Below are 1,136,712 nucleotides of genomic sequence, written 5' to 3'. Positions count from 1 at the left end.
GGAGAATTTTCACAGTCTAATTAACCGTTAGAACAACTCGCCCAGGGACATGGCAGATTTCTCCATTGCAACGCGTCAGCTTGAATGGCTCAGGCTCAGGCTGCAGGAATCACTGAGAAAGGTTCTCCGGCCTGTGCTCTGCAGGAGGTCAGACTAGATGATCACAATGGTCCTTTCTGGGCTTGGAAGCCGTGGAACTGTGACAGCTCCATCCTCTGGACACAAGCCTTGGCAACGTGAATGTAGGCCCAGACCCTCCTCACGTCCATTGAACTCAATGGAGAGCTCTTTCTGTCTCTGTCCTTTTTTCAGGAGGGTTCTCCTGCGTCCTGTGTCCCCTGCATCCTGCTGCACAAACAACACCCCAGGGTCGGGCCGTCCTGCCGTCCAGCTGGCTCTGAACTTGCAATGGAAGTGAGGAAGGGCCAGAGAACGTTCCCGCGCTGAGCCCGAACGTGGGCCAGGGACCACGGGCCTTGCTGCACGCCCCGCTCTTACTGAGGAATCTTTCCCCGGCCGTGATTTCTCAGTGCCCCATGGGACCCGGCGGTGTGCACAGAGGGGGCTGGGTGTGAGCAGCCACCCAGTGCCCCGCCCTGGGCTCTGGGACAAGGAACGGAACAAGCGTGGGGGACCTGCCAGCTGCAGTGTTACAGACAGGGAAACTCCCTCTGCAAATGCAGACGGAGTCACGAGGAAACCAACCGACCATGAACACTGAGCCACAAAGGAGAAACCAACAACGCATCCCCGGAGCCCCCCCAACCTTTCCCCCCCAGAGCCTCCCCATCCCCCTCCTATCCCACCGCACAGACTCCCTGGTCCCCGCAACCCTCCCCCCCAAAGCCTCCCCCAACCTCCCAGAGACTCCCCATTCCCCCATCCCTCCCCCCATCCTCCCAGAGACTCCCTGATCCCCCCACCTTTCCCCAGAACTTCCCCCAGAGCCTCCCCATCCCCCTCCTATCCCACACCAGAGACACCCTGATCCCCCCAACCATCATCCCCAGAGCCTCTCCATACCCCCCAGAGACTCCCTGATCCCCCACCGTCCCCCCAGAGCCTCCCCCTCCTATCCCACCCCAGAGACTCCCTAATCCCCACTCTGTCCCCCCCAGAGCCTCCCCATCCCCCTCCTATCCCACCCCCGAGACTCCCTGAACCCCCTAACCCTCCCCCATCCCGCCCCCGCCCACCCCCAGCCCACTTGCAGTCTGTCCCCTGATCCCAGCTCCCTGGCTCTGCCCCACAGCTGTCCGTGGGGGGAGGGCGACACCCTGTGGTCCTGGCAGGGAAGCGTCGGCCTCATTGCTCTGGGCTCCCTTTTGCAGGGGCGCTCATGGGCCGGTGCCTCCGTCCAGCTGGGAGGCCTGCTAGGGGCAGGAGGGATGTTCCAGTCTGGGGCCGTGGGCGCAGAGGATGCTGGCGTGCGAGGCTTGAGACTGGTGGGGGGGAGACAGCTGGGGTGGGTCGTTAGTGGGTTGCAGATCGTTGTACTCCGGTGTCTCTGCTCAGGCCCTGAGTTTGAGCATGGTGCAAAGTTATGAATGGCAGCTCCCAGGTTTGCCTTGCGAACGCCTTGTGCGGGTTTCCCTTGAGGCTGGGGGCCAAGAGGCCAGCTGTAGGGCGATCGCTGTGTGACGAGTCGGACGTGGTGTTCTGCTCACTTGCTTTAGCACTGCTTCCCTCTCCCTTTTGCTGCCCTATAGAGTCCCCCTCCCTCCAAGCTGATTCAGCCCTTCATGGATGTGACAAAGCGGGACTGTTCTTAACGTTTCCTCTGAATACTGTAGGGGTGCCTCAGTTTCCCCTGTGCAGTTCTTAAGTCTCTAGGTGGTGGGATAAGGGGGTGTAATTGTTGCAGATCAAAGGGCCAGTGTACATAAATGGCCGACACTCTGTCTCCTGGCAACTGATGGCCTGGGCCCTCCCCCTGCAAGGTGAGAGCTGAAGGGTTGGAGAACAAAGGAATCCGGTGACCTCCTGGCCCGGGAAAGGGACAAAGCCCAGAGGAGGGGGGGCTGGAGGGAGTTTCAGTTTGGGGCTGGCTGGGACATGGAGTGAAGGGCAGACGGGGTTGTCTGGCTCACTGCCCCCCAAAATGGACCCAGCTGAGGGGTCCTGTTCTCTGCACCTACAAGCTCTGTGTTAGACCATGTTCCTGTCATCTAATAAACCTCTGTTTTACTGGCTGGCTGAGAGTCACGTCTGACTACGGAGTTGGGGGGCAGGACCCTCTGGCCCCCCCAGGACCCCGCCTGGGCGGACTCGCTGTGGGAAGCACACGGAGGGGCAGAGGAGGCTGAATGCTCCAAGGTCAGACCCAGGAAGGTGGAAGCCGGGTGAGCTGTGTGTCCTGCAGACAGGCTGCTCCCAGAGAGGAGACTCCCCCAGAGTTCATGGGGAGCAGTTCCAGAGCATCGCCCGGGGCCTCCATGACAGTGTATTTACAGACAGTTTCCGTATCCCCCCAACGATGTACTCAGCTCTCGCTCCAGCCAGTGTTTGCCAAAGCCGGGGCACGGCCCCGGGGCAAGAGCTCAGGGCTAGCTCAGGGTGGGTACAGACATTCCCGTCCATTGCTCTCCAGAATCTCAGCTTACATTTCAAAACCCTCCATCTGGAGCTGGTTTGGCTGCGTGAGGCTGATGACGAGGCACCTGCCGGAGTCTGCAAAGAGCCTGAGACAAGAGCTGGGGCGGGGGCTTGCCTTCCTCTGTGGCATGGGCGTGGTTTGCCTGCCGGGATCGTCCGGACATGTCTCCCCTGAGCAGTTCCTCCAACTCTAGGGCAGCTGGTCTCTGCCTGCAGTATGCAACTCCAGAGCACTAAAAAGCTTTCGTCTAACGAGAGACTCTGGGCTCAGTACGGGTGTAGCCGAAGGACCTGGGCTGAGCAGAGGCTCAGCTGAGATGCTCTAATGGGCCCCTGGGGGCTTAAACCCTGTGAGACTGTCCCGTTCCTTGCAGCAGCGGCTGAGTGAGATGACCAGATGGAGGAGGTATTTTTGAAAGGCAGCTGTGAGGAAGGGGTGGGGGGCAGCCAAAGGCCTATGCACTCTGGGAGGGAGACAGTTCAAACCCCGAGGCCCTTGACTATGAAAGAACTGGTTGTGGCCAGAATAGTCTTGCCCAGCTGGACAGGGTTACGCTTGGATCGGTGTCCCCTCGTCCCTCATTAATGGACCAGTTTTCTCTGCAATGCACCATTCACCCCTCGCCCCCCAGCAGGGAGGCAGGGGCACTAAGGCAAATGAGCATGGCTTTATGGCGAATGGGGATGTTAAATCAACATGTGGTCGTTCTTTGATGAGATCACAAGATGGGCTGATAACGGTAACTGTGTTGACATAAATACTTAGATATGTTAGTTTTACTTAGACTTACTTAGTTTCTTTGCGGGCGAGGATGGTCTTGTTGGTCTGTGTTTGTACAGCGCCTGGCACAATGGGGTCCTGGTCCATGAGTGGGGGATCCAAGGTGCTACTATACTGTAAACAGTAAATAATAATGTACTTGGATTTCTGTAAGGCATCAGTGCTGCATAGGGTGACCAGACAGCAAGTGTAAAAAATCGGGATGGGGTGGGGGGTAACAGTTGCCTACATAAGAAAAAGCCTCCAAAATTGGGGCTGTCCCTATAGAATTGGGACATCTGGTCCCCCTAATGCTGCACAATGTTCTGATCAAAAAGTAGCACAATGCCGAATCGTCATGGGACCTAATCAGTGAGGTGAAAACTGGCTAACTGCTAGAACGGTTAATGGGGAATCGTCACCCCAGAAGGTGTTTCTAGCGGGGCTCTGCAGAGATCTGTTCTTGGGCCAGTGCAGTTCCATATCTTTATCAGTGATCTGCAAGGAAATATGCAGTCACTGCTGGTGACGTTTGCAGATGGCACAGACTGGTGGGGAGATAAATAATGGACCTGAATCCCTCGCTGGGGTTCACTTCGACGAGCTCCATCAAGGTGGACTCCACGCCGGCGCCTTGTCTCCACTAGGATTTTGCATCCATTATCTCGGTGTAAAAAACACCTTTTCTGAAGTGAAGCCCTAATAGTCACAGCCTCTCTGTTTAGACCCAGCAGGGCCGGGGCTCTGCGCAGGGCCTTTATCGCTGGGATCACAAAGCTACTTTGCTCAGCACTCTGGGAGCTGTAACCTGATGCATGTCTGATTACCAGGCAGATAGCTTGTCTGGGGAGTTAACCTCCCCCACCACAACAGCCTCTGGTTTCAGAACTGCGTCATTTCCATCCCGTCTCCCCAGTGGGGGCTGGGTGGCCAGCACCCATGGCCCGCTCTGCTTTGCTGTTCACGCCTTGGATCTTCCTGCCCTCAGAGAAGGGAGCCTCTCGCTCTTTGGGATTCAGTTCCAGTTCCCTGGCACGGTCACCACCACAGACGTTTAGACCCAGTCCCACTCCTCCCCTCCCCGCCCCCTTTGAACTCCTCTATTGTCTCTGCTGACCATCCCCACGGATCGTGGTCCTGTGCCCAAGGCCACAGTCTCCTTCATTTATTAAACCTCCTTCCTCTTGTGGCTTGGTTCCCTGCTCTTTGCACGTGCGTGGACACCCCTCTCCAGCTCCATCTGCTTCGGCAGAACTCCATCTTCTGCCCTACCAGGTGCTGCAGCAGAGATGGGGGTGGTGACAGGGCTGGGGTCGCAGGGGGCTGCAGGTTGGGAGTGAGGGGCACTGGCAGCGCTGGAGGGGGGCAGGTGTTAGGGGGCTTATTCCTTCACCCGCCTATTTCCCTGGTCCTTCTCGCATGAACAGAGAGCAACAATACCCCAAGTCCAAAGGTGGACGAGCAAAGTCCAAAGGTGCAAACAATTCGATGTTTATTGGGGTGAACTTCCAGCAAGCATGATTCCAGTTTCTTTCCTCAGTGTCCCCCTTCCCAGCTCTGACACACAGAGCCTTACCTGTGGCCTGTTTCCCACTCCTGCCCTTAGCCAAACATGATTCCCATTCCCTGTTCCCATTCCCCCCCCCTCCACCATCCTGATAAGAATACACCTACATTCTTAGAGTTTGGCCTTTACTGACAGGCCTGAATGTCTATATCCTAACTGCAGGGCTGGGGTAGCAGGGGGCTGCAGGTCAGGAGTGAGGGGCACCGGTGGAGCTGTGGGGGGGCCCAGGGCTGGGCTAGCAGGGGGCTGCGGGTCAGGAGTGAGGCAACGCTGGGGGTGGGGCTCAGGACCGGAATAGCAGGATGCAGAGGGGCGGTATTACCCCACTGAGGTAATATTGAGCCCCAGGCTCTGGGGCTGGAGCAGGAATATCCCCCCTCCCCAACACACAGGAATAAACTTGTTAACCAGTCCACAGTCAGTGAAATGGACAGCACTGGAAAGAAATAACAATTAAACCTTCATTACAAGCCATGTCGCCAGCCCTTTCTCGCGGCAAAGTCGCCAATCACGACATTGTACAACAGCTCCCTTTCTAAAGATGCGTTTCTTGACTTGGGGGTCGCGGGACCAGTTTGGGGCGGGGGTCGCAAGTGGGGGGCCTGCAATTGCCCAGGGCCCCGCCGCCGGGGCTGAAGCATGTAACGAGTAAAATACCAAACCAGGCAAGTGCTTATGAAAACAACAATCATGAAAAGCGAACGGAGGCCCCCTTGAGCTGCCAATCCCTTGGTCTCCTTACGCCCAGCGCGGGCCCTGGCGGGCTGGGGGGCAGGTCAGGAGTTGGACGAGTCCCTGGCCCAGCCGTGCCGGATTCTCCTTCTCCCCTGCAGCCACCGAGAAGCGAGGCGCCGGAGAGGAACAGGGTGTGGGCGAGGGATGGCCCCTCCCAGGAAATCTGATTTTAAACTCTGCAGCGAAAGGTTTTGCCATAGAGGCTGACGAGTCGTCCGGTGAGTAACTTTGCTCCTCCGCTGCCTGTTCCTGTTTATCGCAGGCCTCGTTAGGCAGTAACGGAGCGTGAGGGGGTGGACTCCTCTCACCCAGTGCTGTGAGCGGGGCAGGGGATCAGGGCTGGCTTATCCGGGCAGAGGCACGAGAAAGTGTTTCCTGGCAGCCTGGCTTGTTCGCTGAATCGCCAGGCAGACGCCTCTCCGGGGTGTGTCCCGTCCTGTCACTTACAGGGAGCTCAGCACTGGAGCCCAACTCCCCCAGGCCACGCAGGATCAGGACGAGCGTCCCCCGCTGGGCCTTGTCCCAGTCAGGAGGGACTCCAGTTGCCAGTGTGGGTTGGCCATATTCCTGGAGGTTTAATCCCATGACATAATCCTGGAGGGATGGCGGTGATAGCAGGGACGGGACGGTCCCTGGACAGCTCTACCATGTGCTGAGTCTACCGACAATGGGGGGCACGCCCGGGTTTGGGGGCAGTTGGCCTGGCTTGCAATGAGGGCAGGCTCCACCACTGCCAGGGGAGCACCGCCAGGCGGGCGGCTCGGCCAGGGCTCTGGGGCTCGGCAGCCCCGTGGTCAGCCCCGTGGTCAGCAATGCAGCGCTTGGCATCGCGGGCCAGGCTGCACCACCGCAGCAGATGAGCGGGGATTTCGTGGTGAGCCTGGCATCCGTGCCCTTGGGTGGCTGCAGACAGCCACTGGCTCCAGGGCTGTGCAGCTCGGGGACGGGCATAAAGCCAAGGGCCCCGGGTTCGAGTCCAGCTCAGCAGGGAGCCAAAGCTTCTGTGCAATGGGCGGGCGGGGATGGGCTGGGCCCGGCAGAGGGCACCAGGAGGCAGGGGTGCTGGTGGGAGCGGGTGTGGGGAGCCGACTCTGGGGCTGGCAGCCGGCCCCCCTCGGCAGGATGGCAAATGGCTGGGAGATGAAGAAGCCTTCGGAGCGGAGCTGGGCAGCGGCTGGGGCAGGCAGATGAGAAACGCGACACATGATTGACCGCAGTGGGCTGTGAAGTAACAGGGAGTGGGCGTGCGGAAGGATGTCAGAGCCCCCAGGGAATGACACCCAGCACGCCCGGCCCTGCCTCGCCAGAGCCAGCACTGGCGGGGGGGCGGGGCTGCTTTCTCTGGGCCAGCGCCCACCCCGACGTGGGGGTCCCTGCACCCACACGCCCAGCCCCACCTCCTCCTTCCTCTGCCAGGCTGGGGATGACTCAGCAGCAGCCAAACCAGTTCTGATACCATCTCGGTGTGCAGGCCGGGAGGGGCCCGCAGCCCCCAGCCCCGCCACGGGGCAGGAGCCCTCACCCGCCGGCATGACAGGCACCTCCTGGCCAGGGAGCCAGGCTGTGCCCGGCCCTCTGTCCACCCAGCCCTAATGCTAACCAGCTCCTCTCTCTCCCCAGGGCCCTGACACCATGTACACGGCGATCCCCAAAAGGTACCGAGCCAGTCGCCCCGAGTCCCCCCATCCCCACCCCCTGGATTTACCCCCAACTCCTGCCCCACACCCTGGAGTTACCCCGATCCCCTTCCCCCGTATCCATCCTAATCTGGATTTACCCCCCATCCTGCCCCTACCCCCGTAAGCCCCCCCTTCCGGATTCACCCCAGCCCCTTTTCGCTCCAGCAGCGGCTCCCCCTTCGATGCCTCGGTGAACCAGCCTGGCCTGCACATCTGGCGGGTGGAGAAGATGAAGCCGGTGCCGGTCCCGGCAGAGTCCAAGGGCGTCTTCTACTCGGGGGACTCCTACCTGGTCCTGCACAACGGGCCGGAGGAGCAAGCCAACCTGCACATCTGGATCGGTAAGGGCCGGCTCTCGGCATGGCGGCGCGGGCCCCTGGCCAGCCCTGTGGGTGAGGCAGCCTGGAGGGGAGAAGCGGGGTGCTGGGGCCATGGCCCAGCCGAGGGTGCCAGGGCCCGGAGCTGCCCTTCTGGGCTGGCAAGGGAGTGAGTGCCCAGCCTGGGCCAAGCGAGGGGCCCTGTGCTCGGGCTCTGGTCCCTGCCCTCGCCGCACTCCCTGGCATGGCAGTGCCTGCCCCCCCGGGGGCTCCCGTTATGGGGGGAGGGGACTTCAGGCTCCTCAGGCTCCCTGCTGAGCACATCAGCCCAGGCCCCCTGGCCACCCTGGAGGGCTCCCAGCCCACGGCGCAGCCAGCCCTGGTGCCAAGGGGCACCGGCAGGGCTGCCAATGTTCTAATCGCAGAAAACCGAACACCCCGGCCCCACCCCGAGGCCCCGCCCCTTCTGAGGCTCCGCCTCCCCCCTCCGTCCCCCCTCCCTCCATCGCTCACTCTCACCCAGCCTCACTCGCTCCCTCATTTTCACCAGGCTGGGGCAGGGGGTTGGGGTGCACGAGGGGGTGCAGGGTGAAAACTCTGGGAGGGAGTTTGGGTGCTGGAGGGGACTCCAGGCTGGGCAGGGGGTTGGGGTGCGGGAGGAGGTTCGGGATGCAGGCTCCGGGCAGTGCTGACCTCAGGTGGCTCCCGGGAAGCAGCGACATGTCGCTCTGGCTCCTAGGTGGAGGGGCGGCCAGGGGGCTCTGCGTGCTGCCCCCAGCCCTGCAGCTTCCATTGGCCGCGGTTCCCGGCCAGTGGGAGCTGCGGAGCTGGTGCTCGGGGCAGGGACAGTGCACGGAGCCCCCCTGGCCGCCCCTCCGCCTAGGAGCCAAGGGACATGTCACTGCTTCCCAGGAGCTGCGTGGAGTCAGGCAGGGAGCCTGCCAGCCCCTCGCCAACTGGACTTTTAACAGCCCAGTCGGCAGTGCTGACCAGAGCCGCCAGGGTCCCTTTTTGACGGGGTGTTCTGGTCGAAAACTGGACCCCTGGCAAACCTCGGCGCCGTGCCCGGGGCCCCTGCCAGCTGGGTAGCAGCTCAGCTGTTGCTCTTCCTCCCCCACCGCACCCAGGCCAGAGCTCCACGCGGGATGAGCAGGGGGCCTGCGCCGTGCTCTCCACCCACCTCAACACCCTGCTGGGCGAGCGGCCCGTCCAGCACCGCGAGGTGCAGGGCAACGAGTCCGATGTCTTCATGGAGTACTTCCCCCACGGCATCAAGTACCAGGTACCGGGGAGAGGCCCGCCCCACATCCCCAACTGCCCCCCCAACCCCAGCCTGCCCCATCTGACCCCCTCATCATCACCCCAGGCCTGCCCTACTTCCCCACCTCGACCCCTCAACCTGCTCTGCCAGGGGTCAGCCCCTGCCTCCCCTCCTCACCCCCACAATCTGGCCTGCTCCATCTGCCCCCCACCTCCCCAGCTAGTCCCTGTGCTCCCCGCCCAGCTGCTGCTCAGGGCCCCTCTCTGTCTCTGCCCCTCAGGAGGGTGGGGTGGAGTCCGCCTTTCACAAAACCCAGTCCAGCCGGAGCTCCGGGCCCATCCGCAAACTCTACCAAGTGAAGGGCAAGAAAAACATCCGGGCCACCGAGCGGGAGCTGAGCTGGGCCAGCTACAACACCGGGGACTGCTTCATCCTGGACCTGGACGACGTAAGACCACGCCGGGGGCAGGGGCCTGGGCAGACACAGGCCTGGCTGTGAATGGAGGCATATTTCTGTATTCACAGCCGGGTGTATTGGCCAGGGCGGGTGGTGGGTGCATTAGCACCCAGGGGTGGAGGGGAATTGGCCAGGGTTAGTGGAGGGTGCATTGGCACCTGGGGGTGGAGGGGAAATCGGCCAGGGTGGGTGGTGGGTGCATTAGCACCCAGGGGTGGAGGGGAATTGGCCAGGGTGAGTGGAGGGTGCATTGGCACCTGGAGGTGGAGGGGAATCGGCCAGGGTGGGTGGTGGGTGCATTAGCCCCAGGACTGGCCGGTGTGGGGGGGCTGGGTGCGCATGGGGCAGGCGGGCAGAGGCGCTGGCAGGTGACGGCATTGGCATTGCGAGGTGGGTAGGCAGGGAGGTTGGCAGGCGGGGGGTGAGGTAGGTAGGCCGGGGTGCTGGCGGGCAGGTGGATTTCCAGGCATGCCCCTCTCTCCTGTCAGACCATCTACACGTGGTGCGGTGAGACATCCAACATCCTGGAGCGCAACAAGGCCCGGGACCTGGCGCTGGCCATCCGGGACAGCGAGCGGCAGGGCAAGGCCCGGGTGGAGATCGTGTCCGACGGGGAGGAGCCGCCCGAGATGATCCAGGTCTGGCCGTGAAGGGCTGGAAGCGGGACTGTTGTTGCTCTGGTCCTGCCAGGGCAGATCCAGGGAGGGCTCGGATTGGGGAGGGGGCAGGGGATGAAGCCGGGGTTTGGGGGGCAGGTCACCGGGTGAAGCCCAGCTTGGGGGCAGAGGGAGTGGGCTAGAGACATGTGGTGGCAGCCAGGGATTTCCCTTCACCCCCACTATGGGGGTGTTTACCCCCCCTGAATTTCCCTAACACCACTCCCCCCTAGTTTTGTGAACTAGTTACATGCAGTGTTGCCAGTTTAGTGATTGTCTGGAAATGTGAATTGAAATTGAAACATTAATAGTACACACTTTAAAAGCATATCCAGTGTATGATAAAAGACGTGTATCTGAAAAAGGATCACAGATTAGAAAAGTAGGAACATGGACGAGCTTCCTTGTACAGCTGTTGTTTTTATGACCATGTCAGTGCCTTCATAATTGCACTGTACATAATTGCAGGGCCCACCTAATAATTTCAAAGGATGATTTGTGAGCAAAGTCGAAATGAGCTCTCCCTGACAGCTCGTGATGGGGTGGGGGGAAAGGCTTCAGGACCAGATTGTATTTACAGTCACACCTCATCTACCTAGGTATCCAGCAAACAGAGCTGTGTTGCCCAAGTGATAGATTTTGGCCGGGGTTGGTTTACAAATCACTTGAATGTGGGGGGGAGATGAAATGTTGTTGTTCTTATTGTCTGAGTAAAGTAGAACCATACTTGGCCTGTGCTGACTGAGGCCATCGAGAGAGAGGGTGGGGGCAGGTGTTTTGCTTGATGGTCTGTCTGAGGCACAAGTATGATTTGACCTGCCCCTCTCCACTGTTTAAAGACAGAGCTGAGTAGGCTCCATAGAGAGTCTTTTGTTCTGTTAAGTGACCACTGCAGCTGAAATCACTGAGAATCAGGTCGAAGCGCTCAGACCGGCCGTGGGACAGTGTTTCTGTGGCAGAGACGGCCCAGTCTGCACTCGCAGCGAGGTCCCCCCACTGCGAGCTCGGCTGAAATCACGGAGAGCTGGGTGGAACCTCAAGAGACCAACGTGCAGAGGTCACAGCGGCAGGTGGCAGCCGAAGGTGACGGCGCAGGGCCATGGGCAACAGAGCGATGGAGTGAACGGTGGCACAACGAACAACGGTGGCCAGAGCGAGCAGTGAGTAGCTGAAGGAATGAGCGAGGTGCCTTCTTGCCCCCCACCTGGGAGGTGAACTCACGTGAAAGCAGCTCTGAACTCTGAGTCTCCACTGGGTCTCCACCAAGGACAACACCGGTGAGTGTTAATGGGGCTGTTAAGAAAGCTGGACAACACAGTGTGTTAAGACACAACACAGTTCATGCAGACAAACATGGCTGCGGCATCCTACTGTCTATTAAGCAAGAGATACCGCACACTGCAAACTGGAGTGACAATGTTAAGTGCATGGTCACTTGTTCATCCTGCAGTTGAACCCCAGGTCCAACCAAGACCAGCAAATGCTCACTGTCTTTCTGCAAGAAACTCAACAGACTGGCTAGACGCATGCGGTGCAACAGTGAAAGACTCAACAGTTGAAAAAGTGAAGACCTCTCTCACCACATTCAAAAAAATTGCATACCTGGCTGATGAATGCACCGATGCAAATGGGCATCAAGTATTAAGTCATTGTGTACGTTATCTTGAGGTCAGTGGTAGGCCAGTAGATGGATTTCTAGATGTTCAAGTGATAGAAGACAGATTGGCTGCATCTGTGACAACCCACATCTTAGAAGAGTCAAATGCTTGTCAACTGGACCCCAGACAGATGGCTGCTTGTGCATTTGATGGAGCTGCAAACGTCTCTGGAAGACATGGTGGAGCACAAGCTTTGCTCAGAGAAAAGCGTAACCCTGGTCTCTCCTATACACACTGCAGAGGCCATCTACGCCAACTAGCGCTAGGACGAGCTCCAGACTCTTCAAAAGACATTTAAAAAGCTATAAATTTAATGTCTTCATTATATTCTTTTTTCAGCAAGAGTCCAAAAAGACTGAATATCTTGGACAATATAGAAGATACACTGGGACTGAAGTTCAAATTAGTCCAACCTGGGAAAACCCGCTGGCTTTCTCATGAGCGATCCTTGGCTGTTGTCTTAAAATTACTCCAGCCATTATTACTGGCTTTGGAAAGTATCTTCCAAGATGGGATGGATCTAAGTAGTGAGGCTGGTGGATTACTTTTGCTACTAAATTCACAGAAGACTATCGCCATTCTCTCTCTTGTAAGTCTACTGTTGAAACCACTTGGGTCATTAAACAATGCCATCCAGGCATCTGCTACAACAGTCGTAGATCTTTGTCCAGCAAGAGAAGCTACATTTGGATCAACCAGAGAGCTACCCATTGGAAAAGTCCTGGAAGAAGCAAAGACTTCAGTCCGGAAGTTGAGTAATGAAGGCATTTATATTGAATCCTTAAGTGAAGAGGACAAGAAGTGTTTGTTAAGACAACTGAAAAAGTACACAGACTTGATTCTTAAAAATCGACACCAGCGACTTCGAGATTCTACTCACCCTCTCCGTAGCTTTTACAGATCCCTGTCTTATAAAACACGGACAGTTGAGTGGAGTGAGGCTCTACCAGCCATGGGGCTGCCGTGTGCTCAGGGCAGAACAGAGAATTCGAACACACAGTGGAATATCACACGACGAATGAATGAAGATTTGACTTCAACTTCTTTTCTACCATCACAAGTGGCTCGACCCGATCGTTGTGCTCTGTTTCCTGGGCTGAGAGAAGCAGGAATTCATCTCTTGCTCCTGCCAGTCACAACAGTGACAGTCGAGCGTCCTGTTTCATCATCGACTAGCATTTTGTGCTCTGAAAGACGTCGCCTTCTGCCTGATCCTGGGAATGAACTAACGAGCGTATCAGTGGAAGGACTGGAAGTACCCGACACACGAGAAGCCACCAGAGATGGACGCAGTGCATTCAAGAAGTTCATTAACGGAATTGTGCAAAATTATAACAAGAAACCAAGAAGGATGTAGACGTCGTGCTTCGTCGGAGGCTTGAGGAGCCGGCTTTTATTTGATTTTTCAATCATCACACAAATTAAATGGTCAGGAAACATTTTTCAGTTTTTACTGTGGTGTCACACAGCCCACCTTCACCCTCATGGTCTCATCGGCCCTGACCCCCGCCCTGTGCATTTGAACGCCCTGCCCCCCATTTCAACTCCTGGGGAAAACACCGGGGCAGCGCTGGCTCTGACAGATTTCCCCTTTCCCTAGGTGCTGGGTCCCAAGCCCGCTCTGAGGCAGGGCAGCCCCGAGGAGGACGTCACGGCGGATCAGAAGAACGCAGGGGCGGCTGCTCTCTATAAGGCAAGGGCTCCCCACCCCATCTCCGGAGCTCCTGCCCCACCATGGGCAGAGCCCCCCACCACAGCCTGGGCGCAGCGGGGCGCTGGGGAGCAGGGCTGGGGCTGCAGGCTGAGGGGGCTGCAGGCTGGGGGGGTTGTGGGGCAGCTGGGGAACAGGGCTGAGTGCTGAGTGAGGGGCTGGGCTCCCCGGGGTGGGTTCGGCAGCGTAGGGGGAAAGGCGCTGAAGGGATCCGCCTCTCCTTGGCCCCGGCAGGTGTCGGACGCGACGGGGAAGATGAACCTAACCAAGATGTCCGGGAGCAGCCCCTTCAGCCAGGGCCTGCTCTGCACCGACGACTGCTTCGTCCTGGACAACGGCCAGTGCGGCAAGATCTACGTGTGGAAAGGTACCGGGCATGGCCGGCCCGCCAGGGGCCAGCTGGCTCTGCAGGGGGGCAGAGACACACGGCCCAGGGCCCGGGCGGTACCAGCGAGCCTCCTGTGGGGGGTGCCCCCAGCCCCACCTCCCCTCCCGTTCACCCCACACCCAGCCCCAGCCCCTTCCCATGCGCCGTGCCCCCAGCCTCACCTCCCCTCTGATTCACCCCACCCCCCTTCCCACCTGCCATGCCCCCAGCCCCACCTTTCCTCCGATTCGCCCCACCCTCCACTCCCACCCCTCTAGGCCCCAGCCCCACCTCCCCTCCCGTTCAACCCACCCCCGGCCCCCTTCCCACCCGCCATACCCCCAGCCCCACCTCCCCTCTGATTCACCCCACCCCCTTCCCACCCGCCATGCCCCCAGCCTCCCCTCCCCTCCCGTTCACCCCACACCCAGCCCCACTCCCACCCCCCTTCCCACCTGCCATGCTCCCAGCCCCACCTTTCCTCCGATTCGCCCACCCTCCACTCCCAACCCCCTAGCCCCCAGCCCCACCTCCCCTCCCGTTCACCCCACCCCCACCCCCACCCCCTAGCCCGCAGGCCCACCTCCCCTCCCGCTCACCCCGCCCCCCTTCCCCGTTGCAGGACACCCCTGCACCAAGCAGCTTTCAGGGCACACCCAGCCGGCTTTCATGTATTGTGGCAGCTGGCACCAGGCAGGGGGGCTCCCAGCTGCCTGCAGGGCAGAGCACGGATGCCACTGCGTGAACTTACCCAGCCGTCCTGGCCCACCCGCAGGGAGCCAGCTGGCCGAACCCCTCACGAGTCAGTTTCTTGCGGGTTCCCCTGTCTCTAGGAAGGCTTGGGCTGGGATTTCCCTGCCACTCGCCCTTCCTGTCCTGCCCATTAGCTGCCCACTGAGCCCTCGCCCAGAGCCAGCGTAGCCCCTCTGCCACCTTCCCCTCCGAGGTGTGGCCCGCGCCCACCGCCAACAGCCCAGGCTTTCCGAAGCCTCCTTGGGGTCCCATCTGGAGCTGCCTTCCAAGGGGGCTGGGTTTCCAGTCAGCCTAAATATGTGGAGCGGGTACGGAGCCACGTGTAGCTCCCCCCGCCCCCCACTAGCCTAGATCCCCCAAGGGATTTCGGCACCTATCTCACTGACGTCAATGGGAGGTAGGCGCTGGGATGCCGTTCAGGATCTGGGCCTAGCTGCTCTGGAAAACGGCGGCCGTTCTCGCGCTTCAGCCATGGCACCGGCCCATCAGGCGGGTCACTGTCTCGGGCATCACTGCGTAGCTTTCGGCTCTCGGCGGGCGCTCCCGGCATAGGGCCATGCGGCAGCCCGGTGCACTGCGGGAACGGCCACACAAGGGCATTTCCCGCTCTCTCTGCGCCCCGAGCTCTGCCCCCGAGGGTTGGCGGGGCTGATCCCCGTGCTGGCCAGAGCTCACAGCCCGGCGCGGGGGCCATGGATGGAGGCACCGCGGCTGCGTTCTCACTGCCCGGCCACCCTGCCCTCTGCCTGCATGGGCTTTTCCCTCCGCCCACTTGGGCTTCCTGCTCCGGCTGAGTCCCCAGCAAGGGAGCCAGGATGATCTGCACACAGGGACCCTGCCGGCCCTGCTCCCTCCCCCAGGAGCTCCTTCCCAGCTGGCCCGTTCTTCTCCATCCCAGGCCCTTCCGGCTCCCTGCCGTCTGCATCTGCCCCATGGTCACTCTGCCCAGGGTTAGCACCGGACCCTGGGCACCTCCCCCAGTGCCAGGGGTGCTCAGCGGAGCACGCAGCCCTGTCCCCCCAGACTTGTCCCCTCTGTGCGGGGGATCAGCTGCCCTGACCCTTCCCTGCCTCCCTCCCAGGTCGCAAAGCTAACCAGCAGGAACGGGAGGCAGCCCTGAAAGTGGCTGAGGATTTCATCTCCCGTATGAAATACTCCCCGAAGACTCAGGTGAGTGAGCGCTGGGCCCCGGCGGGCTCCTGGGGGGCGGGAGGGAAATGGGGAGATGATGGGGGGCTCCCTGCCAGTAGGGTGACCAGACAGCAAGTGTGAAAAATCAGGACAGAGTGTGTGTGTGTGGGGGGGGGGAATAGGTGCCTATATCAGAAAAAGCCCTGAATATCGGGACTGTCCCTATAAAATCAGGGCATCTTTGGGCCAGGCTCTCCACCTCGGCCTGGCTTCCCCCCACAGACAGCACAGAGGTGGTGCCCAGGGCCCTTCACCCCAAGGCAGATCTCTCCTCCTATGCATGGGGGGAGTCTCTGGGACTCCACCGTGCCCCCCACCTCATGCTAGGAGCACAGGGCTCGCCCTGCCTCACCGGCATCCATCCCTCTCTCTGCTGCAGGTGGAGATCCTGCCCCAGGGCCGTGAGAGTCCCCTCTTCAAGCAGTTCTTCGCAAGCTGGAAGTGAACCCAGAGCCTGCCCCAGGCCGCCCGGCGCTGCTTCATCTACGGGCCTGCCCTCCGCTCTGTAGCCACCAGGCATCTCATTAAAGGACCCGCACGGGCCCCTTCTGCCTCCTCTCGCCTCCTTCCCTTGAGCGGGGCGGCCGTGGGGGGGGGGGGAGCGAGAGATTTGGAAGGGCAAGGACCAGAATGGGGCATGGTGCCATTTCCCCCCTCAGCCCTGGCAGCTCCTGGCCGCAGGGAGCATGCACGCCAGTCCAGGCCTGAGGGACGACAGCCGCCCATGGGGAGGGACGTGGGGAGCGAGGGGTCCCCCAGCGAGGGATCAGAGGGCGTCTCCCAGGCACTGATGCAGAAGGAGCTCACGTAGCATCTCCCGGCTGGGAAGAGGCTGAGCGGGGTTTGGCCGCCGGATGCCGGAGAGATCCTGCGAGGGGAGGACTGCGGGAGGCCACGGCCGCTCAGCAGATGCGGGCTAAGGCAGAGGGGCCGGAGAGAGGGGATGGGCACTGGGGAGCTCATGGGGAAGGCGGGGCAGGGTTGAGCAGAGTCCAGCGACATTCGGTTGCTGTGGGTGCCTGTGGGAGGCTGCAGCCGGCACCCGGAGGCCATAGGGCTCTCTGCTCTAGACCTGCCCCTTGCAGCCTGGGGGCCTGTCTCTGAACTCTCTCTGATGCTTCAAAGGGGGCGGGGGGCTTGCTATGGGGCCAGGGACCCCGGCCGGAGATGGCCCCCAAGCCATTGGCATGGTTCTAACAGGAGTGCTGGCTCTCGGCTGCTCCCGCTCTGGGCCTCACGCTCCTGTGCCCGGCCTCACCTCTGCCCCCAGGCCGGAGGGCAGCCCCGGGGACATGGCCGGGGGTGCGAACGCACTGGCCCAGCAGGGCTCGGGCTGGGCAAGAGAAGCACTGAGCAGATACAGGCTCTGCCCTAGTAGGGTGCAGTCCCCGGGGCCCCTTCGACCCTGCCACCCCACGGGAGGGCCAGAGGGAGGAAGTCCCCTCTGGGCAGGAGGGTGAAGGACTGGGTCCCATCCTGGGGCAGGCAGTAGCGGCTGCTCGGGGCTCCTGGGTCATTTGGGCACATTGGGGCTGTTTGCACAGTGCCGCAGGGGGGCCAGCGGCTTCACGGGACTCGGAGAAGGCCCCGGAGGAAGCGGGAGGGGGCTAGCAGTGCTCATGGGGCAGGGACTTTCTCTCGCTGCCGGGGACACACAGCCCCCGGGTGCTGAGCACCACCACCAGAGCACAGAGGCCGGCTGGGAGCTGGCAGGGTGTGGGGCAGGCCCAGGCCCCCGGGCACCTGGTGTATAATTTAGCTTCCTGCTCTGCAAGCTAAGCTGGAGTAGAGCATCCCCCCCCCCCGCCTCCCTCCATTCCTGCCCCCCGTGTCAGGGCCGGGGGCACCTGAGGCAAGATGGGGCCTGGAGGGGGGGGAGCTGGGGCAATGAGAGCTCGGGGGGGTCAGGGAGATGGGGACACGGAAGCTGAGGGGACAGAGAGCTGGGGTAATGGAGGGTGAAGTCAGGGCGATGGAGAGCTGGTGCCCCGTGGCAGGAGCTGGCATCATCGTCAGTGGATCACGGAGGGCCCATCACTCGGCCCCGCTGCACTGGGTGCAGCTGACAGGCCCTGGCCGAGGTGCTGAGGCCAGGCCCTGGCTGGCGCGGGCCCAGCTGGGCCATCTGGGCGCCCGCCCGCCCGGCCATGGGGGGCTGAAGGCCGTCGGGGGAGAGGGACAAGCACTTTCCCCGAGCGAGTGGAGGTGGCCTGTGCTCCCGCCCCGGCTCTACCCCCGCGGGCGGTTAGCGGGCCGCTCACCCGGGGACCCGTCCCATGCCACTGCCCGCAGACAGAGCGCCGCGGGCCGCCCCTGGGCACGCCCTGACTCGCCGGGATGCGGTGCCCAGGCCTCGGACCCCTGTAGATCCCCTGCACCGGAACCCGGCCTGCAGCGCCGACCTTCGGGGGCGCGCCCCCCACCCCCAGGGTTCCCCAGCAGCGCCCTGGCCTGGCCTGCTGCCTCCAGGGTTAGTCCGCAGGCCGGGGACGGCCCCGGCTGCCAGCCTAGCCGAGGCCCCGCAGCAGCAGCAGGGCGGCCAGCGGCCAGGCGAGCACGGCCTGGGGGGCCGAGCTGGGGCACACGCAGCGCTCCACCTCCAGCGGGGGGCCCCGCCAGTCCGGCTGCAGCTTGGCTCCCGTGGGGGGCCCGGTGGGGGCGCTCAGCGGCGGGGAGAGCTCCCCGGTGCAGCCCAGCCAGTCCCTGGCAATGGAGCGAGGGTAGCCCTTCTCCAGCTTGAGACTGTGCCACTCCAGCTTCCAGTACTGCCTGCCCTTGAAGGCGTAGACCTCTCCTGCGGGGAGACAGGCGTCACGAGTGCGTCAGGGCTCTGCGAACCACTAAAGGGTGGGGGAGAGGGGCTGAGGGACAGGGCAGGGCACAAGGGGTCCCCTGTAACACGCAGGGACTGGGGGCTGGAGACACAGAGCAGGGAGTCTCTATAGGGCCCGGGGGTGTATCCTTTACCCGGGGGGGGGCAGAGTGACAGGTTGGGGAGTCTCCATGGGACACAGGGGGGGTCCCCTTTAACACGCAGGAACTGAGGGGCTGAATCATCACGAGGCAGGGGGTGGGAGCAAGGGGGGCGACTCACCATCACTCCCACTCAGCATGTTGTCCACAGGGGTGGGGAGCTGCCCCCCGAGCACGGTGTGGGTGGGGGACCCCTCGTCCATGCGCCCCAGGGCCTCGTCGTAGGACCACTGCAGCCCACCCTTGAAGAAGTAGGTTTTCCGATCGTGCGGCCGCGAGAAGGCGGCATCCACTCCCCCCTGGGGCAGGCCGAAGTCCGTGACGGGGCGCGGGTACCCCTCCTCCACGCCGTTGTCCCGAAACACCCAGTAGAGGGGCCCTGGGGGAGAGGGGGGGCGGTGAGCGAACGCCAGGCAGCCTGGTGCTGAAGGAAGCAGACGGGGCACAGGAGACAGCTGGGGGACCGGCCCCATTCCCTTGCCGAGGCCTCTCCGCTCAGCTCCGACCCCCAGGAGATGATGAGATGCAGGGGGATCGTTTGTGATTGTCCTGCAGCCCCACCCAAGGGTGCCCGGTGTGCGCTGCTGGGGGGTTGCTGGGCAGAACAAGGGTGCGTTCCTCCCCCAGGGCGCAGGACGGCTCCTCGCCATGCCCCGGCTGGCCCTGCGGTGCCCATCACTTTGCTGCCCCGTGCCCCCGGCTCTCACCGCTGAAGAAGAGGATCCGATGGTCCGTGTGCCTCTCGTAAATGGCGTCCACTTTGCCCAGGCTGCGGGGCAGGCCTCGCCAGAAAGCCGCGGTCAGGGCGGGGCGCAGGGAGGCGAGGTGTCGCTCGTGGGTCAGACGCCAGAAGTACTGACCTGGCTCGGGGCAGGGGGGAGACAGGTGGTTAGCGGCTGCCCCCTGTGCCCAGCGGCATCAGGCCAGGGAGAGCGGATGCCACAGCCGGGGCCCCCATTCGAGGAAAGCCCCTGGCAGTGCAGCGCTGAGAGGCCCGGGGGGGAGATGGGCCCCGCGCCGGGCATGGTTTGGCCAGGCATGGTCAGCACCCAGAGGTGAAGCTGGGGCAGCCCCTCGCGCCCGGGTGTTGCATGGGGGCAGCTGCAGGGCTGCTGGGGTGGCTCTGAGCAGAGCCCCTCGGCCAGGGGCAGACTCAGCCCCCCTGCCCCTCGGGAAAAGCCTCTCCCAAGCCAGGGGCACGAGGAGGAGGGGCTGCGCCCTGGAACGGAGGGACAAGGGGCCTTTTCCTGCCTGCTGGGAGCTGGGGAAGGCCCGGGGCACGGAGGCGGCCCAGGGCTGCCAGGCGGATGGGGCTATTCGCACAGCAGCCAGGCCGGGGGCCCCACGGGGCGAGGGCTGGGGGCCGCCGAGAGAACAGGGAGGGAAGGGGCAGCTGGGGCAGGGAGGAGGCGGGTGAGGGGAGGAGGGCAGGGGCACAAGGGAACCCCCACACTGTCTCTCCCCTCGCTCGCCGGGATGCCCTCCCCACAGCACCCCATCCACATCCCACCCCCGGCAGCGCCACCCCCCTGGCATGGGAGCATGCTCCCTGCCGGAGGTCGTGCCCTTACAGGCCTGACCCACGGCTTTCCCCTGGGGAGCTGCCCCCCGCCACAGGGCGAAGAGGCAGCTGGTCCCACCGGCGCCGGGATCACCCCCCTACACCATAATACCAGCGTCCCCGTCCCCCCGCGTGTGGGGCAGAGGAAGCTGGCTGGTCCGCGCCCCCCGGAGTTCAGTGGGCCGACCCCCCACGCGCAGGGACAGACCTTTGAAAAAGAAGGTTTCCCCGCGGATCTGGGCGACGGCGTCGATGCTGGAGGAGCAGCGATCCGGGAACTCCTTCTCCGACCTGCCACGGCAGCGGGGAGCGCGTCAGCGGCAGGCGGTCGGCTCCCCTCCGGCCCTCCCACGGGGCCTGGGAACCTCTGCCCGCCGGCAGAGCCGCGGAAATACCCCCAGCCTGGCAGAGAGGCTGGGGCTGAGGTTGTACCTGTGTCCAGTCCCGCCATGGGGCCCCGCATGTGCTCTGCACCTCGCTAGCCCCACTGCCACCTGACAGCCCAACTGCAAACCCCACGGGGGCCTAGGTTTGCCAGACGGGGTCAGATCCAAGGTCCATCTCGCCCTGTGTCCCAAGGTGTAGGAATCCCGCAGTCGCAGGTGGGGACAATCTGTCCCCTACTTTAGGTCTCCAGTCGTTAAAGATGGGCAGGTTTATGAGACCTTCCAAAAACATTATAATCCTTAACTGTGATAACTCTGGAGAGTCCAGTTTATCCACAGAAATACCCAGTCCCTGCTGGATTCCGGCGGAGTTCTTGGCCTCACTGACATCTTGTGGCAAGGAGTTCCACGGGCTCGTCACGCTGTGTGAAAGAGTTTTCCTCACCCCTCTCTGAACCCCTCTGAGATGGGTGCCCAGGTCTCTTTCCCGAGTGGATGCTGTTAACACAGGACCCTGCTAGGTGCCTGCGGCACGTGTTGTCACCGACTTTCATTTGCCAGTGTGCTGCTCGTTCACCTGGCTCTAGATTCGCCCAGGGGCCGCTCAGCACACAGGCCTAGAACCAGGGGTTCCCCGGTTCTGAATGAACTGGGTACCCCACAGAACCCGCCAGGGACAGCGGGAGCTGCTAGCTGACCCCTGGGATCCCAGCCGGGCCAGGCCCACACCCGCATGAGGGGGCAGTGATGCTCCGTGGGTCTGAGTGCAGGGTGGGGAGGGAAAAGGGATGGTCTCGGCTCACCTCAAGGCAGGGAAGTCGTGGGGCAGGGACGGCGGGTCCGGGAGCAGCGACGATGCCTCCGGCTTCTCTGTGGAATGCAGGACAGGGCTTCCTGGATGCGGGGTGAGAGCACGTGGCCATCAGCCTCCCCACAGCCCAGCCACCGCATCCTGCACCGAGCTAGTTCTCAGCCCCACACAACGAGCTGCGGGTCAGTGCAGCCTCGCCGGGCAGCAGCCGCTCCGAGCCCCACCCCGACAGCTGCTTTATCCACACTGCTTGCTCTCCTGGGAGACGGCAGTGCACCCCAAAAACGAGCTCCGAGTTCAGCTCATCCAGCGCTGGCTGGCTGACGCTGAGCACTGGCTCGCTCGGTGCATGGGACACAGACCTGCCGGATCGGCCACCCCCCCAGTGCTAGTCCCCTGTCAGAGGCCTGTTTGCAACAGCTGGGCACAAAACCTGGGCTTCTGGCTTGGAGACCGTCCTGGAGACGCAGCCTGGCATTAGGGCCGCGCAGAGAGGGCTCCCACCCCAGTCCTGCCCCGCCGGGCCATACCGTAGAGCCTCTGGATGTCCGCACGGTCATCGGCCTGCAGCTGGTACTGCAGCGGGTCCCCCACCGGGCCCTGGTAATACGGGCGCATGATGGAGCGTGTGGAGGGCGAGTGCGCCAGGCCCAGGCTGTGACCAAACTCGTGCACGGCCACAGCAAAGAGATCCGTCCCGTAGTCATCTGCAAGGGGACAGGGGGGGAGTGAGGAGCCTGGCACTAATGGGGGGGGGAGAGGCGGGCAGGCCCTGCCCAGACGGGGCGCCCCCTCCCTGTCCCGGGGCCCACCTGGCGAGCGGAAGGTCCAGTCCTCGTCGCTGTCGAAGTGCACGTGGCCGGCGCGCTGGGGGTCCCCGGGGAAGAAGGCGTGGGCCACCATGCCCCCCGGCCCGTCGAAGGGGTAGCCGTCCCGGTGGTCCAGGTGCAGGAACTCCACCGAGACGTCGGCGCCGGATCCACCCACCTCGTGGAAGGTGAGCGGGGCGGCCTCGCTCCACACCTTCAGCGCGTAGTGCGTGAGCGCGCGGATGGTCTCCCGGCTGAGCCGCGCCTCCCGCGGGTACGTCTTCACCCTGCCAGGCGGAGCGCCAAGAGAGGGGCCCAGCGGGACCGGGGCCAGCCCCACGGTCAGGAAACAGACACGGCCACAAACCAGCTGGGGGTGAGCCATCCGTGCCCCTCACTCTGTCCCACAGCCCCTGATATCCCAACCCCAGGCTCCCCACCTCCCAGCTCTGCCAGCGCCCCTCAATCCCAACCCACAGCCCCTGCCAGCCCAGCCCTGGGTTCCCCACCCCCCCAGGCTCCGCCAGTGCCCCTCACTCCTGACCCGCATCCCCTGCCAGCCCCGTCCTCGGCTCCCGCCCCCCCCACAGCTCCGCCGGTGCCCCATTGCTCGGGCGTGGGGCGAAAGTGCAGCCCAGCAGGTGCCTCTGCTTCCTGCAGCAACAATCCACGCGAGCGAGGTGGCGAGAGCGAGGGGGGACCTGTCACCGGCGTGGGGGGCTGCACCAGGGTGAACCCGAAGCAGCCCGTGCACCGGGGGCGAGCTAGCAGCTCTGAGACCCAGCAGTTTTGCACCCCCTAATATGGGCGAAGGCCCTGGTGTCACTGTCTCCATTTTCCTGGGTCCATTCGGGTCTCTGGCATTTAACAGGGAAAGCCCAGGGCCTTGTGGGCAAACCAGCGTGGATTCTTGCGGATCAAAGCCCTTGGTTTTCCACTCAGCGCGTCCACGGGCACTGCTGGGCAGGCCTCTCTGCACGTCTCCGTGCGATACTGTGCTGGTTGTCATCTCCTGCCTGCGTGTCTAACCTCTCCGAGACCCTTTGCGTCGGCTCCCGGCTCCCCCAGCTGACGCCAACCCCCAGCTCCCACTTCAGCATCACCTGACCCCCCTGTGCCAGGCGCTGCTCAAACACAGAGCTAAAAGCCAAGGCAGCCCCTGCACCAAAGAGCTGACGGTCTCTGTACCTGCCAGGTGATGTTCCTACCCCTTTCAGAGGACTCGGCCCCCAGGTTTGCTTTGTTCCAGCTGGCTTGTACCCCCCACCTCTCCATTTCCAACTTCCCCAACACTAATTGCTCGCGAATGCAACGGATTGATTAGCCAATTTCCTTTAACTCCCAAGAACACCACTCAGCCCGGTTGATTTATACACATTTTGTCCATGCCCCCTTCCCCATTCTCTAGCCACTGCTATTTGGAGATCTGTTTCTTCCTACCTGTCCACTTTTCCTCTGGCTGTGGGGTGTCTGGGGGTGGGTCTTGTGTTAGGGGCAGGTTTAAAAACCCCGTTCAGTAGCTCAGCCTTTTGGAGCCCTTGTTAATTTCATTACCGGAGTGTGAGAGTTTGGACAGCGCTGGATTAGGGCTAGGAGAGCCAGAGGGGTTTATTTAGCCAATCCCTGATTAACACACTTCGCTGAGCGTGTCTCTGAGCAGCCTGGCCGAGTTACACCCCACGAGACGCAGTGGCCCTGGAATGCCCTGGGTGACTAGCCATGAGGTTTGCTCCAAGGTGCCCTGGCGGGTCTGTGTTGGCCTCACATCCCAGGCCAGCTGGGGAGCAGGGATCTGATGGCCGCCAGGGCGGGTCGGTACCTACTTCCAGGAGATGTTCCTCTTGGTCCAAGCCAGGCCTGCACTCCGCCTGCCCTGACTTTTCCTCCTCTTCCGCCACTGCCTCCCGTTCTTCCTCTCGAGCAACTTTCCCGGGAGCACGTCGGGCAGCGAGCAGCGCGGCGTCCGGATCAGGGCCAGCGTGGCATCGTCTGGGCAAGGCGGCGGGAAACACAGGCACGTCACCGGCCGGCAGGTCAGAGTGCAGCAGTGCACAGAGCTGTCAGTTCTCAGCTGGGGGCGAAGCGAGCCCTGCAGGCAGACTGCCTCTTGGAGAACAGCCTTAGGGGAGAGCCCGCTCTGCACCCGCCTGGGCCCCCGGTGCCCCTGAAGGATCGCCCTGTAGCTATGGCAGAGGCCTGGGCTGGCGTGAAGGGGGGCACTGGCTGGCTCACGAGCTGGATCACAGGGGTCCTGGTGAGCCTGCTGCTTTCCCTCAACCTCCAGGCAGGGGGCCCAGCAATGAATCCCATCCAGGGGGCCCATGGGCAGTGTCTGGGCCGACAGGGCAGCGTGGCAGGGGAGGGTTAAAGGAGCCAGAGTCTCCCAGCTGAGAGGTGGATCCCGGACCAGACAGACAGAATTTGGAGGTTCCCTTAACAGAGTGGGGCGGGTAGCCGCTGGGGGCAAGGATGGGCTGATGCAGAGGGGTTGCCAGGCAGCCGGGAGCAGGTTGGCAGATGCAGGCGAGGCTGGTGGAGACAAGAAGATGGATATGAGAGAACCAGGAGGGGAGCCTGTAGAGGGAAAATGGGGGTCCAGGTGCTGCAGGTGGGGGCCAAGGCAGGGGTAATCGGGGTGATGGTTGGGCTGGGGCTGCCGGCTGGCTGGAACACTGCAGGTTGTCACAAGTGATGGGCGTCTGCAGGGCTGCAGGCGGGGACATCGGAGGGGCGCTGGGGGCTGCAGGCGGGGACAACGGAGGGGCCCTGGGGGGCTGCAGGCGGGGACAACGGAGGGGCCCTGGGGGGCTGCAGGCGGGTGCAGGCTCTGCATACCTGGGATCCCAGTCTCGGGGACGCCGGCAAAACGCTGCATCACGCGGATGGCACTGGTCACGGCTTCCCAAGTCTGGAGCTGGCCGGTGACGGGATCGGTGGGGGGGAGGTAGCCGTACTGCGTCAGCCAGGCCTGGCAAGGGGCACACGCACAGACGGGAGAGTGACACCGTCACAAGCACCCGGCCCGCTCGGCTTCTCGGCGCCACTGGCCCTGGTGCCCCGCCTGAGACACCGACCGGCCCAGCTGGGCACCCCAGAAACTTCTCCCCTCAGTGACCAGCTCCCTGGGGAGAGCAAAGGCCCCACCCCCTTCCCGGCCCGGGTTCGAACCTTGACTCGAGACAACAATGCCCATTTGTCCGCACATCGCGTCCACACCGAAGTGGCGTGCCCAGGGCTGGGACAACAGGGGGCTGCGGGTCGGGACTGAGGGGCACCAGCAGAGCTGTGGGGGCAGGGTGGGAGTGCTGCGAGAGATCCTGGCCCCCACACCCCTTTCCCCCCCAGCCGCTCGGGTAGCTGGAGGTTGGGGAAGGAAGCAGAGGCCCAGTGAACCTTGTCAAGAGGACAGATCGGGGTCCCCCTCCCAGCCCCGTACGCACGGCTGTGTGGGACTCACCACAACCTCCCCGCTCTCATCCACCGGGGTGGGCACAGGACGGGCACTGGCAGGCAGCATTAGCCCCAGGAGCAGCAGCACCCCCGGTGCCAAGACGGGGGGCGCCGTCGTCTCTCGCCTGAGCTCCGGGCGGCGCTGTGGCTCCATGGGGTGTTTGCCGGGCAGAGGCGCTTCTCCAGCCTCCATGCGCCTCCCGCACCGGGCCTGGTTTGCACGGCAGACGGCCCTGATCCGCAACGGGGGGCCCTCGAAGCTCCCAGTCTCGGCAGCTTTATCTGCCAAGCCTGCAGCGAGCGCAGCCTCTGGGCCGGGGAGCTGGAATCCCTGCTGCCTGGAGCCTCCGCGTGGGCACCGGGATCCGGGACACCGACATCTCTGCAGCTACAGCCTGGCCTCCTGGGTGGGAGACGGCACAGAGAGACCCAGCTGGGAGCCCTGCTCAGCCGGGGAGCGTCCAGGGGCCACTCCTGAGCTCCAGTGACGTGACACTCGACAGCCAGGCCTGGGAGATGCCAGGTACGTGACACCGGCCCACCGGGGCAGCTGCCGCGTCCAGCATCCCCAGCTTGGTGCGGGGGGGGGAGGGGGAAACAGGGTGTAACTAGCTGAGGTGCCACATTACATGAGGGCCCCCCCCTGCTGCCACCCGCCTCTGCAAACTCCAGGACACTTTCCCCGAGCTGGGGACACCCCAGTCCAAGGCTGCTCTCCGCTCCAAGGCTGGGAGACCTCCACGACTGGCCTTGCTTTCTGCCCCCTTTTGACAGGAAAGAACCCCCAAGCTTGGAATTGGGCAGGAAGCTGGCTTGTCATCCCGGGACAGCCCCAATTCCTGCATCCCGCCCCCCAGGCCTGCGTACCCGGCTCCTGCCATGCCTCACCACTCCACGCTGCAGCGTGGGCCGAGGGATGTGCCAGGCATCCCAGACGCAGCGGGGCTGGGCTATGTTGGTCCAGGAATGGAAGCTGGTCCCCCACGCCCAGGGAGCACTCTGCCCTCTGAGTTGGCGCTGACCACAGTGCCGGGCTAGGGGGCACGGGTGACTCATTAGGAACAATCCATAGCGGGGGGGCTCTCCCCTCTGAGTCAGTGCAGGCCCCGGGGCCCCCACACAGTGATGGGGCGGTGCTGCCCTGTGGGTGGTGGGGAAGGCCCTTCAGCCTGGTAGTAGGGGTAGGGGGGCTGGAACAATTTGTAGAGTGGGGGTGCTGAGAGCCATTGAACCAAACTGTAAACTCTGTATACGGGATGAAAACCACTTCAAGCCGGGGGCGTGGCTGCACCCCCAGTTCCAGCACCCCCGGTTCCTGGTGCTGCAGGCGGACCCAGCTTCCAAAACTGAAGTCCTGAACCCCCCTGGAAAGGGCGGTGAGGCTCCACCCAGACACAGCTGCATTTAAGGAACAAAGGACGTGTGGGTGTGTGGTCATTACCTAACAGAGCGAGTCTCCGGCTGGGGGCTTGTGGCCAGTGGGGATGGCTTTACTCTCACTTACTACGTCTCCTGACAGACTGTCCTGTTGTAGGCGGGAGTGAGCGAAGGGCTGTGCCAGGCGCTGTACAGACATGCAGCGAGAGATACTATGGAGGGAGGGTCGTAGGCGGGGCGCAGGGGATATCGCTCTGGCGGGGCGGGGAGGGGGTTGGAGGGTGGCTGGGCATGCGGCCTCCCCCCTCGCCCCGCTGCCCTCCCCTCTCTCACTCACCTGGTCCCGAGGCTGCAGCCGGGCTCCCCCGGGGCGCTCCCGTGGGCAGGGTCCCGCTCCGCTCGCTACCCTTCCCCGAGCCTGGGGCCGGCCGGAGCCCCCCATGCGCCGTCCCCGGCTGCGCGCCCCCAGCGCCCGGCTCGCCAAAGCGCCCTGCGCCCGCGGGCGGCGCTGGGAACCGGTCCGCGCCCTGCTGGCGGGGGCTCGGCTTCCCCTTCTCGGCTCCCCCGGGCCGAGCCCAGCCCGCTCTCTCTGCTCTGCCCCAGCGCCGCGTCTCCTTCCCCGGGGCTGGGGCTGAGGCTGATCCCGGGACCCTCCGTCCCGCACCAGCCGCTCGCCGGGGCCAGGGCTGCGGGGGAGGGCGAGGGCCGGCTGGGAGGAAGGGAGTGTCCGGGAGCGGCTTAAAGCGACACTCCCCCTTGTCTTCTCTCCGTGTGCCACCCCTCCCGGCCCTGGGGCTGCCCCCCAACCCAAACCCGCTTCACCCCGGCCGGGGAGGGTCACCTGCCTTCCGCAGACTCGGGGCGAGGAGCCGGCGCAGGGGTGGATGTATGTGCAGGATGGGGAGTGCGCAGGGGTGGGTGGGTGGGTCTGTGTGGACAGTAGCCAGGAGGGTGAGGACTTGAAGACACAGCTGTCTAAAACCCCAGAAACCCGGGGCAGTGATCAGTGGAGCTCTGTTGGGTTGGAGGCCTGGGTGGGGTCCTGGCCTAGGTGCTGGGACTAGGGGTGTGGGGGGGTCGGGCCGCAGCACCCCCTGGCTTGAAGTGGTTTCCATCATATGCAGGGTTTACAGTGCGGTTCAGTGGCTGTCAGCACCCCCACGATACAAATTGCTCCAGCATCCCTGGGGCCCCCGTTCGGCCTGGAGAAGGCTGTAGGGCAGCCAGTGAGGGGTCCCTGCTGGGGAGGAGTGGGGGCCATGTCCTGGCGAGACGCAGTGGGTCTCACCCAAGACACCAGCCTTTGCCAAAGTGGAGGAAATCTAGCTGGAGCCCGAAGAAAGCTTAACAGTGCTGACTCCCCCTTGGGCGAGGGGACAAGTTCCCGAGCAAGGGGCTGGACCGGCCTTGCTGGGGAAACACAAGGCTCTGACTGGAGCTTGTCGATCAGGGGTGGGTTACCAGACGACAAAGTCAATGCTGTGCTAGTGTGTGTGTGGGGGGGTGCCCCATGTCCCCCTGGGGGTGCCCCATGTCCCCCTGGGGGTGCCTTCCCATCCGCAGGAGTCTCGGTTTCTCTGGCTCGGATTCTGAGCCGTGAGGAGAGGCACGGCCCCAGGAAGGCCTGGCCTCGTTATTCAGACCCAGAGCTTGTATCAAGGCTGGAGGTCTCTTTCTAAAAGATCCGCTCTCCCTCATCCAAGAGTTAGTGAGTCGGATGCAGCAGCCACCGGGGAGGGTCTCCGGCCTGAGTTATGCAGGAGCTCAAACTGTGTGATCTCAGCGGTCCCTGCTGGCCTGGAAATCTGTGAAATGGGGAGAAACATGGCTGTGAGGGTTGGAAAGCATTCGTCCACCTCTGCCCGGGCAGGTTGTGGTGAGAGAATCCCAGTGAGGGCTGGGGAAACTCTACAATATCCCCTTGTCCCTCTAGGAGGCAGTGCTCCTGCCTGCCTGATGTGATGGCCAGTTTCACTCTCTTAAAGCCCCAGCTCCTGGAGTCAGGTGGTCACGTGGGAATCTCAGCTTTCCTTTTTTAAAAGAAGCTCCTAGCTCTCCAGATTGCAGAGGAAAGTTTGACCCCGACAGGCACGTAACCCAACGGCCAATAGAAAGACCCTGACACTTCGTGATTATTTTTAAAAAATTGCATGTGTTTTGAGCCAATCCCCGGATTGTTTTGCCACCTGACTCATGACTTGGGGCTGGCCGGGACGCAGAGCGATCAGATCCAAGCGTGAACCCATCTGAGCCAGGAGAACCTGATCTGAAGGGGAGATGGCTGGGGACGACTCTGCCCTGCTCTGTGGTCGGGGGCACATTCCCGCTGTGAGTGATGGCAATTCCCTAGCCCCCAGCTACTTACATTAATGGGAAGGGATTCCCCCCTTGGGAGAGGCCTGATCAATTCCTTGGCTCTCCTCCTGGCACCATCAGGCTGCCGGGTCCCCTGCCCTCCTCCTCCCCTTCCCTAGGCAGCTCCCCGATGAAATGAGGCACAGCATCTCTAGCTTCTCCCACATGCCGGGGGGGAGGGCACCTCTCCCAGCCCTGTTGAGCAGACCCCAGGCATTGTAACGTTTGGGGACCCTGCGAGAGGTTGCACGGGGGTCCCGTGACTCAGGAAGCCCAGGCCCGGGGGCTGCTATATTGGGCGCAGGGGGTCGAGTGGAGTCCCACCAACTTCCGCGCAGGAACAAAGGGAGCCAACAATGCAGCCATTGCTCTGCTCCCAGGCGCCTTCTGCCCGGCTGGGCCCGAGGTCGTTCCCCTGGTGACGCGGACTATGGGGGCCTTGTGTCTCGCTGGGGATTTCCGTACAAAACAACCCAACAAAATATCAACCTCAACTGAGCGTCATGGAAACCGGGAAAGGCTCTTCCCTGACTCATCCAGGATAGGGGGTTCCTCCGGGGAGGAGGACACCACCAGGGAGCAATGGGGGGGTCCCTCCAGGCAGGGGGCAAATGGGGGAGCAGTGAGGGGTTTTCCCCAGGGCCAGGGACTCATGGGGGACAGTGAGGGGCTTTCCCCAGGACAGGAGGGAGCAGGGGGCTAGGGGGCCTTTTGTCCCTCCAGGTCAGGGGGCTCAAACAGGGCCAATGGGCAGGGTGCGCATGGGAGAGCAGTGGGGGGAGTTTCCCCGGGACAGGGGGCTCAGGAGGAAGCTAATGGGGGCCCAATGGAAGATCCCCACATGCAGCAGGTCAGCGACCTGGCTCCGAGGCTGCTCCTGGCGCCGGCACTGATCCGAAACGTCCAGGCCACCAGGAACAAAGAAGGGGATGGGGTGGGGGGAACTTGCGGGGGCGGCAGCCTGGACCCGGGACAGGGCAGCTGTTGGGCTGCATCTCCCAGCGGGCGTTTCTTTTCCTTGCTTTTTTTTTCTTCCTTTCCCTGCTTTATGCGTCTCCTTCTCCTCCTCTTCCCCTTCTCTAGGGCGTATCCCCCTGGGGTCCCACTGCCCCTTGGTAGAACCCCCCCCCCAGTTACTATCCACGCCCTCCTGCTATGGTGCCCCCACCCCACAGGGGCTGGAGCAATGCAACCCCTCACGGTTTTCCCTGCTTTGCTCCTGCCGGAGGTTACAGCGCGAACCGGACGGAGCCGAGCCAGCTTCAAACCGTCCACACACAGAGTCACGCGTGGTTTAGCTAGCGTGGTCACAGGTGGCACCTAAGGGACGGAGCGGGCCCCGTGGCCTCCTGGGAGAGGGGAGAGAAAGGGGCCGGGGTGCAGGTGGGATGGCCGGGGGTGGAGGGGAGGTAGAGCAAAGGCAGCAGGTACGGCAGAGAGACGGGGGCGGGGAGGCAGAAGGGGGTCAAGGAGAGACATGTATGGGGGCAGCAAGGATACCTGAGGGGCGGCAGGAAGAGGAGGGGGTGGCAGGGAGAGCAGGGGACTGTAGGGATACGTGGGGGGGGCAGGAAGAGGAGGGGGCACTGGGCTAAGTGAGGGGCTGGCAGGGAGAGGAGGGGGGCAGGGCAAGCAGGGGGCAGCAGGGTAACATGAGGGGGCGGCAGGGAGAGGAGGGGGCACTGGGGGTACGAGGGGGTGGTAAGCAGGGGGCGGCAGGGAGAGGAGGGGGCACTGGGCTACGGGAGGGGGGCGGCAGGGCCGGGGCCAGGCTGGACGGCAGCGTGGGCAGACAGGGAGCTGAAGAGTAACGGCGATTAGGCGAGGTTATGACAGTTTGGGACTTGGAAAGCCAGATTGAAAATCCCAGCTGGGGTTACCGTGGGGGCGGGGGACACAGAATCATGCCACTGAAGAAAGCTGCTCCAAGCCCCAAGTTCATCCCAGGGCAGGAGATCTGGGGCCAGAAATCTCTGGTAGTTGGTTGGGGGATGCTGCGGGGAGCTGTGCGTCGGGCCGTGGTCTCCAGCAGCAGAGCCAGCAGCTGTTGGTCAGAAAGACACTGGGCCAGGGGGGTGCCTGCAAGGATGCAGTGGCCACGGCTGCAACGAGCTGCGTCCGGCCTCAGTTCCCGCCCCATGCGGCTTGTCAGGAGGGGAAGCAGAGAGATGGAGCCAGGCTGCCAGCTCCCTCCCCGCCCGGGAGAATCGCCCCAGGCTTTGCAATGGGAGGGCCGTGGCTTTCCAGATGTTTGAACCCCTGCAGGGGGAAGGGGGATGCCCTGCCCCCGCCGGATTATGCCACTTCATCCCTTTAAGAGGATTGGGACTGCGTGGGCGCCAGCCAGCCCTGCAGCAACGCGAGCTGATAGCCACATTGGCTGGAAACGCATTAGGTGCCGCCTGGCTGAGGGGGGCCCCTCCCTGTGGGGAGGCCAAGCCAGGGAGCCCGGGCACCCCCCACACGGACCCTGCAGACAGCAGGGGAATCCCATATCAGGGCCCCAGGGTGCAGGCTGCAGGGTCACCGGCGGCCCGAGAAGCGCTAAGAGGGGGTGCAGGCCCAGAGGCCTCTGCAGGCCGAGGGCCTGAGCCATCTGCACTGGGGCCCCTTTGTGCCAGGGGGCAGCAGGAGGTGCAAACACCCTCCCCTGGGAGGGCAGAGCCCAGTCCACCAGCTCCCCGCTGCTGCTCCAGCAGCCCTGGGCACCGGGGGTGGAGCGGGCATGGAGCAGAGGGGGACAGGAGGAAGGGCCGGGAGGGGGCATGGCCAGGGCAGACTCTGTGCCCCTGTAAAGCCCCACAGAGCCCATTGAGGCAGAGCCAGACCATCCTACCCAGCCCTGGAGTCAGTACCGGGCCCTGCAGGCCCGGCCTGGGAGGGGGCACACTGCCACGCCTTCATCTTTGCACAGATCCTACCCCTGAGTCCCCGAGACCCCACCTCCCCACCCTCCCAGCTAGCAGGGAGAGCCAGCCCTCGGGCTGTGCGGGGCCGTGCCAGTCCCCAGCCTTGGGGAGCTGTGTAACCCCAGTGCGGTGATTGCCCCGCTCTCAGGGCGGCCAGGAGCCGGGCTCCCGCTCTGTCACGGTCCCCTGGGGATAAACGGAGGGCATTGGCCTCCGGGGCTAAGGCCTGGGCTCATCTAGCAGCGCTGCACTCCCTGTAATGAAAGGGGAAGGAGGGGCTGTGCCGAGCCCCCGGGCTGCTATTAGCCTAATGGCCTCTCTGCAGCCAGCTGGGGGTCCCCGGGGAAGGGCTCCCCGGGCTGGGGCGGAGGAAATGAAATGGAGGGCCAGGCCGCAATCCGATTATCCCTCTTGCTCTCTCTGCTGCGCCGCCTGACCCCATTAACTCGATCCCACGCCAGCTGCTGCCACCCCCGCGTACCAGCTCGCAGGGACTGACCCGCTCCAGCCTGGGCATCCTTGGCTGAGTCTAGCCAAAAGGCCTGGGGGGGCCAATGACTCCCAAACCTGCCTCCGACCCCACGGCCACAGGCTGGAGCGTGGGGGGAGCAAGGCTATGCTGGGGCCTAGCACAGGGCAAGGGGCAGCGGAGGACTGCAATGGGGGGGCAGGGGGAGAAATGAATAAATGAGCAATTGCTCAACCCCCTTTCCCCCCATTCCCGGGTGGTGGATCTGAACCGCTCCCCCCCCCCAGCAGTCTGGCACTCTGGGGCCATAACAAGGCTCTGGGCTGAGAGCAGGGGGTCTTGTCATGCCAGGATAATGGCATTTCTTGGTGGGTCTCTGGGGAAGGGACTGGGCGGGGAGGTGATGAAGAGCGTGAGCCCCACGGGGGTCTGAGTCAGAGATGCCAAGCGAGCATCTCTGCCCCCTTCAGCCCCATTCCTGCGGACACATCCCCTGCCAGGGCCTGACCCTGCTCTCCCCCACGCAGGAGCCCACCCAGTGTTAGCCCCAGTAAGAAGGGGAAACTGAGGCACTAGGTGGGGTTGAGACTCACCTCGGGTCAGCAGGTGAGCCGGGCCAGAGCCGGGCATCGAAGCCTGGCAGAGCCCAGAGCTGGGTATAGGCCAGAGGCTGCTCTTCCCCGTGTCTCCAGGCAACATTTTCTCTCCCTGCTTGTTGGCTTCACCGTTCTCTCTGTCCCCCAGCCCCACTGCCCAGTCTCTCCTGGCAGTTCACTGGCATTTCCATCCTCTCCCTCTACCAATGGCCCTAGCCTACCGCCAGCCCTTATTTTGCTCCCAATATCTTCTAAAAACATTATTTGCATTGCCTCCCCCCTGCCACCAGGAGTTACCAGCCTGGAGTGGCCCAGGGGCCACCCCGCCCCGTGTCCTGACCACGGCCCATCAGATGCCTCCCAGGGAAGTGCAGGAAATGCCAGAATAGCAGATGGGGGACAATCTGTCCCCCACCTCGGCCTCATCCTGATCCTTAATAGAAATTAGTTGAAGCCCTGAAGTATGAAAATGGAACTCCCCCTCCCCCCCATGACGAGGTTCCTCACCCTGGGCAGTAACTAAATCTCCGCCATGGGTCCCCCTGGGGGTCTCCAGTTCGGGGCGCAGGTGCCTCTCGAGCCCTGGCTGGGAGATCTTCCCCTGGCCATGTCCATTCAGCCAGCACATGCGCTCCGTGCGACCTCAGCCCGGGTAGCTAGGGCTGCACCGGTCATCTGCTCAGGTCCTCCTGCAGCCGGACGTCCAGGGAAGAACAGTCCAAAGCAGGGGGGAAGGAGCGTGGGGAGCGGAGCACCCAGAAGGGGACATCTTGAAGTACAGCGACTCCCCAGCATGAGAAACCTCTTCTTCTTCGAGTGGGTCTTTAGCTGCCCTAGTCTTCAAAGGTCTCCTCGCGCTGGGGGTTGGTAGAGGGGACTGCCCAACTTGTGTCTCTGCAATGGGGCCAGAGGTCTGACAAATGGCTGCCGCTTTGCAGCCCAAGGATCAGTCTGGCCTTTGGTGGGGGGGGTGCCATATAGGAGAAGGGGTGGCACTCAGAGCTGCTCTCACCATCCCTGTTGTGGAGGAGGATCCTTGTCACAGTGTGGTACCCAAGGAAGAAGGGCCTTGTGCCTCCACAGGCCCGACCCAAGAGGTCAACGCCTCTGACTCCGTAGCAGGAGATTGGGGCTTTTTGACAGCCAGCTCCTTGTGGGTGGGAGACCAAACTCCTTTTCCTCCGCAGCCTCCCCCTTCTTACAGGAGACCTGGGCTGAAGTCAAAGGGGTGCTGGATCTGTCCAGAGATCGAGGTACGAGGGGATCTCTTGACACAGTTCCAAAGCAGGCGCAAGGGGATGCTCCGCCATCCTCTCACGACTACCAAATTCTATAGTGAAAACTAACATGAACCTAGTGAAAACGACTGCAGAACAAGCTGAGGCATGCACAAGGGGGACACCCTAGGGCTCCGTCCCAGGGCGAAGCAGGAGAGAAGGAACGGAGGATGGTGGTTCACCCGCAGTCCTCTGCCTTCAGTGCATCGCATGAGGCTGTACAGAGCGCATGTGAAGGCCCAATGGACACTGCTAGCAGAAAGTCTCCAGTCGAGGTCTTGAGGCACACGTGCCCCTGTAGCACCCACGGGAACACAACTCAAAGAACTCCTCGAGCTAGCATTAACTCCACCTGTTCTCATCAGCCATATAAATGTCCAATCTCTTACCAAATACAGCTACATTCTTGGCCCCCAGAACATCCTGTGGCAGTGAGTTCCACAGCCTAATCATGCCGCTTGAAAAAGTATTTCCTCTTACTAGTTTTCAACTTCCCACCTTTTCGTTTGACTGTCCCATGTTCTTGTGCCACCCCTGCCAGCCACAGGTGGCTTCAGCGTCTCATACGAATTGGGTTATACATTGAATAACTGCTAATTTATGTTCACGGCAATCCATTTCCCCTTTTCCCCACTTGTTTAGCTAGATGTAGTTTATTATTGGTGCTTTCACTTCTCTGCTTACCCAGGATGCCTTTTTAACAAAACAAACCGTCTTTTGGGATTACACAATTGTGGTCGTCTGAGCAACTAGCTAAGTATTTTTTAACTCCCAGTTCTTGTTCAACTTTGTTGTTCAAACATTTTCCTCTCAATTGATTTTGCTCATAAGTTGTTTTCCGCTTTGGGAAATTGGCCCTTTTAAAGCAGTGTGTTTGGGGGGGGGGAGGTGTAGGCATGCAAACACATGCACACCCCATACATTGCGAAGCAACTTGGCATGTTATGTAGTACCAACCCTGACTTGAAGCCACAAAAACCACAGAAATGAAAATTTAGGCCAACAGACCTCTCCGAAACTCAACTCCCTTTTGGTAGCCATTCCATTCTCTTTTACACTGCTCACCCTGTCCCCGGCCTTTAAGGACCCCATCCACAGCAGCCTCCCCCTCCCATCCTCGGATTCACTCCCTCCACTTTTGCTTCCTTTGCCACTTCTCTCACTGCACCACCTGTCCCACTGAAACACTATCCATCTCCACCCTAGCTTGCAGGACAGCTTTCATTTCATCTTAGTCCCCCAAACTCTGGTGCAAAGATGCCAATCTTGATGACTTATTCATGGGGAAACCGAGGCACGGAGCAGGGATGTGACTTGCCTAAATTCACCCAGCATAGCCAGAAATAGAACAAAGGTCCCAGTCCAGTGCTCCATCCCCCTAGGCCACGCTGCTGCCGAAGGACTTCTTTCCATCAGTCTTCCCTGTAGAGGAGGATGGGGGAGACACCTTCCCCCAGAGCTATTCTATGCAGGTAAGAGAAATACTGGACAAGAGCGAGGTGTTGCACTAGGCCCAGGCGGTCACACTGTTACGGTTGTGGTCAGGTATCTCTGAGAGAGCCTGAGAATCAAGCAGCTGGCAATCTAAGCAGGTACAAATGTAGGCCCCCACTGCTGGAGACGCTATACGGAGTCCAGCCTAAACAGGACGGACTGAGGCAGACAGCGGAAACGTTTCCAAGGACGGGCCAAGCCCAGGAGGCTACGGGACCAGAGTAAGGCATTTCATATGGCCACAAGTTCTTGTTTAAGATTCAAACTGTTGATTAAACATCACAGGCTTTTCCTGCCCCAAGCCTGTATCCAAATGTGAAGCCTCCACCGTCAGCAGGAGGTTCTGACCAGAACAGAAGGAAGGGTGCAATCGAAGCCCCAACACACTGATGAGCCCCGTAACCGACGACTCTAAAGGTCAGTGACACCCCAGCGACTAGCTGCAGCCATCACCACAGAAAAGCCCTTTATTGTTTCCATCAGCACTCCAAAGGGAAAAGATGAGAGAGAAAGTCCACACGGACACAAGCCCACAAGGCTGGTGCGGCAGGACACGCAGACAGGAAGGAAGCTACACACGGCTTTCGGAGCCCACACGGCACAGAAACGGCTTGCAGTATTTCTCCCTGCAGCTGGAGAGTCCTGGGGTGGGAGGAGTCCGGGCTGGAGCAGCCAGGACATTCTCTCTGCAGCTTCAGGGAGAGGGAGCAGCCGGGAGGGGGCAAGTCAGAGCTGGGGAATACTGGCTCCAGCGTCTTTCGAGCCATGTTTGTTTGTTTGTTATAGCAACATAAGGGAGGAAAACTTGTAGTAGGAAAGAGGGAGGGTAGGAATAGCTGAGTTAGGATCCCCATTGTTTCTAGGGCACAGTGATAGTTACTGGATTATATATAAGGCAGGGAACACCGTGATTAAGGAGGTAGGGTTCATTACAAATCTCGAGGTTTGCCTTGCTCAATTTCCCAGAAGAGTCTCCTTTGGGGAAAAGACGACTTTGTGCACTTTGAGAAATCTACACCACCCCCGGGTCCCCATGGCTAACAGAAAGGGTTACTGTGCGCCCATTGCTGGTCCCTGGCGAGGAACCTCTCTGGGAGAGGCCGAGAGCACTTACTGGTAAATGAAATATTGTTCCTATGCATGCATGGCAAATATCCTTAGCCGAGTTCTGCAACTGACCACTGCCCTAAAGGAATTGTACAAGATGCTGCAACAGCCTGACAAGCAGCTGCACAGCTCCATAGTGTTGAGTTGCGACAGGGATTCATCCTTTCCATTCCCACCTCACAGGCAGTGGAAACTAACTGCAAACCGTGCCGTAGTACAATGGGCAGTTTGCGAGCTGAAGCCCCACAGACAGCAGGAAATGCAAAAATCAGGATTCTATGAGCAACGGTAACTTGACCTCGCGCCACCCGTGCAGCCGCAGTGGCGAGACTGTAGGACGTATAATTTAGTAGAGCGTGCGCAGGGAGACGGTGTTGCTAATAGAATGCTAACTCGCGCATTGCCCGACCGCTTGGTGTCGGCCTTTGCAGCATTAGCCCTGCAGTGACAGATCCATGCTGGTTACGGAGCCATAGGAATGTTAAAGCGGAGCCCGTCTGATTACCATTCCCTCGCGGATCTGGCTGGGGGGCCCTTTTCCTCCACGAGAGACCCCTGTTCTGCAGTGGGGGCACTTGTTTCCTGAACGCCAGGTAGGGAGCAGTCATCCGTCCCTCCCCCTTAAAAGGTTTCAGCTTTTGAGTGAAACGTGTAGGTAAGTTATGCAAGTGGCCAAGGCTTGTTTCAGACCTTCACCAAGAAGTGCCAGCTAAGCTGGAGGGAAAGAGGGCAACAGAACACTGCTGGGTTCTGCCCTGGTGCCAGGGGAGCAGGGTATGGCACGTCACGCCTTAAAAGCCACACAATTTAAACGCTGAAGAATCAGATTTCATCAAGCCACTTTTAGGGGTAACTGCTCCCCATCCTCCTTCCCCCACGGGCCACTTATTCTATCAGTTCCACGTAGTTGGCAGGGAACATGCCGAAGTGGCCGTCTGGGCCATAGCCACGCCACCAGCCCTCATCGATCATCTCGATATTGGTGATGATGTTCTCAGGGTCAAAAGAGATCTCCGTGTCATCGGCTGGAAAGAGACAGAGCAGGGGAAGGTCAGAAGCTAACTGATGTCCCACAAACTATTGGGGAAAATACACGGACATCTGGTCACAACTCCTTTCCTTCTCCTTTTAGTGTGAAAAACTCCCTAATTTTGTTTTAATCTAATATTAAAAATGGAAATCCTAACCATCCCTAAAAGCTCTCCATCCCTAAACCCCTTGGCTGCTTAAGGTTGCTCTTCCCCTTTAATGGCATTTTTGGTGCCCTGCACAAAATCCGTCTGTGAGAAACACTGTTATTTGTATTATTGTAACTCCTAGGAGCCCTAGTCCTGGAGCAGGACCCTATCGTGCTAGACAGCAGCTTTAACCATTGTCAAGTATTCTGCAGGCATAACAGCAAAGCAGAATTTTAAGGAGGGATTTGAAGGTGGATGAGGGAGTTTTGCCTGTGTTTATGGGGCACTTCTCCCAACCTGAGGGGCAGCATAGGAGAAGGCACAAATAGTGCTTGTTTGAAAATTTAACCAGTGGGCGATGGAGGCTGGGATCACGGGCGGATTGAAGGTGGGAGCCAACCTTCCGATACTGAATAAGAGACACTAGGTCGGGTGGGGATAGGTCGTGAGGGGTCTTGAAAGTTTTATGAAACGTGTCAGAGGTTTTGTTTGGAATCCGCTGTCAAAACACAGACTCACTGTGGACTCATTTTCCCCCCTCTTGCTATGTTATCGAGGATTGCTTTCTGTAGTCAATGAATCTGGAGGCCCCATATCTGTGGAGCTGTCATGGTTGCATGGTGATTTGTATTTAAAGCAGGGCTTAGGGAGTAAAATTTTCAAAAGCACCTGACTCGCTTAGGAACCTACGTCACTTTGGGTGCTTTCCTCTTTGTTATGGAGCCAGCCTGACCGTCAGTTTTCAGAGCTGAGCCATATTTTAAGGGTAGCAGAAAATGATGAATTAGATCATCAAAATGTCATAAGTTCATTGACATCCACTAAGTTACTATGATTTACACAAGTTGAGAATCTGGTCCAGTGTTCTTGGAGGCCGAGGGAAAGGAGCCAGAGGAGAGAGATGGGGAAGGTAAGAGGGGTAGGGAGTTCAGGAGTGGAAGGGATGGCATCAAATACTGCATCGTTTTTGGATACAGGCTGTAGGAAAGACACTGTTGCACAGCAAGGCTGCATTGCACTCACAGCTGTGCGTGGCAATTGATCACCAAAGGAAGTTACTTCGCGGCACTGCTGTGCTTTGAAGTACGCCAGGCTCCATCACCTGTCTGGATCTGCATCACTGCACAGGATCCGGGGGGGGACTTTCCCAGGCTCCCCGAGTGCAGGTGAGTACGTGCACACTGAGAGGCACTGGGGTGGGAATGTGTGTGACCACAGGGCTGTCAGTCAGGATTACAGAGAGATAAAGGAAGCCACGTACCGGCCTGATAGTCGTACAGCGCTCGGGCACATAACCCTTTCCCCTCCAAGTCTGGCCTTTGCTGATACTCCACAGCATACTCGTATTTGGCATCTTCAAGCTGTTCCTTTGAAGGCAAATGGAAACAGACCACGTTAAACGTGAATGAGTTTGCATTTACTATTAGAGCTGCCCATGGCACCCCAACTCGGAAGCCCAGCTGTCAAGAGCGGTGTCAATGTGGAGCAACCTAGCTCTTTCCCACTGCTCCAAACAAGGCAAACAACCCAGTGCCACACACAGATCCTCTACCCCGGCACTTTCCACCATCCGCTCCTGGCCTTGAGAGGAATGGAGGTAGCAGTCTCTTCATAGAATATCAGGGTTGGAAGGGACCCCAGAAGGTCATCTAGTCCAACCCCCTGCTCGAAGCAGGACCAATTCCCAGTTAAATCATCCCAGCCAGGGCTTTGTCAAGCCTGACCTTAAAAACCTCTAAGGAAGGAGATTCTACCACCTCCCTAGGTAACGCATTCCAGTGTTTCACCACCCTCCTAGTGAAAAAGTTTTTCCTAATATCCAATCTAAACCTCCCCCACTGCAACTTGAGACCATTACTCCTCGTTCTGTCATCTGCTACCATTGAGAACAGTCTAGAGCCATCCTCTTTGGAACCCCCTTTCAGGTAGTTGAAAGCAGCTATCAAATCCCCCCTCATTCTTCTCTTCTGCAGGCTAAACAATCCCAGCTCCCTCAGCCTCTCCTCATAAGTCATGTGTTCCAATCTTCGCGAACTGCCGTCATGTTATAAGGACTGTGCTACGGGGACACACACCAGACCACCCCGTGCGAACAAACACCCCTGTAACACATGCAACCGTTCAAATATTGGTCTCTGTCCCCAACAGAAGAACAAGAGGGTTCTCCGCAGGCAGATTATCTTTCACCTCCCCAAAGGGCAGGAATGGAACTCGCTGCCCAGTGACAAACCTGACAACAAGAGAAAGGCACAGATGGCTCTGCTTGTTGGACCACAGCTACTTTATCACATCCTGACACAAATCAGAGAGGCAGCATGACCCAGGGGTTAGGGCACTAGCCTGGGACGTCGGAGACTGGGGTCCAACAGACTCCCTGCATGACCCTGGACAAGCCACTTGTCACAGAATTATAGAAATGCAGGGCTGGAAGGGACCCTGAGTCTCTCTCTGGGCCTGGACAATGCGGATCATAGCACTGCCCTACCTCATGGGGTGCTGTCAGGATAGATAAATCCAGTAGCGATTGTGAGGTGCTGAGATACTACCCCACGGGGGGCAGAGAAGTACCCTGGAGAGATCAAACTAGGTTACACTGAACTACAAAATCTGTAAAAACCTCAAGAAAATATGGACCAGATACCAAAAATAATGCAGGAATCATAAAAATGCCAGCTATAGAAAAATCCTCTCAATGTTTCTAAACGAGCATTAGTGCCAAATAGCAAAGGAGATGAAACTTGCAGTTTAAAAGGCAGTATCAGAAGCACTGACATTCTAACTGCACAAAGAGGGACTGCAACACAAGAAAAAGGAAGTTCGATCTGCGCTGATACTGCCCAAGGGAGGAGAGCTCTCCAGCTTCACACTAAGCTTGTCGATACTAATCTATGCAACATTTATCAACCTACCGTATGCAACTACAGGTTGATGTTTTAAACTGAAACATTCACACTATGGGAGTGGAAAAACTACCACAAATTAGGAATCATCTTCTGCTAAACCCAAGCCTGGAAAGAATTTAACCACAATCAAGAGAAAACAAATCTTTATACATGACTCCACCCAGAAAAGCTTAGAAACAAGTAACAAAACCTTTAAGAAGTGACTTTGTAACTCTACAGGCCAGAAGGTGCCATTATGATCCTCGAGTTTGATTTGCGAATCACAGACCAGAGACCACCACCAAGAGATTCCTGGCTGAGCTTTAAGAGTGTTAAGAAAAAGGGATTTAATCTTGATTGAATGATCAGAAGTGATTGAATGATCAGAAGGGGTTCAGCGTGTGGGAGGGGGCTCAGAGCTGGGTGCAGGAGGTGAGGGCACTGGCTGGGGGTGCGGGCTCTGGGGTGGGGCCAGGAATGAGGGGTTCAGGGTGCGGGAAGGGGCTCAGGGCTGGGGCAGGGGGTTGGGGTGTGGGGGAGTGAGGGCTCCAGCTGGGGATGTGGGCTCTGGGGTGGGGCTAGGGATGAGGGGCCTGGGGTGCAGGCTGCCCCAAAGCAGCAGTGGGGAGAGAGGACTCCCCACAGCTCTCTTCCCCCGCCGCAGCAGCTCCGGGGCTGGGGGGAGTTCGTTGCGTGGCCCTTGGTGGCCTCCTGCACGGCCACGCAGGCACACACCTTACAGGGAACTTAGCCCCCCGTACATACTTCTAGGCCGTGATCTAGTCATCTCAATCTTCTTCGTGTCAAACAGATTGAGCCAAACACCCCTGTTTCCGTGACGAAACCCACCTGAGCGGGGGGCTCTTCGTAGACAGCAGACTCATCAGGGGGTTCCTCGTACAGAGCGTCCTCTTCCACTTGCGGCTGGGACACCGGGGGGACTGGACTGTACCTGGTGTCCTGCACAGCAGCGTCACCTGGAACGAAATGCAGAACACCTTGCGGTGTCAATCCCCTCACACACTGGCCCCTCCCTCCCGTCAGAGCCACGTGCCGGTCAGCTTTCTGAACCAAGCTCTGACCCATAGACAGACAATCAGACGCAGGTATGCAGAATAGGGGACCTGGAAGAAATGATTAGTGGATCAGGGTTGACAGCTTACAGCTCCTTCCATCCCTCTGAGTTTCGGAGAGAGGGGTTGGGCTGGTTAACACTTATTTCGTACGGAAAATACCTTCCCGTCCAATGGAAAATGTTGCCAAAAAATCCATGTGTCAAAATTTTCCAGTTTTCATCCCCCACTGTCTCAAAAAAAATTGTAAAGGGCTGGGGGGAAAGCACCTCCGAACCAGCTCCAGTAACAGGAAGACAGGGAGCAAGGAGGAAGAGAGGAGACCTGAGAACAGGCGGGTAAGGTCACATTGGGCCACAGAGATGAACACAAGGAGCGTGCGTTAGAGCCCAGGAGGAGTTAGAGGAGGGGGCGATGGAGCTGGAGAGTAATGATTTTAGCAATGCTTTTTTGGTAGATTGGAGATGAGGAAGGGGAATGGGCAAAAGAATAGGGTGTGGGAAGAAGAAAAGGTTCAGAGAACCACAGAAACTGGAAATGGACAAGCTTTATCAGATCCTCCAGCCGCTCTCCCGGGGCTATACAAGCGTGGGACCTTACATAGCATTTTCTACTATTGTATCCAGTCTGCTCAGAGAGCTGAGAGTGGAAACTGTCAGAGCCACTGTGGGACTTCCTCACCAGGACAAGGGTGGTGGGTCTCGGGAGACATCTAAACCTTTAGGCCAAGTCTACCTGATGAAATGCAGGTGTGGTGTACCGGGGTTGTCAGCAATCGCGTTTGCTGAACATGGTTTGTTCTTGTCCGCCCCTACAGCCAAACTGCATGCAGACAGGGTCATTAGGGGGACATTTCAAGGCACTAGAGGGTGCTAGGGAGAAGCCTGTGTCCATGGCTGTGTCGATGTAAGGAATGATAAAAAAGAAAAACTCCTGGAAGCTACGTTTAGATGATTACAGAGGCAGCTTAAAGTTCAAGTGCTCTGCTGTGACCTTCTCGAAATGCTTCTGGTTCCATATGCAGGGCCACTTAGACGGGGGGGGCTCCAGAATCTCAAGGGGTAGATGATGATGTTGAGAGGAGAGGTTAAGTTTATTAGATGCAGAACTGGCGGGGGGAGCCTATTCAAAGGGGACAAGCTCCATCTTAACCAAGTCAGGCACTGGAAGAGGGAAGGAGGTTTATTTAAACTAAACTAAAGGCTGAGTGGGAGCTGACAGGCAGGGGAGCACTCAGATAGGAAGACACACCTGGTAGAGGGGTCAGCAGCCACAGGGAAACTATGCAGGCAATAAAGGACAGGACGGATGTTACAGCTGTTCTGGCAGAAGGACAGCATGAGGTCACAGAGACATTAACTGGGTTTCCCTCCCCAAACTAATCTGTAAGCAGAGCTGTATCCTCCTTCAAAACCCTCCCGAGACGCACTTCTCCCCTGGGGCCTACGGGACATCACCAATGCACAATGGCCAGGCTAAGGCCAGACATCTTATTACCAACCCAGCCCCCACACTCGACCCTGACGACTGTGCACACAACCAGTCTAGGTAGCCACACGCGCTCGTCACCATTCCCCTTGTCCATCTTCTTCCCACGCCCTCTGCTTGTTAGGGACTGTCCTTTCCTATACAGAGCCCAGGGCAACGGGGCTCCTGAGAGCTGCTCGGCAATGTGCGAATAAGCCATTTCAGATCACTGAATGTCGGCAGCTGCCTGCTTCCCCTTAGGATCCCATAGGGCGATGGGAACGACACAATCCAGGAGACGGATCGCTAGCGGGATGCTGCAGCTTAGCCCTAAGCCTGACCAAGTTTAGGGTTCTCCCTCCTCAGCACAACAGCGACCCCTAGTGGGGAATGCATGAATACGTACCAGCTGCAACACGGGTGGTAGTACGGAACCTGCTATCAGTGAGGAGCTGCCAAAATCTTAACCGGCTCCCTATAAAAAGTTCTGATTAAGGGCTGTGCCCCAGTATGTATTTTTCTGTACCCACAGGGTTGCCGTACATCCGGGAGGAATTTTAAAAATTTAAGAACCAAGAAGCCTGACCTGTCCGGGAAAACACCGATGTGTGTTAACCCTGCCTAAAGTTCTTGGTTAAAAAGATGGGCCTGAGCTAGAAACGAGCTCCGTCTCACAGGTGTGGGGCCCTGCCACGCGCTGGGGGTGTGCTAAGGGGACCAGATGTCCTGATTTTATAGGGACAGTCCCGATTTTGGGGTCTTTTTCTTACATAGGCTCCTATTACCCCCCATCCCCTGTCCTGATTTTTCACACTTGCTGTCTGGTCGCCCTAAGGTGTGCACGTGTGGGTCCCAGCTGCTCCCTGCCCCCCTCATTGAAGCAGGAGTGCAGGGTTACTGCCCTGGGAACTGCAGGGCACCAATGGACGTGGGGCCAGCTGCAGACAGGGGCGTGGGGCAGGGCTAGCTGGAGGCAGGGGGTGCGAGGCTGGCTGCGGGCAGGGCAGGGAGTGCAGAGCTGGCTGGAGACAGGAGCGTGCGGGGTTGGCTGCAGGCAGGGCAGGGGGTGTGGAGCTGGTTGGAGACAGGAGGGTGCGGGGTTGGCTGGAGGCAAGGGGGTGCAGGGCTGGCTGTGGGCAGGGCAGGGGGTGGCTGGAGGCAGGGGCTGGCTGCAGGCAGGGGGTGCAGGGGGTGGCTGGAGGCAGGGGCTGGCTGCGGCTGGAGGCAGGGGCTGGCTGCGGCTGGAGGCAGGGGCTGGCGGCAGGGCAGGGGGTGGCTGGACACAGGGGCTGGCTGCGGGCAGGGGGTGCGGCAGGGGCTGTGGCAAGGGCTGGCTGGAGACAGGAGGGTGCGGGGTTGGCTGGAGGCAAGGGGGCGTGGGGGCGGCTGGAGGCAAGGGCTGGCTGCGGGCAGGGCAGGGGGCGGCTGGAGGCAGGGGCTGGCTGCGGACAGGGGGTGCGGGGTTGGCTGGAGGCAAGGGGGCGTGGGGGCGGCTGGAGGCAGGGGCTGGCTGCGGGCAGGGCAGGGGGCGGCTGGAGGCAGGGGCTGGCTGGAGACAGGGGCTGGCTGCGGGCAGGGGGTGCGGGGTTGGCTGCAAGCAGGGGCTGGCTGCGGGCAGGGTAGGGGGGGGCTCAGGGGCAGAGCGGCTCGGAGCAGCCCAGGCCTAGCAGAGCAGCCGGGGACCCACCTGGCAGCAGCGGCAGCCCCAGGGCCGGGGTTGGGGGAGCAGAAGCAGCACCAGGGCTCGTGCCCGGGCCGGGGGGCAGCCCACGTGGCTCCCGCAGCGCAGCGCCCCCGGTGGCCGGAGGAGGAATTACATCACTTCCCAGCTGGAGCCCATCAAAGCCTGAGTACCCCCTGCAAGGAAGCGGGTTAACCACTGGTTCTAAAACGGCTTCAAAATTTAACCACCGGTTCATGCGAACTGGTGCGAACCGGCTCCAGCTCCCCACTGCCTTGCATGGTCTCATGTTCCTTGAAATACAGAAGCTGGTTGCTTTAGAGTCATAGTGTTTAAGCCCAGAAGGGACCACCAGATCATCTAGTCTGGCCTCCTGTTTAGCACAGGCCACCAGCACCGCCCAGCACGCACACACTAAACCCAACCACCCACATTAGACCTGCTCTGTGCAGCGCCTCCCCCGCATGCAGCTTTCGGGGGCTCTGGTGGTTTGTGTCTGGGTCCACTGACTTTTGTTTCTGAAGGAAAGAAGCAGGCGGAGAGGAGAGTCGGTCACCCGCCCTAATCACAGACCAGCGGCACCATCCAAACCACCTCTCCATGCTGAATCCCTGCAGGGCTGCCTGCGAGAAGGAACCAACCCTCTCAGCACTAAGGGAGAGAACAGGGGGTGAAGGTAGCAGCTGCCAGGACCAGGTACGGGAAGAGGAAGAGATGCAGCAAAGAGAACTTCACTGCAATGTGGCTGATGAATATTCAGCAGAGCCAAGCAGCTACAGGGCAGCACGCTGGAGATAGACCCTCATACAGGGAAGGGCTGCTTCAGTGCTGCAAAGCATCAGCTAGCTGGAGGAAAGGCCATTTGCAACTCAAAGAGGCGTGCACGGAAACCAGAAACAAAGCAGGACTGGTCAGAGAAGGCTAGATCCATGGATAACTTTGTCCTATATGTCCACGCTGCCCCTGGTAGGAAGCTCTCTGCAGCAAGGTCACTGCCAGGCTTCCCTCCACTCTGAACAGTCAAAACATTTGGCTCCTGAGGACACTGTTATAAAAGAGACGTGATGTCTCAGAACGTACATCAGAGAATTAAGCCTCTGGCAGCTTTGCTGTAACCCAGGAATCAGGCCCACTGTCAGCTTCCTTATCACCAAAGCCAGAACAACAATAATACTGAACTCTTCCAGCTCAAAGACCTCATTATCCCCATTTTACAGACGGGAAAACTGAGGCACATAACAGGGCAGTGACTTTACTACTTGTCTACTGCGTGAACGTGGGTGAGATAGGAATAGAACCCAGGTCTCTCAAGTCCCAGCCCAGTGCACTATTCAACAGGCCACACGAGCCAAGCACATTGAGACTTGTATTTTATTACAGCATTTGGAGTAGTGGACATAAGAACAGCCACACTGGGTCAGAAAAGAGGTCCATCTAGCCCATTATCCTGTCTTCCGACAGTGGCCAATGCCAGGTGCCCCAGAAGGAATGAACAGAACAGGTAACCATCAAGTGATCCATTCCTTGTCACCCATTCCCAGGGTCTGGCAAACAGAGGCTAGGGACACCATCCCTATGCATCCTAGCCAATAGCCATTGTTGGACCTATCCTCCATGAATTTACCTAGTTCTTTTTTGAACCCTGTTATAGTCTTGGCCTTCACAACATCCTCTGGCAGGGAGTTCCACAGGTTGACCGTGCGTTGTGTAAAAAAATACTTCCTTTTGTTTGTTTTAAACCTGCTGCCTATTAATTTCATTTGGTGACCCTAGTTCGTGTGTTATGAGAAGGAGTAAATAACACTTCCCTATTTACTTTCTCCACACCAGTCATGATTTTATAGACCTCTATCATACCCCCCTTAGTTGTCTCTGTTCCAAGCTGAAAAGCCCCCGTCTTATTAATCTCTCCTCAAATGGAAGCTGTTCCATACCCTAATCATTTTTGTTGCTCTTTTCTGAACCTTTTCCATTTCCAATATGTTCCTATGAATTTTACAAGGTCGTTATACTGATGTACCAAGTTCCCCAGGTCCCCTTGAACCTCTTGGGATGGAACCTTTCTATGTTGGGTCCCAGAGAACGCATTCTGGGGACAATCCGAAAGAAAACCCAGAAGTATCCTTTTCCAGCTTTAAAAAAAACAGAAGATGTTCTCCAGGAGTAAATTAAAAATGGGTGAATTTCAGTACTTCAACCTTTTAGCACTCTGTCCTCCTGGAAGCATAACCTTGTAACAGTACACAAAGGAAATAAAAGGAATGTTGTACTCCACCGTAAAAATAATTTGTGGGGGAAAGGCGGTGTCATAATAAGCCTGGGTGTCACTTTAAGTATGGAGTTGCAACCAGCACCTCTACAGCCCAGGAAGATTAGGCAAAGCAGAATCATAGCCCATGACCCCGGTGTGCAAGGTGCTGTACAAACACAGAACTCCTCCATGTTGTATGTACTGTGACATTTAGGTCATAATAAATAGCCTAACTAGAAATAAAAATAATAAATAACATTACATATCTGCAATGCAGGGGAGTTTGCATTACTATGAGATCTCCTTCCCTTTTGCACACTCTGGATTTTGCATCTGAACATGCAGCGCAAAGGTTGTGTTACTGTCGATTTAAAATACATTGTATCCTTGTTTTGTTTTTAAAAGAAAATAAAGGAAAAGGAGAGAAAAGGAGCCATCTGTGTGTTTTTACTTAATTCTAATGCATTTGAAAAGCACCTAACACACTTAAATACATAAACTGGGCCCTGCTAACTGAGCACGTTCAGACAAGCGCTCTCAAGTTTGCCTGCTTTTAGATTTTTAGGCATCTCTTCCCCACAGCAAAAGCCTGCTGGCTCATAAAGACCATTCACATGCACAGTTTGGAGTCCAGCCATTGGAGTTGGTGAGCAAAAAAGACACAATGCTGAGAAGCTGGATCATTCCCCACTTTCCAACAATGCCAGCAGCTGAAAGGACCGTCTTCAGACTTAACAAACAAAGTCATTCCTGGTCTGAGATACAGCAAGCAAAGTTTCTGGCCCAAAGGAGATTTTTTCAGAAAGTTATGGGCATGTGAAGTGTGACGAAGTGGGACGGTTCTTAATGTTTCCTCTGAATAGTGTGGGGGTGCCTCAGTTTCCCCTAGGCAGTTCTTAAGTATCTAGGTGGTGGGGTAAGGGTGTATGATCATTGCAGAGCCCTAGAGGGCCGGTGTGTGCAGGAGTCTGGACACAGAGAATGGCCGACACCCTGTTTCCTGGCAACTGATGGCCTGGGCCCTTCCCTTTTGCGAGGTGAGAGCTAAAGGGTTGGAGAACAAAGGAATCAGGTGACCACCTGGCCCGGGAAAGGAACAAAGCCCAGAGGAGGAGGGGCTGGAGGGAGTTTCAGTTTGGGGCTGGCTGGGACATGGAGTGAAGTGCAGACATGGTTGTCTGGCTCACTGCCCCCCAAAATGGACCCAGCTGAGGGGTCCCGTTCTCTGCACCTGCAAGCTCTGTTTTAGACCATGTTCCTGTCATCTAATAAACCTTCTGTTTTACTGGCTGGCTGAGAGTCCCGTCTGACTGCGGAGTTGGGGTGCAGGACCCTCTGGCTTCCCCAGGAGCCCCACCTGAGTGGACTCACTGGGGGGAAGCGCACGGAGGGGCAGAGGATGCTGAATGCTCCGAGGTCAGACCCAGGAAGGTGGGAGCTGTGTGTCCTGAAGACAGGCTGCTCACAGAAAGGCGACTACCCCAGAGTCCTGACTGGCTTCATGGGGAGCAGTTCCAGAGCATCGCCCAGGGACTCCGTGACAGAAGACAGAATGAAACTAAGCCATGACAACCCTAGAAATATCCTGCACTACTGCAGAAGCCACAATAGCTGGCAGACCTGCTCCGAGAGCCAAAGTGAAAGCTCTCCTCTGGTGACATAGGTGCTGGAACTAGGGGGTCTGCCGCACCCCCTGGCTTGAAGTGGTTTTCATTATATACAGGGTTCACAGTTTGGATCAATGGCTCTCAACACCCCTACGATAAACACTGTTCCAGCACCGCTGCCTAGTGACCTGGTGCGGAAGGTAAAGCAACTCACCTGAGCCAGGAACCGGAGAGGCTGGAGGTGTCTCCTGAGCAGAGGGATGGACAAGGGAGGGTGGATGAAAGGCCTGGGTAGCTGAGTGGACTGGGGAGGCCGGAGCGTGGACAGGGCTGCTCTCCTTCTGCAGGAAGGGGCTCCGTAGCTTGCCTGGGAAGGACGAAAGCAAGAAACACACTAGGCACTTCAAGCAAGCAAGCGAGCTTTTCAGAGACAAGTACACATGGAAAATACCTACTCTTCACTCCACCATCTCTGCGCTTACCCCTTTCGAAGCAGCTATAGCAGTCGGAACCAACTGTTCCGGTGCGGCACTGCTCTGGAAAGTGACTTGGGAGAAACGGCACCTTCTCACTCAGCTGATCTGCCCCCGAGATCTGTGGGATTTACTGTCCGAGACACAGTCTTATTGCCTAGTATTCCTGAGTCCCAGTCCCAGGGACTACCACAAGAACATCCTATCACTTTCTATATCCCCTGCTACACTGTTACAACAAAAGGCAGAATGCCAGGCAGGGGGACGTATGGACAACAGCCTCATTCACTACCCAAACCCACTTCAGTTGCTCTCCATACTGTGCACTAAACAAGGCAGGTGTCCCTTTGGAAGCATATGCACAAGGAGGCCAAATTAAGGATGCAGGGGAACCTCCATTCTGGCATTGCCTAACGTATGCGTGCTTGACTTTGCAAAAGGTAGTAACGTTCTTTTAGCTTACTTTTCCGTATGACATTTCCTAGGTTTTAACAGAAAACTGCAAAAACAGAAGTGCCCTCATGGGGAGCCACAGACTGCAGGCATAGGTCATCAGCCGGCTTTGACCCTCAGGTCTGTAGGAAAGTCCTCTACCCCCTGAGCTAAAGGAATAGCAGCTAGCCACAGGCAGCAGTTATCGTCTATGTCCACCACGAGAGGGGGATGTTACACACACTTTCCCAGTAAGGCTCTGCCTACCCTGCACAGTGCACAATTCTGCTAGACAGCCGCGGAGTGTGGAGTATCAAGGGTCTTAGGTTCTAATCCCGGCTCTGGGAAGGGACTGTTACAGCAGTGGTGGAGGTTACAACCTAGCCAAGTATATAGCCGTATTACTTGAGGGAGGCGGTGTGGCTAAGTGAATAAGACCCGGGGCTCATGTTAAGAGACCTGCGTTCTGTTCCCTTCTCTGCCAGATTTGACTATGTGAGCCACAATAAGGGTTGTGAAGCATAAAGCAACATTAAAAGCAGTCAGCGGGAGAGGCGAGATTTGAATTACCACTTGCCTGGCTTCCAACACAGCGTGCTCTCAGGCTAAAGAGTATTTTGCTGGGAGGGTGCAAGCGGGTAGCTATTTAACTGAGAGAGGCTTTGGAGCATGCCTGGGGCAGACAGAACGTTCAGTGAATTAAGTCTTGAGCCAATACTACGATGCATATGCAAATGACAATTTTTCCTGGGACTAATCACCAGATTTGGCCAACTTGACTTTTAGGACATCGGAGGCCACCTCTTTTACATCAGGACTATCTGCTGTCAAATTTCAGGTACCTACTGCAAACCCTGGAGATGCCAGAGTTGTTCGAAGAAGCAGGTGGAAAACATCTAAACACCAGCAGCAACAGCCCCTTGGAACACAAAGTAAGACATTTTCCACTGCTCCACTAAGCTACTGCTTGCTTATTTACCAATGGCCGTACAGGGAGTCTGGGGCAAAGCAGGAATTGAACCCAGTTCTTCCATCCTAGTATCCCAGCTACATCACCAACCCTCCTTTTAACTGGTCTTCACTTGTGGCGCTGAAGGTCCCTGGTTCAAGCTGGGGTGGTGAAGCTAGTGAAAATCATGGAAGTCAGGGTCTCTTCTAGACTTAACAGTCACAAACCTATTTTTGCTGAAGCATTAAAAACATTCAGGAGACAGCAGAGACAAGCATGGAAAATCTCAGCCTCAGCAGCCAGGTGAAGTTATTAGCTGCTGAAAAAGGGAAGCTTATAATGGGAAGTCTCTTGGCATTGCCCCACCTACACTGCAGGTCACACAGTGGCGCGATAGGAGTTTTATCAGAACTGGAATGACCCCTGTAACTCACATGCTCAGTAGTCGCATGCCTGTCCCAAACACATGCTGGTAACACCTTCATATCACACGCTCCCTGTGTATTTACCTGGAAGCTGTACGTTACCATGGCATTGACTATGTCTTTCCTGAGGAGCTTTATAACCCCTGAACAGGCTATCAGTTCTCTCTGCTGATGTCCCACTCAGGCTATCAGTTCTCTCTGCTGATGTCCCACTCTTGCTTTATACCTGGTTGGGAACCGAAGGTTGCTGTTTCTGAGGGCATAGACCTCTCCTTCTGTTTGAAGATGTCCCGTGGGTTCACTGATCTTTGTGCTATCAGCAATGCTGCTTCCTGGGAGGAAAAAAGAGCACACGCGCATTATTCCCATGGCTGGATAATCGATTCTGTCACCTGTCTCTGCAATACATGATGCTGCAGATGGTTTGGTTTTCAAGGTAAGAACGCATCTCATTTCCTAGCTCCTTGGGTATTGTTTACCCACCTGCCTAGAACAGCTTGAGAACAGTTCTGTTCACTTCCTCCAGCTAGGTACAAGTCAGTGCTGAGAGGTCACTTGTATTCATCAGCTCCAAGTCCTAGAGGGGTCGTGGTTTCATCACTGTTACTGTGCTGTCCACGTTTTCAACTGAGTAATTAACCACTGGAACAATTTACCCAGGGTCGTGGTGGAGTCTCCATCACTGTGTGTTTTTAAATCAAGACTGGATGTTTTTCTAAATCCTCTAGGAATTATTGCGGGGACTTTCTCTGGCCTGTGTGAATCAGATGAGACTTGATCACAATGGTCCTTTTCTGGCCTTGGACTCGACAAGACCTCTGGTAGAATGGATACGGTGGTATCACAGGACGTAGTCACAACCCGCTGATGGCACCAAGGCCTATGTTACCACCTTGCCCTGTGATTCCTTCTCAGCACTGGCCCTCGGCCTGCATGAAACAGGCAGCTGGAAAACAAGGTGTCACCAGTATGGCACATGGAGGCTCTCGCTTGTTCTGTTAAAGTCCTCTATTGGGGAGCTCCACAGGAGCAGCAGACAGGCCTCACTTCTGACTGGGAACTCAACTGGGAAGCCTAAAATTCACCCCCCTCAGAAATACAGGAAAGTTGTCGGAAGAACAAGACCCAGCCACTAGGGCAGGAGACCAGCAGCCATCAGTGGAGGCCTGGAGCAAGCCCCTGCACCCATAGGATAGGCTGGGGGAGGGCAGCGAAAGCTCCCCAGCTCCCAGGAGCGTCAGGGACAAGCACATGTGCCACCAAGAGAAGCATGGGCATGAGGAGGCAGATAGGAGTCCATGCTCCTCAGAAGACCCACAGCCCACAACAAGTTGGGGAACAGGCCAACCAGCTCTCAGGGGACCCACAGCCAGCTGTGCGGGCCTTAGAAAGTAACTCAGAGCCCCCAGGAGACAAGCCCCCAGCTGAAGAACCAGGCAGGTGAGGCAATACGTGTGACTGCTGCGTCTGAATAGTCCACGCCGTGTCCCCAGCACTCCGAGGGGAAGGGAGCAAAGGAAGGGTTACAGCGAGAGTCAGTTCACTCCGTGTGCACTTAGAAGTGGCAGGAAAAGGAGGGCACTGCCCTGCCACGGACTGCCCGTGGGCCCGGCTGGCACAGCCATAGCTGTCGGAGCTGGCAGCAGATCATGGGAGCGCCTCCTCTCACGTACCTGAGCTTTCTCCACAGACTCGCTCCTCCGGAGGCCCCTCCGCTGGGCGGCCTGATGCTCCTCTTCCTGCTCCTTCTGCAGCACAAGACAACCCTTTGCTCTCGCAGCCACAGAGACAAGGATCTCTCACCCAGCCCCCATGTCAAATCCCGCCCTGAAACGTGGCTTCCCCTGGCTCCAGGGGGACAGGAACGAGGAGCAGCATCGGAAGGATGCTCATTACTGAGCCAGACAGCCAAATGCTGGACACACCCAGTGTGCCAGGCTTTGGAACCTGCCTATGAGAGTGGCCGACAGCTGATGCTCTGACAAAGCCACTCTCTGTCCAACCCACCTGGCCAGATGGACAGTTCTGCAGGTGATGGACGAGTCATTCCTGACCCCTACACACGTTCCGCATGGGAAGCCCTGACGCTGCCTCAGCCTGTCTGGGTATAACGTTGCTCTGTCTGGAGCTCCCCCAGACGCAGTCCATGCTGCGCTATTCTAGGGGACCCTGCCCCCTCCCCAGATTTCTGCAAGAGTCCCGAATAAGAGGTCAAAGGGACGGCGACTGTCAAAACTCACCCATTGCCGCTTCTCCTTGTCCCTGCTCTGGGTATCCTGCTGCTGCTGGAATTTCCTGCCGTTATAAATAAACTGGAGTTAAATAATAACCAAGCCACTCTGCCCCTAGAACCAAGCAGCCCAGCTGGGCGGAGCTCCCCGGCTCTCTGCACAGACAACCTTACAGCGGGGTGCTGCCCTCACTCCTTCCCCTAAAATTGTCGATTTAAGGGCTCCCCTCTGTCATATGAGCAATCCCCATCCTTGCCATAGCATTCACAAGGAAGGACCCCCACCCCCCCATTCCCAGACTTCCTCATCGCCGCATCAAGCACCTGGCAGCCAAGCCTGTGGGGCAAACAGGCCAGCTCCAGGAGCGGGAGGGAGGGTGAAGCATTCCCCAAGGTTCGGGCTTAATATGGGAGGGGCGGGGGGATGAGGATAGGTGTGTCAGCCCCGAGAGGAGACCACCCCCCACCCCACTATCGCAGTCATGTAGGTGGGGCCCCTGGGCAGTAGCAAGGAGATGTGGCCACTCCAGCTTCTCTGATCGCTTTTCACGCAACACCACAGGGCCCTTTCTCCCCCCGAAACACCCTTCAGTGGTGGGGGAAAGAATTCCCTCCCCAGAGGGGCCTGGGCAGACAGAGACTGGGGGGCTGTTCCTCCCCCCAACCCCAGGCTCTGTGAAAGGAATGCTGGAGCCAGGATATCCCTGGCCCCACTGGAAGGACGAAGGGAGGTCAGAGCCCATGTGGACAGTTTCTAGTGGCAGTAAAACCAGCCATCGCTCTCCCCGCCCCGTGTCCTTAGTGGCAGAGATGTTTCTGGGGGAGGAAAGGGGTGGCTATATCCAGCCCCCACTCAGGAGGGCAAGGGGGGGGCATTGCTGCCTGTTCCTTTGGCAGGGGGCAGTGCTGGCATCCTTCCCCCTGTGCCTATCAGTGCATGGCTTTGGGGATGGGCTTGCTCCCTGCCTGTCTATCATGCTCCTTGCTGGCTCTGGGGTGCCTCTGGTGTGGGTACTCATACCGCCGCTGGGGACACAGGACCAATGAGATGCCCTGTCAGACTCCAAGCCGGGGGCAAGGCTCACTCTTGTTAGGAGGAGCTATAAAACACCCCCAAAACATACTACAAAAGGATTAACCGAGTCAAGGTTGCCAGACTGCAGAATCCACCAACACAGACTCCCAAAAAACATGGAAATAAGCAGTTACATTGCTCAACAGCCCTGCACTGCAACCAACAGGCGCCCTTCAGCTCCGGCCACATTGGCTGCTTATATTGTGTGGCCTTGAGAGATTGCAATGTCCTAGAGATGGAGGTGTGTGTATTGGGGGGGGAGGAGAATGTCCCTAAATGCGGGACAGGGTCAGAGTGCAAATGGTGGATGCAAGAGGTGCTACTGTAGCATTCAGGGAACCTTCTGTGAATGGGCGAGCTGTGCTTTCAGCCATGGTTTGAACGCCCAGCATTTGTTCTTAGGTAGCAGCGACAAAACTGAGATCTGCGCGTCTGCCGGGGCAACAGGCATATTGCCAGCGACCAAGACAGTAACAGCCTGGGCACGGACACCACTGTGGTTGTACTGGACAATACTATGGATGGCCACAGGGTTAGATATCAAGATGAGAGAGTGTCACCTCTAAGGCTGGGCTTATGGTTGCGCCAGTCAGAGCCCTGGTCCGATGGACCGAGCAAGGTCAGTTAGCTGGGGCTCCTCTCTCGATTCCGAGGGGGAGAAGGCAGTTCCAGGGTGCAGGAGGCAAAGTCTTGCCCGTCAGACCAGCCTCCATGCCCCATTGGGGACAGGACAGAGAGGGATGGGGCAGGAAGACTTCAGTTGAAGCTGCTCAACAAGCAGAGCTCGTAGCTCAGCTGTGGAGAAGGCATCTCCTCCGCCTGGGTGATTTACCAGACAGGAGCCCCATCCAACAGAATTTACTAGGCCCTTCGGACGGGGACTCCAGGGCATAGCCTTAACTCTGACCTCAAAGACTGTGAAACATCAGCGAGTGACTCGTTGTCATACTGCCTAGCAACAGGCAAGCCAGTCGGAGGCTGGAGCTGTGTGTGTCTCCTCACAATTGGGAGGGTGTGTACTGTGGCTGGTTGTTTGTACAGGAGGCGAGGGTGTTATGGAGGCAAGCAGCCTGGGTGCTTCTGAAAGTGGCTGTTGCCTGAATGGTGACTTCCTTGATTTTCAGCAATTGCACGGATAGGAAATGCACTGGAGGAACTTTAACTGAGCACTCACGTTGTTGTGTGTGGACAGACAGACCGAGTCTGCCACTCCCTGAAACCCACCGGGCCACACACTTCCCCCCTCCGCTGACAGGAATGGGGAGACTGGCACAGTGAAGGGGACATTGAGGAGAGATGCCAGAGATCTGGCTGGAAGGGCACTGGGACTGTCTTCTGAGGCGAGGGTGGAGCATTCACTACATAGGTCCTCACCCCTGAATCCTACACTCTGCAGCGTGGGATTGCTAGCCTGATGGGGAGAATAAAGCAGCCCCTGGGTCAGAGGGAAGGAGACCAGACAGACCCCTGGGATAAGGCAAGGAAGCCATTAGAGCGTCTCAGTGCAAAGAAGAGACTCACTTCTGAGCATCAATCTCATTGGATCTCTCTTTAAATCTTCGCTCACGCCCGGCTGCTTCCTGCAGCTCCCGCTCCTGGTGCTCTTTGTCCAGCCGCTGTCGCTCCTCATCCGCTCTCCTCTTCTCCTCCAGCCGGCGGTTCTCCTCGTCTTTCTAAGGACGGGAGCGTGCCAAGGCTGGTTAAAGCTGCCAGCACAGGAGAAAAATCCCCACAGCTCTCTCCTCACCATGTCTTTGTACTTTAATCACCAACCGTCATGGGAGATTTACAGCTGGTTACAGTGTTGTCCACTACAGCTGGACTGTGTGCAGCCCTGATTGCTCTAACATCACCCCACACACTCCTGGGAGGGCTCCTTCAACCTCCAAGAACTCCACATGGAGGGCGGACCCAGAAACACAGAATCTTCCCTCAAAGACCTTGCTTGTTCATGTAAGCACAAGTCACGGAAGCCCTGACAGCGATCAGGGCCATGCCCTGAGACCGAGCCCTCCCCTTCCTGACGGGAACAGAGAACAGAACACCTGGGACCTGTAGCCCATAGGGCTAGCTTAGCTTTGATTGTAGTCACTGTATCACAAGGAACCTACAGGCCTGTGCCCTGTAAGACATTAGCATAAGCAAGTTAGCATAAGTATAGTCACGTAAAGTAGGCCTGTTACCCTGGTCATAGATAAATGGCCTGGCAATGACCATTAGCTGTTGGGGAACTAGGAATAGCTGGCTGAATGGCAGGAGTTGGAACCTAATGGTAACTGGTAACCACAGGAACATGGAAGTGATAACCACAAAACTGCTTGAGAATGGAAGGGCAGGTATGATCATGAGAATTAATAGGTTAACCTATCAGTAAGGCTGCGAATCGTTCACGGAGGTCAGGGAAATCATGGCTTCCATGACTTCCTGTGATCTCCGTGAATTTTGCAGCGCTGGTGTGGCTGACCCCGGCAGCTGGGGAAGCCCCAGGGCCAGCCGCAGCTCTGGCAGCCCTGTTAACTCACTCAGGTACTTATCTGGCCGCCATCACCACAGTATCTGCACACCTGATAACCTCCAATACATTTAAGGTCACACACACACGCATACACTCCCATGAGGTAAGGCAGGGCTACGGTCCCTCTCCTACAGATGAGGCACAGAGCGGCTAAGTGATTTCCCTTGGGACACTCAAAGGAAGCCTGCAGCAGAGCAGGGAACGGAAGCATGGTCTTCCAAGACCTAGTGCAATTGCCTAACCATCGGACCATCCTTTCTCTGTCTGGCCAGGACTGAGGAAACCACCACTTGTCTCCAGTGTTTAACCTCCTCCGTGTCAAACGGAGCAGCACCGCTGCCTTGCTCTCTCAGTGCCTCGTCAAAATCGAAAGAGCAGCTGGCCAAGCCGAGCCCAGGCCAGACTGGGCGGCGGGGTGCGCTTTGGAGAACTTGCTTCCTTTGTAACATCACCCACTGTCAAAGGCCCTCAGATGGTTAGCTTGGTCTGCGACCTAGCGCTCCTTTTCAGACTTCTCTCTGCTACCACATGCCCCAACAGGCAGTGGGGCAAAACATGTCCACTTCCAGCTGGGCCTGGTGGGGAGATTGTGCTGTCCCAGCGGACACAGCCCTGGCCACGGAAATGCTCACATCCGGGACCTGCAGGCTCCATTGTCACAGGGATTTAGATCCAGGGAGGAGTCAAACACCTGTTAAGGACTGCAGCGGCCTGACTGCTTAACCAAACCTGCCGCAGCATTCCACTCAGCACACTGGTTCCCTAGTCACAGCCCTCTTGGGATCCGACCTATTTCCCCGAGAGACCCCTTCCCCTCCAGAGCCACGACCTCCCACAACAGCTACAGCCCACTTCAGCCGTGAACCTGCCGACCGTCAGTGGGAGCCTCGAGAGGGCAGGAGCCAAGATGCTCGCTAGAGCTAGACCAGACTACGGAACTCACTGCTACAAGAGAGAAGAGACCACAAACCTCAGTACATTCAGACCTCAGTATATGCAGAATCTTTACACTCAAACTCATCAAGCTAATGATTCAAAAGGCTGGGGAAGAAGAACAGAGCTTATTGTTATTCTGGAAGCTCTCAGGTGCTATGAGATGAGGACTAAAGAATCTCGATGGGCACTGAGAGACAGTGCCATGAAGATGAGCTGCCTAGATATGAAAACTTACACGTCTCCACTTAATTTTCAGCTGAAGCAAAATTTCCTTCCAGCCCTCGCTCCTGCATTTTGGATTCATGTAGAAATATCAGGACTTCTGCTTACAAACCCGGCAGGACATGCGGGAGTCAGGACTTGTCCCAATACTTTCTCCAGTCTCTTCTATAGCAGCTGGAAACAGTCACCCCCACAAAAGCAGAACAAACCCTTCCCATACCCAGGAGTCAGCAAAACCCAGCCTTAGAAAGGGGAGGAAGAGGCAGTTAGTGACCCAAAAAGCTCAGGTTAAATCCGAGCACCTTACCCAAATCAAGCCTCCCTCAGCAATCCAATGCTTGGGGACTCACCTCTGCTTTGGCCCAGAAGTTATCTTTACCGACCCTCTTGATTTCAGACATGGCGTTTGTCTTCTGATAGACAGAACTCTAGAGGTGGACAAGAGAAACACACAGCTGAGGCAGTCTGTATATAATCAGGACCTAGTGGTCAGAAAATTGCAGCAGCCTGGCAACACAGTCCAGCATCTTTCAGGTTCCCCTCCCAGGATAGTGCGCCCAGAACTGTTCAACAGGACCATTAAGTGCCTGATTCTGTGCAACAGGCCAAGCAGTCTCCAAGGTTGGGGGAATGTGGAGAGGGCCCGGGAAAGGGAAAGTCCAATGGAATGTTGAAAGCCTGTTTATGACTCCGCATGGGCCAGACCCTGAAGTCTGGCCCAGAGAGAGATAGGAAGTTTTAATTGGAGAGCTGCATTTTAGAGACAGACAAAACTGGCAGGATGAGGGGGGGAAATTACCCAAAAAGGGAAAAGACAGTGGTAAATATATAGATATTTGAAGAATAAGTCCCCCGCTCCACCCTGCTATGTGGCAGAAGCTAAGGAGCTGAGAGCTCATCACAGGATCAGCAAAGGATCTTCAACAACAAGAGAAAGGAAGACAGAAACAGCACCAAGACACAGATGATTAAGTACCATTCAGCGAACAAGCTGAGACAGTCAGCAACCTGACCCTGACGTATTGCATGTGTGGATCTTTTCTAGTGTTTAGATGAACTGATGCTTATGCAGTGTTTGAAAAGTGAAAGCACAAAAATTGATGTCTGAAACTGAAAAGAATGTGCTCTGACATTAATTCTTGTGGGCTAACACACATCTTGAGAGGGGTGCTTTAGAAATTCAAATGTTGTTGCTTCGGAGTCACTGTAGACAAGACAACACTTGAGAATACACAGAGGCTGGTCTCTCATTTTGCACTAGCCATCAGATCCAGAGAAAGAGGTTCTGAGATACAGAGGGTGAGGCCATGAAGAATACCACGGCTAGCTTCAGAACAAGTGCGTCGTCAAACCAGGATCAGAGTTGAGCAGCCCTATTTGCTGCGCAGCTGAGTCACTGGCAGCTAGATTCCTGCTGAACCTGCAGCCCAGGGGTGCAAAGGTTACTTAGAAAGGTCCCAGGAACTCACCACTGGTGCCTGAGGGCCTGAATCCTGGAACCTGCTACTTTCTTTATGAAAGTTGTAGTTTGCGCCGGAAGCCTTGGCAACTTTCTCCATGATGGAGTCAGGTTCCACGTCCTCCTCTGCCCGAGCATTTATCGTCACATGGGCGCCCTGGGCAGAGAAAAAGAGCAGCACAGTTAGGAGAAACTTGACTCCGAGGGCTAAAGGATGACACCCTTCTGCCCAAAGACACACACTGCTGCGGAGTGACCTGAGAGCAGACTGGCCTGATTTCACCACTGCACGTGTGGGGCAGACACTTCTTATGGGAACAGAGACCTCCAATCCCTCTGTCTGCCTTCTGTACGACCCCCACAGAGGGGAAGGAAGGGAGAGGCAAAGAGAGCCATTGGGATCTGGTCCCACACTTCATGGCATGTGAAGTGACACGGTAAGGCTGCTGCTGTCACCCATTCTCCTCCAGCTCCTGAAGAGGATACTGGGCTGACCTGAACTTTCCACTTTACAGACCTGAGCCACAAGCTCCTTGAAGTATCTGGACTCAATACCGAATCTAAAACAGCAAGGATGAAGGAACCCCAAGGTCAAGGGACTGAAAGAGAGAGGGCAGAAGGAGACATGACATTCCCACCCCTCTGCAGCAGTCTGTAGCCTCTGGCAACTCCAAGTCCCCTTTTAAAATGATACTTTACATAGCTCCCCACTGAATTACTGCAACTGAAAGCAGAGTTTAAAGAAGCCATTTGCCCACAAATTGCAGCTCAAAGGGCTGCCAGGTATGAGGGAGAACTGTTAATCTAATGAGGTAAATATCCACAATGTAAGAGAGAACGGGTGTTTGTAGCTCTTCCCTTCCGTGTGGTCTCTTTTTCTATCAGGAACTATTTTTCACCAGGGAAACCCCCTAAAATATATTGGCTCTCAAAGAAACTTAGAAGAACATGTCTACCAGCAACAAGCCCCCACAGGATGCTCAACGGGTTCACTTCACAGGTGGTTAAGGGGACTCAGCTGAGTGCCAACGGCATTTTAACGCACACCCTGCTGTGGCTTTCTGCTGTGTTTCTGTTCCAGGAGAAGCCCATGCTCACCCGGGAAGATCCCAGGCTGTAAATATGGAGTGGCCAGAGCCCTGCAAAACTTGCTGTACCTCCCTCGGGCCTTTCCCAGCAGGAAGGACAAAAAGCCAGGGCTGCAGATCTGGAATAATGGAAAGGGCAAACAGCAGCAAAGGGGGGGCGTCCAGGGAGATCATCATAAAAACATGCCTGTACCTTTAAGAAGTTTCCTACAGTGCTGACATGGTTGGCACACGCTCCCTTTCTCACATCGTTCACACCTTCGCCAGTCTGCAAAGAGAAATCATCAGTACCTAGAACCTCATCTCAAGGGCGGTGTAGCACTCAACTGAGACACGGGCCCCCCCGGCATGGCTCCTTGAAACAGGACATCACAGCTCTCACCCATGAGGTGAGGCGGAGGACAGATTGAGGGGGAAGAGATGCTGCGTGCCCAAGGCAAAGCTCTGGCAGCATTACTTAACGCGAAGGAGAGGAATGTAAGAGATGAATGTAAAATAAGCATCCAAGTGGCAGACGCCCTCTCATAGAATCATAGAATCTCAGGGTTGGAAGGGACCTCAGGAGGTCATCTAGTCCAACCCCCTGCTCAAAGCAGGACCAATCCCTAATTTTTGCCCCAGATCCCTAAATGGCCCCCTCAAAGATTGAACTCACAACCCTGGGTTTAGCAAGCCAATGCTCAAACCACTGAGCTATCCCTCCCCCTTCCTCTCTGCTAACCCTCTCTAGTACTACCAGTGCCTGGTTCCTTGAGAACAGGATCCTACTCCCAGACACTGGGCCTGTAAACCTTGCTGCCATCTTAGCCGACACACCAGGGATTGAACTGGGAACCTCAACGGCTGAAAGCAGGAGTTGCTACAGCTTGAGCTGAACAGCCAAGGTGCCAAAGGTGGGGCTGCAGCAGACGCGCATCTTCCCCTGGATCAGGCCCAGAGTGGGACCTGTAACACACACGGATCGGTGGGTATATCTGCACTAAGGACCATCACAAAACTCACCACCTTCTGCTCCAAGTGCCGGCACTGTCTTTGACCGGCCTTCTAACATCAATACGAAGCAACATGTACGTTTGCAAAAACCTAAAACCCTCCCAAAACAAGACACTCCACTGCACAGACTTCTCCCCCGGAGAGAGGATGGAGAGAACAAACAACACCCGGCAGATGTGGAGTCACATGGCTTCCACTGTAGCGCTGGAAGGCACTCAGACACTACAGTGACGAGCACAGAACCACCACCTATACAGAATAAAGAACAGCACAGTGCGTGCTCTGTTTGTGGAATCTCAGCTCCAAGTCTTCCTCACTTGCAAACATTTTATTCTCGCTACAACGCTTTAGAGGGGTTATTTTCAAGATATTTATCGCCTCAATAACCTTAACCTAAATAACCTGCTAATATTTACTGCTAGTTTAACTACCATACTAATCCATGGTGCGCCCACACCTTGAATACTGTGTCCAGTTCTGGTCAGCCCGTCTCAAAAGGATGTAGTAGAAATGGACAAGGTTCAGAGAAGATGAAAGATGATCAAGGGTATGAAACGGTTTCCATATGAGGAGACTCTAAAAATATTAGGACGGTTTAGCTTAGAGAGAGATAATTAAACGGGGGCAAGGATGACAGGAGGTCTATCAAATCTTGAATGGTGTGTGTGAGAAAATGAATAGGGAAGTGTTATTTAACAATACAAAAGCCAAAGGTCACCCCATTAAATTAACAGGCAGCAGGTTTAATACAATAAAGAGGAAATATTTTTTCACATGACATACAATTAACCTGTGGAATTGTGCCGTGACAGCCAAAGTATAACTGTTCCAAAAAGAACTGGATAAGTTCATGGAGGACAGGTCCATCAATGACTATTAGCCAAGATGGTCAGAGATGCAGCCCATGTCCCTAAACCTCTAACTGCCAGAAACGGGGAGGGGAAGATGGGTGGATCATGACAACTGCCCTGTTCTGTACACTCCCACTGAAGCTCTGGTACTGGTCACTGTTGGAGACATGATAATGGGCTAGAAGGACCATTGGTCTGACCTAGTATGTCAATTCTTATGCTCTTAACAAGAACAGAGCACCTCAGAAGGCCTAGGAACATCTCCCCATTTTGTTCATCTGAATTCTTAGCATTTTGCAGTGCACTAGAGATTTGCATGTGTTTTTTGGGGAGTCTCACTCTGGCCCCGAAGTCATTCCAAGCATTAGCTATCTATAAGGTTAAGTTTTTGTCACAGATATTTTTAGTAATAAGTCAAGGACAGGTCTCGGGCAATAAACAAAAATTCACAGAAGCCCAGGACCTGTCCCTAACTTATTACTAAAAAGATCTGTGACAAAACGGGGAGGTGGATTCAGCATCCACTGCTGCTGGGGCTCCCGGGTCCCCCACCGCTGCGGTGAGTGGGAGCTCCAGGGTCCCCCTGCCTGCGGGGCTTGGCTGCTGTGGGGTTTCCCCAGCCACCCACTGCGGCTGGGCAGCTGCAGCGTCCCCCCAGCAGGGCAGGGGTTGCAAAGGAGGGCTGGCTGGGAGCTCCAGCCCCAGGGCAGAAGATGTCACTGAGGTCAATGGAAGTCACGGATTCCATGACATAATTGCAGCCTTAGCTTTCTAAGATGCTGGCAGCTCTGGTTCAAGGGTGTATGGTTTTCCACCTAGAGAGAGAATCAAACATATAGCTAAGGTTCCATATGCTAACAGAAACAGTCCATCTCTGCTTACCCAATTGATGATGACGTATTTGGGAAGGCCAGAGTTGGGATCCTTTACCCGACAGAAAGCGTACATCACCTTACCACTGTTGAGCTCCTCAGCCAGCTCCTCCAGGCCACCATCTATACGGTGATTTTCACAGAGGGAGAAAGGGAGAGAGATGAGCCAAGTGAGATTGATCCAGCCAGCTCAGTCTTGAGAAGAGGAAGAATTACCGTCAGCGTCCCTCAGAAAAGCATCCAACTAAGAAACAAACTGTTGAGAAAATAAAACTGAATTGTCAGCAGCCTTCATCAACAGCGATGTGTCCATGAAAACGGGACCTGAGAGGTTGTCTGCTTCTGATGCTTATTCCTACCTACCATCATAATGATGTTATAAAAAATAATAAAGACATCTATCCAAGGCGTCAGGCACCCTAACATAACCACGCAAGAAATACAATTAAACCTCAGCAAGGCGGAAACCAGTTCCACAGGAACTCGGGAGGGCAGCCAGCTTTCATCATCTAGGAAGACCCTGAGCATTTTCTCCAGAGCCTTGCCAAGCAGGTGTCTCTTGCAGTGTGCCCTGAAAGTCAGAGTTCAGCTTTTTCAGACCAAGGCAGGAAAGCAAGTTCCAGTGTCCTGGAGCCCTCACAGAGAACACCTTGCCAGCCACCCCTCTCTTCTATAATGAGAGGGATCCAGTTTGAGCACCCCCGCTGACCACAGCTGTGGTAGCATGGCCTAGGAGAGGGGAGATTCCTCAGGGAGGCCAGTCCCAGGCCACTTAGGGCTTTAGCGGTCATCACCAACACCTTGAACTCCACCCTAAGACCAATGGGCAGCCAGTGCTGACCCTACAGCACTGTTGTCACTTGTTCCCAGCAGAAAGCCCAACTCGATAACCAAGTCACTACACTCTGCACCAGCTTCGGTCTCTGAATGGCTCTAAGGTGCAGCCCCGTATAGCGTGCATGGCAATAGTCTCACCAAAATGACAAAGGCCTGAACAACATCCGAAAGAAAAGGTCCAACCTCCTAGCCAAACATAAAATAGTAAAAAGCTGACTGGATTACTGCTGAAATCATCAAACAGCAACTAGGGGTCAAGAGTCACCCCTAAGCTGCAAACACCATTAATGAAAGGCAGAAGTACTCCTCCAATCAAAGAGGCCAATATTACTTCCACCATCTTCTCCAGCTGCTTCCCCCAACCCACCATTCTCACCTCAGTCTTGTCCAGGCCCAGCTTCAGCCAGCTCACTCTTGTTCATGCCCCAATCTCCACTAGACACTATGGCAAGACTTCCTGTCTCTCGAAGAGAACAGATCACCAGCCAGCGTGAGTCCTCCATCAGTGCACATGGACACACAGAACAAGCACAGCCCCCGATGAGAGTCCTATCTGTGGATGTTACAGTCCCCACTCCTGAGATTCAGCCCTTGGTGGCTTTCTCCCACTGCTTGGCCATGAGTAGTCAGAACAAACTCAGCTCCCGGTGAGAGGCCTCCACCTAAACCAATAAATTCACACAGCTCTGCTAGGGTTTGCAATTTTATGGATCATATGGAAGAGGTAGGACCTCTTCAGAGCCCTGGCATCCTTACAAATGTACCCTCACATTTCATCTGGAAAGAGGCCAGATTCCTACAGGATCTAAAATAAAAAGTATATCAAATGAAAACCACTCTTACCATAAATGGACATATATTCCAAGGCACTTCATTGTAATTAAATATTTCAATACAGTGTCTGTTTTCAAAGCTGTAGCAGATGGCTCTAAACTCTACACACAAGTTTGTACAAGAAGTTGTATTGAAACAATAATCATAGAATATTAGGGTTGGAAGGGACCTCAGGAGGTCATCCCCTGCTCAAAGCAGGACCAATCCCCAATTTTTGCCCCAGATCCCTAAATGGCCCCCTCAAGGATTGAACTCACAACCCTGGGTTTAGCAAGCCAAAGCTCAAACCACTGAGCTATCCCTCCCCTCTAAACAGCCTGGTCCCATTAAAGTCCATAGGAGTTATCACTGATTTCAGTGGAATCCAGATTCCTTAAAGTAATATGCATAAGCGAACGTGGTAGGAACAGAGGCTCAGGAACGAACACCGGTCACCTCTTTGGATGTGGCTTACTGAAGGGGCTCCTGTTTAATCCAAAACGAGACCAGCTTGACTAAGTCTCCAGCTGTGTGTTCCTTCCTCCCATTTCATTTTAGCAGCAAGCTCAAAATAAGAGACCATGCACACTCACAAACAGGAAAGCCAGCTTCCCCTGAGCTCCCTGCACAGGCGTCTGGACAGCAAAACCGGTTTCTTGTCAGCCAGCAGCACCCAGAAGTCACCTACTACAGGACAGACCCAACAGAGAAAACAACAGAACGCCACTGGCCATCACCTTCAGCCCGCAACTAAAACCTCTCCAGAGCATCATCAAGGATCTACAACCTATCCTGAAGGACAACCCATTACTCTCACAGAACTTGGCAGACAGGCCAGTCCTTGCTTACAGACAGCCCCCCAACCTGAAGCAAATACTCACCAGCAACCACACACCACACAACAGAACCACTAACCCAGGAACCTATCCTTGCAACAAAGCCCGTTGCCAACTGTGTCCACATATCTATTCAGGGGACACCATCATAGGGCCTAATCACATCAGCCACGCTATCAGAAGCTCGCTCGTTCACCTGCACATCTACCAATGTGATATATGTCATCATGTGCCAGTAATGCCCCTCTGCCATGTACATTGGTCAAACTGGACAGTCTCTACGTAAAAGAATAAATGGACACAAATCAAATGTCAAGAATTATAACATTCAAAAACCAGTCGGAGAACACTTCAATCTCTTTAGTCCCACGATTACAGACCTAAAAGTGGCAATTCTTCAACAAAAAAACTTCAAAAACAGACTTCAACGAGAGACTGCTGAATTGGAATTAATTTGCAAACTGGATACAATTAACTTAGGCTTGAATAGAGACTGGGAGTGGATGGGTCATTACACAAAGTAAAATTATTTCCCCACGTTTATTCCACCCCCCACTGTTCCTCAGATGGTCTTGTCAACTTCTGGAAATGGCCCACCTTGATTATCACTACAAAAGGTCCCCTGTCCCCCCACCCCTGCTCTCCTGCTGGTAATATCTCACCTTAAGTGATCACTCTGGTTACAGTGTGTATGGTAACACCCATTGTTTCCATGTTCTCTATGTATATAACTCTCCCCACTATATTTTCCACTGAATGCATCCGATGAAGTGAGCTGTAGCTCACGAAAGCTTATGCTCCAATAAATTGGTTAATCTCTAAGGTGCCACAAGTCCTCGTTTTCTTTTTACCCACAGCAGTGTGACATGTAGGTGTAAAAGGGCACGAGACACTCAGCTATGCAGCTAAATTAGCTGCAAACGTAGGTGGTTTCTATACACCTTCAGATTTTCACCACTACTGTGGTTACTCTGTTGCGTAAGAAGAGTTTGCTAGGTACTTTTCCTATAAAAAACTGCCATGTCTGCAGTCTGCTATACACAAAGCCGTGCTGTGGATGTTACACATGGACCCATGGTTGCAGGAAAAAGATGGGATAAGCCTATGTTATGGTATAATTTGAGAGATGGTCTGGACTGATTGAACAGTGTCAGAATGCAGTTTATGCACAAAGAGGTGGAGTTACAACTACGTGGGCAACATTAACTTTGTCCTTTTCTGGCTTTTGCGTGCAGCCTTCGTGCTTCATTAACGGTGCAAGTTAATATCTGGCACCTTAATACCAGGCACCAGCCTCAAGAGAATTCTGAGCAGCCGAACCACTGGCCTAGACCGCAGCACGCTTACTGGAGGCCACCAGGAAGAAGCCCCTCAGCAGGAAAGCTCCTAAGATGCATCAAAGCAGGGCACCCTCCTATGCGTTGGAACTCTCCCTTGTTCCCCGTTCACCTTACAAGGACCACATGCAGGGCTGACTTAGACGCACATGTGGGGTCAGGCTGGTCTTCATCAACTTCTCGTTTTATGAGGTTAGCAGGAAAGTGGGCGAAATTCAACTGAGTTTGTGCAGCACGAGGTTTTCAAAGCTCATTTTCACAGGACTTGCAAAGGCCTTCCCTGCCAAATTTCAACTTCAGTCCCCCCCCCGCCCCCCCCCCAGCTGTTGCGTGTGAATGGCTCCTCAAAAAAAATTCTTGTCAAGAAGTTACATCATGGGGAAAGCGCATTCCCTCTCCTACCAACAGCTGATATTCAAACTTTAAAAGGAAAAAGACAATTCACCCTTAGGCAGTGGCCAAGCCTTGAATATCTCAACCTGGAAGTTGAAAGGGATGAGAGTGTGAAAAGAGGGACTAGAATAGAAAGCGCTACATTACCCACGATACCTCTCCCACTATCAGTAAATGCTAAAAACTACCGTGAGTACACTATTAACACGGGGGTTGCAATCAAGTGCTCGCACACCACTAAAATTTCACCATCCAAGGTTCTTCCTGCAGCTTTGGCTCAACTACATTTAACCACCACAAAATGTACGAGTTGCCTATCAGTCATCAGGCATTGGTAGCAATTCCAGAACGAAGGCTGCATTTAGATTTGCACTTGAAGCAGGACTGAAATCCCTATTTTCCCCACAATTAAACAGTTCTACTCAGTCTCCAAATTTAGCCCAGTCATTTCAGATGGCAAATAAATTTTCCACGTGATGTTCCCAGAAAAATACTCACTAGCGTTTGCAGAAGAAAAGTTTAGAAATTTTCCCTTTTGCAGCTGTCTTGACAATCTCACTTCTGGGGGGTTTCCTCTCAACACACAACCCTCGTCCCCACAACCACCAAACTGCACACGCTCTGATAAGATCTCAGATCCAGAACACCGCTGAACTTTTAAAATAAAATGTAACAAGTTGTAACCACCTTGTCATCAGACAAGGAAAACCAACAGAGCCACTCAGCTTTGTCAGCAACTTCCATTTTCAAAGCAACAGGGGTCAAGCTGCCTCTGTAGGAGAGCTCCAATCTTGAGTCTGGATTTCAGCTTTCCTCTTCTCCCACCATATCTTAACCCTGTTAGTAAGACGGCGCTACAGAAAGCACCCTGTGGTTCATCAACTGTGAGCCTAACTGAATCAGTGAAGATGTGGGTGCAGCCTAGGCCCAAAATTCAGCTGTTGGGTTGGGGCGGAGACATGAGGGGAGCCAAGCAAAAAGGCTGGCAGTGGGGCTGTAGAGCAGAGCCGGGCTAAGAACTGACCTTCCAGATTCTCTGTTCCGGAGGCCCTACTCCCTTAGCGCCATTCCAAACAGAACATTATGTCCTTTGCCTTACGAATGTTTTCACTCACTGAAATGAAGGTAATTATCCTTCTGTCTGGAAGGCAATTTAATGGGATGGGGAGACTCCTAAAATTAGGGCATCCGAAAATCGGGCTTGGAAAAGTGGGGTCTAGGAACGTGCTGGCAGTTCAGCCCTGCTGCCAAATTCCTTGGCTCCCTCCTTTACCAATGCCCCTCCCTAGCAGTTAAACCTCAGGAGGAGATTCCCAGTCTGACAGATTTCTCTCACTCAGGAGCTCAGCTGTGGGACGGAAAAGCTCTTAGCTCCTCTACTGAGGGACCTCCAGCTACAATTATCCCTCTCTTCCTGCCCCTATTTCTATCACGGACAGGGCAGGGACAAGAGTTACCAGCTGAGCAGTTTCTCCCCCAGACAGTTCTCCAGAGGGGAGTCCTAGTTTGGCAGACTGGAGAAGGCTTGCTTGACTGGACTGCTACGGATCTCCTAGGGCCTCAGGGGCATGAATGCATCTAATGTGTCAATGTTTAAAATCTGACCATGGTAGATAAGTAAGGTGGCATGAGAGGGAGCAGGGCTGCATGGGGCGTGCCGGTGTGAGAACCATCACGAACAGCCACACATCACCCCTTCACAGGTTTCCTGAACACGACCAAAAAACCATCCGTCAGCTACCATTTGCAGAGTGACACTGCCCTTCATTTTCCGCCAAATTCAAAACCACAGACAGAGCTACATACAAGACAATTTCTCAAGGTCACACTAACCCAGTGTCAGTCACAAACACATATAACCTGCGAACATGGTTGGCATTCAAGGTGCCTGTTAGCTGATGCGTGTGGCGACACGGAGGAGGTGAAAGGAAAATATGAGGTCGGGAAAGGAAACCGATGAATGGAACACAGACAAAATGATACAAATACTTATTTCCTTGCTTTTAAGTTGGGTGTTGGTAGGACCTACAGTTTAGCGCTCTTAGCTGTAAATTAGTAGGTTTTCATGTGGAAATCAGCCAGATATTAAGTGTTACATGTAACGGGGAAACCCGAATCGGAAAATACTCTATATGGACAGGTTTCAGAGTAGCAGCCGTGTTAGTCTGTATCCGCAAAAAGGAGTAAGTCAGAATTATTGTTCACAAGTCACCTTGACTTCAGAGTGCATGGCTGTGCTAGCTTTCTGTTGTATTAACCCTACTTGTGTTAAAATACAACAGGAATGAACTGAACTGTGAAGAGTTAAAAAGAGGTACCGGAATTTTTTTTCAAGTTTCTTTAAAAAAAACAAAAACAACGGAAAAACCCCCACAAAAGGGGAAGGAAAAGAAAACGAGCCAAGGCTGTTTTGAGAAACTTGCCTTCATATTACATGTGGCTTCACAGTCCCCTACTAACTGCCCTCTTTCTGCTTTTACACTGCACCTCTTCACTGGAAAAGCATCACCGCCAGGCACTGTTACTGGATCACTGGAAAAGCCTTACGTCCCACAGTACGTGTCCCGGGTCTAATCCAGGACTCTTCACAACGGCTTCCGTGAGTCTGAGCAAGCAGCAAGGTGCTGAGACCACAGCCCCAGAAAGGAATGTCCTTTGTTAAGCAACTGGGGTGAAAGAGGAGGCAGAATTTCCATCCCCAGAGCTATTCCATACAAACACGGGACACCAACAGCCAGCACTGGGTAACGAAGCTGAACAAACATCACAACCCTGTCAAGCTAAACCATGCCACCTTCTGTGCACACACACAGCAACCAAGGACCCATCCTGACCCCAGATGGGGACGGCTGCCCCACATAGGAGGTGGCCTTCCCCAGATGTACTCACCTCCAGTGCCAGCCACCCGCAGGTCATTACTGTTGCCTTCGTAGGTAAACAAAGCCCTGAAATAAAGCATAGGGGTGACATTTTAGCAACCAATGCACCATTATTCCTTACCAGCCCAGCCTCCTGCTGCACCCCATCTCCCCAGAACGGATGCTAGCCCCCTCCTCACCACCATCCTTCTTCCCTTCGTATTCTACTGTTAATTGAATTGTCTCATTAGCACTAACCCCCCCACTTGGTAAAGCAACTCCCATCTTTTCATGTACTGTGTGTGTGTGTATATATTCTGCATGGCTGTGCTAGCTTTCTGTTGTATTTTCCACTCCATGCATCTGATGAAGTGGGTTCTAGCCCACGAAAGCTTACGCCCAAATAAATTGGTTAGTCTGTGAGGTGCCACAAGGACTCCTCGTTGTTTTTGCTGATACAGACAAACACGGCCGCCACCCTGAAACCCGTCACCAACCTGACTGTTTCCCTCCCTTCTTCACACGCCATCCCTGGTTCCACACAGCCCCCACCCCACACCCTCCTGTGTCATCCTGGCTGCCATCCACTCCCCCACCACTCATCTCCCACCCACCCACTTGCTCACTCACACGCACAACCCTCTCCGACCACGAACCACCCCCGTGGCCGGTTCCGCAGCCGAGGCCACGCCGCCCCAACCCGCATGGCCCCAGCGCCATCTAAGCTAATGTGAAACACACGTGCCCCCGCCCTGAGGCCCCCCAGCCGATGCCCTGCCCCCCAGAAGGCCCACCCCGCATCTGCGTCACCTCCAGCCCTGCCCTACTGCGAGGGAAGAGGAAGGGAACCATTCGGGGGGGGGGGTCTGGAGTGGTCCCAATCCTCACGGGGTGGGGGGATGGTACAAGGGGGCGGGCCCGAGAACCGAGAGTGGGGGGCCTGGTGGGGGCAGGGCCGGTCCTGGGGAGGGGGAGCCTGGTAGAGGGTGGCACAGAGCCAGTCTGGAGGGGCGGCGGGCTGGGGGGGGGGGGCAGGGCCGGTCCCGGGGCCCGGCGGGGGTGGGGAACCCGGCAGGCTGGGGGGGGGGCAGGGACGGTCCCGGAAAGGGGGGGCCCGGCGAGGGCGGGAGGAGGAGAAGGGGGAGGCGGGCCCGGCGGGGGACGGGAGGGGCCCGGCAGTGGGGGCCCGGCGGGAGGAAGGGGGGCGGCAGTGGGGGGCCGGCGGGAGGAAGGGGGGGCCAGCAGGGGGAGGGGGCCCGGCGGGAGGAAGGGGGGGGCCGGCAGTGGGGGCCCGGCGGGAGGAGGGGGGGGCCAGCAGGGGGAGGGGGGGCCCGGCGGGAGGAGGGGGGGCGGCACTGGGGGCCCGGCGGGAGGGGGGGGCCCCGGCAGTAGGAAGGGGGACCGGCGGGGGGAGGGGGGGCGGCAGTGGGGGGGCCCGGCGGGAGGAAGGGGGGGGCCCGGCGGGGGACGGGAGGGGCCCGGCAGTGGGGGCCCGGCGGGAGGAAGGGGGGCGGCAGTGGGGGGCCGGCGGGAGGAAGGGGGGGGCGGCAGTGGGGGCCCGGCGGGAGGAGGGGGGGGCCAGCAGGGGGAGGGGGGGCCCGGCGGGAGGAGGGGGGGGCCCGGCGGGAGGAGGGGGGGCGGCACTGGGGGCCCGGCGGGAGGGGGGGGCCCCGGCAGTAGGAAGGGGGACCGGCGGGGGGAGGGGGGGCGGCAGTGGGGGGGCCCGGCGGGAGGAAGGGGGGGCCGATCCCGGGGGGGGGGGAGGACGAGGGGGGGCCGATCCCGGGGGGGGCCCGGCCCCTCACCAGTCGGTCGGGCTGCCCGCGGCCACCACCCGGCCGTAGGCCTCCTGCAGCGCCGGCCCGTTCCTGCTCAGGTTCAGCGCCATGGAGCCGCCTCCGCCCCGCCGCCTTCCGGCTCCTCCCGGCCGCGCCGCGCTGGGGCGGGGCTGGGGGGGGCGGGCAGAGCCGGGGGGGCCGCCCCGAGCGCCCAGACACCCCCCCGCAACCTCCCCCTGGGCCCCCCAGCTCCCCACAGACACCCCCAAAACCCCCTGCCCCCCAACACCTCCCCACAGACACCCCCCAACATCCCCGTGCCCCCCACAGACACCCCCAACCTCCCCCTGAGCCCCCCAGCTCCCCACAGACACCCCCCAAAACCCCCTGCCCCCCAACACCTCCCCACAGACACCCCCCAACCTCCCCCTGGGCCCCCCAGCTCCCCACAGACACCCCCAAAACCCCCTGCCCCCCAACACCTCCCCACAGACACCCCCCAACATCCCCGTGCCCCCCACAGACACCCCCAACCTCCCCCTGAGCCCCCCAGCTCCCCACAGACACCCCCCAAAACCCCCTGCCCCCCAACACCTCCCCACAGACACCCCCCAACCTCCCCCTGGGCCCCCCAGCTCCCCACAGACACCCCCCAACATCCCCAGCTCCCCACAAACACCCCCAACCTCCCCTTGGGCCCCAGCAGCTCCCCACAGACACCCCCCAACATCCCCCTGGGCCCCCCAGCTCCCCACAGACACCCCCCAACACCCCCTGCCCCCCAGCTCCCCACAGACACCCCCCAACATCCCCAGCTCCCCACAAACACCCCCAACCTCCCCCTGAGCCCCCCAGCTCCCCACAGACACCCCCCAAAACCCCCTGCCCCCCAACACCTCCCCACAGACACCCCCCAACATCCCCAGCTCCCCACAGACACCCCCAACCTCCCCCTGGGCCCCCCAGCTCCCCACAGACACCCCCAACATCCCCTTGGGCCCCAGCAGCTCCCCACAGACACCCCCCAACATCCCCCTGGGCCCCCCAGCTCCCCACAGACACCCCCCAACATCCCCAGCTCCCCACAGACACCCCCAACCTCCCCTTGGGCCCCAGCAGCTCCCCACAGACACCCCCCAACATCCCCCTGGGCCCCCCAGCTCCCCACAGACACCCCCCAACACCCGCTGTCCCCCCACAGTCACCCCCCAACATCCCCCTGCCCCCCAACACCTCCCCACAGACACCCCCCAACATCCCCAGCTCCCCACAGACACCCCCAAAACCCTCTGGGCCCCACAGACACCCCCCCAACCTCCCCTTGCCCCCCAACACCTCCCCACAGACACCCCCCAACATCCCCCTGGGCCCCAGCAGCTCCCCACAGACACCCCCCAACATCCCCCTGCCCCCCAACACCTCCCCACAGACACCCCCCAACATCCCCAGCTCCCCACAGACATCCCCCAAAACCCCCTGGGCCCCACAGACACCCCCCCAACCTCCCCTTGCCCCCCAACAGACACCCCCCAACCTCCCCAGCTCCCCACAGACACCCCCAACCTCCCCCTGCCCCCCACAGACACCCCAACCTCCCCCTGCCCCCCAACACCTCCCCACAGACACCCCCCAACCTCCCCTGCCCCCTCACAGACACCCCGCAACATCCTCCTGCCCCCAACAGACACCCCCTACCCCGTCCCCAGACATCTCATTCCTACACCCCCGCAACATCCCCGTCCCCCCACAGACACCCCGTACACTCCCACAACATTGCCCAACACCACACCCTCAACACCGTCCCCAGACACCTCATTCCTACATCGCCACAGAGACCCCTCCAAGCATCCCTCTGTCCCCCCAGAGACACCTCCACCTCCACAACATCCCCATCCCCCCCCAGACACCCCCCTACACCGTCCCCAGATACCTAATTCCTACATCCCCACAACATCCCACTGGCCCCCCACAGACACCCCCAACTGTCCCCAGACACCTCATTCCTACACCCCCGGACACCCCCACAACATCTCCCCAGATACCCCCTACACTCCCACAACATCCCCCAACACCACAGCCCCTATGTCCCCAGACACCTCATTCCTATGTCCCCAGACACCCCTGCAACATCCCCACAGACACCCCAAACACCACACCGACTACACCGTCCCCAGACATCTCATTCCTACACCCCTGCAAACATCCCCCGGCAGACACTCCCCAACACCCCACTCCCTATACCTCTACAGTGTCTCCAGACACCTCACTCCTACACCCCCACAACATCCCCCAGACACCCCCAACACCCTTACCTGAGGTGAGGCTGAGAGATGGTCATAATTGATGTGGGGGTACTGGGGGATGAATTAGCATGTTGGGGTTGGTGAGCTGCTGGAAGCTCCAGGCTATCAGGCAGCTGGGAGAGGCAGTATCCCCACACTGAATATGTTTGGGAGAGTTGGCAAAATTGCTCACCCCCACACACCAGGGTGAGGTGGGGATCCAGGGGGGAGAGTTAAAAAAAAATAAAAAACCAAACCAAAAAATATATAACTTTAAAAAAAACCCTTATGTTTTTCAGGGGCTGACTCCTGGGGCTGGCAGTTCTGCTACGTGGAGTCACGTCTTTGCCCCAGACTCGGGCAGACACATAGTTCCTGAGATCATAGGCACCCTGACTCTCCTGCTGCTCCAGCTGGGGAACTAGCATGTGGCCATCTAGGCAGGACTCCTCGTTGTTTGACAGGCGGGAAGAAGGAAGCAGACTTAGCTCATAAGCAGCTTGCTGTCTCCTGGCGCCTACATGCCTGCAGACTAGCCCTGCTGGACTTTCCTTAGCCATGAGTTGCTTTTCTGGATGGGAAATGAGAGCAGAGAGCGAGGAACCTCGGAGCCGCCAAAGCAGGGCATTGACCCCAGCCAAGGGATCCAAACTAGGTTGCATTGCCCTAGCTTACCTGTGACTGCTGGAAGCTGTGGTTATTTATTACATGCATTTGCCTGGTTTCTTTTAGTATCAGCTGGGCCACAGGATTACAGTCACACCTTCAGTCTGCATGGGGCTGCTGAAAAGAAAGCCCGGCAACTTCTCTGAATCCCAGGCTGGGAGGAGCAGCCGCAGTAGAACACCACTACCTTTCCCAGGTAAGGGATGCAGCCATAGCACCAGTGTCCTCCCAAGCAAACACCTTCTGTAACCCACCACGCACCCAGTTAGCTTCCTTTCAGGCTCCCCCCACCCACCTGGCTAACACCAGTCAGCCCCAGCTCCCCTACCACCCCACCACACTGCCCCAGCTGCCCTCTCAGACCCCGGTGAACTCCCGTAGTGGCACCGGGGTGTCCTCTCAGGATGAAACAATCCTGGACGGACATAAGGGGAAGTCCTGGCCAAATGAGAACTGCTGGCAAGTCTGGTTATAATCACTTTTGTTATTTAGGGTTTTGTGTGTTGGGTTCTGAAATCACTATTTGGAAACGGAGTGGGGTCACTGTTGCCTGCGGCTGGCTTCTTGGGGCATGTCTACATTGCATCGTAAACCCGGGTCTGGGGACTCCATGTTTCCAAGCTCACGCTTGAGCGTCCATGCTGCATTGTAAACCTGGGCTTACATTGCTGGACCCAGGTCTCACGGCCGTGTTAACTCAACCGTAGTGCACTACACAGACCCTCTGACTCAAGTCTGCAGCTTGAGCTGCGTCCAGACTGCAAAATGGCAGGGCTTGGACCCAACTTATAGCAGGAATCAGGCTCTGACTCAGCCCCGTAGCAGCATCCTAGGACCCAGGTCCTGAGTGCTTGCTGACCTGAGTCAGACTGATTTGTGTGCGGACAGAAGGGGAACTTGGACTCAAACCTGAGTCAGATTCACAGTCTGGTGTAGGATTTGGTGTAGACATAGGAATCTCATTGACCCTCTTCCTGGGGGTATCGGGAGCCCTGCAGGGCTTCCATTCTCCCCAGCCACGTGGGCTAGGAGAAATAAACCACAGGGAGGAGCCAGCCAGAAACTGAAGCTGTCAGAGCAGCTTAAGCAAGTGCTACTGCATTGCAGGTAAAATGGGGCCCAGTCAGGGCCACCCATCCTACCCAGAAGAACTGTGTGGGGGAGACCCCTCCTCTGGAGGTGCTGGGACCCCTGCAGCATTTCTTTCCACCTCAGCACAGAGGAGCCAGCCAACCAAAAATTGAAGCTGCAGGGCAATTGTAGGAGCATGGACACTGATAATATCTTCTACGGTTTGACTGGTCTATCTCTGTCCTCAGCTGATCCTCTGTTTGCTCCAACCTCCTACCTCACAGTCGCCTCCCCTCATCCACTGCACCGGACTATGAGCTCAATGCAATTAAAGATCATGCTCTGACCCCAGTGGCCACTCTGCCCCAGGTGTTCAGCGTTCCCAATTTAGGGACTGTTTGCAAGGGGAAATTGACCTGAATAGCTAGTGTGGAGTACACTATTCTGCAATACCTCCCAGTGTGAACCTCTTATTCTGGAATATGAACATCCAACAAGGAGCTATTCTGGAATAGCTCTTTGCACTTTAAATTCACACCCCCCACTTTGTTCTGGAATAACTTCCCCGTGGACCAGCCCTTGCTTAGAGAACGCTCCTTGCTGTGTCATAAGCTCATGATTTGATCATGAACCTTGAAATATCTTGTGTTTCTCTTAAAGCCCTAGCTCCTAGAGTCAGGTGATCACCTGAGAATCTCAGCCTTCATTTAAATAAGAAGTAAGCTTCTATCCCCTGTGGTGGCAGAGAAAAACTTGAAAATGTGAATCTGAAGGTTCAAAAACCAGAAAGCAAATAATCAGAATGTTATTTTAAGTCAATCTCATGAGTTTTGGGGCCTAACTCATGATTTTTGAATGTTTGGGCCTTGTGACCCTGCTCATGTCTCGCTTTGTTTCACAGCTGATTCTCTTTTTGTGTTAATGTCCTAACCCGCTGCTGTCCAAGGGGCATGTAACTGTCTGCCGTAGAGACAATGTGGGGAAACATAGTACTGGCAAGAAATCAAGATGCTTTCACATCCAACCATTTCCCTTCCCCCAGCCTTGTTTCCTTCTCTCTATTCAATGTATTCTGTTTTGACAGTACCCCTTTGGACTTTTCATAAACTTTGGCTCTAAACATTAGTCCCAGGGGACCATCTCTTTGTTCTGGGTTTGTAACCAGCTAGAACAATGGGGTTCAAATAATATATAATAATAATAATATATGTATTTGCATCATTTGTTTATCATTCCTTTGCTACCACAGTGGTGCTTAGTGGTTACAGCAGTGACCTGGGACTCGGGAACTGTTCCTGGCCTTGCTACTGGGTAACCTTAGACATGGCACTTCACTATCCCATGCCTCAGTTTCCCCATATGTAAAATGGGGATAATGATACTGACCTTTCGAAAGTGTTCTGATGTCTATTTATGCCAGGGGTAGGCAACCGATGGCACGCGTGCCAAACGCAGCACGTGAGCTGGCTTTCAGTGGCACTCACACTGCCCAGGTCCTGGCCACCGGTCCGGAGGGCTCTGCATTTTAATTTAATGTTAAATGAAGCTTCTTAAACATTTTAAAAACCTTATTTACATACAACAATAGTTTAGTTATTTTTTATAGACTTATAGAAAGAGACCTTCTAAAAATGTTAAAATGTATGGCTGGCACGCGAAACCTTAAAACGCAGTGAATAAATGAAGACGTGGCACACCACTTCCGAAAGGTTGCCGACCCCTTCTTTATGCCAAGCACTATATAATAGCTATGTATTAAACATTTGAACGTTGCAATGTTCAGAGTAGTCACTAGGTGGCAACAGTACCACAATAATGCCATGCAGGGGGTTTCATAAGGAATTGGGAAACTTAATTAAGCCGGCATGGTGAGTACCTATTAATTATTATTATTTAGTGCCAGTGACGTGAGAGTCTCTTCACAGACACAAGAGGAGCTGGCAGCAGCCCCTATATTTAGCTGCCTAACACTTTTCGTTATACAAGATTATTGCAACTTTAAAAAAATCTATGAAAGCTTGTACAGCTCTGTTGTTGGCAGCAGGCCTTTGACCTTCAGTGGGATGCCCTGGGGCTAGGGAGGTACATTCTGCTAGCCTCATGAAACTCCCTTCAGATTTGTCCAAGTTATAAACTGCTGAAAATTGCCGTTTCTCACCGGTGGCTTGGGCAGTATAGCTGGATTTGGGCATCACGTCAGCCCTCCCCCAACCCCCAGTATTCTAGCCCTGTATATGCCAGTGTCTCACTGCGGCATACTGTGCATCCCATACTGCCAGAGGAGTTGTCATGGCAAGGGAGCGCTGGAGCTGGGCTCCGCCCCGCACAGATCAGCATGAGGCCCCAACCGCCAACATCCCTTTTTGAGATCATCACTACGAGCAAAAGCTCTCCCGTCTCCTGGAACAGCACAAGAACCTCTGGAGCAGAGCCACTGGGGGAGGAGTAAAGCTTTCTCCCGCTGCTAGCTGATCTAGTTAAGCTTGCTGCTTTAGCAGCAGAAGCCGTGTTACAAAGCTGGAGGCTTCGGGCTCAAATGCTAATGATGGCGGTGGGGTTGTTCCATACCTTGTTCAAGGGCTCATGGTGAGTGCCATGAAGGCCGGATCCCCAAAGATCCTGTGCTTCCCTGGTGTCTGTTTTCCGAATACCAGTGTCTGTGAGTGAGTCTGGCTTGAGTATTAGAGATGGCACGTGCGCCTTGAGCGAAATTATACCATTCACTGGGGAATTAATTCTGCCTGCCTAGAAATGCACAAGCTCCTCCATAGGAGACGGGAAGGGCTAGATAGGAAGCAACTTTCTGGTGCTGAGGTTTCACCCTTGCTCTGGATGCTGAAGGTCCTGAGTTCAAATCCTCCCCTTGCTCTTGCAGAGGCTGTGACAGGTTGAATACCTTTAAGTCTTGCCTCGTGCCTGGCTTACCAATTGCTTTGAAGGGGAAGGATGGGTGATTGATATAGTACATGTTTCTGGTTTTGTGTTCCAAAGGTCTACTTCGGTCCACTGGGGAGTCGGGTCATAAGCCAAGCATCCCACGCAAGCCTTAGGAGGCACAGGACCTCTCTGTGCAGGACCAGGACCTATGCCTCCATGCCATGCCTTGGTCCTTGGAGGGGATGGCGTCTTTGGAAGTATCATCCTGGACCTGCCCCCAAACTGCCCACTCCTCCCTGGCCTGTCCACTGCCTGTTGACTGCCCACCCCTTCCTTGCTCAGCAAAGAGCCCTTCACGGGCTCCTGGGATGGGAGGAGTGGTTCCAAAGCAGGCAAACTAACCCCCTCTCTATGCAGGAGGGGCTAGAAGAAACACTAAGTTCTCTAAAGGGCAGGGGTGCTTGGGGACGTCTCCAGGCCATAGTCCTTGCTAGACAAGCCGGCTCTGATGGCTGCATGAAAAGACTTGTTCTTTCTGCTGACAAGTTCGGAAATGGGACTGAGGTTCCCAATGCAGTGCCGCCTCCTCCCGCTGGGACAGTGGTGGCTTCAGAACAATCGGAGACAGCTGCTGTGGGGTGCGGTTTATTCACACAGTATTAAGGAAGGAAGCAAGGAGCCCTTGTGCCCGTCCCTGCAGGCGCTGCCAGAAACTGTCCGTAGGGGTCTATTAAAGTGGAAGCATACATTTGGTTGTACTGCCAGTGTGTGTCTTCCACTCCGCGCGGCCAGCCTTCCCAGCTCTGCTGCTGGGCCAGTGGAAGAGCTGGCTGGTTCACTGCCAGAGCCCTGACTGGCAGAAAATCCTACCTTTACTTGCAGCTCTCCTCTCATGGGAAGATGGGAATGGCACGCTGGCAGAGCCCCTACTGCCGGGGCACGAGCTGGATGCAGCAGGCCTGGAGCCTGAGCTCTTGGGCCGGGAGGTGGGTCTGGACTGTGCAGTTTGGGGTACATTATGCAAGTCCCATGGGGTATATGCAAATCCCGCCTGCCCGCAAGGCACAGGAACCCCTGTTTTCCCCATTGGCCCACAAGGGGTGCCAGAGAGCCATGTAGGCAGCAGGTAGGAGACTCCCTCAGTTCCCCCACTTCACATCTAGAGGGAGTGCAAGAGCTTTTGTTCCCAGGCCAGCGTATGGAATCAAGTCGAGTTTCCCAAATTGGGGGAAATCGCAGGGGTCAGCACACCCGCAGTGCAATGGATGAGCCTCACCCTGGGAAAACCACCTTCGTGATCATGGTATCTCCCCTGCCAGGTAAGTATCAAGGCCTGCTTATCCCTGAGCATCTGTCTCCACTGATGGACAAGTGGGAGAGGCTTCCCTGAGTCAGAGCGCTTCCTTCGAGGGGCTGCAGGCGAAGGGTGGAAGAAGGGGATTTCCTCGCAGACTCTTCCATGTATCTTCCTCCTCTGAGCAGGTTTAGCCATGCCATGCGGTAGCTGTTGGCGTTTGAAGGAGGCTCTGACAGCATCCCTGGTGCTGTCTGGAGGATCGCAGCGATTTCTCTTCTTCAGCTGCCCCAAACGTGGACTGAGACATCATCTGCGTGGGGAGGTTTTGCACTGATGTAGCTACCCCAGTGCTGACCCCGAATGTAGACATGAGGGACTGGCATTAAAAGGGACCTGCAATAGGGCTGTCTACCCTAGTTTGAAGCCAGAGAGAACTGCTCTGGTGTGGATGCTATATGGGACGGGGGCCCAGGACATGCACCTTCCAGTTCCGCTCCTAGCTCTGCCACTGGCCTGCTGGGTCACCGGGGGCTAGACACAGCTCCTCTCTATGCCTCAGTTCCCAAATCTGTAAAATGGCAAAAATGATACGGAGCTCCTCTGTACAGTGATCTGAGATCGGCCGCTAAAAGCATGGTCTCGTAATTACAACATTGCAGCAGCGTGTCTTCCTTAGGGATTTACACTGACTTTGGTTCAGTGACCCCAGTGCAAGCAATCCCAGTACAGACAAGGCTTTATCTAGCCGTCATTCACCTGAATAGATGGGAAGCAACCCCTGCTGTGCTTGGGAATGGGCTTTCCACGCGCTCAGCCCCGGAAGATGTGTGGACACTGCTTTGGCAGTGAATCTGGGGGCACCCAGGAATGCATCTACAATAGCAGAGGCGGCTTGGGAGATTGTAGGCACAGCATGCGCATGGCTGCAAGGCCATGAAGCTACCTGTCCCAATTCATGTGCTAATGAATCATTTACATATGGTAATTTCTGCTGCACACCTAAAACTGATCAGTGCCCCATATGCCAGAGAAGAGGCCCATGGAGGCAACTGGCTGATTCCAGCCGTTTCTTTGCTGTGTCCCTTCCTCACCTGCCTGCCTCAGTACAAGCAGATTGAGCAATGCTCCCCCTCCACATTCTGCTGATTACTCCCCACAGAGCCCCCAAGGCCTGTCTGAAACCCAGACCCAATTGCCACATGCCTTCTGTCCTCCCCTTGCCCCCCCCTTTCTCACACTCCCCTCCAAACTCAACTGACTTGTACATGTGGTGTGCATACATGTGTCCGAGGGTGTGCATTTGTGAGTGCCCGTGTGCATGTATGGGCGCCCTGGCGGGCCGGTGTGTCCATGTGCCAAGGCGTGTGTGCATGTGAATTGGTGTGCAGGGGTGTGTGCATTATTTTGCATGTGTGCGTACACGTGTGTGGAACTTCGTGGGCATGCATCTGTGTTTTCTACTTCAGTTCTCTCTGGTACCCTGGAGCAGCTGGCTGAACAGCCAGCCGAGGGGTGAATGGAAACTTCCTCTCCTTGAGGCTCCCGGGCTGCCTTTGCCCACACCTTGTCTGCCTGGGCTTCAGCTGGCTGCTCTCAGTTCTGGAAATGGGCGACGGGCTCCTCTCTCTGTGGCCACAGCCTCTATCCAGCCCGTTTGCACATCCCCATCTTTAGGCATGTCCCCAGCTCTTTTCCCCTGTCATTTGCCCCATCACTCCCTCTCCTATCAGCCCCAACATCAGGCGTTGGGCCTGCTCAGTGTTTGATCCATCTGGGCAGCGCCGGCAAGTTGGAGGCTCTGAAGAAAATAAGTTTCACTTTGATGCAGCAACCTTGTCTTCCAGGACTGCCCAAGAAAGCCAGAGGAAACAACTATCACTGGAGACGGGAGCGGAGCGGAGGCAGGCAAGTGTCTGCAAGCAGGAAGGCCTTCATGAATAATCACGCTGTCAGGTGCCTGGGGGGTCCTCCAGCACCGACTGACCCACCTTCCCGCCGCGGCCCGTCATTAGCAGGAAAAGCATCTGTGCCTCCAAACGGAATTAATGCTGCCGAAAACCCCGGCCCAGTCAACGCATCAGCAGAGAAGCCAGCGCATTCTAATGGCAGAGGAACAGGGGTCTAAACTCAAGCTGATCAGTCTTGTGTTGAGGCCTCCCGGGGGGAGGGCTGAGGTCGAGTTTAATGAGCTCCACGGGGACCCCCCCATTTGTCAATCACAAGCAGCTCCTGACACCAGCACTAATGCCAAATGCTTTCTCTCGATGGCTTCAGCCTTCGGGTTTGGATGCGGCTGAGACAAACAACAGCTAAAAAATATGATTCTTCCCCCCCAACCTCCCCCGCCCCCGAAAAAAAAGATCAGAGAGGAGCCCAGGAGAGGGAGGAAGCCCAGCCTGTCCAGGAACGTGTCACAATCATGAGCTGATGATTGCCTTGGCCAAGGCATGAACCCCCCCTGACTGCAGAGCATCTCCTGCTCCATTCGGTGAGAGAATCAGGGCAGGCCATCTCTGGAGGAACAGATAGGAAACTTTCCCAGGGGCGTCTCGTTCACGGCCTGGCAGCGTGAGGGCTCTGTGCTTGGCTCTGCTGTGTAGTCAGGATTTGGGGCGTCTCCTGCCTCACTCCTCTTTCCCGACATCTAGAAGTGGTGGTTCAGGGCAACGCTTCCCAAAGGGCACACTGGCACCTGCAGATGTGGGGGCAGAGGGGCAAAATGTGGCCGTGGCTTGGGCGCCATTGGGTTAAATGACAAGGAAAGGGGAACAAATCCCTTTGAAATTAGGACATGTGTAAGCCAGGAAATGCAGCTGCTGGGGTTACTAACCAGAAATGCTGCGATGGAGGCTTGTCCCAGACAAAGCTCGCCAGGTTAGGCCTAGGGTTCTTCAAGTGCTTCTTTGACTTTCTAAAGGGTCTGTTCTAGGAAATGTTTGGGGGAAGGTCTCTGGCCCGTGCTAGACAGGAGGTCAGATGAGCTGATCACACTGGTCCCTTCTGGCCTTGGAATCTATGTATGTGCACCCCTAAGACTTCCCACTGTCCAAGTTCCAAGTACTGCTCTGTGCACGGAGGACCTGATGCCCTCTGTTATTGCATCCGATGAAGTGAGCTGTAGCTCACGAAAGCTCATGCTCAAATAATTGGTTAGTCTCTAAGGTGCCACTAGTACTCCTTTTCTTTTTGCGAATACAGACTAACACGGCTGCTACTCTGAAATCTGTGTGTCTGTCAGCCAGAAGCCTGGAGAAGTGCATCTGAAATGTCACTGGGGGGGTCCTCACCCCCCTCCGCTTTCCGGGGGGGGTGTTAGACAGTCCCCAGCAGAAGTGTGCCACTCCCAGGGCCTTACTGTGCCTAGGAGGGGTGCTGGCAGGTGTAACAGAGCACACTGTAGCTGAACCAGAGGTCAGGAAAACTCTCAGCACCCCTGTGAACTTCCGCAGGATCAGAGCTCCCCGGACCTTAGGGTAGCTCCGAGTACCAACCTGTTTTAGCATTTAATAACTTAAACCCTGATGGTGAAGTTCAGCATTTGCGTCCGTGCTGCACATCTCAACCAACTGAATCCACCCCATGGAATCTGAATTCTCATCATCTCTCTGTTCTCAAGCTAGGTTCTGGCAAAAAGATCCGCCCAGGGCACCTCCTATGTGGGCTGATCACTTCTTTTTCTCATCTGCTTCAATTGCCGATCAGCTTTTCCAATCAGCTTCCATTTTGGTGGAAGATTTCTCCAAAGCTGATTGGGTTATATGCTGACGTCTATCTCTAGAGACTTATGTTTTTAAATGCGAAAGCCACTGGCATGTTATTACTTAAAAGGTAATCACTTTTAAAATTAGAATGTGCTGGTTTTGAGCATCAGATCTCAGCTTGAGGAGTCCAGTAAATTATACTTTCGGTTCATGCTACATAGCAGAAAACATGTGTAGATTTAACGAACACTGATAATTGTTCATGTCTCATAACTTCTCTTTTGTCACATGTAGTATAAAGAAACACTGCCCATAGACCTTACACGCACATTTTGAGGGCAATATTGCTTTTAAATTTTTTCTGAGCGTGGTGTGAATTTTAGATTGGGGGGACAAAATGTGGTTCGTAAAGGAAAATGAGTTACAACCCTTCATTCTGGATCAGTGGCCGCTTCTCCATGGTGAGCTTGAGAGAGCGGAGTGCTGTAAATATCTGGAGCCTGCAGTAATTCATGGGTTTCAGAGCAGCAGCCATGTTAGTCTGTATCCGTAAAAAGAAAAGGAGGACTTGTGGTACCTTAGAGTCTAATAGATTTGTTATTCTCTAAGGTGCTGCAAGTCCTCCTTTTCTTTATACAGTAATTCAGGTACAGGCTCGGAGAAGAAGGCAGCGTGAAATGGCAAGGATACTGAAAGAGCCGAATCACTCAGCGTTGCCAACTCACGTTTGTACCTGAGCCCCACGATACGGGCTGTTTCGCTAAAAGCCGCATTTCCTGGGTTCAGGTGCTTAAGTGAGACTCTCAGCCTTCATTTAATACAAAACTTTCTGGGCCACGTGTTGGCAGAGCAAAGCTTGAAAACATGACCCAGAGCGCGCCCTAAAGGCTCAGAAACTAGAGGGCAAATTAAAACAACCCACAATTGGACTTTTTAAAAAAATCTCATGATTTTTAATCCAATCTTTTGGGGCGGGGGCGGGGAGGGTTGCAAGGACTGAGAAATGAGCAGTCTTGCCTAGTGGTTGGAGCATGAATCAGCCGTCTGGAATTGGAGCCCAGGTGAGAATTGGAGGCAGAAATCAGGAACCAGAGCTGGGTTACCTGGAGTGAGGCAGGCAGGAGCAGGGCTGGGTCCAAGGCTGCAAAAAGCAGGTGCAGGCCTGGGCCAAGCAGGCACAGAAGCTGTCACAGCCATGGGCAAATGATCTGAGCAGCCAGCCCTGTGGTGCTCGCCTCAAGACCAGGTCTGCTGATCCCTTCAGCCAGTCGGGAGGTTGGGCCACTCAGGTGGCCAAATTGGGGCCAGCTGCCCTCATTAGACTGTCTGGGGGGTTAAGCGAGCAGGGAACCAGGTAGCTGCTGGCCCTTGCTCCTGACAGATGATTTGTGAATGGCTGGGTTTGGTGGTGCTGAAATAGCTGCACTTCCCTTCGGACTTTGCCATCTCCTCTGGGCTCCGCTTCCCCGCTCAGACCTGGCTGTGAGTCCCAGGAATTCCCTGGCTTGTTTCATCCCACTCTGAGCACTGCAGTGTAGGAGGCCAGCCTAATGTCTCCAGCACTCCTGGGGAAGTGCCACATATGTTCTGGGATGTCTCTGGAGCCTGTTTCAGGCATGGTCCCAGCAGGGATACAGCGAGTGAGCCAGCTGCCAGAAGCCTGCTTGCACTGCTTTCCTCCAGGGTGCTACAATGCGTTGGCTCTGGATCTCTGCCCTGTTTGCAGCGTTTGGGAATGACTATTTCTGCAAGCTCTGGCATGCTTCATGCAGCCCCTGAGGTTTCCACGTCACTGCTTGCTTGAGGACACCTGTTCCAACCCAAATCCAGGCAATCTCTGCAATTCCAGCTACTAACAGCCAGATTCTGGGGACATACCTGGTGCAGGCTGTCCTCTCCAGGGTGGAGTACAATGGAGGGCAGTAGGACTACAGTTTCCATCTGCAGGCAGACCAGAGATGGACGAATTGAAGCATGTTAGTTGCTTCCCTGTTTCAGACATACAGCAAGTAGCAGATTCACACCTCAGGAAGGGAAAAACCTGTAAACATGACACCTTCTCCCCAGCATCTATGAGCCATGTGACTTCAAGACTTTCAGAATTGTGGGTCTGGAGTACCCACTCCATGGAGAAGGGACAGGAAGGGTCACTATTCTGACTTGGAAAGAGAGAGAGATTCCAAACAATGCAATTCAACAGTATTTTATTGACGTGCTAAACGAAACAAATATTCCCGAAGTATACAAGAGAAATAAACTTTGGATATCTATCAGTGGAAGCTATAATACAACCAGCATCTGCCAAGGATTGGGCTTCCCAGTACATTTGGAAGTACTTTTAAGACCAGAAAGGATCATTATGAGTATTAAGTCTGACCTCCTGTCTAACACAGGTTGTAGGACTTCCCGGAATTAATCCCTGTTTGAACTAGAGCAGATCTTTGAAAAGAACACCCCATCTTGATTTAAAATTTCCGGAGATGGAGAATCCATCACAGGCCTTGGTAAGTTGTTCCAGTGTTTTAATGGACCTTCACTTTGCAACATATATATCTGGGAAATTAAATCATGGGAAAACCACCTTATTGAAGAATGCTGAAAATTATTGGGAATGTTAACATTAGAGAGAAGGCACAGAAGAAGAGACCTGATAAAGACATACAAAATAATGGCAGATCTAGTGAAGGAAGATCGAATGCTCCAGATCTCCCTGTCTCATAAAACAAGAACAAGGGGATGGTCAATGAAATGGAAAGCTGTCTAGTTCAGAACTGGTTAAAGGAAATACTTTTTCCACACAATGCAAAATTAGACTTGTGGAACTCACTGCCTCAAGATACCACAGAGGTCAAGAGTTAATAGGATTTTTTAAATGGCCATTTCTATGGATACTGAGAGGATTCAGAGTTATAGTAGGAAGGATTACAAACAACAACAAGAGTTTTAGAAGGAATTTAAACCCTAATAGGGGTTGGGAAGCAACTTTTCCAGGCACCAGGTTGTCCCCGCACCTTTGTCTGTAAGATCTAGTGCCAGAGTGTCAGAGGCAGAATACTGCACTAGATGGATCTTGGGTCTGATCCAGTCTGATAATTCCTGTGTTCTTCTCATGTAATGTTAGTATGTTGGACCTTTTGTTAGCATCTAGAAGATTCAGATTAATAGATTTTGAGGCCAAAAGGGACCATGAGATCATAGCCTGACCTCCTGAATAGCCCAGGCTATAGAATTTCACCCAGTTACCCCTGCACTGGGCCCAGTAGCTTGTATCTGGCTAAAGAATCTTCCAGAAAGGCACCCACTGATTTAAGGACATCACAAAATGGCGAATCGATCACTTTCCTTGATGGTTTGTTCCAATGAGATGGATCTCTGTGATAAACGTCATTCATTAACGGAAATAATTTTGGGAAGAAAATGTGAGTCATCTTTGAAGATTGTTTCAGTGTTCCGTATTCCATGTATATTTTCACCTGTGGCTTCTCCTTCCTTCTGCCAAACACTGATAGTTACATTTGCATCAGTAACTGATAAAGACGGGAAGCATCCATCACATTTAAATAAAAACTACTGTGACAGGATCCCCGGGATGCAGCCTGGGACTATGGGACCACTGTGCCCCCTTCACTCTGCAGCCTGGGCTCTCTCTCAGAATGCTTTGCTAGTGACAAGCAGCAAACCCCTCCAGGTGCTGTGATCACTCAGCACAACCGCATGTGGAGCCCCACACCCAGCTAGAGTGCAGGAATGCTCCCAGAGCCGGTCATGAATCACTCTGAGAAAGGCATAAAGCAAATCCCCTCCAGCTCCCATCCTTGTAGCTCAGGAATGTACTGTCTTGCACTGCTCAAGATGAGCAATGCAGATTTATTAATTGGTTCACCACTTCATCAATGGAAAGTGGATATAGACCAGCCTTTGTAAACCTGAGCAGATTTACAAAACACTTCAGGCAAACTCATTGGTAAAGATAAACAGTAAAACAAGTTTATTGACTGCAAAAGATAGATTTTAAGTGATTATAAATGATAGGCAAAAAGTCAGAGTTAGTTACCAAAAGAAAAGAAAATATAAGCACACAGTCTAAACTCTCAACCCTATTAGACTGGCCAAAATCTAGATTAAGCAGTTTTTCTCACCCCACTGAATACTGCAGTTCATAGTACACAGGTTTCACCTTTGAAACCTAGGCCAGTCTCCTTTTGGAATCTTCAGTCTTCTCAGTGTCCTTGTTGCTTTCAGCATAAGTGTGGGGAGCAGAAAAGGCTAAGCATGGGGCCCCTGTGTTCTGTTTTATACCCTTAGTCCCATGAGCTTGGAGAACAAAAGTGCAGGCATGTCTGGTGGACATTGCTATGTCCCCAGGCAAGGTTGAGCGATTTCTCTGGTGTGGCCTTGTGCCAATGAGTCATTGAATTGTAGCTCCCTGACTGGACAATGGCTGGTGATGCTTGTTCAGCACCCACCCGGGTGTTGGTTACCTCCCTTGTCATTGTCTCTGGAGAGCTAGTATCTGGGCGCCTCCCAAACCCACAGCATATTTTAGTGACAACGATACAACACAATCTCATAACTTCATATGCACTAATAATAAACATATTTAGATAGAACAGTGGCTTTCAGCAGATCATAACCTTTCCCCTGATACCTCACACGGCATGCTTTATGTGAAATATCACAATTATATATAAATGATGAATATGGGGGTTATAGGGCGCTCTCCCGACCTATGTTTTCCTTGATATAGCTTGAGCTACATAGGTGCACACAAAAAGAGTCTGAGCTTTCGATCAACCAGCTTCATTAGCTCAGCACTTTCCATTTCAAAACCTGTATCTACTGCAGGGGAGAAAATGTTTGCTTTGATTTGGAAGCTCAAGCTTTTCTTGGATCACAATATTGTGAATAAAGGGCAGAGGGGTGAAGGTCGAGGCAATCAGATGGTGGAGTCTGTCCCCCCGATTTTCACTGTAATGCTGTGTTGTGGTATTTCACTGTGCATGCATCTTGCACCTCTGTACTCAAGGTGTTACTTTATTTTGCCACTGTTTTGAGGAATAGGGGGTCACTGTCTGATTTTCTAATGTAGGAGCCCAAGTGATCAGAAGATATTTGGGGGAATTATTGTTTTCTTTTGAATTTTGTCTGTGCTGTTTATCGTTAACTAAGATTGTATTGGCTGTTGAAGTAAAATGGACAAAGAAAGAGATATGGTAGGTCCTCTTTGACATGGCTGTGAACTAATAGGTCAAGATCTCTTATTACTCTTCAAGATCCTCAATGGAATTAGCCCAAGATACGTCACAGAGCCTCCATTTTTCCATGGTTGCTCCTCTTGAGAGCCAAGTTCCTCAAAACTATGGAACCATACATTCTGAAGGAGAATGGCGCATGTCTGCACGACAGTCTGGAAATCCCTCCCACAGGAGGAAGGGATGACCATGAAGCTCACGGTCTTCAGAACAAAGAGTTAAATTATTTCTTCAGCTTCCTCAGTCAAAATCGAACCAAGGACTAGAAGTCTGACAAGTACTGAGACCACTGCCTAGCGTGGTGACCAATATTGTCTCATTGTTTCCTTGTAGTCCCCCATCTGTCTCTGTCCCTCTGTTTTGTCTTTTCTCTTCTATTTACATTGTCAGCTCTTTGGGGCAGGGACCATCTATTTGTTCTGTTTGTACAACGCCTACCACAATGGGCTCCTGACCCGCAAGTGGGGCTCACAGCCATGCCCCATCTTTTTAACAAAAGAAATATTAGTGCAGAATTCATGTCCCCCACAAATTCCCCCCAGCCCCCCTCAGAATAATGCATTGTCAGGGAGGTGCTGCAATTACACCTTTCACCCACCAGGGGCTTCTGTGGCGTCAGAAGAGAGGGCAGCTGGCTCACCCTTGGAGCAGCCCGGTGCAGAGATGGAGGGGGCATTTTGGCCTTGTCCCCCCCACACCCCCCCCCCCACTTCTACATAGGTTCTGGCACCCTTGGCTCACAGGCACTACCCCAATTAAAATAACGAATGATAATGGTAAAGTAGAAAGAGGAGAAGACAAGAGAGAAGGAGGGGGAAAAAGCCAAAGTCCCCACTGATTTGGGGAAGTAGGAAGAATTAGGCCATTGGTCTATTTTGATTATGACAAGAACTGGTTGAAATTATTTCAATTACTTTTTCATTGAGGTTTCAGTTACATTTTGTGGAAAAAATCATGTTAATTTTTTCAGATTTTGACAGGGTTTTGAAACAAACAAAAAATCCAAAACTCTTTGTTTCATGATTGTGGGAGAAAATCCTCTTTCCTTTCACTTTAAAAAACAACACTGCTTTTATTCACCTGAGTAAAACAAGGAGAAAAAATAGAGAAAGCGGGACATTTCCCACCAAAACAAAAAGTAATGTTATTGAAAAATTTAATTTCAATTTTTTGTCAAGAAATGAACGATACAGAACAAACCGTTTTTTAAAATTTTCTTTCAATATATTTACCTTATACTGACCAATGCTAGTTCTGACATTTGTGTAGGGAACTCAGCGCAGTGTGTAAGAATTATAATTAATAATAATAATGCCTAGCTCTTACATAGACATGGTGGGTGAGTTAATTTCTTTTATTAGACCAACTTCTGCTGGTGAAGATATTACCTCACCCCTGTGCTAGGCCTCACCACTGCGTATAGCTCTCGTATAGTGCATTTCATCTGTGGATCTCAAAACGCTTTCCAATTTTTAATGCATTTGTCCTCACAACACCCATGTGAGGTAGGGAGGTGTTATTATCCCTCATTTACAAATGGGGGGAGCTGAAGCACAGAGCGGGGCGGTACTTTGCATAGGCCAATGGGACGATGGAGTTCCCCTGCAGAGACTGTCATTGACTTGAGTGGCAGAGGAAGGCCGAGCACACCTCTCAACCTTCCACCTCGCCAGTATGTGACACCAGCAATTGCAATATATGAAAAGGAATCAAAATATGTGGAACACCTGGGTTTGGTTGTGCCTCATGCCCTAATTAACTGATTGTAATGTTCTTTTAATTATAAAACCTGTTTTTAAAGCTTATCTTCTCACCGTGACAATTATAAACCTGTTTCTTTTAAAACAGAAAACTGGGAAAACAACTTATATTCTAGCCAACTATGACAGCTCCCCTCCATGGGTTATTTTAGGCCTTGAGCTCTGGGCTGCCAATCCCCAGCACAATGCACTACTGCTTCATACATGAGTAATTGTCATTTATGGGGAGCAGCCACTAGAGGTGGATTTGACACACACTTTACCAGTGGATTATCGAACAGTTTGCTAGACGGCAGTATAATCTTGCAGATCAGGATTCCAAGAGTCTAGCCCTGATTCTGGCACAGTAGTATAGTGGTTCGATGAGGTGCTGTATTGACGTGTCAGAAGAAGAGGTGCTGGAGCAAACTGATATTTTTAAGTAACAAATCACCAGGCCTAGATGATCCAGCCATATGGTCTGAAGGAGTTCAAGTATGAAATGGCTGAGCTGCTAGCAAAGATATGTGATAGCTCATAAAAAGAACTACTGTACCAGAGGACTGGAGGATGGTAAATGCTGTACAATAGAACCTCAGAGTTATAAACACCTCGGGAGTGGAGGTTGTTCGGAGCTCTGAAATGTTCATTACTCTGAAGAAAACGTTCTGGTGGTTCTTTCAAAAGTTTACAACTGAACATTAACTTAATACAGCTGTGAAACTTTACTATGCAGAAGAAAAATGCTGCTTTCCTTTTATTTTTTAGTAATTTGCGTTTAACATAGTACTGTACTGTATTTGCCTTTTTTTTTTTTGGTCTCTGCTGCTGCCTGATTGCATACTTCCGGTTCCCAATGAGGTGTGTGGTTGACGGGTCAGTTCGTAACTATGGCGTTTGTTACTCTGAGGTTCTACTGTACCTGTATTTAACAAAGGCTCTAGGGGTGAGCTGGGGAATGACAGACCAGTGAACCATACATCATGTGTATCTGATAATTTTGTTGAAATTATAACTAAAATTAGAAGAATAAAACACCTGGAAGATTATGATATGATAGGGTCTAACCAATGTGGTTTCTGTAAAGGGAAATTTTGTCTTAGATTGTCAGCTCTTCGGAGCAGGGACTGGTTTTTTTGTTCGGTGCTTGTCCAGCGTCTGGCACCGTGATCCATGACTAGGCGCTATGGGGATATAAATAATAATCTGTTAGAAGTCAGGTAAAGGAAAACCACTGACGTAATGTATTTAGATTTTCAAAAGGCCTTTCACAAAGTACTTCAGAAGAGGCTACATCATCATGGGGTGAGAAGAAAACTTTTGTGGAGGTGGATCAAAAACTGGCTAGAAAAGAGGAAACAAAGAATAGGAACAAATGACCAATTTTCATCATGGCAAAAGGTTAATAGCAGGGACCACAAGGTACCGTATTTGGTCCAGTTTTGTTTAATATATTTATTATTTAGCAAGTGAGGTAGCAAAATTTGCAGCTGACACAAAGTTGTTTAGGTTAGTCAGAATCAGAAAGAACTGTGGGGAAATTCAGAGAGACGAAACCAAACTAGGTGAATGGGTAACATGATGGCAGATGAAGTTCCATGTTGATGATGTAAAGTAATGCACATTGGAGGAAAACATTTGACACTGAAAGGCAACTGATTCAAAACTGAGCAAATATTTTTCACTCAAATCATCACTAGACTGTGGAACTCACCGACACAGGATATCATGGGTGCCAAGAATTTAGTAAGATTCAAAGGCGGATTGGATGTTTATATTGATAACAACACCAAGAGTTATAACAGTTAATGCAAACTAAGAGTTTTGGAAGAGATATACAACCTCATGTTTCAAGGTTCAAACACATCTCTAATGCTTTGGGAGATCAGGAACCAGGTTTTCCTGGGAGACAGATTACACCACATCTTTCAACTGTGCCTTGCACTTTCCTCTGAAGAATCTGGTACTGGTCCCTGTCAGAGCCAGGATACTAGACTAGATGGATCACGGGTCTGATCCAGTCTGGCAATTCCTATGGCTATGTAACCAAAACCCATTTAAAGTGACTGAATGGATAAATAGTGGAGTTATCCTATTACAGACCTGAGTTCTTGTCCTACCTCTGCCTGAAGTTACCTTTTGCAACATCTTTCCTAGTCCAGAGCTTAACTACTCTTATAGTTAGAATTTTTTTCCTACTATCTAACCTAAACCTTTCTTGCTAATGATTAAGCCCATTACTTTTGTCCTACCTTCAGTGGCCATATAGAACCATTGGCCACCATCCTCTTTACAACAGTCCTTAACATATTTGAAGACAGTTATCAGTCCGCTTCCCTCAAAACTAAACATGCCCCGTTGTTTTTAACTTTTTAACCTTTCCTCATAGGTCAGATTTTCTAAACATGAGATCATTTTTGTTGCCCTCCTCTGGACTCTCTCCAATTTGTCCACATTTTCCCAAAGTGTGGTATCCAGAATTGGACACCGTAGTCCAGCTGAGCCCTCAACAGTGCCAAGAAGAGTGGGACAGTTACCTTACATGCTACACTCATTAATACACCCCAGAATGATGAGCCTCTTTTGCAGCTGCCTCAGATTGCTGACACATATTCCTTTTGTGATCCACTATAACCCCCTCCCAAGCCTTTCCAGCCATACTACCAACAAGCCAGTTATTCCCCATGTTGTAGTTCTGCATTTGATTTTTCCTTCCTAAGTGCACTTGTCTTTACTGAATTTCATCTTGTTGAATTCAGACCAATTCTCCAATTTATCAAGGTCCTTTTCAGTTCTATCCCTGTCCTCCAAAGTGCTTGCAACCCCTCCCAGCTTGGTGACCTCTGCATATTTTATAAGCAAATGCTCCACACCATTATCCAAGTAATTAATTTAAATATTAAATAGTATTAGGCCCAGGACTGATCCCTGTGGAACCCCATGCCCTCCCAGTTTGACAGCGATCCTTTGAGAACTACTCTTTGAGTACGGTCTTTCAATCAGTTGTGCACCCACCTTATACTCATTTGATACTAGACTGTATTTCATCGATACTAGACTGTCTTGTGGGACTATGTCAAAAGCTATAGCACATCTGCTGCTTCGCCCAATAGTTTGGGACTCATGGCTACCTGGGTTCCAGCTCACTGCACGTTGCTGTAGGGTACAGGTTGAGCATAAAGGGAAGAAGGAGGATCCTGGGAACTACAGGCCAGTCGGCCTCACCTCAGTCCCTGGAAAATTCATGGAGCAGGTCCTCAAGGAATCAATTCTGAAGTACTTAGAGGAGAGGAAAGTGATCAGGAACAGTCAGCATGGATTCACCAAGGGAAAGTCATGCCTGACTAATCTAATTGCCTTCTGTGACGAGATAACTGGCTCTGTGGATGAGGGGAAAGCGGTGGACGTGTTGTTCCTTGACTTTAGCAAAGCTTTTGACACGGTCTCCCACAGTATTCTTGCCAGCAAGTTAAAGAAGTATGGGCTGGATGAATGGACTATAAGGTGGATAGAAAGTTGGCTAGATTGTCAGGCTCAACGGGTAGTGATCAATGGCTCCATGTCTAGTTGGCAGCCGGTATCAAATGGAATGCCCCAAGGGTTGGTCCTCGGACCGGTTTTGTTCAATATCTTCATAAATGATCTGGAGGATGGTGTGGATCGCACCCTCAGCAAGTTTGCAGATGACACTAAACTGGGAGGAGAGGTAAATACGCTGGAGGGTAAGGATAGGACACAGAGGGACCTAGACAAATTGGAGGATTGGGCCAAAAGAAATCTGATGAGGTTCAACAAGGACAAGTGCAGAGTCTTGCACTTAGGACGGAAGAATCCCATGCACCGCTACAGACTAGGGACCAAATGGCTAGGCAGCAGTTCTGCAGAAAAGGACCTGGGGTGACAGTGGACGAGAAGCTGGATATGAGTCAACAGTGTGCCCTTGTTGCCAAGAAGGTCAATGGCATTTTGGGATGTATAACTAGGGGCATTGCCAGCAGATCGAGGGACGTGGTCGTTCCCCTCTATTCGACATTGGTGAGGCCTCATCTGGAGTACTGTGTCCAGTTTTGGGCCCCACACTACAAGAAGGATGTGGAAACATTGGAAAGAGTCCAGCGGAGGGCAACACAAATGATTAGGGGGCTGGAGCACATGACTTATGAGGAGAGGCTGAGGGAACTGGGATTGTTTAGTCTGCGGAAGAGAAGAATGAGGGGGGATTTGATAGCTGCTTTCAACTACCTGAAAGGGGGTTCCAAAGAGGATGGATCTAGACTGTTCTCAGTGGTAGCTGATGACAGAACAAGGAGTAATGGTCTCAAGTTGCAGTGGGGGAGGTTTAGGTTGGATATTAGGAAAAACTTTTTCACTAGGAGGGTGGTGAAGCACGGGAATGCGTTACCTAGGGAGGTGGTGGAATCTCCTTCCTTAGATATTTTTAAGGTCAGGCTTGACAAAGCTCTGGCTGGGATGATTTAGTTGGGGATCGGTCCTGCTTTGAGCAGGGGGTTGGACTAGATGACCTCCTGAGGTCCCTTCCAACCCTGATATTCTATGATTCTATGATTCATAGCCTGCCTTTGTGGCAGAGACAGCCTGATTCAGCATAAATGTGGAACCATGCTGCAAAATCCAGTACACCTGAGAGGTGTACCTGCGTGAGTTCTGCAGGGGAGGAACAGAGCTGGAAAGCGGGTAGTAGTGAGGTGTGGGGAAGGACACTTGCAGGAGGTGTGTGTGTGGTAGAAGTGCTGGCCGGAAGGTGATGCTCACAGGGGCTATGTGGGGGGATAGCTGGGCAGGGAGAGAACACGGGTAGGGGTTGTGTTGGGGGTAATTAGAGGAGCTGGCCTGCGGGAGGAGACATTTGTAGGCAGCTGGCAGTGCAGGGATTGGGAGGAGTATGCTTGGCTGCAAGAGCTCAGCAGGACGGGGTGGGGGTGGTAGCAGTGGAGGGGAGGAGGGGTGCAGAGAGGGTTAAATTGGTGCGGGGTGAGCAAGAGGGGGCATTTGCAGAAGATCATCTGCTGGGTGGAGGGTACTTATAGGAACAGGGGTGATGGTAGCAATGTCGGGGAGGCACTTGGGGGAAGCAACGCTGGGGGATCAGTAGCAGCACAGGGGCAGGAGTTGGGGGTAGCAGTATAGGGAGACAGGACAGTGAGGGGTAATTTGCGGGGCTCGGTGTGATAGCTGTATCAGGGGGCACTGGGGAGGAACAATGCAGGGGGCAGAGCTGTGGGGGGGCTCTGTCAGGAGCTGGGAGTACCAGCCCTAGGAGTGCGGGTCTGTGCTAGGGGCTGGGGTCCCAGCCCCATGGGGCAGGGCAATGTGAGGAGCTAGGGAACCCAGCCCCAAGGAGGCGAGCTGGGGGGACTGTGAGAGGAGCTGAGGGGCCCAGCCCGGGGCGGGGGGGGGGGCTGGGCTGTGTGAGGAGCTGGGGGTCCCAGCCAGGTCTCGTTAGGCTGGGGAGCAGCTGTGTGAGGAGCTGGGGAACCCAGCCCCAAGGAGGCGAGCTGGGGGGACTGTGAGAGGAGCTGAGGGGGCCCAGCCTGGGGGGGGGGCTGGTCTGTGTGCGGGCTGTGTGGTGAGCTGGGGGTCCCAGCTAGGTCTGGTTAGGCTGGGGAGCAGCTGTGTGAGGAGCTGGGGGTCCCAGCCCTGGGGGGTGGGCTGTGTGAGGAGCTGGGGATCCCAGCCCCGACAGGTAGGGCCATGGGGGGCTGTAACAGGAGCTGGGGGTCCCAGCCCAGGGGGATAGGACTGTGGGGGGCTGTGAGAGGAGCTGGAAGTCCCAGCATTTGGGGGGCTTTGTGAGGAGCTGGGGGTCACAGCACTGGGGTGGCCGGGCTGTAAGAATAGCTGGGGGGTCCGGGCCCAGGGGGGTGGGGCGGTGAGGAGCTAGGGTCTGAGCCAGGGGGCTGTGAGGAGCTGGGGTTCCTGGCTGGGGGCGGGCTGTGAGGAGCTGGGGGTCCAGCACTAGGGGGCTGTGGGAGGAACTGGGGGTTCCAGACCCTGGGGGGCAGAGGGCACAGGGAAGGCTGTAAGCACAGCAGGGAAGGAAGGGCTGTGGGGGGATCTGGGGGTCCCGGCCGGGGGGGGGCAGGGGTGTGGGGGGAGCTTGGGGTCCCGGGGGGGGTGGGGTGGCTGTGAGGGGAGCTGGGGGTCCCGGCCCGGGGGAGGGCGGGGGGGCTGTGAGGGGATCGGGGGAGCTGGGGGGTCCCGGCCCGGGGGGGCTGTGTGAGGAGCTGGGGGTCCTGGCCGGGGGGGGGGCGGGGTGGCTGTGAGGGGAGCTGGAGGTCCCGGCCCGGGGGGGGCTGTGTGAGGAGCTGGGGGTCCCGGGCCGGGGGGGCTGTGAGGGGAGCTGGGGGGCCCGGTGGAGGGCGGGGGGGGCTGTGAGGGGATCGGGGGAGCTGGGGGTCCCGGGCTGGGGGGGGGCGGGGCTGTGAGGGGAGCTGAGGGTCCCGGCCCGGGGTGGCTGTGAGGGGAGCTGGGGGGTCCCGGGCCGGGGGGGCTGTGTGAGGAGCTGGGGGTCCCGGGCCGGGGGGGCGGGGCTGTGAGGGGATCTGGGGGTCCCGGGCCGGGGGGGCTGTGTGAGGAGCTGGGGGTCCCGGCCCGGGGGGGGGGATCTGGGGGTCCCGGCCCGGGGGAGGGCGGGGGGGGCTGTGAGGGGATCGGGGGAGCTGGGGGTCCCGGGCCGGGGGGGGGCGGGGCTGTGAGGGGATCTGGGGGTCCCGGCCCGGGGGGGCTGTGTGAGGAGCTGGGGGGTCCCGGGCCGGGGGGGGCGGGGCTGTGAGGGGAGCTGGGGGTCCCGGCCCGGGGGGGCTGTGTGAGGAGCTGGGGGTCCCGGCCCGGGGGGACGGGGCTGTGAGGGGAGCTGGGGGTCCCGGCCGGGGGGGGGGATCTGGGGGTCCCGCCCCGGCCGGTGTCAGCTTGCAGCGGGAGCTCCACCCCCCCGGCCGCCCGCCCGCCCCCCGGACCCCCCCGGCGGCGGGAGGGAGGGAGCGAGCGAGGGGCCGGCCCCCGCCGGCGGGGGAGCGGGGAGGGGGGAGGCAGCCGCGCCCGCCCGCTGCCCGCTCCGCACTCGGCCGGCGCCGCGCCTCGAAGTTGGGCGGGCCGGGCGCACCATGCCCCAGCTGCCGCCCGCGGGCGGCGACGACCTGGGCGCCCCGGACGAGCTGATCCCCTTCCAGGACGAGGGCGACGAGCAGGACAAGGGCGCGGGGCGCGGCTCGGCCCACGGGGACCTGGACGAGCTCAAGTCCTCGCTGGTCCACGAGTCCGAGAACCGCCGCGCCAGCGCCTCGGGCTCCGACTCGGAGGTGAGGGGCCGCGGGGGGCCGGGGGGGCCGGGCGGCGCCGGGGGGGGCCCGGGGCAGCGCTCACCCCTCTCCCCTTTGTGTCTCCCCCGCAGGCGGAGCGGCCGCCGCCGCCGCCGCAGCCCCGCGAAAGTTTCCAGAAGCCGCGGGACTATCTCGCCGAAGGTACCGACCCCTGCCCCGGCCCCCCGCGCCCCCCAACCCGCCCCCCTGGGGTGCCTGCCCCCCGCTGCTCCCCCCGGGGCCCCCGGCCCGGCCCCCGGCCCCCCAACCCGCCCCCCTGGGGTGCCTGCCCCCGCTGCTCCCCCCGGGGCCCCCGGCCCGGCCCCCGGCCCCCCAACCCGCCCCCCTGGGGTGCCTGCCCCCGCTGCTCTCGTCGGGGCCCCTGTCCCGCCCCCCAACCCGCCCCCCTGGGGTGCCTGCCCCCGCTGCTCCCCCCGGGGCCCCCGGCCCGGCCCCCGGCCCCCCAACCCGCCCCCCTGGGGTGCCTGCCCCCGCTGCTCTCGTCGGGGCCCCTGTCCCGCCCCCCAACCCGCCCCCCTGGGGTGCCTGCCCCCGCTGCTCCCCCCGGGGCCCCCGGCCCGGCCCGGCCCCCCAAACCGCCCTCCTGGGGTGCCTGCCCCCGCTGCTCCCCCCGCCCCCCAACCCTGCCCCCTGGGGTGCCTGCCCCCGCTGCTCCCCCCGGGGCCCCCGTCCCGGCCCCCCAACCCTGCCCCCTGGGGTGCCTGCCCCCGCTGCTCTCGTCGGGGCCCCCGGCCCCCCAACCCGCCCCCCTGGGGTGCCTGCCCCCGCTGCTCCCCCCGGGGCCCCCGCCCCGGCCCCCCGCGCCCCCCAACCCGCCCCCCTGGGGTGCCTGCCCCCGCTGCTCCCCCCGGGGCCCCCGGCCCGGCCCCCCAACCCGCCCCCCTGGGGTGCCTGCCCCCGCTGCTCCCCCCGGGGCCCCCGTCCCGCCCCCCAACCCGCCCCCCTGGGGTGCCTGCCCCCCGCTGCTCTCGTCGGGGCCCCTGTCCCGCCCCCCAACCCGCCCCCCTGGGGTGCCTGCCCCCGCTGCTCCCCCCGGGGCCCCCGGCCCGGCCCCCCAAACCGCCCTCCTGGGGTGCCTGCCCCCGCTGCTCCCCCCGGGGCCCCCGTCCCGGCCCCCCAACCCTGCCCCCTGGGGTGCCTGCCCCCGCTGCTCTCGTCGGGGCCCCCGGCCCGGCCCCCGGCCCCCCAACCCGCCCCCCTGGGGTGCCTGCCCCCGCTGCTCCCCCCGGGGCCCCTGTCCCGCCCCCCAACCCTGCCCCCTGGGGTGCCTGCCCCCGCTGCTCCCCCTGGGGCCCCTGTCCCGGCCCCCAGCCCGCCCCCCTGGGGTGCCTGCCCCCGCTGCTCTCGTCGGGGCCCCTGTCCCGCCCCCCAACCCTGCCCCCTGGGGTGCCTGCCCCCGCTGCTCCCCTCGGGGCCCCCGTCCCGGCCCCCCAACCCGCCCCCCTGGGGTGCCTGCCCCCGCTGCTCCCCCCGGGGCCCCTGTCCCGGCTCCCCAGCCCGCCCCCCTGGGATCCCTGCCCCCGCTGCTCCCCCCGGGGCCCCTGTCCCGGCCCCCAGCCCGCCCCCCTGGGATCCCTGCCCCCGTCCCGGCCCCCGGCTCCCCAGCCCGCCCCCCTGGGATCCCTGCCCCCGCTGCTCTCGTCGGGGCCGGCCTCCTGCCCCCCGCAACCCGCCCCCCTGGGGCTTCCCTCTGGGATCCCTGCCCCCGCTGCTCCCCCTGGGGCCCCTGTCCCGGCTGCTCCCCCTGGGGCCCCTGTCCCGACCCCCAGCCCGCCCCCTTGGGATCCCTGCCCCCGCTGCTCTCGTCGGGGCCGGCCTCCTGCCCCCCGCAACCCGCCCCCCTGGGGCTTCCCTCTGGGATCCCTGCCCTTCCCTAGCCTGCCCCCTCTGCTCCCCCTGTCCCGTGCCCCTTTCCCCAGCCCTCTTCCCACCCCTTCTGTCCCACACCCCCCGCTCTCTTCCCTCCCCAGTTACCCCTGCCCGCTTGCCCCCCTTCTGCTCCTTCACTCCCCTGCTCCCCACTTCCCCGCCCCATGCGCCTGTGCTCACCCTCCCTCCGCTTCCCTTTCCCCCCGATCCCCCTCTGCGGGGCCGCCCCCGGCAGTTCGCCTTGGACGGGAAGTTTCCCTCGGGTCCCTGCGCGGCTCAGGGTCCCAGCCCCGGCCTGGAGGATCCCCCAGAGCCCTGCAGCCCTCCTCGGTGTTTACATCCTTCGGATACTTGCAGACGCTTAGCAAGACTTTTAACCTCTTTGTTTTCTTCGTCCGTGTCCGTCGCCCGCCCTCGGACTCTCTCCTCCTCCCCCCTGCTTACCCACCCCTTCCTCCCTGAGCTAGGCTTACTCAAGGGAAGTAACCTGAGTGTAGATACTCCAGTTAAAACTCTGCAGTGAAGACCTATTTCCCCCCCTTCTCTCCACCCCAGCTTTAACCACTTCAGCCGCTTCTACCATCTTCCCACTCCCGGGGCCCTTGGCCTGCTCCCAGCCCCACCCTGGTGAAAGCCCCTGGCTGAGCCTTTTCTTTTCTCCCCAGTAGTGAGAAGACAGCAAGATGGAGGTTTCTTTAAGGGGCCCCCCTATCCAGGTTACCCCTTCCTGATGATCCCAGAGCTGGGCAGTCCCTACCTGCCCAACGGAGCCCTGTCCCCTGGCGGTGCTCACACAGTAAGTGCTGCTCACTTTGGTTTGGCCCCTCTGCTGTCAGGAGAACTCCTTTCTCCCTGCAGACACTGTTCAGCTGTTCTTTCACCCTAGCTGAGGAGAGACCCCTGATGTCCAGGGACAGTGTATGTGGTCAGTGGGGGGGCTTTTGCTGTCTTGCGGAGTAGAAATGTCTGCTCTGACTCTTGTTTTGCGGCGTTGATTGCATAAAAGTGGTCTTTTATAAAGTAGCTTGAGGCTGCATTCTCATCCTACTGATCTGACAACATGAGTGCTGGGGAGACTGCCCCTATGGTGAAGTTAGATTGTTTTCTTTGGAAGCTGAAGAGATGAGTTGGGTGGTTTTTCGTATCCTCATTCGTTTCCATGGGGTGCATACGCTCCTCTTCACAAAGCGAGACCTCTAAAGAATTGAAAAGGATGAGGAAAGTGGCAGAGTTTTGCTCCCTGATTCATTCTTCCTCCTTCCTGGGTTGATCATTCAAGCTGATGCAGGCAGCGTGTAATACCCTAGTAGATCCCCACTAAAGTCAGGGTCCATCCCCATGACCCATGAGGATCAGTTTGTAAGGTTGAGGCCCAAACTTGTCCCTATTGCTCTTTAGGAAGTTATACGTTGTCAGGTTAATGATCATATATTTCAAACAAACACGCACATGCCCTAGTTTATTTGACTGATATCCCCTTAGATTATGAAAATAGAACTCCAGAATATCAAATCTAATTTTCCTTCTTTGATGTTGTTTGTTCACATTTTGCATTTCTCTCAGCTTGGAAGGTGAAAGTAAGCCCCTTTCGCTTGCTGACCCGCAGTTTCATTGGGGGGTGAGGCCCATGTTTTCATGCTGTGACCCCAATCCTGCAATTGAATGGGCAAGGGAAGACCAAGTGACTTCACTGAGATGGCACAGGGGCTCCTGTGCTGATCTGATTGCACGATTGGGCCCTCTGTATCATGCTCCTGCTTTGAGCAGGGGGTTGGACTAGATGACCTCCTGAGGTCCCTTCCAACCCTGATATTCTATGATTCAATGTTAAGAAGCCCTTTGGGGGCTATTGTAATACAAATGATAATGCATTAGTACTGTGCTCTGATGCTTGGGTTGCAAACATTGCTCAGGAACGTTTGCTTTAAAATTGAAGATTCCAGTGCTGCAATTTGTTGCTCATATGTGGATTTCTGTGCCTGCGCAGACCCCCAGTGTCTTTAATGGGGGCGGCCCATGTGGACACAGCAGTCTGCCTGTGTGTGACAAATTGCAGGGTCAGGGCCGTGGTGTGTGTTTTGTAATTTCATGGAGTCGTTTCTCTTGGATCTGAGTGTTGTAAAAACTTTTTTTTACCACACAGGCACAAAAAATAAGGGATAGACTTGACCTGATAGTGTCTCTTTAATGAATATTTGAGGGGAAAATCCGAGATTCTCACTTGGTGGTGTATTTGTTTTGCTTAACTAGTTTCAGAGCAAGACCCCCAGCTCTTATCTGCTGGGGTGGAGCAGTTGATTCTGCAATAACTTTAAGTTCCACGCAAAAGAAACGTGCGTGCTGTTTGATTTCTGACTCCTGCCGTTTAAAACTTGAATGTAAATTCTGGATGGAAAACTAATAAAGAATCCAGTGGGGAGCCCTGTTACATGTGTAAACCTGAGAAACCTGACCATGGTTTTCTTCTGTTTGCCCTGCTTTTCTCATTTAAAGGGATCTTTTAGACTTTTTAAAGCTGTTAATGGGCTGACATTGTCTGTCTCTCCATCTGCGTTTAAAGAAGTGATTAAGCAAATTGACCAAGCGTTAGACAGAGTGCAAATGAGAGCAAATTGGAATTCCCCAGAACACAAACCAATGCCCCATCCCCAAATCCTTCTCTGCCCTCAGGAGCTCATTGTGTTCCGGTGGCCATTAGAGGTTCCCTGCCTGCATGCTTATCCCCAAACAGGAACCTATTATTATCCTTTCCTTGGTGAGGTGCACACCTTTATCAATGATCAGTGCCCTCCTCTGGGCTTCAGATTTAATTCTGGAACTTTTGTCGTTTAAGGTGAAGGGCCTGAACAAGATAAATGTGATGCCTGATTGGCTCTTAATAATGATTAAGAGAAGCCTGAGAAACTTTCCCAGCAGAACCGGTTAATTCTGCTGTCATCGTGCTTTTCAGCAATTGGAAGCTGCTCTATTCACTTGTGGCATTAAAACATACCTGGGGCATGGATGGCTTGTTTCCTTGTATGCCTGAAAGCAACTGGCACGAGGACTTGTACAAATAATGCTCTAAACTAATAGGGTTAGTTAGCATCGAAGGCTTCTCAATTCTTGTATGTTTTATTGCTTTGAAACAAAATGCTTTTAGTGACGTCCACTGTTCGGCCAGGTTTTAATGAATCCATTATTCACACTTGCCTTTGCTAAATTATTGATAGGAGGATTTTACATGCATTTCTACAAAGAGAACATAGAACAAGATATTGTTCCTTTAAGCTGTGACTTAAATTAATGCTAGCTTGTTTACACCTATCTCTAAAATACGTTATCTAAAACCAGCTGGCTTGAACAATCATTTAGTGTTAAATGATGTTTGAATTATTAGCCATTTGGTTGTTTGTTCATTAACATGGGTCAATACTGCATTCAGCTGTATGACATAACTGTATTTTAATTATACAGTTACTGATAATTAGGCATTAGAACTTTTGGGCTTTCATTTAGATCTTAACAGCTAGACTGTACTTGCCTCAAGGGCATGATTATACAAATATGCCTGTGTGGCAGACAGTTGTGTGATGGGTAAAGGTTATAGTTGCAGTTTGTCACCGTTATTTGTATTAATAAATTTCACAGATGATACTTGATTGGGAGGAATTGCAAATACCAGTGAGGACTAAGAAATAATAAAAAGGGACCAAGTAAGATTAGAAACATTAGCCATAAAATAATTAATATTTTTATTTAATAAATCTTGGAATACTGGGGAAATTCAAGAAGACCAGAAGCGAGCTAATGTGCCCATATTTTAAAAGGGTAAACAGGATAACCTGGGTAATTATAGGCTTGTTAGCCTGACATCGATCTCAGACAAAATAATGGAACAGCAGTATGTGACTTTGGGTACGTATACGCTACCCGCCGGATTGGTGGGCGGCGATCGATCCAGCAGGGGTCGATTTGTCACGTCTAGTCTAGACGCTATAAATCGACCCCCGAGTGCTCTCCCATCGACTCCTGTACTCAACCGCTGCGAGAGGCACAGGCGGAGTCGACGGGGAGCGGCAGCAGTCGACTCACCGCGGTGAAGACACCACGGTAAGTTGATCAACTTAGATCAATTCTCTCCCCTGCCCCCCCCCCAGTGTAGACCAGGCGTCAATCAAAAAAGAACTAAGGGATGGTCATATAACTAAGGCTGGTAAAGAGGGCTACTTAGCTGAAGACCACCTCTTTTCCAACTTGATACAATTTTTTCGTGGGACTACAAGTGGTTGATAAAGGTAACTGTGTTGATGTAATATGCTTGGACTTCTTTTAGGCATTTGACTTAGTACTGCTCAACATTTTGACTAAAAAACTAGCATTGTTCAAAACCAGTGCAGCACATGTGTTTAAAAACAGGTTGACAGATCTCAAGACATATTTGTTAATGGGGAATAATAATTGAATGGGGGTATTCTGATGGGGTTCAGCAGGGACTTCTCATACGGGATTAGGTTGAGGATGTTTTTATCAGATATCTGGAAGAAAATATAAAATTTCATATAAAGTTTGCAAATGTGACTAATATTGGTGGGGCGGTAAATGATGATGAGGGCAGGTCACTGATACAGAGTGATCTGGATTTTTTTGGTAAGCTTGACACAATCAAATGCAATTCAGCCAAATGCATGATACATCTAGGGACAGAGAAAGGAGATCATGCTTACAGAATGGAAACTGCATCTTAGAGAGCAGTGATTCTGAAACAGACTTGGGGTGATAGTGAACCACCAAATGAACTTCAGCTCCCAGTGTGATGCTGTAGCTAAGGGCTTGTCTACATTACCCGTCTAGACGTGATAAATTGACCACCGAGCACTCTCCCGTCAACTCCGGTACTCCACCAGGGCGAGAGGCGCAGGCGGAGTCAATGGGAGAGGGTCAGCCGTTGACTTACCGCAGTGAAGACCCCACGGTAAGTAGATCTAAGTACATCAACTTCAGCTACGTTATTCCTGGGATGCATATGTAGGGGAACAGTGAGGTGGTGTATCTATGTATACACCAGAGATGAGACCATTACTAGAATATTGTGTCCAATTCTGGTAACCACACTTCAAAGAAGGTGCTGAAAATTTGGAGAGTGTTCAAGGAAGAGCTACAAGAGGATCTAAGGACTGGACAACATGCCTTACATGGAGAGACTTAAGAAGTTCAGTCTATTTATCCTATCAAACAGAAGGTTAAGAAGCAATTTGATCGCAGTCTAAATTAACCACCCAAGATGAGGATATGTGGAGGACTTGTTATTCCAGCAGACAAAAGCATAAAAAAAAAAAAATCCAATAGTAGGAAATAGAAGCTAGACAAATTCAAACAGGAGGTAAAGTGCACATTTTTAAACTTAGCTTTGCAACAACTTTCCTAGGATTGTAGTGGATTGTGTATCATTTGACATCTTTAAATCAGGTTTGGGTGTCTTTCCAAAAGATATGTTACAGCTCAGTCAGAACTTGTGAAGTTGGTGTAGGAACCACTTGGTGAAATTTGATGGCCGTTGTTATGCAGGAGGTCAGACTATCTTAATGGTCCCATCTGGCCTTAAAATCCAAAACTGTTAGAATACTGCCTAGAGGCCCTAGCCAATGCGCTAGGCATGGTACAGACAGATAATCCCTGTCCTCATCCTGAAAAGCTTAGTTTAAGACAAGATTGAACAGATGAACTCAGCAAATGGGGAGGAAGGAGATGGTAATAGGAACAGTAGCATCCTTTGGCACAGAGAGGGTTTTTAGTAATTGAGACAAATAAAGGGATAGCCCTAGTCTTGACTGGCCATTATTCGCTGTCGGTGTTTTGTGGGTATCTCAGTAGAAATGAGTCTTAAAAGGAGACTTGAAGGAGGGTGGGGCTTTCTGGATTTTTTTTTTTTTTTTTTGAGAGAGAGGATGTTCCAGGCATAAGGGAAGCATGGGGTGTGGAGCTCAAAGATGATTGTGGGAGAAACAGGCTCATGCATGATAGAGGTTAACTGTTATTGATGGAGTGAAAGGTTGACAAAGCAGTAAGGTAACGGAGTGGAAAGGTAGGGCAGGGTTACTGGGAATGGATTTAAAGATGAATGCAAGAAGCTTATCTTGGATGCAGTGGAGAACGGGTGGGGGGTCAGAGGATGGAATGGACGGGGTGATGTGATCAGGCCACTTAAAGGTTTTAGCATCTGTTTTGAATGGACCCATATGGGGACAAATTGAGATTCTTCCTGGAAATATGTAATTAATTTTTCTGGGCTGTGGGGTGGGTGTGGGAGTTTGGAAACAGATACTCAACAGGAGGAAGATGCTAGGAAAAGATTCTTGGAGTGATGATGGGCAGCAAATTAAAAATGAGTTTTCAGAGCCCTAAGTATCAGCAGTGCTGTTTTGAGCTGCAAAGACATTATCTCTTGATAGAAAGAACAGGAGTACGTGTGGCACCTTAGAGACTAACAAATTTATTTGAGCATAAGCTTTTGTGGGCTACAGCTCTCTAGATAGGGAACTAGCAGCTCCCATATATGAATGGCATCCACTGTTGAGGCATCACGTTATGAGAAAGATATTGACAAACTGGTTGGTGATCAGAGAAGAGCAACCAAAATGATAAGGATTCGTCTGTCTGTCTTGTGTTTCTATATGATACCTATAATGATGGTATCTAGCTGCTGGAGGGATTGACTGTGTAGAGATTAAAAGAGCCAAATATGTACAGCTTGGCTGTGAGACAATTAAGGAGTGTAAAAGCCAATGAATATTTCCTCCCCAACCTGCTGAGGATAGGGAGCAATTATTTAGGACAATATGTGGAGAACAGAACTGGGAACAATGGTATAAAATTAAGTAAAGGAATACTGTGATGCATTGAAAACTTAAAATTACAAGCTGTTATATTAAGTGTAAGGAACTTTCTGGTCTTGCTTGCAGGCTTCAGGGCTCTGCAGAACATGCAATCCGGGTTTTGTGCAATCAGTCTGCAAAGAGACAGCCTAGAGCAAGGTGGGGGGAGTTCTGCCTTACGGAGCAGCCTGCTTTCTCTCTCTCTGTTTTTGTTCTCGTGTTAAGGTTCTGGATTCCAACGAAGTCATGTTACACTGCAACCTTCTGGAAATGGCATTAGATGTTTGTATCTAAATTCTCTATGTATATGCCATGAGCATAAAAAATATTATCAGGAAAGCCATCCTGACAAGATGTTCTGCATTGTGGAGTCATTTCAGGGGGAGGGTAGAAGACCTATCACATTTCACACTTAAAACTAGACTAGCTAAATTCTACAACAGCAGGGCCCCAATTCTGGTTGGCCCCTAGGCTCTTCTGTAATGAACATGATTAGTAATACTTTAGGTAAAAGTTCAGTAGGTTCTTGGGGGGGTACTCTGCTTGACTTAGCTTTCTTACATCTCTGCACTCTGTGGTACTTGGAAGGTTGGATGCCTTTTTCAGGCCTTGTAGTGCATTTTGTACCAAGCAGGACAGCTGATGATTGCAGCTGCATTTGGAATGCAGACTTCCACTCCTGTTAACATTTTAGTTCCATTGGGTTCTTCCCTCCTCTCAATGAACTCACATTTAAGAGACCCTCTCAGTTCCAGTCTAAGCACGGAGTTGCAAAGGGGGAGGAAATGGGGGGTTGTCCCCTCCGGCCCCACCCCCCTTTTTTTGCTGCTTTATTACGTAAAAAGCCTGAGATTTTTTTCTACTTTTTTTTAACTTTAAAAATATCAGAAAAGTCCAATCTGTATTTCTGAAGGAAAAATCAGTCTCTTACTGATAAATACAGCCATTAACATGATGTAACAAATAAGAAAATGAAAAGCTGGGTCTGTATTCTATTCCATTTAACTCTAGGAAACTTGGAGTTAAGGTTCCATCTACCATTTTCACTCTGACCCTGGGTCAATGTCCGTTATATACTTATTCATCAGAAACCCTCCTTACTGCTCATCACATATCTTCTCTATATTTCCAGTGGCATCCAAACCTTTGCCTTGCATACTTATATAGTACATGATGCTTAGATCAGGAGTTGAGAGAGTTCAGCGTCTCCGTCAGGGTTGTCTTGCAAACACTACTGGAAAATATTTCATGTGCAATGTGGGCCATAATTATGATGGTGCTGTTTCTAATATTGCTTTCTAACGGCATTTAACTCCCTAAGATATTTTGGGATACAGTTTGTATGAAAGACACGATGGCATATGAAACTGTCATATTGTTACTGTGCTCGTGTTACCAATACAGGTCTAGTTTCTGGGGTAAATATGATGACGAGTTATCTTCTAATATCCAGTTATAGGGAGAGCCAATGCAGTGTGACTCTGAGTATGGATGTTCTTTCTAGGCAGCGATTTTTATATAATCACTCAATATGCTATTGCAAAAAGACCCATTCCCCTGTGCAACTTCTCGATTGGTCGGAACAATGGTAGCAAGTCGTATAAAAACACCGGTGAATGCCTAAGCCTCAGTTTCTCTGATAAGGCCACCCGTGGAGCTGCACAGGTGTTAGTGAGTCAGTGGGAGAGTTCCCAGACAAGTCCTGTGTAGAGCAGCGTAAATGTTTGAGGTTTTCTGCCTACTCTTGCAATGCAAACTATACTGGAAGGAAGATGCCCAGCTGGACAAGTAGCCGGTTACTTCCAAAGCAAAATATCTCCTTCAGTGTGGCAGGATGGATTGATTTAAATAAGCAATTTAAATCATGATTAAATCACCAAGTGGAGAGCCTCGATTTAAATAGTCAGTTGTAATCAACTTTTTCATTTGTACTGCAGTTATTTTCGAAGAAAGGTGTATTCTGATTGGTTGATATCACCATTGAAGCATCGTTGCTTTGCAACTAAATAGTGCTGTCACGCTAGATTTGGTACATCTTTTTGCTACTTAAGATATGCTATAACTATATATATTTATTTAAGCAATTATATACCTGTTTTCAGATTATTAATCAAACATTTTTAGTGTGTTAGAAAATGACGAATGATATATTGCTTATTTACTAGATAATTAACTTTTTGCTCATGATTTGTGTCAGGCTGCATTAGGGTGGTAACAGAAAATTTAATTAAACACACAAAACAGCATATACAATTTATTTTCGTTAACCAGAACAATCCCTTAATACGGTGCATGACCTACTGTGCCATATTTGTAAATCTTGACTTCAAAAATTAGATGTTTTCCCCCTGATTCTTTCTTTATACAGAAAAGCAGCCTTTAACTCAAAGTTCCCGACAGAGTTCATGGATTCAGCCTTTTGTATTTAGCTGTCTGAAGAGATTATAAGGCGTTTTTAGTCCTTAACATATTTTGTTTTAAATTCGGGTTTAATTTTGAACAGCTTTATTTTTTAAAAGGTAAACTTATTGTAACTCGAATAGAATAAAAAAATCCAAATTAAATAAAAAAAGTAAGTGCGGAGTGCACTATAATTGCTGGGCCGGGTTATTGTTGCCCTTAGGAGACCTGCTGATGGGTAAAGACCGTCACTTGTTTTGATTACCGTGCTTTGCGCCAGGATTTGCTCAAACTCAGTAGCTCATGTGCTGGGAGGTGGCCTGACCTTGAGCTATAGATGAAGCTGGCAGCAACTCTTAGAGTTAAGGTTTCCTCACGGTTTCCATTGTAAAAACCTTATTTATTAATGATAAAGCCTGCTGATAATTAGAAGCCAAATGTTAATTATTCAGGCTGAAGTTTTCCGTGCCTCAGGCGGATCGGATTTTTCGTCATTTCAGCAAAAATGTTGCAAGTGCTTCTGACGATGACCTTCGGGAAAATTGACAGGTTTCAGAGTAACAGCCGTGTTAGTCTGTATTCGCAAGAAGAAAAGGAGTACTTGTGGCACCTTAGAGACTAACCCATTTATTTGAGCATCAGCTTTCGTGAGCTACAGCTCACTTCATCGGATGCATGCCGTGGAAACTGCAGCAGACTTTATATATACACAGAGAATATGAAAAAATACCTCCTCCCACCCCACTGTCCTGCTGGTAATAGCTTATCTAAAGTGATCATCAGGTGGGCCATTTCCAGCACAAATCCAGGTTCGGGAAAATGTGTGTTGTGTTGGGAATGCTAAAAAATGTCTATAAGCCGTTTTGTTGGGAAGCCCGGATGCCTCTGCGCTTGGGAGAAGAGGCTTGAATTTTGACAGAGGGCTTGTCCTGGGGTCACAGAAGCGCCTCAGACTGTCCCTGTGAAATTCCATCAAAATCTGTGTGAGTTCTCTGCGTTTGGCCGCCCCGCTGGCGGAACAGTCCATGTGTACTGAGCACGCACTGTCTTAGGGCAGAAGGGGCTGAGCAGGACATTCCCTTCAGTTGCTTCTCCTGCCTGCGCGGGGCCGCTGTGGCGCCAAGCACTGGTGCTGAGCATAGGGAGACTCTCCTGTGCTCCCTCCTGCGGGTGCCCAAGCAGGGTGGAAGAGAAAGAGGGGTGAGGCGCAAAGACAGATAAGGACAGGGGCAGATGTATGGGGGAACAGGAGCAGAAGGGAGGAGGTGCCGGTGCAGAAGGGTCTGTAACCACTAGAGAAAAACTCTTCTCCAGAACTAGGAATAGAATTTGGGGCTCCTGAGTGCCAGCATTCCTCTGCTGTCAGCCAATAGCTATGAAGCACATTGGCAAAACATGGCTCATCCTGTCTAGTGGCTCATCCAGCGTAGAGGATAACAGCCTACTACTGTTACCAGTTATCCTTTTAGCTAAAGCAAAGTGGTCTGTGTTGTGGATCTGAAGTTTCCAGTGCTGCTGCTGATTTATCAATATGGTTCCTCATGACAGGATTTCTTTCTTTCTTTTTAGTTTCATTTTTTAAAAACCTAGGAAATTACATACCCAAACATGGTTACAAGAAAATTAAGGTAGTAAAATTAGGTACTGCAAATGCAGGAAATTCCAGATTTAAAGTTCCCTGTGTGTGTGTTGTGATGCAGTCTGAAATGTTAGGTGCTTTTGAAAAATCTCACATTTAAGGTAAGTGATTTAGGGGCACACGTCCCATTGACTTCAATGAGACTTATGCTCCTAAATGGCTTAGGCTTTTAAATCTCATCCTTGGGTGCCGAAATCCAGACTTAGAAGCCTTAGTTTAGGCACTGGTTGCACCTAGTTCTGAACATTTTGGCCAGTCTTCAAATACCTCATCCCATGCTATTTTTCCATAGAATCTTTGTCTCATTCAGTGTACAGATCTGTTTGGTCCCCATGTTCTGGATGGATCCCCAAAGGGGACCAAAAGGACCTCCGTTCAGTGCATAGGATGGACCTACTCTGGGGATGAAACAGGTGCAGGGAAGAAGAGTATTTCTGTGGGACCCCTGCCTCATTTGTTGGAGAAGTTGGAAGATGTTTGATGGATGAGGCAGGAGATTACAGGAAGAGAGAGGATGGTTTCATGGTTAAGGCAATTGAACGCTGCCTTGGAGGACTGGATTGTATCCCTGCTTTTGCCATCGAGTTTCTGTGTGATTCTGGGCAAGTCGCTGAAACCAAACTTTGCACAGTAAGTGGTAACCTTGTTTTCTGGGTTCTCAGCTAGAGTCCCCTGGATCTGATTTGCACAAATTTTGCACTGCATCTGAAGTCAAGAGGAGCTGGGCTTGGAACATGTGAAATGCTATAAAAATTCTGAGTAAATTAAAAAACAAACAGGTGTCCCAAAATGAGCAGGAACTTTTATTAATTTTGGCTTTAATGTCTCTGGCCCTCCGATCGCCATCTATGAAATCGGGGATAATACCATGTGTTCTCACAGGAGTGTTGTGAAGGTAGATTGATTAATGGTTATGAAGCACTGAGATATGGCAATGAGTGCCATGGCAAAGCCCAGGAGGAAATGAATTCTTTTGGATGGTGTGCAGTAAATATGGCCTAAGGCCACACATTTAACAGTGAGGATATAAAGAATATTAAGTAACTACCCATTCAGCACTCAGTGAGGCAGAAGTTCTGTGGAAAAGATAGCATATGATCATGCAATGAACGACTGTATCATAATGCACACGCACAAGGGAGCTGAATTAATGTTGGACAGGCAACCGTAATTCTAGTATTTGCTGGCTTGGGAGTGCTTGACTTTACAACCCTAACATTTTCTTAAAATAGGTTTTTGTTTGTTTTTGTTTGGCTTTTTTGTAGGCAGTGCAAGAATCAGGATCCCTGGAACAAGAAGGTGGAGAGGGGCTCGAAAGCGAGTTCTGAGTAGAGCTGTGTGGAATTTTTTTGGCAACTCGTAAATCTGCTGAAAAATGCAGTGTCAGGGCAACTGAAACAATTCATGGATTCAGGTTGAATTTGGCGAATAGCTTCAGCCAAATGAAAAATGAGGAAAGTGTTTCTTTCAAAAAGGTCAAAGTGTGGTTGTGCATCGACCTGAACAAACACTTACCTGTTTTGATGAGAAAAGTTGAAAAAAAATGGCAGTTTTGGTTTGAAACAAACTGAATCTTTTTGGACTTTTTGGTTCAGGGGCCAAACTGCAAAATCAGGTATTTGCTCAGCTGTAGTCCTGAGTTGTGGTGCCTTTTCCATCCTGGTGCTGTTTTTCTCCTTCTATTGGGGAGGTGTAATTGTTACTGTTAAAATATGGCATGGAATTCCCAGAAGACTCTGCACAGAGAAGATTTGAGCTTTGCTCTGGGGCAGACTTGGGATGAATAGTAATTAAAAAGAAAAGATAGGAAAAAGTTCATTCCATGGGTACGTTCCTTTGCAAAAGTCATAAAGATTGCCACAAGCAATTTTGCTGGCTGATCCTAGCTGAGGGATTGACTAGTCCCTGTTTAGATTCCCTGGTATGTTTGGGGGAGCTGGATTTGCTTTTTTCAACTTTTTTGTAATGTATTCAGGTCTTTGGAAGTTGTGTGGATGTTGACAAGGCCTGAACCTGCCTCTTTTGTCTCCAGAGTATCTTCTTTTTTCTAACTGAGGTTGAAAGTCTGTTTTATATTTTGAATTGCTCTTTTGTTATGTTCTCATATTTACTGTAGCTGCTTCAACCCCTGAATCCTGAGGTACATTCTGACTTCAGAACAGCAGTGGAACGGGGCTTGATGGGATGAGTTGCAGCTGCTTCTGTACCCAATAAATGCACAGAACTCATGTAATGGTTTATGAGGAGTGAGTGAACTCTGGGATGGCTTTTTTTTCAATGTTACTAAAGACTGTAAGAATGTGATCTGGGTGCACGGATGCCTGTGCATAGACAAGGAATGATTGACATCGTCGGGCTGGAGGTGAAGAAAGAAGCTGGTCTTAAACCAGTGACTCTCTAAAGCAGCCAATGCTATTGTGTGGGTATGCTGCTGCTTTCTGGATGAGTGCATTCCTGCAGTGTAAGGAAAGCATGACTGGAAGATAGCAGTGGGCTGATGGACTATTCTGTCGAAATACTTTTGTGGCTGTCATCACTAGTATCTGCGCCTGGCAAGCATAATGGATTTTATCCTCTCAAATACCCCTGTGAGGTAGGGACGTACCACCCTTCTGGTGCAGATTGGAACCGAGGCACAGGGTAGATCAAGTCACTTGCCTCAAGGGAATCTGTGCCAGAGCCAGGAAGTGAAGCCAAGTGTCTTGCACCCTAGTCCAGTGTCCCGTCCGCTAGCTTGTCCTGCTTAGCAGTCCACTCATGGACTCCAAAGTAAATGCTAGAGGTTTGTGCCTTCCCAGTCCCTTGTGATGAATTTAATAGACCTGGAGATCGGGAACATGGACAGATGGGTCTATGGAACAGACACTTACTGGTCAGTAATTGCGGGCGAGATTTCACAGATGGTTTCTGTAGCTAAACAGCCTTTCCCAGAATTCAGCTGGTCCCTGTTAGGACTAGGGTGGCCTGCTTTCACGAGAAGTGATGTTGCTACTTGTGTAACTTCTTAGAATGGAAAAATTCCCATAGAAATGCACTCGCCCAGTTAAACTCCAATAGCCTGATGAAATGAACAATGTCCCGTGTGTGTGTGTGTCTCCCCCCCCCGCCTCACTCCCAAAATCAATCCACCTCTGGCCTCCCACAGCTTCTGGACAGTGTTCTCTTAGGCTGTCTGCTCAGCTCCTCCCAGGAGCTTGTGTGAGGGGTGGAAGCTGCCCACCTTGTGTAAGAGTGGGGTGAGAGCATGGGTGCCTTCCCCCAGACCTCTTGATGAATCAGTGACACCGTCCCAGTAAATCAGTTGATGCTGGGCTGCCTCCTCCTCCCGCAGCCCTTAAATAAACCAACGAATGCCGTTGCCCCCACAAGAAATCCGTGCTGGGCAGACTCCTCACCAGTGAATCAGCCTATGTTCTTCCCCACTGAGCCCTCTGCTGGGATGGCTGGCCCCTCCAGCTGCGCCCACTCACTGCCCCACTGCTGGGGTAATTTGGATCCCCTCACAATCTGCTCCAGAGAAAAAGGGTGTCAAGCCTGCCTTTGAGGGCAGCCTATAACTCACCATTCCAGCTGGGCCCCCCTCCTGCTCAGAGCTGCCCTCACAGCACTGGCAGCTCAGCCTTTCCCCCTCCACCCACCCATTCCTTAATAGCGTGGGGTCTCCGCACACTAACCGGCCTTCTCTGCATTGCCTATGCGCTCCAGCCACGTCTGGGAGGTTTCCTTCACAACCAGGAGGGCTGGATACGGAACGGTTTTTTTTCCTTTTTTTTTTTTTTTTCTAAATGTAAGCTGAGACTCTGCAGAAACTGCTGGCCTTGCCTGGGAAGGATTCCTGCTCGCCGCGGGTGAGCGGGGAAGTGGATTTTTCCAGCATGATTGAACCATGATGTTTCCTTGCTGGGAGAGGAAAAATCTGGCCTGATTCTTTCGGTGCCTCTTTGGAAGAAGAGGAGCTGTTTTGCAGTTTCCTCCCACACCCTGTGAAACTGGATTCCGCTGAGAAGGCCAGTCCATTTTCCCTGCCAAAGACCTCATTCTGACTGGGTGTGGGAGGAAATGGGCAAGAGGGGCTTTTTCCCCATGCACAAGGGCGGCAGGTTTGTATAACTTTTGCTGGTGCCCAGAACAGATCCAAGTCCCCCCCCGCCTTGTAAGCCGAGAATATATATATATATATATATATATTTTAAAATAATGTAAAAATGGACTGGAAACAGTAAGCATTTAACAGTTTCCCTATATTGCATAATTTGGGGGTGTGGGGGAGGATGAGGACTCTGGCTGGAGGTGAGGGTTCTGGGGATTAGGGGTTTGGGGTGTGGGAGGGGCTCTGGGCTAGGGCAGAGGGTTGGGATGTGGCTAGGGGATGAGAGCTGCGGGGTGAGTCTGGGGATTAGGGGTTCACGTTGCAGGAGGGGGCTCAGGGCTGGGGCGGGGGGGTGAGGGCTCTGGCTGGGGGTGCTGGGGTGGGGCGGGGCTGGGGATGAGGAGTTTGGGGTGCAGACAGGCTGCCTCAGGGCTGAGGCCAGAGAGGAAGACCCCCCTCTTCCCCCCCGCAGCACACTCGCCCTGCACCACGTGCTCCTAAGGGCCCCCTCAGGTCCAGCAGGCAGGGCTGGGGGACGCTCCAGGGGAGGCACACGGGACAGCAGGCGGGGCTGGGGGAGAGACCTGGCCCTGAACACTGGTGGAGCCAGGCCCTGAATATTGCTGGAGCACGGGCACCACGGGCCCATATAACTCACTGCCCTTGCCCATGCAGTCATAGCTGGAATGGGGTGGGAGGGATTGGAGATCACAGAACAGGAACTTAACACCCCTTCTCCGCTGCACCGTCTTCATTTCCCCCAAACTTCCATGCAGCTGTAAGCAAATGTGAAGTCCGCCCTGTAGGGCGCGTTCAAAGAAGGCAGTAACCGGACTCTAAACGGGTTAACTAGAACTCTGCTGTCTGCAGCCTGGGGTTTCTCCTAGTGGATTTAGTAGCCCTTTGTCCCTGGGCACCTTTTCTGACATCTTGAGAGGCTGCAGTGACAAGAGGAAGCTGTGCTAATGGGCCACTTGTAATTGTTGTAAGGCCCGTTTACTTTCTTAAACAGTGGACACTTCTCCCTACCCTGAAAATGTCCTGCAAAGAGATACAGATTGTGGCTGAATATACTGTTTGTTTAGCTTTCAGTGTAAGCTGCTTTTTCATTATGTTGCCAGGCTCCTCTAAGCGAGCTGTGGAATTTAGCAAGGACCAATTACAAGGTGTCTATTTAGTAGTTATTAGATTGGAATGCTTGCTTCTGCCAATCAAGATGTTTCAGGCAAGACTCTCCCTCTATTTTGGCAAGAGATTCACAGAGCAGCCCACTTGAAGGAACAACTGTCAAAGTGCTAGAAGTGTTCCAAGACGATGGAGCATTTTCTTGTTTCTCCAGTGCAATGCAGCAGAGGCTCATCTCTCTCCAAGAACAGGGTGTGAAACAATTACTGAGGTTAGTCTGTGTATAGGAGTTGTAAACCATGAGGTTGAAAAGGAGTATTTCTGAATTCCAGACCCCTACGCCCAGGGAAATGGTAGCCTTCCAAAGAAGCTCTCCAGTCCCTGGAAGTGGTTGTGAGTGTTTAGTTTTGGATAGCCCACACTTAGACTAGAAGGTCCCCCTCTTCTGAAATCCTCAGATGCACTATGATTCCTGGACCATGCACCTGCATGGGGCGTATAGCGTGTCGCTCAGCTTGTATGAGGAAAAGTACAGCAGAACCTCAGAGTTATGAACACCAGAGTTACGAACTGACCCGTCAACCACACACCTCATTTGGAACGAGAAGTACGCAATCAGGCAGGGACAAAAAAAGTTACAAGTACAGTACAGTACTGTTAAATGTAAACTACTAAAAGAAAGAGAAAGTTTAAAAATAAAGATTTGACAAGGTGAGGAAACTGTTTCTCTTCTTGTTTCATTTAAATTAACATCGTTAAAATACTCCTGAGGGCATTCTGTGCCGAAAAATTAAAAATTCTGCACACAATATATTAAAATTCTGCAAATTTTATTTGTCAAATAAATATGGAGGTTCCAGCATGGCATTGGGGAGCACAGGCCACTGGCTGCACAGAGGTGGAAATAACTGTACAGCTCCCGCCACCCTGGACACGGTGAGGGTGCACCCAACCCTGACACAGCACAAGGACTGGGCCTGCCCCAGAAACACCCCCCACTCCCTCCATGCCAGGTGTACTAGGTGTGGGAAGGCAGGTTCCAAGGGTGGAGGGGCTTAGTGTGGGGGGTCCAGGTGTGGGTTGAGAGGGTTCTGTGTGGGGCAGTCTAAGTGTGAGCAGCTCAGTGGGGGATCTGGGTGTGGAAGGGATCTGGATGTACAGGGGCTTGTTGAGAGGTTCTGGGTGCAACGGTAATGCGACTCTGCAGGGGGCTCTAGGTGCAGGTGGTTGGGGCTCAGCAGAGGGGATCTGGATGTGGGAGGTACAGAGCTCCATAGGGGGGTCTGGGTGTGGGAGGCTCAGTGGAGGGTCCAGGTGCTGGGGTAGTGGAGCTCATCGGGAGGGGGTGCTGAGTGCGGGGTGGGGGGGGTGAAGCTCGGTGGGAGGGTCTGGGTATGAGGAGGTCTGGATGCATGAGGGTTGGGTGGATGGGGGAGCAGCTCCCAGTACAAGTATCCCTCCTCCTGCAACTGAGGAGCGATGAGTGCAGGAAGCAGGGTGCGGTGGGAGAGAGTTTGCAGAGCTTCCTGCAGCTGGGGGAGAAATCTGGGGGTGGGTCTGACCCAGCCCCAGATGCCGTGCAGAGGAAGTCCCGTCCTCCCCAGCCCAGCCAGGACTAGCAGCTGAGCCCGGAGCAGGGTAGGGAGCCCGGTCTTCCCCAGTCCTGCCCCATCGTGATTTACCTCTCTGCTGGCTGCCCTGGCACCTGAAACATACTGCTGGGGACGGTTGCATGACCACTCTTGTGGCTTCCTTTTGCTTCCCTGTCAGAAAGTCATTTTTCTGTGGGCGACATAAATTCTGCACATGCGCAGTGGCGCAGAATTCCCCCAAGGCGTATTAAAAGCAGCATTTTTCTTCTGTATAGTAAAGTTTCAAAGTAGAATTAAGCCAATGTTCAGTGGTAAACTTTTAAAAGAACCACCATAACATTTTGTTCACAGTTACGAACAACTTCCATTCCCAAGGTGTTTGTAACTTGAGGTTCTACCCTATTGTGCCTGAGGCCTAAATCTGGATAGAGGGTGAGAGGCTTGTGTTTTCCCTGGAGATGGCAGAGGCATTCCTGTGTGTTTTTCCTGTTACTTTTGGGTGGAATGTGTCCAGGTATGGCATGACTGTTGAAGGCCCCTAGTATGGTGTTGCTATGGTGTATGGAGAAGGACCAGGGTGTTGGGGGTGGATTCCCCCAGTCACTTTGCGGCACTTGAGGTGGTGTGAATTCTTTGCAGACAGTGAGTGTGGAGCGTCTCATGTCGCTCAGCCCCCCAGTAGGAAACACTGTTGGTGTAAAACCCCAGGTGGCTTTCTGCAGTAAATGTGAGTACCACAGATTTGCTGGCACTGGGCAGGCCTAGAGAAAGCCGGGTCTCTGCCCCAGGGAACTTCCATCGTGTGCAGACCTGGCTTATTACTGGTAGTTCCTGTTATAGTTTATCCCCCCGGTGTTTGTCTCTGCATTCCTCCTTGTGTGTCCTCTACAGAATCATCAGTTGGCAAATGTAGAATCCCACAATGCCATTTTCTTGGAATACTGGGGAAATTCTAGAGGAATCGGGGGGGGGGGGGGAGAAGGGTAATTTTGTGTCAAATTGTGTGTTGAAAACAGCAGATGGGATTGACCCAGTTAACTATAGGCTGACACTGATCCCAGGCAAAATCAGTCACTAAAGTGTTAAAAGTTGGAAGCACAATTCATGTCAGTCCATATGGTTTTATGGAAAACAGGTCTTGTCGAACTTGATATAATTATTGTATGGGATTACAAGTTTGGCTGATAAAAATGCCTGTTAACATAATATTCTGTAAGGCACTTGACATTCTAATTAAAAAAAAAAAAAAACCCAGCATTATACAAAATCAGTGTAGGCAATTTTAAATCTGTTAAAAACTGGCTAATTGATACATCTCAAAAAGTAAATGTAAAAAGAATTGTCATCTTAAGGAGGTGTTTCTAGAGGGTTGAGCAGGGGTCTGTTCTTGGCCTTGATCAGTGTCTTTATCAGTGATCTGGGAAAAAGTATACGACTTCTGGCAATGTTTGCAGATGACATACATCGGTGGAGTGGCTTAAAAAAAAAAAAAAGGTCCGTTCTGCAGAATGATCTGGATCTCTTTGGTGTAGGATGGGCTCATTTGAACAATTGAACGAAATGCAAGATTGCACATCTAGGGAAAAAGGAATGTAATTCATGCTTGTAGGATGGGGAGCTGTATTTTGGGACGGAGTGGCTCTGTCATGGACGTAGGGGTCCTGGTGGAGAAATAACTGAAAAGGAGATTCCTGGGTGATGTAGTGGGTAAGAGAACCAGTGCAATGTTTAGACAGATGACTGGGATGTTGAGTAGGATCAGGGTGGTGGTCTTACCTTTGCATACAGGCTTGGTGAGGGCATGGACAATAAACTGGAGAGGGTTCAGAGATGAGCTACAAGAATGATTTGTGGTCTGGGAAATCTGCTTTACAGTGAGAGACTAAAGTTCAATCTATTTAGTTTATTGGAGAGGTTAAGCTTTTTAGGAAAAATCATGGTGACACATTACATGAGGGATGATGATGATGATTACATTTGCGGGATAAATTCAGGCCAAATGAGGGCATGAATTTGAATCAGGGGCCTTCTTCTGAGGATGCACTGCCAGGGCGAACCAATCTAGGTTGGGCATCTGTCGCATTCGGCTACCAGATAGTGAGTCTTTTCAGTTATGTGAGGCCCAAACTGCAAGGGTTTTGTAGATCAAAGCCAGCACTTGTACTGCCCCTGGACATGACTTAGCTCATGGAACCCAGTTATACAACATGCTGCCTGCGAGAAGCACCACTCGTGGCTGGATGGCCGCTTCCTGCACCAGCTGAAGTTTGAGTGATTTTCAGCTGTAATCTCCGCATGGGTCTGTAACTGAGCCTTGGTGATAAAGGCAAGGGTAGCTGGGTTGGGCTCCACGTCTCTGGGAAAGGTCACAAACTCCTTGTTGGATATGGCAGAGAAGCCCTCTTGGTTGCTTGCTATTAGGACAGTGGATCCAAGACACCCAAGCAGCGAGCTTGACTAAGCAAGGTGGGCGGAGCCGGAGGCCTGCAGTGCCCCCTACTTCCCTGCCATCCATGCTAATTTGCCATCCTCTCACTTTTTTCAAAAATTTACATAAAAAAATAAAAATCCTGAGGCTAGAGAGGATTGTTTACAAAAAGGGACAAATCCCGCAGTGTGTCTGCAGTAGGACTGTTGAGTCTCTGTCAGCGTCCTGCAGTGGTGGGTTGAGAGGACTGGGCTGAGTATGTCAGCCAGTGGCAGTTATCACTTCAGCTGGTGGTTTCCCCAACCCGCTTAACTCTCTTTTAGCAACTTGCTCCCATCCAAGCTCCAGTCTTGGCTAGACCCTGGGAAAGCCAATCAGCTGCACCCGCTGGGTCAGATGAAACACAGAACTGTGTGTTGCCAGAATTTTGACCTAATCCATCTTGGCCTCTCGTACAAAGGGTAACTAAACTGTTGTCCTATGCAACAGAATCCGTGGGCACAGAAGCAGTTACTAAAGCCTACCTTATGGGTCCTCTCCTAGAGGAAAGAAGAGAGGGATGCTCATGACTCATCCTGTCCCTGTTGTGGCTCACAGGCATCAAACCCAGTTGATGGAGTTAAAGGAATTGGCACTGATGTGTGATCTTTGTCCGTGGCCAAAAGCAGACTGTGGGCTGGGGAGGCAGCAGTCTCTGGCCTGAAGTCATGATCGGGGGACTCCAGTATTACCACAAGCTTCTCAGTCATCTTCACTTACAAGAAACAAAGGATACTAAAGACGGAGTAATAATGATGAGACCAGCAACCGTGAATAGGGGCACTGGATGCCGCACTGCGTCATGGGAACACACGCAGGTAGCTTAGAGGGGACATAACGCTGCAGGCCTCCGGAAGAGAGGGTAGAGAGATTGGAGAGGGAGAGTCCTTTAGACAACAGTAGCAGAGCACAGGAATCGCCTTCCTCTCTTCCCATTCAAATCTCTTTCAGGGCCACAGCACACACATTGAAACCTGCCTCCCTGACGCTGCCCTTCGCCATGCACGGGTGTAAAGACAAGGTAATTCAAGGAAGTTTCCGACTGGAAATTGTGAACGTCATGTTAAATTATGTCTCGCTCACAAAAAGCCATGCGTGCGCATTAGTCATAAAAGTGAAACACCGTGGAGTTTAGAAATTCCTAATTAAGGGTCTCCGCGAATATGAATTCTGGTTAACTTAGCTCATAAGCTTGCACTAGCTTTTGCATGCTTGTGTTCTGTAAGTCTACCATTCTTTCTCTGCTGCTTTCTTAGGTGGGGAATAATGTCACAGGTTTTTCTTTGGGAGTGCTGTAAATCTTGCCACCTTAGCGCTGTGTTGTTTTTTGAGGAGGGCGGGCTGTGGTAACTTGAATGCGGAAGATCTTAGCAGTACGGTCCTCTAGCATTTGCTGGTGAGGAAAGATGGCGTCTGCTGCAGAGGAGCCCGGGTGCTTTGGCAAGCTTAACGTCTTGTGTTATTCACACACCTTCAGGTTACATCCTCTCCAATGCCTTTTCTATTGTTCAGGTATTTTCTCTCCTAGTTAGTGAACAGCTAAAATAGATTAGCCTGCTTCTTTTGCCATGGCAACCTCAATGGAACAATATCCTTGAATAAGGACAGGACTGCTCCAAGTGATGAATAGTATGGATGTCACCTGCTGTTTTATTCCAAGTGGAGTACAAAGTAGATGCTTGTTTTGCAGGGGACAAGTTGAGACTAGAGTGAGTGGCAGTTGGGGGAGCTAATCCTAGTGTTCATTTTTCTGGTCATACACGCCTTCATTTCCTTGCTGTTACGTATGCCTTTGCGCTCAGACATTGCTTTGCCACCTTCTGATGAGGGTAGTGCAGACAAGCTGCAGGGATGTCTGCTTTGGGTGCTGGGCACTAGGTTGGAAATTTTTAATGCACTCCTGCTGAGGGCAGAGATGAGTACAGTAATGCCGCCTCTAATACTTAAGCCCTCCTTTCCTCCCCACATTCTCTCACAGCCATGTAGGTTCTTTACAAAGGAAGAGTCTCTGAGTAGTTTGGGAAAAGGCTAGAGCAGTGTACTAGAATTCAGGGTTCAGGAGACTGAAATGTATCTGTTTCATCTCATCACCTAACTGTCTGGATTTCTTTAACCTCTGAAATTTCACACGCTAAACATTTTGGGAGGCCAAGTGCAGCGGACAGGTCTCGCTAACAGAAATAGAAATGTCTCTAAAGTTCTGAACGTGAAGTAGGCCTTATCTACACTGTGACAGTTTGCTGTTTTAGCTATACCTGCAAAACCCTCTTGTTTAGGTGCAGTTAGCTCAGTATAAAAGTGCTATACTGATGTAGCTTGTGGTGGTTCACAGCTAAGCATAGTTGTACTGGGGTAACTGCATCTACACGAAGGATTTTACTAGGGTAACTCTGTTGGGTTTTTTAAAAAAAAGTAAAAATAATAATCGCACCCCCTAACCAACATAACTATGCTGGTAAAACTTTTAAGGCTATACTCAACTGAATGATCCTTAAATTCTCTTTCTCTGAGTAATTAACTCTTCAGATGAGCGGTTGTGAGGAGAGAGTATCTAAGCTTCATGGTAAATGTAAGCATTGTAGGCAGATAGTCTCTCTTACTATTCCCAGTCAAAAGCTGTGTTTAAATGGAGTTACAGGAGAACCCCGGAGTTATGAACCCCAGAGTTACGAACTGACCCGTTAATCACATACCTCATTTGGAACTGGAAGCAGAGAGAGACACACAAAACCAAATACAGTACAATACTACGTTAAATGTTGACCACTTAAAAAAAAAAAAAAAAAAAGAGCAGCATTTTTCTTCTGCACAGTAAAGTTTCAAAGCTGTATTCAGTCAATGTTCAGTTGTAAACTTTTGAAAGAACCACCATAATGTTTTGTTCAGAGTTACAAACCTCCTCCGTTCTCGAGGTGTTCATAACTCTGAGGTTCTACTGTAAGTTTGAGAGTGCATATTAGAAATTTAGAGTAAAAAAAAATTACAAGATGTTTTAATTATCCCCACAATAAGCAGTATCATCCCAGGAATTTCAGAGTTTAGATTTCTTTTTTAAGATTTACCTTAACATATTAAGAGATGGGAATGCAGTTAAGGCACTCAAACAGCTTTATCTCTTCATGCAACCATAGAGTTACAATTAATGTATCTTAGTGTTTGTGTTCCCAGATTAAATGACATTAGATTTTCATATTTTTGCCCTAGTGATACATTTGGCTGAGAATGAGTTTGACATACTGCTACTGTACAAAAGTGTATCTGTCTGCAAAGGAAAATATATCCTCTTACACATACATTCCTAGTTGCCAAGACATTTTTTTAAAATACAGACCTTGGCGAGAAGAGAACTTCTATAAAAGTTTTAATTGCCAAAAGAAGGGCAGAGCACCTCAAATTCCTATTGAAATTAATTGAACTTTCAGATGCTCAACAGCTCTCAAGATGTGGCTCCAAATGGATGCCTATATACTAGACTATTAGAAATAAAATTAGGGTAAGCGTAACAGAATATTACAAGAAGAAACATGAACGTCCAAGATTGTAGAAAAAGTTCCATGATCTAATGTATTTGAGAAATAATTGTCAATAGGAACATATTACACCTGGCTGGCAATTCATGATGTTGGTTGCTATCTGTAAAGGCCTAACTGGACTGAGACCACTGATCTCAGAGATGCCTCTTCCCTTCCACACCCTTATGACACTTGTATTCAGAAGAATGCCTTCCCTGCTTTTCCCTGGGATAGGATTTGAAGGAGTCAGCTGCAGAGGATGCTCACTAGGCAGGCCCTTACCTCAAGCCTATCTTCTCTTAGGCCCCAATCAAGCAAAGCAGTTCCGCACGTGAGGAGTTGTTTTGCCCGGGTTGCCCCCTCTGGTACCTTTGGCCCCTCTGGTACCTTTGTTGCAAGGTTCTACTCATGCCTGGGTAGCTGCTCTCTCTCTGCTGGCTCCTAACACCTCCATCAAATACTACAAGGCTGCATTCCCAGTCCCTTGCCATTTGCTAGCTACTTTTCCCTCCTCCCCTCTCTGCATTTAGCTCTCCTGGCTCTCTCAATGCTGCTGATGCTCAGCTGTGTGCTTCTTTCAACACCCTTTATGATTCTTCCTTGCTGCCTCTTTTGCCATTCCTTGATGCTGAGGGGAACTTCATAAAGAGGCATACACAATCCAAAATGGAAAGCTTGCAATTCTGTTAGTAAAACAGAAGAAAATAGTTGAGTCCCAGTCTGAGTTTAGTTCAGCCTCTGAACCACAAGTTTGTCTCTACCTTTGTCTTCAGCGGGACTATTTGCATGATTAAGCAGATGTGAAAACGCTTTGATGGATTGGAACCAAGTGGACATCACTATTTATTTGTACTGCAATCGTACCTGAAGGCTCGGGCCCTGTTGTGCTGGGGACTGTACAAACATCCACTTACACTGTAAACACTTCAGGACAGGAACTTTGTTATAAGATGAGAGCAACAGATGGATACAACACTTAGAGGATCCAGCTCCTCGCCTCTTTCCAAGTTTCACACTTTTTTGCTCAACTGATTAGACTGGTGCAACTCTTCCAACCTCCGACTGAAATCTGAATTCAGCTCAGTGATACTAGTTCCACAATTTTCTTCCACCTTAATGCTACCGATGTTGATGCAACTTCTTGACAAAACATAGATTTGGATTAGAAATCTGGATCTTCCACCCGTGCTATAAGAGGAGAGAAATCAGGATTACAGTCTGTCAAGCACAGTCCAGCCTTTCCCTGTTCTCAGCTAAACCTATGAATTGTCTGTTTGGGCTCAGTCATGTTGCCTAGGTAATGGAAAGTTTCCATGGCTTCTTGTCCTTGGGCGGCTCCAGGAGTCATTAATTAGATCAAGACAGATTTCCAGCGAAACTTTGACAGCCATCTCTGCAGCCTGTAATCTGTCAAGTTCCTGCAAAACTCTCTTCAATTGCTTTTGTTAATTTCTAATCTGCCTCTGTAGGGAAGTTAAACCAAATTAACCAGAGATATGAATTTAAAGTGCACTAGGGCTTGTGTACATGGGGAAATTAATTTGGATTAAAATGGGGTGTGAATTTAAAGCAGAACAGCTATTCCTGATTAAGTATTCCTGATTAACTCCCTATGTGGATGCTTTTATCCTGGAAATGAGAGTGGGTTATTCTGAATTAGCTTAATCGAGGCACTTATAAGTGATAAGAGCATCCACACAGGGAGTGATTCAGGAACAGCCATTCTGGAATAACTCCCTGCGTAGACAAGCCCTTAGTTAAAGTGCCTTAACCCCCTGTGTGGATGCTCTTATTCAGCAGGTGAACTAAGGCCATTCCACTTCTGAATGAGAGCATCCAGATGGGATTTAAGGAACTTTATTCACGTTGTTAGTTAATTCGGCTGAACTGTTCCTGAGTGTCCCCATGTAGACATGTGCTAAGAGTGTCATTTGAAAGAGGATTGTTCCCTTGCTTTTCATCAGTGAGGCTAATAGTGGTTGTTGGAAGTATTTTTGAGTTTCTGCAATGTGCATTTAGACCAGGAGTAGTCAGTTATGACAATGATCACGTCCACAGTACTACAACCTGGTAGTCTTTTTTTGTTTTTTGTCAAGGTTCAAATTTCTTGATCAAGGTATAGTCAAGGTCCAGACACCAGAGAAAATAATAATAATAAAAAAACCCAATAATGATAAGTAAATAAAAAGATTTTGGGGTTCTTTCAAAAGCATCTGGCAGTCTGGATTTGGCCGACGGTCCATTTATAGACTACCCCGATTTAGACTGTGAGTTGTTACTACTTTGTCAGGAAGGTTTCAATAATGTGTTGACAGTCGTACACCTGGAGTTTAGGGCGCTTGGACCAGAGAATTCCTCTTGTCTTTGCTATTACCTCAGACAGCAAAATCAGATAGGAGACACCTTCTCATTATACTTTCCCTGCATTCCTTGTTGACATCTTCAGCAAATTGTGACACAGTCTTCTTGCAGACATAGAATCCACAGCATTACATAGGAATGCAGTTTTCCCTTGTATGGATGCCCATAGCCATTGTCGGGTCATTTCTCATGGCTGGCAAGTCCTTGCATTGTTGTCAGTGTTCATTCTTTTCATTCTTCCTCTCTTACTACACTGGCAGTATCTAGTAGTGGACCCACAGGTCTAAATGTGTCTGGGAGGAGTTTATCAAGGGTGAATTGCTTCCATTATCTCTCTAAATTGCTCATTTTGTGCTACAGTGAAGGCAATGTTAGCATAAAAAGGTTGCAACTGGCTTATCAAGTTCAAGTCTTTACCTTTCAGTTGGTTTTTTATGCCATAAGCAGAGTGATCTTTGCTATTTTTGGGTTAAAGATGCTTCAGAATGAAGTTGACATTGAAGAGTCGCTGAACGGGTGGGAACAGGAATTTAAATGGTCATTGTAGCTACTTTTTTTGATGACTGCATCAAAAATGTCTCTCTCACAAGATCCTCAAACTCTGTGTTCTGCTCTTCCACTTCAGTTGGCCAGATAAATTTTTCATTCTATGCAAATTCTTAAATGGAATTTTCTGCACTTTTTGACATGAGCATCAGTCTTTCTATCTTGCGCCTTGACAGCCGTCAGCATTGTGTGCATTCTGCTTTGGAAGAATTATCCATTTTCTTTATTTCAGTCCATTCAGTTGCTTCTTCCTATTACTTCATGAAGGCCTGTTGATTCTGATAAACTCACCACTGATATTTGGCAGTCACTGACCACTAATCATGCATGTGCAGCTTTCACGTTTAGTAATTAGAATGAGACATGAGCACTATAATGGAACTGGGGAATAGGTGACCTTGGGCAAGTCTCGGCCTCTTTGCCTCAGTTTCCCCATCTGTAATATGGGGACCGTGATACTGATCTTTGTAAAGTGCTTTGTGATCTATAGATGAAACGCATTAGATAAGAGCTAGGTGTTTCTTTGTGGTGTTTAAAAAAAATAAACACTGAAAAATTTCCTGAGCTCACCAGCTTTGAATGGAACCACATGCTCAGCTGCCCTGCCCATCATCCAGAAGTTTCAAAACTCTGGCGAGCCGGCTTCCCTTACCAGTCCACAGCTCCTTCCTCTTCAACCTCCCATGCCTGTTGATGCTTCCCACTGTCTGTGCTCTTCTGTCCGATGACCAATCCTTCCCATTCCCCCCTTGGCTCCTGGACGGTTTGGTAATTTTCATATTGTTTCCTAATCTTCATTAGAAGGACCCTGATTCCCTTATAACTTTTCAGAAGATTTAAATGTCCAGTCACTGATTGAAGTGGGAGCCTAATGTTTCTTGTATCCCAAAACTTTCAAATATCTGCTGGGTCCATGTAAATATTTTCGGAGGATGGAAGTTCATGATCCTTGGAGAAGAATAAAAAACTGGGGATGGTATAGCTGAAGGTTGTGGCGGGGGTCGGGGACCAGAGGAGGAGACTATTCCTTCTAACCTCTAGCAGCCAGAGGGGTTTGGGGGCAGGGTGGGGCTTCACATTTTATCTGACATGTACCAGCTGACCATTGTTATGAAAAGCTAAAATCTTCAGGAAGGATCCAGGACAGTACCCAAGTGCGAGGAAAGTAGCGTTTGCATCCTCACAAGCAGGTTGCTCCTGTGTAGTGGGGTCCTTCTCTCCGTCTTTCACGGATTTAATCCTCAGGCCCTCGTGTGTCTTGAAAAGTGCATGAGCCCTGGGCTGGATCTGTGTCGTTATCCTTACATCTGTGGCAGGGAGTTTTCCGAGTTCTCTCCGTTGGCATTGTTTCTCTGCAGAGGAGAATGGGGAAGAGGGGGGTGTTGGCTGGGCAGGCCAGGGCAGAACCTATGATCCCTGCAAAGAATAGTGAAATGTGCAGTGCTTGGAAGGGTGCTCCTTGCTGTTGGGGCATTGAACACAATGGCCCCTTTATGTCTGCTCCTTAATTATGCTATTCGGCTAATTACCCCAGGTTTTTGGCTAAATGAGACCTACAGGAGGTTCCCTCCACCCCATTTTTCCAACATGGTTCACAAATTAAAGCAATGAAATAAGTGCTCCAGGCAGCCCTGGTAAGACCTGGTTTTGTTAAGGGGACTTAACATGCATTCATCATCCTTCTGGTATTCTGAGCAGCTGCTGTTGATTAGGTCACTAAACTATTGTTTCCTCCTTGGAGTCACTGGTGATAGCAGGGAAGGAGGAGCTGGAAAGTAGAATGGGGTGCATCATGGACCCGGGGAATGCCCCCTGGCTGTTCTGCTGTGGGGTGGGAGTCACGTCACCTGCCTTGGGAGGGGGGAACTGACCAATCCGCTTTGCTCTGAGCCAGTCAGCGCACGCAGATTGTACCCTCCGTGTTGTGGGGATGCTGGGGGGGGGGCTGCTCTCAGGCACTTCTGTCGTGGGTGGGAGTGGAGGGGCAGTTTGGTGCAATCAGTCTGATGTTGACTGCATTATAGGCAGGGATTGGTTGGGTTGGTCTGAGCACGCTGTGCCCCAGGAGGTGTGGGGTGGCACCTAATCCTCTCGGGATCTCTGGTTGTTCTCTGAACGCTGCGCGGAGGTGGTCTGGGAGCTTTGTATTCCCTGTGGGATGGTTGGGACAGCCAAGGGTATTTTGGATCATCTGGTTCAGGGCTGGGAAAGCTGCTCATTAGCCTCTCATAGGCAGCTGTGGATTCAGGCTTGTGCACTAATGCTTATAAAGGGGGGTGGGTGGGGAATACGTACCTAAGGCTCACTGGAGAGGCCTAACGGGTCTCATGGGGGGGGGGGTTAGAGGGGGGCTTTGTGAAGCTGTTGCAGGATTAAGTGCTTACAGGTGGAGGGCTCAGGGAGGGGATTCGTTTCTCTCCACAGGGCAGCCCCCCAACTTGGAGGCAGGGAGCAGCAGGAATGACTGGGATGTTTTATTCTCCTGCCTTGCTGACCCCTAGGCCTCTTCTCAGTGACCCTTCCTGCAGAGCTTAGCTGTGGAGCCCCAGTCTTAAGCACCTCCCAGGACATGAGCCCAGCTCCAAAGAGCTACATAGCTTGCATGAGTCAGACTCCCATTTGTAGACATTAGCCGGTTTATAGCATTGGGCCTCCTTACCACAGGATAGTGGATGGGGACTGAGGTTAGCAGGTGGCTTTGTGGCTAGCAAATTTGAAGGGGAATTCTCCATTCCCCCCCACACACCCCCAGTCACTGACCTCCTAAAGTCCGCTGTATCAGACTTCCTCTCTTGAGGCCTCCTAGGCCACAAGACTTAAAGTTGCACTTCCCAAACAAGGTACTAGCTCATATTGCAATAATCACCACAAGCTCTAACTCTCCACGAGCGACCACAAGCTGAATCCGGCTAGCTGCAGACGTGACTATCTGTGTTCTGTTACCCCAGATGCCTATCAGCACAGAGAACGCTTTCAATGCTACAGGAGAGACGGGTCAGTGCAGGAAGTTTGTCACAATCTGTTCTATTGCAGATTTTTTCCATACAGCAATGCAAACTCCTAGAGTGGTATCCTGTCACTGGACATAAGGGGAGCTGCGCTTTTGCTCTTGCAAGAGGTCATATTTGGAAATCTGGAGCGCATAGGCAGATGATACTATGCTGCAATTTGCATATTTTATATGAATATGTGTTACTATATTTCCATAAACGCCACCCGGATGGTCATACACCATGCAAATACTGCACTGCATTGTCCCAAAAGTTACCCTTTCCCCTGCCATATTTAGATCAGTTGTGGTCAGTCCCCACCCCCAGACTTAGCACTTGGATAAACCGTTCAGCCCCACAGCCTTGAAAGTGTAACTGTAGGCAGGAGTTCTGCAGAAAAGGACCTAGGGGTGACAGTGGACAAGAAGCTGGGTATGAGTCAACAGTGTGCCCTTGTTGCCAAGAAGGCTAACAGCATTTGGGGCTGTATAAGTAGGAGCATTGCCAGCAGATCGAGGGACGTGATCGTTCCCCTTATTCAGCATTGGTGAGGCCTCATCTGGAGTACTGTGTCCAGTTTTGGGCCCCACGCTACAAGAAGGATGTGGAAAAATTGGAAAGAGTCCAGCGAAGGGCAACAAAAATGGTTAGGGGACTGGAGCACATGATTTATGAGGAGAGGCTGAGGGAACTGGGATTGTTTAGTCTGCGGAAGAGAAGAATGAGGGGGGATTTGATAGCTGCTTTCAACTACCTGAAAGGGGGTTCCAAAGAGGATGGATCTAGACTGTTCTCAGTGGTACCAGATGACAGAACAAGGAGTAATGGAAGAGACCTCAGGAGGTCATCTATTCCAACCCCCTGCTCAAAGCAGGACCAACACCAAGTAAATTATCCCAGCCAGGACTTTGTCAAGCCAGGCCATAAAAACCTCTGAGGATGGAGATTCCACCACCTCCCTAGGTAACCCATTCCAGTGCTTCACCGCAACTCCTGTGTGGCCTGCTGCAGTGTAGGGGCTGTAAGTGTTCTGCTTAGCTTGCACTCAACAACATATGATGTATGCTCTGACTAGTCTGTCCCTGCTTACCCAAGTCTCCTTTAGCCCACAGCTGCAAGTTCCAGTCCAGGCATTGCTGCTTCTCAACCATATCAGAACCAGGTCCGGTCCAGTTCACTGCTGTCACTTGACCAGACTGGCCCCAGTTCACCACAGTCAGCCGTAACATAATACTAAATTCTGAGACCATTCTAGAGCTTGCTGTGTTTTGGGCTGTGCTACCCAATTTGTGCTTACAGTATATCTGCTCAGGGTGACCCACTTTCCTTTAGCAAAAACCGGTATAGATTAATATGTCCTTTCAAATATATGCAGTAACACCTCACTTTTAACACTGTTCCGAAGACAAGAACACGAAGGAACTCCTAACAAGACTGCTTGGAGCACTTGTGAAACTACACTGAAGCATATGCAAATTATACATGGCAGCCCGTCAGAACACACCCTCAATTTTCCCTTTTCACCTTTAGAGGGAGCTAAAGAGCTTCTGTTCCCAGCAAGCTGCTCAGCCCTGGGTCTTACAACCTCCCCATTGCAACTTACTTATTCAAGCATGCTCAGTTCTGCTCACCATCTTTCCGTTGGGTCTCAGTGTGGTCTGTGAGCTATGCAGATGGGTGCCTCACTCACAGCCCCTGGTGAACCCCAAGTTAGACATCTTGCAGACTTAATGACTCTCTTGCTCCTGTTAACAGTGGGGGCATCATGGGTGTGGATTCAAGGGCCTTTTGTGCCAGTCTGGCTTTTCTGGGAAATGATGCCCCTGCAGCATGTTCTAAGGATATTGACACAGCAGGACTCTACACACACTCTTTGGTTTGAAAATCCGTGCTTCACTTCCTCCATTGGTTGCTGTTTGAAATTCAAGGTGCTGGTTGCTATGCGAACCCCTAGATAAAAAGTTCCCTAAAAGAGCTGCCATTTCATCTCCTACTCGCTCTATGAGCCACACTTCTCTGGAACTGACTGTCCCAAGTGTGGGACTGGACCACTCTACACAGCGGGCCTGCGCCTCTTGAGATTGCTCCTACCAAACATACACTTGAGTTTATATCTGACTATGGAGATTAGCAGGGGTTGCAAGATGCATCTCCTTGCCCAGGCTTTCAACTCGTCCAAGTTCTGGACTCTTTGGGTACGTCTACACAGCAAACTCACAAACCACAACCCTGCTGCAGTGAGTCTCAAAGCCTGGGTCACCTGGCTTGTGCTATGGGGCTAAAAATAGTTGTGTGGACATTCCTACTTGGGCTGGAGTCTGTGCTCGGAGACCCTCCCCTCTCTCTGGATCTCAAAGCCCGGGTTCCAGCCCGAGCCTGACTGTCTACACAGCTATTTTTAGCCCCTTATCATGAGCCTGAGCCAGTTGACTGGGCTCTGAGACTCACTGCAATGGGTTTTGGGGGCGCTTTTTGCTGTGTAGACAGACCTTTCGCCACTTGGCTAGATAGATCTCTTTGCTCTCTTAAAGGGGTAGAGGCAAAGTGTTTTGCTCTATTTGGAATAACAGGGAACCAATTTAAATCATATAAAGGGTACCGAGATAGCACAGTGGGAGGTGCGTTAGAAAAGCATGTAATCTGCTCATCGTCACAGAGTACAGGTGAGAAAAGTACCAATCATCCACTGAGCATTCCTACAGGCTGTCGACATGGATGGATTTCAATATGGATGGTCCAGGGAAACGAGAACCATGACCTCTCCTCCCACTTGGAATTTCATTTGTTTTTAATAGCCACACCGTTTGGTTGGCTGCCGGTGTACAGAGCCCACTGCCTATCAGGCTGACCCAGTATTGTCTCATTGTTTCCTTGTACTCCCCCATCTGTCTGCATCCATCTTTTGTCTCTTGTCTTATATTTAGATTGTAAGCGTCTTGGGGCAGGGACCATCTTCCTGTTCTGTCTTTGTACAGCTCCTAGCACAACGGGACCTTGGTCCATGACTGGGGCCCCTAAGTCCTAGGGTAGCGCAAATAATTACTCCTAATAATTCTCACATTTTTATTTGTAATCACATATTTTTGGGTCTGGGAATTTGTGGTGTTTGTCTCTCCCCTGCCAGTGCCAATGTGCCTGCTTTATTTCTCCGGCCAGGTCGAGTCCTGCCACAGTAGGCCTGCATTAGACACAGGCCCCCCAGCAGTCTTTAGATTGAATTTGGTTTTAAATATGCACTCGCTCCTATTGCACTTCATTCTTAAACCCTCATTACATGGTTTGTAAAGTGACTGTACCTCCAAATGGTCATTCCATGTCACGTCCTTTCTGGTCTAGCTAACTAGAGGCTGGGGAGGGTTCGTGGTGGGGGGATGTGGGGGGAGAAGGGGAACAATCAAGGGCTTCTGAAGGCAGGCTGAGCTGGTGGGATTTTCGTTTGCAGGGGGAGAGCCCTCTCGACTGATTGTATCCAGTTGGCTTGGATATTGACTGTGGATGAATGGGTATGAATGGAGCCATTCAGGTTGACGGACAGGAGCTGAAAGCTGCAGACAAAAGCCACTGGGCAGTCAGTAAAACTTTAAGCGTGGGGACTTGCCCGTAGCCGAGGAGAGGCTGACAAATGACAAAGAGCAGGGGAGCTTTGAGTGGATGCTGTTCCCCCGTGCCCAAGAAAAGCAGTGGGAATGACGGGTAATTGTGGGGAATGATGGGTAGATGTGGGGTGGGAATGGGGCAAATGGGGATACTCTGGCCAACTCAGCACTCTGCATTTCTTAGCTTATGAGGCTTGACACCAGCCGTCGCCTTTAATGACTCTGCTAATCAAAGGTGGCTTGACACGTCGCCAAGAAAACCAACAGTAAAGGGATTGGCGTGGAGTGTTGGCGAGTGTTCTGGGACCAGCCTAGGCTCTCATCACTCGCTGTGTCAGTTGTTCCAAAGCCTTCCGTGTCTCCATATGTTGGGGTGTTTGCTGTCTAGAGTTTGGTATATGTCCTTGAGGGGTTGTTGGGTGTAACTCGTGTTCGGTGTATTTGCTGGGGGTTGTGTAGGGTAACTCGCCACCTGGTGTTTCTTGTATCTTTTTTTGGAAGACCAAGTGGCTTATTATATCTTTGGATCATGCAGCCATCCTGGTGATTTATGCCAAGAAGTGTCCCCTATAGATGAGTCTCCAAAGCGGTTTCCATTCTAACTCCCTGTTTCATGACTTTGAATTCTCCAAAACAGTCACATTAATGTTTTCATGATCTTTCCCAGGGTGACATTTTTGTGTTTTAGAGTTTTGAGACAACCCATTCAGCTGGTTTTAAGTTGCAATGGGAAAACCAAAACCTTTCCTCTCTGTAAGTGTCTGAGGTTTGGAAAGCTTGGCTGGGACGTGGACTTTGGGTTGTTGTCACACCTTAGGCTATCCTGAAAAAAATTTCCTTTGTAGGCAAGGCTTAAATCAGAATGGAAACATTTTACACCTATTTTGTACAGGTGTAAATAATGACAATGGGCAATGGAGAGTCTCTAAATACGCTTGGAATAATTGTCATTCAGAAATTTACTAGTGGCTGGCTCCATCTGCAGAGAGATGAGAAAGCTTTGGCTTTAGTAGGTCTCAGTTTTCATTATTTTTTTTCTCTGCTCTGCTAAAACCAGTATTTGATGTTTAGATTAAACAATCCCTTCTGGCATTGGATCCTTTTTGAACAAACAAATATCCCATGGTCTCATTTTAAAATGCAGTCCCTCTTATACCTAAAGATGATCTCCCAGACACTGAATGAAAAACACACTTACTGTACATTTACATCTGGAGGAAACAGGCCAAATTTTTAAAATTTAATCAGCACCCCCAAAATCCTAATTATTGGAAGTGATTTTGCTACATGGTGATAGTTGTGAAGAATCCAGATGTGTGGGTCCCCCCCCCCCCCCCCCCGGACTGGACTGAGCTGTCTGTGCGCTACAGTCCTGGGAATGTGCACAGGCCATGGAAGAAGAAGAAAGAGGGGTTACCTCCCAGTAACTCGCTCTTTGAGAGTTGCTTCTGTTTGTTGACGCTGCCCACCCACGTCACCCACTTCCCCGTCTGTCTCAGAGTTTTTTTTCATTTCAGGACTCTAGGCTAGGGAGAGGAACTGAGGGAGGCAGAGCGTGTGCTCCCTTACGTAGACAGAACTGATGATGACACCCTCGCGCAAAAGCGCTCTTGCACCTCCACTGGACGCCATTTTTTATGCTTTGTTCCAGGGTATAAATGCTGAGCCTTCTCTGCTTGAGATTTTTGGTGATACTTGCTGAGGTGCTGGTGGATGTGGATGCTACCAGCTGTGAATTAGACCTGGGCCACAAGTGAAAACTAGCAGAGAGATGTGGGGCCTATATTGGAGTTGGATGGCAGTGGATCCCAACATCCCATTCCATTCGAAACGACCATCAGGACCTTGTCCAAGACACTATACCCTCTGAGGTTGACACGCTTTACAGTTATTGCCCTGGTTCCAGTGGGCCTCATTAGGGAAATTATCGAGACGGCTGTGACAGAGCAGCTTTGGTGGTGCTTGGATTCCTCTGGCATTCTTGCCCCAGTCAGTGTGATTTTTAGGTCAAGGGCTAGCATGGAGAATGCTCTGCTGGTGTTGGTTGATCTTTTCCTCTTGGTGGACGGAGGTTGGGGGTTCATGCTGACTATTAGCTCCATCAGCTCTATGTTTCTACCTCTCCCAAACATGGTGATACAGTGCAGTGACTTAGGCCCAGACCCTCACAGGTATCTAGGTGCCTGACTCCCACTGAGAGTTAAGTATCTAAATACCTTTGAGGATCTGGGCATTGGGCACTTAAGCCTGGCTGGGTAAGGACTGCCTGGATAAAACTCAATCCAGAGTGCTTTTTGGTGGAGGAAGCAATGCCTGGGCGTATCCGTGTCACAGATGGGAGGGGATGTGCCTGCCAATAGTTTCAAAGATTTGCAGCTTGGGAGTTTTGTTGGATATGCCAGTGGTGTTGGATTGTCAGGGCTGCAGTTGTTGCCAAAAGTATTTTTATGATCTTGTGGATGTGGCAACACCCTTCCATGGTTACTCAAGGTTTTGGCACCTTCAGGTGGATGAGTGCAATGCACTCTCAATCAGAAACTTTCAGGAGTTGCAGCTAGTGCGGAATTGTTTCATGCAGAGCATATGACACCTTAGCTCTGTACTAGCAGCTGAGTACTAAGGTGTTTTTGTTTTGACCTATAATTACCTAAATGGTTTGGGGCCTAGATCTCTTAAATACATCTGTCTCCATGGCACTTGGAATTTTCAGACCCCTGGAGTTAATGCTCCCTCACTAAGGAGTGTCGCTTCTTCTTGCATGTAATGACACACGGCTCAATTATTCTCAGTCAAGTCCTCTTGCTTGCCCTTCTTTCATAAACACAGATGGCGCCTTCTGAGTAGGCAGTCCAGATCCAAGCTTTGCCCTTGATCTGGCTCTGTACATCTGCTTGGGCATGTGGGCTCAGAGGTATGGGTGGGAGAGGAGGTTCTTACTCCTAGATTGTTCTGTTGTTGTCCAGCTATTGTAGGAATCGAGCAGATATTTTTGCCATTGGTTTCGGTCTGTTGTGTTGCTGCCAAGGGCCAGGTGAACCAATGGCTCAGCTTGGGTTTAAACAATATTGAAGGCTCTAAACCAAGGGTTCTCAACCTAGGGGTCGGGACCCCTCAGGGAGTCACGAGGTTATTACAGCGGGGGTCGTGAACTGTCAGCCTCCACCCCAAACCCCGCTTTGCCTCCAGCATTTATAATGGTGTTACATATATAAAATATATATAAAAAAGTGTTTTTAATGTATACGGGGGGGGGAGGGGTCGCACTCAGAGGCTTGCCGTGTGAAAGGGTTCCCCCCTTCCCCCATGCTTTCTGTGTCCCAGGACAAGGGATGTTACAGCGAAGAGGCTCTATTGCCCAGTGAATCTGGAAAACCTTCCTAAAGGAAGGACTATGGCTGTCTCTTTTGAGAGGGGGAGGAAAAGGCTTTCTGGGGCATGCGGCTTCCAGATCTGTTTCTGTAAGAGGCGCCTGAAATACGATGCAAATTGCTGTGTTGGGCAGAGTAAGGGTTTTAAAAAGCACTGCCTCACACTAGTGCACCTTGCGCAAATATCTTACCAAACCTTGTGAAACTGGGTGTACCTCTGGGTTTTCCTTTCTCCTGAGAATAGTCGTAACTAAACAGACGTTTTCTTTTTTCTCACTAGCCACCTCCTGTTCTCCAGTTCTTTCAGTGGCATCCATTAGCCCAAGCTAACCAGGGTGGGACGGGGGAAGGTTTGGTGTAGTATAGACATTATATGAACCACATACCCTCATATCTCAATGTCTGTACTTTGACCCATCAAACTTTTACCCCCAATCGGGGAGATTGCAAATTATGTATTCCTTACGCCACCCGATCTTAAACCGAACTTCGCATCCCTGGATAATCTGTACGTTATTCCCTGATAACCAGAAACTTCTATGCTTAAACTCTGTACCATTCACTTTTTTTAAAACATCGTCTTAATGAAATTTTCAGTGTGAGACCTTCAAAGTTCTACAGGAAATGGGGCTGATGGGTCCTCAGAGTCTGCCCAAACCACTGCAATGCCTCAGGATATCTGGGGGAAGGGGCTTCTTTGCTGCCAGAGTGGACATCTTAACAAGCCAAGGTCCTGATGACTTGTGGTCATTTAAGATCCCATGGTGCTTTACGCAAATAGAGTAGGGTGTGCTTATGACATCAGGTTTTTCCAGAGTAATTCATTGTAATATCAGAATCTAGTGCTTCTGACATCACTGAAAGATATGAGTGGAAAGAGAACGCTGTTTTAAGAGGGAGACTGTTCTGTTTACCCCAAATATCTTGATGATCGAGTTAAATTCAGACTGGAAAAAGAGGTGCATGTTTTTTAACAGTGAGGGTAATGAACCATTGGAACAACTTAGCCAGCAATGTGGTGGATTTTCCATCCTTTGAAGTCTTTAAATCAGGATTGGGTGTCTCTTTCTAGAAGAGAAGCTCTAGCTTAAGCAGGAGTTATGGGTTTGATACAGGAATCACTGGGTGAGAGTCTCTGGACCATGCTCTGCAAGAAGTCAGCCTAGATGATCATATGGTCCCTTCTGGCCTTAAACCTATGAATCTATGGAACAGAAATGATGGGAAAAGAAATCTAAACCTGTATGTAAGTTTAAACAAATAATTGACCAAAAATCCATTAAAGCTGGCTGGAATGTAGCAGCTGGTTTTCAAAGCCCCAAATGAGTTGACCCAACTCTGTACTCTGGAGCTAAAATGCAGCTGCCATAAATTGGTCAGAGGACTGCTGTGAATGGCTCAAGGTAGACAGGGCTGCTGGTATTTGGAAACCACATAGACCAATGGATTAGGACAAAAAGCTCCCATCTTTAGGTATTAGATTAGAGGAATGTTTTGGCGAGACCAAGATAAATGACTGTTCTCCTCACAACAGGAGCAAGGTGCATCCCTGCAGGAGTATTCGATGCGACCTGTGGAAGTAAATCAAGCCCTTCTTCTGTCCTGCTGGGAAATACTTGATCATAGCCACATGTTGTAGTTGATCATTTGAGGCTGGCAAAGCCTCTTCTGCCTGTATGAAGTCCTAGTGCTTCAGCCCTTGACATTTTGCAGAGAAAGTCTTAGTCTTGTTGGATAACAATGTACCACACATTTCAGCAGTTGCTGCTGAACATCTGGATGAGATTACTTGGTTGGAAAGAGGGGGGGCGGGTGCAGTGATTTATAGATTGTTTCTTTGGCTGTAAATCCCAGCTGTAATTGGGACTTCTCCGTCCCTAATTGTTTGCAGAAAAGAGTGAAACTCAATGGCTCTTAATTCATAGCTAGGGCCTAAGCCCAGCCTGTGGGGAGGGGGGGAAGGCTAGTTGCTAGGACACCAAGGCCTTTGTTTTGGTCCCAGCTCTATAGTGTATTTAAGGCCCTGTATACATTTCTATGCATTGTTAATGTAATTTGTTCAGGCAGTAAACGGCCAAGTCCAGCTGAAGGAATCTGATACTCATAACAGAAACACCAGAGGCCAGGTTTTTGTGGTCAAATTAGGGTTCTGAGGCCTAGCTAGAGAATGAAATGTTTGAAGTGGGCGATTTCTGTTTTGTGCTCATTCCCAGAGTCAGCTTTTGGGGCAATAGTTCCATACACAGTCCTATGCTGGGAGATGGATCTCCCTAAAACGGAGAGCTTGCAAGAGATGAATGGAGAGTTACTCAAACAAAGGGAGGGCGAGGTGTCTTCTCTTCCCCTCCCCTCCCCCCCCGCCATATTGACGTTGATCCCAAAGAGGCTATGTGACATTTACATCTCTTGGTGCTTCGTTGATCCATGTTAAATAGCTTGCTTGGGGGAGGGTTACTCGGTCCATCTGCTTGCAGGCTTGAAGAAATGTTTTAAAATGTGAATAGATGTATGTTCTTTCCCCATGTTCATCAGCAGTTGAGTTTTGTAGTGAATATACAAACGAGAACACAATTATACCCCACAATGTGTTCAGAAGGATAGCGTAGTCAGGCATCACTTTAACAAGCTTTAGATTTCCATGTGTGTTTATCCATGTTTCCTCCTCCCAAAATAAAATCTTTGCTCACCAAAATTGAGCCCGACAATCTGTTATGCTGAGTGAATTGCCATGTTTTGAAGGTTGTTGGAAGGCTGATGTTACTTCATGAGACTTGTATAGTGATTTGGGTTTTATGCAAAAACTCATATTTCAAAGTTCACTACTCAAACCGTGAGAGCAAATGGGGTCACCACTTGCTTAAGTGTGAACGTGGGGTTTATGCGAGCAATTCAGGCAGCCAGCGTTGACAGTGTATGTCTGTGAGTGGTCCTAATGTGTGACATAAAGATGGTAGACAAGAACGTTAGGGTTGTCCAGAGCTTTGTGGCACTGAAATGGGGCGGTTCGTTTGTGAATGTGTCCTGGCATGTATTCACCACAAAGAGGTGCAGAAAGCACCACACATGGTAGTTGTGGATTAAGTCAACAAAGACGGTAACCTCCCATTGTGAACTGCCATTGCTATGGCTAGGGAAGGGAGTTATATCAGCCGAACCATCTCTTGAATCGTTTGTTGTATTGCATAGAACTGACTGGAAGACGACAATTCCGTTTTGTGACAACTTTTGAGGGTTTGAAATTTATTTTCATTCTTCATTGGAAAAGCAGTGCCTCCAAAATGTTTTGGCTTTGATGAAAACACATTGAATGAAAAATGCCCTACCTAGCTATAGCGCTGACCTTACTCTGTAAAACTAAGTAGGTCCCTGTTTTAGTGATTCTACAAAATGGAGGAACTGTGCCACGTATTCTTGAGAGTCATCTACTGTCCATGTATCTATTTACATTTAATACATGGTAACAGACTAATTTCAATTCTATTCTATAATAGGCTCTTTGACCACCCTCCTCACTGGAGCATCTGAGCACCTTCCAGTCATGCATTAAGCAGTATGACTAATATCTGTCGCCTGGTTTGTTCATTCTTTCATCCTTTCCCTGTGGAAGAACTGGGTGTGCAATGGAAGTGTTTTGTTTGAACCGGGTTTTTTTTGTTTTAATTTCAGTTGTTGTATATGTCCACGTTGTTGTGTGTGGATGTCAGACAAGTGCGCTTGCGTTTGGAGCAGGAGGCTTGCGTTGGTCCTTAGTTCCTGTGTGAGTTTGTTCCACCATCTGGGACCAGCCCCAGAGGACACTCAGTCTTCTGCACAGACAAGCTTTATTCTTGTGGTAGAAAGTTCCTCTGGGCCTGAGGAGCAGAGTTGTCAACCTCCGTCATGGTCCCAGAGCTTTCGTCTCTATGCTGAGTTCAGCCCATTGAGCACCTTGACGATGAGGTGCATTATTGTCTCGATATCCTCTGAGAAGCTAGTGTAGAAAATGGAGAGCGGGTTACATGTGCACATAGTAGCCGGTGTTGCTGAGGGGATGCATTGCAGCATTCCTTATTAGTTGGAGTTTCTTAAGGACTGATGGCTTCATCGGTATAGTGCATCACTGTAGTCCAGGCAGGAGGTGACGAAGGCTTGTACAGGTTAAGTCGTGTTAGCCAGGATGGGGTTGGGCGTATGTCTACACTGCAATAAAAAACTTGTGGCACTGGGTTAGCTGTCTCAGGCTGAAGCCCAGGTTCTGAGATCCACGCCCCAGCCACAGCTGTGCCGCGGGTCTTTGGTTGCAGTGTAGACGTACTCTGAGTCTCCCAGACAATTAGAAATGGTAGAAAGCGTTACTCGCCCTTGCTGCTACATGAGAGCTTAACTGTAGTATAATTATAGAGTCTCTGAAATTACTAAGTAACTTCGCTGCTCTTCCACTTTGTGTGGTTGTGTTTCGAGTCCCTTCTCCTGCCGTTTGCCCTCTGGAGATTTCTGTGCTGCTGGCTTTTTTGGCATCACCTTTGCCAGCTCCTGAGGATAGATGAACTTCTGTCACACTCGCTGCCAAACTCCCCTGCTTCCCTTCCATGTTGGGGTGGGAGGGTCTCACTTGGGTTGTCCCTCAGGACTAGTTCTTCCTTGGTTGTTCTTAGGAAACCACAGTTGCAACAGTAGAGGTTTCCTTGTATTTCTACCAGGTAGGCCTTGGTTAGGATGACCAGATGTTGTCCCGATATTTAATCCTTTGTCCCGCGTCCCGATTGATGTACGATTGGGATCCCATTTGTCCCAATGTTCAGGTAAAGAGGCGAGCAGGAGGGAGGCGCCGACTCCATGGGTGCTCTGGGGCTGTAGCACCGAAAGGGAAAAATTAGCAGGTGCTCCGCACCCACTGGCAGTCAAGCTCCCCCACCAGCGTGCCACATCCCCGCTCCGCCCCCTCCCTCCCAGCACTTCCCGCCGCCTAACGGGTGTTTGGTGGTGCTTAGGCCTTTCTGGGAGGGAGGGGGAGGAGCGGGGACACAGCACGCTCAGGGAAGGAGGCGGAGAAGAGGCAGGGCAGGGGCGGGTACTTGGGGAAAGGGGGTGGAATGGGGGCGGTGCAGGGGCAGGGAGAGGCGGGGGGAAGGCGAGTACCCACCGGGTAGAGGGGAAGTTGGCGCCATTGGGCAAGTGACAGGCAGGGGAGGGGGAGGTGAAAAGGCAAGTGGCAGGCAGCGAGGGTGAAGAGGCGGGTGGTGGGTGCGGGGCTGAGGAGGGATGCAGCAAGCCATCGGCGGGCCGGGGGATGAGAAAGGGCACGGTGGTGGGGGGGGGGTCGAGCAGGGAGGGGGCGGGACCTGGGTGGAGCCTGGGAAGAGTGGGGGTGGACTGTGGGCAAGGCTTACAGCACCCCAGTGTGTCCCGATATTTTACTGCCGTGATCTGGTCACCCTAGCCGTGGTGCTACTCTGCATGCATGCCTTTATTGCGAACCACAAATGTTGAAAAATCATGAGTTGGGCCCCCAAAATTTTAAATGCTGTTTAATTGGTTCAGCTACCTTTCCCACTCTTACTGGCTTCAAAGGTCTTTTGCTGAAAGCAGGAGAGTCCATGTGTAGTGGGAGATGAGACGCTGCAGTGGGCTGTTGCTTCTGTTTGCAAACTCTGCTGCAAAATGATTGATCTTCAGTAAGCTCATGTGGTACCATATGTGGGCTATTTCCTTTCTAGTTTCTCCCTCAATACCTGCATTGCTTGCCTCTCTCTGAAGACCACTGCCCTGTTGCTTGTGTCCATCCACTTTTATCTTTCTTTGTGGTGCAAATTTTCCTCTGCTTCCAATGCCTTCAGTTTTTGTTGCTGTTTCTTTGCTTGCACGCTGCCGTGGTAGATAAAATAACAAGTTGAAGTTCCACCTTTGACTGTCACAGCATATGGCTTTTTGCTTCATTATCTTTGGTGCGTAAAACTATTGGAGCTGTAATAAATGTCACGTGTTAGTATGCCAGATTTGCATGAAGAGGCTAACTGGGACAGCCTCTTTGCAATTGCACACCGATAATTTCATTTTCATTTGATCAGACATATCAAAAATATACCTCTTCTAGATTATATTGCGTTTAGGCACAAAGTATTTTCCTTAAAACATCTAACATTTTAGTTGCATCTCTTTCTTCGTCTGTTAGCTAACTAGGAAGAATCTCCAGTTTTCACAGGGATCCTTGTGTGTTTGCATCACAACAGGGAGTGAGATGTGCTCACAGCCATGGCTGAAGTGACCCAATGCCTCAGGTCAGCCACAGCAAAAAATTAAAGCAGTAAAAACTCGTTCACTTCTAGCAAACCGTGTTAAGAACTGTTGTAAAGAGCTGCACAAAGAGGGGAATGCACAGAGCACTACAAGAAGATGTTGTATTCGTCCTGCAAAACCTAGGAACTGTGCTACGTATTCTTGAGCACCATCTACTGGCACCATATCTATTTACATATATGCAGACATCTTCTGTGACTGCAGGCAAACAGCGCTGGCCTGTGCTCCTCATGCCCTTCCAAAGTGTGAGAAGTTACTGCCCAGAACTCAGATGTTGGCAAACCAGGAAATGTGGCATTACAGTGACACTCGCACCCAACACAACCAGGCACCCTTAACTCTGCCCTCTTTGATCCCTGCCCTAAGAAGTTCCTCAGGGAGATCTCTGTGCCTCTGTCAGTCTCCAGTAAGATCTCTCCAGCTCCATGGTGCTGCACAGAGCATAGCCTGTTGGACTGTGTGACTAGGAGAGCTGATCTGGAGCTGTGCTGAGCATAGAGACAATGGCAGGTTTGTTTAGGAAGGGGAGGCGCTGTTCTATCCCAGGGTGTGTGGCTCTGCTGGGTGCAAAGTGTGTTAACACTGTTTCCTCAATTGCCATCCTTTGAGTTCTGGGAATTAAACTCTCGCGTTTGGGAAGGGTCTGGGGAGTGAAGGACAGTGCTGAGTGCTTGTATAACCTTCCCTGTACAGTAATTATGTTTTTAGGGGGTGGGTTTTCCTTGTTTCTTTTTAGGAGGTGGGCGCATGACTGAGGGGCAGCTGTGGGTGGAAGTCAGGCTGTGGAGAAGATCCCTGGATTTCACTCAGGGGACACCACTGGAGGAAAAGGGGATCTCAGCACATCCGTGCGTTTTAGACGGGCTCTTGGTGCCAGATATTGGATGAGCTTTGGGGCAGTTTGAGTGCCAGACTCTAGAGCATACGTCATTGCAGGACAGGCTCTTCTCTCGGGAACCACCCAGATTTGCACCACTTGCTACCATGGTTCACCTACCGACAATTGTCCACCAGTCAGGCTCTGCAAGTACATTTTAGAACATTTTGTTAATTAAAAATTGATCCTCGTGACCAAATGAGGTCATGAGGTCAGAAACCTCACGACCAAACAAACTGCCCAAACTGTACTCTAGGTCCTTAGCTGGAATATTAGATTTCAAGCTGGTCTGAATGTTGCATCTTTACCCCAGACCAAAAGACCTCAAATCTTGCACCACAGACTCTACCTTGGGTCCTCGGCTGACTCCTGTTCTGCTAACTATGGGGTTCTCACATCTTCCTCTGAAGCATCTGGTGCTGCCACTGTCAGAGACCGGATACGGAGCGAGATGGACCTTGGGTCTGTTCCACTCTGGAAATTCCTATGTTCCTAGCAATTTTCAGGCCTATGTGAGTAGGAGTGTGGATTTTAGAGCACTTTGAAAACCTGTCTCTTTGTCCGACCGTGCCATTCCTCCATAGTTCTACTTCATGGTGATTGTTTTGTAATGGAATTTCCTACTCTTTTGAAAGGAAAAATAAAGGAACAAAGATACATCTCATGGAACAAGACAAGATTCCTTCACAGCCATACCTCCTTCCGTATGCACCTTCACAGATCATATTCCATAATCCCTTGCCTATTAAAATGAAATTTCACACCACTTCCTTATGCATATGTGCCCAGCTAGTGAAATCCTGAAGCATGATCTGATTGCGTGGAGATTTTTCTCCCTGGTTCATGCCGACAGAATACAGGGAGATGATTAGTTTTGTTGTTTATAATAATTCCATGCATATGCTCATAGTTACATTTTAAATCATATAGCTCTACCATACCCATTCTGATTTCCTCCAGGCATTGAAAGGGATAGCTACAAACCAGGGACTGTGGCCCTGATCCACAAAACACTTAAGCGTGTGCATTTATCTTTATTATTTGTGTTGCAGTAGCACACAAGAGCCCTAGCTGTAGACCAGGACCCCATAGTGCCAGGTGCTGTACAAACACAGAACAAAAAGATGGTCCCAGTGCCAAAGAGCTTACCTTCAATGGGACTTAGCTTGATTTCAGTAGGACTAATGTTAGGTATGTGCTTAACCACTTTGCTGGATCATGGCTTATGTCACTGACAAATGTCAGGGTTTTACTCCCTCCCTCTGAGATGCTAAACTGTTTTTATTTTGAATTTAAAAAAAAAACAACACCTTTTCCCCCTACTCCTTCCATGTTTGAATCCTTTCCTGATGAAACTTCCAGGAAGAGATCACACTCTGGCTGAGAGCCGGCGTGCCAAAGTCAGCAGAAAAGGGATCGCTTGGAGTAAGCTTTATGCAAACTAAGTTGATGCTTTAGAATGGAAAGTCTTAGGCAGCCTTAATTCTTGGTGTCACTTCGTTTGTGTCATATAAAATAAACTTGTTGCCTTGAAATCACATTTCTGTTGCTCCAGAGATTCCCTGCTGGTTCTGTCAAACCTTATCTTTGCCTGTGGACTCACAATGGAATTCAGCCAGGGGGAAAGTGGACTTGTTCAAATGCAAAACCATTGTGAACCTTGGGGCTTGTCAATAAGCACACCCCTTTCAAGCCAGATTTGCACAGCTTTGAGTCGCTTTGTGAAAGCTCAGCAAAGGAAAGGGAATGGCAGTCCTTTCGGGATACCCCTGGGGTGGAGATAGGAGGCTGTAGGGTTTGGAATCTCTCAGGAAGGCAGGGATGTGGATGATTGACAGAGGTGATTGAATCAGGCAGTCAAATCTCTCCAGCAAAGCAGGTGAGAGGAAATGAATGTGGGAGGGGAGTGGTCTGGGGTTGGGTGGGGCATAGGGGACACAGTCTCTGCAATCTGTCTGGGGAGGTGAGTTTGGGGAATGGTGGCCTGAGGTAAAGGATCTGGGGATGACATAGGCTCTCCAGAAAGGGGTGGGTTGTATGGTCTGGGGTTTCCCTCGGGGAAGTGGGGAAGGTATATGAATGATCGAGGATCACCCTTTGCGGGAGGGGAGGTGACGGTGGGGACAAGGGTTCTCTCTGGGGCACGGGGGCAGCTGCAGGCTCTAGGATTTATCCTGCTGCCGAATGCCAAGATGAGGCGAGTCTGACTCCCCCGACCTCTTCCAGAACTGATTCTGTTCAGTGCTAATTCCCCGACAGCGATTTTAATCAACTCCATTAAACTCTCCCCTGTCTAGTGTCTTGTGCTCCAGAAACAGCCCTGCGGAGTTTTGAGTAATAGCTCAATTGTGTGTAAGTGGCTGTGAAGAGCCCTCTGTGCACTGTATGAATAGGCCACATATCCATGGAAACCAGAGCAGGCCGGCCGGCTGGCCTTTGACCCACTTGTTGCCACCACCCTGGTATGCCTGGATTTGCAGCCCCGGTGTTGGGTCTCATTCCCTTTTCCCATGGGGGCGAGAGGCCCAACTGCCTTTCAGGAGCTTCCCAAGGCTCTGTGTTGCATGCAGGAGTAACAGCCTGTGTGTTGTGGCTAGCTGGAGTTTGCTTTGGCCTTGGGCTGCAGCATTTCTCTGCCATGCTGTCAGGTCTGCTGGGTCGCATGGCAATGCTGTGGCTTGCAGCTCTGATCAGAGGGGTTGGCAATGGGTGGGTTAGTACTAGGACACTATCCGGTGGTCCAGGGACATCTACATCAAACACCTCACTGGCCACCGACCGTACCAGGAGGCATGAGGCGGGGCGACATCATGCATCAACTACGGGAAAGGGACCGAGAGACTTTTTCCATTGGACCATATGAACTGGAACCATAAACTCACTGAACATTAAATCTCACCAAATGAGGGTAAATCCATCCTCATCATCGTATCCACTCATTATACTCCACACCTGAACATAGCCGTTATGAACAACATACCCTCATATCTCAATATCTGTACTTTGACCCGTTAACCTTTAACCCCCAATTGGGGCTATTGCAGATTATGTATTCCTTACGCCATCCAATCCTAAACCGAACTTCACACCCCTTGATAATCTGTACGTTATTCCCTAATCAGCAGAAACTTCTATGCTGAAACTCTGTACTGTTTTCTTTTTATTTTAACATCATCTTAATCAAATGTGTAAATCGGTACTAGAGGGCAATGTATGTGTGCTGTGGGGGAGGAGAGGGTGTGGGACTGCTTGGGTGTGTGAATAATGCACTAAGAGAAAAACCCCTGCACCTGACCCAACCCAAGGGAAAATACAGGTTCTTCACGGCTTTCTGAGTAAAACTAGAAGGGGGAATGAATATGGGGCAAGGGTCTGTTCCCTCTGTGACAGAACACTTGGGGGTGGGATGCACACCTAGTTCCTTGAGAACTTAGCGATATGGGCATATCTATTTTAAATAAATACATTCTGCTCCCCTTCAATCTCAGGCATTGTCTAGACTAGGTGTGGTGTTAGCATGTGTTATCTAAAATCTAGGCTCCCCCTCTAGACTTAGGCCTTGGCCACGTGGGAAAGTGTGACAAGTTAAGCTAATATAGTTATACTGGTATAACCGCCCATGTGGTGGACACTCCTTAATTCCTATGTAAGAGAGGCTTTTGGGGATTTAGCTTAATCCCCTTCCCAATTTACATAAATTAAACCAAAAAAGGCACTGTAATGGCTTGTCTACACTACACAGGCTATAGCAGCATCTCTGCAGCGCTGTATCTACGCTGCCCTAACCCACAATGTAGATGCAGGTTAGGTGTAGACAGGGCCTTATACTAGAATACTTGTGGCCACAAGGGGTTATACTGGTATAACCATAGAGGTTTACGTTCCCAACTTTGGCTTATGCCAGTATAATTCTCCCATGGAGACAAGCCCTTAAACTCATCCAGCCTTGTATATGCTAAAGACAGTGTCTTTGTTAGACTTTTCAGCTGTGTTTGTTAGCCAGTGTTAGCAGAAATGTGCTAACAACACTCCTTGTGAGTCAAAGAAGGACTGCCTCTGAAGTGCAACTTTTCAGCACTCTTTGGCTGCTCAGGAACATGGGCAACTTTGCTTTTGCCTTGGAATCTCTCATTCCTGTGGACGTGGTCCAGTTGGGAGAAGTTTTCCCTTTTTCGGTTTGCTTGGGTTTTTTTAAAGTCAGATTCTTGGTTTGTGGCGTAGGGACCTGGGGGCAGAATCTCTTGCTGGAGCTGTAGAGGGTGTAAAACAATCACAGTTAGCTCGTGTTTGCAAAAGAAAAGAGAAAACCCTGTGTTCTGTCAGTGTTACATCCCAAATAAACTGCAGACCGTGCCTGAGTGCTGAGCCCTCCAGGAATATGGGAATGTTTAGCAGAGATCCGACTGGATCTGGTGTAGCTCTCTGGCTTGGAGTAGTTGGGGTGGAGGAGGGGGAATGGGTGACCTGTCAGTTAATTTCACAGCTGTGTAAACAGACAAAGGAAAGAAGAGGCTTCTGGTGGCGGTGGGGTGGAGTGGGAGAGCCCATGAATAATGGGTGTGGGGCGGGGGGGGGGAGGTGAGTGGGGACTGGGGACAGGTTTTCCAGCCAGTTCAGACTTGTCAGTGTGGGGTTTGTAATCTCTAGGAATCTGGCAAGACATGGGAAGGCAGCTGGTGTATGAAGTGAGCCTGTTAGTTATGTACCTTCTCCTTTGAAAACATGCTGCCTAGGGGCTAAGACTTGTTTTCTGTTTCTGTCCAAACTCCCCCACCCCTGCCTGAGGGGACAGTTGGTGCTTATTTCTCTTTTTCTTCTCCTCTTCTCCCTCCCTTCTGTTCCTTTTGCCTCCCTTGTCCCTAATTCTATAGACAGTCAAACCTGCAAACCTGACACTGCTCACAGAACAAACAAACCCTGATCTCCCGCACTGCTCAGCAGTGTCTGTCACAGTACAAATGGGGATGTCCTTTGAAAGTAGGGTTCTCCTTTAACACTTCTCCTGTCCATAAACAACTGCAATTCCTCTGACAGGCAGTTCTAATCTTGCTTCTAGACTTGCTCTCACCTAGCCCATTGGTTATTGCAGAATCACAGAAATGTATGGCTTGAAGGGACCTCGAGAGGTCACCTAGCCAGCCCCCTGCACTGAGGTAGGACCAAGTAAACCTAGAACATCCCTGACAGGTGTTTTGTCTTAAAAACCTCTCTTGATAACCAATTCCAATACTTAATTATCTTCGTAGTTAGAAAATATTGCCTAATACCTAATCTAAATCTCCCTTGCTGTAGATCAAGCCCATTACTACTTGTCCTACCTTCCATGGCCGCGGAGAGGAATTGATCTGAGTCCTCTGTATAACGTCCCTTTACATACTTGAAGACTGTTATCAGCCCCTTCAGTCTTCTTTTCTCAGGAATAAAATACGCCTAGCTGTTTTTTAACTGTTCCTTAGAGGTCAGCTTTTCTAAACCTATTATCATTTTCTTGCTCTCCTCTGGTCTCTCCAATTTGTCCACATCCAAGCCTCCCTTATCAATCCTCTGCTAGGCTCCCAAGCTTCTGTCATGTAACTCTCATAAGAGAGATGCTCGTGAGGTCCCTCCACATAGGGAAGGTCTAAGGTAGCCCATGAGTGAAGCCTCTAGTATTGCCCCACTCTAGGTTTGCTTGCACTAGACACACTACAAATGTTGTGCTTTCCTCCAGATTGAGCGAAGGTGGATTTGAGATGTGGGGGAGCCCGCAGGTAAAGCACAAAGGTTTGGGGCATGTCCACAAACTGGTAATCGCTTTAATGAGGTGAAAAAAAGTCTAGTAGAGACAAGTCCAGTCAGTCAGGGGATGCTCTCCTGCCCACCAGCACTCAGCTTTGTCCCCAGCTTGCCGTGCAAACAACAGTGATCTTATCCTCCGCTCTTCTGGATAGCCCCAAAAGGGACCCTCTGCCGTCCCCAGTAGATTCAGTGATTTATCCTTTTAGCAGTAAAGGGCTAATCAGCAAGGCAGTGCCCTTCCCTCCCCACAGACCAGCTAACACATCTTTAAACATGACTCTCTTGGGGAAAAATTTTCTAAAGCACGTAAAGTGACTTGGGCGCCTACTGCCTAATCTACACACAAATGTTGTATCACTTTAACTCTAGGAATATGGTTACACTGGTATAACGCACCCTGCTGTGGATGCAGTTATAATAGCGTAGAGGTGCGTTGGGCAGGTCTACACTAGAAAATTAGATCGACCCAGCTACGTTGCTCAGGGATGTGAAAAATCCACCCCCCTGAGCAATGTAGTTAAGACGACCTAAGTCCTCATCTGGACAGTGTTAGGTTGATGGAAGGGCACAGCTGCGCCACTGTAGCACTTCTGGTGAAGACGCTCTAAACCGACAGGAGAGAGTTTCCCTGTGGCTTAATTACTCCACCTCCCACAAGAGGTGACAGCTATGTTGGCGGGAGATGCTCTCCTGCTGACCTAGTGCTCTCTACAACGGCGCTTAGATTGGTACGATTTATGTCGCTCAGGGTGTAGAGTATTCACACCCCTGAGCGACGTAAATGATACCAAAGTAAGTTCTAGTGTGGACAAGATCTGAGTCATAGTTAAGCTGACCTAAGCCCCCATATAGACACTGCTAGGTCAACCTAAGAGTTCTTCCATCGATCTAGCTACCGCCTCTCAAGGGGGGTGGATTTACTACCGCATTGGTAGGGGGTTTTCCTTCGCTGTAGCAAATGTCTACACTACAGTGCTCCAACAGCATAACTGTAGCACTAGTGGTGTATCATAGCCTGTGTATAGCCCAGACCTTGCTCTACTCAGTGCGATTAGGCTCCTGAGTGTCTGAGTGAAGTCTTACTCTCTATCTACGCTAGGTGCTTATGTGGTATTTAACAACATGTTAATTAAAGTGTGCGAGTTGCTGTGGTTTCTAGCACACTTCATTTTCCCAGTGTAGACATACTCTTTGTGACTCTAAAGCACCCAGATTCCAGAATTCATATACTGCAAACATAAGGAATAGAACAGCCAGGGCTTTTGGTTGGAGACTTGGGACTTTACCCTTCTCAACTGGCGGCAACAGGGTTAATTTTAGAAATTTTCAAAGTGGGACTAACCCCTATAAATGGGAAATATGATGGGGCTAAATGCCTCAAGGTTCTGTATCTGGGCTGGATTTGGTTAGTATTTTTACTCATCATCTGGAAAGTGGGGGTGAGCAGTGAGGTGGAAACATTTACAGATGGCACAGAGTTAAGTATTCAGATTAGTCAAATCCAGAGAGGACTGTGAGGAATTTCACCTGGCTTTGTTAGGTCCCTCTGAATGGGCAGTGTAATGGCACGTGAAATTTAGTGCTGACAAGTGCAAGACCAGGAAGTGCTGTCATTGCTATCAGATAAATGTTCTTTGTTTTCTCTGACTTCTCTGTTTCTTCTGTCCCCACTTTCCCATGCCACTCACCTTTCCTTCTTCCCCTTTTCCTATCACTCTAGGCACAGCCAGCCTTAAACATGAACAACCGAAGAATAGCTGCATTAAAAAGTAGTCACGGAGGGAGTGTCTGTCTTTCTAATCTATCTCCATAGTCTCTAGGAGGCATCACAGACGCTGTATGAGGTTCGCTGGCTCTGTCCCAAATGGCAAAATCTCTCCGCCCTCCCTCAATTTATCCGATACCCTACGTGGGCTCCGTGGTGCCTGTCTTTCTGGAGGATGGTGCGGGATATTTAGTAGCTCGCTTGGAAGGGCCTGTGAAAAGAGATGGGGCTTCTGCTGTGTTCTAATAGTGGTCAAGGTTCAGACACATCCTGCTGTCTGGCGTTAAGGAGTTCCAGTTCCCAGAGCCCTCTACCAAGAACGTTTTCAGTTCTCGTGGTCCCTGTTGATTGTAGTTGCTGTGGCGTGGCCAGGAATAAGCAGTCAGTGAGAGAGCTCGATCTCATTCTATTAAGAGCTTTGAGAATTGTCTGCAGCACCTCGAACTCTGTCTGAAAGCGGCCAAAGAGTCAGTGCAGAGCACCATTGCTCTAGGAGTTGAACCCGTGGCGATATTCACAGCTGGTCCCTGGCAGACCATGTTGCAGAAGTCTAGTCTAGAAGTAACTAAGGTTGAAGCATTTTGGTCAGCTCTGTGGCAGAGAGCAGGGGAAGCAGGCGTTTGCTAAGCAGGCATTTTTAGCTACTTGAGCAATTTTGGTGTCAAGCAGGAACAGTGACAAAGCCAGTAGCAAAAGCTGTGCTGCCCTGTGCATTTGCAGGATGGCTCTTGGGATTCACTTTCTTACAGGCGCTCAGTGTTTATTCTTAGCTACCAGTTGTTTTCCTTTGATTTAGTTCTGGTGGTTCAGACCACGCTGCCAGGGAGACCACGTGAGTAACCAGCATGGTGAGCGTTGCCAGGAACATGAGATACACTAAGAGTCAATCCACAGCCATGTCTGTCAGCTCATAGCCAAAGCGTCCTGTAGCTGAACAAACCATATCAGCTAACCACACACCACAGAAATCTCCACCAACGACCAAAGGAATTATATGGACAAAAGTATGCAATGAAAAACCTAAAGGAACACCAAAAATCCCAACATAGAAAACCAGACTGAGATGTCCCTAAACAAACGGTTCAGCCAAACCACACGACATCAACCTCACATCTAAAGGTCAACACAATCCCTAACCGTGTGAGAGAAAACTGCAGCTCAAAAGAAGTGGAAGCAAGGTACATGGTAGAGAGTTGACTATCGAAACAGAAGGAAAGTAAGGGAGCTCTTCCAACCTGAACTACGGCGCCTCACTCCACAGGAACCTGAAGGAGCATGGGATGCTGAGGAACTACAGACCAGGGCTTCCTCAGAAGAACAAGTCATAGATTTATGGCCAAAGGGGACCACCAGATCACCTTGTCTGATCTCCTGTATAGCACAGGCCACCGACACTACCCAGCACCCTCACACTAAACCCATTTACAACCCTCAGGAGACTAAACTACTGTGTCACAGGCAGAGAATAGGAGGGAAAGGAGAAACTGATACAAGCTGCAGTCTCAGTAGACACCTGCTCTTCTGGCAAACCTGGAAAGTGGCAGGGACGATCTCTGTCTGAGTTTGTGCAGTGCTCAGCTCACCGAGCTCCTGATCTGATGGGGGGCCTGTGGGATGCTAACCAATAATAACAGCCAAAAGCTGCCAGGTGTGAGGGATCGCGGGTCTCAACCGTGGGTCCCCAGCACTGCTCAGACTGCGGCCGCCATGGGTGGCTCACTGGAATCAGAGGACTAGCAGAGCTCTAGCTCATTTAGGGCTCCACCTATGAAGCTCCAGATTGTGGGAGACGTCTGGCCCTACCGACTGGCACAGGAATTTGTCCAAGCAGCTAGGTGAATCCCTGGCTGGCTGTCATTTAGAACCTTGCCTACTTGTCTGACTCCTGAACCCTGCATTCCAGCCTCTTCCTACCCTCCCTGTTCCAGATCCTTCTCTGCTCCTGCTCCTCCACCCTACTCCTATCTCTGATTCTAGCTTCGACTCCTGACTCCTGATTCTGACTCCAGCTCATCCTCTGGCTCTGGCTTCCAACCCTTGGCTTGACTCCTGACTCCATCTCCAGCTCTGATCCCTTGGCTCTGGTCCCTGGTGCTCGATGCTACCCATTAGGCTTGACTGCCCACACCTTTGTCCTCACACCAGTCCAGAAAGCGGAAATCTCAGCAGAACATTTCGCGGTCTTACATGCAGGAACCAACCCCTAAATCTTATGGCACAGTTTGAACAAGACAAATACAATTGGAGGACACCCATTAAGGACCATCCAGCAGCTCAAACTGAAGAAATCAAGTGGCCCAGACAATACATCAGAGGAAATTAAAATTCAACAAAGAACACATCCATGAAACCCTTTTAAAACTACAGATACAGGCTGGTTACGTGGTTACCTAGAATATGTAATTAGTGGGGAATTGTCATCCAGTGGGGATGGTTTTAGTCAGAACACGCATAGATGGCTTTTTGACCCAATGCTACTCAGCTGGTTAGAATCCCTGACTATGGATGCTGCCAGCAAGATAGTAAGTGGCACTAGACCATGATCCACTAAGGAGGAGGAACTCCCCTAAACTGGGATGTGGAGGCAAAAGGTGCAAATTTTTAGGTTCAGTCTAAAGTCAAAGTACAAGGTGTCATAGATCCACAGGGTCAGTGCTATGCCACAGCTTTGCAACAGCCTCTAGGAGGAATCCCTTCAGGGTGCCAGATCCCCACGGGTCTCACTCTTCCTGCCCAGGATAGGCCATGTGGCCTCTTTTGTTTGAACCTCTGGGGCTCCAGCATTCCTGCGTCACACCATGAGCTCTGTTCAGCGAGTCCAGCTGAGGAACTCCTGGTGGAGACGTGTTCGCTCTTCGGGGATTAATGCGCCTCACCCAGCATTGCAGGGACCTTCCAACCGCGTTGTCCAAGCAGGCGGGTTCATTAATCACCGGGAACACAGCATAGGAGGTCCGTACGTTAGCACAGAGAACTGAAAGTTAAAGCATAGACCATTCTGGTCAGCCCAGAGCCCAGCCAAGCTGTGGTGAACCCCATTGTTCAAGCTCTGTCTCTCTCTGACCTCCATCAGATCCCTGCAGGTGAGAGCCCCGACTCCTTCCAGCAGCCAGCTCTTACTCCTCACACCTCTCCAGTCCTTTGTTCTCACACTGGGGTCTTTGCTCAGCTTCCCTCCTGAGAGGTGGGGAAATCCATGGGTCATTGGACCTTACGTTGTCTCTCTGGCCCCCTTTGTTGATACGTGTTGGTTTCAGACCCCTCCTTAATGACTCTTCATTCCACCCAAACAGGGAGGTGACATCTACTCTGCCCTGAGAGCAAACTTAATCCCTCCCCCCGCCCCACACTGGATACTAAATGCACTGTATAGGGGAAATCGAGGCACACATCGGCTTCATAAAAAATACTACAAAAATCCCACTTTGTCACACTAGAGGCATCACTGTATCTTTCCCCTCATTACGGCTTTCTGTGTATGATACAATCCTTGCAAACTAGGACCTTTCTCCAGTACCTTGATGACAATACAGTCCAGAAAGCTATTTTACATCCAGGTTTTATACCAAGTGAAGAGAGAACAAAATTTTGTCTCGCGGAGTGGAAAAGAGGGCTAATAGATTAAAAGTGTTAAAAATACACGAAATGCTTCCCAGTGTTACTTCTCACTAGGCAATTGCCCTGGGGACGTCATCCAATGGCAAATGAGAGTAAGATGTCCACAAGGTGATCTCTGTGTTGGAAAGTTGTTCCTGCTGTGGAAGAGCCAGAGAAGTTCCTGCTTTTAAGGCATTGGCTAAAGTCTGTCTAGCATCTTGTGTTGGGATAAAGACTTCACTCTGTTCCTGTGTGTGGAAGGGGCAGGAAATCCGGCCGATAAAGTTCCTAATTGGGCATTAACAAATCCTGTAGCGTGTCCATCCACCCCAAGTTTGCAGTGAGCTCTTCCTCCCTGCAAGAGCCTGGCTTGCCAGTGGCAGAGTGATTATTACAGCGCAGGGCAGACCGAGGCTTGTTCTCTGCATCCTATTGTTCAAGAGCAGGATTGCAGGGCCACAGGACTGTTGTTTGAATTGGTGAGTGTTAATCCCCAGCCAGGGGGAAGCTGTCTGGCGAATGGCAGGTTAATGTGCAGACAGTGGGGTGCATTGTGCCGTGTGTGTGGTGCAACAGCATGTGGGCAGAGAAATGGTTAAAATCCTATTCATCGCCCTCCCCTTGGGGAGGGGAGCGTTGGGGGTGGTAACGAGCAACCAGGGCCTGTTCTAATCTCTCTGGAATGTAACTAGTTTGAAACTTTTATAGCTTCAATATGCCATTAACTCATTTTTGCACATGGCTGTACAGTGAGTGTCTGTCTGAGAGGCACTGTCTCTTGCTCGGAGGGGAGTTCACTTTTCCACATTGCCACTGAACCATTAGCTAGATCCCCCTCTTTGTATATTTTGAGAGGGCCCCCCCCTTCCCCTAGCCTCCCCCCCACCGGCCTTCTAAATTGTTTGAAATGAGAAGCAGCCTTTATACGTCCTTCCTAGAGGCACCGTCCCCCATTCCCCCCGCAGCTTCTCCACTTACCAAATAGATTAGAAAGCCCCCTTTGTGATCGGAGTGTTCTGGGGGAAAGGAAGGGAGGGGAAGGCTCAGTAAATAAACCAGCTGGAAAATGACGAACCGGGGAGAGCTTTCTGCACGTCTTCTCTGGGCACGTGGGTTCGCGGCCCGTTCGGCTGTAGCCACTGCCAGCAGAAAGCTGACTCACCCGTGGGATGTGTGACTGCTGCCACAGGGAGATGGGTGTTGTGGTCTCCCTTTAAAATGACTCTGCAGTAAAGGAGAGTGAACTCAGATCACCACTCAATGTTTTGAAACAGATTGGATGTGTACAGCAGCCAGATCCAGGGACTTCCCCACTCTATCCCGGCTTCTTTGATCTCCGGGTTTGGAGAGAACATCAAAGCAGCAGTTTAGGAAACTACTTCTACTCTAGTGTGAGTATAGAGTGTACTGCAGGTCACTGCTCTGAGACCTAGTGCAGGGTCACGGGGCCAGCTGCATACCAAACCTACTCCTTGTACAGATGACGACCCTGGCTCCCTGCCTCCTCCATAATTGGCCTTTTTAGGAGCTTTTCAGGGTGAGATCTGGTTACAGATTCCCAGGCCCGATTCTACATAAAGGACAAGGATTCACCACTTAACCCAGGCCGCCTCTCCCTGGAGGGCCCAAATGTGCAGCTGTATTGTCCTTCCCCATAGGGCTTCACAATGGGGATAAGGAATCTCTCACCGACAAGCCCCTTATAGACAGCAGCTCTCGGGGGCCCTGCTCTCTCCCATAATCCACTGATGGCAAAGCCTCCCTGTGTATACATTGTAAAATTGTTCCTGAGTGGGACTGTGCACAGCACTGCCAGGGGCAGGGGGTAACAATGGCTTTATGCCTCCCTCATGTCCTCACACTTCTGGGCGGGCTGGGGGCCCTGCTCCAGGCGAGCACCGGTGCCTGTGCTACTTTGAGGTGCTGCCCCCGGATAACCATGCGAGGGTCCCCTCGTCCGAAAGAGATGGTCGCATTCTCTGCTTTTGCTCAAGCTAGAAAAAGGTTTCCTTGCTCCTTCCTCCTGCATGAGGGTCTGACAGCCGCTGCAGACAGGACCCCGGACTGCAAGTGCTAGGAGCAAAGGCTGGGCCTGTACTCTTAACTAAAGGCTGTCTCTTCCAACCTACCAGCCTTGTTTCTGTCTTATCCAGAGGGAGCATCAGCGAGTTCAGCTCACCCTTGGATCCCTGCCCCAGTCCCTGCCAGACACTGGGTTCATCAGCAATGAGTGGGTCAAGTGAGAGAGAGATACAGGGCTGGATTTTCAAAAGTGCTGAGTTCTCAATGAGGCGTGGGGTGGCATTCACCGTTGTCCTCAAGGGTCTGGGCTGGGGGGCGTTTGCCTCGGAAAATCTGGCCCATTACAGCTGTGTGTTGCCAGCACACTGAACGCACTGCTGCTGTACTTAGGGCTGTATTGGGCAGTCTGCCCCAGCGTAACTGAAAGTGACCCAATTGCATCAGTTGCACTTAATCTGGTTTAAATCATGCTTAAACTGGTTTAGTTTCATGTGCTAAGTTACCTGTGCTGCAACAAACCCTCTGACTGTGACCTAGTGGCCTCAGCCAAACCTGCTGGGCCTCTTCAGCTGGACACCCGGTGAATGGATTTCTTGCTATAAAAGCTGGATGGAACTTAGACGAGTAAGTGAAGCAGCATATCCAGCTGCTTTCATGGCAGAATGACCATTTCACAGTGGGAGATGTGAGGGCCGCTGGCTGGGGTGACTAGCAGAATGGATGAACTCACAGCTGGGGTATGCTTGGCGAAGTCTTCGGGTCAGGTTCATCCCTGCATTGGTCAGAAGGAGGCAATTTGGGCTTCCCCAGTTCAGAGGCTGTGTGGGCAGGCACTGCCCGTCTTCAGGCCTGACCTGAGGTGTGCCCGTGTCCCAGTCGGGCTTTGCAGGAGTGCATAATCGCCAGGGTGCAGGTCTGCCTCTTCGCTGGAACATCTCCTGCTTCTGGGCCCAGAGCTGGAAGAACAGCTCTGTACGTGGGTGTCGAGTTTTCCTGTACGGGGGGTATTCCCAGAGAATATGGGATATTCAGAGCAGGAGTGCGTGTGGACCAGGGACCTGAATTCATGTCGATTTGAGAAGGGGTGGGTGTGAGTGAGAGAGAGAGACTGGGGTTGTACATTCGTGTCACTGCTGGAATTCAGGGCAGGAGAGCATTTGTGACTGGGGCTCTGTGTTTGTCACTGCAGGGATGCTAGGTGGGAGTGTGGGGGGCGGGGGCTGTGTGTTTGTCACTAGGGATTCTGGAGGGGGGAGCACGTGGGTGACGGGGGTTGCGTGTTTGTGTCACCGTGGGGATGTGGCGGAGAAGGTGCCGTCGCTGCCTTGCACGTTGCATACTCTGGGGTGCAGGGTGTTGTGAGACCATTTTACATCGCACGCTTTGGTCTTGGGGGGCTGATTGTGCCCCACTTGGGCCAGCGGACCCGGAGTGCTGAGAGTGCCAAACAGGTCTGGGGGTGGGGGAGGAGGAGCAGTGACCTCCCTGCGTGTAGTGGGAGCACTGAACTAGCAGAGGTTCTGGGGATGAGGTTGATGAGGGGCAGGGTGTTGATGCGGACACGTTGGCTCTGGCGTCTGGAGTGGCATTCCCATCCCCGGGAACCAAATGGCATATCTTCGCTGTTGTCCAGACACCTTTCTGTCCGATGGACTGTTCCCCCGGCTGCCTCTGCTGTCGCCGAGCAAGGGGCTTTGGTGCCTTTCCCACTCCTGTCTGCCCTGGCGTTGTTAGTTTTGGCTGGGTTCTGCTCGACGCTCTGCAGCATAACCAGCCCCTCCGTGCAGTGTATGCCACGAAGAGAGCCGCACTTTCTGCTCATGGTTCCTTCTGGACTGTTTGTGTGTTTTATAGGAATGAGATAAGCGCTCTTCCTGTTCCATGCTGAACATACACAAACCCTGCTTCCTTTCTCCTAAGCTGCTGAATACATGGGACGCTTTCCAACTCTTCCTCCTCCTCCCAAAGAAGAAAAAAATCCAGAACCTCCCAGATTCCAGAGCTTTCCTCTTGGCAGAGTGCTCTCTGCACATTTTAAAGCGTTTGCTCTCTGCATCCAGGGAGGAATGTGAATGCAGCCTGCGGGTTTGCAAACAGCTCCTTTCAGAGGGAACACAGGTCGTGCCTCTGCTTCATCTAGGCCGACACAGAGCTCCCCTTTGTCCTCCTGCAGCTTGTAAAGAGCCCACATGCACCTCTCCAAATAGGTGGCTGTCAGACAACAGGAGAGTCCAGCCTGCGTGCAGACCTCTAGCTTCCTCCCAGAGCCATGCAATTATTTTTAGCTGCCTGGAAAATACAGTCTGGGATTGGGCCTCTCTTCTCTTCTATGTCTGAGTGGCTCCTCTTCTTTTAAGGCGCAAGGGTAGCGCAAACCAGTTCTTCTTCGAGTGCTTGCTCGTGTCCATTCCAGATTAGGTGTGTGCTTGCCACATGCACCAGTGCCGGAAGTTTTTCCCTCAGCAGTATCTATAGGGGACCGGCTGTGTCGCCCCCTGGAGCAGCCCCCACGTGGCACGGTATAAGGGGCACTGATTCCCCCCCCAGTTCCTTCTTGCTGCTAGTGACGATGCTGGAACTTCTGCTGCTTCGGCTAGCGTCGGTTCGTTCTCCGTTCTTGTGAACTTTGAAAACCTGTAATAGAGTTGTATATGGTTAGTAGTTTCTTTGTTACCCTTAGTAATAGTTCTCAAACTCTTCGTTAGTCCTGAATGGGACTCAGCGGGGGGATGGGTCATGCCCTGGTCCCCAGGCTTTAAGCCCTGCAATTGCTGCAAACGGCCCATACCTGTCAGCACTCCACATACCAGCTGTCTAAGGTGCTTAGGCGAGGGGCACACAAGTGACAAGTGCCGTATCTGCAATTCCTTTAAACTTAGGACGAAGAAGGAGCACGATATCCGTCTAAGAAAGCTCTTATTGTTCAATATCTTCATAAATGATCTGGAGGATGGTGTGGATTGCACCCTCAGAAGGTTTGCAGACGACACTAAACTGGGAGGAGTGGTAGATACGCTGGAGGGTAGGGACAGGATACGGAGGGACCTAGACAAATGGGAGGATTGGGCCAAAAGAAATCTGATGAGGTTCAACAAGGACAAGTGCAGAGTCCTGCTCTTAGGATGGAAGAATCCCATGCACTGCCACCGACTAGGGACCGAATGGCTCGGCAGCAGTTCTGCAGAAAAGGACCTAGGGGTTACAGTGGACGAGAAGCTGGATATGAGTCAACAGTGTGCCGTTGTTGCCAAGAAGGCCAATGGCATTTTGGGATGTATAAGTAGGGGCATTGCCAGCAGATCGAGGGACGTGATCGTTCCCCTCTATTCGACATTGGTGATGCCTCATCTGGAGTACTGTGTCCAGTTTTGGGCCCCACACCACAAGAAGGATGTGGAAAAATTGGAGAGAGTCCAGCGGAGGGCAACAAAAATGATTAGGGGACTGGAACACATGACGTATGAGGAGAGGCTGAGGGAACTGGGATTGTTTAGTCTACAGAAGAGAAGAGTGAGGGGGGATTTGACAGCTGCTTTCAACTACCTGAAAGGTGGTTCCAAAGAGGATGGATCTAGACTATTCTCAGTGGTAGCGGATGACAGAACAAGGAGCAATGGTCTCAAGTTGCAGTGGGGGAGGTTTAGGTTGGATATTAGGAAAAACTTTTTCACTAGGAGGGTGGTGAAACACTGGAATGCGTTACCTAGGGAGGTGGTGGAATCTCCTTCCTAAGAAGTTTTTAAGGTCAGGCTTGACAAAGCCCTGGCTGGGATGATTTAGTTGGGGATTGGTCCTGCTTTGAGCAGGGGGTTGGACTAGATGACCTCCTGAGGTCCCTTCCAACCCTGATAGTCTATGATTCTATGATTCTAATGGAGTCGGCACTCCCTCCAGCACCGGAGCAGCGATCCGACTCCGCACCGAGCACCGTGGCCTCCATGCGCAGTGCTCCGCCGGTCCCCCTCCACGAGCTGGCACTGATCCCGCTCCACGGCTCCAGTCAAGAAGCCGAAAAAGACTGTGAAGGGAAGATCTCCTACCATAAGGGACCGGTGAGGGCTGGGGGCGAGCCACAACCCATGCCAGGCAGCTCAACACCCCCCTCGGGAAGTCAGTCCCCAGCACAAGTCGAGCGGTGCAGCCCATCCCACACTTCGCCTGTGATTCTGGATAGCAGCACAGGCCCCGGCCAGCTTCAGGTGCCATTGACGCCCAAAGCCCTACAAGCAGCTCAAGAGATCCTGGTGCCACCCACACCAACTCCAGCGGTACCCCGGTCTTGGGGGAAACCCGTGCTGGGACCTATGTGTGTTCCCCACCTCCGTGGCACTGTTCCCCATTGAGAGCGACACCCCGCCATCGCTCACCCACCGGAAGCCATCACGACTGAAGAGGCAGGCTCAGCGTCCCCGATCGAGGGACTCGAGGCGTACCTTGCCAGTGGATTGGCGCAGAACCTCTGAGGCAAGCGCCACGCGGCAAGAACTTCCAGGCCGGACGCAACTGTTTCCAAGGACCCAGTACCGATCACGGGACCGATTGAGGGTCAGAGATCACAGATTGCCAGGCCGTTATCGCCTGTCTCCTAGCAGTAGGTCAACCTGCTCAGGAAGATCCTCCCAGCAACTGGCCCGTATTAGCTCCCGGTACCGGTCAAGTAGTGTGAGGCATGGATTGCCAGGTCTTTGACACAGATCCGCCGAACGCTGTCAGTTCCCAAGATCCTGACCAAGACGCCCGTCTCACTCCGACAGGTCGGCTTTGGGACGCAGTGACCGGCACCGGTCGGACAAGAGCCACCACTCCACCCAATCCTGCTCGCCCGTTACTGACCGCTCTGCTTATACCTCTGGCACGAAGCGAGGCTCCCTGACAGCGAGACAAGCCCCTGTACCTGCGGTGCTGCCTATATCATCAGCACCAAAACCTGTCCCATGGCCCCAGGTGTGGTAGCCGGCACCATGGTACCTGTGGAACTCTTGGGGGTTTATCCAACCCTCCCAGGCTGCCCAGTCAGCGTAGGGAGCCTCGGAGAGGCCAACGGCCTCCGCATCCCATCCCCCTCCGGTGCTTGAGGCTTTGGGGGGTAAGACCCCACAAGTCCAGGAGGACCCAGGGGAGTAAGGTGCTAGACCACCAATGAAGGTAGAGGTCCCTGCAGATCAGCTCATCAGGGACTTCTCTTCTCACCACGAGTGGTCGCTCTATCCAGAGGTAACCTGTATAATCTTCCAAAGGTGGGGAACTCCCAAGTGGACCTGTCCGCTACCAGACAGAACAGGAAATGCCACCGGTTTTGCTCTTTGCAAGGTCTGAGCATGGGCTCCCTCTCCATTGCCTTCTCCTGTGGTAGTCAGGTAGCCTGATGTACACGTTCCCTCCAATTACACTCATCGTCAGGGTCCTAGCAAAGATCAAGAGAGAGATCAGGTGCAGGTTGTCGTGATCGCCCCAGCGTGGCCTCTCTAGCATTGGTTCAGCACTCTCATGAGCTTGTCAGCGGCCCCTACCTGGCCCCCTGCCCAACCGCCCAGACCTGCTGTCACAGGACCATGGTCGGCTCCTACACCCCAACCTAGAGTCCCTCCACCTCTCGGCGTGGATGCTATGTGGCTGAACCCGGAGGAATGGACCTGTTTGGAAGGAGTCCAACAGGTCCTCCTGGGGAGTAGGAAGCCCTCAACCAGACTGACTTACCTGGCCAAGTGGACGAGGTTTTCCTGCTGGGCATCCAAACGTGGCATCTCTCCCTCACATTCTTCCATAAAGGCTGTCCTGGACTACCTGCTCCATTTGAGGAACCAGGGCCTAAGGCACACTTCCATTAGGGTGCATCTCAAGGCCATCTCCGCTTTTCACCCGCCAATCCAAGGACAGATGGTGCTTTCCCATGACATGAGGGTCTGATTCTTGAGAGGGCTCGAGAGACTCTCTTCCCGCAGGTACAGACTCCTATCCCGCAGTGGGTTCTTAACTTGGTTCTCTCTAGGCTCACAGGCCCACCCTTTGAGCCGCTGGGTTCCTGGTCACTTTCCTTGTGGTGGTGAGGTTCGAAATTAAAGCCTTGACCTCAGAACCATCACACACAGTCTTCTACAAAGACAAGGTTCAGCTGCAGCCCCATCCGGCTCTCCTGCCGAAGGTGGTGTCCACCTTCCATATGAGCCAGGACATCTTCCTCCCGGTGTTCTGTCCCAAACTGCACAAGACCAGTGAGGAGAGGTGTCTTCACACGCTGGGCGTCCAAAGGGCGTTGGCTTTTTATTTAGAACGTACCAAGCCCTTCAGTAAATCAGCTCAGCTCTTCATCGCTACAGTGGACAGGATGAAGGGTCTTCTGGTGTCCTCGCAGAGGATTTCCAATTGCATCACCTCGTGCGTGAGGACCTGTTACGATCTGGTGGGGGTTCCTTCACTGCCGATTGTCAGAGCCCACTCGACGAGAGCACAGGAGTCTTTAGTGGCCTTCCTGGCACACATCCCTATCCAGGACATCTGTAGAGCCGCAACGTGGTCCTCTCCACACGTTCACGGCTCACTATGCCATCACTCAGCAGGTCAGAGATGACGCTGGATTTGGCAGAGCTCTGTTGCAATCGACATGTCCGTGAACTCCTACCCACTTCCAGGGGTACTGCCTAAGAGTCCCCTAATATGGAATGGACACGAGCAAGCACTCGAAGAAGAAAAGACCGTTACCTTTTACGTAATTGGTGTTCTTCGAGATGTGTTGCTTATGTCTATTCCACAACCGGCCCTCCTTCCCCACTGTCGGAGTTTCTGTCCAGAAGGAACTGAGGGAGGGGGAAGCTGGTGGCACCCCTTATACCGTGCCATACGGGTGTCACTCCAGAGGGTGCCATAGCTGATCCCCTATGGATACTGCTGAGGGAAAAACTTCTGGCACAGGTGCATATGGCAAACACACACACCTAATATGGAATGGACATGAGCAACACGTCTCGAACACCAGTTACGGAAAAAGTAACTCTCTTTTCCTCTCCCTGGGGAAACCTGCCTGAAGTCTATTCCCCTTTCCACTGCACTTACACTCTTAAATTACTTAAGTGCTTTTGAAAATGGGATTTAGGCCCAGATCCTCAAAGGTATTTACGTGCCCCCTTTGAGGAGAACTGGACCTTAGACTCAGTCATTTAGAAGCTTGTGAAATATTTTCCCTCTGTCTCATTTCTGCATCTGTAAATGAGAATAATTGAACAGGAGTGCAATCTGTGCTGCACAGGGGTGCTGTGAAGATGCATTCATTAATTAATGTTTGCGAGGCACTCAGGTAGGTGATGAGGGCCATAGAAAAGGCAATGAAAAAATTTTAAAAATCCAGTATACAGCGCTGTATTTGGATGGGGTACTAGAAGTGCGAGGAGAAAAAGAAACATTGAACAATTGCCTCTTTCTCTGAGCTCCATCCATCCTACGTGCTCAAAGAGGCCAGGGTTCCTGTGGAAAAAGTAGGTTATCATTTTTGTGATGTATTTAAAGAGGGTATGATAAGTTACTCTCACCAGGGGGCAGAAGTAAGGCATTTCCTGACTTCTGAGTACTTGACTTTGCAACCTTAGCAGAGTTCTTCCAACATAGCTTTTCGCATGGAATAATGTGCCTCCGAGTCCCCAAAAGCTGTGTGTTAGGGTATAAGGAGTGCCATAAAAAGAAAATTCCTGAAAATATCAAACTGCCATTACATTATTAATCAGTGGTATGCCCCCCAGAGTTCAGGCGTGGTCACCCTAGCTCAGGAAAAAGAGAGAGCAGAATTAGAGGGAGGTTTAGAGAAGGGCAGTGATAGGGTTACCAAATTTGAACATTCGAAAAAGAGGACACTCCACATTGGGGTGCTGTTGGCCCCCCCACAGTCCTCCCACGCTCTGCCCCCACTCTGCCCCAGGTCCCGCCCCCTCCTCACTCCCTGGCCCGCCTGCTGGCTTGCTGGCTTCCTCAGTCCCCCACCCACCGCTCGCCTTCTCCCACTTGCCACTCACCTCCTCACTCCCCTGCCAGAAACCCCCATGCCCACCCCGAGAACCCCCGCCTGCCGCTTGCCTCCTCACCCCCGCCCGCTGCTGGGTCCCCCACACGGCCTGCTGCTGGCTCGCCGCCCGCCTCCTCGCCCGCCCACCAGCCACTGGCTTCCTCGCCACTCGCCTCTTCACACACACACACATACCCCGCCGCTCGCCTACTCACCCCTCCTGCCGCAGGTCCCTCAGCTCCTAGGATCGGGGCAGCCGAGGGGTCTCCACGTTCTGCGCCCGCCACAAGCACGAGCTCCGTGGCTCCCATTGGTCAGAAAAAGCGCCAACAGGAGCTGCCAGAGCCGCGGAGCGAGGCTTGCAGGTGCTGGCAGGGTGCAGAGAGCCCTCCGCCCCCCCGACCCGACCAGACCCGACTCTAAGAGCCAAGGGGGCGAGGTGGGGAGTCCAGCGCCCCTGTCTCTTGCTCTGCACACAATCACTACACGGCTCTTCCATCACGTGTGTCTTGCATTTGGCACCTGTGTTCCAACAGGCAGCGGGGCTCTGTAAGTGGGACTTGGGCTCTGACCCTAGCTCAGCCTGATTCGACCATATGCAAGTTGGCTTAGCAGCGAGCTAATAATGAGAGCAGCAAGGCGCATGGAAACTTTCTAACGAGTCTGCAGAGGAGACTGGAACTCCTGGCCTTTGGGTTTATAGTTTGGTGCGTCCGCTAGCAAGCGGGAGGGTGTCTGTGGGAAGGCTGGGACCTCCCTCCCTCGGGCAGTATGTGTTCATTTCTCTGCTCCGCCTGTTTTCAACAGGGAGCAGTCCAAGCATGCCCAGTGCTGCTAAGAGCCACCTACCAGCTGAGCCGGCACTGGGCACCCTGGGGCCAAAAGATGCTTGCTCTGCAAAACCAGATTAACAGCTAAAATGATTGTGTGTTGCTGGATTTCTCATGGCCGGTGCTGGGTTGCGTGCCCTAGCAAAGTGCAAGGCCATCCTGAGAATAGGAGCTTTGTGTGGCTCTGCACCTCCATTTGCTTTGAATGTGTGCCAAAAAGCCCTATAAGACCCTGATGCTTTTAAAGGAGGAGGGGCCTAGGCATGTGGATGTTACAGCCCTGAGAGAAATCTGCTCTCAACAGAAACTTTCTACAGGCTTAGCTAGAGTTGCTGCTGCTCCTTCATGACCCAGCCCGCACTGGAGCGTGCCGGGAGCGTGGGTGTGAACAGCTGATGGAGCTCCCTTTCCAGTTATGGCCCGTTGGAAGGTGTTTTGCTGTGCAGACTCCCGAGGTACATGTACACGGAGGCTGGCGGTGTAATTCCTAGTGCGGGTAGATGTACACACGCTCGCTTTGATTGAGCCACTGCCCGTGCCATGTGGCTATTTTTAGCACACTAGTTTGATGAGAGCTAAAGCACGGATGGCTACCTGGGCTGGGGCTTGGGATCCTCTAACCAAGGGACCGAGTTCCCAAAGCTCTTCATGTTCCCCTATATCTTAAAGCCAGGGCTGAACCTCCTGTGACCTCCCTCCAAAGCACGTGATTTCTCAATATTGCATGCTCTCATTTTTCCGTAAAGTGCTGCGGATACACATGGTGCTGCTCAGAGAGCTCATGATGTACTGAGGAGACACAGAGCATAGCGAAGAAGCAAAGAGACAACGGGGGGATGCACTGGGAGAGCCAGAAGGAACGTAGTCACCAGTGAGAATTATTCTAAAACGTGGTAACTTTCAGATCTCTCTCCTCACTCTCCATTGCCCCCTGCAGTGGGGTCTCCCCGTATTCCAATTCCTTGTTGTTGTTGTCATTTCTGATGCCAACTGGGGGCCTGTAACGGGGCGTGATTCATCCCTGCGGTGCCTCCTGCTGGTCTCCCAGGGAATTAGCTCACCAGCTGTCGGAGAGCCCTCTGCTGGTCGCCATCCCGTTTGCCCCCATATCCCTCCCGGACCCCAGTGCCCTTTTACCTGAGGTCTTGCCCCTTTGCAATACCCCCACATGCTTCCTGGGTCTCCCCTCCCTGGGGAACCCCCACCCTCTATCCCCACCTTGCCTCAGCCTATGGGCTACTGCCAGTCACCATCGAGCCCCCTTTCACTGCAGCTGACTGCAGTCTGTACAAGCCAGTCGTCATAGGCAAGGGAGGTTTGGACCTGCTGCCTTCCTCTGCAACCCAGTACCTCTGTGGGGCCTTGAACAAGGCCCTGCAGCCTGGGGAGTTGCCGGCCTGGAGCTCCCCAGCCCTGCCTCACTCTAGGTACCCTTAGGCTTCCCCAGCAGCTGGGCCCCTCTCCCTCCTCAGCTAGAGGGAGACTGCCTGAGTGCCTGGTGCACAGCCCCTTTATACAGGCCAGCTGTGGGGAGGCAGCTACAGCTGGGCCATGCCCCAGTCAGGCCAGTTTACTAGCTCTCAGCCCCAGCCCTCCCCAAGGCCGGAGCGGGTGACCACCCCGCTACAGGGCCCAATGCGCTGAGCATGGCACAGCCCCATAGTGAGGGAGAAACAGAGGCATAGTTCAAGTAACTGAAAATAGAAATAAGTCTCTTTCTCTCCCCCTCCCTCTTCCCAGCCTGAAGGGAAAATAGTCTAATTAGTTCATGGAGGTTTTGTGTGTCTGGGTAGAGAACTTACTGAAGGGAAACTAAGTTGAAGAAGGGAGTTCTGCATTAAGTTCTCAATGGTGAGATTTGGGGTGTCTTCTGGCAATGAGTTCCGTAGTCGGGGTCAGTCTCCGGTGACCGTTCTGGCTCCCCGGATGGTTGGCAGGTCCGTGGCGGCAGAGAGAGAGAGCGAGCGAGCTGTTCTGGCAGGTCATGTCTTTGGAGGGAGAGGCGTCTCTCTGGTAACTAGGGCGGATCCCACTGAGGGTCTCTGATTAGGGGAGCCAGTGCATTGGCTGAAGTGCTTCTGGGGTTTCCTTAAGCAGACAGGCTGCTGTGGTCCCCGGGAGGCCTTTCAGGGCATTTCATCCCGAGGGCTAAATGTGGAGCTGTGACGCTGGAAGCCCTGAATGTGGTGTCTCTGTGGCCAGGGCTGTGCCCTGTCCCATCAGACACAATCTCCAGAAGTGGGCTTGTTTTGGCTCCCTGGCTGTTGGAGCACCTGGGTCCGAAGAGGAGCCTGAAAGGAGCTCAAGGTCATGGACTGAGCTAACAACCTGAGGGCAGATGCCTCTGATAGCGATATTAGAGAGGAAGCAAGTTCTCCAAAGTGTTCCCCTTGCCAACCAGCATCACCTCCGTCTGGCCTGGGCTCAGCTTGGCCAGTTGCTCTTCATCCAAGTGCTGGTTTTGGGTAGGCACCGAGCGAGCTGAGCGATGGTGCTGTTCCCATTTGATGAGGAGAATGTATAGAACTGGGAATTGCCCTCGTCCTGCTGGGATGACGCTTTCACCAAAGCCGTCGTCAGCCCGTGTTGTCTCAGCAGGCCCCAATGGCTTCCTCTAGGTAGTGTGTAACATGGGGGAGAGGATAGAGACTTGTGGGACTCCACAGATGAGAGCGGTGGAGGAGGAAGAGGAAGCATTAGACTGAACCCAAAGGGTCCTTCTGGGGGAAAGGAAGGAACCTGAGCCATTTCAAGGCATGTTCCTTCTTGGAGGCATGACACAAGTATTTGGTGTTGTGGTTTAGCTGAAGAGGGCTTATGCGGTGTTGATACTGTTGCCTTTTAATATTTGTCCTTACACCCTGGGGGCGAAAGGTGCGATTTTTATCATTCAAAAAATAAATGGGGAGGATTTTTCATAAACAGCCTCTTTGTACCAAGTTTGTACCTCTTAACCCTCTTAAAAAATAGAGAGGTGTCAGGGAAATAGGTGTGAGTTACCTGGGCGTATGTCGGTGACGGGCTCACCTTTCCTGTGTGCAGTGCTGCATATTCAGTGGGTTCGACGGGATGACAAAGGACCGCACTTTCTGCTCGGTTCTAGTCTGATTGGACCTGGTGGAGAGAGGCATGCAGCTCATTGGAGGAGGCAAAGCTGATCTTCTGCTTATGCTCAAAGCTGCTCATGCTGTGGGTTTGCAGTTGCTAGCTTGAGCTTTTTAAGGAGATTCGTTTTGTCATGGCAATTTCTGAGTGGAACCTGCTCATGGTACACAATACATCTGCACTTCATGCAGCACTGCCTGTCAAAGGAAGAAGCTGGAGGGTTAATCTTCCATTTAGCTTATTGGTTGTCCTGTCTCTGAGCATGGCATGCTGGGATTTCCTCCCAGCTGTTTTACATCATGAAGATTTGTATGTTTGGGAAATTCCAATGCACAGCTGCAACTCATCCACTCCACATTCCCAAATCCCGGAATTTCACAGGACATGCTCCATCCAACTGTTTGGTGTGAAAGGAACTTCTCCTTCCACTGAAAAAGACTATTCACTGTACCTTTATTTTGTCTCCAAGCTATATCCAAGTATGCAAGACCAGCATAACAGCATGTGGCAGAGAGGACAGAAACCAGTGGTGCTGAGAAATTAGGGAACTAGGCAGCTCTGTAATAAAGGTTGCAATGAAATTTGCACTTAAGGTTTTTAATTTATGCTTGCTGTTTTACTTTTCAGTTGTTGAGTATGGGTTCCAAAGTTAAGACACTCCCTCTTCAAGGGCCAATCAAAAAATGTTCAGGTCCCTTTTAGCATTTTTCTCCTGGGTATCTTGGTGTTTTGGATTTTTCTAGCCCAAAGAGCACAGTAAACTCTAAGCTTCTTACACACATGTTGTTCAGAACAGCTCAGGGATAAGACCGGGGTGTTGGGGTTTTTTGAAAATTTCAGGTTTAACAAGAAAAAAAGAGAGCGTTCCCTTTACTCTTTGTAAGCCATTGATTCTCTGCAAGGAAGAGCCGATGTATTTATGTAACTGCCTCTGTATCGTACTGTTACAGGCCCGCCTCTGTGCCGGAACCACAGAGGATATAATTCTCTTCCAGCCCCAGTTAGGGAAAATTGGCTCCTTTGCTCAAGCTGTAACAGCTTCTGCTCTAAGCTCGGGAGGTTCCCGGTTCAGTCCCTAGTGTGTTGGCCAAAATGGTAGCTGTCACACATCTGTTCTCTGCTGCAACCCCAAGCCCCTGCTCTGCTCAGCACAGAGACCCTGGGGAGCCAGCAGGGGAGGTGGTCTCTGGCAAGGAATGAGAGTGAGATGGGGCTCTCGCAGAGTGGAGCGGTAAGGGGGTGGAGGAAAAGTGGGAGGTGGGTGTTGAGGGGGAAGGCTGGAGAAGTGGACTTGTTGCTAGTTCTCAGGTGCCACAGGCCGTGATGGGGAGCCAATGGGGTGAGGGCCATACTGTGCAGGGCAGACATGGGTATGTGGGGAGCAGGGGTCAGTGGGCTTTGGGGCGGTATAAGAAGGCTGCATGGGGATGTGCAGGGTGACTGGAGGGGGGACATGGGTTATGTGTGTGAATGGGGAGGGAGTGACTGAGCTAGGTAAAGTAGTTTCCTTGATTCCAAGGCCTGAAGGGACCCTCATGATCGTCTAGTCTGGTGTCCTGCATAACACAGGCCATAGGATTTCCTTTAATTCCTGCTTCAAGGCCAATAGCTGTGGTTGAACTAGACCAGTGATACTCCGACTGAGGCTCCCAATCCACATTTGGCTCTTTAACATGTTCTTTGCAGCACATGTTATTAAAACGTGATATCATTATTAACCCAGTCAGGACGCATTTCTTACTTTATTAACCAATTGTAGTTGATAAAATGATAATACTTGGTCAGTCATTTTTCCGTGAGAACCATATATATATAAACAAACCAAATATTGCCCATGTCATACTGCTTAAATATGAATCTATAGTGCGATAGTAAATTAAACAGTGACTTCGCACTACTACTGTGGCTCTTTTGGGTAATGCTGACTGCTAATTTGGCTCCTAAACCACCGAGGTCTGAGCATCACTGAACTAGAGCATATATTTTAGAAAAACATCCAATTTTGAAAATTGAAAGTGGTGGAAAATCCACCACAACCCTTGTTAAGATGTTCCGGTGGTTAATTACTATCAGCCTTTGTCCACTAGATTGAAGAGACCTTGTCCACTAGATTGAAGAGACCTTGATTATCACATTTCTGTTCCCCAGGTAGACAGATACATGCAGACTGTGATCAAGTCCCTCCTAACCTTGTCTTTGGTAAGGTAAATAGATTGAGTTTCTCAAGGTAGAGCCGGTTTTTTGGTCTTTAGTTATTCTTGTGGCTCTTCTTTGAACCCTCTGCAATTTATCAAAATCCTTCTTGACTTGCGGACTCCAGAATTGGATACAATATTGTGGTAGCTATCGCCCAAGTGCCAAATAGAGAGGTAAAATAACCTACTGTTTATACATCCAAGGATCGCGATAGCCTGTTTAGCCACAGCCTTGCACTGGGAGCTCACGTGCAGCTAATTATCCACTATGACCCATGAGTCTCTGAGTCACTGCTTCCTACCTTAGAGTCCCCCATCCTGTAAATATGGCCTGCACTCTTTGTTCCTACATGTATGAGTTCACGTTTGGCTGTATTTAAGAGCATATTCTTTGTTTGTGCCCAGGTTAGCAAGTGATCCAAATGGACTCCGTATCAGTGAGCTGCCCTGTTCATTATTTACCACTCCCCCAAACTTTGTCATCTCCAAACTTTGTCAGTAATGATTTTGTTTTCTTCCAGATCATTGATAAAAAAGTTAAATAGCATAGAGCTAAGAACGTATCCCCAGGAGACTCCACTAGAAAACTGCTTGCTTGAGTCCTCTTTGACAGTTACCTTTTGAGACCTATTGGTTAGCTAATTTTAACCCATTTAATGTGTGCCACGGTGATTTTGTATCTTTGTAGTTTCTTAATGAAAATATTGTGCAATACTATGTCAAATGCCTTACAAAAGTCTATTCATAGAATATTACATCAATACTGTTCCTTTTATCAACAAAACATGTAATCTCTTTAAAAACAAGTTAGTTTGTTAAAATCTGTTTTCCATAAACCGATGTTGATTGACATTAGTTATATTACTCTCCTTTCATTCTTGATTAATCGAGTCCCATATCCGCTGCTCCATTATTTTATCCAGGATCAATGTTAGGCTGACAGGTTACCCAGGTTATCCCATTTACCCTTTGAAAATATTGGCCCAATATCAGCGCTCTTCAGTCTTCTAGACCTTCCCCAGTGTTCCAAGACTTATTAAAAGTCATTAATGGTCCAGAACACTTCTTGGGAAGCTCTTTTAAACTCTTGGATGCAAGTAATCTGAATCTACCAATTTTAAAATGTGTAACTTTAGTAGCTGCTAACACCCTCCTTAGCTACTGTTGGAATGGAAAATATATCATCATATGATATAAATACATGGTTTGTTTTTCCCCCAAATACAGGACAGAAATATTATTGAACACTTTTGCTTTTTCTACATTATTATTCCCAATTCTACCATTTCCATCTTTGGGGTTCTTTTTGCTTCTGATATATTTTTTAAAAACTCCTTATTGTCCTTAACTCTGCTAACCATACATTTCTCCTTGTGTCTTTTTCTTCCATTACAAATTTTCTACAATTCCTAGTTTCCAATTTATATTCCTTGCTATCAACTTCCCCTTTTGTCACACATTGTTTTTTTTTTATTTGTTACATATTGTTGTTTTTTATTTATTTTGTATTCCTGCTTTCACTTCCCTTTTAAGTCAGGCAGTTTAAAAAAAACAACAAAAACATCGAGGGATTATGGCTTTGGGGACATTTAGAAAAATATTCTTAAGAAGTTCCCAATTATCACTAACATTCTTCTCTTTAAATTTTTTTTCTCCCATCTGATTTGGCTCATAATTGTTTTCAGCTTGTGAAATTGGCCCTTCCAAAGCATCGTGTGCATGCATGCTGACTTGCTCTATCGCAGAGCCTCGGGGGAGAGTGAGAGACCAGAGTCCCAGCACCGAGGCAGCTGAGCCGGCCCGAGGGCACCAAAAGCGCCCCAAGACGGTGCTTTTGTGTGTGCAGGAATGCTGTTTGAGTGCTGACAACTCGATGCAGAGGCACTGGGCCCCTGTCAGCCAGCCCCACCGCAGCACATGAAATCCCATGCTAGGAACCCCACGTTTCTGCCATCACCCTCCCAGCAGGTGGCAGCAGAAGCAGAGAGAAGGGATGGTGGCCGGGGATTATTGGCCCTTGGGGGAGATCAGCTTTGTGGGTGCATCATGGTGGAGGAGTGGGGCTGCAGCTGGGGTGTAAGAACATCAGCACAGAGAACTATGGTGGCTCATCAGAACACAGCTCCTCTGTGTTTTCCTTCGCCCCCACAGCACTTCTTCCCTATTGCACCACGTACAAGTCGAAATCCCCCACGTGTGTTCCCCAGACCACACCCAAAATAGAGCGCAGTATTCTGCTCTCCCTTCCAGATTAGCCAGATGTCCTGTCAACACAACGCTTCTCCCTGCGCATCCCCACTCACCACGCTGGCTGCTCCTCCTCCGTGTTCGCCTGTGAAACGCTGTTCTGGAGCAATATATGGATGAGCGTTTTGTCGAGGAGGAAGGGAGGTCTGGCAGGTTGGCAGGGATGAGTGTGCTAAGGAATGGAGCAATGGAGGGGACGTTCAGGAGCAGTGCAGCTCTGCGGGGGTGGGGGCAGGAAGGTGGCATGGGGAACGTGAAGCTCTGTCCAGTGGCGTAGCTAGGAGTGGAAATTTGGGTGGGCCCCGACTCTCGGATAGACGGGCAATGACAGACGGCGCTAGCTCAGCTTCTCCGCTGACGCCACGCCCGTTTCCGAGCACTGGTGCCCCCAGGCACAGGGCTTCACCTGCCGGGCTGGGCACGCGCATGGGGCGGCTCAGAACCCGGCAAGGCAGAGCTGCCGGAGCGTGGCTTTCTGAAGGGCGAGCGCAGAGCTCTGTCCTGGATTTCAGGGGCCCAAGGGACGCTGCGGGCTGCTGTGGCAGCCCTACACCCCTGCTCAGATTTGGGTGGGCCTGGCTGCTAAGCGGGTGGGGCGTGGCCATGCCCCTGACTCTGTGCCCGTATGTAGCCACCCCTGTTGATGCACTGTTGTGCTTATGGTAAAAACTGGGAAATTCCGCCCAGAAAAGGTCGTTTGCTCGCAGTTAAGGCTGTTGAGAGGCACATCCTAGCCCCAGGCATGGTGAAAACCAATGAAATCTCACCAGCTATGGACACGATTCACCCGACACGCTACACTGCCACCTCCACGTACTGGTCTGGCCACGTCGCGTCCCCGGGAGCCACACAGGCCTTCTCCCCATACTCACCCCATGCGTGCTGTCTTAACCCCACTGCAGACGTCCCTACTGATCGATTCGGGCCTGAAGGAATGTCCCAGGCACGAGCAAACCAAGCCCTTCTTCCTGCTCGCTCTCCAGCCACTACAACACGTGCTTACAAATTCCCAGCAATAACCTCTCCTCACTCGCCCTGTCCCACCACCGGGCTGCAGTCCAGCGCCAGCTCCCGTGTAGAGAGCAGAGCAAAGCAATAGACCGTGCACGTCTGTCTCGTTACGATGTGGGTGGAGCTCGGGTTGTGAGTAGGAGGGAGGAGACGTGTGGGTGTCAAGGAAGGGGAAAGCAGGGTGTCGTGTGTAGGAGTGAGTGCCTTGGAACATACTCCATGTGTTGGTAGCTCAAGTGCACGTCCCACCAAACTGTGGAGGGTTGTGTTAAAGATCAAACTGGGGCTACAGCGCTCAGAATCTGCCTGTCTAACCCAGGGGTGGCCAACCTGGGGCTCCGGACCCACATGCGGCTCTTCAGACGTTAAGATGCGGCTCCTTGTACAGGCCCCGACTCCGGGGCTGGAGCTACAGGCGCCAACTTTCCAATGTGCCGGGGGGTTGCTCACTGCTCTGGCTCTGCCACTAGGCCCTGCCCCAACCCCGTCCCGACCCCTCTCCTGAGCCTGCCATGCCCTCGCTCCTGCCCTTCCCTTCCCTTCCCTCCCACCCCCGAGCCTCCTGCACACCACAAAACAGCTGATGGGGAGGGAGGTACTGTGGCTCTTTGGCAATGTACATTAGTAAATTCTGGCTCCTTCTCAGGCTCAGGTTGGCCACCCCTGGTCTAAAGTATTTATCCATAGTATCGGAGCACCTCACAGCCTTTAATGGATCTAGCTTCTGTGACAGGGTCGGGCCAGATGGCTATAGGAGAGTTATAGAAGGCAGATATATTAGCCCCAGGCTAAGTAGGTCCCTTTTCCCTGGGTAAGGTAACAGGGAAGGTTCCAGAACAATCAGGAACCTTCTGGAGACCATTAAGACAGGCTGATTAGGACACCTGCAGCCAATCAAGAAGCTGCTAGAATCAATTAAGGCAGGCTAGTCAGGGCACCTGGGTTTTAAAAAGGAGCTCACTTCAGTTTGTGGTGTACATGTGAGGAGTTGGGAGTAAGAGGCACTAGGAGCTGAGAGTGAGAACACGGACTGTTGGAGGACTGAGGAGTACAAGCATTACCAGACACCAGGAGGAAGGTCCTGCGGGGAGGATAAAGAAGGTGTTGGGAGGAGGCCATGGGGAAGTAGCCCAGGGAGTTGTAGCTGTCACACAGCTGTTCCAGGAGGCACTCTAGACAGCTGCATTCCACAGGGCCCTGGGCTGGAACCCGGAGTAGAGGGCGGGCCCGGGTTCCCCCCAAATCCTCCCAACTCCTGGTCAGACACAGGAGTCGTCGACCTGGACTGTGGATTCAGAAAAATGGCCAAGCTGAGGGCTGCTGTGAAGCTCCAAGACGAGCAAATCCGCCAATAAGTGCAAGACCCACCAAGGTAGAGCAGGAACTTTGTCACACTTCATAACACCCCCGAGAGGTAGGGAAATGCTGTTCCCATTGGGCAGGTGGGGAACTGAAGCACAGAGAGATTAAGTGATTTGCCCAGGGTCACCCGGGAAGTCTGTGGTGAAGTAGAGTCTTGAACCCAAGTCTCCCAACTCCTAGGATAGCCACTAAACATTGGGCCATCCTCCTCCTTGGAAATGAAGTGGCATCTGCACAGAAAACAGGAGACCTTGGCAGAGTGTTTGGATTTATGATCTATTCTTCCCTAATCTCTTTCTCTGCCGTCCCTGGGACAAACTGTGTTCTATCAGCTAAACCAAACAAGTGAGGAATGCCAGAGCCCATTCCAGAGCGCGAGCCCGCTGGTTCAGGTGGCCTTGTGAGAGATCAGCCCAGCCCTTCTTCCTAGAGGCAGATTGATCACAGGGTTGTTTGTGCAGGGAGCCTGCTTCCTAGCCTCATGGGTCCAGGGGATGGAGGTTTACTTGGTCAGGCATGTCAGGTGAGAGCCTGCTTTGCAGGGAGAGCTGGAGCCGTGTGACGGGCGAGAATCCCGCATGCACCTAAGACCAGCTGAAGTGAGTGAGGACCTTTCAGGCTGTGCTGGGGGGACCGGCCCATGACATGCTGCCTTCTCTTGGAGGCCACAAACCCAGAGAGAGCGAGGGAGGGCATCAGCAGGGAGAGCATGCAGCATTCAGGGCGGTGTTTCTCCAATCTGCGCGGCACGGCACTGACCCTGCTGTTGGTAATGCCTGCCCGGCAGGTGCTCCGCCAGACACACAATCAGGGGTTTGCTCCTGTACACTCAGGCCACAAGCGTCTGTCCTGCTGCAGTCTTCACTGTTTGGCCGAACACCCGCCCGGAACAGCTGGACGCCTGCCACAGCAGAGTGGCAGCTGCCCTCAGTCCCCAGAGCCCTGGGGAGAGAGGGTCAAGCAGCAGTATCACAAACAGCAATTATTATTAGGACTTGGAAGTGATCCTGGAAATAGTTTTGGCTCTCGAGTCCTCTCGCCCTGCGGGGGCTGCTGTGAGAGCTAGGTGGTAACGCACAGCCAGAATAGTGACTACTCCAGGGACCACTGGTGAACAGCCCAGTCCATTCATAAAAAACTCTGTGTTGCTAATTCTCGTCTACTACTTTGTGTTTGTACAGCACCTAGCACAATAGGGTTGGCCCTTAGACACAGCCGTAATAAGCATGTTGCAGTTCTTATGATGACTGGTGTTTTTCTTAAAGCCTCAACTTCTGGAGTCATGTGAATACATAAGAATCTCCATTTTGAGGTGGTGGTTGTTTGTTTTTTTAGAAATAAGTTTCTGGCTCTCCTGGTTGGTGAGAAAATCTTGAAAATGTGACCCCAGTGCACCCTAAGACTCAAAAAAACAAAACAAAAAAAGTACCCACCCAGAAGGCAAATAAATAGAGCCTAAAATGCATTATCTTAAAATTTCATGATTTTTAAGCCAATCTCATGATGGGGTGGGTGTGGCTGCTGATGACTCATGATTTTATAACATTTGGGATTGGCTGTGCTAGAGCTGGTGTGGCCTAGTGGACAGACCACTGGACTGGGACTCAGGAAACCGGGGTTCTGCTCCTGGCCTGCTGAGTGGATTGGGCAACTCACTCCTCTGCTCCATGCCTCAGTTTCCCCATCTGTAAAATAGGGATAATGACGCTGACTTCCTTTGTAAAGCGCTTTTCGGTCTACTGATGAAGAGCACTCTAGAAGAGTAAAGGGTTACTAGTAGTAGTTTTTAATCAGGTACAAAAAACAAGTAAGTTGTAATCGTGGTCTGCGTGGACAACTTGCAAAAAGAGGGAAAGGGTTGACTAAAAGAACGAGCGAAGCAATAGCTTTGCTGGTTGTAGTTTGATGTGCTAGGATGCCATGCCCCTGCTTTGTTCCCGCCTCAGAGCCAGGCAGCTCCTTTCTAGGGGGGATCCTTCGTACAGCGATTTAACAGCACCACCCCATTCAGCATCGCTCCCCCAGAGAAGGAAGAGGCGGGCAGGGAATGAAGCAAGAGCGGCCAGGCTGCCGGAGCTTCTGCACAGGCTGGTGCAGCTGCATCATCCTCTACTGGGGGTGTCTCTTATTCAAATTCTCTGTGTTTTAGCACTGACCATGTGCCCCACCCTAGGCAATACGCAAAGCCAGGCCTTGCCCTGCAGCGGTCCCAGGCTGAAAGATCTCAGTCTAAACTCCTCCTTCCGCCTGAGCCAATGAGCTGTCTGCTGCCTGGCTGGACTTGGCTCTAGACCCTAGGCTGGGATCCCACAGGTCCTGCAGGACCCCCTGCCATAATAGCAGGAGCAGGTAAAATGTACTTCCTTGTGAGCAGGATTGGGTAGGCAAAAACCCCATACTGAGGTAATTTGCGTGAAAACACTAAATCTCTCGTCAGTTTGTCATAAGTAGAATTTCAGCGATTGGAAAGCCAGTTTTTCTTTTTTTAAATTAGAGTTTTAATACTTAAATTTAGGCGAGAGATTGGAAGAGATTTGGTGTCCCTTATAACAGGAGTTAAAGTAGTTTTTTATATGGTTTAAACAAAATTTGTTTTATTCTTTTAGTGGTAAAAATTGTGTCTGAATTCCGTGTGTGTGTGTGTATGTATGTATTAACTGAGTGTTTGGGGTTTTTTTAGTAGCATGGGGGAATCTCTCTCTCTTGTGGGATTTATGAGATCTAAGGTTTTTGCGGGTCAGACTAAAAATGCAAGAAACAACGCAGGAGCGGGTGGGAATGGGATTTAAAAAAATAGTCCTGCAGAGGACTCTGCTTGAGTCCCTGAGACACAATGCCAGTGTCTTCGAGGAGCCAGCGCGGCAAGATCCCACGGGAACACCGTCTCCCTGACCATTCGCTCAGCCCTGCTGGAGGATGCCTGAGCCTTCACGACCTCCTGCAGAACTCCGCCAAGTGTGTCGTGCGCTGCTGAGCAGAGGGTCCCCTCCACGGCACTTCCGTGGTCGCCAGCCAGATTTTCAGGGAGCGGGGTTGTGTGCAGATTTTACAGGCTGCCCTTAAATGCATCAGTCTTAAATGGCGATGGGGTAGTTGGGAGGATTGTGAAACAGTTTCTCAGATGTGGGAATTGGGGTCTGTGCTGTATATGGCTCCATGGTGCATGGAGACCTGGGACTCCAGTACGGTACATGAGAACGTAACTGGTAGGGTGGTTCACACTGGACCTGTAGATCCTGTCTGCCCCGGGGTGGCAAGAGCTTAGCTAATCACAGCCTATTACTGAAGAGCAGGAGGTTCTGGAATGATCCGCTAGGGGGAACTTGTTGCTGGCAGATTGAGATAAGGGAGCACGCTGAGTTCCCATGTCCAAGTACATGCCGCTCCTCGCTGGGACCCTTTCCAGACCTTCAGCAGGGTGGCTGAGTCAATGATTGGCGGGGGCGAGGAGGGTTTGGGTGAGAGAAGTGTATCACCCTAGTGCACAATGCTGAGGCCTCGCAGCTGCTCCTAGCTGAGCTGGCTAAGAGACGCTCACAGACTCACAATTCCTCAAGGCCTGCTGTGGTTAGAGCTGGCTGTTTGTGACTATAGTTTGGCATTACTATATTATTGTAACCCTCCACTGACCTTGGAAGTGAATGACCAGAGCAGGGGCACAGGCCCTGCAGTATCAGAATTGTTTTAAATACCAAACTTCTGACATGTCCCACAACTCCCTCTTGTGAACACAGCTGGGCTTCGGGGAGTCCCCTTTCCTCACAGAGATGTTGTTTCATCCTTTTAAATCTGGGTTTCTTCCAGTACCTGCAGATGAAGTGGCCGCTTCTTGACGTTCCGGCTGGTGCTACGCTGAAAGACAGCAGATCTCCATCGCCCGCACACTTAGTAAGTGCTTGTCTGCTTGATTGTACTCTAACCTTCCTGAACAGTTTTGGCTGGAGGATTCCCTGCATGCATTTTCTAGACAGTTTGCTTTTTCTTCTTGCAGCTGCACCTGGTCCACCTGACCAGGCACAAATCACAGGCAGAATCTCCACCCATCACTTGCCCCCAGTTTGGTCTCTGTCGTTATCCCCCAGACCGTGCACACCTTCCTGAAACCACATCATAAAGAGCAAAATTTTAAATGAGGGTAATTAACCAGAGGAACAATCATTTATGGATGTGGAATCTCTTTAGTCTCTAAGGTGCCACAAGTCCTCCTTTTCTTTTTGCGGATACAGACTAACACGGCTGCTACTCTGAAACCTTTCTAAAACATGTGCTCTAGTTCATCCAGGAGTTCTTGGGCTGGATGCCGAGATAGCTGGGTGACATTCTTTGACCTGTGCCCTACGGGAGGTCAGATCAGATGACTGTGAAGGTCCCTTCTGGTCTTAGAATCTGTGAATATGTCAAACAGGAAGTGAAAATGTCAGCATCAGTTCTGAGTGACAGGAGAAAAGGAGAGACCAGGCAAGTGAGGTAATCTCTCTTCTGCTCTGTGGAGCTTGAAAGCTTGTCTCTTTCACCAGCAGAAGTTGGTCCAGTAAAAGATATGGCCTCACCCACCTTATCTCTCTCATATCCTGGGACCAATATGGCTACAAGACTGCAGACAACAGAAGAGGAGAAAGAAGAGGTTTCTGTGGGTGCCTACAGCTGGTGCGGTACCCAGTGATCAGCCTGGGTCACAGATAAAGGCAGATGAAGGGTTGCAATGACACATTAAGGATGACGCTTTCAAATCTGTGCACCTAAAATTAGGCACCTAAATAAGAGGCCTGGTTTTCAGCTGGCGAGAGCACAATTCCCACTGCCTTTAGTGGAGGCTGTGTGTGCTCCAAGCCCTGGAGAATCAGGCCAGTTTTATGCTGGTGCTGAAGTATTGTGTGAGTTCAAGGTGTCTTACCTTCAGGCATCCGAGTTATGAGCATTTTGGCGCAAGGTCAGTGGTCCTTAGACCCTTGGGGATAGTAGGCAGATGGGTTCCCATGTGTTAATGCTTGGGGTGGAGTGGCATAAACTGCATTCCCAGACAGTCTCTTCTGTGGAGTCTCCCAGCACTTAGCAAGGCTCTAAGGTTCTGTGTGTCTGTCCCTCCATCTTAGGAGCTGCCAAGCCCAGGCCAAATACTAATCACTGGTAGTGGCTGCAAAATAATTTTTTGTAATTATTCTTGGGCCTTATTTTGCTGTTTTATGCTGCAGGAAGAGGCCTGGGCGGGTTTGGTGGTGGTTCTTAAACTCTCGGCATTGTATCGATTTGGTCTCTCCCAGTTTTGCTGAAGAATTTTGTTGTGAGGCATCAGATCTTTCTTCTGAACTCTCCCCTGTTCTTTGAAAGCCGAGGGTTCTGAAATTAACAACGACGTTTTTTCCTCCGAAGTTGTTCATTAAACATTGGAACAAAGTAGAGGTTAACAAAAACAAGTAAAACCCCAAGAGTTTTAATCAGTCTACCTAAAAATGCAACTGCAGGGTTGAAGCCATGATCCCTTGGACTAAGGGTTGAATTCTCCAAAGGCAAATAAGAAGGGTATTTCCTAATGCCTCTCAATTGGTCGGCTTCCAGTTTCCTTTCTTCTGCGAGGTCGCAATTTCACTAATTCTCCAGTGGCTATCAAGTCTTCCAGGGCAGACAAGACTTGTATTTCCAATGTAAAAAGCAAGCAGGAAAAAAAGAAATCTTTTAGGCATTCTATAAGTATCGTAACGGAGTTAAAAAGGACCCAAGCCCTGGTTAAATTTTTCTTTTGCTGGTGACCTTTTAAGGAGCGTTCAGAATAATTTTCTTAGGGAGGAAGCCGAGAGGGAATACAGAAATACCCATCTCTATTTGTTCTGGAGAATCCAGCCCTTCCTCCAAGAGATGGCTGTTTCAGTCCTGCAGCTGGACAGACTCACCTGGTGCCTGAGGCTGTTCGGTTCGCTCTGTGCTGTGAGAGTTCATGATTCAAAACCTGTCACTGGAAACCTCCGTGCACACAAGTGATTAGATACTCTGGTATTTCGGTCAGCTTCCCCCCATCCCATGCAGTGTTTTCACTGGTCCCCTTCTCATCCCCATCCCCTGCCAGCCCTCATTTATTCTATCTTTTATCGTTAAGGTTGCAAAACTGCTGTCGTTATAACCCCTGGTTCCCACTCGCTGTGAGCTCTGCAAAGCGTTTGCCTCTGGGCCTGGCGTTTTCCAGGGTTGGCCGCTGCCCAAAGTGAATTTTTCATTCTTGTACGTTTGAGTAAAATCCCTCGAGGCGTGTTGAGTTCTAGGAGATTGACTAACGTCACACTTCTCTGCAGGCTACAGGGGAAGGGTCACGCCTGAAACCTGAGAACTTGGCCTGGACGTAGATCTCCTGTGAGATAGAGCAGGACTGGGCTGAAAAGAATTGCTTTAGATTGAACAGAGATGCCCCCTCGACAACTCCATCCAGCGCACGTGCAGGAGAGGATGGGCTGGGGCGCATGTGCCAGCTAGTGGAGTGTTGGCAAGCTTTGTGGATGCAGCATCTGAATTCGTAAGCTCCACCAGCCCACAGTGAATTGCACTGAGTGCAGAATGAACAGCTGTTTGCCTTGTGGCCAAGTGGCATACGTATGCACCCGGAGCGAGCAGCTCCTGGCCTGCAGGGCCCAAGTGCAACATCTGGAGAGCAGAGGTGGTGAGCTGGGAGGAGCAGAGAGAGGGAACTGCCTACAGAGGAGGCATAGGAAGACGTTGTGGAGTAGACCACTGAATTAACATCCCTGACTGCCGCTTGAGGGAGCCAGTCTCATGGCGGAGGGGCATCTAGGTGGGATGGACCTCTTTGCGACCACGCTAGTGGAGGCTGATGATTCCTCACGCACCGAGGGGCTGCTCCAGGGGAGGGGGACACAGTTGGAACTAGACAAGTTCATGGCGGATAGGTCCATCAAAGGCTATTAGCCAGGATGGGCAGGGATGGTGTTTCCCAGAAGCTGGGAATGAGCAACGGGATGGATCACTTGATGTTACCCGTTCTGTTCATTCCCGCTGGGGCACCTGGAATTGGCCACTGTCGGAAGACAGGATACTGGGCTAGATGGACCTTTGGTCTGACCCAGTCTGGCTGTTATGGTGGGAGATGCAGAGAGGCCAGTGTGATCGGGGAGTGGATCAGGAATGCAGACAGCTGGCGGGGGGGTGATGGTGAGAACTGTTCGGTGACGCGCCTGCTGGTGTGAAGATGGTGTGGATGGCACAAGGCATCTAGACTGTGGAGATCTCCGGCTGTGTGAGATCTGGGGTTGGTGTAACTTTAGAAACGGAGGACCTGATGTGCCAGAGAGCTGAGTCTGTGAAGGGAGGTGACCTCCAGAGCACCCCACTGTATCTCTTTACCAAAACATAGTGAACATTCCAGGAGGACGTGAGGAGAGGAGCTGTGCTGTGAGAGGGAGTGGAGTCTCTTAGAGATGAAACCGTCTGAGTGCAGCGGGGGATTCTGGTGGGTGTAGCGGCAGTGATTCTGGGATGCGTCAACCCTGCAGCTAAACTGCAGTCAGCAAGGGTAACGTTCTCAAAAGCACCCAAGACCCATTTTCAAAAGTGGCTTTGCCACGGAGGAGCCTAAATCTCATTGAGAGTCCATGGGACTCGGACACCTAAATGTCTAATTCACCTTTGGAAATGGGACGGAGCCGTCTTTGATAATTTTACCCTAAATCGCTGTTGGACGGGGGACTTAGCCTCCTAAGTCACTTGGGTCCTTTTGAAATTTGTACCCGGATCCTGCTCTTCTGTTTCCTTCTGCAGAGGGTTATGCATTTATTTTTCAAGTCCAAATGCTTTCTTCCTTTTCTCTTGCAGTCGAACAAAGTACCCGTGGTGCAGCACGCACATCACATGCACCCGCTGACCCCACTCATCACGTACAGCAGCGACCACTTCTCCCCCGGCTCGCCTCCTTCCCACCTCTCGCCAGAGATCGACCCAAAGACGGGTGAGCTGTCGGGGCACAGAAGCTGGCATGTAAGGCGGTTCCCAGAGTGAGTCGGTCAGACACAGGGACAGATGGGGCAGAGTACTTTAGGATACGAGCAAGGACCATAGAAATGTTTGAGCGGTTTCCCTTCCAGATTTGAGACTTCGCTGCAGAGGCTTTTTGCCTTTCCTAACTCTTGCAATGCCACCTGGTACTAACTGTCTGACTCAGGGACGATCGTCCCCAGTGAGCTTCTGCTGGATCAGATTTTAAAGGGAAGCCCACCAAATCCCACAAGCTACACAAAAGGGATCTGTGGTCCTGGCTCTGCTGACGTTAAAGCAGCAGTGGGCCGTGGGAGATGCGAGACCCAGCTTGCCTGAGGACGCAGAGAAGCTTGACATACGTGGTAGGGGATGTACCTGTTGGCTGGGTTAGCCATGAAGATCGCAAGTCACCAAGCCATCCTGGCACAAGTGTTTATTTCTGGGTCAAGCACTTCCCATTCAGAGAGGATCCAGCCTAGTCATGTCATTCCCGGAAGGCTGCCCATGCCTCACTGGACACAGCATGGGCAGCCTTCATCAGCCAATGTGCACATGAAGGTGTTTGACCTGCCATTTGAGGGACCAGCTGTTAATTCGGCGGTTCCACGGCTAGATTGCTTGGCCTGACACAGCCTTTCTACTGGAAGTGGTACACATGCTTCCACGCCCAGCTTTCCTCTGCTTCTCCTCACCCTGTCAGGAAACGCACCCAATGAAGGAGTTGAGTTGGAGCAGCAGTATGCAGGCCAACCACCTGCAGGATGTTGGCCAAAACACACAGCTAGCGTCAGACAGGGAGCCGACAGCCTGGGACGGTTTTTACCATCAGACCCTTATCCGTTCTCTTTGGAGAACATCTGGTCTGTTTCCTGGTGACAGTACAAAGGGGATATGCCGTTCAGCTCAAAGCACTCTCTGTGGACAAGTGATGGTCCTTTGTCTCTTTACCAGAAGAGCGGCAGTACGTTTCAGATGTGGGAGTACCCACAAGTGCCCTCTCCTCTGACGGCTGCAAAACCAGAGCAGTAGGATTTTCCCTGCTGCCATCTCGCCCACACATCGGGCTTGCTTGCCCATTGTGGGGTACTGCACCCTCCCTGCTTCCTTCACACCCAGGAGGAGCCTGATTCTGCATCTTGTCCAGGGCAGGGCTTGTAAAGCCCTGGCTGTGGCCGTGGGGCTTCTTGTTTGTGTAGAAATCAGCAAGTTCTGCGGTAACGGAGAGCTCACACCCTCTGAACCGATGTACTTCCCATGCCCACGGCTTTCCCTGGCCCCTGATAACCAGCACAAGGCAGGCAGTGCGGGGAGGGAGGGCAAAGTGCGTAGTAGCTTTGAGTCTCAGGTCCTGGTTGGGCAGCATTAAAGGTTGTTATGCATGTATAAGGGGGTGGTCTTTCCTCCTTCTGCAGTGAGCTCAGTGCTCAGCCATCCTGCCTGGAAGGCCCCTTTGGGAAGAACATCTCCCCGTGTTGAGTAGATTGCCAGGAAATAACAGCTCAGATTACCAGGACTAGCCAGGAAGAAATATCGTGCCATGGTGGGAACATGCACACCCATTTATAGAGCACTGAACGTAGGGACAAGGTCCTGGGGAGGTAGTGCAAGAGTGCGAGCCTCCTAGCCTGACAGCTGTGACCCCGGGATGCCATTACGGTGATTTAATGCCTGCTTTTTTCTTCTCCCCCACCTTAGGAATTCCACGACCACCTCACCCTTCAGAACTGTCTCCTTATTACCCGCTGTCTCCTGGCGCTGTTGGCCAAATCCCTCATGCACTGGGCTGGCTGGTACCACAGTAAGGATCAACCTTTCCCTTCCTCGCTCCTCCTGCTTGTCACCTACAGTGTCAGATTTCCCTCTGCGAGCATAGAATTCTGCACCTTGCCAGCTGACTGAATTGGAATTGCTGCTAAAGCTGGACCCTTCCCAGCTCCATGCTGTTGTTCCCTGGGCCTGCCATGGGTTGGACGAGGTTCCACACACTTCGAGCGTCCGCTGAGTTCCCCCTCACCTCCACAATCATGATTTTTTTTTTTTTTTTTTAAATATTACAGACAAAAACTATGTTAACTTATAGTTCCTGTGGAGAGTACCTGAGTCATTTAGGATCAAATACCTTACAGGGCTCTTGTGGGTAGTCCCCAAACCAGCATGAGAAACCCAGGAAATACCAACTTTATCTTAAAAGAAATCCGAGCATGTTAAGGTCTGGAAATGCAGATAGGATATTCAAACAACCTTAACTCTGCCCTGAAGTACACCATGTGATAGAATCATAGAATATCAGGGTTGGAAGCGACCTCAGGAGGTCATCTAGTCCAACCCCCTGCTCAAAGCAGGACCAGTCCCCAACTAAATCATCCCAGCCAGGGCTTTGTCAAGCCTGACCTTAAAAACCTCAAAGGAAGGAGATTCCACCACCTCCCTAGGTAACGCATTCCAGTGCTTCACCACCCTCCTAGTGAAACAGTGTTTCCTAATATCCAACCTAGACCTCCCCCACTGTAACTGGAGACCATTACTCCTTGTTCTGTCATCTGCCACCACTGAGAACAGCAGAGCTCCATCCTCTTTGGATCTCCCTTTCAGGTAATTGAAGGCTATCAAATCCCCCCTCACTTTTCTCTTTTGCAGACTAAACAATCCCAGTTCCCTCAGCCTCTCCTCATAAGTCATGTGCCCCAGCCCCCTAATTATTTTTGTTGCCCTCTGCTGGACTCGCTCCAGTTTGTCCACATCCCTTCTGTAGTGGGAGGTCCAAAACTGGACGCAGTTCTCCAGATGTGGTCTCACCAGTACCAAATAGAGGGGAATAATCACTTCCCTCAGTCTGCTGCCAGTGTACCTACTAATGCAGCCCAATATGCCATTAGCCTTCTTGGCAACAAGGGCACACCGCTGACTCATATCCAGCTTCTCATCCACTGTAATCCCTAGGTCCTTTTCTACAGAACTACTGCTTAGCCAGTCTATCCCCAGCCTGTAGCGGTGCATGGGATTCTTCCGTCCTAAGTGCAGGACTCTTCACTTGTTCTTGTTGAACCTCATCAGATTTCTTTTGGTCCAATCCTCCCATTTGTCTAGGGCGCTCTGGACCCTATCCCTACCTTCCAGTGTATCTACCTCTCCTCCCAACTTAGTGTCATCTGCGAAATTGCTGAGGGTGCAATCCATCCCATCATCCAGATCGTTTAGGAAGATGCTGAACAAAATGGGCCCCAGGAACCACCCCAGGGCAATCTGCTTGATACTGGCTGCCAACTAGACATCGATCTGTTGATCACTACTCATTGAGCCCAACGATCTAGCCAGCTTTCTGCCCACTTTTTAGTCCATTCATCCAGTCTATAGTTTTTTAACTTGCTGGTAAGAATACTGTGGGAGACCGTGTCAAAAGCTTTGCTAAAGTTAAGATACATCATGTCCACCACTTTCCCCATTTCCACGAAGCCAGTTATCTCATCATAGAAGGCAATCAAGTTGGTCAGGCATGACTTTCCCTTGGTGAATCCATGTTGACTGTTCCTGATCACCTTCCTCTCCTCCAAGTGCTTCAAAATGGATTCCTTGAGGACCTGCTCCATGATTTTTCCAGGGACTGAGGTGAGGCTGACTGGCCTGTAGTTCCCTGGATTCTCCGTCTTCCCTTTTTTAAAGATGGGCGCTATATTTGCCTTTTTCCAATCATCTGGGACCTCCCCCGATCACCACGAGTTTTCAAAGATAATGGCCAATGGCTGTGCAATCACATCCGCCAACTCCCTCAGCACCCTCGGATGCATTAGATCCAGACCCATGGACTTGTGCATGTCCAGGTTTTCTAAATAGTCCTTAACCTGTTCTTTCACCACTGAGGGCTGCTCACATTCTCCCCATGCTGTGCTGCCCAGTGCAGCAGTCTGGGAGCTGACCTTGTCTGTGAAGATGGAGGCAAAAAAAGCATTGAGTACTTCAGCTTTTTCCACATCATCTGTCACTAGGTTGCCTCCTCTATTCTGTAAGGGGCCCACACTTTCCCTGACCACCTTCTTGTTGCCAACATACCTGTAGAAATCCTTCTTGTTGTTCTTCACATCCCTTGCTAGCTGCAACTCCAATTGTGCTTTGTCCTCCCTGATTACATCCCTGCATGCTCGAGCAATATTTTTATACAAAGCTGTTGCCAAACTGGATCAGCCTTGTGGTCCATCTAGTCCGGCATCTTGTCTGTAACTGTGACCAGCACCAGATGCATTACAGGAAGGTGCATGAGACCCTACAGTAGTCCCTAATTGTTAAAGAATGGGTTAAAACTGAAGCCTAAGATTACTGTCCCTCCCAAGATATTTGTATAATTAATTATTCTAACGCTGGTTTCTCTTGTTACTCATTTATATGCCCAATCCTGTTTTCTGTCTTGCTAAATTCTTGGCCTTGAAGACTTCCCATGGTAATGAGTTCCACAGGCTAATCGCATGTGGGAAAAGTATTCCCTTTTATCAGTTCTAAATTGTCCACCTTTCTGTTTTATTGAACTGTCCCCTGGCTCTTACATTATGAGGTTGGAAGGACAGTTGCTGCCAGTCTCCCTTCTAGATCAGTCATGATTTTATATGGTTTTATCCTGTCCCCTCTTATTCATCTCCCTTCTAAGGGAAACAACTCCAATAATTTCTTAGCGACTAACCAATTTATTTGAGCATAAGCTTTCGTGAGCTACAGCTCACTTCATCGGATGTGCATCTGATGAAGTGAGCTGCAGCTCACGAAAGCTTATGCTCAAATAAATTGGTTAGTCTCTAAATTGCCACTAGTCCTCCTTTTTCTTTTTGCGAATACAGACTAACACGGCTGCTACTCTGAAACCAATAATTTCTCTCTCTCTCTTTGTAGGAGAGGTTTTCCCAAGCCCTTAATTTTTCTCCTCACCCTTCTCTGAACCCCTCTAGTTCTGCAACTTCCTTTCTTAGATGGGGTGCCCAGTGCTGCACACAGGATCCAGATCCCATTAGTTTCTGTAATGGCTTTATAGTATTCTCCATCCCGTTCCCTGTGCAGCCCTAACACCCTGGTTACTTGCGTGACTGCAGCTGCACCTGGAGCAGAGCTCTCCATTGCGTTACACACACCGAGACCCAGGGTCCTTTTCTGAGTTGATACAGAACTCTGTACGGTGTATTAAAGTGTTGCCTTTCAATGAGTATTACTTTGCATTTATCAATACTGAACATAATCTGCCATCTTGTTGCCCAGTCACCTCAATCTGAAGCTCCTCACAGTCCTGTCTGGATTTAACCAAACCGAATAACTTTGTCATCTACAGATTTTACCCCCTCACTGTTCACCCCCTTTTCCTGACCATTAATAAATACATTAAACAAAACTGGCCCTGATACAGGGCCTTGTGGCCCCAGCTTTTCATCTTTTTTTGGTCCACTTATTCCTACTATTTCTCCTGCTAGTTTTTGATCCATGTCAATTTAGCTTCTGTAGTAGCCTCTTGAGAGACTTTGTCAAAGCCCTTTTCAAAAAGTCTAAAGAAATGTCGTCTTCCCCTTTATCCCCTCCTTCATCGACACATTTAGAGAATTACAACAAAATAGTGAGACACAATTTTCTCTCAGAGAAGCCATGTTGGTTAGACCCTAGCATATCACGCTCTTCCACATTTTATTGTTCTGTTTTTAATTATTCTTTCAACAAATTTACCAGGTACAGCTGTATGGCCGACAGGTCTGTTATTCCCCAGATCACCCGTAGAACCTTTTTACAATGTAGGTATAACATTTACAGCCTTCCAATCCTCTGGTACAGTAGCTGCTTTTAATGAGAGATTGCTTATCTTTGCTAGCAGCTCATTCACTTCTTACTTGAACTCCTTCAGAACTCTCGCATGGACCATCTGGGTCTGGTGACTTAATGCTTCTTAAACTATCAGTTTATTCCAGCACCTCTGCTTCTGCCACCTTAGTCACTAATAGCACCTCATCCTTATTACCAGGCAAGAACGGGACCAGGATGGGGGTATCTCCAACTTTGACACAAAACAGTCATTTAGCTTCTCAGCAATGCCCTTATCTTCCTTAATTGTGCTTTTGAAACCCTGATGATCTGGCAAATCCACCGGTCCTCTTATAGGCTTTTTGTAAAGTAAATGCTTCTGATTTACTTACAGAATTTCTAGTATTTGATCTTTATACCTTCAGTGCTCTGCTTTTTTAAATACATTTTAACCCTCCTTCTTCTATATTGCCTCCTGTAACCTCCGTGATGATGCATTTTAGTATCTGCGATTCCGTATTGGGTTAAATTGATATTAAAAGACACACTAGATTTTTTTTCTTCTTCCTTATTGTGTCCTACAGGGCGGAATACGGTTGTGTGGGAGCCCTGTGCATTTCTATACCGTAAAATGTTTGGTTTTCTGTTAAATTTAGCCTTACATTGGACTTTTGGGGTGTTTAGAGTGCTTGTTTTTGTGTTAATTACAACAGCCCTGTAATGTATTTTACCGTGAATTGCTAATAGCAGATACGCTTAACCGTGACTCCCTCCTAACTTATTAAAAATTACATCCCTGAACCCGAACCAGGAACCCAAAATAACATTTCCATGTGACAGTTCGAATGATTTGAAGATGTACAGCATCAGCCTTCCCGATATGGAAGTAAACTTCCAGGGGAAGAGTCTCGGACATGCTGTTGCTACCTTAGGCTGTTCTGGAGCAGCACAAAGCAGCCTGGGCATATAGGCCAGGTAAGCTGGCTTTACGGCAGCTTTGCATCACCAGAGCACCTGGGAAGGAACAGAACTGTTTCTTCTCCCCCCACACACACACTTGAAGAATTACTTCCTTTTGAAATGGCCACATCCAGCGGCATCAAGGACCCATGCTGCCCTCAGTTAAGATGCCCTCTTTTAGAAATGGCCACCACTTCCCAGTGTTGCCAGTAGGAGTGAAGCCATCATGTCTTTGGGGAGAAAGTAGAACCCCTTTGTTGTGGGTGTCAGGAGGAGGAAATGAGCAGGTGGCTAGAGGCAGGAGTCATCCTTGCTAAGGGCAGTCTGTGGCCTTGGTCCCATAGGAACAATGTGAGATGGTTGCCATTTGGAGAAAGGCATTTTCAGAGCGGGGGCAGCCTTTTGTCTCGGTCCCATTGAGAACACTAAGAGAGGGATAGCATTTTGCAAAAGACCAGTTCTTTGTGGAATGAAGTAGAACGTTATTCTTCAGCCTCTGCTGAAAAAGAAACTTTCCATTGTGGAGAATCATGGCAAAAAATGATCACAAACCCTAAACAAGATTTCAGTGAGTTTTAACTGTGCGGGAGGTTTGAAGAGTCTTGTGTTGTTTTATTGTGAAGATAATTCAAGAGATACTCAAAAAGGACTAAGGGACCTTCAGTTCTTAAAAGACCCATTTTAAAGTTGTCTTGAACTCAAAAAATTAATGGATTTACTTGTAAATTCTCAGAAAACATATTCTGTGTTCAAAGAGTAAGTGCTTTAATTTTGTGCAGGACATTTTATGCAGGGGTCTTGGGCAACAAAAATGATTAGGGGACTGGAACACATGACTTATGAGGAGAGGCTGAGGGAGCTGGGATTGTTTAGTCTGCAGAAGAGAAGAATGAGGGGGGATTTGATAGCTGCTTTCAACTGCCTGAAAGGGGGTTCCAAAGAGGATGGCTCTAGACTGTTCTCAATGGTAGCAGATGACAGAACGAGGAGTAATGGTCTCAAGTTGCAGTGCGGGAGGTTTAGATTGGATATTAGGAAAAACTTTTTCACTATGAGGGTGGTGAAACACTGGAATGCGTTACCTAGGGAGGTGGTGGAATCTCCTTCCTTAGAGGTTTTTAAGGTCAGGCTTGACAAAGCCCTGGCTGGGATGATTTAACTGGGAATTGGTCCTGCTTCGAGCAGGGGGTTGGACTAGATGACCTTCTGGGGTCCCTTCCAACCCTGATATTCTATGATTCAATGATTCTATGCTGTATTTGGCACACCTAACAAAGAAGGGGACTCCTGCTTTAAGTACAAACGTCAGCCTGAAGTACAGAGCTGTGACGGGCACCTTCAGAACATAATCAGAGGGAAACTGGTTATTGTGGCTTCCCTATGCGTGATGGTTTTTCTTCCTTTTGTGCTTCTAGTAAGGACTTTTTGTTTTTCTTTGCTCATCCATTTTAGGCAAGGACAGCCAGTGTACTCCATTCCTCCCGGGGGATTCAGACACCCATACCCTGCCCTAGCTATGAATGCCTCAATGTCCAGGTGAGTACACATCAGAGCGGAAGGGATGTTGGCAGGGGTAGGGTTCAATCGGGATTAGAACAAGAGAGTGCAAAAGCTTAAGACCCCCAGTGCCAAGCAGACAAACCCCCTTCCCTGTAGAGGCAGGGGTTATGGTTATAGGGGGTCTCCCTGGAAGAACATTTGTGCTGAGAAAACGGGAAGGTCTGTGACATGAGCGCAGAAGAACAAAGAAGAGCCAAGGGAAAACAGGCGAAGTTCTGCCTAACAACTAAACAGCTTGAATCCCTGTGGCCCACAAGCTGAATGGGGAAGGCCCCTGTCCAGTGGCTCCTGCAGGCCCCAGAGATGGGTCATGTGAATTTGTCTCCACTTGGAAGCCAGGGGCACTCCCATGTGCACCTTAGAACCACTGAAAGCCATTACCTGTGGGAGGGGTTGCATCTCTGCTCTTTCCTCTGCCTGTCGAAGGATGTCATGTTGGAGGTTCTCAGGATGAAACTTCTCAGTATTTCTTCTTAGCAGCTTCAGTGGGGGTTTTCAGTGGGAAAAATAACCGTGAATACGTGTTTTCCAGACTTGTTGTGGTTCGAGCCATTGTGGCTGAAGCCTACAACTAGTTGGGGTTGAGATGTGCCTCTCTGCACACAAGACCAGCACGATTTATATCCTGCATGACTAGCTGAAGGCCATTCCTTGAGGGGGAGCACTACCTTCCCTTTTTGCCAACCTGGGATTTGGGAGAAGTGGGAGAGAGACCTTTGCATTCTCCTTATGAATGAGGCCTTCACTCCCCATCCCAGAGCACCAAGAGAGGTCTGCCCACCCCAACTCCTGAGCATTGCAGACCTTCTCTGAAGCACCACAACAAGACGAAGAAATTGCTGGATCCATGTTACATACTGGAAGATGCTTGCCAGCTGTCCTTACTTTATCCTAGACACACACAGCACTGTTGGCTCCTTGCCCTTACCTTACCTTGTGTCAGAACTTTTAGTTGCTCCCATACCATCATCCGTCTTGGATGTGATGCTGCATTTCAAACAGTCTGCTCTCTCTATAGTGGGATTGTCGGTGTCACTTAGGCCCTTCGAAAAATCCCGTCCCTAAGAGTTTAAATATGGGGAGGCCTACATCCCCCCATGGGATCACAGATCATAGAATATCAGGGTTGGAAGGGACCTCAGGAGTTCATCTAGTCCAATCCCCTGCTCAAAGCAGGACCAATCCCCTATTTTTGCCCCAGATCCCTAAATGGCCCTCACAAGCCTGGATTTAGCAGGCCAATGCTCAAACCACTGAGCTATCCTTCCTCCCTTCATCTGGTTCTTAGTCCTTTTACTCAGTACCAAAAACGTTGGTTCTTTCTTTGGCCCCTATTCAAGCTAGGAGCTCGAGAAACTTTGGGCTAGACAAGACTTTGGGCTCATGTGCAGCATCTCAATGTGTTTAGGGATCAGGTGAGTGGCTGCTCCATGTCCACAAAGAAGGGTTGATTTCCCTGTCCACCTTCCTGTGGTCATGAGGAAAACAGCAACAGCTTTTGCCACAGGCTGAGAATTCATAGGGTTCTGTCCACATCTCTGTGACAGAGCTGGAACCAGAGTAGGGGACGGTGACCGACGGAATCAGTCTGCTCGCTCAGTGTTTCGGGGGCTTGTTTGTTACCTTGTTTGAGAAGCTGGACAGCCCTACAGTCCTGTGTCCAGTCCCTGTCCATTTCATGAGTTATTCAATGCACTTGCAATTCCAAGGCAAAGGCAGAGGGCCTTTGGGCACTGCTAGTGTCACTCCAAGCAATTGCTAGGAGGCCTGATGAGGGTTAGCATTTCTGACCAGTCCTGGAGCAGGAAATCCTTTATTTGCTGTGTCATAGAAGCTGGATCATGGATGCACAAGCCTCACATGACACATGTTAGCCGTGTTGATCAATCATAGAAATGTAGGACTGGAAGGGACCTCAAGAGTTCCTCTCATGCTGAGGCAGACCAAGTAAACCCAGCCTCCATCCCTGACAGGTGTTTGTCCAACCTGTTGTTAAAAACTTCCAGTGACAGGGATTCTACAGCCTCCCTTGGTAACTTGTTTCAGAGCCTAACTCCCCTTGTAGTTGGAAACCTTTTCCTAAGATTGAACGTAAATCTCCCTTGCTGCTAACGAAGGCAATTACTACTTGTCCTGTTACCACGTCCCCCACCCCCGGGGCCTTCTCTTCTCTAGGCTAAACATGCACAATTCTTTCAAGCTTTCCTCATCAATGTGGTTTTCTAAATCACTTACACGTTTTGTTGTTCTCCGCTGGTCTCTCTCCAATTTGTCCACGTCTTTCTTAAAGTGCAGGGCCGAAAACAGGGCCTAGTGCTCCAGATGAGGCCTTACAAATGCCAAGTAGAGCAGAAGGATGACATCCTGTGTCTTCTATACCATACTCCTGCTAATACATCCGACAACGATATTTGCCTTTTTCACAACACCTGCATGCGATGGGGAGTTGTGCAGTTACGTGGGGATGAGGGCAGTACCAGAACCTAGACAGAACAGAACAATACCACATCATCCCAGACGGTGGAATCTGGGCGACTCTGCCCTGGGTGGGGCAAACTGCTCCCCGCTATTACAGAAGCAAGCTGGCAGAAGCAAGCTTCAAGGCTGTAGCCCAGGGCAAAACGTTGGCAGAGAGGCTCTTACTCCACATCTGCCAGCTTGGGCAGGGTCAAATTGGGAAAACATAAATGGTGCTTTCCTGGGCTCCACCATGCCCTCTGTAGTCACATGCCTTGGATTCCTTCCAGCTCCTGATAGTAGCTGTGGCAGGATGGTTTGTGAGGAGAGGCAAATCTTCAGTTCGTGGATCCTGAACCATTTAGGGGTTTAAAGATGAAAATCCCCCCAGGTAGCTCCCAGGAGTGTGTGTGTTGTCAGTGGGAGAGCCTGTGCTCTGCACTGAAGCAACGGCATGTTTCCAATGGAGAGTGCATTACAATAATCCAGGCTTGGGCTGGGTAAGCGTGGCACAGTTCTGCACCCAAAAACCACCTTCATCCTACTGGGGTGCCCTCAGAATCTGGCAGGGACCCAGGCCCCTAAATTGTAGGAGGCTAATTTAATCCTCACCAGCCCTTCCACACTACCAGCATTAACTGTGTCTTATTTGGGCTCATTTCTCACCAGCATCTGTCAACGTTGAGTTATCTGCCACGGGGCAGGAAGAGGGGTAGGATGTTGAGGAGTCCCCAGGGGAGGGCATGTACCTGTGGGTGGGGTGTGAGGAGCTGGGTACAGGGAGAGATTCACACTGTGTGGCTGGGGCTGTTGCCTTTATTTGTAACGTCTGCGTCCTGCTTTTCTATTTCCATGCTGCAGTCTGATGTCCAGTCGGTTTTCCCCCCACATGGTCCCGCCTCCCGCTCATGGCCTCCACCCTTCGGGAATCCCACACCCCACCATCGTCTCGCCCATCGTCAAACAGGAGCCCACGCAGGCCAGCATGAGCCCCGGAGGGAATTTGTAAGTAATTGAGCAGCGCAGCACCAGCTGGATGGGACAAGTGGCAAATGGGATAGGGATCTGTACAGCCCAGCCTGGCTGTCCTGAGTGGTCTAGATCTCTTGGTGAGCTGGGTGCAGCCAAGCAACATGTGTTTTGAAATAGCAAGGTCACACTTCTAGGAACAAAGAATGCAGGTCACACGTATGGGCTGGGGGATTGTATCCTGGAAAACAATGACCACGAGAAGGACTTAGGGGTCATGCTAGAACTCACCTGTTAACTAATGTGAGGGTTTTTCTAAAAGATCTGCTTTAGTTCAAACAGGAATTAATTCAGGGCAGTCCTATGGCCTTTGCTATGCAGGAGGTCAGAGTAGATGATCACGGAGGGTCCTCCTTCCCTTGTAATCTATACATCTGTTTTAACACATTAGCTCGGCAAGGCAAGCTCTGTGGTGACGGGAACAAGAAAGGCTTGTTCACTAGACTTTCCTGGAAGCAGATGTTCCATATGAATTCATTGCCAGCCTTGTGATCCTAGCCATCCCCTGGGATGTGCCTTGTGTTTTCACTCCCGATAAGCAGCCCCGCTCTCTCCTCTCCATCTTACCTGTGGTGTGAAATCCACCTTGAAGAATAAAACCAGAGGGTGACATTGTCTGGAGAGGGGTTGGTGGGGGGAGGGGTCTGCATTCACCTTCTCCAATAAGAAGATGTCCCCCCAGAGCGCTAGGTGTCTGGCGGGCATTACAAAGAGACACAACTGCACGCCGTGCAGCAAGGGGAAGCTCTTCTGCAGTGCGGCAACAGTGGGCGCTGCAGGTGTTGACTGGCCCGTGTGATGGTTCCAGGAAATCCCCCGGCAGTGTGAAGAAGGAGGAGGAGAAAAAGCCCCACATAAAGAAGCCGCTCAATGCGTTCATGTTGTACATGAAGGAGATGAGGGCCAAGGTGGTGGCAGAGTGTACGCTGAAGGAGAGCGCGGCCATCAACCAGATCCTGGGACGAAGGGTAAAGGCGCCTTCTCCTCTGTCCTTTCTTCCCCATTCCCTAGACTCCATGGGCCCAATTCAGAGGTGAATCCAGATCCTGTCTACACTGCAGAAATCGGTGCAGGGGGCAAACACATCCAAATTGTTATGCCAGTGCAGTCCCCTAGTGTCGGTGTGTGGCACCTGGGTCGAGCAGCCTTGCTCCTTCTGACTGGCCGGGGGCTGTGGGAGGAGGGCCTGTTTTGGACCTCTGCAGCGTGTCTGCACTAGGGGTTGCATCAGGAGAACTGCACCCCTTCAGATCCCTTTAACGTAGACAGGGCCTTGGGCTCATTAGCCAACCCCCTTGGACTCAGGTTCCCATCTGCTTCCCCCAAGGCGTTTTATATATGCGCTTGCACATCCCCTCTGAGTCTGAGGGGCTGGGAGCGTAGCAGGAAAAGCAACACGTGAAGGGGGTAAGTGGGACCCACAATAGGGGGTCACTGTTGGCTCTCTGCAATTGTCCACCTAGCCAGATTCTCTTACTGGCATCCCCCCCTGTAGTGCAGAGCACTCAGCTGCTATCTGCAGCCAGGCCAGCCTGGGAACTGGGGAGCATCCTGGGAGATCCCCTGTCACCTAAACACTGTGGAAAATCTGGCACTATGGCTGGTGAGAGTCCTGGAAGACTCTGATCAGAGATCCGCCTAGAGCAATCCCAGCCATCGAGACAGAGTGGAACAGGTTTTCTCAGCTCACCAGCTGGAGGGACTGGGGATCCTGGTTGGGAGCAGCACTGAAACAAGGAGCTTGGGCACCTCTTCCCTGTAAATCCCACAGAGCTGACTGTAGGCTGCACTGTCAGCCTGGGGGCAGCCCTAGAATCATAGAATCCTAGAATATCAGGGTTGGAAGGGACCTCAGGAGGTCATCTAGTCCAACCCCCTGCTCAAAAGCAGGACCCATCCCCAATTAAATCATCCCAGCCAGGCTAGGATGTAGCCAGTACACCTTGTGCTCCAGCTACTCTGGGCTGTGGGTGGCTGCCATCAGTTAGAGCACCCCTAAGGCTGCTCTGAGTTACACACTGAGCCCCGGTCCTGGGCTGCTGCTCCTGAGAGGTGCAGAACACTGACCCAGCAGCTTCACTGTCCTGCTGCCACAGTTCAGAGGAGCTGGTGAGGAGAACGACCTCTTCCTCACCTTTGGGACCTGGGCTTTGGGCAAGGGACCCAGACTGGTGAGATTCAGCCCTTCGTCGGAGGGTGGGGGGTAACCCCCCACGAGTCTCAGCTCTGGCTTTCCTTTTCTCCTTCCTAGTGGCATTCGCTGTCACGTGAGGAACAAGCCAAGTACTACGAGCTAGCCCGGAAGGAGCGACAGCTTCATTCACAGCTCTATCCCACTTGGTCTGCGCGGGATAACTACGTAAGTTGCCACCTCACATAACTGCTGGAGGGAAGGGAGATCAACACACTGAATTATCCCGTCCAGTGCAGGTGTCGCTGGGTGACAGTCTGTGGACTGCGCTGTGCAGGAGGTCAGGCTAGATGGTCATAATGGTCCTTCCTGGCCTTATCAGTCTCTGTATGAAGCTGTAATCAGGATCTGGCCTCCAGGGTCTACGAATAGAGATGGGAAACTTGGAGCCACTGCGGTGAGGGACCTAGGGAAGTAGTCACTGCCGCGCCCTTAGCCAGTCTCAGGGTGGTTATTGGATGTCTGGGGGGAGCCACGCCTGGATGTTGCTTAACCCCATCTGGAGGCAGCTGCCCTTGGTATAGTGCCTCTGTTTCGCAACGCCCTGCTAACGGATGTCGAAGTTCATACAAAGGCAGCACACCTGGCATAGGGCTGGGTCGTGGCAGAATCAGGCTTCTGGAAATCAAGGCGTTTCTTTCCAGGTGAGAGCTGTTCACAGACCTACAGAGTGCTAATAGGAATCGAGGCAGGGGAGAAAATGGACAATAACCATCCAGCACAGAAGAGGGGACCACTAAGGAGAAAATGGGAAATGCCTTAATGGAGGGGTGGAACACGCTGCCCGGAGCGGGGCCCTGGCATTAGAAGGGCTGCACACCGATGACACACTCCTGGTGGGGTTAGCGGGGAGGTGCTGCTGTCTCGTGCACAGAGATTGAAATGAAATCGGACATCCTTACACGTGCAACTGCGTGTGAGGCATCCGCTCTCTGATTCTCCAGAGCCAGGAACAGGCAGGTTCAATTGTTTGAGCTGGCCCTGGGTGCCAGATCGGGGAGGACCTTCTAGGGTGGGGAGGTGCGACGTTAGGGACTGTGCAGCATTAGGACAGGACGCAGCCCCAGAAAACGTGCTGTAAGTGATACTCTTGCCCTGGCCCCGAGCGGATGTGCTGGATGGCACCTAATGGGTCTGCTAGTGTCCACGGTTGGGATCCTGTGACCTGCCTTTAACTGGGGGCCTGCGAATGCTAAAGCCAGACTTAATAGAAGAGCAGGCCCCATTCTTGTTCCCTTGGAGTGGGCAGAACTGGCCCCCAGGGGCCGTTCATTGGGTCCTGCCCGTGAACCTGCTTTGGTCGCCCTCCCTCTGCCTTCGCCAGCCACGTGACTGAGGTCAGCAGGAGGCAGAAGGGGAACCATGGCAGTCGAGCTAGTACTGTACTGTGGGGCAGAGTCGTACATACAGAATAAACAGCAAGTATAAAGGGCAGGTCTCCTGAACACTGGGGCTTCTAAAGGAACTGTCCCTGTCCGATTTAGCAGCCTCACCAAGCTGCTCTTCTGGGGTTGAACCTGGCTCAGAGTTCCAAGGGCCCCCGTCAGTGGCTGTGAGAAGCCCCAGGGTAATGCAGAAGTGCAGTACGGCCTCATGCCCCCTTCTCCAGAGAAGGGTCTTGTTCCCCATTGTCTGTTAACAGTAGTGCCAACCCGGCTGAGCCCTGCTGCACTAGAGGTATAAGACACGACAGGTCCTTCCCCAGAGAGCTTACAGTCTAAAGAACACCCCAGGGGGGTGAGAAATGAGTGGGGGGTATAAAGGTGTGAATTCTCAGTTCTCTTGACGGCTGATTTACTGTCACCTCCTCCCCCAACATCACTGACTCCTGCTGCTTCTTGCACTGCTTGGTCGGTGCTCAGACCCTGGGGGCTGTTCCACCTGGTGTCCTGTCCTTATCCTGAGCCCCACGAGTTCTCGGGGATCATGGTGGAGGGGGTTGGGCGGTTACTGATGGTCAATGACAAAAGCTGCAAGTGGGATGGTCTTTTCCAGGGGAAAAAGAAGAAGAGAAAGCGAGAGAAACAGCCCCAGCAGCAGATCCAGGACACAGAGAGTAAGTACAGCCTGCTCCCCTTCTTTGGTCTGATATGGAGGGGAGTAAAGGCCATAGGGCCAGTAGAGAATTCACCAACTGTCCCTGTCAGCTTTAGCTGCCTCATCAAGTTGGAAAATTGTAGCCCAGGAAAGTAAACATGATTTTAAAAAGCACCTGATTGACTAAGGAGCGTCAGTGGCCCTGAAATTCCATGGGATCCAGGAGCCTAGGGCATTTAGACACTTCGGAAGCACCACGGGGGCACACCGTATGAAGTAATACAGCCACAGTTACATTCCCATGGGTCCCTTGCCCTCCGCTTTGACCCCGTTACTAAATGTTGGTAGTTGTAGGTTGCTCTTTGCCCCATTGGCCTGCTCAGACTCCCTGCAAGTTGTAAGTACCTTAAGGTCTGGCCTCAATGCAGCTGTTCCCATCCCCACATAACCCTCTCACTCAAGCATGGTGGTGCTTCCAACCTGGGCTAGCTGGCTCATCTGGGGCTTGGGGTTAAGCCTGAGTGAGGCTTTCACTCGGGCTGGTAGCCCACCTACTTTATAGTGAGGACACAGGCTAAATCACTAGTGCTGATAGTCCTTCAACGCCTTCCCCGTGCCCAGAAGAACAGACACATTCTGCAATTCACTGGGAAAGAATCACAGAGCTGCTCAGCTGACCACAGCACAAAGAACCAGGGCTGCGTCCCCAAGTGTCCTAGCAACACCCCCAGGGGAGTGCTGCCCCAGTGAGGGGCCACTTAACTTGGGCAGGGCTTTGCAGAGCAGCTGCTCAGACCCAGGTGCCGCTCACCCCAGTGAACCCTGCAGTGAAGATGGACCTGGGTTGTGCATGTAAGGTTGAGGCTGATAAGAGCAGGCTATTGAATTAGCATTGCCCCGAGCAATAACAGTCTGTTAATGAATCTGGTTCCAGCCGCAGATGGGATTTGTGCCTTCTGTTTTCCAGGCCTGGGCAAATCCACTAAACCTAACCCCAGGCCCTGGGGACCAGCTGAGTGTGTCTTTGAAGTGTGGCTTACCAGTGTCTTTTCTGCCCCTTACAGGCTCTCTGGCCTCCAAGAGTAAAAAGCCATGTGTGCAGTACCTGCCCATTGAGAAACCCTGTGATAGTCCTGCTTCCTCCCATGGCAGCATGTTGGATTCGCCTGCCACCCCATCAACAGCCTTGGCATCGCCCGCTGCCCCAGCTGCCACCCACTCTGAACAAGCTCAGCCCCTCTCGCTCACCACCAAACCGGAAGCCAGGGCCCAGCTGTCTCTCCATTCAGCTGCTTTTCTGTCCAGTAAGGCTGCCGTCTCCTCCTCCAGCCTTAGCAGCCCGTCGCCTCTTCTCTCCAGACCCATTCCGTTTGCCACAATGACCCACACGGCTCTCTTGACCTCGCAGCCTTCCTTCCCGGCTGCCCTTCCTTCCCCGCAGGCTGCCCTGGCAGTGCTGCAGGCCCAGCCGCTCTCCCTGGTCACCAAGCCAGCTGACTAAGGAGGAGCCGCCCTCCCCAGCCATCCCTGCTGTACATTGCTGAAGCCACAATCGAGATTCAAAAGCAGCCAAACCATTATTGGTCAATATTTGACCCTTTCTGAACTCTTGTAAGTGGACTCTGGAGGAAGGTGCTTTATGCTCGGAGCTGTTTCCAGTAGTCGATCTAAAGACCGTTTTTATTAAAAACAAACAAAAACCAAGAACAACAAATATCCCACGCGAGCCAAGGCTGAGCGGTTTGTTCCTGCCTTTGTCTCAGCCATGTGGACTTGTAAAGTTGGAGCCTCTCTCTGCGGTATTTGCAGGGTGGGTGTCGCTAAATCTGAGCGGTGCCCCACCCGGGCAGCATATGCCAGCCAGCCAGGCTGTCCCATTAACAGCCATTCCCGGCGAGCCTCAGTCCCAGAAACAAAATAGAAACGCTGGACCCCTGCCCCAGAAAAGGGCCAGCTCCCCCTCAAAGGAAGCCTACATCCCCCAACCTGGAGAGGGCCAAGACTCCTGCCCCCAGCCTGGAGGGAGTGTGACTTGCCAGGACAATGCCAGCACAATCTGCCCCATTTCCTCCCCTGATTATTTGGTGGGGGGCGGGGAGCGGAGGGGGTTAAGTCTATGGGGAAATTTCCCCCTCTAATCATGTTTTTACAAAAGGAAATAAAACTGCAGCTGCAACTTGCTGTGTGAGCGTGTTCAATGTGGAGCCTTCCCCAGAGAAACATCCCCCTCAGCCAGCATTTCTTCCCTTGGGGCACTGCCCCTCTCACCTCCTTGGGCCAGTAACACGGAACAGCACCTGTCCTGGAAAGGCGGGCGAGGGGGTGGAGTGGAAGAGGGGGTTATCTGAATCTCAAGGTGCACTAAATACGTTCTGAGAGATTCAGTTTCTCCATCCTCAGGAGCTCTTTGCCACCCCAGCATATACCGTGTCTCGTTATCTGGCAGAGAGGGGGCATTTTAGGGGCTCGAGTTACATCCCAATCTCCAGCTGCTTTAAACCCTGTTAGGATGGGGTTCTCCACACAAGAACCCTACTAAGCTTGCATTGCTCTAGAGCCTGGCAGAGATTGAGGAAGGAAGAATCCAGCTGTGAAGACACTGATTAGGAAGGAGGCATCTGCAGGCAGTAATGCTCCAAACACCTGGGAATTAGGGGCACACCTTCCCTAGATTTTTCTCTGGTAGTGCCAACAGCTCTGGGAATGGAGCACTCTGGTCACTACATGGTCTCCCCTCTCAGCAGCAGTTGGGCAAATAGTCATATGTAGAAAATAGCCTGACTCACCCCTGCTCAGCAAGGCTGCCAGTTTCCATTCCTAGGGCAGCAGGACTGAGCCATTTGGTAGCCCTGTCATTCCAGGTGCTGCTCTTTTCCAAGACTTGCGGAGGGGAGAAGAAAATGTCCCTGCCCCAAGGAAAAAACAAACACAAACCAATATTTAAATTAATTGCAGAACAGAATCCAGCATCCAGTCTGTCTGCCTAGGTGTTTAACCTGCCCAGCATGCCCCATCAGGCACACACACTAAAATCCTATTGTTACTTTAATACAATGCATTTGCCTAATTAAAATCACAGAAAGCCAGGCAATGTAAAAATCAAGGCCCCAAGAACAATATTAGCTCGATTGTGGTTGCAGCCTGTCTGTTTTACAAGGGGCATCTCGCTGCACAAATTGGGATAAATTAGGCTTTAGATTTAAACCATAAACTCCCACCATTCTTTCCAAAATGAAGACCAAACAAAAAAAACTCATTATGGTAAGTGCGTGATAGGTGCAGAGATGAGCCATTGTCTCCCAGTGCATGTTAAACTAGCTAGTGAATAGCAAGTTCTCATTCACTTCTTGACATTAACCTAACATTAGAGTGGGCTGAGAATTTTCTGTCAATGATTTTTAGTGGAAAATGCAGTTTCCTCAAAATCCAAAACTTTGTGGGAAAATGTCTACGTTGCCAAAATATTTCAATTCTCCATATTGTGTTGATTCAACATTAAACTGCAACAGCCTGAACTGCAATGGTGCTTCATGGGATTTGTAGTTTGGGTGTCTTGTGTCTCTGGGCTGAGGTCCTTGGCCAGAGTACATCTCCCATGATGCACTGCAGTTTCCCCTGTGACAGCTGTGTGGTGCACCATGGGAGATGTAGTCCAGCCAAGGAGCCTGGTCCATAGTGAACAACATAGTCTGAAGCAGCCAAACTACAACTCCCATGAGGTATTGCAACCCCATTGATGAGTGCAGTGTAATGTCAAAGTGTCTGAAAACCAAATATTTTGAAGTTTTCCAGAATTTGTTGCATTAAAAAAAAATGGTATTTTGATTTTTCATCCCGATTCAGGATGAACAAATGTGGAAATATTTATTTTCCTGTAGGGTGGAAATCTTGACTTTCACTCAGCTCCGTTCCTCACTCATCGTACCTGTCACACGTGCTTCCTTACTCTCAGGGTTCTGGGTTGGTTTGTCGTCTTTATTTTGACAGGATGAATCATGCCTTTCCCCATCCCCTTTGGGAAATCCCTTCTCCCAAGAAGCTGCAGAGGAAGGGGTAGCTTCTCTTCAGCACTTGGGTGCTGTAGAAGTCTCTCTGCAGGCAGAGGGGTCCAGGTCTTTTTTCCTCATCCTTAAGAAAAAGGGAAGACCGAGTCCAAATTCCTGGGATCTTGTTTGAGACAAGTACGCCCCCTATGACGCTATTGGCTTCTCTAAGCCAAGACTGATCTGTGGCTCTTGACCTTGAAGACTCCTATTTACATATCCCTACCAGACCAAGCCACCAAAAATAGGAGAGTCTCCATAGACCAAGAGCACTCTTGGGGACAGGGATCATCTGTGCTTGTACTGTGCCTAGCATAATGGGTTCCTGGGTCACGACTGGGGTTCTGAGGTGCTACGGCAATATAAATAATAAAGGGATCACTCTGCACAGATATTAAAGCTCCAAAGGGCTTCACCAAATGCCTGGTGCTGGTGGCAATTCCTTGATTCGTGTATATCCCTACCAAGGCAGGTAACAAGAGCATAATCCCATTAAAAGTCAGGTCCATGTTCTGCTTTGTGCTCTAGGTCTGAAGCCAAAGCATGAGTCACTCCAGTTTAGCACATCCCAACAGGGGGTTAACTCTATACCTCACCCCAGCAGAGGAACCTGCATGGCGTAGCCCCCTAAAGCGGATAAGCCAGCTGCTGGGCTAAGCACTGTGCCCCTCTGATCTCTCAGGGAGGAGGGCCCATCTGCTGGCACTGCTTCAGGCTGGGGCTGGGCCATGTCATTGTTCACCTGGGAGCCCCACAGTGCCTGAATCTGGCCTTGAAACTGATAAGCATTTCCGTCCCAAAACAGCTAACAATTCATTTAAAGGTTCTCCCTTGCTTTCAAAGAACAACTTTAACGGCTGAGAAGGGACAGAAATTCCTTCACAGGGCCAATGCCCCTGAGGTCTGGCGTGACCATAATGCCTTAATTGATGACATCCTGCTAGTGGATTGCACAGTTGTGAGCTCCAGAAGTGAGGATTACAGTGTTGCTAAAAATGCACTTTGTGACGAACACGGGCAAAATTTTGGAAAAGGAAAAAACATCGCTTTTCTTTTTTTTTTTTTTTAAAGCTGTCCCGAGCAGCTCATTTTCAGCAAGGCACGTCTGGGTCACGTGCACCCGTACTCTTCACAACACGAGGAGCAGTCTGCAGACAAATAGCTTCTTGAATTAGATTTCATGGGAAATTAAAGGCATGAAGAGACCTGTCAGAATAATTAAAGTCTGAACCCAAGCCAGACAGCTTCAAACAGATGTTGGACTTCAGCAGGAGAATATTTCTTTGTTTTACTCTGCATTTTCCCATACGGAAAAGGAACATCTGTTCGGGTATTTCTGCAGCCCTCCTGAGCTAGGTTAGATTTGGATCATACCCTGCGACAAGAGAAGCAACTGGTAAACTAGCCTTCGGGCCAAATCCTCTCCAGCCCAGGGCAGCTCACTTTGCTTCACATTCTACTGGAGAGGAGGGAAGGAAACTTTCATTGTTGGACTGCTCTGTTCAGACACGAATTTTTTAAAGCTGAATGTCTACTTATCTGTGCAGCCTACAGTCTGAAGCCAGCAATGGAGTTGGTTGAAAGTTTTCTGCCACAACTGACTTTTGAGGAAAAATTGGGTTTTGAATAAACTTCCACTTTTCAACATTTTTTTGCGATTTCCCAGGGAAACCTTCAATTTTTCAGGCGGGGGGGGGGAAACAAACCTCGAAATATTTGGAAGTGTCGCTGTGGTTCCTCTTGGGAGCTGTAGCTTGGGTGTCTCCATTCTCCTTTGAGGGCCAGACTCCCTGGCTGGACTACATCTCCCAGGATTCAGCATGGTCTAGGACCCTCCCCTCTCCCATGGTGCACTGATGCGCCTCTTTAAGGGTGTAGTGCATCATGGGCAATGTAGTCCAACCAGGGAGCCCAGAATATAGAGGACAATGGGCTGATGACGCACCTGAACTACACCTCCCATGGGGCACTGCAATGGTATTTACAATTAAAAAAAAAATCAAATTTCTGCCAAAAAAATCTAAATTTTCCACAGGGGTGGGGAGGGGAACTTTTTGACCAACTCTAGCCAACACTGGGATGCTCCCCAGACTCCAAACCAGAACTCTGAGTGGCCTATGCAGGCCATTTCCCTGGACAGCTCTAATTTCTACCAAGCATGTTCGAAAGAGGCAGCGGCCGAACCCTTCCCTGTTTGCGATGTGGTGTTAGGTAAATGACCGGCTGACGGAATGCACAACCTTGGCTTTGGATCAAATAAGAACCATCCCGGTGAACCCGCTCCTGATTTTTTTTTTCAGGGTTACAGAAGCTGCTTGGTTAAACAAAGAGGGGACACGGTATGTTTACATGGATACAGACAGAGGGAGGCAATAAAGGGGATGATTGCTAGTGGGGCATAAGCCCCCTGAGGGACCCTCGGCAGAGATGGTATCAGGAGCGGGGATGCCGCTGCCTAGCTGGTTTTAAGGTTGCAGATGGGGACTGCCCAGGCAGAACTCAGACAGTCGCGAGGGAGTAGCTGCACTAATTCTGCTGGGGAGTAATTTGAATAATTCAATATAATAATTTAAATGGTGTACTCGTTGCTGAATTAGTTGGGCTGGGAAATCAGCACTGTGCTGCTGTAGCAAGTCGTTTGTCTCTCAGTGAGGCAATAACTCATTCTTGGGCCCCATCGGTCCTGATCATGCAGGAGACAGAGTATGCTGGGTCAAGGGACCCAGCTACAGAACTAACTCTGAGAGGTGATCAGATGAAGCCAAAGTCTGAGCGTCTTAGAAGATGCTGCAGAACCTTTCTGTTCAGAAAAATATTTCTAGCTTAAGACTGACCCCCCCCGCCAACACACACACACACACTTCTGCCCCTAAACCTCAACCTACACAAAAATAAAAAGTAAAGTAAAATCTAGAGAAATGCCCCCAATTAAAAACCCTTCCCCAACAGAATTTTAACTGTGAAAGGGAGAAGAAGTGCCAAAGACTATGAAATCCACTAGGGACTTCACTGTTGCTATTGACTTTATGTGAAAGGCACCCAAATCCCGTGATGCTGGGTGGCAGGATGAAACCCTAAAATAGATTCTGATCTGCCTACAAACTCTGAAAAGCAGATTCCTCCTCTGTTATGTAGCACCAAAGGAGCAATTCCTCCCGGTCCTTAAATCAGGCTTGGGGTGGTGTTGCCATTTCCGATTTCTTGTGTCACCATCTAAAGCGTCCACCTTACCTTACGGTAACATGGTTGCTTGGTGCACTTAAGAGCATAACGGGGTGGAAAAAGGTGCGGAGTTGCAAGAGAGATAAGGAATCCCCAGGGAGCAATGAGCTGAAAAACTCGGGCCAAGACTGAGGTATGAGCATGAGGGACGTATGTAGAAGCAAAGGCTGGTGTGTCAGCAGGGCCAGAGCCATGGAGAGACTTGACAGAGAAAACAAGGAGGCTGAATGCGATGTAGAAACAGGAAGGAAGCCAGGGCAACCATTTGTGAGGAAGTGGATGTGCAACTGAGTCAGAGTGATGGCGACGGAAGATTTTTGGCCACAGCGTTTTGAATAGAGTGGAGGGGGAAGTAGCCAGGATACGGGAGAAGAGGCAGCTGCAGGGATCCAGGCAGGAGATTCCAGGCTGGGGCGAAGGGGCAGCCATTTAAAGATGTTGTAAAGGGAGATGTGTAGGATGTGGCAAAAGCCCAGATGTCCCAACAGAAAGATGGGGAGTCACTCAAGTGGAGTGGCAGCAGTGATACGAAAGGGAAGGGAAGGAGGTCAGGAGAAAGGATGAGGTGGTCAGGTATGGCCAGGGTTAGGCTGAGGGAAGCAGAGAGAATGGGTGTCTGGGGAATAGTGGGGAAGACGATTTGGGAGTCATCCCTTGGAAGGTGGTAGGTGAAATTCTGAGTGGAGGAAAGTGCTCCCAAGCACCTGGGAGGAGGTAGTGAGGAAGGACCATCAGCAGCCACCAAGTGAGCGGAAGGAAGCTGGACTAGCCCAATTTCTATAAGTCTTTGGCAGGTCACCTTTACACTGGCAAAGCAGCTTTGCATTGAAACTCCTTATCTTTGAGTTGCCAGGATTTTCCAGAAATTCCCTACTTGGTCTCTGCCCCAATGGGTCTGGGGTTTTGGCGGTCAGTCCCTGCTTCCCTGAGTGAGTTCTGACACAGACCTTTCCTGCAGTAAGAAATTCAGAACCATGGGGACAGGGGTGGGACGGTGTTAGATACGGCTAACGCAAGAACATCTCAAGTAGGAAACGGGTTCTGGGCAGCATCCTTGCTGGGGGCTATGATATGATGGCATTGCCCCAGTGCTTCTGCTGGCACAGAAGTCCCATATGGCCCAGTGAGCCGGGAATGCAAAAGCCGCGAGGCACAGCACGCAACCCTCATGCGCCACATGTCCAGCATTCAGGGAGCCGCAAAAGGAGGCAGAGCACGCTGGTGGCTGGGAGGGGCCCTGCATCCGGTAGTCAACTGTGAGCCAGCTGCTGAGAAATTCCGACAAGGAGTCCACGATATAAGCATCTACCCACAATCCATCCTGAGCCCCTCCTGGTGCATGTCAATGTACAGCTGGGCTGGCAGCATATAACAGAGAGAAGGCTGGTGGGGAAAGCTGAAGAGTAAATTCCCTGCATTTCAAGCCTTTGGGTTTTGTTAAAGGAGAGCACCCTAATACTGCCCTTTGTTTCTGGCCCTCCAGGCAGTTTGCAGCCCAGGGGGCGGCGCTCCCAGGGAAACCAAGCTGAATGCATTTCTCAGGTGAGATTCAGGGAGCCTCACAGCACAAAAAACTCGTGTTGCAGCCTGGGAACCGAGTTTCCAGTTGCCTCCAGCACGACGACCTCACCAGAGACAGCGATGCAGCTACCCAGCAAGAGAGCCCCTTCCCAACAGGTTGCAACATTGTCCTTTAACAGAGGCAGAGATTCTGCCAGAAAGATGTTACTCAACGCCAGGACCCAGCTCTGGGTACATTCAAATCCACATTTAGGCCACTCAGCAATAGGCCGACTTTCAGAGATAAGCACCCACAACTTCTGTTCAATTCACTCGGTGTTCTGAGTGCACAGTACCTCTGGCAGCAGGGTCCCTTGCTTAGGTGGCTAAATGTGGAGTGTGGTCCTTCCCTTTAGTCAGCAAGGTGAAACTGGTGGTCTCAACTGTGAGTCTCGAGCTGGCTGATCACATGGTGCTGACTTCTCATTGCTAACTATTAAATTGTGTGGCCTAGCGGATTGAGCACAGGACTGACAAGATTTGGGTTCTAATCTCAGTTCTGGCCTGCTGGGTGTCTTGGGCAAGTCATTGTCCCTCCCAGTGCCTCAGTTTCCCCATATAGCACTTTGAGCTACTAATGAAAAGTGCTATATTAGAGCTAGGTATTAACAACTATTCCTATTAATATTAAGAGATGTTTTAAAAGTATTAAATACATCGCTGATATTAATTTTCCACGTAAGCAATCGCTATAGTGCCATGGAGATGTATGGGATTGTGAACAGGAGGGGGAGATGGCTGATGGGAGTAGCTGTGGTCTGTGCCATTAAGAATGGGAGGGCAACTGGTAGGGTTGCCAACTTTCTAATGGCACAAAACCAAAGACCCCTGCCCTGCGGTCTGCGGGAAGGGACTCCGGGCTGGGGCAGGGGGTTGGGGTGCAGGAGAGGGTTCAGGGTGTGGGGTCCCTGCGGTGCTTACCATGGCTGCCAGGTCCCTGCAGCCCCTAGATGCAAGGGCGGCCAGGGAGGCTCCGCACGCTGCACTCATGCCTGCAGGTGCCACCCCCGCAGCTCCCATTGGTCGCAGTTCCTGGCCAATAGGAGCTGCTTAGCCAGCACTCGGGCAGGGGAAGCACATGGAGCCTCCCTGGCCGCCCTTGCGTCTAGGGGCTGCAGGGACCTGGCGGCCACTTCCGGGAGCCACACGGAGCTAGGGCAGGCAGGGAGCCTGCCTTATCCCCAGGTCCCCGCTGCACCACCGACTGGACTTTTAACGGCGCCACCAGGGTCCCTTTTCAACCGGGCGTTCCGGTCGAAAACCAGATGTCTAACCCTAGGAATTGGCAGCTGGGTGATGGAGAATGGGAAGGGAGGGGGTTGTGACAATCCCAGTATAAAAACATGCTCTATGCTATGAAAACGTTTGAGGACCCCAGCTCCAAGTAGGGGGATTTGCACCTCATGTTTACCACGGGTGTAAGTGAGTCTGCAAATATGGAGGTCGAGCTGAGGCCCAGATGAAAATCCAGCCCATCATATTTATCTGTGAAAGCACACAACAATTACCACTAAATACACATGGGGGCTATGCTACCAAAACACACAGCTTGCAAGACATTCACTTCCACCCATTGCAGCTGCCTTGGCTTGACTAGCTGAAAAGCATGTAGGCCCAAATCCTCAAGGTATTTAGGCACCCAGCTCCCACTGATTTCAAAGGCAGTGAGGGGCCTAAATACCTTTGAGGATCTGGGCCATAGGGCTTTGCTGCGTTTTACTGCCCTTCCTCACTGACCAGGCATTTGCTGTAGAGCCCAGCTCTGGGAGCTGGCCAGTGTCTCATTAAGAGCCTGCAGAGAGTTGTTGGAGAGCTTGTTCTAACCCCTGGTGAGCGGGGTAGCATGTGTGAGGCTGCTGGTTGTTTTCTCCAGCTTTGGCATTAAGGTTACTTCTGCCACCTCCACTCCAATGGCTAATTGCAGCCATCTTGATTAAACACCCCTCTCCCTCAGCAACACCGGCTGTTCACTAATTGAAATGCCTAATGAGGTCCCAGCAGGCTCCTGCAGAGACAGAGCTAATGAGGGGCTCCTACGTGAACCCAGCTAACGGCACAAAATGAAACGAAGACTTCCTTGAACCTGCCTTTTGTGGAAGGCGGAGTAGCGGGATGCCAGATGTCCTGCTTCCCAGCTCCACACTCCAGGGCAAGGCTGGCGCTACCCGGATTTCGGCTCGCCTGCCGAAGCAGCTGGCACAGAGGCAGAGGCTACACTGCGTACATTTTAATTAGCATCATTAAATGCATCTATTTGCTAATGGTTTCTCCTTTTGATCTTTCCTTCTGACCAGCTTAGCCCTCTAGAGAGGGGTCCGGCAAAGGGGATGAGGGTGGGTTCAGACACTCTGACAAGGTGGAGACATTATTATTTCCCGAGTGAGACTCTACCAGCCGACTGTGGCCAATCAAGCCTGGCCCTGCCAAAATGCCACTCAGTGAGCCTGGTCTCTACAGCACGCTAACTGCAGGGACTGGCAGCCCCCAGGGTACTCGCATATTTCCACAGCCCATGGAAAGAAACCGTCTCAGGCCATGGCATTCCACGGATGTGTACAAGGCAGGCACTGCATGTCCCAGGACCGGCTGCACGCATGAGACAATTCCGTCCGGCTGCTGAACGAAATGGCAACCTCACGCGCACCGTTGATGTCAGATTGCACCGCCTGGAGGACGTCGTTTTGCATGCCAGTGCATAGACGTGTCCCCACATGCTACTGGCCCCGGGAAAGAGGAATGCCAATAACATTCCTGGGGAGGAGATTTGTGAGATGACAACCTTGTGAAGCCCCCGGACCACCAGGGAATTATAAAACTCTCCCCCCACCACTGCGGTCCTTTGCCTCTGAGTTAAAGAGCTGGGGAAGCAGGGACCCTTTGGAAAGTGCCAGTGGCTCGGGTGCTAACCTAGCACTTGGGCATCCTGGGTTCAAGTCTCTAAGCCAAGCCACAGGCTTCCTGTGTGACCCTGGGCAAGGCACTTAGGCCCAGATCCTCAGATACGGAGGTGCCCTCTGCCTCTTTAGGCACCTCAATCCACCACTTAGGCACCAGTGACATTTCCAAAGCTGCTGCTCAGCTGCCCCCTAACCTCATATGTGCCTAACTCCCCTAGATGCCTAAGTTTCCACCAGACACAAAACCAGCTAGGGGCCGATGCTACCCCACTGCTAACAAGTTCCTCGGAGCTCAAGCTGAAGCTGCAGGAGCTCTAAAGCAGGATTCTCAGACTAGCTAGGGGAACACCTACCTCCCAGTGGGGCCCAATCCTGTAGGCATGGCTCTGAGCAGGTCTAAGCCCCGATACCTGCCAGCCCCTGCAGCAGGAGGGCTGGATACTGGCCATTTACAGGTGGGGGCAGCACAATACCCACACAAAGAGCAGCTGGGGGCACAGGGAAACAGGGTGATCAGGAGACAGAGGCAACCGGCCTACCTAAGTAGCTGACCTGGCTCAGGTACCTTACTCCTAGCATGGGTTCATGGTTGAGGACCCTGAGTGGAAGACAGTGCTGATCTCTGGCCCATCAGTCTGCTGCACCACGTCAGTCACTTTGGCGCCTAAGCCCCCCTCTCCCTACCTCTCTTCTTGGCATCTTGCTCATTTCCCTGCTCAGCGGACCGGCTTCTAAAAATCCCTTCCTTGGATACCTAGCTCTCCCTGTGCATTGTATGGGAACCCGTGCACCTAGCTCGGGGCACTGGGCCACCAAGGGGTGAAGCACTGAAGCACTGAACAGGGCAATGCCTACATGCCTTTAAAGATCTGGGCCTTAGTCTCTGAACCTCATTGTCTCATGTGTACAAGGGAATGTCACATGGCTGGCCCTTTAAGGGAGTCAGCTGCCCAGCCTACCTGGGACAGGCTCCACTGAAGGGAATGAGCCAGCTCCACCTGGGGATGGTTAACTGCCTAAGTAGCTGGAAGGCAATTCATTAAATAAGGAGCACCTGGGCCTAATTAAAGGCTTCAGAGAGCTCTAAGGTAAAGAGAAAGGAAGCTCTAAGGGATGGAAGCTCCCAGAGAGCCTGAACGAAGCACAAAGCTCAGCTCTCTAGACAGGGAAACTGAAAAGAGACCCTGAATATTGCAAACAGGGGAAAGCCTGCAGAGTCCTCCAGGTAATGGAGAAGGCTGAGGCTGGACAGCAGAAAGAGCCGCTGGAACCCAGAGACTTTTGGTCTGGGACTTTTGAAAGTTTTATCTGGGCTCTGAGATAAGTCTTTAAACCATGGCACAATTATCTAGTTCTTTTAACCCAGCTATTTTTTTGGCCTTCACAACCTCCCATGCCAATAAGTTCCACAGGTTAATTGTGCATTGTGTGAAAAAGGACTTCCTCGTTTGTATTAAACCTGCTGCATATTAATTTCATGGGGTGACCCCTGGTTTTTGTATTCTGGGAAGGGGGTAAATAACTTTTCTTCACTTTTTCCACATAATTCATGATTTTATAGACCTCTAGCACAGGAGTGGGCAAACTATGGCCTGCAAGCCATTTTAAGCTGGCCTGCAAGCTCCAGCTGGGGCGCAGGGTCGGGGGCTGCACCATGCAGCTCCCCGAAGCTGTGGTATGGCCCTACTCCGGCTCCTACGCACTCGAATCAGAGCTGCAGGGGCGGTGCCTGCGGATGGGGCAGCGCGCAGAGCAGCCTGGCCGCGCCTTCCTGTAGGAGCCGGAGATGGGACATGCCACTGCTTCCAGGAGCCGCTTAAGGTAAGCGCAGCTCAGAACCCGAACCTCCTAAGCCTCTCCCCATGCCCCAACCCCCCTGCCCCAGCCCTGATCCCCCTCCCACTCTCCAAACCCCTTGATCCCAGCCCAGAGCACCCTCCTATACTCCAAACTCCTCATTCCCCAATTCAGAGCCTGCACCCCAAACCAGAGGCCTCATACCCTCCTGCACTCCAACCCTAATTTTGTGAGCATTCATGGCCCATCATACAATTTCTATTCCCCGATGTGGCCCTCGGGCCAAAAAGTTTGCTCACCCCTGCTCTAGCTTATCCCTACCCTTTGTCATCTGTCTTCTAAGATGACCAGCCCCAATCTTGTTAGCCCCTCCTCATATGGAAGCAATTCCATACTCTTAGTCATCTTCGTTGCCATTCTCTGAACCTTTTCCAGTTCCACTGTATCCTTTATGAGATGGGGTGACCAGAACTGCCACATGGGGGTGCTTGGGAGAGGAGTGCTGTGAGGTGCTCAGATACTATGTGGGCCAGATAAGTGCCAGGGATGATTTGTAAAATAATAAACCCCAGAACTGTTTCACCTCCTCTTAGCAACTAAATTTAACCATATATATATATATATATATATATATATATATATATATATATATATATATATATAATAAAAACAAAGCTTTATTAGCTGCCATTTCTGCAGGATAGGGCAGGATGGAAAATATATTCTCTCTGTGATCATTTGTTGTCCCCTGGGAGAGGCCTGATGATAGGCTATGGTGAAAGAAGTTGAGTGAAGCAGCAGAAAAGAGTCTGATGGAGCAGACCTTGGCTGCTGGTTATAGAGTCCCTGGACTGGAACATAAGGTAGAGGGCAGGCTTGGGTTCCCCTACCAGCCACCAAGGGGGGGCGTTTCACACCACCTTCCGACGTAATGGGATAAGGGCTTTTAAAAGCCCTGAGAGGTGAGGGTATAGGGACCATGGGGCTCCCAAGTTGAGGACTGAAAACCTGATTGTAAGGATGTTGGACTTCTGTTATGTCAGACTTTGTTACCTTTGAAGTGTTGGAACTAAAATGTGACCTGGCCAGAGGACTGAGTCATGAGAAGAGGCAGAAGTGTGGGGCTGGAGTATCTGTTGGTAGGGGGCCCTAGAGAGGAAAGCGCTCCCATGCTCTACTCAGCTATGAGGGGGCATACCTGTGGCAACTCCACTCTTCTACAGTGATGGACAGACAGTTAAGCTTCATGTGGTCTTCAAGCTAGAATTTTGATATCTATTCTTTCTGGGCTTTTGAATGCAGGTAAGGCAGAGAGGTATCCCAAATTTGACCTTGAACTTCTCAGTCAGCTTTCAGCAAAAAAATCAGTTCAACAATTTTACAAAAAGATTGATTTCTCCCATGGGCTGGATATGATCAGTTAGCAGTAGTGTTGAAAGCCAGACACGAGAAGTAATTCTTCTGCTCTATTTAGCACGGATAAGGTCCCAACTGGAGTACTGTGTCCAGTTCTGGACACCACTCTTTGGGAAAGATGTGGATAAACTGGAGAAAGTCCAGAGGAGAGCAACAATAACTAAAGTTCTAGAAAACATGACCTATGAGGAAATAATTGCAAAAATTGGGTTTGTTAAGCTAGAGAAGAAAAGACTGAGGGGACATAATCTTCAATGTAAACGTTTCTTATAAAGAAAAGGGCGATAAACTGTCCTCCTGTCCTCCGTGAATAAGCAGCAACAATGGGCTTAAATTGCAGCAAGGGAGATTTAGGTAAGACATTAGGAAAAACTTCCTAACTGTAAGAGCAGTTAAGCACTGGAACAAATTACCTAGACAGGTCATGGAATCTCTGTCACTGTCAGGGATGGTCTAGATCAGTGGTTCTCAACCAGGGCCACATGTACCCCTGGAGGTACGCAGAGGTCTTCCAAGGGGTACATCAACTCATCTAGATATTTGCCTAGTTTAACCGACTACACAGAATGCACTAATGAAATCAGTACAAATTAAAATTTCATACAGAGAATGAAATGTTTATACTGCTCTGTATACTATACACTTAAATGTAAGTCCAGTATTTATATTCCAATTGAGTTTATAATTACAGAACATGGTAAAGGTGAGAAAGTAAGCAGTTTTTCTGTAAAAGTGTGCTGTGAACACGTTTTTGTATTTTTGTCTGATTTTTGTAAGCAAATAATAGTTTTTAGGGGAGGTGAAACTTGGGGGTATGTAAGACAAATCAGACTCCTGAAAGGGGTACAGTAGTCTGGAAAGGTTGAGAGCCACTGCTCTAGGTGTCAGAGTAACATACTTAGTCCTGCTTTGTGCAGGGGACAGGATTAGATGACCTGTCAAGGTCACTTTCTATGAACGTGGATGTTACCTAGGGTCACCAGTTCTGTTTATTAAATGTTAGACAGAAAAAAAAATGCCCAAGGCAAACAAGTGCACTGGAGGGTCCCAAAGATTTGGCCTGATATCACCTTGCACACACTATTCTGGACATGATTTTGCTCAGTTACAGGCTAGGGGATCTTCTTTAATTAGTTGAAAAGATGCATCTCTTGCTCTTGAGCAGTTTCAGCATCAGAGAAATTTGCTCTGGTAGGTCACCAGAAAGGATGGATTTGACAAATCCTTTTGACCTAAATTACTGCTTTATCATTGTACTAGAAAACCAAACAAATTAAAACTCAGCACTGAATTAACTTATGAATAACTGATTGTTTCCACAGTGTGACTTCACCTGGGCCTCCCGGGTGTGGAGGGAGGAAAAAGGGGGTAGACAGCAGCACATTCAGCAATGTTTATTTGAAAGATTTCTAGCACATCAGGCTTCCTGTGTGAATTCATTAGGATCAGCTGCGAAGTGGAAAGCTAATTTTCTGCCTTTTGATTATGGAGAAAGAACTGCTGACTCTCAAAGAGGAGCCAGGTCAGTAGGAAGGTGTATTGGTCTGATTCACAGATGTGAACAAAGTCCCAGAAAAACTTTCAACACATAAATGCTACTTCTGCTCCTTGTACTAATGGTCTGAGCAAAATTGGGGAGGAGGGTGTGACCCTGGCAGGCCAGGTGCCAGCTCATGCTAAGGCCCCTAGCCCCCAACTCCTGAATGCATAAGCTGGGAACCAGTCTGGCTCACCTGAGTGTTAGCATGGTTAAAACAGATCTGAGGTTTATGAGAATGTGTTTAGCCTTCATGAAATGTTTGTTGGATTCTCCATGTAGTACTCTCTCTTATAACATCTGCCCCTCATGTTGTAAGGTTATACTGACTGGTTGCTTTGATGACTAAAGAGTATGTCTACACTGGAAATTTCAAAGCGCTGCCTAGGGAACGCTCCCATGGCAGCGCTTTGAAATGTGAGTGTGGTCCATGAGGGGATTAGCTCAGAGTGCTGGGAGCATGGCTCGGCATCTGTCTACACTAGCACTTTAAAGCGCTCAGGGGGGTGGTTTTTCACGCTCGTGAGCCAGCAAGTCAGAGCACTATAAAACGGTAAGCGTAGACGAGCTCTTATACAATTACAGAGGTTTACAAACAGGAAAGGAAGCATTCATTAAGGTAAAGGCTGGTTTCCTACAGAAGATGTTGGCTCCTGCACACAGGAAGGCCCATTGAAACCTTGAGCCATTGTGAAACAAATGAAATACTTTGTTGATTGCCCCCTCCACACCCATGAAGAGTTGTTGTCCCATCAACTTGAACTCTGGGGGAAGGGAATAAAAATCCTTGACAAGAAGGACTGTATCTCTGTGCTGCTTGGACTTGGAGAGGGCAAGATTTCTAAGCAAAAGTAAGGGAACCTCAGTGGATTAGCCCTAAAGGACACGGAGCTTGCATAAAGAAAAGGAGTACTTGTGGCACCTTAGAGACGAACCAATTTATTTGAGCATAAGCTTTTGTGAGCTACAGCTCACTTCATCAGATACGCATCCGATGAAGTGAGCTGTAGCTCACGAAAGCTTATGCTCAAATAAATTGGTTAGTCTCTAAGGTGCCACAAGTCCTCTTTCTGGATATTATTGTGATTTAAGTCACAACCAACTGGGTGGTTATCTTGCTTCTTAACAGCCTGCCCCAAGGCTAGTACTCATATCCTGAGACAGCTTGACGGGGGTACCTCCCAATCTACCCAAGTGGCATCAACACTCAGTCTCCCAAGGCCATGCTTTTGACAGCATCAGTGTCACAGCAACAGGGGGCCCTTTAACTGAATACAGTAACATCCAGCTAAAGCAAAGGCCAGGCAGACCCACCTTGCTAGCCATTCAACCAGCCCTATTGTCTCCCTGAAGGCCTTTGCAAAGAGAATTAGAAGTATCATCTTAGGCTACAACACACTCCAAACTGCAGAAGGACTCATGAGATTGCTAGGCATTAGAGGAGGAAACGGTCACAAAATGTCAATGTTTCAGCCAAAAGGGCTTGGCTTTTTGAGGCACATTCCAGCAATAAATCCACTGTTTCAACATTGCCTCCTGCCCTTTGGCCCTTTCCCAATTCCTTCCTTCCTCTCCCCTCACTAAAAGTTAACTTAATGGAAGGACAGATCAACAGAGTGTTAGAAACTCTGTCCTGGCCCAACTTGACCACCAATGGGCACCACTAATCTGGCTTTTTGTGGGTAGGCTTTAGAAAGGATACAAGTTCATGGCTTTGAACAGGAGAGTAGTTGCCATGTTAACTTTAAGGGTGTGAAGGAGTGTACTCACCATTGGTGTGCCACCTCATGGAGGGGTGTGAGACTTAGCAGCTTTCCCTGCCCACGGTTGCTAGGGTCCCACGTTGGTTTCTCCTCCTGTAACTCAGCCCTCCGGCCAGGTCATGATTTAAGTTCATCCCTTCTGGGGTAACAAGATCCAAACTCAAAGGAACAAAAACTCTTCTATCCTTCAATTCTCTGCAGAATATCCTCCCTGGCTCCGCAGCATTCCTCCTCCTCCACAGAGCGCTGCCTCCCAGGGGTTTCTCCCCCAGAGGCCCAGCTACTCCTGAGCCTCAGGGCTTCTCCCCTAAAGCAGGCCTGGGAGGAGAGAGCCTTTGAGAGTCTCCTTCTCCACAAAGGAAAGGAGTGCTTGTGGCACCTTAGAGACTAACCAATTTATTTGAGCATAAGCTTTCGTGAGCTACAGCTCACTTCAGCTGCCCTCTCCTCTGGTACAAGCTCCTTCCTGCAGGTACTTCTGAGATTCCCTTGCCCTTTAGTCTGAGCATCTTCCAAAGCCCAGCTTTCTAACCTTACTCCTCTTTCAGGGCTTTAACTCCCTTTTCAAAGCCTTCTCCTGGGTCCTGCCCTTCTTTCAGGACCTGCAGCCCAGGGATATTCCTTTCCCTTACAGCTCAGCTTTCCTGACCCTTTGAACAGCTTCCCATCAAGAAAGGGTTCTACAGTCTATTTCTTCCACTGGGCCACCACTTCTGGCCCGGCCCCTCCCCAGCTGGGTCTCATCCCAAATTGGCTGTGGCCCCTCCTCCAGGTGCAACAGGATGCACTCATTATGCTCTCCAGCTCCTCTTAACCCCCTAAGTACTGGTGGGGGTTTATACCCTATCAAAGGGTGAAATTCTAACCCCATTTAAGTTAATGGCAAGACTCCCAGTAAGGTCAACAGGGCCAGGATTTGGTTTGAGAAAGTTTAACACAAAGCAAAGATGATTTTGTTAGATGACTTTTAATGCATGGCCACTGATAACCAAAGATGGGGGTGGGGGGGAAATCAATATTCAAAAAGACTGAACTAGACTCAAACTAACCTGCTAACATTTTAAAAAAGCCCCTAAGGGACCAACCATGCACAGCATCTCGGAGCCAATGAAGCAGGCTCATGCTGCAGCTCTAAAAACAGCTGTGTAGTGGTTTATCATAGAATATCAGGGCTGGAAGGGACCTCAGGAGGACCTCCTGCTCAAAGCAGGACCAACCCCAACTAAATCATCCCAGCCAGGGCTTTGTCAAGCCTGACCTTAAAAACCTCTAAGGAAGGAGATTCCACCACCTCCCTAGGTAACGCAGTCCAGTGCTTCCCCACCCTCCTGGTGAAATAGTGTTTCCTAATATCCAACCTAAACCTCCCCCACTGCAACTTGAGACCATTACTCCTTGTTCTGTCATCTGCCACCACTGAGAACAGCTGAGCTCCATCCTCTTTGGAACCCCCTTTCAGGTAGTTGAAAGCAGCTATCAAATCCCCCCTCATTCTTCTCTTCCGCAGACTAAACAATCCCAGTTCCCTCAGCCTCTCCTAAGTCATGCGCTCCAGCCCCCTAATCATTTTTGTTGCCCTCCACTGGATGCATTCCAATTTTTCCACATCCTTCTTGTTGTGTGGGGCCCAAAACTGGACACAGTACTCCAGATGAGGCCTCACCAATGCCGAATAGAGGGGAACGATCACGTCCCTCGATCTGCTGGCAATGCCCCTACTTATACAGCCCAAAATGCCATTAGCCTTCTTGGCAACAAAGGCACAACGTTGACTCATATCCAGCTTCTCGTCTACCGTAACCCCTAGGTCCTTTTCTGCAGAACTGCTGCCGAGCCATTCGGTCCCTAGTCTGTAGTGGTGCATGGGATTCTTCCGTCCTAAGTGCAGGACTCTACACTTGTCCTTGTTGAACCTCATCAGATTTCTTTTGGCTCAATCCTCTAGTTTGTCTAGGTCCCTCTGTATCCTATCCCTACCCTCCAGCGTATCTACAGTAACTCCCCCGAGTTTACTGTCATCTGCAAACTTGCTGAGGATGTAATCCATGCCATCCTCCAGATCATTAATGAAGATATTGAACAAAACCGGCCCCAGGACCGAGCCTTGTGGCACTCCGCTTGATACCGGCTGCCAACTAGACATGAGCCATTGATCACTACTCATTGAGCCGAACAATCTAGCCAGCTTTCTATCCACCTTATAGTCCATTCATCCAGCCCATATTTCTTTAACTTGCTGGCACGAATACTGTGGGAGACCGTATTCTTTGCTAAACTCAAGGAATAACACATCCACTGCTTCCCCGTCATCCACAGAGCCAGTTTAGGTTCTGAAGCCCAAGGAGGGGGCCCATAGAAGCCTAAATCCCACTGACTGTTTGACTCCGGCACCTGTCTCCCCCAGCACCTCCCTGGACCAAGAACTGTGCAGGAGAGACCCACCATTCTCTGGAGGCACTAGGGACCTTTGGACATCTAGAGAACTTTCTACCATTTTGATTGGCTGTTTGTGCCAACCTTCTTGCTCCCCCTTCCCCACAGACTCTTCACCTAAGCTTCACTCCTCACCTGCTCCTCTTACCTTTTCTCCCCAGCTCTGTCCCTCTCAACCTCCTTCCTCTCCCAAGTAACCCCTCACTCAAAAAAACAGTCTCATTAACATGCCATTTGCTACCATCCCATAGTTTGTGTTTTCTCTCTGTGTCTGCCTTGTCTATTTAGACTGTAAGCTCTTTGGCGCAGGGACTGTCTATCACTCTGTTTGTGCATGACCTAACACAATGGGGCCCCACTCTTGATTGGCCCTTAGGCATTACTGTAATAAACATGTTAAATAAAAAAGTTTGCCTTGGGCCACAAGATGGAGCTGTTTTACGGTTACGGATAGTGCTCAAAACTAAATGTGGCAAGGCCAACAGCGACCATTAGATGGGAGCATTTGACCGCTCAATAAATGGAGAACGATTTTTCAACCTGGGATTTAATGTTACTAGAACTATTTCCCCTTCCAACGCTATTTCCATATTCTCCCCCCCTTTTTTTTGTGCTCCTAAATTTGCCTCCTCAAGACCAATTCCCCATGAGGCGATCGCTCAGGTTGCTCTTAGCACTAAGACAATTAAACTGCATTGGGATGAGAATGGGTCACCTGCTGCTGAATAGACCAGTGTGAAAAGTGTCCCTTGCTAACGATATCCCATAGATGCATGCCTTGAAACTTACCTACACATAAATATTGTACCCATTTAACCACACCAGTATAATTAAAGCATACTCCCTGCCTAATGTAGAAACAGTTATGCTGATATTAAAATGCTTTATACTGGTATAGCTTTTTGCATATGGGAAGGCAAATTAGCTGTATTGCTATAAGGCACCTTTACTCCGATATATGTGTCCATACTAGGGATTGTAGCAGGATAACTATAAACTGGTGAAAAATCACCCCCTAACTGATAGTTGTACAAGTACAAAAATTGTCTGTTGACTCGGCTTTGTGAAACACTAATGAAAATAAAGGGAAACTCTCTTGCTATGCGTAGTTGGGTCTCTATATTACTAAGTAGGAAACAGTACGTGTCAGTATTTATCTATTGGTACACATGACTAGATGTTTGAGAGAGATCAAAGGCCAAAGGGAAAGAACAGGAAAACCAGGCAAAAGTTATGCTATCCATGGCAGCAAGGCCAAGTCACCTTTCCTACAGCTATATAAAACTTTTCAGGTCATTTTAACTAATATTTAATTATTCAATGGAGGGTACCCCCACCATTGATAACCCCCCTCCAGCCTCTGGAAACACTCCCTCTGCTTCCCAAAACACCCCCCCCCTCAGAAACGCCCCTCGTCCCTCCAAACAGCCCCACTAGACCCCCTGCCCCTGAAACACCCCCACTACACCCCCCTCAGAAACACCGCTGCCCCCCCAAGATACCCCTACCCCTGAAACACCCCCTGCCCCCCACTACACCCCTCAGAAACACCGCTGTCCCCCCAAGATACCCCTACCCCTGAAACGCCCCCTGCCCCCCACTACACCCCCCTCAGAAACACCCCCTGCCCCCCCAAGATACCCCTACCCCTGAAACACCCCCTGCCCCCCACTACACCCCCCTCAGAAACACCCCCTGCCCCCCCAAGATACCCCTACCCCTGAAACACCCCCTGCCCCCCACTACACCCCCCTCAGAAACACCCCTGCCCCCCCAAGACACCCCTGCCCCTGAAACACCCCCTGCCCCCCACTACACCCCCCTCAGAAACACCCCTGCCCCCCCAAGATACCCCTACCCCTGAAACGCCCCCTGCCCCCCACTACACCCCCCTCAGAAACACCCCTGCCCCCCAAGATACCCCTACCCCTGAAACACCCCCTGCCCCCCACTACACCCCTCAGAAACACCGCTGTCCCCCCAAGATACCCCTACCCCTGAAACGCCCCCTGCCCCCCACTACACCCCCCTCAGAAACACCCCCTGCCCCCCCAAGATACCCCTACCCCTGAAACACCCCCTGCCCCCCACTACACCCCCCTCAGAAACACCCCCTGCCCCCCCAAGATACCCCTACCCCTGAAACACCCCCTGCCCCCCACTACACCCCCCTCAGAAACACCCCTGCCCCCCCAAGATACCCCTACCCCTGAAACGCCCCCTGCCCCCCACTACACCCCCCTCAGAAACACCCCTGCCCCCCAAGATACCCCTACCCCTGAAACACCCCCTGCCCCCCACTACACCCCCCTCAGAAACACCCCCTGCCCCCCCTCCCTTTCCGGTCCAAAGTCTCGCGAGAGCTCGGTCCCGGCGCGCGCTGCGGGGAGGTGCCGGAAGTGGCCGTCTCGGTGTCCCGGCAGCTCCCGGAAGCGGAACGAACGGTCACGGTCACCATGGCGGCGGCGGCGGCGGCGGCGGCGGCGCGCGGGGCTCTGCGGCTGCTGCTGCTGCTGACGCTGACGGCGGCGCTGCTCGGCGGGCCCCTGAACTCCGCTGCGGGTGAGACGCGGCGGGCTCCCTCCCCGGGGCCGGGCCCCCTCCTCGGGGAGGCGGGAGCGGGGCGCGGGTCCCGGGTCCGTGGAGCGGCGGGGGCCGGGGGTTGGGTTCTGGGCCTTGTCTCATCCGGGGCTCACGCCGCGCGCCCGGGGTAAACCTCCCCCCGCCTAGCCGGCAGCCGGTGTCAAGCGGCGCGCCCCGGGGGTCGGTGCTGGGGCGGGTCGTGTTCAATATCTGCATTAACGGTCTGGAGGACGGCGTGGATCGCACCCTCAGCGAGTCTGCAGAGGACCCTAGACTGGGAGGAGTGGTCGATACGCTGGAGGGCAGGGATAGGACACAGCGGGACCTAGACAAATGGGAGGATTGGGCCAAAAGGAATCTGATGAGGCTCAACAAGGACAAGTGCAGGGTCCTGCACTTAGGACGGAAGAATCCCATGCACCGCTACAGACTAGGGGCCGAATGGCTCGGCAGCAGCTCTGCGGAAAAGGACCTAGGGGTGACTGGACGAGAAGCTGGATAGGAGTCAGCAGTGTGCCCTTGTTGCCAAGAAGGCCAGTGGCATATTGGGCTGTATAAGTAGGGGCATAGCCAGCAGATCGAGGGACGTGATCGTTCCCCTCTATTTGACACTGGTGAGGCCTCATCTGGAGTACTGTGTCCAGTTTTGGGCCCCACACTGCAAGAAGGATATGGAAATATTGGAAAGCGTCTAGCGGAGGGCAATGAAAATGATCAGGGGGCTGGAGCACATGACTTATGAGGAGAGATCTGAGGGAACTGCGGTTATTTAATCTGCAGAAGAGAAGAGTGAGGAGGGATTTGATAGCAGACTTCAATTACCTGAAGGAGGGTTCCAAAGAGGATGGATCTAGACTGTTCTCAGTGGTAGCAGATGACAGAACAAGGAGTAATGGTCTCAAGTTGCAGTGGGGGAGGTTTAGGTTGGATATTAGGAAACACTATTTCACCAGGAGGGTGGGGAAGCACTGGAATGCGTTACGTAGAGAGGTGGTGGAATCTCCTTCCTTAGATATTTTTAAGGTCAGGCTTGACAAAGCTCTGGCTGAGATGATTTAGTTGGGGATTGGTCCTGCTTTGAGCAGGGGGTTGGACTAGATGACCTCCTGAGGTCCCTTCCAACCATGATATTTCCATGATTCTATGATTGACTTCCTGGGTGCGAGGGGCGGGTGCCAAGGGGAGCTGTATGGGGTGATTGCCCCAAGTGACTGCCGCAAACAGAAGCCGTAATCGATGTGTTTTGTTCTCAATTCCAGCAGCCAGAAGCTCTCGAGAATCCAACAACAGCAAGACGCGTGAGAAGAGCCAGGGGAACAAGGCACCTGACGGGACCAAGGCGCCCGGGCAGCAGGGGAACAAGGCACCTGACGGGACCAAGGCGCCCGGGCAGCAGGGGAACAAGGCACCTGACGGGACCAAGGCGCCCGGGCAGCAGGGGAACAAGGCACCTGACGGGACCAAGGCGCCCGGGCAGCAGGGGAACAAGGCACCTGACGGGACCAAGGCGCCCGGGCAGCAGGGGAACAAGGCACCTGACGGGACCAAGGCGCCCGGGCAGCAGGGGAACAAGGCACCTGACGGGACCAAGGCGCCCGGGCAGCAGGGGAACAAGGCACCTGACGGGACCAAGGCGCCCGGGCAGCAGGGGAACAAGGCACCTGACGGGACCAAGGCGCCCGGGCAGCAGGGGAACAAGGCACCTGACGGGACCAAGGCGCCCGGGCAGCAGGGGAACAAGGCACCTGACGGGACCAAGGCGCCCGGGCAGCAGGGGAACAAGGCACCTGACGGGACCAAGGCGCCCGGGCAGCAGGGGAACAAGGCACCCGGGGACCAGGGGAACAAGGCACCTGACGGGACCAAGTCGCCTGGGGAGCAGGGGAACAAAGCACCTGACGGGAACAAGGCACCTGACCAGGCACCTGGCGGCCAGGGTGCCCAGGTTGCTGAGGGGAAGGCAGATGGCGGCGGCACTAGCGATAAGACTGTTGATGAAAAGGTGGCCCCCGGCAGCCACTCTGGTGACGAGAAGATGGATGAAGCTGCTCAACCTGGTGAGGGGAGAGAGGAAAGTGCCCCTGCTGCTCCCCCCAAAGATGAATCCGAGAGTAGCCACTTCTTTGCCTACCTGGTGACCGCAGCCATTATCGTCGCTGCTTTGTACATCGCTTATCACAATAAACGGAAGGTGAGCTTTTCTGCATGTAGTGTGGACCCCGTCTGCTTCAGGGCTTAATCAGTGCTAGTGGATGGAGAGGGCATTTCCTTGCCGTTAGACCAGTGCAGTCACAAGCAGGAAGTTAGTGCTTCCTTCTTGTACTGCCAGGAAGATTTTTGATTCTAAATATCAAAGTTTCCAAAGTGTTTTGTTACTCAGGTTCTTCCTTTCCCTGTGTGTGGGTTGGTGCTTCTGGCTGGGGCGGAAGAAAACTTTTTAATACACTGACCTATTTTTGGCTTTTCTGTTGTTTAGACTTAATTTGCTGATAAGTTCAGTAGGTCAGAAAACACTAACTTGGGGTTTTGTCCAACCCTCAAGTCCTGTTGGGATGAGCAACGAGAGTGTTGTATTCAGGGGAGGGTCTTAAGTCTTAGTGAAAACTATGTGGTCTTAGTTTTGGTGGTCATCTCCAGGTGTGGAACTAGGGTGGCAAGGAATGAGAGGAGTAGCAGTTAAGATGCTTTTTCCTAGTGACTGCTCCTTTTCTCTTCAGCACTGTATGAAAATTCCTTCAGATGCTGAGAAGTGGCCAGATAGGAGGCTGGACTATTGTTTAATACATAGCGCTCACAATGCGTTAGGGTTGCTTCAGGCTGGCTCAAAGACATGGCCTAGACTAGCTGAAGATCATTCTTTATGGAGGTATCCTAGTAGGCCTTCCTGAGTGTCATCGTGCCAGCAGCACCTTGATCCATACAGTGCAGCCTCTCTCCTATGTGCCTATGACCCAGGCTTTTAAAAGCTTTAATCCTAGCAAGAAAATCCTATTTGCATTTCCTTATTGTCTGTGCAGAAAGCAGTAACCTTAAATTGAGGAATCCGGTTCAGGGAACACCTGCTAGGAGAAATGTCGTAAGGAAAGGAGCTCTTCCAGTGATGACTAGAGATACTGATCAGGGCAGACTTCAGTGTTCTGTTTCCAGCCTGATGTTCCTGGCCCGGTTCAGAAGGCCACTAGAACCGGTGCTGTGTTGTTGTTTTCAGTTTCTGTTTGACTTACAGCAAGGAGAGGCCAGACATGTTACCGTATTTCACTCTTGGGCCTCTGTCTGGTATCCTGTTTGCCTGGGTGGCTGAAGAGGTTGGGATCTGAAAGGGTGACTTGATTATGATTAATGGAGTTTTGGTGGGGAACATCCTGCCTATTGGGTTGTGGGGAGCATTTTGCTGTGGGGTTTGCCAGTGATGGTCACAGTGTCAAAGGCACCTACAGTAGCAGATGAGTCCTCTTTTTTCTAAATTCAAAGAAATAAATTACATTCAAAACACTATTACAGTTTTTTTGCAAAGGGCTAGTCTGCCCTGAACACTTACATCAGCATAGCTGTGTCTCTTGGGGGTGTGAAAAATCCACACCCTTGAAAGATGTAGTTAAGCCAACCTAACCCCCATTGTAGACAGTGCTAGGTTGATGGAAGAATTCTTCCGTCTACCTAGCTACCACCTCTCGGGGAAGTGAGTTAACTACAGTGGTAAGAGAACCCCTCCCGTTGCTGTAGTGAATGTGTATACTGAAGCGCTACAGGGGTGCAGCTGCAGCTTTGCTGTTGTACTGCTTTAAATGTAGACCCAGCCAAAGATTTTATACCTTTTTAAACCCCAAATCTTAGAAATTCTGAAAACAAACTATAAAGGGGTTTCGCTTGTTCCCTGCTCTTCTGCATTCCTTCACTGTCATCCCCTCCTCCACCCACACTTAACATGTCTTCTAAGAAAATGTGGAAAGGTGAAAACAAGAAATTAAAAAGCGATCCCATTATTTTTATTCAGGTGATCCACTTTCCATAATCTAGCGACTTGTGTTCACCTTTGTGCATGTTTCTGTAAATCACATTGGGAAGCAGTGTAAGCTGAGTGGGGCAGTAGTGAATAAAGAGGAATTATATGGCAGTGTGGTACTGGCCATATCTCTTAGTGTAATAGGCTGGCAGTGTTCTGTGAACTCCTTTGGTTAACAGATGAAGTTGGTTTTCATGGAAGATGCATTATTTGTCAGCCTCAATTGTTCAAAAATAACTAGATTGACTTTCACGTCATTATTTTAAAAAAATAAATCTTGGGTTCTTATTTGCTTTCTGATATGTGGGAACCTGTAAGTTAATGTTTTCAAGCTTTCATCACAATCATGGCTAGAAAATTACTCTTTCATTTAAAATTAAAGCTGCGATTCTTATGGAATATGACTCTACAAGGCATGGGGGCTTAAAGAAAAACCTATCGTAAGACTCATGAGAATTGGCATCACTGGGGCTCCTGCCGAGTCATTGTATATGGTGTCATCATACCCAGATAAAGAATGGGGGGAGGCTCTTTGGAGAGTGACGAAACCTCTGGTGTGGGTTAGGCAATCCTGAATTTGGAAATCTAGGAGCTGCCAATCCTGGGGAAAATAGGCTTTGGTCAGGTGAGATATTTCATTGCTATGAGAGTGGAACACATGAGCAGAACTATCTGTCCCTGAAGTGGGAAAAGAGAATACTTATAATGCCTGTAGTTTTGCATCAGCTCTTTTCAACCACCACAAAAAGTGGTAACCTATCAGGATTTGCTTACTGATTTATTTCTTCTCTTCTTTCTGTCTCCAAAGATCATTGCTTTTGCTCTGGAAGGAAAACGATCAAAAGTACCCCGGCGGCCCAAATCAAATGAATATCAGAGACTGGATCAAAAGGTAAGAGTGAATTGGGTCTTGATATAACAGCCCCTCAGATAAGCAGGGCTTGAAAATGAACTTAACTGTCCTTTGCCAGTAGCCAGGAAGATTGGGGAGTGGGTGCAGCACTGCCTACTGTTGCTTTGTGCTGTGCCAACTGAGGAGCAAGTGCAGCAGCTGGACTCCACCTAGCCAGGGCCAGTCATGAAGTTGTCGGGAAGCCGGCTTTGGCGAGAAGGTTTTTGGTAATAGCCCTGCTGTTAGTCTGATGAGGCTTTGTTCTGCCCATTTAAGTTCTCTTTTGTTTTCAACATGCTGTTCCTGAAAAGGAAGTATCTGTGCTGTTGGTTGGGCTTGTGGGCCCCACAGCAAAGAGCCTGATTTCTCAGCTGATGTAAATCAGCAGTCTACACCAACTGAGGATCTGGCCCACAGAATCCTGGAGACTCCTTAAGGCGTTGGAGGCAGATGCGGATCAGCAGGGCAGGAGCTGCTAAGCCTTGCTGTGAAGCCATTGTCATAACCTTTTCCAGCAGATGGAAATGCACTGAAACCTATTTAGTAGGTCCCCATCAATTCAGCTCCCCCTCTGCCCACCCCACACAGCTCCCAGCCCCCCATTAGTTCACCCCCTCGCCCCCCCGCCTCACTTCTGTTGCTTGGATTCTTCACCTCGTCCCAGGCTGCAGAGGGGGGTCTTCAGTTCCCTCTCCCCCTTGCAAGCTGGGGGGGCAGCTCTGAGGGCTCTCTTCCTCCCTCCCCCTTCCCTGGCCATATGCTGCAGGGAGAGGGAAGAAGCAAAAAGCCGTCCCGTCCATAGAAGGGGAGTGGGGAGGAAGGAGTGGAGCTTCCCTGAATACCTGAGCTCATTCTGCTCCCTCTGTCCCCCTCCCCTCCTTTTAGAAGAGGGGAGGGGAAGAGAGGTGAGAAAGAGCGAGCACATCTATGATTCTCTGCTTTTGGGAACCACTGCCCTAGATCTAGGGAAATTTAGCATTGCACTGAACTTTGCTTAACCTCATATAGTCAAATATGAAGTGTGTATGATGAGTCAGGTGCAGAAAAAAGGAAATGCAGAGAAAACCTGCAGAACAAGAATCAGCAGGAAGAACTTCAGAATATTTGGACGGAAACCAGGGAGTGCGGAAGGAGAGAGAGAGACTGTAATCCTCCAGGTCCTGGCCTAGATGAAGTGGAGGAGGAGGATGAACGTGAGCCATCTCATTTTTCTGTTGAGAACGTTCATTCAAGTGCAGGGCCTGTAAAACAGGATGGCATAGATAGACTTGTGCTTCATGAGTGGAAGATTAAAAATCCACCCAGAAAGAGACCAAAGGAAAACGGTGTCCCGATATACTTCTGTCCTGCACTCTTCCTAATGGAGAAAAAGTGGGACATGACTGGATAGCAGTGACACAGCATGCTGTTCGTTGCATTCCATGTCTACTGTTCCCTCTGGATGCAACAATTCAAGGGTGTTCTTCCAGGCTTAGCCATGCTAACTGGGTGAACTGCAGATTGCATCTGGCACCAGTAGTGAATCCCTTACCATGAGAAAACAGTGCATGCAGAACATGCTATGTGAAATGGATGGACACAAGAAGAAGATTGAAAGGTGATAAAACCATCCACACATTATTGGAGACAAATTTTGGAAATAAATAAGAAAAGTGGAAGGAAGTTCTGAAGTGTATTTCAATAAAAGAACCTGCACGCATGCTAATAAGCCTGCCAGAGATCACCCCCTTCTTCTTCTGGTTGGTGATTAGTCTTTCAGACCTCAAACAGGTTTTTTTTGTGGTCACCAGTTTAGCATAGCTTCAGCTCAGAACAAGCGCTCTGTGAGTCGCTCAGTTATCCAGTCTGGGCCTATGAAGAGTATTTCCTAGCAAATCCACTTCAGAGGACTTTTTGGGACAATACATTTGAAGTTCCTAATACTCCCCAGGGATTTCATTAAGCACGTTTCTTAGAGAAGTTACATACAATTCCACAATAACACATAAACAATTGCATTTTTAACACAGTGAACTCCTAAAATACTTAATTCAATAAAGTTTAACTTAATTCCATAAGATTGTCCAGGATATTGTCGTATCTGTAACACTAATAAATTCCTTACTAGGTTCCAGTCATTCACATGGCTGTAAGCCCATTCATTGAGTGCCTGAGTACTGCAAACATGTCACCGAGGGTATAATTTGGCTTGTTGAATCTTTTACTGGTGAGGATGCGCAGGAAGGAAATCACCCAGGTTGAATCTGCTGGGCTGCCAGTTAGAAAAGCCATCTCTTTATTTGAAACTGAATCAGAGCGTGCAGAAATCCAGAGCCCCATGGTGCCATTTTTACAGTAATTTTCCAGAATAGTGTGTGTGGAAAAGCTGCTCTGACAAATGATTGAAAACTCTCCTTTTTGTCTTCAGATCTAAATTATCCCCAGAAAATTCCTCCACACTGCTGACCCGGGTAAGGACTGCTGAAAATGAAGATGCAAGGATGTCCTGTGATTCCCAACAGAACAGCTCTGATTCCCTTCAGGTCTTGGAGTGTGGGAAGAAGAGAAGTGCTTTTAGTTTTGCACTTGCACTTTGGTAACACTAACTCCTCAGTCTCTAAATATTTTTTCCCCTTCCCAGCTGCCTGATGATGAACTAGTTTCCAGCTCTGGTCTCTTGCTTCCATACTGTGATGTCAGGAAAGCCAAGGGAAGACCCAACAAGTGGCAGAATTTTTTTGTGCCCGAACGATATGGATTTTACCTTCTGCTGTATTGACACACAGGTCTCTGTTTAGGAGAGACCTGCCTGCTGAATGAGCCTTCTGATTCTCTTCCTCTAGATTCATGGAGCAGTCTTTATAACCAACATGGTTGGTCTTGTAGCTGACATATGAACATTATCCTCTTCTGTCCATTGTATTTGGACTCTAAAGTTCACAGCATGTTTGTTTGCACTAGTTCAGAAATGTTTTTGCCAAGGACTTTTATTTGATTGCTTCTTTGTTCTCTGTGGTGAAGACAATGGTGGAAGTTAACATCTGATTGTCTCTTAATGCACATCTTTGGAGATGTGTGGGGAATCCCTGACACTTTGATTTTTGCTTGTCCACCCTAAATGTGCTGGCAGATTTCCTGATGGACTGTTTTTCCTGATGTCATCCCTGGTGTTTAGGTGATTGCACTAACGGTGATGAAATATTTAGAGAGTGGATGCTGTGAAAGAATGCAAGGAGTGTGTATGAAGCTCTGTGCCAAGCCTCCATGGCAAAGTCTGAGTGAACTTTGCCTCTGTAAACCTTCCCGCCTCCCCCATGCCGCTGTCACAGGAACTTGGCAATGTTCAGGTGGAAGAAAACAGCGTCACCACTTGTAGTTCATACCCCCTTCCCACAAGTCAGTTCTTCCACCCCTAAATTTCCAACATAGCTGATTCTCTTCAGTACTGAATGGACTCTCCCGCTGATAGAGGTCAGATCCATTGTACTTGTATAGTACAAGTCAATTCCCACTTTGTCTGGGGGGGGTGTCCATTTTTTTTATCCTTTATCAAAGTGCGGAGAGAGTATTTGAGAGTGGAAATAGGGCAAGGACGGCTGGTGACTTGGTGCATTGGACAGATGATGGCAGTATTTCATGCCTGTGTTGCATAGCAGCAGTATGGCTCCCTTAAGCAGGCAGCTTCGAAACAGATGTCTTTACAAGGCATTGATTTGCACAATGTGGAGAGCTGTGCAATATGGGCTCTGGCCTATGTCATTCATTCCTCAAATTGGGAGTGCTGTTATGCCATCGTGCACGGCAGCTTCCACACAGAGCCCATGAGAGAGGCTTGTTGGGTTAGTGCAGAAATATTTCCTCTAAAGTAAATGGCAGATTGAAAATATATAGAAAGGGATTTGTTCGATGTAACAGAATATCTTCCTGCAGAGTCATCTACAGGATGTCCCCTCTCCTCTTCCTTTGGCCTTGGCCTTCCTCAGCTCTGAGCTGTGCTTTTATTTAGTTGAACGTACTTATAACCAGCCACTCCATGCAGAGCTGTTACCTCAGTGTTGTTGTGGAAGTCTTAGATTCCTTGTCTGCATAAACCAGGGGCTGATGTATACTGGTATTGCTTCTATTTCTGATATAAGGCTGGGAAAAAGTGTTGAATGAGGCCCACTATTTATTCCTGTTTTTATTTTCATAGTTATATTCCACAAGGTCTTTACTTTTGAGACCAGGAATGTTTGGGAAATCTGTATATGGTGGCTGGCTGGCTTGTTCTTTTGTCTGTGGCTGTTTTCTTTATTTCTCGGTTCTGAGTTTTACAAAAAAATTGCTGACACACACACCTGCATAGGAGGAAACTTAGAATACATATCTAAACCTGGATGTGAAAAGCTACATCCTCGCTTTCAATGCACTTGTCAGCTGATTGAGGCACAGGGAAGAACCTGGCCTCCGTCTTGGGCAAGTTGCTGGTTAATAGTTGGGTTACTTCTCTTGGCATGTTCCAAAAATGGTTGATGAGGCAAACCTGCCCCGGTCTCTTCCTCCTTGGTGTCTACAGCATTTGGTGACCTGCAGGAACACTAAGAGACTGCAGTAATATTTAAGACAGCATCTGGGCTAAGAAATCTTCACATCTGGACATTAAAGCCATCGCTGATATTTTCAGAGTTTCGTTTTCCACATAGGAGGGAGAGGGATGTGTATGCAGAGCTTAACTTATTTAAAAAAGAAAACCAAAGCAACTTACTTTTACTGAAAGACATTAGCCGAAGTGTAGGTTTGACTGGGGGGGGGAATCATATATTTGTTTAAATCTATTTGGAAGCTGCCCCTAAGAAAGATGACTTTTCTGAACTCTGATATGGGAGATCCTCACAGGAGCCATTTTTGGGAGGTGGGGGGGAGCATCCTCCTCTCAGGAGGATAAACAGGTCCAGGTCTCTGAAGGAAATGCACCTTCTCAAAGACAGGGAACTTGTGTGAAACATAACTGTGCTATTTATTTTTAAGATAACATGTAACATGATTTAGGAAGCCTGTGATGCTGTGTTCTATGGCCCATTTATTTAAGGGGTGCAGAATTTGAGGCTGCGATTTCACGTGTGTTTATGATAGAGGCAAAAACTTGAAGACATGATAACTGTTGCAATTCTTAGCCACGTCTTCCTGCTTTCCTGGGAATTCCTGTTTTTATTTTTTACCTGCTTTGTCCCCCTTTGAATCAGAAAACATTTTGGAAGGATTTGTACCAAACCTGTTTGTTTTGTCACAGAGTCTGGAGGCCTCCTTACTTCAGTCTCTTCGACTGACTGTTTTATTTTAATCTGAAAATCTTTCTGCTTTGTTTTGGAAACGCAGCCTCATAAATGTTCCTGCAGGCATGGACTAATGAGGAACCCTGTTAGAGCTAGGGCTCTTCTGTCTATGTACTGTTAGCAGTACAGTCTGGTATGTGCAGAGAGAACTAAGATACAGGGATAGTTCCTACGCTTCTGTCAGACTAAAAAGAACGTCCATAGCTTGTGTGTAGGAGCATTTTCCAGTTATCTGTAGTTTGCCATGTGACTGGCGTGTGGGCTGGCTCAACAGAAATGCATAGCACACAGTGAGTGCAAACTTCACAGGGTAGTAAAGACACCACATGTGGCCGGGAACAACCAATATTTATATGACAGCTCTTAACATGGATCTGTGCAGCTACTGTGCTGTTCATACCCATAGAAACAGCTCTTCAAACGCAGTGTAGCTCTGTACATTTCTAAGCTATCAGTGAAGGATTCACACGTAGTCTCCTCCTGCTATCCTCTTAATTCGAGCGTGGACTATTTCTAGTGACAGTTGCTGTAATTCTTGAATTGTACGAAATCTCTGGGAATGGTCTCCATGTTTCATTGATTTCTGTGGTATTAAACTTGATGTAGGATATTCTACAAGTCTCAAACAGGTAAAGGTCCGAACAGTTTTGGCTGTGTTCAGATATGGCATAAACTTCAAACTAACAGTCTGCTGAATACATTTCTTGCCAAATGTCATTAGTCTGCTAGGTCAGCTACTTTCCTGGGCTGACTTCATGAGTTGTTTGGGTTCTGCTGCGGTAAAATGAGACTCGCTTTGAAGAATCAGAATTTTCTAATCCTTTGTACTTTTCTGTGTGGTGAAGTCAAGAAATGGACACAATAAAGAAATGTAATTTCACCCTTCTATTTACTGCCTGCCTCCTTTAAAGCCTCAGAACAGCAACGCAGATTGTGTTGTTGTATTGTCTGAATACTAGGCTAGAGCTGATCCCCGTAAGGAGGCAGTTGGATTCCCCAACTGCCTCCCACCTGTAACAGACCAGATGTTGCTTGTGAACACTTTATTAGGGTTGTTTAATTTATTGCATTCTCCTAGCACTGTGCAAAAGCAGCATTGTCTTGCTGATCCCAACCACCTGCTGACTTGAAAATAAAACCCAGTCCAACAAATTCTCATGATCTAACCCCCACATTCCAGTCTTTCACCCTCTTGGGCTGCTTAACCAAATAATCCCAATTTTTTTTTTACCACAAACTCAGTAATGCACTAGAATTTAAACTACACGTAAACCCAGCTGCGGCAGAGCAGGGCTGGGCAGAGTTTACCTTAAACACATTTATCTCTAGTTGCAACAGCATGTCCAACAGAACCACCCAAGACAAGATTTGGCAATGAAGGGGCTTTGTTGGACGGCTTACCACACTGACAGTAGTGGGAACGTGCTCTCCGTCCATGTGGATTTTTGATCTGGCGGAGGAATCTTTCCCATAGTGCGGTGCTCCGGCTGGGGGTGTGGGCTCTGGGGTGATGCCAGGGATGAGGGGTTTGGGGCAGGGTGTTGAGGGGGGTGCGGGCTCCAGGAGGGAGTTTGGATGCAGGAGGGGACTCCGGGCTGGGGCAGGGGGTTGGAGTGCAGGAGGAGGTTTGGGATGTGGGATTGCGGCGACGCTTACCACTGCTCCTGGGAAGCGGCCGCCAGGTCCCTGCACCCCTAGGCGGCTCCATTAAGATGTGCCACCTAAACCAGGCTTGGGGCGTGCACCCTAAAGAGGGATGTATGTACCAACCTGGCCCTTTCTGCTAAACTGAGAGTTCAGACCCTCCTGAGCGTCAGATAGAGGGTGCAATGCGCTTGGGTGAAAGTGCCATCTGCTTTTTTATTTGATTTCAGTTTGCACAAGCTGACCCCTGGCTTCCTGCAATAAACGAGGCGCAAACTCACTTTAAACAGGAAATCCTTCCCCTCTTATCAACTCGCTTATCTCCCATGCAAACATAACCATTTGCACTTTGGTCCAGTTTGGCTGTAACTAGCAAAGCTCAGAAAGAGTTGATCAGGTGTTCCATGCTCACAGCAGATGGCAGCTAGCCTAGCAGAGGATACTGCCGATCTGTGTATTGACCACCTGGCTGAGCTGAGGAACTTGTGTGGGGCCCTGGTGACTGAAATGTAAGTCACTGAGGGCCGGACGGTGTTTGGAGATACTCAGCCAGACCCAACAGGTAGCACTGGGGTTGCACAGGGGCCCTTGGGTTTTGGCACAGATGCAACCGATCAGCACATGCTGTAATCTTTGATCCACACACGCAACACCGTTAAGGTTCAGGTGCTCAGCTGAGCCCTGAGCTCCTCCACCCTCTCTGGAATGGGAGTTTTCTTCCCGAAATGCACGTTGGAGAATGGGGAAATGCAGAGTACTGCATGCACCGCTGCCTCCCACCCTTAACTCTGCCCCCTCTCGGCTGCCAAGAGTTACCGGCATCATCACAGCACCGTACCCAGCCCTTACTATTATTCTTAATATCAGATACTAGATTTCAAAGGAGGCATTCGGCTAGGAGAAGTTTCAGGTGAATCCTGCCTATTCGTTTTTTGCCATCTCTGCAAAAAAAAAAAAAAAAAAAATTAAAGACAGTTGAAAGAGTTAAACAGAGTGGTGGCTCCTCTCTCAGGAATTCCTTAACCAAATAAACTCAAATTTACTCCACCTGGTCTGCCTTGGGCCTGGAACTGGGCCACCAGTTTTCAACCTGCTCTGATTGGGTATGTGGATTTTAGAGGCTGGAAAATTTAGTTGTAAACAGGCTGTTGCAACTTTAACGATTGTGCAGCCAGAAGCTGGCCCAGAATCAAGCAGCTGAGTCTCTAGAATACGTGTTAAATAATAGTGCAGTGCTAGTTTTATTATTCATGGAGCACTGGAGAGGTGCGTGGCCCTTTATTTGCCCATACAACACAAAAGTCCTTGTCCTGTGGACTTGGGAAGCCGTCGGGACAGAAATGGTGCTGACCCTCACGCGCTCTGTGATTCCTCTTGCAGTGACTGGCCATGTACAGCGCTCCTGAAAGAGCTGGAAAACAGCTGGTGGCTCCCTCCGGTGAGATCTGAGTTCTCAGAGGCTGCCGGTCTCCGTGGTTTGGATGGAGAATGGATAAACCTCTCGCACCATGTTGGTGACAAAGCAGGGCATTTCCTTGTTCCCCTTGTATTGCCCTTTGGCTTCGCAATGAAACGCGACTTTCCAGCTGATGCGGGTCATTAGCCGTGCAAGTTCAAGATGCCTCTCATCTCCTTCCAGAAACTCCAGCAAGGTTTGGAGAAACATAGAGCCCAGTGGATTTAGGAAAGCGCTATAGCCTGAAAATACCAAAGAAAGGATGTTGTCGTCTCTTGTGGGTGTAAATTCCCAGAGTGCTGCTTCTTTCACTGTGCTGGTGGCAGGGAGGAGACTGGTTGACCCTCTGTTTCCATGGCCCCCTCTACACTACAGAATGGAATCAGGACCCCATCATGCCAGGTGCTGTACAAACACAGAACTGGTAGCAGAAACGACTGCCCCTGTTTGCCAGCCATGGTACGTTGCCCTGGTGCTAGAAGAGAAGCTATCCTGGGGCCTCGGCTCAGGTCTTTCCAGCACCGTGTTGTGGAAACCTGCAGGTTTCAGTTTAAATTAACCTGCATCAAAAAATGTCTCCCTTCTTCCCCTCCAGAGGCCTGCTGAGAGGTGCAGGGCCGGCGTGGGAACAGGGGCAAGCGACTGATTGGGATGAGGGGTGCACTATGCCCGTCTGGTGGAGGAAAGCCTTGGGTTGAGGCAGTGGGAGCCAGGGGTGTGAAGGGAAGGAACAGTCACTCCCTCCTTTTTTCTGTGTCCTCTGCCTCTGTCCCACCCCCCCAAATGCAAGACAAGAGCAAGTTCGTTCCCTTCTCGGCCGGCAGGGGGCAGGGCTGGCCCTGGGGCAGGGGAAGCAGCCTGGAAAATGTCTGCAGCTAGTGTCATGACTCCCCCATCAAACCCCATATCAGGGCCTCCCTCATTGCACAATTCCCCCCCCCCCCAATGGCCCAGCATTGTACAGTGAGCAGATATCCGTCGATACACCCCTGGGATGATGCGGGGGCACTCTGTGGGCCACGGGCTGTGCAAGTCTAGCGGAGATCACCCTGAGCCCATATCCCTGTGGATCCTGGGCTGAGACTTGACTGTTTCCCTACGAGCCTGTGGCTCGCCTTTTCAGCAGGATTCTCCCCTCCTCCTCTGTGTTTAACAGAGGAAAGAAGTTCCACGTTTCTTTCCCAAAATAGTGTGAAAGGGGGCAGCTGTAGACTCCGGCACCAGAGCTACAGAGTTGAATTGGTGGCTGTTGCTGGAGACGAGATGGCTCCCTGTGTGGCAGCAGGCCTCCGCGGCCGTTGTCCGAAGGGGATGGCTGGCACAGCACGACAGGCCAGAAGGGCATTAGACCTGAAGGAGCAGAATCACCCCTGGGGTACCAGCTTCTTCCGGCCTCGGGTCCCGGGGCCATCTCTGCTCTCACTCACCTGGGCTGCAGGCGAACATCACGGCGGTGCTGTCTGGGATGGAGAGGTAGTGCGAGAAGCTGTCTGCTGGGGGCCGGGCGCTGTCCGTCTCCACCCACACACCCGGATCCATCTCATTCCCACGGCAGGCCTGGAAACACAAGCCCCGCAATCAGCCAGCAAAGGGCAGTGCTGGGTGCTGTTCATTCCACTGATACCCCCCTCTGGTCTCCTCTGGGGCAGGCCTGAGCCCGCTTTCATCTCCCCCTCCCCATAGGCCTGGAGCCCCTTTCATCTCCCCCTCCCCCCAGGCCTGGAGCCCCCCTTCATCTCTGCTTCCAGTCCCCACAGGCCTGGAGCCCCCTTTCATCTCCCCTTTCCCACAGTCCTGGAATCCCCTTTCATCTCTGCTCCCCCTCCCAACAAGCCTGGCTGGAACCCCCAGTTATCTTCCCCTCCCCACAGGCCTGGAGCCAACCCTTCATCTTCTTCTCCACACAGGCCTGGAGCCCCAGCCATCTCCCGCTCCCCACAGGTCTAGAGGCCCCATCTGTCTCTCCCTTCCCCTCCATGGCTGGCATAGAACCCCACACACTAACCCTTCCTGACGGCAGTTTGGGGGGTCTGAAAAGATCAGCACTCTGGGCAGGGGATAACAAAGGAGACAGCTTGGAAAATGCCACTGCTCCGCCTTCCTTGGAGCAGACCCCTGCCGTGCAACTGGCCAGGCTCAGTCTGACACCGGGGTAGCCGGTGCTGAACATTTATTACTTGTCTAGATTGCAAGCCCCTTGGGGCAGTGACCAGGTCTCTCCAGGCTCTGTTCTGCACACGCTCAAAAATAGACACCACTGGCCGGATCCTCTCCCTACTTCTGGCCACTCTGTGCCACAAAGTAGCCAGAATCTGCCCTTGATCTGGCAGGTTCATAGTGAGTGAGGTTCATTCACACCCCATGCCTGTTTGGTGGCCGGTTACAGGGGTACTAGCCCTTTAAGGAGGTTGTGGCTCAGCTGAGCCTGTGGCAGGCTTCACCCACCCCCCCCAGGTGAAAGGAATGAGCCCAAGGGGCAGATAATGGGAGCATGTGACTCAGACCCAGAGGCTAAGTGTAGGGGGATGCTTCAGAGAGCAGGAAGGCTGTGTGAGGTTCTTACAGGGGCTCTGGAAGGGTCTGTCTGCCAGTGAAAAGCAAAGAGCTGGCTGAAGTCCCCTGCAGTATATGTGTGGGGGAATGGATTGTGGAGCCTGGGAGGGTAACTGCAAAGCTCCAGGCATGGTGGTTTCCTTTCCCTGTGGAAGAAGGGAAACTGAGGCAGTAGTGGAGTCTGATGCTACATAAGGAGAGCCCTGGGTACATGGCCCCTATGTGACATGTGCGGTGTCTGGGGATGGGTCACTTGCTGTTCTGTTCGTTCCCTTTGGGGAACCTCCCATTAGTCACTGTCTGAAGATAGACCACTGGGCTAGATGGACCTTTGATCTGACCCACTGTGGCCGTTCTTATGTCTCAATTTGTTATACAGTGGGATGTGTGTCAACATGAGTCCTAATTACCAGCAAGGATGCCAGTCCCAGGTAAGGGGCAGCCTAGGGCTGGAAGGAGGCCTGTGGGCAGGGGCTTATGTGGGGAGGGGGTTGCATTGCAGCTGTTTTTCTGGTACCTGCCTATCGATAAACAGGACTTTGGCTGCTAGCACTAAAGGCTTACACATGGCTGGCAGAATCTGTGCACTGCATGCATAGCCTGAAATTGCCACCTCACCCCTCTTAGTAGGCACCAAACTCTCTCTGGAGCAGCCTCTATTGTTATTCCGCATAAAAGAAGTGGTTATGATACTGTGGTGGTGCCCAGAGGTTCTGAGCAGGTGTTTATTGCGCTAGTTGCTGTACAAACAAATACGTCATTAACCAGCTGACTTCCAGTAAACCCCAGCGCAAGAAGCTGGCTCAATGCAAGCATGAGCAGGCAAGTGATGTGGGTGTGTTAATGACCTTTCAGTTCTGAGCGGGGGACTTAATGGTCTGGCTCGTAGTGAGGGCATTTCTTGTACAACAGAGGATGTATTCAGTTAATCCTCTCAATGGCGTGGGCAGGGAGCGGGCACCTCCCGGGACTGTTCTGCAGCGGAGTCGCTGCAGACAGTCCAGCTCTGACGCGGCTTGCGCTGTTCATTGCGGGGTGAACACATTAGTAACCTGCGTTGCCCGGCTTGTTTCGGGGGGTTGCTGTCAGGCAGGCCTATCGTTTGACCCATGAGGTTGCGTGTGCTGCATCATTTAAAAATGCATGGGAGGGATCCCTCGGCAGGGGAGTAGCTCAGTGATTTGAGCAATGGCCTGCTAAACCCAGGGTTGTGAGTTCAATCTTTGAGGGGGCCATTTAGAGATCTGGGGCAAAAATTGTGGATTGGTCCTGATTTGAGCAGGGGGTTGGACTAGATGACCTCCTGAGGTCCCTTCCAACCCTGATATTCTATGATCCTATGAACCGGAGGGCTAGGGAAGTAGCAGATAACACAGGCTACAGCCAGGTGCTATGCAAGCGTCTCCGTTTGTGCTGAATGGTGGACGAACGGCTCCCCCTGCTACTGCATCTCCATCATGCCTTGCAGTCCCCAGCACTCCCTCAGCTCGGACCGCCAGCGGCCCTTGCTCCTCCAGGCCTGGGTGTCTCTCCAGCTGAGATGGCCAGTCACGCAGAACAGTGCAGTGACTCGGGGCCACGGCTGTTGGCCACCATGACGATTCTCTCTTGTGTCCTGGGGTGGGATCTGAACCCGGGATGGGGTTCCTTGGCCCACTCTGCCCACTCTGCCCCCTCTCAGCAGTTAGTTCCTGATGCCCCACAAGTCCTCTTATTACGGGAACCCCCTGGGAGGTGATTATTTCTCCCGTGTTTTGGGGAGAGAAAACATCGTATACCCCCACTTCCAAAAAGCCACCCCCAGAGTCCTGTTAGGAGTGGCATTGGTGATGCCCTAAAGTGGAGCTCTTCTCAGATATTACTGAACTGATGCGACTGACTGGCGCTACAGGGGGCTGGAGCTGTCTCAGAGCATGGCTTTCTGTCTTGAACCACTGAGGTCATGAAAGATCCCATGACATGTTTTCGAAGAGTTGGCACATTAGCCCTTAGGCCCTGGACCAATTCCAACTGGTTAATTACTTTCAGCCTCTGTAAACTTCCCCTTTGGTTTAGCAGGTAAACAGAAATCATTGCCTCTTTCCAAGTGGAAAAACCCAACAATCTCCCTGAATAATGCAATGTTCTGCAGGAGACTCTTCCAACCATCGCCAAGTCCCCAACTCCTAGGCAAACAGACTGCAGACCATGGAGTCTATGCAGAGCAGGGAGACCGCCTGCTAGCACTAAGGGACTAATGGACCAAGCCTGTGGGTGAGATTTTCTAAGCCACCTAAGTCCCATTTTCAAAACTGATGTTGTCACAGATTGCCATGGGATGGTCATTTCTGAAAATGGGACTTGCACAGAAGAGCCTCTTAGACACTATTGAAAACTTTGCCTGACCCTCTGCTTGTACTGCTACATCCCACTGCTGCTTTCAGCACAGTAACCGCTGTGATTCCACTGGAGAAGATGCCACAGCTCTACGCTCCAATTGTTCCTCTCCAACAGGACCCAAAGAGGGTGAGGGGTCGGGGGGAGCCCATCCCACCAGGAGTCATCCTGTCTTTACCGTTCATCAATATCTACCGGAGCCCAGGTGGAGACACTTTCTGCTAACGGTATGCCAATGACACCTGGCTGCTTATCTCCTTGTTCACAGATGCTCCAGGAAGCTAGAATGCCTGTAGATCAGCACCAGCATGAAGAATTCCTGGCTCCAGGTGAACTCAGGTAAGATGGAGAAGATGCTGTCAGAAGGGTAGGGAAGGCTTTAGGGAATTAGCTAAGACTCTGTCCTACATTTCCACTAAAGCCATCCATTGGCCATTCATGAGGCCTCAGGGAGCTGTTCGATTGCTCACTAAGTCTAGTTAGTAAGGTAGCATCACTGGAAAAGATACCACCTTCATTCTCTAGGTTACTAGGACACCCCACCCCTTCCACCATGATGAGGCAGTGGCCATGATAACCCACATGTTTGTTGCCTCCAGACTGGATTGTGTAACTTGCTATGGGGTGTAGGAAGAGAAACCAGTGACATGGGTATATTCTTAATGCATGATTTTTGGTCATGCTACAGCCACCAGTCCTTGAACAGCAGTGGTTCCAAACAGCATGTAGAATGGGATCTCAGCCCAGACACCCAATACCAATTTCCCAGGGAGCTGAGGCCCGTATGAGGCAAAGACTGTGTAAGCCTTTAGCCATTAGGCAGAGAACTGAGACTTGTGATGCTATCACATATGCCACAAAATATCTGTGAGCTGTAGAGCACTTTGGGTCATCCTGGAGCTGGTAGTAAACTGGCAAGATTGAGGCAAAGTGATCCGTTAGCCTTGGTCTCAAATGTTCAGTCCCCAGATTCACTCCAGAGCTACAGGAGCTCCTCGGTGCAATGTAAGCCCCTCTCTTTGTTAGTGAGACCTTGATGAATGACTCTGTCATTCATGGGGTGTAACCATTCGCTGAATTGTTGGGATGAATCATGTGGTGGTCTGTCGCTATTTGTATTGGGTGGCTGTTCCCATGGCATGGACGAATGACCCATGTTAACACAAGACAATAATGAAGAACGGGCAATGCACTGCACGCTTTCGGGAGCTGATTTTCAGCAGCGTCCTGCGTAGTATCTGTGAGCCTTGCAATGCCATAAACACTTGCACAGATGGCTGCTTATTGGAATACGTGTGGCTGTCTAATGATCCCACCCTCCCTATCAGAGCTGAACTTGATACTTTTGGTTGTGTAAATGTTTGTCAACTGGGCACATTGCTCTGCCTCTCTAGCACAGCTGTGAAAGAACACAGTTGCACCTCGAGCCGATGTACCTGAGCACGTAAACCTGATCGTACTGAGCGGATTGTACCAAATGGATTACCGTGCCAATGACAATGACAAGCTTAACAGAAATCCATCAAAATCCACCATCTGAGGACCTGCTATGTCTGGAGGAATCAGCTTTGCTAATTATTCATTGTTGTGAGTAAAAAGTGCCCAGTAAGTGGGTTTTATTTCTCCAAAGCTTCCCAGGCTTCCCCCCTGCCCCGTACATTCCATGCCCCCCAGTATGAGAACCTCTGGTCTGGAGTAGGTTGGGAGCTTCAGTTCTCCCTGTCTGTAACAGGACAAGGGAACATTCAAATGAACTCAAAAGGTGAGAAATTCAAACCTGAGAAAAGGAAACAGTACTTTAAACAGCATGTGATTAGCCCGTGGAACTCACATGATGTCACTGAGGCCAAGAACTTGGTGAGACTCAGAAAAGGACTGGACATTCATATGGCTAACAAGAATATCCAGAGTTGTTCTAAGTAATGACATAAGTTCTGGAAGGGATATTAAACCTCAGGCTTAAGGGCTTAAACCAGGCTGAGCCCTAATGTGGAGGTCCCACATCTGCTGTTGTGGGGCTCTTACACCTCCCTCTGAAGCATTAGTGCTGGTCGCTGACAGAATACTGGGCTACATGAACCTCGGGTCTGATCCTGTTTGGTGGTTCCCAGGTTACCTGTATGAAGAAGACCTTGGGCTTTCCAGCTAGCACTGGGCACCTTTGTGGTGATAACATCTGGAAAATCCTTGTCAGCTTGACCAGCTCTCCCCTGCAGTCGTATATGGCCCCCTCCTCGCCGTGGCTGGACAGAATGCTGACAAAGCAATCACCATGTTCCTCCCGGCTCTCTGTAAAGACACATTAGCGCAGCAGCTCCTTAGAGTAGCCTGATGTCTGGCTGGTACCCACTAGGAGAAAGGATGGGCCTGTTGCCTGGGACATAGGGGAGGAATAGCTCAGTGGTTTGAGCATTGGCCTGCTAAACCCAGGGTTGTGAGTTCAATCCTTGAGGGGGCCATTTAGGGATCAGGGAAAAAATCGGGGATTGGTCCTGCTTTGAGCAGGGGGTTGGACTAGATGACCTCCGGAGGTCCCTTCCAACCCTGATATTCTATGATGGGGAGCTGGGGTCAATTCTCTGCCTCAGACTCACTGGGTGACCCTGGACCTCAGTTTCCCTAAGTATTTTGCCCAGAGAGATCTGTAAAAATGGGAAGAATGCCCCCCTGCCTCATGGGGGTGTTGTGGGAATAAATACGCTCGCTGGGGTCCTCTTTAGGGTATGTGTATGCCCCACCTCTTCCATGAGCACCTCAGTCCTCTACAGCAGTGGACCCCATCACTCAGACCTCTGATGGTAAAGGGCTCTTTAACCTAGCATACAAAGGCCAGGCAAGATCCAGTCGTTGGTCCCTGAAGTTGGATAAACTCAGAGAGGAGATAAGTTGTCCCAGTGGCCCAGCACCCTCACTGTTAACGTGTTATCTAGGGACGTGGTGGGTTCTCCATCAAGTGGAGTTTCTCAATTAAGACTGGGCATCTTTTTCTAAAAGATCTGCCCCAGCGCCACCTCGAGTGATGGGGCCTGACGCAGGAATCCCGGGGGGAGATTCTGGGGCTGGCAGGAGGTCCAGGCACCTTTTCAGCCTGGAGGAAGGGTGTGCCCAAGGCAGGAACAGGCAGTAGCTGTAATGCACTGAGCTCAGGTTCTCCCCAGATGGCATATAATGATCCCTTAGGGACCAGAGCAGCTGGCACAAGCTAGAGCAGCCTCAAGACTGCTCTAAGCTGGGCTGGGGCAGAGAATCAGGGAGCTGTACCCTGTTGGTTCTTAGTATATCTGGTTCTTCCTCTCTCTTGGGCTGTATGAGGAGGGGAGCTGTCCTCAGCAAGGATCTCCCTTTGGTGCAGACAGAACCAGCCGTGCTCCTTTCTGCTATCCCTGGGATTGTGCAGCCTGGCAGGGAAGCGGGCATTGCAACAGCCAGAATGAGTCTGTTCCCTCCTGTGATGCAGCAGGTTGCCAGCTGGGCAGGGACAGCTGTTCCCTGCGGCCCCACCAGGAGGTAATTGAGGCGACAGAGCCTCCTACCTGTGGCAATGGTGCTGACTCAAATCCTCCTGTGTGGACTCACTAAGAGCTCATTTTCCACCCAAACTCAACATTTGCCCCTTAGGCCGGTCACCCCCGAGGGACGCAGTTTACAACCTCACATGCTACAGGCTGGTCGCCCCAGGGGTAGGTGATCCTCATGGCCCTTTCTGGCCATGAGGTTTAGGATTCCCCCCTCTCATTCTTTGGTTGCTCTCCCATTCCCCGAGACGTCCATCTCAGTCACATCTCTCCTGAGAGCAGGACCAAGCAAGGGAGGGGATTATAAATATACCCTCCCTAGGGGACTGGGGGTTGTGAGTGGCATGTGCTGCCTGGGATATGCCAGCCCAAGGGGTGTGTGTCTGTGTGTGTGGAGGAATAGACAATCACAACTGTACACAATTGATGTTCCAAACTGCAACAAATATAATGCAAGCCCCACCCATCCATCCATTGGTCCCAACACGCAGCTTCGCACACTGCCAGGAGCAAAGCAGGGGACGCGTACCTTGCTGGTAGATCTCCTCTATTTCCTGGGCTGTCTGGTCATAGTGCAACTTCACTGCATAGTTGAGTTTGGATAATGCTTTAAACAGCTTGTCTGCTTCTCTCTTGGCCCCTTTCCTGGGTGATAGCGACTTAGCCCTGCTGTGGAACTCATAATTGACAATGATGACAGCCCTGTTCTTTCTCTGCTGCACGGACATGCTATGAAATCCCTTTGGCAGCGCTCAGGTGAGGCTGGCTGGCGGCACCTAATGCTTCAGCAGGAGTGATCTCGGTTTCCTCTACCTGCGATATCTGTCTTCTCGCTCAGCGAGGGTGGAGTATTCCTAGAACAGCATATCCTGCTTCACGGGGTGACTCAGTGCTAACACAGCTGTCCTACCCGGCCCGCTCCCACCCCTGCAGAGCTCACGTAATGTGCAAAACAAGGCCAGACTAAGGCGTAGATGGGGCTGTAGACCTAGCTCCAACTCCTGGAGTCAGGAGATGACATCAGTCTTATTAGCTTTTTACTTAAATAAAAGGTAAGTTCCTAGCCCTTGGCGCGGTCAGGCTTTTCCTCTGCAATGTGTAGCAAGTGTATCTAAAGCAGGGAAAGTCTGCCTGAGTCTGCAGCCAGCCTCAGGCAAGCGCAGTGTGGCTGAAACACCTCATGTTCTTAATGGGGTGTTGGCACCAAGCCTCGATACTAGGGCAGGGGGTGGCCCTTGGGTCAGAGAGGTGCCTTTTGCTCGTCCGATGGAAAGCTGTCTAAATTTGGCCAAGCTCTAATCCTCTTGTCAAGGACTCGAACCCCAGATGGCACTGTTCGTTGTCTGACCAGAGAGAGACAGGCAACACCAGCAAGGTCTGAACACAAAGCTCTTTATTGAAGAGTGCACGCAACAATAGAGAGCAGCCCATCTCTAAAGAGAACCAGCAGCCTCTAAGTCAAACTAATAGGTTTTTATAAACGGTTCCGTCGCGTCACAAATTTATTCATAAAGCAGCCCACCCCTCCCCTATATTAGTTAAAATCTTCTTTCTCTATATGCATGCACATCTACCCCCCTTATTGTAGATAACTTTTAGCAAATCATAGTGCTTCACTAACTTTCTTATCAGTATGGGTGTCAACCAGGAGATGAGGAGTTAAAACAGACATAACACAAAAGTAGGGAGTGGAAAGCAGCGCCTCTGTATCTCAAGGACTGTTCCCAGCACATCTGGTACAGGAATGCAGGCCTCCCCTTTTTTCTCACTCTCTGTAACTTAAACAAATATTCCTTCATTCTCCTTTCAGAGACTTTCCCAGCAGCATCTCTTAGCCTGACTTTGGTTCGGTTGGCATAACTGCCTCCTGTTTTAGCTTTTCTCACCTAACAGTCCCTCCTTTGCCCCAAGAATGCCATAGGGGAACTCTTGGGACATACTGGTCTCTGTGTGGAGTGACTTAAAAATATTCACTGGTTGGTAGGGCACAGCTTGGTACCCATCTAACAGCCACATCTTAACATAACATACAAAACTATTAGGCCATAAACAATCACAACGGCACTCCGAAGCAAGTTATGTAACCAGCCACCTATATCTGGAACCCAGTTGAACAAATTGCTCCACCATGTGTTGACTCGCTCTTCTTCATGGTGTTTTGCAACTTGCATAAGGTGGTTTGCTCTTTCCCAGGTGGCGCTATAAACGTCCGGAACATATACACAGCCTTCTTGCCCAATTAACGTACATGTTTCTCCCTGAGAGGCCAGCAAAATATCTAATGCCAAGCGGTTTTGGAGAACCATCTGCCTTAGTTTTTTTTTGTTTGGTTGCCAAATCTACTAAGGCATCGGCAGTGGTATTTGCCATCATCTCCAACATTCCCTGAAGTCTCGTGACTCCTTCCCCACTACGCCAGGGGCACCTCCACAGGCGAAGACAAATCCTGCACAAGCACCTGTCCAGTCATTTAGGGCACGCCAAGTAAGGGGGCGAGAGTCATTTATGTCTTCCTCAGCCCCCCTTACATTCCTAATTCTTCCTTTAGGGAGACATGTGCGATATACTACAGGTTGTTCTAACCAAGCCAAGTAGCAGGATCCACTCCAGGAAGGAGGGAGGGCTAGGTATGCTTTGTTACCACACACCCAGTATACTCCAAAAAGGGTAGGAGTGACTTTGGACCAGGTATTATTAATAAGTTTGTACCATCCGGTCCAAGATGGCAGGAGGGAGAATTTAGCCGCAGAGGCGTTAGAGGAATATAAACACATAGATGAGTTGGCAGGTTATACCCAAGTGTGCAATTTATAGCGTAATGGTCAATCAACTTATGATCTTTATACAAAAAACGTTTTTCCCCATGCAGACTGCACTTGTTAACCGCGAATTTATACCACGCAGAGGTGCAAGAGGTTGCCCCATCCAGGAGAGAGATATTAGGACCTCTTTTACTCCCGAAATGAGTGCCGTTAAAGTAGGCTGTGCACTCAGTATTACCCAAAGCTATTTTCCCTTCTCTTAAGAGGCACCATTGACCAACTCGTTTCCAAGCTATTAGATACCTGCTTTCAGAGATGCCAGTATCAGCCCAGGTAATATTTAAATTGCCTGTAGAATCCTTCCAGGACGGGGTCCAGGTCATATTTATTGCACTAAGGGGAATAGGAACCATGGGAAGACCTTTTTGGCTATCTGCTGGTATTAATGAGCACACCCAGCATGAAGTGTTTTGTAGGGCGGGCATACAAGATTTCTTTTCATGGGCAAGACGTATAAATGTGTTAGAACTGTGTGAGTCTATAGTCTCAACTCCCCGTACCACCAGAAAAGAAAGATAACAAATACTTAAACACATTAAAAACACAAGAACCCAGCTTAGAGAACGGGGCCATCTTTCCCTGAGAGGACACCACCAACTCAAGGTTTTTTTAGCTGCAGCCGGAGCTTCAGGTCACCCAAAGGGGTAGCAGTCCATTTGTCTTGAGCACAGATGTCGTCTGCTTGTGATTCACCCGGTTCACGGTGGGGTAAACGTGCATAGCTCCCTTGAAGTCCGACGCCGTCTGCTTCTGGGGAACCTTTCTCCAGGTCAGGTTCCCTAGCCGTGCTCCTCTTGACTCTGGTATGATGGATCCAGGTGGGTAGCTCCTTCACTCGGATAGCGGTAGGGGTCACCAGAAGGGTTTCAAAGGGTCCCAGCCACTGTGGTTGAAGCGGAGTCTTCTTATATGCTTTTACCCACACAGGATCACCTGGTAAAAAAAATGAACAGCTTCCCACAAAGGTAAGGACTGGGAGTGCGCAGAGTATTGTTGCAATGTCACTAGATGTCTCTGCAATTCTTTTGCATAAGTCTCTGTGGCTTTGGTCATATCAGTATCATTGGGAACTGATATCAAAGGAGTGAAAGTTGGGGGTATATGTCCAGACAGGATTTTGTAAGGTGCCAGTTTAGTTCTGGCACTCGGAGTTGTTTGAATGGTATAGAGAGCTAGAGGAAGGACTTGCGTTGCCTAGGGAGGTGGTGGAATCTCCTTCCTTAGACGTTTTTAAGGTCAGGCTTGACAAAGCCCTGGCTGGGATGATTTAATTGGGGATGGGTCCTGCTTTTGAGCAGGGGGTTGGACTAGATGACCTCCTGAGGTCCCTTCCAACCCTGATATTCTATGATTCTATGCCTTTAGTCCATCTCATATTGAGTTCCCGGCATAATTTTGTCAAAAGATTTTTTTAGAGTTCCGTTCATCTGCTTCACCTGGCCTGAACTCTGGGGATGCCAGGGAGCGTGAAAAGCCCATTTTGTTCCTACCGTATTGGTCAGTTTGTTATAAATCTTTGCGGTAAAATGAGTACCTTGGTCTGAGTCAATTATTTCAGGGGGGCCAAATCTTGGTATAATTTCGTTAAGTAATACCTTACATACAGCAGTTGCAGTCGCTCGAGCGGTGGGATAAACTTCCACCCATCCAGTGAGCTGGTCTATTATGACTAATAAATGCCACTTTCTTTCAGAGGGAGGTAAATCAGTAAAATCAATCTGTACATGCTGCATAGGCCTGTGAGCCCACCTGCGCCCCCCAGGTGGTGCTTGCTTATTTACACCCCTTGGGTTACACTGCTGACACAGAGCACACTTTTCTACTGTCCTTCTGGCTACTTCGTAAAGTCCTGGGGAAACAAACTGTCTTAACATAATTTGGGCCATTTTATTTGCTCCCAAGTGTGTATTTTTTGTGGATCTGTTCCATCACTGCACTCTGTTGGTTTTTAGGTAAAACAAAACGACCATCACACTCCCACATTCCCGTGGAATCAGGCTTAGCTCCCCATTTCTCCCAGGTTATTTTTTCACTGTCTGGGGCTTGCTGTTGCCAGGTTAAAAGAGGTGAATTGAGTATTTTGTAAGGCAGCGGCTCTAGCAGCCTCATCGGCCAAGTGGTTTCCTACTGATACAGGATCAGTGTTTTACAGATCTCACAGCTGCTTAGGCACATTCAAGCCCCCCTCTTTCTTGGCTGTTAGCCAAATCCTAGCTGTGAGTAATGTCCTTGGGCAGGCCAGCGTCTTATCTTGGGACCGAGCCTGCCAGCTACAGCATTGAATTAGCTCGTCCTCTGTTCTTTTTTTTTCTCCCCTTCTTGGCTTCTATTAACCTGCAAAGGAAACTTTCACTTTCCACTTAAACACCTTTGTTCAGAAATGAACACATGTACATTGCCCCATTATACAGCACTTTAGTCTTATTGTTCAATGTATGCCACATACACGCTTCTAGGAAAATGGCTTTATTACAGAGCTTTGGAGCAACAAGCCAGGACAAGCACACCCACTTTTGAGGAGTCCACTTGGTACAACCTCTGGTGTCCAATAGCTTTCCTCCCTCCCCAGCCCTCTGGCTAGAAATGTGAGGTAGCCAGAAGGATCCCATGTATAATATGGGGAGTGGGTTAACCTTTCATGTCCTTGCCTCCAAAGACCCTTGGTGTGTGAATTTTAACATTTTTTTTCAATTAAAAGATCTGGCCAATGAAATTTAATACACTTGCTTAAGAAAGAAAAATAAACTTTGGTATATCACATTTTCCTGATATTATCCAAACCCTTTGTATTCCAAGTTGAATAAAACAATTATCTGCATTTTAATTTAACCCTTCTATTTAGTTTTAAACTAAACTGTCCTATGAAAAATTAAACACAGCAATTCTGGCCACAAGACAAACACCACAAGACAGGACACACAGAACAGAATTCCTATTGTGCCAGTAAATTCATGAGATGTTGAATTGCTTTTCAGCTGGCATCAGTTTTCTCTAATTTTCTGAAAGACAAAAAGAACATAGATCTACCCCTTCTGGGCAGTCAGTCATTATTTAAAATATTTCTTTTTTATACAAATACCCTTATTAATTGCAGGCAAAACAGAGGAATTACCCATATGTTCTTGTATTTGTTTCATAGGCAGCCCAGGTTTCAGTGGCTTTTACCTTATCAGTTAGGTAATTTACATTAAAACAAATGCTTTTCGGCTTGCTTTTGGATCCACAACTTAAAGATTTTTACTTTAAAAAGGGCATAATAAACTTTACCAGACTTTTGATTGCCTTTTACTTCTGTTTTCACAACACGCAACTCTAAAAAGGAAAACACCAAAACAGGAAAACAGAGTCCTCCACACTCTGAATGTAGATGTTTGCATGTGCTCAGAGCCTTAGAGGAGGCTCAACCTTGGAAGCTAAATTTCCCACAGAGAGAGAGACTCCTCCTGGAGGGAGAACCATCAGTGCTCCAGGGGCTGAGCCGGACTTTCCCCACCGTTGCTGCTCCTGGCTGCGGAGGCGTGAGAGCCAGGAGATTGTTCACATGCTGTCAATGCTCCTGCTGGTTGCTTCCTCCTTCTCTGCCCCTCTCCTCTCTGCTTTCAAGGGGGGGACAGGTGCAGAGGACAGGGTACGGAAGGGATAGTCGCAGTGGTGATGGAGGCAGGAGCGGTGGGGATAGGGACAGAAGGGGATGGGGTTGTAGGAGTATGAAAGGAGCTGGCTGAAGGGGGAACGGGGCGGGGGGAAGATGGATCTTTAATCACGTGAACTCTCCCTTCCCGAATATAAACGAGAACAAGATTTCTGAGTCAACTCTCCTCCACTGTTTAGCAAATAGCTGTGAAACCCACTGGCAACGTGTGTGTCCGTGCCCCTTTTGTGGTGATCCACATAAGAGAAAAGCCTACTATTGCTACCGTTCCATGAGCTCAAGTGGTAGAAGTCTGTGCTGTGGATCTAAAGGTCCCACCCTTGCTGATGATCCATGGGGGATCAATATGGTTCCAAGTGCTGGAGCTTCTATCGTTTCAGATTTACAGTCCGTGTCACCTGAATGAGGCGGGGGAGGGTGTGGAACAGGATGTGATTGTGTAATTACAGGCTGTATCATAACGCATATGCACTAGGCTGCATGCCTGCAGCCTTCTGGTAGGGTAGCTGCTCTTAGGGACAGATCTTTGCTGGCAGCTCAGCCCCCTCACCCCTGAGCTCCCTCAGAATTCCTGAGCCTATAGAGCATGACAGGGGCCTGGCCTGTGACTTGCCTCCGCTATACAAATAATGAACCGGGCCTGGTAACTTGTGCCAGCACCACCTCATCTGAGCCCTTTGTCTTGAACCGCACCTTGGCTTCATTACCAGGCAAGAGCAGGTCTGGGGTAGGTATTCCCCGAACAGCTGCGGTGATGCAAAGAAATCATTTAGCTTCTCAGCAATGTCCTTATCTTCCTTCCTTGCTCTATTTAAACCCTGTGATCCAGCCGGCTCAGAAATTCTTTCACAGGCTTCCTGCTTCGGATGCACTTAAATAATATCATTTGACTCCTTTGGCTGAGGAAAGGATTTTGGGATCAGTGAACATTAAGTGAGCATTAAGTCAAATGGGGCAGGGGAGCATCCACATGGCATTTTGCTCCAGTTTAACTGAACCAATGCAGTTCTGATGTAAACAAAACCTTAGTCTCTCTCTACCCCTTCTGTTCTCTGGTGGCAGGATCCAACCAGTTCTGACACTGTGGTGAGTTGTGATGCATGCAGGGAGCAGAGACAGGCCAGAGCAGGGGGCATAGAGGTAAGGGCTTTATGAGTAACAGACCCTGGAGTGACCCAGAAGGGGCATAAGAACGGCCAGACTGGGTCAGACCAAAGGTCCATCTAGCCCAGGGTCCTGTTTTCTGACAGTGGCCAGTACCAGGTGCCCCAGAGGGAATGAACAGAACAGGGAATCATTAAGTAATCCACCCTGTGTCGCCCATTCCAGCTTCTGGCAAAAAGAGGCTAGGGGCACCATCCCTGCCCATCCTGGCTAATAGCCATCCTGGCAGCGCTATTCCTGGTTGTAGGGAGGCCCTCTGAGGTAGCTGAGAATACTTTCCAGCAGAGGGTAAGGCAGGAGGGGTCTCACAGTCAGTGAGAAAGGAAGGAACTGTGACCATGTATTAAAAAACAGCTGGCACCTTCTGGTGGTGGCCATCTTAGAACCAGTTTCCTAGGACTCGATGATGGAAGGTGCTCGGCATCAGGCCCCTTACTGGATCCAAACCTGCTGCCCCTGGATTTCCTGCCTAGCTGATTACAAGCATAGGAACGAATCCCACTCTGGAGATGGTCAACCCGGAAGCTGGTGAACGCTGTTGGTTTTGGACTCTGCTCCCTGGTGCGTCCTACGAATGAGGCACGGGGTTTGGGAAGCAGGTGTGCAATGAACAGCCAAGGTCCAAGGCAAACCTGAGAGCCATTTGTAGATACGGAGGGAGTGGCGGCTGGCTCTAGGCACCACCGAGGTAGCAGTGATGTCCCTGGCTTAATCCACAGAGTTGAGCCTTTAAAAATTTGTACGGTGGGTTTTTTTTTTGGTTAATTTTTATTTAAAAACAAAAGTCCTACAAGTCACGCTGTGTTACAAGTGACCAGACACCCAGTGTCTGGGCCTGAGTTAGGGCACAGCCATGGGGGAAGGGGAGCGAGGCAGAGAGGCGCTGGCTGGCTGGGTCCCTGGAGCTCAGTCTTTCTTCTTGGAGTTGTTAGCCGGGCTCTTTCGCCACAGACGCAGCATGTCCCTGTAGAGGTTGCGTTGCAGGACAGTGTTGGCACACAGGACAGCTCCTACCAGCGCTCCCATGAAGCCACACAAGCATACGTCCTGCCCTAGGAGACAATGGCACGCCGTCACAGCCGCTTTCCCAGGCACCGCTCAGAGGGGGCCCCCAAGAACGCACCGCCTGGGGTTGCGCTGAACCCAGTGGGGCTGGCGGAGAGCCTGGCAATCCGCCATTCCTGCAGGGGGTTACCCTGACAGCCTGGCGCTACAGCCAATCCTGGGTCCTGCCTGACCACCCACCAACCTGCCCTCTGCCTGTCCCCAAATCACTCCCACCTTATCTGCCCCTGCCGAGCAGCCCTTTGCTTCAGCCTTCATTGCTGCCGTATCCAACCCGCTGCGCCCTTCGCCTTCCCCGAGCTACTGGCATTTCCCTCCTGGTGCACGGCTGAGCCAGCTTCTCTCCTGGCAGGTGCTTGTCAGCATTCCTCCCTGCTGGGCACAGCTCCCCATGAACCTAGGGCAGCTCTCCGGGCAGCCCGTTAGCCGCTGGGAGCTGGGCACCTGCTATTTGTGCCTTTGGACTGTTCCCCGCCTCCTCTTCTAGCTCCTTAACTGAGGTATCAGGGAACATGGGGCCTCATGACCCCCGCTAGCCACCTCCTCCAACACTGAGCTGCTCGGACTCACGGTGGGGACACCTACTCGCCAGAGGGAGACGCTAACGTGCCGGGTGGGCAGAAGGCAAGGTCCAGGCCCACTGCTCCTAGCAGATGCTAAGGGGCAGGGTGCCCGGATTTCTACCCGGGTGCTGTCCTGTATCTCCTCTGGTTATTAGGTGCCGTTAGCTGGAAGGAAAGACTGAGCCTCCAGTGCCCCCTGCTGCTGCAAGGGGAGCGGGTCTTCTCTACTTGTGCCCCTGTCTCCATTGGGGGCCATCCTCCCCTTGACTAACACCAGGCTCTGCTGCTCGGAGCTCCAGCAGCAGGAAACGGAGGGGTCTTGATGGTTCCCCTGCTGCCCGCGCGGCTCTGAAGGGCCTTGCTGGGGTTGCTCTGTGGCTTTGGCAAAGCTCTGAGCAGCAGCACGGGAGCCGCCTGCCAGCTGGCTCAGTAAGACAGCGCCATGGTGGCCACGCTCAGTCCCCTTTTCACTTGCTATGGTTCTTGCCAGAGATTTTGGGCTGCTTGTTTCCCCACTTCCTTCCCCCTCCCCCCGGCAGTAACCTCAGCGCTGCTCTTTCCTTACCCCAGCCCACCTTGCCTAAGACCGTCTGCTCCGACTTGCTTGCCTTCCCCAGAGTCTCAGGTCTTGGAGCCAGTCTCTCACTAGCCCTTGTGACATCCCTCCTTTCTCAGAGAAATCCTGGTCTGTTATGTTCTCACCATCGCATCCTTCAGGGTTTTCCGCTAGCGGACTTTAACCCCTTCATTCCTGGTTGGTTTTAAAAATTCAGGAAAAAGGAAGGGGTATTGGCAGTACTTCCCGGGGCGCGGAGGTGTCAGCTACATGGGGTACAGGGTGAGCTGCTAAGAGCCACTGGGGAAGCCTCTGGATAATTGAAATTCAATTTCCATCCCTTCTCTATGCTGCATTGTCCAGTTCTCTCTCCCTAGCCCTGAAGACGCTTTGAACATCACCCTCTGCTAGGTAAGGCGTTCCCCGGATAGAAAGTCAGCCCGGCAGGTTGGCTGTGGGAGACGGAGGCGAAAATACAGCCATGCTCAGGGAAACTGAGTCAGGAGTGGGGCGATCCAGCCGAGACCCCCTCGGTGTAGCGTACCTGTCAGGTAGAGGTTTGGCACACAGGTCTGAGGGCGTAACATGGCTGTAGCTTCAGCCTGCAGGCGGGAGATGCTATGGGCAGCTCCATACAGCTCTCCTTTGGGGGAAGCTATGTAGTGCTGGTTGGTGAGTGGAGACCCGGACGATACGCATTCGATCTGTTGAGGAGAAAGGCATTAAGGGAGCCCCCCAAGACCTGTGTGCAGGACACAGTAACTGAGTTGGGCCCGTGCAGATAAGGGGGCTGCTGGAGCTCCGCAGAAAGCTGAAAAGCCTCTTCTGCCCAAGAAAGCGCGTTTCCTGGGGTTGCTGCTGCAGCAGCCAGAGGGAATGATCTAATCAGCCACTTCCCGTCCCTACTGATTTGATTCTCCCCCAGTTTCTCCTTGGGGACTTGGTTTTCTCCTAAGTTTTGGATGGTGCCAGGATATTCGTTGCTGCTTCCGTTGCACCTTGTAGGGCACGTCCTGGGTGTCTTAGCACCTGCGTTTCTGCTTTGGGAAGAGTTGTTGTAGCAGCTATAGAAATGGCCGGGAGCGGGAGGGGGGAACAAAGAGGACAGCAATGCAAAACCCTACCCCACCAAGCCTGGAAAGGCCAGGTAAAGCTATAAACCCATATATATGCTGCCCGTTCTCCTAGCCGTTCAGCTTTAGTCAGTCACCATCACCAATGTCTGTCTCCTGGGGAGGGCCATGCAGAAAAAATGCGGAGACCTAGTGGATAATACACCAGAAATCAACATGTCCACACAGCTAAGGGCACATTGGCAGTTGGGCCTCACTGCTATCTAACTAAAACTGTTTCTACACCAAAGCAACCGTGCACAACAGACAGAGTTCGCAATGCATAGCATACGCAAGCTGTGGCATGCAGGGGATCACCTCGCCAAAGCTTTTCCTTTGGTGCAATTATTGCTTTCCAAGAGTGCAAAACTCCCTGAAAAGGCCAAAATCTCCCAATATAAATACACTGCAAAACGGGTCTGTGTTGTGATAACCCCTAGGAATCAGTCATGGGCCAAGACCCCATTGTGCTAGGTGCTGTACAAACAGAGCCAAAAGACAGTCCCTGCCTCAAAGAGCTCCCACTCTTAATAAATAAAAATATGTTTTGAAAGAAGGTCAATGGGCCACACATCTGGGAAAAAAAAAAAAAAAGAAGTGGTAGCATATTTTAGTTCCCAGTATTACAGACTTGTGTTGTAACAGGTGACTGTTCCTAACGGGGAAAGAATGCTGAAATCCACTACCACAGTGGGGCATACAGCTAATACCCCAGGGATACTGACCTCAGACACTGGGCAGAGCAAAGGCTATGTGGGGTGACCTTGGCAGCTGCGGTGGAATAGGACTGAACAGCTATGGGAATGGACAGTGTATGTAGATTTTGGCTGTCGCACTGTTCCCTGCTTTGAGGGGTGGAGTTCTATGTTGCTGGCCTGGGCTTGCAAAGAGCCTCTATGCTCCAATACAGAAACTGTGATTTTTATCCCCACATCAGTACAGGTGGCTGGCTGGTCAGCCTCTTGCCACTCAGACCTGAAGAGGTCCCTGCACTGCCCACTCCCTGCGTCAAGGGAACTAGGGGGTTGACTCCCTGCAAGAGATTTCCCTGATCTGCCACCTCCCCACTGCATTGTGTGTGGAAGTCAGGCTGGTGGCTCACCCAGGTCATACCCAGAGGTTCCTGAGTCCAACATGGTCCTTCCCTGTATAACAGACTCTTAAGCCATGTTATCCACAAGAGAACACTGCTGAGCAACGGTGATTGTGTTATAAATAAAGGTTTCCTTACCTTATCCTCTATGTGAGGGTAGAGTTTCAAAACAGTCTTCAGAATGGACTCTACAATAGTGTTTTTCAGGCTCTCGTATACTGCTCCCCTCTTCTGGACCGTCTCATCTTTCCATTCCTCAAACCATTCATACTTTGCAAACGCCAAGATGCACAGAGTCGACTTGCCTAGAATGACAGAGCGCTAGGTGTTTATTGCATTGTCACCACTGGAGGACAACTGTAGCTATGGCAGGTGGTAGCTTCTGCTGTCAGGTGCCATGTGTCCCCACTCACTCCTAACAGACAGTTCTCCCTCTGTCCAGTTCCACCAGTGCCTATGTCCTGCTTCTTTGGCTTCCCGTGTTTCAGCTCCTTGGCTTCATTATGGCCTCTGCTTTTACCCACCCATCTTGGGTGTCATCTGTAGGTATCCAGAAAACGTCAAGTGAGTCTTCTTGGTGCACCATCTGTGCCTGCTTGAACCAACGACACTCGCTCAGCTCGGTGTCTCCAAGACAGAGGAGCTCCTCTTGGCCAGCATGAGCACCCCACCCTCAGAGGCAAGGCTCTTTCCAATCTCTCGTTTGCCTCCACTGCCTGGGAGCTTAACTTCCAAAGTCTTCTTAGGAATTTATTAATTCCCACAGCAGAACAGACCACCAGCGCGATGCCCTGTCTTGAGCAATGGCCCATTCTAAATGCTTCTCGGGTAGGCGCAATGAAATGCGGTGTGTAGCACTTATGTGGCAGAAGTAAGACTGCTGGGGTAAGCGGCTAGGGTTTTGCATTTAACCTCCATAATTCCAGCCCACCCAGGTAGTGATTAGTTCTAACTCCATGGGGATTTGACTCTGCTGTTGCAGGTTAATTTCCAGTTAAACCTCCAAGGGGTTAGCAATAGAGGGCAACGCAGTGCCGAACCATCTCTTCTCGTGTCCCCTTGCTCTCTACATGAGCAGAAAGTTCTAAAACGTCAGCTTCTGATGGAGAAAACTAGCTTCCCCTCCCTCCCGCCCATGGAAGACAGTTAATTTATTCCGCATTTGAAGAACTAGAAAGTGGCTGAAAAGACTGTTGTCTCAAACGTCCGAGAAAAATCCCTCCTTGTGGCCAGCACGCTGAAAACAAGGGCTAGAAATAGACTTCCCACCCCCACCCCATTGCAGAGTTGTTCCGGCCATGGTACAGAGACCACCCTTACCTGGGTATCTCTCCTGCCAGGTGGGGTCCTTGGATGACGGAGATGTAACAAAGAGCATAGGAATGTTCTCTGCAGCTTCTTCTCTTGAGGCAGTAAGGAGGCAATTCATGCTGCAGAGAGACAGAGAAGCCTTTCCATGAGCTCTGGCTTACGATCAACCAGGTCAGTACATGTGCACGAGGAAACAGGCAGGCAGCACCATGCTGCTGCAAACACCTCCCCCCGGCTCTGGAATCTCCACAGCGACCATGCGGGCACCACTTCTCTGGGGTGGTTTATGCCACACCAGAGCAGTCCCCAATGTGCTTGGGGCACCAGCAAATGGCTGCTCTCCTGCTGTTTAATTCACATCTTCCTCCTCTATAGCAAAAATGGGGCCTAAAACCATCTTGTCGTGCCCTGTCTCAGGCTGATCGTCATTTGGAGGCCTCACCAGGTATGCAAGGCGGAGAGTTTTGTTCCATGCCAGCTGGGTAATCCCTCTTTATCAGCCATGAGCAACTAACGCTATGGGATTTTCTCTCGCTGGTATTTATCCAATTGTTTTATCAGCTTCCTTTGCTGTGCTGTACAAAATCCAAAGACAGACAGCATCCCCTCAATGCCTGAATCAGCAACTGCACAGAAGAAACCTGTGAGTGGCTTATATTTATAAGCCTTGGGTGTTCTACTGGACACTTTCCTCCTAAACATTGATCTGTTGAGCTCCTGGTTATATCTGGCAACTGGTTTCCTGAATCTACCTTCTCATCCTTGCTCCTGCTGGTCAGAGAGAGCGGCCTCTGGTTTGGAAGATATGGGAACCTCTGCAGGCTGGAGGTTCTTTTTGAGTCCTCAAGACCATACCTTGCCTCGCCTCATCTGTGATGGTGCCACGCAAATTACTACTATTTATTATTTGCATTACTGTAACATCTGGGGCATTGTGCTTGGGCCTGTATATACTCACATAAGAGAGAGTCTCTATCCTGCTAACTAGACAAGACAAATGACGGGTTATCTCCATTTTGCAGGTTAGGAAATGAGGTACAGAGCAATAAATTACCCAGGGAGCCTCTGGTAGAGCAGGGAACTGAATGTGCTGTGTGATGCCAACTGGCCAGCACCCAGATTGTGACCTCCTTGCATGAACAGACATTTCACTGTCAATGCTGCTGGGGTCACGCTTAAGGTTGCGTGTGGCAGGATGAGTTGGGTGAAGCTGGGTGCCTGTCGTGCTCCCCTGTAGCACAGGTCAGACTAGGTGACCAGGGTGGTCCTTTGTGCCGGCATGAGGCAAACGTCTCCACCTTCCAATGTGTGTGACGCCCCTCCTGCTGTAACCTTCCCTGGAGGGGTGCTGCTGTCATTTCCCTGCAAGTCACCCCACATCTGAACTTAGCCAGGTGATAAATTAGGGGACCTGGGCACTTCTCCAACTTGGACATTATTGGAAACTCTACTGGGCCCCTCTGAAGAGATTCACGTCTTCTGAACTGGAGACAGGCTCCTGGGCAAGAACCCAACTGTTTGCTCTGAATTCTGTCCATCACGCTTCACCCTGAAGTTGAGATGGACAATTTTACGGCTGGGGACTGGGCGGACTTTGTCGCTTGCTCCAGCAGAACACGTAGGTGGGTAACAATATTGTGGCACTAGCCAGGGCTTGCATAGGTACCATCCTGCTTGTCAAATATAAAGTAAATCGGATGCCAACTGGGGAAGAGCATGCTGAGCCGCAGAAGCAAAGCTTCTCCTTACGCTTCATCCAGGTTGTGATGCGAGTAGATGAAGTAGTTTGTGGCTTCCAGTCCCAGCTCTTCCTTTGAGCCTTTGAGTCCGATGAAGACACTGAACCCTGATAGGCCGTGATCCACCATGCGAAGCTGAGCCTGAATATCTGCACACGGGGGCAGCAAACAGAAGATTAATCTCCCATCCCCCATGGCTGCATCATGGAGAAGTGGTAGCTTCTCCCTAATTAAGACTGAGCCCAGCTTCCATGCCCAATTTAAATCCTGCCCTTTTCCTCCATACATTTGGCTTTTCAAATGGGATTGGCCTCAGATTTCCCAGATTTACACTAGAGGCAAAGGAGAAGATTTCTGCCAAGTTTGAAGAATCTGGTCCAACTATTTGAGTTACAGAAGAGTAACAGAGACCCTAAATTTGAAATTTTGATTAATTTAATATTTGGCTCCCATTAGCTCACCATGTTACTGTCACTTCAAATTTTCCATGTACTTAAATCTCCTTGAAACCTCAAGTACCAGAAGACCTAGTTCAAATTTTTGCACAAAAGTTTTGTCAATAGAAAAATAACTCCCCCACACAAAACCAAAAGACTTGGCAAAATTGTGGATCATGCTTTTAAAATCAGTGTTTTTATCAAAATGCATTGAAGTCATTTTCAAAGTTTTTCGTGTACTGACAACCTGTTCTTTAGTGTAAAACAAATGCAGTTTTTGGTCAACAGAGTTGTGATAATTCTATAACTGGTTTTGATAAAAATATGATGAAAACAATCAATTAAAAAAAAGGAAAGTGGGTGATTTCGAACTCTGCAAAACAGAAACAACTTCAAACATTTTTTTTCCACAAAATCATTTGGAATGGAAACAGTTTTGCATCCTTAACTATAGGACTTGCTATCAAGCAACCCCCCTCTAATACCATGTGTTGAATATGGTCCAGTATTAGTGGGGAACTGATCTGGGAGGAGATTAGTACAACAAGGATTTTTAGTATGTTAGATCTCAGGAGCTGCCCGTTGTTAAGTGCAGTGGTGTTGTGGAAAAGCTTATGGTGTTTTACCAGGTGAAGTTCGTATCTCCGCTGGCAATAGCCGCTCATAGGTGTTAAATATTCCAGCGTCAGAAATCACAATAGGAGCAAAGACGTTCACGAGATCTTGGCCTTTCTGCACGCTAACACCTGAAAGGAAAAGGTGAGATGAAAAAAAAATTAATAATCCACCCCTAGACCACTTTTCTCTGCACTGGCCGGGGGCAGAAGCCCTTTACTCTCATGGGGCTGGAGTGACAGACACAAACGGTGTGTGATCAGGTCAGGTGCAGGAAGGAGGCTGGATCGAGTATGGGGCAGGGACTTACCACAGGAGCATTTGGACATGGGGGCAAAAACATAAATAACCGGGGAGAGCATTTATAGGCTTTTTGATGGCACTTCTAGCATTTCCAGGCGCTCACAGGTTGGGAAGTATTAGATCCATTCTCTAGATGCCAAGATACTGCCGTGGTGGATGCTATAGAAAACCCTTAGGCCACAGATGAGGCCAGAGATTAATGGGAGGTTTTGCATCTGTGAAAACAGGGCTGACCTTGGCTTCCTTGCCACTGATGGGAGACAAGGGGAGCTGGCATCTGGGAGGGGAATTGGGTTTTGTGGATGGTTGTCAGAAAAGGGCCTTAGCTGGAGTTGTCAGGGGAGGTGCTCAGGGCCCAGCTGCATCTCCATGGGGTCCCAACTCCTTTTTGCCTGTGCTGGGGTGCAGACAGAATCTGGCACACTCCAGATTCCTGTCTCAGGGTAACCGAGACTCCACTCTCCGTCCAATAAGGTGCCGCTCACTTGCTTAGCCGTGCAGGTTGCTGTGAACACCCTGCCCTGCTCTCTGCAATAGTTCCCCATTCTCCATAGGTTCGTAAACCCCCGTCATCGCCACAATGAGCTGAGCGCCAGCTAGCAGTGCATTAGGCGACGTATCTCTCACATGCAGTTCGATGCCTTCGCTAGGAATATTGAACATATTCCTTCAATAGAGTCCTGCGCAGGGTCTGAGATGCCATATCAGGATCTAGATAACTTGGTGGCCTGCATGGGCCCAGCGTACAGGCAGCTGGGGCCAGAGCTCCTTGGAATTAGGCAGGGGGCAGTGCCAGGGGAGGGGAGGGTGAGATGGTGGCCAGCTGGCTGACTGCACGGAAAGCAGAACAAAGCCCCAGTCTCTCTACTTTGCCTGCAATGCGCTGGCTCATCTCCAGCAGCTGGCCAGCCCTTCTAGTGCTCCTTGGCTCCTCTGCAGGGCAAGCTCCTCTGCACGCATCCTCACACACACACACACGCTCTGTACTCTGCAGTTTGGGATCTGTGCAGAGGGTACCTTGTTCCTCTTTGATATAGGGGCTGACGTGAGCTTGAAGGGAGAGGCTTGACCCAGCCTCACTCACCACAGGCTTTGCCTTCTGCATTCACCAAAATGCTCTGCACCACCGCCTTGGTTAGAACAGCCCCGCCAGCCTGCTCAATCACTGGGATGGTGTGGAAGGCGATTTCACTGGGGCCACCTCGGGGATACCATGCCCCTTCCATATAGTGATTCACAAGAACTGCATGTAGGGAGAAGCTGGCGCTGGCTGGAACCACTCCTGGAAGACAGAGCAAAGAAGAGGGATTGTTCCCATACAGAACTTTTCATTGCTGCGTTTCTTCCTCAGGCAGCCTAACCGAGAAGAGAGCTGTATTAAGCTGTGGAACGGTCTCCCATCATTGGAGCCGCTGAAACTAGACAATGCATTTGAGAACACAGTGTACGGAGCAATGCTGCAATGAATAAATGACTAACAGCTCTTTTCCTGCTATGGTTTGAAGACTAAGAGAGACCATCACACTAATTTGGAGATGACACCAACTCTATCTACATCTCCTCGGACCCAATCTCAGATGCACACTGGAGGAGGAGGAGGAGGAGGAGGAGGAGGGAAGTCTTGGGTTAAAGATTATGCTGAGGTTACGGGCAGTGGAAGGTGCAGAGTCAGGAAGTGTATGCAGCTCCCAGGGGAGATGTTCCTTTTGCTTAAGAGGGGTAGTCTGTTTTGGTGACAGTTAGCTGAAGGAAGCTGAGACAAACCAAGAGGTACACAGAGGGTGGACGGGGATGGAAGAGGGGGTGAAAGGTGTGGCCAGTTAACACTGGCAGGGTAAACCTGCTAAGAGTAGAGATAATAGGTCTAAAAGTTAGACAGAGAAGAGCAGAGGGCCAAGAACTGCGGCACTCCAGAGAATAGGGGGCCAGACAAAGGAACAGTCTCTATCATAAAGTGAGCAGTTTGATCAGTCAGAGCACAGCCACCATAAGACAGTTCATGTTTTCAAGTTTTTCTCCCCAACTGGGGGGCCAGAATTTTTTTTTTAAGTGAAAACTAGGCTTAAGATGTTTACAGTTACCTAATAACCTGACTCCAGGAGCTGGGGCTTTAAGACCACCACCAGATATCACAAGATTCTGGATAACAGTGCAAGACTTGGCAATGCTGTCCTTTACTAGTTGTAACTAATACACAATTCAACCTTTATAGACAAATCTGGAGAAATGAGATGGAGTCCTAGGACTAACTTTGTCTGGAACTTAAAGCCAGACAAATTCAAATGAGAGAGAAGGTACAAATTTGTAACAGTGAGGGTGATTAGTCAGTGGAACAGATTTCCTAGGGAAGTGCTGGCTTCTCCATCTCTAAGTCTTCAGATCAAGACTGGAAGCTTTTCTGGCAAATATTCTTAGCTAGTCGAGTTATGGGGCTCAAGACAGGAGTAACTGGGTGAAATTCTATGGTCTGTGATATGCAGGTCATCAGACAAGATGATCACAATGCTCTTAATTTTTTTCATAGTTTTTTTTAAAATCTATAAATCTCTGACTAAAGGGTGCCAGTGTCTGAGAGCAGCGTGGCATACTAAGCCGGAAGTTTTAATAATTTCTACAGCGCCTCTGGTAGTAGCAATCTATGCACACACATGGCAGCTGGGTCTGCTTCTCTTTCTGCTGGGCTGGATCATCCAGACTCATGCCTGGAGAGCACCGACTTTGCAGGCAGCTGAGGATGGCAACTTGCACCACTCGGACTGACAGTTGGCTTTCTCCTGACTTTTATTCTGCAGTCATCTGGAAATTTGCATGCTAGCAAATTTTTTGTCTGACCCAGCCCAGCAAATGCCTGCGTGTGAGTCACCCCAACCATTAACTTGTATATTGCTGTCATCGTCTCTTCTCCAACCCCGGCTGGGTTTTTTTAAAAATAGGGTTTCAGGTGGTTTTTACTCTCCACTGATCTTCTTTTCCCACTCAGTGGGTCCTGATTCTGTTTAATGGAGTTGAAAGCGAACATGACCTTTTAGTAGTTGATAACGCACCCTGACGTGTACATAGCACCTTTCATCCGAAAATCCCCGTGTACTTGGTAGATCTGAAAAACCTATTACAAACTCTATGGTAGACACATGTTTTAAAATGCTGCACTAAAAGAGCATGATTTAGGTTGCAAAGTCAAGCCCTGCAACGTTAGGAAATGCCAGCTTTACAGTTGCCCATCCCACCTTAATTCTGCCCCCTTGCATGTCTCTCCTGCGCACTGAATGAGGCAGGGATCCTGGGGGAAACACATGGTATTTCATCCTGTAATTAAAGACAGTCTCATATATTGTATGCACCAGGATCAGAGTAAAGGTTGCTGGGCAACCTCAGGTTGATCATTTTTTGAGTGCTTGACTTTGCAAACAATATAACATCACTTTGACGCAGGTTTTTATATGTGATTTCCTAGGTTTCTTTGGGGGGGCAGGAAAAACATAAAAACAAATTCTGGTATGTACAACTCTGACAACCCCTGAATCATCAGGAGAGTTTGAACCCTGAACCTTTAACACTGCGGCACGGACGGCTTCCACTCAACCTGCGGGACTAGCTACGTTCACGGACGGCTGGAGAAGGCTGTTATTCCAGACAAGAGGATGGTCTGATGGGGCCAGAAGCTGGAGCTGGGGAGTGGTTGTGGGGAGTCCAGCGTCCCTTCCCCTGGTGTTGGGAGCAAGTTCCTGCCCCATGTGAGGCACCCAGAGGCAGGATGGGACACTGAAGACAAGTTCCATGTGTGTGGTTGAAGGGGGAGCCAAGCCAGGGTCTCCCGCCCCAGCTGTTCTGGTAGCTTCCAGACGTTCCCAGTGCAACATGTGGGAGGGCAGGGGCCCACCCCTTTAGGATGTTCATGTTTGATTATTTTGGCAGGCTGCCCACTTTACCTTGGGAGCACACGTGACAGAAGGGAAATGGTGGTATTCAGTAGTTTAACCTGAATGGAGTTTCATCAGACAAAGAAAAGGCACTTCTCTAACCTGAGGGCTTTCCCTGATGAATTTCAGAGGCCTGCTGTAGACGGCAGAGATGTCAGAGCTTCTTAGAAAGAGGTTACAAAAGTCTTTTATACTGGAAAGTGTTAGGCAGCCTAACTATAAAGCTCACTACTACTTCCCCAAACAAGCCAACTGTTCTACCCACCTAAATGCAGCCATCTCTGGGGTTAGCAGCTCAAAGCAAAAACAGGAGTTCAGAGCAGGATGTGAAGAAAATTGTGCCCGATGGAAACTGCAAGGAAAACTCAGGGCTGCAGAAAGTAAAGGTCAGAACTGGACTCTGACCAGCACCCCGGAGCTAAAACATGGACTTCTGCGAAAGGGGACAAGGAATGGACAAGGTTTCCCATGCACCACAGGGCAGTCCAGGCAGGATATTTTCGGAGAAGAGGGTTTATACCAGAAAACTGGTCTGTCTGCTAAAAACAAGTCACCTACCATAAGTGGGAAAGATATAGCTAAATACCGCTCTGAGCTCTTCGTTTGTGGTGAGTTCACTGACCACGTCTGTCAAGCTTCGGGACGTCATCTTAAAGAAAGGGGAGAACCATGCCAGCAGGCCGGTGCGGCTCAGGAACTTGACCAGGGGCACAGGCACCATTTTCAGAACAGTCATGTGTGTAGTTCCTTGAGCAACTCTCTGAAAGGGGAAAAAGCAACAGCTGTGAAGTATCACAGATGGCTTCGGGGACTGGGCTGGAGCAGAAGTTCCGTGAAGTTTTGCCATTGCAAGGCAAAGGGCCAGAGAACTTGGCTGGATAGAGGGAGACATTGATCACACAGCAGCTCCCAGAGCTGCCCACAAGCTGCCTTCTTGCCAGTCACTTGATAAAGTACCAAAAGGCCAGCTCAGTCTCCCACTCTGGCTCAAGAATGTTAGTTACCCAGCAGCTCTGACATGCAGGACACCCCAGGGATCTCTGATAACACCTTGGCCCAGGGGTCATTTCCTCCGACAGGACGCGCTTGCCCTTAGGCAACCCCGGTAGCCGTACCACCTTGAGGACAGTCGTCATCTTACACCCAAAAATTCAATCCTTTTTAAATCACAGCATCCCAGTGGGAAGAGCTGGACACTCGTGTATCCCTGTGTTTGAAGTGCAGGGTGTTGTTCTAGCTGGATGACCACTAAACTCGGAGAGGAGGAGTTAACATCATAAAGACAAAGCCAGTGTTACCTTTACAAGTCTCACAAATTTCTCAATAGCCACGGCTTCATCTGGAAACTGTCTCTTTAGCCCTTCGACATACTCCTTCTTCCCGCTGTACAAGCGATACATTTTGCTGTTTCCAGGCTCCCCCAGAACTACTGCATCAAAGACAGATGGCATCTTGGACCACTGCAGCTGCCCTTCCGTGAGCTGGTCCACAAGGAAACGCATCAGGGACCTCTCCCCTATCTGCCCTATGTAATGAATACCTGGAAGGCAACGGCGAGTGGTTACACAAGAAAGCCACAGCCCAGAGATTAGATTGCAATGGGATGTGGCTATGTGACATGCTAGATACAGTAGAACCTCAGAGTTATGAACACCTCAAGAATAGAAGTTGTTTGGAACTCTGAAATGTTCGTAACGCTGCACAAAACATTCTGGTGGTGCTTTTAAAAAGTTTACAATTGAACATTGACTTAATACAGTTTTGAAACTTTACTATGTAGAAGAAAAATCTTTTTTAAAATTTTCCCTTTTAGTTTTTAGTAGTTTCCATTTATTACAGTACTGTACTGTATTTGCTTTTTTATTTTTTTTGGTTCTTGCTGCCTGATTGTGTACTTCTGATTCCCAATGAAGTGTGTGGTTGACCAGTCAGTTCGTAACTCTGAGGTTCTACCGCACATGCAAAAGGCTAGAGGGGCATTTTAACAAATACATTTGTGACAGGAAAGGCTGCAACAGGACACACTCCACCCAGTCAAATCCTCAAAAGCATGGAAATAAGAAGGTAAGGGTAAGATTTCCAGCATTCCTTGTCCCACACCTCCTATGGCTCTGTTGATAAACACTCCATGAGGCTTTCACTTCCACCTCTAACGCCTACTGAAAAGCAGCGTATACCCCACCTTCATCCTGCTTGCTTTCACACAGAACCTGAAGGGTGACCCCATACTCATGTATCTCAACAAATCAACACATCTGACAACCTCACAGTCTGTACCTTTGGAAAATTATTCTGCTTTCATATTGCTGAGGTCACTGTTAAAACTGTAAGTCTAGTGTGTCTTTAAAAAAAGAGCCAGTTGAATCAAATCTAGGAACACAACTTGATTAAGGGTAGGGTTGCCAGGTGTCTGCCTGGTCAAAAAGGGACCCTGGCGGCTCTGGTCAGCATGGCTGACTGGACTGTTAAAAGTCCAGTTGGTGCAGGGCTGGTAGACTCCCTACCTGGCTCCGCACGGTTCCCTGCAAGCTGCGATGTGTCCTGTGGCTCCTAGATGGAGGGACGGCCACGGGGCCTCCGTGCACTGCCCCTTCCCCCGGCTCTGCAGCTCCCATTTGCCAGGAACTGCAGCCAATGGGAGCTGCAGGGCTGGCACCTGCGGGTGGAGGCAGTGCGTAGAGCCGCCTGACCGCGCCTCCACCTAGGAACAGAGTGATATGTCGCTGCTTGCGGGGAGCTGCCTGAGATGAGCACCACACGGAGCCTGCACCCCTCACCCCCTCCCACACCCCAACCCCCTGCCCCATCCCTGAACCCCCTCCCGCACCCAAACCCCCTCCCAGAGTCCGCACCCTCACCCCCTCCCACACCCTGAGCCCCCTCCTGCACCCTCACCCCCTCCCATGCCCTGAGCCCCCCCCTCCTGCACCCAAACTCACTCCCGGAGCCCACACCCCAACCCCTGCCCCAGCCCCGAGCCCCTTCCCACACCCAAACTCCCTCCTGGAGCCCGCACCCTCTCCGTGCCCCAACTCCCTGCCCCAGCTCAGAGCCCCCTCCTGCACCCCAAACCCCTTATCCCCGGCCCCACCCCAGAGCCCTCACCCCCAGGCCTCAACCTCCTGCACCAGCCTAGATCCCCCTCCCACACCCTGAACCCCTCATTTCTGACCCCATCCCGGAGCCTGTACCCCCTCCCGCACCCCAACCCCCTGCCTCAGCCCGGAGGCCCCTTCCACACTCCGAACCCCTCGGCCCTACCCGCCAGCCCAGAGCCTCCTACTGCACCCTCATCCCCAGCCCCACCCCAGAGCCCTCATCCACAGCCAAAGCCCTCTTCCCCCCCTGCACCCCAACCCCCTGACCCAGCCCAGTGAGTGAGGGTGGGGGGATAGAGTGAGTGGGGGCAGGGTCTCAGGGAAGGGGTGGGACCTTGGGGAAGGGGCAGGGCAGGGGTGTTCGGTTTTGTGCGATTAGAAAGTTGGCAACCCTAATTAAGGGCTGGGCTGGATTCTCCATCACTGCCAATTTTAAAATCAAGATTGGACATTTTCCTAAAAATATTTCAAACCGGAGTTGTTTTGGGGAAATTCTCTGGCCTGTGCGATACAGGAAGTCAGTCTAGATGATCACAGTGGTTCCCTTCTGGCCTTAGAATCTGAATCTACAATTGTGTGGTTATTGTATAGCATCACTGCAAGACAGAGTTAAGTTGGTTGAGTGACTTAGCTGTGCATTTCGTACCCTAATATGTCTGGTTTCTTTTAAGTTTAACCTTACCTGTGAATTCCCTGGGTTTGAAAGGCTAGCTTTGGAAAGAAATGCAAGATCTCTAATGGTTTTTATCTCTAAGGGTATGTCTACACTACGAAATTAGGTCGAATTTATAGAAGTCGGTTTTTTTGAAATCGGTTTTATATATTCGAGTGTGTGTGTCCCCACAGAAAATGCTCTAAGTGCATTAAGTGCATTAACTCGGCGGAGCGCTTCCACAGTACCGAGGCAAGCGTCGACTTCTGGAGCGTTGCACTGTGGGTAGCTATCCCACAGTTCCCGCAGTCTCCGCTGCCCATTGGAATTCTGGGTTGATATCCCAATGCCTGATGGGGCTAAAACATTGTCGCGGGTGGTTCTGGGTTCATATCGTCAGGACCCCGTTCCCACCCTCCCTCCCCCCGTGAAAGCAAGGGCAGACAATCATTTCGCGCCTTTTTTGTCTGCTGCCAGCCAAAGATGTAAAGGATAGATGGAGTGGGTCAGAACAAGAAATAGACCAGATTTGTTTTGTACTCATTTTCCTCCTCCCCTGTCTAGATCACACTGCAGTCAGTCACAGAGAAGGCGCAGCGAGGTTAATCTAGCCATGTATCAATCAGAGGCCAGGCTAACCTCCTTGTTCCAATAACAACGATAACTTTGGTGCACCATTTCTTATTGGAACCCTCCGTGCAGTCCTGCCTGAAATACTCCTTGATGTACAGGCACACCCTTTGTTGATTTTAGCTCCCTGAAGCCAACCCTGTAAGCCGTGTCGTCAGTCGCCCCTCCCTCCGTCAGAGCAACGGCAGACAATCGTTCCGCGCCTTCTTTCTGTGCGGACGCCATACCAAGGCAAGCATGGAGGCCGCTGAGCTCATTTTGGCAATTAGGAGCACATCAACCACCACACGCATTATCCAGCAGTATATGCAGCACCAGAACATGGCAACGCGATACCGGGCGAGGAGGCGACGTCAGCGCGGTCCCGTGAGTGATCAGGACATGGACACAGATTTCTCTGAAAGCATGGGCCCTGCCAATGCATGCATCATGGTGCTAATGGGGCAGGTTCATGCTGTGGAACGCCGATTCTGGGCTCGGGAAACAAGCACAGACTGGTGGGACCGCATAGTGTTGCAGGTCTGGGATGATTCCCAGTGGCTGCGAAACTTTCGCATGCGTAAGGGCACTTTCATGGAACTTTGTGACTTGCTTTCCCCTGCCCTGAAGCGCATGAATACCAGGATGAGAGCAGCCCTCACAGTTGAGAAGCGAGTGGCAATAGCCCTGTGGAAGCTTGCAACGCCAGACAGCTACCGGTCAGTTGGGAATCAATTTGGAGTGGGCAAATCTACTGTGGGGGCTGCTGTGATGCAAGTAGCTCACGCAATCAAAGATCTGCTGATATCAAGGGTAGTGACCCTGGGAAATGTGCAGGTCATAGTGGATGGCTTTGCTGCAATGGGATTCCCTAACTGTGGTGGGGCTATAGACGGAACCCATATCCCTATCTTGGCACCGGAGCACCAAGCCGCCGAGTACATAAACCGCAAGGGGTACTTTTCGATAGTGCTGCAAGCTCTGGTGGATCACAAGGGACGTTTCACCAACATCAACGTGGGATGGCCGGGAAAGGTGCATGACGCTCGCATCTTCAGGAACTCTGGTCTGTTTCAAAAGCTGCAGGAAGGGACTTTCTTCCCAGACCAGAAAATAACTGTTGGGGATGTTGAAATGCCTATATGTATCCTTGGGGACCCAGCCTACCCCTTAATGCCATGGCTCATGAAGCCGTACACAGGCAGCCTGGACAGTGGTCAGGAGCTGTTCAACTACAGGCTGAGCAAGTGCAGAATGGTGGTAGAATGTGCATTTGGACGTTTAAAGGCGCGCTGGCGCAGTTTACTGACTCGGTTAGACCTCAGTGAAACCAATACCTACTGTTATTACTGCTTGCTGTGTGCTCCACAATATCTGTGAGAGTAAGGGGGAGACGTTTATGGCGGGGTGGGAGATTGAGGCAAATCGCCTGGCTGCTGGTTACACGCAGCCAGACACCAGGGCGGTTAGAAGAGCTCAGGAGGGCGCGGTACGCATCAGAGAAGCTTTGAAAACCAGTTTCATGACTGGCCAGGCTACAGTGTGAAAGTTCTGTTTGTTTCTCCTTGATGAAACCCCCCGCCCCTTGGTTCACTCTACTTCCCTGTAAGCTAACCACCCTCCCCTCCTCCCTTTAATCACCACTTGCAGAGGCAATAAAGTCATTGCTGCTTCACAGTCATGCATTCGTTATTCATTCATCACACAAATAGGGAGATGACTACCAAGGTATCCCAGGAGGGGTGGTGGAGGAGGGAAGGAAAATGCCACACAGCACTTTAAGCACAGCACTTTAAAAGTTTACAACTTTAAAATTTATTGAATGACAGCCTTCTTTTTTTTGGGCAATCCTCTGTTGTGGAGTGGCTGGTTGGCCGGAGGCCCCCCCACCGCGTTCTTGGGCGTCTGGGTGTGGAGGCTATGGAACTTGGGGAGGAGGGCGGTTGGTTACAGAGGGGCAGCAGTGGCAGTCTGTGCTCCAGCTGCCTTTGCTGCAGCTCAACCATACACTGGAGCATTCTTGTTTGGTCCTGCAGCAGCCTCAGCATTGAATCCTGCCTCCTCTCATCACGCTGCCGCCACATTTGAGCTTCAGCCCTGTCTTCAGCCCGCCACTTACTCTCTTCAGCCCGCCACTTACTCTCTTCAGCCCGCCACTTACTCTCTTCAGCCCGCCACCTCTCCTCCCGGTCATTTTGTGCTTTCCTGCACTCTGACATTATTTGCCTCCACGCATTCGTCTGTGCTCTGTCAGTGTGGGAGGACAGCATTAGCTCGGAGAACATTTCATCTCGAGTGCGTTTTTTTTTCTTTCTAAGCTTCACTAGCCTCTGGGAAGGAGAAGATCCTGTGATCATTGAAACACATCCAGCTGGTGGAGAAAAAAAAAGGGACAGCGGTATTTAAAAAGACACATTTTATAAAACAGTCGCTACACTCTTTCAGGGTAAACCTTGCTGTTAACATTACATACATAGCACATGTGCTTTCGTTACAAGGTCGCATTTTGCCTCCTCCCACCGCGTGACTACCCCCTCAACCTTCCCCGCTCCCTGTGGCTAACAGCGGGGAACATTTCTGTTCAGCCACAGGCAAACAGCCCAGCAGGAATGGGCTATACTGAGTGTCCCTGAAGAAAAGCACCCTATTTCAACCAGGTGACCATGAATTATATCTCACTCTCCTGAGGATAACACAGAGAGAGAAAGAACGGATTTTGGTTGAATGCCAGCAAACATACACTGCAATGCTTTGTTCTACAGTGATTCCCGAGTATGTGTTACTGGCCTGGAGTGATAAAGTGTCCTACCATGAAGGACGAAATAAGGCTGCCCTCCCCAGAAACCTTTTGCAAAGGCTTTAGGACTACATCTAGGAGAACCGCAAATGCCAGGGCAAAGTAATCCTTTCACATGCTTGCTTTTAAACCATGTATAGCATTTTAAAAGGTACACTCACCAGAGGTCCCTTCTCCGCCTGCTGGGTCCAGGAGGCAGCCTTGGGTGGGTTCGGGGGGTACTGGCTCCAGGTCTAGGGTGAGAAACAGTTCCTGGCTGTCGGGAAAACCGGTTTCTCCGCTTGCTTGCTGTGAGCTATCTACAACCTCCTCCTCCTCCTCCTCATCTTCTTCGTCCCCAAAACCTGCTTCCGTATTGCCTCCATCTCCATTGAAGGAGTCAAACAACACGGCTGGGGTAGTGGTGGCTGAACCCCCTAAAATGGCATGCAGCTCATCATAGAAGCGGCATGTTTGGGGCTCTGACCCAGAGTGGCTGTTCGCCTCTCTGGTTTTCTGGTAGGCTTGCCTCAGCTCCTTCAGTTTCACGCGGCACTGCTTCGGGTCCCTGTTATGGCCTCTGTCCTTCATGCCCTGGGAGATTTTGACAAAGGTTTTGGCATTTCGAAAACTGGAACGGAGTTCTGATAGCACGGATTCCTCTCCCCAAACAGCGATCAGATCCCGTACCTCCCGTTCGGTCCATGCTGGAGCTCTTTTGCGATTCTGGGACTCCATCATGGTCACCTGTGCTGATGAGCTCTGCATGGTCACATGCAGCTTGCCACGCTGGCCAAACAGGAAATGAGATTCAAAAGTTCGCGGTTCTTTTCCTGTCTACCTGGCCAGTGCATCTGAGTTGAGAGTGCTGTCCAGAGCGGTCAGAATGGAGCACTCTGGGATAGCTCCCGGAGGCCAATACCATCGAATTGTGTCCACAGTACCCCAAATTCGAGCTGGGAACGTCGATTTAAGCGCTAATCCACTTGTCAGGGGTGGAGTAAGGAAATCGATTTTAAGAGCCCTTTAAGTCGAAATAAAGGGCTTCACTGTGTGGACGGGTGCAGGTTTAAATCGATTTAACGTTGCTAAATTCGACCTAAAGTCCTAGTGTAGACCAGGGCTGAGTGACTTATATGTACTCTCAACCTTAATTCCAATTAACTATGTTTTTATCCGGGAATTAAAATTATCTTAGTCACCAACATTACTGTGACTAAGAGAGGTAGAGACATTCCCTGCTGGGTATTGTTTCTGGCACTTCCTTCATGTCTCAGAATTCTGTTTACTCCTATGAAAACAAGCCAGTATCTGAAGGGCAGTCAATCAATTATCTAGCTTACAGTGGGGAAAAGGAAGAGCAGCAAAATCCATACTCAGAGCATTCAGGCTTCTCAAAATCCAGATCTAAGATTATGTTAAAAGCAATGCTTACATAATAATCACGTGTCAAACACTTGCATTTTCACAACTAATATGAAGACCTTACAGGGATTTTAACAATACTCTTACTACATCTGAGATTAGAGGGGAAAAAGTTAAATTTGAATGTCAAATCAAGCATCAATATCTGTCTATTTTAAAAAAGGCAGGCATATTATAAAAATTTACCTTAACTGCAGGTGTTCATATCTTAAAATCTTTCTTACGTTATATAATTAGGCCTCGAAGACTAGTTTTCAGGATACGTACAAAATATATAGCGTTTATACAGGTGAACATATATTGTTTAAACAGTTCAAACTATTTCCTAAATTCTTGCTAAAATGTGTGTTTAAGAAGACCTGCTACATACCATAAATATTTATAGTTAGAGGCCCCAATCTAATTTTCATTTTAAATCAGTGGGAACCTTATAGGAAAGGGTATTACTAGAGATGTGGAGGAGGACTTGTGGCACCTTAGAGACTAACCAATTTATTTGAGCATGAGCTTTCGTGAGCCACAGCTCACTTCATCGGTTACATGCAGTGGAAAATACAGTGGGGAGATTTTATATACACAGAGAACATGAAACAATGGGTGTTACCGTAATAGTTCACCTTACCTGATCACTCTCGTTACAGTGTGAATGGTAACACCCATTGTTTCATGTTCTCTGTGTATATAAAAATCTCCCCACTGTATTTTCCACGGCATGCATCCGATGAAGTGAGCTGTGGCTCACGAAAGCTCATGCTCAAATAAATTGGTTAGTCTCTAAGGGGCCACAAGTCCTCCTGTTCTTTTTGCAGATATAGACTAACACGGCTGCGACTCTGAAAGTAGAGATGTGTTATTTGCAATTCCTTTTAAGCGCACACCAATTAGTTCCACAAGGAAAAAAAATATAATGGTAAGAGGACCTTTTAGACGGCAAATGTTAGCACCTAAAAAGGAAGGAAATGCCATGATCAAGACTGCAGAGCTGATCATCCCTGCTGGGCACCTTCTTATGCCACTGACGTCTGTACCAACTGGGTGTTCGAGGCCCCCAGATCAGATTTATACACTTGCTCTACGCAGGTGTAAATGACACACCAGGTATAAGGCAGTGGATTCAGATCTTGCCCCTACTCCATGTGTGTATTCATTACAGTTCAGTCTTTTTAAGAACATGAACTTGTTCTCAAATAAAACAATAGGAGACAAGCTTTTCTACAACCGCAGCCAGAGGTGTGACTGCAGCATGTGTTGTACTAAGAGCAGAGAAGGAGCCTGAGGGAGGCAGCTAGTCTTACAGCTATCTGGGGTATATCTTCAGTCACACCCCCCCGGCTGCAGTGCAGACTCACCCTTAGACACACACGCAACTTCTTAGAATACGGTTTCATTCTTGAATCCTTAGACCTGGTGCCAGATTCTCAGCAGCACCCAATGAGCAATGGGTGCAGCTGAAGACTGGACTGCAACAGAGCCATTTGTATCTCCTCGCTCGGAGGATGGGATTCGGCCCCAGCCCTAACCCTGTCCGCAGCATCTTTTTAAGGAGCATGAGGGCTACTCTGAGCTTTGCTAGTTACCAGTGACCCCCGGGAGCCATTCAGGATCTGCCGATTGCCAGAACATTTGGAAAGCACGTACTACGCATTTCTTCTCAGCCCACCAGCGCTGCCTTGCTCAGGGATTGCAATGCAGGGGGCTGGGATAATCAAGCACGAAGCTAGCTTGCTGTGCGAGCGTAAGCTCTCTGCTGCCACAAATAAATAGACAGGGTGTTACTGCAGGGAATGAAAACGTTGGCCTCCTTTAGGGGTGAGATGGGAAAACCGAAGGAGTGTTTGAGCTACTTTGCTTGTGCTTAGGGGTCGCTTAAAACCTAAAATCACCAATACAACACAGCTCATACTCAAAGAACTGGGTTTATCCAGTAAGCACTGCAAAAACATTGACAAGACCTACTCAATTCATGCTCCCCGGCTTGTATCTAAGGGCTGGTCTACCCAGAGCAGTCCTGGGGACTACAGGGATATGATTTCTAAAGGGCACTAACATGTGCATTAATTAATTGGTCTGTGTAGAGCCTGCTGGTGCCCACTGGTTGAAAGAGCACGACGTTAAAGTGCACTAGGGAACATCACAAAGAGATTACTCATTACCATCAGACATGCCGAACCCGTGAAAAAAATGCAGAAATTGGGCTTGTTTTTGGCTTAATTGGCTTGGGAGTTGCTTGTTGGCTAGTTTTTGGCTTGTAGCTTGTTGCTTCTTTTTGTTGATCAGCTCCCGGCAAGCAGGGGCAAGGGGGGAGGGGAGAGAGTCGGGGTGCACAGCGGGCCCACCACAGTCCCAGACTGCATGCCGGGGGGATCTAGTCACATAGAGAGTTGGGGTTCTTAGGGATTGGCTGGTTTTGGCCTTGTTTTGAAATGGGATTTGTTTGATTTTTGGCTTATTGTGAAAGTCAGAGTGCTTATTTACCGTGTGAAAGTCGGCAACTGTGATTACAATATATACGCGTTACTCATTATAGTATATACCAGCTGTGGCCAAACTTACTGACCCTCTGAGCTGCATACAATAATGTGCAGGAGGTCAGACTAGATGATCATAATGGTTCCTTCTGACCTTAATATCTATGAATCTGTGAATCCTCAGAAGTTCGAGAGCTGGGTGTGCCCCAAGCCCCAGCAGGCGTCTGAAGCCTGAAGCTCTCCCCCCCACTCTCCTAGTAGGCGGAGAATGGAGGTGGGGACCCCCCCCGAGACGCACTTTAACTGTAAAAGAGCCACATGGGGCTTGCGACCTGTGGTTTGGCCACCCCGGTACATACAAAGAGAAAACCTTGAAACCCCCTGAGTTTTGGACATCCACGCAGAACTCAAAAATTGCTACAAATAAACCCTGAAAAACAGAAGCCTACCGATGCTGCTGTCTGCTCCTCCCCCTGGACTAATGGGGTGAGGGGTGGGACAGGAGAGAGTAAGCAGCATTCTGGAAAGGGGTGCCACAAAAGTATTTAGGTGTCTAACTCCAGAGGATCTGGGCTGGAAGTCCTTGAGGATCTGGACTGAAGTAATGTATTCCTACCCTACCCCCCCGCACCACAAGCAAGAGTAAAAGAGGGGGTGAATTGTGCCCCAAAGCACAATCCCTTCCCAGAGCTCCTCCTCGAGGCAGGACAGCGACAGGCCACCTGTCAACCCAGCTCAATCTAGTCCTTAGGGAACATTTTACAAGCTCAGCAAACAATCTGCTCCCTGTGCTCAGGGGGTGATTTTTCAAAGGTGTGTAATCCAGGCAACATAAACCCGTTTGCCTTCTGAGTCCAGCTACACGCTACTGTGTGGGGAGGGCTAGCTTCACGCCGACTTCGCCTTTCGCCCCTCCGCCAATGCGGTTGCTGGGAGACTCGGAAGAGTCAAGAATGGTTTTATAACTGGGAAGCCAGTTGTTGGCTCCTCCTCTGGCTCAGAGCCGGCTGAGCGGCTGCCCTGCCCATCACCAGACTTCTCCAACTTTACATAAGCCACCTTTGACCAACAAAATGTCAAGCGTTTCAAATAGCTCTGGGCACACTGCAGGGGAAATCCTACAACCTATTTGTGAATAGTCCGGGAATCTCCTTTTTCGTCTATTAAAAAAACCTTCCAAAATGCCGCCGTGCTGTTTCTGCCTCCTCCCATCAGCATTTGTAAATATTAGTTTGCTTGAAAAGTAACAATAAGAACACCCATAGTGTTTCTGTAGCACCTTCGACAGGTTGGCCTCAGCTATTCAATATCCCTTATGTGGCAAAAAGAATGCAGGATTACTTATCCCATGCGCTTACGCACAAGCCAATGCTAGTCTGGGGCCAGTGAGGTGGGTGTTAAAAATCATAGACTACTTATTAGCAGGGCAGGTTTACACCTGAGAGTGAGTAGGAGGGAGCCAGGGAATCGTATGCACGGAACTCACTTCTGGATGCATGGGCCAAGGGGCATACGGTGACTTTAACAGAAGTTGAAGTTTACAGTCCAGCCCCTGGAAACTCTGCAAGGCAGGAACTCCAAGGAACACAGGGCCCTCCGCCGGGGCCCATTTCTCAATGGGTGCCATCTGATTTCCCTCTTGGCTGGTTTCTGGGCAGACTCACCTACATCAAACTCAAAGCCGTTCTTGCTGAAGGTGTGGCAGCAGCCGCCCGCCTTTCCATGCTGTTCCAGAACCACCACTCGCTTCCCAGCTTTGGAGAGGAGCACGGCTGCGGCCAGCCCCCCGATGCCACTTCCGATCACAACAGCATCCAGGTTCTCGGGGACCTTGGCAGCCGAGAAAGCTGAAGAAGAAGGAGAAAGTTGTCATCAACACGTGGCTACCTCCAACAACTGGGTCAGTAACTCTCCTGCTGTCTTCCCCTGCTCATTCCTAGGACCACACCAAATTGGGCCATTGTTTACCTTGTAAAGGATTTGCGTGTTAGATGCGGGCCCATTAGCATTCCCTGGCTGCTATACAAATAGAACAGGAACTGCTGTTCTTTCCAAACCTGCTGGAACTGGGAAGTGCAAGACGGGTCACAAGGAAGCTGCTTCTCAGGATGGAGGCCCGGGTCCGACACTCTCCAGTTTTGGGGAGGGGCATTCTTGTAACAGAGGTGTGAGACTCTTGGCAAAAGAGCAAAGAGCTGGTTTCCGTATTCATTGTGTAAAGTGCAAGACTGTAAGATAGTTTTGGGATGGTCCTGGCTAAGCTGGCAAGATCAAACCGATTATAAAAGGTGGGGCACTATCATGTATCCTGGCAGCAGATTACCCTCCCGAGAGTGGGGCTACTAAAGAAGCTCAGGTTCATCACCCGCCAGTAGGGTCATTACAAATTGCCCCTGGAAAAACCAAGGGTGACACCAGGCTTTCACAGCCAGGCTCAGGATCAACATTTCTCCTGCTTCACCAGTTCAGTTTCACAGATAGAATCAGAGCTAGAAGAGCATCCAGATCATCCTCGGTCCTTGCCAAAGGGCTTATCATCTAAATACACTCTCCAGTCAAGCTGTAAACATCCCATACAATAGGATTGTCCGATTGGTCCAATAAAATTGGTCCCCCACCTTGTCTCACATTTCCCCTGGACAGACCCTTTCCCGGAGGACCAGATCTCTCTCTTCTCAGCTTTACCTTTATACTCCTACCACCTTCATACCACACAGTAAATAATTTCTCCAGCTCCTTGGTATTTATACCTTTCATCTACACAAATAACCAGTGGCAGAAGTAGGCTGTTATCTTCCATGTGGAGCAGCCTGCTGAGGGAGACCTGATACACTTTGTCAGCGGGTTACACAGCAGGGGAATGTTGAGTATTAGGATTTCCTGGCTCTGGGAGCAGTGTGCTCTAGTAGTTGGTTAGTGCACAACCAAGCACATAGCTTGGCACAGTCCTTCTGAAAGGCAGCGTGGCAAAGTGGGGGAGACTTGGGTCTGTTATATTAGAGATGAGGGTTCTATCGCAGTTGTCTGACGTGAGGTTGCATAACCTCTGTTATCTTATCTGTAAGATGGATCAATGATAGTTACTGCCCCTAAAGTAGTGGTCTGAGGTCTTGGTTAGGAAGAAATATTAACAGCAGCCCAGGGGAAGAGAACTCATGGTGTCTTGGGTTGCAGCTCAGGGCGCTTCTCCTAGGAAATCTCCTAGGCTATGGGGTATTTTGCAATGGAATCTGACTCCCTTGACATTTTTTTTGGATGTGGGCACACATGACTAAGTGCCAAATGCCACACGTGATGCTTGGAAGATCTGATGAAAGATAACAGACAAGCTTGGGGGCAGGGTCTCTTCCTTCCCCATGATGTGGAGAGAGCAGTACAATTTCCAGAGGTGAAAATAGACACTGTTAATGTTCATGCAAGATTCTGTTCCTAGTTCTGGTGCATTCCCCCCAGAGATGGAACATGCCCCTTAGTGCTTTAAGAAAAGAAGCTGTCCCAGAGGCAAAAGTGGAAGTGGGTAGGTGGGTAGGGAGAACCAAGGAGCAGAGTTATAGCCTACCCTCCACAAACAGAACGCTTCGTTCCAGACTTTGGAACATGAGTGAAACATATGCGGATGATTGAACTGCACACCAGCCCAGTGATTTGGCATTACCTAACAGGGTGTGGGTATTACCTGGGGGCAATGAGGGTCGGTTATACAAACCACCGCATGGAATCATAGAGGTTTATCTCTGAGTCACAGCTCTTTGACTGTGTAGAGAAAGGGGAGGGAGTGCACTTAACTTGAGGAATAGCAGCCTTGATTTCAGGCAAATTACCCAATCAAGGGATGAATTAGGCCAGCAGAAAGGGGTAGGGTGCTTTCACCACAGGGAGAGAAAAGGCTGGAGGGTGCATACAAGTACTCCTGGCTATTGGGGAGGGGGGCATGGGCACGGGCACTGGCAGGTGTTGGTGGGTATGGGTATATGGCACTGACTTTCAGATATTGATGGATGTGGAGGGGTGCAAGTGGGCAGGCACTAGTGAGTATAGGGAGGAAGCGTGTGTGTGTGTGGACAAAGGTGACAGGGAGGTGGAGAAGGAGATCTGGAAAGCGGCTAATGAGAGAACAGCTGTGCAGAAAGAAAGAAAGAAAGCAGCTCCCAGTTCCAATCTTTCTTGGCTTGCCTCTGCCCAGACAACCTGCCGGGGTAAGGGGCCGTTTTCCCTCTATGCACTCCCCATCACGCCCACCCCCTTCCAGCTGTGGCTGGAGCAGGTGCTGCCAGCAAAAGCACTTTCAGGTACCTTGTTTGATAACCTTTTTCCGAACATCCTTGTCAGTCACCAGGGGGGCAGGTGGCCTCCTGCAGTCAGCAGAGAAAGGGTTGGGGGAGCTGCTGCCCCTGAGGAGCCTCCTGAGCACTGCGAGAAGCAGGAGGGCGAGCAGGACCCAGTACAGCCACATAACTGCTGTGATTTCTCTCCGAGGAATGCCCCTGAAAGCTGGGCAGCCCTTTGAAAGGGCACCTGCCCCTCCTTCCAGGGGGAAGTCCTCCGCTCTCATTCAGAAACTTCCCCTTAAAGGCACAGTCAAGAACTGAGTCTGTGCCTGAACCCCAAAGAGATTTGAACACCTATTGAGTCTCCCTCTCTTAGGGTTAATTTTTAGGGCTTGTTTACATGAGGAAACTGACCAGCACAGTGATGCCAGCATAATATTACTTCAGCTATACCAGTGTAATTCTCCATGTGGCTGGTCGATCAGTGTAATTATACCAGTGTAGCTTGGCCAGTAAAACTCCTCATGTGTATGTGGTTTTGGGGCATTAAGAGTGCCTTTTTTTAGTTTAGTTTAAGCCGCTTCCAAAGAGTCATGCGCTAAAGGGAATCCACATCAAGAATGTCTGCTCGGTTCTCCCCCACTTTTGCGGGAGGGTTTCTCGGCGGTCTGAGGCTGTGTACGGTGACGTCTTGGACGTCGGTTCAAAGTAGGGTCTCCAACGGTCCCCCTATCTGGGGAAAAAAATTTGGGATTAGGTCCTGCTCTGAGCAGGGGGTGGGACCAGGTGACCTCCTGAGGTCCCTTCCAACCCTGATCTTCTGTGATTCTATTACAGCAAGAGCCGGAGTTGCTGAGTGCTGCAAGAAATATCCCTGAGGAACGTAGGCGAGTTATGATTAATGGTGATAACAGTCCGGGTAATAACAGCCACGGGAGGAGGGCTGGGGCAGGGTGATCAGAAAACAATACAGTGTCGGCGGAAGCAAGGCGGTGCGGCTCCTTGCTCTCAGAAGCCCTTTCTCCCAAGCGTTAATGGGGCATCGGAGTTAAATGGATTGTAACTGGTGAAATGCCCCCCCGCAACCCCAACGGGCACCGGCAGCCCCCTGGGCGTGTCAGTGGGGCCAGGGCACTGGGCTGGCCCCCAGTAGTCGATGGCTGGGGGTGGCCGGGAGGCGGGCCCCTGGCTGGGGCGCAGGTCCCTTTAAGAGCTTCCCTGGACGGACGCGTCGCCTCTTCGATTGTCCCTCCTCCGACGCCGTAGATTTTGCCGCGCGGGGGGCCTCTGGGAACTGTAGTCGGGGAGGGGAGGCGGCAGCCGCGCCCACTGGGCTCCGCGGTGCCTTCTGGGAGAGCGAGGCTCCTGGAACCACAACTCCCGGCGTGCAGCGCGGCGTGCGCGCCGGCGCTTGGCGGTGGAAGGAGCCGAGGTGGGGGAGCGTCTGAGGCTGGGGCTAATCAGACGGGCGGGGGAGGGGTGACTGAGGGGTTCAAAGGTCGCGGGGGGCTATAAAGGGGGGAGTGGCCGGGGGGGGCTGCAAAGGGCCAAGGGGAGCAGAAGCCTGCGAAGGGGGGTGGGGTTGGGGGGGAAAGGGGGGTTGTAAAGGGGGGGTCAGGGGGTTGCAAAGGGGTCAGGGGAAGCAGAAGCCTGCATGGGGGGTGGGGAAAAGGGGGGCTGGAAAGGGGGGGTCGGGGGGCTGGAAAGGGGGGGGTCGGGGTCAGGGGAAGCAGAAGCCTGCATGGGGGTCGGGGTTGGGGGAAAGGGGGGCTCTAAAGGGGGGGTCAGGGGGTTGTAAAGGGGTCAGGGGAAGCAGAAGCCTGCATGGGGGTCAGGGGAAGCAGAAGCCTGCATGGGGGGGTGGGGGAAAGGGGGGGTCAGGGGGCTGGAAAGGGGGGGAAGCAGAAGCCTGCATGGGGGTCGGGGTTGGGGGAAAGGGGGGCTCTAAAGGGGGGGTCAGGGGGTTGTAAAGGGGTCAGGGGAAGCAGAAGCCTGCATGGGGGGGGTGGGGGGAAGGGGTCAGGGGAAGCAGAAGCCTGCATGGGGGGGGTGGGGGAAAGGGGGGGAAGGGGTCAGGGGAAGCAGAAGCCTGCATGGGGGGGCGGGGTTGGGGGAAAGGGGGGCTGTAAAGCGGGGGGCCAGGGGGCTGGGGAGGAGTTCTAAGGTCAGGGGAGCATGTGGGGAGAAGAGGCCAGGTTGCCGGGGGGGCCATGGGGCAGCCCAGCATATGGCTGGGGGGAATGGGATGCGGGGAAGGGGAGAACAGTGCTGGGACTTGAGGGATGAAGGGTGGGAAGGGCCCAGGGCAGGAGCTGACCGGGGAATGGGTGTCGTCCACCTTCCCTGGAAGTAGCTGGCTCCAGCCACTTGCAGGGATGGGCCCTGGGCTGGAAATTCCTTTTCTCCCTGGTTGGAACCCCTCAGACGGCTAGGCAGGGCCAGGGATGAGGGTGAGCTTGGCCATGCGCCTCACTTACACACCGCTCTGAAGTAAGGATGTCTGACCAGGAACCGGGAGGTGTGATTCTCAGCTCAGGTAGACCTACACACGCTAGCTGTGCTCAAGCTAGCATGCTAAAAACAGCGGCGGGGCTGTGATGTTTCAGGCTGATTGCCTGAACGCAATCCTGGCAGAGGTCTAGTTGTGGATGGATGGTGGATGACTAGCCTGGCACGCCTTTACTTTTAGCATGCCAGCTCAAGCACAGTTAGTGTGTGTACCTCTGCCTGAGCTGGGAGTCGCACCTGCCAGCTGAAGTGTAGACATGCTTTATCCTGGCTGCAGGGACTGATGCTTTATTTGCCTTATAAAAGGAGTACTGGCAGCAACCCTTGTAATTAGGTTGCCTAATGCTTCCCATTGTAAAACAAATTCTTGCAGCCTTTATCTGAAGGGCTCTCGCTCTCCCTGGTTTGCAGCCGGACTTTGAAATTTGTCCTGGGGATAGTACTGGGGTCGAGGAGGTACCTTTGTTGTTCCAGTAGAAATGCATTCTTTTAACTGAAAATTACTATTTCCCATTTGTGTTTTGAGCTTGCTTTTGCACGATGACTCTGTTGTTGCATATGCACTACCCCAGAATCTGTGTTTGATACATAGCTCAAGTTCTGGATGGGATTTCCACCTGCTGCTTTTCCTCCATCAAAAATATTCTGACCTAGGTCGTGTGTATTGCACTCGGAACCAGATACCATGCGCTCTAGACTCACTTCTTCCACAGACTGATGCTAACAATTTTATACCTTTCACCTCCCTTATTATTCAGCGTGGCCTCATACGGGACCAAGAGTCTGCAGAAACTTGAAATAAAACCTAGCTCTGTTAATATGGCAGCTCCAAATCCCATTCAGTCAGAGGCACTGCCTCAGAAAGAAAGAACACCTGCCATATTTTTGTCCTTGACTGTGTTGTCTGTAAAATTAGGTGACTTGTGAATAGGTAGTCCATTACTTGAGTGTGTTATCCTGGATCCTCCTCTAACATCTGGTTCACATAGGGTAGGAACTTTGTCCGGCTACCAGCCAAAGTAGTTAGTGCTTAGCTCAAGAAGTAAAGCTCTGTGTTGCAATGCTGAAGTTTAAGGGGGGAGGAAGAAGTTGTTACATGTGCACATAATAGAATTTTTTATCTTGCTCCTTTCTAATCCCTCCCCAGTGAATTATATACAAAAACTACATTAAACTGAGGGTTTGTAGCCACTGAAAGCCACTAATTAGCACCCCTGTATCAATGGCTCCAGTGGCCCAGGGCAGAACTGGCTGGATGCAGGTCTGCCACTGCCATGCTTCCTCCAGCCCCCAGTGTGCCCCCAATGTTTTGTATGGTCCTTCCTGGAATTCCCCCTGTGTTGGGGGCAGTTTTGTGAATTGTAATATAGATCATGGGCCCAGGAAGCTGGTTTAAGTCACAGTTTCCCAAACCTTTTAAAGTGAGAAAAAGCGAGACATCCTTTTTTCGGTATAAGCTGCAGCTCCACTGAACCCTTTGCAGCATAGACTAGCTCTTACCTAAGTGATTTTTTAATAGTATTTGCTAAGTGACAACATTCATGTTTTCTCTAACAAAACATCTTGAGGCAGCCCTGAAGCTAGTTGCCAAGATGCGTGACCATGTTCTTCAGCACACAGCTTTTCAAACCTAGGTTTTATTTTTGAGAGGGTGACATGTAGCTCCCATTCACTGCTGACTTGGGCAAAGTATTTGGTCTTGAAGACTGCTACAAAAGAGAACCCTGTCTCACAGTGGCAGAGCATTGCAAAGGGTAAGAGCATATCCATTGCTTTGGAACTCAGTGACGCCCAGTAAAATTCTGGAAGTAATTTTATGAATGAGTGGGACAATTCACACCTCAGAGCTATTTACACTCTCTGCAAGCTCAGGCATGTATTACGACATTATTTACACTTAGGTTATGAAGGTTTTTTTTTTTTTTTTTGGCAACTATAACAGTATTTTAAAAAAATGAAAGCTGAGACTGAAGAACAAATGAGAGGTCTGTTAGCAGACCCTGGCTAGTCCTTTGCACTTTATGCACACCCCACGCTTTGGGAAACACAAGTTTAAACAGACTTTTGTTTATTGTAACATTAGAAAGTTATTTGTGGTTTGAACTTTTCCTTAAAGAGTCTGTAGCTTTTATTCTTTCACTAAACACACAAATAGAAAAAACAGCAGTTAAAACAATTGAAACTTTGAAAATTAGGTGAAATTTTCATGTTAACAATTTTTTTTATTTCCTTCCCGTTTGATTGTATCTGCCAGAACACCAAACTCCATGCTTGCACTGCGTCAGTATTATACATGCATTACAGGAACTTGGGCCACTTTAGGAAGTGACTGGTTGGTTGTTCCCTGCTGACTTTGATTTCATTGTTTCATTAGGGCATGAACAGATGCACTGCAGATACCCGCCAGTCTGAAGAGCAAGGTATCTTCCTTCCTCCAGCTGTCAAATCCGTACCTGTGCGTATCTCAGATAATTTCATAATTTTCGGCAGCCTGAGACTAAACTCTAGCATTAGACACGTCTCGCTCTATTATGTGCAGAGACCTGCATGATGGGCAACATTAGGCATTAATTGTAATTGCATAAAGAGTTGGGAATATAAAGTCCCTTTGTGTGTGTGCATTCCATCGGGGTTTTCAGGGTACAGCTGTACCCATGTGTGCATTTACAAAGTGGTATGGACTGTACTCTGCATACACTGAAAGTTCTAGAAAAAGGCATGGTTGCAATGTATTATAGCTGCAGGTAAAACCCCAGCAGTGCTATCCTACTATTGCTCATTGTGACATGATGCTGGTGCACACGGTGCCGGTGTTGGGCCTGGGACTTGCAGTTGTCAGAAAGCAGAAGCCTCTTGCGTACGTGCTTGAATGTGATACCAGAAAGCAGGCTAGCTTAGGCCTGCCTGCCCTTCTATATCGGCTTTTCTGGAGGCCTAAACAAGGGCCTCCCCAGTTCTTCAAACAGCTCTTTTCATGGGAGAAGAGGGGGGTAGATCCAAACTCTCCAAGCTGCTTCCCTGTTCCTTTACCAGCTTGTCTCAGGTGGGCTAACCCATTTCCTTCAGCAGTGACACCATTCCTCTACAAACCCTTCTTATGATGAGGGGCAGACTATTCCTCCCTGACTGGCTACGCCATTCCTTGTGCAGCTTGTCTCATGGCAGGGGAAAGGGTGAACTCAAGCAGCTCCAGCATGGGAATGCTGGGGAGACCTGTGATGGGTGAGCAGGGTGGTGGCTGTGGGCTCTTTATTGGGGGAACAATCCAGGAAGGTATCACAATGTGTTAGCCACAGAGAACCTTCAAAAGGTTCCCTCATTTCCCTGGACACCACTCTGCACACAGTGTGTCTCCAGGCTTTGGATGTCTTGTGTGGTGTTGTGGCGTAACAACAATAGTGCATGCTGGGATATTTCCCAAAGTGAGAACGGGTCATTATGGCTTCAGGGAGACCGCAGGTGTGGGGAGGGAAATAGGTCTTTAAGATCCCTTATGTGCTGAAGGCTCCTCTTCTCTGCTGCTGTTTGGGGGCACTCAGCACATCGGGCTAGAAAAAAATCCTTTAAAAACAACAGGAGGTGTAAAGTGCATTGCTCCTCCTGACTGTTCGCTCTCTGCGTAGATCTCGGTGCTGAAGCAGAATGGGCTCCTGCAGGCTCTGGCAGAGGGAGCCAGTGGGCGCACAGAAGCTGGTAAGCTGTATTTGAATGTTTCTATTTAATAGCCTGTTGCTTTCCAATTCTGGAGGGGACTGACGTGCTCCAACTAGCACAGCACTGCTCTTTCTGTCTGCTGAGCAAATCCTGTCTGTTCTGCTGGTGGGCTTGGCCAGAATCTCACTATAATCGTCCCATTCAGATTGTCGAGATCCTGATACTCTTGGCCAAGTATTTCTCCTCATTGCCTCTAGACCGTCCAGGAAAATTCACGGCATTCCTCCAAGGCTTTGGTCAGGCGTTCTGTCCTGTCTGTCTGCTCTGAGATTCTGTCTCCAACATGTGGGTCCGCTGTTGCCCTGTATCGCCAAAGCAACATTCAGTTTTTCTGTCTATTAACTAAGCACGTGTCTCAGAGCCATGACTCCAAACCGTTCTGCTGGGGTGCTGTGCCGGTGGCGTTTTTAACTCTGGAATCTCAATCAAGTGAATGGGGTTGTGTTCTCATTTTTCTTCCCCCGCAGTTCAGGCCTCTTCCTGTTCATGGAAGAGATGTCGTACTCTGAACTTCCCTTCTGCAGTGTCCAGGGTGGGGTGGGGGAAGGCAGGCTGCTGATTGAGACATGGAAAGGCTCTGCGGAATTCCCCTCTGATTTCCTGTACTATCCTTGGGCCTGATCGTGTCTGTTAGGCACTGGCCCATGTTGGGACAGGGTCAGAACTGCATTCCCCTTAGGATGATGCAGTGGAGGCTGGCCAGAAGAACTGCCTGGTAGGGCCATGACCCTTCCTTCCATGCCTCCTTTGGGGTGGCTTGGACTATTGTACCTGGCCATTTTGCAGGTGTGCAGTGGAGAGAGGGACTTACCCGCAGCACCCCCGAAAGAGCTAATCACAATCTCCCCCTACACTTGCTGATATTCTCTCCTCTCTGTGGGACTGGGTGAGTTTGCTGCAGGCCTCTGGGCAGGAGCAGGTAATCAAGGCAGGAGCTGTCAAGGAATCTGCTGTTGTTCAGCTTTATATCAGAGGACCCCAACTTGGTCTGTGATAAAACGGAAAATTAAATGAGACCCCAAAGGCAGGCGAGCGTAAGGTCACAGGAACCATTGCACTTTTTGTCTGCTGGCTGATGGCGAAGCAAAGCAAACAGCTGGCCTGAGAGTTCCAGCTGTAGCTAACACCCTTCATGACTCTCTTTTGCCAGATCCTAGTGCAGAGGTGCTGCGAGCCCAGGAAGAATGGGAGGCCGTGGAAAATCTCCAGTCAGGTACAGATAACTGCAATGGAGCTTACCTGGTATCCTGGACAGTTGGTACCAATTAAATCTCGTAGGGGCACTGAAGAGAGAGACAGATGGTTTGTCAATGACGAGGCACTTTGGGAACTGTCAGGAATGTAGAATGGGAAACTGAGTCACACATCTACCCAATTTAGGCTTGATCAGTTTTGCCTTTGTTAATACAATTTCAGATAGAATTGTTGTCACTTAGTGTCTGGACATACATTTATGCCAGATAAGTAATAACAGACAAGACAGAATATAGGTAAATGGGCCCCAGTTACCGCATTCTGTGGCACTGAGAAGTCCTCCTTTCCTCCATGATGGTCATCATCTTGCCTGGTCTCCTGGTCTGGTCCTGTCTCGTTCCTCAGTTTCTGGTCTGGCGTTTCTTCAGATTTTGGCCCATTTTCACATGTATTCTTATACATTTTTACATGCTCAATTACCCAATTTTCCTCCAATCAGCATGCAACACATTACCCATTGATTTTTACATAACCCGTACATTCAGCATGCGCAAGCTTTAATCACCTAATGTTTAAGTTTTTCCTGCTAAGTTTGCAGTTTCTGGGTCGGGTTGCCCTGGGTCCCCTGTATAAGTTTCCCAGAAAAGGGAGGTTTTGTTTATCATTACATGTTTGTATCTCTTACTTACATCTTCCAACACAACCTATTACTTATCTTGCCAACAACATCATTTCAAACAAATCAGCAAATTATATAAAAAGGAAATTGACAAAAAAAAATTTTATGGCAGGCAAAGCCCTTGGCCAGTGTGTTATCCTATCTATATATTTATTCGCTATCTATAATTACAGTTTATTAAAAATATAACTAACGAAGCTTTCAAATCTTACCATTAGCAATCCTTCATTTTGAAGTCATAGATCAGTGTGTATATATTATCTTTCCCATAATCATAGAATATCCGGGTTGGAAGGGACCTCAGGAGGTCATCTAGTCCAACCCCCTGCTCAAAGCAGGACCAATGCCCGATTTTTGCCCCAGATCCCTAAATGGCCCCCTCAAGGATTGAATTCACAACCCTGGGTTTAGCAGGCCAATGCTCAAACCACTGAGCTAGCCCTCCCCCTTAATCTTTTAGGAGGGGGGTCTTCGAGAGCACAATAGGATTCTTTCATATGTTAACATTTCTTATCTTGTGCAAACACAAGTTCGTCAGGGGATTTTTACTTTACTCAAAGTCCAAAGTTTTTCCTGTTACAGATTTTTAGATGCTCTGGTTTCAAGGCCTGGAGGTTGTTTTTTTTCTTCAGTTTATTTTAATGGTACCCCAACCGGTGCCTTATTCTAAATCAGTCACCAGGACACGGTTTGGTATCTTAGTGCAGAGGGAGAGATAGTGGCTGGTCTGGGGTCCTGATGCCAGCGTTAGCTGTACGGTAAGGGTGCAGAGCTGGGGAATTGACATCTTCAAAGGCACATGAAGCACCACGGAGAGACTAGAGGATTGAGACTGGCACAGGCAATGGAGTGTCTCACTGGCTGATGCTGACACAAATCTTGCTCTCAAGCCCTACTAGCAGGCCTGCCTCTGGGGCTGTGTCAAAGAAGCAGCTAGTCAGTGAGGTCTGTCCATCCAGCTTCCTGCCAGGTCTGGCCTGGTGAAGACGCCATACATATTGTACTTGCTCTGAAGATCCCAGTGTGGTGGGAAGATGAAGGACCCGATTCTCCTCTTGCTTTATTCAAGTTTTATGCTAGTGCAACTCCACTGGTTCCTTTGGAGCCTCTCTTGCTTCTCTGGCAGGAGGGGTGCCCGCATGTGTGCTGTGGCAGTCTGTGTACCAAGTTCCATGGGTATGGATTGAGGTGGTAGGGGTCTGTGTGTATGTCTGGATTTGGGAGGCACCTGTGTGTGTTTGGATAGTTACTTGACTGAAGGGGAAAGGCAGGAGTGTGTGTCCGTGTTGCGGAGGGTTTGTGGGAGATGAAAGAGGATGAGAGGACCTAGGGGTGATAGTGGACGAGAAGCTGGATATGAGTCAGCAGTGTGCCCTTGTTGCCAAGAAGGCCAATGGCATTTTGGGATGTATAAGTAGGGGCATAGCGAGCAGATCGAGGGACGTGATCGTTCCCCTCTATTCGACATTGGTGAGGCCTCATCTGGAGTACTGTGTCCAGTTTTGGGCCCCACACTTCAAGAAGGATGTGGATAAATTGGAGAGAGTCCAGCGAAGGGCAACAAAAATGATTAGGGGACTGGAACACATGAGTTATGAGGAGAGGCTGAGGGAGCTGGGATTGTTTAGCCTGCAGAAGAGAAGAATGAGGGGGGATTTGATAGCTGCTTTCAACTACCTGAAAGGGGGTTCCAAAGAGGATGGCTCTAAACTGTTCTCAATGGTAGCAGATGACAGAACGAGGAGTAATGGTCTCAAGTTGCAGTGGGGGAGGTTTAGATTGGATATTAGGAAAAACTTTTTCACTAAGAGGGTGGTGAAACACTGGAATGCGTTACCTAGGGAGGTGGTGGAATCTCCTTCCTTAGAGGTTTTTAAGGTCAGGCTTGACAAAGCCCTGGCTGGGATGATTTAACTGGGAATTGGTCCTGCTTTGAGCAGGGGGTTGGACTAGATGACCTTCTGGGGTCCCTTCCAACCCTGATATTCTATGATTCTATGAGAGTCTCTGGAGAGTGTGTGGTGTTGTGGGGCCCCACTTCTCTTGGCCCTGCGTTGTGCAAGGTGCTGTACAAACACATACAGTAGGAGAGAGAATCCCTGCCTTGAAGAGCTTTGTGTCTAATTTAAGACCAGACAGAGCAAGGGATGCAACCCACTCCTGGGAGGGCAGGGGTCACAGTAGTCACATTGTGTGGTTATGTAGGTGTGGAGTGTGCAAAACTGGATGGTTTGGACTTCAGAGTCATCTAAAAGATTTTGTTTCTCACTATAAATACTGCATATAAACATCTACATTCAAAGGATGTTAAGGTTGCAAAGTAAAGGCCTCAAAAGTTAGGAATGCTAGAATTGAGATTGCCCATGCAACCTTACCTCTGCCACCTTGTGCGTGTGCCCGATGGCATAGACTTCAATTACCTGATCACATACTATTTTTGCCATGAGATCTATGCCACTCTCCTTGCAGTCCTGGCACAGAGGTGGACAGCAGGCATGGCTGGAGTGTGCTGTGTTCTGCCTATGCTCAGCTGGTAGATGGTCCCTTAGGGGCCATTGCCAGGGCTGGGCAAAGAGCCAGGGTACATAATTTTATAATTGAAGTGGAAGCTGGGCATAGTAGAGAATTGGGCTCATAGACCTTGAACCAAATCTGTGTGGCTGATGCAGACTCTGCACGGGTGCCTCCATGTAGCTGAAATTTTCCTCAAGAGGAGAGAGGCTGTATTAGTGACATGCCCAAAATTTGAAACACACCCCTCCGAAATGTGATCACGTTCTGCTTAATGTTCCCCAATAGCATTGTCTCAATGATCTTCCAAACTCAGGGCTGTGACCGCTGATCAAAGTCCCACGGATATCACAGATCTCCGGAGCATGCTCCAACTCTCCCCATTCGCTCTTCTTATGAACCAACAGGGGAGGGGCCCTGGCAAAGAGAATCTGAAATTGTGACCATGTCCGTCTCTTGTCCAAAGTGGCATGGGCAAGTTGAGTGGGGTGACCAGCGCATGTAACGAGACTTGTCATGAATCCCAGGCAGGGCTGTTTTCTTTCGTATTTGCAGGGATCGTGGGGACGTCTGCAGGTCCCGTGCCCCTGATCGCCTTCAATGAAGCACTGCAGTATTTCCAGACAGCTGACCTGTCAGAGTGCAGGGTATGTACGAACCACCGGGATTGAACAATGTAGCGTTATGCGTGTTTGTAGCACTGTGCAGACAGGAACTCATTATTCCTTGGGACGCTTCCCTGCGGTATTTTACTGAGGCACAGGGAGGTGAAGTGGCTTGTGCAAGGCCACACAGTGAGGGTGGGCTGGGCTGAGGTTAGAACTCAGGGTTTCCTGACCAGAGGCAGCCTCCCCCATTTTCCCCTGTTTCCTATTACCCTGTCTTCTGCCCAATCCCAGTCACCACTCTATCCGCTTCCTGCTTGTCCTTCTCTGGTCCTATCCTTCCCAGCATATGCCCGCTACTATTTCTGCCCCTGATCACCCTGCGTTTGAGTCAGATTTCTCCCTCCTCTGTGTCGTTCGGGTGCTAAGAGGGAGAGCCTGGTACCACAGGAAGGAGTCTTCTTGCACTCACTCCTGGTGGTTGGTGCCCCCGTGCCTGTAGTCTGGGAGGAGCAATTCCAGGAAGATTGGTGCCCAGCCCCTTCACTTCTGGGCTAGAGCATGCAAGAGAATGTTCAGAGAACGTAGCTGCCACAGTCTTGCAAACCTCTTCTGAGCGGCTGCAAATGGTGATTTAGAAAGGCGTGTAATGCAGCTAAATCGTGGTGAATTTTCATGGAGATAACCAAAGACCCGAGGTCTTCCACGCTGCCAGATTTCAAGGCCTTCTTGCGAAGTGCCGAGATGCCGGAGCTCCTTAAAGGAGCAGTTGTGAGAATTTTTTTAATGTTGACTGATCAACCTATTTTTCTTCTAACTTCATTCTCAGAAGCAGCTGAAATGGGTTTTGCTGCAACTTTCCAAACCTGTTCAGTCTGAAGTCAAGACCCAGCATGGGAAATTTAATCGCGAGAGGGTAAAGTTTGGCAAAATCATAGGCAACTGAAAACAGGGTCTTGTAATGGAAGGTGTTAGGCAACCTCAACTCTTGGTGTCACTATCCAATTAATTAACAAATTCCCTTGCGAAACAGGATTTTCTATCCTGTTCTCTCCCAGATGGTGCCAAGGGAGACGGCAACCCCTACCCCACCACCTCTCTTCATGTATCATCCTTTTCGCAGAAAAAGATCCAGCCGACAGTGCAAAGGCGAGGGCTGTCTGCCGTGGCTCACTTCTTCTTCGGCCCCCCGCGGCTCCATCAGCAGCTGCAAGGCGAGCGGGATCTGGCCCTGGCGATAGCCCAGTGTGAGTATTCCCTTCTAAAGAGGAGGATGAGCTCTGCCCAGCCAGTGTAATCAGCCTCCCTCAAGGGATTGTTTTTGATTAGCTAACAATCATTGAAGTGTGACCCACCCCTCCCCTCAGCTGGTGTCCTGGAGCGCAGTGCCTTCCCCCCACTCCTGCCTGCGTACCTTGGACTGAAGACTTTCAGGAGTCATCTTGTGCCCTCTCTCCCTGTTCCCTGCACATCTCACTAGCATCCTCCCTCTCCATCAGACCAGACATTCTGAGTCACTGGGTCACAAATTCTTTCTGCAAAAAGAGGCAGCGTTTGTATTGGGGTCTCTTTATTGAATAGTGTTTGAATATGACCCCTGGAAACACCTGCTTCCTGCTGGGACATGTCAGGTTTATCAGGTACCAAATCCCCACAAGGGTCTCCAAGATCATTGTTTGAATGAAGATTTGGGGTGGTCTCTGAAGGGGCTTAGCAGGTTTAGAAATCTCTTCAAAAAAGAATCAGGGAAGTCAGTTGTTGTGATCTTTATATGTCCAACTGGTATGTGCTAAGAGGAAGGATGGTCTAGTGGTTAGAATGCTAGCCTGGGACTTCCCTGCTCTGCCACAGACTTCTTGTGTGACCTCAGGTGAGTCACTTTGTCTCTCTGTGCTCAGTTCCCCATTGTACAACAGGGATAATAGTACTGCCCTACCTCACAGGGCTGTTGTGAGGATGGATCTATTAAAGAGTATAACAATTTCAGATACTACGGCTGTGAGGGCCAGATAAGTACCATAGATAGAGGGAAATAAACGATCCAAACTTTGATCAAGTTAAATGAACTGTTGTCACAGAAACATAAGCATTGTCTCACTGGGTCAAACCAGTCTTCTCTTCTCTTCTCTTCTCTTCTCTTCTCTTCTCTTCTCTTCTCTTCTCTTCTCTTCTCTTCTCTTCTCTTCTCTTCTCTTCTCTTCTCTTCTCTTCTCTTCTCTTCTCTTCTCTTCTCTTCTCTTCTCTTCTCTTCTCTTCAGGTTCTTGTACTGTGCTCCTCACTGTAATATCCGAGCAAGTTCCAGCAGTGCATTAAGCAACTTGACTGATCTGTCAAGTGGTATTTGTTCTCTCATCCTCTCCTGGGGGGAAGAAGTGTGTATAGTGAAGTGGCTTGTTTTGGTTGGGTTTTTTGTTTAAGTATACACATTGCTCTGTATTCATGTTAGAGGACAAAGCCAAAGAAATGCACCTCGTCCTGGGAGTGGAAGGTGGGGAGGATTGGGGTAGTCCCTAGTTTCTTGCAGAGTTCTGGGGCTGGCCTCTGAGAAAGTTCTGTTTCCTGCACAGAGGCTCTTTACCCTTACTGGGGAGTTCCATTGTGCAGTATGAAAAGGAGTACTTGTGGCACCTTAGAGACTAACCAATTTATTTGAGCATAAGCTTTCGTGAGCTACAGCTCACTTCATTGGATGCATACTGTGGAAAATACAGAAGATGTTCTTATACATACAAACCATGAAAAAATGGGTGTTTACCACTACAAAAGGTTTTCTCTCCTCCCACCCCACTCTCCTGCTGATAATAGCTTATCTAAAGTGATCACTCTCCTTACAATGTGTATGATAATCAAGGTGGGCCATTTCCAGCACAAATCCAGGGTTTAACAAGAACGTCTGGGGGCGGGGGGGGGGGAGGTAGGAAAAAACAAGGGGAAATAGGTTACCTTGCATAATGACTTAGCCTCTCCCAGTCTCTATTCAAGCCTAAGTTAATTGTATGCAATTTACAAATGAATTCCAATTCAACAGTCTCTTGCTGGAGTCTGGTTTTGAAGTTTTTCTGTTGTAATATCGCAACTTTCATGTCTGTAATCGCGTGACCAAAGAGATTGAAGTGTTCTCCGACTGGTTTATGAATGTTATAATTCTTGACATCTGATTTGTGTTCATTTATTCTTTTACGTAGAGACTGTCCAGTTTGACCAATGTACATGGCAGAGGGGCATTGCTGGCACATGATGGCATATATCACATTGGTGGATGTGCAGGTGAACGAGCCTCTGATAGTGTGGCTGATGTGATTAGGCCCTATGATGGTGTCCCCTGAATAGATATGTGGGCACAGTTGGCAACGGGCTTTGTTGCAAGGATAGGTTCCTGGGTTAGTGGTTCTGTTGTGTGGTATGTGGTTGCTGGTGAGTATTCGCTTCAGGTTGGGGGGCTGTCTGTAAGCAAGGACTGGCCTGTCTCCCAAGATTTGTGAGAGTGTTGGGTCATCCTTCAGGATAGGTTGTAGATCCTTAATAATGCGTTGGAGGGGTTTTAGTTGGGGGCTGAAGGTGACGGCTAGTGGCGTTCTGTTATTTTCTTTGTTGGGCCTGTCCTGTAGTAGGTGGCTTCTGGGAACTCTTCTGGCTCTATCAATCTGTTTCTTGACTTCCACAGGTGGGTATTGTAGTTGTAAGAATGCTTGATAGAGATCTTGTAGGTGTTTGTCTCTGTCTGAGGGGTTGGAGCAAATGCGGTTGTATCGCAGAACTTGGCTGTATCTCTTTTTCAGTGTCCGCAAAAAGAAAAGGAGTACTTGTGGCACCTTAGAGACTAACCAATTTATTTGAGCATAAGCTTTCGTGAGCTACAGCTCACTTCATCGGATGCATACTGTGGAAAGTGTAGAAGATCTTTTTATACATGCTTTGCTCAAATAAATTGGTTAGTCTCTAAGGTGCCACAAGTACTCCTTTTCTTTTTGCGAATACAGACTAACATGGCTGTTACTCTGAAACCTGTCATTTTTCAGTGTCCAGCATCAGCTGTGTCATAGGAAGGTGCAAAGAACCCCTGCACCAGGCTGTTAACGTACCTACCGGGAAAGAATCTTTCTAATGCTGTGCAGTATGAGGATTGGCTTGTGCTCTGAAACTTGGAGGTTTCCATCCTTCTCAGAGCTCCTGGATTTTTTTTCCTAACTGGATGTTCCTGGTATCCACATAAATGTCTAGTTCTTCTGTGAATCCATTTAACCTGCAGGGTTTGGGGTTTTGTTTTTTTGCCATGTCTCCACGTTGGTGCATTAGAAAAGAGGGATGTTCAATGTCACAGAGGGATGATCGGTGTTTTCCATACAGGTGGCTTTGATAATAATGAGAAAGTGCACATGAGGATCCTGCAGACCATCTACAAGAAACTAACAGGCTCCAGATTCGATTGTCCCCGCTACGGAGCCCACTGGGAAGAGCTGGGCTTTCAAGGTATGGTGAGGCAGTGAGGAGAGGGTGGGCTCTGTAGTGCAAAACTTTGAGGGTGGGGTCCCCTACTATCACTCCGGCCCTGTGGCTGAAGTGACCCAACACTGATTTAAAGGATTCTGGATTTGTTACCTCCATCTCCCTACAGCAGCTCTTCACTGGGTGGCTTTTTTTTTTTTTTTGCAGCTACTGATCTGGCATCTGTTGCTGTCTCAGCCAGCTGTCATTGGTGTGGCAGCTGGACAGTCAGATACCAGTTTCTGCTGCCACCACTGGCATAGCTACTAATTTCCCAATGACTGCTGGCCCAGTGAGATGCCACTGACGTAGCTGATTGACCATGTGTACCTGGTTGGCCACTGCTGCTTGTTGGTTAGTGATCTCTGAATAAAAAGCCCTTTCTGAGGGTTTGATTTAGTAGAGAGGCACTAGTTGCAACTCCATAGCTAAGGCTGCATTTCAGTTTGCATATAAAGCAGGGATTCAACCTCTGTTTTGTATATTAAAAAAATACAGCACTTATCTTCAGCTACAGAACAATTTTCTGAGACGTTACAAATAAATCCATTAATTAGAATTGCACTTGTATTAAAAACTGGATTCTTTAAGAAATTTAACATGTCAGTCTTTTCTTTGTCTGGAATGAGTTTAACAATGGAATAACACAGACTCTTAAACTCTCCACATAGTTAAAAGTTAATTAAACTCTTGTGCATAGCCTGCATTTGAAGAAATTAAGTTGTAATTAAGGAAAGTTGTTAATGATTGTTGTATCTAATTGCTATGATCATATGGAATATGGACAGACAAAAGGCTGGTCTATGCTACAAAGTTAGGTTGATGTAAGCCACCTTGCACTGACCTAGTTGTGCATGTGTCTACACTTAAATTTGGTTCCTACCGAGGTGAGCGCCCCATTGTAACATCACCTCCCTGAGCTATGTTTAGCCCTGGTCAATTAACCGAGGTTGATGCCGTGCAAGTGTAGACACGGCGTTACCTAACAGCCCTCTAGCAGCTGTCCAACAATTCTTGACCCTCACTGCTCTGGTCACAATTGTGAACTCCACTGCCAGGGGTCAGAGAGACCAGAGGGCCGGCTTTCCTAGCACCTTAATTGAATGCCTTTTCCTGATTGTCCAGTGCAATGACCACACCTAGCAGCTCTCCACTGTTGAGAGCAACTGCCCAGCCACCCATGCTGGCTATGCGCTCCAGACACACTCTGGCCTGGAATAGATATGGGATCTCCTTGGACTGTGGAGAGAAGAGGCTGTGCGGGCACAGCTATGGACCAGCTGAAGAAATGTGTAGATCTCGGAGCAGATTGCACGGGGATGCAGGAGAAGGGGTATGACAGGGATCAGCAGCTGTGCCACATGAAAGTGAAGGAACTGCGGCAGGCAAACTGGCAGGCCAGAGAGGCCAACAGTCAATCTAGTGATGAGCCACAGACCTGCTGCTTTTACAAAGAGCTGCATGCCATACTTGGTGGAGACCCTACCATCACCTCACAGAGCACTATAGGTACTGCTGAGGAGCCTGAGACACAGACCCCTGCCATGAACAGCAAAGAAGAGGAGGAGGATGGGAGACATGCAACCAGCAGGGTCCAGCTATGCCACAATCCAGGCCCTGTTTGAGACGCCCCCACAGTCCAGTCAGTCCTGGCACTTGCGCATGGGTGACCCAATGCTGGGGAAGGAACCTCGGGTAAGTGTGTAAATGTATTTCACGTTACAATGATGTACCGATAGTGCTCCCAACTTAGCAGGACACCGCTATCACCTTTTTGTTCATTTATTCTTGCCAGAAGAGGTAGCCGAACAACCAAGAGAGGTAGTTATTGGCTCTTCATTCCCCTGTGGAGTTAGGTGCAGGGTGCCATGCATAGCAGTTTGTTTCATGTACACAGGGGTGGTTGTTGAATCTTCCTGAGAGATCTTGATGAAATTTCCATGGCGGTATCTGTGGTCCTCTCCCAAAGATTTCTAGGATGGCAGCCTTTTTTCCTCTGCCGTAGGACACTTTCCCATGCCGATCGGCGATAACTTCAGCAGGCACCATTGCAGTAAACAGGCTAGCGGCATACGGGCTCAGGCAGCTCTGGGACGTCAGCAGCAGCTGTGTTTTCTGTGCCTTTGTTATCCTCAGGAGTGAGATGTCAGCTAAAATCACCACCGCCTGTGGAAAATGCTGCCAGTATTCAGCACCAGTGCCCTGTACTCCTAGTTTCATGCAACCGAGCAATTCCCTCCTAATTTCCCTCGCCCCTTGTGGGCCATAGTAACCACAGCTAGTGCTGTGAATGGCGCTGGGCACAAGCACTCCGAAGCAGAAGTGTCAATGTTTAAAACTTGGTCATGTTTAAAACTTTAGGGGAGCAAGGGAAAGGAGTTCTGAACCTTAACTTTTGCTTTCCTTTGTGACTATGCTAACAATGGTACCTCTGTATGCTTTATCTATAGACGCTGCCATGGCCTTGAGGGGTTCCCCCTCCACACCTGCAGAATGCTTGAAGTAAATGAGGAGAAAGAAGAGGACTCGGGATGATATGTTCAGTGAGATCCTGCAAGCCAGTGCTGCATCAGACTGTGAGCAGAGGGCCTGGAGGGTGAATGTTGCAGGCTGTAAGGAGAGGGAAAGAGTGGACAGGAGAGCGGTCCAGGAGTCCCAACAGTCAAAGGAGAGAGAGATGCACCAGGGCATAATGGGGCTTCTCTGGCAGCAAACACAGATGCTGCAGACATTTGTGGACCTACAGGTTCAACAATAATGGGCTCGCCTCCCTCTGCAGCCCTTAAAGAACTCCATTTTAGCACTTCCCTACATTCCCCCCCGCCCCAAACATTCCACCGGGCATCAGGTACCGCATCCCTACCCCTACTGCTTTACCAATGGACAGTAAGGACAACAACAGCAGCTTCACATACACTGGCCTGTGAGAGCCACAGTTGCTGTATGTGTAGCCAAAATGGACAGGAATGTTCTTTCTCCTTGTTAAGTTCTGTTCTGTTAATTTATTAGGGTTTTAATGTACGTGCTTTTAAATTGCACAGATTTTTTTTTTGCACTGGTTTTGTTACTCAATAAAATTATATTTTTTGGATAATAATTCATTTTTGTTAGTTCCCAACATGCGCTGCAGAATGCCTAGCAGTACTGAAAGCACCCACTTACTTTGTACAGTGTGACACAACTCATAGGATCAGTGACAAACACAGTGTAGTAATCATAAATGTACAGAAAGCACCGCAAAATTAATAGGTGCCTCAACAGTGTTCTAGTCATGGATGTACACCTAACAGGCCCCAAAACTTCAGGGCCAGGTAGAGCACAGTCCATCACAATGCATTATTGTGGCTTACTGGCAAAGGGTTCTTTCAAGGCTGCCTTCAGATGTATAGCTCCATGTTGAGCTCTTCTAATAGCCCTGGTGTCTGGCTGTTCAAATTCAGCAGACAGCAGCTCCACATCCACCTTTCTCCCTTTGCCTCACAGATAGTATGCAGGACACAGCAGGCAGCTATAACCCCTGGGATTTTTTTCTCACAGAGATCCAATCAGGTGAGTAAACAACGTCAGCGTCCCTTCAACTTACCAAAAGCCCATTCTGCATCAGCTGAGCTGACAGCTGAATCTTATCTTTGGTGCTGCCAAGGTGGCCAGTGTATGGCTTTATGAGCAAGGATAGGCTGGGTCCTCCAGGATCACTATGGGCATTTCAGCATCGCCAATGGTAATCCGCTGGTCATGAAAGAAAGTCCCTGCTTGCAGCTTTCTGAATAGTTCTGTGTTCTTAAAGATGCAAGAGTTATGCACCTTCCCTGACCAGCCAACATGGATGTCAGTGAAGTGTTTTAGTAATCAGCCAACGCTTGCATAACCATAGAAAAATAGCCCTTTCTGTTGATATACCCTGTGGCCAGGTGTGCTGGCTATTGCTGCACGACAGTTCAGGAACTCAGTTGCCACAAATCCATCCACGATGCCCTGCACGTTGCTGAGAGTCACAGTCCTGCATAGCAGGAGACAGTTCGTGACCCTGCATACGTGCATGACAACGGCCCCTCTGTGGATTTTCCAACTGCAGAATGATTTTCCCACTGACCTGTAGAAATCCAGCATTGCAAGTTTCCACAGTGTTATTGCCACTTGCTTCTCCACTGTCAGTGCAGGTCTCAGTTTGGTGTCGCTGTGCTGGAGGGCTGGTGTGAGAGTGGCGCACAGATCCAGGAATATGGCTTTTTGCAGCAAGAAGTTCTGCAGTCATTACTCATTCTATAAAAAAAACCTGCATTATGATGCGATCCCGCCAATCTGTGCCTGTTTTTTGAGCCCAGAAACGGCACTCCACTTTCTACAGCTGCTCAGTGAACGTCAATAACCACCTTGAATTGGCTTTCATTATGTCCCACAGCTATCTGTTGTCCATGAAAGCATCATGTTCGCTGCTGATTCAGTTCTTCTTGCCTCTCTGCAAAAACCAGAGGATCGTGTACCCTGTGCATGCAACCCTCATGACAATAACGCAGAGCTGTACAGGCTCCATGCTTCTGTCAGAGATGGCGAACAGAGAGGAGCGCCACGTGGGTTCCTGGGAGTTTTAAAAAAGGCATGAAAATGGTGGGATATGGGTGACATTCTGGGATGGCGAAAGTTGCGTGCTGGGAAGCTGACCCTTTGTTCCTGGCCACCCCTGTGTGGCTTGTTTCTGCCCCACCGTGAATTACCAAAATCTCCCAAGACACAGTGCGCTGGAAGGTGGTGGTTTGCAAAGTGCGATACCTACCCATGGTGCACCTCACTCTGCAGTGACACAAGCACTCCTGGTGAGTATGCACATCGCTGACACAAGGAGTCAAGTATACACGCGCACAAGTGGTATACTAACTGCAGCAGCTTTATGCCAGCATAATTTGAGTCGGCCAAAGTTTGTGGTGTAGATGTATCCTAAGGTAAACGACTTGGGCAACTGTTAAGTGACGTCGGCGCTAACTCACCAATCCTCACACTTCCTCTGTAGCTAATTTGCGTGTTGCGCTTCCATTAGTTGTACTTGCTGAGAGCAAATTAGTTCTCACTGCCTTGAATTCAGAGATTAACTCCCTGATATTGGTTTGAGTGGCCAGTTAATTTTCTTTAGTCTTGTTTGCTTTCCTGGTTTTGTAAGCCAGGACTTACTGGCAGACGTGGATTCCTTTTCATGCTACAAGCCTAAAATGCTCTTTGATGTTCCTTGTTTTAATTTTCAGGTTCTTTGGGAGGTATCCATCCTCTGGCCCCTGTGTGCTGCTTTTGGGGGTGGGGATTGAAGTGTGTTTAAGGAGAGAATGGAGGCAGCTTATTCTGCTGTCCCTTCAGAACCATAGATGCCTATTCAATTCTGTCAATACATTCGCCTACTATTCTGTGCTATAAAGCAACACCAGGGAAACTGCCGTGGGGTTTTTGTTTTCAGGAGAAGATGCCACGAATTCCTTTGCTGCCTTGTACTGTGTAGATGCTGCTGTTTGGCACAGGTTGTAGCAGATACTGCATGCCCTAAACAAGCTTGTGTCTTGTGCTCTTGCAATAAAAAATGCTTTTGTTTTTATACTTAAACTCCTTGCAGTCTTTGTCCTAGGTTACATAATAATACTAATAGCATGCTCTCATACAGCGTTTTTCATCCAGAGATCTTCAGGTGCTTTACAAAGAAGGTCATCTTTAGCCTCATTTTACAGATGGGGAAACTGAGGCAGAGAGCCGTGCAGTGACTTGCCCACGGTCACCCTGCAGGCCACTTGCAGAACTGGGACTAGAACCCAAGTCTCCTGAGTTTGTCCAGTTCTCTCTCCACTAGGCTGTACTGCTTCTGTTCTCTTGGACTAATTTCCATTACCTGAAAGTGGGTGAACTTGAATAGGACAGGATGGGACTAATCGGCATTGCATCTCTAGCATGGTGGTAGTGTGAGGAGGGTTGGCTGAATCAAAACAGGGGTAGGTAGTGGGTGACAGGCAGGGAAGACCATGACAGGTCCTTGCTGTGGCTGGAAAGGAGGATGGAAAGCAGTGGACAGGAGAGACGTAGAGCATTGATGATGAGAAACAGGGATTGATGCTTCTGCTTCTTCTGTAGTTATATCTGCCTATTTGCATATGCTAATCATAGTTCCCAGGAGAAAGTTTTCCTCAAACTTCTTGAAACCTTGTCCTCCCTTGATTTCCAGAACTTGGTCCTCTCCTGGTTCTCCTCCCTCTAATTGGTCTTTCAACATGTCCTTTGGAAGATTCTCCTCATCCCCTGTCCAACTTTTTATGGGGGTTCCACAATTCTCTGTTCTTGGTCCTCTCCTCTTCTCCCTCTACACCTTGTCTCTGGGTGATCTCATTCACAAGCATAGCTTCAGCTACCATCTCTATGCTGATGACCCTCAAATATACCTCTTCGCTCCAGATCTGCCTCCTGTCCACATGAAAACTCTGGCCTTCCTCTGACATCTCCTTGTGGATGTCCAGTCATTAGCTTAAGTTCAACATGACCAAAACAGAGCTGCTGATTTAACCGATGGGTCCTCCCCATTCCCTGCGTTTCCCTGTGGACAACCCTACCATTCTCGCTGCTTCTCAGACCTGTAACTTGGATGTCATCGTCAACTCGGCCGCTTCTCTAGATCTTCATCCTCAGGCTGTGTGAGTGGCCTGCCTTATCCACCCACACAGGTAAAACTCTCATTGTCTCACATCATCAACTACAACCTCCTCCTCTCTCTGGCCTTGGTATCTCCCATCTTTCCCCCTCTTCAAAACACTGCTGTAAAGATCGCTTTTGTGGCTTGTCACATTGACTGCATCGCTCCTCTCTGTGTCCCACCACTGGCTGCCCCTTCTCCTTCCGGTCAAACACAAACTACTTGTCTTCCCTTATACCTAACCAGCCACTGTCTTCTGTCTGGTATCAACGTGTTCATCACGCCTCTGCTTTGCTAATGATGCCAGCTTTCATAGCTCATCTGTGGCGTTTTCCAACAAGCACCTTGGGAGGCTCTCTCATGGTGCTCCCGTGCATGAGGGGCTCCTTATGCCTATTCAGAAAAGCCACTTCCATCAAATCCCTCCATCATGCTCTCCTCTGCCATGAAGCCTAAAAAAAACTTGACAGCTGGTGTGCTGAGACCACTGGTCATCTTTTAACTATTGTTTCCTTGTGCTCCCTTATCTGTCTATGTGTATCCACCTGTTGTCTCTCATCATGTACTTGGATTAGAAGCTCTGTGGGGCAGGGTCCTGCTCTTTGTATGTATGTTCCTGAACATCGGCAGCCATGTTGCACTTTTGTTGGTTGATGGAGTTACTTCGGCTTGACTGTCAGCAGCAGATCCTACCTTAATGTCGACGACATCTGAGAGTTGGACTACTGTCAGTATTTTCCCCCTGTCTGTATGAGGCTTGGCTGCTTTCACTTGTCACAGTGACACACACAGGGGTCATTGGCACAGCAGCTCGAGGTGGAATTTCCTGCGGGGGTAGACGTGTGCATGCGAGCGTTTGATCTTGCTAACATGCTACAAATGGCAGCTTAGTGGCAGTGCGGGCAGTGGGATGGGCTAGCTGCTCACGTACATACCTAGGATCTCCTACAGGATTGCACTCGGGGGGCTAGGCTGTCTCGCTGCCTGCACCACCATGGCAGAGCTGCTATATTTAGTGTAAGAGCTTGATCTGCACTAGTGTGCACATGTCTACCCAAGCTGGAAATTCACCTCCAGCGCCAGTCCCCTCTGTGTGATGTTTGGCCCGTGTTGGGTAGGCCAAGGTTATGAACAGCTTCTTCCCATGTCTGTTTTGAGCCTGCTGGGACACGACTATCTTCTTGGATGTTCACGACACTCTCTCCATGCAGTCTTCCGTAGAGAACAATTTTAGGCAGCTGGGACAGGGATCATCTGGACATCTAGCAAGATGGCCCAATCATTGGAGTTGGGACCTTTTGATGATTGTAGTCACTTTCAGTCTTCTACAGATGTAATTCTGTCATCATCTACCCATCTTCGCCATGCCTAGGATATGGCCCAAGCATGTCATCTCCAATGTTTGCAGCTTTTGCTCCAGACACTTTGTCAGTACCTACGTTTCACAACCATAAAGTAACATGCAACACTCATTGTACCCACATTAATCTGATTTTAGCTGTCGTGGACAGCTGAGTTAAGGTTCTAAGCATTTTATTTAGGCACGCAAACATTCTGCAGTTTACTAAAACAATCCTCTGAATTTGTAAACTCACGAGGTTTTGCTCGAAGAATTCAGTGGGGTCTTATGTAAAAATGATCTCCAATTATCCAGAGTCTTCCAGGCTAGATAGGATGGAGAAGAGCTGAATTCTATAATCTAAAAAATAAGCATTAAAAAAAAAAAGCTTTAGCACCCTGCCTACCAAACAACAAAATGCAATCACCTCATTAGTCATCATAAAAACACAAAGCAAACAAAGCACGAGCCCCTCTTTTTCTCCATTTGGTCTCCAAATGGCTCGCTACTTCCTGTTTTTAATGGCCCTAGGCACATCCCAGAATCCTTTGCTAGCTGGTGTGGCAACTCTTCTGAAGCATCAAGTGGCTAAAAAGCATTCTGGTGCGAGCTTGGGCCTGAGCCCACTGGAGAGGAAAGTTGGTCTGCAAATGGTGGATCGATAGAGGAGAGAGGTTGTGACCCCTCTACTGCCTGGCTTCATGGAGCAGTGCAGGGAGCCTGCCCTGGCGTCCAGTTAACTTCTGCTGGGTGTGAAAACTGGAGAGCAAGAGCAGCTGCGGGCAGGTCCAGGGAGATGAGGGAGACAATATATTCGGTGCCCAGTTGCAGCAAAATGGTGAATTCCATGGTGGAAATGCAGAATTCAGTGACAGGTTGGGGGAAAATGCCAATTCCATGAGATGAATGGGGCAGTTCACACCACTTAGAGCCGTTGTCACAGGCTGACTGCAAATTCAGGCTGGTATCACTGGCTCAGTTAATGCGTGGTAGATACTTTTGAGGTTTTCTCAGCAACTATAAGGACTGGCAATGGAGTTTGTCAGAATATACATCATGCTCCAAAGCAGGCACGTAATAGGACAGGGAGAGCAAATACTGAGTGATTCAGGACAGGAACATGCATGGCTTACCTGGCTGTATGTTTTTATATTAAAGGTATGGATCCTGGGACAGACCTGCGTGGGACTGGATTGCTCGGGTTAATGCAAATTCTATATTTTGTAATGGACTCTCAGACATTACCCCTAGCTCGAGATGTTTTCAAGCTGTCCCAGCATGAATCACAGGCATGTCCTTCCCTCTTCAACTCTGACTCTGGATTGGTATTTATTTATTATTATTAAACTTCAGGGAAAGGTAACCATGGAATCCTGCTTTTCGATTGGCTGCTAGGAAAACTCTTTCACGTCCCAGATTCTCTGCTTCATCCAGTTTCTGATCAATAGTGCTGTCTTTCCACAGCCCTGAAAGACGTTGGCTACTCTGCACCTTGAATAAATCTGACGATGTCAATTCCACAGCCTCCCTTTAGCCAAACTTTAGTCCCATTAGCCAAACAATTCTCACTTATAAAACATTCCCCATGGTACATGTTAATTTCCTTCACTTGTTTTACACCCATCATTGCTTATTTTGTTTTGGTGAGGGAGAAGATGTTTTAATCAAAGACAGGCCCAAATTGTATCCCAGAACCAAACCCCAGCTCTGTTTGGTCATAGGCTCTTCAGTCAAGCAGACAAAGCTATAACCTGATCCAATGGCTGGAAGTTGAAACTAGACAAATTCAGACTGGAAATAAGGCGCTAATTTTTAACAGGGAGAGTAACTAACCATTGGAACAATTTACCAAGGGCCGTGATGGATTCTCCATCAGTGCAATTTTTAAATCAGGATTGAAGGTTTTCCTAAAAGATCTGCTCTAGGAATTATTTTGGGGGAATTCAATGGCCTGTGTTATACAGGAGGTCGGACTAGAAGACCACAATGGTCCCTTCTGGCCTAGGAATCTATTAATCCAGATCCAGACTTTATATCTTCATAATGGGAATGGGTGGAACGAAACCCTCAGATTAAAATGTGCGTTCAATAACTGGAGCCAAACTCCGGGTCAGGGCTGATTGGGTTTGGCCCAATGGAAAGATAGGTTTGAGCTGCCAACTCTGACCCGAGTCTGTATCTGTATTTATTGATATCACCAGAGTGCCTAGGAACCCCAGTCATGGATCAGGGCCCCACTGTAGTAGATGCTGTACAAACCAAACCAAAAGACGGCCGCTGCCCCAAAGAATTTACAATATCCAGGGTTTAGATCTGGGCCCATCTCTAACTATAACAGACCTAAGGAAGGGCATTGTCCAGGTGCTGGAGGGAAGAGGGGCCTTATCCAGGAGAACAGGGGCGGAATCACTGATTTCATTCTGTTTCTTTTCCAGAATTTCCCTTTCTGTGTCATGTCTATAAATATCACTCGCATCGTGATCCAGGCCCTGAGGGAAGAGCATCTTTCTCGGTGAGTTCACAGCCCATTGTGGCCCTAGAGCCTGTGTGTAGACCCCAGGCTGCATTACGAAAGGCTCATCTACACTTCATGTACCACCATGCCAGGAGACCCAATTACCTCTTGGTTTTGAGGTGCTGCTTTGTAGCGCAGGCCAGCCTGAAATGTGAGCACATGCAGAGAGGAAAGAGTTGTACCCCAGTAAAGCAGGCAGGGACTTTCTACTTAGCTTTGCATCTGGAAGTAAAGGCATTGTTTATCCAAGGGTATTGCGTATGCTGAAGGATTGCTTCTGTCTCTGGCTCAGACAGGTTGCATGCGTCAGGCTGTATATGTATTTAGCACTCTTATACATAAATGAGTGTGTGTTCCAGTGTCTGATGTGGCTTGATACTGAGGAGAATTGGAGCACTGCAGGACTGGGGTTATATCCAGGCACTGGTATAGTTAGTTATTTAGGTTAGTCAAGTGCAGAGAGGCCTACAGAGAACTTCAGTGGGACTTAATTTGGGCATCATGATGGCAGATGATTTGCGACGTTGACAGATGCAAAGAAATATTTGACCCTGGAGGTAGGGATAAAATCAGAAAGGCAAAGCCACAGAATGAGTTACAACTAGCAAGGGATATAGGAGTCAATAAGAAGAGGTTTTATAAGTACTTTAGGAGCAAGAGAAAGATGAAGGAACATGTAGGTCCACTACTTAGCAGGGAAGGAGAGCTAATAATGGACAACACCAGGAAGGCTGAGCTGTTCAATGCCTATATTGCTTCAGTTTTCACTGAAAAGGTTAATTGTTGACCAGATACTTAACACAATTAATATTAACCACATGGGGGAAGGAACACGCCACAACAGGGAAAGAATGGATTAAAGAATATTTAGATAAATTAGATGTGTTCTAGTCAGCTGGGCCCATTGAAATTCACCCTGGGGTATTCACCCTGGAAACTAGCTAAAGAAATTCACCCTGGGAACTAGCTAAAGCAATCTCAGAACCATTAGCAATTATCTTGGAGAACATTTGGAGAATGGGTGAGGTCCCAAAGGACTGGAGAAGAACAAACATAGTACCTATCTTTAAAAAGGGGAACAAAGAGACCTTACAGACCTGTCAGCCTAACTTCTCTGGAACAAATAATTAAACAATCAGTTATGCACCTTGAGGATTATAGGGTTATAAGGGATAGCCAGCATGGATTTGTCAAGAACAAATAATGCCAAACCAACCTGATTTCCTTCTTTGAGAGAGTTACAGGCCTAGTGGATGGGGGGAAGCAATAGATGTGATATATCTTGATTTTAGTAGGCTTTTCACACAGTCCTACATGACACTCTCATAAACAAACTAGGGAAGTGTGATCTAAATGAAATTACTATACGGTGGGGGCAAAACTGATTGAAAAACTGTCCTCAGAGTAGTTATCAAGGGTTCACAATCAAACTGGGAGGACGTGTGTACTGAAGACCTGTATAGTTCAGTCCTGGGTCTGATATTATTCAACATTTTCATTAAAGACTTAGATAATGGAGTAGAGAAATGCTTTTAAAATTTGCAGATGCCATCAAGCCGGGAGGGGTTGCATGTACTTTGAAGGACAGGAGTAGAGAACAGAATGACCTTAACAAATTGGGGAATTGGTCTGAAATCAACAAGATGAAATTCAATAAAGACAAGTGGAAAGTACTGCACTTACAGAGGAAAAAATCAAGTGTACAGCTACAAAATGGGGAATAATTGGCTAGGTGGTGAGTACTGCGGAAAAGGATCTGGGGATTATAATGGATCGCAAATTGAGTATGAGCCAAGACTGTGATCAAGTTGTGAAAAAGGCTAATATGCTCCTGGAGTGTATCAACAGGAGGTAATTGTCTACTCAGCTCTGGAGAAACCGCAGCTGGAGTATTGGGTCCAATTCTGGGTGCCACACTTTCAGAAAGATGTGGACAAATTGGAGAGAGCCCAGAAGAGGGCAACAGGAATGGTAAAAGGGTTAGTAAATCTGACTTGTGAGGAAAGGTTTAAAAACCTGTGCCTGTTTAATCTTGAGAAAAGAAGACTGAGTGGGACATGAGAGAGACAAGGTAGGTCAGGTAACGTCTCTTATCGGACCAACTCCTGTTGGTGAGAGAGACACATTCCTGAGCTTAACCGCTCTTCTTCAGGCCTGGGAAAATATACTCAGAGTATCACAGCTAACTACAATGGAACAGATGGTTTGGCATAAGTACTTAACGCACATTTCAAGGGATGCTTCAAGGTGAAATGGTCCCTGCTCTGACAGTACCGCACGGGGACGTGAGAACAGACTTCAGATATATGAAGGGCTGTTATAAAGAGCGCTGTGATGAATTGTTCTCCATGTCCACTGAAGGTGGGGCAAAAAGCAACGGACTTAATCTGCAGCAAGGGAGCGTTAGGTTAGAAGTTAGGAAAACACTTTCTAACTCTGAGGGCAGTTAATGTTGGAATAGGGCATCAAGGGAGGCTGTAGAATCCCCGTCGTTGGAGGTTTTTAAGAACAGGTTAGACAAACGCCGGTCAGGGATGGTCTAGATGCATTTCCTCTTGCCTTAGTGTTGGGGGATAGGCTGGATGACCTCTCACGGTCACTTCCAGCTCTACATTGCCATGATTCAGACACTTCGCAATGTTCTAAATGCAGTGGAAAGGAACCTGGGTATCATTGCAGGCGGGCCAACAGAGAGCTGTGGTCCACATATAGCCGTGGTGCTCAGAGTTACAGTCGTTAATGTCAGCAAAAAGAGTATTGGAAGAGAGAAAAAACCTCATGCTTCAGGACTTAAGCCAATCTCTGTTAGAGATCAGGGTGAGACCTAATGTGGGGGCACGTCATCCCCCGTCTGCTATTGCAGGCTTCTTACCCCTTCCTCCGAGGCATCCATGGTGCTGCCATTGTCCATGTTGGGAAACTGGGCTAGATGGGCTTTGGGTCTGATTCAGTGTGGGGGTCCCTGTGATGCTGAAAATTAAGCTTAAAAAAAAAAATCAGTGGCAGCATCCAAGCATGGGAAACTTCTGCTGGAAAGGTTAAAGTTTGTCAAAGGTATAAACGGTTCTAAAGGGGGGTTCTAACAGACAGTGTTAGGCTGATTTAATAATAGCCATTGCAACTACTGTACCACTTATTCAAGAGGGAACTTGTTTCCTTCATTAACTCCCTGTGTTCGCAGGGCCATGCAGGAACGAATCTCTGGCTGGCGTAAATCTCTCTTTCAGGTGGATCTCTAGGGCGGTGTTTCTGTAGCTCTTGCCTCTGGATTTGCTGGGAAGGCAGAGAGTAGAGATAAGCATTCCCATCCTTGTCTCTTTCAGAGAGTGTAACCGCAGACAGCAGGTCATTGCAGTGCTGAACGATTTGTATGTGGCCACCTCTCTGCGCCTCTACGTCATCTGGAAAACACAACAGAAAACAATTTCTGACTCTGGCTTTGTTCTAAAAGGTGCGTTTCCCTGCATCTTTTCTAAGCAAGGGACAATAACTTGAAGGTATGCAGGACAAACACTGCTTGTTTCATACACCATTTGTGAGAGACTGGCCTGCCGACACCCAAGCTAGGCATAGAGGAGGGAGTCTTCATTAACTCTTGGTTCAGAGTCATTGGGCTTTAAAAGATCCTGTACCCAAGGTAACTGGGATTTTAATAGCCACATGGGATTGTCTGTAGCCCCACCTAATCACCTCTGATCATGTGTTGTAATTACAGTGGCTGCTCTTTAGGGATAGGGCTTTTTAAGAATACGTTTTGGAAAACGTAGTGTTTATTATGGAGGGGGGTGGGTGATGCTAAGACTTCACTACACCTTGCTTTAGGCTGCGCCTCTGCTCAGACAGAGAAGGCTCTCTGCGTGTTACATGATTGCAAAATACAGAGGTTGGCCGCTAGCTACAAGGGAAAAGTTAAGGGGGTGATGTAACCTGGCCGACGTAGTGGAAGGTGTATGTGAGTAGAGAAGTAGAAGTTATATATTTTAGGTGTGGTGTTAACTCATTTCCTTGCTTGTGTGGTTTTCTGCCAAGTATGTTTGTGTGGGTGTTCATGTGGGTGTGAAATTTCAATGTTTCACCCTTAATTGTAAGCCAAGTTGGCAGTGAGGCCTATGATTAAGGTTGCTTAACACTTTCCATAAGACCCTGTTTTCATTTGGTTAAGACTTTACCAAGCTTGAATTATTTGGGCTGAAATTTTCCAAAGCAGGTTTCTGCCTTGAGCTGAATTTTTTTTTTAAATAGTTCAACCATTTCTTAGGTGAATATTTGTGAGGCTTTCAGATATTACAGCGATGAGCACCCAAAAAAACCCAGGAGGAAATTAGCCATCATGTGCTCCCTGTAGGGTTGGAGTGGTGTGCATCAAATTAGACCTGCGGCATTCACTAAATCGGATAAAAAGAAATCTTGAATAGCCACCCATTCACTGAGTGAGGCCAGGGTCCTGTGGAAGAAATAGGATGTAATCATGTAATTAAGGACTGTATCATAATGTCTACAACACAAGCGGGCTGAATTAAGGTGTCGTGGGGCAACCTTAATTCAACCATTTCTTAACTTTTCTGTGCTTGACTTTACAACCTGATTAACAATTTTTTAATGTATTTTTAATGTAATTATATATGTTGTAGCACTGGGCCTTAGCTACAGCAATCAACCCTATTTTCTTTCTGTAAAAACCAAATCAGAGGCACAGCAGGGTAATTTATCTCTGAGCGCAAAAAATAAAAAGAGGGTAAAATCTGCCTGGTGAGCAGCAAGATGGTTGTGTTTAGTAGGGCTGAAAAAGCATCTTCAAAAAGTGAAGCTTGGGTCACCACAAATGCATCCGATGAAGTGAGCTGTAGCTCACGAAAGCTTACGCTCAATTAAATTGGTTAGTCTCTAAGGTGCCACAAGTCCTCCTTTTCTTTTCACAAATAGTTTGGGGTTTCTCCCCCATCCCCACCCATGTGGTCTATGCTCTTCCCTGGAGACCTGGGGCTTTCCCATCTGTTATGATCCATTGGGTGTATTTCAGTTGGTTTCAGGGTGAGACCCCAAGCTTGGACAATGAGGAAATGATTTTTCCAAAGATGTTTTATAGCTACAAGTTCCAGCCCTTCATAGCCATTGTGGTTACATGCTCTGTCCTGAGAGAGAAGCACATGCCTAAGGAGACACTGGACCAAACTCTAGGGGTAAAGCTTAAAAATATACCAGAATAGTGTTACTCCAGAAAACACGTGGGGCTCAGGCTGCCCCATCTCCATCCCAGTGTCGTGTCTTTTTATGTTGATACTAGATTTTTTTCCCTCCCCTCCGTTTTCCCAGACCTGGAGGCATTTGCCAAAAAGAAACCGAAGCAGCTTCTGAGATATTTGGAGATCTACATGAGTGGGAGAGCTGTGTCAGTAATAGATGGTGGTTTTCAACACCCTTCTCCCTCTTCCGGTGTACGCAGTCCCAGCCTCAACTCTGCCGTCGGCAACAGCAGCAAAGAGATAAACTTCACAGGAGTGTGCGACCCGCAGGTCGAGATGGAAGGAGAGGCCCGGCTGATCTGAAACCAAGGCAACTCCGCCGGCTGGGAAGATTCTTGTAAGACACCGATAGACACTCCCGTTGGCAGATCTCATTAGTGGCTGCTAGTCCCCTGCCCATCTGTTCACAGTCACTTGTGAAGGGCTGGGAGGTCTGAGATGGTTCTAGAGTAAGTGCAGTATCCAAGCCGCTAGGCCAGATGTCGTGGGACACGCCCGGGGGAAGTTGGTGGAGTTTGCGATGGAGACCTAGATGCCCTACTTCATTGTAGATGCTTCAGTTCTCAAGAGTGAGTTTGTGAGAGGCTTTAAGGAGCCCAAGCTGTTGTTGCTGAACCGTGAGGGAGGTGAGCAATTGAAGCAAACTGCAGGCCTGAATTCCCTTCAGCTAGGATTCTCCTAGGGGGAGTTAGCAAGTGGGTAGGAGATGCGAAGCTGGCGAGGTGTGTGTTTTATTCCAGCCATCGGGCTAGATGGGCCCAGAGTCTCCGTTGACGGCACCCACTGAGAATGTGGCTCACGGTTTGTAGGGGATCATCAGCGTTAAGCACTAGATGTGCTGGAATTGGGGTTGGTCGGTCTGTCTGGCTATCATAGGCCATTGCTGTACCATCCGAGCACCTCACGCTATTTAATGTATTTGTGCTCACGCCCCTCCCCTTCAGGCTGGGCAGTGCTGTTGTCCCTATCTTACAGATGGGACCTGAGGCCCAGAGAAACTTGTGACGTGCCCAGGGTCACACAGGAAGTGTGTGGCAGAGCAGGGGATGGAACCCAGTCTCCGGAGTCCAAGGGTATTGTCCCAATCAGTGCACAGTAAGGTCCAGCTGTATGTGCCGGTGAGACGTTCTCCCTTGTAGTGTCATGTGGTAGCTGAACAGTTCAAGCCCCCTGCGGTTTGGGCTTCCCTACTCCAAGTTAATGCTGTTCGTACCGTCCCTGCTTCTCCTTCTGTGCATCTGCTCAGGAGTCTTCATCCAGAGTCTCAGTAAAGAATGATGAGCTTTACTGAAACTCGGAATGGGCAAGATCTGTCTGGATTAGGGCCTGAGAGAGCAATAGTGAGACGCAGACCCCTGGCTTCCAGCATTGCCACCGGCTATCAGTTCAGACACTCCTGACTCTTGAGCAAAGTACAGGAGAGACATGGTCATTCAGGTACATGGCATCCACCTGGATAGCTGCGGGTGGGCGCTCCAGCCTATGGGGGTACATCTGCACTGTGTTGTACACCCGGGTCTGTGGGAGCCAGGCTTTTGTACTCTTTTTCTAAGCCCATGCCTGAGCTTCCACACTGCGTTGTAAACCTGGGTTTACAGTTGCTGGACCTGAGTCTCACACCCGTGCTAATGCATCCATAGTGCATGACGCAGACCGTCTGCAGCTTGACCTGCGTCCACGCTTCACAATGACAGGGATTGGATCCGAATCACAGTCGGACATGGGCTCTGACCCACCTCCCTTAGTAGGGTCCGAGGACCCGGGGCCTGAGTGCCTGCTGACCTGAGTCAGACTGATCTGTGTGTGAACAGAAAGGGGGGTTGGGCTCAAACCAGAGTCAAAGTTTGGGCTTAGCGTGCCTGAGGTATACACCGCAATAAAACATCTACACCTGACCCGTGTCAGCCGACTCGGGCTGCAGGTTTATAAAATTGCTGTGTAGACATTTGCAATCAGGTCCAGCCCAAGCCTGAACGTCTACACTGCAAGCGTATAGCTCTGCAGCCTGAGTCCCGCAAGCCCAAGCCAGCGGATGTGAGCCAGCCGCGGGTGTGTTATTGCCGTGTAGACATACCTTGAGAGAGTAAGGCAGGGAGGAGCTGGGGCAGGGAGAGCAGTCCCCATAGGCAGCTCCGGGGGGGATACATGGACGTAACACTAGAGTTATGATTACAAGAGAATTCCCTGTATTGTTTGGGCTCAGAAATTTCCGAAGTTCTTTGCACCCCTGGCTGGGTCTCAGCTCAAAGGCGAATATTTGCTGGAAAGTTTCAGGGAATTCCTGTTCAGACATTTTTGAATGATTGACAGAGAACAGATTTGTCAGCTTTACGCTTGTCCCCGCCCAAAAATGCTTGCTCCACAGAAACGCCAGAGTTGCCAACTCTCGTGATTTTATCACGAGTCTTGTGCTATTTGGTGTACTGATCAGCACGAGTTCAAAGGGAGTTAGGTGCCCAGGTGCTTTTGAAAATCCCACTAGCTTCCTATCTTCATCTCTAGGCACCTGAATGCCTTTTAAAAATCAGGCCCTTGGAGACTTGCCCAGTGTTTCAGGGGAGTCCAGGGTTTTGATGTGATCACAGCCTACAAGTACCTACGTGGGGAGAAGATTTCTGAGAGTAGAAGTCTCTCTAATCTCGTAGAGAAAAGCATGGGAAGATCCGGTGTCGGGGAGGTGCGGTTCCAATTGGAAATAAAATGCAATTTCGTAACAGTGGATTAAGAACAGTGGAGGCAGTTAAATGGATAATAATTAACCAGGGGAACAGCTTCCCAGGGGCCATGATACCCTAGGGTCATATGTCTTCCTAAAAGTTTTGGGGTGCAATTCTGGGCGGTGGAGGCACAGCCCAGGGGTGGGGTGAGGGGAGGGAGATAGCTCAGTGTCAGGTCTGCAGCCCTGCAGTTCTGGGCTGCTCCAGTGGCCAAAGTGGTCTCTGCATAAGTCACATCCACCGGCAGTAGCTCGCATTTGCAGCCCAAGATCCTGTTGTGCAGAGACCTGCCTTCCTGTCCTCCCCAGCCCTGTTCCCAACAGGCTAGGGAAGGGAGGGCAGCAGCTTATGGTAGTGCTGCACTGGGGGAAGTTCTTCCATGGTGTGTTACACTGTTGGAGCAGCAGGTAGGGCCCAAACCTGTTGTAGGCTGCAGTTCAACCCCCATTGGCACAGCAGGGAAGAATAGTCCCCTCTGCTGCAGGTGTGGCCAGGTGAGGGTCTCTGGCCAGTGTTCTGTAAGAGGTCCACTGATGAGAGGGCTTCCAGCAAGCCTGAACTCTATGAAAAGGCCAGTTAGAATGAGCAGCTTACTGTAACAGATGCATTTTGCAGCAGAGGCAGGGGGATACAGTGGTCCAGTCTTCGTGATCCTGAAGGGTGCAGGGCATGTTCCTTAGGGGATGCATCTCCTGAGTGGCAGAGGAAGTAGTTTGCTTTCATAGTTGCCTTGTGCTTCATGGAAATCCAGTGTGTTCCTACTCTGCTGAGGCCCCATCCCTAGATGGGCCCTTTCCCACTGCCTTTCCAGCTGAATCTTTGTGCCTCTTTAGCATAGCACATAGGCCTGTTGTCTCATATCTTTGGCTTGGAAATGTCTCTGTCTCGGCACTGCGGTGCATGCAGATAAGCTCCATAAATACAGGCCTCAGTGGTGTGCCACGCCACATGCCACTACCCTGGGGCCGTGTACACTAATTGTAACCGGATAGGCACTTCACAATAAACCGTTGGCGTACTGTTTCCTTGTCTCCGTGCTTACTGATGACAGGCTTGGCGTTCGTTTACACGCCTGCTTCACTCACACAGCCTGAAAAGGGAATGGCCTTCCACCGCCAACAAGTACTGAGTCAGCAGGAAAACAAAAGGGGCCCCTAGAGGTGCGAGTCTGTGGGCCTCTGTGAGCTCTCCCTCCTGTAGGCAGTAATGGCCACGGCAGTTAATGGGGATGAGATCTGGGAATGATGGCCAGCTTGGCACCCGTGGGCCCTGAGACGGTTTATTTTCATTCCCTTTGGGCTAGAATCCTGAACTGGAATTCCATGCTATGCCTCGCAGGGGTGCAGCTCAGAAAGGCACCACCTGGGGGAATGGCTTTAAGCCACCTTTGCCCACCCATATGATTCTGGAATGCCCTGGGTGTGGTGTGGCCCCTGGCATAAAGCAGAGTAGCCAGGATCCGCACACACACAAACCCAATCAATGAGGCCGATGTAGACCATGCACCTTTCCCCTCAGCCTAGCCAGGTGTTATATGTTAGGTGTATCACGGTAGTGCAACTTCACCCATCGCCCGCAAACAGAGCTTCTGATAAGAGAGGAAGAATGGCAAACAGCCCCAGGGACTCAGTCGCTCTGCTGAGTTTTTGTTTCCTCCCTATCATTAACATTCGGGCAGAAGGTTTGAAAAGCATGAGGCGCTGGCCCCAGTGACGAATTAGCCCCAGGCTGAGCATTTCCCATCAGCTGAAAAGTATCAATGTCCCATACTTTTAAAAAGGAATTTCAATAATTAATAAAAGGTACCAGGGCTGAGAGCCTTGGAGACTGAAATCCTCAGTGTCTTCCCAGAACTGGGATAGCATGGGCAGCAAAAGTGCAAGTTCTGGTTGATTGTATTCCCATAGGCCAACTTATTGTGCTAGGACAGTGATACTCAAGAGTTCAGTGGTTCAGGAGCCAAATTAGTGATCAGTATTACCTAAAAGAGCCACAGTCATGTGAATTCATTGTTTCATTTCCTATTTATATATTTTCTTGGTTATTCTGACAAAGTATTATTTTATCAATTACAGTTGGTTAATAACATAGTATAAGCATCCTGATTGGTTAATAACATGGCTTGGTTAATAATCACGCCGTGTTTTAATATCATGGGCTGCAAAGAGACACATTAAAGAGCCAATTGCGGCTCCCGAGCCTCAGTCTGAGTACGATTGTGCCAGGGGCTGTACACACACCGTAAGAGACCATTCCTGCTCTGAAGAGCTGGATATCTAAACAGGCAAGACAGACAAATGGCGGGGGGGGGGGGGGAGGAAGTGTTTTAGCCATCCTTTAGTTAAAGTGGAACTTAGTTTTCTGTTTAAGAGCTGGTTGTTTTTTTTCCAAAGCCCTCTGAAATCTACATGCACAGTCTTGAAAATTGCAAATTTGATGTCAGATTTGATCAGTGGGCTCCCAAGGTATTGTGCTGAGGGAAAAAAGGGACAGTCAGTAAAATATTCCCATTCTAATGATATTTCTGTTTGCAATCCTGTGACTCAAACTATTGCACTGATCCCCTGCCAAACTGACACATCACCTGATCTGGTTTGATCTCAGATAGCGTGCAGCACTCACTGCCATGTAGACCGAACAAGATATAATAGTTATTGGGGCAGAGGGGGTGCGATTGAGCCCTGCAAACTGGAACGTGCCTGGGATCCACACCAGAGAAAACAATTTGTGTGTTGTGACACTGGTGAGCGAGAGTTCGTAGAGATACTCACTCCCCAGCCAAGGGCCCTGACCACTGGGCTGTTGGCTATTCAGGGCTGGTGATCTCTCTCTCTCTCTCATTTCTTTGTGAAAATTTCTAAAGAGCTCGGGTTCATCCCATTGTGGAATGGAAAACATTTTTGGAATCGTGAGAACTTTCATGAGTTGGGTAAACCGTTTCCTGACCGGCTACAGTAAATGCCAGAAGATGCACATTTTGTATAGATGAATACTCTGTGCAGAGCTGGAAATGGGCTCCTTTGGAAGTTTTCTTGGGGAATAAGGAGAGGATTCCTACCATATAGATGTTGTTTGAACCTCAGTTTATGGTTCAGCGCTGAACACTGCTGAGGACGCACACAGAGACGCAGGCAGGAAACAATCTCTGTCCCGTGTTCCTGCAATGGTGGAATGCAGAAGTGGAAAGCGTAAGCAAAGAGATCATACAAAATCTAGTATCAAATCAGAATTCAAAGTCCTCCCCTGCCCCTCCCATGACCAGGCAAAATCTGGGGAGTTAGAGGAAGTAGTGTCCTTTCTTCCTTGACCGTGATCAGGTGTGGATGGGGAGCGCTCTGTTTGGGATGATCTTTTATTCAGAATCATAGGATATTGGACGGGACCTCAGGAGGTCATCTAGTCCAACCCCCTGCTCAAAGCAGGACCAATCCCCAACTAAATCATCCCAGCCAGGGCTTTGTCAAGCCTGACCTTAAAAACCTCAAAGAAAGGAGATTCCACCACCTCCCTAGGTAACGCATTCCAGTGTTTCACCACCCTCCTAGTGAGAGAGTTTTTCCTAATACCCAACCTAAACCTCCCCCACTGTAACTTGAGACCATTACTCCTTGTTCTGTCATCTGCCACCACTGAGAACAGCCTAGATCCATCCTCTTTGGAAGCCCCTTTCAGGTAGTTGAAAGCAGCTATCAAATCCCCCCTCATTCTTCTCTTCCGCAGACTAAACAATCCCAGTTCCCTCAGCCTCTCCTCATAAGTCATGTGTTCCAGACCCCTAATCATTTTTGTTGCCCTTCGCTGGACTCTTTCCAATTTATCCACATCCTTCTTGTAGTGTGGGGCCCAAAACTGGACACAGTACTCCAGATGAGGCCTCACCAATGTTGAATAGAGGGGAACAATCACATCCCTTGATCTACTTAGAGCCCAAATGCCATTAGCCTTCTTGGCATCGAGGGCACACCGCTGACTCATATCTAGCTTCTCGTCTACTGTAATCCCCAGGTCCTTTTCTGCAGAACTGCTGCTTAGCCAGTCAGTCCTCAGCCTGTAGCAGTGCATGGGATTCTTCTGTCCTAAGTGCAGGACTCTGCACTTGTTCTTGTTGAACCTCATCAGATTTCTTTTGGCCCAATCCTCCCATTTGTCTAGGTCCCTCTGTATCCTATCCCTACCCTCCAGCGTATTTACCTCTCCTCCCAGTTTAGTGTCATCTGCAAACTTGCTGAAGGTGCAATCCACACCATCCTCCAGATCATGAATGAAGATATTGAACAAAACCAGCCCCAGGACCGACCCTTGGGGCGCTCCACTTGACACTGGCTGCCAACTAGACATGGAGCCATTGATCACTACCCGTTGAGCCCGACAATCTAGCCAGCTTTCTATCCACCTCATAGTCCATTCATCCAGCCCATACTTCTTTAACTTGCTGGCAAGAATACTATGGGAGTCCGTATCAAAAGCTTTGCTAAAGTCAAGGAATAACACGTCCACTGCTTTCCCCTCATCCACAGAGCCAGTTATCTCATCATAGAAGACAATTAGATTAGTCAGGCATGACTTGCCCTTGGTGAATCCATGCTGACTGTTCCTGATCACTTTCCTCTCCTCCAAGAGGTTCAGAATTGATTCCTTGAGGACCTGCTCCATGATTTTTCCAGGGACTGAGGTGAGGCTGACTGGCCTGTAGTTTCCAGGATCTTCCTCCTTCCCTTTTTTGAAAGATGGGCACTACTTTAGCCTTTTTCCAGTCATCCGGGACCTCCCCCGATCGCCATGAGTTTTCAAAGATAATGGCCAGTGGCTCTGCAATCACATCCCCCAACTCCTTTAGCACTCTCGGATGCAGCGCATCCGGCCCCATGGACTTGTGCTCATCCACCTTTTCTAAATAGTCCCGAGCCACTTCTTTTTCCACAGAGAGCTGGTCACCTCCTCCCCATGCTGTGCTGCCCAGTGGAGTAGTCTGGGAGCTGACCTTGTTCGTGAAGACAGAGGCAAAAAAAGCACTGAGTACATTATCTTTTTCCACATCCTCTGTCACTAGGTTGCCTCCCTCATTCAGTAAGGGGCCCACACTTTCCTTGACTTTCGTCTTGTTGCCATCATACCTGAAGAAACCCTTCTTGTTACTCTTAACATCTCTTGCTAGCTACAACTCCAGGTGTGATTTGGCCTTCCTGATTTCACTCCTGCATGCCCGAGCAATATTTTTATACTCCTCCCTGGTCATTTGTCCAATCTTCCACTTCTTGTAAGCTTCTTTTTTGTGTTTAAGATCAGCAAGGATTTCACTGTTAAGCCAAGCTGGTCGCCTGCCATATTTACTATTCTTTCTACACATCAGGTTTGTTGGTTTGTCCCTGTGACCTCAATAAGGATTCTTTAAAATACAGCAAGCTCTCCTGAACTCCTTTCCCCCTCATGTTATTCTCCCAGGGGATCCTGCCCATCAGTTCCTTGAGGGAGTCAAAGTCTGCTTTTCTGAAGTCCAGGGTCTGTATTCTGCTGCTCTCTTTTCTTCCTCTGCATCAAGGCCATATGTGCGCTATCACAGGCCTGTTGGGTGACCTCAGGCTAGACGCTTCCCCTCTCCGTGTCTCAGTTTCCCAGTAGCAATAATTACAGCTCCTTTGTAAAGTGCTTTGAGATCTAGAGAAGCAAAGTGCTAGATGAAACCTAGGTAGTATTTTATGCTGCTTCCTTACCCTGAGCACCCTGCAACAGCTCCATCCACCCAGCCCGTTCCTGCCCGCGTTCGCCACATATGCTCAAGTGTGGGTGGAAGGCAACCTCCGCAATACCTAATGAGAGAAAAGCACCGAGACAATCTGCTCACTCCAAATGTTTCATTGTGTTTTCTTCCCAACCACTGCCTTGACCTGGCCACATGATGTCGCCCTGTGCTCACAAACAACTCACACCGCACAGAGTGGCTGGAACAGCTCCCGTGCTCTTACATTACATGAACACACGATGATGCTGTGAGCTCCTTGTGCACATGAACCTCTCCTCCCTCACACGCCTGCGGGTGTTTGCCCCTTGCCACCCTGCTTGTCAGAAACACTGATCTCGGCTGCCTCCTCGGCACAGGTGCGAACGAAGCATCACACTTGCTAATGTTCCGCCCGTACACAAACCCAAAGATGTTCCCAATGAGCGGGCGGCTTCCACCATTTACCGTTGGCTAGGACATCTGCACGGGCACCAAGAGAACTAGCCACGCTACCATTCTAACACATACTCAACCACCGCCATGCCAATGATCTGGCGATACCCCGCCCTTGCAAACACTGCTAGACCTTGACATAGCTGGAAATACATAGCCTCTCAGAAGCAAACTCTCCCCTTCCACGGCACGTCTGCCGAGATCCCTGCGCTCCGATGGAATACACTTATTTGTTGTAGATCCCTGGATTCATCCTGTTCTTACAGAGTGGAGGTGAAGCTCCCTAAATCCACATACACCTAAGGGTCCCAAACCCATCATGTTGACTTGGAGCCCGAGCATTTGCAGGCTATTCAGGAATTATTTCCCAGTGTTCAAAGGGCCCTGCTGAAGGGCAGGGCCTGGGAAGGAGAGGAAGAGAGATGGGGCCTGAGAGGCGGCAGCTGGAGGTGTGGGGCAGGGTAAGGAATAGGGGAAAGCAATAGCTGAAGAGAAGAGATCTGAGATGCTACAGTAAATAGCTTCCCACTAGGGGTGCCCTGATGTCATTATGTTTAGGAAGGCAGGGAATTCCTCTTTCAGGAAGTGTTTGATGACAGAGGACAGTACATGTGGTGGAAGGAATACAGCCTGAATGTTGCGTTCGCGCACAGGGCACGGTGTCAGAAGTGAGTCGGCAGCCGCAGGGACGTGAAATCAGAAACTAAGAACATTGCAAATCAAACAAACAAAAAAACAGAGACAATAATCCTGGCGCTGTCCCAGTTTCCCATCCTCAAGCAGACAGACACAAAAGGGGATGCATTTAGCCATGGGACATTCTTTTTTAGATCACAATAGGAAATTGACGAAATTGCAACAGGGCTGAATGGAAAGGAAAACAAAATAAGAGCAGTCATGCTCTAGCTGCAATGGGTAAAGGCTGCCACGCGTGCTGATAGCGTCTGGATCTGGCAGCAGCAGAGCGGGATGACCCAGGTACAATCCTGTAAGTGTGCCCAAAGTGTTTTCAGCCCACAGAATATGTCAGATACGAAAGGGATCTTTTCAACAAGTATAATCAGGAAACTGGAGTAACAATAGATGAGTATATTGCCAAACTGCGCCAAATGCCTGACTCATGTGATTATTGACTCTCACAAGATGAACTAACTCGTGATAGGTTAGTAATGGGGACGAAAGAGGCAGAAGTTTGAATGAGAATGCTCAGCAAGCCCACGCTAATGCTGCCAAGAGCTGTAGACATGTGCAAAGCTAGTGAACCAGCTCATATCCAAATGCAGTGTTTAAGTGGAGCAGGCACAGAGATAATTCACCACCCTCACAGAGAGAGCATGAAAACACAAGAGAAAATATCCCCAAATCCATATGAAAGCAAATGCGCAAACGCGAAGCAGAGGAGACACAACGCAAAGGAAAATCTGTGGGGGGCGGGGGGAGCATGATGCTGGAAAAGGCTCTGGAGCATGTGGGGTCATATGCAATAATTGTGGCAGGAGAAATCGTGATGCCAACGCTTGCAGACCAGAAGAGGAGAGACAAAAACGTATCATACCAAGGAAGCAAGCAGGGACTCAGAGGGTGAGATTTTGCATGGATGTGACATTAATGAGGTACAAAACAGCAAATATAACTGGTTTGTAAAGCTCAGCCTAACATCCAGTGCAAAGACACAAGCAGCAGTGCACAAACAGGAACCTGAATGCTATAGAGACAGTATCAGTATCAGTGAACGTAGGAGGCTACAAAGACTTCTTTGGCATTGTGCACAAACCAAAATGAAATTGCAACCAAGCAAGCCAAATTAAAATGATCCGATGGCCCAAGCTAAATATCACCGGGACAATAAGTTACAAAAGCAGAATACCGTACCAAGAAGAAGTATACAGGCTGAAATGTCAGTTAGTACAGACCACATAGAAGCCACTGCTTTCCCCAAAAACAAGTTAATTCATGAACCTTCTAACTCTAAACCTGGAACAAATGATTCATACAGTAAACACAGAAGCAAATCGTAAAACTTCTCCAGAGCAGCCAGTACGCTTCCTGGGCTATGAGTGTCCTTACCCTCATCAATGCCCCTTCCCCACCAGTTACCTCCCATTCCCTTCTTCCAACCCAACGCACGTCATTCCTCTTCCCCCTTTTCCCCCACCAAATCCCTGTGGTTCTACTTCTGCAACAACCAGAGCTGCTAAAAGATGCCCATGATAGCCTTTCTCGAGGTCACAGATGTCTGGCTGGGGAAAGGTGTCCTAGGGCAGGACGAGGTGAGCTGGGGCAAGGGTAATCATAGAAGAATAGGGTTGGAAGAGACCTCATCTAGTCCAACCCGCTGCTCAAATCAGGACCAACACCAACTAAATCATCCCAGCCAGGGCTTTGTCAAGCTGGGCCTTAAGAACCTCTAAGGATGGAGATTCCACCACCTCCCTAGGTAACCCATTCCAGTGCTTCACCACTCCCTACTGAAATAGTGTTTCCTAATATCCAACCTAGACCTCCCCCACTGCAATTTGAGACCACTGCTTCTTGTTCCGTCATCTGTTACCACTGAAAACAGCCAAGCTCCATCCTCTTTGAAACCCCCCTTCAGGGAGTTGAAGGGTGCTATCAAATCCCTCCTCACTCTTCTCTTCTGCAGACTAAATAAGCCCAGTTCCCTCAGCCTCTCCTCGTAAATCATGTGCCGCAGCCCCCTGATCATTTTCGTTGCCCTCTGCTGGACTCTCTCCAATTTGTCCACATCCCTTCTGTAGTGTGGGTTCCAAAACTGGACTCAATACTCCAGGTGTGGCCTCATCAGTGCTGACTAAAGGGGAATAATCACTTCCCTCAGTCTTCTGCCAGTGCTCCTACTAATACAGCCCAATATACTGTTAGCCTTCTTGGCATCGAGGGCACACCGCTGACTCATATCCAGCTTCTCATCCACTGTAACCCCTAGGTCCTTTTCTGCAGAACTGCTGCTTAGCTAGTCAGTCCCCAGCCCGTAGCGGTGCATGGGATTCTTCTGTCCTAAGTGCAGGACTCTGCACTTGTTCTTGTTGAACCTCATCAGATTTTTTTTGGCCCAATCCTCCCATTTGTCTAGGTCCCTCTGTGTCCTATCCCTACCCTCCAGCGTATCTACCTCTCCTTCCAGTTTAGTGTCCTCTGCAAACTTGCTGAGGGTGCAATGTACACCATCCTCCAGATCATGAATGAAGATATTGAACAAAACCGGCCCCAGGACCGACCCCTGGGGCACTCCACTTGATACCGGCTGCCAACTAGACATGGAGCCATTGATCACTACCCATTGGGCCCGACAATCTAGCCAGCTTTCTACCCACCTTATAGTGCATTCATCCAGCCCATACTTTTTTAGTTTGCTGGCAAGAATACTATGGGAGACCGCATCAAAAGCTTTGCTAAAGTCAAGGAATAACACATCCACCACTTTCCCCATATCCACAGAGCCAGTTATCTCATCATAGAAGGCAATCAGGTCAGGCATGACTTGCCCTTGGTGAATCCATGTTGACTGTTCCTGATCATCTTCCTCTCCTCCAAGTGCCTCAAAATGGATTCCTTGAGGACCTGCTCTATGATTTTTCCAGGGACTGAAGTGAGGTTCACCGGATTCTCCTCCTTCTCTTCTTAAAAGATGGGCACTACATTAGTCTTTTCCCAATCATCTGGGACCTCCCCCGACGACCAGGAGTTTTCAAAGATAATGGCCAATGGCTCTGCAATCACATCCCCCAACTCCCTCAGCACCCTTGGATGCATTAGGTCTGGCCCCTTGGACTTGTGCGTTTCCAGGTTTTCTAAATAGTCCCTAACCTCTTCTTTCCCCACTGAGGGCTCCTAATCTCCTCCCCATGCTGTGCTGTCCAGTTGCCAGATGCACACTGGCCCGCCCGGCCCTGTGCTGCCAGCATGCCCTTTCCCCTCAGGGGTGAGCCCATGCCATGCCACACATCCCCCTTGCCCAACACAAACACCCCACGACTCTCTATGGTCAGAGCCCCTCCTCCCCCCGGACCCATTGTGCCCAGCGTCCCCCTGCAACCCTGCCACAAATGCCCAGTGCCCTGCACACCACCCCTGACACTAAACTGGGAGGAGAGGTAGATACGCTGGAGGGTAGGGATAGGATACAGAGGGACCTAGACAAATTAGAGGACTGGGCCAAAAGAAATCTGATGAGGTTCAACAAGGACAAGTGCAGAGTCCTGCACTTAGGACGGAAGAATCCCATGCACTGCTACAGACTAGGGACCGAATGGCTCGGCAGCAGTTCTGCAGAAAAGGACCTAGGGGTTACAGTGGACGAGAAGCTGGATATGAGTCAACAGTGTGCCGTTGTTGCCAAGAAGGCCAAGGGCATTTTGGGATGTATAAGTAAGGGCATTGCCAGCAGATTGAGGGACGTGATCGTTCCCCTCTATTTGACATTGGTGAGGCCTCATCTGGAGTACTGTGTCCAGTTTTGGGCCCCACGCTACAAGAAAGATGTGGAAAAAATGGAGAGAATCCAGCGGAGGGCAACAAAAATGATTAGGGGACTGGAACACATGACTTATGAGGAGAGGCTGAGGGAACTGGGGATGTTTAGTCTGTGGAAGAGAAGAATGAGAGGGGATTTGATAGCTACTTTCAACTACCTGAAAGGGGGTTCCAAAGAGACTGTTCTCAGTGGTGGCAGATGACAGAACAAGGAGTAATGGTCTCAAGTTGCAGTGGGGGAGGTTTAGGTTGGATATTAGGAAACATTTTTTCACTAGGAGGTGGTGAAGCACTGGAATGGGTTACCTAGGGAGGTCGTAGAATCTCTTTCCTTTGAGGTTTTTAAGGCCAGGCTTGACAAAGCCCTGGCTGGGATGATTTAGTTGGGGATTGGTCCTGCTTTGAGCAGGGGGTTGGACCAGATGACCTCCTGAGGTTCCTTCCAGCCCTGATATTCTATGATTCTATGCCCAGCATCCCCCGCCCACAGCCCCACCACAACTGCCCAGCACCCCACACTCAACCCCCATACCCTAGTGCCCCAACACACACATCTTCCCCACCCCCTCACAGCCCAGCACCATCCCAGACCCCCAGAACCCTCCTCCCCCATGCCCTGCCTCCTGGCTGCACTCACCGGCCCTGCTGGTGGTGACTGTGTCTGCAGGGCTGAGCCAGCCGCTCCGGCCCCTTGGGAGTGATCGGGCCAGGGCCTGCCCTAGCCAGGCTCCCTCAGAACCCACTTGGCCCAGCCAAGCCCTCCGTAATATCTCCCCCCACCTGAAACTGGCCAGGCTTCTGCCCCAGTCCCAGGTGGCTCAGCTCCGGGGAGACCGGCGGGCCCCACAGGTGGTGGGAAGCAGAGACTTCCCAGAGCCAGAGGTGCCCTGGGGTCCGGCCGGGGGGCAGAGAGGAGCCGGCGGGTGGGGCCAAGGGGCGCAGAGGAGCCCTTGGCTGGCCAGTGGGAGCAAGTGGTGGGCGGAGGAGCCAGCGGGCTGGCAGTGTTTCGGGGCACAGTGCAAGCGGAGCAGGCTGGGGCCCCTTCTGAGCATGGGCCCGGCTCCATGGTGCCATTGGTACCATTGTAAACCTAAGAGGGTTCACATCCCTTGCTCGCTGCAACTCCTATTGTGCTTGGCTTTCCTGATTACACCCCTGCAGGCTCGAGCAATATTTTTATACTCCTCCCTAGTCATCTGTCCAAATTTCCACTTCTTGTAAGCTTCATTTTTGTGTTTAAGGTCACCGAAGATTTCACTGTTAAGCCAAGCTGGTCGCCTGCCATATTTGCTATACTTTCTGCACATTGGGTTGGTTTGTTCCTGTGCCCTCAATAAGGCTTCTTGAAAATACAGCCAGCTCTCCTGGACTCCTTTCCCCCTCATATTCGTAATGTTCTGCCTGGTGGCACGCTGGGGTAGATGGAACAATCGGGAGCAACAGACAGTGGCAGGGAATGTGGGAAGGGAGCTTGAGGGCTGCACAGCTAAGGTGATGCCATGTCTGAGGTACGCGAACGTGTGTGCGTGGAGGGAGTGGGATTGGGAGATGGCAGCCATAGCCCGGGGCAGGCTCTGGATCTCACATTAAAGAGAGAAGGCCAACCCAAAAGGTATTTGTTTAAAAATAAACAAGTTAACAATAGTTCCAGAGGGCCCCCCACAGACACCTTTCATTTCCCCTGTTGTTTCTGCATTTTCAATCTCAATTTCCTCTTTAGCCTTGCGCTCGTTGCTGTGTGAGAGACCCACACCAACAAGAGGGGACCCTGATTGCGTGCAGGGGAGCTGCAACATGGACCTGCCGCAGAGAACGCAACCCAAAAAGACCTCTCCCGGTTGTAGGCATCCCGACACGACGGTTGTGGAGTTGTTGGTGTCCCATGAAAGACGGGGAGCCCGGTTCAGGTCTGTCATACCAGTGTAAATCTGTAGTGACTCTGCTGCTGTTGGGGCCGTTACTCTGGAGAGAGAGGGACGTGGCCTCTTCCTATCCCAAAGTAATCGTCCTTTCAGCCACCATGTGCTGCTGGGAGGGATTTAAAACTTGGTGTCTTTAGGGAACTGTGTCGTGCCCCAGGAAACATAAGGCCAGTTGCATCAGCGGCACCAGACATGTCACTCTGAAGCAGGGCAGCAGCCAAGCGCCTCCCACCAAGCCTTCCTTTGGGAAGGACCTGCCTCCGCCCCACGAGCGCACTCCTCTCCCTTCTCTCAGCTCCTCGCCCGCCTGGCGTCCTTGAGCAGGGAAGAGCTGCTCTCTCCAGGAGCTGGACATGTCACTGCCCGTCTCCTGGGAGCAGAGAGGGAAGAGAGGAAGAGGCGAGCGCAGAAGAGGAAGCTCGCTGCCCAGTCCACAGCCCTGGGGAAGAGACAATTCTTCATGGAGAGAGAGAGACCTGGTGATAGCCGAGAAGTTTGACTACATGTGACTGCGTATATAGTTCTGAGATTGTCTCTACCCTCATCAATGCCCCTTCCCCACCACTTATCTCTACTCCCTTCTTCCAACCCAACGCACGTCATTCCTCTTCCCCCTATTCCCCCACCAAATCCCGGTGGTTCTACTTCTGCATTGCCCTTCTTCTGTGCTTTCTCTCTCCCCACCACCTAGTTGGATATTTCAGTCAAGCAAAATAAACCAGCTCCCTTCACGATGGCTGTCACGTCAGGTTGTGGAGTGAAAGTCAGGGTTTGAGATTCCTTAGGAATTTGATCCATTTTACTAATCAAAATAGAGTTTAAAAAGAAAATGGGAAATTAGCGAAGACAGAGCAGAGGTGCTTTTAGGATACTGTCATAAACTTTAAAAGATTGAGTGTAACACAAAATGTTAACTCTTCTCAAGAAAGAAAGATCCAGTCATTGCAAGCCAGTCTCTTATTCCTTGAAGCTAAACACACAGTGGTGAAATTACCACCAGTTTAACCCCTGGGGTAAACTTTATCCTATGGCTACATCCTAAATTAATCACATAATAGTCAAATTACACTTAGCTTATTCAGCGAATAGTGACTATTGATCCCAAATATAGATCCTTCACTTGGCAATCCAGTTATGCGCCAAGTTGCACTACCTAGGGTTAAACACCAGTCGAGATATATTCCAATCAGCAATTTGTGGGACTGTATAGGACAGTACACCCAACGGTAGAGCTAAAATTACTGTCTGGGGGTTTAGACAATTAATTACAGAAAGGTGTCGAGTTAATTTAAAATGGCCTTTTCAGGCAATGAAAATAAATTAGAGACAGAATCTTCATCCTAAAAATACTAAAATCACACATACTTAAGCACGGGCTGCTGATCGTTTACATTTATTTTGATACTTCTTCTTCTACCAAAATCTGGAATCCTCATCTTAACTTACTACAAATACTTAAATAACGGGGGCAAAAGTTCAGCAATAGTTATTCCATTAATCTAAAAAATCATTTAACGTTTTAAGGAACTTGTCACTTTCTGGTGCTCACAAATCATGTGTCTAGGGGCTGGTTACTTTAGCCATTAAGTAGACAGCTTTCTTTGAGTTATCTTTGTAATGCACTTCTTATTAGAATCCTGCTATTCTGAACCAGAACAGCAAGTTATTCCATCTCAGCGTGTTTCAATCACTCAGTGACTTAATATTATTTCTAGACATTTACTGTCACACATCTTTTTTTTTTTTTTTTTTGCTAGCAAACGCCAAATGCATTTTATCCTGAGAACAGTCACGGCATTTAGAATGCATATGTTAGAATACAAGGTCCTCGGTGGGGTGGTAGCCATCTCCTCGGCTCCTTTTGTGAGCCTCCATCTGCAGGGCGGAAGCCCTTTCTAGAAGTCTCCATTTTTCACTCTCTGATCTTCGGCAGTTTTCCTGTCGTCTTTGAAGCTTTAAGACTCGAGCCGTACAAAGCCCAGAAACGAATTAGCCAGTTTCTTGTTGCTGGGCTCCGTAGCGGAGCCGAAGATCATTAATGAAATGGCAGGGCACAATTGCTGCTCTTTCCCTGCTTCATCTCTGTGGGATTTTCCTTTCCAGCGTGCCGTTAAAATCGCCCTGGGGAGGAGGAACCACGTGCCCAGATGCGAGGGAGACGGGGGTGGAGGCAGAGATGCTCTCCCGCAGCCAAAGCGAGGAATAGGCCATGTTCGCCGCATTCATGTCACCCAGGGGGTGGGGTAGGTGATCTGAGCCTCCTGCAGGGGCAGACTCTGCGCTAGCTTCCCCAGCCCAGCTGAATATGGGGTCGGTGAGACGCTCTGCTCCCTGTGCCTCATCTGTGAAATGGGGGTGGTTCTGCCTTACCCCGCAGGGATATGATGACGGCATGCAGACTTTAATCTTACCAGTGACACGCACCTGGTCTTAGCTCCAGGTTATAGAGGTGACACCATCAGCTGCATTGGTGGGACACATCCTCTGCTGAGGCAAAGCTGTAGCTTAGAACCTGCCCAGGCTGACTAGCCCTTACTACTCCCTGGCCCCTTTCTAGCAGGAATCATCAGTAACAAAGATGACGAGGATTCTCAGGGAGCATCCCGTCTGTGCTCCCATCACCCCATTGACTGCCTGGCCCTCCAGTTCTGCCGTGGTGTGTCTGAGTTACTGACGACGTCTGTTCCGAGTCCCACACTGCACCTCTGGCACCCACGCAAATCCTCTGACGCTGAACAGAGCCCAGCAAAGGTGTTTAGCATGATCTGAACTCTTACCACTAATACCTGGGCTACCGGCCTCTTTTGTTAAAGGTCTGTGTGTTGTGGGAGGGGGATAGGTATTCAGGAGAATTATGGGCTGCTCCGCTCTGGGAAGGGGTAGGAACAGACGTCGTTCGTAGAATCGCTGAGTGACAATGGACCTAATCCTGGGATTGTATTATGTTGGTGCTGAGGGGTCACTTCTGTCCTCAGGTACCAGCTGAAATCTGTATCCGTTTGCAGATCCACCTGAAGAGGGGCAATGTTCTGGAAAAGGGGGTAAACAGCAAACAGTGAAGTGGCAAAGTTTGCAGACAATTCAAAATTACTCGAGATAGGTAAGTCCAAGGCAGACTGCAAAGAGTTACAAAGGGATCACACTAAACTGAGTGACTGGGCAACAAAACGGCAGGTGAAATTCAATGTTAATCAGTGCAAAGTAATGCACATTGGAAAACACATACACAATGACGGGGTTGACATTAGCTGTTACCAATCAAGAAAGAGCTCTTGGAGTCATCAAGGATAGTTTTCTGAAAACATCTGCCCCGTGTGCAGTGCCAGGCAAAAAAGTGAACAGAATGTTAGGAACAATTAGGAAGGGATAGATTATAAAACAGAAAATATCATAGTGCCACTATATAAATCCATGGTACGCCCACACCTTGAATACTGCCTGCAGTTCTGGGTGATCCATCTCAAAAAAGGTATATTAGAATTGGAAAAAAGTGCGGAGAAAGGTAACAAAAATGATTAGGGGTATGGAACAGCTTCCATATGAGGAGAGATTAATAAGACTGGGACTTTGCAGCTTGGAAAAGAGATGACTAAGGGGGGGATATGATCGAGGTCTATAAAACCATGACTGGTGTGGAGAAAGTGAATAAGGAAGTGTGATTTACTCCTTCTCATAGCACGCAAACAAGGGGTCACCCATTGAAATTAGCAGGCAGCAGGTTTAAAACCAAAAGAAGGAAGTAATTCTTCACACCACCTGCCGCAGTTGTTGCCAGGGGATGTTGTGAAGGCCAAAAGTATAACTGGGTTAAAAAAAGAATTAGATACATTCCTGGAGGATAGGGCCAGCAATGGCTGTTAGCCAATATGATCAGGGACACAACCCCATGCTTTGGGTGTCCCTAAACGTCTGACTGTTAGAAGCTGGGACTGGACAACGGGATGGATCACTCAATAGATTGTCCTGTTCTGTTTACTCCATCTGAAGCATCTGGCACCACTGTCAGAAGACAGGATACTGGGCTAGATGGACCATTGCTCTGATCCAGTATGGCCGTTCTTATGTTTTGATGAGGGTGAGGCGAGCCCAGTTAAAGAGGGAGCCCCGGTAGAAAGGAGCTCGGGTGATTATGAAGGGAAGAAGCCCAGAGACAAGGGGGCTGCCGGGAAAGAATTGTGTAGTCCCTCTCTGGGCCAGGGAAGGACTTCTGGGCAGCAGAGGAAAGAGGAGGCTCAGGGAACATACTTCTTGGGACCCTCTCCTGAGAATCAGCTCTGGTGAAGGGTCAGGAGAGACACAGAGCAGCCAGCGGGGTGGAGCAAGCTCCAGTGGTGAGGGAAGGGTCTGAACATCCAGAGGGGAGCCCTGGGAGGTGTTCGGTTGAGGAAGGAAGCAGGGGAGATTTAAGAGGGAAGAAAGGCCAAGCCCAAGCAGGGCAGAAGTTGGTTTAAGTTTATATTTTCATTTGGGGGATTCCAAAGGAATGGGGAGTAACTGGCTAGGTGTCAGGACACCTGAAAAGGAGCTGGGGGCTACTGATGATCACAAATTTGAATATGAATCAGCACTGTGATTCAGTTGTGAAAAGACACAGGAGGTCACTGTCCTGCTCTACTTGGCAGTCGTGGGGCACCAGCTGGAGTATTGTGTCCAATTCTGGGCACCACAGTTTAGGAAAGATGGGGACAAATTGGGGAGAGTCCAGAGGAGAGCAACAAAAGTAATGAAAGATTGAGAAAACCTGACCTCTGAGGAAAGATTAAAAAATCTGGGCATGTTTAACCTTGAGAAAAGCAAACTGAGGGGGGGACCTGATGATAGTCTTCAAATATGTTAAGGGCAGTTATAAAGAGATTGGTTGTGCCGTGTCCACGAAGGTAGGACAAGAAGCAATGGGCTTAATCTGCAGCAAGGGAAATTTAGGTTAGATACTAGGAGAAACTTTGTAATTATAAGGGTAGTTAAACTCTGACCTAGGCGGGGAGGCTGTGGCATCACCACCACGGGAGGGTTTTAAGACCAGGTTGGACAAACTCCTCCAGATTCACTTGGTCCTGCCTGAGCGCAGGGGCCTGGACTTGGTAACGTCTTGAGGTCCCTTCCAGCCCGATATTTCTCTGATTCTAGGCCGTTGAGTCCTGGCTCTGACAGAAGGGTGGCCATGGAAGGTGGAGGTTGTGGAGCCTGAGAAGAACACAGGTATGGAGTGGGCCCGAAGGGGCTGTGGTAGAAAGAAGCCCAAGGAGGTAGCTGAGGAGGGTCTGAATAGACAGATCCTGCCTGTTCACTACAGAGCCTTGGGCTGGAACCCACAGGAGAGAGAGGGCCTGGGCTTCCCTGCCAGCCCCCAGGAATCTGGGCTGAAGACCTGATGTAAGGACACAGGACACTTGTTTGTTGGACTCTCTGTTACCCTGGAAGGGGTGGGACTGAACGTGACCTGGCTGGAGAATTGGCTCACAAAAAGAGGCAGAGCACTGGAGGGCTGCTAGGCGGGGAGAGCTCGCTATGGTAAGTCCATTCTACACCCATCATCTGGGGAAAGCATCTTGTTAAGGGTTATGGCTTTACAGCTTTTAGCTGGGCATGTGGTAACACAGGGGAAGCAAACCTGGCAAAACTGACCTCTGTGTCTGCCAGACATTAATCCTGATAAGGATTTTTCCCTGTATACCTGTGAACACCACTTGGTGCTGGCCAGTGGAATTTTGCCAGGCTGGGGTTGCCAGGATCACGGTTGCATCATAGGACTGTCATCCCCTGGGCTTCTCCAGCTTGCATGGCTAGCTAGGGATTGCGTTGCTAACCGCTACATAGGGCGGGATGGTCCACGGGGCGTGCGGTGAGTGAGGGCCATTTGAAGCGATAGTCAGAGTTAGCCATATTAAACTCTAGGGCTAATGGGTCCTGCTCTACATGGCTGATCTTGCAGAGGGTGGATTCTGCTGTTGGGAACCTTTTGATACTTTTAAAAAAAACCCTTCTGGGCCTAAATGCTTGTGTGATGGGAAATGGAGCGACGCCTAAACTTGTATGGCAGATAGCACCAGCACAAGCAGTGAAGCCAGCTTGGTAGGGCCGTGTGTAGCTTATATGCTCGCTGCCCTCTCCTGTAGAGACTGGCTCTTGGCCTTCAGCATTATTGAACCACCAGCACTCACTTCCCGTAAAAGGATCGAGTCCCTCTTTCAAGATCCTTGCTGCTGAGAGCCTGTTCTGAACCTTGCATGTAACAGAGAAGAAAGGGTTATGAGACAGCGGGCAGAGCGAGACAATCTGTTGGAGGCACTACGCTGGGAGTTAGGAGACCAGGGTTTGAGTCCTAGCTCTGATAGTGACCCGCTGTGTGACCTTGGGCAAGTCACTTCCCCTTTCTGTGCCTCAGTTTCTCCTCCCACCCTTTGTCTGTTTTGTTTATTTAGCTCGTAAGCTTTTCCAGGCAGGGACTACTTCTTGCTGTGAGACTTGGGCTTTAAGTAATTAGGAAGTTTTACCTCTTGTCTTGATTTGGCTTATAGCCCACAGCAAAGGTGACCCCCCCCATCAGCTGGCCTGCTGCCATTGATTAAAGGTGTGAGATGTAAGAAGAACATGAGAATAGCATCCAGACGTATCCTGCTCCTCCCTGCACAGCGAAAATATACACCCACTCGCCTACCATGGGCGGCTATGGTGGGAACTGACCTGCACTGGATTCCCCTCTCCTGTCACACCCATGCCTCCTCTCGCCCTGCTAGCCACGAGGCGGTTAGCTCACAGGGAAGCAGTTTGGTTTTTGTTTGGGAGGCCTATTCTTTTCAGGGGGAGGCAGAGGAGGCAATTCCCTACGCTCAGATCAGCCACGGGTAATTGCCTTCCTTGGGGCTGTCAAGTGGCGACGATTTGAGTGCTGGAGATTTTTAACGAACGGGAACGAAAAGCCCCGCTGAAACACGAAGCACGGTGGTGGGGGGAGATGCTCCAGACAAACCTCCTCTCATGCGGCTCCCCGGCGAGGAAGTCTTGGCAGGGAAGAGTGATGGGGTGGGGAGTAGGAGGAATGCTCCGAAAAGGAACAATTTGAGCAATTTCCATCCCAGATGAGAGGCAGCTTCCCTTCCCCTGGGTGCTCGCCACCACACGAAGCCGCACAGGAATATCTGGCATAGACTCCATCCCTCAAGCAGGGGGACATCCACTGCTCCGATACAGCCCCTGAGCAATGCACTTACCAGACAAGAAAAGGATGCTTCCTTATTATTTTTGTTTCCATGGTGCCTAAAAGTATCAACTGAGATTGGCAGTTTCCACAGTATGCATCCGATGAAGTGAGCTGTAGCTCACGAAAGCTTATGCTCAAATAAATTGGTTAGTCTCTAAGGTGCCACAAGTACTCCTTTTCTTTTTGCGAATACAGACTAACACGGCTGTTACTCTGAAAACTGAGATTGGGGCTCTCTTGTGATAGGTGCTGTATAGACATATAGGAAGAGACAATCCCTGCCCTACCCCAACGAGCAGGGAAAGATAAAGGAAGGAGCAGTGAATGGGAGGTATCATTATCTCTGTCTTATAGATGAGGTCCAGACCCTCAAAGTACTTAAGCTCCTAACTTGCACTGACTTCACTTGAGGATTTGGGCCTGTGGCACATCTGGGAATTCAGATCTTCTTAATAGCAACACCATCTGTCTTCTCAAGTACACGTGACTCGTCCCCTTATAGTGGCTGATCCACAGAGGATCAGAGTTTACTATAGCTACCTGCTAGAGGAGTTATGACTTTACAGAGCTGGTCAGAAAAATGGTTTTTCCATCCCACAAAAAATCTGAGGTTTTGACCAAAAAAAAAAAAAAATTCATCCTGAATTGGGACGAAAAGCCAAAATGTTGAAATTTGGGGTGGGGAACGAAATCCTGAAAAGAGAATCCTTTTGAGTCTGCTGAAACATTTTTGTGGTGATAAATCAAAATGCAGCGTTTTGAATGTTCACCCTTTTTAACTTAAAAAAAATTGTACGTGAAATAGAGAATTTCAAAACAAGAAGTTGTTTTGATACGAAAACTCGCAACTTGTTGTCAAAATGGGATGTTTAGACATTTTTTTCCAATTTTTGTAAATGAAATTTTGTCACAATTGACATGATTCCGTGAAAAATTTTGGTTTAATCAAAATGGCATTTTCCAATGGAAAGCTGTTTTGACAAAAATCTTCTGACAGCTCTGTTTCTTCAGCTTAAGTTTTAGAGGTTTGTGCTTTTAGTGTTGGAGTTCCAGGTCCTCTGAGCCTAGGCAGACGAGAAAGACAAAGCGTGGGAGAAAGGAAGAATTATGTATCCACATTTTACAGGTGGGGACATGAGTCGCTGATAGATTGGAGTGTCTAAATATAGATTTAGAAGCCTCATATTTAGTATCTGGCTTTGAAAATTGTGACCACGTTGCTTGCCCTGAAGAGGTCAGGAGCAAAGGTGGAGACATGCTTTACAGTGATCAATTGAGCTCTTTGAATCTATTTAGCTTAACAAAGAGAAGATTAAGGGGCGACTTGATCACAGTCTTTCAGTACCTACATGGGGAACGAACATTTAATATTGGGCTTTTCAATCTGGCAGAGGACGGTCTAATATGATCCAATAGCTGGAAGTTGAAGCTAGACAAACTCGGACTGGAAGCAAGGTATAAACTTTTAACTGTGGGAGTAATTAGCCATAGGAACAATTTCCCAAGGGTCACGGTGAACTGTCCATCACTGACACTTGTTAAAATCAAGACGGGATGTCTTTCTAACAGATCTGCCCTAGGAATTATTGTGGGGACCTTCTCTGGCCTGTCTGATACAGATCAGACGAGATGATCACAATGGACCTTTCTGGCTTTGAAATCTATGCCAGGGGGTTTGGGACAGAAACCCTATTCCAGGCACATGAGGTGAGGCAAAGGAGACATGGCTGCCTGTCGAAGCAGATAAGCTGGACTGGCAGAGCAGGGTCGGCACGAGGGCTCCAGATGAGCTGTTGGCAGGGGTGATGATTTAGGAATGACGATTCTGTGAATGATGCCAGGTTGGTCAGGGGGCCTACTTCCTCCCTGTTACAGAAGAGCAGTCCAGATCAGCCTGGCCCATCCTCCAAACACCCACCCCATCCTCCTTAGTGGCTAGAGAAGGGCAGGGCACAGGGCTCCTCTGGTAGGGAAACCAGAATCGGAGCTGCTCGGGCAGGTCCTGGGACACACCTGCTCTTCTAGGGGAGGAGCCATGGAGCATCTCAGGCTGTCCACGGCAGGAGAAAGTAGGATGAACTCTGGTGTAAAGAGGAGACTGGCCAGGAGCCTTAAAGTCTTGGTGGAGGCTGGTCCTTCTCCATCCTTTCCCTGGAGCCAACAGGGACTGCACAAGGTTGCCTGGTGCCAAGTGAGATGGGTATGAAGTAGGGGGAGGGGATGAGTGATGGAGATAGGGTTGCAGGGGCCTGCATGGTGTTCAGTAACATGGGTAGCTTCCCTCCCCCACCCCAGGAACCAGTCATCATACCCCTTGTCACCCACCCAGCCACATCAGCACCTGGGATAGATCTGGGGTAGGTGGCACAAGCCACGCAGGGTTCCCGCTAGTCAGAGATTCCCAGAGTTTTTCACTGTGCAGCCCCCTTTGTAGTTTCATGTCCCATGCATGCCCACCTCTTTCTCCCCTCTCCTTCACAGCCAAGCCCTGCCCCCAAGACCCCTACATGGCTCTGCCCAGTCCCCTTGCTTTCTCCCCTAGCCTGCTGCTCGCTCAGGCCACGATCCCTACCAGGCTGCGCCTGCTGAGTCCACCTGTTGGCTTCAGCTGATTCCTCCATGTTTCAGCCGTCTGACCCCACTGCTGCCTGTTACCACCGGCCCAGCATCGGGGGCACGTGCAGGGTAGCAACTGGTACTTCAGAGGTGGGCTCGCTCTCCAACCCCTCCCCTTGTGTGCCGGCTGCCTCCTGCTCCTCGGCAAGTAGCAAGGATGGGGGACTGTCCTACTTCACATCAGGTCCTTGTGCGCCCCCTGATAACCTCTCACGGTGCCCCACAGTTTGAAAAGCTATGCCCTCGGGGATCGAGCCAGGGTGCTAACGCAGCTCTGCTGAGCCAAAGGGGAGGAGGGCAGGATACAGGCTACCACTGATGGAGTGGCTCAGATGAGAGTATTGACCAGGGCTACGTTGATCAGATTACTGGGGACAGAGCCCTGCTCTCGATCGGGAAGGGGAGGTGCTGGCAGCAGGGAAGGAGCTGCCCGTGGAAGGCAGCGGGATAAGGAAGTATCCCTACCTGCTTTGGGAGCAGCTCCTGGGTATGAAGTTCTTGGTTTGCTGGAGTGGTTTGTGCCTTGTGTTCTCTAGACTCCACTTTTCGGGGGCATGGAGAACGAAAACATTTAAGCAGGTGCATTAGAATGGTCACACAGGGACTTTCCCCTGCAGTGAATAGCATCCTGCCCTGCTCCCAGCCCTGGTGTCACTGCAGCCCGGGGGCTGCAAGAAAGTGCTCCAGCTCTCTTCCAGTGGCTGCACCAAGGGCCTGGAAAAGGATCCATTCCTGGAGAGCTCTAAGCAATTCCTGGTGCAGCAGAGGGCGCTCCCACCCCAGCTCTTCCCACAGCTCCGGCTCACACAGTGTGGTCCTTTCACGTTCTGTGTCCAGCGGCATTGCAATGAAAGGCGCTGGGTGAGGCTTTCAGGAAAGCTGCTCCAAGCTGAGCTGGAAAGGGCCATAGGAAAGAAGTGGGGGAGGGAAATTAACCTCTGACTAAACTGCTGGAAGCCTGTGATGAATGGACTGTGTCAGGGTGGCAGGCAAAGCCCAGTCTGAGAGTGGAAAGGTGTCCAGACCAAACAGCTGGTCTAAGAGCTGTCCAGTGCCATATGGCAGCGGGGAAAGAGATGTAGGGGGCGACCCTGGATTCGTGATGTCCTACAAAACCTCCGTTATCGCAGGGGTCAGACTGGAGGGTCACAACGGCTTTTAAAATCGGAGTGAATTCTCTCAGGGAAAAATGTGAATAAAACACTGAAAAGATCTTTATGGGTTCAGTTCAATTCCTGCTACAGAACGAGGAGCAATGGTCTCAAGTTGCAGTGGGGTAGGTCTAGGTTGGATATTAGGAAACACTATTTCACTAGGAGGGTGGTGAAGCACTGGAATGGATTACCTAGGGAGGTGGTGGAATCTCCTTCCTTAGAAGTTTTTAAGGTCAGGCTTGACAAAGCCCTGGCTGGGATGATTTAGTTGGGGATTGGTCCTGCTTTGAGCAGGGGGTTGGACTAGATGACCTCCTGAAGTCCCTTCCAACCCTGAGATTCTATGATTCTATGGTACTGTCTCTGTAATGTCCCAGGGCAGAGACCCAGCACAAGGCCATGAACCACTTAAGTACCGTTTAACAGACCTAAGCCACGCATGGGCCATGTGCTCGTCCCACTGCCCAAGGGAGAATTTCACCTTATCCGGGAAGCAAATCGGTATCTAATTGTTCCGGGCTTTGAAAGGCCATAGTGGGCTCTTGCATTAAGAGGTAGTGGTGATGTGCAGTCAGTACTTTAATATGGGATTTCCTCTGAAATATACCATGACACCCCCCCACCCCCAGCTTCGTAGGTTCCAAGGCCAGAACAGACCATTCTGACCATCTAGTCTGACCTCCTGCATAGCACAGGCCAGGAGACTTCCCTAAATTAATTCCTGTTTGAACTAGAGCAGATCTTGATTGAAATGCTGCCAGTGATGGAGAATCCACCATGACCCTGGGTAAATTGTTCAAGTGGTGAATTACCCATGTGCCCCGTACTTCACTGGAGCTACACCCACGTACACCAGCAGAGGAGTTGGCTCATTGTGCACAAATGAGGATGCCCTTAAAACAGTTAATCTCACAGGAGAGGATGAATGGTCCAGGCTTAAGGCACCAGCCTATACCAAGGGAGGCTTGCATTCAATTCTCAGCTCTGCAGCAAGCATCTCTGGGCATGTCCCTTAGCCACTCTGGGTCTCAGTTCCCTGACTGTACATGGGGATCAGAGCACTGCCCTGCCCCACGGGGATGTGTGAGGATAAAGACATTTATCCGCTAATTTGGAGGTGCTCGGATACTAGGATGGGGGGTGGGGAGGGGTTGTGTTAGATAGGAGGGAGAGGGGACATTTTGCCAGATCCTGGAGTTTGAAATAATCCCTGCCACTGGGCTTTCACTCTCCATCAGCATCACTGAGAGATAATCAGGTTTCAGAGTAACAGCCGTGCTAGTCTATTCGCAAAAAGAAAAGGAGGACTTGTGGCACCTTAGAGACTAACCAATTTATTTGAGCATAAGCTTTCGTGAGCTGCTCATGCTCAAATAAATTGGTTAGTCTCTAAGGTGCCACAAGTCCTCCTTTTCTTTTTGAGAGATAATCGTGTTTGGCTCTCCAATCAAGGCAGTTTCCATAACGCTGTCTTATTCCTGCCCTTAAGCAATGCCTCTTGCGGGCACCAATGTCAAAAAGTGACGTGGGGACTTCCGATGGGGTGGGGTAATGTGATTTCGTTGGCAAAGGGAGGGGCTGCAGGAAATACGGGATGCTTGGCTAGCGTTTTGAGAAGGAGCCATCGTAAAGATGTTTACTCTCAAAAAGTACTGAATTCAGTCATGGCGTCTGGAAAATGTTTCCATTCACCGTGAGAACTGGGGCTGGGGGCTGGGGGCAGCTGCCAAGTGCAGGCAAAGCAGAGCTGGTTCTAACCCGGCCCTGGCGCTGGCATCATTTAGGGTCACCAAAGAGCTGCTCTATTTACGCCGGCTGGAGATGGCTGGAGTGCAGCGTGCCCCTCATGGGTCCCTATGCTCGGGGCTGCCTGGGGAAGGGGTAGCTTTGGAGGTGTCTCTGTTGTCTCTTTGCCAGCTTGGGAGGGAATCCACAGCTGAGGAGCTACAGCTGCTTTCTCTTTTCTCTTGCCACTCAGTGGAGCAGGGGCCTCGGAGACTCTGGGCCTTAATTTTAAACGTGAAAGCATCAAGAGTTTGTTCTTGAGCTACAAGGGCAGGGGGGGTTGAATCAGCCTCGTAACAGGCCATGTTTGCAACCTTAACTAACCTTAACTTAACTTAACCTTAACTTGCAGCCTTTACTATCCTGGCACCTTCCTTTCCAAGGCGATTGAGTTTCAAGGGCGAGGGGTGGGGGAAACTGAGGCAGAGGAAAGTTCCCCGGGGGCCACCCGGGGTGGGGGCTTTAACCCTCCTATGGCTCAAACACGCTTGGCCGGCTTGTCCTCAAACTTTGCAGCGGGGCCCCTCTTTCCCTGCCCCGACCCCTCCCGGTCTCTGAGCCTGAGCCCTAGCGGGGGGCTAAAGGGGGACTTGGGCCGGGCCGTGCCTGGAAACGGGAGGATCCCCGCGGAGCCCCTTGCGGCGCCGCCGGGGGCTGGCGGCGGCCGGGGCAGCGACTTGCAACCGGGCGGGTGGACCCGGCTGCTTTGCAAAGCGGCGGCTGCTTGCCTCCCTCCCTGCCCGCCCCAGCCCTTGTCTCCTCCCTCCCCGCCCCGCTCCCGGTGCCGGCCAAGGGGATGGCGCGGAGCTGCCTGACATCACACGCCGGGGATGGGGGCGCGACCACCCAGCCCCTGCCGCGGCTGCCTTCAAAAGCGGCGCAGGCGGCTGCCGGCTCGTCCCGCAGCCCCGGCAGGCGCAGGGGCCGGCGGGCTCCGGGCGAGACTTGTTGGGGAAACTTCTTGCGCCCCGGGGAGCGCAGCCGGCCAGGGAGCGCGCAGCCTGGGGGCTCCCCCGCGGAGGCGCCCGGGCCCCGATGGGGGCTTCTGAGCGCCGGGAGCCGAGGCTGCCAGCGAGCCCCGAGCGCGGGGCAGGCGGGGCGCTCCCCACCCCTCCTGGATCTGCTCTTTAGAAGCCCCCCCCGCCGCCCCCCCGGCAGCCTCATTGAGGGGGGGGCGCCCAAGCCATGGACAGCCCCGAGGGTTACTCGGTCCAAGCCACCGCGGCCATCGCCGCCATCATCACCTTCCTCATCCTCTTCACCATCTTCGGCAACGTGCTGGTGATCATCGCTGTGCTCACCAGCCGGTCCCTCCGAGCCCCCCAGAACCTCTTCCTGGTGTCCCTGGCGGCGGCCGACATCCTGGTGGCCACCCTCATCATCCCCTTTTCCCTGGCCAACGAGCTGATGGGCTACTGGCACTTCCGGAAGACCTGGTGCGAGATCTACCTGGCCTTGGACGTTCTCTTCTGCACCTCCTCCATCGTGCACCTCTGCGCCATCAGCCTGGACCGGTACTGGTCCGTCAGCCAGGCCATCGAGTACAACTCCAAGAGGACCCCCAGGAGGATCAAGTGCATCATCCTCATCGTGTGGATGATCGCAGCCTTCATCTCCCTGCCCCCCCTCATCTACAAGGGGAACAAGAAGGACAGCCAGGCCGGCAGGCCGCAGTGCAAACTCAACGAGGAGGCGTGGTACATCCTCTCCTCCAGCATTGGCTCCTTCTTCGCCCCCTGCGTCATCATGATCCTGGTCTACCTGCGGATTTACCTTATAGCCAAGCACCGGACCCAGCAAGGCTCCAGGGGCAAGAAGCCCAAGGCCAAGGAGAAGGGGACATCTAGGAAAATCACCAGCCCGACCTCTGAGACCTCTCCCCAGCAGCTGGGCGCAAGGGAACCCAATGGGCATCAGGAGCCCATTGAGGATAGTGATCAGCCAGTGACCCCTACGCTCCCTGCCCACAGGACATCTCTCCTGAGCCTGGAGGAGCAGCCGCCGCCACCTGCCACCGGCTCTTGCCCGCCGCAACCGGAGAAGAAAGAGTCTTCTGGTTCCAGCCCGGTGGAGCGCTCCCTGCACTGCAGCCTCAAGCAGCGCAATGGGCACCCCCAGAGCTCTGCCAAGGGCATGGAGACCCTGGCCACTGCCAAGGGGGAGGTGGTGCTGGTGAGGAGGGTGAAGACCCTAAGCGCCAACCCTTGGAAGAGGAAGACCCACCTCAACCGGGAGAAGAGGTTCACCTTCGTCCTCGCCGTGGTAATCGGGGTCTTTGTCCTCTGCTGGTTCCCTTTCTTCTTTCTCTATAGCCTGGGGGCCATCTGCCCAGAACTCTGCAAGGTCCCCAACAGCGTGTTCCAGTTCTTCTTCTGGATTGGCTACTGCAACAGCTCCTTGAACCCTGTGATCTACACCATCTTCAACCAGGACTTCCGCAAGGCCTTCCGCAAGATCCTCTGCAGGCAGGGGACTCAGACTGCCTGGTGAGAGAGCAGAGGGGAGGTGGGAGACTGTAGGTTGAGGTGTGGGGGCCAGGGGGTTGAAATAGTGGCAACGTTCCACTGACGCTATTTAAAACACGTCTATTTATTCATCGGCTTTTGTGTTTGCAAAGAGTGGGGATGGGCGGTGGATACAAAAGTGCATTTTAAAGACTGTTTTGGATCAGCCTTTTCATATCTCTCTATATATATATTTTCTGCAAATGAGTTAAAACCCAGGACCATTTGCTAATGTATTTTCTACCGAGCTGGGGATCCTTTAATGTGCATGACATTCATATGGGTGGGATGAGAAAAGCTCTCTTCCCACCAACTCTGCAGAGGAAAGTGTGTGTGACCTGCCTTCCAGGTAACCACAAGAGAGTCTCCCGCCAGTCTCTCTTCCTTCTTTCCGTCTCTGTTGGTGTGGTGAGGCTCAAAAAGAAATCTGCCCCAGGCCACACTTTCTCTCTGCTCAGGAAGGCAAGGGCCAAATTTGATGTTGGTCACAGCTGCACTGCGCCCCTTTATGCCAGCTGAGTGGTGGGTCGCAAACATACTTGTATGGAGCTCATGTGATTATGGAGGTTTAATGCAGTGAAGGTTTCAGTCTGCCTGGGCCAGATTCTGCTCTCGGCTTCACTGGGGTAATTCTTGCTAAAACACAGGGCCAGGGTTCATACTGGGACCCTCCCATGGAACCTTTCTCTGATGGAGCTGGGATCTAACTCAGACATGTCTCTCCCATTTAGCAGCATGGGTTTGGTGGGTTGGTTGTGACCCCCAGATTGAGAACCCATGCCCTAGGATTTCTGGGTGACAGTTCCCACTGTGTGGGCCCTAGTGTGGACAAGGCTCCCATGACAGCCTGTGCTTTTAACACCATGTCAGCATGACCTCCCCTGAGAATGGGGTTAAAAGGCCAGTGGTGGCCTTGTCTACACCAGGGCTCCCACTGGTGGAGCCGCTAGCGGGGTGGGGGAGACTTGGGGAGGGACAAGATGGTATGGACACAAGGGGTTTTTTTGGATTGACACACTTGGGACTGAGAGGAGGGTTTGGGCATGAGGATTTTCCTTCCTTTGGTTCCTTTTTTCTTACGAAAAGAAGAATTCTTTCTTTTTTTCTTCTTTTTTTTTTTGCTTAGCCCATACAATGTATGTCCCTCTTCTCTGAATCTACCCGAGTCTGTGTCACTTTTCTGTGGAATTCAGAACAAAGCATGTGGTCAAAGTCGCTCACAGATCCTGGAAACAAACAGAATCTGCTCCATTCTGCAGGATGCCGAGTCTTCTAGGACTCTATTTTGCTTGATAGCTTCTGACATTACCTCTGGGATCTGTAGCTCCTTCAGCAGTTTGTCTCTCCGATGTTTGTCCCCTCCTCCCCAAACGCATACAGTATCTGTTTGCAAGGAACAAAGCTCTCCAAAGCAAATAGTATCCGTTTGCAAGGAACAAAAGCATTAAATCAAAGCATCTATGGTATGAATGCAAGTGGGAAAGAGAAGGTGGTTAATCAAGGATGTGTTAGTAGCCGTGATACAGTGTTTCTAAGCCTGAATCGTTCTTTTAAAAATGACACAATAGCCTAATTTTGCACATCAGAACGGGAGCTGTGAGCGGGAGACATCTGTCTGGTTCTCACTCCTTGGCCGTTGTGGGATCTTTGTGTTATTTCCCCCTTACACCTGTGTTTAATAAGATCATACCACCCTCTCACAGCAAGGATGGGATCTCCTTTCCTGGATCTCTATGTCACCCATACAAACTCTGGGTACAAAGTCAGCTGCCTGGAACTCTGCAAAAGTGGGATCCAGAACCAGTAAGAGTTGACACTTTTTAAATCCGCAGAACTCTAAGCACTTTACAAGCCTGAGTAAGTAACAATGATCCTCATTTTTCAGGGGGCAAAGCTGATTCCCAGGGGCGGAAGTAACTTGCCTATGGTTCAGACATCAAGTGGGTGTCAGAGGTGAGAAAAGAATGCAAGTGTCCTGACTCCCAGTCCTGTGCCCTGGGAAAAGAACCCAGGACTCCTGACTCCCAGTCTGGTGCTCTTTCAGTGTGGACTGTTCTGGCTCCAATTGGTTATTGAAATTAAGATTAGTCAGTGCTGATTTTAAAGTATCGTGTTACCACTTATGGACTCCACATCCAAATGCAGCTTCCCGTCCTTTCCAAGCAGTCTGCGGAGAGAGGAAAAATAACAGGGGTGGATTTTTGCCCCTGAGCCCATAAAGGGAAGAGAGTGGAGGAGAACATATAACATCCGGTGGAAGCGAGGAGCAGGTTTGCTGTCTCCGAACCTGTCACCTGCAGGGGAGGTGGGATGTCTCATGCCACTTGGGCTTCCTGTGTTTTGCCTCTGGCTGCGTGTGGCATTGCAACATGGGGTGGGTCATGATGGGAGCGGGCTCTGTTTGGAGCTTCTGTTAATCTCTGTGCCCCATAACCATATCCCCTGTGAGCAGCAGGAGTTGTGTTTTTTCCCACTGTTGTGTGTGCGGAATGATGTTGATGAAAAGTCTTGAGATATTTTAACAATAAAAGATATTTTGTAATAAGCGAGTGTGTGCACTGCCATAATAATGCTTAGCACTCTCCAACCATTGACTGTTTAGCAATGATGGCGAAAGGGGGCACGGGGCATAATTAGGTATCATGAGCCCCATTCTGCCACTGGGGAAACTGAGTCACAAAGAGACAGTGTGACTTGCCCAAGGTCCCCCAGTGAGTCAGCAGCAGAGGTGGGGATAAATTCATAGATTCATAGGGTCAGGAGGAGGGATGATTATGATCAGCCACTCTGATCTCCCTCATAGCCCAGGCCAGATGCTCTCGCCCAGGGCTGCCTGTATTGAGCCCCATGACTTGTGATTGAACTACAGCAGATATTTTAGAACAGTCCTGGCTTCCAGCCCTGGGCACAGTTCCATGCTGCTTCTCAAAACCAGACACATTGTGGAGGCTAGGACACAGGCCTTTAAGGATGTGCAGTTAAGGGGGTGAAATCCTGACCCTGTTTTGCCCTTGACTTCACCCTCTCAGCTGGGGCATTCGAGCCTAGGTCAGCTTGAGGGACGTGGCAGGGGCTTCACGGGCTGCCAGGACTCTACCCTTCGCATCAGTGCCATCTAGGGCCATCAACAGGGGGCTCAGTGATAGGCCTACAGGAGGAACCGGTGGGGATTCTAGCTCCCCACCACCCTTGCCAGCACTGGGGAGTTCACACGCTTTCCCCGGGCTTGGCAGGAGAGGGTCTGGCTAGATCCCAGATGGGAGAGGGGCTCTGTGGTCATGTGTTCTGTGCTGGCAGCAGGGAGATCCAGTCCTGCCCCCTAGCAGTGCATTCTGGAGCCTTCAGGCAGAGCTGGTGACTCACTTTCTCTGCTCTGGCAGCCGGAGCTGGGAAGGAAACAATTCTCCAGCAAATCCTACCCTTGGGGCCGCAGGACTGGAGCAAGAGGCCAAGTGAACCTCTTAGCCAGAGCTGGGCTTGGATCTCTCTTGGCGGGGGGGTCTCCTCGGAGGGCCGCATTTTCCTGCGCTCCTAAGAGTGACCCAAACTCTCCCCTGCACCCCTAACACCCCTGCAAATCTAAAGCGCCTCCATAGAAATCAGCTGAGGGACAGGGGTGTCAAATTGGAGCTGTGAGCACAGAAGCAACCCTGGGTTCTTTTTAAATAAAAGTAGAAGTCAAATTAACTCAAACGACATCTCTAGTGAACCGACTCTGTTCCTAATCCAGCTACATACAGTCTAGAAATGCTCCTGAGTTCCCACCATAAATGATTCGGAGGCTCCGGGTCAGTGATTGGCTATAAACCCCAAGCCTTCCCCCCTTGCACCACGCGTGTGAGCCTTTTCCCGGGGCTGGTTTATTTATTGAAAGTCTCCACCAACACATTTTGGCTGCTTGATAAACGACTCTGCGACCCAACAAGGGAAGCGGGCGGCAGGGCCGGACGAGAAGAATGTTCACGGCAAGGAAGAGAACAAAATGTTTTTTGGAAGGTCAAGATAAAGTTATTTATGGCATCGCATGGAAAAAATAAAAAATAAAAAAAAATCCCCTCCAAGGAGCCACCTGGCCCATGTCTCAGCCCTTGGTCCTGCACACAGACCCATAGACTACAGGATCAGAACCTAATGCCACGTACGCCTGACCTAGTTGTAGTAGGACCCAGAGGCTCCAGCCTGGTTAGCCCCTCTATGTGCTGTGTTCACACAGACTGGAAGATAGCCCCTGCCCGGAAGAGCTTCCAGTCTAAACTGGATGGAGGGGAAATGCCAGGGGAGGAGAAATGCCACCACAGAGAAGTGGAGTGATTTGCCCGAGATCAGTGGCACATCCTGGAACAAATCTGATGCTCTAAGTCCCTATGCATTAGCCAGCACTGCCTCCCGTCCCTATGTCCTGTGCGTGCCCCTTTGCTGCTGAAGTCATTGCTGGTCCGGTTCTGAATGCGGCCGTATTGTGTTTTATGGTGGTGGGACACAGGGTATGTCTAACAACAGCATGTTTCCCGGCACAGGGAGACAGCGCCGTGCTAGCAGCGTGGCCATGGTGTCACGGGCTAGTTGTCTAAGTACGTGCCCAGGGGGTCACGCGGTGTGTACTGGGGCGGGCAGCCCACACCATAGCCTGGGCCGCTGGAGCCACACTATTTTCACGGTGCTAGGCTGAGCAGAGCGAGCGCGTATTTGTCTTCCGCGCTCCCAGCCGCTGTGAAGACGTCCTCACTGACAAGGTAACAGACCGTGAGTGGGCCTGTGCGGTCGTCATTGTGCCTCCCATCCTGCTCCGGGTGCCTTCTGCACCTTCTATCACCCAGCTATTGAACAGTCCCTGGTCCTCATCCACCGAGCACCCTCGGCTGCCCGCTCCTGCCTTCCACAGGCTCCGGACTTGGACCATCGCGAGCCCTCTAGCTCTCCTGCGTCCAGCCCTCCCTTCTCTTTGGCTCTCGCCACACTGTCCCTGGCTGGTACTTTCCTCCTGGGTCCTGGAGTCTTATTTATCCTGGGCCTGATTTTCCTCTAATTTAAATAGCAAATTAGAATTAGCTCCAGTAAAGTCAATGGAGCTTCACTCGATGCATAGCCTCTGCATGCTGTCAAGGCTTGCGCTATGGTTGTCATGTAATAACTAGATCTGGACAGGAGAGAGAGATCCATCCCAGAATAGCCAGGTTCACGGCAGGGACTTGAACCTGGGACTCCCGCTGGTCTCCTGCCGCAACCCCTGGGCTATGGAATCAGTTGCTCTCTGCCCCAATGACTATGTAATTATTTATACAAAGAGGAACAGCTCCAAAGGGAGAGATTTGCAGCCCAAATAGTTTGGGAGCCAGGGCTCACACCAGGGTCTCCCCTGTTCCCACCTGAATGCCACAACCTGTGTGCTGTTCTGGGGGATGGGAACGAAAAACCCTTAGGTCCACAAATTCCTGACCACCCATCGAGATGGCCTTACCGGAGGTCAAATTCGCCCAGAGCCTGTCACATGCACATACATCATCACCAGGACAGGGCGCAAGTTTTTTAGATGAAAACTGCCTTTGGGGACGATGTGCAACATGTTGGTACAGTTTGGAATTTTCCAGTTTTTGCTACTCGCAGAGGGGCCTGGGGTTTTTCATTTTTCCTTTCCCCAAGGTCAAAAGAGGGAAAGTGTGGGAAAATCCCAAAATGTTCCCACTTGGTTCAAGCGGAAACAGACCATTTCGTTCCCAACGGTGCCAACGCGCCATCGGAAGGTGTTTCCTTGCGTTTGAAACCCTTTCCAGTTTGCTCTAATGAGGATGTGAACTCCATCCCCTGGCATGCAACATTGCCCTGGGAGAATTCAGTGCTTGGAAAGACGCCAGCTAGTTGGATGACTGGGATTAGTGGGCGGAGCCCAGGAAAGCCACCGAAGGCCCTGCCCACTCAGGTGCGGGGGTGGCCGCTCCACCTGGCAATTAGCCTAGCAAAAACTGACCTAGCTGGGATGGGGCGAAGGTCACAGAGTCAACCCAAAGGATACTCTGCAAATGACAGCTCTGCAGACTTGCACCCATCCCGTCGCCTGCTCTAGGGAGCTGGTCCCAGTTGCAGCTTTCCTAGGAGGGGCCCCGGCACAGAGGAGTTAACTCCTGGAGCCTGGCAGGCAGAACGCTCCTTCAGCAGGGAGGCGCCCTGGGAATTGCTGCTCCCAGCCTCCAGCAGCTTCCCACACACTTTGCAGGGTTTGCTCCGTTTTCCAGAGCAGGCAGAGCCGGGTTCCCACAGACCTGAGTTGAGCCTCCGAAGCACCGGCGCGGCCCTGCCTCTCTCCCCTCGCCGTCGGCGCCGGGATGCCGCTGTTATTTGCAGACGTTATTAAGGGCTTCCCGATAACCAGGCCTCCGATGACTGGGAGATGGAGATTTAAGTGTCTGCAGTTCCCTCTCCATTTGCACCTCCTTCTCCCCTTCTCCGTCTCCCTCTCTTCATCGGTGTCTCTTGACTCCCACTTTCCCCCTCTCTTGCATGTCTTTGTCTCTCTTTCTCCCCCCGGGACCACGCACTCGGCTCCTAGACCCATAGCCTCCTATCCCAGGCCAGGGATCCAGCCCCTGGGAACTGATGCTTGGGGCCAGGGACTCTGGGTCAGGGTGACACTAATCAGCTGGAGGGTGTTTCAGAGGAAAGAAAACAAGTGACCCAGGTGACCCAAGGGGGTAAGGGGCACGGCTGCCATCGGCCCTGGCCTCTTACCCACCTGGTAGTCTCTCTGCAGACAGTCTCTGCATCTATCCTTTCTCCCATGATCCTCTCCCCTTGTGAAAGGCCTGGGGTGACCCCAGGCACTGGGGACCCAGAGGTGGGTAAGTGCATTAGAGGAAGTCATGGTTTATGCCCAGTGCTGTTTCCAGGGTGGCCGTGTCACACTGGGGAGCGTCAGTCCCCATGGTTCTCTGGCAGGGGAAGAAGGGGGAGGCTGAGTCCCATGGGGCCTGGGGAAACTTCAGTTCCTTCTGCAGGATTCCAGGCCAATGTTCCTTCCCGCTGAGTGAGCCCAGCCCTAGGGATCGCAAATCCATCTAGTCCTGTCTCTAACAGTGCCCAGTACCAGCTGCTTCAGAGGAAGGTACAAGAGCCCCTGCACTGATGGGACAACCTGCCCCCCGGGGAAGATTCTTCCTGACCCTCTATTAGTTAGAGGTTGGCTCATGCCCTGAAGCATGAAAATTTATTTCTTCTATTGTTTTGCTTGTGAATTGTGGCTTGGTAGGCCACAATCTATGGATCCGGGTAGATAGTAACCTGGAATCGGATGGTTCCCTGTTTGTCTGATCCATGGTGAAGGGGACCTTCCCCTGCTTTGTTCTTTCCCTTTATGGCTTGATTGGTGCTCAGCTGGGAGGCAATGGACCAGAGCTCCTTAAGCGAGGCCCCTTAAGCTCAAGCCAACAGTGAGGTTCTGATCTGAAGCCAACGAGAATCTTCCATTGACTGGGGCACAGGGCAAATAATCACAGACCCCTGTGACATTTATTGATCTTGTCCACACAGCACTGGTTAGACTCCCAAATCCCCATCCTAGCAGTCATAACACCTGGGCCTGGCGCTTCTCCTCTAGTTGATCCAAAGTCCTACTCAGGGATCTGGATGGTGGCTTTAGCAGAGGAGACATGTCCAGGCAGGACCTGCTAGAAACACAAAGGGAAGGAGATTAAGGGGAAACAGCTCCAACAGGACTCAACTTCCTTGTGGGGAAAACAAAATGACGGAGTTGGAGGTGGCACTGGGCCGCTGGATCCGAACTCTTTTCTCCAGCCTGGCCCTCCTCCTGGTAGAGTTTGTCTAGTAGGCTGAAGGCCCGTTATCCCTGCCTGCACCGGCGGACAGCCTGCTGCTAAGACACTCTGGGCAGCGTGAGGGACAGCCTGTCGAGGGACACTGCCAGCTGGAAGGTCAGAGCTCAGGGAGCAAAAGGATTCCAGAGACCCTGAGAAAAATCTCCTAGTGCTAACATCTGGCAGGGAGCAGATGGTCTGGATGTGAGAGATGCAGCTTCATGTTTGGGGCGGGGACCCTACGTGGCTTGGCGAGCAACAGCAGAGCTGTGAGGGGCCTGAGCGGAGCTAGTATATCTAACTTTGCAGTTATTGGCTCCTAGCTGGTATGTCTACACTTTCTTTCTTTCTTTCTAGTAGTGCTGGTCAGGAAAAAAATTTCAGTCGAAGAGTTTTGCATCCAGAAAATGCAGTTTCATCGCGTGTGAATTTCGACAAAAATTTTTTTATGGCAAAGCGACTTTCTCGCCTCGTTTTGACAATGTCAAAATAGTTCCTTTCGACTTTATCATTTTGATTCATGTTATTTAGTCTTTTCTGCCATATTAAAATATGAATTTTACTACTGTAGCATATGTAGCACATATTGGCTATGATCTTACATTTATAATGTTTTATACGAAATACGTTTCCATAGTATGAAAACAACATGAGTCTGTGGATACAAATCATATTTTTTCCCGAATTTCTGTTCCGTGAGAAAGTATGAGTTTTTGTTCCAAATCGGAACTGAAACGAATTTCAAAATGGCCAAATTCCCCGTGGGATGGGAATCCCCTTTTTGCCCGGCTCTACTTCCATGTTGTTGATCATTTTAAAGGCTCGCCATCTTTGAATGTACGTGATGGTCTGCAATGGCTCCAGGTCAGTCAACTCCCATCAGAGACCCGGGACCTGCTTTGCAGAGGGCCTGAGTGCTAACCCCCCTTTAAGCGGAGACGTTGACGCTCAGCTTTCCTGAAACTCAGTCCCATGGTTGATCAGGGACCAATGATACTCCTGGGGAGTTGTGAGGGTGCAGCACCTCGGGGAAATTAGGTGCCTGACTGTAGCCCTTCGCTTTTGCCAAGTTTGGCCTATGTTTTTAAGCTGCCCCCAGTGCGCAATGACCAAAGACAGTAGCCTTGGTCTCCGGTTCCTAGGTTGCTGGCTTCCACAGCACAAGTGGCAGGATTTGGCCCCTTTGGGGCAGCCCCGGAGCAAAACTGGGTGACTGGGCAACAAAATGGCAGATAAAATTCAATATTGATAAATACAAAGTCATGCACATTGGAAAACATAATCCCAACTATACATATTTAGGACGGAAGAACCCAATGCACAGCTACAGACTAGGGACCGAATGGCTAGGCAGCAGTTCTGCGGAAAAGGACCTAGGGGTGACAGTGGACGAGAAGCTGGATATGAGTCAGCAGTGTGCCCTTGTTGCCAAGAAGGCCAATGGCATTTTGGGATGTATAAGTAGGGGCATAGCGAGCAGATCGAGGGACGTGATCGTTCCCCTCTATTCGACATTGGTGAGGCCTCATCTGGAGTACTGTGTCCAGTTTTGGGCCCCACACTTCAAGAAGGATGTGGATAAATTGGAGAGAGTCCAGCGAAGGGCAACAAAAATGATTAGGGGACTGGAACACATGAGTTATGAGGAGAGGCTGAGGGAGCTGGGATTGTTTAGCCTGCAGAAGAGAAGAATGAGGGGGGATTTGATAGCTGCTTTCAACTACCTGAAAGGGGGTTCCAAAGAGGATGGCTCTAGACTGTTCTCAATGGTAGCAGATGACAGAACGAGGAGTAATGGTCTCAAGTTGCAGTGGGGGAGGTTTAGATTGGATATTAGGAAAAACTTTTTCACTTAGAGGGTGGTGAAACACTGGAATGCGTTACCTAGGGAGGTGGTAGAATCTCCTTCCTTAGAGGTTTTTAAGGTCAGGCTTGACAAAGCCCTGGCTGGGATGATTTAACTGGGAATTGGTCCTGCTTTGAGCAGGGGGTTGGACTAGATGACCTTCTGGGGTCCCTTCCAACCCTGATATTCTATGATTCTATGATATCAAATCATAGAATATCAGGGTTGGAAGGGACCTCAGGAGGTCATCTAGTCCAACGCCCTGCTCAAAGCAGGACCAATCCCCAATTTTTACCCCATATCCCTAAATGACCTCCTCAAGGATTGAACTTACAACCCGGGGTTTAGCAGGCCAAAGCTCAAACCACTGAGCTATCCCTCCCCCATGATGAGGTCTAGATTAGCTGTTACCATTCAAGAAAGAGATCTTGGAGTCACTGTGGATAGTTCTCTGAAAACATCCACTCAGTGTGCAGTGGCCGTCAAAAAAGCAAACAGAATGTTGGGAATCATTGAGAAAGGGATAGATAAGAAGACAGAAAATATCATATTGCCTCTCTATAAAGCCATGGTACGCCCACATCTGGAATACTGTGTGCAGGTTGGTCACCCCCTCTCAAAGGAGATATATTGGACTTGGAAAAGGTTCAGAAAAGGGCAACAAAAATGATTAGGGGTATGGAACAGCTGCCATATGAGAAGAGATTAATAAGACAGGGACTTTCAGCTTGGGAAAGAGACAACTAAGGGGGAATTGATAGAGGTCTATAAAATCATGACTGGTGTGGAGAAAGTAAATAAGGAAGTGTTATTTACTCCTTCTCATAACACAGGAACTAGGGGGTCACCAAATGAAATTAATAGGCAGCAGGTTTAAAACAAACAAAAGGAAGTATTTTTTCACACAACGCACAGTCAACCTGTGGAACTCCTTGCCAGAGGGTGTTGTGAAGGCCAAGACATTAACAGGGTTCAAAAAAAGAACTAGATAAGTTTATGGCGGATAGGTCCATCAATGGCTATTAGCCAGGATGGGCAGGGATGGTGTCCCTAGCCTCTGTTTGCCAGAAGCTGGGAATGGGCGACAGGGGATGGATCACTTGAGCAGGGGGTTGGACTATATGACCTCCTGAGGTCCCTTCCAACCCTGATATTCTATGATTCTATGATTCTATGATTTCCTGTTCTGTTCATTCCCTCTGGGTCACTTGACATTGGCCACTGTGGGCAGACAGGACACTGGGCTAAATGGAGCTTTGGTCTGACCCAGTAGGGCCGCTCTTATAGAGCACCACCGAGGGTCCTTTCAGGACAGACTTTTCTGGGCAGTGCAGGGAACTCACGCTTTGCTGCTGCCAGGGCTGCACCCGATAACAGGTGGACTCCGCTCTCGAGGGCTGTCAATACAGCAACTTTCATCAGCGTTAAAGTCGATCAGATGTAGTATTTCAGAGTGTCCCTAACTCAGCGTCAGCGTTCCCGGGCACTGATTTAAGGAGGCTCTGAAGTACTCGCTGATCATCTCACGTGGATGAACACAGCCCCGGGAAGGGGCCAGCTCCCCAGCTGGTACACCCAACCATTGACTCTGCTGATTTACACCTCTGAGGATCTGGCCCCATGGACTCCAGTGGTGCTGCCATTTACACCATTTACTCCCATTTACACCAGCTAGACACAGAGGTGAAAGTAAGCCGGTATGATACGGCGTACCGATAAGAGCTGGTACACAGCCAACTGTACCGGCAGGGCCGCTGTTGGGGGTGGCTAAAAGGGGCAGCTTCCCCGGGGTCCTGGCAATTTAAAAGGGCCCAGGGCTCCCGGCAGCAGGGGTAGCGGTAGCGGTAGTGGCAGCCGGGAGCCCCAGGCCCTTTAAATCAGCGCTGGCCGGGCAGTGCTGAAGGGCTGGCTGGGGGAGTCTGGCCCTAGCCTCAGCCCTTCTTCCTAAGGCCCCACCCCTTCTGGTTGCTCAGGACCCCGGCCACCCTGGGTACCACTAAGTCCCTTAAATTACTTTCACCCCGGGCTAGATACCATCTCTCCGTTTGCCTCTGACATAGGAAGGAAGAGTTTCATAGTTCTGGTAAGTTTTGAAATCTGTTTAAAAATAAAGACAGAGGAAATTGGCAAATTGCTCCACCCTGATAACTATGAGGTGAGAAGTGACTACACTACAGTTTCAGAGTAGCAGCCATGTTAGTCTGTATTCGCAAAAAGAAAAGGAGTACTTGTGGCATCTTAGAGACTAACCAATTTATTTGAGCATAAGCTTTCATGAGCTACAGCTCACTTCATCGGATGCATTCAGTGGAATTCTCTCCAGGCATGGTTCACATAAGCAGACAATGTAAAGAGGTCTCTGGGGACATAACGTCCCCCAGAAAGTCCTGGGGGTCTCCTATAGTTCCCCCACATTTCTACCTACCCTCATGTGATGGGGTGTCTGATAGATATGGCAACATCCTGCCAGATCCTTGGGAGACTTTACTGAATTAAATGTAAGTATCTTTGGGGGCCATTGTATTAAATTCAGGGTTTATGCATTATGGATCGGGATTGTATGTCGCCTCTCTGGGGGTGGGGGGAGGTGGTGACAGAAGGGAGACCTGGGAGTTCAAAGGACTATATTGCAAATGTGCCAGACAAGAATGGACTTTTGGAACAATAAATGGGAAGCGGCTTTCCTGAGGAATACCTAGGGAGAGGTTAATGCACATTCCCCACCTTTGGTTACGCTCTTCCCTGAGGAGAGGGTGAATGTCTGCTGATCACCTGTTGCCAGAGACTGGAGATCAAAGACCCGAGCTGTATAGAGAAGCGACTGATCTGCCCAGGAATCTGAGAGTTACGAACATGTAACCACGGGGAAAACCCAGTCATGGGTTCTGAAAGGCTGATACCTACCAGAGCCTGAGGATGGAACTGGGGATTGACCTGAGCTGTCTAGCAGGCGTGTAGGTTCTTTGATTGTTTCAATGAGTTTTCTCTGTCATGCTTTTACCTTAAGAATAAAGGGGCTTGCTTAGAAAGAGCTGCTTGGAAACTTCTGACTGCTGGTAATTACGCTGTTCATAGCCTTCAGAGAGTAAGCAACGTGCAGACACCGGCCTGTTCAGCCAGTCTGGCTTCCTGGGGATATCACACTGTAAGGCTGGGAACTGGGAATCCGTAAAAAGCTCCGGGCAGGAGGGAGAGAGACATGGGTTGCCACCTAAGATGGGTGACTGCTGGGAGCCGGGAAGCTAGAATGGGTGGCCTTGGTGAACCATGTAGGTGGAATACAGGTGCAGTTTCCCTGAAACTGTGACGGACTGTACCAAGTGTTTGCTGCCCCTGCTCGAGGCCCTGCCTCCTTGGTGCAACCCTTCCTAAGAAGGTGTCCTGCTGGAAGGCAAGAGCAGCCAGTTTGGACCTTCTGGAGATTGCCTAGAGAAGCCTCCCATGATCAGCTGCTAGCAGGACCAGTGAGAGTTGGTTCTTCAGTGCCTAGAAGAGCCGGAAGCGGGTGGAAGCCAATAAAGGCTCAGCAGGCCAGATAAAAAGGGCTGGCTGTGTCTACTAGGGGCCAGTTCTGGGAGAAACCAAGACTAGGAAGGAAGTCACTCCTGCCCTAATGCAAGGAACCTGGCTGGCCAGGGCCCTAATCTTGACAGTGTTTGCCTAGGGTCTCTGCAAAGAAGTATTGCTTATATTACGCACTTTAGTGCCCAAGTGGCTATTTGAGTTCAGTGTTAATTTGTTTTTCTGTAGGTTGCCTGGCACAGTGGAGCCCTTGACCTGTCAGTCTAGTATCAGAACACCTCATGGTCATTAAAGAATGTGCCCTCCAGGACAGCCTAGTGAGTGAGCACAGTTCTATCATCTCCACGTGACAGATGGGGAACTGAGACCCAGATAGGGTAAGTGACTGGCCCCAGGTCACATGGGGAGTCTGTGGCAGAGGTGGGAATTGAACGCAGGTCTGCTGAGTCCCAGCAGAGCCCTTAGGGACTGAGCATGCTGGCCGCAGAGCTCTCCCAGCCTGTGTTGGCCAGGTGACACTGGTGAAAAACTACCGCAATGTGCTTGGAGTTTCATTACTTTGGGCCAGTTTCCTCGCTGGTGTAAATGGGTGTCTTGTCAGCTGCACTCAGTAAAGCTCTGACAGTTTGCACCAACAGGCTATACGGCCCTTTATTCCCTTCTAATGGATTTGTTTCAATTGGGTGTCCAGTGGAGATTATTAGCAGGCATTATTGCATCATGTCACTGGAGATGCACTAAGAGTCCTGATTCTCCTCCCACGTACACTGGTGTAAATTGGGAGTCACTGCACTGAAGTTGGCGGTGATGACCTGGTGGAAGTGATGCTTGAACCATGTGTGAGGTTTCAGATTGATATGACACTAAAGTGTGCCTTTCTCTGGCAAGGTGGGTTTATACAAATAGCCACATGAGGGTCCACACTCCGAGTCTCACTGGATCCTGTATCAGGGTTGTTCACTTTGCAAGGAAAAAGGCATTTGTTCCCATTGCTTTTCCCGCAAGCTCTCCCTGGGAGCTGAAAGTCAAGCTAGGCTCTTTCTGTCCCACACATCATCATCAACAACAGAGGTTCTGCAGGCCAAATTACCTCCTTGCCTCCTCTGTGCAAACGTAGTCTCCCCCCTTATGCCTCCAGTGACATCTGTGCGCATACTCTTAGCACTAAGTGGGCTACACAGGTGTCACTGAAGGTGATGGGTTTGTATTGATCTGCTGAGGCTTTGAACTTGTGTGCTATAGTCTGGGACAGCTGCTTTTGTGTAGACAATGGAAGGTGGAAGTGCTAGGCTGTGAAAGTAACAGCTGTGCATGGCACGCAGAAGTGGGATGCAGGGTGCATGGAATTTGCTCAGGATTTGGGTTCTCATTTTTCAGAGTGCCCCAGAAGGACCTGGTGGGCTCCACCTAAAGCAAAATTGAACCAAACTGCAGGCATGTAAAATTAAAAGGGCTGTAGAGGAATTTTTAAACAAAGGGCTGGGGGAAAGCCGACAGGTGCGGAGGAGCACACGGTTCGGATAGAGACATCCCTTAGGGGAGGATCTATTACCGGGGATTCTCTATATCCTCGTAAAGAGGAGAGGATAGACGTTGATAAAGTACAGCTAGAAACCGAAGAGAAACAGTCAAATGAAAAAGAGTCCCATTCAGTTACATCACATGAAGGCAGACAACTAAGTGTTGACAAAATTTATAAGTGCTCGTATGCAAATTCTAGAAGTCTAAAATGCTTTGAATGGTGAACTCGAGTGTGTGGTATTAACTGAGGATATTGATATAAGAGGCATCACAGAAACTTGGTGAAAGATGATAATGAAATGGGCACGGTGAGATCAGGGGTCAAAATATATAGGAATGACAGAGTAGGTCGTGTTGGTGGTGGAGTGGCAATTACATGTGAAAGAAAGCATAGACTCACATATAGTAACAAATTTAAATGAATCAAACTGTACCATAGAATCTCTATGGATAGAAATTCCAAGCTTGAATAGTAAGAGTAGCAGTAGGAATATTCTACTGACCACGTGACCGGGATGGTGACAGTGACTGTGAAATGCTCAGGGAGCTTAGAGATGCTACAAAAACAAAACCCAGTGAAAATGGGGGATTTCAGGTATCCCCTTATCGACTGGGAACATGTCACCTCAGGATGGGATGCAGAGATAAAATTTCTAGACACCATAAATTTAATGACTGCTTCTTGGAGCAGCTAGTCCTGGTACCCACAAGGGGAGAGGCAATTCTTGATCTAGTCCTAAGTGGAGCACAGGTTCTGGTCCAAGAGGTGCATATAGCTGAACTGTTCAGTAATAATGACCAAAATGTAATTAAATTTAACATCCTTGTAGGGGAGAAAATACCAAGAAACCCATCACAGTAGCGTTTAACTTCAAAAAGGGGAATTACAGAAAAATGAGGACGCTAGTTAAATGGAAATTAAAAGGAACAGTCATAAGAGTGAAATGCCTTTAAGTTCATGGAAACTATTTAAAAACACCGTGATAAAGGTGTGACGGGATCCCCAAGGTGCAGCCTTGGACTGGGGTACCACCATGCCCCCTTCACTCTGCAGCCTGGGCTCTCTCTCACAATGCCTTGCTAGTGACAAGCAGCAAACCCCTCCAGGCCCTGTGATCACTCAGCACAACCGTATGTGGAGCCCCACACCCAGCTAGAGTGCATGAATGCTCCCAGGGCCACTCATGAATCACACAGAGAAAGGCACCAGCCAAATCCCCCCCAGCTCCCAGCATCCTACCCTAAAAATATACTGTATTTCACTGCTCAAGACAAGCAGTGCAAATTTATTAATTAGTTCACCACTTCATCAATGGAAAGCGGACGTAGACCAGTCTTTGCAAACCTGAGCAGATTTACCAAACACTTCAGGCAAACTCACTGGTAACGACAGACAGTAAAGGAAGTTTATTGACTACAAAAGATAGATTTTAAGTGATTATAAGTGATAGGCAAAAAGGCAGAGTTAGTTACCAAAAGAAAAGAAAATATAAGCATGCAGTCTAAACTCTCAACCCTATTAGACTGGGAACATCTAGATTAAGCAGTTTTTCTCAGCCCACTGGATATTGCAGTTCATAGTACACAAGTTTCACACTTGAAACCTGGGCCAGTCCCCTCTGTTGGAGTCTTCAGTCTTCTCAGTGTCCTTGTTGCTTGCAGCGTAGGTGGGGGTAGGAGAAAGGCCAAGCATGAATCACAGAATCATAGAATATCAGGGTTGGAAGGGACCTCAGGAGATCATCTAGTCCAACCCCCTGCTCAAAGCAGGACCAATCTCCAACTAAATCATCCCAGCCAGGGCTTTGTCAAGCCTGACCTTAAAAATATCTAAGGAAGGAGATTCCACCACCTCCCTAGGTAACACATTCCAGTGTTTCACCACCCTCCTAGTGAAAAAGTTTTTCCTAATATCCAACCTAAACCTCCCCCACTGCAACTTGAGACTATTACTCCTTGTTCTGTCATCTGCTACCACTGAGAACAGTCTAGAGCCATCCTCTTTGGAACCCCCTTTCAGGTAGTTGAAAGCAGCTATCAAATCCCCCCTCATTCTTCTGCAGACTAAACAATCCCAGTTCCCTCAGCCTCTCCTCATAAGTCATGTGATCCAGTCCCCTAATCATTTTTGTTGCCCTCCGCTGGACTCTTTCCAATGTTTCCACATCCTTCTTGTAGTGTGGGGCCCAAAACTGGACACAGTACTCCAGATGAGGCCTCACCAATGTCAAATAGAGGGGAACAATCACATCCCTCAATCTGCTGGCTATGCCCCTATATATACATCCCAAAATGCCATTGGCCTTCTTGGCAACAAGGGCATACTGTTGACTCATGGGGCCCCTGTGTTCTGTTTTATACTATTAGTCCCATGTGCTTGGAGAACACAAGTCCAGGCATGTCTGGTGGGTGTTGCTGAATCACAAGGTGACGCAATACCCCAGTGTGTCTCCTGTGAGTGAGTCATTGAATTGTAACTCCTCTGCTGGACAATGGCTGGCGATGTCTGTTCAGCACCCACCTGAGTGTTGTTTACCACCCTTGTCATTGTCTCTGGAGAGCTAGTATCTGGGTACTTCCCAAATTTACAGCATGTTTTACTGACAACCATACAACACAATCTTATAACTTCATATGCACTAATGATATACATATTTAGATAGAACAGTGACTTTCACCAGATCATAACCTTTCCCCTGATACCTCACACAGCATGCTTTATATGCAAGATTACAATTATATGTAAATGAGGAATATGGGGGTTGCAGGGCGCTCCCCCAAGGTATAGAATGTCGCAAGAGGCTCAAACTAAATGTAACCCTCCAATTAACAAAATAGTAAGAGGACCAAAAATATGCATGGTGGGTAAAGAGCAGAGTAAACGAGGCTGTCTGTGGCAAAAAGGCATCCTTTAAACCGGGAAGTTCGTCCTACTGAGAATAATAGAACGGAGCGTAAACTCTGGCAAGCCAAGTGCAAAAGTATAATTAGGCAAACCAAAAAAAAAAAAAAGAATTTAAAGAGCAACTAGCAAACAACACACAAACTAACAGCAAATTTTTTGAAACACATCAAAAGCCGAAGCCTGCCAACCAATCAGTGGGGCCACTGGATGATCGAGGTGCGAAAGGAGCACTCAAGGAAGACAAGGCCATTGTGGAGAAGCTAAATGAATTCTTTGCATTGGTCTTTACTGCAGCGGATGTGAGGGAGATTCCCAGACCTGAGCCATTCTTGCTAGGTGATAAATTTATGGAACTGTCTCAGATTGAGGTGTCAATAGAGGAGGTTTTGGAACAAACTGATCAATTGAACAGTAATAAGTCACCAGGACCAGAATCACGAAGAGTGCTGAAGGAACTCAGATATGAAATTGCAGAACTACTAGCAGTGGTATGTAACCTATCACTTAAAATCAGCAACTGGACCAGATGACTGGAGGGTAGCTAATATAAAGCTTATTTTTTAAAAAGGCTCCAGAGGTGATTCTGACAATTACAGGCCTGACTTCAGTAGTGAGGTGACAAAGTTTGCAGATGATTCAAAACTACTCAAGACTGTCAAGTCCAAAACAGCCAGCGAAGAGTTACAAAGGGATCTCATGAAAGGGAGTGACTGGGCAACATAATTGCATATTAAATTCAGTGTTGATAAATCCAAAGTAACGCACCTTAGAAAACATAATCTCAAGTATACCTATAAAATGGTGGGGTCTAAATTAGCTGTTACCACTCAAGAAAGAGATCTTGGAGTCACCGTGGATGGTTTTCTGAAAATATCCACTCAATGTGCAGCAGCAGTCAAAAAAGCGAACAGAATGTTAGGAACCATTAGGAAAAGAATACATAATAAGACAGAAAATATCATAATGCCACTATATAGATCTATGCTACGCCCACACCTTGAATACTGCATGCAGTTCTGGGAGATCCGTCTCAAAAAAGATATATTCGAATTGGAAAAAGTACAGAGAAGGCAACAAAAATGATGAGGGGTCTGGAACAGATTCCATACAAGAGGAGATGAAAAAGACAGGGACTGTTCACCTTAGAAAAGAGACAACTAAGGGGGGACATGAGAGAGGTCTATAAAATCATGCCTGGTGTGGACAAAGGGAAAAAGGAGGTGTGATTTACTCCTTCCCATAACACAAGAACCAGGGGTCACACAATGAAATTAATGGGCAGCAGGTTTAAGACAAACAGAAGGAAGTACTTCTTCACACAAGGCACAGTCAACCTGTGGAACTCATTGCCAGGGGATGTTGTGAAGGCCAAAAGTATAACTGGATTCAAAAAAGAATTAGATACATTCATGGAAGATAGGTCCACTGATGGCTATTAGCCAAGATTCACAGGGATGCAACCCCATGCCCTGGGTGTCCCTAAACCTTTGACTGCCAGAAGCTTGGTTTGGATGACAAGGGATGGATCACTCGATAATTGCCCTGTCCTGTTCATGCCCTCTGAAGCATCAGCAACTGTCGGAAGACAGGATACGGGGCTAGATGGACCATTGGACTGACCCTGTATGGCCATTCTCTCTCTCTCAAATTAGATGCATTATTGGTCTAGATTATTGTTCTGTGTCCAATGACAGAACCGCTCCTCTGCAGCCCTGGATTCTGACATTGCACTCAGGGTGGGCATAGGAAGTTCTGGAGGCTTTTCAAATGATATGTGCATGCCATGCTCCAAAGTTGGTTTATTTTCCTTTCCAAGCCCCGTTTGGGGTCATAGCAGCAGATCGAGGCAGTCGAAGTCTCCCCCTCCCACTGGCTTTTCTCTAACATAGATTATTTTGTCACTGTCTGTTACTTTTAATACGCTGAACCACAGTTGCTCCTAGCTCCAGGAAATCGGAAACGGGGAAGCTTGACAGGGGAGCGGTGTGGAGGAGGAGTTTGCTAGTCAGATGAGTGGAGAACAAACATGTTTGTTTATTTTCCTTTGTACGCCCATCATCTGTGATTGGGCTCATTTGATCCCCTAATTAAAAAAAACAAAACAGAATAGGCTGACATTTCCTTTCTGGGCTCAGCAGATGCTGCCCTCTGTTCCCTCTGTAGGGGGTGTTCTCCTGGCACGTGCAGGGTCTGTTCCGCTGAGGACTGGGGGATTCTAGAGGCCGTAGGTCAGGTTCGTCCCACTGACGTCAGCTTGATGCCCAACAGCTGCGCTTCTCTGGGACGGTGCAGATCCCAAAGCTCAGGAGCAAGCATGTGAGAACTGGGGGCAAAGCACCTGTGTGGAGAGGATCCGGCTACGGAACAAGCATCTGGAAAGGATCAGGCCAACCCAGAGTCTGAGTGTCTTTAGGAGATTCTGCAAACCCTTCCCCTTTGAAAGAGCCTTTCTGCTGTAGGAATGACAGTCACATCATGGACCCCTCCCCCGTTTCTGCCCTTAAGCTCCAACACTGACCCCCCACTCTCCACCCCAAACCCTCACATTGATCCACCTTCTACCCAATATGCCCCAATAATGACCCAGCTTCTGCCACCAAACCCTAACACTGACTCCCTTTCTGCCCTAACCCCAACACTGATGCCCCTTTTCTCCATAAACCTTAGCACTAACCCCACTTCTGCCGCTAAACCCCAACCGACCAAAAATAAGAGACAAAATTAATAAAATCTAAACCAAATTACAAATCAAACCCTCAAGCCCTCCTCCCATCAAAATTTTGACCTTGAAAGGAAGAAGTGGCAAAGATGGCAATACAACACCCTGATAGCTAGCTTGAAGGGTAGGTATGGGGATGAATGGGTAGATAGGTGTGTGTGAGGGGCAGGAGGTGAATGTCCAGATAGATAGATGGGTGCATAAGGGGATGGATAGATGGACAGGTAGATAGAAAGGTGTGTAAGGGCATGGATGGATAGATGGGTATGTAGGTGGATGGATGGATAGATAGGTAGATGGATGGATAGATGGGTGTGTATGGGGATGGATGGATAGATAGGAAGCTGGAAAGGTGTGGGGGGCATGGATGGATAGATAGATGAGTGTGTAGGGGCATGGATGGATGGATAGATTAGCTAGATGGGTGTGTAGGGGGATGGATGGGTTGATAGGTAGATGGGTTTGTAGGGGATGGATGGATGGATAAATGGGTGTGTAGGTGGATGGATGCTTAGATAGATGAGTGTGTAGGGGGATGAATGGATAGATGGATGGGTGTGTAGGGAATGAATGAATCATACAATATAGAATATCAGGGTTGGAAGGGACCTCAGGAGGTCATCTAGTCCAACCCCCTGCTCAAAGCAGGACTGATCCCCAATTAAATCATCCCAGCCAGGGCTTTGTCAAGCCTGACCTTAAAAACCTCAAAGGAAGGAGATTCCACCACCTCCCTAGGTAACGCATTCCAGTGTTTCACCACCCTCCTAGTGAAAAAGTTTTTCCTAATATCCAACCTAAACCTCCCCCACTGCAACTTGAGACCATTACTCCTTGTTCTGTCATCTGCTACCACTGAGAACAGTCTAGAGCCCTCCTCTTTGGAACCCCCTTTCAGGTAGTTGAAAGCAGCTATCAAATCCCCCCTCATTCTTCTCTTCCGTAGACTAAACATCCCCAGTTCCCTCAGCCTCTCCTCATAACTCATGTGTTCCAGTCCCCTAATCATTTTTGTTGCCCTCCGCTGGACTCTCTCCAATTTTTCCACATCCTTCTTGTAGTGTGGGGCCCAAAACTGGACAGTACTCCAGATGAGGCCTCACCAATGTCAAATAGAGGGGAACAATCACATCCCTCGATCTGCTGCCCCTACTTATACATCCGAAAATGCCATTGGCCTTCTTGGCAACAAGGGCACACTGTTGACTCATATCCAGCTTCTCGTCCACTGTCACTCCTAGGTCCTTTTCTGCAGAACTGCTGCCGAGCCATTCGGTCCCTAGTCTGTAGCGGTGCATTGGATTCTTCCGTCCTAAGTGCAGGACTCTGCACTTGTCCTTGTTGAACCTCATCAGATTTCTTTTGGCCCAATCCTCCAATTTGTCTAGGTCCCTCTGTATCCTATCCCTACCCTCCAGCGTATCTACCTCTCCTCCCAGTTTAGTGTCATCTGCAAACTTGCTGAGGGTGCAATCCACACCATCCTCCAGATCATTTATGAAGATATTGAACAAAACCGTCCCCAGGACCGACCCTTGGGGCACTCCACTTGATACCGGCTGCCAACTAGACATCGAGCCATGGATCACTACCAGTTGAGCCCGACGATCTAGCCAGCTTTCTATCCACCTTATAGTCCATTCATCCAGCCCATACTTCTTTAACTTGCTGGCAAGAATACTGTGGGAGACAGTGTCAAAAGCTTTGCTAACGTCAAGGAACAACACGGCCACTGCTTTCCCTTCATCCTCAGAGCCAGTTATCTCGTCATAGAAGGCAATTAGATTAGTCAGGCATGACTTTCCCTTGGTGAATCCATGCTGACTGTTCCTGATCACTTTCCTCTCCTCCAAGTGCTTCAGAATTGATTTCTTGAGGACCTGCTCCATGATTTTTCCAGGGACTGAGGTGAGGCTGACTGGCCTGTAGTTCCCAGGATCCTCCTTCTTCCCTTTTTTAAAGATGGGCACTACATTAGCCTTTTTCCAGTCATCCAGGACTTCCCCCGATTGCCATGAGTTTTCAAAGATAATGGCCAATGGCTCTGCAATCACATCCGCCAACTCCTTTAGCACTCTCGGATGCAACGCATCCGGCCCCATGGACTTGTGCTCGTCCAGCTTTTCTAAATAGTCCCGAACAACTTCTTTCTCCACAGAGGGCTGGTCACCTCCTCCCCATGCTGTGCTGCCCAGTGCAGTAGTCTGGGAGCTGACCTTGTTTGTGAAGACAGGCAAAAAAAGCATTGAGTACATTAGCTTTTTCCACATCCTCTGTCACTAGGTTGCCTCCCTCATTCAGTAAGGGGCCCACACTTTCCTTGGCTTTCTTCTTATTGCCAACATATCTGAAGAAACCCTTCTTGTTACTCTGAACATCCCTCGCTAGCTGCAACTCCAGGTGTGATTTAGCCTTCCTGATTCCATTCCTACATGCCCGAATATTTATATACTCATCCCTGGTCATTTGTCCAATCTTCCACTTCTTTTAAGCTTCTTTTTTGTGTTTAAGATCAGCAAGGATTTCACTCTTAAGCCAAGCTGGTCGCCTGCCATATTTACTATTCTTTCTACACATCGGGATGGTTTGTCCCTGTAACCTCAATAAGGATTCTTTAAAATACAGCCAGCTCTCCTGGACTCCTTTCCCCCTCATGTTATTCTCCCAGGGGATCTTGCCCATCAGTTCCCTGAGGGAGTCAAAGTCTGCTTTTCTGAAGTCCAGGGTCCGTATTCTGCTGCTTTCCTTTCTTCCTTGTGTCAGGATCCTGAACTTGACCTTCTCATGGTCACTACCTCCCAGGTTCCCATCCACTTTTGCTTCCCCTACTAATTCTTCCCAGTTTGTGAGCAGCAGGTCAAGAAGAGCTCTGCCCCTAGTTGGTTCCTCCAGCACTTGCACCAGGAAATTGTCCCCTACATTTTCCAAAAACTTGGAATTGATTGATTGGAATTGGGGATGGAATTGATTGGATTAGATAGATGGGTTTGTAGGGGATGGATGGATAGTTGGATAGGTGTGTAGAGGGATGGATGGGTAGACAGATGGGTGTGTGTAGGGATGGATAGTTGGATGGGTGTGTAGCTGGATGGATGGATAGACTGATGGGTACGTAGGTGATGGATGGATGGATAGATGGATGGGTATGTAGAGGATGGATAGATGTATGGGTACGTAGGGGGATGGATGGATGGATAGATGGATGGGTATGTAGGGGGATGGATGGATGGATAGATTGGATTAGATAGATGGGTGCATAGAGGGATGGATGGAAGGGTGTGTAGGAGATAGGGGATGGATAGATGGCTGGATGGGTGTGTAGGGGATTGATGGATAGATGGGTGGGTGTGTAGGGGATGAAAGGATGGATAGACAGATGGGTGTGTAGGGGATGGATGGATAGATAGATTACATCAATGAAGGAATTAATTTGGCCCCATTGTGAAACCCCAGCTCTGAACACCTCTAGGCATTGTGGGCACTTGGAGCTGAGCATTGTGGCCCATCCCTAGTGACTTTGACTCAGGAGTCATCAGGGCAGCTGGCATTGGGATGGATGCAAGTCCAAGAGGCAGCCTCAGCATTCAATCAGGAGCCAGTGTCACCAGGGGAGCCAGTATCAGACAGGGCAGACGGCAGCAGGGTCAGCTGGGAGTGCAGAACTGAGGTCAGATTCACTTATAGTCAACTGCACAGCAGGGGGATCAGTTTTTACCATGCAGCTGGGACTGGACCTGCCTTTGGTTCGGCAGCAAGCGCTGGAATGGATCCAGCTCGGAGACCTGGGGCTGGATTCTCTGCCATCTTGCTCCCTATGGCATCCTTTCAACCTGTGCAAAGTGGGTTCCCAAGGCGGCCAGCTCAGCAGGAGAGTGCTTTGCATCTGCCTGGCACAGGCGTGAAGGGCCACATGGTGGCAGAGAATCAGGAGTCAGTCAATCGGTGTCGCACAACTGGCACTGAAATCGGTTGGAGCTGGAGAACTGGCCTTGGGATCAGTTTGCATAGCACAGCAGAGGACTGGACATGACTTCCTGGGTCACTGAGTCCAATCCTCTGCTACTGTAGGCAACCCTGGTTGGATCAGCCAGCTGGGAAAGGGAATTTGCCTCCCTGTGGGTGTGTGTAAACGTTATTCTCTCTATTTATTATGCCTGGAGCATGAAACTATCTTTGCAGCATGAAATGTGTTGGAGCCTCACTTCTGACGGGAGCCTCTGGAGTAAGCCAGCCGGGAAATCGCTGACCAACCTTTTTGGGGGTCTGAAAAGGCCCACTCGTCGAAAGCGAACCTGTTTGCGGGGAAGGGTCGGTTTCAACAAATTTCCTGTTTCACTTTTTTGGGGGGGTGGGGGGGGACGGGATGGGACAGGGAGGATGCTTTGAAATTGGCCTTTTGACATTTTTAAAATGAAAATAGTTCTGTTTCTCAGTTCGAATGGAGATTTTGTTTAGAAATGTAAGTTCATTTAAGGCAAAACGGGTTTCCCCAAAAAGGTTGAATGAAACATTCTGAGTGACCCAATTTACAATTCTTTTTTATTTTCCATTTGCAATTTGGTTTTTTTGGAGATTTTGACTTTTGGCCCCAATTTTGGATGGGAAAAATTTTCAAAATCTCGAAAATGCTCATGGGATGGGAAGACTGATTCTTGCCCAGCTCTGCCTCTGGGCTCTATTGGGATAACTGTAATGATCAGGGCTGTGACTGGGATCAGAAAGCTGGGCCCAGGGGCAATCCAGGTCTCTCTTCCACCCTCCTCCCCTTTCTCTGCCTGTCATCCTTTTACAGCCTCTCTGTTTACTGGGAAATGCTCCAAGTATCCCAGCTCAGGAAATCATCTCTCTGGTGGGTCACATAGTCACTGAACTTTTTGCATCCTCTCTCATCCATCCCTGTCTCCCTATCACTTGGCCCTTTCTAGAGCCAGGGCCCAGCTTGGGAGTTTGCAGCTGGGGAGTTCACAGCTCCAGATCTGGTGTCCTGCTGCTGCTCCACCTCCCGGGACCCGTCTGTGCTCAGCTGCTCCTAAGCACGTGTGTGTTTGGAGAGGTCAGAGTTCTGATCTCCTTCAGCTTGGAAGCCCACTGAGTCCTGCCTGCACTATATCTTCCTTGCTGGGACACTGCTCCGGTCGGGGTTACTGCATCCGTGGGAGAGGGCATGTGAAAGCAGACAGCGATGCGACTCACGACACAGATATTTAGTAACAGGCCTCTCCTCCTGTGCTCTCCGCCAAACTGCCACAGAGTTTCAATTCCCTAGTGTTTCCGCAAACTGCACTGTGCTCTCTGCCTCTCTATCTCTCCCCACCCTGTTTATCTCTGTATCTTATCTTTTGTCTTTCTTTAGCTCTCGCTGACTAGTTCTAACACTCTCTCAGGAGGGACCCGAGCAGGGCTTTTTGGGTTGTTCCAGATGTGGGCTGTGGGGGGAGCAGGAGGAGAACTTGATAGTGGAGTCTGGTATCTTTGATGCAGTCTGATGTGTTTCTGTGAACTCAGGAGGAACTAAACAGGAAACAACTAAAGAACCAGAAACTCTTTCAGCCAGCTCCCCCGAAACGCTCTCTCTAGGCCTGGTCTACGCTGAAAAATTAGCTTGACCTAGCTACATCACTCGGGCTGTGAAAAATCTCACACCCTGTGCAATGTCGTTAGGTCGATTCCTGGTGTCGATCTGGCTGGGACGACAGAAGAATTCTTCTGTCAATCTAGCTACCAGCTCTCAGAGGGGTGCATCGACAGAACAACCCCTTCCGCCTGTGCAATGGTGCCACGGTGACGCAGCTGCAGCTCAGGAGGTGCGTCGCTGTCGTATAGACATGACTTTTTCCAGGCTTGTATTCCCAGTTGCTTGTTCCGGCTGTGTGTGTCTCTCTCTCTGTTTTGCTTCTCCACCTCCATCAGACCCCTTCCCAAAATTCTGCATGGGGCCAGTTGCGGATTACCACATGGGCCAGCCCAGGGGTCCCAGCCAATTTGGGGCCATTGGGAAAATCTCCTCCCGCTCTCACTCCCCACCGCAGCCCTGGGGCAGAGCTTCTCTGGTCTCAGTGCCATAGCAGGGAGTGAGGGGGGCAGAAAGAAGTGAGCGGGGGTTGCAGTTGGGAGGAATGGGGCAGGGCCACAGGTCTGGCGCCGGGGACCACTCCCTTGCTCCAGCCCAGGGCCCCAGGAAACCTTGACCAGCCTCTGCATGGGGCTCGCGTTCCCCTTTTGTCTTAGATGGGGCTGCTTAGCTGTCTCAGACAGACACCTTAAATGAAGGGTGGAAGTCACAACAGTTGAAAGGAGATCTAATCCAGCTCCCAGCAGCATCTGGTTCAGGCCGTGTCTACATGGCAGAGGCTGAGACTATGCTAGTTGTACCAATCCCGTGTCTCCCGCCCCAAATGTTCAAAAACCAGGAGTCAGGCGCACCAAAAAGCATGAGATTGACTTTAAGATCAGGAACGTATGTCAGAATAATAGATTTTTATTTGCCTTCTCCTTTCTTGAGCTGCGGGGGTCACATGTTGAAGCTTTCTCCACAGCCACGCGGGCCAGAAACGTACTTTTTCGTTAAAAACAAAGGCTGAAAGCATCCCATATCCACTTGGCTCCAGGAGCTGGGGCTTTAAGGGAAACAAGCGTTATCAGGAGACTTATGACAAAGCCATGAGAGTTGGCAACACTGCCAACATAACTTTTAAGGGCCGACCACGCCTTAGGGTTTTATCCTGCCGCCATCCCCGGAGTATCTGGGCGCCCTTCCGACATGAAATCGATGGCAAGAGCAAAGTCCCCAAGGCCCTTAATGGGGTCTCTAGCCATAGTTCACAGATCTTTGACCAGTGTGCGGTCAGGGGCACTGCTGCTTTTCCAGCTGCTGGCTGAAGAACAGTTGCGCATGTGTATTTCGCGAGATGTCCTGTCGAGGGAGAATAGGGCCCTGTGTGTGAAGATGGGGGTCACCAGAAAACCGAGATCTCCCCGGATTCTCACTGTAGCTGCTGAATCAATCCATAGCTTGCAAAATGCCGCGTTGTCACCCTGTAAAAACGGCCAGGTGGGGCTCCGTGCTGATCACCTGTCCGCGGAATACCCTAGCTCAGGTTTGCTCGGTTTACAAATAAAGCCATGCTTTTTCACCCTGCCACCTCGGCTGTGAGTTAAGCCGTCTTACCGGCTCTCCCATAGCCAGGGCCGGCTCCAGGCCCCAGCAAAGGAAGCAGCTGCCTGGGGCGGCCAATAGAAAGGGGCGGAACTCCCTGCGTTATTGGGACGGCACGTCTGGGTCTTTGGCGGCAATTCGGCGGCGAGTCCTTCGTTCCCTCTCTTCCTCTTCGGCAGCAATTCGGGGGCATCGCAATCGGGTTTTTCTTTCTTCTTTTTTTTCCCTTCGCTGCTTGGGGTGGCAAAAAAGGCGGAGCCGGCCCTGCCCACAGCTAGCAACAAGGGCTCTGGTGTCAGAATGAGCCACAGCCCACGAAAGGCGATGGAAAGACGCCTGCTGCCTTCGGTGGCTTTTGGATCAGGCTTTTAGGAGATGGTTCTGTCGCGATGCACGAGCTAGAATAAGGCATCCGGCTCTGTGTTGGCTCTGCGGGGCTAACAGGAGTAAAACCTCGTTAGACTGTCTTGAAAGTCGGCAATCCGGCTCTGATACACCCCGTGGGGACTGGTTTCACACAGGCGCATCTCAGCACGGCTGACACACAGCACGTGAGGTTGTGTTTCAATTGTTGCATTCACTCCCTGCTTCTCCTAAAGCAGCCAGAGAGTGTTTTAGTGGTGAGCAACAACAAACCAGTCTTGTTGGCCTTGTGTCTCTCATTGTTATTCGGTTATTCACTAATAATTACTCTAAAAGATACATCTGTTGTCATGACAACCTATTTATCTGTTGGTAGAAGCCCCCCTGTTTGCATTGGAAGCGTCCTCTCTTTCTCTTCCCCCATCCCCACCTATTGCTCATCCATTCTCTCTCGCACGCTCACTCTCCCTTTTCATTAGATTATATCCTGCAATTGGTCCAGGCATGGAGTTCCCATTGAAGTCAATGAGAACTCTCTGCGCAGAGGGATGGGACCAAATGCCCCACTGTGTCTGTTTCATCTTGCTTCTTGCCCCTTGTTTCTGCCCCCTAGTCCTGTGCAGACCGGGGACTCTGATTGGAGAGCCTGGTTGGTTTTCGTACACTCCTAGGTTCCCAAGGAGGGATAAGAGGGGAGAGAGAGCAGCACCAGGGACACGTATTTATCTTGTGCAGAAACATAAGACAGATGCAATTTCTTCCATCAGAAGCAGCAATTTTTGTTACTGGCAATCACCATGCAAGTGAGACACCAGCCTCGAATTTACCCTGGAGACTGCTACCTTGTGCGCCAGAATTTGAGCTTTTAATTAAAACAATACGACTCTAGCAATTCTGATCACAAAGAAAACCCCTCGAATGTGCAGTGGAACCAGCCTGAGCTTGCAGACAGCATGAGAGAATGGTTCTGAGACATGTGGCTTGCTCCCATTCAAATCAACATGATGTTGACTCTGGAACCTAATGATGCCCATGTACACTTTTGATGACAGTCCACAAGAAACAGGAGAGAATCATTCTGTGCAGATCTGCAGACTCTACTGTGAGTGCTGTCTCATTTTGGGACTCAAAGGGGGAGGAGCTTGGATTGTGGGCAGAGCTCAGGGAGAGTATACCCCTTACTGTTTTTCCAAACCTACTGCAGCATTGACCCAGAAGCATTCGCTCTGATTCCTAATCTACATCCGATTTTGGTCAATCCCTTTGTGAGAAAGGGCCAGCAATGTATCCCATAGTGGGGGGCAAAATCCCAAATGGAAGTGACTCCGCTCCAGAGCTACTGATTTCTGTGCTGGGTATCCCTTTGTGATTGTGTATTAAGCCTAAATTAGTGGCCCCTTCATTTCCTTGCTCTCCCTCATTGGTCTGGCTGTATCCATCTGTTGTCTCTTGTCTGAAACTGAAAGCATTTGGGGGCAGGGACTATTTTTTGTTCTGTGTTTCCACGGCACAGTGGGGTCCCAGGCCATGACAGGGGCTCCAAAGCACTATGGAAATAATAATTAATTATTAGTAGCAGTATTAAAATGCTGGCATAAGCTGTTTGGTGATCTTGGATTTATTGCACTAGCTGTTTCACTGGGCTGTGAGGTAGAAAAAAGATGGGAGAAAAGGGTGTTGGATGCTTTTCTGAGGTGACAGAGAAGCTCTGATTCCTCTTGGCCCCCTTCTGAGCTACTTTGTTCGTTGTACCTTTGATCAGTTCCTCTATCTCTCCTTCTGAGCGTCTCTCTTTCTCTGTAGTTTGCAGATGGCCAGATTCTGATCTCACACTGGTGTAAATCAGGTGTGACTCCACCTGAAGCTCCCGGGCCTGATTCTGATCTGACTCAGACTGGTGTAAATCCCAGTGAAGTCAATGCAGTTGCTGGTGTAAAGCTACTGTGAGCGAGATCAGAACGAGCCCAGCCCTGGCAGGATCCTGGCGCATGGCTTGCATTTTGCTCTCTCGCGTACAATCAAATTCACAGAGTGATGGGAAAATGTCAGACATAATTAGGGGAAATTAACCAGGGAGCCTTCTCTGGAGGATCAGCAGCTTTCATCTCTCCCGGCTGGCTCATCACAGTCTACAGCCTCCAACACGGTTTCCCATGCACGGCCAGCTTATGGTGGCAGCAGGGCAGGGTCCGTGGTCCATCCAGCCCTCCCCAGGGTCTGGGGTCCCATCACCCCACAGCAGTCAGTGCAGGAGGAAGATGGCTGATAGAGGTTATTATGCTGTCAGCCAAGTGCGGTGATCTCTGTACACAAGCCGAGGTGGCTGCCGGGGCCCAGGACAAGCTGGGAGATAAAACATGAGACAAGACAATCCTCGTCACAATCTGTCTGCCTCCTTCAGGACACGTGTCTCTCCGTCCCCTCCCCAGCCCCGGCCTCTCTTCTCTTTTGCTGGGCAATCGTTTTCTTCCAGCGGGCAACTCGTGCAGACACCAGGAGTTAAAGACCAGGGGTCTCTGTCCCTCACATTTCACGGGAGATGTGCCTGTCTAAATCACTAGGTCTTGAGCGGCTTCATTTTGGTCTGATGGGTAGAGCAGGACTCCTGGGTTCTATTCCTGGCTCTTGGAGGGACTAAGAGACTGGAAGTCAGGGCTTTTTCTTGTGTTTCTAAGGCTGGCTCTGGGAAGGAGTGTGGTCTAGTGGTTAAAGCAAAGGACTGGGAGTCAGGACTCAGGGGTTCCTGTCTCATCACTGAGGAGGGGTGTGTTCTAATGGTCAGGCTGGGGACAGGATTCCCCGGCTATATTACTTGTTCTGCTCGTGCTGTGATCCAAGTCATGTCCTTTGACCTCTCCCGTTTTTCTAGACAGGCAAAGCGAGGCACCCAGGGTCACGCAGCAAGTCAGAAGCAGAGCCAGGAGACACATGACCCCCAGTTGCCTACTTTAACCACTGCACCACACTGGGCTATGGGGCAGCAGCCCCTGCCTGGCAATGCTAAGGGGGCCTGACCCAATGTCCACTGAAGTGAAGTAGGGTCCTTCTGTTGCTACTAGATCCAGATGGAGGTGAGTTTCTTTGCAGCAGGCCTCCTGTGTGTTGTGGGAGGACAGGAAGTTGGGGCATACATTGGGGTGGGGGTCCTAACCCTTTTTGGGAGGTGATAGAACAGGAAAGGTCCATGGAAAGCACCTGGTACTGGTGAACCTAGAACATTCATTATCCCCCTGGCCAAGCAGTCTCTATAGGACAATAGTGACTGAGCCTGGGCATGACTTATGGCCTCTCTCTACACAATCCACTTATTTCTGGGGACAGGGTATTGTGTGGAGGAACTGGAAGGTTAGATTAGGATTTCAGGCCTGATTTCAGTGCTGATGTTCAGGTGATGTTCGTCTCTCTTTGGGGATGACCTGGGGAGACAGGCGGGGTGGAGGGTCTGGCCGGATCCCCAAAGCACTGGATGAAAACAGAAAACAAGACTTAAGCCAGCCCCCAGCCTCCCCAGCTCCCAGCCGCCCAAGGCCCTGGAGGTAATACCGTTATCTCTGCATTTGCCTCACACAAGTTTCTGGCAGATATAAATATCCCAGGAGCGTCCTGGTTAATTTCAGGATTTATCAGCAGCGCTGCTACCGTCAGAAGCAAAATAAGCTGGGGAGGGTGGGGGGTGGCGAGGAGGTGTATCCTATCCCCCATCTGCACAGAAGCCACCCCTCTGTGCTCCCCCATGATAATAATACCTAGCTCTTTCCGTCCCTAGACTGCAAAGGAGCTAAGCATTATTTTCCCGATCTTTACCCATCACAGGGAGGTGACATGACTTGGCTGATGTCCCCCAGCAACGCAGTGGCAGAGATGCAAATAGAACCGAGGTCTCTTGTATCTAGGGCCTGGTCTACACATAGAGATGAGATGGACTCAGCTACGACGCTCAGAGCTGTGAAAAACATCACGCCCTGTGCAACGTAGTTAGGTTGTCCTAACCCGCGGTGTTAGGATTCAGCTTGGTCTCTGGGAGAATTCTTCTATCAACGTATCTGCCACTTCTTGGAGAGATGGATTGATGACATTGAGGGATAAACCCCTTCTGTCAATGTAGGAGGCATCTCTGCTACAGCCCCACGGCACCATAGCTGGGCTGCCGTACCTGCTGTGCTATAGACAGACCCTTAGGGTATCCTTTATGAATGGGGAAACTGAGGCATCAAGCAGGGAGGTGGCTTGCAGAAAGTCTCGCAGCATGGCAGTGGAATAGAACCCAGGTGTCCTGACTCCACCTCCAGTGCCCGGCCTACCCAGCCGCGCAGACTCTGATGGTGGTGGCTGGAATATACTCCTAGTTATTTTATTTGTATTAAGAAAAGGAGTACTTGTGGCACCTTAGAGACTAACCAGTTTATTTGAGCATAAGCTTTCGTGAGCTACAGCTCACTTCATCGGATGCATACTGTGGAAAGACTGAAACCTGTCTTTATTTGTATTAGCATCCAAGCTGCTCTTGCTTTCTTGTAGATAAAAACTGGCTCGCTGGAAGGGCTGAGCCTTATCAGATAAAAGAGACTCGCAGGCAACAGAGAAGGGACCTGGCAGGTTTTTTTTATTGATGCTTGGCTTCCACCGACACCCTCCAGGGCCCAGGACATTGCAGGCAACTCATTCTCCAGCACTGTCAGCCCCCATCCTGGGGGTCTCCACCACTGTCAGTCCCTCCCTTCTCCCCAGCACTTCACCCACCGGTACTGGCCCAGTCCTGGGGGCTTCAGACCTGAGCACTGTCCAAACCGCCTTTCCCCTAAGCAAGCCCATGCTGTCCCTGTCCTGGGAACACAGTGAGCTCTGGGGTGCTCTCAGCCACTCCACTAGCCCCATCTGCCAGCCCCTACACTCTCCAACGGTATTAGGGCCGCTCCTTTCCCCAGCCCTGCGTAATCCCCCTGTTCTGCAGCTCCACTGAGCTCTGTTGTTCCCAAGCCTGCACCCAGCAGCCCCTCGGCTCTGGGCAAACACAGAGGGCTGTAGCCTCAGGCAGCGCCAATCCCTGTGCTCTTCCAGTAAAAATTAAACTCATTACAGCCGCGGGCACAGATGATAAAGGAAGCAAAGCTTTGTAAATGAAACCTGTATTGGTCTTTTGTCCTGGCTGGAGTTTAATATCCGCAGGTGTGTTTGAGCTAGATAGACATCAGCTGCTGGCTTCCACGCCTCCCACCAGCTGGGCCTTTGTGTGCAACCTCATTTCCCCCTTCTCTACCAGGCTAGGGTCTCTGTGTGGCCCCTTTCCCCCCCATACCAGGGTCCCCCAATTCTACCCACCAGGGGTTCTGTGCTCCATTCACCACTTCCTCCACACCAGGGTCCCCCATTTTCCCCTTCATGCCGGGCGGGGGCTGTGTGCTTGGCCCGTTCCCTGCTTCCCTGCATTCCCCGCCCCAAGCTCTTCCTTCTGTCTGGGAGATAAGTAGCGTGTCAGCATGTTAAACTCTATTGGGAGGATAAGCGGAGATGAGATACAGAGGTATTGTTATGCCTGGACATATTAATTGGTGCCATCACCTCGCAGTTTGATCTACAGATAATTGCGGAGGTGCTTGAAGTTGTAGCTCTGCTAATCAGATGGCAGGGCCTCCATCTGGTCCCCATTTCTCCCCTTTTGGTTTTCCAATTTCCCCCAAAGTCAATAGGGTTCTGGCCACTGACGCCTAGACCATACCCTGAAATTTTGGAATTGATCAGATGCGGCGTTCAAAAGTTATCGTATTACCTATGCCAAGATGCCACTGAGCACAAGGTCTTTGCAAGCTCAGCCAATTACAGGATTACATTTGTGGTATCTGAATTAATGGGGGTCTCACTGTTCCTTATGTACCTCCAAGCCTGCTCTGTAAAGACCCCCAGGACTCAGAAGTGTGTGTGTGCGGGTGGTATTCAGGCTTTAAGTTCTCTGCTGAAGCTGCTGCCAAAGACTGTGACCACGGTGAGGTGCCCGTTGTGATATGGACACTCATCCACAAGAAAACCAGTGAACGGAACAACCTCACAAGTGGGAATCGAACCCACGGCCTATTCTGCTAACAGGCCCAGCTGCATTAGCCTAGAGGCAGTGGAGCCTTCCCACGCCAAAGCTGGTGCATAGGGTGGGAACCTGTCTCTTCCTTTCCTCTCTGTCATGTGCTGCTGTTCCCATCTGCTCTATAGGGCTGAGATCCACTATTCTCCCCTCCCTGCTAAGGGCTCCTAAGGTTGCTCTCGGGCACCCTGGTTTCCTCAAACCCATTGGTTTCCACGTGGCAGCTTCATGTTGGAGGCCATGTGGTGGCATCCAGAGTATGTGTCTCACATCTGGCCAGCGCTTCCTTCTGATTCTGGTGCCAATGAGCTGCCGGTTGGCAGCTTCTCAGCTATCTGTGGTGGGGAAGACGTCTGTCCAGCCCATGATCAGAATCTTTCGTAGGCACATATTTTCCAAGACGCTTCGTTTTCTGTCTAACATAGAGGCAAGTAGCAGACATACAAACCTCCAGCCACTAGAGGGGGACAGAGAGCCACATTGGTATTAACGTGAATTGCAAACAAGCCACCTAAAGTGTTGGACAGTAATCAAATGACATCACTATGAATCTGGGTTGGACGGGGACCAGAACTAAAATGTTCCGTGGACTTTCATCACTCCTGATCTCCACGTCTCCTCATTGCCGGTGGTTTGGAGCTCCTGCATGCTTGGAGTACTGCCTAGCGGCTCCATACCTCCTATTATCCTTCCATGCAGGAATCTCCATCTATTATCCTATCCATGCCCCCACACCAGGTGCCTGATTCTTGGCTATTCCATTCCTGCCTTGGAGCAGGGACAGAGTGAGAGGGGCTTTAAAGCCAATTTTGCATTCCCCGTATTCTAGGGCTGTGCAGAGCCCTTGCATTCCTCAAGTGTAAGATAGAGCAGCCTCGGGGTTGCTCTAATTTATACTCTGCTTTCCATGACCCCTATGGGTCTTGGGAAGCAGAGAATAGTGCTCATGCAGTCCAGCCACACCATGGACACACTCCCAATCCACCCCCTACAGGAGCATCTGGAAGCAGGGCCAACACAGAGGTAGTGACATTGGGGCCACACAGGTTTCAGCTCATGCCATACAAACTCACCCAGGACCCTGGATAATTACCCGGGCAGCTATTCTGTGCTGAAGTCTATGCTGCTGCAGCTTCACTTCTGTTTGTAGCTAGCTAGATTAAAGTGAGCTTGGGTACATCTACAAGTGCTACAATGCTCCTCTGCTGGGAGAGCAATACAGCGGTGCACAGACAATCCAGGAAGTTTTTAGAAACTGTAGGGGACAATTTCCTGGTGCAAGTGCTGGAGGAACCAACTAGGGGCGGAGCTTTTCTTGACCTGCTGCTCACAAACTGGGAAGAATTAGTGGGGGAAGCAAAAGTGGATGGGAACCTGGGAGGCAGTGACCATGAGATGGTCGAGTTCAGGATCCTGACACAAGGAAGAAAGGAAAGCAGCAGAATACGGACCCTGAACTTCAGAAAAGCAGACTTTGACTCTCTCAGGGAACTGATGGACAAGATCCCCTGGGAGAATAACATGAGGTGGAAAGGAGTCCAGGAGAGCTGGCTGTATTTTAAAGAATCCTTATTGAGGTTACAGGGACAAACCATCCCGATGTGTAGAAAGAATAGTAAATATGGCAGGCGACCAGCTTGGCTTAAGAGTGAAATCCTTGCTGATCTTAAACACAAAAAAGAAGCTTAGAAGAAGTGGAAGATTGGACAAATGACCAGGGATGAGTATATAAATATTCGGGCATGTAGGAATGGAATCAGGAAGGCTAAATCACACCTGGAGTTGCAGCTAGCGAGGGATGTTCAGAGTAACAAGAAGGGTTTCTTCAGATATGTTGGCAATAAGAAGAAAGCCAAGGAAAGTGTGGGCCCCTTACTGAATGAGGGAGGCAACCTAGTGACAGAGGATGTGGAAAAAGCTAATGTACTCAATGCGTTTTTTGCCTCTGTCTTCACGAACAAGGTCAACTCCCAGACTACTGCACTGGGCAGCACAGCATGGGGAGGAGGTGGCCAGCCCTCTGTGGAGAAAGAAGTGGTTCAGGACTATTTAGAAAAGCTGGACGTGCACAAGTCCATGGGGCCGGATGCGTTGCATCCGAGAGTGCTAAAGGAATTGGCGGATGTGATTGCAGAGCCATTGGCCATTATTTTTGAAAACTCATGGCAATCAGGGGAAGTCCCGGAAGATTGGAAAAAGACTAATGTAGTGCCCATCTTTAAAAAAGGGAAGAAGGATGATCCTGGGAACTGCAGGCCGGTCAGCCTCACCTCGGTCCCCGGAAAAATCATGGAGCAGGTCCTCAAGAAATCAATTCTGAAGCACTTAGAGGAGAGGAAAGTGATCAGGAACAGTCAGCATGGATTCACCAAGGGAAAGTCATGCCTGACTGATCTAATTGCCTTCTATGATGGGATAACTGGTTCTGAGGATGAGGAGAAAGCAGTGGATGTGTTATTCCTCGACTTTAGCAAAGCTTTTGACACTGTCTCCCACAGTATTCTTGTCAGCAAGTTAAAGAAGTATGGGCTGGATGGATGCACTACAAGGTGGGTAGAAAGTTGGCTAGATAGTCGGGCTCAACGGGTAGTGATCAATGGCTCCATGTCTAGTTGGCAGCTGGTATCAAGTGGAGTGCCCCAAGGGTCGGTCCTGGAGCCAGTTTTGTTCAATATCTTCATTAATGATCTGGAGGATGGTGTGGATTGCACCCTCAGCAAGTTTGTGGATGACACTAAACTGGGAGGAGTGGTAGATACGCTGGAGGGTAGGGATAAGATACAGAGGGACCTAGACAAATGGGAGGATTGGGCCAAAAGAAATCTAATGAGGTTCAACAAGGACAAGTGCAGAGTCCTGCACTTAGGACGGAAGAATCCAATACACCGCTACAGACTAGGGACTGAATGGCTAGGCAGCAGTTCTACAGAAAAGGACCTAGGGGTTACGGTGGACGAGAAGCTGGATATGAGTCAACAGTGTGCCCTTGTTGCCAAGAAGGCCAATGGCATTTTCGGATGTATAAGTAGGGGCATTGCCAGCAGCTCAAGGGATGTGATTGTTCCCCTCTATTCAACATTGGTGAGGCCTCATCTGGAGTACTGTGTCCAGTTTTGGGCCCCACACTACAAGAAGGATGTGGAGAAATTGGAGAGAGTCCAGCAAAGGGCAACAAAAATGATTAGGGGACTGAAACACATGAGTTATGAGGAGAGGCTGAGGGAACTGGGATTGTTTAGTCTACGGAAGAGAAGAATGAGGGGGGATTTGATAGCTGCTTTTAACTATCTGAAAGGTGGATCCAAAGAGGATGGATCTAAACTATTCTCAGTGATAGCAGATGACAGGACAAGGAGTAATCGTCTCAAGTTGCAGTGGGGGAGGTTTAGGTTGGATATTAGGAAAAACTTTTTCACTAAGAGGGTGGTGAAACACTGGAATGCGTTACCTAGGGAGGTGGTGGAATCCCCTTCCTTAGAAGTTTGTAAGGTCAGGCTTGACAAAGCCCTGGCTGGGATGATTTAGTTGGGATTGGTCCTGCTCTGGGCAGGGGGTTGGACTAGATGGCCTCCAGAGGTCCCTTCCAACTCTGTTATTCTATGATTCTGTGGCACCTTATAGACTAACCAATTTATTTGAGCATAAACTTTCGTGATCTACAGCTCACTTCATCGGATGCATTCTGTCTGTTATTACTTGAAACCACTTAAATCCTACGTTTTATACTTAATAAAATCATTTTTGTTTGTTAGTAAACCCAGAGTAAATGATTAATACCTGGGGGAGCAAAGAGCTGGGCATATCTCTCTATCAGTGTTAGAGAGGGTGGACAATTTATGAGTTTGCCCTGTATAAGCTTTATACAGAGTAAAACGGATTTATTTGGAGTTTGGATCTCATTGGGAACCGGGTGTCTGGGTGTTGGAGATAGGTGACCTACTGAGTGGTTTTCAGTTAAGTCTGCAGCTTTGGGGGCTTGGTTCAGACCCTGGGTCTGTGTTGCAGCAGGCTGGCATGTCTGGCTCAACAAGGCTGGGTTCTGGAGTCCCAAGCTGGAGGGAAAATGGGCTCAGAGGTAATTCCAGCACATCAGGTGATAGTCCCAAGAGGGTCTCTGTGACCGAACCCGTCACATTTTGAAAAAAGCTCTTTTTCTCACTCGGCTCACAGGGCACCTGAAGAGTTACAAACATTAACATTCAAGGATAAATTACAAAACCGGCTATGGAGCTCCCCACCCCCTTTAAATATATAAATAAAGTGTATGCCATGCAATCAGGGTACAGAAACAATAGCATGTGACTTAGTTGACCAATTGTACAGTGTAACCAGCAAATCCTTTGTAACAGTAATAAGTCAAAATCTGGCAGTGGAGAATTTGCCAACAGAAAACAGGGCTAAATTTAGAGTAAATTTTTAGTAGCAAACAGGTGGATCAGCTCAATAAAATGACCCCATCATTAGGAGGTAACACCAGCGGTTCTCAGGGGCTGGTGGGAGAGGCCAGGAGATGCATGGGGGGCAGGAAGGGGGGGATAGAGATCATTATTCTGTTGTCTGATCTTTTCCAGCCTATCTTCAGTGCCTTCGTGCCCACTTCCCAGAGCTTCCCCCGCCCCAATCTCCTGTAACAAGCCTAGTGCTCAGAAACACAGCTGTTCAAAAACACAGCTCTGTCCAAGAAATGACAACCCCGGAGTACGAACCCCCAGGCAGCCCCCTGGGGGCTGGGGCTGACTGGCACAGCTCAATCGCACGGAGCCTAGGGCACACAGGGCCCCTCGAGGTTAGCCGTAGGCTGGGCTGAGTCTCAGCTCCATTCTGGGCCTTGCAGCGGCCAGGATGTGTAATGGTGAGAGGCGATGGAGATGGGTGGGGATCCAGGGGCCAGGCTGGGAGAACGCCTCACCACGGAGGCTATGTCTACACGGCAACCCGAGGTGTGATTGCAGCTCGGGTGGGTGTCGCTGTACCAGCTTTGAGATAGCTAGCCTGGGAACGATAGGAAAGCAGTGCAGATGTGGCAGGGTGGGCTCGCTGCCTCTGTACCTACCCACCCACCAACTGGGGAGCCTGGATACACACCCTGGTCGCTAGTCTGTGCTGAAGTCTGACGGGGAAAGGGTTAAAATCCTCTCCCTGCCCCAGCCAGGTGGAGCCCAGCTGGAGATGATCAGCCATTAGGAGGGAATATAAAAAGGAGAGGTTGGGCTGCGTAGCTTTTCCCTGAGACAACTGAATGGCCCCTGCTTCCTAGGAGAAGATTGGGTATGAGTTCCTAGGCCCTGGCAGTTGCTGGCCTTGCTCTGGGCTCAGAGGGCACTAGGAATGGAAGGTTTCACTGATGTCAGTGGATATTTTGGCAGGCTCCTGGGCTGGGCTGAAGCATTCGGTTTGCAGGCTGTTGCTGAACTCTGGGCCCAGGGCTATAGCATCCCCCTGCTTCTATTAGTGCTGGGCCAGGACTGCCAAATTGTGGGTGGGGAGGAGTGCTCTGCCTTGGAGTGACGAGGGGTCCCCCTCCTTGGGAGCAATGCTATAGTCCCCCACCCTTGGGATCAGCAGGGGCCCCTCCCTCTCTTAAGATAGTGGGGTGTTGCTGGCCCCCCCACTTTTCCTAGCTATTGGGGCTACCTGTGTGGTGGGCTGGGCTTTCTGTACTCTTGACCTCCTACTGCACACAGTAGACTCTTGGGCAGCATCAGTGGGGCCCTCTCTGAGCACTGGGCCTGGGAACCTCTCCCCAGTGAGCTGTGGGGGGCAGTTTGCTGTTGTTTTGGGCTGTTGTTTTGGGCTCCCTGCAGACTCAGGCAGATGTAATGAGGTGAGTTATTGTTGAGTCCCGTTTTCATGCTCCTCTCCCAACCGTGAGGGCTAGAGCCCTATTTTTTTAAAACTGCTGCCGAGTTTCTAATGCTGTCACGTGACTCCAGGAGCTAGGGCCTTAAGCAGGGGCCTATAGTGCCTCAGTCTTTATCTGGCCCTGAGTATCGTATGTGTAGCTCTTCTCGTGTCCCCTGTTGTCAGTCTGTACATTATAGCATCTTTGGGGCAGGGGCCAGCTGTGCAATGCGGTCCTGAGTGGCCTTTGGAGGCTATTGTAGTAGCAGGTGACTTCCTTCTGCAGCTTAAGAAGCGTGTATGGGAAAACCTAGATCCTCAAGCTCCAGAGAGCTCAGTAAAAGAGCGCCAGGGACAGCAATGTGCTCTCTGAGAGCAGAGTGCTGGGGGTTGGAGGAAGCCAGTAAGCAGCCTGTAACCTCAGGTTTCCAGGAATTCTGGGAGAGCATCCAAATTCCTCGAGCCCCTAGATGAGCAAGTGGGGCAAGGCTGGGGTACCTTGGCCTCTGCCAACAGCCCCCAGGTGCAGGGCTAGGCAGTGGAAGGTTTTTTCTATGCTGGCTGGCAGGGAGCCAGAAGCTAAGGGCTGTACCGCCCCCTCTAAGTAGGGCTGGTTCAGACCCATGTTGGCTCTCTGGTCCCAGGTCTTTGTGGCTCCCTGCAGCATGTGTAATTAGCTACCCCAGGCCAAGGGGGTGCAGAGCATCCCCCTTCTGTGTTTGCTGTAGTGTCCATAAGGGCATGATGCAGGGCAGTTGGGACTCCCCCAGCCTCTAGGGTAGTGTGGGGGTTCGGCTCTCCAGCTGGGATGAGATGGGGACTCTGGGGTGTTTGGAGTTGGTGTGTGTGGAGGGAGGTAAGTGGGGCTCTACCAAATTCATGGACCATTTTGGTCAATTTCACAGCCATAGAATTGTATAAATCATAAATTTCATGCTTTCAGCTATTTAACTCTGAAATGTCAGTGTTGTAACTGTCAGGGCCCAGACCCAAAAAAGAGGTGGGTGTGGGGGAGTTGCAAGGTTATTGTAGGGGGGGCTTGCAGTACTGCTACCCTTGCTTCTGCAGTTCTGCCCGATGCAGTGCTCCCTTCAGAGCTGGGGAGCGGTGGCTGCTGGCCGGGAGCCCAGCTCTGAAGGCAGAGCCACCGCCAGCAGCAGGGCAGAAGTCAGGGTACAGTATTGCCCCCCTTACTTCAGTGCTGCCTTCAGAGCTGGGTTCTTGGCTCTCTGGCCGCCTCGCACTGAAGTCAGCGCAGAAGTAAGAGGCGAATACCATGACCTCCCCCCCAAATAACTTTGCAAACCCCCCCACGGAACTCCCTTTTGGGTCAGGACCCCAATTTGAGAAACGCTGGTCTCCCCTGTGAAATCTCTACAGTATGGCGTAAAAGCGCACACAAGACCAGATTTCATGGTCCATGATGTGTCTTTCATGGCTGTGAATTTGATAGAGCCCTAGAGATGAGGGAATGCTGGATGGAGGCTTCCGATTAACCAGGAAGGGGAGGGGATTCGTTGATCTCACTCCAGCGAAGGGAGACAGCATGAGCCCCTCTGAGGCGCCGAGCAGGGCTCACCAGGCTGTGCCCCTGCAGTACTGGGACAGGGTGGGATGGGATCCTCTGGCTGGAAGGGAAAAAGGTGGCGACTGTTCGCAGCCACTGGCTGAATCAGCCCTAGCTCTCCGATTACAGAAGGTGGCAGTATGAATGGGGGAAGGTGGCTGCTCCCCCCCGCCTTCCCCTAGTAGCAGCTGTGCTGGGAACCAGGACAGCCCACGAGCTATGAGGTAGAGGGCTGCCCAGAGCTTGTGATGGGCGCCGCTTTTGCTGCTCCTATGGGTCCTGAGATGTTCTGCTTCACTACGTAACCTCTGAGACCGGGCTCCCCACCTGAGAGCTGGCTGCCTCTTCTGTTCCATGTGGAGCAGGTTCTGCTGAAGATCCATATGGGAGATCGGTGGCACTAAATGAACTGCATTCCTGTCCTCGGGAGGCAGCCTGCCTTGGCCCCACTGTGCTAAGTACTGTCAAACTGGGCTAGATTTGAACTGCTTACCTAGAGGGAGAGGGTTACTTAGAGTTATCTAGGAGTTGTCCGAGCCACTGAAATCCCATAGCAAAATACCAGGATGTCCATGATTGGTTCTGTGCCTGAGCCAGATACCATGTCAGTCAGTTGGGATAGAGGCAGCTGGCGTATGGAGCCAAAAGAAGCATCAGACAGAGGTATCGGTTCACTGTGGCATGCGAGTGGACGGATGCTAAGGATAGACCCAGTGAAGGGTAGAAATGGGACCTTTGGGCTAATTCCTCTCCCTTCGCTAGGGGGGAAAAGCATTCACTATCTGGACACAGCCTGTGTGGTGTGAAATTCTCTCCATGCTGCTTTGTTCTAGGTCTGTGGCTCTCGGCCTTTCCAGACTACTGTACCCCCTTCAGGAGTCTGATTTGTCTTGCGTACCCCCAAGTTTCTCCTCACTTAAAAATGACTTGCTTACAAAAATCAGACCTAAAAATACAGACATGGCACAGCACACTATTACTGAAAAATTGCTTACCTTCTCATTTTGTCTATTACAGTTTAGTTTGTACTGAATTCACTAGTGTTTTTTTATGTAGCCTGTTGAACTTGGCAAATAGCTAGCTGAGATGATGTATGCCCTGGAGGACTTCTGTGTACCCCCAAGGGTAGGCATACATACCCCTGGTTGAGAACCAGGTTTCTAGGTGTATATGACCCCGCTTATGCCAGATCTTGGCAGGCGGATCAGAACTAGAGGTGGTTGAGAATATTTTTGGTCTGGTATGCCATTTTGACATGAGGGACATGTTCTGCAAAATCACGCTGGGCTTGACAAAATTTTGTGTAGGGGGGAAAAGGTAAACCCCAGGATGTCTTGATGCTTTCAACATGTTTCTTTGGACTTTTTAGAACAAAAAGGGGTTGGCTTTGTAAATGACTTTCTTTTCAGATGCCCCCTTATTTTATACTTCTGTTTTAAAATTCAAGGGTCAACATTGAAACCAACAATGTGCCCCAGTTCAGGCTGAAAAAAAATCCCAATCTTGCAGCTTCTCTGGGATTTAAAAAAAAAATAGAAAATTCTGTTCTGTCTGCTCTAGTCAGACCCGAGTCCCCAGATCCAAACAACCCGACTCCTTTTGCAGAAGTAGAAAATGTCCGGTCCGGATGGCCACTTACTTTGTGGCTCAAGCTGATTTCCCTAGTAAAAAGCTTCTCCATTCACCTTTCTGAAGATAAGATCATCGCTGACAGACCGGTCACCAATCGAATGGCAATGACTTTATTACTCTTGTGAACTCCTGGACTCGTTAATCTTGTTAAGAGACCAAAAGTTTTTGTTTGTTTTTTTCTCGTAAAATGACTTCAGTCTTAATTAACTTCTTGTACAGAAGAAATGAGGGAAGGAGTTGAATAGGGTTGTCAGTTTTCTAATTGCGCAAAACTGAACACCCTTCCCCAAGGCCCCACCCCTCCCCTCCATTGCTCGCTCTCCTCCACCCTCAGTCAATTTCACTGGGCTGGAGCAGGGGGTTGAGGTGCAGGCTCTGGGGTGAGGCCAGAAAGGAGGGGCTCTGGGCTGGGGCAGAGGGTGCAGGCTTTGAGGTGGGTCTGGGGATAAGGTGTTTGAGGTGCAGGAGGGGGCTCCAGGTTGTGGCTAAGGGGTTTGGAGTGGGAGCAGGCTCCAGTTGGGGTGGGGATGAGGGGTTGGGAGTGCAGGAGGGGGCTCAGGGCTGGGGCAGGGGGTTAGGGTGCAAAGTGCAGGCTCTGGGCAGGAGTAGGGGGTTGAGGTGTGGGAGGGGCAGCTGGTTTGGGGTGCAGGGTTGAGGAGGGAGTTAGGGGGGGTGGGGTGGGCGGGGCTCAAGGTGCAGGCTCTGGCTAGGCAGCGCTTACCTCAGGCAGCTCCCAGTTGGTGCCACAGTGGGGCTAAGGCAGGCTGCCTCCCTGCCCCGCTTCTGCACTGCTCCAAGAAGCGGCCGGCATGTGTGGTCCCTAGGCAGAGGCACAGCCCGGTGGCTCTGCATCATGCGTGCTGCCCACATCTGCAGACATTGCTCCCATTGGCCACGGTTCCTGGCCAAAGGGAGCTGTGGAGCTGGCGCTGGGGGTGGGGGCAGCACACAGAGCTTCCCTGATCACCCCTGCAACTAGGGGCTAGACATGCTGGCTCCTTCCAGGGAGCAGCACGGAGCAAGGGCAGGCAGGGAGCCTGCCTTAGCCCCGCTGGGCCGCTGACTGGACTTTTAACAACCCAGGCAGCAGTGCTGACCAGAGCTGCCAGGGTCCCTTTTCGACTGGGCCTTCCAGTCCAGAATAAGACACCTGGCAACCCTAGTTGAAAATGGATTAGAATTTGAATCCTCTAGGTTATCAGTTTTAAGGCAGTACAGTTTTACAGCAAGTGCCCCATTGTACTAGGTGCTGTACAAAGACAGTGAGACAAGCCCTGCCCTGAAGAGTCTAAACTAGTCAGGACATAAGATGGGAGACAGGAAGTATTATCCTTATGTTGACTGGATTAAGTGACTTGCTCAACATCACACATTGAGCCAATTGCAGAGCTGGGGATTAAATTTAGATTTCCAGAGACTCAGTCCAGGCTTTTAACCATCCTTCCTCTCTAGTGTGTTCTGCATTCCCCATATTAGCTGGTGAAGGAGACTAGCCTACAACTGCTACCAGCTAGAGGACTCGCACCTTTAGCTCGTGTGGCAGAGACTTGTGCCGTCAGCACAGGAAGGTGCAAATTCAAACCCTGGTGATGACATGTGGTGGCAGGTCTTAGTGCTGTACCCAAAAACTCTGTTCTCAATGGAAGCCTCTAACATAGTCACCTTGTCATAACCTGGCCAAACACTGGTACGTGCAGGGGGCCTGATTCTCCTCTTGCTAGAGTTAATCAGTGGAGTTACACTGGTGCAAGTGAGCAGAGACTGAGGCTCAGAGCATCTATCTAACCCATCTGGTCTCTAAAAGGATCAGCGAATGGCAAGGTGTACACAGCATGCGACCACAATGAACTCTGCTGGTAGCAGGGGTGGCAGAGGAAGGATCCCAAGTTTAAAAGGCTGTGTGACCTAGTGGAAAGAGCACTGGACTGGAATATGGGAGATGTGGATGCTACTTGTCTGTTGGAACTAGTACAAGGTCAGTCTGCCCAGTGCCTGTTTCCCCATGTATAAAATGAGGGGTAATTGTACTGACCACCTTTGTAAAATGACTTAATCTCCAGCTAGAGCTACCTAGATATTAAAATAGTCCCTTTTCAAGTCACCGCCCTGCTCGCAAAAACAAGCCAGTGGTGAACTTTTCTGTGGCAGCACTTTTACCTTTGTCTCTTAAACGATCGTGCCTACCTCATGCCATTAGGTCGAGAACAACCAGTCGTGCCCTCAAGCAGCATACCAGCCCAGCCCAAGTAAGAGCAGTGCAGCAAAAGATTGGTGCTAAAAGTTCAGTGACTCACTCTATTTCTGTCTGCAGAGCCATGATCGGGCCCTGGCGGCTGCAAATGGAGTGGAGGTGGCTAAGATCCAGTCTCAGGATAACTGCGGCTTTGCTCCTAAAGCCAAGCCCCCTCCAGCGAGTGGGCTTTGAGTTCTCTCTTCCCACCCCGCAGGCACAGTTAAACAGCACAGTAATAGCTTCTTGGGTTTGACCTAAGTAATGTCCCTGATGTCTGGGAGCTGTGAAATGTCATTATCTTTGCAGGTAATTTCCCATTTTTCCTAGGCAGCTTTGCTCTCCCAGACAGCAGAGACCAGAGAATCAAATTAGCCTGCTTCTTATGCTCCCCTTGTCTAGGTTTTGAGGACCTGCTCGAGTCTTGGTTTTCAAATATGAGGCAGTTTGTTAGAGAGAGGGAGGGTACGGATAATGGGTGGAGGGGTTGGGGAGGAACCTCTCCCATGGGTAGTAGGTTACTCCATAAGGGTCAGACTGTCACAGGAGGACAATCTCCTGGAGAACCCTGGCAGCTACTGGGGATTGAGCCTGTGTGGAAAATCTGACCTATTGGGGCTGCTGGCACTGTCCTCTGATGCATCTGCTGCTGGCCACTGCCCAGCACTGGGGTACTGGGCTACATGGACCTGATCAGACCACATATCCTTGTTCCTGACAGGCTCTGGCTGACTGGGCTACAGAGCCTATGTCAGGATAGTCCCTAGTGTAGACACCGCATATGATGACTGGAGTTGTCCTGCCGTGTAGGATCAACACCTCCCTTGAAAGACATTGGCTATGCCAGAGATGACTGGTACCTGCTGATAGTGCAGGGGTGGGGTGCAATGTAAAGGTTCCCCCAGAACAGCTTGAGTCATGCCCCCACCCAGGTGTGTCTCCCCCTCTTACCCTCAGCAGCCCCTCCCTGCAGCTCCTACCTGTTTGCTGCTTTTCCCCACAGCTGCAGCTTGCAGCTCACCAGCTCCAGGGAGCTGAGCACAAGGGACGGGGTCTGGCTAGCAAACCCTGGCAGAAATCAGGGGTGGGGGTGGCAGCCTGTGACCCTACATGCCCCCCCACATCAGTTCTGGGCTACACCAACAGAAGCCCTGTTCTACTTCCCTAGCTGTGTCTACGCTGGGAGTCTTGTTGGCATAGTTGTCACCAGGGTGTGGTTTTTCGCACACCTCTGACCCTCACAGCTATGCTGATGCAAGTTTTTAAAGAGCTGGTTGACATGTAAAATGTACATCAGCCAAGCTACATGGCTCGAAGAAGCTTGCCCTCATCTAGTGCCCCAGAAATGCTGACACTTCCATGACCATGGCTCTTCCATAGTCTTGAACTCAGATCCTAGTCATGCCACTGTTTCCTTATGTCAAATAGGGATGATATGTGATTGCCTTTGCCAAGTGTTTTGAGAGCTCTGTGTCTGTTGCAAACACTGCGATTTTCCTTTGCACGAGAAATCTTCCAGACATGAATATTTCAGGTGTTTCCAGCAAGCCTCAAGTTTTCTCCCCTTTTGTTGCAGTTAGGTTCTCTTGTTGCTAAATTGTATTCCTCTTTGGAGGATCAACAGTGTTTCCTTGTGGCTTGGGTGTGAAACTGAAGGTGGGATACAGTCAGAGGATTCAGCCCTCCAGAAGGTCTGTTTCCTTCTCTTTCCAAGCAGAGAATCTGCTGCTTTTCTAGCAATTAATTTTGGGAACCAGAATCTCTGCCCAGGCAGCCTGATGGTGCCTTGTAGGCACATCACAGTTCAATAACAAGTGGGCTCTGTGCCCAACACAGAGTGGAGTGTGTGTGTGACTACACTGCTTGGAACCAGAACTGTTCAGCTGTGTGTCATGAGCCCTATACTGCTAATGGAGATTTTCTTATCAGTGGTGCAAACAGTGTTCTGTTGAGTCACATGCCTTGGAACCTTCTGTGTTTGGACCTGCCCCAGGCAATGTGGAAGGGGGACTTAGCTGCCTCGGGAGCACCATCCTCCCCTCCCCTACTCCCCAGCTTGCAGATAGCCCTGTTTGGCCCATGCAAGTGTAGGGGGTGGGCCACAGGGCCGTGGCATCCTCCTGGGGAATACGGCGAAAAGGAGTACAGCCCGAGGCTCTACTTAGCCTCCTGGAATCCCCTCAGCACTGGGGAACGCCATTAAGGAGCCTGCCGGGGCAGTGGCAGGTAGGAGAACCCCAGGCAGCATAACTCTGGAGCTGGCCTGCCAGGGGGCCAGAGACACTTCAGAGCTTGGTGTAAAGGCACCAGGTCTCTAGTGGATCTGAGCTCCGTGGGCCCCGGGGGTGCCACACTAGCTGTGCCAGAGATCCTCACTCTCCCAACAGAAGGAATAGGGGGAGCCCTTCTGAGCTTGCCCCCCAGGACCTCCCTCCTTTTAGATTTTTTTGCTTGAGCCTGGGATGTTCTGGGCTAGAGTAACCCACACTGGGTCCAGCTTCAAGCACCCCAAATCTTGTGGCAAGTTCAGCATCTGTACCTGACACTCCACCATACTGGTATGGCCGTGTCAAGGTTCCTTCCCCACTCTGAACTCTAGGGTACAGATGTGGGGACCTGCATGAAAGACCCCCAAAGCTTAACCTAATCTGGTAAGAATAACAGTTGCCACCACCAAAGTGTTACACAAAGAACAGTGAAAGAGCCCACTTGGAAACCTCTTTCCCCTCAAAATCCCCCCAAGCCCTACACTCCCTTTCCTGGGGAAGGCTTGATTAAAAATCCTCATCAATTTGTATAGCTGAACACCCACCCAAACCCTTGAATCTTAAGAACAATGGGGAAAAAACAATCCAGTTCTTAAAAGAAGAATTTTAATTAAAGAAAAAGTAAGAGAATCACCTCTGTAAAATCAGGATGGTAAATACCTTACAGGGTAATCGGATTCAAAACACAGAGAATCCCTCTAGGCAAAACCTTAAGTGACAAAGACACAAACAGGAATATCCATTCCATTCAGCACAACTTATTTTATCAGCCATTTAAACAAAACCAAATCTAAAGCGTATCTAACTAGATTGCTTACTAACTCTTTACAGGAGTTCTGACCTGCATTCCTGCTCTGGTCCTGGCAAAAGCATCACACAGACAGAGGGGACCCGTTGTTTCCTCCCCTCCAGCTTTGAAAGTATCTTGTCTCCTCACTGGTCATTTTGGTCAGGTGCCAGCGAGGTTCTCAGCTTCTTAACCCTTTACAGGTGAAAGGGTTTTTCCTCTGGCCAGGAGGGATTTAAAGATGTTTACCTGTCCCTTTATATTTGACAGGCCCCGGCCCACTTCTGCTTCCTCGTGACCCCTAAACGCCCCATCCTTCCTGTGCAGCTCACACCACATTTTCTTCTGCCTTTGCAGGTGAATTTTGTTCCTCTAGCCATGACCCAGCTGGGTCATGGCGGTCCTGATCGTGAGAAGTGTCTGAATCAGCCAATCGCATGTGGAGGTGGCAGTTCTCCCACGTGCTCCAAGGTACAAACCCTTTCCATTGCATCTGATTTTTCAAAGACATCTAAAGATGTTTGTGATTCTGCAAAGTCTTAAATCCCCATAGATCCTTCCCAGGATTTGTTTCTCAGCATCAGCAAAACAGCTCTGCGTTTGCTCTTTTCAGGAACACCTCCCTCTTCAGAGATGCTCAACAAAGCACTCTTTGTGCTAAGAGTTAGCATTTGCACTGCCATTCCCAGCTGACTATCTGCTGCCCTAATTAGAGAGGGGGCCAGAGCCTCTAAGCTTGGGGGCCAGATCTGAGCATTCCCAAAGTTCAGAGCACCTAGTCACTACTTTACAGACACTGTGGGACTGAATCAAGTCTGGGATCTCTAGCACCAAGGCTGTTAAGAGTGGTCCCTCAGTCTGGTCTTTAAACATTAGATCAACCTAGCTACCTGGCTTTTTAAAAAAAATTCACACCCTGCATGACTGAATTAGGTCGACCTAACCCCCAGTGTTGATGTAGTGAGGGTGACCTCCAGCTGGAGAGGTGGGTTAGCTAGGTTGATGATGAAAGAGGTTTTTCCAGTGTAAGAAGTACCCACCCTATGGTGTTAGGGTGGCACAGACCAGGGGGCCTCAGGGGCCATGGCCCCATCATTTTTAAAAGGGGGAGGGCTCTGCCCTTACAGTCAGTAAAAAGTGGAAGGATGAGCAACAGGGGAGGTTGTCAGAGAGGAGTAAGTGGAGGTGGGGCCTTGGGGAAGGGGGAGGGGCCCTGGTTTGGACCCCAGTGGTCCCCCACTTTTAGGGGCTTCCATTGCTCCTGGCACAGATATACCCTAACTCTGGGTGACTCTGTTCTGGTTGTCTGCAGTTAGTCTCTCAGAGGCTTGTTTTCAGACAGCGTCAAGCTCCCACCACTCCAGCCCGAATCAAATGTCCTTTCTGTGATTTGCCAAGTGCCCATTGCTGACCAGAGGGCAGGGCAGGGGTGTCTGGTTTTGTGCAGGTAGAAAGTTGGCAACCCTCGTGTACACATGCTGGTCATCAATTAGAATTGAACCTGGGCCTTTTCACAGCCAAAAGCAGCCGCTGCTCCCCCTTGAACAGAAGGTCTCTCCTTGAACTGGGAGATGGTTGGTTGCTGGGACCAACCACTAGACAGAGGTGTGATTATGTGCCCTAGAGCCACAGTGCATCTGAATCCTTGCACATGATAAGCCTTAGGAATCTGTCTCTAAAGCATGTAGTAGCTTTTCCTTATACTGCTGAGAGTCCACAGGCAAGGGCAGTACCAGGGACCCATGTTAATAAGTTATTAACCTGCAAGAACAGGTGGGTGCTGACCTAGTCTTCAGTGCCATAAGTCTCGTTCTATCATCTGCCAATCCCCTCTGTTACCAGGGAGAGTTATGTCCTCTCAAACTGCACCTGGCCAGAACATCAATACTGATCAATAGCAGGAGGGTGATGGAAACTCAATTAACTTTTAAGACTCTTTACAATTGGGGCAACACAAAGCCCTGGTCTGATCCCTACGATAGGATCAAAATTAAGCCTACTTAACGCAAACCAGCTTAGTTCTCTAACTAAAAGGCAGCTGTTCCCTCTGGATTTCAAACTTCTCTATAGTTCCCAACTTAAACACTTTAATTTTTTTATTTTTTGTTATGCCACTTGAGATCCCTTACAGATGCCTGACTTGTCAGAGGATCAATTCTCAGCCCTTTCTAAAAGGCCCTTGGGGGGGGGGGGGGGCGGCGATCCTCAGGCATCTAAAATCACTAGGTGGCTTTGACAATTTAGACCCTAGTCTTTCAGTCCAGTCACTGTCTGAAAGTTTTATTCCCCCCATGACTCAAGCTGAGGGGATGGCTTTCATGGTAGGACCCTTCTTCAGAAGCGATTTGAAATCTGCTCCAGTTTCTACTCTTGGATGAGACCATCTGCCTCACTGCTTGCCTGAAGCAGATGTGCTCGCTCACTGGGTTTAATTTTTCTATTGTGTTTTGCCTTGGGTGGCCCTGGGAGTTCGTAATTCTTGGAAGAGACACATGCAGAGTATTATAACAAAGTGCTTTGCAAACCTTTGTTAAACCTCACGGTGCCCCTATGAGTCAGGGAGCCGAGGCTGGCTTTAAATGGCTTTCCCTAAAGTCATCTAGCAAATTAGACCAGATCAGAAACTGAACCCTCAACTCCTGTGTGATCTAACTTGGTGATGCTAATTCACTAATTTAATTGTAGCTTGTTTCTGAGTGGTTAATACTCAAATGCAGCTAGCTCTGGGGAGGGATGGGGCTATGGGTGGTAGAGTGAGATAAGGGAGGATTTGGGGGCTAATGAGGAAGCAGAGCAGGGGAGAACTCCTGAGGTCTACAACCCACTCTGACCTACTGCTGAGTTCTGGGCTGCATTCCTTATGTAGCCTGTCTCTGTTAGGAGTACTCGGCCTGGCCAGCAGAGAGCCTGCAAGGGCAGGGGTATATGTTGGTAGTGGGGTGGCTGCAGTAGAGAGATGAGGGGACTTGGAGTTCTGTGTGGCATCATGGGAGGTCCTGCCACCCCCAGTGTTCAAAAATCCAAAGACCGGGCCCCTGAGATCATTAGAAGCATCCAAGCTCTGTTTTTAATGTGCGTTCTCTTGTTTTGGGCTTTTTAGGGAGTGCTTGAGTTTTGTTCGCAAGCTTGTCTCCATAACCACAAGGCCAGAAACATTTTTAAAATGAAAACTGAGATTCTCTCAATCACATGGCTCCAGGAGCTGGGGCTTTAAGAAAAATCTCCAAATAGCAGAAGGCTTGTGAGAAAGCAGCAGCCCTAGGGTCATGAGATGTGGAAGCTCTTTTCTGTTGGAATGAACATTGGAAAGCTGCTGTGCTGCTAAGGGTTACCTGGATCACACCTTTACTAGGTGTTCATGTTGAGCTAGAGATGCCAAGCTAAGCCCTCAACTTCCTAGAACTCTATTGGTGAGGGGAATGTGGGTCAAAGGATGAGCTAAGATTGGGGTGTCTAGTCAGGCCCTGCTGATGACCAATTTGGGTTGTGGTGGATAATCCGCTGATCAAACGCTCCCAATGTGATGCTGTAGCCAAAAACTTAAAGGCTATTGAGATTCATTGGCTGAATAAACAGCGGAATCTGGAGTTGGAGTAGATGGGATTCCAATCACAAGTGACTAGGACAAAGGGAATAGCCTGTCTCCTGTCCTGGTGTCAACAGTTCAAGGATGTTGATAAATCAGAGAGGGGTCAAAAAGAGCCATGAGAATGATTAAAGGATTGGCGCAAACCTGATTTCTAATGACTGGGTTCCTGGAGTCTCTTTAGCTTAACAAAGAAGGTTAAAGGGTAGCTTGATCTGTTTAAGTACCTACATGAGGAAGAAATATTTTATAATCGGCTCTGCAGTCTAGCAGACCAAGGTATAACAAGATCCAATGGCTGGTAGATGACATTAGGCACATTCAGACTGGAAATAAGTGCACATTTTTAAAAACTACTTATTTTGGAAGCTTGAACAAGTTTATAAATCCCTGCAAATGATTGTTTTGTTTGATATTTACAATCCTTTAAAACAAAATCTGTTGTAAGATGTATTTTGTACACAGATATGGTCGTCGGCGCTTTCTGTTTAACAGGGTGTTACCATATTAGAGCGATCATCCTTACAACACCTATGTTGTCGCTAGTGACTTTATTAAGTTGAGTGAAATCACTATATACACTTTTAACAGACCAGGTAGGTCTGAAAAATGTTAGTCTTAAAAATATATATATAAAAAAATTGGACAGGTGTACTGGTTCTTTGGCAGGTGAATGTACTTTGTCTGAGTACCGAATAAAAGGGAACAAAGTATCTACCTGTCCTCTATTTTGCTTGGTACATAAATGGTGTTAATTTTTCCATCATCTCCCATAACTTTTTTGAGCTATTTCTCAATGGTTGGGCTCTTTTTTCGGATGAGAGGCTACCAGTACCTGAGCAGCTACTAGCAGATGAGAAATGAATTCTGTTTCCTGTTGTAAGGGCACTTTTACCAGGAAGACCCAAGAGGATTACCAAAGGATCATTTTAGTAATAAAATACAACAATTTGTGCTCTTTGGTTACAGATTGCCTTCCAATACACTCTGACTGGACATGTCCACCATATATGTATAGTCTCCCCTCCCAGCATAGCTTATCCCCCATTCAGTCTCTCTCTGGTTTTTAACTTGACTGGTGCAAGGTACCATCTAAAACTGTATCTTTTAAGAAATTTTTATTGTGCTTTAGGTGGTGGTTTCTGATCCTTTTTTGTAGCTCAAACCAGGGTGTTATATATGGGCACTTTTTTTATTAGGAAAGCAGTCTGCAAGGATTGATATAAACTTGTTTGTTTCCTAAATGACCAGATGCTGTTTCCATTAAAGTTAGCTTTCTGTATAGAGCAGGTTTCTGGGAAGTTAAGGAACAAAATGCCTGACTTGAAAGTACTGGTACCAGTTGGGCCAGGTCAAGTTAGTTTTGATCTCCAAGTTAAAATTTCTTTACTGAATAGCTGGCAATAAGGTGCAAATTTTAACTGGGAGGGTTAAGCATTGGAACAATTCACCAAGGGTTGCAGTGACTTCTCCATCACTGGCAGTCTTGAAATTCAGATTGAACTACTCAAGCATATCTCTTAGAAAAACATCCACTCAGGAATTAATCCAGGGAAGTTCTCTGGCCTGTTATTCAGGAGGTCAGACTAGATGATCACTAGTCTTTTCTGGCCTTGGAATCTATCAAGAGAAACAGACTTTGCTCTGTCTTTTGATTGGTACCTGGAGGGGAAAACTCCTTCAGCAGGTGGCTTCTTTCTTGTTCTTAAAGTAGAATACACAATCTGCTAAATCTGGATGACCCAGAGGCTTGAGACTATGGTGTTAAACTAGATAACAGCTGTCTGTTTTCTGGGCACCTTAAGGCCTCAGTTACCTCTCTGGTGGTATAAATTGCCTCTTACACCCAAGTTACACTAACATAAGGGATCTTTATACTGCCAGAGTGGTGAGAACCAGGCCCTGAATCTCCAAGATTTCTATCCTGCTCCCTGCAGACTGTTGCAGAGGAGACAAGCCCCTTGTACTCACTCATGGAGACTTTTCTGGGGGCCCTGTTCTAAAATAAAAGGCAAAATACCTGGCTGCTTTAAGTGGAGGGAGAAGAGCAGAAATTATGGCTGTGAGGACAGGCTGGCCTTAATGAAAAGGTGATGGGTTAAAGAGAACTCTCCACTCATGGAAACAGAAGGATTCTGATGCAATGAAAATGAACAGAGGATGTGGAAAAAGCTAATGTACTCAATGTTTTTTTGCCTCGGTCTTCACGAACAAGGTCAGCTCCCAGACTGCTGCACTAAGCAGCACAGCATGGGGAGGGGGTGACCAGCCCTCTGTGGAGAAAGAAGTGGTTCAGGACTATTTAGGAAAGCTGGACGAGCACAAGTCCATGGGGCCAGATGCGCTGCATCTGAGTGCTAAAGGAGTTGGCGGATGTGATTGCAGAGCCATTGGCCATTATCTTTGAAAACTCATGGCGATTGGGGGAGGTCCCGGATGACATTGGAAAAAGGCTAATGTAGTGCCCATCTTTAAAAAAGGGAAGGAGGATGATCTGGGGAACTACAGGCCAGTCAGCCTCACCTCAGTCCCTGGAAAAATCCTGGAGCAGGTCCTCAAGGAATCAATTCTGAACCTCTTGGAGAGGAAAGTGATCAGGAACAGTCAGCATGGATTCAGCAAGGGCAAGTCATGCCTGACTAATCTAATTGTCTTCTATGATGAGAACTCCCTCTGTGGATGAGGGGAAAGCAGTGGACGTGTTATTCTTTGACTTTAGCAAAGCTTTTGATACGGACTCCCATAGTATTCTTGCCAGCAAGTTAAAGAAGTCTGGGCTGGATGAATGGACTATGAGGTGGATAGAAAGCTGGCTAGATTGTCAGGCTCAATGGGTAGTGATCCATGGCTCCATGTCTAGTTGGCAGCTGGTATCAAGTGGAGTGCCCCAAGGGTCAGTCCTGGGGCCAGTTTTCTTCACTATCTTCATTCATGATCTGGAGGATGGTGGAGATTGCATCCTCAGCAAGTTTGCAGATGACACTAAACTGAGAGGAGAGGTAGATACGCTGGAGGGTAGGGATAGGATACAGAGGGACCTAAACAAATTGGAGGATTGGGCCAAAAGAAATCTGAGGTTCACCAAGGACAAGTGCAGAGTCCTGCACTTAAGACGGAAGAATCCCATGCACCGCTACAGACTAGGGACCGAATGGCTCGGCAGCAGTTCTGCAGAAAAGGACCTGGGGTTACGGTGGACGAGAAGCTGGATATGAATCAACAGTGGGTCCTTGTTGCCAAGAAGGCCAATGGCATTTTGGGATGTATAAGTAGGGGCATGGCCAGCAGATCGAGGGATGTGATCATTCCCCTCTATTTGACATTGGTGAGGCCTCATCTGGAGTACTGTGTCCAATTTTGGGCCCCACACTACAAGAAGGATGTGGAAACATTGGAAAGAGTCCAGCGGAGGGCAACAAAAATGTTTAGGGGACTGGAACACATGACTTATGAGGAGAGGCTGAGGGAACTGGGGATGTTTAGTCTGTGGAAGAGAAGAATGAGGGGGGATTTGATAGCTGCTTTCAACTACCTGAAGGGGGGTTCCAAAGAGGATGGAGCTCGGCTGTTCTCAGTGGTGGCAGATGACAGAACAAGGAGCAATGGTCTCAAGTTGCACTGGGGGAGGTTTAGGTTGGATATTAGGAAATCCTTTTTCACTAGGAGGATGGTGAAACAGTGGAATGCGTTACCTAGGGAGGTGGTGGAATCTCCTTCCTTAGAAGTTTTTAAGGTCAGGCTTGACATGGGATGATTTAATTTGGGATCAGTCCTGCTTTGAGCAGGGGGTTGGACTAGATGACCTCCTGAGGTCCCTTCCAACCCTGATATTCTGATTCTGTGAAGGTGAATGAAGTGTGTCAAAGCAGGATAGTCTGGCTACTAAATTCACTGCAGCCAAGTCTTTCAGGAGCTCTGGGGACTCTGGCTTTGCATCTGGCTTTTGCTTTGGAAGGATGGTCCAGTGGTTAGGGTGTTACCCTGGGTTGTGGGGAACCTGGGTTTGATTCCCTGCTCTTCCATATACTCCTTGTGACCTTGGGTCTCTCTGTGCCTGTTTGTTACCTGTACAACAGGGCTGAGAGCACTGGTGTGAGGGTACATACACTAATGCTTATGCAGTGCTCAGGTACTGAAGTACTTCAGATGAATAGCCAGGATATTATCTGTTCAGTGTTGGGGAGGGAGGGGATGGTCCCAGGTTGGGGCTTGATGCAGGAATCAGTGGCTGAAATCCTCTGGCCTGTGTCAGACTAGATGATCCCAATGGTCCTTTCCTGGCCTTAATCTGTGAAATCTGCCCTGGGCACGAACCCTATCCAGCTCCCTACAAGATCTGACCACAGTTCTATAGCCTGGGTGTGGTCTGCTGAACATGGATGAAGTCTGCTCTGGTCTCCTGTGCTGATACATCGCATCTTGTCCGGCAGAGCAGCTGGGCTAAGCAGCTCCCCTCCCTTTGCCGCTCATTCCTGCAGTAGAGGAGCCGAACAGCGAGTCTAAGGTCTCACCAGCTGAAGCCATCCACTGCTGTGAACCCCTGGGATTTTCAATCTCATGATTGTCTGGAATGCAGGAGTAGGGGGTTGCACTGGTTCATCCTCTACTTTAACCTAGCAACCGAGGGGGGGCCAAGCAGCATTTGGGTACCGGGGATGAGAGATTACAGAAGGGTGGGGTAGGTGAGGGCCTAGCTACAGCGTTGTTTCCTCTTTGCTCACAGCCCCTGCTGGGTCACCAAGTGCCTGGGGAGTGGGTGGCTGGGAATAACCAGGCCTATCTGGTGAGATCTCCCTGCTTTTGCTTCTTTTCTACCCCTGGTCTTCGACATTCTCAGCTGGAAGGCAGCTGACCAGTCACAGGGTGGGGCTGGGTCAACCCCCCCGCCCCAATTTAAAGGTCAAGCCACCCCCCCAGACACCATTGCTGCTGACCTTCTATGACATGTCCATCCTCCCCTTTGCGGCCCTGGTCCCTCTTACTCAGCCATATTCCTGCCCCCCATTCTCCTTCCTGTGCACCTCATTTCATGGCCCTTCTCCTAAAAACAACCCTACTCTCCCGCCTGCCTTGGATTAATGTGCCTATATTCTGCTGAAGGCTAAAGGGTGCAAGCACCCGCTGTTAAATCCCATATGGATAGGGTACGGATCTGGTCCTGTCTTCAGTCTCTGGGCCTTCATGCTCTCTCATGTGTGTCGCCTCTCTGAGGTGAGGTACAATCATCCCCGTCTTGCAGTTGAACCGCAGAAATACTAGGCAACTTGCTCAAGGCCACATAAAGTCTGTGGTGGGGCTGGGATTTGAACCCTTGTCTCCAGGTAGCGCCCTAGCCACCAGGCCATCCATCCGGTCTGTGTTGATGTGGGGGGTAGCGTGGCACTAGCAGATGGTGCTCTGATCTGAGAACAGGATTATAAATGCATGGGAATGACCCGGCGAACCCCCTGTCGCTCCCTAGCATGGAGGAAGGCTTGAAATGGCTTCCATTGTGTTACTGGACCTGCTATTGCTTTCCAAGCAAGGGGGGACCCTGCCTCTCATCCCTCGCTTTGGAGTGTGCGGACCTCTGACAGCTGTGTCCCTGGGTGCCCAGCCACTAGAGGAAAGGACACTCCAGGGCACAGACTGGTGAGCGGGATTGTGGGGTGGGGAACAGGTCAGGAAGGCCAGAGACAAACCCAGGGTTCAGCAGTTCAGCCAGTGTTAATGTAGCCAGAGTAGATAGAAAATATCCTGCCTGTATGGTGCACCATCTTATCTCCTCCCATCTGGGGGTCATCTGCTCACTCTGACATGCTTGCTTTGCCTCTGTCCTTCAGTAGCTTCCTGCTCCCATCCGTGGGACAGCAAGGTGGCCTCACCTGTCATTCAGCCAGGATCTCCTGCATTTAAGCCAAAGTCCATGCCCCATTCTCCAGGTCACCCTGCCTCAGTTTCCTCTTCCATAAAAGGGGAATAGGGCTTGCCTCTGTCTCAGGGGAGGGAAGGAGGAAGAGCTAGTTCAGGGGTCAAACGTGTTCTGCTGGATGGGCACAGCCAGATTGTGCAGGACCCTCCGCTTTTGTTTTCCCCCTTTTCTTCCTTAAATGACAGTTTCTAGTTTCATGGTCCTGGAACAGACTCTGCTTTGCCTTCCTGAGTCTGCTGCCAGCTTGAAATGCTGGCTTGCACAGGTGGGAATACCCACTTCCGTATTCATCTCATTGGAGAGCCAACTAAAATGGGAACATCACCTGTGCCCATTGCATTGCTGATCATTTTAGCAGATGGGAAGGGAGTGGGAATTGGGGGGGGGGGGCGGGGGGGTTTGTGATGAGAGAGGATGGGGAAGGGAGACGCAGGACAGAAATATCCCAGTTGGAGGGGGTCATACTTTTCCACTGAGTTGCACTGAAGGTGACAGTAAGGTGCTTGATATCTAATAGTAACTAGGGGGTTAATTACAGCATAAAGGCTGGATTCTACCCCTGACCTTTTTGCTAACTTCCTCGGGCATTTTGCTGGGGATGGAGGGCGAGGAGCGTGGACTCCTAAATGTATGCCCCACCTCATCACTAAAAGTGAAATTGTCCCTCTATCCCTGAATGAATTTGGCCCTTTTTAGCTAATGGATCGTTGATTAAGCACGTGGCTGAGTGAAAGCCCGGTGGTCGTGGTGGTGTAACTAGAGAGCTGTGACTCATGGGATCATTACAGTGACAGCTGGGAAAGGACCACAGGGTCAGCTATCTCCATCCTGCTGTCAGGGGCCGGCCTACAGGATATTCCCTAGGGCTTTGTCCTGCAGTAATCCCGACCAACACTTCTGCCCCTTCCCTTGGGCGAATCCTCTCCCCTCTAGTAGATGCTGCAGTGGAGAAGCTTGGCTGGATACTCTGCCTGAGCTTCCCTTAATTTCCTACCCTCCCCCACTTTCTCACCCTAAATTCCTCTTCCCGCTCTACAGCGGCCCCCTCCCTCTGCTGGAGGAAGGTGGTTGTATCCCCACTGTAGGCATTGCACCCACCCTACACCGCTGGAGTTGGCGTTGTGTGATAGAGCACAGATCAGGGCACAGAACACAGACCGCATGATACCAAAGGGATCAGCTTGAACCCTGGTGTTATGCCCAGGTGCATTCAGCCCAGCGAGATTCGTGGGGCAGCGGTTAGAACAGGCCCTGCTGCTGCGTGTCCTGTTTTCCCATGGGCTGAGTACGGCTGCCCGGGCAGGCCTGAATCCCAGGTCTAGCTCTGCCAGAGGCCGGGCTCTCCTGGGTAAGGCTGGGGCACAGGCAGGAATGTGACACGGGGGGTAAGGTGCCTGCATTGCTCCTGCTCTCGGGATGAGTAGATCTAGCTGTCAATCGGGCGTCTCTTTGACCCTACGAGCTGCACTGCTAATCCCTCTCCACGCAGGCTGTAAATATGTGAGAACAAAGGCTCGGCATGCCTTTCCCTTCCATCAACCTGCCAGCTCCGGGATCTCAGCAGCCAGTGAGATCAGAATCCAGCCCCCAACGTTACAGGGTGGAAGGCGTGGATGGGCTGAAATCAGACGGCTGTGGAAATTCCTCCCTCTGCTGGAGTCTTTCCTGGATGAGCGTCCACCTGAAGAGTGAGCAGGGTAATTTTATCCCTCTGTAGTGAGCCTGGGCAATTGCTCCATGGAGCTGAGCTCACTCCAGATGCTGCTCTCCTGGGTGAGAGGGCGTTGCTCCTGGGGCCAGACCTTGGGTGAAACTGGCCCTACAGTCTCCCCTCCCCCATCCTGTGGGGATAAACCGAATTCAATCCAGCACCTTCCCAAACTCTACATTCCCAGCTGGGCCGCCCGCCCGCTTAGCTCCGGCTGAACGGGAGCTGTGCAATTCTCGTTCTGTGGTCTGTCCCTGGATGGTTGATTTCCCCGCCGTACCCACGCAGGCAATGATGGTAGGAGGGAATAGAAGCTGCTTGAGTGCATCTTCCACCAATGCAAGCTGTAAAATGCAAGCGAACAGGCCGCTGCATCGTTTACGGCTCCATTTGCACACCCCTCCCTGGCTTCCCTTTTTCAACCGCTGTTCCCGTTGCCCTGCCACCTGGTAGCTGATCTGGGTGAAACTCCAACTCGGCTATGCCATGTCAGGAGGTTTAAGCTCTTTGCGTCTTTAACACTGGCCTGGATCTGAGACCTTACTTGTGCATGTGGGTTTTGGGGGGGGGGGGGAGTCCACCTGTTTTATATTACAGTAGCACCTAGCAGCGCCCTGATCCTGGAGCAGGGCCCCATTGCACTCCGTGTGGGACAAAGACACAGTCACTGCCCTCAAAGAGTTTACAGTCCAAGTACAAAACAAGAGACAGCAGGGGGTACAGACAGGGAAAGCTCAAGGAAACAAGGTGAGGCTGGTCAGTAGGATAGACAGTGAGCTCAGCGCAATAGCTGCCCGTGGCTGAGATTTTTTTTTTTTTTTTCCCCCAGTCCTGGGGCTAGAAGAACCTGAAGAAGCAGGGGATTTGGGGGCGGAGGGGAGAGTAAGGGAGGAAACTTTGTAGCGTTTCCTTTGCAGACACTTGTGTAAATCCTCTGCTGTGGGAACCATGGACCCAGGCCAACTGGCCTCCCCAGTGCTCTTGTGTTGAACCACCAGCCGCCGTTCCCTCATGAGCATGTGGACGAGCAAGACCCCCAGCTCTCTTTCAAAGAGGGGGCTCAACCTGGCCTTAATGGTGTGCTGCCACTTGCTCCTCCATAATAATGCCTCGCTCTCCTATCGTACTTCTCCTCTTGACTTCTTTTCACGACTGCAGGGCCTCGGACGCCTGGTTAGGGAGCAGGATCTCGATGTGCTTTGCAGAGGAGGTCCGAATCCCCCAGCTGTAAAACAGGCAGGGGGAGCTTGAGGCACCCAGAGGTACAGTGACTTGCCCAAGGTCACCCACTAGGCCAGTGCCAGAGCCAGGCGTTAAACCCAGGTCTCCTGAATCCTATCCGGTCCCTTTCCACTCTGAGGAGTGAGGCGAAGCCTTCACCCATGCTCCACCCCCTCACCCTGGCAGCTTCAGCAGCTGTCCATGCTGTTCCCGTTTCCACTATTTTCAGCTTTAAGGGAGGAGGGGTTATCATAGAAGATTAGGGTTGGAAGAGACCTCAGGAGGTCATCCAGTCCAACCCCCTGCTCAAAGCAGGACCAACACCAACTAAATCATACCAACCAGGGCTTTATCAAGCCAGGCCTTAAACCTCTAAGGATGGCAGATGTTCTGACAGAACAAGGAGTAATGGTCTCAAGTTGCAGTGGGGGAGGTTTAGGTTGGATATTAGGAAAAACTTTTTCACTAGGAGGGTGGTGAAACATTGGAATGCGTTACCTAGGGAGGTGGTGGAATCTCCTTCCTTAGATATTTTTAAGGTCAGGCTTGACAAAGCCCTGGCTGGGATGATTTAGTTGGGGATTGGTCCTGCTTTGAGCAGGGGGTTGGACTAGATGACCTCCTGAGGTCCCTTCCAACCCTGATATTCTATGGCGATTCCACTACCTCCCTAGGTAACCCATTCCAGTGCTTCACTACCCTCCTAGTGAAATAGTGTTTCCTAATATCCAACCTAGACCTCCCCCACTGCAACTTGAGACCATTACTCCTTGTTCTGTCATCTGCCACTACTGAGAACAGCCGAGCTCCATCCTCTTTGGAACCCCCTTTCAGGTAGTTGAAAGCTGCTATCAAATCCCTCCTCACTCTTCTCTTCTGCAGACTAAATAACCCCAGTTCCCTCAGCCTCTCCTAGTAAGTCATGTGCCCCTGCCCCCTAATTATTTCCATTGCCCTCCACTGGACTCTCTCCAATTTGTTCACATCCCTTCTGTAGTGGGGGGCCCAAAACTGGATGCAATACTCCAGATGAGGCCTCACAAATGCCAAATAGAGGGGAACGATCATGTCCCTCAATCTGCTGGCAGTGCTCCTACTTATACAGCCCAATATGCTGTTGGCCTTTGGGGCATCAAGGGCACACTGCTGACTCATATCCAGCTTCTCATCCACTGTAATCCCCAGTGAAGAACTGCTGTTCAGCCAGTCGGTCCCCAGCCTGTAGCGGTGCATGGAATTCTACCATACTAAGTGCAGGACTCTGCATTTCATAGAATCATAGAATATCAGGGTTGGAAGGGACCCCAGAAGGTCATCTAGTCCAACCCCCTGCTCAAAGCAGGACCAATTCCCAGTTAAATCATCCCAGCCAGGGCTTTGTCAAGCCTGACCTTAAAAACCTCTAAGGAAGGAGATTCTACCACCTCCCTAGGTAACTCATTCCAGTGTTTCACCACCCTCTTAGTGAAAAAGTTTTTCCTAATATCCAATCTAAACCTCCCCCACTGCAACTTGAGACCATTACTCCTGGTTCTGTCATCTGCTACCATTGAGAACAGTCTAGAGCCATCCTCTTTGGAACCCCCTTTCAGGTAGTTGAAAGCAGCTATCAAATCCCCCCTCATTCTTCTCTTCTGCAGGCTAAACAATCCCAGCTCCCTCAGCCTCTCCTCATAAGTCATGTGTTCCAGTCCCCTAATCATTTTCGTTGCCCTTCGCTGGACTCTCTCCAATTTATCCACATCCTTCTTGAAGTGTGGGGCCCAAAACTGGACACAGTACTCCAGATGAGGCCTCACCAATGTCGAATAGAGGGGAACGATCACGTCCCTCGATCTGCTCGCTATGCCCCTACTTATACATCCCAAAATGCCATTGGCCTTCTTGGCAACAAGGGCACACTGCTGACTCATATCCAGCTTCTCGTCCACTGTCACCCCTAGGTCCTTTTCCGCAGAACTGCTGCCTAGCCATTCGGTCCCTAGTCTGTAGCTGTGCATTGGGTTCTTCCGTCCTAAGTGCAGGACCCTGCACGTATCCTTATTGAACCTCATCAGATTCCTTTTGGCCCAATCTTCCAATTGGTCTAGGTCCTTCTGTATCCTATCCCTCCCCTCCAGCGTATCTACCACTCCTCCCAGTTTAGTATCATCCACAAATTTGCTGAGAGTGCAATCCACACCATCCTCCAGATCATTTATGAAGATATTGAATAAAACCGGCTCCAGGACCGACCCTTGGGGCACTCCACTTGATACCGGCTGCCAACTAGACATGGAGCCATTGATCACTACCCGTTGAGCCCGACAATCTAGCCAGCTTTCTACCCACCTTATAGTGCATTCATCCAGCCCATACTTCCTTAACTTGGTGACAAGAATACTATGGGAGACCGTGTCAAAAGCTTTGCTAAAGTCAAGAAACAATACATCCACTGCTTTCCCTTCATCCACAGAACCAGTAATCTCATCATAAAAGGCGATTAGATTAGTCAGGCATGACCTTCCCTTGGTGAATCCATGCTGGCTGTTCCTGATCACTTTCCTCTCATGCAAGTGCTTCAGGATTGATTCTTTGAGGACCTGCTCCATGATTTTTCCAGGGACTGAGGTGAGGCTGACTGGCCTGTAGTTCCCAGGATCTTCCTTCTTCCCTTTTTTAAAGATTGGCACTACATTAGCCTTTTTCCAGTCATCCGGGACTTCCCCGGTTCGCCACGAGTTTTCAAAGATAATGGCCAATGGCTCTGCAATCACAGCCGCCAATTCCTTCAGCACTCTCGGATGCAACTCGTCCGGCCCCATGGACTTGTGCACGTCCAGCTTTTCTAAATAGTCCCTAACACCTCTATCTCCACAGAGGGCTGGCCATCTCTTCCCCATTTTGTGATGCCCAGCGCAGCAGTCTGGGAGCTGACCTTGTTAGTGAAAACAGAGGCAAAAAAAGCATTGAGTACATTAGCTTTTTCCACATCCTCTGTCACTAGGTTGCCTCCCTCATTCAGTAAGGGGCCCACACATTCCTTTGTCCTTGTTGAACCTCATCAGATTTCTTTTGGTCCAATCCTCCAATTTGTCTAGGTCCCTCTGGACCCTATCCCTATCCTCCAGCATATCTACCTCTTCTCCCCCCCCCCAGTTTAGTATCTGTGAACTTGCTGAGGGTGCAATTAATCCCATCATCCAGATCCTTGATAAAGATGTTGCACAAAACCAGCCCCAGGACCATCCCCTGGGGCACTCCGCTTGATACTGGCTGCCAAGTAGACATCTGTTCACCCCTGTGCTGACCCAGGAAGGCAGTTTGTACCTTCCCAATGCAGGGGCTGGCTCAGCCAGGGTAGCCCTAGGCTAGGCCTTTGCTTCAAAGATCCCCATGGGGCTTTACAGCAGTGCAGAATAGGCAGGCTGTAAGAATACCCCACCCTACTCTGTCGTGGGCTCCTGCAGCAGAGCTGGGCATGCAGGGGCTGCAGTCTCCTGGCTAGGGTCATTTCCCATGGCTGCCATGACCTTCACTGCGGCCATATCGCACTGATGCAGCATGGAAAGCAAACAAGCAAGCGCCAGCTGGGTGCTGAGTTGAGTTACTGGAGTTCAGCCCTTTTAAGGCCACAGTTTCTGCCCATGCCTGCTCAGCTGGGAGCCAAAGGCTGCTGAAGTCTCTCCCTGCTCTGTGTTTCTTTCCTGGGTCTGGCTCATTGCTGGAGCTGGGGCAGTTTCCAGCGTGATTCATCATCGCAGAGCTGTCTGTGCTAAGTGTGGCCAAATCTCCGGCTATGGGAGCGCTTGTATGCTGGGAGACAGGTCTCATTAGTGAGAGACAAGCTGAGAATTTATTTCTTTTTCTCTGTGGCTTTGGCCAGAGCTGCCTGGGAATGAAAGGCTGGCCCAATCCCGGGGCTCGAATTCAGCAATGCTCTCATTACAAATCCAAATTGACTCCTGACCCATCCAGACCCAGAGTTATCTCAGTCTGCCTTTGTGTAAATTGTTTACATCTGGACATAGGCACTGGGGAGGCAGAGGGGAGAGATTAATTGAGAAGAAATATTAATTGCTAGTTTTGAATCGAGGGCCCCTTCCTGCTCCCATCAAAGGCAGGGGCAGTTGATCAAGTCCAAGGCTTTGTCTATACAGAAACTTGACCTGTTTAGTTAAACTGGTGTAACTGCTGCAGTGGAGGCTCTTAAGCTGGTTTGGGACTGGCTTGCATTGAGCTGGGAAACTCTGGGAGTGGGCAACTTGCTAGATTCCTAAATCGCTGATTCAAATTCTGCCCTGGGCCTAGAAGCTGAACAACCATCAGGTGCTCTTAGCGGAGATGAAATTTTTGCCGGTTCTCAGCCTTCATCCCATTGGGCAGGTCCAGACTCAGGCAAGCCCCTGCTGCAGCCGGCAGTAACTTGCTCCAGTCTCAGCAGGGAGACCAAGGTTGAATGGGGCCTGGAGACCGAGCAGCTTTCTCTCCGTTAGCGGCCTAGTCTCCTGTTCGGGGCTGGAAGGGAAGATGCAGCAGAAGCTTGCCCTGCTGCTGTGGGAGCTGAGGCTCCAGAACGGCCACTTAGTGGAAGGCTGGGTATTGCGCTGGCATGCCGGAAATGCGAGTTCTAGCCCTGGTACTGCCTTGGACACATCTGTGCCTCGACTTCTGTCTATTTCGGTGGTAAATAGATCCTGGCAGGCACTGGCTCTTGCTGGGCAGCACCCAATACAGTGGGGCCAGATCTCAGCGGGGGTGGCTAGCTGCCACCAATGCAATCATCTGGCACTTTCCCCGCCCTGAAATTCACACTGCGGTGTTAAAATCTCCAGCACTGAAATTACTCTGGGAGTTTTTTGTTTCATGCACAGATCTGATACCATAATGAGTGTGGCTATAAACACCTAGACCTTGCCACGGTGCAGTAAACACTTCTTCAAGACACCGCTGCAGCCTCTGAGTGCTTGTGGCTGATTTTAAAGGACTGGGAATGTTCTCCAGTCCCCTGACAGGGTCTTTTATTTGCTTTGGTCCCAGCTGCTGCAACATCGCTGTTCTATTCCGCTGCCGGGGAAGCGTAGCCAGATGCGAGCGTCTGACTCAGCAAAAAGCAGGTACGGTATTGGGGGTTTGACAGTGTCAAATTAAATTTCCTTAGGCAAATACAGTATGCAGCAAAATCAAGTGAAGTGCAGGGAGAAATTGAATTAGCTAAGGCTGGGTGCAGGTGTAATACAGAGGATGGGCAATGAGGCAACAGGGATGGGGTGCATGGTCCATGGGGCTCCCAGCAAACCTTTGAAGTCCAGGGAGCTCAGTCACTTCACACCAGCTGTGTGTAGGGCCAGGCTGCTGGATCCCATATGACCTCACACATGTAGCTGTACTGGATGGGATGTGGAACCTTCTGCCACTCGCTCTCAGGTTTACAGCTGTCTGAGCGTCAGCCGCGGCCAGGTTTGTGGCTGCTTGTTCGGCTTGTGTGAAGTGAGTCTGTGGGCTCTCCTCCTGGAGGAGGAAGCCTCATGATCCACTCCCCCGTTTAATAGCTTAGAGGCTCGGAGGGACCATTCAGTTCTGCAGGCTGCCCAGTAACTTGGGGCCGAGTATGACTCGAGTCAGGCCCCAAGCTGCACATCAGTTGCCCATCTCAACCGCGGGGCTAAGGGTGAAATGCCCAGGCTTTCATCCCGGACGAGAGCCTCTCCAAAGCAAAGGCAGGCTAGTTGGTGGGTGCAGGAAGCAGGGGAACCCCTGATCTTGGGAGGGAGACCCGTGTCCTTGCTGCCTACTGTCAAGGGTTTCCCGGCTACAGGCACCATCACCAATGGTTTACGAACACTGGATGTGTCCTTAGAGCAGGACTGGATAGTATATGTCACTGGTTTGGCTCCAGCTTGGGAGTAGACCCTCTAGGAGGCTCATTGGGTGGGTTCATTAGAACGGGATTAAGACCCTCCAGGGATAGCCAACAGGAAAGCCATGGGCTGGTAATAGCTGCACTGGTACCAATTAGACCCCACTCCTGCTCTTGTTGGCCAGTTCTGGGGTGGCGGCAGCTTCTAGCCCCGTATGGAAAAGAACGTTGCTGTCAGCTGCTGGAGGAAGCTGAATAGCAGCGGGGGCTCTGCTGCCTGTGGCCTGGGTGCAAATCCCAGGCTCAAAGGGAGGAAACTTGCATTCCCTGGGTTCCCCTTAGGTTCCCCCCCTCCCCCAGGCCTTTCTCTCCACTGCCAGGCAGTCAAAGACAAGAGCAAAGTACTTCCCTTAGGAAGGAGGGAAAAAAAATCAAATGCCCAACTATGCCATGAGAATAACAGGGAAGGCAGCAGTACGGCAGGAAAGGGTCTAGGCTGATCGTGGCTCACAAAGGGAATGCGTCGGAAATGTGAGGCCGTTGCTAAAAAAGGCTAATCTCGTTTTGGGGTGGGTTAACGGCAGCCTTGTCTGTGAGACGCGGGAGGTAATCGTCCCTCTGTGCTCGGTGCCGCTGGGGCCTCGCTTGGGGTATTGTGTCTAATTCCGGGTGCCATGTTTTAGGAAAGACGTGGATAACTTGGAGGGAGCAACAAAATGAGAGAACCTGGGCTGTGAGAGAAAGGTGAACAGTGGGCCTGTGCGGTCTTGTGGAAAGCAGACAGACGGGGAACCTAAGACGTCTTCCGATCTGTGAAGGGCTGTTATTAAAGAGAATAGGGGTCAGTTGTTCTCCGAGTGCACTGATGGCAGGACAAGAAGCAATGGGCTTCATCTGCAGCAAGGGAGATTTAGGTTAGATAGTAGGAAAAACTTTTGACCTCTAAGGAGAGTTGAGCACTGGAATAGCTTCCAAGGGCAGAAGCTCCCTAGCAGTGGGGGACCCACTGGTGCCCGAACCATAGCCCCAACCTTTGATCTCCCCTTCCCCCTTGTTCCAGCGCCCCTGTCCAAGGGAGCTTGTAGGAGCAGGTTGGACAAACACCTGTCCAGGCTAGTGCAGGTTTATTTGGTCCTGTCTCAGTGCAGGGAGGTGGACGGAGATGACCTCTCAAGGTCCAGTCCTACGTTCCTAGGCTTCTGGGCACTCCAGCCCCACATGCACTCACTTCCAAACACTCTCCCACTTTGAAACCCCTTTGATCTGGACTCTGAAAGGGTACTTAGCGGCAGGAGTGCTCGCGTTCCCTGCTGCAGAAGGGGTCGTGCTTTCAGCTCCTAGCTCTCCCGTTGTCTTCAGAGCAGCTACTTGGGTAGGAGTCGGCCCTTAGCCCCCAGCAGTTCTGTTCTGTTTTCTCTACTTTACTTTTATCTGTTGCTCTCGGTCTCGTTTGATCTTTCCCTCCCTACTCTCCTGTCTCTTTCTCTCCTCTTGTCTGAGCTGGCCTCTCTGGGCCAGATCCAAGCCGCCGCCTCCTCCTGGCCATTTGGTGGGCTCAGCCAGTTGAATGGGAGTTTGCTGCTCAGGAGTGGGCCCCCACTATCGTCTGTGCTCCCGGTTTGTCTTGTCCCCCCGCCTCTTGGCTTGTGTGAGCCTGGCATTGATTTTAAATAGATCAAACTGACAGCCCTGGCTCCAGCAGCTCTGCTCCATCTGCCCCCTGGCCAAGCCTGCCTTCATCTGCCGTAACAGCATCTCCTGCTGCACCTGAGTGAGGTCCCAGGCAAGCCATGCGCTGTGGTGGGGGGACAGGGCCACTCCCTCTCCCCCAAAATTCAGCGTTCTGGGCCTTGCTGGATCGTGGACAGCACGGATGTGCCAAAGCACTGCCCCTCTGCTGCACCCATCCCCGCTCCTGCCGCAGTGGTCCTCTGGCGTGATTCAGCATTAGTGGATTGCAGCTCCCAACTGCCAGCCTGCCTCACGCACGCTGCAGGGGCTCACTTCTCTCCCAGAGCCAGTCTGTGCCACCTGAGCACCTCAGCCTCTAGGGTATTTATCCTCACGCGCCCCTGGGGGCAGGGCAGGGCAGGGCAGGGCTGGGCTGGTTTCCCTCTCCGCCCAATGGGGCGATGAGGCAAGCAGAGGCTAAGTGACTTGCCCAGGATCATGTAGGAAGTCTGTGGCAGAGCAGGAATTGCTCCTTGGCCTTTCTTCTGCAGCCCAGGCTAATGCCCTGACTGCCCTCCTGCCCCTTCCAACAGCTGCCCATGCAGACTCCCAGGGAGAAGCAATGTGGCCTCGGGATAGGAAATAATGAAGACCTGGGTTCTAATCCTAGCTGCACCTTTTGGTGCTTCTTTCTCCCCCAGGCCTCCTTTGTCTTGTCTGTTTAGAATGTCAGCTGTTAGGGGCAGGGACTGTCTCGCCCTGTGGCTGTACAGCACCCTGGGGGCCTGGTCTCCCTTGGAGCTATTAGACCCTGCCCCAAATAAATAACGAGGCTCATGGAAGCCAGTGGGACAATCCATGTGCTCAAAAACTCTGCAGGATGTGGGCCACCCCCTGCACAGTCAGACACCCTGACAAATGCACACTTCAGTTGCGTGTGCACGCACACCCCACCCCCACCCCTATGTTTCTATGATACACAATCCAGCAGGCACTCCAAGCAACTCATGCTCACAGGTACACAACACAGTGCCCACACCCTACTTACTTGTATGTCCTTTGTCTTTCTCTAGCCTTTCCTTCACGCTCCTTCCTTCCTGCTCTCTCCTGTAGCTCTGTCTTTCTCACCTCTTTAACCACCCCACCCCCCACATCCACATTTCACTTGGAAACCCTGTCAGGATAAAGCTGTGACCCCAGAAATCAAACTCCGGGTGAACATAAGGGGAAATCTCAGAAACTGAATTAAAACAGCAGAACTAATAATGAATTTGGGCTTTCAGACAGTACCTCCTCATCCCATTAGAGCCTGAGGTTTGGACAAAATGGTTGTGCATACTATATAGGTGCACTGAACTGCAGCAGGGTTACTGTGCTTGTCCCTGAAATGCGCCTACTTCTGGGGTGGAATGTGGAGGGTGAACAGCTTAGTGTGGGAAGGAAATTTCATCAGCCTGCAAGTGGGGAGGCAGAACGCAGGTCCCTCAGTGGGAATTTAGCTGGGACACAGGAGAACATCCCTTTAGGGGCTCTTTAAATAACCACAACTGGCCATGCCCTTGCTTTGAAGTCTCAGCCCAAGGACGGCATCTCAAAAGCACAGTGCCACCCTCGGAGATTGATTCAGCACCAGGAGAGCATCACTTGCGGAGTCCCCCGTGCTGGTCCTTGCAGCACTGCCCTGCGAGGACCGTGGCCCTCACCAGCGCCGGGGGGCCTGTCCCCCTGAGAGACTGCTGGGATGTCTAAGCTGTGCTAAGAAACCTGCAGCCCTGAGTCTCCGGGTATGGATCAGCTGGCTTGGGCTGGGACCATAAAACTGCCTGGTAGATGTTCAGGCTGGAACCCGGGCTCTCCAACCTCCTTCCCCCCTAGAATCTTAGAATATTAGGATTGGAAGAGATCTCAGGAGGTATCTAGTCCAACCCCCTGCTCAAAGCAGGACCAATCCCCAATTTTTATTTTTTTTTAACCCGGCAGTTTTATAGCTCTGCAATCTGAGCCCTGTGGCCTAAGTCAGCTGACCCGGGGCCATGCAGTGTAGACAAACCCTCAGACTATGAGGTCTTGCTCCTGCTTAGAGCATGGCTGTGAGATTGGACCCAGGCGGAAGGAGTGTAAGACCCTGATTTCTCCCAACTGACAAACCAGAGGGTTTCCGTCCTAAACAGCCGTGGCTGTTTTTAAAACTGCTGTTAGGCGCCACCCTTGAAGTAGCTACATTTCAGTGGTGGTCAAAGCGATCCCTGTGCGGAACGATCTAGGAAGTTGGTCTTGGATGATAAACTTGATCCAGTCCTCTCCTTAACCCTTCTCCAGCCTTTCAGCTCACTGCCCTCTCTCCACATCCCTCCCCTAGCCAGGCTTAACAGGACTTCTTCTTGGTGCCCAAGTGAATTGCATAGCAAAGCTTGGCTCTAGGAGAGAGGTGGGTTGAGGCAGGAACTGAACTCAAATTCCCTATCCCTTTCCTACCCCATTTGACCTGCAGCGGAGGCAGGAGTAGGTGTTACATTTGGGGTTAGCCTGAATATAAAGGGGGTTCCCTCTGGAATAGGAGGTCAGGGGGTCACACTGCCTGCAGGGGGCTGCAGGCTAGAGTTTTGGCTTTGCAGCAGATCCCTTGTATTATTTAAAATGGGGGTTTTCTGCATTATTTTTCCCTCTGCTGACGGGGCAGGAATATTTAAAAGCCTATTAGCGCGTGTCCTAGTTTCCTGGAGATATACAACGATTCTGAGTGGTTCACGCCTTCTGTATTGCTGTGCAAACACATCGGAGCTGGGGCTGAGGGCAGGCATGCATGGCGGGGGATTTATCCGGAGCAAGGAGACATTGGTGTGTGTCTCATTAGTTGCGTCACCGAATGCAGCTTCCTTCCTGCTCGTGGGTTCCGTTGTTTGCTTTGCACGGAGCTGCTGCAGTGATTTGCCGGGGTGAGGAGTTAATTTGGCATCGGCTGATGATCTAACCACCTAACCTGGAGATCAGAAGTGCTACTTCCCATGCGGGGCTAGATGGCTCCAATCTTTTCACCTCCTAAATTGCTGGGTCTAACCCAAGGCTGAAATCTATTCCCCTGAGGGGCCTGTGTGAAATGGTTTTGTTGGTCTCCATCCATATACCAGTGGGCAGGATTGGTTCAAATCATGGCCATAGTTTGGGAATGAGGTCAAGCACTGAAAGGATCATGGAGACTCAACGCCTCTCCTACTGCCTTGGGTTGGTTTCTCCTGGGCAATGTTGAGCATGTGGGTGGGACGAATTCCATCGCAGTCCTTGCTTTGTGAGTAATAAGAAACTGATAAAGGGCACCCTTCCTGAGCCTGAAATTCTTGCATGGAGCATGGGCCAAGACTTGGCTTTGAGCTGTCTGTGAGGACAGCCCTTTTGGATGTAAAGTGAGCGAGGAGGAGAAGTTGACTGAGCAAGTCCGAGCCCTCCCTACGCTGCATACATCAAGGTGTAAATTCACAAGAGCAAACTCTTGATTGGAGCTTCTTTAGCACCCAGTTGAAACAAAAAGGAATTCAGGCAGCCACGGTCCCACCTAGCCGGTGCAAACAGCATTGTGCAGGGCCCTGTGCAATCTTTCTTTCCTGTAGCCGTTTGCCGTGCTTTAAAAGCCACTTGTTTGCGAATGCGCCACTGTTTCATCTCCCATCATCTGGTGCAGAAGAACAGTGTCATTGAACGCACCAGCCGTGTCTTGTACTCCATCTGCTCGAAAGCCTTGGAACACACAATCAATCAGGGTTGACAGAACAGCACTTCAGAGGAGCTGTGATCTCATGCAGCAGGTATATTTTGATGGCTGGTGATTAGCTGTAGCTGTCTGCACCATCTCCAGGGAAGGGGATGAGTCTTTTGCAGTTGGGCTTTGGGCATTTTGCCCGCCGCTCAAGAGCAAGGGGAAGTGTGCTAGTCTGTGAACTAACCCTCTGACGGATGGCACGTGTAGTACTCCAGGAGCATGGCGAGGAACTCAAAGTTGGGGAGGTTGATGGGGCGGGGGAGGGAAAGCGGGGGGCTGATGCAAAGCTGCTAGCCAGCTGGGACATGCGAAACCTTGATCTGGATTTCTGTGGCATGAAAAATAACTTCATTAACTTAAGAGCTAAATCAGGGCTCTTTTAACCCTCTTCCCCATCCACTTTCTAGAAAAGCGCCTCTCCTGGACTCCACTTCCTTTCCAGTGCCCCAGTGGTTACCCCTTTTTAGTCCTCAAAATGTCTCTCCCAGAAAGGTTGAGAGTCGCAGAGCTAAATTCAGGGGTGCTTAGCGGAAACTACACGAGCGAGGTGGAAATCAAATTGCACTTCAGGCAGATGCTGGAGAAGCCCTGTCCTTAGCAGGTTGCTGTGTTACTTACACACACGCTTGTGCTCTCTCTCTCGGGGAACCCCCCTACCCCACGCACCCAGTGTGATGTTGAACCCTAGTCTTCAGCTCCCCATGAACAGGCTGCTACTATTTGAGCCAAAGGAATAGCTCCCTTAGCTAGTAGCAGTCGTAGGCTATTATCCCTTAAGTGTCCCAAACACTAGAGGGAGACAGGATGTGCTTTAGCCAGCATAGCAGTTGCACTGAGTGAACATAGGAGGGCAGGACATTATTACCAATGAACCTAGGCAAGGGTGTCATGGCTGCATGTGTCTAGATTCTTCCTCGCCATGGTCTGTGAGCGCCTGTTACCTATGCAGGGCTGATTGGCCTAGTTCTACCTCTCCCCCCACCCCCCATCAAACCTTGAGACTGCTAATCCCGCCCAGTGGTGCGATGGGGCCAGCAAATGCGTCTTTGGCCTCTGACCCATTCAGACGTGGCACCAGGGATAGTGCCAGAATGTAGCACTTGGCTTTTCGAACAGTCCCACCTCTGCCCGGGGCATGGGCTCAGCTCGCTTAGGTGGAGCGCAAGTGAATTGAGCTCAGTGGAAATCCCCATTTTTGGGGAGGTAGGGGCAGGCATGCGGTGGCGGGAGGAGATACCAAGGGAAAGGGACTTTGACTATGCGGCAGCCACAGCAAAGATGAAACCCAAGGGGGTCTTGGCTCCTAGCGCTGGGCTCCAGTCAGAACAGCTGCGGCAAGGCCGTATCTGTGCCCCCTATTCACACAGGGCTTAATATTCAGGCTAACCCCCAATGTAGCACCGCCTCCCACCTCCGCTGCAGTCAGTGGCAAAGGGCTCTCACTGCTGCTTTTCAGCACCTCCGGCAGCCTCTGATAGACCTGCTGCCCCTTGGGTCTTGTCTGCACGCAGAGCTGCGCCGGTTTAACGCGAGGGTGTGATTTAAAACGGATTCAGTGAAACTGGTGCCAAAGGCGGTGTGGGTGCTCTTGGGTGTTTAGTTTAAACCAGGCGTGTTCCGGCTTAGTTCATGTTATGTGGGAACGGGCTTAATTGGATTAAGCAGCTCACACACCAAAATAATAACCCCTTCGCTCGTATCCAGCGCTCTTCCTTGGCAGATCTCAAAGGCTCATTAGCCTCAAAGCTCTGTGCTGTACCCACTAGGATGCACTGCCACCCCTGGCTATAGGCCAAGGCAGAGAGACACCCTAATTTCCTGTCACCCACTATTTCTGGATCATGGGGGGGGTGCCATGACCCCTAGCCCCTCCTGCCCTCTCCCTGTGCGTCAGCGTCTCTCGCACTTGTATTTCTCTGACGCCTTCACGTGTCACAGCAGAGGAGACCAAGTGCGATGCAAAACCCTCGCAATAATCCACCGTCGCTCTCGGTGGCCCGCAAGCCATCGCCCACACAAAGCTATGGTACAGGCAGCGGTCAGAGCCCGATTGCAGCTGATTTCTCCCCCCTGCCCCCCCCCCATCCGTGATGGTGGTGTGTCACTGGCTAGAGAATATCTGGGGGTGCGGGGGGGGCAAGGCAGGGGCTGTGAGCACCCCCACACTCCGTTCTCTACGTGCCGTTTTGCACTGGTTTAGCTAAACTCTTTTTCTAACTGCGTGCTTCAGGGCTTGAGTGTCAATTTCTGAGTATTGGGGTGAAGGGGAGACCTACATGGGGGGGGGCGGATTACCCCCCAACTGCTACTGTAGGGCTCTTACGCCTTCCTCTGAAGCATTTGGTGCTGCTGCTGTCCTGCACAGGAGATTGGATGAGATGGGGCTTGGGTCTGGTCCTGCCCCCACCCCACACACTGCTATAGGCTGAGGCAGTGTGGTCTAGTGACTAGCACTCTGGACTGGGATGCGGGAGAGTTGGCTTCTATTCCTGGCTCTGTTGCCAGCCTGCTGGGTGACTGGGGGCCTGTCGCTTTTGCCTCAGTTTCCCCCTGTTACATTAGTGCTTGAGTAGCCAGGCAGCAGACGGAGTGGTAGGAAACTGGCTGAGAGGCCAGTGTTACACGCTGGGGCTTTGTTTGTCTAGCAGTAACCCAGTCCTGGTTTGTATGCCTGCGACCCCGTTCTCTCACCAATCTAGCTCCCTCCTGAACCCTGGGTCTTAGGTACTAATGTGGACCCATCACCCTAGGATCAGGGCACCTCACCATCCTCATACCACCCCTGTAGGGCAGGGCAGGGCTATGGTCCCCTTGTATGGGGGGAACAGTGGCAAACAGAGAGGCTAAGTGACTTGGCCACAGGAAGTCTGTGGCAGAAGCAGAAAACTGAATCTGGGTCCCAAGCTTGTGTGTAACTGTTAGACCGTCCTTCGTCTCACTTCCGCTCATCATAGTACGGTAGGTGGGAAATGGCAGGCCTGGGTCTACTGTAGCTGTAGCCTGTGAAGGGATTTCTTTAACCAACCCCAGTGTCCCTGGGCCATCCCGGGGCTAGAACATGGCATACGTCAATGCTCCAAGGAGATGTGATTGCAAATCATGTAGGTGTAGGCGAGTTAGATCAGAGCTAGCTCTGATCTATGTTGACCCGGGCTGCAGCCACACCCCCTATTACAGTGGAGACGTTGCACCGAGCAGGGCTCCATGCAGTGGGTGACGGCTTCACGCCTCTGGCTGGGAGTGGCTGTGTTGGCAGCCTTAGGTAGGATGAGGCCTGTGAGCATGACGTACCCCTGGACTCCATCACAAAGCTTTTATTTTGGACACAGCTTAATGCAACTCTTCACTGGGGATCTGCAGAGCCAAAAGCAGGAGCTGCTCTAGCTTGAGCTAAAGAACTGAGCCGTGCAGCTGGGGGGCTAGGACACGCTTGCAGCCGCTGTGGGTCGGGCGCAGAGTGGGACCGGTAACACATGCTGACCGGTGGAGTACAGGGCCATCTGCAGCAGTGTCAATTCCAGCACCTCTTCCAGCTAAAAACTGACATGGTTTCCGAGCCTCGGTGAAGACCCAACCTTGTGGCTGTGGGCTGGGCCTGTTTGAAGCGTGGTTGAAAATGGGGGCCTTAATTTTTTTTTTTTTAAGTGGCTGCTGGCTCTGGGGTGCCTCCCTTTTCAAACAGAGGTCGTGGTTTTGCAAAGTTGGTGTTCGTTACGATAAACGTGGTGAACATTTTGACGAGGCCCTCGTATTGTAGGGGGATGCTGCAGGTTGGAAAGGAGGGGCACTGGCAGAGGTTGGGGGTGGGGCTCAGGACGGTGATAGCAGGGGTTATTTGCAATTGCAGGGCAGGACTGGGGGCAGTGGCAGAGCAGAGGGGGACAGCCCAGGGCTGGATCAGCAGGCAGAGTCCAGCTCAGGAGTTGGAAGGCATAGGGTGTGGTCAGGAGCGAAATGTGTGTGCCCACCTTGGGCCATGTGCCAGCCAATGCCAGCGGGTCTCTCTCACTTGCCAAAGGCCAAATTTAACACTTGATTTTATAATCCTGGGATGCAATAAAAAGAGAAGGGGGCGGGGGAAAAGGAAAGGGATACGGTTCGGCCCCAGGTGATTGTGGAGCCCTCCCCCCCAGGTCTGCTGCACCCCATAGGTGGCAACTTCACCCCATCAGCCCTGCAGCCAGGTGTCTGCAGCAGCTGTCTGAGTGAGCGGGTACCTCTCCTCCCGCATGGAATTACTATGGCAACACCGCGCTGGGGAAAACAAACCTGCCCTGAGCCCGTCAAAACCTGGCTCACATTCCCCGTTAGCTGGTGAACAAGCCAACGCTTGATGAGCTCTGCCTTGCAGGGAGAGGAAAAGCTGACACCGACGGATCCAGAGTGCTGCTGATGGGAATGCTTCCCCCCCTTCTCCCCTGTACCTGAGCCTGCTAAAAACCTGTCCACGCAGAGAGCCCCACGTTCCTCCACCACAGCGGGCTGGGCTGTAGGAGGGCCAGGCTGTGTTGCTGGTTCTGCTGCGGGGTGACCTTGGGCAAATTGCACTTCGCCCCGGGCCTCAGTTTCCCCTGTCTGCTCTCAGCGGGGCCTGCCTGCTGCATCACTTATTGCTACTGACAGGCTCTCATGGTTCCGGTTGTACTATTGAGACAGAGACAACCGTGCATGTTGCATCCACACCCGATGCCCAGAATAATCTAGGCCTTCTCTAGATGGGGCGAGGGCCCTAATTCAGCAGTGAGGGCTGATGCCTTGCGTAGACAAGGTAATGCCAAGGTTTGCACTGATTAACTCACTCAACACCCACCCTGGCTTCCCCTTGTCTATGCTCGGGAGTCCACCTAGGCTCAGCTAATGCTGAGTTCAAACTGCTGCAACCCCTCGTGCTATTTGCAGCTCTGGGAGAGGCAGGTCTAGGCCCACCCGGAATTAAAGGCTTCTCCGCTAAGGAGGAGGAACCGCTAAGGCCAGGCTCCATGAGTGAGCTCAAAGGTTGAAAATCCAGGGACCCAGAATGAGACAATGAGCAGAGACCCCACCAGACAGCGCCCACCACTCCTCAAAGGCATCTCAGGAGGATGCTGCCCGGAGGGACTCTGCCCAGATTGAACAAGGAAACAGAAATAGGTCCTCCAGTCCAGCTTCCTCCTCCTGGAGCCATCTCGGCCAGCATCAGGAGAAGATGTGCAGCCCTCCCCTATGTGGACACATGTCTATTGGTTTAAAGCTGGTTTACGACCCAGATTTGGGCTGGGCTGGGCTGGGGATTTGATTCCAAACTCAAACAGAGCTAGGGCCTGTAGTTAGATGGTGCTATGTTCCCAGGAGCTGTTCCCTTGGGATCTGGTCCTAAAAAGTCTCCTCTTGTGAGTTCACTCCTTGCAAGCCCCATGTGGGTCAGGTCTGTATTATTCCTTCCTTTTCATGGAGAGGAAACTGATCTGGCCAAAGTCACAGTGTGGGTCAGTGGCAGAATGGGGGGGGTGGGGGCAGAATGCCATGTCCTACTTGGAAATTCTCTGCTCTGACCCATAGATTGGGCCTCCCCTCTAAGCATTAATCTACTGTCCCTTTTGGGAAGAGGAGGGGAGGGAGATGGAGCTGAATGACAAGGGAGGGGATTGTGGTGCGGCCACGGAAGGGAAAGGTTGGGCGCTCAGATACCACGGTGATGGGCGGCAGTGGGAAACCCAAAGGTGGCTGGAGATAAAATCTCCACCTCTGCCACCTCCTAGGTGATGAACAAGTTTAGACAGTAAAATTGATTTGACTCGCTCGGAGGACACTAGCACTGGGCTCTCATCTCCCACACTCCTGCTGGTTGAAGTCACCCAAGGATGTAATCGCCTGTGTGTGTATCCAATGTAGATAACTTGGCTTCAGTGCTATTGACTCCTCGACTCATGGACCAGAACGGGCCCGGTTTTGGCCCCATCTAGCAGCTCTTCATCCTCCTCCTGCCGGCAGGCCACTTTCAAGAGTCTGTGACAGTGCAGGGTGTTTGTTCCTCTTGCTGGCTACGGTGGTGCTCTCCCTTCCACGTGAGGGTTTGATTGCTCATCGGACATCTGTTGTTTACCTCTGCAAACAAGGGGAGGCTTTGAAATTCAGAAGTTTCTGAACTGGAAGTCATGCTTAGCAGTTTGAACTAGATGTAAGCAGCAGAGATGAGTTACGAGGAGAGGCTGAGGGAACTGGGGTTATTTAGTCTGCAGAAGAGAAGAGTGAGGGGGGATTTGATAGCAGCCTTCAACTACCTGAAGGCGGGGGTTCCAGAGAGTATGGAGCTCAGCTGTTCTCAGTGGTGGCAGATGACAGAACAAGGAGCAATGTTCTCAAGTTGCAGTGGGGGAGGTTTAGGTTGGATATTAGGAAACACTGTTTCACTAGGAGGGTGGTGAAGCACTAGAATGGGTTACCTAGGGAGGTGGTGGAATCTCCATCCTTAGTGGTTTTTAAGGCCCAGCTTGACAAAGCCCTGGCTGGGACGATTTAGTTGGGGGTTGGTCCTGCTTTGAGCAGGGGGTTGGACTAGATGACCTCCTGAGGTCCCTTCCAACCCTAATCTTCTATGCGATGGAGTCTTGGGGCATTTGCTTTGGCTGTTATAGTCCTGTGTGCTGCTGTATTTCTTGCTCTCCTTTATAATCTATAGCACAGGGGTTCTAAAACTGGAGTTGTGAGGGGGTGGGGGTTTGCGAGCTGTCAGCCCCCGTGCCTGCCAGGGCTCCGGTTAACAGCCATGAGTGGGGGCTGATAGCCCAAGCTCCTCAGCAGCAGCGCAGAAGTAAGGGTAGCATGGTATGGTGGGGCATCACTTTGCGGGGGGTCATCACAGCCTGAAATATTTTCAAAGGAGGTCCCAGCAAAAAAAGTTTGAGTACCCCTGATTTAACACTTTACGTTGTCAAAGCCCTGGACAGACACTGACTCACTAATTCCTATGATGCCCCTGGGGGGCTGGTGGTATTAACCCTCTACCACAGGCAGGGAAACTGAGGCAGGGAGGTTGAGGCCAATATTCTCACAAGTGGGTACTGATTTTGGGGTGCTTTGCATGATGGTGAATTCCCTGGGAAAGGCCATGACTTTTAGAAAGTGCTGAGTACCCGTACCCTGGAAATCCAACTCCACAGAAAATGGCTATCCACTCCTGAAACCCTCGGGCCTGATTTTCAGAGCGGCCAAGGACCCACAAATCTGGGTGACCTCGATGGGAGCTGTTGGGTGCCCAGCATCCCTGAAATTTGTGCCCAACATGGCTCAAGTAAGGCAGCCGAAATCAGTAGCCACTCTTGAAAATCTTGGCTTAAGTGGCTTGCCTTAGGGTTAATGAGAGAGATCCAGGAATAGAACTCGAGGTTCTAGTCCTCTGCTCAGAACATACCAGTCCGGCCTCTCTCTGGGCTGGGATCTACTAATGCAATAAGAGGGGCCTAAGACACAAAGTTCCCATATGGATGAGAACTTTCCCCGCTTTTTGGGCGGATCCACATCTTGTGCACGTCTGTTTGAAGCCAGTCATGAATACAGGAGAAAATGCTGAGCAAAATTATCTGAGGGGTTAAAACTTCATTGGGTGTAGGGCACTGTTGTGGGCTGATAAGCGCCTTTCTCCAGCAGGTGACATCATGTCGGGGTTAGAGCAGGGGAGCTGGGTCTCAGGACTCCCAGGTTCTAATTCCCAGCGTTGGGAGGGGAATGTTATCTAGTGGTTTAAGTGTCAGGTCACCTGCACTTAGACAGGCCCAATCAACTTATCTGATGCGTCTTGCAATATTTTCTTTTGGAGGTTATTTTCATGTTAATACACCCGGACCTCAAAGAGCGAAGCCTCTGAGTTGAGTTTTATTGAGCAGTCCAAGAGGGGAAACTGAGGCAAGGGGCTCTTTGCAGGGCTCTCCTGGGGCCACCTGAAGGCACTGAGGTGACCACTTGTTCATAAAAGGTTTGAAGTAACAAAATGTGTTACATTTGCTGAAAGCCAAAAAGCCTCGCTAGCTTTTTAAAGTGAAAAAACTTCCAGTTTGCAGTGACAATCTGAAAAGCTTCATCAAAAGTGGGAACAAATTGTGATGCCAAAATCTTTCGTAGCGAAGAAACATTTTCCTGGCCAGCTCTGGACATGGATTACAGTTTAAGGGAGATAACCATCTCTTTCTCTGGTTGGAGGCTGAAGGAACTTTTCTGCGAAGATGCAGTCTGTTGCGGTCCATGGAAACCTGCTATGTATTAGGTTAGGGCTCAGCAGTGTCTTTTAAACTGACATTTCCTTGCCTTTTAAGAGTTTGCATTGAGGGATGTTACACCTTTCCAGTAAAGTTCCTTGTTCAGGGTTTGAAAGAAAGAAACACTTCTCTGATCCTTGACTAATCTCACACGTCAATGCGATTCCATAGATCCGAATCAAGCAAAAAGTAGAATTTGTAACCATGGGGGGCTTGTAAGATTTTTGCGTTCACCTTTATCTTTCTCTGTAGCAAAATTTTCCATCAATGAACAGATCTGGCTGGCTTTGCTGTGTGTAATGCCTCCCCCTCCCCCCCCATCTCTTAAAGCCTAGGATTGGCCAGTCAGGTTAACAAACGTATTTAAGCGTATTCCCTCCTGTAGGCATGTTATCCGAAAGGGACCCAGTCTATTACGAGCACAGAAATTCTGATCTGATTAGTGGAACTAACAGGGGTGTTTGGATTGTCCCATGAAGCCTAGCGGAAACTCCTGTCTCCGTCCCAGATAAGCCAAGGAGACTGTACCATTGGGATGCAATCCTGGGTGCGTGTTAAAGGCTCTTGGGGATGAGCACTATAAGGTATTTACATAATACCTACTGAAGTCAATGGAAGAGTCCCATTGACTTCACTGGGCTTTTGATCAAGTTCTATATGGATATGGTACAACTGAGGCTCCTGCAAGAAAAGATTGAGTTTGGCCTAATGGAGAGGTCCTTTGACTGAGTCTTCAGAATACTGGGTTCTGTTCCTGGCCCCGGCCTGTTGGGTAAATCACTTTTGTGTCAGGACTCTCTCCAAACTTTGCCTGCCTGCCTGCCTGTTTTTTGTGTTCCTTATTTGGGGTCATTGCCCCACATTTGAGCCTTGGCAGGTACCAAAGGCCAAGAGGTACAAAACACGAACAGGATTGTTAAAGCTTTAGGGCCTTCTTTATCCGTCATACAGAAGCAAAACCAAGGGCCCGAGCCCGGTACGTTTTTCGTCCTTCGGAGATTGCCTTTCAAACGCTTTTGGAAGAAGCTTGTCTCTGTGAAGGAGGTTTGACTGGCAGAGTGTCTTGTAGAACATCGGAGCCCATTCTACGAAACGGTGAATCCCGGGCTAGGGAAACATGGCCTGCCATTGTTTGTTCGCTAACATTTTGAACAGATGTCTTGTGAGTTTGATTGAATTGCAGATTACAGAAGTAATTGCAGACAGGAAAAGTTTGTAACTCTTTCTGAGACAGATTCCTACATTCCTGGTGAATTAAAAAACAAAAAGTTCTGGTCAGGGATGGATTAAGGCAAAGGCACCATACGTCCATGCTTCGACTCCAGAAGCTGGGGGCCAGGTGATGAATACAGAAAATTACCTTTAAAGAGGGTTTCTAGCTTTTATGATTGCAAAGAAAAGCTTGAAAATGTGACTTGGGTATATCCGATGCAGAAATATCATAGAATATCCTAGAATATCAGGATTGGAAGGGACCTCAGGAGGTCATCTAGTCCAACCCCCTGCTCAAAACAGGACCAATCCCCAACTAAATCATCCCAGCCAGGGCTTTGTCAAGCCTGACCTTAAAAACCTCAAAGGAAGGAGATTCCACCATCTCCCTAGGTAACCCATTCTAGTGCTTCACCACCCTCCTAGTGAAAAAGTTTTTCCTAATATCCAACCTAGACCTCCCCCACTGCAGCTTGAGACCATTACTCCTTGTTCTGTTGTCTGCCACCACTGAGAACAGCTGAGCTCCATCCTCACTGGAACCCCCCTTCAGGTAGTTGAAGGCTGCTATCAAATCCCCCCTCACTCTTCTCTTCTGCAGACTAAATAAACCCAGTTCCATCAGCCTCTCCTCATAAGTCATGTTTTCCAGTCCCGTAATCATTTTTGTTGCCCTCCGCTGGATGCTTTCCAATTTTTCCACATCCTTCTTGTAGTGTGGGGACCAAAACTGGACACACTACTCCAGATGAGGCCTCACCAATGCCAAATAGAGGGGAATGATCACGTCCCTCGATCTGCTGGCAATGTTCCTACTTATACAGCCCAAAATGCTGTTAGCCTTCTTGGCAACAAGGGCACACTGTTGACTCATATCCAGCTTCTCGTCCACTGTAACCCCTAGGTCCTTTTTTGCAGAACTGCTGCCTAGCCATTTGGTCTCTAGTCTGTAGCGGTGCATGAGATTCTTCAATCCTAAGTGCAGGACTCTGCACTTGTCCTTGTTGAACCTCATCAAATTTCTTTTGGCCCAATTCTCTAATTTGTCTAGGTCCCTCTGTAGCCTATTCCTACCGTCCAGCCTACCTACCACTCTTCCCAGTTTAGCGTCATCTGCAAACTTGCTGAGGGTGCAATCCACACCATCCTCCAGATCATTAATGAAGATATTGAACAAAACCATTTAATATTCTCCTTCTGCCCTATGAGACAGAAATTACTTGCTGAAAGGTTACACGCACACACACACAGAGCCTCACTGAGGGTACTTCCACACTGCAACCAGAGGTGTAATTTCTGGATAGGGTAAACACACCCATGCTAGCTTTGCTCAGGCTAACACACCAAAAATAGCAGTGTGGTCATGGCAGCATGCTGAGAACAATCCCATCTGAGACCGTCACTGTGTACTCGGGCGACTAGCCCCTCCTGCTGCTCTGCTATTCTTAACATGCCTACCTGAGTTTGAAGAAAGCCTGGACCAATAGCTCTCAGAGGTGTGAACTGCCCCATGCATCTCTAAGGTGTGTGAGCTCTGTAACCCACAGCTGTAGGGGGTCCCAGCAGGGAGCTCTAAGTGGCAGGAGAGGAGAAGTATGACAGGCCTGGACCACCAACTCACCCAATAGTTGGGGCTAATATTAGGGTGGGTCTCTACTGCTCCTCCTGCCTCTCATGGTAAGGGAGGGTATTAGAACCCTGCTGCCACCCCAGCTGTTCCTTGGGGGAGGAAGTTACCTATAGCTGCTTCAGGGGTGTGCGTGGAGGAGGCCCCATGTATCTCTGGGGGGTAGAGCCACTTGAGGCAGGGTGCAGGTCCCTGGGCTCCCCAAAGCCAGATTGCTTTAATCCAGCCCTGTTTCCATTTGGGGGAGTTATGGGGAAGAGTTGTCAGCTCTTCACCAGTGTGCCGCACATCACGCTGAGCCGACTTCTTTGCCTCCTTTGTTGGAGCAGGACGCCATCAGCCTTATGTTTAAACGGGCAAGTGAGCGGTTTCTGCCAGGAGCACCTCCCACCTGTTTCTTTATAATCCCAGATAATCCATTAAATTGAGTTCCTATAGGGTTAGTAATGGACGGAGCCCACAAATCATTGAGAATCTGTTACGTCGCCAGTCATAGGTAGGCACGCGGGGTGGGCTCCTTGTTTTTTAAATAATTTGCCTTTCTATATCAATTTTTGTCTGAAGATCAACTATGCTTTATAGACGTTACACCTCAGTTCTCCTGTGGGAGCCTTGTGTGACGATGGGGAAAGGAGAGACTGGGTTACAAAACCCTACTGTGTTGGGATGCATCAATTGTGTTCCTCATCGTTCCAGAGGTTCCTAGGTCTTTCAAGGCCCATTGTGATCACTTTCTCTGACCCCCTGTATGACACAGGGTGGAGAATTGTACCTGCTATCCTGCACGGAGCCCAATACCTAGTGGTAGAACAAGAATGCATCTTGTGGGAAGGCAAACGGCCTTGATGGGCAGACTCCAAGTGATGGAAAATCCAGCACGCCCTTTGTTACATCATTCCCATGGTAAATCGCTGTTGGGAAATAAGCTGCAGAGTTTTTTGGGCTGTTTTTTAGTTTGAACTGGTCCAGTTTGGACTGCCAACCGTTGGCCTTGTCTTGCCTTTGCTAGATGAAGGAGCCCGTCGTCAGAAATATTGTCCCCATAACGGGTACTTCCTCTCAGGTCACTGTCTGTAAAATGGGTATTGACAGCCTTCCTGTCTCCCAGCTTTTTGTCTGCTTGGATTGCAAGTGGTTTGAGGCAGAGACTTTCTCAATGGGGCCCTCATCTCAGCTGGGGGCTCTAGGTGCTACTGTGATATAAATAATAACTACTGATGGCAAAGCAATGCTAATTTACATCTGGGGAAAATCATAGAAAAGGGTTGGAAGGGACCTCAGGAGGTCACCTAGTCAAAACCCCTGCTCAAAGTAGGACCAACACCAACTAAATCATCCCAGCCAGGGCTTTGTCAAGCTGGGCCTTATAAACCTCTGAGGATGGAGATTCCACCACCTCCCTAGGTAACCCATTTCAGTGCTTCCCCACCCTCCTAGTGAAATAGTGTTTCCTAATATCCAACCTAGACCTCCCCCACTGCAACTTGAGACCATTACTCCTTGTTCTGTCATCTGCCACCCCTGAGAACAGCCGAGCTCCATCCTCTTTGGAACCCCCCTTCAGGTAGTTGAAGGCTGCTATCAAATCCCCCCTCATTCTTCTCTTCCGCAGACTAAATAACCCCAGTTCCCTCAGCCTCTCCTCATAAGTCATGTGCCCCGGCCCCCTGATCATTTTCTTTGCCCTCCGCTGGACTCTCTCCAATTTGTCCACGTCCCTTCTGCAGTGTGGGGACCAAAACTGGACGCAATACTCCAGATGTGGCCTCACCACCAAATAGAGGGGAATAATCACTTCCCTCGATCTGCTGGCAGTGCTCCTGCTGACGCAGCCCAATGTGCCATTGGCCTTCTTGGCAACAAGGGCACACCGCTGACTCATATCCAGCTTCTCGTCCACTGTAATCCCCAGCTCCTTTTCTGCAGAACTGCTGCTTAGCAGCAGGGAGAATCTGGCCCATTAACTCATTGGCTCTGAGTATCTCTTTGTTTCTTCTTTTTCTTTCTATAGCCTCTTTGCAAGTCTCCCTCTTTCTCCGCCTGCCCCATCTCTTGCTTTCTGAAGCACAGGTTATTCCCAGGTGATCTTCCCTCTCGTAATGAACCTGTTTCGCACCCAGGAGCTGCCGAATTACGGCACTGACCCTCTGCGGCTTCATGGCATTACCAGCCTCAGCTGCCCCATGGCGTTGGCTCCCGCTCCATAAAAGGAACAGGCGTGGCCACCGGCCTCCGCCCCCTCCAACCTCGCATGGAGCTGCAAAGTCAAGTGTGTGCAGGGTGGTGGGGACTGTCAGGTCCCGCCACTCACGGCTCCTGTGTAGATAAGGGAGGCAGCATGGTCTGATAGAACGGGCCCAGGGTTGGCGTTCTGCAGATGGGAGTTCTCTGCCCCATTCTGCTGCCAAGTGATGCTTGTAAAGTACTAAATCCCAAGCTATCCCAGAAGGGGGCACCGCATAGGGAGTGAAGTCCTAATCTTGGGGCCGGTGATAGCATGGAGATTCCAAGCTGCTCCATTTCCAACAGCTCCCAGCAGGAGGTGCTGTAGACACTGGTGCACTTGCTGTCAGGGGAAGCTCCTGGCTAACCCAGACTTTTGGAAGTGTTGGTTGTAAACGTACCCTGTCGTGTAACACGTTTAGCACATTAATCCTCCCCCACTTGTGATGAGTCCATATAAAATCCATTATCAGCCCCTCACGGTCACGCAGAACTTGATGGTGGCGGCGTGGTTAGAACTCAGCCCCTCTTGCTTCGGATGCACAGACCAACACTTGTGCTTTAAAGGAGAATCTCCTTGCGCTAACAGTGCAGGACTTATGACACACAGTGGATCAGTTCTTCAGGAGAGGACAGTGACACGTGCATGCACGTACCTGTTCCCGTTTGATTGCCCCAATTTTACTAATGCAGGAAACTGAGGCATGGAGGGGACGCAAGTTACATAAGGCCAGAGACGGCAGGAGGGGTGGGGAAGCCAGCTGTGGGACTGAGGCCAAGGAGTGCTATCAGAGCTCAGGAGCCCTTGCTTGCTTCTCCAGGGCTGCTGGCTGACTGCGTTAGATTTTCTCTGGGTGTGAGTCCATGTCGCACAATGAAAAGGGCTCAGGAGAAGGCCCAGGTGCTGCTGTCACTTAAGACTCGTTAAGAGGCTCCAATTGAATCTCTGCGCATGGCCCTGGCAGAATATGTCTGCAGCTCTGGTTGCTCGTCTCCGATTCAATTATCGGAGCTGCCCTGAGATGGGAGCCCGGACGAAGGAGCTGGGAAGCAGGTAACTGTCTGAGCTGCTGCTGCTGCTTTTCCAGCCATCTCTAATGATGGTTACACACGCAAGGGCTCCTGCACGTGCCACTTCAATCCATTTTGAGCAGAGGGCTTCTGGGCCAGCATCTGGCTGGAGAGCATCCGTTACAGATGCAGAACGGAGCTCTCCTTGGGATGGCTCCTGCTGTCGTCTGACCCCCTCGTGATTCAGGGCTTTAAATCCTGAAGGGACCCTTATGATCATCCTATCTGATCTCTTGCATGGCCCAGGCCAGAGAGCCTCACCCAGTGGCTCCTGCATTAAGTCCAGTTAACACTCAGGGTGTGTCTACCTTAGGAGGGCTGGTTTTTGACCTGAAATTCCGGTTGAAAAGGGGACTCAACCGTGTCCGGTCAGATCTACTGACCGGACACCCAATGTGCGGTTACTGCGGGCGCGGGAGGCAGGGAGGTACTGGATCATCACCACTGCTAGCCCCTACTCAGCCAGGGCTGTCTCCAGCCAGGAGTACCCAGCCAGGTACTGGGGAGGTTCCGGCACTCCTGGTGGAGTGTCTGGTTTTTAAATATTACCAAGTTGGCAACCCTAGTCTACTCAGCCGCCCCAGGTCTTGGAACCAGAGTCAACTGACTCGGGCTCGTGGGGCTCCCGCTACCGAGCTGTGTAGACGTTTGGGCTCAGGCTGGAGCCCAAGCTCCGAGACCCTCCCGCCTCGCCAGGTTTCAGAGCCGGACATGAGCCCGAGCCCAAACATCTATGCTATTTTTTGGTGACAAAATGCAGTGTTGAGGATAATTGCAAAGCAATGCACGCTGGGAAACACGATCCCAACTCTGCGTACGAAACAATGGGGTCCAAGTTAGCTGTTGCCACTCAGGAAAGAGATCTTGGAGTCATTGTGGATAGTTCTTTGAAAACATCCACCCATGGGCAGCAGCCGTCAGAAAAGTGAACAGACTGTTAGGAACCATTAGGAAAGGGATAGATAATAAGACAGGAAAATATCATAGTGCCACTATATAAATCCATAGTACACCCACACCTTGAATGCTGCCTACAGCTCTGGTCACCCCATCTCAAAAAAGGTATATTAGAACTGGAAAAAGTACAGAGAAGGGCAACAAAAACGATGGAACAGCTTCCGTATGAGCAGAGATGAAAGACCGGGACAGGAAATGTTCATCTTAGATAAGGCAGGTTTAAAACAAACAGAAGGAAGTACAACTTCACCCAACACACAGTCAATCTGTGGAACTCATTGCCAGGGGATGTTGTGAAGGCCAAAAGTATAACTGGGTTCAAAAAAGAATTAGATACATTCATGGAAGATAGGTCCACCGACAGCTATTAGCCAAGATGGTCAGGGACACAACCCCATGCTTTGGGTGTCCCTAAACCTCTGACTGCCAGAAGCTGGAACTGGATGACAGGGGATGGATCACTCAATAACTGCTTGGTCCTATTCATTCCCTCTGAAGCATCTGGTACCAGCCACTGTCAGAAGACAGGACACTGGGCCAGGCGGACTGTCTATATTCTCCAGTATGGCCATTCTTATGCCCTTAATGCTGCCAGGACTCGAGCCCTGGGAGCTCTCCCTGATACCAGATACAACAGAGCAGCTCAGACCTGACGTGTAAACTCCCAGCATACTCTGTTCCAGGACCCCTACCGTGCTGAGCACCTCCATGCTGAAGGACACGTAGCAGATCAAGAAGTGCTGACCTGCCCTAGGTGTGACTCCCGCACCAGGCATAGATGTGGGGTCAGGAGATCCCAGAGGCAGGTTCTGCCTGTGAGCACGTTGCAATCTGTTGTCTGACACGTCGGGGCTCACTGATGTTTCCTGATGGCGCCTGTGTCGTTTACCCCGAGTGCCATCAGCAGGTGACATTTCAGTTGTGTGCACACAGTTTGCTGACAGTCAATTAACTCCAGCCAACAGCTGTTCGATGGGGGCTATCGCCGGCTGGGAACGGCTGCGGGCTGCGCGTGGGCATTCGAGCAGGGGCATACGACAGCTATTGATTACCGCTCCTATGGCAGCCACATCTGCAAGTGGCATGCATGCCAGCCTGTCACTCACGGGGGTCACCATGGCAGAGCAGACTTGCTCCAGCCCGCCTCCTGCTGGGTCCTACACCCTAGATCTCCAAGCACCTTATGAAGGTGGGTCAGGCGATTATCCCTGGTTTACAGCTGGCGAAACTGAGGCATAAAAGGGGGAGGGACTTGCCCAAGGCCATACAGGGAGTCAGTAGCGGAAATAGAACCCAGGAGTCCTGATCCCTGAGTCTCCGTGCTCTAACCCCTAGATCCCCACTCCCCGCTCAGAGCTTGGGCTAACATGATGATGATTCCTCTGAGCTGAGTGGAACCAGGAAGTAGTCAGTGATTCATAGCTGCCTTATGGGAGCTCATTTCATTAACCCTCTCCCATAACAGTTCTGTATCGAATGCCAGCTCTGCGCTTGGCACCGTCTGAGACCCAGAGCGAGGCACAGCACTTATCTCCCTGGGCAGGGTGGCTTTGGGAAGGGAGGCTGGAGCACTTGGCCCCGTCTCGTTTCCTGTGCCTTGAAATGGATCATGATGTGGTTTGTAACCCAAGTGCTTTCTACCCTGGTGCTTTGCAGACCATGGGCCTGGGGCTCCGTTCCCTGCACCTTGCGCGGTCGCTTATCTGGGCAAAACCTTCCCATTCTGATGTGCCGCTGCTTTGTGCAGGTATAAATGACCCCACGAGGTGCGGGGGAACGGAGAACCAGGGCTATGGTCTGTATGGCACCTTGGGAAGCAAAGTGCTATGGAAAAATCTGGTGCTGCTATAAACTGCATCCCAATCCATTTCAAGTAGCTCTGATCCACCCTTTCCATGACAGTTTGAATCCAGATTCCAGCTCTGGCCTCCCTTAAAGAAAAGGGACGGTGCGTACTGTCTGGCCATCTAAAGGAACATTTGCATCCTTGGTGCCTCTGGCATTTGCTTAAGGAACCTCTCATCTTTTGGTTTGTCTGATTGAATAGAGAAGCTAACCGAGTCCTGGACAGAGAGGCCGCTGTGAGAGAGCCTGTACCGCTCCATTTCAGCGTTATCTCTGCGCATGTCTTCACACGGGTGCTGCCTGCCAGAAGTGGGTGACCTGGCCTCTGTGGACATGTTAGTCACAGTGTTGCCAACTTTCATGTTATTTGGTGCTTTTCTTAAAGCCCCAGCTCCCAGAGCCGTGGGATGGTGAGACTCTCCGCTTTCATTTGTTACAATAAGTAATTTTCTGGCCCCCTGGGACTCCTAAAGACTCAAAACTAGAAAGCAAACAAAAAGAACCCAAAATGTATTATTTTTTTTAAAAATCCTCATCCTTTCAAAGCTAATCTCATGATTTTTGAGATCCTGACTCATTATTTTGACCAATTTGGCGATCTGTCTTCGCTCGCAATGTGCTTCCAACGTATCCTTATACCTAGTTCTTTTCCTGTTTAAAGGGAGAAACTTCTGGTCTTATCTGCACTAGAGAAATGTACTATGCTATGTATAATTTGTACTCTAAGGGACAAGCTGCTTAACCACTCAGTGCCTGAGTCTCCCCAGCTATCAGATTGAGATATTTGTCAGATTTTCAGTGGGGGTGATTGTGAGACTCAGCTAGTTAATATCTGTAAAGTGTTCATAGGTCTTTGAATGAAAAGGTTTATAGATGGACAGGGAGGTATTTTTATGGCTGTCTTAACTGATTTTTTGGGTCAGGTGTAGGTCCAAAGAATCAGTAGGGGGAGGGGAAAGTGAGTCATCCTGAAACCAAAATATTCTGAAACTTCAGTGAACCAAAATGTCACAAAAAAATTCATTTTGATCTAGAGAGTTTTTTAAAAATAAAATTGACGGAAATTCTGAAACAAAAAGTCCAAATGTTTCAGAAATGCCAAAACAAACCATTTCAAACAGGTCTTGGAATTGGAATTGGAAAACGTTCAGAAAAGGGCAACAAAAATTATTAGGGGTATGGAACAACTGCCGTATGAGGAGACTGGGACTGTTCAGCTTGGAAAAGAGGCGACTAAGGGAGGATGTGATAGAGGTCTATAAAATCATGACTGGTGTGGAGAAAGTAAATAAGGAAAAATTTACTCCTTCTCATGCAAGAACAAGGGGCCACCAAATGAAATGAATAGGTAGCAGGTTTAAAACAAACACAAGAAAGTATTTTTTCACGCAACGCACTGTCAGCCTTTGGAACTCCTTGCCAGAGGGTGTTGTGAAGGCTAAGACTATAACAGGGTTCAAAAGGGAGCTAGATAGATTCATGGAGGATAGGTCCATCAATGGCTGTTAGCCAGGATGGGCAGGGACGGTGTCCCTAGCTTCTGTTTGCCAGAAGCTGGGAATGGGCGACAGGGGATGGATCACTTGACGATAACCTGTTCTGTTCATTCCCTCTGGGGCACCTGCCATTGACCACTGTCACCGGGCAGGATACTGGGCTTGATGGACCTTTGTTCTGACCCAGTCTGGCCACTCTTATGTTCATATGTTGTTCTTATGTCTGAACATTTTTCTTAACCAAAACAATTTGCCAAAATCAACCCAAATTCGCAAAATTGTTCCAGTTGACCCCAATCTTCAATTTTTTGGGCAAAAAGAAAAAGGTTGTTACGCAAAAAAGTTCAAATTATTACAGGTTCCTCCATGTGGTTATGACCAGTGTGAGCCAATTCTGCCCTCCCTCACACTGAGAGATTTTTCCATTAGGGGGTGATTGGGGCCAGAAAGCTCTTACGGAGCTGCTATCCCTGGGATATGTTGTAAACAGTTACTGACTGTAGTGATATCACCCTGGGAGCCCATGTTTGACGGATTATCCACCATGACCCCCAGATCTTTTCCGGAGTCCCTGCTTCCCAGGATAGAGCCCCGCATCCTGTAAGTATGGCCTGCATTATTTCCTCTTCCATGAATACATTTACATATAGCTGTATTAAAACATGGATTATTTGCTTGCGCCCGGTTTATCGAGTGATCCAGATCGTAGAAGATTAGGGTTGGAAGCGACCTCAGGAGGTCATCTAGTCCAACCCCCTGCTCAAAGCAGGACCAATCCCCAACTAAATTATCCTAGCCAGGGCTTTGTCAAGCTGGGCCTTAAAAACCTCTAAGCTGGGCCTTAAAAACTTCTAAGGCCACAACCTCCCTAGGTAACCCATTCCAGTGCTTTACCACCCTCCTAGTGAAATAGTGTTTCCTAATATCCAACCTAGACCTCCCCCACTGCAACTTGAGACCACTGCTCCTTGTTCTGTCATCTGCCACCCCTGAGAACAGCCGAGCTCCATCCTCTCTGGAACTCCCCCCTTCAGGTAGTTGAAGGCTGTTATCAAATCCCCCCTCACTCTTCTCTTCTGCAGACTAAATAACCCCAGTTCCCTCAGCCTCTCCTCATAAGTCATGTGCCCCAGCCCCCTGATCATTTTCGTTGCCCTCCGCTGGACTCTCTCCAATTTGTCCACGTCCATTCTGTAAGTGGGGGGACCAAAACTGGATGCAGTACTCCAGGTGTGGCCTCACCAGTGTTGAATAGAGGGGAATAATCACTTCCCTCAGTCTGCTGCCAGTGCACCTACTAATGCAGCCCAATATGCCATTAGCCTTCTTGGCAACAAGGGTACACCGCTGACTCATATCCAGCTTCTCATCCACTGTAATCCTCAGGTCCTTTTCTGCAGAACTGCTGCTTAGCCAGTTGGTCCCCAGCCTGCAGCAGTGCATGGAATTCTTCCATCCTAACAGATCGCTGTGAACCAGTGACCTGTCCTCTTCCTTATTTCTGACTCCCCTAATGTTTGTGTCAGCTGCAAACTTTATCAGTGATGGTTTAAGTTTGCTTCGAGATTATTGATAAAAATGTTCAATAGCATAGGGCCAAGAACTGATCCCATTAGAAACCCACCCACTCAGTGATTGATTTCCTCATTTACAGCAGTCTGTCTGTAAAGGGTAAGGTGGGGTGAGTTGTGCCTTGCTGCAAAAAGGAGCAGCCTGCTTTGTCTCTTTCTGTATTTTGGTTCTTATGTGTTGATCTGGATTTTAAACCATAAACTAGTGTTTTATGTTTTTGTTTAATTTCTCTCTGTGTAGGTCATGAACATAACATGGCTTGGAAGTGAAAGGTCCATTACCAACCCTTAGAGTTGTTCAGTCCCAACTAACCTTCACTTTTGAAGGCAACTCTCTCTCTCTCCCCACTTTTCTTTTTGGGATGGCACAGGTAGAATAACAGGCTCAGAGATGCAGGCTCTATACAAACATCAAGTCTCCTGTATCTTCTCCCGCTTCGCCAAAGAATACATGCAGTGTGAAACCAGCTTTTATCACACATTAGCAAGGTGTCCGCTTTTCTCCGTGTCTAATATTCATGTGTCGTCCCTCTTTCTCCATTTATAATTGGCGAGGCAGATGGGACAACCTGCAGGGTGCTCGTGGGAGGGGAATGTGTTTTGTGTGTCGTTGTATTGGAATTGGAGAGGATTATGTACAAGCGAGGCAACAATCAAAAGAAAAAGGGTATCACTAAGGTGATAAAAATCAAGGTACGTGTTTAGATAACTCCTTGGCGCATCAAAGACCCTGGGCCCCAGTTCTCCCTCACCCCTGGAATATTCCAGCTGAAGGACTCACTCTTCAAATGAGGACTGGAGAAGGTGACAAAGGCTGCTCCAAAGCCTCCACCAAGGTTGGGCAGGCCCTGGCACGGGGTAGAGCAGCTCACTTGCTGGTTTAACCTAGAGTAAATGGTGGATTCTCTGTAACTTGATCTGAGGACGTCCGTCACTCAGCCAGAGGTGAGGAGTGGGTGGGCCAGGTTCGGGGGCCTGTGAGGTGCAGGAGGTCAGATTAGATCAAGATGGTCCCTTCAGGGCTTAGTCTATGAAGGAGAGCGGTGCTGTGGTTGGAGCAGAATTCCAGGGCTCAGGACGCCTGACTCACTGTATGACCTTGGACAAGTCATTTCACACCCTGGGTCAGTTTCCCCATCAGTGAAATGGGGATAATAGTCATCTGCCTCGCAGAGGAGTGCGGGGAGGGGTTAAGGTGCAATTAATGTAAAGCGCTGAGATGCTCGATTGAGACACTAGAAGGGCCAGGTGTGATTTGCCTGGACTCCGTCTAATACTCGAGCGAAAAGGAGTGGCAACACTTCAGGTATGTCTACACTGCATATTTCTTTCAGCTGCATGGGTAGCCCACCTCGCATGGGGATAAAGAGCAGTATGGGCAGGGCAGCGCTGCTCAGGGGAGTAAGGCGCGGCCTGCAGCCTGTGGAGATGTAGCCAGGTATATACCTGACACAGCTCGCTACTCGCCCAAGCTGTGCCACCCTGTCTACACCGCTGGTTTTAGCAGTGTCATGTCCCACTGCCTCTTCCCTGCTGGAGCCTTTCCCTGCCTCAGGAAAAGACAGGAGCCAGGGAAGGCACTGGGAGCACCCCAAGGCCTTTCTCTACAGCCTCCCCCTGCCAGAGCCTTTCACAGACACATGTAGCTACACACATCAGTGTGGGGACAGCCCACTTTTCCCCGCGGTGCTTACCTACACTGCTGTGCAATGCAGACGTACCCTGCATGTGTCTGTAGCCCCTCTATGAATCCTGCTCCATACACAGTCCGTGTGCTCTCCATTTTCCAGATGGGGAAACTGAGGCCCAGCCGCCCCCCCCCCAACACCATTCCGCAAGGGACTCGTCATCCAGTCTATCCCAGGGCCTGATCCTGAGTGGCCTGATCTCTCCATCCCGGTGCCCGAGAGAAGAGCGAGCGTGCTGGGAGTCACAGCCCTACTCTGCAGGCCAAAGGCGCTTGCACTTGTAGGTGTCAGCACATTTCCAGAACAAGGAGAGTCACAAGGGGAGCGTATTTCTGCTTGTGATGCTTCCAGGCACCTTGACGATCTGATTTAAAAGGCCGTGGGATGTTGGCTTCAGCCCCGCTACGCCTGCTCCAATTGGAGAACACGCTATGTGATGTATAATGTATGCCAGGCGGGCCGTGGAATGCCAGTCACATCTGCCCATCATCCATATTCAGAGCTCTGGAAATTCATGGCTGCCTACCCTGCCTCTCCTGGAATTCATTCATGTTCCCTCCCCAGGGTGAAAGCCCTTGCTGCTTTTTATTGTTTCTTTTGCAAGCCTCGGCACTTGTTGCTCCGTCCATCTCTTCATGTCCTGCTGACAGATTTTTTCAGTAAGCAGGATTTTTCTTTTCATGTGACGGTGTCTTGTGATGGTGGACCAACTCCGAAAAGCCAGGCCGACTGGCTGAATTATTATTTAACAGAGCTCAGCCCGATCCTTACCGTAAAGCTACTGGAAATCCTAGAGATAACAGAGGAGGGTGCTTGGCCTCTGGGAAAGTTCTGACAAGAATTGACTCAAATGTAAACTTTGTTTTCCTTTTCCCTTTTAATGGGAAGGTCAAAGACTCCTCCAGGGTCAGACGCTGCATTTTCTGGAGGAGTCTTGCCTCGGGCTGTGATTGTGTCCAACCTAACCAGCTACACTCAGGCCTGGTCTACACTAAAAAATCAGGTCGACCAATCAACAAAAATCCACCCCTCCCCGAGCAACGTGGTTAAGCCGACCTCACTCCTGGTGTGGACAGTGCTAGGTCAGTGGAAGAATTCTTTTGTCCATCTAGCTGCTGCCTCTTGGGGCAGTGGCTTAACTACGCCGCCGGGAGAAACCTTCCCGCCCGCATAGGTAGCGTCTACACTTCAAACACTACAGCGGCAGAGCGCTTCAGTGTAGAGCCCTGGTCTACACGACAGAATTACGTCGGTATCACTCCACCGACTGAAGCGCTGACCGCGAGAGAGGTTTCTCCTACCGACATAGCTGCCATCTCTTGCGGCGGTGGAGTACCAAAGACAACGGGAGACCTCTCTCCTGTCTGCTTAGAGCGTCTTCCTTCAAGACATACAGCAGGGTCGACCTGCCCTGAGTCCGATTTATCATGCGGGAACTGGCTGTTTGTGGTCAGTCAAGGTCCCTCTGCGTCATCCGTAAGACTGGGATTAAAGCTGGTGGAAGATTTTCCGATGGAACAGTTTTCTGTGGGAAAATGCTGATTGGACCAGATCTAAACTTTCTGTGGGAATGTCAATTCTATCCGACCTTCAGATGGAAAGCCAGCAGGTGGGGTGGCCAGCACACAGATGGGCAGCCGGCCTGGCTCACCAGCAGCTCAGCTTCCTGCCCAGCGTTTCCCCCCCCCAAACCGAATGTTTCCAAAATTTCTGTTCTTTACCAAATTTTGCATTTCCAATGTTTTGTTCTGATTTCGGAATGAGAGAGATGCAGAAATTTCTACTGAACGGAAACTCGGTTCCCTCGCTGTTCTTAAGGCTTGTTCGTATCTCGGCGATGTCTGGCGTCCCCAGGCAGGTTCAGAACCCCATTGTGCTAGGCACTGTATGAACACGTGGCAAAGATGGCCCTGGTGGCGAAGAGCTTGCCATCTCAGTAATCAGGGGGAGAAATCACGTGATCCTGTTCTTCCTCCCCCTGCAGTGTCAGGCGGTGTTCTTCCGTCTCCAAGCCAGAGGCACGGATCTCCCCTTCCTTGTATCTTTGCAGCTCCATTGGAGGGGGCGGCCTCAGGTCAAAACACTGAGACAGGGGACCAGCCTCTGAAGTCTGATTGTTGATTCTGTAAAACCACCCCACGGGCTGGATAGTTGGTTCCCTGGGTACTAGTAAATAAGAAATGTTCCTTGACATGCTGGGATTTTCCCTTCAGGTGAAGTTCACCCCAGTATCAGAGTCAGCAGGGGGTGTCACTGACACTTCAGCCCGTAAGGGGTCCTCTTGAAAATCGTCCCTGCTATTAGACGGGGGATGCCCTGCTTTGGAAATCCTGCTGAGGCTTGGGGGTGATGGTGGGTTACGTGCCACCCGGCTTGGTGTCAGGACTGAGGCAGGTGCCTCGGGGACTCTACCAGTGGGCACGTAGGGAATTTAAGTCCCTACAGGGTTAAGCAGCCACTGAGCAGGGGCTTTAAGGATAACATTTTGGACATAGGCGCTTAAAGTGGGTGATAGGCACCTAAATCTCCTTGTGAACTTAGCCATAGGCGCTCTAGGGCTGGAGCACCCATTGGCAGCCAAGCTCCCCCTGCCTCACCTCACCTCCTCCCCTCCCCTCTGAACGTGCCACGTCCCTGGTCCTTCGCCTACCTCCCAGCGCTTCCAGACACCAAACAGCTGTTTGGCGGGGGCTTAGGACTTTCCAGGAGGGAGGGGGAAGGAGAGGGGATGTGGCGCGGTCAGGGGAGGATGCAGAGAAGAGGTGGGACAGGGGTGGGGACTTGGGGGAAGGGTGTGGAATAGGGGCTGGAAGGGGGTGGGGACTTGGGGGAAGAGGTAGAATGGGGGGGGTGGGGCCAGGGGCGGGGGTCGAGTACCCACTGGAAACAATGGAAGTCGGTGCCTATGAACCTAGCCCTAGGTGCCTAAATGCCATGCAGGGGGTGAGTCCCAAGGCCAGAATTTTCAACAGTGCTCCGCTCCCACTGAGACAGCAGAACAAGCAGCAGGGGTTTCAAATGAGCTGCCGTGCTAGGAGAGGCGCTTTTTGGGAAATCTATCTGGAATAGAGGAAGGATGCTCCAGTCCTTAGGGGTTGAGTCAGGGATGCAGGGCCCTGGGCAAATCCCACAGGTCCAGCTTCTCAAAGGTGTTTTAGGCTCCTAGTTCCCCTTGATTTCAGTGGATGTTAGGAGTCTAAGTACCATTGTGGATCTGGGCCTTAGCCTCTCTGGGAATGTCTACACTGCACATTAAGCCTGGGCTCTGACTCAGGTTTGAGCCCAAACCCCCCTTCCGTCCACACACAAACCAGTCTGGCTCGGATCCAAGGCACTAGGGGCCTGGGTCCTAGGACCCTGCTAGGGGCGTAGGTCAGAGCCTGACTCCTGCTGTGACTCAGGTCCAAGCCCTGTCGTTTTGCAATGGGGATGCAACTCAAGCTGCAGAGCGGAGTGTGTAGCGTTGTACGGACGTGTTAGCATGGCTGTGAGAGCCGGGTCCAGCCGTTGCAAACCCAGGCTCACAATGCAGTGTGGATGCTCAAGTGTGGGTGTGGAAATGTATAGTCCACAAGCCCTGCCTATGCCTCTCCATACAAAAGGAATTTTTCCCTTTAGGCCTGGACTACACTCAGTGTTTGTATCCGTATAATTGTGTCAGGTTTTTTTTACCAATATAGTTATACCAGCACCCCCCCCCCCCCGTGTGGATGCGGTTGCACTGGTATGAAGGTGTCTTTTATACCAGTATTGCTTATTCCACTTCCTCTATGGGAACAGTTCTGAGCACTTGTATACTGCTAAAAGTTCATCTGTTTCCAAGTTGCTGAGAGAACAGAGGGGATTTTAATCACTTCTTCTACCTCAGGGAATGCTGTTAAGTAGAAAATAAATCACAGATCCTTACACAAATTCCCATCCCAGCATTACAGATAGCTCCACAGATTAAATCTGAAAGAATTTTAAGTATCTCGGCAATTTTTCCCTGTTTATGCTCCTTGACTATTTCTGCAGTGACAAATGGTCTGGTTAGTTTCACATGTGTGTTACAGGCAGTTTGTCAGTTTCACTTGGAGGTTGCGGATGCGGCAGGGGAATATTTGTCTCCATTAGAAAGATTTAAAAATAAAAATCATGGTGCCATTTCCCAGCTCCTTTGGCTTGGTAAAAGCTTATTGTTTGTATTTGTTTTTTAAAGACAGCATGCTTCAAGCGAAAGGGGAATACTTTAACCTGATCTGTTATCCAGGAAACTCACTGCCTCGGTCCATTAGTATAACCTGTGTCCTAGCAAGATGAAAAAAGGGACTAGCCTTTTATACTGAGTGGATTTAAAAAACAAACAAACAAAAGGTATACAGGGTATAAAATGCTCGTTCTTCATGAGGTGCTACCGTAATACAAAGGTTACCCGGCGTCAGGCTATTGGACTGGGTGGTTTTTGTGTCTGACCCCAGTTGGTGATTGCTATGGTTACAAAACCTAAATGTGGGGGTGGGGCAGATTGGACTAGATGAGCATAAACCAAGAGGAATTATTGGGAATAGTTAAAAGCATTTGCAAGAAGATGCTTAGGAATGAAAATCTCCCCTCTAGAACTGCTCATGTAGCCCCCACAACAAAACACTTGTAACGCCCCAAGTGTTACCATCTGCGAGAAAGTTACACCCCTCCCCCCCCCCCGTTTAAACACCAGCAGTGCCCCAGCCAAGCAGCGTTTCGGCTTCGTTCTCAGGTAAAAGATTCCAGGCCGGATTCTCCTAGTGCTTACCCTGGTGTAAATCAGGAGTAACTCCAGGGAAGTCAGTGGGACTTCCCTCAGTGTCAAGGGAGAGGCGGATCAGGCCTGTGGCTGAGGTGCAGCTGTGAGTCCAAGTGGGTGCAGCCATGGCTGGAGCTTGACAGCTGGGGGTTTTGGGCCGTGACTACCTGGGATTTTGACGAAGGCCTTGATGCGACTGGACAGATTTGTGTCTCTGGGCAGAGAGCTCCATTGGTTGCAGTGGGATCCAGCTGTGAGTGTCCCAGCCCAGGATCGGGGCCTCACTCATGCATTTCGGGTGAAATCTCCCCTGGCACTGGATTAAGAAGGGGGCTGCAGGGGTCCCACCCCTGTTGACTCCCAGGAAGTCAGGGGTAGCTGGGGGGGTCCTCTGCCACACAGCTTAGAAGCCCTGAGAGCTATGCAGCTCCCCATATCCCCTGTACTTTCACCTCCACGAGAACTTAATGCAGGGGAAGTGAACGTGCATCCTAGGAAAATGGTGCATTTCCTTAAGGTAGGCAGGTCCCTAGAGCCTTCTTTTATTGATGTAAATGTTTGCAATTGACTAGTTCTATTAATCTGCTCGCCACCCCCTGGTTCCTGAACAGCGTGGAGTCCAGGGCATCAAAGCTCTTCTTTCTAGCCACAGCATCAAACAGCTCTCCTGCTCAAAGAGCATCTGGGATGTCTCTAAAGCAAGAGAGTCCTCTTCTGAGAGTATGGAGGGAAGTGGCATGCGATAAACCTTTTGCAAATGCCTCTTAAACCATCTGGGAGGAAGTGGGGAGGGAGGGAAGGCTTGAGAATCTATTATGAAAGTTTTCAGAGTAGCAGCCATGTTAGTCTGTATTCGCAAAAAGAAAAGGAGGACTTGTGGCACCTTAGAGACTAACAAATTTATTTGAGCATAAGCTTTCATGAGCTACAGCTCACTTCATCGGATGCATTCAGTGGAAAATACAATGGGAAGATTTATATACATAGAGAACATGAAACAATGGGTGTTACCATACACACTGTAGTGAGAGTGATCACTTAAGGTGAGCTATTACCAGCAGGAGAGTGGGGTGGGGTGTGGTAGGGGGAGGGGAACTTTTGTAGTGATAATCAAGGTGGGCCATTTCCTTGAACGTCTGAGGAACAGTGGGGGGAGGCGGAATAAACAAGGGGAAATAGTTTTACTTTGTGTAATGACAAAACAAAATAGTTTTACTTTGTGTAATGACCCATCCACTCCCAGTCTCTATTCAAGCCTAAGTTAATTGTATCCAGTTTGCAAATTAATTCCAATTCAGCAGTCTCTTGTTGGAGTCTGTTTTTTAAGTTTTTTTGTTGAAGGATTACAACTTTTAGGTCTGTAATCGAGTGACCAAAGAGATTGAAGTGTTCTCCGACTGGTTTTTGAATGTTATAATTCTTGATGTTGCCAACTGTGTCCACATATCTATTCAGGGGACACCATCATAGGGCCTAATCACATCAGCCACACTATCAGAGGCTCGTTCACCTGCACATCTACCAATGTGGTATATGCCATCATGTGCCAGCAATGCCCCTCTGCCATGTACATTGGTCAAACTGGACAGTCTCTACATAAAAGAATAAATGGACACAAATCAGACGTCAAGAATTATAACATTCAAAAACCAGTCAGAGAACACTTCAATCTCTCTGGTCACTCAATTACAGACCTAAAAGTTGTAATTCCTCAACAAAAAACTTAAAAAACAGACTCCAATGAGAGACTGCTGAATTGGAATTAATTTGCAAACTGGATACAATTAATTTAGGCTTGAATAGAGACTGGGAGTGGATGGGTCATTACACAAAGTAAAACTATTTCCCCTTGTTCATTCCCCCCATACACCCGCCATTGTTCCTCAGACGTTCTTGTCAACTGCTGGAAATGGCCCACCTTGATTATCACTACAAAAGGTTCTCTACCCCCTACTGGAAATAGCTCACCTTAAGTGATCACTCTGGTTACAGTGTGTATGGTAACACCCATTGTTTCATATTCTCTATGTATATAAATCTCTCCACTGTATTTCCACTGAATGCATCCGATGAAGTGAGCTGTAGCTCACGAAAGCTTGTGCTCAAATAAACTCTGGTTAGTCTCTAAGGTGCCACAAGTCCTCCTGTTCTTATTAGGAAAGTGTCTCTTCTGCTTGATGATTTAGCTGGGATTCTGGGTCTTAGGCAAGTGATCTTTCTTTGAATTGGCAAAGGTTTTCTGCTTACCCTGCAGGCCTGCACAGAGGAAGCAGCCCTTAACGAGATGCAGGGCCAAAGCTGGGAGTTTGCTGCATGTCGCTCATGTGCACCCCCCATAAGGTAGGGGAGGGTGAAGGGAAAATGACCCTGGAGGGTGGGAGACGAATTTTAAGCTATAAGTAGGTGGTAGCAAGATATCAGCCTCATTAATGACTGGGGGGTGGGGTGGGCGGAGCCTACTTAAGCAATGGATGGCCCCGCCCCTTCAGGTGCGGGGTCACAGAACCAAGGCATCAGCTGAGCACAGGGGACAAAAGATTAACAGAGTGGGGGCGCGGGGGAGGTCACAGGGTCAAAAGGCGGGATCCAAAAGGGGATACTAGACAGAGAACCCCAGACAGAGCCCACCGCTCCACGGTGAAGTCCAAGCCCAGCCTGGGCAAGCTTCCCCCAAACCTGACCTAGACTAAAGCTCTCTCTCGATGAGAAGGGAAGGTGAGGCACCACGGCCCACTCTATCCTTTGCTTCTGTGCTGACACTGATGATAAGGGGGCTGGTTGGTGCAAGTTACAATGGTAGCTATTGTGCTGTGGGTACCTGTTCGCTGGCACTGACCAAGCCATATGTCCAGGCGTCAATGCTGGGCCCAGCTCTGGCACCATCCAGCCCAAGAAGCTAAGATTGTTTCCCATGCACTGGGTTAGAACTCCCAACACCCCAGCGGGTGGGTCAGCATCATTAGTTCCATTTTACAGATCAGGGAAACTGAGGCACTGAGAGAGGATGTGACTTGCTCCGGGTCACACGAGCTGGGGACAGAACCCAGGTGTCCTGTACTTTAACTACAAGTCTATCCTGCTCAAATTAGGTCACTGTCAATCTGAGCTGGATTTGAACTAGTGACCTCGAGGCGAAAGGAGATCAGGCAGTTTCTCCTTTTCAAAGGCGGTCCTATTTAGTAACTGCTTCTAATTCAGTTAGAGCAGGTCAAAACTCAGATGTCCCATTCCAGGCAAATTCTGACACTTTGCAAAAGTCCCCCCATCTCCCCTCCGATTTGGAATGAAAAGGACAAATTTTGGAAATTTCCCATGGAAAGGAAATTCCCACACTGTTTTGGAAAAATCAGAATGTCTGTGTGCTCCCCCTCCCCAAATGGAGCAGCTGGCTCCAGGGGTGTGTGTCCCCCTCCCCATCCCTGGATGACTCCCAGGACATCCGGGGTAGCCTGGGGTATCCTCCGCCCTGAGAGTACTACAATGCCTTATCTGGTCATACCCATGCATGCTACAGTGCTTTCAGTTTAAGCACTTCAGAGACATGAGCTATTCCTCAGCTGTAGACACGTGTAAGTATTATTATCAGAGTTTTTCAGATGGGGAGACGTATAGTGATTTGCCCGTGATTTCTAGCCTGCTGCTTAAGCCAGAGGATCATGCCACTTCCCCAAAAGAAGCTCTCCAGACACCATTCCGAGGGAGAAATCTTGTGAGCCTTAAGACAGAGGCTATGCAGAATGGCCCAGGCTAGATCAGGAGCGTGGCGCCTCAGGCCTGCCTTACGTGAGGCTCCAGATTCAGAACGCAGGTCAGGGTTTGGCCCGTTATCCTCGCCCTCCCCACCACCAGCATCTATGAGAACGGCCCAGGGGTTCCAAGAGGTCCCTGCCCTCCGAGCCAGCCACCTTTCAGCACCTAGCAAGAGGAAGCCCCTGGCAGCATGTAGGAGACGTGGAGGCTCCAGCAAAACACTCGTCTCTGAAAGCGAAACCTGTTATTATCAGCTACGGAGAACTGCCTATTATTATTACTCCGCCGTACGCCTGTCAGCATCTCGCTGTCGCGGCTCCTTCCCGCTCCCAGGCAGCGGTGCTGCTGAGGGGAACCGTTTGCTGACAGCAAGCCAGTAACCCTCTTGCTGCTGGACAAAACCGCATCTGGGGTCCCAGGAGAAAGGGCCTGATCCACTGCTGGCCCGCACCTTATGCAGGGGTCATTGACACCCGTTCAACGTGCGTTGCAGGGACTTGGCTCCTACTGGCCCGCGAGCGCCCGGGCCGGTGCGGCTGTGTTTTATATCCAGTTCGCGCCGGTCTGGCCCAGTGTGCACAAGGATGGGGAATCAGGGTGACGGAGCCGTTCCCATCCTCTGCCCCCGTATGTCACTCCGGCAGCATACAGAGGCAAGAACTCTGCTCCAAGGGCGAACTGCCCCCTGGCGCGGGCACAATGTGAGGGCGCCATTAGCACAGTCCTAGGCTGACCCCCTCACAAGCGATGGTGCATGAGGCGTGTTGGGGTCGGAGCCAGGGACAGGAAGGAGAGGCTGTAGACAGGAAAGGTGGCTCAGTGGAACTGCGGAGCCTGCATTCTGCCACAGACTCCTTGTTTAGCCTTGATCAAGTCCCTTAGTCATTCTGGGCCTCGCTTCCCTGTCTGTACAAAGGGGCTAACAGCACTGCCCTGCTTCCTTGGGCTGGGTGAGGATAAATACATCACAGCCTGTGAGCGATTCCAGTGGTATGGTGTCATAGACCGAGCTGGAGAGCCTGGCTCGCAAAACAGCCCTTGGGAGGTTGCTACATAGTAGAACCCCCCTGGGGTTGCTCTAATTTATGCCAGAGGCATTTTGGCTCCCAGAACAGTCTGGAATCCCAAGAATGCAAAGGCAGCTTAAAGCCACCTTTGCCCTTCGCTCCCTTAGGCTGCAAGAAGCACAGCACAACAGAACCGCAGCCGAAGTCTAGTCCAGTCTCGCTCTTGCTCCACGACTCTGTCCAGAGCCCTTAGCACACCTGCTTTGCCCTGACAGAGATGAAGAAACTAAACCCAGAGAGGCCAGTTCTGCTCTCCGCTCTGCCAGTCCACTGCCGGTGGGACTTAGCTCCAGTGATGCTGTGAGAGCTGCTGCCCTGGTGGGAAGGAGAACAGCCCAGGAATGAGCAGCCCCGCAGAGGTGCCTTCAGTAACTGGTGTAACTCTGTTGCTAATGGGAGCGAGGTGTGGTAAAAAGGAAGCCTGCCTCTGAATGATTGAGCCCTGGGTCTACACCTAGCTACGTTGCTCAGGGGTCTGAAAAATTCACCACCTTGAGAGACATAGTTTAGCCAGCCTAAGCCATGGTGTAGACGCTGCTGGGCTGGCAGAAGAATTTTTCCATCTTCCTCCTGAGGGGGTGGATTTATTACAGTGACGAATGCCCCCGCTCCCCCTCCTCTATAGCAAGTGTCTATGCCACACCAGCATAGCTGCAGCTGTAGACTCTGTAGTGTAGACATCCCCTAAGGATTGACATACGAAAGCAATATGGCCCTGTTAGCTCATTAGTGTCTGAGAGCCCTGTTCTGACACCGGGCAGATTTGTGTCGCCCCATTTTGCTCCTGGCTCTTGTGGTAGGAAAGTTGGACTTGAATTCGGGCATTATTGGCTTCATGTTTTCACTTTGGAAAGACTGTGGTTTAAAAGAGAGTGAGGCTCGGGGGAAAGGGAGCAGGACACAGAGATGGGGGGGACTCCAGTGTGGGCAGGGAAAATAGGGTGAAAAACAGGGCAAAGTGAAAAGACACCCCTCAGAGAGCGTGAAAGGAGGAGGAGGGGAACAGAGCGACCTAGTTCTCAGATGATACTTTTCACCAGTAGGTCTCCAAGCGTTTTACAAGAGAGATCAGTATTTTACAGATGGGGAAACCGAGGCATGGAACAGTGCAGTGACCTGCCCAAGGTTACCCAGGGAGATGTGGTGCAGGAGTGGCTCAGTAGGGGGCACTGTCCCCCGTTGAATGCTGACCCTCCCCTCCCCCCCCCAGTGCCCGAGCATGGCATTAGGGGGTGCTGTTGTGCAGGGAACAAGGGACTGGCGATCTTCTCCTTTAGTACGCTGCTAGGGGGTGCTGTGCTGATGGAGGGGCTGTATTTTAAATGAGACCGCAAATGAAGGCTCCTTATAAAGGTGTGGGAACGTTTGTCAGGGTGTCAGTCCAGCTGTGTCTGGGCCAAATTCCCAGGTACGCACTTAGGGTCTTCCTAGCTAGAATACCCCCTACTGAACGATTAGTTCATTGCTTCCTGTCCTAAGTGGTCCTGTAATGTGGCTGTACTAATTGAAACAGTTGCAGCTTTCTGTCCCAGAGGTGATTTTTTGAGATCCAAGCTAATTCACGAATTAACTAGAATGCTGTAAGGAGTACAGTCTCTCTCGTGTGTGTTAAACTGATGTATCACTGCCCTCTGCTGGAGGGAATCAAAACTGCTCACCTGTGTGTCATAGGCCCCCAGAGGGCTCTGGGCTTGTGGTGATTCTCCCTTAGCTCAAGTGGATGGAGCCTGGGATGTTGTAGCAGGAGGGTCTGCATAGCACCCTGCTCTCCCCATGTTTTTGGAACTGCTATTGCTGTGCAACGTAGGGATGCTTTGTCACTGTATTGTTCTTTTGTGCAAAAGCACGACAACTAGAAACCATGTAACGGCCTGTCTCGGAGACAGCAGGCAAGAGATCTCTCGGGGGCTTATTCCAGGTGAGAGATCCCTGACACGACACTGTCAGGCCTGTGCGTTCAGCCGACCTCGCAGTGCCTCACCCGCAAAGGATCCGAGTTTGCTGCCCTGAGGGCCCCGATCCTGCAAAACGCTGACGCACGTGTGCTGACTGGGATTGCTCCTGCGGGCAGAATTAAGAAGAGGCACACGCGTTAGCGGGATCGGCCTTTCGCCCGAGCTTCAGCGGCTCCTGCTTTTAATTCTGAAGGTCCCTGGTCTGACCCAATGAGCTTTGTTACATCTGGCCCGTTCGAGCCTTATTTGGAGGGCTTTCTGCACAGGGGTAGATTTTTGGCCCGGAATCATGGGGAAATGTTTCTGAGCCCCAAGCATCAGTGATTGTAGCCAGAAGGATTTTGCACTTATCCATGGCCTGATGTTGCTTGTTTTTCTCAGCAGACTTCGACGCCCTCACTGAAGGTTGTCTGGGTTAATAACTTACATTACAATAATGCCCAACTGAAATCAGGGGCCCATTGTGTGAGAGACTGAACAGAGACACAGGCCCTGCCCCAAATAGCTTATGGTAAATAGACAAAGGGGTGGGGGTGAGGAACTGAGTCACGGAGCGGAGAAGTAACTTGCCCAAGGCCACGCAGAAGAGCAGGGAGAAGAGACCAGGTGTCCCAATTGCCCTGACCACGCGATCACGCTGCCTCTCTTTTTTTCCAATTTCCAGCCCACTTGACCCTGCCGCTGGGCGTCAAGTGGATTTTCCTTTTCATTGCTGCACCCGCCTGGCGGGGATGATTCAGCGCTGCCCACGTGGCTGGCTGGTTCTTGTGTCACACCGCTCGTGTCTCTCTGTCCTTTCAGCCTTTCGCTTCACAAAGGCTCTGAGTGCTGGAACAATCTGCTCTTCACCGGGGAACAATGTGGGAGAGCAGGCGGGGAATTAATGTCGAAAGAGCATCCAGAGCAGATGTTTGTTGGTATCCGTTCAGCTAGCGCTCTTGTTTCCAGGCTCCAATGGCTGCGGGAGCTAACAGAGGATCCTTGTCTTGCAGGGGAGGGAGCCCAGGGCCAGGGCGGGGTCCGGGGCCTTCTCAGTCCAGCCACAGTGACTGGAGGGGAGGAAGCACAAGATTATATTGGGCCCTGGCTAGCCCTGTGTTTGTCTCTGGCAGCTGCTTCGGAGCAAGGGGCAATTGGAGGGCTGTCCGGGGTCCTTGCACTGGGGTCTTTGGATAACCTTCCTTGGTGGGGGAGGGAGGGTTGAAGGCCGGGGGAGAGTTGAGCCGAGCCCCATGGATAGAAGCTTTTTCCCCCTTTGGGCTTATTGTATGGAAAAGCTCCTTTCACCTGAAGGGCTTTGCAAGGGTGGGCTGGCAGCATGGTTGTTTTTCAGAGGGGGAAATTGAGGCACAGACTTGCCCATGGTTGCAGGGCATGCCGATGGCAGAGCCGGGAATAGAACCCAGGCGTCCTGTCTCCCAGCCTCCTGCCTGAGCCATTAAACCACATGACTCTTGTGCAACAGGGAATAGAACCCAGGAATCCTGACCCTCCTGGTCTAACCACTTATCAATACTGTCTCCCTAAATCTTCTAAGCCATCAGCCAGTCACACAATAAAGCCCTTGGCATTTACAATGTACTAAGTCAGCTGGTTTTCCAAACATCCTCCCTCCCAACCCTCCCTTCCTTATGCTTCTCTCTCTTCAAAGTAAATAAATCAAACTGCTGCTTTATTTTCTGAAAGACAACTATTAAGGGATAAAAAGCTCCCAACTGCACTTAAACGAAAGCATTTCAACTCCAGCCCACAAGATGGTTAAAACATCAAGCTTTGTGAGTCAGGTGGTAAATTGCTACCTTAATTCGACGTCTTTTTGCTCCTGAATCGGAACCAGGTACAATTAAAGAAAGCTCATGACTGCTCCGATTTTGTTTAAGACTCCCTTGTCTTTCTCTGGAGTGTCAATTTTGCAAACTATTTCGGTGACTTGCCAATTTGGCCTTTCTCTGAAGTGGATTTAAAGAAAAAAAAATGTTCAGCTGTGCTGCAATAAGCCATTTGCCTCAAATGAAATCAGAAACAAATTGACTTTAATGCTTCGACTGACATTTCTTCTAATCCTGCTTGAATTAAGCCGAGCAGTTCTGTTCCCAGTTATGGCTGCTGCCTGTCCCTGCTTCATTCACTTCCCATTCCCATGCCCTTGCGTCAATTTGCTGAAAAAGCCTGCTGCCATCTGGGCATCTGTTCCACAGACAACAGCGGGCAGTGTTTTCTCGTGGCTCAGAGCAGGGTGCTGACTGGAGCCAAGCAGGGCTTCGTCTGTAATGAAAGAGGTGCTGGGGCTCGAGCAGTTTTTTTTTTTTGCTTTCATAACTGACGCGGCAAGCTCAGAGGTGCCGGGGCTCTGAACTGCGAAGCCGAGAGGTGCCATGGCTCAGCCTTGGCAAGCCCTGGCACAAATTAAGCACTGGATCTAGAGTACCTGGGTTCTTTTGCCTATTCTGTATCTCACTTGCAGTGTAACAACATACATAAGAACAGGAGGGATGAACAGAATTGGGCAATTTATCAAGCGAGCCATCCCCTGTGATCCAGTCCCAGTTTCTGGCTGTCCGAGGCCTTGACCTTTGGCAACACACCCACGCCTTTGAGGATGTGGGCCTCCGAGCCCAGTTATCATCAGGAGTGTGGTTTCTAGTGGCTGGAGCAGTGGACTGGGTGAGGGCCAGGACAGCTGGATTGCTTGTTGCCAGACCCTGCGCGAGTCAAACCCACGTTTTCGAAAGCACCCTCTGATTTTGGGTGCCTTAATTTCGGGATTCCTAATTGGAGCCAACTGGGGGCCTAAATTGCAGAGGTGCTGAGCAACTACCTATGCCGTTGAGTTCATTGGCTGCTTAATTAGGTACCTAACGATGGATCTGGCACCTTGAGCACCTAAAATCTGAGCCATCTATTGACGGCACTTTGGAGCAGGCCGGGCCTCAGTCTCTCTGCACTTTGATCTCTCCACCTGGTAAACTGGGACAAAAATATCTAATCACGGCACGGAGGCCTGAGGTTTGCCAAGAGCTCAAATAGCCTGTAATGAAATCACAGATAATTAGAGGCCAAGATTCTGGATGCTTCTTTCCCATGGGAGGCACCTGCTGGGGCTGAAGCTCTGAGCCCCAACGAGCCATACCCCAAGACCCCCCTCTCCACTGGGAAGAAGCCAGAGGTGATGGGTGGGACGTTTTTGCCAGGGTTTGCTGGCCCCGCTTCATCACATAGTGCCACCAGGCCCTCTCCCTGCCCGGCAGCTGCTGGAGCCAGTCGCCCCTTCCAGCAGCTCCCAGCTGTTTGCCACTACTAATTCCTGGGAGCCGCAAGGAGAGGCCGCTGAGGGTAAAAGGAGGGGCATGCCTGGGGGTGTGTGACACAGGCTGTTGGGAGGGGTGGTGGTCGAATCTTTAAATTGTGCCCCCCTCCCCAGCAGGCACCAGTCATCTCTGGCAGAAGCCCCTAGCCCCACCACCCTGCTGCAGAACTCTAGGCACCCCTTCAACCCTAGTGCACAAAGTGTTGTATATGGGCCGGATTAGCATCTCGCCGACCCCCGTGTAAATCCAGTGTTAATGCCATTGATGTCAGTGGAGTTACTCTGGATTTCCACTGGCATATGTGAGATCAGAATCTGGCCCCGGATGGGTATGTTTGTCTTTGGATTCTCCAAGCTCTTGAGCACATTTTATTTACTTTTAAAGGCCCTGCGAGTGGCTATACTCTAGGCCAGTGCTTCTCAAGCTCTCTGATGTGGGGGACTGGCAATTTTTTCCCCCGATGTGTGCACAGACCGGCAGCCGATGGCTCGTGGACCGGAACCGGTCCGCAGACCACCACTTTGAGTAGCACAGCTCTAGGCATCTATCATGTCTCCAGAGTCCTGTCGGGGCCGTTCTTTATCCTTCCAGAGAGGGATCGAACGCAGAGCCGCTGCTCTAGGAGCTTCAAAAGCTCTTGTTGCTCATTGATTCTTGGGGTTATTATCGGAGAGAACATGCGGTCGATGGCTGCTATTTTGGAGTTGTTTTTGCCATGTTGAGTGGCTTCTTTCTCCTTTCCAATATATTGAGCAGCAGTACCTAGAAGGCAAAGCAGAGTGCATTTGGTTTTGTGGTGGTGGACATAGGGAGGTGAGGTTCATAGATTTTAATTCACAGGTTTTAAGGCTAGAAGGGACCTCCTGCATATAACAGGCCAGAGCATTTCAGCCCGTTGCCCCTGGACTGAGCCCAGTGACCTGTGTCTGAATCAAGCCTAGCTTCCAGAAAGCCATCCACTCTTCATGTGAAAACAGAGATGGAGAATCCACGGCTTTACTGGCTAATCACCCTCACTGTTGAAAATTGGCACCTTAGTTGTAATTTGAAGTTGTCTGGATTCAACTTCCAGCTGTTGGTTCTTGTTCTGCCTTTCCCTGCTCGGTGAGGATCCTTATGTGAGAGCTGGTTATAAGGTTATTAAGAACATTTGCCTCCCATCCAAGGATCTGCGTGTGATTAGCAATTAGTTAATTCTGCCTCACAGCCCCTCCAACCAGTCTGGTGAGATCTGGGTTCAATTCCTGACTCTGCCACTGGCCGCAAGTCATTCTCTGTGACTCAGTTTCCCCATCTGTAAAATGATATTGCTTTGTAAAGCTCTTTGATATGACCATTTTTAGATAGGAGTGAAGTGGATCTCAAAGATTATTAACACCTCTCTCGTGAGCTAGTGAGTATCATCAGATGAGACAAATCTTACATGTCGCCTGTCACTGTAACATTTGAACACCTCACCATCTTTAATGTATTTATCCTCTCAACACCCCTGTAAGCGAGGGCTGTGCTGTTATCCCCATTGTACAGATGGGGGAACTGAGGTCACACAGGGACTCTATGGCAGCCTAATGCGCTAACCACTGGATCACTTCTCCTGGGGAAACTGAGACCCAGAAAGGTGAGCTCAAGGTCATTTAGTGAGTTTCACCCATGCAGCTCTGTTGGAGTAAAAGACTAAAAGGTATAACCAGGGATGGAATAAAGAAGGGATTGCCTCTCAAACTCCGCCCACAATCCCAAACTGGGGTGTTTTTGCAAAAACTGACCAGTGCTGAAATGGTTAACATTGTTGCTATTTAAAATTTCATCAAACTGCTTCAGAATTGAAAGGGACCTGCACAGTAAAATAAAACTGTGATTTTACAATGCTTAAAGAAGACCTAAAAGGTGTTTTAAAAATAATAATAATTGGCTTGTCTTTCAACATCAGAAAATCATATTTTATCCCCTTTCCTGGAAGGATCTCTGGGCAGCTGGGTTTGACATCAAAAACCCGAATTTGGGAGGGAAAGGTGGGGTTTTTTTTGGAGGTCCAATCAGGCTTATTAAAACTCTGTCTTTTGGGTAAGCATTATTTAACTCAAATGTTTGATAAACAGTGAGGAGGAAAGATCTCTTGGTGCAAGATTTGCCATCCCAACTGCTTGAATGGAGGGCTGAGAGAGATTTCTCCCTGGCAAAAATAGAAATGGTGGAACTTGCTATTTCTTGAAGGTCAGACAAAAGCAAGCAGGAAGTTCGTAAACTCTTTGAAGCAGAGGCTCTCTTTGCTTTACAAGTGTGTACAGTGCCTAGCACGGTGCGGCCCCAATCCTGACTGGTGCCTTGGGGTGCTACAGTGTTAGAAACAAATACTCAACTATTTCAGGCCTGGAACAAAATAGGGCAGAAGCCCGATGTTCTTTTCCCAGAGCAGGTCTCCTTTAGCTGAGAGAATGCCCTGCAAACAGCCACTGAGCACTACAGACAGGAAAAAGGAAATGACCTCGTCTCTGAGAAACTGCTCACCTGGAACCAACACCTGAGTTCTCAGCCCAGGTATTATAGAGAGGTTTGGGCTTACATTTAATCAAGTCCAGCGAAGCCTTTTAATGATCGGATTAGTGCTTTCCTATTTTCTGAGTCAGTAGCTCGAGAGCTCCAGGCCAGCTCCTGGATCCAGAAATTAACAAACTTGGAAGAGGCTCTGCCTCTCTGAACTAATTAATATCTAGCACTCCAGCAAGCACACCTCTGGGATTGTCTGGGCGCCGTGACGGTGCTCCCTAGGCCGCAGCTCCCAGAGACGGAGTGGGGAGCTACACCTGTGAGCCCCCCTAACTCCTTTGCGCACTTCTTCCCTGTGTCACACCACTGGGACTCTGCTGAAGGCTTCTGGAAATGGGCTGTTAACTAGAGCTCATTGGGATCTCCGCCCCCGAAAAAGTGCAACAAAAATGAATGTTTTTTCATTTTCCTCTAATTTTTTTGAAATGTTTCAAGATTTTGTCCGAAAAGCCCCCCCCATTCTTAGCTTAAACCCCAGAACATTTAGATGACCCCCCCCAAATTTGACAAAATCATTTTCCATAAAAATGTCCATTTTGTCCAAAAAGCCACGTTCCATCGTGGTGAAAACTGGTTTTGGACAGGACATTTTCGACCAGTTCTAACCTTAGCCTCTCCATGCCTCGGTTCCCCTGGTGTAAAAACCCAGGTCGGGTTTAGGAGACTCATCTACTGATTCTTTGTAAAGTACTTTGAGCTCTTGGGAGGGAAGGAGCCGTGTCATTTTCCAGCTGGGCAGCTGCATGAATGACATTCACTGGGGGAAAAATTAACTGAGGAGCGACGAGGATGGAATTAGTAAGACAGACATCTGCATCGACATTGTGGAGTGGCGCGGGTTAGCGCCAGGAGCATGGGGAACGAACGGCCGGATCAGACTTGCAGAGAGCAATGCTGCACTCGAGAAATGATTGTGCCCTGGAGAAACGTATCGGAATGCTTGAGAATTGGAGCAAAGGGGATGCTCCCAGCCTGAGTGCAGGGCTCTGACCCCGGGGGACTGCAAAACTGCTGGAAACGGATGCCGTGTGAAGGATCTTCCTGAATGAACCATGGAGAGGGAGCGTCGTGAGGGCAGGAGAGAGAGACATGGGGTGACGCTGTGATTGTCACATGCAGAAAGAAAGCGCTGAAAGAAGGGGGGGATGGAGAGAAGAAAAAGAGAGAGACACACAGCACTTGCCTCTGGACATTCAGTTCCCTTCATGCGAGGACCAAGGCCTCCTTGTTAAACACTGGCCTGTCACTGTAACTAACCCCGGAGCAGCCAGTGAGGGGCACCCCAGGGAGCTGGTCTGGGGGGTGACGAAGGGCTTGACTACACAGAGACTTAGTGTGCGGTAAGCTGGGGTGGAAAAGGGCCTTTGACATACAGCTCCGAGCGCACTACGGAACAGTCGCCGTGTAGTGTGCGGGCAGGCTAGTGCGCTTTCCCCAGCGTGCGCCCTTGCAAGCTGAAGTGGCTGCTCAGCCAGGCAGGGCTTGTCCCGCTTGCCCCCTCAGCCAGCTGGGGCGAGAGTCGCTCTGGAGCCAGCACACTCAGCTCTCCACCGGGAGGGAGCGTCCCCTGTCGCACCCCAACGTCCCCCTCTCCTAGCGATGCTCTGCGTGGTACTGATGAGCTGGGCCTAGCACTTGGGTATGAGCCAGACAGAGGAGACTCCCATTGACGTCAGTGGCCTGTGAGCCAGGCAGCGGGCAGGCCACTCCGATGAGGAGCCCATGAGGTGGTTTCTCAATACGTCTCCCTGCATCGGCTGGGGTGGGGTGTTGGAAAGTGGCAGGGGCAGGTTCTGGGGCCTTCTGTCTCCCAGTGCAAGGTGCTGTTAATTCCTGTTTTAAGCCCAACTGGACTCTCGACGTGTTCTTTCTCTTGAAGCCAGTGGGATTTATTTGAATCTCGCAGCAGAATAGGGGCCCTGGGTGAGAATCATGAGCCCCTTCTACTGCTGGGGAAACTGAGGCACAGAGCGAGGCTGTGACTTGCCCAAGACCATGCAGCAGAACAGTGGCAGAGCCAGGAATAGATGTCCTGGGGCCAAGCCCCCATCCTTGTTCCTGTGATCACACAGCCTCTCCGTTTGCCATCCTTGGTCCCCCTCAAGAGCTGTCCTGGCTTCCCCAAAGGTCCATCACCAATCCCAAAATCAGCTATGCTGCAGGGTCAGGCTTCAACCGTCAAACATCCTCTGGGTCCACCAAGCCCACCATCTGGCTTGCGTCGTACCTTTCAGTGACCAATCCAGCTGATAGCACTGGGGGTCAGATTCTGCACTCACTCACACTGGGGCACATCAGAAATGACTCCCAAAGTCCATAGTGTTGCATGGTGCAGTTCACCCTCTGTGCAAAAGGCCCGCAGTGAATCTGTGCCCCAATCAAGCCGGTACGCTAGATGACAAGCGTATTAGAGAGGCAGCGTGAGCCGAGGAAGGTGAGTGGAACGGGGCGGCCGGAGACCTACTCTGCCACTGACTTACCATGTGACCTTGGCTCTGTTGGCCGGTGATCAAATGGGATATTAGTGGTGTATATAGGCTCTGTGCTGGGGGAAATACCATCTTCCATGAGAGCAGAATCAGATCTCCTGCCAGCGCGGCCAGCTCTAGACCAAATGGTGCCCAGGTGAGGAGCATCTTCATTTGTTAAACTTTTGAATAACTTACAGGCGGTCGCTTGCCCCTAAATCCAGCCCTGCCTGCAGATCCTTCTAGCCTGGACCTTTTCTGCTGGGTGTTCCTTCTGTGCGTTCACGACCCACTCTTGCTTCTCTCCTCTCCCCATTACCGCTAGACTGGTGCAGCGGGGTCCACCTTTGCTATACGTCAAACCGGCACGTGCTGTTCTCCTCCATTTACTTTTCTGCACCATTTCACCGCCTCTGAAAATGAATAACTCTTCCTGTCAGCGCAAATGCTCAGAGTATTTATCCTCACGCCAGCCTGCTGGCGGCGCTGCAGTCAAGACCACAGCAGCGCTTAAAATATCCTGTTTTCAGATGTCTTTAACTCTGCCATAATAATTTGTTCCACTTTGAAACTTGGCACAGAAAGTCACTGCGTTGTGCTTTTCTCCTGAAAACCAGCACATTTTGGGCAAAAAACCCCCCAACCCCAACAACAAATAGTTTGGGCCATTTTTATGCTGACGGCAAAACGTATGGATGTGTTCGGAACTATTCGTTTTTTGCGCTTGTTATCAGTAAAAACGAACAAACCAACCTGTGCTGATGTCTTTGGGAGTTCCCAATGATTATTTTTTGTGCTTGTATCAGTCAAAAAAATCCAGAAAACCCAAAAGGCCATTTTTATTGACAAAGCCCTGGCTGGGATGATTTAGTTGGGGTTGGCTCTGCTTTGAGCAGGGAGTTGGACTAGATCAGTGGTCTCCAAACTTTTTGGCTCGCGCACCCACAGGGTGAAGACCGGACGACCTGCCACAGACATGCCGCCGATGGAAGAAGAACAGAAGACCTATCGCAGGCGAGCCGCCGGTGGGGAACACCAGCCATGGACGTGCAGAGCTGCCACCAAAGGAAAAAAAACGGCGGAGTGCCATCCAGCAGCGCTCCTGCTGCCATGCACCCCCTAGGATCATCTCACACCCCAGTTTGGAGGCCACTGGACTAGATGAGCTCCTGAGGTCTCTTCCAACCTTAATAGTCTATGAACAGCATTTGAGCTGTGCTTTTCTCTAACTGCTTGTTGTCTGGGCCAAACAAACTGAAAGAAGCCAAAATATTGATGATCGAAAAGGTACCATTGCACAAGTCTGTCACTGCTTCTAAGAGTTTTAGTGTGTTGTATCGGGCCCTGGTTGGGTACAGGAAGAGAAGCTGAGCTGGTTGAAAGATGCTGTTTCATCAAAGCAGAATTTGTTTCAGTGACGTTTGAGATGGAGACAGAGACTTCTTCCCTAATAAAGTACATTAACTGCTTTACAGAGGGTGATTTCTAAAGTTAGCTCTGTTTGCCAGAAGCTGGGAAATTTCGACAGTGGGTGGATCACTTGATGCCCTGTTCTGTTCATTCCCTCTGAAGCACCTGGCATTGGCCACTGTTGGAAAACAGGACACTGGGCTAGATGGACCTAGAGTTTGATCCATTGTGGCCGTTTTCATATTCTTAGTGCAGATTTCACTGCAGTATTGTACTTCGGGGAATATTGCAAAACTAGCTTGTACATTCTCTGGGACAGGGATTGGCTTGTGAATAAATATTGATATCACGCTTAGAAGAACAGAGCCTTTATCTCTGATAAAAGAAAAGGACATCCGATGAAGTGAGCTGTAGCTCACGAAAGCTTATGCTCAAATAAATTGGTTAGACTCTAAGGTGCCACAAGTCCTCTTTCTTTTTGCGAATACAGACTAACACGGCTGCTCCTCTGAAACTGATCTCTGATGGGGCTCTTGGCCCTATTGTAATGCAAATCATATTAAGCTTATTAATTAATGTTTGTAAAGGCCTTTGAGTGCCTGAAATGAAAGTTACCCTCGCCGATCAGTATTGTTTATTAGTATGGACTGCACCTGTGAAATTGTTTGTAGGACGGGCACCTTCGAGTCTTCCTTTTAATGGGGCTCCTTGGAAATCTCCGCCTTCACAGCCCCACGACTGCAGCCTGTTCCCCGCGATCTGTAACGTGCAACCAAGGCCCAAATCCTTCAAGGCCTTCAGGCGCCTAACAGTGAAATCAGTGGAGGCTGCCACCTCTTAAGGATCTCCGCCCAGGAGAGGAGGTGAAAACACCCTTTACAATGGTGTCGCCCCTCGGTGGGGGAAACTGAGGCAGGTAAATTTGCAGCAGGTAAAGGGCCAAATTTCTTGCCCCATCCAGGCAACGCCCCCCCCCCAATATACAATCCCTTCCTGCAGACCAGGAGGGAACCCCCCCTTCTCCTGGTGATGGGGGGATGAAAAGAGACGAGGGGGGGGGGGACGCGAGGCCTGTTGAATATATTTCGCCCCCCCCATCACCCAGCTCCCGCCCAGACGCCCCCGTGACGGGACAGGCCCGAGCCGCCCCGCGGCAGGGGAAACGCGCCCCGGGCTCGGGGATCCGGGCCGGGCCGGGCCGGGCGGCGGCGGCCCTCGGGCGAGCTCTGCCGGCCGCGCACGTGGGGGAGGCGGCGGGGCCGGGGCCGGGGCCGGGGTGAGCGCGGGCCGGGGGGGACCCTGCCCGCGGGGAAACATGCACCGGACCCCCCCGGGTCCCGCCCCGTGCCCGGGCCCGCAACCCCCTTCCCCTCCCTGCCCCCCGGGTCCCGCCCCATGCCCGGGCCCCCCCCACCTCCTTCTCCCCCCCTGCCCCCCCGGGTCCCGCCCCTTCCCCTCCCTGCCCCCCGGGTCCCGCCCCGGGCCCCCCCACCCCCTTCCCCTCCCTGCCCCCCGGGTCCCGCCCCGTGCCCGGGCCCCCCTACCCCCTTCCCCTCCCTGCCCCCCCGGGTCCCGCCCCGTGCCCGGGCCCCCCTACCCCCTTCCCCTCCCTGCCCCCCCGGGTCCCGCACCGTGCCCGGCCCCGCAACCCCCTTCCCCTCCCTGCCCCCCGGGTCCCGCACCGTGCCCGGGCCCCCCTACCCCCTTCCCTTCCCTGCCCCCCCGGGTCCCGCCCCGTGCCCGGGCCCCCCTACCCCCTTCCCCTCCCTGCCCCCCCGGGTCCCGCACCGTGCCCGGCCCCGCAACCCCCTTCCCCTCCCTGCCCCCCGGGTCCCGCACCGTGCCCGGCCCCGCAACCCCCTTCCCCTCCCTGCCCCCCTGGGTCACGCCCCATGCCCGGCCCCCCCCACCCCTTCCCTGCCCCCCCGGGTCCCACCCCGTGCCCGGGCCCCCCCACCCCCTTCTCCCTCCCGCCTCCTGGGTCCCGCACCGTGCCCGCCCCCCCCCGCCCCTTCCCTGCTCCCCTGGGTCCCGCACTGTGCCTGGGCCCCCCCCTTCCCCTCCCTGCCCCCCTGGGTCCCGCACCATGCCCGGCCCCCCCCCCGCCCCCTTCCCTTCCCTTCCCTGCCCCCCTGGGTCCCGCACCGTGCCCGGCTCCTCCCCACCCCTCCCTGCCCCCCCGGGTCCCGCACAGTGCCTGGGCCCTGCCCCCTGCCCCGCCGGGCCATGTACTATGTATGGGACCCCTGGTCCCTTCTCTGCTCCACCTACAGTGTCTGGGACCTCCTCATCCCTTCCCTTCCCAGGCCCCATACTGTGCATGGGACCCCCTGCCCCCTCCCCAGCTCCACCGGGCCACATACAATGTATGGGATCCCCTCCCCAGCTCTGCCAGGTCACGTACAGTGTCTGGGACCCCCTTCCCAGTTCTGCTGGACCATAGACAGCGCATGGGACCCCTCCCCTGCTCTTCCAAGCCACATACAGTGTCTGGGACCCTTTGCCCCCTCCCCAACACCCCCTGCTCTTCACCAGGTTGTGTATTCGATAGGGCTCCATTTGTTCATGCAATGGTTCCAGCCTGCTGCTTAGGACTTAGGTGCTGTGTAAGTGGATAACGGTGTTGCTTGGGTCTGGGCTACACCTACAAATTGGATCGGCCTAGCTACATCGCTGAGGGCTGTGCAGAATTTTGAAGAATTATTCTGTTGACCTAGCTACCGCCTCTGGGAGAGGATGGAAAACCCGCTTCCATCGACGTGGGAAGCATCTTTGGTATAGCTGTGCTGTGTTAGTGTAGACGTACCCTTAGATGGTCAGCCTTGGGGGGGGGGCAGGGACCACCTTTTTGTTCTGGGTTTGTACAGCGCCTTGCACAGTGGGGTCATGGGCCATGTGATACTATTTCTTTCCGTACCGAAGTGTGAAGGAAAATAACGGGTGCCTGTAAAGCTGGTACCGGTGGCTGTTCCCAAATCCCCCAGCCTCTATCGTTCCTAAATCAGATCCTTGCAAATGAGGCAGACGGTGCGTTCCTCCCACAGGGCCTTAGCACAGGGTGTACGAATCCGGTGCGGCGGCTGAAAAGAGAGGCGGTTTTTCAGAGGTCGGAGGGCCGTGAAGATTCTCACTCTTAAACTCAGCCTTACGCTTTCTTAACTGATCTAATCACCCGCTCTGCTATCCTCTCCCCAGCTCTGCGCTTGAATAACTGAAAAATGGCCGAAAGCTTCCAAAATAAGGTGCCCGTTCATCCAAACACTTACACGCATGTGTTATTATTCGTTGTTGTTTATACTGTCCAGCACCCAGGAGCCTTGGTCGTGGCCCAGGACCCCACTGTGCTGGGGCTGTGCAAAGCCCGAGCAAAAGGGCAGTCCCCGCCATACACAGTGGACAATAGAAGTATTCGTAGCTCTCTACCTCGGTGGCCTCTGCAGGGCTATTCACGTGTTAAGTGTTTTGCAGGGCCATGGCCCAGGTCATTGTAAAAATAAGCAGGAGAAATTTCAGACCCCAAATCATTTTTTCCAGGGAGCAAGTTCTAAGCTATTGAAAATAGAGATTTGCCACAGAAAGTGGTTTCCCCTCCAACTTTAAAGGGACACAATCAGATTAAAGTCGTCGTTGTTTGTTTTTGTATTACAGTTATACAAAGCCCTATCTGAGAACTGGCCCCATTGTACTAGGATGCTGTACATGCATCAAGGAGGACGGTGTGGATTGCACTCTCAGCAAATTTGCGGATGATACTAAACTGGGAGGAGTGGTAGATACGCTGGAGGGGAGGGATAGGATACAGAAGGACCTAGACAAATTGGAGGATTGGGCCAAAAGAAATCTGATGAGGTTCAATAAGGATAAGTGCAGAGTCCTGCACTTAGGACGGAAGAACCCAATGCACAGCTACAGACTAGGGACCGAATGGCTAGGCAGCAGTTCTGCGGAAAAGGACCTAGGGGTGACAGTGGACGAGAAGCTGGATATGAGTCAGCAGTGTGCCCTTGTTGCCAAGAAGGCCAATGGCATTTTGGGATGTATAAGTAGGGGCATAGCGAGCAGATCGAGGGACGTGATCGTTCCCCTCTATTTGACATTGGTGAGGCCTCATCTGGAGTACTGTGTCCAGTTTTGGGCCCCACACTTCAAGAAGGATGTGGATAAATTGGAGAGAGTCCAGCGAAGGGCAACAAAAATGATTAGGGGTCTGGAACACATGAGTTATGAGGAGAGGCTGAGGGAGCTGGGATTGTTTAGCCTGCAGAAGAGAAGAATGAGGGGGGATTTGATAGCTGCTTTCAACTACCTGAAAGGGGGTTCCAAAGAGGATGGCTCTAGACTGTTCTCAATGGTAGCAGATGACAGAACGAGGAGTAATGGTCTCAAGTTGCAGTGGGGGAGGTTTAGATTGGATATTAGGAAAAACTTTTTCACTAAGAGGGTGGTGAAACACTGGAATGCGTTACCTAGGGAGGTGGTAGAATCTCCTTCCTTAAAAAGAAACGGAGTACTTGTGGCACCTTAGAGACTAACCAATTTATTTGAGCATGAGCTTTCGTGAGCTACAGCTCACTTCATCGGATGTGCACCTTAGAGACTAACCAATTTATTTGAGCATGAGCTTTCGTGAGCTACAGCTCACTTCATCGGATGCATCCGATGAAGTGAGCTGTAGCTCACGAAAGCTCATGCTCAAATAAATTGGTTAGTCTCTAAGGTGCCACAAGTCCTCCTTTTCTTTTTGCGAATACAGACTAACACGGCTGTTACTCTGAAACCTCTCCTTCCTTAGAGGTTTTTAAGGTCAGGCTTGACAAAGCCCCGGCTGGGATGATTTAACTGGGAATTGGTCCTGCTTCGAGCAGGGGGTTGGACTAGATGACCTTCTGGGGTCCCTTCCAACCCTGATATTCTATGATTCTATGATTCTATGCACGCATCAGAGACTTGAAGAAGTTAGATAAGGCAGACACAGGGTGGGAGGGGAAACTGAGGCCAGAGAGAAGTGACTTGCTCAATCCTTCTGCCTTCCAAAAATTATATAACCAATTTATATAATGTTATTAATAGTAACAAATTCTTACGAATAAACCACTTACAGTATTTAATCTACATTTCGTCTTTTAGGTTGTTACCCTTTTTTATTCTTTTGCATGTTAGTCAATTTGGACAATAGTTTCTCCTTTGTTTCTGGCTGATTTTTGCTTTATGGCTCTCGTGCTAGCACGATGCTGCAGTGTTTGGGGTGCAGACACTGCAGTGGGAATGCTTAAATCAAAACTCTTCTCAATGGATTTTTTAATTTTTATTGAAATATTTCACTCGGCAAGCATGTTTCCTGGGGACTTTCTCCCATTTCTTTTTTTTTATTTATCATTATTTACTTGTTTGTATCTATTAGGCTGTTGAGAGGTTTGTTTCTTCCCCCCTTTAATAAATGGTGCTTTTCTGGTTTATGGGCTAGCAAAATCATTTGCAAAAAAGGGAAAGTGTCTGAGGCAAAAACTCTTCCACATTTTAATGTCTAATTTTCAAACTCGGGTGCCTTAAAATGAGGTATCCAGATCCCTATTTAGACCCTAGTTCGGCAATTGACAACCTGCGGGCAGATTGCTTCATCTGCATGGCACTCTGCCGAAGACAGGGGTCTGTCCACGTGTAAATTACAGGATTGGGGCCTTGAATGCATAGATAAGAGCCTTAACCTACCATTGAAATTGAAGGGAGTCCAGTATCTCTGAAATCAGGCCACTTATTTTGCTACCTAAAACCCTGATCCTGCAAAGAATTATGCACGTGCTTCATTTTATGCCCTGTGAGTAGTCCCATTGAAGCCAGCTGCCATTGGGCTGTGTTGCTTAGTGGGAACTTGAAATACTTAGAATCTGTTTCTGGCTCTACCAGTGGCCTGCTGGGTGACTTTGGGGAAGTCACATCACCTCCCTGTGTCTCAGTTTCCCCATCTGTAGCTTGGGGATAATGGTACTGACCCCTTTTGTAAAGCACTTTGAGATCTGTGGATGAAAAGCGCTGCAGAAGAGCTGGGTATTATTATTATTTACAGGACTGGGGTGCAAAAATAGAGATGGAGAAGCCTAGCTTTAGGTACATGTGTTGGAAAATATTGGCCTGTTGTAGTTAGACGACTTAGTGCTTGTTTAATTATATCCTGTTGTCAGCCCTGCTGCTTTGACCCCAAAAAGGAATGTTTCACTTGTAATCAATCTTTATGTATTCTTAAGGCATGGCTTTATGCCCAGAAAGCAGTTTTTGCTTTCTGTAATCTTTATTAACCAGTTATTTGCCAAAGTAGCGCTATCCTGCTACAAGTGTACTTAGGACCCGTATCCGCGGGCGTCCAATCTACAAGATTCCTATCCCAAATCCAAATGGCCAGGTCATGACCCTGTGCCAGACTGGTTTGACTAATGCTTGGCTCCTCTCTGGTTCCCCAAACTATCTTGACTAAAAGCATAGCTAATTGTTTTGATTACATGCATGGTTCATTATTAAAAACGTTCAAGAGACCATATCACCAAACGTAGGCAAACGGATTGTCTCCAGATAAAACAGTACAATACAAAAAGCAGACATACCCTCCACCTGGGAAGCAATTCTTATCATGTAGCGTGTTCCCCTGACTCAGAAGGCGTGCTTCCGAAATGTGCATTTAAACTAGCTATATTTATAGTATGGTTTTGCAAGTTACATCACTAGAACCCAACCCACCAGTTTGTAACAGTTCCTTAACTGGTGGTTTATTCTGTATTTTTCTTATCTTCATTTTGAATGCTACATTCTGAACCAGTTGCCCATGTCGGTCGGTACCTGTCCTAAAATATAGAACAAATGTGTGTTTGACAGATTTCATATTTGCTAGCTCCAAAGCTGACTTCAGCTTTGCAAAACGCTCTGGGATACTTAGCATAAGTGAATAAGAGTAAGCAGAAGACCATTCAAATATGTGCTGGCATTTATCTGTAAAGTAATGTGCAATACATATTACAAATACATGCTGGCTAACAGATTAAAACAATTCCTACTGGTGTTAGATTGCCGTGGCACTATCTTGCCCCCAAGTCTAAATGTTGCGTTGAAAGTCTCAAGCATCCCTTTATAGAGCTGTTCCTGAGATGCTGTGTTACAAGCAGAGTTTTACTGGTATTTGGAGGAATGTCAGATATGCTCCAGCTGGGGCCACAAGGCGTGAGTTGGCTGCAGCTGTCACTGGGTGAAATGTTATGGCCGGGGTTAAGCAGGAGGTCAGATTAGATCAGAGGTGGGCAAACTATGGCCCGCAGGCCACATCCGGCCCGCGGGACCGTCCTGCCCAGCCCCTGAGCTCCCGGCCAGGGAGGCGAGGCTAGCCCCCAGCCCTTCCCCTGCTGTCCCCTCACCCCTGCAGCCTCAGCTCGCCTTGCGGGCAGCACGGCTGGCTGCGGCTGGGCAGCGTGGCTGCCAGTCCTGCCGCTACGAGCGGCGTGGTAAAGGTGTGGGGAGCGGGGCAGGGGTTGGATAAGGGGCAGGAACTCCTGGGGGGCAGTCGGGAATGGGGAACGGGGGGGTTGGATAGGCATGGGAGTACCGGGGGGGCCTGTCAGGGGGTGGGGGTGTGGATAGGGGTCGGGACAGGAAGTGCAGGGGGGGTTGGATAGGGGGTGGGGTCCTGGGGGGGTGCTTAGGGGCAGGGGGTCCTGGGAGGAGACGGTCAGGGGACAGGGAGCGGGGGGTTGGATGGGTCGGGGGTTCTGAGGGGGGCAGTCAGGGGGTGGGAAGTGGGAGGGGGCAGGGACCAGGCTGTTTGGGGCGACACAGCCTTCCCTACCTGGCCCTCCATACAGTTTCGCAACCCCGATGTGGCCCTCGGTCCAAAAAGTTTGCCCACCCTTGAAATCTGACTCTTAAGTCTCTGGTAGAGATGGGACTTAACTGCACGATTTGGGGCATTGTCTAGGCCCAGGGCCTTGGTACTAATTGGGAACATGGGTAAAACACAGGTGCCATTTAGCGTGGAGTAATAGATTCCCAGGCATAGTGGCTTTTGCTGTGAAGCTGGGATGTTAGGAAGGAGATGCCATACCCGTGCTTGGGAGAGGCTTGAGAAATGCCATGAAAGACACTAAACACTGAGAGTTTAAGCCCTAGAGCCTTACGGATTTTCAGAGCGACAGATTTTGAAGAAGAAGCAATGGGGAGGCGGTGGGGGGGGGCCTTAAAACTTTCCTTTATAGGCAAGATCATCTGGGTGACGATCCAGTTATAATCCTTTCCCCCAGACTAACCCCTTTCCACTGAACGGCCCCATTGGAGATGCTCAGCGGCTGGTCTGGGAAGATTGAGTAGTGGAATGACTGCCCTGCTCAGGAGCGGAGCTGCACTGTATGTCAGTTCGATCTCCTTGTGCGATGAGGGCTCATCTGGTGGGTTCAGCTTCAGTGGTGGTGGTTTTCATGCAAATGCTGGATGATGATCTCTGGACTCCTAGGAATCGATATGAAGGGATTGAATATTTTGAGATTTGCATTGCAGGCGTGCGACGAGCCACAGGAGAGGAAAGATGGTCCACTGGGTCGGGTGCTAGCCTGGGACTTGATCTGGGTTTGAGCCCCGCTGCCACCACAGACTTCCTGTGTAACTTGGGCAAGGCCGTAGCCTCTCTGGGCCTCACTTCCCCTTCTGTACAATGGGGATACTGGCCCTGCCCTGCCTCACAGGGGTGGGGGAGGATCATTATGTTAGAGCATGAGGCACTCAGATACTAGGTAATGGGAGCCATATACGTACCTGAGAGAGATGGGTACTGAGGGTGCTAAGCACGGTGCTAACACAGAGCAGAAATATCCTTTGGATTATAGGAGCGCTAGAGATCAGGGCCCCCTTGCGCTAGGTGCTGTATATTCACATAGCAAGAGACTGCCCCAGAGGCCTTAGAGTCTTAAGAGACAAAAGGCAGATGGGGAAACTGAGGCAGGGAGGGGGATGTGACTTGCCCAAAGTCACCTGCAGAGCTGGGAATAGAACCTGGGTCTCCTGACTCCCAGTCCAATGCTCTGTCCACTAGGTATCCACACCTCTCCAAATATATGGTTTAAAGTAACGGATGAGAGTTAACAGGAATCTCTCCAAGCCTGTCTAAGTTCTTCTATGGTGCCCACCCCGTCTCTGTAGTATCTGAGCATCTCACATACATAAATGGGGTTGCTCTCCTAATGCTACCTGTGCGCTAATAAAGTGTTCTCCCCGTTTGTGCAGAGGGGGAACTGAGGCACAGAGAGACCCAGGGCCAGATTTTCAGAGGCACTGAGCACCCGCAGCTCCCCTTAACTGCAGCTAGCTCAGCGTATCTGAGAATCAAGGTCTACGGTGATTTGCCCAAGATCACGCATGTGGTCAGAGGCAGAGCTGGGAGCTCCCCCCGACTCCCGATTCCCACAAATCTACAGCCTGATTCTGCAGTCTTGTGCTTTACAGATCTCTTGGCAGGGTCTGCGAATTTTTCACTTTGTTTTCATTTTAAATGTTTTGTTTCTGGGAGCAATTATGCAGCTTTGTCTTGCTTGTCAGCTCAATAAGGACAAAGAACATATGTTAGATTGTGGGCTGCTTGCATGGATCTTCCACAGTGTAGTGTGAGCATAGCGTCGCAATTGCGGTTTGCAGGGTGTTGGGACAGCTATCCTGTCTGTGTGTGTGTGTGTTGTGGGGGAAGAAGGGAATAACAGGAGGCATTGTCTGTATGATAGTAATAACATAACAAAGGGCTTTTGCTTAAACCAGTGTTTTCCAAAATGAGAGGCACAAAGGAGACTCTGGGGGTGTATGGACAGACCTCTCCGTTGTTCTCCAGGGTCTCAACTTTGTTTTCTTTTCTTTTTTTTTAAAGTAAGTCTCTAGTTTTTAGACTTGAGAGGGAAACCTTCAAGGTGTGAACTGAGTGTAACCGATACTGCAATGCCTGCCTGAATTTGCAGAGAGCCTGAAACAATTGCTCAGAAGTGCGAACCTCTTTTTGTTCCGGTGGGGGCTGACTCAGATGTCACTGGTGATGTGTGAGGAAGGACCGTATGAAGATTTATGCTGGTGGTTCCTCAGGAGGGACGTGAGAGTGTTGCAAATTGGATGTGATAGGTTTCATTTCCTTGTTTGGTGCGTGGGGAGGACTCAGTTTTCAGAAGTTTGGGAAATATTGGCTTAAACCCCAGGGTCTGAACCTGGGTGGCCCAACAAGTTAGAACAGGGGGTGACCACTATGGGTAGATGGGGGAGGGTAGTCCTGACATTTTTTTGTGACGGAGGGGAAAGGGGGTGTGTGTGAAACTTTTTTCTTTTGTAACAGAGCCACTGTGTGTTAAAGGATGAAACCCACAGATATTTTAAAAAATCGTTTTGAGTGAGTATACCGCTGCGCCAGATTCTGCCCTCTGAGAGCTGTGCCTTCGACTCCCAGGGGTTCCTCTCGATTTTCACCTTGGGTAACTGAAAGCAGAAGACCAAGGGTCCAAGGGGTGTAAAGCGCAAGTGAAATGGGACTTGTTTCCACGCAGGGGTTGAATCCAGGGCCCTAAGCTTGGAACGTTACAACTTACAAGGTGCGTGTGTGGGAGGGAGAGAACGTTTCAGAAAGTGATCAGCCTGTGTGAACGGGGGCTTAGAATGGAAACTCTTATGCCACGTTAACTCTGGGCACTGGTGCAGAGCATTCACACTGCGATACCACGTGCTTCCTATGGCTGGCTGGCAGTGAGCCCGTGTTACTGTTTGAGGAAGCAGGATTCTGTCTTTTTACTGAGGAGGCAGCTTGGAATTAGACACGCGGGAATCTGACCAGGGCACTGGGGTTAGTGCCCTGGGCTCCAGGACCCCAAATAACCATGGTATGTTTTAATGGTATCACAGTAGCCCATCGATGAGACCCACTAAGACAGGCCTCCAGGTGCTAGGTGCTGCCCGTTCATGTAGCGAGAGACAGTCCCCGCCCCCAAAGTGTTTGTGCTCCAAATAAACAAGGCCAGGGAAGGTTTATTCATCTCCTGCGTGTGGGGTGAAGTGCCTAGCCCAGGTCTCCTGCATGCCCGGTCAGTGCTCTTTGCCCTTCTGTCCAGCTCTGCTCCCTGACTGCTTTGCAAAACACCAGCAGGTGATGTCAGCAGCCGGAACAAATGGGACTTGGAGCCAAGCTGCCAATGAAATGATTAAGGGGCTGGCGGGATTGACTTAAGGGGGGGAAAGATGATCCCCTAATGGGGCCTGGCTTTGGAGGGGTGCAAACGCCAAGAAGGGGAGGGTGCTTTGGGGTATGTAACTCGTAGGAGGGATGGGATGGAACTAAACAAAGGGGAGTGTCAGTTAAGGTCTGTTAAACTGTGAAGTTGTGTCCCAAAGGGCGGGGTAACGTCTCTTAAGAGCTAGGAAAATATCCTAAAGGGGAAACCTGCTTTCCTTGTGTTTGATTCTGTATTTTAGGTATGGGGGCACTATTGTACATACCCTGGAGAGCGGACCATCTACACAGGCAAAACATAAGGAGAAACGGAGGCATGGACTGGGGAAGTGACTTGCCCAAGGCTGTACAGTGAATCAGTGGCAGAGCCAGGGATAGAGCCCAGGTCTCCCACCTCTCAGTCCATCCTCCTGCCTGCTGGGCTGCCCTCTCTTTGTCCTGCCCTTATGTTCCCAGGGGTCGGCTTTGGTTGGTGGAGCCGAGCACCAGCTGGGACGCAGTGCGGGGCAGGCTCCCTGCCTCTGTGCTCCGGGTGCCATCGGCTAGAGCCGCAGTTTCCTGGTAGAGATTGGCGTCTCCATGGGAGAGCGAGGAGGGCGTGGGAGGGAAAAGTCAATTGTAACGATATTGGAGTTGAATTACAAAGAGAATAAACTCTTCTCCTCAGGGCTTTGGGCGCATTGGCTGCTGGGTTTTTTTCCCTCTCTGTGCGGTAGATGAGCTGCAGAACAATTGATTTCTCAGCCGAGGAGTTAGCCTTTCCCCTCGAGAGGTCTCCAGTTGTGAAAGGGAGTTTTCCTCTTGCGGGGGGAGGAGGGGGAGTCTGCGGCGCAGCCTTGCCCATGTCTGGCTAAGACCATCGCCCAGGCAGCGAGCCGGAGAGTGCCGTGAATACAGAAGGTCGAGCCTCCGTGTGTGGAGGGCATGGGGAGTTAGTACGATTGCTTGTGCTTGAAGCCGTACCTGCAACAACCACGCAGGGCCATTGGAGGGGTCCGTTATACAATAAAGACCCCCGGTGCTGGCCAAGGCGAGGTTCGCCTCCCTCTGAGGCGTTAGTCATTGGCCACAGGATTTGGCCAGGCCATTTCACGGAAGCAGAATGTCTGTTCCAGGCGATCTCTTCCTGTCTGAGCAGCGGCTGGGTGGCTCTGTAGATTGCAGGCCCGCAGTGTCTGAGAGCAGGGCAGTGCTGTTTGTACAGATGGGAAACTGAGGCACAGATCTAAATGATTCACTCGAGGTCCCCCAGGGCCTCTGGCAGAGCTGGCATCCTGGAGTAGCGACCGAACCGCTGGGCAGCCCTTCCACTTGGTGGTGCTTCGGGTGGTGAGATTTCTCCACCGGCCTCCTTGTCTCTCAAACCAGCCGGTGCCCTCTCCTCTGTGTCTTTCCAGCTCCTCTCACCACGCTGCCCTCCGTGGACACTGCTGCTGGTCCCAAGAGCCCGCACCCAGCTTGTGCTTCGAGATCGGGGCGAGCCATGGCTCTGACCCAGCGGGACTCCGCCACCCGCATCCTGCTGGCTGAGAAGAAGTCGCCGCAGAGACACGTGTGTGCTCCCTTGGAGGGAGGGTACCCCAGAAGTGGCACTGCTCTCCCTGCCAGGGCAGGAGGGAGCTGTGACCTGGAGGATCGGACACTCAGTGTCACCCCCGCATATCCAGATGGGACCGGCACTTGGGATCTATTCAGATCAGTGGGAGTCAGAGCAGGAGCGATGCCAGGGGGTGCAAAGGCTTCAGGCCTGCGATGAGCGTCTGTGTTATTGCAAGAGGCGTCACGTGACAGCGAGTGCTGAAAGCCTTCGGTCTTACTAGCTGGATGGGTCTCCAATACAAGGCTCATTCTCTTGCAGACGAGGGCTGAGATTGTCTACGTTGCCCAAGAGGTTTAGGTTCCCACTAAAACGAATGGGAATTGAATATCCAAATCCACGCGGCTTGGTGCTGGCTGCTGTGAACCATGAGCTACGTATCCAGAAGTCTTTGTGGCTGGGTGCAGCCCCAGCATGGACAGGAAACATGCCCGCAGCACGCAGAACCCGACTGCAGCTCTGCGGTGGGGTTGCAATCTCTTGAGATTGCGGGTAGCCAGGTGGCTCCCCCATGATCACAGCTAGGCAGCAGTGAAGACCCAGCCAAAGTGATTTAGGAACCTGTCTCCTGGAAAGGCGTTGGGCTGCAAGCTTTTCTTTCCCATGCTGGGGTTTCGGGTGATGGGGTGGGCGGGGGGTTGGGATAAACAGGCTTTATTTCCTCTCTTCCTCAGATGAAGACCTGGCCCTTGGGCTTCGGGGTGAAGCTGGAGATTGTCACCCCTTTTCTGGGCAAGTACCGCCCGTTCGTGGGGCGCTGCTGTCAGATCTGCACCCCGAAGAGCTGGGTAAGGACAGGCGATCAGAAGAGGGAGGGGATCAGCCTGGCGGTGGTTGGTGGCTTCTGCTTTCAGAGGGACTTACCCCTAGAGTTGGTCCCTCTTGGGCAGGGCTAGAGCAGATTGGCAGGGACAGATGTCTGTGAATCTGGGTCTTCCCAGCTGCAACCTTTCACCAGCACCAAAGCAGATTCTGGCCTCTGGGCAGCACCTGTCGCTGCCGGCAGCTGCAGGGCAAAGAGAGAAGGAACTCGCCCTCCCCACGCTGGCAGGGATGGAGGGTTCCTGGGTTATTCTTGGCAGAGGAGTGAATTCCTAGGGGAGAAGGGGGAGCCCTGCTATTCAGGATGTGTTTCTACTAACGGCCATGCCTGTCTGCTTTCAGCAATCCTCCTTCCACAAGCACCTTCCTTCCCTGGGCTTTCACAATGTTCTCCAGGTGACGGAGGAAGACACCAGGTGAGTATTGGAGGGGGCTGGGGAAGGGGTGCGGGGTGGGAGAGGGTTGGAATGGGGCGATTTCCTGGGCACCATGCTGTGTCGATGTTCAGCAGAGGGAGGACATACTCTTCCCGCGTTATCTCCACGTGCCTCTGAGGCTGGAGATGTAATCAACCCTGGCAGCCTGGACTCTTGGGTTCTATCCCCAGCCCTGCACGGACTTGCCGTGGGATCCGGGGTGAGTCGCTTCTCCCTGCGAACAAAAGCAAGAATAATAATCATTTCTCTGCCTCACTGGAGTGATGGGAGGATTCATAAGTTAGCCTCGCTTGCTAATTCGTCTAATAACTAAATCGCTTTAAGGATTGTTTGTAAAGCCTTTTGAAAGCTGCAGGCCCATAAAGACTAAGTGTTATTAACAGCGGAGAGGAGAGTATTTGATTCGTTCCCATCCGCCCACCCACTCCAATGTAATGTAACAGCCGCAGCAAAAGGGGAATAGAGATTCAACCGAGTAGTTAGTTGTTACCAAAACATGTCGATTCCCACTCTGGTGTGGAAGGTTGTATTCAGAGATCAGAGTTTCCACTCTGATCCCTTCCCTGGGACCAGCGCAGGGAAATGCTTACAAAGCATTTTGGGTAGGGCTGCCCAAGCTGTTTCTAGCCCTGGCAGTTTGTGTGACGGTGGATGTTAAAAACTCGGTGGTTCTGGTTCCTTTCCCTGCTACTCTCACGTGCCCGCACTTCAGTAGCAATGTACATACGTCCGGATCCTTGGCTGATGTCAGTCACTGGCTTCCCACAGAGATTGCTGGAGCTCCCCCGATTTACACTGGCTGAGGTTTTGTCCCCTGATGTTTAACTCTCCAAATACTGATTTTGGAGCATGCAGGGCTGAGCCGCTGCAGCTCCTGTCAGTTTCTGTGGGCTCCATGGGTGTTCCGCGCTCTTGAAAATGGGGTCACCATGCTTCCTGCTGCTTGAAACCTCACGGCTCCAGCTTACGAAAGGGTCTAAATAATTCATCTTGCCTCGTAGCATGTCACGAGTTACGGACGCTAAAACTGGGGGCGGGGGCGATGGGAACGCAAGGTAGTAACCAGAGATGTGTGATGTTTAGCGTCTGACATCTCATCAGTGCCGTAGGCAGGTTAGAAACGGAACCTCTATGTCACTGGGATTCCAATATTTCTTGCGGAGTTCGGTCTTCATTCCTTGTCCTGGTGCTTGCAAAATGTTGGGGGTTAATGAAGTCCTTTAGTAGTCTCTTAGCATTCCCTGGTACTGATGGAGGACTGAATGCCTGATTGGAGACCTGATGACATCAGGGATCTTGCATCAGTCTTGGTTAATGTTAACAGGACACTGGTGCGGGTCGTGGTACAGCAAAGGCTGCATTGAACAGAATGCAAAGTTTGTGTCGGGAACGTTTGCCCTTCAGGAGCGCTGAAGTTAGAGCTGGGAAATGCCAATGCAGGAACATCCTGGATGTTCTCTTTTCCTAGAAGGAAGCTCTGAGACCCTGTGGTTGCATGGTCGAGAGAGAGCTCCCTCAATCGATATGGTTTTAGCATGGGAATGCCACTGCTGTACATTTTCTATAGCTCTTTTCCTCCTTAGATCTCGCAGCGCTTTACCAAGCGCCAGTAACCCCATTTTACAAATTGGGAAGTTGAGGCGCAGCAGCCACGGTGTCCATAAATGCCCAGTGACCTTGGGGCTGGCTCAATTATTGGAGCCCCCACCTTGAAGCTTGTGAAAGGGGCCTGGTTTTGAGAAGGCAGGTGCTTGGACCTTTGTGAAAATCAGACCCAGAAATGAGGACTCTGGAGTCACAAGTCGGTTTTGAAATCTTGGCCAGAGGGCTGAGCTGACTCCAGCAGGCTAGGGGCAGATCAGGGACTAGAACCCAGGTCTTCTGGTTCCCAGCCCAGCCCAGCACGCTGTCCGCTCGACCATGCGACGGTAAAAGTTATTTCAGCTATCATTGGGCTGGAGGTCTGGCAAGTACCAGAGCATGAAGGATTGAATACGGAGATTAGACCCGTTCCAACAAGCTCTGACCTACGTCAGTCGTTTCCGAATGGGAGGACGTTGCGAAGGAGGGATGGGCTTGTTAAAAACATGAAACACTTGAACGAGGGGACATGTCAAGGGACTGATCCGACACCACTGGAGTTAAAGGAAGGCTCCCAGTGGGGAGGCAGTGTTTCCTAGTGGGTAGAGCAGTGGCCTTGGATGCAGGAGACCTGGCTTCTGTTCCCAGCTGTGCCACTGGCCTGCTGGGCGATCTTGGGCAAGGCACGCCCCCTTTCTGTGCCTCAGTTTCCCCATGGAAGTAATGATCCAGATTTCCTTCCTTTGTAAAGTCCTTTGAGATCTACGTATGAAAAGTGCTATGTATATTATACTTGTAGCTTACAGGTATTAGTAGTACCCTGAAAGGATATACCTGGGTAATGGCGTGCATGTAATGTATCACGTGTCTATAGGTTCCGTAATTCCCTAGCTGAGTCTCTCTCTCTAGGTACAGGGGCTGGCTAGTAAGAAGACTCTGCTACTTCCTTGCGGTCCTCGATTGGAAAGTTCATTCCGAGACCCCACAAGACCTCCAGGAGAGAATCTTCTGCAGCAAAAGGTATCGTTCCTCATGTGAGAGCAACCTGAGGTTATTATTTACCCCACGGGCTGGCACTGGAGTTTTGCTCTTATGTCCCCTCCTTTCTCAGCTGTTCCTCATGGTATTACAGCCCTACATTGTTTGGAGCCTGCCTCCGGGTCTCTGCTGTTCTGACTGCAGCCAGGGCCGGTTGGTTTAGGTTTTTGAACAGGACATGGGCTGCAACAATGGGAGAATTTGGCCCAAATCTCAGGTGTGGACCCGGCCCCAGTGTCCTGTTCTAACCACTAGACCACGTGCCCTTGTCACCTTCAGAATAAAGTAGAACTGACATGGGGCTATAAACCTCAGGCCAGGGAGGGTATCTGAGTAAGGACTCTTGGGTTCTATTCCCTACCCAGCAACTTATGCCCTCTCTAGCAGGATGCCAGGGCTGTGCGAACTGTTAGGTGGGGCTGGTTTAAACATTTTTTTGGATGGAAAATTGGTTTTTTGATTAACTGAATTTTTTTGTGAAAAGTGTCTGCTTTCCTTGGAAAAGTTTAATTTTTGCATAAAAAATCTGGATGCTCGAAAATTTGAAATATTTTGCATCTGAAATGCTGCTGTGGTGCCTCATGGGAGTTGTGGTTCGGTTACCTCATGCTCCTATCTGCCTCCATGGGACAGGCGTCTGTCCTGCTGGACTTCAACTCCCATGATGCACCATGGCGGTAGGCCTGCCAAGATGTCCCACCTCCACTCGCCAAGCGGGGACACTGGTGCATCATGGGAAATGTTGTCCAACCAAGGAGCCAGGCCTCTAGAAGAGAATAAGAGTGTGAAGTACCTGAACTGGCCTTTTGTGGGAACTCTCCAGTCCTTTCTTGGCCTCTAGCGGGTGTGCTGGTATAGACAGGGCCTCTGCTACTTGTATCCTGCTCAGAGCATCTCTGCTCAACACCATGGTTCAGATGTTGATGGCTGCCCTGCCCTAGTGCCCTTGCCATATTTAGGCCTGGCGGAATTAGTGTTTTTATTTTTTTATCATTTTGATGGCTAATATAATGTTTATTTTAAAGCATTTTTTTCAATTTTTGATTGAGTTAAATTTTCCCAGTTGCTGGAGTGAGAGTGCAAGCTGGAGTGCACCCAAGCCAGGCAACCTAGATTCTAGTCCTGGCTCTGTCCTTGAATTGGGCAAGTCACTTCCCTTTGCCTCAGTTTCCCCATCTCAGAAACGGGGAGTCATAGCTCGAAGGGATCAGATGCTGCTGTGACAAGCACAGTGTAAGCACCTGACTGCAATAGTGGGGTACGAGCAGAGAACGAGAGAGGCATTGTCCAGCATGGCTCACTCTGCTGTTATACACCCAGCCCGCTTTGCATTGCAGTCTTGGGCACTTGGGGCTAGTCTACGTGGGAAATATACTAGCATTACTGTACCCCTGTAGCTATGCTGAGATCATAGAATATCAGGGTTGGAAGGGACCTCAGGAGGTCATCTAGTCCAACCCCCTGCTCAAAGCAGGACCAATCCCCAACTAAATCATCCCAGCCAGGGCTTTGTCAAGCCTGACCTTAAAAATATCCAAGGAAGGAGATTCTACCACCTCCCTAGGTAACCCATTCCAGTGTTTCACCACCCTCCTAGTGAAATAGTGTTTCCTAATATCCAACCTAGACCTCCCCCACTGCAACTTGAGACCATTGCTCCTTGTTCTGCCATCTGCCACCAGTGAGAACAGCCGAGCTCCATCCTCTTTGGAACCCCCCTTCAGGTAGTTGAAGGTTGCTATCAAATCCCCCCTCACTCTTCTCTTCTGCAGACTAAATAACCTCAGTTCCCTCAGCCTCTCCTCATAAGTCATGTGCCCCAACCCGCTAATCATTTTTGTTGCCCTTTGCTGGACTCTCTCCAATTTGTCCACATCCTTTCTGTAGTGGAGGGACCAAAACTGGATGCAATACTCCAGGTGTGGCCTCACCAGTGCCAAATAGAGGGGAATAATCACTTCCCTCAATCAGTTGGCAATGCCCCTAATAACGCAGCCCAATATGCCATTGGCCTTCTTGGCAACAAGGGCACACTGCTGACTCATATCCAGCTTCTCGTCCACTGTAATCCCCAGGTCCTTTTCTGCAGAACTGCTGCCGAGCCGCTAGTCGGCAGAACTGGTCCCCAGCCTGTAGCGGTGCATGGGATTCTTCCGTCCTATGTGTAGGACTCTGCACTTGTCCTTGTTGAACCTCATCCGATTTCTTTTGGCCCAATCCTCCAATTTGTCTAGGTCACTCTGGACCCTATCCCTACCCTCCAGCGTATCTACCTCTCCCCTCAGCTTAGTGTCTTTCATGAACTTGCTGAGGGTGCAGTCCACACCATCCTCCAGATCATTAATGAAGATATTGAACAAAACCAGCCCCAGGACCGACCCCTGGGGCACTCTGCTTCATACCGGCTGCCAACTAGACATCGAGCCGTTGATCAGTACCCGTTGAGCCCGACAATCTAGCCAGCTCTCTATTCATCTCCCATGTGGGCACCCTTATTCGGAATACCATGGCCTTGTTTCAGTTCAGTTTATATCACTTTGGGCACGTACAATTTTTCAGTTTTGAGCCGTCCATTAACCTGAAAAAAGTCTATTTTGAACAGGCGTGTCCAATCACAGGGAGTTATACTGGTGTAACTATACCAACATAGCTTATGAAGCCAGAAGGGACCGTTGTGATCATCTCATTTGATCTCCTGTTTAGCACAGGCCAGAGAACTTTTCTGAATTAATTCCTGTTTCAACGAGAGCGTATCTTTTAGAAAAATAGGTATTCAGATGAAAATCGCCAGTGACGGAGAATCTACCACAACACTTGATAAGTTGTTCCAGTCGTTAATAACCCTCGCTGTTAAAATCGTACGCCTCCTTTCCAGTCTGAGCTTGTGTAGTTTCACCTCCCGACCCCTAGTTCTTGTTATCTCTGCCTGTTAGGTTGAAGAGTCCTTTATCAAAGTAATGCTGGTAAATTTTCCTGTGTAGACAAGCCCTTGCTCTGTGCCTCTCTATGATTCTATGAATCTATGATTCTATGATTCTCTTCCCACATGTACAAGAGAGAATTAATGGGCCAGAGTCTCTCCTGGCATAACATTAGTGGATCTGTGCTGTTTTGCGTCTGCTGAATTCCTGGCCCACTGTTTGTAATGGGTTTTGTGAACCTCTGTCGACACGCGCTGTAGCAGGGGCCAAGAAAGATTGTGATATCTCTAAGGAATATTTTCGCAAAGGGCCCTCTGTCTATACTGATGTCCTACTCTCATCTGCATTTATTTAGCACCTCTCTGGCACCCCTACCCCCCGCACTTACTCTGATAAATTACGAGCTGCGAATTTGTCTTTGGTGTCAGGCTGAGAGTTTAGATTACGAAAGCCACGGTGCAGTGCAGAAGTTGAGCGGGTGGGAGCAGTGCTCTGGGAAAGGCATGGTTGTGATGCTTTCATTTTCAGCCCCGAGCTCACAGATAGGGGAGTGGTCCTGTAGACCACCGAGGCGCGTGATAAATTGAATTATTCAGTGTCCTCTATAATAGAATCTATCCGTGATGATAGCACAGCAGCGCCTAGTGGGCCCCACTGTGTTAGGAGCTGTACAAACACAGAACAGGAAGATGGTCCCTGCCCCAAATTGCTGACAATCTAAGTATAAGACAAGAGGCAACAGGTGGAGACAAACGGTCAAGGGAGTACAAGGAAACGGAGACATTAGTGGTCGGCCTGATGGGGCCGTGGTGTGACCATTGTCGCACCTTGGGGTGTGAGTGCCTTTCAGAGGGATTGTGCTGCTGGGGGTGCTACCTCCTCGGCCAGTAGCTGTATCCCTCCCCCTCACAGGGTGCCGGACAGAGATGGGGAGCTCCAGATGGAAACAGCTGTGAAGGAAGAAAACAATTCCAGGTGTTTCATAGCAGCAAAACTCTTGGGCAGCTGTCAGTTACAGGCAGGCTGTGGTTAAATCCCTGCCACCGTCTGCTCCAATCTGGCCGCTTAAGAAACGGCATTGGGCCCAAGCCCGCTGGACTCAACGCGGTCCCCACTGACTGCTAGGGGCTTTGGATCAGGCCTTTACGGATGGATGCTCCTTTCGCAGATGGGTCAGGAAGGAAACGAGCCACCACGAGCGGAGCGACAATTGGCTGCACGCATTGATTCAGCCAGGCTGATCCCGAATCCTGTGACATATGCACTGCGCTCTGTGGCCCTGTCTGGTCTGGTCGCTCTTCTGGCCCGACGCAGAGCCTATGGGACGACACCCCTGGGCTTTACCTGCCCTTTGGACAGCAGCAAACTGCAGTCTGTTGTCTGGGGAAAGGCGGCATCTAGCACCGTTTAGGACAGGCGGGGAGCTGAAACCTCGGGGGACATTTGGGGCGGCAGAATATAAGTGACTGCAGCTGGAATTTGGCCAGGACTTTGGAGTTGGCAGCCCGGCTCTTGGCGAGCATATTCACCTGGCCTCAGATTTCTCATCTGACAGCAATCCAGTGCCCCCCTGAATCTGTCCCTGCCTGGACTAGAACCCAGATCTTGTCTGTGCCCTTTGCTCTGCCCGCCAGAGACGCTGCAGCTTTCCTGATCACTGAGTTTTCCTGGGCTTCCCACCCCAGCCTGTCTCAGGCTGCATGAGATCGCAGTGTCTCTCCGGCGTGCAGCATAACATGTCCATGATCTCGGTTGGGGTCTCTCCTTGCCGCCCCCAATAACAGTTAATACGGTGTTGGCGGCTGGCTGTCCTTAGGCTATAGTCGCTGGGATGCATTAGGTGCTCTGAATAGCTTATTAAATCCTGCGGCTTTGCTTGGTGTTCTTGTTTTTCATCTGCTCTCCCTTTCTCCCCAGGGTGCAGGATGTCATGGCTCTGAAGGTCCCCCAGGCAAGAGTGGCTGGCTCTGTCAGCAAATCTCCGGCACAATGGAGGAGCAAAGTGCTGCAAATCCTGGGCCAGATTCAGTCTCCTTTCTCCCTTTTCATACTAAGGTATGTCCCCCACCTGCCCTGCGGAGAGGGCCGGGCAAGGGCTACAGGGAACTCTGTGTATGCGGTGCTGGTTTAAGGCAGGGGAGCAGCAGCAGAATTGCCTGAGGGGGCTGGTATTAGAGACCAGGTTCTAGTCCCAGCTCTGCCATGTACTTGCTGTGTGTAACCTTGGGCAAGCAAGATTCTTGTGCCTCGGTTTCCCTGTCTTCAGGACAGAGAGAGTGACACGGCCCTTCCATGGCAAAGCACTCTGAGGTCTAAGCCTGCAAAGCAGCAGGTAGGTGATTAGAGCAATGGGTCTGGCACCTTTCCTTCTTACGAAATTAACAGGCCCCGCAGAAAGCCAAGAGAGTGTGTGAGTGCATTCTGTGCCCCCCTGCCCTGTGGCTTGCTCGCGGAGGTGCCTTGCAGAGACGTGGGCGGTGGGGGTGATGGCAAGTCAGATCCCTGCTAGGAGCCTGTGTGTGTGTGTGTTTGTATTTTAAGTTTCTTGCAGAGTCGGGGATGTTTTTCCTGTGTTTCAAACTTAGATGGGAGTTGGGGGGCTGGGCTGGGCTGGGAAGTGGAATCTTGCTTGGGTCCCCAGTGAAGAGGGTTTGGGATCGGGTGGTGGTTCAGAGATTTGTTCGTCTCAGGAGAGGTCCAGGACTGGAGTAGCAGGGGGCTGCAGGTCGCCATTGAGGGGTACCCAGCGGAGCAAGTGGGGGAGGAGAGCCTGGGGCTGGGGTACCGGAGGGCTGCAGGTTGGGATTGAGGGGTACTGATGGGAGCTAATGGGGAAGGGAGCCCAGGGCTGGTGTCACAGGGAGCTAGTGGGGGAGACTGCTTATCCTGTATTAAATTGAACAGTCGCCTGCTTGAGGGGTTCGTCCCCTATGCAGGACTGGGAGGAGACCAGATGCGGTTTTGACAGGTAACCGACAGGGGGCGTCATTTTTAAGAGCGTGCTAATCTTCCCCCTCCAGCATGACCTCAAATGCATGGTGCATGTGGGGTCACGCCAGCGGGGTTGGGGTCACGCTGTTCCCGGGGGTACTGGCACATCCAGTGTTCTGGGAACGTGTCCACGGCCACCTTAGCTGCAGGTCAGGATTGAGGGGTACCGGCAGAGCTTGCGGGGGAGGGGAGCCAGGGGCTGGGGGGTCAGGGGATTGCAGGTCAGGATTGAGGGGTACCGGCAGAGCTTGCGGGGGAGAGGAGCCAGGGGCTGGGGGGTCAGGGGATTGCAGGTCAGGATTGAGGGGTACCGGCAGAGCTTGCGGGGGAGAGGAGCCAGGGGCTGGGGGGTCAGGGGATTGCAGGTCAGGATTGAGGGGTACCGGCAGAGCTTGCGGGGGAGGGGAGCCAGGGGCTGGGGGGTCAGGGGATTGCAGGTCAGGATTGAGGGGTACCGGCAGAGCTTGCGGGGGAGAGGAGCCAGGGGCTGGGGGGTCAGGGGATTGCAGGTCAGGATTGAGGGGTACCAGCAGTGCTGTGCGTGAAGCAGCTCAGGGCTGGAGCAGGGTGGGCTGCGGGTTGGAACCGAGAGACGTTAGCAGAATTGCAGGCGGGTCGGGATGGAGTGGCGCATTGGCCGAGCTTCATGGGGAAGCCCATACAGCACCTCCATGCGTTATTCTGGTCCGGAGCCAGGGTAGCCCCATCCTGGTTTAACGAGTGCTAACATTTCCCACTGGAAGTGAACATCAAAGACTTCACCTAAAAGAAAAGGGGAACTTTTTTTTTTTTTTGATTGTTGAGAAATTGGCAGATAAAGTTTCCATTGAGGCCTAATTGCTTCTCTGATTGAGCTGTAATAAAAGAACCTTTCCGAACAGTCTGAGTATTTAAAGTGGGGAAATTGCCCAAGGGATAAAAGCATTTAGAGATTTCTGGTAAACATCACGCAGGAGCTCGGGGGTGGGGATGGGGGAGGTGGGTTCTGGGTTTGCACGCTGGGGTTATTTTATTTTTATTGTGTTTTTTTTTTTTTTGGCCTAATAACGCAGAGGCGTTAATTTTTTTTTTGCAAACAGAGCTCCTGTTTATTCATTTACTTTATGGGAGCTTAAAGACGTGGGTTGAACATTGCAATGTGATGATAATGCCTAGCTCATGTAGCACTTCTCACCTGCAGATCTCAAAGCACTTCACAAAGGTGGGTGAGTGCCATTAGCCCTGTTGTATAGATGGGGAAACTGAGGCACAGATGCGGGAACCTGACTTGCCCAAGCTCACCCAACAGGCCAGGGGCAGAGCGAAGAATTGGGCCTAGGTGACTGAGACCCAGTTTAGTGCTGTAACCACTAGACCGCACTGCCTTTGAATGAAATCTCGCTCTTAGGATGGATTTTTCACACCCCTGAGTGACGTAGTTAAGCTGAATTAATTTCCTCGTGTAGCCCTGGCCTGAGACGCAGCAAGTCTGCGTTTTGAGTCTCTCCCCTGTCACTGAGTCGCTTAGGTAAGTCATTTAACCTCTCCTTGCCTCCATTCCCCATCTGGAAGATGGAGAGTGTAATACAGTGTCGGCGCTGCAAACCCCAGAAAAATCACAACATTAAAAACTAACCAATTTATTTGAGCATAAGCTTTCATGAGCTACAGCTCACTTCAGATGCGCCACAAGTCCTCCTTTTCTTTTTGCGAATACAGACTAACACGGCTGCTACTCTGAAACCTAACATTAAAAACAATATCAAGGGGAGGAGGCCTCTCCTTTTGGCTTCTGAGCCACTAGGCTGTGCTGGGGTCCTATTTTCATGCTTTTCTACCTCTACTACAAGGGCTGGAAATTTTTGCTCAATCAAAGAAGCTGAGATTCTCATGCATTCCCATGACTCTGGAAGCTGGGGCTTTAAGAATCTCCAGGGGGGCGGAAGAGGTATCGAAGCCCAAGGACCATGTTTGGCCCAAGAGCGAATGGGGATAAACTGGCTGTGAGGAAATGTAGGCTGGAAATGAGGACGGTTTCCTAACCATCAACAGGAGTAGTGGTGGGGGGAAACAAGCTGAACTAGTTCTAAAATGGACCTTGATACGCTGCTAAACGGGATAACCTGCCGGGTGGCCTGCGACACCACGGGACTGCTGATGACCTCGGAGGTCCCTTCCATGCCTAGGTTCCTAATATGACAATTAGTGCGATACTTGCAATCAAACCATGAGAGCTGGCAAGGCCGTGCTTCTCTCTCATGTGTATATGCAGCACCTGGCGCGACGGGGTCCCTGGCGTGTGGAGAATGAGTGGGTGCAGCTGTAGCACGTTGATTTCAGCAGGGTCTGTCTGGGCCCCCGAGTGCCGGGTGGGGCGGTGTTGAACTAGGATGAGTTTCCCAGCTGCTCTCGCGTGCAGCATGCATTTGAACGGTCGCCCTGGCACCGGCTTATGTTCTGGGTCAGGCCTGGAGGGGGCAGGGAGGAGCGAGGCTTCTGCGAAACGAGTTGGGAGATTCTCAGCCCAGCCCCCGTGGGCAAGTGGCAGGGAGGAGCGAGTGAATTCCCAGCCCTAGAGGTAGTGAACGTGTGGGGCTCGGTGGGGAATACAGCCTGCTCTGCGGGGAGACGGGAAATTGAAATCCCTAGAATCAGTGGTTACTGACCGTGGTATAAAGGTGTAATGCGACCCCTCCTAGTGTAGGGCACAGAGACTGGGGGGCGGAGGGGATATCCGTGGGCCCTAGAGAGACCGATCTCCGGGCTTTCTTTCCCTCTCCCCCAGGCTCTGCAGCTGGGCTCTGCTCAGACTCCTGAACCGCATGTTCCTCAACTTGCTGCTCCACAAAGGGCAGCTGGAGATGGTGCGCAGGGCAGCCCAGACGGTAAGGAGCAGTGGGGGGCCTGAGACAGCTCTGCCAAGAGCCCTGTTCCTTGTGTTATCTGCCTAAGGCACTTGGGTGGGCCCCGCCACCCTAGTGTCTGAGCGTCTGTAAAGCCTCTAGCCTCATGCTTGGGGGGCAGGGCGGGGCTGATATCTCCATTGTACAGGTGGGAAACTGAGGCATGGAGCGGCTAAGAGATTTGACCAGGGTCACACTGGAGCCTGTGGCAGAGCAGGGATTGGAACCCTAGCCACCAGACCATCCTTCCCTTTCCTCCTTAGGCAGGGTACCTGGCACCTCTCACTACGCCAGCCCCCGCCATGCTGGCGCTTGTGGTGACCATGCAGTGGGCTCAGCACGAGGCGCAGAACTGGGTTCCATTCCCAGCTCTGCCTTTAATCCTTGTTCGGCCTGGAGGCAAATCCCTTAGGGTCAAATTTTCAGCAGGGCCTAACTGCCTTAGGAGCCGAAATCCTAGTGAGTCAGCGGGACTTAAGTCCCTGAGTCACTCAGCCCTTTTGAAACACGTTTCCTAGATCTCAAGCTGGCAGCAGTTGGGTGCCCTGGCCCCTGAGCGCCCCCGCCAGACTTAGGCCATGTCTACACGTGCAGCGGTGAAAGCGCTCTCTGACTCTGCCCCCAGCCTCGGCCCTGGGCTGGGAATGGAGCCGCGGCCGAGGCTGGGGGCTGGTGCGGGGCCGGGAGCCGGGGATGTGGCGGGGGGCCGGACCGGATCAGAGCTGGGGGCAGGGAGGGGCTGGGTGACACTCCCTCCCCGCTGCTTGAGGGGGCTAGCCCGAGCACCCCTGCATCTCCCGGATGTTCCTCCACACCCCCCTAGGGGGGTGCGCCCCACAGTTTGGGGACCTCTGAAATAGCAGGTGTGGCGGTTGCAGACGGGGGCTTGGTCTCCAGGTGGACAGAACCATTGGCAGAGTGCGCAGTTAGCTCGCGGGGCCGCACATCTGATTCCTTGGGGCTTCAGGCTCCGCTGTGCCTCTCCACCCTGGGGCCTTTCCAGCTGACATCTAGAGCATGGGGCTCGTCTCTGGTCACGACGGCCCCGTTTTCTATTTAAGGGTCTGATCAAACACTCATTGAAGTGGATGGAAAAATCCCTGTGGGTTTAGGATTGGGCCCTGGGCATCCGGTGACTTGCCAGGGGGCTGTTTGGGGAGTAGTGGCCAGGATCCTGTATGGGTGTGCAGTATATTGCCTGCAGTGGGTCCCCCTTTGTGTGCTTCGCTCAGCCGGCATCACTTGGCCTGTGGAGACGTCTGTAGTGTGGATGAAGGCTCTGTTGCAGGTATAAGCCCAAATCCCCCTCCTGTCCGCACATGCCGCTTTTCCACCGCCGCTGGGTCCCTGGCCCGTTTCCAGGAGCGTCCCGCTGCAGGTGGGGGCGTTGGCGGGGTATCCGCGCTTCTGCACAAGCCTCATGGGTTCTCACACGCCGTGAACCCTGCCTTGGAGTGGCCACAGCCGGCCAGGGGCTAAGAGAACCCTGGGAAATGCTCCCAGAAATGCCTGTCCCGTCAGTGCACTGCCAGCGTGGCCGGGTGTACACGCCGGTGCTGCGCGGACGCTCCCCGAAGAGCGTGGGTAGCCCGGGCTCGCCGTGCGGGTACGCGGCCTCGGCTGTACCCCGCACACCGCCTCTCGTTTTCTCCTTCCTCCCAGCCCGACGTCCCGCTGGTTTTCCTCTCGACTCGCAAGTCCCAGCTGGATGGGCTGCTGCTCCCCTTCCTACTGTTCTCTCAGGGCCTGGGGGTGTCCCGAGTGACCTGGGAATACCAGGCCTATACCCCAAGCCTCAGGTAAGGCTTAGCACTGGGGTTACAGGCATCTGTCTTCTGCATGGCCAGCACCCAGCCTGCATTCAACCTGGCCAGCCTGCACTCAACCTGCTTCTCGCCTCTCCTGCTTGTCTTCCTTTACTTTCATTCTTCTGGCCTCTCCCTGGGAACCCTTCTCCCCCCGGGAACGGGTCCCCGGGGGACCACGGGCGGTGGGGCTGGGAGGGAGAGGTGGCTGTCCTGTCTCCGGGGGCGGGCCAGGCAGGATTGGGCAGTTGGGAGGTCGGGGGCGCTGGCCTCTCTGCAGTGTCTGTGCCTGTTTTATCTGCAGGGCCCTGCTGAGCCGGCTGGGAGGGGTTTTCTTGCCTCCCAGAGCGGAGCACATGCCGGACAGCGAACGGGGCGCGCTCTCCAGGGCCATCCTCACCTCCGTAAGTGGGGTTCGTGCGGCTGAGCCATGAGCCAAGGGGTGGGACTGTACTCTGGCCCTGCGTGGTGGGGGGGGCGGCATAGTGAAAGCCTTAACCAGTAGTTTGAGACTCCTAAAGCACTTGGTTAAGGATTTCATAGCTGACTAGGAGACTTAGACACCCAGCTTCCATTCCCGTCAGTTGGAGCTCGGGGTATGGCTCAGTCCCCTCCCCAGCTTTGCAGATGCCAGCAGTTGGAGGGGAGGGGTGCAGGTCGCTCCGGAGTAAGGGTTAGGATCAGAACAACCCTCGCCCTGCTTAGATTGACCCTCCTTGTAGAGTGAGCACAGGTCTGGGAGCCAGGACCTCCCCAGGTTTGATTCTCGTTCATTTGTTAAGCACCGCCTGGGCACTTAGCTTAATTCTGCCTCTGCCACTGACTCACTGCAGGACCTGGGCCGAGTCGCTGACCCTGCCTCGGTTTCCCCACCTGATGAGTGGGGAGGGTGCGGGAGTTGTGTGTGAACCCAGTATTGTTATTTAGGACAGTTGTTGGGGGCTCGTCCAGGAATCCCACTCCTTTGTGAAAAACCAGAGCGAGCCCCCCAGAATAGCTAGCAGCCCAATGGTTAGGGCACTCAGCTGGATGGGGGAGACCCAAGTTCGAACCCCCGATCTGAATCCGGCAGAACGGGGATTTGAACCTGGGCCGCCTATGTGCCAAGCTCATGCTCACATTGGCTATTCCAGGGTCTTGCTCTGGCTTTTTGCAAAAGGACATCTAAAGTTCTCGCTTGGGTCCCACATGGAACGGGGTCTTTAGATCGTGGTTGGTTTATTTCCTGCTAAATTCTCTAGGATTTATGTGGGGGGGGCAATCCGATGCCCGCTGAGCTCCGTGTGAGTCTTTCCATCACGCTTCACATCAGGCCCCTTTGTGGAGCGTGGCCCGACCTTTAGGGGATTGCGTAGATTCTTCGGTCGCTCACGCAGGACTCTGCAGGCATCAATCCCGGATCTTGCCTGGGCAGATTTAGGGCCTGGTTCCGGCTAAGAGCCATGGGGTGGGCGGGGGCTGCCTGAGTGGTAGTTCCTGGTGGGGTGGAGAGCAGACGTCGCGGGAGGACATTGGGGCTGGATCTCGGGAAGTGCTCCCTGGCTGTGAGATCTGTCGGGCCATGGGATTGCCTCCCAGGGGGATGGGGCCTTTGGCCTGTGGGAAGAGGGGAGGGATTGGGGGAAGCTGAGACTTGGGGGGCAGGAGATGGGGTGGGGTGGGGATGCGATTGGCTTGGGGAGATGTAAGGAATGAGGGTGGGCAGCAGGGGTGAGCCCGACGGGGCCACCCGGGGTGGCGACTGGAGCAGACATTTCTAGGGAGTAACCACCACTTCTCTGCCACCTGGCAGGGGGCGGAGGGGGGGATATTGTCTGCTCCCAAGTCTTAGGGCGAAGGGGAGCTCGGCTGTACCCTGTCTCCAATCCCATGAGGTCCCTTCCCACCTGCAGTACATCGAGGAGCTGCTGAAGAGCCGGCAGCATCTGGTGATCTTCCTGGAGGAGCCCGTCTCCGGCGTGTCCCGGCTCTCCGCCCCTGGCGGGGAGTGGCTGTCGCTGGTGCTGGGCGCTGTCCGTGCTGGAGCTGTCCCCGATGTGATGCTGGTGCCCGTGGGCATTGCCTACGACGTGGCCCCCAATGCGTCCCATGGCGGGCTTTCAGTAAGAACTACTAGCTGTTAAGGGGAGTGGTGGCCAGAGCAGAGCAGCTGGGAGCCAGGACTCCTGGGTTCCGTTCCTAGCCAAGGGAGGGGAGTGGGGTCTAGTGGTTAGAACAGGGGGCCGGGAGCCAGGATTCTTGGGTCGTGTTCCCGGCTCTAGTGAGGGGTGGGTCTGGCATAGACACTGACAGTTCTGCCCTACGCTCACCCCCTTTCCCTTCACTTGGGTACGTGCTCTGCACCTTGCAGGGGATCCCCCCAATAAACCCACTTTCTCCTGCCCTCCTGATCGGGGCACCCCACTTGTAGCTGTACCAAACCCACAGTCCTGGGCATGCGTCTCTGTTGTGACCCAGATCTCACCCCTTGGCCACTGCCTCTCTGGTCTGGCTGGGCTATTCCCAACAATCCAGCTCCTCTCCTCAGACACTGGGCACCCAGGGCAGCGGATCTCTCCAGGCATGGTCACCAGCCCTCTTCTCTCTCTCTTCTTTTTTTTTTTTTTTTCCTGCCTGCTCCCTGCCTCCAGTATTGGCTGACCAGCTGCTGGCTCTGGGAACCAGGCCAGCTGCCTTTCCCAAAGGTCTGGAGGGGGGCACGTCCCAAACCTCTGGAAGCCGAGGGCTCTGGTAGCCACGACTTTCAGTTCTGCAGAGCACCTGAGATCCACGCCCGGGAGCCCCCAAACTGAGCAGGGGTGTGGGCGCAGGGCAGCTCCCCTCCTGCAGAGCGGGGGCGTTTAGGTTGAGCACCCTGCAGAAGCAAAACTTCACCTGCCTGTCCCCTCCGATCCTCCTGCATCACCACCTGCAGCTCTGCAATGGAGCAGGCCTGTTCCTCTACCGAGCTAATGTGCCTTCTGACTGATAGAGGCGATAAACACCACCAGCGCCCGATTAACAGACTCTGCCCATCTGCTCTCCTAGGGCTCAGCTCAGCCTTTTGGCCTCTGGTCCTGTCTCCTGGCCGTTCGCCGAGCCCTGGGTCGGGAGTTTGGCTGTGTCCGGGTGGACTTTGCACAACCTTTCTCCTTGCAGGTATTGGGCAGCCTTCTGGGGTTCTTGGCCTAGGGCTTCTGACTGTCCAGGTCCAGGGATTTGGCAATTCCTGGCTAGATCTTGGGGAATCTAGTGGCACAAGATTCTTGCGTGTCATGATCTTGGTGGAATTTGGGGACTAGGGGTATGTCTCCGCTGCAGGTTCGAGTGAGCCTGAGGAAATAGACGCAGGCTAGTCCGAGCCCAGACACTGCAGTTAAACAGCGAGAGCCCTGCAGCGCTCCAATGACCCGAGCGAGCGCAAGTCTGTCTGCCTGGGCTGGTCGGTGGCCAGCTGCTGTGTAGACGTGCCCTAAGTGGCTTGGGATGATTGGCATGGGGAATCCGGTCGTTTTATGTTTGGGGATTGGCCTGAATATATGGAATCCAGGGACCTTGTGGGGGCCCCACTGCGTTTGTAGCTTGGGATTGGGCAGATGGAGGCCTGGGGAATTCGTGGCCTCGCTGGCAAGGCTTGAAATTAGCCGAATGGGCCACACAGGGTATGTCTCCACTGCAGTTAACCTGCAGCTGGCCCGTGCCAAGTGACCTGGGCTCACGGGGCTGTTTAATTGCAGCATAGACGTCTGGGCTCAGCCACTGAGTGCAAACCTGAGACAAACCTGCAGCCGGAGCCTGAGCTGGTTTGTCTGCACTGCAGTTAAACAGCCTGAGCCTGAGTCGGCTGGCACGGGCCAGCCGTGGGTGTCTAGTTCCAGTGTAGACATACCCCCAGACTCCTTGGGTGGGCCACGGAGGGGAGCGAGGAGGGCGCAGGTTAGCGAGCGCAGTATGGGGGCTCCCTTAGCACCGCCGCTCCTGATCGGCCTGCAGAGGCCTTGGGAGCCTTTGGCTGCCTGGTGTCTAGCCAGGCCAGTAGCGATTCATAGATACTAAGATCAGAAGGGACCATTGTGATCATCTAGTCCGACCTGCACAACGCAGGCCAGAGACTCTCACCCACCCACTCCTACGAAAAACCTCTCACCTATGTCTGAGCTATTGAAGTCCTCAAATCGTGGTTTAAAGACTTCAAGGAGCAGAGAATCCTCCAGCAAGTGACCCGTGCCCCGTGCTACAGAGGAAGGCGAAAAACCTCCAGGGCCTCCTCGAATCTGCCCTGGAGGAAAATTCCTTCTCGACCCCAAATATGGCGATCAGCTGAACCCTGAGTATATGGGCAAGATTCACCAGCCAGATACCCAGGAAAGAATTTTCTGTAGTAACTCAGATCCCACCCCATCTAACATCCCATCGCAGGCCATTAGGCCTATTTACCATGAATATTTAAAGATCAATTAATTACCAAAATCATGTTATCCCATCATACCATCTCCTCCATAAACTTATCGAGTTTAATCTTAAAGCCAGATAGATATTTTGTCCCCACTGCTTCCCTCGGAAGGCTATTCCAAAACTTCACTCCTCTGATGGTTAGAAACCTTCGTCTAATTTCAAGTCTAAACTTCCCAATGACCAGTTTATATCCATTTGTTCTTGTGTCCACATTGGTACTGAGCTTAAATCATTCCTCTCGCTCTCCGGTATTTATCCCTCTGTGTTCCTTGATCCCAGGAGTACACAGCAAACAGTCTCTTCAGACGGAGCTGCTCGCAGAAGTCCCTGGAGGAGCTGCTTCTGCCCGTCATCCTCGGCAAAAGGTAGCCCCAACCCAGATCCCAAGGGGGGCAGGGGGCAAGGGGAGCTGGGGCCATTGGTCAGAGAAGACTGCAAGGAAGGGGCTGCAGAAAGACCCTCTGGGTGCATCGGGCGTGTCACGAACCCCAGCTAGATTCACAGCCCGTTTAGCCGGAACTGCTCCAGCTCCCACTAGCAAAGCCCCGCTGGGACCCTGTGCTCTGAGCTAGGCCTGGATACCCGCTCTGCTGCTGAGTGGTGTCCCTTGTCCTCTGGGGTGACTGACCCTTGCTGTCGGTTTTAGCAGGAGCTCAGCCTGAGCCTGGATGCCCAAAGAGCACGGGAGGGGCACGCGTGGCCCGGGCGGCTCGTGATAGAACAGAGAGCCTTTCACCGCCGCGTTGCTGGCCTCGCTCCAGCTGGCTGTGAAATGGGTTTGCTGGGTTTCAGGCCGGTCCTGGCAAAACCCACCCGCCCTTCAGCAGAGAAGCCAGGGGCTGGATGGGCTGCTCCCGAGAGGTGGATCCGAGAGACTAAACCTCAGACCTCAGGGGCTGTGCATGCTCAGGTTTAGGGTCCCTGCCTCTGAAGACTGGCCATTGCCAGGGGCGGGAGCCAGGCCTTGGTCCAGACTGGCAGTTCTCTTCCTAGCTCTGGCCTGAGGCATGGTGAACGCACCTGGGGGAAGCGTGCTTTGCCACGGCTCGTGCTCAGTGTGTCCTGTAGCTGGAAGAATTGAGCCTCTAGGGCTTCCACCGGCCCTGGGCGTTTGCGTCTCTCCTATGTCAGCCATAGGTCTCACCTGTGTCGTCCCATTTCCGCAGCCCCGACCTGCTGGACTGGGAGAAGTGGGAGGAGTGGTACCCAGGCCTCGGCGCTGCCGCGGAGCTGAAGGCAGAGGAGCGAGTGCTAGTGGGCAGACTTGGCCTGCACTCCCTAAGCGGTAGGTGCTAACTCTGCGCTGATCTCCCGGGTGGCCGGATTTGGGGGAGGAGGCGTGGGAGCGGGGAGCCCCCTTCCCACCCCCCCTTCCCCCATTCCCTGCCTCTTTCCACCAAGCTGTTGAACTGAATAACTGAATGTGTCCCTGCGGGAGCTGGGAGCCGGTGGGTCTGCTCAGCACGGTTCTCTGGCAGAAAAGAGGATGGAGCAGGACTCTCTAAACCCACACGTTGGGTCGGTCTGCGCTGGTTGTCTCCACTGTGTCTGCGTGTCCTGCCTCCGCTGGTCTGAGCGTCGGGGGTCTGTCTCAGCGAAGCAGGGTGAGTGGAGGAAGGGGGCTCGTTTGGAGACTGGCCATGGGCACAGGCGGGGCTGGCCTTGCCCTCAGCAGCAGGAGGTCTGTGTACCTGGCCCCATAACTTGCTGGGGGAGGAATGGGAGGGTCCAAGGAGACACCCTTAGAGGATACTTCACTCCATACTCCCCATTTAGGCCTCAGCAGTGAGCAGGACCCCTATGCTCCAGCCACGCTGGATGGGACCAAGGCCTCTGAGGGAGCCCCAGATACCTGGAGAGACGGTCCTGGAGCCTTCAGTCTGCATTGCCCCTGCTGGAGGGGGCCTGTCTTGGTGTGGCCAGGAACTCGGTGGGGTTCAGTGGAACCTCCCGGCAGGACAGGTGGGATTTGTAAGCTCCACGCAGGGCCAGACCTCCTCTCAGTTACACTGCGGTTAATCCAGAGTCACTCTGGATTTACACCAGATTGAGGTCCAAATCTGGCCCACAGATGCCTCCAGGGCAGCCGTTAATGGAACTAGGAGAGAGGCAGAGCCAGGTTCCCAGCTCCTCCCCTTTCTCCATCGTTCTGCTGTTGCGAGGCCTTGGTTTGCTGCTGTCGCCATTGCCAGGGGGTAGGGGTGGGGGGTTGTACCCGACGCGGCTGTTCAGAGAGGGGAACCGCACGGATCTGAGTCACAGACTTCAAGAGGAGCTGCCCAGCCGGGGGGATCCCACTAGTGTCCTTAATGGACGAGCGCAGCGGCCTCCCTGCGAATGCAGCCACGGCTCTGGCCCAGGTTGCGTGAGCTCCTTGGGGCGGAGTCCTTCCTTGCATGATGTCTGTACAGCACATGGCATAGCGGGGCTCTGATCCCAGACTGGGGCCTCTCGGGGCTACAGCAATGTAAATAACACATGGAAGCACATTAGCAGGAACGTCCCAGTGCGCCCAGGGCTGGAGCGCTGAGAACGTCGGATCCTTGCCTGCCCTGCGTCCAGCGGGCAGGTGCCCGGAGCATTTCAGAGCCAGGCGATCCCTTACAATCTGCATCTCCTGCATCTTTCCTATCCCCAGACTTGGGCTCCATCATTTCCTTCCTCATCTAGGCTCCGTGACGAGAGGTTCTCCAGCAGCTGGGTCCGAAAGCAGATCCCTTCCCTGTGGGAGGAGGAGAGGCGTGACGGGCTATGGGAGCGCTCTGTGGCAGGGTTAGCTGCCCTGGTTGGACAGGCAGCTTCCTTGCTGGGGGTGGGAAATCGGCTGACCCTGAATGGGAAGCAGAGGGGCCTTCTCAGAGCGTTTCCCCGGGTGATTGGCCTTGTCTCATCAGGCTAGCGTCCAACTCCATTTAAAAAAGGCTCTGGCCAGACCCTCCTGTTCAGCATCCATCGGGGGGTGCAACACTGTGGGGCTCCAGCTGCTGACGCGTCTGTTTCCCGGGCGTCTCCGCAGGCGCTGAAAGAGAGATGGGGGGCGGGAGAGGGTGCAGCCTGGCGGATCCAGCAAACCCCGCTGGCACCAAATCAGCACCCCTTTGTGGGCAGGGAGCCTTGAAAGACAACCCCACAGTGGTGCCACCGGACGTTTCGGGTTGCAGACCCACGGCTCAGCAGAGGCCAGCTGCTGCCTGCCGGTTGCCTAGTGCTGTCACTTCCTGGGAGCCTGTGGGAGTTTGGGCTGAGGAAGGAGGGCTCTGGTTTGGGCCCTATCTGAACCCCAAGGTCTCCTTGGCTGACTGGCCTGGGCTCTATTCCCCGCCCTGCCGCTGGGTGACCATGGGCAAGTCACTGCACCTCCTCGAGAGCGACCGATGGAAAATGCTCGGCAAGGACTAGGCATCAAATCAACTGGACAGGCAGGGACTCAGGACTCCTTGATCCGGCTGCACGAGCTGTAGATTTCTTGGGTCACTCTGAGAACTTCCTCTGCCCTATTCCCTGCTCTGGCCTGGGCAGCTTTCAGAGATCAAACGCACGGCTCATCCCTCTTGTGATGGTGGGAGTTCTGGCTGCCGCGAGGCAAACTGGAGCGGAAGATTTTACCCTGTGCTGAGACTGGGAGAGAGGGTGGGCTCAGCTTTTCCTACTGAGCACAAAGCCCCTGAGAAGGGAAGGATCGTTGTCCCGGCAGAGTTTCCAGGTCTGTTTTTCAGGCCTGCTGAGCTACTGTCTGGTCTGAGAATCAAGTGACTTGTCCCAGGCCAGCGAGTGGCAGAGGGGATTTAAACCTAGATCTCCTGGCTCTCATTCCAGAGCCTTCACCGCAAGTCCATCCTTTTTCTCACCCACCGAGAATTAACTTTATTCCCGAAAGTTCAGCTAGAGAGCGCAGAAGCCGAAAAGTTCCTCCGAGGGAGGCTGGGGAAAACAATAGGCTTGTTAAATTGCCATCGCAGTCGCCTGGTTACATAAAGGCTGCGTTTCACGTGTCGCGCTTGTGTTTCAGTTTATCGCTCTCTCCCGTGGTGGATGTGACTTTCCAATTATCTGTCATTTGAGTACAACACTCCACACGTGCTAATGCACCGGCTGCGTGACTGCTTGCGCAGAGCGGCTGACTCCGCAGGAAGCAAGAGCCCAAACAACAACGCGGACGGGAGGCAGGGCCTCTGCAAAACAGAGCCTCGATCGATCGCTTCCGCTGTGCGGAGAGCTGCCCGCAGCGAATCAGTCCCCTGTAGGGCTCGGTTCTGGCAGGTTAGCTCTGGTCCCACGGTAAATTTCCAATGGAATCTTGGGGATTTCTTTCCCCTCCCTTTCTCCAAACAGCTGTTCTCTCACTGTATCCACTTCATAGCTATATCACCCACCAGAGCTCAACTCCTTGCGGAGGATAATGGTGTGATTTGCCGGTGGATCACACTGCCACATGATGCCACTGAGGCCAAGAGGCGAGGATTGGAAACTTTGCTAGCTAATGAACAACATCCGCACACACCCGTTTCTGTAAAACCCCATGCTTCAGGGCGCGAACCAGACACTCGCGGATAGAGGTCAGGAAGAAACTTCCCTGCTGGGCAGGTTATTCCATCAGTGTCCACTAGGGAGCACTCGTGCTCCTTTCCTCTGAAGCAGCTGGTTCTGGTTTCTCACAGAATGGTTGGCACCCTGCACTGATTCATTCCTAGGCAATTCCTAGGTTATCCGCTGCTGCTCCCATGAGAACTTACCTTTTCTTTTAACTCACTTTTCTTTTAATTCTTTTTAACTCTTTTAATTGGGTGGTTTTACACAAGGAGCCAGAGTCGTTTTGTTCCAGATTCACCCCACCATCCCCTTCACCTCTCTCGAGTCCTCCAAAAAGTTCTCTAGCAAAACAAGCCCAAGGACGACAAGACGTCCTGATGCTGCTGTTTCTGAGGTTAAAAAACAAACCTGAGGAAGAGAAAAGCACCTTTTTCAGGCCTTTCTTCTTTATACAGCACAAAGGCCCAGATGCCATTTTTTTTCCACATTTGCAGGGGACCTTTAACGAGCACCATGGTTCAGGTTCTGTTAGCAGCAAACGTCACTAGTTGCCTAAGGGTTCTCATGCCAATCTGTGCCTCTTTGATGGCTCGGAGCAGATTGCTTCCCATTATGCCTTGGGCATGGCCAGCTGGATCGGGGCTGACAAAATGACCGTACCACCGGATAGGCCTGACTTCTGAGACTTTCACCCGTGAACTTTGCCCTTTCAAGTCCTCCTTTGCAGGCAGGGATCCTCCAGCACCAGGTTTTAATCTTTGTCTGACTCGCAGCCCCAGCCACGGGAGCCCCTCATGTCTGTTGCCAGCCGCGTGTCCTCTGGCTATGCTGACGCACTGCCAGCGTGAGAGCCAGCAGTTGGCAGGACAGGGCAGGGGCTGGGCTTGATGCAGCTCCTGGTGCTGCACTGGGCAGGTTGGCGACGCAGGGCTTTGAAGGGCTCTGAAACGCTTGCTCTTCATTACGGCTGCTGCAGCCTTTAGATGGTGGTGTTGGGGTAGTCCCTGCTCTTTGCTACGTCTGCGGTAAATCGGGAGCAGCGCCCGGATTCTGCTCCGTGTTACACCCTCGGGCAGTCAGAGACGAGCACCCGTTCTGCTCGGTTCGGTGCTGCTGGAAACGGGGAGCGTGGAATTACTGGCTTGACACTGAGCTCCAGATCTGACCCGTTCTTTCTTTCCTCTCTTGGGGTTCCTCTGCTTCCAGCAGAGGATAAATGCACTCAAGGCTCCAAGGCGCTCTCATCTCCTGGTGCTGGGGGTCATGGCTGGAACGTAGAGCCAGCTGGAGGACAACAACCCCATTGGGCAACTTTCAGGAGGCTGACATTTGTTTTCCTTCCACGGCGCCGTGACGAACGGTGGTGTGAAATGGGACGAGGTCAGAACGCCTCTTGGGCTGGCCAGGTTTGGGATCCCTCCTCCCCTGGTCGCTGGACGCGAGCGGAGGCCCTGCCCTGGATCTCCCAACCCTTCCCGTTGGGCACCCTGCGCCGTACGCTGATTGAAAAGGACGCAGAGATGGGGCTGGAGACGCTGCGTGGCCCCGTGTCCTGCACGTAGCATGCTCTGCCTGGCCTGACGCGGCTCGTGATCCACGCTGATCCCTCTCTCGGCAGTGGTCCTGCTGGGGAAGATGCTTTGCTCCATCTCCCGTTCTCTCCTTCTTGATGGGTTTCTTCTGTGCTGGGTTGGGTTCTCCAGGGCTTGCAGGTCAGTTTTCCTCTTGCGTCTGCATCGGCGTCCATGAATGGCACCCGCTGAGGGAAATAGAGCTTAGCTGCTCAGAACAGCCTGTCATCCTTTTCTTCTGGAGATCTCCGAGCCTTGCAGAGAAGAGGCAGCATCACCTGCATTTCACAGCAGGGGAAACTGAGGCACGGAGCGGCCAGGCACCTTACCCCAGGTCACACAGAGAATCGGCCGCAGATCTGGGGACGCCACCGAGCCCGTCCCAAATCAGTGCTGCATCTGCTCTCCTCTCCCATGGCTCTGACCAGTCGCCTGGCTCTCCCCGCGTGGGATCATTGCCACATCTGGCACTCGGTGTCTGGGGTGTGTTTCTAACTGACTCGCTCAGCCGCAGGTCAGTGGGCCCAGGGATCCCCGGGGGAGGGTCTCCGGTCTGGGATGATCACAACTGGTCTGGCCTTAAAGTCGGTGACTTTTTAATCCATCCATCTCCTTTGCCCTGCCTCCATCCCTGCTCCCACCGCAGCCCCGCTCAGGGCCCATCCCACCCACGTACGTTTCCTGGGGTCACAGAAATGTCTTACCGCAGGGCTTGATCCTGCGAGGCGGTCGCTGGGCTTTCCCGGAGGCGCTCGGGCCCTGGCTAAGGATCCCCCCAGGGTGAAAGAGAGCGAGGAGGGGACTGTGTGTCGAGGGGGATAACGGGACACTCCTTGATCCCCTTCCAGCCGGCGTCTCCTGCTCTGCCGTCATGGCCGTGGCGATCATGTCTGCACTCTTGCTGCACAAACACCGTGAGGTAGGGGGAAGCGGGAGGGTGCGGGGCCTGGAAGGAGAGGGAGGGGTCCTGGAGGCAGGTGTGGGAGGAAGCTGCTTGCTTTAGGGGGTGGTCTGACCGAGGGGGGCAGGTTGGGGATGACCTGCTGGATGGTGGTTTCAAGGGCCCTCACGTTACAGGAGAGCTGCTATCTGGATGGTGGTTTTAAGGGACCCCCCCCTTGATGGAGTCAGTGGCTGAATGGAGGTTTCGGGTCTTCCCGTCTCCATTGACAGGGAGGAGGGGGGGATTTGTCGTTCTCCTTTCGTGGGGTGCGTCCTTCTCCCAGGCGATTTTCCGGCTCGGGGCTGGTTTCAGAGCTCCCTTTGCCTGGGGGGAGTGGATTCTTCGTCTCCCTTTCTCTGTTGCCTGGAGGGGGGCATGTCCTGCTGGCTGGTGGTTTCAAGCCCCCCCCCCTTTCTTTTTCTTCCTTTCTCCCCACCCCGCCAGGGCGTCTTCCTGTCCCGGCTCATGTCCGACTTCTCCTGGCTGGTGGAGGAGACCCTGCTGCGGAACTGCGACGTGGGCTTCTCGGGGCGGCTGCGCGACCTGGTGCTGCACGCCCTCTGCCTGCTGCGGGGCTGCGTCTCCCTGCACCGCCTCTCGCGGGGGGACGTCCTGGTGGCCCCCAGGGAGACGGAGGCGGCGGTGAGGGAGCTGGGCTGTCACAGCGCCGCCCTGCTGCCCGTCTTCACCTGCGAGGCCGTGGGGGGTGAGTGACCCGGCCGGGAGGGGCTGCCCACAGCGCCCACACCGTGCGTATGGTTGTTGGGGGGCAGGTGAACCTGGGGAGGGGAGGGGCTGTCCATGCCCCCTCCTCCGCACCGTGTGTGTGGGGTTGGGGGGCGGATGACTTGGAGGGGCAGGGGGCTCCCCATACCCCCCCATGTGTATGAAGTTGTGGGGCAGGTGATATGGAGGGGCAGGACTGCCTGTGGCCCCCCGCACCATGTGTGTGGGGTTGGGGGGCAGGTGACTGGGGGGGGGCTGCCCATTGCCCCCTCCACCGTGTGTGGGGTTGGGGGGCAGGTGACCTGGGAGGTGGGCTGTCAATTGCCCCCCGCGCCATGTGTTTGGAGCTGGGGGGCAGGGGAGGAGACTGGGCAGTGACGATGCCCCAAGCCCTCCCCCCCCCAGCCTGCGCCATCAACGCCCTGCTGGTGGAGATGCTGCCCTTCCTGGGCCCCGCCGAGCTGCCCGCGGCTGTCGTCCTGAGCCAGGAGGAGCTGAGCCGCAAGGTCCTGGCACTGCTCCAGTTGCTGCCCAGAGACTTCCTCCTGCTCCAGGTAGGGCCCCCGCGACACCCTGGGAGAGGCCGGGGGGGGGGGGCTGCTCCATCGCATTGCTCCTCTTGAGGGGTGCCCACCCCCCAGTGACCCTCTGCTCTCGCTCTGCATCCCGCCGGGCCGCACTGACTTGTTTGTCTCCTCCGGCAGCCCTGCCAGTCGGTCTCTTGCTACGGCCAGGATGTGCTGGACAAGCTGATCCAGTGTGGGCTGCTGGTCGCGGAGGAGGTAGGTGAAGGACGCAGGCCCTAATGTCCCTGGCACCGAACACGCCCCCTGCTGTCCGGGGCCGAGTCCAGCCTCTGGTGCCTTCCCTTGGGTCAGCCGGTCGCCCGCCTGCCCCGTGCAAGCTGCCAGGCCCTTTCCCAGGGCACCGTCGCCCACCTGCTGCCTGCAGGGGAATCCTCAGTGCTGGGAAAGGTGCCCGCTGGGAGACCAAGTCCTTTGGTTAGCCATGGGGCCCGGCATCCCCGATCTCTGCTGAACAACGTGCTCCTGGCAGGGGCGATCCCCGCCAACGGCCATGGCCAGTTAGTTCAGTCTTCCCAGCCTTGCCCGCTAGGGAGGACACTGGTTTGAGAACCCACCGGTGGCTGAGTCCGAGAGGAAGGTGTGTCCTGGTTCCCGGTCTCCAGAGCCATCTGCTCTCCCCCAGGCTCTGACACGGGGATGGGTTGGCACCACCTTGGCAGGAGTGGGGAGCCCTGAGCCTCTCCGCCCCCACCAGGGCGTGCATGCCGGGTGAGCTGCGCCCAGAGGACTGCCAGCCGCTTGGAGTTCCCAGCCCCAAGGGCTCAGGGCAGCCAGTTTCTCCCCTAGGCCCCCAGCGAGTGGCTGGCCTGCGACACCGCCCGGAGGCGCTTCCCGCGGAAGCTGCTGTGGAAGGAGATGGAGGACTTCAACGACAGCGACAGCGACTACGACGAGGACGCCGGCAAGCGCCGCTTCAAGGTACCACCCTGGCGGGGATCAGGCTGCCTGGCGTTAGTTCCTCCTGGCCAGCCACCCCTGCCCCTTCTGCCGTTCTCCAGACCCGAGGGACCATCCTTCCTACCCGTCTGCAAGGAAACTGCCTGTCCAGCTGGTCGTTGCACCTCGCAGCCTGCCAGGGAGGTCTCCTGCTGCAGCTGGGTAAACTGAGGCACGGCTGAGGGGAAGGGACTCGGCAAGCTGGTGTAGAGCCGGGACTAGAACCCAGAAGTTCTGAATCCCAGCCCAGCCCTCCCCTTCCGACCTTTAGACTCCACTGCATCTCCCAGAGCCGGGGATAGAACCCAGGAGTCCTGACTCCCAGCTTACCCCCCCTGCTCTAACCCCACTTCCCAACACTGCTGTCCTCTCCTAGAGATGGGAAGAGAACCCAGGAGTCCTGACTCCCTGTCACCTCCTCTAAGCTCAGTGTTTAGATGGCACAGCGTCATGGCAACATGGCTAACCACTAGGCATGCTCCCCCTGGTCGGTTTCCTCGTCCCCTGGCCTGGGCTCTCCAGTCCCTGTGCACCAGCATCCACCTGCCCCATGACCCCCCACGCTCCTGCACGGGGGGGCAAGGCCTCTCTGGGCTGTCAGTTCCCTGCTGCTGGGGGAACACGTTCTCCTTTTGGTCTGGCGGCACGTGGGAGGGGATCTGTCGCCCTCCCAACCCAGCCTCATTGTAAGAGAACATCAAATTATCATATTAATTCCCGCTCCTATTGTTTTCCCCACGATCACACGGCACAGCCCAGGTTCACAACCTGTCTCTTGAAAATGCCAGCTGCGTGGGCTGCTCCTCCAAACTGGAGCAAAGTTCTCTGTAATTAACGGGCGGGGGCTGAGAACGGAGTCCTCTGAACTCGTCACACTTGTGCATGGGCTGCGGGAGCCTGCGTCTGGCTCTGCAGCACCATCTTCTGGTCAGCCGGAGGCTCTTCCCCCTCGCGTGGATCCAGCGTCTGTCCCCGACACTGTGGCAGGTGGTTACGGTCGCTCTCTGGCGTGTTGCTTGGCTCAGCGAGTGATGGTGTCACTGAAACTGCCAGGCTAGGAGCCAGGGGGAGCGGGAACAGGGGCTGCCCCAGCCCCCCCCCGTTCGGAGACACCCGGGTGTCTCCTGCCCTGTGAGCTACCCCCAAACCCTCTCTCTGCTGTCGGGGGTCGGGTGATGTGGACACTGAGAGAAGACACCTCCCCCCCCGGCAACAGACAGATGGGGTGGCCCTTGGGGCAAGATTCAGACCAGCCTGAGTTGGGGACATAAGGTAAATAGGTGGTGAGGGTCAATCCTGACCCACAGCTCTACCAATTCCCCTTACTCCTGACCTGCTGCCCCCCAATATCCTAGCCCTGGGCTCCCCCATAGCTCTGCCACTGCCCTTCAGTCCTGACCCACAGCCCCCCGTTGTCCCAGCCCCGGCCCTTCCCTGTTGTATGTGATGTTGGCAGCTCTCCCCTTGAGAGGAAGTTGAGTCCCACCAAACTCATTTCACTTGTGACTAGCAGAGCCCTATTTCACCACCTCCTGTCTAAGGGTAGGTCCAGCCAGGCTGAGCCCAGGCATTCCCTCTCCCTGCAGATAAGCCAGCTGGACAACTGCCCCGATTTCTTCCTCTTCCTCTGCGGCCTCCTAGGCCCCCTGCTGAAGACCTTTGAGAGAGCCGCTGCCTTCCTGGCGGAGTCTGGCTGCCCTGAGCGAGGTAGGAAACCCCACCCCGCACCTTGCATTCACCAGTGTGTTAGCAAAGCCAGGGGCTGAGCTCCCCCTCTAGGCCTGTAAGATCCAAGGGGTCAACGAGAGCAGACTTGGGGCCTGACACCCAAGGGCGGTGCTGGGTCCAGCTGAATGGGGGGGCTCGCAGGCAGCGGCTCGGACCGTGTCTGCCAGCCAGCACTGGGGCTCCCCGCCAAACCCCAAATAGCGCCGGGCACATGAAATGTGGTGCTTTCCCCCTTAACGGCTGGACTCTCCTAGCCCTGGGATCTACCACCAGGGAAACCGAGGCACAGAGCAGCAACATGCCTTGCCCTAGGTCACTCAGCAGGGCTCATGACCCACGCCTGTGCTGGGAGAACAGCCATGGCTCTAGCTCCTTTGGGGGCATGCAGCTTGGGTCTCCCGCTGCGCCCAGGGGCTCATTTTCCTGGCTGGGCTTGTTGTGTGGAGAGGAGGCCGCCGCTGTAAATCAGTGTAGCCCTACCGAGGTGAGAGCTGCCCCGACGTCCCTAGGCTGAGGAGCAGACCCAGAATGTTGGTTCCTTGGCTGGGCTCCCCCTCGCGTTCCTCTCCCACGCTCTCTGCTTGCCTCCCCCAGAGCTGGAGTACCTGGAGAAGCTGCAGCGGTTCCTGGTGAGGAAGGCGAGAGAGGACGGCTCCTTCGGTGAGTTTGAGATCCAGCCTCCCTGTGCTGCTAGGGAGCTGCTGCCCCGCCCCGTGTCCAACCCTTTCCTCGCCCTGCTAGGGAGGCTTCATCCCAGCGGCCTCCCCGGCTGGAGTTCTAGGGCAGAGCGGGAACAGCACCAGGAAGTGACGGGCTTCTCTGGGCACGGGTCAAGAAATCGCTCTCCCTGTCTGCCAGCTCCAGCTGCTGGTGGGCAAACACGGAGCTGGGCTGTAAACCTGCAGGGGGCAGGAAGGGCCCTCGATCCATGGAGTTACTGGGCAGAGAGGCAGCATACTGGATGGGGGGGTCCCTGTCTTCCCTCCTGCAGCCCACAGGAGCCCCACGCGGGCAGCTGAAATGGGGTCTTACCTGCCCAGGCTGCGTTGTAGGCCCCAGACCAGAACTAAAGGAGTGGGAGTGAAACAACCGGAGGAGGTGGGTTGGGAGGGTTGCTTGGGGCTGGCATGCCCCGTGCTGTGCCTGGCCCGCCCTGTGCTGCGCCTGGCCCTCACGTTGTTACTGCGTCTCTTTCCAGAGTGCACGAACAGGAGCCTGGCTGCGAGCTCCGTCCGCACCTTCAAGGAGCTGGGGGTGAGTGTGCCCCACCTGTCTGTACCCTGGTGATTCTGGGGAGGTCGGTTCAGCCCATCATGGTAATTTAGGGATGGCTGCTGGGATGTTCTGTCCCTCCCTGTAATCTCCCCTCAGCCTGGCCCACCAGGCAGATATGGTCTCTCCTTGTGCAGCCCCCACCCCTTCCCGGGTGGAAAGTGACAGTTCCTCTGTCCCTCTCCACCCCCAGGTGCTGAGAGAACAGCCAGGCCCAGCGGGGCCCATTCTCCACCTCTCGGAAACCTTCAGCACCAAAGGGAACCAGGAGCAACTGGAGAAGTTCATCGGGCAGTTCACCTCCAGCTAGAGCTGCTCTGGGCGGGGTGTGAGGAACTGTCCTGCCACCTGGAGTGACGGTTTCAAAAATCCCCTTCGGCAGGATCCCCTGTTGAACATCTCCGGGCCGGGGGTGGCATCCACCCACCGCAGCACGACCCCTGTTGTTTGGCTGAAATACCTGGGTTGAGTTTGAGATAAAAATAAATCGCCTCTTGATGCCTGGGTCTCTGCCTGCTTTTACTGGACAGGCTCATGCCAGCAGTTCCCCCCCAAAAACCAGCCATGGTGGGCTCAGTGTTGCTTCCTTTCCCTGGTGTTACTAGAGATCAGAGCGGCAGGGACCACCCTCCTGGCTCCTAAACTGGACTGTGGGCCCAGGATCTTCTATGCAAATGCAGCCCCAGAGGAGGGGTGGTGTATAATAAACTCTGCCCCAAACTCATTCCCCATGACAGAGCAGCTGGGGGGACCCCATCCCCATGGAGCAGGGCTGGGATGTGCATTTATTTGCCTTGCTCTGTGTCTAATCCTAGGGGAGCAGCCCTCTAACGGCTGCCTGGCAGCATGACCCCCCCTCGTGCTGGGTGTTTGAGTGGATTTCACACCAACCGTGCTGACAGGGCAGCCCAGTTTCTCTGAGCACAGAGTGCGGCCGAAGCTGGCAGGTCCGGCCCTTCCGCGAGAGCTTTATTGCAAAATCCTGCTGTGGAGTGCCACGCATGCCCGTGTCCATGATCCGCTCCTGGGCCCCGGGACCGCGCTGGTGGGGCGTCCTCAAACGACCTTGTTTCGGAGGGCTCCCAGCTGGTCAATTTCACACTGCACCACATCTCCTCTCTGCAAAGCAGGATACGCAGAGGAACATTTCCATTAGGAGCTACCAACTACAGCCTGCAGGCCCCCCCCCCAGCGCCTTCCAGAATCCTTTGCACCAGCCCCTACTGCAGCAGCAGCCCGGGGTTCATGTCTGCCCATCATCAGACATGGCCCTAGCCTTGCCCACCAGAACACAGGGTGGGACGAACCCCATCATGCCGAGAAGAGACAAACTGCAACTGCTACACAAAATCCATCCGGGGGGGAGCATCTGTCACCCTCTGCTTCATCTGAAACCCTGGGAGCTGGATGCGTCACATGCAAAGTGACTCCAGCCTCCAGCAGCTCCTAAGCCCCCTCCCCCTGGGAACACGCTGTTGACAGTAGCAGTGATGTGCATCCCCTCGTGGGGAAGAGGCTCGGGCTGTCACTCCCTTGCTGGAATCTCTGAGCCTGGTGCTGCAAATCCAGCTGCTCAGGCAAGCCCTTGAGTCTGTGCTGAGCAGATGGGCACCACCATCTGCCCAGGTGGCTCCAACTGCAGGGGCCACGTGGGACACCCCATGTCTCCTGTCACAGCCCCTGCTGTAGGGAGTCCGGATCCCCAGGACTGACACTCACCTTCAGGAATATGGGGGGCTTCCGGAAAGCTCCAATGCCAGGGGGGGTCCCGGTGAGGAAGACATCTCCAGGGAACAGTGTGACGAACCTGCCATGAACCAGGTACAGCCCTTCAGCAGAGCATCCCGACACAGAGCCCCCAGCACGCACGCACCCCCCACATTAGGGCCACGGTTGTTCAGACATGCCCAGATACCCGCCAGGGGGCTGAGACTACCCCATGCATAGATCAGCACTAGGGATCAAACCCAGGCCCTCTGGCTCTCAAAGCAGGAGCCGCTGCTAAAGACTAGGGCCATCAATGACCCTGCCCCTAGAGAGGGGCAGAGAACCGCACTGGCTCCCAGGAACACAGTGGTTGGTGCTCCCAGGGCAGGGGACGCAGGGGCTGCACCTACCGGGAGACCCACACGACCAGCGCCTGCGTTTTGAAGATCATCTGATTGGTGTTGCTGTCCTGGACAAGTTCCCCGTTCACTTTGCAACGGATTCCCAGCTTGTGAGGGTCTGAGAGAGACAGAGCAGTCAGCTCTGCAAAATAAACCGGGAGAGTGGGGCTGTTCCCTGTACAGACCTCCCCTGCTGGGCGAGAGTGGGGATCCAGGAGAGGAAACCTCAGATCACAGGAAAGATCCCAATGTGTTGGACAAACCGTATCTAAGGGGCTGCTGTTGCTCACCGCTGCACTGCGGCCACCTCTGGGCTGGAACGCCACAGCTCACAGCAAGTCCACAGAACAGGGTGGGCCACAAAGCGAAGGGTGCTGGGACCAGTTGAGGCAGCAGGAGGAAACGTAGGGCGCAGAAGGTAATTGCCCCAGTTGGATTTGGGCTGGGACACTGGGATTCCTGCTGGGAATAGTGTCAGGAGCTGGGGGTCACTAGGGGTCGCCCCTAGTGCCACGCTTGGGGAACTGGTTCAGGAATAACTGGGGAAGGACACCACGTACTGAGCCACCCGCCCCAGTCCCGGCGGCGCTCTGGGATTTAGAGGGCTCCTCTGCAAATACTGATCCAACCCGACCACACGCGGCCTGGGAGCTCACCCCGCGTGCCCAGGGCAGTGATGGAGCAAGCAGGAGGAATCGGGGACAAAGGCTGCTTATGCATCACCCCGGGAGCCTCCGCAGCCTGAGGGCACCCGTGCAGGCAACCCAGCCCTCCCTGTGGCAACCACAGCCCAGCAGGCAGGAGAGACCGACGGGCCAGACCCATACCTGTCACAGAGTCCTTGGTGACAATGGCAGGGCCCAAGGGGCAGAAAGTGTCAAAGGTTTTCCCCAGGATCCACTGATTCCCATTCCTCTTCATCTGCCAGTCCCTGGCGGTGACGTCATGGGCAACCATGAATCCCACGACGTGATCCATCGCGGCTGATTCCTGGACGGGGGGGGAAACGGGACGGGAGTCGCTGCACAGCCGCACGCAGGAGCCACTGCTGGAGAGACTGCAAACGTGGGGCTGCCCGACGACTCCGGGCACCACGGTGCCGAATTAACATACACACTGCCCCCAACAGGCCCCGCCTCTGACCGAGAGGGATGCCCTCTAGTGGTGAAAAGGGAGCACGCTCAGTTCAATCATCAGCCTGGCTGCTGAGCTTGCCAACCAGGGGGCCGCGGGGGTGGCTTTTGCCACATGCCCTGGTCTGAAGTCACCAAACAGATGGCCCCGTTCAGCCGGGGCTGGGTTTGAAGTACCAAGACCTGAAGTGGCACCAGAGTCCGTTCCCAGCTCCTTTCGTACCTTGATGTGCTTCCCTTTCTTCCCAATGACAAATGCCAGCTCCACCTCCCAGTCGACTTCCTAGAGAAGGAAACAGGCAAGTCTGAGTCTCTGCCCCTAGTCCAGAGGGCACAGAGGCAATCAGGGCTCAGGTACCACAGGGAGAGGCAATCAGAGATGCCCGAGATCACTGTTCCCACACCTGCGAAACGCCACTCGTGATATGGCAGGGCCAGAACTGACAGGTGGGCAGAACCCTCTCAGCGCAGAGACACCCCCTGCTTATGGCCCAGCAACATGGTAGCTCCCCTAAGCAAGATATTTGGATGTAACTTTTGGGACTGTTGGCATCTAGGTGGCTCATTACTTGACACAGCCAGCAGGGGGCACTTGCACAAATAGCAGCAACCGTCCTTCCTAATTTCTTAGCGGTGGGTTTTTGGATTAAACAGATCTCGAGGCAGCTCGCGGCCAACTCAAATCCGGGCCCACGCCCTACTGACAGCAGCATTCTCCATGGTCGGAGTGGGCACCCCCGGCCTTTGCTCCCACAGTTCTTTAGCTGGAGCCTTTAATGGACATATCCTCGGGTGGGGCTGGCGTGTCTCGGCTCAAAGGTCCCCAAGGGCACGGCAGGAGGAGCAAGGGGTATTTACGTTGCTCTCGGCTGGGTGGATGATGTCGTCGTAGGGGCCAGTGATGCAGCTGGGAAACTTGCTGAAGATGATGGGCTCCTCGGGGATGTTTATGTTCTGCTCCCGGCAGTGGTCTGCGTAATTCAGCCCCACGCAGATCAACTTCCCCGGGTTGGTTATGGGGGCCAAGAGGGTCACCTGAGAGCGTGGCAGGATGTGCTGGCCAGACTCCTGAGCCCTAGAGACAGAGGAGGGAAGGGGCAGATATAAGGGATGCTGAGAGAATGGGGGAGGCTCTTCACTGGGGAAGCCAGGGACACTGGTGTAGTGGTCAAAGCAAGGGACTGGGAGAACTGGATCCCCTGGATTCTACTTCCAGTTCTGGCATGGATTTCCTGTGTAGCTGTAAGCAATTTCTTGCCCCTCCCTGTGCCTCAGTTTCCCTCCTGTAAAATGGGGCTCACACCTACCTCTTGCACAGACAGTGCCTTGAGAATCCTGCACTGAGAATGACCAGTCAGAGCGTGGGTCCAGGACTAGGACAATCCCAGCTGTACACATCCACCCCTTTCCTAACCAGCTTCCAAATCTCAGGAATAACAACTGTGCCCCCTAGTGCCCATCGAAGGATGTCCCGTCCCTAGCTCTAAAAGTGCTTAGAGGTTCATTATCCCCTTGTTTTACAGACAGGGAAACTGAAGCATGAGGCTGGGAAATGCCTTGCCCAAGGCCATGCGCTGAGTCCATGGTAGATCTGGGACTAGAACCCAGGGCCGGAGCACCCACAGAAAAAGAAATAGTGGGTGCTTAGCACCCACTGGCAGTCTCTTATCAGCACCTCCCTCCCGCCCATAGGCGGCCCCACTGATCAGTGCCTTCCCCCCCCAACAGCACCTCCTGCCCATCGTGATCAGCTGCTCCGCGGTGTGCAGGAGGCACCGGGGGTGGACAGGGTGGAGTGAGGGCAGGGCACAGTTGGGGGAGGGAAGAGGCAGCGCCTTGGGGGAATGGGTGGAGTGGGGGCAGGTCCTGGGGCAGAGCAGGGGGGAGCCCCCCCCCGGCACATTAGAAAGTCAGCGCCTCTGCCCAGGGCTCTTGACCGCCCAGTGCTCTAGCCACTGAGCCATGCTTCCTCCCAGCTTTGGGATCACTGCAATTTCTGGAGAAGACGATCTGTAGAGGCACTAAGGGTTATTAGCATAAGGATTTAAATGTAGCCTGCAGAGACACTGGGCATCACTGAGAGAATCTGACTTCTCCATTCCCTGCTTTCTAGTCATTGAAGCCCAGACCTTCAAAGGTATTTAGGCACTTCACTTTCACTGAAATCATTGGGAGGTATGTGCCTAAATACCTTTGAGGATCCAGGCTTAAATCTGTAACTCTTCACGCTGTGCAGACAGGACAGATCAGACAGCGAGCCCCAGGCCTTCACCTCTTGTGCCTGCCTCCCCTACCCCCATTGGTTTTTGTTTGTTAAAGCCCCCATTGGCACAGCTGCGGCAGGTGTGGGGAGCCCACAAGGGTGCCAAGCGGCAGGGAAACCCAAGCACCGACGCACAAGAAGGGGACAGCCCCTGGATGGGGGGCTTGTTAGCGTGAGGGTCTGCTTGGCCTTTCAGGGTGGAAACAGCTTCCAGCACCCCCTGCAGGGTCGCTGGAGAGCCGCACTTACCGTCTCGCTAGGGCCAGTGCTGCGTCCCCTTCCTCCAGGAACTCCCTCATCCTTCTGGGCAGGGAGGGGTCGAAAGCATTTAAATCAATCACGTTGCCACCATCTTTCTCCTCCAGCCCAATCCTGGGCCCATCCGAGCCGGTTTGGAACTGGACCAGCCTCATGGCCTTAGCTCGATGGGAAACGTCCCTGGCCTATGTCCTGCCCCAGCCGGGCAGCCTCCAGCTCAGTCTCAGAGTCGCTGGAAGGGCTCTTAGGACCAGCACCGGCATCAGATCCTGCAGGAGAGAGACAAACGAGCGTGGACGGGTCATCCATCCACGCGGGTTGGATCTCTGCCCAGCAGTGGTAACTATCATTTTTTTGGTCAAGTTCCAAATTCTTGGTCAAGGTCCAGACTCCAGAGAAAATACAGGAATAATAATGATGACAGATAAATAAATAAATACATAAATACAAATATTTCAGGGTCTGTCTGAAAGCGTCCGGCAGCCCAGGTTTGGCTGGCGGGCCCCCTATTGACCGCCCCAAGGGAAAGTAACCAGAACCTGGGATCTCGCTCTACCACGGGGGGGAACTGGTCACACACAGGGCTCAACCCCTGGGACACGCAGTTGTTCGCCAGGGTCACGCACGGCTGCATCCGGATTCCCATGGCGCCACAGAGGCCCGGGCTGTGAACCCGACGGTGTCACAGGGGTGAGGGGGGGGCCCCTCGGTGAAGCTGAGGGGGCGAGGGAGGCGGGGGGGGAGTCCCCTCTGTGAAGCCAGAGGGGGGAGAGGGAGGCGGGGGGGGTCGCTCTGTGAGGCCAAGGAGGGGGGCATGAGGGAGGCGGGGGGGTCGCTCTGTGAGGCCGGGGGGGGGGAGAGAGGGAGGCGGGGGGGTCGCTCTGTGAGGCCGGGGGGGAGAGAGGGAGGCGGGGGGGTCGCTCTGTGAGGCCGGGGGGGAGAGAGGGAGGCGGGGGGGTCGCTCTGTGAGGCCGGGGGGGGGGGGAGAGAGGGAGGCGGGGGGTCGCTCTGTGAGGCCGGGGGGGGGAGAGAGGGAGGCGGGGGGGGCACGAGGGAGGCCGGGGGGTCGCTCTGTGAGGCCGGGGGGGGGCGCGAGGGAGGCGGGGGGGGCGCTCTGTGAGGCCGGGGGGGGGGCGCGAGGGAGGCGGGGGGGGGGCGCGAGGGAGGCGGGGGGGGGGCTCTGTGAGGCCGGGGGGGGGGCGCGAGGGAGGCGGGGGGGCGCTCTGTGAGGCCGGGGGGGGGCGCGGGGGGGGCGGGGGGGTCGCTCTGTGAGGCCGGGGGGGGCGCGGGGGGGGCGCGGGGGGGGCGGGGGGGTCGCTCTGTGAGGCCGGGGGGGGGGCACGAGGGAGCGCTCTGTGAGGCCGGGGGGGGGGCACGAGGGAGGCGGGGGGGGGCGCTCTGTGAGGCCGGGGGGGGGGCACGAGGGAGGCGGGGGGGTCGCTCTGTGAGGCCGGGGGGGGAGAGAGGGAGGCGGGGGGGTCGCTCTGTGAGGCCGGGGGGGGAAGAGAGGGAGGCGGGGGGGGTCGCGAGGGAGGCGGGGGGGGTCCCCTCTGTCAGGCCGGGGGGGGCGGGGCTGGAGCCGCTGGGCAGACGCGGGCCGAGGCGGGGCTGGATCTAACGGGGCGGGGCCGGGGGCGGGGCCGGAGCGAGCGGGCGGGGGGGGGGGGGGAACGGGCAGTCGCTGAGCCCAGCGAGCAGGTGCTGGGGGGGGGGGGGCAGCGCCAGGCCGCCCCGCCCCGCCCCGCCCCCGGGAGCGGGACTGACCCCCCCGCACAGGGCCCGCCGGGCCCCTCCCCCGCTACCTGCTCAGCGGCTCTGGGGTGGCTGCGGGCCTGCCGCAGCTCCTGCGGTCGCTCGCCGATGCCGTCACAAAGCCGAGCCGCGCCCCTGTCACCGACCTGTGACGCCATCACAGTCTCCGGCCGGCGGGGAACCAATAAAAAACCTACCACCTCTCCTCCTCCTCCCCTCGCAACGAGGGCGGCGGGGGACCTAACATCCAATCAGAGAGCGGCTAGGGCAGGACTTCACGGGCTGCCACCAATAAACCGCTAGCTAATAAGCCCCGCCCACTCGTCTGTGCCCTCAGAGAGCGTGACTGGCTGTCACCATGACACCACGGGCACAGCGTGGGGCGAGCCCGGCTGGGCGCCATGACACTAGGGGCAAAGCGTGGGGTGAGCCCGGCTGGGCGCCATGACACTAGGGGCAAAGCGTGGGGCAGGGCAGGCCCCAGGCTGCGCCATCATAACTAGGGAACCAGTTACCTTCCATAGGGGTCGCCCTGTGCCCCCTCCCCGCCCCAGCAGACCCCCATGGGCGCCCCCATCTGCAGGGCAGAGCAGCTCCCGGCTGCACCCCAAGGTGCTGCACCCCATCGGCCTGACACGCCCTGGCCCGGCTCACGGGGTGCACCAGCAGCTGCTCGGGGCCGGGGCTCTAACGCGGCCCCCTGCGGGCTGTCACGCTTCCTCCCGCTCCGCCGCTGCAGGCCAGCCCCCTTGGGAGAGCGCGGGCCCCCCCTCGGCTCCGCTCCCCCCACCACGTGACTCCAGAAGCTGGGGCATGCCCCAGTGGCCAGGGCCCACAGGGAGCCCGCTAGCCCTTCACGCCCCCTCTTTACTGCAGGGCTGGAGAGATCGGCCCCGCCATCCCCCCGCACCCTGCTCCAGAAAACCCGCCTCCTCCCGCCCCCCAGCAGTCCTTGCTCCCTACCTTCATCTGCCTCATCTCAGCCCCCTGCCCTCCTGCTGTCAGCCATCCCCCCGCCTTGCCAACACAATGGAAGGATCAGAAACCAGCAGCAGTGGAAGGCTTGTTCTGTGTTTGTTCACCACCGAGCCCGTGTCCATGACTGGGGCGCCTAGGAACTGTCATTAAAATAACACATTAATAAACTAGGCGCATGGCGCTGGGTGCTGCAGGCGCGTGCCGAGCAAAGCAGGGCAGAACCGTGGGTCAGGACTGTCTCCTCGAGGGTGATCCTTTCTGTCACGTTACAGCATCACTTCTTCCAAGCACAGCAGCCTACAGGAAAATGGCTGAGCTTGTCCAAAGGCATGAATCAACCAGCGCTGCACGGGCTAAACTGCAGGCATCCCCCGCTCTGTGCATGGTGCCCAGCAGAGTTGTTCCACACCTCCAGGGTCTCCCTTACTCAGCCTCCGTAACACGGCCCATCCCAAGTGGATATGGAAAGAGGGGCCCAGGATAGACAGCAAGAATGGAACCGTGTTCATGCTATCAGCTGTGTTTCATGGCACGGGAAGGAATTGGATACAGAACCAGTTGGGCTCTGCGGCCAGAGAAGGAAGCAAAATGGATGGGAGCCTTTTCTTTTTCTTTTTTTTTTTTTCAGTTTATTTTATTAAAATATACAGTGACTGAATATCAAGTAGTTACAGAGAACAGGAACCGACGACTGTCTCCCCAGATTGTGCTGTAAGGGTGGTCGTGAGATATGGGGCACTGGAGTAAAGGCTACTGCTAGTGAGACATGCGGCCATTCCTTATACTGTACATATGTCAGGAAGTATCGAGTGCAAACTCACTGCCTCCGGGAGAGGGCTTAGGGTAGAGGAGAGGGAGAGACGGACGGAATTCAGAGCCTTCTTGGCAGTGGGAGACAGAAACAGACCGATCTGGGCCTTGGGCAGAGAGAGAGGCAGCCTTTGGGCACTGAGAGAGGTTGAGAGGAAGATGAGGACTGAGTCTGAGTGGTTAAAAGTCCGGCTCCTGGTGCTAGTTCAGATCTGGGAAGTGGGGCTGGAGGACTTGGGGGTCATGAGGGATAAAGGTGGATCTGGTTGTACCCAAGGGGGAAGGCCTGTGAGAAAGAGGCAGAGCCTGCACTAGCTTAAGCATCAGTGACAACTTCCACCAGGACACCTTCTCTTCCCCAGAGTGTTTGGTGGGCTCTTCCCCACTGCAGACCCAGGGACTATTTCTCAGGCTTGGTGCTCTTCTAACCAGACACTGTTCCATCTGCAGCGAGACGGGGTCATTCAGTAACCAGACGCATCCAAGGTTACTGAAGGAACTGAAAGGGGAGTCTCTCTAGGTCACCTCATCTTAGGGATTTCTATTGGCATGGAAACAGATACCCCATGGCTCTGACTCTGACATGGCAAACAGGAAATCCCAGTGAGATGGAGCAGCCAGCTACTTAGAAAGTTCCTCATTAGAGACTGTACTGACTTATCCCTGACTTGGATCTTGAGGATGACACCCTCTTGGATGCAGAGCTTTCCCTACCAAACCCGATGCCCAGTGTCTTGTCTAGCCCTACATGCGCTGCTTTCCAGCTGGCTTTTCCAACCCTCTGGCCTCTTTCAAGACTTGTTCGCCCCGTGGCAGATCTCATCTCAGTCCTGGAAATAGTCACTTGTTAAAAAATCCAGAACAAAACACAGTCCCTGAAACCAAACCTTGAAAACGTCCCCCATGGATAGGTGATATTTCACGCCCTATTTGACTTATGACTTTCAACTGCAGCCTGGAGCTTTGGACATATTCGTAAGTCATCGCCCATCAGCTTCCAGTGTCACAGAAGAGACACGGTGGGTGAGGTAATATCTTTTACTGGACCAACTTCTGCTGGTGGAGAGGACAAGTTTGAGCTACACAGGGCTCTTCCTCTGTCTCCATGTATCTCAAAAGCTTGCCCTCGCCACCAACAGAAGCTGGACTTAAACTAGGTTGTACCTCACCCACCTTGTCTCTCACACACGCGGGGACCAACGCAGATACACAACACTGCCCATCCCACAGAATAACAGGTTCCCAGTGTAACCCTCAATTCCAGTCAACAGATTTTTGAGCCAGGGCTGATGGAGATGATGGACCAGTGGAAAACGATGGAAAATTTCAGCTCCAGAACGTAACAGCGAGGGCCCGTCTCCTCCTCCAGTTTGGAAGGGCCAGGGTATTTGTGCTTGTATTTCTGCTTCAGGAAATTCAAATCCTGTTTCTTTGTTGCAGATCGCCCCATTCCAGTTGTCTGAGTGAAGATACCTTGTTCTCCCCTACCGCTGCGGGTGGAGGGACATTCATTCTCACTGTGATTGGGGAGAAGGCGTGCTAGCTTCTTCCTTTGCTTCCCTTCTCTGGGGACGCTACCGAGGAAGTCTCGTTGAAGGCTCTGTACACTCTCTAACATTCACACACAATGTGGAACCTGCCTTTGAATGGACACTCTTGTGCTTTTAGAACTGAAGTTCTGCAGATGATTCCCAACAGTCAGGAATGTCTTCTATTTAGATGTCCACCAACCGTCCTCTCTCAGCTGAGAGACATTCAGGCTCCAGGATCTTGGCCCAGGAGCTACCTGCACATGGAAAAGTGAAGAGCAGGTCCTCAGCTGGTAAAAATTGATGGAGTTCAGTTGAAGTCAAATTTCGCAATGGGGGTATGAAGTCCATGGAGTTATGCCAAATTGTGCCAGCTGAGGATCTAGCTAGAGACCTATTTCTTCTTCAGTAAATGCCTCTCCCTCGTTTTCCTGATGGAACCCAGTAACTGCCCCATTGCTAGGGTCTCACTTGGTGCGAGTGAGAAGAACTCCACCTCCCACATGCAAACATCTTTTCCATCCAGCTACCATGTGAGAAGTGCTGAGCTTAATCCACGAGGCTGGTCTCTTTCCCATGGGTGGTATTTGACGCTGTGCAGCAGTCCCTGGCTATATCCTAGGGGAGAGCTAGCCAATCCCTCTGCTAGGTCAGACAAATCCATGAAACCCAATCTCTCTCTGTCTCCTCTTGCCCTTCAAATGAGAATCCAGTCAGTGTCGGGAGCAAACATGATCATGTCCTCTCTTTTTTTTTTTGGTTGTTTTTTTGTTTGTTTTTAAATATAAAAAGAGTTTGTTTTTCTCCTCATAAAGATGTGTGTGTGCTTAACGAGAGAGACAGACTGAGGCGTCTGTCTGCGTGCAGGCCAGGAGGCAGCCGCGCTGGGAGAGATGAGATTGCATTCTAGATCACATTCTCGAACAGCTGCATGGAACTCATGATGTTCTCGTCCTGGAAAGGGAGGAGAGAGAAAGGCCAGGGCAACGGTTCAGAAACAACACAATCAAGGGAGATTTGTGGTTCAGTGAATGAGGAAGCGGCTTGGGAGACAGGAAATTTGAGAGCTGGTCTCAGCCCTGCTGTGACACCTTGGGCAAGTCACCACCCTCTCCATGCCTCAGTTTCCCTCCCCCACTCTTTGGCTCTGTATAGATTGTAAACCCTTTGGGGCAGGGAATCACACACGTCTGTTCAATGCCTAACAATGGGCAACTGGTTGGGTGGGTGCACCTCTTAATTGCTACAGTAATAATAACAATACATCTGACAGAGACGGCCTACTGGGTGAACTTGGGGAAGTCACGTCCTCGCTTTGCGCCTGTTTTCCCACTAGGGATAGGAGGACTGACTTGCTCTGGACAGTGCTTTGAGATCTGCCGATGAAATTAGCTAAGGATCGTTACTGAGCCAACGTGTGTCATCTAGCACTGCTCATGTGCTACCACCCACACGGGGGCATGCTCCAGGAGTCAAATCAACCTGCCCTTAACGGAGCTTGGTCTGGTCGCCTGCCTCCCTACGACCGCACCATCCCCTCTTCGCTTATGCAGTAAGTGCCTCCGTGGCAGGAATCACTGCGTGGAATCCCACAGCCCACGTTTCACAAGAGGAGAGGATCTGGACGGGGGGAAGCTGCAGTCTAAAGGGATTAGAAACGGTGTGACTGGAATGTGGAGGGTCAGATGAATCAGTGTCCTGGCTGCAGAATGCACCGGGCCAATCGGTAAGATGGACACTAGGAAAGAAAGATGGGTAAGATGGGCTCTGAATCCAGAAGAGGGGCCAAGGATGTGGTCAAGAGGAAGAGGAGAGGGGTCTGCAGTACCCGGAGGGCGATGAAGAATCCACAGCAGCGACCCGCTCACCTTTTGACAGGTCTCTAAAAACTCCTCGATTGTCACCACGCCGTCCCGATTTCTGTCCATTTTCTGAAACGGAAAAGCAACACTCAGCAGGTGCGGGTGCGGCGGTCCCGGCGACTCTGGGCCTATGTGCAAGAACGTGCTCCCCCCCTCCACCCCGCTGCGCCCGGCTGTACCCTAAAGTCCACCTTCCTGCGATCCTGGCAGGCCTCTGCGCCTGGGGATGGACTCTCGCTGCCTGCATTCTGCCCTGCGGCTGTGAGCCCCCATCAGGGACGCTCCTCCCAACCTGTGCTCCTTCCTGCCTGCCAGCCCAGGCCTAAGGTCTGTAATGGAGCGGCCCCCCCGGGACCGGAGTGTGTCTGTGGCTTGTAACCCAATCTCAGTGAATCCGCATCAGGAGTCCCTAATGGGGCCCCCGCCTCTGCAGCTGCCAGGGTCTGCGGCAGAATTTCCAGCCACGGCCCCCGCCCTCTGCCTCCTGCCTGCAGCCATGTGGGAATCTGCGTCTGCCCCTGTGTCAGTGAAACTAATCCCGCGCCCACACCCTTCCCACCCCAGCATAATTCCACGCATAGGCGCCGACTCCGTAGGGGCTCTGGGGCCCGAGCACCTGGGGGAAAAGGTAGGGGGTGTTCAGCACCCACCAGCCACGCTGGCTCCGGCCTGGGGCTCTCCCCGGATCAGCTGTTCGGTGGGTGGGAGCTGCTGAGTGGAGCCGGGGGGCGGAGAGGAGGGAGCAAGCGGGGCCTCGGGGGAAAGCGTGGGGGGGGGGGGGGCGGGAAAAGACAGAGCAAAGGTGGGGCCTTGTGGGACGGGGCGGAGCCTCAAGTGGACTGGGGGTGGAGCACCCACCGGGAAATATACAAGTCAGCACCTGTGATTCCATTGACTTCCAAGACACCATTTCTGAGTTACACCAGGGTAAGCAAGACCAGACTCAGGCCCTCTGCGGCTGGGCTTTTGGAGGAACCAGGCCCTTCTGCCCTCTGGCTAACTCGGAACCTACGGGTGTGTGGCCCAAGCCCACTGCCCTGGTTAGCAAAAGGCGCCTACGAGCTGACTTACCTGGAAGAACTTCTCCACGTGCTCTACAGGGGCATCGTCCCTGAGGACCGGGTACGTGTAGCGGCCCATCATGTCATAAATGGACTTCATGATCGCCAGCATCTCCTGGCAGAGAACGAGGGAGACGCGCTCAGCATTGGGAGGCAGCCCAAACAAAGCCCACCACCGTGCTCCGGTCTCAGCCAGGTTCAGGTCGGCATCAGGGCCAATCGAAAATCATGAGGGCGAAACAATGGGTTTCCCGGCAGGCCCTATGAGCTGCATCCCCACGGAGGGGTTAACTCCATTGAGTGAGGGAGTAGGAGAAACCATCGCGCAGCGGGAGCCCGGGGATTTTAGGTGTATCCCAGCCACAATACCAGACGTCCCCCATTGCCCACCTCCAGGCAAATGGCAGCAATACGGTCTAGTGGACGGAGCACTGGACTCAGGAGACCTGGGTTTAATTCCCAGCTCTGCCACTGGCCTGCTGGGTGACCTTGGGCAAATCACATCGCCGCTCTGTGCCTCAGTTTCCCCATCTGTAAAATGGGAAGAACGTTACTGACTTCCTTTGTAAGGGGCTTTGAGATCGACTGAGGAAAAGTGCTAATTAACAGTCATCTATTCTCTTGTGCCGTGACCTTGTCGAGCTAAGCAGGGTAAGTCTGGGTTTTAGACGAGAGACCTCCACAGAGCACCATGGGGCTGCAGGAAACGATTCTGAGGATTGAGGAGGGGGTACGTGCATTCAGGGTCCCACGGCAGTGTTAGAGATACAGCAGGTGGGGTCCACCATGCGGGAAGGGTGCTGTGGAGGTCTGTGCTGTTGGCAGTGCATCAAGACACAGAACCCATGTCCTGACCACTTGTGGTCATTAGTTATCCTAGGGCACTACTTCCTAAAGCTGGAGTATTCAACTGAGGATGGCTCCTTCACTGAACTAACCCCCGAGGTCTCCTGGCAGGCAGCGCTGCGTCCTGCTGAAGCCTCTGGAGATGCAGCCAGTTGAGGCTTTGCCATCCAAGACTCGTACAAACCTGAAGAGGGGGGAGCTGTGTCTAGATGAGGGACTGTCTCCTGCTTTGTTGCACTGTGTGGTGTCATAGGTGTCATTGCCTCAAGCCTGTCCTCACATATGGCAGTTGAATGCATGACCAGGGGGCAGAATTTTGGTAGTGATCTTTCAGTGTTTCAAATGTGGCCCCTAATATGGTACCAGAGATCATAGCCAGGGACCAAATACTTCCATAAACTGACTCAGTGCATGACGTGAACCTCGCTTTGGTAAACAAACCACAAGGGAGTGGAGCATTGACACAGACCATGCTAGGGCAGGCAGTAGGCTCCAGATGCCTCGACCAGCAGCACCAAAGCAAACCAGTGCTCCTCGCTAGTGTGGGGAAGCCAGGCCAGTAGGGTGTAGAGGAGGTGGCTTCCAGAGGCTCACAGCAGGAATAGCCAGCACGGGAACCTACAGAATTCTGCTGACTCGGCAAACTTGTCGCATAGGACCAAGTTGTGGACCCAGTGACGTCAACGTGAGTTTAGTCATTGATTTCAGTGGGGAAGGATGTGACCCACAGGACGTGAGAAGCATTGCAGGTTTAATGAGTAAACCAGGTCCATGTCAGGTAGCCATACGGTGCACCACCAAAGAAAGCCACATTTGCTCATTGTTCTCTCCCAGCCTCAGACATATAGTCACGGCCTGGCCTGGTGATTTCAGCTGTTATTCTAGCCCTATGAAAAGGAATACTTGTGGCACCTTAGAGACTAACCAATTTATTTGAGCATGAGCTTTCGTGAGCTACAGCTCACTTCATCGGATGCTGTAGCTCACGAAAGCTCATGCTCAAATAAATTGGTTAGTCTCTAAGGTGCCACAAGTACTCCTTTTCTTTTTTGCGAATACAGACTAACACGGCTGTTACTCTGAAATCTAGCCCTATGGGCTTCACAAGGGCTCACGCGCTGATCTAGGGGAAGAGGGGCAAACTTGGGGTTTTATGGGCACTTAGAAAGAGGCTGTCGCCTTGTCAAAGCCATGGAGGTGGATCTGAGGTCTCACGCTTGGCAAAACTCAACCAGCCACTACCGCCAGCTGGTCTCCTTCCAAACCTCATGCATACCCGCAGCCACATTCCCCTCAGCCCAGCTGCAGGTACCTCCTTGGTGATGTAGCCGTCCTTGTTAATATCATAGAGGTTAAAAGCCCAGTTTAACTTTTCGTGCACGGTCCCACGGAGCAAGATGGAGAGGCCGACGACAAAATCCTGGAACAGAGACCGAAGCAGAGACTTAGCAGGACAGGCAAACAACCCAGCACATGGACAACTGCAAACATATATCAAGCAACCCCCACCACCACCCTCCAACCAACGCCCCAAGGAAAACAACCGTTTTGTAGCTGGTGCCTGGGACTTGCTCTTTAAAAGGGGGTGGCTCGTGACCTTTCAAAAGGTGAAGCGGAAATGTTATCGACCATGAAACTCTCCTGGTATTTTTCCTATCGATCCTGTTTCTGTTCTTTGCCGGGTCTATTTTTAGTCACCTCGCTACCCACCTGAGCCCGAGTGCCCCTCACTGACAATAATAATAAAAAAAAACCCTCTTTGGTTCCTTACTGCTCAACGCACGGAGCACAAATAACCAAATGAAAATCGTTAACTGCCCCCTCCCAAGTTGGAAATGAAATAAAAGGCATTTTGGTGGCTGGCTGGCTGAGAGATTTGTGTTACATCCATTTACTAAATAAAAGAATGATTTTATATAGACACACACACACTCACATGAGTGTGATCTTATATTTATATATCGTCTTTATTTAAAACAATCCCACAGTTCTTTGGAAATGTTACTAACTGTTTGGACAATATATATACATTGAGTGTATGTATGTATGAACCAAATAAGAAAAAACAGCCCAAGGCTTTTTGATCTTATGATCTGCTAATTTTGAACAGCTAACAAAACGGGGCCTAATCTGGTTATAGAGTCTTTCTGCCCCACAATAAAAATCCCGTCTGACGTATTACCCCGAAGCATGTCTAGTGCATTCTGCTCAGATAGATAGCTGAGCTGGCAGGCTATATCTCACGCTAAGCAGGCATGCCCCGAAAGCAGTACAGTAGAACCTCAGAGTTACAAACACCAGAGTTACGAGCTGACCTGTCAGCCGCCCACCTCATTGGGAACCAAAAGTACGCAACCGGGCAGTTGCAGAGACCAAAGAACCCAGGAAATACAGTACAGTTCTGTGTTAAACGTAAACGAGGAAAATAATAAAGCGAGAGCAAAATTTTGATTCTGCACAGTGACGTTTCACAGCTGCGTTCAGTCAATGTTCGGCTGCAAACTTTTGAAAGAACGTTTTGTTTAGCGTTACAAACATTTCCAAGCTCCGAACAACCTCCATTCTCCAGGTGTTCGTAGCTCTGAGGTTCTACTGTACTTGGATGGGAGATCGAGGGTGGCAGGACAGATGCTGGTGACTCAGGAGGGGCTTATGTTCTTGAACCAATGCCTCCATAGTGCTACGGGACACAGCACTTCCAGTGGTGGGGCCCTCTCTGGACAAGATGTAACGCCGAGGCCCTGATTGCTTGTTAAAGGTGCGTTGGCACTTTTCGTATATGTGTGAGTCACTCCACTCAGCACTGAAATGCAGCCACCTCTGGGGTTGAATGCAGCTGCTGTTTCACAGTGTGCAGCAGCCACCACACAACGCTTTAGGACAGGGAGCCAAGAATGAGTGGGCCGGATTTTTCTCTCCCTTGGGCCATTTTTAACTCCCATTCCCTCCGATTTGAACCGTCACTTGGAGCTGGCAGTCTCCGATTACAAACTCTCCAAGGCAGGGATCTGCACCTAACACCCGGATCAGACCCTGAGGACACTACTGCAATACAAATAATAACCAACCACAACGGGGAACCTTTTCCAAACTCCCAAGGGGAGTTAGGCGCCTAAATACCTTTGAGGATGTGGGCTGATTCATTAGGTTCCTAAATACCGTTTAAAAAACACCTGGCCCTTTGAAAGGGGGAGCTGGGATCTTACCTCAAAGCAGATGGCTCCGTTCCGGTCCACATCAAAGGCGTTGAACAGGAAGTGGGCGTACATGCTGGCATCTGGGAGAGGAGAAACAAGAGAGACCCAGTGAAAACATTGGCACTTTCCTCCCCAGCCCCGCCATTATCGATGGGACTTATCTGAGCACCTCACACTCTTTAAACACATTTACCCTCATGCCCCTGTGAGGCCAGTTCTTCCCATTGCACAGAGGGGAAACCGAGGCACAGACAGGCCCAAGGTCACACAAGAAGTCTGTGGCAGAGCAAGGAATTGCACCCAAGTCTCTCACAGGCCCTAACCATTGGACTGTCCTGCATCTTCGCTGCTGCCCGTATGGAAACCCCAGCGGATAAAAGCAATCTCACAGCACAGTGAGGGTGACCGGGGAGCTCACATCCTCCGATCCCAGCGTGGACGTAGGCAGGTTTCTAGGATAATTATTTAGCTAGCAACGGGAAATGACATGTAAAGCTACAGCTATTCGGGGTGGGGACCAGCTCTGCATTATCCAAGGGTACCGCGTCTAGCATGACAGGTTTCTAGATACTGCAAAACACCAGTGCCTTTATCACCCCCTGGCTGCTTTATCCCCTGCTCAGGCCAGGTGTGGGGCTAGGCGCAGTGCTCAGCTGGCTCCTGCTGTGGATATTTGCCGGCAAAGGAGCCTGGGGCCCAGCCTCAGCGGAAGGACTTGGGAACTTTGCAGACAAGAGTCTTCTCCTCGCAGTGGGACATCAGCAACGTTGGGACAGGCCTGGGCTCAAGGCTCTGGGCTCCTGGTGCCTCGCTAGATAATTTAACCCTTTCCCTGCTCTGGGAAGGTCTCAGGGGCAGGGGGGAACTGGTGCCAAACTCACCTCCCTGAGGGAAGAACTGAGCATAGATCAGCTTGAAGGTGTCTTCGTCTACCAGGCCACTGGGGCATTCCTACGGAGGGAAGTCATCGCCAGGAGGTTAGCCCCCAATTGGTCTGACCATCACCCTCCCCACAGATCAGGCACCTAGATGTAGCCGGACCGGCTGGACCCAGGACTCTCCTCTCGCCCCATGGCTCTGCCATGCAACAAGCATCTGCCCTGCAATGCACCCAGGACATCCGTCCTCCTAGGGCATAAGAACATAAGAAAGGCCCTACTGGGTCAGACCAAAGGTCTGTCTAGCCCAGTATCCTGTCTTCCAACAGTGGCCAGTGGCAGGTGCCTCAGAGGGAATGAACAGAACAGGTAACATCAAGTGATCCATCCCTGTCACCCATTCCCAGCTTCTGGCAAACAGAGGCCAGGGACACCATCCCTGCCCATCCTGGCTAATAGCCATTGATGGACCTATCCTCCATCAACTTATCTAGTTCTTTTTTGAACCCTGTTATGGTCTTGGCCTTCACAACATCCTCTGGCAGGGAGTTCCACAGGTTGACTGTGCGTTGTGTGAAGAAATACTTCCTTATATTTTTCTGTGCTCTTACGCTCCCTCCTTGAACCCTGACCCCATGCACCTTGGTATTCCTGGCCCCCTCTCATGCCAGTGCACCGCCTCTCCCCGGAGATACGCCCACCCCGTCCCCGTGGTGACAGATGTCTCGGCGCATTGCTTAACGCACGGCTGGAAGGCGCTCAGGAACAACGGTGATGAGCGAGGTGGAAAAACCTACCGAGAAGGAACAGAACCCCCGGCCAAGCACATTCACGCTCGGTGGCTCGGGTCTGTAATACATCCTCCTCCCTCCCCGCCATCCACTCCGCTCTCAGCCTGCGTCCCCCAGCCTACGCCGCAGGCAGAGCTGTGATGGCAACGCGGGCAGACGCTCCCGCGGCAGCTTTGATCGAGTGGCGTAACGACAGCAGGGAAGCCACAGCAGGACAGGGGGTGGCTGCCCAAGGGCACAGCCAGGGAGCGGGCAGGGTAGCTGCCTGTGCTTGTGCTCCTCGCTCTAAGCTAGCGGGAGGATATCTACCTGGGCTGTAATCACGCCCCAAAGCAGGGTCAGCGTACCCCGAGTGTTCGCACTTCGCACTAGGAATCCCCTTCACCCAACGCCCCGCTCCTCAGTTCAGTGAGCGGGGGATGAACAAGGCGCAGGCCAAAACCACTCCATCTCCTATCAGACCCGTTAACATCTCGCCCTCCAAGCTTCAGTAGGACTTAAATGGTGCCTCGGCCTTGTGAGCACGCTCGGCACCGGGATGAATTTCCTGAGCCCCCGAGGCTGCATCTCAGCCAGCTCCCACCTCTCCAGGGTGCAGTTTCCAGTCTCATACGGACAGCAGATGGAGCCCAACAGAGGCCACAAGGCACAGCTGTTCTCGGGGATCACTGGGCTGGGGGAAGGACCCAACAGACACTCACGTTCTTGAAGCCCCTGTACAACGACTGCAGCTCCTTCTTGGTGAATTTGGTCAGCTCTTGCAGCTGGTCTAGCCCTTCTGGCTGGTGCCGGACAGATGAAAGTTCAAGGTCGCTGTCGCTGGTGTCTGGAATGACACAAGACAAACTCTGTGAGCGAGCAGGAAGAGAGACACAAACTCCCAAAATCCAACCCCAGCACAGCGGGGAATAAGGAATATTGTTGTGCTGGAGAGGGTTAATGGTTGCCAGCAATCAGGTGTTTGATCTAAGTATTATTTATTAATTATGATGATGATGATGATTAGATCTATGGGCAATCCCAGACCTCGCTGAAGCTGCATGCTATCCATCTTTCATTCAGGCTAAATGAGGGAGCAATTAAATACCCATTTGTTTAGCTGGGACATTGATTTGGTTGCAGATCTGTGTGCATATGCATGTAAGGGACCAGAGGAAGCCAGCAGAAAGTAAGAGGTGCACTGGCAGCAAGGCCCTGGGAGGAAGTCAAGTGAGAGAGAGCTTCTTCTGGGCAGAGTGCTGGCTGGAACGGCAGGCTTGGAAACTGTGAGCAAGGAACCTGCCTGCTGTTGTTTGCTTCTACTGCGTTCCGGGAAACAGGACTTTGTGCACGTTCTTTGAAATAAGCAGGCTTGCACCAAAGAAATGCCTGACTCCCATCACCAATTTCTCCTCCTAATGGAAACAGCCTGGCAAAGCCCCAGATACTGACTCACCACTCAGGCCAAAGGACAACAACACACAGACCCACTGTGCACGGGAGTCGTAGACCCTCCAGTCCAGGGGAGCAGGGGGCTCCAGAGAAGCACCCCATAGGTGAGGGGTACGCATCCAGGTTGGTCTGCATAGGGCTGCTAGCCGGTCTTAATAGCCCAGGAAGAATTCAACACCATGACAAAGCCTCCTGCAGTCCCTTCCTTCAGGGCACCATTTATTAATTCAAATAGAAAAATTACAAAGCAAAACAAAGCTATTCCCCTGATCAACACAGGCTGCAAGGGCCTCTTGGCACTTCTCTCTGCTCCAGGGCCAGTCACAGGTGCCACCCTCCCTCCTGCAGCTTCTTCTCTCACCTGAGCCCTTTACAGCTGGGACTGATAATTGAACAGGACTGGTTGGTCCCAGGCCCCTGGTCCTTAAAGGAGCAGACCATCCTCGAAAAATCCATGCCCCTGAGCCCTGTAGTGACACTGACCTAACCCCTGGTGCAGATGGAAGAATGCTTCATAAACCTAGCTACCATTGCTCGGGAAGGTGGTTTTTCTGCAGTGATGGAAAAACCCTTTCTGTCGCTGCAGGATGTGTCTATACTAGGGGGGTGACGCCGGCTTATCTACGCACCGTAGTAGTGGAAACAAGCCTGGAGGGAGACAGGGAAGCAGGCACAGCCTGAGAGCACCGTAATGTGGCCCTGAGATAAAGCTAAGAGAAAACGCTTTTTGGGCACAGAGTGTTGGCTGGAAAGGCAGGCTTGGGACTGTGAACAACTCGCAGGGCCCCGAAATCAGACAAGGCACTTGGGTAACATTATGTTCAAGGCACAGCTGCGACCAATCCTAAATGCTCTTCCGGGCTCATATTCCCCGATGCCTTTCACCTCCCGGTAAAACTTAACAGGATGAAAGATTAGTTCAGTCCTTCACACAGAACTGCCCTGGCCCCAGCTCCGTATCCCAGGGACAAGAACCATGAAATTTCTAGCACACACAGGACCTGCCAGACTGAATCAGAACCAAGGATCGGGCCCAGTACCCAGTCTTTGACAGAGGCCAGCACCAGCTGCTCCAGAGGAAGGTGCAAGAACCGCAGCAGAAGACAGTGATGGGACAACTTGCCGCAAAGGAAAGTCACTTCCAGACCCCCCAGTAGGTTGTTATGGGTTGGATTAAACCTCATTGAAACTGGAGGGAGCATAACTGCCATGCTTCACTTACGATAGTTGCAAGATACCATTAAGGCCCAGATGTAGGTACTTAGCAGGGTGATCATGCCTACCATTTTGGCTGGGATATTCCCTTTTTTAAGCCCTGTCCCTGCCATCCTCACTTTTTTGGCAAAACTGGGCATTTGTCCCCTTTGCTTTTGCCCATTGATCATCAGCTGGCAAGAGCAAATGGGACCAATGCCCAGTTTTGCCAAAAAAGTGGGGTGCGAACCCTAGCAGGGCACAGAAGAACTTGCAGGGGGGCAACGCCAGCCCCGTGGGGCGGGGGCAGCGGGGAGCCCTGGGGTAGCTTCAGGTGGTGTCCCATTTTCCCTTTTGGAAAATATGGTCACCCTAGTACTTAGGCACCTAACTCTGATTTCCTTGAGGATCTGGGCCTGAGCTTCTTTGTGGAACCAGGTGGCTGAAACAATAGCAGCCTGCACCCAAAACATAGGCACATGGGAGAGTGCTCAGGACCTTAAACTACATGGGTGAAGGGGCCTTGCTGGGTATTGTTTTTGAGCAGAGGGGTGTGTGTTTGTGAGACAGAGGGACAAGGAGAAAACAGACCACAAAGACGGAGCAGAGAGCTAAGGACAAAGCCTGGAGAAGCACTGGGAACGTGGCTCTAGAGAGGGAGCTTTTGGGCAGAGTGCTGGCTGAAAGAGGCTTGGAACTGTGCACAAGGAAACTATCTCCAGTTTCATTTCTGCTGTGCTCAGGGGAACAGAACTTTGTACATTCTTTGTAAATAATCAGGACTGAAAGGAGTTGACTGTGACATTGTGCTCCATAATGTTTTATGGAAATATGCTTATAAGTGTGAATATAATGTAACTAGGATATGCTTTATGCAAAAGGTCTCTTGTAAGGTATAATTACAATGCTTATAATCTACTGAGTGTGTTCATGCTATTTGTATGCATGTATCATTCTTGTATCTGAAGCTAGAAATATGAAGTATAACTCTGAGGTCCTATTGTAATTATGCAAAGTGTGGGCGATTAATGGTGGCTTAGAATCTTGATGGCTCCCATTGACTAGGACAATTGGTTGTAAATGGTTTATTTACCTGCAAGCCTTCCTGTGTGTGTGTGGGCCAGCCAATGGGTAATGAAGAATGAGGTCTTACAGTGACATGTGACCATGTCACATGATACTAGAATCCATCTTAAATATGGTACTTTTCCACTTAGAAGGAGGGGTGGAGAGCCAGAGAGACAAAAGATTCCTGCCTTGTGCCAAAGCTATAAAAGGGGGTGGAGCAGGACAAGGGGGGTTCCAGTCATGAGAACACCCCTGCGCTTCACCTAAGATGTCTGCTGGAACTAACAAGGACTGTACCAGAGAAAAAGATTGGGCCCAGACTAGGAAGGAGTCTAGTCTGTGAAATAAGCTAAATGGAACATCTCTGAGGGTGAGATTTTACCTGTAATCAGTTTCTTAAGGTATTAGGCTTAGACTTGTGTGTTTTGTTTTATTTTGCCTGGTAACTTACTTTGTTCTGTCTGTTATTACTTGAAACCACTTAAATCCTATTTTTTATACTTAATAAAATCACTTTTGTTTATTAATTAACTCAGAGTAAGGGATTAATACCTGGGGGAGCAAACAGCTGTGCGTATCTCTCTATCAGTGTTAGAGAGGGCGGACAATTTATGAGTTTAACCTGTATAAACTTTATACTGAGTAAAACAGATTTATTTGGGGTTTGGATCCCATTGGGAACTGGGTGTCTGGGTGCTGGAGATAGGTAACCTACTGAGCAGTTTTTGGTTAAAGTCTGCAGCTTTGGGTGCGTGGATCAGACCTGGGTCTGGGTTGCAGCAGGCTAGCGTGTCTGGCTCAACAAGGCAGGGTTCTGGAGTCTGAAGCTGGCAGGGAAAAAGGGCTCAGAGGTAAATTCAGCATGTCAGGTGACAGTCCCAGTGGGGTTTCTGTGACCAAACCCGTCACATTTACATCCTTTCCAAAACTCTTGTTTGGAGGCCTGTCCTGCCCGTAAAAGAGCACTGGGCTTGGTGACTTATGGAAGGGTTACAGCATGTTTGGAAAACAGAAAGCACAGAGAATCTCCTGGAAATCTGGAAGAATGAAATTTCACCATTTCTGGAAAAGAATGGGGTGGGGGGAGTTTGCAGCAAAAAACCCCAAACCACAGAATAATTTGCTAAATTGCCACATGCTTGCTCAACATAAAAGAACCCTCAGAACTCCTTAAAGTCCTTTGCAGAAGCAACCTGGTTCAAAGACATTGAGGAGGCTATAGGGCTAGCATACGGATATCTTTAAGTCTGCCGCTGACCTAGCTGGGTTGAAGGACTTTTAGAAGTCTGCCAGGGCAGTTTGCTGACCTCTTAGTCTGGAGCTGAACTGGCTGGGCTGGATGGCATTAAGAAGGCTGGAGAAACTTTGATGCAGTTCTGTCCAGCAGACCATTGTATGCTAATGAACATAGCTATCATCTAGAATATAATATAATTTACTTACTTGGTGGAGAATAAGTACTCCCACCCAGCACCGGTGGCTTTTCCCCTATAGCTTTACTTTCAAAAAATAAGGAAATTCCAGACAAATAATCTTGTTCAGATGAAGTTATGATTACAAATTGCTATCATTTTCTGAATGGAAAAACAAGACTTTTCTCAAACATTTGAAACCTGAGAAATTCTAAGTTAACATTAACCTTCAATAAACAAGATGCATGAGAGTCTGGAAATGCACAGTTATGGTTTCATAAGTATAACTGACATTGTATCAACCCCCATTCTATCCAGCAACTCCATCAGCTCCTCACAACCCCCTTCCATCATTTCTAACCACCAACCCCCAGCTTCGTTACTCTAAATACAGATCTGCACCATGCCTGGAGCTCAGCACAGAGGTGCTCCTGGCCCAACCACAAACCCTGCTCTTCTTCAGCCACCAACATGTTGAAAATGAGAAACAATGATGCCTTCTTTCTCATTTTTAATATACATTCCAGAACAATGTGATCTATCTATCTATTCATCCATCCATCCCCATACACACCCCTCTATCCATTCATTCTGAGACACATCTATCTATCCATCTCTCCACCCACCCCCATACACACCCTTCTATCTCCCTCCATCCACCCTCATACACACCCACCTATCCATTCATCCATCCCCATACACACCTATCTATCCATTCATCCTCAGACACATCTATCCTTCCATCTCGCCATCCATCCCCATACGCACCTCTCTATCCATCCATCTCGCCATCCATCCCCATACACACGCCTCTATCTCTCGCCATCCATCCATCCATCCATCTTATCCTGCCACTCATCACGTAGTATCTGAGCCCCTTCCATGTAAAATCAGTGGCAACAGTGCAGTCCCTAGCAGACTACACAGAGTCTCTGGCATTTCTCCCTTTTTTGTGGGGGGGGGCAGTCTGTGTTTGGGGTAGGGAGTTTGGTTTTGATTTTTTACATTGTTTGTTTTCTGTTGCTGAGGTTGATTTGTTCTCACGTTGGGTGGGTGGGTCTATCTCAGTCCACCCTCCCGGTGGGACAGTGGCTGTAACACCTTGTACTAGTTCCCTTCTTCATCAGCTGATAACGGTTGAGGATTCTGCACCATAAGAAAGTTGCCCATGGCCCAAGGCTGAGAACAGCTGGCAGAGCGAGAGGTAGACTCAAGGATTACGATACCACCAGGGCTGCAGTTGGGCATGACCCAAAACCCATTGAGGTGAATGGAAAGATGCCCATTGACTTCTATGGGTTTTGGGTCAGGTGCTAAGTGAGGGATTCATTCCCCATGCATCCGATGAAGTGAGCTGTAGCTCACGAAAGCTCATGCTCAAATAAATTGGTTCGTCTCTAAGGTGCCACAAGTCCTCGTTTTCTTTTTGCGAATACAGACTAACACGGCTGTTACTCTGAAATCTGATTCCCCATTCAGAGACGTGGCCTGGTACCAGAGTGAACTTCCTCAGTGCAGACAGGGCACCAGACTCAGCAGCTCGATTTGCAAGGACTTTCCACTGGGATTCCAGCCAGCCTTTAATTCCATATCCCCTTTCTAAAAGGGGAGGGATCCCTCCCACGTATGTAGCGCAGCAGAGCATGGTACAGCCCTGTGAGCAGGGAGACTGGCTCATGGGAAACTAACAGAGGCTGGAACCGCGACTCCTTCGCAACCCCCAAAGCCAGAGCCTCGATTGTGTCAGCAGCAAACCTCTGTGAGGGGTTAAGGGCTCTTGGAAGTTCCTGCAGTTCACAAACATTAAAAAAAAACCCAGCCCTGAAGATCTGTGCAAACTTTGTGAGGCTATCTGCCTTCCCCCCAGCCCCCTAGATTAAGTTAATTCAACTTTGCCTGGGAACTGGACACACAGCAGGCAAATGCAGCTAACAATATCAGGCTGTACACTCCATCCAGATACCGATTCGGCTGACCACGTCAATCATCTGCAGCAGCCGGTGAGAGAACGGGTACAATAGACAGAGACCTGGGGAAGGGGCAGGAAGGCAGGCACTGCTGGGTACACGGATAAGGAGAAAATGACAGGAGATGAGGGTGATACAAGCTGGATGTACTGGGTCAAATTTAGGCCTGCTGCAAACCAGTGCATTGAAGTCAATGGAGTTGTGTGTCCTTACAGCAGGGCTGAATCTAGCCTGTTGCTGAAAGGCTTTGGCCTGACCCATCGAACCGAGGTGAACTTCAGCCAAGCAGCATAAGACGAATGAACATATAACCCCAGATCAATGGTCAGTACAAAACAGGGAGGCATGGGAATAGATGCATTTGAATAGCTGGAGATACTGCACAGTACAGGACGCAGCGGTGGAGAGACAGACAAAAAGAACAGAATAGGAGGATGGAAATCATTGGAAACGTGGGCCCAATTCCTCCACTAGTGTAAATTAGCGTAGCTCCACTCAAGTCTGAGGATCTGGACAGAAGGGAATGGGTCAATGGAGATCTCTGTACGCGGCACGTCCGAGACAGGTGACCAAAGATGGCTCGAACAATAGTCACAGAGATCAGGCCACGGAAATGAAGAGATACCGCTGGATTCAGACACTGCAGACTGGATCTCAGGAGCGAACCCTGCTAGGTGCCTGGACAAACCCAGCAGGGCTGGGCAATGCATTTCAACAGAGGCACTGGAAGTACGTTTGTACAACTCCCAGCACAATGGTGCCTCTCTGCTGACTGGGGTCTCTTGGAGCTACAGTCTTAACAAGGTTGCAAAATTTAGACTGAATTCCCAACAGCCTGAAGTCCAAGTGTCTTTGGAGCTGAGGTTTGAGCCCTTCTCTGAACACAAGACAGGAGAGCTGCTAGGAATGGACAGGTGGATACGGGGACAGATCCGACACCCACTGAACACAATATAAAGACGCAGAGGGAGTTAGATCATTCTGCTGTGTATTTTCCAGTGGGCCAGGAGAACAGCCAGGATTTCGAGGGCTGTGGATGAAAGCTGCTAAGTTATTATTAATTAGTATTAACACACCACAGGTGAAGGTGCATGGGCTCTGGACTGTCACAGTAACGCACAACAACTCCCGAGCTCTTTGCCTGAAAGGTCCAGATTTTCAGCTGGTATAAACTGGCAAACTTCCAGTGAGGTCAATGCCAATGTACTCCAGATGAGGAGCTCTCCCTAAATGTACTAGTTAATCCGCCAGTCGCTTTCATTGGTGTGTGCCGGAGCAGGGGGCAGGAACAAATCAAGAGGTCATTCGGTTAATGAGCACAAGCGGCTGCATCAGAGACAAGAATCTGCGCAGACGCCCGCTCGGTTGCAAACTCAGGGGAAAGGTTCGAGTTAGGTTGAATAGCTGGAGGTACTGCACCTCCTCGATCCACGTTCATTGCATCTCCTGAGGAGGGGTCAGCCAAGGCTGCCTGTCAGCCCGGTTCTGAAAGCATTGCCTGTTTGCAAGCGTGCATTAACCAAACAAAGGTTTCAGGGTGACTACTGGCCGAGATTTGCTTCTGCATGCAACTCAGGCCTGGGGTGCTCCAGGAGAACCTTGGAAATCAGCTTGGGGATTCCCTGGAGATGATGCTGTCCCAAGTGACTCATCTCCTGAGATGCCAGACACCATGTTAATTGCACAGTACACTAAATAATTTGGAGTCAGTCATACTGAGTGAAATCCACTGTGTGAATCCTATTACAAGGGCTGCTACATTGATTTACACCAGCGGAGGAACAAGCCCCTAAACCCAGAATGTCCTTTGCAGCTAAGAGTGATTCGAACCAAGTGGCTGAAGCTTTTTGTGAGTGTGGCAAAAATGCAGATTCAGAGACACTGAAACATTTCATGCATATGCGTCAGTTACGCCAAATTGTTTTTCTCAAAACCTCTCCCCACCTAGGGTGACCAGATAGCAACTGTGAAAAAACGGGACAGGGATAATAGGCGCCTATACAAGAAAAAGTCCCCCAAAATGGGACTGTCCCTTTAAAAATGGGACATCTCGTCTCTCTGTCCCCACCCCCAAAAATCTGACAAAAATCAAAATGTTTAATTCCAACATTTTCGAAATGAAACGTTTCTATTTTCGGTTCCAAGCTTCCTTCCGTTTTATTCACAAACCCACTCCAAATCCCCGTCAAACCGTCGCACTCAAAATAAAACGTTGCAATTTTGTCAAAACGAAACGTGTCACTTCACTTGAAATCAATTTTTTTCTGACTTTTCGAGGTGCCAAAAATTTAGGGGAAAAAAGGTTTCCAGTTGAACCCCAAACGATTGACTTTTTTCGATTTTTTTCCCCCAAACGGCCAGCGAACCAAAAGATCTGTTATTCGCTCAGCTCTAGTGACCACAACAAACCTTTAGTGCAATGGTCAGAAAAGTACCCGTATAAGAATGGCTCCTCCTTACTCAGTCAACCTACTAGCTGGGCCAAACTCTGGAGTTATTAACACCAGGGTTCACAGTTATGAATGAGAGCGCAGGACACATCTGCTGCCTGTAATGACGACAAACTAAGCCTGTGCTTCTCTTGATTCCTGTTAGCCCTGCAGAGCTAACCCGGTTACAGGACAGTGCACCAGAGCCTGATGCATCGTCAACAGGATTGTTAATTTAATCCCATTTACAGGATTTTTACTGCCGGTGTTGAGGCATGAGCCAGAAAGAACACCATGCTTCTCCCAGAGGGAGTCTGCACGGCCAGTCAGCAGAAGTGCTGAGTACCCGCAATGGTAACTGAAGTCAATGAGAGCTGCGGCTATGCAGCCTCGATGGAGATCATGCCCCCTTCTTCTTTCCTGAAACCTGAGGGTATTTCAGTGGAGCTACACTGATTTACACCAGCTAAGGATCTGGCCCCGTGCATTCAGTATGCTCCAAAATGATCGCCATAAAAACGGAGCATCCCAGCTACTCCCAGCAGGACAGACCCACAGCAGAATCACTCTGAATTACACTTTAATCAGTATTGATACAGAGGGTGGTTTTGCAGTTCATGCAGTGGACTGGGACTCAGGAGATCTGGGGTCAGTTTCTAGCTATACCACAGGCTCTCCTTGTGACCTTGGGCAAATCATTTAATTCCTCTGGACCTTTTTCCCCTTTGGGAAAATGGGGATAACAGTCTGTTCTTTCTCTCACCCTTTGTCTCGTCCGTTTACGGCCTGATCCAAAGCTAGACTTCAACATGCTTTGGATGAAGCCTTTAGACTGTAAAAACTGTATGGGGCAGGAACTGTCTCTTACTATGTGTCTGTGCAGTGTCTGGGACAGTGGGCCCTGATCTTGGCCAGAACTTCTAGGCATTTATGTAAACCAAATAACCTATACATAATAATAGGACCAGCCGTTCCCTTTAAGCGCAGGCACAGATGGGGGGATTTTGATTCCCAATTACCTGATCCGTGGATGCAATCGGGTAGCTAAAAGGTCAAAATCCCATGAGTGGCACGCGCAGTTAGCTCCGCCCACAATTGGCTGGTGCCTGGGAAGTTAGAGGCGTCGTTAATTATGTGGCCCCTACAGAGCTAATTATTCTGTATTCAGGCAAATGTCCCATGTAATAAAAACTCAGGGTTTGCCACAGTAGCCCACAGTTCAGTGCATTCCACATCCCCCTTTGTGCCTGATCCCCTCAGCATGTGACTCTAGAACAGGGAACAGCTAGGGGAGTTACTCCTTTAGCACAAGGGGAAGCTCACGTTTTTCAGCTCCAGAGGTCCTTAGTTCAATTCCCAGTGGTAGCTCAGATGATAGTTGTGCGATGGGGTAAGCTTACCCCATAAAGGCAATACTGCCTAATGGTCAGTCCGCCCCACCGTCTGGCTATTTAAGAGCTGAAAGGGTCTTATCGAGTCAAACACCGAGAGGATCTGAAGTGGAGCTCTTATTGGCTTCCTGAGAAAAGAAATCGAGGCAGGAAGCATGTGCCGGCCCACTCTAATTCAGCAGGGGGTGCTGCAGGGCAAGCACACCCGATGATGCTAGCATTACCTCCACTGAACTTGAGCGCTAAGGGATGGAGCCCTACTGTCATGGCTGCCGAGTCACGGAGTCAGAGGGACATTCCCAGGGAGCAGTGCCACCATTCCTCGCACGTCACCGGCGCATCTCCTGTCTGCTGCTGCCCTATAGCTGTATGGTTGGAGGCAGAGCCTCCTGTCTCCAGAGCCAGCTTTACACACTGGCCTGGAGCATGACCTACCCCTGGGGGGGTCCTGGCTGATGTCAGGTGTCCCCACGATCACACTGACTGCTTTAGGAAAACGGCCGATGGTGGCCGCAGCCAGAAGCAGGGTACTGGGTCAGCTGGGCCAATGATCTGTTCCATTGCTGCATCGCTCAGCTTCTCTACCAGAGCATGTTCCTTTCCCCCTGGGAGGCAGGGTCTTTGGGGCACCCACTGGCAGAGCAAACAACTCACTGGGTCTCTTACCATCGCCTCTGTATCTGCTCCTGTCCATCCACCAACCTGTACCATGACCACAAACTCCTTCCGCTCAAACATAACTGCGTGCAAACCAGAGCTGTCACCCGCTTTCGCACACTCCTCTCCTCTCTGGCTGGTCCCAGTGGTTCTCACAACAGCGATCCATCCATCCAGAGAGGCCTTTCTAACGTTACTATCAGTGGGGCACTAGGTGACAGCAGTGGGTCTGGGGGACTGTTCTGTCCGCACATTGCTTGCTCCTCCAGTCGAGCCCAATCAACCCTGATAATACTCTGTCCTGCTTTCTTCTATTTCTAACCGTTCTGTACTGATGTAACATGCATCAGACTGTATCAGCTACTAGAATATGGACTCTTATGGGTAATCACAGACACCTCATGCAGAACCTTCCAAAACCAGTACTCTTGTGCAATTCAAAACCAATACAAGGAAATATTTTTTTTCCTCACAGCACATGATTAGACTGTGGAACTCACTGCCACCAGATGTTCTGAATGGGCTATAAACCCTCATGCTTCAGGATTTAAGCCAATCTCTAACAAATTAGGGATCAGCAGGAGACAGTCCTAGGGGACAAATTAATTCACTGCAAGGTTTCTTGCCGAAAAACTGGACTGGATTAGATGGATCTAATAGAGCAGTTCCTATGGGCCTAGCAGATTTGGGGTCTGTTCGATGGTCAGACCTTGCCCAGCTCACTTCACCTCCGTACCAGGGGGCTAATGATATGATATTTTCCCACCTCCCAGAGTGCAGTGAGGATTAATTCATAAAGTCCCTGATTCAAGTAAACACATAGATCATTGGCTTCAGTGGAGCTTAAGTACATCCTTGAGTATATTGCTGAATCAGGGGCTTCAGTACTTCGGGCCTGTCACATTCTCAGAGACCCGGTACACATCAAAAGCTCAGATCCAAATCACCCCAGACTTTGAGAAAGTTGAATTCTGGGTCAAAATTTCACAGCTCAGTCCTACTTCTGTCTCCATCACTGTCACGGCTACCACGAATAAAACTCGATTTGCAATGGGACAAACCCAGAGCTCCTCGCTCAGGTTCACAGGAGCAAATGGGAGTTTGGATTCCAGGCAGTTTTAAAAGGACACACATTTCAACTCCAGAGACAGAGCAGACTGTGGAACTCATTGCCACAGGATTATTGTTGAGGCCAAGAATTTAGTATCAAAGAGGGGCCAGCCATTTATATGAATAACAAGCATAGCCACCATTTGAGTAGTTAGTGCGGATGGAGTTTTGGAGGGGACCTAACACCTTCAAGCCAATCACTGACATTTAAGGATTTGGAGGAAACCTTCACGGTGATCATCACAGCTTACCACAGGGTTTCTCCTTCCATTGTATGAGGCGTCTGGTTCTGGCCACTGTCACAGACAGGATGGGCCATGGATCTGATCCTATGTCTCTAAAACACTGTCCCCAGCCAACGTGACAAACACGTCACAGCTCGCAATACTGTTTAGTGCCAGGTGACTCATACTGTAGGGGAAAGGCAGTGAAGGGCTTGTTCCCTTTGAAACATCATACTTAGCACTGACTGGACAGCAAACCACTCTGCTGGGATGAACAGCTACAAGATGTTCCGACATATCCCTTAACAGCAGAAGGCACTGTGGTATTTTGCAGCATGGTAACACACACACCTTCAGAGCCAAATTCAGCTCTGCGGTAACTGCCTGCCACGGAATTGCGCCCGGGATCAATTTCCATCCGCTATGTCTTTGGTTAGCGCGGTCCAATGGAATGGTCCCTTCCCACCTGAACCTCTCCCATTTACTCTCCCTGTCTCCCATCAGCCACAGCCATGGTTGTGCAAATTCAGCCTCCCCGGACAGAATCAAGGCCACACACACGTAGCAGCAGTCTCAATGCGGGAGTCAATGACCTAATGCAACCTGCATTCCCTCTGCTCAGATTCTGGGGGGAGCTAATGTTTCCCAGCTGAGCGGATTGGTCTTTCTGCCTCTGAACAGCGCAAATATTAAGCATGCAATTAATAAATAATGCCACGCTACAATCTCCAGTAACAGAGTCCCACGACGGGCTCAGAGCTGAGTCAGGGGCCTACGTCACATTCACTTTCAATGGGAACTATCCCGCTCCAGAGAGAGCCTGAAATTCCATGTCCACGCTCACCCCTCCCTGGGCTTCCTCTGACCCTGCTCCACCAATGCCCCGCCACCGGGACCTGGGGGAGAATGCCTGCTACGGGCAGGAGAGGGGAACACCGCTGCCACTCACTGCTCCAGCACCCTCTCGCTCTTCTTCCCACCATATGGATGGGTCAGAAGTCAGTGGGGCTCCCCCCAGTTCCACCGGCCCCTGGGAGTTCTATTTGGCGGGTACAGGTCGAGATCTACAGCCTACTTATCACTGTAATCAAAGAGCCGGGGCCACCGCACGAGATTCCCCTATAGCAAGGTCAGAGCATGGCTGGGACATGACAATTGGTCAAAGTTACAGCGGCACAAACGACTCAGGGAACTGCCAGCTCAGCAGGGGGCTGCTCGCACTCAGGGTCCTGCCTGCTGCCGGTGCGGCGAGGAGGGTTGGGGGGGGCGGGCGAGGCGCTGTATTTTTCGAAGAAGCTTGGGGGTTAGTGAGCATCTGCTTTCCTCTTCCTCCTCCCCACCCAGGCTGGGCTTGTGCCATGGAAATGGTGCAAAGGGAAGACGGCGGGGGAAGAGCCGGAGCTGCAGACGAAGTGCCCTTGAGGGGACGGATCCAGTTTCTTGATTTAAGAGTCAAACAAGCAGGTTTCACTCCTTGGTTAATATTTCATTGGGGCCACGTGACGCCGAGATGGCTGTGTGGTTACTGAGACGCCTGGCTCTGCACTTTGCAGCGGAGGGGGCGGACGTGGAAATACAGAGAGGATCGTCCTGGGGTTGGCGGTGGGGGGGGGCGGAGATCGGGTTTGGAAGTGGGGACTCCCAGCCAAGCAGCAAGACACCCTCCACGAGGAATGCTTCCCCTGTCACTAGTGCACCAGCATTCACAAGTCACGCGCACGTGCAACCCACTGGTGAGTGAGCATTACAGGCTCCCCTCCCCTCATGCCCAACTCACAGAGGATATGAGCCTGTTATAGTCTCAGTTAAGGAGCCTTGCTCTTTAGCTCAAACTCCTGCTTTTCGCTCTGGAAGTCCCTGGTTCAATCCCCGGCCAAGATGGTGGCCATGCCATGTGTCCGTGACATCTCCTCCTGGGGTAAGGAACAAGTTCCCACTCATCCCAGGTGTGATCCTGAGGGACTTGCACCCAGGGGGAATTTGGCCCTGTGCATCCCAAAATATGCTGGGGTTTTGATAAGACTTCCCTGGAAGTTTGCCTGCCTGGGGCACGCAGGAGGAGTCAGAGAGGGTATGGATGTGTTGAACTCCTGGCCCCGCTGACCCCGGGGAGCGGCTCTCACTGGGCACCAGTGAGAGGAGCATTTGTGCACCGGGGGTGGGGGCATTCACGCCTGTGTGGAGAGTAGCAGCTCTTCCCCCTTCATTTCCAGATTGGGGCCTTTCCTTCGGGTGGGAAAGGGCGAAGGGGGCCCTGAATGTGCCTTCAGAGCCTGGTCAGCTCAGTCAGCAGGAAATTCACACCCGAGGGGCAGGGCTCCTTTGCAGGAGACTCGCTCTGCATTGCCAGCCAGGGAGAAAAGGAAGCTTGGCCCCGGCAGGGCAAACGCACAGACTCCTAGTGGGGCCAGGGGGCAGCTCAGGGTAGAATTTCCCCTTATCAGCCCCCTACACACATTGCCCTGAAGTCCCACTGGACCTAGGGACCTCAGCCCTCTCAGTTGTAGTGAAAAACCTTCCCTCCCGCCAGCCTGGCCTGGAGAGGCCACAGAACAGGGAGACGCTTGGGGAAAAGACAGGTGGTTTCCCCTGAAAAAACATGGCCCAGACCCTGGGGAAAAGGCTGTTCTAATCCTGTACCCCGTCCCCCTCCACCGCCTGGGGGAACAGCACTAGGAAGGAGTCGGTTGCTGGACAGTGCTGTACCCCCAGGGCACGGGAGTTAGAAGGGGTCAGAGGAGGGGAACGGGGTGCTTGGCTCCAGGAGTAGGGGGAAAGGGAAGCTGGACTGACCCAGGTACCGGGGTCGGGATGGGGGTGGATCCAGGCTGCAGGGAAATGTACCATCAGTAGTTACCTTCCATGGACATGGGCTCCAGGATCCCGAATTGTTTGAGGACGGCGATGAAAAGCATAATGACCACGGCCATGGCACAGAGTTCCATCCCCTGGATGCCCATGGCCGGCCAGCGTCCCACGACGGGCGGCGCAGCACCAGGGGCATGCGACTCACGCCCCCCGGGGCCAGCTCAGCTCTGCCAGCGCCCAGAACCAGAACTGAGGGGCCAGGGAGCAGCCGTGCAGCAGGAAAGAGCCCGTGGTTCCCCACCACCACCAGCAGCAGCCCCTCGGCAGCCTCACATCTCCAAGTTCTCGCTGGAGACAGACGGATGAGTAATCTCCTTTGGCTTTCCCCGCGGGGATGGGAAGAGGGGAGATGGGAGCTGGCAGGGGAGTGGTGCAGTTGACGCCTTGGTAAAGCCTCGAGCGTGAAGGAAGAAAGAAATCAAACTTTCCGAACTTGGCTGGGCAAACTTTCCTAGCAGCAGAATCCCGGCACGACTGGCTCCTGCCCGGGGCCCATCTCGCTTGGCTGCTGCAAACTCCCGTTGCTCCGGTGTGTCTCTGATCAACTCAGCGCTCCGTCAGTCCGGGAGGCTGGCTCGCACGGCAGGGTCAGCTGGAGGTTCTGAGGGGCTCCCCCGTGCCCGGTGATGATGCACTGACGGATGGAGCATCCGCCCGGCGCCTCCATCTCGCCTCTCCGCAATGCCATTGGCTGCAGGGTGGCTATAAAATTCCACACACTCCCCCCCCCTTCCCTCCCCCACCCCCCAGCACACTCACACCCTGAGACCTCGGAAAGGGGGAGGAGGCTGGCTGGGTGTCTCTCGTTGCGGGGCGGCATTGATCCAGACGAGAGACGCGCTGGGCCCCAGCTGCGTCTCCGAGCGACGAACGGTGCCGGCGGTTGCAGACGAGCCGTTTAGTTGGTGTGTTTTGTGTGGAAGCCGCGGCACGTGAGAGCGGCTCGGGAAGCCCGGGTGGAAAGGTGACTCTGCAGTGCCGACACCCTGAGCTCACCGACCTGGGGTCAATCAGAAGCAACTCCCCTGGGGCCAAGGGAGCGGAGCTGGAGGAAGGAAGAGCAGAACCGAGGCGGGTACCAGCAGTTGAATGAAAGGCGATCGAGTGCGCACAGCACAGCTAAACTCTGGGGATGCAGGAAGCATCCCAGAAGATTCCTCCCCATTGCAATACAATCATGGGGGGGGGCCGCACTCTCCCTGGGTATAAACTGGGGGGGGAGGGGTTTCACTGACTCCACTGGAGTTCTGCCCCTTCGCACCAGCTGAGGATCTGGCCCTTGACCTCTGAAAATCTCCCATGCCCTGCAGTGGAGTTTCTACCTTTCAGGGGAATGTTATTCACCAACTGCGAGCTCCTGTGAGACAGACAAACCACTTGCTCTCTCTCTGCAGGGCAGCCTGGATTTTAAGGCTGCAGGACTCTACTTCTGCCAGGCCACACCCCATTATTCCACAAGCCCAGGAGATAAAATGCCCCTAATGTCACACAACAGAGCGCAGTGGGTCTGTACAGGAGACGGACCCAGGGACATGCTCAGTGTTTCACACGCGTGCCCTGCATGCACGCATAAGGTCGTGCAGATATTCATAAGCGGATGTGGGGCCCCAGATAAATCAGCTCGCCTGTGGCCCTGTATAAAACATGCAAAGAGCATGAATGTTGCATGCACCCATGGCCGTGTGCCACGCGTGTTCACACGTGCTGCAGGAGACAAGGCCAGACAGTGCAACAGATCACAAGTGGAATGGCAGCATAGCAAGAGGTAGCGAGTAGGGTCCCCAGGGGCGTTAGCAGGGTGCTGGGTGGCATGTGAGGGGCCCTGGGATGCTGCTACTCCAGGAATCCACAGGTAAGAGACAATCCATTCTAGCTGATGCGTTGACGGGAACTACGGTAAGAGAGCCAGGTCAGCGACCCCTAAAGCACGCACCCGCTTTACAGCTGGCATTGCAGTGGGCCAGATTCTGTCCCCACTCGTGTGCAGTAACTCCAGTGAGTCTGTGCAGGCAGAACGGAAACCCACCATGGTTTTTGCAAGGGAAGCCAATCTCCTGATTTGTGGGAGAGGGGCCTAACTGGTGAGTTTTGAGCCCTCAAACTTGGCCCCGCTCCGTCCCGCCGCAGGAAGTGAGGCTGCAGGAGCACAAGGGAGGGCACCCCATGTCTCTGGGCCTCCTTGCATATTGGGGAGGTGGCAACACCCTCAGCTCAGCTCTAGGCACTGCGGGACGTTCTCCTCCTTGTGACACATGCACCCAGGTCACTAAGTATCTAGATCTGTTTGCATAGCGAGACGTTCACCTGTGTGTGGAAAGGCACAGAACTTCTGTGACACGCTGCGTACCCATCTATACAGACGATCGGGCTGAGGATTTATGAACCTCTCGGCACTTATAACCCCACACACTGACTCCAGTGGGAAATTAGCGAGATTATGACTCCACATGGGACACAAATGATCTAGCAAAAGTGTTTGTCCCAGGGTATCATTGCCCCAGGCCTCCCATTCCTACAGGGTTGCATGCAAGAGGTGGCTGCATTTCAGTCACTCTGCACAGATCTATAGATTACTCACACGTGCACTTTATAAGATGGGACACTAGGAAGAAGTGACCCGATCAGACACGAGGTCCATCTAATCCTGTACACTCCCCCCAGATGTTTCAGAAGAATCTGTATAATCTCCGTAACACAGAACCATCCAATAACTCTTGCACAGAAGACAGATTCTTCCTATCCCCAGCCCCAGCGGGTTAATATCTTTCATGCATTTTTAGCATGTAGCTGTTTTAAAAAAATTAATTTAGGCCCCGATTCCCCCCAGTACTCAAGTAAGCAAATAAGTTGCATTGAAATCAACAAGACACGCACATGCTTAAAACTAGGCTGAATCAAGGCCATAAACAACGAACCCCTTTTTGACCTCTTTCCCTCTGACATCCACTGGCCATGAGTTCCACAGGTTAATTACACATGAGGCAGGGAAATAGCCTTTAACAGCTCGCAACGTGTTTGCCTTCTAATTTGGTCAGGTCCTTGTGTTAGGAGGGAAGGCAAATAAGAGTGCCTGACTGACCTTCTCTAAACCATTCATGATTTTATATTTGTCTATCATGTCATCCCTTATTCATCGCCCGTCTAAGCTAAATAGTCCTTTCCCGTCCCGCAGCGTGAGAGCTGCAAAGTGCAAATTATTATTATTTCAGTGAGAAAGCAGCTGAGCTCTCAACACACCCACTCCGTGGCTGGGTATTCACCCCATTCCTACACATCCCTCCTCCCAGGAAATCCGCTTGCAAAGGACAAAAGCCTGGAGCAATTCCCCATGAATGCGGCGCTATAAACAAGACATTGATCCCTGTTTCTCTCATTGTAAAATATTAAAGATGTTTAAATGGATAAAAACGCCAGCCTCCAATCGTCTCCAAGCAAGTCTGCATTAGCAGCTGCAGCAGCCAATTGGTTTAATGGATGGGGCTTGGAGCCTCTCCCCCCAGAATCTTGCCTGCTGTGACTGCCTGCCAATTTGGGGTTCGGGTTCTTTTTCCGCTGAGACCGAAAGCTTGACTTAGAAACTTTGTCAGAGGCTGGTATTGTGGGAGGTTCGTTTGCAGCTGTCAGAACAGCATGGGAGATGCAACCAGTAACGTACAGGAGAGCGCAGAGGGCTGATTCTCACTTATGCTAAGCTTGCCTGACAGCAGGTAGCTTTCTGGAAACACCGCTGTGCAGGGGGGCTTCCTGTCTGGTGTTACGGGCTCCCCACCTGCCCTGCTCCCAGTCCCCAGTGTGGCCAGAATGCCCCAACAGAAGGGCCCTGAGAAGCAGAATGCAAGTTAGAGCAGCATTGTGACTGCTCTAAATTATGCTGGAGGCCAGGCAGGGCTCTGAAGAGCCTTGAAACATGGGAAGACCAAAGGTGGCTTAAAGGCACCATCCCCCATCTCCTACTTCCCTGCCCCAAGCACAGGAAGGGAGTAAGAGAGAACCAGACCCATGAGCTCCGGGCTAGGGCACCAGGAAGCATATTGCTCAGAGAGGCAGTGGTAATTGCTGTCCCATGGCTGCAAGGCCATCAGACTTAAGACTTCCCGTGTGGGGATGGGTCGTTTGGGTGCCAAAGCCCCTCAGGGACATAGGTTTAGCGAGAAGCATGCTGCAGCCAGGACTGATGCAGCAGTGTGGTTGAGGCCAAGCAATGCTCTTTGCAATGAGGGAATGTTTGCTCATGCCGGGAGGCTGCTCCTCCCCATTGCCCACCAGCCAAGCGCCGACTTCAAGCAGGGGGGGAGTGGCGCTCCCAGTGCACAAGCTAGATGGGGCTGGGGGTGGGGAGGATCCCTTTCCTTGGGATCTCTCACCTCCCTTGCCATTCAGTTCCCCTCTGCCAGTGGCTGCAGAGGAAATGCAGGTGAAGAACAGCAGAACCTAGATGCAACGTACCCTCCTCTCTGGCAACGTACCCTCCTCTCCAGCAGGCAGAGCCGGGGCTGTGGGAGGAGGCCAGCAGGATTAGCTGGAGAATGATGTGGGGGGAGGGGGGCATGGCATAGGTCTGCAGAAAGGGGAAGGGGGCCAGGGTCTGGGATACAGAGGGTAGCTGGAATGAAGCCGCCTGCAAAATAATCCTCCCTGGATCCCTTCCAAAGGCAGCTGCCGAGAGCCTTACAGAGGGGCCGGGGGGTGGGCAGGGGGAAAGCTGAGCCCCAGAGGTGGCTGGGAGGAGTGGGGAGAGCGCTCTGGCTTGGGGCTGGGGAGGCGGATAAAGAACCGCGAGGGCCAGAAGCCCCGGGGAGGGAAGCGAGAGAGACGGGGAGGGCAGGGGCAGAGAGCACGAGCCCAGCGCCTAGGCCCTGTGGGAACCGGTGCTCTGCGGGCTCGGCCGCTAGACCAGCCCGTGGTGGGAGTGCTTTGGCGGTTTCGTTAGGAAGCGTGGGAAGGGGGAAAAGCCACGGTGGAGAGACGGACTCTCACATTCACTCCTCCACGCTATCCCATGCCACAAGCTGCTGCCAAAGCCCCCTGCTGCTGCGCTCGCAGCCTCTGGCCCTCCCTCTAACCGGCGGGACAGACCCCACGGGAACTCTTCGCAGCTTCCCTGCCGGACGCTCCCCGCCCCATCCCGAGCGCCCCATGACCCAGGAAACTTCCCCGGCTGCATCTACACTGCAAAGAGAAATCCGCGGCTCAGAGCCCAGGGCAGGTGACTCAGGCTGTGGGGCCAAAAGGAGCCGTGGTCCCTCCGGCTGGAGCTCGGGCTCTGAAAAGTAGCCAGGAGAGGGTCCCAGAGCCCAGGCTCCGGCCCGAGTGGGAACCCCACACTGCTCGTTTTGGCCCTCCCACCCGAGTCCATTGAGCTGGGCTCTGCACCTCGGTGGCTTTTCTTTGTAGTGTAGACGCACCTATGGCTTAAAGCTCAGGTTAGAAACGCCCAGTGCCAGATCCTCAGTGGTCATTCACATCAGTTGAGAATCTGGCCCTGAGCCCCCTTCGCCTTGTCTACCTGCTAGGCAATGGGAAACCTCCCACTCTTGCTACAGAAGGAACGCCAGCAGAGAAGCAGGTTCTGGGATCACAGGTTCAAAGCCAGGCAGTGTCCTCTTCTTCCTTCCCTGGGGGGATAAATGGCCCCCAGCTGCCAGGGTGAGGCTTTCAGTGGAGACCACAAGGAAACCTGTGTGCCTGCTGGCTGTGTGTGGATGCTCAATACCTCCCCATACCTCTCCTAAGAGTTGGGGTTTACTCCAGTGGCCTTGGCCAAAATCCCCCTAGCCTGCTGCATCTCTCGTTCCCTGGCTGCTGCCCTCCAGCCCAGAAGCGGCTGCATTTCAGCAGTATTATCGAGAGAGAGACTGCATAGAATCATAGAATATCAGGGTTGGAAGGGACCTCAGGAGGTCATCTAGTCCAACCCCCTGCTCAAAGCAGGACCAATCCCCAATTAAATCATCCCAGCCAGGGCTTTGTCAAAGCACCTTGGGAGAAGGAGTCAGAAAAACGCAAGGTGATCCAGCAGATAGAGCACTAGACTGGGACTCAGGAGATCTAGTTCTAGTCCCAACTTGGCCTCTGGCCTGCGGGGTGACCTGTGGGCAAGTCACTGCATCTCCCTGTGCTTCTTCACCCCTCCCCCATCTGATCTATTTAGACCGTAACCTCCTTGAGGCAGAGACCATCTATCACTGTGTGTTCAGCGCCCAGCACAATGGGACCCGATCGCTAACCACTGCCGTAACGCACATAGAAAAGATGATTCACTTTCTACTTTAGGCACTATGCTGGGTTCTCAAGACCCTGGACTCCTTTTCCTTTACGTTCCGACTCCCAGTACCAAGGGGGAAGGTGTCAGCAAATGTAATAAAAGCCCTCCACACTGACCTCCTGGCTTTTGCGTTGAGTTGGAGGACCAGGTCTGGCTCAGCCTGTGTGCGCGCCAAAGGCACGTGGGTGTGGAATGGGGGCTGACAGAGCCCTGGGCTGCTAATAAGCTACCGCTCCTGTCTCCCCCTTTATGGCTGCACTGGCTGGGGCCCTGCTAAATAAGGAAAACCTCCATCCACTATTCCTCCAGCCCTTGGATTCTCTAGCACCTGGTCCTCTCCACACTGGTCGAGGGGAGGGGTGAGTCCAGGATGGAACCACCGCTCGAGCCCTTTCTCAGCCCCAGTCCTGGATGCATCATGCACGTGAACTCCCACCTGCGAGGATAAGGGGAGGTTTGCAAGGATGTTACAGCTGGGACTGCTCCCCACCCCCAGCTGAACAGCGTTGCAGCAGGTCCCAGATTTGCTTACATCAGCCTCGCTTAAGACTCCTCCACCCAGAACTCCACTCCCCAAGGAATCCCTCCCCTTCACTCATCAGAGAAGCCAAGATGCTGGATTTTGCCTGATCCCGGACTCAGCTCACTCAGTCTGCCACAGCCTGGAAAAGCCGGAGGGAATCTCCGAGGTGAAGGGGGGATTCTCAGGAGCCCTCCTCCCCTCCCCCCGCTTTAACACTGAAGAGCCCCCGGCAATCAAGCGTCCATCTGCTCATCGCCATGTGAGAAGCTGGAGATAGGGCTGCGGGGAAGGATGTGCTCTGATGGATAGGCCATTAAAAAGCTTGGCGGTTCAGTCTGGATGAGCCGTGAAGGACTCAAATGATTAGCTGAACCGTATCCAAAAATTTTCTCATTCTCTCCCTCCGCACCTGCCCTTCTCCCATTCACCTTCCTCCTCACCTAACAGACTTCTCTGGATCCCTTCCCCAAACAGGGGACCCCAGCCCCCCGTACCTCTGCGAGAGCTCCGCAGGAAATTCTCTTCCCCTCTCCTCTAACAGCCCTTAGGGATCCTGGCATTGCGGCTCCAGCCAGGTGCAATGACTAGCAACTTGGCCACTGCTGGGGATCCAGCCCAGGACCCACAGAACGAAGAACACCAGCTGAACAGGAACTGACTCCCCGAGCTAATCACGGTAGCAGGCTCTTGTCCTCAGTGGCTTCGGCACAGAGGGGGTTGACACATGACACACAATGAGCCGTGGGCACAACCCCTTCCTGGCACCCCCGGTTCCCTGAAACGAACCCGGGTTACAGCCGAGTGCAGCAGGGGAATAGGACACGCTGCAGAACTTGTCGGACCTTGGAGACAGTCTAGGGAAAGCTAAGAGAGGAGATACCACTGAGTCAGCGTGTGCAGTGCCGGGTTTACAGTGGCTCCATGGAGCCGGGCCCGTGCTCGGAAGGGGCCCCGGCCTGCACCACTTGCACTGTGTCCTGAAACCCCGCTGGCTCCCCCCGCCCACTGCTTGCTCCTCTTGGCCTGCCCGCTGGTTGGCCGAGGGCTCCTCTCCCACCCCGGCCCCACCCCCTGCTCCTCTCTGCCCCCCGGCCGGACCCCAGTGCACCCCAGCTCCAGGCAGTCTCTGCTTCCCACCATCTGTGGGGCCCGCCTGTCTCCCCGGAGCTGAGCCACCTGGGACTGGGGCAGAAGCCTGGCCAATCTCAGCCAGGCGGGGAGACAGTGTGGGGGGCTTGGCCGGGCCCCTCCAGGCAAGGTGTCTTGAGGGAGCCCGGCCGGGGCAGGCTCTGGCCTGGCTAATCACGCCACTCCCGAGGGGCGATTCCCAGCCCCGGGACCAGCCCTGGCTGCGCTGCCGGCTCATCCCGGCAGACACAGTCGCCTCCCAGCAGGGCTGGTGAGTGCGGCCTGGAGGCAGGGCCGGGGAGAGTGGGTCTGTGGGAGGTCTGGGGGGTGCTGGGCTGTGAAGGGGCGGGGAGGATCTGTGTGTGTTGGGGCACAAGGGAGTGGGGGTTCTGTGGGGGGTGCTGGGCAGTTGTGGTGGGGCTGTGGGCAGGGGTGGTGTTGTGCACGGCGCTGTGCATTTGTGTGAGGGGGATCTGGGGGAGGCACTGGCCATAGTGGGTCCAAGGGGGCTCTGGGCATAGGGAGTGATGAGGTGTTGGGGGGGGCTGTGTGGCGTGGCGTGGGCATGCTGGTGGGCCAGAAGGGAAGGGGCATGCTGGTGGCACAGGGACAGGCCGGCCACTGTGCATCTGGCAACAACCAGTTCGTAAATAGTGCCCTCGCACTGGGCTGGGCGGAGCGGGGCTTCCCCTGCCGTGCCCCATTGCCTCTGGCTGGCCCCTAGCTCTGGGGACTGACCTCCCCACGCCACGCGCCATTTCTCCCATGGGGGCCCACAAATACGTTTGGCACCGGGCTCACAAAAGGTTCATCCAGCCCTGAACGTGTGATCAGTTTCCTCTGCAAAGGGGGGGCGACGACGTAGGCCTGGCAGATACGGGCGGATGCCCTGAGTGGATAAGGCCGCGGGGGCTTCCCCCTGCAGATGGGACTGTCACGCCGCACATACAGGGCTGTGAGACTTTGGGAATTCCTGTTTGCAACGCGCTTTGAGATCCTCCGAGGAAGGGAGCATAGGGCAGAAGCAGCGTGTGCAAAGGCACATCACAGTGCAGTCTGCATCATCCTCGGAGCACTCTGAATTCTGCCCTGCAGGACAGCCAGGCGTGTGCTGCAGGGGCTGGACTCTGGCTCCCTGGGCTATCGCAGAGGCTGGGTGGGCTGCAGCCGGCGGAGCTGAGAGGACATTGCTCTACAGAGGGGCTAAGCTGGAAGCGTTCATAGGGCCCCCCGTCACGTCTTCCTTGGCCAGAGAAAGGTCACTGCAGCTCCGGGTGCTTGGGGAACAGGGCAGGCAGGCCAGAGCTAGGCAAAAGTGTGGCAGGAGAGAGATTCCCCGCTGCCCTCAACCCCAGTCCCCAGCCCATATATGCTGCTCCAGGAACTTACAGCGGCTGTACGGCACTACAACTAGCCAGGGACAATCGCCCGGGGTAAAAGCAGAGTAAAGTGCCATAATCAGTCCTCTGCCGCTTCTCCCCCAGTCTCTGGCCCAGCAGCCTTGAGAGGGCGTGTCCTTAGCACGTGATGCTGCCGAGATTCTGGGCCCCAAAAGCAGCTATAAATTAGAGCCACCCCAAGGCTGCTCTATCTAATCCATGCCAGCACCAAAGTGGCTCCTCCCAACAGCCCTGAATCTGGGCGGCGAAGAAGGGGTTTAATCCTTTGGTTCCCTGCACAGAATGGGAGCCGGCTTCCAAACCCGTGGGCTTTTTTTAGGGATGATTTCCCAAAGTGATTAGCGTAAGAGCCATTTGCGGATGCTTCTCCTAACCTTCAGGCCCTGCTACTGTAGATATTTTTACTCATTCGGAGTGATAGGCTCTAAATTAATGGTGAGCACTCAGGAAAGAGCCTTGGGCTTCATTGTGGACAGCTTAGTGAAGAGCTCCGTAGCAGCAGAGGCAGAGAATAGAAGCAAACAAAGTTTTAGGCGGCCTAAGAAAAGGTAGGGACAATAGAAGGCTGCCCATGTATAAATCAACCAGGGTCAGTAGGGATCACCCTATCTTAAACAGGGCACAACAGAGGAGGCTTAGAGATGGGGGACAACAATTATAAGGGACCTGGAAATAATCTCCACCAAAGAGAGACTGAAAAGACCCAGTCTATTTAGTAGGGAGGAGTCTCATAAGAGAGGATACGGTAGAGGTCTATAAAATAATGATTGGGATAATATTCTGATATAGAACTTTTCAGCTGTAGATCTCAAAGCACTTTACAAAGGAGGAAAGCGCTTTTACAGATGGGGAAACTGAGGCACGGAGAGGGGAAGTGACTTGCCTAAGGTCACCCAGCAAGCCAGTGGCAGAGTTGGGAATAAAACCCAAATATCCCAAGCACCTGTTGAGTGCTCCGCCCAGCAGGCCAAGGGCACACCTCTTTTTCCTCTCTCATAATACAAGAATGGCAGAAGGATATCAAAAGGCCTCAATTTTAATATTGAGAAAAGCAGCGGCTATTTCACACCGTTGCACGGTTAACCTGCGGAACTCACCTCCACAAGAGTTCACACCGGCTAAGAGCTTAGCAAGAATCAAAGAACGAGACTATCCAGCTCATTCGTAGTGCTTGCAGATGGCAAAGTGCTTGACAAAGGAGGTCAGATACTTCTATACAAAGGATTAGACACGTCTATATGCTAATGAGCTACCCAATGCAGGGAAAGGGTATAAACTCTGGTGCATCAGGACATAAGCCCCGAGGTTGTGGTAGGACTCTCCGGCACTCAGCACAATGCGTCCCTGGCCTCTAGGCACTGCCAGGAGACAAATAAAGAGAAGTCAACTCTTGATCGGTGGGTGCAAGAAGCAACTTCCCTATGTGCAAGTTATTCCACTGATATCCCATTATAAGGTTTCTTCACCATTGGAGACGGGGCACTGGACTGCACCCCCAGGAAAGGATTTACCATGAAACAAACCATGCGGTGGCCCCTGCCCTGGGCAGTGCACCCAGACCTGCTGCCCCCCTCCTCCAAGGGGAGCGCAAAGACATGCCAGCAGCAGAGCCGCAGGGCTAAGGCAGCTCCCTGCCCAGGCTGCCTCCCTCACGCCACGCCGCTCCCGGAAGCAACTGGCATGTCCCAGCGGCCCCTGCGGGGGGGGGTGCCAACTCCACAGCTCCCATTGGCAGGGAACTGTGGCCAATGGGAGCTGCGGGGGCGGCACCTGCAGGCAGTGATGTGCAGAGACCCCCCTGACCCACCCCGCCTAGGAGCTGCTACCGGGGGCGGGTGCTGGTCGCTTTGGGAGCTGTGCCACCCGAGGTAAGCGCTGCCCCTTTGCCCCCCTCCTGCACCCCAACCTCCTGCCCCAGCCCAGAGCCTTCACCCAGCACCCAAACTTCCTCCCAGAGCCCGTACCCCTTACCCCCTCCCACACCCCAACCCCAACCTCCTGCCCCAGCCCAGAGCCTGCACCCAGCACCCAAACTTCCTCCCAGAGCCCGCACCCCTTACCCCCTCCCACACCCCAACCCCAACCTCCTGCCCCAGCCCAGAGCCTGCACCCAGCACCCAAACTTCATCCCAGAGCCCGCACCCCTTACCCCCTCCCACACCCCAACCCCAACCTCCTGCCCCAGCCCAGAGCCTGCACCCAGCACCCAAACTTCATCCCAGAGCCCGCACCCCTTACCCCCTCCCACACCCCAACCCCAATGTCCTGCCCCAGCCCAGAGCCTGCACCCAGCACCCAAACTTCCTCCCAGACCCTGCACCCTTTACCCTCTCCCACACCCCAACCCCTGCCCCAATCAAGGTACCTCACTTTGTTTTCATTTACTTCCCATTAGTTATAATATAGGAGGAAGATGAAGAAAAAAAGAATTAAAAACGGGGGGGGGGGAGATAAGAGAGAATGTTCTTTTTCTTGGCTAGGTCCCCTGGGGACCCCCCCCCGACAATGAAGCTGCGCACAGGGCCCCACTAACTCTAAATCCGCCACTGTGGACCCCGACTCTGACCCACGTTCCTTCTTTCTGCCTGCTATCCATTTCCTCGTCAGGCTACCGAAGGGAGCGCGTGGTGGGAACACGCCTGCCCCTGCCAGGACACAGTCTACGGGGCTCCCTCTTAACGGGCTGGCTCCCCTGTCTTTGTGACACCAGGAATAAAAGCGGGGGGCAGGGGGGACGGATAGCTCAGCGGTTTGAGCATTGGCCTGCTAAACCCAGGGTGGTGAGTTCAATCCTTGAGGGGACCATTTAGGGATCTGGGGCCAAAATTGGGGGATCGGTCCTGCTTTGAGCAGGGGGTTAGACTTAGATGACCTCCTGAGCTCTCTTCCCGCCCTGATCGTCTATGATTCTATGAAAGCGCCAAGCGAGCAGGTGGAGAGCCCCCCCCGCGCCCACGGAGGCGGGGAGGGCCCCTGAAAGACATTGGTGGAGCACAAGCCGTGTGGCGCTTTCGACAGCAATGAGCAGCCGACCAGGAGCACGGGGGCGGGGGGAGGACCATGAGGATGGGCCCTTTAATAAAGCAGCTGGGTCCTGTCGCTCCACCCACTTGGGAGGAGCCTTGGAGCTCAGGGGAGGAACCATGAAGGACAGATTTCCAGCGGGGCGTGGGGAGAGTCTCCCCCTCCAAACCCTCTCATGGTAAAGGGCCTGAAAGGGAAAGACACCTGGGTCTTCTCTCTCCTCCCCTCGCAGGCTCCTCCTAAAGGGGTGGAGCTACTTGCAAACCCCGCCTCCCCGGTTAAAGGGCCAGTCCTCTTTTAACCCACTTTGTTCTCCTGGTGTCACCTGAAACCAAAAGAGGCAAATGACATTTTAGAAGGGAAAGGAGCAGCTGGCTGTCAAATTGCACCAGGACATAAAAAAAAAAAAGTTGTATTTGATCCCCCCCCCGCCCCCCACACTAATTACCGCAGCTTGGATTTCATCAGCAGCGGATCCCGGTGCTACTCTTTGAGAAAGCCTTTTAACTCAATTAGCTGCGGCTTTCGTTAGTGAGTTGCGTGTTTAAGCGAAACCCGAGCGATGTTTATTTCTGCTCTAACAGTCCTTTGCAGGCAGGGCCTGACGTGGATCCGGGGCTAATCATAATCAGCGACGGGGCGGCTAATGCAGCCTGGTAGGCTTCGTTCCCCTTTGCCTCTCTCATTGAAGGCAGGGAGGAGGAGAAATGAAAGGGGCGAGAGAAAAAGAGGGAAGAAAGTGAGACCAAAAAGAGGAGAGCGCAGAGAATGTGATGGATGGAGAGCAGTGGGGAACTGGGGCGGGGGGTGGGGGGGCGGAGGGGCGTGTGGAGATGAACTCACTGAGTTGGCATTTTGAAGTTTGCGTTTCTAGACAATTAGCGCCGTGAATTATTAAAGAGCAAAAAGGAAAGAGGTTGTTTTTAATAAAGTATGAGTAAGCAAGTATTGTTCCACTGGGGGGGAAAGGGAGCGGGATCGAAGGTAATCAATCAGCTCCCTGCCCCATTCTAATGGCTGCAAATATTTACTTGGTTTTATTGTTGTGTGTTTAGCTGTGTCCCTGGGTCCCAGCCAATCCTGTACTTAACACAGGCGGTCGATGGGTAACACGGGCCAAATTGGGCCTCGGAAATGCAGGGGGGGGGCGGGGCTCTCAAAGCTGAATGTCATCATGCGTCATCTGCGGCCCTACTGCTGTTACTATTAGTCTCAGTGAGATTGCAGCCCCATTGTGCTAGGTGCTGTACAAACACAAAGCAAGAGACCAGCCGTGGCCCCGGGAGCTTGGGCTCTAAGCAGACCCGACCAGAGCAAGGAAGGATTTTTATCCCCCATTTTACAGATGGGGAAACTGAGGCACAGGGTCAGTGATGTGCCTCAACTCATAAAGGGAGACTGCAGCAGAGCCAGGAACGTTTCTCAGGAAAAGTGAGTTCAACTCAAGCACCTTAGCCACAAGATCATCTTTCCTAGCTGCATGCAAAATCTGAACAGTCATTGAACCTATTTGGGTTCACACTGGATATAGCTGACAAGGCAGGATTCAAGATACCACTTAAGATGCACCTCAGACCGGCTGAGCCCAAATCCCTGTGGAGTACCAGTAACAGCCTGGCTTTGTACGTGTGATCATGTTTCCCTATATAAAGACTAACCCCAAGCTGCTAAGTGACCTCACATAGGGTCAGAGAGATGTAGGACTGGAAGGGACCTCGAGAGGTCATCTAGCCCAGCCCTCTGTACTATGGCAGGACTAAGTATGAGCCAGACTATCCCTGGCAGGTGTTTGCTTGACCTGCTCTTAAAAGCCTCCAATGATGGAGATTCCACAACCTCCCTGGGCAATTTATTCCAGTGCTGAACCACCCTGACAGTTAGGAACCTTTTCCTAATGTCCAACCTAAATACGGTAGAGGCCAGCGGCTTTGGTACTGAAGAGAGCAGGGTCGGTCCCCACCCCTCCCTCTGTGCGAGGGGAGCCCCGAGGGATCGCACCTGCTTGCTGAACTGGACCGACTCCCATCTGGAGGCTACTGTGGAACCCATAGTGCCGCGGACCTGCCCAGTCACCGTGTGACTAGGTGTGACAGCTCCCTCAGCCTTCCCATTCGCCCACACAGCCACAGCTGCCCGTTCTCTGCGGCCCACAGGTGAACTTGGCACTTGCAAAGTCTGTGCTGGTTCCCTAGCCCGGCTCTTCTGCGCGCTGGGACCCGGGCAGGCAAGATTCCCCTGAAGTCACAGCACGTGATTGCACATTAACTAGGAAACCAGGCTCGCTCTCCTCCAGCAGCCCCCATGCGATCACCAGGGGGTAGATCCGGTCCCCGGAACAGCCAGGGATCAAAGAATGCAGAGCGGCTCCCAGGCCTCTGCTGCTCCATACAAGTGCATAGGGAGCCAGGCGACGTCGTATCGGACCTAACAGCCCCCACCCCTCGCTGCATCGGGTCAGAGAAAGATCCCCATGCAGCTGATTACCTACCACACTGGGATGCAGGCCCTAGTTCCCCGGCTCCTGGCCCCACTTCCAGCCCATCTGATACCCACTGCACTGCCCCTGGTCCCTCCCTGGCCATGAAGCAATGGGTTGAGTAAGTGATTAATACCGGGGGGGCAAACAGCTGTGCGTATCTCTCTATCAGTGTTATAGAGGGCAGACAAGTTATGAGTTTATCTTGTATAAGCTTTATACAGAGTAAAACGGATATATTTGGAGTTTGGATCCCATTGGGAACCGGGTGTCTGGGTGTTGGAGATAGGTGACCTACTGAGTGGTTTTCAGTTAAGTCTGCAGCTTTGGGGGCTTGGTTCAGACCCTGGGTCTGTGTTGCAGCAGGCTGGCGTGTCTGGCTCAACAAGGCCGGGTTCTGGAGTCCCAAGGTGGCAGGGAAAACGGGCTCAGAGGTAATTCCAGCATGTCAGGTGATGGTCTCTGTGACTGAACCCGTCACAGTAGGATTTTAAAAATCGTACATTTCATGATTTCAGCTATTTAAATCTGAAATTTCGCAGTGTTGTAATTGTAGGGGTCCTGACTCAAAAAGGAGTTGTGGGGGGGGGGGTCCCAAGGTTATGGGGGGTGGTTGCAATACTGCTAGCCTGACTTCTCCACTCCTGCTGGCTGTCGCGCTGCTTTCAGAGCCGGGCAGCCGGGGAGCGGTGGCTGCTGGCCAGGAGCCCAGCCCTGAAGGCGGCGCGACCGCCAGCAGAAGGGCAGAAGTCAGGACTGCCTGGTACGGTATTGCCCCCTTTACTGGTCCTCAGTCAGCAGTCGCTGCTCTCCAGCTGCCCAGCTCTGAAGGCAGCAGGGAAGTAAGGGTGGCAATACCGCGACCCCCCTAAAATAACCTTGTGACCCCCCCCGCAACTCCCTTTTGGGTCAGGACCCCCAATTGGAGGAATGCTGGTCTCCCTGTGAAATCTGTATAGTATAGGGTAAAAGCACAGAAAAGAGCAGATTTCACCGGGGGGAGACCAGAGTTCACAGTCCATGATGCGGCCGTGCGTTTGGTAGGGCCCTAGAGATAAGCTACAAAAGAAAGGTCTGATCATGCTCGGCCACTGGCTCAAATGGGAGTAGGATCGAGCCATCGTGCATATGTCGTTCGACAGACGTTTTCACCGCCCAGTGCCAGCACCAACAGTGCAAACATCCTGCGGGAACCTCCATGCACGAGGCACGAGTTGCTCTTCCTGCTGAGACAGTCAGCTAGACAGTTGGCAGCTCCAGCTCCAGAGCCTCCAGCCAGGAATCCCAGCTGAGAAAGCCTCAGGAGCAGAGAATCTTTGACTGCAGCCGATAGGCTAGAAAACACAGTCTGTTACCCGACCGAGCCGAGGGGGGATTATTTCCGCCCGATGGCTTCTCCTCTCGGTGTGGGGCTTGGAAAGCACAGAGTGTTTCATGGAGGAGCTGCTACTGGCAGGATTTTGCTGGGGCTCTGAAAGCCACTGGGGGCTGCCTGGGAGGAGCTGGTGAACGCTGAACAGAAGCTGGGTGGATGGATTCAGACATGTGAGGGAGGGATAGTTCAGCGGTTTGAGCATTGGCCTGCTAAACCCAGGGTTGTGAGTTCAATCCTTGAGGGGGCCATTTAGGGCCAAAAATTGGGGATTGGTCCTGCTTTGAGCAGGGGGTTGGACTAGATGATCTCCTGAGGTCCCTTCCAACCCTGATATTCTATGATTCTAATGAACATTAAGGGGTCCCTGAAGCCAGTCTAGCGGCTGGGCTACTAGCCCAGGGGTCTGGAGATCTGTCTTCCAGTCCCACCTTGAGCAAGTCCCTGTTTATGCATCTGTAAAATGAAGAAAATACAACCTATGCCAATGAGAGAGAGGCAGGGAGCAAGTTCTGTGAGGAAGTGACTGTTTCTGACTACGCATGTACAGCACCTAGCGGAATGGGGGGTCACAGACGGCGTGTGGTACTGTACGTACAGCCAGCCAAGGCCGCTGCAGTTGGTGACTCCTTGCCTTATATCCTCTAGACTAGGGGACTGGGCTAGGATGGGAGAGACCCAGATCAGACTTTGTGTGGGACTTGGGCATGCCACTTAGTTTCTCTGCACCTCAGTTCCTCATCTGTACAATGAGGGATAAAGCCCTGCCTCATAAGGGCATTGGGAAATAGATTGTGAGGCACTCAGTATAGCAGAGAGGTACTTAAGACAGACAGGAGCATGCCGTCGCATAGGAAGCAGGATTATCTTTAATAAGGAAGTTTTCCCGGCTGGTGTGGAGATTTAAAAGCGATTTGCTGGCTGCAACCATTCCCAGACGTGCCTATCGAGCTGTTTAGCCATTCACGTTAATAGGAAACAGTTTGCCCACTCTTGTTCAATACAGAAGACACACAATACAATAGAATGCAACAGAGGCACCTTGGGCTAGCGCGGTGAGATCAGAAACCACGTTGCACTTGTGGTTACGGTGACATCTCAGCAATGATCTGGGTTGCTATAAAGGGAGACGTATAGCAATGGTGCACCGCACACAGTGAGATGCCGTGAGACGGAATGACAACATCTACCCAGCCCCTCGCCTCCCGGCACAGGTTACAGTGGGATGCTAAAAATAGCCTGAGGCAGAGTTAAAATTTGGCTATGAAGAATCATGTTAGTGATATCAATAATATTAACCAGACTGGGCACTGCTGCCCTCCAATGGATGGGATCAGAACTGCTCAACTGTGTATCCTACACCCCGGACTGCAAATGGCGATTCTCCTGCACTCCAGTAGTAGGGGCCTGTGGGTTTGGAGATGGGGTCCATGACATTCCATGTGGCAACAGAAATGCAGCCTAGAGAAGCTTAAGGTAGGCACACATGCATTAGTACATAACTGATGGGAAAATACAGCCAATGTTATTGGTATTAGCTCACCTTGCAGGGTAAGGGTTGTTGGGCTTTGGCCCCAATCCTATCAGCTGAGGTGCATGGGCTGGAATCAGAGAGGCTGCGTAGAAGGGATCCCCCTTGCATGGGCCAGAAAGTGTTCCTGGTGGCACCCGGGTAAGCACAGGCCGATCCTGCTCCCCTCTGCAGCCACTGGAGATGCTTGTAGGCAGGCAGTAGCAACGGTGAAGGCTGCAATGTAGGCAAAACTCTGGCATTCTCAGTGCTGCCAACCCCAGCCATCCAAAAATAGCGAGGCTGGCCCCACACCATCGGGATTTTAAAAAATCATGAGTTTTAAAAAATAGTAAATATCGGGCTCTTTCCATGTGCCTGCTGGTGTCTGAGCTTTGCCGGCGCAGTCTCGATACATGTGCAATCTTTTCTCCGCAGACCAGACGCTTTTCTGAAAATGAAAGCCGAGATGCTCACGCCATCTCCTGATTCCAGGAGCGAAGGATTAAAAAAGAAAAGAAAAAAGAACCCCAAATATCCGACTCCGCAACCTCTATTCTGTCCTGCCTTCCTCTGGGACTTTCACCATTCATGGCGATGGGAGCAGAGCCCAGGTCTCAAACGAGCCTGCTTTGGAGCCGTTTTTATGCTGCAAATACTCGCTTTGGGGTGAAATTCGCCCCTGGCTTGACGGCCAGCGCTCGTGCCCCTGTTAAGTCTCACTTAAGTCTGTAGCCATATAAGTACCCAAGATAGGTAGGCCAGTCACTCATTCGCATGGGGCAGATTTCATCCTTGGATAATTAGCAGCACGGGCCCCTAATGTGAACGAACAGAATGAGTGTCACATTTGTAAGGTACCTGTCACTGGGGTCTCCAGGCACCAGTCCATTTATAACCCACACCTGCTCAGTTTGGCCCTCTCTCTGTCCCTCTAGTGGTGGCGGGCCACATATACGGGCTGAAGAGCCTGCTGCCGCCTTGGCTAACACAGATGGGGCTTTCAGCAGAGGTTCCTGGTTTTAGCTGCAGAGAATGAACCTGGGATCTACACCACCAAAGCTACACCCAGGGGTTGCTTCCAGTATGTTGACAATCCCTACAAGGAAGATCAAGGGGGCTGGGAGCCAGCAGTGCCCCCCCCACTTAAATATAAAAAGTCATGGAAATGAAACTTCAGCGCACTCTGCTCAGCAAAACCGGTGATGCTTTAATGGTTTCGAATCGTTCCAGGTACGGTTGAAGTTTCCTTCAAGTTGGCACTTTTCAGAGCCATCCATCTCGCTGCTGCTACTCCAGCCAGCTATGAAGCGAGACATTGTCAGCTCATCTCCTGCAAGATGCATGAGCACAAGGACTTGGGGTTCCCGGCGCAGACGGGGGGAAAGTGGGAGGGGGAAGACCAAGCCCAGGTGGAGAGACCCAAGAGTTTGGGGGTGGATCTAAAACTCAGCCAGGCTTCTTTGAACTGAGAAATTGGGTCGGGAATGTGGCTAGATCTGGCTTTTCCATTGTCAATGGACTGACAATGGTGGTGGGGCAGGGACTCACTCACTGTGAGGAAGTTGGCAGGGAGAGATCTCCATAGGGCCGTAAAAGCAGGTAGGGGTACACCAGCCATCGAAAGTTAGTGACAGTTAAGTGCCAATCGCCCATATGGCTTTGTACAGCACCTAGCGCAACAGGACCCAGATCTGCTTGAGGCCTCAAGATGCATGTGAAGTGCTGGCTTGTACCTAGACCACATGGCACAGCCAGAGTCTCTTTCCGGGTGGGTAGGTTTTCCAAACACAAACAGTTCCCTAGCCCACACTGGGCTATAGCTCCAAGGGGATTTTCCCCCTTCGCCTCTCACTTCCTCCAGCAGGATTCTGCCTTGTTCTTTCAGCGAGCACCACCCTGGATGTCCTTGTTCCCTAGCAGGTTCCCGCTGTCCCAGGGGACCGACTTCCTGTTCCTGCGGCTTCTGCCACTCTTCCATTATGCCAGCTCCTTAGAGAGAAACCCCTGTCCCTTCCTCAGCTGCTCCGGATTCTCAGGGCTGGCTGTTATGCAGGGACAGACCACCCTCTTTGCAGCATGACTGTAAATGTCATAAAAACAGCTAATATTTTCAGGTTTGGGCCAGCTCTGAAATGTAGAGACAACCGCCTAGTCTCCCAAGCAGGGACGTATCAGCCAGTCCAGACGTAATCTCCCGCCTGAATCCGCACTAAAAACACGAGCTGAAATCTGGCGACCGTTCCTAGGAGAGCATGGCTTCTCTTTCCTTTCCATGCATTTCGGGCAGAAATGACAACCCGCCCAGCAAAACCCTGTTTTCCTGAGATCACGAGTCCTGCTTTGGAGAGAGAGAAACTTGTATAGCTCTGCAGCAGAGTTGCCCCTGGCCCTGGTGCCGTGCCGGGGGATGGTGAGTTCTGAAAGCAGGTGGGTGAAACTGATCTGGAAAGTTGGGCTAGGAGCCAGCCGACAGCCCCAGAGGAAGATCACACTGACTCTCAACAGGAGAAAACGTCCATCCTTCTTGCCCTGAGATGCTGCCAGTGCAGTTATGAATGAGGGATGGGAAGAAATTAACCAGAGGAGTTTCGCCTAAACACCTGGAAAGGTCTCAGAGAAATGAGATCTAACAAGCTGGGGCATCATCTCCCCGGGGGGAGCGGGAGGAGCCTCATTACTTGAGACTTTTAAATCTACACTGCACGAGAACACCAGAAAATGAGCTGTAGGGGACAGTCCCCCCGCTGAGAGAGGCGGGGTGGTCCGTGCTTAGGGCACCAGCCTAGACCCACGTTCAGTCCCCTGCTATGGCACGGACTCCCTGGGTTATTTTGTGCCACTCACTCAGCCTCTCGGGGCCTCAGTTTCTCCTCTGAAAGATCAGAAGACAGCCCTGCTCTGTTGTACAGGGGTGTGGCGAGAATCAATACAGAAAGGTTGAGGTAAGTCCCTACAATAGAGGAGTCCCGGGGCATGGGTTAGGTGGGATCCGACAGCTGTCCTTGTGTCCTCTCAGTCCCACGCTTTACAGCAATGGGATGAACTCTGCCACACGGCCCTTCCCTATACCCTGCGAAGGGCTGATCGCTCCTGGAGCTCCTGAGTGCGTTTAGCACTTTGCGAGAGGGGGCCCACTATGGGGCAGAGTTAACGGCATAGAAAGCAAAACAAAATACCGTGTGCAAGCCGGGAACAAGAACAGCAGCTGCTGCAGGAGGCTTGACCCCCCACGTCTGTGCACAGTAGCAGGCTGCCTTCACACTGAGCTGGAAGCTCGCTCTCAATTACTCTGGTGCAACGCCCTGCAATCGCCAGGGAGGCACTGGCATAAGCAGCGGTGCAAGGGATTTCTGCCAGCTGTGAGCAGAGAGCGATAAGTGCTGGGTTCGGTCTGCAGTTGCCGAGGGCCGTCTCTCACCGTGACAGCAACACCACCCCCCAGACCCGCTATAGCCCATTTCACCCATGGATTCACACTGTTATCACTGGTTTACAGAGAGGGACACGGGGATGGAGGGAGGGAAAGTCGCTTCCAGAGTACGGCCATGAGATTTCTGTGACCTGTGGGTTTGTTCCTCATTCCTGCTCCATGACGCAGCGTCCGAGTCTCATTAAGGCACAGTCCCCTCGGCAGTCCCATACCCAGCTTCCCTGGAAGCCTTTACGTGGATGGAGACAGGGACACCCCACTTGTCCTGTCCTCACCCTTCCCCAGCAGGGGACTGTAGCCAGCAGGGGGGCTAGAACTCACGGCTTTCGTCTCCAGAGCCCCATTAGCAGTAGTGGGGCGTCTCTTTTCTTTAGGCTGCAGCCACGAGGTGGTGACCTGGGCAGAGAGTAGCCAAGGGCTGCAGGGCACTTGGGGCTTGACCGGATGCCTTCTGAAGCCAATGGGAGTCTTTGCATGGGCTCGAGATCAAGCCAGCAGATGTGACACCTGCTCCTGGGGTTGCATTTAACCCTAGGACATGGGCTGGCCTGCGGTTTAGTTTCAGAGCAGAAGATGAATGGGCAGGGGGGACGGGAGAGGAGGAAAAGCCCCACCCTGTTAATCCATAGCTCTCAGCCTCCCTCCTATCCCCCTACCCCCTTCTCAAACCCAGGCAGGCTGGTCCATCTGGCACAGGGGAGAAGGGGGAGCTGCTTCTCTCCTTGCTGGGCTCAGAAGAGACAGCGGCACCAGCGATGCATTTGGACGTACTGCTCCACACACAGGCCAGTCTGTCCAGGCCAGGGCTCGGAAGCTGTGGTTCAAGGCCTCAGCCTCCTCCTACCACGCCTGGAGCCAACCTGGAAGCAGCCAGCTGGCTGCGTTGCATTAGCCAGAATCAGGAGACATCTGATCTTGCTGTGCTGGTTGCAATTACAGCAGGGCCAATGAAGGGACTCGCTTCCCCATGTCCTCAGCAGAGACAAAGCCAACGTTGAAAGAGGTGAACCTTCTGCCGTCAACCCCCATGAAGCCGAGGAAAGTCAATACGAATATCAAATGGCCTTTCCAGCCCAGCTCCCTTCATCCCAAGGGCTCCCAAAAGCCCGACGCAAACTATTTGGGAATCACTTCAGCTGCTGCAATGCGGCCACCTCTGGGGTGGAACTGGGCAGTGTGTATCGGAGCAATGGAAGAGTATGGGAGGGGAAGTGTCAGGGAACAGCTGGGACAATTCAAGAGGAAGGAAGGTAGCTGAATTTAGCCAGGACATAAGGGGTAAAAAAAATACCCCTCTATGCTGCAAACAGCAGCCAGCCAGGTGGTAGGGGAGCTTTCGTGCCAAGCAAGGAAGAGCTCCGTTTTACATCTGCCCAGTAGATGGCGGGACACCACCACGTAGCACCTGGCAGTAAGCTCAGTGCTGCCTCAGATGGCCCTGCTGAATCACCGATACCACTTCCCAAGGACAGATCATACAGACCCAGACCCCCGCCTTTAGGCCTCTCTGCACCCGCTCTGCTGAGCTAGGGAGAAGTGGGGGCTACAGGGCAGTGGGAGACGGTAACACCGGTTCAACCTGCCCGGCCAGCTCCTGCAGCACAGGGCCTCGTAGCATCATGCTGGGTCATGGACTAAGTACAGACTCTGAAGGGGATGAGCTTCAAGCCTTCAGCACGGTGATAGTCCCACGGGAGAGGTCTCCATGGCACATTAAGCCTGGGTTCGGACTCAGTTTTGAGCCCAAGCTGCACCTTCTGGCCAGACAAATCAGTCTGACTCGGGTCAGCAAGCACCCAGGACTCCGCTAGGGAGGTGGGTCAGAGCCCAGGTGCCACTGAGACTAAGGTCCAAGCCCCGTCAGTTTTCAGTGTGGACACAGCTCAAGCCACAGACCTGAGTCCAGCAACTCTAAGCCTAGGTTTACAATACAGCGTGGGCTTGAAACACCGAGTCCACAAGCCTGGGCTCCAAAGACCCAGGCTCAGCATGCTGTGGTATCTGTAGGTCTCCATCGGAGACCCCAGCCCAGAGTTCCTGCACAGGTGCCCCGGTTACACGGGCTCCAAGCCCCCAGAGCTGCAGCCACCCCATTGTATAGCCCCATCTGCTAGTCGCCCCCAACCTGGGAAAACACCCCATTGCTGACCTCACCCGTTATGGACCCTAATTCCCTAGGGCTGCCCTGATGCCCCTTGTTCCCCAGCCTCTGGTCCCCGTTAAGCTGCCCTGTCTCATCCTGGCATGTCCCCGTCCATGTCTGCGAGGAGCTAGCTACAGACATGCTCTGAGAGATGCTGGGAGGAAGGGGAAAGTTTTCCTGCTTCCCTTGCATTTCTCCGCTCCACTGACGCTGGCTGCGTCTGTCATTTGGGTCACTTCTCCCCCATGCAATCGTTAAGGTCCCAGTGGGGCTCCGACACCAGAGTTGGCTGCTGCAGCAAGGAGATGCCCAAGGCTGGCCTCAGAGCTCACTCGGAGCATCCCACCCAGCGATGGTGGATTGCTCCCCCTTGCAGCCATTTCCGGTGTGGGCCCCTAAGCTGGGATCTGCCTTTGCTGGCTGCCACGTTCCCCAGAGCGCCGTCTGTCCCCCGCCCAACACTAGGACAGGACGCAAAGGACAGGACCCGAAACCATTGGTTACTGGGGGTGGGAATACTTTGCACTTGGGAAAGTGAGGCGCAGAGAAGAAGGGGAGAGACTTGCCCAAAGTCATGTCGTGAGTCAGTGGCAGAGTCAGGACCCTTGGCCCCGTGGTGGGAACCCAGGACTCCTGACACCAAATCTCCCTCTTCTGAATATGAAGCAAACACCCTCCCAGAGCTGGAATTTACAGTAGACTCAGGAGCACAGGACCGCGAGGGATCTACTATAACAGGTCCCAACTCCGTTCTCTGCTGTTCTGTTATTTATATCACAGCAGCGCTGAGCCAGTTGGCCCACTGCACTAGGTGCTGTACACACACACAGGATGAGTGTCTGCACAGAAGAGCTTTGCAATCTAGAAACAAGACAGGCCAAGGGTGGGAGGGGAAACTGAGGCACAGAGAAGGGAAGGGACTTTTGCCTACGGTCACATGGGAGGCCAGTGTGAGAACTAGAAATAAAACCCAGGTCTGCCACATATCCATTCACCACACCATGCTATAATCACTCCTTGCTGCATCCTCCTTGCAAAGTCAACTGGGGGACGGGGCAAGTGGGGGGAGAAGGAGTTATTCTCTAAGCAAGCATAAAGACTCAATAAACCTGTTTGTTTAGGTGTTCACACACCACTCCTCTCTCCATCAGCCAACAGTAGATGAGTCACCCCTCATGACAATCACTGCCCCTTCTCTGCACACCACAGCCTGCCGGGAGCTTGCCAGGATGGGCTTGAATGAAATCGGTGAGCTTTACGCCATACCCCAAAGGGCACTAAACTCAGCAGCAGTTTGTCCTTCCCCTGGAACGCCCCACCACCAGGCTGGGAGAGGTCTTATAACAGAAGCTGACAGAACTTTAGTGGGGCCAAGATGCTGCCACGACACAGAAACAGAGGCTGGCTCTCAGGAGGCAGAGAGAGACAACCTGCACCACACAGCCCTCCCAAATCCCAGGTTTGTCTCCTCACTTCGGGCCTCTGCTATGACCTAGCTATTTTCAATCAGTAGAGCCATCTCAGGGCAGTATCAGCTCCATTTTATAGATGGGGAAACTGAGGCATGGAGCTGGCCTGAAACTGGCCACCCAGCAGGCCAGGGCAGAGTTGTTCTATAACTCAGGTCTCCTGAGGTTCAGTCTAGTGTTTGATCTACTAGGCCACACAATGATATTGGCCCACACAGGCACTTTAAGATCCAGGGAGGAAAAATGCTACCGTCCAGCTAAGAGGCTTTATTTCCAGAACTGTATATGGGACAACCCCCTGCTTTCCCCACAATTAATGTTACTTCCTAAAGCCCACCGTGCCTTGCTTTTTATGCAACATCAGGATGGGGTGGAGAGAGAGATGGTCAGACTAAATCCACCTCGATGCGCTCCAAGAACAGATGCAGTTATTGCAAGGGGCAAGTTTGTCGCCCCTTCATTGTTGCAGTCACTGGGGAGACGGCCATTGCGTGCAATCACCCTTTATATTAAAGGTCCCCGTAACCCTTTCTAAGCTGTTTATAACACATGATTAATAGAGGTGTTAATAAATGGTACAGAGCAGGTGAACATTTTGCCAAAACATTTTTGACCCGCCCCCACACCTCACCCCCTGCCAAAAGTGACTTTTTGAACAACATGAAAATGTTCAGAAGAGATTCAAGCGGTTTGGGGGAAAAAAGACAATATTTCTCTCCTCCCCCCTACCCCCCACCCCCATGTAGTCCTTTGGCTGGCTGGGTTTGATTCTGTCCTGACTCCGGTATAAGTCAGGAACGAAGACCTATTAAGTCCCATCTAATTCCCCTCCACCCCATACAGTATCAGTCCCTATTGTGCTGTTTACTAGCATTTTGTCCAGTCCAGCTGCAAATGCCTTAAGTGATGGAGCATCCATTGCTTCCCTGGGGAGATTTATGTAACAGCCGGGCAGATCTCACTGCCAGGAAATCTGGAATTCAAGGGCGAGATCTTGTAAGGTACTTGGCTTCCTCATAGCCCCCCCCCACCCCCCCGCCCCATTGGTTTATCTGTATATTTAAGGAACTTGCATGATTGGTTTCTATGCTGGTAATTAACTAAAGATGCCTTCTCCATAAGGACTGCCTGGTTATGTTAGAAGAAACAGATATTCATTCATTTTTGGCCCACAAGTTGCGTACATTTTTAGTTGCTCTCCTTATATTGATAATTTCTGGGCCATATAGGCAGGTTACATCAGATACTAAGTTTTGCTACGTGCTGACTAGTGTGTTTGTGCAGCTCTGCCCTCTACTAGACGAAATCAGAGCTGCTCATCTTTGTGTCATAGGCCCATACTGCTAATGGGGAGTCTCCATAACTTCTAGCCCAAGGGGCCTGCGCTTTAGGATCAGAAGGGTGAGAGTTCTACCACCGCTGTCACCTTGAAGCTGTAGCCCTGGCATGCAGCAGCGTTACAAACGTGGGGTCTTATATAGCCACAAAAATCTGCAAGTCATTCATGTTCTACGCTCCAGATGCAGATCTAAAGTGTACAGATCATACAAACAAGAGCCAAGGAGTTCTCACTTGGGGAAGTAAGTGGAGACTATATTTAGGATTGGGGGACGGATTTTGTTGTCTTCAAACAGCTCCCGGAAAACATGGGGCTGTCAACCCACCAGCAGCCACTGGCAAAGATAAAGGCAGAATCAGAGCTGCAAAGGGACACTGTGCATCTCACCGGTTTGATCATCTCTGCCTCGCATGCAGCGCTCAGAGTACAGAGACTGTCTAGCAACTGTCAGTGAATCCATGTGGAATCTGAATTTTCAGGTGGACTCAGTTAAACTGGAAAAGTTACTTGTGCTTAAAAACACCAACCTGGAGCGATCTAAGTAGACAGTAGCTCCGGCTTTTCAGTGCAGTCCCTGGAGACGCAGAGGTTCATGGGTCTGAAATGTTATTTTCTCCACAGCCTATAGAGCATCACGTAAGTGGCATAGGGTTTCTGATGCAGCTACAGAGAGGCTCTGGCAATGGAAAATAACTTCCAAAATTAGGCTCCCTTCTGGTCTATTTTTGTGTCTTTTGATCATCTACTCCAGGAGTGTCTCTTTCCCTCCTCCACCCCCAATACACACCTTCATTTTCATTTCTGTGGGTTTAAAATTAATTTAGTGCTGGTGAAAGAAAACAAGTACAGACAGCAGCAGCTCTGGAAGCTTCCCCAACCAGCTTGACCTTGAAATACCAGGTGTAGCAATTGGAGGGGAGTTTGATCTCCACAGTCCATCAAGCTCTCAGCTTCTCTGCTGAAACTGACCATATGAGGACCTCTTGTTATTAGCAGAGATCTAACCTGTAACTTGCAATATGACCCTCTGCCACTTGAGCTAAAGTAGGAACTCCAATGGCTGGCAGCAGCAGTAGGCTGTCACCTTCTAGTAGCTGGTGCACATAAAGGACAACACAACGTGTTATAACAGGACCAGTCAGAGCAATTAGTGCTGGTGGTTTTTGAATTGTTTGCTGTTTCACACAAAGAGATTGAAATGAAAACTTCCAGAAATCTCTCATTTTGGGGCCAATCCTGCAGCCCTCACCAAGGCCCCCATGGAGGTTAATGGGAGCTCTGCCTGAGGAAGGACTGCGGGCTTGCACTCTTAATAGCATTTCTAACACTATTAAACTTATGGAAGGCGTGAAACGTGTCCATTTTGCTGGTCGTGATCCCATTAATCAAGGGCAAAATGGGCACTGAATTCAATAAGATCAGGACAAGGCATCTCACTGGGGTTAATACCTCTATGTACAGAGTGTAACAGCCACACTGGGCCAGAGCATGAATGGCTAAGCAAAGGAGTAACCAGAATCAGAGCCTAGAGCAGTGATGGGATTAGAAACAGGGCCCAGGCAGATAGGGTCAGCCCCAGATCCCAACTTCAAAGGCCAGGTGGTCCAAAGCTTGCTTTGGCTCAGCTCCACAATAGACAGGCTGAACCTTATGATAAAATGAGCCGTCTTAGTTCTTATTATGCTGGCCCCCCATGGCCACCTCAAACTTCACAGCAAGAGCAGGGCTAGAACTCTCAGCCTCCTGCTCTGAAAGCACACGCCGCTAACACATGAGCTAAAGGAGAACTGCCATTAGTAGTAGGGGGTCTAGGATGTACAATTTTAGACTCAAACCAATAGACTAGGGGGACTAGATGTCCCGATTTTATAGGGACAGTCCCGATTTTCGGGTCTTTTTCTTATATAGGCTCCTATTACCCCCCCCCCCCCCCCGCCGACATACACACAGTAAATAATACATGCATCAACAATGATAGATTGAAAACCTTGTTATCTACCCTAAGTATTGGATCATTATATTACACCTACTAAGAGTTTCTAGTTTGGGGGGGAAATTTACTTAAAATATATTAAAAATGAAATATTTAATGCACAGAACGCGCTGGCAAATAACTGTTCAGGATTTCTCTTTCTCTAAATAGGGACAATTCATTAGAGTATTATGGCAATTAATTTATTTATATAATGCTTTCAATCATGCACCACTGAAATGCAGCCACCTCTGGGGTGGGGCATGACAGCTGTTTAACAGGATGGAGCAATGCATGACATCAGATTTTCAGGCGGATTGAAAAAAACTTCAACTAAGCTACACACAGAGTTTTGGGGAGGCAGGAGATAATTAGTGCTCGCGCAGGAATTTGACCAAGACATCGCTGTTAACAACCCATTTCTCCTGTTAGAGCCACAGAAGGTCAAGACACGATCGCATCTCATCTAGAAGATGGCAGTTCCAGTCCCATAGCGGCTCCTAGCACCAGGCTGGGCGCATTGGCTCAGTGTTAGCTGGAGGGCAGTGCACCGCCTACTGGATCAGCAACGAGAATATTTGGTTACGTACGTGACAATTGTACAGCAGGAATATATTTCCGGCCCTGATTTTTCACAGGCCCTGCGTCCTGTTTCCCAGCCTAGAGCTCCCACTACAGAGAAACCTTAGGCAAAGTGTGTGTCAGCTGATCAGTGCCTCTCTTATCTTAGCATCTCAGAAGCACTTTACAAGCCAAAAGGACCCGATTCTGCTGTTTTTACATGGAGTAGCAATTACTATTGAGTACCCCCTCTGGTTTGGCAGGTCCTTTGAGATTGTACTGACTAGTCCCTTTAAGGATTGCAGAATCAGCCCCTAAATAATTCTCCCGTACAGCATCCCTATGAGGTAGGTAAGGTATGTGGCTCACCATTCCCCTGCCTGCTGCAAATCACTGATAGGCAGCTACTTCTGGAGTGGAACACAGCAGCTGTTTAACAGTGTCCAGCAACTCTGTATAACAGATTAACAAAGTAAAACAAACTCCAGTTCATTCTTCAGGGGTAATTTCCCTTGATGGAGTTTGGCCACAAAACCGTGTTAGATGCTTACAAAAACAAGGGTTTTAATGTCCATGAAAGTCAAGGACCGTGGCTTTACATTGCATCCACAGGAGTCTTTGCTGGTTTCTCTATGGTGCTTATCAGTAGAATATGCGTCCCTCACACACCAGTCATGAATGTATCCTTCTGGAACACCCTGCTAGTTAGAAAAGCATTACTATACCCATTTCACTGATGGGGAAACTGAGGGAAAGAGATTTAATTGGCAACAGAGGTAGTCTTGGGACACAGCTGGAATTGAACCATCCCAGGCCTGTGCCTTAGCCATAAAACCACCCTTCCTCTCTACCACTATCTCCCCAAGAGCTGTGACAAAGCCTGCCCTGAATTGGAATACCAATGCTGCTTTCATGTGATTTCGTTTGCATTTTGACAGAGTTCTTCACTGCCCTCCTCTTCCTCCATCCATGATCCTGCCTCCTCTGTTCCTTCCTGAGCTTTAGAGTCAATTAAAAAACCCCACCACAACAAAGTTTAGCCACGAACCCTTCTTTGGAAACCTGCACAGACCTATGCGTGCAACTTAAGATGAGGTCACATGAAGGCCAAACACATTAGGAATTGAACCAGGGACAGCCAGGGCCAACAGCTGGAGCTGCTTGTTTGAGCTAAAGCTCCCTAGCCGGGGCTGTAGCAGACTCACATCCACTTGGGATCAGGCACAGAAGGACGCTTATAATACACCCACACCAGAGGTTACTTTCCCTTCTTACAATGTTAAAACCCCCTCTAGAAAGTCCCAGACACACAGGCGAGAGACTGAAGATGCTTCAAAGCCCTTAGTCGCCATGCTTGGAGAAATCACCATGGGAATACTGCCAGCCCCCTGCCAAATCTAGGGGTGGCTAGAACCCCCTCTGTGAGTAGCTGCAGGAATAGAAACATCTCCATGAGGTAGCATTGCCCTACTATGCAAGGTGATTACAGTGATGGCCGGAGCAGGGCCAGTGGATTCCGCAGTTCCAAAGGAGGGGAGATCCTGCTCTGCCCAAATGAAGGGCACGGAGTGAGCATGCTCCAGCCGGCTGCTTGATTGAGTTAGCGGATAATCTCTGGAGCCAGGCGGCTGTCTGTGCCCGATTCCAATTAATTAATAGCAGCGCTGGGTTTGGTGTTTAACAAGAGACTCGGCCTCCTCCAGCAAATGAGGGAAGAACAGCTAGTAAGAGAGTCAATCAGGCAGCTCGCGGCTGAGGTCTCCCTGCTCTCTCAATCCTCCTTCAGGGGAGAGAAGGTTTGGTTAGACAGGAATGCCCGGCATGGAGCTGGCCCTCTCACGGAGCCGGGGTAGGGGGGATCCCAGCAACCAGGAATCTATGCGCTGCCGTGATGGGGAGATTAGAGACATGAGGAAACCTGGCCCAGACCTCCTTCATAGAAAACTGAACCCATTGGGGAAACTCGTCCTGTCAACTTGGGAGACCCATTCCCAAGTGTTCCCATCCCAACCACTTGGGAGACCTAACCTGGCCCATGAAATCCAGCAGTCGCTCTCCCTTTCCTGGCTGTCTAATGCCACCGAGCTGCATCTGCAACCTTAGTTCCTGCTTCCACATCTGTCCATCCATCACGGCAGCTCCCAGTATCACAGGTACTTCCCCAAAGGATGGGTGGTCACTAGGGCTGTGCCTCTCAGAAAGGCGTCCTTGCTCCTGGGCTTCTCAGTTGCAGAGATTTTCCTTAACCGGGGACAGAACCTCCCATCTAGTAGCCCCTTGGCTATTTGAAAAGATCCCTCTGGACCCCATTGAGAATCCATCCAGCTCAGACAGAGCAATGAAGGGCGGGTGGATGGAATTACCTGGTCAAGCTTTACAATTGTCTGTTCTCCAAACCAAGAATCCCATTCCTCTCCTGTCCCTTTCTCACCATGCCAGTTACGTCCCCAGCTCCGTCCCTTTCCCCACAGGACGGTTCCCCCTTTCCTTACTCCTTCCATTGCTGGCTGCCCCTCACATCGAGCCCTGCAGGGAGCTCCATGAATCTTTTGAACACAGCCCCTCAGTTCCTTCATCTCTCCCCCCTTGGGACATCCAGCACATACCCAGTGCTCTATCTATTCAACACACTGTGCAAACATTAATAACCCGGACCACCCCCATGGGAGGGAGCCTTTTGCCACCATTTTACAGATGGGGAAACTGAGGTACAGCAAGGGGATGCAGCGGGCCCAAGTAGGTCAGAGGCAGAATTCGAACTCCAGATTCCCTGGCTCCCAGCCACACTCAGCTCCCTCATCCCCCACTGCTTGGGCTCTACAAGCCACCAAAACACCATTGGCCCACACTGACTGCTCCCTCCAAACGCCTCACAGCTGTGGGTGCACTGCTGCACATTTTACCTTGGGACAGGTCCCCGGAGATCAAGCGGAAGAAGTGGCTGATCAAATTGCCCAGATGTTTCTTGCAGCTGAAGTCCCAGATCTCAAGGCGCGCTTCCAGGAAGCGCACCGAGGTGTCTGCCTCTTTGGCCTCTTTCGGGGGCATCCTGTCTCGCTCTAGCAGGCCTGAGCACTGCCCCACACCCCTTCCGTTCGCCCTGCCCTGCCTCGCTGGGCCAAGTTGTCTGGGTTTCCTTAAGGTAAGTGCTTTGTTTCTGCTGCTCTCAGCTGCACTGACCTTCTCTCCCACTCCACCTGCTCTGACTCCTCCTCCGCAGGTCTCCCCTCCCGCTCCGTGCTGGAGTCTCTTGCAAAGTTGTATTTTCTCTAGCTGAGCGCAAGGTATTTCTCCACCTTCCACAGGGTGTTCGGGAATACAGGCCCTTCTCCAGACCCCTCTGGCAACACCCAGCAATGCACAACGTCATTCTTCTTCCTGCTGAATTCAGGAATCCCAAAGCTCCCCATCCTCAGAATATCACCTACTTTCTCCTCTCCCCCTTCCCACCATGGTACAGTTACTACTCCCTAGATTTTAGTAAGTTTAAGGCAGCACTGTCGTGTGCTGGTTTAGCCTTTTCTGGCCAAAGCCGCATTGAGTCCCTGAATTTCAGATTGCCTTCCGCCAAGGAGCTGCGTACCACAAAAACTCCCGCTCAACCCGCCATCCCCTGGGAGCAGAAGAGAAAACTTGCCTTCCATGTTAACCCTAGCCGCCCTGCATGCTTTGCAATTCTCTTTGTGCCAGTCTGTCCCTTTGTCTCAAATGCCCCAGAGTCCCCGCCGCTCCCCAGGCCAGGGACATCTCTCAGAGCCCCACCAACAGATGGACAATTTGCTTCAGACTTCTCATTTTGCTTCAGGAGAGGAGCTCATGAGTCTTTGGTCATCAGCTGTCCCCACAACCATGGCCTCCACTCCTTAGAGGAAATAGAACTCATAACCTTCTAGTCCAAAGCCACAGCTCCCTACCCCTTGAGCTGCGGTCACTGCCCTGATATTAGGGCTTATTTCCTGTTTAAACATCCAGCCAGCCAGCCGAGAGGCAGGAGTCACGGCTGTGCAGCTCTGACCTTCTCCCCAAAGCAAGGTTACCAACACACTCCACCACTGCATTGCAAAACCCTGCTCTTCCAGTGTACTAAGTATCCCTTGTCCCCATTGAATCAGGATGGGGATCTCCTGGTCTAGATGTTTTATTCCCCACCACAGCAGAACCTTCTGGCCTACCAGGCCCTGTCCCAACAGGCATTGGGGAATGCAGGCATTTGGCCAGAGGGGCCTGGACAACACCCATCAGTGCCAGAGGGGCACAACTTCTTCCTCAGTATCTCAAAGCTCTTTAAGAAGGGGGCATCATACCCATTTTACAGACAGGGAAAGTGAGGCAGAGGGAGGTGGGGGAGGGACTTGCTCACAGTGTACAGGAAGTCAGCAGCAAGACAGGGAATAGAACCCAGGAGTCCTGATTCCCAGTCCTGTGCTCTTTAAATCCTCCTGGGCACTGGAGGAGGATGTGTTAGCAGGAACCTGTGGTTCGTGTGTTCCAGGTGGATGTGGCAACCTTGTTTTTAAGCTAGGCCTTGGGGCGGGAGAGGTCAGTCCACATCCCTGGTGGCACTTCCCCCTGGCCCATATTTCGCCTGCATTAAATCCCCCCTGATCTCCACATCTGTGCCCATCCCCCTGGCCTGGCCTGACCCTTAGCTGAGTGGGGAAGTTTGCCCTGAGCAATAAGACACCCCCACTGCCCAGACAAGGCTGCATGCCCACCAAGCGAGCATCTGGGACTGGGCACCCAGGCTACATGGGTCAGAACTGAGTCCCCAGGATGCAGTGGTTCCCAGGAAGGGCATGCGTGGCTCAGTGGGAACTGAGGGCACCCATCACCTTCCCTATTCCCATTTCCACTGGAAGCCAGTAGGGCCAAGGGGCTCCCCACTCAAGGGAGGGGATCAGCTCCTTCCCCCTCCCACCGGTCTCAGGCTCCCTCTCCCCGTCTGCTCTCCTGACCTTCACGGATCGAAGACAATTCCCAGTGTAGAAGCACGGTTCCCAGAACACTGGCAAGGTATTAATAACTGTGCTTAGCACTGGACAATTCCTGCTTCCCGCGGTGTAATCAGACCCCCAGCACCTGCGGCAAGGCTAAGACATCAATTCCTAGCAGTGCTGAGCTCGGTACAGGCCCCCCTCTGTGCTAATCCGCAGAGGATCTGACTGCCCTCCCCTCCCCCCACACACACACTTTGGAGTCTGCGCTCTTCATTCTCAAGCTTGTAGCTCTGGAGGTCCCTGGTCGGTTCAATCCAGGTTGGCCAAAAGGGTGGCTGTCACATAGAGGCTGTAGGTAAGGCCTTGACCCAACCTCTCCTCAGCCACTTCCTTCACTGCAGCCCACTCCCCCAGTGCCTTATCTGGACACATCCTCGCACCTGGCATCCCATGGTGGCAGCTGATAGAGGGTTCACTCCTGCCTGGTTCACTTGGATGAACTGCAGCCAGCCATCAGAGGAGGTTTTACAGCGAAGAGATTTCAGCCCCTGCCCTTTGAAGGGGATGCATTCCCCAATTCCAAGGCCAGAAAGAACCACTGAGCTCTAATCTGACCTTCTGGATAGCACAGGCCATAGGACACCCCCCAGTTCTTTCCTGTCTCAACCAGAGCAGAACTTTGAAAAAAACTTTCACTCTTGGCTTTAAAATGGCCAGTCAGAGAATTCACCACAACCCTTAGTAAGCTGTTTACTGTGGTTAATTACCCTCATTGTTAGAAGGGTCTGCGTTATTTCCACTCTGAATTCGTCTAACTTCTCCCTCCAGCCACTGGGCACCGCTTAGTTAGCGAGTTATCAGCTCGCACCCCCTGCAGACAAGTCTTTGTATACCAGGCGCTTCCTAGTCGAGATCAGGGCCACATTGTGCTGCGTGCTGTACATGCTCATAGCCCTGAAGTCACTCCCGGCCCCAAAGAGCTCATGATCAGACAGACATTGGGAGGGGGAAACTGAGTCACAGAGGAGCAGTGCCTAAGGTCAGGGGCAGAGCTGGGAACTGAATGCATGTCTCCTGACTCCCAGTCTGGTGCTCTGTCTGCTAGATCCCACAGAACAGATACGGCCCTAACAGGGCAGGGGAAATGTGCCGTGTGCCTCTGCCTTGACCAGGAGGATTAAGGAAAGAAGAGTTCAGTCCTTCTGGCTCATTCAGTTCTAGGCCTCTCTGCTGATGCTGGTGACAAGCTGATTCCCTGTTATCCTGCATCTTGGGCCCTCATTCACACTCAGACAAGCAGTCCCAGTTACAGCAGCGGGGTTTTACACTCCCGATTGCAGGGAGGGTCTCTGCCTGCCTTTCACCCTCTCTTGGGGTGAAGCTAAGATGGGGAGGCCAGTTTTGCATGGGTCAGAGGTTCAGGGTAGTTCTTGTGGCAGTGAGTTCCAGCTGCTGGGAAAGTGCCCCCGTAACCCACGTTGATATGAGCCTGGCTCTTTGTCCCCGTTAGTGTCTACATGACATGGAGGTTTAGGAGTACAATGGGAAAGGAATTTTTTCCGACCAACTTTTTTTGTTGTTGGAAAATGCATGTGTCAAAACCAAAATTCTGTAGGAAAAGGGCCATCGTGGCAAATTTCCCATTTTGGGGAAGAAAAGAAAAAAAGGAAAGTTTCAAAGTTGTTGAAAGCCCCATTTTGACGTTAACAACAACAACAAAGTTAGGTTTTTGGTTCCAAATGTCTTTTCATTTTGAAATGTTAGCTAATTTCTAGTAAAAAAAAAAAAGTTGATAAACCTCAAAATCAAAACCAGAACACTTCAGTTGACTCAATCCAACTGTCCCTAATGGGACAATTTTCAAGAATTCAGAATCCAGACAGGAATTTGTCCCGCACCGGCCCTCAAACCTCAAACATTCCCGTGGGACAGAAAAGCTATTTTCCACCTTGCTCTATGGAGGAGTTTGCTACTCATGAGCTAAAGCAGTGGGTTTTGAAGTTTCATTCGTGGACCCCTAAAAAATTTCAAATGGAGGTGCTGACCCCTTTGAAATCTTAGGCATAGTCTGAGGGCCCCCAGGGCTCTGCAGACCACAGGCTGAGAACCAGTGAGCTAAAGGATCTGGTCCTTTGCTTCCGGCAGTAGCAGCTCATGCTTTTAGATCCAGGGTTCAGTCCCTGTACATTGACCCTGCAAAGGGGACATTATTAACACAGGATCAGGACTTCCCCTTGTGATGAGATGGTTCCTGAGGAACGCAGCTGTGGTGTTAGGTTATGGAGTGGGATGGCCGAGGTCTAAAGGCTTGGATCTGGCTAGAGTTTACCTGTCTGATTAGAGTTTAGCCCAGCAGCCCATGTATAGCACACCTAACACCCAGCATCTGAACACAACCTCACACCAGCAGAGGAAGACATTCCAGTGTCTCCCAGTAACATCTGGGAGACGGATGAAGCTAGGACAAGCCGAGTATTTCTTTTGGACCATGAGCCATGAACAGGGGAACCATAGGCGTTCTTCCGCCCTTGGCAAACCAACAAACTTCTCTCCCCACCCCAGCTGGGAGTGAGCCACAAACACCCACACTGAACATTTTGCTCCTTGCACACATTTGCATCCAGCCATAGCTTGCAGAGCCGTAGCAGGAATGAATCTCTCCATGCTGCAGAGCACCCAGGCTACCTGCAGAGGGAAACAGAGCTCCATCCAGCTCCATATGCAGAGCTGTTTTCCTTCCTCTCAGGAGAAGAGAAAGCCTTGCTCGGCTTGAGTCAGGAAGCAAGTTCTCAGGTGCAGGTGGGTGATCGCAGTGGTTTCCAGGGCATGGGAGACAGATTGACTGGATCCCATCCATCCAACAATTCAGACTCCGGGGTGATCACACCCATTCCCAGCCCCTTCAGAGCAGATTTCTTTTACACTCGAAATGAATTCCAGATCCTGACTCTTCCTCAGTTGGGAGATTCAGCTGCAACATTAACCCTGGAATAGCTACAGATCCATCATTGACCAGAGGGAGTTGCCCCCACACACACTCATGAGCCTACTTCTGCCGCTCCAGACATTCGCCTGGCATGACCAAAGCCCCCATGGAACCAGGTAATGATGCAGGGTTAGAGCAGACACGCATCATCCCCTGAGCAAATGCACAGGCCAGAGTACAACCAGAAGGGACCTGCAGGGAAGCCTCCAAGTACAAGCAACTGCTTGGGGCCCTGTGCTTCTGGAGGGTGGGAGGGAGATTTTGCTCATGGGCCAGTCTGAAGCTGCTTCCATCGGCAGGGATGAATCATAGAATCCTAGAATATCAGGGTTGGAAGAGACCTCAGGAGGTCATCTAGTCCAAGCCCCTGCTCAAAGCAGGACCAATTCCCAACTAAATTAAAAGCTGGAGACAAGTCACCTTCTGATCCCACTGGGCAGCTCGTGGATACCACGCTGCGTCGCTGACCCTGCATTCACACATGTTATGGATAGGAGGCAACAGGGCTGGGCTGGGTGACCCGTGCTACCGAGGCCAAATTGGAGGAGGAGGGGGTTCCTCCAGAAGCGGCACGGGGACCTTCTTTCAGGGGCCCACCATTTCCACAAAGGGCACAATATACCCTGGGCACAAGCCACTGAAAGAAACCCCAGCAGCACATTCCATACAGGAACCTGGGAAACAGCCATGGTGACCCAGGCTGAAAGTGTGGGATGGTGTAAAAATAAGCTGGGCGAGGGAGGGGCCTTCCAGGTCTGTCATGTTCATATGGCTTTATAATGCTGCTCCCTTGCAGCCAATCAGATGGGACTGCTGGGGCGGGATGGAGGGAAGGGGCCACGGCGGGGGGACAGTGGGATGCTGCACAGATCCACCTAGGGGATTTGAAGCCCAGACTGTTCTGGATCTCAACAGCTGCTCCCGGCATTAATCCTCAGAGCAATGTTCTAGAAAGGAGCCGGGGATTATGCAGGATTATGACTGGCCTGGACAGGAGGCGGATAAGAGACTGACCCTCCCCGCCCCAATTCCCACCTCCAGGGCAGGAGTGTCTCGGCAAGGCTGCTCTAGGGAGACTGGTCTGATGGGGCCACTGGGCAGGGCCGGGCACAAAAGGGAAGGCGCTCTGCCAGCATATGGGGGATTGGCAGCGTTGGCACAGATGTGGAGGCAGATGGATTCCCATTCCCCACCCTCCCTCGCCTGGTGGTCCCAGGTGGAACTTTACAGGCTTGGGAAGTTCTCGATGTCGCTGGTCTGGAGGGGAGAGATTCCCAATCCCTTATCCAGAACCTGACACCAAACGGAGACAACCCAGGCCCCAGCCCCAGTTCCCAGCCCCATCTCCGTGCTCGTTACCTGATCCCTCGGGCACTGCGCGGGAAAGGATCCGCTTCACCAGACAGCATTTCAGCAGCGCCTTGCGCGTGAGCTGCGGCTTCTGCCATTTCACATGCCCCTTCTTCCCTGGGGGAGTGTGACCTGAGTCGCCCAGCAGGCTCCCGTCAGTCTCCTTGGTCTCGTCCTGCAGCGGAACACAGCCCAGGTCAGCGCCCAGAGGTGGGGAAGTCACATAGGCAGCCAGGTTCCTACTCACCACCTGCAATTACCCCTTACAGTGCCCCACGCAGGTGGGCATGGCGAGCTAGGAGATATCAATGCATGACAGCTACCAGCAGAACTGGGTCCAAGCCCCAGAGCTCTGATTGCTCCCAAAGTCAGGGGGACACATTTGACCCTGGGGTTCGGACCCCATCTGTAATAACTGCTGTTCACACACACACACTGCATCTTCATGTCAGGCATCCTCTCTCATGCCAAGAGGATGTGACAATCCCCCCTGAGTTAATCAACACAAGAGCAGAGGGAGAGGGCGCTGTGGGGCTAATGCAACATCAGCCTGTGGACTAGGGTGACCAGATGTCTTCATTTGATAGGGCCAGTCCCAATTTTTGGTTCTTTTTCTTAGAAAGGCTCCTATTACCCCCCATCCCGTCCCTATTTTTCACACTTGCTGTCTGGTCACCCTACTGTGGCCCCTCCATGCCAGCTCGACTGGAGCAAAGGGGCCACAAAGCAGGTACGAGGCCGGTCTGCAAACATGCCCATGTCCCTGCACCACCTCTAAGCACAGGAGGCATTCGAGTGGGGGGCGCGCCGGGCAGAGGTGCAGCATGAGCAGGCAGGGACACGGCGGGGGTGGACCTGCACCCCAGCCATTCTGCACCCCGAAGCCTCACAGCGGACCCCAAAGCAGGGGCACAACTTGCAGCAGAGCGGCTCCAGGCAGGAGATGCAAAGGAGGTAGCTCTTGCACCGGGAGCCGCAAGGGGCGGTGCAGAGACTTGTGCGAGCAAGCCGGGAAGCTGGCACGAGCAGGCCTCCAATTCTGCCCTCCATTACACCCCCGCTGGCTTTAGCAGGAGAGCAGAGGGCTGGATGCGGCCAGTTTGGGAACCAGCTCCCGCAGTGACTGGGCGCAGCGTGGGCCACACAGGGGCAGAAACATTCTGCCTGTGGAGCAGGAGCTTTGGAAGTTGGCGGGGGGAGCTGCCCCGCATTGGGGTCGGAGAGCGGCAGCAGGCTGAGATCAGATGTGAGATGAACGGGGAGCAGGGCAGGCACTGCAGAGGAGGCGGCTCTCGCGGCCCCAGCGACAGGTTTCGGCAGACGCCCAGGAAACCGGAAAACCTCTGGCCACCCCCATCCCTGATCTCCAGCCCATCCCTGCCCCGTGCCATGCTCTGCACAGAAATTCCCCCAGAGCATTCTGCCTCCAACCAGGACCATTACGGGTGCATTCCCAGTCCCCATAGCTGTCACCCCCCACAGCCCCCGTTCTCATCCCAACACACACACACACACACCCTTCCACCCCACTTTAGCCTGCCTGCAGGGGCAGTTCTGAAGAGATGCTGCCACAGGGATGAGATGATGGTGGTTTCCTAAGGCCCAGCCTCTTCCTCTTTCCTGAGGAAGGGGTGGCCTGGAGTTGTAGGAGTGCTAGACTGGCAACCAGGTGCACCAAGGTCCGATCCTGACGCTGACACAGACTCAGGGTAGCCTTGAGCCTGTTTCTTAGCCTTTGTGCCTCATTTTCCCCTCTGTGATGCCAGGATGACAGTTACAACCCTACTTCACTGGCAGGTCGGGACAGCCGAAGTGTTTTACGAACACTGAACTCTTCCGATGGGAGGTGCTGTCCTTTGCCCAGTGCCCAAATACCACAACGATGGGCACTTAGAAACACATGTAAGGAGTTCAGGCTGGCATCACCGGTGCCCAGATTGCGGTTTCTAAATTCCGAGGAGCGCATCTGTAAAGATAACAGAGCTGTGTGTCTGCTGAATAATTGATGGTTTTATTCCATCTCCCACTGAAAAGAGAACCGACCTCAATCTGTCTGTCCATCAGAGCCAGCCTCTCTTTTCATTGCACGCAAGGCGATGTGACAATGCTTCAGTATGGGGGGGCTGCCTGGAAGTGATAACGGCATATCATTTGTGCCTGCCATCCAAGGAGCTCAGAGCCCTTGGCAAGCATTGATTAGCCAGCCAACGTCCCTGTGCCAAGGAAGGTAGACAGATACCGTTATACCTGTTTTACTGAGAGGAAAACTAAGGCACAGAGCTCGAGGCTGATATTTTCCAAAGAATCCACTGCTCTGGGGACCCAGCTTGCTACACTTCAGGTGTCCAGCCATGTAGCCAAAATGGAGGCAGGCCAAAAGCTTTTAAGTCACTTGCCTAAGACATCCCAGGACGTCAGTAGAAGAGCTGGGAGCTCCCAATTCCTTGCTCTGAGCCACTATATTTCACTCCCTGTCTCTGGAAATATTGATTTCCCACTGCTGTCTGCAATTCACTCTGACAGTAATGAGGACTGTCTGTTTAGTCAGGCCATTCAGTTATTTGTGGCTTCATGCCAGACACATAGAGCCAGGGGCTGGCTTTAGCCGATCAAGCCCTAGGACCTTGCATGGTCTCACCTTAGGCCGTGTGAGCCCTTTGCAAGTGGTTCTGCTGCCAGGCCACCGTGCTGGGCATACCAGCCACATGCATGGGTACGACACTCTCAGGAAAGGGCAGAGTTTGGATTGCAGCCACCTGTCCTCAGGGCAATCTGGAGCCTGGGTGGCTTCCATCCACACCCTGCGCTTCCATGTGAATAGGGCTTTAAAGCAACCCTGCTCACTCCTTCCCACAGCCTCGTCCCCTCCCTCTGGGTGTAACCCAGCACTCCAGCAAAACGCCTTTGACTTCTGTGGGCATCACGATGGTGCAAAGATCCTGTGATCACAGGGAGCCTGTGTGGAGACAGCAGCCTCTCTAAGCTCCAGCTGGAACAACATCTGGACCTGCCTCCTCCTTCAGCTTTTCCTAGCCTGAGTAGTTCAGTGTGATTGGCCCAAGATGCCAGGGGAGATGCCCAGCTGGTAGGGAAGCAGCTGCCACCTATCCCATCTGTCATTCCTACCAGCCTGGCTCACCGCTGGCACAGAACCCGTCCCAATGGACACAGGTAAAGTTAAGAAAGCCAAGCCACCAAAGTGGGGGAGATTCAGCCAGCTCCCACGACGCGTCTCTCTTCAGCTCGAGTCACCCCGCTCGCAGACAAACTGCCACTCCACACAGAACGTGTGTCCTGGATCAGGGCATGCTCGCTCCAGGGACATGCAATGCAGGATTCAACAGACCAAAGGGGCTCTGTGTTACCAAAGTGATTTGAGTAGTTCAGAGCCAGCTAAGCCCAGCAGACAGATGGCCGGGGAGTCACGGTTTTTAAAGCACGTTATAACTACAAATTTGACAAGCCAGTTTTAATTTTTAAATTACGGATTTTTCCAGCTAAGCAAAGTCAGGCTCGCTTAGCCTGGTGGCTCACAACGAATTCACCAGCGTGTCCCTCGGATGGCTGCAGGGTCATCTGCTAGAAAGGCAGAGCGGGGGGAAGCTAACAGGTTTCCTGGGATTTGCCCCCAGAGGCTCCTGCCAAAAAGATATCGGGGCATCCCAGGCTCTGAGAAGAGAGCCGATGTAGCGATGCCAACAGGAGAATCTGAGAGTCTGGGATAAGGGCTAAGACATGTCCCAGCACAGGGCGTCGAATAGAATTCAGAAGAGGGGAATTGGGACTCAGGACCCCTAGGTAAGTTTCTTCTTCATGACTGCGCTACTGAGTCAAGTCCAGTGAGCCCACGCTGGGGCAGAGTCGGGATCCAGGAGGAAGTCACTTATCTTGGTCCGTAACCATCTCCCCAGCACTTCCTTTCTACATATCAAGCTATTTTCTAGGTGGACCAGGCTTCACACATCACACCCAATACACCATTGGCAGTGGAGAAAACCAGAGACGCGCACCAAAGGGGAGGGGGGGAGAGGGGGAAGAGCAGCTCTGGTTTCTGAGAGCCGGTGAGATATTGATGTGTTGCAGCTGGAGAATCGTCACTCCTGCCAGATGGTCGTCTCCCCCCGCCCCTCCACCACCCGTGCAGGTGAGCCGGGGGTGAGATTCTATGGCTGGCAAGTTTTGGGGGGAGGTGGATTTGTGCACACATGGAGCAGAAGCAAAAGCTAAAGTCTTTCCTTCAGGAGAGCGCCCATCAACCAAGTAAGGGCTGGAGGGATCAGGCAGGGAACACAACATGAAAGGACACCAGAGTCAGAGCAGCTGTTGGGCTAGAAGAGAGGAGGTTTGGCAGCAGTCTGGGCGGACTTGAGAGGAACCAGCCTGGATCCAGTCTGACCGAAGGCTCCTCCATCTACTGAGCCCATCGCAGGCTGCTCGTGGGACCCTCTGCTTAGCCTGACTGATGATTTTACAGAGCCCCAACATTGGGCCATCGATTGTCTGCTGAGGGGTAGGGGGTGGGGGAGATGACACAGGAGGAAACTGACTTTCATGGCTTCACCTCCAGAAGAGAACATAGGAGCGGCCAGACTGGGTCAGACCAAGGGTCCTTCTAGCCCAGTGTCCTGTCTGCCGACAGTGGCCAGGGCCAGGGGCCCCAGAGGGAACCATCAAGTGATCCATCCCCTGTGGCCTATTCCCAGCTTCTGGCAAACAAACAAACAAGAGGGGTGGCTGCAAGGCTGCTGAGGGTCCTGTTCCCAAACCTGCAGGGTCCCTTCCCACCCCTTGTCTTGCTTTAAGCATCTTCCTGCTCCACCAGGGTTGAGAAGTGACAGGGAATCTGGGCAGGGGGAGGCATGACCCATATGGCCTGCTCTGTGCCATGCTTGACACCCGCAGTGCAGCATCTGTCCTTCCATGTGACAAGCCCCTCATCGCTGCCCATCAATAATGCACAGCGCTTCCCCTTTTGTTGTCAGCTTTCCCAGCTTGTTCATTATTTATCAGCCTGGGCTAATTCCACCTGACAGGTACACCTGTTCCTGGGAACCTTGGCCCAGCCAGATACCGCCCAGGTCAGAACTAGACAAAAGGAGACACGGCTCATTGGAGACACATCCCAAGAGCCTCCAGCACAAACGCACACTTCCTAAACTTCTGCTGGGTGTCACGAGTCTGCCGCTCTCAAGCACAGAGGCTCTCTGATGCAGGCATTTGTTACACCCATGCCCTGGCATCCAAGTACATTTCTAAGGTCCTGTTTGAACAGATAGATCCCAAAGTACTTCATCAAGAAGCAAGACTCCTTTCTGGTGTAACACCATTGGCTTTAGAGTTTGGCTCAAGCAATCCAGGATTCACTTTGCTCACCACTTAAATGCAGCCACCTCTGGAGTGGAAGCTGACAGCTGTTTAATGTGACTTGATGCATCCATGACGAACCGCATGACGAACTGGAGTCATTCCAGAGCAGAGCGCAAAGGAAGAGAGATTTGGAGGAGCTGGGCAAGGCCACGCTGCAGAAGGAACGGCTATGGGGACAACTAGAAATGCAAGGGATGTTCTAAAGATGACAGGGACCAATTATTCTCATTAGTGGCTGAGGACAGAACAAGTAGGGATCGGCTCAGAGCTGCAGCAGGGGAAACATAGGTTAAATGTTACACAAAACTCGCCAATCCTTTGCCCTTCTCCTAAGCCCTCTTGGCACAGAATCTCCCAGGGCTTTGGTGAAATTAACTAGTTAATAACTTCCAGCTCTCCTGCAAGCTGGGTATTCTCCTCATTATACAGATGGGGAAACCAAGGCACAGAACTTCAGTGACAAAACTCACCCTGCAGATCAGTGGCAGAGTTGTGACAAGAACCCGGGAGTCCTCGCTCCCTGCTCTCCTATCCTAACCACGCAGAAACTCTCTTCTGAAGCAAGGAACTGAACCCAGGAGTCCTGTCTCCTAGCCCATGCTGTGTTTGCTAGGCAATACTGGCTCCCAGACAGACAGCTGACTTCCCCTCCCCAGTTTATCATCTGAGCTGCCTTGAGCCTGTGTCCTTTCGGCTTTCTTCCTTTCCCAGGACTGGTCCTGCTTCTCAGACCCCATGGGAAATGCTAAATGGGGAGCAATTGCAAACACCAGTGAGGGAGAAAGAAATACACAGGGGATTTGGGGCTGGACCTAATGGAGGCTAGCAACTGGGAATACAATTCACCATGCTTTCACCTGTTAGATACAAAGGAGACCCTAGCTAGTCAATGGAAAAAGCTGTCAAGGGTGGTCCTGAACTCACGGTTTCTGGAGGCATTCAACACTCAACTTTTTATCCAGTACTCGGTAGGGTTGGCTTTGTAACACCATGAACTACATCACTGGCTCTCGTGTATACCAGGGGGTGCTGCTCCAATCTCTCGACACTCCCCTCGAATGCTCATGGAGCCTTGCCCGCAGCCCGTCTCCTTCCCTTGAGGTAGCAATTTGGTTTGGAACCTCAGAACATCCAGAGTTTCACGGCACAGACAACAGAAAGGGCAGCAGTGAGGCCCGGAGGCAAGACCCCAGGCTCGTTGCTAAGGGAAGGGGGAGAACAGATCATAAGAACGGCCATCCTGGGTCAGACCAAAGGTCCATCTAGCCCAGTATCCTGCCTTCCGACAGTGGCCAATGCCAGGTGCCCCAGAGGCAATGAACAGACCAGGGAACCATCAAGTGATCCATCCCCTGTCGCCCATTCCCAGCTTCTGGCAAACAGAGGTTAGGGAGAAGAGGTTCTGTATCTCTTTGTCTGGCTTCAGTGAATCCTGTTGGCTGGGGAAGGCTTTGCGAGATTTCAGCCCCCCAGAGCCTGCAGAGAGCAAGTAGCACATGCTGCTTCCCAAGGAAGGGACAGGGATGTGCGGCTGGGTAGAGGGAGGATTCGTACGGGCTGCACGGGGCCTGAACTCACTTCTATCACTGCCACCATAATGCTGCCTATGGCCTCTCGCTGCCCAGGATGAAGGGCTCTGGTTTCCCTTCTTCCACAGGCTGTCCAAGCTTCTCTGAACTTGCAAGGCCTCTCTGCAACAACCCCCATCTGCGATTCCCTGACTTAGATCATCTACCCAGCCCGTCCCCTCCACCTGGCCATCACTCCTGGCTTTCTTCCACCTCCACAACAACATCTCAAGCCACCCCTGAAACCACCCGTCCCATCCTGCATTCTGCCCCCAACACTCCCCCATCACTCCAGTTTTGCATCCTGCTGCATCGGCTTGTGCCCACGGACTGGTGCTCATTGGGGCAGGCACCCTGCTGACGTGGCACTGCCTACCTACCGTGCCAGGCTGCTCCTGCTTGCTTCATGTCTAAACAGCTCATAAAATCTCCAGCAGCGTGCAGCTATCCAGCTTATTATCAGGGCAGGAGAGGCAATGGGGCAAGGGGAGGTGGGAATGGGAGCTGTTTACTCAATTTACAAAGCAATTACAGGAGCTAAAATTAAAAGCGATCTGGAGGAGCCCAGCTGGGACATCAAAAGCAAGCACGGAGGTTGGAAATGGCGCACAGGGGCTTTGCATTAGCACCTGGGTGCAGCATTCTGCCTTCAGCTGCAGGTATGCAACCCCACTCACTTCTGGGATTTATTCTCGAGAACCACTCAGAGCTCCTTTCTAGAACTAGACTGCAGAGCTCTGAGCACCAGGGTTTTGCAGTGCAATTGCACCATCGGCCTCCAAGTGTGGGTTGTTATAAAGGTTACCATTCATCTGAACTGGAATCCTAAATCCACCATCCCCTACCACTAGATTTGGGATATTCAGATCCTCCAGTGCTGGGTCAGATCTGAAATGGGCCTGTTTTCCACAGCTAGCTTGGAAGCAGTCCACACCTGGAAGAAGTCCCACAAAATCAGCCTGTGGGATTTTAGGGCGCTTGAAGCCACGCTTCAAACCCTATTCCAGGTCCACACCCCTCCTCCTCAGTCCTCTTTTGCTAGCCCTGTTAGATCAACCTGGGATCGGGAAGTCAAGACCTTTGCAAAAGGTCTCTGGTAGTAAAGATCTGCCCTCAGTTACCGTCCTGCCTTGGGGTGGGATAGCTCAGTGTGGCTCTTCATTTGGGAGCGTAGTTAACAATTCTACCAAGTTTTGCCTCAGGCACACGGCTATTTTTAGGCACTAGTGGGGCACAGTGAGCATGTAAATATCTACCCGTGCTGGGGATTACACCTCAGCCAGAGTGTAATCATCCCCTAAATCACATGAGCCAGCAGATCTGATGGATACACACAGGGGCAGAGGCCGTGGGAGTTCCAACGTGCTATTTTTGTAGCACGGTTTTTACAGGGTGGAGCCTGCACTTTAAGTCACCAGGAACCAGGTTAATTCCCCCCTCAGTAGTTATCACTAAGCAGCGTGAAATGGAGCAAGAGTAGAAAGTGGGGGGGAGAAGGGACAAAGGGTTCTGCAGGAACAGGGGCGTTGCTGAGCTAAGACAGACTGGGCTGCAGGATCTGAGGCAGGAGGCGAACAAGTCAAGGGATGTCAGAGTAAAGGAGAAAAAGGACAGGGTGGGATAAAGGGTGTGTGAGGGGGAATAGGATTTAAAGGAGAGAAATTGACTAGAAAGTGAAAGGTAAGGTAGAGTCAGATACTGGGAGAGGAGGGTGACATAAGAACTTGGCAGGGCAAGTGGAAGAGGGGGTAACCCAGCACAGAGGGGGGGCAAGCAGGAGGGGGAGCATGAAGATCAGTACCAGGAGGGTGGTAAATAAGAGGAGCACCCATTCAAACCCAACAACCACCCCAGGAGGCTGTCCTCTGTCTAGAAATGGGGCTGGGGTGGTTACAGCAGCACTTGGCAAATATAGGGGGATTGAGAAAGGCTGATCACTTGCAAACCACCCAGTACCGGGCTGCAGAGAGCTTTAACTCCACTGGCAAAGCTCCCAGCTCAGGAGCCGCTTCCCTCCCCGCGGGGGAACAAGCCCATCTGCAAGTAAGAGACCAACGTCTCAGCCAGCTGCGAGGCTCCAGGTGGCACAAACAGAACCAGGACCCTCCAGCTAAGCTGGAAAAGTGCCTAGAGGCTGTCTTTTAATAGTGCAACATGAGGGTCAGGTGACCTGTAGGCCTTAAAGTGACACACACCCCAGGATAGCGATCCATGCCCCCAAACATTCCTATTTTCCAGGGGGCTGCTCAGCATCTTAATATTAATGCTTTAAATATATATATCTCCTCTTTCTTGCAGGCTCATCAGCAAAGCATAGGGCACAGGGGACCACACTGGAAGGAGCTAGGACACCTAGGAAAATGACACCGGTTGTCTGCAAACCATCCTCTGCTACGCCAGTACCTATCAGTTAGTATGACCGGCTAGTGCCGATGGGACCTAGTAGCTTTCAGCACCATAGCAAAGCATGAGCAAGACCACAAGCAGTTAAGATGGGCATCTCCCCGAGGGAAGGGCTCAGTGGCTAACAATCCATCGCCCAGTATCGTCCGATCTTGTTAGGTCACCAGTTCATACCCAGCCCAGGTCAGCAGTGACTGACGGGCATTCAATGGCTGCTCGGTGACCTACATAAAATAAGGTGGAAGGGGTGAAACATGATTTGGGGTGAAAAGCCATTTTGTGGGCCCTCCCCCCAATGTTTTGATGAAAATTTTTCAATCAGCTGGGGGGGGGGCTATGAGCCCAGTTCCTTGGGGGAGAGTATATACAGCACAAAAACCACAACTTGGGTACTTAGGGTGACCAGATAGCAACTGTGAAAAAACGGGACGGGGGTGTGGGGTAATCGGTGCCCATATAAGAAAAAGTCCCCCAAAACAGGACTGTCCCTATAAAAGCGGGACATCTGGTCACCCTACAGGTACCAATTGGTTCCCCCTACCCACTGGAAAGTCTCAGTAGCCAAGGGATGACCAGGCCCTGGAGACCCATCTCCTCTCTGCTCCCTACAGGGCTCTCTCCAGAGTTAAGAGGTGCTGATGGGGAAATATCCAGGCTGCACCTGTTCTGGGAGGTAATTAGAGGGATCGGGACCCAGGGCTGCCCTGCCATCAGCTAGAGGGAATGTGGGGTGTGTGTAAGGACGGGGAAGAAAGGGAATAGGAATTGTAGAGAGAGCAGAAGGATGGAGGGAGGGGAATCCAAGATTTGCAGGGAGCCTGGGCAAGGGCATGGGGTGGAAGGAGAACAGGAGGGGGTCAGAGTAAAGGGGAGGAGTGGGTGGAAAGGGGGACCTCAGAGCACGGGTGAGGGAAAGAGGAGCAAGTGATCGATGCTGGTGGAAGGGTGAAGGGGGAGAATGGAACAAGGGAGCAGGGCGGGGGATAAGGTGGGAGGGTCAAAGCCCAATGGGTCAGGAGGGGAAAAGGGAAGGGGCTGGGGTGGGCAGTGGGATGGAGGTAGGAGAGGGGGCTGAGGCAATGGGACAGGCTGGGAGTCGAAGACTCCCGGGGATCCTGTCCCTGGTCAGTGTCCTGGGCGTCCCCCCCGGACTCCTGTCCCCTCCTGACCCTCTAGGATCCAGCCCCATGGCAGGGTTTCAGTGCTTTCCCCCCACACCCCTGTCCCCCCGGGCGCTCTCAAGGCAGCCTCTCGGGGCGCGCTCTTCCCGGGGTCTCTCTGCAGACCCCCGCCCTGGGCACCGCCAGTGGGCCTGGGGCAGGGGATCCCCCCAACACACACACACAAGCCCGGACCCCTCCCCTGCACCCAGCCTCTCCCCCGGCCCCCCACCCAACTTCCCCTGCCCGGACGCCCCCGACGAGCAAGTGTCCAGGGTGCCCGCGCGTCCCCCCTTCCCCGGCCGGGCCATGCCCGGTGCCGGGCGGGCCCCGCTACCTGCATGGCTCGCTCGCGGGAGCCTGCCCGGGGATCGCCGCTCCGAGCCGCCTCCAGCCCCGCCGCCCGCGGGACTCGGCGCCGGGACTCCGGGCCAGCGCTCAGCCCCCGCCCAGCGCCGAGCCAGCCCCTTAACCCTCCCCTGCCCGGCCCTCCCAAACCCGCCCCCCGTCTCCAGCCAGCCCGCACTGCAGAGTCCGGAGCCAGGGAGAGGGGGAGGATGGAGAGACCTGGGTGCCTGGGGCAGGGGAGGTGTGGATGGGGAGGGACGGAGAGAGCCGTGGGGATGGAGAGACAGATGGGGGTGGAGAGAGGCGTGTATGGGGAGGGCGAGACACAGGGATGTGGCCACGGGGAAGGAGAGATGTGCATGGAGCCAGGTAGGGATAGATGTGTATGGGTTAGATAGATGTGTATGGGGATGGATGGGTGGATGGATAGATGGATGTGTATGGAGATAGGTTGGTGTATATGAGGCAAGATAAATGTATATGGGGATAGATCGATGTATATGGGGAGGGATGGATAGATAGGTGTCTCTGGGGATGGATAGATAGGTGTCTCTGGGGATGGATGGATAGACAGGTGTCTCTGGCGAAACATAGATGTATATGGGGATGGATGGATAGACAGGTGTCTATGGAGATGCATAGAAAGATGTGTATGGAGATAGGTGGATGTATATGGGGATAGATCGATGTATACGGGGATGGCTGAGATGTGTACGGGGATAGAATAGATGTGTATGGGATAGATAGACAGACTGCTTATCTCAGGCTGTATAATTCACAGGCACCCTCCTTAACCCTTTCACTCGCTCCCATCTCTAGCTCACCTTCTTATCCCTTCCTTCCCATGTGTCACAGTGCTCTTACCTCCACCCCCACCCCACTTTCAACTGCTGCCCTCTTTCTGCCAGGCTCCTGGGTTGCCCTTCCCCCTTTCCATGCCTCATGGCTCTGCAGAATGCACACCCAGAGCATGGGGCATGGCCCCTGTGCTGGCTGCCTCTCCCGCCCTTATGCACCTGGGGAGCCAGTGGACAGCCTGTCCTAAGGCAAAGGAGGCGGCGTACAGGGTCAGAGGTGCTGGAACTAGGGGCATGGGGGGTGCTGGAGCACCCCCTGGCTTGAAGTAATTTCCATCATACACAGGGTTTACAGTTGGTTCAATGGCTCTCAGCACAATTGTTCCAGCACCCTGTCCAGGGTGGACACTTTGGGGAGGTAGGGTTGGCTTTGGAGCAGACACTCCCTTCAGGGTACCTGGCCATCAGGCGAACGCCTTTCCTCTCAGTGGAGCGATGGTACTCAGATCCTTACCCCCTCACGGGATGGGCATGGTGGCCGAGCGCATGGCTCATTCCTTCAGGATTCATGATACTCACTTCTTTCCCTCTGTGGGCATGAGAAGCAGCACCTTCCATGAAGGCAGGGGCCCTTCCTGTGAGGGGACCAGGACAGGTGCCTCTTCCTTCAGAGCCTGAGATGAGGAGAGAGGTTTGGACGCTGATGGACCAGGAGGAGTCTGAGCTCCCAGTTTGGAGGTGATGGGAACTCAGGAGCAGCATCTTCAGAGAATGCACAAGGCACAATTGACCAAATCCTACATTTGGCCAAATCCACCAAATTTTGGCCCATTATGGCTGGAGTAAGGCTTCAGTTGTGAGCACTGGAGGAGGGTTTTTTTCCTCATTTGCTGCTATAGATTAATGGCAGGCTTGTAGTTCGTCCACCAGCTGGGGACTTGGGAGCCCTGGGCTAAACTCCCAGCTCTGCCACTGACCTGCTGCATGACCTTGGGCGTGTCACTTCATCACTCTGTGGCTCCGTTCTGCACTGTAAAAGAGGGGCTAACAAACCACCTTCTCCCCCCGCCCCCTATGTCTGTATTGTCCATTGAGAACTCTTCAGGGCACGACCACTCTCTCACATGTCCCAGAGCCGAGCATGACGGGGCCTGCAGGTGCGCCTGTGATGCAGTTAACAATAAAGATGCCGAGATCTTTTATGCGGTGGGTGCAATTCACCGAGCGCCTCCTGGGACTGGAAATATAAGACTTGGCAGGCCGAACCGAGCAGTCAGCAAAGGCACAAAATACCAGTGTTCAAAAAACAGCCTGGGGAATCTTTTGTTCTGCCGACTGCATGCTGCTTGGCACCACCTCCCTCATTAACCCACCCATCCCCTCCGCTCCGGGCCCTCGTTTGCACTGGGTAAACAGCTCCTAATAGCACCTTTGCTCCTTCATACAAACAATGGCGTCTGGGCCCAAAAAGAGCATTAAGAGCCACTGAGGGCCCGTGTTTACTGGTTGCGAGACCAAAATATTACAGCCCTTAAGACAAGAGTGTTCATTTTCCCTTCACATCCACTTGTAACTCCTCAGAGGCAGGCATGAGAGGGTTTTGTGGGCCACATGCTCAGCTGGTGTTAATCAGCGAAGCTCCATTTACATCAATTTACACTAGCTGTGGAGCTGATCCTCTTGGTTGCTTCATCTCAGCCTTTTTGGCTTTGAACCAGGCTGTCGTTGTCGGTTTCACCCACATCGAAACGTCTCCCAAAACACGTTGCTTTTTGATCAAAATTCACGTAGAGAAAAAGGAAAGGAAGCCTTTTGATAACATCCTAATGGCTTGTTTCCACCTTTCTGGAATGGAACAGCTCAAAAAGTAATTTCAAAATGAAATTCATTGGGGTTTTTTTAATCATAAAATCGTTTTTAAAAAGCTCAAAATTGGAACGCAATGGTTAGATTTTATCTCAATAAAAGGACAGGCAATGAATCCTCCCCCCTGAATGGGCCTGTTGACTTCCGTGGGACTGAAAATTAAGCATGTGCTTAAGTAAACTGGGTCTGAAAACTTTAACCCCAGGGGGATAAATGAACAATCCAATAGAAAAGCCAAGGGGTCTGTAGCAAGGTCAGGTCCATGGGCTGATCTGATGAGTACAATAGAGGCTCAGCACCACATAGGATTCCACTCATTGTAGAGCGGTGAAAACAAAAGTCAAAGCATAAGATCTTTGCTCTTTGGAAAATGTTTGGTTTTGTAAAAAATCAAAACTGTGGAGTTTCCCATGAGACAGAAAATCCAGACAGAGAGAGAGAGTTTACAATCGAAGAACTCTAGAGAGACAGTCAACGGACTCAAATGTAGTGTAATATGTGGACTACAAAATCAAGAGAACTGGGGGCTATCCCTGCCTCCATTCCAGACCTAATCCAATTTGTAGGGTGGCATTTGTGGATGCAAAGTGATTACATGTTGTGTCAGTTTAATATCAGATCATGCAAGTATTCTCTTATAGGGGGCTCCAATCTGGCCTGACTGTAGAAGAACAAACTCCCTGACCAGTTGTGATCCCAAATGCATGCATCTCTGAAAGCCTTTAGAAGCACTTAGCGCCAAATTTACAATGGCATTTGGGCACCGAAGCACCAGGGTTTTCAAAATCCAGCCCTTCCTACTTTGCCTGCAAGTGCTATGAGATGGATAAAGACACCTCCTCTTCCTTATGTTCTCAGTGTTACATGATGAAAATATATGAGCTCACTGGGATCTGGCAACGCAGAGCTGGCAACCCTATTGTATTTATTTGGACTGAGAGCTATAATTGCGTTCTGAGGCTCCCTCTCTGACAGCAAGTACCAGCTGTTTGTGATCTGCGTAGGTGTCTGTTGGTGGAGCAGGCGTGGGGAAGTGTATCCATAAGAAAGGAGTCCCGGGTCAGTGCAGTGCAGCTAGGAAGTGAGTCTTTAGCCCTCTGTTTTGGAGAGAGAGATTATAATAAGAAATTGAACAGAGTTTGCATTAATAGCAAAGCAACTTGGTCTCACAGTAACAGCAAGGATCTCAAAGAGTTTACAGCAAGAACCTCAAAGTGTTTACTAGCTCCATTTTATCAATGGGGAAATGGAGGCAGGAAGAGAAGAAATGATTTGCTAAGGTCCTATGGCAGATCTGGGACCAGAACGCAGTCGTCTCAATCGAGGGACACACTCATAAGGCTAAGACAGTTTGGTTGCGCACTAACCAAGATCTGAAATTAATAATTTGCACTGGCTTGGGGGTCTAGAAAGCAGGGCCCTGTTGTGCAGGGTGGTGTATAGACACACAACAAAGATCTGGTCTGAAAAGCTGCCCATCTGAGTGCAAGACAGGCAACAGTTGACTAGACACAGGGGGAGCACAAGAAAACAAGGAAATGACAATGCCCAGTGTGATAAGTAATGGTCACAACACACCCACTGCCTAATCACTAGCAAACTGTAGAGCATTGCTGCTCTTTAGCTTAATCCATAGTAACTCGTGCTTTTAGGCTAGAGGTCCTCAGTTCAGCCCCCAGTGTATCGCAGCCATGGCATAAGTATCACCGCAGAGGAAGGCTGGAAGGAGGACAGTAAAATGGCCTTGCTGCGGATACTTACAGGCAGCCTCTCCTATGAGTGGAAGAAAGCGTTCTTCCTCATGATTCATTTATTTAAACTTAACAGAACTAGTTGAATGGAGCCAAACTTTGATCGAAAAAAGAAAAGAGGGAAAAAATTCAAGCACATTTTCACGATTCCCCCCAATTTTTTCAACTATCTGATTGAAATTTTTCAAGTTTGCAAATTTCCATCGAAATTTCTAATTTCGTCGGGAAAAAATTTCAGTTCAAATGCCCCAAACTATTTTCATTCCCATTTTTCAATCAGCTCTAACCTTGCATTTGGTCTTTTTCTCCTTCTCTTAGCTATTTTCTCCTCGTCAGGCTGGCACTTTTGAACTATCTTAGCATCCAAGGCCTTAATTCAGTCAAGCACTTAATTTTAAGTATGTGAATGGGCCTGTTGACCTCGGTGGGACTGAAAATGAAGCATGTGCTTAAGTGAATTGGGGCTGAAAACTTTAACATAAAGAGGATGAAAGATAAGGAACAATCAGACAGAAAAGCCAGGTGGTCAGTAGCAATTTCAGGTCCAGGTGCTGATCTGATAAGTAGATATGCTCAGTATCTGCTCATCCCAGATGATGCAAACAAATGTCATACCTAAGATCTTTACTCAGCTCTACAGCTGGGTTTTATTATTCCCTGTGACTAAATTATTGGATGACTTAAGCCCTGTTTTTCTGGTCAAGAATCATTCTCAGATGGATCAGGATTCCTGTGAATAAATCCAGTTTCATTTTGCATCCACCAAATAGTCCTCACAAACAGGCTTTTTCCTAGAGGATGTTTGCAACCAGTTGCTACATGGTGACCCTCTCTGCTCCTTAACTAGATGACTGAAACTTTTCAAACTGGAAGAGAGTGAATGACACCCTTTCTGGTGAGAATTTTTGTTGTCAATATGTGAAAGTTTCCAGATCAGCAATGAATAGACCATTTGCCCAGATACTCGCACACAACAAAAAAACCCAATATCTCACTTATATAGCACTCTTCATCAGTAGCTCTCAAAGCGCTTTACAAAGGAGGTTGGTATCATTGTCCCCTTTTTACTGAAGGGGAAACCGAGGCACGGAGTGGCTAAGCGGCTTACCCAAGGTCACCCGGCAGGCCAATGGCAGAGCCACCTCTATCTGAGTCTCAATCCAGCACTTCAGCCACTGCAGCTGCCAGCACAGCTGATTTGCTGCAGCTAATCACAAAGATATTCACCAGCCACCATTCCCATTGTTCAGCCGGCTGTACCCAGGCAAAACGCTCAGTGACTGGCAGTGGGAGGTTTGCCTGAGTAGTAAGGACCATGCAGCATCTGGGTAAAGGAGCTTGGAAGTTGGTCCAGGGTGTTAGAATCAGGTTCATGGGCAGAGATGCCTTAGAAGTAAGCCTGGGAGCTGCTCGCATGCTCAAAGAGAGGGTCACAACCACCCGACGCCTGACCTGCCCCTTTATTGCCATTCTCAGTGCTCTTCAGCGCCACCTACGGGAAGTGTTAAAGAGTGACTTTGTGCCCCGCTGGTGCCCAGATGCCAGTCTCGGCTGTGCAACACTGGTGCGTCATTTGGGACAGTTAGCCCGCTGCGAGTCAACATTTGCTCCTGATCTCAGCCTGCCAAACCCGGGGCAGGATCTTATTTTTACTTACCCTGTCTTCAAACATCTTCTTATGGAAGTCTGATGGATGACTGTTAGTCAATGTGCAGCGGAGGCGGGAGTCACTGGACAGCCCAGGGTAGGTGACGGGCAGATCCAGAGTCAGCCGTGGCAGTTCAAAGCGTTGCTGATGCTGGCTGCAGATCTACAGTTATTCCCATCTGGTTCCTCTTGCCGTGCCACGTACAAGATGCAAATAGGGACAGAGAGATCCTGGCAGCTGCTTTTGTCTTTGTTCAAACATCCCCGACAAAGGAACCATCCCTATGCCAAGTTTACCTTTTGGGCCATTATTCCCTCTCTGTGACATGCAACACGGCCAGCCTACGGCTGCTAGTTTCCATGGAAACAGAACCCATAGCATCTCCCTTCCCTCTCACTCTCTCTTTTTTAAGGAAGCCAATTAGCCTAAAATAAAAATCCCTTTAAAAACGGGACTGGAACTAGCCGCTTCCTAGCATCCATGGAAAAACTTAAAGGGGAAGTTCTCCACTTCCAGGCACTGGAGGGAGAAAGACCTGGGGTCCAGGAGATCCCAGCAAGTCTATTTTAGGTGCTTATCTGGCCCCCCGTTGTTGTTTTATCCACACAACACACCTGTGGAGCAAAGCAGTGCTGTTAGCCCCATTGTACAGGTGGGGACCTGAGGCACAGAGTCATAGAATCATAGAATATCAGGGTTGGAAGGGACCTCAGGAGGTCAACTAGTCCAACCCCCTGCTCAAAGCAGGACTGATCCCCGACTAAATCATCCCAGCCAGGGCTTTGTCAAGCCTGACCTTAAAAACTTCTAGGGAAGGAGATTCCACCACCTCCCTAGGTAACACATTCCAGTGTTTCACCACCCTCATAGTGAAAAAGTCCCGCAGGAAGTCTATGGCACAACAGGGAGATGAATATGGGTCTCCCAAGTACTAGCCCATTGCCCTAATCTTTCCTCTGAAAGAGCTTGGCATCACAGGAGATCCCTGCAAACAGATCCCTGTGCTTTGAGTGGCTGCATGCATGCTGCTCTAACTCACCCCTGCAAATAGACCCCTGTGCTTTGTCACAGGAGATTCCCACAAACAGATCTCTGGGCTGCGACAAAGGAGATCCCTGGAGGCGTTTCCCTTGTTACTGTGTCAGAAGAGATCTCGTCTGTTGCGTCTTAGGAGAGCCCTGGACGCAGTTCCCTGTGCTCTGTGCTAGAAGAAAGCCCTAAAAACAGATCCCTATTTTAATCCACTTCCAAAAATTCGCCTAAGGAACCGATCCCTGTTTTGTGTCTTGAAACAAAAGGACTCCCAGGGCGGGATTCCTGGATAACGGCAGATTCACACTGGCTTCACCGAAGCCTTAATTATAATGAACAACAACATGAACTGGGTAGAATCTCAAGAGCAAACGTTGTAAACAGAGGAGCCAACTTCATGCGCCATTAGACACTAGGGCGGGTGCAGTCTGCTGCTTTCCAAACAAGGTTCCCGTCGAAATTCTGTGCAGCACCGTTTCATGCTGACATCAAAGGCTTGATTCCAATAAACAAGCCGGAATACCCTGGCTGCAGCGATAGAAGTCAGCTTCCTTTGAAGAACATCCAAGCCGTACAGCTATTTCGCTGAGCCCTTCTATCGGGCCATGCATATGAGGGTCTCAAAGCACCGTACAAAGGCATGACTGTTTTAACTATTGTTTAGAGGGGGAAACTGAGGCACAGGAAGGCCAAGCGACTTCCCCAAAGCCATGCAGTCGGTCAGTAGTAGGAAAACAAACCAGGTGTCCTCACTCCCAGCCCTGTGCTGCATCGACTAGCTGTGAGTCCTTTCTGTTCTCCAGGCCAAATTCTGCAATGTCCTGTCCCACAATTTAGCTGCTCATTTGAGTAAGGGCTGCAGGATCGGGCCCTAATTTAAGAACTGATCCTGAAAGGTGCTGGGCATCTTTTCTGAGTACTCTCAGTATCCATTGACTTTAGTGGGAGCTGAAAGCCCTTCAGGGACCAAGTCCTTAGGCTGTCGGCTCTTTATGGCGGGGGCCTTGTCCTTCTCTATGTCTGTGGGCAGCCATGGACAGCCTGGAGCATCGTGGAGAAATAAATAACAATAGCCACCACTAGAGTTGGTCCAGGGCAGTTACTTCCCCACCTGGACTGGGAGGAGGGTGAGGCGGGGGGCTGAGTTTGGGTTTTTTGAGGCTAACCCAGGGTTTGGATCCACATCCCAGTTCAGATCCCCCAGGAGAACCTGGGCCCCAGAAGAGAAGGCAGGCGTCATGTGTATTTCTTATAAATCTCACGGGCACTTCAGTTTGCCAGCGTGATGTTATCCTGCCTGGCTGCAGAGAGCCAAATCAAAGGGAGGAAATGGACAGGAATCGAAACAGCGAGAAGGGGCTACCATAGGCAATATCAAGGGGAAACACCGGGGAAGGTATTAAGTGGGAAATGGCCCCAACCTGGTGCCCACTGGGCAGGCAGAGTTTATCCTTTCCAGGCCAAACCGAGGATCAAAGGGGCTTTGAAAACCTCAGAGGGGGTGTCTACATTGCAGCTGGGAGCATGTTTCCCAGGGCAGGTGGACGGAGCTGCTAGCTCTGCTCGAGCATGCTAAAACTAGCCATGTGGCTGCAGGAGCATGGGCCAGCCGCCCCAGTCCAACCGGGCCTGAGCCCCCGGGTACGTCCTCGGGCAGCCGGCCTGAGCCACCGTGGCCACGCAGCTATTTTTAGTCTCTACCCGGGCTGGGAAGCAACCTCCCAGCTGGAGCACAGAGGTTGCCTGAGAGACACACAGAAAGACACAGAGGCTTCAGTGGCGAGATGGGCGTAATTGGGCAGAAGGGAGCTTGCAAGGGAAGATTAAGTGGCGATAAGCAAATAGGCCTGTTTAGCTTTCGACCTGCGCTCTGCCTGCTTTGCTGAGACTATGCGGTATCTGTGTCACTGCAAAGCCTGGAGGATGAGGTTTGCAGGAGCTGAACCCAGTTGGGCCCATCGTGTTTGTACGGGTGAGAAATAGGAAAGGCTGCTGCCCAGAGATTCAGAGTGCTTGACCCGCGCAGTTCCATCTTTGAGAGAGGTGAAGGAAGTCAGGTCTGCCACCCATGGGGTGCCCTTGAGAGAGACCAAACAACTCTAAAGCGCAGGTCAGCCTGTGATCACGACAGCCCCACCAAGTGGCAATCTCAGCGACTCGTAAGACTTTGGCCCCATCTGAGCTGAGGATGGGCCGTGTTCGGTCCAGCTCCGAAGAGAGATGGGGATTTGAACGTGAGCCCCCTGAAATGCTGAGTTTGGGGTGCTGGTTTGGCTCAGTCTCTCCTGACAAGAAATACAATGTGCTGAAGGGCCCGCAGGCCAAGGCCAATGGAAGCAGACAGCTCAGCAGGGACCCAGGAGGGGTGTGGAGTTTGCATTTCACAGGGGCTTTGTCGACAGAAAGGCCATTTCAAAAGAGTAAGAGACAGGCAACGCGCAAAGACTCAGGAGTTTGGTCAGCTGGGTCACACGGTAATTGTGTGTGCTCCCTGACTGGATGAGTGAAAAGTTTGCAAATTTGGGTTCTGTTCGGGAAAGCATCAGAGACCCTGGGCTCCTTCTCTGTATCCCCTGAGACTGCAAACAGGGACCAGAGATGCCAAGGGAAGCATCGGCCCATCTCGTATTCACACCTGATTTCTGGAGCTCCTTGCTCCAACCGCAGTGAATAAATTCTGCAGTGGGATTTTAGCTTTTCGGGGCCCAGATGGAAGGGCAATGCAAGAACAGGGCAGAAAAAGTTATTTTAATGTTTCATCTTGTCTGGGTTGAGTCCTGCAACTAGCCTCAGGATCAAATGGGAAAATCCTTTTAACTTTACCAAAAAAAACCCCACATTTTTTCCTTTGTGGCCAACGCTAACGCTGTGTGTGAAACTGAATGTCACTAGCGAGCCCTGGGGGGCCTGGGGCCAGATCCTTAGCAGATATAAATTGGCACCATGGGCAGTAGATTTACACCAAGTGAGGGACGGGCTCAGACTTCCAAGGCTCTGGCAGTTAAAGCTCATTGAGGGCAACTGGAAGCCAGCAGACCTGAACTGGGCCAGAGGGGGCAGAGTCTGACCTCAGTCACACCAGTGAAGGCTCTTGGCTTCACTGGATTTCCACCCTGGTGTCAATGAGCCCACATTCAGGTCCAGTCTCTCCATTTGTACAAAACACCACAGCAGCTCTCTGCTATCTGAGGTGCCTGTTCTTAATACTGCCCACCATTCAGCTCTCACAGCACCGTACAAAGACAGGGCACAGGGCCATTTTCCACATGGGGAAACTGAGGCACAGCAAGAGAGCAAATGGCTTCTCTCCCCCCCCTCCCCACTCACTCAGCAAGCTAATGGCAGGGGCAGGATGAGAACCCACATCTCCTGATTTACAACCTCACCCCCCCTGACTGCGGGAGCCCAGCATCCGTATCCAGAAAGCTTCGGTCTTTGGCTAAATGGGACTCCACGGGCAAGGGTTTGAAAAGGTTCAAGCCTCTGTTGAGGCCCCTGGCAGCATCATTTGGGGTGACATTCCACCCCCGCCATGCAGAGGGCCAGCCTAGGCCTCAGGCTGGCCCTCTGCCCAGCGGGGAGCTTTATCCAGCATGCTCAGCACCTCTCCTGATTTGACCCTAACTGCAGGACACTCACTGGCCGCTTGCCTGACGGGCTGGACATCTGCAGTGGAAACTGCTGCTGCCCACCCCCCTCGAACGGCGTGGGGGGAGGGGAAGACAGAAATGCTTCCCAGCCCCTGGCAACCCAACTCTCCCTAATCCACCTTAATCTCAGCAGCAGTGGTTAAAACCCACTCTCGCTTTTTAATCTCTGCCTGAACCTTCCTCACTCGCCCCCTCCTTCCCCTCCTGAAGCCAGCTCCAATCTGTCCTTTGTACTGCAGCACGTGGCATAGCGCCCCCCTCTGGTGTGCACGTAAACCCTGCAAAGCCCCTGGTGCTAGCCAGCATTATCTGTCCCTTTTCCGTTTTAAATGCATTTGCTCTTAATCACCGTGCAATATCCAGACACCGGACTGGAGGGGCTTCATTGCTACACAGAGCAAGCGAGTCATGGGATGTAGGATCAGAAGGGATCAACTGGATGATCAACTCCAGTGCCCTACTATTTCAGCCAGCCCTGTCATCGTCCGGTTCATAAACTTATCACGCTCCATCTTCTGCTCCTCTTGGGAGCCTGTCCCAGACCCTCCACCCTCCGCTGGTTAGGAGCCTTCTTTGGCTGAAAAAATTTCACCTGGCTCTGCTTTTTCATAGCCCCTGCTGCCTCTGAGCACAGCGGCAACCAGAATGATTCCAGAGCACACAGCCCAGAAGGCATGCCTGACCCACCAAGAGGCGGCAGAGGAAATGTATGTCCTGGAGGGAATGGCTTAAGGCTAGCTGAGCCACGGGTTTGAATTACACAGATTTCCTGGGCCCGTCAGTTCCAGCCCCACAGCACTGAGTCAGCCGGGTGCGGTGCTTACTCTGAGATCCAGTTCAATCCAACGAGAATGTACGTGGCCTGCCGTGGAAGCGCTGGAAAAGGGTGTGAGAGAGACAGATCCCCGAAGGGGTCTGTCAGAGGTTCTAGGCCAGTGTATGTGGGCTGTGGGCATGTGGGCGTGTGCCAATGTGCGCCAGCTAGCATGTGTGTGTGTGTCGATGCATGTTTGCACATGTTTGTGCGTGGGTGGGCATGCACCTACATGTCTGAGGCAGCGTGGCTTAAGGACTCACTGTGTGACCTTGGGCTGTCACTGCTCCGTGCCTCAGTTTCCCCAGATGTGCAGTGCAGCTCCCTCTCAGGGGATGGGAGGGCTGAAGCTGTCAGCATCTGTGGAGGGCTTGGAAGAAGCACAAATGGGGAGCGCTGGGGCTGCTAATGAGCCCCTTTCACTGCTGGGATGAGCCTCTCTGCTCAGGCAGAGGAGCTGGCTGGAGGAGCCCTCGCTGGGCGGACGGGCTGGGGAAGGGTTGACATGAGGGTCTCCTTAGCAGAGTGCTTTCCCTGGTAACTGGGGCTGTCAGCGGCTCTCTCCAGTTAGCTTCCCCCTGCACGGCTGACTTGAGCGATGTCAGAAAGTGAGCAGCTTCTCCCCAGCCCGCCCCCACTGTACAGACAAACCGCCCAGCAACGCTCTTGGAGGGGAAGATCCCTGCCACGCTTCTGGAGCCCTTTGGCTTTCCTGAAGCATCGCGGCAACCAGGATGTTAGCGAGAGTCACTGTCCTAGGAGAGTAGGAACAAGACAGGGTGTGGGGGGTGTCTATTACCAAAGACAAAGGCCCAGGTCCTCAAAGGTATTTAAGCGCTGAACTCCAATGGGCCAATGCTCTTTGCACTGCTGCAAAGCCTGCAGACATCAGTGGTAAGACTTGGTCCCCCATCCCTTCTGCAGCCTCTATTCCTGTAGTATCCGAGCACCTCCCAAACATCAGTGTTGGCACAACCGGGACATGGGCGGTCTGGCCTAGCGGGTAGGACCAGGAGTCAGAATGGTCAGAGCACGAGCCGGGCCTGGTGGCTGGAGCAGGAGCCAGGGCCAGAAACCGGGAGTCAAGCCAAAGGTCTGAACCAGAGTTAGGAATCGGGAGGCTAGTCAGAGATCGCAGTTGGAGTCAGGGATCAAGAGTCAAGCCAAGGAACAGAGCCGGGCTCCGAAGCAGGGAACAAGAGCAGGGTACTGCCAGGTTGCACAGACAGCTTCCTGGAGCACCCTCCATGGTTAAAGGGCATGCTTGGCCCAATCAGGGGCCATGGAGGGGCTGCCGATCAGGTTTGCCTTGATGGTGGCTGTGCTGGGAGTGGAGGCGTGTCCCAGGCTTCTTTGTGCTGAGACACCCAAGGATTTTCTCCCCCAGTAAATTGTGGGGGAATTTGTCGGTTCATTGGGGACAATTCTGGGAAGGGCGCTGGAGGATTGGAAGCACTCAAGTGAGTTTTGCCTGCTTCCTCGTTGCGGAGTGGTTATGGAGCTCTAACCCATGCTCAAAGCTGGATCGGCTAGTCTGGACTTAAAGCACCTCCAAACCCGAGTCAGAGGTACTGTGTGCACAGTAGGGAGTTTGGGCTAAAACCCAGATAAGATCCTGTGACCATCTGAACCCCTATGTTCACCCTTTTGCAAGACTGTGATACATTTTGTGAGGCTGAAAACTCGTAATTTGCTGATTATTATTGTCCTAGTAAAATATGTGTAGCGAGTGTATGTAAAATTGTAAGACTCTACTGTGTGATATTACTAAGGCATGTCCCAGGTCTGAGGAGCCGTCACAAACCAGTTCCCCAGAGACAAAAGGCTAGCTGACACCTTGGCCAGAAATCAAATGGACACCACTTGGTTAAGTGATCATTCTTTGGCAGGAAAGAGCGTGTGGGTAAAAGAGCAACATCTTGACAAAGAAACAGCTTGGGGTTCCCGTCTACACAGACTTTCTGTCTCCTCAACCTCAGCCGGAGGTGATTCTCAAAGAAGAGAAAGAATTATAAGAAGGGAGAGAAGATATCCCAAATTATCTCCCCCTTTCTCTCTACCCATAGCATCAACAACATCCGAAGAACAAGGAAGCAACACTGGACTGGAGGAGAGAGCCTGACTGAAAGAAATTCAGCCAGTGAGACTGTTGGAACATGGGGGGAGAGAGACTTTGCTTTGGATTCACTTAGCTCATTAAGTTGGCATTAGTTGCATTTTATTTTTATTTTCTTGTAACCAGTTCTGACTTTTATGCCTCCTTACTTGTAGTCACTTAAACTCTATCTCTGTAGTTAATAAATTTGTTTTATTGTTTTATCTAAACCAGTGTTTGGGAAACTCCATTTGGGAGAACAGAATTTGTGCATATCATTTTCTATTAATGAAATGACGGACTTTATATGAGCTTGTATTGTCCAGGGGGGAGCTGGGCAGTACAAGACACACATTTCTGCGGGAAAGGCCAGGACTGGGAATTTGCTAGTGTTGCTCCTCAGTGTAATTCATGAGTGGCTGCCCGTAGCGCTCAGACACTATGATTAGGAGTAACTTACATGCTGGAGGCTGTGTGTGGGCAGACCAGGGGTGGTAGCTCTCACAGAAAAGCAGTGTAAAAGTGTGGAGAACTGAGGGATCCAGATTGTACCCTGGGTAATGTCACAGATCCTGGGCTAACTGTGCAGTGAAGACATACGCTGAGAGGTTAAGTGAGTTGCCCAAGATCACACACAGAGCCTATACCAGAGCAGGACATTTGTAGTTTCTCCCCAGTCCCTTCCTCTCCAGCCTGGGCCTCTGACATGGATCCATGAGGGCGGATGCCTTAGGAACCCACTGTGTTTTGAGAAAATTTAGAGGATTTACCCCAACCACCACCGCCCCTCACCTATCCCTCCCCTCCAGAACATAGAGCCAGAATGGATGCACAAAGCAGCAAGCAAGCCACAGTTAGAAAAGGGGCCAGTGCTTTAATGGCATCAGCATCCTCCAGCACTGTCACCCCTTTGTACCCTAAATCCCAATGCTGAGGCGTTCCAGGATGGGTTAAAATACAACAGGACAGTGGTAGCCTGCCCTTTGGCAGAAAGAAGTCCAGAGAAGCACAAGGACCCATCTTCACCCCAGAGAGAGTCAGACCAGTTTCCTTTCGGTGCCAAGAGTTGGGGACAGAAGGGGCGATCTCCCAGCTGGGGGTCGAATTTAGACCCGTGTCCTCTCCTCTGGCAGCAGGGACCGTGCACCACCTGGAGAAGTCTCCAAAGACCCAGGTAGGTTTTCACCCAAGCAGCAGTGACAGGACGTTCTGTGAGCCTGGCGCTCCAGAGCCAGCCGGGGACAGCAGACATAGAAGCAAGAGTCCCGGCAAGAGCCCTGACCTGGGAAGCAGAGATGAGCCCAAGCTGCAAAACTGAGATCTGGATTTCACATCCCCCCTTCCCCCATCTGGTTGGATCTGTGGAGCGGAGGTTTGTGTGTGGCCCATTAGTGAGACAATGACTAGGGTGCCGGGTTCAGATCCAGATCTGGGCTTTGGCAGCACTGGGGAGTGTTTGGCTCTGGGGATCTGGTCCAGGCTCATCTCTAAGGGGACGAGCCCTGACCAGTCATCAGGTTGTATATGCATCCTCTTAACCGCCAATAACCTGAACGAGTGAGAGCCCTGCATTCTGGCAGTGCTGCCTGTGGGATACACGGGCAGGGATTGTGCACGGTGGATTTAGCATTACAGCCCAGTGTGTGTGTGTTTGCAGAAGACCAGGGAGGAAGATGAGAGCCATGCAGGCTCCCTCTCAGATCCTAAGAAAAACTTGCTGGAACCATAGAGCAGCCTGAAGCTGGGAGGAAGCCGCAGACATGAATTAACCCAGGAGGAAACATGGGCATCGGTGGGTTTTAATGGCTCCCCTTTGGGATGGCTGGAGATGTCAAACCCTGGAGGGGTGCTGCTATGCGGCACGAATTTTCCCTTCTGCCTTGCCATGCTGGCGCTGCAGGGAGTGGGGGTCAGCAGAGGGGGGTACTTGGGAGAAAGAGCTGAGGGGTGGGATATCCAATGCGGGAGTCATTGCAGGAGTCTCTTCCAGCAGCTCAGAAGTAACATGGGGAGGGCGAGGCAGAGTGGAAGGGAAGTGTCTCTGATGGGGGCGGTTCTGGCGTTGGGAGGAATCCAGGCACTTTCCCCAGGAGACCTACAAATGAAAGGACTCCTGAGCAGTTACTGGGGAGATATGAATAGACTGGACCCCCCAGAACACCTGTGATGGAAACCTATGGGAGAACTCGGGGGCAGCTTCGACTCAGCGGGGTGGGCGACCTCCAGAAATATTCGCAACATGGCAGCTTGGTATCCACAAAGAGTCCCATGGCACTAAGGATCCCCAAGAGAAACCTTAGTTCGGGGTCCAGGAGCTCTGAAGAGGACCTGCAAAAGAGAGGTCCAAGAACGTCCATCCCCAGGTGACATCAAGGTCCAAAAGCCCACCTAGAGCTTGCCTGGGACCAGTGGTCTGGAATTCCAGGACTCCTGGGGAGCCCCAGGACTCTCAGATTCAGGAGTCCTCCACCACAGAGATTGGAGTGCCCAAATTAATTAGTTTCCCCCTTACCTGGAGATGCCGGAGACCTCTTCCTATAGCTTGAGAGCTGTAACGCGGGGGATGTGGAAGGGATAGGTCTCCTCTGAGGCAGTAGAGCTGCAGGTGGTGGGGAAGAAAAGGAGGGAGCTTAAGGGAGAAGCCAGTATTATCTCTGTTGTCACCTTGCAGCCAGATAAACAGCTGCCAGGCTCTGCCCCAGAGGAGGCAGCATTACTCTAGTGGGTAAAATGACTTTCTCTTTGTAGAGGACTTCAGGGGCCTTAAGAACGTACAGTAACAAGGGGCATGGGAGAATTCAGTGAGCTGAGCTTGGATAGGCCTGGGGCAGGCTGTGGTTCAGGACGGTAGTTACCCGTTTGTCCTTAATCTGCCTCTGAATTATGCACCGCAATTCCTGGATCTATCCCGTCCTCTCAGGGAACTGAGCCCTGGGCAGAAGAGCTGACAGAGCCTTGCAGCACTTAACTAACCCCTGTGTGCAATGGTGCATGGACCACACGCAGGTCCAGTGCACAGGGGTGGCATTCACCCTACGTGTACGGGGACGAGGGCCTACGGGCTCCAGGCACGTTTGAGGGGGAGCCCTCGAGGGCAGTCGGGTGGAGTGTTGGGGGGTTAACCCTTTCTGTTCTCCTGGGCCAACACTCCAGATGTGGCTGCACCTAAGAACAGGAAATAAGTGCCCTGCACTTGTGCCCCCTGCAGGCTGCATCAGGCGCTGTCACGGCATTCTGCGAACAGGTAAAGCTCCGTGTATGCACAAGAACTGTGACTCTGTGTCCAAGGATTCAAGGAGCGCACAAAGGGGGACACGATCCAAGGGATCCGTCCAATGGGCTTACTGGACACAGGATTGCAGGGATCAGAGATCCATCCAGTATGCCTGTAAGGCGCAGGACTGGATCAAAAGCAAATGGAACTTTATCCATCTCCCTCTTCGTTTCCTCGACCCCTGATTGTGGCCCTTGGCCTCAGTCCATCCCGCCTATAGGTAAATACCCCTCTGTATCGAGGTGCTGCTGGGCTCCTGCCGAGCATCTACATGGAGAGACACCGGAGGACCTTAGCTGGGCACGTGCCCAGGGTTGCCAATGCTGGGCCTATTGATGGGGCATTTACAGGGGTGGCTCACATGCGGTCCCTCTAGGAGCACGTCTACACAGCAGCCAGGAGGTGTGATTCCCAGCTGTGCCCGTACGTCTCCTCCAGCTGGGAACAACACCTGCCAGCTGCTGTTCGGTGCATTCCCCCTTCTTGTGGGTCCCTTGCTGTCCTGGCATGGGGAGGACACGGGTGGAGCACAGGGCCCAGCACCCACAGCGCCTGCCACTTACATTAGCCGGTTCCTGATGGGGCGGAAGTGCTTGGTAAGTTTGATAGCGAAGATGATGCTGGGGATGAGGAATAAGGTGCAACAGCCCAGGCTGAACCAGAAGGCGTTCTGGAAGGACACAACAAATACCCTGATCGGCTCCATTGGGCGGGGCATGGGGGGGAGAGAGCAAAACCCCACCCCGGGGGGGAACCAGCCCCTCAGTTACTCTGGATACAGATGGAAGCAGGTTGGACAGAGAGCCTCTAACCCTTTGCTCAAGGGACAATTTCTGGGCCTGATGAAGGCAATGGAAGTTTGGTCACTGCCCCGATGCCATTAGCTTCTGGCCTGCAGTCGCCACCTTACTCCATAGAGGGGCTGTAAGAGGCATGCCCTGTGGGGTCCTAACTCAGAGGGATTCACTGGCTGGTAGTAGGGAGCCTATGACACACAGTGGAACAGCTCCGAGACCATCCAGCAGAGGGCAGTGGCATGCATGTGCTCACACACACACACACAGTAGCCAGTGCATGCCAATATTTATCGTTTCCTAGGTCCGTCCGTAGACGGTCCCCCTCCTGCTGCCAGATCAGGGAACTGGGAAATCCTGCCATGCAATGAATCTTTGGAAGCCCTTCTCCCCACCCTGCTGAGGAGAGTACCCTGGGCGGTACATAGACACCCCCAGGCTGGCTGCTTTCGTCTGGCACTGGCCTATCTCAGCCAAGGCTGCATCTTCCCCTGGGCAACTTAGGCTGCTCAGACAAGATTAGACAGCCTCATTTATCCCCTCTCTCCATCTGTTGTCTCTGGCAGCACCACGACTGGGCAATGAGATAGAGGGAGATGGGGTCACAGGAGACAGGGTGGGGTGGAGGGGCTGATTTCAATTACTAACAGCTGTGGAGGACACGGTGTGAGAGGTCAGCCAGGGTGGCGCCCGCGTCCCCTGACATCAACAGGAGCGGATCTGGCTTATGCCAGGACCGAGATAGTCGCAGCAAGGACCGCGCTGGCCCCCGGGCTGCATCTCATTTTCTGTTCCATTCACATCCCTTTGGTGGAAGCAGCGTGGCCTAGTGGATCGGGCGCTGGATTAGGTATCGGGAGACCCGGGTGCTCTCCCTCAGTGACCTTGGGCAACCCACTGTCTGTGCCTCAGTCTCCCCTCCCACCCCATGTCTATTTAGACTGTGAGCTCTAGGGACAGGGACTGTCTTACTATGTACCTGTGCAGTCCTTTGCACAGTGAGGCCCCAATTTCATGGCCCCAATTTCATGCCCACTCAACCCTGGCCAGGAACAGATTCCTCGGGGCAGGGAGGAATGGGGTCTAAGCCCAAGGCAGCAGCAAGGAGTGGCAGGTCCTGCTGTCCTTACCCAGGGCTCGGCGATGCGGTCGCACAGGATCACCCGGCCGTTATCCAGCGCCGTAGCGAGGGGCTGGCAGGAAGCCACGTCCTCAGTCAGCTAGAACAAAAGAGGAGACAGCAAGTTATCCAGGCAGTGACCTGGGTGGAGGATGACAGTCACCAACCCAGTTGTGCTCAGATACCCAACCAGCTGGTCTTTGCCGGCCAGCTCTGATGCACTCTCGGGGCTCGGTTCTCCGCAGAGCTGGGCATGGCAGGTGCTGCGCTGGCCGTGACAATGGGAGCCAAGCCCTTGACAGGGCTCACTCACGTTCACAGTTGGCATCCATCACCCTAATCTCCGAACACCCCACAAGGACCTGGAGGTCCATCCCCATGGTGGCAGGTGTTCTGTGGGGAATCAGTGGAGGGGGCACTGGAGTGGGACACAATTTCCAGCTCTGCCACTACTGTGCTGAGTGATCTCAAGGCAAGTCATTTTGTTCCCCGTGCCTCGGTTTCCCCTGCTGTAATGGGGGGCAAAGACACGGACGTCGTTTGTAAAATGCTTTGAGACCTATGGCTAAAAAGTACTGGGAAAGAGGTCGGGATTGTTATCTCTATTTCAAATCAGGGGAAACCGAGGCACAGAGCGACAACAAGCAGCTTGTTCACGGTCACACAGGGCCAGGAATCGAACCCATGCTGCAGGCCAGCCCTTTAACCACAAGAACATCCCATGGGGTACTTGCATAGCCGCCCCACTCGGTTACATGCTGCCCTGTAGCATTGGAGGGGGCTTCAAAATAAGAATGCCTTCGGGGAGATCATTCTCCAAGTCTGTCACTTCGACCATAACGCCCTTTGCCAGCTCCTTCTCTATTGTACCGAACATCAGATACTTGTCTTCACTGTCCAGGACCTTTGTGACCGATCTCCGTCCTATCACCTCTCATTCAGTATTGAAAGGTCGACTCCCTCCGCCTACGGGTCACGATCCCACCCACCACTGCCCACTCATTACATTTCAAACAAGCCCCTTCCTGCTTTCTCCCGCACTGCCCCTCACTCTGGGCAGGCGCTCCCTGGATTCATCCACAAAACTCACTCACTAGCCTCCTTCAACCTCTCCTTTGCCTTGATGCCTACAAGAAACTTGACACCGGTTAGGCTGAGACCCCAGCTGCCTGCCTCCATCTGGTGTCTCTTGTCTTACGGCAGGGCTGCACTGAATTCTTCCCCCGAACTCGCTGCCGCCTCCCGGGGACGTGGATTACTGGGGAACGCCTCCCATCACTGCAGTAAGTGTCTACACTGAGTGCAGCTGCAGTGTTTTGAAGATACAGCCTTAGATTGTCACCACTTTGCTCTGTGTCTGTACAGCACCTAACGCAATGGGCTCCTGGTCTGGGACTGGGGCTCCAACCCGCAATGGTAATACAAATAAATCACAACAGCAGCAACCCTTGCTCTAACGGGGCTCCTCTGCGGACGTTGGCACCTACCGTGCGTCTCACCCAGTTCAGGTACCGCGAGAAATAGCCCAGTTCTTTCCTTGTGAAGCAGCTGATCTCCTGCAGGAACAGAAGGCAGCCTGAAGGACACACATTGACTCCCAAAGGGCTGGTGAGGAAATCAGGGCCCCAGGGCGCAGCCTGGCCCAGAGTAGGCTCATACAGGCTTTGGGTTTGCTGGCTGGATCTCCAGCTACCCAGGATCTGCCCCATTGTAGGTCATGCTACCTCTCTTGGTTTGCAGTCCCAGATGCCCCAGCAAGCATTGGGTTTGTAGGCAGGGCCCATGGAGCTGCTTACGGAGCAGGAGTCGTCCCCCTCCCCCTATGCAGCCATCTCTGCGGTTTCCTCCAGCTGATTGCTGCACCCCAGCCCAGCATGCTGCAGGGCTAAGGTCCCCTCCTCACTCACATGTCTCAGGAGCCGCTGCACCTGCCCCGGGAGCATGGTCTCGACCAGGGCGATCTCGGCCATCGTCCGTTTCAAGAGGGGCTGGTGGGAGAAAGGGGGTGGGGAGGAGAGAGGCACCTTAGAGGGCACTGGAGAGCTGAATGGTGCTAGGAATCATGGGGAGGGAGGGAGATTGACCTCTGAGGTGGGGAATTCTGGGAGCGGAGTTTCTAATTAAGGATGGAGAGGTAGGATTATCATGCAGCAGCATGAGAATTAACTCGCTGATCCTCACACCAGCCACGGGAAAGAGGTAAATGTCACTATCCTCATGTAACAGGTGGGGAAACTGAGGCATGGAGTGGGGAGAGGGGGGTAGGGTGGGACCTAGGACACAGGAATTCCTGGCTTCTGACACCAAGCTCCCACGTAGCTAGGAATGTATCTAGGTTCTTCTATGGCGCCAGGTATCTCCCTGGTATCTGAGCACCTCCCAGTGTTTATAAAGTGTGCCCGGAAGCCACTGGGCAGGGTGTGACACACGTCCTCTTCTGTGTGTCAGCCACGGGGGTTCATGGCTACAGAAAAGCCTGACTTTTGAATTTGGGTTGGGGGTTACGGGGCAGGCCTTGGCTTGATTTTTGGTGTTGCTCAAGGTGGTGCTCGCAGAGATCTCTTTAGCTCTCTTCCGCAAGCAGCAGGGATGGGACTATCTCCAGTCTTTGGTTGGGAAGGGGCCACACTGGTCATAGAAATGGGTTTTGCATCTAGCTTTGGAGGCCCTAGTGAGGGTCTGTGCTGTTGATCTCTTTCAGGATTTCCATCTCAGAAGCTCCCTCTTCCTGCACAAGGCGGTCTCACCCTGGAGATTGAACAGATCTGTCGTGGGAGGTCAGGATCAAATAGGGTGAGATGGTCCCTCAGGCCAGTCCCAGGGTTGTCTTGGAAGGGGAAGCTTTGAGTTTGATCTGGTCTCCAAGGGGAAGCCAATGAGGTGCTGGGTTCTGGCCGATCTGTGCTGCTGGGGAGATGGGCTGACAGACGTCTCTTTCTGGCAGCCTGGGCACCGTGATGTGGATTTGCCGTGGAGGCTGGGAGGCAGTGAGCACTGTGGGGAATTGACTGAAGGTGGATGGTTCTTTCTTCCGTCATTATACAACAAAATTAGCTGGCTCCTCGTGTGGCTGCTGTGGGTTAACCCCATGAAATGCCCACCTGACCCGAATCACCCTCTGAGCGACACAGGAGCTGCGGACAAGCAGCCATCAGGATGGAGAATCCGCTTTACTCTCCTGTTGTTGCGGTGACCCTGGTAGGGTGAGACCATGAGGCTATCCCATCCCTGCTGGGTTCCTTGCACCTTCTACTGATGCAGCTGGTGCTGGCCACTGCCGGAGATGGGAGTCTGGGCGGGATGGACCTTGGGTGTGACTGGCTTCGTATACCTAAGCAGGATTACTATTACTGAGCCTTGATTGATAGGTCAGGGCTGGGGAGCAATGTGTGGGTGTAGCCCAGGACTGAATAAACCCTGAGGGATGAAATGCACTGGTAGCCTTATTGGTACCTGGATATTAGAGAGAAAAAGTGGGGCAGCTGATATCTTTTATTGGACCGACGTCTGTTGGTGAGAGAGACAAGCCTTTGAGCCACACGGAGCTCTTCCTCAGATAGGACTGCGTGGCTCGAAAGCTCGTCTCTCTCACCAACAGACATCGGTCCAATAACAGATGTGACCTCACCCACCTTGTCCCTGAGGGAGGGGGTTTTCTAAAGTACCTAAATGACTTGGGAGCCCAACTCAAGGGGACTGAAGTCTCTCCATTCCCCAGAAGGGGGTGGTCCCTGGCAGTCGGGGCGGGGAGCAGGGTAGAGGGCAAACCCGGCTTAGGTGAACAGAGAGAATAGAAGGCAAATGTCCTTCTCTCCAAGGGCTCAGATTGAGGGAGGTTCGTGGAATAAGGAGCCACTCACACACTCACGGGAAGGGGACACACAGAGAGGAAGAGCGTGTCCTGACCAAGGGTGGGTCACCTCACAAGAGCGGGGTCCCTTCAGATCAGGGTGGGAGTCAAGGCAGGAAGCCATCTGAGAATGAATGACCCCGGGGACTGAATTCCCCTCTCGCCCCGAGAAAAGGAGCGGGGGATCCCTGCAGGTCAGGGTCGGGCCCTGGATGATGTCCGTGAAAGCGTCTGTGGGGTGTTTCGTGCACACACCCAGACTGTTGTGTTGCCCCTCTGAAGGTGCCTTACCTTTGCGCCAGGGGGTTGGGAGCTCCTGGCCATGAAGCCACCGCTTGCTCCCCATCTCCCTACAGCAGTGGTAAAGTCCCTGGGCTCCGCTGGGAATGGAGCCCCGAGGCCTTGTTCCTTATGGTCACTACAGGGCCGGGCAGGGTGTTTTGTGCCTGTAACTCCCAGGACCTGGGACCACCACTGCCCACCCCCTTCATGTGGGATCATTCCTCCCTCCCAGTGGCCTTTCCATCAGATGGACGGTCTCCCCCGGCAACCGTACCTGGAGGTGGGGTGCCATGGCGGACAAGAACTGTACGCTCTCATTCAGCTTCACCTGCAAGGCAAAGGGAGGCTCAGATGTGTCCCCTCCACTTCAAGGGAGGGCGGGGGGTGGCAGCCTGATGCCCAACGGCCTCAAAGGGCGGACAGGAGGAGAACAGCCATCCCTCCCCACCTCCCACCCATAGGCCTCAGCCCTGGCCCTGCCCCGGGGGGTTTGCTTTTCATGGCCATTCCCAATGTGAGCTCTCAGCGGTGGCTGCCCGGTCGCATGCACAGGTTTTGCTTCACCTGCCCGGGAAGAACTGGACCAACTCCAGCAGCCCACTGGGCGCAGCTGGCCTATGCTCCCCCCACTCCCCCAGCCACTTTTCAGTCACTGCTTCCACCCCTACTCCCGTCCACAATGTGGGATCCAGGAATCTTCCCTCCACCTTTCCCCTATGCCGGCTAGTCTGGGATTCACGCCCCTAGGGGTCTGTCATACAGCCCCCAGTCCCCGCCCCGCAAATGACACACCCCCATGGAGGCTTCCCGTGATGCCCTGCGCCCTTCCCACGCATCATGCCACCAGGGCTAGGCCTGAGCCATGGCCCCTGCTCCCCAAAGCTCCTAAGTCAAGGATGGGGTCCGGACCTGGCCCGGCCTGGAGGTGACCGCTGCTCAGTCCATCACACTCACCACAAGGGCCTCCTGGGTGAGCACGGTGCCGTTCTGGATTTTCCACAGGGCCTGGGACTCATTGGCCAGCCGTCCTGCTATTGTGATGTTGTTCTGTGGGGGACACCAGAGTCACTGATGGCTTTTCTGGTCAGCTGGGAACCACAGGAGCCCTATGGGGGGGCTGGGAACCACAGGAGCCCTATGGGTGGCATCGCTGGCAGCAGGAGGCAAAGCACATGCATCTCCCCTCCCTGCCCCTGGGGATCACTCCTTCCTTTTCCTCCAGGTCGCCTCTGCGCTCACCTGAATTTTTCGGAGGCCCTCGAGGTCCCTGGCTAGGTCTTCCAGGCTCGTCCTCACCACAGGGTTCTGCATCTGGAGAAAGGAGCCAGCCGCATGAACAGCCCCATGTCAGCCAAGGGTCCCAAAGTGCGGGGCACACTTTATGAACACTCCCTGAGCACCAGCAATAAGCCTCCGGCCTGCACGTTACCCCACAAACCATCGACGGGGCCCTGATTTCAGCTACAGCCGTGCCGCCCCACAGGCTTCAACGCTCAGAGGTAACTTGGGGCAGAACGTGGGCTGAGGGCACAGGGATCCCTTCCCTCACCCTTCCCTTTACAATGAACCACCAAGAGGGAGTGTTTTCAGGTGGTTAAAGTCAGGGAGTGGGGGGTTCAGGACTCCTGGGTTCTATTCCCGGCTGTGCAACTGACTCCCTGTGAGATCTAGGCAACTCTGTCTAGCTATTTATATGGCCCCCATCACAATCATTAATGGACTTTACCCTCCCAAAGGGCCCTGTAAGGTAGCGAGGGATTATTACCACTTTACAGATGGAAAGCTGACGCATGGGGCAGATTATGTGATTTACCCAGAGGAGTCTGTGGTTGACCAAGGACTTGAACTGTGGTCTCCCGAGCCCTCAGTCCAATGCCTTAATCCCCTACCCAATATGCTGCCTCTGTATGCCTCAGTTTCCCCATCGGTAAAGCTGGGGAGAAGACTATTTCTCTAGCTCACACAAGGTGCTCAGAGTCTGTCCGAGAGAGTGGGAGCAAGGAAGGATAGGAAGACAGGATGGGGTTGGGGTGTCTGCCTGGGTGTAATTGCCACTGTGAGGCAGAAGGGAGCCAGCTGGAGAACAGGCAAAGGGAGTGGGCGCATATTGACAAGCCTTATCCAGGAGTGGGATGGGCTCAAAGGCAGTGGAAACAGGCAGGGGATCTGTACACAGGGCAGATGCCTCCATCAGGATAAGGGGAGGGTTGGGAGTGGACCCAGGATCTGCAAGCATGAGAGCCAGGCCGGAGCAGCACGATCAGCCAGCCGCATTTCCCAGACACCACGGGAGGAAGGGCTGCTGTGGAGGATGCAAACCGAGAGGGCAACCCCCTGCTTGATGTCACCGCACTGGCTGCAGCTTTGCTCCGGCACTCCTCACCTCGGCTTGGAACATGGGGTAGTCCAGCTGGTCGATCCCACTCTGCTGGAAGGTTTCCAGGTCCCGTCTCCCAGCCCCGTCGAGGAAGTGGATTTCTTCAAATTGGAGGTTGAAGTTGTTGAGATGCTTCTGGAAGTCTCTAGTGTACTGAGGGCAAGGCAGGGCCATGACCGTGAGCCCCATGGGTGCTGGTCCTGGCTAGGGCCCTGACCCATAGCACAGGGAAGTCCTGGGGAGCCTTTCCATTGATTCCTGATTTGGATCCAGCCCTAGTTCCTTATAGACTGGGTGACCCTGCTCCTACCTAGCAGCACAAAACCAGTCAGCCCAGAAGAGCTAGATCTATGGAACGGCCTCCAAACCAGTCAACCCAGTAAAGACAAATCAGATGCCCCCCAAACCAGTTAACCCAGTAAAGACAAATTGGTGTGTCCTATCCTAGTGCTATAAAAGCAGGACAGCGCAACATTAGAACCTGTATGGTGCTTCACCCAGCATCTGAGAGGTTCCTCCCTCTTAGACACACACTTCGTCTCAGACCCAGATTTCCCATTCGGCCCGCTTAAGCCAGCTCACTGCTGGGGGATGAATTACTCAGCATCCTTTGGAAATGCTGAATGTTGAACCTGAACAGATAGGGCCCATTTTGCATGCAAGAGAAATTAGTCTCATGCTATTTTGCAGTGTTTAAGGGATGGTTATCATCCAGGCTGATACACTGGGGATTGAACAGGGAAACTCCAGAGCTAAAGCGTCCTAACTAGGACTGTTAATAGACTCACACCCTCTGTGGGTTAGGCAGGGAGCTAACCTCAGTGGGTTATACACACATTCGTATTTTTCCTAGGCCCCAAGTTTTGCATCCTGCCCTTTAAGCCTCATGCATGAGCCCTCTAGGTGAGGAGTGGCATGGTACGTTATATGCACAGTACTGCAAGGCCAAATTCCCTTCCCACCACAACCTCTCCTGGAAGCCCAGAACGGAGGAAGATGGAAAAGAAAGAGTCTCCCCTTCTGCTAGGACAAACGGTTCCACCACGTCTGTGCTGGGAGGGGGAAGTTGGAGGAAACCCAGGACTGGATGGAAAATGGAGACTGGATTCACCGGGAAAGAGAGGCCAGGAATTGGGTCCCTTGGAGAAGCCCTTGGCTGAATCAATGTAAAGACTAAATCTTTAGTGGACAGATCTGGGGGCAACGGACAGTGCAAGACTGTATGAACGTGGAGGTTTGATTCCCCTCCTTGCTTAGGGATGCCAAAGGGCTGGCGAGAGTGGGAGGACAGGTGCCCCCAGGGGAAGAGCCTCTGCTCACCTGGCTGAGGTGGAGGTGATCCTCAAGATTGTAGGCATCTCTGAGCTGCAGAATGTCCCAGAGGCCTGTGCCCTTCTTACACACCCTGGAACAGAGAGGGGGGAGGGAGTCAGTGTGGGCGGGAGAGGTGAGAGGAGACTCCCGAGCAGTGCTCCCCGAGGGGATCTGCCTAAAGCCAGCCTGTGCCTTGGCTCCACATGGCTACTGCAGCCCCACACTCCTCCGGAGCGTCCCGAGCCCAGTTTGGCACCAAGCAGCTCCCAATTCAGTCCACGGGAGGCTTCCCACCGGATCAGATTCTACTTGTCTTCGAGTCACATTTCCTCCCATTCTACTGTCTCCATTAGACCTGGTAGGCCATTGCCTTGAGATTACTGGGGATGGTAATAACAGAAGGTGCATCAAGAACCTCTGCATCCACTAAACCCTTGCTCCTGTCCCAGGGATACGGCCAGACGGTGAAGGGCTGAGACTGTCCGTTGGGAGCTGGGATGAATTGCTTCCAGCTGGCCCTGCACCCTGGAGCCTGTCTGGTACCAGAAGTGCTGGCTGCAGGTTCCACTACCTTAACCCTAAAGCCAGGGAAGTTGGCAGGTGGCATAACAGCCAGTCACTGGTGTCAGCAGCAAGGTGAGGCGATTTCAAAGGAGCTTAGAATGGGCCAGGTGGGCTGGAGATCGCAGTTTGCTGAACTAACCGTGTGAGGTGTTTTCAGGTCAGCGAGACTGGCCCAGGTTTGGCCCTCAGTTGTATGAGGGGCAACCAAAGGTGGCATCTGAGCTGCTGTTTAAGTATTCAACTGTTGGACACTTAATACATATGGGGACACCTCAATGAAAGGCATCCTGGTGCACCCACAATACGAGCTGGCTAGAAAATGAATATTTCCGCCCCCGGAAAACATCAATAAAACTGAAAACCAAAGAATTCCAGCCTCAACCTGCTAAAAACCAGAAATGTTTTTGACCTGGGCTGAAAATGTCTGATTTTTCATCAGAAAAAATCCAAACTTTTCGAGGAACGCCATGGCTGCTTCCTGCGAAAATGCCCATTTAGCCAAAACCCCAGTTTTTCAGTCGAAAAAGAGTTTCGCTGGAACATTTTTGACCTGCCCCATCCACAGAGGTCGGTGAGAGCTGGGACTTCGGAAAATCAGGGGGCTAGTTCTTATTTAAGCTCCACCCTGAGTTTGAGACGGTGGGCCTTCGTTTCAAGGAGTTTCCTAATGAGACCAGTCTGATAGGGAGGAGCCTGACAGCATTCAGGATGTCGGGGGTTGGGGGGTGGGGTAGGGGTCTCCTGGGCAGCCCCATTGCAGAGTACTCACTGGTAAGCAGAGGTTAGGTTAAGGTTCCTCTTCAGGCTGAGTAGCTGGGTGAGGTTCATGGATGGAGGCAGGTTCCCGGGAGTGTCGATAAACTGGGGAACAGGGGGAGAAATGAGGCATGAGGAGGGTCCCGGTCGGGGAGAGTGGGGTGTGTTGGAGTAGAGAGGGAGCACCACTGTGCTGATCCCAACAGCATTTCGGGAGGGAGAAAAGAGTGATGACGGGATGTGGTCCTAATTCCGGGAACTGGCGGGAGCGACGTGGGGCTAAAATCACCCCTAGCAGAGAAAGTCACTGACGGGCTTTGGAAAGCAAGAAGGAGAGGATGGGGTTCAACATCCATACCTTTAAGGATCCCCATCTCCAACCTAGTACTACCCCCTGGAGTACTGTGCATAGCTCTACCTTAGCACTAGCCCCTGGCCCCTCCTCTCCCTGCAGCTGGGGTGGCCATCTTGGGGTTCATCAATGGTCCGTGGCAGGTTGACAGACCTGGAATCCCTCCCTCGGAGCTTCCCTGCTATGCTGCGAGCCCCGGCTCCCTTTAATCCGCGTGGGAGACTTGGTCTTTGGGCAGGAAAAGGAGCCTTGCTAGCCCTTCTGCATCCAGAGCTGTCCAGCCCCTGCCACTCTGGGCTGGGCAGAGTCCCTCAGTGCATCTCTCTACTTCCTGAGCTCCAGCTGGCCAATGGTGGCGGGGGGGCGGGATGGGGAGCTGCGGTGACAGTCGGCTTCCAAACAGAGATCAAACGTTAACCGTTGTTTGAGGAGGTTTAATTAATTTGCTGGAACGATCCGTGCGCATCAACTATGCCCGGGGTAAAGCAGTGGAAAGGGCCGAACGTGGGCATAAGTGGATCATTCTGCAGCATGCAGCAAGCGCGTAATTAAATCACACGCAGGACGCTGAGGAACAGGGCGAGGTGACGGGACTGATCATCTCCTCGTTGGGTCACGTTCATCCCTGGGGGAACTTGGCTGATCTCGGTGGAATTGGAGCGAAAGACAGAGCGCAGCTCCATGGAGAAAGGAGGCTGCATTTGAACCGATTTACAGTATTTCTGTGTGCACACAGCTAAATGTATCCATGTACGACAGCGTGCACCTGTGCAGGTGTGTATGTGACACGATGGGCCAGATCCTCAGCCTGCCCTCCAGCTCCTTTCACTATGCCACGTGCGAGGCAGACGAGAAGCCAGTGTAACTGGCCACTGAGAGAGATTTCTCAGCCTCAGGGAGCAGGCTGGAAGCCTGGTGGAGGGAAAGGGGCCGTAACCCTGGCTGGACACTGAGCGGGGCAGATGTGAGCCTGGGTCTCTTCCATCACACCATGTCACACAAGATATTGTCATAAACCATGCACGCTCACACGTGCCTGCATTGATTGCACGCTCACAGGCTGACAAGCCCACCGCTCGCTCAAGGTGTGTCTGCTCTGCAACCAGAGCCTTGGCTGCAGCTCATGTTGATATACCCAACCTAGCTTATATTTAGCTAGCTCAAATCACAGCTGTGAAGCCACAGCAGCCCGGGCTAGCTGCTCGAGTCCATACCCACGGTCCTGGATGGGCTTGTACAGGCTTCCTGCGCTACCATGGCTTCACTGTTATTGTTATTTAGGCTGCTAGATCAAAGCTAGCTTAGATATGTCTCCATGTGCTCCTCTGGCTGCAGTGGAGACGTACCCGACACGAATTATTCTGGTGATGGAGAAGAGAAGTTTTTTTAATGAAGCAAAAAGCTTCCAGTCGAGGCGTCAGTAGCCCGCAGGTTGCTACCTGCCAAGTATAGTCATTCACGTCCTGATTCATACACTTATACACACTTGTGCAAATGGTTGAGTCTAACCCCAGGGCCCCCCACATCCTAGGGACCGGCCCCAGGATTAGATCTGACAGCTTTATGGCCCCAGTATGTCAGGAGAGCATAGCGGCCATAGGGCAATGATAAACGAAGGCCAGAGCGTGCCTTTGCGATTGCGTTAGAGAGCGGGGGATTTGCGATGATGGCGTGAGTCCGCTGCAATGAGTATGTGCGAGAGAGCTGACTGTGTGTGTGAGATATGGCATCTGCAGATGTGTGTGTGCACTGAGCAGGCAATAGTGAGTACGGTAATGAGTGTGTACATATTTGGTAGGGAGTATGCAGGTGCGTGTGGTGATGAGTGTGTGATGGGGGTAGGAGGGTGAGTAATAAGGACAGTGGGTACGTCCGGCAGTGTGCACAGGTGTGAGTAGATGGTGTGTGTGCATACAGTAATCAGCACAGGATGCATACGGCAATGAGTGTGTGTGCTGGGTAGCTTTGTCTGGTTGACACAGCCCAGCCCAAGCTGGTTCTTCTGCCTGGGGAGCTTACTGTCCCCTTTATCCTGTGCCTGGAGCACAGCTCGCCAGGCTCGGCACTCCAAGAAAGCAGGGACCCACCTTGTAAATCTCCTGATTGGCCCAGTTCTTACACAGCAGCGTCTGGACATTGCCCCCAACCAGAAACGTGGCGAAGACCAAGAGAATCAGAAGCCAGGAGAAGAGGAAGCTAAAGCCAATGCCCCTGCAATAGAGAAGGAGATGCGTTACAGGGAGCGCCCTGCCAGCTAGTCCTCCACCCTAGCATGCAGTGACTCTGCAGGAACAAACGGGGAGGAGGGCAAGTTGGGAGCTGCTCTGCTTCTCTTTGGACTCCCTGGCATCCGCACGCATGTCTCTGCAGCTGCATGGAACGATCCCCCAACACTGCCACGCCCGCACCGCAAGGCACTGACCACAGACCTGCCAGGCCACTGAAGGGTCCCAGGTGGGCTTGTACTGCCCAGGCTGCTGCAGCTTCACTGCTATTGGTACCTGAGTTAGGTAGAGCAAAGCTGGCGTGGCTACATGGGTCTCCATGTGCTGAGGCCACAGCTCTGATTACAGTGTAAACATACCATATGTCTCATGAGGTGCCTTAGGCCTGCGGGGTCCCTCTGCTCAGAGGGAGTCCAGGCTCCAGCGTGCTCGGCGGTGGATCACAACACGGGGATAGTGAGAAAGACTCTCTTTCATCCCCCAAGTGCACAAACCAAACAAGAAACTCACTAAGGCCATAGATAAATAGATTGTAATGCCAGAAGGGACTGTTGTGATCATCTTGTCTAACCTCCTGCATCACAGAGACCAGAGAATGTCACCCAATGATTCTTGCACCAAGCCTATAACTTCTGTTTGAGCAAGGGCAGATCTTTTAGAAAGGCATCCAGTCTTGTGTGAAAGACTGCAAGTGATGGACAATACACCCCACCCTCGATCACATGTTCCAATGGTCCTGTGAGACCACGCGCCCCAAAGGGGAAACATCTTAAGTAGCACTGGTTGAAAAACATCAATGATTCTTTGTGGGGAAATTTCAGAAGTGTTTCTTTTATTTACAACTTCTTGGTTTTTCATTGAAAAACTGAGTTTTTAACCAACATTTTTCAGTTGTTGGTTTAAACTGGAAAATTTTGACCAATATAAACATTTTCCACACAGATTTTTTTTGTCAGAAAGCTATTTTCCATTGAAAAAACTTTCCATGAAAAAGTTTCATACTACGTCTGTACAACTTTAAAATTAAAATGGGTTGAAACATGCTATGGTCATGCCAACCATGCAAACGTGACATGAGACATTACGGCCACGCGAACCACACAAACATAACAACAAGAAGTGCAGTATGGACAGATTCACATTAACTGAACAAACTTCACATGAAACATGCAGTGGTCAGGAGAAGGATTCATTGTAAAGATCAACTAGCTTCTGTAAAGATGGGCCCAAGCCCAAGCCCAAGCCGTGGCTGGGAACACCCTAAACTCGGGGGAAGGTCAGATCTAGACACAAACTTTGCAGCCCAGACCGGTCTCTGACATGAATCGCGCAAACCCAAGCGTGAAGCACGTACTGCCAATAAGGAACCTGCTGCTGGTAGCAACCATGCTCAGGTCACCTGGCATCAGATGTCCACCGGGAACATTTTAGTGAGAGGTGGAGCTGCCTCTTAGCCATCCCCGAGGAGACCCAAATGGGAAGAGAAGCGAGGAGTACGTGCCTAGGCAAGCTCCTGCATCTGCTGGGCTTCACCTACCACCCAGCCAGAGGACCCCTCCGCTCCCACCCCCCACACTTTGACCGTGACACCATCCACCCTTTACAGTGCCACATCACCATGGAGAGCCTCCCCGCTGACAGCGGAGGGCTGGACTCCAGTCCACTCCCAAAGCCATGTGCCCGTCACAGAGTTTAAAGGCCAGATGGGACCACCAGATCATGTAGTCTGACCTGTTGTGTAGCACGTGCCACCAATGCCACCACATCACAGAGATATTCTCTCCCCATCACCCCCAGCTGAGGCGTAAGGGCCCTGAACTCGCCCCTGCCCCCCCCAGTACAGTAATAGTCCCTTACACCAAAAGGAGTTTGGCCCCAGCTTCTCCCCTGCTTTCGTAGTCGCTTGGATCCTCCCGCATGGCGAGCCCACAGGCCCCAAGGGACAGCCCCAGGAGGTTACAGGCTACAACCAGCAGGACCACGGAGCACAGCACGATGCCCACAATCCACCTGCGGAGAGAAGAGGTCAGAGGAAGTCAGGAGCCACGGGGCAGTTAAAGAACGAGCCCCCCACTTCTGGTTCATTCCCCCATCCCAGGTGGCAGCCTGCACCGTCGCCTGCCACGACTGGGAGCGAACCCTAAATTCAGCCTCAGACCCGAGCCAACAATCATTGTTAGTCAGCAGAGGCAGGAAGTCAAAAATGACCCTTGGAGAGAAGGAGATGGGAGCAATGCACCTGTTCCTCTACTTCAGATTTCTACACTAGGCTGGATTTGAACTCACTGGGATGGGATTTCATGACCCTGACACAGCATCAGAGCCACCCAGGGCCTGCTAGCAAGAAGTCAAGTGATCAGCTGGAAGGTTTTGACGAGAGCCCTGAACTCCTCAGTGGACTATCAGCAGCTGGGGGGCTTCAGTCCAGGAGCAGCTAGGGCTGGTACGATAAATTCTGAACCCTCTTAAAGAAGTGTGACACGTCTGTTCTCTTCTGCTAGTGGTGGTCCACCAGAGGATAACAGCCTACTACTGCTTCCTGCTAATAGAGTGGCTCCTTTAGCTCAAATGGTAGAGGGTAATACAAGGGATTTAGCCATTCCCAGAGGCTGACCCGGGAGAATTCTTAGCCTGCTTCTGATTTCACTTCCCCTGGTTTTATACAGGTGTAACCTGATTGACTTCACTGGAGCGACTCCTGATTCACACTGGTGTGAGCTCAGAATCAGGTCCATAGACTCACACAGCTGCAGCCACTCTCCCATTACATTACCTGTATTTCTCATAGTGTTTCACCTCCTGGAGGTAAGGGCGGCTCTTGTTCTCCGCGTGCATCAGGGCATCATTCAAGGGCTGAGTGTAATCAGAGACTGGGAAGCTGTCCGCAATATACTGGACCTTCTCACTGACCTTGTTCACTTCGTCCTTTAGCTCTGCAAGGTGAGAGTGGGAGATGTAGGGGGGACTTAGTGGGAGCCCTGCAGCTGGCAGGGATGGGCGTAGGCAAGCACTGGTCCTTCTCTGCGGCCCCAAGGGGCTGGATCTTACAGGACCATTCACAAAATACACCCCTCCTCTGTTCAGGACAGACCCTCTCACCCAGCCTGTGCTGAAGTCCTAGAAATGTCTGCCCCTTACCTGGTGCAGTAAACACACCCTAACCCTAATCTCTGACTGAACCTTTCCAAAATGGTTTGGACAGGGTTTGGACTCAAGTCTCAGGTACAGACCAAGCTCTCGGGCTCAGACGGGTCCTAGGACCCAGGTCCCGAATGCTTGTTGACCTGTGTCAGAGAGATTTGTGCATGGACAGTAAGGGGGTTTGGGCTCAAACTTAAGTCTGAGGCTGGGCTTACAATGCAGTGTAGACACACCCTCAGAGACTCATATTACCCCAGTTTGAGTCCCCTGTAATGGGTAGGATGCTGGCCTGTGTTTCAGGATACATAGGTCCTACGCTCAGCTCTGCAGCTAGGGTTACCAACTTTGGTTGGATGAATTCCTGGAGGTTTCCTCACATGACATTATCTTTAAGTAAAGATTCATCTTTAATTCCTGGGGACTCCAGGGCAACCCTGTCTGCAACTGATGTGCCGGGTGACCCTGGGCCTGTCACTTAACCCTCTCACTCTTTGTCTCTCCTGTCTATTTTGACTGTAAGCTCCTATAGGGAAAGGCCTGTCTCCTACTGTAACCACACCAAGCACAGTGGGAGCCTGGTCTCTGCTGTGGCTCTTTGGTTGAGTCTCTCACTTCCCTAAGGTTAGGGCCTTTCAATATTGCCACCCTTCACTCCAATTTCCAAGGGTTTATGACCCCAATATAAAGATTTTCTTGTTTCTTGCAGTTCCATTGAATACAAGCGGGACCGTTTCCTGGGGCAGGTATTTTGGTGCCTAACTTCCATTGAAATCGTTGGGAGTTAGGTGACTAAATACGTCCGAGGGTCTGGGCCCCAGTGCCTGGCAGGGGCATGGATTAAAGGAAACAACGAAGTAAGAGGGAACAAAAGTAAAGTTCCAGGAGGAGAGCACAGGGGGTGCATATCCTAGCAGTCTGAAGCCATGCTGGGAACAAAATGGCTGCTGTCTCTGCAGGCCGGCTTTTTTCTTAGGAATTTAAAAGGGGGGCAGCTCTCAAGAACCAGAGGCATTGTGGTTGCATAGCTGCATGTACCAGAGTTTGGAAATGCAACACCCTACTGACCACAGAAGAGTTTTGCTCACCCTGCACAACCTGGGCCATCTTCACAACAGCTAGGTCTGGCATCGAGTTGAACGTGCTGTTGCCCTGGAAGAGCAAAAAGAGTCGTTTTCTCCCCCAGAATCGAACCAGCTTTCACATTTGCAAACAGGCCCCAGGCCTTGTCCGTCACATACCTTATCAATCAAGTCTGGGAAGTTAGCTTTGGGGAGACCAGACAGCGTCTTCAAAACCTGTTCCACGGAAGGAACCTGCAGGAAGAAACCAGCATTCCATGAACAGGTGAGTTCCCCTCCTCAACTCGGCAGAGTGTCCCTGCTGAGTCAGCGTACCTGCGTGGAGCAGCGTTGAGGGATGTCCCGCACCAAAGAAATGGACACAAAGGTGCCCAAGTGGCAAGAGAGACCCATCCCTCCAACAGACCTGGGAGGAGAAGGCCCTCTCTCTACAACCCTGCACTCACCCTTCTGTAGTCGGCTCCCGGCTCCAAGCTCTGGGCTTTGCCCAGTGCCCGGGCACAGGACGTGCAGCGCGGACTGTCCAGCAGGGAGACTGTGCTCTCCTTGCGATCTCTCAGTGCCAGGCCCAGCTCGTCCTGGAAATGGGTCAGAGTCCGCACGGTCTTGTTGAGAATCTGTAAATGGTGCAGCGAGTTCTGTAGGTCTTAAAGAGAAAACCCAAGGCTAGTTCTGGCGCTCCACTCCGTCTGTGCCACGAATGCTATTCCACTCGCTGGCCCCCGCCTTGCTACTACGCAAGTAGCTACGGAGCTGCTCAACAGACGGCCATCTTCAGTGCAGATGCCACCCCCCTGGGCCCCAGCCTCTGGCTAGAGATAGCGTGTCTGGTCACCAGAAGAGGGGAGTCGAACAGAGGAAGTTCTAAGGGTCAGAGGCATCTTCAGGATATGAGTGTGGGATGAGATGTGAAGCCAGCATGCCCAATGCAGGGCAGAGGAAGGGGCAGGGATCCCAGCATCAGGCAGAGGGGATTTCTGGGAGGTAGAGGTTTGGACCTGTCCCCAGCCTAGTCTGGCATAAGGAGGCTCCAAAGACTGGTCTGAAGGACTCTAAAGTCATCTCCTTTCATTTCTGACAGTGAAGGACAGTCCCACTCACAGGAGAAGGTGAGCCTCCATCTTACCTTGTGCCCTTCCCTGAATGGCCTCCAGCACTGAATACACCTGCTCCTTCAGCAGCGAATGGATGGTGAGGCCAATGCTGCGGCTGACATCTGAAAAGCACCAAACCACCCTTTGTGAGCTGCTGCCTCCACCCTGCGTGGGGCAGGTGCTACTCTGTCTCGCACCAAGCGGAAAGCAGCTATGGGCTGCAGTCAGGCTCCATTGCAGCAGAGTCTCCCGCACATGGGGAGCTGGAATTTGGAGTCTGGCAACCCAGCATAATAAACACCAGACCTGAGCGTAAGGACACCTCCTACAGCAGGCTGGAGTGGCGAGTCTCTCAGCCCCTGTGGGCTGCAGCCATTAGATGGTGCCGTCCCTCACTAACACACACAAAGCCAGTATGCCGCAGAATGCAAACTTCAACGACTGCCATGATGTTGCGCTGATAACCGAGAGCAGGATCTGGCATTATCTCCGGCTTTTCCTCCCCCTCAGGGCGAACCTTGGAGACGGCCACGCTCTCTCCCTGCCCTTGTGGGGTAAGAGACCCAACGTCCACCCAGGCCTGCTCAAAATCTCTCTACGGATTGGACAGCCGATGCTGATTTGAACCAACAATGAAGACCCACTCCCAGCTCTGCAAAGGGTTCGGGAGAGTGTCCCCCTGCCCCAAAGGGGGCTTTGCTTAGGGTTCGGGCAAGGGCTACTGACATGCGCACAAGATGCCCACTAGAGCTTGGGGCAGGGCTAAAGCAAAGCTGATGAGAAATCGCTCCTTGCCGTTTCAGAAGGCTGCTACGTGGTCCAGTGGGAATTTTCCTTTTGTAGGGCAAGCACTGAGAAAGACCCAGGTGCCTGGGATAGATTTTATTTGGGGCGATGGGAAGCGTTTTCCCACACGATCAGGATAACTGTAAGGGTGATCAGGGAGTCCAGATGCTGTGGATACAGTTGGGGTTTAATGACTTGATTCTGCTCCCATCCAAGTCAGTGGGAGCTTTGCCATGACATCGCTGGGAGCAGAGAATGGTGGAAGGGAGTCGGAGTCATGCAAAGAAACATGTGACAACTGCTCAGAGAGGAGAGCTGGGACCAGGGGCCATGGAGCTGCTTTCCTCTCCCGCAAGTACCCAGCCTCCCAGGAATAGGGGAGACTGCTCTGGCCTAGAAGAGGAAAGGCCAACAGCCAGACACTCACTGTTCAGGTCGCCGATTATTTGCTGTCTGGGCACCGCAAACTGGTCCACGACAGACTGCACGCCCTGCCGGAGAGAGAGAAGCAGAGAAAGGTCTCACTCAGCCTCCTGGAGGCTGCATCAGCATGGTCAGTTGGCTTGGGACCCACGATCGCTTGGGCCCATAAGGCCTGGCTGGGCTCTGCCTCTGAGCCTGGGCATGATTCGTTGTGCTTTTGGCCCTGGACGGGGTCCCCTGGGTGAGCAGAAAGCCCCTGGGTTTGTTCCATTCCATGTAGCCATCCCAGTTTTGCTCAGTTAATTCTCCTGGACCCCAGCACCCTCCTATTCTCTGCAGGGAGTAACGCCCCACCCAGTTCTCGTGAGGGACTGTCCCACTCAAGCCTCGTCCTATTGCAGTGGATTGTGACCATAACGAGCCGAGTCAGCGGACCGTGGCCAAGGATGGGTCGTGATCTGCATTGTGTTGTGGCTAATGGCTGGTCCCAGTGGGGTCTAATCACAAGTAACATCATGGCCGCCCAGGGAAGGCACATAACTCCCCAAGATCCCTGGCACTGGCTTCTCCATCCACCACCCAGAGGTGGGAACTCTGCTTCCTGGGCAAATCTCCATGCAGCCTTAGCGAGTGGTGCCTCCCTAGACAATAACCGATAAACTCCATGCAACCAGGGCGCTCTCTCTACTCACACAGCAACTGAGCTGCCCGCTTGGCCCTGGGCTCTGTGGCCAGGTGCTGGGCTGGGGACCCAATGCCCTACACGGGGGACTTCTGGGAGAGATGTATTTATGGCACCCTCCTGGACCTCCCTTCAAACACAGCTCCCAAATCATCGCCTGGCCCCTACTGAGGTCACCGCTGGATCAAGCCCTGGGCAGCCAGGGAAGCTCATGTCTTTAGCCTGCCCCAATCAGCGCCATGGGGAAAATACAGGTCCCTGGGCAAAGCCTGAAAACATTGGAGAACTTGGGTGTTTGAAATCCTACTCCAGCGGCAGGCCCCAGAGAAGCCACGCTGCCTCTCACCAGCCTTGGGGCTGAAGTACCCTTTACGTGCAGGGTTATTTGCAGCATCATACTGGCTTTGCTCCCGCCAACACCCAAACCTCAGCTCTGCCGACGTGCCTTAGGGACAAGGTGGGCCACAGGGAGTGGGAGGGGCCCCTCAGATCAGTGGGGCCACGCCAGATCCACTGAATTGAGGGCCCCAAGGATTTAGCCCTAAGGGAATGAAAACGCCATTGCATTAGAGCGCTGATTATTAAGAGCTGTGTATCTCATTAACCCCACCCTCAAGCCCGTGGCTTCCCTGCTGGCTCCCACATATGTACCGGAACCCCAGCCGGATCGGAGCCCCTCCTTGGCTCTGTTCGGCTGGACGGGGCTGTGCAGCAGCGCAGAATGCAGACTGAGCAAACAGCCTGGCCAGGCAGCAGCGGGGAGGGAAAGAAACAACGCTTTGCAATTAAAAATGAATGTTTAATGAAGCTGCAGCACATTGTGCCTGCTCCAGCAGTGAAACCCGGGCGGGCCCCACCACGCCGACAGCTCTAGGTCCGAGGGGAAGCCCACAGGACAGCCGGGAAAGAGATGAAGGTCAGAGGCTGGAGCCGGGGGGTGAAGTATGGTATTTTCCCTCCAGAGGAGCCTGATTAGACCAGGGGCCCAGGGCAGAGAAGAGGAGCAGGAGGTGTTGAGAGAGAGCAGGACCCCAATCTGCCTTGCTCTGGAGAAAGCAGTGGGCACCCGTGAAACCTCCCCACACTTGCTCTGGCATTGGCCCCTACACCAGCCATCCACAGCCACTTCCTGCCATGCCTGGCCAGGATGCTGCCCTCTGAAGGAGGGGTGGGTGCCCAGAAAGGCAGATCTGGGCCAGTGCGGAGCTGCTGAGAACTTGGGCTGAGACCCCTCTGCTCATCTCACATGGAGCCGGAGGAGTCTCCGCAGGGCCCGAAGGGAGCTCCAGCTCTGTCCCCAATGCAGGCGGGTGAGTGAATCCAGCAGCCACATCTAGTGCCGGACAGGCTGCTGCTGAGCAGCATGAAAAGCAAAGCAGCTAACTGTAGCCAAGCTCCATCTGCGCAGTTAGCAGGGCAGAGGAAGGGGGCCCCTGTGCGACCGCGGCACAGGATCATAGGAAGGGGATGTGTCGGATCACTGTGAACTATCCTGCCCCACTGCTAATATTCCCTGGGCCCACAGGAAAGCCAGTGCAAAGGGCTCCACCATGCTGCCAGCAGTCCAAGGCACAGCACCCCACTACAGCATCCCATCCCGAGGCGCAGCACCCCAGTATATGGCGCCCCAATGCACAGTGCCCCCAGGCATCCCACCGCTGTGCACAGCGCCCCACTGCACCATACCCCGTTCTGCTCCACCTCCCCACACAATGGACCCAACCCCACTGCAGAATACTCCGCCCACCTCGGCGGCACCCTTCTCAAGTGCTCCAGACCCCACCCGGCTGCCATCACCCCAAAGCGCAATCCCCACCCCACTCCCCCCAGCACTGGACCCAGCGCTCTGCTCAACCCCACAACGTACTGTACACTTCATCCCATCCCGCAGAGTACCTCATTCCACCCTGGATCACCCCGCTCAAAGCACCTGACTGGCCGCGGATCACCCCTCTGCACAGCACCCCTAGTGCACCTTTGCCCAGCTGGCCAGGCTGAGCATTGCCCTGGCTGCCAGGCCCCTCCTCGGCCTTGCCCCCGCTCGGTACTTTCCCCAGCACATTGCAGAGGTGACATGTGTCATCTCCAGGCTCGGGGGAGGTTCATGCTGTTTTCCATGCCCTGGATTCGTGGCTGTCTCAGAGGATGCCCGCCTGTCTCCTTGCATTAGTGCACCAGCCTTTGAGGAGCCCTGCCACTGCGGTGGCCGGGCAGCACGCTCAGCCTGCAAGGGGGGGTTCTTAGCTGACTAGAGCAGAAAACTCCACATTTGAGCAAGTGACTGACGCACCCGCCATGACAGAGCCTCCTCTTGTGCGGCAGCGGACGCTTGCTGACGGAGACACGGTGCTGAGTCGGCACCCGCAGCATGTGCAGGGGTTGCAGAGTGGACTGGCTCAGACAGGATCAGACCCTCCCGACGGATCTTGGGGCCAAATCTATCTATCCCCATACATACCCCCTGTATCGACTCATCCCCATAGACACCCCTCTACCATCTGTCTATCCCTGTACACCCCCGTCTCTCATGTATCCATCCACCTCCATCCACTCCCCTTTACCAATCCATCCATTCATCTATCTATTCATCCGCATACACGCCCCACCACCTATTCTTCCCAAGATTTCGATCATCTATCCACCCACCCACCCACCCTTCTTCAGGTATCTATCTATCTAATGTGCCCATCTCCATGGCATCTGACTGCTCTGAGTGCAGATCATTGATTTCAATGGTTACATCCCTCTGTTTGTGCCACATCTGAGAGTATGAAGAAGGGCTGGGAACTCATTTGTTTTCCTGATGGCACAGAGCTCTGCGCGCACTGGTTTGGTCCAGGGCCGGGCCTGCCGATTCCTGAGAAGGGCAGCCCCAGCTCAAACCAGGAGGTACCTGTGATGTTTCACTCCATATTCTTTAGGAAAATATGCTTATGAAATGAATATGACATCACTGAGATGTACTTTATGCACGGTGGGTCTTGTAAGAGATCATTGGAAAGGTCGTAATTTACTGAATGTGATTATCTAAAGTGTACGCCTGTATCATTTCTGTATCTGAAGTTAGGAATAGTGACTATGTATCTGTATTTCAATTATGCTCCTTTGGGTGATGCCCACTGCTAACACTTCAGGTACAACAATGGAAAGGCCAGACAGGGCGGACGGCCCATCAGCAAGGACAATGGGCTGTGAAAAGGTTTGGCCCTCCTACCGACCCTCCATACTGCCACTGGATGCTACAGAGACAGGTGGTCTTGTCACCTGATACTAAACGTTACCTGAGACTTCTTGTAATTTTTCACTGGAAGGAAAGGGGGTCAAGTTTGGGAAAAAAAGGATTCCAGCCTTATGTAAATCCTATTTAAGGGTGGGGAGGAAGGCAAACGGGACTCCTTCTCTCCATGGCCTGTCTGCCTAAGAAGAAAAACTGCTAAAGGCACCTGAAGGGAAGGCAAGGGGAGAGTCCAGACTGAGACAGGGGTCCAGTCTGAAAAGGAATATAACTGCAACTTTGAACCACAGAAACTTTGCAACCTGCCTAAAATAACATTTAGGGTGAGAATTGACATTTTGTATCCTGTTTCTTAAGTATACTGAGCTTAGCTTGCGTACTTTGTTTTATTTGCTCAGTAATCTGCTTTGTTCTGTCTGTTCTCTCTTATATTCACTGAAAATTCGCCTTTTGTAGTTAATAAACTTAATTCTTGTTTATAATATAACCCAGTTTATGTAATTTCTAACTGGAGGGCGGGGGGCAAGAAGTTGTGCATATTTCCCTCCACATTGAAGGAGGGGGCAAATTTCATAAAACCTTTGGGTTTGTACCCCTTACAGGGAGCGGGCACCAGAGTGTTGGGGCAAGCCCCTATGGCTGAATCGTTCCAGAGCGGATCCCTGTCTCCCTGTGCAGCTGGGTTTGGCCCTGCCTGTGTGCGTGGCTGGACGAGGCTTGTGAGCCTGGTCCAGCCAGGCTGGGTAAAGGGGACCCAGGCTGGCAGAATAGGCTCACTCAGTGGCACCCCAGCACATCAAGTGACACCCCAAAGGGCCCAAACCCATCTCAGTACCAACCTAAGAGAGTTGCTTTTTATCAGCCGTAAGGGCGAGTGACGGTGGGAGGGGGCGGAGAGGAGTGAGCAGCAGACAGGATCTGGGGGGGCAAGAGGCAACGTGGTGGGCAGGGCCTCAGGGTAAGGGGAGGCAGCCCCCCACACACACACTTTTAGGGAGCTTCCACCACTCCTGATCCACAGCCCCTCTCAATCCAAGTCCTGGGCTCCCCACTCCTGCCGATGCACCTCAGTCCTGACCTGGATCCTCTCCTGCTGTCCCTGGCCTGGGTTCCCTCCAGCATGCGTCTTAACCCCATCCGCAGCCCCTGCTATCCCAGTCCTGGGCTCCGTCCCCACTACCATGCACTTTAGTCCTTACCCACAGGACCCTCTACAGCCACCACCGGGGATCCGCTCCTCGCTAGTGCTGCAAAGCTGGGGCAGAGTTGCCCATCCGTCCCGTCCCCAGCCAGCAGGCAGATGACGCCCATCTTGCCAAAGTCTGCACAAGCAACAGGGTCTTAGAGGAAGACTTAGGGCCTAGACAGGATTCCAGAGCCCCTGATATGCAGCATTGGCTACCGGGACCCATACCTGCATGCCTCTCCCTCTCCAGCATACGCACACCCCGAGATCCCTGCGCGGCTGCTGTTCTCAATCCTGGCCCTGCGAGCTGACAGCCAACAGGCAAGGTGGCTCCAGCTTACCTGTGGGATGCTGCCAATATTCTTCCTCAAAGTGCGCAGAGTGGCTGGCACGGCTCGGGCCCCAGGCTCCATCTGCTCCGTCACCCGCTGGTTGGCAATGAAAGCACAGATAACGCCAGCCCTGCGGGAGACGAGGCCAAAGCAGGTCACCTTAGTGCTCCAAAGAGCAACCAAATCAACTTGTCTAACAACCCTCTGACATGCAATGGGCCAGAACCAACCCCAGAGATACTGGGGGGTCTTCAGATCCAGCTCTGGGCTCCATGGCTGGTCCAAACCAAGTCCCCAGGTCTATGCAAATGACCCCAGACCTTGTCCCGGTTCAGAGTCTCATCCCAACTCTGTATCTCAGCTGTTCTCTGTGCTCTCAAGAGCGGGACAGAGGTGAAGAGGAATAGGAACCCGGGGGCAGGTCAGAGGGGGATGACAGGGTGAGAACAGGGGGATGGGCCCCTGGGGATTGCTGGGGTGAGGGGGAAAAGCTGGGTTGAAATTCAGGGTTTCAGCCCATGTTTTTCACATGCAGCCTCTGATTTGGGGTGCCTCCGTTTCTGGGTGCCCTGCTGCCAGAACCAGACCGAGCCCCTGCTGTGATAGCCGGGGTGCCCTTGCCCCAGACCCTCTCCTGAATGGAGGGCCCCTAATGCCCCTTTTCCCTCGGGCCCTGACGTGCCAACCCTGGTGCCCAGGAAATGCCCAAAGGGAGATTAGCCCCCAGTGACCCCCGCCCTACCCGGAAAGACCGGCACTGCCTGCGGGGTGCCCCCTGGACTAGTTCCCGTGGCCCATCCCCAGTGAGCGGCCCCTCCGCTCCCCTCCACCCACTGCACACCTGCCTGAGCCCCGCACCCCCCAGCCCGGCGCTGGCCTCACTCACAGGAGGATGGCGGTGGCGAGAGAGAGGCAGGACGCGAGGAGGTTGCGCCGGCAGGCGAGGGAGCGGCGGTCGGCCTTGAGGCGTCCCCCACAGCGCCGGCGGTGCCGGCTGCAGCAGAAGCACAGACCAGTCGCCGGCACCGCCACGAAGAAGAGCGCAGCGATCAGGGCGCAGACGAGGTAGCCGGCCTGGTAGCGGACCACCTGGGGGGAGCAAGCAAGGGTGTCCTCGTAGGGGGGGTACCTCTCCTGGCCCCCACCCATTCCCCTCACCCTCCCCTTGCCCTGCCTCCCCACCCACCTCCCCCACCCACCCCCTTGTCCCACGCCCTCCCCTTGCCCTGCCTCCCCACCCACCTCCCCCACCCACCCCCTTCTCCCACGCCCTCCCCTTGCCCTGCCTCCCCACCCACCTCCCCCACACACCCCCTTCTCCCACGCCCTCCCCTTGCCCTGCCTCCCCACCCACCTCCCCCACCCACCCCCTTCTCCCACGCCCTCCCCTTGCCCTGCCTCCCCACCCACCTCCCCCACCCACCCCCTTCTCCCACGCCCTCCCCTTGCCCTGCCTCCCCACCCACCTCCCCCACCCACCCCCTTCTCCCACGCCCTCCCCTTGCCCTGCCTCCCCACCCACCTCCCCCACACACCCCCTTCTCCCACGCCCTCCCCTTGCCCTGCCTCCCCACCCACCTCCCCCACACACCCCCTTCTCCCACGCCCTCCCCTTGCCCTGCCTCCCCACCCACCTCCCCCACACACCCCGCTCTCCCACGCCCTCCCCTTGCCCTGCCTCCCCACCCACCTCCCCCACACACCCCGCTCTCCCACGCCCTCCCCTTGCCCTGCCTCCCCACCCACCTCCCCCACACACCCCCTTCTCCCACGCCCTCCCCTTGCCCTGCCTCCCCACCCACCTCCCCCACACACCCCGCTCTCCCACGCCCTCCCCTTGCCCTGCCTCCCCACCCACCTCCCCCACACACCCCGCTCTCCCACGCCCACCCTTTGCCCTCCCCACAGCTCCTTGCCCAGCCCCTACTAGTCCCCCCACCCATCCCCCACACCCTTGTCTTGCCCCACCCCCACTAGGCCCCCCACACCCTCCCCTTGCCTCACTGCCACCAGTCCCCCACTCCCTCCCCTTGCCCCGCCCCTCACTTACTCCTTGCCCCAAACCTTCCCTCCCATTCACCCATGCCTTCTCCTTGCCCCATCCCTCCCATGCCCTCCACCACACCCTTCTGACACCACCCCACACATCTCCCCCTGCCCCGCATTTCACTCAGCCAGCCCCAGGTGTCCTTGCCCTCGGGCCCATCCTTCACCCGCCCCACCCCACCCCTCACCCCCGCGGTAACCCAAGGAAATCCCGGTGTCCGCCGTGCCACAGGTGGGCCCCCAGAGGAGTAAGTGAAGTGGGGCCACACAGGACGGGTACAACCCCCCCCCCCCCCGGCTCACCTGAGAGGTTCTGACTGACGACGGCTCGTTCAGGGCCATCCGGAGCAGCTCTGTGAAAACAAAAACCAACGGCCCGTCAAACCCCCAAACCCGGCCGCCCGTCCCCCTCCTCGCCTTCCCCCTGCTACCACCGCCCCGTCAGGATGAGCCAAGCTGCCAGGGAGGACGCTCTTCCCCTCCGTCTTGTGCCCAGCGGTGGGGCCAGGTCTCCAAGGAACTCGGAGCCGGCACGGCTCACAAGCCCCCATCAGGGCCCGAATTTCAGGCACACACAGTACCCGGGTTGCCCCAGGGCTCTCTGCCCCCGCCCCCCATCTGGCTCACCTGTGGGGAAGGGGTTCTGCTGGACCACGTCCAGGTAGCGCCGGACGACACCGTAGAGCGGATCCAGCGAGCTCGGGACCCGGTGCTGGGCGGCGACCTGCTGGTCAGCGCCTATCTCCATGAACTGGTGGACGAGGAGAGGGTTTCCAGGCGGACATTTCTGGGAGCCAACTGGATCCAGGAGAACCCAGGCTAAGGCCAGAGACAAGTGCAGAGGCACAGCTGAGGCTGAGCCCCCGACGCCTCTGGGCTGAGGGGCCTGCATTGGTTCAGAAATAGCCCCGGGGGGGGGGGGCTCTACCGCCTGGATTGCAATGGAGCCCCAAGGAGCCCCAGCCCTCGGGGAAGAGAATTCCCCCCCGCAGGGGCTGTGCCTGGAAGCCGCTGAGCCGGGTGGTCTCCTTGGAGGTGCCCAGACCCCCTCAATGCTCCCAGCTCCCACACACAACGCGGGGCACAGGGAGAGGCATCCCTGGCTCTGGCTCTCCCTCCTCTTCAGCTGATTGCCCCTGCAGCTGGAGTGCCTCCGAAACTGGCCCGACTGGTTTGATGCCTCCCGAGGGCCCAGGTGCTGCAGTGGCTGGCTTCCTTCTGCTCCGGGGATGGGGCAGGGTGGGGCGAGGCGCTTCTCCCAGCAGCTGTTCCAGGCCCCTTTCGCAATGCGCCCTGCTTTCCCGAGCCACTGAGCACTTCGATGCCAGCACTCCCACTCCGCAAGGGCGGCCTGGAAAGACCAGCGGGCCCAAGGGGGCGGGAGAGGGGACAGGGGCTGTGTGCTCCCCTCACTCCCTGCCCCCAGGGAACTGGCAGTGCAGCTCCTCATGCCTGGGGAACTACCTAATCTAGGCGTTCACCCCAAACTGGGCTGATGGCATTACATAGCCGATTCCCTAAGGAGGAGAAGTTTAAAGTGGCTTTAATCCCCATACTCCAGGGGCCATGCAGGGCCCTGTCTGCTCTCCTCAGTGTAAGTCACAGCAGCCTAACTTACGCTCTGCTTCCCATGGCCCCAGGGAATGATAGCATAGCTGTTGTACTGTGCGCTCTGGACATGACCCCCCACACGCCACCTTCAATGAGGATACGTAGAGTCAGAAAAACAGCTCTGCTCCAGCCAGGGAAGGCGCCCAAGCCGGGGGTTATTTGGCAGGGGCTGTTTCCTCCCACTTTCAGATCTCATGACACTGCCAGGGAATGTTGAACTGTTTGGTTTTCACTGCTAATCAGAGCCAAACCCGATCAGAGGCCTTGGTGAGATGACAGGGAAGCGCAGCATGCTGGGTAATGCAGGGGGAGATGGGAGCACAGAAAAGCCAGACCTGCAAGTCAGGAAGGCGATTTGGCTAAACATGTAATTTTAAACCTAATGGAAGTGGAATGGAAGCGGAATAGAGCTGAACAGCTTTGGCTTAGCAATGATGAGTGCTCTGCTCAAAGACTAGTACTGCAAAAATGGAAATCCAAAAAGGGACCAACAGCTGAAGACTGGAACTTCGACATCGTGAGCTTGGCCACCATGGCAAGAACTGTAAGAGAAATACCCAAGAAAAACTCAGAGATATGGGATACTTTCCTGGAGGTATCTGAATGTTCCTATTAAAGTATGGGGCCCCTCACATGTCCCCCTCTTCGAGGGGGACCAGACATCTGATTTACCAGCTTGTTACCCTTCAACGCCCCTCCCCTACCCAGATTTTTCACACTTGCTATCTGGTCACCCTACCCTCTTCTCTACCCACTTCCTTCCGGTCTCTATTCCCCTCCTCCTAATTTTGCTTCTATTCTTCATCTTATTTTAATAATTTTTCTTAAACTAGTTGGATTTTGCTAAGCAACATTGGTTTGTTTTTCAAATAATTGATTTCTTTTGTAACCATTCATATTATAGAGAACTAAATACTTAAAAAAAGAAAAGGAGGACTTGTGGCACCTTAGAGACTAACCAATTTATTTGAGCATGAGCTTTCATGAGCTACAGCTCACTTCATCGGATGCATTTGAAGTATAGCTAAGGCTGGGCAGCAAATGGTTCATATATTCTGAGAAGTACAAAGAGAAAAGGAGGACTTGTGGCACCTTAGAGACTAACCAATTTATTTGAGCATAAGCTTTCGTGAGCTACAGCTCACTTCATCAGATGCATATCGTGGAAACTGCAGCAGACTTTATATATACACAGAGAATATGAACCAATACCTCCTCCCACCCCACTGTCCTGCTGGTAATAGCTTATCTAAAGTGATCATCAGGTGGGCCATTTCCAGCACAAATCCAGGTTCTCTCACCCTCCACCCCCCCCCCCCACAAATTCAGAGAAAACCTGGATTTGTGCTGGAAATGGCCCACCTGATGATCACTTTAGATAAGCTATTACCAGCAGGACAGTGGGGTGGGAGGAGGTATTGGTTCATATTCTCTGTGTATATATAAAGTCTGCTGCAGTTTCCACGATATGCATCTGATGAAGTGAGCTGTAGCTCACGAAAGCTTATGCTCTAATAAATTGGTTAGTCTCTAAGGTGCCACAAGTACTCCTTTTCTTTTTGCAAATACAGACTAACACGGCTGCTACTCTGAAATCTGAGAAGTACGTTCGTGTATATTTTGTTGTTTGTTTTTTCTGCGACCAAAGAAAAGCCAAACCACAGCTCTGCCTGGGAAACACACAGCAGAAGGCACAGAAGAAGAGAGGCTTGAGAAGAACTAAGCTGCACAAGGGAAACAGAGTCACAACAGGGCATGGAGCTGTGTCAAAAGCAACCCAGCCCCATGCAGGTGCCAATTCCCTCCAGGAACTGCTACCCAGGTGTGGGCACAGAGATCATTGCTCCATGGAGCTGACAAACCGACTCTCTTGCAAGCAATCTGGGAAAGACACTTCAGTGCCAAGGCTTGACTCAGGAGGGGATCTGAGAGACTGTGTGGCACTGACCCATCTCTGCCCACTGGGGTGACCAGCCCCAGGCACCCACTGTCCTGAGGTTCAGGAATAATATGGTGGAGGCAGGACAGAGTAAGCCAGAATCAGACCTGGGTCCAGCTGCTACCGTATAGTGGAAAGCCTAGTAAATGGCCAGCAGGTGGGCAGAAGGGAGTAGAAGGCAGTGGAGCGGAGAGAGAGACGAACTGGCTCCAGGCGTGACTTTGGCGTTCCCACTCTGGAGGCCAGCACAGACTTGCCGACTGGATGCTGACACATCAACAAGCTGGGGCAGGGTGCTTGCTCCAGCAGCTTCCCATGGAGGAGGAGGGAGAGAGCTGCCTTCCCCCAGTCCTGTGCATGGTCTGGGCCTGCTGGACCTGCAGGGGTGACTTATTTCCAGCTCAGATGCCAGAGGTTTCTCTGCCCAGAGGGAGGTGTCTGTACACCCCACCCAGAGGCTCAGCCCACTGAGCTTGCTGCCATACAGTGTGGGGATTGGTGAAATGTAAAAGAAGTAACTGCTGGTTTTTACAAGCTCGCCCTCAACACATCTAAGGATTAGAGCTCAGAGCAGGGAATCAGGACTCCTGGGTTCTCTCTCAGCTCCGCCACCGACTCCTTTTGGGTACATCATTTATTGCCCAATGTGAGAGATGCTGGGCACTCTCAGCACCTGCTGATTTCAGTGAGAGCTGCAGGTCCTTGGCACCTCTGAAAAAATCAGGCTGCTAGCCTCTCTGTGCTTCAGTTTCCCCATACATACAATGGTGATAATAATGTTGGCCTCTCTTCCAGGTCTGCTGTGGGGCTGAATGAGTTGGTGTTTTGGAAGGTGCTTAGAGATCCTTGCATGAAAGACACTAGAGTGATGTAAAGTATTGTTCCCCAACCTTTTGTTTTCGGATCTGTCTATCACCACACATCCATACTTTATCATCCATCTATCTAATGCTCATCATTGTGTGAGCTTCTAGTTTTAACCAGCATTAAACAGAAATCCGAAGGGCCATAAGCTGCAGTGTTATCGCCCACCGATTTGCTGTTTCTTTGGCATGAAAAAAAACAGCTCCTGGATTGCCAGCTTGTTTTTGGAGACAACCTCAAAAGACCTTGTTTGGAAATGACAGGTTTCAGAGGAGCAGCCGTGTTAGTCTGCATTAGCAAAAAGAAAAGCAAGACTTGTGGCACCTTAGAGACTAACAAATTTATTTGAGCATAAGCTTTCATGAGCTACAGCTCAGCTCATGGGATGCATTCAGTGGAAAATACAGTGGGGAGATTTATATGCATAGAAAACATGAAACAATGGGTGTTACCATACACACTGTAACCAGAGTGATCACTTCAGGTGAGCTATTACCAGCAGGAGAGTGGGGGGGGTGGAGGGGGGCTTTTGTAGTGATAATCAAGGTGGGCCATTTCCAAAGATGACCCACCTTGATTATCACTACAAAAGCACCCCTCCTCCCCCCCCAGCCCCCCCACTCTCCTGCTGGTAATAGAATCATAGAATATCAAGGTTGGAAGGGACCTCAGGAGGTCATCTAGTCCAACCCCTGCTCAAAGCAGGACCAATCCCCCAATTTTTGCCCCAGATCCCTAAATGGCCCACTCAAGGATTGAACTCACAACCCTGGGTTTAGCAGGCCAATGCTCAAATCACAGCTCACCTGAAGTGATCACTCTGGTTACAGTGTGTATGGTAACACCATTGTTTCATGTTCTCTATGCATATAAATCTCCCCACTGTATTTTCCACAGAATGCATCCGATGAGGTGAGCTATAGCTCACGAAAGCTTATGCTCAAATAAATTTGCTAGTCTCTAAGGTGCCACAAGTCCTCCTTTTCTTTTTTTGGAAATGGAATTTCTTTTCCTCTAGCTCATTGGTGCCCTCGGATGGTGAGAACTGGAAGCAAACTGAGAGCAATACAGCCCCAGTCCTGAAACGGGACCAGGTAGAGCTGAGCAAATAATTGATTTTTTTTGGTTCAGTGGCTGAACCAAAAATCTATTATTATTGAACCGAAACTGAATCTTTCGATTTTCCTCAGTCAGATGAAAATGAAACATTTCAAATCTTGATTCAAATAGAAGGGCCGAAATGGTTCATTTTGACATTTCCAAAATTTTTGTTTTCAGGTTTTTTCAGCTGGAACTCTTTGCCAGATTCAACCTGAATTTTTGAATGGTTTCAGTGCTCCCCAAAATTAATGAATTGGCCAGTTTACTGTTGATACTAAAATGGGTGAAATCTGTCATGCGATTAGGGTCGTAAAGCCAGTGATAAGTATCTTAGGTCTGACCAAACTCAAGTGTCTTGCAAATTTCTTCTGCTCTGCTACTGAGCCAAGCCAAGAGAAAATGGCTAAGTCATTTCTGCCTTTTGTATGGATTGAGCCTTAGAGCACTGAAGAAGACAGGAAAGCTGCAAGTGATCAGCGAGACAAAAATGGAGACTTCTAGAAAGGTCCATCGCCCTAGAGATGGAGGCTCGTAAGAGTGACCAAGGAGATGGATACCACCCAACCGAGGGCCTCAAGGGTCTTCCACAAACAGTCCCAAGGTGCCCTTGGCAGGTATTCAACCACACCTCCATTACTAAGTTCTGTAAATAAGAGCCAAGGAAAAGCCCATAATGTGTTTCACATGAAGTAGATGAGCTTTGAGCTCTCGTAGCTACCAGCAAAACTCCAAGGGAGACTGTAACAGGATTGGCACCCATACAGTTCGTGGAATGGGTGGCACCCACCTCTCACAAGTGCCTCCCTCCCCATGGTCAATGGTTTCTTCGATGGGTGCTCAGTGACTCAGCTCTCCAGCTGTCTGTAGGTGGAACAGAACAAATCCCTTCTGGGGTATACAGTCTTTACCTTCTCCTGGCCCTGGAATGGGGCCATACCCCCATGGCTTCCTCACTGGAGACACTGTCTTCTTGCAGCCCTCCCTGGGCTCAGTCTTGCTCAGTCCCAGTAACCAGCCAGGACCTCCTTCTTAGCTCCCCCGTCCCTGCCCACACTGAGCTGTCTCTGGTTCTGCTGGTCTTTCAGTCAGCAAGGAACCCAGTCCTCTCTTCCAGATCCAGGCAGCAACTGACTGACTCAGCTCTGCTGCTGCTTTTTATATGACCCTCCTGGCCACTGATTGGCTGCACTCCTGCAGCCCCTCTGATTGGCTGCTTTCCCTGCAGGCCTCTTGGAGGACTTCTCTTCTGCTCCTCTCTGGGATGGGGTGTGGCAGGACCCTGAGGCCTCCAGCAAGGGGCTTCTGGGCCTAGTCTATCCCTTCCCAGAGACATTCGTTTCATCTCATGGGATGATGAAAAGGTGACCACTCAGGGGAAGAAGATTAGAGTTGGACAATCATAACTCCTCATGAGAGATGGGGACTGTGGCATGACTGGCTGGGTCAGATTTGCAAAAATGAAAAATTGCCATCAGACAACCCACCAAAGGTCTTATTAGAGAAGAATCCATCAGCCATCAACACCCTGTTCTTCCACATCCAGAACACTGGGACACCAGAATGCCAGGAAGAGCAGGACTTTGTTGACTAGCCTCTGGGTAGCACCTCCTGCTGGTAACTATCAAGTATTTGCTACAAGCAAACTCTGAGCTGACTCTTTGGGTCAGACCAATGGACCATCTAGCCCTGTATCCTGCCTTTGACAGTGGCCTGTGTCAGATGCTTCAGAGGGAATGAACAGAACAGGGCAATTTCAAGTGATCCATCCTGTGTTGTTTAGTCCCACTTTTGGACAATTGGAGATTTAGGGACATCCAAAGCATGGGATACATCCCTGCCCGTCTTGGCTAATAACCATTGATGTACCTATCCTCCATTAATTTATCTAATTATTTTTGAACCCAATTATACATTTACACTTCACAATATCCCCTGGCAACAAATTCCACAGGCTGACTGTGCGTTGTGTGAAGAAGTACTTCCTTTTGCTTGTTGTAAACCTGCTGCCTATTCATTTCATCAGGTGACCCCTAATTCCTATGTTATGTGAAGGGGTAAATAACACTTCCCTATTCACTTTCTTCCTTGGATACATAAGTCTCTGTTGGTACCAAAAAGGCCGACTCAGAGAGCAGAGAATTAGTCTTATACCACTATTGTGTAATTAACTGAGGATGTAATATTAGCATAAAGTTTACCCTGGGGATGACATTTGGTGATAAGTTCACCACCGTGTGATTAGCTTCGAGGAATGAGAGCTTGGTTTGCAGTGACTGGCTCTCTCTTTCCTCAGAAGTGTTAACATTCTGTGTTAACCTCAGTCTTGTAAACTTTATTACAGTGTTGTGGAACTGTCTCCATTCAAGTTTCCGTAACTTCCTGTTTTCTTAAATCTCTAGTTTAGTTCTACAACAGGACATCAAAAGAGCTGGCGAGAGACATTGCAAGGGCAATTCATTCATATACTTGCTTGACAGAACTGTAAAAAGGAATAAACGGGAAGAATGGAAGGTAAGTGGTTGGCAGGGGGCATGGGAATATGGGGGAGGAAGAGAACAATGGGAATTGGGTTCAGAGCAGGGGGATTGATGGAAGAGGAGTGGTAGGGAGGGGGAACCTCGAAAATTTTGATTGGCGTGGGATGCAAGGGAGGTAGTGGGTGGAGAGGTGGATGCAAAGGAAGTGGGTGGAGGGAACAGGGAACAATATAAGAGGGAACTGGTGAGGTAGTAATCCCAACGCTCCTCTACGGCTGTGAGACTTGGGTGACCTACAGAAAACACCTGAGAAACCAGCACTTTCTCCAGAAGATCCTCAACATAAAGCGGGGAAGATCACCGCACTAATGTCAGTGACTCCTGGAGGCCAACGCTTTGTTGAGGCCCTGATTACCCAGCACCAGCCGAGGTGGAGCAGGCATTGTGTGTGCATGCCTGATGCATGCCTACCAAAACAATTGCTGTACGCCCAACTCAACAAAGGAGAAAGGAAACAGGGAGGCCAAAGAAATGCTTTAAAGACACCCTCAAGACAAACATCCAGAGATGTAGCGTTGATACCATGCTGTCGAGACAGCAGCCCAGGATAGGGCTAACTGGCGAAGACTTGTCAGAGAAAGAACACTCACTTTTGAGGAAAATTGCCTTGCCCTGGTGGCAGAAAAACACCAGAAAAGAAAGGACAGACGACTGTCACGCAGCAACCATGACCCAATCCTGCCTTCCAACATCACAGGCAATGTCTGCCAATGAGTTTGCAGCTCAAGGATCGGACTCCTCAGTCACCAGAGGACCCATAGTTGGTCACCAGCTCCTTGATACTTATGATGGCTGCATCATGTCGAGGTAATGTCCATACTGTATCTTTGTCCAGTCACATCAGGGGTTCTCACACATCTGGGAGGCTTGGAAGAAATTGTCTGGTAGTTTAATCCTAACAGTTTGATTGACTGATAAACTGATTTAATATATTTAGATGTGGCCATCTTTTGCCTTTTTAGGGTGGGGTCACAGACAATGAGAGGTCATCAAGTTTCCTGTGTATGGTACTGCAGTGCATCACAATTTCATCTTCTTTTTAATTAATTCTAGATTTACTTCCCTGGCCCCTTTCTAGCAGGCAGGGGAGGTTATGGCCATGGTCTGCCACAGCTTCCACCATGCTGTCTCCATGTCTGTACTCCAGAATGTCTTCAGCAATGACAGCAATCCCTGCAAGTCCTGTTAGCACATCTTGTTGATATTCTTCCACTGCAGGTTTGATCCCAAACGGCATTCTCAGCCATCTGTATCTGTCGGCTGGTGCCCAGAATGTGGTGAGGTAACTGCTTTCCTTATCCAGTAACACTTGCCAATAGCCATCTTGGGCATCAAGTACTGAGAATACTTTTGCTTTTGCCAAGTCAGGTAATATTTCTTTAGTTGTAGGCATCAGATACTGAGCTCTTTATACTGCTATGTTTAAGCTGATTGAGTCTATGCAAATGCACAGCTTGGTTTTCTTCTCAATGGCTGCCATGCGGCTTATCCAACTTGTGGACTCTGTCACTTTAGCAGTGATTCCTCTCTCTTTCCATTTGCTTTATTGCTTCCATTATTTGTTCTCTTAATGCAGTGGGTACTGTGGGAGCCTGCTGATGTACTGACTTACTTGTTTTATCTATTTCTAGGTATAACATGCCTAGAAGACAGCCCCGTCCTTCAAAAATATCATGGTAATCTTTTAACAGCTTTACTGCAGGAATGCCATAATGTGTTGTCTGCTCTGGATATGATTTTTGCATTGCTTGTGTGTCTATTGTATGAATTGTTTGTCTTGGATTTAGTGTCATGCATGCATTTGAGGTTTTTACGGTTTTAGAAGTTTTTAAGGTCAGGCTTGACAAAGCCCTGGCTGGGGATGATTTAGTTGGGGATTGGTCCTGCTTTGAGCAGGGGGTTGGACTAGATGACCTCCTGAGGTCCCTTCCAGCCCTGATATTCTATGATTCTGTGATTTGTTTTAGTAAAAAGCAGTAGCTTCTGTTTTGCCTGTATTACCTGAAATTTGAGCCTCAGTACCCTTCCTTGGTTTTCTGCTTGTAGCTGACATGGTCCGAGTGGTATTCTGATTGTGCCCACTATTCCATTTTAATTTAGCTTTGCTCGGTGGCGGTTTCACTTTCTTCTCTCGCATAATGCTGAGGAAGCCATTGTAGCTTTGCACGTTCCCTGATAACCCACCGTCTATTTGGCATTCAATTTCCTGTTTGTTTGTGCGCTGCCGCCTTGTCTTTGCTAGTCTGGGCGTTTAAGCCATGGGTTTTTGCTGTATTGTTCCTGCATCTTTCATCGCTACTCCTAATGTGTCATGAGTTAGGTTCATCTTTTAATAATCACTTGAGTCAGCCATTTTGCATATTGATGAATTGTTTTTCCAGATTCTGGATGACGCTTGTTGAAAAGATCCCTTTCATATCGGACATGTTTTGTGGGCTGAAAACGCTTTGGGCACACGTCTAGGATTGCACCTGGGATTGTACCTCCCACTCTGCTGCTGCCATGCCCAGATGCCATTGGCGCAGGTCACTGCCTTTGTCCATTACAGCTAATAGCATGGCGGCACTTATGTTGTTTTCTTTTTTAGACAGCCCTGTTGCAATTTCATAGCTTTCCCATTGTGATCTAAAGAATGCCCAATTTCTAAACACATCCCCTTTCACGTCCATCTGCTTGGGAACGGGAATCTGGTATAGCGCTGGGATGCTGCTTTTCTCTTTGGTTTCACAATATTCTTGGTTTCTGATTTCACGTCCCCGCAGAGGAGACTCACTTCTGACACCATGCCCTGTGTGCCAGCATCCAGAAATAGAGTCAAGAGAGTGCAACATTCAGGCTGTATTCCTCCCTCCACATGTACTGTCCTTTCTCAACTAACACGTCATGAAAGTACAGTTCTCTGCACTCTTAGACATGCTCAGGCTGCAAACTCGTGCTTTAGGCTCTGGAGACCCCGGGTCCCTCCCCCGTGGGGGTGTCACACACAGGCACAGGGTTCTGAGCAGGACCTGGGGGCAGAGCCTGGTGCAGGAGGCATGTCCAGAGCAGCCTCACTGTGGGATTTGCAAAAAGAAAAGGAGTACTTGTGGCACCTTAGAGACTAACCAATTTATTTGAGCATAAGCTTTCGCACGAAAGCTTATGCTCAAATAAATTGGTTAGTCTCTAAGGTGCCACAAGTACTCCTTTTCTTTTTGCGAATACAAACTAACACGGCTGTTACTCTGAACACTGTGGGATTTGGATTCCAGGGGCTGGTGGGAGCTGGGCAGGGGGTTCCCCTAGGGACACCCTGGAATATTCGGGACACTGGGAAGCATTTCCAGCTCAGCCAGCTCAAGCTCCCTCCTGGGGAGACTCAGGATTTTGCTAGCCATTGACTGGGAACGTCCATCTCCCAGGGAAACTGAGTCAAACAGGAAGTGGGGTTGAGACACTCTGTCCACAATCATGCTTCATCTCTATGGTCACAGCAGGGCAACATTCAGTATATGGCCAAGCTTGTCCACTTGAGAAATCTCACTGACAATCTACAGAATAATTCCACCAGATGTTGCATCCAGAAGATGCTTTCACATCTGTTCACCCCTCCCTTAAGGGTTTCATTTTAACAGGTACAAGTGAAGACAGGAGCTTTTCTGTCATGTCCATGGGGACACCATATAAATTATCCTCTTTAAAAATCATTTTTTCTGCAGGTCAGATCCTCAGCTAGTATAAATCCGGTTAGCTCTGTTGACTTCAGGGGAGTGGTGCTGATTTACACCTGCTTAGGATTTGGCCCGATGGAGTCAAAATGGTGTTAAACTGGAGTAAAGCAGTGGTGAATCAAGCCAAATAACTCCGATTTTGGAGTTACTCCACTGAATGACCAATCTTGGCTGGGGCTTCTAGGAGCTACAGTAATACAGTTAGGAAATGATCATCATAATTAATCGGCCAAGCAAAGCGAGGCCTTACACTCAACTCAGTGGCATTTTAGTTTGCCCGTCTGTCTGCAACTCGAAAACTTGAAAGCTGCATCTGATCAATTCTGAAATTTCAGGAACTATGCTTGGTCTCAGTGGGCAAAACCCTGTTGAATTTGGTGAAAATCAGAGAAGCAGGAAGGCCTGATTTCCATTAATCTAAGTATTATGATTATACAGGCTCTGGATACAGGGGTCAGGCAATGATCTCAGGCTTAGGCTAGGTTAGGGCTAGGGGTTGGGGATTTGAGTCTGGGTGCTAAGAGCTTCCTTTGCCCGCAGCACCAAATGGGCATGCTATGGGCCTGATTTTAATGGAAATGAGGCTGCTGGAAGCATCTCACACCCCCTCTGGCCAGCCCCCGAGCCGGTACCCGTGCCCTCACTCTGACCTATCACCCCAACCTCATCCGTGGGGGAGGGTGCTGGCCACAGTGGGCGTGAGGGGTCTGGCTGGGTATACAGCTCGGTCTACGTAAGCAACAAAGTGTGCGAAACCTTATTCATATTAAAAATAATTAATGATAGGAAAGTCTTTTATTCTGTCAGCGTCCAATGAGTTACTACTATGACAAATTTGGAGCTGCCTGCAATAATTTATGAATACTAATGTTTTCTATATTTATCTGACTCTCATAAGGGGAGGTTTACTGTACCTTGACTGGGATTAGTGGGATGTCTAGTATATTCATATATGGAGGGAATTCAATAGCAGGATGGTCAGGCAATGCATCCAGGAAGGGTGGGAGGTAGAATGAGACGGACGCTTCTCAGCAAACCCTCAAGAGACAATGCAAGAGCTGTTCACTTTGGATACTTGGGGCAGCAGGTCCAAGGGTGTGAGCTGAGGAAGCAAAGAACTTTGGCTGGAGCTAAAGACAAGCCCTCAAGGACAGGGGCAAAGAGAGCCAAGGGGAACAGACTGAGATCCAGGGGCCTGGGGTAAGTTAGGCCTGTCTGGAAGTCTAGATAGACATGCGTGTAAATGTGGTGTTGTTTTAAAAATCCTTTTCTTTTATGCTATGCTTACTTCCTGCTGTTAAGATTAAACAATCCTTTATTTTAAGAAGGCTGCCTGGTCACTGTATTCACTGCTGGCTAGAAGCCCGTGAAGGGAAGAACTGCAGTTATCCAAATCCTATGGGGTAAGCCTGGTTGATAAACAGGGTCCTGTAGCCTAGGACCTAAGAGAGGGAAAATCATGGGCGGGGGGAAGGCCCAGGGAGCGACACTTGAGGAGGGCACGCTCTGGGGACATCTACACTGCAGCTGGGGTGCAATTGCAGCTCATGTAGATGTACCTGCCCTTGCTTTGATCTCGCCAGCTCACTAAAAATAGCAGTGAGAACACGGCAGAGCAGGCTGCAGACTGCCTGATCTCCCTGTGAGTGCAATCGTGAGAGCCCCTGCTGCTGCATCCTCTGGTCTGTTTTTAGGGTACAGCTGAGACATGTACATCAACACGAGCTGCCCATCTGCACTGCCCAGCTACCGTGTAGGTGGATGGACCAGCAGAGAGACCAAGAAAGGGGCCAATGGCGCAGCTAGCCCTGTAACCATGACAGCTACATTTTAAATGGCCAGCAGTTAAATAGAGCGGTTAGATAACAACTGTTAGATGCCAAATGATGCAACTTTGTAGTTGAAGAAGCAGAAAGAAAGAACCTACAGCGGCATTATGGGATCAATCCTGCGCTCTTTACTCAGCAGGAATCCCACTGGACGGGATTCTGATCTCGCTCGGCTTTCATATCAGTGCAGCCGCAATGAGTTCTTCCAGCGGGCTTATTTCTCTCTCCTTTACACTGGTGCAAACCACGAGTAACTGCAGAATAAAGGTAACGTCAGGGAGATCAGAATCAGGCCCTTGGTCAGTTTTTAGTTTGGTGCAAGGCAAGGTGGGGTCTGGAACCTTACTCACAAATGAGCTTTCATCTCAGTGTCAGGGGGAATTTCTGCACCATCTGAGTCAATCAGGGTCTTGGTATTGATTTAAGTGGGTGTGTGTGTGGGGGGGTCACCTTCTTAACCCTTTGTGGTCTGATTCTTCTCTCCCCTATGCTGGTGTAAATCAGGAGTATCCCCACTTAAGTCAATAGTTACGTTGGTGTAAAACTAGTGGAAATGAGAAGAGAATCAGGTCCTTGAATGTTTAAACAGTGGCCCAGGCACCACTTGACTTCTGTTTTGAGAGCTTCCATAGAACTTAAGTGGAACCTGAACCTTGGGCTGACTCTTTGCACAGGGGAGGATTTCACCCATAAGGTGCCCATGAACTATGTGGGGGCAGCCCTGTGTTTAAAATGTGTCCAAAAAACAGGTCCTCTGTGAAATCTCCGTCTGACTCAATTGTAGACAGAATGACCTAGAATTTTAATACAGGACTATGAATAAATAGAAATATACACCGCGGAGAAATGGCTTCCAGCTCACGGAATAGATTGGGGCGCTCTACAGACACCCGAACTCCATGGCTATGGCCGTGTCTTCCGCTCTCCCTATAAAGAATTCAAGGTCAGGATGAGAGTGAGCAACAACTGAAGAAGGGTCTGGGGGTATGGCTAGCAGGAGGGGCAATCGCAGCACTATATACAGAGGTCAGATGTAGCCAAACTCCTCTGCTATCGTCAGGTCTCTCTCTCTTTCCACAAAAAATTGTCTCTTCCCCAGGGCTGTATACTGGGCAGCGAGCTCCCTCTCCTTCTGCGCTCGCCTCTTCATCGCATCCCGCTCCGCTCTCTGCTCCGGGGGGATGGGCAGCGACACTTCCAGCTCCTGGAGGGGCCGACTCTTCAGGATGGCAGGAGGGGGCTGGGTTCCCCCTCCGGGACGCCAGGTAGGCATGGAGCTGAGAGAAGGGAGAGGAGTGCGCTCGTGGGGCAGAGGCACGTCCTTCCCAAAGGAGGGCTTGGTGGGAGGCTCTCGGCTGCTGCCCTGCTTCAGAGCAACGCGTCTAGGTGATGCTAAAGCAACTGGCCTTGTATTTCCTGGGGCACGATAAAGTTTGCCAGTGACTTCCCATTGTCCATCCCTCCTACCACCACAGGTTGACTTTGGGTCCTCAGGAGGCCCCGGGGCTCTTTTGAGACCCAGCAGTGGCATTGGCCAGGCACTGGAAGAGCTTCCTTCAGCCTTGTTGGACTGCAGAGCTGGAGCTCCTCGAGCAGGGCCCAGTGGAATCAGTTTCTTTCCCAACGGGTGGAAAACCTGGATAGACTCCAGCATGTGTAGCCCCAGGTGGCTCCGGGGCATTTTAAAAGGCTCTCGTTCTGGCTGGAAGATTTTCCCACCCTCTTGACTTCCAGGTTGTTTATCCTCCGGTTTTAATTTCCCCCTGCCCTGAGGCGTACTTTTCCCCTTATCATTCCCTGAGCTGCTTAGTCTTTTGTGCTGCCGCTCTTCAGGCTTTGAAACATCTGCATGGTCTTCTGGTTTCCTCGGAGGCTGCCTCTTGAGGTCAGTTGTCCTCTGTTTCGAGTCAGCGCATGGAATGTCTCGCCCGTCCCCTAAGGCAGTTACAGTTCTGGTGTCAGTGGTGTTCTCGGCAGGGTGACGGTTCTCCAGATTCCCTTCCCACAGATCATCAGGGAGATGATCCCCTGATGCTGTCTCCTTCTCATCTTCAAGCCTCTTAGTGCCTGTTGCTTGGTCCTCTTCAGAGGGCTGGGCTGGTTGAGTAGCTGCTGGCATCTCTGAACGATTTGCTCCTAATTTCTGGGGATCAGCGAGTCCGGGTCCCTGCTCAGCAGAAGGCTTGTCAGACCCCACTGGGGGCATAGTGGCAGGAAGTGTCGAGCATTCTGCCTGCTTTGAAGCTTTCCTGGGCGATTTGCCCTTCCCAGGTGCGGGAGGCGAGGCTCCGTCCTGGGATTCAGTGGTGAGTGGAGGTTTGATGATATTCTTTCCCGCGACATTCTCCCGAGAAACGTGTTTCCCTAGAGGCATCTCTTGGAGGGAATCGTTTCCTGTCACCTGCCTGGGACCAATGGGCCGGTCACTGTGTGACAAGGAGTTAGTTGCCTGAACAGACTCAATGCAGGCCATTAGCTGGTTAATATCAGGGATTTCTAAGGGGAACAGTGGTGGCCCCTGTGATCCCTGAGGCATCTGAGACCCATCCAGGGCCTCAGGAAGCATCTCTGGGCTGATGGTTTTCACTCCGCCTCCCTGCTGAGCTGAGCCTGGTTGTAGGCAGAAGGTCTTGGGCTCATGCAGCGTTCCAGACAAAGGGTCCGCCTCTGAAAGGAAAGAATCAGGAAAAGTCAGCGACGCGTGAAGCAGAAGATGTTGTGTCTGGGTGCGGCAGGGCGACTAAGGGTGAAATTCCCCCTCTGCGGAGGGGCAGCGTCAGGTTTATGGGCCACTGAAGTCTCACTATGGAAGTTCAGTTACACTGAAGCGCTGGATCAACCTATCGTCCCATTGTTGTGTCAGTGTACTTGGTTTCAGCGTCGTACCTTGTTACAATATCAATGGTCTGCGGGAGTCGAGCGCAGTAAGGAGTGGCTCTACAAAGTCGTGAACGTCCAGAATAAAGATCCAGCTATCTGTTGCCCAGGACTGAATGCGCATCAGCAAACTGGAATGTTGCTACAGCTCTGCTATCACGGCTGAGTGCTTGATGACGAAAGCTGTACGAATTTGGGATTTTTTTCCCCCACTTCATTGGCCAAACAAAAACAATGGAAAAAACATTCTTTTCATTTCTGATTTTTTTTTTTTACCCATTTTTTCATACAAAAATGACGTCGATTTTGTGATGAAATGTCATCTGGAAGCAAAAAACTGAAATGTTTCCAAAACATCAAAACGAAATGTGTCGTTCACTCTGAATTTTTTTTTCCCAGCTGAAACAATTTGGCAAATTGGACATGCATTCACTAGTTATTTTGGTTGCATTTTTTGCATTTTTGTCTGAAAATTTTCAACCAAAAAATTTCACCTGGCTCAATTTATGACAGTATTACAATGACCTGGCTAGTGCCCTCTGGTGGATATGCTCAGAATGGCTGAAATGTGTGTCATAGGCCCCCATACCGCTAACAGGTAGTAGAAATTTGCTTTAGCAGTGGAGCTCTGTAGGAGCAGGAGGATCTGAGTTCTGTCCCCACTGTTGCCAGCAACTATCTAGTTGGTCAGGAGGTAGAAGGGCTTCTCTTCCTGCCGTTATGAACGCCCTTTATGCACTGTCAGCTCAGGGCATTTGAGGCTGATTCATTTCAAACATAGCATGAGCAAAGCCAAGCTATATGTAGAAACCATGTTCAAGTCCAATTGCCTGAGGCAGCCTCAGCTTTGGAAGAGTCTGGCCCCATACCATTGTCCAGCCAAGCTATCTTCCCAGCCTGAATTATCCTTAATCATTTTAAAACCAGGCTTTAAAATGGTTCAGGGACCACAGTTCCCAGCCCCGTGTGAATGGATCCTTCGTCTTCACCTCAAATTGCTCAGGACCTGATCCAAAGCTCAAGGAAGTCAATGGAAAATCTCCCAGTAAATTCAACATCCTTTAGTTCAGGTCTCAAGACAATGGAGCAATTGAAGTATGAAAGATTCACCACCCAGCAACAGGGGCTGGGGGTATCATCCCAGAATGAGGAAGTGCATTATATTAGCAGACAGGGACCCCCATTATAAGTACTCCCGAAGAACCTCTTAGCTGGATTACTAAAACTCAACCCATGGATTCATTAATGGCCTAATCCAAAGCCTTTTGGAGCCCACGGAAAGACTCCCCTTGGCTTCAGTATGCTTTAGCTTAGACCCTCTCTTAATTACTTCATCATGAGTCCCACCAGCAAATGGTCCATTCTCCCTACATCTCCCAGATGAAGGTTTTAACCCCACTCACCTGCTGTGCTTAGAAACTGTAAGTAATGTGCATTGTGCATATACTAAAGACAGAGACATAGACAGAATGGACAACTGAATGTTCCTTTCCTCACCTTTGATCCCTGGATTGATGGCCTGGGAATCCCTGGGCTGGGCTGAAACTGGATAGTACAAACTGGCCGAAGAGGATGGGCGGGTGCCCATTGGCTGGATGGCTTTCAGGACCAGAACCATTTCACTTTGGGTGTTTGCTGGCACTTTAATGATCCTGCCTCTTTGCACAATGGAGCCCATCTCTCCTGACTCCTGACCCCTCATGTCACGGTTGTAAAGGTAGGCTCCTCTCCAGTCCTGCAAAGGAACTTGCTGGCCACGGCCTTGGCTTTGATGAGCCTGCACTGACGTAGTCGGGGGCTGCAGCTGCATGAGGCGGGCATTTGCGGGAGGCTGAATACGCCCGTACAGGTGGCCCATGGGGCTGACTCTGGCGGCGTTGTTAAACTGAGGTGGTGCAGAGGGAGCAGGGCTGGGCACTTCCTGGGCTACGAGTGTGACAGGGAAGTGTGCAGAGATTGCCGCAGTCCCATAGGAATGACCCTTCACTCCCCATTCATAGACGGTGGGGTATGGAGCAGCTGACCTGGAGATCTGTATCTGTGCACTAGTGCCCCGTACCTCTGGCCATAGCCCTGTTTCTGAAGGCTGATATGTAAAAGCATTGGTGTTTCCTGGGTTAGCTTGAATGGGCTGGCTTGAGCCGGAAGGTAGGAGCCAAGCTGAGCCGGTAGCTGGTACAGATGGCCTGGAGAAGTTCTGAAGGCCTCCTCCCATTGAAAGGCTGTCCGTCACTTCGGGGAAGCTCAGCTGATCAGGGTCTGGGTCTTCTGAGGATAGAGCGTTGTAGTTCTCTGCACAGAAAAACAAACAGATGAGCCTGACATTGCCCAGGCTCCCATAGCAACCACCAGCCTTAGATAAAGGACTGGAAAACTACCCCAGACTCTGCCTTGAGAACTGGAGACCCAGCAGTGGCTACCTCAAACCTACAGCCCAACCTGCTAGTCAAACCAGGGGACAGGCAGCTCGCTTGGCCCATCCATCCACTCACCAGACAAGCCTGGGGCTTCTCTCTCTCACCAAAGTCAGTGAAGTCACTGCGGATTTACACAGGTGTAACTGAGAGCTGAATTGGGCTCCCACTGCTGTCATAAAATGGTTTGGTCAAGATTTTTATAACTCAGGAGAGAATTTTGTGTCCATGTTGCAGTTTCCCTGCACAGTCAGTTAAGGGTCCCCTATTGTTGTCTGTGTGGGTCTCTCGTGCCGCAATAGGGGAGAGAAAAACAATTATAAACAGGAAATTTAGATTGCCTCTGCTGTCACAATGCCAGGGTGACTTAGGAGCAGGGACATAAGAACTTAATAACATAAGAATGGCCATACTGGGTCAGACCAAAGGTCCATCTAGCTCAGTGTCCTGTCTTCCGACAGTGGCTGATGCCAGGTGCCCCAGAGGGAATGCACAGAACAGGGAATCATCAAGTGATCCATCCCCTGTTGCCCATTCCCAGCTTCTGGCAAACAGAGCTGAGGGACACCATCCCTGCCCATCCTGACTAATAGCCATTGATGGATCTATCCTCCATGGATTAATCTAGTTCTTTTTTTAACCCTGTTATAGTCTTGGCCTTCACAACATCCTCTGGCAGTGAGTTCCACAGGCTGACTGTGTGTTGTGTGAAGAAATGCTTCCTTTTGTTTGTTTGCTGGAACCACTGTCAGTGCCTTCGTTTTTAAACAAAGACCCTTCAAGTTTTCTCTCTTACGCTTGAGACCAACAACCCGTTCCTGGCATTGGCTGCCTTCCACCAGCCCCACTCCCCACACCCATCCCTTTTGTAAGCTGATGACATGAAAACTCTAAGTAACCAAATCCCTGTATCTTTGGTACCCCAGGTGCTCCCTTCTCCTCACCCCCACCATCTATTGCTTTCACTTGTCCAGAACCCCCAGCGTGTCACATGTTCCCCCACATGGTCTTCCTAGCTCCATGCCTAGCTTGACCTCTCCAGCTTGGAGAAGGGAGAGTGGTGCTGTGGAAGCAGCTTGACCCTTCCACATGGGCATGAGGGAGCTGTGCTTACAAATACTCCCCTCTACCTATGAATCATGGGGACCCAATCTGGCCCTCTGGACAATACCTATCCCCTACCTGCCATGACTGAGGGGAAATGACTAGCGCTGTATCTATGTCAATGTTCCTTGGAGGGACCAACTCCCCACACAGTCGACCGGAGCACACTTCCGGTAGAGAATGCTCTGTTACATTGTGAGGATACAAATTTGTTTAGTGGTAAGCCCCACGGTAACCCTGAAGATTCTAACATGTCATTGAAGATTGTGAGGTGAGGGGAAGGGCAGTGAATCTTAAGATGAAAGTTGAGGTCATAACGTGGGGGCAGTTTTATTGGGGAAAGGGATGACGGGGTTGCCACCAGGAAGGCAAGAGTGAATTAGTGAAGATGGAAAATGATCCAGCCATGGGATAAAGCCCCACAGGTGGGATAACTCAACCTCATAGCACTATACAAACATCAATGAATGACTCCTCACAGCTGTCCTGGGCACTGGGTGACACCATCCCACATGTACAGTTGGGAAAAGTGAGGTTGCGATGATAAGGCCCAAATTTTCACAAGTCAGCCCTGATTTTGAGGGTACCTCTACACTGCAATCAGGAGGCGAGGTTGCAGCATGTGTAGCTAGATTTGATCAAGATCTGCCTACCCAGGACCCTGAGTCCATATTTGAGCGGCCACCCTCCATGCTGCCATGGCTTCACTGTTATTGTTATCCAAGCTAGCTTTGATTTAGCTAAATCAAAACTAGCTCGGGTACGTCTACATGGGCGGCAATCACACCTCCCAGCTACAGTGTAGACATACCCATTGTATCAATTTCAAGCAGTATTGCCAACCTGAAGCATCCAAAAACCATGAATCAGGGCCCCTTCCCCCCTCCCCCACCCAAAAAAAATCACTGGACTGGCTTAAAAATCAGGAGATTTAACAAATAATAAAGTCAGAATGAAATCCTGGTCCCATTCCCATTGACTTCAATTGAGAGTCTTCTTCATTTGCCAGCCAGCTTTTGAACCATTCAGTTTCATGATTTTAAGCTTTTCCCTGTAGCCATGAGGACTGGAATCTTACTTTTCTTATCAAACAAAGGCTGAGATTCTGTTGTATTCACACCAGATTCTATTGCTTTAAAAAATATTGCAAGGCTCATGATCAGACTGAGAGACGCCGGGCCAGCCTGACTGAACTCCCAGCGATTTCAAGGGCTGCTATGAATTCTCAGCTAATCGGAACATTGGACAGCTTCTATTCAGATGCCTAACTTGAGGCTTCTAAATTTGAACACGTTGGCTAATACCTCATCTCCCTTCTCCCTTTCAACTTTTTCATCAATAATCTGGAAGTAAATATAAAATCACTGCTGAAAAAATTGGCAAATGACTGGATGAGTGGTGAACAATGATGAGAACAAGGCAGGGCAATCAGACAGAGTGATTGTACCGCTTGGTAAGCTGAGCCCATTCACCAAAATGCATTTTAATGCATACAGCCAAATGCAAAGTTATCATCTAAGCACAAGGAAGGCAGGCTGCACCTACAGAATTGGGGAGGGGTGAGGGGGGAGCTGTGTGTCCTGGTAAGCAGTGACTCTGACAAGGATTTAAGAGTCACAATGGACCAGCAACTTAACATGAGCTTTCAGTGTGATGCTGTGGCAAAAAGGGCTGATGCGATCCTTGGATGTATAAGCAGGAGAATAGGCAGAAGGCGTAGGGAGGTGGTTTTACCTCTGTATATGGCATTGGGGAGACGGATACTGGAACGCTGCTACAGATCTGGTGTCCACATGCTTTAAAAGGACGTGGAAAAGCTGGAGAGGGTGCAGAAAAGAGCACCAGAGATGATCTGAAGGCTGGAGAAAATGCCTGAGACTGAGAGACTTAAAGAGTTTATCAAGATGAAGAGTGAGAGGTGACTTGCTTACAGTGTATAAACACCTTCATGGGAAGAAAATAGCCGGTAGTAAGGGGCTCTTTAATTTAGCAGAGAAAGGCAGAACAAGACCCAATGGCTGGAAGTTGAAGCCAGACAAATTCAAAGATGAAATAAAGCACAATTTTTGAACAGTGCGGATGGTTAATCACTGGAATAAATTACCCAGGGAAGTAGTGGATTCTCCATCTCCTGATGTCTTCAGATCCAGACTGGATGCCTTTCTGGAAGAGATGTATTAGCCAAACAGAAGTGATTAGGCTCAATACAGGGGTAACTGGGCTGTGTGGTACAGAAGGTCAGACTCGATGATCTAAAGACCCTTCTGGCCTTTAACTCCAGGAATCTATATATACCAGGGACATTTCGTGAGCCAGGCCTAAAGTCTGCATGGAAGTATTGTTGTCCTGTGTAATTTAACTGATAAAGTGCTGCAGTGTTATCTGGAGCATTTAACCTCTGGAAGGGTTCACCATAGGTGAATTTGCAATGAGGCTCTTAAACTTTTCTCTGTTTCCCTTTAACACCAAGGCAGAGGACCTTATTCTGATCTCACTTACCCCAGCGCAAATCTGGAGCAGCAACATTTGGTTTACAGTCATGCCTATAGGACCCAACTGAGATCAGAGCCCCATTGTGCTAGGTGCTGTACATATATTACTCATGATGTACACCAGGGTGAGAGCACAATCAGGCCTGTACAGCTCACCTCCATACCCCAATCTTCCCAAAATTCAGGGCTGCTGCAATCTGGGATTTTGGTTTGGCTCACATGACCTAGAATTGAATGACCAGATGGACCTAGAATTGAATTCTCCTGTAGATCAGAAGTGTCTGGACCAGCCTCCATCTCTTTTCTTACCATGGCTGGGGTGAGCTGAGCTTCCCCATATCTCCTGCCACCCCTTGATGCCTTTCCTGGAAGGTAAATCCCTTCTCTCTCTGTGCCAAGAGGCCTGGTGCCTGGGGGACTGGGTTCTTTGTCTCCTTCTCTGCCTCTCCTGCACTCTGTCCTTTCTCTTGTCTTCTCCTCTCTCCTGGTGATCTCCAAACCCATATGGTCTCTTCCCTCCTCTCCTCATCCTAGCTGTCTCCCCTCTCTCCACCCCATTGTCTCATCGTCTCTCTCCCTTCCATCTCTCACAACACACTACTTTTACCTCCTTATCCCCTCCCTGTTAGTGCTCTGTCCAATCCACCCATTTCCCCTGGACAGTCCCGTGCTACAGGGCAGGAATCAGTGGCCCAGATTAAATGCACCAGCAGCACCAGGTTGGGAGCTAGGTCATAGAGGCATTCTTGAATTTTCACCCGCTGCCAAGCTCTTGCCCTCTGCATGTAGAAGAGCAAGAAGCAGCTCTTGTCCTTTGTATTACACACCCCGGTATGGAATGAGCTTTAAAGCTGCGGCCCACTTGCAATGCTCTCTCTATACCCGTCTGTCACAACATGCCCAAACACCAGGTTTATTAGGGTTCTTTTCCAAAATCAATCCTGCTTTCCCTCTGCACTAATCCCTCAGTCCCTATTCTGTCCAGTAAGCCATCACTGCTGGCTATATCCCTCCTCTCTAGCTGTCTCTATGGGGGAGAGGGTGAAATCCCCCTGTCTCTTTCACCCTCTCGTCCCCATTTCCTTTAGGCCAGGACACTCACCAGACTTTCCCCCGCTATGATGTCAACTCTCTTTTTTTTCTCACTTTGGCAAACAATATGGGAATGCTTTCTGCTGCCCCCCCCCCCAGATTCTGCCTGAGGCTAGGGCTGTGGGCTGGGCTAGGCTAGGGCTGAGGCAATGGCACCTTCCCCCCACTCCCCACCCCCCAATCTGCTGTTCCTCTCTATCCCTTTGAATTCAACTGCTGTTTCCCAACTGCCATGGAACCATCCACTGTCCCTTCAACAGGACATTATTCGGTGGCTGTTGTCACCCGGTCTGGCTCCAGCAAATGACATCGCTCCTTGCAGAGGGACACACCATTCCTCTTCTTTGCGCTGGAATGTGTGTGCACATTTGGGAGTAGGAGTGGTTTATGCTGCTTGATACTTGGGATGAGTGAAAACACTGTATAGGAATCACTTGGATATCAGCTGGATATGAATCAGTGGTGTGCCCTGTTGCCAATAAGGCCAGCGCATATTGGGCTGTATTAGTAGGAGCATTGCCAGCAGATCGAGGGAAGTGACTATTCCCCTCTATTCGGCACTGGTGAGGCCACACCTGGAGTATTGCGTCCAGTTTTGGTCCCCACACTGCAGAAGGGACGTGGACAAATTGGAGCGAGTCCCGTGGAAGGCAATGAAAATGATTAGGGGGCCGGGGCACATGACTTACAAGGAAAGGCTGAGGGAACTGGGGTTATTTGGTCTGCAGAAGAGAAGAGTGAGGGGGGATTTGATAGCAGCCTTCAATTACCTGAAGGGGGGTTCCAAAGAGGATGGAGCTCGGCTGTTCTCAGTGGTGGCAGATGACGGAACAAGGAGCAATGGTCTCAAGTTGCAGTGGGGGAGGTCTAGGTTGGACATTAGGAAAAACTTTTTCACTAGGAGGGTGGTGAAGCGCTGGAATGGGTTACCTAGGGAGGTGGTGGACTCTCCATCCTGGTTTTTAAGGCTGGGCTTGACAAAGCCCTAGCTGGGATGATTTAGTTGGAGATTGAATCATAGAATATAGGGGTTGGAAGGGACCTCAGGAGGTCATCTAGTCCAACCCCCCCTGCTCAAAGCAGGACCAATCCCCAATTTTTGCCCCAGATCCCTAAATGGCCCCCTCAAGGATTGAACTCACAACCCTGGGTTTAGCAGGCCAATGCTCAAACCACTGAGCTATCCCTCCCCCCATTGGTCCTGCTTTGAGCAGGGGGTTGGACTAGATGACCTGCTGAGGTCTCTTCCAATCCTAATATTCTATGATCCTTCTGGATCAGGTGGCCATAGCTCCTTGGATGATCAATTCCCTGCAGAAAGACAAGGTGGGGGAGGTAATATCTTTTATTGGACCAACTTCTGTTGGTGAGAGAGACAAGCTCGGAAGTGTGTCTCTGTCAACAATAAGAGTCGGTCCAATAAAAGATATTACCCAACCCACCTTGTCTCCCTAATATCCTGAGACCAACCTGCCTACAACACACCTCAGAAAGACAGACAAAGCTGGCCACCTTAGATTCTCAGATATCCTATGGGGTCGTGATCCTGAGACGTGCTGAATGCCCTCCACTCCCATTGACTTTACAACACCCCTAGTGCCTTTTCTAAAGATGGGTACAACATTTGGTACCCTCCAGTCATCCAGTATAGCAGCTTTTTAAAAAATGCTGCAGCCCAATCTCTGGGACCCTCCCACTTTGCAGGGTCCTACAGCCAGGGATCCAGCCCAAGCCCTAAATTCTACACCACAATTAAACTACCTCTTAAACCCAGCCCGAACAGCCTGAATCAGCTGCAGGTGTCTAACTGCAGTGTGCAGTAGACAAACCCTTAGAATGTACTGCTGGTTAGGTAGGAATCTGGGACTTCAGGGTAAGAGAGAATGGGGTGCTGGGGTTGGGCTGGGTCCCAGGGGATTGTGGGTAACAGAGAGCAGGACATTGGGACTTGGTCTGGAGTATTCTGGGTAATAGACAAGAGGGTGCTGGGGCTAGCTAGGCTGGGTCAAGGGATTGTGGGTCACAGAGAAGGGGACATTGGGGGTGGGCCCCAGGGCATTGTGGGTAACACAGAACAGGACATTGGGGTGTGGCCTGAAGGATTCTGGATAACAGACAAGAAGGCGCTTGGGCTGGGCCCCGGGGGATTGTGAGTAACAGTGAAGTAGGTGCCAGGGCTGGGCCCCAGAGAGATTGTGGGTAACTGAGAGGGGTACATTGGGGCTGGGCCCCGGGGGATTGGGGGTAACAGACAAGGGGACACTGGGGCTGGGCCCCAGGGCATTGTGGGTAACACAGAACAGGACATTGGGGTGTAGCCTGGAGGATTCTGGGTAACAGACAAGAAGGCGCTTGGGCTGGGCCCCAGGGGATTGGGGGTAACAGAGAAGGGGACACTGGGGCTGGGCCCCAGGGCATTGTGGGTAACACAGAACAGGACATTGGGGTGTGGCCTGGAGGATTCTGGGTAACAGACAAGAAGGCGCTTGGGCTGGGCCCCGGGGGATTGGGGGTAACAGAGAAGGGGACACTGGGGCTGGGCCCCAGGGCATTGTGGGTAACACAGAACAGGACATTGGGGTGTGGCCTGGAGGATTCTGGGTAACAGACAAGAAGGCGCTTGGGCTGGGCCCCGGGGGATTGTGGGTAATTGCGAAATGGGGGTGGGGGCTGGAGCTGGGCCGGCCCCTGCTGGGCGGGGTCGAGGCTCCGCGTGCCGCAATCCCGCGGCTTTCCGAAGGGGCGGGGCTAGCCGAAGGGGCGGGGCAAAGGGCCCAAAAGGCGGGTGGGGAGCGGCGGCGCTGGCCGTGAGGTCAGAATGGGCGGGGCGCGCTGCGCTGGCGGGGGGCGGCCGTGCGCGTGGCGGGGCCAGGTCCCCTGCGCGAGGCCGTGGGAACCGGAACCGGAAGCGCCGAGCACCGGCTGGTTTCCGCGGGGCCGCGAGCTGGGAGCGTCTCTGGCGGGGCGCCCCGGCCTGAGTATCGGGCGGGCGGCGCTGGGCGGCGGCGCGGGCTCGGGGCCGCGCTGGGGGAGCCGGGCCGGGGCCGGGGCCATGTCGGGGAACGGCAAGACCCGCCTGCCGGACAGGTGAGACCCGCTCCCCCGGCCTGGGCCCGCTCGGTTGGGCCTCCGCCTCCGGCCTGGGACTCCTGCGGGTGTGGGGGGGGTGTTACCTGGAGCCCCTCCCCCCCCTTCTTTCGAAATGGTGCCGCGTTGACAGCAGCCTTCTCCCTCCAGCCACCCCCTCCCCCCACCCCGACTAGGGAGCTCTTGGTGCCCCCGCCCCCTCTCAGCTCCTGGCCCCTTGGCGCCTCGCTTTCCGGGGGAGATCAGGGACTTGAAATCCCCCTTTCCCCTGTTCCCCGAATCCACTGAGCCGAAGCCTTCTGAGATCTTGCCCTATCTGCGTGGGGGGGGACCCTTCCCTGCTCTTCAGGTGCATCCCCCATGTCAGCCACAGCGTGAGGGCTGGACACCATCGTAAGGGAGCCTTTGTCCGTATGTTTCCTTCGGGAGGCTGCCTGTGAATTGTATGAAATCACTGGCGAGACTGTGCCATGAAATCAAAACGCCAATAAGGTTTACCCTCGCGTTTATCACGTGTAACCCTGCGCTGAGTGCAAAACGCTGTCTGAGCTGTGGCTAGCGTCTCCCCGGTGATTTGCATTTCTGATGACTATTTCACTACTTGTACATGTGCCCAATAGAATGTGGGGAGGAGCAGGGGGTTGAAATAAGTGTGACTTGGCCTGTTCTGGTTTTTTCCCTTGGCAATAAACTGATTTTGCAATTTACAGCAAGGGGGTTGCAGCACTAATATCAATAGCTGGGCCTAAATTATCTTGAGAAGGGCTCCATCAGTGACACTAACTGATCTGGGTTAGTTGACCCAAAGAAATTGGGATTTGGTAATAAATCTGTATTCTTTTGGAAGAAGCCTTTCCAGCAGGAAGGAAATAGAGCTCAGTAAAAGGGAGGCATGGGATGAAGACCGAATGTAAAAGGCAAGGGCTTGTCTACACCATGCAGCTCTTAGAAAAGTCAGCGTGCGTAATCGCTCTTTGTGAGTACTTTGTTGGCACTTTTGCCGACCAAATACTTTCAGCCCTGCGAGTGGCATTAGCTTTGTCGGCAGGAGAGTGCGCCTGCCGATAAAACCAGGTTCACACTGCTACTTGCGTCAGCAAAACCTTTGTCTTTCGCCGGGGGGCTTTAAGTACCTATGGAAGACAAAAGTATTGTCGACAACTTCGCAATGTAAACATTCCCCAAGATTCCACCTATGGGAAGTTGTGGCATTAATCATAACATTTCTCTTCTAGATGGACCGACTATCTCCCGCTTGGACAAAGAATGCCGGGTACTAGGTTCATCGCTTTCAAAGTTCCTTTAAAAAAGGTAAGTGAGAGATGATTGAGTTTGGCCTCTTTTTGGGTCATTTCGGGTCTGCAGTTTTTAACTGTAACAGAAAACATGGAAAGAAAAGGAGGACTTGTGGCACCTTAGAGACTAACCAATTTATTAGAGCATAAGCTTTCGTGAGCTACAGCTCACTTCTTCAGATGCATGGACTTAGTGATCTCAGAGTAGGGATTTTTCAAAGATGTTAGGGTTGGATGTGTTGAGGGGAGAACTTTATTCCAATGTGTGCACTCTTTGAGAGGAACTTATCTGAACATGCTGGCAATTCAGACCAGGTCTACACCACAGAATTCTGTCAGGGAATCACACCTCTTCACACTCCATCACCAACAGCTGGCCAGCAGAAGCCTCTAGTGTAGATGCAATTATACCAACTACACTTCTGTGGGTATACTTTCACTTGTGTGGGACAGTTTTATGATATCATAATGCACAGCTTTGTCAGTATAACTGAATCCACACAAGGAGTGCTTTGCCCATATGGTGTACTGTTATTCCCATACTGGTAAAGTAGTCCTGGTGTAAACACAGCCTAAATTTGATTTATGCTAAAGGAAAACTTGGAGATTACAACTTTTTGGGATAGAAAATAGAAGCCTGATGGGACCGTTACCCTTTAAAACTTCAGGAGAAGTAAGCTCAGAGTTAAAGCTACTGTAGTGTTTATATTGCTTTATATTGCTACCATTGTGCTTTAAGTAACAGCTCATGGAGGTTTCTCACCAAGCTTGTTGAGCATGAGTGTCCAGATGTTTAGAGATGGTATTCATCCATGGCTCTGAAAACTTGCGCCATAGGTGATTTTATGTGGCATGTCTAGGCACAGTGGGGCTGGTTTTTTGGTATCCTTCTGCTATAAAGTATTGTGGGATAGTGAGTTCCACATATGGAGCATTTTAACCTGGTAACTCCCATTCAAATGAATTCCATGTATCATTTGGATGGACATCAGAGAGCTTCTTATAAAAAAAAAAAAACAAAACTGACATAAATGTGGCAATCTGCATCAAAGAAAATTGTGCCTTCATCACTTCAGATGGAATCTGGAAATTAAAAATAGATCATGACGTATTTGCTGTGTGCTAAATTTAGCTGTTTCTGACAGTAATGTTGAAAGATCTTTCTCCACTATAAAGATACATGTGACTAATCACTCCTTTAAATATGCAGAACTGTCTTGGACTGTAATCTAGTACATTTGATTCAGCAATCTGTCTCCCTTGATCTTTCTACTAGTCCCAATGCTTTCAAATTAATAGCAGTGAATTACATGAAGGATATTCCTGCTGGCTCACCTCATTCACCTGGAGTACCCAGCTACTAAGGTGTTTGTCCTCTTTATCAGTATAAGTAGTAGCTGTTATTCCTTTATCAGAAATCTCTAGATGACTGTGCTTTATAGTTCCTTGTTGCCTCCTTTTGATAGTGTCTCAATTGCTATGCTGAGATTTTCATCGATTTATTTCTTTACCATGCTTGTGTATTTAAAAAGGCTTAGGATGTTAAGCTTGTGAATACTGACCGTTGGCCATACGATTGGCACCAGCAGCAACATTCAGAGATGAACCTCCTCCTCTTTAGATGCATTTCTCTGCCATTTGTGTATCGTCTTAGGATTACTGTTAGCTGTGTCTAGATGTAGAGAGCTCCAATCACTGTAGTGTGTGGTTTCAGAGTAACAGCCGTGTTAGTCTATATTCACAAAAAGAAAAGGAGTACTTGTGGCACCTTAGAGACTAACCAATTTATTTGAGCATTGGGATTCTTGGAACACAGCTGAGTAGTCTAATGCACTCATGTCAGGGAGAAGATGCTTTCAATAGATCAATATCAAGGTGCTTCAGTATTTAATGTATCTGCATATACCTGAGGCCTCTTTCTGTTTGGTACCTGGATTCTGACACCATCTACCTTTTTAGGGAGTACACCATTATGCTGTGGGTTGGTGGGGTGCATGGGAACTCCCCTCCCAAAGCTGTTGTGGGGTGTTTAAGTGCCTTGAGATTCTTGGATAGGGTGCCATAGTTGTGCACAATATACTATTAAATATTATTTCTCGCCAGAGTTTTGAATGGAGACTTGCCCCAAAAGACAGATTTTCTCCTTTTGACCTCCTTAAGAAAATTAGAGAACAGAAAGAAGAACTTGGCATGATCATTGATCTAACATACACAACACGCTATTATGGACCAGAGGTAAGTTAGGATGCAACAACTATCCTAGGCCCAAGTACTTCTGCTCCCTCACGGATTATTCTATGGCACATTGAGCATGTCGGTTAGCCTCTCTGTGCCTCAGTTTCCCATCTCACAGTGTCATTGGGAGGATTAATCCATTGAAAATTGAGACTCGGATACTGTAGTAATGGGGGTGGGGGGAAGATTGTGCCTGTGTGGATCTGAAAGCAGGATCAGGGCCTAAAAATCCTCACTATGCCCAAGTGAATGAAGTGGGCTTCAAATTTCTCTGAATATGGTGGACTCTGTAAGTGACTATGTGTTACCATGGTCTGTCATTTCACTCTCAGCACCGCTAAACAAAGGCTTCCGAATTCCAGTTCAAACTATTATTTATTGGTGACATTAATTACCTGGAAACAGTTGTTTCAGATACTCCCCTTGCCCTTCTGCTACATGCACTTTGTTTTGTAAAAGACGATGAGAAGGAAACCTGGGACAAACAAGAAACAATAGCAAAGGAATGTGTGGGTCAAAAGTGTTTTTGATGGTACCTCACAGTTGTCACTAGGAGGACTAAGTGGGCTATCAGAACTTGCATCTTGGTAGTCACTTGTGAATCACTGTTACTAAATATGGGCTGTGTAAAGTCTCCATAATAGTCTAGTGTAAAACTACTCTAGTTCAGAACTCTTTATGGTGTGTGTTTTATTTGAGCCCTTACATCAGTTTTGGTTTGCTGGAAGAATAGTTTCAGGCAAATTTTACTCCATGTACTTACACATAATTGTATTTAAGCACTTCTGAGAGATGCATGGTAAAACTGACAATATGGTGCTGTTGTAACTTACCTGAGTTATTGCGGAGGATTTCACTTACCAGACTAAAATCTCACAGGCACCCTTTCAGGTTTAGTTTTTAAACTATAGAAGCATTTCCTTTCTATAAAGCACGTGGACCCCTTTCAGTGATGGGAATGTTTGGTTTTATGCTTCATACAAAAAATGTATTGGATTCCCCTGGTTTTTTTAGGAGCTACCAAAGACACTGTGCTACTCCAAGATCTTGACGGTTGGACACGAAGTACCAGATAACGAAACAATTTTTAAATTTAAATGTGCCGTGAAAGAGTTTTTACGGGAGAACAGAGATAACGGTGAGCATAGGTTGCCTCTAATTTAATTTCTAATGCGTGTCAATGTCACTTCCTTACAGATACTGTGTATGTGCCTTATGTTAAGCATTAACCCAGGTTTACACTCCTCAGAACTCTGCCATAAGGCTGCTCTCATATGGTCTTTATGTTCCTTGTGCGATGTGCCCATGTTTTCTCCTAAACAAGATTTGTGTTGAAATTGTGTGACCTGACTGCTTTTTTTATAAGCAAGAGTTGAATAATTAGTGATAATTAGCCATAAATGCGAGCTTGTCTTTAAGCAGTGTTGTAGAGATGTTAATTTGTTTATGTTGGCGTAATCTGTGAATGACTAACAAATGTAATCAGGTTTGCTTCCTTCTCCTTTCTGATGCACACTGCCTGCCTGAAAATTAACACTATCTTAAAAAACATAACTTGAATTTCCTGTCTCATAGATAAACTCATTGGAGTTCACTGCACGCATGGCTTAAACAGAACTGGTTACCTCGTTTGTAGGTGAGTCACCTTAAACTCTTGTAGCTGAGCTGCGCTAGATGGGTATTTCTCTAGTAGCACAAGGGATGGGAAAATTACTTATCCAATGTCTGCCTCACTATACCTAATCCTGGACTCTAATGTAAAGTGCACTAGTCAAGGGCTTAGTGACCATATAAAATCTTGGATTTCATGAACAGAGCAGGATTAGAAGTTCTCTGAGCAGATATGTATGGATGCTCTCAGGGCATATACGTTTTTTGTGCATGAGCCTTGGTATAGCAATCAGAAATTTACCTCTGCCATAAAAGCTGTGAGTATTTCTGTAGCCCATCATGGCCTGTAAATACATAATCTTAAAAAAAGCATCCAGAGAGATAAAAGTTTGTCTTTTCATTCTTAAGCGTTATTCCCATAATTAGAGCTCATGTATTATGTTGCTCTATTCAGGTACCTAATTGATGTTGAAGGCATGGAACCAAATGTCGCTATAGAGTGTAAGTAATAAGGAGATCACTGTTTTTCCTGTTTCTTTTATGGGGCGAAACACTGGCTAGTAGCTTACATTCAAAAGGTTCTAGGCTCTTGGAGAAGAGCGCAGAGGGAGAACTTGTAAGAAGTTTTGCACTATAGGAAAATGTAAGATTGGGAGAGTGGATGGATAATAGGAAATGGGAGGGCAAAGAGGAAGAGATTTATTGTGATGATGGATTGATTTTGCTACAGTGCCCTTGGAATCCATCTTAAGCCAGACTGATGTCAGTGGATCACTGGATTTGAAACCCAGGTGACTTATGGGTAGGCGTGCAAAGGAAATTGAGCAACATTCTGCTCCATTGCCAATCCATCTCATTGCGTCTCTTACTGTAGAACAGGGCTAGGCAAACTTTTTGGCCCGAGGGCCACATCTGGGTATGGAAATTGTGTGGTGGGCCATAGGCAGCGACTCCATGGGTGCTCTGGGGCTGGAGCACCCATGGGAAAAAATTAGTGGGTGCTCTGCACCCACCGGCAGCCAAGCTCCCCGCCCCGCCGCTGCCTCCTCTCCTGAGCACACCATGTCCCCACTCTTCCGCCTACCTCCCAGCACTTGCTGCCGCCAAACAGCCGTTTGGTGGCGTAGCAAGCTCCAGGAGGGATGGGGGAGGAGCAGGAACTTGGTGCACTCAGGGGAAGAGGTGGGGCCAGGGTGGGGATAAGGGGAAGGGGTTGGAGTAGGGGCAGGGAGGGGAAGGGGTTGGGGTGGGGACTTTGGGGAAGGGTTCGGGGTGGGGGTGGGGCAGGGCAGGGGGCAGAAGGGGGTCGAGCACCCACTGCCACGAGTAGAAGTCGGTGCCTATGTGGTGGGTCATGAATGCTCGTGACATTGGGGGTTGGGGTGCGGGTGCTGGGGGTGAGGTTTCTGGCTGGGGGTGCAGGCTCTGGGGTGAAGGAGGGTGGGATCGAGGGGTTCGGAGGACAGGACGGGGCTCAGGACTGGGGTAAGGGGTTGGGGCGTGGGAGGGGGTGAGGGGTGGAGGCTCTAAGTGGTGCTTACCTCAAGCAGCTCCCGGAAGCAGCGGTATGTCCCCCCTCTGGCTGCTACGTGGAGGTGTGGCCAGGCAGCTCTATGCACTGCCCCATCCACAGGTGCTGCTCCTGCAGCTCCCATTGGCCCCATTTGCTGGCCAATGAGAGCTGCAGGGGTGGCGCTTGGGGCGGAGGCAGTGTGCGGAGCCCCCTGGCTGCCCCTACGTGTAGGAGCCAGAGTGGGGACATGGTGCTGCTGCTTCCGGGAGCCGCACGGAGCAGGGCAAGCTCCCGACCCCAGTCTCTGGCAGGAACTCAAGGGCTGGATTAAAACGTCTGAAGGGCCAGATGCGGACCCCAGGCTGTAGTTTGCCCACCCCTGCAGTAGAACCTCAGTTACAAACACCTTGGGAATGGAGGTTGTTCGTAACTCTGAACAAAACATTATGGTGGTTCTTTCTTTCAAAAGTTTACAGCTGAACATTGACTTAATACAGCTTTGAAACTTTACTATGCAGAAGAAAAATGCTGCTTTTAACAATGTTAATTCAAATGAAACAAGCAGAGTTTCTTTACCTTGTCAAATCTTTTTTTATACCTTCCCTTTATTTTAGTAGTTTACGTTTAACCCAGTACTGTACTGTACTTGCCTTTTTGGGGGGTGGGTGGGTCTCTGTTGTTCCCTGATTGCGTACTTCTGGTTCCAAATGAGGTGTGGGGCTGACTGATCAGTTCATAACTCTGGTGTTCATAGCTCTGTGTCTCTTCTTTATAAACAAGAGAAGACCTGCTCTGCCCAATGGGTCATTCATGCAACCATGAGCTGTCATCAAAGGGACATTATGTAGAAATGGAGTTGCACCTTGATGTTATAAATGGCATCTGTTCGTTCCAGTCTGCATCTCTCTTCTGTACCTTAAAGGACATCTTCCTGATATCCAACCTTCTGATACCGAAATGCTTAACCTGTGCTCATGTGACCTTAACTGAATTACTGTAAATGAGTTGGGGTGTGCTCAGTGTCAAAACCAAGGGGTTAAAATCATTCTCAGAGTTCTTTATTACTGCTAATACGGTGTGCGTCTTCAGTGCTTTGCCAACACGTGATCTGCCCCCTGTCCTGAGTAGCCTAGTGTAAAATATTTATGTATAATGGTGTTTTGTAACTTAACTCTTCCCTCCTCATAGTGTTCAACAGGTCGCGAGGGCATTCTATAGAGAGGAAGAACTATATTGAGGACCTTCAGAAGGGCCCCATCAGAATGTAAGTCACTGTTTCTACATATGTTTGTGTCTGGGTGCTAGAATGAAGACTAGTTAGCTCATGTCCGCTATTTAATGGACCTGAGTTTAGCTTTTTCACTCCTGTTTGCTGATGAAGAAGCACGGATTAGTGGATAGGGAAAAGGACTGGAAGCCAGGAGATCTGGGCTCTGTTCCACATTCTGCTGGTGACCTTGGGCAAGTCACTCTGCCTCCCAATACCTCAGTTTCCCCATCTCTAAAATGGGGATCATGCCCACTTCTTGAAGTGGTTTGAGGTGCAATTATAACTGAGACCATAAAGAGTATAAAAACTTCCCTGCAACTGCATTGAGCGATTCTGTAAATTTGGGCTGTGCTAATGGAACGTTTTTGTTTAAGGAACCATGCTGCAGATGGACAAGGATTTGATTTGATCAAAGGACAAAGCAGCATGGCACCAAATTTGGATTTCCAAGTAGCTGGACATCATCTGTATTCAGAACAGCTCCCCCTGGCAGACAGCAGGTTGGTATTTAGTTTGGGTCTGGTAGAGTGGATTGGATCAAGGGAAAAGGTATATTTGTGAAAGTGACAAAGGTAAATAGGCACACAAGATTGCAAGCCAGGCACTCAAGTTCGAATCTTGGTCCCAAAACTCACTTTGTTTAGGAACTGAGTTTAAACTCAGTTGCTAAGACTGTTTCAACCATAGTATGGACAAGATCTATTGATCTGGCTGCTACTGTGGCAATTAGTTAAATTTTGCACTGTGCCTACATACATTGTGGGAGGTGCATAATAAATGAATGTAGGGGTAATGAAATAGTTTTACTACTCTAAGATACCTTAGCACAAAGAAGGGCCCTACCCTATGATTTGGACTTCAGTGACTCTTGTGCAGAATTGCTTTTCACTCATAATAAGACTGTAACTCTTCTCCTGCTCTTAGGCTCTTCCCTTCTTGGCAAGGAAAAAGAGAACAAAGGTAAATGGCTTCCTCTTTACTCCTGGGATGTAGGCATTTGCACTTCCTCCTGTCAAGTGTCATGTCACGACATGATACCACATCTGCACCTCCCACTTCTTAAGTAACCCCCTCTAATCCTTGCTTCATGGATCTGTGGGTGAACTTCCTTTTCCTAAATCGTAATAGATTATTGGGCTGAATTTAATTCTTCCATAGTTCATGATTTGGGGGTTACAAACGTGTCTGGTTGGCTTTTGTAAGTTGAAGGAGATACCCGTACAAGAATGCTCTTTAAGAGCTCAATCTGTTACACTGGAAGGTTCAGTTCTGTATTATGTATGGTTGACAATCAAACGAAAGTGGCCAGGGGAATGTTTCATACCCTTTAATTACTCCTTCTGGGCCAAAATATGGGGGGCAGGAGGGGTATTCCTCCTGTTAGGACAAACTAGAGGGGGTGGGAGGCAGGGGAAATACCTTCTGTGAAGACTTCTTGTGCTACAGTTGACTTGCATAAAAGAGGTAGGCAGTAGTAATACTTGACTCCCACTTTAGGGTACTGTAAAGCTTCATGTTTGTAAAAGAACTTAGCGTTTTTCCTCTGTGGAGCTATGTAAATGCAAAGTATTAAGAGACTGAGAGTCTTAGCATGATTTATAGGACCTGTCAAAGTACAATTGGTGCCTCGCTAGTGCAGTTTATCTCTGGTGTGGCTTAGGAGCTTCAAGAGCTGAGATATCAGGAACAGGGCTCAGCCATCCAGGTAAATGATCTTGATCTTTCTTTTTCAGAGCCCTGTACCCTGTCAGGAATTTCCACGGAGTTTACAACCATGGGAGATCTGCTTATTACAAGGAATATGTCCCTACAGCCAACCTGGCCCAGCAAACACCCCCTTACAACTTGGGACCTGTCAACTACCCCATTCCCCTACCTTATAACAAACAGTATAATGGTTACAACGGACCATACTTTCCAGTGCAAAATCCTTACCATATACACCAGGAAATGTATAAAATGAAAACCTCCAGAAGACCCAATAGGAATCACTATACAAATTGATGTGAGGGACTCATCTGGTGGAAGAACTTGGAAGTCCGCTATATGGAGTACACTCTGTGGGTTTTTAATCTAGAAGCTTTATTCAAGAATGAGTCTTTTATTCCTTCTAATCCCTTTGCTGTGGTGCCCATTGCTGGCCAAGTGCCAGTCAGGAAACACAAAGGAAGGAATCATTAATTTTAATATTGAGACTGTTTCTAAAAGTTTTATTTTTCCTAACCACCTTCATAACAAACCCTCACCTTTTTACTGTATTAAAATATTGTGACATCCATGTTACAATGACTTATAGAGTTCTAAATGGACACCCAGGATAAACATGGACCCAAACTGAATAGGTGGTTCCCATGAGAAATGTTGTGCATTGTTTAAACTCTAAGGGAATTGTGTTTTAAACAAATGCCTTCCCCTGCAGTTGTTTATAACCAAAGCATAGCATGGCAATACCTGGAAAGGTAACCACAGTGAAACTGAGTAGTAGAGCTGGCCAGAGATCAGCCTTTCCGTCCATGAAGAAAACTCAAATTTTTGAGAACTTTCATCCCAAAGGTCAAATTAAAAAAAACTTCATGGAAAGACTGAAAAAAATCCCACTTTATTGATTTCCCACAGAATTCTATGGCTTGCTGCCCAGCTCCCTATGAAGTCTGATTTCTGGTTGCCTGTTTTCCATCACAAGATCTGTCTAAATTTGTGGGTTTCTACACAATGTTTCAATTTTGATGAATTGGCATTTTGCCAAAGGAAAACCCCCCTGGAAAACTTAGGACCAGATCTACTTAATAGCCTAATTTTTCCATTGTCCAAGAGGAGTAAAATCTAGCGTAATCACTTTCATTTTACATTGTTTTAAATGTGTTTTTAACCTTCGTATTCTCCTAAATGTAACAGGGGAGGGACTGGGTGGCTCTAGGAAGCCTGAAGGTTGGTTGTTCAGATCCAGTCCAGATTGAAATTGAATGTCAGCAAGGTCATTGCTCCTTATACTACCCATGAAACAGGTTTCTGCTGCAGACCACCATGGATATCACTCTGTGGCAGTCTCGCAGAGGCCAAGGATGGAAGTAGAGACTCCCTCCTTACTGCAGAGCTGATCAGTGTGGAGACACATGGTCATTTATGTCCATGAGACTTGCATTCCTGCTCTGTGGAGAAACAGAGGAGCCTGATCTCCAGGGCTTTCAGCCTGGCACCTCTTTTTACCAGCACTACATTCAAGGATGTTCAAAGCAAGTTGCTCATGCCCTTTAAGGGAGGCTAACATAATGGTCCTAGTTCTGTGAGAACATGGGAAAGATAGTGTCACTTAAGCTTTGTCTTCACTGCTTAAAAAGGGAATTTCTTTGCACCAAGATAAATGCAGGGCTGTTCTTAATGTAACATCCTAAGTGGAGACAAGGCACTTGTGTTTTCTTTGAGGTGGTTGGGTTTAGCAGGCCAGTACCTTTCCTAGCTGCTGTGGTTTCTATTCCTGGCTCTTTCTGATGTGCTGTTTGACTTTGTACTTAACTTGCCTGTACTTCATTTTCCTCATCTGTAAAATTGGGTTATTTCCCCACACCCATCTTTGTAAAATTATTTTAAGATCATTGGATAGAAGGAGTTAAAAGGCTAGCTCAGGCCTCATGATTTTTGTGCAGGATGTTGGCATTTGGAGTTTACTGTGCAGGAGAAATGGGACTGTTATGAGAGTGTGGTACATTAAAAATTTTTTTTGCAAGGAAAACACTTGGCTCATGAGCTTTAAGCCATTGTGACATAAAGTGCCCACCTTTTCAAGGAAAGAATGCGGGGGAGGGAGAGGGTAAGAATACAGCTTACTTAGCCCTTCATCCAGCGGTATTTATGGTACAACTTAAGCATGTATTTACATGTCTCCTGGGGGTGATCTTTTGCTGAACTATGGGATGAAGTCCTTTTTGTACTGAATAGGGTGCTGAGGTGTCCCCTTTCAACATTTGTCATGCAGCTGGGGGAGCCTGGCTTGGGCACCCAGTTTAGGCCTTGCCCTTGTACGGGGCCCTGTGGGGCAGAAACCGAACCCCAGGTCTTTGGCACCAGGCCCTGTGCCCGCCTGAGCCATAGCGGGAGCTGTAGGGCTGTGAGGTTGTGGCAGGTAGTGGGGGCAGCTGTGGGCAGGTGCCATGGGCACAAGGAGGGCAGCCCCTGTCGAGGCAGGGCTAAGCCCTTAATACACCCCCCACGCCCTTAATACACCCCCACCTTATTCCGCTTAGAGGCTGCGGCCCCTTTAAGAGGCTACTCCCCTCCCCCCACAAGATCTCACAACAGGCATGACTTCACTTCCTGTCCCCCTGCCTCCACCAAGATGGCCGCCTGCGGCTCCCGCCCCGTTGTTCCCGGACCAGCCAATAAAGTTTGCCGAGAGGAAAAAAAAGTAGCGACCCCAATCCGGATAGCGGGGGTTCACTGAGACGACCCGGATGTGGAGACGCCGTCTGGTTGGCTGTTGAGAGCGAGGTGGGCCCGCCCTCTCTAGGCCGGAACAGAGCTTGTTCAGAAGGGGCGTGGCCCGTAGCCCGGACCGAGGCTGAGGGAAGCCCAGCTACCCGGAAGTGGAGTTGGCTCTGGGCTGCGGGCGCCCGCCCCCGCCTCCGTGGGGCTGTAGAGGACCCGCGGCCGCCCCCGCCCGCCTGAGGCCGCGGCCCCCGCGGAGCGTCGAGCTGCCGGTCAGGCCCGGTCCGCGGCGGGGGGGCCTAGGGGCGCCCCGGGGTGGGGGTGGGGGTGGGGCCGGCCCTGGGGGAGGGGCGCTGAGCAGAGCCCGGCCCCGCCCCGTCTCTGGGGTTGTGGGGCGTGAGACCCCCTCGGCCTGTTCCCCCCTGCCCGGGGGATGGGCCCGGCCCACTTGCGGCGGGCGGGGCCTTCGCTGAGCCCCCCGAGCCCCTGCCCCCCCCTCAGCGTGCCGACCGCTGTCTCGCCGGGGCCGGGGGGCCCCCCACCCTGGGGGCAAGGCCGGGGGCGAGTTTGAGAGCGGCCCCCAACAGACAAAGCGGGGGTAGCCTGGGTGAGCCCCCCCCCGCCCTGGCCGCGTGTCCGGGGCACCCGTTCCCACCTCCCAGGGCGGCGGCCTCACAAAAGGGGTGACCCTGCCCCCCAACGCGTGGGCCCTTGTCCCGAAGCCTGTCCCTCCCCTGTGCCTTCCGCCTGTGGTGTCTGATCCGGCTACCTAACCCCCCCTCATACGGTAAAGGCGTATTCGTCTATACAGGGGAGTGATTTGTAGCGAAGTGGGATGAAAGCCCTGAATAATCGGGGGGGTTGCGAGGTGCAGATTGGAATTTGACCGCCAAGGCAGGTATGTGGGAGAAATGATTTCACTCTGCGCCTGGTTCTGCAGGCGCTGGACAGAGTTCAACTCTGCTCCTGAACAGGCGTTTCCCTTGTTCTTGCCTGATGGAGCTCAGCTCTCTTCAGCCTTCGGTCCTGAAAGGGGATTCCACTCTCTTATGTTTGTAAGATGAACAGAGTATGAGATGTTTAAGGGCCAAATCCTACAGCCCTTATTTAGGAAAAATTTCCATTGAGTTCACTAGGCGTTTTGGCAGAGTGAGGACGAAGAACTGCAGGATTTGAGGCCTTCAAAAGGGGCTCTTGCATGAAAGTAAAGCTGGAAATGACACTTCTTTTGCCTGTAGCCCTTCACATCCCCAGGTCCCTGTTGTCTCTGATCAAGACCTTTCCCCTTGTTTAGTGGGAGGATGCAAGAAATCATAATGCAGTGATGGTGGCAGTCACGTTGCTGAGGGATTTACAGGATGTTACAGATCCAGCACTATGATTTCACTGAAGGTTTAACCCATAAACTGACTAGTTCACAGTGGGTGATACTTGGAAACTATCTGTTTTTAGGAGTTCAGGTGGCTAGTATCTGCCAGGAAGCAGAGAGGGCGGTCTCCATCAACTGGGCGGTGACACAGGTAAGGATTCTTGTGTGAAAGCGTTCCATTCTGCAGTGCTTCCTGAACCCTTTGCAGTGCGTTCTGCCTCAGGCTCCTGAAATTATCATTGGGAACCAGAAAGGAGGAAGGTGGTCATTCAGGAATGTGTTTGAAGGGGCCCGGATGGAAGAAGAGGGTGGGATCTGGCATTGCTAGAGTGAAGAGGGTGTTTGCAGGAGCCAGGTGGGATCATGAGCAGGGTGGGTTGGATGGGGTACTGTGCTTTCTGGTTGATAAAGGGAGATTCTGCAGATTCTTGCCGTTTATTTAGGTATCATGTATTCTGTGGCAGCGATTGCCATGGAATCAGAACACTGAATGAGAATGTGTCACTTACCTGTAGGAGACACTCCATAACTTAGTTTCTTACAGTGACTGGGGGTAGGTGACTGATTCTTCTTCAAGTGTCTTGAGACATGATTGTTTAAGGGGAAATGCTTGTTTAAAGAGGAGTCTTGCAAAACACCCTGACAGTGGATTCAGGCTCAGTCTGATCTCTCCTAAAAACTTGAATCTGGGTAACTGGGGCTCAGGTAATCCCAAATGAATTTCTGCCCCCAAATCAAAAATGCATGTATCTGAAAAGTGAAGCTCTGAAGAGAGCTTGGCTGTTCCTAGGGTTCCTCCCTCAGGACTGCTCAGCCCACACACTATATCCCCTTTCCTAGGAAAGCCACTCCCACCTCCCTTGTGTCCCGGTAGGGATATGTCCCTGATAAATTTGGATATAGAGAATATACCAGGATAATGTCTATTTCCATGCATTGTGTTCATTCTCTCTCTAGCCTGTTGGCCCTCATGCCTGACCACACAGATGTCAGCCTCCTTCCAGAGGAGCGAGTTAGGAGGCTGATCCAGATGGGGAGCTCTGTGGAGGTGAATGAGGATGTCCCGCCACGGCGGTATTACCGCTCTGGGCTCGAAATCATCCGCATGGCGACGATTTATTCTGAAGAAGGCAACATTGAGCGCGCCTTCATACTGTACAACAAGTATATCACGTAAGGGCTCCTTTGCCTTGCATGGGGATAACTTATCTTAAGCTCTTTGGGGCTGTTGTTTTATCTTGGATGTTATGCACCATACATTACAATCCAGGAGAGACTAGGAGTCAGGAGAGCTGGGGTCTGTTCCAGACTCTGCTGCTTGCTCCCTGTGTGACCTGGGGCAAGTCATGTCCCTGCTCTGTGCCTCAGTCTCCCCATCTGTAAAATGGGGATGACGACCCTTACCTGCCTCTTCACAATGAATGAAAAGCACTACATAGGTGCCAAGTATTGCTATCATTGAATGGTTAGACCAAGGGATCAGTGGTCAGCTTTAAAGTCCAACATCTCCCAAACCATCCAGGCTAGAAACATTCTCTCTGCCACTGGGAAGCTTGAGTTAACCCTTAAAGAACTGAACAAGTATATGGTCGCTTTATCTTTCTTCCTCTTTGCCACTCCCAGCTGCTTCTTCCTCCTCACTCAATGCCAGGCTCCTATCTCTGACAGAACCCCCTTACCCTAGAGCAGTTCTCTCCTGTTGCCCTGTCCAGCTTAATGCTCTTCTCATTCTCATCCTCCTTGGGTGTGCATTCTCATCTGACCTGGCATTTACTGGCCAATGAGTAGAAACCAGCAACAGATTTTGTGGTCTGGGCTTTGGGACAGGGTTGGATGTTGGGGCTTCCTTTGTTGGACTGCAGGTGAATAGCACTCAAGATCTTAACTTACCTCTTCTCTGTGACTGCTGGCATAGCTCTCCCTGGTGCACCAGCACAATCTTAGCTGTGGTGGGGGCCAGGGTTTATTGCTGTCCCAGGCAAACTGGGAAATGCCCTCTCCTCATCACTCAATCACTGAATGTTCTGCTGCTGAGGCCCCTGGTCAGCTGGTACTGTCAGCCTTTGCTCCTCCTCCTGCCAGGTGACTGCAGCATTTTCTAAGAGTCTGGGAGTAGGGGCCTTTCCCAATCAGTTCTGAAACAGTCCACACATGGCATACGGTCGGTTTACCTCTTCCTGGGGTTTGCTTTTGTTGGCAAATAAATTAACAATCAGAAAGTTTGGCTCAAGCCAACCTCCCTGGCTTGCCTGCTGCTCCAGTTTCTCCATCAGGACTGCTCAGCCCGCATGCAAAATCCCAACTCCCCTATATTGAGGTGGGGATCGTGAGTCCTCTGCCTCAGTGAGCCCATTTCTCCCTTTCAGCACGTGCTGACAAATGTCAGCCTGTTACGGGGTTAAAATGTAAAATGCTCCCTTTAAAGTCACAGGTTAGACTTGATTATGCCTCTGACCTATAAAGACTTATCTCTGCACTGCAGCCATATGGCGTGAAGTACAACAGTGTCTCCTCAGCGTGGTCTTTGCAACCCTGGTTTTGAATCTGGTGCATTGTGATCCTCCTCCTCTGCTCTGGATTATCAGGGAGAGACTCTTCCTTGTCCCCACGTTCAGATGTCACCAGCTCCTCTCTTGCGGCCATGCTGTACATAGGGGCAAGGGTCATAGCTCTATAGAGCGTCATGCCATGGCGGTTTCCAAATGTAACTATGTTGGGTGACCCAGCACTGAAATGCACCCACCCCTGGGGTGAAACCTGACAGCTGCTTAGCACCAAGCTGTGAATAATACCTTCTTGGAGTGCCTGGGATTTTTACCACGGGTCAGAGGCTTATTTGAAAGGCTGTGCCCTCACTAGTGCTGCACAGAGGACTCTGGTTCAGTATGGACGTGTGTTAAGTGCTTGATCCTCAGAGGCCGGTAGCAACTCCCACCCATCTTCGTGGGTGCTCAGCACCGTCTGGGACCTAGCTGTGAATTGCCCTCACCTACTCCTGCAGAGCTGTGGCTTTTTCTTAGAGATCTCCCATCTAATTGCTAACCCAGCCAGGCCCAACTGGGCTTTTGCATTCTGTCAGGCTGGGATCTCAAGTTGTAAAAGGTTGAACTGTGTAGGCTGCGTTAACGTTAGGATTGTCACAGGTGCCTAAGGGAGTTAGGTGCCCGAATCCCAATGAACATCACACTCCCTTAGGCTCATTTGCAAACCCCAGCTTCAATTTATTTTATTTTTTTTCCCCTTAAAGTGCTTAGAGTTTAGGGGAGGAAAGTTTCCCTGAATCTAATCAGGAACTTAAAAAAAGAGAGGGGCCCCTTCCCAAAGTATGATAGTTACCCACAATGCCATTCAGTGTCCGTCTGGCACTTGCTTTTCCGTGGCATCTGTACAGTTTTCCTCACCTGACCTTGTTAAATTCAATACATTTTTCTCTGATTAGCTTGGACTCCAGCCTCTCTTCCCCCCTGCCACTTCCTGGGCTTTTATGGACATTGCTCTGGGCTCTGTGGGAGGCTGGTAAGTGTAAAACCAAGTGGAATCTTTCCAGCTCCGTTCCTCGCACGCTGCTGCTTAAACCTCCTTTAGCTAAACAAATGATAATGGTAACAGATGGTGGTGAGCTCCCTCTCCAGGAGCCTTGACATACACGTGGCATGTACCTTTCCCTGAAAGCTATGTGGTCTGGGCAGGGAGACCTGGGTCCTGCACTGTGCTGTCCCTAATGCTGGTGAATTGAAATTAGCCTTTCATTCTACCTAGATCTGATTTACTGGGCAGGATATTTTATTTAGTTCCTCTGGTCTGTCTGGGCCAGAATTGCTGTCCCCTACTTCAGCACTAATCTGAAATGGCTCCATTGACTTCAGTGGAGTTACTCTGGACTTGTGTCGCTGTAAAGGAGGCCCGAATCTAGCCCTCTGTGTTTGCTTCTCTGTCCTCTAATCCAGCAGACAAAGGCAGAACGACATCCGGGTTGGAGGCTGAAACTAGTTGCATTCAGACTAGCAATAAGGTGCGTGTTTGGAACAGTGAGAGTAATTAACCATTGGAACAATGTACCGAGTTGTGGTGGATTCGCCATCACTCAAAGGTTTAGAGCAAGACTGTGAAAAGATCTGTTCTAGCCCAAGCAGGCATTGTGGGCTTGATGCAACAATCACGAGGTGTAACGCACAGAGTAAAGGATTATAATCGTCCTTCTGGCCTTGTACCCTATGAATCTTCCCTGCCCCCCCCCCTTCAGCTATAGGGCCAGACTTCCCTGTTCCATCAGTGTAACTCCAAAGTCACGTCACTGGCTTTACCGTGAATTTGCTTGGTTAGGAGAGCAGAGTTTGTCCCGTAACAAACGGAGGGTGGGTGTGGTGTGACTATGTGCTGTAGCCAGGTGCTGCACAGCAGTGTGTTATGCATCGGCTGGATTTGATATCTCTAATTACACAAGTACATCTCTGGCCCCAAACTGCCCTCAGCCTCCCTCGTGACTCTTCCTGCAGCTGGGGGCATGTTTGTGGGAAAGTAGTGGGGACTGACCTCCTGGGTCCCAGCAAGTCGCTGGCTGCCTTTGGCAACTGGCACAAGCTAGAGCGGAATTTTTCTACCTTGTTAGGGGACTGCCCCAGCACAGAGTAGTCTCAGGATCAGGCACATAAAGCCACTTCCCCTCTCCACTCCTGTCTTGCGCCGTCTGTGGCTATAGCCAGGGATCAGGGCTGTAAGCAGCCTGACCATGAAATATCCAATATTTTCAGGGCTACTTTTTTCCTTTAGTGGGCATGTCACACTGCCATGGGGGTGGGGTGCGTAAACTTGCTGTCTTGCATGCTTTCCCCAAGGCATTGGGCTGTAAAGAGATCTCCTGCAGCATTGGATCTGTGACATCCTTCAACAGATCTGCAGCATTCAGCTGCCTCCCTGGTGTGGTTTTGCGTGGTGCGGGGGAGTCCCTCCTCACACTGAGCTTAAATAGAATTGAGGTGGGGGAAGGGGGGCTTGTGATTGGCTCTGCACAGAGGTGGGCTTCAGCTGTAGGAGCCTTGACTGTCCTAACTTCGATTTTTAACCGTGTGTAACTCATGCTAACGCAGTGGGGCTTATTTGTCCGCCCCCGGTGGCTGGATGACAGGCTGCTGCTGACTGTATGCTAATAGGCTGGTTCTGTAGCTTAAGCAGTGGTGGCTCATGCTTTTACTTCCAGAGCTCATTGGTTCAATCCCCACAGAAGCCTCAACTTGGGGTGACCTGTCTGGGGATTTGAAATGCTGGGGGCCCCCGGATGTATCTGTTAGCTTGGAGGCCGTGGCTGATTCGTAACCTTTTATATGTGCTCCAGCCCCAAGAGGGAGACAATCAATGCTAACAAGTGCAGCCCTGTGTGTCCGTGTCTGATACAGAGTCTTGCAGTTAGAATCCACAAGTTACGTGGAACATTAAGGCCCTGATCCTACAATGGGATCCATGCATTAGCTTCATTGGAGCTTTGCCTGGACATAGATCTGCTCAGTTGGATTCAGATAAGGGCATACTCCCACCTTGTTGCTGCATCTGGTGCTCCCAGCCCAGCTGGCTGTTGGGGCATGGGGCTGATTGGGCCCCCTGATCTCAAGCAGAGTTCTCTCTTCCTTGGTCCATTCAGTTCTTGGCCTCTCTGCTGAGCTTGCCAATACAAGAAGCCAATTGGGGGGTGGCTTATCATAGAATATCAGGCTTGGAAGGGATTTCAGAAGGTCATCTAGTCCAGCCCCCTGCTCAAAGCAGGACCATTCCCCAACTAAATCATCCCAGCCAGGGCTTTGTCAAGCCTGACCTTAAAAACTTCTAAGGAAGGAGATTCCACCACCTCCCTGGGTAACACATTCCAGTGTTTCACCACCCTCCTAGTGAAAAAGGTTTCCTAATATTCAACCTAAACCTCCACCACTGCAACTTGAGACCATTACTCTTTGTTCTGTCATCTGCTACCACTGAGAACAGTCTAGATCCATCCTCTTTGGGACCCCCTTTCAGGTAGTTGAAAGCAGCTATCAAATCCCCCCTCACTCTTCTCTTCCGCAGACTAAACAATCTCAGTTCCCTCAGCCTCTCCTCATAAGTCATGTGCTCCAGCCCCCTAATAATTTTTGTTGCCCTCCGCTGGACGCTTTCCAGTTTTTCCACATCCTTCTTGTAGTGTGGGGCCCAAAACTGGACACAGTACTCCAGATGAGGCCTCACCAGTGTCGAATAGAGGGGAACGATCACGTCCCTCGATCTGCTGGCAGTGCCCCTACTTATACAGCCCAAAATGCCATTGGCCTTCTTGGCAACAAAGGCACACTGTTGGCTCATATCCAGGTACTCATCCACTGTAACCCCTAGGTCCTTTTCTGCAGAACTGCTGCCGAGCCATTCGGTCGCTAGTCGGTAGCGGTGCATGGGATTCTTCCGTCCTTATGTTCTAGCGGTACCTGCCGGCTGGCTGATGGACTGAGCTCACCAGCTCCACACAAGCCAGTGAAAAGCCATGAGATGATCAAGGATTTTGAGTCCCAGTTGGCCTGACTTGGATTCTCGCTGGGGAGTGAGAGGGAGGGGAACCCTCTGTGTCACATTGCCCTGCTTCTGGAACTATTGCTCCTGATCTGTGCATCTGGAAAGGTCGCCTGGGAGCAAAGTGGTGGCTTAACCGCCTTTGGGCCAAGGCCGTTGTTGAAAGCTGATCCCGCAGCACTTGCCCACCCACACCCGTAGCTCCATCAGGTACGCATACGCAGCAAAAAGCCAACCCCCCTGCAGCAGTGACTCTCGGCAACCCAGGCTCACGCTGTGGCACTGAAAGTAGCCGTGTAGATGTTCCTGCGTGGCTGGAACTTGGGGGCTGGGTTTCAGAGCCCACGCCAGAACATCTACATAGCTAGTTTTAGCACCGAAGCACAAGCCTCAGTCTGTAGAACCAGGCTGTGAGACTCGCTGGCCACAGGTATTTCTGTGGGGTAGACGTGCCCTTTAACTATGCCCATAAGTAGGGAGTTACTCCTGTGAGTAAGGGATGCATAAACAGAGATTTTTATAACACACGGGTGGGTTTATTTCATGTCTCTGTTCTCCGACCTGATGGATTTCATGGTACCTGCGTTTTCTGTCCTTCCTTAATCATGTGGGTTCGGCCACGTGGCTTTTCCTCATTCAGGGAATCCCCCTTTGGAGCATGTGCTGAAACCCAGCCTTCTCCACACACCCCAGATGTGCAGCTCCTGTCCCTGCCCCATCCGAATGACTCTTCTTCCTCTCCAGCTTAGAAAGTGGTTTGCAATGATCAAAGGTTCATGTCTCCTGCTTTGCAGCTGTGTGCAGGAAGCAGGAGGCCAGCAGGGAACACCAATCGGCATGAGGAATGTTTTTCATGCTATTTAATAGGATGCTGGCCGATTGGGTCATTCTCCGCTCTGGTCTTTGGAGAATGGTGTATGCACTCACCACAGAGGTGAGGAGCATTCTAGGCTCCAGAAAGCTGGGCCCGTTCTCAAGGGACTGTAGCTTTAATTCAGTTTTCAGCTTAGGTTTAGCACACATGTGCTCTCTCCAGTATAAACTCCGTGATCATAGACTCATAGGGTTAGAAGGGACCATAACGGTCAGGTAGTCTAACCCCCTGCAAAGATGCCGCTTTGTTGCGGCTGAACCATCCAAGACAGATGGCTATCTAGCCTCCTTTGGAAAACCTTCAGTGAAGAAGTTACCACAACCCCCCTAGGCATCTGTTCCATCATCCTACTATTTTTACAGTTAGGGAGTTTTCCCTGAGTTTTAATCTAAATCTGCTCTGCTGTAGTTTGAACCCATTGCCTCTTGTCCTGCCTGGTGTGGCAAGAGAACAACCTTTCTCCATCTTTTCTATGGTAACCTTTCAAGTGTCTGAAGACTGCTCTCATATCTCCCCCTTAATCTCCTCTTTTCCAACCTAAACATAGTTCCCTCAGCCATTGCTTGCACTCCATCCCTTTGCTCATCTTTGTGATCACTGTGCCAGCTCTAATTCTAACTGGGTCAGGTATGGTCTGATTGTTTCCTTGTACCACTCTTCCTTGGGCTTCTGCTTAGTAGTCCTTTCTGTCCCTCTTCCCTCCACGGGGTATCTGCCAGTCATTATTGTTGCTCCTAGTGGGTTAAGCTGGGAGTGTGGCTGAAAGTCCAGTTCAGACACTCGAGCGGATGCCACATGGTGAGATTGTTACACAGCGGAAAGTGCCATGTAGCAGGTACATAAGAGTTGGCATTTATAGCTGCTTAGCCTGAAGTTTAGGCATGTGAGTAAGTACCTTGCTGGAGCAGGACTGTCATGAGTAGTCTTCTGGATCCTTTGACTATTTTTGGCTCCAGTTTTAACTCCTATGTAGCGCTTCTCTATGGGCCGTGTAAGCATTAATATGCCCCATGAGTAGGTGTTCTTATCCCACTGGGATAAGCGAGACAGACCTCTCATGGGCCAGTAACTAGTTAAAAGATAGGAAACAAAGAGTAGGAATAAATGATCAGGTTCCACAATGAAGAGAGGTAAATAGCAGGGTCCCCCAAGGCCTTAGGGGACTGGGACCTGTGCTGTTCAACGTATTCATAAATGACCCGGGAAAGCGGGTGAGGTGGCAAAGTTTGCAAATGACGCAAAATTACTCAACATAGTTTCAGGCCAAAGCTGACTGCGAGGAGTTACAAAGGGATCGCACAAACCTGGGTGACTGGGTAACAAAATGGCAGATTAAATTCAATATTGATAAATGCAAAGTCATGCACACTGGAAAATATAATCCCAACTACACATACGCAATGATTGGCCATTACGACTCAAGAGCGAGCTCTTGGCGTCGTCATGGATAGTTCTCTGAAAACCTCTGCCCTGTGTGCAGTGGCAGTCAAAAATGCAAACAGTGTTAGGAACCATTAGGAAAAGGAGAGAAGATAAGACAGAAAATATTGAATGCTACTATATAAATCCATGGTGCGCCCGCCCCTGGAATTCTCCATCCAGTTCTGGTTGCCCCAAAAAGCATCTCAAAAAGCAGAAAAAATGGAAAAGGTACAGAAAAGAGCAACAGAAATGATTAGGGGGATGGAAAGGCTTCCACATGAGGAGAAATTAAAATGACTGGGATTGTTCATTTTGGCAAAGAGATGACTGCGGGGGGGGATATGATTGAGGTCTATAAAATCATGAGTGGTGTGGAGAAAGTAAATAAGGAGGTTTTATTTACTCCTTCACATAACACAAGAACCAGGGGTCACTGAATGAAATCAATAGGCAGCAGGTTTAAAACTAGTACTTTACACAACACACAGTCAACCTGTGGAACTCCTTGCTTGTGGATGTCGTGAAGGCCAAAAGTATAACTGGGTTCAAAAAAGAATTAGATAAGTTCATGGAGGATAGGTCCATCCATGCCTATTAGCCAAGATAGGGATGCAATCCCATGCTATGGGTGTCCCTAAGCCTCTGACTGCTAGACCTTTGGACTGGACGACGGGATGGATCAGTCAATAATTGTCCCTGTTCTGTTCATTCCCTCTGTCTCTTCCTGGTTCTCAACTCAGATGCTCACTTTTATTTAAGTCATATGAATGGGGGAAATTAGCTGATTCCCCAGTTACTGTGCAAATGGTTTCATTTCCCTCTTGCAGGCCCTGAATTAGTGAGATTCGGAAGTACGTGAGTAACCTCACTGACTTCAGGGGCACAACTGTCATGCTTCAACTCTTGTGCTTAAGTATCGCCCTGATTTGGGGCCATCATGAATAGTCTGCCGTATTCTGGATCTGTTTAATTTTACTCCAGTTTGAATTTGTTTTAATGGAAGTTGTTGTTATCCATTATCATCATTTAATGGAAATTGTTATGGTGGAGTGACTAGTAGTGTTTGTACATCACCGGGAATAGCGGGGTCCTGGTCCATGACTGCAACTCCTGGGTACTTTGATATTACAAATAATTAAGTGTTCCAGGTGCTGTACAAACACGAGCAAAGACCGTCTCTATCCCAAAGAGCCTGGGAGGAGGTTAATCTTTGGAAGTTGCTATTGATGAGGAACGCCCAAGTACAGCATAATAGTGGACGTAAGCGTTGGGCACCGCAAGTGGGAACACAGAGCACATCTGTGCTGCGGTGCAAGAAACCCAGCTCAGAGCAACTGTTGTCTTCTATCTCTTCCTGCGTCTTGCAGGCGCCGTTTGGAAACGCAATCTTTCTGCTCTGCGTTTGCAGGCTGTTTATAGAGAAGCTGCCGAAGCATCGCGATTACAAAACCGCCGTCCTCCCTGAGAAGAAAGACACAGTGAAGGTAAGTTGTCACAGTTTGCAGTGGTCTTACCAAGAGTCTCTTTCTCTCTCAATAATTTCTGTTAGAAAACATTGAGGTAATAGAGAGAAGGGCCTGGTGTGTTGGGTGGTCTGTCATCCTGCCATTGCTGGGTTGTTCTCTATTGGAGCTGGTCAGGAAAATGGGGATAGGGTTCCTGTGGAAAAAATTGTCCTTTTTTTGGGTCAAAAACTTAAATACAGGAAAGCCCAAAACTGGAATTCTGGTTTGGAAATGCTGCCGTGGTGCCTCCTGGTAGTTCAGTTACCTCTTCCTCCCGTTCTCCTCTGTTGGCCAGGCTTCCAGCCCTGTTCCCTATTGCTACACTGTCTGTGGTATTGTCCTATTTGCTACTCGCTCTCTGAAGTAATGGGGCTTCCACCCCTTCCCGTGGGACGTCATTCACAGTTGGGCAGGTCTTGTTAGAAAGTGTCTTTCCCTAGAATTCAGCCTAGGTCTTCCAGCATTTTGGTCCTTGGATTGCCATCATCTCCTCGATATTCATTAGTCCCTACCCTTACGTCAGTATGTGAAATGCACCGTTCACACAGGCATGTCAGGCCAGCTTGCATGTTCACCTCCCTAACCTGCACGTGAGCATTGGGGGTGTTGGGGACACAGGCTTCAGAACAGCCAAGCTGGAGCACTGGTGCACCAAAGGTTTGTCTCTGGGGTGGAGGGGAAGGGGCGGCTGAGTCCGTTATCCCAAGGTGCTCATTGCCTGCAACCCCTGTTGAATTCAGAGCACTTAGCACCTCTCAAAATAGGGCCCCAAATGACAAGTCTCCGTGATGGCCCAGGAGTAGGACACCGGGACTTTCTGAGACCCTGTAAGTGTGGTCCTGTTTTTCCCCAAACCTCATGCCGCTCTTCAGGGACGCAGATGTGCACGTCTGGATAAATGCGTGAGTGCATAGCTGGCTCTCACAGCGCCCATTGGTGCCAAGCAGCCTGGAACGCCATCTCCCCCCCAGCAGCTGGGGCGGGGGTGGGAAATGAGGACCTTCCACCCTTGATACGTCTGTATGTGATCAATGTGTCCCATTGGTGCCCTGTGAGGATGCACCAGCACCATTTGTTTGTTTTCTCTCTGCGTTGAGTGCTCCTTTCTCTGACTCCTGCTTCTCTGCTGTAGTCGTCAGTATCCCAGCCCCCTGCCGGTTTGTGGCTTAACCTCTCCTAATACCTGTCACTGCAGTAAGTATGGGAGCTGAGTTTACTTTGTCTCGGTGCTGTGGGCTTGCTGACCCTAGATTCCCATCTGGTCTTGCTGTCCTGACATCGCACTTCTCCTCTCTCCCTCCAGAAACTCAAAGAAGTCGCGTTCCCCAGAGCCGAGGAGCTGAAGAAGGAGCTGCTAAAGCGATACACCAAAGAGTATGTGGAATACAGTGAGCGAAAGGTGAGTAATGGTGCGAGGTGGAACGTCAGCACCACAAATAAAACCTGCAGCTGCAAAGGAAACTGATATCCAGGGTCTTCGAACCGGCAAACTGGGTAGCTGGATTCTGCAATGGAGCATTGCAGCCTCAGATTTCACAGTGTTGGGAGCTAACTTCCTAAGCGTGTCGCTGCTGCCTTGTCATAGAGGGGTTGCCTGCTTCTTCCAAAATCCCCTTGGTGCTATCTCCCTGCCTGGCCCTTACGCAGGGAGGGAAAACTCCCAGTCTGAGTCCATAAGGCCAGTCACCTTCTCCTCCTGCAGGTCGTTCTTCAAACTTACCCTCTGCTGCAATGGAGACCGAAAACTGCAAGCTGAGGGCAGGTGGCAAGATACAACTGCTATTAAGAATTGCACACATCCTATTTTTGTTACCCCGTCTGCTCCACCCCGGCCTCCTTGTCTGTCTGATCCGCATGCTCAGACCTAAACCACTCAGTTCAGACGCGCTCCAGACAATGGGGGTCCGAACAAGCTTGGAGCAGTATGTGGGAGCCTGTTGGGGTCCATGGGCCAAAGCTGCAGTGGTGTTCCACTTGTTTAACATGTGATCTGGTTGGTTGCCTGGTTTGCAGCTCCTTCCTGTGTGTGGATGTGTTTTGGCTGGTCATGTAGAAGGGAAGCTATTCCCCAAAGGATTCCGGCTGGGGAAGGGATAGTCGAAGGGATTGACAATGCCTAGGCTTCTTCCCTGCTCAGTTAACCCGTTTGTACCACAAGACCCAGTGACATCCTGTCTGTTGTCCCTACATGTTCCCATTGCCAGAAGGAGGAGGAGGAGGAGTTTGCGCGTAACCTGGCTCTGCAGCAGCAGCTGGAGGAGGAGAGGCAAAGGGTAGCCCAGATGAAGCAGCAGCAGGCAGAGCAGGAGCAATTTAATGCCTTTGAGGAGCTGATCCGGCGCAAGGAGCTGGAGAAAGAGCGTCTGAGAATCCTGCAGGAATTTGGGAAGCCAGAGCTAGGTCCTGAGTCTCTGGGAGGACCCCTGATACCAGGAGTGGAAAAGCCCCCGACTGACTTAACCCCAAAGCTTCCTGCTTCTCCTGTTGTAGGAACAGTGCTGCCAAAACTGCCTGTTGTGGACAGATCTCTGAAGCCTGGAGCTTTGGGGAGCCCGGAAAACAGTTAGTACCTTTTGGAATTAACTCCTGTTAATGACACTGGTGCCTGAACCTAGGCTGGAAGCTAATAGAGATGCCACAAACGGTGTCAGTCTCAAGTGTCCTATGCGAAAACGCACACACATAACATATTAGAAACTTTTCATCTTTATCTCTATCCCTCCTCGTCCCTGCAGGGAGAATGGCTCCCACCCTAACTGTATGGGCAGTGAGTGCTTGCGCTGACTGAGAGAGTGTCTCTGGAGAATCCTTAAATAGCTCCTTCCCCTTGAACCTGCAAGTTGCTGAGCGCTCTGGCCCTCTTCAGTAGGACTGTTCTGCTTAAAGCTAAGCACGTACTCACGTGCCTTGCCACCCATTTTCAGCTCCTTGCAGGATTCAGTCCCTAGTCAGATTCAGATCAAAGGCTAGATTCTCCTCTTTCTTACACACTGGAGTGACTAATCAGAGATCAAAATTTGGAGCTAAGTCCGTGCTGATTTGCCGTTTTAATAGTCTCCCTCTGTCCTTTCCCTCCACATGTGCCCTAAAAATATCAATACCCATCTGAAAGCATTTCTGGTCTCTAAAGGGATGCTGTCAAGATGGGGTGGGGGAAAATAAACGAGCCTGATTTTGACCACTCACATGGGTGCAAACTGGGAGGAACTTCACTGAAGTCGATGGGGTCCCACTAGTGTGAGATCACAGCTGGGCCCAGTATGCGGTTCTCTTCTGTGTTACTCAGCCTTTTGGTCACAGCAATGGAGCATGGTTTCTTTTAAATCAAACTTCCTTTCTCCACTGAATGCTCTTGGTATTTTACCAGGCTAGAGAGAGGGGAAACGGGCTGGTCCATTTCACTTTCTGATTCGGGTCAGTTTTGCATCCTGGCTTTTTGGTCATATTACCAGAACAGCAGGGTAACCAGGACCTTTTTTTTGTGATTTTCCCATTTTAAAGAAATTCGAGACTTAGTTGGACAGCCTACTTGATTCTGGAGATATGGCAGTTAGCCACACCACTTGCACAATTACTTGATTAACGCACATAATTTGGGAAGCATGGTCCAACGGGTAGAGCACTGGACTGGGAGTCCAAACTCCTGCGGATTCTATTCCTGGTTCCATCGCTAAACTGTGTGTCTTTAGGAAGGCCCCTTCCCTTCTCTGTGCCTCTGTTTCCCCAGCTCCATCTTTGTAAAGCCCTTTGAGATCTATGAATGTGAAGTGCTACATAAGAGTGATTTCAAGTACTCATTAGGAATACGAAGAGCAGCTATTTGTGTACCTAGTTTGTTTATTTTCAAACCTCAGCCCTGAGTTGTTTGGCTGAAATGATTTCCCCTGCCTCTTTAGGTATTGACCTTTCCTGAGGCACATTGCAGTAAATTTTGCACGTTGCCACAAATCTTGCCTTGTATTCACAGCTACCCTTCCTGTCCCCACAGACGTAATGACGGAGGGCCTTCGCCATGTCGTCATCCCCAAGGTGCTCTGCCATAAGTTCCTCCAGGTAGCTGATGCTAACACTGCCCGGGGTGTGGAGACATGTGGAATCCTCTGTGGGAAACTGGTAAGGTGACATTCTGGGTAAAGCCATGTCAATATCTTTGCCTTAGGTTCCCCTTTGGGCTCTTGATCTCCTAATAAAACCTTTGTTGCAATGTCCTGCATTGACTCTAAAGTCAGATCCTACGTTGCCTTTAAATTGTCATTGCATGTGACCTTAAGATGGCCCTGTTGACTCTTTAAAGTCCCGGACAGTGCAGGCCATGGCTGTGTGTTCATTCCACCTTCACAAACCTTGTCCTGATGGGTATTTGTGCTCTGATGTTCACCTTCTGCAGTCGCATCGTAGGCCCCGATCCTGCGTTCTGATCCATGCAGAATGGGACTGCATGCGTACAGGTGTCTCTGAAATCGAGGGGGCTCCACAGAGGTCTGTCTGCTTGAATCTGATTATGGGATTGGGCACCTTGTTTGGCTGGCGATCGGGTCTCTTCTTTGAAGTCCTGTAGGGTGTTTAAACTCTGTCCACCTTGATAGCCCTCCTTCACCACAGCTAAACATCTACAGGCTTCTTTCCCCCAAAAGGCGCCCTAATTATAGCAGCTTCTCTCCAGTGCTTGCAGCCTTTCCCACCCCCCTTCTTGTGTTAAATTCTTCCTCTCAAAGTGCTGTGTAAGAGTGAAGTATTTTATCATTGTTAATAATTTGGCAGCTGGGGGTGGCTTTTTAAATTATTTATATTATGATAGCACCCTGGAGCCCCACACATGACCCCATTGTGCTAGGTGCTGTACGAACACCGACCAAAACGATGCTCCCTTCCCAAGGGGCTTACAATGGAAGTAGTGAAATGGGCAGTTTTCCACTGGGAACTCAAACCCACCCAATAAGTCACTGGGCTGCCGTCAGAGGGTAGTAACCTTCAGTCGTGACTCATGGGTTAGTCTATTGCTAACCTCATAATTACAAGATTTCCTGGGGTCCTAGGAGTGGCAGGGACCTCTTGGGTCATCAGATCCAGCCCCTTGCCAACCCCATCTCATCATCCAGTTCATGACTTTGTCCAGCTTAATGTAAAAATGTTCTGTTGGTGTACAACACTAAGCTTTTTTAAATAACGTACATCCCAAAGCTTTCTGGTTGTCTAGCATCCTATGGTAAAAGGACACGTAGGCTTCAGTTCTGGGCTCAGGACTGGGGCCTTGTGTAGTCAATGCAGCGATATAAAGCTGCACTGAAACTGGCTAATGCTCTGATGCGTTGCTCTGTCCACTGTAGACCGCCTTGCGGGATCAGACAATGTCTGGCTGGAAGGGATCTTGAGAGGCTGTCTAGACCAGCCCCTTGCACTGAGGCAGGACCAAGTCAACCTAGACCATCCCTGGCAGCGATTTGTCCAACCTGTTTTCCAAAAACTCCAGTGATGGGGGTTCCACAGCCTCCCTTGCAAGCCTGTTCCAGAGCTTAACTACTCTTAGAGTTAGACAGTTTTTCCTGATATCTAACCTAAATCTCTCTTGCGGCAGATTAAGCCCATTGCTTCTTGTCCTGCCTTCTGTGGACATGGAGAACAATTGATCACTATCCTCTTTGTAACCACCCTCTCCCTGCTATCTTCCAGCTGAGGAACGAGTTCACGATAACTCACGTCATTGTCCCCAAACAACACGGAGGCCCCGATTATTGCAACACAGAGAACGAGGAGGAACTCTTCCTGATTCAGGATCAGGACAGCCTCATCACTCTGGGATGGATCCATGTAAGTGCTTCCCTGAGCCCACAGGCCTGACCTTAAACTCCTATCAAATATGCTGGAAAGCCGGTTTAAGAGGATAGTTAAAGTGTCCTGTCTGGGATTTTTTCTTCTGATGCATCTGATGATGGCTGCTGTTGGTGGTGAGATACTGGGCTAGGTAGTGTGATCCAGTCTGGCAAACCCTCTATGGGTTTGGCAACCCCACCCTCTTTGTTAGGTCATTATATTGCAATGATCGTTGTATGCAGAGCTTCCCAAACAGGCTGTGCATAGAAACAAAATCTTGGGCAAGTTCCTTCCCTTCTCTGGGCCTTCCCTTCCCCCCCCCCGCCCCTCGGGAACATCAATACTTCCCCCTTGAACGTAAGGATCTTGAGTGGAAGCTTTCCCCCTGCAAGCCTAAGCAGAAGGCTCTGTAATTTCTGTTTGGGCTTAAGTGCCATTTCCCATCAGAGCAGAGAGCAGCGCTGGCATTTGCTGTAGGAAAGCTGGCCTGTTTGGTACGGGGCTCTGGGAGATGAGGGATTGTCTTGTGACCCCATTCTTCCAGCCCCCTGCCCTGGGAGTGCTCAAGAGGAGAAGTGTATTGCTTACGCAACTTGAGAGCTACATAGACGTCTCGGGTATTTTGCCTCAACAACGGAGCCATTGTCCCAGATGCTAAACTCCCCCTCTGAAGCTCCAGCTCTGAGCCAGGTGCCTCTGCTTAACCCCCAGGGCGGTTCCCCAGGATAGTGCTTTCCTCAGCTCCTCTTCCAGACGTCCATCTGCTGGTGAGCCAGCTCCAGATTCCTGTACAACCTCCAGAGCTGGCCTTGTTCCCAGTCCAGACTCGGCCTTCGGAGTGGTGCCAAACGCCAAGCAAAACATTTCATGCTGAGGAACGCTGTTTCCAATGTGGCACCTGTCTTGCAAACACTGGCAACTGCAGGATACTGGCCGAGTTGTCCCCCTAGGCACTAGCTTCCCCTCTCAGACAGCCGAGGGACCTGCAGAAAGAGACCGTGCTTTTTCCCATCGGGGAGGGTGAAGGGTTGTGGGAGATTTGTTCTCATATGAAGGGATCTAACTCCATTAAGTCCATCTGATGCCAATTGATCTTCATTATTTTAGATGTTACAGTTAAGGAGGCTGGGATGAGAGACACAACCAAAGGTCCTGACAGACCCCAGGACCGTTTTCATAAGAGTTGGGGTGTTAAATCCAGGGTTCTGGGCAAATTCTAACTGACTGATTGCTTTGTGCCACCCTAAAATCCCCTGCAGTCTTGACTGGATTCTAGAATCTTCTTACCTCCTACCCTGTTTGGTGTGGCTATATTGTGTTAAACAGCTAACGTGTTCCACCCCAGAAGGTGCTGCATTTTGTAAGAGTGTGAAGGGACTCCTATGTGGGAGTGCATACAATATAGCTTATAACTGTACTTAAGTGTGCTTTGAGATGCAAGATTACACGGGGCTTCTTCGGCAACCTACATCCTTTTCTGCGTCTTTCTCAGTCTAGTATCAAACAAAGGGGGGAATCTTAGTTTGAAATGGCCGTTTGGGGCGGGTGTTTGGCCTGTCAAGTACGGTAAAGGTTTAGCATGCTACTGCTCTGTTAATCAAAAAGCTTTACTTTTTGTGACCGCTTTGTCAGTCCTTGCTGCTGTTTCGAACCCCATGATCTCTGAGCCAGGCTTCTTAACTCTTTCCTTTCCTTTTTACGTGTCCATGTTTAGACTCACCCTACGCAAACAGCTTTTCTCTCCAGCGTGGATCTGCACACGCACTGCTCCTATCAGATGATGCTGGCTGAGTCCATTGCCATTGTGTGTGCACCCAAATACCAGGAGTAAGTAGGGGAGTGTGTTTGCTTCCCAATCATGTCATTCCTGGGCAGATGAGATTTTCAGAAATGTTGTTTATCAGGTGTATTACGGTAGCGCCTAAAAGCTGCAGGCGTGGCGCAGGATCCCGTTGCGCTAGGTGCTGTACAAAGATGATCCCTGCCTTACAGAGCTGACAGTCTTGTCAACTTAGGCCTTGTCTATACACCCAAGCTGTGCTGCTTTAGTTATCCTGGTGTAGTTAAAATAACACAACCCTCTGTGTGGATGCAGTTATAGGAACCTTCATATTAGTCTAACTGCGTCTACACTAGGTACTGCTATAACTGTATCAGTCAAATCTCGTGGGCCCCAACCCGACAGTTCTACCATTACAAACGCTGTGTGGAGTTTGTACAGCAGGCCTTACATGCACATGTTCCCTGGAAACCAGGGTGATTCTAAAGTCGCTTAGACACTTCTGAAAATCCCATCCCAAGCTCTCACTAGAACTAGCTGGAAACTATTGTAGAATCATAACGTGGAATTGAGGCGGGGGCTTCGGGTTAGGGCGCATTATGAGATTCCAGAGATCTAGGTTCAGTTCCCAGCTCTGCTACACCTGCCCTGTCTGACCAGCCCCTCTTTGGCTGACCCTTTGTTCCCCATCTGTAAAATGTGGAGACTTTCTCCTTTGTCTGTGTAGACCGTAAGCTCTTTGGGGCAGGTATGGTTCTGTCTCCAGGAAGCACCCGGCACCATGGAGCCCTAACTTCAGCTGGGCCCTCTAGGGGTAAGTGTGCACTGCATTGTAAGCCTGGGTCTGTGGGACCCAGGCTTGTGGACTTGGTGTTTCCAAGTCTGCGCTGGAGCGTCTACACTGCATTGTAAACTTGGCCTTACAGTTGCTGGACCTGTGTCCTACAGCCGTGCTAAATGCGTCCATACTGCACTGGGCCAACCTTCCGACTTGGGTCTGCGGATTGAGTTGCATCCACACTGCAAAATGAGGGGTTGGACTTGAATCTCAGTAGCACTCTGGCTCAAACCCATCCTCCCGGGTGGGTCCTAGGACTCGGGTCCCCAGTGCTTGCTGACCAGAGACAGGGCGGTTGGTGTGGGGATGGGAGAAGAAGTTGGGTTCAGAGCTGAGTCTGCATTTACAATGCAATGCAGACGTACCCTTGGTGACTACTAAAAGGTTGGGGGCGATGAGGAGGGGGTGTCTGTGAGGGTTTCATTGTTAGTACGACATCAGAAGGAAAATGAGAAACTAAAACAGGTCTGACCCAAGGGATTTGCTCTGCTGATCTTTTTAAAGGCCCGAGTTGTTCAAAGCATCTTATCTCTGTAGGACGGGATTCTTCAAGCTGACAGACCATGGCCTGGAGGAGATCTCTTCCTGTCGGCAGAAGGGCTTTCATCCACACAGCAAAGATCCACCTCTCTTCACCGTAAGTACCTGAAAAGAAGGGACAGTGAGAACTGCAGCTCATTCAGCTTGTTCAATCAATCACCGAAGTCGTAGCTATACTGCAAGGCTGGCCTGTAATCCAGGGAAGGAAGGGGATGTGCGACCACCCCCATGGAACTTTGTCTGGGGTAATCAATGCAGGGCTGGGGGGCCGGACGCCTGGGTTCTGTTTGTCACACACTGATTGTTGCTGTGACCTCTGTCAAGTAGCTTCTCTACTCTGTGCCTCAGTATCCCCACCTGCAGAATGGGGCTAAATTCCTACTGAGAACATTGTGAGAGGGGACTTTGAATGTCTTGCTAACAGGGTGAGGTGGCCACGTTCATTCATGGAGCAAATTTATCCATAGGGCTTGTTCCTGTTTCTAAAAATTGTCTTGCCCCTCCTCTAATGGAGGTATCATGATCCAGTGGACAGAGAATAGGACTGGGGGCATCTGGGCTCTACTCCCAGCTCTGCCAATGACTTGCTGTTTGACCTTGGGCAAGTCACTTCGCCCTATCTGAATCTCAGTTCTCCAGCTAGGAAATGAAGGGGCTAATGCTTCCTCAGATTTGTAATACTTCAGTGTCTACTGATGACTAATGCTTTAAATGCGAAGTATAACTTATTCCTGGCAGAAGGGATGGTTTAACGGGTAGGACGCTGGACTTGGACTGGAGAGTCCTGGGTTCAGGTCCTGGTTCAGCCACAGACTCCCTGTGGGACCTTGGACAAGTCACTTAATGTACCCTGTGTCTTAATTCCCGATTTGTACAATGGGGCTCACTGGAGGGGGTGTAAGAATAAAATCCACTGATAGAGAGATGCTCAGAGGCCACAGTGAGGGCCAATAGAATGTAAGGGATGAAGGTATTTAAATAACGTTCCCATTTCTCCTCTTTCTTTCAGAGCTGCACTCATGTGTCGATAGCTGAGGGAGATGTGGTGCTGATGGATCTTCGATAAGCCCATTGCCTTAACCTACTTCTTTACCATAAAAGAGCTAACTTGTAGGCCTAGGGAAGCTTTTCCTCCCGTAGCAAATGATTCCCACAGTACAGCGTGATTTTCAGTAATGACGGTGAGGTTGGTAATCTCTGAGCGCACGAGATCTCTGAGGCCTCTCTCTGGTCACGGGAGACGTTGAGATTCCGAGGGACAAAAGGGAATATTAATTTGGATCTTAAAAAAAGAAAAAGCTAACGCTACAAGGATTAACTCCCTAATAATCAGTCATTCTGCAGTCTTTCCAGAAGAACTCATGGCCTAAGACTTGTGAGCCTAAGGCTTGGAAATTCGATTGGGCTGACTGGAGAGCCTTTGAAAGGAAGCTCTTTCCAACCTCAGATCCCCCAAATTTAGCGCATCTTTTTTTTTTTGGCCCTCATATCTGATCCAGACCCCGCTGAACGGCCATAAGTCTTTCCGTTGACTTCAGTGGGCCATCGATCAGGACCTTTGTAAAGCTCCAACGGGTCTTAGACTCACTTACACAAAGACCCCTTTACAGTGGAAGTAAGTGACATCTTGACCCGCATTTTGATCTCCTGTGTGCTGAGAGCAATATGAAATGAGCCTTCAGAGCCTGATTCTTATTTACACAATGTCTTTCCCCCCAAAAAACCAATGGTTCAGTTACTTGACTTTAGAGCAGTGGGGGGTGGAGGGGGGGGAAACTGGTGCCAACAGCTCCGTCTCTAACGAGCAGCCCTACAATGCATAGGTAGCATGAACACAATGGAAGGAATAGATGCTAGACAGGAAACTGGTTTCAATTGCACAGTTGCCATAAATAGTTGGTTAAATCCGTTTAAAATGACAAAAATATGTTATGGGGGGGGAGAGAAATATGACCCTTTATTTTATTACTGCTCCTAAATGGGAAATAACCCTGGTCTTTGTTCTGCTTCTTTAATAGTTCAGTGTGGATGGAAGAGGGTCCTTTCTTATGGATTACTCCAACAGTGTAGCCGTAGGAAAGTCCTACAGTTCAGGATTGTCCCATGTGACAGAACATTTAAGGTGTGTTAATATCCAGCTGGAGAGAGAGGTGAAATCGTGTTGTTGTGGTTCTAACACTGAGTTCCCTTGATAGATTAATTCCTGCGGGGGAATGGGAACTGTTATCTTGTCTAACCAAGCTAGAGGCACTTCATGTGGGGCTTTTTAGCAAGGTCCAGCGGATTGGGCATTGGACTGTGAGTCAGGAGACCAGGGTTCTGTTCATGGATTAGTGGCTTCCCTTTTCTAGGTCTGTTGCCCAGTCTATAGAATGGGGATGATTTAAACTGACCTTTTCTCTGTCATGTGCATTGAGGTCTACAGATGAAAAGCGTCCTGGAAGAACTACGCTTTAATAGAGGCAGGGCAGTTCTCAGGTGTTTGGGGCAGGGTACCCTGGAGATCCTTTATCCACACTGGTCGGGGAAATTGTTAGAACCATACCAGAATTAAGTCCTGGAACTGCACTTCTCACCAGGCCCTATGTCCAGAATGGGTTGGTCCTCATTCTCTGGGTCAAGCATCCCTGAAGACTGGCAAAGTTGGGATCCAAATGCCTCCCTGTTAGTATTCAAGTCATGTCACGAAGAATCCACTATTCATCTCTGTAACCCCTTGCTGCTGCTTGACTTCTCCCCTAGGAAGCCAAACTCATAGGAAGTTTAACTCTCCTTGCCAAAGTTCACCCTCCCATGAAGTCCTGAGATGATCTGTTTTCGAAAGCCTGTTGTGTAGAATCACTGAATGTCGTACACAAGTATAATACGTTATTCACGTCAGATGCCAAACTGTGACTTTTCCCCTCCCACCCATTTCTTCTGTCTGTCTCAGTGTCCGTTAGTCTCGGGAGAAGAACTGAAGATAACCGCGTGTTAGAAACTGTTCCCACTGTATAATACTCTTCGTACATTCTAACTCTGTGATGTGTTAGATTGTCAATGAGCGTTAAATGTTAACGAGACAGACTTTTGGCTCAGCGTAGAGTGAAAGATTTTAGGCTTTCATTCTGGAGCAGCTGATGGTAGTACATGAGATCTCCGCATCCTACATTTGGAGCCGCCTTCTTTAATCAACACATGCACAGTTGGCTTTTCATCTGGAATATAATATGTGCCCTTACTGACACGTTTTTGCTGTACAATATTTGGCAAACAAAATTCTTTGGTGTACAGTTTAATACAGATAAATGATGTTCTCTCTGATGGGTTTGTTCATTATTTGTACAGCAGTAATAGTTTGCACTGATTTAACCCTTTTCATCTCAGGATACAAAAGGAGGGAGAGATCCCCGTTTTACAGGCGGGGAGTGACTTGCCCGGCATCCCACTAGAGGAGAGACCCTGGTTTACTGCCTCCCGAGTTCTTGCTCTGACCGTGAGGTTGTAATGGGAAATAGACTATTCCTAGCAACAAGAAAGGAGCAGAGCAAATAATGCTATCAGGGACTTCCCCATACAGATCCCATTTACTGGGGACCTGTGTAGACTTGCAGGGGTTCTCCACCTTTTTCTTTCTGAGACCCCCCACCCCACCCCCACCACATGCTATAAAACCTCCATGGCCCACCTGTGCCACAAGTGTTTTTCTGCGTATCCAGCAGATGAAAAGCCATATTACACTGAGAGTTGTACAGATACACACACACACACACATTTGTGTTGTACAAAAGAAAAGCATAAGCTAGGTACAAAAATAAAAAAAACCTGAATATTATTTGTGTTTTACTTAGTGTGAAACTTGCTGGTGCGGACCCACAGGCTGGGTGGCCCACTGAGGTGAGTCAGAATGGAGCTGGCGCTCCTTCCCCGAGCCCTGCTGCCTGGGGCTGAAGCTGGGTTTATTTTGGCGGACCCCCTGAAACTTACTCGCTGACACCCATGGGGCTGCGGACCACTGGCTGAGAACCACTGGTTTAGAGCCTGATTCTATTACTCTTACTTTGTTTAGTAGCCCTAGATTCCATGAGTGGTCCCGGTGACCTCAGTAGACCAACTGGAACTATCCAGTGGAAGTAAGGGGTTCAGAATATGACCCTTCGATCCTAGTGTTGACCCCATCCCGAAGATGGCTAGGATGACATTAAAGATGTATCATCTACAAGGTGGAGACCATGGGTCCTAGCGAATGGAGAATTGGTCCTTCCCTTTTGGATTGGATTTTATACTAAGTGTTGCAGAGAATTTTCACCACCTTGTCTGTGTCTGTCAGATGACAATGACTCCTTTGAAATTCAGCTTCAAAATCTTCAGTCCATAGTGTGGCTCAGCTTCTGGGGAGATGTTATCTCATAGGTACCTCCCCATCTCTTCTCTGCCCCCAACATCTACCACCACAGCTGCTGCCATGGGAAAGTAACTTTGGGGAGGTATTGAAAAGACCACTGAAGAGGGGAAGGGAGATCAGCCAGGGATGGAGGGGCCCTATCTTTGCTTCTTTCTGAGCCCTGAGGGTTTCCTTTCGGGTTTACACACCCACAGTTGGGATGAGTCTGCAGTGCTGCTGCCCTCACTGCCCGAAAACTATTTGAATGCCTGTCTGACCTGAGACAAACTTAATCTGGTTGTGGAGAGATGTAAACTAAGGGACCATTATGGTGCTCTGGTCTGACCTCTTATAGTGGCTGAGTTTTGGAGACCCAACTGCTGTAACCTGTCCTCTCCCCCTGCCCCTAAGTGCTAGGTTAACGCTCTCCTTCCACTCCTACATGGCCGCATTGGAGCGGGACGGTACTCTAACAGGGCACTGCCCTCGAAGCTGGGGTGCAGCCAACACATCTGTCAAGGGTGTGTCTACACTGCAAAAGAGCCTGTTCTTAACTCTGGGTACAACAGCAGTGAAGACACGGTGACTCAATTTGGCTTTTCACTCTAGTTAGCAGCCTGGGTTAAAGCCTACAGGGCAACCTGGGGTTGAACTTGGGCTGCTAACCCGAGTTAAAAGCCAAGTTGTTGCATCTTTGCTGCTATTTTAACCCTAGATCGCGCACCCACGTTAAACGCAGCTGATTTGCAGCGTAGATGTACTTTCCAAGGGGCATAGAATGTTGCTAGGAGTTTAGTCTCCAGCCAGGACAAGTGAGGGTGCGGTCAGCTGACCGAGCACGTGACTACCTTGGAGACTATATAAAGGAATGCTCCTGGTTCCGTCTTTGGAAGAGGAAGGTTGAGGAAGGACCCGGAGGGGCAGTCCCATGAGGGGAGATGGCCAAGGAAGTAGCTGCCCTCTTTCATACCACTTCACTGAAAGCTGGAAAAGCCTTGGTGGCTGGCACTAAATGTTCTGAGTTGATTTGCTCTTGTTTGGAATCCTTTTGTGAGGATAAGGCCAGTCCTGAAGAAAAGAGCTTAGAACTGACCTCAGGTTTGGGTTCGCTTACTTTTCTCAGCGGCTGTATTTATCCTGTGCCCTATAGAAATGCGGAGGTGTCCCCGGTCCATGTCACCCGACGTTTTGTTCTGAATTCTTGCTTTCCTCGGGCCTGAAAGGCAAACTGCATTGATGCAGTGCTTGTGATTTTTAACAGTCTTGCAATATTTGGTGTGTCTCTTGGAGCCCCATCTCCTGGACTCAGGGGAATATATAAGAATCTCTGCTTTCTTTTTTTTTTTTTTTTTAGCAAGGATTTTTTTTGTTTTGTTTTGTCTTTTTAAGTTCTTAAGGTTTGGGTGAAGAGCTTGAAAATGTGACCCAAGTCCACCCCAAAGGCTCATAAACCAGAAGGCAAATAGAGAACCCTAATGCCTTGGCTTAAAAATTAGTTTTGTTTTGGTAGTGATTTGGGAGGCTTGACATGGGATTTTTTTTATTTTTTTTAAACTCTTGGGGTTGTTCATACTTTTGACCTGGTAGAGGGTCACCCAGCTTCACGGTAAACTACGCCTTTGGCACATCTTAACATGCTTTGAGCCCACTGCTCTGTTCATTTGAGACTGTGCCTGGCCTTCCTGTGGCGTGGGTAGCTCCGAGATGGTGTTGACTGTGGCTTCTGGGGACTGCACCTGTAATTTTCTCGCGGTCCATTCAAGGCAGCTGCCGTCTTGAGCGGCAGAGTTGACGCAGCGTGTTAGAGGAGAGTCGTGCACAGGCAGACATTACTCTTGGTCTTGAGGGCTCTTCTACCCCACCCCAATTAATGACGGTATCATGGTTGCTGTCTGTATCGTCAAACATAACACATCCCGATCTGGGCTGAGCTTTAACCCTGAGCATTTGGGGGCAAAGATTGTTTGTTTTGTACTGGTCCATACATGCGATTGGAGCTTAAATATTTAATAGAACCAGTTTAAGTACATACTTGGCTCCCACCATCATGTGACCGTTTGCCAATACTTATGGATTATCCTCACTGTGAGACAGCGGTCAGGCTCGGAGGCAGTGATTTATCCAAGTATCTCTCAGTCTGTGGGGTAGCTGGCTCTAGATCTCAATACAGTTTACAAAGCAGGTCAGTATCATCCTCCCCGTTTTACAGATGGGGAAAGTGAGGCACGGAAAGAGGACGTGACTTGCCCGATGTCACCCAGCATATGGCAGAGCCAGGAATAAAACCCAGGTCTCTTGAGTGCCACTCCAGTGCTCTGTCCACTAAACCACACTGCCTTCCGGGTCTCACAAATGCTGTCTGTTAACTACAAGATCATCCTTCCCGAGAATTTTCATTTGGCTTCATTTCGCAGAATGCACAGCTAGTTTAAATTCCTCCCCCCCCCACCGTACATTACTGCCTTGGCCATGTATTGAGGTGCTGCCCCATATCCTAGCATGGGGCAAGTAGTCTTTGAAATCAAAAAGCATTCTCATTTCTCCATGTTTCATCTGCCCACCTTCCCAGCTGATCCCTGTCCAGTTGCCTCTGCTGTAACCCAGTAGCAGGCATCATCAGTGCTTCTGGTTGCAGCTAACCCCGATACTAGGTGGTGTCTTTATTGCTCTGTCATCAAAGATGAGAAGCTGGAAAATGACGAGTTACGGACTTCAGGAGCCTCCCGTGCAGTGAGATATTTGGGATTCCTCGTAGCATCCTCCTGCTGGAGGCCTGCTCTGTGTCAGTCGCCTGGATTCCATTCCAGCGGCTGCAGGATGCCAAGTGCGGGTGAGTCTGGGAGCTTGATTGGCTGCGTCGGTGGACCGTTTCCTTATTAGGACAGCCCTGCTCCGGGGCCGTGTGCTTTAGTGTACAGAGTTGGATTTTTGAAAAAGAGATTCTGTCTTAGGAGGCGTTAAAGCTCCTGTTAAGGATTAAATGGTACTTGGTAGAGTAGACAACTTTGCTACCGTGGGCCCACACAGTGACTAGTCTCTGTTTCCTGGTAGGGACTTAAAAGGTTGCTCTCAAATAGGCAAGGATACGCCTAAATTGTGGTCCTCCTTGCTAGTATGCACCGAAATCCCGGCTTCCTGCATAACCTATTCCCTGCCTGCTAGCTCGAGGTTCTGGAATACAATTCCACCAGTTCCTCTGAGAAATTCTCAGATGCTGAACTGCTCTGGGAGGGATGCAGTCTGCCCTGTGCCTTCAGCTATCCCAGCTCTGTCTCTGCTAAAACTCCAGTGGTTGAGGACCCAGTGGGATGAAGGCTAAGCTACTTGACCAGTCTCAGTGGCAGGGCTATTCAAGGTTATGATTTAAGTGGGCTTAAAAAAAGAAAAAAGCCAACCTTTAACAGACAAGAAGCTCTTTCAAGAGGAGAACATTTTTGGAAGAAAAAAGCTTGTCTGGTTGGTAATGTGGTCTCGTGGCGAAGGCAGGAGACTGGAGCTTGGGACACCTAGGTTCTATTCCTGGTTCTGCCACTGATGGATTGTGTCACCTTGGGCAGGTGGCTTCATTTTCTGTGCTTGTTTCCCCTCCTGCCTTTCGTCATTCTTGTCTCTTTAGATAAGTTGTCCCCAAACTGTGGGCCGTGCCCCTCTAGGGGGGCACAGAAGAATGTTCGGGGGGACACGTGCCAGGGCCCAGACCAGTCTCTGCAGGTAGGGATAGGGAGGGAGCAGCACCCAGCCCAGGTCTGCCCTCATTCCCTCTCTGACCCTAGGCCAGCTCTACCTCTAGCCCCAGCTCCTCCCCCAAGCTCTTCTGCTGAGTCAACTGTGCGGTAATGGGGGGACACAGACAGATTCCATGACTGGTAAGGGGAGGGCGCAACAGGGAAAGTTTGGGCATCACTGCTTTAGATAGTCCCTGCCCTATGGAACATACAGTCTCTCTACAGCACCTCGCACACATGGGGCCCTGGTCTCAGGGCCTTGATCTTGGGCAAGTCACTTACTCTCTCCAGCTTAGTCCCCCATCTGAAAAGAACACTTCCTGTTTCTTTGTAGATGGGACGCTTCTGGGGGCAGGGATTTGTAGATTCCAAGATCAGAAGGACCATTGTGATAATCTAGTCTGATCTCCTGTATAGCACCGGCCAGAGCACGTCCCCACAATAATTCCTAGTGCAGAGGTTTTAGAAAAACATCCCGTCTTAATGTACAAATTGTGGGTAATAGAGAATCCACTCCAAGCCTTGGTAAATTGTTCCAATGGGTAATTATTCTCACCATTTCAAATGTACATCTCATTTCCAGTCTGAATTTGTCTAGCTTCAGCTTCCAGCCATTGAGTCATGTTATACTTTTCTTGGCTAGATTGAAGAGGCCATTATGAAATATTTGCTCCCCATGTCGATACTTATGACTAATAGACTGTAATTGTCGCCCCTTAACCTTCTCTTTGTTACACTCAAATAGCTCAATCTATTTAGTTTATCACTATAAGGCAGGTTTTCTAATCCTTTAATCATTCTCATGAAACTTTCTCCAATTTATCAACATCCTTCTTGAATTGTGGGCACCAGAACTGGAGACAGTATTCCAGAAGCAGATGCACCAGTGCCAAATACAGATGTGAAATACCTTCTTTGCTGCTATTCGAGGTTCCTATGTTTTTGCATCCCAGGATCACATTGGCTCGTTTGGCCACAGCGCCACACAGAGAGCTCACATTCAGCTGATTATCCACCACAACCCCCAAATCTTTTTCAATCACAGTTTTTCAAGATAAAGTCACCCATCCTGAAAGTATGGCCTACATTGTTTGCTTAGGTCCAGTTTACCGAGTGATCCAGATGGCTCTGCGTCAGTGATCAGTCCTCTTCATTATTTACCACTCCCCCAAATTTTGTGTCCTATCCAAACTATATTGGTGGTGATTTAATGTTTTCTTCCAGGTTATTGATAAAAATGTTAAATAGCGTCTGGCCAAGAAACAATCACTGATGGACCCCACAGGAAACACACCCACTCGAAGATGATTCCTCATTTACAGTAACATTTTGAGACCTATCAGTTAGCCAGTTTTTAATCCATTTAATGTGTGCCGTGTTAATTTTATATAATTCTAGTTTTTTAATCAAAATGTTATGCAGTACCAAGTCAAATGCCTTACAGAAGTCTAAGTATGTTACATCAATACCTTTATCCACCAAACTTGTAATCTTATTAAAAAAAAATTGAGCTAGTTTGACAGGATCTATTTTCCATAAACCCATGTTGATTGGCATTAATTACATTATCCTCCTATAATTCTTTATTCATCAAATCCCATATCAGTGCTCCATTATCTTGCCTGGGATTGATGTCAGGGTGACATTTCTATGATTATCTGGGTCATTCCGTTTACTCTTTTTAAAAATTGGCATGACATTCTTTCATTAGTCTTCTGGAACTTCCCCTGTGCTGCAATTTTTTTTGAAAATCAACATTAACAGTCCAGCAAGCTCCTTAGCCCGCTCTTTTAAAACTCTTCAATGCAAGTTATCTGGACCAGCTGATTTAAAAATATCTAACTTTAACATCCTCCTGAGATACTAGTGGAATGGAAAGAGTGTTATCATATGATGAGTGTCATTCCCCCGCCCCCAAAATACAAAACAGAAATATTTATTTAACACTTCTGCCTTTTCTGCATTATTATTGATAATTCTAACATTTTCACCTAGTAGTGGACCAATACTGGTGCATTGTTAAGATTCTTTTAGTTCCTAATATATTTTAAAAACTTCTCCTTATTGTCCTTAACTGTGCTGACTACAGATTTCTTCTTGTGTCCCTTTGCTTCCCTTATCAATTTTCTACAATTCCTAACTTTTTATTTATATTCATTATTATCAACTTCCCCTTTCTTCTGTTTGCTTGTGTACTTTTTTAATTTTTGTATAGCTGCCTTCACTTCCCCTCTAAACCGGGTTGTTTTTTTATCTAGTATGGCCTTCTTCCTCAACTGTGGGTTTATGGCTTTTGGGGCATCTGGTAAGGTGTTCTTAAATGCTTCCCAATTATTCACATTTTTCTGATTAAATTCTTCCTCCCAGCTGATTTGGCTCATAATTGTTTTCAGCTTTGTGAAATTGGCCCTGTTAAAGCACCAGAAATATATATTACTGGTCTTAATTACTTATTACTATGCTTTCACATAATAAATGGGATCATGTCACTATTACTTGTACCTAAGTACCATTAATTTTTAGTTCTGTAATTATTTGTGCTGTATCTGTTAAAACAAGATCCCCCATGTTGGCTGCAACACTTATTTGAGTTAGGAAATTGTCATCCATAATGTCTCTTCAGAGACTGTTGTTAGGGCATGCTCTAAACCCTCACAGAGGGACACTGTCTCCTGTAGCCTCTGAGCTCCAGTTCTCATATTGTGTCTACACACACAATGACATCACCGCCTTGCTCTGCTAAAGCACTTTTCATCAGTAGATATCAAAGCATTTTACAGAGGAGGTCAAGTTGCCCCAGTCTAATTTAGTAACCAGGTGCACATTTGAACATGGATACTCTACAGCCATTTAAATCTGGCTTGCAACATCACTCAAATGGGCATGTAGACCAGCCATTGCATTCGTTTGACTTTCCCGCAAGCCTTTATGAAGTGCTGTCAGATCTTTGCTACCATCCTGCTGCTGGGGCAAGGTAGCCGCTGTAGGAGCAGCTAACAATGGAAAGCAAGAGTGTTCAGTCCATATTTGGCATCGAGTGGAAGCCGTGCCTAAGCCCCAGGTGAGGAGGTGGCTAATGGCTTTGATGTTTACTTGCACTGTTTTTTAGAACCTCAAAACCAGCTGAGGCTTTTCCTTGTGTGTGTCACAGCCTGAAACTTGCAGCTCTGAACCCCTTCTATCTGGGAGCACCATAGGACTTACCAGACTGCTTCAAAGTCCTGAGTCTTCCCAGCTGGTGGTCTAGTGATTAGCGCACTCAGGAGATCTGGGTTGAATGCCTGCTCTGAAAGCCTTCCTCTGGGACTTTGGACAAGTCTCTGCATCTCAATCCCCACTCTGTTAAGTAGGGGTAATATCTGTATTACCGACGTACTTGGGAGCCTGAGGCGTGGCCCAGCACAGAACAAAAAGCCAGTCCGTCTCCCAAGGAGTCTAAACAAAGGGATGTTGTGAGGGTGAATACGTTAGATTGTGTGGTACATTGGCATCGGGCTATAGACTCTCTCCAGGTACGTCTAGCAGCTGTTTCATGGTAGAGGAGGGATGCAAGGAACCCTTCAGGGATTTCATATCTCGAGGACTATTCCCTCTAAGCTGTGGGCATGTGCGTGTGCACACAGATCCGAAACACCGCGCACACAACAATTTGCACAAAAAAAATTTTTGCGCATACAGCCTGTCAAAAATTAGAGGGAATGTTGATCTCAAGGTGTGAGTGAATCAAACCCAACTCCTGCCTTCCCTCCCCCTGATATCCTCGGGGAAGGCGCAGAGGTAAAGGCCACGCCCCTCTTCCACAGATTTCACCCCCCCACACACAAATGCTTCTCAGCACAGGGGAGAATGAATGGGGAGTGGAACGAGTGACCCTAGCAGAGATCTATGGGCTGCCTTTCAACTTCCCCCAGTGTTGCAGCCTTAGGATAGTTTACACAGTGGTGTGGTCACTAGTGACCGGACTTATAGATTCATAGATATTAAGGTCAGAAGGGACTATTATGATCATCTAGTCTGACCTCCTCCACAATGCAGGCCACAGAATCTCACCCACCCACTCCTGCGGAAAACTTCTCACCTATGTCTGAGCTATTGAAGTCCTCAAATCGTGGTTTAAAGACTTCAAGGAGCAGAGAATCCTCCAGCAAGTGACCCGTGCCCCATGCTACAGAGGAAGGTGAAAAACCTCCAGGGCCTCTTCCAATCTGCCCTGGAGGAAAATTCCTTCCCGACCCCAAATATGGCGATCAGCTGAAACCTGAGCATATGGGCAAGATTCGCCAGCCAGATACCCAGGGAAGAATTCTCTGTAGTAACTCAGATCCCACCCCATCTAATATCCCATCACAGGCCATTGGGCCTATTTACCATGAATATTTAAAGATCAATTAATTACCAAAATCATGTTATCCCATCATACCATCTCCTCCATAAACCTATCGAGTTTAATCTTAAAGCCAGATAGGTCTTTTGCCCCCACTGCTTCCCTTGGAAGGCTGTTCCAAAACTTCACTCCTCTGATGGTTAGAAACCTTCGTCTAATTTCAAGTCTAAACTTCCCAATGACCAGTTTATATCCATTTGTTCTTGCGTCCACATTGGTACTGAGCTTAAATAATTCCTCTCCCTCTCCGGTATTTATCCCTCTGATATATTTATAGAGAGCAATCGTATCTCCCCTCAACCTTCTTTTAGTTAGGCTAAACAAGCCAAGCTCCTTGAGTCTCCTTTCATAAGACAGGTTTTCCATTCCTCGGATCATCCTAGTAGCCCTTCTCTGGACCTGTTCCAGTTTGAATTCATCCTTCTTAAACATGGGAGACCAGAACTGCACACAGTATTCCAGGTGAGGTCTCGCCAGTGCCTTGTATAACGGAACTAAAACCTCCTTATCTCTACTGGAAATACCTCGCCTGACGCATCCCAAGACCACATTAGCTTTTTTCACGGCCACATCACATTGGCGGCTCATAGTCATCCTGTGGTCAATCAATACTCCAAGGTCCTTCTCCCCCTCCGTTACTTCTAATTGATGCTTCCCCAGCTTATAACTAAAATTCTTATTAGTTCTTAAATGCATGACCTTACACTTCTCACTATTATATTTCATCCTATTATTATTACTCCAGTTTATAAGGTCATCCAGATCTTCCTGTATGATATCCCGGTCTCTCTCTAAATTGGCAATACCTCCCAGCTTTGTATCATCCGCCAACTTTTTTAGCACACTCCCACTTCTTCAGAGGTACTGAGCATCTGCGACTCCCGCTGAATCTGAGAGTAGTTCTGGTCACTCAGCACCACTGGGCATCAAGCCTTGCCTAACCACGGGAGAAACTAGCAGGCTACACAACGGGCTCTGGTGGTTTTGGATGCTCTCCTAGCAAGAGCCTCCCTAGGGCAGGTTTTCAAGGTCTCGGCAGCCACAATCAAGCACCGGGTTTGCAAAAGGGCTTAGCTCCCATTTAGTAAGGGCCAGATTTCTTTTTTACAAAAGTGAGCAGCCCCCACCATGATGCTGATGGGCCGCTTTCAGAATGCCTCAGCACTCCCAAATGCACCCAGTGTGGCCAAGCTCTTTGGGAAAAACCTGGCTGTTGATTTCTGAACCCAGCTCCCCTTCTGGGCACGATCCAGCCCTTTCTCTGCAATGCGTCTCTTTATGCCAGGCTTTCCCTAAAGAGTGCGCCCTGGATGCCATACGGGGATCAAACCGGGGCCCTCCAAAGCTACGCACATGAGCTGCTACAGCTTGGGCTAAAGCACCCTAGTTGGGCCTGGAATAGGCTCACATCCTCTGTGAATCAAGTAGGGGGGGAAAGCAGTTCCACTAGCATTGAAGACTCCTAAATCCCCCACCTTGGGTGTAGAGCAGTGTCCAGCTGTGCAACGCATGTGCACAGCTGCTGCCGTCTGTTAAAAGCTTTTTCTTTTTTCCCTCCCGGTAATGTCATATATGGCAACCCTCTGCCTCTGTGACCTCATCTTTGGATGCTGTTCAATGTAAACCTGGCATCAGTGACTGGGCGGCAGTTTCTCCAAGCAGCCTTTAATTGCAGGACAGGACTTTCTTGCAGTGTCTGTCTCTCGCAGGGCCTAGCTGGGGTTGGGGGAAGCTTTCAGTTTTCAGGGAGACCTCATGGGCTGCTGGGATTCACACAGGCACGGGGGCTCCGTGGGGAGATGCGATCGTTTGCACGTCTCTCTGTTTAGACTAGCTCTTGTGGAGCAGAGCGACTGCCCTGAATTCCTCTTCCTTTTGGGACTCGCTTTAGCCTCTGGCGTGGCTCTGGGCATGCAGGCGAGGTGTGGTGTGCAACGCAGTAAGGGAGCAGGGGAGAAATTTGGTGCTAGCTAGGGCATATTTTGACATGTACCCGGGCTAGAGAATTACAAGTGTAATGAACTCTTCTGTAGGGGCAGCAGAGAGCTGGGAACCAGGACTCCTGGGTTCTATTTCCAGCTCTGGGGAGGGAAAAGGGAGCCTAAGACTCAGATCTCTGGGTTTCTGAGGCTGGGAGGGATGTGTGGCTCTTGTGGTTAGAGGTGGGCAGACTGGGAGCGAGGACTCCTGGGTACTTGTTCTGCTCTTGACTCACTGGGTAAATATCGGCAGGTTGCTGATCACCTCTCTGCTTGGCGAACTGGATGTAATTAGCACTGATCTTCCAGGCAGTGGATGAGGCTCTAATGAACGTTGGCTGGACCTTTTATGATCCTCGGGGCTAGCATTCCACACGCGGTTGGCACAGCCCCAGACCCTGCTCCGCTCTGTTACGCCCTCGCTCTAGCCAGCTCTGCCGCTCCTTCAATGCAGTCAAAGTGGAGAAAAGGGCTCACATCCCAGCCTGCGCCTCGGGCTTTGCCAACAGTAACAACAAAGCTGCTGTTTGTTGTTTGTATTGCAGCAGCAGCAGCCACAGGTGCCTGGCCGGGGCGCCATTGTGCTTGGCGCTGTACATAGTGATAGGCAGCCCCTACCCCAGAGAGCTTACGGTCTGAACAGAGAAGATGCTCACAGGCAGAGAGTTTTGCTGAAAGCCTTGCCGTGCATCAGTGACTCTGCACTGGCAATAGAACGTGGGTTCGGGGTCTGTTACAGGTGTGGGTGGGCGAGTTTCTGTGGCCTGTGATGTGCAGATCACACAGATGATCATGATGGTCTCTTCTGGCCTTAAAGTCTCTGAGTCTCCTGACTTCTTGGCCAGAGCCCCTATCTGCTAGACCCAGAGGACTAATGGGCAGGTTATCCCAGGAATCTCACTAGGTTCCTTGGAGCTTGGTACCAATTTTTTTTTTTTTTAGTCGAGTTTTACTTGTCAGTTGCTCTGCCCAGGTCAGGATGACTGGTGGGGCTGCTCCAGGGAGCAGCTGCAAAGAAATAGTCCCATACTGGTGCTACAGGCTGGAAATGGGTGACTCTAGTAGATATCGAGAGAGGATTCTTTCAGACTCACTAGGGCAGGGGTGGGCGAACTTTTTGGCCCGAGGACCACTTCGGGGTGCGAAACTGTATGGAGAGCTGGGTAGGGAAGGTTGTGCCTCCCCAAAGAACCTGGCCCCCGACCCCCATCTGTCCCCTCCCCCTTCCCACCTCCCTCAGAATCCCTGACCCATCCAATGCTCCTTGTCCCCTGACCACCTGCTCCTGAGACCCCGGCCCCTAACCACCCCCCAGGACCCCAGCCCCTATCCAACCCCCCGACTCCCTGTCCCCTGACTGCCCCCCCCAAACCTCTGCCCCATCCAACCCACCCCCCCCGTCTCCTGACTCCCCCCCAGGACCTCTTGCCTCTTACCCAACCCACCACGACGACGCGCTGCCTGGCAGGAGCGGTGGGCCAGAGCACTGGCGGTGCATCGCGCTGAGGCTGCAGGGCTGGGGACGAGGGCTAGCCTCCCTGGCCGGGAGCTCAGGGGCAGGGCAGGACGGTCCCGCGGGCCATAGTTTGCCCACCTCTGCACGACGGTGTAAGCTGGGCTATTTGGTTTCGCTAGACCAGCAGGGATTGAACCTGTGACCTGTAGTTCCAAAGGCAAGTGCGTTAGCCAAGGCTGAGCACGCTCCAGCTCTAGACCAGTCACCACTAGCTAGATCACATCTCAGGGGGCTGGGTGTGGGCTAAACGTAGGGCAGAAGACAACAAGTGCCACTCAGAGCCAAAACTCAGCCCTGCTTCTCCTGCCTTTGAAGTTTATTTCCCCGCTCCCACCCCTGTGCCCTCGGGAAAGTCACTTAGAGCCAAACTTTCAGAAGAGGCCACTGATTTTTTTGGACCCCGCAATAGACGTGGGGTGCCCCACACCAGGCCTCTGAGCCTCATGTCCAGTGGTGCTGAGCACCTGCCACTCCCCTCGACGCTGACTGGAGTCACTAGTGCTCAGCACTTGAGAATCAGGCCCGAGGGGTCACAAGCCGGGCTCCCCAAAATCCAAACGTCTGACATCAGTGGTTGCTTTTGGGGGTGGGGGGGGAGTTGGGCCCTGTCCTTCCCATACCTCAGTTTCCCAATCTGTAAACCAGGGCTCACAGCTGCCTTCCCTTGACTGTCAGTGTTTGAAAACTGCTTGGACTGTTTGTTAATCAAAGACAAATGTTGTTTTCCTGAGTGCCAGCAGCTGCCTTTCCTCGCTGGGAGCTCCTGCTTTCTCCCTGGATGTGCTGCACCCTGCCCTGCCGGCGATCTTTCTCTCTCTCTCACCCTGCTGCACTCACAAGCAGGGTCCCTCCTCTCTCCTGTGCAACGGCACATTTCCCTTAAAAAGGCAGCGGGGAATTTCTCCGCATCTGGTTGGATCTCATGCCGGCTCCTTGAAGGCCCTGGGGCTTCATGATGAGCTTGCCAAGAGCTCCTCAAGCAGCTGGAGTACTCGGCGCTCTGCAAGGCAAAGGGGAGGAAGGAGATCAGGAGAGAGGTGTCACAACCGTAACCTCGGCTGGGCTTGGCAGGCCACACGCCTGCATAGACAGGGAGGTACTGGCGCCTCTCCTGGCTTGCAGGTCCCCTTTGATGACCAGCTGCAGCAGGGAGCTGGCTGCTCTCGAGGGCTTCCTTTGTGCCACATGCGGGGGGGGCGTGGGGGGGGGGAAGCAGGGCTGGGGAGCAGGGCTGGGGAGGTGTCTGTTGTGACAGTGTCACAGTGTTCCTTCCAGTTTTACGAGTCTATGCCTTGCTCCTGCTCAGGGGGTTTTCTTCGTTCATGTGCGCCCAGGGTCTGATCCTGCCAGATGCTGAGTGCCCTAGATGCCAGCGAGGAGAAGAGGCTGTGTAGCTCACTGGTGAGCCTGTGTTACTGATCCCTTAGAGGATAGGTGTTATTAGACCCCTGTGCAATGCAGCCTTGGTTGCCTAGCGTGTGCTTCTGGCTCGGGAGGTCCCCAATTCAATCCCCGCTGTGGCAGCCCCTAGATTCCCAGGATCTTTAGGGGGCACCCGACACCTTGTGGGTAGGAGCCTTTAGTGCTCAGGAAAGGTGTCACATTGTCAGCACTGAAAGAAAAGGAGGACTTGTGGCACCTTAGAGACTAACAAATTTATTTGAGCATAAGCTTTCGTGAGCTACAGCTCACTTCATCGGATGCATTCAGTGGAAAATACAGTGGGGAGATTTTATATACACAGAGAACATGAAACAATGGGTGTTACCATACACACTGTAACAAGAGTGATCAGGTAAGTCTGATTTGTGTCCATTTATTCTTTTACATAGAGATATAAATGGACATAAATCAGACGTCAAGAATTATAACATTAAAAAACCAGTCAGAGAATACTTCAATTTCTTTGGTCACTCGATTACAGACCTAAAAGTGGCAATTCTTCAACAGAAAACCTTCAAAAACAGACTCCAACGAGAGACTGCTGAATTGGAATTAATTTGCAAACTGGACACAATTAACTTAGGCTTGAATAAAGACTGGGAGTGGATATGTCATTACACAAAGTAAAACTATTTCCCCTTGTTTATTTCTCTCTCCCCTCCCCCCACTGCTCCTCACACGTTCTTGTCAACTGCTGGAAATGGCCCACCTTGATTATCACGACAAAAGGTTATTTCCGCCCTCCCCCCCCCCGCCTCTGCTGGTAATAGCCCACCTTACCTGATCACTCTTGTTCCCATTGTTTCATGTTCTCTGTGTATATAGATGAGCTATTACCAGCAGGAGAGTGAGTTTGTGTGTGTATGGGGGTGGGGGGGATGTGAGAAAACCTTGATCTATGCAGGAAATAGCCCGACTTGATTATGTAAAGAGTTGTCACTTTGGATGGGCTAGCACCAGCAGGAGAGTGAATTTGTGTGGGGGGGTGGAGGGTGAGAAAACCTGGATTTGTGCTGGAAATGGCCCACCTGTTGATCACTTTAGATAAGCTATTACCAGCAGGACAGTGGGGTGGGAGGAGGTATTGTTTCATGATTTCTGTGTGTATATAAAGTCTGCTGCAGTTTCCACGGTAAACATCTGATGAAGTGAGCTGTAGCTCACGAAAGCTCATGCTCAAATAAATTGGTTAGTCTCTAAGGTGCCACAAGTCCTCCTTTTCTTTCTGTGTATATAAAATCTCCCCACTGTATTTTCTACTGCATGCATCCGATGAAGTGAGCTGTAGCTCACAAAAGCTTATGCTCAGATAAATTGGTTAGTCTCTAAGGTGCCACAAGTCCTCCTTTTCTTTTTGCGGATACAGACTAACACGGCTGCTACTCTGAAACTTGTCAGCACTAGAGACTCAGTTTCTTATCCATCCCCATAACAGGGCTCTGTTCACATACCTCCTTCCACCTTGGAGGGATCCATTCTGGGGAGGACCGGGGAGTTCAGGCTGTGGTATTTCTCCTGAGACTGGCAGCAGAAGGGGGCATCTCCTAGGCTGTGAGCTCTTGGGGGCAGGGCTGGTTCTGTGGTTGTACCGCGCCTAGAACTCTGGTGGCCTGGTCCATGACCAGGGCACCTCGGTGCTACCAACATATACATTATAGCTCTGCTCGTGTTTGGTGGTGGGTCACTTGTCTGCCATGATCTGGATTGAGACTCTTCCCCTCCCCCTGTTGCAAAAAAACCCCACCCTTTGTTTCACACAGGACACTGAACACCCAGTGGTTTGGATGGAGTTCAAGCACTAACCTAGAAATGACAAGCTCTGGGGCCAATCCCCTGAGCCAGCTGCTCCCTGAGCCTGGCTTTTTTTATGTCCTATTAATAACCTAGCTCTTGTATAACCCCCATTTTACGTGTGGGGAAACTGAGGCACAAAGAGATGCTGTGACTTGCCTAGGTCACTGAGTAGACCAGGAATAGAATCCAGGTCTCCTGATTGCCAAGCCAAAACGTTATCCACTAGGCAATACTGCCTCCCCTTTCACTTTCATGAATAGCGTAGACTCTAGCTGCCAGCTTATTAAGTACTTCACAAAGGCAGTATGTTCCCCTACGTTGCCCGTCGGTCGGAGTGCTGTGTTATTTATTACACCAGCTGCCCTGCGTTCCAATTAGTTTCAGATCCTCTGAACTAGCGTCACTGGGCATATGCAGCAGCTCCTGTGATTTAAAAGCAAGCTCTCTTTGTGTGGAAATATTTTGACTGTGGCAATTAACTTGAATCCTCTTCTGGCAGAGAATAATTAGTGTCAATGTTTACATGACCACCATCAACACTTCCTGGACACAGAGCTATTTATAATAGAAAATAACATTTTCCTTCCACGGGTGCCTTTCTTCCAAGGATCTCAAAGCACTGTCTCGTCTACATTCAACCAAGTAAGCGGCTTCCCCTAGAACTCCTTCTGACCTGCCAGATCTCTGAGCAGCTCCAAAGAATCCAAAATGTTTTCTTTCCCATTCCATCTCATCTGCCACCAAAACCGTTCCACTGCTGGCCGGCCCAAGCCAGGGCCATGTTTGGTCCCAGGCCAATGAGGGCTTTAAATCTGATCTCTTTCAGAACGACAGGGATTAAAAATGGGAACTTCATAGGATTGGAAAGGGAGATTCCCAGCTCTCCAGTGGGTGATCCAATGCTTGCAGCTAGGCCTAGAAGCTGGTGTGATGTCAGATCTACTAGTGGGGTCATTTGCATCCAGGACAAAACTATTCAAAGTCATTTGCAAGATGGCTCCATCCCCTGTTCTTCCCCTCAAGATGCACCCCCTTGCTTCCCAGGTAATGGGGGGGATCGATTAAGCACATTCACTGATTTGCCAGTCAGCACTCCTTACTGGGGGTCTCTGTGAGCACCCTCCCTCCTGTTTGCTGCAAGCTGCAGTCATCCCTAGTGGATAGAGCAATGGGCTGGGCCTCAGGAGACCTGGGTTCTGTTCCCGGCTTGGCTGCTGACCGTGGACAAGTCACTTCACTGCCCTGTGCCTCAGTTTTCCCTATCTGTAAGATGGAGGTAATGATACTGAGCCCCTTTATAAAGTGCTTTGATGAAGAGGACGATGTAAGAGCCAGGTCTTGTTAAGCCAAGATGTTGGCTCTTTTGCGGCCACAGACTAAAACATAGCGCAGGTAAGATGGGAATCACCCTGGGCATTTAAGTCTTTGGGTTCCAGGAGGAGACGACACACTGGTTGTTGTGGTCCTCATTCGCTTGTGGCTGGACAGCTGATTCTTCCCTCACTTGAGCTGGTTTTGCAGCCGTGGAACGCCCCTGGCATCCCCCGGTATAAGTGAGTTTGGAATCAGGCCGATGGTGTTTGCTCTGGCAAATTCCCATTGACGTCAATAGGATTTTGCCTGGGAAACACTCAGTTTAAAAGGATCTCACAGCTTGGGCCTGTGCAAACAAGAAACACATCTTCAATGACACCAGCTACAACCAAATGCCAAGGCTTTATCAGTCCAGCTGCTCCAGCAGATGCTAATGATCAGCAGCCGGGCTCATGGAGAAATGACTCCTGTGGCATCGGCGAAGTGAACTCTATTTAAGGGAGATTCATGCTGTCATCTGAGGAATCCAGCATTAGCCGTTGCCTGAAGGAGGACATCAGATACGATGGACTAGCAGTCCGTTAGGAAGTGAAGATGGTGACAGAAGGGTGGCGTGGACACTTTGTGGAAGCTCCTGATGCTCACCTAACCATCACTGGAGCTTCATGCAGTGTAGCTTGTGGCCGTGTCGGTCCCAGGATATTAGCGAGACAAGGTGGGGGAGGTCATCCCTTTTCTTGGACCAGCGTCTGCCTTTCCCAGCCCTGAAGAAGGGTGCCGGGTGGCTTGAAAGCGTGTCTCTCTCACCCATAGAAGTTGGTCCAATAAAAGATATTCCCTCCCCTACGGAGCTGTCTATATGTCTGTCTGGTGGAGCTACAAGGCACAATGCCCTTGAACTACAGCTGAAAGCATCCAGCGGTTGCAGGATTCAAGGAGGCTTGGCTCAAGGGCTTGAGAAATCAGAAGACTGCAAGGTGGCCCCACCTTGTGCCAAAACTATGGCAGGAAGTACTCTGAGGTACTTAGAACTACCCCATTCTTCTACTGAACGGGCCCTGGGAGCTATGCAATGGTCAGATCCAAGATGGTGTGTGGGGCCGTAGCATTTTTTTATTCAGAGAGGCAGCCGGCGGGACAACAGACATTCCAGTGCAGCAGAAGTTGCGGCAAGGGGGTTGAAATAGTAATTTTCCTTGCCTAGGCACTATAATAAATCCACTTTCCAAGAAATGTTGAGTTAGTGTTTAAGAGCATGGGACCTTCATCGCTGTGACTTGTGAAAGCCTCTCGTATCTATTTGGAGCTCGTGCTATGGACCTTAGATCTTCTGTGCTCTAAGAGCACTGACTCCTACCATTGTGAGCTAAAGGAGACTCTCCACTTAGCTTTTAGCAGTATGGGGCCAGTGTCACACAACTGAGCCATTCTGAATCAGTCCAGCAGCAGACAATGGTATGTATTAGCCAGTTCACCGCAGTCCCCTATTACAAAGTGACAGAGGTGAGATCCCTTCATATTTATAAATGACTCTCATTTGTTTTGGAGTCCCATGTAAGTGTTGCCCAGCTGTCTCTCTCAGCGGGCGGCATCACCCACAGGCTATAGGAGAGCACTTTATAATGCTAGAAAGAGACATACCCGTGTGCGCTTTATAAATAGATGATAGAAAATCCACTCTGGGGGGAGGCAAAAAGAGAGAAGCCGAATGCGTCGTTCAGCATGCCAGTTAATGGGCTGTTGTCATTTGAGTGATGGGGAAGCTGAATTTTCCAGCCAGGAGGACTCTGCTATTGATGTACATTTGTGTGTCTGCCCTGGAGACCCAGCACTGGGATCTGAGCGCTGTCATTTCCATCTGGTTTGAGTAAACTAAATCTGTTACTAATGCTGTTTAATAATCCCAATTCACCATTGGCACCTGAGTTTGTCTATTTCATCCATCGGCCGTGTCCTGCCATAACCCTAGGTTGCAAGACCTCTCCAGCAGGGACTGTCTTTTTACTACACGTTTGTACAGTGTCGAGCACAATGGACCCTGATCCTCAGCTGGATGCTATTGTGATTTTTCCAGGCTCTTAGATGCAGAATTGCCATTAAAGTCAATGGGACCCCCATATACTGGACCTGGGTCTGAAATCTGATGCCTTTTCATTGCACATGCATGTTCAACCCCCCTGTAACTGTTTGTTCTCTTGTTCTTTGCCTAGATGTGCTACTCCTGTGTACTCGTGGATTAGGCAAGTACACAAGTAGGCCCAGGGAAGTTGCGAGCGCTGAGCGTGGCACACTCAAGGCGTGAGAGTTCGTAGGATTAGGCCTGTTTGACTGGCAGGGGGGGGGTATTTTGTTCTTTAACATCCTGCTAAATCTCAGGACAGATCCCAGGTGGTACACGTCTGCCTAGCCCCATGACTTCACTGGAGTTGGGCTTCCGGCGTACACCAGCTGAGCATCTGTCCCACTACAGCCACCATACTGGCCGTGCTCCTGCTGACATGACGGGGAGCTTTACTGCTGGTGTCAACGGCAGCGGGATCGGGGCCATTCTGCGGGATTGGCGGGTCTGTCTCTGCTCTGCTCTCGTGTGCCGCTGCTGTAAAGCTGGAGGCACTCCAGTGACTTTAGTGCAATAAGTCTAGGATGGGTGGGACGCAATAGCAGAATGCTGGAATTAAGTTGACAGCTCTAATAGAAGGGAGAATAATGTGACAATGGTGCTGACATGCTGGTATGTAATTCAGACTCTGGGCCACATCCAGCTCTTTTCTACCAGTGTAAAACCAGAGGCGCGATTCTGAAGTCTGTGGAGGTGCTCTGGATTTGCACCACACAGGTGGGCCAAATTCTGTTCACTTACACCCTGATAAAGACTCGATCCTGCAATAGGCTCAGGGCGGGCAGAGCCTTGGTGTCATCAGTGGAGCTCCATGTGTGTGCTGCAATCTTATTCCAGGATCAGGCCCTAAGTCACTGTCCACCACTGTAAATCTGGAGTGACTCTGGATTCACATTGGTTTTTAACTGCTGGCTCACACCCCTAGTTTTACATAACCAAATAAATAGCCAGACCCGTCAAAGAGCTGCAGACCACACCAAATTCCAATCATTGCTTTCAATGAAATACTTCCACTTCTCCGGCATTCCTCCTTCACTCTGAATTTTGAAGAGAGAGCGAGACCCACAGGCCAGACGGCCGAGGCCCTAATGCCATTCTTGGTATCTTTCTCTCTCCAGGAATTGTAGGTGACTCCACTTCCTTTTTGAATGTAGCTTATAAGGACTTGTGTCGAACTTGTTTATCAAAGTGTAGCATAAAAGGAACAGATTCACTAAGGGGGTGTTGCCTCCCAAATACTCTTGCATACATTTTTCTTATAATAATTAACTGTGCTTGGTTCTACCATGAGTCCGAGGTCAGTATAATGAAATAAAACACCTTATATGGCCATATGGCTAACACACCATCAGTTAGCCTTTTTAGGGGCTCTGTTTAAGGAGGATCCGCCTCTGAGGTTTCATAGTCTGACTGGTATTTATACCAAAGGCACATCAGAACGCAGTCCCAGAGGAAAGGAACTCTTGTGTACTTGGTGAGTACTGCAAAAGATCTATTCTCTCTTTGCTATCACAAGCCTTGCTAAGGTTCAGAAGGTCCATCTAGGGGCGAGATGGGAATCCTACAAGAATATTGTTGTTTTAATCGTTTAAGTCACGGGCTGTGATTGCACCTGCAAATTGCTCCCAGCGTGTGCCTTTTGGGGGGACTGGCAAGGAGGCTGTAACAGCAAAAGGGGAAGCCTCTGCATAGTCTCTTTCTTTGATCCTTTTAAATATGCATCATGTAAAGACAGACAGAGAGAAACTCTGGGATGCAGCATAATCTTTTAGTCTCTGCAGCTTTCAAGCAGGAAAGACTTTGACTGCTGCAATTTTCCTAGAATGCCTGGAGAAGCCAGGCTGCATCTACGTTTTGGGCTGCTGTGATTTGCACGCTCATGTTGTTACAGTTCGGGTTTTCCAGTAGGAAAGATAACACAGCAGCAAAGTGGGCTGCTGTTACGGTGCATTGTTTACAGCCTGTGTGCATGGCACTTACAAACAGATGAAAAGACAGGCTGCAGAGCCCCATCCTGCAAGGTGCTGAGCCCCCTTGATGAGACAGACTTGTGTGATGCACGAAAAGCAGAACTTGGTGGGTGGGGCTGAAGAATGGGGCTCTCAGTTGTGGGGAAGGAAGGTTGTTAATCTTATCCATACAACAGATCATTTGAGTTGATCAGTTTCACCTGTTTCTTATTGGCCACTTGTTCTTAATAATGCTCTGTTGTCTTCAGTGGGAACTGAAATTGACAGGGCTCAGTGGTAAATGCTGACAGCTTTGTCTCCCCCTCCTCTGGGCTGCATCTTATTGTAGGAGCTCCTCCACGTTGTCTCCAGACAGGAAGCGAAATGTTGGGAGTGGCCTTCTGCAAACCAGGAGTTGGGAAAACTATTTCCATTTTTGGGAAAGCCTGTGATGTAGGCTCATGTTTGTGTTTACTGGAGCCCCAGTGTGGTTTGTCTCAGACTCTGATTCATACTGATAAAGAATTATGGACATCAGGGACTGTTGCAAACTGGATAAAAGGAAAACTGCCCATGTTTCTCAGAGAGCTGATACCTGCTTTCATGCCTCTGCAGTCTCTTATAACAGGAAATTTGTCTTGAAGGGGAATTGCAATATCCTCCAGGGAGAAACCATAGTTTATAGGGCTGTTCAAAGTGGAGAAGTGAACCTCAGGAATGAAGGCTAGAGTCTGATGCTGGTTTCCACAGAAGCTATTAGGCTTACTCTAGACTGGCACCTCTGTAAATGAAATCAGCATTTAGCCCTCTGTCTTCCAGTGTGCTGGAGGAATAGATCAATGTTACTGCTGCAGTTAAGCGGGGGCGTCATGTTTACCCCACTGATGCTGCCAGGAAGCTGAGGAATTAAGCGCCAATGTGAGGTTTAAAGGAGAAATATTTCTCTCCCCTTTTCCCCTCGCAACAGAATTGCCAATGTTTTTATTTCTGCTTTTATCCCAAGGGGCTTTTCTAGAGAGATGTACGGTTAAACTAAAGACAAAGGGTCAGATTCTGCCCTGATTTACAGCCATTTGAAGTCGGATTGGACCAGATTCTGATCTCAGTTCCATCAGCATAAATCTAGCATCCTTCCTATCGAAGGCGGTGGAATTGAAGAGAATCTGACTGACTACAGAAATATTTCACACATGTAGTGTGATTCCAGACCACACAACATACATAAATGTCTACAGAGGCATATCATACGCTACCAGTTGCACTGAAGTGTATACGTCACATTGACTGGACCTGGGGGGCCTAATTCTGATTATACTTACGCTAGCATGACTCAGGAGTAACTCCTCTGTGACTGGCACAGGTAGATCAGAATCTGAGCTCGCATGCATTAATTTTGACCAATCATGTTAACTTCCTCATACTTCTTTTTTTACAGTAGATTTTCCATTGGATGCTGGGGTGTCAAATATTATGCTAATTTCATGGGCAGGTCTCTTCCATCAGGGATCACACTCAAAGCAAACTCTCACTGACTTTAGTGGGAGATTTGCATGAGTAAGGACTGCAAGACTGATTATTTCTTCTAGTCCTGTAGCATCCACCAGGCATTGATCACACTAGGAGAAAGATGCAGCCCCTGCCCTGGAGAGCTTATTCGCTTTGCCACCCTTGGCTATGAATAAGGACTACCGGGGAGGTAGTGTGGCCTCATGAATGGAGCACTGGTTTGGAACTCAGGATTGCCTCTGTTTCCCCATCTGTGAAATGATACTGACCTTCTCTGTAAATTGCTTTGGGATGGATGGATGAAAAATGCTAGATAAGACTCAGCATGGCATTATTATTGCTATTCACTTTTCTTTTAAAACCAAGCAGGCCCCCAAATTAGATACACTAAATTAATGCATTGTGGGAATCTGGATGATGAATTAGCCTTCTGCTTTAGGGAAGGACGAGCCGTTTGGATCAGTAGCTTTGACAGTAAAAGAGCTAGGACTTTGGCTGGAATTCAGTCTGGTTTGATTCATAGATTCTACGGCCAGGAGGAACCATTAGTTCATCTAGACTGGCCTCCTGCATGCCACAGGCTAGAGGACTTTATACAGTTTTTATAAAATACTCTCCAAAAGCTTAAACAGGAGGGATAATTAGCCTGCCACTGGGTCTGAGTAATTCCTGGAATGACTGTTTTCCAGCAGTCGTGGGTGGGCAAATCCTCAGCTGATGTAAATGGACATTGCTCCATTGGAGCTGAGGATCTGGCCCAGGGATTTTAAAAGGGTCTGAGGGAAGCAGTGAAATGTACATTAGCACGATTTCCCCCAGGCTGCTCAGAAATGCTGCAATGCTGCAAGTCATCTCCTTCCCCAATCTCTTCCCTGGTGGGCTTCTCTGCAATGCTATCAGCTGGTCAGGAATCCCGCATTACATCCCTCTGGGATGTGAGCTCTGGCATCCATCACAGGTAACTGCACTGAAGTGGGTGCTTTGAGAGAAGACTCAAGCCCTGTATTTCTACAGTGCAGCTGCTTTCTCCTAACAGGTTCCTGGCCATAACAGCAGTACATTTAAACCAGGCATCTCCAATCTCCCCACTTTGGCTGTCCATCAAGGGGTCAGCATTATCAAGTACAGGGCAAATGAGGAAACTAACTCGTTAAAAGACAATGAGCCGTTGTATGGCTTGCTTTGTTATTTATATACAAGGGGCCAGATTCTGCTGTGTAACTTCAGAGCAACTCCTCTGACTTAAACTGAGTTATCAGGTTCATAGCACGAGCCCAGAGTCTCCCTGCACTTTGTGGCTGGAGACTTTTCTCTTCCATGTGTGCAGTACTGCACATCTGGCCAGGTGGCAGCTGTACAAACTAACGGGCATGCAATGCAGTTTAAAACAAAATACAAACCACTGGGCCATGCACTGAATGATGGACAGACAGGGCCTTTGGCCCATCTCTGGTTATATTGATGCCAATAGTGATGTTGTTATGTCTGTGTTAACTTTTACCAATGGGCTGTAGTAAAAAGCCAGTTAGGCTTGGAGACTTTTTATAGTTATGCCTGGTCTTGTATCAAAGGAAGCTCCGCCGAAGCTGGGCAGATGTTTAAAACCTATATCCAGCTCCACGGTGGATTATCCCTCTCTGAACCATTGATTTGTTTTTTCCTATTGCCAACTAGGTACATGATGTTAAAACTCCCCCTTTAGCAGGTTCATTTCTAACATCTCTCTGATTCCCGGCCTTCATGTGGGCCTTGTCTGTCAGACCAAGGACGTTCGCTCATTCAAGCTTTCAACTGTGAGAGCCGGATCCCCTTGACGTTCCATTCACTACATAGCTGCCGTCAGCCGCAGAGTTTGCACCTCCTCATTGAGCTTTGTCCATCTGTTATGTCATGGACCACACCTCTTGAAGAGCCTCAACCTATGCTCACGTAAGTCAGTGGCAAAACTCCCACTGACTTCTGTAGTGCAGGCCCTATCAGCGTAGGGAGATTCTCAAAAGGAACTTCCTTAAAGGGAGCGGGGTGAATCTGACTCTCCCTCCAATGCAACCCCATTGAAGTCCCTTCAATGGGACTTTGTTGCTGCAGCTGAGAGAAGAATTGAGGCTAGTCTCCAAAAAGGACCTGTTAGACCACCTTTAACAACATGGACACGGTGCCCCAGTTCGCCGTGTCTCCTCCATTTCTAGTTTCTGTGATTCGCTCCCAGCCTCTGCAGGAAGGACTCAAACCTAGGTCTCTTGACTTGGCTTCCAAAGCTGCCCCTAAAAGGTGACTTTTGGGGGGTGCCTGTTTAGTGCAGGCCTGTGAGATCTGTGCTCTGGGCAAGGCCCAGGCATCCTCTCTGCTTCCAAGTGCAACCCAAGGCATTGGCTGCAAGGTTTTGGAGCTGGCAACTTTAGAGGAGGCCTCTCTCCCCATACTCCATCTCAGCAGCTGAGTCTAACTGAGGTGCTTCTCCTAACAGCTCTTAGGCATGAGCTACTGAGAGCAGGAGGCAGGGTGACTGCAATGGAAGGCTGTAGAATGCTCCTTCTCTGGTTGGTCATCAGATCCAGAGTGGAAATAAGGTTAAGAATGTTAAATGTGAGGGTAATTAATCACTGGGCGTGGTGAATTCTCCATCAGCTGGATTCTTTAAGTCAAGACTGGGTCTCTTTCTAGGAGATCGGCTCTAGGCCAAACCGGAATTAGGGGCTCAATGAAGGACTCCCTGGGTGAGGCTCTCTGGCCTGTGTTCTGCAGAAGGCCAGGCTAGGTGGGTCGTAATGGTCCCTTCTGGCTTGAAAATGTACCTGCTGCAGCTTTTGGGGCGAGGCGTAAGGCTCATTTCATTTGGCTGAGCCTTTGCCAGATGGTTCTAACCACTGGTGTAGCCTTTTCGTGACTGAATTTTCTGATTGATGAATAATCTTTTGTTTTACACTCCAAGGGGGGCCTGCAGTGGCTGACACAGATCAAGCTGTCTGAGTGAATATAGACCCAGTGATATGAATCTCTTATCTCCGTCTCAATCTCACCTGCCTCTGTATGTGACCAACTATATAGTCCATAGGATCTTTGCATTCAGTAGCCAGAACCGTAGCGGAGGAAAATTTCTGTAACTCCATTGGTCTCAGCAGAGCTACATGGATTCGCACCAGCTGAGGCTCCAGGGCATGCTTATGTAGCTTTTGTGAACTTGCTTTCTCAGTTGGACTCCTTGAAAATGTGGGGTTCGATTCCGCTCTCCCCTGTAGCACTCTGTTGACTCCTCTGCGGTCGGATGGGTGGAGCTGAGCGTGGTGTTCGGTCCAATCCTTGACTAGCCATTCAGAGCCGCATGTAATTTTTAACGTTCCCCTTCATCTCTGCCTCTTCCAGGTGCTTCTGAATTCCAGCATCTCTCAGCTCCGCCATGTGTGAAGAGGAGACCACTGCCTTGGTCTGCGACAATGGCTCCGGGCTGTGCAAGGCTGGCTTTGCCGGCGATGACGCCCCACGCGCTGTCTTCCCATCCATAGTGGGTCGCCCTCGTCACCAGGTTTGTGCAGTACCTCAATGGCAGTCGACCCCCCCCCATAAGACAATACTGTCGGCCTGAGCCAAGAGGCATGGGGAAGTCCCATTCAATCCAGGGGAATGCTGTATGGAAAATACTTGCATAATTGGGGCCGGGGTGGACTGAGTTGAGACGCTCTTTCATGTTCATCACATGTTGGACTTGGACAATACCAGCCTGGTTGGTGACCCAGCCAATCCATCCTAATCGGGCCCTAATATCTGATGAATTGTTGGCCAACTTTTATATTACAGTTCCATGTGTCAAGGCTTGACATAGGATTAATAGGTGTTTTGATAAGTGGCTGATGAATTTTTTTATAGAGTCCAAGTGGTCAGTGGGTTGCTTATAGCCATCTATAACACGGTCTGCTGATGTGCTGATAACCATCGCTAGCTCATGCCTAAAACGTGGTTGTAACATCTCGGAGTCATGTATTAAACCTATATAAATGGAATCTTAATGTAAAGGTTGATAAGCCCATTGGGGCAGGGACTGTCTTTTGATTCCGTGTTTGTACAGCAATTAGCCCAACGGGGGTGGGTTCGTGACTAAGACTCCGATGGCAATACGACTAAGAGGAGTCAGGACCCCGGGGTTCCCAGCATTGTGGCAGACTTTGGGCAAGAGGCTGAAGCCAACATTTTTCATAAGCGATGGCTGATGTTTGCGTGCCCCAGTTCTTGAGGGCTGAATCTGAGATGTCCCAGGGGGATCTGAAGAGGAGCTGAGCACCCGCAGCTCCCATTGGCTTCGGCTGGAGTGGCGGGTGGTCAGCACTTTGGAAAAAATCGGGCTTAAAGGGCCTTGAGTTGGGCCTCCAAAATGAGTGGGATGCTTCTGAAAATGTCTGTAACTGCTCCATGCCTCAGTTTACCCCTCTCTAAAATGGGGCTGGTGCTGCCCTGCCTCCTAAGGAGTGTTGTGAGGCTTAATGAATGTTTGTGACGCACTCTTAAACCCAAATTTATTCAGCTAGTCCAGCCCCTCCCGCTGAGACAGGATGAAGTCAACCTAGACCATCCCTGGCAGGTGTTTGTCCAACCTGTTCTTAAAAACCTTCAGTGACGGGGATTCCACAACCTCCCTAGGGAACCTGTTCCAGAGCTTAACTAAGATGGAAATGTCTCCTGTCCTATATGCTTCTAAATGCTTCAGGAGGATTGCATATTCCAGGGGATGCAGTTGAGGAGCAGGGAAGGGACCTGGGGTGCGGTTAGGGTTAGTACATTGGTCATCTGATCCCACTGGGGTTGATAATAAGTCAGTGTCCAGACCCAGAATGTAAAAGGGGTAGGAGTGCTGGGGTTGCATGCGAGAGCTGATTTTGGGGGGAACAGCAAGGACTGCGAGCCTTTGGCCTGTGTGTTCATGAAAGCAAGGAGGATGCAGAAGGAAAGGCTCTGCCCAGTTCAAGCCCTTTAAGGAATCTTAGTTGTAAATTACTTTATATGTGGTAAAACTAACTCTCAAAATGTGCATGTCAGCCTCTTCCAACTGAACACAGGTCACATAGTCTTTCCCACCCTCAGTCCTTCCTTCGTGATCTCCCCCTGCTGCTCTTGACTTGGCTTAGATCATAAAATCTTTACGGCAGGGAGTCAGCCTGTTCTTGTTCGTTAACAAGGTACTGTGCACCTGCCTGGCACTATAGAGCAGGTCTCCATTCTGCGGCCACAGAACCTGCTGTTCACCCCCTGCTCAGATGACATTCCTGGGCTGTGTCCTGCTACTGTCTTTCTCGGCGTTATTGGTGTACAGGAACGTCTGGACAGACCCTGGGTATATGATCTCCTCCTGTTTGGAGCCAGAAGCTGACCTGAGATGGCCGTTGTCAGAGTGCTCCAGGGTCTGTTGCTCATGATATACAGGGCGTTCAGTCTTTCTGAAGCATTCAGTGTAGCCGATCGCCGGACTTTGCTTTACCACCTCCAGGGCAGGCTTTAGTCCTAGCTGAGAAAACCATCCCAGTGGGAGTGAAACTGGGTGAATCCTCGGTGGCCTGAAACAAAGATCGTGGACCAGGTTCTCCTCTGAAAGCCGCTGCTGATACAATGCCACGGGCGTCAGCGGAGTTACCGTGAATTTAAAGATGGGGGGTGGGACTGAGCGGGGACCTTCTGATCTTTCTTTTTAACGGGAGGGCGGTTTTCTAGGATGAGCAAGGCAGAGTCACATCCTGGGGGCTGTGTTGGCCTGGTAGCCCAATCGGTAGCAGTCGTAGCCTCAGCGTGTCTTTGTAACATTGCTTGAGCAATACGAAACTGGCCACCTGCGGCTGACGCAGAAAGCTGCAGCCCAAGCGCTGGGCAGAGGGCCAGCCGCCGTCAGCCTGCTGCTCCTGCTGGCGGGCGTGGCACACGGATTGGGTCAGGGCTTTACAGCTCTGAGATGGGAGTATCTATAGAGCTGCTGGTGCCCGGCGTTGCATCTTGCCCTGGGCTCTGAGGGAAGAGGGCTTTTACCCCCAGCGTTTGCAGAGTCAAAGCAGTTGCCTCTGATTGTTTAATCTACTTATTGTTACTTAGCTGTCACTGGCCTCAAAATGCTGCATAGGCATTTAACTAACCAACCTTCACAATGCCCCAGGGAAGCAGGTACCTATTATTAACCCCATTTTACAGATGGGAGCAAAGGAGCTAGAGACACATTGCACGCTAAGCCCAGGCTCTGACACCCAAGCCCCTCTTCCATCCACACAGGGCCGTCCTTACCCATTCGCAAAGCACACAGCTGCATAGGGCAGCAGGAAATTTGAGGCACCACGATTCCTGGTGCCCAGCACAGCTGCGTGCTGCTCCAGCCCCTGCCCCAGGGGCTCTGCCCCAGCCCTGCCTCTTGCCCCTCCCTGCTCCGCCCCAGCCCCAGCCCCACTCCGTGCCTTCCCCAAGCCTCTGCCCCTGAGGACTGCAGCAGGGCAGGGCCTACACTCGCCGGCAGTGGGAAGTGCAGCGACCCGGCCCTAGCCACGCCACCGGTGAATGCTGGGGGGCGGTTTCTCTCTGCCCCTCAAGCCAGCCCCCCCCATCTCCGTGCGGAGGCCTGGGGCACTGTGTAGGGCCCCAGAATAGCTAGGGATGGCCCTGTGTCCACACGTGTGATTGTGGTCCCAGGGGGGCCACACTGAGATTGCTCAATCAGGGCAAACTGCAAAGAATGGGGCAGACAATCCCCCACACTGGTGTTTATTCTAATAATTAGATTCACCAAGCCAGCAACCAGACAGCTCCTACAGTACCTCACTGGTTACCCAGAAGCCAAAAATACAGTTCCCTTAAAACAATCCAACCTTGGGCTCCCACCCAGACAGCCAAGTCAAATATGATGAGCATTACTGAAAATCTTGTTCATTATATAAAAAGTTCGACCAATCCCAAAGGACCGGGCACATTACCCCCCAGGTCAATGAATATTTCAGATCTTACCCAAATACACGCTTACAGCCAATTCTTATGAACTAAACTAAAATTTATTAAAAAAGAAAAGAGAGAGGATAGGTAAAAAGATCATTATACATACAGGCTTGAATAAAATTCTTAGGTCAGTTTCATAGTAGAGATGGTGAGCTTTAGAGTTGCAAAGAGTTCTTTCTGAATTAGTTCCATAGGTTCATAGAAGATCAGGGTTGGAAGGGACCTGAGGAGGTCATCTAGTCCAACCCCCTGCTCAAAGCAGGCCCAATCCCCAATTTTTGCCCCAGATCCCTAAATGGTCCCCTCAAGGATTGAACTCACAACCCTGGGTTTAGAAGACAATGCTCAAACCACCAAGCTATCCCTCCCCCCTATAGTTATAGACATTGGGTTATAGTCCAATGTCCAATATCAGGGTGATCCAGACTGGAGCTGGACACCTTAGTCTTTCGACTCGCTCAGGTCAGCAGGTGTTCAGACTCTGTGCCCTAGGACTCTGCTGGGGTGGGCGTTCAGAGCCTGAGTCCCACTGTGACTTGGGTCCAACCCTGCCACTTTGCAGTGTGAACACAGTTCAAGCTGCAGACCTGAAACAGAAGCTCTGCCTGGCACAGTACGGACATGTTAGCACAGCTGTGAGACCCAAGTCCAGCAATTGTAAACCCAGGTTTATGATGCAGTGTGGACGCTCAAGAGCAGGCTTTGAAACACTGAATCCACAAGCCCGGGTCTGCAGATCTGAGTTTACAATGCAGTGTAGACAGACCCGTATGGATTAAATGGGAATGCCAAGACTCCATAACCAGTGGTAAGCCCTGACCCTGTTCTTTGCTTAACAGCAAAACTCCAATTGACCCCCACTGGGAGCAGGCCTGAGTCTAGTGTTAGAGATGAAGTTGGGACTCAGGACTTCCAAGTGCCCAGTCCTGTGTTCAGTCCGCTGCACCTTGCTGTCGCTGTGTCATTCTGCCAACGCCATGGAAAGTTTTTAATGTTGTTTCATTCCCATGTGTACAAGCAACAAGATTGCTGCAAAAGAGGGGTGTTCTAAGGGCCAAATGCATCCCTGATGTAAATCCGTGGCAGGTAACTGATGAATTTGGCCATAAAAATGATTACTGATTGGGTCTCATTCTCAGCTGGGTTGTGCTGCTGTGAATCTGGAGTAACTCCAAGGCAGCTCCACGGATTCTGGACTAACCGGAGATCAGGATCTGGCCTTAAGCCATTTCTAAGGGCCTGATTCTGATACTGTTGCTGCTCCACGGAGGGAGGCCTGCCTACACCGTGAATTTACCCCACGTTCAGCCCCTGGTACAGTGACATCAGTGTAGACAGGCCATGCTGCAATTTGCACTGGGACAGCTCACCCCAGTTTCAAGCAGGAATAAACTCCACAGGTGCAAATAGTGGCTGAATCACATGTTCATCTGGGAACAGTCTCATTAGAACCCATTAGTTTGGCCCTAAGGTCGGACTGAGTGAAAACTGAGCAAGAACCTCAGGTTTTGCCCAATATTTCTGCTGCCAGTGATGGTAAGATAAATAGGTGTATGGATCAGTGTGCGTATCTGAGCTACTGGACAGTTTTCTTCTGCCCCATGGAGGTGAGCTTGACTGTTAACATCTCCCTTGTTGTTTTCTAGGGTGTGATGGTGGGTATGGGCCAGAAAGACAGCTACGTAGGGGACGAGGCTCAAAGCAAGAGAGGAATCCTTACTCTCAAGTACCCCATCGAACATGGCATCATCACCAACTGGGACGACATGGAGAAGGTAGGGCAGGGAGCTCTTGTTCTCCTTTGGACTCAATTGGCCAAAAAAACCCAAAAAAACCACCAAACTTTCTCCACTGTTATTTTTCAAATGGTTTTGATCATTTGCACCCATTTGCCTTTAAGAATCCCACTCTTTTGGGGAGTCAAATAGAAAAACCAGGGAGCCAGCCAAGGATTCTTTGAATTTTCCTTTCCTAAGTTCAAAATGTGCTTGCATCACTCGCTGGAGATGGTGTTGCAAGTCCCCTGTCTGTGCCTGATCTCAGGGGATGAGTTTAACAGCCCCCGCTAGGGAGGCTGGCTCTTTGGCTCAAGGTGTAGCAGCTCACGCTTTTGGCTCTGGTGGTTCCCAGCGTGTTTGCCAATGACTGTGGCGGTGACAGCTGTGTGAATTTTTTATTGTTGGGTCCAACGCCAAAGTCTTTACATTGTACATCAGCTGTGGCCAATGCAGGACTGTTTTTACAGCATTTACATAACAGCCTCCACTATGGGTCATCAGCAAGGGTTGGATCCTTTACCCTTTATCTCCAAACCACAGGCCTCTCCTGCTTGAGCTAAAGGAATGACTCCATCAGTTGCTGATGGTAATAGGCTGTTATCCGCCATGGGGGCCAGCCATTAGAGGGGGACATGGCACACTTAACAGGTGTATTACACAGATGCTATAACAATGGCAGCTACAGAAACCCCTCTAATTTTCAGGGCTTTGTCCAGTCTTCTGCCCCATTCATTGGGGAGATGACTTTACAGCCTCAGGAAGTGCTTCCTGAGGTACAGCCAGTATTCCCCTTTGCTTAACGTCCTCTTATCTCTCTTAGCTATTCCCCCCTGAACCATCCTAATCAATCCCTCTCATTCCATGTGGCTTACACACCCGATGGATGGTCACTTCCCCTCCTTCCCACTGCAGACCCCAGGTTGTATTTTAGCCTAGCTGTACAAATTCAGTTCCCTTTTATCATAAATCAAGCCCTCAGTTTTAATCTCAGATCTGGGTGGGTGGATGGAGGTAGGACTGGGCCCCAAAATCTGACTCTTTGCTTCACTCCCGTGCAGCTGTCTTGTGGCTGCATTCTAGCTGCAGTTTAATTCTGGGCTGAAGGGGTTAATGTGGATGAGTCTGGATTTTCCAGCTCAGGCCTGTTTCTAGACTGAAGTCTGGTCCATGCTGTGGCTTTACCCCGATTCCAGTCAACAGCATAGCTACACTGCTGCCAACCCCTGGTGTGGACAGGGCATATCCGTTCCCTCCATGTAACCAGTTAGAAGAACTGATCCTTCAGCACGGAGTCTGAGCTACCATTATCGTTTTGTGTCCTCCGGCCTAGATCTGGCACCACTCTTTCTACAATGAATTACGAGTGGCTCCGGAAGAACACCCCACCCTTCTCACAGAAGCGCCCCTGAACCCCAAGGCGAACCGTGAGAAGATGACCCAGGTAAAACATCAACTTCCTGGAACGTTCCCTCCATTAGTCTCATGGTAGGTACTGTCCCATCCGGAGGGAAATCTAACCAGACTGTATACTAGTGGGGGGACTCTTGCTCTTCTGGAGTCCCCGAAACATCTTTAGTGTGTTGGGATCTGAGAAGCTAGATACATAGTTGAAGAGCTTTGCTTTAGCTGCCTGATGTCCAGCCTTTGCTGATATCATTGGTGGATAAAAATGGTCCACAACTGGTTAGATGGCAAACGCCAACTCGATCCCCTCTCGGAAGTTGTCTGGAGAAATACAGCTGAGCTGTGGGAGGTGCTGGTCCATCTGTAGAATGGGATGCCCTTAGATCTTGCTCTTAGCTATGAGTGATGTCCCCTGTCCACACCTCGCAGAGACTATCCATAACTAGCAGATCAGGAACCCAGAGGTTCTGCTGTTGCAGTGGATGATGTAATTCTCTATTTACCCAGCCGAGCCCCAGCCCAGATAGCGGTTGAAGAGTTAGGATACCGAAAACTCGACCTACTTTCACTGGGCTTTTGGGTGCATTGTGGGACCCAACCGCCCCAGGTGTTTCTTAACATTTGAATGGGTATTCTTTTCAGATCATGTTTGAAACCTTTAATGTCCCCGCCATGTACGTTGCAATCCAAGCTGTGTTGTCCCTCTATGCGTCTGGCCGTACTACTGGTGAGTAGTTCTCTTCCCTCCTCTGCCACGGATGACGCGTAGGTGCTGTCGGCTTGATTTTGCAGAAGTGCTGGGCACCCACAATTCTCCCCGAATTCAATGGGAGCTGCATTTTCTCAGGACAGTTTAAATCCACTACTGGGTAGACACCCAAACTATTCGTCTGCCTAAATCCTGCTCTTTGGGGAGCAACTCTGAGATGGAGCAGGGACGCTGGCAGCTGTGTCCCCTACAACGGATCTCCTGATGGCACAGAGTAAGCGTTCTCATAGGAGGCCAGGGGGCCTCAGTGCAGCATACATTGCTGCTCCTCCCGGCAAGAGCACAGTATGGCCTAAGCTGCCCCTGGCTGGAACTTCTTAGTGACGGTAGGGTCTGTGCTAGCCAGCTGGGAGGGCAGAGGCAGGCAAACCCTTCCATTTGAACATGTCCCCTGGGTGTACAGGCTGGCACGCTTGCCAGGGATATCTATCCATGCATCACAAAGTTATTCTAACTTCCTGCTACCATCTCCCTCTTTTACGTACTGGAGCAGAGGATTTAGCCCTGCTGGGGGCAAAAATATTTTAAATCAAATGACCCTCTCTTTGCCAATCTAAGTTATTTAGAGAGGTAGAGATCTCGGGGCCTCACACACTTTAACATATTTATACTCATATGCCCCTGTGAGGCAGGGCAGTGCTGTTATTCCCATGGTACAGATGGGGAACTGAGGCACAGAATGATTTGTTCAAGGTCACACAGGAAGGCTGTGGTGGAACAGGGATTTGAACGTGGGTTTCCCATGTCCTATGCTAGCGCTCCAACCACTGGACCATACTTCCTCCCCGAAGAGCTCAGCTTGTTGTGAGGAGTGGAATTATTATGTTAATAACTGATGCATGTGTTTCTCTTTGCTCGCTGCACGTAAGAGAGACGCAGGGCCAGCAGATCCACAGACCCTCTCTTAACTCCGCTCTTTCCATTGTCTCCAGGTATTGTTCTGGACTCCGGGGATGGTGTCACTCACAATGTCCCCATCTATGAAGGATACGCTCTGCCCCATGCGATCATGCGTCTCGATCTGGCTGGTCGCGATCTTACTGACTACCTCATGAAGATCCTCACGGAGAGAGGCTACTCTTTCGTCACCACTGGTACGAAGGGGAGCTTTTGGTCTGGTCTCTGTGGGTTCAGCACAGTGACCTGGGGGTGCGGAGACAGGCTAATGAGTGCCAAGTGGGTAAACTCAGCTTTTTGAGCCAATGGATCCCTCGGAGCACTGTGGAGAGAAGGTGCCCTCGGTATGTAGAGGGAGTGGGGAAGATTCTGATCACGAGGCAACATGAGGCATGAGGCAATACGGGTGGCATTTAATGAGGCGCTAGAGGGTGACGTGAGGCTTGTGATTGGGGGGGCAAAAGGAGGTCATAGATGGGGGACAATATTTAATGATGACACAGTTCTCTGCTGGCAGAGGTCACATCTCATGATGTGGCCAGACTAAATTCATAAAGTTTAAGGCCAGAAGGGATCATCTAGTCTGACCTTCTGTATATCACAGACCATTCAGTCGTCTCCAGTTACCCCTGTATTGAGCCCGGTAACTTGTGTTTGGTTAAAGCATCTTCCAGAAAGGCATCTAGGCTTGATTTGCAGACCCCAAGGGACAGAGAATCCACCACTTCCCTGGATAACTTGTTTCCCTTGTTAATCAGCTCTCACGGTTAAATGAAAATGGGCCCCGTAGTTCTGACAGCTCTGCTCCACCGCTGCTTGGTGCTCCCCACCCTCGGCCCAGTGGAACAGAGACTGTGTCTGAGCTGTGAGGCTAACAGTGCTTGCTCCTGCCTTCCACAGCGGAACGAGAAATCGTGCGCGACATCAAGGAGAAGCTGTGCTATGTGGCCCTGGACTTCGAAAACGAGATGGCCACAGCTGCCTCTTCCTCCTCCCTAGAGAAGAGCTACGAGCTGCCTGACGGTCAGGTCATCACCATCGGCAATGAACGTTTCCGTTGCCCGGAAACCCTCTTCCAACCATCCTTCATTGGTGAGGGTCCATTCAGTGCCAGCCCCTTTTCATGTAAAGATTCTGCAACTTTCAGATCTGGATCCAGAGCATAAGGCTGTTTGGATCTGATGGGTTGGGTAGAGCCCATTTCTAAATATATTAACTGATATGGCAGGAGAGGGGAAAAGGGAGGGTAGGTTCATAGAATCATAGAATCATAGAATATCAGGGTTGGAAGAGACCTCAGAAGGTCATCTAGTCCAACCCCCTGCTCAAAGCAGGACCAACACCAACTAAATCATCCCAGCCAGGGCTTTGTCAAGCCTGACCTTAAAAACCTCTAAGGAAGGAGATTCCACCATCTCCCTAGGTAACCCATTCCAGTGCTTCACCACCCTCCTAGTGGTTGGTTGGGTTATTTATTTTTTCCGTCTGTTTAAATACTGGGACAGATGGGATGGGGATATACTAGTAACATCTTCCCCCACCCTTCTACATTCCATATTTTCCACAGTGGGACTCTCTCTTGTTAATGCTTGAGGCAAATTTAAGAGGGTGCAATTCCTCAGGTGATCATGGTTTGTTTTCTCTTCTAATTGCCATGAATAGGAGAAAAGGAGGAGAGCCAGACTCTGCTTGGTTATGTGGGTTCAAGGCAGCTGTCACTGAAAGCTTCACTGGTGTACATGAGAGCAGAGCTTGGCCTTTGGATTTAATTAGAACCTCTCAGCCTGGGGATAGAAGATACAGCCATGGCTCCACAATAGACAGTGCATATATATTATTTGTATTGCTGTGGTGCCCAGGTGCTAGGTGCTGTACAAATGTCAAACCAAAAAACAGTCCCTAAAGAATTCTCAATCTAAGTACAGGGGCTGGATTTGCTGCTTGACCCTAGGGCAGTCTGTCACTTATATAAAGTACTGATCACGGTAGTAACTATTCATAGGCCTGTGTGAAGCAACCACCCCACTAGCTAGGTGCACATGAAAATTCAGGTTATAAGGGAAGAAGGTTATGTATGCACTGATGGCCTGATGCACTTCCCATTGCAATCAATGGAGCAACCCCCACAGACTCCAGAGGGAGACGGACCAGGCTTGGAAGGAGGAAAGGTGCTGGTGAGTAGTAATACAACACTGATCCTATGCTGCTTCCCCACAGGCATGGAGTCTGCTGGAATTCACGAGACCACCTACAACTCCATCATGAAGTGTGACATCGACATTCGTAAGGATCTGTATGCCAACAACGTCCTTTCCGGGGGCACCACCATGTACCCTGGGATCGCGGACAGGATGCAAAAGGAAATCACAGCCTTGGCTCCCAGCACAATGAAGATTAAAGTACGTCTTAGTTCTTGGCTGCTATGCTTTTCTCTCCCTACATCAGCGGTTCTCAAACTGAGGGTCAGGACCCCAAAGTGAGTTGCAACTCCGTTTTAATGGGGTCGCCAGGGCTGGCATTAGACTTGCTGGGCCCTGCTGCCTGGCGCCAAAGCCGAAGCCTGAGGGTTTCAGCCCTGGATGGTCGGGCTCAGGATACAGGCTCCCCGCATGGGGCCGTGGTGCTTTGGCTTTGTCCCCCCCCGGCCCCGCCCAAGGCGGTAGGGCTTGGGCAGGCTCAGGCTTCGGTCCCCACTTCTGGGGTCGTGTAGTAATTTTTGTTGTCAGAAGGGGGTCGCGGTGCAATGAAGTTTGAGAACCCCTGCCCTACACGCACCATCTATAACCTGATCACGCAGAGTTACTTCAGAAAACGTTTGGCTGTAAAACTTTTCCCAGTGAGAGTGAATCAAAATATCCATGTAGAGCCTTTGTTTTCCCACATTTAGAAGGTCGTCCGAATGACCAGCATTTCACATCCATAGTTTGATCCCCTTTGTTCCATTAACTCGCGGAACTGAGCATGACCCTCCACTACCTAGGCAGAAGTCACCTTTTAATAACAAAGTAGGACTGTTCTGCGACTCTTTTTCACACAAACTTTCCACTGTGCTCAGTATTGCAGAGCCATGCAGTGCATAGTTTGGCCGAAAAGTTTCTAACTCCAGAAAGCTGCTTGTTAACACTACAGGGGAAGATTTAATATAAAGCAAAGAACGGACTTTGAATGGGATTTATTATTATTTATGAATGGTCTTACCAGTGCACCTAGAAGCCCCAGTCATTTGGCCTAATCTTGGTTACTGGGTTTGGTGTGTGGGTGCTGGGTGTTGTTGGTAGCCTGTAATATACAGAGGGTCAGACTAGATGACCTGGTGGTCCCTTCTGGCCTTCAACTCTATGGACCAGACCCACTTTGCTAGGGGCAGTACAAATATAGACAAAAACTCCCTGTCCCAAAGAGCCTGTGCTCCTAAATCCCTTAGGAACTTTAAAAAATGTCTCCTATAGCTTATAAGGAGAAGAAATTCCCTACCACTGATTCCAAGTCAGCACGTGCAGTAACCGAAACTGGTTTGGTTTTTATGGGTTCAATCCTGTGAGGTGGAGCATGCCGTTAGGGCCTGATCCAAAGCCAGGTGGAGTCACTGGAAAGACTCCCATGGATTTCAATGGCCTTTGAGTCAGACCCTCCCCTTGCACTCAGCTCAAAGGGAATGCAGGGCACTCGGCACTTTGCAGGGTCAGACCTGTCTGTCGAAGGCCATGTCTACACTACAACTCCGGTTGTAGGTGTGCTGCGGTAGTGTGGATGCTTCCCACACCGACAGAAGGGGTTTTTCTGTCACTGTAGTTAATCCATCTCTCCGAGAGGCTGTGGGTAGGTTGACGGAAAAATTCTTCCAGCAATCTAGCCGCGTCTCCACTGTGGGTTAGTTCGACCTAACTATGGTGCTCAGGGTGTGAAATTTTTCACAGCCCCAAGCGACGTAGCTAGGTCAATCTAATTTTTAAGAGTAGACCAGCTCTTAGTCTGTGTGCCTAGGGGTCCGTACCATAACTGGCTTGTGGAGGTGCACAACCTTGTTTCACCGGATCCTGTCTGCAATTGTTTCGACAGATCATCGCCCCCCCTGAACGTAAATACTCCGTCTGGATCGGAGGCTCCATCCTGGCCTCTCTCTCCACCTTCCAGCAGATGTGGATCAGCAAACCAGAATATGACGAGGCCGGCCCTTCCATTGTCCACAGGAAGTGCTTCTAAGAACAGAGCACCCATTCTTCAGGACCTCGGGTGCTTCCTGGTTCCTTCTCTCCCTTTGCAATTATTTCTAACCCTTTAAAAAGCATTAAAACTTTTTTTCACGCCTTCCCTGCATGTGGTGCTTTGTTCCCTGCCTTCCTGGTAGGCTGTGGGCCTGCAGTTCAATGGGTGATCTTCTTTGTGTGATGGGGGTGGCGGGGTTTTAAAGCTGCGACCGGAGAATAAGAATGAGCGAACAGCTGCAGGATCTAGCATCCTTGGCGCAGGCCAGAGCCCCAGTTCAGCTGCGCACAATTGCCTTGTAGCATTGTTTGAGCAGCCCTTTGAAGAATTACCTGTTTATCATGATAATACTCCTTTCAGAACCGGCCCGTGTCTCCCATTCAGCCTCTTTCTGATGAGGGTGTAATTTCCATATCAAAGTTTGCATGGGTGGTGGCGGGGATTCGTAAGGGTCCTTCTAGGGCAGCATTCCTCAACTGGGAGGTAGGCCCACCTAGGAAGGAGGACAGAGCCCAATTTGGGAGTGGGGGAGACGTCATGGGCCAAAGAAAGCGGGAGGAGGGAAACCTGAGTGATTGTACCCCTAACTTTCCCTCCCTCAGCAAACTTACCAGCAGCAGGTGAAAAAAACTTCCTTAGGAGGATGTAGGAGGGCTACCAGGGAAGGGGATGGCGGGAAGATTGGGGAGGGGAGCAGGGTTTGGCACCAGGAAAAGTGGATGGGACTGGGGGGGGTGGGACGGAGGGACCCAGGGAAGGGGAACAAGAAAGAAATGAAAATAAAAGGGAATTTAAAATATATTCGTGATACAGAACAGCATAGGTGCTGGAACTGGGGGCGTTGGGGGTGCTGCCCCACCCCCTGGCTTGAAGTGGTTTCCATTTTATACACTGTTTACAGTTTGGTTCAATGGCTCTTAGCACCCCCACTAGACAAATTGTTCCTGCCCCCCTGCAGAGCAGAAAAAACAGGGACAAAAGGAGGTGATAGGGGAGGGCGAGAAAAGGACAGGAAGGCAAGAGAGTTCTCTGTGCAAGCCCGGGTTTTACAAAAAGGATTATTCTTCCCTCCCCCACCCCCACCCCCCAATTTTCACCCTGCTTTTGTATCATTCAAATATATACAAAATAACTTGTTTTATTAGGAAAATACCACACAATGCATGCGCCATATGTATTACGAGAATACACTCGTCTGTGTGTGTCTATGCAAAGCTGCCTGTGGAAGCGAGGCTAGAGGATACACACAATAAACAAACAGGCACGCACGCAAGCCCTGAAGTGCCTGCACATCTGAACGTACTGACGACCCTGACGCCCACCCCGGACACATTTCAAGCCGTTAGCAGGGAGCGGTTTAAAGATCTGACCCGCTAAAATGGGAAGAAAACGAAAATCTGTATCGGAGTGCGTTTCGGAACACAAGGAAGGATTCAAAAGTTTTTAAAAAACAAAACCAGGAGAAAAGGATGAAGTTGACTGTATGCGTGGCAAATGGTGTGGCCCAGTTATTAAATGTAAATATTTATAGGCTCAGTCTACAGCAGTAAACTGTTTGTTCAAATGAAAAGGTTTATCTGGGGATTAGAGAGAGATTGTTTTCTTAAATTCAGAGGTAGCCTTGTATTCTGAGTTCTGGTTTAGTTCCGCAGCAAACCACATTAAATTCCATTCATCAAAGCATTCATCCACTGAATACTTCCCCGCCGTCCTTTCGTCCACCAAAATAAACCCCAATATTTACCCAGAAAAATTAATAGTTTTTTTCCCACCAATTTTCACCTGTTTTGTTGTAGTAATAAACCCCGATAAATTCCTGGGGAAAATTAAATAAAATAAAAACTGAAAAGGAAGAGCCTTACCTATGTGCCATGCTCTGATGTCGAGGGTCCACAGCCTGGAGCACGGAAGAGACGCCTAACAGGGCTGGTAGGAAATCTTCCCCCAGAACTTTCTGATGGGGAAATTGAGTTTTTTGGCAAAACAAACTCTTTGTGGAAGGTGTCTGTGGTCCTTATTTTTCTTCGGAGAAACCAAACACCTGAAAATCTTCAGCTAAAAACATTTTGGATTTCAGCGATTTTTTTGTTTTGTTTTGGTCAAAAAAAATCAAAGTTTTCAGCTGAAGATTTCAACAAAAAATGTTTGTTGAAATTTTCCACTGAAACACCTTCTGTCCCCCCACCCCCATGTTCCAATCAGCTCTGGAACCCAGAGGTGGTCCAACCAAAGGAAGAGCTGGGAATCTCTGCTCTAGGGAGCAACATTGAAGCAGGGTCTGTCTGAACTTCCTAGGCCAGCTCTTGGGCACGTGTAAATGGGAACTGCTCCATTACACTGACCAAACAGAGTGCACAAGCTCTTCAGGTCTGGTTGCCAGGTTTTTGGTTTTCGACCAGAACGCCTGGTCAAAAAGAGACCCTGGCGGCTGTGCCGACTGGGCCGTCAAAAATCCGGTTGGCGGCATAGCAGGGGCATGGGGCTAAGGCAGACTTCCTGCCTGCCCTAGCTCCGCACAGCTCCTGGAAGCAGCCGACAAGTCCTTGCGGTCCCTAGGTGCCAGGGAGCCACCCTGGCCGCCCATGCGCCTAGGGCAGGGATGGGCAAACTATGGCCCACAGGCTGCTTCCGGTCCGTCAGATGTTTTTATCTGGCCCTCGAGTTCCCACCGGGGAGCAGGGCCGGGGGCTTGCCCCGCTCCACCCGTCCGGCGCTCCGCAGCCCGACGCACAATTCCCTTGATGAGCACCGTCTTCTGGCACGCAGAGCCAACCTGTGCAGGTGCGACTTCACTGTGCTGTTTCTGGGATTGGAACCCCAGCTCCTACGTGGCAGCCCCCAGCCCACGTGGCAGCATGCCCAATCCCCTCCTGGTCTCCTATGGCCCCACCCTCCAGAGCCTCAAAACTGCCCAGGGGCCACACCCGTCCCAGCTAGGGTGCCTCGGTCCAGCGCGGTGCCTGGTATGGCCGCCTTAGTATCACTGCCGGTGGAATCCCTAGGAGTCCCCGGTCCTGCCCCTGTAGAGCCCACCCCATGAGTCCCCCTTCCTCCCACCTCAGTAACATCCCTTATACAGCTTCCCCCTTGCTACAGCCCACAAAGTCCCCCTCCATCACCGGGCATTCATGGCCTGCCATACAATTTCCTTACCCAGATGTGGCCCTCAGGCCAAAACGCTTGCCCACCCCTGGCCTAGGGGCTGCATGGACCTGGTGGCTGCTTCGTGGGAGCCGCCGCCGGGACCCTGCAACAAGAACCTCCTCCTGCACCCCAACCCCGTGCCACAGCCCAGAATCCCCTCCTGCACCCAAACTCCTGGAGCCCGCGCACACCCCCCTGCCCCAGCCCTGAACCCCCTCCTGCACCCAAACTTCTCATCCCTGGCCCCAACCAGAGCCCACACCCCTCTGCACCCCAACCCCCTGCCCCAGCCCTGAGCCCCCTCCTTCACCCCAAACCCCTCATCCCCAACCTCACCCCAGATCCCACACCCCATCCCAGCCTAGAGCCCTCTCGCTTACTCTGAACCCCTCATTTCTGGCCCCACCTGAAGCCTGCACCCCCAGCCCAGAGCCCATACACCCCTGCCACTGAACCCCAAATGCCTGCTCCAGCCCGGAGTCCCCTCCTGCACGCCAAACCCTTCATCCTCAGCCTCACCCCAGAGCCTGCACCCCCATCCCAGAGCCTATACCCCCTGCGCCAGCCTGGAGCCCTCTCCCGCACCCAAACTCCCGGAGCCTGCACCCACCCCCAACACCCTGCCCCAGCCCTGAGCCCCCTCCTGCACCACAAACCTCTCAGCCCTGGCCCCACCCCAGAGCCCACACCCCCAGCCAGAGTCCTCACCCCCCCTCCTGTACCCCAACCTCCTACCCCAGCCCAGTGAAAGTGAGTGAGGGTGGGGGAGAGCGAGTGACCGAAGGATGGGGGATGGAATGAATGGGGTCAGGGCCTCGGAGAAGGGGGTGGGGCCTCAGGGCAGGGGGGTTCGGTTTTGTGTGATTAGAAAGTTGGCAAATCTATAGGAAGGCCTGGGAGAGACGCAAGCAGGGGGACAAACAAAAGGGACTGCAAAGAGAACCCTGAACAATCCAGGGAAAAACTCCAGAGTACTCCGGGCAGAAAGGCCTGGGTGTAGGGAGAGAGACGTTTGTTTGTTGGATTTTAATTGGAGATTTTGAAGTCATTTTCTGCGACTAATCCCAGACCCCAAGGAGGACCACAGGGAAAATGTGCTGAGACTATATAAGGGGCCCTGAAGAAGGGGAAAGAGAGGCAGGGTACTGCTGAGTGACCTCTGGCCGTGAGGGGGTGCTCAGGTGGTGACTGGCTCTGTTACAGATGGAAATACCTTTGCTCCCGTTACTATATCGCTACCCAGTTGTGATCAAGTGGGTAACAAATACTCCCATAAAGAAAAGGAGGACTTGTGGCACCTTAGAGACTAACCAATTTATTTGAGCATAAGCTTTCGTGAGCTACAGCATGAAGTGAGCTGTAGCTCACGAAAGCTCATGCTCAAATAAATTGGTTAGTCTCTAAGGTGCCACAAATCCTCCTTTTCTTTTTGCGAATACAGACTAACACGGCTGTTACTCTGAAATACTCCCATGTGAGTCACGCCAGATCTCTTTTCTGGAGAGGAGAGGTGGCATCTGATCTCGGATACAATAATCCTAGAATTAAGGTGTGGGCACGCTGAAATCGATTTAATTTACATTGTTAAGGAGTTGATTTACACTTCATGATATAAATACAGGTTTCAGTTGATTTTAACACCTTGTCTTGATTAGGAAAATGTCTGAGTTTAGGTGGTGTTTAGGTAGCACATGCTAGCTAAACCTAACCTCCCTGTAGGCCTTCTCGTCATAGAATCATAGAATATCAGGGTTGGAAGAGACCTCAGGAGGTCATCTAGTCCAACCCCCTGCTCAAAGTAGGACCAACACCCACTAAATCATCCCAGCCAGGGCTTTGTCAAGCCGGGCCTTAAAAACCTCCAAGGACGGAGATTCCACCATCTCCCTAGGTAACCCATTCCAGTGCTTCACCCCCCTCCTAGTGAAACAGTGTTTCCTAATATCCAACCTAGACCTCCCCCACTGCAACTTGAGACTATTACTCCTTGTTCTGTCATCTGCCACCACTGAGAACAGCCAAGCTCCAACCTCTTTGGATCCCCCCTTCTGGTAATTGAAGGCTGCTATCAAATCCCTCCTCACTCTTCTCTTCTGCAGACTAAATAACCCCAGTTCCCTCAGCCTCTCTTCATAAATCATGTGCCCCAGCCCCCTGATCATTTTCATTGCCCTCCGCTGGACTCTCTCCAGTTTGTCCACATCCCTTCTGTAGTGTGTATGTGTGGAGGGAACTGGACGCAATACTCCAGATGTGGCCTCACCAATGCCGAATAGAGGGGAATAATCACTTCCCTCGATCTGCTGACAATGCTCCTACTTATACAGCCCAATATGCCATTGGCCTTCTCGGCAACAAGGGCACACTGCTGACTCATATCCAGCTTCTCGTCCACTGTAATCCCCAGTCCTTTTCCGCAGAACTGCTGCCGAGCCATTCGGTCCCCAGCCTGTAGCAGTGCATGGGATTCTTCCTTCCTAAGTGCAGAACTCTGCTCTTGTCCTTGTTGAACCTCATCAGATTTCTTTTGGCCCAATCCTCCCATTTGTCTAGGTCCCTCTGTATCCTATCCCTACCCTCCAGCATATCTACCTCTCCTAGGTAGATTTGTCTAGATCTGAACTAAGAAAAGGTGTCAAGGGTTTGTCTACTGAGGAAATTATAGTTATGATGGCAGAATTATACCAGTATACTGGAATTATAGGGAAGCTGTATAATCTTAACTGGATTAAGAGTGTCCACATGGAGAGTTATCCTCAGATAATTATGCTGGTAAAATTGTATTGGAAAAGTGCACAAATCAGCATATCATTATAATGAAATCTAGGTGCTGAAATGTGCATAAATCAGCATAGTTTTCATACAGTGAGATCTTCCTAGATCAGCTAGAATCTGCAAAATCGGCATATTATTATAATAAATGCTCCCTAGATAACTATCATAGAATATCAGGGTTGGAAGGGACCTCAGGAGGTCATCTAGTCCACCCCCTGCTCAAAGCAGGACCAATCCCCAACTAAATCATCCCAGCCAGGCCTTTGTCAAGCCTGACCTTAAAAACTTCTAAGGAAGGAGATTCCACCACCTCCCTAGGAAACACATTCCAGTGCTTCACCACCCTCCTAGTGAAATAGTGTTTCCTAATATCCAACCTAAACCTCCCCCACTGCAACTTGAGACCATTACTCCTTGTTCTGCCATCTGCTAGAGAACAGTCTAGATACATCCTCTTTGAAACCCCCTTTCAGGTAGTTGAAAGCCGCTATCAAATCCCCCCTCACTCTTCTCTTCCGGAGACGAAACAAACCATGTGCCCCAGCCCCCTAATCATTTTTGTTGCCCTCCACTGGACGCTTTCCAATTTTTCCACATCCTTCTTGTAGTGTGGGGCCCAAAACTGGACACAGTACTCCAGATGAGGCCTCACCAATGTCGAACAGAGGGGAACGATCACGTCCCTCGATCTGCTGGCCATGCCCCTACTTATACATCCCAAAATGCCATTGGCCTTCTTGGCAACAAGGGCACACTGCTGACTCATATCCAGCTTCTCGTCCACTGTCACCCCTAGGTCCTTTTCCGCAGAACGGCTGCCGAGCCATTCGGTCCCTAGTCTGTAGCGGTGCATTGGGTTCTTCCGTCCTAAGTGCAGGACCCTGCACTTGTCCTTATTGAACCTCATCAGATTCCTTTTGGCCCAATCCTCCAATTTGTCTAGGTCCTTCTGTATCCTATCCCTGCCCTCCAGCCTATCTACCACTCCTCCCAGTTTAGTATCATCCTCAAATTTGCTGAGAGTGCAATCCACACCATCCTCCAGATCATTTATGAAGATATTGAACAAAACCGGCCCCAGGACCGACCCCTGGGGCACTCCACTTGATACCGGCTGCCAACTAGACATGGAGCCATGGATCACTACCTGTTGAGCCCGACAATCTAGCCAGCTTTCTACCCACCTTATAGTGCATTCATCCAGCCCATACTTCCTTAACTCGCTGGCAAGAACACTGTGGGAGACCGGGTCAAGAGCTTTGCTGAAGTCGAGGAACAACACGTCGCCGCTTTCCCCCCATCCACAGGGCCAGCCCTCTCCTCACAGATGTGGGCAAATCAGCCTCTCATTATCATGGCAACCGGTGCCAGCCTATCATTGCTATGAAAATCTGCATACATCAGCATATCATTATCCTGGCACTCGGCATATCATTACCCTACACTGAGCGACGTCAGCAGGTGACGACGACAGCAAGCTGCACCCGTCAGCACATCACCACAGGCATCGGCAGGCCCTAAAGAACGCGACCTGCGTCAGCGCGCGGACGCGGCGATCTGCGCGCGGCCGCCCCGCGCGGCGCCGCCGGGGAGGCGCATAAATTAGCATCTCATTTGCATCTCGTTGCGGGCCTGGGCCGGGCGCGCGCGATGCGGCCGCTGTTGCCCCTGCGGCTCCGGCGGGTGGCGGCCGCGGGGCTCCCGCGCTGCTTCGGCATGGCCCGGCGCGGGGGGCCCGCCTGGCGGCTCTCCATCGAGGGCAACGTCGGTACGGGAGGGGGCGCGAGGCTGGGGGGCTGTGAGGAGAGGGGGGCGTGGGGCTGGGTGGGGGGCCGGTGAGGAGAAGGGGTGGGGGGCTGGGGGTTGTGGTGAGGAGAGGGGGGAGCTGGGTGGGGGGCCGGTGAGGAGAAGGGGTGGGGGGCTGGGGGTTGTGGTGAGGAGAGGGGGGAGCTGGGCGGGGGGCTGGTGAGGAGAAGGGGTGGGGGGCTGAGGGGTGTGGTGAGGAGAGGGGGGAGCTGGGTGGGGGGCTGTGAGGAGTGGGGGGCGTGGGGCTGGGTGGGGGGGCCGGTGAGGAGAAGGGGTGTGGGGCTGAGGGGTGTGGTGAGGAGAGGGGGAGCTGGATGGGGGGCTGGTGAGGAGTGGGGGGCGTGGGGCTGGGTGGGGGGCTGGTGAGGAGTGGGGGGCATGGGGCTGGGTGGGGGGCCGGTGAGGAGAAGGGGTGGGGGGCTGGGGGTTGTGGTGAGGAGAGGGGGGAGCTGGGTGGGGGGCTGGTGAGGAGTGGGGGGCATGGGGCTGGGTGGGGGGGCCGGTGAGGAGAAGGGGTGGGGGGCTGGGGGTTGTGGTGAGGAGAGGGAGGAGCTGGGCGGGGGGCTGTGAGGAGTGGGGGGCGTGGGGCTGGGTGGGGGGGCCGGTGAGGAGAAGGGGTGTGGGGCTGGGGGTTGTGGTGAGGAGAGGGAGGAGCTGGGCGGGGGGCTGTGAGGAGTGGGGGGCGTGGGGCTGGGTGGGGGGGCCGGTGAGGAGAAGGGGTGTGGGGCTGGGGGTTGTGGTGAGGAGAGGGGGGAGCTGGGTGGGGGGCTGGTGAGGAGTGGGGGGCGTGGGGCTGGGTGGGGGGCCGGTGAGGAGAAGGGGTGGGGGGCTGAGGGGTGTGGTGAGGAGAGGGAGGAGCTGGGCGGGGGGCTGTGAGGAGTGGGGGGGCGTGGGGCTGGGTGGGGGGGCCGGTGAGGAGAAGGGGTGGGGGGCTGAGGGGTGTGGTGAGGAGAGGGGGGAGCTGGATGGGGGGCTGGTGAGGAGAAGGGGTGGCGGGCTGAGGGGTGTGGTGAGGAGAGGGGGAGCTGGATGGGGGGCTGGTGAGGAGTGGGGGGCGTGGGGCTGGGTGGGGGGCTGGTGAGGAGTGGGGGGCATGGGGCTGGGTGGGGGGGCCGGTGAGGAGAAGGGGTGGGGGGCTGAGGGGTGTGGTGAGGAGAGGGAGGAGCTGGGCGGGGGGCTGTGAGGAGTGGGGGGCGTGGGGCTGGGTGGGGGGGCCGGTGAGGAGAGGGGGGTGTGGGGCTGGGGGTTGTGGTGAGGAGAGGGGGGAGCTGGGTGGGGGGCTGGTGAGGAGTGGGGGGCGTGGGGCTGGGTGGGGGGCCGGTGAGGAGAAGGGGTGGGGGCTGAGGGGTGTGGTGAGGAGAGGGGGGAGCTGGATGGGGGGCTGGTGAGGAGAAGGGGTGGCGGGCTGAGGGGTGTGGTAAGGAGAGGGGGAAGCTGGATGGGGGGCTGGTGAGGAGTGGGGGGCGTGGGGCTGGGTGGGGGGGCTGGTGAGGAGAAGGGGTGGGGGGCTGAGGGGTGTGGTGAGGAGAGGGAGGAGCTGGGTGGGGGGCTGGTGAGGAGTGGGGGGCGTGGGGCTGGGTGGGGGGGCCGGTGAGGAGAAGGGGTGGGGGGCTGAGGGGTGTGGTGAGGAGAGGGGGGAGCTGGGTGGGGGGCTGTGAGGAGTGGGGGGCGTGGGGCTGGGTGGGGGGGCCGGTGAGGAGAGGGGGCTGAGGGGTGTGCTGAGGAGAGGGGGGAGCTGGGTGGGGGGCTGTGAGGAGTGGGGGGCTGGGGGGGCATGAGGAGAGGGGGAGCTGAGGCAGGGGCTGTGAGGAGGGGGGTGCTGGGGGGGCTGTGAGAGGGGGGTGTGGGGCTGGGGGTTGTGGTGAGGAGAGGGGGGAGCTGGGTGGGGGGCCAGTGAGGAGAAGGGGTGGGGGCTGAGGGTGTGGTGAGGAGAGGGGGGAGCTGGGTGGGGGGGCTGGTGAGGAGAAAGGGTGGGGGGCTGAGGGGTGTGGTGAGGAGAGGGAGGAGCTGGGCGGGGGGCTGAGGGGTGTGGGGAGGAGAGGGAGGAGCTGGGCGGGGGGCTGTGAGGAGTGGGGGGCGTGGGGCTGGGTGGGGGGGCCGGTGAGGAGAAGGGGTGGGGGCTGAGGGGTGTGGTGAGGAGAGGGGGGAGCTGGGCGGGGGGCTGTGAGGAGTGGGGGGCGTGGGGCTGGGTGGGGGGGCCGGTGAGGAGAAGGGGTGGGGGCTGAGGGGTGTGGTGAGGAGAGGGGGGAGCTGGATGGGGGGCTGGTGAGGAGAAGGGGTGGGGGGCTGAGGGGTGTGGTGAGGAGAGGGAGGAGCTGGGCGGGGGCTGGTGAGGAGAGGGGGGCGTGGGGCTGGGTGGGGGGGCCGGTGAGGAGAAGGGGTGGGGGGCTGAGGGGTGTGGTGAGGAGAGGGGGGAGCTGGGTGGGGGGCTGGTGAGGAGTGGGGGGCATGGGGCTGGGTGGGGGGCCGGTAAGGAGAAGGGGTGGGGGGCTGAGGGTGTGGTGAGGAGAGGGAGGAGCTGGGCGGGGGGCTGTGAGGAGTGGGGGGCTGGGGGGGCTGTGAGAGGGGGGTGTGGGGCTGGGGTTGTGGTGAGAGAGGGGGGAGCTGGGTGGGGGCTGGTGAGGAGTGGGGGGCGTGGGGCTGGGTGGGGGGCCGGTGAGGAGAAGGGGTGGGGGGCTGGGGGTTGTGGTGAGGAGAGGGGGGAGCTGGGTGGGGGGCTGGTGAGGAGTGGGGGGCGTGGGGCTGGGTGGGGGCCGGTGAGGAGAAGGGGTGGGGGGCTGAGGGGTGTGGTGAGGAGAGGGGGGAGCTGGATGGGGGGCTGGTGAGAGAAGGGGGTGGCGGGCTGAGGGGTGTGGTGAGGAGAGGGGGAGCTGGATGGGGGCTGGTGAGGAGTGGGGGGCGTGGGGCTGGGTGGGGGGCTGGTGAGGAGAAGGGTGGGGGCTGAGGGGTGTGGTGAGGAGAGGGGGGAGCTGGGTTGGGGCTGTGAGGAGTGGGGGGCGTGGGGCTGGGTGGGGGGGCCGGTGAGGAGAGGGGCTGAAGGGTGTGGTGAGGAGAGGGGGGAGCTGGGTGGGGGGCTGTGAGGAGTGGGGTTTGGGGGGGCATGAGGAGAGGGGGAGCTGAGGCAGGGGCTGTGAGGAGGGGGTGCTGGGGGGGCTGTGAGAGGGGGGTGTGGGCTGGGGGTTGTGGTGAGGAGAGGGGGAGCTGGGTGGGGGGCCAGTGAGGAGAAGGGGTGGGGGGCTGAGGGGTGTGGGTGAGGAGAGGGGGAGCTGGGTGGGGGGCTGGTGAGGAGAAGGGGTGGGGGGCTGAGGGGTGTGGTGAGGAGAGGGAGGAGCTGGGCAGGGGGCTGAGGGGTGTGGGTAGGAGAGGGAGGAGCTGGGCGGGGGCTGTGAGGAGTGGGGGGCGTGGGGCTGGGTGGGGGGCCGGTGAGGAGAGGGGGCTGAGGGGTGTGGTGAGGAGAGGGGGGAGCTGGGTGGGGGGCTGTGAGGAGTGGGGGGCGTGGGGCTGGGGGGGGGGCCGGTGAGGAGAAGGGGTGGGGGGCTGAGGGGTGTGGTGAGGAGAGGGGGGAGCTGGGTGGGGGGCTGGGGGGCATGAGGAGAGGGGGAGCTGAGGCAGGGGCTGTGAGGAGTGGGGTGCTGGGGGGGCTGTGAGGAGGGGGTGCTGGGGGTGCTGTGAGAGGGGGTGTGGGGCTGGGGGTTGTGGTGAGGAGAGGGGGGCGTGGGGCTGTGGGGGGCATGAGGATAGGGGGGAACTGGGGTGGGGGGTGTGAGGAGAGGGGAGCTGAGGCAGGGGCTGTGAGGAGAGAGGGGTGTGGGGAGGAGGGGGGTGCTGGGGGGTGTGGTGAGGAGAGGGGGCTGGGTGGGGGGCTGGTGAGGAGAGGGGGGTGGCTGTGAGGAGAGGGAGGAGTTGTGGGGGGGGACCTGTGAGGAGAGAGGGGCATGGGCTGGCAGGTGTGGTGAGGAGAGGGGGGAGCTTGGTGGGGGGCTGAGGGGTGTGGTGAGGAGAGGGAGGAGCTGGGGGGGGCTGTGAGGAGGGGGGGCATGGGGCTGGCAGGTGTGGTGAGGGGGGGCCTGTGAGGAGAGGGGGGTGGGTGTGAGGAGAGGGAGGAGTTGGGGGGGGGCTGTGAGGGAGAGGGAGGAGCTGGGGGGGCTGTGAGGAGAGAGGGGCATGGGGCAGGGCAGGTGTGGTGAGGAGAGGGGGGGCTGGATGGGGGGCCTGTGAGGAGAGGGAGGAGCTGGGGGGGGGCTGTGAGAGAGGACAAGCTGAAGGAACATCAGAACTTTGGGCTGGAGTGTGAGAGAGAGAAAGGCGAACGGCAGTGACAGTGCCCTAGGCCTGCGTCCCTGGCTATGGTGGTGTCGGTGAGGAGTGCAGACAGATTAGAAATCTAAAAAGATTTGCTTTAAAGCTCTGTGTTGGATCTATCTTGTTAGTAACATAAGATCCCTCTATGCCCCTTATATTGCAAACATTTAAACATGTAAGTAGTCACATGACTTCAGTGGGATTTAAGTTAAGGATCTGTAGAAGGGGTTTGCAGGATTGAGATCAAAATATTATCTTGGAAGCTTGGACAGCATGCTCAGTACTGTACAGAACAGAAAGCAAGAGCCCATAGTTGTGATCTTTTTTTTCAGAATCTAATGGTGCTCTCCTTAAATAATGAGATTATGATTTTGCTTCATAGTGTTAATTTAACACTCTAGCATTTTGCCAATTCACACTGCTGGATGGAAGATTCATTGCAAGTGACCAAACTTTGGAAACTAGTGTGGAACCACTAAAAAGCAAGGGTAATACATTTTAGTGCATACAGTAGAGTGTATTAAAATTTCTATCGTGGTTATACCTGATGCCCCAGCTGAGATCAGGGATATACTGGGCTAGACACTGTACAAACATAGAATACAATATAGTCCCTGACTTGGAGTTATGATCTAAGGCCCCAATCTTCAAATACTCATTACGCATAGAGATGAGTGTTTTAGGCCTTAAAAGTTAAGGCAGACAAATAGGAATAGACCACCAGTGTATTTTTGTTAGTATTAGTACTTCATAAAGTCCAAGTAAGTTTAGGTGCCTTTATATGTTCTCTTTGTCTAGTAAATGTATTGTTATATATTTGGTTTAAAAAAAAAAAAAATAGGGTCTCGTACTGAGTCTCCAATCTTGGAGAAGTGGGAGAAGCTGTTAATTTTGTGCTGATTTGAGAGATTTTCTTCGGTATGGAGAGGGGATTACCAAATGGTATTTTTAATGTATTTTTTAAAACAAAATATGTACTTCATAAATGTCAAAACAATGGCAACTTAGCTACTATTGGAGGCAGGATACTGAGCTAGATGACTAAAGGTCTGGTAAGGCATGGCAAATGCTGCATGTATCATTGCCTCTATTTTTGCTTAGGAAAGTCAACTTTTTTTTTTTTTTAAATTGAGCTTACCTGCAGGATCTGATAATGGTTTCCTAACAGATTTTGACAACTGCTCTTGTATTTTAATTTGCAGCTGTGGGCAAGTCTACTTTAGTAAGGCTGCTAGGAAAAACCTTTCCAGAATGGCAAATGGTTACAGAACCTGTGGCAAAATGGCGAAAGGTTCAAGCTTCCAGTAGCAGAGAGGTAAGTGTGAAAGTGAATAAACGGAATGGGGGTTTGGGGGCGCTGTAACAAGAGTTTCCATCACCTGGCTTTAGGCTTTTCAGAATTTGTTGTGTGATTTTAGTGGTGCCTATGAACCCTGGGGACCTAAATTCTCTCTTTATCCTCAGTGTAGGTACATCACAAGCAGCGTCAGGACAGGCTTCGCTCATTGTTCTACTATTGTGCCTCAACCCTTCCCTGTAAGACAAGGTTAAGAAGGGAGTTCAGTGACATCATCAGGTTTAACTGGTCTCTATTCAAGATAGTTTTCCTCATCCATAAATCTCTTCCATGATTTGATACTTGAATAGATACATGTTTTTAAAGGGGAGATAAATGTTTAACACGCCAACTCCTATGATCTAGACTACGACTGCATCAGCTTTCTTGTACAGGACTTGCATCTTTAATTTATCATGAGCTCATTGTCATGTTTTTTTGGTTTTTTTTATGATGTGCATTATAGGTCTAATCAACCTATAGTAGCAATTTTCTATGAAGTACCACAACCCAGCAGGGGACAAGACCCGCTCTCCTCCTTCATGATAAACTCCATGGAGTAATGATAAACTCTCTGGGGTAGGCGGGTAAGGCAAGCATAATTTTTGTCCCCAAATGGTTGACAAGCAGCTGTCTGGGATCAAGGTCAAGCATGTGCCCTTGTTGCCAAGCAGGCTAACGGCATATTGGGCTACGTTAGTAGGAGCATTGCCAGCAGATCGAGGGAAGTGATCATTCCCCTCTATTCAACACTGGTGATGCCATATCTGGAGTATTGTGTCCAGTTTTGGGTCCCTCACTACAGGAAGGATGTGGACAAATTGGAGAGAGTCCAGCGGAGGGCAACGAAAATTATTAGGGAGCTGGAGCCCATGACTTATGAGGAGAGGCTGAGGGAACTGGACCTATTTAGTCTGCAGAAGAGAAGAGTGAGGGGGGATTGATAGCAGCCTTCAACTACCTGAAGCGAGGTTCCAAAGAGGATGGAGCTCGACTGTTCAAAGTGGTGGCAGATGACAGAACAAGAAGCAATGGTCTTAAGTTGCAGTGGGAGAGATATTAGGAAACACTATTTCACTAGGAGGGTGGTGAAGCACTGGAATGGGTTCCCTAGGGAGGTGGTGGAATCTCCATCCTTAGAGGTTTTTAAAGCCTGGCTTGACAAAGTCCTGGCTGGGGTTGGCCCTACTTTGAGCAGGGGGTTGGACTAGATGACCTCCTGAGGTCTCTTCCAACCCTAATCTTCTATGATTCTATGTGCGTTAGAGAAAAAAGATTATTGCTGAGTTCTCTGCTATACTACTGTGTCCAGTTCTAGTGTCAACACTTTTAAAAGGATATTGGAAAAACGAGAGGATTCAGAGAAGAGCTACAGGAATAATCTGAGGTCTGGAAAACATGCAGTAAGAGACTTAAGGAGCTTAATCTATTTAGCTCATCAAGGAAGAGGTTAAGAGGTGACTTGATCATGGTCTAGAAATCCCTTTTCAGTGAGTATAGCTATCAAAGGCAGAATAAAATCCAGTGGCTTGTAGTTGAAGGTAGAAAACTTAGAACTGGAAATAAAAAGTTGTACCTTAACAGTGAGGGTAGCTAACCATTGGAACAGCTTAACAAGGTAAATTCCTCATAACTTGGCATATTTAAATTGAGGTTGGATATCTCTAAAATGCTCTAGTTCAGTGGCTCTCAACTTTTCCAAACTACTGTATCCCTGGCAGGAGTCTGATTTGTCTTGTGTATCCCCAAGTTTTACCACACTTAAAAACTACTTGCTTACGAAATCAGACCTAAAAATACAAAAGTGTCACAGCACACTATTACTGAAAAATTGCTTACCTTCTCATTTTTACCATATAGTTATAAATGAATCAATTGGAGTATAACTATTGTATTACATTCCAGTGTATAGCATATAGAGCAGTATAAACAAGTCAATGTATGAAATTTTAGTTTGTACTGTCTTTGCTATGTAGCCTGTTATAAAACTAGGCTGAGTTGATGTGTTGATGTACCTCCTGAAAGACCTCTGCATACCCCCAGGGGTATGTGTACTCCTGGTTGAGAACCATTGTTCTAGTTCAACTGCAAGTTATTGGGCTCAAATAGCGGTCACATACCTAGCCAAGAATAATCCTCTCCGCTGCAGGAATCCCTGGCCTATGTAATGCAGGAAATCAGACTAGATGATCATAGTTCTCCCTTCTGATGTTCAGATCTGAGTCTTGCACCAGCTCTATGCTGAGAATACCCTGTCTCTAGTCATAGGGACCCTGAGAACCTCTTTCAGTGAGACTTTCTTCTTAAATGTGCCTTTTTGCCATTCTCTAGCAGGCCTCGTCTTCTCAGAACTTTGGTAACCTGCTTCAAATGGTCTATCAGGAGCCTTCTCGGTGGTCCTATACGTTCCAGATATACTCCTTCATGAGTCGACTTAAGGCCCAGCTGGAGCCCCTTTCAGAGAAGCTGTTGAAGACCCAGGAGCCAGTGCAGATTTTTGAGAGATCTGTATACAGTGATAGGTACAGTGCTAAAAATCTCCAAACCCCTGCCTGCTCCAGCTAAACTACAGTGCTTTCTGTTAGTCAGTGTGTGCAGAGAAACATGGCAATGCCATTTAAGATACCATGCCTCTTTAATAAAAAATAGTCCATATTTGGTGCCTACTCAATAAATACTGTTTGTTTTCTAGAGGTGGGTTTCTGACACACACCCATTTAACATCAACAAACTAATCAGGAAATCTTACAACTATGTAAATAGGCACTTTTCTGACCCCTTTCACTATAGTATCGGAGCATATCACAGACATTTCTTATCGTTACAGTACCTCTGCGATGTAGAGAGTATTACCTGGTGATGAGATTACTGGTTCTGTGGATGAAGGGAAAGCAGTGGATGTATTGTATCTTGACTTTAGCAACGCTTTTGACACTGTCTCCCACAGTATTCTTGTCAGCAAGTTAAGGAAGTATGGGCTGGATGAATGCACCATAAGGTGGGTAGAAAGTTGGCTAGATTGTCGGGCTCAATGGGTAGTGATCAATGGCTCCATGTCTAGTTGGCAGCCGGTGTCAAGTGGAGTGCCCCAGGGGTCGGTCCTGGGGCCGGTTTTGTTCAGTATCTTCATAAATGATCTGGAGGATGGTGTGGATTGCACTCTCAGCAAATTTGCGGATGATACTAAACTGGGAGGAGTGGTAGATACGCTGGAGGGCAGGGATAGGATACAGAAGGACCTAGGCAAATTGGAAGATTGGGCCAAAAGAAATCTGATGAGGTTCAATAAGGATAAGTGCAGGACCCTGCACTTAGGACGGAAGAACCCAATGCACAGCTACAGACTAGGGACCGAATGGCTAGGCAGCAGTTCTGCGGAAAAGGACCTAGGGGTGACAGTGGACGAGAAGCTGGATATGAGCCAGCAGTGTGCCCTTGTTGCCAAGAAGGCCAATGGCATTTTGGGATGTATAAGTAGGGGCATAGCGAGCAGATCGAGGGACGTGATCGTCCCCCTCTATTCGACATTGGTGAGGCCTCATCTGGAGTACTGTGTCCAGTTTTGGGCCCCACACTACAAGAAGGATGTGGGTAAATTGGAGAGAGTCCAGCGAAGGGCAACAAAAATGATTAGGGGTCTGGAACACATGAGTTATGAGGAGAGGCTGAGGGAACTGGGATTGTTTAGTCTGCAGAAGAGAAGAATGAGGGGGGATTTGATAGCTGCTTTCAACTACCTGAGAGGTAGTTCCAGAGAGGATGGTTCTAGACTATTCTCAGTGGTGGAAGTGGACAGGACAAGGAGTAATGGTCTCAAGTTGCAGTGGGGGAGGTTTAGGTTGGATATTAGGAAAAACTTTTTCACTAGGAGGGTGGTGAAACACTGGAATGCGTTGCCTAGGGAGGTGGTGGAATCTCCTTCCTTAGAAGTTTTTAAGGTCAGGCTTGACAAAGCCCTGGCTGGGATGATTTAATTGGGTATGGGTCCTGCTTTTGAGCAGGGGGTGGGACTAGATGACCTCCTGAGGTCCCTTCCAACCCTGATATTCTATGATTCTACCTCTGTTTTACATATGGGGAAACTGAGGCACAGAGCTGAAGAGCCAGATTCATTGCTCTTCTGCACCTTGTGTTGTCACTTACACCAATATAAAATAAATGTAAAATGCCATCAGAACAGAGGGGTAGAATTTCATGCTGGCCATGCCCTAGTGTAAATGACTGCACAAAGTGCAGGGTATTGGTGAACTGAACCCACGGTTTTACTGAACCCAAGATTGCAGTAGAGGTGGGACTTGAATTCAGGTCTCCTGAGTCCTAGTCAAGTGCCTTAACAAGATCATCCTTCCATAAACTGCCCCAGATTATGTGTCTTGGCACCTACGGGAGCAGCAGAAAACGTTGGATTAATGGTTGAATTCTAGATCTCTGATGCACAAATCTGCATGTGTTCAAGGCTCTCAGAAATCAAACACACATTCAGGGTGTATTCTGGACTAGTGATGAGATGATAACGCAGTCCATCTGGCACTTGAATAGGCTAAAGTCCTACTGTCAACATGAACTTGAAACTGATATTTAAAAAAGAAAATCACATATGTTATTAATAACCGATTCAGTGGTAATTGGTGTCCTATAAATACCTAAGAGAGGGAACACAAGAGGTGGTTGGATTTTCAGATTCAAATTTGTTTTTCATTATTTTTCTTGCTTCCAATTTACAACTCCCTCAGCTCAGGGAATGAAAGTAGCCTGGTCAGTTTCACTCTTAGGTGTACATGGAACTCTGCCTTAAAGGATCATTCAGGTGAGCAATAAAATGGTGGCCTGATTCATTTAGGTTAAAAAGGTCAAACGAAATTATCTTGCTGATGCCTCAAACGTCATGGGTTTATGTAATATGCACATGATATTTATGAATGTTTGACATGATTTTCATTGGAGCAGTTCATACGTGTTCACACTGCTTTCATTTACTCTGGTGTAAATTGGAAGTAACTCCATTGTAGTTACCAGTATGACTATGGGTATGTCTACACTACGAAATTAGGTCGAATTTATAGAAGTCGGTTTTGTAGAAAGCGTTTTTATACGCTCGTAGTGTGTGTCCCCACACAAATGCTCTAAGTGCATGTAGTCAGCAGAGTGTGTCCACAGTACCGAGGCAACTGTCGACTTCTGGAGCATTGCACTGTGGGTAGCTATCCCACAGTTCCCGCAGTCTCTACCGCCCATTTGAATTCTGGGTAGAAATCCCAGTGCCTGATGGGGCTAAAACATTGTTGCGGGTGGTTCTGGGTACGTATCGTCAGGCCCCCGTTCCCTCCCTCCCTCCATGAAAGCAAGGGCAGACAATCGTTTTGCACCTTTTTTTCTTGAGTTACCTGTGCAGACGCCATACCACAGCAAGCATGGAGCCCGCTCAGCTAACCGTCACCGTATGTCTCCTGGGTGCTGGCCGACGTGGTACTGCATTGCTACACAGCAGCAGTTTATTACCTTTTGGCAGCAGACAGTGCAGTATGAGTGGTAGCCGTCGTCGACGTAGTCCTGGGTGCTCTAACTGGGCACCTGGGCAAACATGGGAGTGACTCAGCCAGGTCATTTCCCTTGTTTCGTCTCATGGCAATTTGAGTCCCACTGGCAGTGTGCTGTCTTTTAATCTGCAGCTAGCAGAAGACGATAGCCAGTAGTCATACTGCACTGTCTTCTGCCGAGCACCCAGGAGATGACGATGGCTAGCGGTCGTACTGCAAAGTCTGGTGCCAGCAAGATGTATAAAGATAGATGAAGTGGCTCAAAACAAGAAATAGACCAGATTTGTTTTGTATTCATTTTCTCCTCCCTCCCTCTGTGAAATCAATGGCCTGCTAAACCCAGTTTTGAGTTCTATCCTTGAGGGGGCCATTCAGTTTCTCGCAAAGCCACCCCCTTTGTTAATTTTAATTCCCTGTAAGCCTACACTGTAAGCCATGGCGTCAGTCGCCCCTCCCTCCCTCAGGGCAACGGCCTACAATCATTCCATGCCTTTTTTCTGTGTAGATGCCATACCATGGCAAGCATGGAGCCCGCTCAGATCACTTTGGCAATTAGGAGCACATTAAACACCACACGCATTATCCAGCAGTATATGCAGCACCAGAACCTGGCAAAGCGAAACCAGGCGAGTAGGCGACATCAGCGCGGTGACGGGAGTGATGAGGACATGGACACAGACTTCTCTCAAACCACAGGCCCTTGCAGTGTGGGCATCATGGTGCTAATGGGGCAAGTCGTGCGGTGGAACGCCGATTCTGGGCCCGGGAAACAAGCACAGACTGGTGGGACCACATAGTGTTGCAGGTCTGGGACAATTCCCAGTGGCTGCAAAACTTTCACATGCGTAAGGGCACTTTCATGGAACTTTGTGACTTGCTTTCCCCTGCCTGAGGCACAAGAATACCAAGATGAGAGCAGCCCTCACAGTTGAGAAGGGAGTGGCGATAGCCCTGTGGAAGCTTGCAACGCCAGACAGCTACCGGTCAGTTGGGAATCAATTTGGAGTGGGCAAATCTACTGTGGGGACTGCTGTGATGCAAGTAGCCAACGCAGTCAAAGATCTGCTGATATCAAGGGTAGTGACCCTGAGAAATGTGCAGGTCGTAGTGGATGGCTTTGCTGTAATGGGATTTCCTAACTGTGGTGGGGCGATAGACGGAACCCATATCCCTATCTTGGCACCGGAGCACCAAGCCGGCGAGTACGTAAACTGCAAGAGGTACTTTTCAATAGTGCTGCAAGCATTGGTGGATCACAAGGGCCGTTTCACCAACATCAACGTGGGATGGCCAGGAAGGGTACATGATGCTCGCATCTTCAGGAACTCTGGTCTGTTTCAAAAGCTGCAGGAAGGGACTTTCTTCCCAGACCAGAAAATAACCATTGGGGATGTTGAAATGCCTGTAGTTATCCCTGGGGACCCAGCCTACCCCTTAATGCCATGGCTTATGAAGCCATACCCAGGCAGCCTGGACAGTAGTCAGGAGCTGTTCAACTACAGGCTGAGCAAGTGCAGAATGGTGGTAGAATGTGCATTTGGATGTTTAAAAGCGCGCTGGCGCAGTTTACTGACTCGGTTAGACCTCAGTGAAACCAATACCTACTGTTATTACTGCTTGCTATGAGCTCCACAATATCTGTGAGAGTAGGGGGGAGACGTTTATGGTGAGGTGGGAGGTTGAGGCAAATCGCCTGGCTGCTGGTTACGCACAGCCAGACACCACCGTGGTTAGAAGAGCACAGGAGGGCGCGGTGCACATCAGAGAAGCTTTGAAAACCAGTTTCATGACTGGCCAGGCTATGGTGTGAAAGTTCTGTTTGTTTCTCCTTGATGAAACCCCCCACCCCTTGGTTCACTCTACTTCCCTGTAAGCTAACCACCCTTCCCTCCTCCCTTTGATCACCACTTGCAGAGGCAATAAAGTCATTGTTGCTTCACATTCATGCATTCTTTATTCATACATCACACAAATAGGGGGATAACTACCAAGGTAGCACCAGGAGAGGTGGTGGAGGAGGGAAGGACAAGGCCACACAGCACTTTAAAAGTTTAAAACTTATTGAATGCTAGCTTTCTGTTGCTTGGGCAATCCTCTGGGGTGGAGTGGCTGGGTGGCTGGAGGCCCCCCCACCGCGTTCTTGGGCATCTGGGTGAGGAGGCTATGGAACTTGGGGAGGAGGGCGGTTGGTTACACAGGGGCTGTAGCGGCAGTCTGTGCTCCTGTTGCCTTTCCTGCAGCTCAACTATATGCTGGAGCATATTAGTTTGATCCTCCAGCAGCCTCAGCATTGAATCCTGCCTCCTCTCATCACGCTGCCATCACCTTTCAGCTTCAGCCCGCCACTTCTCCACCTGGTCATTTTGTGCTTTCCTGCACTCTGACATTGTCTACCTCCATGCATTTGCCTGTGCTCTGTCAGTGTGGGAGGACAGCATAAGCTCAGAGAACATTTAATCGCGAGTGTGTTTTTTTGGCCTTCTAATCTTCGCTAGCCTCTGGGAAGGAAAAGATCCTGTGATCCTTGAAACACATGCAGCTGGTGGAGGGGAAAAAAAAGGGACAGTGGTATTTAAAAAGACAAATTTTATAGAACAATGGGTACGCTCTTTCACAGTAAACCTTGCTGTTAACATTACATACATAGCACATGTGCTTTCGCTCCAAGGTCACATTTTGCCTCCCCCTCCCTGTGGCTAACAGCAGGGAACGTTTCTGTTCAGCCACAGGCAAACAGCCCAGCAGGAATGGGCACCTCTGAATGTCCCCTTAAGAAAAGCACCCTATGTCAACCAGGTGCCCATGAATGATATCACTCTCCTCAGGATAACACAGAGAGATAAAGGACGGATGTTGTTTGAACGCCAGCAAACATACACTGCAATGCTTTGTTCTACAATGATTCCCGAGTACGTGCTACTGGCCTGGAGTGGTAAAGTGTCCTACCGTGGTGGATGGAATAAGGCTGCCCACCCCAGAAACTTTTTTCAAAGGCTTTGGGAGTATATCCAAGAGAGCCACGAATGCCAGGGCAAATTAATCATTAAACATGCTTGCTTTTAAACCATGTATAGTATTTTAAAAGCTACGCTCACCAGAGGTCCCTTCTCCGCCTGGTGGGTCCGGGAGGCAGCCTTGGGTGGGTTCGGGGGGTACTGGCTCCAGGTCCAGGGTGAGAAACAGTTCCTGGCTGTCGGGAAAACCGGTTTCTCTGCTTGCTTGCTGTGAGCTATCTACAACCTCATCATCATCATCTTCCTCATCCCCAAAACCTGCTTCCTTGTTGCCTCCATCTCCATTGAAGGAGTCAAACAACACGGCTGGGGTAGTGGTGGCTGAACCCCCTAAAATGGCATTCAGCTCATCATAGAAGTGGCATGTTTTGGGCTCTGACCCGAAGTGGTCGTTTGCTTCTCTGGTTTTCTGGTAGGCTTGCCTCAGCTCCTTAAAGTTTCACACGGCACTGCTTTGGGTCCCTGTTATGGCCTCTGTCCTTAATGCCCTGGGAGGTTTTGACAAATGCTTTGGCATTTCGAAAACTGGAACGTAGTTCTGATAGCACGGATTCCTCTCCCCATACAGCGATCAGATCCCGTACCTCCCGTTCGGTCTATGCTGGAGCTCTTTTGCGATTCTGGGACTCCATCATGGTCAGCTCTGCTGATGAGCTCTGCATGGTCACCTGCAGCTTGCCACGCTGGCCAAACAGGAAATTGAAATTCAAAAGTTTGCGGCCTTTTCCTGTCTACCTGGCCAGTGCATCTGAGTTGAGAGTGCTGTCCAGAGTGGTCACAATGGAGCACTCTGGGATAGCTCCCGGAGGCCAATACCGTCTAATTGCGTCCACAGTACCTCAAATTCAACCCAGCAAGGCCAATTTCAGTGCTAATCCCCTTTTTGGGGGTGGAGTAAGGAAATCGATTTTAAGAGCCCTTTAAGTCAAAAAAAAGGGCTTCGTCGTGTGGACGGGTGCATGGTTAAATCGATTTAATGCTGCTAAATTCGACCTCAACTCCTAGTATAGACCAGGGCTAAGCAGACTTTGTTCCACATGAAGCAAGCACACTGACTGCCACCATTCTCAGCAGTTCATTTCTAAAGGATAAACGAAAAGCTTGGCCAGTAAACTAAATATTCTTGAGTTCCAAGGACTAGTTAAAGCCGATCTGTGGTGTTTGATGTGCTGTAGTCAGTTTCATTTCCTGATTCTCTTGCATTAACTTGATGCTGTTGTGGTTGGTTTTCCAGCACAGCAGAAGAATGTTAATTAAAGTGGTTAATTTAAAGGTTTATATAAAATTCATTTAAATGTTTCCATTCATATGATTTCAAAGAAACAATCTTTAGAACCTAGTTGAACATGTATTTTGAGTTGCTAATTGCCATTCATGTTGCAGACCAAAAAGAACCATCCTCACTCATTTAATTAAAGTTTCATGTGTGTACTTGGAAGGAGCTTGATGATACATTTTTGTAGCTCCTGTCAGATAATGGGACTTGCCGTGTTTAAACAGATGTTAACTTGAAAAATGGGAATTACAAGATTTTCTGTCTGCCCAGTTGTATGAAGTGGAGCATGAGGTATACTAGAAGTGTTTGTTTTCCAAAGAGGTGTCTCCTATGATGTAATGCCTTCTAGGCTATTCGGAATATGTTGGCAATAAATCTGGCTAAAGGGTCACTTATTCCAGATGCCTTGATGAAGTGGATTGGAGGTGAGATGATAAACTATGTTTATGCATGTGCTGAAAGTGAGGGAAGTGTGAACATTACATAAGAGAAGCACAAACTGTGTTTGAAGCAAACGCTTTGGGCTGAGACTTGTGAAATAGGGAAGGAATTCATGGTGTGTGGAAAAATATAACCCCTAATTATAATTCACTATTTAAAAAAAAAAAAAAAAGTAGCTGGCTGTTTTAGTAGCATCTCTGTAATTCGAGGCCAGCATTGCAGCGAAGGGTCCTGCAGTAGAGAGTTTAAAGTGGGACCACTCCAAAGACGCAACCAAAACTCCTCATTCTTTTAACCAAAATTTGTTAATCTTGAGGCCATGCTCCAAGACCCATTTCCACAGCTTTTGCCTGCAGACAGTGAGGGAGGGGGTTAACACCTTTTCAGTTCTGGGGATTAAGCTCTTCTAGAAGGGGAAAGTTAATGTATGATACCAATCACGTATCGCAGTCTGGGAAACCTATTTTCACTTAAATGTGTTGGAATTAAATGTCTGAGGGGATTGGTAATGAGTTAATTGAGCCTTACAACTTTAGGGCACTGTTTCAAATCACGCTTAGGTCACTAGTGACCAAAAATTGTTACTATCTTATGTCATGCCAGTTGGTGGTCTGTGTGAAACGAGTTGCTGCAGCTGGGGTGGGGACGGAGGGCTTTACATCACACCACACAGCCAACAGGGTTGGTACTATCTGAACTCCTCATCGCTGTCAGTCTCAGCAGACAGGTAAAAAGACTGAATGGTCCAACGAGAGACAACTCCCTTCCCAACCCTAGAGAAGGCCTGTTCTATTAATTTAAGTGGAGAACATATGGGCCAAAGGTATTAACATAACCCAGTCACCATCCAACACTAAACAGTCTTAAACAAGGTTCGGGGTTTGGTATACAGAGACCTCAGCCTGCTTAGCACTATAGCGCAAACACCATTAAAAATCCAGAAAAGAAGGAAAAACAGTTAAAGTATTTGAAATGTAAAGTATTAAATAAGGCTTTAATTTAACAACATTTCTCGTTCCCTTTCCCTTTGCTAGAGAGAGGTGTAAAAGGAAAAGCCCTTTGTTTGATAGCCTCTTAGGCTGTGTCTACACTGCAGACCTTACGGTGGCACAGCTGTATCGCTCCAGCTGCGCCACTCTAAGGTCTTCCGTGTAACTGCTCTGTGCCGGGAGGAGAGAGCTCTCCTGCCGGCATAATTAAACCACTCTGAATGAGCGGCAGTAGCTATGTTGGCAGGAGAGCATCTCTCTGTCATATAGCGCTGTCCACGCCGGCACTTTTGTCGTGTAACTTATGTTACACACACACTCCAGACCGACAAAAGTTTTGCTGACAAAAGTGCTAGTGTAGACAAAGCCTTAGATGGTATCCAAAACGGCAGTAACTCTTCTTTTTGGGAGGAAAGAAAAGCTTGTTGATATAGGCCAAAGCTGCTCTTTGTTGCAATCAGTTGAGAAGAAAAAGCAATCTTGCTTTACAGGCTCTTAGGTGGTAATAACTCATCCCAGATTGTGAGGTGAGAGATGTTCTGACCAAACCAGGCCAGAGGGAGGAACCCAAATGACATCACCACTTCTGTCAGCTCCAGCAGAATTCGAAACACAAAGGCCCAAGGTCGCAGGAAGTGGTAGTGGTGGCAGTCCTGACGGCGAGTCTTGCTTCAGTAGCCTCCATTGGCTCTTTGAGTGTCCCCACCCTACCCTCAAAATTCTCTATTTGTAAGGACCCAACAAGGGAGTAATGTGTGGAATAGCCCATTTCCTCATTATTTTCTCCACCAATTAGGCCTAATAGCTGACACACCAATTTTGGTTCACTCAAGTCCAGCTCCACATACTCTTCACCCATTTTTTTCCCCCACAAGCATGATTTCAACAATCCTTGAGAACTGTATCAGTAGGCCATTTTTGTTTAGACTGTGTCAGTTTTTCTGTCTCCTTTTTGTGCCGTTTCCCATCAATATTTGTTATTATAGGTTATTGGGACATCACATGAACTTTCACTCTCTTCTTACAATTAAACTCAGGACTAGGAGTATATTTATAGGCCCTATTATCACAATGGGTCCCTACAAGTCAAGTTTGAGGTGCATTGGCAGGGTGGAGTAAGGGGGAAGCTCCCCCTGCCACTGTCCACTCCATCCCTGTTCTGTAGATAAACATGCCTTCATCCTCCAGGGTCTGACAGCCCAATATCCTGGGATCAACACAGCTACAACTGCACTACCTGGTCCAGAACTAAGATAATGAACAATAGAAAAACCCTCGAGTAACTGTTCTGCTATCTAGTGTGACACTGTCTGAAAAAGCCCAGCTCAGCTCTCTTCTCTGGGTACTGAAATGTTTGTGTTAAATCTATGCTGTCGAGACGACCTCTTGGAGCAGGGGCCATGTCGTCCTACATGTCAGTGCAGCGCCTGGTGCATTATGGATCCTACCTCACTTAAAGTGCACGTTGTCATTCTAGAACTGCAGGGAGTTTGTTTAGGCAGGTTTAATTTACTTGCTGTTCTCTTTTGTCCTTCTTTCCCTAGGTACATCTTTGCTAAAAATCTCTTTGAGCTTGGCCACCTCGCTGAGATCGAATGGACCATTTACCAGGACTTGCACACCTTCCTCCTACAAGAGTTCGGGGATCGAATTGCTCTGCATGGCTTTCTGTATCTCCAGGCAACTCCAAAGGTAACTGAGAGCATGACTGGGAACTAACTAAAATCATCTCTAGTGGCTGCATTGAAGGCTGGCCTTGCTTTCAGACTGGGACTCAAGAAGTCTGGATTCAACTCCCAGCCTTACTGTGTAATTTGGGTCAAATCAATTAATCCCTGTGCCTCAGTTCCCAATGTATAAAATGGTGATAATAGCCCAGCAATTAATGGGGGGAGGGTGTCTCTGAAAGGCTCCAGAAATGTAAGAGGGTAAAAATCAATACACCTAAGGACTTGTCTGCACTAGGGATTCCTGTGATTGCCAACTTATTTACCTGTCCTAGTATAATTCTGGCACATCCTTCTGTAAATAACCTCCTTAACTGCTCTGAGCTCTCACTGTAGGGTTCTTGACACAGTTTGCAACTGCTCAAGGCAGGAAAGCGGTGAGTAGTTGAGGTCAGTCACTAGTTGTATTATGGTAGCTCCTGGAAGACCAAGATTGAGGCCCCAGTGTGCAAGGCACTATATGTATAAATAGTGAGAGACAGTACCTTTTCTGAAGAACTTACACTAAGCAGACAAGACAAAGGGTGGGAGGGGAAACTGAGGCACAAAGAGTTCAGTTACTTGGCTGAGTTTACACGGCAGATCAGTAGCAGAATCAGGAATAGAACCCAAATCTCTTAAGTGCCAATTTAGGGGTCTGTGAACTGGATTCACAAAATCATGGAGCAGGCATGATCACGGAGCAGGTCCTCAAGGAATCCATTTTGAAGCACTTGGAGGAGAGGAAGGTGATCAGGAACAGTCAACATGGATTCACCAAGGGCAAGTCAACCTGATTGCCTTCTATGATGAGATAACTGGCTGCGTGGATATGAGGAAAGTGGTGGACGTGATATATCTTGACTTTAGCAAAGCTTTTGGTATGGTCTCCCACAGTATTCTTGCCAGCAAGTTTAAAAAGTATGGATTGGATGAATGGACTATAAAGTGGATAGAAGGCTGGCTTGATTGTCAGGCTCGATGGGTATTGATCAACTGCTCGATGTCTAGTTGGCAGCCGGTATCAAGAGGAGTGCCCCAGGGGTCGGTCTTGGGGCCAGTTTTGTTCAACATCTTTATTAGTGATCTGGATGATGGGATTAATTGCACTCTCAGCAAATTCGCAGATGACACTAAGCTGGGGGGAGAGGTAGATATGCTGGAGGGTAGGGATAGGGTCCAGAGTGACCTAGACAAATTGGAGGATTAGGCCAAAAGAAATCTGAGATTCAACAAGGACAAGAGCAGAGTTCTGCACTTAGGAAGGAAGAATCCCATGCACCGTTACAGGCTGGGGACCGAATGGCTAAACAGTAGTTCTGCAGAAAAGGAGCTCGGGATTACAGTGGATGAGAAGCTGGATATGAGTCAGCGGTGTGCCCTTGTTGCCAAGAAGGCCAATGGCATATTGGGCTGTATTAGTAGGAGCATTGTCAGCAGATTGAGGGAAGTGATTATTCCCCTCTATTTGGCACTGGTGAGGCCACACCTGGAGTATTGCGTCCAGTTTTGGTCCCCCCCACTACAGAAGGGATGTGGACAAATTGGAGAAAGTCCAGCGTTGGACAACGAAAATTATTAGGGGGCCAGGGCACGTGACTTATGAAGAGAGGCTGAGGGACCTGGGGTTATTTAGTCTGCAGAAGAAAAGAGTGAGGGGGGATTTGATAGCAGCCTTCAACTACCTGAAGGGGGGTTCCAGAGAAGGGTGGAGCTCGGCTGTTCTCAGTGGTGGCAGACGACAGAACAAGAAGCAATGGTCTCAAGTTGCAGTGGGGGAGGTCTAGGTTGGATATTAGGAAACACTATTTCACTAGGAGGGTGGTGAAGCACTGGAATGGGTTCCCTAGGGAGGTGGTGGAATCTCCATCCTTAGAGGTTTTTAAGGCCCGTCTTGACAGAGCTTTGGCTGGGATGATTTAGTGGGTGTTGGTCCTGCTTTGAGCAGGGGGTTGGACTAGATGACCTCCTGAGGTCTCTTCAAACCCTAATCTTCTGTGATTCTATGATCACATTGCCTCTCCAGCGAGGGTCATTTTCTTCTAAGAACTTATTCTGTAACCCAGAGGGAAAATCCATTCCCTCTGTTATGTAGTGCTGACTATGCAGCCTTAGTTCCAAACAGCTATTCCTTGCACTTGTTTTTTAAAGGCTTAGCCTCAGTATATGGGAAAGTACTTTGAGGATTGGGGGAATATAGACTGTTTTTATGGATGGATGGCTTCTCTCAGGGCTTCCTCCTGGTGCATCGTGTTGGCTCTTTCTCTAGCTGAGGATGGCTGGATTCAGCTTCTTCCAGAGCTGTATCTGTCAACGCTGACACAAGTTGCTACCCTTCTAGCACTATGTGTGTGTGTGTGTGTGTGTTAACATTCCAAGTATGGGGCCCAGTTGTGCTCGTAATGATGTTAATGGAATTTTGCCCCTGACTCCAGTGGATGAAAGGTCAAGTCCTTACATGCCCACTAAACATCTGGCCCTAGACAGTTATTGTGACTTCTAACTAGTCTGTCATGTGAAGCCATCCCTACTTTGTGTGGCTGCATCTCTCTTTTCAGCTGCCTAATGCTGAATTTGAACTGCTGCTGTTATCTGAAGTGCCCCATACCCATTGGCCCCATCCAAATGTGGTTGAGTTTGCAAAGCAGACCTCATTGAGTCTTGTGGAGTAAATGAGTGGGTCACGCTAATGGAGGAGCTGTCATTTCCTCCCTTCAGAAATGTCTGGAGCGATTGCACCAAAGGGGGAGGCCTGAGGAGAAGGCGATCCAGCTGAAGTATCTGGAGCAGCTTCACACTCAGCATGAAAACTGGCTAGTAAAGAAAACCACCGAGTAAGTGACAATAGCAATGGCTTACAGAGTCTCGGCCATGCAAGCCTGGCTCTTTAAATGGGTGAATAATATATCTTCTGCTGTGCAGAGGTGCCTGTTTTAATTTGCGGCCTAGCTCCCTACCACCCTCCTGCCCGTATAATCTGGTACCCATTCCCAACCCTAGAGATCCTCTCCCTGATGCCTCCAGCTGTCCACCACCCTTCTTCATTCCTTGCTTAGTCAGTTCCCTCTGTTATGGGTAACCCTCCCTAGGTTACCCAGCCAGCTTTCTGCCATCAATCTTAATGACACCAAACACAATCTTCTAAGGACATTTCAGCAGGCTCGTCTCTTTCAGCAGTAGGCTCCTCTTTGTTACTTGTGCTTCTCTCCGTCACACCAAATCCTGTAGTTCCTTCCAGAGACCACTCTAACTCAACTACAGTCAGATAGCCAAGGGGCTGCTGCCTCTGGGGCTTCTCTACTGACTACTCATTTCATCACATTTCCTACCACACAGCAAGATCCAGCTCACAGAAATGAAGCGACTTGCCCAAGGTATCACAACCAAACAGTGATAGAACCCAAGGGTTTGGGTTTCCAGTCCTCTACTTTATTAGGCATGTTCCCTTCCCAGATACCAATAGGGTATAACAAAATTCACGATGGGCCTCAGAAGAGGGAGGAAGCTCATCTACCTCATGAAAATCTAAGGTGACCCCTTCCTTTCCATACTCGTACCCTAGGTATTGCTTGTATAATGTGCTGGTAATTTATTGAATCTTGGAGTCCCAACAGGGTGTAGGAATCTTGCTTGGAAGCAAGGAGAGGACTCTACCGTCTTAGGTGCTGATGCCAATGGAAGTGGAAGCTTCCAGGTATCTCTCAGCATCAAGCCCTTTGCTTGGAAATCATCTCTTTTGATGCGGCAAGGGGGAAGGGACTTGTTCTCTGCAGCTGGAGGAGTGTTGTGTTTTTGTTTCTTTGTTTTTCTTTTAATGATGGTGAAAGTCTATATGCAGCAGGCATCCTTCTTATGATAAAATAAACTTACTCTGAAGCAGTGGTGTGACACATCTGTCCTGTGTCTGGGCATATTGTCTCTTACCTATCCCCAGAGGTACACTAATAAGCCTTTTGTTCAGTTCTTGTTGTTATCTTCAGGGTTCACTTTGAAAACCTAAGGAATGCTCCAGTCCTTGTGCTTGATGTCAATAATGATTTTGAGGATGACCCAGCTGAACAAGAGGAGCTCATGAGGAAAGTAAGCAGAGATGACACCAGCTCATTTTTGCTATTCATGTGAAATGCAGAATTAGAGGTGTTCTGTGAGAATGAGGAATATTTTCTTTTTCCTTTGCAAGTCTTTCTCCTTCTAATAGCCATCTGTTACGTACTGTCCTATCAGCTGGGACTGTCCCTGCCGCAATATCACCTTACACTCTGATCCCATTTCATCCCACAAGCTAATCGATCAGGCGGGGTCAGCAATTGGGCAAGAGATCTGCAGGTGCTGTATGTGTATGTTAGCTGCTGTCTCCAGCATCCAGGCTTGGTATTAAGAGATGCTGTGCTGCTAGAGGTGATGACTTCTAGATAAGACATAAAACGAAAGGCCTGATTGCTGTGAGATCTTCAATGTCACACTTCGTGAAAGGCATAGTTCTCACCTCTTGGCTACATGCCGTTTCAGGTAATAACATGCTATCTATGGAAATTCCCACTGAAGTTGCTATTGGATATGATTTTCCAATTTCCTACCCTAAACCATAGCATTTTTGTAAGCTGTTAAACAGCTGACGGGTTTCACCCCAGAGGCACTGCATTTCAGTACTGGAGAAAAATGATCCCACTGAATAGATTTTGAAACTATAGCTCCTCTTATCTTTGAGGAGCCTGAATAAATAGAAGATGACAATATTACTTCTCTGATCAGTGAAAATACACCGTGAATTCTGCCAGGAAGTCCATAGTGGAGGCTTGTTTGTTTAAGAGTAGGATAATGTTTGTCAATTTTTATTATTACTACTTGTATTGTGATAGGTACCTAGGAGCCACAGTCATGGACCAGGAATCCATTGCACGAGGCACTGTGCAAACACAGAAGATAGTATTATTCTTCCTTTTATAGGGTTGTATTGATGTGGTGGCTGGCTTGCTAGAGGGGAAATACTGGTATTTTCCTTGGGAATACATTGGTGGGATTGTATTCTACCAATATTTTGTGTGTAACGCATTCATGTAGGTATGAGTCTATTAAACGAGTTACATTTCACAGACATATTAAATATGAGTACACTGCAATGTTACTGCCTGTCCTCTAAAATGTATATGAAAAATTGTATGCTTGTTTGTAATCTTCATGTGTGTTTGTACAGCGCCTGCCACAATGGGGGGCCTTGAGCTTGATCGTGAACTTTGAGCAGTACTGCAATGAAAATAGTGATATCTTCTTCATTGACCCCCTCCAGGTCATAAATTTTAAGACCTGCTAAAGCTTTTTGCTCTATCAGTATTCCTAAGAAAATAGTCTAACTTTGAAGTCCTTGTGATAACTCCTTAGCAAATAGATTGTTTTGAATGAAATGTAGAACTACTTAGGTTTTTGTTGCATGCTTTTTGTGGAGTCTGATAAATTTCACTTTTATAAAAGGTGCTCTCTTTCCTGCACAGGTAAAGGCTTTTATAAAGACTCTGTGATCTGAAGCTTTGCCATCTCCCTCCACTACCAATCCAGGATTTCTTATTTATTTGCGACCAGCTTGGGCCTGATTATGCTGCTTGCCATTAAAAGAACAAACAAAACAATCGGCAAACCTGTGTGTCAAACCTGGAAGGCCAAAAATGTAACTGAGGTATTTTAGTGAATTATACTTGAATTCTGTGTTTTTCTTCCAAACCAAGTGTTACTTTTCCAGGGAGGGAGAAAAGTTGTACAGTCACCCATGAGCAACCCTATAGTAACAAACCCATGTGGGTCCAATGGAAAGAAGAAGATTAAGAACCTCAGAAAATTAATTTTCTGATATTCCAAAGGGTGTTATGATCAGTGGGGGAAAGAAGTGATTTTAGACGTTATGAAGAATCCCTTCTACTTATGCAACAGCTTAAGTATTTCAAACTTGCTTTCCTTTCATTGATGAAGGTGATCTGCAGAAACCTTCTATTCCATTACATGCTGAATACACACAATGAGGGTGTTGTAAAGAATTATAGGAACCAATGGTCCTGATTCACCACTGCTCTGCACCTGTGCAAAGTGAATGTAATATGCTGCCAAATCAGTGTCAGCATTTCACATTCATTTAGCACAAGTGCAAGTGGTATGTTCAAGTCAGTGGAGAATAAGACCCAACCTAGCCATTTTTGGCACTTCTAATCAACTCATTGCAGTAGAAGGCAAAGTCTTATTTAATATTAAGCCAGTTTTTCTTATTAAGTTTGCAACTTACTTGGTGTATTTTCCACATCTTGGGCCTAATGATGATGAATTACCCTAGTATCATCTCATCAGCCAGATAGCTGCTGGAGCCCTGGCGGAAGGAAAAGAGAAATGGCGTACCATATATTGTCTGAAAAGTTTTTAATATTTTACATTTTAAAGTAAGTCTAATGATTTAGAATAGGGGACTGGAAGTCAGGACCACTTGGGTTCTGTTACCACTCATACCACTGACCTGCTCTGTTACTTCATGCAAGTCATTTAGCCTCTTCAACATTTATGAAATCCTCAGCTGAAAGGCATTTATACATATAATATGCAAAACCGATCCTGTTTTTAAAATACCTTGCAAAATGATAGTTGATTGACAAACTGCTCTTACCTTACCTCTCAACCTGGCACCTTGGATGGGCCGACACTAGTGCAGTCCACCCTGGGATGTTATCTGGACATTGCAGAAGCTAAGAAGGGGAGAAGAAAAAAATGAATTTCAGTGGAAGTTGGCTGCCTGCCTCCCTTAAGTTCCTTTTGAAAATCTGATCTGAAATGCAATGAGTTCAGCAATTTACAAATTTGGCTTTGTCCATCTAGCTCCCACTTTCCTCTGAGCAGAACCTTTCATTGCTGAAACATACCTGAATGGATTTGTTAGAAGGTGCAGCATGTCCCTCTAAGACCATAAAGCCTCATAAGACCAATAAGTCTTCAATAAACATGAAGAGACAAAGGAGAAGCAGGAATGGTTTTAAGACAGGCTGTTTAGAAATATCAGAGAGAAATATGGCACTGTTAAGACAGTAGCAAAGACCTTTCCAACTGTGTGTGTGCTGAGATGCCCTTTGTAATCCAGCTCTTGTGGGGCCATTGTGTATTGCATGAAATCCTGCCCAGCTGAAGTCAGTGTTAAAACTTCTGCTGACTTCGGTAGGATCAGGAGTTTACCTATTGGTGAATCAGAGGGAATTTTGTGAAATGATTGTCTGGTCACTTTTAAGTTCTAGACCTACATGTTACTGTTAGGAACTGCTGAGTGTTGCAATGTAACCTATGACTAAGGAGGACTAAAATCGAGCAAATCTGTATACGTAGTTTAGTTTTAGACCTGTTTAGTCTAAAGGTAAATAGTAAACTGTACAAACTTTTCCAGATATCACTTTGTGCTCCAAGGGGAACATAAATGCATATCTATAGATGTCTGCAGGGTGAGGAACAACCACTTCATAATGTAAATTTGGTGGACAGGTTAAATTCTGAAGGACAATTCTGTGTATTTTTTTAGCTTGTGTTAAATTAAAAATATATCACTTTTCAGCTGTCTTGTCCATGTTTTGGCTGTCCTCCAGTGAAAGGAGCTGTGTGGTGGTGAATTGCATCAGTCATGCAAATCGGTGTTGGGGATGACTAGTGACTGTTGGCAGGATCATCTTGTGGCTAAAGAAGTAGACTGGGAGACCTGGGTTCAATTCCTGGCTGTGCCACGTGTGTGATTTTTTTTTTTTTTAATTTTTTATTTATTTATTTATTTTATTTATTTATTTTTGCTCCAGTCACTTAGAGTTAGATATTCAGAAGGGCCCAGCACACTGGGTGCTCAGCTCATTAAACAAGTCATCCATCTTCTTTCCCTTTGCCTCTGTAGTGAGCGCTGGCCTCTGCGACTCCCAGTTGGCTTCTCATCAGGCCATCAGTGCCCGTTATAGTCTCAAGTGGGACACTAGATGGCGCCTGACCTCCAAGCTCCTGATTCGATTGATTTATTTTAAAATGCTCTAAATGGGTTATTTGCTAGGAATAATAAAAAGCGTGGATGCACAGAGGTAGTTGCAAGGGCTGTAAAACAAATAAGGTTTTTTTTTATGCATGGGGAGGTCGCAGCAAATAGGGAAACAAAGAAGCCAGTGTTCCCAGGGTGGGCAATTTTCAAGACTTGCTTTTAAATAACCATAGCTGAGTATTACCCCTAATGTGTATTCTTAATCAGTTACTTAGTAATAGGAATTCTGGATCAAAAATCACCTGCCAAGAAAGCTGTCTTTCGTCTCCCATGTGGTTTTAGATCTCAGCTGTGCCGCTTCTATTATCAGAAAGCAGAACATAGGTTTGCATTTTGTAATTTCAACACAAAATAGTTCTTTTGTTCTAACAGATTTGCTTCTCTTCCCTAGTTACATAGTCATCTTCTTTCTATAGAATATGATTAAATGCACTTTCCTAGGGATAGATGGGCATACATTTTGCTGTATTTCTTAATCCCTGAAAGCAACCTTTCTTATCATACTTAGCATTTTCATAGCACTCTTCAACCCTGGATCTCAAAGTGGTCTACAATTGTGAGTTGGTATCATCATCATCATCATCATCCCTGTATTACAGATGAGGAAACTGAGGCATGGGGAGGTGAAATGACTAGCTGAAGGTACCCCAGCAAGTCAGTGGCAGAGTGGCATATAGGAATCTAGGAATCCTGACTCCATCCTCTAACCATTTTGTGAACAGACTGCTTGGTATTTATATCTAACTTACTGCACCCTCTGTGGTACTGATCAGGCTAATTCTGGTGATCACTCTGTCAGGGGACATTACAGCTATCAGATACTCACTCCCTGGAACTGCAGGTCGGAATCTAAACAGAATCAACTCAACCTTTCCGAGGAAGATAAACTGAGATCTGTGCAACTTGCTGTGTTTAAAGGAAACCTTTGAAAACTGGGGTTCTGCTCTGACAGAGCCCATTACACTTTTCATACGAGTTAGGTATTGCCCTGTCACTAACACATGTCCTACCCCCAACATTTGTACTGCATGCTGTGTGCACCAGCTACCACCTCCTCCCGAGCGTTGATTGCATTTCAATGGTTGTGTAGCTGTAGATCTAAACCACTTTAGGATCCTTCAGAATAAAAGGTGCTACAGAAATATAAAGGATGTTGGGTCAATTTTTTATTGGTGTAAACTAGTGCATCTCCACTGACTTCAGTAAAACTGTGCCAATTTATACTAGCAGAGAATTTTGGCCTGTTATCTGCATATTGTTTGGAGCATAAGGATTGCCGGATTGGATCAGATCCAAGGTCCAGCCAATCCCGAATCCTGTCTCTGCTAGCTGCCGATACCAGATGCTTCAGAGGAAGATGTAAGAACCTCCATTGTCCTGGTCTGCACTGAAATTTGCTGCTTCTACACCAAATGGATGAAACAAATCATGCAAGGAACAGGAAGTGAAATTCTCTTCTGAGTAGGAGGAGAGTTTTTCCAGAGACACATTGTCTCTGCAAAGCCACCAGGTTGACTAAGATGCACATCTCACTACTTGTTTTGCTGTAGTGGGCCAAGCTGCTTCTACACCATTGCCCACCAGAGTGCCTCTTCAGCACTGCCTAGAGGTGGGGTCTTTAGCCTCCATGGGTCACTCATTCCTTGTTGTGGCCACTTGCAATGGCGAGATAGATTTATCATTTGGAAAATAGATCAACCCTTGCTGACTTGTGAACAGCACAGAATAATCCTTCAGCAATGTGTTTGCACTGGGATGACCTCAAGTGATACAGATGATGTAGAAAGACCTTTAGTCTCACCACATTTGGAAGCCCTGACTGTTGTGTTGGTGGAACATCACCATTGAGTTTGCTTTATCAGGCAACACTTGGAAAGTTGCATTGTAAATGCGCAGTAGGTGAATGTCTAATCCCCTTAATCCTGTATTCACAAAGCCTGACCTGGTTTTTTGTTTGTTTTTGTTTTTTTTCCCCTAACCCAAACCACTTTTAGGGAACTGGAGGGGTGAAGCTTCAAATTATGCCAAACACTTTTATGCTTTAGTTCATACATCAATAATGAAGGACAGGTGGTGTCCTAAGGTCTGTCATGCATGGGGCTGAAGTAGTGGGGCCTGTAAACAGAACTTTTATGGGAGCCCAGTCACAGCTGGTGTCTGGACAAACAGTGCTCAGAACTTGGTATGCTGGCTATGTTGAGCCAGGCTTTCCATACTGGTTGATTCCAGTGGTTATATCAGCGTAATTCAAGTCATGGAGGAGCTATTAGCTAGGTCTGATTCCTGCTAGCTACTCTCTGAGCCTGATTGTCCACTCCATTACATTGGATTAACTGGGTTGAGTTGGAAGCCAAACTCCATTGGTCTCCTTTTGAAAATCCTATGACCTGTGAGTTGCCCCAGTGCATAAATACTCTTTCTTGCCATGTTATGTTTTCACTGGGTTGTTTGTTCCAAATTCCTTGAAGCAATGGGCTAGAGAAGTTTTTTGTTTTTGTTTTTGCTGCTGTGTAGTAGTGTGAATCCAGCCCTGGTCAGTAGTGACTGTTGCCTTGTGAGTACTGTTTGGTATCTGATGTGAGGTGACTTTCTCTTTAATGATCACTTGTCAGACATTATTTACACTCTGATGGAAAAAAGCTGGCAAGTGCAAAGACATAGGAGTTAAGGTAATTTGATTTTCTGCATCATAAATCTCCGCAAGCTGTGTAAAATTCTCACGGTTGGGCACTTTTATAAAACAAAAGGCCTGATTCTCCTCTCCCTTACCCCAATGTAAATCCATTTGAATCAGGTACACCAGTGTAAGAGGAGAAGTAGACCCAGTGATTTTTACAGTCCTGGTACTCCTGGGTTTCTTACTAAGGGTTCTCTTCTCTTCTTAGCCTGGAGTGGCAACTAGTGTCACCCGTGCAACTAACTCCAGGGTGTCACTTTGGATTTACATTGGAAGAGAGCAGAATTTTCTTACTTCTGTAACAATTCTCAAATGAGGTGGTCTTATTTTGAGACATAGGTTACACACGTCCAAATTCTGTCTCCATGTATTCTGGTACAGATCCAGTGACTTCCCTTGGGTAAATGAAGACAGAATTTGACCCACAGAAATAAGCTTTTTTTTTTTCTCCCTTTCTTTTTTCCTACTTCTGTTTATAGGTACTGGGTGTATCCCGTTTTACAGGGAGTTATACATATTTGGATTAGTTTTACATTGTGCATCTGTCTGCGTTGTTTAAACAAACAAAATTATGCTGTTCTTCAGAGTGGAAGGCTAGGGTTTGCGATACCACTGGCCCAGCAATTATTTGAAACTCCACCCCCACTCCACTCCCACCTAATGCACCTAACCCAATTATCAAGTGCTGTGGTTAGGTGAAGGACAGAATCCTAAATGACCCTATCTTGATCAGCTTATGTGTAAGTAGTAAGAGACAGTACACCTTTTTTTTTTTTTTTTAAAGTCTCTACAGCAGATGCATTGTTTGTTCTCATTTGTACATAGCAACGCAGGAATGCATTGTGCTTTACATAGTGACTAAAGTTATAGGGCTGTATTCCCCTTCACGCTGGTTTTACATGTCTCCACGTTGATTGATTTCAACAGAGTTACTGCTGATTTACGCTGGTGCCAGCAAGATCAGAATCAAGGCCATGGGCCCTGTGCCCAAAAGGTTTGCAATCTAAATTGATTGTGACAAGCTGCTGGAGAGGAGGGATATTCCAATTCACCAGAGAGGTTGGAGAGAAGGAAGATGCAGAATAGGGTTATGGGGTTGTTAATTCTCTGCCTTCTGAGTGCTCAGGAATCTCTTCATCACCCCAGCTTTACAAACCTATCCCCAAATACATTCAGAGGTAAATGCCTCCTTCCCCTTCTGAGTGAATTTACACAAACACATCTGCTAGAGAACTATGTGGAATATCCAGACTATGAACACACGAAAATACCAGACGGGCAGGGAGGGCTGGGTTTGGGCCCTTATCAGTGCTGGAGTGGACTGTTGCTAGACATAGCAGAGAGATAAAGGACAAGGTATCTGGGGTTTGGTTTATTAAAGGAGTCCAGATTCTTTTTAAAGTTGACTCCATTTGGCTTATTTAAAAATAAATAAGTGAATGAATTTGGTGTTGCTGAAAGGTGCTGTCTTGAGAGCCCAGCTGGAAAACTGACCTAATTCTCATTGACACTAAGGCCTTTTTATCCTGCTCTAGCCATGTGAAATGGTGAGATAGCTACCCTCTACTTTAAAGCCCCTTTATAGATCCAGGATGATATAAAGGGACCTAGTGTAATTGGGAATTCAGGACTAAAATAACCTGTTGATCCAAGCACATCGGTGCAAGCTCACGTACCCCACACTGCCCCCACCACTTGGCATGTTTACACTGCTATTGCTAATCATGTTTTACCCTAGGGTTAAACATGGGGCTGGGGAGACAAACGTGGGCCCTGTGGCTACAGTACAATTGGGAAATCAGGTTTAGATAATACGTGTTAAAACAGGACTAGCAAATGTAATGCAGACGAAACCACTGGCCAAGATTTTCAAAGAGTGACTGGTAATTTTGGGTACCCAATTGCAACCACCATAATGGGGCCTGGATGCTGAGCACTTTCTGAAAATCAGGCACCTTGGAGGCCTTTCAAGCTGGGCATCCAAAATCATTAGTCACTTTTGAAAATCTCAGACACTGTTTTGTAACCTCTGACCTGGACGGACCATAATTCAGTGGAACCTCAGTGGCCCATTCATTCATTAGTGTCTGTTGTTGGGACTGCCCACTAAAGGTTCCACTTGTGAGTGGGTTTTGTAATGGTGATGTTTATGGTCCTAACTCCTTGAGGCGCCTCTGAAAATTCCAGCCTTGGTGCCAAAGTGGACCTGCCACTTTGCAAAGAAATAGACAAGTGCCTGCCCCAAGGAACTTGCAGTTTCCTCTCTCAGTTCTGTCAGCCAGCTGTGATCTAGCAAGTTCTTGGAGTTAAAGCTGCAAATGACTAGGGATCAGACTAAACTGGTTTGTGTTCTTACACATCTCCCGATGTGCCAGCAGCATCCAGGTGTTCCCTAGAACGGCATACATGGATACAATCTTTTAAATGACTGATCTTGGTTCCAGCAGCATGTGTGAATTTCACTCAAGCAGATGCTCAGATGAATATGGATGTGAGAAATTTATTGGCATAGAACAACTCTGGGCTTAGAATTTTTTTTTTAAAATGTTTGGTCCGTGATGGATGAAGCAAGGAGAGAGAAATGCATAGAGATTTAACCAGACAGGACAGGAAATATGGTATTTCATCCATCTCTCTCTCTCTCTCTCTCTCCCCCCTGCATCTTTCAACTGAAAGCACTTCTTTGCCTTACGTTATACTTCTCAGTGCGTCGCCCCCTCTGCTGTTATTTCACATTGTAACCTTTGTTGTTTTAACTCTACAGTGTTTGGGGTTAGTTTGCACAGAAGAGGCTGAGAGCTATTAGATCACGGAACAGTCTTCTCAGGCAAGTGTGAGAACTTCATTGCTTGAGTCATTTTAAATGACTCTGGACAGAGTACTTTGTCCAATGTAGGAACAAATCCTTTATTTGATCCTACACAGGATGGACTATATGGCACATCAGTTCTCTCCAATCACTCATAGCTATAATTCTAGAGTCAACCCTGCGTCCTGCTGAAGTCATTGGAGGCTCTGACCTCTATTTCAATGAGTGCAGGGTCTGGTACTCTTTGACTGAGGGAAATAAGAAGACCAGCGTATATAGAGAATTAGGCCATGATCCATTAACTTCAGTGGGACTGTGTGCAGGCTCAGGGGTCAGAGGAATTTGAAGAATCATGACCTTAAGTGGAAAGCATACTCTTCAGTGAACTAATTTGCAGTCATGGAACACAGGCTACCACGTTGCAGCATAAAGGACTGGAAACTTTGAACGTGTGGTGACAGGTCAAGAGGAATGGAATTAGGTTCTCATTGGGAACATATTCAAATGCAGTTTGAATAGTGATCAGAACGTTCAAAACCTGATGATGTGGAAATGAAAGAGGCTGCTCATTCTTCCTAGAGCACATGAAACCAACATATGTTGATGTAAAAACCAGAGGGTTTGCCAGCACGGAACCCTTGAAAGGCATGTTATAACCATTGGAGCAACTTGCCTTCTGCAGTAAAAACCTTTAAATTTAAGAGGCCCTGCTGAACACTGCGGCAAAAATCAGCTATATGTTATTCACAGCAAACAAGCAATGAGCCTCATTTGAGCCCAGAAATCAGACCAGTCAGCTGATAGGCGATTTCCAAATCATTGGGTTGACTTGACACACCTTATTGTAAAGAGCTGGAAAATCTCCACCTCGTTTACTAAAGGCCTGAGCCCTGATTCAGCAGTTTTGGAGCATGGGCTGAACTCAAAGCGCCTTCTTTTAAAGACAGTGCGATGTAAGCACGTGCCAGAGGCTGGATCCATTGAAATCCGTGGACATTAGGAGCCTGAATATCTTTAAGGACCTGGGCCTAAATGCTTTGCTGATTGGGGAAGGAATTATTTGTACACTTAAAGTTAGGCATATGCTTTAAAGGCTTTGCTCAATCAGAGCTCTAAACCTTGTAACAATCTTGCATTAGACCCTGTGGGATGGATTAATGAGTCAATAGAATTTTTGACAATATTTATATAGTGATTTACAAACATTAACTAATTAATCTTTATGATCTCTTACTAGGTAGATATTAGCACCTGGTGAAACAGAGGTACAGAGAGATTTAAGGTAGGGGGGTAGGGAATTGAGTTTGTGCCCTGTGTTACTTCTTTATATTGGCTAAAGCCAGCCTGAATGGTTGTGTGTGTTTAACTGTAAACAGGTCAGGATTGTTAGTCGGATTTTCCTTGTTCTCCTGGAGTATTGTTGTTGGTCTTAAGGGTGGAGTGAACATCATCACACCTTGATTGACTTTGGGAGGCAGCATGGGCTAGAGGTCAAGAGAGCTGTGTTCTGTTCCCAGCTCTACTACAGACCTTCCTGGTGGCCTGGGCAAACCATTTCCCCACTCTGTGCCTGTTCTCCCCGAGCCCCACTCTGTGTTTGCCTTGTCTAGTTAGAATATAAACTCTTAGGCCTAGATCCTCAAGGTATTAAGTGCCTAATTCCTCTCTATTGATTTCAAGGGGAATTAGGCACCTAAATAGCTTTCAGAATCTGGGCCTGAGTCTCAGCAAATCTCTTACTCTGTATAGCACCTAGCACAATGCGGCTTCACTGTCAGGTGGCCCCCTAAGCACGAATGAAATACAAGTAATAATAGTGGTGAGTCTTTATTACAAGATCTATTTTCTCACAAGGTTTCTCAGGCCTTAAAGCAAAGACTAAACAAAGGTTTTAAATGCTCTGAATATTAAATCACTTCCAGTCTTCAATAATCAGATTTCCAGTTCTCCAGTCCTCCATAGAGACTTCCGGGAACAACAGTACAGACAAGAGCTGCTGATTTTATTTTTTTTTAAATATAAAAAACATACACAGAAAAATAAACTTTAAACACTAACAACAATAATAATAGTCCTCTCCATCCTTTCAGGCCTTCTTCACACATCACTTCTGCCCTTGGCTGGTCAAGGGCCTTGCCCAAGATCATATAACAAGTCAGCGCCAGAGCAGGATTAAAGCACAGCTGCTCCTGACAGCTAGTCCTGTACTTAATCCTGCTGCCTCTTCCATCCCGAATGTCTCCCATTCTATTAGTTCACTCCCCATAATCTGTATTCAAGTTGCTCTGAAATGTAAGGGCCTCTTTGATTGTTGTGTCTTCACTGGTTGTCTTGCGCTAGTGCCAAATTAATCAATTAGCAAAGTCCCCCCATCTGTTAGCTGGACGGGCTTGGTGCATACGTTGCCCGCATGCCAGAGAAGGAACAAACCGCGGACACTTGTGGCTCTGTAGGCAGCAGCTTTCGCGGCTGTGAGAAAAGGGAGCTTGTCTGTAGCCAAGCCAGCAGGAGCTCTGCTGCACTTGTCTTTGCTGGCACTGGTGCGTTGCATTGAGTTCGGAAAAGCTGGTAGAAAATGCAGGGGAAAGTGGTGCTGCTTCTGCACTTAGAATCAGAGAAATGTTGGGCTGGAAGGGACCGTGGAGGTGATCAAGCCCAGCAGTGAGGCAGGATCAAATCAACCTAGACCATCCCTGACAGGTGTTTGTCTAGCCGGTTTTTACAAACCTCCAGTGATGGGGATTCCACGACCTCCCTTGGAAGCCTGTTCCAGAATTTAACTACCTTACCCTGAGAGTTAGAAGGTTTTTCCTGATATCTAACTTAAATCTCCCTTCTTGCAGGTTAAACCCATTATTTCTTGTCTGACCTTACACTGAAGAAACATGGGGTAGGATGAATATAAGCCTTTCCTTTTAGGGTTATTACCGTAGAAGCACCCTAGAGGACCCAGTCAAGGATCCTGGCCCCATTGTGTTAGGTGCTGGATGTCTCCATAACAAAAAAGCCCCAAACAGTTTGCAGCCTAAGAGGGGTGACAGAGGGATACAACAGATAGACAGGAGTAGCACAAGGTAACAGTGAGACAATTGTGTTCTGTAGCAAGCAACAGCTGCAGCATGCAAACTACCTGAACGTTGTTCAGTCTTTGACTTATTAAAGGTGCCCATCCCTGGCATTAGACAAACACAAATTCAAAGAGGACTGAGCTTGTTAGCAAAGCCTCTGCCCCACATCAAGAACTAATCATGGTGCCTAGATGCAAAAAGTCTCTAATTGCTTAAATATAAATCCTTAAATTATATGATTGTTACTTGCACTAGAATAGTGCCTGGAGGCTCTGGTGCTGATTGAAGGCCTGGTATGCTGGGCGCTGTACAAAGACATAGTGAGAAACTGTCCCTGCCATGAAGAACTGAGCTCATTCTGCTTTCTCAATGGTACAGTCCATCTCAAGATGGGGAAATAGATACTGAGACTGAAAACAAATAAGGGTTATCTTGTTAAGGGCCCCTTCAAAATAAAAGCCAGGCTTACAATAACAAATCAAGGGTCTGCAGTGTCCAGGCCTTGAGAGTGACCCTACAATAACAAAACGAGAGCGTGTATGACCAAGTCATCCCCAGAGTAACCTACAATAGCAAACGAATGTGCACATGAGGCCAGCCTCCAAGAGTGACCCTCCAATAACAAACCAGTGTGTGCATAAACCCAGCTCCCAAGGTGACCCTACAATAACAAACCAGTGTGTGAATAGGCCAGGCCCCAAGAGTGACCCTTCAATAACGACCTCCCTTAGGCAATGCCAGACTCAGCCAGCAGGGGGAGCCAGAGGGAAGAGGCCAGCACCACTGCCAAGGGCTGCCCTGGCAGGGAGTGAGGGAGAGAAAGGCCTAGAGCACGTGGTGGGATGGGGCATAGGGGAATATAGAGGGCACAGAGAACACCTGCCAGGCCCCCTCCAAACTGGGCCGGCCAGGGATGCAGGCACCCGCTACTGGTGACGTGGGGATGGAAAACTGGGGAGGGGGAACACAGTGCTAGGGGGACTGCAGGTGGTGTGGGGGGCACAGTGCTGGGGGGTGGGCATAGGGAATGTGTGAGGCACAGAACTCTGGGGGACACAGTACTGGGGGGCTATGTATAGGGGTCACAGAGCAGTGGGGGCACTACTGAGGGGGGGAATGCAGGGGCATAGAGCGCTGGGGGGATGAGGCATGGGAGAATATGGGGTGACAATGTTGGAGGACATGAGAGCATTGGGGGGACAAGTGTGGGGGTTCCTTTGGGGTACCCAGAGTGCTTGGGGGCATAGGAGGCTGGGAGGGACAGAACACTGGGGGGTTATGGTAGGGGCTCAGGGGCTGCAGAGTACAGGGGAAGGAGAGGGAGGCGCTGGAAGAGAACTGGGTACATGGGACCCAGAGCTCAGAGTCAGGCACTCACCCCCATGCTGGCACAGTCTGGGATATAAACGATGGACATGGTGCTACTGGGAGGGGAGAGTGGGGAAACAGCTCAGCTGCAGAACCAGCTTCTTGTGCCTCCTCCCTCAACTTCTGGGGCACAATGACTGCCAACCACAGTCCTGGGGCCACACCTACGATGACAGCCCAGTGTGCACCTAGCCGAGCCCCACCTCCTGGAGTGACCCTACAATAACAAACCAGTGTTGTTGTATAGCCCAGCCCCAGGAGGGATGCTAGAATAATACCCTAAGGAACAACCCTACAATTACAAACTAGAGAGTGCTTAGCCTGCTGAAGCAACCCTACAACAAACCAGGAGGCGCATGGCCCAGTCCCTCGGAGCAATTCTACAATAACAAACCAGTGAGTGCATGGCCCAGGCCCTTGGAGTGACCCTTCAATAACAAACCAGTGAGCACATGACCCAGTCCCTCGGAGCAACCCGACAATAACAAACCAGGGGGCGCATGACCCAGTGCCTCGGAGCGACCTGACAATAACAAACCAATGAGCGCATGGCCCAGCCCCTTGCAGCGACCAGACAATAACAAACCAGGGAGTGCATGACCCAGCCCCTCAAAGCGACTCTACAGTAACAAACCAGGGGGCGCATGACCCAGTGCCTCAGAGCGACCCGACAATAACAAACCAGTGAGCGCATGGCCCAGCCTCTTGGAACGACCCTACAATAACAAACCAGGGAGCGCATGGTCCAGCCCCTCGGAGCAACCGGACAATAACAAACCAATGAGTGCATGGTCCAGCCCCTCGGAGCGACCCTACAATAACAAACCAGGGAGCGCATGGCCCAGCCCCTCGGAGCAACCGGACAATAACAAACCAATGAGCGCATGGCCCAGCCTCTTGGAGCGACCCTACAATAACAAACCAGGGAGCGCATGGCCCAGCCCCTCGGAGCAACCACAATAACAAACCAGGGAGCGCATGGCCCAGCCCCTCGGAGCAACCGGACAATAACAAATCAATGAGCGCATGGCCCAGCCCCTTGCAGCGACCCTACAGTAACAAACCAGGGAGCGCATGGCCCAGCGCCTCGGAGCGACCCGACAATAACAAACCAGGGAGCGCATAACCCAGTGCCTCGGAGCGACCCGACAATAACAAATCAATGAGCGCATGGCCCAGCCCCTCAGAGCGACCCTACAATAACAAACCAGGGAGCGCATGGCCCAGCCCCTCGGAGCAACCGGACAATAACAAACCAATGAGCGCATGGCCCAGCCCCTCGGAGCGACCCTACAATACAAACCAATGACCGCATAGCCCAGCCCCTTGCAGCGACCCTACAATAACAAACCAGGGAGCGCATGGCCCAGCCCCTCGGAGCAACCGGACAATAACAAACCAATGAGTGCATGGCCCAGCCCCTTGCAGCGACCCTACAGTAACAAACCAGTGAGAGCATGGCCCAGCGCCTCGGAGCGACCCGACAATATCAAACCAGGGAGCGCATAACCCAGTGCCTCGGAGCGACCCGACAATAACAAACCAATGAGCGCATGGCCCAGCGCCTCGGAGCGACCCGACAATAACAAACCAATGAGCGCATGGCCCAGCGCCTCGGAGCGACCAGACAATAACAAACCAGGGAGCGCATAACCCAGTGCCTCGGAGCGACCCAACAATAACAAACCAATGAGCGCATGGCCCAGCGCCTCCGAGCGACCCGACAATAACAAACCAATGAGCGCATGGCCCAGCGCCTCCGAGCGACCCGACAATAACAAACCAGGGAGCGCATAACCCAGTGCCTCAGAGCAACCCGACAATAACAAACCAATGAGTGCATGGCCCAGCCCCTTGCAGCGACCCTACCATAACAAACCAATGACCGCATGGCCCAGCCCCTCGGAGCGACCATACAACAACCAAGGCGTGTGCCCGCACCCCAGCTCTCAGGAGCACTGCACAATTACACCCCAACTTGTGGGGAGCCCAGCGGCCCTTAGCACAACAAAGGAGCGTGTGTGGGGGACATGATCGCCACCTTGCCCCCTTACCCTTTCTCCCGGGAAGCCCCCAGCAGCTTATTGCCCTGGGAGCAGCCCAGCCCAGCCGCGTTTCCCAGCTGATGGATGATAATCCGCCCCACCCGCCCCGGCGTGTGCAGCCGGGGCGAGGGCACGTTCCGGGCCCGCATGTGGAAACCCTCCAAAGCCCTTGGCAGGGGGGGAGCCCCATGCCAGCAAGGGGAGGTGGGGGCAGCCTCGGGGCAGGGTCCTGCCAGGGGTCCCACCCCCCGGCCGGCCAGGGAAGCAGCCACAGCTGTCCCTGCAGGGGAGCGGCAGCCCCCCCTCCCCTCTCCGGGGGGACAGAGGCAGAGCCTGGCTGGGCGGATCGTGCGCAGGGTAAAGCCCCGGAGCCATGTGTCTCAAGTCAAGCGCCTCCCGGGGCTGGGCGCCCCGTTAGCCGGGCAGGTGAGTGCGGCGGGGGCAGGGGCAGCAGCCCCGAGGGAATGGGGGGGACCCCGGGAGGAGGGCCCCCCCCGGGGAGGAAATGTGGGGGCGCAGCAGCCCCCTCCAACTCCCCGTGGCACCCCCGGGGGCAAGATGCGGTAGCCGGACTCCAGCGGCGGCGCGGGGTGTGTGTGTGTGGGGGGGCTCTGGTTCAGCCTATGCCCCCGGGAAGGGGGAGGTTAGCCGGGATCCCGCTAGCTCGCTGGTCCCGGGAAGAGGAACTGCTGGTCCCGCTGTGGGGGGGGGGGGTCCCCTTGGCCCCGCTCCAGGGGGGGGGGGTCTGGGAATTTGTGCTCCCATCTGGGGGGGGGCATCTGGCCGTAGCTTCCCCCCCCGCCCCTCCCGCATTGTGGGGGCGCTGCTCGGAGAGGAAGCCAAGTGGTTCCCCACGCCCTTCCTCTCCCCTCCCCGCAGCTGCCTGGAAACTTTCCCCATTGTCCGTCCCCTGCACGGGGGCTGGGGGTGAGATCGCTCTGCGGGGCTGGGCTGGGCTGGGCTGGTTGGGGGGGATTCCCCAGCTCCGCGGGGCGCCGGAGCCCGCGGGGCGCCCGGTGTTTGGGAAGAGGCCCCCTCCCGCAGCAGGGGGGAAGGAACTGGCTGCAGGGCTGGGGCTGCAGGAATCTCCAGAACAAAGAAGCAGCGAGCAACGTGCTGCAGCAGCAGCAGCTGCCTTTGCGATTTGCATCCACACTTCTGCTTGTTCGTTTCCCCTCCCCCCTTCCCTTCCCCCCCCCGCTCATCCTCCCTTCCCCCCTACCCCCCCCCCCGACTTCTCCCGCATGCACTTCTCTCTCTCTCCTTCATCTCCGGGCCGATTCACACGTTTGCAGGGCTGTTCGCTGCACCTCTTGTTGCTGGTAATGGCTCTTTGTGTATTGGGGGCTGGAGGGCAGTGGGGTGATGTGTGTTTAAAAAAAAACAACGCCACCTTCCAGAGGTGGGTAGATAAACAGATCTGTGGCTATTACACACACGCACACACACACACGGTTGCAGGCAAACAAAGATCCGAAGTTAGCAGCGAAGCTGTTAAGAGGGAAAGCAGTTTGCAGAAGAGACTGAAAGTGAAGGGGTTATTAAACTTCTGCTCTCGCTCCTAGCAGCAGCTCGGCTCTGTCAGGGTTGAGGTTTAAGGAGTCCCGATTTGCCAAGTCAAGCTCGACAGCGCGAAAGTTGGGGAGTGGATCTTTTCCACCAGTGGTGGGAATTTAAAGGGGTTCTGGTTTAAGCTATCAATATCTGAGACCAGTGTTTTAAACGTACCTTTTTCCTGGAGGCAAAGTTTTTTTTTATTTTGGGGTTTGGAATACTTGCTTTCATTGAAACTTCCATATTTAAGCGCTTGTTTTTGGAATGAAAATGACTTAGTGTTGGAGAATGGCACACGGTCATTTTTAATGTTCAGTTCTTAGCCTTACCATGTAAGTTACCTTATTTTGGCACTTGATCTGGTGGTGTGAGTGGGAGTGAAACTGATTTAGAGCTACAAAATTACTAAGATTACAGTCTGTCGGTTTTTTTTTTTTTTTTTTGCTTCCTCCACCAGAAGACACCTTCCTGGCTCCTGTCTCTTTGAGATCCCCCCCAGTCTTAGTTAGAGAGAGAAGCTTTACTATTGTATTGTCCTGGAGACTTCAGCAACCTGGGAGATTCCAACTAAACTGTGCAAGCTTCCAAGTCACCGCTCCCCTGCCCCTCCAACCCCCCAAAAAGTGTGGTGGCATCCAGGATGATCCCCTCACAGAGGGTCTGTGAGAAAACAGAACTCAGAGTGTGGGAACGAAGCACCCCAAGAAGAGAGAAATCACTTGAGTGTAAAACCAGATGAACTGCAAAGAGGGTGGAACGGAGCTGGAAGGTTTGGCAGAGCGAAGAGACCGAACTAGTGGAGTGATCGTATATTTTTAGCTATAGATTTGTATTCCCCATTTTTAGTAAGGGGGAGAGCCTCCCCCCTTCACCAGTCCTTTGGCATCCTTCAGTATTTAGGTCTAGCTAGAAAAAAAAAAAGTGCCCCCCTGCATTGATCCCCCGGGCCAACAAGGAGCCATGAAGAAATTCCAGTCGTTGCTGCAGCTTAGGAATGAATCGGCAGGTGCCTACGGCTTCCCTGAAGGCGGCGAGATGCTGAGCGCCTGCGAAGGCGGCTTTCTGATCCTGGAGAAGAGCGACGTCTGTCTCGGAGTGGACACTGCCAGCCAGGTGCCGAAGAAACGGAAGCGCTGCGGGCTCTGCGTCCCCTGCTTGAGGAAAGGGAATTGTGGTGCCTGCACCCACTGTGTGAACCGAAGGACCAGCCACCAGATCTGCAAAATGAGGAAGTGCGAGGCGCTCAAGAAGAAAAAATCGGTGCTTCTCAAAAAGGTGAGTGCCCGATTGGGCTGTTGAATGAGCTTGCGTGGCTGGTAATGGTGCATGAAGTCTGTGCTTTACACTCCCACTCCATGGGGATCTCTGAAAGCTTAGAAATACTCCACTTCCTGCATCTTCCTGGTTTGCCTAAGTGGGGGGATAACTGGTGGAACTTCCTGGTGCAGGATAATATGGAGACAAATAGCAAAGATGCAACTCAGGAAACATATTAAAATAGGGCCCAACAGTTATGGGTGAGTCCTGCCTTCACACCTCCTGGGTGTGTTTTCTCCACTGCCCTGGCATTTGACTACAGAGAGGGGAATTTGGCTTATTGACTGTAGTGGGGTCATAGGAAAGTCAGTGAAAGCAGAATTTGGTCCTTGTGTGTGAAAAGGGTGAGTAATTGTGGTCTGTGGGGGGAGAGGTGCAGGTGGGGCGAAATTGGGCTCCCCAGTCTGGGGTTTAAGGCTCCTTCCATGTCACTTTCGGGGTGCTTTGAGCTCCTGTAAATGCAGATTCTGTTGGCTCCTACTTTGGCCTCATCTTCTCCCCGTCTCTCCCCCCCCCCACCCCAAAATCCCAAGCAGTATTCTCGGCCTTAGCCTATGTGAAGACAGCCTGGAGGGCAATTCCATGGCATACTGAGGGTGTGAAAGCACTGGCCCCTGCTTCCGTCTCACTCCTCCTGTGCAACCCTTGTGCAGAGCATCAGAGGTGTGGAGGGCCTTATGCTGACTCCTCTGTCCCTGGGTAAAGTTCTTCCTTTTGTGAACAGTGCCACCTGCAGGGAGGCTAGCTGAGATACAAATGGGAGAGGCTCTAGCAATCCTTATGCTTCAGGGCTCTAGTTGATCCTTGAGAAGGGTCAGGAAGAAATTCTCTTCTTTCTTCGATGGCAGAGCTTTGCATGGTTTTATGCCATTATGGAGCATCTAGGACTCACAGGACTTGTGAGACTGGATCAGACCCAAGGTCTGTCTAGTTCAGTAACCTGTCTCTGACAGTGGCTGGCGCCAGAAGCATCAGGAGAAGGTGCAGGAAACCTAATTCCTAGTACTTAGAAATTGGATTAAGACCAGGAACCTCTGGCACTGGGGACAGGATACTGGATGAGATGGACCATTAGGATATTCTGGGGGTGGGGTGGAGTAGTGGAGTTCTCAGGGTATTTGCATGAAAAATGGGATCTTTATTTCTTTAAAAGCTGACCCCGCTTCCTGTCTCTACCTGGGAAATCACAGCTGTGCCTGCCAGCTCCTCTTTGATTTCTGTGGAATTGGTTGGGGTGTCATGTGCAGAGCTTATGATCTCAGGGGGGCCAGCTATAGCGAAGGCAAATGCGCCTTTAAACAACGATCCTGTTTCCAAGCCCTGGCTGGGTAAGAAAGGACGCAGCAACGATCAGCCTGTGCCGATGCTCACAAAGGGAGTTTGCTCTTCTAGGAAGAGGTTGGAGGGGAAGATAAAAGTGGAAGTGTTTGGGCTGACGTTTGGTGGTGGCAATCTTGTCTCTCAGTGTGCACATTATCTCCCGCTGCTCTTAAGTCACACTGGCTTGCGACAGCAAAGAACATATTTGTCCAGCTTGGAGAGCTGCAGGGGGAGCGGGGCCTTGGGGAACGGCATGAGTCAGTTGTGCATCGTGGCTGGAGCTGGCTAGGAGAAAAGCCTTCTTCTGAGCACCGTATTGTAGTGATGTACCCAGCTAGGGGGAGTTGTTTGAATCTGCCGCGCAAGGTTTTTGTTAGGAGAAATGAGCCCCTGTGAACCTTACTTTTATTATGTATTTAAATCGTGGTCCGGATCGGCATGGCTGTTGTGTTAGGGGCTGCACAGACCCATAGGGAGACGGGGTTCCGGTCCCAAAGAAAGTCAAGATGCAACAGGAAAAGGAGTACTTGTGGCACCTTAGAGACTAACCAATTTATTTGAGCATGAGCTTTCGTGAGCTACAGCTCACTTCGTCGGATGCGTACTGTGGAAACTGCAGTAGACATTATATACACACAGAGACCATGAAACAATACCCCCTCCCACCCCACTGTCCTGCTGGTAATAGCTTATCTAAAGTGATCATCAAGTTGGGCCATTTCCAGCACAAATCCAGGTTTTCTCACCCTCTGCCCCCCCCCCACAAACTCACTCTCCTGCTGGTAATAGTGGGTCACTTTGGATGGGCTATTACCCATCCAAAGTGGGGTGGGAGGGGGTATTGTTTCATGGTCTCTGTGTGTATATAATGTCTACTGCAGTTTCCACAGTACGCATCCAATGAAGTGAGCTGTAGCTCACGAAAGCTTATGCTCAAATAAATTGGTTAGTCTCTAAGGTGCCACAAGTACTCCTTTTCTTTTTGCAAAGACAGACTAACACGGCTGTTACTCTGAAACCTGTCAAGATGCAACAGGTGAGTCTCACAAAAGGGAGGAGGAGCGAGTGTGATGGGAAAAGGAACGGACAGGCTAGAAGAGTGTGCAACTTGATGGTTGCAACTCACAAGAATTCCGGGTCAAATTAGCACCCTGTCCCCTTCCTGGGGAAAAGTTACCCTGGCCTGCCTGCCTGCTTGCCTATTCTTTTAATAAGGTGTCAAGCATCTGTCATCTCTCTGTTTGCATGAGGTTCTCAAACTTTGTCACAGTCTGGACCATCTCTTCATGTTGAACGTGGCTCGAGGATCCCTCCCCTCCTGTTTGCCGGTCCCCAGGCCCCACCTCCTTTCCTGTTTGTGATCAGGAACCATCCCCGTCTGCAGCGGTTGCTGACGTGGGAAAGGGTCCTTAGGGTGGTAGGGTTCAGCACCGCAGTCGCTTCTTCGAATGCCGTTTTGCAGCTGGAACGCAAGTGGGAAGGCAGCACAGCGGAAGCGCTCTCTAGACCACTGTCTGGCAACCTTAGTGTTTTTCTTACTGCGGCGTGGGCTTGTTTGAAACCCAAACTACCCCAGCTAGAAGAAGAGCGCATCGATTCCACCATCTAGTCTGATCTCCTGAATGACACAAGCCATAGAACTTCCCCAAATAATTCCTAGAGCTGATTGTTTAGATAAACATCCAGTCTTGATTTTAAAAGTGCCCATGATGGAGAATCCACCATGACCCTTGGTTAATTAACCCTCACTGTCAACATTTTTTGCTTTACTTCCAGTCTGAATTTGTCTAGCTTCAACTTCCAGCCATTGGATCATGTTAGACCTTCCTCTGCTAGATTGAAGAGCCCATTATGAAATGTTTGTTCCCCTGTAGATAATTTAGAGTGTAATCAAGTCACCCTTTAACCTTCTCTTTGTTAAGCTAAATAGATTGAAACAATCCCAGATAAAGAGACCTTCCTTGGGGGGGGAAAAGAGCTCAGATGGGATGGACAATGTATGTCTCTCTTCCTGCAGCTCTGATCCTGCGTACAACTTCACCTAGGAAAACCAAAGAAACCTGCTTCATTCTGTAGAGCAGGATCCTATCAATAAAGCATCTCTGAGTGAAAGCTATAAAACAAGACTTGCAGCATTATGTAGGACAGGGATTACAAATTTCTGGTTTTACCGGCTGGGGTGGTTGCTACATTCTGGTTAAAAATGTTGCACATGTAATTCTTAAAGAGACAGAGAGATTGGGAAGTAGCAGCAAATTCCTTTCCCCTTTGGAGCATACCAAGTTGAAATACTTCTACTTGCACACTGCTGTCTGCCACTCAACAGGCTACTTTGCCCTATATCGGCTGCGTTTTAGCTGTTTGTACAAAGACTTGATCTATGCACGGTTTCATCACTGGTAAAAGTATGTCAGGGGTGTGATTTTTCTGTTTGTTTTTAAACCAATATATTTATTCTGGTTCAACCCCTCGTGTGGATACCGTTACACCAGTATCAAGGTGCCTTATATTCATGCTGGATAAAAATCAATGTTTTTTTAAAAGGATTTATTTAAAATTTAAATTAAATAAGTTTATTTTTAAAAAAGAAATGTAGTACATTTGAAAATATGGCAACCTGTGCTTATTTTAAAGAAGCACAAGATGGGGAGAGCTCAGTCTAAATCTTCAAAAGTGACTAATGATTTTGAGGAGGTGTCCAAATTGAGGGGCACTTAACGGCTTGATTTTTCAGAATGTGCCATGCACTCGCCCTCTGAAAATCAAACCCCTTTAAGGTGTTGTCTCAAGTTGGACACCCCCAAAATCACTAGTCACTTAAGAAATGTTGGGGTAGTGTTTGGGGAGATCCAGAACTATTGATCCAAGCTGACATGATAACTTAGTGTTATATGGCATGAAAATAAAGACATAGCTTGTGAGTTTTTGTTTGTTTGGTTCACATCCCCGGGCTTTCACTTGAAATTACTGGGAAAGGGTATGGAAAGATGCCATTAAATAAATGATCTTGGCATATCTCCTAAAAGTGCAGGAAATGTGAAAATATAACAGACTTGGTTATTTTTGGTTAGATGTTAGCTTTCCCATCATCTTTAAATTAATCTTTCCGGGAATGGAATGCATTGGGTCTACAACGCTTTAGGTTTCTAGGGGGAAGCTTAGATATTGCTGCTGTCCTGTTAACCAGCTTCATTGCTAAACAGTGTTGCTCCTCCGGATGTCCTGCTTGTTAGAATCCTCATGCTTCAGGGCACCCGCTAGCTGTTGGGGGTCAGGAGACAACTTTCCCTGGGGACAGGTTATCCCAGACCTGCCTCCTGCAGAGTTTTGCGCACCTTGTTCTGAAACGTTCGGTGCTGGCTATCGTCTGTGTTGGGGTATTGTGCTAGATTGGCCACTGCTCTGATCCAGGTATGTCACTTCCTATACGCCTGATTCTGCAATCTTCGCTCATGCAAGCTGTTGCATTGAGAGGTCACGAGGGCAACTTGCCCAAGGTAGGGACTGCTCCACATGACTGAGAGTGGCAGACTTAGGCTCCTTTTTCTGAATGGTCTTGTGTCTGGATTTCAAGGGATCTCTCTGTCTTTAGCTTGAAAACAGACTTGCTTCGCTTTTAAGTGGCTGCACCTACTGGCCCAGCTGTCTATGTCAGTGCAACGATAAGGCCCCTTGGGATATCGGTGTGGAAAGTCGCTGTCTGACCGGCGCAAATAGGGATGTATTAGTGCTATTGGACAAGGCACTAGTAAGACCTCCTCCGGAATACTGTGTGCGATTCCACTCACCTGTGTTGAAAAAAAGACTAATTCAGACTGGGAGAGGTGGAGAGTGGGGTTGGGATGGTCAGTTGAATGGTCATGAGAGGAGACTGAAAGAACTTGGCTTGTTTAGCCTAGGAAAGCAGTGACTGCCAGAGGATATGATTGCCCTCTATAAATACATTAGGAGGGTAAACACCAGGGAACAGAAAGAGCTCTCCAAATTAGAGGACAGTGGAGGCTCATGAACAAACATAGGCTAGAAGTTAGAAGGTTTCTAACTATTGGAGGAGTGAGATTCTGGCCCAGCTACCAATAGCAGGAGTGGGGGCAAACTACCTAACTAGCTTGAAGATGGAACTTGCTAAGTTTATGAATGGGACCAAATGACAGCATTGCCTGTGATAGCCAGGGGCTGGACTCACTGACCCGGGATGTCCCTTCTACTCCTACGTCGCTATGTGTCGCACGGTTTTAAAAACAAACCGTGTGCAATTACGACTCCTGTCTCAATGTTGAGGTTCTTATTTTATTGTTGGCTGCCGGGTGGGGAATCTTGCCCTACCTTAAACGCCTGGGGAGGAGGAATAGAACTTTTCAGGGGGTGGGGTTTTAGACTTCTTGATTGTTCAAAGAATATCCATTCTGCATATGCACCCGGATACCCTGTCTCCCTGTGAATTATTCACCTGCTCTCACTCTCATTTCACGTTCCTCTCTCTCTCTTTCTCTCTGTCTCAAGTGTCTCCAGCGGAAGACGAGCCCTTTCCAGCGGCACAGGGGCGCTTGTAACTAACTCCCGCACAGTCGGGTTTTCCGCACCATGCTGGCAGCAGCGTGAAACTGACTAAGAACAATCCTGTTTGCGGTTCATGTCCCAGCACCCCTGCTGGGGGAGGGCTCAGGTGGAGTTATGCTGGAGGAAGATGGGATTCTGCTGCTAGAGGACTGGGGTGGGGCGGGAAGAGGAGCTGCTGTACTGGCAGAGGTTGGAATCCCGCTGTTCTGCACCAATCTTAATTTCTGGGTCTTTATGCAGGGTGGATATTCCTAGGGATGGATTGATCTTGAATGATCAATGAGAGAGAAACTCAGAGGATTTAGGATGGAGGCAGTGGTGTGAAAAATAGCTGCCTCTGGGCATTATAAACTCTTTGACTGCTCGTTCCAGAGCCTGTTGGGCAGGAGGTCAGATTAGATTGTGGTCCCTTCTGGCTTTGAAATAGGTGGGCTTACATTTCCAAAAGGGATTAGTGAACTTTTAAGGTGCCGAACTTCAGACCCCTTAAAGGAGCCTGTTTCCCATGAAATGCTGGGCTCCTGCCCTCTGCATCCCAGGCCTCTTTAATGTGTCCTATTGAGGCCCCCAAAGCTGCTCTTGCAAATCTTGGCCAGTTAATCCATGGAAGATTAGAATCTGGCTGTGGCGGGTTTAAAATATATAAATAAAACCCTGGCAAAAACCAAATTTACCTGCAGCCAGGCATGTCATTTGAAATAAAGGCTGCACCCTTTAACCCACTCCACAGCTCTGAACAGCTGTTTGACCAAACCCCATTTGCAGTGACTGTCTGCTCTGACAGTGTAATCTCTGCTCAGGGAATGCAGGGTTTAGACATGTTATGTAAATTTCACTAATGAAAGTTTCTCTGGGCCTTGGGAAATTGACAGAATAGTGATTCTGCCATAGCTGTTCTGGAATAACTCCCCCATGTGGACGTTCTCTTCCAAAATATATTGACTTTTTAATCTGGATTAGTTACTCTGCTTTGGAAATGGACCAGCTATCCTGGAAGTCCCGAATAGCGCGTCCTACGTTTGAATAGCTATAGCAGAATAGTTATTCCCTACAGCTATGGCTGGCAGTTCCCCCGTAGACAGAATGCCTGAGTTAAGAGCCTCGCTGGACCCCAAATGTCGCCTGCCCAGGGCCAGTGTGGAATAGCTCTGTTTGCACCCCAACTTTTGAGTTTTTCCCCTCCGTCTGGCTTTAGCGCATTTTGCCTGCCACGGGCCATAAGCCGGAGTGGGGAGAGCAGGGGATTCTCAAGCTGTCCTGCAGCAGTGACGTGATGTGGCCATGGGCAAAGCTGATGCACCGGCGCTGTTACCAGTGTAGTTTAGTTATGTGGAAGGTGGGGGCGGCTGCCTCTCGTTCCACCCTTTCTGTGCCTGCCAGCATCTCAGAAACCTCTCCTAGTGTGGGATTGTGTGGGAGCTCTGCGTCTCTCAGGCAGACACTGCTGGGCTTGTATTCGCTAGCTTTATAATCCAGAACATGTTGCCTGTGTTGACTGACGGGCAACTTCCTGTCAGTTAATGACTAATTTTCCAGTTTCTATCAAGTTGCTTGGCTGTGTGAAGAGAGTCAGCATTCGTGGAAGAGCTGGGTGCCGTGGCTGATCAACTCATAACAAGACGTGGAAAGGATAACCGCTTATTTCTTTGGGCGTTATTTCATTACTTAGGTTTGGCGACGGGGCTGAATGTCGGTGGGGGCGGGCTGTGCTCGTCACCTGTTACGTTAGGGATTTGGAAGGAGCAGCCAGTCCAGTAACCGGCGCTCAGTGTGGTTTGGTCCTGAGGGCGGGATATGATTTGCCTGAGGTCGGTGGGAGAGCTGGGAATAAAACCCAGGTCTCCCGATTCCCGGTCTAATGCTAGATGCATTGGGCTGTGCAACCCTAGAGTGAAAGGAACATTGAAACACAAATAAAAGCCCTTGATGGTGATAATATAGATGTGATCCCAACCTTTACACAAGTGCAAGATGAGGAGGACATATTGGCCTTTTTAAGGAATAGCATATTTTTTCTGTATTTAAGCAATGAAAAGGCTTCCAAGCAGCCTCAGATAAATTCCCCACGTTCTTCCAGTCTAAACAGCCCACTCTTCCTCGGAGGGCATGACTGCGGTTGTGGCTCCCATGGGAACATCTGGAATTATACCCTGAGGCGCTTCAGAAGGCAATGTCTACACTGGGTTTTGGGGCCCATGGGAGCAAGCCTGCCAGCCTGAGTCAAGAAACTCGGGTAGCAGGGCTCATGCTAGAGCTGTAAAAACAGCTGCGTAGCTAAGAACAGCATGCTGGGTCAAACCAATGGTTCATCTAGCCGGGTATCCTGTCTGCCGACAGTGGGCAATGCCAGGTGCTTCAGAGGGAATGAACAGAACAGGGCAATCATTGAGTGATCCATCACCTGGCATCCAGTCCCAGCATCTGGCAGTCAGAGGTTTAGAGACACCTGGAGCATGTGTTTGCATCCCTAACCATCTTGGCTAAAAGCCATGGATGGATCTGTCCTCCATGAACTCATCTAGTTCTTTTTTTGAACCCAGTTATACTTTTGGCCTTCACAACATTCCCTCAGCGATGAGTTCGACAGGTTGACTGTGCGCTGTGTGAAGAAGTACTTCCTTTTGTTTTAAACCTGCAGCCTATTAATTTAATAGGGTGCCCCCTTGTGTTATGTGAAGGGGTAAATTACACTTACTTTCCCCACACCACTCATGATTTTGTAGACCTGTGTCATTCTCTCCTGGAGTCGTCTCCTGTCCAAGCTGAACAGTCCTGGTCTTTTTAATCTCTCCTCATAAGGTCAAGGGCTGCTTACATAGCTATCTTTAGGGTGCTCGCGTGAACCCCACAAGCCTGAGTCTGTTGGCCCCGGGGCTGGGAGTCTTCCTCCAAAATGCAGTGTAAGCATACGAGAGCAGTGGGGGGATGTCCAGGAACTGCCCGGCTGTAGTGCCTAGCTGGCGGCTCATCCCCGCTACAGGCTGCCGGGCAGCTTCCCTGATTCTCCGGTGCACAAACTTCTCAGAATGACGGGTAGAGCAGAGCTTTGCTTATTGCCATCCGACGGTATATATCACTTAGCCTGGAGGCGATTGCTTGGCTATTGGAAGAGGAATTCTCTTCATGTCAGTCCCCCCCACTCTTCCCCTCTCCCCGCCCCTTACTCCAGCCCCTGGAGTAGGTGGGGGAAGGGCAGAGGTGCTCATGAAACAGAATGCAGATGGAGGGATTTAAACTTCTCAGGCTGTGATGCTGCTTGGCTGGGCTCCCCTCTTGAGCTTGTGCTCCAGAGAATGTCCAGCATCGGGGCTTCCCCCGGCCTTGTACATTTTCTAATGCAATAAGATCTGCCAGTGTGACCTCTAGCCCTGTATCAGGGCCTAGATCCTGGCAGGACATGGACTCTGATCCAGGAGGTGTGCCCCATCTCCTGGCTTGGCAGACGTGGCTTTGAGCTTCATGGGAGTCTAGACTCCTTGGGGTCCATTCCCAACTCTGCCGTTGACACAGCAAGTCACAGCAATTCCTCATGCCTCAGTTTCCCCCGCTGCAAAAGGTGTGGTGGGCGGGTAGGGATGATGATTATCCACTTTTGTAAAGAACTCTTTGGGTAGAGATGGTCAAATATGTTTCTGCAAAGTGCCTCGCACCAGCATAGTAGGAAACCAGCTCCCCACCCTGAGAAGCAGGCAATGTCTAGCTGAAGGATGGAAGGTGAGATGGTGGCTAGGCTGCAGGACTGGGAGTTGGCAGACGTGGGTTCAAGTCCCAGCTCTGCCACTGACCTGCTGGGGGATCGAAGGAGAGTCACTACTTTGTGGGGCAGGGAGTCTCACTCTATATGTACAGTGCCCAACACATTGGGGCCCTGCTCTAGGTTTTGGGGACCTCTAGGTGCTACCATAATATAGCTAACAAGGCCAGACAAAAAGCTGCTGATATTTAGCACAAGGGTCTTGTTAGTTCTGTGTTCTTTGTTTTGTTACCCTTGGACTAGGGTTCATTGGCCTCATGGAAGAACGGGGGCTTGGAGGAGAAGAGAATAGACTGTGGAGCTGGTCTATTTTTGGGCTTGGCTCTGGGGATTAGTCCACAAAACTTGACCTATCTTCATCTGCCTGCCACTGATTTGACTCTGAGAGTCTGATCTCCCATTTGCACTGCTGTAATTCCAGAGTTGCTCCGTTGACGTAAGTGGAGTGACTCTGGATTAAAGCCAGTGCCTGAGGCCTTGTCTATGCTACGGGTGCCACGGCACCAGAGCTATGCGGCTGTAGGGCTGTAGTGTAGATGCTTCCTACGGTAAAGGGACCGTTGCTGTAGGAACTCCAACAGGCGAAGTGAAAAGGAGTACTTGTGGCACCTTAGAGACTAACCAATTTATTTGAGCATGAGCTTTCGTGAGCTACAGCTCACTTCATCGGATGCATACCGTGGAAAATACAGAAACCATGAAAACACACAAACCATGAAAAAATGGGTGTTTATCACTTCAAAAGGTTTTCTCTCCCCCCACCCAAAACCTTTTGTAGTGATAAACACCCATTTTTTTCATGGTTTGTGTGTTTAAAAACATCTTCTGTATTTTCCACAGTATGCATCCGATGAAGTGAGCTGTAGCTCACGAAAGCTTATGCTCAAATAAATTGGTTAGTCTCTAAGGTGCCACAAGTCCTCCTTTTCTTTTTGTGAATACAGACTAACATGGCTGTTACTCTGAAACAGGCGAAGTGTAGACCAGGCCTGAGAGCAGAACCTGACCTTTAGCCCTAAGGCTAGGCTCGTTTCTGGCATTGTCGGGGGGTGACTTGGCTCTTCTGAGGAGCAGAATTAGCTTCTCCCTTGGGCATGGTTGATTCTCTTGGACTGCAGAAAAGGCCAGTGTGTCTGTCAGGCCCCAGATGGATTCCCCTGGCATCGGGTGTTGGCTTACGAGCTCCAGGCTAAAGCGGGCGAGTGGATTTCTGTAGGTGAGTAACAATTGTGACTCCTTTTCTCCTGCCTCTCCCTTAGGAACCCAACAGGCCAGCTCCTGCTGTGTATATTCCAGGCCCTGCATAATCACCTGGCCCCGGAGACAGGTGTGGGATTTCACAAATCATTAGTGGCGCTTACAGCAGAGTGGATTTTGCAATTGAAAGACACTCTCACTCCCAGCTCCACTTGCAGAGCTGTGAGCAAGCTGTGGGTTTGCCTCAGTGCCCTGGGTTTAATCATCCAGGTATCTAGGAAGGGGTTAGCTGTGGAGGTGGATCGGGAGATGCCTAGGTCCGTGCCCGTTGTCTCTGCTTTGCTGCCCCAAGGAGTCTTGCGTTGATGGGGGGTGGGGGGGGTGTTTGTGATTAGTTGATTGGCTGATGGATGACACTGGCCACCGAGCTGAGTTTGGGTCTGCTGAAGGCCGCTTGGGCCTGGTGTCCAGGGGTGCTGAGCACCCTCAGCCTTCATTGGCTCCCCTTGGAGCAGGGGGCACTCAGAATTTGGGTCTGTCCTTTGGCAACGTAGAACTGCCCAGCGCTTATGCGGTGGAAAGGGGATGGGACTGAGAGTTGGGAGAGCTGGATTCTTCTATTCCAAGCTCTGCTGCTGACGGTCTCTGCACCCTCGGGCAAGTGCTGTCCCTTCTGTTCCTCCATTTCTCTCTGGGCTGGGGGGAAGGGGAATGGTGCTTCATGAAGCTCCTTGAGATCCTCAGATGGGAGGTGCTCTAAGGATGCTAAGTGTAGCTCCTCGTAACCACAAGTAGCCTTGTGTAGTAGGTAAATGCAGGATGGGAAGAGTGGTGTTGCTCTTCCAACTTCCAAGGACAAACAGAGCCCAGGAGAATCTGATTCCCAAGGAGTCCTGGGTGAACCACAGCTTGTTCGACAAATTTAGCCGTTTTAGTCCATCCATGAGCAGCCATTTTTTTTAAACCCTTTTTTCTTTTAATAGCTGGATTTGTGGGTTACTGTTGACAGATGGGTTCCGTGGGACTGGTTCCTGTGGGTCCCTCCTCAGGTTGGAGCAGACTGCGGGGGGAAAGTGGGAATGGGGCTGCTATCTGGATCCACTAACAGTGTGCCCTGCCGGGACTGCTGCAGTTCTTCTCAGGCCACTGTGGCTTCTTCCTTCCTTAAACCTCCTGGTTGACTTAGGTTGGGGAGGGCAGGGAATGGGCCCCTTCTCAGACCTGGAGTGAATGCAACCCGACTGCATTTAGGGGTTTCCCTCTGCTCAGGGGTGCGAGCTGTGTGTGTGTCCAGGATTCTGCTCAGAATGAGCCCAGAGTGATTAAGGCTGTTTCGGTGTGTGGGAGAGTGGCACTCCCTAGATGATCTGCACCGGGTAGATCTCTGTTCCACCTACACTGATTTGATTGTATTCTACATAGGCAGGCTTGGCAGAATTCGATTTTTATTTTTCTCTAACTTTGATGGATAAGATCAATGTTTATTTTTAGCAGTTGTTTTGCTCACAGTTGTACGAGATGATGCATTTTTAACAAATTTTATCCTTTTAAATGTTCACAGTTGCAAGATGTTATGGGGGGGGTGGGTGTCAGACCGTACAGGGGAGAACAAGAATTATTTAAGAAGGGTAGAGACTGAGATTCAAAAAGTTACAGCTTTATAACTGTTAAATCACAAATTGTCAATATCACGTGTCCAGATGTACAAAGTAAATATCCTTAAATCAAACTCTCAGAAGAATGCTGCTTGAGAACACACAGAATTTTACAGATAGGTCAGTAATTATTATCGATGGAAATAACTTTTTCTTACTTTGTGTGCATGTACGGCGAAATAGACGTTTACCAATAAAAATCAAACCCCTCCAAGCCTGTCCCTTGGTTTTCATACCACACTCCTCACTGTAGTATCTGAGTGCCGTCCAACAGTACCTTTAGCAACATGGTAAACAGCTGTCATATGTTTGTTCTCATCCTTCCTCCAGAGGGAGGAGCGTGGGAAGTGGACTGCCAAGTTTTGGTTGTGTTTTTTTATTTTGAATTGGTTAAATAAATATACCTGTTGCTCTGTGTTTCTGTTAGAGAGGGCAAAGTCAAAACCAGGCACTTTTGGCGCTTCGAGCGGAAAGTGGTGAGGTTTGGGACGGTCCTTAGGCTCTGTCTCCACTACAGTGCTGTTGTAACGTTGTAGTATGGACACCTCCTACATGGACGGAAGGGGTTTGCCGTCGCTTCGTTAAACCACCTCCACGAGAGGTGGTAGCTAGGTGGTTGGAAGAATACTTCCGTCGACCTGGCTGTGTTTACCCTGGGGTCATAGGCACCGACTTTTACTGGCACTGGTGGGTACTCGATCTCCCCCCCCCTTGGCCCTGCCGCGACTCCACCCCTGCCCTGCCCCTTCTGCCTCCAGTCTAACCCCTTCCCCAAATCCCTGCCCCGGCCCTGCCTCCTCCCTGAGCAGGCCACGTTCCCGCTCCTCCCCCCTCCCTCCCGGAGATTGCTACAGCTGTTTGGCGGAGGCAAGCGCTGGGAGGTAGGCGGAGGAGGGAGCAGGGCGGGGAGCTTGGCTGCCAGTGGGTGCAGAGCACCCACTCCTTTTTCCCCGTGGGTGCTCCAGCCCTGGAGCACCCACAGAGTCAGCACCTATGCTGGGGGTAGCTTGGTTGCTCCAGTGAAGACCAGGTGCTCGGTTATGGGAGGAGTTCACTCCACAGCCTTGGACCACCCCGAAGAAGGTTCCGTCTCCCGCACGGACAAGCTTTATTCTTATTGTCGAGGATTCCATTGTACCAGAGGAGCGGAGTTGTCAACCACGGTCCTGCAGCGCTAACCGGTCTGTTCACGGCCTGGGCCCAGGATGGGGAGCGCTTTGAAGATAAGGACTGAGCCCAGTTAAAAGGGAATAGCCTGACTTCCACTGTATTGTTTCCTCTCTAGTTCTTCTTCTGGCAGTCGCAGGAATTGGGGGAATAGGAGAGTTGCAATGCAACATCTCCCATTTCCCAAGGCGCGGGAACTGATGCATGAGGCCACTTGGCCGCTCCACTGAGAAACCACAACCTCTCCTGCTCCTGGCGGCCTGTGCCCAAATTCCCCAGCGGAGGGGAATTAGCTGTCGAACACGTTCTGCCCACACCCACCCCTGTCTGATTTACTGTACGGGAGAGGTGGTTGAGCAGCAGGAACCTGGCTGAGGAGCACGGAGGCTGAGGAGGGAGTCTCTCGGGGGGCCTTCGAGGTCACCAGTAAATCTTTGAGTCAGTCCTTTCAGCAGCAGCTGTGGTGAAGCTTGGAGGTGGAGTGCCGCTGGTGGGAAAGCCCCACGGATGTGGACAGCTCTGAGTCACAAACGGTGGCAAGGGTAAGTTTCTTGCCAGCAAAGGTTGCCCCTGCCCCTGTGCTGCAAGAGAGTTATTCAGCTGGTGGATGGGCCCTCAGCCTCAGAATTTAGGTTCCTAAATCCTACTGGCATCAATGGGAGTTAGGTGCCTGAATACTTTTGTGGATCTGGGCCCAGGGTGTTTTCCCCTTAAATAGGGTGTGAGAGTCCCACTGTCACTAAAGTTCACAATGTTTTATCTTGCTCGACCACCCTGTCGTCCTTAAAGATCCCGAAGGGCTTTTCCGGAATCGCTTCATGCCCTGCTAAAATGCAGCTCTTTGCAGACTGGGGCGCAGCCGCTGCGTACAACAGCACACAGCAAGGCGCTGGGAGAGGGAGTGAAGAAGAATGCTGTGTCCATTTGAAACTGCAAGCTGGAAGGGGGCTCTAGGCAGGCCGGAGTGTGGACTCTACCAAGGACATCAGTTAATGATGAGAGTGGTAGCTAGGACTTTCTAGCACTTTGTATTCTGAAAGCCCTTTACAAACCTAATCCTTGCAGTGAATGATAACGAGTCTCCATTTTACAGATGGTGAAATGACTGGCCCAAGAGCTAGGATTGTAAGCCAGGGTTCCCTGCGCCCCGCCTTGTGCTCCATCCACTAGGCCACGCTGCCTCTGGGTATAACTTCCCCGTGCTCTTGTGACAAGTACCACCGGGACCTTTAAAGCACACAAGTGGTTGTGGCTTGGGATCACCTCTGAAAAGTGGCATCTCCTGCATCTTGGGGCATCTGGCCCAGTTCTTGAACCAGCCAGGCCTGTCTTTGCATAGCCTGTGAGCTCTAGCCTCCAGAGGGGGAATGGCTGCGCACTGCAGCTGGAGCTGTGAAGTTTGAGCTGTTTAATGGCTTACGTGACCCGATGAGTTCTGAGCTGCTCAGAATTGGAAGCGGTTTTGTGGATTCCAGTGGGTGTGCGGGAATCTAGCCTCCTGGTTCGGTCCTTGCGCTCTCATCGAGAACAGCATTTTGCTTCCTCTCCTGGGTCACGGGCATGAGTTATGGAGCCGCAGTCAGTTACAACAATATCATGCCAATGCTTCTATATCCCTCCCGCCATCCTTCTCTGGGCATGGTGAGGAGAGAGAGAGCTACCTGGGAAGCTATAGGTCGGAAGGCTTCATATGGCGGCGATCCATAACCTTGCTCCACAGTGACCAGCAGAAACACTTTTCCTTTTAACCCTCATTCCCGGTGGGATGGGGTGATTGGCTGCGGATTCAGAAATGTGGGTCATCCCTGATCTCCTTGGGGCAGGGACTCTCTTTTTGTTCTTTGTGCTTGCAGCACCTAGTGCAGTGGGGTCCTGGTTCATGACTAGGGCTTCTGGGCACTGTGATAGACAGATGATAATTATAATGATCTCTAGTGACCGCAAGGCAGAAACTGCTCACGATCTTGAGAGTTCTGTAGCTCCCCTGAAAGAGGTAAAGGGCTGGGGAGGGGATCGTCCGGCCAAGCATAACTGAGCTCGTGGCTGAGTGAAGGGAGAAGGGCTTTGGAGCTGATATTTAAGATTTCAGTAGCGCTGGGATTCTTCATTCCCTTCAAGGGTTAATTTTTCCATGCTCTGGGTGGAGACCTGCAACTCCTTTCTAGTCACAAGTTTTCCCCAGTCCTCAGCCCGTTACCAGCCCTCTGAAAATTGGAGGCACTCATCCCAGGTTTCTCGTCTGGCATCTGTCCGTCCCTGTCTGTGACTCAAGGCGGCTTGAATCAGGTTGGGCTAATTATCCCCTTGCCAGCCCTCCCTCCCTGATCTGTATAGACATGCAGATGAGGCTGCAAATGCTTTCGTAACCCTTTGAGTCCTGCTGCAGTGTGCAGCCAAGAGCCATCGCCCTGAAGACTTGCTTCGCTTTGGGTCTGGACTGGTCTTTCGCTTGCCACAGACTCGGACCCTTGATCTCTGTTAGTGACCCTAAGCCTATCACCGCTAACTTATTATGTGAATTACGGTAATGTCTAGTGGTCCCGATCAGTTTTGGGGCCCTATTCTGTGGCTTGCAGTCTAAAAAGAAAAGACAGACCAAGGGTGGGAGAAAGGAAGTCTTATTTCCATTGACAGGTTTCAGAGTAGCAGCCGTATTAGTCTGTATTCGCAAAAAGAAAAGGAGGATTTGTGGCACCTTAGAGACTAACCAATTTATTTGAGCATAAGCATTTTATGCATCCGACGAAGTGAGCTGTAGCTCACGAAAGCTTATGCTCAAATAAATTGGTTAGTCTCTAAGGTGACACAAGTCCTCCTTTTCTTTTTGCTTATTTCCATTGAGACAGACCTGTGGCTCTGAGGCAGTTGCCCAGGCTCACCCAGGAAGTGTGTGGCATTTGCCAGTTGGGCTCCAAAAGGCCTGGATCACTTGATGATTCCCTGTTCTGTTCATTCCCTCTGGGGCACTGAGCTAGATGGACTTTTGGTCTGACCCAGTATAGTGGTTCTTATGTTCTGCAAATACTCAGGGCCTGGTTTTGTGTTGCCCTTCTCCCACGGTTTACAGCAGACAATTCAGGAGTGAAACGCTGCCTAATCAGAGGTGGTAGTCCTTTGCACTCCCTTTGGCCTGGCGTTAATGACACGTACCAAGTCTGGGATCTTAGAGCCGCCCATTTCAGGCATGTTTCAGAGGAGTAGCCGTGTTAGTCTGTATCCGCAAAAAGAACAGGAGGACTTGTGGCACCCTAGAGACTAACCAATTTATTTGAGCATAAGCTTCCGTGCGCTACAGCTCACTTCATCGGATGTGATCCTGTTGACCTCAGCTGCGTTCCTCGCAGGAGTAAGCGTTTTCAGCCCTAGACAGTTCCCCGCTGCTGGAGAGGGCGCGTGTCCAAGCCGTTCAGAACTGACGCTACAAGCTCAGTGATTTAGCGTAGCCGCATGGACAGGGCAAGAAGCAGCCTCCTCTGAAACCCCCCACGCTGTCCACTTCCATTAATTTGCATAAGTAATCGATGTCTTGTTAACGGCTCATTACTCTGAAACTGAAAAACATGTGGTAAAAACTTCCATTCAACATTGGGGAATTTTTTACAGGCAAATTATACTGAAGATGGTGAAGGGAGAAACTGACCAGGTTTAAAATTACAGCTCGGAAAACAACTGCCTTGGAAACCCACGCTGTGCTGATCACCCATTTTTAGATCTGCAGATAAAGCAATCAAGAGGTTAATTCTCCCCCCCCCCCCCCCGCCGCTGATGAAATCTCCCTTTTGCAGGATTTAATTTCATCTCCTTTCATCTCCTTTCTTCGTTGCCACACAAGCGTTTTACCAGTTTTGTCTCTCCTCCCTCGTAAAGCCTTGCCTTAGAATGCCAGATTGCTCCTTTGGCTAGACTGTCCGTGAGAGAAATATATTCTTTCCTATTAATGAGAGGCGATTGCAGGCTTGAAGCCCTCTACTGTATTTCTCTCTCTGCTGCTCTGAGCACCTAATCTCTTCCTTGGGCTAGCTTGTGTGGGAAAAGATTTACCCTTTCAGGAAGAAAGGGCTTTGAGAGTATCAAAGACTTTAGAGTGGAGGGGATGAAGGTTCATTATTTGATATCTATAACTAACCCACACAAACATTTAAAGGGCTGCTGTCAAGGTAGAAATAATTGCCAGACAACTAGTGATTGAGTGCCTTGGTGTTTCTTGTTTTGTTTTGTACTCAACTTGAGATGCCTTTAAAGGGGTCTGAATCTTTCTGAGGTGCTCAGTAAGTTCTGCAAATTGGGATGCCTTTAAAGGTATCTGATTTTGGGTGCTTAACATTGCTAGTCACTGCCCTCCCTTCCCCAATCTTGGCCAATTTGTTTAAAGTGCAAATCTGTTTGGCAAAGTGGTGTACAAACAGCACGTGATCCCTCATCTGATCTCCCCCTCCCCTGGGTGTATTGGAGTGAGAACTGCTTGCTCTAGTGCCAGGAACAGGTGGCTTTTCATTGTGACAGTCCTGCCTGCCTGCTAGCCCAGTGAGCCAGCCTACCTCTGGGGGCTCGGTTCTCCTCCTGGTGCATCAGCAGCAGTTTGCCGAGTGCAGTCATTCCACTTATGGCAGCGCAGCTGTAAAGCTGTGCCCCAGGCCCACAGAACCCATATCGCTAGTGACAATGTGCGAGGCGGAAAGACACCCGGGAGACATCGTCAAAAGCACCCAGGTCATTGGGACTTAAGCACTTCAATTGCTTAAGTATTTTTGAAAAGTTCACTCCCTCCCCCCTCCGCTGGAGTCATAAGAGCCGGTGTGAGTTTGCAGAGCTGGCAGGTTGGGGGAGCAGAGGGGATGCCCCTCCAGATCCTTTTTACTTGCAAACTGACCTACGTCGTAGACTCCAGGAACCCACCTTGCCACTTCCACTGAATTGCTTTTCAGAGTAGCTCTGCGCTCTGTGGGCCTAAACTTCCCAGTCTCCTGCGCCGCGTGCTGCCGCTTACCTCCACGGCAAACTGGGTGTAAAGTGCTACCAGGGGTGTTGCAGTAAGGCTGCGTCTGCACTCGCAGCGCTGCAGCCGACGGCAGGCATTCTTCCATCGCTGTAGCAAATCCACCTCTCTGAGAGATAGGAACTGGGTCGACGGAAGGATTCTGTCCCACGGGCGGGAGATTCAAGCTCTGGTGTGAATCTGTCTCTGTGCCAAACGCTGGTGGGATTAGAGAGAATCTCGTTTAAAGCACTAATGATAAAAAAAAAAAAAAAAAGTTACTAAATTTGTCAGCCCTCCGGGGAGCCAGCTGGATGTTATTTCTTTAGGCTTGGGTCTTTTTGCAGGCGCCAGAGCAGAAGGGGGACTTGAATGCCCTTGCCAGGGCAGCCCTGAATCTGCTGCTTACCAGCTTGCGGGAGCAGTTTGAGTTGCCCATGTGAAGCTAGCTATGAAATCTCATTGGCTGAGGCTGATGTCTTGGAGGGATCTCCACTGGCCCCTGCCTGAACAGCTGCTAAGGAGCAGCACTTTGCTCTCGCTTTCCTCCTGGCCCGGCTCTTGGTGTCTGCTTGGAACTCTAGGGAGTGAGTTTAGAGGGGTCGCTGCAGGGGGGTGTTGGTGTATGGGGCGAAGGAGGACAGGTCAGTGGTGAGAGCATTAGTTTAGCCATTGGGCCACTAGCCTCGGAAGATGCAGGGTTAATTCCCTGCTCTGCCACAGACTCTTTATATGACCATATCCAAGTCACTTAGTCCCTCTGTGCTACAGTTTCCCATCTGTAAAATGGGATAATAGCTCTGCCCTCTCTCCTAGGGGTGTTGAGGATACATACATTAAAGACTGTGAGGTGCTGAGCTACTCTGGTAATGGGGGGCCAGGTCAGGATTGTAGCTAGCTAGATCCTTACCTGTCTGCTGAACTGGAGCAGGACCCGATGAGCCTCGTAGTCTTGGTTTCTTGAACTGCTGTGTTAAGGAAGAGGCCGCTGCTGTCTGCTCTGTTTTGATGGCATGGGCTCCTGAGGCAGAGGCTGCTGCAGCCCTCAGCTGTGCAGACTCTGGGTACTCCCATCCCATTGCTTAGATGGCGCCTTGCCCTCGGGAGTGCTGCATAGGACCCTTCCTTGGTGGAGGATCTGTTCCTGCCTCCACCGAGTCGCTCCCCACAACTTGCAACCTACTGGGGGTTTGGTCTGCTCACGGCTCTCTTGGCGTCCCCGCAGGCCTGCATGAGATCGGCCTCCTCAGCAGCTCCAGGCAGGATCAGCCTCTCTGCCTCACCTCTGACATCTCCTGCAGCTGTCCTCTGCCTGTGTACACCCCCTGCAGAGGGGACCTATCCCCTCACTCTTCTGCTTGCTGAATCCCTCCCTCCCTCCCTCCTTTTTTGCTGCTGACGTCCCTGGCTAATGTAGAATGATGCTCAGCCCACAAGTGCAAGGGCTGTTACCATGCCTATAGTGAAGATATTTCAAATCTAGGCTGTGATGTTATCAGCTAAAAATGACTTTGCAGCAAATTGGTGTGTGTGTGTGTGTAAGCAACAGAATGTGTCGCTCCAGAATAAAATGCAGTGATGTCTGTCTGTCTTTCTTTCTTTTAAACTATAGTTGCTTAATTAAGTCTCTCTGGATATTAGCAACCCAGGTCAGTGGGATGAATGAAAGCATCTGAATGCTTTCTATGGTTTGAGCCTTTTGTGCTAATGCATCTCATTGGGACAGATTCCCGGAGCCAAGTGGCTAGCGAAGATCTTTGCTTGGAGGACCTGGGAGGCATATATAGGGTGAATACTGTGACCTTTGCCTCTCTTGATTGCATAGGGACACAGGGATTGCCATTTTGGATCAGACCCATAGTCCAGTATCCTGTCTCTCATGTTGGCCAGCACCAGATGCTTCATAGGAAGGTGCAAGAGACCCCCTCCTCTCCCAATAGGCAGATGGGCAACTTGCCTTCTTTGAGGCTCTTCCCAGTCCCCAACAGAGATTTGGTTTAACCCCTGAAGTGTGCGGTTTCACTCTGTTAGCACTAACCATTCTAACTCTGGATATTCTCGTTATCTGCACAAACATCCGGTCCCTCTTTGAATTTTGCTAAATTCTTGGCCTTTGTGACGTCCTGTGACAGTGAGTTCCACAGGTTAATTGCACAGCATGAAAACTATTTTTTCCATTTTTTCCAGTATGAACTGGCCACCTTTTCAATTTAGTTGAATATGTCGCCTTGTTCGTTTGTGTACTTTTATCATGTCCCCGCTGACTGGTGGTGATCTGGACTCTGCTTGAATTGCAAGGAGACTATGTCCCGTGGGATTTTCCTTGATGATGATCATGTATCCTCTTATTCATCTCCTGCAAACCATCCCAGTCATTTCATTCTCTCCTCCTATGAGAGTTTTCCTAGGCTCCTCTGGGTGGATGTGAGCTTCACAGTTGGCTCAAGACTGGTTCCAAGAGGGATGGTGGGGGGCTGATAGCACAGAGGTAGCTTGTACACAAAGCCGGGAGGAGGGATGGGAACTCGGTGGCTGGACATTGGGCTATTAGTGCTGACGGATGTTATCCTGGGTGGCTGGCAGTTGGAAAGTAGCAACAGTGCTGGTGTGGGATGGGCAGCCGGTTCTGATCCCGGTTAATTGATGCCACTCCACTGATTTAGACAGTGCTGCTTAGGACTTATGTTAGCCTGCTTGAGCTCTGAATCTGGCCCACGCATTCCTGCTCTGGATTGACACCACCTAGCTGTCCGGGGTCTGAACCTGGCCGGCCAACTCTTGCGTTGCTCGCAGTGAGGTGGATGAACGGTTTAATCAGCGGTGGTTTATATCGCTGCGTGTAAAAACAAGGAGCGCTGCAGAAACGAATTGCGTCCCTGGAAGTTGGCTCCCGACCCACCCACCTGCCCTGCTGCAACTGCGGTGACGGGGGTCACACACGGTCAGATGCACTGTCCTCTGTGGCAGGTTGATGCCTTTCTGTGCAGAGTCCCTCGCTGGCTGCCTTCAAAAATGGGGTCTCACCCTAGATGGGCCATTTCTTCAGCTGTGGCAGGACAGTTCATCGGTATCCCTAACAGCTTTATTGATTAAGCTTGATATAAGTGGCTCTGTTCAGACCTCTGCCTACAGAGAGCCATTTGCCTTGGCTGAGGTGGAGGCATAGATGGAGAGCATGGTCTCGTGCCCCCAGTACTAATATGGTGGGATGGGAGAGTGTTGCCCCCACCCGGTGTTTGTCCTGTGGGGCTGGGTTGTGCTGTCAAGGAGCTTCTCTGCCTGGGCTTGGTGCTGCATTGTTATGCCATGTCATTGTGAATTGATGCAACCCCCATGGCAAGTTGCACAAACAGCGTTGTGCAATGTTACAACACCAAAAATAATAATAGCCATAGACAGCTTTCGCCCACAGATATCCCAAGTGCTTTATAGGTGTTCACCACACAGGCCTTGCAACCCTGTGTCAGTATAGGTATAGACCAGGGGTGGGGTGGGAGTGATTTGACCAAGGGTCACCCACCAAGTCAGTGGCAGAGCTGGGAATATGTCCAGGAATCCTGGCTCCCTTTCCCCTGCTCTGCCTACTGCCACATGCTGCCTTTTGGCGCACTGCGTTCAGGATTCCACTCTGGAGGATGCACCCTTGGATTTTGGGATCGAGGTTGAGCTGACTGCAGTGCTATGGAGGAATTCCCTCTGCTGCCGTCCTTGGTCCATCGGATGGGGCAGATGCCTTAGTGAGATGCTGTCTGCTGCAGGGGAGTGTGTTCGGTGGCCGGTCCGCTGCTTGAAGAACCAGCAATGAGCTAGCACTTCTGGCTCACTTCTTTTACCCTCTCGGGGGAGATGCCGCAGCTCTCTGCCCCGATAGTGCTGCAGGGGTCAGGAATACAAGGGAAACTACCCGGGAGTTTCAGGGAGCTGAGTGCAGTGGCCCCAGCTGGACTCTACGCTGTGGGAAATCTTGCTGACGTAGAAAGGCTGTGTGTGGTTTGGGTACCAGGCTGTCACATGAAAGACCTGGGTTCTAGTCCCGGTTCTGCCACCAACCTAGGGCAGGTCACTTCCTCGGTCTGTGGCTCTGTGAAAAGCGTGATCAGAGTGGAGGGCTTGAGAAAGGTGCCACGGGGTCCGTAACAAGCCTGCCAGGGCTTCCCTATGTCAGCCTGTGGCCGTCACAGGGCTCACCGCGAGCACAGCCCCTCCTGCAGCCAGCATCAGGCTGCGATACAGAGGGATGAATGCCTCCTGCTGAATCCCACCCCACTGCCTGCTGCACCTGGCTACTCCCAGGAAGGTTTCCCCATCTAAGCGCTGATCCTGTTGGACGTAATTGAGCCCAGCCAGAGGAGGGATATGGCCATGTGAGAAGCTGGGCACTGTGGGGGAGAACGCTGAGTTGCCACTCAAGCATATGGGGCAAAGGGGTTTAAACGTTTGTAGCTAGCCCCCTTGCCTGTGATGGGCCGAGCCGGCCCCTTGGATCCGGCCTTCCCAGAACTTTGGGGGAAGTTCTGATCAGGATCCACACGCTATCTACATGAGTGCAGCCACTCAAGGGCTGTATATGTCCCTATATGTATCCATGACCCTGGACCTCCAAGGAGCAAGCAGCCTTGCATGCCACAAAGGGCAAGCTTGCTAGAGTTGGGCACAACTGGACGAGTGATACCTGCAGCCCTGCCCGGGTACAATAGGCTGAAACCTCTGCCTTAATTTGCCTTCTTTGCAGAAGCCCTGTGTTCTTGCAGAGAGGGTGAAGCTTGTGCCAGCCGTAATGGATCTTTAGGAGCTGAAGGGGGACGCTGCTCAATGCATGCTCTTTCTTTGCCTCTCATTCCAAAGGGAGAGGGGGCTTTTCAACTGCGGGTGTATTGTGAACCGCTGCTAGAGAAAGGGAATAGCTTTTTCTTTGGGAGGTCATTATTGATTGGGGGGAAAAGGTGAAGCCCTGCTACTTTTGGGATCACAGCAGGAGGATCTCTGGCCTGCTCCCAAAGAAACACCTCTTCCCCCACAGTGCCCGCTGACCCATTCACCACCATCCATTTTCACTGTTATTGCCCTACAGCCTTTCTCATTCTAATGAGAGCGGCTTGGCTATGCTGAGAGGCTGGTTAATGGTAAGCTCCCTGGTCAGCATGCAGAAACCTTGGGAACACAGAGGGCCATGCAGCTGGCCAAAGAGGAACCTGAGGATTGCCACGCTGGCTCAGACCTGTGTTCACCTGTTATCTGGTGTCTTGTCTCTGACAGGATCCAGCGCCAGCTGCTTCAGAGAAAGGTGCAAGAGACCCTGCACCAGGCAGTGAAGGGATAACCTGCCTGCAGGGAAGGATTCTTTCTGGCCACTGGTAGTTAGAGCTTGGCTTAGGCCCTGCTGCATGGGGGTTTATAGCCCTACCAGATTAGTTGGTTCTGTTTAGTCCGTGCTGTTGTAACTGTGAATGCTCTTGTTATCCATATAAATGCCCAGTCCTTTTAAGGACCTTGTTAAGCTCTTGCCCTCCGTAAGCTCATGTGGCAGTGAGTTCCACAGGTTTACTAGGCAATGTTTGTATGGATCCAGGTCCTTTTAAAATGAACGGGTTTTCAGTGCACGTGGCTCAATGGAGGGGCAGATTTTCCATCCAAGCAAGAACTGCTTGTCCTTTAGTCTGATCAATTATGACCTGGGAGGGGCAGAGATCCTTGCTCTTGACATATATTCTTGGTACTCAGGCAGAGGGGCAAATGCAGCTTGGAGAGACTTGAAACATGCCTGGCCTTCCCCTGTAACTAGGGCCAGGGCTAACCTTCTTGGGGTGAGACCAAATGGAGCAGTGGTTAGAGACAAACCCTTGGTACCAACACCCCCAAAACTTTGGCGAAGCAGGGGTATGACAGATTCCAGATCTGAATTTCACAGCATCCTCCTAACCCCCTGTAATAGACTGTTCTGAACCCCCTAGATCCTCGTGCCCTCAAATGTAGAGGCACTTGCAATCCAGATTTTGCTCCATGTCTTTGGGGTCCTCTTATGTAATAGGGGCTCTCAGGTGCACTGTGTCACGCAAAGCAAAGCGGCCGCTAGCAGATATGTGATATTATTTAAATTACCATAGTGCTTAGGAGTCCCAGTTATGGACCAGGGCCCTGTTGTGCCAGGCGCTGTTCAAACACACCCTCTCTAACTACAATAGGTCTGCCTTCCATTTGCTTCAATAGGAATTGCACCTGCATGTGCAAAAGATACATATAAACTTGTGTTCTGTTGACTGCAGAGTTCAACCCGCAAACAATTCCTTCAGCTTTATGGAGGACGATACAAGCCTGGGCAAATATTATGAGTCTGGGCATGTTGTTTTTGCCTATGCATTTTTTAATACAATGCAATGTATTTAACAGCTGCTGTTTATACAGAACCACCAGTGCACAGAATTACTTATGCACAGTGGGTAGGAACAATACGGCATTCTCTGAGTAGGGCATTATGTTGATGCATGCAAATGCACACAAACATAGGTGCTGTCCGGGTGCTCCTAGGAAGTTCCAGCTGCAGCCTTCTGCCTGGATGTGGGCCCAGAACCGATCCCCCTGACCCAGACACCCACACACCTTGCATCTAGATCTGAGCTGTTAATAGTCAGACTACATGCCTATAACAGGTTGAACTAGTACCCAGGATCTGGACTTCCCAGAGCTTTGGGGAAGATTTGCAGTCACTCTTGCAGGCTCAGTTCCCTCTCTTGTTTGGAGACCTGCTGTGCATAGCGTGGTGGTTGGGTCTGTGCCCCCAACATGCTTGACTCAGCCTGTCAGCTTTTGATCTGCCCGCCAAAGTTCTGAGCCGAACGCTGCAGAAATGGCAGCTTTTCATGAAAACCCTGCAAGTTCCCATGTGGTTTTGATCTCCAAGCATGAACCCTCCCCAGACTCCTGGCCAGCCCAGGGCTGAGATCTGCATCACTAGTGACACCTAAAAAGTTTTGTGTAGCTTTTGAGGGTTGGAGTGATGAAACTTTCTCCGCGCACTCACCTGAATTCAATCCTTGTGCGTGTCCACAGGTGTGAGACTAATAACGTTCAGCGCTTATGGCCTCTTGATCTGAGCCTCTCCAAGAACTTTACAAAGGTGAGTCAATATTACAGACAGGAGACTGAGGCACAGGGAGGAAAGGTGACTTGTGCAGCAAATCAATGGCCGAGCAACTCAGATCCCATGACTCGCATGCCGGTGCAGCGAATAGTGTTCCGTGCAGGGTGAAATGTATCTTAACATGCCCCTTCTGGAGATGAGTGACTCTTCCATCACGTTACCAAATCTGCTCAGTTTCAAGCCGATTTGTATTATGGTAGTTCCCTAACCAAGATCAGGGGCCTGTGGTGCTGGACGCTGCGGAGACACTGGGTAGGAGACCGTTCTGCCTGGAAGAGCTTGAACTCTAAAGAGACAAGACAGACAAAGGGTGGAGGAAAGGAAGTGTCCTTGTCCACATTTTACAGGTGGGGACTTGAAATCCAAAGAGATTAAGGGCTTGTCTACCCTTACAGCGCTGCAGCTGAGCCACTGTAGTGCTTAGTGAAGACGCTACCTTTACTGATGGGAAGTCGCTCTGCAATGTCGTTATTCCAACAGAAGCTGGTATTGCAGCCTAAGCGACTTGCCCGAGGAGTCTGAGCCTCTGGTGTCCTGACTCCCAGGCCAGTGTCTTGGTTGCCAAGCTGGCCTTCCTCTCTGGGAAGGGTGATTTAAAAGCCTGCTCTGGGTGCCTTCACTTAGAGGAATCTGTTCTGCAGGCGTTGGCTGGATGGGTTGTGTGCATTGTGAGGTGTGACTCTGGTGATAGGAGCTGGTGGCTGATTAAAACAATCCCCGCGGGCGAGGGTGGTTCAGAGGACTCCTTTTCCCCAGGGCCCTACGCATGTTCGGACGCAGAGCGTCTTGAGGGACAGGTGAAGCAGAGCCCAGTGGCTGCAAAGTTCAGTGAAAGAAAAACCACCCGCACTGGCTCAGGGCCCTTTTCTGTTCTTCGTGTGGCCGGGCGTGAGCTGGAACTGTCTGGTGCCCAGGCCAGCTGACCTCTCGCCAGCGCTCTGATGGCTTCGTGCTGCTGCTGTGTCACACTTGCACGGGGTCTTTCGTCCTTGGCTTCCCAAAGCCCTTTACCAGACCCACGATGAATGTCTCTGACCTCTCTTTGCATGAGTCATGGGACAACCTTAGTCTGTTCAAGGACGTCAGCAGCTTAAATCTGAGCCTGGGGTCGCCATCCCTTTTGCTCTGTTCCCAATCATCGCAGTCGGCCATAGTAGTAAATCGTCGACGGTGAGTGCCGTCTCCCCCTTTGCTCAAGAAATGGTAGGCAGGGAGCGGCTCTGAAGGAGGAGGGGTTCGTACTAGACCCACTTCCCTCCCAGAGTCAGGACTCCTGGGTTGTATCCACAGCTTGGAGAGGGAAGTGTGTGTGCTGGTTAGAGCAGGGGATGCAGGAGTCCTGGATTCTACTCCTGGGAGGGAAGAGGTACTTGGGGGTTATAGTGGGGAGGGGAGACAGAGTCAGGACTTTGGGGTTCTGTCCCCCATGCTCTAACTGCTGGAACCCCTCCCATTCCAGAACTGAGAATAGTACCCAGGAGTCCTGACTCTCAGCTGCCCTATGCTAAACCCCGGAAAACGCTCTTGATAACCAGCTCTCTAGATTTCAGGGAACAAATAATTCCCTGTGGATGGCTGACATTTCTACTGTAAAGGGCCCTTTATCCTAAACTCTCAACTTGCCAGCAAACTTCACAAGGCTACCGGGATCGCGTCAGTTACCAGCAAAATGAGGCCACCCATTTGCTGGGGCAGCGAAGTCTGGTGCTTAGAGCTGATGACTGGTTCAGGACTCTTGGATTCTACTCCTGAGTCTGGAGTGGTGTCTAGTGATTAGAATGAGGGGGACTGGGAGTCGGGTCTCCTGATTTCTGTCCCGAGCTATGCCACTCACCTTCCTACTTAGGCAAAGTCACTTCTCTGTGTGTCAGTTTTCCTCATCTGCAAAATGGGTGGAATACTACCTTGTTAGGTCTGTTGTAAGGCAAGGTGCTTATCAAGTGCTTTGAGACTGTTCTGTGGATTTGTTCTCCTGGTTCATTGCCTGCTGTCATATTGGCTATGGGTCAGATGTGAAGTCTCTGCTTCATCCATTTTCAATTTCCCAGCTCACCCAAGAAAAATCCCCTCTGTTCCAGAAAAAGCTGCATGTTCTCTCCAGGCTCAGAACCTCTCGATGCCTCTACTTCTTCCTCTGGTCGGCTCACTGTAAAATGATGTTCAAGAAACCTATAGTTTCTAATGGTAGTAGCGGAGCAGGATTTCCACAAACTTATGTTCCCGGCATACTGTCTAATGGAGAAAATATAAGCCCAGGATAATCAGTGAACGGTTTACAGACCCTTCCAGCGCTCGTCAGACATTTGTAGATTAAGCCTGCAGCGGACCATTAGAGCATCTAGTCTAGCCTCCTAGATAACACAGGTCATAGAATTTCACCTAGTTATCGCTGTACTGAGCCTAGTAACTTGTGTTTGGCTAAAGCAAACCTTCCAATAAGGCACCCAGGCTTAAGAAGGAGAATCTACCACTTCCCTTGGTAGCGTGTTCCACTGTTAGAAATTATGCCTTATTTCTAATTTGGCTGGCTTCAGCTTCCAGCCATTGCAGCTTATTCTGCCTTTCTCATCTAGATTAAAGAGCCCTTTAACACCTGGTATTTTTTTGCCCACTGAGGTACTTATACGCCCTAAGTCACTGCTTGATCATCTTCTTTATTAGATTGGGATCTCTGAGTCTTGCACTGTAGGGCATTTTCTCCAGCCGTCAGATCATTTTTGTGGCTCTTCTCTGCACCCTGTCCAGTTTTCCAACTTCCTTTTGAAAATGTGGCCACCGGAACTTGTCACAGTTTGCCAGTATTGCTCAATGGTTTGGAGCCAGCCAGGGTAGCTGGCGAGAGGAATATGTTCCTGTCAGAGGCCCGTGTGAAATGAATTGGGTGGGTCAAGTTTCTCCAAGAGTCCAAGGCCTGAGTGAGAGCCATGGACACTAAACTCTCTTTGTGATCTGGGGGTGGGGGTGAGGCTTGGTGGCTGGCCAGGCCGACACAGACACGTGACTGCCTGTGTGGTACCAGTTCTGTTGATATGCAGGGAGGACCGAGTTTCCAGGACTGTTGATCTTGTAAATTTCATGAGCACAAAATTCCTATCCAGTTGTATTTGTTTTTTAAACCCTCTCCCCTTCTCATGCACCCACAAGTCAAGGAACATTAGCGCCATTCCAGGAACCTGCCAGCTCCAGAAATGTGCTATAAACACCCAACGCACGCCCCCCCCCCCCCGCCCCGCTATCGATATCTTAGGCATCAGCCAGAGCTGTCAGCAAGGGCCCCCAGGGATGGTTGCTTGAGGCTATGTCTACACTGCAATTAGACACCCGTGGCTTGCCCAGGTCAGCTGAGTCGGGCTAAGGGGCTGTTTAATTGCTGTGTAGTCATTTGGGACTCAGCTGAACCCTCCCATCTCGCAGGGTCCTAGAGCTCCAGCTGCAGCCTAATCGTCTACACTGCATGAACCCTTTAGTGTGTCAGTTTCCACCAGCTGCTCCCCAGTTGCCATCGCTGGCGCTGTGGATAGAAGGATATGCTGAGACAAATTCACCTCTGGTCGCTCCAGTAAATTGAGTTCGAGCTCCGGTTTCTGAGCCCAAACGTCCTCATGATTCCGGGGTGTTTTTGGCCCCATGTAGCCTCTGACACCCGCCGAAGTGGCCACGGTTGGAGTCCAGCTTGCAGAGACACAGCAGGGGTTCCCCCAGCGTTGTGTTGGTGTCCACAAAGCAGGCTGTGATCAAGAGCTTTTATGAAGTCTGAAACCTATGAAGTCTCCATCGGCCTTTGTTGTTGCCACAGTGGTGGTGGGGCCGGAGGGATGCCATTTTCCAAGATGGCAGAAGGGAGGGTGAGACTGTTTTCCGCCAGGACATGGAGTGCGAGCGATTTAGTGTTGCCCAGAAAGCAGCTGACAGCGGCTGAAGGAGGGAAATGGCCCGGCCAGCTGGAGGATGCACATCCCCTCAGCGTGCAAAGCTTCTGTGGAGCCCAGAGTGGGAATTAAAGAGCAGCTGACATTTACCACCCTAGGGGTGAATTCCCCCCTCATCCCCAGGCCTCTCTGGGTCAGGGAAGGGTAAATTCACTTCCTTGAACCAGGGGGACCTGCTCTGAAAGTCCTGGAGGTCCAAGGCAGGGAAGGTCATTACAAGGAATGGGGGAGACCAGAGGCATAGCCACCCAGTGCTTTGCATTTACAAGGGTCTTTAGGTAGCCTGGTATCAGCTCGGAAGCATTAGTGGTGTTGAGCCATTAGCAGACGTGACACTTATCAAGAGTGCCCAACCTGGCTGTAGATTTGAAGGTGCTAATGTGTCTGATCCGGGCCTAATGGTAATTAAACCCAGTAAATATTGTTTCTGTAACCTAGCAAAGAGGATGAACTTTGTTTGTATGGGACTTGGACATCTTTTATTCTGCTTTCCTGTAATCCGGGGGTCTGGATGGAATCTGCAGTCATTGGTATCCACAGCTGCCTAGGTGAGAGGTAGCGTAACCTAGTGGGTAGGGCACTGGGTTGAGAGTCGAGGTTCTAATCCTGGCTCCGTCGCTGATTTATTGTGTGACCTTGGGCAAGTCGCTTCCCCCATCTGTGCCTCAGTTTCCCCCATCTTTAAAGCGGGGGTAATGATACTGACCAGCCTTCGAGGTCTGTGGATGAAAAGCCTTGTGGAAGGATGACATAGATTCTCCATTTTTATTGTTTTTAATCATTTTGATGGATAATATCAATGTGTATTTTAAAGCATTTTTTTCGATTATCAAGTCCTATTTTCCCAGTTGCTCAAAGTTATGGGTTTTAAGGATTTTTTAACATTTATTTTTATTTATTTAAGTGTTCACAGTTGTGGGAAATTATGGGATGGGGGGGTCAGACATGAATTATTTAATGACAGTTGAGGTTGAGATTAAAAAAAGTTAAAGCTTTATAATTGTTGAAACACAAATTGTCAACATCCCATATCAGAATGTACAAAGCAAGTAGTCTGAAATCAAACTGAGTCCTCGTTTTCCTTTGCCTGTTTTGCACATTTTGATGGTTAGAGATAGGAATATTTTGTCGTGGGTATATGTGTGCACGGGGAACTAGATGTTTACCTACATTTATTGATAACAATCGAGTCCTTGCAAGCCTAACTGTGTGTGGGAGGAGGAGGAGGCAGAGAGATGAAGCAAAATTGTCCAAAGTGCAAGCCCCTTTGTACAGCACCTAGCACAGTGGGGTCCTAGTCTGTGACTGGGGCCCCTAGATGCCACGGTGATACAAATATTAATAAAGGGTGGCTGATTCAGAACAGGGTGTATAACACAGAAGCTGCTGGCTCCCAGACCTGTGATCAGTCCACTGGGCCACACTTCCCCTTAGTGAGTTGCATTTTGAGCTCTTTTGGGCATGGGAACCTGTCATTTTCATGTGTAAATTCCCATCACTCTCTAAGCCATATATTAAACCCTTTTAATTAAAAAAAATTAATTAGAGAGATCTATGGATAAAAATGTGCTAGACAAAAGGGCCAAATATTGCGGGCATTTATATACCACACCGATGAGTCGTGGGTGAATGGCTAGGTAACTATTGTTATAAACTCTGCTGTAGATTGCAGAAGGGTAAATCCAGAGTGACTCCGCTGGACTGGACGTTATCAAACAGGAATGAGGTCAGGATCAGGCTTTCTAAATTCTGCTCTTGGTTACCTAGAGTTGGATGGAGGGGTGCCTAGTGGTTAGAGCACTGGACTGGGACTTGAGCAACCTGGGTTTTAATCACAGCTTTACTCTGGCCTGCTGGTTACCTTGGACAAGTCACTGTACTGCCCCATGCCTCCGTTTCCCCATCTGTAAAACGGAGACCATGCTACTGACCGCCTTTGTAAAGTGCTTTGAGATCATCTGATGGAATGTGCGATAGAACAGCTGGGGATGATGATTATTACACTGTTGTAAATCTGGAGTGACTCCAGTGGGGTGGACAACGGTACACCAGTGTTAGCGAGGACAGAATCAGATCTTATGAACAAGGTCTCTGACACTCCTGTAACTGGAGTCAGAATTTGGTTCATTGCTTTTCTGGGACTCTTTACACTGCCTCCGGCTGTTGGGATGAGCACAGAAGGAGCGATGCTCCTATGCTTTCCTGCTGCTTCTCAGCAGCGGTGTAAATCTGGAGTAACTCCAGGGGAGTTAGCCAGGTGTAAAACTGACTTAAGCAGGTGCCCACCCTCGCCGGGCCAGATCCTCGGCTGGTTCAAATGAAAACAAGCTCTTTAGAAATCTGCGACAGCTACCCGACTGTCTTTTATAGCTGGCTTGGGTGGGGAGGGAGCGAGAGAGCTGCCTGGTGCTTCGTGCGACCTGAAAGAAGTCGATACGGTCGAATCGCTAGCAGAAAAACCACATCCCCCTCTTCCTCCTCCTCTCCACACGCACGCGTGCGCGTACACACAGACACGCACGGCGAAGCCTGCGAGGATTGGCTCGCCCGCCCCCTCGCTGAGGCGGGCAGGGGAGTGGGCATGCATATCACGTCCACAGTGTTTGTTTCTTCGGGGTGGGGGGGGGAAGCGAGCCGGAGCTCAGCGGTATGATAATGACTCTAGCGTCTGGCAGAAAGAAAAAAGCCCCTGAATGCACCAGGGTGTCTGTAACCGAGCTTAAAGGAGAATGAAGCAAGATGGCTGCCGGGTAGCGTTGGATTCTCGCTGGAACTGACGAGGGCTGGGGGGGGGGGGATTTTTGTGTGTGGGGGGGTGGGAGATCGCTGGCAAGCTGCGAGAGGAGAGAGCATTAAAAGCAGAACGAGGTAAATATAGGCTCTGCCTTGTGTTTCGTTTCAGTGGCCTTTAAATGTGAGAGTTGCCCTCCCCCGTCCAAGGGAATTTGATAGGGATTTTCTAATAGATCACGGGTGTTTAAATAACACACAACATGCCCCCCCCTCCCCCCAGCCCTTTCTGCATGCAATTCCCTGGTAGCTGGAGAATTGTGGTCGCTTGAACTGTATTGTATTTTGACTTTTTTTTTTTTTTTTTTTTAATTCCCCTTGCAGGTGGAAGTCGGGGACAATAAAGAAGGTGGGACGCAGGAGCAAGTGCTGGTGACAAAGGTAATCCTTTTTTTTTTTTTTTTTTTTTCCCCTTGTTCAAGGACTGAGGACAAAGCATGGAAGGGAATCTGCGGTGGGGGGTGGAATTGGCCAACCACTAGTGATAGTGAAGCATGTGTTGCGGTATTTAAAAACCCAGGCGCCTCCAGCTTTACCCCTGCTGAACTGCAGATCCCTCTTCATCCAGGCATTTGCTGTTGTTATTTAAAGCTGTAATGTTTTTGCAAGGGGGGGGGGGGAAGGAATCGCTGCATTTCAGCATCTCCTCTCCTCCCGTGGTACAGGAGCAAAAATAAATAAATATTGCCACAATCCCCTCTTCCCCCCTTGTCTTTAGAGGGGAGCAGCAGCCTTTCCCCTCTCTCTCTCCTAGATCTGCTGAGCTCAGTGGTAGGGCCGGTGCAATTGACAAGAGAGACTAGACTCCCCTGCTTTGAGCAGGCATGACATCACCCTGATGTAACCATGATGATGGCAGCTGTCATACCTCGCTCGGGCGGACCCAGAGAGTCTGTCTGAGCTGCCGTGACCCAAAACTGCAACTCGGTTTCTCTGCTTCTGGGGAAAAAACACAATTACGAAGAAGAGGGGGAAGGCAAGGTGTCTTAGGTTTTGTCACTTGAGGTTTAAGGCCGGTTTCCACTCCGTGTTATGCTGATGAGAAATCAGTGGGGTTACTCTAGATTTAGACCTGGTCCTTTACTCTGCTGCAGATCTGATGCCTGTGCCTTGGGAAAATACCCAGGAGTAGCTCACCGTGGGCGTTGCTATGGGGACAAAGTTTGGAGCATGGCACTGCAGCTTGCCTCGACGCTAATGCTCCGGGAATATGAGATGGGGGAAGAGGGAGGCTAAGAGGGAAGGTGAGTGAGCTGATTTCATTAGCGGTTTCAGGAGCGTTCCCTTGCAGGGACGGAGGCTGGGTCTACACTCGAAAATTAGTTTGATTCAACTCCATCGCTCGGGGGGGTGAAAAATCCACACCCCTGAGTGGTGGTGTTAAGCTGACCTATAGCCCCGTGTAACCGTGCGAGATTTGACAGAAGAGTTCTTCCATTGACCTAGCTACCACCTCTCGGGGAGGTGGGTTACCTACACGAACAGGAGAACCCTTGCTGTTGGCGTATATAGTGTTTACACTGAAGCGTTACAGCGGCTTGACCAATGTGGTTCCTGTGTATTCGCCAGTCTGTTTTTTGTTGTTTTTTTTTTAAAGTGTCCCAAGCGATGGGGTTTCCACTATTCCTCTGGGGAGACCACTCCACAGATCTTGCTGATAGAAAGGTTTCCTGATATTCAGTCTGTACTGCAGAAATAACAGGCAAGATCCTCCGCTGGTGTGAACCATTGTAACTGCATTGGCATCGGCAAAACTAGACTTTTGACACTAGCTAAGGGCCAGTCGTTGCTTATTTTATTCTCTGATTGCATTTCCCGTTCCTCAGCTGTGTTTGCCATTTGGCTACGTTGCACCCAGGAGCCAAGGGAGACCAGCTGGATATGTATGCATCTGATGAAGTGAGCTGTAGCTCATGAAAGCTTATGCTCAAATAAATTTGTTAGTCTCTACGGTGCCACAAGTCCTCCTTTTCTTTTTATGTATATCCTGGGTATTTCTGCAGCCACTTTTACTATGGCGTCTAAGGGCGAAACAGCTCAAAAGAGGGGGTAAGGAGATATTGATTAAAGTTGAAGCTTCCAGCAACGCTGTGCGTGTCCCTGACGTGCCCTATGTCTTGTGTTCTCACAATATAAAATATTGCCATTCGGAGCTGTTGGCCTTTGATGCCCACGTTGCACTGGGGTAAATGAGAGGCCGCAGTGCATAGCAATGGGGAATCTGCCCACGGTTTGTTACATCAGCGCAAGATCCGAGCCTGGCCCTCAGGCTCCTTGTGGCGAAGTGCTGAGCACCTTCAATTCCGTGGTTGCTGCAGGTGCCCGGCGCCTTTGGAAATTAGGCCGCTGGTTACGGTAGCTTCCCTTCTTCCCCTTTGTAACTGACGACCGTCTCTGAGTTCGGGGAGTCCTGTGCAGAGAGGAAATGTAATACTTGGAAAGGACACCGCTCCCGGTGGTGTAATTGGCGTGGTTAAGTAAGGTTGTCCCCGGGGTCCAGAGGGAGGGGATCCATATCCTGCTTGCTGCTGTTAGCTGCGACCTAGCAAACAATGTGTCGCGTCCTCCTGCTTTATTCGCACTGGTCCTGGTTTGGATCACACATCAGTGGCTGTGGAAGCGTTGTGCCATTGACATCACAGGGCGAGATTTCTTTATTCAAAAGCACGTAAGTGAGTTAGGAGCCCATGTCCCATTGACTTTTAGTGGGCCTTGTGCTCCTAACTCACTTTGGCTGCCTTGGAAAATCCCATCCAATGGGCCAGCCTGGTGTAAGTGAGCGTCAACGTCAATGGCTAGTGTACACTGGCCCATTGGATACATGCACCTTTTGCAGATTCAGGCTCCTGCCAACGAGGTGAGCCAGAGGTTGCATCAGGGCTCTGCCAGGGAAGGTACCAAATGGAGCAGCTGTTGTTTGTTTACCAAGCTAGCATGACAAGTCCTGACTGGAGTGCTAAGTCTTTGGTGGCACCTAATTAGCACTGATGATGTTTGTTTGCTTTACCAATGTGGATCCTTTATCACAGGTAATTAGGGAAAGGGCAGGCCAGAGGGAGCTGTTTGCATTTAGAGTGAGGAGGGTGGGGAGCAAAATACCCTGGCCTGCTGCCTGACCTCTTCCTTTCTTTTGTTTTCGGTGTGAAATGCTACGCCACTGCAGGTACAAGGGGCAGATATTGTAGCAGCAGGGTTACAAAGGATGGCATAGCAGGCAAATTAGATTCCTCCCCCCCCCCAAAGGACATGGGGGGCTGGTGTTGCAAAGGAGGGAGGCCTCTTCTTCCCTCCCCAAATTCAACCCCTTAACTTGCGTTAACCAGGTGAAATTCACCCCTCCCCCTGCCAAACTGGCATCGATGGAGTTTTTGGGGGGTGCAGAATGGAATCATCCCAGCTGGTGGGCACGTAGGCCAGTCCCTTCCCGTTCCAGCTCCTGTGAGGGGCACAGTGATGAATGGACCGTTCCAGCCGTGGCACCCACGTCCCTTCCACCTCTCCCTCCCCTGTGCTGTGCTCTCCAGAACTGTAACGGAGCCCCCTTCTTCAGCAGGGCATGGCCTCCCATCTCAGTCACCAGCCCTTGGGCAATGGAAATGTCCCAACCGCACCACACTGGGTTCCTCGACAGGGTGGGTTCCATGCACTGAGGTGACACCTGCCATTCCGAGGTTGGGGGGCAGCATTTTGAATCCAAAGCCCACCAAAAGGGGCCTGTGACCACGATTTTTCTCTTCTGATATTCTCTACTCTTTGCATGATAGCCGGATACCCTGCATCCGTTTCCATTGATCTCTCGGTGGTTGGGATTTCCAGGGTGCAGAGGCACCAGTGGATTTCTGCATCACCCCGCTCCCCGCCGGAGGCATGCATTCAAACCCAGATTCACGAGTGGAAATTACTTTGGGTAACCACCTCCCCGGACGGTTTGGCATGGTTCAGTGCCACCGTACGTCTTCGCTCAGGAGAGATCCATGCCTGGACTAACTGGGTGCTGGGCGGGTTGGGACTGAGGTTCATTGGCAGGGTTGGGATTGGAGGCTGCTGGTTAGGCATTAACATTAGCAGAATTGCGTAAGGTGGCAGGGAACTGGAATAGTTGAGAAGGGAGGGGATTGAGGGGCATGGGCAGAGCTATATATACGCAGGACTGCGGGACAGGATCGGGCTGCGTCTGGCACAGCGGAGGGAGCTTCTGTCAGGCTGGAGGTGCCCCAGGAGAGCTGAGGATGGTTTGTGCAGCCCTTGCCTGCTCTGACTCAGACCAGCACCCTGCCAGTCCCTTGCTTCTGCATGCCCTAAGTTCACTCCGAAATCTTAAAAACATATTGATACCCCTGTCTGTGACGTTCATCTTATTTGTGCTTTGAGTTTGCTGGAACAGACTTGACCGATCCCGTGTTATTGGAAAAGAACCTTGCTTTTTCACTGTGCTCTGATCCAAAGGAAGTTGAAATCAAATGTGAAGAGGCTGGAGATCATAGAATATCAGGGTTGGAAGGGACCTCAGGAGGTCATCTAGTCCAACCCCCTGCTCAAAGCAGGACCAATCCCCAACTAAATCATCCCAGCCAGGGCATAGTCAAGCCTGACCTTAAAAATATCTAAGGAAGGAGATTCCACCACCTCCCTAGGTAACCCATTCCAGTGCCTCACCACCCTCCTAGTGAAAAAGTTTTTCCTAATATCTAACCTAAACCTCCCCCACTGCAACTTGGTGGGAAAGTCTGGGTCTAATCAGCTCGTCTATATTCCCTACCGATGCTTGTACGAATGGTGGAACAGAACCTTCGCCGTCAAAGTTCGTCCATTGCTGCAGATCAGATCAGTTGGTTCCAGCGGAAATGCTGTAACCAGGAAGAGATCTTTCCAAAATTGCCACTTTGCCCATCCCCAGCGCTGTTGGGGAACCCAAGAAGGATGCTTAGCATGTGGCAGTTCTGCATGGAAGAAGATTGGCTGCATTGATTCCCGATGTGCTGTCAGCATTGTTTTCGGAAAGGTATTCAAAATGAGACCTTGAGCAGAGACAATATTGCATTTTTGTTTGTTTAATCTAAAATGGCAGTTCTGTGGGTTTTTTTTAATGTACCTTCTGCAGATCCATTCCGCTGCATCCCTTTCGTATTATTATTCCCTATTAAAACAAGGCTTTGCTCTGAAATCAGCAAGCTGGGAAATGTTCACCACTGAGACCTCAATTTCCAAATGAGCCATATGAAAAAAAAGAAAAGAAAAAAGAGACGGGTTTATCGTAATAGTTCTAATTGCCTACTGCATTCTTGTGCCTCCAATCAGTGCAGCATGGAAGGTATGAAATAATGTCTGGATGGCTTTTCCCCAGGGGCCAGGCACAATTATGTACTGCTGATGTCATAAAGAGTGGGATCATGGGTCCCCTCACTTCTAGTGAATTGCTACATTTCTTTTTCGGTTGGATTTCAGGTGCTCTGCAAGAGAGAGCGCTCTCCAGCATCTGTGTGTTACGTGCAGTTGTCCATGCAGACTGTGATCTACTCAGGGCATGGAACACCCTTTCTTGTATGTCTGGAAAGCAGCCAGGAGATTGCGGGTGCTGCTTCAAATAAATAATCATGAAAAGAAACAGCTGTGGGTTTCTTCTTCGGGGACAGATGTTGTGGGGAGGGGGGAGAGTGTGAATCAAGTAATCCAGATTGCTGCAAGGATTTGCTCCCATCAGAGGATTTTTCAGTTGACTTCTTTAGGAGCAAGATTGGTCCCTCAGGGTGAGTCCACAACCCTCTTATAGCAAGAAATCCAGCCAGATCATGGAGCTGCGCATCTCTGAATTAACATGGCACAAGCTAGGTGTGTCTGGTGGAGTTTGCAGGGCCATTCGGGAAGGTTGAGGCCTACTATTTAGAGGGACAGCGAAGAGACCGAGCCCCCACTCATTGGATCTGACGCTTTGTGTGCAGGGGCTTTTTGTTGTCCCAGTTCTGAGAGGGGAAGAGCTCTGGTTCCCTTGAGGGGGACAACAACACAGCATGTATATCCAGTCTTGTGGGGATGTGCTTGCACTTGGCCCTTCGTTTAGCCTTGCTCTGCGCAGTCCATCGCATGCAGAGGTCTTTCAGTGGGCCACGTCCTAAGTAGCAGGGTGGGAGGTGGGCGAGAGGTGCATATTTATTAGGCACTCAGCTGCTACAGCGCCAGGTCCGCACGCAGGAATTGCTGGGTGGAATTCTCCGGCTTGGGGTACAGAAAAGGTCAAATGGCATTATCCCAATGGTATCGTCCAGGATTCAGGCTTTCAGGTGCTCCTGCAATGCCAATAAATAATACTAGCGGTCCCTGCTGGTTTTCAAGTCTATCAATCGTATACGTACTTACCTACCTAGATGTGACGGTTTATTGCTTGTACTTCATGGAGCCTAGGAGCCAGAGTCATGGACAATGAGCCCGTGACACTAGGGTGCTGTGCAAACCCAGAACAAAGAGCTGACAGCCCCTGCCCAAAGAGCGAGCAGTCTAAACAGAAGACAGGAGACAACAGGTGGAGACAGACAGATGTGCTGTTTCAGTTTGGTTTGAAATGGGCCAAGCTGGGACTCTTTACGCATGTGCTTAAAAATTACGAGCCAAGTGCCTCTGTGCTTGCGAGAGTGAGTGTGGGCTGAAAGGTACCACGGCCAACAACTGCGACTGGTGGTGGTTTGTCAAGCTCTTTGTTTGTACAGCACCTTGCACAGTGGGAGCCTGGTCCGTGCAACTGCAACATAAATTATCATAAGCACAGCAGATCTTTAGATCAACTCAACCCAATCCCCGATCGCTACCTGTCAGATGCACAGTAGCTGATGTCACAACTGGTAAGGTCTTTATTACTCTGACGAAGGGGAGGCTCTGACTTTTCCCCTTTAAATGCTTTCCCGAGCGAGGAGAGTTGAAATTTGCTGAGAGGTAGTTCTCTGCTCCCGTCTTGGCTCCTTCTGCGCTGGTTTCCCAAGCCTGTGGCTCTGAGAAAACGCCGGGAGACGCAGTGGTGGTTTGTGCCTATTTTTAGCCCATTTGGAGGGCCCCTTCATTCCCTGTCTGGAGACTCTGTCTCCTCGTGCAGTTGGCAGCCGGTGCTCCCGGCCGGATCACGCTGCCTGCCTGCACATGGCTTTTTTAGGTTTACAAACATTACAGCCTCGTGCATGCATCACCCCATGAGTCATCAGCCCCGTCAGGATTGCAGGACTCGCAGAACGAGGCACCGGGGGAGGGAGGAGGCGGTGTGTGTGTGCGCCTTCGTTTGTGGTGGGGGGGGGCGGAAGGTGAGAAAGTGACGATGACCCGAATGAGAAGTCGGCTGGCCGCAGGAGAGAGTTGGGTACAGTCAGAACAGGGAGGGGACGTGTTAATAAGGAACCCGGAGAGGTGACGGCATGTCTGATCGGCAACCAGCAGCGGGGTTTGTAACTCCCGGACGCGGCACCCATTGCTATGGCCAGTCTGTCCAACCGGACCCGAGAATCCCCCTTTGCTTGGACCCCTGCTACTTTTTGGAGGGGGGGAACATACAGTAGCACAGCCGTGCTCGGGACAGGGGAGGGTCGAGGGCAATCAACAATGGCTGGATTATTAACGCGATCCGCGCAGCAGCCCAAGGATCCAAGCCCTCTTTATTTCTATCCAGCGCCTGGGTTTTTTCTTTTTTTAAAAAAAAAACATTTAAAGGGACATTTAAAATATTGTTGGGAGGAGGGAGCTCTAGCGACTGGGTGGATTAAAACTCTCACAGCCCCAGTGGCCTTCAGTTTTGCTGCTGTTGCAGAAGTAAGGGAGAGGGGAAAGGAGGGGTAGAGATGCAGGTAGGGAGAGTGTGTCGCCCCCTCTCCCCCCGCCCAGATCTGTTCCTCTGCACCAAGCCCAGTTACAAAGGGGGGCGGCAAAGCAGAACTGTGAAGGACTGGGGCTCCCTTGTTGGTGGGACATTCAGTGGCCTGACACCGTGGCCTGGCTTCGTTTCCCGTCCCCCTTTGGCTGTGCTGCTTTGAGAAGAGCAACAGTCCCTCCTCCCCGGCTGCAGCCTTAGGAGCGCGCCTTGTGCTATTTTTAGCTGCTTGTCTCCGGGCGTCAGGGAGAAGCAGCAGTCGGCTCTGTCTTCATCCGCACGCAAACCTTTCCCTCGCGGCTTGGGATCTGCGGCAGGGACCGGGGGGTGGCGGGGGCGGAAGGCGGGACAGACCCAGGGGTTAACAGGCTGGTTGAAACAAACCAGGTTCTGCCTTCTCTGGGATTGCCCTGGCCTCTCTCTCTTTTTTGCAGCCCCTGCTCTGCCTGCAGAGTGTCCTGGCAGCCTTAATGGAAATATGTTGGCCACGGAGGAATGCGGAGCTCTGATTAGTTCCTTCTGTTCCATGTGCCTTGATTAAGGCCTCGTAGCTGACTCCTTTTAACTTGCCTAGGACCCTAAGTCAGATGGGATGCAGGTCGCTTTGACAGCATGCTTGAATTACTGATGTGCTTGCAGCGTGCCGGATCCTATGACCAGGCGGAAAATGGCTGCAGAGGCCAGGCAGAGCTCAGATTTATCGGAGAAGGGCTGGAGGTGTGGGTGGAGGGGGATTAGAGATCTCCCTTGTTGCTCTCCTAACTGCAGAGCTGCCCCGGGCCACAGCACCGACCCTCCGTCATCAAAGCTTTCCAGCGCACATACATCAATCCATGGGAGGAGCTGTAGGGCTCGGTAACAAGATCTGCAGCGTTTCACCTCTAGGTCAACTGTGAACTTGGCAGGCAGTGATTGAAAACGTTTAACATCCGATGGCAGCTCTGTATGAGATCAGATTTCTCTGCTCCAGCTCTGCATCCCAGAAGCCACCATTCCCCTTGGGGGTGGTTGCAGTGGAGAATCTGGTGGCTCATGGGACCGAGTTCCTAAATTTACCATTGGGACAACACTGCAGGCAGGATGGGGGTCTGTGTGGTGGGGGATGCTCTAGTGTGGGCAGGGCTCAGGTGGCAGCTGGTGTTCTCACCCCTGTGTCTGGGGTGGTTATAAAGCTGGTGGCCATTTGTAGTACACTGATGGGACATGTTAAGGGGAAAGGATGATTAAAATGACTTTAGTCGGCACACACCTTGCATGGGCAATTATTTTTGAATAACTGGGTTGATGTAGGTAAGTGTAATGTAAGGAACAGCTTGAACTCTTTGTAGATATAAATTGGTTAGTCTCTAAGGTGCCACAAGTACTCCTTTTCTTTTTGCGGATACAGACTAACACGGCTGCTACTCTGAAACCTGTCTTTGTAGATAGACGCTGGACCATGCCCCCTCTGAGAACTGGGAGTTGAACCCAGGAGTCCTGGCTGTCCGGCTGCTGCTCTAGTCCACCAGAGTGCACGCTCAAGAGTACTGGCTCCCAGCTCCCCTGTGCCCTAATCACTAGACCACAGTGGCCAGCCGGAGCTGGGTATAGAACCCAGGTTTCCTGACTGCACCGCCTCCCTAAACACATGCTCCTTAGCCGCGCATCTTTTACAGAAGAGCCCTGGTAAAAGAGCTGGGAACGGAACCAGGGCCAGTCCATGCTTTCGCGGGCAAGTGTACTGCTGAATGCACTGTGCTCACTAAGAGGCAGATAGAGAGATCTAGCGGAGTGTGAATTAGCAACCTACTGGAGAAACTGCCAGATACTATAAGAAATGGAGTCTCCCAAGAGTTATTGGTTGCGTGCTGTTGTCTACGTGGCATGTGCCTGTCTCCATCTAGCCTGGAACAGGCCCCTGAAGTCCTCTAATTAAGAACCTCAGATTCAAGTGGAGAGATCTCAGTGCCGTATGGCTAAGGGAGGAGGGATACCATGGGGAAGCTGCACTGGAAGGTGTGGGAAGGATCTTCTGCTTTGGACCTTGTGGCCTGGGTTAATGGCCATTAATTATGTAGATACCCTGTGTGGATTCCCTGAAGTGCTACTGGAGGGCATCATTTCCCTGACTGTGAGCATCAAAGGTGACATGAGCTGTGCATAGTAGTGAGATCACAACAGCCTTTAATCTCCTGCCATTCTCCCTCACTTCAGCCAAGGCCCTGAGATCAACACTCTGCCCAGTCAAAGGGACCCTGAGCACAGTCTAACTATCGCCCTTCTGCAATCAACACCTGAGGTGGAAGGGCTAAGGTAAAGAACCTGCAGTGCTAGGGGACCTGGGTACAGTGGAGTAGAACCATGGCTGGGACCAAACCTGGGTCAATTTCGCGGTGTGCACGGAACCAGGTCCCCATCTGGTGTCCCTGGGCGTCGCTCCATTGAAGTCAGTAGAATCAGATCCCCACAAGTGTAAATGGGTGTCTCTGCGCTGGAGTCAACGGGGGCAGATCCCCAGCTGACATAAATAGGCCTACCCCCTCTTCTGACATCTGTGGAGGTAGGCTGAGCTGTTGGCCCCAGGGCTGAAGAACAGTTTGGAAATGTGGTTGAAACCTGTTCAGTCCTACATCTCCTGCAAAGACAAAGCTGGCTTTTAAGGGCATCTGGGGACAAGTTGATTTTCTGACCAGGTCCCCAGTGGAGTTTTGACAATGTTGAGAGAAGATCCTAAGATCAGAGTTAAGGTCCAGTTGAGCAGCGGCCAGGGACTTAAGGAGATGCAAGGTGAAGAGTACGCAGCTCTGGAGACCAGAGGAGCTTCCAGGTGTGCAGTGCATTTTACTTCCCTGTGCTCGCTCTCTTGGCTGCAGAATGAGACCCGAGCATGCAATTGCTGGAGGAAATCGATATAAGTGAGAAACCTGGTGTCCCCAGGGACAGAAAGGCCACCCTAGTGGGAAGAGCTGAGCCAGTGGCAACAGGGACTCCCTTGACAGCAAGCCATGGGCGAGAAGTTTAATCTTTCTGCCCCCTTGCCTGCATGCGACACACACCAGCTGTCATGTGCCTGCTTCATCTTATGCTTAGGCGGCTACTCCTTCATAACGTGCTTCAAGCCTCTCCTGAGGAACCAGGCTGCCATCGGGACAGCTCATCAAGCAGCGACCCACAGAGGCATCCTGGACCTCGTTTGAAGAGCAAAGGTGGGAGGAAGCAGAACTTCCACCTGCCCCAGAGCATTATGGGGGAACTAGCTCTGCAATGGCGCGCACTCCCTCCTCCACCTGAACTTCTGCACGTCCTCCCCCAATTCTATGGCAGTTTGGTGGCCAGTCCTTCACGGTCTGCAGGGAGAACGGAGGCAGAATGGGGACTTCCTGGAGGGCACTGATAGTTAGCACTCAATTAAAAATACTCCCAGTGGCTTGGACAGCTAACATGGGCTAAACACACTGCAGACTCGAGGCCGGGGTCTGTTTTAAGGGCTGAGCAATCCTGATCATGCAAGATCGGAGATTATGGCACAGCCTTTCTCCAGTTGTCCCAGAGGTTGGGACTGGAGCGGAGTGTGGTATGACAGGGACAGGGCAAGTCAGGTGTCCTGGATCACTGTTTGAGTGTTAATGGGTTAGTGGACAGGGGGGAGGAGTTCAGTGATATTTGAATGGGTCCTTGTTTTTGTCTGTGAGGGAAAAAGGTTAGCAACCCAAGCTTATCTCTGTGGTCATATTTTAATCCATCTGAATGGCAGAGACCCCTGTTTCTGTGCCATGCTTCTGCCTTGGGTAGAAATCGGTAAGTTGAACTGCATTAGCCTACAGTGTGTACCTGAGTGGGTGTCCCTTTGAGTAACTCTGTTGCTGTACATCTGAAGTGTCTGACTCCTGCTGCCATCACCTCCGATGGTGACACGGTATGATCTCAAGCTAAGCAAGAGCTGGCTTGGGCACTTGGACGGTCACTCTGAGTCAGCCGACGTCCCCAGCTGGATGCTGTGTGGCAGGTGGTGGTGTCTTTTAGAGGAGAGTTATTTAAGTTTCCAGTTGAATAAGCCGCTCGTCCTTGATCCTGTTGCTGTATGCTGTTTAAAGGCTGCTTCCATTCACCCCAGAGGTGGCTGATCATCTCTTTGCCACTGTGCCTCACTTGAAAGCCACTTCTCTCTCTCAGAACTTTAAACTGGATGGCTCAGGGTGGTGGCCTTGTAATGAACAACTTTTCCCCTCCATGGCGCTGGTTCAGACCCAGCTCAGATCGGCCGTAACAAAAATCTGTTCCCACCTGGGGGCTCTTTGCTGATTTAGGTGGTTCCCCCTGGGAAGGATTCTCACCATCCCAACTAGCACGTTTCTGGGAAGCTCAGCAGATGGGCCAAAGGTGGTGGTGCCAGGCAATCAGAAAAGTCATCTTCTGACTTGTAATTAAGGGCCGCTGCCAGAGGAATTGCTAGCGATGCTCTGAGAAACCACTGCCAGGGAAACGTAGACTCTTGTGATGTCTTTGTTTTGGTCACTTTCTGGCTATTACCACCTGTTACAAGGTGGCTAGTTCTGGACATGGCTATACTAACAGAAGAGGGTTTGTGTCTATTGCAACATGTTAGCATATAGTACCTTTGTCACAGTAACATGCTTCCCCCTTTGCTCCCCTCGTATACAAAGGACATCAGTCCCTGTTATTGATGGCTAGTTACTAGGTTGATGGCCCCAAGGTAATGAATTTCCCAGCAGCAGTGGGGAAAGCCGCAGGGAGGGGTTTGAAACGTGTATGTTTTGGAGCTGACCTAACTCTGTAGGTTGGCGGTTGGGCGGGGTACAGTTATGGCTGGGTTAGATGACACATCCGGGGTTGCAATGGGTTTTTTTTGGGGAGGGGGTTGGTAGGCAGTTGGGAGGGTCAGGGGTCAGCCGTAAGAAATCTTCGTTTGAAGGGTTGCGTTTCTGCCGGGGAATTCTGAGCACCAGTTATATGCTCTGCCTAGCCCGTTCCGTGGTGAAATGCGCCCATGGCATTCGGCATGAGCGGGATCACCCTCGTGAGCAGTAATAATCAGAGATGAGCTGTTCTTGGACCTGCTAAGCTAAACCTCTTTTGGCACTGAGGGAATCCAACTCTAGCATTCCCCAGATCTGAACTGGCCAGCATGGTAAGAGAAAGATTTAGAATAAGGGTGAAAGAACAGAAGCAAACATGGTTTCCTCTTTACTGCGTCAGGGATGCAGCTGTCGTGTCCCCTGTCATGTTCCCTGTGAAATCAGGTAGAATCCTCCATCTGGGTTACAGCCTTAAACCCTGTATGGGGGGAGTGTAAGTGCTGTGGCAATCAGGGTCCAGTGCAGCATGTACTCTGAATAGTATTATCCAGGTGAATGCGGAGATGGCAGCTAAAATCTATACTTAGCCTTTCTGATACTTCTCAGCCTGAAATCACTTCATGAACATTAACAAAGTAATCCTATCCCTTGGCGCGAGTACTTATTGTTATTTGGGTTTTGTCATGTCTCCCTCTTCCCTTATTTTTTATTCTGTACAGATGGTCTAGAATCAAAACCTTGGATTCAAACAGCCCTTTATCCATCCAATTTTTGTTAGGCCAGATGCGGGCCCTGGTTCAGCAAGGCACTTGGGTGTCTGTTTAACTTTGAGCGCATGTTTAAAGTTAAGCACATGCTTAAGAGCTTTCTTGAATCATGGCCACAGTTACAGATAAACAAATTAGGGGACAATCCAAGCCTGGTACTTCAGTTGATCAGCCATGAGGGTAAGGAAGAAACTGGTCCACTCTGACACATTGCTCAGTTAGGTGCATTACGGGGGATTTTATGCCTTCCTCTGCAGCACTCTGGCATTTGAGCCATGGTGTTGTACTAGATGAAGCCTTGTTCGGCTGTGACAGAATTAGTCCTTTGAGTTTACACGGGCTACAGACTTTTGGTTGCCTCAGTCTGTCATGGGACACCATTGGCCTGCTTTTCACAGGTGCTGAGCATCCACAGCTCCCATTGTCTGCAGCTGGTGCCCAACCCTTCTGGAAGCCAGGCCCACAGTGCGTGAAGTTGGGAACCCAAAAGCTTAGGCACTCAAACTAAAGGCCCCTTTGAAAATGTGGCTAGTACAGCTTTCCCTCTGTTGAGCTCAGTCATTAACCATTGCAACCCACCTGACAAGTGTGTCTGCTTTGCAGAGGGGTTGGGAGAAAATGAAGCCACAGAGAGTTGGAGGGACTTTATCAAAGTCATGCAGGAAGTGTGTGAGAGAGCTGGGCATTGCAGCTAGGTCCCTAGATTTCTAGTCCCACCCTTCCTCCCTGTGTTCTCAGATTGAGGTTAACTCAGGAGTAACTCCAGTGAGCGACAGCCACATCTGGGGCAGTCACTGGGAACCTGAAATGGTAACACACGATTGCTCTGCCTAGCTGGTGGAAAAGAAAGACAAGGTGGGTGGATAATATATTTATTTGGACCAACTGTTCTGTTCATTCCCTCTGGGACACCTGGCACTGGCCACTGTTGGAAGACAGGATACTGGGCTTTGGTCTGACCCAGTAAGGCCGTTCTTATGTTCTTAACCTCTTTCGGTGAGAGCAACAAGCTTTCAAGCTACACAGAGCTCTTCTTCAGGTCTTGGAGAGGTACTGAGGCCAGACCAACCCTACACACTTACTTTGGTATAACTGTGTCGCTGAGGGGTGTGAAAAATCCACACACCTGAGTGACATCGTTATACTAACCATACTCCCCTGTGTAGACAGCAGCTTCTCCTGCCAACATAGCTTCTGCCTTTCACGGAAGTGGAGTTCTTAAGCTGACTGGAGAACTCTCTCCTCTCGGCTTAGAGCGTCTTCACCAGACACACTACAGGGGTGCAGCTGCACTGATGCAAGTTTGTGGTGTAGACCTGCCGTAAAAAGTGTTACAGCTAAATACAAGATTGAAGAGAGAGTTTGACATAAGTAGTTAGCACCTATTCTCAGGGACCATTCAAGGTGAAGTGGCCTGTTTACACCCCTATAGCCATATATCAAAAAGTGGGGTTCGTGGTTACAGATTGTTATGATAATCCATAAATCCAGTGTCTTCATTAAGACCAGAATTTATAGTGTCTAGCAAAGTTATTTATTTAAGCTTTCAGGTTTGTCTTTTGAAAGCGTTAGCAGGTTTTCTTTGAGGATGAGGACCATTAGGTCACATACCGAGTGACCTCTTTTTGAAAAGATTTCAGAGTAACAGCTGTGTTAGTCTGTATTCGCAAAAAGAAAAGGAGGACTTGTGGCACCTTAGAGACTAACCAATTTATAAAAAGAAAAGGAGTACTTGCGGCACCTTAGAGACTACCCAATTTATTTAAGCATAAGCAACAGCTGTAGCTCACGAAAGCTTATGCTCAAATAAATTGGTTACTCTCTAAGGTGCCACAAGTCCTCCTTTTCTTTTTGTGAATACAGACTAACATGGCTGTTACTCTGTAACCAATTTATGTGAGCATAAGCTTTCGTGAGCTACAGCTCACTTCATCGGACGCATACTGTGGAAAGTGTAGAAGATCTTTTTATACACACAAAGCTATTACCAGCAGAAGAGTGGGGTGGAGGGAGGTATTTTTTCATGCCTTGTGTGTATAAAAAGATCTTCTACACTTTCCATAGTATGCATCCGATGAAGTGATCTGTAGCTCACGAAAGCTTATGCTCACATAAATTGGTTAGTCTCTAAGGTGCCACAAGTCCTCCTTTTCTTTTTTTGAAAAGAGTTCACCCACAGATGACAGGGTGTTTTTGCCTTTTGTCATTTTCCTCAGTGAGTTCATTGAGAGCGTAGTGATTGTCTGGTTTCACCCACATAAATGTTATTGGGGCACTTAGTGCACTGGATGAGATACACCACATGTTGTGATAGGCGTGTGTAGGACTCATGGATCTTGAAAGGTGTGTTGTGGGTGGTGTTGATCATTGTAGCAGTGGAGATGTCTGCAGGTTTTGGATCTGTTGCTATGACAGGGTCTGGTGCCGCTTTGAGTTGGTGGGTCCTGGTCTGTGGGGAGCTTGCTTCTGATGATGAGTTTGGGGGGGTGGGGGGGGATTTGAAGGCCAGAAGAGAGGGTTCTGGAAAGATTTCTTTCAGGATGGGGTCCCCATTGATTATAAGTTGTAGTTGCTTGATGATATCCCATATGGGTTCCAGTGTGGGGTGTGCGGTCGGAGGGGTTTTTTATTTCTGTATTGAAGCAGGTTCTCTCAAGGTATTTGGGTAGCCTGTTCCATAATGTGATCTACTTCTCAGGTGGAGTGTCCTTGTTTAGTGAAGGCAGTTTTGAGCGTGTTAAGGTGTATTCCCCGAGCTTTCTCCTCAGAGCATATTTTGTAGTATCTCAGAATGCTGAGATAACATTGCTTGGCCGTAGATAACAGATTTCATGGTGTGTTTGGGCTGGTTACTGGATCTATGTAGGTAGGTGTGGCGATCCGTGGATTTCTTGTATATAGTTGTCTGTAGGGTTCCATTGCTGAAGCTGATCATGTTGTCTAGGAAGTTGATGCTGGTGTGGGAGTGTTCCAGAGAGAATTTAATGGATGGGAGATGGTTGTTGACGTTGTGGTGGAAGTCCATGAAGGAGTGTAAGTCATCTCTCCAGAGGATGAAAATATCATGGATTGTATCTCAGGTTTGTCGTTGGTTTCGTGGTGCATTTGTTCACAAATTCTTCTTCAAGATGGCCTACGAAGAGGTTGGCATATTGGGAAGCTGTCCTAGTACCCATGGTTGGTTCCCATGGTTTAGACAAAGTGTTTGCTGTTGAATGTAAAATTATTATGGGCTAGGATGAAATGGATGAGTTTGGCGATGTGTTTGGGGTGGATCTCTGAGGGCTGTCCATTGCCTTGTAAATATTTGAGGCAGGCAGCTGTGCTGTTATTGTGAGGGATGTTGGTGCGTAGGAAGGTGACATCCATGGTGGCAAGGATGACGTTCTGAGGGAGATTGCTCATGTGGCAGAGTTTGTGGAGGAAGTCAGTTGTGTCCTCGAGGGAGCCGGCCCTTCGTGTGTTGAGTGGTTTGAGGATGATTTCTGTGAGTCCCGATATTCCTTCAGTAAGAGTCCCATGGCCAGCTATGATGGGTCTGCCTGGGTTCCCTTGTTTGTGTATCTTGGGAAGCAGGTAGAAGATCCTGGGGTGGGTTCATGGGGGATGAGTTTGTAGAGTTTCTCTTGGAGTTGATTGGGGAAGAATTTGATGATATCTTTAAATTATTGGGTAAACTCTCTGGTGTGGGGTCGTCTTTGAGTTCTTTATAGTGGGTGATGTCAAAGAGTTGTCTGTTGGCCTCGTTAACGTCATCATCATGGTTGAGGAAAACCCATCTGCATGAGAGGAAACTTCTCCCTACTCAATTGCGAGCTACCTATAGAGCTGGGAGGGGAAAGCAGGCAAATTTGCTCGCCACAGCCCACATTTATAGGGCCTTCCATAATCTTCTCTCCATCATTGCTTTTGTCCTCCCTTTACTTGTGAGTAGATAGTTGGGGCCTGCTTTTCAGAAGAATTGAGCAGCCACAATCCCAGCTGAGGTGAGTGGGAGCTATGGGTGGTCAGTGCCTCTGAAGATGGGGCCGAAAGGGGGAATTTCTGTTGAAGTGAGTGGAGTTGCACCAGGGATTACTTTGGCCCAAGGTGGTAGTGTAGAAAGGGCAGGGGTTTGCTTTCCCCCATGCTCTGGAAGGGAGGGAACAGTGCACCTAGGTGCATTGAACACTCTTTGTATCTGCAAAAGTCTAGGAAAGCAGCAGGTATTTAATAGAACTGCCACCCGTGATTTACCCACCGTGACCCGGCAGATTCCTCTTGGAAACTGGCTGGAAAATCCCTTCTCCCAGTTATGCCAAAGCATCTCCTGTTGCAGCGGCCATGCCGTTGGCCTGCGAGGACTGGGCAGGGCGCCCTGCTGGTGCCATTCCTTACCTGGTCAGAGGGGGCGCTGTTGAGCAGCATGCCTTTTCTGGGGTTTAAATGGAGTATAAATGTATCCAGTGAGCACCATGAGGATATGAAGGGAGGCAGGGTGTCAATACCTGCTCTGGAGCCTGGCCAGCACGTTGGGGTTAATATTTTTCTCTCCGCAAGCTCATTAAAAACCACAGGAGATCAGGACCTTGGTTTTACGATGCACGCACCTGCGCTGACTCTAGCAAGGCTGGCATGCTGCCCACTCTGTTCAGCGTCCCACTGCAGTCTGACGGGTTGGAGTCCATAATAATAAACAGGAATGACTAATTAGTCCTCTGAGGGAGGCTGATCAGTATCATGAGCCCCCTTTTGCTGACGGGGAAATTGAGGCCCTGGGCGGGGAGGTGACTTGTCCAAGGTCGCACAACGTGTCAGTGGCAGAGGTGAGGCACCACCGTAACCCTGCAGATATGTGGCTGTCTTGGGTCTTTTTGTGTTGGGCCATGTGTGCCGGCTGTGTGCGCCGGCTTGCAGCTGTGTGTGGCCTTGTCTGTGTGTGTTGCAGTCGTGCGTACATCTGTGTGTGCGTCTCTCTGGATATGCCTGTATTTGAGCCGGGAGAGTGATTCCCAGCTTACATAGACCCGTATCTGAGCTAGTGCCTAACAGCCATGGGCCCATGGGGCTGCTTGGGCTAGCTTCCCGGGTACGTACCCAGCAGGCTGGGCGTGGTTGTACTCAGAGCGGCTAGTTCGTGGCCACCCGTCCCACTGTAAACATACTGCTGTTTTTAGATGCTAGCTTGAGCAGACCTAGTGGGGGTAGGAATCCGTGCAAGCTGGGGGGTCGCACCACCCAGCGCAATCAGAGACGTACCCCGTGTGTATGCCTGTATGGTTTTGTGTGTGTGTGTAGGGGGGCAAGGTGTCCGTGCTTTTGCCCGCATTTGTGTCTGTTGTGTGTGCCTGTGTGTATGCACACACATGCATGCTCTTCGCTTGTGTGCATTTGGTTTTGAGTGTGAGGGTCCGTGTCCGCATTTGCACATGCCCGTTGTTGTTTGCGGGCCTGCTGTGTGTCTGAATCCATGCTGGGGAAGCCGCAGCCGCTCCTCAGAGCGCTGCCTGGCCACTCGGTCCCTGGTTTCCCCACTCCTAGCGCGCACAGTCTTCAGCCTTCAATCCGCAGTCACTGAACAAGCGGCTGGGTTGGATTGTTTGTTTCGAAGGAAGTTTGGCGCTGATGGGAACTGGGGAAGCGCCTCTCGGCTCTCAGTTTGGCCGGTTTCCTGGTCAGGGAGGACGCAGGCGAGTGCTTGTTAGGGGTGCTTTAGGGACAGCCAGAAAACGCTGACCCGTACGCCGCACTGTATGTAACCTAATCGAGTTTATACAGCTTTGGGGATAACAACCGGCTGGAAGTTCAATCTCAGCAGTATCTCTTTGCCCCATCTCTGCACGGACACATCTCCTGAATGTGGACAGGCGCTGTTGGAGTCAAGTGTTTTGTCCGTTGTAACCAGGGGAAAAACACACATGTTTGGGTTGGGAAATCTGGATGATCCAGTCTCTCTCTCTCTCTTTCTCCGCAGCAGAGAATAGAAGTAGGAAATAGAGCTCTGGGTCAATTTCCTGGCTGGTGTAAAGTCCAGGCGGTTGGAGGTGTTTAGCCAGGGATGAATTTAGCTCGGTATCTTGTGTGTATATCTGGTGCAGGGTTGATGTGTGGAGCAGGATTACTTTGTGAGAGGTTACGGGGTGGGCGCGCAGCCCATGTGTAGGACTGGTGTGCATACATCTAGGTTGATGTATTATTCTACTTTATTTGGGTAGCACCTTGGAGCTCCAGTCCTAGACTACGACCCCATTGTGCTAGGGGCTGTAGAGACACAAAACAAGACAGTCCCTGCCCCGAAGAGTTTACAATCTGCGTATGAGACGAGAGACAACGGGAGGTGGGTGCTGCAGCATTTGTGAGTGCGTGTGTGGGGAGGAGAATGGGGCTGGTCTGTGCCTCCCGGGCTGGCGCGTGTTTGAGCGTTGTGCTGCCTGGTGGTGCTGCGTGTTTTTGTGTCTCCATGCTGCTAGCAGTTGCATGTGTGGATTTCAGCGGGGTAACACCGGAGTAGCGGAGTGGTCAATCAGGGCCAGAAACACCGAAGCGCTTTGGCGCGAGCCGTGCTATGGAAGCTGCTGTTACTTACTTGGGGAACTGGCATGAGCCCAACGCAACTGCTGTTTCTCTCTTAAGCTGTGGGCTGTGTAGCTCGGGAAACAGCGCTGTGGATCTACTTGGCCTCGAGGCGCTTTTATTCATTAGGTCTGGTCTCTTGGGACAGTGAAATTGCAGAATGTTTTGAGGCAGAGAAGATTTACCATCCTAGGGAAGGCAGCGTATTCTACTGGGTCAGGAGTTGAAGACCCTGGGCTCGATAGCCGCCTTTGCTACAGAGCTGCAGGGCAACCGCAGACAAGTCCCTCCTCTCTGGGGATGTCTGCACTGAAAGAAGAACCTATGACACTGGATCCTCGGGCTTTAGGGCTCAAAAATAGCTATGTAGATGTTCCCACTTGGGCTCCGAGTCCCTCCCCACCTCACCGGACCTCAGAGTCCAGGCTCCAACCCGAGTGGGACCGTCGACGCTGCTAATGTTAGCCCCGTGAGTCCGAGGCAGTTGACCTGGTTTCTGAGACTCAGTGCTGCGGGTTCTTCTTTGCAGTGTAGACGTACCCTCCGTGCCTCTCCTCCCATGATCTTACGTTTCCTTTGGGTGGCAAGCTGTGTTAGCACCTCGGACTCAGGTGCTGTTTATGGCAAGGTCTTAAAGCATTTGATAAAGTGTGGGGGGGAGTCTCCTCACCCCCATTTTACAGGGGAGAGCCATTGAGTCCCAGAGAGGGGACTGCCTGATGGGGCCTGCTTCTCCCACTGATTTTTGTACCTGGTTTAAAATGAGCAAAAGACAAAGCCCACCCCAGAAGATCAATAGCTAAGACCCAGGCCTGTGCTTTGGATACCTGCCTCTCGCCAGGAAACAAGATTGAGGCATGACTCAACAAGCACCCTGCGTGATGCCCTGGAGGCAATGTGGTGTTTCTTCCCAGCTCTCCCCTACATGCAGCAGTTGCTGCTTGCTTGGGCAGCTGTTCAGAACTGGGGAATCCCCGGCTCGCCTGTCTTACTCACTTTGACACAGGTCCTGGGAGCTCTTGCAGCTACGTGAGGGACTGCACCAGCAAAGTCCTAAGCCGGCAGCATCGCCGCATGCGATTTCGTCTTGCTGCAGCCCGTGAGAGATGGCTTCTTGGAGGCTGAATCGCTGGAAAATAGCCGTTACCCTGCTTCTCTCCTTTTCGTCACTTCTCTGCGGAGCGGGGTGGGGGTGTGTATGGGGGACTGCTAATGAGTCACCGCCTCCATCTGAGCACATGGCACATGCCCCAAGAAGCAATTGCAATTAGCCTTGACGAGGAGAGCAGCCGGGGGTTCTGGAAAAGTGAATCATTGGCCTTTCTCTTCATGACTGTGTGTTCGAAATGAGCGATCGCTGAAGTCATTAGCGGCACAAAACAAGTGGGGGGAACAGAGAAGAGAGGGGGGAAAATATATATATATATAAACGAAGGAAGCTGCTCGCCCCAGACTGTCAGTTGCCAAAGCAGATGTGGAAGGTACGTGTGTCGTCCACCCCCAAGATGTTTTGTACCCCTTTAAACGTGTGTCCTTTCTGAGTGTGCTTGAAGTGTTAATTACCTGGGGAGGAAGGTGTTTTAGAGATCTAAGAGCAAGGGGAAAATGCCGTGCCCTGGGAAGCAGTGCGGGCTAGTAAATTTTGGGCTGGATCAGGATTTGGGAGAGCTGGGTTCTACCACGAGCCTGCTTTGATGACCTCGGGCAAGTCACTTTTTCTCTTGCTGCCTCAGTTTCCCCAGCTGTAAAAGGTGGATTGTGACCTGATTTAGTGAGGGGTTGGTCCTGCTTTGAGCAGGGGGTTGGACTAGATGACCTCTTGAGGTCCCTTCCAACCCTGATAGTCTGTTATTCTATGACCTCCTTTCTAAAGTGCCTAGAGACCTACAGATGAAAAGTGCTGTATGGTATCTAGGTGGCGGTCTATTTAGCAACAGGTGCGATAGGCATGATTTTATCTTCAAAGCACTTTCTGAACGATTAAGTAATCTACAGAACATACTCGGAGAGGCTGTTGTGTGTCATACAGATGGGGAAACTGAGGCACAGAGCAGGGGAAGGGCCTTGCTTTAGCGCTTCGGTTCTGTAGTGATTGTTCCTTGCAGGTGGGGCAGTTAGAAACTCATGCCCAGATCTGGGTTTAGGAACCAAGGATTCATAACTCCTGATCCAGCAGCTGGACTGTGCGGGGCGGGGCTCACGGTTGCCTGTTGGTTGCCAGCAGTGTTTGGTTCAGGTGCCCTCAGCTTCCCTGACAACAGGCAGCCGTGTATTGCTGTGTATTGCAGGGGGCCTGTCAGCACTTGCCTGTACTGGAGCATGCTGGAATCTCCACCTGCTTTTAATGTACAGGTTGGGTGCAAAGAGGGAATCAAACCCCAGGCAGAAGGGGCGCATGGAGAGCCTGTGAGATGCCTCATGCCGCCTTGCCAGCCTCTGACCTGTGTCCCCCATGTGGTCAAGAGAGAGCGAGAGACACTAAGATGCTGAATTCATGTGAGCCACCAGCTGGGACGGGACGGATCCGGGGACTCTCTGCTGTGTATGTGATCTGCTTGGATGGGCAGAGCTCAGCTTTTCATGGTGGTTTGAGTGTGATAATTACAGGGGATGAGAGAGTGTGTGATTAGGTATATTTACGTGGGGGCTAGACATTATCCTGGCATTTATATAGGGGGCGAGGTGCAGTTAGGGGTGGGCATTACTCTGCCTTTCATATGAGGTAGGGGCATGCGCTTGGGAGCTTTGATCTGAGCAGTTATAAGAGGAGACGCTGGTGTTTTGTAGCCTTAGTGAGATTGCTCTTCTGGGCCCCAATTCTTCCCCCCAGCTCTATGTGATAAAAGTAGCTCCCATTGACTTCAGTGGAAGTTGTACCATGGCTGGGGTGAATACGGCAGCTGTTGTTTGTAAGGTTATCCCAGCACCTCCACGTTGGAGGAGGAGTTAGACTGGAGTGAGGGCCTCCTTTATCAGCCAATGTTAAGATTTGAATGAGTTTTGCATTTATTCGGAGCAGGGGGTTGGTATGGAGGAGGTAATTTGAAGGGAGGGGTTATTCTGCCATCTAGGGGAGCATTCTCCTGGCATCTGTTAGACAGATGGGATGTTACCTGGGGATTTAAGGTGTGCGGGAGTTGACTTTTCCCCTGAGATTTGCTGCAAACCCCTTTCCCTTGGTTGGAACCCGACGGTGTCTGTCCTGTGGGCTTCCTTGTCTTCCTTCCTGTCTCACCTCCTGTGGGGTTTTTTGGGTCGAGGGCCACCCAAATCGCCGTCCCTTCAAAGCAGCCCTAGGCACAGCATCGAGATGTTCTGAGTGGTGGATGCAAGCCGGGGTGGGCACCGGGAGGCACCTGCTCTCAGCGAGGTGGGCAGAGGTCAGCTCTTCATAACTGAGTGACTAAGGAGTCGCTCGAATGCAGCCCCCTCCGCGTTCCCACGCCGCCGTGGCCAGGTGACGCAGGCAGCCTTTAGTAACCAGTAACTGGAGTGAGTGTACACCACGCATGACTGCTTTTCAGCGTGTATCTGTCTCATGCTTGGGGACCTGCCTCCGGGGGGTGGGAGACAGATGGAATATGGCCTTCAGATCATTTTCTGTGGCATCCCTGATTTCTGTTCAGTTATGCTACAGCTTGGGAGTGGCTGGTCTAGCACAATGGGTCCTGATTCTGATGTCTCTCTGGTTTGGGCTGCATTGCAGTGATTCCTGATTTGCACCAGTGTGTGGGAGAGCAGAATGATTCCTCCTCTTTCCTGGAGGCGGTAAGTATTTGGGGAGCCAGAGCCCTTCCCAGTAGCTTTCCCCCATGGATCCGGTTATTGCAATGCCTATCGCAGAGGTGGGGTGTGTGTGACAGCTGGTGTTTAGGACATATTGTCATGCTGCCACGGAGCGGGTTGCCAGTGACTGGAGATCTGGCCAACTCACTCCGTTGGGCAGGCAGCCTACAACAAACCCCACTGTATGTCTTCTGCTCCGTGCTATTCACCCACCCGACACCGAGCTGGAAAGCTGATCTGGTGGTTCAGTGTTTGTGCTGGGGGAAGTCAGCTGAGTTTGCGACTAAGAAGAGACTTGGAGCCCAGAACAAAAATAGAACACGTTTTTTCAGTTTGCACAAAAAAGGGTTTTTTTCCTCCGCCCCCTCCCCCTTTTCTTTGGAACTTGCTCCATTGACTCGACTCAAAACAGCCGCTGTGCTCCCAAGCCTGGAAAGCGTTTCCTTCTGGAACGGCCCAGCTGCCAGTTGGCTCCTCCTGAGCTCTCTGGCTTGCGCTTCACGCTGTGCCGACGATGTGATAGGAATCAGAGTTACGACCTGGACGCTAGCATGAATGGAAAAGTCAGCTGGGCTGATCGGAGCAGCTCCAGTCGAGAGGCCATTTGGAGGAATCCGTGCGCTCTCTCTGCCAACGGAGTGCCGTGCTCCACATAACCGGGGGGCCAAATGTTGCTCTTTTGGCTTCAGTGGGAGCCAGAGGAAGAAAGTTGTAATAGTGAAAGCACAAGGCCGGAGCGACGTAGTTACACCGACCTGAAACTCCCATGTAGACAGCGCTGTGTCTTCCCGCCGGCCTAGCTCCACCTCTTGGGGAGGTGGATTAGCGACACTGATGGGAGAGCGCCCATCGGTTGGCGTGGGAGCGTCTTCACTTCAGCCCTCAGGGCATCAGTGCTGCAGTCCGAGCTGTGACTCGCTGCCACGCAGCGGGTTGCCGACGACTGGAAGTCTGGCCAACCCACTCCGCTGGGCAGGCAGCCTACAACAAACCCCACTGTATGTCTTCTGCTCCGTGCTATTCACTCACCCGCCAGCAGGTGTCGACGTACCGGAGCTAGCTTCAGGCTACGTCTACACTAGGAATGTCAAAGCGCTGCCGGGGGAGCGCTCCTGGTAATCCACCTCCACGAGGGGAATGGCTCCTAGCGCTCGGAGCCTGTCCACGCTAACGCTTCAAAGCACTCACACTTGCTGCGCTCGGGGGGGGGGGATTTTTCATGCTCTAAAATGTAAGTGCAGACAAGCCCTTAGCCTGGCTAGCTCAGGCACCGAGAGCAGGGCAGGCTGAACAAACCTGCTTGGGACCCTGGCTAACGACTCAGGCGGCTAGCCCGTGTCATCCCGGCCGCGCTGCCCGGAACCCGAGCTAGCGAACTCTCTACCCCGATTGCAGTGTAGGCGTACCCTCCGTGACTTTCCCAAGGTGACACGGGAAGCCTGAGGCAAGGCAGGGAATTAATCGCAAGTTTCCCAAGTCCCAGGCTAGTGTTTTAACTACTGGATCATCCTACCTCTCTTATGATGCCTACCATCACTGACTTGCCATGCGACCATGGGCAATTATGACTCTGTATTACTGACCTGTCTAGGCTAACTAGCCTCAAGCCAGGAGCCAGGTCTCCTGATTACTAGTCCAACATTGTGTCCGCTAGACCAGTGCTACTCAGGGTTGTGGTCTGGTCCACAAGCCATCGGCTGCCAGTCTGCGCGCACATTGGAAAAAAAAATTGCCGGTCCCCCACATCAGATAGCTTGAGAAGCGCTGCCCTAGACCGCACTACCTCTTCAAGTTCCCTTTCTCCACATTCGTAACGTGTTCACGGGGATGATACCTACACCAAAAGGGTCGATTAGTTAACATGTGCCCCTCCCTATAGTGTATGTAGGTAGGATACAGGAAGTTCTGAGGTCACAGTTATTTCTGACTCGCAAGTAGTGGTGTGTGAAGATGACAAGATCTCAGAGCATTTCATGGGCCTTTGTTCTGGGACATTTTTTCGTGGCCTATTCATTTAGCTGGTGAAAGATTTTTTTGTTTTGGCCTCAAAATATGCACAATATCTCACTGTCATAAGAATCAGCACAGACGTCAGCCTTCGTCTAAACAGAATGTATACATTCTGTGTCTGTCCCTCTGCTCGGGTCTCCTTTTCACTCAGAAAAAGGTTTCCCCCCCCCCCCACTATTTCTTGCCATCTGATGTGAAATGTGAAACGCATCCCTCTTTCATAATCCATAGACCCCAACGGTCTTTGCGAAAGAGAAACCAGTATCAATTATCCTCTTTTTAGAGTGGAAACTGACGCACAGAGAGAGGAAGTGACTTGCCCAAGGCCACAAACTCAGTGGCAGAGCCAGGAATTGAACGCAGGTCCTCTTCTTTCTGGCCTGGGGCCTTAGCCGCTAGGCCATGCAGCCCTAACTTCTGTTTATGGAAGATGTGCTATCCAATGTGTGCATGTCCCGGCACCATTCAGGAAGTCTGCCAGTTCCTGGGCTCGCGTGACCTTCTTTTGCATTGTATTACACAGAATCCAGATTCCTTCCATGTCGGAAGCGCAGGCAGGCGTGGTTAAAAAATAATCTCCTTTGAACTGAGCTAGGGGAATGAACATTCCTCCTCTCCGCAGAACCTTGCGTCCTTCGTGGATGAATTGTGTTTCGCGGTGGGAGATCTTTCCCTTCCCAGTGATAGGAATGGCTTCAATGGGTCATGTGGATGAATTTCACCCTGCATGGGTAGGTCTGCCCATGTGAAGACCCTTCAGGCCCCTGTAGAGCCTATTTTTGGTTAGCCAGGAGTGTACTGTCTTGTTCACTGAGTAGTACAAGCTCCTTGGGCAAATCATTTCATCCCTCTCTTTCCCCTGTTGCTTGTCGTCTGTCTTATTTTTTAGGCTGTAAATTCTTCGGGTTAGAGACTATCTCTGTGTTTGTACAGTACCTAGCACAGTGGGGCCTGGTCTCCGTTGAGGCTTCTGTAATACAAATAATAAAATAATAATCTTAGAGCCAGAGCCTGATCTGCAGTCCTTACCCATGTGGATAGTCTTTATCCACATTGTCCTGCAGAAGTCAATGGGATTGTTAGCATTAAGTAAAGGTTATGCAAGATTGACCAATAGTCTGTACTGGTGAGGAGTTGCAATGAGACCCTCCGCAGGTGTAAACGAAGTCAGTGAGATATGCCCTCTGAGGATCCGGTCATCAGAGTTGTGTTTGCAAGAAACAATCTGGTTTTCCATTGCAGCTTTGTGATGATTAGATGCAAGGGGGATAAGTGTGGTGTAAACAGAGATAAGACAACCTGGGTCTTTTGCCTTCCGAATGGCCTGTCGGTGTCAGATTTCATCTTCTACTCTAATGGCTGGTCTCCTCTCCGCTTAGATGCCCTGCCTTTCAGAAACGCCATGCGTCAAGCAATGCAGGTGTTGCTATGCAACATGGCCCTTTTAATGAATAAGTAAGTGACTGGTACAGAAGAGCTACAGACATGACATCAGTTGTAAAGGAAGGCCTGAAATGTGACCTACCTTCCTATATCTGTTTGCAGAATCCAGCGTTGTGGTGCAGAGACAAAGAGGCTGGGGACTGGAGCTGGTCGAAATAGTTTTGTCTGAACGCTTTGTCTTTTCAAAATGGCTTTTGGGGCAAAACAGTTTCTGCAGAAAATCTTCATTTATGTCCAAAATGTTCAGTGTAAAAACGAAATCCAAAAAAGTTTCAGTAAAAAAAATTCATTTTTGAAACAGATTTTTTTTTTAACCAAAATAATTTTCTTTTTTTTAGCTGAAAACTTTTCTTTTTTTTTTTAAACTGGGGAAAAAGCCTGGAAAGATTTTCACAGGAAGTTTTGAAAAAAAAAGCCCAACCCCAAAATGTTCCAAAATTTCTGTAGAAAAATTATTGGTAGGAGATGCTGATTACTGCGGAGAATCAGGCTTCCGGAATTTCATTCCTTATTGCCTGAAGAAAGTTTGGCTGCTTCCTTCCAGGTGCCAGGGGAGACCCATGAATCAGCCCGTCTGAGGGTCCATCTACTCTACAGCTGGGAGCGCGTTTGCCAGAAAGACGCACGGTAGCTTGGCCTGAGCAAGCCTGTTCAAAATAGCAGTGTAGCTGGGGGTAGCCTAGGCTGCAGCTCGTTTGAGTACAAACTCGCCCAGGGTACGTACTCAGGCAGCTTGTGCTACCCCGTCTATGCTGCTATTTTTAGTGCACTAGCTTGAGCAGAGCTAGTACATCTGTCTGCTGAGCTGGGAAACATCTAAGACTTACCCTGAGCCACTGGTGTTGGGGCAGCGTGGCTGCATGCTGCTCCTCACTCGCGGCTCATGGCAAAGCCAGAATTGAGCCCTTAGACTTGTTTGACACGGAAAATCTGTCTCCCCTGCCCCGGCCTTTCCTCAAGGGAGCACATCGCGACCTTAAAAAGCCCCATCAGCTCAGAAAACTCTTATCCCAGCGGCCCTTCCCCCTGACTGGGCCGGCACAGGAAGGTTGCAGTGGGCATTGTGACTGGAGCGTACGGATTGCGTGTGCAGTTATGAATTTTCCAACCTTGCTTTGAAAGGGGTCCAAGGCAGATTAACAGATGCTTTAAAGCACCTTTCCCCATGCCTTGGTAATTAGAGGAATGCTCCATCCAAACGCTGTGCTTCCGGCCGCTGCCACTTGTCTGCAGCTAGCATTCCTCCTGCACATCCCACGCTTCCGTCTGCTCGCTCCTCGGGGAGCTCACCTCCTCACCAAAGGCCTAAAGTGCATTGATGGACTTCGGAAGCCATCCTTGTGCCCCAAGCTTTTCCTTTGCAGTGCAGCATGCGTGTGTGTTTCAGGGGCACGGCTACCATGTTCCTTTGCTTGGCCCGTCTCAATGCACAGTGCATCACCGCAGGTGTGTTTTACCCTGTGCTCCCAGCCCCTTAGCTAGCCGTGATTAGGGTTCTGTAGCTGGATCAATCATACAGGCCTGATTCTCTCCTCGCTTGAGTCTGATGTTGGTGGAATCTCCCCAGAGTAAAACTGGTGTGAGCGAGATCAGCATCAGGCCCAGTAGGAATATTAAATTAATTATCCATAGAGGTTTTTTCTGAATCCTTCTCTCTGTTTCGCTGGGAACGGTAGCCGCTAAAACAAGCTAACCAATTTATTGGAAATAACGATTTGAACACAGATATCTGGATTTCAGTTATGCTGCTGTAAATCTGTAATAACTGACTTCAGTGGTGTCTCTGGGTTTACAGAGCGCTAAAGTAACCAAAAGCAGCATCCGGTGCAAGACCCTTCATCCCTACTCCATTTCTTGGCCTCTCTCCATCACCCCCCAGCCAGGCATTCTTCTTCCTATCCGCCCTTTTGCCCCCACACCCTTAGTTCCCTGCTGCCAGAGGTGACAGTTGTGGCCGGAGATGAAATACCTGGCAGCTGGCCCAGACCCCAAATCCAGGAGTTTTTCTTTCCATCTGTGGCATCTTGGTGTACTGCTGTTTTCCCTGAGGTGGCTATAAATGGCCCTTTTCTGGTGAGTGGCAGCCTCTCTTTGGCTGGCTAGCCAGCTTCCTCCTGCTCTGCAGAGTCATTTTCCCCTCACTCTGTCTGTCTAGATAGAGCCGTTCTGTTACTGTCACACACTGGAGACCACAGCCTCTTGCCTGTGTTCCTTAGGGGGGTAGTTGTGCCTAACGGGGCTCTCCTTAGAGGGTTGTTTAACTTAGAAATTCACACTCCCCCAGATGTGCACAGAAGTCCAATTATTAGGTTCCGTGTTGACGGACAGGGAGAGGAAGGAGGATCTAAGGGTTAGAGCACTAGCATGGGACTTGAAAAATGCAGCTTCCTGTGGGAGCCAGGCCACTTAGCCTCTCTGGGCCTCTGTTCCCTATCCATAAAATGGGGATAATAGTGCTGCCTTATGCATAGGGTGTTGTGAGGACAAGTACATTCAAAATTGGGAGCCGCTCAGATATGACTGTAGCCTGGGCCAGCTAAGTACCTAAGAGAGAGAGGAATTCCTGAGCCTGTCTTAACTGTCGCACAGACTTTGTGAGCTGATCTCAGCCACCCTGGTGCAAATCCACATTGGTTCCGCTGAAGTCAAGGGAGCTCCTTCGGATTTGTGCCAGGGTAAGTGCAACCAGGATCTGGCCCCTTTGACGTACACTCTTCACCTGTGAGACAGTGGGCCAATTCTGGGCCTTATTCTGATCTCACACCAATGACTCCACTGAGATGGTGCTCTCAGCTAGACCAGCGTAAATCGAGAGTGTCTCCATTAACATGGGTTTATGCTGGTGCATGTGAGAGAAGGCTTGAGGAGCCCAAATTTGACCCTGAGCTTAATCAGCGGCATTAAGCAGCTCTGGAAACGCCTGTGCAATTTGCATGGATCCCACGTGCAGCGGGGTTGCATCTTGTACACTGAGGAGGCAGAAGGGGAACAGAGCAGCAAGAAAAGCAACTAACAAGAAGATACAAGGTAAAGCAGACCCCACCCGGGGCTTGGACAACCCCCCCAGTGAATGATACTAATATAGGGCATTGGAGTCCTTTCACTGTTCCTCCACACCTCCTCCTCCGCCCCCGGCACGTGTTGCCCTGCTGTGCTGTTCCCCAGTTATCCTCTGTGGCAGCCCTGGTGACACACAGAGCTGCCTGCAGTCCTGTTGTGATACCCGCCGTCCCTCCCAGCTCTGTGCTGGGCTCATGCATGGCCTGATCGGGGCTGTTCCATCAAGTCGTAGGTCTGAAGCACTGAACAAGCCCTGGGGACTGTGGCTGGAGCAGCCCCTGTCCCCTCCACCAGCTACCCTGCCCGCCACACAGCTGATCAGAGAGTGGCTGGGCAGGACCAGGCTGACTGTGATGCCCAGGTGTTAACATTCACCAGGACTCCTGCTGGAGTAAGAGCTGCAGAGCTTGGCTTTGGTCAGGAGCCCCAAACGACAGGTCTCTTCTCCCCCTATTTCTCCAGACACGTGGGCTGTGGTTCTTCTGTGCGACTGAGCACATTCGAACCCTGGGGCCAGGGCGGTTCCTACGGGAGAGCCCCCTGCAAGAGGGGAGCAGATAGTAAGGGGCATTTGCTGCTCCCATCCATTGCCCCGAGATCACCTGTTATTAGAAAGGCCACGGTTCTGATTCTCCTCCCACGTATCCTGCTGTGAAACCATTGACTTCAGTGCGGTTTATTCCCAATTTATGCTGAGCAAAGGCAAAATCAGGCCCATTCATCTACAGAGCAGCAGCCTCGGTATGTGAATTCTCGGACATAGGATGCAGAGCTTTGCATGGGGCTGGGCAGGGGAACAGCTCCCGGATTTTCAGGGAAACCAAGTTTACGCGGTGGGGCTCTCTGTCCCTACCTAATGTCTGGACCACTTTGCAGTTCAGTCTGCTAGAGTGCTGAAGCTAGCAGACTTTTAATGCAGGTGGTAGAGGCTCTTGGGTCGAGAGATCCTGGGTTCTGTCCTCCCTGCCAGTGACTTACTCCAGGGCATCCCACCATGCTCAGCTGTGCCTAGCTGCCCAGCGCATTGCGGGTGAAGAGTGTAAGTTGCAGGGGGCAGATCCTAGTGGCGCGCACGTTGTCAGAAATCCAAAGGAGCTCCATTGACTTCACCGGGGCCTGTCTGGCTTTGCACCAGGGTGCCTGAGGTCAGAATGTTGCCCACAGAGTGTGTGTTCCAGGCAAAGCTGGGGCAGCTTAACACAGTATAGGGTGAGCTCAGTGGGGCAGAGAATCTGGTCCCTTGGTCTCCTGGAGGGTCAAGCCGGCGTCTTTCACCTGCCCTTGAATTATCCCATGTACCTGTGAAATAATAGCCAGGAAGCTGCTGGGATTCAAGCTTTTTCTATGGAGTGGAGTCAGTGGGCAGTGCCCATAGCAGTGGTGTCTTTATCTCCTCCCCGGCCTCAAACCAGCCCTCACCCATTTTCCTTATGGCCTGTTTCCTTATGGTTTGCGCAAGGTGAGGCGGGATTCTTTCAGGCAGTGAGCTCCAGCACATCTGACAGCAGACGGTTTCCAGAGCTCCCTCTCCCTGAGACGCTCTCCAGGCCACCCCTCGCTGCGAGGTGCGTGTCGGACCTCGAGCCAGCCCCCCACTCTTGGCATCCTGCCTTCCCTTCTGGCTCCGTGGAATGATCGGCGTGGCTGCCTCCATAGCCGGCTCTTCTGGACGGTGTCTCCCTTAGTCCCGCTGGGGGAGCCGTAGCTTGCAGAAGGTGTGGGGGAGCGCTGCTTGCAGTGATTTAGTGAAATGCCCAATGCAGTCAGCTAGGATGTCTTGGAAAGGCCCTTGTCATACCGGATGTTGGCAATACCAGGAGGGCTGAGCTGGAGTGCCGATGAGAAGCGCAGTGGGGAAAGTAACTGAAATACTTTCCTCATGCATTGTATTTTCCAAATGGACAAACTACCCTAAATTCTCAATTACTGAGGGACAATCTTCACTCATTGCTATTTTTGCTTTCCACAACCAACTCTCCGTATAAGTTTTCATAAGTGATGTACCTGAATACTTGGATGCTAATATCTAAACTGTATTCTTCAATCTACTCACCTAAATTTGGGTTATTGCTGATTATGCACCATGTCAGGGCCGCCCGGGGGGCAAGTGGGGCAATTTGCCCCGGGCCCTGCAGAATACTACAGTATTGTAACCCTTTTTTATGGAAGAGGCCCCTGAAATTGCTTTGCCCCAGGCCCCCTGAATCCTCTGGACGGCACTACACTCTATGTATCTTATGACTTTAAAAACAAACTTTGTATTTGTGGATAATCTAAGCACTATACCCAGATGTACAGACATTCATTTCTTAACCTGTGTACTATATAACTTTTTTTAACATTAGCTTTAATAAAATTTCTCATTCCTTCCATTTCCTTTTTCTTACAGTGCCCCTAGGAACATGAAAGGGAAAGATCTTCCCTTTCTTGCTCAATTCTCTTTCATCCTGCTTGTGCAGGGGTTTGTTATTATAGGGCTGCTTCTGAACACTGGCTTATTATAGGGTTGTTTGCACCAGTTTGTTATTGTAGGGTTGCTTGTGGGTGCTGGGCTGCATATGTTTATTTTCACTACTGGCTGCTGTGGAAGGATGGGGCGAGGAACAAGCGTAGAGTACACCAGGGTCTCTTGAGCTACGCATGTTCTTTGCTCTAAATCAGTGGCTCTCACCCTTTTCCAGACGACTGTACTCCTTTCAGGAGTCTGATTTGTGTCACGTGCCCCCAGATTTCACCTCACTTAAAAATGACTTGCTTAAAAAAATCAGACCTAAAAATCCAAAAGTGTCCCAGCACACTATTACTGAAAAATTGCTTACGTTCTCATTTTACCATATAATTATAAAATAAATGAATTGGAATATAAATATTGTACTTACATTTCAGTGTATAGCATATAGAGCAGTAGAAATGTCATTGTATGACTTTTTAGTTGGTAGTGACTTGGCTAGTGCATTTTATGTAGCCTGTTGTAAACCTAGGCAAATATCTAGATGAGTTGAGGTACCCCCTGCAAGACCTCTGCGTACCCCCAGGGTTGAGAGCTACTGCTCTAAACTGAATAACTGATTCTTGTATCATCCATGCGTGATCCCGCACTTTTCCCAGTAGGAGTTGGAAGTGCAGGACTCACCCTAAGAGTTGCGTGGTACACACTTAGGGCCCGACCAAATTCACGGACCATTTTTTGGTCAATTTCATGGTCATAGGATTTTAAAAATCGTAAATTTCATGATCGCGGCTATTTAAATCTGAAACGTCAGTGTTGTAATTGTAGGGATCCAGACCCAAAAAGGAGTTGGGGAGGGGGATTGCACGATTATTGGTGGGGGTGGGGGTGGTTTGCAGTCCTGCTACCCTTATACCCGTGTTGCTGGTGGTGGCTGGGAGCCCAGCTCTGAAGGCAGAGCCACCGCCAGCTGCAGCCGCGCAGAAGACAAGGAGGAGGGCAGGGTACGGAACCACCATCCTGACTTCTGCCCTGCTGCCTGCAGAGCTGGGCCCTCAGCCAGCAGCCGCCGCTCTCCGGCCGCCCAGCTCCGCAGGCAGCAGGGCAGAAGTAAGGGTGGCGGGGTACAGGATTGCCACGCTTACTTCTGCCCTGCTGCTGGCGGGGTGCTGCCTTCAGAGCAATCTGTGAAATCTGTAGTGTAGGGTGAAAGCAAACAAAAGACCAGATTTCGTGGTCCGTGACCTGTTTTTCATGGCAGCGAATTTGGTAGGGCCCTACACAGATTGCATTGGTGTTTTTATTACCCGTATGTTGCAGCTAAGGGTCTGTCTACACTGTGCTATGGGGCCTGGGCTTTTTTAGCCTTAGAGTTTCCAAGCCCGCACTTGTGTGTCCACACTGCCTTATAAACCTGGGTTTACAATTGCTGGACCCAGGTCTCAGCCGTGCTAACAGTTCCACGCTGCACGACTGACTCAGGTCTCTGGCTTGAGCTGCGTCCACCTAGCAGAATGACAGGGCTTGGGCCTGAGTCTCAGCAGGACTTGGACTCCGATCCGTCCCCTGTGGGTGGGTCCCGGGACCCAGGTCGGGAGTGCTTGGTGACCCAAGGCAGACACGTCTGTGTGCGGATGGTGGAGGGGTTTGGGCTCAAACTAGAGCCTGGCTTTACCAGGCAGCCCAGACCGAGCCTAGCGGGGTTTGCTCCTTCTCCCAGAGCAGGGATCTCCCAGCCAGCACTTGTGGAGCAGCAGCAGGGATGCTGCCAGTGCAGGGAAACCGCAAGCCGAGTCTCTGGCCTGGATGAACTCCATTCGCGCGCTGAAGTGCGAGGCAGGGAGCCAGCGAGACTCGCGTCTCTTGGAAGTCTGAGGTTTCTGGTTGTCAGTGGCGTGTTTGCGTCTCCCTTGCTGACCTCCTGAGTACACTCTGCCACACACACACACACACACACACACACACACACACACACACACACACACACACACACACACACACACACACACACACACACACACACACACACACACTCCTCCCCGCATGACAGAGCTGCGCTGTGCAATGGGACGTCCATTCCTCCCCCCGCTCCTTCCCCCAAATCAGCCAAAGCCGCAGCTGATGATGGCAAAGACCTTTGTCCCCAGGGAGGTGACAGGGGGTGGACAGCCGCCCCCCACATCCTCTTGCTGCTGGAGCTCATAATTGAAAGCATGAGCTGGTACAGCTTCGAGCTGATCAGCTCTCTGGTTCCCTGCGAGCAGAAACAGCTAAGCACAGGCAGCCTGGCCAGCCCCTACCGCCCTGCTTCCTCAAGGGCAGGGCTCTAGTGGGGGCAGTTTGGGTCTGTCTTTTGTCTGGTTTAGGTGAAGGATCTGCCCAGCTTTTATAGAATCCTAGAATATCAGGGTTGGAAGGGACCTCAGGAGGTCATCTAGTCCAACCCCCTGCTCAAAGCAGGACCAGCCCCCAACTAAATCATCCCAGCCAGGGCTTTGTCAAGCCTGACCTTAAAAACCGCTAAGGAAGGAGATTCCACCACCTCCCTAGGTAACGCATTCCAGTGTTTCACCACCCTCCTAGTGAAAAAGCTTTTCCTAATATCCAACCTAGACCTCCCCCACTGCAACTTGAGACCATTGCTCCTCGTTCTGTCATCTGCCACCACTGAGAACAGCCGAGCTCCATCCTCTTTGGAACCCCCTTTCAGGTAGTTGAAAGCAGCTATCAAATCTGCCCTCATTCTTCTCTTCCGCAGACTAAACAATCCCAGTTCCCTCAGCCTCTCCCCATAAATCATGTGCTCCAGCCTCCTAATCATTTTTGGTGCCAGCTTTGCAGTGACCCTGGCTGTCCAGGTTCCTTTGAGTGATCTGGGACAGAGCCATCTGTTCGCCCAGCCCTGGAGTAATGCGCTGCTTTGAATTCCCACTCTTCCCCCTCCCCAAGGAAAGCCGACCTGATCTAAAGTCTTCTGAAGTCTTTGGGGGTCTCTCCACTTGCTGCAATCGGCCTCTGGGGCAGGGGGCTTTAATTTATCTTTTTTGTCCCTCCAGAAGAGGACTTGGCCCGGGCTGGAATGAAAATCCCCCTGGCCTTTCTCCCACACCCCTATGAAGGTCTAGGGGAACGTGTGCTGCATTCTGCCGACTCGCTAGCCTAGATCCGCTTGTGCTCGGCAAGATCTTACAGCAAACCCATGGTCTCAGCAACGTGCTAGATCAGTTGGAGAGGCAGCGGTCTAGTGGATAGTGGAGTCAGGAGACTTGGGTTCCATTCCCAGCTCTGCCACTGACCTGCTGGGTGCCCTTGGGTGGGTGAGGCTTTGTGTCTCAGTTTTCCCTCCTGCCCTGTATCCATTCAGACTGCAGGCTCTCCAGGACAGGGTCTTACTCTGAGACCTTTGGGATGACAGGGCAGGGAGAGTTTTTGTACCAGCAGCATGCTCCTCATTGCTTTGACCTTGGTGTCAGCACAATTAGCCGTGCCTGGGGTAGAGTTCAGTGAAGAGAGAAAGGTGGCCAGGGGGGCTTTGCAGAAATTTCATTCTGACTTCCCCGGAGCTGTAGGAACAGCTGCTCTTTGTAGACCATCTAAAATACGTAATAGAAAAAAGAATTGAATGGGGCAAAGCTAAATATACCCTGCCTTATAATTATCTCGCCCTCCCTGGAGAAATGGGTGGGGCCTCTGCTCTGTGCCCCTTCAAACCGCTCCTTAGCACCCACCTCTGCTTCGATACTTAGAAGATTATTACTTATATTATGGTAGAAACTAGAAGTCACAACTGAGATCAGGGCCCCATTGTGTGAGGCACTGTACATACAGATAGCAGGAGGCAGTCGCTGCACCGAGGAGCTTACAGTTTAAATAGACAGGACAGACACAGGATGGAAGGGGAAACTGAGGCACAGAGCATGGGCCAGGGTTTGCCTGAGTTCCCACAGTAGGTCCATAGCAGAGATAGGAATAGAACTGGTGGCTTCTGAGTTCAGCCCCGTGCCCTATCTGCTGCTTCCCTTGTGCTGCTCTGTAAGGCTCCTTTCTGCCCTTCAAATCTTCCCCCTTAAACTCACCCACTTTGTGCTACCTGATAAGAAATCAGCCCATTTGTGATGGCTGGATTGAGGGACAGGTGTAGCTAGTTGGCACTTACAATAAGTGTGGAAAAAAGAAAACAGCCCAGGTGTCTAGGGACATGATGTATTTGACTGGATCTGTCACTCTGCCCACGTGTCGCTCATCTCCTAAGATTGGGACGTCTGTAGACGCAGGCACCTTGCTCTCCATTACTAAGCGCAGGGATTCTCAGACTTTTGTACTGGTGACCCCTTTCACGCTGCAAGCCTCTGAGTGCGACCCCCGATACATTAAAAACAGGTTTTTATATATTTAACACCTTTATAAATGCTGGAGGCAAAGCGGGGTTTGGGGTGGAGGCTGACCGCTCGCGACCCCCCCCCGTGTAATAAACTTGCGACCCCCTGAGGGGTCCCGACCCCCAGTTTGAGAACCCCTGACTTAGCGCAATCTGGATGGGGGGGTCTGGGGTTGCTGCAGCCACGCCTTCATTAAACAACAATTAACTGGAGTGAATTGCTCTCGTCGCCGAGCCTGGGATTTCTCCTGGGTCCTGGGGCTGGATCCTCAGCTGGCGTAAACTGGCATTGCTCCATTGACTCCGGCGGGAGCTGTGCTGAACGACAACGGCGGAGGATCTGATCCCGTTTCAGCACCAGCTTGTGGGGCGTGGGAGCATGACCGACATTCTCCTGGCAGGTGCAGATCACAAACCCAGGAGAGAGAGGGGCAAGCGTCTAGCTGGGAAAGGGGAAGCGATGAGGTAGGGTTTGGTGGTTTGCCTTTTTGTTTATGCCTCTCACCAGGCTCCGGACTGGGCAGGAGCTCTCCAGGGTGGAGAAGCAACTGAATGGGACAAAGCCACTGCAGCTGGAGTGGGCGTGTGAGAACAGGATGGAGCTCTGCTTGTTTGTACCCTGCACACGCCCTTCGGTAGCTGACGTCATTCAGGCTCTGGGTCTTCCTGTCCTCGGCCGAAGTGGGTGTGCGTGCGGGTGGGTGGTGTATGTGTGCGCGTGGGTTTTGTGCGAGGGCCCATACGTGCAGGTGGAGCTGTCTGTAAGTATGGGAACGTGTGTGTGCAGACACATGCATGCGAGGTGCATGAGCACACAAGTGTGTGTGTGTGTGGGGGGTTATGCATGAAGCTGTGTGTGTGTTTTTGTGGACACACACAGCTCCTGTGCATACGTGTGTGTGTGGGAGTGTTTACCTGTGCGTGTGAATATGTTGGAGAAGAGGAGTGGATCCTAACCCAGGGCAGGGTTTTGAAGCCCAGGAGCCAGGGCTGCTTAGGAATTGCTTCAAGAGCTGGGAAGGCAGAATGCAGCTACTGTCAGAAAGCTCTGCAGGCAGCCAGTTGTCCGTCACCCGGATCCCGCTCTAGTTTAAAGAGCAGGGATGTGCAAACGGCTGCGCATAATGAGATGAGAACCAAGTGAATATGGTACATGGCACTTCATGTGCCCCTAAGCACCGCACAAAGAATAACCAACTCCCCTCGCGTCACCCCAGTGCGCTTCTACAGCTATAGATCTTTGGTTGCGTGAAAGAGGTGGTGAAATATCATTATCTCCATTTTATGGCTGGGGAAACTGAGGTACAGGGAAGGGAACTGATTCACACCGGTTTGCGTCCAGAGCTGGGAATAGAACCCAGGCACCTTGACTTGGTTTCCCCTGCTCTAACCATTGGATTGTGCTGCTTACATTGGGTTAGCTGCCCCTGGGTTTCACCCTCCGACCCACCCCCGGCCTGTCACTTGGTGCTGTCAGATGATATCTACACTCGCTGGTGTGGTCCCAGCCCATTTTAATGTTTAATTTCCCTTTGTTCTCCTTTGGGGCACTCCTGGGCTTGGTAATGCCAGGTGCCCATGGAGGCAGCTGGCTGAATGGTCCCGTATTTGTATTTGTCTTATTATAAATGAGCTATTAACAGACTCCCACCAGGGAAGCTTCACTGCTAACCACACTGGGAAGTAGGGCAGGACCCCAGCTCACATTCACTTGTAGGGGAGAGCCAGGTGCCCAGCTGCCCCTTGGTGCTTTAGAGAGCCGGTCCCTGAAACATGACGGGAACAAGCAAACACACAAAAAATTCCTGCAGGCCCGAAGATCAAGCCGGGCTGGTGCTTCCTGAGTGAGAGGGATTTAAAACCTGTTCCCTGGCTTTGCCAGCTGTTGATTTTTCCTGCGGAGAGAGCGTGCGGTTTGGAGCTGGCTTCGGGAGTGACACTTGATTTACAGCGGGCAGGAAAATGGAAGAAAGTCTCGGCTGTTTTGTTCTGGGTTATTTTATTATTATGATTATTCATTCAGGAGATTTTTAAACAAATAGTCCCCAGCTTTGAACCATTTCTGGTTTTTACATGGTCTGGCTGTACAGCCAGGGGACTACTAGTCCCAGTCCGGATGAGAGATCTGGGCTCTTCTCTCGTTCTGATGCTTAGCAAAATGATGCAGGGCTGCTTTGGGATTCAAAGGCTTGTTCCCTCCTGGGATGGCAGGAGCTTGCTTTCTCCTTTGGGATCCAGTAAAACCTAAACCACGGGTTTTCTTAATGGCTTTTGGCAAGCAGCACCCGCGCCAGCTGATGTCCGCAGGTATGAGTACGCTGCCACGTCCTCACCGATATTATTATTGTTTGTCTCATGGATAGGTTGTCAACCAGATTATATATGGGCAGAAGTTGAAGCTTGCACTCTGACTGTGGGATGAGAGACAACAGATGAAAGGTGGATAAGACAAACGGGAAGGGTATAAGGCAGCAGCGAGACTGTTATGAGTGGCACTGAGATCCTCAGACAGAAGCGGAGAATTGGATTGTCGTATTCTCAGGACAACAGCAGCTTCTACCTAGCCATTTGCTCTTGGGGACTTTTGGGCTTCATGTGTCCACTAGCGTACCAAGCAACTTGTGATGTGGCGAACAAGGGTGATTGAGAAGAGGCAGCCAGGAGGTCAGCCAGCATACGGATAGCCTTCAAGAGAAGCTTAGCTGGTTTGTCTTCCGTCATCCTAACCACTTGCCCTACTCACTGAAGGAGTTGGGATGTCACTACATTTGCTATACTTAGTTCTCCATAGACCCCCTGCAGTTCCCTGTAAGAGCTTCCCCATCTGGCCAGTCATAACAGGATTTCACTCAGGAGGGCCTATTGTGAGCTTTAGAAAGTTAGCAAGGACAAGGCTTGTCCCCTTTAGCATCCAGTGTAGACCTGTCTTCCCAAGGGAACGGGAAAACTTAAAAGACGCCCACTTCACGCATGCCTTCATCCTGGGCTTCCCTCTGCCTTTGGGGCAGATAGGGGGAAATTGACATGAAATATTATTTTAAAATCCGGAAAATGTCCTGCCCCCAAGTTTTAAATGAACACTCATTCCTTTGCAAAGTGTCAGCACGGGATCTTCAGTGCTAAAAGCACACATTTCTATTGCTTGAGATTAAGTTACTCCTTTTTAGCTGGTTGCGGTAGTACGTTCTTATCCTTTGAGTCAGACATTTGAGTGGGATGCAGCACACTTAGCAAGTGTGTTGCAGAGGCAGTGTGGGCTGGGAGCCTAAGGGCAGGTGCTCAATTCCTATTAAAAGTTGCTGGGAGTTGGGCACCTCACTCCTTTTGAAGTTGTGGAGCTCCAGAACTGCCCTGTTGCAGGCCACATTTCTCTGCTCTCCCTGTGTTTTTGATCACTGCCAGTTCATACAGACCTTCAAGGGCCTGAAAATTAACTCCATATGGACCCAAACCCTAATGGGCATGTGCGATAGGTCTGTACCCCATCGGGAATAGTGATCATGGCAGCCCCTTGGGAACAACCAGAAGGTCTCCAAGGCACGGGAGCTGAGACACACCAATGCAGTGGTACGGGGGAACCATACGCTGCTGCTGGCTGCTCCGTGGGGAGATGAATGGCCTTTGTTCTGCAGGGTTTCTGGCAACTACCAGCTCTTGGAAGACACGAAGGGTCACTTGCAGTCTCTTCCCATTCATGCCTTGTCCCATGGAGCCCCTGGGCAAGCCTCTTCCATTCCTGCACCCAGAAGATGCAGTGCTGCTGGCTTTTGTGGTTCCTTGCCATTCAAGCCGGCCTATTTTAGATTCTTTTTGAGTTCACGTGGTGCTTGTGTATTGGAAAACCCCTGCAGGAGAGAGCCCATCCGTCTCCCCACAGAGCAGCTAGCAGCAGTGTATGGTTCCCCCGTACCACTGTGTTGATGTGTCCCAGATCCCTTGTCTTGGAGACCTTCTTGCGAATGAGATGGGGAGTGAGATCCCCATGGTTCATTCAGTCCTCATCCATCCCGCGGAGACTGCCAACATGGGACCAACCTGGATGCTGGGTTTTGTGTCATTTAGCAGCTGGATCGAGACTGTCTTGTATCACGAGGAGCGGGGGTTGTGATTTGTGCCTTGTGGACGCACGCCCTCTGGAAACCAGAGACCCCAAACTCTCACCAAGGAGCCAGCATCTTGGAGTCTTTGCCCATGTACCAGGATTTGAACCGGATGACTCTTCCTTCCTTGCACCAACCTCCTGAGCCGTCTAGCTCACCGCCTTGTTCCAGGCACCTGGGATTTAGGATTGACGGACCTGCACTTAGCTCCCCAAATGCCTTGGGAGCCAGGAGCGGGAGGAATAACACGTGTAAAGCTTGTTGGATCAGTAGGTGGTGGCTCTTTCTCAGCTGATCAGTCCATAATAAGATATGACTGGAAAATGTTACCTATCCCCTCCCCAGTATTGCTGTCGAGTTGATTTTGATTCTTCCGCCAGTGAGCGGGTTACAAGTCTAGGACCTCGTGATCAGGATCCCGTGCCCCGCGGTAGGTGATTGGCAGCATGACTCTACGTAGGCATGTACGGTGGAGTGACTCCACAATTCCTTGGTTCTGTGAGCTTCCCTGATTACATCAGATGGGGAGTGAGAGCAGGCAGAAGGGTGGCCGGTTGCTTTCGTTCCAACGCAGGCTCTCCTAGATCCAGACCTGGGTTCACCCAAGGTTGAGGGGCTGCGGCGGGGGTGGGGTGGGGGAGTGTTCAGCGAGCGCTGATCGGACTGAGGCTTTCCCACCAGAAATGCCTTGGTGCATTAAAGAAAACAGCAACCGGCCACTGTCATGTTCCCAAAAGGGAGTGCCCAGCTCTGTGTTAAGGGATACGGGGGTTGGGACTATGCTGCAGGAGCAGCATATGTAACCGGTCCCTTTAACGGAACAGTCAGGGGGCATTTAAGGTTCTTTGACTGAAGCTGGAGGCAGAAAAACTCGGCGCTCGCAAAATGCTGAATCTCCGCTTTTCAGGGGCAGGGGATTTGGTGCCAGTCGATTTATTTATTTATTCATTTCTCTATTTTGCTTTTTCAAAGCCTCCCTGAAGAGGCCGAGGCCTGCCCCCTCTGAGCCCGCCGGGGTGCGGCGTTTTATTTCAAAGGGGTGGGGGAGTTAATTCTGTCCCTCCGTCGCCCGCACCGACCCTGCTTTCTCCGCCTGCATGCAATACTGCTGCCATTCCGGCTATGTACGTGCACTGTGCAAGAAGGATAATGGCCCCTACAGCTGTTCGGCGGGGGGAGGGGGAAGTGTGTGTAGGCTGAATAACTAGATCAGTGTTTCCTCCTCTGTGGTCCTTAGTTGTGGTGTGTCACGTTTTCCTGTGGACCCTTCCATGCTTCCCTTTCCTTTCGCCTCTCTGTTTTTGGTTCTTTTCCAGTGGATTCTGCAAATGTAAGTGTTCCCTTTTGATCTTTCCCTTGTGTGCAATTTTTCCGAGAGGTCTGTCTGTCTCTCTCTCTCTGTCTCTCTGTCTTTGTTACAGAGAGTGCCAAGGTTTACCCGGCGTGTGTGTGTTTGGTTGAACCTTGGCACTGGTGTGTGTGTGTGTGTGTGTGTGTTAATCTGGTGCAGCTTTCTCTGGTGTCTGTCTGTCTGTCGATCTACTGAGTGCAGAGATTACAAGCTGGTGGGAGGCAGCATGTCATGTTTAAATCGCAGAATTTGCAAACCGCAGCTGAACTGGCAGACAGGGCAACGATGTGGGAGCACCGACCTTTGTAAGCTGTTGCTATGGAAAACCAGCCCTTGCTGCTCCCCACCTTTTCTAAAATATTGCACCAGGTCCATGCAGCCATCTGGGCAGGGGGTGAGCTCAGAGATAGTTTTGCTTTGACAGCATTTGCCCCCCGGGGCACCAAAGTAACTAGACGGGGAGGCGAGCGGTGGTGGTGGGGAAGACAAGAGAGGAAACACATTTCTTCAGCACAAAGGTTACCCTGTCATTTGTAAGGTCCTGGAGATCCGCGGTGGGGTTTTCCTGTAATGATCTTAAATTATAAATGGCTACTAACTTATTTTCTTAAGTAGCTTACTGAATTTGGAAGCTTTCCAAGGTATATTTGTGTGTGTGTGGTTTTCTTTCTTTTTTTGGCTGAGGCATTTAAAAAAAAACAACTCACTTTCCCTTAAGGTGGATTTTTTTTTCCTTCTAAAAATCTTGTCTGCTTCACTTCTGGGGGAACTTAAAAACGATCATTGGGGGAGAAAAAAAGCTGGGGATTTAAAAAAAATTATCTTTATTATTTGCCTGGGTAAATGAAAGGAGAGCTAGCCCAGGGGTGCGTTTTCAAGGGGAAATGGTGGTGGTAATCGAGGTGTGTGTGTGGGGGCATATTTGTCATGAAAACTGGGGTGACTTTGTCCCGTGGGAGGTTGATTTCTACAGCATCACTCAGGCAAAAGAGAGAGAGGGAGTCTGAGTAATTGATCCCCACTAAGGAAGCAGAATGGCCTCACAATGCACACCCTGCAAGATCTTTGCAGAGATTGGCAGATCCAAAGCCTTCTCGGGACCAAGGGAGCAGGGGCGGCAATGCTGCTGATAGCTGGGGTGTGTGGGGGGGAGAGAAGCAAGGGAAAAGGCACGAATTGTAGAGGTTCCTCCTCAGAGTTCCCCCACCCCCAGCTGCGCTGCAAAGGAACAAAGGGAGCCGGGCGGAAAAGCCGTGATGTGCAGGATTTGTTAGATAAGGGGTAGATTTGATTGGCTCCGTGTGTGAAAATCTGCCTCTGATCTGTAAAAGATATTAGATTTATAATTAACCCTTTGGGGAGCCCAGCAGCACAGCGGAATTGTGTCTCCAGGCTGCAGTCTTCTGTACCTTATCGCCCCGGACTGCAGCTCCCAGTTCAGGTATAGCTGGGACGGATGATGCACTTTGCCTCTCTCCTTTGGCATTTAATTGAGCAGAGCCTGGGGTTTGTAGAGGAACTTTTTCATCAATTCAGAAATTTTAAGGCCAGAAGGGGTCACTGTGCTCATCCCCTGGCGATCCTTGCATTGCGCCCCCCCTCTTGCTTAACTAGAGCAGATTACCTAAAGACACCCCCCCCCCACCTTGACTGACAGCCTTCATGTGAACTTTAGTGTGATAGGGTTTTTTTTTATCCTGGTCCTTAATGGAATCCCCGGGCGGGTGATAAACACAGTGGGAGCAAAGACGACCAATGTGCAGCGTGCATAGTTACCCTTTAATATCCCTGTGACCTCCCATAGCTATCACAGGTTAGCTAGTTGAGGGCATGGTCATGTTCCCACTGAAGTCAAGGAGAGTCTTGCGCTGGAGTTCTGTGAGCTTGAAGCCCACAGCCTGCCAAGCCCTGTGTGTTGCTCCTCTGGAAGACACACCTGATGTCTGATGTGCATCTAAGGTGCAGGTGTGGCCCTTGTACAGTCTGAGCCAGTTTATAGCTTTTCACTGCAGCCCCCATCGAGCCACTCGGCTTGGGTCTGCAGACTGGAGGTTCGGTTCACCAACGTTTTGTGGGTGAGGTCCGCGTCTGGGAGCAACGGCATCTAGTAGCGAGAGCAGTGTCCAAGCTCCCACGTGCCTGGCTGCCGATGGACCCCCCACCCCTGCCTGACATCCAGCTGCCGCTGCTGTTCCAGCCCTGGGCTTCCCATGCCCAGAGCTCTGCTGATTCTGCTCAGCCCTGGTCGGCAGCAGCATCCCCTTGCTGTCCTGGTTGCATGGGACTTCGTGTTTGCAAAGCCCTGAGAGGTCACTGGATGCAAGGGTTCAACTGCAACTTGTTAATATTCGTTAACACGCCAAGTGCTGTTTTCGCAGTGGTCCCCAAATGCATTCAGTTCCCCACCCCCATAATATTTCTGTGTATTTTCAACGGGCTTAAACGAAGCACTTAAAAGCTGGCGTGTTGGCCGAGCTGCTGAGAACACAGCTATAATTGTGTGGCCCTTGATGGTTTTCAGCGCCATGTCCTTCCCTTTTTCATTCCTTTTGAATTTCTAATTGCGGTTACACTGGCGTTCTCCTCTCCCCATCCACGAGACACATCTCGGAGAGGAGAAAACAGAGCAATTAGGAGGAATTCCCGCAGCCCAGTTCGTTTCAGACCTTTCCTGCCTGCCTAGGTTTTTGGATACCCTCTTCTCCTCCGTAACATTGGTGCATCCCCCAGAGATGAACACACCACATGTCTGTGAATTAGGACAGTGCTACTATCCCCATTGGAACAGATGGGGAAACTCAGGTTTGGGGTCTGTCTACACTGCAGTCAGAGGTGTGACGCTGCAGCACGTGTAGACGCACCTGAGCTAGCTCGCTCCAACAGCGGTGAAGCTCAGGCTGTAGGAGTCCAGCCGGGACCCTCGAGTGTGTACTTGAGTGGCAGTCCCATGCTGCCATGGCTTCCCTGCTATTGGATCAAACTACGCTTGGGTACGTCCTCGCATGCTGCAGTCACCCCTCTGACTGCGACATAGACATCTCCACAGAGAGACTGAAGACCAGGTAGTGAAGTGCTCAGCCCCCGCAGAGAGATCAGTTCCCATTTAGTCCTCTCAGCCACGGCCCGATTTTCAAAGGTGGTCAGCAGCACCCAGCAGCTCCCATGGGGACATGTAGGGCCAGATTTTCAAGTGTCACCTGTTTTGGCCCAAGGAGTTGGTGGCGGGGCTGAGGATTGAACCTAGGTCTGCTCTGCTGTCTTTCAGTCGGAGGGTCTTAACCTCTAGACCAGACTTCTTTCCTTGTGAGCCGAGGTCTGGAGTTCTGTGTTCAGGTCTAAGCCCCACAGGGCTAGCGAGCTAGAGGGAATTTGAAGGAGAGCAGCAAAAGTGGTGCTCGGGTTGGAGGGCACTGATTTTTGGAGCAAGAATTCGATAGGTGTAGAGCGCGCCAGGGTGAGGGGGAGTTGGTAACTCTCTATGGGCATTCAGCAGACATGGACACCAAGGGTAGAGGGTCTTGTCTAGGTGATGGCCATAACTAGGAAGGACGGGATGAGATGAACGATAGGAAGACCGAGTCTGAATATCTGTTTGGCTGTGCAACGGGCTGTCCCGGGAAGTGAAGAGACACCTGTCATTGGGTTATTTAGCACACAGTCTAGCACAGCCCTGGAGAAGCAACCTAGAGCAAGGGACTGTCCTGCACTAGGCACGGACAGAATGAAATGGGTTGCATGTGTGGGTGCAGGGGGAGGGTCCCCCCATCTATGCGTGGAAGTGAGGGCTGGACGGGTGGTATATGTGTCCCCTCCCAACTGGTGGTGAGGAATCCACAGAAGTTTGGGGCCGCATTAGCTTTTCCAGGTTCCCACTCTGCACCATGAAATCTCCCTTTGCAGGGGCAGCTGTGGGGTCCCTGGCAGCATGGCTCTATGGAAGCTGGAGAGGGGCAAGGGGGCCCTAGAACTTGGGGGCAGGGGGAGTCCCACAAGGCCCCTAGCCCAAGGGATAACGATCCTGCTGATTCCATGCCCTCATGTCACATCAGAAAAGAGTTTGAGGCTCCTCCTCCCGTCTAGCACAAAGAAAGGGAGGGTGGTTGAAAATTTGTGCTCCAGCAGATCTCTGGGGTCTGAGATCCCCACTATTTGCGCTCTCCGAGAGAAGAAATTTGGGCAAGGCTCACAGAGCTCCCCTCCAGCAATTCCGCCTTGCTCCCCTCCTACCACAATTTGATCCACTGACCGGGCGCCTGCGCCATCCTATTAACTCTGCCCAGATTGGCATGTTGAGCCCATGTCCCACCCCTGTATTCCCTTCCCAGGACACCAGAATGTGGACCCTCTGCTGAGGACAACCCTCCTGCCACTTTCTCTGGGCATCCTGGGTCCAGCAACCTCGTTGCTGGGAACACAGACCTCGTTTGGTTTGTTGTTTTTTGTTAAATGCGCCGCTACTTTGCTCCTGGCCTTGGGAAGTGAAACGGCAAGGTCTCCTCAAAGACGGGTCCCTCCGGCAGCCTGGGAAATTGCTGTCAGATGTCTCCTTGGTGCGTGAGGGGGGTAGAACAGACTTCTTGTGCTCTCAACATTTGTGTCGCATTAGAGTACCGTATGGAACGTGGGAGATGGGCCCCTTCCCCTCGGGGCTCTCTCAAAACACAGGGCCGCCTTTGAAGAAACCCTCTTGTTTGGAGCTGTCTTTAGAAGATTTCCAAAGGGACTGGCTGTCCCTTTCGGGTGGGAAGTTACCTCGTTTGGCCTCTCCTTGTTATGGGGTCACAGCAGGTCTGGGGTTGTTTATACTGGCCAGCGACTGACTGCTCCAGTCTCACTTTGAAGTGGGGCCTTCTTGTTGTCAGGGAAAGTGAATTGGAAAGGCAGCTCCGACGCGAAACGAAGGCTATGTCTACATTACCGGCAACACAGCAGCATAACTGCAGCTACACCAACCTAGCACTGCAGTGTGGACGCTTACTGCAGTGACAGAAAGGGTTTTTCCATTGATGTAGTTATTCCACCTTTCCCACAGGCTGCGTAGCTAGGTCGGTGGAAGAACTCTTCCATCAACCTAGCTGAGTCTGCGCTGGGGGCGGGGGCGTTGGTCAACGTAAGTGCATCACTCTGGGCATAAAAATGTTTACAGCTCTGAGCAGTGTAGCTAGGTCGAGCTAATATTTAGGTGTAGACTGGGGCTAAGAACTGGGGCACAGTGGGAATTAGTGAGGAGAGAAATTGCTGCACAATCCCAGGTCAAATCGAGCCCTACGCTGTTAGCCAGAGGATACAAAGGCTGGCTCATAACTGGGCCTCAGGAGGCCGAAGCTTCGCTCTGCCACAGACTTCACGTGGAAGGCCTGGTCTACACTAGAAAACTAGGTCGGCCCAACTGCGTCGCCAACGGGTGTGAAAACTTCTTACACCCCCTGAGCGATGTAGGTATGCCGACCTAGCTGCTTGTATAACCAGTACTAGGTCAACAGAATAATTCTTCCAAGCTACCATCTCTTGGGGAGGTGGATTACCTCTGCTGATGGGAGGAATTCTCCTGTTGGCGTAGCGAGTGTCTACACTGAAACACTCTGCTGCTGTGGTGTTTTTAAGTGTGGACAAGGCCTCTGTCTCCTCCCCGCTCCAGGCTTCAGTATTGCTGAAGCGAAATGGGGGTGAGAATCCTGACCTCACAGGGAGCGGCATGAGGATGGCGTTCAGGAAGCACTCAATGGAGTGGTCACGCGGGCCAAAGATGTACCAAGATGGAAGGAAAGATGGTTCCACTGTAGGTGAAATGGGCTTAGGCATCTCACTTGCTCTGGCACTAATAGGCCCTTACCTTGGCAGAGAGGCTTGAGGGTGAACGAGCCATGAGATGGGATGGTTCTTTCGCCCCCTCGAAGAGACAGTGCGGGGGAAATGTGCCCTTCCAAGAAATTTTCAGGGCGCTCGGCCTGGCTCTAAATCCACACGTGGAATGAAACTGGTTTTTCATTATTTCTCTGATCAGGGTTAATCTCTGTGTTGAGACCCTCAGGATTTGGCCGTTCCTGGAGATAGCACTCGGCATGTGGAGATTGTGTTTCAGTTACAGAGTATTGCCGGAAGCTAACTCGCGCGGAGATCGTCTACATACTGAGTGGCACCCCTTGAACCGGTTTAGTTAAATGGCACAAACACCCATGTGGACACTCTTATTTCAGCTTAATCCAGGCTTATTTCGATTCATTTTAGGAACAGGTTGGAACTAAATCCAAGTAAGATCGTCCCGTGCAGAGGTGTTGCATTGGTTTAACTAGACCAGAGCAAATTTGTGTGTAGACGAGACCTCAGCCTCAGAACTCCCTCTTGAGCATTGTTATCCCTGGTTCACGTATTAAATGTTAGAGGTTAAAGGAGGAGTCATAGTCAGCGCTGGTGTTAGACTCAGTGCCCGAGTCCTGATGCCAGCAGCGTTCCCCCGTTGTTGCCTGCGTTGGCAATTCTCAGTTGCTCTCTCCCTGTGAGGGACAATCCCCGGGTGAGGCTAGGACAGGGCGCTTCAGCGAAGCCAACCATGTGCTCAGCCCGCTGGAACAACACTGCTAGCGAAAGAGAAAATGGGCCAGTCCTCGGGGGGGATGCTAAACTGGAGGCGCCTTTGCAGTGCTTCCTTTTTCTGGGCGGGGGGGCATTCGTACTCTTATCCTCCTCTCGGAGTGGCCACAAGAAACACAATATGGAGATTAAGGGGGAAGAAAACCGTCTGCCTCAGAGACCATGTTAGGTCATAAAACCCCCTTGTGTGGAAACCCTGGGCTGTTTCTGTTTGACTGTCGGAGAAGCTGTGGGGATTACAGCGCTGGATGGGCAGGACTTCATGCCGGGGGGCCTAGGCCTCCTCTTGTTTGTTTTGCAGACTGTATTTGGTTGACTCCAGATGTGCCCTCCCCACCGTATGTCCCGGCAGTCAGATACATGCAAAGATGGAAAAGCCCTATGAGACTCCCTCAGTCCAACTCCCACAGACCCAGGCAGGATTGCTGCCTACCGTGTATTCTTCAGAGAGAGCTGTGGAGAATTCATGTGTGTATGTGTGCATAGAGACAAATGATGGTGATTTACTATTATGTGTTAATTGCTGACAGACAGCATGGTCCACTGCTGTCCATGCTCTCAGGAGCTTACAACCTAATTACAATCAGATCAAATCCCGATTATCCAGCGAGCCATCTTCTTATCTTTTAGTTATCTCCTCTCTCATCATGTCGTATCCCTTAGCTTGTGCCCATCATCATAGTATCTAGGCTCCTTAAATAAACAATGAAACAAAGTCAGGTTCGTGGGAGTTGCAGGCCAGTTAGGGTCTGTCTACACTACATGATAAACTGGGGTCTGTGGGACCCAAGCTTGTGGACTCAGTGTATCCAATCCCAGGCTGGAGTGTCCACACTGTGTCGTAAACCTGGTGGTACGGTTGCTGGACCTGGGTCTCACACCTGTGCTAATACATCCATATTGTGCCATGCAGACCTTCTGGCTCAGGTCTGCAGCTTGACTTGCATCCACACTGCAAAATGACAGGGCTTGGAACTGAGTCTCAGCTGGTCTCGGGCTCAGATCCACTCGCTCCCCACGCCCCAGTGGGTCCTAGGACTTGCACCTGAGTGCTTGCTGACCAGAGTCAGACAGATTTGCATGTAGATGGTAGGAGGGGTTGGTCTCAAACCTAAACCCGGGTTTACAATGCAGTGTATACATAAAAAGAAAAGGAGGACTTGTGGCACCTTAGAGACTAACCAATTTAGTTGAGCATAAGCTTTCATGCGTGCATCCGATGAAGTGAGCTGTATGTAGCTCACGGAAGCTTATGCTCAACTAAATTGGTTAGTCTCTAAGGTGCCACAAGTCCTCCTTTTCTTTTTGCAGATACAGACTAACACGGCTGCTACTCGGAAACCTGTATACATAAAGTAAAGGTATGAGGGGACATGATAAGTTTTCAAGTACATAGAAGGTTGTTAAAAGGAAGAGGGAGAAAAATTGTTCTCCTCAACCTCTGACGACAGGACAAGAAGCAGTGGGCTTAAATTGCAGCAAGGGTGGTTTAGGTTGGACATTAGGAAAAATTTCCTAACTGTCAGGGTGGTTAAGCATTGGAATAAATTGCCTAGGGAGGTTGTGGAATCTCCATCATTGGAGGTATTTAAGAGCAGGTTAGACAAACACCTGTCGGGGATGGTCAAGATAATACTTAGTCCTGCCGTGAGTGCAGGAGACTGGACTAGACGACCTCTCAAGGTCCCTTCCAGCCCTAAGATTCTCTGGTTCCATGACTACACAGCAGTAAAACACCCACAGCTAGCCTGTGTCAGCTGACATGGGCTTTGGAGCTACAAAATTGCAGTATAGACCCTGCAGGGTCCCAGAGCTTGGGCTCCAGCTTAAGCTTGAACGTTTCTACTGCAGTTTTATAGCCCAGCAGTCTGAGCCCCACAAGCCCGTCAGCTGACGCTGGTTAGTCACGTGGGTTTATTGCAGTGTAGACATACCCTTAGGATCTCATCTGAATGACATGCCCTCATATAATGGAGTTCTGGCCCAGTGAGGTCCCCTTTTCTTTCCTGGTAGCGGAGCTGAGGGTTACCATGTTACATGCTCCAGAGCTACTTAGAACTAAGCTATACTGTGGGGAGAGAATTTCTCTTTATCTCTGGAGAACGTGGCCCTTTCAGGTTTATTTTTACCATCTGTAAAGTAACATCTAGAGGTACAATCAGGATCAGGGCCCAGTTGTGTCGGGCACTGTAAATCACAACAGGGGACAGTCTCTGCTCCCAAAAATTTACACTCTAAACAGCCATAGGGTGGGAGGGAAAACAGAGGCATCAGGTGAAATGACTTGCCCAGGGTCACCCAGCGGGTCAGTGGCAGAACTCTGATCTCCTGACTCCCACTCCAGTGCCCTGTCGACTTGATTATGCTTAAGCTCCATCTACACTGTGAACTAGAGGTGTGATTTCCCTGGTCGTGTACACACCCGCAACTGGTGGTTTTGTAAGTGGCATGGCTAAGCCGTGGTGCTTACTGCCGATGGTGCTACTCAGGCTACCTACTGCGGCGATGCGGCTATTTATACTTGCGCTAGCTGGGGGTGTGCAGGTGCTAATATATGTACACGAGCAGGGGAGTCGCACCCCTAGCTTGTCGTGTAAACGGCATCTTAGCCGGAGTGCTTTACAAGCATGCAGAGCAGTTGTTTCCACTGCAGCTAACCTACAGTACGCAGGGGGCTTCAGCTACCCAAACCCTTCACTGCAAGGCCTGCAAATATTAAATACAAAATGTAAGACTCAAGGCACTGGTTGAGGTCAGTGGGGTCCATCGGAGAAGAGAACTAATTACTCTCGGTGTTCCAGATTCTGTTGTGTGGCTGTGGAGAGTCATTCCACGTGGGAGCAGGAGCGATTTCTGTTTCCCCTCGTGGACAGCGCCCTGGGAAAGAGAGCACTTGCATCAAAGACTCCGCTAGATCCCAAGCCGTTGATCTCCCTGTACCAGATTCAACCCTCCTGCGGACATTGATTTCACTAGGGCTTGTGCCTGTTTGTGCTCACAGTGGATTGGGCCCTCTACCTCGGTTTCCCCAGCTGTAAATTGGGGAGAAGGATATAGTAGTGGGAGGGTTCTGTCACTTTAAGGATGGGCTTAGATATTTTATGGACCAAGTATGGATGGCCAAGTCAGGGCTTATATTGGTGTTTATAAGAAGCAGAACTTAAATTACCAGCTGTTTGGGGTGGGGGCCGTCTTTGTTCTGTGTTTGTACAGTGTTCCTAAAATGCTACGATGATAGAAATAATAATAGATGAGATTCTTTGCATTCTTGATCATTTTGAGCTTGCAGTCCATAGTGCGTCTGCTCCTTAGAATAAGGGTTTGCCGGACGAGAGGCTATAAAAATGATTGATTAAAGGGAAATGATCAGCTTCATATTTTTAAATTCATTTTTAAAAATGTCCATTTATTCCCCTTTAAAATTTGAACGTCCCAAAATCTTGTTTTAAAATTTCCATGCCAAAGGATTTTTAACAAGGGTGGTTTTCCTCTTCCCCTGGTGCATGTTTATAAGGGTCTTTGAAGTTAGCTGGTTTGTACCTTGCTAACTGACTGCACATGAAAAAATAGTGAAATCGACTACGCAAAGGGCTGTCGGGCACAGTCAGCAAATTGCAAAAACAAAATAGAAAAGAATTTAAGCTTTTAGTTAGAGAGATCTAAGGTGTTGCTTGTACTAAGAAGAAGTACACCGCTTCCAGACAGTTCAGTTCAGTTCATTTCATTGAAGCGCTGTTGGTATTGGAAAGCTATATGTGCGTTCCTGAAGCGTAAGCGAGAGACAAACCCTCAGATCTCTGTTCCTTTAAAGTTGAAATCTGTTGAGCCCCTTTCAAGTTGAAGTCAGAGCCTCAGCTAGCGTAGATCAGCAGAGATCCACCAGTGTTAGTGGAGATTTGCTGATTTATGCCAGGTTTGTGTGTGTCTAACGGTCTTGTTATACATGTCAGAATATCCCGAAACCTTTATGACCTACGCTTGTGGCACCTACTCGGACAGAACTCCCACTGAACTCAGCAGGCGTTTTGCCTGCAGGACTGAGCTTGAACGACTTCTCAGGCAGGAAGGTCTCTTGACGAGCTGGGAGTGGCCCGTATTCCATTATGCAGCTTTTTTCTGTAGTCAGCAACATGCTTATCTGTAGTTTAGAAACCAGCCTGAACTCAAGTGGAGTGTCTGCCGACCGCAATCAGCCTTCAGACAGTTTCCACCTAGAACTACTCAGGCTTCATAAAAATGCACATGCTCTAGATGTTTGCCCTGTGCCTGTAGCTAGGGGGCTGGGGGGGGGTACAGTGACACTCGCATTCTTTCCCTGACCCCGCTTGTAGGAGTCCGCTGCCTTAATGCTGATCAATTTCTTAAGGATTAAGTGTACAGACATGCCCCATACTTTGAAACCTCTGCAAGGATTTTCCTGTTGTATGCTGGGATCCAGCTTGGTATGCTCACACCATCATCTCTACATGGCAGAGGGCTGGATTAAGGAAGGCTCGGGAATCCTGGCATCCGGGGCAGTGAGTCAGAGGGGTAATCAGCAGCGCAGCACCCGAGATCGCCTGTTTAGGAAGAGGATCAAGGTGAGGCTCCATCAACAGGAGTGCTGGGAGAGGTAGATCTGCTCCAGGGGTAGGAAAAATCTGTCCAGGTAAAAGGGAGGGTGGTTTGAATCACTGGGGGAATAGGCCTTGTTTAGCCTTAATTCAGCCCAGGGCATTACATCGCCCCCATTTTAACAGTAATTCCTAGGAGTCACTTCTGGGATTTGTATGCTCCCCATAACATGAGCACGTGCCAAACAGAGGGCCCAGCCTAGAGACTTTTGATGCCAAATCCGTGTAGCTCATTGATAACTCACAGCAACAGTGGCTGCTGTGCTGGGGTAATACAGCAACAGAGATACCGGTTTGGATTGTCACTAGAGCCATCAGAATTGTTTTGTCAGAAAGTTTTTTCTTTTGGGGGCGGAGGCAGGAATATTCCTTTTTGAACAAGACAGAATTTTCCGCAGGGGGGAAAAAAAAGTTATTTTGTTGAAAGGACAAATTTCATTTTGATTCGATTCAAAATGAAATGTTTTCAGTGTGGGTTTCTCTCCCCCTTTTTACTCCAGCGGAAAAAAGGGAGAAGAAAATGTTCAATTTGAATGTAAATGATTGGGGTGGGGAGGTTATTTCATTTACATGAAAAATAACATAAACTTCCTCCGCAAATTTTGAGTGGAATGAACTGTTTTTAGTTTCCTTGGAAATGTTTTGGGGAAAATTGGTCTATTAATGGGGATATGTTTGCCTTTTAGTAGGGATCCATCCAGCTGGTTTTACACTACCACCTATCACCATTGTATTTGAGCACCTTCCGTACACAATCAATAGTAGTCCTTATAACACTCTCCTTAGTGCAGCGGTTTTCAACCTGTGATCCGCGGGGATCCGCAGACTATGCCTAAGGTTTCCAAAGGGGTCCCACCTCCATTTGAAAATGTTTAGGGGTCTGCAAATGAAAAAAGGTTGAAAACTGCTGCACTAGTGGACTTCATGAAATCGGACACTTTTCCCTTTTGGGGGTAAAAAGCTCTGCTTGAGGTATTTGATTTGCTTGTTTGTTACCGGTGTCTACTTTTTTATTTACTGGGGGGCAGTGTGTGGGTGGCCTCAGTGTTGCAAATGTCATTCGTGCTGTGTTGGAAAAGCTTTCTCAACGGAAAGGAGTACTAGTGGCACCTTAGAGACTAACCAATTTATTTGAGCATAAGCTTTCGTGAGCTACAGCTCACTTCATCGGATGCATCTCAAAGGAGAAACTCCTCAACTCCTTGCAGGATCACATAGGAAGTTATTGTACTTCTGAGCAGATGGGTCCTCTCTGGTTTGTCCCCCAGCCGATTCAGCACTGCTCCCTACAGTACATTAATCTGGTGTTCCAACTACTGCGCTTGACGGTGGCCATATAAAAATTCTTGTCCCCAAGTGCTGGTAAACACACCACTTTGGGAGATGGGCCACTGCTTTTTTTCCAATAAGGGTTGTTATATTTTTAGCATTCAGGAAGCTCTCCTGTTATCAGCAAACTTCTAAAAATATCAGCTCGCATCCCACCTCTCCAGCTCCTAACTTCCTTTCAGCCTTGGTTAAATGTGCCACGAAGTGGGTTAAAAATAGCACCAAGGGGCAAGGGAATGTTGGGTCATGAAAATAGCATTCTCCAGTCTGCAGATCTTCTAAGGCGCCTATTCTCCTCCATCGTTAATGCTGAGATGTAAGGGTTGCGAGTGAAATCAGTGCTTATCGCATGACAGGCAGATGCTAGGGGAGGGGCACCATAGATAAAGTTAGGGGTTGTCTGCATGCAAATTTGCACCAGGTGAGGCCTTGTCTGCACACGCACAAGTAGCATCAGTTTAACTTTTATTGCTGTTTAAAGTGGTTTACTCAAACTGGTGCAAAACCCTGTGTAGACGCTGTTAATTTGGTTTAGCTTAAACTCATCCCTAATTGATCTAAATGACGTTGGTAGAAGCGAGGTTAAACTGACACAGCTCAGCCCAGAGACAAAGAATGGAAGCTATACATCTGCATGAAGAGGTGAAATCAATCCCCTTGAATTAGCATAAATTTCACCCCCCAAATTGGGCTTGTAAATTACAGTTAACAGGCACACTAACCAAAGGCTCTGCTTCTTGGAATTGCTGTGGGGATTGCGTGATGCTTTCTGCAATAGGAGGGGTTATTACAGTGAGACTTGATAATCCTGGGGGACTGTTTTGAGCCTCTGGAAAAATCCCCTTGTCGTTTCAAAAGCAAAAGTTCATTCTCAACTTCCGCTCCGGAAACAGTGCATTTTAGCCTCCCTTGGGTAGAGGTGGCTGTATTCCAGTAATGAATGGATGAGCTGTATGTCTATAGAGAGTGGGTAATCCATATGTATATGTACAATCTAGAAAGAGCTCTGGGTGCTTGTGCAATGGAAGCTGTGGTCCAGTAGGTAGGGACTGCCCTGGTTCATTTCCCACCTCTGCCACTGACTTCCTGTGTGGCCTTGGCCAGATCACTTAGCAGTGGCCACTAATTTTGAGTGCTTTCACTTTTAAGTGCCCAACATGGGATACCTACAGCCTGGTTTTCAGAGGTGCCGACCACCCAGCGCTCCAGTTGAAGTCACTGGGAGCGGCAGGTGCTCAGCACCTCTGAAAATCAGGCTGCAAGTGTTGCAGATTGGGCCCCCCCACAAAAAATCAAGCAGCCAGAATGAGTGGAAATGTAGGCTTTGGGGCTGTGCCTCAGTTTGCCCATCTGTAATGTGGAGACAATGAAACTTACCAACTAAGGGTATAATGAGGGTTAACTGAGGTGAGCATTAAGAGTCGTGGTGGTGTTATAGAGCATGTCTGGGCATTACAATAATGCATGTATTGCTTTTCATCAGTAGATCGCAAACCACTCTGCAGAGCAGGTCAGTATTATCAGCCTTGTGCTTAGATGGGGAAACCGAGGCACGGAGCGGTGAAGTAACTTGCGCAAGGTCGTCTAGCAGGCCAGCGGCGGGAATAGAACCCTGGTCTTCTGAGTCACACACCGTGATCTATCTGCTAGGCCATAGATCTCTCAGGAGATCTTGTTTCCACTCCTGACTCTGACTCCCTATGGAAAGTCACTTAATCTCTCAGTGCCCCAGTTGCCCATCTGTAAACTGGAGGTAAGAACGCTTACAAATGCTTTGAGGTCTGCTGACGAAAAGTGCCGTGTAAGTGCAGAGTATTATACGCTGCTTGCGTTGCCTTTATGGAGCTACCCTCCAACCACCTCTCCCCGAGACTGACTGTAAAGCAGACTTAAAACGTCCCCTACCCAATATACTGCATCACCCTCGGGCTGCCTGTGTCCCTGCCCCAGGGCCAGCTGTGCAGGTACTGTGATTGATGTAGCTAGGAAGCCTGCGATGCTGGAATGCTGCATGCCGGTGCTCTGGGCTTGTGAGCTGACGCTTGTTTATGCTGCTTCCACTTGCAATAAACCGGCCCACTCGGAGACTCCGCTGGCTTTCGTCTGGACTTTCACACATATCACACACAAGGCGCTGACCGCAGCAGCAGAAACAGATTTCCCAGCTAGGTCTAGAGTTGAGGTCAAACTGAGCGCAGCCTCTTGACCTACATGCTCAAATCTCTCCCTTTTGTCCACGCTTTGATCAGAACTGCCGACCTTAGCCTGGAAGTTCACTCTGTACGGCCTGTTGGATTCTTCTGCCGAGGCTGCTAACAAAGGAGCCAGTTGGTACGGGCTCTGGTGGCGATTTTTGTGACATGGCCCCTGTCTATCAGGCACTGGGGCAGAGACCCTCCAAACTTGTTCCACATCAGTTGTAAATCTTCATTGTGAGCCCAATCCACCATCGCCCTGAAAGTAATCTAGTCACTTCCATTCAGTCGGTTTCACTCACCACCCCATGGAGAGTGGAGGTAAAGAGCAGACACTGGAGATTTGCAAGCCACCCTCCAGCCAGAGGTAGAAAAGCAGTTGAAAAGAGTCCAGAGGGAGCTGCACTTGGCCTCTGAGAGATGGACTAGCTGACCCACAGTGATAGCTATTTCCGGTCTCTAACTTTTCCGATTCTGTGATGACGTTTCCTAGAGCTGAGCGACAGAGGCAGAGAGGGGAAAACAGACGGAGCAGAGGAAAAGGAAACAGAGAGGCAGAAAGAGATCCAAGCAGGTATCTTTCAGGGCTAGAATCAGTGAGGAAAGGAACAAAAGGAGCAGGGGAAGGTGAGTGAGGCTTGTGCCTTTTAAAGGGTTTGCTCGCTGGGATGGCCTAGCGAGGTATGCCCCTTGCTCCTGGGAAGATCCCAGTCAGACGCCCAGTCTTCATTAGATTTTTAACATTTCCCATTGTTGCTATCACAGGTGCATCTGGGAGCACTAATGTAGACAAGGGACTGGCGTTTTAACCCATGTGCCATAGACTTGCTGGGAGCATGTTCGGGGCTTGTCCACACACAGAGTTGCACCTGTTTAGCCTAAACCAATGTGGTTAAACTGATGCCAAATGCTGTGTGGATGCTCTGATTTCTGTTCAAACTCGGCTTGTTCCAGTCTAGAGTAAGTCGATTGGAAATCTTTGTCAGGCAAGGTGAAATAAAGCGGAATAAAAGCATCCACACGGGGGGTTGCTCCGGTTTAACAGAACCAGTGTAAGTTTACAGGCAGCCAAGGCCTCAGGTGACACTATGATTAAAAAGCTGGCGTCCGCTCTACTCCAGCACGCCCATCATTGGTACCACTCAGGTGGTGCTTTGGCCTCCTGCTGGCCCTCTCTGGGGGAGGGGGAGTAGATTTCACCCTAAAACAGGGATGGTCTGGGGATGCCAGGGTGGCTACGTGGCTATTTACCCTCTGCTTTTCTCCATTCTCTCAGACAGGTTCGGAGGGCAACCCAGTTGATGGACCCAAAACAGGCCAAATGGAAGAAGGGCCAATTAACTATGTTGAAGAAAGAAGGTTGAACGAAGGAAGCGGGCCCAGCCTGGTGAATGGGGGGAGCCAGCAGGCTGGGAGAAGTGCCCTGCTAATGGAAACCGACGACTGGCTTGCCAGCCAGCCTGTCACCCGGCACTCCAGCGAGAAAGCCAAATGGGAGAGCGCTCCGGCCCCGGGCCGGGGGGACGCCGCCAACGATGCGAACCTGGAGGACGCTCGGAACCTGGTGGCCTTCTCCGCCGTGGCAGAGGCCATGTCTTCCTACGGAATGCCGGCTGCTGGGTCCCCGTCGCTGCTGAGCACGCAGCTGTATGAGAAATTCAACTTGGAGATGAGTCGGGGAGGGGCGGGCAACCCAGGGCTCCCCCAGCCCGACAGCGTCCCCGGAGGCGAGGATCTGAACGCCCTGAAGGCTGCCCTCACCCTGGCCAAGCATGGCATGAAGCCCCCCAACTGCAACTGTGACGGCCCCGAGTGTCCTGACTACCTGGAGTGGCTGGAGCAGAAGATCAAGTCGGCCCTTGGGGAGGGGCAGACCTGCCCATCCCAACATCTCAGCGACGCCCACCACCAGCCCTTAGACAAAGGTGCTACTCCCAATCAGGTGCCTGCCGTGGTGGAGACGCTTAAGCCATGCCCTTCAGATGGCCTCCCCTTTTCCCAAAGTGCACTGAACATTGCCAAGGAGAAGAACATTAGCCTCCAGACAGCCATCGCCATAGAAGCCCTCACACAGCTGTCATCCGCTCTCCCGCCGCCGGCCAGGGTGACTCCAGCCACTCCTGGCAGCCCCCTGCCATCTGTGTCGTTCGCCTCCAAGGAGCAGCTGGTCTGTTCATCCCCCTTCAGCCCAGACGAACCCCCGGTGCTACCCTCATCCAGCAACGAGCAGTACCAGAGTCAGAACGCACAACCCTACAGTGGACACAGTGTGCTCCAGACGTCTCGGGCCCTGAGGCAGTCCTCTTGGCAGCCGGCGGACCCCCAGTATATCCTCGAACCCAGCACCCCCCGGGAGCCTGCAGGCCTCTTCCCCAATTTCACCTCCACCCCCCAGAAACTGGAATTTTCTGAGCCGTGGGATGAAGAACCCAAGCCGAAAAACAACTTGTGGATGCTGAACTCCGACCTGCCCGCCTCCTTGGTGAGCGACCCGATGGCTGAGCTGGAGCAGCTGCTGGGCAGCGCCAATGATTACATCAAGTCGGTGTTTAAGAGGCCTGAAGCAATGCCCAACAAGGTCAAAGCCGTCAAGCCGAAGCAAGAGCCGCTGGTCCCGGCTCTGAAGAAGGAAGCCGGGGGTGGTCATCCCAAGCTGGCCCCCAGCCAGCACTTGTCACAGCTGCTGCAAGAAACGGACTTCCATAAGAAGACCCAAATGGTGCTGCAGCAGCACCTCCATCATAAGCGCAATCTCTTCCTGGACCAGAACCTGGCCCAGCCGGGCCCACAGGACCAGCTGCCCAACTGGTGGGCTCCCGGCTCTCAGGCCCTGCTTCCGAAGCCATCTGAAAAGCAGGGCAAAGAGAAGAAGAAGAAAATTCAGCCCGACAAACCCTCCCAAGTCAAGCCACTCCGGAAGCAAGTCCAGATCAAGAAGTCCAAGCAGAAGGATTCACAACCACTGTTCCTGCCCCTGAGGCAAATTAGCTTGGAAGGATTTCACTCAGCTGCCGCCACTCAGCTCCCAACGGAAGAGATGCAGACTGAGCAGCCTCTCCCCGGCACCCCTGTCAAGCCCCCGCCTCTTGCACTATTCACACCCAGCTCCGCTGCACGATCTCAGCTGCAAAAGCAGCTGGACGACAGAAGCCAGGCTCCCAACACTCAGGAAACGGGCGCTCTCAGCCAAGGGAGCCCAGAGGAAAACCTCCAGCATCACCTTCACCAGAACTTTGCGTGCCGCCCTGCCCCACCCGGCACTCCCGTCTCCAGCTATGCGCCCTGCTGCTCTGCTGTTCCCTCCGGTGACGGGCAGGACCAAGCTCCCCACAAGCCCTTAAACCTGCCAGACCCGCTGCCGGCCCAGAACTCACTCATGGTGGATGACAAGCTGGAGGAGCTGATCCGGCAGTTCGAGGCGGAGTTTGGGGAAAATTTCAGCCTGCAGAATTCTGACCTCCCGGCTCCGCTCGCTGATGGTCCGCCCTCCCAGCCTCTCTCCCACCAGTCGTCTTCTCTGAGCCACTCTCCAGAACTGCCAGGGGTCTCAGAATCAACCCTCCAAGTGCCGGCTGCCGAAGATGGAGTGCCACCCCTGGCCGAAGCTCCTGAAGTGGGATCCAAAGGCTTTTCGCTGTCGCCCGGGATGGGGCAGCATTTTGAGAACCCCTTTGCAGCTAGGTCCCCCAAGCAGATTAAAATCGAATCTTCTGGTGCTATCACCGTGGTATCAACCACCTGCTTTTACTCCGAGGAAAACCAAAACGCGGATGCCGCTTACCTGGATGGGACCCCGACCAAGAACGACGTGCCGTTCACGCCAACCCTCAGTGGATTTTTGGAATCTCCTTTGAAATACCTGGATACGCCAACGAAAAGTTTATTGGACACCCCAGCCAAGCGGGCTCAAGCGGAATTCCCCACTTGCGACTGCGTGGGTAAGTGAAGCTGCTTCTCCATGGCTTACAAGGGCCTGATTCGGGATCTGCTAGGCTGTGGGGGGAGTTTGAGCTAAATAAAGACTGCAGAAGGGGTGTGTGTGTGTGTGTGTTCACCCCTATACAGAGAGCCCACGTGAGGCCCTTTGCACCACTCCTTTGAGGATTAATTGGATTGGAGTGGTACGTAGGGTCTTGTGTTGATGCTCTGCACAAAGGATGAATTTCACTCTGATGCGAAAAGTGAACGGGTTTGCAATACAGGAGGAAATATACAAGGAGTCGAGCATCTTTGTAAGTATCCTGGACAAAATAAAGCTGGGAAGTGATGATCGGGGATTGTTTTCCCAATCAGGATTTGTGGGATATGCTGGAATCCATTGCAATTATTTTAAGGTGAACTGCAAAAAAAATTGAACTGTGGGGGAAGGGGAGGAGGGGGAAGTGTGTGTGTGAGCACAGTGTTAAAGATTCCACATCAGTAGCAGAATAGGTATGAGAGAGAGAGATGTGCCATCTATCTTGAATGGTTCAGTGGTTCTCAGCCCGTGGGCCACTTGTGGCCCAATCAGCACACAGCTGCGGCCCATGTGACATCCTCAGGGCCATATAGGTAGTATTGGATGCAGCCCACAATGGTAAATAGGTTGAGAACCATGGACAGATGCAACAAATGCTGCATCTTGGCGGGGGGTTAGACTAGATGACCCTTGCGATCCCTTCTAACCTATGATTCTACATGCATATATTCCTAATGATATACTACTAAAATCAAATTATATCTTTAAAAGGAAATCTCTATTTATGTTAATTATAATACCTCAGATTATGAAAACTGAAAGAATTTTTCAACTCATTTTATTATTCTATTCTAACATGTATATTGGGGTAATGCCCATTCAGGCCCTGCTGTGCCTGGTACTGTACAAACTTATAACAACTGCCAGTCCCTGCCTCAATGTGCTTACATTTCAACTTTAATTTTTCTCCCATTTCTTTTTGCATTTTTGTTCTTCTGTCCTTATGGGTGGCGGAATTTGAGCCATCGCCATGCCTCTGTTGATAGGCAGTTTTATTGTATGGATCTCCTTCACTGGTGTCAAGCTGCGGTGTTGGGGTTTCTAACGCTGCCAGGAATGTTTAAATTTCATCCCAACGAAAATGCTTGGTTTTGTAGAAACGGAGAATAAAGAAATCACAAAACAATTCTATTCGGAGAGGGGTCAAATTTTCAAAAACAGCCTCTAATATTTGGTGCCTCTGTTTTGAGTGTCAGATTTTAGGGACATACGTTAGCTTCTCAGCTGATGTAAATCGATACAGCACCACTGGGAACTACGCCAATTCCCACCAGGCCTTAGGGGCTGATTTTCAGAAGGACCGAGGTTTTGCAGCTCCCGTAGGGTATGTCTACATTGCAGCTGGGAGCCAGCCTCCAGGCCTGGACTGACAGACTTGCACTAGCTAGTGGGGCTCCTGGAGAGGCTCAGGCTTTTGCCACCTCGCTCAGATCCAGGGGATTGCGAGGTAGAGCTGCCGCCCACACTGCTGTTTTTAGCACACAATCCTAGTAGCATGAATCCGTCTCCCCGGGAGAGGAGCCTCACACCTGGCTGCAGTAGAGACAGATGTCACTTAGAGACGTGGGTGCGCAGTCGCTCTGAAATCAGGCCCCTTTGAGGTGTTTCAAATGGAGCACCCAGAAACGGAGGCCCCTAGAATTAGAGGATCTTTTTGAAAGTTCTGGGGCTGTGCATTTTTGTGACTCTTTCCTGCGGCAGAGAAACCTACATTTTAGGGTATAAATCACTGGACCATGTCCCTGTAAAGATTTCAGTTAAATCTCGTTGAAATCGATTGACAGACTCCCGTGGCCTTCGGGTCAGGCCCTGTCTGGGCCTTTGAAACAGTGCTACCTGAACGCTTCCGTCACCCTACAAGGGGGATCCCTCGGGATCAGGGGCACGTTTGGGAAAGCTGTCCGTGTTGTACGTGCTCTGTGGACAAACCGTGATGCTCATTCTCCAGCCTGTCCCTCAGTCCAGGAGGAAGGAGGCTGGCTAGGGAGAGGTGGGTTCTCTGCATTTTCGGGGCCTTTTTCTGGCCCTTGTCCATTCAGAAGTCCAGGCAGAGTTCCTTTGGGGGATGTACACTAACTCCTCCTCAGGGCAGTGGGTGCAGTTGGAAGAATCTCTGCGTGGTGTCCCTCTCTGGATCCCTTGCTTTGACCCTGGATCATCATAGAATCCAAGGACTGGAAGGGACCTCGAGAGGTCATATAGTCCAGTCCCCTGCACTCATGACAGGACTAAGTATTATCTAGACCATCCCTGACAGGGGTTTGTCTAACCTGCTCTTAAAAATCTCCAATGATGGAGATTCCACAACCTCCCTAGACAATTTATTCCAGTGCTGAACCACCCTGACAGGAAGTTTTTCCTAATGTCCAACCTAAACCTCCCTTGCTGCAATTTAAACCCATTGCTTCTTGTCCTTTCCTCAGAAGTTAAGAAGAACAATTCTTCTCTCTCCTCCTTGAAACAACCTTTTATGTGCTTGAAAACTGTTATCATGTCCCCTCTCAGTCTTCTCTTTTCTAAACAAATCCAATTTTTTCAATCTTCCCTCATAGGTCATGTTTTCTAGACCTTTAATCATTTTTGTTGCTCTTCTCTGGACTCTCCCCAATTTGTCCACATCTTTCCTGAAACGTGGCACCCAGAACTGGACACACTACTCCATTTGAGGCTTAATCAGCGCAGAGTAGAGCGGAAGAATTTCTTCTTCTGTCTTGCTTACAACACTCCTGCTCATACATCTTCAGGCCCCACCCTTGTTTTTTAATTTTATGTCCCCTGTCCGCAGTTAAATTGGAGTCCTGTGGTCCCCTCCCTCACCGGAGAGGGTGGGCCTTCTTGTCTGATAGGCTCCGCCTAACCCCTGAGGCTTTAAATAGGCGGGGTGTTTTCACCAATGTTGTGCTCGCATAGAAAAGCCAAGGAAAGAATTTGGGGTGTATTGGAAACAACAGAGGGGCCACAAAAAGGAGACCTCATGTTTGATTGGGAGCTGGCTTCTGGCCAAACAAAAACTGAGCTTTTATGAGCAATCATCTATTTATTTATTGGCTTGTAAATTTAAAGCGGTGATTGTACCAAATGACACCAAAGAAATACAAAGAAACTCCCAGCATTTGTGGAGTTGGTTGAAACTTTTATCGTGTTTGAGTTTTGCCTCCAGTGCCAGGAAAGATTTGGCTTATTTTGGGCAGGAAAAGAAAGAAAGAAAAAGCAATTAAGTAGGAGTCGGGACTTGGTACTTTATTAGGTGTCTCTGCTGTTAGACTAATAAAATCAGACTCCTCTGTGTGTCACTTATTGATCTCTGTCTGGACGCCTGCAGCCCAGCTGAGATTTGCTTTCTCCTTTCCTTGGCATGGGGCCAGTTAGACATGATGGGAATAAAAATTAGGGCTGGGGAGGAGTGGGAAAGAAAAAACAACCCAACGGCAAACCCCTGCCTAACTAAGGAGCCTTCTCTGCTCACTAAAGCCCCAAAGAAAGTGCTGTTAACCAGACTGCAAGTTCCCTGCTTGGAGAGTGAGTTCTCTAGGCTCTCTGAGGTTGGCAAGCTCATGCTGAGTTTTATCCAAAGCCCGTTGACGTTAATGGGAATCTGATTTCCATGGACTTTGGATCAGGAATGCCCACTTTCTTCCCTGATTAGCAAACGTCCTAAGCCGTCCAATCTCCCTAGAATCCCCAGAAGAGGTCCATTAATTCTCCTGGCCCAGCAAGTTCTCTGTGAGATCACAGTCTGAACAGGGTTCAGTTAATGGTACCGGCTGTTCCACCTTGGATAACCAGCTCTCTAAAGGGCTGATCCAAACCCCATGGAAGTCCAAGAAAAGATGCTGATTGTCTCCCCTGGCCCTAAATCTTCCAAACGTCTGCAGTCCTCTGAGATCAGTTGATCCTCTAGTTGCTTCCCAGTCATGGTGATGTCCCCTTTTCTCCCCAGTGCTGGGAAACCCCATTGACTATTCCTTTAAAGCAGTGGTTTTCAAACTGTGGGTCACGACCCAGTATTGGGTTGTGGAATGTAAGGCACTGGGTCACGGTGGCTCTGGTCAGCACCGCTCACCGGGCCATTAAAAGTCCCATCAGCAGCACTGCCCGGCTAAGGCAGGCTAGTCCCTACCTTTTTCCGACACCGTGCTGTACCCTGGAAGCAGTCAGCAGCAGGTCTGGCTCCTAGGCAGGGGGGTCACGAGGCTCCGCGTGCTTCTTCCCCCCGCCCCGAGCACCGGCTCTGCCTGCCCATTGGCCGGTTCCTGGTCAACGGGAGCTGGCGGGGAGGTGCCTGCGGGTGAGAGCTGCCTGGAGTCGCTTGTGTGCCTCTGCCTAGGAGCCAGACCTGCTGCTGGCCACTTCCAGGGCACAGCGCAGTCTGTGGTGCCAGGACAGGCAGGAAGCCTGCCTCTGCACCCCACTGCGCCCCTGACCGGGAGCCACCTGAGGTAAGCCCACACCCCAACCCCGCACCCTAGCCCTGAGCCCCCTCAAACCTGGAGCCCCTTCCTGCACCCCAAGCCCAGAGCCCTGACCCCCTCCCGCACCTCAATCCCCTGCCCCAGCCCTGAGCCCCCTCCCGCAGCCCTCACCCCTCATTCCCGGCCGCAGCCCACACCCCAACCCTCTGCCCCAGCCCTGAGCCCCTTGGGCACCCCAAACCCCTCATCCCCAGCTCCGTTGAGTCATGGGCATCAACAATTTTCTTCAACTCAGTCACCAGAAAAAAAGTTTGAAAACCACTGCTTTAAAGTACAGCAGCCTCTGTTTTCATACGACTGGAGCATCCCTCCCATGAATTAGGGAGATCCTGAATGGTGACCCTAGGCAGCGCAGGCTGGAGAGCTAGAGAGGCAGAGAGAACCACAGGGTCTGCCTATGTCCGGCAGCCTCTATTACACCTCTCCTGCCCCCAGTGTTCATTCTAACCAAGCCCTGTCTCCACCAGTCCCAGCAGCACTATTCACATAGCCGTGAAGCAGGAGCAGATCCAGTTGAAGGTGGCAGGTGTACAAGTTACTGTGGTCTCCGACTGAGCTGCAGAGGCCCACCCTGGTTAACAAATTGACTTAGCTGGAGAAATAATGATAATGTATGTAAATACTTGCCCTCCCATACCCTGACCACATGGCTTATGCTCATGGGTGCTGCCAAGATCCAAAGCTGTGGCTTATGTATACTAGCCAGTCCTTGGGTTCTTCTGTCAGCTCTTTTCCCTCCAGCCCTTTGCCCTGTTTACTTTGGGCTAGAACCCCTGATCTGCTGCTCTAAAAGCTACAGCCTGCTACCTCTGGAACTACAGGGGGATCTGTGAGCTCTGTAATAACAGTAGATCTCCAAGTGCTTTGCGGGGGGGGGGGGGGTCAGTATTGTTTGCCCCATTTTACAGATGGGGAGAATGCAACCATAGCCCCCATGTTCAAATGCTGCACACTACTGTACCACCTGTACAAAATATGCCTTTTGAGCAGTGTTACTCAGACCTCAGTGGTTCAGGAGCCAAATTAGCAATCAGCATGACCCAGAAGAGCCAGAGTCATGTGAATTCATGGTTTCATTTACTATTTTTATACATTCTCGCAGCAAAATGTCTGATCAGGTATTATTATTTTATCAACTACAGTTGGCTAATAACTTAGATTGGTTAATAATTAAATCACACAGTGTTTTAATGTGTTCTGCAAAGAGCCACAAGAGACCCATTAAAGAGCCGCTTGCAGCTTGCAAGCCTCAGTCTGAGTATCGCTGCTTTTGAGATATCCTTTTAAAATGAACAGCATGCTGTTTACACATCAAGACTATAACAGGGTTCAAAAAAGAACTAGGTAAGTTCACGGAGGACAGGTCCATGAATGGCTATTGGCAGCGATGGTGTCCCGAGCCTCTGTTTGCCAGAAGCTGGGAATGGGCGATGGGATGGATCACTCAATGATTCCCTGTTCTGTTCATTCCCTCTGGGGCACCTGGCACTGGCCACTGTTGGAAGACAGGACACTGGGCTAGATGGACCTTTAGTCTGACCTAGTATGGCCGCTCTTATGTACTGGTCAGAAATATCATTGTGAGATATAGGTGACAATGCTGTGTGTGGAATTATGGATACTCACTGAAGTTATGCTCTGATGTCTGGGATTAAAAGGTGTTTAAACCAGGCATGTCAGGTGGAGTTGATAAACAGGTTTCCTCAAGACAAAGGAAAGAGGCCAACACCTCAAACCAGGTGCGGCCAGATTCAATGGGCTATTCATTTGTATCTGAGGTTGCAGGGAGAGAACATTTTACACGGTACAGTTGCATCAGGAAGCATTGCATTGGAAAGCTGTAATCAGTTGGAGTCACCCCCTGGAGGAGACTGAACCCCAAGGGAGCAAGGTAGCCCTTGAAACCAAGGCAGACTTTGAGGTATAAGGGCACACAGAAAGACTTTGTTTTATCCTGCACCTGACGAGACAAGGAAAACCAACTCCTTGGCCTCTGCAGGGATCCTGGCTGAAAGCAAGCCAGCCATTGCTGGGCTAGGAAAATTGGTGAGGAAACTACCTTGTGCAAAGGCTGTAGCTTCTTAAGTTCTCAGTCATTAGAAAATGTATTTTTACTTCTGTTTGTCTGTAACCCCTTTCTACCTGGTATCACTTAACCTGTGCCCTTTTTGGTAATACACTTACTTTACTTTGGCTCTAAACCACCTCCCGGCTGTGTTTGAAGGGAAGGGTGTATATACCCCAGTTACTGTAAAGAGCAGTGAACTTAATATCTCCTCTGAATGTACAGCGGTAGGGGCTGTGCATTGCAGAGAAACTTCCCTAAGGAGCTCGGGGGCTGGAGTTTACTGATTGTCACCTGCTGGACTGGGAGAGCCTTGAGGAGTTTGCTGGTGAGGCAGACAGGCTGGCAGCTGACACAGTCCAATCTCCAGCAAAGCTCACTTTCGCTGAGGTGGGGAGGAAAGAAACACAGTGGCTCCCAGGTCTGGGTGTCCCCAACAGCATGTTACAGGGAAACTGAGGAAGGGAGCTCGGAAGTGACTTGCATTCCAGTGAGAGAGCTAGGAACGGGAACCTGGGTCTCCTGAATCGGTTAGGCCACGCTGCCTCTCTAATAGCATTAGAGCTTTTGGTCTGCTTGACCGTTCTGGTGTGGCAGCATTTTGCACCCATTTTGCCCTGGTATAACGACGACCCCAAGTGCAGAGCAGTGGAGAATCGGGGCTTAGCTCTTCTGGGGGCTGCTCCTACGAGAGTAACGTGCTGTGATGCTTTTTGGGAGGCTCCAGAACCGTAAGTTATCTTGTTGCCCCTCTGCCTCAGTGAGAGAGAGGTTTGCTGATGCTAAACTGTGTGTCGGCTCCCTGACGCTCCATTGTGGTAGCCAGCGCCTCAGGACCACGCCAGCCTGGCAGGTAACACTTGGTGTACTTCATGTCCCGAACCCCGTCCAGTTTCTCTATAGCCCATAGCCCCTGTCCCAGGACACCCCCAGAAGTCACCAAGTCGGCTGTCTCCAAAGTGGCGGTGTGCACACGAGCCTGTTGGCTCAGCTGGGGACGCACTCTTTACTTCGATATTACAGCACTGGGATTGGCTTAGGGCAAAACAAAGAAGTTTATTAGTAGAGAGAGATCTTGTCAGTGATACGAAGCAAACCGAAATGGTTACAAATAAAACAAAAGTATAACATGCTGTCCAGTGACTAAAATTCACCTTTATCAGGCTACGATCTTCTGTCTAAAGCAGTTTTCTTACCTAACGTGACCTTTCAGCCAGGATCTAGGTTTCATGGATGCGTAATACTGTCCCTTTCACCTCCTCAGTGATTAGCACAGTGTCGTTTTGCTTCACCTTATATTTCCCCAAAACTCACTGTTTGGACCCCAGAGCCAAGACAACCTCCTGTGGCTTTAGCCTCTGGTGTCTTCCTAGGCTGACTTCATGACCTGGCTTTTCCTGTTGACTTGCATACAAATTGGACGTCCTTTGTGTTGATTTCACAATGCTTAATTTACGTTAGAGGAAGGGCGATAATTCCTTTCCCTCCTGTCGGGAAGAAAACCTGTTTCTCCCTGTGTTAGGTTACAAACTTTAAAACATAATATCAGTGAGTAAATATGATTCCTCATATAGTGTTAATACTAGGGTGACCAGACAGCAAGTGTGAAAAATCAGGACGGGGATGGGGGGTAATAGGAGCCTATATAAGAAAAAGACCCCAAAATCGGGACTGTCCCTATAAAAATCGGGACATCTGGTCACCCTAGTTAATACAGACATTTCACACTGATATCAGTGACCAGTAAGAACATAACAGCCATACTGCATGAGACCCATGGTCCATCTAGCCCAGTATCCTGTCTTCTGACAGCAGCTAATGCCAGGTGCTTCAGAGGTAATGAACAGATCAAGGCAATTTATCAAGTGATCCATTCCCGTTGTCCACTCCCAGCTTCTGGAAGTCAGAGGTTTAGGGATGTCCAGAGCATGGAGTTGCATCCCTGACCATCTTGGTTAATAGCCGTAGACGGACCTATCCTCCCATGAACTAATCTAGTTCTTTTTTTTAACTCTGTGACAATGAGTTCCACAGGTTGACTGTGTGTAGTATGAAGTACTTCCTTTGCTTGTTTTAATTCTGCTACCTATTAGTTTAATCAAATGACCCCTAGCTCTTGTGGTATGTGAAGAGGTGAATAACACTTGCTATTTACTTTCCCCACACCATTAATGACGTTATAGATCGCTATCATTTCCCCCATTAGTCATCTCTTCTCTAAGATGAACAATCCCAATCTTTTAAATAAAGGAGTATTTGTGGCACCTTAGAGACTAACCAATTTATCTGAGCATAAGCTTTCGTGAGCTACAGCTCACTTCATCGGATGCATACTGTGGAAAGTGTAGAAGATCTTTTTATACACACAAAGCATGAAAAAATAAAGTGATCACTTTAGATAAGCTATTACCAGCAGGAGAGTGGGGTGGGGGGAGGTATTTTTTCATGCTTTGTGTGTATAAAAAGATCTTCTACACTTTCCACAGTATGCATCTGATGAAGTGAGCTGTAGCTCACGAAAGCTTACGCTCAGATAAATTGGTTAGTCTATAAGGTGCCACAAGTACTCCTTTTCTTTTTTCTAATACAGACTAACACAGCTGTTACTCTGAAACCAGTATTTTAAATTTCTTCTTGTATGGAAGTTGTTCTATACTCCTAACCATTTTTTCCTTCTCTGTACTTTTTCCAATTCTAATATATCTTTTTTGAAATAGAGTGACCAGAATGTGACACTATATTCAAGATGTGGGCATACCATGGATTTATATAGTGGCCTTGTGATATTTTCTGTCGTCTTATCTATCCCTTTCCTAATGGTTCCTAAACTTCTGTTAACTTATTTGACTGCAGCTGCACATTGAGTGGATGTTTTCAGAGAACTATCCACAATGACTCCAAGATCTTTCTTAAGCAGTAACAGCTAATTTAGACCCCATCATTTTCTACGTATAGTTGGGATTATGTATTCCAGTGTGCGTTACTTTGCGCTTATCAACATTGAATTTCATCTGCCATTTTGTTGCCCAGTTGTTTGAGATCCTTTTGTAGCTCTTCGCAGTCTGCTTTGGACTTACCTACCCTGAGTAATTTTGTATCCTCTGCAAACTTTGCCATCTCACTGTTTACCCCCTTTTCCAGATCTTCTATGAATATGTTGAATAGCACAGGTCCCAGTCTAGATCCTGCCATTTACCACTTTCCATTGGGAAAACTGACCATTTATTCCTACCCCTTTGCTTCCTGTGTTTTAAACCATTACTAAACCAGGAGAAGATTTGCTTTGCTTTGCTTAAGAGCCTTTGGTGTGGGATTTTGTCAAAGGTTTTCTGAAAGTCCAAGTCCACTATATCCACTGGCTCACCCTTGTCCACATGCTTATTGATACCCTCAAACAATTCCAATAGGTTGGTGAGGTGTGATTTCCCTTTACAAAAGCCCTGTTGACTTGGTGCATCGCCGGCTTTCATTTGATACCTTGCAGGACACTTTCTGGATAATCAGGATAACCCCAGTGTGTTAGATGTAATGAGTATGTCGGGGCCTGACAAGAGTTGCTGACGCAGACTTGTGAGCCACCAATGGGCCTCTGGGTCACTCCTGTGAAGGGTGTACTGGAAGGCAGGACCAACTTTTCATCCAGGGGAAGAGAGCAGTGCACAGACACCTCTGCCCCAGTGCATTGTGGTCCCTTTCACAGCCCCAGGTGGAGGGGCTGAGAATCTGGAAAAGAGCAACGCACAGAGAATTCCAAATGCTTATGGTTTGTCATCTTCTCGTTGCACTGAGCTGTTGCCTGACTGGGGAGTGTTTTAAATGCCTTCGGACCTGGATTCGGGTCTCAGTTACCCCATTGTCAATCCGGCGTCGCCACTGTTGGAATCCGTGCAGTTCCACCAGAGTTACACCAGTCTGAGATCAGAATCCAGCCCTGAGCGAGCCGCCATCCTGCCCCTTCAGCCCCAAGCCAGCCTCCGCTCAGGCTCCGGGGTGGTTTAAGCAGCTCAGCGACAGTGCAAGGCAGCCCATCTCCCTTGGCAGCATCCAGCCAAGACAATCGCAGACAAGTGCAGCCAGCATGAAGGGGGCAAGGCAGGCCAGCTGGCTGAATAGCAGCGAGCGTGGGAGCTGGAGGGGAGCAGGTGGAGTAGGGAGGGCTGGGGCAGGCAGGGGGGTTTGTGTGCCAGGGTGCCTCTCTCTGCTAATCGGCTCTCCACAGAGCTCATAAAAATGCACAGCACTCAGCCAGCCTATGCAAATCCCGTAGCATCTGGGGGGCTGCAGGGCTGTTTAGTTTGCGATGACTGTTGCAGGCCAGTTCAGGGCTGGCGTGAGGTTATAAAGCAGGGTCTGATCTTTCAGCCTTAAGAACTCCTCCATGTTTTATTACTTGTGTCCTGCTGGCGTTGAGGTTGGGGAATGCTTTGCTGAGCGCTCCCCCGGGGGGGTGGGGGGGTGGGATGCAGCGGTAGCGGTGGCTTTCAATGCCTTGAGACCCTCATAAAACTGAGCTCCTTGTATGCTTTTAAGGGGGAATCGGTGCTGGGGATTGTCTGTCCTGGAGAGTGATGTCCTCTGTCCACGGGGACAGTGGCAATATAGACTTCTCCAGCCATTGTCACTAAACTGGAGTTGGAACCACTAGGGGTGAGCAGAGAGTTTATATGATAACCAGGACTGGACTCTCTGATCCAGGAGCGCTCCCTTTCAGTCCTAGGTTGCTGGAGTTAAACATACACGGCCGTTTCACGCTGTCGTCTCTCTACCGAGATTTCCGATGCAGCGTCAGACGTGCCGCTCCATCGTACGGACTTCACAGGGTTTTCAGAGTTCATATGACAGCAGCGCCTAGAGGTCGCAAGATCAGGACTCCCTTGATCTGGGTGCTGTGCCTTATGCATGGGAAGAGACAGCACTTGCCGCAAAGAGCTTGCAGTCTAATTAGACAAGACAGGCAAAAGATGGGAGGGGAAACCGAGGCACAACTCATCGCATGTAATTCTCTCCAACATCATGACATCTGTGCCTGGATTCCCGGCAACAGCACCCGGAGGAAGCAGAGGGAAGAATCCTCATTGTACCTTGATAGTGCTCACAGCCACCCACTCCTGCTGTGAATTGATATGGCTAGAAAATCCCGCGGAATATTGGTACAACACAGCTCGTTAGCCCAGGGCGAGATGTGGCACAAGGTTTTATTGGTTTTTGGCTAGGTGCGGGGCAGTGGCCAGAGCAGGGACGGGGCACCATCCATCCGCTTTACAGACATTAATGAGTTGAGCCTCACAACCCACCTGAACTATTGTTTCCTTTTTAAAGGTGAGGAAACTGAGGCATGGGGAAGGGACATGATTTGCCCAAGGTCACCCAGCAAGTTAGTGGGGAAGATGTGAAGTTAACCAATAGTTCTGACTCCTAGCCCCCACTCCCTAACCGGTCAGTGACTCAGCCCACCCTCCCTGGTGTCTCGGGGGGCTCTGGAGAGCCAGGGAGCTGCGCTCAGTGCGGATAGTTTTGACTGACTGGAGAATTTGGCATTATCCCTTTCCTTCCTCTGGTTTCCTCTGTTTATATCCTAGCTCTTCTCTTCTCTCTGCATGTCTGTGTGAAAGCAGAATCTCTCCTGCTTTGCTGTCTTTGGCCTTTCTCCTTTTACCTGGACTTTGACACCACGTGGGTGGAGATCTGTTTTCCCATGACTGAAATTGCAGGGGAAGTTTTCAGCAAGGCAGAGTCTAATGACCAAAGTTGGTTTTTGGCCAGGATTCCTAACTCCTAGCCTTGTAGAACGGCACCATGGGATCATTAATGACCAGGTTCTCAGTTTTACAGTACATCCCCATCTCGCCACCACACTGGGACAGGTTTCAGGTTCTGGCCGTGGCCTGGAGTCCCCCCTCCCAGTTTCTGAGGACTTCCTAAAATGGTTTTCTCTTCTCCTTTGCTGTGTGAAAGACCCAGCAAACTGCAGAGGGAAACTGATCATACAGGGAGAACAGTGAAACTGCCTGTACCCTAAGTGCTGTCCAGTGTGTAAAGGAAACAGACTGAAAAGATTAGCGAGAAATATTTTTCCTAGCCCTCTGATCTCCTTCAGTTAACAGGGACCGTGCGTGTTACAGTAACAGGGGAACTGTTTTCAGACAGATGTGTGGGTCTGAAATTGATCATGTCATTTCACACGGAATGCCAAGGGCTCTGTCTGAAAACGGCTCTGGTGGTGGTGATTTTGGATGCGGGGGAGGCAGTGTGGATAGCACGCTGGACTGGAACTCAGGACGCCTGGATTCTGTTCCCAGCTCCGTCACTGCCCTGGGGCAACCCCCTCTGTGCAGGGCCGTCCCTAGCTATTCTGGGGCCCTATGCAGGCCTCCTCGGGGGTGGGGTGGGGCTGGCTTGGGGGGCAGGGGGGAACCACCCCCCAGCACTGCCGGCGGCACAGCTGGGGCCGGGTCGCTGCACTTCCTGCCGCCCAGCCCAGCCCGGCTGCACTCCTCAGGGGAGTGGGGGAAGAGCTGGAGCAGGGGCTGGTGCCCCACGCAGCTGCATACTTTGCGTATGGGTAAGGACGGCCCTGTCTCTGTGCCTCTGATTCTCCCTCTGTAGAGTGAGGATAAGCATACTGGCCTTTGTTGTGAAGCACTTTGCGAGGGAGCGATGGGAGGAGCTAGGTAGCCGTATTGTAAGCTAGTAGATCTGATGGACAGGGCAGGGCTAAATGGCAAAAGGCTTTAAAGGCAAAGGCCAAGATTTATGTTGGGAGGTGGTGGCAGAGAGGGAGTCAGTGGAGGGATGCCAAGAAGGGGATGATGTGGTTGGAGTCGTGAGCCAGGAAGATTGTCCTGACCTGTGACTTTTTGCATGGACTTGAGGCACTGTGGCTGGCATCAAAGGTGGAACAGTGGAGATTACAGTAGAGGCACCAAAGAGGATGGAGACCTGGGCAAGAGCCTCTTGGGTTGTTTATTGGAGGACCATTGAAGAGACTCTGATTCTAACCCCATTGGTACTTGCTTTCCTTTTCTGATAGTTCAGTGGTTGACACCAGCAGGCTGGGGCTGTCTAAGATAGTAAAGGGGAGTCATTATTGATGCAGGCTAAAGCAAGCTGTTGCTGAACACACTGTGTTACAAGCGTGTGGGGCCGGGCCACCCCTGGGGGAGACGTGGAGAGGGAGCAGGACTTAGAGCGGCCTGTGCTACACAGGTGGTCAGACCAGATGATCTGGTTGGCCCTTCTGGCCTTCAACGCTATGAAGCTCTAAGTTTTCTCCCTGTTTCCTTCCCTGCTGAAGTGACTTCCTGCAGCTCTTCAGTGGATGCACTCCCTTCCAAGCCAGCATAGCATGGCTGGCCAGTGTATTGGGGGCATGGGGGGGGTGGAGGGAGGGTCAGTCCACGGTTCATGCCCTTGCCTGTTTAGGAGAGAGCCAAGCATGCAGCCTCCCAGCGAAGAGAGCTCTGATACATCCCTACAGGGGCCTTGATGGGTTTATCCCGCTTGACTGTAGTTCTAGTAGACTGAGCCTCAGTTTGCACCCAGCTGAATGTAATGTATTTCCAAGGGGCCTCTCACAGTGCTGTAGGTGTGTGTACCCCATGTATTAACCAAATGCACCACCTTACCCACTGCACCAAGATCCTCCATCGAAGCCTTTCCCAAGCCACCGAGCAGAGGGCTCACTCTCCCTCGCTTCAGGAGAAGGGCTGGGAAGACAAGGTAATTAATGGCCAGCATAGGTGAGCTCTGGTGCCCTCTGTGACAGGTTCAGTCACAGAGACCCCCTTGGGATTGTCACCTGATGTGCTGGATTTACCTCTGAGCCCGTTTTACCTGCTAGCTTGGGACTCCAGAACCCGGCCTTGTTGAGCCAGACACGCCAGCCTGCTGCAACACAGACGCAGGGTCTAGATCACGCCCCCAAAACTGCAGACTTAACTGAAAACCACTCAGTAAGTCACCTATCTCCAACACCCAGACACCCAGCTCCCAATGGGATCCAAACCCCAAATAAATCCGTTTTAATGTGTATAAAGCTTATACAGGGTAAACTCATAAATTGTCCACTCGCTATAACACTGATAGAGAGATATGCACAGCTGTTTGCTCCCCCAGGTATTAATCCCTTACTCTGGGTTTATCAATAAACAAAAGTGATTTTATTAAGTATAAAAAGTAGGATTTAACTGGTTCTAAGTAATAACAGACAGAACAAAGTAAGTTACCAAGCAAAATAAAACAAAACACGCAATTCTAAGCCTAATATGTTAAGAAACTGATTACAGGTAAATCTCACCTTCAGACATGTTCCAATAAGCTTCTTTCACAGACTGGACTTCTTCCTAGTCTGGGCCCAATCCTTTCCCCCGGTACAGTCCTTGTTAGTTCCAGCAGGCATCTTAGGTGAAAAGCTGGGGTTTTCTCATGACTGGAACCCCCCTTGTCCTGCTCCACCCCCTTTTATAGCTTTGGCACAAGGCGGAAATCTTTTGTCTCTCTGGGTCCCCACCCCTCCTTCTAAATGGGAAAGTACCAGGTTTAAGATGGATTCCAGTTCAAGTGACATGATCACATGTCACTGAAAGACCTTATTCTGGCCAACATGTACACAGGAAGGCTTGCAGGTAAACAAACCATTTACAACCAATTGTCCTATGCAATGGGAGCCATTAAGATTCTAAACCACCATTAATGGCCAACACTTTGCATAATTACAATAGGACCTCAGAGTCATACTTTATATTTCTAGCTTCAGATAAAAGGATGATACCTTCATACAAATAGCATGAACACACTCAGTAGATTATAAGCTTTGTAATGATGCCTTACAAGAGACCTTTTGCATAAAGCATATTCCAGTTAAATCATATTCACACTCATAAGCATATTTCCATAAAACATGATGGAGTGCAACATCACACCCTCCTTAAGCCAAATGGGTATCCTGCTCCAGGGGTCTCTTTGGAGCTTCTGTGGGATGGCAAGACAAGCAGGTGTGCAGACAGGCAGCTGCTGCCTCCCCTTGCGTTAAGGGATGCCCCAGTTTAATGGGGGAGGAGGAGGTAGTGAAATATTGATAGTACGTGGTGCTTGCCTGTTATCTGTTACCGTGTGGCATGAGATCACCCCATGAGATAATACAAAGGGCTTGAATTGTCATTGCCCTGCGTTGTGGACAGTCATTTACACCAGGGCAAGGAGGGTGTAAAACAGTTCTCTTCTGATCCCCATGTGGCACGGGAGGTAAATTGACTGCAGAAGGTGCAGAATAAAGAATCAGGCCCTAAATCTGTGTCAATTGCTCAGCACTGCCGGACAGAAAACAAGCCCCACTGAAGCATCTGCTAACTAGCTCTTCTTCCACAGATGCAGGCTGGTTGCCTGTTCCCCACCATGTAATAGTAACTGTGATGGCCCAGGCTGAAATATCTATTTTTAATTATCTCTGTATTGGTTCTTTATCATTCAAATAGCCCAGCACTCCCTCTGAGCATGGTCAGAGCCAGGACAATCACGTTTCAGAGAAAAGAAGGCCAGCTGCATTTACACTCAACAGAGTAACCAAAAGAGCAAATCACATTAGCAGCAGCTTGCAAACTTTAAAAAAAAAAAAAAAAAAAAAAAAGCCAGCCAGGACTCTGGCCCCCATCACAGCCTGGTTGCTGTTTGTTCCAGGAACGAGGTTGGGGAGGGGGCGGTGTGGTTTACAAGCCACTGATCAGGCCTCTGTAGTGGAAGGACAAAGTCCCTGGCTCCGCGCTGAATACTGCCTGGAAAGCTCAAGTCTGGAATAACTGAACCGTACCAAGGGGAATGAAGCATCTGGGGATATTAGGGTCTGATCTGACGAGGTGCTGCTGAATGCCCTCAAATCCTAATGGTTTTAAACAACACTAACTGGTAAAATTGACTGATGTGCCCAGATCTGATTATTTTATAGGACACCCACAGAAGCCAATCCCCTGTTCTCCTCCTGGGCTCTTTGGACCCATCCTCCAGCTTGCTCCTGTAGGGGAGGGGAGTCCTGGTTGGGATGGTCTTTGAGTACTTTCCTCACATGGGGGGACCAGAGTCGCAGCTGGTGTAACGTGAGCTCAATGGAGCAGAAGGTTTGGCCCAGGGAACCCATGTGGAACAAGTGCTCCAGCCCATCAGAATCTTACCCTGCAGCCACGCAGCACTCAGCAGCAGTGCTGGTAAGGCAGTGTGTGCGTCTGTGATTACGTGCATTCGCGCCGTTCTAGATTTTGCAGCGGTTTTAAGGCCAGAAAGGACCAGGAGGATCGTCTGGTCTGACCTACTTGGTTGCTGTCTCAGCAGAGAGGCCAAAGCTCAAATGGTCGTAAGATTTCCCCCCGCGGCTGCTGGTTTTGGGCTTCCTCCAGTTTTGGTGTCCACAGGTACTGAGGAAATGCAACTCTAGCTAAGGCAGTGGAAGTGGAGGTTTGCTCCAGGGGTCTCAAGTTGAGCTTCCGGTAGTAGGGGACACTTTTTGAAAATGTAGGTCTAACTTGTTTTATTCTTAAGGGTCTTTGCAGGGAATCTCTCCCTTTGGAGCACATACCCTTTTCTGTTGCTACTCCCGCCATCTGAAGAGAGAATCTCCTGGAGGGTTTGGGACATTTGGTTATCGTGGAAGCTATAAGGCCATAAACAAATACAATACCCACATTTCTGCTCACTGCCCAGCACTGAAATCTCACACAGAAGCTTTCAAAGTACTAAGACCCTTTTCCCATGAGAATTTCTTCACTAACAAGGTACTAGCAAGAGAACTAAGAAAATATACCCATATACAACAGTGGGCTCTAAATAAGCGGTTACCACCCAAGAAAGATCTTGGAGTCAGCGTGGATAGTTCTCTGAAAACTTCTGCTCATTGAGCAGCAGTGGTCAAAAAGGCCAACTGTATGGTAGGAACTATTAGGAAAGAGATAGAAGATATGACTGAAAATATCTTAATGTCACACTATAAATCCATGGTGAACCCGCACCTTGAATACAGCATCCAGTTCTGGTTGCCCCATCTCTAAAAGGATAGAGTGGAAGTGGAAAAGGTTCAAGGAAGGCTGACACAGCTGATCAAGGGTAGGAAATGGGTTCCATACTAGGGGACGCTAAAAAGATACAGGCTGGTCAGCTTAGAAAAGAGACAACGGAAGGGGGATATGGTGGTCTATAAAATCATGGATGATGTGGAGAAAGTGAACACGGAAATGTTATTTATTGCTTCACATAACACAGAAGCTAGGAGTCACCTCATGAAATTAATAGGCAGCAGGTTAAATACAAATAAGAGGAAATACTTTTTCACACAGTGCACAATTAACCTGTGGAACTCATTGGCAGGGGATGTTGTGAAGGCCAAAAGTATAATTGGGTTAAAAAAAGAACAAGATTAGTTCATGGAGGACAGGGCCGTCAATGGCTATTAGCCAAGATGGCCAGGGAAACAACTCCATGCTCCAGGTAACCATAAACCTATGGTTACCAGAAACCGGGAATGGAAATGGGAGTGGATCATTCCGTACTTCCCCTAGTCTGTACGCTCCCTCTAAAGCTCTGGTACTGGCCACTGTTGGAGGCAGGATATTGAGCTAGCTGGACCGATGGTCAGACCTAGTGTGGCAGCTCTCATGTTATACAAGAGACCGGGATCTGCAGAATGGTCTCCAAATAAAATGTTCACCTGTCAGTTGCTCTTTAAACACACACCTTTAAGGCTAATGAATTTTACTTTCATTTTTCTTCCGTCTGCAAAAATCCATAGGGGTATGTGAGGTAATATATTTTATTGAACCAACTTAAAAGTTCAAACAAATCAGTTCTAGGAGCACAATGCACAAGAGCGCCCTGCATTAACAAAAATGGTTGTAATACATCCCTAAAAATAATGCTTGGTCCTACAATAACAAGCTAGTGTAACCCTACAATAACAAACAGATGTAACCCTACCAGAACTGACCCACCATTCTGTTTCATTATTTTGATTCCTAGGTGTAAACGACGTTCTTGGGTAGTTGAAGATTATTTGGTCATGGAGGGTTGGTAAATTCAAGGCAGTGGGAGGAAGGGTGCTCATAAGAGGGATTCTGGGTTCAACTCCGGGCTCTGATACGTGCACCCTGTGTGACCTTGGCATGTCACTCAGAGGGAAGTTTTCAAAGACACAAATGGCAGGTTGATGCCTGACTCCCCTTGAGTTTCAATGAGAATTAGGACTGGCTCGGCACCGTTGGAGTGAGCAGGTGTTTTGCCACTGACTTCATTGAGAGCAGGATCAGGGTTTATGGTGCCTTTGAAAACTCTGCTCCTGAATTACGATGATTTTAATTAGCAGTGTTTGTATTTTGGTAGTGCCGAGAGGTCTCAATCAGTGATCAGGTCCCCATTGTGCTAGGTGTTGCACACACTGAGAACAAAAATCTTTGTCTCAGTTCCTCCCATCTGTACAATAATACTCCCTTTGTCTATCGTGTCTATTTAGATTACCAGCTCTTTGGGGAGAACGCCTCTCTCGCTGTTAGTATAGCCCTTAGCCCAGTGCGGTTCTCATCTTGGCTGGAACCACTGAGTGCTAATGTCGTATAAATAATACTAATCATTGTTATTTAAAAGCCTGCTTTTTAGAAACAAGCTAAACCCTACAATAACAAAGTCACATGCACATGACAGGAGGAGAAATAGTTTGGTGAGGAAACAGGCTTTAGCTTACTATAAACAAAGTAGCAAGCAGTGATGTTAGGCCAATATTTTAAAAATTGACTAGTGATTCCGGGTGCCTCATTTTTTGGGGTGCTCAACTCAAGACACCTTAAAAGGGGGCAGTTTCAGAAAGTGCTGAGCGCCCAGCCCAGGGAAAATTCAGCCCCTTTAAGGGATCTCAAGCTGGGCAATCGAAAATTGAGGCTTCCGAAATCACTAGTCACTTTTGAAAATCTCAGCCTTGAAGATCACTCCCCATACCACCTAGAACCCGACATTCTAGTAATGTTCTGAGCTGAAAAGGTTTGAACCAGTCATGGCTGAAAGCTACTTAAACTTGTGGTTCATCTTTCTCTCCACGAGGGTGTGGAAATTAGTAGCACAGCATCTGTAGCCAACTCACAAAATGATTGGCTGAAACCGATTCTGGAAACCAACACTGAAAGGTATTAATGCTTTGCAAATCGGTGGGAATTCTGAACAATATGTACAGTTCAGCTGCTCCTGGAGTTCTCTGGCCTGTGTTGTACAGGAGGTCAGATTAGATGAACGCAGTGGTCCCTTCTGGCCTTGGAATCTATGATGAAGCTTTGCTGTGAGTCAGGCAAAAGGAGAGCTTTGAAATCAGAATTTTAATTTAGGGTGAATTTGTATAAGTCTCCCCCAAATCCTCTGGAAGCAGAAATGACTGAATCGGTGAAGAGGCTGCCTTCTTCCATACAGGTGCTTGATTCTTTCTTGCATGCTTTAGGGGTAGCCAGCTGGCATGGAGACATTCCAAAATAGTAGCATTTGTTTGCAACGAAGCGAAAAAGTCACTTCCCAAATCTGTTCGCCTCTCATTTGGATCATCTCTAACAATGTTCCCGCCGGGCGGTGATGCCAGGTGTAATGTTGCCTCAGTTTGGCCTCTCTGATCTTTGAGGCTGAGTCCACTCTGCGTGTGCTCAGAGGGTAATTGTACTCCGGAAAAGGAAGCAATTTGCAACCTCTTGTTTAGAAACAGGAAATAGAATTTGGAGTGGTCCCGATTTCTTGCTGAGAGACAGAATTATGGACGTTCTTTCCTGCTCTTACTAATCCAAATGCTTAGACGTTCCTTGCAAATCTGGAAAATGGAAAGTACTTTGTCTTTGGCACTGGGGCAGGTAAATCTCTTCTGAACTCAAGTGAACCTGATAGATCCAGCATTTCTGAGAGCGGCATGTGCCGGGGAACAGTCCCCTAGAGTTGTTAGACTTTTCTCCTCTTGCCAGATGATTTGGTAGGTCATTGTGATTGATAAACATTTTCTTGGGTTGCATCTTTATATATTTTTGCTGTTACATTTTCATCCTGAATATTTCTAAGTGCTAAAATAGTTTTTTTTCCTGCATTTGGGCACCATCACATTTGGAATAGCTGAAGACAGATCATAAAACATATTTCCGTTCAGATTAGTTTTAAAATTATTTATATTTTTAGATGTTTTGAGTGTAATCTCATGTAACCAGGATCTCTCTTTCCTAATCTGTTTATATCTATCTGCATGTCTTAATCTAGCTATAAATCTATCATTTTTCTCCTCTATTTATCTGACTTGTCTCGCTATCTTTATTTTTTCCTGTCTTAATAGATTTCTCTCTCATTTTTCCAGAATATTAGTCATTGCAGTAGCTAGTTGCTGGGCCCCTGACAGTGTCACTTGAATTTGCAGTATATATTGGGTTTCCCAATTTAAAGTAAGTAAATAATTTAAATCAGAAGGATGCTGGATTGAAAATACTTTTTTTTTTTTTTTTTGGCTGTGTGGTAGAAAGACGATAGTGAAATTAATAGTAAGAGACACTGTCCCCCCTTTCCCTTGCAAACATGCAGAGACACTATATCACTGTCCCCAATTGAAATAGTCACCTAGAGGGAGAAACTGAAGTTTTGACAAAACCAAGTTGTTTGGCTCTTTCTGGCAAAAAGCTTTTAGGGCCCGATTTTTATAGGTATTTGGGCACCCAATGCCTATAAAAAAAAAACAATGGGAGTTAGGCACCTAAATACCTTTAAAAGGCTGGCCCTTAGGCCTGGTCTGCACTACAGAGGTAGGTTGATGTAAGCTGCCATGCACTGACCTGCTGGGCATGTGTCTACACGTAAATTTGTCTCCCACTGATGTAAGCTCTCCATTATACGACATAGTAACAGCACCTCCTTGAGCGGCGTTGAATCATGGTCAATGTCCTGAAGTCAACGCAGCACTGCTGCAGATACTGTGTTAAATATGTTGACCCACGCAGCTGTCCCACAATGCAACACACTGATCACTCTGGTCACAATTGTTAATTCCACTGCCCAGGGGGTCACAGAGACCAGAAGCCTCCTCCCACCAAAACCCCAAGAATTTTTGAAATACCTTTTCTTGATTGCCCCGCTTGGCGAGTCCACCTAGCAGCTTTCCATGGTTATGCACAAGGGCCCAGCTGACCATGCTGGCTACGCAATCCAGACGCACTCCCACCTGGAGTACACAGGAGATATTGGATCTCCTGGGCCTGTGGGAAGAAGAGGCTGGGTAGGCACAGCTAAGGACCAGCCATAGAAATGTGAAGATCTCTGAGCAGATTGCACGGGGGATGCAGGAGACGGAGTACGACAGGGATCAGCAGCTGTGCCACGTGAAAGCGAAGGAACTGCAGCAGGCAAACCAGAAGGGCAGAGAGGCTGACAGTCAATCCAGTGCCGAGCCGCAGACCTGCTTTTACAAAGAGCTGCATGCCATATTTGGCGGAGACCTCCCCATGCACCACCCTGGGTACCGCCGTGGAGCCCGAGACAGAGGCCCCTGGTGTGAACAGTGAGGATGAAGAGGATGAAGGACATGTGCCCAGGAGGCCCAGCTATGCCAAGAGCCAGGATCTTTTTGAGACTTCACCATAGTCCAGTTGGTCCCAGCTGTCAAGCGTGATGCAAGGGAAGGAACCTCAGGTAAGAGGGTAAATTTATTTCCCATTACAGCGATGATGCCCCCAACTTAGCAGGACAAAGCTATCGACTTTTCCTTAATGTACGCATGCTAGACTAGGTAGCGATACAACAAAGAGGTAGTGTAGTTATCTGCTTTTCATTCCCCTCTAGAGTTAGACGGGTGGATGGAGCGGGATTGTCACGCGTAGCAGTGTGTGTCTGTACACAGGGATGTGTCTTGAATCCTCCCAAGAGATCTTGAGGAAAGGTTTCTAGGGCCGACAGCCTTATTTCCCCCTCTGCGGTAGGGTGCTTTCCTACGCCAGTCAGTGATAACTTCAGCAGGCACCGTTGCAGTACGCACGCTTGCAGCACATGGGCCTTGGGAATGCAAGCTGCAGCTGTGCTCTCTGTGCCTTTGTCACCCTCGGGAGTGGGATATCAGCTCAGATCGCCCCAGCCTGTGGAAAATGGTGCCAGTATTCAGCGCCATTGCCCTGTACTCATAGTTTCATGCAACCGAGCAATACCCTCCTCATTTCCCTCAAGTGCGGTGCCTGGTGCTGTGCACGAGCACTTGGAAGCAGACTGTCAGTCAGGAGGTCTTGCTTAAAGCATCCGGGGAGCATGGGAAGGGAGTTCAGAAACTTAACTTTCACTTTCTGTTTCACGTACTGACAGCGGTACCTTTGTGTGTTCTATCTGCCACTGCCGCCGTTGTGGCCTTCAGGGGTTCCCCCTCTACACCTGTGGAACGCTTGAGTCAGAGAAAGAAGAGGACTCAGGATGACATGTTCGGCAAGATCCTGCAAGCCAGTGCTGCATCAGACTGTGAGCAGAGGGCCTGGAGGGTGAATATTACAGTCTGGATGGAGAGGGAAAGAACAGACAGGAGAAGATCCAGGAGTCTCAGCAGGCAAAGGAGAGGGAGATGCACCAGGGGCTTCTCCTACCGCTCCACACTAAGGACAACCACAGTATCGCATACACTGACCTTTGAGAGCCATGGTTGATGTATGACTAACTAAAGTGAACATGAATGTTCCTTCCTCTTCTTTAAACTCTGATCCATAAATTTATTAAGGTTTTAATATATTTGCTTTTAACTTGCACAGAATTTCTGCTGAAGTGTTTTTGTGAGTCAATTAAACTCTGTTGTTTGGAGAATAATTCATTTTTATTAATCCCAATGTATGATGCGGAATGGCTGATGGTAGTGAGGGCACCCGCTTACCTGTTATCATACACTGTGACAGCTCATTGGATCAGTGACACACACAGTGTAATGTTCATAAATGTACAGCAAGCACCACAAAATTCAATGTTATGTTCATAGATGTGTACCAAGCAACGCACAATTCCTAACAGGCCCCCAAACTGCAGGGCTGAGTAGAGCACAGTCCACCACGACACATTACTGGGGCTCATTGATAAAGTGCTCTTTCAAAGCCTCTCTGAGCTGGGTGGCTCCACATTGAGGTCTTCTAATAGCCCTTGTGTGTGGTTGTTCAAACTCATCAGACAGCTGCTCCACCTGCACCCTCTGCCCCAGCAGCAACTTTTACCCCTTTGTGTCACAGATATTATGCGGGACGCTGCAGGCAGCTCTAACCACTGGGATATTTTTCCTCACAGAAAATATCTGGTGAGTAAACAACGCCAGCGTCCCTTCAGCCTACCAAAAGCACATTCAGCTGTCATCCTGCACTGGCAGTTGAATCTTCCCTTGGTGCTGCCAAGGTGCCCAGTGTACAGCTTCATGAGCAAGGGGTAGGCTGGATCCCCCAGGATCATGATAGGCATTTCAACATCGCCAATGGTAATCTGCTGGTCATGAAAGAAAATCCCTGCTTTTAGCTTTCTGAATAGTTCTGTGTTCTTAAAGATGCAAGCTTCACGCACCTTCCCTGACCAGCCAACACTGATGTCAGTGAAGTGTTTCCAGTGATCAACCAGCACTTGCATAACGATAGAAAAATAGCCCTTTCTGTTGATGTACTCTCTGGCAAAGTGGGCTGATGCCAAAATAGGGATATGCGTGCCGGCTATCATTCCACCACAGTTTGGGAACCCCATTGCTGCAAATCCACTATGTCCTGCACATTGCTGAGAGTCACAGTCCTGCAGAGCAGGAGACAGTTAATGGCCCTGCACACGTGCATAACAACAGCCCCCACTGTAGATTTTCCAACTTCAAAATGATTTTCCCGTTGACCTGTAGCAGTCCAGTGTTGCAAGTTGCCACAGTGCGATCGCCGCTTGCTTCTCCATTCTCAGTGCAGCTCTCAGTCTGGTGTCTCTGTGCCAGGGGACTGGGATGAGCTTGGCACACAGATCCAGGAATATGGCCTTTCATATCTGAAAGTTCTTTAGCCACTGCTCGTCATCCTAAGCCTCTATTACAAAGGGATCCCACCAGTAAGTGCTCGTTACTTGGGTCCAGAAGCGGCACTCCACTGTTTGCAGCTGCTCCATGAATACCACCAGCGGTATTGAATTGGTTCTTGCTATGTTACACAGCAGTCTGCCCTCCCAGAAATCACCATTTTCCCCTTTGCTCTTCTTGCGGCTCTGCAAATACCAGAGGATCACGCATCCTGTTCTCACCGCACTCGTGACAATAATGCAGAGCTGTGCAGCCTCCATGCTTCGGTCAGAGATAATGGACAGCGACAAGTCCGGCACAGGTTCATGGGATTTGCAAAATAGGTGCGACAGTTATGGGACAGAGGTGGCATTATGGGATGGGGAAAGTTGCATGATGGGAACTTGGTCCCACAATCCAAGTCTCCCCTTACGTGACTCATTTCTGCCCTCACCATACATTGTCAAAACTTCCCAAAAAAGAGTGTGCTGGATGATGGTGAGTTGCACGCTGGGATGCCTCCCCATGGTGCACCGTGCACTGACATGAATGCCCCTGCAGTGCCAAAGCAAGGAGCCACGTATGTATGTGCACGAGTGATATACTCGGTGCAGCAGCCGATGTCAACGTCAGTTGCCTCGGCAATAGTTTGCCGTGTAGACGTGCCCTTAGACAATAATGCCATGGGCTTGGGGAAACGTGGATCTTGGCACTGCCCCCTGAACTCCAGAGCGCGGGCTGTATCCATGCATTTGCTGTGCCAGGCCAATTCTACCTCCTACACAAAAGCACAATGGAGGAGGAAAAATGTAGAAGTCGGAGCTAATTTTTGGCTAAGCTGGGCCCTGAAATGGCTCTCTAACTCTGGCCATTTCTGCTTCTTCCTGAGTAGTCCTACTAGCTACTAGCCCCCAGGTGTCTGGTATCCAGCAACTGCACGAGTCTCTCTTTTTCCCCCTGCTGGTTGGACTTGAGTTCTGTGTCCCGTCATGCGTGCTGGGGCGGTGAATGTTACAGTGGGTGCCGCCTTTGATCGTGTAGCTCATGGCCAGGATTTCCAAAGAAACTTTGGGATAGAAATTCCCAGCCTACCACCTCTGGTGCCTTCACCTGCTCCCACGGCTTCAGTTATCTCTGCCGGGCTGAAGACTCCTGAGCCTGCTAGGCCTCTCCTTCCAGATCTCCTGCTGGATGCCCTACTCTTGCCTCCGACGCCAGGCCCCATTCATCAGTGCCCTGCTCCTGGTGGAATCATTCACAGCCGTGCAAAGAGGGAGTCAGATGATACCAGGTCATTCGGTTGTGGTGGCACATTGCACTGCTGTAGATGGCTCCATGTGGGGTAGGGGCCCACGTCCCTGAACTTCTGATTGTTTCTCCTTGTTCCTCTCCAACTCGCTTTCCCATCTCCCAGGTGCTCAGCCAGGGGGTTATCCGTGGCTCTTTTCCCTGCTGTAGCTGGGGCTCTTGCTCAGTTTGGTCCCCTCTTCCCGTCTAGTGTCATCAATTTCTGCCCATCTCTCACCGTTCCCGCATCTCCAACTCTTGGCCATGTGCTGGGGACCTCTCGGGGTCGGTGGAGTCTCCCAAGGGTACCAGTGGTGTACCTGAGAAAGGAATCTGGCCTGCACTCAGATAAATGACTCTCCCGGTGATGTAAGTCAGGAGTAACTCCATTGTAGCCAGTGGGTCAGATGCTCGGTGTAAATGGGGGTAGCTGATCTGCAGTGGTTGAGGCTCTGGGACATCAGAGTTACACTGGATTAAAGGAAGAGGTATAAACACGTATCTTTACCTCTAGGCCGCCGTTCGTGCCTGGATGTGGCATTGAAGGGGATTTTGCTTCTTGCACTCCCTCTGGTGGGCACTTCCTTTGCCCGGATGGTCAGCCCCAACCAGTCCCTTCTCCAGAGTGCCTTGCTTGGTCTTCTGTGGCACAGTTCAGTCCCATTCTGGGTTCAGCTCTAAACAAAAAACATAAAAAGGATCCTTTGCCCCTCCTCAGTTCAACTTCAACTCCTCCCCCTTGTCAAGGTACTGACCCCCTGATTTTTCCCTGCAGGGAATCCAAGTGCCATTTAAGCTAGCCTTCCACCCCTCCTGCGCGTCTGTCTCATTCCCTGGTCTTCATCGACCCTTGCTTGGGACTCCTCTCCACTCTACAGCTAACCCTACTCTTGTCGTTCCACTTTCTGGCCAGGGCCAAGCCCTGCTACAGGAAGGGACTCTCCCTAGTTCGTCTCTGCCACGCCTGTGCTCTCTCAGCTCCTTGTACAGCCTCGCTGTCCCCACTCTGACCCAAGAGGCAATCGATCACCTCCCAGGTGCAGAGCATAACTAAGTAGGGTCTTTCCCTTGCCTTACAGGTGCCTATGTTTGAGATGAAATAGCACCGGTTTACCCAGCTGGGCAAAGTAGATGGCTTTGGGTCACAGCTGTGTTCTTTGCTCCTGTCTCTCTCCAGCTTCACCTTGATCCCAGGAGGCTGCGAAAAGAGAGAGGGAGAAAATGTTCCATGTGGGCCAGAAAATATAGCAAAATCTGCCCCTGCCAGAGAGCTGGTTAATCCGTGATTTAGAAACCTCTCGCTTTTCTCCCAATATAATCCGGCTTCTCAGCATTCACCAAACAATCTTGTTCCAGCTGATCGGAGGAACCTGACTGCGATGTCTCCAGGCAAGGAACTCATGCATCCTGTGCAGGGCTGGTAGCTGCGTTTGCATCGCTCACCCCTGTTGGTCATTGCCCTCCAGAGGCCGGCTGTATAGAATGCAATGAGTGCCAGGCCATGCTTGCTTGATGCAGTGATGGCCTGGCTCTGTATCTAGGTGCTTGGTGCTGGGCCATGCCTGAAGCTATTCTGCTGAACCTGAGTTGTGTGTGTGTGTGTGTGTGTGTGTGTATATCTTGTTCCATCACATGCCACAAGATTCACTGGGTGGGACTCTCCACTGGTGGGAATTACCGTAGCTGTACCAATTTTAGGGGAGCTCTGCTGATCTGTCCCAGCTGGGGATCGGGCCCGTTGTGTCCAGTTTCAGGAAGGAGGGGTGGATTTGCATGTATCTTCCCCACGCGGGTTATTGCGAGAAGCTGCTTTTCTCCATGGCTGCATTTAAAGGGCGTGAAGTGCGCTGCGGGCAATGCTGCCAGGAATGGCTGAAAACCTGTTTCTTGTCACTGAGTGAAAAGGGAGGGTGGTTTTGATAGGCGTTGGCTGTGTGTTAAAAGCAGGCACACCTCTGTTTGCTAAGGGCTGGATTGTGCTGCCTTAACTCATGTGAGATATGACCTAGTTCAGCCAGGAGCCCACTGAAGTCACAGGGGAGAAAGGCACTTCTGATGAGGAGTAAGGGTGGCAGAAGCTGACCCCTTACAGCACAGATGTGGGAAAGGACTATGCAATTAAGGCACCGCCTTGCTTATCAGCATGGACTTGTGGTTAACAAAGCCCTGGCTGGCATGATTTAGTTGGGGATTGGTCCTGCTTTGAGCAGGGGGTTGGACTAGATGACCTCCTGAGGTCTCTTCCTACCCTAATCTTCTATGATTCTATGATAATACACTAGGCAGGTGCTCTGCAGATCCATGTTCCATTCCTGGCTCTGCTGTATGTGACTTAATATATGTGCGCTTTAGTCCCCAGCTGTAAACTGGGGGTAACAATCCCACCTTTGTGTGCTTAGATTGTAAGCTCTTTGAGACTGGGGCTGTCCCATTGTGTCTGTACAGCGCCTAGCCCAGAGGCACCTGGATCTAGGTGAGGACCTCTAGGTGCTCCTGTAAACTAAGCATTACTAGTCATAACTTTCTCTGTGCGTACACCCAGAGTTCTGTCTGCTCACTGGAGATGCAAAAGTAAGCATTGCTCTCTCTAACTCTTGCTAACCCTGCAGTCCTGGGAAAGGAAGCTGAGGGCGATTTCTTATTGTGCATCGTCAACTGAACGCTTGGCTAAGGGCTTGTCTACACCTGGAGTTAATATCAGGACCAGCTGTTGCCCTTTAAATTCATATCTTGCCTTAATCTGAGTTCACTTTCAAGTGTGGACAAGCCTCAGGCCTGGTCTACACTGAAAATTTCTATCGACCGAGCTTTAGCACTCAGGGCTCTGCAAAATCCACTGCCCTGAGCGCTGTGGCTACACCGATATAACCCACAGTGTAGATACAGCTCGGGTGACGGAAGGATGCTTCCCTCAACGTCACCGCCTCTGCTCGGGAAAGCGGAGTTCCTGCAGCGACAGAAAACGGCGATCGCTCCGTCGCTGTGCCGCCTGTCATGTGAACACGCCCTAAGTGTGGTCGGCTGCAGCTCTGCAAACTCGGGGATCGCACTGAGGCTGCACAGGTGGTGCTGGTGGGCGGGCGTCTTGTGAAGAGCGTGGGGCCGTCCTGATTTCACTAAGGACTTGCGTTAGCCTGCAGGATCTGCCTGGTTCTGGGGAGGGTAGAGGGGGTTGGCACCGGTTCAAATGAAGTAATCCCCCCCCCTTGTTTTTCCTAGAACAAATAGTGGAGAAAGACGAGGGACCATACTACACCCACCTGGGATCAGGACCAACGGTGGCATCTATCAGGGATCTCATGGAAGAGAGGTATGTCACGAATGGTTTGCAACAAGTGAGACAGGTGGAGTAAAATCCCTCCCTCCTGTTCAGAGGGCCCCGTGGAAGAGGGGCTATGCTGAATCAGTGCATTCCTTAGCTGCCCCACCCCTGCCTCCTCCACAGCTGGGGCTGCTCACTTTTCTGCCTTGCAAAGGACCCCCTGGGAAGAGGGGGGCGATTGCAGATGCTTCCAGTGCCCTCTGCTGGTCATGCTGCCACTGAGGGCCCTGTGCCAGGGGCTGCAGCCACATCACCCCAGGCAGAATCTAACCCATGGGCGTCTTCCAGGAAGGCTGGTGTTGTCGCCCAAGGTAAAGGCTGATCTGGGCAGCAGAGTGTCCCGCTCTGACGCTGGGCTTGGCGGTGGAGCAAGCACCGTGTCTGTGCCAGGGCAAACAATTCCTCCAATTTATCAGGCACAGCTAGATTTCTTCTGCACCAGGCATGCATGTCACCTCGGCCCACCGCTTCCCTCCAGCTGGCATGGTGCTTGTGGACAGCGTAAATGGGAAGCCAAAAAGCCGCCCCTCCTGCCCCCATGCTTCCATCTCCGCACGTGTTCTACTCGTGCTTGGATTCACCTGCCTGTTGGTTGCGTTATCCCGGGGTGGCGACGCAGGACGGGGCATGGGATTTTTGCTCTCCCGGCTACCGTTCCGGTGAAAGTTGTCCGGGATTGTCTGGGTTTGTCAGCAGTCCCTGGGAGAGGTGGTGGTGAATACAACTTTCACGGGTCCCTGAAGGGTGTGTCTGCACTGCCAGCCGGAGGCGTGAATGCAGCACCGGTGGATACACCTGAGTTATCTTTGATCCAGATCTATGGGGGTGGTGGGCACCCCAGTATGTACCCAAAGTCCCTGGTAGGGAGGGATGCTGCTTCTGGGGGGTTTCACTGCTATTGTTAACTCTAGTGTAGATCGGTCTACGGCACGTACAGCGGTCGCACCTCCGACTGCACATAACCTAAATCACCGTGGCCGTGGCTAGACCAGGGTTCAGAGTTGGTAGAGGGTATTAGCTGACATATTCTGCCTAACACTCTGGAAAGTCTAGTGAAGGCACGGCACCCTGCCTTGAACACGGGCTAAGGTGGTCAAGGGAAAGCCTTGGTGGGAACTAGATGCCTGTGGGAAACCACGCTGGTTAGTCCAATTTGCTGCAGGGAGTCACTTCAGGCTTGTGTTGGCCAACCGGTTTGCTTTGATTCCCACAGCCAGGGCTGGCAGGGCTGCTGGCAACTCATGCACTGCCTGGGTGCACATCTGCATGGTACGCCAATGAGTATCGCATGACGAGACGTATCATTTGCCTCCCACAGACAGTTCGACAGCTGCCAAACTAAGCAACTGGCCAAGGGCAAGTCAAAACCTTTCACGGTTACTATTAGTTATGACTGCGGTCAAGTCAGTGAAATTGGCAATAGAAAAGACCAATGGGGTCACCCAGCCTGTCCCTCTGCCAGGGCAGGATTCTTTCCTACTGTTCGCTTTCCAGTGTAGTCCAGGATTTTTGGCGATGGTTGTTTTTTGTCTCAAGCAACAGGGCTTCCACCCCTTCCTCTGGGGAGACTGTACAATCTCACTGGTCACCAGAGCCTGCTCGCTGCTAGTTATGTGTAAATTTTTCCGAGTCTGGCAGTGTTAGGTCCTACCGTTAATAGATCTTGCTGTTAGGAAACATTTTTCCCTTTGCTCAATTTCATCAGATAGTGCAGGGTCCTACCACCCAGTTCTACCATCTCCTGCCTTGGTTATTGCACCCCGGACATATTTGTGCAGCTGAGTCGTCTCCAGGCCCACGTCCTCCCCTTTGCAGATTGAAAAGGAGTAGAAGGGACTTACGAGGACAGACGCATGTTGCCTGAGCTGGCTCAGTTCCAGGGTGTTGTTGCTTTTCAGCAGCTGTAATGTGGGGAGTTGGGAGGGAGCAGCTTGCAGATCGCAAGGCAGCTGTGCAGCTGGACGGTCAATGGGAGTTAAATGGGAGATCTCTGCCCATCCATGCACCAGGACCCTGGTTTTTTGGGTGAGTCTCCCGGCTAAGATGTCCTGCTCTCCTCCTGCCTGCACTGAGCATCATTCTTCTCAGCCCCTTACCCATCCCCGGTCAGGAAAATCAAAAGCAGGTGGTGCTGCCTCGATTTCTGAGAGCCCAGTTTGCCGTGACTTGGGGCCATGGGCTCAGCAACAGCCCTTAGGTTGGGCACCGAAAATCACTAGAGGAAACCCTCAGCCACTGTACACACCTGCCATGGAGGGGCTGCTGGCAGCTGATAGGGGAGCATGTGTGCTCCCTTGCCCCCTTGTCTTGTGTCCCACCAAGGGGCTGGGATGTTTGGACTTGGCAGGGAAGGGTTGGTGTGCTAATCTCAGGCTAATCTAATCAAGCCTTTCAGGACTGGGAAAATTGCAGGCCAAACTCCCACGGATGTCATTGTGGCCAGGATTTCACCCTGGGGTTGGAGATGGGGACGGTACTAGCCAGGGGGAGGGGATGGGCTTTGCACCAGTTGTGCTCCCCCTGGGTTCTGGATTACTCTAGGGGCCAAAATACACCCCCCTTTCCCCCCGGCCTAAGCAAACATGGCCTATCTCAGCCTGGCTCTGGCAAAGCCCAGAATCCTGCTCCAGGCCTGCCCCTATGTTATGCCTTTGGTGGCCCTACACTAATGCCTGCTCGGGGGGGATTTCTCTCCTAACCTATTGCAGCAGAGGCCCCTGTATGCTGCTGAAGTGGAATGGGGTGTGTGTGTGTGTTGGGGGGTGGGGTAGATCCCTGCCATAGCGTTGGCGAGTGTTTAACTAATGGGATGAATGGGCTGGTGTCGGATCTGCTTGTTCTCCATTGTGCAGCGCGCAGAAATATGCCTGCAGGGGGGAAAGCAGCAAAGTACCATGCAGGCAGGTGGGGCACAGATTAACTGGGTTACACCCCTGGGATTGAGTCACGGCGCTGAGTCAGCCAGAAATAGAGCGTCACCAGGGTTGATGGCATTACGTCACCCACCTTGGGGGCACAGTGATTCACGGGGGAACAGGCATGCTATGGAAGGGAACCCACAACCCCCTGGGGGAGCGAGTAATTACTGACTCCACATGAACACCCTCATAGCCAACAGACAGTGACTGATCCTGATCCAGAAAGGTACCAAACACTCATGAGAGGTGTTGACTGACCTCAACTCCCATGCAAGTCAGTAGTGCTTGGCAGGATCGGGCCCCTAATGAGGCATAAATCCTCATTGGCTTGGAGTCTTACCTCTGCCACCAACTGTGTTAAGCAAGCCACATATTAAAATCACTCTGTGCCTCAGTTTCCCCATCTTCCTCGCCTCCCAGAGGGTGTTGTGAGGTTGAAGTTAGGGAATCTTTGTGAAGTTAATTGAGGCCCTTGAATAGAAGGGGGGATGCAAGCGCAAATTATTTTAAAAAGTGAAATCAGCAGGCTTTGTTACTTCATCTTCTCAGTCTGGGCTTGTGGGAATTAAATTTCCTGCCCGTCAGCCTGTGCAGTGAGCGCCCCCTGTGGATTCTGGAAGCTTTGCAGCTCAGGGCAATAGAAATTCACCTGCACTGTTTCAGCAGATAGTCTTCTCTTAGCAATAATGTGAAGTTTGATGGTGTTTTTACACCTGCCTGCACTTCTAGGTCAGGGGATACAGCATTCGCAGCTTGGGATGACTTGAGCGTCAGAACAGCACGTGTCAGGCCAGGCCGTGTGCTCGGTCAGGGTAGATCTGGAAAGCACTGCACTAGTGCCGGTGGCTATTTGCCAGTTCAGCTGAGAGCACAATCTGGTCCATGGGGCACCATAGAGCTTTGGTGGAATTGTTCCTTGAAAAACTCCCACCAGCAATCCCAGTGTGCATAAGGGTGTCTGAGCTCCCTTCACTAAATGGGCTAGATTTAACTCAAGGATGGGAGTGGACATGTTCTGTCCTCCCCAGCACTGGGGCTAGGTTTTCTCCAAAGCACCCAGCGTTGGTCCTCGCTCTGCTTCCAGTGAAATCAACGATAAAGCTCCCATTGACTTTAGCGGGGACAACGCTGAGCGCTTCAGAAGATCCCTCCCGAGATGCGCAGCAGCAAGTTTTGGTCTGTCGGATGCCCCAGTTTCCATCGCTGGGGCAGGCAGGTCATTGTAGGGCAGGTTTAGGACCTGGGGTTGCAGGGTCCTGGGTGACCGATGCCTCCACCTCCCCACTGGGGAGCCAGGTGAAACAGCACCCAACAATTACTGGTGGGTTAGGCACTGCAGGAAGTACCGCCCAAAGAAGCTAGAGAGCAGAACCCTGCAGCCGCCTGATTGGTCAGCACCGACTATTTAAAGGAGGAAGCTGACCCAGGGAGCTGTCTGAGGAACAAAGCAGATTCTGGCTTGCTACTGACCTCATCCTTCACCCCGTTTTGGTTCTGATTCCTGCCTTTGACCCTGTCCCAGCTCGACCTTCGTTCCAGTTTCCTGACTCAACCTGGCAACTAGTTGTGACTGCTGCCTTCGACCCTGGCCCAGCGGACATCACTGTCTACGCCCCGGCCATTACAGTCATGAGCGTTGATGGGGCCTGGGGAATGGAAAGGTCATGCTGGAAATCGCCTCCCATTCTCAGCTGGCTGCCAGAGGGGGTGACAGCACAGGCCAGGGGCTGCAAGCCCATGGGCTCTCACCTGTGTTTAAAACCCTTGATAGTGACCTACTGCAAGTGGTGATGACGATGCATTCTCCTGCTTAGTCTCAACTGCAATTCCTACAACAGCAGCTTCCGTTTCCTCATCAGCCTCCTGGCCACCATTCCCCAGATGCCAGGGCGAGCTCTGGACTTGCTTTGCGTTGGTGAAGCAGGTAGTTATTAGGAAAGTGTGACGCTGAGTCTTGCCTTTACGTTCCCCCTAGTCTTCTTGGAAGTGTGGTATCTGGATAGCGTCTCTCTCCAGTCAGTCAGATGTAAATGGACGGGTGTAGAGCAGGTTAATGAGACGTACGCACCAGCTGCTGCTGCTCAAATCTTCCCATCGCTCTCCATGTTCCTCGTGGGTGAGGGAGATGAAATCCAGTCCAGGAAGTTCCCACCCACCCTGTAGATCAGGAACATCTGAGCTTGGGAGCCGAGCAGTGGAGAATTCTGCAGGGCCGACGAGATGCTTTGGGGGGAGGGATAGCTCAGTGGTTTGAGCATTGGCCTGCTAAACCCAGGGTTGTGAGTTCAATCCTTGAGGGGGCCATTTAGGGATCCAGGGCAAAAATTTTGGATTGGTCCTGCTTTGTGCAGGGGGTTGGACTAGATGACCTCCTGAGGTCCCTTCCAACCCTGATATTCTGTGATTCTATGCCTGGCTCCATCTTCTCTTGCTGGTGCCGTTCGCTTCTGGAGGCTTTCAGCTGAGAATGGAATAACTAGGCGGGTTGATCCGCGTCAAGGGAATGGCCAGCCATTAGATTAGCTTATTTGTTGGCTCTTAGTGGAAGTGCCTGTCAAGGGGAGGGCAGTGCTTTCGAGGCAGGAGGATACAACACTGTGAGATCATGAGATGAAGAGCAGGGCAGGTTGTCAGCTCTTTGGGGGCAGGGACTGTCCTTTTGTTCTGTGTCTGTACAGCGCCTGGCACAATGGGGGCCTGGGGCTTCTAGGGGCAACCACGCTATAAATCATAATATGCTTCTGTGCAGTAGAGATGTGCTGCAGTTTGCTCTGGCTTTCCAGTTATGCTGATGCATGAGATGGAGCCTTGTGCACAATGTGTCCTTGTAAACTTGGGTGTCTAGGATTTCACAGCCGTTGCTATGCGATGGGGACTGTTCCCGACGATGAACCGCTGCTGCGTGGTCTAAAGCAGTATGGGGCCTAAGCCACGCGGATAAGCAGTTCCGATTCCTTCCAACAGAGGGCAGTGGGGTGCATGCCCGCCGCCCACTCCGCGTCAACGTCTCATCTAGATGAGTAGCAATTTTACATCGAGCGGAAATCCCACTTGTCTACAGTGGGAACTGCAGAGCAGCAGCGTCTTTCGCTGAGCCTGCCCACTTTGCAGATCTCCCCTTCTCAGTGGAGGTTGCCTGCGTTGCCTGGGAATTCATAGGAATTGCCAAACTGCATCTGACCCGAACTCAGTCCATCCCAGTGTCCTGTCTCAGGTGGTGGCCAGCACCATACGCCCCAGAAGAAGATGTGAGAACCCTGCAGCAGCAGGTATGGGATCATCTGCCCTCCACATTTGGTCTGATCCTGACCCCCAATAGTTAGATTGGCTCAAGCCTTGAAGCATAAAGGTTCATATCCCTGCCAACACTTTTGCCGGCATTAATATGCTAACTCTGAATATTCATATAAACGCCCAATTCCTTTTTGACTCTTGCTCAGTTCTTGGCCTCAGTGACTTCTAGTGGCAATGAGTTCCACCGGCTAATGACGTTCAGTGGAATCTAGGCACCCGACTGCCATTTGTCCATTTGAAAATCTTCCGCAGGAGCAGTGTGTGTTGCAGACTGTTATGCGCACATCAGCTGAAGGTATTAGTGATAGTTATAAGCTATGGTTGTAAAGCAATCTATCGACCTATTTTTATGTCATTATTGTAGTGCCTAGGGACCGACCAAGAATGGGACCCAGTTGTGTGAGGTGCTGCACAAACACATAATAAAAGACGGTGCCTACAATCTAAAGAGATAAAACAGATAAAGGGTTAAGGGGAAAGGGTTTAACATACAGGCGGAGTAATTAGAGTGATGGTTTGCAAATAGTCCCGCAATTTTGCAATTGATCGCCCATGTATTAAAACACCCATCTGACACAAATTAACCTCTTATCAACTGTTTACAAATGTCCCCGCCCCGGAAAGTGTGACCAAAATGCAGTCGCTTCGGCTCTGTTTTTTGCATCAGAATGCCCCCAGCCTGTCTTTTTGTGTCCCCGTCCCGCTCCCCTCCTACCACCGGTTCCCAACATCTGCAAAATCTTTGAAGCGCCTGGCTGTTCTGCTGGCACAATGGCTGTGTGGGTGCGTTCACCCATGAACATCAGCCGGGGCATGGGAATCCTTGTTTAAAAGTGTCTCGCTAGCAAAACTCAGCAGGGCCGTGTGGGCCGGCTCTCTTCCCCCGGGGGTGACGGATCGTGCTGGCTTCAGGAAGCGGGGCAGGAGGTAGCTGGCGTAGTTAATTAGTGCTTCCAGGAAGGAGGAGAGTGGGAAGGTTAATCTGTGCTGATTAGCTCCAGCGAAAACCCCAGGTTGCCTGATCAGTTGGATGAGAGCATCTAACAGGGCACTCTGGTCTGTGTGCCAGAGGGGAAGGAATGAAGAGACAAAGGGTCTCTCCCCGTGGTGTATGTCGGAAGGAACACTGTTGAACTCGCTGGGCATGATTCAGCCCTCAGTCCCACTGATCGGAGGCCAATGGGATAACACCAGTGTAGGACCGATATGAGGGCAGAATCAGAAATTAGGGCCTGATCCTGCAAGGAGAGTGTAAGGGCAGGAGTGGGGGGATGGGGACTTAAAGTGGTCTCCCTCAAAATTACATCCTTTCCCTGGCTGCGATAAAATGGACCCGATCCTTGAGATACCCCAGGTGCTCAGTGTGTCTCAGGGTACGTCCATGCTTGGAGGGAGGCGTGCGATTCCTAGCCTCCCCCGAGGTCCAAGAGTAGACATACCTGAAGCGTAGCTCCCGAGAATGAGAGGAGTGGGACGCAGCTCTGCTGGGATAAAGGATTGTGCTACCAAACTAACGTATGTGTTGGAGGGGTGGGGTTGACTGCTAGGCAGAATTTCAGGTGTCCTTAGGCCTTAGTCTTGCTTCCCAGCTGCAGATCCCTAGTGCAGACATGATTTGCACAAGTGCTGCTATGTCTCAAAATCCCAGTGTAGACGAGACCTAGGCTGACTTCCAGCAGGGTGGCTAGGGAGAGGCGATTTGGACCCAGCATGGGCTGTGTTGAGGAAAGCACTTGTCTGCGCAGCAGATGGGTTGCGTGGGATGAGTCACGCCTGTCCGATGGGGTTAGACGCCAGGGCTAGTTTGGTTTGTGTCCAGCTCCCATCCTAGCAAGAGTAGAACCACAAGTGATTTCACGCAGGCCACGGATCAGCCATTAGCTGGCTGCCCTTTGCAGGCAATGCTGACTTGGGTTTACCAGTAGCTAAGAGCTGCAGCCACCCTCCCTCTGGGAATCATTCTGGTTGCGCAGCTAGGCACCGAGGACTCTTGTTGCATTGGCCCATGGTCTCAGACCCCTCTAATGTGCAGCTGAAGCCCTGTCCTCTCGCTCCTGCTCCATGCTGGGTGGAAAGAGAGGAAAACAAGGGTGTAGGGCGTGGGAGGGGAAAGCATGCCTCGCGTGCCGCCGGCATAAGCAAGGCTCCCAGGAGTTAACATAGCTGTGAGGTCTGCAATCTTCTGTTCTTGGAGTCCGGCTATCTACCCCATCTCTTCTTCCCCTGAGAAGTCCGAGGGAAATCCACCCACACCCATTTGCGTGGCCAGCACAGAAGAGCTGAGTCGTGGCTCAGAGAGGGGCTGCTCTGCTCTCACATTCGTGGAACCGGGTGAAATTCAGGGGTTAGATTCAGACCCGAGCACCAGCTGGGTCCCACTGTTTGGAGGGTGTAGGTGGTGCACAGACCTCTGTGCGAGCACCCTTCACGAGCGGGGAATCTCACACCATGTGAACTGCAGTGAGGGCAGGGCTGGTTTCTGCACAGGGAAGTGAGAAAGAAAGTGTGAAACGCAAATGGCTGTATGAGTGAAAAGAAGCGTTAATGATGCAGTGGGCTTGGGATTCAGGAGACCGGGTTTCAATTCCTGGCTCTGCCATTGACCTGCTGGGTGACCTCCAGCAAGTAACTTCCCCCCTCCGTGCCTCAGTTTCCCCATCTGTAAAAAGGCAATGATAATACTGACCTTCTTTGCAAAACGCTTTGAGATCTATGACTGAAAAAGTTCTATAGAGGAGCTAGGAATTCATGTTGTTGTTCTCTCGTTGTTCTCTCTCAGTCCCTTTAGGGACAGTCTGTTTTTTTTAAATCACATCCATTCTGGCAACTCAGTGGATGCTGATTCTTTTGTGGCATGTGTGATGGGTTGGATCACAGAAACCCCCTTGGGAGCTGCCAAGACTACTTTTGCCCAGTCAGCTTAGGACTTCAGTGCCCTGCCTGGTTTGAGCCAGACCCGCTAGCCTGCTGTAAACCCAGACCCAGGCCTGAACCACGTCCCCTAACAGCTGTAAGTTCAATTGAAAGCAGTTTGCAGAAGCGTGCCTATCTTTAACACTGAGATGCCCAACTCCCAATGGGGTCCAACCCCCAAATAAATCGGTTTTACCCTGTATAAGGCTTATACAGGGTAAACTCATAGATTGTTCGCCCTCTATAACACTGATAGAGAGATATGCACAGCTGTTCCCCTCCCCCCCAAATATTAATACATACTCTGGGTTAATTAGTAAGTAAAAAGTGATTTTATTAAATACAGAATGTAGGATTTAAGTGGTTCCAAGTAGTAACAGACAGAACAAAGTGAATTACCAAGCAAAATAAAATAAAACACACAAGTCTATGTCTAATCAAACTGAATACAGATAAAAACCTCACCAGTTCCAGTAAGCTCTCTTTTACAGACTAGCCTCCTTCTAGTCTGGGTCCAGCAAGCAATCACACCCCCTGTAGTTACTGTCCTTTGTTCCAGTTACTTTCAGGTATCCTTGGGGATGGAGAGGCTCTCTCCTTAGCCAGCTGAAGACAAACTGGAAGGGTCTCCCACAGGCTTAAATAGACTTTCTCTTGTGGGTGGAGACCCCCCTACTTTCTGCTATACAAAGTCCAGCTCCAAGATGGAGTTCTGGAGTCACCTGGGCAAGTCACATGTTCATGCATGGTTTCAGAGTAGCAGCTGGGTTAGTCTGTGTCTGTAAGAAGAACAGGAGTACTTGTGGTACCTTAGAGACTAACAAATTTATTAGAGCATAAGCTTTTGTGGGCTACAGCTCACTTCATTGGATGCACACAGTGGAAAATATAGTGGGGAGATTTTATATACACAGATAACATGAAACAATGGGTGTTACCATTCACACTGTAACGAGAGTGATCAGGAAAGGTGAGCTATTACCAGCGGTGGGGGGGACCTTTTGTAGTGATAATCAAGGTGGGCCATTTCCAGCAGTTTACAAGGACAGTAGGAGGGGAAATAAACAAGGGGAAATAGTTTTACTTTGTGTAATGACCCATCCACTCCCAGTCTCTATTCAAGCCTAAGTTAATTGTATCCAGTTTGCAAATTAATTCCAATTCAGCAGTCTCTTGTTGGAGTCTGTTTTTGACTTTTTTTTGTTGAAGAATTGCCACTTTTAGGTCTGTAATCGAGTAACCAGAGAGATTAAAGTGTTCTCCGACTGGTTTTTGAACGTTATAATTCTTGACATCTGATTTGTGTCCATTTATTCTTTTACGTAGAGATTGTCCAGTTTGGCCAATGTACATGGCAGAGGGGCATTGCTGGCACATGATGGCATATATCACATTGGTAGATGTGCAGGTGAACGAGCCTCTGATAGTGTGGCTGATGTGATTAGGCCCTATGATGGTGTCCCCTGAATCGATATGTGGACACAACGGGTTTTGTTGCAAGGATAAGTTCCTGGTTAGTGGTTCTGTTGTGTGGTGTGTGGTTGCTGGTGAGTATTTGCTTCAGGTTGGGGGGCTGTCTGTAAGCAAGGACTGGCCTGTCTCCCAAGATCTGTGAGAGTGAGGGGTCGTCCTTCAGGATAGGTTGTAGATCCTTGATGATGCGTTGGAGAGGTTTTAGTTGGGGGCTGAAGGTGATGGCTAGTGGCGTTCTGTTACTTTCTTTGTTGGGCCTGTCCTGTAATAGGTAACTTCTGCATACTCTTCTGGCTCTGTCAGTCTGTTTGAATCTTTTTCCCTAAGTTAAGTATCCTCACACCTTCTTGTCAACTGTCTAAATGGGCCATCTTGATTATCGGTACAAAAGTTTTTTTGTTTCTCTCCTGCTGATAATAGCTCATCTTAATTAATTAGCCTCTTACAGTTTGTATGGCAACTTCCACCTTCTCTGTATGTGTGTGTGTGTGTGTGTATATATATATATATCTTCTTACTGTATGTTCCATTCTATGCATCCGATGAAGTGGGCTGTAGCCCACGAAAGCTTATGCTCTAGTAAATTTTTAGTCTCTGAAGTGCCACAAGTACTCCTGTTCTTTTTGTGGATACAGACTAACAGGGCTGCTACTCTGAAACCTGTCATTGTTCCTTCAGTGCTTCTTGATTGAGCATTTAACTTTGTGAATTCCTTTTTCCAGGAACTGACCAGATGCTCTACTAAGGTTATTTAGAAATCAAGCCAGTACACAGCCAATATTCGTAACTTTGAATACAAAAATGATACCTGCATACAAAGAGGATTAATAGATTCAGTAGATCGTAACTTTTACATGGATATGTTACATGGCATGTGTAGCATAGAACATATTTCAGTTATGTCATATATATTCATAAGCATATTTCCATAAAGCCTTATGGGGGGCACTGTCACAGCATGTCCTTGCTCTTGCCTACACTCATTTGATGCCTTTTTCCACCAGGTATGGTGAGAAGGGGAAAGCCATCAGAATCGAAAAGGTCATCTATACCGGGAAGGAAGGCAAGAGCTCCCGGGGCTGCCCAATAGCCAAGTGGGTAAGTGCCATCCATCTCGGTGGGCTTTCATATTTCTTTTAATATGACTGACTCAGGCCAAGAATGATTTCCCAACTCTTCTGTCATCTGAGTGTGATCTCAAAGTCACCTTGTGCTTTGGGGAGGTGGGGTGATCAGAGAATGTATCTACGGTAAAGGTGCAGGCCTTCAGAGGCCGGTGGGGATGGGCACAGAATGCATGGATGGAGGGATAGATGCAGAGAGAACATTCACACGCTCCATCACCAGGTGGGATATTTTCGTTGGTCTCATGTTCAGAAATGTGAGAGAGCGCTCTCTCTTTTTTTAACTCAAATCCGTCTAATTTTATTTCATTTGCTTAATCTAGCCATCTAAGCTAATCGATTGGATCTGATCTATCTGAGGGGATCTAATCTGTTTTTGCTAATCTGATCTGCATCTAATCTGTGCAATCTAATCTGTTTGATTGGCTTTCGTAATCTAATTATGGGGAGGAGGATGGTTAAAACGCTCGACTGGCACTCAACCAGTCTGGGCCCAATTTCTTCGCTATGTGACCTGGGGCAAGTCTTTTGGAAAACTACCCTCCAGCTAGACCACAAATAATGGTCTTGATTCAAGAACCGCTGGATGAAATCCTATGGCCGGTGTTATGGAGAAGGTCAGACTAGATGGGCAAATTGTTCCATTCTGGTCTTAAAATATATGAAAGTCACTTATCTCTCTGTGCCTCCGGGCCCCGTCTTTAACATGGGGGTGACAGTGCTCCTTTTGTGTGTCTTGTCTGTTTAGCTTGTAAATTCTTTGTCTCGCACTATGTGTGTGTACAGGTTAGTTGGAGCCTCCAGGTGAAACTGATATAAATAATAATAATCTAATCTACCATAGTTTATCTAGTTATTCGTGTCCTGCTCATCACTGTGGTATTTGGGCATCTCTTCTCTCTCCTCTCTTGACACTGACCCTCCCTGTCTCTCCTCTCCCATTTCTCACTGTAATCACTATCCCATTCCTTTCCCCGCCTGGTCCCTCTCCCTGCCCGGAGCATGGCAGCCAGCTGGCCACTGATTGGACCTTCTGTGCTTTCCAGCGGCCACCTCGAAATGGTAAAAACTCTAAATAGAATACTGGGCCTGATTCAGATCTCATTGGCACCGGTGTAAATTTGCTTAAGGCAATGGAGTTACATCGCTGTAACTGAGATCAGAATCTGCCCCATATGTTGAGAAATTTCTGATTCTTTTCTCAATGACATGAGCATAAATCAGGCGCAACCCCCTCGAAAGCAACTGGAGAGACCGTATCGGCCCATCAAAGTTTCTAATGGCTCAAGCTTGGAGCTGGTATCTCTGGGTTACCAGGAAGTCGAGCTGCCTAGGACCTGCTAGGATGTCTGGCCAAATTAGATCAGTTCCTTGTGGCCATTCTGTAAGAGCCCACCGTGGGAATGTCTCTCGCACTGCATCGGGAGGGACTGAGCTGAGAACAGGTGTCCAGTGAAGATTGCGTTGCTGGAAGGGATGAGCGTGATCACCGGGACAGGGTTTGTCTCCGCACTGGGCAGAGAAGCTTGAGAGTGGCTGATAAGAGTGACCACCGGGGAGCATATGGGAGGAGATAACGCTGGCCCAACAGGGACCAAACAGCGCAGTGCCCTGGGGGGTGGAAGCCAGCTGCCAGCCCAGTGGTGTTTCTCCACATTGCTCTGTGCTGCTGGCCATTGTGGGGAAACATGAAGGACTTGAGCTCAAGGGACAAAGTCTGACTCCTACATTACAGTCCAGGCGAGAGCCAACTCTGTTGCTGGTTCACAGAGAGAGGGTAGCTGGGGCAGTGCTTCTGGCTGAGAGGGGATCCCCGCAGGAGGCCTCAGCACACGGGGCCTGTTAGCAGGGCAGCTGCCTCTGACAGGAACCCTTTCCAATGTGTTTGAAAGCAGGGAAGGTGCAGTTCTACCATGGTCAGGGGGACGTACCGCGATGTCAGGGTAGGGGTGCTGTCCAGCCGTGAGTGGGCAGCTGCACCCCGATGTCAGGGAGAGGGTGCTGTGCATCTGTCAGGGGGCAACTGCACCCCGATGTCAGGTTGGGGTGTGCAGCTGTCAGCACTGGGGTACTGTGCAGCTGTGCACCTTGATATCAGAGTGGGGGTGTTGTGCAGCTGTCAGGGGGAGCTGCACCCCGATGTCAGGGTGGGAATTAATGTTCTTCGAGGGTGGGAAAAGAAAGTCAAGTTTGAACGTTACCCATGTCCAGAGGGCCGGCTCGTTGATTTCTTTTAGAGCATGTCAGTTGCATTTTTAAACCCATTTTTTGCCGGTGTTAGGGAACAGAAAAAGGTAATTTCTATCCTGAGGTCCTTGTGTTTCTGTGCAGACACGTTGGAGTGTTTGTGTGCGTGTGTGTGGTCGAGATGACCTGGATTCAAACATCCCCAGACACTGGGAGGAGAGGGGGAGGCATCACTGATGCTTTCATAAAACATGGAAACTCCCCCAGATGCAGATACAGGCTGAATGGCAAGTGTGTTTCCTTTCCCGTGACCCTCTCAGATCCCCCATGCTAAGCAGGGCCAGGACGGGGCTGAGAGATCTGCGTGGAGAACCTAGTTGCTCCAAGAAGCAGTGTCTGTGTACCAACAGGAAGTAATCTGAGTTGCTGCGGGATGGCTGCCACCAGCCAGGTGTAGATGCTGCCTTTGGAGGTCAGACATGCAGGAGCCCTGGTGGCTGGTGGCGACACTGGGGGATGTGGTTAGAGAAGCAGCCGGGTGGGTGTAAAAAGCAGCCAGTGTGAGGAATTCCCCGTGTCTCAGCAGCGGGAGGCGAATGAGTGAGTGAGCCCCAGGATGTGAGAGTAGCAGCATGTGTGTAATGGACTAGCCGATATGGAAGTGAAAGGCCGTGGCTGAGTAGGTCAGTTGAACCTTGTCTACGTTAGGGAAATTTTGCAGAATTTCCCACCGTTGCTAACCCCCGCACTCAGCTCTGCAGCTGTAAACACCCTGCTCAGAGCAGGTCTCATAGACATGGGGTGAAATCCTGGCTTCTGGGGGTCAGTGGGAGCTTTGCCATCAACTTCATTGTGGCCAGGATTTCACTCTTGAGGCTTAAAAGGCTGGGGCCTGTCCACACTAGGACTATCAAGGCTGCTTGCACTGGTGCAGACGACACCTGTGTTAGCAGCGGTGGGAAAAGTTTGCAAAGTCTGCGTGTAATTCCCAAGCCCCGGGGAGGGTCATCGGCATCAAACCTGGGACCACGTGCTTTTAGGGTCTGAGCTAAATGACCCACATCTGCTGGCTGATAGTGTAGCAGGCTCACCAACCTCTGTATGATGCCCAGCCACCACTGGAGAGGGGGACAGCACCTCACTGAGTGATAGGCACATTACCCAGGTGTCTGAGAGATCATTTCAACCCATGCTGATGTTAGAACGTCTGCCTGACTTCAGTGCTTTAGCTCATAGATCTGGTATGAAGTTGCTGTGATTGGCCAAGTCATGACACTGCAATTCCAGTGGCACTCATTGAAATCAGTGGGGATTTTGCCCAAATAAGGGATTCCAAGGTTTGGTTATATATGTTAATAGAGACGTACACACTTTTCTCATGCCTGAAGCTGTTAGTTCGTTAATTCCTCACTGGGAGCTTTGCCCAGATAGGGACCTGAGTAGAGCTTGTTGGGATTTCTTCCGCAAAGTGCTTTTCACCAAAAAAAAGCCAATTTGCTGAAACCTGAACTGTTTGAAGACAGTATTGGTAGAGCCCTGCATGGATACTAAATTTGGATCCGCCTCCAATCTGCCAACATGGTCCGTGGATAGCCGCAGATTTGCAGGGCTCCAGCTGTAAAATTTGGATCCACATCCATCTGCGATCCGCAACCATGGTCCGGAGGTATCCACAGGCATACAGTGGATAACTGCAGATTTGCAGGCCTCTAAGCACGGGGTTCAATGAAACACCCAGCGTGAAAAATTGGGGGTTAAAAAAAAAGTTTTAAAGTTGTCAAACCAGAAAATTTAAGGTTTTCAAGCCTAAATGACTTTTCATTTCCAAGGTTTGGAAAATTTACACTAAAAAAGTTTGTTTGGGATTTTTTTAAAGAAAAAAGGGTGAAGCGGAACCCAAACATTTCCATTGACCCAAAACCAATTTTTTTTCTTCAGATTTTCAGTTTGCAGAATTTTTTGACATTTTGATTTTTCTCCGCATTTGAGGCAGGAATAAATTTTGCAATGTTGAAAAGTCTTGTGGGATGGGAAAGCCATTTCCTGCCCAGCCCGAAATCTGAGTGAAAACTAAAGACCTCAAGATCTGGCCCCTTAATAGTTCTGGGGATCTATACAGGGCTTCCAAAAGTGACTCATGATTTTGAGACATAATAACAGGCAGTGACTTTCAGAAAGTGTGGAGCACCTCCCACTCTGAAAACCTGGCCCCTTTAAAGTGGGCAGCCCGGTTGACTTTTGAGAATCCCTGTCACCTGCTTATAGGGCCAATATTTTAAAAACATGTACCGAATTTAGGAGAACAGTGGTGGGACTTGTGCTCCTGAATCCCATAGGGCTCTTGAAAATCTTTCCCTTCCAGTGGATTACGTTCTGGTGGAAGAAGCTGGATTGAGAACCCCAGAGAATCTAGTTCCATTTACCCACCAAGTGTTAATAGCACAAGCAGCGTCTGTACAAACCTCCACCGTGTAACAGTGCCCTTGGTGTGTCTCAGCATTGAAGCGACCCCTGAGGGAGGGGGGTTCAGGTTGCATGGCCCATTTAGTCCTGAGATTGCCAACTTATTTTGCCTAGACCTCTGACCCCTGAAATGCAGTATGGCCCAGTGGGACAGGTTGTATTCCCAGCATTGCCCATCTGTGCAATCTTCAGCTAGTCACTACACCTCCCTGTGCTTTTCTTTCTCTTCCCACCCTGTGTCTTGTCTGTTTCGACTGTAAGCTGTTTGGAGCCAGGACTGTCTCTTACTAGATGTCTGTACAGCACCTACCGTGACGCGTCCTGCTCTTGGGGCGATCTCCAGGAACTCCAGTAGTACAGCTGTTCCTAACAATAGTAGTGACTACTGGTCACTACCGAGCAGATCTAGGGGTTGGATATCCCATTGCCGGTCCCCGACTGGAAGGGCCTGCAAGCTCCTCACAGCCATTCCTGGCGAAAGCGAGAAGGAAAACATGCATCTGCGGGCGGTTGGCTCCAGACGTTTTCCGGGGACGTAGCTTCCTGTCTCCACCCTTGCCTTTCGCCACTAACCGTGCATGGCTGCTTTCCAGGTGATCAGGAGGCACAACCAAGAGGAGAAGCTGCTCTGCTTGGTGCGGCACCGAGCCGGTCACCACTGCCAGAATGCCGTCATCATCATTTTAATCCTGGCCTGGGAGGGCATCCCTCGCACCCTGGGTGACACGCTGTACCAGGAGCTCACTGACACGCTCACTAAATACGGAAACCCCACCAGCCGCAGATGCGGCCTGAACGACGAGTAAGTTTCGTTTGCGCTGCAGCCCGGGCGCTGTGATTTCCCTGTCTAAACAGGGGCCTTGGTCAGTGTTTGCATGGGAGATCTTCCCAGGGCTCTTCGGGGTAGGTGACGTTCAGAGTCAGCACGGCCCTGCTGGTGGTGCCGGAGGGGCCATCTTTCTGGGCGGCGTATCCACCGGAGGCCCTGGTGGCTTGTGCACATTACAGATCTCATGGCGCTTCCTTTCTGCCAGAGTCCCGGTGCTAGCAACAACCCTACATAGGTTCCGCAATGGCATGCTGCGTCCATGGAGTCTTGGATGGAAACCAAGGGGAGTTTCGAGCCCAAATCTGTTTCAGCGGAGGCTATGTCTGCCCTGCAGCTGGGAGATAGAATTCCTAGCCCAGGTAGACATGCATGTGCCAGCTTTGATGGAGCTAGTGTGCTAAAAAGACCAGCACAGCTAAAAAGAGAGCGACTTGGACTAGCCACCTGAGTACAAGCCCGTCTGAGCTCCTAGGTGTGTGCTCAGGTGTCTAGCCCGAGTTGCTGCGTGTGCTGCCATGGCGCTATTTTTAGTGTGCTGGCTCGTGTACCTCTGCTGGGAATCCCACCAGCCAGCCGCAGCGGAGACATAGGCTACGTTTGACTTCAAGCTTTCTGAGGCTGGAATTAAGGAGCTGCAAACTCCTGCAAGGAAACGGCTGCATCAGCCCCCTGTGCAAAGGGGAACTAATGAGGGGCACCCAGCTCTGGGCTCGCCCTGTTACAGATTTTTTGTGTGTGGCATGTCGTAAAGACTCACCCGGGTGCTGCCTCACCCAGAGCCAGATTCCAACTGGGGTCAGTGCGTTCTGCCTCCTGGAATTCCCGCTGCAGTGCCCACTGGACACTACGTTGGCTGGAACAGAGCTGGCATCCCCAGTGAGTGGAATTCCGCCTTGTTTTTCTCTTGCAGCCGGACCTGTGCATGTCAGGGCAAAGACCCCAACACCTGCGGTGCTTCTTTCTCCTTTGGCTGCTCCTGGAGCATGTATTTCAATGGATGCAAGTACGCCCGAAGCAAAACTCCCCGGAAGTTCCGACTGGTGGGGGACAATCCCAAAGAGGTCAGTGAGCCCCCTCTGCCTGCCTCCGTTAACTCAAGAAGGGAAGGTAGTGCTGGGGAAAGGTGCTAGAGAGGAAGCTCTTTATCAGAAGAGCCTGGCTTTACAGGTGAAAGGATATAAAAAGTAGTCCCAGTAAAGCATTTCTGAAATAGCATTTCTGTTAAACCCATAGGGTGAAATCCTGGTCCCAGTGAAATCAATGGCAAAATTCTCATTATCTTCGATGGAGCCAGGATTTCACCCCGGGGATCTCCAGAGTACGGGGTGATGCAACGTGCTATAAAGCTTTCACAGCCACTCAGTTGGGATAACCCAGACCAGGTCATATAGTTACCTACACAGGGAGAAGTTATCTGATGCTCGAGGGCTCTTTAATCTAGGAAGCAAAGTCAGAACAAGATCCAGTAGCTGGAAGCTGAAGTCAGCAAAATTCATACTAAATATAGATGCGTATTTTTGACAGTGAAGGGAATTGGCCAGTGGGACAGACCCCAAGAGATGTGGTGGATTCCCCATCACTTGGAGCCTGTTGGGTGTCGCTTTCTGTAAGGGACGTTCTAGCTCAGCCACAAGTAATTGGGATTGGTGCAGGAATGCCTGGGTGAGGTTCTCTGGCCTGTGCTAGGCAGGAGACCAGACTAGGTGAGCACAATGGTCCCTTCTGGCCTAAAGACCCGCCGCCTGCGTAGCTCACACATGAATTCTCCTCTTGCGAGCTATCTCCCCCTTGTGCTGATGCAAACGCACCTTGCCCCGGTGCGTTCCCCACCCAGACCGTGATCTGGATGAGACGCTGGAGAATAAACACTCCCTCTTTATTCCCTTTCCCAGGAAGAAGTGCTCAGAAACAGCTTCCAGGACTTGGCTACTGAAGTCGCTCCACTTTATAGGAGGCTTGCGCCACAGGCCTATCAAAATCAGGTACCAAAGAAAACCGTTCTTCCTCTCACCTTTGGTATTAGCATTACAGACTCTTAGTTTAGGGCTACTTGGTGTCTGCTTGGATGAAGATCCCACCAGCATAACTGCCCTGATATGGCCACAGTCCCAGCTGGAGCTAACTCTAGGAGAGGTGGGACGGGGTGTGAAGGAGCTGTCCTGTCATAGACTGACACAGCCCTGAGCCTTTGAATTTCCCCCAGCAATTCTCTAGCAGCGCAGAGCTAATTTTGCCTGGTGCAAACCCATGGAGGTTGGGGCTGGAAATGTAGGTGCATGTCCCTGGTGATACAGCCCAGAGCGGCATCCCTGTGACATGTGGCACGGACACAGCCCTGGGTGGGTGACGTGCCAGCAGAGTGAAGACTTCACTAGGTGCTAGGCTGACAGCCCCAAACTCCTGTGTTTTTCCACAGGGTGGGCTTCCCCTGGGGGAGACCCCCCTCATCTCTGGCTGTCTCCGTCATCCGTTCAGTCCTTAGGCTGCCAAAAAGGGCACCACGGGCGGTGAGGTTTTATTATGCCAGCGTGGAAGAAAGGGTCAGTCCTGCAAGTCCTATTGTGCAGCCACCTGCTCCGTTGAAATCAGAGGGCACTGAAGGAGCTCAGCACCTGGCAGGCCAAAGACCTCACTCCGAGGCTGGCCATTGTGGGTTGTTATAAAGTGATAGCATCCGGCCAGACGTTGGAGCTTTAAATGCCTTTGGGGTGCACTTAGATTGCACTCTGCCCCTGCGATTGCACGACTCAGCCCCATCGGGACTGATGCAGGCTGGGGATTTTAGTGGCAGAAGCCAGGAAGCAGGATGCTCAGATCACGAGCAACACGGGTTCTGTTTCCAAGGACGACGTTTGGCAGCAGCTTGGAGAAAACACACCCAAGGGTGGGTGTCCACAACAAGGCCGGGGAAGCATATATAGCCTGGGCTCAGCTGAGGCTCTAAGGCATAGAAGAGAAGGGTTGCTGTTCGGGGGTGATGACTGGAGAGATGCCCAGGGCAGGTGTTACGTCCATGCAGGAGCAGGCTCACCCCTCTGGCTTTGGATTTATGCTGGTGGCATTGAGATCAGAGTCTGGTATCTGGGACACAGCCAGCCATGTGATCCCTGCCTACCCTCCTTCGCCCGTCGCACAGCCAATCTGGAGGCAGTCACGACTGAGCCCTTTGTGTGTTTTATTTCAAGTAAAATACAGTGTGTTTGTATCTCTCCCCTCGCTCCCTCCATGATGTACCAGGGTCCCACATTTCTCTCAATGGGCTTTTTTGTGATAATAGCCCTTAAGCATTCACCGACTTAAAAATGCACACATGCTTAAGGTCTAATTCTCATTCACACTAAAGCTTCTTTGCACTGCTCTGGCCTTACAGGATCTGCCTACGCTGCACTGAAAACCCGGGTCTGTGGGATCCGCTTGTGGACTTGGTGTTTCCAAGCCTGTGCTGGAACAGCCAGACTGCACTGTAACCCTGGGCTTGCAATAGCTGTGCTCGCCTGTCCATACTGTGCCATGCAGCCCTTCTCACTCGCGTCTGCAGCTGAAGCTGTGTCCACATGGCAGAACGACAGGGCTTGAACCCGAGTCTTGGCAGGATTCGGGCTCTGACCCACCTCCCTGGCAGGGTCCTGAGTGCCTGCTGGCCGAATCAGGCTGATTTGTGGGTGGATGGAAGGAGGGCTTGGGCTCAAACCTGAATCAGAGCCTAGACTCAGCATGCAATGTAGAGGTACCCAGAATGGGTGTAGATGATCCCACTAGAGTACAGCCAGAACAGTATGAAAGGGCCTCAGTCTAGTTGTGAATTGGGCCCCTACGTGTTTTGCTGGGCTGAGGCCTACATCAGCTCTCAGCCTGCGGGTTGCTCGTGCCAATGGAGGCTCCAGCAGTTGTCTGGAGTGTCACAAGTCTCTTCCCAGGCCCCTGATTCTGGCCCATTACTGAGGTGGCTTTGCTCAGTAACAGGTACCTCCGATACGGGCAGGCTTCCATGTGGCAGCGGAGTAACAGGAGCCGTCTCGTTTCCCTTGGGCTAGGTTACAAACGAGGACATCGCAATAGACTGCCGGCTTGGTCTGAAAGAAGGAAGGCCGTTCTCTGGGGTGACTGCGTGTATGGACTTCTGTGCGCATGCTCACAAGGATCAGCATAACCTCTACAACGGATGCACGGTGGTAAGGAGGTGTTTTCATTCTTGGCTTAGGGAAAGAGGGAGGGGAGAGCACCCTTCTCTTGCAAGGTCATCTCGGTGTCGGGTGAAAGGTGTCTGGTCTGTAGGATGGATGCAGTGTGGCAGCACCCCTCCCTGCCATCCCACCTCCGCTCTGCAAGGACCACCTTGAAGTCGGGGTTTGGTCTTCATGGTGCACTCAGACATTTCCAGTAGGGCTGCTGAGGGATAATCAAGGGAGGCAGTGTGGCTTAGTGGAAAGATCACTGGGTTGGCGCTCAGGAGACCTCGGTTCTAGTCCCAGCCCTGCCGCTGGGCAACCTTTGGCAAGTCACTTCTTCTCTGTGCCAATGGGGATGGTGAGGCTGACCTTCTTTGTCAAGTGCTTTTGAGAGCCACTGATGAAAAGCCAAGAGAAAGTAAGAGCCAGGTGGTGGTGTTAGTGAGTGCCAGTTACACTAGGCTGGTTGTGTGTGTGAGTGAGAGATGCAGGTGAACTGAGAGCCCCTAACTGTCCCTCAGACAGAAACATTTGATCCCTCTGAACTGGTTTGGGATCCAGCAGCTGGGGACAAAGGCAGGCTGTGGATAAGGCTGAGGTTTTAGGACTGCTTTCACTCACCGAGCAAGGGGCCATGGGCTAGATCTTTAGCTGGTAGAAATTGGTGAAGCTCCACTGAAGTCCCCAGAGCTGTGTTGATTTGCATCAGCTGAGGGTCTGGCCCCACGTCTCAAACTCCAGGCGTGTTCTGCAGCAGGTGTCCGTGTGCCGGCTGCTCCTTGCAGTGGGGGAGGTGATAAAGGTGACTCACCTTTGCTGCACCCCTCTTGAGTTGCCTCGAGCATATGCAGAAGGCTTTGAAGACTGAAAGTGCTGCCATCTGCTAACCTACAATATTTGTATTCCCCCCCACCCCTTTTTTTCAGAGAGCCTGATTTCAATAGCGGTGCCTTTGAGTTTTGATTTAATTGGAAATTCGCTTTCTAGGGAAGGAATTATCTCTACCTATCAAGGGTTCTGTGATCCACAGCTGAAAGATCTGAGAGGCTACATACTTAATTATGACACCCTTCCCCCCCCCCCCCGCACCCCAACACACATATTGAGTACAGTACCCAGTTATTGCAAGCCAAAATATCAGCTTTCACTCAAATCTCTCTCTGTGTAATTGCCTGAGAAAGCAGAAGGGACATCAAAGCCTTCCGATTAATGAGTTAATCTCTGTACAGTGCTGTGAAAACGCCAGGGCTAGATAAAGGACAAGTGCTAATTACTGTTATTAATTTGCCGTCATCACCAGCAGCAGCACCAAAATACGTGGGATACTCCTGAGCTCACGCCTGACAAATCTGGCAGAATTTTCTGGGAGGCAGTGTCATGGAGTGGTTGGAGCGAGATTTCTGGGAGGGCTCACTCCTGGGTGCTCTGACGCACGGTGGGTGATAGTCATGCCTGTACAGAGGGCCCGCACAGTTGAGCTAGGGCTTTGGATTGACACTCTGCGTAAGGATCATTTTCATCCTGCATGAGCTCAGAAAGCCGCTGTGCTACATTTTTCCAGGGGGTGATAAGTAGTTCCCTACCAGTTCTCGAGGGGCAGGGGGGAGAACGTGAGCCTAATTTCAATAATGTGTGTAAACACCTAAAGTGAAGGGGACCTGTCGGAGTGTAAGGTGTTTTTATTTCAGTATAGAAAGGCTCTAGGTGGGGAAAGCAGTGGCCATAATTTCCCTGGACAGGAGCAAATTGTTTGCACAAATAAGTCACTGAGGCTACGTGAAAGCAGGTGAGGATACTAGATCTGCCATATTATCCATGTAAATCCTCCCTGCCGTTTCAGTGGGTATGTAGTATTCTTCGCAGCCTGTCTATTGTTGCAGTGGTGCTGTGCGCCGTTAAACAGCGGCCTTGCTTCGTCCTAGAGGTGGCCGCATTTCAGTGGTGGGCAGAGTGATTCTTTTTTACATATGGATTGTAAAGTGTCTTGGATACTTTGCAATGAGAGGTGCCGTTCATCATGGGTCTGAATTATCACCACTGTAGCCCCAATTCAGGAAAGCACTTAAGCCCGTGCTTAATTTTAACCGTGTACTTCTGTCCCACAGTCGTCAGCTTCGCATGTATTTTAAGTGCCCTTCCTGAATAGAGATGCTTTCAGGGCGTATGATGTTAATGGTTTGAATGGGGCTTTCAGCTTCCTGGCCATTGGCTAATTGGTGCCTCTCCCCTGTCCACCCCAGGTGTGTACCTTAACGAAGGAGGACAATCGGAGCATTGGGAAGATTCCTGAGGATGAGCAGCTGCACGTCCTTCCGCTGTATAAAATGTCCACCACGGATGAGTTTGGCAGTGAGGAGAATCAGAACGCAAAGATGGGCAGCGGGGCCATTCAGGTGCTCACCTCCTTCCCGAGGGAGGTCAGGAAGCTGCCTGAGCCTGCCAAGTCTTGCAGGCAAAGGCAGTTAGAAGCCAAAAAGGCAGCCGCTGAGAAGAAGAAAATGCAGAAAGAGAAGCTAATCACCCCTGAGAAAATAAAGCAGGAAGCACTAGAAATCCCGACACTCCAGCAAAATACAGGTAATGGGGGCAGGGCTCTGGGTTTGCTGTTTCTCAGGTGTCTTGCACAGTTTTGTTGCCCTCGGATATGAATACATCAGGATGCTTTATAGGAAGGATCCTTTGTGGTGCCTCTTTTATTAGCTCACCAGTTCCCTCGATAGCACAGATCCTTTGTGTAGCATGTTTTGCGTTGCACTAATGCAGCAGCTCACCAGTACGCTTCATGGCACCAGAGGCTTTGTGGTACCCTGTTGTACGGATCCTTTTTTCTGTTGCACTAGTGCAATAGCTCACAGTGAGATTCAGACCACAAACCTGCCGGTAGCTCAGGCATATCCAGGCCCCTTTCTGGCTTTTTCATGCGATGCTGGTGGGGGGGCTTTTTTATTTGGGTCTTCTGTGTACCAGGACAGCTGCGCTTTGCTGCAAGGCATGCAGCGTACAGAATGTTATAGGCACGTGACCGACAATCAGACACAGCCAAGGCCTGCCCTCTAAGCAACATTTGGACGGCATAGCTCTTCTATGTAAGTCTTGTTGTACATACCACCAGTTTAGAAACCAGCATTCTTTTGACATCTCCAATCACATAATAAGTGGCGTGTGACCCTCGGTGAAGCTTTGGCAGTGATTAGTTCTGGGGAGAAGATCCTCAGCTGGTGTAGATCAGTAGATTTCCATGAACTCCAGTGGGGCTATACCGATTTACACCAGCCGAAGCTCTGGCCCATGACTTAACCTTTGGCTTACTAAGGAGACTCCCCTAGGCTGTATGGCCAGTTACCATTGTGCTGTGTGTTTTGCCCACAGGTATGGCGTTGAAAAATGGACTCCCCCAGCACTCAGTCAAACCTTCCATCAAAGTTGAACCTCAGAACCATTACAACACTTTCAAATACAACGGCAATGCAGTGGTGGAAAGCTACTCCGTGCTGGGGAGCTGCCGCCCCTCAGACCCATACAGCATGAACAGTGTTTACTCTTACCATTCCTACTATGCACAGCCTAATCTGCCTTCCATGAATGGGTTTCATTCAAAGTTCACTTTTCCCTCCTTTGGATATTACGGATTCTCCAGCAACCACATGTTCCCCTCACAGTTTCTGAATTATGGTGCCACTGAGCCGAGGAGCGGGGATTGGGTAAGTAGCAGCTATGAGAAGAAACCCGACCTCCAAGCGTTGCAAGATAACCTTAACCACACTTACAGGAATTCAGAGTTCTCAGAGCAACTCTCACACTCTGTACGAAACAAAAACCACCACCAGCGGACCTATGAGAGAGCCAACAGGCATGCCAGCCAGAAGTCTATGGCCATGTCCCACAGGACTAACTCGGTCCCAATGGAAACCCCACCGTTTGCACAAAACACAAACTGTTTCAGCAATCGAGCAATCAAACAAGAGCCTGTAGACGCCTTGTCACACATCGAGTCCATTCAAAGGGCTGCCATGAATGTACAAAGCTCGAGTCTCAACCTGTCCGCTGTGCCCGTGTCATCTCAGAACGGCGAGCAGGAACACCAGTGGAGCCCCTACAAAGTCAACAGGAATGTGTCTCCTTCTGACAGGACTAGTAATGCAGAGCGTTCTTGGAATATGTTTACGCCCAGTGACAATACCAACTTACCCAACACAAGCATGCAAGATAAACTGAATTCCTTCAATGGACACTCAAACGCTACCCGGTTACCCCAGTCTCACCTCCAGGAGAAACAATGGAACGTATTTCCTGGAGACGGGCAGGCAACGCAGCATAGTTCTAGCCTGCTTGGGAAATCATGGAGCCCTTGCAAACTCAGCGAAAGCCCTTCGATCTTGCCTAGTTCTGCAAATTCGAACCTGCAGGAAAAACCCTGGAACCTCAGCCAGCTGAACTTCAGTTCCACCCTCAAGGGGAACCCTGGGTTTCAAGACGAGCTGTGGAACTCGGTCAAGGTGGACGAGAGGAGGACTCCAACACCTAGCTCGGGGCTGCATGAGAAGCCATGGGATTCCTTTGGCTCATCGGCCACCATGGGGTCAAGTGTGTGTAGCGAGAAGCCATTCGGCACCTTGAAAGCAGATGGTAACGCGTTCTTGCCCAGTATCCATCATCAGGAGAAACTATGGGACCCCTTCAGCTTGGATGACAGCATGGAAGAACTGCCCGATAAGACCCTCAAGGAGGAGGAGGAGGATGATGATGAGGAGGAAGAGGAGTGGTCAGACAGCGAACACAATTTCCTGGATGAAAACATAGGCGGGGTGGCGGTGGCCCCAGCCCACGGCTCCATCCTGATCGAATGTGCCAGGCGGGAGCTGCACGCCACAACCCCGCTCAAGAAACCCAACCGGTGCCACCCCACCCGCATCTCACTGGTGTTTTACCAACACAAGAACTTGAACCAGCCCAATCATGGCCTCGCCCTTTGGGAAGCCAAGATGAAGCAGCTGGCTGAGAGGGCGAGAGCGAGGCAGGAAGAGGCAGCCAGGCTTGGGCTCCAGCAGGACACCAAGCCATTCAGCAAAAAGCGCAAGTGGGGAGGCGCCATGGCCCCCGAACCCCAACACAAAGAAAAGAAAGATTCTGTCCCAACACGGCAAGCAGTGGCTATTCCAACAAACTCTGCTATCACTGTGTCCTCATATGCCTATACCAAGGTAACTGGACCATACAGTCGCTGGATATGAGATTAATACAGCTAATATGGCCATCTTACCTCAACGTCTGCAACACTGGACCACAGTGTTGCTTTGTGGTGCTTTCTCCTAATGCATGTAGGGGGGAAAAATCTACTCAAGTGCAAACCTTCTAAAATCTGCACTTTGAGAGGAGTTAAAAACAAACAAACACTTATTGCTGTTAACATTTTTCAGTAATCTAATATTTATATCTCTGCATTTTTTTAATCTATCCTTGTACATCACAAGAATGGAAAAGAAAAATTTATAGTGTCCTTTCACAAAGGAGAGGTTTTTAATTCCATTTAAAATATGTATTTATTGGATTTTTTTTATTATTACAACAATGAAGCAGATCTTAAAAAAAAAAACACACCAAACCAGCTTGAAAAAAAAAAATCTGTACAGCTCACTCATGTTAACGCTGGTAGGGAATTTCAGCTTGGAAACCATCTGGAAACATGTGCTTTAAAGTCAATCGAAAATGGTTTGAACATCCGGTTTTTCAAATGAACTAAAGTGCATATTTTGCAGCTTGACTGATTGTTTCTTATAGATACAGTAACCCTCTGGGGCTGGGAAATATACAGAGAATTATGTGGAAACCAGTTGCAGATAGAGTAATGGATTCCCACTTCTAGGCAGATGCCGGGGTTTTGAAGATGCTTTGTTTAACAGAGGTGTTTTCTCCTAACAGCTCCTGTTTATCGGTAAAGGGTTTGATTTGCCTCCTACTTGCCTCAGGAATAAATCCATTGAAATTGATGGAGTTATACCAGTGGAAAACCAGAGCCTGTGTAAACAGGCAGCAGAAGTCCCTAAGTCTGACTTAAGTGGTGCTATGCCTCATCCTGGCCCCTCTGCAAAGGGGTAAATTCCTAAGTGGGAGGACAGTCAGGTCTGATGGCTTTAAAATGCTGTGAGTTCAGAATGTGAGCTAACACCAGACACTTTAGATGAATACATTATAAACCAGGTTGAAAGCAAGACCAAATTATCCAGGATGATTTGTCTTCATGCTGAATAGTTTATCAGCTATTTTGATATTCTCACCAAACTCACATTGTTATGTACTCAGCTACAAGGTGACAGCAGAGAGGACAGTAGGTTTCTTATACAAGAGACATAAGCCTGGGACATCCAGACTACTTTCCGTGCTATTTTTGTACCGATCATATACTGCCACCTTATAGCAGTAAAAAAAAAAAAAAAATCTGGTGGGGGGATGAGCGGGGGTTACTGTATCTTCAAGAACCCAACAAAAACTGTGACTAGTAAGTGTTGCTCTATGTACTCACTGTAGCCAAGTTTGGTGCTTTCAGTCTCAAGGGGACGTTCTCTGTTTGATCAGCTCTGGGAGGAGTGAATACCGAAAATGACTTGCAAGCCGCCTTCTGCATTTTCCAACGGTGCATGCTTCCGTACTGTAAAAACTCCCCTATGACAAGTCGACGTTTTCAAACACAAAAATGAAATTGACGACCGTTTTCTGCAAGCTAATTATTTTCCCGGTGCCATTTTTTTATAACGACGATGATGATTACAGCAAAACTAAGTGGTGCTTATTAACAATCTGAATCATGACTTCTTTTCCCCCTCTACAAAACTGTTGGGAACGATTGATTCAAATAATTTGCTAAATAGGAGTGACGGGTGGGAGGAAATTCTGTGAAGCTAGAGAGTCGCTCTCCGTGGGAGGGCTGGATTTCTGTGATGTTAGCAGAAATTATATGGAGCGATCCCCCCAAAAAATGTAGGGAGAAATTCACCCGTGTGCAGACGTCTTGCACAATTTCTGTGCACAACTTAAGCCCTATCTGAGTCCTCGTTGCTTAGGTCTCGCCTGGTGTAAAAAGACCATTGATTTCACTAGAGTTACAATCATTTACCCCAGCTGAGGATCTGGCCCTGAGGGTTTAAATGGTATTTAAGTGATGCCTGGGCCCTTGAGCATGTTCTCTACAGGGGTGAATTTCTTCCTTCATGGAAACTAAGCCCTGAGATAAATGATAAAGTACTTAATGGATAACAGGTGCTATCCTGCTCCCATTGAAATCACTGGCAAAATTCCCATTGACTTCAGCGGGAGTCAGAGTAAGTCCATTGCCTGCTGTTCCTACAGGACATTCTGTGGGAAATTCTAAACGTAGAAGCCTGGTTCTTTGGCTGAGTGGTCCCATTACTTCTCGGGGGCGGGGGAGCTGCTCCCCTGCATAAGATTCTCAAAGATCAGGCCTGGTAGACATTTAAAACTGGATAACAATACTCAGTCATAATTCTGCACTTTCAGGTGCCTTTTGGAGAGTCAGAGAGAGAGAGCTGAGAACTTAACCGTACATAACGTTTTGTTTACTGTAAACCTTGTTCCTCGTGCACTGGCACAGAAAATCACAGGATCGCTGTAAAACATCCTGAAAGTTCGTGTGGTCTGATTTTAAACTGTAAATAGGGAAAGATTTTTTTAAAAGCACTTTCACCTAGATTTAAAAACAAAACAAAAAACAAAAAAAACCCCAAGAACTTGAAAGCAGTATGTTTTAAACAGATTATTGTGGGAGAACTGTAAATAGTGGCAAAATATTTAACATGCTTTGTCCGTCCTTCATAATTTTTTTTTCTGTATTCTGTATAGTTGCATATATTTGACAAGGAAAATCAACGAGCTATTATTGCTTTGTTATAAATACCCAAAATCATATCAAGGCTGTAGAATTATTTCAAGTCAGATTTATAGGAAACCCTCTGAACTTCACAGTATAACAAACTAAAGCACTCAAGGGGGTAGATCCTCAGCTGGTGTAGATCGGCCACTGTCTTCAGTGGAACTATGCCAGCTGTGTCTCTGGCCCTCAGTCTTTATGGTCCTGTCGTGCACTATTGAAGGCAATGGGAGTGTTGCCATTGACTCCGATGGTTGCAAGATCAGGCCCTTAGTGAGCATGCTAATTTTCTAGCTTTGAGGAAAAGTTGGACCTGAACTTCTAAAAAAAAATGGCTTCTTTTTGTTGTGGTGGTTTTGATTTCTTTCCAGCATCTGTACTTTTCACCCGGGTCTCATTCGACTTCCATATTTTAGGTTGTTGCATGGGTGCCTTGAAAGCTTCTTTTAGATGACTTTGGAGAGTGAGAAATTGTAATATTTGGGTTGGGGGGGAAGGGGAATGCATTTTAAGAATGTGACAGTCCATCTCACCTGTCAGAGTCACACTTCTTTGTAGGTTTCTGTTTAGGAATTTTTAGACTGATCTGATTGTGATATATTATAACATTTGTGAATATACTCATGTTCAATGTATGTCCGGTCATATCCTATTGGTAATAGCGGTGATATTATTGGACGGAGGGGGAGAAAATGACAGAACGGCCAAACCCTGCTTGCCTCACTCACGCAAATAATCCTTGAGGGCCAGATTCTGATCTCAGTGACCCCATTGTAAACCCAGAGTCATTTCACTGCAGTTGGTAGGATTACACTGCCATAACTGAGATCAGAGTCTTGACCCTTAGTTTTGGCCCTTTAAGTCTCTCCACTCGCTCCATCATGCCAGTTTTACACCTGCATAACGGGGCACATAATCAGGGTCATGACTTCATATTCTGATATTATCTATGTTGGTATAAATCTGGAGTGGAATTACACCAGAGTAAATGCGGTCAGAATCTGGCCTATCGTTTTCCCAAACAGCTTTAAAATAGATCGTTTTGGTTTAAAAAACTAAGGCTGTTCCAAGGCAAAGCAAAGCAAACCTCCCAATTCCAGCCAGCACAGCTAAAGTGGTGTTTTAATTGCTAATGAATACTGTTGCAGTCTCACATTGTTTTACACTACATATATAACCTACCTCAAATCTCAGTCATTAAAAATTAGCATGCTTCAGACTTCTATTACAAATATAAAACTATGCACAGCTATTAACCCCTTGCTGCTGAAAGTCTGTTTAAAATATTTTTCTTTATTTTCTATTGGCACTATCATTTGTATCTAATGTCATGGCAATCACAGTTGTTTTTAACCATGAAAAAGCCATTGTGATTCAAAGCATTAAAAGAATCCCATAGCATGAGGCAGAAATTGACCCTATATCCAGCTGTATTCTTAGGATGGCCACAAAAGATTAAGACAGTGGAGCCATGCCAGTATATTCTGCTGAAGATCTGGCCCTAGGAGTCTGTTCTCTCTCATAACTGAAGGGTACACTGGATTCTGCTCTCATTACACCAGAGTAAATTTGAAGCCACTTGAAGACATAGGCTTGATTTTTGCTCTAATTGCGCCTGAGCAATTCCACAGATCCTCAGCTGTTGTAAAGCAGCCTAGCTCCATTGATGACAATAGAGCTGTGCTGATTTACACCAGGCCAGGCGGCTTCAGTGGAATTACTTCTGGTGTCCACTGGGAAGTGAGGTGAGGATCCAGGCCCGCTGATTCCACTGTTGTAACTGGGTGACAGCCAGCCATGTGCAGAGAAACAGGCAAAGGCCGACGCACCACTTCAGCTCATGTTGGCTTTAAGTGGAATCTAAGCGGTGCAGAAGCGTTCTGTGCAAGGGTGAATTTTACCCACTCAGAACAGAATCCAGCCCAGCGTCCCACCACATTGATTTGTCTTTAATGTCATAACACAGGCGAAATGACAAGATCAGAATAGTGCGAAGGGATTTTTATTTACTTTTGGTGTAATGATTTGCAGCAGGTATAACCAACAAATGGTGCTAGGACAACAAATAAGTCTATAACCCTGGGGAAATCTTGACAAAAGGGCCTGCTCCTGCTCCCATTAAAGTCATCAGCAAAGCTTCCATCAACTTCCATGGGAAGAGGGTTTGAGCCCAAAGAGGTTGTTTTAATGTTTTTCTTTTGGGACATCAGTCTCTTCATCTGTAATGCTTTGCCTTGTTACCCAGACACAGTGGAGTGGACTGAAGTCTCTCACTTTTGGCACTTATTTCTTGCTTTCTTTGCTCACAGCAAAAGGGAAATGAAGGGAATGGACAGGAACCAAATATTGGCCCTGATCCTGCATTCCCAGCCTCCCTCACCTATCACTGAGTTCAGATTTTGCAAGGAATCCAGGATTGCATTTGATGTACTGCTAAGTATTACTTATGCAGAGTGAAATTCACCCTTGTACAGAGGACCAGCATGAGTACACACCACTCAAATCCCATAGATCTGACATGGCACATAGGCCTTTTGCGGGCCCTCTGCACAAGGACAGATTTCGCTCAGAGTGATTAGCAGACAGGTTGGGGGAGGAAGCTTCTTCCTGCTCCCGATGAGGTCAAAGGCAAATCCTATGGGCCTAAAGTCTCATTGGGAAACCAGTTAGGACCATTCCTCATGTACCAAAACTGTAGCTGTGTCCTGTAATAAGGCATAGTAAAGAGAGAGAAAAAAGAATTCCCGAGGTGCCTCAACTTTTCCTTTTAATATTGGAGTATGCTTTGTGGGCTATATAAGGCATATTTTTATTAAATGAAATCTAATAAAACGGTGCTACGGTGTTTTAACAAATTGTATCGTGTTTTGCCTGATTCCATCTTGCTGAGGTGCTACTTCTGTGTATGTAAAACCAGAGAACCAAGAAAAAAAAAGTTAGCGGAGAATCAAGTTTCTTTTTCTTCAGTGATAGCTTTTAGCATCTCTGCTCTGGATCTAAATAGAGAGCCAGATTCTGAGCTAATTCATGCTGCTGTAAATCCAGCATAATTTTACTGGGATTACTCTGGATTTAGACTGGTGTGAGATCTGAATTTGCCTCGTAGGGCCAGATCCTCAGCTAGTGTAAATGAATGTAGCTCCATATGACTTACATGAAGCTGTGATGGTTTAGATCCGCTGAGAATCTGGTCCCTATAGTTGGTATTTGTTCAGCTAATTGAGGGTTAATTCCTGCCAGCTCCTGGAAAAGTTCTGTAAATTGGAAAATGTGGCAGAATCAGAACCCAAGCAAATAACTGTAAATCTTATGACAGTGGGTAAAAAATGAAAGTGGTTTTCTTCCTTGGCTTTCTTCTTGCAGGGAAAACAAATGCACTTCATGGTCTCAACTGCACCCTTAGTTACACTTGTGCAGTCTTACTGAAGATGCACAATGCAACGAGGGTAGAACTGCTGCCCTGAATTTATAGTTTTTATGCAAAAATAAAATTGGTGCAGAATTGAAGTTTTAGAGTTGTCCGATCACAGAATGGAATTTTTTTCCCCCCATGAGTAGGTGGCAAATTCCATCTGTGTGAAAGGAGGAAAAGAAAGGAACCGTCTTTCTATGGACCCAGAGCAGTTATTCTAAAAGTTAATGTAATATTCTACTTCTTCAGCTCACTTTGTTTCAAAGCAAAAAGTAAGGATTGAGTCCTGTGGGGCCCTGATTCTGCTCTCCTTACTCACAAAAATCTCCTACTGGGCCAGATTCCGTTTGCAGTGATGCTGGTGTAAATCTGAAGAAATTTCATTTAAATCAATGCAGATGTTCCATGTTTTCACCAGTGTAACTGAGAACAAACTCTTCCTTTTGCATTCAGTTAGGGCCTGATCCAAAGTCCAGTGAAGTAAATGGGAAGCTTTTCGTTGACTTCAGTGGTCTTTGGACCAGGCCCTGACACGGCTGTCACATGACTGAAAGTCAAGTGACACTGATGTAAATGACAGCTGAATATAGCCCAGTGGGAGTTTTTTGTTTTTTGCAGGATAGACCGTATAGCTGCTTCTCTTAGGAATACCTGCTTCAGTTCCACAGCTTAGTCTGACTTTTCTTTGTATCTCACTATTTGTGGCTAGAAACATAGAGATTCCTCAAACTTATACAAATACTTTTACGTTTCCTTTTTTTCCCCCCACTTGTGCTACTCTTTTTCTTTTGGGTTCACGTGATTTGATGTTATAAACTGTACAGATACCTGAGTTTTGTTGTGTAAGCTTGCTGTTGTCACGATACATAAGAAAAATACCTCAAAAATAGACTGTCGTGGCAATTTATGATTCAACTATAGATAATGGAATAAAGATAGGTAAAAATATTAAAAACTAGGGTATACATTTGGTCAATTTTACACTGTACTTGACATTTTAGAACTTCTTTGGCCTGTTTAGCTCTATTCTTAGGTGATTTCTCATTCATCTTACTCAATACCCTTGTTCATTTTGAATAGGACCTAATTCCATGTATAATCTCATGGATGTCTCGTCTGGTATAAATTGGCATCGTTTCACTGACTTCAGTGGAGCTACACTGATTTACGTTAGCTGACGATCTGGCTCAATGACATTGCTTGTAAAATAAAGAGCTACCCACGAATGGTATCAAAAGTCCGGTCCTCAGTCGCACTGGGGTAAATCTGAGGTATTGTGCACCGGTTGAAATCTGTGGTGTTTATTCTGGATTTACACCAGTGTTGTTCAGAGCAGAGTTTGACTTGCATACCTTACTAGTCTTTTAAACAAAATTATAACAAACAACTATATTTACTTCTTTCTACATAGTCAGGGGAGAAAATACTCCTGGAAATATTAGGGCTTGATGCTTCCAATCCATTTATCCTGCAAAACTTCTGTGAGCTTCCATGGGATTTTTGCTTGAGCAAGGATTGAAGGCGCTGGGCGTGTTAATCTGGGTGCGAGTTGAAGAGTACAGTCACGAGACATAATCTGGTGAGACTGGACAGTGACACTTAGTGCAAGATTCTCAGCTGGTGTTAATCACCATCATTCATGGCGCTTACACCTGAGGATCTGGCTCTGAGGGTCTGATTGTGGACAGTGCTGAGCACCCAAAACTGATCACAAAGTCTCTTCTGATTAGTCCTTTGAATAACAATGGTCTCACTGGCTTATATTTTGTAACTGTACTCGTCAGCTCATACATGGATTACTTTCCAGGTGCCAATGCTAAATCATATATCCGGTAGTAATGGGGACCACCTCTGCATTCTTAACGAAGACAAGTATCCCATTAAACTCAACGGGGCCTAGTGCTCATTTACATTACTGTCCCTTTACTCAGCCAAAGTGGTAAAATGGGCTTTAATGTAAATGAGAACCAGGCCCAATGGGAGCTTTGCCTTTATAAGGGATATGCAGGTTCAAGGCCTAGATTTTATGTCGCTCTTTTTGCCTAAGAATAGCAGAGCATACTGGCCTAATTCTTCTTCTGTTCCAATATCAGGGATCCTTTTTATAATTATTTTTATTCCCATCTTTTCCTCATTTTAGCATCCATTTTTCAGGGATTACTCACCGCTGGTCACACTTTGAAAACATTTTACTGTTAGCTGGTTTTCGACCTCCAAGTCTTTATTTTTAATACTTTTTTTTGTATGTAAAAAAAACAAAAACCGATTAAGTGTAGGTGTGATGCTGTCTTTTTTTTTTTTTTCTTAACAAAAAATGCATTTTTAATTTAAGAGAAATGAGGAAACAGGTTGGATTGTGACAGACTCATTCAGTTTAGTTAATTTTAAAGCCGTAACTTCTCGATGTATTTGATTTCTTGTCTCTTTGAATTCATATTTGGTGACAAGGCCTCCAGTGGTGGCATCCTTGTGAATCACACTTGAAGATTTCTTTGTTGACTTGTGACTGTGGCTACTTGAAATGAAGTTTTATCTGGGGTTGATTGACGAATGGTAGATTTTACAATGTCTCAAGGCAATAGGATTAATGTGTATTAAACTGTAGATATTATTAGTACAGTAAATTTATGCTGATAATTTTATTTTGTATAATTTCCCCCCTCTTTTTCATTTGTATTTTTTCCTTACACTTTTTTTTCTCCAGTGTTTCAGTAAATTTATTTTTTAGGATGCCTAAAAATTGCAAGTATGGATCCTTTTTTTTTTATTTGTATTTTAAGTTACACACAACCAGCCGGTTTGTGAAATGTATTATTCCTGATATCTTTAAAATATTGTGGGTGTTTTAATAAATTTTATATTTATTTTTTGCACTCAAATTCAGTGTTTTTTTTTCCTCTCCCCCACCAAACTTAATGAAGATGAAGCTGTTTCTTATTTGATGATGACTTGGAAAGATCACACAACTGGACTTTAAAGGTCACATAGACCGGGGACTATTAGCCTGAGGTCTTTGAAGAAGTCTAAGGGAAAAGGTTGTCTGACTCCCACTGAATTTCAAGGAGATTTGGGCAACTGGCGCAGATCCCCAACTTCTGAGGAACTGGGTCATCATTCCTTAGGGTCCCTGGAAAATCTCCTCCATTTTAAGAAATCTAGAGCCAGATTATCAGCTGCTGTAAATCAGCGTAGTAAATCAGTTGGATAGAAATATGCTGATTTTTCACCAGCTGAGGATCCAGCCTCTGACTTTTAAGTGTTCTAGGTCAAAATTGGGTGTCTAGAATTCGGCACCTAAATCCATATTTGAATCCAGTGGGAGGTGCGTGTGCTTTGAAAATTAGGTCACAAAGGGCAAGGGTGTCCCAATTTTATTCACGGTGACAAGTATCTGACACTGTGAGAAGTCCGTTTGAAATCAGTGAGACAACCTGCATAATAAGTCACTAGTCAATGTGACAGAATCCAGTTCTTCATTCAGTACCACACCCACATATGAAAAATTTGCCCCTACAGCTCAACATCTTTGGTTTTAAATATTATTAGAGTACATAAAGAATACACAGATTAACACAGGATGGTTAAAATGGACCCACCCAAAAAGGATGAAATGCAGGCCTTGTGCAGAAAGCCTGCACAAGGCCTATCCTACTTAAACCCTATTTTGAGGGCATAAAAGGGACTTAAACGGTGCATCAGCTTTGTGCTGGCCTGTGCGCAGAAGTGAACTTCACACAATGCACACAGGGCCTGCATCTTCCACCTTTACTCAAACAGATAGGTCCCATTGAAGTCAAATTGCCCACAGTTTATTGACAGCACTTTAAAGTAACTTCTGCTTTCCCTAATTTTGGAGGTAAGCCTGCCAATAAGAGTCACACATGTAAACATCCAGCCCACATCAATGAAAGTAAAAAGATCCTGTAGAGCTAAAAAAAGAAGTTTGAGGCTGGTATATTCAAAGGAGCAGAAGGGAGATAGATGTTCAACTCCCAGTGAAATGAAAATATCAGCCAACAATCTCTTTATGTGATCAGAAACCAAAAAGGCCAGGAGCGGGAAACCCCGGGGAAACTGCATGAAGAAGTGAAATCTGTTTTAAATATCAAGGTTCAAAACCAAACTACTAGAGAAAAAGTTATGATTTGTATATAGAATTGGATTCCCCAACGGCTGCTTTCTCTTGAGGCCAGGACACTTACAGAATACAGAGCTACAGGATGTTTAGAAAGCAAGGGTGAAATCCTGGTCACCTTAAAGTCAATGGGAAAACACCCATTAACTACAGTGGAACCAGGATTTCACCTCAGGAATTAAAGGTTGGTGTTGAGTCTTGTGTTTATTCACTCGTCGGGAATGAGAATAACCCAAGCAGAAAAGAAGAGGGACAGAAAAACGCAGTGAACTGCTCTTAGCTGTGCCACTAGACAGCTCGATACTCAGCGGGTCTAATAATCGATTCACTCTGATTTACACCAGCTGAGGATCTGACTCAGTCATAGGAAAACAGATGCATCCCCAAAATGCATCAGCAAAGGAAACAAGAGAAACATTTGAACAGAGCAGCATGAAGTTAAGATTCCGACGACGATCAAAGCCCAATCTTCTTAGTAATGAGTGGTTGTTTTGGATCATAGCAGCAATGGGAAATGCCTATTATTAATGTATGGATTTCTTATGCCTGCAGGGGTAGGATAAAGACTACAAGTAAGGATCCTACATTATCCGGTTTTAAACTGACATTATTCTTGATCTTGGCCAAGAGGTATCTTTCTTGCAAACTGTATTCTCAAATGCTCTACAGTTAAATAATACAGTTACAAAGTTAAGGCCCAATTCTATAATTCCCAATCTTGGGTGAAATTCATCCCTGTACAGGGGGCCAATACAAGACCTATAGACTACTTAAATCCCCAAAATAGGGCTTAAGTGGTACAGACTTTGTGAGAAAGAGCCTCTGCACAGGAAGAAATCTCACCCTTAATGTCTGCAGAATTGGGCCCATTAATAAAGATAACAGAAGAGATACGTTAAGATGTATAGACCAGGAAGAAAAGGATCTTCTCGTGATGAGCGGACATATCCAAGAATGCAGGCAGCGGCATTGCCACTTGATATGATGTCACGTTCTAAACCAGCGTGTTCTAAAAACGTAACTGGAAATTGGACAACAGATTGCTAAAAGGCAGGAAAGCCCTGTTCAGAAGAAATGTGGTCAGGACTTTGGGTGAAATGTAAACAATGGAAACAGTGGTAAAGAGGCATTTACAGCAACGGTGGTGGACTATGAAAGGCAAGTAAAACTGTCTGAATAATTTGTTAATTTCAAGGAAAGGGCAAATACAGGAGGAGGTGCTGAATCAACTAAATAAAACAAGGAGAAGTTGTTAAACTGATAAGACCTTGTAAGGCCTTCCGAGCACCCTAACCTCTAGAGAACAAATATGGGAAGAAGGTCAGGTTCTGGTATAACCTTTAAAGTTAAAGGGAAAGGAGGATGGCCTGTTGATTATGGTACCGTACTGGGAGTTAGGAAATTTGGCCATGATGGGTGCTATTAAAAACCATAGTGAGAGAGAAAACCTCAGTGCCCTTTCTGGCTCTGCCTTGGACTTGCTAGTTCTTTGCTTCAGTTTCCCCATCTGAGAAATAGTGCTGATAAGATTGGCATGTTAGGGAGACCACCTCCCTAAAGAACTTTGCAGGCAAGATCCTCAGCTGGTATAAATCAGCTTAGCTGCATTTTGTTGTCTTCTCAGCTTGGAAAGAAGAGTTTGGGCACTACTGGAAATAAAAAATAACAGCTTCTATTGGCTTTGCCCCAACAAAGAATACCTCGTATCCTGAATAGACTCCTTTGAAATGACGACACAGCTCTGATAAAACAGTAACCATGCATGGATAACAAAATGCTAGCTCCTTAGTGTCCATGCCACTGTACTATACTATGGAGAGAGAGAAGCCTGAGTAGTGGAGCAGGGGGCTAAGAGCCTGATTCTTCAGCGTAAGTCATTAATTCTCACAGCCCCAGGTAGGTGATATTAGCTCCCTTTTTTACGGAACGGGAAACGGACACAGAGCAGTGCAGAGATTTGACCAAGGCCACCTGGAGAGTCAGTGGCAGAGTCAGGCATAAAACCCAGAAATTCCATGCATAGTCCAGGGAGCGGGTGCTACACAGGTTTGCTTCTTGCATAAATGCAAATAGCATTAATAACGTCCATTGTTCTTTTGTAATGTAAACTGAGATGGGAGTATATCAGCAAAGAAACTAGCAGTGACATGACAGGTCAGTTACTATGCTAATTATACACTATACAAATTGTATTATCCCAAATATCATTGGGGGGCGAATTAACAGGAGTGTTGTATGGAAGACACGGGAGGTAATTGTCCCGTTCTGCTCAGGGCTTGTGAGGCCTCAGCAGGAGTACTGTGTCCAATTCTTGGTCCCACACTTTAGGAAAGTTGTGGACAAATTGGAGAGTCCAGAGGAGAGCAATAAAAATGATCAAAGGTTTAGAAAACCTGCTCTGTGAGGAAAGGTTAAAAAAACTGGGCATGTTTAGTTCTGAGAAAAGAAGATGTGCGGAGGAAACGTGATAACAGTCTTGAAATATGTTAAGGGCTGTTATAACGAGGGGGGGATCAGTTGTTCTCCATGTCCACTGAACTTTGGACAGGAATTAATGGGCTTAATCTGCAGCAAGGGAGATCTAGGTTAGATATCAGGAAAAACTTTCTAGCTCCAAAGGTGGTTAAATTCTGGAACAATCCCCGTCATTGGAGGTCTTCAAGAACAAGATGGACACACACCTGTTGGGGTGGTCTAGGTTTATTTGATCCTGCCTCAGTGCAAGCAGACTCTTGAAGTCTTTTCCAGCCCTACATTTCTATGATTCTATAGACAAGCCCAATCCATCAAACAAAAATCTCAGCCTTACATCCTCTGCTGTGCCTAGCTAGAATGTTAACTAATGCTAATGTTTCTGATGCACACATCATACAGGATTCACTGAAATGGTTAATTATTTTATTTTTTACCACACAAAGTGTTTGAACTCCTACAGTCCCTTTCTAGTCCCACAATTTAGTCCATGTATAATTTTAGAACCAGTTTTATCTTGGCTCTAAGGAGCTTTGTCTGTATAGAGAAAATAAAATAGGGCATAGCTGTAATGTCCTCACAACGGAAGCGTTATAAGGTGCTCTGATGAATTTCTCATATGTGGGATGTAATTATTACTCCATTTATTTATCACCTTCTGCTCAGAAGACAGGTAGCTAGTGATTGAAAATAAAGAGTCAGAAGTAAAATCACTGGACCAGATTGTTAGCTCAGTTCCACCAATGTAAACCCACAATATTACCTTTAAAGTCAGTAGGCTGATGTAGGCGGAGCAGAGATCAGAATCTGGCTGATTACTGCCATTAGTGTGGGCTGAACACTAAATGGTTCTTGGAAGGCAAACCTATTCTATCAAACAGATTCAATCATGTTTAGCCCATACATTAACATTTTTGTTTCAGAGGGAGATTTCAAAGCACCTTGAAGACTTGCACATTTATTTATATAACTTGACGCCGTGTGGGCCAATGGATAGGCCACCAGAATGGGAGGCAAGATAAATGTTTTCTATTCCTGGCTCAGCTGATGACTCACTAGGTAAATCGGTGGTTCTCAAACTCTTTTTTTTCGTGGACCATTGAAAATTGGTGAGGGTTTCGGCGGACCCGTTAATGATCTTTCTAAATGTTGTTTGTACCATTAGCTAACTATTGTAAGGCATTTTGATTAAAAGCACTGTATAAAAAAACCCTTCATAATAATTGTGTTTTTTTTGTTATACAAATAAAAGCCCACAACTCATATTTTAATATCAGTAGTCTCACCTTTCTAATGCGATGGATGTGCCCTCTCCTCCCTGCCATGGCAGCCCCTGAGCTGGGGCTGGGAAGAAGGTTGGGTGTCTCTCCCTCCCTCTCTCCCTCACTGCAGCAACCCTAACTGGGGCTGGGAAGGAAAGGGGGTCTCTCCCTGGCAGCCGCAGCCTGGAGCTGGGGAAAGTCACCTCTTTCTCTGGCCACCGCAGCCCTGCATGTCCCAAATTCCCCCCACCCCGTCTTCTCACTCCACTGCCCCCTCCCACCAGCGCCTATTGCCCCCAAGGCCGCCACCTCACCTTACATGTGCGTCTTCTCGAGGTTCCAGGCACCTAATGAGTGGAGCCATGCCTGCGTGGCTCCACTAATTAGGTGGGTGGCCCTTCATTCTCTTGTGTGCGGCCGCCCAGGCATGCACCTTAGAGGGAACTATCCCCGGACCACGTGAGTGGAGCTTGTGGACCACCACAGTTTGAGAACTTCTGAAGTAAATCATTTAGACCCAAATCATTTTAGTTTTTTTCTATCACACCCACCACTGTAGTTTCTAAACCCTTTCCATGTAAACTAGAATGGCATGATGAACTGCCTGGAGCCTCCAAAGAGCCTTATTTAAACCATATGAAAGGGCTCACTCAGAAAGCACCCCTCTAGCACTGGGAGCTGTTTAACACCAGGCCAGTCGTAGGGTGCAGGATTTCTTTCTGGACTGTCGCTAGGAGCCAATGATCCCACTAAATAATAAGCTCTTCAGGGGAACGAGTGTGTCTTAATCGGTGTTTGCAGCTTGTAGATTCAGGGTGCTATAGAGATTATTTCGAATAACAATACTAGCTTTTGAATGTTGACAGTTGTGTCTATAATGGTCGGGAACATGCATATTCTATCCATCTAGCCATCCATTCGCTGGGACCATTTGCGTACTCCGGTGGGCTGCTTATATGGGAGCGCGTACGCTGGGACATTTCGCAGGCCAGGAGCTAAGGAGCTGTCTCCCAGCAGCCTCTACAAAGAAAAATCAGGTAAGTTTAAAGCCAATGTTATGCTAAGTTCCCCCTCTTACCTGCTGCTGTTTGTGGCATTTAGTTAGGGTAGCACCCCAAATTTATACAGGTGAGCCCAGGTCCTGAAACAGCTTAAGGGATCATGTTACTGCTGCTGTGCCCCAGGGAGGGGATGAGGCCCAGGAAGCAGCCCCATGTGGGCAATAGGCTCTGGGGAGGCTGGGGGGAAGCAGAGGGGTGGGAGGACGGTTGGAGGCTCTGGGTGGGGGGGGGTTGAGGGGAGAGCAGCCCCATGGAGGGGGTGGGAGGAGGGCTGGAGGCTCAGGGGGGGGGTTGAGGGGGAGCAGCCCCATGGAGGGGGTGGGAGGACGGTTGGAGGCTCTGGGTGGGGGGGGTTGAGGGGAGAGCAGCCCCATGGAGGGGGTGGGAGGATGGCTGGAGGCTCGGGGGGGGGTTGAGGGGGGAGCAGCCCCATGGAGGGGGTGGGAGGACGGTTGGAGGCTTGAGGGGGGTGGGAGGACGGTTGGAGGCTCGGGGGGTTGAGGGAGGAGCAGCCCCATAGAAGGGGTGGGAGGACGGTTGGAGGCTCTGGGGGGGGTTGAGGGGGGAGCAGCCCCGTGGAAGGGGTGGGAGGACGGTTGGAGGCTCTGGGGGGGGGTTGAGGGGGGAGCAGCCCCGTGGAAGGGGTGGGAGGACGGTTGGAGGCTCTGGGGGGGGGTTGAGGGGGGAGTGCCCCATGGAGGGGGTGGGAGGACGGTTGGAGGCTCTGGGGGGGGGTTGAGGGGGGAGCAGCCCCGTGGAGGGGGTGGGAGGACGGTTGGAGGCTCTGGGTGGGGGTTGAGGGGGGAGCAGCCCCATGGAGGGGGTGGGAGGACGGTTGGGGGCTCTGGGGGGGGGTTGAGGGGGGAGTGCCCCGTGGAGGGGGTGGGAGGACGGTTGGAGGCTCTGGGGGGGGTTGAGGGGGGAGCAGCCCCGTGGAGGGGGTGGGAGGACGGTTGGAGGCTCTGGGGTGGGGGTTGAGGGGGGAGCAGCCCCGTGGAGGGGGTGGGAGGACGGTTGGAGGCTCTGGGGGGGAGTTGAGGGGGGAGCAGCCCCGTGGAGGGGGGGGGGAGGACGGTTGGAGGCTCGGGGGGGGTTGAGGGGGGAGCAGCCCCGTGGACGGGGGGGAGGACGGTTGGAGGCTGGGTGGGGGTTGAGGGGGGAGTGCCCCGTGGAGGGGGTGGGAGGACGGTTGGAGGCTGGGGGGGGGGTTGAGGGGGGAGCAGCCCCGTGGAGGGGGTGGGAGGACGGTTGGAGGCTCTGGGGGGGGTTGAGGGGGGAGCAGCCCCGTGGACGGGGGGGAGGACGGTTGGAGGCTCTGGGGGGGGGTTGAGGGGGGAGCAGCCCCGTGGAGGGGGGGGGAGGACGGTTGGAGGCTGGGGGGGGGGTTGAGGGGGGAGCAGCCCCGTGGAGGGGGGGGGAGGACGGTTGGAGGCTCTGGGGGGGGTTGAGGGGGGAGCAGCCCCGTGGAGGGGGGGGGAGGACGGTTGGAGGCTGGGGGGGGGGTTGAGGGGGGAGCAGCCCCGTGGAGGGGGGGGGAGGACGGTTGGAGGCTGGGGGGGGTTGAGGGGGGAGCAGCCCCGTGCAGGGGGTGGGAGGACGGTTGGAGGCTGGGGGGGGTTGAGGGGGGAGTGCCCCGTGGACGGGGGGGAGGACGGTTGGAGGCTCTGGGGGGGGGTTGAGGGGGGAGTGCCCCGTGGAGGGGGGGGGAGGACGGTTGGAGGCTCTGGGGGGGGGTTGAGGGGGGAGCAGCCCCGTGGAGGGGGGGGGAGGACGGTTGGAGGCTCTGGGGGGGGGGGTTGAGGGGGGAGTGCCCCGTGGACGGGGGGGAGGACGGTTGGAGGCTCTGGGGGGGGGTTGAGGGGGGAGTGCCCCGTGGAGGGGGGGGGAGGACGGTTGGAGGCTCTGGGGGGGGGTTGAGGGGGGAGCAGCCCCGTGGAGGGGGGGGGAGGACGGTTGGAGGCTCTGGGGGGGGGTTGAGGGGGGAGCAGCCCCGTGGAGGGGGGGGGAGGACGGTTGGAGGCTGGGGGGGGTTGAGGGGGGGCGCTAAGCCCCTGAGGGAGGAGCGTGGCGGGGCCGCCGCGGCGCCAGGGGGCGCTGGATCGCGGGGGCTCGATCCCGGGCGCTCGGACTCTCCCTGCGGCCGGTCCGACAGGGCCCGCTCGCCGCCTCGCCGGGACATGGCCGCCGCCATCAGCGCCGGCATCCTGGGCCGTGGCCGAGGCCACAGGGTGAGGGGGGCTCAGGGCCGTGGCAGGGGGCCCCCCCCGCGTTGGGGAGGGGGCTCAGGGCCGTGGCAGGGGGGGCCCCCCCCCGCGTTGGGGAGGGGGCTCAGGGCCGTGGCAGGGGGCCCCCCCCCCGCGTTGGGGAGGGGGCTCAGGGCCGTGGCAGGGGGCCCCCCCCCGCGTTGGGGAGGGGGCTCAGGGCCGTGGCAGGGGGCCCCCCCCGCGTTGGGGAGGGGGCTCAGGGCCGTGGCAGGGGGCCCCCCCGCGTTGGGGAGGGGGCTCAGGGCCGTGGCAGGGGGCCCCCCCCCGCGTTGGGGAGGGGGCTCAGGGCCGTGGCAGGGGGCCCCCCCCCGCGTTGGGGAGGGGGCTCAGGGCCGTGGCAGGGGGCCCCCCCCCGCGTTGGGGAGGGGGCTCAGGGCCGTGGCAGGGGGCCCCCCCCCGCGTTGGGGAGGGGGCTCAGGGCCGTGGCAGGGGGCCCCCCCCCGCGTTGGGGAGGGGGCTCAGGGCCGTGGCAGGGGGCCCCCCCCCCGCGTTGGGGAGGGGGCTCAGGGCCGTGGCAGGGGGCCCCCCCCGCGTTGGGGAGGGGGCTCAGGGCCGTGGCAGGGGGCCCCCCCCGCGTTGGGGAGGGGGCTCAGGGCCGTGGCAGGGGGCCCCCCCCCGCGTTGGGGAGGGGGCTCAGGGCCGTGGCTCTTGCACTGTCCCTCTGTTAAGCCATGTGTGGTGTCGATGCAACCACTGGACACGCCACCGCCCATCGGACTCTGCTGTCGCTGACCCCTCAGCGGGGCTCTGGGAGCCATGAATCCTCAGTTCTCACAGTGCCTTGCCCAGCCAGGCCTCCAGCCCTGAGAGCTGGCTTCCTGGCCCTTCTGCAGCACAAACCGTTCTTGCCCCTGCCCGCCTGCCTGCAATTTTATCTGTGACGATATTGTCCCTTTTCTATGTTTCTTCTGACTGCTAGATCCTTCTGCTGTGCCGCACATGGAGAACGTTTGCTTCACAGACTGATGGGGAAGCCAGGGTGATGCAGGTCCTCAAAGAAAAATTCCCTCAGGCTTCGGCCATCAAAGTAGTGGATATATCAGGTAAGTAGAATCGTACAGGCGGGATCTGTTTTATGGTTTGTGAGGGACGCAAAGACAACTTCCAGCTGTGACCAACGTAGCTCAGCTTTCGTGATCTGGTCCGGCCAACGTGTCAGCTTACCCGATGGCTTCCATGTAGGGACCAGGAGTGTCCAGGTTCAAGTCTCAGCTGCGGGGTCTGATCTGCTTTTCCAGAGCATCGAGAACAGGGATTTTTGTTTTCTGGGAACTGTCTTATAAACTGCTATAAACCCTCCTCTTCATTGTACCTATTCTCTCTAGGTAGTCTCCATCATGGTTTTATAATATAGGCCTTGTCTACACTGACTTCCAAACATGACTGTCTTTGCCTCTGCTAAGTGCTAAGTTTAACATCATTTTCTAGTGTAGACACACTCAGGATTTATCAGAGTTGAAAAAATCCTTGCCCCCCACTGCTAGCAACCTGGGTAACAAATTGTGGCTATTATTTATAGATAGCTGATAAATAAGGAGACAAAATTGTTGCCCGTGGGAACTTAAAAATCATGGAAGAATGATCTTGTGATTAGAGTACAGGGCTGCAAGACAGGAGATCTAAGTCCAATTCGCAACTCTGTCACAGACCCATTTTGTGTCCTTGAGCAAGTCATGTCATTTCTGCCTCGGACTATGTCTACACTGATGCTGGGAGGTGTGATTCCTAGTCTGGGTAGACAGACTCGTCCTAGCTCTGCTTGAACTAGCATGGTAAAAATAGCAGTGTGGACGTTGTGGCAAGGGCAACTGCTCGGGCTAGCCACCTGAGCTCAGACCCAGGTGGTCAGGCAGGCTTGGCCCTCGGGTGGCTAGCCTGAACCACCACCCGTCCACACTGCTCATCAGAACACTTTCCTCCAGAGCTTGGAATGAAACCCACGATTCCTGGGTTTCACCATTCCTTTGCTGTCCGTAAAGTGAACCCCACTGGCAAACTGTCTCATCTCCCTCAAGTGCTTGACTATGTAGAGGATGACAACCTACTATTGCTATCAGTTACTCTGTTAGCTCAGGTGGCAGAGTTCTGTGTGGTGGAGCTAAAGGTTCCAACTCTGCTGATAAACCACGTGGCTGTCAATGATGGAATTTCTGTGAGTTTCTTTTTTTCAATTTGTTTTTCAAAAACTAAGAAAAATCCAGCGTCAGTGTGTTGTGTGTGTAAATGCCAGAGTTAAGGTTGCCTGTGAAACCTTAATTCAGCCCCCTTGTGTGCTTGCATTATGACCATAGTCATCCCGTCCCGGCCGCCCCCCCCCCCGACTCCTCCCTCATTTAGTGCACAGGCTGGACATGCCCTGGCAATGAATCAGGATTATGTAGGGAAGGAGGCTATTGTCTGTAGGATCTCTGCCTCAAATATTGCAGAAGTTAGAAGGTGTGTAGGGAATGAGGTAGGGGATTGCAGGAAGAGAAAGGCGGTCTCATGGGTAAGGTGCCCTGGAATGTGCCTCTGCCACACAGTTTCTATATGATGCTGGGCAAGTCACTTAAACAACTTTTCAGAGGCGGTCACGAATGGTGTGTTTCTTGATACCCTACTTGAGACCTTGTGGTCCAGTTTTCCGATGTACTGAGCACTCACAGCTACAACTGAAGTCATTGGGAGCTGTGGTTAGAACATATATGATGCTGTGTAATGCTAAATAGTTTCAAAAAGCCAGTCCTAAACATCTCAATTTGAGCACCCAAATTAGTGGATACTTTTGACCTTTAATCTCTCTGTGCGTCAGTTGCACTTCTTTAAAAGAGAACTCCCTCATCTCTCAGGGGTGTTGTGAAAACAAATTCATTCATGTTTGTGTGGGTTTGAGTAGTGTGTAGTAAATAGGGCCTATGGCCACTGAATTACAAAGATAACAAAAAATATTGAATAGCTTCTCACACAGTGAGCAGTGCCCATTCTGAGCACTGAGTGAGGCATGGGTTTTGTGGGTGGAAAAAATAGAATGTGATCCTGTAATTAAAGACAGGATGTAAAGACACAATGTATATGCACAAAGGGAGTGAATTCAGGTTAAAGAGGCAGTCTTCAATCTGGCATTTCCTAACTTTTGAGAGCTTGACTTTGCAACCTTAATGTTCTTTTAACGTAGTTTGTGTGTGTGTAACATTGCGTAGTCTAGTGATTCTCAATCTTTTCCATACTCAGACCTCCACCTTAGGACTTCCCTTCCATCTACGCAGGACCTCCCTTTGGTTTAGCAATAAGGGAAGTGAAACTGATTAGCCTGACTTAATTGTATAAGCTTAAATACTTTTCACAATTTATGGGTTTGGTTTTTTTTTTAAGGAAGACTTTACAGCTTTCAGACATGCAGCATACGCTAGTAATTTGGACAAGGAAATCTGTTTAAATGACCTTTCCTGCCAATGCCCCTTAAACAATAATCAATCTGTATACTGCATACAATTGTAATGACTAAGACACTGATATAATCAATGTAATTTTGTTTTAAAGGCGGCTGTGGAGCAATGTATGAAATTCATATAGAATCTGAAGAATTTAAAGAAAAGAGAATTGTCCAGCAACATCAGATGGTTAATCAGGTAAGTTGTGTGGTGGGATCTGGAAGGGCAATGATACTCCTTTGTAATAACCATTGGTGTATTAATTCCACCTTTTGGAGTGTGGGAACTTTCCTACAAAAACTAAATATGTGCTGATGAAGTGGGGGGATTATTTCGGGGTATGTCCAGGACAGTTTGCCATTACCTGGCCAAAACCACTGCCAAAGGTGTTCTCTTAGTTATAGCTAACAGTTTCAGGACTTGGTACAACAGGGTGTGGAGACCCCACAACCCAATTAATTTCAATGTGTGTAGAGCAGATTTAGGAGCTTAAGGATTAGGTTTTGAATGTTGACTTTCCCACACCATCAATAACAGATTTCTCAGGGTTATTCTGTGTGGGGAGAAACCACCTGATCAGACATAGAAAAGCTATAGGAGACAAAGACCTGTTGGATCATCTAACCCAACCCCTTACTACTGTAGGATTCTTCCCTATGGGATTGTCTCCAGTCTAGTTCAAAAATGACCCAAGTGATGTGGCTTTCAGAACTTCCCTTGGGATGGGAGGTGCATTACACACAATCCCATATCAGAAAAAGTGTCCTGACAGTTTCCCTTTCTTAAATTGCTCCCAGTTTTATCTCCTTGCACCTCCCAAATGGTTCTGCTTTGCAAGGGGTCTTATACACTACTATAGTCTCCTTGCATGATTATCATAGAATAGACTATCAGGGTTGGAAGGGACCTCAGGAGGTCATCTAGTCCAACCCCCTGCTCAAAGCAGGACCAATCCCCAACTAAATTATCCCAGCCAGGGCTTTGTCAAGCTTGACCTTAAAAACCTCAAAGGAAGGAGATTCCAGCACCTCCCTAGGTAACCCATTCCAGTGCTTCACCACCCTCCTAGTGAAAAAGTTTTTCCTAATATCCAACCTAAACCTCCCCCACTGCAACTTGAGACCCTTACTCCTTGTTCTGTCATCAGCTACCACTGAGAACAGTCTTGCTCCATCCTCTTTAGAACCCATCGAGGAGAAGGCAGCTGGAAATAAGTTCCAACAAACCTGCTGGCACCCTAGCAAAACTAATAGATGGCTAGTGGTAAAGTTGGGGCTAAGGAGGATGTGGACCTTACAAATACCACCCCCACAACCCTCCTGATTTGTCCCATTACAAAACTTAGATGTCTCAAAATCTAAATGTTCATTAATAACTATAGTGCCCAATTGTGTGATAAGGACTCTATGCATAGGACTGTTCCTTGTCCTGAAAAGCTTACAACTGAATGTAAGGTGCTCAATACATTGAATTCAAAAAGCTTAAATTGTAGACTTGTGTGGTATATGCAGAAAGATTTTAATTGATATAACCTTAAACTTGGATTGCATGTGTTCCACACTCATTGGTCTAGGTTGATTGGAAAGAACATTCCTAGCACCATGTCCTTTCCTCTGAGGGTTGCCTTGGGTTTTCTTACAAAGGTGTTTAGACCAGTGGTTCTTTACCTTGCACCTCCACTTACCCCTGTCTGTGCCCCTACCCTGCTAGACTGGGGACGCGGACAGGAGTAAGGGAGCCGAGGCTGGGGCTGAGGCCGGCGGCCTGGGCTTGGGCCCCAGCTGCGTCCCCCGGAACATTCCTCTGTGCCCCCTAAGGAACCTCTGATTTAGACTGACCTAATAACACTTTAAAGAGGCATAGGAACTTGAAGTCTATAAGCGTAGTTTTGCGCTATCCAGAATTCTGTTGAAATGAAAGCAGTTACTTTGAGGAAAAGAAAGAGGTAATTATTCTTTATAAAATTCCTACCTGATGCATGTACTTCCTACAACTCTCATTTCTTTAACTTGAAGCAACTTCTTCAAAGTAATTCAGTTTCTGAAATCTGATTTAGTGCCATTTCTTGTGAACTCTTGTCTGGCATCAGGGCTAGGACCACTAGACAGACCACCAAAACACTACAGACCTGGTTTTAGCTGAAGTGATAACCTGGCAGTGAAAGGCTCTTTTGTCATCATCAATCCCCCTTTTCTGGAATAGGGAGCAATGCAGAATAGCTGGAGGCTCCACATCTAATTGGCTAATTTATGGAGACCAAGCAAACTGGGTTAACTACTGCATGTGGTTGAGTTTTTGAGACATTCTTTAAGAGGAATTGCAATGAATTCACAATGTACTGGATCATTCTAGCAGCCTGAGAGTTTTTCCCTCTGTCCCCTTTAAGGAATAAAAACAAGATGGCTACATCAAGGAAGTATTCACCTTAATCATGCTGTTAATTTGTGTCATTCAGTTTCAAGTGAGGAAGTCTCTCCCCTCCTGCACAGTACCAAGTAACAGACCAGGGTCCAAAATCAGTGCTTGCATAAGGAACAACTGCTGTTCTACCATTATCTTTATAATGGTATTGTGGGCCATCTGCCTCTACCACAGACTTCTGTTCGGTTGTGCTCAGTTGAGTTGCTTTTGTGTAGCTTTGTTCAAAGACTTGTTTAATTTCTTATTTTAGGCACTAAGTGAAGAAATTAAAGCAATGCATGGACTACGGATATTCACATCTATTCCAAAGCACTGAAGATTAACCAGGCAGCATGGTTAGAAACATGGGAGGAGATAGGACAGGAAGCTTGTATTTTTTGGATTATGGACTTGTTTATCTTTAAATAATCAATATTTAATGGTCGTAAAATAAGGACAGTAAGTATTTCAGAAGCTATTTAAAGAGAGCCTATTTCATGTTTATTTAATTTTAACTTGTAGATTGATTTCTTATCCGTTCATAAAGTATGCCAAATCTTAGTTGGTTACTTTATCAAAAAACTAATCCCTGTAAGTCAAGGATGGAACTGGAATTCCATGGTTTGTGGCGCATGCTGCAGAGAGAAGTACGGGCTTCCAAAGTATCTTTCAGTACTAACATCTAGTGGAAAAGGACCACAACCGTGGTGATTCTACAAAGAGATCACGAACTAAAAAAAACAAAATAATAATCCCTGTTTTTGCTGTCTACTTGCCTAGTGTTCTGTTGTAGCTCAGAGGAACCTAGCTTACAAAGAAATTATTTCAGAGGCTGTAGAGTCCCCTATTCAATGTGCCTTCTCAGTCAATCATCTTACTTCAAACATGGCTTTGTAAGAGAAGCTTGCAGGATAATCCTGAGCTGTCTGGCACAGCTACTGTATATGAAATTAAGACTGTTTCTTAATAAATGAAAGGCTTTAAGTTACATTACTTCAGTGTAATGTCTTTGAAAGGATAAGGTGCTCAGGTTTCCTACTGGGCAAAACTCAAGGCATGATGCTCGGCGTCTGAATTATGAGGATCACCTTTCCTTCATGGCATGTGTGAAAGTGCTTGTTTTACTCAAACTCCTATGAAGTGTCAATGTTTGTCTTTGATAAGGATCTGCTATTCAGCTTTTAGTTGGGCATGTCTATGCCTTAAGTTCAAGCTTTCTCATGGCAGATTTAATTGTACCTCAGCCAGTTAATTGTTAGCTATTAAAATGAGAAATTAAGTTTTATTAAGGTTTTATTGCATTATAAGTAATTATACATTCATATTTTTGAGGAGCAATGACTTTTCTGGTAAGTATATTAGTCAGTGACAGATGCTTGGTAAGCATGGAGGAATAGTAACTGTAGTTAGGTAAGCCAAATCCTTGCACCTTGATGCTGTTTTTTTTAAATTAACAATCCATATAGTAAGTAGAACACTGACTAGAGGAGCACTAAATTACCCCTGCGTGGCAGGATTTTAGAAGGTTGGAGTCTAGCTTCTTCCTCTGCTAGGGCCACCTGTTATCAGGCAGGGAAGTAGAGGTGCAAAGTATTGCACCTACTGAAGGATTTTCCTTACTATTTATTTTGCAACTGCTGCAAGGCATGCTGCTGGTTTAGTGGACATTAGTTACTGTTATTTAAATAGCAAGAGATTTCAGTTATGTCCTACCTACCAAGACTGAGGTGTTGCACTAAAACCTCTCTACTTAACTGATAGCATGTTTGCAGGTGAGTGCTTCTTGATTCATGAAACAAACAGGACTAAATACATAATGTGTCTTGGGAATGTAAATTCTGAAATGCATAAGATGTCTGTTGTTTTAAGTAGCTATTTTAATCAACATACACACTTTAAATATTTCTGTACTGCTTTAGTTTGGGAGTGGTATAGCCATGCTGGCCCAGTAATATCTTATCTTTTTACTGGACCAACTTCTGTTAAAAATATTACCTCACCCAACTTGTTTCTAATGAAATTTTAGGGCCTACCTGGATGATTACTGCAGTGCAGGGTGCTGTCTCGTAAAGCTTCATGGAAGTAGTTGTTGAGGAGAGCTGTAGCTAGTAGCGAGTAACTGGAAATATCTCATTAGTTACTGCCCTAAAGTTATTGATGCAAAGAACTTGTTTATAGAGGCTGTGAGGCTTTTTTTTTTTCTATGTAACTTTCATCAGAACTCTGGTGCCCATGTGTCTATTACTGCAGTCATTACATTTTGTTTGAAGAGCCTGAGGTAGGCCTAACTCAGCCACCTCATGCAACAATTTTGAAAAATATCCCATCAAAACCGCTTCTGTTCAACAATAGCAGAGGCTAAGAGCCTTTACAGTGATACAGTTCAGCTCTTCTGCAGCAGCTTCAGTTTATACAATGGAAAACTTTTTTCCATAGTAGTAAATATCAACTGAAGTACTTTGCACACCTATAGCACATTTCTTGGGAGGACAGACACTGCTTCAAAGGTATTACCAACCCCTCTATGATCACTTTACATATTTGGGAAACAGAGAAAAGATTAAGTTGCCCAATCTCATGCAGGAAGCATAGGGCAAAGCCAGGACTAGAACTCTGCTAAATCTTCTGCCTGTCCTTAAAATATGTTACTAGGAGCCAGAAGCAGACTGATACACCGGCTGTAGACAAACAGTCCAAACAATTTAAGTTAAAGTAGAGCACATTGCCTGTAGATAGAGTCCTGGTTTTCCCACTCAGTGTTGTTAACTTCAATTGTAAGTTTCTACAGCTGCATTTCTATAGAATTTCCACGACTATTTCCTTAAGATCTGTAACAGGCCTTTTTGAAAATTTTACCCTTTCCCTGAAAGTGACTTTTCTTTTTATGGATAAAGCACGATCTGCTGTTTAAGGTGTTTCTGAAAAGGTGCTTCACGTCTTCATACTGCTAGAAAGGAGATGCAACATAAGATACTAGTATGAAGTGTTCCATCAGCTTTCCAAAATGAACAAATACTGAATTCCCACTACACTTCCCTTACCCTGAACATTTAACTGTGGAGGTGACAGCTGCAAACAGAGAACATCATTGTTACAGTATAAAGAAAAAGAGTAAGAAGCAATGAACAAACACTATACAAAGCTATCGCTACACTGCAGAGACTGACAATCATTTGTGCTTGTTGTAACTGGTATAAGTCTGTAGGTTAAAATCCCTTATAGCCTCAGTGTTTTCACCTGTTTAAACCAGAAAAGCATTTGAATACCACATGCTTTATTATTTGATTGAATGGAAGTTACAAAAGTAGATACAAAATATTTTGTAAAAAGTACAATAAATTTACCTAAAAGTAACCAAAAAAGCCCGAAGTAAAAACTTTTATTATAACTATTAATGTAAAAATACTATTAAAATTTTCATATTAAATTCACTAATGTTAAACAGTTTTTTTGCCATGGAGTAACGGTTTAGTCAAGTTGAAGGAAACATGCAGGAAACCACACAAGGCAGAGCAGCAGTATTGATTTGTAGTTAAAGTTTGTCCCTAACACTGAAAGTAGCAAGAGGTCTAAATACTGTAACCAGTATTTGATTCACAGCACCACTCCCCTGCAATGCAAGTTAAGATGTATCAACATTGTCCAAACAAACTTTTCTGCCTACTTGAACCAGCTGCATGAAAGAAGCTTGCAACCCTAGTCCATTCTGAGGAAGTGTGTGTATTGATATAAATATACAAAGAACTTCAAAAAGTCATAATCTAGTACAGGATTTCTCAAACACTGTCAATTTTTCCTTTAACAGACAGAACAGCCTACCCCTCTAAATGATTAATTTCCCTCCTGAATTCTTAAATTAACAGTGCAATTCAGAAAACTATCTAGAATCTGACCAGAGAAACCCAATAGTTTTGTCAGGAGTTGGCTGAAGCAGATCACTGGACACTTGCTGAGTTTCAAGTGAGATCTATCCACTAATCTGCCCCTCATCGCTGGAGTGACCAGTGCCTGCCTTGGAAGAGGGCAGAGATTGAGGAACAAAATACAGCTTAAAGCTAACTAGAAAAAGTTCTTTTGCCTTAAAACAAATGAAGCCTTACCTACCTTTCTCAATGATCACAGCAATGTTTCTTTATAATGGAAGAAAGGTTGAGTAATCTCCTATACTGAAATCTATTCATTGCAAGGAAGCTCAGAACAGATACATAAGCACTTAAGGTAAAACTAAATTATCAAAAAAGTTGCATTTGTGCAAGGCCAAGGAGAAAGCTTGCTCATTACAGATGCCAAGCAAAAACCACCAGTTTTATTCACAGTCCTATTATGAGGTTTTAAATATGAGCAACTTACATAAAAACATTGCAGGCTAACCCTAGAACATTGTGGTTTTAAACTAAGTTTAATTTGTACAATTTTTGACAAACGCTGTAAACTTAAGTAGCTGCTATCTGTCCATTTTGGGTTGGTGAAGCAGAATGATTTCAAAAAAAGCTTTTAGCCAGTCTTCCCTTACAACCTGTAAAGGCCAGATTCTGCAGCGTGCTGCATGCTGTCCATTCTCCTTAATTTCAATCAGAGCTTGCTGGACTCTAGGTAAACCAAGCATGAATGTTTTTTGAATTTGACTGATTCGAAAAACAACAACAAAAGGGACCGGCTAATTAAAAAGTGAATTCCTTCAAAGCCACGTGCCATTTCAACCACTGAAGTCCAATCAGTAGGCTATAAAAACATTCCTGCATTTGGACAAAGCATCTGTCTTGCTGTTTCAGACCCCAGAATGACTTGTGCAGCACTGGTAGTTAGGAAAAAGACTTTTATAAACTGAGTCAGTTTGAAATCACAGCCAAAGTGTATAGGAGACCATACAATTTTACTTTTGTCCCCTACCCCATGTCCACCCTTCAAAGTTAACAACTACTGTACTTTTCAGAAGTTAATTATGATGTTCAAAGCGAGCACTCGTTTGTTCAGAACATTTTGTTCTTAGTCAGCAGTGCTTGGTCAATGCATGTGCAGTGTGAGAGCAGATAAATAACGGCTAAGCAAGAATACAAAGTGTGAAAAATACTGATAGAACATAGCTTTGGCAATGTTGTACTTTATGGTGTTGGCCTGCTCACTCAGGGACTCTAAGATAGGATGACAAACGAATCAGCTGAAATGTGGCAAAAACGGCTTCATCTTGGGAACAGGCTATATATGTATTTTACAGAGATAATTCAGTGGGTCACTGGAATTACGAAGTTTGGATTTTAGACATTTAAGATTGAAAATAAAGTCATCTTGTAAAAAAGCTACATACTTTTGAAATCTCCCAGTACAGACTAGTTGCTTTGACACCTAGGGCGAACAGTGGTATGGGTAAGCAAAAGCCGTACGGAAAGGAATCATTTAACACACGCTTCTGTGTGGTTCCACTAGGGGCAGAGGGGCCAACAAAGGCAGAAGTGGCACAGGATCCATATGGATGCAGGATTTCAACCCCACAGATCCCTAGGCAGTCACGTGGGACTCTCCTGGACCAGTAGGCAGAGTGCCATGACTGCTTGCCCATTCAGGAGCTTCACAATCCCTGAGAGTGGGGAGAATTACACAGCGTGCAGTGGATTTACTGGTGCTTTAAGCATCATTAATTTTACACATCACTGAACTGCAGTTCACAGGTAACAGGCCTGCAAAGAGAAAAGAAAGGGGCTGTGCAGAAGAGCAAAGGTGGTGAGGTGTGGCAGGGGGAAATGGACCATCCCCCATGGTGCTGACTTTTCCCTTTGCACAGCTCCAGCCCAGCTTTTGCTGGTGTTTCTCCCATGCACCATGTAGTCAGTTGGGCAGAAGAAGCATAGGGGACTAGATTATTAAAAAGAAAAATGCTGGATGCCCCCTACACCAGCAAGGGAAATTAAAAGCCAAAGCTACCTAAAAAGAAATATCAAGGTTTCAACACAAAATTCCACCTATTATGGGTGGAACATGTCACCTGTCCCAGCTAGGACCCCTTTGTCTCTGAATTGCAAAGTCTGCACTACAAGTTAACTTGGTTTCTAAGAGACTAGTATTTAATCATGTAAATCAATACTGTGTATTAAAACAAAATGACCTCCAAGCTCTAGAAACCTGTCAGCCACAAGTTTCTCTCCTGGAATGACACATGCCACAAGTAACATCAGAACAAACAGGATGAAAAGAACTCAGGATCAGGCCTTCAGAATGGAATGTTTTCTTGGTTTTTTTTTAAACAAAACACCGTTAATGATACTCATGATGTCTCACAGTCCAGCAAAGAAACTAGGTCTCTGCAGCTCAGATTTTTCACAATCAGATGGTGCTGGCGATAGTGTCTTAATTTGTCAAAATACAGTAATAACTCCATTAGTTAACGGTGACACTTATTTAAAAAAAGAACCCTCTGCAGTTCACATTGGGGTACATGCAGACTGTTTCTCTTCTAATGAAGCTTCCACACTTATGCTTTTGTGCCAGTCTTAAGTTTTTCATCTGATTTTTTTAAGATGGGTTCTATTTTGCTTTATCTTAGTCACTTTTTGGATCATAACTTCATGTCCATGCAACTCATGGCTAGTCTACTATTTTACTTAAGGCTCTAAGGCAAATTCAAAGTGCATCTAGATACAAACTTAAAACAAACTACTCAAAAAAAAAAAAATTAAAATAAAAGCATTCGTAAGGAATACACCGGTAGTTTTTCCTCCTATTTTTGATCCAGCATTTAAAAAAAAAGGTTTTGAAAGTCACTCAATGAGTTTCAGTGAATTAAGTTACCTTTTTCCTTTTTTTAAAAACCACAAAGACACACATGAATTTGAAATGGCGTACACTGAAACAAAAATCCACAGGTGTATCCAACTGTTACTTAGATTTTTTTAAAAGGGAAGCACAGGGCACACACACACACACGTGTGTGTGTATATATGTGCAATTCAAAGTCATAACCAGCTGAATACCAGATTGTTTTTTAAATTGCTTTGGTTGCTGAAGCTACATATACCAACCTATACCTAGTAACAGCCTAGTTCTAAGAGAAAAATGCGGTGTGTTTTAAGTGTAAATTGCATCCATCATAAAATTTGCAAAAATAGTTCTATTTCCTACATAGAAAACGGTGGAATATCAAAGTTCATAACGTAATGCACTTATCAGAAGTATTAAACAATTTTGATACTAGCAAACAGAGCTTTAAAATGGAACTTTGTTGAGCAACTAAACGCTGGATGGAATAAAACCCAAACCAAAATATTTGCATTTGCAGTTTTGCAAACAATTTCTAGCCAAATATAGTATCTACAGAATTCTTACCATCTGTTGTTTCATGTCAGATAAATTACAATAGCCACATTTTTGGACGTGTTTGAAAAATTAAGTGTTATGTGGCCAAATTTTTCCACAACTCTCCTGTAAGTGTTACGCATCCAAACTCCTGAAGGTACACTTGAACATTAGGCAAACATCTCCCCCATCCATGCACACAAATTTAGGAGGTTGTGCACAAAACCTCGTATGCCCAAAACTGCAAGCTGAGTTGAGGTCTCAAAGTACTTATCCATCCAGTTTCTAGAGCAGAAAGTTAATTCTGGAACTGCTAATGCAAACTATAATGATGTAGTTCTGCATAGAAAATTATGCAAAATTTCACTAACTTCTATAGATTGACATTGCAGGGATTAATGCATTCATGAACCCCACCTTTCCAAGTAAAAGATCTGATAAAGTAGCTTTTAGAATTCATAGCTACTTTGCTCTGAAGACACTTTTTCTGAATTGCAGACCTTGGATTTTACATGAAATTTGACCTCTTTGCAATGAAGCCCTCACACCAGCTACTACGATGGAAGAAGGGCAGTAACTGTGCTAGACTGGAAAGCATCTGTTTTAGACTCGCTAGCTGTGGTACCTGGTTTCTCAGGGATTGTGACGCTAAAGACAAAGTGGTAAAGAAATAGCTGCAGCTGGTATACGAAGCAAGAAAGAGTAACCATGTTTGAAAGCAGAAAGAATTCTTCCAGGGAAAATTTATCTGTCTTTGGATCCTAGCTTTTCAATTAGTTCCTGAAGAGGAGCCAACTCACGCCTGTCAATCAAGTTGAACTCCTGCAGGGGGAGAGAGAAACACGAAACAGGATCAATTTAAATAAAAATTGCAGTAGACAGAATAAGTGACATGCAACATCCATTTAATTCAAAACTAAGGCAAAATAAAGAATTCCAGCAATTTACAACAAATAGCTTGATACAAGTGACTTTAAAATAATACTTTGTTTATTTGATAAATGCTAATTAATCCTCTCAAAGCCCAGTCTGGTTGATATTCTCTAGAGCTAGACTAAGTTCTCCCCCAACAAAACTGAAGTTCTGTGAAAGCAACTACATTGACTAAATTTTTTAGAGAAAATTGTTAAAGACAAATTTTGATTTGAAATTAAACAAAAAGTTGGTTTTGTTTTGATATTTTTCATTCAAAACTGCAGTCAGCTAGCCGTCTAATATTGGCAGCAGAAGTTTGTGTTAAGTGTCCATTGGAAATATTATCTGATTTCAAGGCCAGAAGAGCCATGGTGATCAGCTAGTCTGACCTCCTTTAGAACACAGGCCATTCAACCTCCCCAAAATAATTTCTAATGCTTATCTTTCAGAAAAAGATCCAAGCTTGATTTAAAAATGGTCAGTGATGGAGAATTCACCACAACCCTTGGTAAATTGTCCCAATGGTTAATTATTCTCATTGTTGAAAATGTATGTCTTATTTCCAGTTTGAATCTGTCTAGCTTCAACTTTCTGCCATTGAATTGTGTTATACCTTTCTCGGCTAGATGGAAGAGCCCATTATTAAATATTTGTTCCCAGTATAAGTACTTATTAACTATAATCAAGTCACCTCTTAATCTTCTCTTTGTTAAACGAAATAGATTGAAGCTCCTGGAGTCTATCGCTATAAGGCATGTTTTCTAATCTTTTAATCAATCATTCTCACAGCTCTTTTTTGAACTCTCCAATTTATCAACATCCTTCTTTAATTGTGATACTGAACATAAGAACATACAAATGGCCATACTGGGTCAGACCAAAGGTCCATCCAGCCCAGTATCCTGTCTACTGACAGTGGCCAATGCCAGGTGCCCCAGAGGGAGTGAACTTAACAGGTAATCTAGTGATCTCTCTCCTGCCATCCATCTCCACCCTCTGATAAACAGAGGCTAGGGACACCATTCCTTACCCATCCTGGCTAATAGCCATTAATGGACTTAACCTCCATGAATTTATCCAGTTCTCTTTTAAACCCTGTGTGACAGGGTCAGGCCAGATGGCTACAGGAGAGTGATAGAAGGCAGATATATTAGCCCCAGGTTAAGTAGGTCCCTTTCCCCTGAGTAAGGTAACAGGGAAGGTTCCAGAACAATCAGGAACTTTCTGGAAACAATTAAGGCAGACAGGCTGATTAGAACACCTGCAGCCAATCAAGAAGCTGCCAGAATCAATTAAGACAGGCTGGCTAATCAGGGTACCTGGGTTTTAAAAGGAGCTCACTTTAGTTTGTGGTGTGAGGAGCAAGAAGCTGAGAGTGAGAAGGTGTACTACTGGAAGACTGAGAAGTACAAGCATTACCAGACATCAGGAGGAAGGTCCTGTGGTGAGAATAAAGAAGGTGTTGGGAGGAGGCCATGGGGAAATAGCCCAGGGAATTGTAGCTGTCATGCAGCTGTTACAGGAGCCACTGTAGACCGCTGCAATCCACAGGGCCCTGGGCTGGAACTTGGAGTAGAGGGTGGGCCTGGGTTCCCCCCAAATCCCTACTTGATACCAGAGGAGATACCAGTTGACCTGGACTGTGGGTTCCACCAGAGGGAAGATCTCTGGCCTGTTCCCCTGATCCACTAGGTGGATCAGCAGAGACTGTGGGGATTGTTCTTCTTCCTTTTCATGCTGGCCAGTGATGAGGCTAACTGAGTGAATGGCAGATTTGAGCCATGAAAGTGGCCAAAATGAGGGCTGCTTTGAACCTCTGAGGAGAGCAAATCTGCCAATAAGCGCAGAACCCACCAAGGTAGAGGAGGAACTTTGTCACACCTGTTATAGTCCTAGCCTTCACAACCTCCTCAGGCAAGAAGTTCCACAGGTTGACTGTGTGCTGAGTAGAGAAGAACTTCCTTTTATTTGTATTAAACCTGCTGCCCATTAATTTCACTTGGTGGCCCCTAGTTCTTCTATTATGGGAACAAGTAAATAACTTTTCCTTATTCACTTTCTCCACACCACTCATGATTTTATAGACCTCTATCATACCCCCCCCTTAGTCTCCTCTTTTCCAAGCTGAAAAGTCCTTGCCTCTTTAATCTCTTCTCATACGGGACTCATTCCAAATCCCTAACCATTTTAGTTGCCCTTTTCTAATGCCAGAATATCGTTTTTTGAGATGAGGGGACCACATCTGTATGCAATATTCAAGATGCGGGCGTACCATGGATTTATATAAGGGCAATAAGATATTCTCCGTCTTATTCTCTATCCCTTTTTTAATGATTCCTAACATCCCATTTGCTTTTTTGACTGCCGCTGCACACTGCGTGGACATCTTCAGTGAACTATCCACGATGACTCCAAGATTTTTCTCCTGATTAGTTGTAGCTAAATTAGCCCCCATCATATTGTATGGGGTTATTTTTTCCAATGTGCATTACTGTACATTTATCCACATTAAATGTCATTTGCAATGTTGTTGCCCAATCACTTAGTTTTGTGAGATCTTTTTGAAGTTCTTCACAGTCTGCCTTGGTCTTAACTATCCTGAGCAGTTTAGTATCATCTGCAAACTTTGCCACCTCGCTGTTTACCCCTTTCTCCAGATCATTTATGAATAAGTTGAATAGGATTGGTCCTAGGACTGACCCTTGGGGACACGGATTTCCAGCAGCATTATACCAGTGCCAAATAGGAAGGTAAAAATCCGTATTTCTACTCGAGATTCCCCTGTTTATGCATCCAGGGATTGCATTAGCCCTTTGGGCTACAGCTTTGCTCTGGGAGCATGTGTTCAGCTGATTATCCACCACAACCCCCGCAATCTATTTCAGTCAGTTTCCCAGAATAGAGTCCCCTATCCTCTAAGACAGACAAGATGTATACATTTACATGTAGCCATAGTAAAATGCATATGGTTTGCTTGCGCCCAAGCTTACCAACCGATCCAGATCACTCTGTATTAGTGACCCATCCCTCTTCATCATTTACCGCTCTCCCAATTTTTATGTCATATGCAACCTTTATCAGTGATGATTTTGTTTTCTTCCAGATCATTTATAAAAATGTTAAATAGTGTAGGGCCAAGAACAGATCCCTGCAGCACCCCACTAGAAACACACCTGTTCAATGAGGATTCCCCATTTACAATTATGTTTGAAGACCTATCAGTTAGGTAGCTTTTAATCCACTTAATGTGTGCCATGTTAATTTTATATCTTTAGGTACCAAGTCAAATGCCTTACAGAAGTCCAAGTATACTGTGTCAACACTATTGTCTGTATAAACCAAACCTGTCATTTCATAAACAAAGTTAGTCTGACAGTATCTAATTTCCATAAACCCCTGTTTGGTATTAATTATACTACCTTCATTTAATTCTTTATTAATCGAGTCCTTTATCAGATGTTCCATTATCTTGCCTGGGATTAATGTTAGACTGGCAGGCCTCTAATTACCCAGATGATCCGTTTACCCTCGTTAAATATTGGCCCCTTAGCTTTCTTCCAGTCTTCTGGAACTTCCCTAGCGATCCCAGACTTATTGGAAAAAAAAAATCAACATTTATGGAAACATTTGTATTAGTCTTGTAGATTCTGTAAATCTGTTTTATATAAAACCTTCGTTCTGGGTCAGATTTAACTTGATAGTGTCCCTTTAAATTTGTCTGTAGAATGAGTCACTTTAGGACTAATAGCTAGTAATTTAAAACTTACCTGTACAAAGAAGATAAAGTGCTTAAAGGAGGTGTTGAGATGGGCCTCCTCCTGGAGCTGCATCACAGAGTCAAAGTGCTGGTGGTAAATATGGGCATAGACCCTAAAGAGACGCTTCAATATAGTCTTTGCCACAGACATGAAGTTCTTAGGAAAAGGGACACCTGAAATGTGCAAACAAATGCAGAACATTTTTTAATCCAGTTTCATATATGAAAGCAGAAAGCCCAGCTGCTGAATGAAAATTTTCTGCCAAAGGGCACTAGACTTAATCAGAAACAATGAAACCCCAAGCTTCAGTAAGGGCATAAAACTTATTCTATTCAGTTGTAAAAATCTAGTCAATACACTTTTAATAAATTATATAAGAAACTGAGATATGGAGCAAATAATCACTTATGCAAAGCATCACTCACATCCCCTTTCCACAAACTACTGAGCATCCACAGTTCTCTTTGAGGTCGATAAGAACTAAGGGGACTTAGCACCTTTTTAAAAAAACAGACCCTTTGTGCATATAGGCCCTGATTCAGCAAGGCACTTATGCACATGTCTAACTTTAAATATGCAAACAGTCTCCCTGAAGTCAATCATAAACAAAAGTGCTTGGCTGAATAGGGATGGGATACCCACTGGCCATAGGGGCCAAGTCTAATTATCTAACATCTGTATTCTAATTCTTGTTCTGATATGGACTTCCTGTGTGACCACACAGGGCAAGTCATTTAAATGATCACCCTAATCTGTAAAAAGAGAGTTAACTCCCTTTTGGAGAGCTTCTTAGGCCCCAATCCCACACACGTTTACATACAAGCTTATCTCTACTACTATGGGCAGTCCCATTGACATTAATGGGACTATTTATGGAAGTGAAGTAAAGCATGTGTGTAAGTGTCTGCAGGATTGGGGCCTTAGCTATACTCCATAAGGATTTTAAATCAATGGGACTAGTACTCTTTAGTCACTTAGGTACTTTCAAAGATCTCACCCTTAGAAGCCTAATTATGGACTTTAAAAATTTTGGCCAGTATCCTAAAAATGTTCATCCTAACTGTGTTAACAAATCGAAAGTCTAAATAACTCTTAAACTGAAGCAATTTTGTTTTCAAGTCACAAAGATTTTATACCATCCAGAGGAATTTTCATTAAAAATACTAATTTATTCCCTAATGCTGCAGACACTTATGCACCATTTTAACACTAACCATGCATAATCCCACTGAAGTCCTTGCAGCTATTCATATTACTGTAGGAACACGTTTGCAGGATTTTTTTGACTAACAGTTTTATAAAATTCAGACAAGATCCCCTACCAGTAATTACATATAAAAACAAGTTTCAGAGTAACAGCCGTGTTAGTCTGTATTCGCAAAAAGAAAAGGAGGACTTGTGGCACCTTAGAGACTAACCAATTTATTAGAGCATAAGCTTTCGTGAGCTACAGCTCACTTCATCAGATGCATATCATGGAAACTGCAGCAGACTTTATATATACACAGAGAATATGAAACAATACCTCCTCCCACCCCACTGTCCTGCTGGTAATAGCTTATCTAAAGTGATCATCAGGTGGGCCATTTCCAGCACAAATCCAGGTTTTCTCACCCTCCACCCCCCCCCCCACAAATTCACTCTCCTGCTGGTGATAGCCCATCCAAAGTGACAACTCTTTACACAATGTGCATGACAATTACAATGTAGTTCATTATACATTTTAACCTACATTTGCAAAAGAACACATTTTCAAATTACATTTACAAAGCTTCAAGCTCATTTAAATTGATTACAAAAAAACAACTAAGTGACTTAAATGGATTAGTTAAGTCACTCTATACTTACCTTCAACAAACAAGTATTAGTAGACAGCAAAATAGGAGATCATAACATATGGAAATGTCTACTGCTTTTTCTACCCCAAAAATCTGCATATTGAATTAAATTCAGTATGAGATTTGATTTATAAGGAAAAGTTAAGCATTTTAAACAGTGGTGGTCCATAGCTTGTTCCTCCCCTCTCCCATCCAGAGCAGGAAACACTTTCAACTTTCTCTCTTTATTTGGGTTACCAGTGAATTATGTAACTGGAACCATGATACTTGTGTACTTAGGCTAAGTTTTCATTGCAAAAAAGGTGCATTTTTATGCTGTTAGGTTTCTTGATGCAAAATCCTACTGGAGACAATTTGCAAGTAGTTTTTACCCAGATGTACCCAGTTGGGGTAAACCACAGATTGCAGGGCATGTACTGTATAATCTATGAAGCAGTATTAATTTTCAGTGAGGTTCGGGCAGCTAACTGATCCTTAAGTGTTTGAAACATTAGATTTTTAAATGATACCTTTTAACTACTCTACACAACATCATGTCTACCAATAAGAGAGTTTTTAGGATGCACTGCAAAGAACATTAAGAACTTTTTCTTATTTTAAACAAATTTCAAAATAAAGTCCATGGCTGGCAAACACCTGGCAACAAATCTCATTTGAAGAGTTCTGAGTTTGTTCTTACTGGAGTTTACTTTCTTGGCCATATTATACCCCCTAATCCTCACCATGGGAGATTTCTATCACTTAGAAACTTTGAGATTAGATGTTTCTGCTTATTTGGAGATGTGAACCTGACATACAGTAGCTTCAGTAAAGACACAGATTTGAGGTGAGACTTTACGAGGGATGGTGTTAAATTCTAGTTCTAGTGCAGTGGTGGGCAACCTGCGGCCTGTCAGGGTAATCCGCTGGCAGGCCGTGAGACAGTTTGCTTACATTGACCGTCCACAGGCACAGTCACCCACAGCTCCCAGTGGCCAAAGTTCGCCGTTCCCAGCAGATTATCCTGACAGGTCGTGTGTGGTCTGCGGGCTACACGTTTCCCACCATTGTTCTAGTGATTATAGGATCAGAATCTACCCCACTATCATAGCTGCAAGTTTGTCATCATGGGAAAAATGTCACAGATACCATGACTTTCCCATGCGTCTACGACCTGTCTCTGTGTCCATGACTTCAATAAACTCGCCCTGCAACAGCGACTGCTGTCGCTCCTGTCCCATGGGGCTGGGGCCCGATTTCCAGCTTTGGGCATTGCAACCTGGCACACGGGGTCACAATGCTGCTCAGGTTTGGCCCAGCTGCCCCTCCACCATGACGAGTGGGGGGCCAGGCCAAATTTGAGTTAGTGGTGTTGCGACCTGGTGCATGGTGTTGCAATGGTGCTCAGGTTTGTCCCAGCTGCTTGTGCATCACATCATGATGGACGGGCACCCAGACCAAACTTGAGCAGTGCTATGACTCCATGCACTAGGTTGCAACACCTGGAGTGGGGAGCTGGGTCCAAGCCCAAAGGACAAGAGCTACCCCTAAAGGGTGAACACAGGGCAGGCTTGATCTCCAGCAGCTGCACCCCTCCGTCCCACCTCTTCATTTGTCACAAAACCCATGACTTTTACTAAATGTACCATAACTACTCTGATTTTTTTTTTTTTAAATGCTGTGACAAATCTGCAGCTCTACCCATGGTATATATTCACACAGGAAGGATTTGGGTGACATGATTTGAAAAGAGAGAGCCTGGATTCCCAACTTCAGACTAGATGAATTTTTATACCAGTATTATCCAGTTAAAAATAGGATATAACAAGAGAAATATGCCAACAACCAGTGACTGCCACCATAGCTTCTCTCTAATGCAGCTAAGTACTTTTATAGCCCTCACCACCACAGTACTCCCCTGCCTAGTGCACGAATGTCATGATTTCACTTACCAATCTTTGAAGGAAAGAGGGTTTCATCATCCAACTGGTCCTGAACCCATGTCATCAAATAATCAATGTACTTCGGAGCTGAACATTTAATTGGTTTCTTTATATTGGTACCATCTGCCCAGTGGTATTCATACCTATGGAAAAAACCAAGGTTTCTTTAAACAAAGAAAAATAATTTTACTTTTTCAGATACTTCTTTATTAGGCACAGGCTCTCCCTGTTTTACTTGTTAAACAATGGTAGTGCAAACAAATTTTTTTTAGCTGAACCATGATTAAAAAAGGGGCTCGATCAGAACCCAACCAGGAAATTGGAATTTTGGGTTCTGGCTTAAACCAGCTTCCATGTCATTTTTATACACAATTGTGTTAGTTTCTTTTTCTTACGGTTTAGAGTCTCCACTTCCTATTGTTTCCACAAAGCGTACAACGTGGCGATTGTGCAATTGAGGAGAGCTGACCACAGCTCCCTTTAGAGCCAATTAATAATGCTGCTTGAGCTGCCATGAGGAGATGTACTAGAGAGGTCCCATTTTCCCCTTCCAAAGTTTAAGTGATCTGCCTCTGCAGCAATCCCTTGTCCTGCTTGCCCTGGAGTGAATGGTCTGGGCCAGAAGCCACTGCAACGCAATAAAGATGGTTCTCTTTCTTTATAATCTATTGGGAAGGTAAAGATTTTTAAAAAGCTGGAGTAAACTGATACACAGAGAAATGAAATAGCTTGCCCGAGAAGTCCAAGCTGGGGACAAAAGCCAGCATTCCCTATTTCCAGTTGCTATTTGAATCATTTGATATAGCATTGCCTTTAATATTTCATAATGGCTTCTTTGGGCTTGAACCCATCGTTCCTGAGTTATGGTAGAAGTATATGTAACAATGAATACTGCATTATAGTTGACGTTCTATATGCAGTAACAGAGTCAAAGACAGAGTCCCAACTTTAAATGTAACCAGGGTACTTTGTGAATATGTAGTATTTTATGATTCTGTGTGTAGAATTAACTTTAATGTCTTAAATGTGCAATGTGACACATTTGACATGGAAATCATGGGCCAGATCCTCATCTAGTGTGAACTGGCATAGCTCCACTGAAGTCAATGAAGCTACATAAATTTAATCACATTAAAGATATAGGGCCAGATCCTCATCTGGCATAAATTGAACATCCTTGAGGGGAGAAAGAGGCCAGAGAAACCCACCACAGCAGCATTTAACTTCAAATAGGGGAACTACACAAAAATGAGGAAGCTAATTAAAAGGAGCAGTTGCAAGGGGGAAATGCCTGCAAACTGCATGGAGATTCTTTAGTTTGAGCCTCTATTATGGTATTTTTAAATGTATACCTCAAATAAAAGAAAACAGTAAGAGGACCAAAAAAATACCACCATTTCTAGACAAAACTACAGACTAAAAGAAGCAATTAGAGGCCTTTTAAAAATTGGAAATTCAATCCTAGTGAGGAAAACAGAAAGGATTGGGATCTACAACATAATGAGTGGCGTTGAGATAGCAAATAAGGAAGTGTTATTTACTCTGTCACATAACACAAAAACCAAGAGTCGCCCAATGAAATGAATAGGCAGCAGATTTAACACAAACATAAGGAATTACTTCTTCACAAAACATACAGTCAGTCGGTGGAACTTGTTATGATGGGATGCCGTGAAGGCCAACAGCATAACTGGGCTCAAAAAAGGATTAGATGAGTTCATGGATGATGGGTCCATCCATGGCTATTAGCCAAGTTGGTCAGGGATGCAACCCCATGCTTCACATGTCTTTAAGCCTCCAACTGCTAGAAGCTGGGATTGGATGGACAAGGAATGGATCGCTCAAAACTGCCCTGTTCTGTTCATTCTCTGTGAAGCACCTGGCACTGGCCACTGTCAGAGACAGGATACTGGGCTAGATGGACCATTGGTCTGACTCACTGTGACCATTTTTATGTTCTTATGCTCCTGGTTTCTGACATTTTAAACTCTTAACGATACCCCAGAACAAGTTTAATTTTGTAATAAGATTAAACAAAAATCACTAAAGGGAGAGTGCTAATGAGTTTATTACAGGATTTATGCAACTTATGTTTCCTACACTCTGTGGGAGTGTACTTCAGAGTGTGAAATGAAGTGTGAAATTAGAGGCACTGAGACCCAGCTGTCCTGGCAGTCTTTCTAATGAGCCATAGTGCTTTTCATTTCAAAGCATCCACTCTGGACACAGTGGATTCTGGGATGAATAACCCATAGCATAGGAAGCTGAAAATTTTAAGGGCGTGTCCCACCTTCCAGGCCCCCTCTAATACTAGGCAAAATTCAGAGATAATGAAAAGTTACATTGGTGGGATGTATGCATTGAGAAGCTAGGAGAGGAGTGTGTAAGACTGTCTAATATAAAGCATTCTGTTGGTTGCTTTTCCTAATACACCCGTTCCGTCTGCCCATTCAGCATTTAAGTCAATGATCTCACACATCATCAATAAACTCACATTAACTCTGAATCTTGCCCGCCATTGGTGGGAGGGAAGGGAAGAAGGCAACCAGAACGACTAGTTCAGTACAGACAGCTGCCAGGATACAGGAGGGTCCAGAGGATCAAAGTCTGTATGTGAATATCCAAAAATGGTGTATACCCATAACTGCGCTGTGTGTGCCCTTAAATCGGGAAGGAAAATACTATGCATCTTTATTTCTTACATTTTTCCAAAACTTGGCAAAATGAAGAGTGAATCTTTTCTGTGGCTGAGAGATGTGCTAAATTTTAAACCAAAACCATTTGAGTTATTCCAACATGCTAAAAAAGCACATTTGAAAAATGCCTTAATTGTAGTTTTCACCAGTGTTCTCATGCTCAGCCTAGCTGACTGTCTTCCAAGTTCCCTTTTACCCCACCCCCATGCAAAAATCGTTTGGGACTGGAAAAAAGAAGAAAATTTTAGTCAAAAAGGCATTTGGGGAGGAACTGAAGGTACATGTAAAAAAATCACAATTAGAAGGCACTGTATTATGTACTATATTCCTCATTAAACGGGCATCCATCAGAACAAACAGCGAAGAGTCCTGTGGCACCTTATAGACTAACAGACGTATTGGAGCATAAGCTTTCGTGGGTGAATACCCACTTCACTGGATGTATTCACCCATGAAAGCTTATGCTCCAATACGTCTTAGTCTATATGGTGCCACAGGACTCTTTGCCACTTTTACAGATCCAGACTAACACGGCTACCCCTCTGATACTTGACACCATGAGAACAAAGAAAGCTCAGCTCAGACCAGATGCGGTAGCAAGCAGTAGCCAGCGAGCTGAGCCAGAACAAGAAGATGAGCTGACCAAACCATATAGATAGATAGATTACTGGTTGTAGGAGAAGGAAAGAAGTTATAAGTTTGGCATGTTATCCTGCAGTTACCAAGCAGAAACTGACCACAACTGTTGAATGCTAGAGATGGAAGGAAAAACAGAGTCATGAGTGTAGCTCATTAGGATTTAGCCAGTATTACAAAAACATCTATCTGGGGTCTGATTGTACAAGCTCTTTGTGCTTGGGAATCCCATAGGGTACAGTGAGAATTTGGCTCACTTGAAGGCTTGCAAGGACCTATATAATTCACAAGGGAACTGGTGCTCTATAAACATTTGAGGGAATTTTTTTTTTTAAGTCTTATTACAATATACCTAGGGCTGAATACTGAAGCCTTTATACATGCAAATATAAAGTATGACTAATTCCATTAAAGTCCAGTGGACTACTATTCAGGAAAAGCATTTGCAGGAAAATGGATGTTGTTTTGCTAAATGCTTTAGCATCATTTGTTAAAGAAGTTATTTAAAACGTTCAGGCCCTGATCCTGCAACGAAAACCATACAGCAGACCTCTATAGAATCGCTTGATTAAAGTTGAACACATAGCTAATTGTTTGAGGAATCCAGAGCCTTTGAGTGTAAGCTCATTACAGCAGGGACTGTTCCTTTATCTGTGTTTCTACAGTGTCTCACACAAGAGTCCAAATCTAGACTGGGGCCTTTGGTGCTACCACAACAGAAGTGTTTTAATTCAGATCATCAGTTACTTTGTAATGAGTGAAATTTAATAATTTTGATCCTGAAGAAAGTGACCTCTATATATTTTAAAAAAAAACGTTAAGTTAAAGCTGGCAGCTAGAGTCCCATTTTAAAAATTGTTTTCAGGGAATGTTGAGGAAACTAGTTTGAGGAATTATATGCAGTATCTATTGCTGCTAACATCCTTTTGCTGATCATGAATCATACGTCCCTCCATTGGCTTCCAGTAAGGAGAGCAAAGGCAATTCAAGCTCTGAAGACATCAGCAAGACTGTACATCTGCAAAAGTACATCTAAAACCCTGAGTCTGAGACTGATGCACAGGGTTTTGTGATCTAAGTAATTTCAAGGGACCACCCAAACCTTTATGTAGGAATTGACAGTAGGTCTCCAAGAAAGCAATCTGAGTTCTGCAGTGTTACACAGAAAACTTGGAAAAACTGCATACTTTACTCATATGAAGTTTCTCTCTCGCTAACAAACCCCAACAGTCAAACTAAAAGCAGACATCAAGTGTTCCAGTTCAAACAGGAAGTGTTGAAAGGAAAGCACACCAAATATAGAAACAGGAACTTTCTAAGCTAAAACTTTCAAGCCTAGATATTACCAGTTAACAAATAAAATAAAATCATAGGACACGGTTTTACATTGAATACTGCAGGTCAGCCAGACTCCTTTTTCACTGAGTCATAGTTGTAAACTTTCATTAGTCTTTGCTGACTATAGTGAACAAAAATCTTCTACACCTCCAGAAGAAATGCCACAATCAGAATACCTAGCTGTGGCATGTGCCACTAAGCTCCAATCTAGTCAGTGTTTGCAGTAAACTGCTGGAAGAAAAAAAACTGTAGTGAAACTTGTTTCTTTCTGCCCCGAAAGAGATGCTTTATATGTGCTACCTGCCATATTAGACACATCTGAATATGAGACAACTCTCATGTGCATTCAAACCCATTACGTACTTCTCTTTACCCCCACAAGACATCAGACCTACTGCCTGCAACACTTTGCCACAAGAGCATATCCTTTCCCACCGCAAAAGATATATGAGCCTTCCTTTGAGATGACTAGACCCTTTCCACAGAACAACTGGCACTATTAGGTTGCTCCAGTAGATAACACATCTGATCCTGTGCTGCTAAAAACCACAATGCTTTATGAGTGCATGGGAAGTTTTTGTGGACATGTGTGAAGCTACAAAACAAGAGTCCATTACCGCTGCAAGAATTCAGAATACTGTGTATACTTGGCATGGAAAACACAACCTACACCAAATTAAATAATAATAATAATAAAAAAAAATTAAAAAATGGAGCATGTTACTACAAAAGTCCCTAGTCCAAATAAAGCAAAGGGTTTTTATGAGATATTCAGCATTGGGCTCGATATATTAATGTTTGTGACAACAAAGTAAGTAGTCTATTATATTGCTGAGTTTCTCATATATGTTTTGTATTCTTCTGAAAGAAGTCTGGAGTTCCTGTGAAGGCTCTCCTTCCTGTTTTGAACCAGTATAATCATGACCATTCAGCTTCCCCTATTTCCAGCCATCCATCTCTGCCGGGTGAGGTCACTGGACAGAATTTATGACTTTTTCTACCCCCAGGTACAGAGCCTAGATGCTGTGGGTGGGTGTTAATGAAGTGAAAACAATTGTTTTTTAGTTTTCAAAATCAGCATAAGTGGTCTGAGTAAATTCTTCACACATGTGAATAATCTAAAAAAAGATTCTTGATCAATAGATTAATATGCAGTTCTGTAAGTAACTAAGGTGCTTTAAAACAAAATGTTTTCTTGAAAAAAAGTTTCACTGAATCAATATATTTGGATCATGAATATGACAGGAATCTCTGTGATCTTCAGACCAACAGAGATAATGTTGTGACCCATCCTTCACTCCTGTGTAAATATACAGTATTAAAGACACCAGATTGAACCAATGATATCTCTAAGTCCAACAACCTCCCTCTGACAGCACCAGTACCCAACAGCTCACAAGAACGCAAAGTTCCCCAAAATGCACCTTGTCAATTTTGCAGTGCTGTATGTGGGGGGATAGGAAATATTCACAGGGGCATGACAATGAGGCAATAAAACACCAAATGATTATCTGTTCTTTTTCCATTAATGTTGCATGTTTTTTTTATATTTGTGACCTACCCCTGTTTATATATTACGACTGGTCTACTGCAGTGAGTTTCCTACCTTGGTCCAGCAGACATCACTGGACAGCTTGCTTCTGTGCAGAATTCTGTGATGGTCCCATATAACATATTGATCTGATTGAAGAAATCCACAGCTGTAAAGATAACACATCAACTTTAAGTGTACATGGAATTTAAAGACTTATGTTGATGTTATCTTCTCTGGTGGATTATCTGGTCAGATGGAAATACCATCATCACTAGTGTGAACACAACACATCAGTTTCAGAGAAAAGTGGTTTTCATTCTGTATTGCATCACACTGCCAGTAACAACCTTTTCAGAGTGAAGATTTCTATTCTCTAGCCATTTTGATCTGACCTTTTTTTTTTTAATTGGAACACCATAGTCCTATTTCACTAAAATATTTAAGTCTAGTGAGCAATTTCCCTTGGTTGAATTCAATCTTTTGGGAAAGCCATGTAGTGGCTGCCAAGCTCAAAACCTTAGAGTGCTGAAAACCAATGTCTTAACATCTGAAAATAGACTCCCCAGCTTGCAAACAATACGGGGAGTCAGCATTAATCTGTAAGTGTAGTGGTAAAATATCACATGCTAAAATCATGCCGAAATGACTTTCAAAGTCTTTAGTTTGAAGACCAGTGCAAACATTTTCAGGATCAGTAATCTTTTTCTAACCACTAGTCCTAAAGGAGTGCTCAGAAAAAAAAAATCCCAATCCTTGCACTGATTATTACTCCACTAGTAAAACACGGGTATTACAATGTGCTCCTTACAATTTAAGGCAGACACTTTCAGACTAAAGATAGCCTGTATATAATTTTCTTGTTTAGTTTGAGAACAGCCACTTAAAATTTCTTAGAATATATTAGTATAGATTAGTCTATACCTGGAAACCCTTTTAAAAAGGGGAAGTCTAGTTTAAATTGTTTCATTGTAGTCCAGCTTGGAATTGACACTCGTGTTGCCAGTGAATTAGTCAAGATAGGAGTTTTAGTGTAGTTGAACAACAAGATTACTTAAACTGCTATTAAATAAAAATTAATCCACATTTATTAATAGTTTTAAATTATCAAAATTGATCCAGTGTTCATATTATGTACAAAAGATACTATGCTTATATGGTACATGTCTTGGAAAATATGGAGTGTGTCTACAAGCTTCCATCACACACATTCCTGCCTGACAGAATGTCATCTGAGCATAAACCAAGAGTTAAACGGTGAGAATGTGACACGTGTTCTAGGCACCACTAACGTTCTTTTTGAAGCCTGTGACAGTTACTGTTTGCTTAATAATCCAATATAATAAAACAAAAAGCAAAAATAAAATGAACAGAGAAATATTGGTTTGGAAATATCCCTCTCCCCTCAAAAGAATTAGGCTCAGATTCTTCAGGTATGTAAGTGTTGCTGCACACAGCCTCACAACGCCTAACCAATTTAGGAGCCTAAATCACATTTTCAGAAGGGATTTAGGCACTTAGGAGCCAAAATCCCACTGACAGTCGATAAATCTAAAAATGAAGTATCCAGTCAATATTTGTAAGTGTGAAAAGATGCTTTAAAATACACAGTTTTCTCAAGTATGCAGCCAGTTATTTTTTCTAAGGACTTACTGTTAACTGCAATCCATTCATTGAGGTCCTCTCCTTCTGGCAACATAACTGCTTGTCTAAGATTACCACTTCCCAAGGTTGCTTCTGCATGTTTCAAGAGCTCGTACTGATGGGAGCCTTCAGGAATATTCTTCTTGGGTTTGAATGTTTTAGAGGACCGACTGCCACTGATAGAACAGATACGGATTTTCAATTATGTTGTCAATAGTAGTTCTACATTTCAAAGTGGAACTTTTAATTCCAAAGACTATATATTCTCATATTTTATTAAACATCTAACGGAACATTTATCTGTGTACTATACTAGCCTTGCTGAATTCTCCTTGCTCCTGGCAAGTGACATTATGTTTTTCATTATCACCTTTCTGGTAAAAGAGCAGGGTGAGCAGATTTTGTGCCTGGGCTGGTAAATTTTCATGACAAGACCATACCATACAACCACATGACATGAATTACTGTAAGAAACACTGAACAGAATGTGGTTGATATTTAACCAATTAGATTTCATTTCAAGTTTGGGGCCTGACCATGAAATGCTTATGAATGTAGTCCTTAGACATGAAAATACTTCAGTGAGAATAATCATGTGAGTGAGGATTATAGGATGCTGCCCCATGCAATTATTTACATCAGTCAACTCATTGGCAATGCGTTTAAAGTATGATTGAATATTTTGCATGACAATTTTTAAAAAAACTTTTATAGTACCTTTCAGCCAAGGAGTTCACAGTCTGTTACCAACAATTTAATCTCACAACACCCTGTGAGGCAGGTAAATATTCCCATTTTACAAATAGGGAAACTGAGGAATAGATAGGTTAATGCATGTCCAAGGTCATATATCAAATCACTGGTCAAAGTTGGAATTAGAACCTAAGAGTCCTGGCTACCTAGGTTCCCCTGACCCATTTTAGCCAGTCCTTCTCTAATAGTAACTGTTTCATGTAATACAATGTTCATTAGCACGACAGATTTGCTGATGGAGAGATAAACCCAAATAATTATAGAAAATAGTTATCTACAGAACCACACCACATTGAGTATATGCAAAAAATACAAGTGTCGTTACAGACCATACTGCAAAAAAACAATAATCATACAGGAATCCTTTACCTAGGATCAAAGGCTATAGTGATCACCCTAACTCCCAGCATAGTTACCTCTCCTTTCCAGCCCGTTTTTAAACAATTATGAACATCACCTTCAAAAGCCCAGCATGCTGTTCAGCAGAAATGGCCCTAATTCATTGTTAAAAATCTATATTTTCCTGGACATACCTATGATGATCCAGACTACCAGTCAATTACACGTTTGGGCTGGATACCGGGAGCTTTTCTCATGTTGAATAGTACTTATGAGAACAGTCCCATTGAAATCAATGAATCTATTTGTGCACATTAGTCCACCCAAGTAAGAGCTGCTGAATCAGACCCTTTGTGAGCAGAAAGGACACAAAGAAAAACATATATTATATAAATTTTATAAATTATAAAACCAGGTTCTTCTGACAAATAGCGCCTATCCCACTGGAGTCCAGATCCTGAGCGGGGCCTCAAAGGTGCCATTACAATACAAACAACAAGTAGCAGTAATAATAATAATACATGGCAATTTAGGGGGCCATGTACACAAATAGCCAGAAAAATCAGGTTATCAGAATGTAAAGTGGTGAATCCAGATATCCTTAAACAGCAATAGCCACTTGCCTTTGTTGACCATGAACAGGGGGCTAATTCTTCTCTTGCTTACACCCGTGATTTACACCAGTGCAAGTGACAGGAGAATCAGGCCCAAAGTTTTGCTGTTAACCCTATGATGGAAATAAACACACTAGTTTGGTGCAAAAGCTTTGGTACTACCAGCAATACACTGGCAAATCAAGCTCGTTTGGCTCATATGCGTGTCCTACTAACTGCCTGGTACAGCCTGAGTCAACGGCGAAATGCTAACGGTGCAGATTCTGGACTCAGTGGAGTTCACCCTGCACATGACAGAGGCCTCTGCCTTGAGCACATCAAGCTTTCAAACCATGCCAGTGTAACCCACACACTGTGTGGTGTGTGTCCCATCTAGTGGCATTGAGACCACTTAGAGAGAGAGAGAGATGAATGAGTTTGTTCTACAGCCTTAGCGAACAGCCAGTTGGCTTTTAGCTCATGCGGTAGAGGCTCATGCACTAAGCTCCAGAGGTCCCGGGTTTGATTCCATCCACCCACCCACCCACCCACGACTGGGGTCTGCGGCGTTACACCAGCATCTCCCCTAGAGCAGCAGGGTCAAACCTGAATGATAGAGGACATCTACCCGGTGCCAAAGGTCACAGCCCTGTTCCCTGCACCCGGGGCTTCAGGCTGGATTCTGCAATCCTCCTCTCAACCCTCCCTGCTCACACATGGCACCTGCCCTACATGCAGGGTCTGCAACCCCCCCCCCCCCCCCGGTCACGGATTCCTTCCCCACCAGGCCGAGAGCCACCAACCCCCTTTCCCCCACTCCATGCCGCTTCCCATGCCAAGGGCCACCCAGCCCACAGGCCACCGATACCTTCCCCCCCAACCTCTTCACAGGTCCCACCCCCACCGAACGAGCATCCCCCCTACCCCATGGGCTACAGATCCTGCCCCCCGATCACCCCCAACTCTCCTCCCTCCCCCCACCAACCTCTTCACAGGCCCCCCCCCGATCCTCCCCCTCCTACCCCACAGGCTACAGATCTCCGATCACCCCCAATTCTCCTCCCCGCTCCCCAACCTCTTGACGGGTCCCCCCCATCCTCCCCCACAGGCTACAGATCTCTGATCATCCCCAGTTCTCCTCCCCCCTTCCCAAACCACTTCACAGGTCCCACCCCCGCCTAGCGAGCATCCCCTCCTACCCCACGGACTACAGATCCCACCCCCCCAATCACCCCCAATTCTCCTCCCCCCCCGATTCCCCCCTTCTATTCCATGGGCTACAGACCTCACCCCCTGCAATCACCCCCAATTCTCTCCCCCCCAACCTCTTCACAGGTCCCCCCCCCGATCTTCCCCCTCCTACCCCACGGGCTACAGATCTCCGATCACCCCCAATTCTCCTCCCCCCTCCCCAACCTCTTCATGGGTCCCACCCCCTGATCCTCTCCCTCCTACCCCACAGGCTACAGATTTCCAATCACCCCCAACTCTCCTCGCTCCCCTCCCCAACCTCTTCACGGGTCCCACCCCCGCCTAGCGAGCATCCCCTCCTATCCCACGGAGTACAGATCCCGCCCCCCTGATAACCCCCAATTCTCTCCCCCCCGATTTCCCCCTCCTACCCCACGGACTTACAGATCCCGCCCTCCTGATCACCCCCAACTCTCCTCCCTCCCCCCGCCAACCTCTTCACAGGTCTCCCTCCCGATCCTCCCCCTCCTCCCCCACAGGCTACAGATCTCCGATCACCCCCAATTCTCCTCCCCGCTCCCCAACCTCTTGACGGGTCCCCCCCACATCCTCCCCCACAGGCTACAGATCTCTGATCATCCCCAGTTCTCCCCCCCCCCTTCCCAAACCACTTCACAGGTCCCACCCCCGCCTAGCGAGCATCCCCCCTACCCCACAGACTACAGATCCCACCCTCCTGATCACCCCCAATTCTCTCCCCCCCCCCGATTCCCCTCTCCTATTCCACGGGCTACAGATCCCACCCCCCCGATCACCCCCAATTCTCTCCCCCCCAACCTCTTCACAGGTCCCCCCCCGATCTTCCCCCTCCTACCCCACGGGCTACAGATCCCGCCCCCCGATCACCCCCAATTCTCTCCCCCCCAACCTCTTCACAGGTCTGCTCCGATCCCCCCCCACCCCACGGGCTACAGATCCCGCCCCCCCGGCCACCCCCAATTCTCCTCCCCGCTCCCCAACCTCTTCACAGGTCCCACCCCCGCCTAGCGAGCATCCCCTCCTACCCCACGGAGTACAGATCCCGCCCCCCCGATCACCCCCAATTCTCTCCCCCCCGATTTGCCCCTCCTACCCCACGGAGTACAGATCCCGCCCCCCCGACCACCCCCAATTCTCTCCCCCCCCCGAATCCCCCCTCCTACCCCACGGGCTACAGATCCCGCCCCCCCGACCACCCCCAATTCTCCTCCCCGCTCCCCAACCTCTTCACAGGTCCCACCCCCGCCTAGCGAGCATCCCCTCCTATCCCACGGACTACAGATCCCACCCTCCTGATCACCCCCAATTCTCTCCCCCCCCCGATTCCCCTCTCCTATTCCACGGGCTACAGATCCCACCCCCCCGATCACCCCCAATTCTCTCCCCCCCAACCTCTTCACAGGTCCCCCCCCGATCTTCCCCCTCCTACCCCACGGGCTACAGATCCCGCCCCCCGATCACCCCCAATTCTCTCCCCCCCAACCTCTTCACAGGTCTGCCCCGATCCCCCCCCACCCCACGGGCTACAGATCCCGCCCCCCCGGCCACCCCCAATTCTCTCCCCCCCAACCTCTTCACAGGTCCCCCCCCCGATCTTCTCCCTCCTACCCCACGGGCTACAGATCCCGCCCCCCGATCACCCCCAATTCTCTCCCCCCCCCGAATCCCCCCTCCTACCCCACGGACTTACAGATCCCGCCCCCCCGACCACCCCCAATTCTCTCCCCCCCCCGAATCCCCCCTCCTACCCCACGGGCTACAGATCCCGCCCCCCCGACCACCCCCAACTCTCCTCCCCGCTCCCCAACCTCTTCACGGCCCCACCCCCGCCGCCTAGCGAGCAGACCCCCGCCCCGGGGCAGGCTCCCCCCCCCTCGCCCCGGGAGCCCCCCGGCCACTCACAAGAGGAAGCTCATCTTCAGGCTGCGGAAGGGGGAGGGGGGTCCCGGCGGGGGGAGGGGAGGCGCCGCTGGCTGCGTCCGGCCCTGAGCTGCGCAGCGAGAGCGAGCCGCCAACTGCCTCCCCGCCGCGAGCGCCGGGCCGGGCGCAGGATCTCGCGAGAGGAGCGCGCGCCCCCGCCCCGGGCAAGGAAAAGGGCGGGGCGGAGAGGAGGGGTTGGCTGGCGGAGGGAGCGGGTGGGGAGGGGAAGCAGGATGGAGGACAAGGTGAAGGGGGGAGGGGGCGTGAGCGGTACAGCCCCCGCCCCCACCCATCCGCTCTTCTGCCCCGTGCGTGCCTCTGGTTTCCCTTCCCTCAGGCGGGGGGACCCCGACACCGCCAGCAGTTCGGTCCCACGTCTGCATCAGCCTGCCACTGAGATACCTACCTCTTCGGGTCAGGCATGGGGGGCTACATCCAAACGGCTTTTACAGGCCTAAGCAGGACAGAAAATGCATAGGTCCTGCGTGGAAGGGCATCAGCCTGCAAGGCTGCACTCAAGGGGCTTTGGCCTATGGTGCTGGCACAGTGGTGTTTTGGGTTAAGGGGATATGGGGAGGGTGGGGGCTAGGTGATAGCACGGGAGGGGAAGGTGCTTTGACCTATAGGCTGGGGGGCTGCGGCCCAGGCTCAGACTGGTATAATTGTTCCCAGTTTGACATCCGATGATTTTATTCGTCTCCCCTGCCTGTGATTATGCATCTTTTGCCTTCCTCGCCTAGTAATGGGAGATTCTCTTATTGTTTATAGGAATTGCAGGAACTGTGTCTCTTTTGTCTCTGCTGCTGCCTGACTGCATACTTCTGGTTCCAAATGAGAGGTGCGGTTGACTGGTTAGTTCACAACTTTGGTGTATGTAACTCTGAAGTTCTACTGTATTAAGATCCTGTCTGCGTTATGAAATAATCATAGAATATCAGGGTTGGAAGGGACCTCAGGAGGTCATCTATAGTCCAACCCCCTGTTCAAAGCAGGACCAATCCCCAATTTTTGCCCCAGATCCCTAAATGGCCCCCTCAAGGATTGAACTCACAACCCTGGGTTTAGCAGGCCAATGCTCAAACCACTGAGCTATCCCCCCATGGTTTAAGAACCCCCTGGTCTAATTGCTCATTCTTTCTGTATTCTTGATGAAGCTATCCCAGAGGCATAAAGCAGACATTTGAATGATAAAATCCTGTGTTACATAGGAGAGCTGCTTTACAGGTGTGTCCTTAAAAAGAATATCAAAACAAGGAAGTATCCTTGGCAACTCTGGGTAGGATGCATCCAATGAAGTGAGCTGTAGTTCACGAAAGCTTATGCTCAAATAAATTGGTTAGTCTCTAAGGTGCCACAAGTACTCCTTTTCTTTTTGCGAATACAGACTAACGTGGCTGCTACTCTGAAATCTGGGTACATTAAAAACCAAAATACACCCAGAGGCATGTACACTGTATCTTTACCATCTTGTGCAAAGCTCCTGAGAGCTCACATGAAGTAGGTGGTGTCAAACCAAATAAGTACTTGCATAGAAAAACTCCAGGATGTTTCAGGAATTTCAACAGGTGCCACTCTTTACTGAATCAGTATTCCACTCAACTAGCTGCTGGGGGTAGTGTGCTATGGCAGGTGCCACACATCATTTTTGCAAGGGGAACTAGGCACTAGTAGAATACAAATAATTATTAAGTCTCTTGTTATTCCTAGGAGGAAAGTAAGATATCAAAGAATCATTCCACTGTGTACTGTGCTGGAATGAAATGTAGCAATTTAATAGCATACTTCATCAAGTTAGCACAGGAAGTCAAAGAGATTGCTGTAGCCAAATGAAACTGCAGGGAGAATTTAAAGGAAGCAAAATGTCATTTCATGAGTGGTAATTTTGCAAGGGCATAAAAACATCCCTGCTGGTAAATGGAGGAATAAATTGCTCATACACACTGTGGGAGAGCAGTGGTAGCAACACCTTTGTCAGGCTTCACCCTTGGAAGAAAAACAGCTGTTGCTTACCTCTCTTTCAGATTAAATTAACTGTACTGAATTAATCAATTTAGCAAAACTGGGGAACCATATATATATGTGTGTGTGTGTGTGTTTAACTGTAGACCCTAGCTATCCGCAGAAGGGACTGCTTAGCGGTCTAAGCATAGCGATTGTAATAACACCAAGGCTTCCAATCCTGCTTGAATGGAAACCACAAGTTCAAATCGTTTGTGGTTTGACTCAGCCCTGAGCCCATCATCCTCTCTCAATAGCAGCCATGTCTTCAAAAGCGTTCACTGATTTTTTCGGATGAGGTGTCTCAAGTCCAACACTGATGCACTCAAACTCAGCAGGCGTGTCTGAACCTTTGATCTAGATTGATCGATTGATTGATTTTTCTATGTTGTTTGTTCTTTTCAGACAAAAATCTAAGCCAGCCTGATGTAGCAAAGTTCCGGCCTGCTCTGCCTGCCTATCTTTCAAATGCATGGTATGATTGACATTCCCCTACAGGGGATGTTTCATGTTTCACAACAAGGGCTGGGGTTTGTCCTGCTGCCCTTGCTCAATGTTTCCTTTCCCTGTGCTGGGTGGAGGCTATTAGTTGTGTCCAGGCGCTCCCTCTGCTGTGGTCATGGCCTTGGCTGCACACGGCCACTAGCTGGCTCTCCTCTCTCTGCAGGAGCCAGCCTCCAGTGCCTGGTGCAGGACGGGGAAGGTCCCTATTCACCCCCCCTCTGAGCTCAGAGACAGGCCCCGCCTGTGGCTTATGCAACCCTCACACCCAGGGACAGCCACCCCGCGAAGAGCCGGCCAGCGCGCAAGACACACCCCTCTGTGGCCCAGTAAGCCCCGCCCATCGCTCCCGAGCTTCACCAATGAAAAACCAGCACACGTGCTTTTTTGTCCCCCCAGCCCCCCGTCGTTCAGTTTCTCACGAATCACAGCCTGGCCCAACTGCGTCCCTTTATCTGACCCAATCACAAACCGAGACCGGTGCTAAATCCTGCCCCTTCCTTGTGTCCGCCAATCAGATCCCTTTATCCAGTTTCCTTTGCGTTATCGCTGTCGCAACCAATCGTGGTCCAGTTACGTTATTTCCCCGCTCTCCGGCCCTGTTTTGCCTCAGCGGCTGCGTCACTCCGGTCGTCCACCAATCAGCGTGGGGCCGGCTTGTTCCGCGCAGTATGATAGGCGCTGCTCCAGCCGATGGGGGTGGGTCTGGCGGGCTGGGGAAGCTATATAAGGGGTTTGTTAAGCTGGCTGCTTCCCCGCGCGAACCAACGGCTGCGTGTCGCGTGTGGCGGCCGGGCTCGCCTCAGCTGAACCATGGTGGTACCCGCGCTCGCCCCGAGCCTGCTGCTCCGAGCCCTGGGCTGGGCGGGACGAGCTCCCCGCGGCTGCTGCTGTGCCCTGAGCCCCCGTCGGCTGCACCTCACCGCGCTCAGGTAGCGGGGGGGGCTGGGAAACGGGGGGGGGCGAGAGGGTCCCCTGGGGGGGCGGAGTTCGGGAGACGTCTTTGTGGGGGAGGGGTAGAGAGGGGGTCCCCTGGGGGGAAGGGTGGAGTTGGGGGAGACGTGTTTCTGAGGGGGGGTCCCTGGGGGGGAGTGGGGGAGATGTGCCTTTGTGGGGGGGGAGAGGGGGGGTCCCTGGGGGGGAGTGGGGGAGATGTCCCTTTGTGGGGGGGGAGAGGGGGGGTCCCTGGGGGGGAGTGGGGGAGATGTCCCTTTGTGGGGGGGGAGAGGGGGGGTCCCTGGGGGGGAGTGGGGGAGATGTCCCTTTGTGGGGGGGGAGAGGGGGGGTCCTACTGAGGTGAAGAGAGGGACCCGCTTAAGGTTCATGCGATATATGCTTGGGGACTCTGAATTAGATGGGAAACTGGCAGTGCAAAGCCATGCCACTGGGCAGCCAGGGTGCTGAGGGGAAGATGGGGGTTGGGGTTGAGGCGTGATCTCACTGGTGTCTGAGAAATGAGACACAATTTTCCAGTGAAAAAGCAATGCGGGAAAACTGACTCAGGGTGGAGAGACCACAGAGCCACCCAGCTGGGGAAAAAACAAACTGGGCATCCCCATCCCATGCAGATGGTGGCTATATTGGGGATCTAACCACAAATACTCAAGCCCTGTCCAGGGTAGATGCTGAATGCAACAGGGAGCAAAGTCTAAACATACTGAGAAATCTGAACCATGCAGTTACTATGTGGGATTGCAACCCCCATCTTGGGCAGATGGTGGGTACAGTGGTGATGAAACCCCAAACACTGGAAAGCTGTGTCTGAGGCTGATGCTAGATGCATGGGAGGGGCGATGTTAAATCCCAAACATTGTGAATCTTTCTGTCAGGCCAGGACTTGTATTTACCCAAATTGAAACCCAGGGTTTGCTGTTGTACACTTGTGTTGCCCGTAAAGTACAGTATTGCTGAAATGAATGGGAACTTCTGCTCTGTTGGCCACTTTGCTTTGGTTGAGTACTCCCAGTGGCAGATAGCAGATCTGCAGGCTGATGAAATCCTATTCCCTGCTTGCATGGAATAGCTGCTTCTAATGCTCAAGATCCAGGGCCCACACTGACTTTGCTCTAGGCAAAGCACTGCCCTTCTGGTCTCCCCACACTCCTGGTGTGGCTGTGGGGGCACAGGTGTAACTGAGTTAAATGTAATTATATGTGGAGGGGAGAGAATACATTTTCTGGGTCTGAAGAGTAATTTAGTGCCAAGGAAAAATCTAAAAGGAGTGGGGAGAATTCTCCCTACAAATCATCATAAGCACTTTCCTTTCAAGCCAAAGACCATTCTGCCAGAAAGGGAGGCTCTTTTGCAGACAAATTTGAATTATCTAATCTGACAACCTAATTCATGATATTGCTTTAATTGTCCACCCTATAGAGTTGTTAGAATTAATTAGTACAGCCATGAAAATTTACACACCCAGACATAGAAATCTCACCTGCTCTCACCCTGAGGAGAAATCTTAACTTCGTTGTCAAAAAATCACTTGTGATAGAAAAGTATCATTTTGCAAGTGTGAATGAATTGTATATTTTAAGTAAAATGTTAAGTATGTATTAAATTATTGGTATGTGAGGGAAGAGCCAAAAATTTCTTTCTTCTCAAAGGTTTCAGAGTAACAGCCGTGTTAGTCTGTATTCGCAAAAAGAAAAGGAGTACTTGTGGCACCTTAGAGACTAACCAATTTATTTGAGCATAAAAAAGCATGAAAGCTTATGCTCAAATAAATTGGTTAGTCTCTTAGGTGCCACAAGTACTCCTTTTCTTTCTTCTCAAACTACCTGTTTCCCAGCTCTGAATGTTCCGTCATTTCCCAGTAGCAAGAAATGTATTTTTTTCATCCTTTTTTTCTGTGGTTTCCATTATCGCTCAAGAAATACATTATGCTACAGTACTTGCGTCAGTCTAGCTTTGAGACCTTTCTGTTGCTCCTCCCCTTTCAGGAACTCCTACAGAAAATTGTGGCTACGTGCTGTAACTGGGCAAAACTGCCTTCCAGTGAGATGGTGCTGTCTCAAGTGTATTAAAATTGTTTCTGGCTTGCTCAAGATGCAAAGTGCCTCACTTGTGTTTTTCAGACTTTTAAAGGAGTACTTCTAACTTTTCTTCACCCTTAGGCTCTTTGATATATCTCAGCGCTTGACTCTCTTGGAGGGGCATGGGGGAGAGAGGTTAATGCTCCTGCCAATAGATATGGAGCTACATTCTGGTCTTACAATGTGAATTTGAAAATTATTCCACTGATGTCAACCTATTTAACTGCAATCAGATCAGTGGTAAAATATTTTGGGGGGCTGGCGCTCCTGTGCACCTGTTACATCTCGTCATCTCTCTTCTTGCTCCTACACCCTGCCCTCCCCCTTTTGTTCAAGCCTAATGTCTAGTCAAAGAATTATGTAATGAAAAGCTGCTGCCAAGGTTTTGCCTTGGTATTCCTGTAGACTCTGGCAAGGGATACATTGACACTTTGACCGAAACTTAGATTCTTTTATGAACTTCTAGTTCTGTTTATAGTAAAGATGACTTTTAGGAAGTCCAGCAAGCTATTATGTGACTTAGTGTATGTGTGATATTAATCAGCATTTAGCTCTGCAGTTAAAACGTTTAGCATTTGAAATGGTGCCAGTAGGTTCATTTCCCTGTTAGAGGGAATAATCTCAGTTACATTTGGTAGTACCTAAAAACTATCTGACTTCCTTAGGCGATCGCCTTTTGGGATTGTCAGCTAGGTATAACTTAATTTCACAATAAATTTACCAGACAGTTGGATAATCCAGTTATTTAAATGAGGTTTGTGCCCCAAAAGAATCTAAGGAGAAACATTTAAAATCTCCAAACTAACACACTGCTGCGTCAGATGTGTTAGAGTACAGATTGTCCTACAGAAATGTTCACACCCCAAGCTACTTTGTGTAGTGCCCCCTGTCCATTCTGGTACCTCCTTTAGAGCTAATCTCCTTTTGGGTTTTGATGGACAGGCCTGTGTTCTTCTGGGTCCTGCCACCCACTCAGCAGGGTGCAGCGCTTTTCTTCCCACATGAATTTATTTCGCAGTGCCTCCACCCCTCTTGTTCCTTCTTGGCAGGGTCACCAAGTCAGCTTGGGGGGAAAATTCTAATCACAGGGTAACCCTCACTTATTTGCCAGATAGTTGGAGACTTCCAAGAAATAGCACAAACACATACAATATATTTAACACAGTAATTATATTAAACGGGAGATAAATATAACAGGGTAAAACTATTCTCAGGGTCACTGGTACCCACTGTTAATACCTATGAATTTCCTATCATGATCTGATACAGCAAATGTCAAATTAGTGTCCTGTTGGTACACGTACTTTATAGGCGCCCTTGATGACTTGTGACCATGATATCTTCTGTGCAGCAGTGAACAATGTGACTGAATAGATTCAAGTGGGATATGGTGATAACTCCCTCCACAGATTTAACAGGCAGCAGGTTAACAAAATCCCCAAATCCTTACCCCCTGGCTTGAGGATGCAGTTCAGGGCGAAAGGGGTCTCCCAAACAATTTCCCTGACTAGCTAACGAGCCTTAGTGCACTCTCAAACAACTGTGAATGATCCTCAGATTCAGAGATGGCTCTGGACTCCTCAGTCACTGGAGCGGGCTGATGCTACTGCAGGCAGGTGTCATAGAATCATAGAATATCAGGGTTGGAAGGGACCCCAGAAGGTCATCTAGTCCAACCCCCTGCTCGAAGCAGGACCAATTCCCAGTTAAATCATCCCAGCCAGGGCTTTGTCAAGCCTGACCTTAAAAACCTCTAAGGAAGGAGATTCTACCACCTCCCTAGGTAACGCATTCCAGTGTTTCACCACCCTCTTAGTGAAAAAGTTTTTCCTAATATCCAATCTAAACCTCCCCCACTGCAACTTGAGACCATTACTCCTCGTTCTGTCATCTGCTACCATTGAGAACAGTCTAGAGCCATCCTCTTTGGAACCCCCTTTCAGGTAGTTGAAAGCAGCTATCAAATCCCCCCTCATTCTTCTCTTCTGCAGGCTAAACAATCCCAGCTCCCTCAGCCTCTCCTCATAACTCATGTGTTCCAGACCCCTAATCATTTTTGTTGCCCTTCGCTGGACTCTCTCCAATTTATCCACATCCTTCTTGTAGTGTGGGGCCCAAAACTGGACACAGTACTCCAGATGAGGCCTCACCAATGTCGAATAGAGGGGAACGATCACGTCCCTCGATCTGCTCGCTATGCCCCTACTTATACATCCCAAAATGTCATTGGCCTTCTTGGCAACAAGGGCACACTGCTGACTCATATCCAGCTTCTCGTCCACTGTCACCCCTAGGTCCTTTTCCGCAGAACTGCTGCCTAGCCATTCGGTCCCTAGTCTGTAGCTGTGCATTGGGTTCTTCCGTCCTAAGTGCAGGACCCTGCACTTATCCTTATTGAACCTCATCAGATTTCTTTTGGCCCAATCCTCCAATTTGTCTAGGTCCTTCTGTATCCTATCCCTCCCCTCCAGCGTATCTACCACTCCTCCCAGTTTAGTATCATCCGCAAATTTGCTGAGAGTGCAATCCACACCATCCTCCAGATCATTTATGAAGATATTGAACAAAACCGGCCCCAGGACCGACCGCTGGGGCACTCCACTTGATACCGGCTGCCAACTAGACATGGAGCCATTGATCACTACCCGTTGAGCCCGACAATCTAGCCAGCTTTCTACCCACCTTATGGTGCATTCATCCAGCCCATACTTCCTTAATTTGCTGACAAGAATACTGTGGGAGACCGTGTCAAAAGCTTTGCTAAAGTCAAGAAACAATACATCCACTGCTTTCCGTTCATCCACAGAACCAGTAATCTCATCATAAAAGGCGAAAGGTGTCGTCTTCATGCAGGAGTCAGGCTGCTGCTCATGCTTCATGCAGGTGCCAGGATTTCCCCTTACCAAAAAGGGCTCAAGGTGCAGATTACAGAACTATACTAAAATCCAAACTTTAGTCTCCCACCCTAGCGCTCATATACTATCAGCAGGCAGCAGCCTTGGACTAGCAGCCGGAGCAGAGCTGGCCATGTGGTGACTGATCTCACCTAGGGAGCTGGAAGGCTAGCTCAGCTTGGCTGGGGGAAGTTTCCCCAACAAAGCTCAACAAACTGGAAGTCACCTTGGAGCTGGAAAGGCTCAAGCTAAGGGATCTTGCTTTTAGGTCCCCAGAGGCCAGTTTTCAGGGGGAACCCTGCACGCAGGCCTGGGGGACTCACCAGCTCCCCACACAGCCACTCCTGCCCTTTCCCTGGCTGGCTAGTCCAGATTGCTCCAAAATCGCTTCTCCCTCTCCTTAACTTCCTTGGAAGAGTTTTTCTCTCTCTGTTGGTTGCTGAGCAGACTGGGTCCCCCTCCGTACCAGGGACAGCATGCCTCTTCCTGATCTACCAGCACACAGAGCCCCAGGAATCTAAGTAATCTCCTTGGGGGTTACATTTGTGTAGGCATCAATTTCTGCCTTGAACTCCCTTCAACCAGACACAATCTGTATGACTGTTCCTATAGCCTACTTTCTCTCATTGAGGCCCTAATGAGAGAGAGGGACCCATGGCTAAAGCTCCAGGCCTGGGATTGTACCCTCAAAGGAGACTATTGTCATTTGGTTAAAACAAGGGGAGTGGAGGGCAGGACTTGCAGTATGACCTTGAGAGGAAAGTCACTTAAATCTTTGTTCAGCAATCTAGAAAAATGGAGTATAATATCTGGTATGTGTGGGTGTTAGTATTAATGCATGTTTGAAGTGCTTTGACAACTTCTGTTGAAAGGTGAAGGTTTGAGTGTTTAAAAGAGAACTAGATAAATTCATGGAGGTTAAGTCCATTAATGGCTATTAGCCAGGATGGGTAAGGAATGGTGTCCCTAGCCTCTGTTTGTCAGAGGGTGGAGATGGATGGCAGGAGAGAGATAACTTGACCATTACCTGTTAAATGCCCCAGAGCGAGTGAACCTGGCATTGGCCACTGTGGGCAGACAGGATACTGGGTTGGATGGACCTTTGGTCTGACTTAGTATGGCCGTTCTTATGATATCAGACAGTCAGTAATGCAAATTAGGAGATCTTTTTAGTTTCCTCCCTTTTTGACAATCCTAGCCTAATCTATTTGACCAATGACTTTCCTTCCTAGATGGTAAGAGAGTAACCCTAGTAATCAAATTTGTGGACTATTCTGAATGTAAAGTACTCTGCTAAATTTAGAGCTGTAGGGTATATAATTTTGGAAAGCAGCCTGGAGCAGTTCTTGAAAATAGCAAATTTAATTGGTTCTTCTAAAACAATGTTCCAAAAATTATTTAGCCTAAAGCTAGTTTAAAATAGTATCTGAAGCTTGAATTTGAGTTTGTCTTGTAAGAGGCTTGATAAATTTTTCCTTTGTGGCTTTTCTGCCCAGATGTGGGGAAGACCAGTATTTGACCATAGTATTGTGGATCATGCTTTTCCCTGGTAGTCATTTGCAATTTCACGGCCATGAAAAATAAGTCCCGGACCGTGAAATAAGCCCTTTTCCATGAAATCTGATGTCCCTTTGTTCCTAGGAGCGCCCCAGCAAAGAGGCCTCCTAGCTCTGGGCTGGGGAGTGACAGGACTTGTCCATCCCCTGCACAGCTGCTTTGGGGGGGTGGGGGTGGGCAGGGGGACACTAGACCCACCTCCGGGTGCCTCCCTCCGCTGCAGGATGCTCTGGGACTGGGCAGCACCCCAGGGCTGCTCTTGGGTATCTTTTCCGGCTGCAGATAGCTCCGCACCCTCTCATCCCCACTCTGTTAAGCTCTGAAGGCAGCACAGAAATTAGGGTGGCAATCCCATGACCCCTCTACAACAGGTTTGCAACCCTCCCCTCCACAATCCCCTTTTCAGTCAGGACCCCCACAGTTACAACCCTTGACCTGAAAACATTAACTTCACCAATTTTCAAATCCCATGGCTGTGAAATTGACCATAATGGAGGTGAATCTGGTAGGGCCCTAGTTATAGTTGCCACTAAGTGAAAAACTCATTATCACCACCCCTTGTTCCTGCTGCTGGCCATAATAGTCTAGCAGGAACAAAACTAATATTTTTGTAAGTTTTGCTCTTGATAAGAGAGTGAGTGCTTTTTATTCAAGCTGTGATATTAATACATTTTCTGAAGCTCGGATGTAAAGGAAGCTGGTGTGTAGCCTTTCAGTTAGTGTAAATTGGCAGCTGTGTAACCCCTTTGGCTAGTACTATTTCTGTCAGCTTTCCCTACTGTGTGGTTATCCAGTTTCCTGGAATGCATTGGCAATAGTTATGTATTCCTGATACCAATATAGATCAGGAATGTATGTAGGGGCTTTTTTAACATGACTCAAATGTCAAAGATAAACACTTGTATTTTATTCTCTCTGCTTCAGCAAAATTTCATATATTGATCAAGTGTCAGTAGCCTGTTTTTAAAGCTGTACTCATGACACTGATACTAATTTTTGCAACGGTACTTGCATATTAAGATAATTAAAAACAAGCGGAAGAATACTTGTTGGCAACAAATTCTAAGATAATATGTATCTAGGATATTATTCTGTTCCTTTACTATGAATATTATTCATACTCCTTTACTAACCATTTTCTACTGAAGTTTATCCATTATAAACTTCAGTGGAAAGTGGTTAGTAAAGGCATATGAAATCTGAGTAAAGGGCAAATAAGATAAACTTGCATAGTTATGTACATTATTCTGAATGTGCTGTGGTTTTTGACAGGGAATTAATATGGACTTCGATTTTTGCTTGTGCAAATTATCCACTTTAAAAGATCTAAGTGTTAAACTGAAAAGTTAAAAATGATCCAGTAGAACTTAGCTGTAGTGAAATTCCATTTATAGTGAAGCAAATTGAAAGTCCCACATTTTGTTTCAAAGAATTTTAGTTATAGTAAAAACTCTGCTAAAGTGAAATTATGTACTTTGTATTCAGGGAGGGGAAGAGGATTATTTAGCTATATGAGTTTTATTTGCTTGATTGCTGATTTAGAATGTAAAATGTACACTGGACAAAAGCATGACAGGAGCGTGGCTTTCCAGGAGAGAGCAATCCATGAACTTTCTCAAATTGCATGAACGGTCAGCAAATATAAAACAAACTGGCCTAGGAATTGTCTTCAAATTTATTGGCTTGAGTATGCATCATTTGATTTTCCTCAGAAAAATCTATCATCTTCCAACTTTGCTGCTATTAAACAGGATATCTAGCTAAGCAGAATTGATTCTTGTATTGGCCACTTGAAATGGGTTTTATACAAATGTGAAGTATGGAATATAATATTTGTGCATAGGTCTAACTCGCTACAACAGGAACTGCTGTAATGATCTACGTTAGCTGAATTTCTTGACTAAAACGTTGGGGGTGAAGTTTGGGTAGAAAACTCAATATGGAGTGAATGTTTTTAAAAAAGGGTCCCTGCTCAGATAACATATTTTCTTATTTTTTTCAGAAATGATGCAGTCATAATTTCTGGAAGAAAACTGGCTCAGCAGATCAGACAGGAAGCCCGACATGAAGTTGAACAATGGGTAGCAGCTGGTAACAAGAGACCCCATCTCAGTGTGGTTCTAGTTGGAGAAAATCCTGCAAGTCACTCCTATGTACTTAACAAAACCAAAGCAGCTGCTGATGTAGGTAGGTTCTTGCACTCCTGTCTTTGTGCCCTAACTAATAGGACACTTAACAAGAAGTATCTTTAATTTAAGACCCTAATTTAAATTGGACTTCTCATATGCTGGATGAGGATACGCAATTTTCAGCTTGCTGCCCATGGAGACTTTTATCTAGTTAGCTTAGTAGTGGCCCTAGTGAACTCCCCACATCTTCCAATGCTGTCTGCCTGCTTTCAACTGACATGGAGGTACAGTCCTGAATGCAATGCTCCATCTTCATCTGTATGATAGACCAAGCAGGAGCATTGTGGTTTGCATCTTGCTATTTGAATGTAAGATATTTAAGTCCATGGTATGTAATATCTGTTAATGGAAGATTGAGACTTTTAAACTTGTCAATAGAGATTATTTCTGTAGTGTAAAAATCAGTATGAATTAAGAATGTTCATTTCTGGACTTAGTCTACATTTGAACCTCTCCGTTAATGTGGTGTTTAAAATGACACTCTAGGAATCAGCAGTGAAACAATCCTGAAACCAGCCTCCATCACTGAAGAGGAGCTGCTTGATTTGATCAGCAAGCTAAATGATGACACCAATGTGGATGGCCTATTAGTGCAGCTTCCCTTACCTGGTGAGTTGGTGGAATTTTGAGGAGCTCTTACTGGGCTTGTCTTCGCTACTGGGAGATCCATGCAGTGGGTGTCAATTTAGCAGGTCCAGTGAAGACCTACTAAATCGACGGCAGAGTGCTCTCAAGTCAACTCTCTCTCTCCTCTTCTCTCTTCCCCCCCGCCCAGTGAAGACAAGATCACTGTGTTTGCACCTTTACCTAGAAAACTTTCAAATGTCTTGTGTGCAGTGAGAGATCAAGTTAGAGTATGGCTCTGCCCTGAACCTGCTGTGACGCTGCACTTCCGTTGCTCTCGTGTGTGACGCATATGAAGGAAATGGCATTCTGCCATTATGCTGTTCAATGAAGAAAAGTTGGTTTGACTTCCTTTGTAGTAGCAAAAAGAAAAGGAGTCCTTGTGGCACCTTAGAGACTAACCAATTTATTTGAGCATAAGCTTTCGTGAGCTACAGCTCACTTCATCGGATGCATACTGTTGAGCATAAGCTTTCGTGAGCTACAGCTTACTTCACTGTGGTTTTCCACAGTATGCATCCGATGAAATGAGCTGTAGCTCACGAAAGCTTACGCTTAAATAAACTGGTTAGTCTCTAAGGTGCCACAAGTCCTCCTTTTCTTTTTGCGATTACAGACTAACACGGCTGTTACTCTGAAATTTGTAGTAGCAGTTGAATGTGTGCAGGTTAGATATGTTTTCACCTTTCTGGAGTAGGTTTCAGAGTAATAGCCGTGTTAGTCTGTATTCGCAAAAAGAAAAGGAGGACTTGTGGCACCTTAGAGACTAACCAGTTTTTTTGAGCGTAAGCTTTCGTGAGCTACAGCTCACTTCATCGGATGCATACTGTGGAAAGTGTAGATGATCTTATTATATACACACAAAGCATGAAAAAATACCTCCTCCCACCCCACTCTCCTGCTGGTAATAGCTTATCTAAAGTGATCACTCTCCTTACAATGCGTATGATAATCAAGTTGGGCCATTTCCAGCACAAATCCAGGTCGGTGTCCCCCCCGCCCCCGCCAAACTCACTCTCCTGCTGGTAATAGCTTATCCAAAGTGACCACTCTCCTTACAATATGTATGATAATCAAGGTGTGCCATTTCCAGCGCAAATCCAGGGTTTAACAAGAATGTCGGGGGGGGGGGTAGGAAAAAACAAAGGGAAATAGGCTACCTTGCATAATGACTAAGCCACTCCCAGTCTCTATTCAAGCCTAAGTTAATTGTATCCAATTTGCAAATGAATTCCAATTCAACAGTTTCTCGCTGGAGTCTGGATTTGAAGTTTTTTTGTTGTAAAATAGCGACTTTCATGTCTGTAATCACGTGACCAGAGAGATTGAAGTGTTCTCCGACTGGTTTATGAATGTTAGAATTCTTGACATCTGATTTGTGTCCATTTACTCTTTTACGTAGAGACTATCCAGTTTGACCAATGTACATGGCAGAGGGGCATTGCTGGCACATGATGGCATATATCACATTGGTGGATGTGCAGGTGAACGAGCCTCTGATAGTGTGGCTGATGTGATTAGGCCCTGTGATGGTGTCCCCTGAATAGATATGTGGGCACAGTTGGCAACGGGCTTTGTTGCAAGGATAGGTTCCTGGGTTAGTGGTTCTGTTGTGTGGTATGTGGTTGTTGGTGAGTATTTGCTTCAGGTTGGGGGGGCTGTCTGTAGGCAAGGACTGGCCTGTCTCCCAAGATTTGTGAGAGTTTTGGGTCATCCTTCAGGATAGGTTGTAGATCCTTAATAATGCGTTGGAGGGGTTTTAGTTGGGGGCTGAAGGTGACGGCTAGTGGTGTTCTGTTATTTTCTTTGTTAGGCCTGTCCTGTAGTGGGTGACTTCTGGGAACTCTTCTGGCTCTATCAATCTATTTCTTCACTTCCGCAGGTGGGTTTTGTACTTGTAAGAATGCTTGATAGAGATCTTGTAGGTGTCTGTCTCTGTCTGAGGGGTTGGAGCAAATGCGGTTGTATCGCAGAGCTTGGCTGTAGACGATGGATTGTGTGGTGTGGTCAGAGTGAAAGCTGGAGGCATGTAGGTAGGAATAGCAATCAGTAGGTTTCCAGTATAGGGTGGTGTTTGTGACCATCGTGGCTGCTTGTTGGGACTGCATTGTATATGCAACTGCAATCTAGGTGGTCTAAAAATAACATCTCCAAATTTAAAGGGGTATTTTCACATTCATTGCAAGAAATATTGAATGCACAGGGGTAAACTTGAAGTCCCTATGGTTAATTCCTTGCTTGTATTCAAGGAACTATCGAAAGCCTGTCAAATTCATATAGCTGTAGGGCTAATATAGCCACTTGAGATTGCAATAGAAATATTTACACATGTGAATATCTGGTATTTGAGTTACATGAGGTAGCCTCAAGTTTGCCATAATGCTTTAGAATAGAGGCTAAAGTGATCATTCTCAGCTAATTACATTTTCTTCAGCTGATTAAATGGAGTTGGCTGCACCCTAATGTTGACACTTACTTTTTTTCAGAGCATATTGATGAGCGAAAGATCTGCAATGCTGTGATCCCAGAAAAAGATGTTGATGGTTTTCACGTGGTGAATGTGGGGCGCATGTGTCTGGATCAATATTCAATGCTGCCAGCTACACCTTGGGGTGTGTGGGAAATCATCAAGAGAACTGGTAGGGGTCATAAGAGCAACATTTTAAGTGCTGTTCATCTCCATTGCAGTTTAAAGTTGAGTGAGTTTTAACTTCTTTTCCAATCCCATAGGAATCCCAACCCTGGGGAAGAATGTAGTAGTGGCTGGCAGATCAAAGAACGTTGGAATGCCCATTGCAATGTTGCTGCATACCGACGGCAGACATGAGCGCCCTGGAGGTAACAGCTCCACCACATCGTGCTGTGTTCTTGTCAGAGTTTGCAGGCTAGACACAATGGTTCACTAAGAGGGGAGACGCAGAGAAGCCCGTGTGCTGTAGAATGTAATACTGATCAATAGTTTCCTGATTACTGGATCACTGCTCGTCCTTGCAGTCAGGGTGGTGGTATGTACTACAGGCCATGCTAATTTGTGGCTAAAGATTTCATGGCACTTGTAAGGGTAAACACATTAACTGCATTGTCCTTGAGTAAATACATGGGGCACAAGTTTATTGAAGTGAAGTGATTTCCCCCCTTTCTATCAGTGGTTCAGTAAGAGGAATCATAGAATATCAGGGTTGGAAGGGACCCCAGAAGGTCATCTAGTCCAACCCCCTGCTCAAAGCAGGACCAATTCCCAGTTAAATCATCCCAGCCAGGGCTTTGTCAAGCCTGACCTTAAAAACCTCTAAGGAAGGAGATTCTACCACCTCCCTAGGTAACGCATTCCAGTGTTTCACCACCCTCTTAGTGAAAAAGTTTTTCCTAATATCCAATCTAAACCTCCCCCACTGCAACTTGAGACCATTACTCCTCGTTCTGTCATCTGCTACCATTGAGAACAGTCTAGAGCCATCCTCTTTGGAACCCCCTTTCAGGTAGTTGAAAGCAGCTATCAAATCCCCCCTCATTCTTCTCTTCTGCAGGCTAAACAATCCCAGCTCCCTCAGCCTCTCCTCATAACTCATGTGTTCCAGTCCCCTAATCATTTTTGTTGCCCTTCGCTGGACTCTCTCCAATTTATCCACATCCTTCTTGTAGTGTGGGGCCCAAAACTGGACACAGTACTCCAGATGAGGCCTCACCGATGTCGAATAGAGGGGAACGATCACGTCCCTCGATCTGCTCGCTATGCCCCTACTTATACAACCGCATCCACAGCCCACTTAACAATATGGGAAAAGCAATGGTTGTGATCCATACACTGAACTCATGATCTTTGCAGACTGTAAATCAGTGGGGGATCCTTCAGAGTGAAAAGCTAGAATTTTTCATGTCAAAACCTGAGAAAATGCTCATTAGGACTAATCTTGCAGGTGATGCAACAGTAACAATATCACATCGCTACACTCCTAAAGAACAGCTCAAGCAACACACGATTCTGGCTGATATTGTGGTAGCAGCTGCAGGTAAGACCATTAAACTCTTTGCACTAAAGGCAAGATTCCCACAAGAGAGAAACTTCCTGTACTGATGCTGCTTTATATAGGAATCCGTGTACTGAGGATAGCATCAGGTCTTGGTGCGGTGTCCTCCGTGTCCCATGTGCAGTTTGTGCTCTGTGAGGCTGGATGGCACTTGCAGAGTCACTCCATGCTGCTGCAAGGAGCAGCCAGAGGGAGTTGTTGGAATGAGGAACTCCCTTCTGATCTCCTGTGTAACAGAGCTGTTGCAGCCAAGCCAGGTCATTACATTTTAAATGAATGTGGACAATCATTCTCTGATAAATGACTTGCCTGCTCCCACTATCTGAGTGAAAGGGCAACATAATCAAATTGCGAAATTGTAGTGGAAAAACCCTTAAGGCTGTGGACCTATTTTACTATAGCAAGTGAGTGGTTGATGGTGGAGAGTCAGGTTGAGCTGCAATGCTAATGTTCTGTGAGATATCATGCAGTAGTTTATGCCATCTGGTTAGATCCAGGAATAGCTCAGATTGTGGGACCTGTGTCCCTGCTCATCTCATCTCCTTTTTCTAGTGCAGTCACAAACAGTACATGTGCAGAGGAGCGTCAATGGGTCTCTGCTTAGCCATGGAACCATGCAGGTGGTGGAAGGCCACACTAAGTATGGGGCCATCAGCAAAACTTTGGCATGAGTGCTTGGGAGCCATGAGGACACTGGATGAGGAGGAAAGGGTTGAGTGAGCAAAGAATCACAGAACAGAATGAATATCATGTAAAGAAAGACAACGATAGTGAAGGGACTGAAAAAGGTGATTGGGCTGAAGGTGGAAGCACACAAGGAGTGAAATAGTTCATTTTAAGACATGCATTTTTAATGTAGCTCTGTAATGTGCCATCAGGAAAAACAAATGCAGTGTAGAGGACATTTAATGGCAGTGTTACTGAAACCAAATCGCAGTCACTAAAGACTTAACTATTTCTTCTTAGGGATACTCGTGACTTGCGTGACATAAATTTAACTGGCCATCCTAAATGTCTGGTAGTACCTGTTAAGCCTGGCCCCACCCCATCAGCTGCTATTTACCCACATCTCTGGCACTGATAGCTATGGACTCTACATGCTCTTGCGGGACTGCCTTCTGTACTAAAACTGAGAATTTTCCCAATAATTTCACTTTTTTTCCCCTTGATATAGTGTTCTTGCATTACATTCACTTGATGACTTTGGCACAGGCCTGTACTAACGCAAGGCAAACATACTGGTTATATAAACTTAAGCACTTCCAAGAACTAAATTTCTATTAATTTTTTAAAAAAAAAAAAATTTTGGTTCTAAGCTACTTGACAGCTCTTTTTGAAGTAAATTTAACTTTCCTACTATTTCCATTTTTTCTCTTGAAAATTACTTGGATATAATGGACTTTAAAACAAATCAAGCTGTTGATCATTAATCCATAAAATGGAGTAGAATAACTAATTTATAAAATGCTTTTGATGATAATGCATGATGGTTTGGATGGACATACTTAGATTTTAGTTTTGAGAATCTGCTTTTCTGTCTCTTTGCGGTGGGCTTATTGACTAGTTTTACAGCTGTGCGTTTTATTCAGTATCAACTCACCATGGTGTAAGTGGTTGGTGGTTTTTAAATTTCAGGTATTCCTAATCTTATCACGGCTGATATGATTAAAGAAGGAGCAGCTGTTATCGATGTTGGGATAAACAGAGTGCAGGATCCTGTTACTGCCAAGTCCAAACTAGTTGGAGATGTGGATTTTGAAGGTACAGAAGCTGTTTTTTGTATCAACTACTTTAAGAGCATTCAATGTCTTGAGTATTTAGAAGGGCAGGGAAACCCCACTTATATGACTGAACTGATTTAGACTGACATTGAGAAGGTCTCTTTCCTACATTGTAGGGCAGATCATGAATCTGATCTTGTACCCTACTTGAGAACTACTTTGGGAACAGTGCTTCCTGTGCCATGGTTAAACCATGGGGCAATTGACATGTCGAACATCTGCAGCGTTCAGTCACTTGATCTAACTCCATTTTCACAGCTGCACAGAGAAACCTTTCTCTTAACCTGATAGTATGCAGGATTGACACCTAATTACCTGCTTTGATCATGCAATCAAACTGTCTTTTGAAGAGTTTTACGTAATGTTAGGTTTAGGTAGTTAATGGTGTGTGTGACAGGCAAGAGACAGCACATGTTCAGACTGTTTAAACTCCTCTTAATTTACACAGAACTGTGCATGGGACTTTGATCGTTGCTGGTTTTGAATTATTCTGCTGATGTGAGTTCAGTAATTACACATTAGTTAAGATGCTTGCATTTTTCATTTCAGTGTAGCCTTTTATGACTTATTAGTGCAGCTTCTCAATAGGACAAAAGTTTTGAAAGCCTGTGTGGTGCACCATTCTCAATTCTAACTCTCCTTCCAGGGGTAAAGAAGAAAGCCAGTTACATCACTCCGGTCCCTGGGGGAGTTGGGCCCATGACAGTTGCTATGCTGATGAAGAATACAATTATTGCGGCAAAGAAAATGCTGAAATCTAAAGAGCTTGAAGCCTTAACTGTTTAATGGTGGACTTATAACATTCCAAATCAACTCCCCAAAACAGGCCGATAGAAATGCAATATTTTTATTTATTGTATAGAAGTGAATTCAATGAGACTTTGAAGTCATGAGATATTTATTTAAAGCATAAGTATACAAACGATTGTATACAAAGGCTTTAAGCATCTAAATACCTAGGTCACTCCATCTGTTTAGTTTGTAATGATTCCCAGTGATGTTGGTGGGGTTTTTATATTTAAACTAGTTACATTTTGAGAAGTCTAAAATTTGCAGGGTGGAGAAAATCAGCTGCAAGTGCTTCTTATACAGAAATGTACAGTACTCAGTCTTTCAGAGGGTTTCCAACTTGCTAGCTTCTAATATCCTGTGTATCATTCCAGAGTGAAAGAATAATAATCTTCAAAGTAAAGTGCTTTCATGGGTCCTGACATTTGACCACATTTATAGGATTGTTTGCTAGCATTGTTGGACACTAGGGGGTGCAAAATAGTATATTGCATGTTGAGCTCAAGTTATTTTTCTACAAAAAAAAGTTACCTAGGTTTTAAAAACGACTTACAATGGAAAAGCTCTTAAGTCTAACTGCTTGTTCACATCTAGGTAGAAGATGTCTTAGCAAGATTACCTTTCAACCTGTTTGCTCTTAGCATTGAAACAGTTCTCCCAGCTATTGGTATGTAGCTAGACCAATATTCAGTACTGGGCACAAGTTTTCTTTAGCCAAAGAACAGAGGTGGCTGTTGACTCTGCCTTCAATATTTTCTACTACATTGTGAGGCATGAAAATACTTAGTGAATAACCCAGGTTAATTTTGATTAAAAAAAATTATTGAAAAGCTTGGTATTAGGAGGGGTGTGTAACATTCTTGATCATATAGCCTGCCAGTTAAAGTGCTACAGGGCATTTGGCTCTATATATAGTTGCCTTGGATAACTTCTAGAGAGTTTAAAAGTAATACCAGACCAGGTATACCAACTGCCTAAAAAGAGCTGGGATAACTTTTTCTCCACACAGCTAAATCACTTCACTTTGGTTCTGGTCAGACAGCCATTACACCAAATGGTTTGGTTGTCTATTCTGGACTAGTCAGACTCAATTGCCATTACTAAACTCACTTCCATTTTTGTCAAAGAAGCAGACTGCTTTGCATTCAGATTTTTTTTTAAGGTGATAGCTGTCAGCTGTAGTTGGAGCTGCTGCAGCAGAAGTGAACTGTAGTTTAAATTCATTTCTGCTGCTTATCGCTGAGAACTGCACCAGAATTTGTAGAATAGCTTCTTTAATGCTATCGGTACAAAAGGGACTTTTCAAGTTTCTTTCCATCTAAAGGGAATGTGGCTTCATATTAACTAGGATGAAGAAGATTGGATTTACATTTCTTTCTAGACACTTGCCTCGACAGCAAGTCGTGTTTCTTCTGAAGGCAAAGCCGCATACGTGCCCTGGAACGTAGTTTGAAACACAACCGGCTCCTGCTGCCAAATCTTGAAGAGGAAGAGACCTTCATTGTGAGCAGAAACATCACTGGCTGCCTTACCTGCTGGAGCTGGGAGTGCCTCTAAGGACTGAAAGCCTGTCTAACTGCAAATGACTGTGCTGCTAGGTCCAAGAACACCTGTTGTCATACAAGTGTTACCTGGATTTCTCCACTAGACTGGTCTTATCAAAAATGCATCCCTCCTATACAACAACTTGCTGAGAGTAAAATTCAGGTTTCATCATGAACATGCTACAAAGTGAAGAGAATTTAATGAGATTTATTGGATTGTTAATAAAATGTAAAATAGCTACTGTATTTAGTAGCTAAGTAGGCTGCTAGTCTGGTACTTTTGAAATCACTTTGCATATACAAAAAAGTGTAAACAGCCTGAGACACTGAAAACTGCATGGATTTAATTAAAACTGATACTGTACTTTATAGCTTCCTTGATTTAAAAGTCAAGCATATATTCTTGTGCTACATGGAACACTTAGCTGAGTCAACAAAGCCTTTTCAATTTGCTTTGAACATTGAAACTGAATGGACATATTACAATCTTAATTACTTTTAAAAAGGTTAATCTGTCATGCTTTAGCTACCACAGACAAGACTGATACAAAAAAAACTAGAAAATATACAGAACCAAGTTCAAATAATTATTAGGTGTTAAGGTAAAAATTAAGTGGCTGTCACTTCACTGTCAACTGGAGTAATACTGTTTTATTAATCTCACATTCAAAAACAGTCTTGTTGGGTACTCAAGCTAGAAAATTCTATAAATAAGAAACTGAATTCAAGTTTTCTTTTTGCTTAAATATTTACAAAGAACCAGCATCTGTTTCAGTCTAAGGTTCAAAGCAGTTGCAATATTTAACCAGCATTCCAGAACCCCCTGTAAAGTGGACTTTGTCAGAACCAGGGCTTTATCCTAAAAAACCTTAAGCCTACTAGTAAAGATGCAAGCAGGTGGAATTTATAACAAAGCACTGAGGGCTCTCTGCAGTAATCTTAGATAGCTGATATTTTCTAAAAAAATAAAAATCAAGTTTTATTCAACAAAACCCTCAAGGCAATTTTTTTGTTGCTTTCCTTTCTGAAAAGTGCAACTATGAGTGAGTAGGTACAATAACATTAACCTTTCCAAACAGTAACAGGTCTATTTCAGATGGGAGTGAGTTTGCTCTCAAAGTCAGTTCACCATAGGGCAAAACTGCCAGATGCTATAAGCCTGCTATGCACAAGAGCCATGTTTACAGAAGGGGCAATTGTAGAGGAAACAAGGGTAGACAAAAGAGAGAGTACGGAAGATGCCCTAAGTTTAAGGGTTGAGGTGTTTGTATAAAGATACAAGCTAAAGTGCTGTGAACTAAACTGGTGCAAATACAGACTGAGGTTATTTTGTATTTACATAAATGTAAATAAACTGAATTTCCTGCCCCTTAATGATTTTGAAAGCATGGGGGACTGAAAATCAAAAGTAGAACAGTCTCTTAAAAACAAATTCAAAAATTCTTATCTGTGACCAGTACACAAGGGACTGCTGCACCTTATAATCTGAACTAAGAAAAAGGAAACATGTTTCAAGTCACTGACTTAACCAAGAATGAGACTGGTCTGGAGTTGCAGAAAACTTTTGAGCCCAGTAAACTGGGAAGTGTATCAACCAAACTGTTAATTAAAACTGGCACAAATACACTTATGTATATCACTGCCCCTTCTAGACACAATTTGAGGATGGTTATCTAAGATGCTGTCACCAATCTACTTATCACTTACGTTGAGGCTAAGTAGCAGATAGTTTCCTTTCACCCAAGTTATGGATGAAATTCCAATTCAACACAAGTCCTTTGGTTTCATCCCACAGTTAACTGAGCTGTCTGTAATCCCTACCTCTTTCCCAGTAGCACAGGGAATGGATAAGGCCAGCACTCCAATCTGACAGCTATCAAGCATTCATTCTAACCATTTTTTAAATGAGGAATTAAGGTTAACTGACAAGGGCATGTAAGTCACTTTCCAGCAGGACTGCTGTTGCTACTCAATTGTCATAGGACTTATTCTAACAGAGAATCCCTCTAGCTCAGGTGGCAGGAGCTGGTGCTTTCAGCGCAGGAAGTTCTATTGTCTAGCTGCCTCTGGCATCTACCATAAAAATATCGCAGGCTGTGGATTTCTCCACTCCTGTTTGCTGGAAGGGAAGGGAATTGATTAGATCAGTTAGGGCTCTTCCATCTCTAACCCTGAGATTAACCAAACATTTCACAGCTCATAAGTGCTTCTTACCTTCCAGACAATTATTTGTGTGTGGCTGGGTTGAGCAAGAGTATGGACGGTCCTTTTGAGGAAGATCTGTGCTGGAGTAGAACATGCTGCAAGGTAAAAGCTGGAAGGTCATTGCCATTGCCCCTGTAATGGTTACCTGTGGGACTTACTTTCATCAGCTGACATGGGTGGGGCCAGCTTTGATGGTTGTGGGTGGGTTACAATGAACCATTATTTCAGTCTGACTGGCCTGGACAATGACTGGCTTGTGGGTGTCAGCCTCTTATACAAGATTCTCCATTAAAAATAGTTACAAAGTCTCCTTAGAACACTATAATTATAACTTGGAGGGGGGGGGGGTGCATTAGTATGAGTGTGGGAAATGACTGAGTTTAGCTTTTTTTGCAAGCCTAACCCCTTAAAATTGCTCTTGGCCCCAGAGAGCGAATGCCACTGGGTAACAGAGTTCCTATAGAAAACACCCCCTCCCTCCCTGCAGGACAGAAGCGGATTTAAAGGGCTGTATTTTTAAGCAGCAGCCAGGGAAGTTTTCCACTTTTAAGCTCGATTCTAAACATTCCATAACTTCCCAAAAGGGGAATTTTTCTTAGCCCTGTTTTGTATACTTTGTGCATTGTTTGCTGCATAGGGTGTATAAAACATGCAGTGAACTGCAGTTTGCAGCCCCCCCCGCCCCCGGAACGTCACAGATTACTGCTCAAGCATTGGGTAGGTGGTGCTCATCTTATCTGTGAATTCCCCCTGGGCCAACTAACGCTAATAGGGGCACAGACTACACGCGAATGGTGGAGTTGAAGCTTGCACCGGAAAGGGCATGACTCTCCACAGCTGGTGATGTCAGGGTCCAGATGCTGAAGGAAGGTGGCCCTGCTATCTTCAGAGTCTTCATTGAAATAGCAACAACCGCCTGGGGCCTAAGGTCCCTTATTACTGCAGGGACCAGAGTCCTAAAGTACCATTTCCACATTTCTTGCATTGCTCTGCAGCTGGCGGTGGTTTCTTGGCCCAACTAAACGGGGTGGAGTTCCACAGCAGTTCTAATTTATTATGCTAAAAGCTAATGGAGAAATGAGTCCTGCGGACCAATGATCTCCTCAGTCTGTCACATAGAAAAATATGCCCAATTTTCTTATTTATATATCATCACAAAGGAAGGGCAGTGTGGGACTACAGTGTGGTCTCGCTGCCCATGTCCCGAGGGTGCTTTTCTGTATCACTGTCTTCATAGTCCGACTCCATCTCTATCTTCACCTGGGGCACGGCGCAGAGAGGGTTTCGGGAGTAGTTAAACGCAGGAGATGATGGGCAGGAAATCTTCAGGTGAAGCGTAATACTAGAACGGAAGAAAGCACAAAAAAGGGATTACTAATTCATGAGGCTGGGTTAAAGCCATAGTCTTTTATCTAACGAAAGCTCAGCACAAGGAAGTCCTGAGATCTAGTCCCACCTTTGACGCTGGCTACCTATAGCTTTGGACACGTTCTTCATGGCTCATTTTCCCCATCTGTATAATGAGGATCTTGTGGGGAAACCTGGATCCAGCTGTCAGTCTGTTCAGCTTGGGCCCAGCTCTCCTATAGAGAATACCGAACTCACAGAGGTCTTGAGAGAACTAGTTAAGATTTGTAAAGTACTTTAAGAGATGAAGAGTCCTGTATATTAATTCTTCATGTTCAAATCTTTCAAAACACCCCCGAGCTGCTCCATGTTTTCTGAGCTTGGGAGGCAGAATAAAAGGAGAGAAATCTAATAAGAAAGAAGGAAATGCTGTTCCCATGTGTTTTAATCTGTGGAACTTACAGCTACAGGATATGATGAGACAGATAATGTTGTTGGCAAGCTGTTCAAAAATGATTACACACCTAATAGTAAGCCTGTTAAACTAGATATGATCAGAATTTCAAGGGCTATTGATTCTCTACCAAATTCATGGCCATGAAAAACACATCACAGACCATGGAATCTGGTCTTTTGTGTGCTTTTACCCTATTCTATACAGATTTCATGGGGGAGACCAGTGTTTCTCAAATTGGGGGTCCTGACCCAAAAGAGAGTTGCAGGGGGGTTGCAAGGTTATTTTAGGGGAATCGTGGTGTTGCCACCCTTACTTCTGCACTGCCTTCAGAGCTGGGTGGCCAGACAACGATAGCTGCTGACCAATGGCCCAGCGCTGAAGGCAGGAGACAGAAGTTAGGTTGGCAATACCATACCAGGCCGTCCTTACTTCTGTGCTGTGGCTGGCGGCAGCTCTGCCTTCAGAGCTGGGCTCCTGGCCAGCAGCTGCCACACTCTGGCCACCCAGCTCGGGCAGCAGCAAGGGTAGCAGCATTGCAACCCCCCGCTTCAAAAACCTTGTGACCCCCCCCCATATATATATATATACACACACACACACTCTCTCTCTCCCTCCCCCCCTTTTTGGGTCAGGACCCCTACAATTACACCACCATGAAATTTCAGATTTAAATAGCTGAAATAATGAAATTTACAATTTTTAAAATCCTATGACCATGAAATTGACCAAAATGGACGGTGAATTTGGTAGGGCCCTGACAATAGGGCACCAGCTGATTCATAGTTGAACAACAATGCTCATCTGCCCCCTTGGCCAATGAAGTCCTGCGTGTCTCAAGCTGGGACCCAAAAATGATGGCTTCCACAATGACTGGGCACTTCTGAAAATTAGGCCAGCATTTTCACAACCCACCTCAAAGACAGGCAAGTATCTCCAATATACAGAGGGCTAAACAAGGCCGTAGACAGGCTACGGTCAATGGGACTTGTGCACCTAAGTCATGGAGCTACCTTTGAAACTCCCACCCAAGAACAACAAGCTTCAAGCTTTCGTAGGCACTAGACAATCAATCAACAATGCAGATCCCACTGGCTGGAGAAATTCCATCACTGTGAACAAAACCTCAGCATTTAGACAGGGCACGTGTGAAGTGGAGATAAACGTGTCTCACTGAGTGAGAATGTCAACCAGGCATATGCACACGAACCAGAGCACTAGAACGGACCCCAAACCAAACCTCCAGATGCCAGGAGAGTCTGTGGGGCTGAAAGCATCCTGGCCTGACTGGTAAATGGATCACACCAAAACAGAAACAAAAAAACGGCCAAGGCATCAGTAAACATTCCATGGTACGATCTCTCATGAACCACCAGGTCTAGAAACTCATGCTGTGCCCCCTCACTATGTGTCTGGGAATGCCAGCTAACCAATGCACTACAGAGCTAGTGTTCTAGCTTCAAGGTGCTAGGAATGTGAGACTCTAAGAATCACACTGTTCAGTTTGCACGACCACTGCATCTAATCCTTGCAGAGTAGCATCTTGGCCTGTGACCCAGCCAGTCAACACCTGCACCAGGGCAAAACAATCCCGGGAAAGAGCAGATCCAAACTCTGTGACTGGCCCACCATATTTATTGTAGGCCCAACCAAAACCCAGGATCTGAACTTTGGCGGATCTGGACCTGAATGGTACAGCTCAGGCCCATTTCTTTCTATTTCAGTGTTGCCAACTCTCATGATTTTATTACAAGTCTTGGATACCTGATGTTTTCCCTAAAGCCCCAGCTCCTGGAATCATGTGATGAGGTGAGAAGCTCAGCTTTCATTAAAAATAGAGAGGAAGTTTCCAGTGCTCATGGCTGAGGAGAAAGGCAAGAAAACATGAACCTAAAGACTCTTAAGAGCAGAAAGAAAAACAAACCCAAAATTATTTTAAAAAATCTCATGCTTTTTAAGCCAATTCATTGTTTCAAGTGCCGGGGGCTGGCAGTGCTGCTATTATGCAGATGAGGGTGCTCTGAAGTGAAAGGGCTTCAGTATCAGGGTCAAAAGCTTCACGTGAAGCAGGAGTAAGAAAGGAGGAGACAAGAGAACTGGAGGTTCAACAATCCAATGAATTCAAAGTGGGACACAGTTATTCAGTCAAGTAAGGGGATGGTCTTCCCAAAACGAGCTCCCAAAATCCAGCTGTAGGGTTGCCACATGAAGCATTAAAGTTTTTGGAAGGGAAGGATTGGGGACAGGATTTCTACAGATTTAGAGCCAAATCTTGAAAATTGCCATCAAAGGAAGGATCAAAGCCAATGACAATCTGGTCCGTCCCCCATGCCAATGCACAATTATTGCATATGGGGCATTTCCTAGTGCGCTGTTACAAATGGCCCAAGTGAAGGGGCTCCCAACCCTTTACCCTCTGGAGAAGATTCCACATCTCACTGCTGGGAAGCTCTTCCCTGGTATTCAGTCTAAACTTTCCCTTTTGTAACTCCATTCCATTTCTCCTGGACTGGTCTGCTGTACCGCACTAAGAGTTGAAGGAAAATATGAAGAAACCTTCACCTTATACTCAGATTTGAAGGAGGAAAAAAACTGGTACTTAATAAAACAAAAAAAACTTAAAACTTTTCTTGTTTCCTTTTTAGGCATTTTCACACAGCCTACCCATCTACTCAGTCTTACACATCCAATCATCCCTCCGGGTATTTATTCTACTATCTACAGGCATTTGTAGCATTAGCTCCCTAGATTCATTCTGGGACCACCGCTGTTAAACTACCAGAGGGGAAAGCGTCTTCCTGGGGTATTTCTGGCCCAACAGGGAAGTGGAGATACTAGAATTTTCACAAGTGACAGTTCTCTCCAGCAAGAGTTCCTGCCCAAATTTTGTTGAGCTCTGGATAATTCGGCCCAGTATCTGATCTGACCTGACCTCCAGGCCTTTTGAACTTTGCCCATCTCACTAAAACACCTGCATGTCACACTACACCACCTGATTAGACGCTGCGTGGCCCCTGGAGTGTTAGCTGCAGGGAGAGCAGAGAGCGCCACTGGGGCTTAGTTCTCCATGTGCCACTTTGGAAAGTGGAGAGATATTGCATGGCAAGGGGGATGCAGAAATACCAGATTACCTGCCCATGCCAGATACACAGACAGCCTGGGGAATTTGCTATGTCAGAGGTCAGTACTCAGCAGAGCAAGGAGCAGAAAGGACATTTTTTTCCATTATGTGCAGCATTCTGCAACCTCTCAGGTGCATTATGGTTGGGCTTCCCCTTCCCCCCACTCCTTTCTCTGGATGATGAGATCTGCTCTGGCGACATGGTCTGCTCTGATCTGCTACGACAACAGCAAAACCATAGAGGACAGGAATAGCAGGGGTGCTGTGGGTCAGCTCCAAGCTCTGCACGGGAGCCCTGGGCTGGAAGAGCAGGGGATTCCATGAGTTAGCACTCTGGTGCACTGGCAGGGGGACTGACACAGCAGGAGGGGCTACAGATTAAGGTTGTGCCCCCCCCACCCCGTTTTGATGGCATCAGTGGTTGTGAACAGCGTAATGAATGAATAGTATGTGGGTGCTGGGTGCAGCATTGGTGGCCTGTGATATGCAGGAGGACAGACTAGGTGATCTGGTGATTCTTTCAGGCATTAAACTCTGTGACCTTTAATAGCTGTGACTTAAACGACCAGGCTGTTTGGAATCTGTCTGGCAACCCAGTAACTTTTGGAGAGAAGACCCAATGCTCCTCTCGCCTGCACCCGTCGGTGTGGCTGTTTACGCTGGGGTTTTAGTGCTTTTGCCCAGGTGTATCTGCAATTCCTTCGTGAAAGTGGGCTGCGCCGATGTAAAACGTGCCGCTGGGATAAATTTTCCATGATGACGTTCTTAGTAAAGCTTAACTGCTACCCCCTAGTGTCCACTTTTTGTGATAAACAACAACATCTACACAGCAAAAAGAACAGGGGGACTTATGGCACCTTAGAGACGAACAAATTTATTTGAGCATAAGCTTTTGTGAGCTACGTAAGCTTATGCTCAGATAAACTTGTGAATCTCTAAGGTGCCACAAGTCCTCCTTTTCTTTTTGCGGATACAGACTAACATGGCTGCTACTCTGAAATCTACACAGCAGTGCAATTTAGGTATGGGACTGACATATCCCTATTCAGGGCCAGTTCTAGAGGGTGGGCGAGTGGGTTGCCAAACCAGCTGACTGCCTGGTTTTAATTTTTGCTGCCACTGAGGAAGGTGGGGAAGGCAGGAGGGGGCTGAAAACGTTTTCCACTCTGGCTGGCAAACAGCGAAGGCCGCTCATGTCTCTGTTCACCCTGATTCAAGTCAAATTTTCTTTAGCTTTGGGAGAACAGCGCCACTTCACTCTCTCTAATGAGGTTAAACAAAGCAGTGTTTAATTAGAAAAAAATCCAACAAATTTCCATACTTATGTTACAAATGAGACCTTGATTATGAAATCAGAAAGAAAAAAAGTCTAATTTGCACCCTTTGCTTGTTGCATGTCTCTCATTTGGGATAACGAAGACACACCGATCAATTTAATTTTTGCTAACAATCAGGTCCTAATCAATTTCACCTTCAGGATCTCATGCATCAAATCCAATGCTGCAATCTTTAGCGATGTAAGGGGGATCCTGATTGGCTTTAAAAAGCCAAGTTTCCATTAGAATTAAAATTAAAAAACATTATGGAATCATTTGTACCAGCCTTTTTGTTTAATAAAAGCTCCATTTTTACAAAGTCCAAAACAACGAGACCAACTTAATGGGACAGCGTCCCTTTGCATAAAAGTTCCATCTGATCTTCAAGATGTCATGTTTCAGAACAGATTCACTGGGGTTACGCCAGGGCTGAATTTGACTCATTGCGTTTCAGAACCTAGCTAATGACATATATCTGGAATGGTGCAGCAAAAAACCTACAATCCAGAAAAATCTGAATGCAAGATTGATGTCTTATCTTTAACTCTCACTGACTCCCGTTTGGAAGTTTAATCTCTGCTTAACTATTTCCATAAGTCACAACATCCGAATATAGTCACACTAATGGGAAAAGACTGCAAGGTGCTGTACACAGAAAGAAGATCCTGACAGCTGGTACTACAGACGCAGTACACATAGGAACATCAATCCCCATTTTCTTTGAGGGCATCACAAATTTCATGCTGGTGGGTACACATCAGCCTATTTGATAACTGGGATTGGTGGGTAGAATCAATCAAAGCAAAGGAAGGGGGCCCAAAACCTAGAAATCAACAGATCATAGGGGACCTAAAAAGAAACAGCAGGGACCGGTATGCAGGTCACAGCCCTGGAGGTTAACGTCCTCTTTTTATCTGCGGAACAGGTGTAGTACTGACAAGCTTTTCTCACCCTGCCATGCAAGGACTCACTAGCCAAGAGAGGGAGGAAGCTCAGTCCTTGGCTTCTCTACCAATGAAGGGATCAATTCATATGAATTCTCTTGACAGTTTTGAAATCAGGCTGAGATCTCCCAGCTCTGCCAACACAGGCACCGCGGGGCCAGCAGACAGCAACAACCTGTGCTGGATTTGAACCAGCATCATACACTTGGTCTGGTCACAAGGGATTGTATGATTCAGGGGACCCAGAGACTTTTATTTCCTACTCTTTGTTATCGACAGACACACATCCAACCCCCTAACTGAACTCAGACATCATTTCTCCAACAGACTGTAGCAGTGTGTTGGCTCATTCAAGCACCATCAGCCATGGTACGGGGCCACAGACAGTCTGTTTTCTAGACTAACCCGCTGGCCGATGCAGTGCTTCCTACAGCAAGTTAAACAGTGCTTTTAGCTAGCTTTGTTTTAAATCTCCCAAGCAAGGGGGTGACAACTGCCCTTGAGAGGCAATTTATACCCTTTAGGGTATGTTCTCTCAGCAACGATGGGGAGTTATTGCAGCTTGTGCAGACATACCCAAGCTAGCTTCAATCTGCTTCACTGCTCTGGTATCCAAACTAGCTAGATTCAAGCTGGCTCAGGTATGTCTGCTCAAGCTGCAGTCGTACCTCGTGACCCATAAATCACCCCGTTGCAGAAGGCAAGCACAGGCCTGATGCCCCATTTAAACCCCTGTGATTTAAGTGGCCGATGGGCCCTTGTGCTGGCACAAGGGTGAATTCCATCCACAGAGTCCATTGTTAGAATTTTTCTTCCTCCGATCAGCCTGAGTTTTCCCTCCCTTCACTTTACCCCGTTGCTCCTAACTAGACCCTCTCCTGTTGCCTGAACCAATTCTGATTCCTGCCTGGCGTTCACACTCATGGAGGTGCCTGATAGGGCTTATCACTGGGGAGGGATGATGAGCCTGTTAAATGTCATTTACCTGCGATCCAAGTCTGAACCGTTAGGAGAGGAATCAGAACGCAAAGCTCCAGCTGGAGGACCTCTTTCCTGAAGGGAAACACAGATGCATATGAAACCGTTTCAGGGTGAGGAAGGAACAAAAAACAAAACAAAAAAAAATCCCCAGAGACCATCCCATTTAGAGGGAAAAGGCTGGCACGGCACTGCACAGCTGGGGCTATGCAGGAATGAGTCCTGAGACCTCAACCATAAGTTCAGTGAACTTGCATGGTCATCTCCCTCCACCCACTAATTGGTGGGAGAAAAAAAACCATTGGAAATACTGCATTTTTAAATGACTACGGCAACAAAGGGGAGTGAGCGTCAAAGGCGCAAATGGGAGTTAAGCATCCAACTCTCTGTTGAACGTCGAGGTGCTTTTGTGTCTTTGGAAATCATCCCCTAATTGATGCAAAAGGGGAGACGTGGATACAGAAATCTGCTGCTTTTAGCTCTTTGATTCCAGATTCATCTGACTAGGTTTTCCTTTTAAAATTTTAAACTCACTTTTTCAAGCATGGAAGCCTCAAGTTAGGTGCCTAAATAAGGATTTAGGAACCCAAGTAAAATGTTGCTGAGAGCCTCTAGCAGCCATCAATTTCAATGGGAGTTGTGGGAGCTCAGAAACTCTGAAAGTCCAGCCACTTTTATTTAGGTGGCAAAATGTGGGTTTAGGGAGTTTAACTTTGGGCAAATAACAAAAAACTAGAGGAAAAGCAAAAAGGAGCTAATCTCTGCTAGTTAGTAAATGTAGGGTCAAAGGGTGCAATTTTCAAAAGTGTCTCTGTGACTTAGGAGCCTAAGTGCCATTTTCAAAAGTGCTTTTGGAGTTAGGAGCCTAAATTGCATTGAAAGTTGATGGAAGCTAGGCTCCTAAATCACTTAAGTGCTTATTCTTTGGGGGCAAATCTTGATCCCATTGAAATCACTGGCAAAACTCTCCCTAACTGCAATGGGAACAGGATTCCGCTCAAAGAATTGGCATTGGTTTCCTCACAAACAGGAAAAATAAATCCACCAGCTAGCCACAGAATCCACACACTGTAGGCCTGGGGTTCAACCTTTCAATCCAGATGCAAACTGCTCCCAAGTTCAGGGTTGCTGGGATCCTCTTGATGGAGAGCCATGAAAGAAAGGCATGTTTATCAGACAAAAGGGAAGGGAAGTTCAGCGCACGTCACAATTCAAATCGCTGGCTTTCCTGCTGAGATTGCCAATGATGATGCTGGACTCTATCCACTGGGAACAGAACTAGACTCTTAACTTCTCTTTTATAGGCAAGAAAACACCCCTCAGATGGTATCAGCTCTGCATCTCAATCTAGCCAGGCTGGCTTCAAACCTGTCTCAAGCCCAAAGGCCCTGTGTAGCCTATTGCCAACCCACTGATCAGTAGAATTTGTCTCTACAAGGCTTGCAACAAAAATGGAGGCCAATTGCCTCAGTGACACTTGAAGGACAATAGATCAGAGGATTGATACTGAAGGAGTTTCACTCTTGGAGAACGGACTTGGGAGAGTCCGGGCTCACTGGAAACAGGACTATTTAGAGAGCCAATAAATATCCTGAATCTCCATCTAAATAGGAACCGGAAGCCATAAATGGGGTGCCATTTGGATAAAGCCTGGAGTCCGCATGAGTTGCTGACAATGGCAAGTCCCAATTCACTTCCAACAGAAGATTAAATGTTATGGTTAAAGTTTTCAAAGCAGCCTAAGGCAAAGAGGTGCCCAAATCCCACTGGGAGTTGTGACCGTAAGTACTTTAGTCCTTGTGAAACCCCAGAGGAGACTGTCCCATAGAGCGACCATGAGGAAAGAGAGAAGGAACCGTAAACAAGGACAGCTACAGAGAACCAGACATGAATGCTGACCATTTATTTCTCTTCCAGGAGAAGTAAAGGCCTTTCCCTAATATCCCAGCAAAAGCTGTGACAGGCCGTGTGTCAGGATACCACAGTGTGGAATAATTTATTGGTTCTAAGAAGTTCAGCCTCCACATGGCTGACATCAGAGGAATCTCATAGGATAAGGTGGATCAGATGGACATGAGTGGCCAAAGACAGGACAGTAACTGAATTTAGAGCCGGTGCATCTTACGCCTTCTGCTGCGCCTCTCAGTGTGCAGCCTACACCAACTTAGACATGTTGATGGGTAACTTAACACTCCCCAGACATCACCACATCTGGAATTTGCTCACTGAGCCTGAGGGATTCCAAGAGGGCGAGTCAAAGATGGTGGCGATCACACACTGAGGAGACCACACAGTAAATGATGCCGGCTTTAAGTCCTCAGACTCCACCTCGGAACCTGGCTCTTTGAATTTTGGGCCAGCCCTTCCCCTCGCAGGGCAGCGGAGTTGGCAATTCCCAGTACAAGCACTGCCAGTAACTGGATGCTCTGTGCCTCAAGCCCACTCACATACAAGAGAGATGGACGCAGCGAACACCATTGGGGAGGTTGGAGTGGAGCGGAACTTGGGAACATTCAGAAGGAAGCGTTGGCTCTCCACCAGTCTCCCCCAGAAAAAGGCACATTCCAAATAAGCCAGCCCCCTTTCCCAAAGTGAGAAGATAACGTTTTACTGAAGGACTCAGGAAACCCTCTGACTTGCAGTAGCCTGGGACAGGAGAGACAGCAGAGGGGGAGGGCTATTAGCACAGCTGGCTTTCAAGAACGCAAGGGAGTCACCTTTAACCAGACAAATGCACGTGAATACGAGTCTATTGTGCACAAATGCAGCTTTGGTTAATGATTTCCCTGGGCTGTCACGGCTTCCTGCACCAGGCTGCAATGACAGAGGGGACAGGCCCAGAGAAGACAGAGTGAACATTTCCCCCAAAAGGACCTGTCATTTCCGGTGCTGAGCACCCGCAGTTCCAACAGAGCTCGGCATGTGCCCAACACTCCTGAAAACCACGTCTGAGGTGCCTGAAGTTGGGTAGCCAAAATCAGAGGCCCCTTTGGCTGCTGGTCATTTGCCTGTCGTCCCACAGGGAGACGGTAACTAGAACCCAGGTCTCGTGACTCCCAAACCGTCTGGCATGTTTGAATCTTTAACAGCAAGCAGCAGTTTCCACTTTACCAGTGCACAATGAGCAACACTGTACACCCATTAACAAACAACATTCTCATCCCCCCTGCCATGGGGCAGCTAAAGTGTTATCCTCTGCATATTTACACATGGGGAAATAGGCACAAGAAGGTTTGTTCTCCATCCAGGTTCTGATAAATGCACCCATTGCTATGGGAAAGTGACTTGCCTAAGGGCATGCAGTATGTCAGTATCAGAGCCAGGATTAGTACGACGGAGTTCCTGGCTCTTGGTCCGCCTGTGGGCTGGGAACCCCAGAGGAACAGGTTCTTGAGAGAGGTTTCTGGCATTTCTAGGCCAGAATGCGGAGTTTTCAGGCAGCAAAACAATTTTAAAATCAAGTTTAGATCTAAAAAGCAGCTGACGGATCCGTGTGTGTTCTTTTCCTCAAGCCTGTTTGCGGACCTCTTATCTAGACATATCTACAGCTTCAAAACAAGCCAAGCCAAGCACCTGCTTTTGGTTAGACTTTGATTAGTCGCAAAATAGAGCAAGTTGTCGAGGGTTAGTAAATGGTAGTAATGTTGGAACCTAAGCACTGTACTTACTGGTAATGCAATGGATACCATTTTGGGGGTCTGATTGGACGGGTTCCATTGGGATCTTTATAACTGAGGGAGTTGGGAACCGAGGCTAGGAAAAAAGCGGGAAGAGCCAGTGAATACATTGATTCATACAGACGTGTCCGGGGTTAGCATGCCTGAAAACATACTCATGCTGATGAAAATACAGATGCCCTTCCACATTAAATGAATCTTTCTTATGCATATGGCAGAAGGCCAGGATCTTCAAAGGAGTCTAAAGGATTGGGTACCCAGTTCCCATTGAAAATCCTACCCTAGACATCTATGTATCTATTTGCATGGTGGAAAGATCAGCATCAGTAACACCAATTAACATTAATCAGGGTAATATGTTGCCTGCCCATAACAATAGCTTACATTTCTAACACCATTCATGCTAAAGGATCCCACATAAACTACGGTAACACCATTTATTTGAAATGGTTTGGGGACATCAGAAACATCTGGCTATAACAAGGGGATTGGATGAGAGAGTTACATTACTTGGTAAATAATTCACAAAAGTGGACATAACTAAGATTAGAATAAGCAAGATTTCTGGGTCAGAGATATTTGGATAAATGAGATCCTCCTACACACAGAAGTCACCCTCCACTAAAATGCAGCCAGCTCTGGGGGGGAGGTAGGGGGAATGTGGCAGCTCTTTAACAATGAATGCTATGCATCAGTTTAAGACAGGCAGTGAAGAGAACCATTGTATCCAATTCAAACAGCAAGTGGAGACTACATAGGTAGAATCAATGGGGAAATAAACCACATAGTTTGTAAAGCTCGGATGTGTCTACAAAATTTCATCCAGATACTTAAACACAAGGAGTTTGGTGATCAGTTTATGCCCAAAAGCATAAACCCTGATGGCCCTTGTAACTTTTACCTTAGCTAGTAATATAACTGTCACTGCTAGTTTTAGTCAAATAAATGCCTCCTCCTTTGAGTCTTACGGAGACAATTGCTTCAATACTATCCTGCAGAGGTGAGTTCCACAGGTTAATTATGCATTGAATTAACAAAGCAGGTCTTTCTATTCATTTTAAGTGCGTTGTTTTTGAATTCATTATTCTCTTGAGTCTCCCACCTGACTGAAGTCCTTCCCTTGAGGCTTCTAATCATTTTGGTTGCTAGGACTTTTGAGGATGAGGTGACCAAAACTGAACACAGCATTCAAAACATATTTGAAATCATCCTTTATCCCCAAACTGCTCACTCAGGCCCCTATTCGAGACAGCACTTAAGTCCCAGTGAAGTCAAAAGGACTTAAGCACATGCCTCAGTGCTTTCCTGAATCGGGGCCCCCAGTAGGTGCTCTCCCTCACCCTTCCCAAGCATGCTGACAGGCAGCCACAAATGGGACACTGGGTGCCCAAGTCCAGTTGAAGCCGGGTGCCTACTGCCCTTTGTGACTCTCCTTTTTACGGGGTAGTGTAGTTGGAGGGGTTCATTGGCATTCAGTACCCAAGAGTCCTTTCTGTTCCTGGCCCTTTGCTGACAGTCCAGCCATCAGATTTTTGGTTTCCCTTCTCTTCCATTTATACAACACGAAGTGGTACTAGTCACGGTTGCATTTTCGCCTTAAAAGTTCTTTATGGGAAGTGCAGCTGTCTCAGTGATACGGTGAGAAGAAGAATCCACAGGAGGGGTTCCCTTAGCTCCCAATCTCTATCCATAACTCCGCTAAGGATTTTCAAGGCTAAAGCTGGTGTTTTGTTAGTTCAGCCACGTGCTTTTATTACTCAGGTGACGCAGACAGTAGACCAAGTTACTGTGGAACAGCAAAGGGCTCTAGACAGCCCTTGAGACATGTCACTAGTGCTAACGGATGTTATGCATGTATCCTCATTGTGGGGATAATGGATTTGCTAAGCCTGGAGGTTGTTTATTGTAACCCTGCAACAACATTGGAGAGACTTGGAACTAGGGTTGCCAACTTTCTAATCGCAAAAGAACGAACACCCTTGCCCTGCCCCCTACCCCACCCCTTCTGTGAGACCCAAGCCTTGCTCACTCCAACCCCCGTCTCTCTATCGCTCGCTCTTCCCCACCCTCACTCGCTCATTTTCACCAGGCTGGGGCAGGGCGTTGGGGTACAGGAGAGGGTGAGGGCAGGGACTCTGGGCTGAGGCTGGGGTGCAGGTTCTGGGGTGCAGGAGGGTGCTCTGGGCTGGGGGATGTGGAACAGAGGGGTCTGGAGTACGGGAGGAGCTCTGGGCTGAGGCAAGGTGTTGGGTGTCGGAGGGGGCTACGGACTCTGGGCTGGGGGTGCATGTTCTGGAGTGGGGCCATAAATGAGGGGTTCAGGTGCGGGAGGGGGCTCTAGACTGGGGCAGAGGTGCGGAGGGTGTGGGCTGCGGGCTCTGGGAGTGAATTTGGGTGAGGGTAGGGATTCTGGGCTGGGGCAGGGGGTTGAGGTGTGGGAGGGGGTGTGAGGAACAGGATCTGGGCGGCGCTTACCTTGCAAGGCTCCCCAGAAGTGGCAACATGTCCCTCGGCTGCAGCTCCTAGGCAGAGGTGTGGCCAGGCAGGTCTGCACGGTGCCGCCACCTGCAGGTGGCGCCCCAACAGCTCTCATTGGTTGCGGTTCCCAGCCAATTGGGGCTGCAGCCAGCGCATAGGGTAGGGACGGCACACAGAGCCCCCCTGGCCGTCCCTCCGCCTAGGAGGCCAGAGGGACATGTCGCTGCTTCTGGGACCGTGCAGAGCCAGGCAGGGAGCCTGCCAACCCCACCAACCGGACTTTTAACAATCCGGTCAGTGGTGCTGACCGGAGCCGCCAGGGTCCCTTTTTGACCAGACACTCTGGTCGAAAACCAGACACCTGACAACCCTACTTGGAACACAAATTGTGTTCCAAGTGTGGTTCTACTCAAAGAGTGACTGTGTAAGAGATGGTACCACCTTAGCAGATCTGCTCCCTGTTTGTGTTGAGCCCTGCTCAATTTAGTACTATAAACAGGTATTTACTGATTTTGATTCCTGTTATCCCATCGGAGCCAACCCGACCCCGAGAGAGAGAGCTGGATTGTATTGCTTCTTCTGCATCATCTACAGAATTGTTTAAATTGCAATCAGTTGCATTTGGGGCTCTTCACAGAAGGTCTGCACAGGTGTCCGTGAGGGGAAAATGTGGTTTTATTCCTGGGAGATAATGCAAGAGAGACCCTGCTTGACTCTCAGTTTCCAGTTGCAAGCTTTGGCAGGTTGAAAAAAACCAAAAAACCTTCTCAACTTGGAAACTGAGCACACTGAATCTGCAAATCAAAGAGACAGGACCACCACCACCTACCTCTTCTCAAACACCTTTCATGAGTAGATCTCAAAGCGCTTTTCAAAGGAGGTCTGTATCGTTCTCTCCATTTTACAGATGGGGAAACTGAGGCATGATTAACATGGACCCTCACAATACCGTTTGGACAGAACTATTTTTCAGAACAGAACTGCTGTGCAAGTGGGAGAATCCTAAGGGCCTTATCTGAGCACTGGAACCAGTGAGTGACATTAACATCCCTGAACACCTGTAACACTAATGGACTGTAAGCCCCTTGCTGTTTCTCCCAAGCATGGACACACCTCATCCTCACTCTCCTCTTCCCCTTTGTTGCCTTTCTTCTTCTTCTTCTTGTCATCTTCCTTCTTTTTCTCCCTCTCGGGGATGATGTTATCAATCCAGGCCAGGTCGTGTTGGGAAAAGACGAAATCCAGCATTTTCCTCACTAAGATTAAGGCTAAAATCTAAGGGGGGAAAGGGAGAGAGATTTAAACCACCACTGCCAACATGGACAGAACAGATCCAGATTCATGTCTAGAGTCCATTGAAGAAAACAGGACAGACTCTGACTTGCGCTATAGCGACAAAACACAGTGGGGAAGGGGCAGCTGCGGGGCCGACCAGTGCAGAACAGAGAAGGGGGCCTGGAGCTTCTGGCTGCGGGCACCAAGACAAGTGGCTGTCCCCTCAGGACACGCTATGAAACCTTGGCAGCCCCAGAGAAAACCGTGGCTGGTTACATGAAACACTCCCCATGAGGGAAACTTTATGGAATGTAATCTATCTGCATCAGAAGTACTGAATGACTGGAACCAAGGGATTCAAGGTATGTCAAGCCCCAGGCTGACACCTCCTTTCATCTTGGGAGAAGGCACCTGCTAATACCGGTCACTTTGTGGAGTGCTGACGGCATCCCAGGAAGATGAGCTAGTCTCTTTAGTCCCAACTCAAGGATATGGTGAAAGGCTGAGCTTTAGGGGGAAGCTGGGAAGACCTGCTGAGAGAAGGCTTTTGACACTCAGAAAAACAGACCTGCTGCCTTAAGGCTTTGGTCTCTATTTAAAAATAAAGACAAAGCCCAGGAAGATCAGTGGTTGTATCCCTATTGGGGATGGAGCGGAGGGGACCGCATGGGGACCCCAGCTGCTCACCCCCTCCCCACACCAGCTGTCCCAAGAAACCCCCAAGTTTGTGTAGCAGCCCTACCATCACAGGGAAGATGATAGCCGCCACAGTGGACTTCAGGATCCAGAGGATGGCTAGACAGACGATCTGCACCAGGGTGAAGAGGTGGATCCGGCGCAGCGGCACATGGCGAAGGAAGGCATAGTCAGGCTGGTGCTTGGCTGGCATCAGGAAGAGCTTGCAGCGGTCCCAGAACTGCCAGGGAAAAGGCGTGTGTTATTCGCCATCCTCGAGGAAAGGCTGAGCTGGGCTTGGTTCTGAAACGAGCAACTGTCAAGAGCTGGCTGGAGAGAAGAGTGCTGCACGGACACCTGCCAAAGGTTTTGGCTCAGAATGGTCCTTACTTGGCCCCAAATTAGGCCAACTTCCCATTAAGCCCAATGGGAGATTTGCCTGAATGAGGACTTCAGCTCTAGCCCAATGGGCTGCTACACAGATTTCAAGGCTAGAAAGGACCATTGTGATCAGCTAGTCTGACTTCCTGCATTACACAGGCCAGAGAGCTCCCCCTGAATAATGCCTTCTGAACTAGATCAGCTCTTTGTATCTTTTACACAATACGCTCTCAACTGGAGAGGGTCATTGCAATCCAGTTTGTGGTTGCACATGTTAAGACTGGGTAATTAGATCTCATGCTTCAGGGCATATACTGATTGTCACTAGAGGTCAGGAAGGAAATCCAGCCCCTGTCTACCTCCCTGCCAAATGTATCACCGCATGCCTGGCCAAGTGAATTATTGGATAGGAGTTGGGGGGTTACCTTCCTCTGAAGTCTCTGGTATTGATCACAGCTAGAGACAGGAGTGGGATCTGCTCTGGAAATCCCATGTTCTAATTATATAAAGCATTAGCCAGGAAAATGATCTTTCCTCATTTGTGCAGTGCTAATACTCAACCGTAGTTTCCACAAACAAACTCTTCAGTTCGTATTTATGCTCTTGGGAGCTAAAGCTACAGCATCTGCCTTAAAATAGTTTCTGTAGTTCAGACCATATTAACCTGGAGCCTAATTTTATCTTAAATATAGCTTTAACCTCCATTTCAAAAACAAAACAAACAAACAAACCAAAGTGATTAAGACTCAATGGGCCAAATTCCTTTCCGATAACACCATTACAGTCAGTGACATTACACCAGGGATAAACTCTGTCCCACTATGTTTAAACTGAAATTATCCTTTGGGTTAACATGAATTGGATGTCAAAAAATTCTGGTCATTTAAGGAATTGCTGTGTATCCTCCTGTCCAACTGACCCAACCCCACTTCTATCCATCCACCCTTCATCACTGTAGTATCTGAGCACCACAAGAGCTGGGACGTCTGCATTCAGACACCACCCTCCAGAGCTCAGAGTGAAGCAAGAGGGCGTGATTCCCATGGAGGGTTTTGCTGCATCCCTGGGTCCACAGCCAGCTAAATCCAGCAGTGCTCACAGAATGTTCTTAGAATGGCCAACTCTTGGTCCTGAGCCAAAGGCTCTTTTCAAGCTCAACGTTTTAGTAATTTCAAATATTGCCTGATTAAATTTCAGTCTCTCCTTTCCAGGAACAGCCCTTAATCAGTCAGGCAATAAACCATGTGTCTGGATGAGTCAATCTTCCTGCACTTTGTAGGACCTTCACTCGGTCTCCAGGTTCTGTGTCAGTTTCCCAATGCAAGGCAAGTCTGCAGCTGATGGGGAGGGGTGGATTATGCGCCAGAAGGGAAGAGGGATTTGAGAAAGCTTTTCCACCATAAACAGAATGATGTTCATAGCATCAACCACTGCCCTCTCCCTCTCCCCAAAGCAGAGCTTTCTATAACTGAGGAAGGGCAAAGAGCCACAGACTCCCTGAAATTCTCTTATAGCCAATCTTCCTTATGTGGAAAATGCTCAGATACTATGCTGATGGGCCAAACCCTAAAACGGACAGAGGTCCCAAGAAGTGTATCTCATTTACTCTCAGTGCTCCGAGCCTCCCCTTGACTACAGATCTCTCTAGCAATTGGAAGGACCCAATTCCACCCTTAACCATACAGGAGGTTGCCCGTGGGTCCATTCAGTTTCCTCTGCAGCTAATAGCATTGGTATAAGCAATAGACGAGTCCGTTTTTATCAAAGTGGTGTAAACAGATGAGGAGCATAAAGATGGAGACTGGGAATATGGTAGCAGCACATGAAGGGAACAAGCTCAGTAACACAGATTAAATTCTTACCTGAATGCCATTCAGAGAGGCAACTCCCATGTAGAGGAAGACACCATACAACACTGGCATCGGAATATACTGTGGGCAGAGGAAAAAGAAGCACACGGTGCTTAGATGTCTCCTGTGAACCACTGCAGAAAGAACATTTCTAGCAGTGTTTGTCCAGAACGACATCCGGGGGAAATCCTGGCTGAAAAACAATCCTGGTCCACAATCAAGCAGATAGATGCTGTAGTGACAGGGTACTACAAATACCATATAGAGAAGAGGCAAAACGAATGCCTAGGGTTGCTTCTGGGGAGATGCAGCCACACGCTCTCCCTTACTAAAGTCTCAATTGAGCCCTACATTTGGAGGTTTTTTCCCCTTTTCAAACGTTTCTACTGTGATTGACTTGAAGTGGACCACATCTGAGCTGAGCAAACAGGATACTGCTCTGACGTTTTGGGGAGGTCAAGCCACACCTGTAAGGGGTCATGTCACCACCTGCCCTGTTACTCCGGGTGCCGTAAAATGCTATCCTGGTGTAGCTCAGAGCCCTGACACAGACAGCCAGCACGCAAGTTACCTCCTGGCTCCCACCGCCCAGTTCCTTTTTGCTGGGTGACCCCAACACCTTCCCAGTCCTGAATTCCCCCTAAACCATCTGCCAATGTGACACTCTGCTGAGGTTCCCAGAACTGAGTTACTGGGTACAGATCTACACTATGATAAAAGACCCACGGCACAGCTGAGGCTGGCCCAGATCAGCAGAGCTTGGGCTATGGGGCTTTAAAAGGGGCTATAAACTTGCAGCGCAGATGTTCGGGTTCAGGCTGGACCCTGGGCTCTGGGACCGTCCCTTCCCTCCCGTGCTCCTGACGGGGAGCAGGTTGGTGGGTGGGGGCACCTATTTTTCCGGGGCCCACCAATTGACCCGGGGCCCCTGGGCATGGGTCCCGTTGGCCCAGGGGCTAATCTGCTGCTGCATTAGTGAGCTACCAAGGGCCACAATGTTTTACTACTTTTCGGATCACTGTTTGCTGTTTGTACAGGACCTAGAAAATCTGATGGTAACTCTGAAAATAATTGCTAACACTCATTTATAAACCCTGTAATAGTCAAAGCCATCCTGAATTTATCTGGTACTCATATATCAAGAAGAGACTATTACTGTTATGGTCAACTGATTAGTGTTCCTTCTATGAGACAGAAAGAACTGCACAACTGTGTGTCATAGGCCCTATATCACTAAAGAAGATTCTCCTTTAGCTCAAGTGGCAAGGAGAAGAAGGATCTGTGTTCTCTTCACATGAAGTTCTGAGTGACCATGGCACATAGCATAGCGAGCCCAGTTTGTTCCAGTAGTTACCTGTCAACGGGGTGTTAGGTGGACTTCATGCCAGTCTAAAAGAGAACTCAATAACTTCACAAGAAAGGAGAGCATGTCCTACCCTTTCAAGAAATGGAGTCAAAATGGAATGGGAGCCAGGCTATGATCTAGTGCATGGGATAATATACTGTGGGATTCCGAGACCCTTCTCTGGCACAGTTATCCAGAAGGCAAAAAAAGAAGAGCTTTCCACCGTAATCCAACAATACCTCACTGGGCCATTGGTTCAGCACAGACCTGTATTCTGCTTGGTGTCTTATAGTTATCTGAATGCTGACTGGACCCCTGGGCCTTCAACAGCGAACTGTGCAGTGAAGAATGTTGTGTGAAGTAGAAAGAGGAAATTTTACCTTCAGAATTGGAGCCAGGAAGACCGATATCCCAGTCAGGACAAAGACAATGATTCCGGTGACTCTCTGCTCCCTGGCAAAGAGCAAAGACAGGCAGAGTGAAATGCGGCATCGGGGTGGGACAACTTCTTGTGTTTGCCTTATGTTCCTAGGGTGAAATGAACGGCTGGGACATTGAGAACCAACGGGCGTGTGTGGGTCTGCTGGCCTGTCTCCCCAGCCCAGGAAAGACCAACAGCAGAACGTGGTTTATTCATTCAAACACAAAACTCACAACCCAAGCAGGCCGCAGAACCCAGGGGCCTTTCCCCATGCATCTCTTCTCCCTAACTCCAGTGCCTGCCACAAGCACTAACCTCCATCTCTAGCTCTCCCGCCTCCCAACTGAGCTCTCTTAGCTCTTCTTAGAAAACACCTGACCCCTTCCAGCTGGATCTGATAATTGAAGCTGGCCACAGGCCCGCTGACCTTTAAAGATGACCCTGTTATATTGCCAGACATCTACAGAGAGGAATCTAGACAGATGGACATATATGGGGATAGACAGCCAGCCAGCCTGCCTCTAGGTAGGTTTTCATTACAACATTCCTCTCTTCTGCTCTCTGCTCCTGTTGCAGTCTCCCTAGTGTGATCTTTAACTCCCTCCTACTCTGGTCTGTTTGTCAACCCAGTTCTTTATTGAATTTCTCTCCCCCTCTCATATTCTTTTCTTTGTGAGAAATAAACCCCAGTAACCTTTGAGGTCTGAGTCAAACTTTAAAACCCGCAGCGTTTGAGAGGATTCAGCATTAGGCAAAACAAATCCAGAGATTGCCTCGATCCCACCAGCACGAGACTACGTCCTGCAAACCCCCCAGTTTGCAACATTTTAGAGGGCCTTAAAAGCACTTCCATGGCACTCCCAATCCCCAAGTCATCACATCACCAGGCAGGAGTTTAGCTCAAAGAGCGAAAGCCCTGATGTCCCACTGACTTTCGATGAGATTTCGCCTCCTTTTGAAGAAGGGGCTTGCGTCCTTTGGTAAATCTGACAAAATTCAGCCAACCCTGGGCCTCTCCTGATTTTGCTGCTAGAGCTGCAGGGCTCCACATCTGTGACAGTGTCTTTGGCTCACACTGCACTTAACCCCTTGTGCACTCTGGCACACAGTATATCCCGGGTCTTTCCCTCTGCCATGCTCCATCGTGACACATCTACTCTCAGCCAGACAGGAGCTGTTGGGGTATTGCTGCCAGACCTGAAGCTACAGGGAGAGACCAGATGCTTGGGGACCCCACCAGGGATAGGCTGAAATACTAGTGTGAGAGTTTCCTGCTCATGGTCCATGCGGTCCAGGGCAGGAGCTGGATGTCATGGAGAGCGCTTGGGAATTAGGGGGTTTCCATTTTAATTTGGCTGAACCCCGGACGCTATCCCCCATCTTCCTCCACACACACTGCCAACACAGCCCAGCCTCTGGACCCGATTCTCCACACGCCTTACACCTCAATTTACCCCGGTGCAAAGTGAGCAAGAAGTGGATTCCACACACACGAGCACCAGCACAGAGAGCTCTGTTCTGGGGGTGTTTTACAGCCGCTGTGCATGCGAGTCAGTAGCTACAAAAGGCACAAAGGGCAGGGGAGAATCTGGTCTGTTACTTAGGTCTGCCCCTCCTGCAAAGAGATTTGAGACAGGTGGGGAGGAAAAGGGTTTGCATGCAGCACCCTGCCCATTGCACCCAGAGGCCCTTAATGGAATCGCTTTGCAGGCGCCCAAAATTTACTGCCCTGCAATGAGGTGGTGCAAAATACAGCTCTTCTGGGGAATAGCCCATAACAACTAACTTGAGGTGCTGGAAACGTGGCTCCCATTTCTGTAGCTAGAAGCATGCCGGGATTACAACCTACCCGACCTGCATGCTGCTTCGTGGCGCCCTCGGCCTCCGCTCTCCAAACCAAGGTAGCTGCACGCTAGACTTGGATATGAACGGATAGTGGCATGGCCTTGTGAGAGCCCTCACCTCACTCCCAGGAACTGGGGCTGCTCCCCTGGCGCGCTGGTCTCCGTCTCCATCTTTAAGCTGTCGATGTGGGCTATGGAAATGACCGTGGCCGCCACATACCAAGGCAGCCCCATGAACGAGCACACGGCCATCAGGACCCCTACCCAGAACAAGTCCAGGTGATAGCCTGCCGCTTTCTGCAACAGAGCAGGTTTCTGGTTAGGCAACGGGGGCCTGACCCCATCCTCTCTGCTCCAGAGTGTGAAATGTTTAACACCGCTCCCAAGGGGGGGATTTTCAAGAGGAGAGCAAGGGAACTTGGCACCCACCTCCCATTGAGTTTCAGTGGAAGTTGGAGACCAAACTCCCTTCAGTGCCTTTGAACATCCCTGTCTAAAGAACTACAGAGACTGAGCTTTTCTCCCTTGACATTTCAGAAGTGCTCTAATTTCACCAAAACACCCCAATGAAATGTAAGGGTTTTGCACCTGAAAATAGAACCAGTTTGAGGAGAAGACAGGAATTACGATTTATTTCTATTCCTGCAGCTCCTAGGAACCCAAGGCATGGACCCCGCTGTGCCAGGCACTATACAAACAGAACAATAAGATAGCGCCTGCCCCAAAGAGCTGATTCTCTAACTGCCAGACTGGATCAAACCAGCAGTCCACATTGCCCAGCATCCTGTCTCTGACAGTGGGGCAGTATCCGCTGCTTCAGAGGAAGGTGTAAGACAGCTCTGCGTGGACAATTATGGAATCATTTGCAGTTGCGTCCCTGACCTTCTGTTAGAGTTTGGTTTATATCCCTCCCATACCTTATTATCTTGATAATTAAAGAGCTCGTTTTTTGCAGCTAATCCCTGGCATTAAGATCCAAGAGGTAAACAAAACAGCCATAATTTTAGTGGCCATATGGTGGGTGCTACGCTGGAATTCTGTTGTAGTAGGACCTTGCTAGTTCACCCTTTCATAATCTGCACAAAGCAGAGCTCAGACCCCAAATCCCAATCGTCTGTCTAGATTGCTCCAAGATTTAAGAGTCATTTCTCTAGAGAACACACTTTAGAAGGCACCAGGACACACCACACTTAAAGAGCAGCACAGCATTCATGAACCTCTTGAATCCCACCTAGACCCTATTTTGACTAGCATAGTCCTGTCCAGGGGCTAAGCTCACCTCATATGAACAAACGGAGAGGTAAGCATTGATTCCAATGTCCATAGAGCACCAAATTCTACCCTTACATGTGCCCAGTTACTTCTGTTGAAGCACATGTGTAATCAAGGGTAGAAGATGGCCCCATTTCTGTCTGTTCTATGGTTTGTTGAATAGGTTTACACCAGTTCCAGATACCATTAAAAGCCATACCCTCAGTTTGTGCTCCTTCCTATTGACTATGACGGCTGTGATTTGCTGGTCCATGAAGATCAAGATGGTAACCAGCAGAGCTGGAAGGGCGCTGGCCAAGTAGATCCACCATGGATTCTTACCGAACGGGAACACAAACCATCCTCGATCTAAGCGAGTGGGCTAAAAACATAGAGCAAGGCAAGGGTTATTGCATGCTGCATTCTGATTCTGGGTCATAAAAATTACATTTCAAGAAAATGCCATTGCATTTGGGCAAATTTGTATGAAATCTTGGAAGAATACAAAAACCGGAGTCTGTTGTGAGCGTAATCTTGTTCCAGGACAATCGGAACCTAATCCGCATTGGGAACTGACCACCACCCTCCTGAACCACTGGATAACCATTCTGACCCACAATCACAGCGTGGTGAACTGGCTAGCAGGTATGCACATCACTTCCCCCTACTGGATGGAATTAGAATTGCTCAAATGTGGGTCATAGCCACAGGCACTGTGCCACTAACATTCAAGGGATCCTCCTTTAGCTCAAGTGCTAGGGGTCTGGGCTTTGGCAGCCAGAAGTGCTGCGGGCATTCTGTCCCCATTTCAGCATGGTTTTCTGAACAACCCTGGTGCAGAACATAGTCACAAGCATTGTCTCATTGCTTCTCGTGCTCCCCTATCTGTCTACTGCATGGCCCGGTCTACACGACAAAGTTTTAGCAGCATAGCTATGTTGGTTAGGTGTGTGAGCTCTAGTCTGTGTAGCATTGACTAGCCCCGACATGCCACGTCTACACTAGGAGCACTTTCCTGGTGTAAGAATACTGGTATGCCATATGGGCAAAGCACTCCTGGGACAGACACTGCTTAGGTCAGCAAAGCTGTGCTCTGGACTGGCATTGTTAGACCACCTCACACGAATGAAACAAGCTAGAGTGGTAAAAGTGCAGTGTCTACACTAGTGGCTTTTGCCAGCACTACCCTGTCGGTCCGGAATCACACCTCTTCACATCCCTGCCCGACAGAAGTCTGTAGTGTAGACATAGCTTTATACTTAGGCTTGGTCTACACTTAAAAGTGAGGTCAACATAGCTACATCCATCAGGGGTGTATAACACCACCCATTTTTTCATGTTCTGTGTGTATATAAATCTCCTCACTGTATTTTCCACTGAATGCATCCGATGAAGTGAGCTGTAGCTCACGAAAGCTTATGCTCAAATAAATTGGTTAGTCTCTAAGGTACTTGTGAATCATAGAATATCAGGGTTGGAAGGGACCTCAGGAGGTCATCTAGTCCAACCCCCTGCTCAAAGCAGGGCCAATCCCCAATTTTTGCCCCAGATCCCTAAATGGCCCCCTCAAGGATTGAACTCACAACCCTGGGGTTAGCAGGCCAATGCTCAAACCACTGAGCTATCCCTGTCACAAGTCCTCCTTTTCTTTAAGGGGTTAGAGAGGCATAGCTTCGGCGACCTAGCTGTACCCCGATAGTCTCCATAGCGTAGACATACCCTTCGAGCGTAAGCTCTTTGGGGCAGGGACAGTGCCTTTGTTCTGTGTTTGTACAACACCTAGCAAGATGGTGCCCTGAACAGGACAGTTCCTTCCACTCTCCTCCCCCACCCCCCCCCGGGCGCTATGCTCATAAAATAATTAACAGCAATAATAACTAACTGTGACATCCTAACACAGCCGCAGATTTGTAACAATATGCATCTTGTCAGAGAGAGCTGAATACTTCGAAAGGGACGCTAGTGATTTTACCTTAAAATCGGTAGGCACTTGCAGTTTAGGAGTATTCAGTCCAAACAATACATCGAGACCAACGAACATTAGTATGGACATGAAGATAGAGAAGTCACTAATAAGTTTGCGTAGCTACAGAGAGAGAGAGAGAGCACAAATCAAACACAAAGAAAAGGCAGAAAAGTGGCAGAGTTCGAGCATTAATCAGAGAATGAAAATAATTTGTGTGAGACGCAGTGTTAGCCGATTCATTTCAACAGAGAAATGGAATGGGTATCTACTGAGATCAGTATCAGCTTGCATCAGCTGGAGTTGGAGTCATTTCCGAGTGAATGATTAATATCTACCTAAGGTACTCATATGGACACTGTTACCTTGTGAGCACCTTCCATTCTTTAATGGGGATGCTATTATCCCCATATTACAGAGGGGAAACTGAGGCACAGAGAGGCTAAGTGACTTGCCCAAGGTCACATAAAAAGTCTGTGGCAGAGCAGGGAATTGACCACAGATCTAATCCCATCCTGGCTCCTTAACCACTGACCCATCCTTCCCATCCCCTGCTCTAATCAATGTATATTGTGTGCCAGGGGATAAACTTCCTTCTATGTGATGTTTGCACATATATCACTGAGGCTGGATGTTCAATGTCCATAAATTTGATGGCTGGGGGAGACGGGGTGCTCAAGAAATATTTTTGCCAATAATTTCGCCACTGAAAAATCGGATCAGCCAATAAAGTGTTTTGGAAACTGAATCCCTTTCATCCCATTCCTAATGTAGCTGTTGGAAGGACAGTCTCAAGGGTTAGCTGAAAGGAATTGGAAGGGACAGAAATCAGGAGAGGAAAGAACTTCAAAACTGCTACATTCAAACCTTAATTATACTGGGAACATGCAGCTTTGGAGTGTCCAGGCCAAACCAGGCATCTATTCCACAGAACAGCAGAATGGAGAAGACAATGGAAAAATCAGCAATGAAGGCCCTGACCTAGAGGCAGATGGGGTTGGGAGGGAAAGGCTGGTTAAACAGGGTGGTTTACAGATCTCCAAGCATGCAGTACACCACAGGGACATTAAGAGACACACATGCCTGATCTCCTTCTCATACAGGTATAACTCTGTTGATGTCAAAGGAGTTACTTTTGATTTGCACTGGTGTAAGTCAGAGCATCCACATCAGCATTACCAGTTTTCGTGATTTTATTGCTCGTCTCACAATACATGCTGGTTTTATTAAATCCCAAGCTCCAGGAGTCATGTGAATATGTGAAACGCTCAGCTTTCATTTAAATGTTCCTAGTCCTTCTGGTTGTGGAGAAAAGCTTGGAAATGTGACCAAGCGCAGCTTAAAAGCTCACAAATCAGAAGGCAAATTAAAACAAAACAGTTAAAAAAAAAAAGCTTATGTTTTCAGGTTGGCAATATTGGCACATTGCTTTATTAAAACATCAAATCCTCAATTGAAATCTGGAAGAGGGTTTTTAAATGGCAGCAACTTGTAGTTTTCCAGCAAGTTAATGCAAAGTTTCAAGAACGTTCACTTGTCAGATGTAGAAAAAATAAACTCAGAAACATGGCTCTATTCCTCGTAATTCTGCAGTTGGCAGAAATATCAGCTCTTGGTGGCTCGGATTCTGCTACTTGTAAATGAATTGTATGCATAGAAAAAGTTCAAGAATCTTTTAGAGAGACGCAGACTTCACAGAAATGGGAAGTGAAATGTATGTGGGCATCTTAAATTGATCCTGAATTTTAAATGTTAAAAACTTGCCATTATGAAAGCTATCACTAATAAAAATGTTCCCATAACTCAAAAAAGGCATCCTAATGAAAGCAGTATGCAGTGTTTGCAGACCAACATTGCTACATCCAAAAGTGAAATGGACCATAAATAAAAGCAAAACTGACTTCACAGATTTTCATTGTCCAAAGTAGGTGAAATGCAAAACCCAACAAAGAACATCCATAGCAAGCAGCATACTGGATTTTTACATTCTTTCATTTTTAATAATCTAAAGGACACCTGCTGGATAGGTTAAGCTCAGAATTTTGTTGCTGTAAAATAAAGTGTGTGGAAGGGAAGGATAAAAGCTAATATGAAAATGTTTGCATGGATTTCTATAAAATAAAATTAATTTCCTTTGAACAGGTGTCTAATTACAAATCATGGGGCAAGCTAAAGAGATGTTCATAATAAAAAAAACAAAAACAAAACCAACCCCAAACACCCAAACTAGAAATCTTGCATGCTTCTACTTCTTTTTCATATTCTCCCCTCCCCTCTCTGACCTGCACATTGCTTCAATAAGACCCTGATCCTGCAATTAGATCTGACCGGGTCGGCCTTTGTGCCTGTAGAGAAGCCCTCTGACTTTGATGGGACAACACCCAGGCATAAGAATCTGTCCATGCAGATCCAAATGCAGGACTGGAAGCCATGATCTGTATTTCAAGTTCCCCGTGTCACTCCGAAAGGGACCAGCTTACAGGTTTTGGTGGAAACTGAACTACAGATGGGTTTCATGGGCTTTGTATTTTTTCTTACCTTTGTAGGAAAGTAGCGACTGAACTTAAATTTCTTCAGCGTTACAGTCATGGAATAAGTCCCAAAGAAGAGGATGAAGGACATGAGGGCTAAGTCAGGAACAAATTTACAGGATTTCCCTACTAGGCTTCCGCCATACTTTAGACATTCCTTCTTACTCAGCTGGGTCCAGTCCAGAGCTGTTACGTTAATAGCATTGTACTTGGAATCGAAATGTTGAAGAGAATAAACCAAAATACTTATTAATACATTGAGCAATTCTCGTGTGCAGGCAAATGCAATTAGTCACATGGCACTGCTTAGGAGCGCCACTACAATTCTGGGGAAAGTTAAAGTGCTCTATAAAATATACAGAGCAACGCATCACAGAGCAGCGGAAGGCAACAAAAATGCTTAGGGGACTGGAACACATCAGTTATGAGGAGAGGCTGAGGGAACTGGGGATGTTTAGTCTACAGAAGAGAAGAATGAGGGGGGATTTGATAGCTGCTTTCAACCGCCTGAAAGGGGGTTCCAAAGAGGATGGATCTAGACTGTTCTCAATGGTAGCAGATGACAGGACAAGGAGTAATGGTCTCAAGTTGCAGTGGGGGAGATTTAGGTTGGATATTAGGAAAAACTTTTTCACTAGGAGGGTGATGAAACACTGGAATGTGTTTCCTAAGGAGGTGGTGGAATCTCCTTCCTTAGAAGTTTTTAAGGTCAGGCTTGACAAAGCCCTGGCTGGGATGATTTAATTGGGGATCGGTCCTGCTTTGAGCAGGGGGCTGGACTAGATGACCCCCTGAGGTCCCTTCCAACCCTGATATTCTATGATTCTATAATCATAGTCACCCGTAAGAACTTGGCTCAGAATTTGTAGTATTCAATGTATTTCCTACAGTAAGTATAAGGATAACTGTAAATAGAAGTAACAATATCCCTTTATTCAATGGCAAAATTGTCAAGTTGTTAAGGGTGACCACTTTCATGACATTAAACTTCAGTGGAATTAAACCAGATAAGAACCATGTCTCTTAATAATGAGGCATTCAGTGCTTGTCTGGTGCCGAGATATGAAAATATTTTCAAAAAGTGCCGAGTGATTTTTGGATTCCCCAATTTGAGACCACTAAAAAGGGCCTGATATTTGGAAAGTGCTCAGCTCCTGCCTGTGAATGTCAGACTTCTTTAAGGTGTCTCAAGTTGGGCACCCACAAGCTGGGGCACCCAGGATTACTCACAACTTCTGAAAGTCATGACCATTGTTTGTATCTTGGCTAGTGTAAAATACACACCAATATAAAAGTAACTATCTGTTCCATGGTCTTGGATTCTCTACTTATTCTAACTTGTGAGTGTAGACAAGCCCTAAACTGGTGCAACTTTTCTAAGGGCTTGTCTACACTTGAAAGTTAACTAGGACTAAGGAAGGGTGTGAATTTAAAGTCTAATAGCTACTCCTGAATAACCCGTGCGTAGACAAACCCTTGCTCTGGTGCATGTCCCAGGTGGTTGGGAGCTCCTTAAGCCGCAGCACACAGTTTCACTGGTTTAACTGAAAGTGTGATTTTAAATTGAGGTAAACCGCTGTGGAGGGTCTTTTTTCAGCTTAAACCAGGCTCTTCAATTTCAATTAAGTCAGCTAGGAACAGCTTTAAATTCAACTGAAATAAACTGCTCTTAAATGGAAATAAGCGTGTCCACACAGAGGTTTGCGCTGGCTTAAATAAGCCAGTGGAACTAGGCGCATAGAGAGGCCTTACATTCAGTGGTGAGGTACATGCATTATAAGTGCTTGACTGATTATGCCTGCACGGCACACATAGGGGAGATTAAACTAACCCAGCGTGCACTGCTATGGATTCTTTGCCTGCAGTCTGTTCTTTGGTGGTTTATAATATTCTGGTTGGGCACGTGAAGGGGATGTTGCCAGGCCATTGCAACTAGAAGGAACAGACACACAGTTCCCATTCCGCTCCTTCCCCAAAGCCGAACGTTGATTCCATGCCGTGATTTAATTCATTTGGTTGGCAAGTCATATAACTAAAAAGTTGATTTCTAAAGAGATCGCTGTAGGCTTTGATAGCATCCCTGGAAGAAGACTGAGTGACTGATTTAACCGGTGGATCCCCATGTGTCCCACTTCCTTTCTTTCTGGGCTAAGAAAGGATCCAGAGGGCTTGGCTACCCCCTACTTGAATATACATAAAACAAAACTACTTACCACAGAAATGTTAGTGTTGTTTGGTGCCAGCGGAGCTGAAGCATTGAACAATGTTGTATTCACTGCAGAAAAGGGGTTTGTTATTAAGGTTTTATATATATGAAAACAAATAGTCAAGTTCAACCCAGCATGGAAATCCTGTTTAAGCCTAGCGGACCCTGCTGGCTCGAACCAGTAACCGCCCTTCCATTCCCAGGAGAGAGCAAAAAACTCTGCGTTCAGTTCCCAGCAAGGGTTACCTAGCGGCGCACACAGCTATGGGCCATTTAGACAGTTCTGTCTACACGGAAGGGAAAGAATGTAATGAAATCCAGGATAAGCACATTATTACAGACCTGTTGGGAAGGGAGGGGGATGGAATCCAGGAGTGAAACCCAGCACGAAGGGCAGAACACAGATTTTGGGAGCTAGAGTGTAAACCCTGGTTCTAACTCCAGCAGCGACTTCTCCCTGATTAATACGGTGTGTGGCCTTCCATTTAGACCAGAAAATAACCCCCGAGGGCTGCATTAGCAACTTGCCAGGAGCCTGAGAGATGCACTTAATTGTAAGAACATTGATTGTACCTTCCTTCAAGAAGAAAAGGAGGACTTGTGGCACCTTAGAGACTAACCAATTTATTTGAGCATGAGCTTTCGTGAGCTACAGCTCACTTCATCAGATGCATATCGTGGAAACTGCAGCAGACTTTATATATACACAGAGAATATGAAACAATACCTATTCCCACCCCACTGTCCTGCTGGTAATAGCTTATCTAAAGTGATCATTAGGTGGGCCATTTCCAGCACAAATCCAGGTTCTCTCACCCTCCACCCCCCCACACACAAATTCACTCTCCTGCTGGTGATAGCCCATCCAAAGTGACAACTCTTTACACAATGTGCATGACAATCAAGTTGGGCTATTTCCTGCACAAATCCAGGTTTTCTCACATCCCCCCCACCCCCATACACACACAAACTCACTCTCCTGCTGGTAATAGCTCATCCAAACTGACCACTCTTCAAGTTTAAATCCAAGTTAAACCAACATTCCACACAAAGATGGACTACAAGCCGTCAAGAACACTATCCCCAATAATGTCACGGCTAACCTGGTGGCTGAACTCTGTGACTTTGTCCTTACCCATAACTACTTCACATTTGGGGACAATGTATACCTTCAGATCAGCGGCACTGCTATGGGTACCCGCATGGCCCCACAGTATGCCAACGTTTTTATGGCTGATTTAGAACAACGCTTCCTCAGCTCTCATCCCCTAAAGCCCCTACTCTACTTGCGCTATATTGATGACATCTTCATCATCTGGACCCATGGAAAAGAAGCCCTTGAGGAATTCCACCATGATTTCAACAATTTCCATCCCACCACCAACCTCAGCCTGGTCCAGTCCACACAAGAGATCCACTTCCTGGACACTACAGTGCTAATAAACAATGGTCACATAAACACCACCCTATACCGGAAACCTACTGACCGCTATTCCTACCTGCATGCCTCCAGCTTTCACCCTGACCACACCACACGATCCATCGTCTACAGCCAAGCTCTGCGATACAACCGCATTTGCTCCAACCCCTCAGACAGAGACAAACACCTACAAGATCTCTGTCAAGCTTTCTTACAACTACAATACCCACCTGCAGAAGTAAAGAAACAGATTGATAGAGCCAGAAGAGTTCCCAGAAGTTACCTACTACAGAACAGGCCTAACAAAGAAAATAACAGAACGCCACTAGCCGTCACCTTCAGCCCCCAACTAAAACCCCTCCAACGCATTATTAAGGATCTACAACCTATCCTGAAGGATGACCCAACACTCTCACAAATCTTGGGAGACAGGCCAGTCCTTGCCTATAGACAGCCCCCCAACCTGAAGCAAATACTCACCAACAACCACATACCACACAACAGAACCACTAACCCAGGAACTTATCCTTGCAACAAAGCCCGTTGCCAATTGTGCCCACATATCTATTCAGGGGACACCATCACAGGGCCTAATAACATCAGCCACACTATCAGAGGCTCGTTCACCTGCACATCCACCAATGTGATATATGCCATCATGTGCCAGCAATGCCCCTCTGCCATGTACATTGGTCAAACTGGACAGCCTCTACGTAAAAGAATAAATGGACACAAATCAGATGTCAAGAATTATAACATTCATAAACCAGTCGGAGAACACTTCAATCTCTCTGGTCACGCAATCACAGACATGAAGGTCGCTATCTTAAAACAAAAAAACTTCAAATCCAGACTCCAGCGAGAAACTGCTGAATTGGAATTCATTTGCAAATTGGATACTATTAATTTAGGCTTAAATAGAGACTGGGAGTGGCTAAGTCATTATGCAAGGTAGCCTGTTTCCTCTTGTTTTTTCCTACCCCCCCCCCCCCCCAGATGTTCTGGTTTAACTTGGATTTAAACTTGAAGAGTGGTCAGTTTGGATGAGCTATTACCAGCAGGAGCGTGAGTTTGTGTGTGTATGGGGGTGGGGGGGATGTGAGAAAACCTGGATTTGTGCAGGAAATAGCCCAACTTGATTGTCATGCACATTGTGTAAAGAGTTGTCACTTTGGATGGGCTATCACCAGCAGGAGAGTGAATCTGTGTGGGGGGGTGGAGGGTGAGAAAACCTGGATTTGTGCTGGAAATGGCCCACCTAATGATCACTTTAGATAAGCTATTACCAGCAGGACAGTGGGGTGGGAGGAGGTTTTGTTTCATATTCTCTGTGTATATATAAAGTCTGCTGCAGTTTCCACGATATGCATCTGATGAAGTGAGCTGTAGCTCACGAAAGCTTATGCTCAAATAAATTGGTTAGTCTCTAAGGTGCCACAAGTCCTCCTTTTCTTTTTGCGAATACAGACTAACACGGCTGTTACTCTGAAACCTACCTTCCTTCAGTTATCCGAGGAGGGGCAGCCCATGGAGACTACAGGTCCCATGGTGCAACACTTCATCTTAGGTCACATGACCTCCAACTCAGCTCCCAGGCATCTTGGGATTTGTGGTGTCAATGGGCTTCCCCTCCACTTTAAATGACCACATTTGATCCATGGACCACATTCGGCTGCTACCTAGGCCACGGTCAGAAGCACTGCCTCTCAGCCTAAAGAAAAGAGTGGCCATATAAATACACAGAACCCATTTTGGTTTTTTGGATAGCTTCCAGGGATATATACCAATGGGAGCCCTCCCCCGAATCAAATCAAGCCATGCCCCCTGCCACCCTCTTCCAGCTCGCTGAATGTCCCCTCAGTTGTTCATTGTGTTCTCTGCCATTATAACATATACTGTTGTGCTTACCACCAATTCAGAGAACGCATGACGCAGATGTGGTTCCTTCTTCAAAGCCTTCGCTTTTCTGTATGTGGTATGGGGCAGGGGATCATAGTTTGAAAGGTAAGATGTCCATCTGAAAGAATTGCCATTCCTGGGGGAGGGGGCACTGGAGAGAACCCAATGTCTCTTTCTCCTGGAGCAGGTCTTACCCTCATTCTTAGAGGGTCACTTCTTCTGTAAGAACGTTGTGGCGTTTGGAGAGATCCACTGGGGCCCACCTTTTTAGAAACAAGCTGGGGAAAAAGAAACCCTTCTCTCTCCAGAAGCTGCTTTTGCTCAACAGGTCACCTCTCATCTAGGGTGAATCTCTTCCGTTGCCATCCTGGATTCTCGCTGCAAGAAAGAGGCTTCCCCTCTCTAACCCCATCCAGCCCTTTTCAAGGAGAAAATGGATGGCGAGAGAATGCACTCTCTCACACTTGGAAACCCAAATGGAGAAAAACCAAACCACAGCACTAAGGATGGTACTTAAAGCACTTCTCTGGAGCCTTTTGCTGGAGGATTTTAAAGGGCTTAACTAAGTGGCAACATTCTTGGTATGTTGGTATTATTCCACCCATTGTACAGATAGGGAAACTGAAGCACAGAGAGATTAAGTGACTTTCCAAAGTGACTTTTCCATTCTGCTTAAAGAATACCCTGCAGAAGGATGAATTTACTGGAAAAAAAAAAACCCTATGCATAATTTACATGGGTTTTGAACCTAATTTTCCCACTGCTGCAGATGAACTTGTTAAAGTCATGAGGTTTCTTTTGGCAGGCATGGATTCATCATGGGAGCTGTAGTCTCCATGGGCCGCCCAATCCAGTTAACAATTCTTCATCTATGTTAAAGGTTGCTATAAAGAGGGCAGTGATCAGTTGTTCTCCATGACCACTGCAGGCAGAATGAAGAGTAATGGGCTTAATCTGTCGCAAGGGAGATTTAGATTAGGTATTAGGAAAAACTGTTTAACTATAAGGAGAGTTAGCTACTGGAATAGGCTTCCAAGGGAGGTCATGGAATCCCCATCAGTGGAGGTCTTTAAGAACTGGTTAGACAAACACCTGTCAGGGATGGTCGAAAGTTGACTTGGTCCTGCCTCAGCTCAAGGGACCGCACAGATGACCTCTTGAGGTCCCTTCCAGCCCAACATTTCTATAATTCTGAAGGTGGCAAACACATAACATCTAACGTCCTGCCTCAAGATACTGTCATTCCTTTCCCCGATGAACTACACAGGATAATTAATGAAGGAGAAGTGATTGCTGGGTTAGAATCAGAGCCCCTGGTGCTACCAAAACAATACTCCACCACCAGAGAAAAAGGAAGGGAAAACTGAACTAATGTGACTTTTGGTTCGATTAACTCCAGACTTTACAATGTTAAAGGTTTCTTTCGATAACCTTTAGCTTTTCCAGAACCAGACATATTTGCAATTTCTACTGCTTTAAATTGTTCATTGCCCATCTTAAAGAATACTGTAGCATTGGCTGTATTTTTCTGAGAAGGCCCATAAAAGTGCTTTACACAAATGGATATATTGGACTCGAGATAAAAGTAGGAAACATTAAAAAAATAAAAATAAAACAAAAGGGTAAGAGTATCAAATATTAAATAATTTTAATATTTATAAAGCGATACTCACTTGAGATTGAAAGCAGCCAAATAGATGTGTGCAGCAGAGACAAATATGGTACAAATCAGTTACAATAGTCAAAAATCAAAACTAACAAAAATAAATAAAAGGACCAAAAGGAGATTAACACACTCTCAATATCTGGAAGAGTGAAATGTCCAAATCGGAGACCACTTTATTAGATGCCCAGAGCAACCCGGGTGAAAGATCAAGTCTAAGCGTTGCTGCTGTTGGGAGGAGATTGAGGGTTTACAGCGTAGAAAAACTTCTAGAGGAGAATGGGGTTTCCATGTGGACTTCGGGGTTTGCGTGTAACAAAGGAGATACGTGTGGTTTTGATTTGCTCAGCTCAGATTTAAGTCACTTAAAATACATTTTATTTTTAAATTAACTCAGTGATGGTAAAAAGATGCCAGCTTGACAGCTCTGGAGACTGAAATCCTTTGTCCACAGAACAGATACTGCATGGATGAAAAGAAGGTTAGCTGTCCACACAGACTTGGCCAACATGCCTCAAACTCTGTCCTGAGGGACTGCTTCTAGGTGTGAGAGTAATTCAGTCTCCGTGGGCTAGATCATGTTGTTTAGACACAGTCCAAAGGCAGAAAGTGCCCTGTGACTCCCACGCGCTTCTGTATAGTTCACCTGTCACTACACCCCGATATGGGTTTGGGTTCAAAGGAAGCTATTACTACAGGAGACCATCCTGCTAAAAAGATGATGATGATGAAGCCAAAAAGAAACATTCTTTTGTGCTAATGTCCTCAGAAATCAGACGAGTTGATTTAGTTCCCTCTAGTTCAAACCTGGATCCCAGATGGTGTTCACAGGAAACACATGTGAAATGTGTGGGTTTCAGAGCAGTTTGCGGGAACCCACTAACCCCCCATTACAACTGGTTGTAATAGACGGGCCATCTCAGAAGTCAAATGAGCCATGGAGACTATGCTAGCAAATCATCCCTAGAGATGAAGGACCTGATTCTGTTCTCACACTGATTTTAAACCAATGTAACTCCATGCTTGGAGTTTTTCCCAGTCAGAACTGAGTGAAGTCTCCGGCATTGCACGGGGCAAGCCTGCACGGCCACAACTGTCCTTTGGCTCACTAGTGGATTTCAGCTTCCACGGCTCTTGCCTCTGTCTACTGATGCCTTCCATTTGGGTATTGCTCAGCAATGTACGGAAAAGAAAGTGTTAGCAAATTTGTGCAGAAAGTTGCGTGTATATGCAACATTTAATCAAACTGGAAAAGTTCACCATTGTTTTGGGAATATTTTTGTGTTAACTTTGCACACGATAGTCCATTTCTTTTTTGAAACAGTCCTTTTCTCCCTCTGCATTGCACCAGACAGAGACAGGGCCCTCTCTTCAGATTTCCCTTTTTTATATTTAATGCTTCACAAGGTCACCCAGACTGTGCCCAGGGAGGGGAAGCACTTTTTCAGGCTAGCAGACCTGTGGCCACTGAGTGGGAAGTGTTGTTTCAGAAAAGACGACTCAAAGGGTCAAATTCTGCTTTCTGGAAGGGCCTGATCCTGCACCACCGCAGGCTTCTACAGCATCAGGTCCTTACATCAGTTGAAATGAGAATCACTCCACTGAAGTCTCTGGAGTGACTCCAGATATGCAGTGACTTCACCAAGAACAGAATTTGATCCTCTGGCAGCAAGAAATTGCAGCCTCTCTAGTCAGAGTTTTAAAATGTGGGATGATTTAAGAAAAGTGATTAAAAATAGACCTGGAAAAGAAAAAAGTTAGAATTTCTAAGCCAGTTTAAGAGGCTTGATTTTCCTGCCAAACAAATAGGCAACATTTTTGCAAAGACAGACGATTTTTCAATTTCAGGAATAACTCAATTTTCACTGCAAAAAAGAGCTAAATAAACGAACCGTTTATGCAGACTGAAATTTAAGAGGCACTTTCAAGATTAAATTAATATAGTAAAAAAAATCTTGTGATATGTGATTAAAACTGGAATATAAAAAATGAATTTACTTTTCATTATTCACGAATTTTATCTGCATGGATTCAACTCAGTTTAGACTCAGTGAAACTAGACTGCTCAGTTTCAGTATATTTATGTTAAGTTTCACTTTCTGTCTTATTTGCACTAGGATGATGATTTATGTTTGAGTTTCTAAAACTGTAGGATGATGAAGGAGTACTTGTGGCACCTTAGAGACTAACCAATTTATTTGAGCGTTAGCTTTCTTTCAAAATGAGGGGGAAGGGGTCAATGCAAATTCCTCCTGTTTTCCTTGAAATGTAAGTGTCCTGAAAATCTTTCTAGTCATATTAGTTGTGGTTTTTTCAAACAAAATCCAAACTTTTGCTTTAAAATATTTGACAGTTTCTCCAAACAGGAAGGGAATTCACTGAGATATGCATGAAAGAGCTGGTTGGAAAATGAAGGGGTTTTCCCTGCAGAAAATTCTGACTTTTCGTGAAAAAACCCTGATTTCCCCCCAGTTTTTGGCAACTGAAAACGAATAAAATTTTGGCCAAAAAATTTGAAAAAAGTGTGTTTGTTAAGACTTTAGTTTTCCAACGAGAAACTGAAATTTTTCAAGAAACATAAGCACTTTTTGGTAAAATGTTCATTTTTGGTCAAAAAAATCCAGTTTTCCATTAGACAAAAATTCAGATGGAAAATTTTCCAGCCAGCCCAGATGGATGATTCTGAAGGGAAGAAACTGGAAATGGTATGTGACCTAGTGGTTGCACTAACTGTAGTAGCTAGCAGGACTTGGAATTGGCAGTAAAAACACATATATTTCTCAGAGAACTATAGCTCAGCAATAGGAGCCAGTAGCCCAAACCAGGTAGTATGTTATTCCTAAATCAACAAAAGGACAGAGACTTGTAAGGGGGCTGGTTGCCTTCTCTAGCTTCCTCTGTCTCTCCGTCTGCATTCCATATGGTTGTGTCATGTACTCAGTGTTCTGGTGGAGAATTACTGGCAGACACCAGCAGGCAACATTTGACATGCATCTTTCAGGATGGCACTGTACATATCCCTGCGGTGACCTCGCCAATTGCATGTTAACAGGAACATGTTTCCAATCAGATTAAACCGTAAATTCCAAGTCAGAGAAGATATTTTGTTTGTTTTTCAAAACGAAAAGAGCTGCTGTTTTCTGTCCCCATTTAGAGAAAGTGAAGGTATGTGTCAGCAAGGTAGCAAACGGAAATTGCCCGCAGGCCAAGTTCCCACGCTGCTGCAAACAGGACATGCACACCCCAGACCTGGTCCAAACTTACCTCCTCCACTTCCTGGAGTCTGTCTTTACTGTTATCTTAGAACAACCAAACATAAATCTCTTAAGCTTTCTCTAGGGTGGTTCCTATAGTTTTTACCCTAGAGGGCCACACACTGTCTCAGGCCCTAGTTCTTTTTGCCCCTCTAACACTGTAAGTGGGAACCAACAGGATCCCATCTGCCCGTATGAGTTGTCAGAAACAGTTCTGCATCTTAATGCACCTGCCGATCCCTGCATTCCTGTGCGCGTTCCCGGAACCTGCCATTGGATTACCGCTCTACTCGGCCTTTAATATATATTGTGGAAATTTCCCTTGCCCTCTCGCACTAGCTGCCTTGACTACCTGATGTATCATGTACACCATGGAGAAACATAGCTCCAGTGATCCCCGTGCACCAAGTATATTACCCTTGAAGTGCCAATGCTCCATTAGGTAAACTGAGTAATGTGCCCATGCACACACAGCACTTCTGTGGCAGAGCTAAGAATAGGACCCAAAAGTCCTAGCTCCGAGTTCCCTGCTCTAATAAATTTGTTAGTCTCTAAGGTGCCACAAGTCCTCCTTTTCTTTCTGCTCTAACCACTACACCAAGCTCAAATACTGCCTGGCAAGGAGACAATCCAGCGGGTTTCTGCAGAACTGGACTGAATGCAATTGTGTACTGGACCAGGAATTTTTAAATTTCCTCTGAAGCATCTAGTAAAGGATGCTAGAGATAGGATATTAGAGACCTGGGTTGATGGACAATTGTTCTGTTTGGTATATGGGCATTCTTATGTTCCTACAAAAAAGAGGAAGAATGCTTATGCTGACAGCAGGTCTTTCTGAAAGGTTACTTGCTACTGATGCAGGAAAAAACTTCAACAAACCAATATTTAAACACGAGCAAAGCCAGCTAAATGCTTCAGTGGCAGCATTTACTGCTCAGCAGATTTAATATTCGGATCAGACCCGTTTACCAGCTTTGGCCAAGACATTTTAGAACACACTGTAGGAAACAAGCCTGCACTGGCTGAGGATACGGAAATCAAAGTCCGTAGTTTCTATGATTTTACAAGAGTAAAGATGGCAAAGGACCAAACAAACCAAACTGTGCACAAATGCTCAGTGATGCACTTCACTGCGGACAGATTTCGAGATGGGATATTACTTTTTTCTACAGTCAGCACAAAGGTGCAAACTGAAGTTTCAGCAAGACGCTTTGGCAGGATGACCATAGGGCCTTAACCACAAAGCAAAACAGCCACTGCAATGCAGAGCAGGGTGCTGTCAACATGAGAAAACACAATAATGACACCACTGAAGAATTCCAAGAGTCCATGAACTTTTTCTTGTCTTCGCTGCGGGCTTGTCTCCACTACCACTTAAGTCGATGTAAGTTATGTCGCTCAGGCGTGTGAAAAAGCCTCTGAGCGACGTAAGTCGACTTACACCGGTGTCCATGCCGCACTATGTCGGCGAGAGACGCTCTCCTGCAGACATGGCTTGCCCCTCTCATGGAGGTGGAGTAATGTTGTTGACAGGAGACAGCTCTCCTGTTGAGCACATCTGGCAAAGATGCACCGTGGCCAGCGGCGCAGCTGGGCCGACGTAATGCGGTAATATAGGCTAGCCCTGAATGAACCGATGGGAAAAAAAACGTAGAGATGCTTCCAGACCAAAACAACTCGGGAAGAACTTGCAGCAGTCAGTAGCATGTTTCTGCCTGCTTAGCTTGAAAGGAAACAAATATAGTCCCTAAGACTCTCCAGATATGGGGAATGTGAGTGGAGAGTCCTATATTGATTTAAGCCTGTATCAAGCATTCTAGCTGAATTCAGCAGAACACTTAAAGATGTGCTTAACTTTAAACATCTGCATAGTTTCATTGACGACTTCAGTCAGGCTACTTGTGTGCTTAACTTTAAGTGCATCTTAAGACTTTCACTGGATCAGGCCCAAGTGCTCAGCCCTTACAGGGTCAAGCCCTTAGTTTGGAGCTGAATGGCTGCAAGATTGTTATAATTATTGTCAATTAACATGTCAACACACTGACACTCTTCATAAGAAGAAAAAGAAAACACACATAAGGCTGGTGGCACAGTCCACAGTTTCACAAGTGAAATCGTGACATCACAGTACAGCCTGATCACTCTCGTTACAGTGTGAATGGTAACACCCATTTGTTTCATGCTCTCTGTGTATATAAAATCTCCCCATTGTACTTTCCACTGCGTGCATCCGATGAAGTGAGCTATAGCTCATGAAAGCTGATGCTCAAATAAATGGGTTAGTCTCTAAGGTGCCACGAGTCCTCCTTTTCTTTTTGCGGATACAGACTAACAAGGCTGCTACTCTGAAACCTCACAACCCAGTGTCCTCATGTCAGGATGATATGTCAACAAGTGACCTAAAAAGCTTGCTAAAAAATAGTGATGCGGACAGCACCAACGTGTATGTACCCAGAAGCTTCGCAGATCTAGCTAGAGTACAGCTAGTCCAGAGGTACACCTACAGGAGCTGCAAATCACACCCCAGGCTGCCGTGTAGACATGCCCGCTGTGTCACAATGAGACGATGCAATATGATCTGCCTAGGTATCCGTAAGGGTGCTCATCACCACGGTATCTGAGCTGGAGGTGACATTACACACAGTGTTGTGGTTGGTTAGTAGCACAAATGCCCATCGTTGATGGCCACGAGTCAAGAAAAGAAACCAAAAAAAGCGACGCATGTTACTTCCCGCACATCAGATAAGCGGCTAACGTGTAATGAAGTGCAATCAGACAGATGTCTATGGAGGTTATTTTGCAGGCCAGTGCTTATTTCTACATTTCTGTTTCCAGAGCGTGGGTGATGTTGTCGTACCTTTCTACCTTCTCCTTCCATAGTGATTTTAAAATCTCCAAGAGCATTTTTCTCCCCTTAAATAAATCAGCAATTCTGAGGGAAAACATTTCCTGATACCATGACAATAAAGGACTCTGTTCCCTTCTGAGTGCTACAAGTACTTTTACACTACTCAGTGTGAATCTGAATTCTGGATAATTTGGAAATTTACTTCCAAGAGCAAATATGAACATTGAGTATGAAATAAAAATAAAAAGCTGTTTGGTTGGTTTTGGTGTGATATAAATGAGCCTAAATTACAGCCTTCTTCAATACAGCCATTGGCAGAGAACGGGTACATCTTGGCTCTGGAAAAAGTTTGTTTTCCTCTCACCCAGTGTCGTTTTCCTTGAATTGCCCTATCCCTTTGTATCTTTGTGGTGGTAGAAATCAGCGCAGTACCGTACGTAGCTGTTAAAAATCAGAACAAAACACCCCACCCCCAACTCCTACACAGATGCATTTCTAGAAAAGGACCAAGGGGTGAACCAGTCAAAAGCGTTGTGGAAACCTAGTGAATATCCCACGGAAGTCCTGTCACTGAACACACTTACAACTGGAGATGATAAAACCATTCAAGAATATACTCTTGGGAACAATCCAGCATTGTCTGGAAGTTGGATCTAAACAAGTCTTCACCATCTCTGATTCCTATGGTTTCACATCTGGCCATCTACAGAGGAGGTATTTTGCTGCACTATCTCAGTGACCGGGGATGGGCTGGCCTGCCAAGAAGATGATGTTTTTGTTCCATTTTGGGAGCACTGCTATAGGGAACCAGAGGTACTGTGCCCACAGGTACACTGCCACAGCCATCATAACCTCTCTATCGTGGGGGTGTGAAACTTGTATCCAGGAATGTTCTTTGAAAGTGCAGCTGGCCAAGATTTAATAATCATATTGTCAGGAGATCTCAAAGCACTTTACATAGCTGGTCAGTATCATCCCCCCCCACACACACACTTTACAGATGGGGAAACTGAGGCACAGAGACTTGCCCAAGGTCACCCAGCAGGCCAGTGACAGAACTGGGAAGAGAATCTAGGTCTCCCAAGTTCCAGCCCAGTGTTCCAACAACTAGGCAGCACTGCTTCCATTTAAAACAAGCTGCTGGAGTAAATCACCAAATGAAGCTCATGCAGCAAAGGCTACCCGCCCCTCCACAATTTGCAAGGACCAATCAGGAAGCTGTGCAACACTCTTTCTCAAGAACTGGACCTCAGCATGACCGCTGCGTGGTTCAAACAATCGGCAATTTCACAGTGAAATTTTCAACAGGGAATAGGACTTGTACTCACCTGGGTCAGGAGCAATGCACTCGCATTTGTACATGGTCACGTAGTCTGGTTTGAAGTCTGCATTGATAGGGTAATACTTAAAGGCTCCGATCATCTTCTTGATAGCATCATAGATGAATATAAAGCTGATGAGGGTGGAGAACCCCTCCTCAGTGAAGCGCGTGATGTACTTTATAATGAAGCTGGCGTCTGTAGCCACCAGGATAAGGCACTGCAGGGCAGAATGTAAGCCGATCCACAGGCGGAACTCCATGTAGTCTATGCTGTTGCCTCTGGAATTGTGCACAACAGAAGTTCAGAACAAAACAACAGCTCTGCTCAGGAAAGAGAGATACGGCATCTGAGGGCTCATGGAAAGTGTCACCATATCTGATCTCCAGTGAAAGGAAGAGCTTCCCCCCATAGGGGTCCTTTCACCCCAATAATAATGGCCACCCTCCTGGAAAAAGAAATCAGAGTCTGTAGCTCACGAAAGCTCATGCTCAAATAAATTGGTTAGTCTCTAAGGTGCCACAAGTACTCCTTTTCTTTTTGAAAAGACAGACTAACACGGCTGTTACTCTGAAACAAATCCGAGTCTGTGTACTTATATGGCCTCCATTTCCATCCTTATCTATTCTTGCAACACCCCTGTGAAATAGGGCAGTGCTGGTATCCCCAACTCAGAGGGGGAACTGAAGCACAGAGACTATGTGACTTGCCCAAGGTCATATGAATAGTCTGTGGCAGAGCTGGGAATTGAACGTAGGCCTCCAAAGTCCCAGTCTAGTGCCCTAACCACTGCCCCATCCTTCCTCTCTAACTCTGAGGTACAGGGATGGGGATGGACTCAAAGGTGCAACAGAAGAACCCCAGTAGGGGACACCAAGCAGAGAACCCCAGACAGGGTCTCTGCTCCAAGAAGAAGAGATCAAGAGAGTCATCCACAGGACAGGTGTGGCACGAGTTTCCTCACTCCACCCTGCCAACGTTCCCCTAACCAGCACAGCACCTGCCACTGACAAGGGTGAGAGGTAGCTCAGTCTCCATGGCCCATCCAGTCTTCGGCCACTGGGCTGAGATGGCCAATGACTGGGCCGATTGCTGATGCCCTGCCCCAGTAAGCAAACCCACTGGGGGAGCTCCCCCAGCATCCGCCGAAGAGAGAACTGTGGAAAAGTTAGGGAGAAGATGGGGGAAGCTCCCTCTGCTCAAAGCAGAGGAGCAGCAGCTGTGTTCCCTTCCCCACTCGCTCTGCTAGTGGTCTCCTGAGCACCTGCTTCAAAACTGTACTCACTGGGAGACTCGCAGAGCTGTAGAGTAGGCTCTCTCGGCCTCTTCTCTCTGGTAGACCCACCTGGAGTGCTGCCCACAGCCATAATGACATGGCTAGAGGGACGGTATGTAGGCCTCAACCATGACTCTGAACCTGTCCTGCTCTTGTGCCCCGCTCCCCACTTTGGCATTACTGCTGTGAGGGCCGCGATTCTCAGTGAGCTCCACCTACTTGCTGAAGTCGAAGAGTAGCTTTTCGAAGATGAGGATGGGCCCTGTGCTGCTCAGGATAATGAGCGGCTGCCCGGCAAAGAAGCAGAACAGGGAGCCAGCCATCGCCGTGCCGAGGAAGCTCTCCATGACCCCCTTTGGGAAGAGAAACAACGTGGGGAGAAGGTCAGACACATGCACTGGGTTGCAGCAGAGGAGTCGTGCCGAGGGGAGGTCTAATCACAGAGCGTGGCTGCAGAACACACTCACGGCAGTTCTCCTGCACTTTCTTCCCGGCTTGTGTCTCACTGGAATCAGGCAGCGCAAGAATCCCCGCTCCGTCCCTCAAGACCCGTGTCAGCGGTTTGGGGAGGATACTAAGCTGAATGGGCGTTGGTGAATTACCACGCTGAGCACAGGTGCCGTGCGACAAACAGGCAGGAAAAATGCTAGCAGAAGCAGCGATTTCATTACAGACTCGTCGCACTGTGAGGTACCTGTGGGGCTCAGACGTGGCAGTTTGAGGGATTGCAGACTCCAAGATGCCCCCTCAGGCTGAGTGACGGTTACGTCCAAGTCTTAGCTAGGAATGGCTTTTCATACCAAGGACCGCAGTCCTGCCCTGTGCCATGGAGGTGCACCGGGGTGGAAATCTCACAGCAACAGGGCGGGGATATTTAGCTACCACATTAGGGAGGAGAACTGGCTGCAGCTCCACAGGAACCTGGCCTCCTGCATACGGGTTATAGCCAGCTGCTGTGAATCCTGCTATCTGCCCCATGTGTTATCAAGGGGCAGGAGCTGCAATGTCTCACCATGCAGCACAGCTAAGGCACGTGCCAACAAAAGCCACCCTGCAAACATTGGGGCATCTGCGGCCAAACTTTCTGGCTGGGGTCCAGCTCTAATAATCCTTTGGAGAAGGAGAACTCCCTGGGCAGCTCTTTGGTTTACCTGGTAGTTGTCTGTAGCATCACCAAGCAGCCCCCCAAATGTTATGGCATTTGTGATGCAGCCCAGGTAAATGAAGAGGATGGCGGAGATAGACTGGATATGAAAGCCTTCGTAGAAATCACTGGGGAACCAGGGCAGTTTCCTCTTGATATCCAAATACAGGCCGCCGCAAAACCTGGGGGAGACACGCAGCAGGGTCCCAGGTGTGGCAATCCCATGAGCTCTCAGTGGAACTAGGCAATTTAGGGTTATTATTTGCGTTGCCGTAGTGCCTGGGCTCGGGACCCCACTGCACCAGGTATCGTATAAATGCATAACAAGGACGCGGCCCCGTCCCGAAGAGTTCACGAGGGTGTGCGATAGCAGGGGATGACTGCTGTTTATGCAGCCCTACTTGAGGCTAGCTTTAAATCAAGCTTTAGTGGACTAGCCTCACAAGTAAATACCCACAGTTCCAGGCGGGCTTGGAGTACTGGGCACTGGAGCAGGTTTTGCTGCAGGTCTCTTGTTCCAGTTGCTGTGCCAGCTAGATTAAAGCTCGCTCAGCTTTGGCTACACAAGCTGCAGACACACCCTGTGATTGCAATACAGACATACTTTAAGCATGAGAGAAGAGGTGAGTGCAACAAATGGATGAGGAGGGCACAAGCAACCAACGAGCCCCGTGTCAACCGTACGCATCAGGGATTGCGTTCTGAGGCACGGATGTTTCTGTGGCGTGCGCCGACCCCAAGGCGGAATCTAGTCTGACACTTGCTCTGACTTTTCCTGGCAGCATTTAGCCACGAGACTAGGTCAAGCAAATTTTGCTTCTTGGCGTTCAGCTGCAAGCATAAGCAATTGTGCACGCATGCGAGATGTTGGGTGGGCAACTCCCCATTTTGCACACTCAAAGGCACTTTTGCACCAACACCCATCAGTTCTGGCCTTCACCTTTGTAAGGATCTGTGTAAATCAAAGCATGACTGAGGCCTCACGGACATTTGGGGGGAAGGGCAGGTTGGGAGGGGAGGACTAGAACCATTATCACCACTGGGGGTGTTGGGGAGTGTGCTGGGAGGGGGGCAGAGGTGCTTGTATCTGGGGTGGGGTGGGGAATGTCATTTATCCTTGAAGGGGAAGGGAAGATGCGAGGCCAGAGGAGGTTGTAGGAGAGGGCATATTGCCCCGAAGCACAGGACCCAGGCTGGCACCATCCGGCGCTCTCGTCGGTGCACTGCGCAAGGTTTCAGGGGCCGAGGCTTTGCTTACCTGCCTGTCCAGACAAGCTCTTCTCCAGCTTCATGCACTGCTGGCATTTCTCCATCCTCGCTGCCGCCCCCTCCACCACCGCCGCCCCCTCCTGCCGCTCCTCCTGCGGTGCCGTTCATCTGCCCTGCTTCGTTCAGCGAGAACACGGATTTCCTGAGAGAGACACTGGGGGCCATGACGGGAACAACAGCATCTCCCCTCTCCTCAGAAAGGGCTCAAGGCACTTCGCAACCAGCAGGAGTTTAGCCTCCCTGCACCCCGAGGGGTTGGTCATTCCTGATTCCCCTTTGTAGATGGGGATAATTGAGGCACATGGAAGTGAAGCAACTTCTCCAAGGTCACACGGAGAATCAGGACTTCCAGGAGTCTTGACTCCCAAGAGCCCGGCTGTACACGCAGGGCCTCCCTTTAGCACAGTTGTGTCTGGGGCAGCATTTTGATTTTTGGTTGGATTTGCCTTTAGGATAATCTAGGGCTTCCAATAATAAGTAAACACACCTAGCTCTCCTAGAGCATGTTTTATCTCATCTCAAAGCACTGCACAGTATCATCTCCATGTTACAGATGGGGAAACTGAGGCACAGCAACTTGGCCAAGGTCACCCAACACACCAGTGGCAGAGCCAGAAATAGACCCCAGATCCCCCCACTCCAATGCTCTGGACACTAGGCCACACTGGAGGGCTCTGCCCGTTTGTTGCAGAGTGAAGTACAGAACAACCTGAATCTGTGATTGCGGGTGAGGCAGACAGATTCTTGCACAACCTGGTCTAGTCTACACAAAAGCCAAGGGTTGTGTAGGAGCCTTGAGTTTTATACCAGCTACCACATGCCTGTTATTTCCTTTAATGGTATAGATCATTAGCCTATTGTTATTTTTCCATTTACATGGAACCTTCACAAGCCTCACAGTCATCTTAGAAGATTATAGAGGATACTTATAGAAATTGCTTCCATTGACCCACAAGCAGCCATTGTAACACTGCCAGCCACACTGCAACAACTGCCAGAGGTGAGGAATGGTGCAACACAAGAGGTGAGGAATGGTGCATAGTGAAGAATCACAAAACCCACATTTGGATTTCCTTGAGAAAACCATTTAAAAAATAATATGAAACATCAAAAAATGCTTTCCATGAGGGACAGAGGTGTAACCCAGCCCCCAGCATTCTCTTCACTAACACCCGACACACTGCTCTTGTGCAAAACCTGGCCACAGGGGGTCACCCAGGAGGTGCAGTTAGAAAATTAGTTCCACTCTCCACCCACCTTCTCTGTTCCTGGAGTTTTTCCTACCAATAGGAAAGAAAAACTCACACATGCTCCAGTTTAGGTCATGTGCACACACTGCGAGATAATCGACCTTTAGTTACTGGATTAATGCATCATGAAAAACGGAGCATACTGCACCCGGGAGTGGGATATATTTCGGTAAGATGTCACTTGGATCTAGCATTTCTCTTGCCCCAAAAAGCAACTCTCCACAGCCTGAGATTGTCCTGTAAGTCTTGAGAAAGTTGGTGTTTTTCTCCTTAAAGTGCCAGCTGCTGGAGGCAGGGGATGAGCTAGCTTTTACTTAAAAAAGTAAGTTTCCAGAGAAACCGGTTGCAGAGAGAAACTTGAAAATGTGACCTCTAAGGGTGCGTCTACACAGTGAGCAGCGCTCCGGAGCAGCGAGTCTCAGAGCCCGGCTCTACAGATTCATGGGGCTCCTGCTAAGGTGCTAAAAAGAGCTACGCCCCCTCTGTAGGCTTCGGAGCCTGATCTCTAGCCCGAGACCAAATCTCTGCATGGCTATTTTTAGCACTCTAGCACGAGCCTGGATCTGTAGATGCGCGCTTGGAGGCCTGCTGCCACGGGCCGCTGCTCGCTGTGCAGATGCCACCCTAAAAGGCTCAAAACCCAGAAGGCAAATAAAAACGCTTGAGTTTGGCAACTCTGAAAAGTGCCATGGAATCTTTCTATGTTATGCCACAGTAAGGGAGCATGTCGCAATCTTTAGCGTATTTTGTCCTTGCAAAATGAGGTCCTCCATGCAGCAAAAGTGCTGGAATGTTGTTCCAGAGCGTTCTGGCCCTGGCACAAGAGATGGATGGATCCCTGCATAATCTGTATCCCTCAGTTTAGAGGGTTACATGCCCACAGATTACTTTAGCATCTGCATGCAATGCTTGTATCTTGGCTTGAAAGAAGAGATGGTACTTAAGTAACTTTGCATTGAGTCACAGAAAATATTATACAAGGCAGATTCCTTAAAGATTCCTCACAGTAGCTACGTTTACATTTGTCTAAAAAGGGATAGTGCCGAGTTCCTAAACACAGAGGCTGAATGCTAGTAATGGCCAGGCTAATACAAATTCTGCTAATGAATGGCCACATTTCATCCATTTCATTGGCTGTGTTACCCAAAATTCAGCTCAGCTCCAGCTCATTGAGTCTGATGCTGCTCCCCTGGTTGTGCTGGTTTTACATCAGTGTAATTCCATGGACTTGATTTACACCACTGTAACTATGGACAGAATCAAGTTCATTATGCTGCTAATAATAATACTTAGCTCTTATTTAGTGCTTTTTAATCCATAGATTTCAAAGTGCTTTACAAAGGGGACATTATCCCCATTTTATAGATGGGAAAATTGAGGCACAGGGAGTTGCCTATGGTTACCCAGTAGCAGAGCCAGGAATAGAACCCTGGTCTCCTGAGTCCCAGTCCAGTGCACTATCAACTGTACTGCAATTAACACCACCTACCTCTTCTCAGCAGAAGGTACTTTTTTGGGTGGCTCTATTCTAATGTTTGGATCCCACTCCCCTGGTGGGAGGACAATGACTTCATCCAGAAACTCATCTATTCCTGCAATCAGGTCATCTCGGTCCCTGGCCTTGTAGGCCACATCACTGAAAAGCTGGGAATACACAGAGTAGACAAACGGTTTAGGCAAACTGTTAGCTAGGCAGTGGGAGAGAGGGAAGAACCAATTCTGCTAGAAGAAGGGCTAGGCTTCATCTAAAATGCTTTCTAGATCAGAGAGATTTTGGACCACGGATTGTGGCTCACTCATTGCTAGTGTGAACATCTGTGCTTGTGAACAATACCTGAATGAATCTGTGCTGCACACTGGAATGTCACACATTCGCTGGGATAGAACTCAGACCCTCCTGCTCTAAAAGCCCAGTTCCCTGTCATCTGAATGAAAGGAGAATCTTTGCTAAGTGTTGGCAATATGGAACCTATGACACATAGCTGAACAGATTCTATCCAAGGGAGCACAGCATGCGTACATCCCCCCCCGCCCCAATATTTTAACTTTATTCCTATGGGCAGATCCTTCAGCTGCTATATCTCCATTGACTTCCATGGAATTGCACAGATTTTTACAGCACCTGCCAAACTAGTCTTACGGTTTTCATTCTGGTCCTGGAGCTCTGATGGGACGTCTCATTTCACCTCTGGGAAATCCCGTAAATGTACGGACCGCCTGGACATAGCGTACGTGAAGGGAATGCTACAGGAGCAGGGCTCTGCCGTCGGATTTACTTACATCATCGACCATGAGGGTAGCGATAGCTCGGCCGATTTCATTGTAGGATTTTGCCTTTCCTGAAGGACCCAGGAGAATAAAAATGAACCTGGTAAAAGAACAGAACTCATGAGCTAATGGCCATCTTTGCACTGTGTGGTTTAAATTACAACTCTTGACAGTATGCAGGACTGGTCTAAAGGTATTTGGTAACCATTCCAATAGGAGCAGTGGTGGCAAACAATCAATCTAATTTATTTCAAGATGGAGCTTGATAAAGTTACAATCAGAGTTATATGACAAGGTTACCTGCAATAGCAGGGGACTGGGCTCAATGGCCCAAGATAGAATCATAGAAGATTAGGGTTGGAAGGGACCTCAGGAGGTCATCTAGTCCAACCCCCTGCTCAAAGCAGGACCAACCCCAACTAAATCATCCCAGCCAGGGCTTTGTCAAGCCTGACCTTAAAAACCTCAAAGGAAGGAGATTCCACCACCTGCCTAGGTAACGCATTCCAGTGTTTCACCACCCTCCTAATGAAAAAGTTTTTCCTAATATCCAATGTAAACTTCCTCCACTGCAACTTGAGACCATTACTCCTTGTTCTATCATCTGGTACCACTGACAACAGTCTAGATCCATCCTCTTTGGAACCCCCTTTCAGGTAGTTGAAAGCAGCTATCAAATCCCCCCTCACTTTTCTCTTTTGCAGACTAAATAATCCCAGGTCCCTCAGCCTCTCCCCATAAGTCATGTGCTCCAGCCCCCTAATCATTTTTGTTGCGCTCCACTGGACGCTTTCCAATTTTTCCACATCCTTCTTGTAGTGTGGGGCCCAAAACTGGACACAGTACTCCAGATGAGGCCTCACCAATGTCGAATAGAGGGGAATGATTATGTCCCTCGATCTGCTGGCGATGCTCCTACTTATACAGCCCAAAATGCCGTTAGCCTTCTTGGCAACAAGGGCACACTGTTGACTCATATCCAGCTTCTCGTCCACCATAACCCCTAGGTCCTTTTCTGCAGAACTGCTGCCTAGCCACTCGGTCCCTAGTCTGTAGCGGTGCATGGGATTCTTCCATCCTAAGTGCAGGACTTTGCATTAGTCCTTGTTGAACCTCATCAGATTTCTTTTGGCCCAATCCTCCCATTTGTCTAGCTCCCTCTGTATCCTATCCCTACCTCCAGCGTATCTACCACTCCTCCCAGTAAAGAGGTCCCTTCCAATCCTGGGCTCCTGTGTAAGCAGTTTAGCTGCTCAAGAAATGCAGGATTAGGCCCTTTGATTTTCACCAGTTGGGTCTCTCGGATACGGCTTACTCCAGCTCCCACTGCAACCCCAAGGAGTCTCTCCATCAAGTTCAATGGGAGCTTTAGTTTGTGTGTCAACCCACACTAACACAGCATGTCCCCTTCTAATGGCTAGAAAGCACAGAACACGTAATGAGCCTGCTACTGTCTTAGAGTTAATGGATCTGGCCCTTTATTACAAGCAAGAGAGGCTTGTAGACCCAGAGGGCCCAGGTTCAATCCCACAGATAATGTAACCAGGGTTATGTTTACAGCTACACAAGGGTCTCCTCCCCTTCAAATAGTGGCCGGTCACTGGGATGTGTGACCTGAAATGTAGGAAACCTTTAATACCCGTAAGTACCAGGAATCCTGTTCTCATGAGAATCCCAGCACCATGGACAGATGGTCTGCAGTGTAAGCAGCATTTACGAGGTGCATGCGCTTTGCGCTGCCCCCTTTCATCCACTGTGCCCTTTTCATTTGTAAATATCAAAGTACTTAAGGTCAGTATCATTATACCCATTCTACACATGGAGAAACTAAGGCACAGAGCAGGAAAGGGGATTCATACACCGAGTCAGTCGCGGAGCTGGGAACTGAACCCAGGAGTCCCAAATTAGCCATCCAACGCTGCAAGAAAATATAGGTTAATAAAAGCTCTATTCTCTCTCCAGTCCATGTAGGACCTGGCTGCCCCACTATCATTAGTGAAAGTTACATGGGCCATTTGAACAGTGCATTAGACTTTAGGAATCCGTAGCCTCCTGAGACAAGGGAAGAAAATGTTGTCCCAGTTAACATGGAAGGTAACATGCTATACTGCTAGAGATGGGCAATGTTTTTTGGCTGAAAATTTTGTGTCGAAAAATGCAGATTTGGCAACACAAACATTTTGCAAATTCATGTCAGTTTTGTTGAATTGTTTGTTTGGGGGACCCCCCCCTCCAAAATTCTAAAAAACCCACCAAAATACTAAAAAGTCTTCTCTCCATTTGAAATGACTGTTTGCTTTGAAATTTCCTCCAATTCTATTTCAAATGTTGAAATGGTTTGAAAAACACTAGCAATCAAAATAAAATGTTTTGTTTTAGGTCAAATGAAACATGTTTGACCCAAAACTATTTTAAATTTTACTTTTTACTTTCTGGTTTGCTGAAATTTTTTTAAACATGGTTCATTTTGGGTTGACCTGCAACGATTTTTTTTAACCTTGATTTTTCAAAACAGCTAGCGAATCCAAAAGTCTGTTATTCACACAGCTCTAATTAGACCTCTTAGGAATCTGTAGCCGTCCAGAGACAGAGGAAGAAAATATTGTCCCACCTAATCTGGAAGGCAAGGTGTGCTATACTGCATCAGGTTTACATGAGAGTTTACAGCTGAAGCCCCAGTTCTGAACCACCAATACCTTTCTTCAGTTCTTGCAAAAGCACATTTTGTTTGTTTAAACAGCTGCGCACCTAGTGGGGACGGGAACTTCCGTCACCCCGCCCAGCATGGTGGACTGTATGAGCCTCACGAATGCCACAAATGGCTTATCCAGGAAGTCCACCTCTCCCACCAAGACATTGGAGGCTTCCGCGTCTTTGGGGATCTTCTTTATGAATTTATTTTTTAGCTGTTGGGGGAAAAGAAAGAATTCAATGATGGGTCAGATCTTCCTTTACTTTACTTTTTTTTTTTTTTTTTAATAAAACAACACCATGACAACCTATTTCTGCTCGACATTTAGGATGCTAAAAACTGCTGAGCTCCTGCCGTGAAATTGGAGTTTTTTCTTTCCTCTAAGCATATAGTTGCACTTGGGTACGAGTTACTAAGTTAAGGCAAATCAAAAGTGTGAAGTCAATGCACTGAATTAAAGCATTTTAAACCCACATTGGTGTGGATGCTTCTCAATCAGGAGTAAAGTGGCCTTGGTTTTCTGTAACTTAATCCTCCTTGGCAAATTTCACATCCCATACAGCACCGTGACAAGGTATGTCTCCACTGCAATCAGGATTGATTGACTGCAGCTCAGGTGGGCATGCCCCAGCTAGCTTTGATCCATATGTGCCCAAAACCCACTGCAGTCCAGTGGTGACATACTACGATGGTGCCAACACTATCTGAAAGCCGAGATTCTCATGTATCCCCATGACTCCAGGAGCCGGGGCTTCAAGGAACACATTAGATACTACGAAACTCATCATAAAATTGTCAGAGTGGGCAACACTGAAATCCATCCTCGATGGGAACAGCCCATAAGCATGTGGTAAACTTTAAGTGCTTAAATCTGAGAGGCTTGAAATCGGACATGAGCACACTGAGACAAGTTCAGCACATGCTGAAGTGCTGTCCTGAATAAGGACCTAAATAAACACACAACACCACACACCACCTCCAAATTGGACCCACAAAACACCCACACTCAAGTATGACAAAAGAGCAGGTCTTTCCACCGGCTCCCCACATATAATAAGGAAGGAGGATTCATTGTAATAAGTAGCTTGAGCTTCCATTTTGTAGTTCATTCTCCCAGATCTCTTCTTCGGAAAGGGAGCAGATAATTGTAGGCAGTGGCCTCATTTCACAGATTTATCCTTGGGGCTCTTGTGGCCTGCAGCCTTTTCATTATTATTGTAAAAGGGTTCAATATGAACCCAGGCAGGATGTTGTTATAATCTATATGCCAGCATGAGGAGAGGCATGTGAGCCGGGCGGCAAGCTCCCCCCATTCTAATCTTTTAAATCCAAATGGGAAAAAAAATAAAATAATAATAAAACCACTCCTCCGATACAGCTTGGAATAAGCAAAAGCAGGAGTTAAGGGCGACCACTAAGCTTCACGAAAAACTTTAAAAGTCCCTTTGTAGTGGGTCTAATAGGCTAATTAAAAACCAACATTCTTTGGAACGAAATGGTTTTCATATCTTAGCATTAACCCTTGACGCACTGACGTTTGATTGTAATGTTTGGATTTTCTTATCAGGGAATTTGCTTTAATTACAGCACCCACTGGTAAAATCTGACTGTGGAGAGCTCTTAAGCAATGTTTCCCATGGTAAATTTTTTTCCCAAACAGTCCACACACTCTGCTTCCATTAATTTATCTAAATGCCACTCAGTGCCCTGGAAAGGGCGTGATTCTGGTATCCAGGCTGCAATCCTGAAGCCCTCTGGATGCATTACTGAGCAAGTGTTCACCACAGAAAGAGTCTCTACACCTATTTCAATCAGACTAAACCACAAAGGCTGCGACCCCGCTCTGCGGGACTCTCTCTTCCAGCTCCATCTCACATAGATCGCATGGCTAGCAGGGACTGCTGTGATCATCTGATCTGACAGCTGGTATAACACAAGCCAGAGGACTTCCCTGAATTAATTCCTCCAACTTAAGTGTAAGGTCGACAACACTATCATAACAAAGCATGGCTTCCCAGGACTTCCAGGTTGTCACTCTGCCACAGTGACAGCGGGGGAGAGAACACAGATCCACATCCATGTGTCCATGATCCACAAATCCCTCCCCAGCTCAGCTAAGAGGGAATCTCTTTAAGCACTCAGCAATAAGGGACCGTGACAGAGTTTTCCAAAGGGTGGGTCACCCATAGGGTGACCAGATGTCCCGATTTTACAGGAACAGTCCCGATTTTGGAGGCTTTTTCTTATATAGGCACCTATTACCCCCCACCCCCGTCCCGATTTTTTACACTTGCTATCTGGTCACCCTAGTCACCCACCAGTGGGTCATATGAAAATTCCAGATGGGTCACCACATCCAGGGCTGGACGAATTTAGGACTGGCACCCGGCCTTGGTAAACAAACACTTCTCCCAGCCCGGTGCAGACGGGAAGCCTGGAGAGATGTGTTTTGGAGAGCAAGCCTGCCTCGACCAGCGGGGCGGGGCCTAGCTCCCTGCTCCAGCTGTTGTGACCTGTCACAAGCCAAACCTGAATGGCGCTGCGACCCTGTATGCCAGGTCGCAACCGGGCTGGGATTAGGGCTGCGGTGCCAAGGCAGAGGATGCATATATGTAATGGTGGGTCATCAAAAAAATAAATAAAATTAAATTAAAAAGAAAAGACAAAATGCAGTTGGGAGGGCCGCCATACTAAAAAGTTTGGGAACTCCAGGGCTATGAGTAGTTCTGATTGCATCCATCCGATTGCACACGCTGAAAGCCAAGCTTGCCTGCTGTAGCCTGGAACAAAGAGCGCGGAGTGCTGACGCTATAATGTGACCTGGCTTCCTCTTTGCTGGACGGCAGCATACACAGGGCTCCAAGAGGGAGTTTTGCATCTGAGGTTCCACACTGTGCAGGGCAAATAAAAGAGCAGGATTTCTTTGATGAGGCACCTTCCCCGCCTCAAGCCCGTTGCTCCTGTACCAACAGGAGTATAGCCAGTAAACAACAACAGTACCTGGCATTTCTCCAGGGCCCAAAGCATTAACTCATTGATCTTCACCCTGACCCTGAAAGGTAAGTATGTGCACCGCCTGCGTACAGATGGGAAAACCACGGCACGGAGAAGTGAAGAGATTCACGCAGGGAAAACGTGAGGCAGAGATGGGAAGAAAACCCAGATCTCCTGGCTTATAGGTCTGTGCTTTAATTTGATGTGAGGAAAAAAAAAAAAAAAAGCAAAGTGATGCATGGGTAGGATTGAAAGCAGCCTAGCTCCTGCTCCAATGCAGGAACAAGTGGATTTTTAACCATCCCTACACTCCAAGTAGCAACACGCCACTGAGGAATTCCTATTGACTTAAATAGGGGCAGGACAGAGCTGTAAAAATAGCACTGTGGGGTTCTACACTGATCCTCTCTCGCTAGCAGCCAGTTCAAATTTGGTCAGGATACGAGCCAAAGGATAGTTTGTCTAGTGTCACCAGGATTCTGCAAATCCATCTAGGTTGTTCTTTCCCCCCCATCAACGCTAGTAACAGAGATTCTGTCCATCAGAAAGTGGCTGAAAAAAATTCAGTGGATAATGCACAAAGCAGAAAAGAATCCAGCTTTCCCCCCTCTTGCTGTAATAACTCCACACAATCTTGTGTGTGTCAGCAGAGCTAGCAGAGGTGGCTTGTATGCATAGGAAGCAGATATGTGGAATAGGGAAGTTGCATTTCTTGCAAACTGGTAACCACAGGACCTCAGCAGTGTTACGGCAGAATGACTTCCCAAATGTTGGGAAATGTGAGTGTCAGATTTACAGATTCCAAGGCCAGGAAGTACCACGATGATCATCTAGTCTGACCTCCTGTATAACAGGCCAGAAACCTGCCCCACAATGACTCCTAGAGCAGAGCTTTTAGAAAAACATCCATCTTGATTGAAAAATGGTCTTTCAAGGAGAATCCACCACAACCCCTGGTAGATTGTTCCAGTGGTTAATTACTCTCACTGTTAAAAATGTACGCCTTATTTCTGATCTGAATTTGTCTAGCGTCCACTTCCAGCCATTGGATCATGTTAGACCTCTCTCTGCTAGAGTGAAGAGCCCATTGTTAAATATTTGTTTTCCATGAAGATATATATAGACAGTAATCAAGTTACCCCTTAACCTTCTCTTTGCTAAACTAAATAGATTGAGCTTTTTGAGTCTACCATTATAACGCAAGTTTTCTAATCCTTTAATCATTCTTGTGGCTCTTTTCTGACCCCTCTCCAATTTATCAGCATTCTTGAATTGTGGGCACCAGAACTGGACACAATATTCCAGTGGTGGTTGTATCAGTGCCATAAATAGAGGGAAAATAACTTTGCTGCTCCTACTCGAGATTCCCCTGTTTATGCACCCCAGGATCCTATTAGCTCTTTTGGTCACTGTATCACACTGGGGAGCTCATGTTTGGTTGATTATCCACCATGACCCCCATATCTTTTCCAGAGTCACTGCTTCCCAGGATAGAGTCCCCCATCCTGCATTCTAGGTTCCTCCATGCATATATTTACATTTAGCTGTATTAAAAACATACTGTTTGCTTGTGCCCAGTTTACCAAGCGAGCCAGACTGCTCTGCAACAGTGACCTGTCCTTTTCATTATTTACCACGCCCCCAATTCTTGGGTCATCTGAAAACTTTATCAGTGACAACTTTGTGTTTTCTTCCAGGCCATTGATAAAAACGTTAAATAGCATCACATGTGCTGGATAGAAAAGAATAAGATGTCACTGGTAAGGTTTTGCATTAGAGTGCAAGCTTAATGAAGCCAGCATATACGCATATTGCTGAAGATGCCCAAGACTGCCCAAAGACATTAATTTCTAACACCATTCCAGGCTATAAAGGTGGAAGGGAATGCATGAGTCTTTCCCCTTAACTTCTTATTTCCTTGCTTTCAAGGTTTTGCGTGGATGGATTGTGTCCTGCCGCAACCTTAACTGTTAATGAATGCAGTTTTTTCATTGAATCCTAGGACTGGAAGGGATCTCGAGAGGTCATCTAGTTCAGTCCCTGCACTCATGGCAAGACTAAGTATTATCTAGACCATCCCTGTTTTGTTTGCTAATCAGATGTGTGTCTCCATTAAGAGAAGTTGTGTAAACCCTCTAGGGCTGATTCAGATGTGGCGTCACTGAGCAGTCATTCCACTGAAGTCAATGGAGTTACAACAGTGTATGACGGGCAGGACGAAATGAAAATCGGGTCTTCTTTTTATTGTAATAGGTCAACTCCTGAAACTGTTAGTCAAAAAGCTTGCTTAAAGTAAATGGAAGTTTTGCTGGAGGTATGAAAACTGAGTAGGGAGCTCAGGATATGGCTCAATATGGCAAACTGTGACGCTACAATGTACCTCCATTAAATAACTTTAGGAGAGGAAGCATGGTCCAATAGCTAAAGCACAGGAGAGGGAGTCAGGAGATCAGGGTTCAATAATACCAGCACTCACACCAATTTGTGAGAGCTTGGACATGTCACTTAATACCTCTGTGTGACTCAGTTTCCCTGGCTGGAAAATGATAATACTATTCTATTTTACAGTGTTCACTGTAAATTCACCAGTAGAATGATGGTTTGTTCTCCTTGGTTCTCTGTGTAGTGCCCGACAGGTCATCCTGGTCTACGAAACCCTGGATCTCAGAGGTCTTCACTTGCCACCACTTGTTTTTGATGTCACATAGACTCCTTTGGATTTTGGCTTTAAGCAGGTGATCGGCCTCATGTTTTCGCTGGTTAGAGGAATCATTTTGCCAGTTACAAAATGCATTTCTTTTCTGTTGAATTAATACTAGGATTTCCTCAATTTTCGTCAAATCAGTCTTGGTGCTAATGAGTGGAATACCCTATGGTTTCAGCACATGCATTGTGAATGGTGTTTTTAAATTGATCCCAGTGCTCTTGAACGTCAATGTTGCTGTCAGGAAGGTTAGAGAGTTTGTCCAACAGATGTTGCTGGAACGTCTTGTAGCTGGCTTGATCCTGAAGTGCTTTGACGTTGTATCACTTTCGCTTAGTCTTTGGGTGTTTGCGGTGTGGTGAAGTGAGCTGCAGGTACATGACTGATCTTACTAATCAATGGTCTGTCCAACAGTGATCAGTATCTCTCATAGCTCGTGTTATATGGAAGTCGGAAAAGTCTTGGGCTCTGACTATAACTTCATCAAGGAGGTGCCAGTGTTTGGTCTGAGGATGTTTCCAGGTGGTCTTAAATTTGTTACTCTGCCTAAAGATGGTATTTGTGATGAGCAGGTCATGCTCCACACATTTGCTCTTGAGGAGAATATCATTGGAGTTTACATTTCCCACCCCTTCTTTGCCTATTGTACCTCTCCTTTGGGAATCCCATCCGACTCTGGCATTGAAATCTCCCAGGAGGATGAGTTTGTTCTGCCTTAGAAGTGGCTGTGAGGACTGCATTAAGTGTGCTATAAAACTGCTCCTTATTGTCTTCCTCATTATCGAGTGTTGGGGCGTATGTGCTGATGACCGTGGCATATTGGTTGTTGCTAAGCTTGAGCCAAAGAGTCATGAGACGCTCATTGATCCCCACGGGAAGCTCCAAAAGCTGACTGGCGATCTTATTTTTGATGGCAAAGCCAATCCCCTGAATGGGTCTCTCTTCAGGTGCCTTTGCTTTCCAAAAGAAGGTGTAGCCACCTCCATCCTCTTTTAATTGGCCCTCATCGGCCTGGCGGGTCTCACTAAGAGCCGCAAAGTCAATGTTGAGTCTTGCCAGTTCTCTGGCAATTATGGCAGAACAGGAAGTCAGTGTAATACAATGGAATACACCTTACATGCAGAAGGGAATTTTAAGAGGAGAACTAGAAGTCTGAGAGGACAATCAAATAAAATATACCTGGAAGGGCACCCATATGACAAAACGTTCAAACTATACTTTCTCAAGGTGCAGCTCTTCCTAACAGCAATTGTTTAGCTCCAAGCCCCAAAATGAACATCAGATTAAAGTCAACTGCATGCTCTCTTATCCTATGCCAGGAATGGAAATAAACCTAGAATGGATTTAAAATGAACAATGCCAACTTCATGAACAGCTTCCCAGCATGCTTCAGTGGGTCATCATCTTTGTCAAGAGCAAATATCTGCGCATCACAAGTATTTAAGTACTGGCTCCTCCCCACTCCTCAGTATCAAAAGCCAAAGTTTTAAAGTGATAGTATGGAATTAAAATTACATTAAAAATACATATTGTGAGCCAAATCCTGCAGTTCATATTCAATCCTTCAGCTGGTAGCAGTAGTAAGCTTTTATCTTCTCATTGGATCCAGCCTGAACAAGCAGGCATGGTGTGTCACACACTCCCAATGTCAGGTGAAGCATGTCCCAGTCGTCCTATCTATACAAGAGTTCAAGTCACTACTTTGTATCAAATCACGTGCTTCCATTAACAATGACTATGCTGTACCAAAAGTACACACTTGTATATGTATGTGCTCACACGGAGGAGGTAGGACTAGAATCCTGGTCATTCAGCCAGTGGGAATTTGGACTGATTAAATAGCTCAGGATTCAATCTTTCAAAAACCAGGGAAGGAGGAAAATCCAGTAATAATCTACAACCATTTGAACTCTGATTATATAGGTGCTTAAACACATTGTCCAAGGAAATGAAAAATTCCAGAGCTCCTTTACGTGACAGAACAATAGCAGCTGTGACAACAGCACAGGCTTCGATGTCAGAGCAAAGAGAGAATTTCCACTGAATAATAAATGCTTCTATGAAGTCAGAGCATATGATGACCGTGTGAACAAACCAACTTGAAACACTCCTCTCCCCCAAACTTACTTTTTTTAAAATACATCTTGTAACTCAAAAATTCCACAAACAGATTATTGTAACATTTTGGGAAAAAAACGTATACTGTTTCACACATGAAGAGCATGGCTACTAAATTAATTGTTGGGACCAGCTGGCAAACATCCTGCTGAAGGGCTGAGATTCTACAGTGGTGTGTGTAGTGTGTTTGAAATCCTCAGTTCAGAATTGCGGTAGGAGTGAAAAGTAGCATTCTTACCTGCTCCTCACTTGCCATTTTGCCTTTTGTCTCACGTCATCCTGAGCGGTCATTTCTGGAGGTGCCTAGACCAGTGTTTCAGATAAGGGATTCTAATCTCCAAGAAGTTAGCATTCACGGCCCGACATGGTTAAAACTACTGTGCCTATATTTGTATACTAAGTAAAACTATTTCCCCTTGTTTATTCCCCCCCCCCCCCCCCCCCCGTTCCTCAGACGTTCTTCTTAACTCCTGGAAATGTGCTGGAAATGGCCCACCTTGATTATCACTTCAAAAGGTTTTCTCTCCCCCCACCCCACTCTCCTGCTGGTAATAGCTCATCTGAAGTGATCACTCTCCTTACAATGTGTATTTTTTCATGGTCTGTGTGTATATAAATCTCCTCACTGTATTTTCCATGTTATGCATCCGATGAAGTGAGCTGTAGCTCACGAAAGCTTATGCTCCAAAACATTGGTTAGTCTCTAAGGTGCCACAAGTCCTCCTGTTCTTTTTGAGAATACAGACTAACACGGCTGCTACTCTGAAACCGATATTTGTATGTAGCTTTTTGTTCCAGCAGTACCATTTGCTCCATTAAAAAGAAAAGGGGTCATTAGCATTTTTGATGTTCAGAAGATCAATATCTATCTAATAGACTTACTTCTAGAAATGGCAGTTCAGGATGATGTGAAGCAAAGGATTAAATGACAGGTGAGTAGCCATATTCCACAGGTAGGAATACGGTCCACTAATACAAGAACTTTTATCTGAGGATTTTAAACATGTCCTCAAATATTAAATCTTACGACAACCCCGTGGAATATTTTACCCACTTGACAGATGGCTGAACTGTGCACCCAGGGATTAAGTGATCTGTCGAAAGCTAAACACTGAATCAGTGGCAAAGTCAGGAAAAGAACCCAGGAGTCCCAATGGTCAGTGCCTATTTTCACTTCTACGTAACACTCCTTTGCATAGCTAGGGATAGAAGCCAGTATTCCTGATTCCTAGAGCTCTGCTCTAACCACTAGACAATCTCTCCCATAACAGGGAAAACAGGACAGCAGTTCTGATTCCTAGTGACCTACTTTAACCGACAAAGTATTCTTTCTACAATTGAGAATAGAAGCCAAGAGTCCTGACTGCCAATATTTTGCTCTAGCCACTCAATACACTCCCTCTCTGAAACAGAATCTCAGCCTTCGCTAGTGTCCCTGTGACTTATTTGAGCTTAATCCCAGATCTGTGCAGGGTTAATGAAATTGTGAAGGGGCACAGACAAATCTGAGGTAGGAACAGAGTGTCCCTTCCTGATGGTGGGAGATGATGGAGGTGGAAGATGATGCTTTGAGGTCATGTCCAGGATCAAACTGAGCTTTAGTAAGATAAAGGATTTCAATGTGATGGATGGAAGGGCAGGGGGAAAAAAGCCCATGGTAGTCTCACATGAGGCACTTTGGTGGTCATTGACTAGGTGAAGCAGCACAGATTTCTATTTAACAAAACTGGAACATACCAGCCAGACCTGGACACAGAGAGAAGCTGAGAGCAGTATCCATGTTTCGTTAGATTGCCTTTGCGTTAGAGTCGTTTTTATGCTTTGCACACCACATTAATGGGGATTTCACCTGCATTTAAACATAGCAGTGGTGAAAAGGAGAGCTGGCCTGACAGCACTCCATACCACATGGAAGCAGCACGGTTATACTGATGCAGAACATTACAGAAGAGGCATACACACTGTGCTCTCACCTGGAGACATTATTTTCGTTCTTTCTTGTTGCTTTCACTTCATCCAAATACAAGTCAGGCTAACGGGTTGCTCTTTGTGCATGACCGTCTCAGTTCTTATTTCCTCATGATCTCCTGCTTTTTCATCCCTAGACTAGCAATATTCCTAAATATTCCACCTTGTCTTCATCTCTATTATATTCCACAAACCACCCCACCTCTTTACAACCCTATCTATCCTTCCCACCCACACCCTGCTGCCTCTTTTATTGAGATATTCCTTGCTATCTTCCTCCCAAAGCTTTCAAGAGCTTTTCTCCTCATCCCAAGACTCTAGAATCCTCTCTGCAGAAGTATTTTCTGCTGTGTTTTCATACCCCAACCTGCTTTTCCTTGCTGCCCTGAATCTGGCACTGGTATGATTTCCAGGGCTGATGTCAGCTGAGTTACCAGAGTCCAATACATGTACTAAATGCATTAATTAGAAGTCTGTGCATTTCCATTCCAACGTAAGAGGCCCATGAGAGTCTCGTGTTGTTATTGATGAACACAGAGAAGCCCTTTGACACATCAACCCTCAGTACAATCCATGTCATGGATACAACTCCTGTCTATTCCCAGAGGATCAATCAGAAGGACACATTGTCCTCACCCTGGCACACAATGCAGTTCAAGTTTCATCTGAGGGTTTCAAAGGGCTTCAACAAATATTAACTAAGCGCCAGGGAGACAGGTCAGTGATATTAAAACTGAAGCACAGAGCAGGGAAGTGTTTTTGATTTTTAAACAATGTTTAAACATTTTAAAATGGCTCTGTAGCTGGTGTGATCGATGCTTATCACATTGGCTCCTTGTCTTCCCTTCATCCCCTATCTGTTTATTGTATCTGCCTGTTGTATACTTAAATTCTACGCTCTTCAAGGTGGTGACCATCCTTTTTATTATTTGTTTGTACCATGCTTAGCACAATGGGGTCCCGATCAGAGTTTTTAGGTGCTATGAATACAAATGAATAATAATAATAAATTACTCCAAAGGAAGCAACATGTAGTATGGAAACTCAAGTTACCCCCAAACCATGCACCATACCTATGACATGAGTGTGACAACACAGGAATGTGTATTCAGTATATAAATTAACCTGCGGAACTCATTGTTGCTGGGTATTCCTGAGACAATTCCTTGGCAAGATTCAGATCACTCTTTTAAAAAAAAATCCTATCTACTGTAACCATGAAGTTCTCATTATCCATATAAATGTCTAATCCTCTTCAGAATTCTACCAAGCTGTTGGCCTCAATTATGTATTGTGGCAATGAGTTCCACAGGGTAATTCTAAGTTGTGTAGAGAAGAATTTCCTTTTAAACACTTCTAAATTTGCTGCCTTTCACTTTCATTGGGTGTCTGCTTGGCTCACTTGGCTCTCTTCTAGAGACAGGTTACTCCGTAAACATCCACCACAAAGATTTTTTTGCTGCTTCCTCTGAAGCATCTTGTATTAGCTGGGAATAGAATACTGGACTAGGTCAGCTCCGTGAGTCTTACCAAGAGGTAGATAAATTGGAATGTATGTAACAATTTGGTCCTGATTGGCCGGGGACAGGGCATTACAGATGCAGAGTGTGGATTAAAATTAGACACAGAATGCTGCTAAACATAGGAGGTACGTATATTTGCACCTGTCCTGCGTGAACACAATCAGCTTTGAGGCTGCTCATATTTACGGTTTATGGATGAGAGTATAACAGCGGATATATGTTTTTCCTCCCCTCTTGTAATGAGAGGCCGTCGGTCATTACGATACACAGAAAACCTTGGTCCACAAAAGACTTTTAGAACTTACTACCTGATCTGTGCTTGGAGTATCTGTTATGTCATTCATGCTTCTGCTTTGCGCATGGCCTAAAGAAAGCACAAGGGAAAGACATGGTGAGAAACGTTTAGAGGCCACAAACCTTCAATGTACAGATTCACAGGCCCATATTGCGCCCTTCACCTGCGTGGCTGACAAGCTGCTGAAAAGGAGAATGGGGTCATGAGTTGCCTCTAGTGTGGTTCATTTCTATAGTAGGCCAGAGTCTGGTCCCATTTACAACAAGATAAATCTGGTGTGGCTCACCTGGACTAACTCCAGATTTAACATGGCATAAATGTGATCAGAACAGAGTTACCTGGGTGGAGTTCACTGGATTTATACCAGTGTAACTAGGATCAGATTCTGGCCACATCTTGACACTTATCTCTTACACTGCATGGGCCAAATTTGGCCCTCACATTTGCATTTACAACTCCTGCTGAGTTAATGGGTATGGCACGGATGGAACTGGGGGGCAGAATTTTGCTCCATTTTTGGGGTCCCTTTCCCCTCTTCCTGTGACACATTGCCCCAGCTTCCGTCTTTTCCCATCAGGGCTTTCTCAAGGTCTGTGCGAAGCTGCAGTTCCAGAAGAATTCATATATGTAAAATCAGTGGATGGTTAACGAAAGCTTTGCACAGAGTCCCCTTTGGGGGGTGACAAGCCACTCATCTCTCAAAGTATAACCAAGCTATCAAATTCCAGGAAACATGCAGCAAAAATCAAGATGATATATGCCACGAATGCCTGGCAATAAAGAGGAGGCAAAGGGATTAATTCTGTTACTCAAAGCTTCCCCCCCCTTCTTTTTTAAGGGCTATATAAATGTAAACTCATTTATGACATTGTTTCGATTTTAAGCAACAACCCACCCCAAGTCTCTCCTCCTCAATTTTGTGGTTTTATAATTTCCTATTTTTCAAAATATATTTCTCTTCAGAACCCAAAAGGGGAAGCCAACTGCCAGAAAATACAGGGTGAAGAATGAAATTGACTCAAACTGAAACACAGTGCTGCCAAATATTCAAAGAAAGCCATCTGAAAAAACCCCCAAAAACGATCCGCCTTCCCTAATTTCTTTTAGTTACAGTAATTTTAAATGTGACTTGTAAAAACAGCCTGTAGAACATTTTCAGACAGCTGGCCTGGTGCCTAGGGACTCAGGAGGTCTAGGTTCAATCCCCATTTTCCTACAGAGTTCTTGCATGACCATGGCCCACCAATTTAGGACCAGAACTTTAAAAGGGAGATAGGGAGCTAACACTCTTTTTAAATCTGGCCCTTAGCGTCCTTGTGCCTTGATTCCCCATCTGGACAATAATAATTCTTCTCTTCCACTATTTGTCTGTCTCATGCATTCAGACTGTAAGCTCTTTGGGGCAGGGACTGTCTTTTACTATGTATATATACACAGCACCTAGCACAATGCTGCCCTGATCTCAGATGAAGCACATAGAAGCTACAGTAATAACAAGTGTGAGCTTAAAGTTGACAGGCTCCCTTTAATTACTTCCTATTATGATCTTGGAACCAAATGATTAAAAAAAAAATCATTAATCAAATCCTACTGCTTGAACAGAACAGCTTAGACAGACTAGAAGAACCAGCTCAGAGCTAAGCAAGTTCTAGAGCTGGTCGCTAGCTTCCAGATGAAATTCTCCAATTCATTGAAGCTGCCATTTTTAAGATGGTGGGATTGCTAATGGGAGCAAGAGGGCATGTCTACTGCAGTACTGCTGTAGCGAGGATGCTTCCTACATCAACAGAAGCGTTTTCACCATCCATGTAGTTAATCCACCTCCTCAAGTGGTGGTAGCTAGGTTGATGGAAGAATCAGGGGTTAGGTCAACCTAGCTATGCACACAGCGGTGTGAATTTTTCACACTCGAGCATGACACAGCTAGGTCGATCTAAATTTTAAATGTAGACCAGGGCTGAAGCAGTTTAAAAAAATTATGACCATTATTCTATGCATTTTGATTGTTTTCTTGTTCTATCGTCTTGCGATTCTCTTCAAAGCTTTATATCTCATGTGTCACTCCACCATCATCCATAACAGGAGTATTCATCTGCCGGAGGGTTGTGGGGCAATCAATGGCCAAATTCTAAGGTCCTTACTCTGTTTTTACTCATTTCTCACCCCTCTCAACAACGCTTTCCCCGACTAAGCATAACCCACTGGTGAATGTGAGTATCAAGTCCCCCGCTACAGTGATCCACAGAGGATAGGAGCTGATACAGCCACCAGAAAGGGATCCTGTAGCAGCTCATGCTGTTGTATTTGGAGGTCCCTGATTCCACCCCCAGTGTGTCGGCCAACACCCCAGCCATGACAAACACTTGGGGCGAGATTCACACAAGAATTTAGGCACCGAACGGCCACTTTAGGCACCTTAATCTCACAATCATCCCCCTGCCCCTGGGATTCACAAAAGCCCTGTTCAGCTGCCCGGTAGGTAGCTAAATGTTTGCAGGAAAAGTTCCCTAGGTGCCTGTGTATCTGAGGTCTGCAGCCTCACACTAGGCATCTGGACACCTGAGCCTCAGCGCAATGAACGAACCAGCGGAAGAGGTGTTCCTCCGCCTAAATCACCTGTGGGCCCCTACCTGGGAGGCGAGCCCTGAATACAACTACCGAGCTCACACAAAACAGGGGAGGAGAGCCTCTCCCCTTGTGTCTTAGCCCCGTGGTGAGGCTGCTCACTTGGGATGTGGCAGACCTCTGGTTCAAGTCCCCCCTCCACTTGAAGTGGGAGCGGTCACCTCTCAGGGGAGTGTCCTAACCACTGAGCTATGAGATATTCTGGTGTGGGGCTGCCTCAGTCTCTCCCATTAAAATGGTTCCACTGTGAATAAATAATTAAGAGTAATTGGGCCAGAGAGTGCAAGGACGAGAATGACTCGGTAGCCTAGTGGCTGCAGCACTCGCCTGGGAAATGAGACCCCCAGTCTCCCTGCTGTTGATGAGCCACCTTCCCCTGCCCACCCTGCACCCTGGCTTCTTGCATCCTTGGCATCTCCCATTGGCTAGCTTAACTGGCACCTGGCCTCCAGCGTGCTGGCTTTTGTGAACCCCACTCTGAGGCACCTGCCTCTCCCCAATAACTGTACAGGGAGCCTGGCCACCAAACTCAGGTTTTGTGATTCACAGTGATTTTCTAGGTGCCTACATATTAGGTCTGGCAATGCTCAGCATCACCACTCCTAAGTGCCTTTGTGAATCCAGCCCTTCAGGCTTCGCCTCGGTTTAATTCGATTTCAACATGAATGACACCCACTATAGTCATCGGAGCAGGCTGAAAAACGCAAACATTCCCCCCCTCCCCAGATATTCATCTCAGGGTGAGATTGTCACTTGTTCTGCACCCCTACGCGGCGGGATAAGGAGTTGTAAGGTACAGAGGGGGAAGTTATCTGTACCAACTATCCAGCTGTCACAGTCTGTGATGAAGTCACAACATGGATCCTGAAGCAGTGTAACTATGCTCCTTGCACAGGGCTTGTTGCAAAGCAATTATTTGTAATTTTAAAAACCTTTAATTTTCAGCTGACACTTTGCAATAAGTTCTACCTGGCAATACACTGGAGCTATGCTTTTTGATACCTAGAATTGCCACCAATGCATAAAAATGGAAGGAGAACTACAAGGCTCAGGATAACTGCAGTGTAATTGAAATGTAGGTAAACACACCTGGGCTCCAAAAAGCAATGCAATAAAATGAACACCCAGAGGTGTAACCATAAGGGAGTCTGTAATGCAGTTCCCCTTCCGGTTATCTGAATTACTTGTAATTGAAAACCGTAGCCACAGTGTAACTATGCTGCAATTGCAACATAAGTGCACTGTAACTACAATCACCATGGGATAAAGTGGCATCCATCTTTCTCTAAGCTCTTTCAATCACAGTAATTTTAGAGTTTACTTCGAGCAACATTTGCAGATGGAAAAGTGATTTTCAAGTAGACCATTCTTGCTTTCTCACTCTAGGAAATAGTTGTTTACAACCGATGCCCAAAGAGATTATGTGCTTTGCCAAATGTAAATCAGAGAAATAACCAGGATTCGAACTCAGGATTACAGACTCTCAACCAGGTGTTTGTTCTGCTAGACACTGCTACCTCACTGAACAAGTAAGTAGCTGTTGTTCAACTTACGTAAACGTCCATAATTTGCGTTCTGTCTCATTCTAAGATCTTCGGTGGAGCGGTGGAAGCTGGCCCCTGCTGCTGGGCTCCGGACAGGACTGCGATCTGAGAGGGAGAGAGCATTTAGATCACATACATGTACACAATAAGGCTGTCAGCAAATGCTGCCAGCTTGGATCACGTGTGACCATCAATGAATACAGCTTGTCATTTTCAGGTATTGAAACTTGGGTGGCAATGGGTGAAAATTAATTGTCCAGTGCTTAACTTGGATAGATTTCACACACGTCTTGATATTCTGCAAGTTTGGCAATGAATTCAGCAGCATTTTCCACTTTTGGCTCAGGCCAAATAATTTTTCTGTTAGGAAGGAACGGCTTTACTTCTGACAGGGTATTTTTAATATTTTCCTTGCTGTGCAGAGGGCCAATGCAAGGCTTATGCCACTACCTTAGTCCCATTTAAGCCCTATTTTGAGGCCTGAAGTGGCATTTGACTGGTGCACAGGCCCTCTCTGCACAAGGATGAACATCACACAGTGTGAATACAAGCTCTACTACTTACAACTGGCCCTCATGCTCAGATACCGTGGTTATAATTGAGGCAAGAAACTGAGCAAGACAATGGAACTTGGCATGGTGTGTGACAGACTGATAATATTCTGTATTATCCTGAAGAACTGTTCTGAAATTAAGATAAACTTCATTAAATTAAATTAAACCTCATCGAATTAGAACTAATACCTTCAGGGCACACTGTATTAAAAATGGTGTGTTATTGTGGCACTGTATGTACTTTCTCTAGTAGGGAAGGGGGGGATGCTAATAACTTCCTCTGTTATCAACCCTTTAAAGCCACCCCCTGGCTTATATGAATTCAAACTGGAGTCTCCAGCAGGGACCAAGAGACAAAAAAGGGGTTTGGATAAACAGCCTTCTGCATGATTCAGTGGATGGTCTGGACCCCCAACCCATGGAGGGCCCCAATCCCTAGGGTAGGGTTGAAAGGACTGAGCCTCCTGAGGACACACAAACCTGGGAGCTTGTTCTGAGCTGAAGCTGTGCTGAACTTGTGACCACAAAGGAATCCCCGTGCGTTGGGGGTTGAAGGACAACTCTTGCCAGCATCCCTGAGTGGGTGCGGGTGATGCTTGGTAAGCTTATTAGCAAGCGTCCAAGTTCCTTTATTGTTTTTAATATGATTTCTCTGTAATCCTTTTTACCTCAGAAATGCAGTAGGCTTGCATAGGAAGTGCTGTGTGGTACCTTGTAGCAATTACACCTGTTAACCATCTCGGGAGAGCAAGCAAGCAATGTCCTTGGGCAACCTGCCAGTGCTGGGAATACACACAAAAAGGCCTGATTTTGCTCGTGCTTACATGGTGGGTGTAATCCATTCACTTTACTGGAGCCACTCCTGATTTACACTGGTGTAAATGAGATCAGCATGAGACCCAGAGAATAGATCTTTTGATTAAGAAGGGGCCATTTTCAACACAGACACTGTTCAGGATAGAGCTGCATTGCAAGCATTTACGGAAACCTAGCACCTCCCCAATGTTAATTCAATGCCGCTGCCAGGGCGGGATCTTGTCTTGTGATAGAAAACTCCTCACTAGAGCTGGTCAGGAACTGGAATCTGCATTTTGCAGGAAATCCCAACATTCTGAAAAATCCCCAAAATGTCCTCAAAATGAGCATTTCAAAAAATCTTGCTAGTATCAAAAACCATTTGGCCTTTTACATTACATTAACTGTTAACTATAACATACACATAATAATCTACACACAATATATTAAAAACTATATTTTAATAGACTATAAAAGTCAAAACAAAACTGAACTTTGATTCAAAATGTTTTTGACATTGTCAAAATAAAGCATTTTTAGTTTTTCCCATTGAAAATGTTGTTGAAATTGACGCGTTCCCATGAAACATTTAGATTAAATGGCATTTTTCAATGGAAAACTGTTCTGTCAAAATTTTTTTTTGACCAGCTCTACTTACGACTGATATAGGCTTGAAGCAACAAGAAGAATAGCAGCCAGAACAACAGCAATAACACTCTTCCCTGCAATTTAATAATGGGCCCAACGCAGCACCCACTGAAGTGAACGGCAAAACTTCCTTTGTGGGTAAACAATCTGCCCCTGTATTTTCCTATATGTTGTGAATATTCATTCCAAAGACTTATTTCGCCTTAATGGAAAAAGACCCACAGTGTAAACATCGATGAGGAGTAATAACCACAGCCAAAACCACCAAGGCTAGAAATCACTAAAGTATGAGCAAAGTTCTGCTCTGAGCTGTTGGGTGAATCTCAGTTCTGCTACACTGCTCTCCCTAGAGGCATGGATGCCTCGCTGAAGTCAATGGAAGTATGCATGCCGGGACAGCAGGCTATCAGAGATTACATCTGATGTGCAGAAGCAAAACCTTAAGTTTGCCCTTTAGGTTAGTCTAGAGAGTGGACAACTTAAGGTCATTACAGCCAAGATTCCAAAGTGCCTCCCATTTGAACCCAAGTTAATATCCTAGACTGGAAACAGAGAAATCCCCCTTTAAAAGGGCTAAAAACAGGAAATCACAAAACAGACTGGGTTCAAACAAAAAGGAATAAGGACCTTGGGATACAGCCATGTGTGAACTGAATCTTGTGAACTCACTTGTGGTGGATGAGACCGATTTGCCAATGTCTGCCAAGGATCGGTGGATCGGCTTCTTGGTCTGGTGGCGATGTTTCCTCAGGAGCACGTAACTGATTTTCTCTCTCAGCTCCGGCCTGAGCAGACCATCCTCTATCTGCTTTTCAATAACATCATCTGAAAGAAGGACATTGGAAGTGCACGCGTGACTTGCTGGGCTGCGGCATGAAAAGTTCTGTTGCAAAAAAAAAAAAAAAGCTCCTCCTTGCAAACCCTAAAACTGCATCATATGCCAAAAACTCAGACTTTAAGGTCATGAGGGACCATCATGATCATCTAGTCTGACCTCCTGCACATCGCAGGCCACACAACCTGACCCCCCACTCCTGTAACGGACCCCTCACCTCTGGCTGAGTGACTGACGTCCTCAAATCATAATTTAAATATGTCAAATTACAGAGAATCCTCCATTTACACTAGTTTAAACCTGCAAGTGACCCATGCTCCATGCTGCAGAGGAAGACGAACCACACCCCCCACCCCCACAGAGTCTGTCAATCTGATGCAGGGGAAAATTCCTTCCTGACCCCAAATATGACAATCAGTTAGACATGTTGGCGAGACCCACCAGCCAGACACCTGGGAAGGAATTCTCTGCAGTAACTCAGAGCCCTCCCCATGTAGCATCCCATCTCCAGCTACTGGAGATATTTGCTGCTAGCAGTCACAGATTGGCTCCATGACATCGTAGGAAGTCTCATCATACATGATGGTCTGTAGAGGCTATATGGTGGGTTCAGATCATAATAGACAAGTTCACGCTCATTCTTTACTCAGAAAAAAATCCCAGTTAATATCCTTGCTTCCCCTGGGGTTTTGCCTGTAGAATGGAGTGTTGAACCAGGGCCATATTACTTTCCTTTTCTTAAAGGTGTAGTGCCCAATCCCTGTTTGTCCTGTACCTTCTTTCATCATTTACACCCGTGTGGTATCTGTGTAAAATGCAGCCATTCAGATATGTCAGGATGTTGCATTAACTTTGCACAGGTGTGAAATGATGGCACACAAGGAGCACAGTAGTGAAGAATCAAGCCCGTGCTGCCTAACAGGCCAACTCCTGCAGTTCTTCTTGGGCAGGGAAAACTCCCACCATTGGGAAGAATCAAAGCTACATGATTTGGCTCTAAACTGTCAAAACAAGCAATATGCTCTCTCCGAGATGCTCATCATCACCACAATATCTGGACATCAGTGAGATCAGCAGCGATTCACAGAAGGGACTATGATGTTTTTATATGATAAAAACCCATCCCAGCATGCAGTGCATATTATACACACACACACAAACACACACCCCTTCGAAGCAGTTACTATGCCAAGCTAATTTGAATGGGTTGGTGATGCTGATTTAGCTGCCTTAGGTCTTCATCTATATGCAGACTTGCACAGAAATAACTAAATCAGTTTGGACTCTCTCCTTTTGTTATTTCAGTGCAGGTCTGTGGGTAGACCAGCCTTTATATGTACTGAGAGTGAGCTCTTCTGATACTGTAAATTAATTCTGCTGTCCTCTCTTTACCCCAGTGTAAATTCCATTGATTTCTACAGAGTTGCTTATTATGGCACATTAGAATCAGGCCCACAAAGTTAAATTAAAAAGTACATAAAAGGCACATCATACCAGAGATAATAAATCAAACAAACAAACAAACAGAGATGATTAATGAATAAATAAGAATGGCAAACCTCTACCGAGCTCCTCACTAAGCATGTAACAGTGCAGCAATTTGAGCCAACATTTTAACATATGCAGTGGGTTGTTACTTTGAAAGGCTGACTACTACACTGCCTTTTAAAAAGTGTAGTTATACTCTGAAAAGGGACAATAAAAAGGAAGCTCTCGAGTTCTAAATGTATTGAGCTTTCTCTCATTAACTTGCAGAGCAAATCCGCTGAGTTCATGAGTCACTTGCTGTATACAGAATCACAGAAACGACTGAGAAGTCATCAAGTCCAGCCACTTGTGCTGAGGTAGGACCAAGTAAACCTAGATCATCCTTGATGGGTGTTTGTCCAACCTGTTCTTCAAAACTTCTGTGATGGGGATTCCACAACCTCTCTTGGAAGCCTATTCCAGAGTTTAACTAGAGTTAGAAAGTTTTTCCTAATGTCTAACCTAAATTTCTCTTGTTGCAGATTAAGCCCATTATTTCATGTCCTAACTTCAGTGGACATGGAGAACAACTGATCACTGTCCTCTTTATAGCTGCCATGAACATATTTGAAGATTTATCTGGTTCCCCACTTGCCTTCTTTTCCCAAGACTAAACACGACCAGTTGTTTTAACCTTTCCTCACAGGTCAGGTTTTTAAAAACTTTTAGTGTATTTATATGTAATGACGTTTGTACGTAACTATATATAATCAAAGGAGAAAAATAAATAAGTAAATGGATGCACAGAGATTAGAAATCAATTTTGTTTTCATTTCTCAACTGTACCACATAACCTGCTTGACAACAGTTACATTCTCTCTGGCTTATATTACGTAAGGCATAATGAAATTAACATTCATCAATAAAAATGAAAAAAGTGAAACCCAGCATAAGGCACTGTTAGTTTTGACGTAATACTGCATCTGCTCTTTTCAGCTTTTCTTCACCTATCAGGTTTATATAATCTCAGGATGCTTTACAAACATTAACTAGAGCCTGACTAACACCTACAGGTCTCAGAATAGAACCCAGGAGTCCCAGCTCCAACCACTAGTCAGAGCTTCCTCGACACACAAGTGTGGGGTTTTTTGAGCCGTAAGCATAAGACCCACCAGAGAGACAAGGTGGGTGCGGTGAGATCCTATCTAATATTTGGGGACTGACATGGCTACAGTTACACTGCGTAAGACCCACCAGGTAACAGAAACTAATCTAGCAACAACCTCCTCCTCCTCATCCTTTCATTGCCTAATGTCATATTGGATGGATTGCAGTGGAGTGATATGTAATAAAGAATCTCACTGCACCTGACTGCAAAGGTGTAAATGTGTAAACACAGAAAAGTGGGAGTCAAATGCAAGCATGTCAGAGCAGTAGTGATTTACAGTTACAGTGCATAATCGACTTTAGGTACGTATCTGGCCCCCAGATGCTCGAAGGTGTTTAGGGATTTAACTCCCATTGGTTTCAATAAAAGTCAGGAGAGCTCGGTACCTTTGAGGATCGGGGCTTATCCACTTCACAAACTTTAACGTGTTTAGCCTCAACACCTCTGTGGGGTGGGAGGGGGCAGCACTGTTATCCCTACTTTCCAGATGAGGAACTGAGGCCCCAAGAGACTAAGGCCCCCGATTTTTAAACAGAATTCAGGCATTGCTGCGCTAAGCATTGCAATACTTAATTGATGTAGGAACCTCATTTTCAAAAGGGATTTAGGCACTTAGGAGCCTACATAATTTGGATATTGGCTCCTAATCCCTTTTGAAAATGAGACAAGGGCTCCTAAATCAGTTTGGTGTTGCAATGCTGAGTGCGTATCATTACAAATCTGGGCCTGAGTGCCCAGGGCCACACAGGAAGACTGTGGCAGATCAGGGAACTGAACTCCACTCTCCCCAAGCCTACCCTAGTGGTCTAACATCCTCTCACACAGAATAAATTTATTGTCCATCACCGTAGCCACTTGCCCACATTGTCTTATTATTTACATTACACTATCTTACTATTTACGCAAGTGAATGACTACACAAGTGGAGAATCAGGCTCGATACGGTCAGTTACATTGTGCGCCGTTTGATGTGCCATTAACCCTCCCTTCCACCATGAGTGACACATTCCTCTAGTTCTAGGTCAAGCTAGAGCACCAATGAAACCACCTCAAGAAAACCCCACCGCTGTTTGTATTGAGAGGTTAATACCGATGATCTGTGGTAGGGAGTAGCCGTCTAAGTCTAGTAGCACCGTCCCTGTCTGTAGACACGTGCGTAGTTCAAACAGGCTGTGCAAAGATAACGTTGACACATGAGGTTTGCTCCATCTCTCCCCTCCTTCTTCCACCTTTTCTTCGAACTTTATCCACCTGAAACAACAAAAGCCACAGGTGTGATCGGTACAGGGTACAAATGCATGGCTGTAAATTGCACATCTGTCCAAAATGTGCACCAATCAGGTGATCAGGTACCAAGGTGATGGGTACAATGTAAGAACTTGAACAGAATAGATCTATCACAGGGCAGCTGCTGTACAGCCTTTGTGCATTTTACAGTTAGATATATTTATCAGCAATAATCTGGATGAGTAAGAGCGGAGGTGCCTGGAGGAGCCCTGGGCTGGAACAGCTGAGGACTGAGAGGCATTGGCAGAGCATGGTTCAGGGCTGGGATATCTAGAAGAGTCCTAGGTCAGGGTGGTGGTGCATTGGCAAAGCTTCATAGCTAGAGGAATCTTACAAGAGCTTTATCAGCGCTATGTTATATGAAGCACTCCTTTCATGAGTCCAATTCACACATGGTTTTAAATGACCTTTTTTATTAAAGGGAGGTAATGCTTCACATGAACATAGATAGCACTTTCCATCTGCCAAGCGCTTTACGAGCTTTCACCAATTCACCCTCGGACCATCTCTGTAATGTATGTCTGCATACTACAGATGAGGAAGTGGAGGCAGAGAGGTTAAGTTATTTGCCTAAAGTCACATCATCTGAAAGAGGAACAGAACCTGCTGGGTTGGTAAATCTCACTGCTGGGATCAGGCCCTCCCCCCTCCTCTTTCTCTCTCAACATAATACTTATGTTGCTATGAAAAAAAATTGATTGTAAAGTCTTCAAGGCAGGGAAAGCATTTTATTGGTGAAGTGCCATGTGCATCTATGAACTAATAATGTGCTTATGCATACAGCGAACAAATACTAAAAGGACGGTGTCCCAGCGTGCCTGGAGCAAGGTGTCTGATGAGCTCTTTGCTCATCCTTTAACAATTAATGTTCAACCCCCAAAATTGGTCACCTGAGCCCTTAAACTTCAAGACAAAACCACTAGTTTATTGGACCCCTTCAGCTGAAGGTGCAGTTAGATGGTTAGGTTCTGAGGGCCTGGAGTTCTGGGTTAGGGCTTGGGGAGCTCCCCTCCTCTCCCAGCTTCATCCAGCACTGCCCCCTACAAAGAAGCAAGCAAGCCTTCTTATATCGCCTGGTGGGTCCTGATTGGCTAATAACTCCTCCCACTCCTCTTCTAGCCCCTGGAGGACCAAGTCTTGTTGGTTCGGCAGGTACCAGAACCTGAATGGCAGTGTTCTGAGTTCTAACTCATTGCCCCTCTTTCCCAGCCAACGGTTTTCCTTTGGGTGGAGCGTGTTAGGGTGGTGATGCTGCATTGGGGGCAAAAAAGGCCTGGTACATCTGTCGCGGTAGGACACTGGAAAATTCATTTAATCAGCTTGATAGTGATCAGAGTTCCCAAAACCTTGACCTGCTCTATTCATTTCAGGGATGGGTTAATTACATTTTGGCTGCGTTATGTGTGTGAAGGATTTCAGCATCAGGAAAATGTGAAATGGCAAATGAGAGGATGCAGCATGCTGACTAAGCAGTTTCATGCCCGGTTATGTAGCATTTATAACACACCTCCACCATTCAAGGTGATTAAAGCGCTTTTGAGACATTTGTTAATTAACTCTATTGGGGCGATTAGACCATTTTTCAGTGACTAAACTGGGATGCTGAGCTAACCTGACGTCACTCTCAGTGGCAGAAAAGAACTTAGGAGCTCTCCCTCCCCGTCCACTGCTCCAACCTCTAGACCCACAATCCCTTCCGAGATCTGGGAACAGACCATAGAAGTCTTGACTTCCAGACCCTTCTCCAACTATTAGACCATGCTCTTCTACTAGACCTGAGAAAGGAACTCCAGAGTCCGGGCTTCCTGCTCCAATCACTAGACAACGCTCTCTCCCTTTTAAAAAACAAAAACAAAACTCTTCTGCTTTTAATGTTCTGCATCAGCTTCTTAACATTCACCATGAAGAGGAACACAAATAAATGAATGAGAGCAGATTTCTGCAGGCTCCCTGAGAATATGACTCGTGCTCCAATTAAGCACAAGTAATTCTCGGCAACGCGCCTGTATTTATTTTGGAAATAAAGCTGCTGTTCCTTTAAATCAGGTTTGCAGAGACCCAACTCCACGAATTCTCATGGATTAGTCAGTCTAGGGCTTAACCTGGCAGCTTTTAACTGGTACAACTTGGATTTTAGCTCATGTCACTGCAGTGGGGACAGAGGGAAAGAACAGAGGACAACAGGGGCTTTTAAAAAAAAAAAAATTAGCAACAGAGCATATGCTAATTCTGCCTGCAAATACTGCAAACAGCTGTGGATTATCCAGGCTATGGTCAGGGACATACATACCTGGTGGTTCCTCCTCCCCTTTAGGTTGGCATTTACCTGGATTAGAGATCCAAACTAATCCAGGTAAATGCAGAGGGGAGGCAGAGGGGAGGCAGATTGACACACTTCAATGCTTTTTTCCCAGCGGGAGAACTATTTAGATATTTTTTCCCACTGCAGCTTTGCTGCTCATTTAGGATTCTGGGATTCATTGCTCTTGAAGCCGGGAGGTTGAGGGGGATGACACCCAGGATTCCTCCTGGTTAACAGAGTAAAGCAGCATTCGCCCATTTAGCGGCAAAGAAAGGAAACAGATTCTGGGTGCTGTAAGTCTGATTCAGGGCAAGGCAACAGGCTACTGTTACCTCACCCAGATTTTGCACAAAGTGTTTGAAGAAATATGGTGGCTATTGTCCTGTACTACTATTGTAGTATGATGGACTGTGAAGGCTGATTGACAAACAAAAGGCCATTAATGCAGCCAGAGAAGGAGACAGTGTAATGTATTGGTTAGAGCACATGCGGTTTCTAGTCTCAGCTCGAACATGGACTTAATGTGTGATCTGGGCAAGCCACAAATGGCCTCTGGAGGCCTCAGTTTTCTGTGCCAAACCTGACACACAACAGGGCCTGCATTAGGAAGTGCTGCGCACCCAAGACTGAGAGCTGCGGGAGTGTAACATCTCTGATAATCGGGCTCAAGTCGGGCTGAGCAATCTGAAGCAACCCTAAAAAGAAAAAAAAAAACTGGCCCTTAAACTCTCTGGTGCCTCAGGTTCCCCTCCTGTCAGAGGGCAACCATAATAGCTACTCACCTTTGGAAGGCACTTGGAGATCTTTGAATGAAAAATGATACATGAACACAAAATGATGCTTGTTAAAACTAGAGAAAGGCAATCAGTGAATAGTATTTTAAATAAATACATAAAGCTGGGAGGGCGCTATACTGGAACCGAGTCAGGAGATACTGCAGAGCTTTATTTAGGAGAAATTCAAGGAATATTTTAAAGAGCATCAATGTGAGATTCATTATTCAGGAAGGAAAAAGTCCTGGTTTGTTACATTTTTCTTCCTACCACAATGTAGCTCCTTTCACCCATTGATCTCAAAACTCTTTACAGATATTCGTTAATAAACCCTCACCATAGGTCAGCTTTAGCTCTCCTGTACTATTTACAACGTATCACTGTCCTGTGTCTTTCACACTATAGCAGAGGTGGGCAAACTATGGCCCGCAGGCCACATTTGGACCGCGGAACCGTCCTGCCCGGCCCTTGAGCTTCTGGCCAGGGAGGCTAGCCCCCGGCCCCTCCCCCACTGTCCCCTCCCCTCGCAGCCACACGATAGCGTGAGCAGCTCAAATTTATTGTCGCTTGTGAGCGGAGGCAGGATTTCACTTCAGATCACAAAGTTAAAAGGCTTGTGCCTTCACCCCCCCCGCAACACACAGTCCAGTATCCTGCCTATGGTTCTGTGAGAATTTACACCAGATGACGATCTGCTCACTACTGCTTCAAAGGAAGAAGACACCCCCTAATGCCCCTTTACAAGCTGCAGTACTCACGGAGATGAGTGAGATTCCACCACCCCATCCTTAGAGGTTTTTAAGGCCCAGCTTGACAAAGCCCTGGCTGGGATGATTTAGTTGGGGTTGGTCCTGCTTTGAGCAGGGGGCTGGACTCGATGACCTACTGAGGGCTCTTCCAACCCTAATCTTCTATGAGAAAAATTCCTTCCTGACCCCTGCACTGAAGCATGAGTTCCTGCTACCTTTGGCCTATTATGTTTTATCATTTGTGTGACAGTTGCACCTAGAGGCCCCAAGTGAGGTCAGGGGCCCATTGCGCTAGGTGCTGTACAAACACACCCTGAAGGTAGTCCCTGCCCCAAACAGTTTATAATCTGAACAGACTTAGTGTGACCAGGTGTCCAGTTTTCGACCAGAATGCTGGTCCCAAGCCAGAGCCCTCATCCCCCCCCCACACACCTTAAACCCCTGCCTCAACCCGCAGCCCCCTCCCACATTCCGAATCTCTTGGCCCCACCCCCCAACCTGGAGCTCAAACCCCTCATCCCCAGCCCCACCCCAGAGCCCACACCCCCAGCTGTAGCCCTCACCCCCTTCCGCACCCCAACTACCTGCCCCAGCCTGGAGCCCCCTCCCGCACCCTGAACTCCTCAGCCTTAGCCCCACCCCAGAGCCCACACCCCCCGTTAGAGACCTCACCTCCTCCCACACCCCAACCCCCTCCCCCAGCCCAGTGAAAGGGAGTGAGGGTGGGGGAGAGTGAGCCACCAAGGGAGGAGGAATGTAGTGAGCGAGGGGCGGGACCTCAGGGAGGGGTGGAGCTAGAGCGTTCGGTTTGCTGAGATTAGAAAGTTGGCAACCTTAAACAGACTAGACACCGTCACCACAGCAAGTGTAATTTATAAGCATCGTTATCCCAGGCGTGGCAATCTAGCATGCAATGCCTCACCCTTGGCCTTTTTGCGCAGTCAGCTTTCGCCCCATGTTAGACTCCCGGAGCCAAGCCCACACTGTCTTGATGGCTGCTTGGCTCTGAAGATGAAGTTTCCTGTTTAGGCTTGCCAAGGTTTTATTTGCAGGTAGTGCTCACGCAGCGAAGGAGCTGGCTCCCCGCAGCTAAAGAGGCTGTGAATTCCTGACCCAAGGAGAGAGGAAACAGAGCCTGCAATTCGGCAGCTTTTAAACCTGCAGTGGAAAGGCTCGCGTGAAGTCCTGGGCTGCCCCTGGAGACTGAAGCCCTCTATCTCCAGAGTGGGTACAGACCAGCCAGTAGCACTGTAACCTTCTCCCCACACTCTCTCGCTAATGCACCTGAACCCACTCCGACTGGGTGAGAGGGAGTCCAGTCTCCATGGCCTATTCACTCCTTGGCCTCACTACTGAGGCTCCTGGCGAGAGGGCTGATTAGTGTCAATTGTGCTGATGACTTTTAGGCCAGTTAAACACACCTGCCGCCTCAAGGGTCTGGACAGAGATCCATCAAACTCCTTCTGTAACCTGCATCTCGGAGAGCATTAAATTCTGGCACACACCTAGCCCCACAGAATAAGGGTTCATCATAGAAAGGAATAAAACCCTTTGGGGAAAATAGTTAAATGGCTCCCTTAGGAGTGACCAAAAATAATATCATCTATTAGAAACATTAACCTGTAGAATGCTGGTGTTTTAATCCAGGCTGGCAAGAAAACGAATGCTTAGGATGTAGATTACATATGCCCAGTCTCCAAAGGGTTAAACCACATTCAGCAGACACCTACCAGCCCTGGGGTCGTAGCTCCGTGCGATTATGCTTCTGCCAACAACCCAAACACTTAGGATATGTCTACACTGCCCATGATGGGGCATCCACACTGCATTGTAAGCATGGGTTTACAATTGCTGGATCCGGGTCTCACAGTCATGCTAACACATCCATACTGCACGACACAGACCTTCTGACTTGGGTCTGTGGCTTGACCTGTGTCCACACTGCACAGTGACAGGGATTGGATCCAAGTCACAGTGGGACTTGGGCTCTGACCCACCCCCCCCTTAGTAAGATTCTAGGGCCTGAGTGCCTGATGACTTGAGTCAGACTGATCTGGGTGTAGATGGAAGCAGGGAGGAGGTGGGGATGGGAGCTTGGGCTCAAACCTGAATTAGAGTCCTGGCTTAGTGTGCAGTGTAGACATACCCATATAGAGCCAATTTAGTGTGCAGACAGGAAGACCAAAGGAAAATGAAATACCACCCTAGGGAGGGATTTTCCAAATTATTCAAGTGAGTTAGGAGAACAAGTCTCATTGAAAGTCAGGGGGACTTGTGTGCCAGCTCACTTAGATGCTTTGGGAAATCGCTTGCTTCCAAAAACAGACTAAAAGTTAACTAAATCAGTTGTCCAAACAGGCTCAACAATGTCTAATGCCTCACACACATGCAGTTTCTTTGGATCCTCGCTGATGGGACAGGGCTGGATCCTGCCAGGCTGGGCCACGTTCTAAGTGACACCAGTTCCCACTGAAAATAAAGGAAGTTGATGGACTTAGTCATTGCAGAATCAGCCTAATAGTGATGAAAACACTTTGTGCTTCTAAGTACCTTTCATCCAAAGATTTCATACAGCTTGCTAAACATTAGTGAAACAAGCTTCACCTTTTAAGATAGGGACGATGACCTACATTAATAGATTCCAAGATCAGAACAGACCATTGTGATCATCTAGTCTGACTTCCTGCCTAACTCACGCCATGGAAGTTCCCCAAAATAATTCGTAGACCAGAGCTTTTAGAAAAACATCTAATCTTGATTTAAAAATGGCCACTGATGGAAAATCCACAACTCTTGGTAAATTGTTCCAATGCTTAATTACCCCTGGTTCTCATGGGTACTTTAATTTTCCTGATATCTGCTGGGAGAGCAATACAGCGGTGCATAGACAATCCAGGAAGTTTTTGGAAAGCGTAGGGGACAATTTCCTGGTGCAAGTGCTAGAGGAGCCAACTAGGGGGGGAGCTTTTCTTGACCTGCTGCTCACAAACCGGGAAGAATTAGTAGGGGAAGCAAAAGTGGATGGGAATCTGGGAGGCAGTGACCATGAGTTGGTTGAGTTCAGGATCCTGACACAGGGAAGAAAGGTAAGCAGCAGGATACGGACCCTGGACTTCAGGAAAGCAGACTTCGACTCCCTCAGGGAACGGATGGGTAGGATCCCCTGGGGGACTAACATGAAGGGGAAAGGAGTCCAGGAGAGCTGGCTGTATTTCAAGGAATCCCTGTTGAGGTTACAGGGACAAACCATCCCGATGTGTCAAAAGAATAGTAAATATGGCAGGCGACCAGCTTGGCTTAACGGTGAAATCCTTGAGGATCTTAAACATAAAAAAGAAGCTTACAAGAAGTGGAAGGTTGGACATATGACCAGGGAAGAGTATAAAAATATTGCTCGGGCATGTAGGAATGAAATCAGGAGGGCCAAATCGCACCTGGAGCTGCAGCTAGCGAGAGATGTCAAGAATAACAAGAAGGGTTTCTTCAGGTATGTTGGCAACAAGAAGAAAGCCAAGGAAAGTGTGGGCCCCTTACTGAATGAGGGAGGCAACCTAGTGACAGAGGATGTGGAAAAAGCTAATGTACTCAATGCTTTTTTTGCCTCTGTCTTCACGAACAAGGTCAGCTCCCAGACTGCTGCGCTGGGCATCACAACATGGGGAAGAGATGGCCAGCCCTCTGTGGAGAAAGAGGTGGTTAGGGACTATTTTGAAAAGCTGGACGTGCACAAGTCCACGGGGCCGGACGAGTTGCATCCGAGAGTGCTAAAGGAATTGGTGGCTGTGATTGCAGAGCCATTGGCCATTATCTTTGAAAACTCGTGGCGAACGGGGGAAGTCCCAGATGACTGGAAAAAGGCTAATGTAGTGCCAATCTTTAAAAAAGGGAAGAAGGAGGATCCTGGGAACTACAGGCCAGTCAGCCTCACCTCAGTCCCTGGAAAAATCATGGAGCAGGTCCTCAAAGAATCAATCCTGAAGCACTTACATGAGAGGAAAGTGATCAGGAACAGTCAGCATGGATTCACCAAGGGAAGGTCATGCCTGACTAATCTAATCGCCTTCTATGATGAGATTACTGGTTCTGTGGATGAAGGGAAAGCAGTGGATGTATTGTTTCTTGACTTTAGCAAAGCTTTTGACACAGTCTCCCATAGTATTCTTGTCAGCAAGTTAAAGAAGTATGGGCTGGATGAATGCACTATAAGGTGGGTAGAAAGTTGGCTAGATTGTCGGGCTCAACGGGTAGCGATCAATGGCTCCATGTCTAGTTGGCAGCCGGTGTCAAGTGGAGTGCCCCAGGGGTTGGTCCTGGGGTCGGTTTTGTTCAATATCTTCATAAATGATCTGGAGGATGGTGTGGATTGTACTCTCAGCAAATTTGCGGATGATACTAAACTGGGAGGAGTGGTAGATACGCTGAAGGGCAGGGATAGGATACAGAGGGACCTAGACAAATTGGAGGATTGGGCCAAAAGAAATCTGATGAGGTTCAATAAGGATAAATGCAGGGTCCTGCACTTAGGACGGAAGAACCCAATGCACAGCTACAGACTAGGGACCGAATGGCTAGGCAGCAGTTCTGCGGAAAAGGACCTAGGGATGACGGTGGACGAGAAGCTGGATATGAGTCAGCAGTGTGCCCTTGTGCCAAGAAGGCCAATGGCATTTTGGGATGTATAAGTAGGGGCATAGCGAGCAGATCGAGGGACGTGATCACCCCCCTCTATTTGACATTGGTGAGGCCTCATCTGGAGTACTGTGTCCAGTTTTGGGCCCCACACTACGAGAAGGATGTGGATAAATTGGAGAGAGTCCAGCGAAGGGCAACAAAAATGATTAGGGGTCTGGAACACATGACTTATGAGGAGAGGCTGAGGGAACTGGGATTGTTTAGTCTGCAGAAGAGAAGAATGAGGGGGGATTTGATAGCTGCTTTCAACTACCTGAGAGGTGGTTCCAGAGAGGATGGTTCTAGACTATTCTCAGTGGTGGAAGAGGACAGGACAAGGAGTAATGGTCTCAAGTTGCAGTGGGGGAGGTTTAGGTTGGATATTAGGAAAAACTTTTTCACTAGGAGGGTGGTGAAACACTGCAATGCGTTACCTAGGGAGGTGGTGGAATCTCTTTCCTTAGAAGTTTTTAAGGTCAGGCTTGACAAAGCCCTGGCTGGGATGATTTAATTGGGGATTGGTCCTGCTTTGAGCAGGGGGTTGGACTAGATGACCTCCTGAGGTCTCTTCCAACCCTGATATTCTATGATTCTATACCCTCACTATTGAAATTTTAGACCGTATTTTCTAAGTTTGTCTAGCTTCAGCTTCCAAACCATTGGATGATGTTATATCTTTGTCCGCTAGATTGAAGAGCCCACTGCCAAATATTTGTTCCTCATGTAGGTACTTGTAGGGCTTGTTTAATGGTGCCATTGTCCGCAATAGAGGGGCACCTGCATGCTGTGTGCTGACCCATGTTTCAAACAGAACTATGTTACCATGCATTAGGGAACTTTTCGTGCATGCCAGCCGAGTCCACATCACCAGTTAGCGTGCAACACGCTGGTGGGCTTTAGAATCTACACCCCTGTAGTATGGACTAAGGCACCGGGGAGGCAAGCCCATAAACTGTGATCAACTCATCCCTTAGACTCAAGAAGCTCAATTTATTGAGGTTATCACTATAAGGCAGGTTTTTGAAACCATTATTCTTTCTTGTGGCTCTTCTCTGAACCCTCTCCAGTTTGTCAACATCCTTCTTGAATTGTGGACAGCAGAACTGGACATGGCGCCAAACAGAGGTAAAATACGTTATCTAATATTACTTGAGCTTACAGATGCTGAGGCAAGGAAAAGGGAGTGTCTTGCCTAAGGGTCACACAGCAAGTCAGTGGCAAGATCCTCTGTCTTGATTCCCAGTCTCTCCCCCCACCCCCTAGAGAATACTCCCTTCCTGGAGTTGGGAATAGAAACCAGGAGTCAATTCCCAGACCCCCCCCTCCTCTAACCACTAGACCCCACTCCCTGTCCAGAACTGGGAACACAATCACTTGCCCAGTGGTTCAAGAACTTTAACACTCAAACCACCAAACTAACTGTGATTTCCTTCTGCACCTTGACTCCAGTAAGTCTTTGCAGGCAAAAAAACCCTGTGATCATGGCAAGGAACTATCGGTTTTAGTAGCCATCAGGTTTCTGCAAGGTGAACTTTTTCAGGGTGGTGGGTAGATCTGACCATTACCCAGTAACCTTTATCTATCTTAGGTAGATGGAGATCATAGAATCCCCAATATCATAGTACCTGTGAATGTCACAGTCTTTAATATATTTATCCTCACCACATCCCTGGGAAGCAGGGAAGTGCTATTATCTTCATTTTACAGATGGCAAATTACGGCACAGAGGCCCTGATCCTTAAAGGTGTTTAGGCAGCTAACTCCCATTTAAATCAATAGGGGTTAGGCTCCTAAGTCCCAAGGTCACATGGGCTGTCTGGGGCAGAGCATGGATTTGAACCCCGGGGTTCTGGACCACCCACCTCTGCATGGCACGCCGATACAAGAGAGGCACCACGCTAGTTGGTACAGAAAAAATGGGGTCAGTAGGACAGTGTGTGCCCATCTCATTGTCCCAGTAGCTGCACGCGTAACTCCCTGGGCGTCAGAGAGCAAGCACGTCCCCTGGCGCTGGCCCTAAGTGCACATTAGACAAGGTCATTTTGCGGCACAAGTGGGATGCCCCTGGTGCACGTGGGCAAGACGGAATTAATAAAAATCTATCTTATTAACTGCCTGACCTCACCCCATCGATCCCATTCAGAATGGCATGAACATACACAAATCCCTTTGTGTTACAACAGAGAAAGGGCTCAGCTGAGCTCAAAAAGCCATCTAAATCCCTGGCGCAATAGTGACTCCTTTTTCAAAGAACGAAGCTCGCTAGGGAAAAAAAAACAAACAAAAAAAAACCTAATAATGCTTACAAAACTTACGCTAGGAAGAGAAAATTCCACATGGATTTGAATTTTTTTTACTTGGTTAAGCTCATAATTCCATAAAACGAACACTATTTGTGGTTCCTCTAATACTTTTATTAAAAGTTTGGGGTTTTTTCTTTTCTTTTTTTTTTAAGATCTGGAACAGCAGGGCACGTTAACTCTTTGGATGCCCACGGAAAGTGAGAATGCAGAAATATTAGACAGATTGGGCTTGATTTTTCCACGGTCTTGAAACGTGGTGGAATCTTTTCCAAAAGCTGTAAACAAAGGGTGTCAAATTCCACCCCTCTGATCTGGTAGCATTTTGCACCAATTTTCTTTGCCATGCTCTGCCTGCTCCATACCAGTTCCATGCTTATGCTATGCCAGTTCCATACAACGTTATGCAATGCCAATTCCACGCGATGCTCATGCCATTTCATTCTACTGAACTCTTATTTCACAGGATACCAGGAATAGTAACGACTTCATTTCTTAAATCCACTCACGATCCAAGCACAGAGGCAGAGGCTGGAGAAATGAAACTGAAGCCACCTGCCTAGCACATGCTGCGACTGCTGCTTATCGCACTGCTCAGAAGTAGAGCTGGGCAAAAAACTGAATTTCCAGTTTGGTTGTCAAAATGAAAAATCCAAAAAATGTTCCTTTCAGGTCAGCCTGAAATGACCACCTTTTTGTTTTTCTTGCTGAAATGATAAATTGGGGAGTGGGGAGGGGGAAAGGGGGTGAATAAACTATTAAAAGTAAATAAAAAAATTCACCCAGCTCTATTTGTAACTGCAGCCTTGCCCAGACTCAGGGTAATACGTTAATAAATACTGGGGTCTTTTTATTTGCTGTCTGGTGGTGGAGCCTGGAGTGTGTGCTATTTTTCTCCACAACCATGAGGGCTAGAAACTTCTTTCTTGCCACCTCCCTATTTGAAGTCAGTGACTTTTATAACTTTGTTCCAAAACTCATGCTCATACACAAGGCTGTCATGAAGATTGGTCCCTCTGAGACCTGCTGATATTTGGTCCATGTACCTAGTCTTTGGTCTCCCTCTTTTTCATCTTCCATCCACAATCATAGAATCATAGAATATCAGAGTTGGAAGGGACCTCAGGAGGTCATCTAGTCCAATCCCCTGCTCAAAGCAGGGCCAATCCTCAATTTTTGCCCCAGATCCCTCAATGGCCCCCTCAAGGATTGAACTCACAACCCTGGGCTTAGCAGGCCAAAGCTCAAACCACAAAGCTATCCCTCCCCCACAATCACTACAAGAGCTCTCTTATCTCTGCAAGATATGCCCACACCAACATAACCAAGCCTCCTTCAACTTGTCTTCAATTGGAGCAACCCACATTAGGCCCCTTGCCAGCTGAAGGGCTAGAAACTTACTCAAAAAGATAGTTGAGATTCTCACCTAATCACATGCCTCCAGGTGCTGGGGCTTTAAGAAACGCACCAAATATTGCAAGACTCAAGATAAAATGGCAAGGGTTGGCATTAATACCTTGCACTTCCTACATCTATAAATTGTATCTACACGTTGTCTCTTACCTTTAGAATGTAAGTTCTTTGGGAGCAGGTTCCATCTTTTTTGTTCTGGGTCTATGCAAAGCCTAGCACAATGGAGCTCTATCCCGGACTGGGACCCCTATGTGCTAGTGAAATACTAATGTATACACATATTGCCCTTTACCCAAGAATATATACAGTAGGTTCTTTCCAACCATCGTATTTCTCCATTCCACATGCAGCTGGGGTTTTTCAACTCTGGAGTGGGCTCCAAGAAACAGCTATATTTCTAGCCACCATGTTTTACACTGCCCCTCTTTCAGGATTTGTGCCACTTTGCATGGTCAAGCAATGAACTGGCCCATACTTGCCGTTTCCTAATCAAGGTCAAAACCAAATCACCCTGGTGCAATTTGAGGATGGTTAATAGATTTAATCAGTGTGTTCAGTCTCAGCATCAGCACTGGCATGAACCCACTGGGTATCTCCTGTGAAAGCACCATGTGTAACTTCACTATGGTCGCAAGCAATTTGTGAATTTTCTTTTGCATCATCTTACTTGAGATTATAACAACTCACTGCATTTCTATAGCTACTTTAATCACGCAGGCTCCCACAGTGCTTTACTAACTATGCACTTAGCAGAACCGCTTCATCCAGCACAGAAATGCAACCCCCTCTGGGGTGGAACGTGATACCTGCTCAACAGCGCACAGCAACATGACAATAGTTTGCATATTGCCTTGTCTACACGCTGATTTCCCCCATCCCTTACAATTTGCCATCATTGGGAGCGCTAACGTATACAAGGCTTACCATTGTGTCATCTATACCTGCTCTGAGCTGGCTTAGGGGAAATGGTGCTTAAAATGTGAGAGACTTCCTGGAGCCATCTGCCCTAAAGCACTCATCAATATTGACACTCATGGAGCTGAACGAGTGGGAACAATGGTGGGATATTTTGGGACCCTATCCGGGATCCCCAGGCAGGAGACAACCAGCTGAGTACTAACTCGGGGGGAAAAAAGCCATCTACTCGATCATCAACGATACCTCCAGCACCGCAGTGTCTCCTAACGCTCTGCTGGGTGCACTCGGTCAGTGCTGACGTAGACTGGAAGCTGTTTGGGGCAGGGACCACCATCTTGTTCTGTGTTTGTACAGAACATGATTGTGATCCATGATTGGGGCTCCAAAGCCCTACCACCCTACATACATAACACCACTACCTACTGAGGTGTCCTCTCCTTACCTGGCAGATTCTTTCCACTCCATTTCTTCCCCATCGTGCTGCAGTGTGTCCATCTCAGTGAACAGGGTGGGGTTTGGAGGGTCATCGTCTTCACCCAGGATGTAACGAAGGCGTTCAGCAGCTGGAGACACTAAAGCAAGGAGATAAAAGAGTTCATTTAACCCTGGGCAACTGTTGATGGTTCCCACCCCAATCCGGCTTCAAAATTGCTCTAGGAACCTTGTGAGAAATGAGCTTTCCAGTGAATATGTCCTGGTTCTAGCCATAGAGTCACAGAGTTCAAGGTCAGAAGGGACCACCAGATCATACCTCTCACCTCCTGTATAGCACAGACCACCAACTGCACATCAAGCCCAGCAACCAGAATAAGACCAAAGTACGACAGACTTCAGGAGACTAAACCAGTGCGTGCCACAGATAGAGAACACCAGTGACAAGGAACTGATTAAGTGAGATATATCTATGTGGGCAAGAAATACAAAAAGAGTATTTGCGGGGGAGGGATAGCTCAGTGGTTTGAGCATTGGCCTGCTAAACCTGGGTTGTAAGTTCAATCCTTGAGGGGGCCATTTAGGGATCTGGGGCAAAAACTGGGAATTGGTCCTGCTTTGAGCAGGGGGTTGGACTAGATGACCTTCTGAGGTCCCTTCCAACCCTGATATTCTAGGATTCTATGAGTTGCTTTGCTTGTGATAATTTGGTCCTTTCAAACTCAGCCCTAGCCAGAACCAGGAAGCAAAGCAAGAAAATGGAATTTGTTTCTCCAAAATGTTTTGTGGGCTCGGGTTTGAGTTTTGGGTGGCGAGTCAGATCAGCTACTTAATCAAACCTGGCCAACTGTTGGGGAAACCATCTTTGATTTCTCTTCCATTTTGCGGATGCTGAAAAATGGACTTGGAAAGACCTCACTGCGCATCTCGCGCTGGAGTGATGGCAGCGGAGTTCTTCGCTGCCCAAAGCGCAGCTGTAGCAGTTCATTTCGGCGGCCTGAACAGCAGCTCCCGGGCTCTAGTTTTTTAGGAAAGACGCTGCAAAGGGAAAAGGGGTAATTTTGACGGCAAACAAAAGTGATTCAGCATTTTTGGAGCAGCAAGATTAGTCAGTCCTGACCCACAAAGCTTTGGAGAAACAGAACGGAGGGTAAGGATGGAGGAGGGGAATCAACGGGCGTAACTTAGATCCTGAAGTGAAAAGGACATTTTGAGGACAATAAGCCGGTTGAGGGAACAACTCATTCAGAAACAAGAGGCCCATTGAGGAGCAGGGAAGGCCGAGACAATAAGCAATTCAGGCCAAGTTTCCTCAACAAAGAAGGCTTGAAATATGTAACAACTGGCAAATGAAATGAATGGAGGGCACACACTCGATTTTGGTAATCAGTGGATACAACCACCAGCTAGATTCAGAGGGTGAAATCCTGGCCCCATTTAAGTCAATGGGAATTTTGATATCGGTTACAGAAGGGCCAACATTTCACCAATTGAATTTAAGGCCAGAAGGGACCATGATGTTCATCGAGTCTGACCTCCTGCAAAACACAGGCCAGAGAATTTCATCTCCTACACCATGCCCGTACTTGTGGTTGAGCTAGAGTGCGTATCTTTTCAGAAAGGGACATCCAATTTTGTTTAAAGACATCAAGTGATGGAGAATCCACCACATTCCCCAGGGAAGTTGTTCCTATGGTGAATTGCCACACTGTTAAAAATCTGTGCTTTATTTCTATCTTGAATTTATCTAGCTCCAGCTTCCAGCCCTTGGATCTTGTTCTGCCTTTACCTGTTAGATTAAAGAGCCCTCAGCTATCCCCAGGTAAGTATTTATGGACTGAGCTTCTTAACTCTTTGGACCCCGGGGAAGAAACGTGATGAGATATTGTACACACATGGTGATGCTCTTTGTGTTTCCTTTAGGTGCTAGGGGGCAGAGTCCTGGATCAGGAAGGTTCCACCATTTCAGTGAGAAATTCTGGCTTTGCAGCAGTGGATGGCTCAGGGGACTGATAAGTGGATACAGAGCATTTAACTTCCAAGTCACCAGCTAGAATCCAGTCCAGGTTGGGGAGTGACTGATAGTTACCACCACCTGATGTCTGCTGCTTGGTGGCTTATGTGAAATGAGTTTGGTGCAGTCCAACCCCAGTGCACAAGTGTCCATATCATAAGAAATACCAGCACAATTGCCCAATTCCGTCACGTCACGTCGTGGCTTCAGTGGAGAAGCCAAGGCTCGTATGGGTCATGAAGAGTGAACCCTCCCACCTCCAGCTCACAGAGGGATGTTGAGAAGCTTGCTTTCTGCTGTGCCTGCTGCAGTTAAACATAGGGCTTCAATGTCCAGAGCTGTCAAACCAGCTTCTTCTACCAGCAATACAGCCCTGTAAGAAACAAGAAACCCTGGTCTTGAACACAGGGGAAAACGTTTTCATCCTCTTTTCTATGCGGTGTTTTCCTCTGGATACTGAGCCGAAACATGAGGTTGTTGCTCAGACAAGACTTCTGTTGAGGTCATTGGGAGTTTTGCCTGAGTGAGAGCTGTACAAATCGGCCCAAGGTTTTGGTGTTAGAAACGATATTTTTTTCCTGCTGACATGTGAGTTGCTGGAGGTTCACCCATCTTTCATCAAATTCAAATCGGTTTCAGGGCTCTCTTTCTATTCATCTATTCTGGGATTTTCTTTTTTTCCCCCCTTCTCAACATTTTCTGTCTCTCGATCTCAGAAAGAAAGCGAAACTCTGAGATAAAGAGAGAGAGAAAGTTTCTTGGAGTTTTGCGCTCTCTCTCTCTGTCTCAGAGTTTCCCTTTCTTGCTTTCTTTATGGCTCGAGCCTCAGGAGCAAAGCCTCATGCTCCTGTCATAACAAATTAACCTTGTTCCCCGCCAAGTGTCGAGAGGAGAAAAGAGCAGTCGAGACAAGCTCCGCGATGGAGTGGCTGCGTCAGAGTAAGCTTAGGCCCGTGGCTGTGGCATGTCACCCAGGGATGCGGACAGAAATTTCAGCAGCACAGGACATTTTTAATTACTGAAAGCGCTGGTTCATTTCCTTTGAATTGTTCCGCCTGAGTGACTCTAATGCTTTCCCTGTAGCCGTGCGAGGGGGGCGGGGGAGAGCACACACTTGCCCTCCTGACTGCTTGCTCCATCGCTCAGCGAGCTCGATGGATTTTCTCTTAAATCTCTGTGTTCACATGCTTTTAGATCTCTTGGCAGCATGCAAGGCAGCTGGCAACAGCCCGCGCAATGCGAACCCACTGTTGAGGTGCGTGAGGTTAAGAATAAATGTTACTTTAGCCAGGCTAGGAGAGACATGGACTAGTGGTCTGAATATCGGGCTACAAGCCATGAACTCCTCAGTTCTAATGGCGTCTCTTACTTACAGAGACAGCATTTTAGTCTCTACGGCCAGATGATGATAATATAGCCTGACTTTCCATGCAACCCAGCCCAGAGAATTTCACGCAGTGATTCCTGAAGTGGATGGGGGTTATCCATCCCCACGGCGTAAGAGAACACTAGTGAGTCCTATTCCATGAATTGTATCAACATAGTGCCTAGGAGTCCTCATCATGGACCAGGACACCATTATGTTAGGTGCTGTACAAACTCAGAACAAACACGGCCCCTGTGCCAAAGAGCTGAAGCTCTAATTGTAATACAAGAGTCTAGATAAGGAGATGGACAGGCAGGGGAGTACAGGGAAAAGACGAGACTATATTGGCAGTCTTTTTGAAATGTATCCAGTTGTGATTTTAAGACTCCTAATGAGGATGAACTAACTATTATTTGAGTATCTCCATCGGTAAAACGGGAGTAGTGCTCATCTCCCACCCAAGCTTGCTGTGGGTATTTTGAAGCTAGAAGGCCCTAGATAAGAGCGTTAGAGAGAGGCAGGGTAATCCAGGGCTTAGGGCACTGGAGGAGGACCTTGGAAACCTGCATTCAGGTCCTGTCTCCGCCATTAACTCACTCTGATCTTGAGCAAGTCACTTTCCTCACCTGTGAAATGGGGAGAACAATCCTGCTTTTTGGTAAGGATCACAGAATATCAGAGTTGGAAGGGACCTCAGGAGGGCATCTAGTCCAACCCTCTGCTCAAAGCAGGACCAACCCTCAATTTTTGCCCCAGATCCCTAAATGGTCCCCTCAAGGACTGAACTTACAACCTTGGATTTAGCAGGCCAATGCTCAAACCACTGAAGCTTAGATGGAAAGCACTGAGTGATCAATAATGAGATGCATGATTAATAATACCCAATTAAAATAGCCACTTCTTCCCCATTCTGAAAAGCAGCCACCACCACAACAATTCAGATGAATTCCAACTGCATCTACAGGCTGCTGTCCTTACACAAAAGTTCGGGGAGTTAGAAAACTATCAGTTTTTATACTAGTACCGTGTTCTCGAATATAGCATCATTACCCCAAAAGTGATTCACAAACTTCCCCACACAACATAACTAGGAATCGTTCGCTCCCTAGTGAACGGTGTGAAACATGACAACGGTTTAACAGAACATAGCTACATCACATGACAACTTAAGACCGGACACTAAGAATACTGTCTATCTACAGGTGCTCCCAACGAGTCTCCGTCGTGGTTGCTGCGGGAACTTTTGCCATGTTAAATTCCAGCTGAAATAAAACTGCTCCCCCTTTGAATGGCATTTCAGAGGGACCATTCTGACCCTCTCGTCTTACCTCCTACACAGCACAGGCCATAGGATTTCACTCCGTGATCCTTGCATTAAGCCCATAACGTTGTTTTTGGGACTCAGCTTTGACTATCACAACACACGTTCCCTCTCCCCATACCAAAGCATACATTTGATTGCAAGACACTAGCATTCTCCGGCCTCGCCTATGTTAAAGCATTTTTGTAAATGGATAGAATTTTCAAGTGACTAAGGTAGTCAAGCACTTAACTGCCTCAGATGCTTTTGCAAGCAGTGTGATCGAGTGGTTAGAACACTGGACTGGGAGTTAGGAGACTCGAGTTCATAGAATATCAGAATCATAGAATATCAGGGTTGGAAGGGACCTCAAGAGGTCATCTAGTCCAACCAAATTCCAATCTAGTCCAGTTCTATTCCTGGCTCTGCCATTCAGCAAGTCACTTCCCCACTCTGCCTCAGTTTCCCCATCTGTGAAATGGGGATAATGATATTATCCTCCTCTGTAAAGAGCTTTGATATCTACTGATGAAAAGCGCTAGGTATTACTATTTCTCCTACTGTGCTAACACCAGCTAAATTCCACTGGTGGTAGCAACAGTGGGAGCATAAACAAGGCTGTTTTTTCTAACTCCGCTCAGAGCAGATCTAGACAACCTGGCGATAAAACCGCTGATGGCTGGTTTATGCTAGGTTTCCCACCAGTGGTACTGGTGTAGGGGAAGTGGTGCAATAATCATGGTGGGAGATGTTCATGAAATTGCCGGTGTAGAAAAGACCCGGGAGCTAGCATTCGCAGCTCAAAATGGGCAGCGGAGGAGCGCTCATACAGAGAGCCAAGATGGTAACAGTTCTCTAGGCTCTAAGTTACGAAAAGGTCTCATGGAATAATAGAAAGTGGGAGTGTTTCTGTAGTTTTGGTACCATCCGGTTTAATGTGATAGAACAGGAGAAACTTTCTACAGATTACCTCAACCACCGTACTGAATTTGAGAGATAATTATCTCTCCCTGATGTAGAATTCTATGAGACGGTTTAGCAAACCTACACAAAGGGTCACATTCATCATGAAATTCTATAGGTTTTTCAGAGTAATTTCTAGGGAGCCTTATTACATTTCTATAACCCCTATTGTTTCCATCCCTATTACATTGTACAGAACTTTTTCATGAATGGAAGGAACGTGAAGGGGCCCATGTGGAAAGAGGAAGCCTCAAGGTGACCCATTAACAACTTGAATGTTATGAAGGGCAATTGATAAAACTGACTGAGAATTCTCCCAGGTGAGTGATTCTAAACTAGGGCCAGAAGCTAAAAATTAGGAAAGTAGAACTAAAATGGAGATAATCAGGGAAATACCATGTGCTCACTTCATCGTATTCATCGGAGCTGTAGCTCACGAAAGCTTATGCTCAAATAAATTTGTTAGTCTCTAAGGTGCCACAAGTACTCCTTTTCTTTTTTAAAAGAATCATTAAAAGGATTAGAAAACATGCCTTCTAGTGATACATGCAAGGAGCTCAGTCTTTTTAGCTTAACAAAAAGACGACTACAGGTAACTTGATTATAGTCCATAAAGTACCTACACAGGGAACAAGTATTTAATAATGGGCTCTTCAATCTAGAAGAGAAAGGTCTAACATGATCCAATGGCTGGAAGTTGAAGCTAGACAAATTCACACGGGAAATAAGGCATACATTTTTAACAGTGTGAGTAATTAACCAGTGGGACAATTTACCAAGGGGCATGGAGGATTCTCCATCCCTGGCCATTTTTAAATCAAGACTGGATTTAGTAAAAGATCTGCTGTAGGAATTATTTTGGGAAAGTTCTACAGGAAGGTCAGACTAGATAATCATAATGGTCCTTTCTGGCCTTGGAATCAATGAAATCTATGAAGCTCTGGAGGTCCCCAGTTCTATCCCCTTATGTGGGCCATTCATACAGACCTCTGATGAGAAAGTGGCCAGAGTCTACTGGTCACTGGAAGGCCCACTTCCAGTCAATGCTATCAGCATTTCTGTTGTTAGGTTTAGTGTGCGGGTGCTGGGTGGGGTTGTGTTTGATACACAGGAAGTCAGGCTTTCAGTGGTTCTCAACCTGCGGCCCAATCAGCACACCGCTGTAGCCCATGTGACATCCTCAGGGCCATACAGGTAGTCTGTGTCCCACAATGGTAAACAGATTGAGAATCACTGGACTAGATGATCTGGTGATTCCTTCTGACTTTAAACTCTGACTTACTGAGTAGCTCTAGTCAAGGCAACAAAGGAATGTGGTCATTCCCGGCAGCCCCGCAGTAGCATCTATCTACCAATGTAGGTGCCACATAGTGTTGGGGGAGCAGAGACTCCTATGCAGCCTTGCCTAGAAGGCAAAGATACTGAGGGATGAAAAAGGCAGTTATTATCAGCAGTCCTCCCGCCCCATGAATCCCGTACTGAGTTTCAGGCCAGCTCTGGTAATCCTAGACCACTGTCTATTTCTGGGGGATTTGCAGGAGATAGTAGAAAAAGCAGGAAGGTGGGATCTGCCAAGTAACGGCAGTTGTGTTGGGCCAGGAGGCTTTCCCTGTTCCTAAGATTCCTTAACAATCTGCTCATTTAAGGGCCTACTTTATACAGAGCAGAACACACCAGTTATTGCAGGCCACAAGACTCTCGCTAGGAATCTGGCAGAAGAGCGTGCCATGCGCCCGGTGTGTTGGAATGCTAGTCACTCGTGCTATTTGGGTCCGCTTCCAAACAGCTGAAAAATGCCTGTGGCGGAGGAACACCTTTGTTCAGAGGTAATACCACTATGGGATTCCCAAGGGAGAGATCCTGGGGCCAACTTCAAGGCCGTACTCGTACGTTATCGCATGGCACGTCCAGAGGTGCCACAACTTATGTAAATTAGTGGGGGCGGGGGGAGGAGAGCAGGAGTGAAAATGCAGCAGTTTGGAAGTGATGTTGAGGGGGGACATCAGCAGGAGAGTCAAAATTTACAGAGACATGTCCTTTCTCTTCCCCGAGCAGTTACAGCAATAGGTACATAGGACACAACATACATAACTTAGGCAGAACAACTACATTAAATGGTGGGGAAAATTCCCAGAGGGCTTAATCCCAGTACTTTTACTAGATTTGGATTGTTTGCTCATAGTGTATGTGACTGGTCTAATCTATTAATTTTAAAATCAATTCCCTCCCGCCTCTAATGATCAGCACACGTGAAAAAGATATGGAAACATTTGGCCCTTTACATTACAGAAAGGTGGGATCAAAAAGCTAAGTAATATGGGCCAAGTATTGAGGCACACAAATCCCCTGGGATGGGGAAAGAATGAATGAATGGAGAACACACACACATATGAGGTACACTCTTAAGTGTGAGCACCTCTCTGAACATCCAGCCTCTTCCCCTGATGCTGCAGAAATCCTGCCTTCAGCATATTTGCTAGTGTTTTGTCCAGTCGGGTTTATAAATTCCCACCCCTTCCCTTGGGAGACTATTCCACAAGCCAGTAATCTCACTATTAGGGCGCTCTTCTGATACTCAGCCTAAATGTTCTTGCCATTCATTCAACTGCTTTAGATGATCCTTCCCTGCTCCTGGGTGCTTACAGCTTTTGAGTGTTTCCAGGAGGTTTTGACTGGCCCTTCATTGTCACTTCGCCAAGCTAAGCATGTCTACTTTTAATCTTTCTACCAAAAACTGCCCCGCTCCAGATTCTTCTTCTTCCTCCTTTTAGAACTCCCTCCCTTTCATCATCAGTATCCTTTGAGCCCTGAGATACCCAGAAATGACCACAATACTCAAGGTGTGGTCACGTAAGAATCATAGAGAGAGGTGCTTTTTTGAAAACATTACCCTCAGTCTTTGGGAGCATGTCTATATTGCAATCAGAAGGCGTGACGGCAGATAAAAATTTAATCTACCTAGTCTGGGCCCTGGATACACAAAGCCACGGCAACGAAAGCTTCAGCAGAGCCTATACACGACCGAAGTGGCTTCACTGCGGTGGGACCCAAGATAGCTAAATTAAAGCTATCACACCTGTGACTGCAGTATAGAAATACCCTTCGGCCCTAAGTCCTCTTTCAGTGGGATGTAGGCTACCGCAGCCCAGATTCTCAAAGGGATTTAGAGTAGCAGCCGTGTTAGTCGGTATTCGCAAAAAGAAAAGGAGGACTTCTGGCACCTTAGAGACTAACCCATTTATTTGAGCATGAGCTTTCGTGAGCTACAGCTCCCGTACATTACACGGTTTTGAGAATTTTACCCAGGTTGTAGTAGATCCCCATTCTGGGACATAATGGCCTGCCCATATACAGGACCAAAAACCAGAAAAAAGGGCCAGATTCTTGGCTGGTGTGAATCATTGTCACTCCATTGAAAATATTGACCCAGGTTCAGTGAAGCCAATGGAGCTACACCAATTTATACTGAGTGAGGGTCTGGCCCAGGGCCATAACTCATAAAAATAAAGAATGAATGTGAGATAGAGACACAACTCCAGAAAAACCTCACTCTGGACTCATCGACACGAGAAGGTTGCACCAGTATAATTTGAGATGTGAACTGAAACCAATAGAATGACACTGGTGTCAAAGACCGTGTGGACACCTATTTTGGTACAAGGGAGGCCTTTTCCCAGTTTCGTTTAACCGGTTAAACTAATACTAAACTGGGAGGAGTGGTAGATACGCTGGAGGGGAGGGATAGGATACAGAAGGACCCAGACAAATTGGAGGATTGGGCCAAAAGGAATCTGATGAGGTTCAATAAGGATAAGTGCAGGGTCCTGCACTTAGGACGGAAGAACCCAATGCACAGCTACAGACTAGGGACCGAATGGCTAGGCAGCAGTTCTGCGGAAAAGGACCTAGGGGTGACAGTGGACGAGAAGCTGGATATGAGTCAGCAGTGTGCCCTTGTGCCAAGAAGGCCAATGGCATTTTGGGATGTATAAGTAGGGGCATAGCGAGCAGATCGAGGGACGTGATCGTTCCCCTCTATTCGACATTGGTGAGGCCTCATCTGGAGTACTGTGTCCAGTTTTGGGCCCCACACTTCAAGAAGGATGTGGATAAATTGGAGAGAGTCCAGCGAAGGGCAACAAAAATGATTAGGGGACTGGAATACATGAGTTATGAGGAGAGGCTGAGGGAGCTGGGATTGTTTAGCCTACAGAAGAGAAGAATGAGGGGGGATTTGATAGCTGCTTTCAACTACCTGAAAGGGGGTTCCAAAGAGGATGGCTCTAGACTGTTCTCAATGGTAGCAGATGACAGAACGAGGAGTAATGCTCTCAAGTTGCAGTGGGGGAGGTTTAGATTGGATATTAGGAAAAACTTTTTCACTAAGAGGGTGGTGAAACACTGCAATGCGTTACCTAGGGAGGTGGTAGAATCTCCTTCCTTAGAGGTTTTTAAGGTCAGGCTTGACAAAGCCCTGGCTGGGATGATTTAACTGGGAATTGGTCCTGCTTTGAGCAGTGGGTTGGACTAGATGACCTTCTGGGGTCCCTTCCAACCTTGATATTCTATGATTCTATGGTTCCTGATAGACCTGAGCTAAGCCAAAATAAGCCACCCCTATACTACAGTAAATACCCACGCAGCCTTTTGCACTGGTTTATATTGGTTTAAAAAGAGATTTAAGTTATAGCGGTGCAACTTTCTCATGTCGACAAGCCTTGAGTCAACGTATATATTGTAGATCTTACAACGCTCACACTACTTATACTCAGTATTACAAGCAGGAGAGTGAGTTTGTGTGGGGGGGCGGAGGGTGAGAAAACCTGGATTTGTGCTGGAAATGGCGCAACTTGATCATCATACACATTGCAAGGAGAGTGATCACTTTAGATAAGCTATTACCAGCAGGAGAGTGGGGTGGGAGGAGGTATTGTTTCATGGTCTCTGTGTATATAATGTCTTCTGCAGTTTCCACAGTATGCATCCGATGAAGTGAGCTGTAGCTCACGAAAGCTTATGCTCAAATAAATTGGTTAGTCTCTAAGGTGCCACAAGTACTCCTTTTCTTTTTGCATCCTCTTTCTGACATTTCTCTCCCCCTTGTAAGTGGTTCCCCTCTTATATACAGTACTGAATCTTCTCCATCTACATGGCATGCTTATCCAAACAAACGCTCCCCCTCCAAAGCTGTGTAAAACAAAACAATCCCCCCCAAGCAAGAGTGACACCCATTCTACATGCATGCTGGGATCAATCCAGTAGTAATCATATTCCACACTTCCACAGTGCCTTCCACTCTAAGGTCTCAAAGCACTTAAATGATTAACTTAGCATCACAACACTCTCAAGAGGTTGGCAGGGCATTGCCCTTCCCCCACCCCCCTGGTTTTACAGGGGAGGAAATGGAGGAATACGAAGCTTACTGGATGTGCCCTAGGTCACACAGTGAGCCTGTCTAGGCCCATCCAGCCATGTTCTCCTCCTCGCCCCCCATCACCACAAGATCAGAATTTGTGGCAAAGCCATGAATAAAATGTAGGCCTCCTGATTCTTCTGATGGTCTCTTTTCATAACAGGGGAAGGACTCCAGCTCCTTTAATCTCCCCTGCACACTGGCCTATGGAGCATCATGTTCACAACAGACATGGCTGCAAATGGAGAGACTTTTTTGTGTCCCTAACTTGAGGGACAAATCTCCTCTCCAAATTGCACACGGAAATCTCTTCCAGCCTATTCCCCACTCCATGCATGCACCTGAGTTACACATAAGAACCACCTTTGGAGAAGTGTGCTCGGCAAAGCTAAGCGGGGAGTTTAAACCTATGCTCGCAGGATGAAATCCTGATTCAAACTTCCAGCACTGAAGTCAATAGAATTTTTGCCTGAATAAGGACTTCCGGACTAGCCTATCGTTACAATTATTTCTAACATTCTGACAATACTCTTGGCACATTACAAAATAAAGACAGTCCCTGTATCCAGAAGGGCTTACACTGTTAGAACCGATTGTGTCTCCTAATTACCCTGGCATTTCATTAAGTAACCTGGACACAAGGACGGGAACCTCCACAAAGGTGCAGAGCAGCTGTTTTGAGTTGGGATGGTTGTCTCCTCCGCTGTTGGCAGGGAGTTGTTCAAACAAGGGTTTAACCCAACCACACGGTGGTCTCCTCAGGCACAGTGTATTTTAATAAACTGTTGGGTTTTAGTACTTCCTTAATATGTCAGATGTTAATCCATTTATGAAAAATGTCTTTGCTAATGGAATCCCAATGCTCTAGAACTTGGAAATAAGAAAGTCGGCCAAATACGGTACTCAAGAAAGGGGCTAATTAAATCGGTGTGTGTGTGTGTGTGTGTGTAAAAGGAAACCTCCTGTTGCAGCCAGAAATAATCTGCCTTTCCCTTCCATAAAGATCAGGTGAAGCAGAATTTATAACTGCTGTGAAAGAACAGGACGTCCCTTGCATTATAGCTTAGCCTGCTTTACTGCTTAAGACCCTTAAGCCACACCACCAGAGACTTGATCATTATCATCATCAATCATTTAATATGTCCATCACTGTAATGGTGGGAGGCGCTGGTTGGAATCAGGGGCCTGTACAAACACAAAGGAAGACAACCCCAGAGAGTTCACATTTCAGAAGCTCTCTCGCAAAAAGCGATGCTGGGATAAAAGCGGAGGATGTGAGCTAAGGGGCCAGTAACGCTCTCGGATCCGATCCCTCAGCCCTGCAATGGTATGGGGGGGCTCATGGACATGAGAAAAAGGATGGTATCAGTCCCATTCCATTGCAATGCTACAGTCACTTGAGGTTCTAGCTTTGCACCCTTATGATGAGGATGTATTCTTTGCATTGTGGTAGCAACACAGGGCCATAAGCAAGGATTGGGACCCCAGTTGCAGTAGGTGCTGTACCTGCACAAAACCAAAAAGCCCCCCCTCCTCCTGCCATCAGGGAGCTCCATGGCCAGATAGCCAGCGTGGGTTCTGTTATTCATAGAATATCAGGGTTGGAAGGGACCTCAAGAGGTCATCTAGTCCAACCCCCTGCTCAAAGCAGGACCAATCCCCAATTTTTGCCCCAGATCCCAAATGGCCCCCTCAAGGATTGAACTCACAACCCTGGGGTTAGCAGGCCAATGCTCAAATCACTGAGCTATCCCTCCCCCCTTATGCAAATGATTAGCCCCCTTCTCCCCCAGATCAACAGGAAAGCTGTTTGTGATCCATCAGCCCTCTGAGAGGATGAACAACATGGGTTAAAAATAATAACTATTATTATGTGGCAGCCAGCAGGGTGCTTCACAGCACACACACAAGACAGGTCCCTGCCTTGAAAAGCATAAAAATCTACATGATAAATAAACAAATGCCGCAGTTGGGGGTGGGTGCTCTCAGGCTTTGCCCCAGGAAGGGGGAGGAGTTGGGTGACAACTTCAACTCTATGCTACTTTCTCAGCAGGAGGGAGAGGACCTTTCCCCTGAGAGCGCAGAGCTCTTGCTGGCTGGGGACCCTCCAAGGGCTCTACACTACAGGGGCTGTGACACCAAGGGAGAGATGGACAAGAGCTATTCTGTATTGGAGTCTCTGCTGCCATATGCAAGAACTGAGTTAATTATTCCTAGACCAGCCTTAACAAAAGGGCATACCCTAGTCCAAGCCTGGAACTTCTCCACTGAGGGGAATCCATAACGGCCCTTGGAAATGTCTCCCATCACCTGCAGTAACTATTTTAATCTAATCTATATTTTCCCTACTGTAGCTTCAGCCAGTCACCTTTCTTCTGTCTCTAATGCCAGAGAGGAATTTTGTCCTACCTTTAACATCCCTTTGCAAAGTTCTAGACACCTGCTTTTCTCCAGGCTGAACCTTCCCAGCTCTTGGCCCTCGCCTAGGACTTGGGAGATCCTGCTCCACCACAGACTTCCTGTGTGTCTTTGGGCGAGTCACTTAGCCTCTCTGTGCCTCAGTTCCCCCATCTGTACAGTGGGGATAATAGCACTGCCCTGCCTCCCACCGGTGCTGTGAGGATAAATGCATGAAAGGCTGTGACGGGGGCCACATCTGTACCTAAAGGTGGTTTAACATTCTAACTTTCTATTCTGAGTGCATTTGTGAAAAAATTTGTCAGCCATTGAAAACAAAAGACAAAGGGGAACATTTACCTAGAAAAGAAGGTTTTTTCTTTCTTTCCCCCAGCTTAAGGTCTAAGCCGATCTGTCTACGCATAACATGTACTTTCTGCACTGTGCAGTTTTGCTGGGATCCTTGAGCTACTGCCTTCCCTCCAGTCACAGCACACCTAGTCATTCAATATCTTGCAAGTGGAAGGTCTGAAGATCGTTTTTCAGGTCTCTTCCTCCTCTAGAGTCTTAGTCACATTGTTCCCCTGACCGGGGTCACTGACCCGAACAAAGAGTTATTTGCTAAACCAACATAGATAGGACTTCACTGAACAGTGGGGGCAGGAAGCTGCTGGAGAGAATGCTTGGTATTTATTCACCTGAGGGATCTTTTCCACCCTGAAATAAGCAAAGCCTATCTTAGTTTCAGGCACTTAGTATGTGGATCTTATTCATTTTTCTCAGCTGGTAAATCTGATACATCATTCAACTTCATTAATGAAGATACCAGATGTTCAGTTAGGAAGATGATGTTTAATGGTAATTTATTTTTGAGCATGCAAACTGTATCAGCACTTCTTCGAAGATGCCCATACAACATTCTTGCAAGGTTTTGACATCTCAGCCTTATTAAAACTATCCTCATTAGAATGCTCCCTCAATTTGCTACTTGGAGACAATAGTCACCTTGCAGGCGCTGGGTTAAGAGAGCATAAGAATGCCAACGGCTAGTTTAATAAAAGCTTTTTGCTCATTCTGAGCAAGAGTGACCCAATGCTTGCAGAGTTTTTGCACTTTTGAAAGGCAATCCACTAAAGCTAAACCAGAATGCATACACTGATGCATCTGAAGAAGTGGTTTACCACCCACAAAAGCTTATGCCCAAATAAATCTGTTAGTCTTTTGTTTTTGTGGATACAGATGAACATGGCTACCCCCTGATTCTTTACACTTGTGCTAGGAAGTTTATCAAAGGTCATAAAGAGATCCACTGGTTGGGCAGGAATAGATCACATTAATGCAATTTAAAAGAAAAACAAAGAATTAAGAAAGATACTGCCAATAGGACAGATTTTGGTCTGCAACTACACTGGCTTTAGTGGAGTTACCCCTAGTTTAAACCACAGTGAGATCAGAATCAGGCCCCGAACGTTCCAGAGCTGAAGGTTTAACGCAACATTAACACTACAGATAAAACAGGCTGATTATGATTAAATGGATAGTTGCACAGAACAACAGAACATAATACTCTGTATTGGTACATGCATGGATCTATTAAAGATGCAGCAAACCCACAGAACTACTTCCCCAACATGATGAAAGCCCCAGCTGATGTGGTTTTGCAAAACAAAGGCCAACTCTGGTTTTGCTTCTCTTGTGTACCCTATATGTAGAAAGTGGCTGCCATGACAAGAATAAAAGCAGCGCACAGTATTATCTGCAGTTTTCAACTAGACTTGGCGTAACAAATAACTGACAAGCACCTAGCATCGGTTTGAAATGCTAACTATCGAATGGTGCTTGACAATTGTAATTATCCATTCCTTCAAAAGAGAAACATTTGTTTTCTGCAGGTCTCATTTTGCAGGACAAACAGAACATACAATGGGCTTTCTTCTCCTTTGCGATCCATCCCTTGCCCCTTAAAAAGGAGAAGGATAGATGCAACACTGGTTGTTCAGTGGAGATGATCCTTGCAACTAGCTGCCTTCTACAATGAAGCATCCCAACAGCAGCACTTATTGAACCTCAGGACCGAGAGCCACTTAGAGGATTTAGATGCCCAGTTTCCATTAATTTTAACGGGAACTGGATGTCCAAATTCCTTAGGATGCATTGAAAAGCTCAGCCCACAGCTCTAAATTATCCCTCTGTCTAGAAGTCCAACATCCCACTCTAGATGCAATTTGCCTCTTCTAGCCCACTTCCAGAACACTACAATGCAGCAACGGGCTCCAAAATGGAAGGTGCTCTCTCTCTAGTGTGCATGTGGGCTTATTGCTAAACTCCCTTTGTTATATTTTTTGGGGTCAGCTGTGCCACATTTTTAAGGCGCAGTATCCCTCAGTTTGATCTTTGTTCGTCTGGAAGGGACAGTCAAAACCACCTTTCTTGCCCCCTCAGAGGTGAACAAGCTGTGTTTGCTACCAAAAAGTTTATTTTCAGCAAGCACATCGGATTCCAAGATACCACACTGTATTGCTAATCAATTTCTCTTACACTTGCAAACAAACAATGCTGTCGCGTTTTCCCCACCCCTAGATCAGTTAAGAAACAGCTTTTGTAAGCAAGAAACAAAGCCCAGGAACACCAAGGTTTTTAAGTCTGGAAAGAGAATGGGAACAGAATGTGGAATAGTTCTTACCTGGAATGGTTTGCATTCTTTCCCCCGTTAAACGTACACCACACCAAACAAAAAACACCCTAAACTTCCTCCTTTATCCACTCAGTCTTGTTAAACTCCACGGCTTAATGAGCAGATTATAGAGAATATAAAGCACTTTCCTCTCTCGTCGGCTCTCATGACGTGAAGTTACCAAATCCACCGAGATGCCTGCATAAGAGGTGAGCGGACTGGTGTGTGTGAGAGAGTGAATGAGTGGGGGGGGGGGAAGGAAATGAGAGAGGTGGGAGGATGGGAATGGCAGCACAGGGTTTGATATAATCCCTACAACTTCAGAATGCTGCACATATTTACCCCAAGCACGGACAGAGCCCTGTGCCTCTTTATTCAGGCAAAATTCCCCTCAGAAGTCAATGGGAGTTCTGCCAAAGTATGAGCTGGAATTGTTGAACAGGCCCTATCTTAGCTGGGTTAAATCCTAAATGTTTTGGATTCTCCATGTGCCTCATGCTTTAGTATTCTTTGATATTGCATGCTGGGCCTCATCTTCAGATACGGACATCCATCCATCCGGAATATTGCAGTGGATTTATTTCCTTCAAGGTAAGGGACGGCAAATTCAGGACTCTACGCAGGGTTAGAGTGCTCTACTAAGTGCTTTGGAGACTGTTTCAAATACACAATTGCCAACACTTGCTTTGTAAATTCTGCATTATTCAGAAACAACTTGCAACTACAAAGGACTATACACCCCTGAACTAGCCACAGTCAGAAACCTTTACCATTTCCAGCACCTTTTATTGGAGGCTGTCAAAGTGAAGACAAGCCTGCGCTATCATTTAGCTTTAATGCACGGCCTCAATATGCAAGTCACACTGAATAACTAACTGGGACACTAGGCTTTGCCAAGTGAAAGAAAACAAAAAGTTTAAGTATAAAGAATTACAGGCATGATTTCCAGACTGGTACTCTGGTTTTACAAGTGCACTTTTGCCAGGGAATTGCTGGAATGCTTTGCCAGTGAAAAGCATGAATGAATTGCAAGCAGAATCTCTGGTAAGTACAGAATTGTGCCCTTAAAAAGAGAGGATTGAAAAGCAAATCCCGATAGCCTGTCACTTTTTGTGATCCAGCTCCTACAGCAGTTTGGTTTAGTGCACTCATAAACGAGCAAAAAAAGAAGAGAACATCTATATTGGGGCTAAATCGAAGATTGACAGCTATTTTGCTATGTAAAATGTTAATCTTTCCTAAGGAGCTTTAAAAACTAGACTGGACAAGGCTCTAGGGAATAAACTGTAGTGAACAATTCTATTCTGGTGAAGAAATAGACTAGATGTGACCCAATAGGGTCTTTACTGTCTCTAACAACTATGATTACATGACACCTTGAAATGTATTAGAGCAATGAATACATTTTATGCTAAATTCTGGTCATTCTGCTAACTCACCCTCCCACTCATCCTCCTACCCCCGCCAGTCTTCTCTGTTCACCTGTCATGTCCTGTCTGACATCTAGTCTGTGAGTTCTCTTGGACAGGGACTCTCTTTTTTGTTATTTTCTTTGCACTGCATAGTATAATGGGGCCCTGATCCTCAGCTTCGGTTCCTAGATGCTACTGCAATTAGAATAATAAACTAGGAGAAATAATAATACCTAGCTCTTATATAGTGCTTTTGCATCAGTAGATCTCAAAGCACTTTATAAATGTTGCAATTAAGTCAGGATGGAAAAAATGCAAAAAGTCAGGAAATGGTCAGCAAAAAGGCACTGCATTCAGTCATAATTCAATGACCAGAAATATGGACTATTAATTAACTCTGTTGAGTAAGAAGTAGGAAATAACATTAATTACTTACAGTACAACACCACTTTGAAAAGACAGCACTGAAATGAGCTTGCTGCATTATATACTGACTCTTTCAAAGGCTCACATACTACATCTGCTCTGCTTACAAACAAAAAGGGGTGTTTTCAAATTGCTGCTGTCATAGGACTTGAAAAATTAAGGCTGTGTTCTTCCTGTTTTGGGTACCGTTTAGAATAGCAAAGAAGAGACCACAATTGTACCTACAGGCTGCAAATGCTACATTCTTTACCATGTTTTATCAGCAGAGAACGAACCCAGGACCTTCAACACTAAAAGCAAGGATGGCTACCATTTGAACTAGAGTACCACCACATTTGCTATTAGGCTCATGTAGGCTTATGTGGACCCATCACTCCAGGAAATACATTACACATGTCACACACAATAATCAGTGGGTGGGTTTCATCAACATGCAGGATGGAGAGAAATTTATTTAGTGCAGCTGGGACACAGGGCATAGCTATGAGTGGTCAGATGAAATTATGCCGAATATCAGGATAAAAGTTTCCTAACAATGAGATCTATTTGGCTGTGCATTTCCTGAGGAAAATGATGGAAGTCCTATTTGGGGGGAGGAGGGCGGTGTAAAATTAGACTGGACAAACCAGTCCAAATATCTCTATTATATTGCATGGAGGATGGGTCCATCAATGGCTATTAGCCAGGTTGGTCAAGGAAGCAACCCCATGCTCTGAGTGTCCCTAAGCCTCCAAATTCCAGAAGCTGGGACTGGATGACCGGGGAAAGATCATTCAAAATTGCCCTGTTCTATTCATTCCCTCTGAAGCATCTGGCACCAGCCACTGTTGGAAGACAGGGTACTGGGCTAGATGGACCATTGGTGTGAGCCAGTGTGGCCGTTCTTATGTTCCAATTCTACAGTCCGAACTTACCTGACAAGTCTGCTGATGCTGCACAAAGCAGAACAGAATCCAGCTCACTCTTCCTAAACTGCATAGGCTGAAAGAGGCCCCAGCAACAAGACCCTTATGCTTCAGCAGCCCTCAGGGGCCTGAACAGACCCTTTGTGGCCAGTGCAGCCACCTATAATTTAGAGAAGCCTTTAGGCCATTCTGTACGCAGCTGAGTACCAAATCGGCCCCTGGCAGCTGTGGGAATTAGGGGATCACAAAGGCAGCTCTGGAATATCTGATCGCTGTCCCCATGTGGTGATGTTAGGCACAAAAGGTTGTGTTAGCCTGAGTGCTACAGAGGACTAAAATTGAGTGAATAATGGATCCGGGAAAACAAACAAACAAACACACACAAATTCACCAATCTGAGCCAAAATGAAAACTTTTTCAAAAAGTTTCCATTCAATTGAAAAGCTGAAAAAATTTCATTTTCAATCCAGTGGAACATTTCTATTTACCTCTAAATGATTTTTCCCAATGTTTTGATTCGTTTAGAGTCAACTGAAATGTTTTCAGTCAACTTCAAATGATTTTGTTTTTTACTTTTTCATTTTGATTTGGCTGTTTTTGGTGCTTTTCACACTTTTTTTTTTTAATTGGCCAAATTTGGAATCAAAACACCAATTGGAATCCAAAAGCCGAAAGAAAACGTTTCGACTATTTTGAAATTTGTTTACAATGGAAACGATTCATTTAATTCAACCTGAATCAATGAATAGTTGCAAGCCCTGAAAAACGCATTTTTTTAAATGAAAAACACAATTTGTTGAAAAAACGATGCAAGCATTATAGAGGACCGCGGAGACCACCTCAGGAAATCTGATCTAGCGACAGTCCAATTCCTTCTCTTCTTGATTGCGAGGAATAGCACAACTGGGACTTACTCGTCCTGCTGGCGTTGTCGTTCCCATTGTCGTAGCTTGCCTGCCCTCCTTCATCGGTATCGGATCGGTCCTGGCGCTCATAAAGCCTTTCGTTCTCGCTAGTTTTATCCCGGCTGGAGGTGGATCTCCGCCTGCGCCTTTTCCTCCTGTAGCCCCGTGGCATTGGCACCCCGATGTAAATGGAATGGTAGTCTGCAATGGAGAGAAAAAAGAAACCCACCAAGGAACTTCGCATGGAGCAGCAGGGCTCTGGGCGTACAACCCTCACCGCTTTTCACCTGTGAATAGAAGCCAGCACTTCCATATGGTCTCCCCACGCATCTCCCATTAGGCCTGAAACACCAAACATTACTATCGTGCTAACAAGGATGTCTGGCTACTCCCAAACCCATCGATGCCATGGAGTCCACAAGTAGGCATGCCCTTGGGTTTTGAGTCTCATTGGCACCCCCAGAAGCACCATTACACACATCCCCACTGATACATCAGGGTGGAAAGGATGTTTTTACTTATTTAAATGGAAACAACAAATTGTATCCATTCGGCCTTTTGGGTTAAATTTGGCATCACTTCAAGGAATATTACCCTGCTAGGTAGTCTTCAAACCAACTGAACAGCCCTATTCTGAGATGCGCTGAGTAGCTGCAGCTTCCACTAAAGTGGTGGGTGCTGAACGCCTCCCAGGATCAGGCCCCAGCTATATATTAGGAAGTCCAAGGCAATGTTTCTCAAAGTCAAAAATGTTCATGTCCCCCATACTGTTAACATAGGTACATTTAATATAAAAGCAAAAAAAAGTAAGTCTGTGTGTGTTTTGAGAAGTTGATAGAGAATACTTGACTTTGAAGAGTAAGGGTGTGTGAGGAGTGAGATTTTTCTCTTTTCTTCAGAGCAAATACAGTTTTCAATGCCTTGCAACCCCTTTGGTTGTCATGACCCATGAGCTGAGAAACATTGGTCTGTGGATAGATAGGGCATTAGACTAGGACTCAGGAGATCTGGGTTCAATTCACAGCTCAGCCACAGAGTCCCTGTGTGTCCATGAACATGTCACTTAGAGCTGTCCAGGGCCTTAGTTCTCCACCTGTAAATGGAGATAGCACTTCCCTACCTCCCAGGAGGGTTTGGGAGAACAAATCCATTAATGATTGCGACATACTGCAGTGATGAGGGCCATATAAGTATGTAGGTAGGTCGATCACTGAAGTCAATGGGAGTTTTGCCATTTACTTCAATGGGAGAAGATCAGCCTCCAAAGGCAAACTGTGGAACACCCGGAATTTTTCTTACCTTCTTCATCATCATATCTCTTCCTGGAGTTGCTGAGACCTCTCTCACTCAGTCCATCATCTTCATCCATCATGACTGCACCACTAGAGGAAAGAGCTGATGGATTCAAGGGGGAGAATAAAGAAAATAATTAGAACATGGCTTTTAAGAAAAAACATTTTCATTTTAGATCAATAAGAGATTCTTTAGAGAGAGGCATTTGGCTCCACATCAGTGGTAAGAGACAATTATTAAAATTGTCATCTTTTTGGGGTGGGGCCAGCCTTTAGTTTTGTGTTTGTACAGCGCCTGGCAGAGTGGGGCCCAGTCCTTGTGCTAGATGCTCCTGCAATACAGATAAATAATAAATCAATACTGACGAAGGCTGGGGTATCCTGCCGACCCCCTGAGGTGGTTCTGCCGGATCTGGGCTAAGACATGTTGCTGGGGGACAGCGTGGAGGACATTGCTGAATAAAATATTTGCGTAACAGTAGTGCCTACAGACCCCAACAGAGATGGCGGCCATTGTGCTAGGCGCAGGACAGTCAGCTGGTGAGAGACAGTCCTTGCCCCAAGAACTTACAGCCTAAATAGACAAGACAGGCAAAGCATTGGAGAGAGGCAGGTCTCAAGACATTGTTTCATTCTGTTTGTACAGGGCCTAGTAAAATGGGTTGCTCGTCCATGATTGGGGCTCCTAGCTTCTACTGCAATGCGCATAAATAATTACAAAGGAAATATTTAATAAACAAGAGGCCTAAATTCACAGATGTGATTGGGTTTTTAATATTTTTGTAAGGGAACTAGCTAGGTTAGGAGACTTGTAATGAGATACAGAAGCTATCTGAGCTGTAGGGACCTGATCCAACTCCCATTAAAGTCAAGGAAAAGGCTTGCCTTTTTATTACTTTTTATTATTTGTATTCCTGTAGCATGTAGGGGCTCTATCATGGACCTGGACCCCACTGTGCTAGGCGCTGTACAAACATAGAAAAAATGGTCCTTTTGATTCTCATTTGGGCTGCACCAGGCCATACATCACCAAATTCAAATGTGACTCATGGCAATGGGTGGTCAAAAGCCGTTGCTATCAAATGTTCATCTGGTGACTTGGGCAACATGAGGGTCTCAGCTCAGTTCCGAGCATCAACATCACAACCACTGATTAACTGGCTGTCTCAACAGAAAGGCCAAGAACCAGACAGGCCATGGAGACTGAACTACACACTCGCTCCTAGAGATAGTGACACATATGGCAATTTCCTGAAATATCTTTGGGAGAACTCATTGTGGGTCCGAGACTGTATGAAATTCCACTGGGGAGAGTGACCACAGCCCTCCAGGAACGAAGAACAGTGGCTGGAAGTGGAGGGATGATTAGGCAAATTTACTCAGGTTTTAACATGTCCATAGGGGCCCCGCCACCTGGAGAGGCTAACATAGACGGCTTCAAACCAGATTCTCCAGAAGCCACCGGACAAAGAAAGGACTTTTGGATAAATAGCCTGAGTTTAAACTAAGGGCTCTTTTAGATCCAGCCAACAGACAGGACCTTTTGTCCAAGGCAGGGGCCAGGAGTCTCAGTCCTTAGGGAACGGTTGGAAAGACTGACGCCTGTCAGAGCCTGAGATTGGAGTTGGTGGGGGGTGGGAAATGCATGTTTTTTAGCAAGCATGTATGCTTTTAATATGTTTTAACTGTAATGCTTTCCCCTTAAAAGCGCTCGTTTAGAAAGACCTGTGGGCTAACTTGTAACTGCTGGCAATTCCGCTGGTCACAGGCTTTAAAGAGTATGCTGAGCGCAGATGCCGGCCTGGTTAGGCAGACTGGCTTGCAGGGGATATCACAGGTTTCAGAAGCAAAAGGCTAGTTGTTATAGCAGTGGGACTGGGAGACAGAAGGCCTGGGTTCTAGTGCAGACTTTGCTTTGAGACTTCTGGAAAGTCATTCCACCTCTCTGCCGAAGTTTCCCTCCCCCCCCCCCCCCCCAGCATCTGACAAAATGATACTGACCTCCATTTATGAAGTGCTTTGAGGATGAAAAAAAAAAAGTATTTAAAAAGTGATCTACAGATGCAAAGTATTATTGTCCTGCTGCTTCTCTTAAGTGGAATATGCATTTTCATCATGCACCGACACATTTTGGTAAACATTTGCCCAGCTTTTGCTCATAATTCTCACATACTGTCTTATTTTGAATGGAGTTTTTGCATTTTCATCAAGAATAATAATTAGTTTCCTAATTATCTCACCTACACTGATTGCCCTTCACACTTGATGAAGGCGAGAGGATGGTACTAGCAGTGGCAGTAAAATCAATGCCTTTCAAAGTCACTTTGAGAGTGGTCAGATAGCCAGCTCTGGGCTCTGAGTACCATTGCAAACTAACGGCCAGCTCTTGTTTTCTCAACAAAAGGCATAAAACATTATCAGAGCTGATCAGTTAAAAAAAAATAAATAAAGATTTGCAAAATTAATAGTAAATAAAAGTACTGAGTTCAGGTTGTTGAGGGAAACATGGTCATGTTGTTATTCTCTATTTGCATACCAGGTATGTGTGGAAGTGAAAAATCTTTACAAATAATTATCTGTCCATATATTCAGACCATTATCCCCGTTTAAAAGCTGCAGTCAGCCAAACAGAATAACCCTGTCATTTATCATCTTATTTATATTACAGTAGCATTGAGAAGCCCCAACCAAGCTTGGGGCTCTATTGTGATCGGTGCTGTGCAAAAATCAATATTAGAGGTAGTCCTTGTCCCACGTCAGTGAATCAGGGTTTATTTACAGTTTTTGCACTGATTTAACTAAATCAATAGGTTTCTTTCTATTTAGTTAAACCAGGGCAACCCCCAAGGGTGGACTGATTATAGTGGTATAAAGATGTTTCCGATGGCAAGTGCGTCCACTGACTGAGGATGTTCTGCTTGAAGTGGCATTTCCCCATGTCAGACCAGGTTACAAAACAAGGGGCCTGCTCCAAACCCTATTGAAATCAATGGGAGTCTTCAAATCAACTTCAGGGCTTTGGATCGGGCTTGGTGCCCAATCTTGCTGCGACTGAATTAAATGGCCTAGCTTCAATGGGAGACCCTAAATGATTCCCTCTTAGAAAGCAGAGCTCTTGGTGTATTTTTGGGCTGAATCCTTAGATCCAGACTACTTCACTGTTACACAGGCAAAATGTCTATGGACTCTGTGGGTGTCTTTGCTTACATAAGTGCAGCTGGATTTGATCTTTGTATATGGCCAGGTCCATAAACAAGAACCTGGTCTGTCCATTGCACTTAAGGTACAAGTCAAGGGCATGTTACTAATAAAAAATAAAACTGTTTCTCATTCCTAGATATGGGTGGGAGTGTTCTCTAGATTATCTTTTTTTTTTTTTTTTTAAATTCATGTTGGTGGGCTTGGCCCTAAAAAGTGAATCAATTTCAACCTCCTGGAACCCTACCAAAACAAACCAGCATGACAGCCCAAACACACCGAGAAACCCTACAAAAACCAAGCCATTCGGCCACCACTTATAAGTAGCCTCACAATAATAAGCCAATGAGCGCAGCCAAATATTCACCGTAACTGGAAAATTAAATTTAAAAAAAACAAACAAACAGATAATAACCACACATCCCTTACAGAACACTTTTCCGCATAGATCTCAGGGTGCCTTACAAAAGGTGGATCAGTGTCATTAGCCAGAGCTGACAGAGGAGGAGCTAATGTCACAGTAGAGAACAGAATTTGGGTTTCTTGACTGCCAGCCTAGTCCTGAGCCATTGACATACACTGCCTCCCCAGTGGAGGAAGAAGGCTCAAAGTGTTTCAGGTAAGAATTTTATTTAGGCCATAGAGATTAATAAATGCATACTGCAACATTCTTAAAAAAAATACAATTTATTGGGTCTGATTTTCAGGATGCTGAGACGCAAACTGCTCAGTTTGGGTACTCAGTCACCACAACTATGTGCGCCAGATTGGGTGTGTATCTAGCACCATTTATGCAGATGAACACCCTCTTTTGGATATACAATTGTGCACACAGTGAGTGCTCAAACTGCACTCGTGCAAATGCAATCTGACATCAGGCCTTGATTTCATGAAACTAAGGTTATCTGGTTATATTCCAGGATTTGAAGTGAAGATGGGAAAGTGATGTTAGAAAATGTGTGATGGGAAACAATCACAGGTACCGTGAGGAACAGAAAGGGTCCAGCCAATATAAATGTCAGGCTAGGATTTGGGATGGGTGACTCAGCTGATAGATAAGAGAACCTGAAACCGTGACAGCCCCTTCTAGCTCACCCTCAAAGAAATCCCGACAATCTGAAACCAAGCAACCACATAAATAAGCTTAATCCAAATCAGAATTTACTCCTTGAGAAGTGAGAATAGTCAGAGACTATGAGGTCCATAAGGGACTTGGTTATGGATATCAATTGTATATGGAAGGTGCTCAGATACTAGGTGATGGAGGACCATATAAAACCCTAAGGCCACTTAAAAGCTTTGCTGGCATAGCTATGTTGGTTAGGGGTGTGATTTTTTATTTATTTAAGACATGACCTAGCTATGCCTGCAAGAACCCTAATATATGCAGTTACACCAGAAAAAAACCCCCCAAAAAACACAGACAAAAACCCACAGATTTTGCTGATATAACTTATTTTGTTTGCCGAACCAGGAAAAGCTACACAAACCAAAGGATTTATTTTGCTACTACAATTGCATCTACACTAGGAAGTTTTTACCACTATAGCTATACTGGCAAAACTTAAGGGTACATAAGAACAGCCATATTAAGTCAGACCAAGGGTCCATCTAGCCTAGTGTCCGGTCTTGTGACAGTGGCCAATGCCAGGTGCCTCTGAGGGAATGAACAGAGCAGGTAATCAAGTGATCCATTCCCTGTTGCCCATTTCCAGCTTCTGGCAAACATAGGCTAGGGACACCATTCCTGCCCATCCTGGCTAACAGCCATTGATGGACCTATCCTCCATGAATGTATCTAGTTCTTTTTTGAACCCTGTTACAGTCTTGACCTTCACAACATCCTCTGGCAAAGAGTTCCACAGGTTAACTGTGTATTGTGTGAAAAAATACTTCCTTTTGTTTGTTTTAAAGCTGCTGCCTATTAACAAGACAAGGCCAAAGACAGAAAGGAAAAGGCAGCGATGGGGCATGAAAGGAGGGCAAAGAAACTAGTGATAGGTACCGGAGATGCAGAAGGGAGTGAAAAGAATGGACTGGAAGGGTAGACTTCTTATACCATATATAGTGTACGAAATAACAATCCCTTCTAAACCAAAAGGTAAATCAAGTCTAATTCCATCCTGGGGTCTTCAACAAACCATCTGAGCTTAACTTTTCTGATCTATGATGTCTGGTATTAGGATGTGCTGCCATGAAGTTGTGCTCTTTCTAAATGCCTTTTTGAGTAGGGAGTCTTCTGAAGGGACACATTTTGCATCTCTGCAAAGGGCCCTTGTTAACATGGCCACCAAGACTCTGGTAAAACAGGAACAAATATAATCTGCATCCTGATTGTATGCGGCGTTATTCTCTTGTCCTTTTCTACTGGTTCACTAAGAGATAGATCCAGACAAAGCTGTTTCTATGGTCTGTTCTACACTTATCGGCAATCTGGCGAGGATGATCTCTTTCACATGTTTTATTTTTCATGGGTCCTTTGGTGACTGAGGAGTCCGATCTTTGAGCCACAGGCTCATTGGCAGACATTGTAAGTGGTTTTGGAAGATGGGTCGGGCCACGATCGCTCCATGATGGTTGTCTTTCCTTTCTTTTCCAGTCTTTTTCTGCAACCAGGGAAAGGCAGTTTTCCTCAACAGTGGACGTTCCCTCTCTGACAAGTCTTCCCCAGTTATCCCCCAGCGTGTGGCGTCACTTATACCAACATAGCTATACCAGTCAAGGATGTGCAAAAAAAAAAAAAAAAAAAAAAAACACAAACCCCTACACCTTCTAGTGACTCAGCTATGGCAACAAACCCCCTAGTGTGGACGTAGTTATGCCATTAGAAGAGAAAAGGAGGACTTGTGGCACCTTAGAGACTAACCAATTTATTTGAGCATGAGCTTTCGTGAGCTACAGCTCACTTCATCGGATGCACACTGTGGAAAGTGTAGAAGATCTTTTTATACATGCTTTGCTCAAATAAATTGGTTAGTCTCTAAGGTGCCACAAGTCCTCCCTTTCTTTTTGCGAATACAGACTAACACGGCTGTTACTCTGAAACCTGTCATTAGAAGAGAGTGTTTGTCGGCACAGCTAATGTGGTCAGGGAAGTGATGTTCCTGTACTGGCAGAAAAAACCTTCTGTTGACAGATGCTGCATCTACATTAGGCAGCTAAAACACCTTCTGTTGACACCTGAGGCCCCTACACTGGGGCCTATGCTGCCACAGGCACTGTAGTGTAGACACAGCGGACTATAAGTATTCTTTAGAGAGATTCATAATTAAACACATGTACATCTACTGCCCACGAAGACGTTTCGGGGAATGTTGCGAGCAAACGAAAAAGCGGGCGTGACACAATGGAAAATGCTTCTCAAATATGCAGGCTAACCTGCTGTATCCATCCACACTGCCACATTTGGAATGTTTCTACAGATCTAGATCCACGTGCGCACGCAGATATTTTTGTTAGCTTCAGATGTTTTAATCTCAATGTACAGAACTTTATCTGCTTATACGGTCTCCATCACAGTTGTATCCGAGCCCTGGCCTCTACAAAATTACAGCATGTCAGTTTAACTACATCACTCTGGGGTGTGGAAAAATCCACATGGATTATAATGACCGAATCCCCGGTGTAGATAGCTTGATGGGAGAGCTTCTCCCATCGACATAGCTACTGCCTCTCAGGGAGGAGAAGTACATATGCCGACTGGAGAAGCTCGCCCTTCGGCATAAGTAGCATCTTCACTATGTACACATCGGTGCCGTGCTGTAAGCGGAGAAACCCCTTGAGTAGCTGCCAAGCATTTCAAAATAGAAATAACGTTCTCTCTCCAGCTTCCAAGCCTACGGGAGAAAAACGCAGTTCAATAGTAACTACTGATTATCGCCTTGTTTTAAACATTTGGAGAGATTCCCCCAGCATGAGGCTGGTGCTCCTAGAGTTTCTATTTGTACCATAGAAATATATAAACATTGGGGAGGGGAATTTCCTAGCGTTTATGTGCATGAGTAGAATTTATAGACACTGACAACAGGCACTCTAGCAATAAAAAGAGAGAGAGAAAGACGGAGACTCTTCAGATTAAAATACATAACATCTAAAAGTCACTCATATTCCACAAGAGCATTCCTTAAAAATCGTGACAACCATGCGATAGATTATTGTAGGGCAAGAGAAAAAAAAACATTACTTTTCTTAGAGGAGCTGTCATCTTATTACACACCAAAATGATACAATTAAGGATAGAACACCAAGAGCAGTGAAGCAAATCCATTGGAGGACCCTGGGTATTCACTCGAGCGGCTAGCCCGTGCCACCATGGCTATCATTATTCGGGCTAGCTGGATCAAAGCTAGCTCAGGTGTCCCTACACATGCTGCAGTCACACCTCTGACTGCAGTGGAGACTTACCCTAACACGCGCCTTAGTTGAACTTTATTACACAGATGTTACTAACCGGCACTGTTTGGACCCACAACATTCCATAAAAGAGCTCTAGTTTTAATAGGCAACCTTACCTTCTAATCCCTTGAAATGTTCAAAACTAAGCAGAAGGGGGATGTCCAGCAGCCGATCTGCAAAAGCTCTAGGATGAAAGAGTCCTGGGTGCTGCAGGGTGAGGAAGCCTAGTTTGTCTTGACAGAGAAAACTACTGATGAAAGCATGGTATTGACTTCTAATGTCAAAGGCGCGAGTTAAAATGTGTTTTGCGCAATGTTGATTGACTTTTAGAGCGGAGCAGCATCACACCACATCACAGGACACAAATAGATCTCAGTGGAGGATGTGACATGCGAACAAGCGAGGACCTAGCCTTGTACAAATCATAACAACAAATGAAGGGAAAACCAGCAAGAGCATAAAAACAGAGCCATCAAATTCTAACCTGGTCCCTCTTCTGTGCTGCCCCGGGCATCCTGTCTTGGGTGCATCAGTCTTGCTTAGACTGTCATTTTCCCCCCTTTGGACAGTAACTGTCTTCATTTAGCGTTTTGTACAGTGTAAAATACGCTATCAGCGCTTAAGAAATGATCAACAGTAATAATAATGAAGCAAAGTTGTACTGCACAGGATGGTCCAATAAAACCTATACACGAAAAGCCCCACTGAAGTCTATGGCAGCCTGATCAGATCAGGCTCATGGGCTTTTAGATTATAGTTACTTTTTAAAAATAAAAACAGATAATTGCATTCCAGGCCATTTAGCAATCTCCGAATTTTATCTTTTTTTGTGAAATGTTCACAAAATGAGAGCTTCCACCCCAACTGCCCCCTGCAAGAACACCCAACTTTGAAATGCAAACAAACAAACAAAAACGATTTTCACTGAAATTGCATTTTGAAAAGTCAATAATTTTGAAGGTTTCACTGGAGTATCAAACCAATTTTTGCTGAAAAGGGGCCCAATTTCCACTCCCTAATGGCCTACCAAAAGAAATAATGGAACTAACATGACATTTCTGCCACCACATTATTCACTCTGCTTGCATGTTGCATCCCTTCCCTCCCACTCCGTGTTGTTCTTGTCTATTCAGATGAGAAGTTTGGTTCTTTGGACAGCACCTAGAACTATGGAGTCCTTGTCCATGACTGAGGCTCCTAGGCGTCCAAACAACAAATAAAAACCCTGATTTAGGATAGCGGGGCTAAAAATAGCAGTGTAGACACTGGGATCAGAATGGAGCCTCAGCTCTGAGACCCTGCGAGACCTGGGCTCCGAGACCTTTTAGCTCCAAAGGCTGGGCCCTGCGAGCCTGAGTTAGCTGACCCAGGCTCTGAGGATCGGTGCTGAGGGGGTTTTGATTGCAGCATAGACATACCCTAAGCATCCGCAGGATCTGGCCCTTTCAATTAGGCTTCTGTTCCTACATCACTTAGATGCCACGAAGGGACTGATTCTGCAAGGGGCTGAGCACCCTCAACGCATACAGAGTTCAATAAGGATGGAGGGCACTCAGCACTCACAGGATCTGGAGTTAAACACACCGTTGTGAAGTCCAGTCTCCTGAATTGCACAAATAACGGTATGAATTTTAAATGATGATGTAGGTGCAGCCATACCAGTGACAGGGCCCCTGTCCTAGTAGAGGAGGGACTCCCGAAAAACCAAGCTGAGAGTAACCTCTGCCTCTGCTCTCTCTGAGGCAGGAGAGCAGGCGCTGAGAATGAACTGCTGTGTGATGCAGGGCTTTGCGGGCGTCCATCAGCTGCTTGCAATGGCTGCAAGTCTGGCCCCACTGTGATATACGGAAAACCACTGCCCATCAACCCTTCTCTGTTTGAATGAGGACCTTGTCACTGCACTGACTGCACAGAGGTCTGGACCAAAACCACGGATTAGAACCACCGCCTAAGATCTTATGTTTGTTGGGACCATTAGAAATAGGGACCAGCTGGAAAATTCAGATCAGGGCTCTGATTTTTAACACCCTAGAGTTCTGATGTGTTGAGCTAGTATTTTTCATTTGGGTTTCTCTCAAATGGAACCGTGCATTTCCAATGGGCTTCTGTCCTAAATCCTCCATGGATTCAAATTCTGATCTCAGTTTTGAGTTTGTTATGATCTCGCAAAATGGGTATGTTTCATATGGCTTTAGGTTTTCCTGAGATTATTGCACACATCCCTGTGCTTTACATGGAGACATCCATTTATATGCACACACATACACACACAGATTATCTGAGCTGTCCAGTTTTATTTCACGCCTGGGCTGTTCAGATCTACTTATCCTTTTAACATGAAATATCAATAAATCTGCATCACAGCTGTCAATATAGTTTCTGGATAGCTAGTCACACTGGTAAGGAGAAACAGGAATGGGAAGTGACATTTTGCAGCTTAAGATAATGTGATAGGGGCTTTCCCAATTCCTTTTGGGAGATTATTCCGCACTCTCTTTTCCTGATATTTGGCTTAAAACTTCTTTTGCTTAGTATCATCCCCCTGGTGATAGTTAAACACCATCCTGCACCGTTTCACTCCCTCCTGAGTGTTTTAGCCCTTCCAACACTTGTATACAATTTTCTTGGAATTGTGTCCTCAATGGAAAATGAAGATGATCCATTTCTAGAGACAAAACTGCACAGTAATCAGGAATAATCCTGCATTCACTGGGGGGATGGACTTGCCTCTTACTCCTAGATACCTTTCCCATCTCTACTTTCTATGGTTCTGGTATTCTAAAGGCTAAAGCGGCGGGACTAGGAGCCAGGACTCCTGGGTTCTCTTTCTGATTAACTTTTCTGTACCAAATCTGTAGCATTTACTCACTTCACAGGAAGAAAAGGAGTACTTGTGGCACCTTAGAGACTAACAAATTTATTTGAGCATAAGCTCTCATGAGCTACAGCTCACTTCATTGGATGCTCATCCGATGAAGTGAGCTGTAGCTCACGAAAGCTTATGCTCAAATAAATTTATTCATCTCTAAAGGTGCCATATGTACTCCTTTTCTTTTTGTGAATACAGACTAACACGGCTGTTACTCTGAAACCTGTCACTTCATAGGGATGTTCTGAGTCTTAATTAGTTTTTCCTAACGTGTATAGTGCCAGGGATCTCAAAACAAATTCAAGCCTACACCCCAACCCCGGTTAGTGGTCTCACAATGATAAATTGCATCTTTAAACAGTTTGCAAATCCATCTCTCTGGAGACTCCTTACATCCCAAACTTCCGACCTGCTTTGAAAGGTGCCATTGCAGAAAAACCAAACCTGGCCCCAAACCATTTCTTTACTCCTCATGTGGATTCCTCCCCACCCTATGCCCTGAATTTATATTGATCTGAGGTGCAAGATGGGTCCTGTATCAGTCACAGGTTTAAGGTCCAATATCATTAGTTTAAAGGGCTGGATATCCCAAAGAAGAATCCTCCCTTTGCACAGCATTTGTTTCTAACCTTGGTAAATTGGAAAGCATCAGACTAACACTGACATTCTGGGTTTAGGTCATTTAAGAGTTTCATTCATTATTTTTAGATTACTGTGGCCCCTACATACTGCAAGCAAGATCAGAGCTCTATTTCTTCTAGATGCTTTACATTCAAGCCGGTGAGGAATTTTTCAGTAAAATGCTAATTTGTTTAAACCAAAACTTTTCATGAGAGTCAGTTTCAACAAAGTTAGGCATGCAAAAAGATTTTCAAAACTTTTTTCCAAATTCTAGAAACATCCCATTTTGACATTTTCTAAATGAAACATTTCAGTTTTCCAGTTCCAAATATCTTTGTTTTCACATGTACACTAATTATAGAACGTTTTTAAATAGTAAAAAAAAAAAAAAAATCAAATATTTAAAAATGATCAAAACTAAACATTTTGATTGAACTCCCCCCACCCCCTTCAGATTTTCAGTTTGTAGAAGTTTTCAAAACTTTGATTTTTGGTCCCAATTTGGGCTGGAAAAAATTTCTGAAATCTCAAAAATGTTAATGGGATAGAGAAATCATTTCCTGTCAAGCTCTCCTGCGTAGACACATAGGAAGACAGTGTCTACACCCCAAAGATTTTACAAGACAAGATGGACAAATGGTAGGAGAAAAGAAATCTCTCCGTTTTGTAGATGGGAAACTGAGGCACAAGAGAGGAAGTCATAGAATCATAGAATATCAGGGTTGGAAGGGACCTCAGGAGGTCATCTAGTCCAACCCCCTGCTCAAAAGCAGGACCCATCCCCAATTAAATCATCCCAGCCAGGGCTTTGTCAAGCCTGACCTTAAAAACTTCCAAGGAAGGAGATTCCACCACCTCCCTAGACAACGCATTCCAGTGTTTCACCACCCTCCTAGTGAAAAAGTTTTTCCTAATACCCAACCTAAACCTGCCCCACTACAACTTGACCAAGGTCACAGAGGGAGTCTCAGGCAGAGGTGGGAGTTCAATCCAGATCCCCCAAGTCCAGTTCATCGCCTTAACCACAAGACCAGTGCTCCACACCCCATTTTGAACTCCCTGCTAGCATGGAATCTCAATTGCTCGACCTCAAGTTAACCTGGACACCGACAATTCTTAGTCCTTGTTTATAACAAAGTGACAATATGCAACAGTTCTGCCCCCAGAAAAATGCTACATACTAAATTACAATGCAACCATTTTTATTAGTAGATTCTTTTTTAAAGCGCTGACACTAGGATTTTGAGAAACTCCGGGGACTCCAGCTCACTTTTAGTGCCACTGAAGCTGCACCCTGTTTATGCCAAACGTGGACCTGTCCCTTTGGCTGAAGGACCAGATTTCTCTCTGAATTGTATCTTAAGAATGGTTTAGTGAAAAGCAGAAGGAGATGGTATTCTTCCTGTCCACAAGATGGTACTACAGCCCCACACTTTCCCTCACCGCATGCCATGCAGCAATGGGCTGTTGGTGCAGTCCACATCATTACTCACTTTACCTTGTGTGTTTTTCAGGCTCCATTTTTCTTCAGCCTTTGTGAAACCTCCACATTCCCAGATCTCTCCATGGCAGTCATCTCACAGCTGGGCCTCTCCGAGCAAGCGCCTGGGTGAGCGCTACTGAAAAGGTTACTCCTGAAATGTTAAGGGGAGAGGGGAAAAAAAAAAAAAGTCACATAGCTCATAAAAATGTCTATAAATTGCTTTTGAAAAGTACCTATATGCCTGAGAGCGCAGACACTTTCCTGAACACAATCCCATTTTTAAAAGCTGTAAGTATTACTATTAATCTTCACTGGGAGAAATTACCAAATTCTAAAGGGCTCTTTAATCTAGCGGAAAAAGGCAGAACAAGAACCAATGTCTGGAAGCTGAAGTCAGACAAATACAAACTAGAAGTGAGGTGCACATTTATAGCGGGGAGGATGACTAACCATTGGAGCAAGCTACCAAGGGAAGTGGTTTACTCACCATTTCTTGCTGTCTTCAAGTCAAGCCTGGATGCCTTTCTAGGAGATATGCTAGAGCCAAACACAGGTTATTAGGCTCAGCACAGGGGTAACTGACTGCAGTTTAACGGCCTGGGCTGTTTAGATTGTCCCTTCTGGCCTTAAATAATAAATCCATAGAGTTTACATACAAACAGTGCACTCATAAAAGCGGCATCTTCATGCTCAGCAGATCTGCCCCTTACAAGTGCTGGGTTTTTGCACTGGCTCTGCACAGGGGTGAGTTGCTCTACCCAGCTGAGTCACTTCTGCTGATTTTAATGAGACACAGATGCTTGCCTTGTTATCCCTGAGCAGCAGCTGCAGCTATCGGAGGGTCAGCTAGATTCTCAGCAGGCTCATGCATCAACCACAGAGCAAACAGCGAGGGTCGGACTGCAGAATCTTTATCCCTGCCAAAAATGTAAGCAGCAGCAAGAACAGTGTCGGTTTTTCAGAGTCCAGGCTCTGTTTCAGGGCTAGCCCTTAGAAAAATCATCCTTTGTCTTATAAGCTGAGTGAATGCAATTGGGAGAGACTAATATTTGAGCCCCTTATCTGATTCATCACATGTTCTGGTTTCTCCTGTCTCTAACCTGATTCCTCCCTTACCTATGAATGGGATTGCTGTGGGAACTCCACCCCTCTCTCCATTCAGACACTCCTCTTAAGGGCAGGGCTCTCCTAACTCTGTGCAATTAACACACACTCTACTTATAATCACTGTGCAGAGCTTAATATTCCCTTCTATTTATACTGCATATTCCATCTGAAGGATTTCAAGATTTCTGGAAAGTCAGCTCTGTCCTTCTCCCATTGATGCCTCAGGAGTTTTCCCTCTGACTTTAATGGCTTGCAGGCCTGTAACGTACAGGGATAGCATCCCCATTCTCCTGGGCCCCACGTAGAATGCAATCTGCGGCTTCACAAAGGAACGCACCATTTCCCTTCCTGACACGTTATTACATACACTGTTACTGTCCGTCCCCCCTGGCTGTTCTTACAGACATATGGGTAGGTGACTGCAGGAGAGGAGAAGCAGCCAGTTGGGTTTCCTAGGGCCAGCCAGTTATTCCGGGACAAGGATACTCCTGTCCCACAGAGCAACAAAGCCTTGCAGAAGGGATAGTGCCGTAGCTATCTTTCAGAGTGCCTGAGCTTGTCAGGAGAGAGAACACTTGTAGCTGCAACCAGGCAGGAGTGTTGCCATCCAGAGACTGATGCCCTGAAAAGTCAGCCCTGGGAAGGCAATTTAGTTCCTTGCTTAAAAATGAACTATATGCTAGTCACGGCAAATAAAAGTATTTAGCACACAGAGCACACTTGGGTCCTACTGAATAAATACTCATTGCCTAGAGCGCTGGTTACTTACTAGACTGCACAGCAGAGAACATTTTAAAGACAGATGATGCCTACTGCCTGTACTTCATTTAAGGAAAAGTAGAGTAAGCCGAATGGTCCATCCACGGATGATCATTTGGACTTGGTAATTGACAGGAAAGGTGCATGCCATATTTATTTAGTTGTGTTCATTTGGAGGATGGCTGGTGGAATTATTAATTGCAAATAATGGCTGTTGCAAATGTAGCCCTTCTTTCCTGCTCATGAACTCACCCTGACTTTTGCCAGTGTATCTACGATTTGCCACGTAGTTTGAGTGAACAATTCTCAACCTATCAGTTATTCATAAACTGTTCACTTTGATTATTTCACTATTTGCAGTGTGGGGCTGGTGACTTACTTATGAGCTTTTGCTAGATAGCTAAACTTTTTTAAAAGTGGAGAACAAAAAAGTGCATAACAAATTCTATGAATTTTTGGATTAATATTAATTTACGCTATAATTCACAAAACTCCAAGTAACCGCCACTTGGCGGAATATTTGGCAATCCTGTAAACAACAGTGAACTGCACTTGATTGATAGATAACACAGCTGGCTGGGGAAACTGATATGTTTGGTGATTTTTTAGAAACCTTTCCTACAAATTCCATAATTTTTTCAAAATTTCATCAGAATTCTTCAGAAGTGGAAAAATTCTGACTGGCTGGGTGTCATCATTCTAGTTTGACTCACCCCACCCCACGCAGGTGGGCATGGCATCGCAAGTGAGCCCTTAGCTGGTTTTCCCCTCAGCAAGGGTATGAGCAAGTCCAAACACCCAGTGAAATTCTAAAGCTAAATGCTACCCCTTCGTGCAGGGTCTCCTTTATTCACAGAAAAGCCAAAGCAGATCATAAACAAAACTTTCACCCCAACATCTCCATGGGATGACTAGGTCAATCTTAGGCCATATCTGCCACCTGAGGCCAATGATCGCCTCTACAGGCTCTTCCCATGGGGTTCTCTTGGTTCCAGTCTCTGCCTCTGGGGTTAGGCCTCTTGCTCCTACTGGAGTAATATCCTTCTCTGGAGATGTCCATCCACTGTGCCTCTTCTCCAGAGATAGCAGGTGATCCTTGCCAGGTCAGGCTTCTGGGAAGCATCTGGGAGACCTCCTGGATGAGACCAGGTCCTCTTAGATACCTGCTGACCCCAGTCCCCCTCTCTAGGGGCACCCTCTTACAGGCTCCCCAACCGGGAAGGTCCCCCAGGGAGCTCACCTTCTAGCTCACCCAGACTTTTTCTGGGCACTCCCCTCCATAGGAGCCTGCCATCTCCCTTTGGAGTACCCCTCTAACTGAGCTTGGGGAATGTTTATTAGGTCCATGTGCTCGTTTACTAATCAACCGTCTGGGGCAGCCAATAACCCCAGGTGGGGCCTTCATAAGGCAGTCATGGGCAGAGTGGGCTCTAGCTCCCCAAAAAGAGCAGATTCCCTGGGATGTTTTGGTTGAGAACATGAAAAAAAATGCCAAAATGTCATCAGTGTACATTTTTTTTAATAAAAAAATTTCAACAAAAATGTGACTGAAAAATGGAAATTGGAAAATTTCAACCATCTCTAATGGAGAGCAATTATTTTTAGATTTGTGATGAAGGCTCCCATGTATGACTGACTGTATTAATGGAAATCTTGCTTATTGTGATACTTTTGTTCACAGCGAGGCAGAACGAAGGTCTCAGGTGGCTGGATTTCATTGGAATGCCATTATCTATGTATGCAGCAGCTCCATGGGAGTTTCTGCAAACATTCAGGATGAAATCCTAGCCTCTTTGAAGTCAATGGCAAACCTCCCACTGGGGCCAGGACGTCACCCTCAATACTTAAGCCTCGTAAACCCGCTCTGAAGCAAATGAAATGCAACATACCTGTTAAATAGCTGGTGCTGCAGAGAGGTTGAGCAGCACCATTGAATCAGTGGTGGAGCTGGGAACAGAAATCCTGACTTCATGTTCTGTATTATAATCACTAGACTATGCTAGCAATCCTCATTATAGCAAAGTATCCCCCACCGTTAGGGTGAAGTAAAGGGCGGCGAGAGAATGAAAAGAGATGAGAGACGTCTCTGCATGAAGATTCCTCTGTGTATGGTGCTTACCATCCTCCATCCTGAGGGCCATAGCTGGCTTGGTCTCCATTCAGAATACTTCTGCTATTGTTGACTGCTTATCAAACTGCAAAAACGAACAAGTCACAAAGCGGCAGCCTTCGTTAGTCATCCTGCAATTGTTATTCCCGGCCCACGCCGGGCGAATTTGAAAGTTCCTGTGATGAATGTTCTAACCTTTCCCAAGCTTGGCTGAGTGAAAGTGTCATAATTGTTTCCTGGCCTGCCCTTTAGCTGGCCAGTATTTCCTTGGACGACTCTTTCTGCCCCCTCAAACGCTGTCCTTTTTCCCTCTGTGGAAACAATTGTGGGTACAGGCTCCTCTCCAGCCTTATCCTTTAAATAACTTGGCACTCTTTTCCACCACAGATTCCACCTGAGTCCCCTCAGCTTTCTGTTGTTCAGTTTACCCTTCGCTATAGTACACTCTCTACTTCCACAGACTGCTGTCCTCAACAGAGGGCATGCGTGACCCATCCTAAAAGTGCATGTCCCCATTCTAATGGCTGGTCCGCATCGGAGGTTTATGAGTCTCATATGGGTTCTGTAAAGGAGACCGGCTCATATGTTTAGTGCTGAAGGTTCTGGGTTCAAATCCCAGAGTTGTGCCATGTTGGGTGGAAAATGGGTTTTGAACCCAAGACCTTCAGTGCCTATATGGACCAGCCGCTAATAGAAGAGGGAGACCCACTCTCACTTAGCGTGGGCTACACATGGTTTTAGGAGGCAGTCTGTGTACCTAGGGTACTTATATGGTCCCCGCTGCCGTAGTATCTGAGCAGCTCACAGGCCTTAATATATTTATCCTTACAACACTGCTGAGAGGCAGGACGGCACCATTATCCTCATTGTACAGATGGGGAACTGAGGCACACAGAGGCCAAGTGGCTTGCCTAAGTTCCCCCAGGGAGTCGGTGACAGAGCTGGGACTTGAACTCAGATCCTCGATTAGTGCTTTAATCACTGGACCATCCTTCCTCTAAGTGTGTGGCTAGATCAGGGGCTGTTGAATGGGCTATAGCCCCAGCTCTGTAACTGATATGGTACAGAATTTTTGGCAATGTTATTAACCAGACTAGAACCCGGCCAGGGCACTGAAGACAATACTTGTAAACCGTATGGCCACAGGTGTCATCCCTTACCCAGCTCAAGGGTTAAATCTGGGACCTTCCTGTGCAGCAACTCAATACAGCTAAAATAAAGGGAATAATTGAAAAAGATTAAAAAGAGCACCTTTTCCAGGCTGCTGTCCCCTGAAAGCATTTGTGAAAGAGAAACACACCAGACATGTGTCTCATCATGCGCAGTGTTTACGCCAAGTCATCCCTCTTCACCCAGAAGTGCGATAGGGAAATTATTATTTTTTTTTACACAGGGATTATCTGCTAAGACTGACAGAACGGCAGCTGCTTGTAATGAGAGAGAACATTCCCACTGCACTCTCCTAAACACATCTGTGAGTAGCAAGGTGAAGTGACATCGCTAATGCTGATGGGTGCCATTACGGAAATATTAAGCATCTCTCTGTTAGACTGATGTTGAGGGCTCAGCCTCCTGCTCTACAATCCACCCCACAAAGAGCCTGACTCAAAACCTATTGAAACCAATGGAAATCTTTCTATTGGCTTTGATGGCCTTTGGCTCGGGTCCAGAATGACTTCATTGCGTCCTTTACTGCCACTCGACAGACTATTCAAACCATTGTGTGTATTTATGAATCCTGATAATTCAGGCAAAAACCTTGGTTATGCAAAAGTCCAGTGGATACTGTAAAATCTGGATTTGGGAGGGAAACTAGGAATTGAAACACTGGAGCTGAACATTTACTGGATCAGCCCAATATCTTGTCTCCAAACATGGCCAGTACCAGCTGCTTTAGAGGAAGATGCTATAAACCCTGCAGGCAACAGCTATAGGATAACTTGTCCACAGGGCAGTTTATTTCAAACTCCATTACATGGCTAGATCCCTGAAACTGCATGAGTGTGTGTTTTCCAAAGCTTTTTAAAAAATCCTTACCATTGTATCTCTGGACCCATGCAATAGCCTGCAGGCAAGATAGGGACACATGGGCATTTTGGGGTTAACAGCAGTTTGTAAAACTGACGTTTACCTGCATCAGCAAAATGAGACATGCTAGCATGAGATGTTTATGTACAGCATATTCATATGTATTATCCTAGCAGTGGGTGACTATCGCTAAAGCTAAAATCCCTCTTTAATCTGAGGCCTATCTTTCATCTCTTTTTTGCTCCTTATATATATATAATTAGAGAAAGACAAAACAATAAGATTCTTTCATACAAACCATTGTTAGATGTTAGATGGACATCCCCAGACAGCTGACTCCAGAGAAGGATTCATAGATACTATGGTCAGAAGGGACCATTATGATCATCTAGTCCGACCTCCTGCACAACGCAGGCCACAGAATCTCACCCACCCACGCCTGTGAAAAACCTCTCACCTATGCTACTGAAATCCTCAAATCATGGTTTAAAGACTTCAAGGTGCAGAGAATCCTCCAGCAAGTGACCTGTGCCCCATGCTACAGAGGAAGGCAAAAAACCTCCAGGGCCTCTTCCAATCTGCCCTGGAGGAAAATTCCTTCCCGACCCCAAATATGGCGATCAGCTAAACCCTGAGCATATGGGCAAGATTCACCAGCCAGATACCCAGGAAAGAATTTTCTGTAGTAACTCAGATCCCACCCCACCTAACATCCCATCACAGGCCATTAGGCCTATTTACCATGAATATTTAAAGATCAACTAATTACCAAAATCATGTTATCCCATCATACCATCTCCTCCATAAACTGATCGAGTTTAATCTTAAAGCCAGATAGGTCTTTTGCCCCCACTTCTTCCCTTGGAAGGCTGTTCCAAAACTTCACTCCTCTGATGGTTAGAAACCTTTGTCTAATTTCAAGTTTAAACTTCCAAATGACCAGTTTATATCCATTTGTTCTTGTGTCCACATTGGTACAGAGCTTAAATAATTCCTCTCCCTCTCCGGTATTTATCCCTCTGATATATTTATAGAGAGCAATCGTATCTCCCCTCAACCTTCTTTTAGTTAGGCTAAACAAGCCAAGCTCCTTGAGTCTCCTTTCATAAGACAGGTTTTCCATTCCTCGGATCATCCTAGTAGCCCTTCTCTGGACCTGTTCCAGTTTGAATTCATCCTTCTTAAACATGGGAGACCAGAACTGCACACAGTATTCCAGGTGAGGTCTCACCAGTGCCTTGTATAACGGTACTAAAACCTCCTTATCTCTACTGGAAATACCTCGCCTGACGCATCCCAAGACCGCATTAGCTTTTTACACGGCCATATCACATTGGAGGCTCAAAATCATCCTATGATCAACCAATACTCCAAGGTCCTTCTCCTCCTCCGTTACTTCTAATTGATGCGTCCCCAGCTTATAACTAAAATTCTTGTTATTAATCCCTAAATGCATAACCTTACACTTCTCACTATTAAATTTCATCTTATTACTATTACTCCAGTTTACAAGGTCATCCAGATCCTCCTGTATGATATCCCGGTCCTTCTCTAAATTGGCAATGCCTCCCAGCTTTGTATCATCCGCAAACTTTATTAGCACACTCCCGCTTTTTGTGCCGAGGTCAGTAATAAAAAGATTAAATAAGATTGGTCCCAAAACCGATCCCCGAGGAACTCCACTGGTAACCTCCCTCCAGCCTGACAGTTCACCTTTCAGTAGGACCCGCTGTAGTCTCCCTGTTAACCAATTCCTTATCCACCTTTCAATTTTCATATTGATCCCCATCTTTTCCAATTTAACTAATAATTCCCCATGTGGCATGGTATCAAACTCCTTACTGAAATCTATGTAAATTAGATCCACTGCGTTTCCTTTGTCTAAAAAATCTGTTACTTTTTCAAAGAAGATCAGGTTGGTTTGGCACAATCTACCTTTTGTAAAACCATGTTGTATTTTGTCCCATTTACCATTGACTTCAATATCCTTAACTACTTTCTCCTTCAAAATTTTTTCCAAGATCTTGCATACTAGATGTTAGATGGATGTTCTTTTAAATTCAGCTAATGTATATGCTTCTCTTTCAAGTGTGTCTGTGTTTCCTCCTTGTCTAATACCAGAAAGTAAAGCAATGTAATACCACAGAACAAGTGAGATCTCTATCCCAGCTTTGTCCAATCAGCTTCTGATAAGGATCTGAATTTTGTAAATCACATAAGAAGCGGAATAATTGGATCTCTCTTGGATCTTTATTTTTAAAGTAGTCTGGATTAATGGATTGTTTTCCCTTGGTCTGGATTCCAGATAAACCTGAGATTTGTAATTAATCCATGGTCTTCTGAGCAAGGGAAGATTAGATTCAGTGGTGAATTCTGAGAAGCAACACAATGCATTACAAGCTTGCTGACTGCATTTCATTCCCTAGAGGTCACACAGCCTTTATGGGTCTTGGCAGTAAATCTCAGAATGTTCAACCAAGTGAATGGAACATGATGAAAATACCTTAAAAATGCAGCAAAACACATCAATTCTCTCGGCTACGGGGCTGCCTCAACTGCAGACACATATGCCTTTACAGCAAAATTGTACTTACTGCAGTGCTAACGCTAAACGAGTTACTTACTGCAGTGCTAACGAGGAGCGAGTTAAAGTGACTGACTCCCTTCTAGTGGACACTCCTCGTTGAATCCAGTTAGATAAAGCTTACACAGGAATTAACAAAAGATGAAGTTGGAGGCAAAAATATTGCATACCCATATGGTAATGTAGTAGGTTCTACTGGGAAG

At 50.0% G+C, this 1,136,712-nt stretch overlaps 24 protein-coding genes, 1 long non-coding RNA gene and 1 pseudogene across 74 annotated transcripts; 14 read left to right on the top strand and 12 right to left on the bottom strand.

The window, feature by feature from the left end:
- Window positions 1-5,759: 5,759 nt before the first annotated feature.
- Window positions 5,760-16,256, top strand: CAPG (capping actin protein, gelsolin like). Of its 3 annotated transcripts, none has more exons than XM_073325065.1 (10): window positions 5,760-5,875; window positions 7,278-7,312; window positions 7,502-7,677; window positions 8,781-8,935; window positions 9,195-9,362; window positions 9,860-10,009; window positions 13,286-13,378; window positions 13,631-13,763; window positions 15,598-15,686; window positions 16,087-16,256. In XM_073325065.1, the coding sequence occupies exons 2-10, from the start codon at window positions 7,290-7,292 to the stop codon at window positions 16,150-16,152; spliced, it is 1,053 nt and encodes a 350-aa protein (XP_073181166.1). In that variant the 5' UTR covers window positions 5,760-5,875; window positions 7,278-7,289; the 3' UTR covers window positions 16,153-16,256. The 3 variants fall into 3 exon arrangements, with proteins under 3 accessions (XP_073181166.1, XP_073181167.1, XP_073181168.1); XM_073325066.1 differs by having other exon boundaries at window positions 5,761-5,875; window positions 7,505-7,677; XM_073325067.1 differs by lacking the exon at window positions 7,278-7,312 and having other exon boundaries at window positions 5,763-5,875.
- Window positions 16,257-16,491: 235 nt separating this feature from the next.
- On the bottom strand, window positions 16,492-28,163 carry LOC140903618 (matrix metalloproteinase-17-like). Of its 4 annotated transcripts, XM_073325162.1 has the most exons (11): window positions 27,412-28,163; window positions 25,705-26,100; window positions 25,083-25,215; window positions 24,071-24,776; window positions 22,251-22,534; window positions 21,969-22,145; window positions 21,431-21,521; window positions 20,450-20,532; window positions 19,388-19,540; window positions 18,802-19,059; window positions 16,492-18,501 (listed from the first exon to the last, which is right to left on the bottom strand). In XM_073325162.1, exons 2-11 carry the CDS (start codon window positions 25,888-25,890, stop codon window positions 18,215-18,217), a joined length of 2,358 nt encoding a protein of 785 aa, XP_073181263.1. In that variant the 5' UTR covers window positions 25,891-26,100; window positions 27,412-28,163; the 3' UTR covers window positions 16,492-18,214. The 4 variants fall into 4 exon arrangements, with proteins under 4 accessions (XP_073181263.1, XP_073181262.1, XP_073181265.1 ...); XM_073325161.1 differs by lacking the exon at window positions 27,412-28,163 and having other exon boundaries at window positions 25,705-26,883; XM_073325164.1 differs by lacking the exon at window positions 27,412-28,163 and having other exon boundaries at window positions 24,071-24,236; window positions 25,705-26,883.
- An 8,448-nt stretch (window positions 28,164-36,611) lies between these two features.
- DBNL (drebrin like) lies at window positions 36,612-72,949 on the bottom strand. Of its 2 annotated transcripts, none has more exons than XM_073324727.1 (14): window positions 72,820-72,949; window positions 71,046-71,101; window positions 63,951-64,063; window positions 61,418-61,492; window positions 60,147-60,293; window positions 59,028-59,105; window positions 56,526-56,677; window positions 53,940-53,994; window positions 53,373-53,447; window positions 51,926-52,031; window positions 49,635-49,787; window positions 42,191-42,318; window positions 39,721-39,826; window positions 36,612-38,306 (listed from the first exon to the last, which is right to left on the bottom strand). In XM_073324727.1, exons 1-14 carry the CDS (start codon window positions 72,900-72,902, stop codon window positions 38,167-38,169), a joined length of 1,467 nt encoding a protein of 488 aa, XP_073180828.1. In that variant the 5' UTR covers window positions 72,903-72,949; the 3' UTR covers window positions 36,612-38,166. The 2 variants fall into 2 exon arrangements, with proteins under 2 accessions (XP_073180828.1, XP_073180829.1); XM_073324728.1 differs by having other exon boundaries at window positions 39,721-39,820.
- Window positions 72,950-80,888: 7,939 nt separating this feature from the next.
- Window positions 80,889-81,015, bottom strand: LOC140903726 (U1 spliceosomal RNA; annotated as a pseudogene).
- A 17,732-nt stretch (window positions 81,016-98,747) lies between these two features.
- Window positions 98,748-202,624, top strand: TCF7L1 (transcription factor 7 like 1). Of its 2 annotated transcripts, XM_073324978.1 has the most exons (12): window positions 98,748-98,996; window positions 99,089-99,158; window positions 101,552-101,682; window positions 180,286-180,369; window positions 184,297-184,429; window positions 186,154-186,256; window positions 192,634-192,717; window positions 196,060-196,203; window positions 197,036-197,195; window positions 198,479-198,586; window positions 200,414-200,474; window positions 201,520-202,624. In XM_073324978.1, the coding sequence occupies exons 1-12, from the start codon at window positions 98,802-98,804 to the stop codon at window positions 201,954-201,956; spliced, it is 1,710 nt and encodes a 569-aa protein (XP_073181079.1). In that variant the 5' UTR covers window positions 98,748-98,801; the 3' UTR covers window positions 201,957-202,624. The 2 variants fall into 2 exon arrangements, with proteins under 2 accessions (XP_073181079.1, XP_073181080.1); XM_073324979.1 differs by lacking the exon at window positions 180,286-180,369.
- A 20,871-nt stretch (window positions 202,625-223,495) lies between these two features.
- On the top strand, window positions 223,496-234,772 carry TGOLN2 (trans-golgi network protein 2). Its single transcript, XM_073324776.1, has 4 exons — window positions 223,496-223,685; window positions 224,966-225,897; window positions 228,518-228,601; window positions 231,009-234,772. Exons 1-4 carry the CDS (start codon window positions 223,580-223,582, stop codon window positions 231,012-231,014), a joined length of 1,128 nt encoding a protein of 375 aa, XP_073180877.1. The 5' UTR covers window positions 223,496-223,579; the 3' UTR covers window positions 231,015-234,772.
- Window positions 234,773-236,978: 2,206 nt separating this feature from the next.
- Window positions 236,979-246,164, bottom strand: LOC140903712 (caspase-7-like). The gene is made up of 4 exons (XM_073325447.1): window positions 245,966-246,164; window positions 244,038-244,210; window positions 238,420-238,549; window positions 236,979-237,234 (listed from the first exon to the last, which is right to left on the bottom strand). Exons 1-4 carry the CDS (start codon window positions 246,162-246,164, stop codon window positions 236,990-236,992), a joined length of 747 nt encoding a protein of 248 aa, XP_073181548.1. The 3' UTR covers window positions 236,979-236,989.
- On the top strand, window positions 241,600-314,494 carry ELMOD3 (ELMO domain containing 3). 8 transcript variants are annotated; one of them, XM_073325441.1, is made up of 13 exons: window positions 241,600-241,798; window positions 242,190-242,260; window positions 243,321-243,508; window positions 285,967-286,047; window positions 287,216-287,285; window positions 288,457-288,519; window positions 292,222-292,337; window positions 293,419-293,542; window positions 296,644-296,766; window positions 305,937-306,067; window positions 307,214-307,290; window positions 310,617-310,744; window positions 312,607-314,494. In XM_073325441.1, exons 4-13 carry the CDS (start codon window positions 285,970-285,972, stop codon window positions 312,837-312,839), a joined length of 1,143 nt encoding a protein of 380 aa, XP_073181542.1. In that variant the 5' UTR covers window positions 241,600-241,798; window positions 242,190-242,260; window positions 243,321-243,508; window positions 285,967-285,969; the 3' UTR covers window positions 312,840-314,494. The 8 variants fall into 8 exon arrangements, with proteins under 8 accessions (XP_073181542.1, XP_073181541.1, XP_073181540.1 ...); XM_073325440.1 differs by having other exon boundaries at window positions 243,316-243,508; XM_073325439.1 differs by lacking the exons at window positions 241,600-241,798; window positions 242,190-242,260; window positions 243,321-243,508 and adding an exon at window positions 282,475-282,516.
- Window positions 253,804-281,339, bottom strand: RETSAT (retinol saturase). Its single transcript, XM_073325435.1, has 11 exons — window positions 281,110-281,339; window positions 278,481-278,663; window positions 267,087-267,328; window positions 266,347-266,548; window positions 262,953-263,150; window positions 261,577-261,696; window positions 260,524-260,662; window positions 258,784-258,893; window positions 257,602-257,768; window positions 255,803-255,962; window positions 253,804-254,126 (listed from the first exon to the last, which is right to left on the bottom strand). Exons 1-11 carry the CDS (start codon window positions 281,267-281,269, stop codon window positions 253,981-253,983), a joined length of 1,827 nt encoding a protein of 608 aa, XP_073181536.1. The 5' UTR covers window positions 281,270-281,339; the 3' UTR covers window positions 253,804-253,980.
- Window positions 271,852-278,464, bottom strand: LOC140903710 (uncharacterized). Of its 2 annotated transcripts, XM_073325437.1 has the most exons (3): window positions 278,303-278,464; window positions 273,106-273,517; window positions 271,852-272,518 (listed from the first exon to the last, which is right to left on the bottom strand). In XM_073325437.1, exons 1-3 carry the CDS (start codon window positions 278,441-278,443, stop codon window positions 271,956-271,958), a joined length of 1,116 nt encoding a protein of 371 aa, XP_073181538.1. In that variant the 5' UTR covers window positions 278,444-278,464; the 3' UTR covers window positions 271,852-271,955. The 2 variants fall into 2 exon arrangements, with proteins under 2 accessions (XP_073181538.1, XP_073181537.1); XM_073325436.1 differs by lacking the exon at window positions 278,303-278,464 and having other exon boundaries at window positions 273,106-274,834.
- Window positions 314,495-327,654: 13,160 nt separating the features above from the next.
- LOC140903513 (glycerol-3-phosphate acyltransferase 2, mitochondrial-like) lies at window positions 327,655-502,735 on the top strand. 6 transcript variants are annotated; one of them, XM_073324882.1, is made up of 25 exons: window positions 327,655-327,826; window positions 330,847-330,941; window positions 332,969-333,352; window positions 391,693-391,806; window positions 470,832-470,986; window positions 471,706-471,819; window positions 472,196-472,269; window positions 474,781-474,891; window positions 479,748-479,885; window positions 483,586-483,685; window positions 485,366-485,502; window positions 485,813-485,912; window positions 487,401-487,610; window positions 488,536-488,646; window positions 490,222-490,307; window positions 491,109-491,227; window positions 496,892-496,962; window positions 497,431-497,692; window positions 498,118-498,266; window positions 498,417-498,494; window positions 499,086-499,217; window positions 500,822-500,942; window positions 501,558-501,623; window positions 502,162-502,217; window positions 502,429-502,735. In XM_073324882.1, the coding sequence occupies exons 4-25, from the start codon at window positions 391,773-391,775 to the stop codon at window positions 502,543-502,545; spliced, it is 2,541 nt and encodes an 846-aa protein (XP_073180983.1). In that variant the 5' UTR covers window positions 327,655-327,826; window positions 330,847-330,941; window positions 332,969-333,352; window positions 391,693-391,772; the 3' UTR covers window positions 502,546-502,735. The 6 variants fall into 6 exon arrangements, with proteins under 6 accessions (XP_073180983.1, XP_073180978.1, XP_073180981.1 ...); XM_073324877.1 differs by having other exon boundaries at window positions 499,086-499,397; XM_073324880.1 differs by lacking the exon at window positions 488,536-488,646 and having other exon boundaries at window positions 499,086-499,397.
- Window positions 341,588-345,612, top strand: ADRA2B (adrenoceptor alpha 2B). The gene has a single exon (XM_073324815.1). It carries the CDS (start codon window positions 341,783-341,785, stop codon window positions 343,085-343,087), a length of 1,305 nt encoding a protein of 434 aa, XP_073180916.1. The 5' UTR covers window positions 341,588-341,782; the 3' UTR covers window positions 343,088-345,612.
- A 448-nt stretch (window positions 502,736-503,183) lies between the features above and the next one.
- LOC140903514 (oxaloacetate tautomerase fahd2, mitochondrial-like) lies at window positions 503,184-509,905 on the bottom strand. 4 transcript variants are annotated; one of them, XM_073324884.1, is made up of 8 exons: window positions 509,800-509,905; window positions 507,989-508,266; window positions 506,335-506,551; window positions 505,700-505,759; window positions 505,171-505,333; window positions 504,353-504,485; window positions 503,955-504,042; window positions 503,184-503,354 (listed from the first exon to the last, which is right to left on the bottom strand). In XM_073324884.1, exons 2-8 carry the CDS (start codon window positions 508,150-508,152, stop codon window positions 503,292-503,294), a joined length of 888 nt encoding a protein of 295 aa, XP_073180985.1. In that variant the 5' UTR covers window positions 508,153-508,266; window positions 509,800-509,905; the 3' UTR covers window positions 503,184-503,291. The 4 variants fall into 4 exon arrangements, with proteins under 4 accessions (XP_073180985.1, XP_073180988.1, XP_073180987.1 ...); XM_073324887.1 differs by having other exon boundaries at window positions 504,353-504,461; window positions 509,800-509,904; XM_073324886.1 differs by lacking the exon at window positions 509,800-509,905 and adding an exon at window positions 508,624-508,704.
- A 1,432-nt stretch (window positions 509,906-511,337) lies between these two features.
- Window positions 511,338-592,400, bottom strand: KCNIP3 (potassium voltage-gated channel interacting protein 3). Of its 2 annotated transcripts, none has more exons than XM_073325328.1 (9): window positions 592,258-592,400; window positions 575,350-575,515; window positions 522,403-522,527; window positions 520,914-520,983; window positions 520,042-520,112; window positions 518,148-518,255; window positions 516,000-516,104; window positions 514,935-514,997; window positions 511,338-514,020 (listed from the first exon to the last, which is right to left on the bottom strand). In XM_073325328.1, exons 1-9 carry the CDS (start codon window positions 592,270-592,272, stop codon window positions 513,973-513,975), a joined length of 771 nt encoding a protein of 256 aa, XP_073181429.1. In that variant the 5' UTR covers window positions 592,273-592,400; the 3' UTR covers window positions 511,338-513,972. The 2 variants fall into 2 exon arrangements, with proteins under 2 accessions (XP_073181429.1, XP_073181428.1); XM_073325327.1 differs by lacking the exon at window positions 592,258-592,400 and adding an exon at window positions 586,176-586,260 and having other exon boundaries at window positions 511,339-514,020.
- An 8,293-nt stretch (window positions 592,401-600,693) lies between these two features.
- PROM2 (prominin 2) lies at window positions 600,694-640,040 on the bottom strand. The gene is made up of 25 exons (XM_073324755.1): window positions 639,863-640,040; window positions 631,379-631,570; window positions 631,055-631,104; window positions 629,592-629,794; window positions 628,715-628,835; window positions 623,275-623,338; window positions 622,094-622,183; window positions 621,414-621,613; window positions 621,127-621,201; window positions 620,974-621,037; window positions 619,521-619,680; window positions 618,605-618,757; window positions 616,610-616,733; window positions 614,184-614,275; window positions 612,857-612,941; window positions 611,543-611,689; window positions 610,399-610,470; window positions 610,114-610,206; window positions 609,434-609,487; window positions 606,935-607,015; window positions 606,515-606,583; window positions 605,038-605,127; window positions 603,677-603,783; window positions 602,352-602,438; window positions 600,694-602,167 (listed from the first exon to the last, which is right to left on the bottom strand). Exons 1-24 carry the CDS (start codon window positions 640,038-640,040, stop codon window positions 602,375-602,377), a joined length of 2,628 nt encoding a protein of 875 aa, XP_073180856.1. The 3' UTR covers window positions 600,694-602,167; window positions 602,352-602,374.
- A 5,329-nt stretch (window positions 640,041-645,369) lies between these two features.
- On the bottom strand, window positions 645,370-657,375 carry C26H2orf78 (chromosome 26 C2orf78 homolog). Its single transcript, XM_073324753.1, has 3 exons — window positions 657,225-657,375; window positions 648,717-649,511; window positions 645,370-647,009 (listed from the first exon to the last, which is right to left on the bottom strand). Exons 1-3 carry the CDS (start codon window positions 657,373-657,375, stop codon window positions 645,370-645,372), a joined length of 2,586 nt encoding a protein of 861 aa, XP_073180854.1.
- DUSP11 (dual specificity phosphatase 11) lies at window positions 657,162-667,612 on the top strand. The gene is made up of 10 exons (XM_073324870.1): window positions 657,162-657,408; window positions 658,644-658,719; window positions 660,807-660,938; window positions 661,953-662,076; window positions 662,514-662,574; window positions 663,004-663,050; window positions 665,251-665,326; window positions 665,707-665,832; window positions 666,257-666,292; window positions 667,066-667,612. Exons 1-10 carry the CDS (start codon window positions 657,374-657,376, stop codon window positions 667,334-667,336), a joined length of 984 nt encoding a protein of 327 aa, XP_073180971.1. The 5' UTR covers window positions 657,162-657,373; the 3' UTR covers window positions 667,337-667,612.
- Window positions 667,613-669,654: 2,042 nt separating this feature from the next.
- Window positions 669,655-693,724, top strand: STAMBP (STAM binding protein). 5 transcript variants are annotated; one of them, XM_073324737.1, is made up of 11 exons: window positions 669,655-669,817; window positions 671,207-671,274; window positions 672,081-672,296; window positions 681,356-681,431; window positions 682,756-682,851; window positions 683,657-684,014; window positions 685,420-685,565; window positions 687,123-687,260; window positions 688,978-689,090; window positions 690,419-690,518; window positions 691,431-693,724. In XM_073324737.1, the coding sequence occupies exons 3-11, from the start codon at window positions 672,094-672,096 to the stop codon at window positions 691,485-691,487; spliced, it is 1,287 nt and encodes a 428-aa protein (XP_073180838.1). In that variant the 5' UTR covers window positions 669,655-669,817; window positions 671,207-671,274; window positions 672,081-672,093; the 3' UTR covers window positions 691,488-693,724. The 5 variants fall into 5 exon arrangements, with proteins under 5 accessions (XP_073180838.1, XP_073180841.1, XP_073180837.1 ...); XM_073324740.1 differs by lacking the exon at window positions 669,655-669,817 and adding an exon at window positions 669,862-670,026 and having other exon boundaries at window positions 685,441-685,565; XM_073324736.1 differs by lacking the exon at window positions 669,655-669,817 and adding an exon at window positions 669,862-670,026.
- Window positions 693,725-714,462: 20,738 nt separating this feature from the next.
- Window positions 714,463-732,628, top strand: ACTG2 (actin gamma 2, smooth muscle). Its single transcript, XM_073324970.1, has 9 exons — window positions 714,463-714,532; window positions 719,877-720,036; window positions 725,114-725,242; window positions 726,576-726,686; window positions 727,292-727,376; window positions 728,351-728,512; window positions 729,216-729,407; window positions 730,533-730,714; window positions 732,375-732,628. The coding sequence occupies exons 2-9, from the start codon at window positions 719,911-719,913 to the stop codon at window positions 732,516-732,518; spliced, it is 1,131 nt and encodes a 376-aa protein (XP_073181071.1). The 5' UTR covers window positions 714,463-714,532; window positions 719,877-719,910; the 3' UTR covers window positions 732,519-732,628.
- A 7,327-nt stretch (window positions 732,629-739,955) lies between these two features.
- On the top strand, window positions 739,956-766,414 carry DGUOK (deoxyguanosine kinase). 5 transcript variants are annotated; one of them, XM_073325187.1, is made up of 8 exons: window positions 739,956-740,208; window positions 744,950-745,036; window positions 745,751-745,863; window positions 748,216-748,406; window positions 758,686-758,833; window positions 761,566-761,681; window positions 762,828-762,927; window positions 764,337-766,414. In XM_073325187.1, exons 1-8 carry the CDS (start codon window positions 740,091-740,093, stop codon window positions 764,361-764,363), a joined length of 900 nt encoding a protein of 299 aa, XP_073181288.1. In that variant the 5' UTR covers window positions 739,956-740,090; the 3' UTR covers window positions 764,364-766,414. The 5 variants fall into 5 exon arrangements, with proteins under 5 accessions (XP_073181288.1, XP_073181290.1, XP_073181289.1 ...); XM_073325189.1 differs by lacking the exon at window positions 764,337-766,414 and having other exon boundaries at window positions 762,809-762,922; XM_073325188.1 differs by lacking the exon at window positions 744,950-745,036 and having other exon boundaries at window positions 739,957-740,208.
- Window positions 764,432-937,557, top strand: TET3 (tet methylcytosine dioxygenase 3). 5 transcript variants are annotated; one of them, XM_073325181.1, is made up of 13 exons: window positions 764,432-764,518; window positions 780,858-781,675; window positions 814,527-814,583; window positions 870,757-870,780; window positions 872,742-875,403; window positions 904,534-904,624; window positions 916,239-916,332; window positions 921,602-921,810; window positions 922,748-922,898; window positions 923,730-923,819; window positions 925,872-926,009; window positions 928,247-928,583; window positions 929,376-937,557. In XM_073325181.1, exons 2-13 carry the CDS (start codon window positions 781,361-781,363, stop codon window positions 931,235-931,237), a joined length of 6,030 nt encoding a protein of 2,009 aa, XP_073181282.1. In that variant the 5' UTR covers window positions 764,432-764,518; window positions 780,858-781,360; the 3' UTR covers window positions 931,238-937,557. The 5 variants fall into 5 exon arrangements, with proteins under 5 accessions (XP_073181282.1, XP_073181285.1, XP_073181284.1 ...); XM_073325184.1 differs by lacking the exons at window positions 764,432-764,518; window positions 780,858-781,675; window positions 870,757-870,780 and adding exons at window positions 813,930-814,280; window positions 815,297-815,446; XM_073325183.1 differs by lacking the exons at window positions 764,432-764,518; window positions 780,858-781,675; window positions 870,757-870,780 and adding an exon at window positions 813,930-814,280.
- A 10,768-nt stretch (window positions 937,558-948,325) lies between these two features.
- BOLA3 (bolA family member 3) lies at window positions 948,326-968,181 on the top strand. The gene is made up of 4 exons (XM_073325109.1): window positions 948,326-948,458; window positions 949,414-949,537; window positions 952,014-952,102; window positions 954,576-968,181. The coding sequence occupies exons 1-4, from the start codon at window positions 948,408-948,410 to the stop codon at window positions 954,639-954,641; spliced, it is 330 nt and encodes a 109-aa protein (XP_073181210.1). The 5' UTR covers window positions 948,326-948,407; the 3' UTR covers window positions 954,642-968,181.
- Window positions 957,134-982,997, bottom strand: MOB1A (MOB kinase activator 1A). The gene is made up of 6 exons (XM_073325108.1): window positions 982,687-982,997; window positions 977,879-978,045; window positions 976,301-976,394; window positions 970,034-970,167; window positions 966,274-966,437; window positions 957,134-962,413 (listed from the first exon to the last, which is right to left on the bottom strand). Exons 1-6 carry the CDS (start codon window positions 982,995-982,997, stop codon window positions 962,336-962,338), a joined length of 948 nt encoding a protein of 315 aa, XP_073181209.1. The 3' UTR covers window positions 957,134-962,335.
- Window positions 982,998-983,013: 16 nt separating this feature from the next.
- On the top strand, window positions 983,014-985,160 carry LOC140903586 (uncharacterized). Its single transcript, XR_012156292.1, has 3 exons — window positions 983,014-983,118; window positions 983,473-983,542; window positions 985,108-985,160. It is a non-coding gene; the product is annotated as an uncharacterized lncRNA (long non-coding RNA).
- Window positions 985,161-985,933: 773 nt separating this feature from the next.
- Window positions 985,934-1,004,006, top strand: MTHFD2 (methylenetetrahydrofolate dehydrogenase (NADP+ dependent) 2, methenyltetrahydrofolate cyclohydrolase). Its single transcript, XM_073325107.1, has 8 exons — window positions 985,934-986,135; window positions 994,689-994,873; window positions 995,362-995,484; window positions 997,986-998,138; window positions 998,230-998,337; window positions 999,417-999,509; window positions 1,001,163-1,001,288; window positions 1,001,955-1,004,006. The coding sequence occupies exons 1-8, from the start codon at window positions 986,017-986,019 to the stop codon at window positions 1,002,092-1,002,094; spliced, it is 1,047 nt and encodes a 348-aa protein (XP_073181208.1). The 5' UTR covers window positions 985,934-986,016; the 3' UTR covers window positions 1,002,095-1,004,006.
- Window positions 1,001,971-1,128,832, bottom strand: SLC4A5 (solute carrier family 4 member 5). 14 transcript variants are annotated; one of them, XM_073325095.1, is made up of 29 exons: window positions 1,128,409-1,128,832; window positions 1,127,937-1,128,072; window positions 1,115,363-1,115,458; window positions 1,114,073-1,114,264; window positions 1,094,299-1,094,428; window positions 1,080,534-1,080,694; window positions 1,076,643-1,076,798; window positions 1,073,986-1,074,081; window positions 1,069,818-1,069,876; window positions 1,058,262-1,058,419; window positions 1,055,526-1,055,613; window positions 1,054,735-1,054,889; window positions 1,051,985-1,052,137; window positions 1,050,734-1,050,908; window positions 1,049,802-1,049,935; window positions 1,048,316-1,048,587; window positions 1,035,911-1,035,972; window positions 1,033,705-1,033,905; window positions 1,032,034-1,032,147; window positions 1,031,176-1,031,289; window positions 1,029,424-1,029,585; window positions 1,028,071-1,028,249; window positions 1,026,068-1,026,140; window positions 1,024,355-1,024,423; window positions 1,022,179-1,022,352; window positions 1,021,275-1,021,436; window positions 1,017,675-1,017,759; window positions 1,014,014-1,014,081; window positions 1,007,100-1,007,188 (listed from the first exon to the last, which is right to left on the bottom strand). In XM_073325095.1, exons 3-28 carry the CDS (start codon window positions 1,115,433-1,115,435, stop codon window positions 1,014,047-1,014,049), a joined length of 3,432 nt encoding a protein of 1,143 aa, XP_073181196.1. In that variant the 5' UTR covers window positions 1,115,436-1,115,458; window positions 1,127,937-1,128,072; window positions 1,128,409-1,128,832; the 3' UTR covers window positions 1,007,100-1,007,188; window positions 1,014,014-1,014,046. The 14 variants fall into 14 exon arrangements, with proteins under 14 accessions (XP_073181193.1, XP_073181194.1, XP_073181197.1 ...); XM_073325092.1 differs by lacking the exon at window positions 1,017,675-1,017,759 and having other exon boundaries at window positions 1,001,971-1,007,188; XM_073325093.1 differs by lacking the exon at window positions 1,017,675-1,017,759 and having other exon boundaries at window positions 1,001,971-1,007,188; window positions 1,069,821-1,069,876.
- Between the last annotated feature and the right edge of the window lie 7,880 nt (window positions 1,128,833-1,136,712).

Source organism: Lepidochelys kempii, chromosome 26 (genome assembly GCF_965140265.1).
Source record: "Lepidochelys kempii isolate rLepKem1 chromosome 26, rLepKem1.hap2, whole genome shotgun sequence".
In the NCBI taxonomy this organism is placed as follows: domain Eukaryota; kingdom Metazoa; phylum Chordata; order Testudines; family Cheloniidae; genus Lepidochelys; species Lepidochelys kempii.
Note: the sequence above shows the minus strand (reverse complement) of the source record. Positions and strands in the feature narration are given on the sequence as shown.

Excerpts from the sequence above, each read along its gene's own strand:
- CAPG (XM_073325065.1), top strand. The coding sequence starts at position 7,290 with ATGTACACGGCGATCCCCAAAAG. Across the intron at positions 7,678-8,780 it reads CAACCTGCACATCTGGATCG|GCCAGAGCTCCACGCGGGAT; the intron begins GTAAGGGCCGGC and ends CACCGCACCCAG. Across the intron at positions 15,687-16,086 it reads AATACTCCCCGAAGACTCAG|GTGGAGATCCTGCCCCAGGG; the intron begins GTGAGTGAGCGC and ends TCTCTGCTGCAG.
- LOC140903618 (XM_073325162.1), bottom strand. The coding sequence starts at position 25,890 with ATGGAGGCTGGAGAAGCGCCTCTGCCCGGCAAACACCCCATGGAGCCA. Across the intron at positions 22,146-22,250 it reads CTGGACCTTCCGCTCGCCAG|ATGACTACGGGACGGATCTC; the intron begins GTGGGCCCCGGG and ends GTCCCCTTGCAG. Across the intron at positions 19,541-20,449 it reads GGAAACCTTCTTTTTCAAAG|GTCAGTACTTCTGGCGTCTG; the intron begins GTCTGTCCCTGC and ends GCCCCGAGCCAG.
- DBNL (XM_073324727.1), bottom strand. The coding sequence starts at position 72,902 with ATGGCGCTGAACCTGAGCAGGAACGGGCCGGCGCTGCAGGAGGCCTAC. Across the intron at positions 64,064-71,045 it reads GCGGGTGGCTGGCACTGGAG|ATGGTGGCCTGGAGGAGCTG; the intron begins GTGAGTACATCT and ends ATCACCGTATAG. Across the intron at positions 39,827-42,190 it reads ACGAAGAGCCCCCCGCTCAG|GAACAGCTTGAAGATGCCAA; the intron begins GTGGGTTTCGTC and ends TTGCCTTCAAAG.
- TCF7L1 (XM_073324978.1), top strand. The coding sequence starts at position 98,802 with ATGCCCCAGCTGCCGCCCGCGGGCGGCGACGACCTGGGCGCCCCGGAC. Across the intron at positions 184,430-186,153 it reads AGAGATCGACCCAAAGACGG|GAATTCCACGACCACCTCAC; the intron begins GTGAGCTGTCGG and ends CCCCCACCTTAG. Across the intron at positions 200,475-201,519 it reads GCAGATCCAGGACACAGAGA|GCTCTCTGGCCTCCAAGAGT; the intron begins GTAAGTACAGCC and ends TGCCCCTTACAG.
- TGOLN2 (XM_073324776.1), top strand. The coding sequence starts at position 223,580 with ATGGCGGCGGCGGCGGCGGCGGCGGCGGCGCGCGGGGCTCTGCGGCTG. Across the intron at positions 223,686-224,965 it reads GCCCCTGAACTCCGCTGCGG|CAGCCAGAAGCTCTCGAGAA; the intron begins GTGAGACGCGGC and ends TCTCAATTCCAG. Across the intron at positions 225,898-228,517 it reads CTTATCACAATAAACGGAAG|ATCATTGCTTTTGCTCTGGA; the intron begins GTGAGCTTTTCT and ends CTGTCTCCAAAG.
- LOC140903712 (XM_073325447.1), bottom strand. The coding sequence starts at position 246,164 with ATGTCCGTGCAGCAGAGAAAGAACAGGGCTGTCATCATTGTCAATTAT. Across the intron at positions 244,211-245,965 it reads AGAGGAGATCTACCAGCAAG|AGAGCCGGGAGGAACATGGT; the intron begins GTACGCGTCCCC and ends GTGTCTTTACAG. Across the intron at positions 237,235-238,419 it reads GATGTTCGCCTGCAGCCCAG|GCTATAGCGCTTTCCTAAAT; the intron begins GTGAGTGAGAGC and ends TGGTATTTTCAG.
- LOC140903710 (XM_073325436.1), bottom strand. The coding sequence starts at position 273,691 with ATGCAGAGCTCATCAGCACAGGTGACCATGATGGAGTCCCAGAATCGC. Across the intron at positions 272,519-273,105 it reads AGGCGGAGAAGGGACCTCTG|CTGGATGTGTTTCAATGATC; the intron begins GTGAGTGTACCT and ends TTTCTCCACCAG.
- RETSAT (XM_073325435.1), bottom strand. The coding sequence starts at position 281,269 with ATGTGGCTGTACTGGGTCCTGCTCGCCCTCCTGCTTCTCGCAGTGCTC. Across the intron at positions 266,549-267,086 it reads AATTTGTGAGACTTGTAAAG|AGAGTTGCTCAAGGAACTAC; the intron begins GTAACACTGGCT and ends TTCCCCTTTCAG. Across the intron at positions 254,127-255,802 it reads GCCAAACCTCTACCTGACAG|GGCAGGACGTATGCTTGTGT; the intron begins GTACGCTACACC and ends ATTGTCTCCTAG.
- ELMOD3 (XM_073325441.1), top strand. The coding sequence starts at position 285,970 with ATGAACAGATGCACTGCAGATACCCGCCAGTCTGAAGAGCAAGGTATC. Across the intron at positions 286,048-287,215 it reads CAGCTGTCAAATCCGTACCT|ATCTCGGTGCTGAAGCAGAA; the intron begins GTGCGTATCTCA and ends CTCTCTGCGTAG. Across the intron at positions 293,543-296,643 it reads GGCCCTGGCGATAGCCCAGT|GTGGCTTTGATAATAATGAG; the intron begins GTGAGTATTCCC and ends TTTTCCATACAG.
- ADRA2B (XM_073324815.1), top strand. The coding sequence starts at position 341,783 with ATGGACAGCCCCGAGGGTTACTCGGTCCAAGCCACCGCGGCCATCGCC.
- LOC140903513 (XM_073324877.1), top strand. The coding sequence starts at position 391,773 with ATGTGGAGGTGGCAGTTCTCCCACGTGCTCCAAG. Across the intron at positions 391,807-470,831 it reads GTTCTCCCACGTGCTCCAAG|CTCCTCTCACCACGCTGCCC; the intron begins GTACAAACCCTT and ends GTGTCTTTCCAG. Across the intron at positions 497,693-498,117 it reads CACCTGCGAGGCCGTGGGGG|CCTGCGCCATCAACGCCCTG; the intron begins GTGAGTGACCCG and ends TCCCCCCCCCAG.
- LOC140903514 (XM_073324884.1), bottom strand. The coding sequence starts at position 508,152 with ATGAGGCTGGTCCAGTTCCAAACCGGCTCGGATGGGCCCAGGATTGGG. Across the intron at positions 506,552-507,988 it reads GCACTGGCCCTAGCGAGACG|GGCTCAGGAGTCTGGCCAGC; the intron begins GTAAGTGCGGCT and ends CTCTGTCTCTAG. Across the intron at positions 503,355-503,954 it reads AGCCCCCCATATTCCTGAAG|AGAGGAGATGTGGTGCAGTG; the intron begins GTGAGTGTCAGT and ends CCTGCTTTGCAG.
- KCNIP3 (XM_073325328.1), bottom strand. Across the intron at positions 522,528-575,349 it reads CGCAGTGCCCGAGGGATCAG|ACACCAGCGACAGCGACCTT; the intron begins GTAACGAGCACG and ends GTGTCATTCCAG. Across the intron at positions 520,984-522,402 it reads TGTACAGGGGCTTCAAGAAC|GAATGCCCCAGTGGCCTGGT; the intron begins GTGAGTGTCTGT and ends TTCCCTCCGTAG.
- PROM2 (XM_073324755.1), bottom strand. The coding sequence starts at position 640,040 with ATGCCGTTTGGGATCAAACCTGCAGTGGAAGAATATCAACAAGATGTG. Across the intron at positions 605,128-606,514 it reads TGAACTGGGTGAGACGCACG|CTGACTGAGGACGTGGCTTC; the intron begins GTAGGTGCCAAC and ends CTTTTGTTCTAG. Across the intron at positions 602,439-603,676 it reads CCCATCAGGAACCGGCTAAT|CTCTACTGCCTCAGAGGAGA; the intron begins GTAAGTGGCAGG and ends CACCACCTGCAG.
- DUSP11 (XM_073324870.1), top strand. The coding sequence starts at position 657,374 with ATGTCGGGGAACGGCAAGACCCGCCTGCCGGACAG. Across the intron at positions 660,939-661,952 it reads CACGCTATTATGGACCAGAG|GAGCTACCAAAGACACTGTG; the intron begins GTAAGTTAGGAT and ends TGGTTTTTTTAG. Across the intron at positions 662,575-663,003 it reads ACTGGTTACCTCGTTTGTAG|GTACCTAATTGATGTTGAAG; the intron begins GTGAGTCACCTT and ends TGCTCTATTCAG.
- C26H2orf78 (XM_073324753.1), bottom strand. The coding sequence starts at position 657,375 with ATGGCCCCGGCCCCGGCCCGGCTCCCCCAGCGCGGCCCCGAGCCCGCG. Across the intron at positions 649,512-657,224 it reads GCCGGTGCTCGGCGCTTCCG|AGAACTACAACGCTCTATCC; the intron begins GTTCCGGTTCCC and ends TTTTCTGTGCAG. Across the intron at positions 647,010-648,716 it reads CATCAATCCAGGGATCAAAG|AGGCGGACCCTTTGTCTGGA; the intron begins GTGAGGAAAGGA and ends CTTTCCTTTCAG.
- STAMBP (XM_073324737.1), top strand. The coding sequence starts at position 672,094 with ATGCCTGACCACACAGATGTCAGCCTCCTTCCAGAGGAGCGAGTTAGG. Across the intron at positions 682,852-683,656 it reads TGGAATACAGTGAGCGAAAG|AAGGAGGAGGAGGAGGAGTT; the intron begins GTGAGTAATGGT and ends TCCCATTGCCAG. Across the intron at positions 685,566-687,122 it reads GAATCCTCTGTGGGAAACTG|CTGAGGAACGAGTTCACGAT; the intron begins GTAAGGTGACAT and ends GCTATCTTCCAG.
- ACTG2 (XM_073324970.1), top strand. The coding sequence starts at position 719,911 with ATGTGTGAAGAGGAGACCACTGCCTTGGTCTGCGACAATGGCTCCGGG. Across the intron at positions 720,037-725,113 it reads TGGGTCGCCCTCGTCACCAG|GGTGTGATGGTGGGTATGGG; the intron begins GTTTGTGCAGTA and ends GTTGTTTTCTAG. Across the intron at positions 730,715-732,374 it reads CCAGCACAATGAAGATTAAA|ATCATCGCCCCCCCTGAACG; the intron begins GTACGTCTTAGT and ends TTGTTTCGACAG.
- DGUOK (XM_073325187.1), top strand. The coding sequence starts at position 740,091 with ATGCGGCCGCTGTTGCCCCTGCGGCTCCGGCGGGTGGCGGCCGCGGGG. Across the intron at positions 740,209-744,949 it reads CTCCATCGAGGGCAACGTCG|CATTTTGCCAATTCACACTG; the intron begins GTACGGGAGGGG and ends TTAACACTCTAG. Across the intron at positions 761,682-762,827 it reads CTAGTAAAGAAAACCACCGA|GGTTCACTTTGAAAACCTAA; the intron begins GTAAGTGACAAT and ends TGTTATCTTCAG.
- TET3 (XM_073325181.1), top strand. The coding sequence starts at position 781,361 with ATGAAGAAATTCCAGTCGTTGCTGCAGCTTAGGAATGAATCGGCAGGT. Across the intron at positions 875,404-904,533 it reads CCCCACTTGCGACTGCGTGG|AACAAATAGTGGAGAAAGAC; the intron begins GTAAGTGAAGCT and ends TGTTTTTCCTAG. Across the intron at positions 923,820-925,871 it reads CACAGGCCTATCAAAATCAG|GTTACAAACGAGGACATCGC; the intron begins GTACCAAAGAAA and ends CCCTTGGGCTAG.
- BOLA3 (XM_073325109.1), top strand. The coding sequence starts at position 948,408 with ATGGCCGCCGCCATCAGCGCCGGCATCCTGGGCCGTGGCCGAGGCCAC. Across the intron at positions 949,538-952,013 it reads CAAAGTAGTGGATATATCAG|GCGGCTGTGGAGCAATGTAT; the intron begins GTAAGTAGAATC and ends TTTGTTTTAAAG. Across the intron at positions 952,103-954,575 it reads AACATCAGATGGTTAATCAG|GCACTAAGTGAAGAAATTAA; the intron begins GTAAGTTGTGTG and ends TTCTTATTTTAG.
- MOB1A (XM_073325108.1), bottom strand. The coding sequence starts at position 982,997 with ATGGGTGGGGGCGGGGGCTGTACCGCTCACGCCCCCTCCCCCCTTCAC. Across the intron at positions 976,395-977,878 it reads TGAATGGATTGCAGTTAACA|CTGTGGATTTCTTCAATCAG; the intron begins GTAAGTCCTTAG and ends TTATCTTTACAG. Across the intron at positions 966,438-970,033 it reads CCTCTTTCCTTCAAAGATTG|GTGTCCCTTTTCCTAAGAAC; the intron begins GTAAGTGAAATC and ends TGCACATTTCAG.
- MTHFD2 (XM_073325107.1), top strand. The coding sequence starts at position 986,017 with ATGGTGGTACCCGCGCTCGCCCCGAGCCTGCTGCTCCGAGCCCTGGGC. Across the intron at positions 994,874-995,361 it reads CAAAGCAGCTGCTGATGTAG|GAATCAGCAGTGAAACAATC; the intron begins GTAGGTTCTTGC and ends ATGACACTCTAG. Across the intron at positions 999,510-1,001,162 it reads TATTGTGGTAGCAGCTGCAG|GTATTCCTAATCTTATCACG; the intron begins GTAAGACCATTA and ends TTTAAATTTCAG.
- SLC4A5 (XM_073325092.1), bottom strand. The coding sequence starts at position 1,115,435 with ATGATGGATGAAGATGATGGACTGAGTGAGAGAGGTCTCAGCAACTCC. Across the intron at positions 1,055,614-1,058,261 it reads GAAGTTCCCGTCCCCACTAG|GTTCATTTTTATTCTCCTGG; the intron begins GTGCGCAGCTGT and ends TTCTTTTACCAG. Across the intron at positions 1,054,890-1,055,525 it reads CTACCCTCATGGTCGATGAT|CTTTTCAGTGATGTGGCCTA; the intron begins GTAAGTAAATCC and ends GTGTATTCCCAG.